Source organism: Moschus berezovskii, chromosome 4, assembly GCF_049115385.1.
Source record: "Moschus berezovskii isolate FMDL1 chromosome 4, NW_MosBer_1.0, whole genome shotgun sequence".
In the NCBI taxonomy this organism is placed as follows: domain Eukaryota; kingdom Metazoa; phylum Chordata; class Mammalia; order Artiodactyla; family Moschidae; genus Moschus; species Moschus berezovskii.
Genome location: NC_142463.1, coordinates 39,465,681 through 40,469,294, shown reverse-complemented (window position 1 = coordinate 40,469,294; position 1,003,614 = coordinate 39,465,681). Strand labels below are relative to the sequence as shown.

Genomic DNA, 1,003,614 nt, shown 5'->3' with positions numbered 1-1,003,614 from the left:
TAGAGTCTCAGTTCCCAGGAAGGGCCATGTGACTTTTCCTGTGTCACCAGCAAGTAAACATCTCAGAAAAATAATCATTTGCCCAACTAATGTGTGCAAACCTGGACCTTCAATGGCAGGCTCTGGTGTTAGGGAGCCTAGTATTAGGGAGAATGTTTACACACATATATCCTGGTATATGATGGGCCAATTAAAGCTTGTTGTCTGATGATAGACTATTGAGTTTCCCCCAAAGTTTGAATTTTTCATAAGATGGTATGGGAAAATCTGAACGAACTTTTTGGACAACTCAATCCTAATCGTTAATGCCTCCACTGCATTAAAGTATAATTGCTCTACCATCAGGGCTTCCCAGGTGGCTCAGGGGTAAAGAATCTGCCTGTGACACAGGACACACAGGTTCAACCCCTGAGGAAGGCATGGCAACCCACTCCAGTACTCTTGCCTGGGAAATCCCATGGACAGAGGAGCCTGGCAGGCTATGTCCATGGGATTGCAGAGTGGGACATGACTAAAGTGACTGAGCATACTCTCATGCCCTACCATCAACTCCTTTCAGCACCAGCTGACTTTTCCAGGGAGTTGGGGTAGGGGACAGCTGATTAGAATTGTGTGGGTTTATAACATTAAGTAGCCAATCTGTAGACCCAAGGCATGGCAAAAAGATGGACTAAGTCAAGCAAATTTTCATTCTCAAAAAGTTTAGGGAAAATAAGAGGAAAAAGCAGTTAGAAGTTGTAGTTGAAATTAAAGATGTGCGAAGTCAAAGGGGACATTAACCCCATAAGACACATTACAGGAAGTCTATCACTATAAATACATATATATATATATAATCATACATAAACATTTTTACACATACATACAAAATTTACATATAGCCATATATGTGTATGTGTGCATGCATGCATATATGGCCATATAGCATGATAGCTAAAAGCATGGAGTTTAGAATAAGAAAACCTGGGTTCAGATCCCAAGGACAGTAATTATTAGCTGTGTCATCTCTTAACTCCTCTTAAGTTTCTTCATCTATACTTTGTAAACAGTAATAACCAAAGATTTTGAGAAAAGTCACGTAAAGCACCTGCTATGTAGAAGCACTCAATAAAAATGGGGGATGTCTGCAAGCTGAAGCTTTGAGGGCACAAACGTTATGAAGGAGCTAAGAAAGCTGAGCAGAGAAAAAAGAGTGGAGAACACAGAACATGTGGCCTGAGAGAGACCATCCCCAAGACTCAGAACCAACTTAGTTTCAGACCTTTCCCATTGCAGTTCAAATCTACATATTCTATTAATAAGACTCTTTCCCCCCTCCTTTGTCTTGATGTAATCCTAAGGATCAAGTTCAACCATCCATTCTTACAGAAAAGACACTATTGATCGTAGGGCTATTTGAACTACAAAACAAGAAAAAAACTGATAAGTGGGCCACAACTGTCCAGAAGACCAGAGACCACCATGAAAGCTCTCTGATAGTTTAAGCTTCTCCCCACATTGCCCTGTACTCCTTGCTTATGACCTGACTGGATGCCTGTTCATTATTTGTTTCCTCTTCATAAGCTCTTGAATGTGCAGGCTTGTCATTTTCCATTTATAGGCCTGTTTTCTCCATCTTCATGTTTCTCAAAGTGCGGCCTATAGGCTTCTCCAGCAGAATCATCCATCAGGGACTGTGACTGCCTTATTCATTGCCACACTGTCAAGCACAACTCTAACTCTGGACCCAGAGTAGAAACCCAAGAAATGCTGTACCAAAGAATCTTAAAAATTTAGGAAAATCCATGAATCATTAACTCTGTGCAAAGAGTAGCACTACAATATTATTCCTTGACTGCTAAAGAAGAATGGACTGCGATTCCTCATCAAATTGACTGCTTGTCCCTATTGTGGAAGGTACAAAGCCACTTCAGTGAGAGACCACCTCTTGGTACTCATGAGCCAAGCTTCTCACCACAGAAAACCTCCAGGTCAAACGGTTTTGAGGAATTCTTGGTCGGATTTCCAAAAAATGTGGTATGGAGATTCCAAGCCACCACAATTCCCCTTTGCATGCTCTGAGGTGGAAATGAGGCCAAGTTAACAACAAATCCTCAGCCTAATGCTGCTGGCAGGCTTCCCATTCAAAATAATAACTGGCTGCAAAATATATGGAATCTGTGAACTTAGGGAGCCCATGAGGATAGAATCAGTAACTTCAAGGGCAGAAATTAGCACTCACTCATTAACTTCTATAAGAATTCAGAGCATGGATCCTGGGACACAGAGCTTCCCTGGTTTCCATACTCCTCTTGTTGATTTTAAAAGTCATCAGATTTCCCATTCCCCTTCAAACTGGGAGCTAGCCATGAAAGAATAACAGTAATAGATATAAGTAACCGAGACCCTCCCAAAGGTAGGCTACCATCTATGGCATACAACATAACATTTCTTGAACTCTTAGTGTGTTTCCTATGATCAATCATTTAATCTTCAAAACAGAGAAGGTGAGTATGATTTCATACACAGGAAAACTGAGGCTTGAAAGTGAAACAATTGGCCCAGGGTTATAGGCCAGTAAGCAGTAAAGCTGGGCTGGAAATCCAGGTTTGTATGATTCCAAACTCTTTTGCTGCTCTGTTGTATGCCTCTCTGAATGAAAAAAAGAAAGGAAATAATAATAATTGAAATCCATAGATTTCAGCCTAAGAAACATCCTTATTTCTAAAGCAACAATTTTTTTCCTAATAATTTCAGCTAGTATCTACTGAGCATTTGCTAGGCACCAGTGATGTTACTGGGTGCTGGGCTACAGATGAATAAGATTGGTTGTCCTTAAGAACTTTATCATTATTGGGAAAGTTGGAGAATTTAAGAGGTAATACTACACACAGCAAGTGCCTCAGGGCCTTTGCACTTGTTTGCCCCTGTGTCTTGAATGCTCTTCTTCCAGATATCTGCATTTCACTGTCAAGAACTATGAAGTGTGAGACTTTCCACTACTTGCAAGCCAACAAATCAGCCTACCATAGCCTCACCTCAGCTGGCAGAAGACACATTCCTCTGGGGTTAGAGAAAAAGGACTTTATTACTCTGTTACTCACAGCAATAGCAGTAGCCTGAGTGCCTGCATTTGTGCTAGTTCTCCAACCCCTAATTCTCTCTGGCAACATGAAGAGGGCTTGTAACACCTGCATAGATCAAATACCATGAAGAAGAGGAACCCCAAGCCTTATAACTTAAATCTTATTATAATAAAATGCAAATAAAACTGCCCTTTGTCCCAAAGGAAGATATCTTTAATATACTTGACAGAAAGCAACTTTTCCCTAGGCTCTGAAGAAAAGACACTATCTCTACCTATCAAGGTTGTTCACTAAACATCCTTGAAATTTTTGTGTAGCAAAACAGGACAGATAGTACCTTGCCCACAGGCAGGCAAAAGTACAGGAACTCCACAGAGAGTTATCTCCCACATTACTTTTTCTCTAGTATGGACTCGAATATGAGGTGGAAGGGGCCTTCTCTCACCATTTCATTTAAGATTATAACCTCTATAAACCCCTCTCTGGAAATTCCCTATAACCTATATCTCTATATTGTACTTATACGATTTAGCATCATCTATATTTACTGTGGTGTTGGAGAAGACTTGAGAGTCCCTTGTACCGCAAGGAGATCCAACCAGTCCATTCTGGGGGAGATCGATCCTGGGTGTTCATTGGAAGGACTGATGCTAAAGCTGAAACTGCAATACTTTGGCCACCTCATGCGACGAGTTGACTCACTGGAAAAGACTCTGATGCTGGGGGCGGGAGGAGAAGGGGACGACAGAGAATGAGATGGCTGGATGGCATCACTGACTCTGTGGACATGAGTTTGAGTGAACTCCGGGAGTTGGTGATGGACAGGGAGGCCTGGCGTGCTGTGATTCATGGGGTCACGGAGAGTCAGACACGACTGAGCGACTGAACTGAACTGATATTTACTTATTTTGTTTTTTGGAAACTTCAATGAGGCAATGATTTTTATGTGTTTTGTCAATATATTCTCAGTGTCTAAAATAGTACCTGACACAGAATCAGTGTTTGAGAAATTGTTGAATGAATGGATATAATATGGAATGATCTAAAGAAGGAGGTTTTGCATCAAGTACAATGGGAGGGACAGTTAATCTAAGCTAGGAGGGAGGTCAGAGAAATTTTCTAGAGGAGAAGACATCTGACAAGTGTCACCAAGGAGAAAAGGGGTCACTCAGGCATTAAAAAAGTATCCCTGGTAAAGAAAACATTACAAATGTAGAAAGACCAAAACAATGTGAAGACAGGATCTGTACATTTCAGATTTCTACGGCATTAAGTGGGAAAGGATCTGTACGTTTCAGATTTTTACGGCATTAAATGGGAAAGAGCAGTGGCCAAGGTCATTGGTGAGGACACAGAACTTAGTCCTTAGCCAAGAGACTTGGAGTATCTTCCATGAGGGATGGGGAGTCACAGAGGATTTTAAGTGGAGGAATGACATTTTAGAAAGATCACACTATACACAGTTCTTGAGATTCCCAGGTGGTGCTAGTGGTAAAGAACCCACCTGCCAATGCAGGAGACTTAGGAGACATGGATTAGATCCATGGGTCAGAACAATACCCTGGAGGAGAGAGTGGCAACCCACTCCAGTATTCTTGCCTGGAGAATCCCGTAGACAGTGGAGCCTCTTGAGCTACAGTCCATGGGGTAACAAAGAGTCAGACATGACTAAAGTGACTTAGCACACAGGTATAATTCTTTGGGGGATTGATTTAAGGCAAGGACTCTTGACTCAGACATGTTGACTGAACTAAATTTGTTGTTGTTCAGTCACTCATGCTACATGCTAAGTCACTTCAGACGTGTCTGACTCTGTGCGACCCCATAGGCGGCAGCCCACCAAGCTCCGCCATCCCTGGGATTCTCCAGGCAAGAACACTAGAGTGGGTTGCCATTTCCTTCTCCAATGCATGAAAGTGAAAAGTGAAAGTGAAGTCGCTCAGTCGTGTCTGACTCTTCGCGACCCCATGGACTGCAGCCTACCAGGCTCCTCCGTCCATGGGACTTTCCAGGCAAGAGTACTGGAGTGGGTTGCCATTGCCTTCTCCACTCAGTTCAGTCACTCAGTCATGTGCAACTCTTTGCGACCCCATGGACTGCAGCACGCCAGGCTTCCCTGTCCTTCACCATCTCCCAGAGCTTGCTCAAACTCATGTCCATTGAGTAAGTGATGCCATCTCATCCTCTTTTGTCCCCTTCTCCTCCTGCCTTCAATCTTTCCCAGCATCAGAGTCTTTTCTAAAGAGTCAGCTCTTCATATCAGGTGGCCAAAATATTAGAGCTTCAGCTTCAACATCAGTCCTTCCAATGAATATTCAGGACTGATTTCCTTTCAAATGAACTGGTTGGATCTCCTTGCAGTCCAAGAGTCAAGAGTCTTCTCCAACACCACAGTTCAAAAGCATCAATTCTTAGGTGCTCAGAGTTCTTTACTGTCCAACTCTCACATCCACACGTGACTACTGGAAAAACCATAGCTCTGACTAGACAGACCTTTGTTGGCAAAGTAATATCTCTGCTTTTTAATATGCTGTCTAGGTTGGTCATAGCTTTTCTTTCAAGGAGCAAGCATCTTTTAATTTCAGGGCTGCAGTCACCATCTGCAGTGATTTTGAACCCCCCAAAAATAGTCTGTCACTATTTCCACTGTTTCCCCATCTGTTTGCCATGAAGTGATGGGACCAGATGCCATGATCTTAGCTTTTTAAATGTTGAATTTTAAGCCAGCTTTTTTACTCTTCTCTTTCATCTCATCAAGAGTCTCTTTAGTTCCTCTTCGCTTTCTGCCATAAGGGTGGTATCATCTGCATATCTGAGGTTATTGGCTAAATAAGCAACTAAATAACTGAACTAAATAGTTGAACTAAATAGTAACTCAAAATATCTAAATATTTCTAATTAGGATGTTGAAATTTCTAAGGGAAAGTATTGCGTAGGATTTCAGTTAAAAAAAAAAAGACAAAATATAAAATGGAACTTTAGCAAGATCCTTCACGATTTTTTAATAAACATAATAGTAATAAATTAGGCATAATTTCGGGAGTCTTAGAAAACAAAGAGCCAGAATTGACTCTCAGCTTGTTGTTCAGTCGATAAGTCTTGTCCGACTCTTTGTGACCCCATGGACTATACAGTCTGCCAGGCGTCCCTGTCCTCTATCTCCCAGAATTTGCTCAAATTCATGTCTATTGAGTCAGTGATGTTATCTAACCATCTCAGCCTCTCAGCCAGTTATTCTGAAATCAGATGACACTTCCTCTCCGTGGGTTTGGTGATCCCTTGATTGGACATAGTAAGTGGTACAGTTCTTTTCATCTTACCGTCATTTCAGTTCAGTTCATTTCAGTCGCTCAGTCTCTCTTTGCGACCCCATGAATCACAGCACGCCAGGCCTCCCTGTCCATCACCAACTCCCGGAGTTCACTCAAACTCTTGTCAATCGAGTCAGTGATGCCATCCAGCCATCTCATTCTCTGTCGTCCCCGTCTCCTCCCACCCCCAATCCCTCCCAGCATCAGACTCTTTTCCAGTGAGTCAACTTGTCGCATGAGGTGGCCAAAGTATTGGAGTTTCAGCTTCAGCATCAGTCCTTCTAATGAACACCCAGGACTGGTCTCCTTTAGAATGGACTGGTTGGGTCTCCTTGCAGTCCAAGGGACTCTCAAGAGTCTTCTCCATCACCACAGTTCAAAAGCATCAATTCTTCTGTGCTCAGCTTTCTTCACAGTCCAACTCTCACATCCATACATGACCACTGGAAAAACCATAGCCTTGACTAGACAGACCTTTTTTGGCAAAGTAATGTCTCTGCTTTTTAATATACTATCTAGGTTGGTCATAACTTTCCTTCCAAGGAGTAAGCGTCTTTTAATTTCACGGCTGCAATCAGCATCCACAGTGATTTTGGAGCCCAAAAAAATAAAGTCTGACACGGTTTCCACTGTTTCCCCATCTATTTCCCATGAAGTGATGGGACCAGATGCCATGATCTTTGTTTTCTGAATGTTGAGCTTCAAGCCAACCTTTTCACTTTCCTCTTTCACTTTCATCAAGAGGCTTTTTAGTTCTTCTTCACTTTCTGCCATAAGGGTGGTGTCATCTGCGTATCGGAGGTCATTGATATTTCTCCCGGCAATCTTGATTCCAGCTGTGCTTCTTCTAGCCCAGCGTTCCTCATGATGTACTCTGCATAGAAGTTAAATAAGCAGGGTGACAAGATACAACCTTGACGTACTCCTTTTCCTATTTGGAACCAGTCTGTTGTTCCATGTCCAGTTCTAACTGTTGCTTCCTGACCTGCATACAGGTTTCTCAAGAGGCAGGTCAGGTAGTCTGGTATTCCCATCTCTTTCAGAATTTTCCACAGTTTATTGTGATCCACACAGTCAAAGGCTTTGGCATAGTCAATGAAGCAGAAATAGATGTTTTACTGGAACTCTTGCTTTTTCCATAATCCAGCAGATGTTGGCAATTTGATCTCTGGTGCCTCTGCCTTTTCTAAAACCAGCTTGAACATCTGGAATTTCACAGTTCATGTATTGCTGAAGCCTGGCTTGGAGAATTTTGAGCATGACTTTACTAGCATTTAAGATGAGTGCAACTGTGTGGTAGTTTGAGCATTCTTTGGCATTGCCTTTCTTTGGGATTGGGATGAAAACTGACCTTTTCCAGTCCTGTGGCCACTGCTGAGTTTTCCAAATTTGCTGGCATATTGAGTGCAGCACTTTCACAGCATCATCTTTCAGGATTTGAAATAGCTCCACTGGAATTCCATCACCTCCACTAGCTTTGTTCGTAGTGATGCTTTCTAAGGCCCACTTGACTTCACATTCCAAGATGTCTGGCTCTAGGTGAGTGATAACACCATCGTGACTATCTTGGTCGTGAAGATCTTTTTTGTACAGTTCCTCTGTGTATTCTTGCCACCTCTTCTTAATATCTTCTGCTTCTGTTAGGTCCACAACATTTCTGTCCTTTATCATGCCCGTCTTTGCATGAAATGTTCCCTTGGTATCTCTAATTTTCTTAAAAAGATCTCTTGTCTTTCCTATTCTGTTGTTTTCCTCTATTTCTTTGCATTGATCGCTGAGGAAGGCTTTCTTATCTCTCCTTGCTATTCTTTGGAACTCTGTATTCAAATGAGTATAGCTTTCCTTTTCTCCTTTGCTTTTCGCTTCTTTTCTTTTCACAGCTATTTGTAAGGCCTCCTCAGACAGCCATTTTGCTTTTTTGCATTTCTTTTCCATGGGAATGGTCTTGGTCCCTGTCTCCTGTACAATGTCACAAACCTCCATTCAGAGTTCATCAGGCACTCTCTCTATCAGATCTAGTCCCTTAAATCTATTTCTCACCGAAAAGCTATTTAAGAGTAATAGAATTATCAATAAACTAAAATAACTACAGGGTGAGCATCTACTATGTGCAGGAAATTATACTGCTTGTTCTGAGTTTTTACTCCGGCTAGGGAGGCAAGACTAGAAGTATACAAAGTAAAATAGCAATGAGAGATTTAACCACAGATCAAGGCTGCGATAGGAGAGGGAACAAAGTAAGTGAATTACACAAACATTGGTTTGCATAGAGAAAAGTTGACTATATATGGAAATAATATGGATAGCCAACACTCTCTGAATGATTACTTGGTTCTAGGAATGATGCTATGTGTTTTATATGGAATTATCTCCTTTAATCCCTAAAATTCTATGAGTCACAATCATAATAGCTAGCATTTATTTGCGTCTCACTAGGTTCCAGACAGCATGCTAAGTGTTTTAAATGGATTACAGATTACTTTATTTTATCCTTGTAAAGACCCTTTTTAGTAGGTACAGTCATCTCCTTGTACAGAATAGGAAACTGAGGCTTAGTAAGACTGAGCTCTTTGCCCAAGTTTTCACAAGTAACATGTGATGGTGTCATTATTTAAATCCACTCTTAATTACAGTGCTCTCTTGCTCTATAACAACAAGCAGGTATTATTATAAAATCTACTTTCCAATGGAGAAAACTAATGCTCAGAAAACTGGGGTCATGAACACATGTCTGTATGAAAGCCAAAACATAGGATCCTAACCACAAAACATCCCAAACATCAGAAATATAAGTGGCATATATTTTATATTTTATCAATGTCATCCAGCTGACTTGAACTGAGTTCAAGTTGAGTATTAGTGGTTAATGGGGCAAACAAGATTCAGATTTTTAAAATCTTTATCATTTACTTACACAAGGGACTTAGCCATATGCTAGGGAACAACGTTGTGGCAGGCAGACTGCATACACTCGGGAGCAAGGACAGATCCTAATCTAGTAACTGCGAAAACAAGTAACTGGAAGTGAGGAATTTTACAAAAGATGGACACATTCAATCAGTGCTGTTCTTTTGTTCTGATGATTCCATGATGCTAGAGAATTTTGGAATTCCTACTGCAGCGGCCATGTTTCCTTAGCATTATAATCTCACCCTGCGGCTCCAGGGGTCAAGAAAAGGAAAAAGAAAAGAATATGCTTCTTTGTATTTTCTATTTTTATCCCCACCCCCACCCCACCCACCAACTAAAATGCCCAAGCAAACCTTGCTAGTGTTATACTAAATACCTGCCAGAAAGCCTCTGCTGCTGCTGCTGCGTTGCTTCAGTCGTGTACGACTCTGTGCGACCCCATAGACGGCAGCCCACCAGGCTCCCCCGTCCCTGGGATTCTCCTGGCAAGAACACTGGAGTGGGTTGCCATTTCCTTCTCCAGTGCATGAAAGTGAAAAGTGAAAGTGAAGTCACTAAGTTGTGTCCGACTCTTAGCGACCCCATGGACTGCAGCCCACCAGGCTTCTCCAACCATGGGATTTTCCAGGCAAGAGTACTGGAGTGGGGTGCCATTGCTTTCTCTGAGAAAGCCTCTAAAACAAGGCTTATCTCACATCACATTTCTGTGCCATTCATCACTCTAGATTTCCCTGGCCCAATAAGTTCACTTTTTGTTTAAAATTTTTGGCTGCCTTTGTTCTTTGTAGAAGTGCACAGGCTTTTCCAGTTGTGCTGCGCCGGCTCAGCAGTTGAAGCGCACAGGTTTAGTTGCCCTGCAGGACACAGGATCTTAGTTCCCTGACCAGTGATCGAACCCGTGTCCCCTACATTGGAAGGAAGATTCTTAACCACTAGATCACCAGGGAGGTTCACTCTTAAACCCAGATTTTCACCTTTAGCACCCCTGAGTTTGACGAGCCACACTGGACCCATTTGGGTTACTCACTCTCTGGCACTAGGCATCTTAATGTTGGGTGTTCTTCCCTCAACTCACAGCACAGACTGGACACACTTGCTTCCTGCCTAACCTCAGGGAAGAGCATCACACAAGTGCAACCTGAAGGCATCAGGATTGAAATGAAAGAGTTGTCCTTAAAGTCCCATTTAAAAAAAAAATCTGGCTAAATCATTCTCCCACATTTATTTATCAAGGATCCCACATAAGCTTCAAAATGAAATGGAAATTCTTAGGACACAAGGACCTGCAGACTGTGGACCTAAATACATCTCTGCTCCCCCCACCCCCCTCCTCCTGGCACACATCTACATCACCTGCCAACCAGCCACTTGTTAAGAATCTGCCTGCCAAGCAGGGGATGTGGGTTCGATCCCACATGCCGAGGAGCAGCTAAGCCCATGCACCACACCCACTGAGCCTGCACCCTAGAGCCTGTGCGTTAGAGCCTGTGCTCTGCAACAAGAGAAGCTACTGCAATGGAAGCCCGTCCACTGCAGAGTAGCTCTTGCTTGCTGCAACTAGAGAAAGACCACACATGGCAACAAAGACCCACCACAGCCTAAATAAAAAACTTAAAAAGAAAAAGAAAACGTTTAAAAGTACCCCAAACAAGCCACCTGAATCTGTGACTACATTTCCTCATGCTCTGTCTCATTCCTTCCCTGTCATTGCTCTTTTGATTTCATCTGCGTGGAAAATCTTGACTCACCTTTCCACCTGGCTAACGCATTCTTATTTTTGGAGATTCATGTAGAATCACCTCCTTCTAGGAAAATCTTTCCTGAACACTGCCCCCCCATGGAGAGGTGGTGCCTCTTCTCCATGCTCCCTCAGCCTGTTCCAGGCATCACCTTATTCACTCTGCATTGCAACTGTTACCTCTTGTTTTTCTCAGAGAACAGTCACTTCCTTTAGGAGAAAACCAATTTAACACCTTACTTCTCAGTAGCAAATGACAAACAGTCAGTTCAGTTCAGTTCAGTCACTCTGTAGTGTCCGACTCTTTGTGACCCGATGGACTGCAGCACACCAGGCCACCCTGTCCATCACCAACTCCCAGAGTTTACTCAGACTCATGTGCATTGAGTTGGTGATGTCATCCAACCATCTCATCCTCTGTTGATCCCTTCTCCTCCTGCCCTCAAACTTTCCCAGCATCAGGGTCTTTTCAAATGAGTCACCTCTTTGCATCAGGTGGCCAAAGTATTGGCCAATGAATATTTAGGACTGATTTCCTTTAGGATGGACTGGTTGGATCTCTTTGCAGTCCAAGGGACTCTCAAGAGTCTTCTCCAACACCACAATACAAAAGCATCAATTCTTCAGCTCTCAGCTTTCTTCATAGTCCAATTCTCACATTCATACATGACCACTGGAGAAACCATAGCCTTGACTATATGGACCTTTGTTGGCAAAGTAATATCTCTGGTTTTTAATATGCAGTCTAGGTTGGTCATAACTTTCCTTCCAAGGAGTTAGCGTCTTTTAATTTCATGGCTGCAGTCACCATCTGCAGTGATTTTGGAGCCCCCCGCAAATAAAGTCTATCACTGTTTCTATTGTTTCCCCATCTATTTGCCATGAAGTGATGGGAGCAGATACCATGATCTTAGTTTACTGAATATTGAGCTTTAAGCCAACTTTTTCACTCTCCTCTTTCACTTTCATCAAGAGGCTCTTTAGTTCTTCTTCACTTTCTGCCATAAGGGTGGTGTCATCTGCATATCTGAGGTTATTGATATTTCTCCCGGCAATCTTGATTTCAATTTGTGCTTCATCCAGCCCAGGGTTTCTCATGATGTATTCTGCGTATAAGTTAAATAAGCAGGGTGCCTTGACATACTCCTTTCGCTATTTGGAACAAGTCTGTTGTTCCGTGTCCAGTTCTAACTGTTTCTTCTTGACCTGCATACAGATTTCTCAAGAGGCAGGTCAGGTGGTCTGGTATTCCCATCTCTTTCAGAATTCTCCACAGTTTATTGTGATCCACACAGTCAAAGGCTTTGGCATAGTCGATAAAGCAGAGATTCATGTTTTTTCTGAAACTCTCTTGCTTTTTTGATAATCCAATGTATATTAGCAATTTGATCTCTGGTTCCTCTGCCTTTTCTAAATCCAGCTTGAACATCTGGAAGTTCACGTACTGTTGAAGCCTGGCTTGGAGAATTTTGAGCATTCCTTTACTAGTGTGTGAGATGAGTGCAACTGTGTGGTAGTTTGAACGTTCTTTGACACTGCTTTTCTTAGGGATTGAAATGAAAACTGACCTTTTCCAGTCTTGTGGCCACTGCTGAGTTTTCCAAATTTGCTGACATGTTGAGTGCAGCACTTTCACAGCATCATCTTTCAGGATTTGAAATAGCTCAACTGGAATTCTGTCATCTCCACTAGCTTTGTTCATAGTGATGCTTCCTAAGGCCCACTTGACTTTGCATTCCAGGATGTCTGACTCTAGGTGAGTGATCATACCATTGTGATTATCTGGGTCATGAAGATCTTTTTTGTATAGTTCTTCTGTGTATTCCTACCACCTCTTCTTAATATCTTCTGCTTCTGTTAGGTTCATCCCATTTCTGTCCTTTATTGAGCCCATCTTTGCATGAAATGTTCCCTTGGTATCTCTAATTTTCTTGAAGAGATCTCTAGTCTTTCCCATTCTATTGTTTTCCTCTATTTCTTTGCACTGATCACTGAGGAAGTCTTTCTTATCTCTCCTTGCTGTTCTTTGGAATTCTTCATTCACATGGGTATATCTTTCCTTTTCTTCTTTGCTTTTCACTTCTCTTTTCACAGCTATTTGTAAGGCCTCCTCAGACAGCCATTTTGCTTTTTTGCATTTCTTTTTCTTGGGGATGGTCTTGATCTCTGTATCCTGTATAATGTCATGTACCTCTCTCCATAGTTCATCAGGCACTCTATCAGATCTAGTCCCTTAAATCCATTTCTCACTTCCACTGTATAATCATAAGGGATTTGATTTAAGTCATACCTGAATGGCCTAGTGGTTTTCCCTACTTTCTTCAATTTAAGTCTGAACTTTGCAATAAGAAGTTCATGATCTGAGCCACAGTCAGCTCCCAGTTTGCTTTTGCTGACTGTATAGAGCTTCTCCACCTTTGGTTGCAAAGAATATAATCAATCTGATTTCAGTGTTGACCATCTGGTGATGTCTGTGCGTAGAGTCTTCTCTTGTGTTATTGGAAGAGGGTATTTGCTATGACCAATGCATTCTCTTGGCAAAACGCTATTAGCCTTTGCCCTGCTTCATTCTGTATGCCAAGGCCAAATTTGCCTGTTACTCCAGGTGTTTCTTGACTTCCTACTTTTGCATTCCAGTCCCCTGTAATGAAAAGGACATCTTTTTTGGGTGTTAGTTCTAGAAGGTCTTGCAGGTCTTCATAGAACCGTTCAACTTCAGCTTCTTCAGGATTACTGGTTGGGGCATTCAGTTAATGAACCCTTGAATGTACCACTTCCTATTTAGCTTTCTTACTGTGGGAGACTATTTGGTATTTGTAGAAGTAACACATTCAGATGGTTACAAGGACCAGGCAGTAATGTAAAGGCATTAGCTGGCCAGGTGGGACATTATTCAGGGTTTGGGCATGTGATATTCTTCAGAGCTGAAGTAGGAACCTGGGAAAATCGTCTACTTTCTCCTTCTGTCAATAGATGAAGATTTATCTTTCCCCCACAACAGGTAAAGAGGTTTCCAACATTCTCTGAAAGTTCAGTTCAGTTCAGTTCAGTTCAGTCGCTCAGTCGTGTCCGACTCTCCGCGACCCCATGAATCACAGCACGCCAGGCCTCCCTGTCCATCACCAACTCCCGGAGTACACTCAAACTCATGTCCACAGAGTCGGTGATGCCATCCAGCCATCTCATTCTCCGTCGTCCCCTTCTCCTCCCGCCCCCAACCTTTCCCAGCATCAGAGTCTTTTCCAGTGAGTCAACTCGTCTCATGAGGTGGCCAAAGTATTGGAGTTTCAGCTTTAGCATCAGTCCCTCCAATGAACATCCAGGATTGATCTCCTTTAGAATGGACTGGTTGGATCTCCTTGCAGTATAAGGGACTCTCAAGAGTCTTCTCCAACACCACAGTTCAAAAGCATCGATTCTTCGGCGATCAGCTTTCTTCACAGTCCAACTCTCACATCCATACATGACCACGGGAAAAACCATTGCCTTGACTAGACAGACCTTGGTCGGCAAAGTAATGTCTCTGCTTTTTAATATACTATCAAGGTTGGTCATAACTTTCCTTCCAAGGAGCAAGCGTCTTTTAATTTCATGGCTGCAATCAGCATCTGCAGTGATTTTGGAGCCCAAAAAAACAAAGTCTGACACTGTTTCCACTGTTTTTCCATCTATTTCCCATGAAGTGATGGGACCAGATGCCATGATCTTTGTTTTCTGAATGTTGAGCTTCAAGCCAACCTTTTCACTCTCCTCTTTCACTTTCATCAAGAGGCTTTTGAGTTCCTCTTCACTTTCTGCCATAAGGGTAGTGTCATCTGCATATCTGAGGTTATTGATATTTCTCCCAGCAATCTTGATTCCAGCTTGTGCTTCTTCCAGCCCAGCGTTCCTCATGATGTACTCTGCATATAAGTTAAATAAGCAAGGTGACAATATACAACCTTGACGCACTCCTTTTCCTATTTGGAACCAGTCTGTTGTTCCATGACCGGTTCTAACTGTTGCTTCCTGACCTGCATACAGGTTTCTCAAGAGGCAGGTCAGGTGGTCTGGGATTCCCATCTCTTTCAGAATGTTCCACAGTTTATTGTGATCCACACAGTCAAAGGCTTTGGCATAGTCAATGAAGCAGAAATAGATGTTTTTCTGAAACTCTCTTGCTTTCTCCATGATCCAGCGGATGTTGGCAATTTGATCTCTGGTGCCTCTGCCTTTTCTAAAACCTGCTTGAACATCTGGGAGTTCAAGGTTTACATACTGCTGAAGCCTGGCTTGGAGAATTTTGAGCATGACTTTACTAGCGTGTGAGATGAGTGCAATTGTGCGGTAGTTTGAGCATTCTTTGGCATTGCCTTTCTTTGGGATTGGAATGAAGACTGACCTCTTCCAGTCCTGTGGCCACTGCTGAGTTTTCCAAATCTGCTGGCATATTGAGTGTAGCACTTTCACAGCATCATCTTTCAAGACTTGAAATAGCTCAACTGGAATTCCATCACCACCACTAGCTTTGTTCGTAGTGATGCTTTCTAAGGCCCACTTGACTTCACATTCCAAGATGTCTGGCTCTAGGTCAGTGATCACATTATCGTGACTATCTTGGTCGTGAAGATCTTTTTTGTACAGTTCTTCTGTGTATTCCTGCCACCTCTTCTTAATATCTTCTGCTTCTGTTAGGTCCATACCATTTCTGTCCTTTATCGAGCCCATCTTTGCGTGAAAAGTTCCCTTGGAATCTCTAATTTTCTTGAAGAGGTCTCTTGTTTTTCCTATTCTGTTGTTTTCCTCTATTTCTTTGCATTGATCACTGAGGAAGGCTTTCTTATCTCTCCTTGCTATTCTTTGGAACTCTGCATTCAGATGCTTATATCTTTCCTTTTCTCCTTTGCTTTTCGCCTCTCTTCTTTTTACAGCTATTTGTAAGGCCTCCTCTATGCCAATAAGCTTAATATTAAACATCAAATTCCCCTTCATCCTTTCCACTGAGTTTTCTGCCAAGTTTCTCTGCCTGTCACCATGAGCGCAGGAACACTATTGCTCACATGTTCTGTTTACCACTTAGCACATGGTGGGTGTTTAATTAGTGTTAAAAGAGTAACCATAATATGTGGAAAGTGAAAGAAAATGTTAGGTATTTTTAATAAGAGTATGACAATTATTTTGCTTCTGAAAATGCATTCAACCTAGATGTCATTTCTTGTTTATATGACCTTGTCTTTTCCATGCTACATCAACAACAGGAGAAAAAAAAATGAAGTTTATGTCATAGTCAACAAGCTGGTTAGCTCACGTCTTGTCTATTTTGGTCATTCACTCATTCATTCATCCAATAAATAATCTAGGCCTACTAGGTGCCAGGCACTGGGGTTATTACTCCAATTCTACTTAAACCCTGGGAGCTTTTTATTGTTCACCCCTCAGTTTTCTTCTGAGACAACCCGATGATAGCTATCTGCCAGAATGTGGCTTGGGATAAGGAGGACAAAGGTGGATAGCTGCAGAAAAACAAGATCTTGATGAAGGGCTTCCCTAACCAGGTCTTGAAGCCCTTCCTGGAAGATTCCACGTACCAAAACTGGAGTCCCTTTTTACAGGTAACAATCTGCTGCTGGTCAGTGAAGAGTCCAAGGTCAAGTCTCAAGATAGTGCCATATAGTTCTGATGTTCTCCAGTGTAGCTCACTGCTGGTTGATACCCCATTCCTGGCCCAAATTAATCTGTTGCTATGAATCGAAGGTCATTGCCCATGAATTTAGCAAATGCTTCAGCTTCAGAATGGACAATGGGTGGGTTCCATCACACAGGTGCCTGGCCACATACTCTGCCTCTGGGCTTCAGTCATGATGTTCACACCCAATATCCCTAAGCTCTTTGAAGGTACTGTGTGCTCTGCTAAACAATGGGCTCTCATCCTCATTCAATCCTTCCAAAAACTTGACGAGAGAGACACTACTGTTTTTCTCATTTTATAGATGAAGAAATTCAATGAGAAAGGAAGATTCACACCCAGACTGTGTGGATTCTGGCACCAACCTTGTCATTGCTGTTAGACTACCAAGAATCACCCTCTGAATGAGATGTCTTTTTCAGTCAAAGATAACATTTCAGTGGTAAAAAATAATAACCACGATTCTGTATATAGTAGGGACTCTTGTTGCCCTCGTTCCTCCCTTTATTTTATAATAAAATTCCTAGTTTAGCCAGACAAATGGCTGCCTATAAAAATGAGTACATTTTCCAGCTCTTCTTAAAGTTCTCTGTAACCAGGTGAAGATGTCATTCTGGCCAATTGGATGACATAGAGGTGGAGCATGTCCAGGAACTTCCTTTATAACAATTGCTTTGAACTTTTGGGAAGCATCTTACATAAGAAATGCATTTTATATTATGTCATGTATATTACAGTCACATATATATTTCAAAAACAGAAGTTTTATATAGAAATACTCACCTTTACTGTGTGGTAAACACTTAGATTTTATCTATTCAATTCTATTTCATTTTTAAAAGCTATCCATTATATTGATTTTATGACACAGTAGTGGGTCATCAGTTCAGTTCAGTTCAGTTCAGTCGCTCAGTCGTGTCCGACTCTCCGCGACCCCATGAATCACAGCACGCCAGCCCTCCCTGTCCATCACCAACTCCCGGAGTACACTCAAACTCATGTCCACAGAGTCGGTGATGCCATCCAGCCATCTCATTCTCCGTCGTCCCCTTCTCCTCCCTCCCCCAACCTTTCCCAGCATCAGAGTCTTTTCCAGTGAGTCAACCCGTCGCATGAGGTGGCCAAAGTATTGGAGTTTCAGCCTCAGCATCAGTCCCTCCAATGAACATCCAGGATTGATCTCCTTTAGAATGGACTGGTTGGATCTCCTTGCAGTATAAGGGACTCTCAAGAGTCTTCTCCAACACCACAGTTCAAAAGCATCGATTCTTCGGCGATCAACCTTCTTCACAGTCCAACTCTCACATCCATACATGGGCTGAGCCTTGTATTCGGTCAGTGGGGAGGGCTGGTGCAAGATAGGAGGACAGAAGAAAAGAAGGCCAAGATATTCCTCTTCAGCTCTCTGCTTTAGTGGCAACTTCATCAACAGCAGCTATGTCTCCTCCACAGCTCCAGTCCCCAGTGGACGTGGCTTCATCTTCTGTTGGGCGATTTTAGCTCTTGGTCTCATTACATTCGCCTCTCCCTTGATCTCTGCTGCATAGGGGTGCTCGTAGCTTCCTGCGGTGGCTGACCTCTGGGTCTCCTCATCTTCCCTTTCTGGTTCTCAGTTCTTTGATTCTCCATTTAATTAAGTCCCCACATTAAATTTCCTCCATGCTAAATACTTAAAATAGTCGATCTGCTTCCCTAGTGTTCCAGTGGTTAAGAATCTGCCCTGCAATACAGGAAATGCTGGTTCAATCCCTGGTCCAGGAAGACCCCAATGACCAACTAACCCTGTGTGCCACCACTACTGCGCCTGGGCTCTAGAGCCCATGAACCACAACTACTGGGCCCACATGCCTCAACTACTGAGGCCACGTGCCTAGAGCCAGTGCTCTGTGATAGGAGAAGCCAGTAAGAAACCTGCACACCCCAACTAGAGAAAGCCTGTACACAACAACCAAGACCCAGCACAGCCAAAAATAAAAATAAATCAATCTTTTAAAAGGAAAAGAGCCCCTGACTCATACTAAAATACCATAGGAAGCGCTTTATGTAAAATTTCTCCTTTCCTCCTCATCCTGTATGACAGGCACTATTCTCTGCTGGCCTCCCTTCCAACTGATGAAACTGAGTCCCGGAAACATTATATGACCTGCCCTGGTCACATGGTGAGTGGAGGGGTATCCACCTCCAAAGCAACTACCAACAGCCTAACTTTCAGAGAGCATGACCTTATTTTTTAGGATTTTTTTTTTCAAAAAGTAATTTTTTTTTTTTAAATTGTATTACTGTGCAAAGGTCTAGACACAAAAGCTATTGGTATGACATGGCTCCATGTAACCCAAGTAGGTGGTCTCCATTCTCCAAGTACCTCCCAAAAGCAGGCTAATGTCCTTTAACTTCTGCCTTTAAACAAGTTTCCAGTCCCTTCCCACCCTGGGTGAGGGGGGTGTTTTCTGTCTCTTTACATCAAAGTCTTAATTATTCTTCCAGGGCTGCATTCGCTCATTCATAAAATGTTTATTGAGTGCTTAGTATGTGCCCAAGGGCTCGGGTCTGGGGCTGAGCGAACATGAATGTGACTCAGCTCCTGCACTAAAAGAGCTCCTTGTCCAGGAGGAGAGACTGGTATATAAAATAATGAAAGCACACAGAGAAGACATTCTTTGGTGAAATCCTGCACAATTGCATCACAGTGGAGGTGTGGATCTTGAACTGGTTCTTGAAGAATAGGTAGGAGCTTGGGATGTGAAGGGAATTGGAGGAAACAAATGGAAGGAACCAACATATGCAAAGAATCAAAAACAAACCATTTCATTTGCATCAAATATGGGCACGGAGCTTACACACCAAAATGAACCTCAGTACATTTATATTTACCCAAGACTATGTAGATATGCATGTATGTATATGTGTATTTCCAGTGGCTCAACCATAGAGAATCCACGTGTGATGGAGACACAGGTTTGATCCCTGGGTCAGGAAGATCTCTGGGGAGGGCATGGCAACCCACTCCAGTATTCTTGTCTGGAGAATCCCATGGACAGAGGAGCCTGGAGGACAATAGTCCTTGGGGTTCAAACACTCAGATATAACTGAAGCGACTTAGCACACATGCATACATAATATATACATATATATTTATTGTTACATGTACTTTACACGTACATGGGCTTCCCTGGTGGCTCAGATGGTAAAGAATCTACCTGCAATGTGGAAGACCTGGGTTCAATCCCCGGGTTGGGAAGATTCCCTGGAGAAGGGCACAGCAACCCACTTCAGTATTTCTTGCCTTAAGTATCCCCATGGACAGAGGAACCTGGTGGGCTACAGTCCATAGGGTTGCAAAAAGTTGGACGCAACTGAGCGACTAAGCACAGCACAACACAGCACACATATACATACAGACAACTTTAACTACATACCTACATTTTATATAGACATTATATATACTATGCGTTTGTATATAAATGTTCATTGGAAGGACTGATGCTAAAGCTGAAACTCCAATACTTTGACCACCTCATGCAAAGAGTTGACTCACTGGAAAAGGGTCTGATGCTGGGAGGGATTGGGGGTGGGAGGAGACTGGGACGACAGGGAATGAGATGGCTGGATGGCATCACCGACTCGATGGACATGAGTTTGAGTGAACTCCGGGAGTTGGTGATGGACAGGGAGGCCTGGTGTGCTGTGATTCATGGGGGGTGATTCATGGGGGGTGATTCATGGGGTCGCGGAGAGTCGGACACGACTGAGTGACTGAACTGAACTGAACTGATACACAAATATGGGCTTCCCTGTGGTTCAGTTGTAAAAAAATATCTGCCTGCCAATGCAGGAGGCATGTGTTTGATCCCAGGATTGGAAAGATCCCCTGGCGAAGGAAATGGCAACCCATTCCAGTATTCTTGCCTAAGAAATACCATGGACAGAGGAGTCTGGCAGGCTGTACAGTCCATGGGGGTCACAAAAGAGTTGGACACAACTTAGCAATCGAACAACAAATACACAAATATGTATGCTGCTGCTGCATCCCTTCAGTCGTGTCCGACTCTGTGTGACCGCATAGAGTGCAGCCCACCAGGCTCCTCCTTCCCTGGGATTCTCCAGGCAAGACCACTGGAGTGGGTTGCCATTTCCTTCTCCACAGATATGTATGCTGCAGCTAAGTCACTTCAGTCGTGTCCGACTCTGTGTGACCCCACTGACGGCAGCCCACCAGGCTCCCCCGTCCCTGGGATTCTCCAGGCAAGACCACTGGAGTGGGTTGCCATTTCCTTCTCCACAGATATGTAAACATATACATAAATATTAATATATGTATATTATATATAATGTTATATGTATATGATAAATATATATATATCTTCTTTAGTATTTTATTTTCCTTTTTGACATTATATTGATATAACTTACTGAACAAAAGAATAAAATGTACAGAAGAATTAATGTGTTATTAAAGTAAAAAAATCTAAATGCCAGGAGTGTATCTGTGACTGTATTCACCACACTAACAAATGTCCAGGGAAAAATAATTGAAACATAATCCATAGACACATGGCTTTATACAAGGACATTCCCTCATAGGGGAAAGCCTAAAAGGATCTTGCAGGCTCAAGTTCCTTTCTGGAAAACTATTAAAGAATGTGCCCTGCTTTGCTATGTTTCAGCTGAAAGTAAGATGTGAATAATAAAGGATATTTTCCACTAGGCTGGAATTAGTTCACATTTATCAGTTTGCAAAATGGCAATCTGTCCAAAATTCCTCTTGCTCAGGGCAGTATGACTCTGGGAGAAAAAAGGAATTAATAATTGCTGTGCCAAAGTCTCTAAGAACCTCTGCTAACCTACTAAATCCCCACCCAAAGTTCTCCAGGTCATCCAGTATATCAGTATTTGGGGAGGAGGGTTTCCTAAGTTGCCTTCCACCTCAGCTCTACCAGGTGAACCCAATTCTGGATGGATTATAACATTGGCAGAAAGGGGTAGCTTTTGTATTGCTTCATGTTTTACATATTGCCTTACCTCTCCAATTAGCATGTAGAGTCCCTAAGGACAAGTAATCTTTCATATGCTAGGTTCTTTGGAACAACTATACTCTTTTCTAAAAAAGTATCTCCCAATGGGTTTCCTTACTTCGTTTTCCAGTTTTCTTTGGCCATTCTGGCCTCAGAAAAGGGAACATATTAATCACCTTGGGGAGGAGGAGAAAATGATGTAAAGGAAATCTTAAAAAAAATTTTTTTTATTGAAGGATAATTGCTTTACAGAATTTTGTTGTTTTCTGTCAAACCTCAACATAAATCAGTCATAGGTATACATATATTCCCTCCCTTTTGAGCCTCCTTCCCCCCCTCCTTCCCCAACCCACCCTTCTGGGTTGATATAGAGCCCCTGTTTGAGTTTCCTGAGCCATATAGCAAATTTCTGTTGGCTATCTGTTTTACATATGGTAATGTAAGTCTCCATGTTACTCTTTCCATACATCTCACCCTTTCATCCCATCTCCCTATGTCCATAAGTCTATTCTCCATGTCTGTTTCTCCATTCTTTTTGACACCAAGAAGTAGGGCCTCAGAGGAAAGGAGGGAAGACTAAGGCAGGGAGGGAAGACATGTGCCAGCCTGTCTTCTCCGGCCTGAAGCGCCAGTGGGTGATGGTGGAGGAGAAACTTGAAAACAAGCAGGTATGTTTGATCCAGGTAGCCACACAGTAATCACAGAGCCACTACACTTGATTCAGAGATGGCAGAGAGGCATAGCACAGTAGAAGACAGATCTCCCCTTGTTTCTCAAGGAGCTCAGGTTGGCAAGAAGAGGATTCCTAGGCTTGCTGTCTACCTAGAGAAGGCTGTGGAAGACAGTAGGAGCATGAACCAGGCCCATCAGTTCCCTGTTGGTTATGGTACGAACCTGCCAGTAGGAATCAGAGGGCCCAAGTTTTTACTTGCATAAAATTCCTAATGCCTGCAAGTTGGGGAGGAAGTCCAAAGAGGGCACTGAAAATGGGCCACCCGATAGGGTTGGCAGCAAGATACCACCAGGGGACTTCCCCAACAGTCCATTGATTTAGAATCCATGCTTCCACTGCAGGGGGGTGCAGGTGTGATTCCCTGCTCAGGAAACTAGGATCCCACATGCCAGTTTATGTGGCCAAAAAAGAAGCCACCAGTACCAGAGAGACATGAACATATGAGGATACCAGTAGTAAAGTCATCACTAAATAGACCATAGATTTCTCTGGCTGAAAAGTATAGCAGTGGGTGCTAGCCAGATGCTAGGAATGAGAGCAGAGCAGCTGCACTGCATCAGAGGTTGACAAGGACCCAGAAGACAGGATGGGTCCAAGGGCCCTTTTATCACCAGGAGAACAGGCAAGTAATCCTCTAACTAAGACTAACTGTTACCAATCCAAGCCTACTATGCTTGCCCCATGACAAGTCAATGAATTGGAGATGAGATGTTGAGGCAGGAAATACAACTTTATTCAGAAAACCAACATATGGAGAAGATGGCAGACTAACGTCACAATATAGTCATCTTATCGGGGTCTGGATGCTAGGTTCTTTTATAGAACGCAGAAGGTGGGGGGTAAGGAAATAAAAAGGCCATTAATCTTACAAATGTCTCCTGAAATGGCTAGCCCTGGGGAAGGGATGTATTAATTTCTTCCTGTCTATAGCTATCCACAGGTGGACAGGGGCTTGAACAAAGGCACTTTGGTCTAATATTCAGGCAGAGGGGCAGGGTTCCTAGAGGCAGGCCATTATGTATAAACAGTATGCTTTTAGTGAAAAAAAAAGCAATGGGACGCAAAGGTTAAAGTAAAACAAACATATCCAACATGGAGTCAGTTCTTCCCTGTAACATAACCTTGAGAGAAAGGGAAAAGAAGGGAGTCATTACCCTAAAGAGAGCAAGTTTAAATTAAAGAAACTGAACTAAAAAAGATATTATTGATGGATGCCCTTAAGCATATTTTTCCTTTTACCCAATGGACTGGAGCCTATTTCAGTTTAGTTCAGTTCAGTCGCTCAGTCGTGTCCGACTCTCTGCGACCCCATGAATCACAGCACGCCAGGCCTCCCTGTCCATCACCAACTACCGGAGTACACTCAAACTCATGTCCACAGAGTCGGTGATGCCATCCAGCCATCTCATTCTCAGCCGTCCCCTTCTCCTCCCGCCCCCAACCTTTCCCAGCATCAGAGTCTTTTCCAGTGAGTCAACTCGTCGCATGAGGTGGCCAAAGTATTGCAGTTTCAGCTTTAGCATCAGTCCTTCTAATGAACACCCAGGATTGATCTCCTTTAGAATGGACTGGTTGGATCTCCTTGCAGTATAAGGGACTCTCAAGAGTCTTCTCCAACACCACAGTTCAAAAGCATCGATTCTTCGGCGATCAGCTTTCTTCACAGTCCAACTCTCACATCCATACATGACCATGGGAAAAACCATAGCCTTGACTAGACGGACCTTGGTTGGCAAAGTAATGTCTCTGCTTTTTAATATACTATCAAGGTTGGTCATAACTTTCCTTCCAAGGAGCAAGCGTCTTTTAATTTCGTGGCTGCAATCAGCATCTGCAGTGATTTTGGAGCCCAAAAAAATAAAGTCTGACACTGTTTCCACTGTTTTTCCATCTATTTCCCATGAAGTGATGGGACCAGATGCCATGATCTTTGTTTTCTGAATGTTGAGCTTCAAGCCAACCTTTTCACCCTCCTCTTTCACTTTCATCAAGAGGCTTTGAGTTCCTCTTCACTTTCTGCCATAAGGGTAGTGTCATCTGCATATCTGAGGTTATTGATATTTCTCCCGGCAATCTTGATTCCAGCTTGTGCTTCTTCCAGCCCAGCGTTCCTCATGATGTACTCTGCATATAAGTTAAATAAGCAAGGTGACAATATACAACCTTGACGTACACCTTTTCCTATTTGGAACCTATTTAGGAACTTTAAATTCATTGGAAAAAATAAAGTTACAAGTTTCTCGTGTGTTCTGAATTTTATACTGTGATATATTTGACTGGTCTATATTTACTAATAGCAATTGGCTCAGAGGAAACAATATTTTTAGTAATAGTAGTAGTAGACCTGAAACAATATTTTAGTACATAATTTGAATGATTAAGTAGGAATCTGTTATTCAATTTGCCCAAGTAATTGCTACGTGGATTATCAAATTGACTATCCACAACTGATGGAAGATTCCATGGCTTTCTAATTAACCAAAATTAAATGTCAGAAGATAGTGATTATTGCTTAAGTTTATACTTTAACTTACAAGTGTAAAAATTCTGCATTTACTGATGCTTCAATTCCATTCCAAAGATCTGCCTTACTTGTGTTTACTGCACTTCTCAACCACTCTCAGCTACTTCCTAATAAGGCACAGAGACTTGGACCAGAGGGAGAAAAACAAATTGTTTATGCAGCCTATGGCACCCCACTCCAGTACTCTTGCCTGGAAAATCCCGTGGACAGAGGAGACTGGTAGGCTGCAGTCCATGGGGTCGCTAAGGGTCGGACCCGACTGAGCGATTTCACTTTTACTTTTCACTTTCATGCACTGGATAAGGAAATGGCAACCCACTCCAGTGTTCTTGCCTGGAGAATCCCAGGGACGGGGGAGCCTGGTGGACTGCCGTCTGTGGGGTCGCACAGAGTCGGACACGACTGAAGCAACTTAGCAGCAACAGCAGCAGAAGCAGTGTGTTCTTCAGAATTGCCTCTATCTGCCTGTCATCACCTGTCTATCTACCACCCATTCACTTACCTATACCAGCAAGACTTAAAAATTAAGTTTAAGTATGTTTTACCACAGTGGTTAATTGTAACAAAATTCTTGTATGTATGCCACTTTATAGTTCATAGAACTCTTCTAACATTTCATCTTTTCTAATTTTAACAAACTCTGAATCTCTCTATAACCCATTCTAGTCAAGCCTTTGTAGTTACTACTCCACTGATAATGGCTCTTGTCAAGGTTGTCAGTGACCTTCATCTTGCAAAATCCAGTGGTGAACACTGAGTCCTTATCTTTCCGACCTCTCAACACCACTCAAAATGGTTTCTGAAAGCACTTTCTTCACTTTGTTTTGTGTCATCTGCTGTTTACATTTGTAAAATTTAGAGGCTTATTCTCTTCCTATGAAAAGAAATGTTGAAGGGCCCCACATTTCAGTCCTTGGCTTCTCCTTGTATTTACATTCTATGGGATCTTAGCTCTATGCCTTTTGATACTGTGCTGAGTCCTAAATTCATTTCTTCAGCTCTGTTTAGTCTTGAATATCCAAGTCTACTTGGCATTTCTGCTTATGTGTTCAAGAGGCATCACCAACTTAAAATGTCCACCTTAGCCAGCCCTCCCAAATGCATGTTTTTCTGGTCCCCACCTGTCAATGACTACCTAAGTCTACTTCTTTTATATGCCCTCATTGTAGCTTAACTACAAGTTTGACTCTAACCTTAAATTGACCTCCACTTGCAGGCTTGTCTTCACATCAGCCTGCTCTAGACCTGTAGTCTTGTTTTGTCCGTTGACTTTCAGGTTCTATTCCTACTTGCTCCTTTTTCACGGTAAGTAGCTCCAGGTTTCCTCAACAACAGCATCTCTGTCTTATATCCAAGACTCTAGTTGCCCATGATTCTGGTGTCACTATCTACCTGACAGCTTACTTTTAATGAAAATCTAGTGCTTTTTAGCAACCAGTAAATCCTGTTTCCTTGACTTTCTTATTTAACAAAGGCTGTATAGAGTACACACGTGGCCTATAGAGTATAAATCATAAGAGCATCAGACAAGATTTATTAAACATTCAATTGCACACTGCCTTGTTCTGGCTTTTAGGTGATTATCATCAAAATTGACTAAGAGGTTCATCTCCATTACCAATCCCAGTTGATTGGTATTAGCTGCCTGGAGTGCTTTTGGGAAGAATTTTGAAAAAATGCTATGATCTAATGATAATGCTGACCATCTACACTGCACAGGGAAACTGATTCTATGCACTTGCCACCCATGTATATAATCTAAGACATTATTCTTTCTCAAATTCTTTTACTGTCATAACCCAAAAGAAAAACTCATTAATATAATTAATACTTCATTAATAATTATAACAAAACACATTTAATAATAGTTCATTAATAATTGATTAATATAGTAGAAGCAATAGCCTGCCAATAATAGATGTCATTTTAGTACTTCATTTTGCCCAATAAGATATTATACAAAGATTGTATAAATAATACAAATAATAAAAAAATTTTCTCAACTAAGTCATTTGATTCTTACAATTACCTTGTGAGCATTACTATGTTCTCTTCTCACACATAAAGAAACCAAGACTTAGAGATATAAAACAATGGCTACAAGTTCTCTTCACTAGTAAGTGGTAGAATTATTCGAACCAAAATTTATCTGGCTCCAAAGTCATGCTGTTAAAGACATCGCTATACTGTCAATCAGACATTTGTTTAAAAAAGTTTTAAGAATTTGATGAGTAGCATACATAAAGTAGAAGAAATTAAGAAGAGGTCGTAAGAATACACAGAACTATAGGAAAAAGTTCTAAAGACTCAGATAATCACTAGGGTATGGTCACTCACCTAGAGCCAGACATCCCAGAGGGTGAAGTCAAATGGGCCTTAGGAAGCATTACTGCAAACAAAGCTAGTGGAGGTGATGGAATCCCAGTTGAGCTATTTCACATCCTAAAAGATTTTAAGTTAAATTGCTGTTAAAGTGCGGCATTCAATATGCCAGCAAGTTTGGAAAAGGTCAGTGTTCATTCCAATCCCAAACAAGAGCAATGCCAAAGATTGTTCAAACTACTATACATGTGTGCTTAGTTGCTTCAGTCATGTCTAACTCTGCGACCCTATAGACCCTCTGTCCATGGGATTCTCCAGGCAAGAATACTGGAGTGGGTTGCCATGCCCTTCTTCAGCGGATTCCCCTGACCTAGGGTCTGAACCTGTGTCTTTTATGTCTCCTGCATTGGCAGTTGGGTTTTTTACCACTAGTGCCACCTGGGAAGTCCTAAACTACCTTACAATTGGGCTCATTTCACATGCTTATAAGGTTATGCTCAAAATCCTCCAAGCTAGGCTTTAGTAGTATATGAATTGAGAACTTCCAGATGTACAAGCTGGATTTAGAAAAGTCAGAGGAACAAGAGATTAAATTGCCAACATTCATTGGATCATAGAGAAATCAAGGGAATTCCAGACAAACATCTACTTTTGTTTCATTGACTACGCTAAAGCCTTTGACTGTGTGAATTACAAGAAACTGTGGAAAATTCTTAAAGAGATGGGAATATCAGACCACCTTACCTGTCTCCTGAGAAACCTATATGTGTGTCAAGGAGCAACAGTTAGAATGAGATGTGGAACAACTGACTGGTTCAAAATTCGGAAAGGAGTATGTCAAGGTTGTATATTGTCTTCCTGTTTATTTAACTTCTACGCAGAGTACGTCATGTGAAATGCCTGACTGAATGAATCACAAGCTAGAATCAAGATTGCCGGGATAAATATCAACAGTCTCAGATATGCAATTGACACCAGTCTAATGGCAGGTAATGAAGATGAATGAAAGAGCCTCTTGATAAGGGTAAAAAAGGAGAGTGAAAAAGCTGGCTTAAAACTCAACATTCAAAAAGCTAAGATCATGGCATCCAGTCCATGATGGCAAATATAAGGGGAAAAGTAGAAGCCATGACAGATTTTATTTCTTAGGTTCCAAAATCACTGCAAATGGCGATTGCAGTCATGAAATTAAAAGATGCTTGCTCCTTGGAAAGAAACCTATGACAAACCTGGACAGCATATTAAATATCAGAGATGTCACTTGCCAATAAAGGTCTGCATAATCAAAGCCATGTTTTTTCCAGTAGTTATGTACAGATGTGAGAGATGGACTATAAAGAAGGCGGAATGCCAAAGAATTGATGCTTTCAAATTATGGTGCTGGAGAAAACTCTTGAAAGTTCCTTGGGCAGCAAGGAGATCAACCAGTCAATCCTAAAGGAAATAAACCTTGAATATTCATTGAAAGTACTGACACTGAAGTTGAAACTCTAATACTTTGGCCACCTGATGTGAAGAGCTGACTCATTGGAAAAGATCCTGATGCTGGAAAAGATTGAAGGGAAAGAGAGAAGGGGGTGATGGGGGATGAGATGTTTAGATAATATCACCAACTCAATAGACACGAATTTGAGTGAATTCCGGGAGATAGTAGAGGACATAGGAACCTAGTGTTCTTCAGCCCATGGGGCCACAAAGAGTTAGACACAACTTCATGACTGAGCAATAGCAATGTATCCATATTGCCCTAATCCCCCCCACACCTTGTTTTATTGAGATATAATTGCCATACATCACTATGTAGATTTAAGACATACAGTTTAATGATTTCACCTTACATGTATTGTGAAATGATTACACATTAGTTAACATTCATCATCCATCAGCTCGTTTGGATACTAAAGAAAGAGAAAAAATATTTTTTCCTTGAGATTAGAACCCTTAGGATTTACTCTCCAAATAAATTTCATATAAATCATACAGCAGCATTAGCTTTAATTATCATGTTGAACACTACATCCCTTGTCCTTACTTATTTTATAACTGGGAGTTTGTACCTTTTGACCACCTTCATTCACTTTCCTTCTGATAAATGTAAATGTGACCTCTTTTTCTGTGTGGTTCTGTTTTGTTTGGTTGTAGATTCCACATATAAGTGAGATTATACAGTATTTATCTTTCTCTGTCTGATTTATTTTACTTAGCATAATGCCCTCAAGTGCCACCCATGTTGTCACAAATGGTAGATTTCTTCCTTTATTATGGCTGAATAATATTCCACTGCGTACACATACCACAACTGTATCTATTCATCTGTCATTGAACACTCAGGTTGTTTCCATGTCTTGGCAACTATAAATAATGCCATTTAAAACATGAGGGTACAGATGTCTCTTTGACATGATCTTTTTAGTTTCCTTTGGATACATTTCCAGAAGTGGAATTGCTGGATCATACGGTAGTTCTATTTTTTAATTTTTTGAGGAACCTTCATACAAAGTGTGAAAATCTTAAATGTATGTGAAAATCAAAATGTGAAAATCTCAATGAATTTTTACAGATACTAACACTCAGGCAGCCACCATTCAATTCAATGTCTAAACATTCCCAATGCCCTTGTGTTCTTTCCCAGTTTCTATTCCTTCCCAGTAGTAGCAATTCTGACTTCTATCACATAACTTAGTTTTGCCTGCTTTTGAACTTCACATAAAGGGAATCATACCGTCTGTAGTCTCTGCGGCTGTATTTGATTGCTAATCATTATGTCTGTGAGCATCATCTATGGTGACCAGACCATAAGGTGACTCCCAGTGATTTCTATCTGCATCCTATGCTAAAGGGATTTCTAACCAGCAGAGATCACTCTGGCTGGCACAGTCAGAGAAGTGACACTAAAGTTCAGTCTTGAATACCAAGGAAGTTTTGGCAGGGGTGATCGGAGCAGGACAACTGATTTGGGCAAGCCAGCTGGCCAAGGCACTAAACAACCACAGTTCTGGCTGAGGTGCAGAAAGCAGCAGACAAATCTGGAGATGCATTCCCCCGGCCCTAGAAATGTGGCTAATGATGTACTGTGGGAGGCAGGACTACTTAGTATTCTGCAAAGAGCCTCTTCTCCTCCAACTACTTCAGTGTCTGGTTTTCAGAATCCAGCCTTATTTCTTTTTTCCACTAATTTTTATTTATGAGATTTTAGGGTGTTTTTAGTGAATGTTTTAGCTGTATTTATTTTCTCCTTGTCCTTATACCCCAGAACACAATGTTTTCTAATAAACTGTCATTATTCTAGTGTCCACTAAAGAAATATTCTGGTCACATCCAGCCAAGAAGGAAGCAAATGTTCTCATAAGCATAATCTCTGCCTGTATTGTTTCCCTGTGCTCTTAGCCTCCTGCCTTCACAAGTTCCTCCTGGATTCATTTATTTCTGATGGATACGCACAGTTGTCAACAAATGTGGTATTAAAAATAGATTTCTGTATTTCCTAGGAGTGCCTTGGGACTAGAGAGACAGCATCAAAGGAGTGTTTTCTGCACAGTCTGCTACTGAGAGAGCTGTGGCGCACACCAAGCTTTTCAGAAATCTGAAAAAAAAAAAAAGTGTTTTCAATGGCAAAACCGACTTATGACAAGAGAAATAATATAAAATTCTCTGAGTAATAGTTTTGCATTCACCAACAGTTCAACCAATTGATTGAATCAGTTCAACCTGCTGATTTACCCTAGCTCTAAGGTTATCAGAATGCTCAAATCAGGTCAAATGGAGAACTTGATGGAGGTAGCAAATTCTAATTTTCGGAAGAAAGAAAATGTTAGCAAAAATAGCAAATAGATCTAAATTTTCTGTCCTGGATCTGACGTAGCAGCAGACCCTGTTCTCAACATTTTTGCACATGGTTTAGGGCCTGGCCTTTCTTTGAGTTGTAGATATCTGCTACCTTGCTTGTGTACATGTACCTGCAGTCATATACACCAGCAACTGGTACACATTTAGGCTTCTCCAGGCTCATCACTCTTTCTTGTTCTCCTGTCTTCACTCCCTTCAGCTGCTCCTCTACCCCTGACAGTATGATCCTGGACTTAATTGTTTTCCTCCTTCCACCTGCCTCACACAGATTTTGTTCTCTAATCCCTCCTCCTTTCCCAGCTTCTTTCCTGGTTTCACTTACCCTAAACCAGGCTCCTTGAAGAAATTTACATATCTATTGGCTTCAATGGGCATTACTTATCCTTACTTCAGGCCAGGACTGACCCAGTGAGGTATGAGTTTAACTTGAATAGGGGTACCTACTTTTCCTCTAGAAATGTGAAGAGGCTGACTTAGAGACCCACTTCCATCAGATGTGTTTGATTTTCAGTTTGAGAAAGTTAAAAAGAAAAATAATTAGGAAGAAAATAAACCTTGAAAGATAGCAGTAGCAGGTGGATGGCATTCACCTATTTGAACTGTTAACAATCCACTGCCTTTAGGTCTCCTCATCCCAACTTCTCAGTCATCCTAGGATTGCTGTAGAGAAGAACCAGTTCTGACTCCATGTTGAAACTGTTTCTTTGACTTACTTTGTGTTGCTGTTATTATAGTCATACATAATGGCCTGCCTCAAAGGACCTTGCCCTTCTGCCTGACTGTTAGGTTAAAGTGCCTTTGTTCAGTTTAACTGAACTGGACTGTTCAGCTCATAGAGAGATAATCTGACCCTGCCCTCTTGTGAATGGCTGCACAAAAAGAAGAGATTAACACATCCCTTCCAAAGGTTGGCCCTTCCCAGAGATGTTTTGCAAGACTGAAGACTCTTTATTTTACTTCCTCACTGCCTCTCCCTCTCTATTCTGTCTTTTGACGTTAACTCCTCATTGCTTCTCTCTCTGATTCTAGGGCTTCCCTGGTGGCTCAGATGGTAAAAAAAAAAAAAATCTGTCTGCAATGCAGGAGACCCCGGTTCAATCCGTGGGTCAGGAAGACACCTTGGAGAAGGAAATGGCAACCCACTCCAGTATTCTTGCCTGGAAAATCCCATGGACAGAGGAGCCTGGAGGGCTACTGGGATCTCAAAGAGTTGGACACAACTGAGCAACAAACATTTTCTGGATCTATAAAAGAACCTGGCGTCCAGACCCTGGGGCTTCCCTGGTAGCTCAGCTGGTAAAGAATCTGCCTGCAATGCAGGAGAACCCTGGTTTGATTCCTGGGTTGGGAAGATCCCTCGGAGAAGGGATAGGCTACCCACTCCAGTATTCTTGCCTGGAGAATCCCCATGGACAGAGGAGCCTGGCAGGCTACATTCCTGGGGTCTCAAAGAGTCAGACACGACTGACTGACTAAGCACAACATCCAGACCCTGATAAGATGATTTTTCTTATTGGTCAGCCAGCTTTCCAAATAAAGCCTTATTCCTTGCCTCAGCACCTCTTCTCTCCGATTCATTCACCTGTCGTGTGGCGAGCAGAGCTAGTGAGCTTGGACTCAGTAACAGGATCAATAGCCCATGGGTAGACTCTTGAGTTCTTTACTTCAGTTTTTATAATGGAATGAAAAATATTTCTATCTTGCTATCAGTCCTCTGCTGCAGCCACTGTCTCCTGAATAGTCAGGCATGTTCTGACTGTATGTTTTCACTCACGGCTTCCTGGAATTCCCTTTCGCATCTCTCTAAATGCTTTATGTTTTAAAAAACTTATTTGAATTTAAGTCCTCTATAAATTCAACCCTGACCACCCAGGGAAAATGAGCTCTTCCTCCACTCACATTTTTTGTACAATTTGGCAATTACAAATTTTCATTGCAATAAATATTTATTGAGTGTTTACCATGTGCAAATTACCATCTAAGGTACTCCAAGATAAATAAAATACTTTTAACCTAAGTAGAGTGTAAAATAAGTACTCAAAATTATAACCAAATGCAGAAACTGCTATGCACTAGGAGGCATGGTAGACAGAGCTGTAGGGGTTTGGAGAAGGAAGGGGAGAAAGGAGCTAACATTTATGGGATGGACATTACAGGTTAGACTGAAAATGCTGAACGTTTTATATCATCATTTAACCCTTACAACAACTCTTTTTATAAGGGTGGAAGATAGGTTTCAAAAAAGTTTTAAAAAAAGTAATCAAGATCACATCCCAGATTAAGTAGTAGTGTAGAATTTAAATCTAGGTCTGTTTGGCTTCAAAGTCCCATTCTTTCTACTTCTCTTATCTAGTTACAAGTTAAAGAAAGTATTCATGAAGAAGGAGGCATTTGAGATGAGGCCTGAATCATGATCAGAATGAAATACATTAGAGAGAGAGAATACAGGCATGTTTCACTTTATTGCACTCTGCAGATAAATGTGTTCTTTGAAAATTTAAGATTTGTGGCAACTCTGAGTTCGACAAGTTTATTGGCACCATTCTTTCCAACAGCATTTGTTCAGTTCATATCTCTGTGTCACATTTTGGTAATTCTTATAATATTTTTAAAATTAATTTTTCAGTTCAGTTCAGTTGCTCAGTCATGTCCAACTCTTTGTGACCCCATGGACTGCAGCACGCCAGGCTTCCTTGTTCATCACCAACTCCCAGAGCCTACTCAAACTCATGTGCATTGAGTCTGTGATGCCATCCAACCCTCTCATCCTCTGTTGTCCCCTTCTCCTCCCGCCTTCACTCTTCCCCAGCATCAGGGTCTTTTCAAATGAGTCAGTTTTTCACATCAGCTGGCCAAAGTACTGGAGTTTCAGCTTCAGCATCAGTCCTTCCAATGAATATTCAGGACTGATTTCCTTTAGGATGGACTGATTGGATCTCCTTGCAGTCCAAGGGACTCTCAAGAGTCTTCTCCAACACCACAGTTCAAAAGTATCAATTCGTTGGTGCTTATTACAGTATAATTGCTTACAATGTTGTGTCTGGCAATATTTTTTTTTAACTTTTTCATTATTATCATCATTATGGTGATGTCAATACTATGACTTGCTGAAGGCTCAAATGATGGTTAGAATTTTTTAGGAATAAGGTATTTTAATTTTTTTAATTGAGTTTTAATTGAATGAGCAATTCTTTAAATTCTAGAGTGCTTTAACATTTTGTAAAGTTTCACACACATGATTTCATATAATCTCATAATAACCCTTTTTTCCCCCCTAACTTTCCCCTTCCCTCTGCCTACTGGTAATCACTAGTTTGTTCTGTGTATCTGTTAGTCTGCTTCTTTTTAATTTTAGCAATAAACTATTTTAAAATTTAGTTATGTATATTACTTTTTTAAGACATAAATATGTTGCACACCTAAGAGACTACAGTATAGTGAAACCATAATTTTTTATATGCTCTGGGAAACCAAAAAACTCCTGTGACTCACTTGATTGTGATATTTGCTGTGTTGGGGTGATCTAGAGCCAAATCCACAGTGTCTGTGAAGTATGCCTGTACATTCCACCACACTTAAAATTCATAAGCAAAGTACAGAGACAAGAAATAGGATGAGTTTGCTGCTGCTGCTGCTAAGTCACTTCAGTCGTGTCCGACTCTGTGCGACCCCATAGATGGCAGCCCATCAGGCTGTGCTGTCCCTGGGATTCTCCAGGCAAGAACACTGGAGTGGGTTGCCATTTCCTTCTCCAATGTGTGAAAGTGAAAAGTGAAAGTAAAGTCGCTCAGTCGTGTCCGACCCTTAGCAACCCCATGGACTGCAGCCTACCAGGTTCCTCCATCCATGGGATTTTCTAGGCAAGAGTACTGGAGTGGCTTGCCATTGCCTTCTCCGAGTTTAGGTAACAATAAGTGGTCAAGTCAGACTGGCTCATGGATTATGTGGAATGGGCTAATAATACAGTAATAATTGTCTTTTATTATGTGAGACAACATTTCATGTGAAGAGTCTCATTCAATAGTCCTAGCAACCCTATGAAATATCAGTTAATTTTTCTGTTTAACACACCACCCCAAAACACAGTGTCTTCAATTAGCTCCCAGTTCTGTAGGTTGGCATTTTGGACTGGTTTCAACTTGGTGGGACGGGTGAGGGGGTGTTCTTTGGCTAGTCTTGCCTGGGCTCACTCATGTAACTTATAGCCAGCTGGTGGATGAGCCGAAGCTTGATGGTCCATAATGGCATCAATTACATGTCTAGTCAGTTTTGGATAAGCTGGGAATTATGGTTCTCTTCCAAATGGCCACTCCAGAAGGTTAGCTTGAGTTTCTTCTCAGGAGAACCTTTGGTTTTCAAGCACAAAGAATGGAGTACTCAAGGCCTCTTGAGGCTAAAGCTCATAAATAGCACAAAGTGTCTTCCACATATTTATTTAAGAAATGTCAAAGCCAGAATAGGGTGTAGAGCCCAAGCTGAAAAGGTATGTAGTAGCTATATAACACAGTCTAATGTGACGGACAAAGTGATGAGTGTTTGTGTAATTTAGAAAGGTAATAAACTGCCATTGACAGGTTTTTAGTAGGAAAATGAAAAAAACAGTTATGCTTTAGGAGGTACAAAGGGATAGACTGGTGAGGGAAAGGCTAGATGGGGGTGGTGCCTGCACAGAAACTCACATAATGGTCAAAGTGAGACAAAAATGTGTGTCAGAACTAGAGTGTCTGCTATTCAAATGGTAAAGATGAGAATAAATGTGTCTTCTCTTGGAAATGAGGGAACAATTTCAAGAGAGAGTGTGGAATTAGAATTTATAGAATTTGGTGATTGACTGATATAATGGAGGAATAAGAGTGAAGACAAAAAGGTGCCTCTAAAGTTGTAATCCTAAGTGTCAGAGGGAAAAGTGATGCTGTTAATAGAGTCAAGGAAGACGGAAGAAAGAACTGGGTTGTGGATTATTGAAGAGTCTGGTCTGGGACTTGTTCAGGTAAAGTGTCAGCAGAAAAGTCACATGAAAGGATTTAACAGGCAACTGTTAGAGAGGATTAGAGCTGGAAGAGAGACTATTTCTGCGGGGCAGGTTCAGAAGTAATCTTCAAAAAGGTGAGATTAGGAGCTGTAAAAGCAGATGAACTTGCTAAAGGGAGAGAGGGTCAGGGAAAAAAGTAGTTGGAATAAAAAGATTTTAATGTTAGTCGCTTTCAGAGGCTATCTGGAGAAAACAAGACCGGATACAGAGACAGAAGGATAGTCCAAAAAAAAGTAAATGGAGGATGAAAGTAAAGGAAAAAGAGTTTCAAGATATCAGGGAAAGACAGAATGGCAAATGGAAGGGAATATCAGCCTACAGTTCATTTCAGTCGCTCAGTCATGTCTGACTCTTTATGAAATGTCAAATTGGCCTACGGATGCTACCAAAAAATCTGATTTGATTTCATTTCTGGGATAAATAGCTCGTATTGTGAAGTTCAGAGTTGGGGGAGTGGTGGATTAGAGAAGTGATGAGTTGTTGAACCTAAGGCAGAAATTCTTAATATTTTTTGGATGGAGATACCTTTAAGAATCTGTCTGAAGCTATGAATCCTTCTCCCAAGGAAATATATTTCCAGAAAATACTGCACGTACAATTTTAGGAGGTTTAAAAATTCACACAACATTTCAGGCAGCTTATAAAGTCAATGGGCTACAATGATCAAGAAATGATTTCAGATTTTGAACACCTGTTGTAAGGGTAAACAAAGTTAAATCAGAGGGAACAGAATACTGATTGGTTGTTTTGAAGCAATACTAGAGATATCTTCTCCATGCATACACATTCCCAAGCTTAGAAAGGGCTCAAGTGATGGGGGATTAATTATGGTCAAGTTAAGAGTAATGATTATAACTATAATTTATTAAGGTCCTTTATACCAGGTGGCACTAGTGATAAGGAACCCGCCTGCAAATGCAGGAGACATAAGAGATGCGGGTTTGGTCCCTGGGTCAGGAAGATCCTCTGGAGAAGGAAATGGCAACCCACTCCAGTATTCTTGTCTGGAGAATTCCATGGACAGAGAAGCTTGGTGGGCTACCATCCATAGGGTTGCAAAGAGCTGGACACGGCTGAAGAAACTTAGCACACACGCATATCAGGTATTATACATATAACATTTTGTTTAAAACTTACAAAAAACTTACAGGGTAGGCATTATTATCCAGATGAACAGACTGAAATTTAAATCAGGTAAATGGCACCAAGAAAAGGAAATTGATTTAGAAAGTCTATGCCATTGAGTTTCTTATTATATTTAATAAGACATATGATATAAAAATACTCAAAACATAGATGCTTACATGATAGATATATATTTAAAACTGAGGTCAGCATTTATAGTGAATGGAGACCCGACAGAGTTATTTCCTCTGGAATGGTTATAAGAACAAATTGTATTCTTATTCCCCATCAACCTACTATGAGATACTGATAATAACTATTTAAGAAGCAAAAGAAAACACAGAAACATCTACATCCATGGATGACATATTTTAAAAGTCCTTGGATATCAAACAAAATTATGGTACATTAGAAATAATTCACAAATTACCTCATCATAATTTAGAGTATAAGCTACACATCTGTGTCAGATCAAATCTTGTGCACCTCTTCAGAATCCCTGAATGGCTTTCCAGACTGTGCCACCTTTACTGAACTCCCTAAGCTTACCAGAATCAAGCTGTAGTGCTGGCTTACCTGCGCTTACATCCATACAATGTGTTACTGCCTCTACTCACCACTTCCAGACTCCAGAAGTAATGCTCTGTAATGTGCATTTTAACTTCCTGGGCTCCTATCACAGGGCTGGATGATACAACTCAGAAGTGCAAGAGGGGGACTTCCCTAGTGGTCCAGTGGCTAAGAGACCGCACTCCCAATGCAGGAAGTTTGATCCCTGGTCAGGGAACTAGATCTTACATGTTACAACTAAGAGATCACATGCTGCAACAGAAGATCCTGCATGCCACAACTTAGACCTGGCACACTCAAATAAATAGGTAAATATTTTTTAAAAAAGAAGAAGTGCAAGAGAACTATTTTCCTGTGGAGTAATTCTTGACCAATAGGGAAAGGGAGACTGAAGAGATCTGTGCAAGTAACTTTCTCTCTTTATCCCCTTGGGGACCATCCAGAGGTATGATTTCTCCTTGCTTTTCTTGAAAGAATCACCCACAGTAGCCAATTGTGAAGTGGGGCTCATTGCATTGCATTATCTCTTTCCTTGCTTCATTTACCCTTTCCTTTTTCAATTTCTGTTCTTATGCCTCCCCACATTTAAGCATTTTATTTTTATCTAAAGCTCTGCTTCCTGGAGGACCCTGTCAAAGTTTATGTTTGCTCACAAATAAATTACATTACTACATGCTAGCAACCTGACTCAAAAAGAGAATGAAAAATAAGTTTCTTTCAAAATAATAACAAATATTATTTTGTCTAAGGTAAATTAATCTAAATGAAATGAAGAAAACATCCTGGGAGAAATAAATGAAGAAATAATAGATATATAAGCTATTTGGTCTTATAAGGTCTTATTTGGGACCTTGGGAAAATGCAATATTTTTAAGATTTCTTTCTATGGTAATATATATTTAATGGAATACCACTTCACAGCTTCCCATGAGGTACTTTATTTTGCCAGATTAACTGAGTGTGAAAATTCCATTGGAAAATGAAAAGTCAGCAATATATATTAGTATTTATATAAATGGTGGTAAAATCAATTAAATTAAAACTCACATATCAGTATAATGATAAAATAATTTTTGTTGTTTTAGAGCTTGTAATGTATTTTCACACACATTTCTCATTTATTCATCACAATATCACTGTTAGATTGATTAGAGATGAACTAGCGTTATATATACTTTAAAGACTATTTACTGTTTGGATTTAGTTATATATGGGCTCCTTCCAAAACAGGCTTGAGGTGATGCATCTCACAGTTGAGAAGTCTAAAGGTTGGAGAGCTCCCAGTTAAAGGGCTAGTAAAGGGATATTGGGGCTTGCATCCTGGCATTTTGCCTCCAGAACCTGTTTTTCTCACTAAACTTCACTGCCTTCTGTTATGGAATGACAATGAATCAGTGAATTTAATTTAAAGGCAGAAAAATTTTAATGGAATGGAATAGATTCTAGAAACAAATTAAACTATTATAAGAATGTGGCACAGTCCTGTGTGTCTTATGAAATTACTTCAAATTATTTTGAGAAGTGGGAAGAATGTAAGGGAGGAATCGTAAAAATGAATGAAGTAAAAGAATTAATACATTCCAAATTTTTTAAAGTGTAATAATTAGGGGATAATAATTAGATATATTTTGTTGGGATATTCAGTAATAATACAGTATTGAAAATTAACTCATTCATCCATATTTCACACTCAATATCACAAAAAATTTCCAGGAAAACTAAAGAAGTAGGTTGGTTCATAGTAGGTGCTCAATAAATATTTATTAGTTGAATGACATCTAAAAAATAATTTAGAGGCCCAAATGGGTTCACAGGTGAATTCTATCAAAATTTTTACAGAAGAAATTAAACCAATTCTATAAAACCTTTTTCAGAAGATAAAAGCAGAGGAAATACTTACTAATTCCTTCTGTGAGGCCAGCATTACCATAGTATTAAAATCAGACAAAGACATTACAAGAAAACTATAAACAAACATCCATCATGAATTTGAAAGTGAAAGTGTTAGTTACTCAGTCCTGCCGGACTCTTTGTGAGCCCATGGACTGCAGCCCATCAGGCTCCTCTGTCCATAGGATTTTCCAGGCAAGGACACTGGAATAGTTTGCCATTTCCTTCTCCAGGGAATCTTCCCAGCCCAGGGATCAAACCTGGGTCTCCTGCACTGCAGGCAGATTCTTTACCAACTGAGCAACCAGGGGAAGATATCCTGAGCTATGGACTTCCCTCATAGTTCATTTGGTAAAGAATCTGCCTGCTATGCAGGAGACCCCAGTTTGATTCCTGTGTTGGGAAGATCCCCTGGAGAAGGGGAAAGCTACCCACTCCAGTATTCCGGCCTGGAGAATTCCATGGACTGTATAGTTCGTGGGGTCGCACAGAGTCGGACATGACTGAGTGACTTTCACTTTCCATCATGAATATAGATGCAGAAATTCTCACCAAAATATTATCAAATCAAATCCAACAATATATAATAAGAATTATATACCATGACCAAGTGAAGGTTATGCCGGGTATACAGAGCTGATTTAACATTCAACCAAATAAAGTCATCCATCACACTAACAGACTAAAGAAAAAGAACCACAGGATCATATCAGTTGTGCTTGTGCTCAGTCATGTCTGACTCTTTGTGACCCCATGGGCTGCAGCCCACCAGGCGTCTCTGTCCGCGGAATTTTCCAGGCACGAATACTGAAGTAGGTTACCATTTCTTACTCCAGGGGATCTTCCCGATGCTGGGTTCAAATGCAGGGGTCAAACCCATGTCTCTTGCATCTCCTGTGTTGCCAGGCACATTCTTTACTACTGGACCACTTGGGAAGTCTGATCATATCAATAGATACAGAAAAAGTTTTTGAAAAAATTTAACATCATTCATGATAAAAACTCTCAGTAAACTAGGAATAGAGAATAATTTCGTCAACTTGATAAACAATAGCTACAAAAACCTAGTTAGCATCATACTTATTGGTGAGAAACTTAAAGCTTTCCCACTAAGATCAGAAACAAGAAAATGATGTTCCTTCTCACCACTACTTTTCAGAATTACACCGGAAATCCTGGCTAGTGCCACAAGACAAGAAAAGAAGAGACATGCTGGCTGCAAAGGAAGAAATAGAACTGATTTTTTCTGCAAAAAATAGGATCATCTAAGTAGAAAATCCAAAAGAATTGATCAAAAAAACTTCTGGAACTAATAAGCAATTAAAACAAAGTTATAGGACATAATGCTATTATATAAAAAACAAACAATTACTTTCCTGTATATCAGCAATGAACAAGTGGAATTTGAAATTAAAAACACAATAGCATTTACGTTAGGAAAAATGAAATAGGTAAAAAATTAACAAAATATGTATAAGACAAAATGTGAGGAAAACTACAAAACTCTGATGAAAGATACCAAGAAAGAACTAAGTAAATGTAGAGAAAGCCTCTGTTTATGGATAGGAAGAGGATTTTTTAGGGCAGTGAAACTAAAATTTTATAATGATGGGTACATGTCATTGTAAATTCGTCCAAACTCAGAGAACATGCAATATCAAGAGTGAATCCTAACATAAACTATAGATTTTGCCTGATAATGGTGAGTTGAGGTAGGTTCATTAACTATAACAAATGTGCCACTCTTGTAGGGGACACTGATTAAGAGGAAGTTGTGCGTGTGGAGGTGGGGGGATATGGGAAAGCTATGCACCTTCTGCTAAATGTTTCTGTGAACCTAAAAGTGCTCTAAAATGTTGAAATTTAAATTTTAAAAGTAATAATTGTTTAAAAATTACTAGAAGAAAAGGAAGCTATACATTAATCCCAAATGTGGAAGAGAGATTGATGCATGTGATCAGAGAAAAGACGGATTTGAATGTACGTGTATTTTAAACATTTGTGCAAAAAAAAAAAAAAAAATGTCTTCAGCCTTTATCCACCCACCTACAAAATCCTCTCCAATGGTGGAAGAGTTGCTACTCCGGTTAGATTTTGGACAGGCACTGAGCCATGTTAATCATTCGATGAGGTTACTGTGTATACCTGCAGTCATATTAATACTTCCAGCACTTGTTTCTAGTCCCATTTTATTTTATATGTCATATATGTATGTGTATATATATATATATATATAAATGTCTTCCCAGGTTGCCCTAGTGGTAAAGAACTCCTCTGCCAATGCAGGAGAGGTAAGAGATGCGGGTTTGATCTCTGGGTCAGGAAGATCTCCTGGAGAAGAGCATGGCAAGCCAACCCAGAATTCATGCCTGGAGAATCCCAAGGACAGAGGAGCCTGGTGGGCTGTGGTCCATAGGGTCGTAAAGAGTCAGGCATGACTGAGCAACTAAGCACAGCACAGCATAAATATGTTATATGTCATTTATGTTAGAGGAGGGCCTATCTTTGCTGTACATACCATGTATTTCTCCTTCAGCTTGCTCTATCTATATGCTAAGCTTTTGCTCTCATACTGTTTCTGGCACATTGTGGCAGAACCTGGTCCTTAGTGGCAAGTCTAGCCATTTCCCTCCCTTTCTTCCTGCTTCCAAGATTCTATGAGATATATGAACTTTTTTTCCTTTTACTTAGGAACTATGGCTACATATAAGGACAGGGAAACCTGGCGTGCTGCAGTCCATGGGGTCATAAAGAGTGGAACATGACTGAGCAACTGAACAGCAACAAATAGCTACATCTCTTCTGCTCTTTCTTCTCCCAACTGGAAGCTAAGGCTCTTCCCTGATCATTAGGCAGCTGTGCAGACACTTACAAATGGGTGAAGGAAGACAGGCTCTCTGTGTCCAGACTGCCTCAGCAGTCACAAGTGTTCTACCGGGGCATTCTGGCAACAGACCTTCTCCCTGGTCAATGGGGTGGGCACACAACACATGCTTGGACACTGGGCACTGTCCTAGGTGCTTTACACAAATTAACTCATTTAATCTTCACAATAACCCTAGGAGATAGCTACTCTTCTGAAGATAAATGTACTCTGGTATAGAGAGATTAAGTGTCTTCCCCCAACATGTCACAATTGGTAACTGAATGGTTGTTTAGGGTCCAAAACCAGGCAGCTTGGTTCTCAATTCCTCTTGGCCTCAGTGTTTCAAGCTGAAACATTCAGAGCCCTTTCCTAGGACTTTTTCCAAATTGTGATGAGGAAGGTAATACCTACATCCCCAGGATGTTCAGAAGTGAATCTAGAGGCATTGGCAACCATGAGTGAGGCGTGTTCCTCACCATGAGTCTGCCATGGGAGAGAATGAATGGAACAGTTGGAGACAAGCAGAGTTGCTTGACTGGTTCATAGAAACATTAAGACACAACTTCTAGTTGCTTTCAGCCTTTCTTAGTTTCTTGAGAACATGAAGTACATCAGTACACTTTTTTGCTGATGCTTTTTCAAACTTTGTGTCAGTATGTTGCAACTAAAAGAATTTCTGACTATGAGAGAAAACAGAGCCCAGATTACCCAAGCTCATATGGCAAAGGAAACATGGTCATTAAAACGGAGTGACGTGGGCTCAGTAGTCCCTTTTAGAGAAACTGTTAAAGGAATAGCTCAGATAAGGTTAATTAATCATTGCTGTTGTTCAGTCACCCAGTCATGTCCAAGGAACTCTCAGGAGTTTTCTCCAACACCACAGTTCAAAGGCATCAGTTGTTCGGCACTCTTCCTTCTTTACAGTCCATCTCTCACAACCATATGTGACCACTGGGAAGACCATAGCCTTGACTATATGGACTTTTGTCGGCAGTAATGTCTCTGCTTTTCAACACACTATCCAAGTTTGTCATAGCTTTCCTGCCAAGAAGCAAACGTCTTCTGATTTCATGGCTGCAGTCACCATCTGCAGTCATTTTAGAACCCAAGAAGAGGAAATTTGTCACTACTTCCACCTTTTCCCCCTCTATTTGCCATGAAGTGATGAGCCAGATGCCATGATCTTAGTGTTTTTAATATTTAGTTTTAAGCCGGCTCTTTCACTCTCCTCCTTCACCCTCATCAAGAAGCTCTTTAATTAATCATAGCTTCACAGAAACAATTTTACCAGGTGATACACCAAAGTCTTGATTTGTATAACCCAAAATATAATAGATCTGGTAAACAGAGGCTTTATATGAGCCATTGTGCTATAGGGTCATATCCTCTTATCCATTTACACCTGAGTGATCTTTGAGACCTAGAACCCTTGAACAAAGAGAATCAGAATAAAGTAAGAAGGGATAGGTAAGGATCCTACTATAACATATCATGTGCCTACTGTGCATCTCTTTCCCCCAAAAGGACTTGCAGTCTATGTGACTATTAACTCAGGAAAGAAATATCCAAATTGAGTATCTTGGATGGTAGGATGGAGCACTATCAGATTTGGGCTTCAAACCCACTCTGTTCATGACTGCCTACAAATCATACCACTGTGGGTTTTATGGGAACAGATGGTCTGAAACTGAATTCCAATCTGAATTCACCTCATAGAAGGTCCAATGGAACCTGAATTCATTTCTATGGCCATTTCCTTTGTATTGTTGTTGTTCAGTTGCCAAGTTCTGTCTGACTCTTTGTGACCCCGTGGACTGCAGCATGCCAGGCCTCCCTGTCCCTGTCTCCCAGAATTTGCCCAAGTTCATGTCCACTGAATCAATGATGCCATCTAACCATCTCATCCTCTCTTACCCTCTTCTTCTGCCTTCAGTTTTTCCTAGCATCAAGGTCTTTTCCAATGAGTCAGCTCTTTGCATCAGGTGCAAAGTATTGGAGCTTCAGCTTCAACATTAGTCCTTCCAATGAATATTCAGGGTTGATTTCCTTTAGGATAGACTGATTTGACCTCTTTGCTGTCCAAGGGACTCTCAAGAGTCTTCTCCAACACCACTATATGAAAGTATCAATTCTTTGGCGCTCTGCTTTCTTTATAGTCCAACTCTCACATCCATACATGACTACTGGAAAAACCATAGCTTTGACTACATGAACCTTTGTTGGCAAAATGATATCTTTGCTTTTTAATATGCTGACTAGGTTTGTCATAGCTTTCCTTCCAAGGAGTACTGTGTTCTAATTTCATCTGCAGCGATTTTAGAGCTCAAGAAGAGGAAATCTGTCACTGCTTCTACCTTTTCCCCTTCTACTTGCCATGAAGTGATGGGACCAGATGCCATGATCTTAGTTTTTTTTAAATACTGAGTTTTAAGTCAGCTTTTTCACTCTTCTCTTTCACCCTCAACAAGAGGCTCTTTAGTTCCACTTTACTTTCTGCCATTAGAGTGATATCATCTGCATATCTGGTGTTGCTTATATGTCTCCTGGCAGTCTTAATTCCAGCTTGTAACTTTGTCCTTAGTCTCTAATGAATATCTCTGGCATTTCACCCCTACATTGGATCCCTGTCCTGTGAGATGATAGCAATTATGGGATGAAGAAGCAAGTGGAAGATATCGGAGGTCCTACTCTGTATCAGAGAGGTAAACCAAAGCAATGTGCTTCCCCTGGGAAGTTGCAAAGGATAGTGCCATGTTAAAAGAAAAAGTTAGCCCTTTGTCACTGGGCTAAAATTTGATTACATGTTTCAGTTTCTCTGCAATCTTTCACTTACTTTCTTACTTAGGTCCTGGGTTTTGAAACCACACTAATTTCACTTGTTTTTTATGTTATTTTAGTGTGTTACTTATGTCTGGTATTTGTTTATGAGTTAATGGCTTTAAGATTTATTCCTCTTTTAAACTATATTTAAAAGGCTGAATGCTCATGACAAAATCTTCTTACTCCAACATATAAACATAAGCTGGCCAAAGAGAAAACCTTATCCTCTCTGACTAAGGGAAAAATGATTGCATTTAATGTTTACTAACAAAAGTCTGTAGAGATAGTGAGAATTGGCTCATGGGACTGAAGCAGCACAGATTTCCTGTTTCCTTAGTTATACGACAGTGAACTCTGCCTGCCAGTCATGTCCATTTTGGAGACTGTTTGCAAATGAAGTTTAGAAATAAGTGCTTAATAGAGAATTTGAAGAGGGAGAAAATGTCATAGCAAATGTTTCAGATTTCGGAAAATCTTACTCATTTACTTAGTTTTCTCTGCTTGATAGATAAACAAAGCATTTCAGCAATTTTTTTTTAACCAAATGAACTTGTGGATTTTATAAAATTTTAACAAAAACTGCACTTTTAAAGAACTTATCCAAATAATTCTAGAAAAGTTCTGGAAAAGAGAAGTGACAAGAATAACTAAGCAGTTGTTGAAAAAGAAAGCTATTGGTGAAAACTGCTCACTAACAATTAAGGTGAAATAAGTAAAAGCAGTAGAGTACTGATTAAAAACAGATATAAAATCAATTGAATAGATTTAAAGCCCAGAAGCCAACATAGGTATATACAAAAACTTAATATATAAAGAAACTCAGGTCTCCTGCATTGCAGGTGGATTCTTTACCAACTGAACCACGAGGGAAGCCCAAAAGGAAGCTGAGGGTGTTATAGGAATTGAATACTCTGAAAAAAACCCAATTGATATTCCTACTATATGCTATGCATTAAAATAAATTAAACTGAAACTAAGTTTGATTTTTTAAAAACCACTGAGATAGAGAGAGTATAAGATGGTGGAATAGGAAATGCAATTTTCCCTCCTCCCACAGATGCAATAAATCTATAGCTACTTATGGAATAATTCCCTCAAATGGATGAACAGAGTCTCCACAGCAAAGGGTAGAAGGACAGCATCCAGACAGACAGAGAGGGAGCTACAACCTTCCAAGGGAAAAGGCACATTCCTGCCATAGAGATCCACATATAGGAGGATCACAAAGATACAGATCTTTTCCCTAATGAGTGACAGATTTGAGCTCCACATCAGGCATCTCAAGCCCTAGATCCTGTACAGAAAAGATGAATCCCAAAACACTTGACTTTGAAAACCAATGGGGAATACATCCAGTAAAGCCATAGAACTGCAGGAAATGAAAAACCGCTTCTTAAAGGTCTTGTGCAGATTCATTTGACCTGAAACCAGTGTAAAAACACCACATTAAAAGATGCATGAAACCTAGGTGAAGGGGACCCACTTACTAATCTTGAATCATCTGCCAGAGAGGCAGAAACCAAGTGGGATACCCTCTGGTGACTGATACAATATTAGTGCCTGTAGTCCTGCCCTACAGAGAGCCCTACCCATTCCTGATCCTTGACCAAGCGTCAGAGCCTGGAGCAATAGGGCAGCCACCAGTGCACCTCAGTAGTCACTGAGGTCAGTTTTCATTCCAATCCCCAAGAAAGGCAATGCCAAAGAATACTCAAACTACTGCACAGTTGTACTCATCTCAGACGCTAGCAAAGTAATGCTCAAAATTCTCCAAGCCAGGCTTCAACAGTACATGAACCGTGAACTTCCAGATGTTCAAGCTGGATTTAGAAAAGGCAAAGGAACCAGAGATCAAATTACCAACATCTGTTGGATCACCAAAAAAGCAAGAGAGTTCCAGAAAAACATCTACTTCTGCTTTATTGACTATGTCAAAGCCTTTGTTTGTGTGAATCACAACAAACTGTGGAAAATTCTGAAAGAGATGGGACTACCAGACCACCCGACCTGCCTCCTGAGAAATCTGTATACAGATCAAGCAGCAACAGTTAGAACTGGACATGAAACAATAGACTAGTTCCAAATTGGGAAAGAAGTACATCAAGGTTGTATATTGTCACCATGCTTATTTAACTTCTATGCAGAGTACATCATGAGGAACCCTGGGCTGGATGAAGCACAAGCTGGAGTCAAGATTGCAGGGAGAAATATCAATAACCTCAGATATGCAGATGACACCCTTATGGCAGAAAGTGAAGAACTAAAGAGCCTCATGATGAAAGTGAAAGAGGAGAGTGAAAAAGTTGGCTTAAAGCTCAACATTCAGAAAACTAAGATCATGGCATCTGGTCCCATGACTTCATGGGAAATAGATGGGGAAACAATGGAAACAGTGACAGACTTTATTTTGGGGGCTCCAAAATCACTGCAGATGGTGACTGCAGCCATAAAATTAAAAGACTCTTGCTCCTCGGAAGAAAAACTATGACCAACCTAGACAGCATATTAAAAAGCAGAGACATTACTTTGCCAACAAAGGTCTATCTAGTCAAAGCAATGGTTTTTCCAGTAATCATGTATGAATGTGAGAGCTGGACTATAAAGAAAGCTGAGTGCTGAAGAGCTGATGCTTTTGAACTGTGCTGTTGGAGAAGACTCTTGAGAATCTGTTGGACAGCAAGGGGATCCAACTAGTCTATCCTAAAGGAAATTAGTCCTGAATATTCATTGGAAGGACTGATGCTGAAGCTGAAACTCTGATACTTTGGCCACCTGATGTGAAGAACTGACTCACTAGAAAAGACCCTGATGCTAGGAAAGATTGAAGGCAGTAGGAGAAGGGGATGACAGAGGATGAGATGGTTGGATGTCATTACCGACTCAATGGACATGAGTTTGAGTAAACTCTGGGAGTTTGTGATGGACAGGGAGGCCTGGCATGCTGCAGTCCATGGGTCACAAAGAATCAGACAGAACTGAGACTGAACTGAACTGAACTGACAGGCCTTGAAGCTAGGCTTGAAATCAATACCACTCACCAGCACTACACAGCAGCCACATCCAGGACCTTCAGCTGGTTCACAGAATAGCCCCACCCAATGCTGCACAACAGCTGCTGTGACTAGGTCCCACAGTCAGTCCAGGGGCCAGCCCTGTCTGCCAGTGTACTGCAGTATCAGCTGTGGTCAGCAGAAATGAAGGGTGAATCCAGCCTAAGTAAGGGACATCTCAAGAGCCTGGGTCTAATGGCCAGACACAATTGCACTTTTGAACCTGACAGAACATTTCCTAAATAAGGTCACTCCTTTAAGACTAGAAGAGATTGTGATTTACTCAGTACATAGAAATAAACACAGAAGTTTAGGTAAAATGAGGACACAGAGAATACATTCCAATCAAAGGAACAAGACAATACCTCAGAAAAAGAACTAATAAAGTGGAGGTAAAAATCAACTTAATAAAGAGTTTAAAGCAATTGTCATATGAATTGAGAAATTGGGTTTAACATTCACACACTATTTATATTATGCATAAAATAGATAACTAATAAGAACCTACCGTATAGCACAGGGAACTCCACTCAGTGCTCTGTGGTGACCCAAATGGGAAGGAAATCCAAAAAAGAGGAAATAAATATATATGTATGCATAGCTGATTCACTTGGCTGTATAGTAGAAACTAACACAACATTGTAAAGCAACTATACTCCAATAAAAATTTTTTAAAAAGTAATTGTCATAAATATGTTCACAGAACTCAAGAGAAAAATGGATGAATATAGTGAGAACTTCAACAAAGAGAAAATACCAAACGGAAATTATAACTCAACTGAAAAATACGCTAGAGGAATTCAGCAACAGACTGGATGAGGTAGAAGAATGGGTCACTGAGCTGAAAGATGAAATAATGAAACCCCCCTATAACTGCATCAAAAAGAATATAGTGTCTAGGCATAAATTTGACCAAGGAATTTAAAGACCTGTACACTGAAGAAATTATGATGGATATTAAAGAAGACACTAATAAATGTTCGTGCTTTAGAAGAATTAATCTTGCTAAAATATCTTTACTATCCAAAGCTATTAATGGATTTAATGCAACCTCTATTTCTTAGAAATGAAAGAAATAATTCTAAAATTTTATATGGGACTACAAAAGATCCTGAATAATCAAAACAACCCTGAGGAAAAAGAACAAACCAGAAAGACCACACGTCCTAGTTTCAAACTATACTACAAAGCAATAGTAAGCAGGCACAAAACAGGCACATAGATTAAAGAAACAGAATTAGGAGCACAGAAATATTCCCATAGATATATGAATAATTAATTTACAACAAATGAGTAAAGAACTCACAATGGAGAAAGGACACTTTTCTCAATAAATGTTGAGAAACTAGATATCCATGTGAAAAAAATGGAGCTGTATCATCATTTTGTATCATGCACAAAAGTTAATTCAAAATGGATCAAAGACTTGAATGTAGGACTTGAAGTCATAAAATTCCTAGAAGAAAATATCAGTGATAACTTTACTGAATTTGGTCTTGGTGGTATTTTTATGGATCTAAATCCATAGTGAAGGGAAACAAAAACAAAATTAAACCAATGAGACTATATCAAACTGAAAAGTCTCTGCATAGCAGAGGAAATCACCAACAAAATTAAAAGACCAACTTCTGAATAAGAGACTACATTTGCAAATCATATTTCCAATAAAGGGTTAATATCCCAAATATCGGAGAAGGCAATGGCAAGCCACTCCAGTACTCTTGCCTAGAAAATCCCATGGACGGAAGATCCTGGTAGGCTGCAGTCCATGGGATCGCTACGAGTCAGACATGACTGAGCGACTTCACTTTCACTTTTCACTTTCACACATTGGAGAAGGAAATGGCAACCCACTCCAATGTTCTTGCCTGGAGAATCCCAGGGACGGGGGAGCCTGGTGGGCTGCCGTCTATGGGGTCACACAGAGTCGGACACGACTGAAGTGACTTAGCAGCAGCAGCAGCATCCCAAATATATAAAGAACTCATGCAAATCAATAGCAGAAAAAAACAACTTGATTAAAAAATAAACAGAGGTTCGAAATAGACATTTTTTTTAAAGAAAGCATATTGTTGGTCAAAAAGTACATGAAAAGATGTTCAACATCATTAATTATTAGGTAAATGCAAATTGAAACCACAATGAGATATCACCTCACAACTCTTAGAATGGCTATTGTTGAAAAGAAAAAATAATAAATGTTGGAGAGGATATGGAGAAAAAGAACACTTGTACACAATTGGTGGGACTATAAACTGGTGCAGTCACTATGAAAAATACTATGAATTGGTCCTCAAAATATTAAGAATAGAACTACCATATGATCCAGGTATTCCACTTCTGAGAATTTATCTAAAGAACACAAAACCATTCATTCAAAAGTTATATGCACACCTGTGTTCATTGCAGTGTTATTTACAATAGCCAAGATATGGAAGCAACCTAAGTGTCCACTGACAGATGAATGAATAAAAAAGATGCAATATATTCACAGTGGAATATTACTCAGACATTAAAGGGGACAAAATCCTGTCATCACGACATGATGTATTTTGAAGAAATAAGTCAGATGGAGAAAGATAAATGTAGTATGATTTCACTCACATGCAGGATCTTTTAAAAAACAAGTTAGAAAAGGAAAAAATAAACAAACTCATAGTTAGAGAGATCAGACAAGTGTTTACCTGAGGGGAAGGGAGTTGGGAGGTGAAATGGGTGAAGGGTCAACTGCATAGTGTTGGATAAGTAGGTGTATGGTGGTCACTGTTTACAGATGTCAAATTATAATGCTGTACACCAGGAACTTTTAAAAACCCATAAATAAAAATCTGTAGGAACATTTTAATGTATAGCTTTTTGATCTCTGAGGAAAAAATAGAACACTCTCAACTTAAAAACAAGGAATAATAAAAATTGCAAATTGAAAGATTTGACACGATATTTATATTATAAACCAAAAGCAATTATAATTATATTTGATCATAAATATATAAATATAATTAAGAAACTAATAACAAGCTTGGGGACAAATTTTCAAAAACATGACAGGGAAGAATAAATGTACATTGATATAGATAGCTTACAGATGCTGATGAGAAAATGCATGAGCTCCCAATCGAAAGATTGGCCAAGAATATCTACAGTAAGTTCACATCCCTATAAACACACAGGAAAGGAAAAAAGATAAGACAATGCTTTGCTGCTGCTGCTGCTAAGTCACTTCAGTCGTGTCTGACTCTGTGTGATCCCATAGACGGAAGCCCACCAGGCTCCCTCATCCCTGGGATTCTCCAGGCAAGAACACTGGAGTGGGTTGCCATTTCCTTCTCCAATGTGTGAAAGTGAAAAGTGAAAGTGAAGTTGCTCAGTCATGTCCGACCCTTAGCAACCCCATGGACTGCAGCCTACCAGGTTCCTCCATCCATGGGATTTTCTAGGCAAGAGTACTGGAGTGGCTTGCCATTGCCTTCTCCGAAGACAATGCTTTACAATATTAAAATATTTAATGTTATGAATTATGGCATAGATGGCCAACAAACTTCCAGAATTTATGGTATTTCTTTATAGCATCTTTTTAGTTAAAAACTGCCTTTCTCAGCCACTCTTTTCTATAGGTGATCCATATGACTGGCCTCTGTCAATGGAATGTGAATGAAGTGATGTATGTTTCTCTTAGAGCAGGGCTTCTTTAAGAATTGGGTTGTGCCTTTTTACATTCTTTATTCTTCCACCTCTGGATGCAATGAACTACAATGTTCTAGCAAACATTTATGACTTTACTGCAATTATCTGGCATTTTCAGCTCTTATAAAATGAAGTGAATGAAGTGGTCTTTTTTGTCCTATCAAGATTCATGAAGTAGGAAATTCTCTAAACATAGAAATGTTTAGAAAGCAGCTATGAAATAATCAATGCTACAAGATATTGTAGAACTACACTCAGAAAAGCAAGTAAGAAGAAGACACGGGATATTGGAAACTGTGAATCCATATCAAATAGAATTAGGTTTGATGCATGTAACAGACAAAAAATAAAGAGTAATTTAAACAGGATAGACATGTATTACTTTCTCTTATAAGACAGGCCCTGTAGAATTGATGTGATATCTACATATTATCATTTTGGACCTATGGATTTATCTTTCTGTTCCACTGCCTAAGCATTCTGCTCCCACATTTCAAGGTCATATAATGATGCAAGACAGATAGCGGAATGCCAGATGTCATAGTTAAAGGCTTGTGCAAGGAGAAAATGCAGAAGGCAAAAAGTCTGCAGAATCAGTTTCCTTGAAAAGTGTTGTGAGGAGTCCTACACTATACTTCTGGTTCCATCTCATTGGCCAGAACTGCCATACAGTCAAACCAAACTGAAGAATCCCAGGAAATGTGTTTTATATCAGGTAGCAATATGCCCATTTAAAACTTGGGGTTTTCTTCCGAAAGGAATTGATGAAGGTGATAGGCAACTGAACCATTGGATCTCTTCTACATAGTGGTAAAGAGAAGTTCTAGGATGGGCAATGCCAGCAGATGTAGAAAAAGTCAGGGCACACTAGAGGAGGAAGGAGGTCTTTGGAAGAAAGTTCTTTGGAGGAAAAATTGAGACTCGATGCTTTAGATGATATGATTGAGAGGGCAAGACAACTTGAGAATCTGGTAAGGAATTTTTTTTAATGAAAGAGAAAACAATAGTAGTTAAAATTCCAGGAAGAACAAAAGATGTATAACAAAATTGTGTTTAAAAAATATATAGCAAAATAATATAATAGTACAAGAAAACAGAGTTTATCAAATATTTTCAATAAGTATATTCACTTTTAAGTGGCCAAGAGATCACACAGTGACCATGTAAACAAAGATTTAATTCTAGCACACATCTTGAACCAATGGAAAAATATTTACATAGGTATAAATATGAAAAGAGTATGTATCAGTTTTTAATTTCATGGCTGCAATCAGCATCCTCAGTGATTTTGGAGCCCCAAAAAATAAAGTCTGACACTGTTTTCACTGTTTCCCCATGAAGTGATGGGACCAGATGCCATGATCTTTGTTTTCTGAATGTTGAGCTTCAAGCCAACCTTTTCACCCTCCTCTTTCACTTTCATCAAGAGGCTTTTCAGTTCCACTTCACTTTCTGCCATAAGGGTGGTGTCATCTGTGTATCTGAGGTTATTGCTATTTCTCCCGGCAATCTTGAGTCCAGCTTGTGCTTCTTCCAGCCCAGCGTTCCTCATGATGTACTCTGCATAGAAGTTAAATAAGCAGGGTGACAATATACAACCTTGACGTACTCCTTTTCCTATTTGGAACCAGTCTGTTGTTCCATGTCCAGTTCTAACTGTTGCTTCCTGACCTGCATACAGGTTTCTCAGGAGGCAGGTCAGGTGGTCTGGTTTGGAGTCAGCCTTCGGACAAGAAATGAACTTGTTGCTAAAAATCAACTAATGTGAAAGTGTAATTGACAGAAGATAAAGAGTGGGAGAGAGGGGAGGAACTTAAAGAAAAGGGTAGAACTCATTTCTCATAGAGTTGAGTCAGGATACTGACTAATATGGATAGAAAGAGAATTTTAAATATTATTTAAATTTATAAAAATTATCAATAAAAGAAGTAAAAATAATATACTGGAGGTTTGGCCAAAATGCTGTAATAGGAAGACCCTGAAAATGTTATAATAGGAAGAGCCTGAGCTCACCTCCTCTCTTGGGCATACCAAAATTATGATTATTTACAGAGCAATTACTGATGAGAAAGTTTGGGATCTACCAGAATAGATGATCTACAACAGAAGATATAAAGAAGAAACAAGACAGGAAGGCAGAATTGGGTGGACAGGTAGGGAAGAACTGCAATATAGTCAAAACTCATACCCCAGGTGGGTAACCTATAATCAGGAGAATAATTACAACTCCAGAGACTCTCCTCCAAGGCATGAGCGCTTTAACCTTCACATTGGGTTCCCTAGCATAGTGGTCCTGCACCAGGAAGACAAACCTCGAGAATATTTAGCTTTGAATTCCAGCAGGGCTTACTTTTGGGAGGTTCAGAGGCTTGTGGGAAATAGAGACTCCATTCTTAGAGAGTACACATAAAATCTCACATGCTCTAGAATTCAGGGCAGAAGGAATAATTGGAAAGGACTTGCGTCAGACTCACCTGCTGATCTTGGAGAGTTTCCCAGAGGGGCAGGAGGCAACTGGAGTTCATCACAGGGACACAGACACTGACAGCAGCCATCATGGAGCACTCAGTCTACCACGTGGACACTGGTGCTGGAAAGCGCCATTGTGGAATCCTTCCTCTAGCTCACTAGCTTTGAGGAAACAGTCTGACCCCTGCCCAACAGCCTATAAGCTCCAGGACTGGAATGCTTCTCCTCGAACGACTAGCTGGGAAGGGACACAGCCCTACCCACCATAGGCAGGCTGCCTTAAAACCCCATTTACCTAAAGCAGTTCCTGTACATGGCCTTGTCCACCAGAGGGCTCAAAGCATGGCCCCTACAACCATGTATAGGCTCTAGAACTGCAGTCCTCCAGGGCCCAAAGCCAGAGACCGTGGGATCCAGCTCCACTCCCAGTGGGCACGCAGCAGCACCAGAACCACCTGGGCTTCAGCCCCACATACCAGCAGGTAGCTATCAGCCCTAGGACAACTGCCACCCCTCAGCCAGCTGTAGGACACAGCCCAGTCCCCAGTAGACCGGTACCATCCCGGGGACATAATGGGCCTCAGCCCTGCCCACTAGCAGACCAACATCAGCTCTGAGAAACCTCGGGTCTCTCCAGCCACCACAGGGTCAGGCCCTACTCACCAGGAAGACAACACAAGCTTCTTGACACCCTGGACCCCACAGCCAGTTGTACCAGGTATTGGCCTCACACACAAGTGGTCTGATAACAGCTCTGAGACCCAAGGACCCTGCAGCTAGAGACCTCAGGACTGAGTTCTGCCTGCCAGTGGGCTGGCACTAATCACAGGATATGCTTACAACTAGAAACATAAAAATTATGAAAGAAAAACACATTGATAAAGGCAAAAATACAGTCAAGGTATATCATCTATATCAATCAAAAACAGTTAAGGGACGGGCTTCCCTGGTGCCTCAGACAGTAAAGAATCTGTCTGCAATGCGGTGGACCTGGGTTTGATCCCTGGGTTGGGGAAGATCCCTTGGAGGAGGGCATGGCAGCCCTCTCCAGTACTCTTGCCTGGAGAATTCATGGACAGAGAGCCTGGTGGGCTACACAGTTAAGGGATACACAAGAAAATTACATGTAAAATATGATGTCAAATCAGTAATTGTGAGGGAAGGAGAGTAAAAATACAATGCTGTTAAAATTCATTTGAAATTAAGAAATCAGCAACTTAAAATTTAAATATATATATATATATATATGTATATATGGCTGTGTGTAAACATCACGGCAACCACAAATCAAAAATCTATAATAGATATACACCCAAAACTCAGACAGGAATCCAAATGTACCACTGACAATCATCAAATCACAAGAGAACAAATGACAAAGAAAGGAACAAAAAAGAACTACAAAAACAACCCAAAATAATGAATAAAGTGGAGGTAAGTTCATTCCCATCAATAATTACTTTATATATAAATGGTCTAAATGCTCCAATCAAAAGAAAAAGAATGTCTAAATGGATACTAAAACAAGACCCACACATAAGCTACCTATGAGAGACTCACTTGAGATCTAAAAACACACACAAACCCAAAGTAAGGGAATGAAAAACTTTCCATGCAAATGGGAATCAAAAGGAAGCCAGGTAACACTACTTATATCAGACAAAATAGACTTTTAAAATACTAGGTTGGTAGAAAAGTAATTGTGATTTCAGACCGTGAATTCTAAATCATTATAACTAGGCTTAAACAATTTTTTATTAGTCAAAACAGGAGCCATTACAATCAACACAGAGAGAAATAAGTTTTTGCCAGGGAGAAATAAGTTTATTCCTGTAGTGTAAAATCCATGCTTCAGGATTTGACGAACACTTGGAAAGCATTTTCTGCCTCCTGCTGGTTATGGAAGAGTTTTCCCTGCAAAAGTTTTTGAGATGCTTGAAGAAGTAGTAGTCGGTTGCTGAGAGGTCAGGTGAATATGGCACATGAGGCAAAACTTCATAGCCCAATTTGTTCAACTTTTGCAGTATTGGTTGTACAACGTCATCAGAAGAACTGGGCTCATTCTGTTGATCAATACTGGCTGTAGGTATCGCAGTTTTCAGTGCACCTCATCTATTTGCTGAGCAAACTTCTCAGACGTAACATTTTCACTGGGGTTCAGAAAGCTGTAGTGGACTGGCAGCAGACCACCAAAAAGTAAAGATGACCTTTTCTTGGTGCAACTTTGGCTTTGGGAAGTGCTTTGGAGCTTCTTCTCGGCCCAACCACTGAGCTGGTCATCGCCAGTTATTGTATAAAAAACCACTTTGTCACTCATCACAATCTGCACAAGAAATTGTTCACTGTTTTTATGTAGAATAAGAGAGAGCAACACTTAAAAATGATGTTTTTTTTGATTTTTGATCAGCTCATGAGGCACCCACTTAATATAGATTTTTTTACCTTTCCAATTTGCTTCAAATGCCAAATAACTGTAGAATGGTCATTCATTCTACGACCCCTTGTTCATTATTTATGGGAATGTAAATTATTGCAGTCACTATGGAAAACAGTATGAAGGTTCCTCAAAAAACTAAAAACAGAACTATCTGCAATTCTATTCTTAGATATGTATTTTAAGAGACTGAACATATTAATCCAAAATAATGAACATGTATCCCAATATTTATAGTATTATTTACAACAGCCAAGCTATGGAAGCTAAGTGTCCATCAAAAGATGAATGGTTAAAGAAAAAGTGGCATATATATACAATGGAATACTACTCAGCCATAAAAAAGAATGAAATTTTACTATTTGTAGCCACATGGATGCACCTGGAGGGGATTATGCTGAGTAAAATAAATAAGACAGAGAAAGACAAATATTGTATGTTATCACTTATTTGTGAAATCTGAAAAATGAAACAAACTGAATATAACAAAACAGAAGCAGGTTCACGGATATAGAGAACAATCAGTGGGGAGAAGGTGGGGGTGGTGGGGACAAGATCGAGGTATGCAGTTAAGAGTACCACGCATAAAACACATAAGCTACAAGGATATATTGCATAGGAGAAGAAACATAGCCAACATTTTATGATAACTTTAAATGGAGTATAATCTATAAAATTGTAAATAACTTTGTTGTATACCTGAAATTAATATAATATTGTAAATCAATTACACTTCAATAAACATAATATATTGGCAGGTGGATACAAAAGTATCACATGTTATTAGAAATTATGTCTTTTAAGGTAATGGTTATAGTGAAATTTACATTTTTCCATAAGAATAATGTTTTAATTGGGAATTAAGTTTCAGATAAATCCATGAACAATATGTCAGGGAAGCAAAGAAAGAACTTGATAAGTCTAAATAGATTAAAAAGTGCTTATTTGTATTAAAAATGGATACATTTCCATTGATGGTATTTATTTTTCAATGGTTCTAATGTAGCAAACATTATTATTAGTTAAAAGTTGAACCTATATGTTTTTTAAAAGAAACATGAATTGGACATTTTTAGCTGTTAGTTTGCTTGAAGTCTCTGAATTTTGAGGATATTTTAGTAGCTTTGGAAAGTTCACTTATTCAGAGGCTATTTCCTGAAAGATTAAGACAATGATTTCTTTTTATATGAATTTCTCTATATGAACTTGCCGATAGCAAGAGAGGATTTCAAAATAATTTTGCCAACGCAATGTCAACTTTCAATTCGAGATGATTGTTTATATTAAGAGGCTTTTCAATCTCTAAATATTTGAGAACTCCACTGTGGATTTTGTGGGATCCTAGTGCTTACAATTGCCCTCAGGCAGGCTCTATCGTTTTCGTTTCCATTTGTTTTTCCTCCTAGGCCCACCAATGAATATAAAAGGCAAACATGAAGAAAAAAATAAGGTATTAAAAGATAAGGTTAGGAGCTGATGGAAGAGGTAAAGCATTGACTTGCATGGACAGAATTCTGTCCTTTTTGGGTTACAGATGAGTGGTATGTGGGAGAGTCTGAGTTTCCCTCCAGCTGTTGATAAGACTCTGGATATTTTACACGTTCTCCCCTAAGAGAAATTCTGTACTTTTCTGAACCAGTGCTCAGGGCTCTACTCAGAGCTCTTAAAAAGTAGAGAATAGTACAGAGACTAATGAAATAAATACATGATTTTCCTGTATTCCAAATTTTGCTTCTTTAGAAGCTATATATCCAAGTGTTATTGGTTTCTAGGTAATATGATATACAGTGACTTTATTTTCTTTTCGCTGATTTACATTTTCTAGTTTTTCTATAATAAATATTTAAGACATTTATGGAAGTAAAAAATGGGGAGAAGACTGCTGAATATAAAAAATGAAAATCATTTGCATGTTTTCCCCTCTTTTCTTGATCTTATTTTCTTAACCTTGTTTTCATCTTTTTTATATCCTTGCCACCAGACAATCTATAAACCAACTAAGGATTCCAGGCTTTGTACTAATACTTGCTTGGCTATTTACAGCTCTGAAATGAATGTAAGACGTTCAGGTCATTTTTCTTCACCATAGCATTAGCTGTTCAGTCATGTCTGACTCTCCAACCTCATGGACTATAGCCCGCCAGGCTCCTATGTCCATGAAATTCTTCAGGCAAGAACACGGGAGTGGGTTGCCATTTCCTTCTCCAGGGGATCTTCCCTACCCAGTGATCAAATCCCGGTCTCCTGCATTGCAGGCGGATGTTTTACCAACTGAGCTACTATGGAAGCCATGTTCTTTCTCATATTGAAAAATACTAACCAGCTTAAATGGTTATCATTATTACTCCTCCTCGTTCAAACTGGAGTTTGTAAATAAGCTATTCCACTGATGGTGTCAGTAAAAGCTGTTATATGAAGATTCTGATGAAGATTCTCTTATCAGGGAAAATGTTTAAGGTATCCATGTTAGATTTTTAAAAGCAGTATACAAATTACATGGGCAATATATTTACATTTAAAAGAAAAGCCACTAGAAAGAAATATACAAATGCATAAATAATTTTTATTTTTATGATACTGCATGTGAAAGCACTACAGAAAGGCAAATTAGTAGGGGGTCAACCAATGTTAGTTAAATCTCAATTTGGAATTTTACTTTTAAGGACTCTCTCATACAGAGATAATCCAAAGTAGGGGAGAGGCAATTTATATGAAATGTATTCAGCAGACTCCTAAATAAATAAGAAATTGGAAATGAGCTAAATATTGAAAACCAGGTATGTGGTAAATAAAACAAATTTGATTACAAATATGAAACAATCTCTGTGATTTCAGATTAAGGCTAATGATTATTTACAAGAGATGAAAATAAGATTTTAGGTGGATTCTCTATGCCCCTTGCAATCTGTGAAAGCATCTACATGTATACTAACAATTTTAAAGAGTATCATTGAAGGAACATTTGTTGAAGCCGTTCTAATTAAAGTGTACCGAAAGATGAGTCTGTCTTGCCTGTTGAGCAGTTTGTAACTATTAGGCAAATAAGGATAGTTATTAAGAAATTAAGTTTGTTTTTACTCTTTAGTCTTGGTGAGATTTTCAGAGTTCTCAGAATTTCTTTGATCTTCACAAAATTCTAGAATAACCACTAAAACATTTTTTACTAGGCTTTAGTATCTTTAAAAAAATTCCATTATAAAGGGTTTAATTATGAGATTTGGTACCATAGTGTTTGTTATTGGTTCTGGATGCAGTGGCATGTGGCAAAGACTTAGGTAATATTTTTCCTTAAATGCATCATACTTTAAATATGTTTATCCTTTAAATTTATAAAATAAGTTGTGTATGGTCATTTCCATTAGAAAAAAATGGACATTTCCTTAAGAACAAAATTGACTTAACATTTTTTATTATGAGCCAAAGAAAAGTTATAAATTTTTGTAACTGATTTAAATATTATATCAAATTGGAAATATTTTCCCACATTTATATATATATAACTTGTCAGCATAAAACATGCCATAATTTTTTTAAAAACCCAAACTTTACCATCTCTATTTTTTTCTGATCCTCATGTAATCAGTGAATGCATTTGATTTGTGTTGTTTCATCTATTTACTCTTATTTCAAAACATATTACCAAATGTGAATATTTCTCGTATTTTAAAAAAGCAACATTTTTAGCCATCTAAAGTATTAATTCTTCCTGAGGACTAAATGAATTATACATTTAATTGAAAACTCACCTCTTACATCTCAAAAAATGCAGCGAGAAGGCATTTATTTCTATTGATGAGAAATATTTTTATAGAAAAATCTACATAATCAGGAACATGTTCTATCCCCAAGCAATCTCCTACTAATCTTGCTGCTTCAACTGTAAGTTCAGTAGAAATTTTCACTAATCTTTTTCTGCAGCTCTGATCTCTTTTTAGAATTCTAATCATGGATTCCAAGCTGCCTTCTAGACTTGTCCACTGAGATGTCATGATACAAATTTATTTTCTTGATTAATAAATAGATTCTGTTAACAAACAAACACCTTTTTGCTCTTCAACACCTGTATTTTATATGTAACAGAAAGGGATTCTTTATTATCTTCATAGCAATACACTTTCATCCCTAGAGGGGAGAAAAGAAGTCTTTTGAAGAGAGACTCTTAGCAAAATGTGCCTGAAAGTAACAAGTGGAGAGGCAGTAGGATTATCAAGAGGGGTTTGTTGCCTTGTGGGTCCTCCCACTGAAGAATGTCAAGATCAACATCTTTCAGTTCAGGGTTAAGAATATGGTTCTTGAGGTGGTGATAGAAAGTGGCAGAAAATACAGCTTGAACTTGGAATTTGTAGGGAGAATAGAAGGATAGAATGCTGGAGTTGCAGCTCCAACACTTTGGCCACCTGATGCAAACAGCTGACTCATTGGAAAAGACCCTGATGCTGGGAAAGATTAAGGGCAGGAGGAGAAGAGGGTGAGAGAGGATGAGAAGATTAGATGACATCACTGATTCTATGGACATGAACTTGGGCACACTTTAGGAGGTGGTGAGGGACAGGGAGCCCCGACATGCTGCAGTTCATGGGGCTGCGGAGAGTTAGACATGATTTGGCAACTGAACGACACCACCAACAGGACAGAAAAGTAAGAATGAGGAAAAGGATTTCCAGATTTTCCCTTTTTCTTACCAAATGTGATTAATTTCTTGACATGGCACAAAAGATCTACGTTTCCAGTCTTCTAGGATAAACTGAGGACACAGAAATAATGTAACATGTGCACTTAGGTCACATAAACCCAGGTTTGAAACCTACCAACGACACTTGCCAGCCGTGTGGTCATGGGCAAATCGCTGTTGCTCCCTGAGCTTGTTTCTTCCTCTGTAAAAGCAGGATCAAATGAAATAATTCTCTGAGGCACAAACCTCAGGGCCTGACATACATCAGATTTCCAATAAATAAAGAACTCTTCTCTATTGTCTTCCTCTAGAAAACTAAGCAACTCCAGAGGAAAATTCCTATTGATATTGACAGTTGGCAGCAAAATTCTCAAATGAAGTACTAGGACAATAATGAGAGAGCAGCTGGTCTAAGTAACTGCAGGAGAACAGAATACATGAAGGATGTCCCACTGTGACAAACATGCCCTGAGAGATTACCTGTCATGTTTGACAATATGGAGAGAAGAAGACTTAGTTCTGTCAGAGAATTTAGAGATAATTAAGAGAATTATCGGAGAAGTTTCGGAGAAGGCAATGGCAAGCCACTCCAGTACTCTTGCCTAGAAAATCCCATGGACGGAGGAGCCTGGTAGGCTGCAGTCCATGGGGTCGCTACAAGTCAGACATGACTGAGCGACTTCACTTTCACACATTGGAGAAGGAAATGGCAACCCACTCCAGTATTCTTGCCTGGAGAATCCCAGGGACGGGGGAGCCTGGTGGGCTTCCGTCTATGGGGTCGCACAGAGTCGGACACGACTGAAGTGACTTAGCAGCAGCAGCAAGAGAAATTTGGGTGCTATTATTAAGAGACTCTTTATGGTCTAAGCAGTCTGAATAACGAAAACATTGAGTCATCATTTAACCACAAACAGTGATATAACTATTTTAAAAGATGAAAGAAAAGGAAATGTGTCTTCTGTGGGGGTGAGGGATTTGAGGGTCTTCCATAGTAGGAAGTTGGTAGGTAATATTTAAAATGAAAAAAGGTTTAAGAAATAGGACTTAGCATGTAATCAAGAAATATGGAGGCAAATACTGAAAGAAATGGCTAAAATAGTTAGAAATGGTTGCTTCTGGGGAGGGGAAATTAGAGATGAAGTGGCAGGACAGATAAGGCTTAATAAATGTAACGTCACTTGACTCGTTAAGCTATGTATTTGAATTACTTTAATTACAAAAGAAAGAAAGAAAAAGAGAGAGAAAGAGAGAAATGTGTGTGCCTGCACTCTCTTCCCTCATGGATGATACGGTGTATATATATATATTTTTTATATATATGCAATATTTTATATACTATATATATATATGCGTGCGTGTGTGCTGTTGCTTCAGTCGTGTCCGACTCTTTGCGACCCCATGGACTGTAGCCTGCCACACTCCTCTGTTTATGGGATTCTCCAGGCAAGAATACTGGAGTGGGTTTCCATGCGCTCCTCCAAGGTATCTTCCCAACTCAGGTACTGAATCCAAGTTCCCTGTGTTTCTGCATCGCAGGGGGATTCTTTACTGCTGAACCACCAGCCCATATATATGTGCTTCCTTGGTTGCTCTGATGGTAAAGAATCTGCCTGCAATGCAGGAGACCCAGGTTCAACCCCCTGGGTCAGGCAAGATCCCTGGAAAAGGGAATAGCTACCCACTCTAGTATTCTTACCTGTAGAGTTCCATGGACAGAGGAACCTTGAGGGCTACAGTCCACGGGGTAGCAAAGAGATGCACATGACTGAGCAGCTAACACTCATTCAGTGCTTACATATAGTATATAGTATGTATATACTTTTTAAAATCCTTCATGGCCTCACCATGAGGGACAAAGTTACAAGTTCTTAAAAAAATGGAAGTTCAGAAAGAAAGGGAGTAAGTTGTAGGAAGAATTTAAAAGAGTTACCAGAAACTAGATTGAAAGTTTTAGTTTGCTTTGATTACTAGAAGTCCAATCTGAGTTGGAGGATGTTGTTTAGTTCTCACTCGTGGTACAATTTTAAAGTGAACCCAGAAGAGTTATGAAAGGAAATTGGTTTAGAATGCTGGAGCTGCAGCTAGTAAGTCAGTTTTCACTGGGATCACCTCTCTTTCTTTTAAATGTACTTCCTATGGTGTTTGAGGAGTTTCCAGCTTTTCCTTCTAATGTACCAATTCCTTTGAACTCAGGTACTAGGATTTCCAAATATACATATTGCACTCAAAACCTGATACAGTATTTGACACATGGATTGTAGTAAGAGAACATTCAGAAAAAGTAGTAGTACACTGCTTCCTTAAAAAATTTTCCAAAATCTATTTATAAATTCTTTGTAAAATATATTTTTAATCTCATAATAGCAATTTCATATTACTTATGTTATTTCATCTTTTTTTCTCAAGTCTCTCTTTTCACATGTTGAGGTTTGCATTTGTTCCTTACATATTATTTGCTATGTCAGATAATTATTTGTAACACTTTTATGTAATCTCTTTAAAAATTATTCTTTCGCTTTTTCCACAAATACTGGTTGACAATCTATGTTGTGCCTGGTCCTATACCAGAGCCTGGTAACAGTGAAAAAAATATAAGATATTCTCCAGCCATTTAAGAAAAGAGAGACTATTTTTTAAAAAGTCATACAAATAATGTACAATTATGACTTGTGCTTATAGAGTTTTAAGTGAGAATTGAAGGGAGTTCCTCTTGTATGTCCCAGGTTTGGAATTCTAGATTTAATATTTCTAGCTTATAAAATTAAATTTTCAAAAAGTGTGTACACAGACTGGCTTTTAAAAAGAAAAGCATAACAGTGTTCTAGGAGGTCACAGATACTCATATCCACATAGTTTTAAAAAATCTTTTCTATATTCTTCTATTTATAGCCACTCAATATGTAAAATGCAGCTGCCTGTGTATTCCTCCTAGTTGTAAATGACACAACAAAGTCTTAGCTTAATTAGCAGACTATAAAGAGAGGGAAAATCCCAGCTCTTTTCCCTTTTCTTCTGCTATCAATAGGATTAGGATATTTCTCCATCCAACTTTGCCTTCAGATGCCTATCACAGGCATTCTCAGAACCACCAGTTAATGAGAGGTATTATTACCAAGTCAGGGGGAGGGAGAAAAAGGCTTATTTTCCAATTATGAATGTACTGATTCATTAACACTGACTTGAGCATTCATTTTAGATTGAGGTTGTCATGGACTTGCATTTTAACAATAGTGGTATGTGGATCTCTGCCATCTTTCATCAATCTTACATGAGATGCCATTTAAGAAGCAGAGTAAAGGGAGTTGAAAAGGAGTAAAATGTTCCTTGCCAAAGTCAAAATTACATAAACTTGCTGAAGAACCCTAAGTTGTTTTACTCATCTTTGGCAAATCTCAAAATGCATTACAATAATGGATTATTATACTTAAACTGCTGCTGCTGCTGCTAAGTCACTTCAGTCGTGTCCGACTCTGTGTGACCCCATAGACGGAAGCCCACCAGGCTCCCCCGTCCCTGGGATTCTCCAGGCAAGAACACTGGAGTAGGTTGCCATTTCCTTCTCCAATGTGTGAAAGTGAAAAGTGAAAGTGAAGTCATTCAGTCGTGTCTGACCCTTAGCGACCCCACCAACTGCAGCCTACCAGGCTCCTCCATCCATGGGATTTTCTAGGCAATAGTACTGGAGTGGCTTGCCATTGCCTTCTCCAAGACTTGAAACTAGACACTAAAAAATCAAAAATAGAGACATCATTACTCATCCAAAACCTACTTAAAGTCCATGGAAAAGTTAATGGTAATGTTAGTAAAAACATTAAGTACAAGAGGTTAAATATTTATTTTTCAATATTTATGAATGTACCAATATTTCTATAAAATACACCTCCTTAGAGATGCAGCACCAACCAAAAGTATAATCAATTTTAATAGAAAGCATCATATTACTTTAACCAATAGTATTGTTCAAGTAACCATCTCAAATTACTTTTCTTAACCTAAATGAGCTGTGGTCTTAGGAGAATATTTTATACCTTTATTTGTCACATGAGCTGGAATTAAGAACTCTGGGAGAAATACCAACAACCTCAGATATCCAGATGATGCCACTGGCAGAAAGAGAAGATGATTTAAAGAACCTCTTGATAAAAGTGAAAGAGGAGACTGAAAAAGCTAGCTTAAAACTCAACATTCAAAAAAATAAAGATCATGGCATCTAGTCCTGATGGGGAAAATGTAGAAACAGTGTCAGATTTCATTTTCTTAGGCTCCAAAATCACTTTGGACAGTGACTGCAGCCACAAAATTAAAAGACTCTTGCTCCTTGGAAGAATAGCTATGACAAACCTAGACAGTGTATTAAAAAGTAGAGACATCATTTTGCCAACAAAGGTCCATCTAGTCAAAGCTATGGTTTTTTCAGTGGGTCATGTATGGATATGAGAATTGGGCTATAAAGAAAACTGAGCTCCAAAGAATTGATGCTTTTGAACTGTAGTGTTGGAGAAGACTCTTGGACTACTAGGAGATCAAACCAGTCATTCCTAAAGAAAATAAACCCTGAATATTCATTGGAAGGACCGGAGCTGAAACTGAACTTCCAATACTTTGACCACCTGATGCGAAGAGCTGACTTATTGGAAAAGACCCTAATGCTGGGAAAGATTGAAGGCAAGAGGAGAATGGGGTGACAGAAGACGAGATGGTTGGATGGCATCACTGATTCAATGGACATGAGTTTGAGCTAACTCTGGGATATGGTGATGGACAAGGAAGCCTGGCATGCTGTAGTTCATGGGGTCACAAAGAGTTGAACATGATGTAGTGACTGAACAACAAAATTTGTCACACATTAGTGGCTTAGATAACACTTTCAAAATTTTGGTCCATATCCAGGCAACAATTTCACTTTCTTTTCTTCATATTTTTGTTTATTTTTTTAAATTTTTATTTAATAAATGGTACAAAGCACAATCCCAAAAACATTAACAGTTAAAATTTCACCAAATGAAGAAATACTATAAAATACACAGTTGTAAAAAGCTACATTAAGTTATTTTACGACTGCCTCAGGCTGCAAAAAGAAAAAAATCCAATGCCATACCTAAGTTATCCCTCTCTCAAAATAATGCCATTTATGTTATAAACCATGAGCACCCCATCAAAAGACGGGAACTGCTTTTGTTAATTCATATATATATATGACTGTATCATTTTGCTACACACCTGAAACAAACACACCACTGTAAATGAAATATAGTACAATATAAAATAAAAATAAGTAACAGACCTTTGGGGTTTTACACAGAGTTAGAGTTCCTATCAGAGGGATAACAGCACTACCGCCATACTGAATCCTCGTGAAGGAGGCACACGAATGACTGAATTACAAGAGTTACAGGAATGAAAGCTGCTCACTTCCCAGAAACTACAGCTCACAGAAAGCCAACAAAGGCACGAGATACAGACCATTCACTTATGAATGTGTAAAACTCAAGAAAGTCCACATTATTCCTACAACATGTTGAAAGTGCTTCAGAATTCACACAGTACTAATTTTCTTTTGGTTCTGGTTAAATTATATATACCAGTTTATCACAAATGGTAAAATCTCTAACTCTGTTCAACTGTGCAACTGATAAAGGATTAATCTCAAAAATATACAAGCAACTCCTGCAGCTCAATTCCAGAAAAATAAATGACCCAATCAAAAAATGGGCCAAAGAACTAAACAGACATTTCTCCAAAGAAGACATAAAGATGGCTAATACACACATGAAAAGATGCTCAGCATCACTCATAATCAGAGAAATGCAAATCAAAACCACAATGAGGTACCATTTCACGCCAGTCAGAATGGCTGCTATCCAAATGTCTACAAGCAATAAATGCTGGAGAGGGTGTGGAGAAAAGGGAATCCTCTTACACTGTTGGTGGGAATGCAAACTAGTACAACCACTATGGAGAACAGTGTGGAGATTCCTTAAAAAACTGGAAATAGAACTGCCATACGACCCAGTAATCGCACTCCTGGGCATACACACTGAGGAAACCAGAATTGAAAGAGACACATGTACTCCAATGTTCACTGCAGCACTGTTTATAATAGCCAGGACATGGAAGCAACCTAGATGTCCATCTGCAGACGAATGGATAGGAAAGCTGTGGTACATTTACACAATGGAGTACTACTCAGCAATTAAAAAGAATACATTTGAATTAGTTCTAATGAGGTGGATGAAACTGGAGCCTATTATACAGAATGAAGTAAGCCAGAAAGAAAAACACCAATACAGTATATTAACACATATATATGGAATATAGCAAGAGGATAACGATAACCCTGTATATGAGACAACAGCAGAGACTCGGATGTGTGGAGCAGTCTTTGGGATTCTGTGGGAGAGGGCGAGGGTGGGATAATTTGGGAGAATGCCATTGAAACATGTATATTATCAGATGTGAAATGAATCTGACGTGGTTGGGGGCTCCCCACCTCAACACTCTGTGGATTCAAGAGGCTGTTCCTTCTGGAAGTGTATAAATTAGCCTGGGATAGAACCTGCATGCTGAATTTACTAATTAAGAAATGAGAAACCAGAACTATAAAGGTGGCATAGAAATACAAGAAACCATTCTTAAGTAATCTTTGAAAACTTTGAACAGAGTTACATATTTTTGTTTAAATTGATGAATTTTAACTTAGCCTATCCTGAGTGATGAAGTACATAATTTCATATTAGTAATTGTGTACACCCCTCAAATTTTGCATTCAAATTTCCTAAAATCCTTTAGTGATTGCAAAAGTACAAATACACAAAGTGAGAACCCCAAAAAAAGTGGCTAGGAGGAAGAGATTTTAGTAGCTGCATGGAGCTGGGGAGAAAGAGTTTAAAGTTCAAATTCTGCCAAGTTAGAAAGGTTTATTAAACATCTTAGACTTTTCACGAAAACCTCAAAAAAGCCATGTCTTATAAGGACTCAACCTAGAACTGAATGCAAAGTGAAAATAAATCCACTATAACAGAACTTGAAACAGGTTTTCACTTATGATTAATACGATTCATATGCGTGCTTACCAGAGGCAGAGTGGAGGGAGGAGGTATTGGAGCAAGGTGGTCAAAAGGTACAAATTTCTGGTAATAAGATGGATAAGTACAAGAGGTGCAATGTAGAACAGGATGATTGTATTTAATTCTGCTTATGATATACAGGAAAGTTGTTAAGAGAGTAAATCCTAAGAGTTCTCTTTCAAGGATAATTTTCCCCCTTTATATTATATCTATATGAGATGATGTTAACCTATTATATTAATCATTTCACAATACATGTAAAGCAAACTATCATGACGTATGCCTTAAACTTATCCAGTGATGTATGCCAATTTTTTCTCAATAAAACTGAAAAGAAAGGTTAATGTGATGTACCAATAACTTAACTGTTCTATTAAGTTCAGTTCAGTTCAGTCGCTCAGTCGTGTCCGACTCTCCGCGACCCCATGAATCACAGCACGCCAGGCCTCCCTGTCCATCACCAACTCCCGGAGTTCACTCAAACTCATGTCCACAGAGTCGGTGATGCCATCCAGCCGTCTCATTCTCGCCCCTTCTCCTCCCGCCCCCAACCTTTCCTAGTATCAGAGTCTTTTCCAGTGAGTCAACTCGTCCCATGAGGTGGCCAAAGTATTGCAGTTTCAAATTCCGCTTTCTTTCAAAAATACAGTATCTCTGTAATGTATCACCCACACTGTCCAGGATAAAATAAATTATTAGACACTTGAAGAAACAGGAACATATAAACAATCAATCAAAGAGAAAATGTACTCAAGACTTTTACCTTAGGATTGAGACTGGGATTTTAAAACAACTTTTATCAATATATTAATGGATAAAAAAGAAAAGATGAGCAAAATTGGTGAACAGACAGGGAATCCCCAAAAAAGAAATGGAAACTATAAAATGACAAACTTGAAATTCTACAGCTGAAAATACAATATCGAGAAGAAAAAATTACTGGATAGAATTTAAAAGCTTAGATAATGCAGAAGAAGAACAAGCCAATTTAAAGACAAGCGAACAGGAATTTTCAAACTGAAAAAGAGAGGAAAAAAACAATTGAAAAAATTAGCCAAACTGCAGTGACTTGTGGGACAACAAGCTGACTGACTGGATAATTGGAGTATCAGCAAAAAGGAGACAGTGTAAGTTAAGTTTTTTTTCCTTATGCAGTAAGTTAAACATTTCCTTAACTTAGTGGAAATATTTCAATACACAAATCCAAGTAGCTCAGATAACTCTTAAAAGGAAAAATATGAAGAACACCACATCTATGCAAATGATAGTCCAATTGCCAAGACCAAAAGATAAAAAGAAAAATTTTTAAACAGAGAAAATATATATTATAAGAGTGATATCTTATTTTTATCAGAAAATAATGGAACTAAAATAAAACAGGATAACATCATTAAAGTGTTGAAATGAAAACCTATCAACTTAGCATTCTATATCCAGTAAAAAACATCCTTCAACAATGAAGAATAATAGAGATTTTTCAGATAAAAGAATGATGAAAGGATTTATTTTCTGCAGAAATTTTTGAAAAGACATATTAACAGAAATTCTTGAGTCTGAAAGGAAATGGTGCCAGCTGGAAATATGAATCTATAGGAAGGACTTTGGAATAAATGGTAAATATGTAGATACATATAGTTTACTGTTTTTTCTTCTCTTAGTTTCTCTAAGGATGATTAAACTTTTAAAGCAAATATAATAATGGTGTATTATGAAAGTTTATAATATATAAAAGCAAAGTATATAACAATAAGTACACAAGTAATAATTGCACAGGAGGGGAAGTGAATGAGTTCATATTGTTGTAAGGTATATTATACAGGAAAAAAATTTAGATGAAGAGTTATAGTTAAAAAACTAATAAAGTAAAACAAAGATATTCAACCCAAAAAAAAGATGGAAAGGAGGAGTAATTGAAACAGAGAGAACAAATAAAAAACAAATAGCAAGACAGAAGTCCAACAATATCATTAATTTTATTAAATGCAAACAGATTAACATTTGAGTTACAGAGATTGTCAGTTCAGATAAAAACACAAAATTGCTTATAAGAGATGAAGTTTAAATATAAAGACATGGATAATCTGAAAGTAAAATGATGAAAAAAGATACATCATGAAAAGGCTAAGCCCAAGAAAGCTAGTGTGGCTATGTTAATAAATGAAAAAGCAGACTTCTAACTAAAAACTACTAGCTGAGATAAATAGAAATATTTTGTAATAAGATAAAGGTCAATTCAGTTCTAAATATGTATATACTTTGTAATGGAGACTGAAGCTATACAAAGCAAAATATGTCAGAATATAAGGAAAATAGATAAAAAGTCGTAATCATAGCTGAAGCTGTTAATAGCCTCACCCCTCTCAGTAACTGATAAAACAGATAGTAGGAAAAAAACCAATAAGGCTATGGTTAGACAACTAACATGACTTAACTGACTACTGTAAATAACATCTGCATTGTGTACATTTTTTTCAAGTACGCATGAAACATTTACCAAGACAGACCATATTTTCACCTATTTTTAAAAACTCAATAGATTTCAAGAATTAGATATCCTACAGAGGCAAGCAGATCCAACCAGTCCATTCCGAAGGAGATCGATCCTGAGTGTTCATTGGAAGGACTGATGCTAAAGCTGAAACTCCAATACTTTGGCCACCTCATGTGAAGAGTTGACTCACTGGAAAAGACTCTGATGCTGGGAAGGATTGGGGGCAGGAGGAGACGGGGACGACAGAGAATGAGATGGCTGGATGGCATCACTGACTCGATGGACATGAGTTTGAGTGAACTCTGGGAGTTGGTGATGGACAGGGAGGCCTGGTGTGCTGTGATTCGTGGGGTCGCAAAGAGTCGGTCACGACTGGGCAACTGAACTGAACTGAACAGAGTATATTGTTTAACCACAATAGAATTAAATTAGAAATTAATAATGAAAAATATTTAGAACATTCTATATATTTAGAAATTGTGTAAAACATTTCTAAATAAATCATGGATCAAGAAAAAGTCACAGGAAAACAAAACCTTTGTAACTAAATGATAATCAAAACACAAGTTAAAAATTTTGTGGGATATAGCTAAAGATGTGATTAGAGGAAATTTTGTAGCTCTACATGAATATCTTGAAAAAGAAGACAGATTTAAAAGCAATCATTTAAGATTTTCACATAAATATTAGAAAATGTCCAGCAGAATAAACACAAAGTACATAAAAGAAGGAAATAGAAATGAGTAGAAATAAATAAGAGAGACAAGCAATAAAAAAAGTAAAAAAATCAATAGAGTCAATAGTTGATATTTTGAAGGATTAACAAAATGAATAAATCCTACTACCAACACTGGTGTATTAATATCTAGAGTGAAAAAGGAATTATAGCTTTAAAAATGAGGTGTCAGGTCCAAGGTGATGATAACAGGAAGACTGGAGTAGAAAGGTTGTCCCCTTCCAACTGCACAGTGACATGTCTGAAGGTCAGTGGCAGTGGGTGACAGTTTTGTCCTGGTTCATATAGTTCTCCACTACCCCTTGCAATCCTGCTTGACCCACACCTGCAATGGCAGTTGCCACGTTGAGGAACCAGCTCAGAACATCTGCTGCCCTTCTTGTCCTCCACAAAGAAATTTTGCATCAGCCCATGACCAACTGCTGTAACAGAGTATGCCTCATACTGAAACGGAGCAGGACCCTAAGGTCCTAGGTCCTTGCCTCCACCTCCACCCTCCATACCCTCAGTCTGCCTTCTGTCTGTGGAAAAAATTTAGCCCAAGAGTAAGTTTAACCAGAGAAGTCAGAAAATGCAGAAACAAAGGAAAATAGTCAAAGGGGACCACATAATAATAATGTACTCATGATGCATAGTTAAGGACCTTTAGTTCCCTCTCACAGGCTATAGATAATATCCTGAGCTATATCTTGTAATATATCTCATAGATACTGAAACCCCTACCAGGAGGAAGAATTTAAGTACATGATGACCAGATGGCCCATGATGACTGTCCCCATGATATAAGCTGCTACAATTCCAAGAACTGGCTTCAAAGAAATGGAAACAAATGGACTCTGGAAATAAAGATTAACTGTACCTAAAACAACCAAGATGATACTGGGCAGATCGCTGATGACGGATTTGAAGATGACTATCAGAGTTGACTATGCCGTTTCTGTACGTAACCCTCTCCTTCTGTCTATAGAGGTTCTTACCGATTGTCAGTGAGGAGGCAGGAAGTCAGCCTCTGGACAAACATTGACCTTTTCCTGCCCCTGCCGCCCCATCCGTTGTTGGCATCTGAAATAATGCAAACTTTCCTTTCTACCAAAAAAAAAAGAATGAAAAAGAAGGAATAATTTCAGATCTTAAAAACATTAAAAAGAAATAATAAAAGAATATGCAGCCATGAAATTAAAAGATGCCTGCTCCTTGGAAGAAAAGCTATGACAAACCTAGACAGTGAATTAAAAAGCAGAGACATTGCTTTGCCAACTAAGGTCTATACAGTCAAATCTATGATTTTTCCAGTAGTCATGTGAGAGTTGGAATAAAGGAAGCTGAGCACCAAAGAATTGATGCTTTCAAATTGAGCTGGAGAAGACTCTTGACAGTGCCTTGGACAGAAAGACTATCAAACCAGTCAATCCTAAAGGAAATCAACTCTGAATATTCACTTGAAGGACTGCTGCTTAAGTTGAAACTCCAATACTATGGCCACCTGATGCAAATAACTAACTCACTGGAAAAAAAACCCTGATGCTGGGAAAACTTGAGGGCGGGAGGAGACAGGGGCACTAGAAGGTGAGATGGTGGGAAGGCATCACCAACTCAATGGACATGAGTTTGAGCAGGCTCTGGGATATGGTGGTGGACAGGAAGGCCTGGTGTGCTGCAGTCCATGGGGTCACAAAGAGTTGGACAGGACTGAGCGACTGAACAACAACATAGTAAATAGTTAAAGCAATATAGATATATTGCTTTATCTATTGCAATATCCTAGATATTGCAATATCTATCTATGCAATGATAGATAGCTGGTGAATAGAACAGAACAGAGTCCATCAGTAGAGCCACAATATGTGGTTTCTACTTTATGTAACAAATGAAATGCTACATTGGAAAGGTATTTTTCTGCATAAACCAGCATTGAGTGAACTGGAGATGTATATGAAAAAATTTTTACCTGGAAATGTGCCCAACACTACATTGGGCTATGTTAAAATTAATAGCATCTGTTCACCAAAATATCTTGAGTAAAAATGCAACCCAGATTAAGAGCAGAGATTCGCAATACATGTATTTGATAAAGGACTCCTATCAAACCTATATAATAAACTCCTACAAAGTAATAAAGAGAAATAATTCATTTAGAAAAAAAAAAAGGCAAAAACTTGAACAGTCACCTTATAAAGGAATGTAGAAAACTGGTCAATAAACATGAAAAAGTTCTCAACTTCATTAGTCTTTCAGTTTAGTTCAGTTCAGTCGCTCAGTCGTGTCCGACTCTCCGTGACCCCATGAATCACAGCATGCCAGGCCTCCCTGTCCATCACCAACTCACGGAGTTCACTCAAACTCATGTCCACAGAGTCAGTGATGCCATCCAGCCATCTCATTCTCTGTCGTCCCCTTCTCCTCCCGCCCCCAATCCTTCCCAGCATCAGAGTCTTTTCCAGTGAGTCAACTCTTCGCATGAGGTGGCCAAAGTATTGGAGTCCTTCCAATGAACACCCAGGATTGATCTCCTCTAGAATGGACTGGTTGGATCTCCTTGCAGTCCAAGGGACTCTCAAGAGTCTTCTCCAACACCACAGTTCAAAAGCATCAATTCTTCGGCGATCAGCCTTCTTCACAGTCCAACTCTCACATCCATACATGACCACTGGAAAAACCATAGCCTTGACTTTAGATAAAAGCAAATTAAAACCACTGTGAGATACCACTGCTCCCATCTGAATGGCTAAAATTAAAAGGTTAGGAGAATTCCAAGTGTTGATGTGATTGTGGAGTAACAGAACTCATATACAACTGTTTTTGCAATATCTCACCAAGCTGAATGCATGTATAGTCTACGGACCGGCAATTCTACTTCTGGCTACGTAACCAAAAATAAAGACATACTAGAACATATATAACATGTGTGCTTAGTCATGTCCTACTCTTTGTGACCCCATGGACTGTAGCCCACCAAGCTCTTCTGTTCATGGAACTTTCGAGGTAAGAACATTGGAGGGAATTGCCATTTTCTACTCTAGGGGCTCTTCCTGACCCAGGGAATGTACCTGCGTCTCTTCCATCTCCTGCATTTGCACTGAATTCTTTACTGCTGTGCTACCTGGGAAGCCAAGAACATTTATAACAACACTGTTTAAATGCCTATCTACAGAAGTATGGATAAATAAAGTGTGGTATAGTCACACAAAAGGATGCCACACATAGCAAAGAGAATAAAAACTCTGTGACAGAACAGTATGGAGGAATCCCACAAACAGAATGTTGACCAAAAGAAGTCACAAAAGGGCACACATTGTCTTTACAGTGCTTGATTTTATTTATCTGAAGTACAAAAAAGCCAAAACTCATCCAGGCTGTTAGAAATCAGGACAGTGGTTACCCTGGTGGAGGAGTAGTGATTGAAAGGAAGCCCAAAGGGGTTTTCTGGCATGTTAGAGATTGATGTGTCCTGGGTACATGAATATGCTCAACTTGTGAAGATGTATCAAGCTACACACTTATCAGAGATACACTTTCTGTAAGTATATTATATTTTAATAACAAGTTTAAAAATAATCTTTTTCTTCTCTTATGTCCTCAGTTGGAAGAACTATAAATGCTTTTATTGAATGAACTGTCACCAGATAGATGCAAACAGACAGCAGCATTTTTCTCTCTCTCCTGTTGCTTGGTTTACACCCTCCCTGAATGACATAAATATTGGGCAGTTCCCATGGCTTTTCCAGTCACGCTTAGATAATGAATAAATAGTCCCTTTGTTTTGGCATTAAAAAAGTCCACTCTTGCCTCATAATCCCATAAAACTTCAGCCTGGTCCAGGGTAACCATCGAAACTTCAAACTTTTATCCAATATTAAGTTTCTCCCTTCCTGCAGCAGAGTCCTGACCGGGGCCTGAAAGCCCACAGAGGAGGCAGAACATTCCTGTTTGGCTTCTTCATGGGTTCCCAGCCCCTCCTTCAGCTCACTCACTGCCGGCTTGCCTAAACCCTTAGAGTTGGGCCAAGGCAGAGGGGATTAGGGGAAATGGCACTGGTTCGTGGGGCCAGAGCAGCTGTGGTGACCTTTCAGATCCCCCTGGATCTGAACTACTGGCTCTCATGAACTACTTTTGTGGGTCCTCATGCCCCAGTGAGACCTCAGATGGCAGTCTCCCCAGCGTACACAATGCTTGTGCTCTGGAAGCTGCTGATGAGCTGATTCCTGTGATCAGCCCTGTGATTTCAAACACCCTACACAGACCCTCTCTGTTGGGACGCTTTCCCCAACTGGGGAATCTTCTTGAGTATGCTCTGTTTTCAGAAGACTCCATATCAGTTCCTTCATATGGAACCTACATCTTTCCTTCCAGGAAAACACGAACCTCTGTCCTGCTGTTTGTGGAACTGCAGCTCGCTCCCAACACATTCTCCTCTCTTCTGTCTGCTGAAGGTAGCTGTTCACCATTAAATGACCAGATTAGGTTAAGGCACAAGTCCTCACATTCCCCAAACTTCTTATTTATTTTTCGGTTGAAATGGGTCTTCATTCCAGTGTGTGGGCTTTCTGTAGTTGCAGCCAGAGGGGCTACTCTCTAGTTGCGGTGTGTAGGCTTCTTATTGTGATGGCTTCTCTTGTGGAACTCGGGCTCTAGGGTGCAGGCTTCAGTAGTTGTGGAGCACAGGCTTAGCTGCTCCTCAGCTTGTGGAATCCTCCTGGACCAGGGATTGAACTCATGTTCCTTGCAGTGGCAGGCAGATTCCTAGCCACTGGATCACCAGGCAAAGCCCCTCCACACACTTCTGATATGCTGTTAGAACCCCTCCACTTGGCTTGAGGTGAAGGACAGCAACTCCTTTGTTCCCCAACACCTTTTTTTCTACCTGGAGGACCAGTGAGAGGGTAATACATAGGACACTGATCATTCTTTCCAAAGAAATACCCCAATCTGCCCCTAGGCACATCATCCCTTCTATACCCTGAGATGGGTCTCCCAGCATGCCCTGTGTTAGTGGTCCTGCATCTTGCTCTAGGGCAATGGAGTCACAGTGAAGTATCTGGCACCTACTGAGCTCTCAAAGTGAGACAGCAAAGTCTCATGTAACATCATCTTACATAATTAATCTCCTTCCTCTTCTCATCTATCACAGTTCTTCCTCTGCTGGCTTTTGTCACTTTCAACCTTGTATTCCAGTTATTGATGTGCATATCAAATTCCCCCTTCCTGACTATAGGTTTTTGGAGACTAGGGGTCAAGTCTGACTTAACTTTGTATCTCCCACAAAACCTTGTGGAGTGTTGGTACACAGCTGGGGCTTAATACAAATCCAGGGAATGAATGGTAAATAATTAGAGCTGCCCTCTGCAGGACTGATCACTCAGGGCAAGAATCAACCTGACCTTTTGTTAAATATCCTGGTATTTCCTGATTCTGTGCTGTGTGTTCAGTTGTGTTTGACTCTTTGTTACCCCATGGACCATAGCCCACCAGGCTCCTCTGTCTATGGAGTTCTCTAGGCAAGAATACTGCAGTGGGTTGCCATTTCCTTCTCCTGATTCTGTAGCTGATGTTTAAAACTCAATCATTTGCTATTTACACAAAAAATATTTTTTGAGAATTCATTATATGCCAGACACTGGGTAAATGATTAGAAAGAAAACAGACATAGCCTCTACCCTTTTGGAGTTTACAATTGAACTGATATGAGTTTGACATTGAGAGATGAGTAATCTTTGGCTAAGTGGATAGGAAGAAGAAGAGCCAATCCCTACAGGAAAATGACTGCCAAGTACTCTTGACTCAGAAGTGAGAATGTGTGGATGTTTCCAGAGAGGGGGGGTAGATGTGCCAAGTTGTAACAGAGCAGCCTGGAGCAAGCACATGGTCCAGGCTTAAAGATCAGTGTTCGTGTGAAGGCTAAAGTGATTCTGAGGAACAGACAGGCTCAAGTGGACAAGAACACGTGTCCTTGAGGGTGTCTCTGGAATCTGGTTTACTTTGGAAGTCATATTCTTTAAAAATATGATTTACAACCTCCCGTAAATCTTTTGTAAACATACTCATCCCATTGAGTATGAAAATGCAAATAAGCACCGTGGTATCTTTCTGAAGTTTGTGATGGTACCTGTCTCTCAATTGATAAAGAGCCTTGCCAATTTTCTAAAATATTTAAATGTTTTGCCTCATGATGTCACTGAAAGAGGGACTTGTAATCTCCTCTCAACTCCCATCCCTCTCCACTCATGTTCATGCTCATATGTACTTCCTCCAAGAAATTGACACTATTTGGCTACTCTGAAGTCAGGTGCTTATTTACCTTTCATTAAACTGATTGACAAGGAATTTGAAAAGTGACCTTGGGGAAAGAATATGGGCTGTCCCAACTGAACCTTCAGCAAAACCATGCCAAGTTTGCCTGAGGAAACAAAAGAGTTCTGCAAAACAAGCTGAGCTGGGCACATTTTCTCACCATGAGAATATCATGCACAGTCATCTCAGCAGCAAAACTCAAAGCCACATGAACCAAGTGTGTGGTCTGGAATATTAACAATGCATTTTAATTTGACGGCACTTCTGCCTGTAGGATTTTGGGCACTTAAACAGAAAAAATAACTAAAAACAAAAGAAAATCAAGTAAAATGACAGGGCGATCATAATCTCTGGTCTATAAGCAGAGAACTGCCATGACTCCTAATAACATGTGAATTAGCAAGGTTTATGGAGTGTAACAGATAAAAGATACTAAGAATATAGAAGGAAAAAGTATGTATAATGCCATTGTTTATTGGTATAAAATGACTCTAAGATACCCATGGACTGAACTTGTATAACTTACAAACCACAGGGAACTCAAAAATGCCCAAACACTAACACTGAATCTTAGCTCTCAAGGTGTATTCCATCTGTGGCTTGATTGATCTTTTATGTGGCAAGAGAAACCCTTCCAATATTTTATGATCCTGGCAAGCATCAGTAGTCAGTATTATTATAGCTGAGGGTCAAGGACAGGGCTAGAATAAACTTCTACAGGGAAGCTGGAAAGGATGTATAGGGAAACAGAAGCAAGAGGCCACTAGTAGCTGAGTGTAAGTGGCTAGGAATGGGGGCATATTATTAGGACAAGAAGTGGAGTTCTCCCAAAATACAGTGCAGGATCTAAGTCTAACAGCCAGAAAGAGAATGGATTTTTGGAATTAACAGCAATCACCAGAGGCCAAGGCACAGGGTCCAGTGGAGATATCAAGTCATAAAGGTTGAAAGCCAAAGGAGGCAAGTGGCCCCGTGAGGGGTTGAGGCCAGGAACAAGGTTGGGTTGCAGTTGTCTTGGGAGACCAAGTAGGGAAGAAAGGAGGGAGGTCTGGGATTGCTCAGAATGGTCAGATAAAAAACTCTGTGGCAAGGAACATCTCTTTCAGAGGACTGTGACAGAGCTATTCCAGCTGACTGATGAAAAATCAACACCAGATGGCTCAAAAAGAGATGCTTCTCTTGGATTTGCTGTTTTTTCTACCTTAGGAGGAAGAAAGTTGAGCGATAAAGCAATGTTTCCTCTTTAACAAGGTTTCCAGTCTATTTCATGGAACACATCTGGTAAGATGCTCAGCAACAAAGTACTCCGTGGTCAAATACATTTGGAAAAATGCCAGATATTATCTTCTTTATGATTTACAATGTACATTAATATACTAAAAGTTCTGAAAAGTCCTGTAGTAAAGAGGTTTGTTTAACTTTGTTATCCTTGTTTAATGCAGTATTTCTTAAAACTGCTTGATTATAGAACCCTTTTCTTACATAATACATCTTAATTTTCCAAGATACAGTTATTATGAATAGTGTGCTTTGAGAAATGCTTTTCTAGAACTTTTGTTACATTTGTCCTGTGGACTCAATTATAATGACAAAATCCACCTTGATTCAATGCCAAGGAGATCATAGAAAACACTTGCCTTCGTAGTACAAATGAATTAACGCCAGGTGTAGACACAATGCTTTCCAGAGAAGGTATTTTTATTTATTTATCTTAAGTATCTATTTCCAAAAAGGACTTGAAATGGTGTGTGTGTTATGTATTGTCCTCTGAGCCTGGAGAGAGAAGGCCAGGATAATTATTCAGTCACACTGACTTCTGTTTCTGAAGTGTGAATGACATGAACAGTCATGATAAACCAGGCAACAGGTACGAAGCACTTTAAAGGTAACTATGTTATTCTTCAAGTCTGGCCATTAGAGGTAGGATAATGAGGCAACATAATGGTGGCTCATATAAAAGTTGATAGAATTTCTACTGGCAAATCCATCAAACTCAGCATCTGAGAAAAGCATATTTGTGGTGTTGTTGAAAACAACGGGTGAAGAGCTTGATTGTTGTGACAGGGGCTAGCTATGAAACAGTCCTTAAAGCCTTTTGCAGATGGAACCGACCTCAACACACAATGTTTAAGTCAATCAAAGTAGTCAGTATGGGATCTTGGCTAGGCTTTGGGTAGGTTGGCATGTATTACATTCTTCTATAACTTTTCAATAATAGCATTTTCTGCTCAAAGCAGATAACTTAGACTGGTACAGAGGGCCACAGGCCCCTTCCTTCTCCTGCTTCTGCAGAGAGAAGATCTATTTGGTGAGCAAAGACCAGGAACAATATGATATTTTTCCTGACCTACCTCTTCCTCAAGATCAAGGTCATAGCCTTAGTGTGGATGCTGTCTCTTCAGTCATGTCTGACTCTTTGTGACCCCATGGACCGTAGCCTGCCAGGCTTCTCTGTCCATGAGATTTCCCAGGCAAGAATACTGGAGTGGGCTGCCATTTCCTCCTCCAGCGGATCTTTCCAACCCAGGGATGGAGCCCGCATCTCTCATGTCTCTTGCACTGGCAGGCGGGTTCTTTAGCACTAGCACCACCTGGGAAGCCCAACCTTAGTGTAAGTGTGCCTTTTCCAGCAAGGTACCAGGGTGGCCTGGCCCTGAGAGCAAGATAGCTAATGACCTTGCTCAAGTCTGACTGAAGATTGAGCTTCTGCACTGTGATAGAGCAAGATTTGGTTACTTCCAACTCCCTTTCTGGAGCTTTATAATTCAAGTTATATTTAACTAGAAGTGGATTTTTTTGTCATGCTATTGCAGGTTGTAAAGGATTTACTCTTTAGTATAGAAATAAGGGTAGAAAGGGATTAAGAGACATGGAGGAGAGAGAAGTTCTAACTTCTCTAACATAGAGGAGTTCACTAATTGGAGTTTCAGGAGGATAGAAAAAAAAGAATATGGAAGAAGCAATCATTTAGGAGATAATGGTCAAAAGTTTCCAGAACTTAAAATTTAAAAAAACGACAAATGGTTTTCAGATTTGGAAATCCAAAAAGATCCTAGGCAAAAATAAAAAGAAATTCTCTTATAGATGTAAATTTTAGTGAAACTCCAAAGCATCAAAGGCAAGGGAAAGGCTTGCAAAACAAGTAGAGAGTCAAGACTTTCTATAAGACATCGCAAATAACCTAATGGAGTAATTTTTGTACAATAATGAAAACTAGAAGACAATGAACGGTATCTTTAAAGTGCTGAGTGAAAATAATTGTCAACCAACAATGAAATACGTGGTGAAATGATCTTTCAAGGGAAGAGGGAAAGAATAACAAATGCATGCTACAAAAAAATAAGATAACAATTTACCACCAACAGATTCAGGTAAAAGTAATGCCAAGTGGAAAGTCTCACATGCAGAAAGGAATTACCCACAAAAATGTAGGTAAATCTAAACAAATATTGACTATATAAAACAATAGCATTTATTTTGTCAAATTAAAAAATAAAACCAAATACTGGACAACAATAACATATAATTCGAGCAGTTTTATTAGGTCTGAAGCACTAGAGTCTTTGTTTTGGAGACCAAATAGAAAGATACTGATCAACATTTAATTTTTTAAAGCATGCATGTTAAAATACCTGGGGTAACTATTAAAAAAATGGATATGGAAAATATAACTTTATAACTCATAGAAGACAAAAGAAAAAAGATAAAATGGTGGTGGGGATAAGCTGGCTAGAGGTTAATCACAGTATAAGAGGCATTTACATTTTTTAAAAAAGATATTTCAAATAAAACCCAGATCATTATGAGGAATTCTCTGCTGTCATTTCTTCCAGATTTCCTCTGGTTCCTACTTTCATCTTCCTGCATTCATCAGCAGCATCTCAAAGAGAAGATGACTCAGAGGCAGGACACTGGAGGAGGCAGGATTCTCCTCCTAGAAAGGGAAAGGGGCAGGCATTAAAAGGACCAAGGAACTAAGGAAGGTCTAAGGATGGGAGGTTGAGGGAAGGGATGCAGGGAGAAAGTCTATTCTGACTGAAGAAGGGTTGGTCACATGCTATGACCGAAGAAAACATTGGTGTAATCACAGCTTCAAAGACATGGGACAAAGAGATTTCCTAAGACTGAAATGGCCTGAGAAAGTGTTTCAATGAAACTGGGATCTGTAGTGGTGAAAAAAATCAAGTTAATGCTGAAAACAGCTACCTGACCCATTGAACAAAATAAACCCTAGCACTGCAGGGAAGTGGCATGGATTAAGCAGATTTCCCCTTTATGTTTCCATTTAACTTTTTTTCTTTTTTCCAAGAAAGCCTATTCTATGTATAAAACCTCACTAGGCACAACATTCCCATGATCATTTGACATAGCCTCTGCTCTCTTGAGGTGAGAAGATTCACATACATAAAAGAAGATAAGAGAGTGAAGGAAAGGCTATTAATAGAAAAGAAACGAGGTAGTTGGGATGGGCACAAATATTGAATACGAGTCACAGGTGGAGCTGATCAGCTGCAAGTGTGCAAAGCTGACCACTGATGTTGAGATTTTTAAAAATTGTTGTCTAGCAAGTTTAGAGTCAAAGATTGTAAAGATGCATCAATTACACATACCCACACATACATTACAGAGATCTCTGTAGGGTAATAGAACTTCCAGCTTCTGTGATAACCATGCAGTGGACATTTGTCATTCTATTTGGCCTCCTATTGTCTGAACCTCCTTCCTATGTTTGTGAATTTCTCACACCTTATAGCATAGCCCATATGCTGCAAATCACTCTTTGAACCTGTGATTACACCAGTGTTTTCTTAGATCATAGCATGTGACCAACCCTTCAGTCAGAATAGACTTTCTCCCTGCATCCCTTCCCTCAGCCTCCCTCCCTTGAACCTTCCATAGTTCCTTGGTCATTTTAATGCCTGCTCCTTTACACCAGAATCCTGCCTCCTCTGGTGTCCTGCTTCTGAGTCATCTTCTCTTTGGGATACTGCTGATGAATACAGGAAGATGAAACCCCATATGCGATACACATTAGGATCGCAAATATTTTTCCCCAGCCTCCATTGTAGTTACAGCCTTGGTCACTAACTGGGCTCTGCCAAACAGATTATTGAATTGAAGGCTGGCGATGTGAAGATGTGGTGTCTGTCCAGAATCCATTCAGACAGCAGCAGTGGCCACGGTGCAGTGGGCGTGGCCGAGGCAGTGAGAATAGGGTCCCAGGTCATACGTGACTAAGCAGTGGAGGCTCTGCAGGGAGCAGTGATGACCTGGCAGAAGCTGTCAGGCAGTAGGTGCAGCTTTCCAGAGGCAGTGGGAGCAGTGGTTCTAGGGGTCCTAGTGCTTGCTGTCTCGTGATGCTGGCAGTGCCAGCTGTGGGATTGAGTGCCCAGGGGTAGCAGCAGTTTTGCATTGTGATTTGGGCATTATAACCCCCAAACTGGGTTCTCTAACTTTCTGGAAGACACTGCAAGCTATTCAATATCCTTTTCTGCTTAAATTAGCTAAGTTTCTGTTATTTAATGATCTTGCCTGATACATAGAGCAAGGTCCGTGTCTTTAAAAGAAAGGTGAGTATAATTCCACAAGATACCACTCCTGAACACCAAGCCAATAACACCTCGAAGTTAATTCTTCACTCATTCAGTGAATATTAATTGGTCTCTACTTTGTGCCAGACATTGTGGTAGACACTGGATACAGCAGTGACCAACACAGATACTGTCCTTGTCACTGTGGAATTTAAAACAGCTTAGCATAAAATACAGATATCACATAAATGATGAAACAGGTAGCGACAGAGTTCTATAAAATTGTAACTCACAGTTATGTGCTATGGGAAGCCTGACAGATTGGGAAGCTTAACCTAGTTTCAGGCCCCAGAAAGAGCAGACAGTGAGACCAGAATGACTCGTGGGAATTATCAAGGTAAAGGAAAGTAGAATGAGAGAAGGCATTTCAGATCTGGGAACAACGTGTTTCAAGACCCAGAGGTGAGGGACGCAGTGGGGAGTTTGAGAATCCAAAAGAACTCTTATATAACTAGAGGAGTGAAAGTGAAATAGGAGGAAAACTGAAAGACGATGTCGAAGAAATTAGTGAAAGTTTATGAAGGGCTTTGTAAACCATGAGAATTAGATTTCTGAGACCCTCCATTCACCGCATAACTGCCATAATTTGTATTCATTTGCCCCAGAGAAAAGAGGACATAAAGGAGTCCAAAGAAAATTTAGAAGACAACTAATTTTCTAAATATGGGCTCCCCAGGTGGCTCAGTGGTAAAGAATCCTCCTGATAATGCAAGAAACCAAGAGATGTGGGTTTGATCCCTGGGTTGAAAGATCTCCTGGAGAAAGAAATGGCAATCTACTCCAGTATTCTTGCCGGGGAAATCCCATGGACAGAAGAGACTGGTGGGCTGCAGTCCATGGGGTCCCAAAGAGTCAGACACAACTGAACACACACACACATTTCTAAATAGATTATTTTGTTTTGTGGGTTGAACTGTGTTCCCCTTCTGCACCATCCTCCCCAACACCTGCCAGATTCATATATTAACATCCTAACCTCCAATACATCAGAATGTGACTGTATTTGGAGACAGCACCTTTAAAAAGAATTAGGGTAAAATGAGGTCGTTTGGGCAAGCCCTAATCCAATATGACTGGAATATTTATGAGGAGAGGGAATTGAGACACAGATAACACACAGACAAGAGAATACCATGTGAGGACACAGCAAGAGGGTGGCTGTCTGCCAACAAAGGAGAGAGGCCTCAGTAGAAACCAACCCTGATGACACCTTGATCTTGGACTTCTAGCATCTAGAACTGTCAGAAAATAAATTTTTGTTGGCTAGTTCACCCAGTCGGTGCTATTTTCTTAGGGCAGTCCTAACTAAAATTAACACATTTTGCAACCCTAACGGTACTGGTTTTGAAAATCAGAGCTTTTGAACTGTAAGATCTGGGATTTTTGAAAGAGAAAAGATTTCCACATGCTCTGAGCCCGTTTTTGGAAATTCAGAGAAAAATTGTATGAGAGAACGTAAATTTAATACCATAAAGAAAGACAATGGATTTTTAAAGATAATAACTATATCCCTGAGACAAAAAAAAAAAAAAAAAAAAAATGTGTAGGAGGCAGCATTACAAGCCAGAATCAAGATTACCTGGAGAAAAACAACAAACTCAGATATGCAGATGATGATATTCTAATGGCAGAAAGCAAAGAGGAACTAAAGAACCTCTCGATGAAGGTGAAAGAGGAGAGTGAAAAAGCTGGCCTAACATGTAGAACTCAACATTCAAAAAACTAAGATCATGACATCTGGCCCTGTTACTTCATAGCAAATTGAAGGGGGAATGGTGGAAGCAGTAACCGATTTTCTCTTTTGGGGCTCCAAAATCACTGCGGATGGTAACTGCTGCTGCTGCTGCTAAGTCACTTCAGTCATGTCAGACTCTGTGACCCCATAGACGGAAGCCCACCAGGCTCCCCCGTCCCTGGGATTCTCCAGGCAAGAACACTGGAGTGGGTTGCCATTTCCTTCTCCAATGTGTGAAAGTGAAAAGTGAAAGTGAAGTTGCTCAGTCGTGTCTGACTCTTAGCGACCCCACAGACTGCAGCCTACCAGGCTCCTCCATCCATGGGATTTTCTAGGCAAGAGTACTGGAGTGGCTTGCCATTGGTGACTACTTCCATGAAATTAGAAATGCTTGCTTCTTGGAAGGAAAGTTATGACAAGCCCAGACAGCAAATGAAAAAGCAAAGACAACTTTGCCAACAAAGTCTGCATAGTCAAAGCTATATTTTTTTCCAGTAGTCATATATGGATGTGAAAGTTGGACCATAAAGAAGGTTGAACACTGAAGAACTGATGCTTTTGAATTGTGGTGCTGGAGAAGACTCTTGAGAGTCCTTTGGATAGCAAGGTGATCAAATCAGTCAATCCTAAGGGAAACCAACCTGAATACACATTGGAAGGACTGCTGCTGAAGTTGAAGCTTCAATACTTTGGCCTCCTGATGCAAAGAACTGACTCATTGGAAAAGACATTGATGCTGGGAAAGATTGAAGACAAAAGGAAAAGAAGGTGGCAGAGGATGAGATGGTTGGACGGCATCACCAATTCAATGGACATGAACTTGGGAGAACTCTGGGAGATGGTAAGGGACAGGGAGGCTGGTGTGCTGCAGTCCTTGGGGCTGCAAAGAGTCAGACATGACTTGGCAACTGAACAACATTGACAACAACAGGGGATTAACAGCAGTATAGATTAAACAGGAGACAGATGTCACAAATTGTCTCAGAGAACAGTTCTTGTGCTCCTATTCTGCTCTGGGCCACTGGAAACCCCAGGGACATTTGAGAGTAGTTTAATAAACAGGGAAACTAATCTTCACCTCCTAGCATGTTGGTTGAAAGAGGCAGCTAAGCCCTAGAGCAGCAGGGGCTGAGTGAAGCAGCTCTGCAGATGGGTCTAAGGGCAGTTTCATAAGCACACAAAGTGAAATGTGGATCAGCTCTGTGCTGATGAGAGGGGTGTGGATCTTTCTAAAAGGGGCCAATAGACTCAAAGGACCCTTGAGAGTGTGATGAAGAGTAAAGGACCTGTCAGTTGGAGGCCATGGTAACACAAAGATAATCTTATCAGAAGCAGGTGGAAATAAGGACCAAAAAATTCCAGGGAAGAGATGCACCTTACCAGATACCAGCAGAAAACAAAGGATGCCTATAGACTAGCTACCTCCCCATATTAGAGCAACCAGACAAATGTAAGGCCTTACAAACAGGCAGAAAAAAAACAGGATAAAACAGAAAAGCAACACTGAATTTGAAGAAATAGTTTGATTCAAAGTCAGAATTACACATTGAAATATATAAAATAAATATTTGCACAGATTTCAGAAGATTACAATCACTTATTTTAAGGATGTGACTTAATGGGAATGACTTCAACCCCATTTAGTTCTTTCACAGAGCCAATTAAATGATCAGCAATAACTCTTTTCCATGCAGGAAGAACATGATATATATTGAGTAGCCATAGAAAGTTTTGAGAAACTGATTTGGTTGGATTAAACTATTACATGTTACAAATATCTTGTATTTAGAAGGACAAATCCCAGGGACGGGGGAGCCTGGTGGGCTGCTGTCTATGGGATTGCACAGAGTCGGACACGACTGAAGCGACTTAGCAGCAGCAGCAGCAGAAGAAGAACAAATATAAAAAATATTGATGCAATAGCCTTGAAAGTTCTCAGTAGCACTGAATTTACATTTCAAGTTTTTTCAACATGGATGTCTTTTTAAAAAGTATGATTTCTGCTCATCTTTTAAAATATATAGTAAAGTAATGCTTAAAATTCTCCAAGCCAGGCTTCAGCAATACGTAAACCGTGAACTTCCAGATGTTCAAGCTGGTTTTAGAAAAGGCAGATGAACCAGAGATCAAATTGCCAACATCCAATGGATCACTGAAAAAGCAAGAGAGTTCCAGAAAAGCATCTATTTCTGCTTCATTGAATATGCCAAAGCCTTTGACTGTGTGGATCACAATAAACTGTGGAACATTCTGAAAGAGATGGGAATACCAGACCACCTGACCTGCCTCTTGAGAAACATGTATGCAGGTCAGAAAGCAACAGTTAGAACTTGACATGGAACAACAGACTGGTTCCAAATAGAAAAAGGAGTATGTCAAGGCTGTATATTGTCTCCCTGCTTATTTAACTTCTGTGCAGAGTACATCATGAGAAACGCTGGGCTGGATGAAGCACAAACTGGAATCAAGATTGCCGAGAGAAATATCAATAACCTCAGATATGCAGATGACACCACCCTTATGGCAGAAAGTGAAGAAGAACTAAAGAGTCCCTTGATGAAAGTGAAAGAGGAGAGTGAAAAAGTTGGCTTAAAGCTCAACATTCAGAAAACTAGGATCATGGCATCTGGTCTCATCACTTCATGGAAAATAGATGGGGAAACAGTGGAAACAGTGGCTGACTTTATTTTGGGGGGCTCCAAAATCACTGCGGATGGTGATTGCAGCAATGATATTAAAAGACGCTTATTCCTTGGAAGGAAAGTTATGACCAATCTAGACAGCATATTAAAAAGCAGAGACATTACTTTGCCAACAAAGGTCCGTCTAGTCAAGGCTATGGTTTTTCCAGTGGTCATGTATGGATGTTAGAGTTGGACTATAAAGAAAGCTGATTGCCGAAGAATTGATACTTTTGAACTGTGGTGCTGGAGAAGACTCTTGAGAGTTCCTTGGACTGCAAGGAGATCCAACCAGTCCATCCTAAAGGAGATCAGTCCTGGGTGTTCATTGGAAGGACTGATGTTGAGGCTGAAACTCCAATATTTTGGCCACCTGATGCAAAGAGCTGACTCATTTGAAAAGACCCTGATGCTGGGAAAGATTGAGGGCAGGAGGAGAAGGGGACGACAGAGAATGAGATGGCTGGATGGCATCATCGACTGGATGGACTTAGGTTTGGGTGGACTCCAGGAGTTGGTGATGGACAGGGAGGCCTGGTGTGCTGCGGTTCATGGGGTCGCAAAGAGTCAGACATGACTGAGCGACTGAACTGAACTGATACATATATATATATACACATATTTATTTATTTATGATTGTGCTGGGTCTTCATTGTTGTATGTGTGCTTTCTCTAGGTGTGGAGAGTGGGGGCTACTTTCTAGTTTCAGTGCATGGGCATCTCATGGTGGCTTCTCTTGTTGTGGAGCACAGGTTCTAGGGTGCATGGGCTTCAGTAGTTTCTCAGGAGTTGCTGCTGACTGGCTCCAGAGCACAGGCTCAGTGGTTGTGGTGCATGGGCCTAGTTGCCCTGTCACGTGTGGGATCTTCCCAGACCAAGGATTGAACCAGAGTCCCTTGCATCTCAAGGTGAATTCTTAACCACTAGAATACCAGGGAAGTCCAGACATGGATATATGACTGCAAAACAATGTAGGACGTTCTTCTGTGAGTTTATCTATTATTGATTCCTAGAACACAATATCCTTGAAACATAGAACTACAGTGGGGAGTCTGGAAACAAAAATCTTCTCAATGCATTGTAAAAGTCCAGTGTGATACCAGCTAAGAACTAAAAGGCAAAGAAGTTGGAACTCCCTTGGCATTTCAGTGGTTAAGACTTTACTACCAGAGGCATGAGTTCCATGCCTGGCCGGGCAACTGATACGCTGCATGCTGCACTACGTGGCCAAAAAGTAGGAAAATAAAAAAGAGGCTGGGTAGTAATTTAGACATTGTGATGAGTTGGTAAGTTTGGAATTGGTCAAATTTTACAAAGCAATTTCAGTTAAGTTGCTGACTTGTAGCAAATACTGGAAGTAAATTTCTTATTAATAGTCTTCAGTGATTGCTCAAAAGTCTCTTCACATTTCAGGATTACAGATTTGGCATGATTTTGTTTAAAATATTATGAACACTTGGGCTCTCCTTCTGTTGTTTTCTTTAGCCACAAAAGTACATCTCAGTCTTTTAAGTATATTTGTGTCCAGAAAAAGACACTTGTTTCTTGGGAGAGACACAGACCACTATTAGGGTTCTGGGCTCAGATCTCTTTACTGGGTTTACTGGTATAGTCAACACCCTGTACAACTTTCCATGGTGACTGTTTTGGGGGAATTTTGTTGATACTTTTAGTGATTTGGCAAACTAATAAGACGAAGCCCTCACAGATTCCTAATAGTGTGGGTCACTTTCATCCTAGAGGCTTGTGATGGACAGTCCCCAGTGATCCCCAATTCTTGATATTCATAAATTTATGTAGGCCCTCCTTGCACTGAATAGGGCTGACTTTGTAACTAAGAAACTATTACAGCAATAACAGACTTCTAAGCCTAGGCCATAAAAGACATTGTAACTTCTTTCTTGCTGTCCTGGACCACAGCTCATACTGAGGGAAGTAACTTGTCATGTCTTGGGGCCTCTTATAAAGCTCTGAAAAGGACTCCTACCAACAGTTGTGTGAGTGAGTCATCTGACAGCAGAACTTTTAGCCCCAGTCAAGCCTTCAGATGATTTCAGCTGTGACCTACATTTTGATTCACCCTCAGGAGATTTCTGAAGCCAGAACTACCCAGTTAAGCCACTTACCAAAGGCCTGACCCACAGAAGCTATATAACTGATATATGCTTATTGTAAGCTGCTGAGTTTTAGAGTTCATTGGAAGGACTGATGCTAAAGCTGAAACTGCAATACTTTGGCCACCTCATGCGACGAGTTGACTCACTGGAAAAGACTCTGATGCTAGGAAAGGTTGGGGGCGGGAGGAGAAGGGGATGACAGAGAATGAGATGGCTGGATGGCATCACCGAATCTGTGGACATGAGTTTGAGTGAACTCTGGGAGTTGGTGATGGACAGGGAGGCCTGGCGTGCTGTAATTCATGGGGTCGCAAAGAGTCGGACACGACTGAGCGACTGAACTGAACTGAACTGAAGTTTTAGAGTATTGCACGGTAATAGATAATTTAAACAGTGCTTTTAGTATCTCATCTTTTACCTTTAGTAAAAGTCTGAGACCTACACGAGCTTTGTGTTTGTGGTACTTTGGGGCAACTGAGGAATTCCAATCATTTACAGTGCGGGTTGAAGTGGGCTTGTGAGAAATGACAAAAGCAGTAATGGAGAATATAAGAAGTAGTCAATAGTGGAAATAGGGCTGTAGAACATATTGGCAGGGAAACATGAACACCTTGGAAAAATTCAGGTTAAGGAGAACTTCCCCTATTATATAGAATGGAGACTTTCACATCTTATTTGGATTTTTAAGAGTACTGAAATTATTCTTTTTGTAAAAGAGAGCAGTTATCTTTGGTATGTAACAATTAACTCCAAAACTTAGTAGCTTAAAGAAAAAACAATTTAATGCGTCTCATAAGTCAGTGATTGACTAGGATCTTCTACTGTTTTTGCCTGGGCTCACTCATGCAACTGCAGTCATCTAACAGTTCAGCTGGGGTGAATTGGTCTAACATGGCCTCATGCACATGCCTAGGGCCTCATCTAGGATGGTTGGAATAACTAGGATTTTTGGGACTGTATCTTCATATGTTCTTACATCTTGGGTTTCTTTTTTTTTTTAATTAATTTATTTTTAATCGAAGGATAATTGCTTTACAATCTTATGTTGGCTTCTGCCATACATCAACATGACTCAGCCATAGAAACCTTCCTCCCACCCCGCATCACAGCATGCTTCTCTCAGGGTTCCAAGAGAATAAGCATGGAAATCTCAGTATATGGCTTCTGTTGAGTCCTGTTGCTCAATGCCAGCCATAAGTCAGGCTCAGATAGCAAGGATGGGAGATAGACTCCATTTCCTGATGAGATGATTGGCAAAGAATTTGTGGTCAATTTAAACCCACTCCAGTGATGATGATCACTTCTTAAAAATTCAAGCACAACAGAGGAGTAAAAGAAAGCCTGAAAAATTTCCCCATCCATAGATAAATAATGTTAACATTTGATGAACACCATTAGGAGTATGTCTATATGTAAAATAATGAGCAGATGGAATGATGTACGGATAAACAGTGGGTAGCCAGAAAGTAATAACCCCTAAGAGGTGAGAATCACTTATTTTTATACCTACACATTACTTTGGCCAACTGGTGTGAAGAGCTGACTCATTGGAAAAGACCACATTAACTTTAAACAAGATAGATTCACTACTTGTTAAGAAAGATGAGGAAATCAGCTTTCTTATAATTCTTCCCATCTCTCTTTCTTTGCTTATAGAATTATTCTGATTTGGTCAGTGTTTATTTATTTATTTTGTAGTAGTCATCCTTTTGGTTGTTTAAATGTAGTTCTACATTTAAATGGATGCAGTGATCACAGGTGCTCCTTTTCCTGCGGCTCCTTCATTTTGGCAGGTTGTTGAGTAGCCTGAGATCTTCCCTGAGGACTTTCATGTTTTGGAATGTCTGTCACTTGCCTTTATCTTTGAATCACCATTTGAATAGATGTAACATTTCTTCTCGGAGAAGACAATGGCAAGCCACTCCAGTACTCTTGCCTAGAAAATCCCATGGACAGAGAAGCCTGGTGGGCTACAGTCCATGGGGTTTCTACTAGTCGGACAAGACTGAGTGACTTCACTTTCACTTTTCAATTTCACACATTGGAGAAGGAAATGGCAACCCACTCCAGTGTTCTTGCCTGGAGAATCCCAGGGATGGCGGAGCCTGGTGGGCTGCCGTCTATGGGGTCGCACAGAGTCGGACACGACTGAAGCGACTTAGCAGCAGCAGCAGCAGCAGCAACATTTCTTCTTTCTCTCAGAACATTATAGACATTGTTCTGTTGTCTTCTGGCATTCAGCATTTTTAACAATGAGTGAAGATGATAATAGCCTGATTTTTTTTTCTTACTTTTTTTTTTTTTTGTCTAGAATCTCAGGGAATTCTAGAATTTTAATGATTTCACCAGAAAATGTTTTTGATATAACTTGATTATATCAGTTTTTTGGAATTCAATCTGTAAACTTAGTTATTCCTATAGTTTAAGAAACATTTGTTGCATTATATCCCTGCATATTTTAATGCTTTATTTGATTGGTTCTATCATTGTGATCCCACTTATTCTTATGCTGGACCTTCTTTATCCTTCACATCTATCATCGTGTTACCTTAATCTCTTTGCCTTTTTCTTTTGCATTCATGTTGATTAACTGAAGCTTTTTACTATTACATTGATTTTCTTTTTACTGTTTCTATTTCGAGTCTGAAATGGTTACTTCGGTTTCCTAATCTTGTTTATGTAGTTTTGCATTCTCATTTATTTTTTCTTATTATGCCAATGAGCTCTTCCTTTATTGAACTGAGAACTTATTTAATACTTTTCTGGCATAAAGCACTCATAAGACATAAACTTACGTTGTTTTTCTTTTTCTTGATATATCTTTTTCTTCTTAATCTTTTTTTTTTTTGGTAACGTTACATGTTTGCATATTTACCATGCCCTTTCTTTCCATTTGTTCTGTGTCACCTTTTCCATCTGCTCTGATGTCAGTTTGCTTTCATTTCTCTGAGCCATAGTTTGAGGACTAGGTGTTGCTCTCTATCCTCTTTGCTAGGGCCAAAGGACTGCGGAGAATAGGAGTACTAGATTTTAGTGAAGACTAAAGCCTTGCTGTAGTGTCTAAGCATTCCTTTTCTTCAGGAATTCCATTAATTATCCTGTAGTAGGGCTCCTCTTTTCTCTGCCAGAGATGTATCTATTTTCGGTGCCCTTTGGCTCAATTCCTCAAAGTTAGCATAGTCTCTGAAAGATAAAATCCTGATGGACTTGCCCAACCTATTAAGGACCCAATGTAATATTAAGATAGTGAAAGTAGAATAATATAAACCTCTATTTTGGAAGGAAAATATGAAATCAAAAATAAAATGTCACTCTTCAAGAATAAAATCAGCCTTAATTAAAGGAAAGCTCTGTAGCAAATCACATGAAAAATATTTGTAAAGGCACTATAATAAAATATCTTTGCTTCACTGATAAGAAAGCTCAAGAATATAGACTATTCAATATCCAAGTTGCTAAACAGCTCAAATGCTGACTAGTCAGATCAAGGTAAAGCTCTAAAGTAAGATTAAAATTGACTGTGCTTTTACTTTCATCACAAGTAAAACAGACTCTCCACTGATTTTCTTGATATTCAATATAAAGTGATAAGGGTTTTGTTGACAAGTTATTCTTCCATTGATCTTCTCATTACTCATATGACATGTAATCCTTTAGTCTCAATGTTTGAGTAGACTTCAATATTTTGAAATGTTTTAATAATTGCATGAAATCATAAAATAGGCTGGTGAAAGGTAATGATGGCTCACAATATATATATATAATAACTTGTAATGAATTCACCTACTTTGCTCTGCTTACTCTTTTTTCTGTAGCTCTCTGAGTCTTTGTTTTTCAAACTCTAATAATCATAGGGTATCTCCTTGTGTCATAATTCTCACCTCAGCTGATTTTCTTGGACAGTGGTTTATAACAAGTTTGTTAAAAGTGTTTCTGACAATTTCTTAACCTAACCCCAAAGTTAAGCCTAGATGCATCAAAACAGATGTAATGTTTGAAGAGAGAGAGAGAATGTCACATAAGAGATAACTTTGATTCTTCTACAATTAAATGGTGCTATGTGTTGTGTTAAACACACACTATCCTACCACAGGTTAAACTCTAGGCTGAAACTAAACTGATCTCTTGTGCTGCAAAATCAGTCAGAATATATTATTTGAGAAAAAAGAAATACATAACTGATACCAGTCAAGGAATAATTTTGTGTCAACAAATAAACCCACCTGTGCGTGAGATAATTGAGTAATGTGAAATTTGTTCTCTCATAAAATATATGACTATTCTCATAGAAATGGATTTTTAAACAAATTAAATTGTGCCTGAATAAGTCCAGTCAGTGTGTGAATTACCCACCCTTATCCTTTTTCTGTGAAGTGAAGACAGTGAAGATTTGGTGTCAGTTACCCGGGGTTTGTGTTCCTGCTAGGCAGTTATGAGTAGTATTATATCTTGGACAACTAACCTCTTTTGAGTGTTGGTGTTTTCTATTTTAAGACGGGATGTAGTGTGAAATAAAAAGGGAATATATATAATTAAAATGCCTGAAACAATTTGTAATAGTGATCACTAATACACTAAGTGTTTTTAATTTCTAACATATTTTGAAGATTTAGGTAATGATTAGAATTTGACTAGATTCAGAGGGCTTCCCTGGGGGTTCAGTTAGTAAAGAATCTGCCTGCAATGCAGGAAACCCAGGTTTGATCCCTAGGTCAGAAAGATCTCCTGGAGGAGGAAATGGCAACCCACTCCAATATTCTTGCCTGGAGAACTCCATGGATAGAGGAGCCTGGGGGCTGCAGTACATTGGATCACAAAAACTCAGACACGACTAACACTTTCACTTTCATCCTATTGGATGTGGGGTGATATCTCTAGCTCATTATAGGCTCCACATATTAATATATATATAAATATATACACGTATAAATAGTCTACACATTTAAATAAGTCACGGACACTGCCTCAGTGAATGTACTGTCTGAGAGGTAAGGAAAGGAATCCCCTAGAGGTCCAGTGGTTAGGACTCTACACTTCTATTGCAGGTGATCAGATTTGATCCCTGGTTGGGGAACTAAGATCTTGCAAGGCACATAGTGCAGCCAAAACAAAACAAAAAAGCCAAAAAAAAAAAAAAAAAAGCAAGGGAACAGCGATGGCTAAGGCAAGAGAGCATGTGACTCTTAATTAAAAATATATCAAACTTGTCTACCTGAATCAATGACCTCTACCTTTGACTAAAAATTCTGCCTCAAGTAATAAGGATTCTCTTTTCTATGAATGATTCACATAATGACAAAAGATTGCTAGAGATGACAGAATAGTAGAGGAAGGTGAACACAAAGAACAAATATGGATGGCCTTGTGTGTGGTAGAAAATGCCTAATTTTTGACATCAACTGAATGAATCTCGACTTCACTCCTTGCAGAATAAATTTGTGAGACTCTGGGCAAATGGAATTCTCTTAGAATGCAGCTTTCTAAAATAAAAACCACTCAAGTTTTATTAATGCTTATTATGTGCCAAGAACAGTGATGAGAATTTTCCATACATTAAAAAAAAAAAAGGAACAGCTGCTCTATTTGGAAAGTACTATGATTTTCTTTGTAACTGAGAAAACTGAGGTTCAGGAAGGTTAAGTAACTTGCCTAAGATCACACAGCCAGTAAATACCTTCACTGTTATTTTCATAGAAACAGCATGACTCTGGAATCTGTGCTCCTAATCCAAATAATAAAAACTTAAACATTTCTTTCCCTCTAAATTTCTTTTTTCTGAATAAAGTTAAAATGCAATTGACTCACGGATTTTAATAGCAAAACTATTTGGAGAATTTTATTGACTAAGTTTGGGTCAACAACCATTCGGTCTAAACAGTGGAATATTCAAACAGAGCTCCTTCTCTTTTTTTTTTTGTCCTCTTTAAACTTGAAACCACATTGTCAGGTTGGGATCTCAGCATTGGGAACTTTGCCCTCAGGTACTTTAAACAATGATATGTTGTAGTTATGCTCATCTGTATTCTCCTAGGCACTAAATTAGTCCCATAGGAAAAACTTACTTTCCTTTTAAGGTTATTGAATTACTCACTAGCTCCTTGGCACAAAAAAGGACTGATACCCAGGTGACTTTCCAGTCATTTATTATTATTTTGCTCACCATTAATAAAATGTTTCCTCATAGACAGTATTTCAATAATCTTTAGAAAAATCTCATTGAAAAAAAAAAAGAAAAATCTCATTGACGTAATGTTAATGTTATCCTTATTTTCAAATGAGGAAACTGAGGACCGTGGGGGGTATGTTGCAGAGATGACTAGAAACAGTCCCTCCCCAAGGAAATTTACATTTCATGAAAATATCTGTGTTGTCACTAGACTTTCAGTCAAGCTATCTGCTTCATCTTGCTCCTGCCATGGCCCCCCACCACTGATGGTCGTATTCAGTGATAATGGAAGTATAGTTACATCTGTGACACCTTATTTGATAGCTTTTCCTTAAATGGGAAGGGAGTGTGTGCTGGTGCTATTTAGTCACTAAGTCATGTGTGACTCTTTGTGACCCCATGGACTGTGTACCCTGCCAGGCTCCTCTCTCTGTCCATGGGATTTTCCAGGCAAAAATACTGGGGTGGGTTGCCGTATCCTTCTCCAGGGGATCATCCTGACCTAGGTATTGAATCTGAAGGGAATGGGTTAAGTGATGCAAACTCCCACATGTGTCTACAACCAAAACAACAACAAAAAGGGCATTTAGATGAGAAAGTAGGGAAAGTGAGTGAAGAAATTAATGAGGAAAAATAATTCAAACTATTCAACTCCCTGTAGGCCAAGTAGAAAAGGCAATGGGTCAAACTATTTTCATCTTCAATTGGTTGTTCAGGACTTTTTATAGACAGCTAAAGTCTCATGAAAACATAAAATGAGTTTATTACACTTTTTTTCAGTCTATCAGTCTTCCTTCAGGCCCTAGGCACATGCTAATGATTGGGATAAAACCAAGTTTGAATGGAGTTCCTGCTAAACAAATGAATGGTGGAGACTGGAAAGTTACATGAAAGGCAGCCAACTCTTCTGCAAAACCACACCACAATACACAAAGCCACAATGGTAAAAATTGCATGCATCTGGGAAGAAGGTATAAACTAGCATGTTATGGGGAAATCAAGGGGGCTAGAGAAAGGGAGGAGGGTCATAGATGAAAAGAACTCGAAGGATGGAAGCAGAACCCTAAAAGAAAGCAAAGAAAAAATAAAAGCAAATTCTAAACAGCTCCCCTTACAAATGACTTTCACATGCATGGTAAGACGTGAACTGAAAGAAAACAAATACCAAGAGATATAATAGACACATTATGTAACAAGGATTACTAAGGAGAGGCTAAAACCAGAAACAGATTTGGAATAATTTGGAGATGGAAAGTTTATATAAGAGATAGACACAACAGGCTAGGGGGAATTATGCCAACATGGGTCAAGGAGGATATTGTGTCTGAAGGGAGAAAGAATGTCACATAATAAATAAGTTGGCGGTGGGACAAAATATATTTGGATGGAAATAAAAGATAAAAGGAATATAGAACTAATCATAGGAAATTACGATAGACCATCTGGGTCAGATAAAAAAGGCAGCTCAGAATGTTTATGCAGATAAGGATGCCCAAGAAAAACAGGGTATGGTCTGGGATGGCTGATCTAGGATTTTAATACGACAGAGCGATGTGCTGGTTACATTACTGGAGAAGACCATGGATTCAATTAGAGCCCAGTTTTTGCATATGATTTGGAAGCCAAAAACTCATTAAAACAGTGAATAGACATAGATCCGGAATGATTTGGGACAGCCTATCACTCAACAGTTATCTATCCCTTCATTTGTAATGTTTTGTAATGTCCGTGAAGACTTGATGACCTTACCTTTCCTGTCACCCCACCACTCTGGAGATCTGCTATAGTTTGACACTGTCTTTATGAACACCCTGCCCAGATCAGTCTCCTCACAACCTTCCTGCTGTGGCTACACTTGTCCCAAGCTATTCAGGTCCAGCCTTTAAATTCATGCAGCTGAGTACCCTCATAAAATCGTAACTAGCCTATCCAAGTAGACTCTGACCATTTGTTCGGTCAGAGGACTTTGGCCTGGGCATTGTAACCAGGCATCCCTGGAGAATTGAAACACAAAAAAGAGCCAACAGCTGGAATTCCAGCCCACTCACCCTCGAACCCTCTAACTGAAGTAACAACAGTATCCAGGAAATTGCGTTGCTTTGTGTGCAGTGATGACTTCCTGATGATATGGCCAAAATTTTAAGGACTTTAACAGCAAGGCTGAGAGATCTTTCACTTCATTCTGGGCTCCAAAGCCTCTTCCCTGACAGCACATATTATAGGTGAATATGGCTGCTTCCCACAACGTACTTGAAATTCCTGAAGTCAGAGACTGAACCTCTCATGTCCCACTTGCAGAGATTAGCATTCTGTCTAGTAATTCTGAGTGCTCACTTATCATGTAAATGAATGGAATGATGATTCAAAGGAATTAATCTGTAAGTAAAAGATTTTAGGCAGTTGTATTGGCCATAAGGAGGTAATTTGCCAAAGGACTGGTTGGGTAGATAAGGATAAGAAGGGATGGTACCTATCTGGTCTTTAAGTTTGTTACTCAATCTGGAATTCTCTCCTCTGCTCACATGAAGACCAGCCTTGGACATCCCTTTCTGATCTAAGAATTAAAAGTTCAGTTTATAAAGACTGGAAAGCTCAGTGATCCCAACATAGATGCTTCTTATGTATTTTTCTCATCACTTACACAGAAATGTCAACTTACTTATGAATCGACTCCTTTGGGTCCCTAGCAACACCCAATCATCTTGCCCAGAATTCTGTAGAAAATTTACATCTTGTAGAAAATTAGTGTATATTTACAATACCTCAGCTTTGTTACGGAGAAGGCAATGGCAAGCCACTCCAGTACTCTTGCCTAGAAAATCCCATGGATGGAGGAGCCTGGTGGGCTACAGTCCATGGGGTCGCTACTAGTCGGACAAGACTGAGCAACTTCACTTTCACTTTTCACTTTCACACATTGGAGAAGGAAATGGCAACCCACTCCAGTGTTCTTGCCTAGAGAATCCCAGGGATGGCAGAACCTGGTGGGTTGCCGTCCATGGGGTCTCACAGAGTCAGACACGACTGAAGTGACTTAGCAGCAGCAGCAGCAGCAGCAGCTTTGTTAACAATGTGTTGTAGCCTAGTAGCTCCCGAAAGTTGCATCAGGAGCACCAGACGAATGTGAAAAAATAGAAAAGGGATTTCCCTGATGGTCCAGTGGCTAAGACTCCCCTCTCCCACCACAGGGGGTCTGGGTTTGATCCCTGGTCATGGAACTAGAAACCACATGCTGCCAACCTTAGAGTCTATATGCTGTAACTAATACCTGGCACAGTCAAATCAATCAATATTTTTTTAAAAAAGGAAAAAAAACAAAAACAAAACCCCCCCAGATTCCTGGTTCCAGACCTGGCTTAATAGAGTCAAACTCCCTGTATGAGGTTATAAAAGAATCTGCATTTTCAATCCCCAAATGTTTACAAAACATAACCTGATTTGGGAATTATATCTTCAACCAAATGCATTTATTAAACAAATAAAAAGCCAATTTGTTGGTTTAAAAATATCTCTGGTTATTAATAACTTCTATACCATTTTTAGAGACACCAAAAAAATCACTGATGATAGGTAGAGTTAGTTTTAGTTTAGAGCAAGATATAATAACCTCTGTTCACTGAAACCTTCACCCTTGAAGGAGTAGTGAGACTAATTAGTAGCTACAGTTCTTTTAAATGATAATTTTGTCTCTTATGTGGGCAATTACCAAATGAAATTCATTAATATTTAGCTGTATCTTCATTCATCCTGTATAATGATAATGACCTATTAGTTCATTTTTCAGCAGTGCCTATGGGTAGGGAGGATGTGCTTAGGACAGTACACAGAACAAATTACACTCAATAGTTTTAGGAGACAGAGGCACTGCATCAAGTTTCAGGGATGTTCAGAAAGGAGAAGATTATGGCCAGCTTTGGAGTAGTTCTGACTGAGACCAATTGCCTGCCACTGAGAGACCTTCACTGTATTTCATGAGTAAATAGGTGTGATACAGAAAGGGAGGGGCATTAAAAAAAAGATTTAAAAATCTACAACTTTAAGGAGCTTTCTATTTCTTCAGAAGGATAGTTACTAGCCATAATTCAAGGTAAAATACAGTTGCTATAGTAGAGGTTGGGATTGACATAGACACACTTGATACTATGTATAAAAAGATAACTAATGAGAACTTACTGTATAGTACAGGGAACTCCACTGCGGTGGAGTGGTGAGCTAAGTGAGAAGGAAATACAAAATAAGAGGGGATATATGTATACACATAGCTGATGAACTTGTTGTACAGCAGAGACTAACACAACATTTTAAAGTAACAGTAACCATACTTCAATAAAATTTAAAAAACCCACCCACCCACCCAACCAACCAAAAAAAGACAAAACAGCAGCAACAACAAAAAGCAAAAGTATCCCAAAAAGATGGAATTAGCTTAAAACCATACAAAAAAAATAATAATGACATAGATTTGATCCAGCAGATATTAAAACATATTATGAAATTATAGCAATTCAGTATGTGTGATACAGGTGCAAAAGTTAGAACAGAAAGAGAAAGCCCAGAAAAAGACTCTATCTGATATAATCATTTAACAATGAAGGAGAGAAAGTAAATCAGTGGTGAAGAGAAAGTGTACTCAACAAATAGTTCATAAAACATTGCAAAGAAAATTTGGATCAAAAGAAATTAGATACTTCTCTCATATCACCACTAAGATCAAGTTATTAAAATGCTATCAAGACTATGGTGAGATGGATACGGTTTTATACAGCTATTAGGGCAACAAACTAGATCAACCTTTTTGGAAAGCATTTTGTAAAATGAATTAAAGTTATTAAAATGTTCATAACATTCTGAATTAGTAATTTCACTTCTAAAAGTGTAAGTGAAAGTGTTAGTCACTCAGATCGTGTTCAACTCTTTGTGACCCCATGGACTGTAGCCTGCTGGGTTCCTCTGTCCATGGGATTCTCCAGGCAAGAATACTGGAGTGGGTTGCCATTTTCTCTCAAAGGGATCTTCCAAACTGATGGATTGAACCTAAGTCTCCTGCATTGCAGGCAGATTCTTTACTATTTGAGCTACAAGGGATAGTGACACATTTACTTTTAGATAAACATAGACACATACACATAGATAGATAGATAGATATACACATATGTTTTTTCTCTACACACTCATGTTTAAGAATACAATTTTTTGTAAAATGTTTATTACAATGTTATTTTTTAAAATAATGGAACTGGAAAAATGATGGTTAATTGGAAGATTATTAAGTAAATTATATCACAAATTATGTTACTTTTTTTTAACTTGACCTAATCAACATTTTTTGATAGAGCACTTTACCAAAGAACAACAGAGTAAACATTTTCAAACATGCCACATCCATCAATATAAATCATACACTGAGCTGTAAAATGAGTCAATAAATTTAAAAGATTCAAATATGTAGTATATTGTCTGACAACAGTAGAACTAACATAGAAATTAACAAGAGAGAGCTATCTGGAAAATCCCCAAATATTTGCACATTAAACAATGCACTTCTACTAAATAAGTATGTTGAAGAACGAATCACCAAAGAACTTGAACTGAATAAAAATGAGACCATCAAAACATCAAGATTTGTAAGATTCAGCCCAACCTGAACTTAGATAACAGATTATGTTACTTTAATGTAATGGAATAGAATGCATTTGTTAAAACATATTTGTTGGAAGCTTTTATTTCGATTTTTTGGTAGTTTCTTTATTTTTCATATGTTAGAGAAAAAAGTAGGGAGCTATTCATTTCAATTATATTAATACACAGAAAAAGGATTGGAAATATAATTCCAAAATGTTACTTTAGTTATTTTAGGATAATAATACTATGAATAGATTCTTCCCTTTTAGTGTATTTCCTTTCCAAGTTTTCTACAATTGGTGCATTTTAGAGTAGATTCTTGACATGCACAGGGGATGTATCCTAAAACAACAGCTAATCTTTAAGATGCAAAGAACTTCTCTTTCTTAGACTTCTTTAGTTTCTCTTTATTGCTATCATTAGCACCATCAGTTAGCTTTCTTCTCTCAAAGAATGTTTCTGTTGTGTCCCCAGAGTTACTATATACTTGATAACAGAAGAGAACACAAAAGCTACATTGAGCTCTGGATTCTGGGTGGTCTGCTAGCAGTAATAGCAGTAAGAAGTAAACCCTCCTCTATGTTTTCTAAAAATTCCATTCTAAGACACTCAATCAATAAAAGTAATAAAAATAATAATGTTCTTTGATACGGACAACTGACGTTCTCTGATTCTCATAAAAAAAAGTGAATAAATTCATCTTTAGAAAGTGTTGCTATTTTTCTTGATCAAAGTTAAGGTCACGTTGGCCAAGCAAGGTCTCCAAATAAATTGTAGACCCTAAGCACCTCTGAGAGTAAAATTTGGGATTTTGCTAGGCTTACTCACTAAGCCATTTTGGTCTCATACCATCTCCGAATCACTCGTGATTAAAATTCACATCAGAGCAAAATGACCAACTACCAGGTCACAGAACCTGGGTATTTTTCTTAAGTGAATAAACCCAGGAAGAATGAAGTATCAAATGCCAAGACTATGTTAAAAATGAATAGTAAGGGCAAGCTGTAGAAACAAAGAAAGAGATTAATTTGATGTGGAATGGAGGAAGTATGATTTTCATTAAGTATTCACAGGTGCCAAAGGCCATTGTCTTTATTTCTCTATGAAAGTAACTATATCCTCAGTCCCTTCCCTCACCTTGTGCCCTACAAATTCCTTCATCTGATGATAAAACTTTCAATATTATCAGCTCAAAGTGTATATTTTCTATTGTTATGTAAAAAATCACCATGAATTTAGCAGCTTAAATCACCACACCTTTATTATCTCACAGTCTATGTGGGTCAGAAGTCTGGACATGGCTTAGCTGAGGCCTTAGCAGATTATAGTCCAGGTTAGCCACAGCTTGGATCTCATCTGGAGACTCAATTGGTGATGCATCTACTCAGGTTGGTGGCAGAATTAATTTTCTTGGAGTTGTAAGGCTAAGAATTTAAGTTGTAAACCATGATTTTAACTCTTTGCTCTTATTCAGACAATGCTTTTTCGATGATCCAGCGGCTGTTGGCAGTTTGATGTCTGGTTCCTCTGCCTTTTCTAAAACCAGTTTGAACACCTGGAAGTTCACAGTTCACATATTGCTGAAGCCTGGCTTGGAGAATTTTGAGCATGACTTTACTAGAGTGTGAGATGAGTGCATTGTGTGGTAGTTTGCACATTCTTTGGCACTGCCTTTCTTTGGGATTGGAATGAAAACACCTTTTCCAGTCCTGTGACCACTGCTGAGTTTTCCAAAATTGTTGGCATATTGAGTGCAGCACTTTCACAGCATCATCTTTCAGGATTTGAAATAGCTCAACTGGAATTCCATCACCTCCACTAGCTTTGTTCGTAGTGATGCTTTCTAAGCCCCACTTGACTTCACATTCCAGGATTTCTGGCTTTAGGTGAGTGATCACACCATCATGGTTATCTGGGTCATGAAGATCTTTTTTGTACAGTTCTGTGTGTTCTTGCCACCTCTTAATATCTTCTGCTTCTGTCAGGTCCATACCATTTCTGTCCTTTATTGAGCCCATCTTTGCATGAAATGTTCCTTTGGTATCTCTGATTTTCTTAAAGAGATCTTGTCTTTCCCATACTATTGTTATCCTCTATTTCTTTGCATTGATTGCTGAGGAAGACTTTCTTACCTCTCCCTGATACACATGTATACTCTAGTCGTTAGGGCCAAGCACTAACTGTAGCAATTGAATGAGTTCATAGGCTACAGAATTGACATTACGTGGGATGGTAATGTAAGCCAGTGCCCTCAGAATAGCAAGTCACTAGCATGTTTTGGCGGAGAAGGCAATGGCAAGCCACTCCAGTACTCTTGCCTGGAAAATCCCATGGATGGAGGAGCCTGGTGGGCTGCAGTCCATCGGGTCGCTAGGGGTCGGACACGACTGAGCGACTTCACTTTCACTTTTCACTTTCACACATTGGAGAAGGAAATGGCAACCCACTCCGGTGTTCTTGCCTGGAGAATCCCAGGGACGCGGGAGCCTGGTGGGCCTCCGTCTATGGGGTCACACAGAGTCGGACACGACTGAAGTGACTTAGCAGCAGCAGCAGCAGAGCTTTAATAATGGAAGTTCTGGAGGATAAAGAATTACCAAGAGGACAAAAACATGAGTTAATATATAAACACATCATCTCAATTTATAGCGGTTGACAATGACTTACTGAAGAGCTACTAATTCTATAGGTGTTAAAGAGATGGGTATGATTTTAGTACATTATTTGAAACCCATCACAGTCACATTTCTCTGCTTACTTTAACTTATTTTTCTTCATAGGACTTATTACTACTTGATAAACTTGTATTACTTTATTGTTTCTCTCTCCGAGTCATGTGTAATGTATTATAGGCTCCATCCTCCAGTGTCTATAATAATGCCTGCTGTATAAGTTCTCAATAAATGGATATTTAATAAATGAATAGATGTGCAATGAAAGATAAAATATATTCAAAGGGCAAGAAATATTATAAATAAAGACAGATAAAACCACAGGAAGACTGGTTTACTAAGAACTGAAATCAATGCAATTTCTCTCTGTGTTAAACAAAATATGAACCATGTATACTTCCTAGCTCCTATGTTAGACAATACTAGGATCAAGAAAATAACTTGGCTACCTGTTCTGGAAAGTACTTGCTTCTGCAATATAAAACTGTGAACTAACTAACGTAGTCACTTTAAGGCCCTCCTCTCACTGTGGATTGGAATTTAAAGCTTTTATATTAAAAAGTCTGCCCAATCCCAACCAGCTCCCTATCTTAAAAGACTTTTTAAAATCACCTCGTCCAGCTCTGGAAGCTTATAATGCTCTTCTATAACTTCCCCTCTGACATGTTACCAGGACTCTAGCAAATGTTCATTCTTTGCATAGCAAGTCTAATAAACTTAGTTTTGCTTCATCAAAATTGTCCACTGACGGTCATTTTCAAGAGGTAGCATGCGACTCTTGAACTAGTAACTTTCAAGAGGTAGCAAGTGAGGAGGAAGCAGAACGTAACTGGAGCACCCCTCAGGGTGGGAGGTAGTATCTGATTCTAGTGGTAAGAAGCAGATAACCAGAAAAAATGTGTTGGGGGTCTGTATTAATAAAAGTCAAGAAAACAGAAACCTCTGTAGCTATTTCAAATAGAAGAAATTTAACACGGGAAATTGGTTACATGGGTAATGGAACGTTAGAGGAAGACACACAGAGAGAGAATGCAAAGGGAATGGCTAGTAAACTACAGTTTAAGTAAATACTATGAAGCAACTATGATCACTATGGCTGGTGGCAAAAAGATGAAGATGATGTTACCAGAACCCAGATGTGTAGAGAAGAAGGGCTCTGTGGCTATAGTGGAACCACAGAGAAGACGCTTCCTGGCCGATGCTGCTACTATGGAGAATGGAGGGATTGCTGAGGGATTCAGACACTTCCAAAGAAGGTTCTAGAAGCAGAGGAGGAGGGAAAATAACTTTTCCATTTTCTGGCTTTCTATGTCCGGTCAGTGACGCCTACTAGAAGAAAAATAACAGGAAGCCAGATGTCAAAGAATCCTGGGAAAAGTAGTATGCAGACCCTCAGGTCCAGAATTATAGAGCTGAATAGAGAAAAACAGATGTGGGCTGAAAGATGACAGGTGAACTAGGCACAGGGCCACACAGAAATGTAGATAAGGAATGTAGATTTTTAGAGAGGTTATAAGGATCTATAATAAGTGTAATTATATGAACAAAGTATTGGGAAATAGTAGGCTAGCTCTTTTAGTTCTACATGGAACTACTCCACCCCATTCCACCCATCCCACCAAGCTGTGAGCTTTCCTCTTTCTCTACACACCTGTAGTGGAGAGAAGGTAGCTTTCTCCTACCTACCCCTATAACTCTCTCTGTGGTTAGAGGAGAAACCACAGGACTAGGAATAAGAACACACCACTATTCATTGTCAGTGAATGTTAGAGAGATTTGTTAGAAAGATTTGTAACGGAATTTAGGACAGGGGTGGGGGTGGGGGGAAATACATCATTTTTAGCATACTAATGGCCAGAATTATTCTTTCACAAGATATAAGATCAGTTATAAGATATAATATTGGGATGCATCTCTTAATTCTGCCCTGAGTTTTATTACCAAAATTCTGGGACTAAGTGACTCTCTTTCCCTTTGTTCCTGGAAGGGCAGGAAGTTATTATAATGAATCACCTTGCTGACCTTTCTGGTCTCCACCTGTGGGGTTTTTTTTTTTCCCCATATAAATTATTTACTGTTTTTAAAAATATGTATATACATTCCAGGGGTACAACATTATAACTTGGCATCTATATACACTATACAGTATTCATTACCACTAGTCTTGTATCTTTCATCCATTTTGCCCACCTTTTGTTAGATATATGATTTAAAAATACCTTCTCCTACTCAGTAGGCTGCCTTTTGTTCTGATAATGGTTTCCTCCGCTGTGAAAAGACATTTTGGTTTGATGTTGTTCCATTTATTTTTGCTTTTGTTTTCATGTGTTTTGATTCAAATTCAAAATATATTACTAAGACTGATGCAAATGAGGATACTGCCTAAGTTTTCTTTTAGGAATTCAATGGTTTCGGGTCTTACATTCAACTCTAATCCATTTGGAGTTAATTTTTTGTATGGTATAAGATAGTCATCTAGTTTCATTCTTTTGTATGAGGCTGTCCAGTTTTCCCAACACTGTCTATTGAAGACACTATCCTTTCTCATAAACAAGATTGACAAACCTCTGGCCAGGCTCACCAAAAAGAAAAGAGAAAACTCAAATAAATAAGAAATGAAAGTGGAAACCTACCAACTGATACTGCAAAAATACAAAAAAGCATAAAGAATACTATGATCCATTATATGCCAGCAAATTCAGCAACCTAGAAGAAATGGACAAGTTTCTAGAAACATACAGCTCACTAAAATTGAATCAAGAAGAAATAGATAATTTGAATAGATCAATTACTAGAAGTGAAATAGAATGTATAATTTAGAAATTCTCTATAAACAAAAGTTCAGGACCAGATGGCTTCAAAGGTGAAGTCTCCCAAACATACAAAGAACTTCTACCAATTCTCCTCAAACTCTTCCAAAAATTTGAAGAAGAGGGAATACTCCCCAAAACAATCTATGAAGCCACCACTACCCTAATACAAAACCAGACAAAGAGGCCACCCAAAAAACATTATAGGCCAATGTCATTGATGAATATAGACGTAAAAATTCTCAACAAAATATTAGCAAGCTGAATCCAACAACATATAATAAAGATCATACACCATGACTAAGTGGGATTCATCCCAAGTTCACAGGGATAGTGGAATCTAAATATGAACCTATCTATGAAACAGAATTAGAGCAGACTGGTGGTTGCCAAGGGGGAAGGCCTTAGGGGAGGGATGTAGTGGGAAGTTAGGTTTAGCAGATGTTAGCTTTCATATATAGAATGAATAAACAATAAAGTCTTCCTGTGTAACACAGAGAACTATATTCCATAACCTATGATAAACAATAATGGAAAAGAACGTATTAAAAAAGAATGTACATATATACAGTCTTAACCATTCAGCTGAGTTCAGTTCGGTTGCTACTCAGTTTGGTATCGATTCTGAACCTTCTTGGTGCTCTTAAATTCCCCAATACACTGATGAAACTAGTCTCAGAATGAAAACAACTAGAATGTGGGTAAAATGTGACTCATCTTCTGTTTGGGCTCACTGAACATTGTTGTTGCTGTTGTTTAGGCGGCTCAGTCGTGTCTGACACTTTATGACCCCAGGGACTGTATAGCCCACCAGCCTCCTCTGTCCATGGGATTTCCCAGGCAAGAATCCTGGAGTAGGTTATAATTTTCCTCTCCAGCAGGTCTTCCAGGCCAAGATCAAACCTGCATCTCCTCCATCAGCAGGCAGATTCTTTACCAATGAGCCACCTGGGAAGCCCTCATTGAATATTAAGGTAGAGTGACAGAGCCAACCGTTGAGACAAAACACAATATGTGGCAGCATTGTGGGTGGAAGCCCAGCTCTGCACTCACTGGGTGTGTGTTCTCAGGCAAGTCAGGATCAATTCCCTCCTCTGCAAAACAGACGTAATAATATTTGTCTCCTGAGCTCATTTTGAGGAATAAATGAGTGAACATGGGCAATGGACAGTCCAGAAACACTAACCCCTTGCATTGTCCTGACCTATTGAATATTGTAATTTTGTTACTAAAAAATGTATTTGGTGGTTTATGTGTGTTTTTCTCTTGGACAAAGTGCCTGATGGGTTCCGAAAGCAGTTGTCATCAAGTCTCAACCTGTTTGACATGAATGTTTAAGGATGCCTTATTTGGCTCCTGCTAACCTCCTCCAGTACATTTCCAGTGGGTGGCAAAGATGGCAAATAATACACTTTAATCCCTCTTATTTGAGGGGCAACGCCTTGTTATGGCACATTGGACTTGACATGTGGGTACACGGAAGGAGATTAGAGTGACTTGAACTCTCTCTAAAGCTGTAACATCACTTAACTCTCTAAGGAATAGAATCTTGTTTGAATGGGGTTGAATTCTGTTTTGTTCACCTGCATTGGGCGAACAGAATGATACGCATTCCTCAGTGTTCTCAGACTCAGGCTGCCTAAAGATTAAACATGGGACTTTTCTCAATGATATCTACTTGCCAGCAATTAAAAAAAAAAAAACTTTTCTGCAGGCCCAGATCTGCAATTTCTTACTTTTTTCCCCCCTCTCACAAGCAATGATCAAGCTTAAAATGAACAGTAACCGAATTGTTCATTTGTCCTAAATCTACCTTCCTCTGATAGTCTCATTGAATTGTAATTTTAGACTCAGAAAGGACTCAGCCTGAGAGCCAGAGGTTAACTGCTTTTGCCTCTTATCTTTCCACTACCCTGGTCTCCCCACTTCTGTCTAGCACTCTTTGCACTTCACACACTACAAACAGAAAGCATTTATAGAGGAAGCTCTACTGATGAGGAAACTGATGCACCAGAGTTCAGCTTCTGAAAATCAAAGAGGTGACTTCTCATTACCACCATTAGCAACCACACCACCCTCAACCCCATCATTTCTCTTTTTTTAAAATAGAAAGTTTTAAAAAATTTTCTTTTCGACTGTGCCATGTGGCATGTGACCACAGCCATTAAATGAAAAGATGCTTGCTCCTTGGAAGGGAAGCTATGACAAACCTAGACAGCGTATTAAAAAGCAGAGACTCCACTTTTCTGACCAAGGTCCGTATAGTCAAAGCTATGCTTTTTCTAGTATGGATGTGAAAACTGGACCATAAAGAATGCTGAACACCAAAGAATTGATGCTTTCAAATTTTCATACAGAAGTCAGAGGGACATTAAAATGTCAGTTAAACGATGGCACTGCTGAGTTTAAAACCCTGTAATGACTCTCCAACCAGTCCATTCTAAAGGAGATCAATCCTGGGTGTTCATTGGAAGGACTGATGCTAAAGCTGAAACTCCAATACTTTGGCCACCTCATGCGAAGAGTTGACTCACTGGAAAAGACTCTGATGCTAGGAAAGGTTGAGGGCGGGAGGAGAAGGGGACGACCGAGAATGAGATGGCTGGATGGCATCACCGACTCTGTGGACATGAGTTTGAGTGAACTCCGGGAGTTGGTGATGGACAGGGAGGCCTGGCGTGCTGTGATTCATGGGGTCGCGGAGAGTCGGACACGACTGAGCGACTGAACTGAACTGAACTGAACTGAATGACTCTCTATTTCATTCAGAGTAAAAGCCCAAATTTCTGCAGTGACTGATGGACCCTACATGTTCTCCTCGCCTTCCTTCACATACATTTTGTTCCAGATTTGATGGTGTCTTTGCTGTTCCTTGAACAGGATGCTCCCAGTGAGCTGAAACTTTTTCCTGTATTTGTTGGTTCACTCCTGTCTCTCCTATAAGCTTTACACATCTATTACCTCCCTGGGACCTGCACTGACCACCAATTTAAAAAGTTGCAAACCTATCCCCAGCACTGTCCCACTTTCTTTCTCTCCATGGCATCTGTCACCACTGTTTCTGTTTCTGTTCCTAGATGTAGATAGCTGCCTCTCCCTCTGTCCTCCCATGGTCTTTCCTGGGAGTTTGTACATGGCGTGGGTGGGAGGACAGAGCATGTAAGATGACTAATCCTATTGGATCAGGTCCTACCCTTTTAACCTTTTTACTTCTTAGAGGTCCCATCTCCAAATTCAGCCACAGGGGTAGTTGGGGCTTCAATATATGAATTTGGAGGGTGGGGGCCAGTACACCAGAATCAGGGCATGAATTTTTGTCTGTTCTGTTCACTGTCTACAAAAGTTCTTGGCATATAGTAGGTACTCAAAAATAATTGTTCAATGAAGGAATGAAATACTTAGCCCATAAGTGGTAGACAACCTCTAAAATGGTTCCTGGTATCCACACCCTGGTGTAATCCCCTCCCTTTGGGTTATACCTAGCAACTCCCTTTTAGTGCATAACAATAGTGTAGAAAAAGTTACAAAATGTCACTTCCTAGATTATGAAAGGACTCTGGCTTCTTTCTCTCTTATTTGCTGATTCTGATAGAAACTACTTGCCATGTGTGTGCCATGGAGAGGCCCACGTGTCAAGGAACTGAGGGAAGCCTGCAAAAAACTTAATCTTGCTGACAACCACAAAATTGGAAGAGCATGGAAGAAGATCTTCCCTCAGTCAAATTGATTCTAACCCATAGAAACTATGAAATAATGTTTGCTATTTTAAGCTGCAAGTTATGGGGTAATTTTTTTATGCAGCAAAGCATAATCTATATACCTAATAATACAGGAATGATGACCATGTCTGAAGAAACCTGAACACTTTATCTGGGAATGATCATTTGAAAGTGGGGCTGTCCTTCTAGTTTGGTACCATTCAATTGCTACAGGCCTATTGTTTTTCAGTTGCCAAGTCGCATTTGACTCTTTATGACCCCTTGGACTGCAGCACACCAGGCTTCCCTGTCCCTCACCATCTCCCAGAGTTTGCCCAAATTCATGTCCATTGAATCATTGATGCCATCCAACCATCTCATCCTCTGCCACCCTCTTCTCCTCCTGCCCTCAATCTTTCACAGCATCAGGGTCTTTGCTAATGAGTTGGCTGTTTGCATCAATGCAAACATTTCATCAGGTGGCCAAATAATTGGAGCTTCAACTTCAGCATCAGTCCTTCTAATGAGTATTCAGGGCTGATTTCCTTTAAGATTGACTAGTTTGATGCCCTTGCTGTTCAAGGGACTCTTAAGAATCTTCTCTAAGCACCACAATTCGAAAGCATCAATTCTTTGGCACTCTGCTTTCTTTATTGTCCAGCTCTCACATCCATATATGACTTATGGAAAGACCATAGCCTTAACTATATGAACTTTGTTAGCAAAGTGATATCTTTGCTTTTTAATGCTCTGTCTAGGTTTGTCATAGTTTTCCTGCTGAGAAGCAATTGTCTTCCCATTTCATGGCTGCAGTCACTATCCGCAGTGATTTTAGAGCCCAAGAAGAGTAAATCTGTCACTGGTTATACCTTTCCCCCTTCTATTTGTCATGAAGTGATGGGACTGAATGCCATGATCTTAGTTTTCTTTAATATTGAATTTTAAGCTGGCTTTTTCACTCTCCTCCTTCACCCTCATCAAGAGGCTCTTTAGTTTCTCTTTGCTTTCTGCTGTTAGGGTGGTATCATCCCCATATCTGAGGTTGTTCATATTTCTCCCATCTATCTTGATTCCAGCTTATAACTCATCCAGCCAGGTACTTTTCATGACATGCTCTGTATTTAAGTTAAATAAACAGAGTGACAATAAACAGCCTTGTCATACTCCTTTCTTAACCCTGAACCAGTCTGTTGTTCCATACAAGGGTATAGCTGTCGCTTCTTAACACATATACAGATTTCTCAGGAGACAGGTAAGATGGTCTGCTATTCCCATCTCTTTAAGTGTTTTCCACAGTTTGTTATGGTCCGCACAGTCAAAGGCTTTAGCGTAGTCAATGAAACAGAGGGAGATGTTGTTCTGGAATCACCTTGCTTTCTCTATGGTCTAGCGAATGTTGGCAATTTGGTCTCTGCCTTTTCTGAACCCAACTCGAACATTTGGAAATTCTTGGTTCATGTATTACTGAAGTTTGGTTTGGAAGATTTTGAGCATAACCTTATTAACATGATAGATGAATGCAATTGTCCAGTAGTTTGAAAATTCCTAAGAACTGCTCTTCTTCAGAATTAGGATGAAGATTGACCTTTTCCAGTCTTGTGACCACTGCTGAGGTTTTCCAAATTTGTTGGCATATTGAGTGCAGCACATAAATAGCATCATCTTTTAGGATTTTGAATAGCTCTGGCAATACAGGTGCTTTTTTCTTCCTATATCACCCAGCTTGTAGGATCTTGGGTCCCCCACCAGGGACTGAATCTGGGACTCTGCAGTGAAAACACTGAGTCCTAACCACTGGACCACTGGGGAATTCTCTTCAGGAACTTCCTGTCTATATTCAAGGCTCTAAAGTAGGAGTTAGCAAACTGTGACCCACAGGCCAGCTGTCTGCTTTTGTAAATAAAATTTTATGGACCAAAGACATACTCATCTACTTGATAGATTGTCTATTCTTATATTTGCAGAATTGAGTAGTGGCGATAGGGATCACCTGGCCAGCAAGCCTCAAATTTTTACTATCGAGCCCTTTAAGAAAAAGTTTTTGTACTCAGAGACAAAGACTAATAAAGAGTTCTTGAGTTCTTGATATCTCTGTCTTTAATGCTTTCTAAGAAGTATACCCTTTGCTATCTTCCCCAGTCTTTAAAAGCCCAGTAAGAGGGTCAAATACCTCACACCTACACATAGAGGCAAGACTACTGAGTGGTTTAGAGCAGTAATCTTTACATTTTTTGGTGATAATCCACAGTAAGAAGTGAATTTTATATCACTACTAAGGATTCTAGGTACATATACATGTGTGTATATATATACACACACAAACATATACATAAAATTTTTAAAATGTATCATAAAGCAATACTTATCCTTTATATAAGATATCTTCTGTTATTTTCTGTTTTATTTCATGTTCCTGCAAAGTGCTGGATTCTCCCACTAAATTGATCTTCCTAATGGGACTGCTGAATGGATGTGACTTCCTGGATGACCATCCTTGGTCAGGGTTTGGTGTGATGTCAGGACAACCTGCCTTCTAATCTCAGCTCTGACTCTCACCAGCTGTGGAATCTTGGGGTCAGGGGCCCTGATGCTCTGAGCCTCGCTCTTCTCACTGGCAAATGGGAGAGTTACCTATCTTGGGGATCGCTGTGACAGTGAGCATGAGAAAGTCCATGTAAAGCGCTATGCCCTTGGCACATGGTAATGCTTTCATAAAAATAACAACAAATCAACAAATGCCCTTGTCCCAGGTGCATATTACATTACTTTAGTGTCCTTCCAGCTTTGTTGAGCAATAGAGAAAACCTCCAAAGGGACTCCTAACAGAGGACTGACAAAGTCTATGGGATCATTTTTCTATGGGATCCTTTTCTGAGACTCAGAAATGAGTTATGTTGGCAAACCAAAACACTCTGTATCAACTGGCATGAAATGCCTGCAGCCCTATAAACAGTGATCCTTTGCCAACTGGATTTAAGGAAACTCCCTTTTATTCAATCCCACAGCCATTATATTTGCTAAGCATTGAATTCCACAGTAAGGTAAGTGTACAACTCAAAAAGCAAACTGCATGCAGATTATCCTAGGTAGAAAAGAAACAGTATTTCTCCTTACCCATCCTCTTTTAGGAAGGAAGATCTGGTCTTACTGTTCAAAGTCTTTCACATCTTTCTCCCAAGTTGCTTCTTATTCTCTATGTGCCTCAAACTGCTGCTTTGTTTACATCTTAAAGGCTACTTCTCTCAAGAGAAGATTATAGGCACATTTTAGGAAGCAGGTAAGCCTGAATAAGGGCTTCCCTGCTGGATAAGTGGTAAAGAACCTGCCTGCCAATTCAGGAGAATGAGTTTGATTCCCAGGTCAGGAAGATTCCCTAGAGAAGGAAATGGCAACCAACTCCAGTATCCTTGTCTGGGAAATCCCATGGACAGAGGAGCCTAGCAGGCTACAGTCCATGGGGTCACAAAAGAGTCTGGTATGACTAAACAACAGCAACAAGCCTGAATAAAACAGAATTACGTTCAGAGTCTACTTTTGCCCTGTTGTTTTCTCTCCCCCCATGACCTTCAACCCCCGTCCTTTAAATGAAGCTATGGCCTTGGTTTCAAATACCCAAGGGTACCCTGAGAAGGCCTTATTAGGTTAAGGTTAAGCCTAACCTTAATTGTTGCACTAATTTTCATTCCGAATTACAGGGACCATAAACCCCAAACAGAGTTCAAAGGGAAAGACTGGAGAAACTCAATCAGCTATAGCTCATTTGCTGCCCAAACTGACTACACTCTCACTTCACCATCAGTCCTCCCACTTTAGACTCTCTGGAGCTGGTGCAACAACAGCCTGGTACCTCTGCTTTCTCAGGAGCAACCTCACAGCCAACCAGACCCCTCTCCTTGGTGACATCTTATCCAATTCCCTGAGTCGATCCAAGTCCCATCCCAACAAATCATTTCATTACCACACCCTCTAGCCTAGAGAGAGAGGTTTTTAAGAAAGTGAATTGCTTCTGAAGAACTTCTGATTCCTAGCTGTGGGAACTAGAATGTGTAGGGAGGGAGATGTCTAGGGACTGCTGCTCTTATTGTGAAACCTTTGTTCTTTCCTCACTACCTAGTGGGACAGTTTCAAGAATCCCACAGTTTGAAGGCTTGTGGAAGGATCTCAGTTTTCCTCTTCTTTATCCCCTGCCTTCTCCCTGGAATAGGAGGAGGAACAGTAATATTCTGTGGTCTGTACCTAGCTGTTCCCTCGTGACTCTCTTTTCCCAGGCAGAACTGATCCACTCTATAGATTCTTCTGTGTCCTCGCTGGGTTCTAGGCCATTGTTAAATTCATGCAAAGCTTAAATGATACAGAAGAAGTCTTATCTGTCAGCCACTGAGTGACCTTGGGCTGGTCACCTTACCTTCATGGGCCTCATAATGTAAGATGACAGATTAATTAGCTTAGGTAGGGACTCACTTGCAACTCCAGTTAGTTGGTAGTGGCTGCTGGGAGACTTGTGTAGAAAACATCTGTGGGGCCACATTTAGGCTCGATAATTGATTAGTGATGCCTGCCACAGATGGGAGGTGAGGGGGAGTTGCCTCTCCAATCACAGATGCCATCTTTAAGCTAAATGCTCTACTAATTATTCCTAATTTTTGATTCTTTTGATTCTAGATTCTGTTATTGAGATCTATCTCAGTTTAAGCTACATGTTTTAAGTGTTTGCCTCTGTGCTAATGGAAATGAGGAGAAGGTACAGAAAAAATTTATCCTCTTGCCCTTTAAGTAATGAAGACCCAGAAATCTGATCTGCTTCTCTTTGAACCAAAACAATTTAATTAGCTGCAGAAACTGGAGAAGATGGATTCTTTTGTTAGACACAGCCATTGTTTTCCTTGTCCTAAAATGGAGACAATAACACTTAGATCCTTTTCATGCACCAGGCCATTATGGACAAAATTCTGACTTAATGAGTGAACTTCGAATATTAATTTAGCAAGAATGAAATTAGAGAACAATTTAAAGATTCTCATTTTGAACTGAGTACAAAGGAAAAATTAAAATTAAAGCAAGTAATATATTTCTGTACCTTTTTGAAACCATGAAAAATAATATCATACCATGAAAACTTTTCAGCTTCAGTGACATGTGTGCCTGAGGAGAGTGGTTGAGAGGGCTGAACACCTAAATAGAAATAAAATAAACACCATCTACAAAAAGCAGTAGAAAAAAGGGTTAACATCTGTTTGATAGTTAACATACATGTTATTCATGAATGACTAATGTTAAAAAATGTGGAATATGAGAGCATAATTGCCATAAAACTATTCAGAACAAGAGTTAATCTTGAGTTAATTTTGGTTTGGTGGTTTGAAGACACTCCAAAATTTTACAGTGCTGTGGGTCCATCAAGTCAAACACTAATGATCCCTACCCTGTAACAGAAGGTGTTGGTGTTTGCCTTGAATCTTCCCTGACTTCATATCTTAATGTACTTTGGAGAAATAAGGGGCATTTTGCTTGTAATTTTTCAAAAAAGTATCATGCAGAAAGAGGAAAAATTGTTACTGATTTGAAGTTATGTAGAAATGAACTGTGGAAAATTCTTAAAGAGATGGGAATACCAGACCACCTGACCTGCCTCCTTAGAAATCTGTATGCAGGTCGAGAAGCAACAGTTAGAACTGGACATGGAACAACAGACTGGTTCCAAATCAGGAAGGTTGTATATTGTCACCCTGCTTATTCAACTTATATGCAGAGTACATCATGAGAAATGCTGGACTGCATGAAGCACAAGCTGGAATTAAGATTTCTGGGAGAAATATCAATAACCTCAGATATGCAGATGACACCACACTTATGGCAGAAAGCAAAGAACTAAAGAGCCTCTTGATGAAAGTGAAAGAGAAGAGTGAAAAAGTTGGTTTAAAACTTAACATTTAGAAAATTAAGGTAATGGCATCTCCCATCACTTCATGGCAATCAAATGGGGAAACAATGGAAACAGTGAGATACTTTATTTTTTTGGACTCCAAAATCACTGGAGATGGTGACTGCAGCCAAGAAATTAAAAGATGCTTGCTCCTTTGAAGAAAAGTTATGACCGACCTAGACAGCATATTAAAAAGGAGAGACATTACTTTGCCAACAAAGGTCCATCTAGTCAAAGCTATGGCTTTTCCAGTAGTCATGTATGGATGTGAGAGTTGGACTGTAAAGAAAGCTGAGTGCCGAAGAATTGATGCTTTTGAACTGTGGTGTTGGAGAAGACTCTGAGAGTCCCTTGGATAGCAAGGAGAGACAACCAGTCCATCCTAAAGAAAACCAGTCCTGAATATTCATTGGAACGACTAATGCTGAAGCTGAAACTCCAATACTTTGGCCACCTGATGTGAAGAACTGACTCATTGGAAAAGATCCTGATGCTGGGAAAGATTGAAGGTGGGAGGAGAAGGGGACGACAGAGGATGAGATGGTTGGATGGCATCATTGACCCAATGGACATGAGTTTGAGTAAGCTCCCGTAGTTGGTGATGGACATGGAAGCCTGGTGTGCTGCAGTCCATGGGGTCGCAGAGAGTCGGACACAATTGAGCAACTGAACTGTACTGAGATTCCTTATAACAGGTTTACTGTAACTTTTATTAATAGAATACCCACATTTTCGATTCAATTTTTTCAGGCAGTGTCCTTTATAAAAATCTCCTATCATTGTGGTGTAGAGGTACATCACATCCAAACAATGAATACATATCACATTGCCATGATGTGAACGAGATGTTTGCCCCATATCCCCTCAGTAAAAAATGACCCACAAAGGCATGAGTGTTCTCTAGGTGTGTACTGTAGGTTCAGAGAATGGAGCAGAATTAGCTTTACAGGGCCTGGAAGATGGGATCTTTCCCTGATGGGCTCTTTGTCATGTAATTCATGGTCTACTTGCATTGACATCTTTAGCCTGAATAATTCTCTGAGTTCTAGAACTTCTTATCTACTCCATGATGATTTAACATAATTTTATATTATTGGTATTGTTTGGGCCAGAAACTTTGTTTGGGTTTTTCCATAAGCTGTTATAGAAAAACCAAACTTTCTGGCCAACCCAATATTTTGGAGCCTAGCACATGTCAAGAATTAGGGGTGCCAAAATAAATAAGATAATGGATGAGATGGACATATAATTAGACAAGTAAACAAGTTAGTAGGAGGGAGGTAAACACACAGTGTGGTAGGCAGCACAGAGGAGGGTGTGGCCAGTCTGTGTAGACTCCGAGGACTGTAACTATGACTCAACTTGAACTCAGTAATTCTGTCCCTAGCCAGTCATACTTTAAGAAACCAAAAGCCATTGACATGCAAACTATGGGGACCTGACAAGATCTGTGAGAACCCAAGTTCCTTCAAAGCCACCCATTATTATAAAGTCCCTGCAGGTCCCTCAGAAGGCCAGCTGAAGAGGGAAAACTATGGAGTAAGTTCAGAAAAACTGTAATTTTAGTTCTGACTCTGCCTCTAATCGTATAACCGGATGGCTGGATGGCATCACCGACTCGATGGGCATGAGTTTGAGTGAACTCCGGGAGTTGGTGATGGACAGGGAAGCCTGGCGTGCTGTGATTCATGGGGTCGCAGAGAGTTGGACACGACTGAGTGATTGAACTGAACTGAACTGAACTGAAGGCAAGTTACTGCACCTGTTTTTCTGTAAAATGACAACTTGGAAGGGAAAAAACGGGGCTTGGTCACCTAGGAAATAAAAGTATCTGAGGCAGACATTGGCAGTACTCAGCCACTGTTTAGAGAGAGGACCTTCACCAAAGGGCATCTGGGAGATAGTCTAGACTTGTGATACATCAGCTTCTACTACCTCGGTGTTCCATAGCCTCGGTTGTACTTTCAAATCACCCGGGCAGTTTTTGAAGTTATAACCTATGTTCAGGGTAAGACCAGAACAGTTAAACTCTCCAGGGCTTACAGCAGTGAGCACTGAATACCTGACTTGTGACTTAATGATCACCAAGCAATCTTTTCTGATTAATATTTGGCTACCTACAAATATTTAACAGGGAGGAAAATGTGCTGGTCAAAATGGCTTTGGATATTTTTGGTCATGCGGCATTTCACTGTGAATTCATGAACTGCCCGTTTTTTTGTTTTTTATTCCCTCTGTATCATCCTGTGAATGGAGTTAATGTCAACTCCTGAGAACTGGCCTGCTATCATTGTGGGAACACTTCACATGTCTAAGCTGGCAAGTCTGTGGCCAGAGGCTGGCTCTTCCTGGAGATCACAGGAAGCTGATGAATGCCAAACAGGCCCCTCGGGAGGTGGGGGCTGCTACCTGTTCCCACGAGAAAAGTGTGTGTGTCCATGAATTGCTTCATGTGTGGGCAAAGCTAGTGAATGTGTGCTGCCCTTCCCATACCTTCAGGCATAATTTCTCTTTTTATTCTTCTTTCTTATATAAATAACTAATCTTTTCTTTTAAAAAGAGAAGACTTGGACTATTTAATCTATAAGATTGCCCTCCAGCAATCATCATCTGGGATTGCTTTTAGTATTTCTAAAGAGTATTCTCAACCACTCCTCTAAAGAATCTGATTTTCTGCAGAAGTTCCCAGTCATTTTATGATCCTCTTTGGTAATCACTATGTTTTTAAAAAAGGGCTTTCCTGGTAGCTCAGCTGGTAAAGCATCTGCCTGCAACACAGGAGACCCTGCTTTGATTCCTGGGTTGGGAAGATCTGCTGGAGAAGGGATGGGCTACCCAGTCCTGTTTTCTTGGTCTTCCCTGGTGGCTCGGCTGGTAAAGAATCCGCCTGCAATGCAGGAGACCTGAGTTTGATCCCTGGGTTGGGAAGATCCCTTGGAGAAGGGAAAGGTTACCCACTCCAGTATTCTTACCTGGAGAATTCCATGGACTGTATAGTCCATGGCTTTACAAAGAGTCGAACATAACTGAGTGACTTTCACTTTGCATCTTTTTAAAAAGGAATACACTACCTTGTTCTCGACCTGGGCACTCACTATCCTACCTTCACAATAGAAGTCATTAAATACAGTTAAATTAATTTTGCAAAGGCATAATTCACATAATTGCCAAGGATAGATATATATGTGGAAATTGTTTCCCAAGATAAAATTCAAACATCTCACTATTATCAGAATTTGTCCTTGTCACAGAGTGATGATAGCCTGAGCAGGTTTTCCCTTCTAGATGATAAAGTTATCTTTTTAGAAAAAACTATGGTAAAACAGACATGCCACGCCTTTTAAGTCATTTTCAAGGATTCTGTTCAATGGCATTAAACACATTCACACTGTTGTGCAGTCATCACCACCAAACCTCTTCACATGTTTCACCTTCCTGAATGGAAACTTTATACCCAATAACTTCCCTTTCCCGTGTTTCCACAGCCCCTGGCAACTGTCATTCTATTTTCTGTCTTTATGAATTTTACTAATTTAGGTACCTCATATAAGAGGAATCATACACTATTTGCCCTTTTGTGCCTGGCTTATTTCACTTCACATAATGCCCTTAAGTTTCATCCATGTTGCAGCATTTGTCAGAATTTCCTTCCTTTTTAGAGTCAAGTAATGGAAGTCTGGCGTGCTGTGATTCATGGGGTCACAGAGAGTCGGACACGACTGAGCAACTGAACTGAACTGAACTGAACTGAATAGATATTCTTGTATGTGTGAGTGTACATACCACACACTGTTTATTCATTCACCCATCAAAGGACATTTCAGTTGTTTCTACCCAATTTGGTTACTGTGAATAATGCTATATGAACATGGGTGTAAAAATGTTTTTTTTTAGTTCTTGCCTTCATTCCTTTTGGATGCATACTCAGAAGTAGAATTGTTGATCATATGGTAATTATATATTTAATTTTTTCAGAAACGACTGTATGGTTTTCCACAGTGGCTGCATCATTTTACATCCCCATCAGCAAAGCACAGGGTTCCAATCTCTTTACCTGCTTGCCAACAATTGTTATTTCCTGTTTTCTGGTCATAGCCATTTAAATAGGTGTGAAGAATTATCTTCTATTGGTTTGATTTGTGTTTTCCCTCCTGGTTAATGATGTAGAGCATCTTTTCATAGGCTTGTTGGCCATCTGGATATCTTCTTTGGAGAAAAGTCTTTTCAAGTCCTTTGCCCATTTTTAAATCAAGCTATTTGGTTTTTTGTTGTTAAGTTGTAGAAGTTATTTGTATAGTGTGGATATCAATCCCTTATCAGACATATGATTTGTAAATGTGTTTTCCCATTCCTGTGTTCTTTGATGCACAGTTTTTAATTTTGATGAAATACAATTTATCTATTTTTTTTTCGTTACCTGTGCTCGGTGTCATATTTAAGAAATCATTGCCAAATCCAATATTATGAAGATTTTTCCTTACATTTTCTTCTTAGAAGATAGATAATTGATCTTGGCCAGGTTTCTAGGCAGTTCTTCAAGTGCAAGCTTTTATTTGATATTCATAACAATTGGTATCCATGACTGTTAGATGGGGCTCATCCTGGACTCCAGACTTTACTCCTACCAGATACAAGATTACACAAGTTTTTCATGTCTGGAGACCTTAGTGGTCCTGGTTCTTAGATTTGGATGTTTTTGCTGTTAAGATGGCAAGCCTTTCAAAGATCCCTGATTAGTTTTGCAGAGGGAAGTATCCACTATTACTACCTTTTCATGTCCTGTATTTCACATATTCCCTTTAGCACAAGCTTGCCTGCCACATGTCACAGAACATAATGTGAGTTACGAGTTCCCAGCTGAAAACTGGAGTGTGCAACTGCATCACGGTCCATTTCCAACCTGCACATCCAACCTCCAAAGAGACAACTGAAAAATGTCCCTATGGATTTCAATATAATATAGTGTTGATACGTTTTCCTCTTAGAGCTTACAGCAACTAAAGATTACATTGAAGCTTTAAAGGAAGAGAGCAGTAAGAAATGGGCAGACAGTTCCCTAGCAGGTTTCTGACAGGACTTGGACTTATTTATCCCACAGTGATGGTAATGTAACGGGAGGAGGGGAGAGGGCAATCATTAAGTACAGATTCAAAGAACCTTGGGAATGATACTACATGTAGGTGGTTTTTAAAACTGACTTATGCCTATCACTCCGTCCCTTGGCAACATTGTTACCTAGATTATAAATAATACCAATGAAATGTTAATAAATACTGGAGTGCCAAATTATCTGGCAAAAAGGTGTCAGTTTAGTTTGGGCTTATCTGCATAACAAAAACTGCAAAATGATTAACTTATATGACATCTTTTCTGTTCCTGCTGATTAAAAAAATGGTTTTATTACAGCACTAACTATATTTTAAGGAGCAAAAAATGATGGTTGGACTGATTAATTTTGAATACTGAATCTGTGACATAGCATATAGTGTTACAAGATGACAGCTATTTGTGTATGTATATGTGTGAGTTTCTTGAGTTTTGAACCCTTTTTTCATTCATCTTTATATGGCAGGACCTGGCATATAGTAAACACAAAATCAACTTATTTATTCAACAGGCTTTTTTTTTTTTTTTTTTGAGGCTCACTATATACCAGATGCTAATACGGAGATATTTATCCTGGAGAAGCTATGGTTAGTAGGAGTGACAAGCATCTATTATAAATCAACAATAAAAATACAGTTTCAGTCATAAATGTTAAAATAATGAGCTGGTGTTGATGAATATAAACATTAGAATGTGCAGTGGCTAGTGCAGATTAGTTTACAATTCTTTGTGTTTGGAGATGTGAGTGCCGGGTAGATGTCAGATCTGTGTCTTCCCACTGGCAAACCAAGTTAGAAAGCTCACCGCGTTCTCACTCTCCCTGAAAGAATTCCAGGAGGAAAGGCCCATGGAACAGTTAGGCTTTGCAGTTTATGTGAAAGCTTTGCAGGCTGTGGGAAATGCTCAGGGAAGTCTCATCCTGACCTCTCAGATTTCCCCACGGTGGCTGAGCGACTGTGATGAGGTCCCCAGCTCCAGGAGCTTGCTTTGAAAAGTTTTGCTCTCAGCTCTCCTGCCAGATTGCAAGCTGGAGATGTCTCCTGCTGAAAATAGAAGCAGGAGAAAGAGGTGGGAAAGCAGAAGGCAGAAACGGGCTGAAGGGGTGTTACTCCTAAAGGAGCCAAGATAGAAAGAGAGGGAGGAATTGAGAGAGGGAAGGAGGCACTCCCTTTGGTTGCGGTGTCCTTTCTCTGCTAGGAATTCCCATGCGCTGCTATTGATTAATATTAATCATCTCCACGACATTGTGAAGGTATCCACTATTATTTCCAATTGCACATAGACAATCATTCATTCAATAAATATTCATCCTCCTCTCTGTGAGATAGTGAAGGACAGGAGAGCCTAGTCTGCTGCAGTCCATGGAGTTGCAAACGACTCAGTAACAGAGCAACAACAATTTCTCTGTGAGGCCCTGTGCGCAGGGAGGCCAGGAGACACTGTGGAGGTTCTGATAGGGGAGACCGAGGCCCAGGGAGGCAGGTATGGTGCTCAGGGCTGCTGCTTCTTAGTGGGTTTTTCACATCCAGCCAGGTTGGCACTGGAGTAGCCAATACCACTGGTCCACTGGTGTGACTGGACAGCCTCCTCAACCGGTTCAGGCTAGGGGTCACTAGGATGGCAGAAGTGGCAGTGTACTGACTTCACTCGCGTCTCCCTGGCAGGGCTGCTGGCTAGGGGCAGGCCCAGGCGCCCTGCAGGGAAGAATTTCTCTCTGACTTGTGAAATTGCTGTGATTGAAGCCAGGGAGATTTACAACCTACTGAGGTCTGGAGCTTGAATATCCATGGAGGGGCATATGAAAAAGAACGGAAGTCCAACAGATTCCGTGAAATTTTATGATTTCATTTTCATTTCAAAGCTTTGAGAAGGGTTGGGTGGGGGAGAGGGCAGCAGTCCTCAGGAAAGCCCCTCCCCCGCTATCCAGCAACAGGAAGTGAGCCCCAGGGGCGGGGGCTGGACCCAGAGAGAAGGGTGGGGGAGGTGTGACCCCCGGGTTTTCTTTTGAAAACTGAATTGAAAAGACAAAACAAAATTGAATCCAGCAGTTCTCCTCACTGTTGTTCCTAGATTATTTGGCCATTGCTCTCCAGTTGGGATCAAAACACTGTACTTTTGAGTATTATACATTTAATGCATTTTTTTTTAAATAGTCGCTAAGTCCTGTCTGACTCTTTGCAACGCGGTGAACTGCAGCACGCCAGGCTTCCCTGTCCTTCACTATCCTGGAGTTTGTTCAAACTTCTGTCCATTGAGTCAGTGATGCCATTCAACCATCGCATCCTCTGCCGTCCCTTGCTCCTCTTGCCCACAATCTTTCCCAGCATCAGCGTCTTTACAGTGAGTTGGCACTGTACTGGTATTAAAAATGAGTAGGTATAGGCACAGGTAGAGAGGGTGGTAAAAAGGAATTAATAAAGAGCTGTCGGTGAATATGATAGGGGTTGAGTTTGGACTCAAAGATGAGATAGATCTGGCTCTGAGATCCAATTCTGATACTTCTAGAAAAGTTAGAACCTGTCTCCCATCGTAATGGGAATAATAATTCCCACCACAGAGGGTGTTTCGTATATTTAAATGTCTCTCTTTTGCTTGCCATTCTCTAAAACAAATTAGACCATGCCACTCATGCTTAAAGCTCTCAAACATTATATTTGGGATTAAAGAAAAATGCTAAAAAGCTTAACAAGTCCTGACCCTTCCAGCACCAATACAAATCACATGGATTCTCAGTAGTCTACCCACCACATGCTGCTTTTCTTTTCATAAAATTATCATTACTTGAGATTTTACAGGTGTTCTCTTATTGTTTGCCTCTCCTATGGAAGTACAGTCTCTCGGAGAGCAGGGATTGCTGCTAATTTTGTTCTTTAATCCATCGTATAATCACATGATACCTGGAACTGAAGATCAGGAAATATGTTTTGAACAACTTAATGAATGGATGAATGAAACGTGTCTGGTACACAGTAAGCTGTCAATAAATGGCAGCATTTTCTATTCCAATTGTTAGTGGTAATGAGAAGTGGGGAAGGTGGACCTCATATGCATGAAACAGTTCAGTTCAGTTCAGTCGCTCAGTAGTGACCAACTCTTTGCGACCCCAGGAATCACAGCATGCCAGGCCTCCCGGTCCATCACCAACTCCTGGAGTTCACTCAAACTCATGTCCATCGAGTCGGTGATGCCATTCAGCCATCTCATTGTCTATCGTCCCCTTCTCCTCCTGCCCCCAATCCCTCCCAGCATCAGAGTCTTTTCCAGTGAGTCAACTCTTCGCATGAGGTGGCCAAAGTATTGGAGTTTCAGCTTTAGCATCAGTCCTTCCAATGAACACCCAGGATTGATCTCCTCTAGAATGGACTGGTTGGATCTCCTTGCAGTACAAGGGACTCTCAAGAGTCTTCTCCAACAACACAGTTCAAAAGCATCGATTCTTTGGTGATCAGCTTTCTTCACAGTCCAACTCTCACATCCATACATGACCACGGGAAAAACCATAGCCTTGACTAGACGGACCTTGGTTGGCAAAGTAATGTCTCTGCTTTTTAATATGCTATTTAGGTTGGTCATAACTTTTCTTCCAAGGAGTAAGCGTCTTTTAATTTCATGGCTGCAATCAGCATCTGCAGTGATTTTGGAGCCCAAATAAACAAAGTCTGACACTGTTTCCACTGTTTCCCCCTCTATTTCCCATGAAGTGATGGGACCAGATGCCGTGATCTTTGTTTTCTGAATGTTGAGCTTCAAGCCAAACTTTTCACTCTCCTCTTTCACTTTCATCAAGAGGCTTTTGAGTTCCTCTTCACTTTCTGCCATAAGGGTGGTTTCATCTGCATATCTGAGGCTGTTGATATTTCTTCCAGCAATCTTGATTCCAGCTTGTGCTTCTTCCAGCCCAGCATTCCTCATGATGTACTCTGCATAGAAGTTAAATAAGCAGGGTGACAATATACAACCTTGACGTACTCCTTTTCCTATTTGGAACCAGTCTGTTGCTGCATGAAACAGCTGGAGTGTTAAGCAGCTTTACTGTTCAAAAGTGCTTTTGCGAGCAGTGTCTCATTGTCATCCTCACACCAATCTTAAGAGGGAGGCCGGTCAGGTGTCCTAATCCACATTTTACCAACAAGGAAACTGAACTAGAGAAAAAAATGTTCAGCTTCCAAGTCCCACAGCCAGCTAAGCAAGATCAAAGGGCAAATGCTCGAATGTTCCTGTTTATGTGGCCAGAAGGAACCCCAGGGCCACCTTCAGCACAGTGCCAGGCAGAACAATCGCCCATCTCTGGGCCTTTCTTCTGATCTGGGGAGAAAAGAGGTGTGCCCTTCAAGGTGACAGAGGATATTTAAGACTTAAGGAACTATCTTTCTAGCCACCTTCTCTGTAAAAATGTTAAAAACAACAAAAAAAATTTCAAACACACTAAAGCAGGAATGCCAATGCGACCTGACAATGTTCAAACTCCAGAGCCTCTGTCTAGAGACAGCTCAGAAGGACGCACAGTCACTTACGTTGTCAACAGAGGCAGCAGATGAGCAGAGGTGGATGAAGACTTCTTGAAGTGGGATTGGAGTTGTGAAGCCAAGCCCTCTGTCCTGAGCCCCCAGATCCCCCCGGTCCATCGTCTGGGACCCTTTACAGCCCCCTCCTCTTGAAAGCACCATCATTCGGTGGTTGCGTTACTGTTCTATGTCTGCTACAACAAGTCACCACAAACCTGGAGACCTAAAATAACACATTTGCTCCTGCTCAGTTCTGGAGGGAAGACGTCCATAATCAGTTGAGGTCAAAGTGTTGGCAGGGCTGTGCTTCCTCTTGGAGGCTCTAAGAGAAAAATCTCTTCCTTGCCTCTTCTGGGTTCTGGTAGCTACATTTCTTGGGCTGTAGCCACATCACCCCAATTTCTGCCTCTGTGATCACAGTAACTTCTTTTCTGCAGTCAAATCTCCCTCTGACACTCTTATAAGGACATTTGACTCTGTTTAGAAGTCAAGATAATCCAGTGTAATCTTCTCCTCTCAAGATCCTTAACTTAATCACAGCTACAAAGTTCCTTTTTCCATATAAGGTCATATTTACAGATTCTAAGAGTTGGAATTTTTTGATCTTTGGGGAGAATTTTAGGTTAAAACAATACATTGGGAATCACTTTCTTAGCTAGGTTCCTCATTTGACAGGTGAAAAAATTGATGCCCAGAGAGGAGAAAGTCCAAAGTCATAGGACAGGTGCAGAAAATGCTGTATTTAAGAAGCTGGGCCTTGGTATCTACCTATCTCATGGAATATTACTCAGCCATGAAAAGAATAAAATATTGCCATTTGCAGCAACACGGATGGAACTAGGTAAGATCCTATTAAATGAAGTAAGTCAGACAGAGAAAGACAAATTTTCTATGATATCACTTATATGTGAAATCTAAAAAAGCAAATACAATGAATCTCTGTACAAAACAAACTCACAGACATAGAAAGCAAACTTATGGTTACCAAAGGGGAAAGAGGGTGGGGGAGGGCTGAATTAGAAGTATGGGATTAGCAGATTCAAACTACTGTACATAAAATAAATAAGCAATAAGGATTTTCTGTATAACACAGAAAACAACATTCAATATTTTATAAAAACATAATGGAAAATATTAGAAAATAATATATATATACACACACACATAACTGAATCATTTTGCTGTATACCTGAAACTAAGACAGTATTATAAATCAGCTATACTTAAATTTTTTAATTAAATAAAAAGAAGGTGGGCTTTTCTCTATATCATACAATTGTGATTCTAGAAAAGCCATTTTAAAAGGAGGATTGGGAAGAGCCTGATATATATACCATATTACCCATTCATTTTGAAATTCTGCTTTATTTTTAAAGAGAGGTTGGACATTCCACTGCTTACCCAGAATGCTCTCTGAAAATTTCCAAAGACAGGAAGGTGTGTTAACCTATTTTTTCCCTGTGGTGGGTAATTAATCTGGGCTCTTGAAATCCTATACAATGGCCTACTTTGGAGAAGCAGCTAAAAGCAGTTCTACCTTAAACCTATTCCCTGATTTTCACAGTGTGAGTACATGTGTGCAGGCACTCACGCAAATATGTGTGTGTGCGTGCGCATACACACACACACATACACACACACGCCAGCGTGGCCAGGGGCCTGTCCTATGTTCCCTACGGTTTCCATTCCTGTAAGCAGGAAGATGAAGGCCTCAAACCCATTGGTCTGGAGGCTGTTGCAGAGCAGAGAGGAGGCCTGGTTGTGGACTATTTCAGTTCTGTTCTCTCAGGACCCAAAATGCTTTGGTTTAGAGCCAGGGACAGAAGCCTTCCCATGTCATATTTCTCTCACTGTCATTGTGACCTCACGTCTCCCCCTCTCCCTTTTTATTTATGGAAGTTTTTTCTAACAAGTAGATGGAGCACCATTCTCTTCAAAGTCCCTATCAATCTTCAGGGTTTCATTTTCTCACTTCTGGAGGAAATGATGAGTCACATAGAAAGTCACTGCTATGTGTGCAGACAGAGCCCACCAGATGGGAGGCAGCCAAGACAGAGGGAAAGCAGAACACCTGCACACGCACCCCCTCCCAATAAGATCACAGCTACATATATATGCACAGCTCACAAACCATACCAGAAACCCACTCCCTACACGCAGGCTTGGTGGGAATTCCCAGTTCTGTGGAAGAAAAGGCACTGAAATGTCTGTCCTGTCTCTATCATTGTCCATGTCACCACAGCCCTCCCTGTCCTAGGTCTCACCCTCAGCTGCACCCTCCCCATAAGAGCTGTAAAACCAACCAGACAGGAAGCCCTGCCTCTCCTCTCTCCTCAGGCATTTTGCCCAAGACCTCCTCCTCATCTTTTATTTACCAGCCTGTCATCCTCATTTTTCTTGATTTTATATACAGCCTCTTGATACCTGATTTTGGTCCTTTCTTGGCTTATGTCTTCAATTCAGTTCAGTTCAGTTGCTCAGTCGTGTCCAACACTTTGCGACCCCATGAATCACAGCACGCCAGGCCTCCCTGTCCATCACCAACTACCGGAATTCACTCAAACTCATGTCCATCGAGTCGGTGATGCCATCCAGACATCTCATTCTCTGTCGTCCCTGTCTCCTCCCGCCCCCAATCCCTCCCAGCATCAGAGTCTTTTCCAGTGAGTCAACTCGTCGCATGAGGTGGCCAAAGTATTGGAGTTTCAGCTTTAGCATCAGTCCTTCCAATGAACACCCAGGATTGATCTCCTTTAGAATGGACTGGCTGGATCTCCTTGCAGTCCAAGGAACTCTCAAGAGTCTTCTCCAACAACACAGTCCAAAAGCATCAATTCTTCTGCGATCAGCTTTCTTCACAGTCCAACTCTCACATCCATACATGACCACGGTAAAAGCCATAGCCTTGATTAGACAGACCTTTGTTGGCAAAATAATGTCTCAGCTTTTTAATATACTATCTAGGTTGGTCAAAACTTTCCTTCCAAGGAGTAAGTGTCTTTTAATTTCATGGCTGCCATCAGCATCCGCAGTGATTTTGGAGCCCCCCAAAATAAAGTCTGACACTGTTTCCACTGTTTCCCCATCTATTTCCCATGAAGTGATGGGACCAGATGCCATGATCTTAGTTTTCTGAATGTTGAGCTTCAAGCCAACCTTTTCACTCTCCTCTTTCACTTTCATCAAGAAGCTTTTTAGTTCCTCTTCACTTTCTGCCATAAGGGTGGTGTCATTTGCATATCTGAGGTTATTGGCTTATGTCTTAGTTTGAGTTTTTCCAGAAGGAGAGTTAAGCCTGTAGTTTAGGTGAGAGATGCAGGTGTCCTTGGTAGGAAGGGAAGACAGACAGCAAAGTGTGCCTGATGAAGTTACCTAATAAGGTAACTGGATCATTGTCCTGCAGGGTTGCTCTGGGAAACAGTGCAAACCACACACCTCCCCAAGGAGCGAGGGAGCTGCAGTATTTATACACCAGTTCCAGATAGTCTTTGGTGAGGGCTATTTCTGGAGGCTGAGAATTCCCCAGAGCTCCTGTCTGCCTTTCACAGGCACAGAGCAGCTTTACTTGGTACTGGGAAATGAAGCCCTCAGGCACAGGGATGCAGATGCTGGCAGTTGGAAGGTGCAGGGTTTGGGAAATCTGGATGGGCACTGATAGTGTCTGCCACAGGTTGCCAGGTTTGGCTCCTTCCTCAGCTTTCTATTTCTGACTCAAGACAGTCCCATCACACAGCTTCTTTGATATTTTAGACCTTGGAAATGAAGAGGCAGAGCTTTAGTTCTCTGCTTCTGAGGAGTACTATCTCCCACTGCTTGGATAAACCCAGGCTGCTATGGGAAAAAGGGGGCCAGGACGCTAAGAGATATAAACCCGAGTGGAGGAGAGCCTTCTGTTGGGTTCTAACCCACGATTCCAGTTGCCTTGAGATACAGCTAAATTCCCCTCTCTGAGCCTTTCAGGAACTCGCCTCTTCTGCTTAAGCTATTAGAGTTGGGTTTTTTCAAACTCAGATGAATTCTGACTAATGTACTCCTGAACAGTTTTGAATTGCTCTCCCCTGCCACTATCCACAAATTATAATAAAGATGGTGATAATAATAAATATTGCACTGCTGCTATGTATCAGATATTTTCTAGACACTTGGATGTAAAGGGGGAAGTAATTATTTTTTTCTTATGAACAGAATTTGCCTGCCCATGATCCTAGATATTCTTTCTTGGTGTTCGTTATCTTCTCTAATAGCCCTTCTTTGAGCACTCATACTCCCTGGACTAAGTGTTTCATATGCCCAGTTCCTGCCCAGCCCTTGAGTCTTGCTTAATGCTCTCTCTTTAAGATATATTTCTTCTCTTGGACAGTATGAAATAACTGGTGCCCTCCCACTACATATCTCTATTAAAAAAATAATTTCCATAGAACTCCTGAAATTTAATTTTTTTGGCAAAGAGAATAGACATCCATTTTTTTAAAAAGTTGAAAAAATTTCATGTATGGTAGTCAGGAACCTTTCAGTTTCAAAAGGAAGATTTATTAACTCCTATAGGGAAAATTTTAAGAGTAGTCAGCTTCAGGTATAGCTAGATCTAGGATTTCAAGCAATGCCATTATTACTTAGTGCTGGCATGTCTTTCTGTTTTCCCTGGTGCTAGCCTCATTCTTCAAGTGAGCATTAGCCATAGGGTAACCTCTTTCTTCATGCCCAGCAGTTTTAGGATGGCATCCTATAAGCAAAATCCTAATGCTAATGTTTATTAGCTTTCATTGGCCAGGTCTTATACCAGCTCCTTGACTTATCACTGTGGCCAAAAGCATGTGGTACTCTTATTGGTCATGCCTGGGTAATGTGACCATATTTGCATTCACAGGGAAGAGTCAGGTTTCCCTGACCCACGTAGCCTGGCTTTGAGGAGAAGCCAGTCTCTAGTGGAAAACAGGAAAACTCTTTCCAGAGAAGTGGAATGGATGCAGGGCCCACAGAAATATTATACTGTGCAAATACCTGGCTGAGAGAACACTTTCATACGTGTTGACTCTCAGGCACATTTTCTGCCAGTCAGTAATGAACTGTAACGTTAACCACAAATCCATAAGTTCTTCTCTTTTTTTCTGGAGAAAGGATGAAGAGAGCAAAAAGATAGAAGGACCTGAAGTGTGGTGAGAGTTTCCTGGTGTCAAGGAGGGTGGCAAAAGATGCTCAGATGTGCTTCAAAGACAGAAGGATTCTGTCTAAGCTGGTTCTATTTTCCTTCAACTTGGTGGGTGATATGAGTGGTACTCAAAATATCTTTCATGTGTATGTATATCTGCTGACTTTATATAAAGGAGCTTTTCCTCTTGGGCCTTTTAATTGGAAGACTGCTCTCAAACACATTTGGCAAGATTCCATGGCATGAACAAGTAAGGGAGAGAGGGGGAACCTGGAAAGGCACTCTGCTCTTACCATCAGGAGACTTGAGTAGCATTGGATAGCCATTATCATTCTGCATTTTCCAGAGTTCGAAATTTTCATTATAGATTCTTGTTACTTGCCCAGAAGCACTGATACTATTGTATTAACTTTCTGTTTAATAATTCAGTTTGATCAAAGTATGGATTGTTTGTGGGAGGGAGACTAGCTGAGACTTCAAGAAACTCAAGATCCATTAAATCCTGGAGCAGGTCACTATGCAGATGTCAGGAGAAATTGTCTGCCTGAGACCAGAAGACTTACTGTCCACAAAATAATGGCTAGCATTTACTGAGGCCTTACTGAGAGCTTACTAAATGAATATTAACTCATGCAATCCTCATGACAATTCTGCATGCTGGGTTCTATTAGCACTACTATTTTACAAATAACAAAACTAAGAATCCACAAATAAACAACTTTCCTAGGCTTGCGGAATGAGTAATGTGGCAGAGTTGGGATTAGAACTCAACCTGTCTGCTTCCAAAGTCCACGTTCTAATTGTTAATCTGTCCTCCAGAATCAGCCTTGGCAGACTTTACCTTTGGAAGGCATATGAAGCATATCGCATTCTACCTCTCATGAGCACAGGTACTTCTGATGGAGAAACTGCCATCCAACCTTACTAGTTGAATCCCTCCAGTGATGGGGTGCTCATTACTTGTCAAGGGGGCCATTTAGATTGTTGGTTAGCTATAATGATTTTTTAAAATATATTTAATTGAAGGATAATTTACAATATTGTGTTGGCTTCTGCCATACATCAACACTAATCAGCCTTAGAGAGGCATATGTCCCCACCCTCTTGAACCTCCTTCCCACCTCCCACCCCATCCCACCCCTCTAGGTTGTCACAGAGCACTGAGCTTGGGTTCTCCACGTCATACAGCAAATTCCCACTGGCTATCTATTTTACAGATGGTAATGTGAAGAAAGCTGATCGCCGAAGAATTGATGCTTTTGAACTGTGGTGTTGGAGAAGACTCTTGAGAGTCCCTTGTACCGCAAGGAGATCCAATCAGTCCATTCTAAGGGAGATCAATCCTGGGTGTTCATTGGAAGGACTGATGCTAAAGCTGAAGCTGCAATACTTTGGCCACCTCATGCGACGAGTTGACTCACTGGAAAAGACTCTGATGCTGGGAAAGGTTGGGGGCGGGAGGAGAAGGGGATGACCGAGAGTGAGATGGCTGGATGGCATCACCGACTCTGTGGACATGAGTTTGAGTGAACTCCGGGAGTTGGTGATGGACAGGGAGGCCTGGCGTGCTGTGATTCATCGGGTCGCGGAGAGTCGGACACGACTGAGCGACTGAACTGAACTGAACTGAACTGAATCTATATATTTCAATGCTGCTCTCTCAATTCTTCCCACCATCTCCTTTCTCTGCTTTGTCCACAAGTCTGTTCTGTCTGTGTTTCCTATGCTGTGCTATAATGATTAAGTGGCTTTTTCTTTCCCCTAAACTAAACTCCAGCTACCCTCATGGTAGCACTCATTCTTGATATGAGTGATGATGGCCCTGTACCAAACAAGTATTATGTGCCTGACTCTGAGCTAAACATTCTCTTATTACCTTCATTTTCAAACTCTCAACTACAAGTACAGGAGAAGAGACTCAGAGAAATTGGGTAATTTGCCAGCATCACACAGATTAGAATCCTAGTCTGACTCCAAAATTATCCCCAAGGAAACAAATGTCTCCCAGGAGCAGAATCTTTGCCTTTGAAGTATTTCATTTGGTTACCATTCAGCTTTACTTACTGAGCCGTATTCTTGGCTTGGGGGGTTGGGGTGGGGGATACCAGGCTTTGAGGACTCATGCACAGCTGTATGTGAGACAGAATGAGTACTTCCCAGGAATACCCCATCTAAAAACTCACATAAATGAATATGTCTGTGGTCCAATCCCAGCTAGGATCTAACTTCACAGAGAGGATGCCTTCAGCTGGGGTCAGATGGAGCAGCTGAGAGAACCCTGTCTACTGACCATCTCCTCTATGGGTATATCATGGGATGACCACAGTTCAGTTCAGTTCAGTTCAGTTGCTCAGTCGTGTCCGACTCTTTGCGATCCTGTGAATCACAGCACGCCAGGCCTCCCTGTCCATCACCAACTCCCGGAGTTCACTCAAACTCATGTCCATCGGGCTGGTGATGCCATCCAGCCATCTCATTCTCTGTTGTCCCCATCTCCTCCCGCCCCCAATCCCTCCCAGCATCAGAGTCTTTTCCAGTGTAAACTCGTCTCATGAGGTGGCCAAAGTATTGGAGTTTCTGTTTTAGCATCAGTCCTTCCAATGAACACCCAGGATTGATCTTCAGAATGGACTGGTTGGATCTCCTTGCAGTCCAAGGGATTCTCAAGAGTCTTCTCCAGCATCACAGTTCAAAAGCATCAATTCTTCGGCGATCAACTTTCTTCACAGTCCAACACTCACATCCATACATGACCACTGGAAAAACCATAGTCTTGACTAGACGGACCTTGGTTGGCAAAGTAATGTCTCTGCTTTTTAATATGCTATTGTAGAACCTAATATAGAACTTAATGCTCCTGCAATGCATTTTTGCTTCTGTACTTTGCTTGCCGCTTGCTGCTTGTAGAACCAAAGTTAAGGTTGTTTTAAGTAAAGATCCCTAGAATTGTTTGCTGAGTAAGGATGAGAGAGGATTCCTAGGAAGACAGCAACCTAAAGAACAAGTGAATCTTAAACACCAGAATGTGGGCAGTTGTGACACAGAGATCAGGCAGATAGGTCAAAGGGCCAGGGTGGGCTTATCTCGTTAAACCACCAGGAGGTGAGATATACAGCTGTGTGTAGAGTGTGGAAAATTACTGTGTGTAAAAAGATTACTATGTGTGGATGTTTTAAAACTAATATGGTTTGAAAATGCTATATAAACCCTTGGCTTAGAGTGCTCGGGGTCCTTGTTGAAACCCGCTGTGTCGGGCAGACACTTGGACCCCAGCTAGCTGGAAATAAACCTCGCTGTGTGTCTTGCATTATCGTGAGTGTCCTCTGTTCCTTTGAGGGAAGGGCAACTCCAGACCCTAACATTTGGGGGCTCGTCCGGGATCTCAGGACCCCTCCTCAAAGAGACAGACAACCTCTGATACCGAGGTTTACACAAAAGCCGCGGCAGGAGGTTTGGCCACCTCCTAGAGGGGAGGACTGAAACAGGTCTCTGCCCGCTCCCAAATTCTCGCGAGAAGGAAGGAGCGGGTTACGACCCTGGAGGCTCCATTACTGGAAGTCGTGGGAGACGTCCCCAACGAAGGGGTTCCTGAACGACGTCCACAGTAGATGCCGTTTGGAACCCTAGGTAAGGGTCCTGAGTGTTGTGTGAATGAGACGGCGCCTGTGAATGTGGTGTGGCAGACCGGCCGGTGGGTGTTGAAAAGCTCGGTTCAAATTTGTGTGTTCGCTGGCATTGTATCCCTTGTCTTTTTCTGGCTTCTTTTTGTAACAATAATGGGACAGGCTCAGGTAACACCTAAGACCCTGCTCCTGAACCATTTCCCTGAAATCCGCGCCATGGCTCGCAATTATGGCGGCGTGGAAGTAAAAAAAAAGTAAGTTTGGTACCCTCTGCTCGGCAGAATGGCCTACTTTTAACGTGGGCTAGCCACCCCAGGGGGCCTTTTTCCTGGATATTATTAAAAAGATCCAAGACATAATCAACCGGACTGGATTACAGGGCCACCCGGACCAATATCCCTATATTTTGATATGGCAGACTTTGGCAGAAAATCCTCCCTCCTGGCTGAAACACTGGCAAAATTGGCAATAGAGACTGGTGGGGACTGGGTGACTCTCCTTCCTTATGCCCTTTTATTGTTTATGGGGCCCCTCCGCCAACCCCCTATAGAATAGGTCCAACTGTTTTTATAAACTAGTAAATTTTATATTGTAATATCTAATTCATGACTAAAGACTCGCACTGTGTCTGTCTAAATATGTCTTGGTATATCTTTGTCTCTGAGTAATATTTTTGAAGTTAATTTGTAAATGAGCTCTATTTAATTGGCTTAAAAAAGGTAAGCGCTTACAAATCAAATAATTCTAAATTAAATAATAAATTCCAGGTTCATGTAAACTGGAAAATATTCAGTATTAAATACCTGATATTAATGTTTGTTGATCTATCTAATATAGACATGTCTAAGAGTCATCAACATTAAGCATATTCTCATTGTACCTAGGTTTAAGTTAAATGTTGTTATATTGTTATATCTGTCACAAGTTTGAGTGAAAAAAAAAAACTTCTAAAAAATGTAAATGAGACATGACCTTTTAGATAAACTCTATTAAAAATAATTATTCTTTAGGAATATCTGTCTAAAATAGTCTCTCCAGATTGGCATAACTTGAATTTCTAAGGGTTGTGCTAAGTGTTGGAAGTCTACTAAATAATTAGGTAATTTCCAAATAAAACAAGATTTTGAAACATTCACTACTGAATACTAACTTACAGAAAAACTAAAGATTTTAGACTACTAATAAATAATGTTTAATGCCATCCTGAGATGTTCGCCAAAATTTTTAAGTTATCACTGGTATTTATGTTCACCAATCTATAGAATGCTAATAATAGGTCAATTCTTGGTTGCTTAAATAAAAGTAAGATGTGTGTGTTCAGTAAAAAGGTATGAAAAATGAAGTTACAGAGAAAAAAGGTAGTAGGTCTAACTTACAGTTGGCTGTTCCAGGATGGGAGAACAAATGGGTACAAAAAGTGATAAAAGGGTTTTGTGAAAAGTGGACCCCAAGGAAAGAGTTTTGTGTATAAACAAATGTTTTCTTGAGGTGTTAAACTGCATTTGACAATAGATTTAAGTTTATTTGCCTCTTAAATGATCTGTTCTATATTTGCCTCTGAAATCCTATATTGTTACTATGGCTGAGTAAATAGCTATTGTTTCACAGTGACCTATAATCCCATCTAACTGAGTGCTCTAAACCTTTCTGATATTTGTTGACAAAACTTCCTAAATCATTCTGATGAAGCACTTTTGTCTTCTAGCTGACTTTGGGATGCTTCAGAGGGCCCCTGAAACATCCCAAAGGGAGATATTACACTAATTGGGTTCAACTTCCATGTTAAATTACATGGGAAGTATTGTCAAGTGAATAATAAGTCTCGGGTATATTGTATGGTAAAAGTTACTAATACAGATATCCTAAAAACAATTCTAGGGATCTTTACTTAAAACAACCTTAACTTTGGTTCTACAAGCAGCAAGCGGCAAGCAAAGTACAGAAGCAAAAATGCATTGCAGGAGCATTAAGTTCTATATTAGGTTCTACACTATCTAGGTTGGTCATAACTTTCCTTCCAAGGAGTAAGCGTCTTTTAATTTCATGGCTGCAATCAGCATCTGCAGTGATTTTGGAGCCCCCAAAAATAAAGTTTGACACTGTTTCCACTGTTTCCCCATCTATTTCCCATGAAGTGATGGGACCAGATGCCATGATCTTTGTTTTCTGAATGTTGAGCTCCAAGCCAAACTTTTCACTCTCCTCTTTCACCTTCATCAAGAGGTTCTTTAGTTCCTCTTCACTTTCTGCCATAAGGGTGGTGTCATCTGCATATCTGAGGTTATTGATATTTCTCCCAGCAATCTGACCACAGATATCTCCAAAGTGTTTTCTTCTGTTTCCTCCAAAGCCTTTTTTATCGGATTGCTTGCACTCTGGGAGGAGGAGCTCTCCTTGAAGACCTGCTTCTGGCCTCAGTGCTGAAGGGTGGGAAAAAGACCTGAAAGCACAAGCTGAAGCAAGCACTGGGAGGGGCCAGTGCTAACTGCCTGGGGCACTGCGGAAAGCTGCCAGGAGCTAACATTTGAAGATTGTTATCACTACTTTTCTATAATCCAATACTGTGTTCTCCAAACCGAAAGCCAGGGCCAGCTTCCCTGATGCCCTTAAGCGGGGTTAGTCACTTAGCATTCTGTACACACCCTGCTCTCTGGCTCACTTTAGCACATTGTATTCTAATTGTGCTTACATTCCGTTCTCCTTCACTAGAATGCCAGCTCCCAGGACTAGTCCTACCTTACAAATCTCTGCCCCATTTTGGAACATCACCTGGAAAGTGCTTTGCCAGGTATTTATCACACCACACAGTTCACTTATTTTTTTCTCCATTGTCTTTCTCTCCTCCAACTGAAATACAAGATCTTTGAGTACAGGCACTTTATCTGTTTCACAAGAAATGTGTCCTCAGCACCTAGGACAGTACCCAGTAATGTGTGGGTTCTTGGTATTTCATAGGTGAATGACCTTCCCTGACTGAGAGTGGATGGGAACAGGGTGGGGGTGGGGGCAAGAATCAGAAAAGGGTTTGGTTCACCCAGGTACCAGATGCTGGTTAGGTTCTAGTATCCTTTATTACTGCTGCTGCTGCTGCTAAGTCACTTCAGTCGTGTCCGACTCTGTGTGACCCCAAACACGGAAGCCCACCAGGCTCCCCCGTCCCTGGGATTCTCCAGGCAAGAACACTGGAGTGGGTTGCCATTTCCTTCTCCAATGTGTGAAAGTGAAAAGTGAAAGTGAAGTCGCTCAGTTGTGTCCCGACCCTTAGCGACCCCACCGACTGCAGCCTACCAGGCTCCTCCATCCATGGGATTTTCTAGGCAAGAGTACTGGAGTGGCTTGCCATTGCCTTCTCCTATTCTTTATTACTAGTAACTTTTATTGGGTTAGAATGTGAGTCATCTTCCTTCTTATTGCCATTTTAAAGCTATCTGTTTAACAGTGTTTGAAACAATAACCTACTATTTTGATGAAGTACTGAATTAGAAAATAGACCATAAGTACAATGCTGAAAAATTTTAAATACTGCCTATTAAGAAAACCCACATCACTGTATATGTTAACAGGACGTTAAATGAGACTGCTTCTGTTTTCTTGAGAGTCGGAAAACCAGAAGGCGAAGAACACCTATACATTCTAAAGAAGTGCTGGAAACTTGTGCCTGATGCTTTTGAACTGTGGTGTTGGAGAAGACTCTTGAGTGTCCCTTGGACTGCAAGGAGATCTGACCAGTCCATCCTAAAGCAGATCAGTCCTGGATGTTCATTGGAAGGACTGATGTTGAGGCTGAAACTCCAATATTTTGGCCACCTGATGCAAACAGCTGACTCATTTGAAAAGACCCTGATGCTGGGAAAGATTGAGGGCAGTAGGAGAAGGGGACGACAGAGGATGAGATGGTTGGATGGCATCATCAACTCTATAGACATGGGTTTGGGTGGACTCCGGGAGTTGGTGATGGACAGGGAGGCCTGGCATGCTGTGGTTCGTTGGGTCGCAAAGAGTCGGACACTACTGAGCAATTGAATTGAACTGAACTTTGCTTTGAGCCATGTGAAGAGAGGTTTGTGAGAATCATTCAGACAGATTGACATGTGTTCCCTGGAATTTTGAGGACCCAGTGACTCTCAAGGGAGAAATCTAAAGGATACTGCATGTGATCGAGCAAAATTCAGAAAGGGCTGCCCTGACTGCCTATGGCCAGTCAAGTGGACCAGATAAAGGCCTCATGGAAGGCCATCTTGGGATCATCTTAAATTGGATCTTTCCCAAGAAAACTGCCTGAAGTGATGACGTGACTGGAGAGGGAGGTGGGCTACCCTACGACCAGCTGGAAGAGGCGATGCCTGTCCCAGGAGAACTTTAGAATGGAGATCTACTTGCAATCCCACTCCTGGGCATACATCTGGAGAAAAATATGATCTAAAAGGATCCATGCACCCCACTGTTCATTGACCACTGTTTACAACAGCCAAGACAAGAGGCTAAATGTCCATCGACAGAGGAATGGATAAAGAAGATGTGGTGCATATATACAGTGGAATATCATTCAGCCATTAAAAAGAATGAAATAACGACATTTGCAGCAACATGGATGGACCTAGAGAGTGTCACAATGAGTGAAATAAGTCAGAGAAGGGGAAATATTGTATGGCATCCCTTATATGTGGAATCTAAAAAGAAATGATATAAATGAACTTACTTGCAAAACAGAATAGACTTACAGTCTTAGAAAATGAATTTGTGGTTGCTGGAGGGAGGCATAGTTAGGAACTTAGGGAAGGTCATGTACTACTGCTATATGTAAAATGGATAACCAACAAGGGCATACTGTATGACACATGGAACTCTGTTCAATGTTATGTGCCAGCCAGGATGAGAGAAGGGTTTGGGGGAGAATTGGATACATGTATATGTATGGCTGATTCCCTTTACTCTTTACCCGAAACTACCACAACATCGCTAACTGGTTATATCCCAAGACAAAATAAAAAGTTTAAAGTTTGAAATTAAAAAGAAAGAAAAGGAGGTTTAGCAAAGAATCTCCAAGGGACCCAGTAAAGTGACCACAGGAGAAGAAGCCAGCAGTTGTGCCTCTGGTGGATAAAGAGAGTCCAAAGCCAGGGGACAACTGTATTAGTAAAGTAAGACTCTTCTTATCCTTAACTTCTTTTTTCCTTCTTTCTGAGCCTTGAAGCCCAAAGCAGCCACCAACTGGAGGGGGAGGAAGTAGAGTGACGGGAGAAGGAAGCAGCAGCCTTGCCCCCATCTCCTGAGCCAATACTTTAAAGTTCTGTGCCAATTATTCTGCTGTGACTTTCCTTAGTGGCCAGAATCAGAGCTGGAAGGGGCCTTCTACCTATGTGAATGCTTGCTAAGCACTACTCAACCTAGGAGGTCTTCAGTTGCAAGCCAGATGAAATCTAACTCAAGCCAATTTAACATTACATGTTATTTACAGGCCCACACAATTGAAAAACTTGTATGGAGGACCACCCAGCTGGCACTAGTGGTAAAAAACCCACCTGCCAATGTAGGAGACATAAGAACCATGGGTTCCATCCCTGGGTCAGGAAGATTCCCTGGAGAAGGAAATGGCAACCCACTCCAGTATTCTTGCCTGGGGAAGCCCCATGGACAGAGGAACCTAGAGGGCTACAGTCTATAGGGTCGCAAAGAGTAGGACATGACTGAAGTGACTTAGCACATGAAGGATATTAGGTATGGTTTGTTCAGAGATTTGGTTTCATTTCACTGTATCTTCCTCAACTCTGGACTGGTCTTCATCCTCAGTCTTCCCTCATGGTATGAAGATGGCTGCAGGCATCTCCTGGGAGCAACGTGTCTCCTTATCCACAGCCTGGGGAGAGCTATACTTTTACAAATAATCAAAGAAAAACCCAAGCTTCTTTCTGTTTGGAACAAGTGAGGCCCTATGTCTACTCCTGAACAAGAGTAGCTCTAAGGACCATGAGATGGCTCTGGTGGCTTGGACCACTGGAGCTGGATGGGGTTAAGTCCTTCCAAATAGCATGGCTGCAACACCTTGGGGGTATGTGTGGAATGGATGCTGTGGAGGCAAACACCTGTTCAGTATAGTAGGGAATTGAACCCAATCCTTCCCAGTGGCAGGTCCCTTCTGACCTAGCAGTATCAAGGGAAAATCCCCAGGGTCAAGTTGTGAAATCCCTTGTCAAGCTGCAGGTACCTTTTGAGAAAGACCAAGTGTACTTCCCAATGGTTTGCTCTTAAGAACATTCGAACCTCATGGATTCATAAGAAAAGACTACCTCCTCCCAGACCACGCAAGGAGTCAGGCAGTTTTTCCCCTAAAGCTTGCAGGGTTACAAAAGAAGAGCCTCACTGAAGCCTAAAGGGTCTCACACAGTTACCACATCATCTAAAAGGTTTCTTATGGCTAACGCTAACCTGAACTGCTGACCACAGGGCATGTGTCCTTGGGTCCTGGGTCTCGGTCACTCCAATGCTGAGGTGGCAGCAGGGAAAATTCCAGCTTGAACTCATTTCCTGAAATTTCCTTTGGCATATAATAAAAAGAGAGTCATCTTTTCAACTTGGGGCAATAATCCATCTCATATAATTACATTAAGATGGCTCCTCAAATGCTCTGTTCCCACCATCTCTTTGAAATGCATTACAGATATGAGACTAGAAGAAAGCTGAGTGCTGTCTGCAAAGAGCTTGTAAAAAGTTTCCGTTGTTATAAATGCAGAAAGGAAATATGCTAGACATTAGCTTTATGTCACAGTCCGGCCCTTCTAAGAATGGTCTCCTTATAAAGAACTCTCACTCATCATGGACCACACTTTTATACTCTTTCATTCTCTGAGAAATTGTTGCTGAAGTCAATAATTGTATTTTAGGTTGATAACTTTCCCTGGAAAACTTCCCTGTTCAGGATTCATTCTTGATGTTACTAAAGTGGCCATGCATATAAGTTTCTCTAGGACAGGTTATCCATATTCTAGTTTAGCATTTATCTCAGACAAAAACATCCTGATTTTGACAACAAATTTTGTGGTCATCCTAGTGATTATCCATTTGGTTTATGCTGCAAAGCATACTGGGAGATGGAGAAAAAGATGGAAACAGATGGGGCCAACCATAATATATCACTGCAATTTCTAGTATTTACTATGTGTCAGGTCCTGTATTAAGTGCTTCATGAGTTATATCCCATTTAATCCTCATAACGATCCTTCAAAGGCAGCGGTACTACTATGCTTATATGAAAAAAACAGAAGTAAAATTAAACAAATGGCTCAAGCAACTTGGCCTGGTTATTCAATGGAAGAGATGGAATTCAAACTCAGACTCCAGAACTAGAGATTTTAATTACTATATAATATTGGTGCTGAGGTTAACAACCAGAAAGCATAGCAGTCCTTCTGCTAGACACGGTCTAGGGTCCAAATGAAGAAGCACACCAAAGCTGGGCTCAGTTATCTGTATCACTGAAGATGCTTTTATCTTTGGGCAGCAGAAAAATCCAACTCAAAATGGTTTAAGCCATATTAGCTCACAAAGGAGGAGCCCTGAGCCAGGGAGGCTTCAAGTTGGGTGGGCAAGAGTTTCAGTGGCCTTGGTGAGGACCCAGTGTATGCTCTGATGTCCACAGTGTTTGGCTTCACCACAGGCTGCGGTCCCTTTTCCTTGTATGGTTGTTGCACCAGCAATCAAGGGTACATGTTCCCTTGTTTTCACCCAGTAGGAAAGAGAGGGTGGCTTCCTGTGATTTTTAAGACTGAAAAAATATTTTCCCCCAAACCCCCAGTTGATATCTCATTGCTCAAAATGGCTTAGATCTGCACCTCCTTAGACCAGTCACTGGCAAGGAGGTTACTCTTTCACACTTAGAATAGAGTGGAATGGCCTTAGGGGCCTCAAGTGCAGTGTCTACTCACACAACCAAGGCAGAACTGGGAACCCAGTGGCAGGAAATTCTGGGAAGTATTAACCTCTGGAGTCCTGGTTCTGGAGTTAGTGATATGGGTTTAACACCCCATTTTTTTACTTTCCAGCAAAGACTTGGGCAATTTTCTTCACCTATCTAAACTTTGATTTACTCCACTGTAAAGAGGATTAATAATAGTATCTGCTACATTGGATTGCTCTGAGGGTTACTTTAAACTATTTAAAATAGGTAAGAGCAGGTAGCTAAATGCTTGATCCATAGTAGGCTCTAATGAAACATAAATTCCATCCCCCATTATGACAGACTAGTATAAAAGACCATCTCAACCCCCTACCACACCCCAGACTCTATAGGGTATATGTATATAGTACAACTTTTGTATAACACTAGTATTTCTGCCTTTTATTTAAATTTGGTTTTTCTGTTGAGGACCTTGGTAACACCACTCCCTGTGGATATATGAGGAGACATATTCTATATTAGTCTTAAGAGCTAGCTTAAGACTAAATATTAAAAACATGAAGATCATGGCATCCAGCCCCATTACTGCACAGCAAATAGAAGGGGAAAGATGGAAGTAGTGACAGATTTCCTCTTCTTGGGCTCCAAAATCACTGAAGACAGTGACTGCAGTCATGAAATCAGATGATTGCTTCTTGGCAAGAAAATGATGACAAACTAGTCAGGGTGTTGAAAAGCAGAGACATTATTCTGCCGACAAAGATCCATATATTCAAGCCTATGGTCTTCCCAGTAGTCACGTATGGTTGTAAGAGCTGAACCATAAAGAAAACAGAATGTCAAAGAATTGATGCCTTTGAACTATGGTTCTGGAGAAGACTCCTGAAAGTCCCTTCGACAGCAAGGAGATCAAGCCAGTCAATCTTAAAGGAGATCAACCCTGAATATTCACTGGAAGAACTGATGCTGAAGCTGAAGCTCCAGTAATTTGGTCATCTGATGTGAACAGATGACTCATTGGAAAAGTCCCTGATACTCGGAAAGATTGAGGGCAGAAAGAGAAGAGGGTGTTGGAGGATGAGCTGGCTGGATGGCATCACTGATGCAATGAGCATGAACCTGGGCAAACTCCGGGAGATGGTGAGGGACAGGGAGGCCTGATATGCTGCAGTCCATGGGGTCACAAAGAGTTGGACACAACTGAGTGATTGAACAACAATATCATCAATATCCTATATAATCTTAGGGTAGAGACAGAGTGTGTCCAACTCTTTGCAACCCAATGGACTGTAGCCTGCTAGGCTTCTCTGTCCATGGAATTTTCCAGGCAAGAATCCTGCAGTGAGGATCCAGGATCCTCCAGGGGATCTTCTGCATCCAGGGCTCAAACTTGCATTTCCTGCATTGGCAGGCAGATTCTTTACCACTAGCGCCACCTGGAAAGCCCCAAGAGACAAAACATGGCACAAGAAATCAGAACAAAGAAAGCAGGGCTTTAAGCAATTAGGAAGATAAAAAATGAGAGTAGTTGATTCTCTTTGGTTCTTATTCTCCAGGATCTGGATGTCAAAGAGTTTAGAAGTGGTGAGGGAGACAGGTGGTTTCTGCTCCAAGGAGTATTCTGAGAGCCGGGCAGTGGTGTGTTGTAGGGGACCTTAAGTGTGATGAATGGACCATGTGTTTTAAGCCAGGCTATAAGGCTATATGCCAGTCTCTGTTTTGATTTCTTTTTAATTCTTACCAATCACAAGGAAAAGTGGGCTTGGATGTGCCAGTCTTTGCTAGTGAGACTTATGGGACAACTCCTACCTGGGCCCACATTTGAGCTGTTGTAGTAGGAAGGAGAAGGCAATGGCACCCCACTCCAGTACTCTTGCCTGGAAACCCCCATGGGCGGAGGAACCTGGTAGGCTGCAGTCCATGGGGTCGCTAAGAGTCGGGCACGACTCAGCGACTTCATTTTCACTTTCATGCATTGGAGAAGGAAATGGCAACCCACTCCAGTGTTCTTGCCTGGAGAATCCCAGGGACGGGGGAGCCTGGTGGGCTGCCGTCTATGGGGTCGCACAGAGTCAGACACGACTGAAGCGATTTAGCAGCAGCAGCAGTATCAAAGGAGCAACAGTACCCAATGTAGTCAATGTGGTGATAGCAGTGGTATTTAATAGAAAAATCTCAGAAGGAAAGATTTTCCAACAGTGGTTAGTCTCCTCTACCTTTATGGAGAATCTTCTTACATCACCAGTTTTGGAGACACCAAAATATTATTAAGGAATCAGAAGTGAAGTGAAAGTCACTCAGTTGTGTCTGACTCCTTGCGACCACATGGACTATACAGTCCATGGAATTCTCTAGGCCAGAATACTGGAGTGGGTATTTTTCCCTTCTCCAGGGGATCTTCCCAACCCAGGGATCGAACACCCAGGTCTTCCACATTGCAGGCAGATTCTTTACCAGCTGAGCCACAAGGGAAGCCCAAGAATACTGGAGTGGTTTGCCTAATCCCTTCTCCAGCGGATCTTCCAGACCCAGGGATCAAATTGGAGTCTCCTGCACTGTAGGCGGATTGTTTACCAACTGAGCTATCAGAGAAGCCCAGTGAAAGTCGCTCAATCGTTTCTGACTCTTTGTGACCCCATGGACTGTATAGTCCATGGAATTCTCCAGGCCAGAATACTGGAGTGAGTAGCCTTTCCCTTCTCCAGGGGATCTTCCCCACCCAGGGATCGAACCCAGGTCTCCCACATTGCAGGCAGATTCTTTACCCGCTGAGCCACAAGGGAAGCCTTTAGGAATCAGAGGGGTCTCTTATTTGTGATTAACAGTCTCTTTGTTAGAGCAGGCCCATGGCTGGAGAGTTCAGTATCCAGCAGGACATGAGCCAGAGAGCAGAGCTTGAGCAAATGGGCTAACGGTCAGTTTAGGACTCTAGTTCTAGCAGGCAGATGGTACACAAGCCACAAACCAGAGGGGAGAGGCACAGATCATTGGAAGTGGCAGATAGGATGGGTGGAAGGTTTCAATGCAACAGCTTCATTCAGAACATTCTAGAAAACCATTTGCCAATTCCAGACTTTACCTTCTAGTGAGAACAGGCTGACAGCTCCCCTCCACAGTCAGTGGAAGCTGCATGAGTTTCCTCCCTTCAACTCCTCCTTCTTAGTGTACTGAGAAGCTATATTTCAAAGGTGGTATGGGGCAGTAGTTTTCTGAGACATGGAGCCTCTGAGAGCTATGAAGATATCTATGGGATTGAGAATAGCTGGGGTTGAAGTTGGGAAGACAAACAAATAGGCAGATTTCAAGGATTCATCACCTTGACCCCAGGAAATTCCACTTTCCTCTGTTTTGATCAGTGCCTTGAAGAGATTCTGGCACAAAATAGGTACTCAGTAAATCAATGAATTCATGTTTCGGATACTGCTCTCTGTAGATTTTCATTTGATGAAAGGATTCCACCAATGAAACTGTAAGCATGAAAGTTAATGCTTTAGATTATTTTTAGAAGATGCCTGTCCCATATAAGAAGGGATAAAGTTAATACTTGTTTTCAGGGATGGCTCTCCACTTAGGCTCAAAAGCCAACTTGGTTTTAAGTTTTAAAAGAAGTCATCAGATATACAGATGGTCAATAGGCACATGAAAAGATGCCCAACATCACTAATTATTGAGAAATGTAAATCAGAGGTACACACCTCACATCAGTCAGATGGCTATCATCTACAAATAACAAATGTTTGAGAGAGTGTGGAGAAAGGGAACCTTCCTATACTGTTGGTGGGAATGTAAATTGATGCAATCACTATGGAAAACAGTATGGAGTCTCCACAAGAAACTGAAAATAGAGTTGCCATATGATCCAGCAATCCTACTCCTGGACATATTTACAGAGAAATCTCTAATACGAAAATATACATGCATCCCAATATTCATAGCCTTACTAGTTACAAGAGCCAAGACATGGAAGCAACCTAAATGTCCATCAACAGATGAATGGATGAAGAAGATGTGGTATATATACAAGGAAAAACTACTGAACCACACAAAAGAACAAAATAATGCCATTTGCAACAATATGGATGGATATAAAGACACTAAGTGAAGTAAGTTAGAAAGAGAAAGACAAATACTATTAAAAGGAAAAAAATAAAAAAGTGAAAGTGTTAGTCGCTCAGTCGTATCCAACTCTTTGCAACCCCATGGACTGTAGTCTGCCAGGCTCCTCTGTCCATGGAATTCTCCAGGCAAGAATACTAGCATGGGAAGCCATTCCCTTCTCCAGGGGATCTTCCTGACCCAGGTCTCCTGCATTACAGGCAGACTCTTTACTATCTGAGTCACCAGGGAAGCCCTACTATTAATTTATGATATCACATATGTGGAGTCTAAAATATGACACAGATGAACTTATCTATGAAACAGAGACAGATGCACAGACCCAGAAAACACACGTGTGCTTGCCAAAGGGGAAGTAGGGTGGAGGAGGGATAGATTGAGTATTTGGGATTAGCAGATGCAAGCTATTATATATAGAATGGAAAAACAACAAGGTCCTACTGTATAGCACAGGGAATTATATTTGATATCCTATAATAATCCATAATGGAAAAGTATATATATATATATATATATATATATATTAATTGAATCACTTTGCTATATACCAGAAACTAAAAAAAAAAAAAAAGCATTGTGAATCAACCATATTAAAAAAAATTTTTTTTTAAGTCATCAGAGTAGGCTACATCTTTTAACTGTCCTCTGTTGCCCTCTGTAGACTGTGATGATAGCTGGATAACAGTATGTTATCAGAGGGAGTGATTGGCATTCTTGATGTATTTTTTTATTTTTTGGAGAAACACAAGCTGTCTGATTCTTCCATAATAGTGTTCATTATTTCCACAAAGGACAAGAATAAAAATACATTTGAAGTGGCTACTGTGAGCAAGGTACCTTTACATCTTATGCCATGTGATCACACTAGAACCTTCAGAGGTGGCTATTATTATTCTCCTCATTTTTAAAATGAGGCACAGGAAGATAAAGTCCCTTACCAGAGATCACACAAGGAGGCAAACAGAGGACTGCACTCACATTTGCCTGACTCTAGTAGGCATACTCTTTTATATTGGTTTTCATGGTAGAAAGAGTGATTTTCAATATCTATGAGAGTAAAATCATTTTTGAAGGGCTGCCGAGAACTGAGACCCATTAATAAAGCAGGTTACATAGTCCTCTCCTCTAATAATATTTCATTAAATAAACTGGATACTTCACCGCTTATAGTGCTTAAAGGTGAAGCAGGCTGGAGGTACAAGTGGAAATCGCTCATCTTTCGCCCCACTTATTCATGGGTAACTTTGTGGCAATGCACCTGGGCCCACACCCACGAGAAAATGTCAGGGGTGGGGAGACAGGCCATATTCCAGTGGCATTTTTGAAGAAGTAAAAAAACACTTCTAAAATTTATATGGAACCATGAATGACCCTGAATAGATGAAGAAATCCTGAGAAAGGGGAACAAGGCAGGAGGCATCACACTTTCTAATTTCAAGCTATACTATAAAGCTGTAGCCATCAACACAGTATGGTACTGATATAAAAGCAAATAGACCAGTGGAACAGAATCAAGAGCCCAGAAATAAATTCAAGCACAGACAGTCAATCAATATTTGATAGAGGAGCCAAGAATACTCACTGAAGAAATACCAATCTCTTCAATAAATTGTGCTGGGATGATTGGGGATATGCATTTTAGAGAACGAAATTAAACTTCTATCTTATACACTCACAAAAATCAAGTTGAAATTGATGAAAATTTAAAGGTAAGATCTAAAACCATGTAACTCTTAGAAAATAGCATAGGAATAAAGCTATTTGATGTGGGTCTTTGCAGTGAAGTTTTTGAAAATCACACCTAAAGCTCAAGCAACAAAAAATAAACATGTGGAACATCAAACTTAACAACTTTTGTACAGCAAAAGAAACCATTAACAAAGTGAAGATATTTACAAGCCATATAACTGATACATAAGTAAGTATTTGTTGCTCAGTTGTGTCTGACTCTTTGTGACCCCCCATGGATTATAACCCACCAGGCTCCTTTGTCCGTGGGATTTTCCAGGCAAGAATACTGGAGTGGGTTGTCATTTCCTTTTCCAGGGGATCTTCCCAACCCAGGGATCAAACCTGGGTCTCCCAAATTGCAGGCAGATTCTTAACTGTCTGAGCCACCAGGGAAGCCCTAGCTCTTTGATAAAGAGTTAATAACCAAAATGTATAAAGAACTCATACAACTCAGTAGCAAAAAGCCAAATGGCCCAATTAAAAATGGCATGGAACAGAACGTTTTTCCAAAAAAGATATTCAAAAGGTTAACAGGTATATGAAAAGATTCTCAACAACACTAATCATTAGGAAAACACAGATTAAATCCACAATAAGATACCATTTCATGTCTATCAGAACGGCCATCATCAAAAAGACAAGAGATAACAAATGCTAGCCTAGATGTAGAGAAAAAGGAACCTTGTGCACTGTTGGTAAGATTGTAAGTTGGTAACCGTTCCGTTCCATTCTGTCGCTCAGTCGTGTCCGACTCTTTGCGACCCCGTGGACTGTAGCCTACCAGGCTTCTCCGTCCATGGGATTCTCCAGGCAGGAATACTGGAGTGGGTTACCGTTTCCTTCTCCAGGGGATCTTCCTGACCCAGGGATTGAACCCGGGTCTCCCGCATTGGAGGCAGACGCTTTAACCTCTGAGCCACCAGGGAAGTATAGCCACTATGAAAAACAGTACAGAGATTTCTCAGAAAATCTAAAAAGAACTATCATATGATCCAGTATATGAAGGAAATGAAAACACTGTGTTGAAATGATAGTGAACCCTCATGTTCATAGCAGCATTATTTACAATAGCCAACACATGGAACCAACTTAAGTGTCCATCAATGGAAGAATGGATAAATACTATATAATACAGACACACACACATACTACACACACACTGGAATATTATTCAGCCCTAAAAAGGTGAGGAAATCCTACCATTTTTACCAACATGGCTACACCTTGAAGACATTATGCTAAGTAAAATAAATTAGACAAAGACAAATATTGTATTGTATGAGCTCACTGATATGTACAAACTGAAAAATAAAAACAAACCCAAACTCATAAAGAGATCAGATACGTGGTTATCAGAGGTGGAGGGCAGGGGAGAAGTAATTGGAGAAAGCTGGTCAAAAGGTACACATTTCTGGTTATAAGATAAATAAGTACTAGGAATGTAATGTACACTGTGATGACTATAGTAACACTGCTATATGGTGTAGTATATGGTGTAGGAAAGTTAAGAGAGTAAATTCTAAGAGTTCTCATCACAAGGAATTTTTCTTTTTATTATATCTACATAAGATGATGGATGTTAGCTGAACCTATCTTGATAATCATTTCACAATATATGTAAATCAAACCACTATGCTGTATACCTTTAACTTATACAGTAATGTATGCCAACTATTTCTCAATAAAACTGCAATAAAAAACTACCCAGTTAGAGGAAACAGGATATTCTTGGATACTCTGTTAAAAAAAGTTTTCAATGAGAATTCCAAAGCAGCCATAATGTTAAACAGATGTATAATTGTCCAGACTTAATGTAAGAACGAACAGTCATTGTACATAATACAGAATACTTTGTCTTTATATTATTTTCCCCAGCAACATGGATGAGCCTAGAGATTGTCATACTGAGTAAGGTCAATCAGTCAGAGAAAGACAAATGTCATACAATATCACTTACGTGTGAAATCTAAAAAGAACACTACAAATGAACTTATACACAAAACAGCAATAGAATCACAGATGTATAAAACAAATTAACTGTTACTAGAGAGAAGGAGGAGAGAGATAAATTGGGGCTGAGACTGACATATATACACTGCTGCTGCTGCTAAGTCGCATCAGTCGCACCCAACTCTGTGCGACCCCATAGATGGCAGCCAAGCAGGCTCCCCTGTGCCTGGGATTCTCCAGGCAAGAACACTGGAGTGGGTTGCCATTTCCTTCTCCAATGCATGAAAGTGAAAAGTGAAAGTGAAGTTGCTCAGTCGTGTCCGACTCTTCGAGACCCCATGGACCGCAGCCCACCAGGCTCCTCTGCCCATGGGATTCTCCAGGTAAGAGTACTGGAGTGGGGTGCCATTGCCTTCTCCGGACATATACACACTACTATATATAAAATAGATAACTAATAAAAATCTATTGTATAGTACAAGGAAATCTATCCAATACTCTGTAATGACCTATCTGGGAAAAGGATCTAAAAAAGAATAAATATATGTATGTGTATATCTGATTCACTTTGCTACACACCTGAAACTAACACAACATTGTAAATCAAAGATACTCCAATAAAAATCTTAATAAAAGAATGCATCACAAAATATTTGCTCATTCTCTTTTAGTAATTGACATTTGCTTAGTTCAAGTGTGGGGTATTCTGAACAAAAGCTTTTGAATATTTAAAAATATTGCTTTCCCAATAAAAATATAGTATTTTTTAAAAAGAGTAGGGAGATGGGGAAACACTTGGAACAGAAGAGCAGAAGCCAAGAGAATGGGCCACTGCCTCTGTTCCTTTGTCAGACAGGAATGGCTGGCTAGGGAAATGCTGGATTTGAGGGCAGAGAGAGGGTCTGCCTTCAGAGACTCTTGGTTTCCCACTGTTGAGTCAAATCCAGAGTGGATAGAGGAGATGACAGAGTTGAAATCCTAGCTCCTAAGGATGTCCTTAAGCAAATTACTTAATTTGTCCAAACATCAGTTTTATCTTCTATAAAATAGGAATGATTCCTCTTACAGTTATTATTATATTATAGTTATTATGATGATTGTGAAGCTTACAGAATAGAATAAATTAACATATATGGCATAAAATAGGTTTTCTGCGAGTAGTTTTCTCTTTCCTTCCTTACTTTGTCCCTCTGAGTACCCCTTTCTACCACAATGCCCACTTGAAATACTGATTATAAGGCTGCATCTAGCTCTATAATTTCAAGGTTTTAATTTCTAGAAAGCTGTCTGCAAGGGACCTTTCTGCTTGCCCTCAGGAATGTTCAACTCTACACACAAGAAGCAGTGATCAAAATTTGAGTCAGCGCAAACCCAGGAAAAGTGGCAGAGAATCAAACTTAGAACTCCTTTAGATCAAAAAAAGGAATTGTGAAAGGAGTGGCCCCGGGGGAGGGCTATCATAAATGACTGGTGGAAGAACTGATCAAATGACAATAAGAACAGAGATTTATCTGGATCTCAGTCAAAAGCTGTCAGGACTCTTGCCTTCCATATTTCATTTCTGTTTTTTGGAATACTGAATTGCCTTCCCCTACACATGGGTTTCCTTTGCTTAGTGGAAATCCTGGCTATAGTTTCCGAATTTCACAGCTTGTGGCTTCTTTTTACCATGTGGGAAAGACTGGTTCACTCTCTGTCTTTCATGTCAACAATAAAAATAGGGACTTCCTTGGTGGTCCAGTGGCTAAGACTCTACGCCCCCAGTGCAGGCAGGGGGCCTGAGTTCAATTCCTGGTCAGGGAACTAGATCCCACCTGCCACAACTAATAATTTGCGTCCTACAACTAACCCCACATTCCAGCAACTAAAACTCAGCACAGCCAAACAAACAAATAAATAAATATTAAAAAAACATGGGGCTTAGCATGAATGATTTGCTTACCCTTGGTCTATTCAATCGTGACTTGAAATGGCATTTCCAAGAATGTGGTGACACCACTCAAGATAAACGGATGGAATTCAGGTAAGAGGATTTCCCGGAAAAAAAGGGAATTTTGTTTCTAGAATAAAACAGAAGGGTGTCAGATAGGTAAACAATAGATGTCTTCTATAGGAAGTATAAATTCCACCAACAGTGTGCTTGACTGATTACAGTCAAGCTGCTGCTGCTGCTGCTGCTGCTAAGTCACTTCAGTCGTGTCCGACTCTGTGTGACCCCATAGACGGAAGCCCACCAGGCTCCCCCTCCCTGGGATTCTCCAGGCAAGAACACTGGAGTGGGTTGCCATTTCCTTCTCCAACAGTCAAGCTAGAATATCTCAAATCAGGAAATGACTACACTCTACAGGTTAGATGTCCTACCATAATATTCCTGGACTATCCCATGTGCATGCATGATAAGTCACTTCAGTTATGTCTGACTCTTTGTGACCCCCATTGACTGTACCACGCCAGGCTCCTCTGTGCACGGGATTCTTTCGACTAGAAAAGAATACTGGAGTGGGTTGCCGTACCCTCTTCCAGGGGATCTTCCTGACCCAAAGATCAAACTTGTGTCTCCTGTGGCTCCTGCATTGTCAGGTGGATTCTTTACCACTAGCACCACCTTGGGCTATCCTAAATCTAAATTCCTGGGGTACAATGTTCTAAGAATGTGTGTTATTTCCACGGAAAGTGTTAGTCTAATTGAAGTGATGACTAAACTAGGCATAACTGAGATGCCTACCCTGTGAAACATATGGTTTTCCCTCACCGAAGTTGAACGGACCAAGGATGGTGAGCTGACCTGAAGCAGGGCAACCTGTTATCTCATCAGGGGTCTGTGAATTCATTCATTCATCTATCCATCAGTTCAGCTCCCAGGAGACCCACTGGATGTCCACCAGAATCAGCACTGGCTGGCACTGGCTCATGAGAGCTCCCAGGTGCACCTCTTCCCAACTCCACGTTCAGGGACATGACACTGTAGCTTGGAATTTGCCACAGTGGGAGTGTTGACAACATGGAAATTGGCATACGTTACACAAGTTACCTTCATTGCTGCACTCCCATTACCCAGCACAGAGTCTGGCACACAACAGCCTTGGCAAGTATTTGTACTCAGAATGTTTATATTTAATTACTGAATGATTTAATTGTTATCTGTAGATTACTCAAAGCTAACACAACAGGCTGTATGCTCATGTGCCAGGTATTGTGTGAGGCACAACAGATACTCATCTTCTCATTTAATTCTCTAACAACCCTGAGGTATAACTACTATTCTCATTATACAGATAAGGATGCAGAGGCATAGAGGGGGCAAAGAAGATTTTGAAGGCCATGAGCTAGTCAGTGGCAAGACAGGGATGTATGAGTACAGTGAACTGTACCTTGCAGGCAATCAACAACCCAGACCAATGGTGAATGATGAAGAAGGGGGTCACAGGACAGTGTGTGGCTCTGGTTCTGTGTGTATGTGATTCTAGCTGGATCTGAGATTTTCTAAATTGACAGCTCCAGGTAAGCCTGTCTGCCGGCACCTTGGGCAGGACCTTGGGCTGCCAGTTTTCTGAAGGGTCCGGATCCTCCCACCCCTGGGGCTCTGTTACCTTAGGAGCTGCTCATCAAAGAGTTGTTTTATTTTGGATGAAGCTGCAAAGGCATTTGCCAGGGCTGGCCTGAGGCCTGGCAAGGGTTTGTATGTGGCCAGACTTGAAAGCTGAACAAACCTCAAAAACCCAGTGGTTGGTAACCTCCTGAAACTGGCAGCTGCCAAGGAATTGGCAGCCAGGAAACCATCAGGTTGGGTCTGGTGTGGGGCTCTAGCCCAGCAGAAGTCAGGAAAGGAGGCTTTCACCTCCATTACACAATGAATTCTCTCCCAGCAACCTGAAGTGCTACGGTCCTGACAATGCCCACACCCCTGCCTTGTTTTCCTAGCTCAGCAAAAAGGCAGCTGAGCCTGACAAGATGGGCAGTGTCCTCACGGGTCCAGACTGCTATGTGTAGACCCAGATCACACAGGGCAATATGGGGGTGGGGTGCAGACAGGATGGCATTGCTCTGAGCCAGGGCAAGGGCAATGGCATAGGTCAGTGTGCTGTGCTGTGCTTAGTTGCTCAGTTGTGTCTGGCTCTTTGCGATCCCATGGACTGTAGCCTGCCAGGCTCCTCTGTCCATGGGGATTCTCCAAGCAAGAATACTGAAGTGGGTTGCCATGCCCTCTTCCAGGGCATCTTTCCAACCCAGGTATCAAACCCAGGTCTCATGCACTGCAGGTGGATTCTTTACCATCTGAGCCACCAGGGAAGCCCAAGAATACTGGAGTGGGTAACCTATCCTTTCTGCAGGGGATCTTCCCAACCCAGGGATTGAACCTGGGTCTCCCGCATTGCAGGCAAATTCTTTACCAGCTGAATTAACAGGGAAGCCCAGCATAGGTCAAGCCTGAGTACAGATCTTACTGGCTGTGGGGTGACAGGCCCAGAACATAAGTCTCTAAGTCTCAGTTCCCCTTCCCTATCCCCCCACAAAGTGAGGAGATTCACCCTTATCTCCCAGTGTGACTGTGAAGGTACATGAGATAATACATCAGAATCACACAAGCTTTATTATCGAAAGAGATCAGTTTCGATCACAGATTAAGGTGCGGACTCTAATTTAGGAGGTCACAGACTCCTAGAGAGTAAGCATATGGTGGCATCTTGACAGTGATTCAGTCCAGCTTTCACATCTTACAGGAAAGGAAACTGAGGCCCAGAAATGTTACACAACTTGTTGGTCAGCGCTGCAGCTGAAATCTGGCAACCTGGGTTTTCTCACTGATCCAGGCATCATTCTCAATTGATGATAAGGCCTTAGCCGGGTCTGGCCATTTGTAGGCTGTGTAGAGGGTGATGGTTTTGTGTTGGGGTGGTGTTGGGGTGGGGTAGGGAGTCTAACGACCATCACCAAAGATGAAGCTCCCCACCCGTCCACATTCCTGGTGACAGAAGGGGCTCAGTATACAGTATATTGGTTTAATTGAATCAATAACTGTACATGCCCCTTGGAGGATGCACAGACTTCAGCACTAAACACAGCAGTGCTTCCAACCCAAAGTTCCTACTTTCTTTTTCTTGGGCATGCCCCACAACTGAAGAAGGCAGCATGGAGAAATAGAAATGACACTAAACTGGGCCCAGATGATCCAGGTTCAAACAGTGGCTCTGTTACTGTCTAGCTGGTTGAAATTAAGTAAGTCATTGACTTCCTCTGATCATCAATCTGCAAAGTGAACAATAATCCCTGCTTTGCCTACTCTATAGGGAAGATTCCATGAGATTCCCTTCTTCATAACCAGCATGATTAGTTTGTAGTGGGGACAAGCCTGTACTAGGGCCAGACTCCCTGGGTTCAAATCTAGTCAAATGCTTACCAACTAGCTGTGAGATCTTGGGCATTACTTGGTCTCTCTTGCCTCATTTTCTTCATCTGTAAAATGGGAATATTATTACCCCATAAGATGATGACTGAAGACTACAAGAATTCATGTGATATGTTTAGAAAAGTACTCAAGAGTAAGTTTTCCATCAAATGCCAGCATCTTATGATTAGCTTAGAGGGTTAGTTTTTTCCAAACTAAATTCTCATGTGCCCTTATTTGCAGGATTCTGTTGTTTCCCTCATGGGTCCTTCCTAACTTATGCTCTCCCACCTGATTCTCAGTCCATTGCCCAGTGAGTTCAGAACGTCCCCAGACCAACTGCTTCCAAATGTCCAGCAGAGACAAGAAACAAGAGAATCCCGTCAGGCCTCCGCTGCTCATACTTCTCACCCTCGCCTTGCTGCCTGGTATTGCATTATCACTCAGATGCTCGCCCGCCCTGGTGACATCTTTGCCACTGGGACCCTAGTCAATACACCAGCAGCATCCCTTCTTTTGGCTCTCTGTATACGTTCTTTTATCACACTTGCAACACTTCTCAAATCAGGACCTCCAGCTGGGAGGCTGGGTCCAAAGTCCTTCAGCCTCAAGTCCACCTGGTGCCAGCTTGAGCTTTCCTGGTGAGAACACTCACTGCACCCTCCTACTGTGCTAACCTCCATCAGGCTCTTACTTCCATCCTCCACACTCTGTGTGATACTCAGGGATATAGTTTTGGGTTCATAGCAGCTTCCTTCCCCTCAACCCAGAAGCCAAAATCAGGCAAGGAGGGCCTTGCTGTGCACTTCCCCATGGTAAGAAGTGTCTGCTCCCCTTACTTCTGCTAGGCGAAGAAGCCCCAGTGGCTCCTGTCAGAGCAAAGGTGACCTGCTCTGAGGTCATGCCTGGCGTGGTGGGTGAAATGGTAACCCATCCAACAAATATGCCCACCCAACATATATGTCTACCTGGGACCTGTGAATACATCCTTATTTGGAAAGGGATCTTTATAACCATAATTGAGACTTATTTTGAAAAAACATCAGCCTGGATTTCCCAAGTGGACTCTAAATCCAATGACAAGTGTTTTATGGGAGACAGACCAGAGGAATATGCAGACACTTGGAGGTGGTGGTCACGTGAAGATGGAGGCAGAGACTGGAGCATTGCTGTTGTAAGCCGAGAAACACCTGGAACCCCCAGAGGTGGAAGAGGTGAGGATGATTCTCCCCTAGAGCCTCTGGAGAAATGGTGGCCATGTGGACACCTTGATTTCAGACTGCTGGGCTCCAGAACTGTGAGAGAATAATTTCTGTTGCTTTAAACCACCTGCTGCTGTTGCTGCTAAGTCACTTCAGTCGTGTCCGACTCTGTGTGACCCCATAGACGGAAGCCCACCAGGCTCCCCCGTCCCTGGGATTCTCCAGGCAAGAACACTGGAGTGGGTTGCCATTTCCTTCTCCAATGTGTGAAAGTGGAAAGTGAAAAGTGATTGCAATAATTTATTGCAATCACCCTAGGACACTAATACCTGGGGTCCAGTCTTGCTGAGAAAAGGCCACAGCTTCCTACATCCTGTTGTGAGGACATTTATTAAAAGTCTGCTCCTCGTGTGCTGGGGCTGGGCTGGGGACACTGGGAAAGGACAAAGCATGCCTTGTGAAACACAGGGTGCCCTACACACAAATGTATAGCGTTAGCTGCTCTGATGATTGATTTTATCAGATCTGACTCTTAAAGTTGGGTTGGGATTTTAAAAGTTGTCAGAGCTTAACCTTGAACCTCCCAAGTTCAGACAGTGATAATACCTAGCTTTAAATTAAGCCTTTTGTGCCAGACACTGGTCTCTTTGGTTTACATGTGTTATTTCATGTAACTCTCATAACAATCAGAGGTGCCTACCACTAAGATCCCTGTGTAGAGATGAGAAATTCAAGTCTGGGAAATCAGATATCTTGATGCAGATTCCACAGTAAGTAAGTGCAGGAACCAGGCATCAAAGCTGGGGCCCCTTGCCTAACCTTTGACCCTCTGATCTTGATGCCTCACCAGTCACGTAGCAAGAGCTTAGATACCAATACAAGAGCTAGGTGCTGGGGCCACAAAGATTGAGTATAATACATAGAATATAGCAGGAGAGATAAAAATGTTAACAAAGTATAGGAATAGGATTGTCCAAGTTCTGCATGGAATAAAGTTAAGAGATGAGCCTAGAAATTGGGAGAGACTGATGTGGGCAAGCATTAAGGAGTTTATTCTGTATGCAGGGCTGGGCTACAGAAGGCTTTAGGCAGGGCTCTATAGGGTGCCTGGGGAAGGGGCCTTCAAGGAGAGGTGGGAGGAGAAAGTGCAGAGAGAGTCTTTTTTGACTTCACCTGATTTGGTTCATCAGTATGCTAAGTCACTTCAGTCGTGTCCGACTCTGTGCGACCCCATAGACGGAAGCCCACCAGGCTCCCCCGTCCCTGGGATTCTCCAGGCAAGAACACTGGAGTGGGTTGCCATTTCCTTCTCCAATGTGTGAAAGTGGAAAGTGAAAAGTGAAAGTGAAGTCGTTCAGTCGTGTCCGACCCTTAGCGACCCCACGGACTGCAGCCTACCAGGCTCCTCCATCCATGGGATTTTCTAGGCAATAGTACTGGAGTGGCTTGCCATTGCCTTCTCTGGGTTCATCAGTATGGTCAGGGCTTAATAGCTCTTCTCTTCCTCCCTGACCTGGCTGCTCATACTCCTTCACTCTGAGCCTACAGAACACATTGGACTTTCTAGGGTCCTTCTGGTCTCCTAGCAAGTCTGTAACTGACCAGCTTTACTTTGAGCCAGCTCCTGAATTCGAGTCTTTTCTAGCTGACCTAGTCTCTCAAATAGCATTCTCTTTTATGACTCCCTTTACAATTTCTTCAACCTGGACCAAATTAGCATTCTTTCCAGTCTCCCATTTCCTATTCTCTTCTAATTCCTTGTCACCGATTCTCAGCTGCTCTGCAGCTGCACATAAGAAGTCATGAAATAGTTCATTGATTTTTATTGCCCACTGTTGATGTGCAGGGCTCTGAGCCACACACCAGAGGATAAACAGATGTGGCTGTCTCCTCCACCTGACTAGGACCTTATCTTCTTCTTGTGTTAGCGCAGCACCTGATTTTTGGAAGATGCTCCATATTTGTCAAATGAATGAAGAAATAGTTTCTGCCTTTAACGAGCCTGTAGTCTAGCCGGGCAGAGAGGTATAGCGATATCTTTCTCAGCTGACATCACTGGGGAATGAAAAACTCAAGATAAATGAATTTTCCAGGCAAATGAAGCATATTCCTTTGAATACCAAATTGTATTTATCTTAAACATTTTAGATGAGAAAATTTAACTTCCTTTCTTTTCTTCTTGTAGCATGTAGGATTCTTTACGTTGCCAGGATTATAATTAAAATTGGCTTCAACAACAAAGAAAGTATTTTCTTATTTGAAAACCAGGGGTTACACTTTTAGGTGTGGCTTGATTCAGGATGCAGACAATGTGATCAGTGTGTAGTTTTGTTTTTGTTTTTTCCCCTCTCTCCATTTCTGGCCTCTGTCTCCTAAATGTTTGTTTCACTCTCAGATAGATTTTCTCTTTGAAGTACATGAGGGTGCCAGCAGCTCCCAGGGCTACACACTTCTTATTCATTCATTCCTTATTCTTTATTCATATCAATCAGGAAGAGAAAAGTACCTCTTATAGAAGGAAGTTCATCTCTCTCTAAAGACTCAGAAAATGTCTGTGACTCAGTTATATACTCATCTCTGAACCCATCTGTCGCCAGGAAATTGGAATATTGTGATTTCTTTGGGTCAATCAGGCCTTCTCTTTGGGGTGGAGTCAATCACATGCTGACACTGGGTTTGAGCAAGGGGAAGGAAATTCCCTCAAAGGACATCAGAGAAGTGGGAAAAGGATGCTCAGAAGCAACCAGTCAATGTCTGCTATCTCCTACCCTTCTTTTCCTTTTCTTTCTTTCTCACCTTCTTTCCTTCTCTCTCCTACAGCAAATTTTGTGCCAAAGGCTACAAACATGAGAACATATTCCCTGTCCTTGAGGCCCTGCAGGGCAGGGAATGACAAATGAGATCAATAATTATAGCAACAGATAAATGTTAATAAGAGAGAGATGGGCACAGAGAGGAAGAAAATGGGAAGTGTGGTTGGCCTGGGAAGGACACAGAAGGGTCTCCAGACCAGTTGCAATTTGAGCTGATTTCATAGACGTCACCAAAGAGTCAAGAAGAGACAGGGCATTCCTATCAGAGGAAACAGAAAATGCTAATGCAAATAGATGAAGGACTGAGGTGAACACAAAGTGGATCTGTGTGGCTTGAAGAGAAAAGAGGGAACTAAGATAGACTAGGTGGTCTTTTGTCATTGTCATCACTGAACTGGGCTTTATTTGTTGGGGCTCCAAAATCACTGCAGAAGGTGACTGCAGCCATGAAATTAAAAGACTCTAACTCCTTGGAAGGAAAGTTATGACCAACCTAGATAGCATATTAAAAAGCAGAGACACTACTTTGCCAATAAGGTCCATCTAGTCAAGGCTATGGTTTTTCCAGTGGTCATGAATGGATGTGAGAGTTGGACTGTGAAGAAGGCTGATCACTGAAAAATTGATGCTTTTGAACTGTGGTGTTGGAGAAGACTCTTCAGAGTCCCTTGGACTGCAAGGAGATCCAACCAGTCCATCCTAAAGGAGATCAGTCCTGGGTGTTCATTGGAAGGACTGATGCTAAAGCTGAAACTCCAATATTTTGGCCACCTCATGCGAAGAGCTGACTCATTTGAAAAGACCCTGATGCTGGGAGGGATTGGAGGCAGGAGGAGAAGGGGACGACAGAGGATGAGATGGTTGGATGGCTTCATCAACTCAATGGACATGGGTTTGGGTAGACTCCCGGAGTTGGTGATGGACAGGGAGGCCTGACATGCTGCGGTTCATGGGGTCGCAAAGAGTAAAACACAACTGAGTGACTGAACTGAACTGAACTGGCCCGTGTCACATGTCACCTTATTTAATTCATAGCCCAATGCATTATGTGATGGGATAAACTTATTGACAGTCGTCCCTTCTCTTTTGCTGCTCAGCATCCTTTTCCATTCCCTCTTCTCTTCATCTCAGGATAGAAACGATAAACATGGCAGAGACAGATTTTTTTTAGGAGAAAAGCAATGAGAATAGGAGGAAGATTACTCCTGAGTTACTGTTCTCTGAGGGAGACAGGACAAGTCAGGACCATGTTATATGGCGGTGGCTGTAATGAGGAGAAATGGGATGTAGGCATAACTTGATTGAACAGAGAAAGACAGTGAGAAGTTTCTGTTAAAGTAAAGGGTAAGAGAACCCCAGGAGTCTGGACTGCTAGAGGAAAGGAGAAGGCAAGGGGTTTAACGCATTTTGTGGGTGAATTTTTGGGTCCTGTATTAGTTATTGACTACTGTGTACCTTAACAAATAACCTCAAAACTTAGTGCTTAGGGACTTCCCTGGTGGCCCAGTGGTTAAAAATCCACCTTCCAATGCAGGCGACACGAGTTCAATCCCTGGCTGGGGAACTAAGATCATACATGCTATGTGGCAACTAAGACCACACTCTGCAACTACTGAGCCTGCATGCTCTAGGGCCTTGAACACCGCAGCTAGAGAGAAGCCCCTGCTTGGCAATGAAAAGATCGCATGAGTTACAACTGAGTCCTGATGCAGCAAATAAATATTTAAAACAAAGAATATCCTTTTTATATGCTGAAGCTGAAACTCCAATACTTTGGCCACCTGATGTGAAGAACTGACTCATTTGAAAAGACCCTGATGTTGGGAAAGATTGAAGGCAGGAGGAGAAAGGGATGACAGAGGATGAGATGGTCATCGACTCAATGGACATGCACGTGAGTAGACTTTGGGAGTTGGAGATGGACAGGGAGCCCTGGTGTGCTGCAGTCCATGGGGTTGTAAAGAGTCAGACAAGACTGAGTGACTAAACTGAACTGATTGATGAACTTTTAGGTTGCTTTTAGGTTGCCTTGGCTATTGTAAACAGCACTACAATGAACATTGGGATTCCTATGTCCCTTTGAACCGTATTTTCTCCAAATATATGCCCAGGAGTAAGACTGCATGATTATATGGTAGCTCTATTTTTAGTTTTTTTAAGGAAACTCCATCCTATTCTCCCCTAGTGGCTGCACCAATTTATGTTCCCACCAATAGTTTAAGAGAGTTCCCAAGAACAACCAATTCTTGATGACTGTTGAACTAGGGTAATATTTTCCATTGGAAGGACTGATGCTCAGACTGAAACTCCAATACTTTGGTCACCTGATACAAACAGCTGACTCATTGGAAACGACCCTGATGCTGGGAAAAACTGAAGGCAGAAGGAGAAGAGGGCAACAGAGGATGAGATGCTTAGATGGCATCATCGATTCAATGGACATGAACTTGGGCAAACTTCAGGAGAGAGTGAGGGTCAGGGAAGCCTGGAGTGCTGCAGTCTGTGGGGTTGTGAAGAGTCAGACATGACTGGGTGAGTGAGCAACAACAAAACAGAAACAGACTCACAAACTTAAGAGAATGAACTTTCAGTTACCAGAGGAAAGAGTGGGCAGGAAGGGATAGATTTGGAATTTGGGATTGACATGTACACACTGCTATATTTAAAATAGATAACCAATAAAGGCTTACTGTATAGTACAGGGAACACAGCTCAATGTTCTATAATAACCTAAGTGGGAAAATGATTTGAAAAAAATAGATACATTCATAAGTAATACTGAATCACTTTGCTGTATGCTGAAACTAACAACATTGTTAATCAACTATACTTCAATAAAAAATGAAAATTATTTAAATTAAAAAAAAAAGGGTTGGCTGCTCTATTCAAATCCCAAACCCATATTGTTTCTATGGGGTGAAACTAAAATGAGGAAAATGTCCTAAGAGGCTCTGCACTGACAGTTAACAGTTAAATAGTAAGTGGACTGCAGAACCTAAGTGTACCTTAGCCTCTAGTTCAAACCCATTCTAGTCTATCTAGTCTGTTGTTTGTGTTTATCTTTCTTATTGTTTGTATTCATTTATTCAATGAATATTTGCAAATATAAGAGCATAAATTCTTCAGGGGAAGTAACTATTTCTTACTAATGCTGTCCCAACATCAAAAAACAATGATGAACATAGTAGGTAATCAATATGTATTTATCATTGCTTTATTAGTAACATTTCATTACCTATTAATGATTATGAACAGGTAGGTAATGGTTGGTGGGAAGTATATTTTCAGGGTCTGTCAGGTAAACAGAAACTACTCTAGGTATTTCAGGTTGGAAAAGAATTTAATCTAGGGAGATAGAGGCCTACACAGCTATTGGAAGGAGTGGGGGAAGGATAGGGAAGGCTGGTGCTTATTGTCAAGGAATCTGTAAGTGTAGGAATTTGTACTTTCATGATCATGGCTGATCTTCAGGGGAACTTGCATTTGCTTACTATCATGCAATATTCTTTGAAGGGCTAACAACTCAAGGGATAAGATAGCTAAAGTTTGAAAAAGAATTACTAGTCTTACCTTCAATAACATTAACTGTTAACAGTCATTGTTATCCATAATGACATTAATGGCAGAGTCATGCTGATTATAGGTTTCAGAATCCTAAAAACCTAGGTGTGACTATCTGGTCTGTGACCTTGAGGAAGCTATTTAACTTTTCCACTTCTTAATTTCTCATCTGTAGGATGGGAATCATAGATTCTCCCTCATAGGCTGCTTGTGAAGATTAAATGAAGTTAAACATATAAAATACTCAGCACAAGGCTGGAAACACTTAAGAAGTGTAAACTATTTGTATTCAATACTGTGTGTGTGTGTGAAGTTATATATTTATCACCTGGGAAATTTTAAATTGCCATTTCCCTAACTACCCCTACTGTTTATTTCAGAGTGACATAAAAACTGGTGACAGGCCTAAACTGTATTACCTCTTAACTGCCACATTATAGACCACAGTTGCCAAATAGAAAACACCAAATCATCTGTTGAGGAAAACGGAGGTCACCCGATTTAAAGCCTTTTGGATCACTTCTTCACCATGTAGTTGGTTCATTGCTGTCATCATGGCAGGGGAGCCATACAGAAGGCGCTTAAGTCATCCCATTTTAGACTCTCTTGTCAGGAAAGCTCTCAGTCAGTACAGTCTGCATTTTGATTGGCACTTCTTAAAGGTCCTCATGCCATTACCTGTTGTCAGACACTTTGAATATCAACCTCTAATTTATACAAGCCCTGGCAGCACCAACCCAGTGCTCATAACAATACAGTCCCCTCTGGTTATGGTTCATGCTATCAGTTCTTTAAAAATTGCCCTTCTAGAGATAGTTGCCTTCAACAATGGGGTTCCCAAATGGACAGCACTTTTGCACGGCAAGGCTGTAATCAATGTCCTTCCCATCCTTATAGATGATGGCCAACTATCCTCAACCAGCCTCACTCACCCCAGGAATTCCAGACAGTCCAGTTCTCAATCTCATTGCTGAACCCCACCCAGCCATGGAAATAATGTGGTTTACGTAGGCCTTGTCATAATAATGCCATTTACCGAACAACTCAGCACACTGACTTCACAGGACACACCTGGTTACAAAAGGACATGGGATAAAGAAGAGAAGAGAGAAGAGTGGGAGATGTGAGTTCAGGATAGGGTCCAGAAGGCAATAGGGGTGCCGCAGAGGCAGGAACTAGAACCAAGACCAGAGCAGGAGGGCATTGGTTGGCTGGCTCCAGGGGGAACACCCGACTGCAGCTGGCACACCCACCATCTTGTCAACAGTCACCCTTCGGTGGTGGTTTAAACCAGAGGACAGAAAATATAAGCAAGCAAGCACTAAGCATCTATAAAGGCTCTGAATGCTGACATCTGAATGACAACTATGGACTTAAATACTTTTTTGTGCCAAATATTAAAAGAGAAAATGTAAACAGTAAAGCTTTTCTTCTGCCCCAGCTCCAGCCGCAGAGGGTTCTATGGCTCCACTTATAACTAATAGATAAAAAGCAGAGGCTGCAGGCTTTTCTGGGCCCTTTAAGTTACTCTACTTATTTGGGGAATTTTTAAAAACATTCTCAGCTATTAATCACAGATTAACTATTTCAACTGATTTTATGATGTTTCCCTTTGCTTATTCCACAGGAAACAGGCTTAGCCATTCGCTGTTCCTGCCTTTTCCTTTCGAGAAAGCCGCTGTATCAGCCACTTGTCAGGTGGGCTTGGAACATTATGCTGCCCCAAGGAGAGCAGGGCTTCCCAGGTGGCGCTAGTGGTGAAGAATCTGCCTGCCAGTGTAAGAGACATGAGAGATGCAAGTTCAATCTCTGGGTCGGGAAGATCCCCTGGAGGAGGGCATGGCAACCAACTCCAGTATTCTTGCCTGGGGAATCCCATGGACAGAGGAACCTGGCAGGCTACAGACCACGGAGTCACTAAGAGTTGGACACAACTAAAGTGACAGGACACACTCAAGGAGAGCAAGGATTCATGGCCACGCTTCTGAAAGGACTGTATCTGTGTCATCAGCACCCCAAAGCCACCACTTTGTGTGTCTTTAGCTTTTGATATGGGCATTTTATCTGTTCTCAATCTTCTATAAAAACGACTCAGCATTTGTAGATTTTCTTTTTCCCATTTCTATTAATAGGTAAAACATCTATTTTAAAGTAATGTGTTTGGTATGTAAACTTCCATTTAAATCAAGTTCACAAGCTCTCTTTCATAGTCAGGCTACAACCCCTGACCCGAAATAAAAGTTGCAGAGCTTGGTGCTGTTAATCACAGCTCTGCCTCTTGTTAACTGTGTACTTCGGTACTCTTGATTACTTCTGTCAAGCTCAGTTTCTTCTTCTGTCAGCATAGAATGTGCTGTGATATGCCATGCTTAGTTGCTCAGTCATGTCCAACTCTTTGCAACCCCATGAGCTGTAGCCTGCCAGGCTCCTTTGTCCAGGGGGATTCTCCAGGCAAGAATACTGGAGTGGGCTGCCTTGCCTTCCTCCAGGGGATCTTCCCAACCCACGGATCAAACCCAGGTCTTCCGCATTTCAGGTGGATTCTTCACTGACTGAGCCACCAGAGAAGCACAAGAATATTGGAGTGGGTAGCCTATCCCTTCTCCAGAGTATGTTCCTGACCCAGGAATTGAACAAGGGTCTCCCGCATTGCAGGTGGATTCCTTACAAGCATAGAATAACCACCTTTATTTCCTGGAGTTACTGTGAATATTAAATAGATCACATATAATGCATACAACATGGTGTTGGGTACATTGTGAATGCTCAGTAAATAATTTTCGTTATCATTAACAAGTATCAGTCCCAAGGTCATATAGTCAGTGAAAGGCAGAGTCAAGATTTGACCCGGAATAAGGTTAAAAAGTCCTCTGCCCTTTCCACTCTAGAACTCTGCCTCTCAGCAGAATAAGAGTCAAGACGTGGTTATTCCCTGACAGGACAAATGCTGCTGCTGCTGCTAAGTCACTTCAGTTGTGTCCGACTCTGTGTGACCCCATAGACAGAAGCCCACCAGGCTCCCCCTTCCCTGGGATTCTCCAGGCAAGAACACTGGAGTGGGTTGCCATTGCCTTCTCCAATGTGTGAAAGTGAAAAGTGAAAGTAAAGTCGCTCAGTCGTGTCTGACCCTTAGCGACCCCACGGACTGCAGCCTACCAGGCTCCTCCATCCATGGGATTTTCTAGGCAAGAGTACTGGAGTGGCTTGCCATTGCCTTCTCCAGACAGGACAAATAGGGAGATAGATAAACCATCAAAGAGCAAGGAGAAAAAAGTACATGCTAAGTGGCCAAATAAGAGCAGAAGAAAGACTTCCCAGGTGGTCCAGTGGCTAAGACTCCATGTTTCCAATGAAGAGGGCCCAGGTTTGATCCCTAGTTGGGGAGCTAGATCCCAGATGCTGCAACCCTGAGTTCTCATGCTGCAACAAAAAGATCCCACGTACTGCAACAAAGATTGAAGATCCTGCATGCCACAACTAAGACCCAGAACAGCCAAATAAAATATTTTAAAAAAAAGAAAGAAAGAGTAGAAGAAAGGAAGTACTAGAGGTGCAGAGATGAGGGAAGGCATCAGCTGAGTTTATGAGATTTGACAAGCAGAGGAAGGAGAAGGGACTCTTGTTTGCATTTATTTTCTTGGTTGAATAACAGCCTGGAGTCAGATCTTCCTCTCAAATGATAAATTCAGATTAATTTGAAATCCTGGCTTTACACCCATCAGCTTTGTGAACTTGGGGACATCACCATGATCGTGGTCTAGGTCTCCCATTGTGTGAATTAAAGGCCTTAGACTGTAAAACTCCTCTCAATACCACCCAGTCCTGGGAGAATGCTCTGTTCTCAGGTGCCCAGGGCATTATGCGTAGTGATCTTGTTTTATTTGGGCTTGTTGATTTTAAGTAAGAGAAACTCATTCAAAATCAATTTAGAGGGAGGATGGGAAGGTGATGGGGGGTATAACACAAGAACACTGTATTTTGCCCAAGAGGACTTCACTTTTACCCAAGAGGAGGAATGCACTCAGGCTTCATATCTGGAGATATGAAGGAATAATACCCAGAAGAAATGATCTCAGTCTCTCTCTCTCTTTCACCTTCTCTTTTTCTCGAGACACATCTGCTCTCATCTCTTACTTCTCTTTGCAAACAAATTCTCTGCTTGCTCTTCAGTATATAAAGCCCCCCAATATGTAGCCCCCACCAAAATGCCAACCTTGGCTCTCCAGTTTAGAGATTTCATAGGTGCAGCTCCTACAGCCCAGTAACTCAGTTTGTGCCCAATTCTAAAATCTTGGGGCAGAAATCTGATTGGCTCAGCTATGGTCACATGTCCTCTTTGGTCTTACCTGATGTAAGTAATGATCCTACAATGAAGGCCAGTCCCTTTCCTAGGCAGGGGCATGATAAGGGCAGTATGGGAAAGCCACTCTGGTACACATCCTTTCTCATTTTGTCAGCTTAGTTACATGTCTTCCATACCAGACTGAGAGTTCCTTGTCCGTCTAGGTGTCTCCTGTGCTGAGCAAGGGTCTTAAGGAGTCATAATATTTGTGGAAGTGAGATGATACACAATAAACACAACATCTAATATCCATCTAGATCTTTACAGTTTACATTGTAGTTTTCCCCACATGTGATCTCATTCAACCCTCTGGACAACTGTGAGCAATAAGTATTACTGTTACACCCATTTTATGGTTGAGAAAAATGAGGCTAACCCGAGGTCACATTGCTACTACGTGGTGAAATCAGGGTTCAGATTTAAATAATCTGGCTTGAAATTTCAGCTCCAGCTAAAGATTGCCAAGGATCCTTCTGGTCCTAATATTAAGCAGTCCAAAGAGATTAATATATCTATGTTTTCAAACACTCTGATTGTTGGTAATTATTTCCATCTCCTTAGTTTTTGCTTTGTATCATGATATGGCAAATAAGATGCTGCACTTTCAAAAACCCACAACACATAAGGTCTCATTCTATTCAGGGAAAAATATATTTCATGTGAAAGCAGGAAAAGCAGAGAGAAACTGGGAATTTCACAATAAAAAGGGGAAAGCTATAAAATGCTGTCTGGCTGTGTTTTTAATGAGAAGCACTGGACCTTACTTACTCTTTAGGCCATTTGAGAATCTAGCTGAGGTTTCCAGCATAATTTTAGTCACAGGCTGCCGCAGGCACCTGCATGAGTGGTCCTCTGTTGTTGAAATGTCAGGAATGCCTTTTATTTCTTTTACTGGCATAGGACAAGCTTTTGGTGGACTTGCAAGTATTTGTGTACATCCTGACCTAAGCATTTAGCTTTAATCCCTGTGGAGCCATACCCTAGGGAACTGACATCTTTCAAGAGGCCTTCTTGGTAGAACAGTAATAAACATACTATCGCTTATTGATTACCATACAGTGCAATAGGCAGATAGTAAACAATTTACATAATAAGATCCATTTAATTCTCCCAGACATTGTATTAAATAGGTAATATGATCTTCATTTTATAGAGAGGGCCACTGAGGTTCAGAAAAATAAAGCAAGATCCCACAGCAGAACTGGCAATGACCCCAGAGCTGGGGGGCTGCAAAGTGCCTGCTCTTAAACATTGGATTCAGGGTCTCCTAAGCCTGGGTTGGATGTTGAATGGCAGATGCTGAATGGCAGATGCTCTATATGAATCCAATTTTGCCTTATTTCAAAGCCTGTGCTTCAAAGAGAATGCTCTGCTTCTACATATTTCTAAATAATACATTATTATTTTAATCTCCAATACCAAAAATATAATTATAATCATGATAACTCTGATATTCACTTCCATTGTGATTGTGTGTGTGTGTGTGTGTGTGTGTGTGTGTGCGTCACTCAGTCATGTCTGACTCTTTGTGATCCCATGGACTGTAGCTCACCAGGCTCCCCTGTCCATGGGATTCTCCAAGCAATAATACTGGAGTGGGTTGCCATTCCCTTTTCTAGACGATCTTGCCAACCCAGGGATCAAACCCAGGTCTCCTGCATTGCAGGCAGATTCTTTACCCTTTGAGCTGCCAGGGAAGCCCTCTGCTGTTCAAAACCTCCTTCAATTGCCTCTCAGCCCCACACCCACCATTTCCCTGCCTCCTGGGCATCCTATGCAATATTGCTCTTTACAGCATTGGACCTTGCTTCTGTCACCAGTCACATCCACAACTGGGTATTGGTTTTGCTTTGGCTCCATCCCTTCATTCCTTCTAGAGTTTTTTCTCCACTGAGCTCCAGTAGCATACTGGGCACCTACCAACCTGGGGAATTCCTCATTCAGTATCCTATCATTTTGCCCTTTGATACTGTTCATGGGGTTCTCAAGGCAAGTATACTGAAATGGTTTGCCATTCCCTTCTCCAGTGGACCACATTCGGCTGTGGTCCATGTGATCAGATCAACTAGTTTTCTGTGATTATGATTTCAGTGTGTCTGCCCTCTGATGCCTCCTCGCAATACCTACCATCTTATTTGGGTTTCTCTTACCTTGGTCGTGGGATATCTCTTCACAGCTGCTCCAGCAAAGCGCAGCCACTGTACCTTACCTTGGACGAGGGGTATCTCCTCAAGGCCGCCCCTCCTGACCTTGAACGAGGAGTAGCTCCTCTCGGCCCTCCCGCGCCCGCGCAGCCACCGCCTGTTGGACGTTGGGTAGCACCTCTCAGCCACCGGCCCTGGCCTCGGGCGTGGGGCAGCTCCTCTAAAGGAGATCAATCCTGGGTGTTCATTGGAAGGACTGATGCTGAAGCTGAAACTCCAATACTTTGGCCACCTCATGCGAAGAGTTGACTCACTAGAAAAGACTCTGATACTGGGAGGGATTGGGGGCAGGAGGAGAAGGGGACGACAGAGAATGAGATGGCTGGATGGCATCACCGACTCGATGGACATGAGTTTGAGTGAACTCCGGGAGTTGGTGATGGACAGGGAGGCCTGGCATGCTGTGATTCATGGGGTCGCGGAGAGTTGGACATGACTGAGCGACTGAGCTGAACTGAACTGGGCATCCAGGTAATCCATCTTCCCATACCATTTTTGTGTGGCCACACCACTAAATTCTGGCCAGCATACATATTTTCTATTATTTCACACTTAAGACTCACCTTAAGTCAAGTGTTTTGGAAGTCTTAACAAAGAATCTTACAGCCATATTCTCAATTTGTTCTTTGCTTTGAGCCATTTCTTACTTTGAAACTCTTTGGCCCTCTAGAGAGACTAAAAATGTGAAACTTTTATTTTCTCATCCAGCAAGTCCTGGTTTCTCTAAATTTCTTTCAAATTCTTTCTTGGAGAATTCCATGGACAGAAGAGCCTGGTGGGCTACAGTCCGTGGGGTCACAAAGAGTTGGACACAACTAGTGACTAATACTTGTTGTAGCTGAAAGCACCCAACTTACAGTTTCAATATCTATTTGGAGATCTCTTTATTCAGATTTACTGATTAGTAATTTTCTATCTTTCAGGCAACTATAGGCAACACTCTGTCAATGGTTTTGCTATGATGTAACGTGGGTTCATCCCTTTTCCAGCCTGCTATGCTGGTTTTTTCAACAGTTTTTCAGTCTTCACTAATGATGGGCTCATCATTTCCCCAGGTTTTGCTAACAACTTCCTCCCCACATTTCCAGCTTCTCACTAGCCAGTTCCACTACCTATGCCTGACCTTGTTTCAGGTTTTTGTTATAGCTACATCCCACCTCCAGTACCTGTTAGGCATCAGTTATCTATTATGGTGTAACAAACCCAGAAAACCTACTGTCTTTTAAAAAATAATGCTTTAAAAAAGTTCTTAAGATTCTGTTGCTGGGCAGAGTGATTTTTCTGACCTGGACTGAAACTGGACTGGGGCTGGGGAATCAGATGCTCAATCACAAATTTGATGATGAGCTGGAACAACAGGGCATCAGCATCATCCAGCATGCTAGCCCAGGCTTCTCCACATGGAGGCTGGGTTCCAAAAGCAGCAACATCATCACTAATTATCAGAGAAATGCAAATCAAGCTACAATAAGGTATCACCTCACATCAGTCAGATGGTGATCATCAAAGAGTCTATAAACAATAAATGCTAGAGAGGATGTAGAAAAAAGGGAACCCTCCTACACTGTTGGTGGGAATGTAAACTGGTACAACCACTGTGGAGAACAGTATAAAGGTTCCTTAAAAAACTAAAAATAGAACTACCATATGATCTAGCAATCCCACTCCTAGGCATATATACAGAGAAAACCATAATTAGAAAACATACATGCACCCCAGTGTTATTGCAGCACTATTTACAATAGCCAAGACAGAAGCAACCTTAATGTCCATCGACAGAGAAATGGATAAAAAAGATACGATATATATACATATATAGACTGGAATATTACTCAGTCATAAAAAGAACAAAACAGTGCAATTTGCAGCGACATGGATGGACCTGGAGATTATCGTACTAAGTGAAGTAAGACAGAGAAAGACAAATTTCATATGCTATCACTCATATGTGGAATCAAATTTTACAAAGTGATACAAATGAACTTATTTACAAAATTGAAACAGACTTACAGATATTGAAAACATCTGTAACATGGTTACCAAAGAGGAAATGTGGTGGGGAGGAATAAATCAAGATTTGGGGATTAGCATACATACAGAGGACTATCTATAAGATAAATAACCAACAAGGACCTACTTATGGCACAGGGAACAATAGTCAATATTCTGTGATCACCTTTATGAGAAAAGAATTGAGAAAAGAATCTGAAAAAGAATAAATATGTGTATGTGTATAACTGAATCACTTTCCTGTATGCCTGAAACTAACACAATGTTGTAAATCAACTACACTCAAACAAATAAAAACAAGAAAAGAGCAGCAGAGGACAGACAAGCACTTGCCATTATCTGCAGTCCGTTTGTTAATTCCCAAATGGCCAAAACAAGTCATATAGCCAAACCCAGATTCAAGCAGTTGATAAATGAAATTGATGGTAAGGTCTGCAAAATATGTGGCCATTCTTGATATAAGCATTGTTTTGTGGAACTTTTATTTCTTCCATGTTTGAGGGGATGCTGGTTGGCTGCTATGACAGATAATTTTATGTGTCAGCTTTACTGGGCCACAGAGTGGCCAGATATTTCTTTGACCATTATTCTGGGTATGTCTGTGAGGTTGTGTCTGGATGAGATTAACATTTGAATGGTAAACTGAGTAAAGCAGATTGTCTTTCCCATTGTAAGTGGGTCTCATCCAATCAGTTGAAGATCTGAATAGAAAAAAAGGTTAAAAGACCATCTGCCCGATTGCCCTTATTATGGAACTTACATCATTGACTCTCCTGGGTCTCAGGCCTTCATATTCAGACAGGAACTGCACTACCAGCTCTCAAGTACAGTCTCTGCAGATTTCCCCAAATCAGCCTTCATGATTGCATGAACCGATTTTTTATAATTAATAAATATCCTTATAAATACAAATGTATTCCATTGGTTCTATTTCTCTGGAGCTCATAGACTAATGCACCTAGTATTCCTGGAGTAGTGGCCTGGGTATAGGGAATCATTGCAATACCGATCAAGTGATTGTTATACCCCAGGCACTATTCTAAGTGCTTAACTAATTTAATTATCAACCCTATAAAGTAGGCATTTTAAATTCATCCATTTATTTAAAAAATGAACTGGAGATACAGAGAAGGTAAGTAATTTACCCAAGGACACACAGCCACCAGCAACAGGACTGGATTTGCACCCAGGGAATCTGACTATAGCTCTTGTGATCTAATGACTACACTTTACTGACTTTCTAAGAAGAAAAGAAAGTGGAGGAAGAAGCAAGAGACAGAGAAGTGGCAAGAAAGGCGTTAAGAGGTGACGTGAGAAAGGTCTGCGAGACCCAGGTCACAATGAATCTTGCGCTGAAGTGGGCACTTTGGGGGATGTCGGCATAGGTCACATAATCTCTTTAAGTGTTTTCTCCAACCAGATACTCTCAGGAGCTGTGTATACACACTCTACCCCTTTTCCTGATCCCCTTCGTTGAAATGGGTCCAATCTGGATGACTCTTATTCTTTCAGGAGTTTGGAATTTAAACCAAGAGATTCCAGATTGGTCTGGACTGGAAGAAGTAAACTCAGGAGCTCTGAGGGTCCAAGTCCTGCCCACCATGTGGCCTGGAGAGACTGAGAAAAAAGAAACATAGATGCAAAGGAGAGCAGAGACGGATGGATGGCGGATCTCTGAGATACCCTCTGTTCTCAATCCCAGCAGTTCTCAGATTCTGATCTTTGGGTTTGTGACATTTCCTTGTGTCTGCCATTTCCTGCTTATGTTAAAGCCCATTAAACTGTGGTTCAAAGTCTGAGGACTTTTGTACACCCAGAAAAACGTTTAAACTTTATTGGAAAGTGACAGAAGCCCTCAGAACAAAGGAAAAACAAGGAAGGTAGGGGTGGTGGGGGAAGGGTGGTTTAAATTGTTTGTCTGAACCAAAGTGTGGAGGTTAGAGGGAGGCAATTTGAGCTTAGAAAAATGAAGAACTTGCTAACTTGCACCCCTGGCATACGGGTGACACAAGCCCAGAATAATCAACCACACAACAGAGGGAACTCAGACTTCTAGAGGTGAAGGAGTTGGATAAGGCAGTGATTTCTGGGGATGCTTCCACTGTGCAGTTGTATGATTCAGGATCCTGCTTTGGGACTCTGGACATTTTTTGGGCAGGACTTTGTTTCTGGAGAGGAAGGAAAGCACAGTTGTGCCATCTGCCTAAGGGAACATTTGGGCATATTTGGGCACTCTGCACTATTGACATATGGACTTGAGAAATGGAATATTTCCTGCCATATCAATAAATAAGGATGTCACAGTGATCAGCGACTCCAGCCCTCCAGGTCAACCAGGAAGGAGGACAATACTGGGATCTGGCAGCTGATAGGTTGCAGCCACTTCCTACCAGGAGCACTGAGGAAAAACTCAGGATACTGGTCCCAGACCACTGGGATCCATATGAAAGGAATGATCTCAGTGAGCCCAGACTCTTGCAACTTCCCATATATAGAAAAGTGCTAAATTCCTTAACTTGATATATCTGGTTTTCTTTAATTCACAAAAATACTTTTGATGTTCAGACTACCTGCCCTTTGCAGAAAACATCTATATAACCTGACTCCCTGCTGCCTCCTCAGAACAGCTCTCAGGATCACTTGAGATGCTTTCTCCTGGGCTCAAAGTCCTAAAAATTCCCATGGAATAAAACGTATCTCTCAACTTTTAGGTTGTGACTATTTTTAAGTCAACCAACTGGATAATGCTTTGTCGTGAGGGGCAGTTATGTGCATGTTAGGACACTTAGAAGCATTTGTGTTTACCTACTAGATGCTGGTAGCATCCCCCTCAGTTGTGACAACCAAAAACTTTTCCAGATTTTACCAGATGCTTTTGGAGGCAAAATTGTCCCAAACTGAGAACCAGCAGTGCAGAGGTTAAAAGGGTGAACATTGCAGCCTGACCAACCTGGATTCAAGTACTGACGTTGACCCTCACTTAATTAGGTTGCCACATGACAGTTGTTTTTAACATATTTGGTGCTCAGTTTTCTCGTTTTTAGAATGCAGGAGCCTCTAATATCCTTTTAGTGGGACAGCGTCTGTAAGGAGACAGCTGGCTTCCCAGACTGAGGCAGGAGCCAGGCCTTTCTTGTCTCAATAAACAACATTTCTTCCCCCTACCCCTGAGTGGCCGGCCAGTTCCTTAAGTATGTTAGTGAGCATGTTCTCAGGCATGACCTCTCAAAGGCAACTAAGACTGAAAATTTGATGACTGGCTTTTGCTGCTCCACATACCTTTGTTTGCATCTTCTTCCTCTCCCTGCTCCCCCTCCAGGAACTGGTGTTTCAGGTTCTGAAAATAGTAATTACTTATTAGTAAAACACCCTCTTCCAACAACACAAGAGAAGACTCTACACATGGACATCACCAGATGGTCGACACTGAAATCAGATTGACTATGTTCTTTGCAGCCAAAGATGGAGAAGCTCTATACAGTCAGTAAAAACAAGACCAGGAGCTGACTGTGGCTCAGATCACAAACTCCTTCCTGTCAAATTCAGACTTAAATTGAAGAAAGTAGGAAAAACCACTAGACCATTCAGGCATGACCTAGATCAAATCCCTTATGATTATACAGTGGAAGTAAGAAATAGATTTAAGGGACTAGATCTGATAGATAGAGTGCCTGATGAACTCTGGACGGAGGTTCGTAACATTGTACAGGAGACAGGGACCAAGACCATCCCCATGGAAAAGAAATGCAAAAAAGCAAAATGGCTGTCTGAGGAGGCCTTACAAATAGCTGTGAAAAGAAGAGAAGCGAAAAGCAAAGGAGAAAAGGAAAGATATAAGCATCTGAATGCAGAGTTCCAAAGAATAGCAAGGAGAGATAAGAAAGCCTTCCTCAGTGATCAATGCAAAGAAATAGAGGAAAACAACAGAATAGGAAAAACAAGAGATCTCAAAAAAAATTAGAGTATCAAGGGAACATTTCATGCAAAGATGGGCTTGATAAAGGACAGAAATGGTATGGACCTAACAGAAGCAGAAGATATTAAGAAGAGGTGGCAAGAATACACAGAAGAATTGTACAAAAAAGATCTTCACGACCAAGATAGTCACGATGGCGTGATCACTAACCTGGAGCCAGACATCTTGGAATGTGAAGTCAAGTGGGCCTTCGAGAGCATCACTACGAACAAAGCTACTGGAGGTGATGGAATTCCAATTGAGCTATTTCAAATCCTGAAAGATGATGCTGTGAAAGTGCTGCACTCAATATGCCAGCAAATTTGGAAAACTCAGCAGTGGCCACAGGACTGGAAAAGGTCAGTCTTCATTCCAATCCCAAAGAAAGGCAAGCCAAAGAACGCTCAAACTACCGCACAATTGCATTCATCTCACACGCTAGTAAAGTCAAGCTCAAAATTCTCCAAGCCAGGCTTCAGCAATATGTGAACCGTGAACTTCCAGATGTTCAAGCAGGTTTTAGAAAAGGCAGAGGCACCAGAGATCAAATTGCCAACATCCGCTGGATCATGGAGATAGCAAGAGAGTTCCAGAAAAACATTTATTTCTGCTTCATTGAGTATGCCAAAGCCTTTGTGTGGATCACAATAAACTGTGGAACATTCTGAAAGAGATGGGAATCCCAGACCACCTGACCTGCCTCTTGAGAAACCTGTATGCAGGTCAGGAAGCAACAGTTAGAACTGGACATGGGACAACAGACTGGTTCCAAATAGGAAAAGTTGTACGTCAAGGTTGTATATTGTCACCCTGCTTATTTAACTTCTATGCAGAGTACATCATGAGGAACGCTGGGCTGGAAGAAGCACAAGCTGGAATCAAGATTGCTGGGAGAAATATCAATAACCTCAGATATGCAGATGACACCACCCTTATGGCAGAAAGTGAAGAGGAACTCAAAAGCCTCTTGATGAAAGTGAAAGAGGAGAGTTAAAAGTTTGGCTTGAAGCTCAACATCCAGAAAACGAAGATCATGGCATCTGGTCCCATCACTTCATGGGAAATAGATGGGGAAACAGTGTCAGACTTTATTTTTTTGGGCTCCAAAATCACTGCAGATGCTGATTGCAGCCATGAAATTAAAAGACGCTTACTCCTTGGAAGGAAAGTTATGACCAACCTAGATAGCGTATTAAAAAGCAGAGACATTACTTTGCCAACAAAGGTCCGTCTAGTCACTGCTATGGTTTTTCCCGTGGTCATGTATGGATGTGAGAGTTGGACTGTGAAGAAAGCTGATCGCCGAAGAATTGATGCTTTTGAACTGTGGTGCTGGAGAAGACTCTTGAGAGTCCCTTGTACTGCAAGGAGATCCAACCAGTCCATTCTAAAGGAGATCAATCCTGGGTGTTCATTGGAAGGACTGATCCTAAGTTGAAACTGTAATACTTTGGCCACCTCATGAGAAGAGTTGACTCACTGGAAAAGACTCTGATGCTGGGAGGGATTGGGGGCGGGAGGAGAAGGGGACGACAGAGAATGAGATGGCTGGATGGCATCACTGACTCGAAGGACATGAATTTGAGTGAACTCCGGGAGTTGGTGATGGACAGGGAGCCCTGGCGTGCTGTGATTCATGGGTTCGCAAAGAGTCGGACATGACTGAGCGACTGAACTGAACAGAAAGAAATCCAGGAAGCCTAAAGAACATAGAAATTCTTCACACTCCTAACAGTCAGAAATAACCCCCACTCACTTTTTGGGTTAAAGTCCCTGAAATCTCTTTCTCTCTTTCACACACACATGTTATAATTTAATGATCTCACCCTTGGAGCTGTTCTGTAAGCTGCTTTTTCATTTAATCACCTCTCCTGGGCATGTTTTAATGTTGATCAACATGGACAGACCTGACTATGCCCTCCCTCTTCTCCCTTCCTGATGGTTTTCCTGCTTTACCTGGATCATGTCTGCCGTCCTAGCCCAGTCAGCCCACGAGCTTCCTTCCCAAGACGTTAATAATTGAACAAAAGCCTCTGCAGAGTTGCGGGTGGGTACCATGGTGGCTGCCCATGGCCCAGAGCCTCTCTGCCCTCCTCAGCCACAGTCTTCCTGCTGAGGCTTTGGAAGGAGCAGCTGCTGGAGAAACCACACTGAAGGAAAAGTGACAACAAATTTCTTTTGGTTCCTTGGCTGGATTGACTGTCTCTTTCCTTCTTTACAGAGTTCTTGGTTTGTCTCTAATGATCTAGCAGCTAGAGCTTCAGAGCAAGGCTGCAGCTGAGAGGAAGCCAAGCTTCCCACAATTTGTCAAGGGAGTTTAGGATCTTTGGCACCAAGACACTATACAAAAAGGAATGAATTCAGCTTTGAACACATAGACTTTTGCAAAATGAGAGTTATGGCTTCTCAGGCGACAGGAATAGTGCCTATAGGTGGGCCTGCCATCAGCATGCCCACTGGCGTGTTTGTCCTGATGCAGCCCTGACCCCCTCCTCAGTGACAGTGAGTCACTCAGTCGAGTCTCTTTGTGAACCCATGGACTATACAGTCCATGGAATTCTTCAGGCCAGAATACTGAAGTGGGTAGACTTTCCTTTCTCCAGGAAATCTTCCCAACCCAGGAATCGAACCCATGTCTCCCACATTGCATGAGGATTCTTTACCAGCTGAGCCACAGGGAAGCCCAAGAATACTGGAGTGGATAGCCTCTCCCTTTTCCTGACCCAGGAATCAAACTGGGGTCTCCTGCATTACAGGCAGATTCTTTACCAAGTGATCTATTAGGGAAAAAACAACAATCAAACCTTCATTTGGTCATTGAACCATTTGCTTCAATTGGTCAGTAGTGTGTATGCTTAGTTGTGTTTGACTCTTTGTGACCACATGGACTGTAACTCATCAGACCTCTCTGTCCATGGGATTTGCCAGGCAAGAATACTGGAGTGGGTTTCCATTTCCTATTCCAGGAGATCTTCCCAACCCAGGGGTTGAACGCAGTTCTCTTGCTTCTTCTGCACCGGCAGGCAGATTCTTTACCACTGCGCCACCTGGGAGGCCCGTCTTCTTTCAAGTTGCAGACAATAAATATAAAACATGGTTTCTCAACCTCTGCGCTATAGACATTTGGGCTGGATAATGCTTTGTTATGAGGGACAGTTGCGTGCAGAGTAGGACACTTAAAAGCATCATCCCAGGAGTCTACCCACTAGATACTGGCAGCATCCCCTTCAGTTGTGACAACGAAAAACATTTCCTGATATTACCAGATGTTCCTGGAGGCAAAATTGCCCCAGATTGAGAATCACTGGTGCAGAGGTAAAAAGGTGAGTATTGTAGCCTGGCCAACTTGGCTTCAAATCTTGGCATTGACCCTCTCTTAACTAGATAACCTCATGAAAATTATTTTTAGCATATTTGGTGCTTGTTCTATCCTTAGGATGTGAAAAACAACAGTACCTCCACTAGGAGTTAGTGAGATGATCACATAATATGAAGGAAATATACTGGTTAACAAAGGGCTCAGTGAATTTTTTTTTCACAGTTAATCTTTAAGGTAGTTAATAGCAACAAACCCATTCTTCAGAAAAAAAATTGAGACTAAGAGACATTGGGAAACTTCCTTGATTAATAAGTGTCCTAGGCTGTTAATTCCTAGAGCAAAAGGACATCTCAGGCATGCCTGGAATAGGTTACTGATATGCTGAGATTCCAGTTCCCTTAAATCAGGGGCAGCAAGCAATCTAGGCAGCCCAAACTAGTTGACTTTGTTTATCCCAATGTGCTTCACAGATGCCATCATTTTCTCTGTATGCCAAGTTTTACATGAAAGCACTTTTGTAATTTCAAGCCGTTATACAAATGAAAGCTGTTATTATACAGAATGTATCCCTGTGAGGATATAAATGCCTAAGGGAGAAGGTTATTTACTCTGTAGGAGTTGGACATTATTGACCTTTAAAATGCCTTTCACTGCTAAAGATTTTATGGAGCACATACCTTATGAATGAAGATGCTGAGAACCAGTGTTAATGGTGAGAAAAATAGGAAAGAAAGTCTGAGAGTAGCTAGTGCTGAGGAGCTAGGGAGGGGATAAGACCCCAGGAAAAAAAAAAAAAAGTGAAAGTTTTAGTCACTCAGCCGTGTCCAACTCTTTGGGACCCCGTGGACTGTAGCCTGCCAGGATCCACTGTCCATGGAATTCTCTAGGCAAGAATACTGGAGTGAGTAGCCATTCCCTTCTCCAGGGAATCTTCCTGACCCTGGGATCAAACATGGGTCTCTTGCATTGCAGGCGGATTCTTTACTATCTGAGCCACCAGGGAAGACTCTAGACAAAGGCAGATTGCATTGTATGGTTGAACTAGAAATTGCTTCCTCTCTGAGGGTAGCCTTCTCCTCCGCTCCATCCTGAACTTTCAGAATCAAGACTTAATCATAAGGGAATACAAGGGTGAATGGATAACTGATAAGCAAGTAGAGGGCTTCCCAGGTGGCACTAGTGATAAAGAATCTGCCTGCCAATGCAGGAGACGCAAGAGATGCGGGTTCGATCCCTGGGTTGGGGAGATCCCCTGGAGAAGGGCATGGCAGCCCATTCCAGTATTCTTGCCTGCAGAATTCCACAGACAGAGGAGCCGGGCAGGCCACAGTCCATAGGGTCACAAAGAGTCAGACACAACTGAAACAATTTATTACAGTACAGCACAAACAAGCAGAGCAAAATGTTAATGGTAGAATCTAGGTGGTGGGTGTTTGGGTGTTCATTGTAAAATTATTTCACTTCGCAGCATGTTTCAAGTTTTTCATGCACTTGCTGTGCATATGTGTGTTCAGTCAGTTCGGTTGTGTCTGACTCTTTGCGACTCTATGGACTGTAGCCCACCAGGCCCCTCTGTCCAACGAATTTTCCAGGAAAGAATATTGGAGTGGGTTGCCATACCCTCATCCAAGGGATATTCTTGATTCAGGGATCAAATCTCCGTCTCCTGAGCTGCAGGTGATTCTTTACCACTGCGCCACCTGGAAAGTAGTATTTATTCTCTGAAAGAATAAATGGAGTAAACAAGAGACACATCCTAAGGCCAGAGTTGCTGGCTGCAGATACAGCCAGGTTCAAGGCTTCCTCTTCTCATTCTGACCCACTGGAAGTCTCAGTTAAGAAAATGATATTCGTTGCGGCCACCCCCACTTCAGCACAGTGTCTGCGGTCCCGTGGCTTGGGGATGTCTAGGTAGGGATATGGGAAGGCGTAGACACTGGCAAGACTCTCTGCATCCAGTCCCAAGGCCGCAGTTTGATTTCTGTGTCCCCTCATTTCTTCTTCCGCTTTCTGCCTCATACATGCAGAAGACCCTGGAGGAAGCAGCTGCCCTTGCCCTGGTCCCAGCTCTGGGGATCCTTCTTCACCTTTCTCTGGGCTCTTCTTCACCTCTCACTCTAGCTGTGGGCTCAAGACCCTCAGAGGCCCCACTGTGGCTTCTGACAACAGTTCCTGCTGGGCGTACCTATTACTCACTTCCCAAATATATTTACAGTTTTACCATGAAGCTAGTAGAGCAGACTTCTTTCCTTTGAACTTTAGACATTAAAATATCTTAAAAAGTTTATTACTTAAAAAAAATGTTTTTAAAGCAAAACATTTCCCATAATTCCTTTCTCTGTCCCCGTATTTTCCCATCAGACATGGTTAGGTTGAGATCACAGCCTTAGAATAGGTACAGGATTGGATTCTAGCTCTGCCAGCTACATGACCATGGCCAGTCTCACAGCCTCCATAAGCCTCATCTACCTCGCCTAATAGGTAACAATTCTGCTTAATGTTGTTGTGAAAATGAGAATATGGTATGTGTAAAGGTTTCTTTGTGTGATGCCTGACACAGGGTATGTTCTCAATTAATGGTAGCTATTAATACTCTTGTCATTATTATATTTCCCTGTTATCCTTTAGTTCTTGTTTGCGTGCCAAGTCACTTCAGTTGTGTTTGACTCTTTGAGAATCTACGGACTGTAGCCTGCCAGGCTCCTCTGTCCATGGGATTCTCCAGGCAAGAATACTGGAGTGGGTTGCCATGCCCTCCTCCAGGGAATCTTCCTGACCCAGAGATCAAAACTGTGTCTCCTATGTCTTCTTTATTAGCAGACAGATTCTTTACCACTAGTGCCCCCTGGGAAGCCCTAGCTCTTGTTTAAGTAAGTAAGTGTTTGTTAGTTGCTCAGTCATGCTTGACTCTTTGCAACCTCATGGACTGCAGCCCACCAGGCTCCCGTGTCCATGAGATTTTCCAGGCAAGGATACTGGAGTGGTTGCCATTTCCTTCTCCCGGGGATCTTCCCGACCCAGGGATTGAACCTGGGTCTCCTGCACTGCAGGCAGATTCTTTACTGACTGAGCTACAAGAGAAGCTCATATTTACAGACATCCAAACTTTTATATTGTTGAAAGAATCGTTTACTTACATATAGAATTACTGACTGAATTTTTGACACAAAGAGGCACTGGTTACCTGGCTGCCAAGTACAAGGTTGGCATTATCAGTCTCTCAGGAGCTGATTTATATTAATCAAATTCATAGACAGCTGAAATAATCCAAGTGTCAATGTTTTGATTTATTGAGAGAAATGCAACTGCCTTAATTTTTTTAAAGGAGAACTGTAGAGTCTAAGGTCTTTGCTAATAAATAAATATAAGAGCTTACTTGATTTACAAAGTGATGGGTTAGTTTAGTGGCTTCCTGGGTACCACAGGTGGTAAAGAACCTGCCTGCCAATGCAGTAGGCAAAAGAGATGTGCATTTGATCCCTGGGTCAGGAACATCCCCTGGAGGACGTCATGGCAACCCACTCCAGTATTCTTGCCTGGAGAATCTCATTTTGCCCACAGGGCAGAGGAGCCTGGTAAGCCACAGTTGACGGCAGAGTTGGACACGACTAAAGCGGCTTTGCATGCATGCATACATAGGCTGGTTTAACACAAAGTTGGATGGTAGATTTGCAGTTTAAGAAAACAAATTCTCTTTTCCACAACAAACATCAGTTCAGTTCAGTTCAGTTCAGTCGCTCAGTCGTGTCCGACTCTTTGCGACCCCATGAATCACAGCACGCCAGGCCTCCCTGTCCATCACCAACTCCCGAGTTCACTCAAACTCATGTCCATCGAGTTGGTGATGCCATCCAGCCATCTCATTCTCTGTCATCCCCTTCTTCTCTGCCCCCAATCCCTCCCATCATCAGAGTCTTTTCCAGTGAGTCAACTCGTCGCATGAGGTGGCCAAAGTATTGGAGTTTCAGCTTTAGCATCAGTCCTTCCAGTGAACACCCAGGATTGATCTCCTTTAGAATGGACTGGTTAGATCTCCTTGCAGTCCAAGGGACTCTCAAGAGTCTTCTCCAGCACCACAGTTCAAAAGCATCAATTCTTTGGCGATCAGCTTTCTTCACAGTCCAACTCTCACATCCATACATGACCACGGGAAAAACCATAGCCTTGACTAGATGGACCTTGGTTGGCAAAGTAATGTCTCTGCTTTTTAATATGCTATCTAGGTTGGTCATAACTTTCCTTCCAAGGAGTAAGCGTCTTTTAATTTCATGGCTGCAATCAACATCTGCAGTGATTTTGCAGCCCCAAAAAATAAAGTCTGACACTGTTTCCACTGTTTCCCCATCTATTTCCCATGAAGTGATGGGACCAGATGCCGTGATCTTTGTTTTCTGAATGTTGAGTTTCAAGCCAACCTTTTCACTCTCCTCTTTCACTTTCATCAAGAGGCTTTTGAGTTCCTCTTCACTTTCTGCCATAAGGGTGGTTTCATTTGCATATCTGAGGTTATTGATATTTCTCCCGGCAATCTTGATACCAGCCTGTGCTTCTTCCAGCCCAGTGTTCCTCATGATGTACTCTGCATAGAAGTTAAATAAACAGGGTGACAATATACAACCTTGACATACTCCTTTTCCTATTTGGAACCAGTCTGTTGTTCCATGTCCAGTTCTAACTGTTGCTTCCTGACCTGCATACAGGTTTCTCAAGAGGCAGGTCAGGTGGTCTGGTATTCCCATCTCTTTCAGAATTTTCCACAGTTTATTGTGGTCCACACAGTCAAAGGCTTTGGCATACTCAATGAAGCAGAAATAGCTGTTTTTCTGGAACTCTCTTGCTTTCTCCATGATCCAGCGGATATTGGCAATTTGATCTCTGGTGCCTCTGCCTTTTCTAAAACCTGCTTGAACATCTGGAAGTTCACGGTTCACATATTGCTGAAGCCTGGCTTGGAGAATTTTTTTTTTCCCCCTCTGAGGCATTTTATTTGTATGTATTCAGTTCAATTCAGTTCAGTCCCTCAGTCGTGTCCAGCTCTTTGCGACCCCATGAATCAGCATGCCAGGCCTCCCTGTCCATCACCAAATCCCGGAGTTCACTCAAACTCATGTCCATCAAGTCGGTGATGCCATCCAGCCATCTCATTCTCTGTCGTCCCCTTCTCCTCCCGCCCCCAATCCTTCCCAGCATCAGAGTCTTTTCCAGTGAGTCAGCTCGTCGCATGAGGTGGCCAAAGTATTGGAGTTTCAGCTTTAGCATCAGTCCTTCCAATGAACACCCAGGATTGATCTCCTTTAGAATGGACTGGTTAGATCTCCTTGCAGTCCAAGGGACTCTCAAGAACCTTCTCCAACACCACAGTTCAAAGGCATCAATTCTTCAGCGATCAGCTTTCTTCACAGTCCAACTCTCACATCCATGCATGACCACGGGAAAAACCATAGCCTTGACTAGACGGACCTTGGTTGGCAAAGTAATGTCTCTGCTTTTTAATACTTGGTCATAACTTTCCTTCCAAGGAGTAAGCGTCTTTTCATTTCCTGGCTGCAATCAGCATCCCAGTGATTTTGGAGCCCAAAAAAATAAAGTCTGACACTGTTTCCCCATCTATTTCCCATGAAATGATGGGACCAGATGCCATGATCTTTGTTTTCTGAATGTTGAGTTTCAAGCCAACCTTTTCACTCTCCTCTTTCACTTTCATCAAGAGGCTTTTGAGTTCCTCTTCACTTTCTGCCATAAGGGTAGTGTCATCTGCATATCTGAGGTTATTGATATTTCTCCCTGCAATCTTGATTCCAGCTCGTGCTTCTTCCAGCCCAGCATTCCTCATGATGTACTCTGCATATAAGTTAAATAAGCAGGGTGACAATATACAACCTTGTATGTATTACATCCCTAGAAAAAGAATCCAAGGATTTTCCCTCCTGTGTGTTTTCGTCTTGCTTCTTCATGGTCCATGATGCAGCTGAGATTGTCAGTACAATGAAACCAAACTGATGGGATGGGAGCAGGTTATTCTGCCATTTTTCTAGATCTTTGAGTTGCACATCATATCTGAGGCTGATCACTCCATACTTATTTACCCTGCCTGTGAGGTTCACAACAATTTTCCCAGCCCTGTGATCATCAATGATTTCAAATTCGCCAATGTAACCATGCTTCATCATCACTGTTAGAAACCTGATGATGACTTTGGAGCACGGCCTAATAAGGACCTGGCATTTGACTCTCTTTTCGGCATTGTTGATACTCTTGAGAGCATCAGCCAGGACATTCATGTGCACCATTCTGGCGGCACGGAAAGATGGCAGAAAGAGCTGGCTTGGAGAATTTTGAGCATGACTTTACAATCTTGTGAGATGAGTGCAATTGTGCAGTAGTTTGAGCATTCTTTGGCATTGCCTTTCTTTGGGATTGGAATGAAGACTGACCTTTTCCAGTTCTGTGGCCACTGCTGAGTTTTCCAAATTTGGTGGCATATTGAGTGCAGCACTTTCACAGCATCATCTTTCAGGATTTGAAATAGCTCAATTGGAATTCCATCACCTCCACTAGCTTTGTTGGTAGTGATGCTCTTGAAGGCCCATTTGACTTCACATTCCAAGATGTCTGGCTCCAGGTTAGTGATCATGCCATCGTGATTATCTTGGCCGTGAAGATCTTTTTTGTACAATTCTTCTGTGTATTCTTGCCACCTCTTCTTAATCTCTTCTGCTTCTGTTAGGTCCATACCATTTCTGTCCTTTATCGAGCCCATCTTTGCATGAAATATTCCCTTGATATCTCTAATTTTCTTGAAGAGATCTCTTGTCTTTCCTATTCTGTTGTTTTCCTCTATTTTTTGCACTGATCACTGAGGAAGGCTTTCTTATCTCTCCTTGCTATTCTTTGGTTTTTTTTTTTTTGTAGTTAATTTATTTTTTATTGGAGGCAAATTATTTTACAATATTATATTGGTTGGTTTTGCCATACATTGATATGAATTTGCCCCGGGTTTACATAAGTTCCCCCTCCTGAACCCCCCTCCCACCTCCCTCCTCCCTTTATCCTCCCTCTGGGTCATCCCCGCATGCCAGCCACGAGCATCCTATAACATGCATTGACCCTGAACTAGTGATTCGTTTCACATATGACAACATACGTGTTTCAATGTCATTCTCCCAAATCATCCCACCCTCACCCTCTCCCATAGAAAAATATGGAACGCTTCACGAATTTGCATGTCATCCTTGCGCAGGGGCCATGCTAATCTTCTCTGTATCGTTCCAATTTTAGTATATGTGCTGCCGAAGCGAGCACCTTGCTATTCTTTGGAACTCTGCATTCAGATGCCTTTATCCTTCCTTTTCTCCTTTGCTTTTCGCTTCTCTTCTTTTCACAGCTATTTGTAATGCCTCCTCAGACCGCCATTTTGCTTTTTTGCATTTCTTTTCCATGGAGATGGTCTTGGTCCCTGTCTCCTGTACAATGTCACGAACCTCCGTCCATAGTTCATCGGACACTCTATCAGATCTAGTCCCTTAAATCTATTTCTTACTTCCACTGTATAATCATAAGGGATTTGATTTAGGAAATACCTGAGTGGTCTAGTGGTTTTCCCTACTTTCTTCAATTTAATTCTGAATTTGGCAATAAGGAGTTCATGATCTTAGCCAGTGTCAGCTCCTGGTCTTGTTTTTGCTAACTGTATAGCGCTTCTCCATCTTTGGCTGCAAAGAATATAATCAATCTGATTTCGGTGTTGACCAGCTGGGGGTTAAATGAACAAGATATTTATAAGTTTTTGCGGTCAATCCTTGTTTTACTGTTGGAGGTTACATTTCTGTGAGATTAAAATAGAAACTGAATTGAATAGTCCCAGAAGAATTTCTAAACATCTTAAATATCACAAGAAGCTTCTTGCTACTTCTCAATAACATAATAAGACTTTAAAAAATCTGTATCTTAATGTATTATTTTTCTGTCTCTATTATTATAGAGATAGCAGAGGCATATGATTAAAAACTCAGAAAGCATAAAGGTGTAATAGCGAAGAGCTTCCCCACCCACATCCTGCAATCTCCTACTTCCCCTCCATAGGGAAAAGCACTATTGTTAGTTTCTTATCCTGTTCTTTCAGAGGCATTTTATGCATATGTGAGCAAATAGGATACTTTACAGTTAAATTGCCCTTTTTCCCACCTGTCTAGACTCTTTGGTCCTTGTGCTTCTGAGGGCACGGAGATGTAAATGTTTTCAGCTTCCTTTCCTTATCTCATGAGGAAGGTAATGACTAGCCCAGTGCTTTGAAATGTCAAAGTCCTTATCAACAAGATTATTTCCTCTCAAAGACTTCTGATTAAATACCATTGTGCTTTATGGTTTACATTTTAATTTAATTCTAATGAAGGCCGAAACAAAGATTTTTAAGTTTATAATTTCTGTTTCCATACACTGAACAGTAACAACGAAAGCATAACAGTATTGTGGTAACCATCGGAAATAAAACACTGGAGAGTATGGATCAGAACATCCAATGGGCATGATGAGGCAATTTTTCTCTGTAGATAGACCACTTAGGAACACAGACATATTCTAAAGTTTCTCGGTAAGAAAGCACAAGGAAATAATAAATAACTATGACTAGAGAAAGATAAAAATTTCTCTGTAAAAAACAAAAACACAAAACAAAAAATGAATAAGATCAATAGGGAAAAGACAAGCATAGGAAGGGACTCCTTGGTGGTCCAGTGGCTAAGACTCTGCACTCCCAATGCAAGGGGCTCCAGTTCAAGCACTGGCCAGGGAATTAGGTCCCATATGCCACCACTAAAGAAATCCCACAACTGAAAGATTCTGTGTGCTGCAATGAAGATTGAAGGTCCCACACGCCACAATTAAGATCCAGCACAGCCAAACAAACAAACAAATACATATGTATATATAATTTTAAAGGAAAACACAGGAGAAGTTTTTGAAAAATAAATGGTAGAAAAATGATTAAGATTCTAATGCTACACAATGAATATTTGCATTCACACTCATGGCTGCCCACCATATTATTGTGAATAACTTTTTTACAATTGTGCAATTCCTAAGTTATGAGTCCAGCCTCCCCAGTGTTGAAGTCAAAGCTCACATTCCCAGGTTTCCTTGTAGCTAGATGTCAGATAGAGCAACATGAGACTCTAATCTTGAAGAGAGCAAAAAAAAAAAATCTTTCACAGAGCTTCCATTTTACTGATGCTAGGTCAAATTCCTAATAGAGAAGGAACAGTGAATGAGGATGTGCTGCCCTTAGAATCTAATTCTTAGAGGTTATAATTCTTTTTTAAAAAACAGTATGGCTTAGTTAATTCCAAATACTTCCTATATTATTTATTATTATTAACACACACTATAAATATTTTACTTAAATACAGTTTTAATGATGGAATGTCATAAACTCTGGTGGATTGTTGGGGAAACCATTTGAGACAAGATGGAGGTAGCAGATTTCTGAAGATGGCCATAATCTTGGAAGCATCCTTCATGCTATTGTACAAAGTGACCTTGCCATCGAGAGATAAAGGCTTATTTCTCACTTTGAATCAGAACTGGCTTTGTGAGGTACTGACATAGTTGTGAATGCAGCAGACATAATTCTGTATAATTTCTGAGGCTAAGTCAGAAAACGTTCCACACCTTCTACCTGATTTTCCTAGATCTCTCCTTCAAAGGGAAGCCAGCCACTTTGACAAGAGCCAGACTTCTGTATGGTTTCTGTGCTGGTGAGATAACATGTAAACACTCAATTAATAGACACAGACAAGCCTAGTCCTCCAGCTCTCCCCACTAAGACCCAGACATGTTCATGGAACAGTCTCAGGCTCTCCAGTCTAGCCCATGTGCCAGTTGAGTATCACAGTCAAACAGCAGAAGAGTCACCTGACCAAGTTCAACTGAAATTCTTTGCCCACAGAATCCATATATAATATATGAAATGGTTAGCGTTTTAATCCTCTGAGTTTTGAAGTAACTTATTCCACAGCAATAGTAACTTGGACAAAGAGTTCTGGGGAACATTACAATTTAACAAAATAGTTAACTTGTGTCTTCCATGGGGAGGCACTGTGTAAAGTTCTGGGGATTATAGCAAACAAGATTCCTATTTTCAAGAAGCTTATAAATCACTTAATGGAAGTCAACTTGCAAATTAATATAAACACAATCAAGTGCTTTAGGTGCTATGATAGCACTAGGTGTGGAATAATGTTGGGGCCATAACATAGGAATGGAAAATGGTATGTCACTCATGATTCTAGAGGTGTTGCTATCTGCTCTCTCTTCTGAGCCTTTGCTTTTGACCTGATATTGTTGACTAGAAATAGGAATAGCAGACATCCATGATTCATTCTTAATCTCAGAGTAAAAACCTTAAATATTATAGAGGGTAGTTTTAGCTGTATTTTGCAAATACTATATCGGATTAAGCCTAGACATCACTCTGCTGACAAAGGTTCATATAGTCAAGGCTATGGTCTTCCCAGTGGTCATGCATGGTTGCGAGAGTTGGACTGTAAAGTAGGCGGAGTGCCAAAGAATTGATGCCTTCGAACTGTGGAGCTAGAGAAGACTTGTGAGACTCCCTTGGTCAGCAAGGAGATCAAATCAGTTAATCTTAAAGAAAATCAACCCTGAATACCCATTGGAAGGACTGATACTGAAGCTGAAGCTCCAGTATTTTGGTCACCTGAACTCCGGGAGTTGGTGATAGACAGGGAGGCCTGGCGTGCTGTGATTCATGGGGTCACAAAGAGTTGGACTGAGCGACTGAACTGAACTGAACTAATGCAAACAGTCAATTTATTGAAAAAGTCCCTGATGCTGGGAAAGATTGAGGGCAGAAGGATAAGACGGAGCCAGAGGATGAGATGGCTAGATGGCATCACCAATGCAATGGATATGATTTTGGGCAAACTCTGGCAGACAGTGAGGGGCAGGGAGGCCTGGCATGCTGCAATACATGGGGTCACAAAAAGTCGGACACCACTAGGCAGGTGAACAACAACAACATATCAGACTAAGTCAATTCCCTTCTATTCTCCTATACATATACTTAATCTTTAATAAATATGAAATTTTATCAAGTGCTATTTTTTATTTATGGATACAATATGATTTCTTTCTTTACTCTGTTAATATAGTGAATTACATTGAATGATTTTCCATATTAAGCTACTTTTGCAGTCCTGGAATAAATCCAATTTGGTAATGATATATAAATTTTTAAATATACTGCTAGATTTGATTTGCTAATACTTAAGATTTTTTTTTTTTTTATTTATGTTCATGGGAGAGATTGGCCTGAATTTTCATCATATAGTGTAATGTTCTTGTCAGTCTATCTCAAGGCTATGCTAGCATTAAAGATATCTATCTATCTATCTATGAGAGCTTGTACAAGATTGATCTATTTCTTCTTAAATGATGAGAGAATTTACCAATGAAATCATGTAAGCCTGGAGATTTCCTTGTGGGAAAGTTCCTAATTACAAAGTTAATTTCATTTTAAGGAAAAAGACTATTTGGGTGCTAAGTTGTATGTTCAAACTTTTGTTTACTTTATTTATTTGAAATCTATAGATGGCTTATTTTATTTTGCTTTTTGGCCACACTATGCAGCATGTGGGATCTCAGTTCCCTAACCAGGGATCAAACCCATGCCACCTGCATTGTGAGTGCAGAGTCCCAACCCTTGGTTCACCAGGGAAGTCTCAGGTCACTTTATTTAAAATTTCAAATTTACTGGCATCACATTACTTATGAAATTCTATGAGCTTTTTAAAGTCTGTTCCTCAAGTCCTAGTGTCTAAGTTGGGACTGTCTTTTCTTTTTGGTAAAACTTTTACCATGTGCCATATGTCTTCTAAGATCTTTTATACATTTCCCACATGTTTTGCTGTCTATGCTTCAGTCTGAATATTTTCTGTTGACCCATATTTTCCAAGTCACTTGACTTTCTTTAACTCTGTCTCAACTGCTGTTAAACCCATCCATTCCCAACCCAGGGCTTGAACCCAGGTCTCCTGAATTGTAGGCAGATTCTTTACATCTGAGCCACCAGGGAAGTCCCATTGAGTTTTTTAATTTCACTTAATATATTTACCTGAAGTAGAAAAGCTATTTTATTTTTTAAATGGAACATATTTTGAAAGTGAAATTTTATATCTTGTCATCAATTTCTCAGATCAAAATAATCAGCAATTTCAAAGTTTGTGCCTGTGAAGAAATTATGGCTGAAAACTTCTCAAATGTAAATAAGGAAACAGATATCCAGGGACAGGAAGCATAGAGCGTTCCAAACAAGATGAACCCAAAGAGACCTACACCATGCTATATTTTAATTAAAATGGCAAATTTAAAGATAAAGAGAGGATTCTAATGCAGCAAGAGAAAAACAAAGAGTTAATTGCAAGGGAATCCTCAGAAGGCTAACAGCTGATTTCTCTACAGAACTATTGCAGGCCAAAAGGAAGGACAAGATATATTCGAAGTCCTGAAAGGGAAAAGCCTGCAATCTAGGATACTCTACCCAGCAAGGTCATTATTTAGAAGAGAAGACAAGAAAAAGAATTTCCCAGACAAGGAAAAACTAAAAGAATAAAGCAATACTAAGCATATTCTAAAGGAAATATATGAAAGCTCTTCTCTAAAAGGAGCAAGAATCTATAGGAAAGAGAAAATCACAGTTGGAAAGTAAATCACTTAAATAAATCTCTGCAGATTAAAAAAAATTAAAAAAAAATTTTTTGTGATAGTGATGATAACTACCATGAATAGCAAAAGGATAAACATGAAGCTATAAAAGAAGAAATCAAAATCATAAAATGTTGGGGAGGAGGGTAAGAAAATACAACATTTTTTTCACAATGTGTTTAAGCCTATATGACTACCAGCCTAAAGTAAATAGATATATTAATGGGTTAACATACTTGAAAAACATGGTAACCACAAATAAAAACCATACATTAGATTCACAAAAACCAAAAAGTGTACATAAAGCATAATATGAAAGAAAATCATCAAACCATAAAAGGAAAAACAGAAAGAAATAAAAAAAGAAGAAATACAAAATCAATTGGAAAACAGGTTTAAAATGGCAATAAAAACATATCTGTCAATAATTTTGTTAAATGTCAATAGGCTAAAAGCTCCAATCAAAAGACATAGAGTGGCAGATTGAACAACAACAAAAAGAGCCTACTATATGCTGTTTACAAGAGACTTATTTTAGGGTGAAGGACACTCATAGATTGGAAGTGGAGGATGAAAAAGGGCATTTAATGTAAAAGGAAATGACAAGAAAGTGGGGATTACAATACTTATATCAGACAAAACAGACTTTAAAACAAAGGCCATAAAGAAAGATAAAAAGGGAAAATACATAATGATAAAAAGGAGCAATACAAGAAGAGGATATTATACTCTTTAATATGTATGCACCGAATATCAGTTCAGTTCAGTTCAGTTCAGTTCAGTCGCTCAGTCGTGTCCGACTCTCCGCGACCCCATGAATCAAAGCATGCCAGGCCTCCCTGTCCATCACCAACTCCCGGAGTACACTCAAACTCATGTTCACAGAGTAGTGCCATCTGTATATCTGAGGTTATTGATATTTCTCCCAGCAATCTTGATTCCAGCCTGTGCTTCTTCCAGCCCAGTGTTCTTCATGATGTACTCTGCATAGAAGTTAAATAAGCAGAGTGACAATATACAACCTTGGCGTACTCCTTTTCCTATTTGGAACCAGTCTGTTGTTCCATGTCCAGTTCTGACTGTTGCTTCCTGACCTGCATACAGGTTTCTCAAGAGGCAGGTCAGGTGGTCTGGTATTCCCATCTCTTTCAGAATTTTCCACAATTTATTGTGATCCACACAGTCAAAGACTTTGGCATAGTCAATGAAGCAGAAATAGATGCTTTCCTGGAACTCTCTTGCTTTTTCCATGATCCAACGGATGTTGGCAATTTGATCTCTGGTGCCTCTGCCTTTTCTAAAACCTGTTTGAACATCTGGAAGTTCACGGTTCACATATTGCTGAAGCCTGGCTTGGAGAATTTTGAGTATGACTTTACTAGCCTGTGAGATGAGTGCAATTGTGCGGTAGTTTGAGCATTCTTTGGCATTGCCTTTCTTTGGGATTGGAATGAAGACTGACCTTTTCCAGTCCTGTGGCCACTGCTGAGTTTTCCAAATTTGCTGGCATATTGAGTGCAGCACTTTCACAGCATCATCTTTCAAGACTTGAAATAGCTCAACTGGAATTCCATCACCTCCACTAGCTTTGTTCGTAGTGATGCTTTCTAAGGCCAACTTGACTTCACATTCCAAGATGTCTGGCTCTAGGTCAGTGATCACGTTACTGTGACTATCTTGGTCGTGAAGATCTTTTTTGTACAGTTCTTCTGTGTATTCTTGCCACCTCTTCTTAATATCTTCTGCTTCTGTTAGGTCCATACCATTTCTGTCCTTTATCGAGCCCATCTTTGCATGAAATGTTCCCTTGGAATCTCTAATTTTCTTGAAGAGATCTCTTGTCTTTCCTATTCTGTTGTTTTCCTCTATTTCTTTGCACTGATCGCTGAGGAAGGCTTTCTTATCTCTTCTTGCTATTCTTTGGAACTCTGCATTCAGATGCTTATATCTTTCCTTTTCTCCTTTGCTTTTTGCTTCTCTTCTTTTCACAGCTATTTGTAAGGCTTCCGCAGACAGCCATTTTGCTTTTTTGCATTTCTTTTCCATGGGGATGGTCTTGGTCCCTGTCTCCTGTACAATGTCACGAACGTCCGTTCAGAGTTCATCAGGCACTCTGTCTATCATATGTAGCCCCTTAAATCTATTTCTCACTTCCACTGTATAAGGGATTTGATTTAGGTCATACCTGAATGGTCTATTGTTTTTCCCTACTTTCTTCAATTTAAGTCTGAATTTGGCAATAAGGAGTTCATGATCTGAGACACAGTCAGTTCCTGGTCTTGTTTTTGCTAACTGTATAGAGCTTCTCCATCCTTGGCTGCAAAGAATATAAACTGATTTCTCCATCTTTGGCTGCAAAGAATATAATCTGATTTCAGGGTTGGCCATCTGGTGATGTCCATGTGTAAAGTCTTCTCTTGTGTTGTTGGAAGAGGGTGTTTGCTATGATCAGTATGTTCTCTTGGCAAAACTCTATTAGCCTTTGCCCTGCTTCATTTTATACTCCAAGGTCAAATTTGCCTGTTACTCTCAGTCTTTCTTGACTTCCTATGTTTGCATTCCAGTCCCCTATAATGAAAAGGACATCTTTTTTGGGTGTTAGTTCTAGAAGGTCTTGTAGAACCATTCAATTTCATATAATGGAATACTCCTCTGACATAAGAAATATGAATTAATGTCATTTGCAGCAACTTGAATGGACATAGAGATTATCATACTAAGTGAAGTCAGAAAGAGAAAGACAAATCCTATATGATATCATATATTTGGAATCTAAAGTATGACACAAATGAACTCATTTAGAAATAGTAACATTTCCTCCTTTCTAGTATCTTGATCCCTCACGTTCTAGCTGTCTCTCAATGGCTTCCTGCAGATTTTTTTTTTTTTTTGGCTTATTTTTGTTTTTCTTTTTAATCTAGATTTGTTACTTATCTGGTTGTTCTTTTGCTTTTTAATCTAAATTTTTGTTTATTTGTTTATTCTGGTATTATTTTCTCCATCACAGCCACAGTTAATTTAATTTTAAATGTAGAAAGATCCCAAATATAGGAATCATACATTTTCTCATGAAGTCATGTATTAGTTCTGTTTTATAATAAACCCTCAGTTATACACGTAAAAAGTTGCACATTCTCAGGTTACTATAATAAACTTGGACATAACTACCGAGGCTCAGAAAACTAAGCCCCATAAATGGAAACTAAGATGGGAAGTCTATTGATGCTATAGTTTCAGAAATGACTGTTTTAATACATATCTTTAAAAAATTCACAAGGAGTAAATTTTTGAAAGAAAGTGAAAGTGTTAGTCACCCAGTCATGTCTGCTTCTTTGTGACCCCATGGAACCAGCCAGGCTCCTCTGTCCATGGAATTCGCCAGGCAAAAATACTGGAGTGGGTTGCCATTTCCTTCTCCAGGGGATCTTCTTGACCCAGGGATTGAACTTGCTTCTCCTGCATTGCAGGCAGATTCTTTACCATCTGAGCCACCAGGGAAGCCCTCCTAAATTAAATTTCTCACTTTGCAGAGCAATAAGTGATCGAAAGAAAATTAACTCACTGTCTGACATGTGTGACTAATAATATTTATAAAATAAAGGAAAATGGGTTGAAACTTACAAGGTTGTAATGGGGATTCTGATATTAAAAATATCATGCTTGAGTTCTGCCAAAATAAAAAATAATAATTGATAAAAACTATGAAGATGTGAATTCTTTTGAAGGGAGAAGCTACTTTGATCTTTCATGCAATGAATAATTGTATAGAAAGATGATCATATTACTTTATTTAGGAGGTCATGCAACTGAAACTATTTCTCTCCACATTCATGAGGAAAAAGAAAAATGTCTAGATAACAACCAGATGGTAAGGAAAATAGATTTAACAAGTTTCAGGTTTGCACTTAGAATATAGGTTCAGTTGTTCTGACAGACCTAAAAGAGTATGCTTTCAATTATATAAATCAAGAGTCAGAAAACCATGGCCTTGGGGCCAAATCTGGTCCACTACCTGTCTTTATAAATAAAGTTTTATTAGAACATACCCACACTCATTTACTTATGAATCATCTATGGCTGCTTTTGTACTATGACAGCAGCATTAGCAGTCATGACACCATCATGTGGCTTGCAAAGCCAAAATATTTACTGCACGATCCTTTAAAAAAAGCTTTACCAACACTGGGTATAGTCATTTTTTTGGTGTGTAAACATATAAACAGTTTGTTGGCTCTGCTCTGTGAAGTTTTCTGGGGCTCAGAATCTTTCTATCTTGTCACTTGAGCTTCACTAAGTTGTTGATCCTGCCCAGAACAGTACAAAATGACCGACCATCAGATCTACCTCACAGCCATGGGGAGGCAGTCATGTGAGCTCTAGTCAATCTTTACCTATGCATAGGTGAACTAGTCCTTCATTTATATAATAATCCTTTATTTTTTAAAAAGGTTAATCTCCCTTCAGCATGTCCTGATTTTTTAAGGTAGAAAAGCAATGTATTCTAGAATTATTTCCATTTAACATTTTCTGTGCCTAAAGGGAGAACTTCAGTTATCTTGATACCTCTTTTCCCAAGCATGAGGGATAAATGAGCTATTTCATTGTACAAGTTGTATGCTAAAGTGGATGTTCTTTGAAGTCAGATAGATCAGACAGACTCTGTCCCTAACTAACTGTGAACTAACTGACTGTGAACTCTGTCCCTAAGTTCTCTATCCCTCAGAGTCCCAGTTTCTTCACTGCAAAAATAGTTTGCTGAGCAAGTAGTTGTGAAGAGTAAATAGACATACATACTATGCTGACAACTAGTAGGTGCTCTACAGCTGTTGGCTTCTTCTTCTTTCTGTGGATTTTCCAGCTGTGTCAATAAAAGCTTGATTCTTAGAAGTGTTAAGGAGACTGGAAGCTCTTCGGTTCCCTTCCATAGAAATGTACCAGGCCCTACACACATTATTTATCTCTTATGACAACTTTGTGAAGTTAAGTCCCATTTATGTTGAAATAATTTGCAAAGAGGCTAGTAGGAACCACATATTCTTTCTCCAGATACTGATATTCAAGAGTCCTATGACCATTCTTGGGTAGTGGGGCATTTGAAGAACATCCCTTATATATTCTGCTTCTGAAGACTACAGTTGAAGCCTTAAGCTACAGTTCGTAATTTAGTATGGCAGAATTCTTTTGTGTTAATAAGTTACTCAGTAATTTATTTCCTAGTTTTCTCACTGTTCAGTTCAGTTCAATTCAGTTGCTCAGTCGTGTCCGACTCCTTGCGACACCATGATAAATCATGATAAACTAATGCAGTTTTAATGAGGCTGTGAAATGTTTTTCCAAGAGAATCCTGCAGTGTTTTAACCATGTACCAAGCTTTTAAGGCACCATTGTCTCAAGAGTGAGTGCAGCTCAATAACGAAGAAATACCAGTTTCAAGGTCCAGTGACAGGAAGTTCACCAAAACACTTTTTACACAGTTGCGGTAGAATCTGGAGATTAAATTGATCAACACTTGGAACAAAACAAATCTGAGGTTCTGGCATGAGATGAAATGATAGATTGTTTCCCTTCCCTGAAAACTACTTTCCACTATGGAAAAATTAAACAAAGAAGAAAGAATCACTGATACTTTCAGCACTAATGGTCTTAAATGCAGAAACTAACCCATTCCAGGTGCTTGATAATATTCATCTACTTTTTTAAATTCCTTGTTCATTTTAATGGGATTGGTTTTGTTTTGATGTTCATGGTCCTTTAAAATTTTAATCATGCAAGATGCTTCATACATTTTTAGAAGGAAGGAGAGAATTAATTCTAAACAGAAAGCCAAATAAACAAATGTATAAGACTTAATTTCTCTAGAAACATCTGAGAACTGTTGTATATACTACTTAGACTTACTTTCTGATGCTCTAGGTGTTAAATTATAAAATTTAGCAACAAGGAAGAAAAGTGACCACCAACACTGATTCAATTAAATAATCATTATTTATGCATCTACATAGTCATATAAAACAAGATGCAACACATTATGAGGGCATAAAGATGGATAAATGCTTCTAGGAACTCACAGTAAAGACAAATGTATACACAAATAACATTGATATATAGAATTGCTTGAAAACTGTTATTAGGACTCCGGGAGTTGGTGATGGACAGGGAGGCCTGGCATGCTGCGGTTCATGGGGTCGCAAAGAGTCGGAGAAGACTGAGCGACTGAACTGAACTGAAAATAACTTTAATTTGAATTATAATATTACCTCTTATAAAAGCCTTTATGAACATTATTGTTCATTTGGATCTCACAAAAATTCCATGAACTATATGAAGATTATTATCCCAGTTTTACAGATGAGGAAATTGTGGTTCAGAGTTCTTAACTAGCTCAAGTTCATATGGAAAATTAGAAGAGGAATGAGGCTTCAAGTCCTTCACTTGATTTACAGTATTATTTTGCTTTTCTTATATAATATGAAAGTGCAGAACATCTTTAAATAATGTTAAGTCCAATAATATGTAAATTTGTCCTGTAGGTGAAGGCTGATCTGCCCATATCACAGGTAAATCCTTCACTGGAATCCTAAGCCCTGGATGAAGTCCAAGCTCTTGGATCTAGTATAGGAGGCCTCCATCACTGGTGGTTCTTGCTGGAGTCCTCAGCCCATGGCTTGCCATTTTTGGCCTTGAACTCAGCAACATCATCGCATGTATAATTCTGCATGTACTCTCTGTCGTTTCTTACCTCTACCCAAATTGTCTTTGCCAGCAACGGACTTTCTTCCCTTTTACTCAGACAATCTCCTCTCATCTTTATGACTTGGCTATTTCACTTCCATCGGAAGTGTTCCAAACTCTATCAGAATCAACTAGGTTTTCATTCTCTGTGTTTCTATAATGTTTTAAACTACATTTTCCTCATTTTATTATCATTATGTTTATAAGCTTGTCTCCTTTATTGAACTATGACCCCAGGGAGGAGAGGGAACTAGGTCTTATTTTCCTCTGGTTCCTGACACATCAGAATGTGCTTAATAAAGGAGGGGTGTGTGAAGGTGGATTTATCTAAAATGTAATTGTCCCTGACATAAGGTTCAGGGCAATATATGGCATGACTATAAGCACCTTCTCTTATAGTTTACAGATGAAATTAGTGGATGAGTGGAGAAGCCAATCCCTGGTCAGCATCAGCCTATCCCCTGTGCTTTTCAGCCTAAACTGGAGGCTGTACTAAAAGCAGAGTATAGTAAATTTTTCCTAGTAAAGAGGAGAAAAATAAGTAAAGACAATCCCCAAATAGTAACATTGTAAAAAGTTCAATTCAAAGATGTCTAATTCTCATATACACAATACTATGTATAAAGGAGCTAATTAATGAAAACCCACTGAAGAGCACAGGGAACTCTACTCAATTCTCTGTGGTGTCCGAAACAGGAAGGAAGTCCAAAAATGAGGGGATGCTTGTACATACATAGCTGATTCACTTTGCTGTACAGCAGAAACTAACACAACACTGTAAAGCAATTATACTCCAATAAAAATTAGAAAACAAACAAAAAAGATGTCTTATTCCTAGACGCAGAGGTACATGGAACCCACAAATATCTAGGCCAGTCCTAATGTGTGATGGACATACACACACACGCAGCTGAACTTGGCTACTAAAACAAACAATGCACGTGACCAAGAGAGCATTCCTACTACTGCATTTCTCTTCTCCCGTTGCTCTTCCGCTCTCCCAGATGGCAGCTGTACTGACAGTATCTGGAGCCCGCACTGGGAACCACCCATCCCAACTAGCTCATCACCAGGCAACTTGGAGGGAACCTCTGGGGGTCATCTGGCTGGCCTGCTTGTTAGGCTCTTCACAGACTCACCATGACCAAAACCAAACTCTCAATTTCCCACCAACCCCAAACCTGTTCCTCTGGCAGTTGCCCCTATCTTGGGAAATGGCAGTGATGTTCTGTTGTTCAGCCCCCTAATCCTGGGGGCATTCTTGATATACCTTTTTTTTTTCTCATATCCTTTATTCAAAGCATCAGCAAATCCTGTAAGCTCAACATTCAAAATTATCTGATCGTTCTGTTTGCCTCCCCTGTTATTACCCTGGGCTAAGTCACCACCTCACTTCCCTTAGATTTTTGCACTGTCTCCTCACTCATCTCTCAGCCACTGCCCACCTTCGCCCCTCCTTGCCTGGATGGTCTATTCACCACCCAGGAGCCAGGGCAATCCTTTAATATATGCATTGCTTTGACTTGAAACACTCCAAAGATTTTCATTTGGAGTTAAAACCAAAGGCTTTTACATGACACCTCTCCACCCACTCCTCCACCTGCTCACTTGAGTCCAGCCATAGCTCCTTTTCACTGCTCCCAAAGAGACCAGGTGGGCTCCTGTCCTAGGCCTTTTGGTAGCACTTTCTCTGCTCTGAATCAGGAAGATTCTTCCCTTAGCAAAGGCTTGACTCAGTCCCTTATTTCATTCAGATGTCTGCTCAAGTATCCCTGATGAACAGGGCTTCTCTGTGCACACTGTACTAAATTCTAACCCTCCTTCCCTCACTCCTTATTACCCTTATACAGTTATTTTTCTCCACAACACTTATTGCCACCTGACCCATCATATATCCAATATATATTTGTTATTACATATATTACCGTTTCTATCTCTAAAACAGTTAATCTTTGTATGGACAGAGACTTTGCGTTTTACACTGAAGTATCTGCAGGAACTAAAATTGTTTCTGTCACACAGTAGGCATTTGTGTTGATTGAATGAATGAAGAGTCAGTGAATGAACACCTTGCTTATCACACTAGAAAAATTAAAAAGATTAGTAATACTTAGTGGTGGTGAGATTATGGGGTAATCGCATTGTATTCTGTTGGTGGAATAATAAATTGAGACAAACACTTTAGAGAGCTATTCAGAACTTGGAAATATCCATAAAAATAAAAGACAAATATTCCTTTTGATCCAGCAACTCAATTTCTAGGGATATCCCCCATAATAGTACTAGTTCAAAAAGATACAGGGCCAACAATAAAGAAATATTTTTTTCACAGAATAAAATAAATCACAATGCACAGTACTAACTACAAATCTAAAAAGAAAAGATACAAATGAACTTACTTACAAAACAGAAACAGACTCACAGACATAGCAAACAAACTTGTGATTATTCAAGGGCAGGGGGGATAAATCAGGAGTTTGGATTACTATATACACTACTATTTATAAAATATATAATCAACAAGGATCTACTATATGGCTCAGAGGACTAAATATTTTATAATAACCTATAAGGGAAAAGAATTTTTAAAAGAATACATATCCATGTGTGTTTGCATAAATGAATCTGTGTGCTACACGTGAAACTAATATGATGTTGTAAATCAACTATACTTTAATAAAAAAGAATGAGATAAATCAAAACACTTAAATGCTCATTAATAAGGAATTGGTTAAATATGTTTCTGTGCCTTAGAAAATAAATTTGAAGGTCAGCAGGCTGATCTGTATGTTAAAACTCCCTGTGGGATGCATTGTTTAGGGGACATACAGTAGGTTACAGAAATGTATGAATAGAAGGAGACTTCTTACTTTTTCAAAGAAGACATGATGCAAATTTACATGTGCACATGCTTACCTGCACCAGACAGTGCCTAACAGGATGTTATCAGACTGGAGCAGTGATTATCTCTGAGAGGGAGTCGGGAGGTAACTTTGCTTCCTGATTCAAGCACTTCTGTGCTATTTGAGTGTCTCCATCAATAACTACTTTATTTAAAAATTACTTTCAAATGCCATATTTCCCAGAAAACTTAAAAGGGCAATGAAGATAGATATGAAGACTGGTTTGAATACTGACCCTGCAACTTACTAGCTTTGTGACCTTCAGCCATCAATGTGACCTCTCCAGAAATCAAACCCGTTACTTGACAAGGAAGCAGGGGTTGTATGACTCCGACCTGGCTGTGGGGTGGGGGACCTTCTTGGACACTGAACCACAGTAAGCAGCAGTAGATGACGCAGTAGACGGGAATCGGGGAGAGGGTCAGCATAATGCGCCTCCTGTCATTGAACATGGCATTAATAGGCTCCATGAAGCTCTTCCCCTTTTACCCAGGATGCAAGCCAGAAGTTTGCAGCAGTTAATTTTATCCATCCGGGCTTCCAATCAATGCTTTGACTTGGAAGATATTTATGTTCAGGATGCTGAAAAGCTTCCCTGACCCTCAGTCAGATCCCCAAGGCATTCTAATACCACTTTCTCGAGTTAAGAGCTGAGACCTTGGACCCTTGATGCGAGAAACAATAAATAATAATGACTGTAGCACTTGGCAAATATAAAGCTTTGTGCAAAGTTGTAGAAAGAATGCTCAAGCACTCAGAATAAACACGAGAAACAGAATGTAATGCCCTTAGCTTTTGATCCTAGCAATTAGAAGTGAAAACAGCCACTGTAATTTTTGAATGTTGGACCGTCCCCTTCCAAGCATTTTGTGCATCAACGCTCACTGCTTATTAGGGTGTGCCTCCTTTTCTTTTCAGCCCGTTTCCCTAACCTTCCTTTCCTCACCAAACTCAGTGCTTACGGTTCTGTTTAGTCCCCAAATACTGCAGTTAGCTCTCACTCTCTAGACCCTCAGTGGTGGTCGTTTTCCATCTAATCCAGAATAGTCAATTTTTCACAATAATTTTAACATGTCCATCTTCTGCTTCAATTCTTCCTATTATGGGCATAATTAAGTCTTTCCTTTTTTAAAATTAATTTTTATTGGAGTATAATTGATATATAACGTTGTGTTAGTTTCTGCTATCCAGCGAAGTACATCAGTTATACCCACTCTTTCTTAGATTCTATTTCCATGTAGGCCATTGCACAGTATTGAGCAGTTCCCTGTACTATACAGAAGGTTCTTATTAGCTACCTATTGTACGTATAGTAGTTTGTATGTATCAGTCTCGATCTCCCTGTATATCCCTCCCCTCTGTTCTCCTTTGGCAACGGTAAGTTTGTTTCTGTATTTGTGACTCTATTTCTCTTTTGTAAATGGGTTCATTTGTACCATGTTTTTAGATTCCACATATAAGTGATATCATACAATATTTGTCTTTCTCTGTAAGTCTGACTTTCTTAAATTAGCACTCAAGAAATGCTCTATAATCTGAATACCTCACTTTGGCCTAAGAGAAATAATAGATTATGTGATATTAAGAGACATGGATTCAAGTTAAAGCCAAGTAGCTTGTTTGGATTTCCTGACCTCTTTTAGCTTCAATTTTCTTATTTGTAAAAAGGGATTAATAATAATATCTACCTCTCAAGACTGTTGTGAGGAGCAAATGAATTCGTGCCGGCGAAAGCGCTCTGTAAGCAGTAAACATTGTAAAACATAATAACATTTGTGGAGCACTTGTATGAAATGCTAGGTAGCATGCTGCTGCTGTATGTAGCATGCTGCTCAGTCATGTCTGATCTTTTGTGACCCCCATGGACTGTAGCCCGCCAAGCTCTTCTGTCCTTGAGATTTCTCAGACAAGAATACTGGAGTGGGTTGCCATTTCCTCCTCCAGCGGATCTTCCCGACTCAGGGACTGAACCCGCGTCTCCTCCATTGGCAGGTAGATTCTTTACCACTGAGCTGGTAGGTAGCATACTTGCTCACTAAATCTCACTAATAGGATGCCTATTTCTATTTCCATTTTATAGTAAGATAACTGGGTACATGTGGTGTTACGCCCAAGTCGCGCAATCCCCAATAACCACCGCAGGAGCCAGTTACCGATGCAAATGCACAAGGGTCAGTTTATTCAAGCTCGAGCAGGGACCCCCACCGTCACCACGCAGCGGATCCAGAAAGGAGCCCCCGACTCTCAAACCTACAGAGGATTATATAGTATATTGCGCGCGAAAGTACTGCAAGAGTTAGCGACTATTGCATCAGCCTAGAAGTGACTGGTTGACCTTTGCCTAAAGAGCACTTGGTACTTTCTGACTGGACTCTTTAAATTTGCTCAACCTGGGGCTTTCTTGTTATTCTCTGATTGGCCCTAAGGAGGGAGTTTCCCCCGGTTGCGGTTTTTCCAGGAATCCCTACCCAAGATAGAGTCCACTTCTAAAATGGAGTAATTTTGGTTCTGTGAGCAGCAAGCAGTAAGCAAAGTACAGAAGCGAAAAATGCATTAAAGGAGCATTAAGTTCTACAGTGGGTTCTACCATCTTGGGGACACAGCAGACAGTCCAACACGGGCTCTAATCCTCGAGCCCATACTGTGACCATCCTGCAGTTCTATCAAATATGATGACTGCCCATTCCTCACAAAGAGGCAGCCATGCCAGTGCTCACTTCTCCAAGTTTCAGAACAAGCCACACTCACCCCACCTTTGTCCATCTGACATCTTCCTTCTTTTCTGTAGAACCAAATGCTTCACAGCCCAGTTCAACTTTCACCCGTTTTCAACAAATTTCCTTTGACCACAGCCCGTATTAAAACCTCTGTTCACCCCTCACCCAGTCCTTCATTCCACCTCCCTTAGTATTTGCCTTCTCTGTGGGCTTCTGCAGGCCGGAAGGATAGAATTCTTCTGTTTTCCCAGCATTCGGCACAATAGAAGGTGCTCAATGAGTAGTTCTTGAACAAGTAAGTTTTAGCTAACTTGGTATCCTTCAAATTTACCTGTTTATATAAATTACTTGGAGTAGTTGTTAGAAAAACATATTTCTGTGCCCTGCGCCAGGCCTCCTGAATCAGCAACTCCGGAGGTGGGTGGAACCAGGGAATCTAAACTCAAGAAGCAATTCAGGTGATTCTCATGATCAGGTAAGATTAGAAGTTCAGTTCAGTCACTTAGTCGTGTCCGACTCTTTTCGACCCCATGAACCACAGCACGCCAGGCCTCCCTGACCATCACCAACTCCCGGAGTTCACTCAAACTCATGTCCACAGAGTCGGTGATGCCATCCAGCCATCTCATTCTCTGTCGTCCCCGTCTCCTCCTACCCCCAATCCCTCCCAGCATCAGACTTTTTTCCAGTGAGTCAAGTCGTAGCATGAGGTGGCCAAAGTATTGGAGTTTCAGCTTTAGCATCAGTCCTTCCAATGAACACCCAGGATTGATCTCCTTTAGAATGGACTGGTTAGATCTCCTTGCAGTCCAAGGGACTCTCAAGAGTCTTCTCCAGCACCACAGTTCAAAAGCATCAATTCTTTGGCGATCAGCTTTCTTCACAGTCCAACTCTCACATCCATACATGACCACGGGAAAAACCATAGCCTTGACTAGACGGACCTTGGTTGGCAAAGTAATGTCTCTGCTTTTTAATATGCTATCTAGGCTGGTCATAACTTTCCTTTCAGCGACTCATAACCAGGGTACACACCTGAACGTCCTTGGGAAGCTTTTTCACCCCAGGGAAGCCCATTTTCATCTCAACCCATCTCAGAGATTCTGAGTCATGAAGTCTACAATATGTTTTTTAAAAGTTTCTTAGCTGATTCCTTGTTTTCATTTCCAGTGCCTGCCTCAGTTAACAATCCATTTCTAATTGGGTTATGCACTGTATTGTGCAGCCTTCACCCTCCCACCCCAAAAGAGACTAAAATATTGATGGTAAGTTTCAAGACCTATAATTTTGAATCTAATACAATGCCAAGAACATAATGGTGTTCAATAGGAAATTGGTTAGTAGAATTAAAATTTCTATTCCGTTTCCTTACCCATATTCCACTTCCCACCTAACTAGCTTTTGACCCTACCGTGTATTCAAACCTATTCCTGGTTTAATTTGCTTGTGTTTTTTCACTTGCCTGCCTAGCTATCTCTCGACACTGGAATCCATAATAAGTAAGTGACTTAAAAATCTACCCTCATTAGAATTCTACATCCTTTCAGTTGTACATTCGGATTTTTTCAGACCATTGACATAAACCCTGCATCACATTCAAAGTATGCCCTGGCTGCCAGTAAGCCTCTGCCTTGCCCTTAGTAATGACACATATACAATAAGATCGATTCTACAGTAAATGAATCCTAGGTCTCCCTGTGATAGGCCTGACTGGACACAGCTGAACTGCTCACAGCTAAATTCTCCCCAGCAGAACTGCCTGGGTGCCTAGAATCTCGATAGAACAACTATACATTTTCTTCCCTTCAGAACAATGCAAGCACAACATGGGGCATATTCACATCTACAAACACTCACTAGTTTCTCTGGTTATTTCGGATGCAGGCTTTGAGGACAGAACATAGAGCTAGTGAGCGTGATAAATGGAAGAAGAGGAGGGTTAGTCTGTCTAGCACTTGAGGGCAGGGACTTGAACAGGATGCCCTGAAACGCTTGTCTTCGTGACCACCCATGACAGGTGTGGAAAAGGGTAGAGATATTTGATAAAGCTGGGAAAGGGAGGCAGAAAGCCTAGCTCACAGGTAGCACTTTTTCTGAGAACACAGGAATGAAGTAGGACACGTTCTAACCATTCAGTTCACATAATGTTTAATTTCCTGTTCTCCCTCAACCCAATAATTTTAATGTGCTGACACTTGTTACTCATTTGGGTTTTTCATCCTCTCCTTGGCCCTCTCAGACCCACTCTCATTTCTTTTCCTTGTCTCTGATATCCTTTCAGTTCAGTTCAGTTCAGTCGCTCAGTCTTGTCCGACTCTCTGTGACCCCATGAATCACAGCACGCCAGGCCTCCCTGTACATCACCAACTCCCGGAGTTCACTCAAACTCATGTCCATCGAGTCAGTGATGCCATCCAGCCATCTCATTCTCTGTCGTCCCCGTCTCCTCCCACCCCCAATCCGTCCTAGCAGATAATATCCTTTAAACATGCTATTTTCCCTCGGGATTTATCACTCTTTCAGAAGACTCTTGAGAGTTCCCTGTACAACAAGATCAAACCAGCCAATCCTAAAGGAGATCAACCCTTAATATTCACTGGAAGGACTGGTGCTAAAGCTGAAGCTTCAATACTTTGGTCACTTGAGGCAAAGAGTCATTGGAAAAGACCCTGATACTGGGAAAGATTGAAGTCAAGGGGAAGAGGGGGATGACAAAGGATGAGATGTTTGGATGCCATCACTGACTCAATAGACAAGAGTTTGAACAAACTCCGGGAGATGGGGAAGGACAGGGAAGCCTGACTTCCTGCAGACTGAAGTGCTGCAGTCCATGGGGTCACAAAGAGTCGGACATGAGTTTGTGACAGAACAACAACAGCTCTCCTTGGATGTGAGATGTGTTACAAAGAAGAAGAAAAGGGAAAAGGCATCAACTTAGAATTCATTATTTGTCCCTTTCATAGTTGATACGTGTGTGAGAGAGAGACTAATTGATTCTGTATTTTCCTTAAAGAGAATTGTGACTTCACTGCATTATGTAATTATATATGAGGTTTGGACTTTTTTTTTTCTTTCACTTTCTTCTTTCTTTGCTTTCCTTCCCTCCCTTTGCCTTCAGTTGCTCTGGATCATAATAAAGGCTAAACAATCTGCCATTGTATACAATTTGCACACAAACTGCCAAGCTGACTGCCAGTTTTAAGTCCTGATGTGATCAAGAATGGTTGAGTTAAAAAGGCACTGAAAAACCGGTTTTCTACAGGAAATAGGAATTTATTAAAATCAGGCCTCCTCAAATGCCCTGGCTGTTAGGCTGGCGGCCTTCCAGATCAGCCTAGCTGGGACAGGAGGAGGAGGCTGGTGGATTCAATCCCTCTGCCAGGTTGGGGGCACTGCAGGGGCAGGAGAAGCAGCTGTCATCGTACAGATGAGAGAATCTCCCTGCAGCTTCTCTCAGGACAGCAGAACGATGGTTTCCTATTCTAATTCCCAGGTTTTCTAGGGAGTGTTGTTAGTGGATTCTGGCTATCCGTGGGCTCCCGACCTATATTTTAACTTATCTCTGATCTACCGATAGTTTTTCCCCAATAGATTAAAATGTTACTAAGAAACTCATGAAGTCTTGGGTTCTAATCCCAACAGGGTTCTTTAACTTCAAATACCCTCCCCATGAATTGTGAGCTGAAATGAAATAACACCCAGTAACTGACAAGTGTTGCTGTGTCTATCATTCAAGCAGGGGGCACTCAGGACAACTGTCCTCTCTTATTACCCATTGGTTTGGATACCACTTCTGTTCAGGTGGCTCAGATGATAAAGCGTCTGCCTGCAGTGCAGGAGACCCGGGTTTGATCCATGGGTCAGGAAGATCCCCTGGAGAAGGAAATGGCAACCCACTCCAGTACTCTTGCCTGGAAAATTCCATGGATGGAAGAGCCTGGTGAGCTACAGTCCATGGGGTTGCAAAGAGTTGGACACAACTGAGAGACTTCACTTCATTTTCCGTTCAGGACCTAAGGGCTTGAGAAGGCACCATCCTGGCTCGCTAGTCTTTCTGCTGATGCTGTAATAATGGCTAACATTTTCTAAAGGTGTACTTGGACCAGTAATTGTTCTACCTGTTTTAAAAATATTGACTCATTGAATCCTCACTGACCACCTCTGAAATTGAGGTCACAACAGGATTAAGTCACTTGACGAAAACCAGTGGTCAGATGGGAATCTGGGAGGTTTAGTTTCAGAGCAGGCACCTAAGGGCAATGCCATAGGACCTGCGCTCTTTCTTGTTGAAGGAAGGAAGTTGTTAATATGTATATTTTCAGAATGCAGTGCTAGGAATTTGAGAAACAGATGAAAAGACAAATACTGAGGAACAATTAGGGGCAGAGAGAAGCAGGTTGGAATATGTTTCTGGGGCAGGGAGCAAATGCATCTCTGGTCAGCCTCTCACTGGGAAGAAGTGTCTCAGGAGAGATGGGACAATGGTCTAGGGGCCCTAGTCTACTACATTTCCTCAGACCCTGTGTCTTCCCTTCTTCCCTAAGCTCCTGCCTAGTTTTAACTCCTGAATTTTCTGAACAGCATGTGTGTCTCATGTTCTTCCTTTTTCTTTCCACCACTTTCAACACAGCAATTGTAGTTAGCATTTACTGGATGCAGCACTGTGTGAAGCACTTTATGTATAGTTTAGTATTTGACTCCAGCAGCAACTCTGTGAAATATGAGGGAGACGAGGCTCAAAGAGGTTAACTGATTTTCCCAAGGTCACATCTCATAGCCCGTAGGTGGGGGAGCAGTTTTGAGTCAAGTCTGTCTACCTCCAGAACCCAGATTAATTCATTTGCGATCAGGTTAAAATGGATATTAAGTCTGACACTAAAAAGTGAGACAAACTGGGGACTAGGAGCAACATCCCATCCCAAATTTCTTACCCCTCACCTCAGTAAATGCACCCGTATCCCTCAGGCCACGCAGACCCCCGACCCCTCTCTCCTAAAGTGTAATTCATCATCCACTCGCATCAGTTCAGCCTCCTATGTAACCCTTGAATCCATCCAGTTTTGTCTTCCCTGCTTTTATCTGGTCGCTATCACTTCTCACCTAGCCTGCAATTTGGTGCCTGGTCCGACCCCTGTCTCCTTCTCCTGCCTCACTTTAGTTGCTTCTTGCCCATCTACTCTAAGAAAGTTATAATTAAGTACTTTGAGGTCTTCTCAGGTGTTGTGTCCTGTTACTGTCTCATGCAGGTTACTAGACAAACTGTTCTGTCTGCTCATGCCATTTCCTACAATTCTCCTCATTGCTTGGCTAACTCCACTCATTTTTCAGGGCTCTGCTTAGATGTTACTTCCTCTGAGAAGTTTTAGCTTAGTTCCCCAAGTCTCAGGTAAGGGTCCTTGTAACACCAACCCAGCTTGAACTTCACTCATTACACCATGTCCATTTATTCATTTATACTCTCAATTATAAGCTCAGTGAGGGCAGGGTTCATCACTATCCCCAACACTTAACTCAATATCTATTTGTTGAATGAATGAATATGCACATGAGTTTGAATATTTACATGTATTAGGGTTCTCTAGAGAAATAACCAATAGGATATACATGGAGAGAAATGCATTTATTATGAGCAATTGACTCATGTGATTATGGAAGCTGTCATGTCCCAAGATCTACAGGGTGAGTGAGCAAGCAGAAAACCCATGAGAGCTGATGGTTTTGTTCCAGTTAAAGGTCAACAGGCTCAAGACCCAGGAAGAGCTGATATGTCAATTCAAGTCCATGTGTGTGGGAGTGCTCAGTTGCTTCAGTTGTGTCCAACTCTTTGTGGCCCCATGGACTATAGCTTGCCAGGGCCCTCTGTCCATGGAATTTTCCAGGCAAGATCCCAGGGGATCTTCCCAACCCAGGGATCAAACCTGAGTCTGTTGCATCTCCTGCATTGGCAAGTGGATTCTTTACCATTAGCACCCCCTGGGAAGTCCATAAGAAAGGAATAATCCTCTTACTCATGGGGTGGTCAGCCTTTTTTGACCTATTCAGGTCTTCAACTGATTGGATAAGGCCCATCACACTGGAGCCCAAATGAATAATCAGACAGACCTCCAGCTGGATGCTGTTGCAGGGACACATGATTGAGCCCCAGTGCTACCAGAAGAAATGAAAAGCTAAGTTCCACCCAAACTGCTAAAATAAAGAATTGTGAGCCAAAAAAAAAATGGCTGCTGGTTTGAAACACAGAGTTTTAAGGAAGTTTCTTATATAGTACAAGCTAACTAATACACTATTTGATTCCTTCCTTTTGTGAGCAACAAATCAACTATCACACCCTTGCAGATGTCAGGATAGAAATAACAGGGATACCATCTGTGTGCAAAAGTAGATAACTCTGATCCATAGAAAGATTGTACTGATGATTCGATTTTAGGACAAATGGAATTAATTTTGACAAAATTGTGAGCTGCTGTTTTAAAGGGCAGAAATTCTTATTTTTCTTTAAATTCACTTCTCTCTTTTTAAATTGGAATTGGGAGACAAATTGAATGTGGAAGACTGTATCTATTTTGATCTAAATTTCCTAAGCTTTTTGATGAAATTCAGGCTTTTTTTCCCATTCTCAAATCCTTTATTTTAAAAGTTGTCATGTTTATTTACTTATTTATTTTTGCCAGAGTAGGATATCTTTTAGATGCTCTGATCAAAACAAGACAGTACATCCTTTGAGTTTACTTCTGTGTAAGTAAAAGTTCACGTCCATTTAGCTGTCTTGAGAGTCTGAACATTCTTTAGATTTTCTATGATAAGGTTCTTTTTTAATTTTTGGTCAAATTATATTCAATTCTTAATTAAAGATAAAGAAGAATTCTTGAGCTCTTCTGGTTCTCCCTTGTACAAATCAGATTTTTAAAGCATATAGAACAATGGAACAGGACTTACTTGATCCCTGAAGCTATCAACTGAAGGCCTAAAGGCTGGAGAGGTTGGATACTTAAGTCTCAGAATGCTTTTATTTATAGAATGAAATCAGTTCTGCATGTCAAAGTCTTAAAAGCCGAATCCTACTCTCCCCTACTCCTCCATCAATTCCCCATTTCCAGGACACTGTAGCTTTTACTGTTATTAGACAATTATCTAAGTTTCTCTTGATCACAAAATTGTCCTCCCTGGGTGCATCAGAGTCTCCTCGACTCTAGACTGCCGCTTATACTGGATGCTGACATTAAGCCATCTCTCTCTGGGGCCACCCTGGGTCTGACCATCCCTGACTGCTGCTACGTGTGTGGTAGTGCGCCAAGTTCTAAGCATACCCTAGTTTATGAGACTTTGGTGGACTGTCTACATCACTGAAGCCTACAAATTCTGAAATACAGAATGGGCCTAATCATCCTATGATCCCTTCTTTCCAAGCTATTTTATGACTGAGAAGAAATTACTTCAAGATCTGATATTAGGACTCTTTTCATATCCTTGCTTTTATATGAAATGTTAAAAGTCTTTGTCCCAGGCCACCCGGGATATTTGGTTACCTAACCAAGATAGAAATGCCTAGAATTTCTGCAGTCTCAATTGCCTGTCTCTTATTTGCTTCAAAGGGAGTCAACGTTTTTGTAAGAACAAAAATATAAAAATAAAAAATACAACTTGATATTCAAAACCAACCATTTCCTTCCTTATCAATTCAAGCACTTTAAAATGTGGCAAAGGATATTATAAACTACCTACTGAATCAACCATGAATGAAAAAGTGGAGGTATGGATAAACTGTATTACTAACAGAACTGATGTTAAATTTGCCAGTTTTATTTTCTAGCACTGAAGACACTAAGTCATCTTGAGATAGTCCTTTGCTCTGGAACACAGGTAGCAGCCAGCATCACTCCTCTTTCTTTTCCCCCTCCCTTCTTTCTCTGTTAAAGATAGAGGAGAAGTCTGAGCTGCAGCAGCCATCTTGTAATCATGAAACAGAAAGTATGAAGAAAAATTCCAAAACTGTAAAAATGGCACTGTGGAAACATAGAAAGAGCTTGGTCTTAGATGGCATCACTGCACAACTAGCTGGACCACTGGCTTCAATGTCCCACCTTAGAATTCCTTGTTCTGTGAGAAAAGTGAACTCTATTTCTTTAATCCTGTTAGGTTTTCTGTTATTTGCATCTGAACAAAGGGAAACTTACTTCTGGTGGTAAAACAGTGTGAGAAATATGTTATAATTTGAATATTTTTGGACATTAGAGTGGTACTGTCTTATTAATACCACTCGAGGGGCTTCCCTGGCAACTCAGACAGTAAAGAATCTGCCTGTAATGCAGGAGACTCGGTTTTGATCCCTGGGATCGGAAGATCCCCAGGAGGAGGAAATGGCAACCCACTCGAGTATTCTCGCCTGGAGAATTCCAGGGACAGAGGAGCCTGGCAGGCCACAGTCTATGGGGTCGCAAAAGAGTCAGACATGACTGAGTAACTAACACACACACCCACATCTTATTAATAGCTCTGAATGATGACACAGTCTAAGGTTTTAGACATTAATTATTATACATACACTTAAACAGAACAATACCTTAATTATGCAGTTTGACCTCAACATGTATAACAACTTGTGAACACATTTATTATATATGATTTTCTTCTCTACAGGAAACATTTTTCTCTATCAATAATGCATTGTTACTGAAGTGACTTAGCACGCAGTGCATTGTTAACATGAGCTAGTTGTTGAGACATGCAAGAAAGTCTCAGGGGATCAGATTGGATGTCATTATATTTGCTGAAACAGAATTCAACTCATAAATATAATTATCCTTGGTCATTAGAGCGAACACTTTTCATTTGAATTCTGGTCTGGTCTCTAGAACTTAAGAGGGAAATGGGGGTCTAAGGCAGGATTTGGACATTCAGGTCATGACAAAAAACAAAAGGAGCTGGAGTTGGTTAGTGCAGATAGTAGATGAGTACGGAGTATGGAACACTTAAAATTAACCTTCACATCTATTAAGAGATATTGTTCAGAAAATGAGAGCCAGCTGTTCTCCAATTTTACGATGAAAACCCACCATGGAGTGGGCTTATATTTTTGCATCTGGAATTCAGAGAAGCCAAAAAGAACTCCCTTCTGAAAGGTGAATATTGACTATTCCTCCTGGAACTGAATATTTAGGTAAGATCTAGATTTTATTCTCTGGAGATAGTGGGTTAAATTTAATTGAATCTCAAACAAACAACTAAATGCTGAGTTTCCTTATCCTTTTTGTTAAGAAACAAAAAACAGAGATGCATAAGATAGGGTCTCCCATGACACCTCCACAGGCAAAGCTGCTGAACATTTATTCTTTAGGGACACCCAAGGTCTGTAATAAGAAACAAGGAGAGAGAGGCCATCCAGGTGGAGAGAGGCCCTGAACCCTTGTGGCTCTCTGCCAGCCTTTAGAGAACTCCTTCCCTCAGGTAGGAAGTAAACCAGCTCTCAGTGAATGCACTGGTGTCTGGGAGTCATTACACAAAACCCTGAGCTTTTCTAGTTCTCTTTGTACTCATTCTCATCTGTGTGGCACTGCCTGAAGGCATTGGTCAGAACTGACTGATTTCTCCAGGATGGTTCTATGATTTTATCAGTGTACATGATTTGTAAGCTCTGGATTTCTTTCTTCTTAGTAACCCCTTCCTAGTACTGAGTAAACATCTTTCTAGGGAGGAAAAGCAAAATATTCTCACTCTTAAATTATGTTTGCCTGCTTTGCATACCTTGGTAATGGGAAGAAGATTTTATACCTGGCTTCCAGGAAAAATTTCAGTGCACCTTGACTCCAGTACATAAAATAGCAGCTAACTGGCGCCATCTGGAGGGCAAGAGGAGTCTGAACACTAAAGCAAATCTGAAAAACTTAAAAATATGACATACAGGCATATTTCAGAGATATGGCAGGTTCCAGATCACCGCTATAAAACAAATAATGCAATGCAGTGAGTCATATGAATTTTTTGGCATCTCAGTGCATATAACAGTTATGTTTATACTGTGGTCTCTTAAGTGTGTGATGTTCTAAAACATTATTATGTTTAAAAAATTATACATAAATCATTTAAAAATCTATTATCATTGTGACTAAACTTATGATGATTATTTTGAAATGCATAGAAATACTGGATCACTATATTGGGTACCAGGAACTAATATAGTGGTGTAAGTCAGTTATACTAAACAAACACTCTCAGAAAAGACCAGATTTGTGGCCAGAAGAGAAAGGGTGTGGGGGGAGGAGAAACTGGATGAAGATAGCTGAAAGGTATACATTTCCAGTTATAAGTAAGTACTGAGGCTGGAAAGTACAACATGACAAAGATAACACTATGCTATGTAGGAAAGTTGTTAAGAGAGTAAATCCTAGGAGCTCTCATCACAGCAAAAAGTTTTTACCTATTTCTTTAATTTTGTATCTGTATGATATGATGGATGTTCACTAAACTTATTATGTTAATCATTTCATGACCTATGTAAGTCAAGTCACTATGCTGTACACCTTAAACAGTATGACAATTATAATAAAACTAGAGGAGGAAAAATTTTAATAAAGAAAGAGCACCCAGTGATTTAAAAAGATTGTTACTAAAAAATACTAACCATTGTCTGACAAAGCAGGGTTGACACAAACCTTAAATTTGTTTAAAAAAAATTGCAAAGTGTAATAAAGCAAACACAATAAAATGAGGCATGCTCATGAATCCAAACATTATAGAATTAATAGAATTTCCTGCTCCTTTTCTCCTCCCTTTCCTGAGTGTGCCTGGACCATTCACAAGGGAGGCTGGGGGAATCCGTTCAGTTCAGTTCAGTCGCTCAGTCATGTCCAACTCTTTGCAACCCCATGAACTGCAGCACGCCAGGCCTCCCTGTCCATCACCAACTCCTGGAGTTTACTCAAACTCATGTCCATTGAGTCAGTGATGCCATCTAACCATCTCATCCTCTGTCTTCCCCTTCTCTTCCTGCCTTCAATCTTTCCCAGCATCAGGGTCTTTTCAAATAAATCAGCTCTTCGCATCAGGTGGCCAAAGTATTGGAGTTTCACTTTCAACATCAGTCCTTCCAGTGAACACCCAGGACTGATCTCCTTTAGGATGGACTGGTTGGATTTCCTTGTAGTCCAAGGGACTCTCAAGAGTCTTCTCCAACACCACAGTTCAAAAGCATCAATTCTTCCGTGCTCAGCTTTCTTTATAGTCCAACTCTCACATCCATACATGACCACTGGAAAAACCATAGCCTTGACTAGATGGACTTCTATTGACAAAGTAATGTCTCTGCTTTTTAATATGCTATCTAGGTTGGTCATAACTTTTCTTCCAAGGAGTAAGCGTCTTTTAATTTCATAGCTGCAATCACCATCTACAGTGATTTTGGAGCCTGAAAAATAAAGTCAGCCACTGTTTCCCCATCTTTTTCCCATGAAGTGATGGGACTGGATGCCATGATCTTAGTTTTCTGAATGTAGAGCTTTAAGCCAACTTTTTCACTCTCCTCAAGAGGACACCAGATTTCTCTCTCCAAATCAGGTTCTACACTCAGTCATGGGGCTTTATCACATGCTGTGACACTCCCATTACCAGCTGATACCACTTGTCATGCCCTGTACTCATGTTTGAAATGAATCATGGAATTATATGGTCTCCAAGTGTCATCCCGTGATCACTTCCATCAGAATCACCTGGAGTGTTTAATAAAACTATAGATTTATGGGCTTCGGTTTAGGCTTTCTGGATTTGATGTCTTTCATACTTTATTAGAACAATCAGTGGAAGCAAGTAAAGTTTATGTTTTTTGATTTATATGGTGGTTTAGTCACTAAGTTGTGTTCAACTCTTTGTTACCCCTGTAGCCCACCAGGCTCCTCTGTGGGAGGAGATTTCCCAGGCAAGAATACAGCAGTAGGTTGCCAGAGAACTTATTATAAGTTGGCACTGTTCTGAGCACTTTACAAATATTAATGTATCAATGCATGAGGACTTTTCAACAACCGTAGGAACCTAGATGCCATTACTATCCATCCCTGACTGATGAGTAAACCAAGATACTTGCTCAAGGTCCCATGGCCAGCTAGCACAGGATGATCTACCAGGCATTCTGGTGCCAGAATCTGAGCTCCTAACTACTATCCCATGCTGCACTGCTTAGATTCAGTTCAGTTCAGTTCAGTCGCTCAGTCATGTCCGACTCTCCGCGACCCCATGAATCACAGCATGCCAGCTAAATAATAGGAAATATTCTCCTTCGGATTTTTTTTAAACATTTCTACTTTGGCCTTGATATATTTTTAGTGTATTTTTCTATTTGTATCTAAAAGTAGAAAATATAAATAGAATTGTAGCCAAATAATGAAAACATTCTGGTATGTTAAGGAATGTTCTCATTGCCTTGAATATAGTGATAAGAAAGGTGGGGGTCTGGGGGAGAGTGGGGTTGGGATAATCTGGGCAATTGGGATCGACAAATATACTATAGATACTATGTATAACATAGGTAACTAATGAGAACGTACTGTATAGCACAGGGAACTCTAGTCAATGCTCTGTGGTAAACTAAAGTGAAACTGAAATCGCTCAGTAGTGTCCTCGACTCTTTGAGACCCCATGGACTGTAGCCTACCAGGATTCTCTCTCCGTGGGATTTTCCAGGCAGGAATACTGGAGCAGGGTGCCATTTCCTTAAGGGAAGGAAATTCAATAACGATGGGGCATGTGTAAACATAAAACTGATTCACTTTGCTGAACAGCAGAAACTAACACAACATTGTAGAGAAACTACATTGCAATAAAAATACATTTAAAAAAGAATTACCTTATGATCCAAAAAATTTAGAAAATAGTATGTACCATAATACCCTCTTACTAGAATCGCTGTAAAATAAACATTTATTATTATGGATTATTATGACATAATCCATGTAGCAAACTACTTAGCACAGTTAAAAAAGAGAGAAGATATAAGTCACATAACTACAGAATTTATAGATATTAAAAGGACAATAAGGAAATATTATTAATTACTTCATACTAAAAAATTAGACCCCTTTGATGGAATGGATAAGATACATGCAAGATGCAAACTAACAAAGGTCACTCAAAAAGAAATGGATAATCTAAATAGCCATAAAGCTATTTTTAAAAATTAATTGTAATTAAATGGCATCCCAGAAAGAAAACTCCAAGCCCAAATGGCTACACTGGTGAATTATACCAAACATAAGGAAGAAATAACATGAATTCTGCACAAACTCTTCCAGAAAATTAAAAAGAAGGGAATTCTTCCCAATTCATTCTATGAGACTAGCACTACTCTGATATCAAACCTAGACAAAGACATTTGAAGAAAACTATAGTCGATTTTCTTCATGAACATAGATATAAAAATTCTAAACAATATGACGGCAAATCAAATTAACAACATATAAAAGGATAATATACCATGACCAAGTGCAGTTTACCCTGGGAATGCAAAGTTGGTTTAATATTTTAAACAATAAATCAATGTAATTTACCATGATAATAATCTAAAAAAATCATATTTTTATCTCAGTGCTAATGCTAAGTCACTCTTTACGATGCTATAGATTGTAGCCTGCCACGCTCCTCTGTCCATGGTATTCTCCAGGCTGGAATACTGGAGTGGGTGGCCATGCTCTCCTCCAGGGGATCTTCCCAACCCAGGGATCGAGCCCACATCTCTTGACATCTCCTGCATTGGCAAATGGGTTCTTTACCACTAGTGCCACCTGGGAAGCCCAATAGACATAGGAATATCATCAGACAACATCTAACTTCCATATTCTACACATGGACAACTGAAAATTAGAAAGAATTTTAAGCGATTTTACAGAAGATCCTAATAAAGAGAATTCATGAGTGAGAAGACTCAATATAGTTAATATGTCAATTCTTTCCAAATTGACCCATAGATTCACCGCAATTCCAAAAAAAAAATCTTCACGTGACTTTTCTTGGTAGAAATTGACAGGCTTCTCCTAATACAGAAATTATATCTATATTTCTCATAGACATATAAAGAATCTAGAATAGCCAAAACAATTTTGAAATAAAATAACAAAACTAGAGGGCTAATATTAACTTATTTTAAAATAAGAAATTAAAACAATAGTATAATCAAGACAATATGGTATTGATGTAAAGATATACAGGTCAGTGGATCACAGAGTCTAGAAATAGACCCATACATATATGGATAACTGCTTTCTGACAAAGATCCTAAAATAATTCAGTGTAGAAAGGATAGTGTTTTGAACAAACGGAGAAAGAAAGAAAGGGAGGAATGAAGGAAGGAAGTAAAGGAGGTAGGGAGGGAAAGGAAGGAACACACATAATTTTGATCCATTCCTTGTACCATGTACAACTCAAAATGCATCACAGAACCTAAATGTAAAACGTAAAGATGTAAAATTCCTACAGGAAATAATAAGAGAAAATCTTGTTACCTTGGGTTAGGCAAGAGTTTTTTAGATACAATACACAATTTATAAAAGAAACAAAACATATGTAGGACTGTATCAAAATTAAAAACTTCTGTTCTTTGAAGATTCTGTTAAGATAATGAAAAATCAAGTGGCAGACTAGTTACTTGTTTGTAAATTATAAATCTGTAAGTCATTTATCTGATAAAGGACTTTATCCAGAAAAAATAAAGAACTCTCAAAACTTAATAGCAGGGAAAAAACAATAAAAAATGGATAAAAGATTTGAACAGACACTTCATCAGAGGAGATAAAAGGATGGGAAATAAACACATGATGCTTATCATCACAGTCTTCATGGAAACGTAAATATAAACAACAATGATATACCAATACACACCTTTTGGAGTGACTAACATTTGAAAGACTGAACATACCAAGTGCTGGCCAGGAATTAGAGGAACTAGAACTCTCATGCACTGCTGGTGGGAAAGTGAAATAGCAAAATCCTTTTGAAAAACAGTTGGCCATTTCTTTTTTTTATTTTATTTAGACAGGCTTTTATTTATTTATTTCCTTTTCTTTTTTTTAAATTTATTTAAATTGGAGGCTAATTACTTTACATTCTTGTATTGGTTTTGCCATACATTGACATGAATCTGCCCCGGGTGTATATATGTTCCCCGTCTTGAACCGCCCTCCCACCTCCCTCCCCATTCCATCCCTCTGGTTCATCCCAGTACACCAGCCCCGAGCATCCTGTATCATGCATCGAACCTGGACTGGTGATTCGTTTCACATATGATGATATACATGTTTCAGTGCCATTCTCCCAAATCATCCCACCCTCGCCTGGCCATTTCTTAAAAATGTAAATACCATATGATCCAGCCATTTCAATTCTAGTTATTTACCCAAGAGAAAATAAAGCATGTGTCCATTCAAGATGTTTACATAAGTGTTTCTATCAGCTATATTAATCTTCTATTTTTGCATGACAAATTTCCCCAAATTTTAACAGCTGAAAAAACACATACACTCATTATCTCAAAGTTTCCATGGGTCAGGAGTCCAGTCATGGCTTAGTAGGATGCTTAAGATCTCTTAACTGCATCCAAGGTATTGGCCACGCTGCTCTCCTTTCTGGAATTCAGGCTTTTTCCAACTCACATGGTGACAGATTCAATTCCTTGTGGTTGTAGGGCCAAGATCACTATTTTATTGCTGGATGTCACCCAGGGGCTATTCTTAGCTCCTAGAAGCCATGAGCAGTTCCTGGCCATGTGGGCTTCTTATAACATGATAGCTTACTTCCTGAAAGCCAGCAGGAGAATCTCTCTCCAACCTGATAAGATGGAGTCTTATATAACAAAACATTATTGACAGAGGTGAGTATCCAATCACCTTTGTCATATTCTATTGGCTAGAAAAAGTCACAGGTCCTGTTTACGCTCAAAAAGAAAGGATTCTACAAAAGCATGACTCACTGTGTCATCTTAGGGTGAATCTACCACAGCAACTTTTATATTTGTAACAGTTTCCAGTTTAAAACAACTCAAATACCCATCAACAGATGAATGGATAAACAAGCTGCAGTATCTCTATACAGTGGAATACTACTTAGCACTAAAGATGAATGATATACACAAAACATGAATCAACCTCAAAATAATTGTTCTGAGTCAAAGAAGCTAGACAAAAACAAGTACTTACAGTATGACTCAATTTATATAAAACTGGAAAATTCACATTAATCTATTAGGACAGAAAGCAGATCAGGGATGGTCTGGGAATAAGAGTCAAGGGCAGGAAGTGTTGAGGCAGGAGAGAGGAAAGAAGCAGAAGTAAAGTTTTGGGAGTGACAGATATGTTTACAGTCTTAATGGTAGTGATGATTGCATGGCTGTATCAAACAAAATGTTTCAAGCTGCATACTTTAAACAGTTCAGTTAACTGTATGTCAATCATACCTCACTGAAGCTGTTTTTTTTTTAAACATAACATCTATTTTCAGAATCAACTTTGTTTCAATATTCCTGCTTGTTAATGAAAGCTCCCCTTTCCATCACTTGAGTTTTCCAAATTTACTTTTTAGCAGATTCTAAGACAATGCATTGCAGGTAGATTCTTTACCAACTGAGCTATCAGAGAAGTTCCCAGTGAAAAAGTAGTTTTTTGTTTTTTTTAAAAGCCCCATTTACATATTTAGCTATTTGTTTTATATACACTTTTTAAGATTCTGTTCCAGTATAGGTCATTACAGAATACTGAGTTCCCTGTGCTAAACAGGAGGCCCTTATTAGTTATCTATTTTATATATAGAGATGTGTATATGTCATTCCCAGTCTCCAAAATTATCACTCTCCTCGCTTTCCCGCTTTGGTAACTTTGTTTTCTATGTCTGTGACTCTATTTCTGTTTTGTAAATAGGTTAATTTGTACCTTTTTTTTTTTTTAAGATTTCACCTATAAGCAATATGATATTTGTCTTTCTCTGAAACAGGAGCTTTTGTTTGAGGTGGAAAGCATTGTGGCAGCTGTTGGAATGTGGGTCCTACATGATGAGATCCCCTAAAGTGGATTTCTATCTAGTTAGCTTATACTTTGAAGATTTAGTGGGTCAGATGGGCAAACATACAACAACACAACTGCACACACCTACACACACACACTCTATGGAGAATCTGGGGTGGGTATGTGGTGTGCAGAGATTTTGTGGAGATGGCACCTGAATGAGTTTCAGGGGATGAAGAGGAGTTGATCAAGTGAGGACGGGAAAAGGCATTATGGGAAGAGAAAATAGCATAAGCAGAGGCAGCGAAACAGGAAAGAACATGTTACATGCGGTAAAGCAGAAGGAGTTCAGGCACAAGGTGGGGAGTTGCGGTGGATGAGGATGAAGAGGGTGGGTGAGGGCTGACATGATGCATATGGTGATATGGACCTTATCTTTCAGGCAGAGATTCTCTGAAGAATTTTAGGTAGGTGAATGATGTCATCAAAAAAAGTATAATCTCATCTATGGGTGAAAAGAGCTTCAAAATATACAGTGACGGTGAGGACAGGAATGAGAAGATGGATTTAAGACATTGAATGGACAATATGCTAAGTCTTGGGGATCAACAAGCCTTAAATGAAAGACTGAAGTCTATAGTAATCCCCAAGTTTTTATCTTGTGGTTATTCCTTAACTGAAAAAAGAAGCATAGAGGCAGGAGGTAGTCTGCTGGGGGTGGGATGAAGAGGAGGAAATGAGTTTAAGTTGGGCTTGTTGAGTTTCGTGTACACTGGAAAGTTAAAGCAAAGGTGTTTAAAGGCAGGTAGAAAAAAGTCAGAGAATAAGAATACACATGGGTGGTGCAACCCTCATAGTGGCAAGATGTTCAAGAAAAATGTATATAGGAGAGCACCGGGCTGCAGCCCAAAAGAACCTTCCACCAAGAGCTAGGAGTAGAAGGGAAATGCACATTGAAGACCCAGAATGAATGGTCAGTGAAGGTAACTAAATTAACTCTCCTGTCCTACTATTTATTACAAAAACTTGTTCTCTCCCCACTTGCCCCACCATCCATTTTCACCCCCAGGTCTTCTGGTTGCAGGAAAGGAAAGTAATAAATGCAACTACTTTGCCCTAAAGAAAAGATTAGAAATAGGATAAAATACATTATGAGACAGCTGATATCAAGGAAGTATTTTTGATTGACTGTCCTGTCCAGGACTTCTTGGTGACTGCTGTTTATCTGCTGACAATTCACGTTTGTCCTCCTAGAGAACTACCAGAGAAGAGTCAGAGGCCCAGCCTCTGTTGTTGTGACCATTAGCAAAATGCACCTGTGAACTCCATTCTGTAGTTTCACTGAGGTACATGGTAGGCCATGCACTGTGGCTCTTTTACTGGATGGCAATGGCACCCCACTCCAGTACTCTTGCCTGGAAAATCCCATGGACGGAGGAGCCTGGTAGGCTGCAGTCCATGGGGTCGCGAAGAGTCGGACACGACTGAGCGACTTCACTTTCACTTTTCACTTTCATGCATTGGAGAAGGAAATGGCAGTCCACTCCAGTGTTCTTGCCTGGAGAATCCCAGGGACGGGGGAGCCTGGTGGGCTGCCGTCTATGGGGTCGCACAGAGTCAGACACAACTGAAGCGACTTAGCAGCAGCAGCAGCAGAAAGAACTGTAATTGCTATGGAGCTGGATGGGGGTTGTGAATTTGGCTCTGACTGTACTTTAGCATTGATAAAATGAGAAGAGATCTGAGACGGTTGCTGGAATTGTTTGGTTCTGGTTGGGGAGGTTAAGATCCAGCATTACAACCTGTTGAGAACTTATTTCATGAACTACCACAGGTAGACTTGGAAATATCTACTAGCCAGGGAAGTGACCAGACATCAAAGTGCATAGACAGAGCTTTTGTCTTTTTTCATAGCAACTAAAATCAGTTTCACTAGAAAAAAGGGAGAGACCTATTTAATACCTAGATCCAAGATAGGATAGATGGATGGATGGACAGACAGATAGGTGGGTAGATAGGAAGACACACAATTTGTGGTGTTTGGGGGAGAACTGTGTTGTGTAGGTAGTTAAGCTACAAACTAACTCTCTTTTTTCAGCAAGGCTGAAACAAGTGTTTCACAGGTGGCACTAGTGGTAAAGAACCTGCCTCCTAATGCAGGAGACATAAGAGATGTGGTTTCAGTTCCAGGGTCGGGAAGATCCCCTGGAGGAGGATATGGCAACGCACTCCAATATTCTTGCCTGGAAAATCCCATGGACAGAGGAGCCTGGTGGGCTACAGTCCACAGGGTTGCAAAGAGTTGGTCATGACTAAGGTGACTTAGCACATAAATATTAAAAAACACACAGAGAGAAAAGTGATCAATAATATCCAATATAGCCTAGAGGCCCGGTAAAATAAGACATCTGTTGAATCTGGAAATATGGAAGTTTTTGGTGATCATAGTGAATTTTAACCTAGCATAAGATAGATTTTATTGTGCATTGTGTGCAAACATGAACTAAAGAAATACAGAGAGTCTGTGACAGATTGCTATCAATAAATCTGAGAAAATATGAATGATATAGTATTGAGGGAGGTGAAAATGCAGGGTCAGAGGTGGAGATGCAGTTTAGGAGAGATTTCAGTGTATTTTCAGGTTGGGGTAACAGCAAAAAAAAAAAAAAAAGAAGGGAAAGAATAAAGATATGAGAATATAAGGGATGGGGAGTCAAGGTCAAAGAGAAAATAGAGCATGTCCTCCAGGAGAAAACAGAACAGGAACACTGGTGAACTGGACAGATGACATCCTGTCCCTTGAACATGGAGGAAATAAGATGCTAAACCAGGCAGATGCAGATAAATGTATAGATCTTGTGTGTGTGTGTGTGTGTTAGTCACTCAGTCATGTTAGGCTCCTTGCAACCCCACAGACTCCTCTGTAGCTCACCAGGCTTCTCTGTCCATGGACTTCCCCAGGCAAGAATACTGAAGTGGGTAGCCATTCCCTTCTTTGGGATGAGGATCTTCCCAACCCAGGAACTGGACCTAGGTCTCCTACACTGCAGGCAAATTCTTTACCATTTGAGCCTATGGATCCTCTACTTGGGTTAATGTCCAGCCTCTGAAGCTCCTGAGTGCTCCTCTTCAATACTAGCCTCTTCCTGATCCAACTCCTGCCAGCAAAAATGTGTGTCTGGTAGTCTAAAAACTCTGGATATAATACCACTAATTGGAAAACCATAATGAATACTGCTGCTTGGCTAACTTGGGGTCAAACAATGAAACAGAGCTCAAAAAAATCCAAAGCAACATATTCACTGATTCACACTTATATTTCTAATTTGTTCTTGCAGTGAGAGGATAAGACAAATTTGAAAAAAAAAAAAAAAAGGAAGCCAAGTTGTAAGAGTCTTCCAGTGTTGCTCCATGAAGCTGAGCTGTGGTTAAGGCTGTTCATTTTTTAAATCCTGGAGCTTAATCTTCCAAAGCATCAGTATCAAGGGAGTTGGTCCAGGCAACCAGATCATCTACTTCGTTTTCCCATGACTCATTTGTGATAACTTCAACCGGCTTTCTCTTCCACCACTCCTGTTTTTGGTCCTTCTTTGTGACAGTTTCTGTTTCAGTTTGTGAATCAGGAGACGTTTGAACTATAATGAAAAACACAAATAACAGAAATTTAATAGACATGGTAGGAAAAACAGTAAAAGAAAGTGTCCCTGCATTTGTACCATAATGCCTAAGATCATCTCGGTGAATGCCAGTACACTTTTTAAAGTTTCCAAATTTTACAATTGCAATGAAATTTTCATAAATCATTCTTTTCATTTTGGTCGACCTTCATATGCTCATATATTTACTGAGCCCCTGCTAAGTGCCAGCAGGTGTACAAGGGAAAGGTACCCGGGAGTGCTTCACATAGATGTATGCACAAGGATGGGATCACTGGATCTAAGGGAAAACAGATGTGGGCTTTGAAAGACAAGAAGTTTGCTGAAGAAAGGGGGCAAAGGAGGGAGACGGGACTGCTTTAAATGGAGGGCACAGCACAGACCACAGCACACAGGTATGAGAGAGAGAACTTGACAGGTTTGGAGGTAATCAGAGTTGATGCTTCAGTATTTACGCTCTGCCAGGTGCTATGCTAAGCATGTCCTACCTGCAAAATATAATTTAACTTATACACAATGCTTCGGAGAAGGTGATGGCACCCCACTCCAGTACTCTTGCCTGGAAAATCCCATGGGCGGAGGAGCCTGGTGGGCTGCAGTCCAAGAGGTCGCACAGGATTGGACACAACGGAAGCGACTTAGCAGCAGCAGCATACACAATGCTTATGATGGACAAGTATTATTATCTTTACTTTAAGGATGAGACAATTGAGACTAAGTAGCCTGCAGTAACTTATCCAAGGACATTCAGCTTATAATAGTTAATCGCTGGTCCACTGGATCCCAAATCACAGTGTTACAGTGTGTGGACAGTTGAATGGAGCTGGCTGGTTAGGCTGAGGCCAGGTTAGGAACACCTCATATATCATGCAAAGAAGTCTCATCTTTCTTGTATCGGTCTCATAAACAGGGAAATAAATTGATTACATTTTAAAAGAATATAGATACAGTATATTTCTCAATATTTCTACTCAGTGAGGGGAACTTGCTTTCCAAGTTGGTGCTATTTATGTTCCGCTACCCCTACAATCTGGACAGGGAGGCCTGGCGTGCTGTGATTCATGGGGTCGCGGAGAGTCAGACACAACTGAGCGACTGAACTGAACTGAACTGAACCGAACCCCTACAATCCCACTGTATTCTCCTCTCTTTGTGTGGCTGTTGCCACCTAATTCATTGCCCAGCACATGGTCCAGGACAAATTCTGTCTCATAATAATTCTGTGTTTATTTCCCCAGTAACAAATGGAATGAACCTTGTCATATTCATTGTCTTCTAGTTGTGCTATGGGCAAGGATTGTGAATGAACTGTTCTTTTGATTTCTTTGGTTATCGCAAAGATTTGCAGAGGATTTGAGTTTAGACAGCTGCCATTATTCTATAAGAAGCCTGATGTCACCAATGATTGAGTTTTAATTTTATATTTTAACATTAATATCTAGATTTCATTAATTTAGAACTAAATTCTCTTTTCCTTGAGAAAATCTTCTTTATGAACATATCATTGATGGATTAACTATACTTCTTTCTAGCCATGTTTGAGTTGTTCTGAGTTCATATGCTTTTGGTCACAAGAAATACTGTTCAATAGAGAAGTGTCTCATCTCATAGAAGAGGAAGATCAGAGGAGGGGCAGGACTGAATGATACAGTGACTCAACGATGTCATTTAGAACATTCTTTCCACAGCTTTGCTCTGCCATCTCTGGTGCTGTCTTCATCTTCAGAGTCACAGTGAAGAGAGGTGTGGTCATTCTAATACTCATAACAGACACAGCAATATCCAGAGGAAAAATGGAGTCTTTTCTCCAGGGACTCATTTTTAAAAGTAGGAAAACTACTCCTGCAAGCTCCTAGTATATTTCCTCTCAGGCTGGTTTGTGTCACACCCTGCTCCTAAGCTAGTCACTGGCAAGGAAAATGAGATTACTATGATTGGCCAACAACAGTTGTTAAAGCGGAATGAATATTGGGAGTCAATGACCTTGATTATTTGCCCTCTTAGTTCCTACTCTGTTTTTTTTTTTTTTAAAACCACACTCCCAGGAAGCATAAAAAGAAATTCTGGCTAGATTAGTAGAGCCTAATGCAAAACAAACATAAAAATGTTTCCTCATGACACAGAAAAAGTAAATATTATTTTGAACTTTTTTTCCTCCAGAAAATCTTAAGCATTATAAACCCCTCTGAGAAACCTTGGATTTACTGGTTGGAATGAACCAATAGCTTTGTTACTGCATTAAAATAAGTTACAGAAGCACAAATTCTCATTGCCTTATGGTTTGTAAGCCTTTCTTGGGCTGGATCCTGAAAACTCTGCTTCTTAAAATTTTTTCTAGTCTTAAAATAATTTTGTCAGTGAAGAGACTAACTTTTGTTCTGATTGGTGGGCTCTGGTTTACTGCCTGATGGTTAATTTCCATTCACTTCTGTATCAGCCTCAGTTTAGTTAGAAAAGCAGAGCTCTTATAAGTAATACAAGAATGGAAGGTTTAAGACATGAAACCAGGATTACACATGTATGGACAGACCTGGAACAGTGAAGTCTGGAAGGCCATAGCTGGAGAACTATGGAAGGCCATAGCTGGAAGAACATTACTGCTTTATGTCAGTCTGATGCATGGACATGAGTGGAAACACCAGGAGTGCAAGGGGAGCACAAGATGCTGCACACACCTAACCACTCTACACGGGATAGACATTGTGAGCTCAAGGAGGTTTCTGTGAAGCCCTCACATCTGTAAAGTGAGAGTGTGTGAAGAGTTGCATGAAATTGCTGTGTCTGAGAAAACTACCATGTATGATACACACAGCTCCTCAAGAATTATGGCCTCTGTTTTACTCCCACCTCCAAAATTTGAGACACATTTTTTTCACATTAGCAAATCATGATATGCTAATCCTTCTCTGCAAAAGGGAAGCACAGAGTTCATTTCTTTCCTAGCTGAGTCATATTTCCCTTTGGTATCCTGGATAAGCTCACTCTTGCTACATTATAAACAATCACAAGATCCAGTGGCAGATGACAGCAAGCATTGTTTAGGTTACACATCTACAGGTCAGCTGAGAGTTGGCCTCTCTGGGTTGGGAATGGCTGGGAAGCTTGGTGACCAGAGGGCTAGTCCAGGCATGCTCTTGGGATGATGGCAGAAGTGAAAAAGAGCAAACCAAATTGCACAAACCCTTCCCAAACTCTGAGCACATCACACCCCACTAAAATACCATTGACCAAAGCAAGTAGTAAGGCAAAGCTCAAAGTCAAGGGTCAAGGGAGTATATTTTGCCCGTGGTGGTAGAACGAGATAGGGAGTGAAAATTTCTGAACAATAATCTAATTGGGCACAACCTCTTAGATACAGTATCTTCTCTCAGCAGTAAGATTAGACACAAAGGAGAGTCGACCTCAATGTCAAAGCGGACATGGCTCAGCACTAGAAATTAAATGAGTTTCTGGACATTCTTTAAAACATTCTCTCTCCCAGGTCACATTTCTTACTTTTTGTCATTCACCATGGGTTTATTCCTCCTTTCTCCAAAATCACAGGGCTGCTGAAACCATGACGACCCTACTCCACTCTCATTCATTCACTCATTTGTTTATAAGCACCGAGTGACTACTACGTGCCTGTCACTGTGCAGAGAGGTCAGCAGCCCCTTCCCTCACTTTCTATTGCATGAGACTGGCCGTAAAGAGACCATTATAACATGGCATGTGTGGTGGACAGACTCTAAAATGACTTGCTATGATCTCCACATTCTGGTGTTAACACCTTTGTGTAATTCCCTCCCTTTTGAGTGTGGGTAGGACTTGCTACTCACTTCTAATCAATGAAATATGCCAAAGGTAATGTACTCTCATCTCCATGATAATGTCACATTACGTAAGATTCTACCTTGCTATGGGACTTGTTCTAGAGACTCTCCTTGCTGGGTGGATGAAGCAGAAGGCTGTGTTAGAAAAGCCCACATGGCAATGAGCTGCTGCTGCTGTAAAGTCACTTCAGTTGTGTCCGACTCTGTGCGACCCCATAGATGGCAGCTCACCAGGCTCTCCCGTCCCTGGGGTTCTCACTGCAGGCAGCCTTAAAAACATAGGAAGGCCTCCAGCATACAGCCAGCAAGAAAATCCTCAGTAGTAAAGACAAAAGGGAGTGAATTCTGTCAACAATTCTGTGTATTCACCTCAGTGAGCTTACAAAAGGCAGATTCCCCATTTGACCCTCCAGATGAGAATGCAGCCCAACTGACACCTGGATCACAGTCTAATGAGATCCCAACCAGAGGGCCCTGCTACACTGTGCCTTGTCTCTGAGCACACAGAAATTGAAATAAAAACATGTGCTGTTTTAAGCCATTGTGTGGCAATTTGTTACACAGCAATAGAAAACTAACAGAGCATGATAAGGCATGATAGAAATGCTATGAGAACCCACAGGGAAAGTTTCTTAGAGAAACCTGAGTTGAATCTCAAAGGATTAGGTACTAGAAAGGAAGGAAAAGGAAGCAATGGTCTTCCGGGGGCAGAGGGATGGTATAATTAAACAGCGCACCTCTCAAATTTTTTTGAAATGAAGACAGGAATAAACGACCATGACCTACTAAGTCAGTGTGGTGTTTATGGTATAAGTAAAACTTCAATAAATGATATCTCTGGAAAGTCAGACAGATATTAGAGTAGTAAGGACTTTGCCATATCAAAGGGTAGAAATTTTATCCTGAAGGAAACGATAAACAAGAGGTTTTAGATATGCTAAAAACATAAGCAGATTTGAGCTGTAGAAAGCAGTCTGACAAAGCAGGAACAGAAATTATTGTAATCATCAACTTAACCAGATAGATATGGAACCTGGGAACAGAAAGTTAGAGATAGGGGAGTAGGACCTTGAAGCATCACTGATTGAAGATTACGGCCTGTGCCTGCGAATTAGATGTGGTTGTGTTTCAAGGACAGGCAACAGCAAAAGAAGTAACTAATAGTCTATAAGACTTCCCAGTTCACAAATAATTTTTACCTATGTGGAGCCATTTACTCACAAGAATCCTGTGAGGTAGGGAAGGATTTTGGAAACAAATACATATCGAACATTTTCCAGGTACCCAGCACTAGCTGAGGATGAAGAAACTGAAGTTCAGAGGTTAAAGAGGCTGTCCTAAATTACACAGGCCTGCTGGCTCCACCCAAATTCTCTGACCCCAAACATTTTGCTTTCCCTTCTACAGTAGTTGATCTCCACGATAAATTACCAGCTCTCTCTTCTTGCTTAAATCCTGCCCCCAATCTGCTCCAAATATTTCTTTGAAAAAACATTAATTCTTAAAAAAAATACCCAAAACATATCAACTAACTTATTCCTTTCTTTTAAGCCATATTGCAGTTATCTCTAAATCTAAAATGAGTTCTAGGAGTCAGTTTAGTGTTTTGCTTATTTTTGCTACTTTTATACATTTTGAAAATTAGCCTTAGATTTTCAAACGGTGTATTCACCTATTAAAGGTTATAAAAGCTTGAGAGTAAAACTAATCCATTTTTTTTCAAAGCTCCAATTCTTATGTAAGTAATTTACTGAATTTATTTTGTTAGTCAGAAAGAGTTAATGAAGCAACTTCAAAAGGAGAACAAAAGATTAGACCTCACATATTTCAACTTATTTGAACTAAACAAAAATTTAAATGCATTAATGCGACTAGTATCTTAGTCCTAAAAACAAAGTAAAACAAATAGATTGAACTCAGTTTACTCGGAGGTATGCAGATACAACTTCTTTCACTTTGATAACTGGCTTTCTGAGGCTTTATATTTTCTCTAGCAATCCGAGATATGGCAGCAATATACCTAGAATAACAAAAAGAAGAAGCTGTCACTTATGAATATAAATGGAAAGGCCAAACACAATTTCTAGGAAAATAATATTTAAAAAATCATTGTTAATTTTTGATGTCAATGTGCTGAATAAGTTGGTGAGTTTTTTTTCCCCTCTGTTTTCTGGAAGACTACATATTAGGTTTGAGTGACCTATTCTTGAAATTTAGGTTAAAAAAACCTATTAAAAACATTGTACTTAGTTAAAAGAAGAAGAAATTGTCTAATTTCAATGAATTTTTGGAAGTGTACATTACTTTTGAAAAAAAATAAGGCCAACAAATCCAATGAACCTAAGAAGCAGAGCAATGAGTTTTGACTATGGTGCCATTCTGAGTATTGACTAATGCAATGGTAAACTGAAACACTGTATGTGTTTTCCAGTGGAAGAGTATCTAGAAAAGTAAACAAATATGGTGTTAGAGTAATATTTTAAGAGTAATAAAAACATCATTTGGTATACCAAGGTATGCTAATTTCTTAGCAGCCATAACAAATTACTTACTATAAACATCAAGAAACACCTGGAGTAACAGGCAAATTTGGCCTTGGAGCATGGAATGAAGCAGGGCAAATAGAGTTTTGCCAAGAGAACGCACTGGTCATAGCAAACACCCTCTTCCAACAACACAAGAGAAGACTCTACACATGGACATCACCAGATGGTCAACACCGAAATCAGATTGATTATATTCTTTGCAGCCAAAGATGGAGAAGCTCTATACAGTAAGCAAAAACAAGACCAGGAGCTGACTGTGGCTCAGATCATGAACTCCTTATTGCCAAATTCAGGCTGAAATTGAAGAAAGGAGGGAAAACCACTAGACCATTCAGATATGACCTAAATCAAATCCCTTATGATTATACAGTGGAAGTGAGAAATAGATTTAAGGGACTAGCTCTGATTGATAGAGTGCCTGATGAACTCTGAACGGAGGTTTGTGACATTGTACAGGAGACAGGGACCAAGACCATCCCCATGGAAAAGAAATGCAAAAAAGCAAAATGGCTGTCTGAGGAGGCCTTACAAGTAGCTGTGAAAAGAAGAGAAGCGAAAAGCAAAGGAGAAAAGGAAAGATATAAGCATCTGAATGCAGAGTTCCAAAGAATAGCAAGGAGAGATAAGAAAGCCTTCTTCAGCGATCAAAGCAAAGAAATAGAGGAAAGCAACAGAATAGGAAAGACAAGAGATCTCTTCAAGAAAATTAGAGATACCAAGGGAACATTCCATGCAAAGATGGGCTCGATGAAGGACAGAAATGGTGTGGACCTAACAGAAGCAGAAGATATTAAGAAGAGGTGGCAAGAATACACAGAACAACTGTACAAAAAAGATCTTCATGACCAATGTAATCACGATGGTGTGATCACTCACCTAGAGCCAGACATCCTGGAATGTGAAGTCAAGTGGGCCTTAGGAAGCATCACTATGAACAAAGTTAGTGGAGGTGATAGGATTCCAACTGAGCTATTTCAAATCCTGAAAGATGATGCTGTGAAAGTGCTGCACTCAACTCAGGAAATTTGGAAAACTCAGCAGTGGCCACAGGACTGGAAAAGGTCAGTCTTCATTTCAATCCCAAAGAAAGGCAATGCCAACGAATGCTAAAACTACCGCATAACTGCACTCATCTCACACACTAGTAAAGTCATGCTCAAAATTCTCCAAGCAAGGCTTCAGCAATACATGAACTGTGAACTTCCAATTGTTCAAGCTGGATTTAGAAAAGGCAGAGGAACCAGAGATCAAATTGCCAATATCTGCTGGATCACGGAAAAAGCAAGTGAGTTCCTGAAAAACATCTCTTTCTGCTTTATTGACTATGCCAAAGCCTTTGTGTGGGTCACAATAAACTGTGGAAAATTCTGAAAGAGATGGGAATCCCAGACCACCTGACCTGTCTCTTAAGAAACCTGTATGCAGGTCAGGAAGCAACAGTTAGAACTGGACATGGAACAACAGACTGGTTCCAAATAGGAAAAGGAATGCGTCAAGGTTGCATCTTGTCACCCTGCTTATTTAACTTATATGCAGAGTACATCATGAGGAACGCTGGGCTGGAAGAAGCACAAGCTGGAATCAAGATTGCCGGGAGAAATATCAATAACCTCAGATATGCAGATGACACCACCCTTATGGCAGAAAGTGAAGAGGAACTAAAAAGCCTCTTGATGAAAGTGAAAGAGGAGAGTGAAAAGGTTGGCTTGAAGCTCAACATTCAGAAAACGAAGATCATGGCATCTGGTCCCATCACTTCATGGCAAATAGATGGGGACACAGTGGAAACAGTGTCAGACTTTATTTTTCTGGGATGCAAAATCACTGTGGATGCTGATTGCAGCCATGAAATTAAAAGACGCTTACTCCTTGGAAGGAAAGTTATGACCAACCTACACAGCATATTAAAAAGCAGAGACGTTACTTTGCCAACAAAGGTCTGTGTAGTCAAGGCTATGGTTTTTCCCGTGGTCATGCATGGATGTGAGAGTTGGACTGTGAAGAAAGCTGATCGCCGAAGAATTGATGCTTTTGAACTGTGGTGTTGGAGAAGACTCTTGAGAGTCCCTTGGACTGCAAGGAGATCCAACCAGTCCATTCTAAAGGAGATCAATCCTGGATGTCCACTGGAAGGACTGATGCTAAAGCTGAAACTCCAATACTTTGGCCACCTCATGCAAAGAGTTGACTCACTGGAAAAGATTCTGATGCTGGGAGTGATTGGGGGCAGGAGGAGAAGGGGATGACAGAGGATGAGATGGCTGGATGGCATCACTGACTCGATGGACATGAGTTTGAGTGAACTCCGGGAGTTGGTGATGGACAGGGAGGCCTGGCGCGCTCTGATTCATGGGGTTGCAAAGAGTCGGACACAACTGAGCGACTGAACTGAACTACAAACATGGTGACCTAAGATAACAGACATTTAATTTCTCATGGTTTTGAAGACGAAAAGTCTAGAAACAAGGTGTTGGCAGGACCATGCTTCCCCCAAAGGCTTCAGGGAAGAATCCTTTGCCTCTTCCTATATTCTGCTGGTTCCCAGCAATCCTGAAAGATTTGACTCATTTGAAAAGACCTGATGCTGGGAAAGATTAAGGCAGGAGGAGAAGGAAATGACAGAGGATGAGATGGTTAGATGGCATCACCGACTCAATGGACATGAGTTTGAGTAAACTCTGGGAGCTGGTGATGGACAGGGAGGCCTGGCGTGCTGCAGTCCATGGGGTTGCTAAGAGTCTGACATGACTTGAGCAACTGAACTGAACTGATGAAACTCTAGGTTAACAATTTCTTTTAAACACTTTAAAACTGGCATCCATTATCTTTTGGCTTCCAAGAATTCTAACAAGAAGTTATTGGTTGTTCTTACCTTTGTTCCTCTATATGTAGTGTGTATGTGTGTTTAACCTCCATTGCTTTTAAGATTTTCTCTTATCACTGAATAAAAGCAATCTGATTTTTATGTGTTTTGGAATGGTTTCTTTATACTTCTGCTTCTTGGGATTTGTTGAGCTTCTTGGTCTCTGAGTTTGTATCTTTCATCAAATTTGAAAATTTTTCTGCTGTAATTATTTCTTTGCATATTTTTTCTGTCAGTTTTTTTTTGGGTACCCCAATTAATCTTACACCACTTAATAATATCCCGCAGTGCATTGTGGCTTTCAATCTTTTTTTCTCACTATGCCTACTTTCAAGAGTGTTTATTGCTACATTTTCAAGTTCATCAGTTATTTCTTCTTCAGTATCTAATTTGCTTCTTTCCATATAGTTTGTATTTAAAGTATTTTGTATTTATTTTATCTCTGGATCTTCCATCAGTCTTTTGAATATCTTCCATTACTTTTCATTATATTCATGATTTTCTTCAGATCCTTGAATATATTTTATAGGATGTATAAAAGCTGCATTAAAGTTCACACTAATTCTATTATCTCTATCAGTTATGGATCTATTTATACGGATAGATTTTCTTTTGGCTATGAATTATATTTTCCTGCTTTTTTGTACAACTGATCATTTTTGATGGGATGATGGACAATGTAAATTTTATGTTGCCAGGTGCTGAATTTTGTTATTTTCCTTTATATATAGTTTTCCCTCACTGTGGCATGATGTTTGGTATCTTACAAATCAGTTTAGTACTTCAAGGTTTGTGTTTAGGTTTCCATAGGGGTCCAGAATAGCCTTTACTTAGAGACAAGCTCAGTTGGTAAAGCATCGCCTGCAATGCAGGAGATCTGGGTTCAATTTCTGGATCAGGAAGTTCCCCTGGAGAAGGAAATGGCAACCCACTCCAGTATTCTTGCCTGAAGAATCCCATGGACAGAGGAGCCTGGCAGGCTACAGTTCATGGGACTGCAAGAGTCAGACATGACTTAGCCCTATCTTTTTTATCTTTATAGTCCCATTCCTAATGTATGACCCTTCTGAAGCTTCCATCCAATGTCCTTTGAATTAAGAGTTCTAGCCACCTCAACTAGCAGGAATGCACACCATTTCTAGCTCTGTAAGTCCTGAATGAATTCCAAAACAAACAAAATCATTATAATCTTATTTTCCTCAAGGCAAACATGACTTTAGTTAGAAAACAGTATAACTTGATTTATACCTTTTCTCCCCCACTGGTAGATCTTTGTCCTCAAAAAACTATATACTATTGATATTTCCTCTTTCATTTAAACATTTGCCTTTATCTAACTGAAAACATAAATTATAAAAAAAATCTTGTCACAATTTTAAAATTAAAAATGCAATTAAAATGACTATAAGGGAAGGTGCAATAATTATTACGTTAAAAGTAACAAAACCAAAAACCCTAATGCTTGTTCTTATTAAATTCTTGTATCATTTTGGTGGCTCTGTAAACTGTTACACATTCTTGAGGAGTCGCTCTATGTACATAACAAGTGTCATAAAACTTATTACATCCTTCTATCTAGTAACCTGACTTCCAGTGACAAGCTCTAAGAAACTTCTTGGCCTCCTTTTTATCCTTCCCTTCAGGTAAAATATACACTAATCAGCCTTTAGGGAACCACAGCTGTCTTCAGTCGTACCCTGCTTAGACCAAGGCATAAGCAAATTCATGCAACACATTTCTGTAGCCTTGGGGAGTGGGGTAGGTTGTTGTAGGGGTAGGCAAAGGGGAGAGGAAGAGAGAGAAAAAGAGACCACTGTCTCAGAAGTGTTCTATGAGGGAGCAGAACCAAAGAAATGATTCCCTTTTTGCAGGAGGCGGGGGGGTAGCCTAGTATGTTTTTGAATTGAAACCCCTCTTTCTGAAGAGAGATGGAAGAGGAAGCGCCCTTAAGCCACACTGTCTATAATACAGGAAGATCCATCAGATTCTGTGCTACAGCCAAAGATCCACGGTAAAATCTGGGGGCAACCTTCTGAGAGAAAAATTAATGAATCATATCCATAAGAGAGAAACAATAAAGAGTAAAAATATTCATTAAAAAAATAGCTGAGAGAACTGGGTGTGTTTATTGTGAAAAAGAGAAAACTTAAGAGGAGGAAAGAGAAAAACATTATGATTATTTTCTGAGACTTAAAGGGCAAGTCCACAAAACAGAGGAGCCATACCTGTGTTGCTTCGAAGGACAGTAGCAGTACTTTCTCATCTGCCACAACGTGTGAGCCTGCTAAATCTCTTCAGTCATGTCTGACTCTTTGCGATCCCATGGACTATAGCCTGCCAGGCTCCTCTGTCCATGGGATTCTCCAGGCAAGAATACTGGAGTGGGTTGCCACGCCCTCCTCCAGGGCATGTTTCTGACCCAGGGATCGAACCCACATCTCTTACCTGACAGGCAGGTTCTTTACCATTAGTGCCACCTGGGGAGCCCCTTCTGCCACAGCAGTCTCCCCTGAATCATGCTTTCTACCCACATCCAAAGCCAAGGTGCTTAGTGTCTGAGCTGATGCTCAATCTAATCAAATAAGGTATGCCTTGCAGCATCTGGTAGATAGGCCTGGATTTGAATTTCAGCTCTGTCATTCATTGAGTGTGTAACCTTAGCAAATTCGTTTTTTTTTTTTTCTTTTTTTTTCCTGTTAAAATCTTCTTTGTAAGATGGAGGTAATTTCTCATTTTCTGAATGGCTTTGCAGACATATGTAAAAGTGCATAATAGGTGTTCAAGAAAAGCCTGTTAAATGAATGAAAGAAATCTGGAACAGCTGAATATCACAAGATGTTAGATTTAAGCTTGAAATAAGGAAGATGAGAGCTACTTGAATGTTCCTGAAGTACTGAGCTTCCAGTCTCTAAAAATATCTAAGCAGACACTAAGTAAAATTTATTCTTTAAAAGAATTTTTCTCCTCTAATTTTTTCCATGTCTTTATTTTAAAAGGGACATTTGCAATACTCATTCTAATGCCATTTCTCTCTTTAACCACAAGATGGCACTCAAGGTTTAATCTTTGGGGAATAAAAAAAGTAATTCCTGCTTAAAAATGCATTAAATATATAATTATGTAAACCTACAAAAACAATGTTTAACTTCAATAATCCTGAAAGGATAACACAAGCATACATTAAGTTAACGTACCCAGAATAGATAATTTCTATATAACTGGAGAAACTAGAATCATAGTTATGTTAAAGGATGATCACATATTTTTGAGAGTTAAAACACACAGTCAAAAAATCAGATACTACAGGAACTTAGAAACAATGAATATTAACTCCATTTAAAACACAGTACAACTAAGAGTATATTTTACAAATATAAGAAAGTTTTATATTGGTATTTTGATGACAATCCAGTTAAAAATATGCTTCCTCTTTGGAAGGAAAGCTATGGCAAACCTAGACATATTAAAAACCAGAGACATTATTTTGCCAACATAGGTCCGTATAGTCAAACCTATGGCTTTTCCAGTAGTTGTACATGGATGTGAGAGCTGGACCAGAAAGAAGGCTGAGTGCCAAAGAATTGATGTGTTTGAATTGTGGTGCTGGAGAAAACTCTTGAGTCTCCCGGACTGCAAGGAGATCAAACCAATCAATCCTAAAGGAAATCAACTCTGAATATTCATTGGAAGGACTGATACTGAAGCTGAAACTCCAGTACCTTGGCACCTGATGCAAAAAGCCTACTCATTGGAAAAGACCCTGATGCTGGGAAAGATTGAAGCAGGATGAGAAGGAAGTGACAGAGGATGAGACGGTTGGATGGCATCACTGACAATGGACATGAGTTTGAGCAAACTCCAGGAGACGTGGAACAGCTGGGAAGCCTGGTGTGCTGCAGTCCACCGGGTTGCAAGGAGTTGGACACGATTCAGCAACTGAACAACAGCAACAACAATCCGTTTTTATTAAAGGGCTTCCCTGATGGCTCAGCGGTTAAAGAATCCGCCTGTAGTGCAAGGGATGCAGGTTCGATCCCTAGGTCGGAAAGATCCCTTGGAGTAGGAAATGGCAACCCACTCCAGTATTCTTGCTTGGAAAACTTCATGGATAGAGGAGCCTGGTGGACTACAGTCCAGGGGGTCGCAAAGAGTCGGACATGACTGAGTATGCATGCACAACCCATTTTATACAGAAGAAAAGAGGAACTAACATTGTTTAATAATAGAATTAAAATCGATCCAAAAGCACAAAACTTCTCCACAATAGCAGACTTGACTTGTATTAGTAATTGGGTTCTGTTCTGTTCTGTTCAGTCGTTCAGTCGTGTCCGACTCTTTGCAACCCCGTGGACTGTAGCCTACCAGGCTTCTCCATCCATGGGATTCTCCAGGCAAGAATACTGGGTAGGTAGTATTTTTACATGTACCTGAAAATTTTAAACTTTTAATAAGCACATATTCATAGGAAGACGAGAAAGTTTCAGTTTTCAAAAACAGTATGTGTTTATCAATAACTTTGGGCAAGTTGATTAATCTCTTTGTTCCTCATTTTTTTGCTCATTAGCAAACTGCAATACAGCTACCTCTGCATTTCCTCCACACTCCTGTCCAGAAACCTAGGAGTGACAATCCAGTTGCAAAGGCAAGCTAGGAACCTTGTCATGAGTCTCTGTCTGTATGACAAGGGAAGAGGTCTGACTTGGAGTGTAGGTTGATGTGCTGTGGCTTTGAAGGTGGCTGATGGATATTCTTGTGGGTTACACTTACAGGCATGTGCTTATGCTTGGAGGTGTAACTGTCCACTCCACAGTGTGGCCAGTGTTACATTAGGAAACGAAGAGAGAATGCATGGCATACAGTAGGTGTATCACGTTAGTTCTGGTTTCCTTTGTACTTCAAAGTATGGACAAGGGCAATATTCTCTCCCGAAGTCACACTGAATGTAAAACTTCTCCAGAATTGATAGCTTTTAATTAGATAACTTGCTGGCTGACAAAGCTTAGATGACTGCCATAGTTCTTTCCATGACCAGATAAGCAATCACTAGGTATAGAATATGATGTAAAAGTCATGTTACATGTGCTTAAGTAAGGATAGTCAAAAGAAAAGCTTGTACTGCTTTCCTAATTTGTAGCTTTCATTTTCTCTGGAGAAAATAAATATGAACTACTGATTAGATTCTAGGTTCATATTCTTTCCCATGTCTTGGTAGATATAAAGCCTTTTCATGAATAGCCAAAAGTCCAGCAAGGCAATAGGAAAGAAAAAAGACCTTAGAAATGAACACCAAACCGAATGATTGGTTCATGAATATTTATGAGATGCTTATAATGACAGTGAGTTCCTATTAATACTAACTAAAAACATGTGTAAAACTTGAGAATTTGCATAAAATATTCATGACAGTCATTTATATTTCCAGTTTTCAATCACTGCTTCTGACTATACCCTTAGAATACCCCAAATATAACCATAATCAGTACATTAGAATGGGCCCCAACATTTTACTTCTCCTAAAATTAACTGCCTTCACATTTAATCCTTTTATTAAGTGGGGAAACAGGGTAAGTACGTATCATTCAACTTACACAAATCAAGTGCCTACTAGTTGCCAGGTACCAGGCTAAGTGCAGAGAATACAAAGCTACAAGAACGGTCCTGCCCCGATCATTCTGCATGAACAGACGAGTTTCCCTTCCACAGGTACTAGAAGAGGCAGGAACAGAGTGCTACAGAAGGAAAGGACGTGGGGACACGGGAGCCTGAAGCCGGGACCGCTCCACAAAACACACTTGAGTTGGGTCTTCATGCCATCCCTGTGGAGCACCTTGCCAGGCTGAAGAGATAACAGGACAGAGAAGGGAAAAGAGCCACGGGTAGAGTGGGATTAAAATAAATGTGGCCTTGATAGGTGTTGATCTTTGGTTTCTAGACTAAGAAAATGTCAACAATTTTACATGTTTCTATTTTTATTCTCTAAAAAGTTGGGGAACATGGGCTTTTGTCAGACCCTCTCCTTGGGAACTAATATTTACTGAATGTCCATATGCTATCACTATGTGGTTTTTATATATACGATCTCATTCAAGAGATCACATGCAAAACCACTTTGCAAAGTAGGTAATATCTCATATAACAGATAAGGAGATAAGCTCAAAGAGGGTAAAAATTTGCCCAAGATCTGTCTGACACTACAGCCCACCCCCCCTACCCCATCTGCCCAGAAAGAAAGAGTTTCCATGTGACAATTGAACTAGGGCCACAGTCAGGAAAAGATGAATAATAGTGAACCTCAAGTGGGGCGTACATGTACCAGATACTGTTTGAAGCGTTTTACATGCATGTATCAGTATATTTAATCCTCACAATCTCCTTGGGAGGTGGGTAGAGTTATTACTGCCATTTAATAGATAAGGAAACTGAGGGACAAAGCAGTCAGATAACACGCCCGAGTCACAGAGTTGGTAACTGGCAGAGCCAGGATTCAGATGCAAAGAGTCTGGCTCCCACATCCCTGCATTTAAGTGCCCCATGTCCCACCTTTTAACTCAGACCAAATCCTAACTTGAGGCCCTGCTGGGAAAGATATCCCAGGCAGAAAGCACAGAGTGGTGAAAAGATCTTATGTTCCCAAACAATAGGGAGGGGGAAATAAAAAAATTTAGGGTAGCTTACGAATCAGTCTTGATTGATGAGGGGATGGGAAGACAGTAGGGGGAGGGCCATGAGGCAGAAGGGATAAGTCTTCTTCCTGAACTCTGTAGATGAAAGACTCTCAATTTGCATTTTCTTGGTTTTTTAAAAGGGGAAATTTCCGTGTGAGGAAAGCATTTTCAAATATTAAAAACAGAGAGATGCATAAGGTATTACATTGCATGTACACATAGACCAACTACTCACTTGCATAGATTCCCAAAAATTTTACTTGAATTTCATGAATTGACCACTTTATTATACCCTATGTATTTTGATAAACACAAGATTTTTATTATTTAAAAAAATTGATTCCACCATAATTTACATTTTTGCATGCAATAAAACTATGTATATAAATATATCTTTTAAACACTTTAAATATTGTTTAAATCAATGTTTTGTTATCATCTGATCTAAATATATTCTCATCAACCACCAGATGGCACAAGGTGTGAGAGTTTTATTCTGACAGGGTTACCATGCACATGATAATCTGACCTATAACTTCAAAATAATGTATTTTGGAAAATGTTCTAGCACTCCAACAGCTCACAATTATTTCAGCCATATGGGCGAAGTGGGTGGATAACTTGAAAATGACATGGTCCTACTCTTTCTACATTTTGAGTTCTGTGGGACTGGGCTTACATAATGAATCAATAATTAAACAAATAAAACAAAGTAGTTCTGTCAAAGGAAATCGAAAAGGAAGTCATGTCAAAGCAAAATTAACCTTATATTCTACGTAGGTTTCTTTAAGCAAAACTCGAAACATGCCTTCAGGAAAAAAAACAAAAATCATGCTCATACTTCAACTTCTGCTCCATAAAAACTTTTCTACTGCTTGCAATTTACTCTGAAAAGTATCTATCTAATGCAAAAGCTTTTTTCCATTTTGACTTGAAGGAAGGTTGATGCAGAAATTAACTGAAAAGAAGTCTCCAACCAAAAAATGTGATCTGAATTATGATATTAAAGGACAGGAAAGTCTATTTTAAGAGCCTTGGTTTCTACACAAATTCATAATAAGCACACTATTTTTATTAATCCTGTATTTTCACCTAGTAAAGAGGTCGCAATGCTAACAAGGAGCTAAAAAATGAAATAAATAAAAAAAATAGGAACTGTAATTTCCTTAGCTTTGTGGTAGCATGTTCACTGCATGCTTTGAAATAAACACATTAGAATAAATGACCACTACAACAGAGCCAGTACCACAGAGCGGAGATGGAATCTGTGCTCTAACATGACGAAGCAAAAAACCTGCCTTTAGAAGTCAGAAGACCAAACCTGAGATTAAGGTCCCTTCCTTAATGTGGTCTAAAAGTAATTCCAAAAGATACTGTCATAATTTATCATTGTATTTAATTACATGCTGCTGCTGCTGCTAAGTCGCTCAGTCGTGTGAATAATCCTTCTGTGAAAGAGGAAAAGGTATTTGAAACTATGAGAAAGATGAAATGCTAACTGGTGATCTATACAGATGTGACAGTTGGACCATAAAGAAGGCTGAGCACTAAAGAATTGATGTTTTTAAACTGTGATGCTGGAGAACTCTTCAGAGCCCCTTGGACTGCAAGGAGATCAAACCAATCAATTCTAAAGGAAATCAACACTGAGTATTCATTGGAAGGGCTGATGGTGAAGCTGAAATTTCAATACTTTGGCCACTTGATGAGAAGAACTGACTCATTGGAAAAGATCCTGATGCTGGGAAAGACTGAAGGCAAAAGGAGAAGCGGCTGGCAGCGGATGAGATGGTTGGATGGCATCACTGACTCAATGGACATGAGTTTGTGTAAACTCTGGGAGACAGAGGCGGACAGAGGAGTGTGGTGTGCCGCAGTCCATGGAGTCACAAAGAGTTGGACATGACTTGGTGACTGAACAACAACGAGGATAGAAAATTAATAGGAAAAGTACTGTGAGATCCCTTCACAGTGGCTCAGGTCCCGTCTCCATCTTTGGAAGCCAGTAGATAGCAAAGATATTTCCCACCTGGGTTTATATGAAAGGACAAAATTATACTTAGTTTTGTTCAGGTTTTAAAGAAATTCAATGGGTTTCTTCTAATAGTTCAGTTAGTACAAAGTGAATAATAGGTATTTCAGGTTCATAGGAAAATATTCTAGACACTTAAAATTACTTACCTTAAACTCCATTCTTTAGTATATCTTAGATCATCTTTCTTCCAATTATAATACTGTTTAATGAATTTTGGATCTTTAAGAACTGAAATTAGAACAATTAAAAAAGGAGCTATGCATACATTCTTTAACAACAGTTCAAAGTTTAAAATAATTCATGTCTTAAGTTAGTATGTAGCAATAACACATACTATCATAGTTCAAGTCACATTATAATCCCCAGACACTTTCCAAATTCTTTTTACTTAAATTTTGTGATATTGGGTATTGTTTGAATAATCAGATTGTAACTTTGTAATTTATACAAACTCTTATACAAAGACTGTGTGGATCACAACAAACTGTGGAAAATTCTTAAAGAGATGGGAATACCAGATCACCTTACCTGCCTCCTGCGAAACCTGTATGCAGGATAAGAAGCAACAGTTAGAACTGGACATGGAACAGCAGATTGGTTCCAAATTGGGAAAGGAGAACGTCAAGGCTGTATATTGTCATTCTGCTTATTTAACTTATATGCAGAGTACATCATGAGAAATGCTGGGCTGGATGAAGCACAAGCTGGAGTCAAGATTGCCAGGAGAAATATCAATAACCTCAGATATACAGGTGATACCACCCTCATGGCAGAAAGTGAAGAGGAACTAAAGAGCCTCTCGAAAGTGAAAGAGGAGAGTGAAAACTGAACATTCAAAAACTAAGATCATGGCATCCAGTCCCATCACTTCATGGCAAAAAGATGGGGAAACAATGGAAACAGTGATAGAATTTATTTTCTTGGGCTCCAAAATCACTGGAGATGGTGACTTCAGCCATGAAACTAAAAGACACTTACTCCTTGGAAAGAAAGCTATGACCAACCTAGACAGCATATTAAATAGCACAGACATTACTTTGCCAACAAAGGTCCATCTAGTCAAGGCTATGGTTTTTCCAGTAGTCATGTATGAATGGGAGAGTTGGACCATAAAGAAAGCTGAGCACCAAAGAATTGATGCTTTTGAATTGTGGTGTTGGAGAAGATGCTTGAGAGTCCCTTAGACTACAAGGGACCGGTCAATCCTAAAAGAAATCAGTCCTGAATATTCTTTGGAAGGACTGATGCTGAAGCTGAAGCTCCAATACTTTGGCCACCTGATGCTAAGAACTGACTCATTGGAAAAGACCCTGATGCTGGGAAAGACTGAAGACAGAAGAGGAGGACAGAAGATGAGATGGTTGGATGGCATCACCCACTCGATGGACATGAGTTTGAGCAACCTCCAGGAGCTGGTGATGGACAAGGAAGCCTGGCGTGCTGTAGTCCATGGGGTCACAAAGAATTGGACATGACTGAGCGACTGAACTAAACTGACTGAACTTATCATTATACTGACGATTGTTTATATATCACTTACAGAAATGAAGACAGTGTTAAAATAGCTCATATAGAAACTGACATCATTGTTTAATAAAATTCTAATTCAGCACTTCAAGTGAAAAAAATAAAACCTTGGAGTCCAATGTGACATTACAGATCATGATTTTCCACAAAGCAAGAATCTGCAACAAATGATCATCCAGACTCTAAATAGATCCATTGCCAATGACAGAAAATTCTCCTCTGTATTTTGAGACTGCCCATTCCATTGACAGTTATTTAGGTCACATGGTCCTTCCTTAATCTGAGGGCTTAATCTGAGTTTCCTCTGTTCATCCTTCTGACCCCCTCAGCAATACTGAGTAAATTTATCCCTCCTCCATGGGCAGGATCCCTCTAATATTTGAAGATAGCTCTCAGGGAAATCTCAGTTCCTTCAACTTTTTCTTAGGTCATGATTTTCTAGAGACCTAAGCATTCTCAGCCCGGCAGTGAACTTTGTTGATATTCCTATTAGAAATTTTATCCAGAACTGGCTCAGAATATTGACTTCATACCATAGCAAGATGCAGGTGGGATTGCTGACTCCCTCAAAACAGACAGATCAATTTAGTTCAGATCTGCCTTGGCATTCTGGAAATCACATTACACCACTGGCTCATATGTCTGTGGTTAATTATAAGCCTTATGCCTTCAATCAGTTTCACATACAGTTATTGAAAACCTACTAAGCTTAAGCTCTGGTAGTTTTTACATGAAATACTATTAAGCCAGATCATTGACACACACTCATATATATCCTTCCTTATCTCCCTTGTCCTGCCCCCCAGTTTTCCACCTCTCCTTCCTCTCCTCCCCTTCCCTTCTCCCCTATTCCTCACCTCTTTTTCTCTCTCTTTCTTCTAATTGTCCTGGGTTTACAGCCCTGAACTATTTAACCAACCTGATGCTTCCTACCAGTCTTGTCCTTATCTGGAGCTTCCTTCTTAACAGTGATTAATTAACGCCTTCCAGCTTGATGAAATTTGTCAGTGACACAAAAAACATTTGAACTTAGTCATTCTCCTTTTCTTCTATTAATGTTACATGATTTTCACCAGCTATATTCCTATCTATACTTTAATGTATTTAATTCAAACACACATACACACATATTCTTATAGACTTTATTGATACTCTTTTTATTGTTATTTGGAATATATTCCTTCCTTCCTTCAAGGAAGCAAACCTGCACTCCCCAGAGTCCTTAGCAGGATTCATTATTACTTTTAGATGATTATAATAATTAACATTAATAGAATTCTTACCATGTATGGGGGTACTTGTAGATATGCAGTCTTACCATTAAAATACCCACTTCACAAATAGACACAGAAAAGTTGAGAAATGTCTTCTCAAATGTACTATTCATTACTCATTCATTACTATTTGAATGATGTACTCTGCATATAGGTTAAATAAACAGGGTGACAATATAGAGCTTTGATGTACTCCTTTCCTAATTTGGAACCAGTCTATTGTTCCATGTCTGGTTCTAACTGTTGCTTCTTGACCTGCATACAGGTTTCGCAGGAGGCAGGTGAGGTGACCTGGTATTCCCATCTCTTTAAGAATTTTTCACAGTTTGTTGTGATCCACACAAAGACTTGAAACACAAAAAAAATTTTTTTGCCACACTAGCAGCTTGTGGCATCTCAGTTCCCCGACCAGGGATTGAACCTGGACCTTAGCAGTGAAGCAGTAGATATTAAGAGAACAGAAGCAGAAGATATTAAAAAGAGGTAACAAGAAAAAACAAAAGAACTATACAAAAAAGATCTTAATGATGTGGATAACCATGATGGTGTGATTATTCACCTAGAGCCAGACATCCTGAATTATGAAGTCAATGGGGGTTAAGAGGCATCGCTATGAACAAAGCTAGTAGAGGTGATGGAATTCCAGCTGAGCTAATTCAAATCTTAAACGATGATGCTGTTAAAGTGCTGCATTCATTATGCCAGCATATTTGGAAAACTCAGCAATGGCCACAGGACTGGAAAAGATCAATTTTCATTCCAATCCCAAAGAAAGGCAATGCCAAAGAATGCTCAAACTACCGCACAATTGCACTCATTTCACATGCTAGCAAGGTCATGCTCAAAATCCTCCAAGCTAGGCTTCAATGGTACATGAACCAAGAACTTCCAGATGTACAAGCTGGATTTAGAAAAGGCAGAGGGACCAGAGCTCAAATTGCCAAAATCTACTAGGTTATAGAAAAAGCAAGAGAATTCCAGAAAAAACATTTACTTCTACTTCTACTTCATTGACTACTCCAAAGCCTTTGACTGTGTGGATCACAAAAAAACTGGAAAATTCTGAAAGAGATGGGAATACCAGACCACTTGACCTGCTTACTGTGAAACTGGTATGCAGGTCAAGAAGCAACAGTTAGAACTGGACATGGACCAGCAGACTGATTCCAAATTGGGAAAAGAGTACGTCAAGGCTGTATATTGTCATTCTGCTTATTTAACTTATATGCAGAGTACATCATGAGAAACGCTGGGCTGGATGAAGCACAAGCTGGAATCAAGATCACCGGGGAGATATCAATAACCTCAGATATGCAGATGACACCACCCTTATAGCAGAAAGCGAAGAGGAACTAAAGAGCCTCTTGATGAAAGTGAAAGAGGAGAGTGAAAACACTGGCTTAAAATTCAACATTAAAAAAAATAAGATTATGGCATCTGGTCCCATCACTTCATGGCAAATAAATGGGGAAACAATGGAAACAGTGACAGACTATTTTCTTGGGCTCCAAAATCACTGGAGATGGTGACTGCAGCCATGAAATGCTTACTCCTAGAAGGAAAGCTATGACCGACCTAGACAGCATATTAAAAAGCACAGACATTACTTTGCTGACAAGGGTCTGTCTAGTCAAGTAGTCATGTGTGGATGTGAGAATTGGACTATAAAGAAAGCTAAGTGCCAAAGAACTGATGCTTTTGAACTGTGGTGTTGGAGAAGACGCTTGAGAGTCCCTTGGACTGCAGGAAATCAAACCAGTCAACCCTAAAGGAAATCCGTCCTGAACATTCATTGGAAGAACTGTTGCTAAAGCTGAAGCTCCAATACTTTAGCTACCTGATGTGAAAAGCCGACTCATCAGAAAAGACCCTGATGCTGGGAAAGACTGAAGTCAGGAAGAGAAGGGGGTGACAGAGGATGAGATGGTTGAATGGAATCACCGACTCAATGACATGAATTTGAGCAAACTTCAGGAGATAGTGAAGGACAGGGAAGCCTGGCATGCTTGTAGTCCATGGGGTTGCAAAGAGTCACACATGACTGAGTGACTTAAAAAAATTTTATTCTCATAGTTTTTTCACTCATCTGTCTCCTACCATCCAACGTTAAATGCCGCAAAAAGCTTATCATAATGCTTATCTTTTTGTCTTCAATACAACCTGCTGTCTAGACAGAGAATATGTTCACTGGATGATGTTCAGAGGGGAATAATGAAGAAATGAGAACTGATGAGATTTTGTCAGAAATTCTTCGTTAAAATCTCTCATCGCTACCAGAACTTGACGCTGTGGCAATTTTGTAATCTTTGGTAGAAAAGCATTCTCTACTGCCTCCGTAGTATAGTTCTCCCTGCCTTTACTTCTGAGGATTAGTGGACATCACTTCTACTGTTTTCTTATATGATACACCTATTGTTCAATATCTGTATAAGATGATGTGAAAAAAAATTTTCCACTCTGGGACTGTCATGTCCAAAGAAATATATAAGCACTAACTCACCTTCAGTTCAGGTCAGTCGCTCAGTCGTGTCCGACTCTTTGCGACCCCATGAATCACAGCTCGCCAGGCCTCCCTGTCCATCATCAACTCCCGGAGTTCACTCAAACTCATGTCCATCAAGTTGGTGATGCCATCCAGCCATCTCATTCTCTGTTGTCCCCTTTTCCTCCCGCCCCCAATCCTTCCCAGCATCAGAGTCTTTTCCAGTGAGTCAACTCGTCGCATGAGGTGGCCAAAGTATTGGAGTTTCAGCTTTAGCATCAGTCCTTCCAGTGAACACCCAGGATTGATCTCCTTTAGAATGGACTGGTTGGATCTCCTTGCAGTCCAAGGGATTCTCAAGAGTCTTCTCCAACACCACAGTTCAAAAGCATCAATTCTTTGGCAATCAGCTTTCTTCACAGTCCAACTCTCACATCCATACATGACCACGGGAAAAACCATAGCTTTGACTAGACGGACCTTTGTTGGCAATGTAATGTCTCTGCTTTTTAATATACTATCTAGGTTGGTCATAACTTTCCTTCCAAGGAGTAAGAGTCTTTTAATTTCATGGCTGCAATCAGCATCCGCAGTGATTTTGGAGCCCTAAAAAATAAAGTCTGACACTATTTCCACTGTTTCCCCATCTTAGTAAGTTCTAATTTCACACATACCACCTTATGCTAACCATAGAGGAACAAGTTGACTCACTGGAAAAGACTCTGATGCTGGGAAAGGTTGGGGGTGGGAGGAGAAGGGGACGACGGAGAATGAGATGGCTGGATGGCATCACCGACTCTGTGGACATGAGTTTGAGTGTACTCCGGGAGTTGGTGATGGACAGGGAGGCCTGGCGTGCTGTGATTCATGGGGTCGCAGAGAGTCGGACACGACTGAGCAACTGAAGAGAGAGAGAGAGAGAGAGAGAGAAAGAGAGGAACAACTTAGGACAGAATAATTTTTCGATGAATAGAAATGAAAAATGAGACACAAAAAGTCAAATGACTAACCTAAATTCACTTAACTAGGAGTCTCTAATTTCTGACATCAGGCTTTTCCCACAAGGGCCTTTCCATTGCTTGAATATTGTAACCACCTGGGGAGCTGTAAAAACTACTCTCCCCGGGTCCTGCTCCTGAGACCCTACTATAATTGGTTTGGGGGTGCAGCTTTTACATGAGAATTTTCACAAGTTCCTCTGGGGATTCCAAAGAGTGGTCAAGACTGGGACCACTGCACTGGAATTTGGTGATACTGCTTTCTTGCATCTAAATGCATTTTTGATGATATCTGCCCTCATCGCTAGTTCAAAGGCTCAAGGAATGAAAGTATCCCAAGGTGAAAGCCAGCATTCCCACGATGCTTCAGGCTGTTTGGTCTGTCTTGTTGACAGCAAACAAATGCCAGGAAGCCTCCGCTCACTATCACAGGGTACACTGGTCTGAAGGAATTCTTTTCCTATAACATAAACATTTCCTTATGGGGATCGGATTTTGTCATTAAGGTGCTGTTGCCCACAACCAGATGTATTGGTTTGTTCCCTGCCAAGCTTTTTATTTGCCATTCTATAGTGATGGACAGAGAACAGTGGATCATCAGTACATTTTCCCATGATTGTCTATGATTATGAATAAATAATTGTAATTATTGAAAATGTACCACACATACTTCAGAGTTTGAATTTAAATCTCAAGTTATAGAGAAGGATCAATTTTATATTATGGAGGCAATGTAATATAAAACAAAGAACAATGAATGTGGAATCAGAGGATTTGGTTCAAGTCTTTGGGCCACAGCCTAACTGTACTATGTATAGTAGCCGCACTTACTGAGTACTCACTGTGCACTAGGCACTGTTAGGGAGTCTCAGTATTATGAGGTGTGTTCTGTGATTATTCTCAGTTTACAGATGAGAGAACTGGGACACAAAGAGAAACTTACCCAGGTCACACCACTAGTAAATTGCAGGGTCTTGCCAATATACGTCCAGAATTTACACTGTTACCAATACGTCATATTCCATGTGTGATTTTGGGTAAATTACTTAGCTTCCCTTGGTCTTGGTTTTCTCATGTGTAAAACAGAGTAATAATAACACCCAGCTCATTGGGTTCATATATAACTATGGATGACAGAAATCGTGTGTCAGTAAATACTGGTTGAGATGGGGATGACAGAGAATGAGATGGCTGGATGGCATCACCGACTCGATGGACATGAGTTTGAGTGAACTCCAGGAGTTGGTGATGGACAGGGAGGTCTGGCGTGCTGTGGTTCATGGGGTCGCAAAGAGTCGGACACGACTGAGCAACTGAACTGAACTGAACTGAAAAAAGAACAATAATATTGAAATGATTAAAAAATACAGATTAAGAGGTCAGACAACTAAGCACAAAATAAACAAACTACAAAAATATATTATACAACATAGGGAATTTAGCCAATAATTTATAATAACTATAAATGGAAAATAACTTTTAAAAATTGTGAATCACTATCATTGTATACTTGAAACTTACATAATATTGTGCATCAACTATATCTCAATAAAAAATAAACAAAAAAACCAATAGGGCATATACTTTGAAAACTGTATCATACAGTTATTCTGTATCATACAAGAATAAACTTACTATTTGTGGTACAAAGATATGCAATAGAGTTAAAACTCAAAATCATAATATAGCCACTCATCACTACTCATAAAATAAAAAACTTTTTAAAATATGCACAAGAGTTTAATAATCTTCCCAGCGATAAAAATATAACTGTAGAAATGAAGTTAATAGAAATTTCTCTTTTATTTCTGAGTAGCTGAAGGAGCATTCTATAATCTGAAAGCTTCATCTTTACTATTGCCAGGAAATTAAGCCATTAAAAAGACAGTGTTGGATCTTATCCAGCTGAACTATCCAAAGACAAAATGACCAGCAGAACATTTAAGGTTTACATTTAATTTTTTTTAATTAAGTGCTGGTTATTATTGAAGGAAAGCTTTTGAAACATTCTTATACAAATCTCTGTAGGAAAAAGAGGCAGAGTGATTGTGAAATCTTGCACCAAGGGCTAAAATCAAAGTCTCAGAAATTCTTCTGGGCTAGAGGTAACCATTACCAGCTATTGCCTTCACAAAAAGGAATGAATTACATACTAGCTTAGTGACAGATGTAGAAACAAGAACCAAATTAAATATTTTGGTGTCAAACTCTTTTGAAGAAGAAATTTCAGCCAGTGATACTGCATTATTTCTTCCATTTAAAAATTATTCTTTATTATAAGAAATCATTTTCAATTTTCTTTAATTGGGCATGTGCTTCTATTATTTCCTTGGCAGCTTGGAGTTTTCTAGAGCCTCTATATATTTACACATTATTCCATAAAGCACCATCCTATAACAATCTGTTTGTTTTCTGGTTGAAGGAATTGGACACTGAATTGTTCCCTGAAGCATGGCAACTGCCTCTCAACAAGTCTGTTAAGGGTTATCGCCTCCTGGAACCCATCTGAGCTCCTCAGAGCCTCTTACATAACAAGTACTCAAGATGCATTTGCTGAATTGACTAAGAAGCAGTCGATCAAAATCTTAGAAATGAAGTCAACACTCATGTATTCTGGTACCAAAATCAATAAAACTCTTTTATACTGATAGTGTTGCTAAAGACTATTTCTTAAAGTACCTTAAACAAATTATTTTTCTTAACCACTAATCCATGAATCAGTGAGGAAGATAATGTGTAATTACAAAATAACTAATAACCCAACATCCTGAAAGAGCAAGTAATTTCTTAGAAATTATTTGATCTCACATTTTTATATTTATTACGTTTAGTACTTCTTTTTGCTCTTGTGTGCTAAGTTGCTTCAGTTGTGTCCAACTCTTTGTGACCCCATGGACTGCAGCCTGCCAGGCTCCTCTGTCCATGGGATTCTCCAGGCAAGAATACTGGAGTGGGTTGCCATTTTCTCCTCCAGTGGATTTTCCTAACCCAGGGATCCAACCCACACCTCTTATGTCTCCTGCACTGGCAGGTGGGTTCTTTACCACTAGTGCCACCTGGGAAGTTCTTTTTGCTCTTATTTGTGCCTTAAAACTAGATACAATTTTTGGGGGGTGATATTTTGTTCTCTTAAAACCAGACTATTACAAGGATGAGATGAAACGTGAGATCACAAATTAAGGCAGAGGTCATAGCAATGGCAAGCCACTCCAGTACTCTTGCCTGGAAAATCCCATGGATGGAGGAGCCTGGTGGGCTGCAGTCCATGGGGTTGCTAGGGGTCGGACACGACTGAGCGACTTCACTTTCACACATTGGAGAAGGAAATGGCAACCCACTCCAGTGTTCTTGCCTGGAGAATCCCAGGGACAGGGGAGCCTGATGGGCTTCCATCTATGGGGTCACACAGAGTCGGACACAACTGAAGTGACTTAGAAGCAGCAGCAGCAGAGGGAAAACATTTGTCATGTTGCAGGAGATAAAATCAATAAAGCTTAATGAGGGAGATAAAGAGGACTGGGAAATGTACATGATTCTGGCTCAGCAAGTAAATGCAAGAATAGTGATCTACTACTAATCAAGAGAAATAATAAGGGAGGGAGAAGAGGTTTGGGGGCAACATAATGAGTTCATTTTGGGACATCTTAGATATGAGGTACCTTAGAGTCAGACTTTATTTTTTTGAGCTCCAAAATCACTGCAGATGATGATTACAGTCATGAAATTAAAAGACGCTTACTCCTTGAAAGGCATTATGACCGACCTAGATAGCATATTAAAAAGTACAGATATTACTTTGCCAACAAAGTTGGATTGTGAAGAGAGATGAGCACCAAAGAATTGATGCTTTTGAACTGTGGTGTTGGAGAAGACTCTTGAGAGTCCCTTGGATTTCAAGGAGATCCAACCAGTCCATTCTAAAGGAGATCAGTCCTGGGTGTTCATTAGAAGGACTGATGCTGAAGCTGAAACTCCAATACTTTGGCCACCTCATGTGAAGAGTTGACTCACTGGAAAAGACCCTGATGCTGGGAGGAATTGGGGGCAGGAGGAGAAGGGGATGACAGAGAATGAGATGGCTGGATGGCATCACCAACTCGATGGACATGAGTTTGAGTGAACTCCAGGAGTTGGTGATGGACAGGGAGGCCTGGCGTGCTGTGATTCATGGGGTTGCAAAGAGTTGGACACGGCTGAGTGACTGAACTGAACTGAACCTCATTACACAGCTGGAAATGTGCATTCGGAATTTAGAAGACTGGTTAGAGACGAGGCTTTAGGAATTATTGGCATGTGGGCTAATGAAAACCATAGTAATGGGTGATGTCTCCCAGAGAGAGCTGGGCAGCGAATACTGAATGAAGAAGTTATTGCTAAGGAAAGAGGCACAGGAACACTTGGGAAGGTAAGAGGAAAACCATGGAGTCATAAGGCGCGCACAGCCAATAGGAGTTCAAGTAAGATAAGGACTCAAAAGAGTAATCACTGAATCTGAGAGTTCGGAAGTCATTGATAACTTTAGAACGCACCATTTCAGTTGGATAGCTGGAGCAAAGTCACTTGTGCAGACCAGATAACCTACTTTGATACAAATCAGAAAATAGCACTCTAAAGATTAGATTAAAAGGGACCAGAAAGTTGTCCAGCTCTCCCATTCCGTCTTTTTAGCTCTTACTATATGATGGTAACAGATGATCTTTCACTAGACTGATATAACTGAGCAGCCCCAGGTTTTCTTGCTGTTTCTCTACTTAATAATATCTCTGGCTTTGGGGATAATTGTGTTTAGAATTAAAAAGTTTCCTCCTGCTCTGAAGGCTTCCTTCTGGAGTGAGGGAGCAAAGTAAATCGCAAAGAACTGAGAACTTTATCTTTTATTATTCCAACTGTCTATCTTTCCTTCTGGCTTTTGATCAGACTTTAGTCCAGGATTCTATACAAAAGAGGGACTAAATGAACAGTTATCGAATGATTAGTATATGGAGACAACAAAGAAGCTTATCATCCTCAAATTCCAAATATGTGACAATTAGTCTTTGAAGGCAAGACAAGCTAAGAATGTTCAGAGATTAATATACCACCCCACTCCCCACAAAATAAGACAAGGCTAGATCACCTTACATGGAGTTCTGAAATATTCTGTGGCTTTTGATGTGGCTATTCCAGACCATGTCTTGTAGTAATCACTAAATGAGACTGATTTAATTGATCTGAAAATACAAAATGAAATCAGGCAGTGAGTAGCATGCAAACTTGCTTTTTAAAATTATTTTATCAGAGTGGACTCTTTCAGATATTTTGTTATAAGCCATTAGTGTGTGTGTGCATGTGCTAAGTCACTTCAATTGTGTCTGACTCTTTGCAGCTCTATGGACTGTAACCTGCCAGGCTCCTCTGTCCATGGGATTCTCCAGACAAGAATATTAGAGTGGGCTGTCACATCCTCCTCCATGGAATCTTCCCTACCCAGGAATTGAACCCATGCCTCTTTATGTCTCCTGTACTGGCAGGTGGGTTCTTCACCACTAGTGCCACCTGGGAAGCCCTGACAAACCATTAGGCTGATCTGCAAATTCTAGCATGGTTATTTCTAACAAATGAATCTAACATCATTTTCCACTAATACATGAAAATCACAAAAAAGATCTGCCCAAACCAGTTTTCAGTAATAAGTATAAATGTGCATCCATGTGTACATTATAAAAAGAAAAAAATATAGGTTTAAGATAACTGCCTTTTGTGACTAACAGTAAAAAGAACTTTAAATAAAGCATCACAGCTGTATATTTTCTCTTTCTATAATAAACAACTTTCTTACATTTCTATGCCGAATTTTAGTAAAATCACCTTTATTTCTTTTTTATTACGAGGAGAAAAGAAACACCAGAATTGAGATTAGTTTAATTTTTATACAGAAATCTGATCACTTCCAAAGAGGGAAAATAAACAACGCTTTTCTAATATTACTGCCAGCACATTTCCTTCCTCTGTGTTAATGTTACCAAATCCTAATGGAAGAGCAAAGACAAAGTATTAAACAGGAATTATGAAACAGTCTCTTACTCTTAGATAACTGCCTTTCTGATTTTTTTCCTACAAACATTTTGAATGCAGGGATTCTCAATACTCTATAAACAAAACACTACTTTCAGATAATTTTTAGATGTGTGAAATCAATTAACTGGCTTAAATGGATGCTTAAACATCAAATATAAAAGACCTTATGTCTGTTTTAAATTCCTAGCTCTGGAGGAAGAAGCAAATTTTCAGTTATAATAGGTTATTAACATTAATTTTTATAGGTAAATCATAGGTGCTTAAATATTTGACTCAATTTTGAAAGTAATAGGGCAATACCTGAATGTGTTAATGCATTCATTTATTTAAATAATAATTACGGACATCTAAATTTTAAGGCTAACATTTTTCAAGTGTGCTATTGCATCTGTAATCACACTTAAGCAGAAACCTGAAACTTGGTGAAGATAAATTAATCACTACTATTATTGTTTCCAGAGCTACACTCAGTGCTTTATACTACTAAATGATATACTAAACTAACATTAATTTGCCAACAAAATGTTTCGGCATTTGGCAACGGAGGTAACAAAATGAAAGACTGCATTATATCTCCTGCATGGAAAAGCTTGTGATCAATCTGCTGTCACAGATCATTTAGCAGACAACAATGACCCAAGAGGAAGGAAACTGTCAACATACTGTCTAGTGAAAAAAAATACACCATCTTCAGGCACAATCGTCTCCATTGTTTTTTGTCTGTTTGATGACGACCCATGACCCTCTCCCTTCCCAGTGGTGTCCTGTTCAATTTCAAGCTGTTAGCCTTCAGGGGCTTTTTCTTCTTCCCCTAGAATAATTAAAAATATTACCCTAAAAAGTATAACTTTAGTATAGTGTGAATATACAAAACAGAATGCCTTGAACACTTGGGAATATCTGCACCTTCAACTCTATAAAGGAAATAACCCCTTAAAATAAGAGAACAAGAATTATTTACTATTATTATTCAGATAAACTACTAATGGATAGATACAGCATAAAAATACCTATGTTTATAGTTTCAACCAGTAATAGGAATTTATTGAGTATTATTTTTGGCACTAAGAATATGAAAAAGTAGAAGACATTATTTTAAACTGAACATCAGGGTTTATTATCCTGTTGGGAAAATAAGATATATACCTGAACTATTAAGTAGAATAGCTTTATATATTAACATAATAAATGGTCACATCATTTAACAGACATTTGGAGACTATAGTGAAAAACCTGTCTTTGGCAGTGGCAATAAGGAAGAAAGTTGGAGGAGGGAGCTATAATTTTATTTTGGAGCCACCTGGGAAAGAGTCACTTGGATATAGACCTGGGACAAAGGAAGGAGGCATTTTAGGCCAGGGAAACAGTATTAACATTAGCTTAGATGGCAAGGAGTGTGGTGTGTTCATGCCTACACAGAGAGGATGCCGGGGGAAGAGGTGATGGTAACAAGATAACCGACCAGAGGGAAAAGTTCCAATTTCAAAGGAATTGGCATTTAATTAAAAAATAGGTGAAATGAGGCAATGATAGGTCTTCAAATTTAGGCAGAGAATAGATTAGAGTTGATTCAGTGATCTTGATTTATTAGGTGATAGAGAGTAATGAGAAGTTCTCAAATAAGGCAAGTAAACTAAGAAATCAGTGTTTGAGCAAGAGTTTTCTCTAGCACTAGCATGCAGAGTGGATTATATGAGAGATTAAGTGCAAGGGGACCAGTTAGGAAATAAATTCAGTAACTTAGGCAAGAGATCCTGAGAGCCAATACTAGGGTGGGAGCAAAGATTACGAAGGGCAGATGAATTTACGAGAATGCTAAAGAGCTGACTGAATCAGCTGCCTGATAGAGTGTGAAAAGTAAAGGAATTTGAGGGTCACATATTCTCCTAAAACCCAGAAGGCCAGTTATTTTTGCTATTAATAGAAAGTGTCTCGAGAAACTGAAGTAAAATATGAGTTTAATTTTAAACATGGGTTGTAGGTGATGACCTCTAGGAGTGTGATTGAGAAATTGGGACTGGAAATAAGAGATTTAGATCAAATCAACATAAAAGTTGATAGATGACACTATTAGGGAAAACAAACTCCAAAAGAATAAGTGTTTAGAAAAGAAAGGGCAGAAACCAATTCACGGTTAAGGGCCGGGGGCGGGGAGTGAAGGAAACCAAAAGGATCATTAAAGGACGAGAATCATGGTAGCCCTATTTCAAGCAAGCAACACCCCAGCCATTGCCAAGCCTAATGACTAAATCCTTAAATATCTCTGGATAGGGAATGGAAAATGGTACAGCTTCTTTGTAAGATAGCATGGTGGTTTCTTAAAAAACTAAACATACTCTTACCACACAATGCAGCAATAACACTCCTTGGTATTTACCCAAAGGAGCTGAAAACTTATGTGCACACAGAATCTTATACACAGACGTTTAGAGCAGCTTTATTCACAATTGCCAAAATGTAGAAGCAACCAAGATCCCATCAATAGGTGAATGTATATTCAGACAATGGACTATTATGCAGCACTAAAAAGAAATTAGCTAATAAGCCATGAGGACTCTCTGATGGTTCACTGATAAAGAATCTGCTTGCCAATGTAGAAGATACTGGTTTGATCCCTGGGTCGGAAAGCTCTCCTGGAGAAGGAAGTGGCAATCCACTCCAGTATTCCTGCCTGGGAAATCCCACGGACAGAGGAGCCTGGCAGGCTACAATCCATGGTGTCACAAAGAGTCAGACAGAACCAGCAACTAAAACAACAACAACAAATAAATCATGAAGAGTCATGTAGTATCATGACTAAGAGCCCAGGCTCTGGAATTAGCTGGCTTGGGTTAAAACACGGTGGCACCACTACTGCTTAGCTGTGTGACTCTGAACAAGTTACCTAACCTCTTCACGTTTCAGAGACAGCATTTTCTGCAGTGGTGGTTGTGAGCATTCAGCGAAAGCATGCGTGAAAAGAGCCAAGGGGGGGGAGGTTAGCACCCCTCAGCACTCAGTGTTGACTGGTCTCATTGCCTTGGGTAAGGACCTCACCACTTTTCTCCTGCAAGCTCCAAATAGCTTCCTGATTGTTGTTCTGCCTTGTGCACGCATGCTGAGTCACTTCAGTCATATCTGATTGCTCTACCTTGGTCTCTGCCTATTCCAGGTTATCATGTCCCTGCTTGAAAGTCACAGTAGGTTATCTACTTCTATAGGGTGACATCTAAAAACTTTTATATAGAATTCGAGGCGGTTCATCGTCTGGCCGTTTCCAACCTTTTCTCCCATCATTCATCCTCACATCCAGAGGCTCCATCACATGGAACTGTTTCCTGATGATCCTAAGTGTACCACAATCTTACACACCCATGTCTGTACAAGCAGTTCTATTAGAGACTCTTTTGCCCCCTGTGCCTGTCAAAGTCATACTCATTAAGATTCAGGTCCAATAAAAATAATACATACATGAAGGTTGTCACTGGAGAAGGAAATGGCAACCCACTCCAGTGTTCTTGCCTGGAGAATCCCAGGGACAGGGGAGCCTGGTCGGCTTCCATCTATGGGGTCACACAGAGTCGGACACGACTGAAGTGACTTAGCAGTAGCAGAAGGTTGTCACACTGGATATTGTGGTTGCCTCCCCAATAGCTGTTCCATTCTTCTCCCATTCCATACATGCCCTGTGGTCTGATGTGGGGACTGGATTTTACTCCGGCTCTAAATCAGGACCTCAGTGATAACTGGTATAGGGACAGGAATCTGACCTAAATAGCTCCAATAATAGTACAATTTATTCTAGCTTACTAGTATGCCCTCAATTCTGAGACTGTTGATCCTCCTTGATCTTCAAGATTGCCTTGTTATTTTAAACCCTTTGCATTTCTAGATACATTTTAGACGAACTTATCAAGTGCCAGAAAAAAAATTAAGGCTGCTGAGATTTTGACTGAGAGTGAACTGAATCTATAATTTGGGAAGAATTGATACTATAATAATATTGAGTCTTTCCTAAGTGGTAAACATCGTATATCTCTATTTCTTCAGGTCTTGAAAAAAATCCTCCCATATATATTTTGTGATTTTCAGTATAAATGTCTTACTCATCTTTTGTTAAATTTTGATGCTGTTGTAATGGTATTTTTAAAGTTTCATTTTTATGTTGATTGCTTGTATATAAAAATAGTTAATTTTTGAATATTCATATTCTAGCTAAGATCCTTGCTAGATTTACTAATTTTCAAACTTTCAAGTTTGTATATTCTTTTGAATTTCAATATGTATATAATTGTGTTATCTGTGAATACAAATGGTTTACTGTATTCTTTCCAAATTTTATAACTTTTGTTTTTCTTCCCTCATTGCACTGGCTAGGACTCCAGTACAATGTCAGATAGAAACGGTGATAATGTGGATACCTGCCTTGCTCCTAAACTCAGGAGAAAAGGATTAAACATTTCACATTTAAGTGTGAAGTTAGCTGTTAGATTTCTGTTCAATTCAGTTCAGTCATTCAGTCATGTCTAACACTTTGTGACCCCATGGACTGCAGCACGCCAGGCTTCCCTGTCCATCACCAACTCCTGGAGCTTACTCAAACTCATGTCCATTGAGTTGGTGATGCCATCCATTGACTTCACCCTCTGTCATCCCCTTCTCCTCCTGCCTTCAATCTTCAAAGCATCAGAGTCTTTTCCAACGAGTCAGTTCTTTGCATCAGGTGGCCAAAGTATTGAAGCTTCAGCATCAGTCCTTCCAATGAATATTCAGGACTGATTTCCTTTAGAATGGACTGGTTGGCTCTCCTTGCAGTCCAAGGGACTCTCAAGAGTCTTCTCCAACACCACAGTTCAAAAGCATCAATTCTTCAACGATCAGCTTTCTTCACAGTCCAACTCTCACATCCATACATGACCACTGGAAAAACCATAGCCTTGACTAGACGGACTTTGGTTGGCAAAGTAATGTCTCTGATTTTTAATATACTATCTGGTTGGTCATTATTTTCCTTCCAAGGAGTAAGCGTCTTTTAATTTCATGGCTGCAATCAGCATTCACAGTGATTTTGGAGCCCAAAAAACAAAGACTGACACTGTTTCCACTGTGTCCCCATCTATTTCCCATGAAGTGATGGGACCAGATGCCATGATCTTAGCTTTCTGAATGTTGAACTTCAAGCCAACTTTTTCACTCTCTTCTTTCACTTTCATCAAGAGGCTTTTGAGTTCCTCTTCACTTTCTGCCATAAGGGTGGTGTCATCTGCATACCTGAGGTTATTGATATTTCTCCCAGCAATCTTGATTCCAGCTTGTGCTTCTTCTAGCCCAGCGTTCCTCATGATGTACTCTCCATTTAAGTTAAATAAGCAGGGTGACAATATACAACTTTGACATACTCCTTTTCCTATCTGGAACCAGTCTGTTGTTCCATGTCTAATTCTAACTGTTGCTTCCGGACCTGCATACAGGTTTCTCAAGAGGCAGGTCAGGTGGTCTGGTATTCCCATTTCTTTCAGAATTTTCCACAGTTTATTGTGATCCACACAGTCAAAGGCTTTGGCATAGTCAATAAAGCAGAAATCGATGTTTTTCTGGAACTCTCTTTCTTTTTCCATGATCCAGCGGATGTTGGCAATTGGATCTCTGGTGCCTCTGCCTTTTCTAAAACCAGCCTGAACATCTGGAATTTCATGGTTCACGTATTGCTGAAGCCTGGCTTGAAGAATTTTGAGCATGACTTTACTAGCGTGTGAGATGAGTGCAATTGTGCGGTAGTTTGAGCATTCTTTGGCATTGCCTTTCTTTGGGATTGGAATGAAAACTGACCTTTTCCAGTCCTGTGGCCACTGCTGAACTTTCCAAATTTGCTGGCATATTGAGTGCAGCACTTTCACAGCATCATCTTTCAGGATTTGAAATAGCTCAACTGGAATTCCATCACCTCCACTAGCTTTGTTCGTAGTGATGATTTTTAAGGCCCACTTGACTTCACATTCCAAGATGAAATAGCTCAACTGGAATTCCATCACCTTCACTAGCTTTGTTCATAGTGATGCTTTCTAAGGCCCACTTGACTTCACATTCCAAGATGTCTGGCTCTAGGTCAGTGATTATCTTGGTCGTGAAGATCTTTTTGTATAGTTCTTCTGTGTATTCTTGCAACCTCTTCTTAATATCTTCTGCTTCTGTTAGGTCCATATCATTTCTGTCCTTTATTGAGCCCATCTTTGCATGAAATGTTCCCTTGGTATCTCTAATTTTCTTGAAGAGATCTCTTGTCTTTTTTATTCTGTTGTGTTTTTCTCTATTTCTTTGCATTGATCGCTGAGGAAGGCTTTCTTATCTCTCCTTGCTATTATTTGGAACTCTGCATTCAGATGCCTATATCTTTCCTTTTCTCCTTTGCTTTTCACTTCTCTTCTTTTCACAGCTACTTGTAAGGCCTCCTCAGACAGCCATTTTGCTTTTGGGGATTTCTTTTCCATGGGGATGGTCTTGGTCCCTGTCTCCTGTACAATGTCACGAACCTCTGTCCAGAGTTCATCAGGCAATCTATCTATCAGATCTAGTCACTTAAATCTACTTCTCACATCTACTGTGTAATCATAAGGGATTTGATTTAGGTCATATCTGAATGGTCTAGTGGTTTTCCCTCCTTTCTTCAATTTCAGCCTGAATTTGGCAATAAGGAGTTCATGATCTGAGCCACAGTCAGCTCCAGATTCCCTTTATTGAAATAAGGAAATTCTCTTCTATTCTAAGTTAGGTGAGAATTTTTATCATGAATGAGAATTAATGATTTCTTCTAGATTAACAGATAATTCTATGTTTTTATTTTTCCTTTATTTGGTTAACTGAGTTACATGCATTGATTTTCAAATTTTAAACCAATCTGGCTTTCCTGAAACAAAGTTCACTTAGTCATCATGTTCTATCCCTTCTTTATATATCAGTGGGTTTAATTTGCTAATATTTTGGTTAGGATTTATACATTTCAGGTTTATAAGAATATTGACCTATACTTTTCCTTTCTTGTAATGAATTCTGATTTTAGAATCAGAGTTAGGAAGTTTGGTGACATATTCACTGTCTCCATTTACTGGATGAGTTTGAATGCCTTTTTAAAAAAGATTTTATTTGAAGTAACTCGAGAGACGCCGGCCCCGGCGGCGCAGACGCGACGCGAGAGACGCCGGCCCCGGCGGCGCAGACGCGACGCGAGAGACGCCGGCCCCGGCGGCGCAGACGCGACGCGAGAGACGCCGGCCCCGGCGGCGCAGACGCGACGCGAGAGACGCCGGCCCCGGCGGCGCAGACGCGACGCGAGAGACGCCGGCCCCGGCGGCGCAGACGCGACGCGAGAGACGCCGGCCCCGGCGGCGCAGACGCGACGCGAGAGACGCCGGCCCCGGCGGCGCAGACGCGACGCGAGAGACGCCGGCCCCGGCGGCGCAGACGCGACGCGAGAGACGCCGGCCCCGGCGGCGCAGACGCGACGCGAGAGACGCCGGCCCCGGCGGCGCAGACGCGACGCGAGAGACGCCGGCCCCGGCGGCGCAGACGCGACGCGAGAGACGCCGGCCCGGGCGCAACGAACCACGCAAAGAGGTGCGGCCGTGAGGAGCTACCCCACGCCTGAGGCCAGGGCCGGCGGCCGAGAGGAGCTACCCCACGTCCAACAGGCGGTGGCTGCGCGGGCGCAGGAGGGCCGAGAGGAGCTACTCCGCGTTCAAGGTCAGGAGGGGCGGCCTTGAGGAGATACCCCTCGTCCAAGGTAAGGTACAGCGGCTGCACTTTGCTGGAGCGGCTGTGAAGAGATTTTCCACGACCAAGGTAAGAGAAACCCAAATAAGACGGTAGGTATTGCTAGGGGGCACCAGAGGGCAGACAAACTGAAATCATAATCACAGGAAACTAGCTGATCTAATCACATGGACCACAGCCGAATGTGGTCCCCTGGAGAAGGGAATGGCAAACCACTTCAGTATACTTGCCTTGAGAACCCCATGAACAGTAACAAAGGGCAAAATGATAGGATACTGAATGAGGAATTCCCCAGGTCAGTAGGTGCCCAGTATGCTACTGGAGCTCAGTGGAGAAATAACTATAGAAGGAATAAAGGGATGGAGCAAAAGCAAAACCAATACCCAGTTGTGGATGTGACCAATGATAGAAACAAGGTCCGGTGCTGTAAAGAGCAATATTGCATAGGAACCTGGAATGTTAGGTCCATGAATCAAGGCAAATTGGAAGTGGTCAAACAGGAGATGGCAAGAGTGAACATAGACATTCTAGGAATCAGTGAATTAAAATGGACTGGAATGGGTGAATTTAACTCGGATGACCATTATATCTACTACTGTGGGCAGGAATCCCTTAGAAGAAATGGAGTAGCCATCATGGTCAACAAAAGAGTCCGAAATGCAGTACTTGGATGCAATCTTAAAAATGACAGGATGATTTCTGTTCGTTTCCAAGGCAAACCATTCAATATTACAGTAATCCAGGCCTATGCCCCAACCAGTAATGCTGAAGAAGCCGAAGTTAATCGGTTCTATGAAGACCTACAAGACCTTTTAGAACTAACACCCAAAAAAGATGTCCTTTTCATTCTAGGGGACTGGAATGCAAAAGTAGGAAGTCAAGAAACACCTGGAGTAACTGGCAAATTTGGCCTTGGAGCACGGAATGAAGCAGGGCAAAGGCTAATAGAGTTTTGTCAAGAGAATGCACTGGTCATAGCAAACACCCTCTTCCAACAACACAAGAGAAGACTCTACACATGGACATCACCAGATGGTCAACACCGAAATCAGATTGATTATATTCTTTGCAACCAAAGATGGAGAAGCTGTATACAGTTAGCGAAAACAAGACCAGGAGCTGACTGTGGCTCAGATCATGAACTCCTTATTGCGAAGTTCAGACTTAAATTGAAGAAAGTAGGGAAAACCACTAGACCATTCAGATATGACCTCAATCAAATCCCTTATGATTATGCAGTGGAAGTGAGAAATAGATTTAAGGGACTAGATCTGATTGATAGAGTGCCTGATGAACTCTGGACGGAGGTTCGTGACATTGTACAGGAGACAGGGGCCAAGACCATCCCCATGGAAAAGAAATGCAAAAGAGCGAAATGGCTGTCTGAGGAGGCCTTACAAATAGCTGTAAAAAGAAGAGAGGCGAAAAGCAAAGGAGAAAAGGAAAGATATAAGCATCTGAATGCAGAGTTCCAAAGAATAGCAAGGAGAGATAAGAAAGCCTTCCTCAGTGATCAATGCAAAGAAATAGAGGAAAACAACAGAATAGGAAAAACAAGAGACCTCTTCAAGAAAATTAGAGATTCCAAGGGAACTTTTCATGCAAAGATGGGCTCGATAAAGGACAGAAATGGTATGGACCAAACAGAAGCAGAAGATATTAAAAAGAGGTGGCAGGAATACACAGAAGAACTGTACAAAAAAGATCTTCACGACCAAGATAGTCACGATAATGTGATCACTGACCTAGAGCCAGACATCTTGGAATGTGAAGCCAAGTGGGCCTTAGAAAGCATCACTAGGAACAAAGCTAGTGGAGGTGATGGAATTCCAGTTGAGCTATTTCAAGTATTGAAAGATGATGCTGTGAAAGTGCTGCACTCAATATGCCAGCAGATTTGGAAAACTCAGCAGTGGCCACAGGACTGGAAGAGGTCAGTCTTCATTCCAGTCCCAAAGAAAGGGAATGCCAAAGAATGCTCAAACTACCGCACAATTGCACTCATCTCACACGCTAGTAAAGTCATGCTCAAAATTCTCCAAGCCAGGCTTCAGCAATATGTAAACCGTGAACTCCCAGATGTTCAAGCAGGTTTTAGAAAAGGCAGAGGCACCAGAGATCAAATTGCCAACATCCGCTGGATCATGGAGAAAGCAAGAGAGTTTCAGAAAAACATCTATTTCTGCTTCATTGACTATGCCAAAGCCTTTGACTGTGTGGATCACAATAAACTGTGGAACATTCTGAAAGAGATGGGAATCCCAGACCACCTGACCTGCCTCTTGAGAAACCTGTATGCAGGTCAGGAAGCAACAGTTAGAACCAGTCATGGAACAACAGACTGGTTCCAAATAGGAAAAGGTGTACGTCAAGGCTGTATATTGTCACCTTGCTTATTTAACTTATATGCAGAGTACATCATGAGGAACGCTGGGCTGGAAGAAGCACAAGCTGGAATCAAGATTGCTGGGAGAAATATCAATAACCTCAGATATGCAGATGACACTACCCTTATGGCAGAAAGTGAAGAGGAACTCAAAAGCCTCTTGGTGAAAGTGAAAGAGGAGAGTGAAAAGGTTGGCTTGAAGCTCAACATTCAGAAAACAAAGATCATGGCATCTGGTCCCATCACTTCATGGGAAATAGATGGAAAAACAGTGGAAACAGTGTCAGACTTTGTTTTTTTGGGCTCCAAAATCACTGCAGATGCTGATTGCAGCCATGAAATTAAAAGACGCTTGCTCCTTGGAAGGAAAGTTATGACCAACCTTGATAGTATATTAAAAAGCAGAGACATTACTTTGCCGACCAAGGTCCGTCTAGTCAAGGCAATGGTTTTTCCCGTGGTCATGTATGGATGTGAGAGTTGGACTGTGAAGAAAGCTGATCGCCGAAGAATCGATGCTTTTGAACTGTGGTGTTGGAGAAGACTCTTGAGAGTCCCTTATACTGCAAGGAGATCCAACCAGTCCATTCTAAAGGAGATCAATCCTGGATGTTCATTGGAGGGACTGATGCTAAAGCTGAAACTCCAATACTTTGGCCACCTCATGAGACGAGTTGACTCACTGGAAAAGACTCTGATGCTGGGAAAGGTTGGGGGCGGGAGGAGAAGGGGACGACGGAGAATGAGATGGCTGGATGGCATCACCGATTCTGTGGACATGAGTTTGAGTGAACTCCGGGAGTTGGTGATGGACAGGGAGGCCTGGCGTGCTGTGATTCATGGGGTCGCGGAGAGTCGGACACGACTGAGCGACTGAACTGAACTGAACTGAACTAGATTTAGAAGAGTTGTAAAGTTAGTTGAATACCTTTAAAATGAGCTTTGTTAAAGTATAATTTACATTCAATAAAATGTTAAGTGTGTGAAGAGTACAGATTGATGAGTTTTGATAAAAGCATGCCCCTGCATAACCATAAGCCCAAACAAGTTACAGAATGTTTTCACTAGTCCTGAAAGTTCCCTACTGCCCCTTCCCAGTTAAGCTCCCTTGACTCTTTGGGTTATCACTGATCCAGTCTCTATTACCATAGATGATTTTTGCCTGTCCTAGACTTCATACAAATTGAACTCTACAGCATGTACTCTTTTATTACTCTGAGGTTTTTTTTCCCCTCAACATAATGCCTGGATTACTATTCCATGTTGTTGCATGTATCAACAATTTTATTGCTGAGAGTATTCAGTTTATAAATCCAACACAATTTATTTATATATTCAACTGCTGAATATACAATATTGACTGTTGATGGACATTTTAGTTGTTTTCAGTTTGGGATATTACAAATAATCTGCTGTGAACATTTGTGTACAAGTCTTTTGTGAATATATACTTTTATTTCTTTTAGGTAAATACTTAGGAGTGGGTTAGAGGACAGGTGAACCTTTGACATGACAAGAAACTGATAAACTGTGTTCTGAACTGGCTGTGGGCAGTCAATAGACATAGCAACATAGGAGGGCAACAGTGCAATCATAGCTTCATCAATAACTGGGATTGTTAGTTTAAGCCAGTAGTATGATCTTCCAAACTCCCCCATCTTAGTAAGTCACTATGGTACCCATCCAGTTCGAACCACAATCTATTACTAATCCTTGATTCCACTTTCTCTCTTGCCCCAAATAAGTCAAGCTAAAGCCTTGAATCCAACCATTTCATCCACTTATCTCCCACTCCACATTTATGCCCTTAGACCTAGCCCAAACTATGAGTCTTTCCCCTAGTCTACTAAAGAAACCAAATAATTCTTTTTGTTTCCACCTTAGATCCTTCACAGTTGATCCTCCAGGAGGCAGTTAAAGTGGTCCTTTTAAAATGTAAATCTGATTACATCTTTCTCTTAAAAGCTGTCCAGTTGTGTCCCAATTCCCACTGCAAGATTAATAAAATGCAAATTCCTTACCTAGCTTATAAAGCCCTATCTATATTTCTTACTCCACCCCTACCCATCTCTTCTTCCCTCTTGCTGTGTTCCAGCTGCAGTGGCTTTTTTGCTGATCCTCTAACACATTTGTGTGCAGGCTCAGTCCCGTCCAACTCTTGGTAACCCCATGGACTGTAGCCCGCCAGGCTCCTCTGTCCACAGGATTCTTTAAGCAAGAATACTGGAACAGGTTGCCATTTCCTCCTCAGGGGATCTTCCTGACCCAGAGATCGAACTGGTGTCTCCTGCACCTCCTGCATTGTCAGGCAGATTCTTTACCACTTGAGCCACCTAGGAGGCCCTCCAACACACCTTGCTCACATCCAATACTCAATTAGTCAATAGTCTAGCTATTCCCTCTGCCTAGAATCTCACTGTACCTATAAGATATTATTCTCTCCCAACTTTTCACTTCTTTTTTTCCCTTTCAATGTCATGAATCTTGAATTTCCAAGAAAATACCAACTACAAGTTGATCTCACCATGGTTTTTGAATCATTTCTGAATACAGTTCTAGTGAACTCTTTCTTCCAGGCTCCAGATTTTATAGTCCTGTGATCAGAGCTGGATCCTCATGGTGCTGTCTGGTTACCCTGATGCCTGTCTGATGAGGGACTCAGCGCCCCAAAGAACCAAAGGGCCAAAGTTTCCTCCCTATAACAGGGTCTCCCCTTCTTCCTGATCCTGCCTGAGACAAATGCCACTATTGCTACTGGCTGGGCTTCATCTCAGTGCTGGGGGACAGACAAGGTCAATACTCTTGCTGTCTTGTTCCAATTAACCATTTCATCAGTTGTTCTGGGTCTTCTCGTTCTGAGCTTCTAACACTTGCAGGCACAGAGCCCCTTGGTATAACATTGTCTCACATTCTGGGGGAGAAGGCAATAGCAACCCACTCCAATACTCTTGTCTGGAAAATCCCATGGACAGAGGAGCCTGGTGGGCTTCAATAGATGGGGTCACTATGAGTTGGGCATGACTAAGCAACTTCACTTTCACTTTTCACTTTCCTGCATTGGAAAAGGAAATGGCAACCCACTCCAGTGTTCTTGCCTGGAGAATCCCAGGGACAGGGGAGCCTGGTGGGCTTCCGTCTATGGGGTTGCACAGAGTCGGACATGACTGAAGTGAATTAGCAGCAGCAGCAGCACATTCTGGGACAGAGTCCGTATCTGAGTGTTCCTTTTGATTTCAGTCTTTTGGGAACATTTTACTATTATTAATCCACTAAGAGGATCCTTGTTTTGGAGCTTGTACAGTATAAAACCAAGATAGAATAAGTATTATTTCAGCACTAGTAAGTTGGCTATTTTCTACATCTGATTGACTATTAAAATTAGGCTGATGCAAATGTTAGAGAACCTAAAAGCTGCAGAACCTACACCTGTCCAAGTGTTCAAGGTTACACTGTCAGGTGGTCTCCCAAGTGTACAATGGCTTCAACCCTAACTCTCACCATTTTGCTCCAAGACTTATTCTTTTCCTAAACTTCTTGGATTTTTGTGATCTATCATGGTCAGGCTATAATGTAGACAATGGTCTTCTTTTTTCCTTTTCAGAAATAAAAAATAAAAGACTAGGTAACTAACATAATTACATTCAATTTTAATTAAATAGTCTAGAAAGAACTCAAGATTTTCATATTCTTCCTTAAAAAAGTCATTTTTAAAAGGTATTGGAAGGGAAGATATATTTAAATGAAATAATCTTTCTAAGTCAAAAAATGAAAATACAGTTATGATAGAAGATACAGTTTAAGTCAATAGTTCTTTTAGTATATAAATTGGCATAGATCTGTATAAAGGAAACCTTACCTGTTAAGTTTATCTGGCTCTTTTGGTGACTCAGAACCATCATCTTTTGCTATAAAGAAAAAACATGAAAAGATTCTGGTTTACTTAAGGAAGACTGAATACATGGCCCTATATGCATTCTTTCCAAAGCCCCAATAAGATGATGAGAAAGGAATAAAAATAAGGTGTATGGAGAAGGAAATGGCAACCCACTCCAGTACTCTTGCCTGGAATATACCTATGAACAAAGGAGCCTGGCGGGCTATAGTCCATGGGGTCGGAAAAAAAAAAAAGGTGTAAAACCTCAAGAAGAGCAAAAGAAAGATGGCAAGAAAAATGTTCAAGATAGAAAGCAGATGTCAAGTGGTAACTATCTTAACAGGTCATAGAAAATTGAAACCTAATGACATGATGAGAGAAGGCCAATAAATAGCAAGCAGATTTACACTTCAGAACTTGAGAAACAACTTAGGAATTGGAGGTACCAGATACCCCTGAAAGGTGAAATGGATACCAAAGACAGCCTTCATCCTATGCAACCAGATGACCACCGCTGCCTAGGCAGGAGAGAAGACACCTTATTCTGGAGAGACTGAGCCAGAGAGATTCAGGGGACAGCAGAACAAGAGTATGGTAAGGGACTGATGACAGAGAGTAAATCAAATAAATCATATTGAATAAGCAATATTCCTTACTCTCTCTCCTTGTCCAGCTCCTAGAGTGCAAGTAGTTAACCTTTCTCTCTCCAGGCATATGACTGTAGGATTCATCTCAGAAGAAACAGTTAAACCTAGCTAATGGTAAGGTCAGATCCTCAGTGAATAATCCTATAATGAAACAAAACCGTCAGCAATCTAGTCTGTATCCAAAATTTCCAGTCTTTTCAATGAATGATTGTCATTCATCATTTCATTCATCATTCAATGAATGATTTGCATGCATCATACAGATGCACAGTTAAAGATGGGCAGATAATTGAGTAAAGTCCTTATTATGAATGATAATGAGAACAAATAAATAGGAATAAAATAGAAACAAGAAACATACTTTTCTGGATGTTTTCCAGAATATAGAACAAAAAACAGAGAGAAGGATAATTGGAGAAAATAGATTTTAAGAAAGGGTTGCATTGCAGATCAGTAGATCCGACATCCAAATCTTTGGAGATTTAGAAGAGAGAACAGGGAAACTGGAGGGGAAGGGAATTATAAAAGAAATCAAATGAGAAAAAAGTCCAAAACTAAAGAGTTAGAGTTCGAGATTCAAACAGCCCATGAAATGCCCTACCTGATGAATGAGGAGGAAAAAAAATGAAATTATATTAAGAAATATTATCAAGAAATTTCAGATCACTGGGAATAAAGAGAAGATTTTAAAAGCTTCCACTGAAAATAAATCACATGTGGAGAGGCAGACATCTGAATGAAAGCAGACTTCTTAAGGGTAATACTGAAAACCAGTCTTTACAATTCTGAAAGAAAACTATTTTCAAACTAAAGTTTAACCAAATTATGAACATATGAGAGTGGAGTGAATACATTTTTAGTCATGTGAAGTAATGAAAGATTTAGTGCTTCTGTACCAGGAAGCTCCTGGCAGAAGTGTTTCAACAAAATGGAGGAGCAAACCAACCAGGAGGAAAAGCAGAGATCACGTAAGAGCTCCCATTCAACAGGTGGCAGAAAGGTCTTCCGAGGATTCGTGCGAGAGAACTGCCAGTTCAGAACTGGAAGAGGAAGATGAATGAGCGCCTCAGCAAAGGCGTTTCCCAGGGGAAAAACCAAACTGAATACCAAAACTGTTCTTGGCAGTTATGTCAGAAAGTCTGGGGGAAGAATAAATGGTAGATATTTTTCCAAAACATAAACCAAAATAAATCCAAAAAACAAAACCAAGGGAATAAAAATACAGGCCATTTGTCCAAGAAAAGTCAGTCATGGCTCGTCTGTGAAGAATATTTACTAAGTCATATTAATGTAAATGCATGATACTAGGAGAATGGGGGAGAGAAAACATGAGTGGAAATGGCACCATAAAATTTCAATCTTTATCTTTCAGAAGAAGCCCATGAGTCATATCTAAACTGAAAATCCTAGAATTTTAGTATGGAATACACTTAGAAATGGTATTTCTAAGCGGTAATTCCAAAAGAAACAGCTAAATGTATTGAAAGCTGTTGGTACCTTGTTGGGGGCGTGGGGGCAGCTTTTAGTTATGGATGGTGGGGCTTACAAGTCTGCTGTATTTCCTTAGGAACTGATTTGGATTATTTGTCCTTTAAAGCTATGAACAAATACTTCTTTGATAGAAAATAGATACTTAAGATTTTTAGTAAAACTGCTTTAAAACGTTGCTTAAAAGATATTGGACTATCTGGTGCAATGAAGAACAAACAGGAAAAAAGAGGTCTGGAACCCCAGCAAAAAGATCCACATACACTATCCCTGTTAAAGTCAGATTTTTTACATTGTCTGACATCTGTAGATATCAGCTCTATCTGTGACAATACTGTAATCATCAACAACAAAATTAGATCTGAATGATGGTGCTAAAGCTCATGTTCATTAATTAGTAACTTATACCACTAAATTTCTTCCTCCTGATATTCAGAAAGAACATTTTCCCAGAGGAAATGGAATTCTTACAGGAATACTCAACAACCAACACTCCCTTTGAAGAAAAAAACACCTGAAATTCTGAGACATCATCTGTTTCAGCTGTAGAAACAAGTTTCTTTAAAACTTCTTCTACTGTAATGAGGACTTTAAAAAGAACAGTGAACAAATGGAGAACTTAAACTGAAGAAGAATCAAATGCTGATCACATCTTCCTCACTGCAAGCAGAATGGGATGTATTTGTGCGATCATCATTTTTTTTTAACTACTACACAATGGGAATTAGTAGTATAATCTTCCTAATATTTCTATAATTATTCTCTATTCTTGTATTTTGACTGTCAGTAATTAAATTATAGTTTATTTATTAAGAATCTGAAACTTAGTAGAATGACTCTCCTTTAACAAAAGCTAAAGGAATATGCCTACCTAAGACAAAAATTATTCCTTAGGTTTGGCTACTATTAATTATTTTTATATTCTTATATATTTTGTTTCAACCAAAGATTTTTTTAAATTATATGACTCTATGTTTTGAATAGGGCTTCCCAGGTGGCTCAGTGGTAAAGAATCCACGTGCCAATGCAGGAGACACAGGACATGCCAGTTTGATCCCTGGGTTGGGAAGATCCCCTCCCCTGGAGGAGCAAATGGCTACCTACTTCAGTATTCTTGCCTAGGAAATCCCATGAACAGAGAAGTCTGGTGGGTTATAGTCCACGGGGTTGCAAAGAATCAGACACAGCTGAGTGAGTATGCATGCATGCATGCATGCTTTAAATATAAAAATAAACATGATAAACAAAAAATAATTTGACCATATTACCACACAGAAATAAAAATTCACTGGGACAAACTGAAAAAAAAAAAAGGTAAGAGATATGAGCTTACAGTAGTTCCCCATTATTGGCAGGAGATACCCTCCAAGCCCCCCAGTGGTGCTTAAAAACATGGACAGTATGAAACCCTATATACATTATACTATGCTTTTTTTCCCCTATATACACATACTTATGATGAAGTTTAATTTGTAACTTAAGCACAGTAAGAGGTTAACAAGAATAACTAATAATAAGACAGAACAATTGTTAACAACATACTGCAAGAAAAGTTATGTGAATGTGGTCTTTCTCTCTCAAAATATCTTGGACAAATTTAATGTCTTGTTTCCATCTTAACAAAGCACTTATGCTTTGTGGCCATATCTTTTGCAGTTTGAGATATAACAGCAAAATTAGCATGGATTTCTTTCTCCTTCTTCACAATTTCATGGATAGAAGATTTGTTCTTACTGTAAATCTTAGCAACCTCAGATATGATATTTTTTTCTTACTAAGTCAAGAACTTTCACTTAAAGGAAGCACTTTATGGCTTCTCTTGACATGTGTGAATGGCCAGCAGCACTACTCTTGTGCTTTGGGGTCATGATTAAGTAAGGGTCACTTGATCAGAAGCACTAAGGTACCTCAGACATCGGACAGTTCATTTGATAATACAGATGGCTACTAAGTGACGGGTGAGAGATGCCCAACAAAGAGATGATTCACATGTTGGGCAGGATGAAGCTGGATGGCAAGAGATTTCATCATGCTACTCAGAATGAAGCACAATTGAAAACTCATGAATCATTTATTTCTGGAATTTTCCATTTAATACTTTTAGATCGCAATTGACTACAGAAGGCTAAAAATGGAAAGTGGAAAGGTAGCTAAGGGGGGACCACTATAAATGAAATCCCTTTGGAACAAACTATAAAGTCTCTAATTTACTCAGAATCTAGGAGGCAACACAGTTATTTTACACATTGTCTTCTTCCAGACATCCAAGTTTTCATAAACAAATTGAAATATAACTTGGGAGGCACCTGAAAAATCCCCTTGTCCAACTCCTGACACTGGGTAAAATATTCTTTGACAACATCCCTGAAAATCCAGTCATTAAGCTCTGCCAAGTGAACGAAAGCTATGAAAGCATACCTTTGGTGATAGGGAGATTACCACCTGTCAACACTGTCTTGCCCACTCGTAAGTGACTTGAATGGTTAGAAAATCCTTCCTTGTGTTTGGTCGGCTGGGACCTGCTGGATGGACTTTCCCCTGAGGGGTGCTGCAAATGCAACATCTAGGAAGATCAGCTAACCCAACTGACTGTAACTGATTGCCCAAACTGGATTGAAGGGAGTGAAGAGGGAGTGAAGGGAGAACTCGACATGATCACTCCAGGACTGCTCCAGGCAGTCTGGTATGTGTGAGCACCCAAACTATAATTAAGGGGGTCAGAGTCCAGACCACAAGGAGAAGAGGCTGCCGAGACATGGGGAGGTCATCGGGATCTCCAAAAGCTGGGTTTGAGCTCACAGCTTGTGCATTCTTGTCAGTCCACCAAGGCAAAGACCTAGCTCTTCAGGCACACAGCAGATGGTAGCAAACTTGGGGGAATGAGAGGGACTGGCATGTCTACATACCAAATGGGAGTCTTAGGCTTAGGATAACAAAATTAATTCCAGATCACTGATGACGAGAATTTAAAAAAAGTCCCTGGTGTATTCAAGGTATGTTTTGACACAAAATAGGGCAAAGCCTGTATATCATGGATATCAGTGGCTACAACCTGCCAGTCCTGGGGAAGATATGATTGACTTGTAGCTTCAATTTTAGTCTGATATTAGGATCCTGGAGCAACAGAAAAGAAATTTCCCTTTTCTATAGGAAATCCCTTCAAATATTTGAAAACAGATTTTACAACTGCCTTTTAGCTTTCCTTCCATTAGCTAAATGTACAGTTTCTTCAGCACAGGAAATGTGAGGCTCCAAGTTGAGCATGCTTGGATGAAGGCACAGCAAACCAGTCAGGAAAGCTATCATCTTACACATGCTTGGTAAATTATCATTAATTATTATCCACATTAGGCTTCTGTTCAAAGAGCTTTCTGATAATTTTTCATAGACTAACGTTCTGCTGTGAAGTCAGGTCTCTTCTGTACTTGGAAATATAATTCTTTGATCCCAAATGGATGACTTTATGTTCATTGTATTAAATTGGAGGTTTCATTGCATTACCCCATTGGAGAAGCAATGGGAATATCCAGGTTGGTTCTCTGGCCTTGTAGCTTAGCTCCGTGTGGCTCTGGGCTAATCCTTTCATCATTGATCTTCAGCTTCCTCACTGAGGAAGAGGCTGAGGATCAGGGGGATAAATGCCTGTGAAAGCACTTTGTAAACTATGAAGTAAAATCAGGATCCAAGTTTATGTGTTTTTTATTCATTCAATCTACAAATGTTTATTCAGTACCTATAGCCAGACCTACTACTGGGCATTGACAATGTTATTGTAGCCTAAAATTAATGCCTACAGAGATGATACAGTTAGCTGCCTCTTGAGTTTCTCATGTATGTAATTAATTACCTACTCCAGTTCTGTGTTATCTGAGAATGGTATAATAATTTCTTCTACGTACTTTCTAGACCTCTTTATTAATACATTAAATGAATATGAGATCTGATTCTTGCAGTAATGTAGTAGAGACCTTTTTTTCAAGTCATTAAAGTGAAAGTGGCTCAGTCGTGTCTGAATCTCTGCGACCCCATGGTCTATACTATCCATTGAATTCTCCAGGCCAGAATACTGGAATGGGTAGCTGTTCCCTTCTCCAGGGGATCTTCCCAACCAAGCGATCAAACCCAGGTCTCCTGCACTGCAGGCAGATTCTTTACCAGCTAAGCCACCAGGGAAGTCCAAGAATGCTAGAGTAGGTAGACTATCCCTTCTCCAGTGGATCTTCCTGACTCAGGAATTGAAGTAGGGTCTCCTGCATTGCAGGCAGATTTTTACCAGCTGAGCTACCAGGGAAGCCCAAGTCATTATAGGTAATTAATTCTCACTGGATGTTGTTTTTCACAGAAATCCACATGGCACTATATGACCATCTAATTTAGAGTGAACACGGTTTTTTGCACTTTATTTTCCACCATAGCAGCTGCTTCTGCTTCATTACAGCAATCTTTTCCTATGAAGCTGCAGAAAATCATTTTCTTCCTGGCACTAAAGGTACTACTCCAGTCCTGCTGTGAGGGCAGGCAAGCTGAAAACTATTCACTGTCTTGGATTTCCACATATTTCACCAACACACATAAAACAAACAGTGAAAACCTGCCAAAGCACTATTTGCTTTGTCGCTCATTTGTTCAGTGATTTGGCAACCTGGACAACTTTCCTGTCTGGGTTGGTGGCAAAGCTGGAGGACTGAAAGGAATGAAGCGTGACACTACCCTGAGAGAAAAGAAGAAAAGAAAGGGCCAGCTTGTCTTCCAATTTCATCTCATCCTTCTCTTTCAGGCTAAAACCAAAATCTAATGCACAGAATCATTTTCATGAAAATTCTTTACAACCGGTTCTTAAATTTCCATTCACCAGAATACGAATATAGCTTTGTATAGAATATTCTTGTGCAAGGATGGTACTGTAGGGCTTGATGAAACATTAAGGGATGCGTATCATTCATTTGCTCATTCCCCAAACATTTCCTGAGTGGACAGGATACAGCGAGGGAATGCTACAGATTCTGATTGGTCAGAAATATGATCAGCGTGAAGAAGTACCATTCCTCTGTGGCCACACCAGCCTTAAAATTGTCAAGAGAATTCTGAAGAACTCTTCAATAATCATGACATATTTGAAGATACTGAAAAAGATGCCTAATCAATACTGCATCAGATTCAGATGCTCTGTGGAAAAGTACTTGAATTTCATCACAAATTGTACACATTTAATGGACTGGCAGCTCCCAGAAGGGGAAAGAAGAGACCATGGACATCTAGTGAAGAGAAAAAGCACAAGAGAGATCAGTTTGGAAGAGTGAGCCTGAGCAGCAAGGCCTGCTGATCGGGGAGGTAACAATGCCAGTTACCCTGTGATGCTGTTGGGTACCGCTGAAAGGAAGGGCAGATTGTAAAGGAAAACGCTATGTCACCAGAAGACCCCTCTGGGCAAGAGAAGCCAATAGCTTTGCTCTTCTCATTGTAGAGAAAGCAAAGGAACAATGGAGGTGATGGGGTTAAGAGTTACGAAAGGGTTGTGGGTAAGAAGAGAGTGAAATAACCAAGGGTATCAGAAAAACATTGGTCAACAGAACAGAAAGACTGAAAAGCCCGTCATTTCCACATGGATTCTTTGAAGAAAAACCGAGAAGGGGACCTCTCTAGAAAAAAAAAAAATGCTGACAGTTTTCCTAACCAAGAGGAAAGGAGTCTCAGATTAGTAAGATCTGGTGGTTACTGAGGGTAAAGTCTGAGAAATAGCTACTATAGATCAGAGAGTTAAAATTGATGTCATATCTTTATGACATGGGCACCATTTGTCCATATGACCATGACATTTAAAGATACTAAGCTTACAATTTTTGATAATTAAAAAAAAAGGATCACACTAAACCAAATGGAGAAAGACGAATATGATACTGCTTATATGTGGAATCTAAAAAAATGACAGAAATGAACCTATATATAATATAGAAATAGACCTACAGACATAGAAAACAAACTTGTGATTACTAAAGGGGAAAGCAGGGGTAAATTAGGAGTCTGGGATTAACGTATATACTCTAATATACATAAAATAGATAATCAGGACCTACTGTACAGCGCAGGGAATTAAACCCAATATTTTATAACAACCTATAAGAGAAAAGAATCTGAAAAAACACATATATAAAATAGATAAATATGTATGTATAACTGAATCATTTTGCTGTACACCTGAAACCAACACAACTTTGGTTATGTTGTCAATTATACTTAACGTAAGTCAATTATACGTCAATGAGAAAAAGAAAGGATTACACAGATGGATTTGACACAGGTAAAACAGGAGAGACCTTAGTATGATTTCATTACTGAAAATGGATACAGAAAATACTGTTGTATGCAAGTTACTTGCTAGATCATTTACTTGCTACGAATAATTAATAATTGGCAAATAACAATAAGTAGTCACTTCTTACATGGTAATGGCTGGTGGAAAAGTCGTAGAATTATTAGTCTGTACAGGGTTTCATCTTTCATCAATATATGGGCTGCTTCCAAATTCACTGGATTTTCTAGCACTGGATTAGAAAGCATAACCTATAGGAAAACATACAAAACACAGAACTTTTAAAGCAGCTTTTTTCTAAGGGCAAAAAGACAAACCAGTACATACAACATTCAAGAAGCATTTATAAATGCCTACAATGTGTCCACCTGGAGACAAAGACAAATGAAACATGGTCCTTACTCTCAAGACACTCATGATCTATCTTGGTTTTATACTGTGCATTCATGAGCCAAACATTAGGATCAAAGCAAGTTACAAGTTCCTTCCTGTAAATTATTCCTTCCTATCACATAACTTTAAATTGATTTATGTGTAAAGGGAACTAAACATTAGGAAACACTGAAACATTTCCATTAAAAAATAATTACATTTTAACATGAGATCATATTTAGATCATGAATAAACAAACACATGTATTAAAAGCTTGCATGCAATTCAATATCCCCCCAGATCACTGAGTGCTTAATTTGGTTTCACTAGTAGTTTTCTCTGCTGGGAAAGACTGAAGGGAGAAAGAGAAGAGGGTGACAAAAGATGAGCTGTTTGGATGGCATCACCGACTCAATGGACATGAACTTAGGCAAACTCCAGGAGACAGTGAGAGATAGGGAGGCCTGGCGTGCTGCTGTCCATGGGGCTGGAAAGTGTTGGACATGACTTAGAGGCTGAACAACAAAAACAAGTAGTTTTCTCAACATCCAAAAAATTAAGATCATGGCATGTACAGAGTTTCATCTTTCATCAATATATGGGCTGCTTCCAAATTCACTGGATTTTCTAGCACTGGATTAGAAAGCATAACTATAGGAAAACATATAGAACATAGAATTTTTAAAGTGGCTTTTTTCTTAGGGGAAAAAGACAAAGCAGTACATACAACATTCAAGAAGCATTTATTAAATGCCTACAATGTGTCCACCTGGAGACAAAGACAAATGAAACATGGTCCTTACTCTCAAGACACTCATGGTCCCATCCTTCATGGCAAATAGAAGGGGAAAAAGTAGAAGCAGTAACGGATTTTATTTTCCTGGACTCCAAAATCACTGCAGTGACTGCAGCCATAAAATTAAAAGATGCTTGCTCCTTGGAAGGAAAGCTATGACAAACCTAGGGAGCATATTAAAAAGCGAAGACATCACTTTGCCAACAAAGGTCCATATAGTCAAAGTTATGGTTTTTCCAGTAGTCATGTACAGATATGAGAGTTGGACCATAAAAAAGGCTGGGCACTGAAGAATTGATGTTTTCGAATTGTGGTGCTGGAGAAGACTCTTGAGAGTCCTTTGGGCTGCAAGGAGATCAAACCAGTCAATCCTAAAGGAAATCAACCCTAAATAGTCATTAGAAGGACTGATGCTGAAATTGAAGCTGATACTTTGGTCACCTGATGCGAAGAGCCGACTCACTGGAATAGACCCTGACGATGAGAAAGACGGAAGGCAAAAGAAGAGGGTAGCAGAGGACAAGATAGTTGGATGACATCATTGACTCAACAGACATGAGTTTGAGCCAACTCTTGGAGATAATGAAGGTCACGGAAGTGTGAATGCTGCAGTGACCTGCATGACTTCGCAACTGAACAACTATAGTTTTCTACCACTGCTATAACAAATTACCACAAATTTAGCGTCTAAATCAACACAAATTTATTCTCTCATATTTCTACAGGTAGGAAGCTGGGGTTGGTTGTACTGGCTTCTCTTCTCAAGACTGCACAAGACTGAAATTAATGTATCAGCCAGCTGGGCTCTTATCTGAGGTTCTGGGAAGAATGTGTCTCACAGTTCATTCAGGTTTCTGTTCAGTTATTTCAGTTCAGTCGCTCAGTTGTATCCAACTCTTTGTGACCCCATGGACTGCAGCACACCAAGTTTCCCTGTCCATCACCAACTCCTGGAGCTTGCTCAAACTCATATCCACTGAGTCGGTGATGCCATCCAACCATCTCATCCTCTGTCGTCCCCTTCTTCCCCTGCCTTCAATCTTTCCCAGCATCAGGGTGTTTTCAAAGAAGTCAGTTCTTTGCATCACATGGCCACAGTATTGGAGTTTCAGCTTTAGCATCAGTCTTTCCAATGAATATTCAGGACTGATTTCCTTTAGGATAGATTGGTTAGATCTCCTTGCTGTCCAAGGGACTCTCAAGAGTCTTCTCCAACACCACAGTTCAAAAGCATCAATTCTTCAGCACTCAACTTTCTTTAAAGTCCAACTTTCACATCCATACATGGCTACTGGAAAAACCATAGCTTTGACTAGATGGACCTTTGTTGGCAAAGTAATGTCTCTGCTTTTTAATTTGCTGTCTAGGTTGGTCACAGCTTTTCTTCCAAGGAGCAAGCATCTTTTAATTTCATGGCTGCAGTCACCATCTTCAGTGATTTTGGAGTCCCCAAAAATAAAGTCTGGCACTGTTTCCACTGTTTCCCCATCTATTTGCCATGAAGTGATGGGACCAGATGGCATAATCTTAGTTTTCTGAATGTTGAGCTTTAAGCCAGCTTTTTCATTCTCCTCTTTCACTTTCATCAAGAGGCTCTTCAGTTTCTCTTCGCTTTCTGCCATAAGGGTGGTGTCATCTGTGTGTATGAGCTTATTGATATTTCTCCCTGCAATCGTGATTACAGCTTGTGCTTCATCCTTCCATCCATTCATTCATTTGCTTCATTCATTCATTTGCTTCATTCATTCAGCATTTCACATGATATACTCTATATATTTAAATAAGCAGGGTGACAATAAACAACCTTGTCGTACTCCTTTCCCTATTTGGAACCAGTCTGTTGTTCCATGTCCAGTTCTAACTGTTGCTTCCTGAACTGAATACAGATTTCTCAGGAAGCAGGTAAGGTGATCTGGTATTCCCATCTCTTTAAGAACTTCCACAGTTTGTTGTAATTCACACAATCAAAGGCTTTGGCATAGTCAATAAACTAAAAGTAAAGGTTTTTCTGGAACTCTCTTGCCTTTTTGAATATCCAACAGGTGTTGGCAATTCGATCTCTGGTTCCTCTGCCTTTTCTAATTCCAACTTGAACATCTGATAGTTCTCGGTTCATGTACTGTTGAAGCCTGGCTTGGAGAATTTCGAGCATTACTTTGTTAGCATTTGAGACGAGTGCAATTGTGCGGTGGTTTGGGCATTCTTTGGCATTGCCTTTCTTTGGGATTGGAAGGAAAACTGACCTTTTCCACTCCTATGGTTTTCTGTTAGATGAATTCAGTTGCTGAATTCACTGTAGGACTGTTTCCTGTTTCTTTGCTGATGGTTAACTGGGGGCTTCCCTCAACCCTGAGGCATCTCTTGCTGGTACTTACACTTGGACCTCTATGTCTCAGAGGAAAAAGTGGGAAAAAAACCTTCTTTTGCTTGGACCTCTCCTACCATTTCCTTTCCTCCGTCTTTACTGCATTTTCTGAGAGACTCTTGTCTTCCTCTTCTATTGGTAAGGGCTCATGTGATTATTTTGGTCATCCCCCTGCATAATTCAGGAAACCTTTCTATTTAAAGTGAGCTGATTAGTAATGGTAATTCCTTCTGCAAAATTCCTTCACACCTAGGTCAGAGTTTGAGTGAGTAACCAGACAGTGGGAGTCTTGGGGGACATCTTCAAAATTCTGCCCATAATAGTATCTACACATCTGGATAATATAGGTGTCCAGTAGGAACCAAAACATGGTAGTTCTGTTAGGCTATGATCTTATTTATCTGGAATCTCAAAATTAATATTAACATAAATTTGAAAAATTTACTCAATAATTCAGTATGCTTAATGTTAGATTACAACAAACAAACTAGATAATAAAATATAGCCAAAATAATTATAACCAGAATCTAGATAACAAAATATAGCCAAAATAATTATAGCCAGAATGTCTAAGTGTAGATAAGCTCAGAGTAGATTACTGTGGCTTAAGAGTCATGGAAATGATGGCAATCTTTCACTAATAAAACCAGCAATCTGACAGCTGATATTTCAAAAGCAACAAGAATTTTCTGACTCTTTTTTTTCATATTTGGAAAACACACTGGGCTATTTTTTCAAGAATATTGCAACCGCTTAAACAAGGATTTGATGTGGATTGCACTATATCTTTCAAAGTGGGTGAGAAGCAGATGAAACTTTTCTTCAAGAGGAAGCTTTTGCTCTTTGGTTGGAGAGAGTCTCACTCAGACACATATTTGGTAAAGTTTATTCAATGGTCTTTACATTCACCACTATGCTTAAGAACTTGTATATAATATACACACAAGCTACATTTGATGGTTTTTTATGAACTGGAATGAAAGGAATAATTAACATATACAAATCAGATACCCTGCAGAAATAGTAAAAGTTCAGCTTCTAAAGTAGCCTTGTGATAGCGTGAAATAACATAAAAAGCTACCCAGAGGATAAATAAATTTGAAGCATCAATAAACAACTGTACCAGTTCAGTTCAGTCACTCAGTCATGTCCAAATCAATGCAACCCCATGAACTGCAGCACGCCAGGCCTCCCTGTCCATCACCAACTCCTGGAGTCCACCCAAACCCATGTCCATTGGGTCGGTGATGCCATCCAGCCATCTCATCCTCTGTCATCCCCTTCTCCTCCTGCCTTCAACCTTTCCCAACATCAGGGTCTTTTCAAATGAGTCAGCTCTCCGCATCAAGTGGCCAAAGTATTGGAGTTTCAACTTCAACATCAGTCCCTCCATTGAACACCCAAGACTGATCTCTTTTAGGATGGACTGGATCTCCTTGCAGTCCAAGGGACTTCTCAAGAATCTTTTCCAACACCACAGTTCAAAAGCACCGATTCTTCGCCACTCAGCTTTCTTTATAGTCCAATTCTTACATCCATACATGGCTATTGGAAAAACCATAGAGTTGACTAGACAGAACTTTGTTGGCAAAGTAACGTCTCTGCTTTTTAATATGCTGTCAAATCCCTTATGATTATACAGTGGAAGTGAGAAATAGATTTAAGGGACTAGATCTGATAGAGTGCCTGATGACTCTGGATGGAGGTTCGTGACATTGTACAGGAGACAGGGACCAAGACCATCCCCATGGAAGAGAAATGCAAAAAAGCAAAATGGCTGTCTGAGGAGGCCTTACAAATAGCTGTGAAATGAAGAGAAGCGAAAAGCAAAGGAGAAAAGGAAAGATATAAGCATCTGAATGCAGAGTTCCAAAGAATAGCAAGGAGAGATAAGAAAGCCTTCCTCAGCAATCAATGCAAAGAAATAGAGGAAAACAACAGAATAGGAAAGACAAGAGATCTCTTCAAGAAAATTAGAGATTCCAAGGGAACATTTCATGCAAAGATGGGCTCGATAAAGGACAGAAATGGTATGGACCTAACAGAAGCAGAAGATATGAAGAAGAAGTGGCAAGAATACACAGAAAAACTGCACAAAAAAGATCTTCACGACCAAGATAATCATGATAACGTGATCACTGACCTAGAGCCAGACATCTTGGAATGTGAAGTCAAGTTGGCCTTAGAAAGCATCACTATGAACAAAGCTAGTGGAGGTGATGGAATTCCGGTTGAGCTATTTCAAATCCTGAAAGGTGATGCTGTGCAAGTGCTGCACTCAATATGCCAGCAAATTTGGAAAACTCAGCAGTGGTCACAGGACTGGAAAAGGTCAGTCTTCATTCCAATCCCAAAGAAAGGCAATGCCAAAGAATGCTCAAACTACTGCACAATTGCACTCATCTCACACGCTAGTAAAGTCATGCTCAAAATTCTCCAAGCCAGGCTTCAGCAATATGTGAACCGTGAACTTCCAGATGTTCAAGCAGGTTTTAGAAAAGGCAGAGGCACCAGAGATCAAATTGCCAACAACCGCTGGATCATGGAGAAAGCAAGAGAGTTCCAGAAAAACATCTATTTCTGCTTCATTGACTATGCCAAAGCCTTTGACTGTATGGATCACAAGAAACTGTGGAACATTCTGAAAGAGATGGGAATCCCAGACCACCTGACCTGCCTCTTGAGGAACCTGTATGCAGGTCAGGAAGCAACAGTCAGAACCGTACATGGACAACAACTGGTTCCAAATAGGAAAAGGAGTACGTCAAGATTGTATATTGTCACCCTGCTTATTTAACTTATATGCAGAGTACATCATGAGGAACACTGGGCTGGAAGAAGCACAAGCTGGCATCAAGATTGCCAGGAGAAATATCAACAACCTCAGATATGCAGATGACACCACCCTTATGGCAGAAAGTGAAGAGGAACTCAAAAGCCTCTTGATGAAAGTGAAAGAGGAGAGTGAAAAGGTGGGCTTGAAGCTCAACATAAGAAAACAAAGATCATGGCATCTGGTCCCATTACTTCATGGGAAATAGATGGGGAAACAGTGGAAACAACGTCAGCCTTTATTTTTTTGGGCTCCAAAATCACTGCAGATGCTGATTGCAGCCATGAAATTAAAAGACGCTTACTCCTTGGAAGGAAAGTTATGACCAACCTAGATAGTATATTAAAAAACAGAGACATTTCTTAGGTCCGTCTAGTCAAGGCTATGATTTTTCCCATGGTCACGTATGGATGTGAGAGTTGGACTGTGAAGGAAGCTGAGCGCCACAGAATTGATGCTTTTGAACTGTGGTGCTGGAGAAGACTCTTGAGAGTCCCTTGGACTGCAAGGAGATCCAACCAGTCCATTCTAAAGGAGATCAATCCTGGGTGTTCATTGGAAGAACTGATGATAAAGCTGAAACTCCAATACTTGGCCACCTCATGCGATGATTTGACTCACTGGAAAAGACTCTGATGCTGGGAAGGACTGGGGGCAGGAGGAGAAGGGGACAACAGAGAATGAGATGGCTGGATGGCATCACCGACTCGATGGACATGAGTCTGAGTGAAGTCCGGGAGTTAGTGATGGACATGGAGGCCTGGCGTGCTGTGATTCATGGGGTCGCAAAGAGTTGGACACGACTAAGTGACTGAACCGAACTGAACTGAACTGAGGTTGGTCATAACTTTCCTTCCAAGGAGTGAGCGTCCTATAATTTCATGGTTGCAATCACAATCCACAATGATTTTGGAGCCCAGAAAAATAAAGTCAGCCACTGTTTCCACTGTTTCCCCATCTATTTGCCATGAAATGATGGGACTGGATGCCATGATTTTAGGTTTCTGAATGTTGAGTTTTAAGCCAGTTTTTTCATTCTCCTCTTTCATCAAGAGGCTCTTTAGTTCTTCACTTTCTGACATAAAGGTGGTATCATCTGCATATCTGAGGTTATTGATATTTCTCCCGGCAATCTTGATTCCAGCTTGTGCTTCATCCAGTCCAGCATTTCTCATGATGTACTCTGCATATAAGTTAAATAAGCAGAGTAACAATATACAGCCTTGATGTACTCCTTTTCCTATTTGGAAACAGTCCGTTCGTTGTTCCATGTCCAGTTCTAACTGCTGCTTCCTGACCTGCATACATGTTTCTCAAGAGGCAGGTCAGTTGGTCTGGTATTCCCATCTCTTGAAGAATTTTCCAGTTTATTGTGATCCACACAGTCAAAGGCTTTGGCATAGTCAATAAAGCAGAAATAGATGTTTTTCTGGAACTCTCTTGCTTTTTCGATGATCCAACAGATGTTGGCAATTTGATCTCTGGTTTCACTGTCTTTTCTAAAACCAGCTTGAACATCTGGATGTTCATGGTTCACGTATTGCTGAGGCCTGGCTTGGAGAATTTTGAGCATTACTTTACTGGCGTGTGAGATGAGTGCAATTGTGCAGTAGTTTGAGCATTCTTTGACATAACCTTTCTTTGAGATTGGAATGAAAACTGACCTTTTCCAGTCTTGTGGCCACTGTTGAGTTTTCCAAATTTGCTGGCATTTTAAGTGCAGCACTTTCACAGCATCATCTTTCAGGATTTGAAATAGCTCAACTGGAATCCCATCACCTCCACTAGCTTTGTTCATAGTGATGCTTCCTAAGGCCCACCTGACTTCACATTCCAGGATGACTGGCTCTTGGTGAGTGATCACACCATCGTGGTAATTCGGTTCATGAAGATCTTTTTTGTATTGTTCTTCTGTGTATTCTTGCCACCTCTTCTTAATATCTTCTGTTTCTGTTAGGTCCATACAATTTCTATCCTTTGTCGAGGCCATCTTTGCATGAAATGTTCCCTTGGCATCTCTCATTTTCTTGAAGAGATATATAGTCTTTCCCATTCTGTTGTTTTCCTCTATTTCTTTGCATTGATCACTGAGGAAGGCTTTCTTATCCCTCCTTGCTATTCTTTGGAACTCTGCATTCAAATGGGTATATCTTTCATTTTCTCCTTTGTCTTTCACCTCTCTTCTTTTCACAGCTATTTGTAAGGCCTCCTCAGACAGCCATTTTGCTTTTTTGCATTTCTTTTTTTTGGGGATGGTCTTGATATCTGTCTCCTGTACAATGTCATGAACCACCATCCATAGTTCATCAGGCACTCTAATCAGATCTAGTCCCTTAAATCTATTTCTCACTTCCACTGTATAAGGGATTTGATTTAGGTCATACCTGAATGGTCTAGTGGTTTTCCCTACTTTCTTCAATTTAAGTCTGAATTTGGCAATAAGGAGTTCATGATCTGAGCCACAGTCAGCTCCTGGTCTTGTTTTTGCTGACTGTATAGAGCTTCTCCATCTTTGACTGCAAAGGATATAATCAGTCTGATTTTGGTGGTGACCATCTGGCGATGTCCATGTGTAGAGTCTTCTCTTGTGTTGTTGGAACAGGGTGTTTTCCATGACCAGTGCATTCTCTTGGCAGACCTCTGTTAACCTTTGCCCTGCTTTTTTCTGTACTTCAAGGCCAAATTTGCCTGTTACTCCAGGTGTTTCTGGACTTCCTACATTTGCATTCCAGTCCCCTATAATGAAAAGGACATCTTTTTGGGGTGTTAGTTCTAGAAGGTCTTGTAGGTCTTCATAGAACCATTCAACTTCAGCTTCTTCAGCATTACTGGTCGGGGCATAGGCTTGGATTACTGTAATATTGAATGGTTTGCCTTGGAAACGAACAGAGATAATTTTGTCGTTTTTGAGACTGCATCCAAGTACTGAATTTCGGACTCTTTTGTTGACTATGATGGCTACTCCATTTCTTCTAAGGGAGTCCTGCCCACAGTAGTAGATATAATGGTCATCTGAGTTAAATTCCCATTCCAGTCCATCTTAGTTTGCTGATTCCTAGAATGTCGATGTTCACTCTTGTCATCTCCTGGTGACCACTTCCAATTTGCCTTGATTCATGGACTTAACATTCCTGGTTCCTATGCAATAATGCTCTTTACAGCATCTGACCTTGCTTCTATCACCAGTCCAACACCACAACTGGGTGTTGTTTTGGCTCCATCCCTTCATTCTTTCTGGAGTTATTTCTCCACTGATCTCCAGTAGCATATTGGGCACCTACTGACCTGAGGAGTTCATCTTTCAGTGCCTCTATCTTTTTGCCTTGTCATACTGTTCACTTTACCAGTGAGTATATTTTATACTATCCAATTAGTTAAAGGCCATGAATTTGGAATTCATTCTGTGGATGAGTGTTGATATTTACTTTTGCTTATATATGAAAGGACAAGTTTTCAAAGAAATCAAGATCATAGAAATTTAGGAGCGTATAGTTAGCATATCTAGACTTGAAAATATTTTTAGCACCATTTCAAGTATCAATCCCATGGATTACAAAGTCATAATTATAAATGTGTATCACCTGTTATTCAAAAGGTGGTAATCAGAAAGTAATCTAAATTTAAATTATTAGTACTTAAATAAAATGAAAAACTCAATCCCTCAGTTATAGGAGCCATATTCCAAGTGCTCAGTAGAACTAGAGACTAGGGGTTACTATATTGAACAGTACAGATATTGAAAATTTCCATAAGTGCTTAAAGTTCTATTGGGCAGCACTGAACGCCAAAGAACTATTAAATAAGCCATTAAAATATTAATTGTAGCAGCCTGGAAATTACTTGAGTGAAATGTTACATGATAAAGTAATAAGCTATATAATTTGAACACATATACTATCATTCAGTTCGGTTCAGTTCAGTTCAGTTCAGTCGCTCAGTTGTGACTGACTCTTTGCGACCCCATGAACCACAGCACACCAGGCCTCCCTGTCCATCACCAACTCCCGGATTTCACTCAAACTCATGTCCATCGAGTCGGTGATGCCATCCAGCCATCTCATTCTCTGTCGTCCCCTTCTCCTCCCGCCCCCAATCCCTCCCAGCATCAGAATCTTTTCCAGTGAGTCAACTCTTCGCATGAGGTGGCCAAAGTATTGGAGTTTCAGCTTTAGCATCAGTCCTTCCAATGAACACCCAGGATTGATCTCCTTTAGAATGGACTGGTTGGATCTCCTTGCAGTCCAAGGGACTCTCAAGAGTCTTCTCCAGCACCACAGTTCAAAAGCATCAATTCTTCGGCTACCAGCTTTCTTCACAGTCCAACTCTCACATCCATACATGACCACTGGAAAAACCATAGCCTTGCAACTCTGTAAAAACAGATTTGTTGCTTCAGTCATATTACTTAGTATCTAGCACAAGAATTAGACTTCTTTCCTGACCTTCAGGGGCTTCCAGTCTAATAGGGGAAGGCAGATAAGGAAACAGTATTTGCATTACAGCATTATAGTTCTCTCACACATATTTAGTTAGGGCAACACTTCACTAAGAAAGCGCCCCCCCCCCCCAAATCAAAGCCATCAATTTCACCTAGGAAAAGAAATCAGGAAAGGCATTTCAGAGGAGGCATCTTTTGACCTGACTCTTAAAACATGAGGAGCTGCTTGCCAAAAGGACTAAGAGGGAATACAATGGGATGCTAGTCAGATGCAGAACTGGACTGAGCACTTCTTAAGGTCCAAGATTGACTTGGTTTGTAACTTTAGAGTTTAGAACTCTATAAATGCTTTTTAACCTGAATTGAACCAAGCACTGTGAGTAAAAAATAATAATAATAATAAAGATATAAATAATAGCAGGATGCCATGGTGTGTTTCAGAGGGTTAAGGTCAAGGTGTGAGAAGCAGATCATTTGTCAGGCAACAGAATTTGGCCTTGACCTTGTAGGGAATGTGGAACTGAAGATTTAAAACCAAAACACAAGAGAAAAGATCAGAAGAAAATATTAATAACGACAGGGAAGGAATTTCTTTATGATTACCAGTGATTTTCTTTTCCTTTCTACTATCTTAAAAATGTTTTCTAATGTGGGCATATTTGTTTTATAAAACTATTTGAAAAATAAAAGTAACTGTGTAATCTACGGGCTTTTCATGACATATTTGGGAACACTTTGCTGTCACTTTGTATTACTGGTTAAAATTAAGAACAAGAAAATATTAACCAGATTTAATTGAATTCTTTTTTTATACCACTCATGGTTCTAAGTACTTCACATGTATTTATACATTTAGTCCTCACAAGTTATATGAGTCAGCTACTAACAGTCGCATTTTACTGATGAAGAAATGGAGGGAATGTTCAGTGGAGAAACTTGTTCCAAAAGTGCAAAGGTATTAAGTGGCAGAACCAAGAAGTGAAGCCAAGCAATCTAAACTCACAGTCCCCAATTTACCTTGATTAAATTATTCTGCAATTCAAAATGTTCACCGTTTCATTCTGGTTTGCCCTCACTCATTACATTCTAGGGAACATTCACTTTTACTGTTTTTAAGGCTGTTTCTACTTAGGTGGAAGAGATAGGATGACTCAGTTTGAAAGAATCTGAAAGATCAACCACAAATCTCTGCACATCATGCTCGCTTACTTCCTCAAAGTCTTTGCTCTCTCTTCCAGAGCATGGCCTGGTACCAGTACATATGCTCAACACACAGTTGTAGAATGAATGAATGATTAAATTCAACACTGAATTTTTAAAAATATTAAATTTTACTCAGCATACTAAGATGACGAGATAGAAAGTTAATGATAGTTTTATTTTTGAAAACAAGACATAAAAGAGATGGAATTTTTATTATAATTCTATGTTACTGAGAAAATTCAATTAAGCCAGAATGCTTTATTCTCCAGGTATTTCAGATAATCAAAATATAATATTTTATCTCCAAATATTATTAATGATGAGTAGATATAATTTTATCATGGATAAAACCTGGTGGATAGAATCTCACTGGGCCAGATGTAAGTGGTCAAAGCAAGTGACACTCAAATCATTTAACATCTCAGGATGAGAAAGGAGGCTCTTTGAGGGTCAGGAATAACATAACGCACAAACAACACAGAAGCATGCTTCTAAATACCATAGATTTAGGATGCGAAAGACACATTCTATAAACAGGGTTCTACTGAGCAGAGGAGGAAATTCCTGGTTTAATTGTTCACTGGGTTTGATATGAAAGCTTACCAAAGCAGGTCTCTAGTACTGTCATAAATAAAGGATAAAGCTGACTATTTTATGTTGTAGTCACTTGTTCACCTCTCTGAGGAAGGCAAGGTTCATGAATGAAGAAATATCTAAAAGGCCTGTTCAACATTACAAATTGACGTTAGGAGCCAAAAGCAAGCCTAAGAGTACATTTCCAGAATTGAAACCATCCAAACTGTTCTTTTCTTCTTTTATAAAACACATATTGTTTGGTTGGAAAGGGCCTAAGCTATCAATTTCACTTTAAAAATAACAGTTTTTATAGTTCAAGTTCCATTTTACAGTTGTGATGTAGAAATATTATTGAGTCATATAAGCTTACTCAAATCCTTTAAATATTTCAATATACATTGTATATTTTATTCCTTATACTTTAAATAATTGGGTAATTAAATGTATTAAAGATATCACTGGGCTTCCCTGGTGGCTCAGTGGTAAAGAATCCACCTGCCAATGCAGGAGACACAGGTTTGATCCCTGGGTCGGGAATATCCCTTGGAGAAGGAAATGGCAACACACTCCAGTATTCTTGCCTGGAAGATCCCATGGACAGAGGAGCCTGGCGAGCAACAGTCCATGGGGGCACAAAAGAGTCTGATACAGCTAAGCAACTAAACAACAACAAAGACGGCATTTTATTTTTAATCTGTTCTTACCTGGAGGGTAAGCAAGATGCTGCTCAATGTATAGCTTCTATTCCATTTACGAGGGCTGTCCAAAAAATCTATACAGGGCTTGCCAGAATGTGGGTCTACTGTATTAAAATAACACATTAATATTTATACATAAAATTATCATTTAAAACTTATGAAGATCAACTAAAATCAACTTTCTAGGCTAAGTTAGAAAGCAAGTGACAAACTTTGCAATGAATGGGACAGTCAATATAGACCAGTTGTTAGAGCATGGACTTTGGTGTCAGATACACATAAATTTGACAGTTGACTCCTCCACTTATCAGCAATAGACACTGAGCAATGAACTACCTCTCTAGGTCTCATTTGCCTAGTATGTGAAATGGGGAATATGATTGAAGTACCTACCTTCACAGAAAAGAGTTTAAAAAACAAAGTCCTTAATAGAGTACCTGGCATAAAGTGGATTCTCAAAAAATGATAGTTATCATTATTAAAAATACTTTTATTAATGTATAAACAATTTTTATAAAAAAAAATAAGAAAAATATTTATATCCAATGGAAAGATCTTGCAATCTTTAGGAAAGATCTGGGAAGAAAATGTTGAAAAGGTGAGAGGGGTCTTCGCTTTGGGGCATTGTATTTTAAATCTACAATAATAGTTAACAGTGACACAAGATGTGAGTTAACAATGTGATTTTAAAAAGTATTTAGAAAAAAATTCTAGTTGGTATTAAAACTGTGGTAAGTGAAAACTGAAATTATGACTCAGTGGTAAAAAAGATGATCAAGAAACAATATGAAAAGTTTCAAGAACGCTACTCATGGTCCTCCAGTGTTTGTTCTTCCTTTCCTCCATTTCTTCTCTCTGTAGTAAGAAACATGATGCCTGCCTCCTCCCCATGCCCCTGTGTGGTTTTAGATGAATACGTAGTTGCCCACATTTTCCCAGCCTTTCCTCTAACAAGATGTGGCCATGTGACTAAGTCTTAATCGTGGGACATCAGCAGAAGTAAAGTGTGCACCTTGTGGATCATATTTTCTTAAGGTAGCTGATCTGCTCTCTTCTCTTTTTCTCTCCCCTTCCCACTGGCTGGAAATAGTGACAGAATGAATTTCTTAGGTCCAGAAATGGAACCCACAAGTTGAGGATGGTAAAACCTTCCTGCCAGCTTTGTTCTGTTATATATACATTGAAAAGTCATTTGACAAGGTTAGCCTATGCCCTAATACAGTCAATCAACTAAATTATTAATAGTATTTGGGAAAAAACACACACAAACTTTTGTGTGTGTAGTTATGGTGTTTTTAAAATTAAATTACATTTTATTCTTCAAAGTATTTCTCATTTAATAGTAAATTGTCAACATATTTTTGGACAAGTTTATGCAAAAAATATTTGAACACCAACTCTGTGCCAGGGAGTGAAGACTCTAGGGACATACAGTGACCAAAGAGTAAAGTCTTCATATATCTTTCTTGTTATGTTTAAAAGCAATGTGTATAGCTGTAATACATTTTACTTAAAAATTCCTATTTTATGGACATTATAGCTATTTATGGACATTTCCCTTTTCTGCATATCCAATACTGTTACTGGAAACAAATCTTTATTAATTAAATATGAATAAGAATATTAAACATATTCTTTATATAGAACCCTAAAGTTTCCATCCCAAAGCTAGTAGAATAAATGAATTCAGCAAGGCTGAAGGAAAAAAATTAATATACAAAAATCTATTGTATTTCTATACACTAATGATGAAACAGTCAATCCTAAAAGAAATCAACCTTGAATAGTCAATGGAAGGACTGAAGCTGCAGCTCCAACACTTTGGTAACCTGATGCAAAGAGCCAACTCACTGAAAAAGATCATGATGCTGGGAAAGACTGAGGGCAGGAGAAGTGGGTGGCAGAGTTTGAGATGGTTGGATGGCATCATCAACTCAATGAATATGAGTTTGAGCAAACTCCAGGAGGTAGTGAAAGACAGGGAAGCCTGATGTGCTGAAGTCCAAGGGGTTGCAAAGAGTCAGACACAACTTAGTGATTGAACAACAGTGATGAAATATCATAAAGAGAAAGTTAAAAAAAATTCCCATTTAAAATAGCATAAAAAACCCTAGAAGTAAATTTAGCCGAGGAGGTGAAAGAGCAATGCCCTGAAAACTATAAAACACTGATGAAGGAAACTGAAGATGATTCAAAGAAATGGAACAATATTCCATACTCTTGGATTGGAAGAATTAACATTGTTAAAATGGCCATACCATTCAAAGCAATCAACAGATTTGATGCAATCCCTATCAAAATATCCTGAATATTTCTCACAGAACTAGAACAAATAACCCTAAAATTCATATGGAGCCACAGAGAAATCTTGAGAAAAAAGAATGAAGCTAGAGGTATAACCCTCTGAGAGTTTAGATTATGCTACAGAGCTGCAGTTATCAAAACATGGTATTGATATAAAAACAGATACATAAATCAACATAACAGAACAGAGAGCCCAGAAATAAGTCCATGCGCTTGTGGTCAATTCAACTACAACAAAGGAGGCAAGAATATACAATGGAAAAAAGACAGTTTCTTCAAGTGGTGATGGGAAAACTGGATAGCCATAGCAATGAGCCAAAACAATGAGATTAGAACACTACCTCACACCATATACAAATTAATTTCAAAATGGTTTAGAGATCTAAGTATAAGACCAGAAACCATAAAACTCCTAGAAGAAAACATACATGGAATACTCTTTGACATAAATTATAGCAGTATTTTCTTGGCTCAGTCTCCCAAGGGAAGCAAAAATAAACAAATGGGACCCAATTAAACTTAAAAGCTTTGCATAGCAAAGGAAACCATTGACAAAATGAAAAGACAACCTATAGAACTGGAGAAAATATTTGCAAATGACGTTACCGACAAGGGGTTAATATCTAAAATATACAAACAGTTCATACAATTCAATATTAAAAAAAAACCCAAATCAACCAAAAGCGGGCAGAAGACCTGAAAAGGCATCTTTCCAAAGAAGACATACAAATATCATTCATGTTCAAAATTATATTTTGAAGAATGTTTAATACTGCAGAAATAAATGTATTATGTCATTTTAAATAAAAATATATACATCTTTGTGTAATAACTCAACTATGGAGATAAAATACATCCATGGAAGAAAGGAAATAAAGCTCATTAAATGTCAAGACTAGTATCTCTCTGAGTTAGAATTCAGATGATAATTTTTTCCTGCTTTTTAATATTTTCCCCAATAATTATGCTTACTTTATAATGTTAAAAATAAACATTATTAAACACTAATGAAGAATAACATTAATATGGACAGAATTTCCGATAATAGTTTTATTTGTTCCTTACCATTTGGATGAAAAGGAATTGTTCTGAATTTCACAACTGGAGGGACAAAATTATACTCTGATGTAAAACATATTCTCAGTTGGAAGAATGCTCCTGTGATACAGAAATAAACATTTTTACAAAGTGTCACATTAATGATTAACTGTAAACTAACATTGATGTTTATGCCTACAGTTTATCCTCTCCAATGTACCTAGAGTTTTACTATATTAATAAGTAAATTGAATTAGAGGATGCCCAGACACCTCTAGATGGTATAATAGACTCCTCACAATCTAACCCAGTGTTTTCAGCCACATTCACAGCAGTCCTTTTCATTCACTAAGTCTGTCCCTCTAATACCAGCCTCTTCACTGGGTTTCTCATATTTACTCTCTGCTCCAGAATCCTCTCTCTTCAGCTCTTGCTAGGCTGTTTAGGTTACCTGCACTTCCTCCTGACTCTAAACCTGGTGACTTCTCAGACATTCTTCAGGACCCAACTCAAGTGTCACTTCCTTGGGAAGCTGTTCCTGACTCTCCAAGTCAAAATTAACTAATCACTGCCTTCTCAGTATTCCATTCAAAATTCACGTTATATTTTATTGTAATTATCCACTTATATGTTTTTCTCTACTATCTCACTAAGCAAGTGTATCCTGTTAATCTGCAACTCTAAAAGGGCATGGTCATTGAAGTTTATGGTTCCTTAGTCTTCTTGAGAACTTGACTTTTGGACATCTGTGAGAAAATCATAGAGAAAAAAAAAAAAACGAGACATAATTGTGGGATTTTTCTGTCAGTAGGCATTTTGTTAGTTATTCTCTGAATTCATGGAAGACTATTAGATGATATTCTCAGTTGATATTTTTCCTGTCTGCTTCTTAAAAACATGATAACATTAAGACTGGGCATAAACTAAAATTCAAACCTGAAATTTCCATCCATGTTGACAAATGGCAAAAAATTAAGCCATACAATGAAAAACTTAACATGTGAAAACTTTAGGAATTCTAGAAAATTTATACAGTGCAACCTTAAAGAAATTAGGCTAATAATATAAAGGCTTTTTTAAAAAAAAGTAAATTGGTTTTCAAAGCACAAACCATGCCAAATTGTATTCTGTAGACCTTCAATGTCAACATCCCATTGCATCATGTCTTCACTTATAGGAAAGGCAGAAATACCCTAAACATCAAGAAAAATTAAAGCAGAAAGAAAGATTAAATATTTATTGCAGCTTGGGAAATCAGATATTAGGTTACAATGAATTCTAAAAACTCTAAATTTTCTTTTATTGATAAAAATTTTTGATTTGAGAAGGTGTTATATATTGTATTATTACACAGAAGTTAAGGTAGATTCCAGAAAACACATGCAATAGTAAATTTTAAATAAATCATTAGTATGAAAGTCACAAATGGGACAGGAAGGTCAAGAATGGAATATGTGACTTATGTAATTCTACAGACAGTTTAAGATTCAAATTCAAAAAGAAAGGAATAGTTGGAAAGCATGTATTTCTTCATAGCTTAAAAAAAACCCTACGGATGCTATATTAGGCATGAAGTAAGAAATTTTCATTAAGAAAAATACAACTCTAAAATTATGCTCTATATAAAAATAAAATTTTCCTACACTTGAGGCATTATTCCAATGGTGGGACAAGAATGTATTACTGTGCAAAACAATGAAGAACCAGCACAAACCAAAAATAATAATAAATAAAATTTAAAAAATAAAATTATAAGGGAAAGACCCTTATGTGTTATATGTTACAGCAATTGGCAAAAAGTGCACTTGACAGGAAGAAACAAAACTCAAGGCTTAAGAGCAAGGGATTTTGGAGTCAAAAAACCCTGTGATGGAATCATGAGCCCAAATATTTATTGAAAGCTTTCTGAGGCTTGGGTTTCTGGTAGGTAAAACAAAACACTACCTATTCATTTTACAATATTGTATTGATAATTGAGGGGCTTCCCAGGTGGTACAGAGGTAAAGAATCCACCTGCCAATGCAGGAGACCTTGGGTTTCATCCCTGGGTGGGGAAGACCCCCTGGAGAAGGAAATGGCAACGCACTCCAGTATTCTTGCCTGGAAAAATCTCATGGACAGAGAAGCCTGGTGGGCTGCGGTGCGCCGGGTTGCAAAGAATCGGACACAACTTAGCCACTGAACACGCAGGCACAATTGACAGTGAATGCAACTCTGCACCTACTAGTTATTTACTACCTGACAGACTGTTACATTCAGGGATTAAAGTCCATAAATTACTCAGCACAGTGTGCTCAATACTGTTAACCATTATTATGAAATACTAATAATTATTATGAAAGATTATTATACTGAAAAAGGTTCATTAAACAAGTCTGTAGCGCAAATTAGATTTAACTAAATTATGCCTTGTAGAATAAACACAAATTAAACTGCTTTTAAAAACTCGTACCCCAACGAAACACACCCTCCACGTCTCCAATACTCACCTCATAATTGTTGTTCTTCAACTCTTGGAATTCTCTTTTTAGCAAGATGTAAGCTCTGCTGTACATGATAAGGCAAAAAAGCCTCTGACCCTGTCCCCGCACTACTAGGGTTCGCTCTGAGGCAAGTGTCTGAGGTTATGGGTCACTCTCCTATACCCAGTTAACTGATATAAATACTTGCTTTCTCGAGCTTCAGAATGCTGTATACTCCCAAGAGAGGTGGCCCTATGTTGGGCACGTCGCAGCCACTTTCTTTTCTCCTCTGATTCTTCTAAAGGAGTACTTCAGAAGGAAGACTTGAGCACTTTCTCCACTGCGGTGTGTCCTTGCGGCGCCAGCCCACAGCCCAGCCTGAAGGTAAACGTGGATGAAACCGAGACCACTCGTGCTGCTTGCGCGTGAAGTGGGCGTAAGAGGCGTAAGTGTAGGGCGTTCTTAACCAGTCACCGTCTCCGCTTCAGGTGTAACTAACCGGGTGCCAGTTGGGCAGGAAGATGCAAATCGGTTGCCAAGCAACAAGAATAAACGGCCCTGTAGAGGAGGTGGGCACTTGGCCGCTCCTCATCCAATCAGCGATGTGGGGTGGCCTCTGGAAACCTCCGCAGCCAATCGTCCAAACGGTTCAGTTTGAAAGGCCAATGAGAACCGTTGTTAAGGCCTCCTTGCCCCCCTCTATCCCCGCGCCCTGTGCGACTGCTAGGTCCATCCATTTTGTTGGGGTAGGGGGAAAAGTCAGAGGGTCTAGCCTTTAAGTCTGAGTCAGAGAAGACTTCACTAGAAGTCCTCCGAAATTATCTTTTCTTTTTCTTTGAATATTAGAAACTATCAGGTAATATATGACCGATAGTACTGGTCTGCGCTTGTTTGGCACTTCCCTTGTGGCTCAGCTGGTAAAGAATCCGCCTGCAATTCTGGAGACCTGGGTTCGAGCCCTGGTTTGGGAAGATACCCTGGAGAAGGGAGAGACTACCTTCTCCAGTATTCTGGCCTGGAGAATTCAATGGACTGTATAGTCCATGGGGTCACAAAGAGTTGGATACGACTATGCGACTTTCACTTTCATATGACACTTCAGCGGTCATGCTGTGTGTGCGTACATTATTGTGTCATCGAATCCTTCAGTTACTCTGGAAGAATGCTCTGCAACAGGAACTACTTAAAAATTATCATCTCTTGCTGAGTTTTGACACTTTCTGTTCTTTCTGTCTAGATATTTACCACGTTTATTTCATCCTTCCCCCTCCTCCATTTTTCCTTCACTCATGGTTCAGATTTACTTTTGCCTAACAAAGGTCCGCGGAGAAGGCAATGGCACCCCACTCCAGTACTCTTGCCTGGAAAATCCCATGGACGGAGGAGCCTGGTAGGCTGCAGTCCATGGGGTAGCTAAGAGTCGGACACAACTGAGCGCCTTCACTTTCACTTTTCACTTTCATGAATTGGAGAAGGAAATGGCAACCCACTCCAGTGTTCTTGCCTGGAGAATCCCAGGGACGGGGGAGCCTGGTGGGCTTCCGTCTACGGGGTCACACAGAGTCAAACACGACTGAAGCGACTTAGCAGCAGCAGCAGCAACAAAGGTCCGTCTAGTCAAGGCAGTGGTTTTTCCCGTGGTCATGTATGGATGTGAGAGTTGTGGACTGTGAAGAAAGCTGGTCGCCGAAGAATTGATGCTTTTGAACTGTGGTGTTGGAGAAGACTCTTGAGAGTCCCTTGGACTGCAAGGAGATCCAACCAGTCCATTCTAAAGGAAATCAATCCTGGGTGTTCATTGGAAGGACTGATGCTAAAGCTGAAACTGCAATACTTTGGCCACCTCATGCGATGAGTTGACTCACTGGAAAAGACTGATGCTGGGAAAGGTTGGGGGCGGGAGGAGAAGGGGACAACAGAGAATGAGATGGCTGGATGGCATCACCGACTCTGTGAACATGAGTTTGAGTGAACTCCTGGAGTTGGTGATGGACAGGGAGGCCTGGCGTGCTGTGATTCATGGGGTCCCGGAGAGTCGGACATGACTGAGTGACTGAACTGAACGATTCCTTATGAAATCACCCAAGACAAGATTAGGCTCCTTTCTTGTGATCCTAGAGCACCCTATATTTACCTCTTTGTTAGCGTTTATTGGGCTTCCTCGGTGGCTCAATGGTTTAAAAAAAAAAAAAATCCACTCGCAGTGCAGGGGCCACAGGAGACATGGGTTTGATCGTTGGGTTGGGAAGATCCCCTGGAGGAGGGCACGGAAATCCCCTGGAGTATTCTTGCCTGGAAAATCCCATGGACAAAGGAGCCTGGAGGGCTACAGTCCATAGGGTCACAGAGTCGGACAAGACTGAAGAGACTTGAGCAGGCAGGCATAGCATTTATCAGGCTGTATCACAATTGCCCATTGCTTTCTTCAGCCAACTGTGAGCCTCTTAAAGGTGATAATTTGCCCATGTCAACTACAGAAGCCGGAATGTTTTCTCAAGAGTACTTTTTCTTACTGTTTACTAATTTTGTGGAAAACAGGACATTAGTTTAATTAGTTCATTCATTTCACAGATATTTATTTCGCACTTCTCATGTGCTGTGCAACAATTCAGATGAAGTGACTACCTTTTTGGTGCCAGTATTCAAGAAGTAAATATACAAAACAAAAACAAGTGTACAAAGCAAAAATCATAATTTCAGATCACACATACTATAGACAATAAAATAGTAATGTAATAAAAAGTAGCTACGGGTTAGAAATAGTGGTTAGGGAAGTCCTCGGTCAGGAGTGGGCAGTGAGATGATATGTGATAGGTTGGATGAGAAGGAGCCAGTTATTTGAAATGTTGAGGGCAAAGAGTTCCAGGAAGAGGAAAAGACAATAGTTCTCAGTCAGGAAAAAGCTTGGTTTCAAATGGGAACTGGTAGGGCCTGAGAGAATATGGAGGAGATGTGATTTAAGTTGGAGCTCTACGAGTAGGGAAGTTTGGGTTTTATTTGAATAGCAGTGGGAATCATTGAATGGCTTTAGGGATGAGAGTGTTATTCTCTACATTTACAAAATTATTCCAACTTCTTTGTGGAGAATGGATTGTAGGGAAGACTGAAGAAGGAATTCATAGGGCCTAGACTCCATCTTAGGCCTGTTCATGCTGATTATGCTCAGCCACCCTTCCAATGGACTCTGAACTCTGTGTTTAGTGCCTATGAAAACGACAACAGAAGGATAAGACCCCCTACAGACAGCGGAACCTTGAAGATTATATCTAGGTTCAGTTCAGTTCAGTCGCTCAGTCGTGTCCGACTCTCTGCGACACCATGAATCACAGCACGCCAGGCCTCCCTGTCCATCACCAACTCCTGGAGTTCACTCAAACCCATGTCCACAGAGTTGGTGATGCCATCCAGCCATCTCATTCTCTGTTGTCCCCTTCTCCTCCCGCCCCCAACCTTTCCCAGCATCAGAGTCTTTTCCAGGGAGTCAACTCGTCGCATGAGGTGGCCAAAGTATTGGAGTTTCAGCTTTAGCATCAGTCCTTCCAATGAACACCCGGGATTGATCTCCTTTAGAATATACTGGTTGGATCTCCTTGCAGTCCAAGTGACCCTCAAGAGTCTTCTCCAACACCACAGTTCAAAAGCATCAATTCTTCGGCGATCAGCTTTGCCTAAGAGAAAACATACACTAATCATCCCTTCCTCCAGACAGGCCTTAAGATTTTCTATATCCATCGGAGTGTAACCTCAGGCTTATTGATTATTGGCTGACTGTTTGACTGTTTGAGCACATAGCACGTGAATGATGGGGTTACTGGGTTTGTATTTTCCTTGGTTTATGTAAGTCTCAATGAATTTGGAGTGGTGGGTTCAGACATGTACACACAAATGCTGGTCGGGGTCCTTGTCTAAGAGGAGACTCTGCCTTGGGCCCGCTGGTGTAATAAACTGCACTCCACTATCTACATTGTCCTTCTGAGTGAGTTTGTTTCCTGGAACGCGTGGCTACAACAAGACTACTTAGCAGACTCCCATGGTCAGTTTCATGTCCAGGTAGGGTAGTTGAGAAATTTCCAACAATATCTTCACTTTACTAACATTTGGCACAATAAAATTATTTGATTTTGTTATATAAAACAATATTAAGGAATTTTTCCTATGAAAACATCAACTAGGACCCGAGATTGAATTTTGGTGGGGCTCTCCTTCAGAGCCCGACAGATTTTCCCTTGCATTTATGGAACACTGGTAACAAATGGTAGGAGCGAATAAAGAGCTGCTTCCATAAGAAAGGAGTGGGAACCAATTAGGGAATTTTAACGAGGTTTCTTCAATGATACCATGGTCTTTCATTCTGCTTTAACAGGAGAAATCTGTGATAGTAAATGCAGATTCTTTATGTAAAATTTTGTTCTAGGAGAAATTCAGTTCAGTTCAGTGGCTCAGTCCTGTCTGACTCTTTGCAGCCGCATGGACTGCAGCACGCCAGGCCTCCCTGTTTATTACCAACCCCTAGAGTTTACTCAGACTCATGTCCATCGAGTGAGTGATGCCATCCAACCATCTCATCCTGTATCCTCCCCTTCTCCTCTCACCTTCAATCTTTCCCAGCATCAGGGTCTTTTCAAATAAGTCAGGTCTTCACATCCAGTGGCCAAATATTGGAGTTTCAGCTTCAGCATCAGTCCTTCCAATGAATATTCAGGACTGATTTTCTTTAGGATGGACTGGTTGGATCTCCTTGCTGTCCAAGAGACTCTCAAGAGTCTTCTCCAACACCACAGTTCAAGAACATCAGTTCTTCAGCACTCAGCTTTCTTTACAGTCCAACTCTCACATCCATACATGACCACTGGAAAAACCATAGCTTTGACTGGACAGACCTTTGTTGGCAAAGTACTGTCTCTGCTTTTTAATATGCTGTCTATGTTGGTCATAACTTTTCTTCCAAGGAGCAAGTGTCCTTTAATTTCATGGGTGTAGTCACCATCCACAGTGATTTTGGAGCCCAAAAAAATAAAGTCTGACACTGTTTCCACTGTTTCGCCATCTATTTGCCATGAAGTGATGGGACCAGATGCCATGATCTTAGTTTTCTGAATGTTGAGTTTTAAGCCAACTTTTTCACTCTCCTCTTTCACTTTCATCAAGAGGTTCTTTAGTTCTTCACTTTCTGCCATAAGGGTGGTGTCATCTGCATATCTGAGGTTATTGATATTTCTCCCGGCAATCTTGATTCCAGCTTGTACTTCTTCCAGCCCAGCATTTCTCATGATGTACTCTGCCTATAAGTTAAATAAGCAGGGTGGCAATATACAACCTTGTCGTACTCCTTTCCCTATTTGGAACCAGTCTGTTGTTCCATGTCCCCAGTTCTAACTGCTGCTTCTTGATCTGCATACAGATTTATCAGGAGGCAGGTCAGGTGGTCTGGTATTCTCGTCGCTTGAAGAATTTTCCACAGTTTGTTGTAATCCACCCAGTCAAAGGATTTGGTATAGTCAACAAAGCAGAAATAGATGTTTTTCTGGAACTCTCTTGCTTTTTCAATGATACAATGGATGTTGGCAGTTTGATCTCTGGTTCCTCTGCCTTTTCTAAATCCAGTTTGAACATCTAGATTGAATATCCAGATTCAATCAATGTTCAACATCCAGCTTGAACTTCTGGAAGTTCATGGTTCACGAACTGTTGAAGCCTGGCTTGGAGAATTTTGAGAATTACTTTGCCAGTGTGTGAGATAGGTGCAATTGTGCAGTAGCTTGAGCATTCTTTAGCATTGCCTTTCTTTGGGACTGGAATGAAAACTGACCTTTTCCAGTCCTGTGACCACTGCTGAGTTTTCCAAATTATCTGGCATACTGAGTGCAGCACTTTCACATCATCATCTTTTAGGATTTGAAAAGCTCAACTGGAATTCCATCACCTCCACTAGCTTTGTTCAAAGTGATGCTTCCTAAGACCCACTTCTCATTCCAGGATGTCTGGCTCTAGGTGAGTGATCACACCATCGTGATTATTTGGTTCATGAAGATCCTTTTGTATAGTTCTTCTGTATATTCTTGATACTTCTTCTTAATATCTTCTGCTTCTGTTAGATCCATACCATTTCTGTCCTTTATTGTGCCCATATTTGCATGAAATGTTCCCTTGGTATCTCTAATTTCCTTGAAGAGATTTCTAGTCTTTCCCATTCTATTGTTTTCCTGTATTTCTTTGCACTGATCACCGAGGAAGGCTTTCTCATCTCTCCTTGCTATTCTTTGGAACTCTGCATTCAAATGGGTATATCTTTCCTTTTCTTCTTTGTCTTTCACTTCTTGTCTTTTCATAGCTATTTATATGGCCTCCTCCGTTCCCTTCCGTTCCGTTACTCAGTCGTGTCCGACTCTTTGTGACCCCATGGACTGTAGCTTACCAGGCTTCTCCATCCATGGGATTCTCCAGGCAAGAATACTGGAGTGGGTTACCATTTCCTTCTCCAGGGGATCTTCCCAACCCAGGGATCGAACCTGGGTCTCCTGCACTGGAGGCAGACGCTTTAACCTCTGAGCCACCAGGGAAGTCCAGCCAGCCATTTTTCCTTTTTGCATTTCTTTTTCTTGGGGATGGTCTTGATCCCTTCCTCCTGTACAATGTTATGAACCTTCATCCATAGTTCTTCAGGCACTCTATCATATCTAATCCCTTTAATCTATTTCTCACTTCCACTGTATAATCATAAGGGATTTGATTTAGGTCATACCTGAATGGTCTAGAGGTTTTCCCTACTTTCTTCAATTTAAGTCTGAATTTGGCAATAAGGAGTTCATGATCTGAGCCACAGTCAGCTCCCGGTCTTATTTTTGCTGACTGTATAGAGCTTCTCCATCTTTGGCTGCAAAGAATGTAATCAATCTGATTTCAGTATTGACCATCCAGTGATGTCCATGTGTAGAGTCTTCTCTGGTGTTATTGAAACAGGGTAATTGCTTTGACCAGTGCATTCTCTTGGCAAAATTCTATTAGCCTTTGCCCTGCTTCATTCTGTACTCCAAGGCCAAGTTTGCCTGTTACTCCAGGTGCTTCTTGACTTCCTACTTTTGCATTCCAGTCCCGTCATGAAAAGAGTGTTAGTTCTAGACGGTTTTGTAGGTCTTCATAGAACTGTTGAACTTCAGCTTCTTCAGCATTACTGGTCGGGGCATAGACTTGGATTACTGTGTTATTGAATGGTTTGCCTTGGAAACGAACAGAGATCATTGTCATTTTTGAAATTGCATCCAAGTACTGTGCAGACGCGACGCCGGCCCCGGCGGTGCAGATGCGACGCGAGAGACACCGGCCCCGGCGCAAAGAACCTCGCAAAGAGGTGCGGCCGAGAGGAGCTACCCCACATCCAACAGGCGGTGGCTGCGCGGCCGCAGGAGGGCCGAGAGGAGCTACTCCGCGTACAAGGTCAAGAGGGGCGGCCTTGAGGAGATACCCCTCGTCCAAGGTAAGGTACAGCGGCTGCACTTTGCTGGAGTGGCTGTGAAGAGATTTTCCACGACCAAGGTAAGAGAAACCCAAATAAGACGGTAGGTATTGCGAGGGGGCATCAGAGGGCAGACACACTGAAATCATAATCACAGGAAACTAGCCGATCTGATCACATGGACCACAGGCGAATGTGGTCCACTGGAGAGGGAATGGCAAACCACTTCAGTATACTTGCCTTGAGAACCCCATGAACAGTAACAAAGGGCAAAATGATAGGATACTGAATGAGGAATTCCCCAGGTTGGTAGGTGCCCAGTATGCTACTGGAGCTCAGTGGAGAAATAACTCTAGAAGGAATAAAGGGATGGAGCAAAAGCAAAACCAATATCCAGCTGTGGATGTGACCAGTGATAGAAGCAAGGTCCGGTGCTGTAAAGAGCAATATTGCATAGGAACCTGGAATGTTAGGTCCATGCTGATGCTGGGAAAGCTTGGGGGCGGGAGGAGAAGGGGACAACGGAGAATGAGATGGCTGGATGGCATCACCGACTCTGTGGACATGAGTTTGAGTGTACTCCGGGAGTTGGTGATGGACAGGGAGGCCTGGCGTGCTGTGATTCATGGGGTCGTGGAGAGTCGGACACGACTGAGCGACTGAACTGAACTGAACTGCATTTCAGACTCTTTTGTTGACTGTGATGGCTACTCCATTTCTTCTAAGGGATTCTTGCTCACAGTAGTAGGTATAATGGTCATCTGAGTTAAATTCACCCATTCCAGTCCATTTTAGTTCACTGTCAATGTTCACTCTTACCATCTTCTGTTTGACCACTTCCAATTTGCCTTGATTCATGGACCTAACATTCTAGGTTCCTATGCAATATATCTCTTTACAGCATTGGACTTTAGTTCCATCACCAGTCACATCCACAACTGGGTGTTGTTTTTGCTTTGGGTCTGTCTCTTCTTTCTTTCTGGAATGATTCCTCCACTGATATTCAGTAGAATATTAGGCACCTACTGACCTGGGGAGTTCATCTTTCAGTGTCCTATCTTTTTGCCTTTTCATACTGTTCATGAAAGTTCTCAAGGCAAGAATACTGAAGTGGGTTGCCATTCCCTTCTCCAGTGGACCATTTCTCCACTAGGAGAAATTATAATAAAGTAGAAGATAAAATTAAAGCATTCTCTGTTCTGAATTTTTATAAATTGATATTTATATGGTACTTTAGTCTTGTGAGAATCAAATTTAGTATATTCTCATGTGCTAAGTTGCTTCAGTTGTATCAGAGTCTTTGAGACCCTGTGGATTGTAGCCTGCCAGACTCCTCTGTCCATAAGGATTCTCCAGGCAAGAATACTGGAATGAGTTGTTTGCCCTCCTCCAGGGGATCTTATGACCCAGTGATCAAACCCACGTCTCCTGCATTGCAGAAGGATTCTTTACCATTGAACCTCCGGGAAGCCCCCATATATTCTCATATCTCAAATCTATTGCTAACCTTGCCCTCTCCTTGGGACATCAGACTAGTGTCCCCAGCTGCCTAGTTCTCACCAAGCTGTCCCAAAGACATTTCAAACTCAAAATGTCCAAAAATAAATTCATTACCTTCCATTCTCTCAACCAGCCTTCTGTTCCATTTGTTTTACCCAGTTTCTCAAGCTGGAAACTTGAAGTTTACTCTGACTCCGCTTCCTCTTCATGACTCTAATTCAATCATTTACTAAAACCAGCTACTTTTCTAGCTTCTTCTCAAACATATCACCAGTTCCTGAGCTCACAGCCTTGCCATCTGTTGCCAAAGCACAGAACATCTTTATACTGCATTCTTTGTCTCCAGACCTGCCTTTCATAAAACTTAACAGTAATTTAAGCTAACACGTAACTATATAATTCTCTGCTTAAAATACTTCAAGGAATCCCCTTCATCACTCTAGCTTATTCCGCCTCCATCTACAGAGTTTTTATGTGGATCAACTTCTTGGGGTGTGAGTAGGGTGGTTGAAATTGTGGACAATGTGTCTGTGTATCTATGTGTATAAATCTGTGCATATAGACTTTTGTTAGAACAGGGACCATGGAATTCATTAATTTAATAATAGCCTCCTGTGATGTAAAAAGCATAAGAAACCATACACTATAGTACAAATAATTTAAAAAAGAAATGTTGCACTGCATTTCTTATGGTAGGCAGAATTCTAAGATAACCTCCAGATCTACACCCCCTGCATAATCCTCAGGATTGTGAATATGATGTGTTTTTTTCCTGTGATTAAGTCAACTTTTGTGGCATAGCCGACTTTAAGAAAGGCAGATAATCCTCAGAGAGCCTGACCTAATTTGGTGAGTCCTTAAATGGGACTGGGCTCTTCCCAAAGTTACTGAAAGCATGAGAGGGATTCCATGTGAGAGAGATCCTCAGCTGACCTTTTGAAAATGGAAGGTGCCATGTGGCCAGAAATGTGGGCAGCTTCTAGGACCTGACAGTGGCTGCTGGCTGATAGCTAGTAAGAGAATCAGGGCCTCTGTTCTACAACCATAAGCAACTCAGTTGTGGGAAAAACACACAAGCTTGGAAGAGAACCTGAACGTCAAATCAGAACACAATCAATACTCATTAGACCCTGAGCAGACAATTTAGTCATGCTGTACCCAGATTTGACCGAAAGGGCTATGGGCTAATAAATGAGGATTGTTTTAAGATATTAAGTCTGTGGGCTTCCCAGGAGGCACTAGTGGTAAAGAACTCACCTGCCAGTGCATGAGATGCATAAGACATGGATTCAATCCCTGGGTGAAGATCCCCTGGAATTGGAAAAGGCAACCCACTCAAGCATTCTTGCCTGGAAGAGTCCATGGACAGAGGAGCCTGGCAGGCTACAGTCCACGGGGCTGCAAAGAGTTGGACACAACCGAGCAACTGAACACACATTAAGTCTGTAGTTTTTGTTTTGGAGCAAAAGCTAACTTATACAGCTTATTACCCAAAATGCATCACTGCTGCTGCTAAGTCACTTCAGTCGTGTCCGACTCTGTGCGACCCCATAGACGGAAGCCCACCAGGCTCCGCCGTCCCTGGGATTCTCCAGGCAAGAACACTGGAGTGGGTTGCCATTTCCTTCTCCAATAAAATGCATCACTGTTGACCAAAATGAGTTATATGGGAAAAGATCAGTCACTTATTGAACTAAGTTTATCTGATTTAGTGTGAAAAAAACCCAACTGATAGACATGAACATATGGCTTTAGACAATGTTAGGGGATAACATGGGTATGGCACCCTGAAAAATGAAGTGAACCATGCCTCATGCACAAGTTTTCATAATCCTAGGTGAGCAAGGCAACTGAGAGTCTATTTTATTAAACATTTGCAGAGTTACTGAGGCCATCCCAGCTTTAACAACCAAGAATTCCCCTCCCTCCCTTTTAAAAAACAATTCTTTCCCTAAGGAGTGGAACAGATGTTTTCATTTTACTTAAACTAAAAGACTGTTTTCCTCATCCACCAGGAATATGTACCAGTACAAAGTGTTAACCTCATTTGGATTTGAACCCCCATCCTCAAGAGCAAAAGAAGGTTGAGGATTGCCAAATGTCAGCTCAGCTGTGAGAAGTGTTTTAAATCATATTTTGACGTACGTTACGCTGTTAACTAGAAAATGAAGTGCAGCACACATGCTTCCAGTAACTCTGGTTTCAAATCATATGATCCCTTCTTTGTCTTGAAGACCTTTTGATGTGCGTTCCCAATATTGAGTTTCTCTGCTTTTAATAATCTTATATTCCTTTCTCAATATAAATGTCATGAAAAATACTGAATGCTAATCTTCAAAGATCAAACAGGAAGAAAGAGGTAGGCAGCATAGCTCAGTGACTTGAATTCCTGAAATTTCTCATTTAAACATTTTTATGTTAGCTTATAAAAGCCTAGGCTCAAAGAAATGCTTGGTTTTCCTTTGTAAAGTTAAAGTTGCAGGCACTCCCAAATTTCAGAATCCTGTTAACTGTAAAATAATTAGATCTCTCCTTATCAAGGACCTGAGATGCAGGGATCTATTGATCTCTCTGTCTACCTAACAGAAGGGGACTCAGAATCAATATATGCTGACCCTGATGTCATCTTTGCTTTGGTTAGGGTGACTGAAAGTCCAGCTTTGCCTGGGTCTGGGGGAATTCCTGGGGAAAAGGACTTTCAAAGAGCTAAAACTGTCCTAATCACTGGTAAGCTGGCGTCATTGGTCATCCTAGCTTGGGCATCAAGAACTTTTGCAGGGTGGGAGTTGTATAGACTGTTCTTTTTTGGAGGTTGGTGTTTAAAGGTTGGTGTCAGTTTGTTTTTCATGCAGGCTGGTGTGCAAACTTTGTAAAGTTCTGAAACATTTTAACCGACCAGGACCTTAAAGAGCCTTCCCTGGACAGGCCTCTCTCCATATCCTCTGTTTTGGTGGTGGTTTAGTCACTAAGTCATGTCTGACTCTTTGTGAGCCCATGGACTGTAGCCTGCCAACCTCTTCTGTCCAAGGGATTCTCCAGGCAAGAATACTGGAGTGGGTTGCCATTTCCTTCTCCAATATCCTCTGTTTTAGCTCCTCTCAGAAGTACTTAGATGATAGTATTTGATGCGAATTTCCTGAGTTGTTTTGCAGATGTGAACACCCCACCCCCACCCCAAAGGAGAAACTACTTGATGCCTATAAACTCATAGCCCCAGGCCTTCTGGAGCTTAAGGACTGATAAAGTTAACACCTATGACCCCACCCTGTTGCCTCACCATCAGCCAATCAGAGAATTGTGCACAAACTGATCACTATCCTGCGACCCTCCACCCCCCACCTGCCCTTTAAAAATGCTTTGCTGAAACCCTTTGGATAGCTCAAGGCTTTTCAGGGCTTGAGCCAATTTGTCTCTTTGCATGCCCTTGCAATAAACCTTTCTCTGCTCCAAACACCGATGATTCAGTTTGTTTGGTCTCTTTGTGTGTAGTTCGGTGCAGGAACTTGCATTAACAGCATAATCCCCAGAATCACATCAGGAGAGGATTTTAGGTTTGCCTATGATGGGGCGTCCCTGGTGGTTTACCAGTGAAGAATCTGCCTGCCAGTGCAGGAGACACAGGAGATGCCGGTTTGATCCCTGGGTTCAGAAGATCCTCTGGGGAAGGAAATGGCAACCCATTCCAGTCTTCTTGCCTGGCAAATCCCATGGACAGAGGAGCCTGGTGGGTGCAATTGGGGTTGCAAAAAGTCAGACACAACTTAGCGACTAAACCAACAATGATGATGGGGGAATGCAGAGTCTGCCTGGGTACTTTACTTACACTGAAGTGTTTTAAGAGAATTACGTCTCCTTTGTTTTCAACATGGGAATACTAATCACTGAGAGATAATGCAGTTTATAATATCTAAGTATGACTATGACCATTGTGTGTGTGTGTGTGTAAGGGGAGGGTACTGGTTAAAGGATAGAATTATTCTAGGTTTCTTTCACGTATATATCTACAAACAGGGATGACGCATTTAATATACCTTCACATAGTCTCTCAGTTGCCCCCAGGGAAGTTCCAGAATTTCAGCATGGGAGGACCTTTGAGGTGGCAGTCGGCTTGAAGGGGGTGTAAGGGATGACATCTGGTTTAGGGATGGCTTAGGGATGTGTCCTGAAGCTGTTTTTACTTAGTGTGTGTTTATTAGGGATGATTTGAAGGGAGATGATGAAACTTATTGACAGGTTAAACCTACCCCCACTTCACTGGCACCAGCAGAGAGTGTTCTACATTATGGCATATGCATGAATAATTAAGTAGGATATTTGTGCTCTAAATATTTTGCCACATTAGAAAGTAATGTATTCCTTTATGAAAATTGTTTTTCACACATTGAACAGTGATAGCAACGTTGTCACTTTCTGACACCTCCTATGTGCCAGATACTTCTCATGTATGTGTATATGTTCTCATTAAATGCTTATATCAACTCTGAAAGACAGGTATTAGAGAAAAAATATAAAATTGTATGCTGTGTGTACTTAGCCGCTGTTCAATTGTGTCCAATCCTTTGTGACCCTGTGGACTATAGCCTGCCAGATTCTTCTGTCCATGGGGATTCTCTAGGCAAAAATACTGGATTGGGTTGCCATGCCCACCTCCAGGGGATTTTTCCAAACCAGGGATCAAACCCAGGTCTCCCACAGCTGATTCTTTAACATCAGAGCCACCAGGAAAGCCCAAGAATACTGGAGTGGGTAGCCTGTCCCTTCTCCAGAGGATCTTCCCAACCCAGGAATCAAACCAGGGTCTGCTGCATTGCAGATGGATTCTTTACCATCTGAGCCACCAGAGAAGCCACAGACTATGTTTTTGAGAACTCTTGTGTCAGGCGCTCTTCTCTGCAACTCATGTTCCTCACCTTCAATTCTGTGAAGTGGATACTTTCTCAGATGAAGAAACAGCAGTTCAGTAACTTGTGTAAACTCATATGAGTACCGAAGGGTGAAGGGGAGGTTTAAGCCCAGGCAGTCTGACATCAGAACCTTTAATCTTAACCTCTACGCTACAGTTACACCATTTAGTGGATAAGGAAGCAGAGAGTGCCTTACTTATTCAAGGTCTTTCAGCTCATATGTGGGAGTAGTTGAAATGTACATGTGCCTGCTCCGTTCTCTTCATCCAGGGTCCATGAAGTGGGGGTGGGTGGACATACTGGGTTGGATTCTATGTCTGAGGAATGAATTTATAGATTGTAAGGTCACTTTTATGGCACATTCCGGGGTGGTCTTGAGAATTTAGGATTTTTAGAATCTCCCCAGACAATTGTCATAATGACAGGGTTTGGCAGCTATTACTCTATTGTGGGGCTGGCTAATGTTTCATTCCTGGTGCTACCTTTGGCTGATGAATAGGTTATTTAGGGCAGTATGTCGAATGTATGGCTAAATCTGAGCTCAGCTGGGAAGAGCACCAATTAGTGATTAGTTGCAAATGCAGGAGACTAGCGCCCTGGGTTTGCTACACTGACTCTGTGCCCTCAGGGCTTCCAAAACGGGCTGGGCTGGTGTTGGTGTTTCTAACTAGGATTCTCCCTCTTCCCTGGAAGATTTTCCATCCCTGCCCCTGACTGTGATGATGTGGCTAGCTGTGACTATCAGTAGGTCAGGATTCATCATCCATGTTCTCTGATCAGGTTTGGGCTCAGAGTTGGTGTTGACCAAGAGGATGTGAGATGGGCACATAATATACAGCATGTCTGAGCACAAGTTTTCTGAGTGATTGTGTTTCAGTTCTGCCCCTTGCTCTTTTCCCTGTGCCATGACTATAGCACACAGTACACTGTTCTAATCCTACGTCACAGGACACAGCCTAAATCCACATCATGCATCACAGGATACAACCTTTATGGTACACTGTTCCAAATCTACATCACAGGACCCAGCCTAAATCTACATCTTGCATCACAGGACACAACCATTACAGTACACTGTTCTAAATCTACACCACAGGACACAGCCTAAATCTACATCATGCATCACAGGAAACAACCTTTACAGTACACTGTTCTAATCCTAAATCACAGGACACAGCCTAAATCTTAACCATTTGGCCACCATAGCCAACAATGTGTGCCCTAAGACTGGGAAGCTGCTCTGGTTTGCCATAAATAAGACTGCATTCAACACTGGTGTCAACCAGGGCCATTACGCTGTACATTAGTCAGTGATCAGTGAACTGCAAGTTCTACATGGGACCTCCAGTCTCTGCTTGGGCTCTTTGGGCAGGCACTTTGGCCTAAGCTTTATTCAAAGCTGGAAAAGGGCATCTGAAGGAACATCCGTGGGTGCCATAAAATCTAACTGAACTGCCCATATCTCTTCCTATGGACACTTCTCACACTTGACTAACCACTGCTCCGGTCTCAGTTGCCTCCATAACTCTAGGAGTAGAGCATTGGGCTATTTATCAATTTTATTTCTGGCAATTCCTGCTGCTAGCAAATTGGGCCACATTTGCATTCATGTCATCCGGATGGGGTCTTTCCCAGCTTGGCTTCCCTTCAGGGTCTTCACACTCCTAAAACTTTTGGCCTGCCACCGTCCCTCTATTTCTCCCAAGCTAGCCACCATTGAGGTTATAGATGGGGTGCCCCAATAGGGTGCAAGAGTAGCAGTCAAGGATCCAAAAGTGGTGAATGAGGCATTGTTCAAAATGGCGTCTTGCATGCCACCAGTAAAATGCTTGTCATCTGGATCTCAGATATTTGGCTTAAACATTGACTGTTTCACACCCAGTTCTCTCACAACTTGGGTCAACTCGGCATAGGTATACCATTTACTCACAGTATCTGGGAGCTCTCCCATGTTCACCCACAGGGTGCGGATGGCAGCATTAACCCATTCCATCAAGGTGTGTGTTTGGTTAAGGAGCCCCTGAATGAGGTGCCTAGTGTTCTGCAACCTTTGTCTTAACGAGGGGTGAGGGGTTAAAGATGCCAACCATGCTATATTGTCCCCGAACAAATGATACCTTCCACCCCTGTGTCCCAGATTCTCAAAAGTCATGCTGCCAAGGGTTCCCCTTGCTCTTGTTAAAATTGCTTACCCAACTTGACCAACTCTGCCTGAGTATATGATCAATATGCCATAAACTTAGTCACTTTGGGGGCCCCTTGAGGATGTCCCCTGGGGCCATGGACTGCTCATGTTTCACTTTCTGCTGTACAATGGGCCTTGCTAACAAGCCAGGACCCATGGTCTCATGATGTTCATTGTCACTGACCCTCATTACCTCATAGTTCAAGGCACTGGGTTCCTCAAGGCCAGGCATCTCTTGCTTCAGCATGTGCAGACACTGCTCTAGCTCTTCCTTTGTCTCTGAAACTCGTGCACTTGTGCAGCATGATGGAGGGCACGATCCATATTAGCCTTCAAGGCAATCAAAGAAACCCACCCCACAGTGCTGGCAGCAGTACATGCTGCTTTGTCTGGCCAACGGGAACTCAGCACCTGTAATGCCTCTATTATACTATCCGGTGACCCATCCACTGCCTCCCAGTCTTCCACTGGGACCCATGCTGGGATGACTGTGGCCACTGGCTAACACATGCTGTGTGGGGGCCCACTGGCCTCCTCCTTCCACTGAAGCCTCAGGCTCCCCTACCTGCTGGGTATCCTGCTGACTACACCAATTGTCTCGCTTCTCACGCTGTCTTGCTGAACCTGGGTGGGCAAGGCGTGAGTGGAAAGCTGGGAGAAAACTCCAGAAGCCCTTAGAACTGCAGATATACGTATTCTCTAATGGCGGTGGAGCGGCAAAAGGGGAGTCTCAGGTGGGGCTTATATACAGTTTACAGAACAAAAGAGGCACGTGGCCAAGGGGGTCCATCATGACACACATGCACTGTGCTCTAAGTGATCTCAGCTGTTACATAATGATATATTTGCAAAACGTGGGGCGGGAGAGCCTGACCATCGCCACCTTGGTTAATTTGCTCTTTCCTTACAGGGAGTTTCAGTTTCAGCTCCTTTCAAGTGATTTTAAGGGACAGTGACCCAAAAGAAACCTTTCAGGTAATTGTGTTAGAATGGACCCCAGTGATAACTGTAGTTATCATCCTAATACTCAAGGACTACAATGGCTTAGGAGGACTTGTCATAGAATGGAGCCTGATCTCCACTTATTTCTGATACAAGTTTCATGTGTCTCTAGGGCCAGGGAGAGCTTGAGCATTAATCTATGGCTTTGTGCTGTCAGTTCTGTTGTTTCACGTGTGTATTTGAATTTACATTTAATAACACAGGTCCATGAAGATTGTTTAGAACCACTTTGCTTCAAATTTAATATCTCCTCAATTAACTTTATTTCAGCATGTTGACCTCTTAAAATATCGACCTTCTAAAAACTATAAGTACATAATATGCATTCATGCTAAGTCACTTCAGTCTTGTCCAACTGTTTGTGAGCCTATGAACTGTAGCCTGCCAGGCTCCTCTGTCCATGGGATTCTTCAGGCATGAATACTGGAGTGGGTTGCCATTTTCCTCTCCAGGTGATCTTCCTGAGCCGGGATCAAACCCACATCTCTTATGTCTCCTGCATTGGCAGGTGGATTCTTTACCACTAACGCCACCTGGGAAGCCCTGTAAGTACACAATGCCCTATCCAGTCTTAATGAGGGGCCTTTCTCCTAATTGAATCATTCTTAGACAAGAATAGCAAATAACCTGGTCACTTGGGTAAGGATGAACATGATGTCAGGCTTGGTTAGTGAATGTCATAGTCCTTGTGTGAATAAGCAATTCATGGTGCCTAAGATTCAACTAGTCGTAAATGTGTCAAATGACCTTCTCCTTGTATGTCTCTATGTTTTTAAGCCTCCCCAGTCTAATTTCCCAGAGGATTACACTGACCTTGGGTGCTTTGATGGTTTGTAAGGCTTTTCTTCCTCTGCATTAACAGGATCCTAATACTCTTGACATTTATGGTAACAAATTTTGGGTGCAGTCATCTTTTGACTGCAAAATTGTCCTCTTATCTGTGTGCTCCCTTGCTCCTTCTGCTCCTCTTATATAGGATTTCCTCTTTGGTGTTTGAACTATTGGTTGAAAAAGATGCTGTATAAATTAAGAAGAGTCTGAGAGTCACCTTTTGCACCTCCCTTGGCTCCCCTTTTCAGTGTTGGCCCAGAGTTCTCAGGCTCTAAAGGCAGTGGCACAGAAGAGTCCACAGCCCAGCCAGTGGGGACTGATAGACTGTAGCTGTCTAAGGAACACAGCATAACCAGGCTCAGTTGACTGCATCCAGCCAACTGGGTCAGGATGTCATAGGAAGCTCAGGGGTGGCGGGGAGCCTCTGTAGTTGCTTCTTCTTGATGCTTACTTGGAGCTGGGCCTTCCATCGTTGCAAGAAAGACCAGCCTAACCTTGACCTCAAGTTGCAGAACACAGGACAGTTACTTTAGTTGTGTTAATCATCAGTACAAGGAGCCAAAAAAAGGTACACTAAGAGACCAACTCTTTTGAGCCTGTTCATATGAAAGAAAAAGCTTTCAGTCACCATCCAACATTGTGGGCTTGAGTGAACTAGACAAGGAGTACATTTTTGCAAAAATCTAGGTACTGTTATTCCTCCATTCAAGTGAACAACTACAGAAAAATATAATCAATTGTCACATGCTTAATCCAAACATTTTTAGCTTTGAATTTTATGTTGATGCCTTTTAATTTTATTATTTTTAAAATTAGAGTATAGTTGCTTTACAATGTTGTGTTAGTTTCTGCTGTATATCAAAGTGAATCAGTCACATGTATACATGTATCTGCTCTTTTTGGGATTTCCTTCCCATTTAGGTCAGCACAGAACATTGAGTAGAGTTCCCTGTGCTATACAGTAGGTTCTCATTAGTTATCTATTTTATACATAGTGTATATATATCAATCCCAATCTCTCATTTTTTCCCATCCCTCTTTTCCCCCTTTGCTTTGCAAATAAGTTCATCTATACCATTTTTCTAGATTCCCACATGGAGGCATTAATACAACATTTGGTTTTCTCTTTTGAATTTTTGTTTAAGCGAAACTTGACTACCTTTAAGGGGACGAAAGCATTTGAAATGTTATTAAATGTTTATATGCACATTCCTGAGGATGTAATGAGCATCTTCCCACCTTCCACTCCGAGACTTCTAGGCTAGTTCTGTAATTCTCAATCTTTAGACAATAGAAGGGCTTGTTAAAGCACAAATTGCTGGAGCATGCCCCAGAATTTCTGATTCATTACTTTGAAGTGGGGCCTGTCAATGTGCATTTCTAACAAGTTCCAAATCTGCTGGTCTGAGGACACTTTGAGAACCTCTGTGTTAGGTAACCATCTTTGAAGGTGTGTAGATAACAGAGCTCATCTTTAATTAGTACTGAGAGGTTTGTAGGAGGCATTATCTGAGGTAGTGCTGTGAGCCTGCAGATGTTGATGATTAGGGATTTAAGGGTAAGGCCCCCATCCCAGAGTTGAAGGAATTGGGAATGGTGGGAGGGGAAGAGCCTGGAGACATAAGAAGGAAATGGGAGTGAAGGGCAGACTAAGGAATTCAACTGAGAGAGAAAAATCCAACCTGACACCGATCTCACTGCCATGTGAAGTGATTGCTTTATTGAGTTTGATCGCTGAGGTGGTGACAAGAGCTGTACCTAAAACATATGGATAAGGCCCTGAAGGTTTTATTGTATCCCCTTCTGTATTAAATAGCAGAAATGGACAAGTTCTTTGAACTTTCATAATGATACTCATTTTCTTTGACAGTGTGTATTAATCGCCAGATGGGGAGTTCTTTCTTTTGGGCAAATAAGGTCATAAAGATAAGCTGTGACAATGAAATGGCCACATTTCTTTTATTTTATCAATATGGTTGGGGTCTAAGTTAAACACGATAAGATGTACACAGCTTTTTCAGAGTTCTAAGATGAGTTTTGATGTCTCAGTTCATACAGAAACATCAAGGCAGAAAAAGATTCAACTTTAAAATCCAGTTTTGACAATCCATTTAATTGTCAAGTAATTATATATTATTTTGATTTTAAAAATTTAAATCTTGCCATCTATAGGTGGGTGATATATGGTCATGAAAATCACTGGAATTCTTCCTCCCACTTGTGGTCACTAGCAAAAGAATGTTCAAGTCTATTATAAAAGCTTACTTAAAAAAAAAAAAGCATCTCAATGAAATAGCAGTAAATAGAAATAATGATTCCTCTTTCTATGAATGTCAAACATTAGGCGAAATAATATTAAAATTCCCAAATACCTCCATGATAGCAATATTCAGGAAATGTTTTATGGTAAACATTTTTAATAAACAGCAGCATAAAATAATCAGTGTTTAATATCTCTGGTGTGTGAAATACAAATGCATATATCCTCAATATAAAATAGGCTTCTTGTCATTACAATTTCATGCTTGTCTATTTGAAATGCCCATAATAACAAATCAAACATTAAGTAATACAGTGATTAAATGCATGCAGTGAAAATAAAGAAAGATAGGGCAAGATATCTGAATAGTGCTATTATATATTCGAAAAAAATCTATATCGAGTTAAAAACAAAGGAAACAAGGAAACAGACCAGGTATAAAAATGCAGAGATATATTTCATTTCTGTGATACAAACCATAAACATTGTTTTGTGCAAAAAAGGGAAAAGATCTGAAAATAAAGTCATCTTACAAAATGTTGTCCACAAAGCAAAAGATATTTTTCAGTCTATGAAAAAATACTATTTTAATACAAAAGGGACTGTGTTATGCAGTATCACAGTGCTTTATAAAATACATTATTACAAGTGGTTTTGAAATTTAGTTTGTTCACCTTAATGACTTCAGTAATTATAAAATGTTTAAAATAAATGTTATAGTTCTCTATAAAAAACTAACTTGAATTTATTTTTTACCCATAGTAATGTTTTTCCAGAGTAGGTATTTTACTGGCTCATGGAATGCTAATTTCCCTTTAAGGGACTCCTAGAAAAACTCAGATTCACTGAAATTGTGTTTCCTTAAAATAATAAATATTCTTGGAAAACAATTGATTGTCGTATGATATACAAAATTGTGGTTGAATCTTCATCATTAAACAGTTGCATAGCAACAAAAGGATACAAATATTCGCCTTTACCTAAAGTTAAAAAATGTAACTGCTGAATCAGCTTCTTTATGCCGTAAAATTGTATTAATTTATTTCCAAATAAATCTGAATATAGCCAATTTTTTTACATTCACAGTACCTATAGGTCTGTTTGCTGTCTGAAGATTCATTGTTTGGGAAAATTGCCACACATTTTTGGAAACATATTTCTTTGCTTTCTCATCTTATCTGAATTTGTGTTTTTACAAAATTGAAATGTCAATGTGCTTCTAATTATCTTACATTCTCTTTATCAAATATTATTGCCAGGAATTATTTTATATCCTGTAAGTCTCTTTACAAGTCTCTTCAGCTGTAAAATTAAAAAAAAAATGAGACTTGAGACATCGTTCTTAGAATAAAGGAGGTTTTTTTTTGTTTAACAAGAGAAACATCAATCATAATATTCCTTTTTATATAGAACTTGAAACCCATAAGAACTCTAAGCTTGGCAAAAGATGTCTAGCAGGTAAGGCACGAGATGCACATTTGATACCTTCCTCTAACTAAGGCAAAAATGATCATTTTGCTTCTATTTAACAGCTTAAAAAATTCAGTTCATGGTAAATGTTTGAAGTGAGAACTCAGTACTTGGTTTTCAAAGATATGTAATATTTTGCAAATAGAATTCATAGTCTTTGGATTCCAACTAACTCTATGGATAAATTGTCACATAACTCTTGGTGCTGGAATAAAATCTGTGAACATTTCCAGATAAGAAAATAAAGTGTGAGAAACTTTAAATTAACTAGATATTGATAACAAAGAGCTCCTCCTGCCCCAGAGTCCACTGACGGTGTGCACTCTCATACCTTGGATAACTCATATGCAGGAGGAGGCAAGCACAGATGAGCTGGTCTGTAGCCACACCTCTATTCTTCAACGTTACTGGTCCAGGGACGCTTCTGTGAGGCTGTCCCCATGGGAACCCTGTTCCCTTCCCATGGATGCTGATCTAGGCCAAGAGGCTGCTTTTCTGACTATGCTGCCTTTGGTGCCTCATTTCTAATGCAACACAGAGAACTATCAACCCACAATCAACTTCAGCATCCACATCTAACCTTCTTATGATCTGATGCCCTAGTAATTTCAAGGGCTTGTGTAAACACACTGTGGAAAAGGCCTTCATGATCAACAGAGGAGATTCACAGAGAAGTGTACTCTGCACCTTCTCCAAGAAGCCCCGCTGTATAGAAGGCTTGAGAAACTTACACTTGTTATAGAAACTTACACTTGTCTTATGGCTCGTTTCCACTTGGGATTTTAAATTTGGCCTAAAGTTTCCTCATTGATTGTGAACATCACTTCCATACAAACATGCATAGAATCTAAATTGAATCAACGTAATTCCTGAACATCTGTCCTGAAGAAAAGACAGCAGGTAGACAAATGTTACGGTATATACATTTTGGAGAGAGAACATCATGGTGACCAAAGGTGAGTACATAAAGCACCATTTGACTTTCCTTTTTGGTTTGATACTTAATCATAAGGTCCTTTTCCTCTTCACTGGTTTACAGTGTTCCGTACTTGAAACCAGATGTCCCAATCCCAACGCCAGGGCATACACCCTGATGGAGTGTTGATCCCACATTTCTTTTCTGGCTGGTGTCTGCCCTGGTTGGTAAGACACAGTCAAACTTCACAGAAGATACTTGTTGCAGTGTCTGCTAAATGAGAACCTTACTTTAATAAAAATATTTGAATATAAATCTTTTCTATGACTTTCTAGTTTCTCCTGTATACCACATTTACAAAAGTCGTGCATTTTACAGTTCTGCAGAAATCATAGATTCGGTGTGTCCATGAATGTTGGAATCTCCTAGCAAAGACGGTTGCTTTGAGTCTATTTTGTAGGGTTTTTGAGATTTGTTGCCAAAAACGGTGATACCCATCCCACTGGGATGATTTGGAATCGACATGTGTGGTAGTAAGGGAATATTTGCTTCCTGATTGGATCCTGAAGAAGGCAAGCTGGTCACGTGACCAGTACTAGTTGACCCACTGGCACTGCTGGGGGACCGACTCTTGGGAGGTGGGCAGTGCTGAATCACTCTGGGAGGACCTGTTGGCTGATAGTGGGCAGCTGGAAACGCAGCATATCCAGGAGGTATTGGGTATCCATTGATGGGGATGAATCGCTGGTTCTGAGGTATTGGTGGGCTGATGAAACCAGCAATCTGGCCCTGTGGTGTAATACCCTGGCTCGGGAACATATAATTGGGATATCTGGGATTACTGAGATTACTCACTGGGCTGGCACTAAGGGAGGTTGTCTGAGTGGTGGCATTTCCGCCGGAAGGAGTAGTAGAGCTGGTATGACTTGAGAGTCCCTCCCAGGACCGAAGTCGGACATGAATATCTTTAAATCTTGGTCTCCTGGAAGGAATCTCATTCCAACACTCTGTCATGAGGCTGTACATCCTGGGTGGGCAGTCTTCAGAGCATGGCAACAGCTGTCGTTTTCTCACCATTTCGATCACTTCCTGATTACTAAATCCATAATATGGCTGGAGTCCAAAACTGAAAATCTCCCATAAGACAACTCCAAAAGACCAGATATCTGAATCAGAAGAGAATTTGCCATACATGATGGCTTCAGGGGGCATCCAGCGAATGGGCAGCAAAGACTTACTCTGCACCCTGTAGTAATCAGCAGAATATATTTCTCTGGAAAGCCCAAGGTCTGAAATCTTCACGTGAAGTTGCTCTCCAATTAAAATATTGCGAGCTGCAAGATCCTTATGAACAAAGAAGTGACTGGACAGGTACTCCATGCCAGCTGCAATCTGGATTGCAATGTGCAGAAAGTCTCCGTGATCCAGGCTAGATTTCACAGTCCCATCTTCATCACTGCTGCAGCCAACATCCGAATGTGGGGACCGCATGATGAGGAACTCATGGAGATCTCCCTGATTCATATACTCAAAGAGCATACACACAGGTTGTTCCTGAGTGACAGCCCCTAGAAGGCAGACAATATTGGGGTGGTGTAGTTCAGCCATCAGGGAGGCTTCCTGTTGAAAGTCTGTCCATTGCTGGGGGTTGTTATAGTCTTTCAAGGTCTTTATAGCAACTAACTGAGCATGGTCCATGCCTGGGAGATAGAGATGGCCCTTATAGATCTTTCCAAAGGCACATTCACCCAATTCTTCCATAAAACGTACAGCAGAAAGAGGCAGCTCTTTAGCCTTGCTCTGTATGGAAAAGAAAAGAAAAAAAATGTTGTTTAAAACATTTCCTAAGGCAAGATATCCTGGCATCTGAAAGGAGGGATGGGGTATGTCGAGAAAGGTTCTGTACATCAAATTAAATACAACGTTGTACATCTAGACGTCTTTAAAATTGTTGGCTGCAACTTAGCCATAGGCAAATTTCTGTCCATCACTCACCTATCCCTCCATCCACAACCCCTGCTCCTACAGTGCTTTATTGCTATTGCCTAGAATCTTCCTACTCAAAGTGTGGTCTTGGGAAGAGCAATATCAGCACCACTTGAAGCTCATGATAAATGCAGACTCTTGGGCCCACCTTAGACGTACAGAAACAGGATGTGCATTTAACAAGACCCCAGGTGATTTCGGTGAACACGGGGGTGTGAAAAGCAGTGCTGCAGAGGCTACAACCTTCATTCTTAGCTTGGCACTTAAGAGTATCTGTGATTTGCTCTTACCTTTGCTACCTCTCTACATGATGGCATCATTTAGCTGAATAGGTTTCCTTATCACCCACATGCAAACACCATGCATGTTCTTGCCTTACACCTTTGTTCTTCCAATGCTGTCCTATTTTTAAGGTGTATATTGAGCTAAAAGTCAGAGAAATCAAAATAAAAGACTGTTCTGAGGTGCCCTTAGTGAAGATGGGGAGGTTTGGAAGGGACTCCTTTCTACTTTTCAAATCCTTGCTCTGAAACTCCCCCTGACCACTCTGGTCTTTGCCTCTTCTACAATCCCTCTAGCTTTCAGTCCGAATGTCACTACGTGGAGGACACAGTGAGGTAACTGGTTACTTGCATGACCTCTGCAGACTGACAGTTTAAGTTGAAATTCTGCCCTCTCTACTCACCAGTTGTGTGACCCTGGGTACAATATTGAACCACTCTGTGCCTCAATTCTCTCATCTATAAAATGGGATGATAATCACTGTACTTATCTTGTAGGGTTTTTGTGAATCTGCATGATGTCTGGCACATGGTAAGGGCTATTTAACTTTCAGTAATTATCCTCTTGCTGTTGCTGTTCTTTTTATGAAAGAACAGCAACATTTGTCCATTTACATTTTGTCCTTTCAATCAGATTTCAATTTTTTGAAGGGAGCTATTGCCTTCAAACAAACTGATTATCTCTACAGCTTTGCAAGTGAATTATTTACTGATTGACCTTAAAACAGGAGAAAGCAACTAACACACAATGAAAATAAGTATTAAGTTGTGACATTTGATCTTGACAGTAAATGTCTATTATGTCATGTGTTTTTACTATTTTTCAAACTCACCTCCAATCTATCCTGAAGTTTAACCTAATTTGTTAGGGAAAAAGTCATAAAAGCAATGCATTTGTACATAAAATGGTTTTTTAAAATAATCCCTTTAAATGGACTTTAAATCCTTATTTTTTAGAAAAAGTACTACTGTGAGTATCCCAATTGAAGCTGACAATTTTGCAAATACAAAAAATTCAGAGCTCTGTGCACACAGTTTAACAGTTTGGAAAATTAAGTAAAAAATTTCTCCAATTGAAACTCTGCTAATCTAGAATTCATGATGATTAGCTCTGTTCTAGGCAGATATTTTCCAGGGCAAAATGCCCATTAACCTAATGATAAGTGTAAATAAACTTGCAGCAAGATACCCACTTAAGTGAACAAAACAAAACTGAGGGTTTCCCTCAGAACTTTTCTTAATAATTTAAATGAATCCAATTTATGTGAAAGTCTCTTGAATGGCATGGAAGGTATTACTTTTGATCTAAACAGGGTCCCCATGCTTTTGGTATTAGAGAAAAGTAAGGGGTTGAGTAATAAAGTACTTTTGAGGGAAACTGGGATGAGGAACTAAACCCAAGGAATATAAACTGATTTAAGCTTCCCAGGTGGTGCTAGCAGTAAAAGCCTGCCTTCCAATACAGGAGACATAGATGCAGGTTCGATCCTTGGGTTGGAAGATCCTCTGAAGGAGGGCAGAGCAACCAACTCCAGTATTCTTGACTGGAGAATCCCATGGACAGAGAAGCCTGATAATCACAAAGAGTCAGACATGACTGAAGTGACCTAGCATGCACACACTCAATGAGGATTTAGGACTCCCCCACTGAAGCTAACCCATAGGCAGTGTGGGATAATTCATACCATGTGACCTTTGGACTTACATCAACACAAATCTGAATTTGCACTTTGGACCTGCTGCTTTTCATTAATAATAGTTAATATTTTTTACTATTTAATAATAGTACCAGACACTGTTCTAAGCACTTGACAAATATCCTGGTGGCTCAGATGAAAAAGAATCCACTTGTCATGCAGGAGTTGTGCAGGGTTCCATCCCTGGGTGGGGAAGATCCCCTGGAGAAAGGAATGGCTACCCACTCCAATATTCTTGCCTGGAGAATCCCATGGACAGAGGAGCCTGGTGGTCTACGGTCCATGGGGTCGCAAAGAGTTGGACACGACTGAGTGACTAACACTACAATTACCCTGTGGGATAAGTCCTATGTTATAGGTGATTGAACTTGGGCGATTTCTTAACTTCTCTAAACCTCTACTTCCATATCTACAAGATAATATAATATCTAGCCTCCATACTTACAGTAGGGATTAAATCCAACAATGTATGAAAGTAATTTCCACCTAATAAGTGGTCTTTAAATCAATTTTATTATCCGTATTAGGGAAGTCATCCAAAAAGTTGAGTCAATGCAAATGATTTAGATTCATTTACAGCCTTAAATAGGGCTTCCCTGGTAGTTCAGTTGGTAATGAATCTGCCTGCAATACGGGAGACCCTGGTTCGATTCCTGGGTCAGGAAGATCCCCTGGAGAAGGGATAGGCTATCCACTCTAGTTTTGCTGGGTTTTCCTGGTGGCTCAGATGGTAAAGAGTCCGCCTGCAACATGGGAGACATGGGTTCAGTCCCTGGGTTGGGAAGATCCCCTGGAGGAGGGCATGGCAAACCACTCTAGTATTCTTGCCTGGAGAATCTCCATGGACAGAGGAGCCTGGTGGGCCACAGTCCATGAGGTTGCAAAGAGTTGGACATGACTGAGCGACTACACACAGCACAGCCTAGCCTCAAATAGCTCTAGATAGCTATCTATGTTTAAAAAAAAAAAAAAGAATGTTTAAGTTTCTTGTTAATCTTTCTCTGTTCTCCTGTAGTTTTGGGTTTTTTAAAAAATTATTTAAAAATGACAGAGAGTCTGTCTTGGAACCTGCGGGTGGATAAGAATTTCAGTGTCCTGTGGCTTGTTCCTCTGAGGATTCTGGAAGATGCAGATGGAGGCGGAGGGAGCAAAACAACCCATGGGGAAGAGTAGATGGTGGCAGATGGGAAAGGAAGCAAGCAGGCCAAACTTGTGTGGACGGGAAGAGAAGAGGAGGTGGACAGGACTTTGGCGCTGGCCTGACACACGGCCCCTGGGGCTTCATGGCTAAGGAGGCCGGCTGCATTCCGCTACACTGAGGTAAGCAAATTGGTTCTCTGGTATTCATCTAAGGAAGAAGAACTCTTACTCTTGCCATTTTATGGACAGAGAAAGAGGCTTAGAAAAGTATCCAGAATTTTGAAGAGAGCCAAAACTGCTGTCCTTGCGTGTATAAGGCCTTCTGTTTGAAACCAGAGAAGCCTGCCAGCCAACAATCCCAACAGTTGGACACAGCACGTCTCTGTCAGCTCGGCCTGGGGCCTGACACCTCTCAGGGCTGTGAGGTCAGCTTTCGGTGTGTGGTCACTCTGTGGAATGATAATTGTTCTTCTTTCTCTCTGTTCAGACACATGAAAAAAAGTATGTTTTGATTCCAAGTGTGCCTTGTCATAGCTTACCGATACCCAGTGGGCCAGAAGGCATACAGTCCCAACCCTTTTCCAGCTGATAGAAGGAAGGAATAGTTCACAAGAGATAGTCATAAACAAATTTGGGGATTTGCTTTGGAAGGAAGCATGGAAAGTAACTAAACGACCAATTTCACAAAACCTTTTCTTGGAACACCTGTGCAGCAGCCGGCATAGAAATACCCAGGAAAAAAAAAAAAACACAAAACCAAAAAACTGCTCAGAGCTTGGTTTCAGGGGAACAATTTACACAGTGATTTGCATTTTTTAAATGCTCAAGTTATTTGGTACAAATGAGTTTTAACTATAGACTCATTTTCAAATTTTACATAAATCCTGAACTAGTTAAAAAATCACAAAAATCCTTAAAGAAGCAGTCAGTAGACTATATGGTGACGGCAGGAAATTAGCTGTATTGTTGAGGAACAGATGGTTTACATTATACAAACCCTTTAGGCTAAACTTGTTTAGGTCTGGCATATTGTAAATTATATTTTAGTAATGAAAGTGAAATGACCTCTGCTTGACCTCAAGTGGGGTTTGTCTGTTTGAACCAATGTAGTGGAAAACTATGAAAGAAAATGAAGTCATAAAGTTTTGGCAGTTCAATTTTGGCTCATTTCAAGTTAAAGGGTTATAAATCTGTTTAGTTTTTGTTTGACAAGTATTTGTCATACAGGGATGTACAAAATGTAAAGAAGTGTAAAATACACATGAGGCACGATGCCAAAATAAACCAAGTACAAAGGAAAGCTGGAATGAATAGGGTCCTGGGCTCCTATCTCTTTATCACTCCCTCCATTAGTTGAATGACAAGATGGGCTCCGTTTATTATATGCTGTAAGGCAATTAAGTACCTTAAAACTGAAACAGGCTTTCAGCTTAAATGTTAACATTTTTACTTCTCAAAGTAAACACACATCTGCCTCAGTGTGGTTTAAAAAATTATATAATTTTGGCAGGGGAGAAAAATCAGAGTTGATGTAGAAGTTGATACATTATTCTAAACTCTGATTGTATTTCTTCCCCTTGAAATTTCTGAAGAGCAACTGTATTCGGGCTTCAGTAAGCTCTGACCAGAAAGAAAATGAAGAGAGAACATTTTTAGATGGTGAGCTGTTAGATGTGAGTCCATATGAGTATTGTAGTTCTGTCTAAACAGCTGCTACAGAGGCCAGGCTTCTGTCACCTGAGTGATGAATATTAAGTGAGGACATGTGCCCCTTTTACATCCATTAACTTGAAGTATGAAAGCAATGAACCATGGGTAGAGTTTTTTAAAAAATTGCAATTATGTAGATGGAAGATGGATAAGAGCGACAGACTCAGCAACTTTCTCTCTCTCCACCTTTGGGAAGTTACACCTTAGGTGATAATACACCTCTGGGCGACACAGCTTGCAACTAACCTGCTATTTCCTGCTCACTTTCCCTAAATGATTACCACAGGAAATGAGGTGAGGATTTTGTGATGGCCATCAATGTTGGCATGCAGCATAGATCCCGCTCTGTGACTTTTCACCTCTAACCTGAACGGGGCATGATTGATGGCTTTACTTTGAGTCCGGAGTGACACAGACACACAGATAGAAAGCAGAGCCACAGGAAGGTGGTGTGAACCAGAACCCAGGGTGCTGCTCCGGGACAGAAAGAGGGCTTCAGCAGCAGGTGCCGAGAAAGGACTGACGTTCATGTTCTTGCAATGGACAAACCTCCTCCTATAGTCCCTGAATCCCTTATACTGGTTAATTTCCCATCCCTCATGCCCTACCACTGCTGCCCTTTCACAAATATCTTTCACTATACACACATGCCGCTTCTAGCTGGATGCAAGTATCTGCAGGAGAGGGGTAGGTCCCACAAGCGGCATTTGTCCTCAGCTCTATTAGAGGAAAAATGAAGCAGATTGTGGCCCCATTGAAAGTGCAGGGGGAAAGGGGTGGTATTTGGGATAATAGGAGGATACGACCAGGTTTGCTTCTCTTTGGAGGCATAGTCTTCTCTGAGAATTATATTCCTTGCAGACTTACTCTCTGAATCTCAAGTACTGACCAGTAGAGTCTACACCAGAGCAGGCAATGGAATCTCCAAGAGGTCTTATAACACAGATTGCTAGGCCTCACTCCTAGAGTTTCTAATTCTGTAAGTCAGATTCTGCAGTTCTGACAGGTTCCTGGGTGATGAGGATGCTCTGGGACTGGAATAAATGAGAGAACCATTGGAATAAATGGAATATGGCTTTCAAAAAGAAAGGAAAGAAAAGAATATGCCTTCCTGGATCAGACAGTTAACCAGTGTCTGGTCCCTGCTCCTGGCATGATGAATGACTATAGTCTTTCTGCAGAACCTATTTGAGCAATTCTGACTAATAGAGACAGACACCAACACTCTGCTTTAGGAAGATGCTTTGGAAATGCCAACAGAGAAAAATGTAAGAGCCATCAACTAGTGTTTTACTGAGTTATATTCTGCATGGCTCCTGTCTTAGAGAGATTCAGGTTTTGAAATAGACATCACTTTATAGCTTGGGCCATGTCATCAGTTTATTCTATTTTCATGTTCAACCAATTGTGTAGGATGTATTTTCATAGCTTTACCTCAGTCAGTCAACTGATACTATATATACTATATACCAAAGAGTATACACAGGGAATAGTACATGAGAATCCATTTAAGAATCACGAGGAGAGGGGACACAGCTCCTATTCTAGATGTTTGTAATCTGAGCTACCATGTACTGAATACTTGCCATGTGCCAGATGCTGAGATCATAATAATGGCTGCAAGTTGGGGTGAGGGGTGGAGTGTTTATGTGTCAGGCTATAAGTACTTTATACATATGAATTCCTTTCATATCACAATAACCCTATGAAATTGGTCACTATGATTATTATCCTCGTTTCACAGATGCAGAACCTGAGGAATGGCAGTTAAGTGACCGCACAACTAGTATTCAGGTTGTAAATTCAGACTCCAGGGTCTGACTGCCTCATGACTACACTATACTCCCTCATGGGCTCTCTCATTGTTTAATGCATCAACTCATTTAACCCTCATCACAAACCCATGAGATTCATACTATGATTTCTCCACTTTATGGATCAAGAAATTAAGGCCTTCAAGGTTAGGTAGCTTGCCTGTGGAAGCACAACTGTTAAGTAGTAATGCCAAGATTCAGCTCCACCTACGTTTGGCTTCAAAGATGGAGCACTTTTCTGGGAAGAAGAGGGTAGTTTTCATTTGATCCTCAGAGGGCTCCACAATTTTAGAAGCATGAGTCCCACTGGTGTAAAAATGGAACGTCAAGGTATAATTAATTACTCTCTGGTCTCTGATGACCTAGACTTTACTCTGGCTGATCCTTTGTTGCTCACATTAGTTGATTGGGATAAGTGAATAAAACCATTCAACAGCAGCCTTTACCTGAGCTGGGCATAAGAGCCCTGGATAGCATACAAGATTGAGAGTTTTTAGTATCTGAGAGGCATTCATTTGACTCTAAAGCTGGTTTTCCTTTCCTGTGCATTTTACTGGTTCTTAGGTAAACAGTGGTAGAATTGTGAAACAACTGACTCCGCTCATAAATGGAAATGATTACATTCTAAAGCTTAAAGGCCACAGCCATTTGATTTGGAGAGGTTATGGACATTTTCAAAGACTACTGCCAAACTAAGTGCCTTCTGGCTTAAGCAATCAAATCCTAGAGGGCATTCCAACCAATAGTTGGCCACATTTGCTCAGAGTTCAGCTACGCTTCTCTGGAAGTGATTTAACTTCAGAAACAGTTCTTTTCTCTGTAATGTAACTTTCTGATAGTTTGAATGTTTGGTGGTGACCAGGGTTGATTCTGTGGTGGGGTTACTTTATAGTGTCAGTGGGAGAGGGTCAATTCTGCCTGTAAAGAGGTAGAACAGACGTCAGTAACTTGAATGTCTCCACGAGCCACCATGGGGTTGTAACTTGGGCTTGTGTGTTTCAGCAGTCAGAAAATTAAGGCACATTGGGCTCCAGACCAGCTCATACCTGGGTTCCAGTTTTGGCTCTGCCACTCACCAGCTGAGTGACTCTGGGTAAAATCTTAAATCTCAAGCCTCAGTTTTCTCACCTCCCAAAATCAGGCTCAAAATTAGTACCACCTTCAGAAGATTATTGTAAAGATTATATTGAGATAATGCATGTAAAGTACTTTAGCTTTTTCAAAATATCCACTTATAATAGTCATTCTTCCTAGAAGTAAAGCTTCTTCAGACATAGTTTTAAGCTGAGCTCTGAACTGGATGGCCCCCAGTCCTCACACCACCACAGGGTAGAGACTATCCTGTCCATCCTGAGAGGTTTTATCCAGGGTGTGAACAGGATGTGGGGCAGAGGATTTATGCTCACTGGATGGGCATAGGAATACCAGAGCTATCTAAAGATAATCTTTGCTCTGATCCCCTTGTCCCCACCCCAGTTAATGCTGTGGGCTGCTGAATCCTATATCTTCCTCCCCCACCCACAGAATCCTGGACACAGCATTTGGTAGTTGACCAAAAGGTTTGTGACTGTTCATATTATTGCTGTAGCAAACAATAATAGTAAATTCTAGCTGTTGAGTACCTGTGAGGTGCCAGACACACTATCTTGAAGTGTCAGAAATATCTCTTTTAGAGAAGATTGGTGACTACTAGTGGTGGTGGGGGAGGAGGGGGGCTTTTTGGGTGAGAGGGCCAAAACAGGTAAAGAGAGTCAATCGGTACAAACTTCCAGTTATAAAATGCCACAGGGATGTAGAGCATGGTGAATATACTTCATAATACTGTACTGCACATTTGAAGTTGCTAAGAGAGTAAATTTTAAAAGTTCTCATCACAAGAAAAAAGCTGTTATAACTATGACAGATGTTAGCTAGGCCTGTTGTGGTGATCATTTTGCACTACTTAAAAATATTGAATCATTATGTTATATACCTGAAACTAATATCACGTGTGTCAATTATACCTCAATAAAAATAAATTAAAAAATCTCTTCTAAGTACTATGTGTATCCTTGTTTTATAAATGAGAAAACAATGATCTCATGGCCAGTAAATAATGAAGCCAAGATTTATAATCATATCTCTTTGTCTTTAAATCCTTGATCTTTGAAGTATATCATACTACTTTCCAGAAATAAACCAAGAACAAATGTGGCTGGAAAGGTAAGTTAGGCCCAGAGAGACTCCTGGGTGCTGGAGAAAGAACTTGATAACTTGAGATTAGGTCCTTCCAGATTGCTGAATCATGATGTCAACTGGGAGCTAAAGCAATGCCAGAGGATGAAATTAGCATGAGAGAAAGAAAGAGGAAAGAGAGCTGACAAACATCAGATGAGGCGCTCCTTTAGGGAGTCAAAAGAACTGGTGAAGGAAACAGGAGGAGATAGGAGGAGAGCCAAGAGGAAAAGTATTTCAAGATGGTGCTTAAGAAGACTGCTCCAGAGAAATTAAGGAGGAAGAAGACTTAGGAAAGGTCATTGGATTAAATTACATCACTAGTGATTCCCCAGAGGCCATGTGAACAGCATGATGAGCTCAGAAGCCTTGGAGACAATGGCTTTAAAGAGTGAGTGGAAATGTTATTGAGGATGTTTTAGCAATAAGTGTAGTGACATTGGATAAGGACAGGGTTTTCCAAGGGGTCCCCCAACCACAGTGGGGCTTTTTTAGATGAAAGCCTGTTGCTAGTAAAAGGGACTGGTCCAGGGAATATAATCAAGTGTCAGTACATTCAGCAAAGCCTGAATACTTTGGCTGAAAAAGAAAAGGAGAGAGGAATAGTCTGGAAGTGAAGAAAAAGAAATGAGGGTTAGTTGAGAAATAAAATACATGCACTGCAATGTTCATTGCAGCACTATTTACAATAGCCAAGATACAGAAACAACAGAAATGTCCACTGACAGAGGTATGCATAAAGAGGATGGTGTGTGCGTGTGGGTATACACACACACACACACAATGGAATATTACTCAGCCATTAAAAATAATGAAATAATGCCATTTGCATCAACATGGATGGACCTAGAGATTGTCATACTGAATGAAAAGTCAGATAGAGAAGAAGAAATATTGCATGACATCCCTTCTATGTGGAATCTAAAAAGAAATGATGCAAATGAATTGATAAAACAGAAAGAGATTCACAGACTTAGAGAATAATTTATGGTTGCTAGTATGCAGGTCAGGAAGCAACAGTCAGAACTGTACATGGAACAACAGACTGGTTCCAAATAAGAAAAGGAGTACGTCAAGGTTGTATATTGTCACCTTGCTTATTTAACTTCTATGCAGAGTACATCATGAGGAACGCTGGGCTGGAAGAAGCACAAGCTGGAATCAAGATCGCCGGGAGAAATATCAATAACCTCAGATACGCAGATGACACCACCCTTATGGCAGAAAGTGAAGAGGAACTCAAAAGCCTCTTGATGAAAGTGAAAGAGGAGAGTGAAAAGGTTGGCTTGAAGCTCAACATTCAGAAAACGAAGATCATGGCATCTGTTCCCATCACTTCAGGGGAAACAGATGGAAAAACAGTGGAAACAGTTTCAGACTTTATTTTTTTGGGCTCCAAAATCACCGCAGATGCTGATTGCAGCCATGAAATTAAAAGACGCTTACTCCGTGGAAGGAAAGTTATGACCAACCTTGATAGTATATTAAAAAGCAGAGACATTACTTTGCCAACCAAGTCCGTCTAGTCAAGGCTATGGTTTTTCCCATGGTCATGTATGGATGTGAGAGTTGGACTGTGAAGAAAGCTGATCGCCGAAGAATTGATGCTTTTGAACTGTGGTGTTGGAGAAGACTCTTGAGAGTCCCTTGGACTGCAAGGAGATCCAACCAGTCCATTCTAAAGGAGAACAATCCTGGGTGTTCATTGGAAGGACTGATGCTGAAGCTGAAACTGCAATACTTTGGCCACCTCATGCGACGAGTTGACTCACTGGAAAAGACTCTGATGCTGGGAAAGGTTGGGGGCGGGAGGAGAAGGGGACGACCGAGAATGAGATGGCTGGATGGCATCACCGACTCGATGGACATGAGTTTGGGTGAACTCCGGGAGTTGGTGATGGACGGGGAGGACTGGCGTGCTGTGATTCATGGGGTCGCAGAGAGTTGGATACGACTGAGTGACTGAACTGAACTGAACTGAACTGAGTGGATGGGTGGGGGGAGGGGTAGTTAGGGATGTGTACACTGGTATATTTTAAATGGATAACCAACAAGGACCTACTGCACAGCATAGGGAACTCTGCTCAACGTTATGTGGCAGCACGATGAGAGGGGAGTTTGGGGAGAATGGACACATGTATATGCATGGCTGAGTCCCTTTGCTGTTCACCTGCAACTGTCCCAATATTATTAATTGGCTATATCCCAATACAAAATAAAAGCTTAAAAACTAAATAAAATAAAATACAGCCACCAGTTTTAGAAAGCTATAGGCAAATTTTGCTTTCCCCCAAATCTTCCTTATAATCAGCCAAGAGCTGCAGGAGTTTGACCCTGTAGCCCTCCCCGCAGTCTTCCTGCTCCTCATTTTCAAACTCCTCCACCCCTTAACCTCTCTGTGGATCTAAATCCCATGTAAGTGGGTCACATAGGGAAAGACAGAACTGGGTTAACCCTGAGCTTGAGGGGGAGGCTCTGCCCCTTTTCTAACTCCCCAGGAGGTGAGCTCCACAGCGTTCCTCCCCCAGGAGACTACTCTGTGTTTCAGACAGGACAGTTGGGGCAGGGTGGCAGGAGTTGGGGGGGAGGCAAAGGGAAAGAATCAGAGAGATGGGAAGTTAGGGTTTTCAGAATTCTTGGAGAAGTTTCATTTTCTGTAGCACTTAAAAAAAAAAAATCCTGCTCAGATTGTAAAATGTGTAATGCAAGATAGAATAACCCTACTTAGTTTCTGCAACACCAGGGTACTGTCAGAGGATTTAAGAGATGGAAAAGATAGGACATGAACTGATCCATCAGAATGAATTGAAATCTTTTGCCGAACAAAATAAAAGGAAAATAAACAAACGGTCCTTTGCATGAACACAGTTGACCTCTTTCTCTGAACAGCTGAGAAAATTGAGACACAGAGAGGCAAACTGGCTTCTCAGGGTCATAGGGCAGTTAGTGGTAGGGCTGGGGGAGCATCTCTATTTCCTGAGTGTTCAAGACTCAGAGTTAAGATGCCTCTCTGGTCCACTGGCTTCTTTCCCCACATATCTGAAGGAGACTCATGCCTCATCAGATTTTTAACTTCCAACTTTCCCGTCCACCTCTCTGGGGACTCAAGCCAGGTCCTATCAGCCAGTCTGTCTCGGCTGCCTATTGTCTCCTCTGTGGGTATGGATTTCTAATCTCCCAGAGAAGCCTCTTCTTAATACAAACACTCAGTGTGGGGGAGTGGGGGTAGGGGTGGGTAAAATCAGCTCAGCAAGCGGAGAGAAGGGAAAGAGAGAGTTTAAAAGCTGAAGGGCACATTCATTTGAATAAGTACGTATGAGGCCAGGGCTGACCAGCTTCTAGCCTTCCTTGCTTTCTCATCCCTTTGGATTTTATTCTGGTAGGGTGGCTATTTTCAGGACTCTTTTCCCCACTCTTTCTTTCTTATGTGTGTCCCTTCTTTTTAGATTTTATAGGTACATGTGATATTTATGTGTCGGTGACCTTTCAAACCAGTTTTAGAGATCAACTGTTTACATTTAGGAATTTTCTTTAAGGTCGACAAAGTCCTTTGTGCTTTTTCCAGGAAAGGCACTCAGTAAGAACCAAAACAAACAGCTGAATAAGTCAGATTTGATTGGAGCCAAATCTCTTAGGAGAGAAAGAAAAAAAAAAAACCTTAGCATTTGTTTTTGTTGTTCCCTCTCCCTCCCCAACCCAGTCACATATGCTCGAGCCATTCCTCCTTCCAGTCTGATTCGGAATTGCTGGTGAGCTGTTGAAGGCGAAACTCTAAGCCTTGTTTTGGAAAAATCTTGACACTGGGAGATTTTGCAAGGCATGCTGAGGAAATGGTCCAGAAATGATGAAAACAATGTTTTGCTTTACCAAGTCTTAGGGAAAAATTTATCCCAGTGTGTGTTACATTTGTCTCCATGACCATGGAGGATGGAGGACTGTTATTTCTTTGGCCAGATTTCACATGTCCCTGGCAGGACTGGGGCTGTATAACTCAGGCTTACAACTGTTATCCAGGCCTGCTCAGGAGGTCATTCACAAGCCAGGTGATGCCTGTGGTTAGCGTTCAGCCCAAACTGACAAATGGAGTCATATTTAGCTGTTCGTCTGGCCGCCTACTCCCCCTTCACAGCACGATTTCTTCAGTAAAAAAAGTTATCATGGTGTCAGGCAAGTTCAAGGGCTTTACCTACAGCTGAAAAACCCTCTAGTCACGTTTCATCTCTTCCAGTTACTAGCTCTTTGACCTTCCGTAAGTTACTTAACTGATTTGCAGTCTCGGTTACCCTGGCTGTAGGATAGTGATTATAGTTCTTCCCTTATGTAATGGGTGGAGGAGTAAATGAGACAATGAATGCAAAAGTTCCTCGAATAGTTTCTGAAAATTTGTATCACTGGATATATATTTGCTTTCTCTGTGGCACCACAAGCTCTCTGAGATCTTTATCGGAAACATGGTATAAATCCCAAACATCATGCTCGCTGGACATGCTGTGCTACAAAAGAAACCTCCGATAACAATGGAATTAAGGTGCAGACGGAGGCTGACCTACAAAACTGATGATTTCTCCAAATGGAAATGACTCTTTCTATGACTCCTGCCACAGCAACAAGGAAGCCACCTCCCCAGGACGGTGGTTGCTGCGCAGTGACCACTGGAACCAAACTGACCCGGGCCTCACTTTCACCCAGAGTTCTGGTGTTTGTAAGGACTCTCGGCGTTTCCTAACAGAAACGACAGGGAAGGGTTCTCACAGAACAAAGACTATTGCATTACAAGTTTGAAGTCATGGGGTATGTAAAAGGTTAACTAGGTATGCCTACGTGAATGTGCACTAATATTAACCCTCCTATTTTCTTCTATTAATTGTAAGGATTAAGGGTGCTATGATGTAACACATTATAATATATGTAAATTGTCCAAGAAGCAGCTAGGATATCAAGAGTTAAACCTCCCCCCGCCGACCCATTCCCCAACCCACTGAGTGAACTCTGTGGTCTCCAGGGCCTGTGGGTTTTTTTCTGGTAAAAATTCACACTTCAGAGAACAGTGGTTTTGTTTGGGACAGAATGCTTAATGATGAATTTTTTGGCATTTAAGAAACCCCAGAACCCTACCAACAAGTATGACTCTGCAATAGAAAAATATTTTAAGTCTTTTAAAATGAAAAACAAATATCCAACAGCAAAGTAAAGTAAGATCAAATGAGAGCTATGTGTCAGGCCCAATTATGCTACTTATTGGGTGAAAGGATTGATTTGAGTGTGAAGGCATTTTTTTTCTCTAAAACTGTATTAAAAAATGATGCATCTTCTCTTTATGAGAGTCAAAAGAATAATATGGTCTCTAACCCAGAGAGAAGATAAATATTTGCTGAATGAATGTTCCTATGGAGTGGGTACATGAAGAAAAAGCAGGCTTCTGTGGATGCAAGAATCCTAAATTATTTAAATGAAATCTCTTTCCCAAGAGGCCTGAGATTGAGGTGCTGGTCTTCCAGAGAGAAAGCCTCTGTTGTATTTCAGCCCCAAGATGTGATGTGTGTTCCATTTAAGGGAAGGGCCAGTGACCCTGGTTTCCTTGCCAGGACCTTGAGCAACCCAAATGTTGAAAGATGTGGAGGAAAAACTAAAAGGAAGTGGATTGATTTAGCATGAGAGAGGAGAAAGCTAAAGGCTATCACAAAACAGCATTCAAAGACTGTAGGAAGGATAAAACTTCTCTTAAAATATATTGAAACCAAAGAGAAAGAGATTCAGGTTAGGCACGAAATAGATATTTTAAACTGTGGTAAAAAAAACATAACAAAATTGACCATTTGAGTGTACAGTACAGTAGTGTTAATACATGCACATTGTTGTACAAGTAAAAGGAGTTTTTGACAATAAAGTTAGTAAACAGTGTTTGATTTCTCTCTGTGTCTGTTCAGTTCTTTTCAGTATAATTGGAAGAATATGGGATTTCCTTTTTGAAAATTTAGAAAAATAGCTCACCAGCTCACCAGCCCTCAGGGGCTGGTAGAGATGATCTCATAAGGGTTTCTTCCATTACAAACTCTATGCAAGGCAGTGAGGTGACAATCCAACCCCAAAGTGGCCACACTGATGAAAGTATGCTCAAGCTGCCTGGGACAGTTAGAGATGCATGTTTATGCTGACAATGCACTCTAGTACTAATACAACCTCTGATTCTATATCATTTGATTTCTAATCTTGGGAGGGTTATAAGTTTTGATTTAACTTGAAGTCTAGAGAAAAAGTGCAGCTCACGACTGCTAGTTTTACCTTGGGTTTATATGCGTTCAACATTGACATCTCTACATTTTGACCTCTGACGTGTTTCGGTTGCCTCTGAACAGGTGGTGACGACGACTTCTGGTTATTGCGACAGACACAAATGAAGAAGAAGAGCAAAGCAATGGCCAGGGGGATGGCAACACTAGGCACCAGTATGTACAGGATTTCCATTTTATTCTTCTCCTTGGAATCCTTTGAATCTGGGTGTAGAAATGGAAAAGAGCAAAAGTTACACTAGTTCAAATAACATAGATAATATTACATAGCAGAGCTTTAAAATGATCTCCTATTCTTCAATACACACAAATCTTCTGTGAGAAAAAAGAACCCTTGCTTATTACAATTTGTTTCTATCAAACCTTCAATGTAATTTATTGAAGTTGAAAAGTTTAGAGTTCAAATGTTTAAAAATTGCAGAGGGACATTATGAAGACTTCGCATGTGTGTGGGTCACCTCTGTTTAGAAGCAGACCTGCATTTCTCCAACACCTTAAAAGTTAAACGCCACATGGATGGACTGTATACATCCAGGAGTGTTAATGCGGACCACAGGGGTCTTCTTCCATTGGCTGCTAGCCCATATCAACCACAATGTAGAATTCTAGGAATCGTGCCCTTGTCTTGGCTGCCTTGGACATACAGGGCCAGTCCTGCATCTTCCAGAATCAACATCACCAAAGAATACTGGCCCCAGGGGCCACAAAGCCCCTAACCTGCGAATATGAGGACCAGAAGTCAGGGCTAGCTCCATCTCTGCTGAGCTGTGTGACCCTGAACAAGTCATTCACCTCTCTGGGTCTTGCTTTTTCTCATCCACAGAAGTGAAGTATCTGTCTGTTTTGGATGGTGTCTACAATTCCCTCTTGCATAGCATCACTGTATAACTTGACACTTTTTTGAAACCCAAGAATTCTTCTTTAAGAGTTTCGTATGAACTCAATAATTGTGAGTGGTAACCCTTTGATGCTTTTTGAACTGTGGTGCTGGAGAAGACTCTTGAGAGTCCCTTGGACTGCAAGGAGATCCAACCAGTCCATTCTAAAGGAGATCAATCCTGGGTGTTCATTGGAAGGACTGATGCTAAAGCTGAAACTCCAATACTTTGGCCACCTCATGCGACGAGTTGACTCACTGGAAAAGAGTCTGATGCTAGGAGGGATTGGGGGTGGGAGGAGACGGGGACGACAGAGAATGAGATGGCTGGATGGCATCACCGACTCGATGGACATGAGTTTGAGTGAACTCCGGGAGTTGGTGATGGACAGGGAGGCCTGGCGTGCTGTGATTCATGGGGTCGCAAAGAGTCGGACACGACTGAGCGACTGAACTGAACTGAACCCTTTGAAATATATTTTTGAAATCTGATACATCCATTGTTACCATTGCTTGGAAAATAATATAATATAAAAGAATATATATAAAATAATATGTATAGAAGGACACAAGGACACATATTTTTCTTTTTTTGGTTTGAGTCTGACCGTTAAACTCAATGCCCTGAGTATACACTAAAATTAATGAATGACCTGATTGGTAGGACAAATGCAAGCATTCAGTTCAGTTCAGTTCAGTCGCTCAGTCGTGTCCGACTCTCTGCGACCCCATGAATCACAGCACGCCAGGCCTCCCTGTCCATCACCAACTCCCGGAGTACACTCAAACTCATGTCCATCGAGTCGGTGATGCCATCCAGCCATCTCATTCTCTGTCATCCCCGTCTCCTCCCACCCCCAATCCCTCCTAGCATCAGACTCTTTTCCAGTGAGTCAACTTGTCGCATGAGGTGGCCAAATGGGACAGTAATTAGAGGGGCTGCATAATGATGTGCCCTGATCACCAACAACGTCATCAGCTATCTAGCTTTAAGAAAATCCAAAGTGTGAAAAGTCAGATTGACATAAAATTGAGAGTTGATTATTTACTTAAAAGAATTAACCATGCATCCATTCCCTCATCCTCCCACTTGCTCAGTCAGGCAATAAACAAAAGTTACTACTGGCTAGCACTCCACAAGGTACTGGGAATATAAAATGAAATACATCATGTGCTTTGCTCTTAAGGAGTTCATGATCTGGTAAGGAAAACAGAGACAAGATAATTACAATATGCTATTGGGAATGCTACAAGAGATTACAATGGACAGAGGGGTGGAGAGACCCTAAAAGTCCCTTTAAACAGTAAGCTTCCTCAATACATGAAAGTGAGAATATACTGTACATAGCTTTTACTTGCACACACTTTCTTTGGGAACCTGCTGTTCAGTGAGATATGGCAGTAATTAGTCACACTTTCCATAGAAACAGACTCAAGATGAGAAGTTAGGAAGGGGCACTAAAACGTGTCATCTGTGGGTTAACCCTCAGAGGAGCTGGGGGAAGGGTGAAGTCTGCTTACTGAGTATAATAAAAAGTATAGTTTTAATACTTATTGAGTGTTTTCTATCAGCAGAGAATCATGTTAGCTGTTATTATTAATATGGGCCAAGTATTGTTCCAAGCACTTTTCATAACTCATTCATTTTATCCTCACCACCTGCCCCATGGGATAGGCACCATCCTCATCCTTGAGGAAGCTGAAGGGCAGGGTGGTTAATTTACTTGCCCAAGGACATGCAGCCAGTAATTCAACAGCTCGAATTCCTCTCCAGTTGGTCTTGCTTCACACCTCCTGCTCCAGTACTACAATAGACTGCCAGTCATTTGAGAGTGGCTGTCGTTTTGCACCTACTTTCCTGGGGTAGGTTTTCTCTTGTTTCATGGAAGTAGGAAGGAAGGAGGCCTGAAAGGTGGGGAATAACCCTGAAGCTTTGCCAGGTATGATGTTTTGGAACTTTCCACTTGTACACTGTGGCAGGTGAGCATAAACCCAGGCACCTCTGAAGGTTGTTCTGATCATACTAGTCGTTGGGAACTGGGTTTGGATGTTGTAGTAACACCTATGTCTGCATGTCTGCGGGTGGGTGGACAGACTGAGGGAAAGGGATGGCTATATCTCTTTATCTATCTATCCATCCACTTTACACAACAAAGGAGATTATGTTTTAGAGTGAGAAATCTCTGAAGACAGACTCTTTCATTATCTGTGTAACCTTGAGTAGGCACATGGCTTCTCTGAGCAAACTCATCTGTAAAATTGGTCTATTTCAGAAAACTGTTATAAACCACAAGTGAAGAAGCATGGGAAGTATCTATGCTAGTACCTGTTACAGCTCAATCACACAATGTTTACCCTCCACCTTTAGAGTAGGAAGATTCAGGGAATAAAAGCTTTGGGCTGGAAATTCTAAATAACAGTAAGCCAGAAACCTCTCTCTAACCTCAATTCTTCAAGGGGGATAATAATACCTGCTCTGCCAACCTTGTTTAGTGCATATGAGAGAGGACAGTCAGCAAAGAGTCTGGGAAAACTGAAAACTGCTGAGTAGTTATTCAGTGCTGTTGTTATTATTATTTGGAGAAGGAAACGGCAACCCACTCCAGTATTCTTGCCTGGAAAATCCCATGGACAGAGGAGCCTGGTGAGCTACAGTCCATGGAGTCGCAAAGAGTCAGACGTGACTTGAGCGACTAACACTTTCACTTTTATTATTGTTACTACTAATTTTTTTTGGAGTATAATTTGCTTTACAATTTTTCGTTAATTTCTGCTGTAAAGCAATGGAACAGGACAGAAGGTCCAGAGATAAACCATTGCATCTATGATTATTATTAGCATTATAAAACACTTTCAAGTTTCTCAGGCCCCTAGGGGGGGAAGTGCCTCTTGTTATTCTTGGATTTTCAGTGAAATCATTTTGAGGGTAAGATTACAAGAGGAATGAGGTTAATTTAGCACGAATGTAAAGCTAGTCATTTTTCTGGCCACATTTTTAGCAACAAGAGAAACTAGGGCCCTCACCTGTCTGGCAAACAAAGGAGTCTATTCTGTACTCACTCCGTATCAGATTATTCATGGAACGCCTTTGACTGTAAACGGGAGGTCTGGGACAAATCCCCATGTAGGTCTGCCGGAGAACAAACTTCAAGAAGCTAAATCCTTTAAACATTGTCAAACTTGGCTCCTTCTGATTACACTGAGGATATGCAAACGAGGACAGTGTCTTCTTGCCAAGTGAAATAATCAAGCAGAACACTACGTGGTCATGTTGGAAGTGACAGAAAACAAATTCAGGCCCATTGTAAGTCTTACTGACTACACGCTTCCTTTCCCACACAGCTCTCTGCACTTGGCCAGAAGGGGAGTCACCGTCTGGCTCAAAAAACTTCATATAAAAACATTCCACAGAACAACTAACTTTACTCATGGAAAATTAGAAAACTAACATTTGCCCAATTTCTTTCTAATGTCCTAGCATTTTATTCCTCATTTTAACCCCACACTTTGGATTATCTTGTTTTCTAATTTTTTAAGTCTTTCTTGAACTTGTTACACTATTGCTTCTGTTTAATGTTTTGGCTTCTTGGCAGAGAGGCACGTGGGATCCTAGCTCCCCAACCAGGGGTCGAACCTGAATCCCTCACATTGGAAGGCAAAGTCCTAACCACTAGACCAGCAGGGGAGTCCAGGTTATCTTGATTTCACACACAGGGAAACTGAGGCTGAGAAAGCATAAACTTGCCAAAGCTTGAACTGTGGTGTTGGAGAAGACTCTTGAGAGTCCCTTGGACTGCAAGATCAAACCAGTCCATCCTAAAGGAAATCAACTGTGAATATTCATTGGAAGGACTGCTGCTGTAGTTGAAGCTCCAATACTTTGGCCACCTGATGCAAAGAGTTGACTCATTAGAAAAGACCCTGATACTGGAAAAGATTGAAGGCAGGAGGAGAAGGGGTCGACAGAGGACAAGATGGTTGGATGGCATCACCAACTCAATGGACATGAGTTTGAACAAGCTCTGGGAGATGATGAAGGACAGGGAGGCCTGGCATGCTGCAGTCCATGGGGTTGCAAAGATCTGGACACCACTGAGCAACCGAACAACAACAAAGGAAGTGGTGGAGTCAGGGTTGGAATGTAAGTCTGTCTGTCTTCGGTGCCTCTGTGCTTTTTAAATTATATGACTAATACAAATTAAAATACTATATGGAATTGTTTTTCATCATTCTTGTTAAGATTCCAAGATTCCTTCTAAGTAAGGATTAATATATAGTGGGAGTTATACTATTAAAAAGAATCACATAAGAACAATGGACATTATTCTTACTATTCATTTTAAAGGGTAATAGACACCTCTGAGGCACTGCAAAGAAAATTGGCTGAAAATTAGAATGGGGAAGATTTTTAAAACTTTGGAATAACTGTTTAAAAGTTAAATGCACACATTAGTTACATCAAGCTAAATACTTGGGATTTTTGAAACCAACAATTTAGCCTGGACCACATGATTAATTTTCTTTTAAAAATCAACAATTTGGTATCACAGTTCACATCTGACATTCCTATTTTATTTTTACAATGATATTCAATACTTTGATTAGTAATTAAATATAATGGAGAAAATACTTCTTTTTCCTCTTGGGGCTTACAGCAAGGTAAACACGATTTCTCATTCAAGAGGTACTTTTATGAAGTGAAACATCATCTGGGATATTACTTTGAGTTAAAAAAAGAAAGAACTCAGATCTTAAATCTGGCAAAGGTGGGAAGAAGTCTTACAGAACCTTAGAATTCAAAGGAAATTAAACAAGTTGAATTATGATCTTGTCTGAAAAAATTTAAAAAACCATAGAAAACAAACAGAGGCGCCACCATTTATTATTTGAAAAATACAAAATAAGTGGGCCTGTGGCAGATGGGGGCCTGTGCTGGTGATATTTAAGCATGTACCTGGAAACTGAAGGAGGAAAGTTGGCAAATAGGCCTTCAGTTGGCACACTGGGCCCAGCCACTCGCTCTCTTGACTTAATGACAGAAATACTAAGGAGATGATCTATTGCCTCTTGTATTCTCAAATGAATTCTTTAAAAGACTCTGAATAGCCATATACAGTGATTAACATTTTTCTCCTTGGAAAATGTTTTAACCACATTAAGTTAGGGGCAGTGGCTCATTTGTGAGTACTTGAGAAAAACCTTTGTAACTGGAATCCACACAAGTTCACTAAAAGTTTCTTTAAATCTTGGGGCCTCCATTTTCTACAAAAGGAAAGAGTTGGGCTAATCTTTTAAATTAAAATTTTTTTCTTAAAAATCATGGTAAAGAAAAACATGTAAGAAAATTTACTATCCTAACCATTTGGAAGTGTACATTTCAATAGTGTGAAGTATATTCATACTATTGTACAGATCTCCAGAATTTTTTCATTTTGCAAAACTGAAACTCTGTACTCATTGAACAACAATTCTCCATTTCCCCTTCCCCCCAGACTTTGGCAACCACCATTCTACCTTTTGTTTCTAGGAACTAGACTACTTTAGATATCTCATGTAAGTGGACTCTTGGTATTTGTCTCTCGGTTGGCTTGTTTTACTCAGAATAATGTCTCAAGGTTTATCCATGTTGTTGCATGTGACAAGACTTTCTTCTTTTTCAAGGCTGAACCATGCTCCATTGTATGTAAGTACCACTTTTTTTTTTTTTAACCCACTCATCTACTGGTTGGCATTGACTTGCTTTCTGCTTTTAGGCATTGTGAATAACGCTACGATGAACATGGGTGTGTAAATATCTTTTTGAGATCTTGCTTTCAGTTCTTTTGGATGTATACTCAAAGTGGGATTGCTGGATCATATGGTTATTCTATTTTTAACTTTTTGAGGACTATCCATATGTTTTCTATAGTCGCTATTACAACATTTTGCCTTTCTACATACACTGCAAAATGGTCCTAATTTCTCCACATCTTTGCTAATATTTGCTATATTCTATTTTTTGATAGTGGCCATCTTAAGGGATATGAGGTGAAATATCATTGTAGTTTTGATTTGCATTTCTTTAATTATTTTAATTATTAAGTGATATTGAGCATATTCTTATAATGCTTCTTGTCCATTTGTATATCATCTTTGGAAGAATGTCTAAGTCCTTTGCTAACTTTTTAGTTGAGCTAATCTTTAAGGAGCTATATGCTCTTTGGATCAAAGGGGAAGAAAAACGAATGAAGGATGCAATAAAAGTCTTAAAATTTCAATAAGAGATGACACCAGATGTTAAAAACTAGTTCTGGTGTACACACACTTGTTCCTTACTAGCTTTTTATTTTCCCCCAATTTAAAGTAGTGGCTCACATTTAAGAAAAAAAAGATTAAGAAAAAATGATTTCAAAATCCAATAGGTTCTATAACATTGAATGTCATCTTTGATAGGATTATTTTGGAATGATAGTTACAAACATGTCTAAACTTTAGCAGAACATTTGATCAAGTGATTCATGATATCCTTACGGACAAAAGATGGAGGACTAGACAATAATATCAATAGATGGATTTGTACTCCATCACATGGCTATACTGTAATAGTGTTAATCAGCAAACAACATCAAATTATAGAAGGCTATCCTTGAGAGGGCCTGCCTGTTCAATACTGTCAAGTACTTGATGATGACATGTTTATCAAACTTGAAATGGCCTGAATCTAAGAAAGATAATTAGTTGACTACAGAAATAAAATTTTAGAGGATCATACACAACAGGTTAGAATAATGACTTTCAAACCAACAGTGGAAATTTTATAATATGATAACTTGGGGTTAGGTTAAAGCCCTGCTTAGAGAAGTCCATGATTCAACAGATCTACTAAATAATTTTTGATATAACCCAACTAAAAACAAAGAAACAAAAGAAGACTCATAAGTTTTAGTTTAGACTTGAAGGCTCAGTTGGATCCAGCAATAGCATGATGAAATTTCTGAAAAAAATTTCACAACTGGCACTTATAGCAATGAAACGCCCTTCACTGGCAGTACTGAGTCATGGTCAAGAATCATGGTCCTCTTCTAGTCCATTCTGGTTAACAGACGTCAAAAATTGTTTCAATTCTAAGAGTCATGTTTTTTAAGAAGGATTTTGGAGGAGCAAGAAACACTCAGAGAGGAGGATCGGCAAGGAAAGGTGGGAGCAGCTATATGCTCTTTGGATCAAAGGAGAAAAAAACTGAATGAAGGATGCAATAAAAGTCTCAAAATTTCAATAAGAGATGACACCAGATGTTAAAAACCAGTTCTAGTACACACACTTGTTCCTTACTAGCTTTTTATTTTCCCCCAAATTAAAGTAGTGGCTCACATTTAAGGAAAAAAAAAATCAGGAGATTTCACATACAAGTTTTAACTTCTGGCATACAAAGGCAGATTTGAACAGGGGGAGCCAGCGCATAATAACTTTGGTTAGAGAGATAACCTTGTCTCTGCAGGTCTCTGGCATGTTCAAGCAGAGGTTGTTTGATTTCTAAATTCCTTTAAGATGCTCTGATTTTATAAACGGAGTTGACATACCTTACTTAGACTCCCACTGAACTTTGGACTCTCTTACGAAGCAACTGATTTAAAGCCAGTGATGAACACTTCTCCTAAGTGTCCCCAGCTCACCGGATCTAGTCATTTTCTATCCAGCTCTATGCTGAAGCTGATCTCTATGCACAGGATTAATGAGACTCTGGCTTCCAGTTAGGTCCAGCTCTTGGGAGGCACTGGTATGATAAAAAGAACCCCAGGGCAAGAAGAGAGAGTATGGTTGGTGTGTTTTATTCCTCTGGCTCCCTTCCTGCTGGGTTGCAGAGGCTTGCCTGCCTGCCTCTACCAAAGGCCACAGCACACGCTGGACAGCCCTCTCTTCGGCTGTACTCTATGGGGAGGGGTAATCGACTCTTATTGACTCTCCAGGCCTAGAATGGTATTGCTTCACTCCCGTTATTCCCAGGTCCCACACCTTATTGGTTTACCCTAATTCTGCCAACCCCTTTAAAAACCATATCTTTATAAAATTCTCCTTAGTCTATTTGCTTGTGCTTTTTGTTTCCTGCCAGAATCTTGACTGATGCAAAGCCAGTTACAACAATCACCATGGTGTTACAGCAGAGTTCTGTCACTGAAAGTTCAAGGTGACATGGAGCACTTCCGATCGGCATGGGGGTAGGCCCAAAGAGTTAAGGGCCTCCAAAAGCTTATTGCTAGAGTAGCTGACACACTGAGTAAGTGACTCAATATATACTGGGGACAATAACATTTTAAAAAATCCTTTTAGAGAAAATTATTTTATGTTGAAATATGTTTGTGAAACATGACTCAGTTCTAAGTTTTTGGTAACTATTGTTCTTTACTTTGCTGAAAATATACAAAGACGGGAGACCAAAGGACATCTTGAAAATCTCTGGAGCACAAAAATAACTCTTCCGGAAAACTTCAAACTATACAAAGCAGTGCTCTATTCCTCCTCTGCTCCCCCTCCCCAACATCCAATCCACTGTAATGTTCAATTTTGGTTTGAAGAAATGGCTGAAAGACAAATTGCCTTACAACAGGTCTTCTATGAAATATGGGAGAAGGCTGCTGACAGAGTGAGTTAAAAACTGCAGTGTTCGCAATCTGGAAAACATCTGCCTTGCCCCAAACTGTAAACCACCACGTTGGAGAAAATGGTTTGTGACAAAGCAGAACCCAGGGTGGGTGTTTGTAAGGTTATGGGACAAGTCAGGGCTATTCAGGCACAGAACTGGGCAACGTGCCCTTTGGCAAACCAGTGCAAGCCAAGGACTTAAAAGGAAATACAAAAGCAACAGGCCAGGTATGAAAACTCCATATGGAGCCAAATGGCTCCCTACTTTTCTTATCAATGGGTACTCTTTGGTGAAACCGGTTTAAGAGGAAAAAACAATACCATTGTTTGGAAGCTCTGGTTCTTTGGTGGATGAAGAAACCTTTATTTAACAGTAATTCAAACACACTGGCCTGGCTCGTAGAAGAATCAAGACTCATCTAGGTGGAAATAAAGGGCTAAGGTTTGAATATGAAAACAGGAATGTAATCAGAGTTCTGCCTCCTCACTACAATTCAAAAAAGAAACAAATGGGGATCTTAATTAGTTGGGAAGACAGAAAACATGGACCAAGGGAAATGGCCAGATCAACGCAAAAGGAGCTCCCAGAGAAATAGACATTTTTCACAGTTTCCCTCTCAGAGCTGCGTAAAACAGCAATGATAAGGGCTACAGTGAAACTGTGAGTTGGGAGGTGTGCCTAGGTGCCAGTTGGAAAGAACATAGGCAAATGTTTCTTTTTCGACTTCGTTTCCACCCAGTCCACAGTATTTGGTTTGGAAGGTGGCCACAGGGACTAGAGGTGAAAACGTAGCAAATGAAGGTTTGCAGGCAGGATCTCAGGGAAGATGGCCAACTCTGAGGACTGGGAACCCAGGGCTGCCAGAAAGGGAGGAGACTTAGGACTCAACGGGAAAAGGGCAAACGATGTGAGGCCTGGGTGGAGCTGCCACGGGAACTAGTCCCCATCAGGCTTAGGCTAAGAAGAACACCCTGGGGTCTCAAAGTAGATGTCTTATGGCTGGGGTCTCCATTCCTGCATCTGCGCAGGATGATGTAAGAAAATCAAAGTAAGAAAATCAAAGACGTAGAGAGGGACTTCCCTGGTGACTTGGTGGATAAGAATCCACCTGCCAATGCAGGGAATATGGGTTAGATCTCTAGTCCGGGAAGATTTCACATGTCGCAGAGCAACTAAGTCCATGCGCCACAGCTACTGAAGCCCGTATATTTAGAACCTGTGCTCAGCAACAACAGAAGCCACCGCAATGAGAAGCCCGTGTTCCACGACTAGAGAGTAGCCCCCAGCTCGCTGCAATTAGAGAAAAGCCCACACATTAACAAAGATCCAGCACGGCCAAAAATAAATAAAATAAACAAAAAAATATTAAGAAAAGAGATGACCTAGAGAGCTCATAAGGATCAAAGGGAAAAGGAAAATGATAAAAGAATGTTTATTCTTCTGAATAAGATAGAATTTGTTCTTTAAGTAGCTGTAGCATGATGGACAGAGGCTGGACCTTAATCCTGTGGACCCAATCTTGACTTTAGTAAAATCAACATTGTCTCAGCTTCTCCATCAGTAAAATGGAGGCGATACCTTTAACCTGTGGTTATTATGAGGGTTAACTCGACACATTTTATTGAGCATCAGCTAAGTCATAGGCCAGATGCTATTGTAAAGAACTTCACACAGTGTTCAACCAATAGCAAATATTAGCACACACAGAAAAGCACATTACAGCACACAGGAACACTGGGAACTATAGTGTTTAAAGTCATTTGTATTTTCTCCCTCTGATTCTTCTACTACAGGAAGGCATGGCTTGTTCATAAAATTTAAAGCATAGCAGAAGTTCAATATATACACTGGTTTCAGCAAGTGAATGAATAAATAATAACTGTTCTAATTGCTGGATACCTGGGATAGGAAAGAAAAGACAGGGAAGATGAGAGCTCAAGTCTGGCTCAAACTTCTTTTGTTCTTTCCCCTCTCCAGGCACTGCCTGGGCTCATGCACACAGCCCTAGCTAAGCCAATTCCCAGAATTCACAGCAGACATATTTGGTTGTGTTTAATTTTATGTTCTGTCTTAGAGTAAAAGTTCACAGATAAAACGATCTGGGGCACACTGTTCTCAAATGCCTTTATTCTAGAAACTATAACAAATGCTCACATTCTGCATTTAATTAGGTCTATACTTCTTTCAGCCTTACTTAGTTGAAATGAAAACAAAAGATATCAGTAGGAAAATGAGAAACCCCATGGAGATTTTGAAACCTCTTTAACTTTGACTTAACTAAAGAATGCAGGAACATTCCCATGAGATTCCATCCCCTTGGAGAGGAAGGAGGGAAAGGACTCATTGCAAATATGCCCCACAAGCTTACGTTCAGTTCAGTTCAGTTGCTCAGTCGTGTCCTTATAAGATACAAAGTTATTCTCCATATCTCTGTCACCAATCTATCAATCTATCTATCCATCCAGCTACCCACCTACCTATTTATATACACAAACACACACAGACATAAACCATAGAATTTATAAGCAGGCTATAGCTTTGAATCCTGGGTCCACTTCTTATTAATCGTGTGGCCTTGGACAAGTTATTTAACCTCTCTAAATCTCATTTTTCTCTTCTTGGGTAAAATAAAACCCAACTCATATAGTTATAGAGCTCAGTTCAGTTCAGTTCAGTCGCTCAGTCGTGTCCGACTCTTTGCGACCCCATGAATCACAGAACGCCAGGCCTCCCTGTCCATCACCAACTCCCGGAGTTCACTCAAACTCATGTCCATCGAGTCGGTGATGCCATCCAGCCATCTCATTCTCTGTCGTCCCCTTCTCCTCCCACCCCCAATCCCTCCCAGCATCAGTCTTTTCCAGTGAGTCAACTCGTCGCATGAGGTGGCCAAAGTATTGAAGTTTCAGCTTTAGCGTCAGTCCTTCCAATGAACACCCAGGATTGATCTCCTTTAGAATGGACTGGTTGGATCTCCTTGCAGCTACTGTACATGAAATAATGCATTAAAAAATAAACCCCTCCATATAGTAGCTCTTTGTAAGCAATCAATAAATGGTAACTGCTGTTTAATATTGTTATTCTATAGTTTAAATTATATCATTTATACAGTGACTGAGCAACTGAACTGAACTGAACAGTATATACAATATACTATATTCTATAGTCTAAAGTGTGTAATTCTAATTTAGTCTCAGAGTTTCCCAAACCTGGCACTACTGGCGTTCTGGGCTGGATAATTCTTTGCGTGAGCTGTTCTGTGCATTCTGGGGTGTTCAGCAGAATCCCTGGCCTCTGCACAGTAGAAGCTAGTGGCATTCCCTCGGGCTTCTCTAGTGACTCAATGTCAAAGAATTTGCCTGCAAATGCAGGAGGCACAGGTTCAATCCTTGGGTCAGGAAGATCCCCTGGAGAAGGAAATGGCAACCCACTCCAGGATTCTCTCCTGGGAAATCCCATGGACAGAGGAGCCTGGTGGGCTACATACAGTCCATGGGGTCACAAAGAGTCAGACACAACGTAGTGACTAAATAACAGCAACAAAGCCTTCCCCAACCCCACTCAGCTGTGATGACCAAAATATCTCCAGACATTTTAAATGCTCCCTGGAAGGCAAAACTTCCCCTGTTTGAGAACCACTGGTATAGAACAAAGAGTGAGTGGCCCCAGAGACAGGAGACCTGGTTTCTATTAACTCATTTGTGTTCTTGGGTAAGTCCTACCACTTCCCTAGACCTTGGCTGTCTCATATGTTAAAATAGGGCAGGAAATTCCTACTTTATCTTTCATGATTTTTCTAAGGATGAAATGAGAAAAAAAGCAAATGCTCTAAAGAAATGTTATAAAAGTAGGATTCTGTATGATTACTTTGTTAGAGGTGGGCTACTGAGGGGCAATTACAAGAAGCCTCATCTTGGAATAACAGCTGATGCCGACCTACTCTCTTCTGTAATTCATACCCTAGGGAGCAGCTAGCCTCTCAGCAGCTGTTTATTGATCACATGTCAAGGATTCCCTGTTCCTTTAATGGACGTATTTGTGGCTTGGCCTGAAGAATTCAAAAGGAACTGTTTTCTTTCAAAATGAAATGAAAATGTTCTTTAAAAAAATTATTATTATAAGTGGTGAAAACTGGCTTGTCATCTGTAGATTTACCTTTCATCTAAATTTCTCTCTCACGTGACTAGAATTAACCAGTCCTCAGAATTCTGCAGATTGATATTCAGAAAGAAATATCTTAATGTTTCCAACATCGTTGAACTGATTAATACTATAAAAATATACTGAGAAGCACTGCGATGGACTTCTTCATTAGCAAGGGAACGTATTTTGATGTCATATCGTGTTATGGGAATCAGTGTACTGAAATCCAGAGGTGGAGCCTATTGTCATCCTTTTATTTATTTCTGAAAGATCTTTAAATGGGAAATAGCAGACTGTCTGGGAAAAGAGCACAAACTTTGAGTTTGGTCGGAGCCATATGCAAATAGACGAGGGCTCAAGGTCCAATGCTATGAGTTATCTCATTTAGACATATACCTTGGTAGGATATGTTAACAACATCTGTCCCACAGTGTGGTGATGAATTCTAAATGAAGATGAAGATGGAAAGCACGAAGCACCATGCAGGCACATGTTAGATAATTTAGGTGGTCTTTCCCTCTCTGTCTAAGGTCTGAAAGACTGCTCAAGGGTTTCTTTCATCCCTCAGTGTTTTTGGTCTGATTGCCTAAAGAATGCTGCTGAAATGAAAATCAATACTTTCTAGGTATCAAGTCTTGACTTAAACGAATTGTAATAAAGCTTGAACCCAATGATCAACAAATCTTCCAGTTCATGAGTAAATTATCTCCCTACTTCTTTTTTATTTTTAAAAATTGTATTCCAGAATCGTTGATTTATAGTGTTGTGTTAATTTCTAATGAGAGAAAGGGACTCAGTATTAACTTAATACATGTGCATCTTTTTTTCACTGGATACTGAACATAGTAACTACTCTGTGCTATACAGTAGGACTTTGCTGTTTATCCAGCCAATATATACTAGTTTGCTTTCACTAATCCCAAACTCCCAATCCTTCTCTCCTATCTCCCTCTCCCCTTGGCTACCACAAGTCTGTTCCCTATGTCTTGTATTTCCCTACTTCAGATGAGGATTGCAGTTGGAAATTCTGGGTCAAAAGTCACCCACAGGACAATGGTGTTCACCCGGAGTCAAGTAAACAATGCATTTTTTTCCTTAAAATAATTCATTTGGTTTCCTTAAGGACACAGATCAGTCTCCTAAGACAGCACAATGGAGTAGCAGGAAGATGAGTCAGACAGACTAGTGGGGTAACTCCGTTGTCTGAGCCTCAGTTTCATTATGAGCAGTATGTGCTGTGCTCAGTCACTCAGTCGTGTCTGACTCTTTGCAAACCCATGGACTATAGATCGCCAGGCTCCTCTGTCCATGGGGATTCTCCAGGCAAGAATACTGGAGTGGGTTGCCATGCCCTCCTCCAGGTGATCTTCCCAACCCAGGGATCGAACCCAGGTCTCCCCCATTGCAGGCAGATTCTTTACCATCTCAGCCACCAGGGAAGAGTTAATAATACCTATCTCTGTCTCAGGGAGAGGGTAAGTATCAATAAAGCCTTGGAAACCCCAAGAATGATGCCTGGCACTTGGAACGTGCTCAGTAATTGTTGCTATTACCCCTGGCTCTCTGACAGATATTCACCCTACCTGATTTAGGACAAGGGATGGGGCAATTAAGTAAGTGATTATAACTCTCCTTTTCATGTTGAATATAGCATGTGAGAAAACCATAAATTTTAAATGCTCATCATTTAAAAAATACAGAATAATTTTCTTTGAAGTTTCCAATGGTGGCTCTGGAAGAGTTAATGTCATAATTTGTTCTTTATGCTGCATATGAAGGCATTTTAAAGCCTAGGGACATGAAAAAGGTCTGGTTACCTCTTTTTCAAACTGAGCATGTTGAACCATCCCTAAAACCATTTTGCAGGGGAAGACCATATCGCGTAACAGGTAACATGTAAGAATGAAACTGCAGTATAATAGTTTCCCCAATTTTCATCACTGAGAATTCTTTCAATATTTTTGCTAATTTTCCCTAATGATCTCTGTAGTGTATTTCAGCTTCCTGTTCTTTGTTTCACAGCATTTGTGCTAACTCCTACTGTATCACACACACCGCATTGCGATTGTAATATGAATCACATTTTTTCCTTTATCAATGTCCCTACTCCACAACAGGCTCAAACAATATTTGCTGAGAACAAGCATTTCTCTATATGTGTAGTGAGTATGTATGTGCTGTCTCTTCAGTCATGTCTGACTCTTTGAAACCCCATGGACTACCCCAGGCTACCCTGCCAGGCTCCTCTGACCATGGAATTCTCCAGGCGGGAATACTGAAGTAGGTTGCCATGCCCTCCTCCAGGGGATCTTCCCAACCCAGGGATTGAACCTGTATCCCTTGGGCCTCCTGCATTGGCAAGTGGGTTCTTTACTACTAGAGCCATCTGGGAAGCCTCCTATATGTGTATGCATGTGTGCTCAGTTGCTTCAGTCATGTCTGACTCTTTGTGACCCTATGGACTGTAGCCCACCAGGCTTCTCTGCCCATGGGACTCTCCAGGCAAGCATTCTGGAGTGGGCTGCCATGCCCTCCTTCAGGGGATCTTCTCTATTCAGGGATCAAACCCAGGTCTCATGCATTGCAGCAGATTCATTACCGCTGAGCTACTGGGGAAGCCCTCCATATGTGTATATTACATACTAATTACAATTAATTCCTCTTTATATATATACTGACTACATAAAAATTACACAAGAAAATATTTATTAAACATTTACTATCTTCCAGATATCATAGAGTTGTTCAGTTAACAACTTACTTATTCTCTTGAGAAACCTTGAATGTAAATCATTATTATTTCCATTTTACTGCAGTGGCTTTCCTATGACATCCTGATGCTCCCCCTATGCCTGGGAAACTCAGTGATGTTATTTATGAGAACTATAATCAGGAAGACAAATTATTAAAAAATCATCTGAAACTCCCAGTATCACCAACATTTTCATTCTCTTTCTCTTACCCTCCAAACATTTTCTAGAAAAAGGAACAAACTGATTCAGAAGTTTCATTTTCTTCCCATACTTCTGCAGTATAAAAGGATGAGGCAAAGGACACAGTTTATCCACAGGTTGCCCTGGATCCCTGAGTACTGGCTATAGATTCATTCTCTCTTGTGGGTTTTCTCAAGGACACACAAAAAAACGGTTCTCTTTCTGCTTCCAATACACCTGTGCTAAAAAAAGGTACACTTGGACATGGACCATTGTGGGTAACATCTCACTTCATGAATGATTGTGATAAGCTGCTTCTCCTGTACTTCCAGAGAGATAGTGCCTGGTATACCCACGAACACAATGGCAGCAGGAATAAAAGCAGTTTCCTCCTTGACAGTATGCTTTGGTACCCAAAAAGGTATTTTCTGCTCAGACAGCAAAGTTTATCTATCCTAGAAACAGAGTTAGAGATCAAAGAAACGTTATCAACCTCCTTTGCCCCCTTATATGATTCTCCTAAGGGAAGGGACATAGAGCTGGGATCTTTTAAAGCAGGGGTCTCCAAGCTCTGGGATCTAATGCCTGATGCTCTGAGGAGAAGCTAATGTAATAAGAATAGAAATAAAGTGCACAATAAATGTGATGCCCCTGAATCACCCTGAAACCATCCCCCCATTGCCCGGACTGTGGAAAAAACTGGCTTCCACAAAACTGGTCCCTGGTGCCAAAAATGTTGGGGACCACTGTTTCAAAGTGACTGAAGCCGTGAAAGGCAGTGATAGTATTTACCACATGCTGGGATGTCGCACAGGTCAAACTTATAGTTTTCATCCAAGGTGAAGCACCAGGGCGCTTCCTTCTGATTCCCCGGGTTGCGGCAGTAGGAATGTCCTCCATTCAGTTCCGGGAAGCGGAGGGCGGTGAAGGTGTGCGTGTGGGGATACTGGGAATTCCAGGGCTGGCACTGGCGCCCTGATTTGGTCACACTGACGGTGCCCCGGTAGTCCACGCCCGTGCTGTTATAGCACTTGTGATCTGAAATACATGAAAGAAGAGCCCCAACTGTGAGAAAGAGAGACAATGCTGGAGCTCCTGGCCAGCAGTTTCTGGAGGGAAGACATGAAGTTACCCTCACGGCCGAGGCTTCCCCGCTGGTCGGGGCCACATGGCAGTCTCCCGCATGCTGGGCTGGGACACAGGGCAGACCTTGCCGTGACACTGCTGGGAGGATTAACAGCTTATGCTTGAGGAAGTAAACCAATCTCCACAATTATTTTTGATATGAAACACAGAAAAAAATCAGAACTAGGGCACAGGATCCAGGGGCACAGGAGCAATTGCCTAGTGGATGGTGCAGGGACTGTTCTTTCCAATTCTGCTTGGTGACCTTAGACATGAGATAGATGGATAGGTCATGGGATAAAGAATGTAGTCCTCAGAAGATGTTCCTTAGCAGCAGTGCACTAGGGGTTTCCGACAGGCGTTTGGCCATCGCTGTGCTGATACACTGGACATCTTCAAGAAGCAGGTCTTATTAAATCCTCCTTCCAGGAGCTGATGCTTGAAATCATGGCAAAAATCAATTAAGCTGAAATAAACTGAAATCCGGAGGGGTAATGATAAGATGAGAGTAATAATAGAAATAATGATGGTATTGCTATTACATGTTAAGCATAGTTCTAAGCATTTTAGGTACACTAACTTATTTAACCAATGAGTTAACTACCAAAAGGAAACGAAAACATTACCAGTAAAGTGTAATATAGATGGATGGGAAATGCACAGAAAACAGTCTTTTGTTTGTTGGCAGTGAGAGGATGGAGGTAAACTCCCATATATACAGATAGATAGATAGACAGTGGTATAATACAATATAACGCAATTTACCATTAATATTTAGAACATTCAAAATACTGTGCAACCTTAACTACCATCTCATCCTAGAACACATACATCATCCCCAAAGGAAACCCTGTTCATTAAGCAGTCACTCCACACTCTGCCCTAGTCCCTACACCTGGCAATCTGCTTTCTATCTCCACGGAAGTGTCCACTCTGGATATTGTATATAAATGAACTCATACGATGGTGTCTGACTTCTTTCTATAACAGTCTTTTTAAGGTTCAGCCATATTGTAGCATGTAACAGGATTTTTTTTTTTAATGGATAAACAATATTTCCTTGGGGAAGATCCCTTGGAGGAGGGCATAGAAAACCACTCCAGTATTCTTGCCTGGAGAATCCCACAGACAGAGAAGCCTCGCGGTCTACAGTCCACAGAGTCAGATACGACTGAAGTGACTTAGTATACAGCCTGCAATATTTCGTTACATGGATATGCCACAATGTATTCATCTACTTACCCACTGATGGACTTTCGGGTTGTTTCCACCTTTTAGCTATGGTGAATAGAGCTGTTATGAACCTTTCTGTACAAGTTTTTTTTTGAACACCCGTTTTCAATTATTTTGGGCATATATCCAGCAGAGGCATTACTGGGACATACAGTAATTCTATTTTTAAGTCATTAAGGAACCAGCAGCCACATTTTTAAATTATCATCTTCATGTAACACTTCGAAGAATGGCACTGCATCTTACCCACTGGAAGCTCAGCCCCCACATGGTATCTGGACCACTGGGAAGTAATCTGACCACCAACACAAATAATTACTGAAGATCAAGGTCCAGTTTTCCTGGGCTGCTGGCCCCTGAGGCAGCACAGAAGGTCAAGGGCTACCACCTACTTTTATTGATGGGATCCGCCATGGGAATTCCAATCCGGATACAGTTTGCAGCTTCGGGACTCTCGGGCTGGGGGAGATCTTCACAGTTTGGCAGTTTCAGCCTCATCAGTATCATGGGATTTGATCTCGCAAAAATGTACTCTGTTTGGCACAGGACATTTTCCAGGATTTCACATTCATCGCGACACAAGTCCCGGGGCTTTGGGACGGACGAGGTTTCATCACAGTATGGGAAGGCGTAGTGGCACAGGGAAGGGATGGCGAACTGAGAACACTTATCAGATAAGTGACTGGAGGTGCCGATCATGGTGAAGGCGGCTGGAAAACAGACACAATTATTAACTCCCAGAGGCAGGGTTTATCTCCCCTGGTTATCCAGTCAACAGATATCAGATGTAAACACACACTGGAAGGAATCTGCTGTACTCAAACAGACAAGGCCAAGAGAAGCAGATTCATTTCATGTCTAAGCAGCTTACTTTCACTGGCTTGAGAAAAATAATTGTGACTACAAAGTTTAAAAAAATAGGATTAAGTTACATATGTACCGTTTCCTAATAAAAAGAATTAATTAGGTTAAAGTACAATATATTTTTCATTTTTACTACAAAGCAACAGAACTTTGTGTTTCATCCGGTACTTTTTATTAGTTTTGCGAGGCTTCTAAAACATTTGACAGCTGCAGGGCAGAACTTGCTTTATACAGTGGCTGAGCCCAATCACAGGATTTATTTAGTTCTGTGTCTTGCCTCTCAGTTGTTGGCTGACCTTGGGTAACTGGTTTAATTTCCTTATAATTTGAAGACTTTTGATCCCATCTTCTGAAAATGAGGCAACTCATTTGAAAGTTCTCAAAGAGCACAACTCAGTTGTTCAATGTATATTGTGGAATATTAGTGGTTGTTTTGCCTAATCTCTTATCCCCATACCAGCCTTTGCACACTTCTACTGACAAGGAGCTTATACTCACAAGGCAGCCTGTGAAGTTGTTGGTACGCTGTTTCCCAAAGCATGTTCCTCAGAACATTAATTACGTAGAATGTTAAAAGTGTCTGAGAAACTGGGGTTCCATAGCTAAACAAGTTTGGGAAATGCTGGGTTAATCAAAGTTAAATGGATTTTTTTTTTAAAAAAGAAAAAACTGTAACACTTTCCAGTAAGCTGATGTCCATTGAAAATGTCCGAGAGAGGATTATTATAAATGGGTGACCAAATATTTATATATTTATATCAAAACTTCCATTTATTTTTGTGAATACTTAGTAAAAAGTATGTTCAAGTGATTTTTTTATTAAGTTGAAATGTATCTTTTATAGCTTCTCCCTACTAGTCTTGCTTCTCTGGAATTTCACAGACTTTCCTCTTGAAAGCCTGAGAGATTTAGCAACTGGCAAATACATCTTCCTATAGTTGCTTCTTCAGGTTAAATAATTTCACTGGCCCCTCTTGGTTCCCTCAAATTCCTCTTGGGATATAGTTTCTGGGCTATTCTATGTGTCTTGGGTTTGTTCTTGCCTCTCTTAAATCATAGGGTTGCCAGCTAAATTACAGGGCATCTTAATTTCAGGTCAACACTTGGGACATATACTAAAATATATCAGATGCAATGGGGTGTCTTATATTTTCAGTGCTAACTTTGGAAACCTTATTAGAATTTCAGAAGAGCCACTGTAATGTATTTAATGTCCAGGGCACCGAGGCATAATAACTACACTGATGGGAGAGACACAGGCTGCTGTAACCATCCGAACGATGTGTACAAAACCGTGCACAGTGGCCAACACTACCCACCTCGGAGGTGCTAGGTAGTGCTTCAGTATTAGATTTCCGTTAAAAAGATCCTTTCAATTCAGAAAAGTGAAGGGTAAAGAGAGAAAGCTAGAGCAGGAAGAGACCCACGATCATCTCGCTTCCTCATATCACAGATGAAGAAAGAGATTTCCATGGAGACTAAGATTTTCTCCGAAGTTCCACTAATGGCAAATTGGGATTAGTATCCAGAATTCTAACTCTAAATTCATCCGCTTTCGGTCGACACAATGTTATTTGCAAACAGTAAGCTCTGTGAGGGCAGAGACATACCTGGCTTATTCCCTACACCATCACATCGTCCGTGCCCAACCCAGGTCCTGGTATGCCAAAAGCACTCAATAATATTTATTGAGTGTTTGAATGAAAGTGAGACTTCTCAAAGCCTCCTTTTCGTCTAAGGGCAACCTTTAATAAATTATTCTAATGTAAATTTCAGAGCAGAGATTATCTCTCTGGCTTCTTTACGGCCCCGTTCCTAACCCCTATGCCTTGACTAATCCTTTGTCAAGAGAAGGGCTCAATAAAACTTCTGGGGAGAAAAACTGTTATGCAAAGTATAAATATAATTTCATTGCTACCAACCTGTGATCTGATTTTCTATTTCCCCTTGCATGTGCAAAGACTCCATGTAGACAGTGCGGTTGCCAATAAATCTTGCACAGGCAATCCCTCTGTACGGCTGACAGAATCCATCTTCTTCGTACTCATCTCTGAAAACAGAACATAGACATAAGCTGGAGCAGGACACACACGCAGTTGGCGCTGACTGCGCGATGCCCCAAACGGTCACTAGGGGGCGCAGTCGGGCACAGTATCCTAAAGACTGGGTTAAGGAATCTGGCTTCCTCCTCAGTTCCATTCATCGCTTAAAACATCTGTTGGTCACATTGGTCAAGTTTCCTTCACCTCTAGAAATATCATCCTGAAGCACAAAATCATCCTTAAATGTGGGAGAAAACACTTTTATTTTCGCAGCTGGTGGTGGGCTGGAGGATGATGTAGTTGTAAGAGTAAAAGAGGAAATGAGTTGGAAATCTGGGCACATGTTCTACAGTTTTTTGTTTTTTAAGCACAGATTATTTCTGTTTCATTTGCTACAAAGGGGTTGGCACATTACCCCAAGACCTGCTTGGACTGATATGTCAATTAGGAAGATCCAAGGGGTGAGAAGCTGGGTGCCGCGGGAAGGAAAGCAGAGGGCAGTCCAGTTACATGGCTCCTGCTTGAGACCCATCACCCCCACCCTGCAGAGAGTGTCCATGGCAAACCGTGGACTGGCAATCTTAGATCAGTCACTAAGTCCCAGGAAATCCAGAGAAAATGTCAATGGATACTTGCTTTCATAAGTTGCTAAAATAAAACAAAATCTTAAAAAAATTTTTTTGTTGCCTCAAGTTATAATAATAAAAGGGAGGGCACAGATTTTATTCTGAAGATAAAGAGAAAGTCACTCAGTCGTGTCTGACTATTTTCGACCCCATGGACTTAGTCCATGGAATTCTCCAGGCCAGAATACTGGAGTGGGTAGCCTTTCCCTTCTCCAGGGGATCTTCCCAACCCAGGGATCAAACCCAGGTCTCTTGCATTGCAGGCAGATTCTTTAGTTGAGCCACAAGGGAAGCCTAAGAATACTGGAGTGGGTAGCCTATCCCTTCTCCAGCGGATCTTCCTGACCCAGGAATTGAACCAGGGTCCTGCATCACAGGCAGATTCTTTACCAACTCAGCTATGAGGGAAGCCCCATTCTGAAGAAGGGGATACCAGAAAGTGGTGTGATTAGTGACTGTGGAGCAAATGGCTGGAGATCCAAGGCTGGAGATTAGGACCCAAGATGGCAGGCTCAGCTTGAAAGGACAGAGGCCAAAATCTCCCACTTGGGCCTGTGATAAACATAAGACACCAGAGTACAAGATATCAATATGGTTCTGAAAGGCAAACTACAGCCAAGCAGAAGGCCATCTGCCAGGCTTATGGTCTGACTTCTGCCCTGGATGCTCCTCCTCTGTTAACCTGGCTGGAATCAACTTCTTGCCTGAAAGAAGTATCATTTTTTTTCCCTCTTTGGTTTCTTCTAAGTTAAAATACTTTAGAGCAAAAGTCAGGAGAACAAATTCTCCTGCTGGATTTAACATTTGCTTATCCTTAGGTGTGATTCCCTTGTGGCTATGACAGTAAAGAATCTGCCTGCAGTACAGGAGACCTAGGTTCAATCCCTGAGTTGGGAAGATCCCCTGGAGGAGGAAATGGCAACCCACTTAGTATTCTTGCCTGGGAAATACCATGCACAGAGGAGCCTGGCGAGCTACAGTCTATGGGGTTGCAAAGAGTCGGACATCATTGAGCGACTAACACTTTCACTTTCTTATCCTTAGGCAACCTCTCAAATCCTCTGAGCTATGGTTTTCTTATCTATAAGATGAAGATGATAATTGACCTCCCAACCCTATAGGTCAAAATCATGTTGCTGTTTGTTGTTTAGTCCCTAAGCCATGTTCCTTTGCATCCCCGTAGACAGACTGCCAGATTCCTCTGTGCATGGTATTTCCCAGGCAAGAATACTGGAATGGTTTGCCATTTTCTTCTCCAGGGGATCTTTCTGACCCAGAGATAGAACCTGTGTCTCCTGCATTGGCAGGTGGATTCTTTACTGCTGAACCAAAGTCATGAGGATCCTATCAAACTGTGTAAAAGCTTTTAAAAAGTGCTACACAAAGGTTCCAAATAGGAAAAGGTGTACGTCAAGGTTGTATATTGTCACCCTGCTTATTTAACTTATATGCAGAGTACATCATGAGGAACGCTGGGCTGGAAGAAGCACAAGCTGGAATCAAGATTGCCGGGAGAAATATCAATAACCTTAGATATGCAGATGACACTACCCTTATGGCAGAAAGTGAAGAGGAACTCAAAAGCCTCTTGATGAAAGTGAAAGAGGAGAGTGAAAAGGTTGGCTTGAAGCTCAACATTCAGAAAACAAAGATCATGGCATCTGGTCCCATCACTTCATGGGAAATAGATGGAAAAACAGTGGAAACAGTGTCAGACTTTATTTTGGGGGGCTCCAAAATCACTGCAGATGCTAATTGCAGCCATGAAATTAAAAGACGCTTGCTCCTTGGAAGGAAAGTTATGACCAACCTTGATAGTATTTTAAAAAGCAGAGACATTACTTTGCCAACCAAGTCCGTCTAGTCAAGGCTATGGTTTTTCCCATGGTCATGTATGGATGTGAGAGTTGGACTGTGAAGAAAGCTGATCGCCGAAGAATCGATGCTTTTGAACTGTGGTGTTGGAGAAGACTCTTGAGAGTCCCTTATACTGCAAGGAGATCCAACCAGTCCATTCTAAAGGAGATCAATCCTGGATGTTCATTGGAGGGACTGATGCTAAAGCTGAAACTGCAATACTTTGGCCACCTCATGCGACGAGTTGACTCACTGGAAAAGACTCTGATGCTGGGAAAGGTTGGGGGCGGGAGGAGAAGGGGACGATGGAGAATGAGATGGCTGGATGGCATCACCGACTCTGTGGACATGAGTTTGAGTGTACTCCGGGAGTTGGTGATGGACAGGGAGGCCTGGCGTGCTGTGATTCATGGGGTCGCAGAGAGTCGGACACGACTGAGCGACTGAACTGAACTGAACTGACACAAAGGTAACATATAATTATTATTAAAGCCCTTACAGTTACCGAGAGGGCTTCCCTAGTAACTTAGAATCTGCCTAGAATGCAGGAGACCCAGGTTTGATCCTAGGTTGGGAAGATCCCTTGGAGAAAGGAATGGCTACCCACTCCAGTATTCTTGCCTGGAGAATTCCATGGATAGAGGAGCCTGGCGGGCTCCAGTTGTCCATGGGGTTGCTAAGAGTCAGACATGACTGAATGACTAACACTAGCAGGTATCAAAGAAGATATTTAAAAGATTATTATTTGCTAAGCTTCTGCTTTGTAAAATCAACTGTGTTCATAGCTCTGGCCCTGGACATCCACACCTGAGGGTTCAGGGAGGGAGTCTAGAAGCCCAGTAGAATAGGAAATGATGTGAAAAAAATCTGATAGAGGTGATCCTTAAAAGACACTCATTTTCAGCTGCTTTCTACTCCCTATTCACTAAAACAGTAAAGTTAAAGGTGGAGATGGAAGCAGTATCTCCAGTTCAGTCCCCCAAATAGTTTGCAGTGCAAAGCTCTTAAAAACGTAACCTTTAAGTACACACACAAATGAATATATCATACACCTGACATAAAGACATTGAAATTTTAATGTTGCAAAATCCTGCAAGCACTCCACATGTTTACTTTCATAAATCCTAGAGTAATGTTGAAGCCTTTTTGGCTTAAATTTTACTTGGGTTGTAAAATTAACCCCACTTTTATTGAGTAACTAATACCATAAACCTATGGGGAGAAAGAAGTTTCTTGATGACCCAGCCTTGGATCTTGAAAACTGAAGTCCTGAGGCCAGAAAGTACCCCCACACCATCACCCCCCTGCTATTATAGATGATGCTATTCTATCCCTAGGCATTAGCAGAGTCCTGGATTTTTAAGGTGTCATTATGAGAACACTTCTTCCTCCCCCACATTAAACTCTCAAGGCCTCAATTTATATCTCTTGGGAGGACAAAACCCTGGAATTACCCCCAGATATAAATCCCTGACCTACTGGGAGTTCCCATATTTTATGTGTGAGGCTTAGGCTAAACTTCTTACCACCTTTCCAATTTGAGATTCTGAAAAGACCCTTTGAATACTGTTTTTCAGAATAAAATGGAATGCAGTTCTTTGGCTGCCTATTTCTTATCGAGGGCTTTAGATCTGCAGGTGAATTACATTTTTTATTGTGCCCAGAATTCTTGATACTCTGACCAGTCCAGTCTCTTGGGGACAGATACAAAAAACAAAGCAAACAAACAAAACTAGTATGCAACATCATCTGCAAGGGAGTAGTTATGAGTCCTGGCTGTTTATACCATCTCCTTAAGAAGCTTTCAAAAATTCCAATGTCCAAACCCCACCTTGGACCTATTAAATCATAGTCTCTGGGGATGCAGCTTAGGTATTCATGCGTTTTAAAAAGCTCTCAGGTGATTTGACTGTGGTCAAGAACCACAGCACTAGAAAAACAAACACGTATTAAGTGTCTGCCACTCTCTGTGCTGAGTACTATGATAAGTGCTTTCTTCAGAGTAGCCCCTTGTGGCGTTATTATCCTTATTTATCTGAGTGAGAGACTCAAGTTCAGAGAAGTTAAGTAACTGGCTCAGACTCACAAGGCCAGTAAGTGGAGGAGCTAGGATTTAATTACAAAATTCAAGCTCAAGCTTGACTACCAGGCTATAATAACGCTCTGCTTTTCAATCCTACTTTCAAGTAAATCAGCCTAATAATAAATAAGAGGATTTATAATGAGTCTTTACTCTGTTCCAGGCACTGTTAAATTTCATTTACATATAAAATCAATATTAAATCATTTAATGTTGACAACAGCCTTATACAGAAGGTGAAGATGTAAATGTTCCCATTTTACAGATGAGAAAACTGTAGAGTCAGAAAGAGCAAAAGAACTTGTCCACTGTGACACAGTAAGCAGAACTAGATTTGCCCCCAAACCTGTGCTTGTAACCTTGGTATGCAACTTTCTTCCACATAGTTGCGTATAGGAGTTTTGCCACTGCTTACAGGGGCTCTCTACACCAAGATGTTTTGGTGTCTGCTGGACAGAGGAGCCTGGCGGGCTACAGTCCAAAGGGTCACAAAGAGTCAGACACAACTGAGCGACTGCGCACACACACAGGCACAGGTGGCGAAAAGTTTCTCTTTCAAAAGTCAAGTCACAATCTCCTTTCATCCTTGCCATTTTTCCTGCCAGCCGTGGCTGGAGGGGAACAAACGCTCCTCCAACATTAATCAGCTTTATGCCTTTCTCCAACTCACACTTCTTTCATCGCTGATGCCCTCCATGGTTAGCAAATTAAAAAGACGAAGAAGCAAGGCCGTGAGAGTGCAAGGGTGCTTGCAGTGAGCATGCCCAAGGCTGCATTCTAGGGAGAAGAAACACTAGGAGAGGGCAGATGGACTTCTGGCCATCCATCACAGTACCTGGCATCAACATGCGCCGGCCACCTCGCCGTGATGTCAAGATGCTGGAGTGCTTTGTGATGGGCACTCATGATTCTTCTAAAGGTAATTCAGTTACTGGGTTGCCAGCTTCTACAACCTTCCAAATTCGCTGCTAGGTGATAGGGAAAAGCAAACACAGTTTGCCCCCCACCTCCAGGGTCTCCCCCTTCCCCAGAGCAAGGAGCTGAAGAGGGGTGGTCACACAGGGTTGAGAGTGATGGCAACCAATGTGGCAGCAGTAGGAGTATCCACCCAAGAAGCAGCGCAGACCAAGAATGGGGAACATGCTGCCCATGGGAGTTTGAGAGCGACTGTGGGAGTCAATGGTTACACACTGCTGGGTGAACTTCTTGGGTCTGGAATAAGGCTCTCAAGAGTTCTCCAAAAATGAGAACAGAGCAGTGTATAGTATGGGGCCAGGGAAGCTCAAGATGTAGTTTTTTGAGAATGGGGAGCAGGAAAGGAAAAGAAAGGATGGGTGGGTGGGTGAGGTATGGGGACTGAAAGGATGCCGAATAAATGGAGTTGTGCCAAGTCTTGACCATGAGAGTCCTGCTGTGTGCTTAGTCCCTCAGTTGTGTCTGACTCTTTGCGACCCCATGGACTGCAGCCCAGCAGGCTCCTCTGTCCACTGGGATTCTCCAGGCAAGAATATTGGAATGGGTTGCCATACCCTCCTCCAGGGGAGCTTCACAATTCAGGGATCAAACCCAGGTCTCCCACGTGGCAGGCAGATTCTTTACCCACTAAGCCACCAGACAGGCCAGCTAGTGCTCTCTTTAGTGCTTCTGGCAGGGACGGGGTTTCTGAAGGGTGCCTCAGTTTAAGGGAGAAAAGAGAGCAAATACAACTGTTGTCTTACACACATGATTTCAAAAGAAACCCTTAATATGTATGGAGAAACTGTGGAAATCTGAATGAAGTCGATACATAGTAGTCAGCATGCCTGTACATGCTCAGTCATGTCTGACTCTTTTGAGACCCCTTGTAGCCGGCAAGGCTCCTCTGTCCATAGAATTTCCCAGGCAAGAATGCTGGAGTGAGTTGCCATTTCCTTCTCCAGGGGATCTTCCCAACCCAGGGATCGAGCCTGCAACTTTTACATTTTCTGCATCGGCAGGCGATTCTTTACCACTGTGCCTCCTGGGAAGGTAAGTCGTAGCACACCGATGGAGGTTTCTTACTTCTGATAATAGTACTATGCTGATGCAATACATGAACATCAGAGGATAAGGGAATATAGGCATTCTGCACTACCTTTGCAACTTTTCTTAAACATAAATATTTCAAAATAAAAAGTAAAAGAAAAAAGACAGACTTACAGTTAAACACATATCCCCTTCCTGTTGAGCCTCCCTCCCCGCCGCAGAAGGAGGGGACATAGGTATAATTGTGACCGATTTGAGTTGTTTTACAGTGGGTATCAGCAAAAGTAATTATCTTCTAATTAAAACATTAAAAAAAAAGTCTTACAAGAAGGTGCGGGGATGGGAACCTTATTGTATATAAATGAACAGGAGATGCTATGGTGTGAGGGTATTAGGAAGGCCTTCAGATGACCTCAATTATTCCTTAAAACAACTTTATAAGAAGCCTTCTGGACCTATCCCTGGGTGGCTGAACTCTCATCATGAACAGTTCACTTATTTGTGATTGGCCTACTTCTAAATTCAAGTACTTTCAGGAGAAATGACCTACTTAGGAACGGCTCAGTATTGATTGATTTTTATTAGCTGCTATGAGCACTTTTGTCTCTGTAGAAAGTTGTATACAAGGAGGGCAGGGCAATTGATGAGCGGTCCCTGTGTGAAGAAGAAGGCAATCTTCCTGACCTTGCACTTCAGTCCATGGCTGGCTGAGGGCCGGTGAGATGACAGAGAAGGCAGACCAGGAGGGAGGGGCTGGGAGTCTGGTTCATCAGTTACTAGTTACAAAGGGATCTTTTCAAAACACAGACTTGGAGCAGGTCATTTCCTGCCTAAAATTCATCCTAGTTTCCGACTCACCACAGTTACTGGCTGCAGTACACAAAGCCCTTCCCTGGTTCCTGCCCACTTTTCCAACCTCATTCCCAGCCTGATGAGCCTGTGAACCTGATGATATCAGCCATGCTGCTGTCGACCTTGCTCGTCTCGAAACAGGGAACGCACTTTGCTGCCCCCTGGGTTGGTCTATTCTCCTCCTGAGGCCTGGAGCGCCATCCATCTGCTTCCTCACCTTGGGACTGCCTTTATTATCAGGGGCCCCCAACCCCTCCTTCCCAGCAAAGTTAGTCACTGCCTACCCCATACTCCTGCCCACCCAGCACCTTTACCACACCGCTCCCACAGACTTCTGAATTCATATTATGTTTGTCTGCTAAGTGATCCCCTTAGCACTACTCTAAGGCAGGTTCCATGTCTGGCTTGGCTTCACAACTCCAGGGCCTGGGACAGTGCATAATACCCAACTCAGCCAATAAGTGCTGAATGAGGGTGAGGGTGCTGCTGAGAGCTATCCTCCCTGCTGCTCCACTGGGCACAGACTGACCAGCAGAACTGTAAGGCATGGCAGGCCTTAGTCAGTTGAATAGATTCTTACGGATGAGTGAGGCCCTAAAATGTTCCCCTATGAGGTATTAAGAAGGAAATGGCAACCCACTCCAGTGTTCTTGCCTGGAGAATCCCAGGGACGGGGGAGCCTGGTGGGCTTCCGTCTATGGGGTCACACAGAGTCGGACATGACTGAAGTGACTCAGCAGTAGCAGCAGCAGCATGAGGTATTAAGACCAGTTAAAATGCATGTCTCTCCTTAGGGGGAGAATAGACTTAACGGCACTTTGCTAACTATAAAATCTCACTCAAAAGAATTGCAAACAAATACTTGTACACAAAAGTTCATTGCAGCACTATTCATAATAGCCTCAAAGTAGAAACAACCTCAAATGCTCATCAATAGATGAATGGATGGACAAAAGTGGTAGATACATACGGTGGAAAATTATTCAGCCATGAAAAAGGCATGAAGTACCCAAACATGCTACACTGTGGAAGAATCTTCAAACCATTATGATAAATGAAATTAGCCAGGTGAGAAAGGCCACAGAGTACATGATTCCATTTATATGAAATTTCCAGAATAAGTAAATCCATAAAGATAAAAAGCAGATTGATGGTTATCAGGAACAGGAGGAAGGGAGGAATAGGGAATAACTGGATGTAGAGTTTTACTTTGTTGTGATAAAAATGTTCTGGAATGGGAGATGGTGGTTGCACAGCATTGTATATATATTAGCTGCTGTAGAATTGCTCACTTTTAAATGGTTAATTTTATGTGAATTTTATCTCAATTTTTTAAATGAAAAAATCTCATTTATACCCAAAGGACAAGGTAGAGGGAACAATAGTTGGAATTTTAAGCCTCAGAACTGGGGAGAGATTTTTGGGATTGTTTTTAAGCAAACTCACTGGCCCAAAGTGCTGGCAATTTACACAGTCCCAGCAGGTTTCTTTGTTCTGATTCTCTTGGTTCTTCAACTGGAATGCCAGAGACAGTGCTCTGCAAGCCCACAGCTTGGCAGGCTCAGCAGGGACTGACTGCCTTGAGTGAAATCATCCAATACTTCTGAATTTACCCCACTTGGCACCTCTTATGAGTCCTATTTTGAGCCATGGAGATGAAATCCCATCAAGATGCCTGTCCCCAGAGCCCTGAATCTTGGACTGAAGGAAATCCATCACACAGTTCAAAGAGATGTTCAGTTCAGTTCAGTTCAGTCGCTCAGTTGTGTCCGACTCTTTGTGACCCCATGAATCACAGCACGCCAGGCTTCCCTGTCCATCACCAACTCCAGGAGTTCACTCAAACTCATGTCCATCGAGTCGGTGATGCCATCCAGCCATCTCATTCTCTGTCGTCCCCTTCTCCTCCCGCCCCCAATCCTTCCCAGCATCAGACTCTTTTCCAGTGAGTCAACTCGTCGCATGAGGTGGCCAAAGTATTGGAGTTTCAGCTTCAGCATCAGTCCTTCCAATGAACACCCAGGATTGATCTCCTTTAGAATGGACTGGTTGGATCTCCTTGCAGTCCAAGGGACTCTCAAGAGTCTTCTCCAACACCACAGTTCAAAAGCATCAATTCTCTGGTGATCAGCTTTCTTCACAGTCCAAAGAGATATAGTATTCCTAATTATGTTCCATTTAGCAAAGCGTGGGTTATCTTCTCTCATGTGGCAAGTAATTTCACTTTACCAATGCAAATATAACTGGTAAGCTGTATTTGTTTTCCCAAAGATCATCACACTTCCCTGGTGGCTCAGATGGTAAAGAATCCACCTGAAATGCGGGAGACCTGGGTTTGATTCTGGGGTTGGGAAGATCCCCTGGAGAAGGGAAAGATTACCCACTCCAGTATTCTTGTCTGGACAATTCCATGGACAGAGGAGCCTGGAAGGCTACAGTCCATGGGGCTTCATGGCTCAGATGGTAAAGAATCTGCCTGCACTGTGGAAGATCTGGTTTTGACCCCTGGGTTGGGAAGATCCCCTGGAGGAGGGCATGGCAACCCACTCTGGTATTCTTGTCTGGAGAATACCCATGGGCAGAGGAGCCTGGTGGGGTACAGTCCATAGGGTCGCAAAGTCGGACACAACTGAGTGAATAAGAGTGGCACAGCACAGATCATCACGACCAAAAGTGGACGGGAGGTACCCCTTTTTAAATCTGTAAATCAGGCCACGTCTTAGCTAATGTGGTTAGAGCACAGCCACGGCACATCCACACCCATGCTGCTTCCCAGGAAAGGCACTAGTAAGCTTGGGGCTGAATGCAAAGCTTCCCATTGCAGAGGCTGGGTTCTCTCTAGGGAGGCAAAGTCAGATCTCTTAAAGGGGAAAATCAGGTCTATCTTTTCATTAAAAGAGGGGGATACAAGATAAAATTAAGAATTGTTGTAAGGGATGCAGAATTCTCCAATATGGATAAAAGCTCAAAGACACAGAAACTTGAAGAATAGAATATAATCTGACATGTTCTAAAAAAGTTGCTGCCTCTCCAAAATCACCTCCTTCCTTTTCCTGAGACAACTTTAAACCTTGAGGCATCCTGGGTTAACTGCCAACCAGGAGGAAAGAAAATAATTTAAGTCATATCAGCTTTAACTGCATATACCTTGGAAGAGATGGCCCTTGGAGAAGAGGCATCAGGGTAAATATAAGTGGAGACGTGGAAAACGCTGGCTGGAGTGAACGAGAGAAGGTGGTCTTGGAAGGAGAGCTATCGGGGCCACTGAAAGTATGCTTTGCCTCAGGTTGGCTGTGGTGGAGAGATTAGAGGTTAAATATGGGATCCCAATGTTATCTACCACACTCCGTTTTTAAAGATCCATCTGAAAGTGGGCATCAAAGAGGGTAACGTGTTAACATACTTGACCTTTAAGATCAGCTTTCAAAGTGAGCCAATCAAGGCACGTCAGCCCAGAGGGGTGATGACTCACAGAGAAGACTCCATCCTACAAGGCTGAGAATTCAGCCCACCGTAATAGCCCTTCTCTTACTGGGAATTCCTTTGTGAGCACGAGCAATTCCGAGGTGCCTGTGTCAAGTAACACATGCTATTGCCCACACCTGGACACTGAGCATTGTTAACATTTATTTCCTTAGCAAAAGAGTCCCTTGCTCTTTCTCACACCACTTTTTTGCTTTAAAAAAATTAAATAACAAATTTTAAGTCCCCCCCCTTGGCCATGAACCATTAAAACAAACAGATGAATAATGCTCTGTCATAGTTTCCAGAGCAGCACATAATAGTTACTTGTATCCAACTTAGAAATGGGAAGGTATTGGCTTTGCTTCACAGAAACAGGAGGGTTTCATTTCACTTTGGAGAAGGAGCAGAACTACCCAGGTTTGTATCTCACGAGTGTAATTTAAGGGAAAATTACATGTGTAATAGACTTTATTCCTATTTAGACACACATTTGAAATGATAAGACTATACAGGTACAGTATTTTTAAGAATATGGAGGGTCACTACAAAGAAGAATGAGTGACTTCTGCACCCTCCTGATTACTGAGGTTTTCATGGTGGGGCAGCCTTGCACTTTCTAAGAAGCTCTAGGGTATTGGACTTTTCCTCTGATGTTGGTGTTTAGTCTCTAAGTTGTGTCCGACTCTTTCGTGACTCCATGGACTGTAGCCTGCCAGGCTCCTCTGTGCATGGGAGTTTCCAGGCAAGAATACTGGAGTGGGCTGTCATTTCCTTCTCAAAGGGATCTTCCCCACCCAGGGATCAAACCCACATCTCCTGCATTGGCAGGCAGGTTTCTTACCCCTGAGCCACATACGAAGCCCATGAAAGGCCTACTTAGCCCCTAAGCTTAGGCTGGTGCTGGGAGGGCACAGATGGATCTTGGAGCCCCAAGCTACACTCTACATTTGCCTGTTGAGAATAATGGAAGTTCAGAGTAATATGACATGCACACATAGCAATCTGGTCAGATTTTTTATCACAATGTTCTAAGATTGCTTTGATATTTTTTTCATTTTCCTTTTATGCCTAAGGCCATGGATTGAAAAAAAAAAAAAAGAAGGTTTGTGGAAAGAGTGGTAAAAAGAACTTAGGGACTTCTTAGGAGGGTTTTGATTTCGTCTTACTACTCAGAATTTGGGTGAAACTCAATCCCCCATTCTTGCTTTTGTTTTGTCTCAGCTTTGTTTCCCATTCCTTCTGCTGATGGAAGTTAGGAAAGAACACTAGCCTCCAGAAAAAGCTGCGGTGACTATAATGCCTCCCCTAACACCAAATAATGCAATATAGAGGTGCTCATGGTTAAACATAAAAAAATGTACAGAGGCACAAATTCACATGAACATAAAGCTTGATTTGTGATGCACTAAATGGGAACATGGTAACTGAACAAGTGGTATCTATTGGACAAGGGGTCTCTGGGACAGAGTTGTGAAATCCAGCGGGTTCCCTAAGGAGAAATGAGGAAAGCGGGTGGATTTGTGGCGGTGCTTTAACTAGAACGTGAAAGTGGAGAGCAGAGAGGTCTTATATCCTTGGTGTTGAGATACCAACAATATCCCTGTTCACCAGGACTTTACAGTTTATGGGGGAGAAACATGAGGGTAATAAACATCACCTTCATTCCCCTTTACCTCCTTCTCTCTTTCTCTCTTTTCCACCAAGTTTGTTGAAGCCTTGTGCTGAAAATAAAAGAAAGGGTATCTAATTGAGGCTGGGAAGGCTTCTGGAGGAGGTGATAGCTTCAAAGAGGAATAACTCAACAGATCATGGATTAAATGGTATGCCACCAAGATAAGTGGAGTTGAAATCAGTGAGGCTTCTTGGGACTAATGGTAGGGGCAGGACAGGCCCAAGGGGAGGGTCCTCAGCTGCAGCATCTGGAGCAGTAATGAGGTTCAACATACCATTCGCTACTCTGTGGACTCAATCCTGTCCTCATACTCCTTTAAAGTCCTTTTAACATTACCTTATTTCAGTCTGCTACCTCAAAATTATAAGAATAAGAAAAAATGGGGAGGGGATGAATTTTATAGTGAAGACAGGGGATGTCAGAAAGTAATGTGTTTAGTGACAGGAGAGCAAGTGGTGGAGCTGGAGAGTTAAGGCTGGGGCTCAGGGCCTAAGATGGAAGGTTCAACTTGTTCACAACCTGCCACAAGGGTGATAAACCCAAGACACAGAGTAGAGAATCTCCAGCTGTTTTATGGAGAGAGCTGAAGCTATGTCAGAGTTGGCAAAAAATGGTAAGGGGTCTGCTGGCAGAGCTGGTATGTATAGAAGAGGCCAGTGAACTCGGGGCAGGCATCAAGCCTGTCCCTTGAGCCTGTTGGTTGTCTAGTGGAGTCATTCAGTTGGAACGAGCCCTTTCCAGCTTCTAGTCCAACCCCATCTAAAGCAAAAAGAACCAAGAGCTAATGGCTGTGTGACTTGAAGAAGTTCACCAAGTAGCTGGATGGGCAGAGTGTAGGGTTGGGGTAAGACCTGGACTTTGGAGATCCACAGAACTGGGCGCAGTCCTGACAGCTGCCTTCCAGTTGTGTGTGGCTTTGCCCTAGGTATGTCATCTCCTCATCTATAAAACTAGTATATTAAATAAGATCATGTATACAAACTATTCATTCATGACAGTTGTTTATGAAGTATAAGTTCTCTTTTTGCTTTATTTATTCTAGAAAGAGGCCTACGGATTTACCTACTACTTGCCAGGTACTGTTGTCGGCACTGGAGCGAAGAAAGCAGACAAAAAATAACCACCCAGGTAGTGCCGACATTAGCTTAGATTTCTGGCTGGAAGCTCTTTCTCTCACTCCCTTTTTCATGCACCTTGCAGTTCCTTCTCATCAGACCAAAGATTACTCATATGTAAAATTATGCCTGTGTGAGAACTCTGGACATGGCCAGGGACAGAAGTAGGGTATGGCTTATGAATCAGAAAGGACAAGACAGGGGTTAGCCTTTAAGAAGAGAAGTTTGATTAAACTACCCCTCCTTGGTCTGCTCCATAGACCCTGCCTCCTCTCTCATTGCCGGGAGTGGACCCTCTGTACTCTATTCTAAGGTCCAACAACCATCACCTCAAGCACACGAACCTCGTCCCTCTCACCTATCCATGGGTATTGCTCTGGCAATTGTCTCTTTTCTCAGCTCTATTGCCATTTCCTCCTATCTCTATTGGATTATTCCCATCAATACCCCAAAGTGCTACAATATCTCCCACCTTAAACTCTCTGTGGCTCTGTTCAGCTACCTGCACATTTTCGTGCTCCTTTCTATAGGTTCAGCTACCTGCACATTTTCGTGCTCCTTTCTATAGGACTACTCCTCTCAAGGATGTCTGCACCTGCTTTCCCCGTTCCCATACTGGCACCCCAATCAGGCCTTTGCCTTGACATCCCTCTGAAAGAGCTCTTGTCGAGGTCAGTGGTCTCCATGACTAAATTCAATAGTCAAGGTCTTCAACATTATTGACCTAGCAGCAGCATCTGACACAGCTTATCACTCCTTGAAATACCTTTTTTCGCTCAGCTTCTAGACGTTGTTCTCTCTTGGTTTTCCTTTTCCTTCTCTGGCTGTGCTTTCTTAGTCTCCTTGGCTAGTTCAAGATTTTAGTCACTGAGAGCCCTGGAGTTCAGCACGCATGCCTCTTCCTCATACTCTGTCTCTCTGCCTGCCTGATCTTCCATCACCCAAGCTTGAAATGGTCTTTTCTGAACTGAGGACTGCCACACTCTTAACTCCAGCTGAGATAACTCTCTGAACTTCAGCGTCCCTATCTCCCCTTGAGTATCTAAAAGGAATTCAAACTCAACATGTCTAAAATTGCAACCTTTATTTCCCTCCAATACCATTCTAGAACACTTCCTCCCCCTCAGTTCAGTTCAGTTCAGTTCATCACTGGAAAAGACTCCTCCACCACAGGAAATAACAATTCCTTCCCCCAACTACCCACAGCAAAAATGATGACATTCTCCTTGATTTTACAGTCTCTCACAACCATTTCCAAACCATCAGCCCATGCTTCTACCTCCTTCAAAACCTATCCCAAACCTACCTTTACTGTTACCCTCTGGTTCAGGCGACCATTATCTCTGCATGAATTTTTTTTCCAGTATACTCACGGCTAGTCTTCCTATTCCCACTCTCAGCCACCCTCCCCAATCTGTTCTCAGTCTCCCTCTCAGCAGCTGGAGGAATCCTTGTAGGACCTAAGTCAGTTTACGTCACTCTCCTGCTCAAACTCCTTCAAAGACTTCCCTTTACTTGCTAAGGACACACAGGAGTCTTTACAACATCCTTACATAGTTTTCTGCTGCCCCTACTACTTCTCTGACCTCATGCCCACCACAGTCCTCTCGCCCTCATTTGATTATTACCTATTACATTTAGTATCATCAGACATATTCAGTACTGATACATTTAATTGTTTATATAAACCCTTCCTGGGAACAGCAAGTGTGGTCTGGTCACTTGTATGTCCCCATTGCCTAGAACAGGACTGAGTGTCAAGTTGTTGATAGTGTCAACACAATAGATACAGACAAGCTTAATGAGTGAATCAAATCTCTCCCACTTTTAAAAAATACTTTAACTTCTGTGGTGGCAACAGAGAAGAACCTGAGTTTATCTCACAAATTTACAATTTCTCCACTTTCCCACCCCAGCCACTCAACCTCCCCATGCGCTTAGAAGACACAAAGAATGGAAGGAAGGGAAAATGGGCATCCTTTAAGAGGAGCAACAGTTTAACTGGAAAACTAAATTGGCTTCCAAAGCACTTCTTAAATTTGACCCCTCTCCTCCTTCTAGCGGGTTTCCCTGATAGCTCAGTTGGTAAAGAATCCTCCTGCAATGCAGGGGACCCTGGTTCAATTTCTTGATTGGAAAGATCCTCTGGAGAAGGAAAAGGCTACCCACTCCAGTATTCTTGGGCTTCCCTTGTGGCTCAGCTGGTAGAGAACCCATGTGCAATGCAGGAGACCTGGGTTTGATCCTTCCTCTAGGCTCAGGCACCCACCACCCTTCAGCTGATGACTCCCCTAACTGGAAGACCAGCCTCTAATCTTCTGCTCTTCCCAATCCACCCTCCATGAAGCTGCCAAAGGGCATCTAAAATGGAATCTGTGTCCTCCCTTTGGCTGGGAGTTTTCATCAATCACACTGCCATCTTCAGGTATACAATACTGGCTACTTCAGCATTAATGAGATTCAGTTCAGTTCAGTTCAGTTCAGTCGCTCAGTCGTGTCTGACTCTCCGCGACCCCATGAATCACAGCACGCCAGGCCTCCCTGTCCATCACCAACTTAGACACCCGCAAACTTCTTAGCTAATTTAGTTTTCAAGTTAAAATGGTTCCCTCTTCTCTTTCTCCTTTCTTCCACTTACCTTCCCAAGTTATCAAGATTGTACTTTCTTCAACAATATTCTCATCATTGAAGTGAATTAAAAAAAGAAGCATGACCTTTGACTTAAAGCTATGAGTATCATTTGTAACTATATCTAGGTGTTTATGAAAATAGTATATTGCCCCAAACCAGAAACAGCCAGCAAAAAGGCAGGAAGGCAGGATGGATGCTTTCTGTACAGGAACCATGTGCCAGAAACTCTCAAGTTGGCAGTATTTTCTAGTTGAGGAAACCAAGGTTCAGAGATAAGTAAGTTTCTTGCCCAAAGCCTTAGGCTTCACTCTAAATTTCCTGCTGTTTCCACTATAAGAAATACTACAAAGCTAATACAAATATATGAAAATATGTGGACACATGGTTTAATGAAAAAGAAACACCAAGCAGTATTTGCACAGATACGCTGCTATGTAAGATGGTCGTATGTATACAGATGAGGAAGGAGTTCAGATGGAAACAGTCAATCTTGATTTTATTGAACCATGTGTCCTCCAAATTGTCCCAGTGCTTAGCAATGAGATAGCCATTAGTTGAGAAATGTATTGAGGAAACAAGCTCAGGAAAAGGTGCTCAGCTTTGTGTACACTTCTTGGACTTATTAAAAGGGAGAGAATTTTGTAAACGGCAGTTGGTTTTCTGGAGGAGGAGGAGAAGGTGGCAAAGGTGAGGGAGACATCAGAGAGGAGGAAGATGAACAGCAAAGATCCCTCCCAGACAGTCTGGCTTGACACAGGGTCTCTCTATCCAGCAAGGAGTGGTCTCACTTCCTAGAAATTGACAGGAAAAATGCTGGCCAAGTAAGTTTCAAGTTTCTTTAGGGTATTACCTAACAAGCAGGATGCTGGGACTGATCTTGGCACAGATGAGTGGAAAAGTCACTGGGCTGGAAATCAGAAGACCAGGGTCCTTGGTCCTGATTTGGCTGCCAACAAGCTTTATTTCTATGTAACCTTGGAGAGGTCACTCACCCTCTTTTGTCCTAAGTTATTCTATTTGTATAATATAGAAGTTGAGCCATCTAATATGCTCTTTCCAATTCTAAACTTTTAAGGTTATTCTAGTCTAAGCTCTCATCATGTCCCATCAAGACGATTGCAGTAACCTCCTAATGTGTCTCTTGACCTCCATTCTTGACCCTGTAAATTGATCTTTCACACCTTTGCAGAATGAGCTACCCGACAGATCAGATTATCTCTCTTACAACTACAGTCACTCTCCACTGCATAAAGTTCCCTGGTGACAGTCCATTAATGTGTTAATAGCATATTAATAGAGGTCACAAGACCCCTGAATGTCCAACGCATCCACCTCTCTAGTCCATCTCCTGTCATTGCCCTCCTCACACCCCAGGCCCTAGTAATAAAGAACAGCTTGTAACTTCTGAAGGGGCTTCCCAGATGGCTTAGTGGTAAAGAATCTGCCTGCCAAGGTAGGAGATGCAGGAGACTCGGGTTCAATCCCTGGGTCAGGAAGAGCCCCTGGAGGAGGAAATGGCAACCCACTTTAGTATTCTCGCTTGAAAATCCCATGAACAGAGGAGCCTGGTGGGCTACAGTTTATGGGATCTCAAAGAGTTGGACACAACTTAGTGACTGAGCACAAAACTAGCATACTTCTTGAACATACCACACTATTAGTGACATTCGCACCTTGGCTATTTCCTTCCAAGAAATGCGTGCTTACCTTTCTCCACCTGGCTCACTGTCCTTCATCCTTTCAGTTCTAGTTCAGGCTTAACTCTTTTAAGATGCTTTCCCGAAACCCCTAGATAAGTCCATGAGATGTGCTCTCTCCCACCTCCTGCACTTATCATTAGACTATGATTCTTTGTTTTGAGCTGTGTGTGCCTCTACCAGGCAGAATGTTCTTGAAGTGCAGTGGCTGTTCTTATTTTTCTTTGTGGTCTTTGAGTGAGATCCCCAACTTCACTCCTAGCAGAGCCCAGTCCATTTAACCTGGTTTGCAGAAGGCGCCCAATAAATGTTTATGGAACTGCATGCTATGCTTCCTAGTTGTGGCTGCACAGACTTCCTTCAGCCTGCAACACCAGCAGCCTTCAGCAAGCCCTCCTTGGAATATGAGACCAAAGGTGGACCAAGGCAGGTTTCATCCCTATTTCTTAAGTGCTCTTAGTCAATTCCCCCAGAGTCCCGCCACCCCAGATTTGTGAGCTTCAGAGCTGGCAGGTCAAAGGCAGCCTCAGCACTCCCCACTTCCTCCCACCTTGTTTTCTCTAAGCAGAAGCAAAAAGGCGCCCAAGTGCCAGAGATCCAGGTTGCTGTTCCACAGGACTTGCAGGACAGCATCATATTTGACTCCATGAGGGTATTATTTTAAGCATTACTAAACACCCCTAACCTATCAACTCCTGGCTTTGTAGTCATTTCCAGTTGGAATGTCTTTAGGCTGAAAAAAGACAGGTTTGTGAGAAGACATAAACATCTTTGGTGAGAGGTGACATATGTTTTCTCCTAGTGAAAGCAAGCCACTCCCGTAGACTCTGAAGTTTTTTGGACACTGCATAAAATACATCTCTTAGGCAATTAATTTCCTGGCAGGCTTTGAGTGAAGCAATTACTCCATGTTTTTGTTTGTCATTGTTCGAAAGTTTAATAGTGCATCTATCTCCTTTATTCGTGTCTGGAGGCCAAAGACTACCTTGAAACCTCTGCGGCAAATGTATGTAAAAGCACTTAGTGTTCACACGTTTGATTTAAATATTGACACATTTTTTCATTAGTACATTAAACCCTCAGCTTTATTCATCTTAAATGCTTTCCAGGAGAGTGTCTCCCCCATTAGCATGACTCCCAGTAACTCAATACAAACTTTGTAAGCGGGTGAACCACGGAACCTGGTAGTCTATTGTGCTCCTATTCTGTGGTGAGGCAGCTGTAACTGGTTATGAACCAGTGCTGGAAATAGTGTTTGGAGCTTTCTTGGCAGATTTCTTACATCGTTATTCAATATGAACTGCAAATCATATGCTCGTAGTTATGAAAATGTCAGGAAACTCCTAGTGTTCATGCTTTGTTTGACAAAGCTATTTTCGAGTCGTTTCGGAAGGCAGGGGCATCCAGCACTGGGGATGGAGCCGGAACAAGCGGCCCCACCCCCACCTTCCCAGCAGTATTTGAGAAGTTGGTAATTCAGTGCTGGATGACAAAAGCCCAACTCTGAACTGAGAGACGGCCGTTTCGCACAGTCTCAATTAGTCCAGGATGCTTGTCAGGGCTACTAGAGGTCTGAAAGGAAATGCAAGAAACTTGTTCACTTCTTGCTCCGTTTGGATCAACTGAGGAGCTTCAGATCAGGGTCAGCAAGTGTTTGACTCTTACTCCTAGAGGCAGTGGAGCAATGCCCAGGGGACAGGAAGAGGAAAAAAGGAGAGCCTAGAGAGAAGGGAGAGAGTGAGGGGGAAGGAAAGTCAAGGGTTCAGCAGAGAGAGGGAGGGAGAGAAAAGGGCAGGGGGGAGGACAAAAAGGAAATGTGAAAGAAATGCAAAATAGGAGATTAATATGACATCTCGGGTCAAGGAACTACATTCCTATGACCTTTCAACACAGAGAATAACTTTAGAGTCTTACCACATTCGTGTAAGACATGTAAGGGTAAAGCAAAGTTTGCTGTGGAAATTTTGAAAAATAGAAGCACAAAGAAGAAAATTAAAATCACCAGACATCTAAGACCCACAGAAAATCAGTCTTAACAATATTTTTTATGCATACATATAAACACATAAATGAATTATTTTTAAAATGTGGAATTATATGAGACATAATTTCTTCTTTCAAATGGAATATGTATTTCCCTCATCATTATTCTTCTAAAAGATGGTTCGTAGTGGTTGCAGTGAAACATTTCGGTTGTATCCAACTTTTTGTTAATTACAAAAATGTTGAGGTGAATATCCTTGTGTATGAATCTTTATACACATCGATGATTATTTCCCTAGGCTAAAAACAATGAGTGGAATTATTTTCTAGGTCAAAGGTATGCAGATCTGTTAGCTTTTTTACATATATTTCCAAATAGTCCTCTATCATCTTGAGGTCATTTAATTCCTTATTTTAAAGATGAGGAAAGGGAGGAAGGGATAGTAAATGATGCAGGCAGGCTTGAATTCAGGTATCCTAGTCCCTGATATATGCTCCTAGACTCTATAGGCTCCAAGCTGCACTGTCTCTCAGCTATGATGATGAATAATCAACAGTAGTTCTAGCGATTATTTCTACCATCAGTGTAGGACAGGGTCTATTTCTCTGCACTTGCTGTTAACAAGTACCTGCTAAGGTACCTACTAGGTATTATCACTTTTTAAGATCAAATCTCATTTTTATCCATAGTGAAGTTAAACATCCTTTTCATGTGCTTGCATGTTTGTAAACCATTTGTATTAGTTACGTAAACCATTTGCACATTTTATGCATCTTCTCTGTCTGTTCTACTGTTGGTATCATTATTCTTATTAGATGAGGAGACTGAGGTTTTGAGAGAATGAACTACTTGTTCAAGATCATATAGTTAAGTGCAAATTTGTGTTTTTAAGTCGATTTCATGTCATGCCAGGCACAGTATTCTTTTATAAATTCCAAGGATAATAATGTTCTAAATCCAACAAAGGAAAACCAAATAATCTGAATACCGCAGTAAATAAAATCAAAAAAATCCACAATAGTACATGGAGGTGTAGAGCCCCTCAAGAGAAGTATCGAATGTCTCTCTGGTCTTTAATTATAGCCACTGAATTGTGTGTTTAGAATATCTGCAGAGACATAGCAACAGCCTAAGAACCATGTTTATAATGTATTTTATTTGGGTGAACTCTTCCTTCTAGATTGGCAGGCTTAATAAACCTGGAGGGAGAAATGTGAGGAGAGATGCTGAGGAAGGTGGTGGTGTATTGGTTCATATGATATATGAGGGGATGGTGTATTGGTTGATGGTCTATTTCACTGGTCAGAGAGGGAGGGAAAGTAGCTACCAAAAAAGCGCACTCAGGATTAGGAGTGCGCTCTCTGAAATGAGGGAGGTGCCATCTTGCTTTCTTCTCTACTGCTCTTAGTTCACTTGGAGTTATCAGGCTTTACTCTGAACTCCAGCGTTCAAAAGGACTCTACATCCACCATCATTCATAGGAAGCAATGATAGTCTATTGGTGAACAGAACTAAAATCATGTCATAAGACAGTGGCTGAAGGGGCTAGACAACAGGGGAGCCTGAAGAGGAGAAGACTTGAGAGAATATGACAACATTCTTCAGAGTCATCCAAGACACTCTGCATCCTTTCTGACACGTGTGTTCTTCATCTTCCCTCCTCACTGTCTCATCTCCACTGTCCTAGCACATGGTGCTCAGTTCGAGAACATGTTTATTGACAGCCTCCTGGGCGCCAGGCACCATTCCCACCCCTGAGGGTCCAGCAGTGGGCAGAGCCCAGACCTTAAAGGAGCATATCTCCTCAAGGTATCCAGTACAGCGCTGCTGAGGGTGGGCAGACACATAGATGAGTGAGTCAAAGATTGTACTCATCACAACGGAGAGCAGAGGAAGAATATTTGGACTGAGATGGTAAATGAATGATGATCTCTGAAGTGGCTGAAGATAACCAGGAACTGCCAGTGCCATCAAAACTGAAGTAAGAGGTCTGAGAAGTAAAGGCCAACTAGTTCCCTCTTCTCCCTTCTTCCTCACATCACTAAATCTCATCTCCAATTAAAGATCCACCCAGTTAAACCGTGTTGATGGTCCCCTGCTGCTTTTAGGATAAACTGCAAATTCCTTAACCAGGTGCATAAGTTGTCTCACACATGGGAGCCCGTCTCTCTTTCTAGGCTTATCTTCTGCTTTCATGACAGAAGAGCATCAGATAGAAAAGTCCTGCTGGAGAGCAGCTAAGTGCAGGCTACGGGATGCCCAGGAAAGCAGCCTTCAGTGAACATTATTCATCCAACCAGCATCAGCTGAGCACCTGGCAGGCCAGGGTGTGACAGCAGATGTAGGTTCTAGCGCTCAAGGAGCCCACGGTTTAAAGAGGAGCCAACTGTGGTTGATGTCATACAGACGACTACCTGGCAGGGTGGAAATGGCAGGTGAGTAGGCAGCAGTAGCTCTATTCGTTCACTCCACAGATACCCAGTAACTGCTATGTGCCCACAACTATTCCAGCTATTATCAGGGCTCAGTGGTGAACCAAGCACAGGGCAGGGGAGCAGCCTGCTTGGTGCAGCCAAAACAGGGTTAAGGGTCTGTGGAGAATTTTAAAACAATCATAAAACCAACTCTCAATTTAGTCTGCTGTTATTGCCACACTGTTCCTGTGATTCAAACAATGACATATGAAATATTTCTCTCCACTGGGGAGGTGCTCCCACTGTCCTGCCCTTCGTACACCACCGCTGCAGCTACAACAGTAAACAAAACCTCCCCTACCCCCTGCCCTCAAGGAGCTTGCACTCCACTGGGGGAGAGTGGCGGCCCGTCCCTCCTTTAGCAGTAGAGCTGCCACGCCAGCTGGCCACTGGCTCACCGAGCAGGAGACCTCGGCTAGAGGTGGCGTGAGACTATGCTCTGGCTGAAGGGATGTGAGCAGAGGTGAAGTGTACTAGCTCTGCATCAGGCTCTGAAGAAAGAAAGAAGGGACACAGGGGCAGGGGGTGAGGACAGAAGGGAAGAAGGGAAGGGAGGGAGGGAGAGGGAGGAAGAGAGGGATGAAGAAAGGAGGAAGAGAGGGCTGAGTCTTTACAAAAGGGAAGAAAGAATGTGCTCCTGACTGGCATGCGACTGTGAGATGCTGACGAAGCCATCTAGGACAAGATGGGTGCCACAGCTTGGGGCGGGCAGAGGAGCAATGTAGGGCCTCAGGGTACAGGGCTCCCCTTCCAGCTCTGAGTAGCCCCCTTGGGACTGAGGAGAAATCAATTTCTGTCTTGTCTAAACCACTGTATCTTTATCTACCTTTCTTTCTTCCTTACTTCCTTTGTTTCTTCTCATTTATTACACCAACCTAGACTGTATACTCGGAGAAGGAAATGGCAACCCACTCCAGTGTTCTTGCCTGGAGAATCCCAGGGACGGGGGAGCCTGAGGGCTGCCGTCTATGGGATTGCACAGAGTCAGACACGACTGAAGTGCCTTAGTAGCAGCGGCAGCAGACTGTATACTAATACTGAGAGATACACTATAGACAAAGAAAGGAAATACAGTTTGTCCAGTGATAACTTGTATGCAGAAAAATAAATCAGGGGTGGGAGGAAGTAAGGGCTGGCAGGTGGGAGAGGCTGCAATGTCTGTGTTGGGGTTAGATGCGTCCCGACTCCCATGCTCCAGGACAATCGTCACCAGCCACTGGCACCTGAGTATGGCCAGCTGAGACATGTAAAATAACTCATTAATATTTTCATATTAGTTACATGTTGAATGATAATATTTTAGCTCTACTGTAGCTATTAATAACAGTAATCCTTTTGATAAACCTAACCCAAGGGGTAAAAATTATGTCTCTAATAAAATATGACATAAAATGTTGGATTTAAGGTTTCCAGCCTCTAAAGGTCTTGAAAGTACCTTGAAAAAGTTGCTTCAAGATCTGCAGTAGTATCCATCAGATCTACCTATGTTACTTGAACACTAGCATTCAAGAGAAGATTTTAAAGTTGTCATTGAACCTTATTTTTAAATGACTACTGGCTAATACGGAGAAGGCAATGGCAAGCCACTCCAGTACTGTTGCCTAGAAAATCCCATGGATGGAGGAGCCTGGTGGGCTGCAGTCCGTGGGGTCGCTAGGGGTCGGACACGACTGAGCGACTTCACTTTCACTTTTCTCTTTCATGCATTGGAGAAGGAAATGGCAACCCACTCCAGTGTTCTTGCCTGGAGAATCCCAGGGAAGGGGGAGCCTGGTGGGCTTCCGTCTATGGGGTCACACAGAGTCGGACACGACTGAAGTGACTTAGCAGTAGTAGCAGCAGCAGGGCTAAATAAAACATATTGCTAAAATAATATGTTAAAATGTAAACAGTTAAAATTCACTTCACTGTTCTTACTTTTTAAAATGTGGCTCCAAGAAAATGTAAAATTACACACGTGGTTGGTGTCCGTGGCTCACATGGTACTTCTGCCTAATGGTGCTGCTTTGCTCTCCCACTGGGTACTTCTCATGATCCTCCCACCAGTTCCCCCCTAAGCCTTCTGACTCCACTGTGTCACTGCCTCCCAGCTTTCCAGGGTCCTGGTCGCAGGGGAAAGTCCTGCTCTTTCAGTGTTAGGATTTATCAAAAATTATCATGATTATTCAGTTGACTCTTTTAAGACCCAGGAAAGGAGGCCCCTACATATATGCAGAATATACACCTGCCTCGTTGGAGAGCAGTAGAGAAGGACCAAAGGCTTGTTGCCTCTCAAAAAACATGTGTGTGCACTCTAAGTCACTTCAGTCGTGTCCCACATGTGCGACCCAATGGACTGCAGCCTGCCAGGCTCCTCTGTCCATGGATTCTTCAGGCAAAAATACAGGAGTCGGTTGGCATGTCCTCCTCCAGGGCATCCTCCTGACCCAGGGATCAAACCTGTCTCTATGTCTACCTACATTGGCAGGACTGTTCTTTACCACTAGCGCCACTTGGTTAGTTAGTGTAAGTCACTCAGTCGTGCCCGACTCTTTGCAACCCCATGGACTGCAGCCCACCAGGCTCCTCTGTCCATGAGATTCTCCAGGCAAGGATACTGGAGTGGGTTGCCATTTCCTTCTCCAAGGGATCTTCCCAACCCAGGGATCGAACCCGGGTCTCCCGCACTGCAGGCAGATTCTTTACTGAGTGAGCCCCGCAAAAAACACCCTTTCCCATCTGGACCACCACAATACACAAACTTCCCTCACGGAAGGTTTGCCTTTAATTTCAAAGTGTTTGCTTCTAGAAGCCCCTTGCTAAAGAAAGCTGCATTCAAAAAACTTGAAAGCCATCATATCCAAGGGCAAGGGCTTTGGAGTCAGATGAACCAGGTTCACATCCTAGCTCTTCCCTTTCGCTGCCGAGCTGCCTTTGAATAACTACTGAGCCGTTTCATGCATCCACTTAATCTCTAGAGTCAGGATACCATTCCCCACACCTCACACCATGGTTTCACCTCTAACACACGTGCCGTGGATTTAGGCCAACTCATGGACGATAGACCCCAGGCCCCCAGCCATCCCTTTTAAGAAGCTGTTCAGAATTAGGAAGAAGGATTAAGAAAACCAAAAAGCATGACTACAGGGGTATGAATCACCTTTGCTTCACTGCCTCACGGAAAAGTTCTGCCAACAGGGAAAAGGCTGGGAAAGGCAGTAAAAGGAGAACCACTTTCTCATTGAATGCACACAATAAAAGTCAAAATTCCCTTCATACATATACAGTGTTCTACCTGCAGGCTAAGGGGTCAGGACTATGCACGAAAAAAATTAATTGAAGCAGTTCTTCACGAAGGAAGAAAAACAAGGCATCTTGGTGCATCCTGGGTGAAATGTCCTTTTCACACTGGCCCACGGGTTACCTCAGCCAGAGATGGCCTGTCAAGGTGATGCCGGCTGACGCGCAATGAAGTGTTTCATTAACACTGTCAAGGCATAACAGCATTTACGGGTCCAAATGCTGCACCTTCATGTGTTGCTCACACATAAATCTGACCTTACTTTGCAGAGCTGGGAGCCATTGAAATACCAGCAGCTGTCTGCCCAGAGCCACATAGGGGAGGAAGTGTTTGATGCTCACTCTCCCAGCAAAGTGCTGGGAGCTGGGTATTGTTAGCCCAAATTCTCTGAGGTTCAAAGAGGCTTCTTAATGTTTCTCTGATCCATCAAGCATCAGACGACAGCTAGAATCAGTTTCAACTAATTCTTTTTTAAAATATTTATTTGGCTACTCTGGGTCACAGTTGCAGCAAGTGGTATCTAGTTCCCTGATACCAGGAATTGAACCCGGGCCCCCTGCATAGGGAGCGAGGAGTCTTAGTCACCAGACCACCAGGGAAGTCTCAGCTCCAGCTAATTCTTTACCAGGTTGCCATGTTCTAGCAAAACAGAAAGCACAGGAGCATAATGTTTATTCATTATGCAATATTAAATCGGATGGAATTTTACCCTGAATGTTTTAATCATTTTTATGAAGAAAAATGCTAGGGAACCAATCTCTCTGGCTAGGACACAGACCTAAACATGCTGATGATTAGAAAAGCCTTAGAAAGGATTTGTGCACAGCAGAGCCTAGGTGATATTGTGCAAAGAGGACCGGATGGAGGAAGGCAAACCTTTGAGCCTCCTCTAGTGATGTGGGGGCATTTTGTAAGCCTCTTGGAGTCTTACTTTGTTTATTAATGAAACGGGAAGCCTTACCCAAATCGCCTTCCTCCCCACCACCCATGGTCTGGATCACAGGATTTTTGTATGATGAGGCATGTGAAAATGCTTTTGTGAGCTACAAAACCCTTCGTGAATGTACCAAACTAATCAATGGATGCAGTGGATGACTCGGTGTGAGAAAAGGGCAAAGACTAGGGAGATTTGACTTTTCTCTATTATTTTGGAAAATGTGATTTTTATAATTTCTTCCCTTCCTCATTGGTTTAAGGACAGAAAACTATCCATTTTTAAAATCCAAACCAAATTTTAAATTGAATTTAAATATAACATTGCAAAGTGGATTCTATTTCCAAAGCATTTTCCATACATCCTCTCATTTAATCCTCAAAGTCACTCTATGAGGTGGTTATTTTAAAGATGAGGAATATGAGATTTAAGAGATTGAGTAGCTTCTGTCTGACCCTTGGCTATTAATTGGAAAGATGGGGACTTGATACCAAGTCGGTTGATATCAAATCTAATGTCCTTTCCTCTTCATTCAGTTTCCTCTGAGCCCAAATTCCATTCTACCATCTCCTTCTATTCTCTGCCAAATATGTTTAGCAGAATATAATTTAACATCACTGATGAATCACTCATCTTCTTAGTTAATCAGGTGTCAGGTGAGGAGAATATTTACTTTCCAGCACTGTCCTTTATCTCAGAGAGTTCAAAAGACACGGCCTCTACTCTCAGGGAGCATGTAATCTTTCTAGACAGATAAGATATCAAATGTTGAAACAAATAGAGACAAGTGTGTTAAATCATATAGTACAGAACCTAAGTGTAATAGATTTAGTACAGGAAAATGCCACAGGAGTCTGGGTAGTCAGGGAAGACTTCCTAGAGGAGGTGCAACTTGAGCTTCCTCTAAAAGTCATGGCAGAATAGAGGCCAGAGGCCAGATCCTGAGTCGTGGCCAAGTATTCTTCTTACTATGAAGATTGGCATGAAAAGGAAGAGTAGATCTTACTTCTTCTTTATATCTTACATTTAAAAGATATCTTACATTTAAAGCCAACACACAAATATAAATACACTCATGTGTTACTTGGTTGGGGGACATACACGTGGCGAGCAGATAGTTTATTTGTAAATGTTTGTCATGTAAGAGGTTGATTCATATGTTAGTCAAAATGACCATCACTGTGTCAGTAAAGTCAATTGACGACAGTGCTCAGAATGACATACTGCTTTTGTGAAAGAGCTATACTCTCCGAGGTAATACTCATAAAAGAAAAAAAGGCATTCTTTCATGTGGCTTTCTCAAAAATGCAGCCTGGCAATCTAAAAGCCCACGTAGTAAAGCTGCCCTCTTTGAAACCTCTTTTATATCTATCATGTGCAGATCCACCAGGCATAACATTGAAAAAATTGTGACACAAAACACAAAATGGCTGCACTATCCTTTCAAGTTTGATGCAGCCAGTTAAATATTCAGCATCACTGTCCATAGAAACACTTTTTGATCTGAGGAGATATGAAACCCAGCCATCCCGCAGCTGGAATGTGAAGATTCTGCAGAAGACTGTGGATTAACTTGAAAGTATAGGGCGAATGGGATGGCCTCGTTTCCTTAGTGACCAAGAGTTCACAAGAAACTCCCTATTTGTTTCAACACATTGTAAATCTGTGTCCTCAGTGCCAGACTTTGTGTCTGGCACAGAATAAGTATGTAAGAAATAAATGTTGAATGAATGAAGAGATGCTTTCTTTGATGATTTTGTACTTTATAGCGCCTTGAGAGTCCTTGTTATAAACATCGTAACGTCAGCCACTTACTTGTAGGCACGTGGACGGCTCAGCACTTTAGAAAGATGATCTTATTCTCACCATATAACAATCGCAAGAGGCAGATATTACTACTCTCATTTAATAGACAGGAAACTGAGGCTTAGCAAAATGAAGCAGTTTGGCCAAGCTCACAGCCAGGCCCACATGATACCTAAGTGCATGATGCCAACCTTTGTTTACAAAGCCACTTACCCTTAATGTGTGCATCAGGGTAGAATAGAGAGAGAGCCAAAGCAGAAAACAAAAGCAATATTATTAAAATCAGCCAACATTTATTAATATCAAGTATATATACTTTGTAAGAGATCATGTTCTAGCTCTTCTAATTATCACTACAACCCTAAGAGGTCAGTTCTATTTATCCCTCATATAGATGAGTAATCCCCGGGTTGTGAAGATACCCTGGAAGAGGGCATGGCAACTCACTACAGTATTCTTGCCTGGAGAATCCCATGAACAGAGGAGCCTGGTGGGCTATGGTCCATGGGGTCGCAGAGTCAGATGTGACTGAAGCAACTTAGCTTGCATGCATGCACAGATGAGTAAAACAAGACTATTCACCTAGTAAGTAATGGAGCAAAGTCCCAGATATGAAACCATACATTGCTTAAAATTACTTTTCTTTAAAAAAAAAAATTCCCAGCCATCTTATTTTTTGCCTAATTTACCCCTCAATGAAAGTTGGACTGTAACAAAATAAAGGCAAACAATTCTTTCTAAAATTTCTTTTTGTTTTTTGTTGAAATGTCCTGTGAATGGAGAATTTATCACCTATCCAATGATGTCTTACTCATGAAGAGAGGAGATGGATCAAGATAAAGATGGTTCATGGTCCCTGCCAGGAATTCCCAGGGCTGACACTCTGATCCTCTCATCGTTCACCACTTCTCAGTGGGACTGAAAGGCAGTTGATGCCCATTTGAATCTTGTCAATCAGAAAAGGCAATGTGCCAGTCTTGTTAACGCCACCTTAAACCACTTCTCAGTTGATCTGTCAGCACTGTTGATAGCCCTGGCCCCTGTTGTAGAGCAGAAATGTCTACCTAAGCTTGTCTCTCTCACCTTTTCTTTCAAGGAGCTGCAAGGCCGTGGGGCCAGGCTTTCTTTCAGGACTAACCTTCCAAGGAAGCCAGCTTTGTGTTCACACCTGCCAGGGGCACATTTGCTCTCAATGGCTAGGGCCCTCCCCTCTCCAGTCACCCCTCTGGAAACCACGCTCTCTCCCTTTCCTTCTCAGCATTTCATAGGGAGTATCCAATGGGTGCTCACTGACTAACAAGTGGCCTATTGAGGAACTCTGCTGGTCTGACTCAGCTCTGTGCTAGTCATTTGCAAGTTGAGGATGGCCTCAAGCTGCTAAAACATGGTGACAAAATGAGCAAGAAGCAGCTGACATTTCCCAGCACCATCTTGTGTTTCATTCTGTAGTTTGAGCTTTTCCTCTCTCTCCTTGCAGTAGGTGAGACTCACGTTGGGCCCAAGTTCACGAGTCAGGGTCTAACATGTAGAAAGAATTAAAGGTATGCACGCTCTGTTGCTCAGTCATGTTCAACTCTGCGACCCCATGGACTGTAGCCCGCCAGGTTCCTAAAGGCACAGATATGCAATTTCAGGGGAAGAGGAAGAGGACGGTTTGGGTTCCCCATGCCAAGAGCTATGCCAAGCACCTTGAAATTTCCCCTTTTGAATCTGCACGTGTTCCCATGAGTCAGACTGTTACTATCTTCATTTTATAGATGAATGGAGGAGGGTAAGGATGAGGAGAAATTTGTTAAATGTTCAAGCTGGATCTCCGATCCAGATCTGTCTATCTATCTAATTTCAAAAGAGAAATCCTTGGATAGTTGTAGCTTCATGCTTTTCTTATTAGAGACTAAATCCTGGAACTCCCCAGGATAACTTGTACTTGGGTCTCCTCTGAAGTGTACTCTAAGGAGCTTTATAAATAGGGGTTCTTAAAAGACATATGGAACTGGGATGTGACATCCCAGGTACCAAGCTGGACACATGTGTGATTGTCCCCAGTGCAAGTTTTCCCCTCAAACTTCTCTTTTCTGTTTTCTCTCATTTTCCCTAATGACACGGAAGAGAAAGTCATGATGAGGGGTTGATCTGTCTTCCAATTTAAAATAATAAGACCAGCTTGGAGACTTCCAACATCCTTACCTAGGATCTAGGTAAGATCTTAGAGCAGTAAACAGGCAGGTTCTTTACCACTAGCACCATCTGGGAAGCCCTAGTATTACTACATTGACCTTTAACTTCTTTATCTGTAAAATGGGGCTGGTGACTCAACCACCGACCTTTTTAGCATACTGTGGAATTTCAGAAAGGTATATGTGAAAGCCCTCTGTCAACTGCAAAGTGCTAGATCCACTTTTACTAACAGATTAATTCTTTCAGTAAATATTAAGTGCATCTTCCTGAAAAGCACATTGTCAAGCTATTTGGTGGATACAAATAAATAAAATACATTTTCTGTCCTTAAAGTATGTACATTGTTGAAAAGAAAATATGTTTATGTGAATAATTATAACACAATGTAGTGTAAAAAATATTCACCAGAATAAAGAGAAACATAAGATGCTATAGCAGAGTAAGCAAGGGGGCTTTAGGAAAAGGGAAGAAGCCAGCATACTTAAGAGCAATCTGGGAGATAAAATCTATGAAACTTGACAATTGTCTCATTAAATTATGCATTCTTTCATCCACTAAACGTTTAGCAGAGGCTTATTATGTGATGATCACCATTTAAGTTTTTAATACTAGGCCAGCAAGGGAACATTTCATGCAAAGATGGGCTCGATAAAGGACAGAAATGGTATGGACCTAACAGAAGCAGAAGATATTAAGAAGAGGTGGCAAGAATACACAGAAGAACTGTACAAAAAAGATCTTCATGACCCACATAATCGATGGTGTGATCACTCACCTAGAACCAGACATCCTGGAATGTGAAGTCAAGTGGGCCTTAGAGAGCATCACAACGAACAAAGCTAGTGGAGGTGATGGAATTCCAGTTGAGCTATTTCAAATCCTGAAAGATGATGCTGTGAAAGTGCTGCACTCAATATGCCTGCAAATTTGGAAAACTCAGCAGTGGCCACAGGACTGGAAAAGGTCAGTCTTCATTCCAATCCCAAAGAAAGGCAATGCCAAAGAATGCTCAAACTACCGCATAATTGCACTCATCTCACATGCTAGTAAAGTAATGCTCAAAATTCTCCAAGACAGGATTCAGCAATATGTGAACCATGAACTTCTAGATGTTCAAGTTGGATTTAGAAAAGGCAGAACCAGAAATCAAATTAACAACATCAGCTGGATCATGGAAAAAGCAAGAGAGTTCCAAAAAAAACATCTATTTCTGCTTTATGGACTATGCCAAAGCCTTTGACTGTGTGGATCACAATAAACTGTGGAAAATTCTTCAAGAGATGGGAATACCAGACCACCTGACCTGCCTCTTGAGAAACCTGTATGCAGGTCAGGAAGCAACAGTTAGAACTGGACATGGAACAACAGACTGGTTCCAAATAGGAAAAGGAGTATGTCAAGGAAGTATATTGTCACCCTGCTTATTTAACTTATATGCACAGTACATCATGAGAAATGCTGGACTGGATGAAGCACAAGCTGAAATCAAGATTGCCAGGAGAAAAATCAACAACCTCAGATATGCAGATGACATCACCATTATGGCTGAAAGTGAAGAAGAACTAAAGAGCCTCTTGATGAAAGTGAAAGAAGAGAGTGAAAAAGTTGGCTTAAAGCTCAACATTCAGAAAACGAAGAAGCACAAGTTGGAATCAAGATTGCTGGGAGAAATATCAATAACCTCAGATATGCAGATGACACCACCCTTATGGCAGAAAGTGAAGAGGAACTGAAAAAACTCTTGATGAAAGTGAAAGAGGAGAGTGAAAAGGTTGGCTTGAAGCTCAACATTCAGAAAACGAAGATCATGGCATCTGGTCCCATCACTTCATGGGAAATAGATGGAAAAACAGTGGAAACAGTGTCAGACTTTAGTTTTTTGGGCTCCAAAATCACTGTGGATGCTGATTGCAGCCATGAAATTAAAAGACGCTTACTCCTTGGAAGGAAAGTTATGACCAACCTAGATAGTATATTGAAAAACAGAGACATTACTTTGCCAACCAAGGTCCGTCTAGTCAAGGCTATTGTTTTTCCAGTAGTCATGTATGGATGTGAGAGGTGGACTATAAAGAAAGCTGAGAGCTGAAGAATTGATGCTTTTGAGCTGTGGTGTTGGAGAAAACTCTTGAGAGTCCCTTGGACTGCAAGGAGATCCAACCAGTCCATCCTAAAGGAGATCAGTCCTGGGTGTTCATTGGAAGGACTGATGCTGAAGCTGAAACTGCAATACTTTGGCCACCTGATGCAAAGAGCTGGCTCATTTGAAAAGACCCAGATGCTGGGAAAGATTGAGGGCAGGAGGAGAAGGGGACGACAGAGGATGAGATGGTTGGATGGCATCACCGACTCAATGGACATGGGTTTGAGTAGACTCTAGCAGTTGGTGATGGACAGGGAGGCCTGGCGTGCTGTGGCTCATGGGGTTGCAAAGAATTGGACATGACTGAGTGACTGTACTGAACTGAATCTACCAAGAAAGCCATTTCTCAAAAGTTCATGGCTTTGGAACTTCCCCGGCAGACCAGTAATTAAGACTTGGTGCTTTGATTGCAGGGGGCATGGGTTCAATTCCTGGTCAGAAACTAAGAACCCACATCCCATGAGGTGGGGCCAAAAAGGGGGGAAATAAAAGAAAAGTTACAAAAAATAAAAAAGCTCATGGCCTCTGAATAGAGAAGTCACAGATCAGGCCTCCACCCCACTGCCAAGCCCCTATTCATGTAGGACATCCACTGCTTTGTGATGGGACCCAAGCATCTGGGGTAGAATTCCTGGGAAGGCACATCATGTAAACAGCACCATTTTCTGGGTCTGTTGTTGCCAAGCTGACCAGGGTTTGGAAACATAAGGACTTTCTATGGATGAGTTTTGGGTTCAGTTCAGTTCAGTCGCTCAGTCGTGTCTGACTCTTTGCGATCCCATGAATCACAGCACGTCAGGCCTCCCTGTCCATCACCAACTCCTGGAGTTCACTCAAACTCATGTCCATCGAGTCGGTGATGCCATCCAGCCATCTCATTCTCTGTCATCCCCCTCTCCTCCCACCCTCAATCCGTCCTAGCATTAGACTCTTTTCCAGTGAGTCAACTCGTCGCATGAGGTGGCCAAAGTATTGCAGTTTCAGCTTTAGCATCAGTCCTTCCAATGAATGCCCAGGATTGATCTCCTTTAGAATGGACTGGTTGGATCTCCTTGCAGTCCAAGGGACTCTCAAGAGTCTTCTCCAGCACCACAGTTCAAAAGCATCAATTCTTCGGCGATCAGCTTTCTTCACAGTCCAACTCTCACATCCATACATGACCAGAGGAAAAACCATAGCCTTGACTAGACGGACCTTGGTTGGCAAAGTAATGTCTCTGCTTTTTAATATACTATCAAGGTTGGTCATAACTTTCCTTCCAAGGAGTAAGCGTCTTTTAATTTCATGGCTGCAATCAGCATCCGCAGTGATTTTGGAGCCCCCCAAAATAAAGTCTGACACTGTTTCCACTGTTTTTCCATCTATTTCCCATGAAGTGATGGGACCAGATGCCATGATCTTCGTTTTCTGAATGCTGAGCTTCAAGCCAACGTTTTCACTCTGCTCTTTCACTTTCATCAAGAGGCTTTTGATTCCTCTTCACTTTCTGCCATAAGGGTGGTATCATCTGCATATCTGAGGTTATTGATATTTCTCCCGGCAATCTTGATTCCAGCTTGTTCTTCTTCCAGCCCAGCGTTCCTCATGATGTACTCTGCATATAAGTTAAATAAGCAGGGTGACAATATACAACCTTGACGTATTCCTTTTCCTATTTGGAACCAGTCTGTTGTTCCATGACCAGTTCTAACTGTTGCTTCCTGACCTGCATACAGGTTTCTCAAGAGGCCGGTCAGGTGGTCTGGTATTCCCATCTCTTTCAGAATGTTCCACAGTTTATTGTGATCCACACAGGCAAAGGCTTTGGCATAGTCAATGAAGCAGAAATAGATGTTTTTCTGGAACTCTCTTGCTTTCTCCATGATCCAGCAGATGTTGGCAATTTGATCTGGTGCCTCTGCCTTTTCTAAAACCTGCTTGAACATCTGGAAGTTCACGGTTCACATATTGCTGAATCCTGTCTTGGAGAATTTTGAGCATGACTTTACTAGCGTGTAAGATGAGTGCTATTGTGCGGTAGTTTGAGCATTCTTTGGCATTCCCTTTCTTTGGGATTGGAATGAAAACTGACCTTTTCCAGTCCTGTGACCACTGCTGAGTTTTCCAAATCTGCTGGCATAATGAGTGCAGCACTTTCACAGCATCATCTTTCAGGATTTGAAATAGCTCAACTGGAATTCCATCACCTCCACTAGCTTTGTTTGTAGTGATGCTCTCTAAGACACATTTGACTTCACATTCCAAGATGTCTGGCTCCAGGTGAGTGATCACGCCATCGTGATTATCTTCATCGTGAAGATCTTTTTTATACAGTTCTTCTGTTTATTCTCGCCACCTCTTCTTAATATCTTCTGCTTCTGTTAGGTCCATACCATTTCTGTCCTTTATCGAGCCCATCTTTGCATGAAATGTTCCTTGATATCTTCAATTTTCTTGAAAAGGTCTCCTGTTTTTCCTATTCTGTTGTTTTCCTCTATTTCTTTCCATTGATTGCTGAGGAAGGCTTTCTTATCTCTCCTTGCTATTCTTTGGAACTCTGCATTCAGATGCTTATATCTTTCCTTTTCTCCTTTGTTTTTCGCTTCTCTTCTTTTCACAGCTATTTGTAAGGCCTCTTCAGACAGCCATTTTGCTTTTTTGCATTTCTTTTCCATGGGGGTGGTCTTGGCCCCTGTATCCTTTACAATGCCACGAACCTCTGTCCATAGTTCATCAGGCATTCTATCTATCAGATCTAGTCCTTTAAATCTATTTCTTACTTCCACTGGGTTCAGTTCAGTTCAGTTCAGTCGCTCAGTCGTGTCCGACTCTCCGCGACCCCATGAATCACAGCACACCAGGCCTCCCTGTCCATCACAAACTCCCGGAGTTCACTCAAACTTATGTCCACAGAGTCGGTGATGCCATCCAGCCATCTCATTCTCTGTCATCCCCTTCTCCTCCCGCCCCCAAGGTAAACCACCGTAAAAAAGTCTTAAAAACCATCACATTTGACTGGCCAATTAGTTGTGGAAAAGGAACCCAGATCTAACACATGATAACAAGGAAACAAAAATAACCTAGGAAGATTTTGTTACTTTTAAACATATGTTTTTAGTCCACAGGTTTTCTGTTAGTGGGTTCAAAGAATTTGATCAGCTTTTTTCCCTTCTATGTGGCACCTCATTTGTCACTGATGTTTTATAGATGGAGGCACAGAAATGTAAAATGACGAGCCCAAAGGTATTATCTCTTACCCACTCCCAGGTCTACTCTGCAGTGTATCATTGTAGGGCCATAGACATGTTGCCATGGCATTGAGAGCATCACCAGCTTACAGAACATCTTCCTAAGGCTTTGAAAGAGACCAGGAGACAGTGGCCGGCATGTTGGGAACCCATGTTCCTGCGTGTTCTTGAGACATGTGTGAAGACTACTAAAGCTGCCTTTGCAATCAGTTTAGATTGTGGAAATAGGAATCTGGGGAAGCAAAATTTACTTTCAAGTCAACTGAATTAACAATAAAGTAATTTTCTTCACGTAAACAGAAGTTTAGGGTAATGTATGAACTAAGTTTGGAGCAGGGGGCCAAGACACAGATTTTCTCAGTTGTAGAGATCGTGTAGATCTCAGCAGATAACAAAGCTATTATCCATGCAGAAATGGAAGCATCCTCAAATCCTGTCAGATGGCAGCACTGACAAAAATCACTACCAAATGTATTTTTACACTGATTTGCTTTCTTGAGTCTGGCTCTTAAAAACAAAACATTCTCTTACAGGAATTTAGTAAAAACACAAGAATGCTGCTGTGAAGGAAATCTCTAGGGAATGCCAGGGACTAACAACAGAGGATTTCTGACAGAAGAAAGAGACGAGGATTTGGAACAAGTTTCTGAATGGCATCATTGTCCTTTCTTTTCTTTTTCCCCCTCTGAGTTTCTTAGCACGCATTTTGGAGAAAAGGATTTGGATCAGAAACTCAAAAATTACCTGGACTTAAAAATATGTTGTGAAAGTGTATGTGTGTGTGTGTGTATATATATATATAATGTTTTCAAGTTAAAGGTCTTTATCCCACTTCTGCTAACATATTATTATCTACTCTTGGCCCCCTCCAATGCTTTGTTGTATTCTGTTTCCAAGATATATAAGCCTTCTGAAGAGCTTGTGAGAGTGCTAAATTTATTTGCCTTCATTTGTCATCTGGTAAAATAAGGGAGCTTAACTCTCAAAAGGAGATGAAGGCATATGCAGCCAATGAGTACCATGTGATTTTCCATAAGCTATCCTTGAACTGTTAATATATTGAGTACCAACTTAGAGATCAAATCAGTCAATCCTAAAGGAAAACAATCCTGAATATTCATTGGAGGGACTGATGCTGAGGGTGAAACTCCAATACTTTGGCCACATGATGCAAAGAGTCAACTCATTTGGAAAGACCCTAATGCAAGGAGATCCAACCAGTCCATTCTAAAGGAGATCAGTCCTGGGTGTTCATTGGAAGGACTGATGCTAAAGCTGAAACTGCAATACTTTGGCCACCTCATGCGACAAGTTGACCCCCTGGAAAAGACTCTGATGCTGGGAAAGGTTGGGGGCAGGAGGAGAAGGGGGCGACTGCGAATGAGATGTCTGGATGGCATCACCGACTCTGTGGACATGAGTTTGAGTGAACTCCAGGAGTTGGTGATGGACAGAGAGGCCTGGCACGCTGTGATTCATGGGGTCGCAGAGAGTCGGACACGACTGAGCGACTGAACTGAACTGAATGCTGGGAAAGATTGAGGGCAGGAAGAGAAGGGGATGACAGATGACGAGATGGTTGGATGGCATCACTGACTCAATGGATATGAGTTTGAGCAAGCTCTGGGATATGATCAAGGGCAGGGAAGCCTGGTGTGCTGCAGTCCATGGGGTCTGCAGTCCGACAAAAGTCGGACACAACTGAACGAATGAACAACAATAACCAACTTAGAAATTAAAAACAAAATAACCCTTATTAGCTGTTCTGTTTTTCAGGGAGGAATCATATAGAATAAAGAGAACAGGAATCAGAAGATCTGAGTTCTGATCCCAGCTGTGATACACACTAGCTGATTTGAAGTTAGACAGATTTGGATTAGAATCCCAGCTCTGCACCTGATAGAGTGTGTGACCCGGGGGAGTTACTTGCTGTCTCTGACCTTCACTTTCCTCAGTGTCAAATGGAGGGAGTGGGACTTACTGCTAGTAGTTTCTCTTCCCAGATTACCATGTATGTACGTACACAAAACTCTAGTTAGAGTACACAGAATGTACTGTGGCTGGTTCTTAGAATGGGCACAGGAGGAGAGTGAGCTGCCTTCAGGATTTTGGACATTAGAACGATCGACCCACTGATTCGAGTTCTACTCGCTCAGTCATTCACTCATTCCACAAATACTTAACTGTTTTTGGATGTTGTCCAGATGGAGAATGGACAGACAGTCCCTGGTGGAGGGGACATGGGCTCCAATGGGAGCCTGGGGAGAACCGAGGAGGGCATGTGACCTTGTACTGGGGGCCTCATTGTGGCTTCCCAGAGAAAGTGAGGTCTAAACAGAGCTGAAGGGGGAAAAGCAGGAGTGAGAATATTCCAGGGGTGAAGAACAGAATACACAGACAGCATTGAGTAAGAAAGCACTGAGAGTCTCAGTTCAGAATTAGTGTAGAGAGAGATTGAAAGTGAAAGTGAAGTCACTCAGTCGTGTCCGACTCTTTGCGACCCCATGGACTGTAGCCTACCAGGCTCCTCAGTCCATGGGATTTTTCCAGGCAAGAATATTGGAGTGGGTTGCCATTTCCTTCTCCAGGGGATCTTCCCAACCCAGGGGTCGAACCCAGGTCTCCCACATTGCAGGCGGACGCTTTACCGTCTGAGCTACCAGGGAAGGGAGATTAGGGAGGGGAATTAGGGCTAGAAGAGGCTAGAGTGACAGAGGACACAGCAAATTAGGAATGGTTTTCTAAATCAAGGAAAGGAGTCTGTACTTTATCCTGAGGGCAAAAGAAAAACACAGGAAGACTCTTTTTAAAAAAAAAATTTGGCCAGGCTTCACAGCATGTGGGATCTTAGTTCCTGGACCAGGTATCAAACCTGTGCCCCCTGCAGTGGAATGTGGAGTCTTAACCACTGTACTGCCAGAGCAGTCCCTGCACACACAGGAAGATTTTAAACATGATCATTTTGCAGCTGAGAGTCACTTTAAGCTCTAGAGTTCATGGCAACTGGTTTGATCTCTCTTCTCAACCCAAGGGCAACCTATAGAATGCAGGTCTGTAATGATTATGATCCTGTAACAGGAGGGAACTAGGTGTCTTGGTATAATATGTCTCAAACATACAAGTGATAAATAAGTGCTCATAATAATTACTTTCCATGTTTAAAATTTTACAAAGCCTTCTGAGTCTTTGGCCCTGCGCAGCTCAAAGGCACTAACAATTTGCTCATTGCTGCCCGTATTCTAAATGCCATTCAGAGATATTATTTAGTGGTAGCAGATGGAAACATGTTTCAAGTATGTCCATGTGAGAGATCTGTAGGGTTATCTCTGGTCTGAGTTATATCTGCTTGAAGGCCAGAGTAAGACCTTGGATGTCAAAAGCCCCCAAAGACAACCTATTCTTTGCCCACCCCACTCCATCATACAATGAATGAACGAATGGGAGGGAGAGAGGAAGGAAGAAAGGAAAGAAGGAACGGAGGGAGGGAGTGAGGAAAGAATGCCAGCAAGTTCCACAAAGCTCTATTTTCTCCCATGATGACCACTGGAGTATTTTTAAAATATCACATTCTTTCCCAATGATTCTCTTTAATGTCTTTGTACTGCTAGTTCCCTGAGGAATTACTTTGTCTATTGGTAAATCTGTGACCAGTGGCAGAGATTCTGGGTGGTAAGAAGTCTCCCTCTTTACAAATTACTTTCATTCAACACCACGCATCCCCAAAGCTTAAACAGTCCACTCTCCAGTACAGGGTCAGTCTTAGTGACCATTATACGCCTGGGCTCTACTACAGTGCTTGGTACACAGCAGGTGCTGCAAAATATTGATCGTCACCTGAATGGAATATTCTAGTTTATTATATTTCCTAGCAGGAAGTGAAGGTTTTGTAGAAACCTTTAGGTTGAATTTTTTTTCTAAAACGTTTAAATCTACTTTCTACTTGACTGTCACCTCCTTAAGGACAGGAAATAATGTCTCTTCATCACTGTTGGGGCCTTTCCTGAACCTCTTATTCCTGCTTTAGCACAATGCATGGCATAAAGGGAAGAATGAAATCTGTCACTCTATCAATAATAGACTTTTCTTCCTGCTTTGGTAACCATGTCATTGAATGTAACAAAATCATCTTTTGCTAGCTGTGAATCGTATAGAATCTATGACTGTGTTTCTGCATTGGCAGTAAGAACCAGATGTCATGCCAATACCAAATTTATCAACGGTACAACCATAGAACCCTGAATAAAGAACTTAATCTCTTAGTGACACCACCTTATTATTTTAAGTGGGGATAGTATCTGCTATGCCTGTAAGATATTTTCAATAGCTTGAAGGAAATCCTGTGTGTGAAAATGCAGTATAAGCATTGTGTACAAAGTCATTAAAGTAAGAAATGGAGCTTAGGACATGAGTCAAAAAGATGTGTAGAGTCCAAAGTTGGCCACTGCTTAGAATGTGTGATAACCCTAGATAAGTCAGTTACACTCTCTGAACCTCATTTTCTTCACACATAATTTCAGGTACAGCAGTCTCTTAGGACTTTCAGGACCAAAAGAAATAGAAAGTGTGCAAATACCGTGTAGACTGCAATGTAAGCTGTTTTTGAATCAATATTGTTCCTTGGAGCTGATCTACAAAGAGTAGGAGTTTTGGCTGCCCCTGTTCTGATAAAACTCAGAACAATTCTTGGTGCGGTGTTATTCAAACTGGGTGCCCACAAGATGTATCTAAGAGGGTAAACTAAAGATGCAGACTTCTAAGAACACCCCTAGAGGTCTAATTCAAAAGGGATCCAGAAATGTGCATTCTTAACAAGCTACGTGTGGACTTCCCACCAGACATTGAGAGATATTAGGCTAGGGCTAGAGGAATTCTCCCAAACAGAGTTAAGGAAGAGAGGGACCCTGATGTTCCTCTAAAGCAGGAGTTACTATCAGAATTAACTGTGGAGCTTCATCCACATTCCTGTGTCTTGGCCTCAGACTTGGAGAGTCTGATCAGTAGGTCTGGAGTGGGTCCCAGATACCTGAGGCCCTCTAAAAAAATTAATCTCCCCTAGTTCTTCTAGATTTGGATTAGTAGGACTTCTAAACCTGACTTTTGAGAAATCTGTATGCAGGTCAGGAAGCAAGTTAGAACTGGACATGGAACAACAGACTGGTTCCAAATAGGAAAAGGAGTACGTCAAGGATGTATATTGTCACCCTACTTATTTAACTTATAGGCAGAGTACATCATGATAAATGCTGGGCTGGAGGAAACACAAGATGGAATCAAGATTGCCAGAAGTATCAATAACCTAAGATATGCAGATGACACCACCCTTATGGCAGAAAGTGAAGAAGAACTAAAGAACCTCTTGATGAAAGTGAAAGAGGAGAGTGAAAAAGTTGGCTTAAAGCTCAACATTCAGAAGACTAAGATCATGGCATCTGGTCCTATCACTTCATGGTAAATAGATGGGGGAACAGTGGGAACAGTGGCTGACTTTATTTTTTGGGCTCCAAAATCACTGCAGATGGTGATTGCACCTATGAAATTAAAACACACTTACTCCTTGGAAGGAAAGTTATGACCTAACTAGACAGCATATTAAAAAGCAGAGACATTACTTTGTCAACAAAAGTCCGTTTAGTCAAGGCTTTGGTTTTTCCAGTGGTCACGTATGGATGTGAGAGTTGGACTGTGAAGAAAGCTGACTGCCAAAGAATTGACACTTTTGCACTGTGGTGTTGGAGAAGACTCTTGAGAGTCCCTTGGACTGGAAGGAGATCCAACCAGTCCATCCTAAAGGAGATCAGTCCTGGGTGTTCATTGGAAAGATTGATGTTGAAGCTGAAACTCCAATACTTTGGCCATCTGATGCGAAGAGCTGGCTCATTGGAAAAGACCCTGATGCTGGGAAAGATTGAGGGCAGAAGGAGAAGGGGACGAGAGAGAATGAGATGGTTGGATGGCATCACCGACTCAATGGACATGGGTTTGGGTGGACTCCGGGAGTTGGTGATGGACAGGGAGGCCTGATGTTCATGGGGTTGCAAAGAGTCAGACATGACTGAGCGACTGAATTGAACTGAGACATTATTTTTAACAATTCCAAGGGATGCTCAGGATCCTGTAACAGTGACCCATTTAACAGAAGCTTGTTGACACTAGTTGCCAAACCACTTCCTCCCATCCTTCTCTGTGCATAAACCCTAGGACACAGGACATCTCTTGGGGACTTCTTCTCCCTGATTCTTGGCTTCAGAACTGTCATTAGTGATCAATATCACTAATTTCACTAATATTCACTGTTTTAAAATGTTTGTGTTTGTGCGTGGGGTACAGTGGAGGCTTGTGAAACGTAACTTGTCCAGGGTTCAGGAGCCCCATAGAAATCCCATTGCTGGTTTCTGCCCACATCACTTGTCTCTTCATCTTAGAAGTGGAGAGCTGCAAACAGGGGGCTATTTGAAATTTTGCTAGTCTGTAGTCACCTCATGTTTTGTGATTTAGTACTTACAGCTAAAAAGTGATTGTGTGTGTGTGTGTGTGTGTGTGTGCTCGCTCAGTCGTGTCTGACTCCTTGCAGCCCCATGGACTGCAGCCTGCCAGGCTCCTCTGTCCATGGAATTTTCCAGGCAAGAATACTGGAGAGGGTTGAGAGGGGATTTTCTACACCAGGGTATCTTCCCAACACAGGGATCAAACCTGCGTCTCATGCATCTCCTGCATTGGCAGGTGAATTCTTTTAACACTGTGCCATGCAGGAAGCCCCCCAAAAGTGTTTATAAAAGAAAAACAGATGGCAAAACTGTGACACTCAAGTCAACCCCTCTCCCAATTTATACAACTGTATAATACAATTAAATGTCATTGCCATTAAAATGATTATGATTTAGCACAGGGCCAAATTTTGGCCACCGATATTGAATATTTATGGCTGGCTCCCTCAGGAAATAGAGGGGGCTACAGAAATGTGCTCTTTCTCTACCCTACCTCCACTTGATGAATGATTATTTTACTTGGTAATATAGTGAGACCAAATTTGCAAATACCTCAGAGGTGAGGCTCAGTACAATTAGATTTACAAATAAGGGTTATTGTAATCAGCTCTAAGTGCAGGGCTTAAAATAGAAATCTAAAAAGCAAATTGATGAAAAAAATGGTACAACTCAAGAACAGTACTTAATTTGCTGGCATTTTGAAATGTGTTTTGAAAATTTATTCACAAAGCCAGATTTTTTTTTTTTTTTAAGACCTCTTGTTTCCTTATTTAAAGTTGGGAAAATACAAAAGTGAAATATAATAGGCACCTTACAAAGATCATCTCAGTGATAAAACAGGAAGAGGAATTGGTTATGATGGCTCCATTGAGACCCGCTGGCACACACCATGCCCATAACAATTCTCACATCTGTTTAGCCCTTGACAGAGAGCTTTGTGGTTGAGAGAGCCTAAGCCTCACAGTCAGACATCTCAAGTTCAAACGCTGGCTGCGCTGTTTACTCATGGTAGGTACACAAGTAAACTACACAACCTCTCTGCTTCAACTCAATTTGGAAAGGTTGTTCTAAAAATTAAATGAGGTAATGCACGTAAAGCACTTAATATAATACCTAGTACATAACATGCATGTAATAAAGGACTCTACTGATTATTATTATTATTCTCACACAATCATTTCAACAGCCACATGAGGAAAGTATTATTGTTCCTATTTCAGATGCAAAAACTGAAATTCATTAGATAACGTGATCTGTCAATTGCATGCTCCTTCTCCATGGCAGGAAAGGACTCTGGGAAGATGGACTGATGCAGGGCAAAGCCTTCCAAACTTTTGGTACATGCACAAAAGTGAGAAGCAGAAAAAAATGGCACATCTAGAAAACAAAAGAAGACAAAGTGGAACAAATGACCACAACTCTGCCCCAAGAATAGATTATCTAGGAGGGAATAAGACATATGGAACTATGTTGCCTAGCACAGCACTGGGCACAAAAATCTGTGATTTTCTTTTCTGATATATCAGCATCCTCCTTGCAAAGTCCCACAACACATGGTTTTCAGTAGAAATGATAATCATAATAAATTAAAACCTACCTATAGGAAGGCAGCTGGCTAGAACAGAGATGACTGACCAGAGGAGATGAACCCTGACTCCTGTATTAACTAGTTTTAGGCTCTTGAGCAAGTTACATCATCCCTCTCAGCCTTAGTTTTTTCATCTACAATATGGAGTTAATAACTCAAAGGATGTTGTAAGGAATGTTAGAAGGTTTATATGAGATAACATGGGTAACTAATCCAGGGTTTCTCAACGTTAGTGCTACTGATGCTATGGACTGGATAATTCTCGCGGGGGCTATCCTTTACATTGTAAGGAGTTGGCAGCGTCCCTCGCCTCCACCCTCTAGAGGCCTGCAGCACCCCTCCAGTTGTGATAACCAAAAATGTCTCTGCTGCTGCTGCTGCTGCTAAGTCGCTTTAGTCGTGTCCGATTCTGTGCGATCCCATAGACGGCAGCCCACCAGACTCCCCCGTCCCTGGGATTCCATTGCCTAATGTCCCCTGGAGGGCAAAATCACCCCTGGGTGAGAACCACCAGCCTAGTCCAGCATCTGGTATATAATAGGTGCTCAATAAATGTCAATTTTTCCCTCCTTTTAGATGAAACCTCATATTTTTTGGAATCTGCATTAATTTAAATAATGGAATCTGCGTTAATTTAAATAATGGCAGGACCGAAGTCCATATTTACAGTAACATGAAAAAAAATTAACAGTGTCCATAACAATCCAGAGGACACTGGTTTCACTTGTGAAACCATACTATTTATAAACATTCGTAGGAAAGTCACTTACATTCAATTTCTGTACTAAGTACAAACAATTCTTAAACATTTACCAAAGCTCAAACCCACATTTACTATCAACCATTTTCAAGCAAATTTAAACTGCTAACTCTACTGCAAAGAACTGAAATGGCAATATTTTTAGAAACAACTTATTTTCTGACTGTCCTCTAAGGCAGACTAATCTTCCCTTTTAATAAGCAGGTTAATGAGGTTTTGTTTCACTCACATACCCAAAGTGGAAGATATTTTACAACTATCACACTGAGGTTTTCTAAGTTCTTACTGACTTTGAAAGCAACGAATTCTTTTGCATAGCTAACCTAACATCTTCCTGCTGCCTTTTCAGCCTGTTTTCCATTGTTTAAGCTTCAGTGGAACATGAGACCAGCTGTTTGTGAGAAGAGCTTCATTCTTTTATACCTGGAGATTCTAAGTAATATCGGGCCTGGGCTGGAACTTCCACATCTGTGTCAGAGGTTCTTAACAGGGGCCAAGTTTGCATGGCAGGGGACAGCCGGCGGTGGCTGGAGATATTTTTGAGTCTTATTGCAACTGGGGGCCAAGGGCCTACTGGCATCTAGTGGATAGAGGCCAAAGATACGGCTAAACAACATCTAATGCCCAAGGTAGCACCCCGAAACAAAGAATTCTCCAGCCCCGATGTCAGTAATGTCAAGGTTAAGAAATCCCATTCTTGACCATGTCTCTCAGATGATTTTAGCAGATGAACAATGAATAAACTGTTAGAAACAAAGTCAATCAAATCCTGCTTGTCTGGCTTTGAGATACACGTTGCCCTCTTCTGGAAGCTTTTAGTCTGATATCTGGAAGCCCTTCTCTGGACAACTATGGCCTGTGTAAGTCCCCCATCAGAGCACTTAGCACAATGCAGGCTGATGGTGGACATGTAATAAAAGACAGCTGTGTAAATGCACAGCTATGGGGTCCAACAATGGGTCCTTGAGTTTTTGGGGCTCTCGGAGTTCCCCAGATATCCCCTCTGGCATACCTAATGTAAGCTCTGAGGGTCTCGGGGGCTGCTCTTGGGAACACGAAGCGGGAGAGGGTGTGAAGGAGCTGGGTGTGCACACGCCACTCTTCCTTGTCTACACCAGGAGTTGGAGTTTATTTTCCTTCTCCTCCTCACACTGACAGGAATATAGAGTTGGTTTCATTTAGCATTTCACTTAATCGTCTGAAATGTAAAAACTGAACAAACAGATCTGATTCCACACTTTCCACACTCCTTCTCGCGGTACTGCTAAAGTGGAGCTGTTAAAACAAACAGGAGGAATGTGAGGGTCAGGCTTCTGCTGCTTGAAGCCTAGTAGCCATTTATGCCTCAGCCTCGTATTTTCCCCGACCTCGCCCCAGGCCCACTCTGAGATTCTCAAGGGCAGTGTCTTCTCCTCCTCATTTCCTGGATACTGGAGGTACTGCAGTTATTAATGGGCTCCAGCTCTTCCTGTCTGACGAATAACTATACAGCATACAGAAGTTTCCAACGGGCTGATAAAAAGATGACCGTTGTATTCAATCAACTTCTAAGACTCTTTGCTATGTTTTGATTATGCCAAGCATGCTTCTATCGAGAAGCCTTTACCCTGGGTGTCCGCTTTGTCTGGAATTCTCTTCTTGCAGACAGACTAAGCAGCTCACTCTTTCATTCACACATTTGCCCAAATGTCACCTTATCAGAAAGGCCTTTCCTAGCCAATGTAAGTCAGGTAGCCACTCTCAACCACATCGCTTATTTGCTCTACTTTCTATTTTTTCTTAAACAGCCATCCCTCCCTGGCCTCATCGTCTTCACCCTCAAGAATGTAAGCTCCATCTAACAATCAGTGCAGCATTTTGACACAGAAGGAATCTGTCCAGTGATGGAATGAAAAGATGGATGGATGAATGGACTCTCATTACATAGCATGTTCACTGTTGTACAAATCTAAACATTTTTTAATTCTTAAGAATACTAAATATGATGAAAAAAAAGCACGTAAGCTCCATAAGAGACAGAGCAGAATCTCTGCCTATTTCTTTCACTGTTTTATCCTTAGTTCCTAGAACAGTCACTGGCTCATAGTAGGTGCTCAACAAATATCTGTGGATTATGAAAATCTCAGCCAGTTTTGGTCAGGAACTTGTGCCATGACCCCTTCCGCCTCCTCCTCCCTTGACTCCACCAGCACATGAGGGGTTACTAAGTGCATTAGCTAAACCCTCTCAACCAGTTCCACACATTCCACCTGGTTATTACTTAATGCTGATCAAATCAGCCTAACTGAGAGCTCCTGAAGACTCTTTGGGAAGCAGACAGATTCATGGTGAAGAGACTCCCTCTTCCCTGCACCCACCCCCACCCCCCAGGGCACGGACACACTCTCCAATTCCTCAGACAGAGTCCCTTGAAGTCCTGGTTTTCAGGACTTTGTCATACTCTGGGCATAACTTAGAACTCTTTCCCACTTTTTGTACTCAGAGCAGCTGAACTGTTTTTCTCAGAATCATCATAGAATGTAAAAATAAAGGAGGATTTCTACCCATAAAACTGTAAAACACTCTCATGGTTTCATCTGTGACCCTGAACCTTTCTTTTTTTCCAACCCTCTTTTATTTTTGTAAAAGAATGCACTATGTGCAGGCATCTGGCTTGTAAAAATAAATACAGTGACTGGTTTTCCCAAATAACTTGGCCTAATCACCGAGTGCCCCTGAAAAGACTTGTCTCTTGAGATGTGGCAATCTTATGAAGCCATCTATTTCACGGTCCAGGCGCAGAGAGGGCACCTACCTAGGTTGAATTACAGGCCCCAGGGTGTCTGGATTTTGACTCTGGACTAACTCTGGACTCCATGGAGTTAGACGTTTTCTCTCGGAGGGTGGACCACTAGCTTCATGATACCCTTCCAACAGATTTGTTTTGAATTAGATATGCGTAGTCTTGATCACCCGAGGGCATGAGCCAGCAGGGATTTTGATGAGTCCAGCTTTATTTTACAACTGAACTTAAAAACAGAATGGGTGTTTTTGGAGTATTTATTTATTAAAATTAAGTGAGGCTGATATGAAGTCATTGGTGAGCAACAACCTCTAAACCAATGTATCAGTATTTGGAGACATTATTGATAGACATTTTAAAAAATCACTTTTAATCATTTTCAAAAATCAAAAGATTCAATTGAATTGAATTTAGTTCAAGATACGATTATTAAGTATCTATCATGGTAACATTTAAAAAAGATTTCAGAAATCTTTTTCCAATTTTTAAAATATTCAGTTCACTAAATACCTAATTTATTTGTCACAATAAACCCATAAACTTCTTTTAGCAAAAATAAGCATGTGTTGCTTGAAATTTTTATTATCTTCATTACTTAATTCAGGGGAAATACTTATTAGCCAATGTGTAAACTCTAAAACACTGGGTCAGAAAATTAATTTGTTTTTATCATTATTTCTCAATTTAGATCCACTAGAAAATACAAAGGGTTTCCCCAATGGCTCAGTGCTAAAAGAATCTGCCTGCAATTGAGCAGACACAGGAGACTTGGATTTGATCCCTGGGTTGGGAAGATCCCCTGGAGGAGGAAATGACAACCTATTCCAGTATTCTTGCCTGAAAAATCCCATGGACAGAGGAGTCTGGCAGGCTACAGTCCAAAGAGTTGCACAGAGTCAGACACGACTGAGCGACTGAGCACACACACAGAGAAAATATAAACATTTTATTTCTGCTTTTATAGCTTTCAGTTAGAATGCAAACGCTCTGGAGCAGAATGTATCTTCAGCGGCCTCTTATGAGTTCAGATGCTCAGATGAGTTTCCCCACTCTTCTCATGCTACACTAACAATTATAACTATAATAGCCACAGACATTGACGGAGCACTTAGTAGCCATAAATGTCTACAGCGCTTGGCCCATTGGCTTCCTAAGGGCCAAGCATTATATGTTCCAACAAGCCAATGCACTAGAAGGACCCCTGGGATTTAAGGCAGATCCCAGCACACAAGTGTGTGGGGCTTTGGCAAGACTCATAACCACTCTGAGCTTTAGTTTCTTCATCCTTGGGAAGAGGGCAAAAAACCCTGCCTGCCTTATGGAGTTATCTGCAGTTACATACACTGTGAATGAAACATAGCTTAGGGCTGGAGGTGTGCTCGGATATTCAAGATCACAAGTCCATTCCTCAGCAAACTCACTGCATAATTCCAGAAGTGTATAAACCTCCTGTGAACACAAGCTAGGTCTCACTTCCTGATGTAGCCACAGCACTGGGGCCCCGCCTATAAACATTTCTTGATTAAGTGGATAATATATGTGAAAGTGCTTTAGGAACAGCAAAAAATCCTACAAGATTCCATTATTATTATTTATAACACTAATTCTCTTCCGTAACTTACTTCACTCAGAGCCCTAATGTTTATTTCTCATGGTTCTTGAGGAAATGATTTATTTATGACTAAAAGAAAATTATTCCAGGCTGATGAAGTCCTGAAGTCACACAGGGTCTGCTTTAGCTCTGTAACAACCTTACAAAACTTATGCTGCCCCATGTACAGCTGGGATAAAAGACTCTCTGTGAACAGAGACCCCCTCTGGCTGGACTTGGCAGGATGGGAGCTGAAGAATCACGGAAACTGAGATGACATCCTCATGGACACAGAAGGGTGATCACTGGGAAGAAACCCAGACAAGTCACCCAGAGAGTGATGACAAAGTCAGGCCTGCACTTTGCAAAGAGTTTTCACCTCTGGCTGGGCTGTTTTTGTTTAGCCTGGAGTCCCAGTTTGTGGCACACAGCTCCCACAGAGAATGCTGGCCTCTGGAGAAATGGGAGAAGTAAGACAGCACCATCTCTGTAAGAGAACTTGGGCTGGGAGAAGGGTCAGAAACACGCCTTTTCTGTTTATCCCTGAGAGAGTGAAGACCTTGAGCTGCTTGAACTGCATAAACTGACCCATTCTTACACCATTTCAGAGGGGTTTGTGAGGGTGCCATGACTAAGGGGTGTGAGCTGGCGGGGGGGCTGCCTCTGGACAGAGGTACAGTCCATTTAAAAACCCAAATGCTTGTGCTAATGGTCTTTCTCCCAGACCATGCTGCATGGACTTCACATACACTACGCATACCTCTGGGTCCAGTCAATTGGCAGTTTTCACTTAATTTCAGCACTTCCTTGGGGCCTCCCCAAATTACCTGGAACAAATTTATAAGAGCTGAAGTTCTTCTAGAACCAGAGAAATGTTGCTTTTTTCTTTTTCCCCAAGATTTTTTTTTTGGTGGGGGGAGATATGGAACATTTTTTAAAGTCTTTATTGAATTTGTTACAATATTGCTTCTGTTGTTTATGTTCTGGTTTTTTGGCCATGAGGCATGTGGGATCTTAGCTTCCCAACCCAAGACTGAACCCACACCCGCTTCACTGGAAGGTCCCAACCATTGGACTGCCTGGGAAGTCCTGAGAAACATTGCTTTGTGATAAGCATGTGACTGGGTCTGAGGGTTAAATATAACAGTGAGGCAGAATGCTAAGCCTCGTAGATGAGTAGTAATTGTGTAAAGACTGAATGAGAATGCCAGTTCTTTCTGAAGATTTGTCCATCAATAGCCATTAGTAAGTAGTCTTTACAACTTAAATGCTTCAAACTGTCCACCATGACTTAAGAGGTTTTGGAACTTGAAGGTGCCATGACCTGGCTGTTGACAAGGACCACTTATTACTGAATAAGGACACAGTTTGGAAATCTGGCTGATTCTGGCTTAACCAGATGCAGAAATGTATGTAATTCACTTCACTTCTGTTTTTCTTGATAAAATGAGAATATTCGTACCCAGAGTAGAATAACTTTGTTGTAGGCAAGACATTGTTTTGAGGCTTAAAAAAGAAAAAAAAAAAAAACAGGTATAAAAGTGTTTGGAAAATACACAAATACAATTTTACCTGGACTTCCCTGGTGGCTAGGATGGTAAAGCGTCTACCTACAATGTGGGAGACCCAGGTTCAATCCCTGGGTTGGGAAGATCCTCTGTAGAAGGAAATGGCAACCCACTCCAGGACTCTTGCCTGGAAAATCCCATGAACAGAGGAGCAGGGTAGGCTACAGTCCATGGGGTTACAAAGAGTCGGACATGACTGAGCGACTTCACTTTGTGGTAGACAGAATAACAGCTCCAAAAGATATTCATGTTCTAATCCCCAGGACCTATGAATACATTAGGTTACAGGGCAAGGGGGAACTAAGGTTGCAGATGGAATTAAGATCAGTGCTCAGCTGACCTTAGAAGAAAGAAACTATCCTGGATTATCTGGGTGGGTCCAATGTAATCATCTGTTCTGTTCTGTTCTGTTCCGTCGCTCAGTCGTGTCCGACTCTATGCGACCCCGTGGACTGTAGCCTACCAGGCTTCTCTATCCATGGGATTCTCCAGGCAAGAATACTGGAGTGGGTTACCGTTTCCTTCTCCAGGGGATCTTCCCAACCCAGGGATCGAACCCGGGTCTCCCGCATTGGAGGCAGAAGCTTTAACCTCTGAGCCACCAGGGAAGCCCAATGTAAACATAAGCATCCTTTAAATGTATAAGAAGGAGGCAGAGAAGTCAGTGTTAGGGTAATGCAATGTAAGACTCTACTGCCTATTGCAAGGTTTGGAGACACATGGGACCAGAAGCCAAGGAAGGCAGACAGCCTCTAAAAACTGGAAAAGGCAAAGAAATAGATTCTTCTTTACAGCCTCTAGAAGAAACCTTGATTTTCAGCCCAGTGAGACTTTGGACTTCTGACCTCCAGAACTGCAAGTTTAAGTCATCAATTTTGTGGACATTTGTTGTAGCAACAATTAGGAAAATAAGTGAGCACATTAGGAAATGAACACACCACCCAAGTGTAAGACAATATTCTCGTCATTATTGTTGACATTTTCATCATCTTTGACATCATCATCATCATCAAGACTTTATTTCAAATATGAGCCCGGGGACGAGGTTTCGAGTAAGATGTAATTTTGCCAGAATTCTCAGAAGCTAAACCAGATGGCTACATCATGAGGGAGTTTATCTTTAGGAATGCTATCACATTGTTTCCATGCAAACAATGATAGCATTGTTCACATTATTTACTTATCTTACAAACCCTTTGTTGAGAATACAAAAAGTATACTTCAGAGTGAATTGATATAAGCATATTATTCTTTAAGAGGTTTATTTGGAATATCTTTGCTAACATAGCTAAAGGATGTAAGCCTTAGATTTGGCTCTGCCAATTATAAGCTGTGAAATTTATAGCATATCACTTCGCTTCTTTGGCCCTAGTCCCTCTTTTTGTAAAATATTCATGATTGAACAAAGATACTCTTTCTTAGATCTCTTCCAGGTTTAAGAATGTTGAGTCTAATTTCTATTTCATATAATGTGAGACCAGGACCTAAGAGAAGTAAGTTTTGTGCTTAATTTCCAGTAATTTAGACTTTTGTGGGATAAACATTTAAATCTGAAGTATAATATACATACAGAAAACCTGAACAAATCATAGAGTTTAGTGAATTTTTACAAAGCAAACACACCCACATAATATCTAAATATAGATATAGAACACTGTATGCTTAGTCGCTCAGTGGCACCCAACTCTTTGTGATGCCATGGACTGTATAGCCCACCAGGCTTTTCTGTACATGGGATTTTCCAGGCAAGAATTCTGGAGTGAGTTTCCATTTCTTCCTCCAAGATATAGAACATTACAGAACCCAGAAACTTCCCGTATAGCTTTCTTAGTCATTCCCCACAGAAGTAGCCATTGTTCTGACTTCTATCACCTTATGTTAGTTTTTTATCTTTTTGAACTTCAGAGCAACTTAATTAAATAATTTATATTTCTTTTTACTTGACTTTCTTGAAACATATCTGTGGAAATCACCCGTGTTAATGTACATAGCTATAACTTGTTGCTTTTTGCTGCTATGTAGTATTTTTCTTTTTGTTGCTATCCAATATGCTATGACTATATCATACCATAATTTATTTATTCTAATGTTCATGGAAAGTTGTCATTTGAACACTATAATAACTTAGATTCTGCTTCCCAAATTAATCTGTTTATAAAATAGAAATTTACTTCATTTAATTTAGCTTTGTATTCCTAGCTTAATGATTTTGAACATACATATTTTACAAATTCTGGATAGGAGGGAGACCTCTAATAAAGTCAACAGGACCAGAGCAAGATCAACTTTCTCTGGATATTGTACCTTATCTGTGTGAAAAGGGATTTTGCACACTGACATGTTTCTGTGTAGATCAAGAGGAATGAAATAGCTGACTGCTCAGGCCTCTAATAATGTCAGCACAGGATGGCTTGTATGCACATAAGCATGACTCCAATTGGGAGGCAGTCTGACCCACCTGAAGAATCTTCAGAACCCTGAATTTGATGATACAGGACTGTTCTGTTTTGTGTAATAGAACACAGCTTAAGAAAGAAAAGACAGACTGTATTACATGGTGAAAAGGGTGTCTCACGGAACTGAAGGACAGAAATAAAACCTAGTAGTAGCAAGCCATCACAGGAGGTCTCTCCATGCCTATCTCTGGTTCTCTTTTCAAGGTTCAATATATTTGGTGAGTAAGCCTCTTGATCTTCTGTGCTGACTCTCTCCTGGTTCTCATTCCTAGTTTAGTCCGTTTAAGACCTGACTTGAATCAAACATGAAAACAATGGCTTCTGGAAGTTCCAATTTCTGAATGGTGTGAGGAGGAGGAGTGACAGGCAAAGTTCCTAGAGGAGAGGTATAGTTGGCTAGGGTTTGGGAAAATACTCTCCAAGTGCTTACAACAGATATACAAACTTTGGACAGGGGCAGCCAGACAGTAGTTATTTAAGAAGAGCTACAAAGTATCTCATGAAATTGGAGTCCAGCTTTATTACCTAAAGTTGCCACTTTAAGAAAGGGCTTTATTTCCCGCCAAGCCCTAGTCTGTATTCTTTATCCTGTGGTGTAGGAGAAGAGCAGCTTTTGAAACTGGATGGGACTAGTTTTCCATCCAAGTTCATCACTTCTGGCTGGGTTTCATTGGACAAATCACTTAACCGCTTTTGGTCCATGCCCCATATCTGTAAAATGGGAATAATAATAATGCCCAGCACATAAATTTGCTCCAAGAATTAAAGACAGATGTATAAGTATCAAGCACACTGCCTGGTTCACAACTCTTTTTTCCCTACTTTTTTCCAATGTTAAAAGTGAGGTGGCATATAGTTAAGTTGAGGCAGTGGTAGGAACTGAGGTGGGGAGACTGAACTAGAATCAGAAGCTTTGCAATCTGACCCTGCATCTACAGCTGTGGGGTCTTCGACCAGCCATTAAAACTCACGGTGTCTCATTTTCTTGACAAACAAAAAAGGGGTTTCGGGACAAGACTGTATCAGTGAGGTTATAACTGTTTCTGGAAGTCAAAGGTTTCTCCATAAGTAGGTGTAGCTGAGTGTGGGGGAAGGCAAATAGCAAGGGAAGTGAAGTTTGGTAGAATTCTCCTACTTCCATCCCCTTCTATTATCTGTTTTATAAATTGAAGTTTTGCATCAGCCTTGTTTGGGGGTGGGGAAAGTATGCTGCTTAAAAAATTTAAAAGCATCTTGAAAAACACCAGATGACATGCCCTCTGGAGTCTTTCCTGTTCTAAAACATGAGGCTCTGCTAAATGCCTTCCATTGTTGGAGCCCAGCTACCTCCAGAGCCAGAAACAGCCTGGACATTTTCAGCAACCCATTAAGGTGTCTGTCCCGGGACAGTAGGAAAAACAAACCCTATAAAGGACCATGGCTGAAACAGAGAGAGACTCATCCAACTTGTCCAGAAAACAAACCAAACACACCCTCTCAAAATGCATTATTAATATAGGAGAGGACATGTCAGCAGGACCATAAAGATGTCTCTTTCAAAGTGGATCAGCAACCTGGGCTCTGCTTTGATGGTGGCTTGTGACTTCCTGGTGAACAGAGGACAGCTCAAGAGCACAAAGCTGTCCTACACGGTCATTCTTACCAAAACAGTTGGCCCCGGGTGGCAACTGTGAAAACATACATGTCTTTCATAGCTCCACCACTGACAGATGTGTCTACACAGAAAATATTCACAGGGGATAACGGGTCTGGCTTGTGTATTTTGTGCTGTATTGAGCCAGGTAGAAAGAGGATGAAAAGGAGATTATTTTCGTGATAAGAAATTCATTCTTAGAGCAACAGCCACACAAGGAAAAGAAAGCCTCCATTCTTTCTATGAATGAAGATCACAAGCAGATAATTCATATATTGAAATCAGATATGCCAAAAGCCACTTTAAAGATAATCTACTCCAGTAGTTTTCAAACTCTTTTGGAATAGATTACCAAGCAGAAGCTCAAAAATGTGATAGAGTTTAAAAAATGGTTTAACAAGAACATTTATTCTTTTTGGGGGGCCACATTGAGTGGTATGCAGAACTTCCCCAACCAGGGATTGAACGCCTGTCCCCTGAATTGGCTTGGAGAAGGAAATGGCAACCCGCTCCAGTGTTCTTGCCTGGAGAATCCCAGGGATTGCCTGGAGAATCCCAGGGATGGGGAGCCTGGTGGGCTGCCATCTATGGGGTCGCACAGAGTCGGACACGACTGACGCGACTTAGCAGCAGCAGCAGCAGCAGCCCCTGAATTGGCAGGTGGATTCTTAACCACTGGACCACTAGGGAAGTCCAAGAACATTTATTCTGATTGAAGTAGAGATGGGGGGGGGGTGGATAAGTTAGCCTATTCTTACAACCATTTCCATCTCCCAGCATCCCTCTTGGGGCAGATCCTAAGGCAGCACCATGAACACTTGAGTGCTCCCAGGAACAGACTGAAAATCACTCACTAGTCCCACCTTCCCCATTTACTGATAACAAAACCAGGCACAGAGAGGCCAAGTGACTTGCCCAGAATTCAGGGCATAATGAAAGGGAAGACCAGGGTTAAAGCCAGGCCTCCTGATGTCCAGCCCAGTGTTCTTGCCATCATAAAACATGGAGTCATTCTAACAGTTCATTTCTTAGAAGTCACATGATCAGATACCATTGGTTTATAAAGTCTCAATGAAGTTTTTTTTTTTTTTTCTTTGCTTGTCTAAAGGATATTTGGAAGGAAAGAAGGGAGAGTAGAGGAGGGAGGGAAGGGAGAATTAAATTTCAACATTAAAAGCATGGGCAACTCCCCTACCCTTTCTAGAGTCATACTCAAAACTGTGGATAAGGAATTTGAAAGGGGGGGAAAATATGATATCAAAATGATTATGGGCTTACTAAATTCAATGACTTCAATGAGTCTTGAAGGAACTAAATGATCCAAGGTCCTATTCCTCCATTGATTCATTCATCCAACTCATTAGATTCTTTAAGGAGATATTATTTGCTGCTGAGATATGGGAGTGAATGACCCCAGACCTCAAGAAACTAAGTTTTGAGGAGAAAAGGCATGGCTTGGTGCTACATCTTATGATGGGAATAGGTTAAGCAAAAGAAAGAGATGCAGAGGAAGGGAGAGAAGGACAGGGGACTGGAGAAGAGGAGAGGAGAGAATATTACAGTGGCCAGTGGATGAGATGAGAAAGAAGAACGCCAGGCAGGCATGTGTGGGAGGACAGAACCTTAAAGAGTTTTTCCAGGGCCCCACCAGCCCAGAATGGGACATGTGCCCTGGATGATCAAAGACTGGAGACCAGCAGGCTGAGAGGATGCTCTTTGAGATCCTAGGACACAAAGGGATAAATCTGCGATTTTCTTTTCTTCCCCATCAGCAACCTCATCTACAAAACATGCTTAAAATATGCTGAATATTAATACATTAAAAAGAGTTTACTTATTTTCTCACAATCTATAAGGCTAGTATTTTGGTCTGTGTTCAGCTATCTAGGGGTGCTGATGCAAAGTGTGAAACAGCACGGCTCTAGTTTTGTTTGGTTAGCTGGACCCAATCTGTATTTTATACTTTAGTGAGATCTTTTACAAACTTGTTTAGTGGCTAAGTTGTGTCCGACTCTATAGTGATCCCATGAACTGGAGCCCACCAGGATCCTCTGTCCATGGGATTTCCCAGGTGAGAATACTGGAGTGGGTTGTCATTTCCTTCTCCAAGGGAACCTGGGTCTCGGCAGACAGGTTCTTTACTACTGAGCCACCTCGGAAGCTCCCACAAACTTGTATCACTATGCTAAAGTGCACCTGTCTGGGGTGTGGAGGAAGCACCCACAGTTCAATAAAATTTTTTAAGCATTTTTGGGTCAGAAGTGGCAACACCACATGTTTTGGGAGTAAACTGCATATTGCAATGGGTTTAGTGGTAAGACATGGGCTTCAGTGATCAATGCCCTCAGTGATCAATGCAAAGAAAGAGAGGAAAACAATAGAATGGGAAAGACCAGAGATCTCTTCAAGAAAATTAGAGATACCAAGGGAACATTTCATGCAAAGATGGGCTCAATAAAGGACAGAAATGGTATGGACCTAACAGAAGCAGAAGATATTAAGATGAGCTGGCAAGAATATACAGAAGAACTGTACAAAAAAGATCTGCACGACCCAGATAATCATGATGGTGTGATCACTCACACTCACCTAGAGCCAGACATCTTGGAATGTGAAGTCAAGTGGGCCTTAGGAAGCATCAGTATAAACAAAGCTAGTGGAGGTGATGGAATTCCAATGGAGCTATTTCAAATCCTAAAAGATAATGCTGTGAAAGTGCTTCACTCGATATGTCAACAAATTTGGAAAACTCAGCAGTGGCCACCGGACTGGAAAAGGTCAGTTTTCATTTCAATCCAAAAGAAAGGCAATGCCAAAGAATGCTCAAACTACTGCACAATTGCACTCATCTCACATGCTAGCAAAGTAATGTTCAAAATTCTCCAAGCCAGGCTTTAGCAGTTTGTGAGTCATGAACTTCCAGATGTCCAAGCTGGATTTAGAAAAGGCAGAGAAACTAGAGATCAAATTGCCAACATGCATTGGATCATGGAAAAAGCAAGAGAGTTCCAGAAAAACATCTATTTCTGCTTTGCTGACTATGCCAGAGCCTTTGACTGTGTGGATCACAATAAACTGTGGAACATTCTGAAAGAGATGGGAATACCAGACCACCTGACCTGCCTCTTGAGAAACCTGTGTGCAGATCAAGAAGCAACAGTTAGAACTGGACATGGACAACAGACTGGTTCCAAATAGGGAAAGGAGTACGTCAAGGCTGTATATTGTCACCCTGCTTATTCAACTTATATGCAGAGTACATCATGAGAAAGGCCGGACTGGATGAAGCACAAGCTGGAATCAAGATTGCCAGGAGAAATATTAATAACCTAAGATATGCAGATGACACCACCCTTATGGCAGAAAGTGAAGAAGAACTAAAGAGCCTCTTGATGAAAGTGAAAGAGGAGAGTGAAAAAGTTGGCTTAAAACTCAACATTCAGAAAACTAAAATCATGGCATCCGGGCCCATCACTTCATGGAAAATAGATGGGGAAACAATGGAAACAGTGACTGACTATTTTTTTGAGCTCCAAAATCATTTCAGAAAGGACGCTTGCTCCTTGGAAGAAAAGGTATTACCAACCTAGACAGCATATAAAAAGCAGAGACATTACTTTGCCAACAGAGGTTCATCTAGTTAAAGCTAAGGTTTTTCCAGTAGTCATGTGAGAGTTGGACTGTAAAGAAAGCTGAGTGCTGAAGAATTGATGCTTTTGAACTGTGGTGTTGGAGAAGACTCTTGAGAGTCCCTTGGACTGCAAGGAGATCCAACCAGTCCATCCTAAAGGAAATTAGACCTGAAAATTCATTGGAAGGACTGATGCTGAAGCTGAAACTCCAATACTTTGGCCATCTGATGCGAATAGCTGATTCACTGGAAAAGACCATGATGCTAGGAAAGATTGAAGGTGAGAGGAGACGGGGACGAGAGAGAATGAGATGGTTGGACGGCATCACCAACTCGATGAACATGAGTCTGAGTAAACTCTGGGAGTTGGTGATGGACAGGGAGGCCTGGCATGCTGCATTCCATGGGGTCGCAAAGAGTCGGACATGACTGAGTGACTGAAATGAACTAAACTGATGGGCTTCAGACCCAGACAGATTGGTATTCAAGTCCTAGCTGTCTCTAACCACCTACAGGATCTTTGGACAAGCATTTAACTTTACTGAGTCTCCAATGGGGATGAGAAGAAATGTATAAGACTAACAGGGTTGCTTTGAAGATTGCTTGAATTAATACATAAAATGGCCATTATTATAATAGGCCCATATCAGTGTGAGAAGTTGATATTAGAGTCCATGCATAGAATTAAGCCATGCAATAAGAAAAAAAGGATGCTCACCAGGGGAAATAGGGAAACTTTAATGATATTTGTGAGCTAAAAAGTATCCCTTCTCCCACTCCCTCACCATTTTCTTGGCCTCGGAGTAAAACTTCACATTGATTTTCACTGAGGAAAACCACCTCAGCCATTTGCTTCACACCATAAAAACGATTTTTTTTTTCTTACTCTGTGTAGTCAAGTGCAAACAAAATCCAGATTTTAGTCTATAACAATGGCCATATGGAGGAGGAACTGATTTCCTCTTAGAAAACACTTAATTCTAGAACACCGAGCTCTTGGGTCATTTCCTTGCACTCTGATGACATCATATCCCAACTTGTTTATTTGCTCATCTTTATTTGCTGTTCTTTGTACATTTAACAATTGGAAGTACTTATGTACTGACTAAACAGAGTATCAGAGAGTTTTTCTACTAAGGCAGCTCAGGGTTCATGAGATATTTGATATAATTAACATTTCAATGAATCAGCTAAAGTTCACCCAAATGTGACTCCTGAGATCCTTTGCTCTTTTGAATAGACACTTATGAACATGGTTCTGTTTCTCTCCAAAGGCCTGTCATGTGACCCTCTGGGTATTCTTTGAATGACCCATGAGACATACCTAAATGTGGGATAAATGCAACTGATCTGGACATGGAGAACACAATACACACTTCCTTTCCAATGTGCAAAAAAGTCATTACATTTCCCTTGTTCCACTGTGAATATCAAATATTTTCTTCCCTCCAAAAACTGTAAGTTGTGGCCAGGTTTTCACATATTCTTTTCTCATTTATGAAAAGTCTAGATATAGAGACAGAAATGTACCCTAGTTATTGTTAACATTTTCAAAAAAGAAAAAAAAGTGAGTTTGATGTGTACATTCCAGTCTGTTTATTCTCTGGTTAATATCCCTCAACAGAACCTGTCCGTACTCACACTTTTTAACCAACTGGTTTGATTGTTTAGCTATTATCAAGCCAGCTAAAATGGTAATCACTCACTTGGGAAATAAAACAGTATAACAAAGATGAAATGTATCAGAATTTTCAATATAATAATTTCTTTTCACTTTCAGAGTAATCCTCCTGAAAAACGCCAACAGTTGTATTTAGTCACAATGGAAATATATTTTAAAACATAGTTTAGAAATGTTCTTAAAAACTTGTATCCAGAACAAACTAGATATGTCATTTTTAAGCTCTGCTCTCAGTTGTACAGAAAACATTGTAGAGATTGGTTCTCTGACAAAATTTATATTCTGCAGCCTGTATTTCACCTCAAAGATTTAAAACTAGCCCTTAATGTCCTGAAGTGTACTGTCTTTTGCATTTGCATCCTCCTTATTTCATTTAAAGTAAAGCTTGCCTGAATGCTTTTCCCAACTACCAAGTTATAAGGATCACATTTCTCTGGGGCTGATCTTTCCAATCAGACCTGTATCACTCAGTTCTCTTGGTTGCAAATGACAGAATCATGACTTGAAAAAAAAAAGTAGTTTAAAGTAGGTTAAGCACTAAAAGAATATTTACTGGCTCACTCACCAATGTCTGGGAAAAGTGGAGCGGTTCAGGCAAGACTGGATCCAGGGAATCAGGTACTCCTATCTGTCTCTCAGCTCAGCTTCCTGGTTTTATGGCCACAGCAAATCCCGATTTATACTGCAATAACACATCTAGGCGGAGAAGGCAATGGCAAGCCACTCCAGTACTATTGCCTAGAAAATCCCACGGATGGAGGAGCCTGGTAGGCTGTAGTCCATGGGGTCGCTAAGGGTCGGACACAACTGAGCGACTTCACTTTCACTTTTTACTTTCACACATTGGAGAAGGAAATGGCAACCCACTCTAGTGTTCTTGCCTGGAGAATCCCAGGGACGGGGGAGCCTGGTGGGCTTCCGTCTATGGGGTCACACAGAGTCGGACATGACTGAAGTGACTTAGCAGCAGCAGCAGCAGCAGCAACACATCTAGAAACACAAGAGAGCTTTATTTTCAGTTCCATACTAGAAAAATTTCGTGGAAGGATGAAGATTTGCCTGACTTATATCATCTGCTCATCCTTGGACAAGTCTCTGTGCTCTGAGAGTTTAGCATTCTGGTGGCTATGCCCATAAGACTCATACAGTTGGGTGGAAGGGACCTATCTCCTCCAAAGTTGGAAGAGCTATTCATTTTGGGGACACACAAAATAATACTAGATCATTCCCTTCTGAATCATTCCTTATATTGTCTCACACCCAGTAGTATTGAGAAGCAATAATTACAGTCATGTTCTTTTAAGGAGACTGAATTGAATTGCGTCTATATGAAAAAGACCGCGGGTTTTAAGTTGGGTGCACAAATTTTAAATCGTTATCTTAAAACCACAACTGGCAAAATGCAGCTTGGCAAGGTCTCCCTCTTCCAGCAAGCCCCACTGAAAGCAGTTCAGTTCAGTTCAGTCGCTCAGTCAAGCATTCACAGGAGACCCAGTCTCCTAGTCTGCTGCTCTCTGACCATCCTCACCAATGGAGTCATTACCCACATGCAGGAACCAAACAAAACCCAGTTACACATGTAACTCATTTGTTATCCAAATCTTCACATTAAGAAATTATCAGTTACTTGTTGACAGACTGATTGATAAAAAGTTCCAAAAGGACCAGCATTCTTTTCTTTCAGGTTTTTTTGGTTTTGTTTTTATTTTAATAAATTCTGTCATGCAGCAGGGCTCTCCTCACTATATTTTCGTGCCTTTACGTCCAGACCCTGGTAACTGCAAGCAGTTTCAGGGAGCCCTGCTTTATATCATTACCGCTTATCACGAGACAATAATAAATACATTTCTGTGTAGATCGGAGAATGTAAATGAAGATTAAGCCCACATTACTTAAGGTGGAAACTATGCCATCAAAACTGAAAAGGGTCAGCCTCCACCTCGTGTCCAGGACCCTGATGGCTCCAGCTGGGTTCTGTCTCACAGCGGTTGGCTCATGCTTTGGCTTTGTCTCACCATCTTTTTGCCGAATGGATGCCAACTGCTAATGTACCATGATGGTTCAGACCCCAATCTGTCATGCTAATATTAATCTTTTTATTGAGTCAGTTATCACAAGCAGGTATGAACCTACTATTTCCCTCCTGACTTTGGCCAGTCTCTGATTTGTCACTTCTTTAAGAACACAGAGATTTCTTCATAAATTACTCTATTGAAAAAGGGTGCTGTTATGGGCTGCATATCTGTGTATACCCAAAATTCATATGTTGAAACTCTAACCTCTAGTGGGAGGTGCTGCTTTCGGGAGAGGATTAAAGTTAGATTAGACCATGAAGGTGTGACCCTCAGATGGGATTAGTACCCTCTTTTTATAACCAGAAGAGGAGACTAGGGATATTCCTAGTTATGTGCATGCAATAAAAAGGTCACATAAAGACATAACCCTGGAGGAGGGTGTGGCCACCCACTTCAGTCCATGGAGAATCCCATAGACAGAGGCACCCTGGGGGCTACAGTCCATAGGATCGCAGGGAGTCAGACACCACTGAAGCAACTTAGCACATGGCATAAAGACGTAACCAGGAGGAGAGACCTTACCAAGAACTGGATGGTGCTAGCACCCTGATCTTGGACTTCCAAACTTTACACTGTGAGATATAAGTTTCTGTTGTTTCAGTCACCCACTCCATTGCATTCCATTACAGCACCTGAACTTAGATGACAGTTTAAGAGGATCACAAAATAGAGAGTAGGGAAGGGAGTCAAGATACAAAATGATTTTTGTATCCGGATGAATGAATGCCTGGTAGCCTTAAAGTGACCCAAGTTTTAAATTCACCCTATTTTAAATTCTGCATTTCATACAAAAGCATGTTTAGATGTTTTCTCTGTGTTTCAGGTGGGCAAAGATTCTCTTCTGGCTCAGGCAGGCCCTAGTACATGGTGGAAAGAAATTGGACATTTGAGTCAGACCAATACCAGCATCCCAGCTCTGCTTCTTACTGATAATGAAAACTTGAGAAACTTTCTTAGTCTCCATAAGCCACAATTTCCTCAGTTGAAAATGGTATATATAGCTGTTACAGCATTAATGAGATGGTGTAGGTATGACATTTAGCAAAGTGGGCAATAGTTAAACCCAAAACAAACCCTAAATGATATTAAGATGAGATCAATGAGGCTTTTCTGCAGCAGAGAACCAGCCAGATGCCCTTTATCTAGTGGTTTGTGCAGGATGGAATGTTAAAAAGAGAAGCATTAGATAATAGTGCTGCCCTCAGAGGACTTATTGTCTAGCTGGAGGGAGCCAAAGGGAACACACACACACACGAAATAGCAACAAAACAATACTCAATAGCAAAATAAAATATCAAATTACAGATGATGACTGTGTATGTGAAAGCAGTTTAGAACAGAGGGTGGGTCTTGAAAGCTGGGATAATGGTTTCTAAAATAGAGATCTGCAGTGGCACAGATGCTGTCAGCTTTATCCATTTTTCTATCCACAGCATGTAGACCAGCTCCTGGCTCTCAGCAGGTGATGGATGAATGTCTACTGAGTGAACAGGTCAATGAATCGTTTGCATAATTAGTGGCAAAGCTCTGGATCTGGAATACAAAGACTCGGTTGGGACCTGCTCAAAAACTCTGTACCACTAGAGAAGTTTCTTAGCCTCTCTGAACCTCAGTTGCCTTATCTGTAAAATGGCTATCTAATCCCTGTCCACTGCATGGATTTGTTACACTAATAAATACACATTTTCTGTGAAAGGCACTGATCCACAGCAGGCACTTGAAAATTGGCCATAAAAATGTAATTGTAAAGAGGAATTGGGGAATTTCCTAGGTGTCTCAGTGGTAAAAAATCTGCCTGTCAATACAGGAGATGCAGGTTCTATCCCTGGGTTGGGATGATGCCCTGGAGAAAAAATAGCAATCCACTCCACTATTCTTGTCTGGGAAATCCCATGGACAGAGGAGCCTGGTGGGCGTCCATGGGGTATCAAAGAGTCAGATACGACTTAGCGACTGAGCACACGTGCAAGGAGGAACTGGAACCATAAGGATGGGGCACAAATTCAGGTAAGTGCAAAATAAGCAATTTTAATGCTGCATTTACCATGACGTCCTTTAACTTGGGCTCCAAGATCAGGAAGGGTGTCCATGGAATAACAGGATGGAAGGCTGTTTTTCTTTCCCTCCATGGTAACCAATGGCACATGCTTCGTTGCTGTTAACAAGATCAATAAACTTGCCACATTCAGAAATCGACAATTAACCCCTTTTACAACACTTAAAGTCACAGGCCTCTCTATTTTATATAGCCAAGCAGGCTGCTGAGCACATGGTTTTTATTATTGCCCTCCCCCTCTAAAAAGAGGAAAAAAATCTACTACTAATAATTTAACACCTTATAGAACCTGTCCCTCTCTTAATGATTTTGCAGGGGAGTCTTGCGCATTGTAGCTGTCTTTGCAAGGGCCACCTCCAGGTCCATACTGCTTGGGGGAACTATATTATCTTTGGTCCGGCTTACCTTTCTAAATGTTTTATGGTTTACAGCTGTGGTGAAAAGCATTTTGGGGTCGGCAGAGATTTATTCCCCTTTTTAATGTTTTTACTAGGCTGAATAAACACATTCTCAAGGAATGAAACCTCTGGCCATGTTGGGAATATGGAAACCTGGACTCCACTCCGTAATGGCAGCTCTTTCGTGATGGACGCTTGCTTGTAACAATGGGTGCCATTGTCAGCTTTGAATGGGACCGCAGTCAGGAGCCCTAAGTGGGTTCCAGAGCACCCAGCCCACGAGCTCCCATGTTACAACCCTACCTGAAGTTGCCTTCCTTGCTGCAGCATCCCATTAACACCTGGACGAAAATGCTGTATTTTAAGGGCTCTGGAGGGTCGGGGAAGTCGGGAATGCCTAATCGATACTATTTCTTCGGTGTTTTAACATTCACCATTACTCATTTAAATACTTTTGGCAAAGGAGCCTAGATAAAGCGAGTCTTTTTCCCAGATTCAAACGAACGCTTAATTTTTATGAGGTTTGTAAAACTTCAGCAAAACAATTTCTTTAAAAGGGAAAAGAAAGTATTTCCTTAAGCTTGCTCACTCCGTTGATTTTGGCTGAGACAGCTCACAGAATGACTTGTATGCTATAAGAAATATTATTCATATAGTGATTTGGAGCTGGGTGGAATCAGAAAGTATTATAAATATCTTCATATGACATTCCTGCAAACTCTGCCAGGCTGAGACTGAAATAGGCTTGGAAGCCAAGAGGCAGCACCTGCACAGCCCACTACACGGCAAAAGCTGGCCTATCACTTGACCTTCTCAAGGTGTCTCCAAGCGCGGCTTCAAAGTCAGATGAATAAAGAGCTTTGTCTTGTTGTAGGGCTTTGGGGGGTAATTAGCAAGCATAAATCATCCTTTCAGACACACCAGTTGGCAGCTTTGGAGAAACTGACATGCCTGGCTCATTTCTTCATGTTGCAGTTAGTACTTTTCTCTTCATAAGAACAGTGTAAAGGCTTCTCCATGGACTGGCTCATCATACTAACAAGAGTTGCTGCAGATGCTGATATTCAGATGATTTCAGGCTACTGTTCTGGGCTCTGCTCTAAATGTACGGTCATGTCCTAAGATATCACAAGTCTGCAGATGTTAGATGATTGAAACAATCGTTTCAATAGGAAAATTACTTTCGCGCTTCTCAGGTGGCTCAGCGGTAAAGAATCTGCCTGCCAATGCAGGAGATTCATGTTCTATTCCTGTTCCAGGAAGATCCCCTGGAGAAGGAAATGGCAACCCACTTTAGTATTCTTGCCTGGGAAATCCATGGACAGAGGAGCCTGGTGAGCTACGTACAGTCCATGGGGTCACAGAGTCGGACACAAGTGAGTGACGAGCACACATGCAGGTACTTTCATACTTAATAATAGTGACTTTTTCCCCTGCTTGCTCCTTGGAAGGAAATCTACGACAAACCTCGACAGCATATTAGAAAGCAAAGACATCAGTTTATCAACAAAGGTCAGTAGAGTCAAAGCTATAGTCCAGTAGTCATGTATGGATGTAAGAGTTAGACCATAATGAAGATTGAGTGCTGAAGAATGGATGCTTTCAAACTGTGGTGCTGGAGAAGACTCTTGAGAGTCCCTCGGACTGCAACGAGATCAAACCAGTCAATCCTAAAGGAAATCAACCCTGAATATTCATTGAAAGCACTGATGCAGAAGCTCCAATAGTTTGGCCACCTGATGTGAAGAGAAAAAGACCTTATGGTGGGGAAGATTGAAGGCAACAGAAGAAGAGGGTGGCAGAGGATGAGATGGTTAGATAGCATCATTGACTCAATGGACCTGAATTTGAGCAAACTCCGGGAGATAGTGAAGGACAGGGAAGCCTGGTATGCTGCAGTCCATGGGGTTGCAAGGAGTAGGACACGACTAGGTGACTGGACAACGGCAATAGGAATGTCAATAATAAAGGTTTCCTTTATAGCCAAAGGAGTTCAGGGACCAGGATCAAGCTATAAAGCTTAAATACCATGCATATCCAGACTGATGACAGAGCTTTCACTCAGGAGACCAGCATTTCTTGTTTGATCTTATCAGGCCTCACATAGAACATGGTGATTCTCTGTTATTCTCACCATCTTTATCATCCATTGTAATGAAGAAGAAATACATCCAAACACAGCAAATGTGTACCTACACACTAGCTCCTTTCCTAAGCATGTTGATAATTACAGTAGTAGATCTCACAGTTTAAGATCCTTTCCCTGAACACTCAGGTTACCTCCTAGCTGGGGATACTCAAACTCTAAAAGAAATGTCAGTAAGTCACAGTCCTTTGGTTCAGTATTTTTACAGACACCCAACTTCATGAATTTAAGGCAAGAATTTCCTTTGGGAATTCCCTGGCACTCCAGTGGTTAGGACTCTGTGCTTTCACTGTCGAGAGCCTGGGTTCAACCTCTAGTTGGGGAACTAAGATCCCACAGACAGTGTGGCACAGCCAGAAAGAAAAAAGCAAAACAAAGCAATTTCCTTCACCCTGTCACATTTCTTAAGGGATAAATTATTGAGTTTGTCCATTAGCTATTCCTGACCTTCCCCTCATCATTAAATAGTTTCCCAACCCATCCTCTTAACTTCAAAGGCTTCCCTGGTCATTTTAGTTATTGGAAGGCATGTGTAAGAAGCTCCTCATTGTCACCCATTATTCTCATCCTTCTCTGCGTCATTCCAACCATGTTCTCGTTCTTACCTCCAAGTTCCAGAGAAGAGCTTTCTCTCTCCCTGTTGACATTTAACCCCCTGGCCTGAGTAGTTTTTCTCTTCCCACTACCTCTAGGATTTTAACCCCACAATGGTTGTTTTTTCTCCTTAGCATCTTCAAAGATCTCTTCCAGAAATGGTCATCTTCTCTCTTAGCCTAATTTCTCTCCTTTCAAACATTTTAAATAATTACCTCCAGCACCTTTTCTTTCTTTCTCTTTCTTCCTCCCTTCTTTCCATCTTTCTTTTTTCTTTCCTTCCTTCCTTCTGTCTTTCTTTTTATTTTGACCACACCACAAAGCTTGTGGGATCTCAGTTCCTCCACCAGGGATTGAACCTAGGCCATGGCAGTGAAAGGCTGGAATCCTAACCACTAGACCATCAGGCATTTCCAGTGTTTATTGTTGATTGCAAGATCTTAGACTCCACTCAGATTTTCCTTTGAAAAATTTGATCTGTTTATCACCTACTCGCAAAAAGCTCTCTCTGTCCTCCATGGTTTCTACAATCTTGTGCTTACCTAGTTTCCCTTCTAAATCTCCAATAACTTTCCTCCTCCCATAATGAATTTCCTTTCTCCTATACCCCCTTCCAATGATGAGTGTCACTTAGGGCTCAAACCTTGGTCCTCCACTCCTCCCTCTGAATTGTGATGCTGGGAAGGCCCTTGGAATTCAGTTCTCTCTCAATCCTGGTTGTCTTTAAGACTCATCCTGTTTTCCCTTCAACATATTTGCATTTGGATATACAACCCTACCCGGGTCAGTTCCAGCCTTCAGGAAGCAAATGCAAAGATGGAGTTAAAAGAACAAGAGATTATTAGGGGTGATGTTTCCGGGAGAAATATCAATAACCTCAGATATGCAGATGACACCACCCTTATGGCAGAAAGTGAAGAGGAACTCAAAAGCCTCTTGAAGAAAGTGAAAGAGGAGAGTGAAAAGGTTGGCTTGAAGCTCAACATTCAGACAACAAAGATCATGGCATCTGGTCCCATCACTTCATGGGAGATAGATGGGGAAACAGTGGAAATGGTGTCAGACTTTATTTTTTTGGGCTCCAAAATCACTGATGATGCTGATTGCAGCCAGGAAATTAAAAGACGCTTACTCCTTGGAAGGAAAGTTATGACCAACCTTGATAGCATATTAAAAAGCAGAGACATTACTTTGCCAACAAAGGTCCGTCTAGTCAAGGCTATGATTTTTCCCGTGGTCATGTATGGATGTGAGAGTTGGACTGTGAAGAAAGCTGATTGCCGAAGAATTGATGCTTTTGAACTGTGGTGCTGGAGAAGACTCTTGAGAGTCCCTTGGACTGCAAGGAGATCTAACCAGTCCATTCTAAAGGAGATCAATCCTGGGTGTTCATTGGAAGGACTGATGCTAAAGTTGAAACTCCAATACTTTGGCCACCTCATGCAACGAGTTGACTCACTGGAAAAGACTCTCATGCTGGGAGGGATTGGGGGTGGGAGGAGAAGGGGACGAAAGAGAATGAGATGGCTGGATGGCATCACCGACTCAATGGAGATGAGTTTGAGTGAACTCTGGGAGTTGGTGATGGACAGGGAGGTCTGGTGTGCTGTGATTCATGGGGTCGCGGAGAGTCGGACACGACTGAGCGACTGAACTGAACTGAACTGATGTTTGTGGATGGAAAGTGGAGGAAGAGTAAAACACAGTCCCAGAATCTGAAAAACGAGAAGGGGAAGGAAGGAGGACTGGGAAGGAAGAGAACCAGGTGGAGGTGCAGCTGAGTCTGGGCCAGCCCAGTGGAGCGCCCCAGGGCACTGACTACCTACCCATCAGAGGGGCCAACGTGGGACAGAAAGGCTCAGCTCTTTTATCCCTTTGGAGATTAGTCACTGGTTGATTCTGAGCTGCCTGGGGAGAGTGTGACCTGCTTGACTGCTATGGCTGATCCCCAAGGTGCTGCAGCTGGAGGCTGTCAGCTAAGTGCCTTTCTTATAGCAGGCTGTCTCTCAAAAGGAAATCTCAGACATAAACCATGCAAAACTAAGCTTTTCCTTCCTTCTCTCCCACAATATATGCTTCTGTTTTAAAGGATCCCATCTCTGCTTTGGTATCAGCCTTCTTTCACCTTCCAAACTAGATAACGTCAAGTGATCTTTGGCTTTTCCAATACCCTTATCACCTATATGCAATTTGGAATATACTTCCTTTAAAATACTTCTCAGCTCTGTCATTCCATCTTTCTTTTCAATGCCACTATTTTAATCCATAAAAATTATTATTGTATACTGATTAAAGTTGCTTATTTTTTTCCCTGGCTCATCTTTCTCACTCACTCCCTAAATGTTGTGATTTCCCAGGATTCAGTCTTTAACTTTTGTCTCCTCTCACACAACAGTCTTATCCTAGATGATTTTATCCATGGAGCAATCTCTACTGAAATGCCCGTGACTCCAAAATTTTTATCTCCAGCCCCAGTTTTGTCCAGAACTAAATCAATGTTTCTCAGACTCAAGTGTTATATACTCTGCTTTCAAAAGGAAAGAAAAAAAAATTGCATACCTTAGCATTATTCTATTAAATGTTACATATGTACTAACAAAAAACTAAGCATAAACTTTTGTTAATAGCTTGGTTTCCTTCCAGACTTTTTTCTTTACATATTTTATATAGTTGAGATCTATGTGTGTTTATGTGAATGTTGTATCTTGTTTCTGCTTCTTGACATTAGAGCACAAGCATTTTCTTAGTCAATAAGACTCCTCACACATATTATTTTTTTCATTGGCACGGTTCATTCTGTAGATTTGTTGCAATGAATCTATCATGATGATGTCTAATGTTAAACAATAAAGCAATAAATCACTCTGTATATAAAGTCTCATCCAAATTAAAGCATATTTTCTCAGAATGGACTTCCAGAAATGGGAAGGTAGATATCTTCATTTCAGTGATGAGAAAATGTAGATTCTAGGAATCTGAATGATTTCCCCAAGGCCATCCAGCCTGTAAAAGGTAAGGGGTAAAACCCAAAATATCAGCCCTAATTTATTTCTGTCGGGTTCAGGCTATCCCTGTAGGGTCATGAAAGGATGCTGTCCTAGGATTCTTTAGGGGGTAGAAGGCCTGGAATCTATAAGGGATAGTTCAGTTCAGTTCAGTCGCTCAGTCGTGTCCGACTCTCCGCGACCCCATGAATCACAGCACGCCAGGCCTCCCTGTCCATCACCAACTCCTGGAGTTCACTCAAACTCATGTCCACAGAGTCGGTGATGCCATCCAGCCATCTCATTCTCTGTCGTCCCCTTCTCCTCCCGCCCCCAACCTTTCCCAGCATCAGAGTCTTTTCCAGTGAGTCAACTCGTCGCATGAGATGGCCAAAGTATTGCAGTTTCAGCTTTAGCATCAGTCCTTCCAATGAACACCCAGGATTGATCTTCTTTAGAATGGACTGGTTGGATCTCCTTGCAGTATAAGGGACTCTCAAGAGTCTTCTCCAACACCACAGTTCAAAAGCATCGATTCTTCGGCGATCAGCTTTCTTTACAGTCCAACTCTCACATCCATACATGACCACGGGAAAAACCATTGCCTTGACTAGACGGATAACTTATCATCTAATACCCTGAAAACTGTGGCGTGATTTGAGATTCAGATGTGTAGGTATAGGTAGCATGAGTTGTATCGGGCCTATCTGATAATTAGAAGATTAGGAGTGACCTAGTCAATGGCAAGCCACTCCAGTACTATTGCCTAGAAAATCCCATGGATGGAGGAGCCTGGTAGGCTGTAGTCCGTGGGGTCGCTAAGGGTCGGACACGACTGAGCAACTTCACTTTCACTTTCACACATTGGAGAAGGAAATGGCAACCCACTCCAGTGTTCTTGTCTGGAGAATCCCAGGGACGGGGGAGCCTGGTAGGCTTCCGTCTATGGGGTCACACAGAGTCGGACACGACTGAAGTGACTTAGCAGCAGCAGCAGTCAAGTACTACATTTTTAGTGTGTACTTGCACAAAGTCACATTTGCATCAGTATTACTGTTCTGGTCTGGTCTGGTCTTAGAAAATCGGCAGGGGTCCTTCATGGCTAAGCTCTAATACCCAGTCTTTTAGAAAGGATATGAGCCCTTAGTTAAAGTTAAATGGTGCCATGCAGCTGTATCTGTAGCTTGTCCTCCATCCATACCCTTGGCCCAGAGCTGCTGCGGTAAGGAGATATCCAATTCTGGTACCCTGAAAGTTATGGCATCACTGCCTTTATTCAGGGAGAGATCTGTTTCTTGTTTGGACCCCCACCAAGAAATGACTTTTCCAGCCAAAGAGAGCTAAAAATGTCCCTCTTATGGCTACAACATGAAGAAAGGAATGGGTGGAGTGTGCAGTTCACAGAGACAGAGCATTCAGCCATGCCATAATTCTTATATTAGAAAATAAAAGCAGGCATCTAGGGTTTTTACAGAATGTGATGATAGCAAGTGATTTAGAAGAAAGATTTAAAAATAGACCAGGTTTTCTTAGCCTCAGCACTACTGACATTTTGAGCTGGATAATTCTTTATTGTGGGGGCTGTTCTGTGCATTGTGGTGGTTTAGCAGCATTCCTGCACCCTACCCACCAGATGCCATGGGCACCCCTATCCAGGCATGACAATCAAAGCTACCTCCGGACAATGTCAATGTCTTCTGAAGGTCTAAATCAGTCCTACTAAGAATCACTGAAATAGGCTAATGGTTTCCAAAAAAGAAAGCAGCTGATCCTGATGGGGGTGGGGGGCGGCGGGAGGTGCAAATGAAAAGAAAGTTCTTTGACATGGAACATGTAAAAAGCATCTTTTGAGAACAGGACTTCAAATCAGATAAAAACAGGTACTCCTTTAGTCACCCCAGCTAAGGGTCTTCTCTAGAGCGTGGCTTCTGCTAGTCTTGACAAAAATCCTACCTGAGTTAAAAAATTCCAAGATTGTTTCTCCAAAGACTGAACTCCATAAACCCTATTGAACATCACAATCAAGGTTTTCATGCTCAAAAAGCAGGACAACCTGCAAGAATATTGAAACTGGCTACCCTCTATTTTAATATTTTACTTGTTACAGAACCATAAAATTTTAGTATTGAAAGGATCTAAGAAGCTGTTTAATTAAGCTTACCAAATTTCCTGTATAAGATCCTTGACAGATGATTAGAACCTTTCACGAGGTAGATTATTCCGTCATTGGAGAACACTGCTTACTTATCAGTTTTTATGTTGGAGCTACAATCTGCCTCTGAGTAATGACAATTTCTTGGCATAAATCCACTCCCTCATTTAGATGTCTGAAAGTAGATGCTGAAGTCACCGATCAAGTCTTTTCTACAGCATCTCTTCTCCATTCCAGACAACCATTCCCAATACATTCAACAGTTTTTCACATGCCATCAGCCATCTCCCCGCCAGTCACTCTCTTCTTCCTCCTTTGAACACTGACTTCTTCTTCAAGACCCAGAGGGCTCTCATGCAGTTCAGTTCAGTCGCTCAGTCGTGTCCGACTCTTTGCGACCCCATGAATGACCTAGAGGGTTAGGGCTCTCATTAGCATCTGGTAATTGCACGTAACAATGATGCTGAACCCTCACTCCTGTCATCAAGGCCCTAAAATACTCCTCTACCTCTCATTCCCCTTGGAAGACTTCTCTCTAACCTCACAGACAGAGCAGGCAGCAGACACATACAACTCTCAAGATCATGTCTTTTCCTTCTGCCTCCCCCTATCTGGGTCCTCCCTCCCAGACTTATTCTTAAAAACTTACCTACCTCTTTAGGTCTCTTCTTATCGTTCCTCTAATCTGAGGAGGATGAAGACCTGCCTCCACTCATCATTCTTCCCATTCTGTGTTTTTTAGTTTTCCCCTCCCATTCTCCCCTACTCACAGCCTACCTATAGGAGTAGACTCTCCACCTCAAAACCAACCAACAAAGGCAGCCATGCCTCCCTCTGACTAGAGCACCACAGTACGGAGTCTCCTTCCTCTACATCTTAGTTCTGCTAAGAGCCATCCATATTTGACGCCTTATCTCATTTATTTCTTACTTCACTACAATCAAAATCCTTACATCAGAATACACCCCATATACTCCCTTTGCTCCACACATACCAGGGGATCTGAAGGTCTCAAGACAGACCAATTTGTTTCCTCTGCCTGGAACAATCTCCCCTCCTTGTCCAGTCAGCAATTTTTAAAGACCCTCAGAGGTCATTTCCTTTGCATGACCTTCCCTAAAGAGGTAGAAAGATGATAAGACCATCAGATAATCAGTTTTATAGGTGTGTTTAAAGAATTAAATAAAATAATATATACCAAGTGTTTGGTGCAGTGATGGACACAGGACAAATGCTTGATAAATTGCAGTTATTATTATTCTTAGCCTCTTAAGTGGACTCAATTTCCTTTTCTCCAGGGGTCCCTTACCATCTCTAGAACATTACTTTGTGTTTGTTTAGTTCAGTTCAGTTCAGTTCAGTCGCTTAGTCATGACCGACTCTTTGTGACCCCATGAATCACAGCACACCAGGCCTCATTGTCCATCACCAACTCCAGGAGTTCACTCAAACTCATGTCCATCGAGTCGGTGATGCCATCCAGCCATCTCATTCTCTGTTGTCTACGTCTCCTCCTGCCCCCAATCCCTCCCAGCATCAGAGTCTTTTCCAGTGAGTCAACTCGACGCATGAGGTGGCCAAAGTATTGGAGCTTTAGCATAAGTCCTTCCAATGAACACCCAGGGTTGATCTCAATTAGAATGGACTGGTTAGATCTCCTTGCAGTCCAAAGGACTCTCAAGAGTCTTCTTCAACACCACAGTTCAAAAGCATCAATGCTTCGGCAATCAGCTTTCTTCACAGTCCAACTCTCACATCCATACATGACCACGGGAAAAACCATAGCCTTGACTAGACGGACCTTTGTTGGCAAAGTAATGTCTCTGCTTTTTAATATGCTATCTAGGTTGGTCATAACTTTCCTTCCAAGGAGCAAGCGTCTTTTATGGCTGCAATCAGCATCTGCAGTGATTTTGGAGCCAAAAAAAATAAAGTCTGACACGGTTTCCACTGTTTCCCCATCTATTTCCCATGAAGTGATGGAACCAGATGCCATGATCTTTGTTTTCTGAATGTTGAACTTCAAGCCAACCTTTTCACTCTCCTCTTTCACTTTCATCAAGAGGCTTTTGAGTTCCTCTTCACTTTCTGCCATAAGGGTGGTGTCATCTGCATATCTGAGGTTATTGATATTTCTCCCGGCAATCTTGATTCCAGCTTGTGCTTCTTCCAGCCCAGCGTTCCTCATGATGTACTCTGCATATAAGTTAAATAAGCAGGGTGACAATATACAACCTTGACATACTCCTTTTCCTATTTGGAACCAGTCTGTTGTTCCATGTCCAGTTCTAACTGTTGCTTCCTGACCTGCATACAGGTTTCTCAAGAGGCCGGTCAGGAGGTCTGGTATTCCCATCTCTTTCAGAATTTTCCACAGTTTATTGTGATCCACACAGTCAAAGGCTTTAGCATAGTCAATAAAGCAGAAATAGATGTTTTTCTGGAACTCTCTTGCTTTTTCTATGATCCAGCGGATGTTGGCAATTTGATCTCTGGTCCCTCTGCCTTTTCTAAAACCTGCTTGAACATCTGGAAGTTCACGGTTCACATATTGCTGAAGCCTGGTTTGGAGAATTTTGAGCATGACTTTACTAGTGTGTGAGATGAGTGCAATTGTACGATAGCTTGAGCATTCTTTGGCATTGCCTTTCTTTGGGATTGGAATGAAGACTGACCTTTTCCAGTCCTGTGGCCACTGCTGAGTTTTCCAAATTTGCTGGCATATTGAGTGCAGCACTTTCACAGCATCATCTTTCAAGACTTGAAATAGCTCAACTGGAATTCCATCACCTCCACTGGCTTTGTTCGTAGTGATGCTCTCTAAGGCTCACTTGACTTCACATTCCAAGAGGTCTGGCTCCAGGTGAGTGATCACGCCATCATGATTATCTTGGACATAAAGATCTTTTATGTACAGTTCTTCTGTGTATTCTTGCCACCTCTTCTTAATATCTTCTGCTTCTGTTAGGTCCATACCATTTCTGTCCTTTATTAAGCCCATCTTTGCATGAAATGTTCTCTTGATAGCTCTAATTTTCTTGAAGAGATCTCTTGTTTTTCCTCTTCTGTTGTTTTCCTCTAAGCAGATGACAATTTCTCCACCAGTTCACAAATCTAAGGGCAGGGACACCATTTTTTCACCTCTGTGTCCCAAACACTGAGCATAATGCCTAGTACTTAGTAGGAACTCAATTAATATTTGATGAATGACTGAATGACAATTTACCTGCATGAGTACAAGGAAATTACTATGTTTTACAATTAACAAGGGTATACCAGTTCTGTGCTGATGGTTCTGGCCTTTTCAATGGTGATATTACATTTCAAACCTCCAATTTACATCCACGAAATCTGGAATGGATTTGAATGCCAAAAAGGGAGTCAGCATTCCCTGAGACTGGTTCCTCAGTGGGGAGAACCACCATGCCGGATCCTGGAGGCTGAATGAACTTGTGGTCCTGGCTGGTGCTGTCTGTCCTTGGTGGATCAGGTTAGCCGTAACAGCCAGCCTCTCAAGGTTCAACTGTGGGCCAGCCGCTGAAGGTGGAACAAAAGCAGTATTGATGCCACCTCTCAAAGCAGGCCCTTGGGCAAGGATCAGAGGACTTGCCTGTCAGCTTCTCTCTTCCCAGACACAGCATTCAGCCCCACCTCTGCCTTCAGGAACTGGGGTAGTGTCAGCCACCAACACACAGGGAGGGAGGTATGTTACGCCAGGTGTGAGAGCGTGCAGAGGAACGCTGCCTGGAAGCTACCCAGTGGAGATGAATTTTAGTGGATGTTCCATTCTCATCAAGGTGTTGCTAATTGTTTTATTTAAGGAGCCAACACCAGTCAGAGCGAAAAGGTTGTTTGCTAACTTTTCCACCACTGTAAGAATCCCTAAATTTTACATCCACCTTCCCCCTAAGACCTAAGCTTTAAATATTTTTGTCAAATACACAAATTTACAGTTTTCACAGGGAAAATATTTACATATTGAACCCTTACAGTTTGCCAAGTACTTTGTCGCTGCACTACTCTTTGTGTATTATATTTTATTCCTTATAGCAACCCTATGCCGGAGAAGGCAATGGCAAGCCACTCCAGTACTATTGCCTAGAAAATCCCATGGATGGAGGAGCCTGGTAGGCTGCAGTCCGTGGGGTCGCTAAGGGTCGGACCCGACTGAGCGACTTCACTTTCACTTTTCACTTTCACACATTGGAGAAGGAAATGGCAACCCACTCCAGTGTTCTTGCCTGGAGAATCCCAGAGACGGGGGAGCCTGGTGGGCTTCCGTCTACGGGGTCACACAGAGTCGGACACGACTGAAGTGACTTAGCAGCAGCAGCAGCAGCAACCCTATGGGGAGAATCTATTACTTTTTTTTATAAAGGAGAAAAATGAGGCTCAGGTAGGTTAAGTAGCTTGTTCAGGACCACACACCTTATAAAAGATCTTATTTGTAGTCAATCAGTTTGTCCAAAGTCACACAGCTTTTTAAATAATCTCAATTAACTAACAGCTAATTAGGTAAAAGCTAGGAGCGATTGGGGGTGAGAGGAGACGGGGACGACAGAGAATGAGATGGCTGGATGGCATCACCGACTCGATGGACATGAGTTTGAGTGAACTCCGGGAGTTGGTGATAGACAGGGAGGCCTGGCGTGCTGTGATTCATGGGGTCGCAAAGAGTCGGACACGACTGAGCGACTGAACTGAACTGAATTGTTCCCCTTATTTTTACTAAAATAAGCATCTTTTTAAACTTAAAAAATAATTAACCAAATTTATTAAAATATAACATATAAATACAGTAAATATATTAAAACACCACTGTCAATTAAATCCTCTAATCAGCATAATAAGAATGCAAATATTTTTTCATTCAGTTGATACAATTTGAAACAAACTTCTGGTATTAGTGATCCTGTACTGTTGAAAAAAATAAATAATAATAATAATATGCAGTTATCAATAGGACTTCTGAAATTGCATAAATAGTTCTTAGACTTTTACTATTTTTTCTAAGTGTCTGTGGGGTATGAGACTTCCAAGATGCTGTCACTGCTCTAGAGAATTGTTCTCTGTTGCTTATCCTTTGAAAACTGTTTCTCAATGTACTGCATACATGCTGAATGCCATTTTTCTTCTTGGTGGACTTTTCTAAACTCAGGCAAAATTCTGTCCATTGTGAAGACACGCAAAGGTCTTTCCTTTGACCTAAATGGTTATCTGGAGAAAACACAATTTTAGGATTTCCTCAAGCTATTTGCATGATCCCTGAAGGTACAGATCATAAGGATTTCAAAGGAATTTTAGGACTTGGGGAAGAAATGCAAAGCTCACCTTTGCCCTTAGTTTTGTGTGTCCATCAACCCAGGGATCTGTGGGCAGGGCTTACTGGTGACTCCAGGTGTAAGTAGAAGGGTCTGATTTCAAAGTACTTTAGGAAATTCTTACTGGGACCCAAATAAGGGGTTAAGGCTTTGATTTGCAACAGACAGACAGACTCAAATTGTTCTGCCGCAGAGTCCATCTGCCTCCAAGAAACAAGACTCAGAGAGACCAGGGTAATAACTTCCAGCTAAAAGATGTCACTATTCTTCTTGCTCTGTCAGCAAGAAGGACAGAGAAACTGAGCTGACACTCAGACCCAAAACAAAATCTGCTTAAAGATGAGGCATGGAATATCACACCAGAGGGAATTCAGTGATGGAAAAATAATGACAATCATAGCTTCTGGTGGCAGTCCATCAAGCCAGCATAATCCACAATTTATAAAAGGTCTTTGCTAACTTGGGTGTGACTTACCACTTTCTGAAAAGGTGTAGACAGAATCATAGTCTGAGCTTAAAGAAACAGTGGATCAGTAGATTGAGACCTAAACCTTTACAAAGAGCTACACGTGTTAAGGATGTGAAGTGCAACATTATTTAGAAATGACTGATTTTAGTCAGGAGAACACATATATTAGTGATGAGAGATAGGGAGATCTAGTCACTATTTGGAAAATATTTAAGGTACAATGTAAAGTGGGTAAAAAATGAAAGCAATTGTACATACACGGCTATTGCCATCACATGAGCGATAAATGGGGAAAATGATTCAAAGGTATTGATATCATTTACTGAGTGTGTATTATGTGCCAGGTGTGCAATAAAGCATCAATAATCTCATTTCATCCTTACCAAAAATTTCTATGAGGAAGCTTCTATCAAGATACGTCTTGATAGGACAAGAAAACAGGCTGAGATAAGTTAAAGTAACTTGCCTAAGATTGCACTGTCGGAAGCAGATACACTTAACCTCTATTAGGAAGTTATGACTTTATTGCAGAAATGCATATATTGCTTATATGATACTATATACTTGCCTAAGTGAAAGTGAAGTCGCTCAGTCGTGTCTGACTCTTTGTGACCCCGTAGACTGTAGCCCACCAGGCTCCTCTGTCCATGGGATTTTCCAGGCAGTAGTACTGGAGTGGATTGCCATTGCCTTCTCCAGGGGATCTTCCCAATCCAGGGCTCGAACCCAGGTCTCCCACATTGTAGACTGGAAGCCTAAACAAGTATGGATTTTCCCTACAACAGAACTATCTGGGTAAGTTCTGACTTTCCATCCTGTGATTCCAAGTCCTCTGGTATCTGCCCTGACTACATGTTAGAAGCCACTTTTCTTTTCTTGCCCGCAAAGGATCTTCCTTCTGAGTTCTCCCAGGGCCTCCTGCAGAGCACTGCATTCTCTTGGTCTCACCTAATCCTCTCTATCCATTAGGACCCAGCTCAAGTTCAACCTCTGCCAGGAAGCCCACATACCCACACCAATTTCTGCCTCTCAACTTCCCACAGAACATATTTTCTGTAATTTAATTATGCTCCATAGTGTTCAATCCTTTAGTTGATATACCTAAGACTTGACTCTTTGACATTGGTGGTTCCTAAGAGTAAGATAACTTTATATATGCTTCTATGGTATCCTTTCAGAATGCCTAGTATAGTACAAGTTCCTTTAATATTTGTATTACTCAGAATTCTTAGCTGCAAATAACAGAAAACTCCACCTGGAGAAGCTAAAAGCAAAAAAAAGTTAGGGTAAAGGGAAGAGGTGTTTATGGGCTCATGTAACTGACAAGTCCTGTGGCTTGGTGAATGGTTGAATTCTCCAATACACCAACTTAGCTGGTTTGGGCATGTGGTCATTCCAGCTTGGGAATTGGACCAGCTCCATCCAGACTGAGAGTGGACATTAAACAGTTTTCCCCAAAGGAATAGCAAGCTGCTCTTGTCAGAAAGGATGAATGGATACTGGACAAGCAAGAACAACAAATGTCCCTTACCTTATTGTATCAAATCCCTCAGTCCTTTAATACCAATAATAATAACTGTTCTTCTCTGGTCAGGCACCAGACTGTAACCCCATTAGCAACTGCCAGGCAGCGACAGAGCTCTTATTAACCTGATCTCAACTGAAGTGAGCCAGGCCTAGGGGCAGAGCTACAAAGGAGAGCTTACAAATCTCTGACACAGCATTTTAATACCACAGGGGATTTTTTTCCTTTCCCACAAATTGTGTTAACCCTTCGGGAACAGGGGGGAAACCCCGTGTAGAGCTCATTAGTGGCTTTCCTTTAGAGCTCTTCAAAGAGGCCCTGTCATTTGCCAACGTGATTTTTCTTAATATTGTGCAGACGGCAGGCTAATCCATCTTCAAATGATCTAATTGACTCTAACTTTCTCTTAAGAAAGGCTGTGTGGAGTTGCAAAGTCTTAATTGTGGGGTGTATGCTGAATGTCTCCAAGATTACAGAGCCAAGCGCTCAAACCAAAGCTGGGGAATTTCCAGTGGAAACTTTCAGGGGAAGAAAATGAAAGGTGCAGAGTGGCAAACTGGGGAGCTTCATCACATCCACTTCTGGGGCCTGAGTGTTCTTAAAACTGAAGAGATTCTCAACTTACTGCCTAAGAATTTCCACTCACGGAGGTTCCCCTCGTGACATCAAAGCCTCATGCTTTCATTTATGATGGAGGAAATGGGGACCATAAAGGGGCAGACAGAGCTGGCATATTCCGGTTGGCTACACAAGTATAAGGACCCCAAGTGGTCAATATTTTCTTAGAGGTTGCCCTGGCCTTCCGCTTTCTTAGCCCAGCAACCTTTACACATTTTGCAGTGGGTTTAATGCAATAAAACAGATTTACAGAGAGGAGGTGAGCTAAACAGAGTAGGGGAAGGGAGGGAGGAGGAGGCTGGAGCTGGAGCCAGGAATTGCATGCTTCCTGTGGTGGTGGGAGGTGGACACACAGAGCAGGTGAGTTCAGCGCAGAGGCTCTTTTTAATTGAGCATTCCTTTTAAATTTTGAGGACCTTATTCATCCACAAATGAATAAGAAGTTGTTTATTCATCACAACTACTCTGTGGGGGTTCACTTGTTTTCTGAATTTAATCAGAGAGAACTATGGCTCCCAGTTGAGCTCTTGGCTGCAGCTGGGGCCTGGCAGAGCTGGGACTCAGACTTCTGACTCCAAGGTGGACATCATTTGCTGAGCACCCCCCAACAAACATGCCAGGAGGGTTATTGCAGGGGGACGGATCAGAGTCACATGCAGGTTGCCCCTCCTATCCCTTAAGGTTCCTGGCATGTTTAGGTATAGATATTCTAGCTCTCCCATTCGTTGGCAGGCCTGGGGGAACTATCATTTTTACTAGGATGAAGTAATATATTAACAGTAAAATGGTTTCTGTCAACATCAGGCCCTCAGGCCTTTGTTCTGCCCTCCCCCACAAATTTATTTATATTGGCCCCAGTGTGCAATATCCCACTTTCCATTTGCATTTGCGATCCCCTCTGTCTCATCTGGTAGACAATCTGCAGGAAATCAGGCTGTAAAGGAACTGGCGGTAAACCTAAGGCACTTTATTAATTCCACTTTCATGTCCCCTGGGATGCTGAGAATAGGGGAGCCGTCAGGCTTCTGCACTGAAGCCCCTCTTCCCTAGAGATGTATCCACATTCTCCCACTTAATCCAGGGCCCCAAAAGGAGTCTCCCTGGGCCATCCATCTTTAACAACCCTAAAGAAGAAGCCACAGAAAGCAGACCCCTAATAACTGGAATAATAGCAAACTTCCATTGAGGGCTTGTTACATGCCAGGCGCTGTGCAGAATGAGTCACACACATTATCACACTTAATCCACACAATCCTTTGCGTAGATGCTGTTATGATCGCCATTTTTACAGAAGAGAAAGCCTGCAGCCCAGAAGTTTTCATACTGAGCCAGGCTGCGCTGGAGTGTTCATGACTCATTCATTTAGTGTTCAGAGAGTAATCAAATGCCCTCTCTGTGCCAGGGGTAGAGAGCACAAAGATGACTTTCCCTCTCCCTGTAGGGCCCACTCATCCCTGATGATGGAAAACTCTGGGTGAGGATGAGACCAATAATACGCTTCATCAAAGCCCAAGGTCTATGAGTGCATGCATGGGGGCTGTGAAGGTGGGATGGGAGAGCGGCCATGAGTTAAATACCAGCTCTGACCTTAGGCACTGTTTGGTATTTTGCATCTATTTTCTCATTTGAATTCATATGTTCTGTTTACTTCTATTTATTGAACTTAAGCTATAACACTTGCCTCCTCTCCAGGCCATCTCAGATCTTAATTCTTTGCAACTTACCTATTCCCTTCTTAGACTAAGTCACCAAACCACCTATTTTTTTCCTACTGGGACTAATATAACAGCCTCCTTACTAGCCTTCTGGCTCCTGTTCATGCAGCCTCCACACAGCTGCCAGGGTACTCGCCTGTACGTTAGAAAAGGACATTCCTTCAGCTAAAGCCTCCCACGGCTTCAGTCACTCTTGGCTTTAGATGTCCACATCACACCTGCTTATCTGTCCAACCTCACGCTGCTCCTTCCAACCCTGCTCACCCAATTTCAGCCACCTTGGCCTACTTTCCATTCTGTCATGGTGCCAAACCCTCTCCCACTTCAGGGACTTCACTCTAGTTGTTCTTTTGCTTAGAACAGTTTCTCTTCTCCCAGCTCTTCAAAAGGCTGGCCCGTTTCCTTCTTCACACGTCAGTTCAAATGTCAACTCCTTGGGGGAAAACTTTTGCTCACCAAGCTAAGAAAGCAGCCCCTTTCCTATCCCCACCCCCAAATTACACATTACCTAATATTCTTCCTATTTGTACCTGTATTTGTTGTCTGTGTTTGTTGTTTAGTGTCCTGATTCCCACTAGAATCAAGGTCCATAAGGACAAAGAATTTGCTTGGCACTGTCTGTCAATGCATTCCCAAAGCCTTGGCCTGGCACACAGTGGTTGCCCCATTAATATTTGCTAAATTGGCAATATTAGCAAGGGAACCTTCCCAAAGACTCTGAGGTGGACACCTCCGACATTTTTATTTTGTAGTTTAAGAAACCAGCCTCGGATCCAAACCCAGGTCTGTACAGTTCCTATGCCAGGCCTCTTGTTTTATGCCAGGTATTCTCCTAAGGCCATCAAAATACAAGGAAGATGCAGGCTACGGCATGGAGGAACCTTGAAAACATGCTTCAGTGAAAGAAGCCAGACACAAAAGACTATATCCTGCATGATTCCATTTATATAATATGTCCAGAAGAGGCAAACTCAGGGAGACAGAAAGCAGATTAGTGGTTGTCAGAGGCTGAGGGCGGGGCTAGGGGGATGGGGAGTGACTGATGAATGGGTACAGAGTTTCCCTTTGGAGTGATGAAAATGTTTTGCAATTAGGTAGGAGTGATGATTATACAACAATTGTAGCAGCGACTATACTAAGTTCCACCGAACTGTCCACTTAAAAATAGTTAAAATGGTAAATTTTATGTTACGTATATTTTGCCATCATCATCACTGTCATTGTTGTCATCATCATAAAGGCAAGGAAGATTCCACAGAAGAGTCAGGTACCCACAGCCATTTGGAAGCTGAGCCAGGGACCCACTCACAGCCATGGTCCCCTTGCCCCTTACTGGCTGCAGATGTGGGAGCTGCCTCCTCCCATTGTCCTGACCCTCTGCAGGATCCTCCTGCCAGCCTTGTGGACTGTTTCACAATTAACCCTAATCTAAAAGAATAACATTTTACTTTGCGACTTCACAGTGTTTCTCTTTGTAATTTACCCTCTCTCTTTAATCAGGATGATCACCCAAACAGTCATTTATGTATATAATTTTTTTTTTTAACTCCAGGAGGAAACATAGCCTATTGAATGTGGCTTTGAAATCCTGTCCAACTGCCGCTCCCAGTTTTTTAATTTCTATTTTTAGCCCAACACAGAAAACTGATTCAAACAAATACTATTCTGCAGAAGGGGTGAGTTCTGTAGTATTTTTTACCAAGAAAAGTCTCTCTCAAACAAAATGGAGAGGGGATGTAGTGAGGACTGGGGTGGAACACTGTACTGGAAGATGCCTCATATACCTGCCAAACACCAAAGCTAGAACATCATCCAGTCTCCAAGTTTAACAGAATGTTTCTCATTTTGTCCCCAAGTATCAAATCTCCCTGTGCTCTAATCATTAGAGTGCTTCATCAGGGTTACAAATCTTGACTTAATTTATTTTTCCTGAATTCAATGAAATAGGCTGGACAACACTAGTGAGATGGTGCTTTCAGGACTGTTTGGCATGAGGCCATGATGTGACTGTTCACTGTCCTTCTGGGTCAGAGTGGACTCACTGAGCGGCCGTGGCTGCCTGGGTTTAGGTCACTGGTAAATGAGAGAACAGGTGGCACATCATCCAATTAGCGCTTCAATAAAGGCCTATTAAGTGCCAGACACTGTGCTAAATGCATTATTTCATTTTGATGGAATAATTATTCAGCCCCTGCTGTGCACTGGGAATAAAGAGTGAACAGGTGAGCAAGATTGCTGCCGCCACTGAGTTGACGATCTAATAGATTCTAGAGCTGTGCTGTCGAATATGGTGGCCATAAAACACATATGTCCATTGAACATTTGGTAGCTAATTCATTGAGAAAATGAAATTTTTTTCAATTTTAGTTAAATTAAAAACTGAAGTAGTGTAAAATACTTTTCTGCTAAAAACAACTTTATTGTTCTGGTAGGACTACATTTTAATTGTTGTATCACCTAAGATTTTACTATACTTCACATACCAAGCAAGCACATTGCTTCCAACTTTACATGTTAACACATCACCAATCCATAAGGTATAAATAGACTGATTAATTTCAGTGATTTTTTTTTCCTGTAGACCAGGTAACATTGATTTGTGCTTATTTGAGTATTTTATGCATACAGCATGAATTATGGTGAAACCTATATAAATCATATTTGGTAATTAAATTGAAATACTATCATTTCCATTATTACAGAGTTAGTTAACTTTTTTAGCTAAAAATAACTATGGATGAACTTTGAAATTTAAAATAAAGGCACACTCAGTTCAGTTGCTCAGTCGTGTCTGACTCTGCGATCCTATGGACTGCACCACGCCAGGCCTCCCTGTCCATCACCACATCCCAGAGCTTGCTCAGATTCATATCTATAGACTCTGTGATGCCATCCAACCATCTCATCTTCCGTCATCCCCTTCTCCTCCTGACTTCAATCTTTCCCACTATCAGGGTCTTTTCAGATGAGTCAGTTCTTCGCATCATGTGGCCAAAGTTTTGGAGCTTCAGCTTCAGCATCGGTCCTTCCAATGAATATTCAGGACTGATTTCCTTTAGGATTGACTGATTTGATCTACTCGCAGTCCAAGGAACTCTCAAGAATCTTCTCCAACACCACAGTTTAAAAGCATCAATTCTTCGGTGCTCAGCTTTCTTTATGGTCCAACTCACATCCATACATGACTACTAGAAAAACCATAGCTCTGACTAGATGGCTGCTGCTGCTGCTAAGTTGCTTCACTCATGTTTGACTCTGTGCGACCCCACAGATAGCAGCCCACCAGGCTCCTCTGTCACCGGGATTCACCAGGCAAGAATACTGGAGTGGGTTGCCATTTCCTTCTCCAAAATGGCCTACTAGTGATGGAGAATTTAGAAGCAATTTAGAAAAGAGTACTAAGATCAGAACAGTGATAGGAAAAGGAGACTAGAATAAAGTATGCTGCAAATTTCATGATGAATGTCAATTGGGCAGTTCAGTTCAGTTCAGTCGCTCATTCGTGTCGGACTCTCCGCGACCCCATGAATCACAGCACGCCAGGCCTCGCTGTCCATCACCAACTCCCGGAGTTCACTCAAACTCATGCCCACAGAGTCGGTGATGCCATCCAGCCATCTCATTCTCGGTCGTCCCCTTCTCCTCCCGCCCCCAACCTTTCCCAGCATCAGAGTCTTTTCCAGTGAGTCAACTCGTCGCATGAGGTGGCCAAAGTATTGCAGTTTCAGCTTTAGCATCAGTCCTTCCAATGAACACCCAGGATCGATCTCCCTTAGAATGGACTGGTTGGATCTCCTTGCGGTACAAGGGACTCTCAAGAGTCTTCTCCAACACCACAGTTCAAAAGCATCAATTCTTCAGCAATCAACTTTCCTCACAGTCCAACTCTCACATCCATACATGACCATGGGAAAAACCATAGCCTTGACTAGACGGACCTTTGTTGGCAAAGTAATGTCTCTGCTTTTTAATATACTATCAAGGTTGGTCATAACTTTCCTTCCAAGGAGTAAGCGTCTTTTAATTTCATGGCTGCAATCAGCATCCGCAGTGATTTTGGAGCCCAAAAAACTAAAGTCTGACACTGTTTCCACTGTTTTTCCATCTATTTCCCATGAAGTGATGGGACCAGATGCCATGATCTTCGTTTTCTGAATGTTGAGCTTCAAGCCAACCTTTTCACTCTCCTCTTTCACTTTCATCAAGAGGCTTTTGAGTTCCTCTTCACTTTCTGCCATAAGGGTAGTGTCATCTGCATATCTGAGATGATTGATATTTCTCCCAGCAATCTTGATTCCAGCTTGTGCTTCTTCCAGCCCAGCGTTCCTCATGATATACTCTGCATATAAGTTAAATAAGCAAGGTGACAATATACAGCCTTGACGCACTCCTTTTCCTATTTGGAACCAGTCTATTGTTCCATGTCCAGTTCTGACTGTTGCTTCCTGACCTGCATACAGGTTTCTCAAGAGGCAGGTCAGCTGGTCTGGTATTCCCATCTCTTGAAGAATGTTCCACAGTTTATTGTGATCCACACAGTCAAAGGCTTTAGCATAGTCAATAAAGCAGAAATAGATGTTTTTCTGGAACTCTCTTGCTTTTTCCAATTGAGCTGAAGCCAATTGAGCAGAGTCAAACAAAAAGTTGTTTGTCTATTGTGCTGAGTTAAAGATAATAGACAATATTGATGATGCATTTTCAGCAAATACACAGTGATTTTGATTTAAAAATTGGTTACTGTAAACAGTCAAAAAAGTATCAACGAAGTGGGTCATCTGAAATCAGAGTTAAATGATGTACAAATAAAGGTTTTTTTTTTAACACTTTAACCAAATCTGAGTGTGTTACTTAGACCTAGTGTAAAACCACTATGAGATGGAGAGAGATAGTAATAGAAATTATTGTTTTAGTTATAGATAGACTGTAGAATGTAAAACTTCTTTAACAAAGTCAAAGACCAACTGATTCATAATTTGAAAAATTGTGGGAACTTATCTTTTGTTTTAGATGAGATGAAAGTTACACAAGAAATTGGCCAATTAATACTTTGGGTGCATTTTTCTCTAAATGACTTCCAAATTCACAAAGAAATGTCAATTCGTAGCACATAAAATGAAACTCCTGGAGTAGATTTTAATCTTTTACATTCGTCAAATAATTTCACCTAGGTATGAGAAAATTAGTTTCTATCACAATGAATGGTATTCCAACTGTTAGGTCAAAAATCTAGACAGTGGAATCTTAAAATAAGACTGACAGTTTCCTTATTGTTTAGTTCTATATAATACATATTGAAAATATCTGTGTTCAGTTTTATTAAGCAGACACTATGAAAGCATCATGCATACAGTTATTAAAATTCTTTCATATATATACGCAAATGGAATCATTGCCAGTTTACAGAAATGGTGAAAGAAATCAAAGGCAATCAACGTCATGATCTTGTGTTCATTACCAGTACTTGTTGACAGAATTATAGAAGTCTTACAAAGATATACTTTGCTGTTGACTCCAACTACACACTTTCTTGAAATAGAATGAATGTTTTCCAAATACTCAATAATGAAAAAAAAAGGCAGAATGATTTATATTTTTCACTGATGTCGCAATGGATGTGAACATGTTAAACCTGCAGCTCCAAGGAAAGGAAAAGCTTACCGTAACCTAACTAGTCCAAGAGACGCAGATTCGGTCCCTGATTCGGGAAGATCCCCTGGGGTAGGAAATGGCAACCCACTCCAGTATTCTTGCTTAGAAAATTCCATGGACAGAGAAGCCTGGCAGGCTACAGTCCATGGGGTTGCAAAGAGTTGGACACGACTAAATGACTAGGTACACACGCAACCTAACTAGTCAGGTATGAGAATGTATGTTGTGAATGAGATTTCACAATACAAATCAACAATCATGATTTTTATATATTTAATTATAATTGACAGTTTTATAAATTTACTGTAAAAACTAGAAGATAATTCAAAGAATGCTTTGTTGGTATTTATAAATTTAGTGTTGCATAAATATACCTTTGAATTCAATATTAATGATACCAAGCTGATGTAAGATTTAGTGAATTTACTTAATGTAGATAGACATAGTTTAGAAACAGACATGTTTATGTTTCAAAATCAAATTATTTCTTCTAAAAAATGATTAGCCAGTTTTGTAATATGGATGTAAATATTAAAGCAAAGTGACTTTGGGGGTTATTGAATTCGATTTGGTTATTGGCTATTAAATTTGGTTATTGAAAACTTTGAGAATATTGGGAACAGCTTGGGAATGTGAATCTATGTATTCAATTGTCAATTTTAAAATACAGAATAAGTGTTTCTGATGGAAATTTAGGGTCTAAATTAAGATGTGTTGCAAATATGTTATACATTAGATTTTGAAAATTTTGAAAAGAGAATATAAAATATCTCAATAACTTTTATAATGATTCCATGTTGAAATTTTAAAATTTTATTGTGTTGGACAAATATATATTAAAATTAATTTCACTTATTTCTTCAACTTGTTAAATGTGGGTTCAGTTCAGTCGCTCAGTCGTGTCCAACTCTTTGCGACCCCATGAACTGCAGCATGCCAGGCCTCCCTGTCCATCACCAATTCGTGGAGTCCAAGCAAACCCATGTCCATTGAGTCAGTGATGCCATCCAAACATCTCATCCTCTGTTGTCCCCTTCTCCTCCTGCCCTCCATCTTTCCCACCATCAGGGTTTTTTCAAATGAATTAGCTCTTTGCATCAGGTGGCCAAAGTATTGGAGTTTCAGCTTCAGCATCAGTCCTTTCAATGAACACCCAGGATTGATCTCCTTTAGGATGGACTGGTTGGATCTCCCTGCAGTCCAGGGACTCTCAAGAGTCTTCTCCAACACCACAGTTTAAAAGCATCAGTTCTTCGGAGCTCAGCTTTCTTTATAGTCCAACTCTCACATCCATACATGACCACGGGAAAAACCATAGCTTTGATTAGATGGATCTTTTTGGCAAAATAATGTCTCTGCTTTTTAATATGCTGTCTAGGTTGGTCATAACTTTCCTTCCAAGGAGTAAGCGTCTTTTAATTTCATGTCTGCAATCATCCGCAGTGATTTGGGAGTCCAGAAAAATAAAGTCAGCCACTGTTCCCCCATCTATAAGTGATGGGACCAGATGCCATGATCTTCGTTTTCTGAATGTTGAGCTTCAAGCCAACCTTTTCACTCTCCTCTTTCACTTTCATCAAGAGGCTTTTGAGTTCCTCTTCACTTTCTGCCGTAAGGGTGGTGTCATCTGCATATCTGAGGTTATTAATATTTCTCCCAGCAATCTTGATTCCAGCTTGTGCTTCATCCAGCTTGCATCCAGCATTTCTCATGATGTACTCTGCATATAAGTTAAATAAGCAGGGTGACAATATACAGCCTTGACATACTCCTTTTCCTATTTGGAACCAGTCTGTTGTTCCATGTCCACTTCTAACTGTTGCTTCCTGACATGCATACAGGTTTCTCAAGAGGCAGGTCAGGTGGTCTGGTATTCCCATCTCTTTCAGAATTTCCCACAGTTTATCGTGATCCACACAGTCAAAGGCTTTGGCATAGTCCATAAAGCAGAAATAGATGTTTTTCTGGAACTCTCTTATTTTTTCCATTATCCAAAAGATGTTGGCAATTTGATCTCTGGTTCCTCTGAAACCAGCTTGAACATCTGGAAGTTCACGGTTCACATATTGCTGAAGCCTGGCTTGGAGAATTTTAATCACTTTACTAGCGTGTGAGATGAGTGCAATTGTGTGGTAGTTTGAGCATTCTTTGGCATTGCCTTTCTTTGGGATTGAAATGAAGACTGACCTTTTCCAGTCCTGGGGCCACTGCTGAGTTTTCCAGTTTGCTGGCATATTGAGTGCAGCACTTTCACAGCATCATCTTTCAGGATTTGAAATAGCTCAACTGGAATTCCATCACCCCTACTAGGTTTGTTTGTAGTGAGTGATGCTTCCTAAGGCCCATTTGACTTCACATTCCAGGATGTCTGGCTCTATGTGAGTAGAGTGATCACCCCATCATGATTATCTTGGTCATGAATATCTTTTTTGTACATTTCTTCTGTGTATTTTTGCCACTTCTTCTTAATATCTTCTGCTTCTGTTAGGGTTAGGGTACTATTAAGTTTAAAATTGCATATATAACTTTCATTAAGTTTCTAATGGTCAACATTGTTCCAGAGACACAGGTAAATATCACAGCACTCATCATATTATATTCTAAGGGCCTTGAAAAAAAAAGTGGGTTTTATGTGCATATAGAATGGCTACCCAGTACAATCTTAGAGTCCTAGTAGAGTGTAGGGACATAAGAAGTTGGTGGTGGTTCAGTGGGTAAAGAATCTGCCTGTAATGTAGGAGACACAGGAGAAGCAGGTTCGATCCATGGGTCAGGAAGATCCCCTGGAGGAGGAAATGGCAGTCCACTCTGGTATTCTTGCCTGGGGAATCCCATGGACAGAGAAGCTTTCTGGGTTACAGTCCATGGCGTCGCAAAGAGTCAGACTTGACTGAGGTGACCAAGCATGCATGCATGGGAGGAAATACTAGGCCATCTGTTGAAGTAACATATGTTTGTGACAACTGAAATGATAGTTTTTCCATTCTCTATAGAATATTTCCCATCCCAATGGCAAGCATTTGCATTTAGGTTACTTCACCATTGTCTAAGTTCTAGGAGGAGGTTCCTGACTTACACACTAGGCAAAGTCAAGAGCATGGCCTGAATTGACCCCAGACTAATCTTCTAATGTTACCAATTGCTGGCAGTGACTATGGAATGCATTTACTAAAGATAAATATTTTGTAACCATGAGTTTAACTTAGTTAGGGCAGGATATATTGGCCTGTCAGCATCATTTAGTAGTAATAATTGGATTTATGATTTGCACCTGGTTTCAGTAGAGTCTTGGGGTTTCATCAGTTGAGATGTGTCCTGTGGCTGGAATGTGCCTATGTGATCAGTTCACTAACAAATGACCTCCAAGATGAGCTGACTTTGGACTTCTTGGTACCCAGATGTTTCACATGCAGGCCAGTGGAGGTTTGAGACCTGCTGACAAAGGGTATTCTCTGCAATCAGCTGTAAGACAAAGTTTGCACCTGAGATCTCTGGACCCTTTGCATTGCATAGCCATGTCTTACTGTTGCTGTACTGTATCCCTTGCCTGTAATAAAACTGTTCCATGAGGATAAACTAAGTATTGTGAGTCCCTTCAGCAGTTGAACACATCAGGTAACTAATGTAAGAGTTCAACAATGGATCTTCTCCCCCCAGAGGAGGCAAGTAGCTGACGAGCTAAAGCCTGAGCCCTGGAGTCTATGTGTCTTGGATCAGGTCAAGGTTTCACCCTTTGCTGAGTCTCTCTTTCTCTTTTTAAAAAAATTATTTATTTTAATTGGTGGCTAATTACTTTATAATATTGTGGTGGCTTTTGCATACATTGAAATGAATCAGCCATGGGTATACATGTGTCCCCCCATCCTGAACCCCCTTCCCATCCCTCTGGGTTGTCCCAGTGCACTGGCTTTCACTGCCCTGTTTTATGCATCAAACTTGGATTGGTCATCTATTTCACATATGGTAATATACATGTTTCAATGCTATTCTCTCAAATCATCCCACCCTCGCCTTTTCCCAGAGTCAAAAAGTCGGTTCTTTACATCTGTGTCTCTTTTGCTGTCTCGCATATAGGGTCATTGTTACCATCTTCCTAAATTCCATATATATGTGTTAATATACTGTATTGGTGTTTTTCTTTCTGATTTACTTCACTCTGTATAGTAGACTCCAGTTTCATCCACCTCATTAGAACTGACTCAAATGTGTTCTTTTCTATAGCTGAGTAATATTCCATTGTGTATATTTACCACAGCTTTCTTATCCATTTGTCTGCCAATGGACATCTAGGTTGCTTTCATGTCCTAAGCCTTTGCAAACAGTGCTGCAGTGAACATTGGGGTACATGTGTCTTTTTCAATTCTGCTATTTTTGGTGTGTATGCCCAGCAGTGGGATGGCTGGCTCGTATGGCAATTCTGTTTCCAATTTTTTAAAGAATCTCCACACTGTTCTCCCAAGTGGCTATACTAGTTTGCATTCCCACCAACAGTGTAAGAGGGTTCCCTTTCCTTCACCCCCTTTCCAGCATTTATTGTTTGTAGATTTTTTGATGGCAGCGATTCTGACTGACATGAGATGATACCTCACTGTGGTTTTGATATGCATTTCTCTGATAACGAGTGATGTTGAGAATCTTTTCATATGTTTGTTAGCCATCTATATGTTTTCTTTGGAGAAATGCCTGTTTAGTTATTTTGCCCATTTTTTGATTGGGTTGTTCATTTTTCTGGTATTGAGCTGCATGAGCTGCTTGTATATTTCAGAGATTAATTCTTTTTCGGTTCATGTGTTGAAACCTGGTGTGATGGTATGAGAAGGTGAGGCTCTGGGAGGTAATTAAGTCATAAGGGTGAAGCCCTCATAAATAGGTTTAGTGTCTTTATAAAAGGGCCCCCAGAGAGCTCTCTTTCCCTCTTCCCACCATATGAAGATACAATGAGAAAACAGAAGTCTAAAATCTGGAAGAGAGTTCTTACAGGAACCCAACCATGATCTTGGACTTCCAGCCTCCAGAACTGTAAGAAACCAATTTCTGTTGTTCATAAACTACTCAGTCTATGCTTTTTTGCTATAGCAGCTTGGACTGACTAAGACACTGAGTCACTTAATCTGTGTGAGGAGTTAATGATGCCTACCCTGAAGGATTCGATGAGCCCGTCTGCATCGTGCAAGGTTATAGAAAGATGCCTGGCACAGAAGAGCACTTAGTTCATGTTTACCACAGTTAGCAAATTCTGTCTATAGAATCCCAAGAAGCAAATTTCTAGCAGCTTTCTGTCCTTGTTTTAGCCTCCAAGAGTTAATAAATATTGAGATCTAGACTCTGAGCACCTCTAAGCACTCTCTACACAGTTTGAAAGAACTTATTATGAAGAAAGAGCACAGACATGATCATCAATTTTTCTGTTTTTCTAGTCAAGAAGGTAAAGTGCCAGGCTACGTTGTGAAAGCTACTGGATAGTTGTAAGATCAAAGGCATAAGAAAAATGTTCTGAAGATTACAGTCATACAAATATAAGAGGTCTTCTTATTCTTGTTCCTTTCTACAATCTTTCTGGGGAATTTTACCCCCTGTGAAGCTCTGTACATTGACTTAGGCAAAATGACTATGTGACTACCCCTACAGTCCTGATCTCTGTCTCAGGTCCCAGTTCCACAATCTAAACTGTCCACTGATGGTTTCACCTGAAGACCAGGCAGGAATAGCAACTTTGAATGTGCTTTGACTCATAATTTCCTCCTACCTTGCCTCTACCCCAGCTTTCTAGTGGCATGGAAATCAATCTGGGGTATTTAGGTGCTGTGTGACCTTGGATTCACTCCTCACCCTTCCCCTGCTTAGCTCAGCATCCACAAGGAGGTGACCCCTGCAGGCTGTTAGTCACAGGCTTTCTGTGTCAGCTGACTTCTTATAGAGTTGCCCTGATGGGAGGCATTGGCTGGTGTTTAGAAGTGGGGAGGAGGGGAGAAGCCAAATTGTTTCCCCCTTCTTTCTGCCCTGGGTAATCGATGGGGGCACCTTCTCATGGCCTCGGGGCCCACAGGACAGGCTTGTCACCATCTCAACCTCCACAGATGACTCTACACTTGGGTTCTGGTAAAACCACCTCTTCTTTTTGCCCTGCCAGCCTAGGTATGGCTGTGGCTTCTACATGTTGCTGCCCTTTGAGTAGCATCACGAACATTCTAGCATAGTCAAGATTACTCATAATATTTCATTTTTTGTGTTTGTTGTAAGATTTGGTTGTTTCTCTTGTAAAGCTGTGGGTGGTGGTGGTTTAGTCACTAAGTTGTGTCCAACTCTTGTGACCTCCATGGACTGTAGCCCACCAGACTCTTCCGTCCATGGAATTTCCCAGGCAAGAATACTGAGTGAATTGCCATTTCCTTCTCCTGGGGATCTTACTGACCCAGGGGTTGAACCGGGGTCTCCTGCATCTCCAGGGTTTCTCTTTACCAACTGAGACACCAGGGAAGACTCTTGTAAAACTGTATGAGAGCACAAACCAATAATGAACCTCTATTCACAAGTCACACATGCAAAGTAGTCTCCTTATTTTTCTATAAGCCTTCAGGGCCTGCCAGTCAGACAACAAAAAATTTATTTTTAAATTTTTGTTTTGTTTTGGTCACATGGCCAGATCTTAGTTCTCCAACTAGGAATGGAACCCATGCCCCCTGCAGTGGAATCACAGAGTCCCAACCACTGGACTGCCAGGGAATTACTGATGGTTCTTTAAAAACTGTCTTCAATACCACTTCCTGCTGTGATCCCTTTGCTTGATTTCAAACAGAGGCACTCTATCCTCAACACAGGAGCCTCATGAAGAAATATGGAAGGAAAATGTTGCTCTATTTAACATGAGGTGAGCAGAGCCTGCTACTGACCAGCAGAACAAATGGTTATTTCATCTTCATCCAGAAGGGCACAGAACCACACAGCTGTAGAACCTGGTGGTGGTGATGGGGACGGTTGCTATGTGGAAGTTCTCTGCAAAATCATTCTCACTGATTGATCTAACTACATACCACCATGCTTGGAATGGGCAGGAGGGATGCACAGGACAGATAAAAGAGAACAATGAACACCTCAAAGGAGAGAAAGGGAACCCAAGAGTAAATTACATGAAATTCAGAACTTGAAAAGATCTTACTATAATGAAGGAAATAACAAATTGAGGTGGGCTTCCGTCTATGGGGTCACACAGAGTCGGACACGATTGAAGTGACTTAGCAGGAGCAGCAGCAGCACTAAGTCATAAAAGTATGATTTAGAAGAACTCGTAGATCACACTGAACTCAAGTTCTTCAGTTTGAAAATAAAGAAACTGAGGCCCAAAGAAGGTAAGCATCCTGTGTAGGGTCACTGGCTAGTGAATGACACAGAAACTAGAATCCTGACAAGTGCCTTTTCTCTAGACCCTTGCTTCTCAAAGTATGTGGACGAGCATCACCAGAGCCTGTACCTGCTGGGAGCCTGTTAAAAATGCAGAGCCTCAGGCTCCACCCCAGACCTACACCTTTGAATCTGCATTTTGGCAACACCTCGTCTGACTTCCATGCAATTACAATTGAGAAGCAGTGCTCAAAACCACACTCTGATATCTTTGGGCTTTCTGTTCAATCAAAGCCAGAATTGGAGTAGAAATGTTCTCCATTTCTTGAAAAGTACTTGCTCTGTAACGTACAGTGAAAGCTTATATTAGGGCTCATAAATACAGGAAACAAGTTTGAATGATGTTGAATGGGGGTTTTTGGATTGGCTTTGCTGTCTGGCACTCACTGTATGACTTAAAAACTGCTTCTAAGAAGAGGCCTGGAACACAGAAGAAACTTGATAAAAATGTGTTAAGCAAATAATAAAACTTTGTTATATGTGGAGAAAAGATTTCAGGACAGATGTTCAATTTAACACGCATTCGTTGAGTACCAATTTATGTGCTAGGTGCTGTGTTAGGTGCAGCAATATATTTATGACTAACACATAGACTGAGAACCTCATAGCATAACACATGCTCGTAGAAAACAAGGACTTATCTTCCTTCTTCTCCTTTTAAATGTGCTCTGCACACACGACATACTTTGCCAATATTCACAAATATAGTTCTAATTGGAAGCTTTCCACACCCTATTCATACAGTGGGAATTGTTGAGTGATGGGGGTGGACTGGGATGTAAGAGCTTGGCTTTTCAACCTTCTATACTTTTGGAACCACCCCCCAGTGGAGTTGGTAAATCCTTCTTATCTAAGCTCTCTGCATTCCCTCCCTCTGTCCCTTCTCTGCAGAGAACTGAGACTCAAGGGGTTTGATGAAGACATAGAGGTTAGCTACTTCACTGGAGCTGTGGCCCCCTGTGTTCTGGGCCAGCTGCTGAGTGACTTACCCGTCTCCTCTCTACAGGGCACCTCCACCCCTGAACTGCCTGAGTAGCTGTGTTGAAAGTTATCCTTGAGTTTATCTTGAATTGAAAATTACATTATCACTTCCTGGTCTGGGCTAATGCCCAGCTACACTTCTTCACTGTGGCTGAGACTTGGAAACAGATAAGAAAAGGAAAGAATTCATCAAAGCTGGTCACTTTGTCTTTCTGCAGAAAGGGACTAAAGCCAAAGGCCAATGAAGGGAAAGGAAATAGAGACTTCAAGGTCTCTGGTTGGTGTTCACAGCAAGATATGTTTTCCAGAAGGACTCTAGCTGGAAAAGAAGGCAGTCTTTTTGCTAAAACAGCAATGATGATGATGGTGACATTAGTCAACATTATGAAGCTCCTAATATGCGCCAGGCACAGTGCTACCCACATTACAGGCATCATCTTATATTTTACCTTTACAACAAGCCTATGAGATGCTTCTTCTTAACCATGGTCTTTCTCAGACTGATTCTTCAGTAGACCTCATAAGATGAAAGAAAAGAAATACAACTTAAAATCACTGAACTTTAATTATCTATCAGGCTCCATGCAAGGACTTTTCATGTGTCATAAGACAGTGGAATAGTTCAGTCAGTCAGTCAACAAACACTGTTTCATTCATTGGAGGAATACTTATGAATTCTACGAGATATTAAGTACTCCATATTCATAGTCTCATCACTACTAATGACAATTCTATAGGATAGGTACTATTATCGCCAGCCATCTCAAGTGAAAGTCACTCAGTGGTATCCAAATCTTTGTGACCTCATGGACTATAGTGTCCATGGAATTCTCCAGGCCAGAATACTGGAGTGGGTAGCCGTTCCCTCCTCCAGGGCATCTTCCCAACCCAGGCATCGAACCTAGGTCTCCCACATTGCAGACAGATTCTTTTCCAGCTGAGCCACAAGGGAAGTTAGATGTTGTCTTTCTTCCTCCTTTCCTTCCGTCCCCTCATTCTCCTTTTTCTAAATGAATATTTACCGAGTGTTGGCTATGCTCTAGGACTGAGATAGAACGATATATGAAGCAAATAATGCTCTGACCTCATGAAATGTATTTTGCAGACAAACAAAGGCATAAAAATGAAAATGTTAGGTGGTGACAATACTCTGATATAAATGAAGCATGTTATAGGATAGAAAGTGCCTGGGGCTACTTTAGATTCAGGGATCGTTTCTGAGGAGGTAACATTTTAGGTGGACACTAAATGACAAGAAAAGAGTCACTCATGCTAAGATCTTGGAACAAAGCTTTTCAAGCAGAGACAACAACTAGCTCAGGAATCCCAGGGCCTGCAAAACGAGCCTGGAGATTCCAAGGAACAGAACCTCTGCCAGCGTGGCTGGAGTTGAATGATGGTGGTGGGAGGCCAGAGGGAGGCAGGGAGTCTTACACGTCGGGGCAAGGAGTCGGAAATCTATTCCAAATGGGAAGTCCAGGGGAGTGAGGGGCCTAAGAGGGCAGAAAATGTTTTTAAAAGCTCACTCTGGTTTCCGCAATGAGAAATTGCTTATAGGAGACAAGGGTGGAAGAAGGTAAAGCAGTGCTAAGGTGGTTGCTGCTGCTGCTGCTGAGTCACTTCAGTCATGTCCGATTCTGTGCAACCCCATAGATGGCAGCCCACCAGGCTCCCCCGTCCCTGGGATTCTCCAGGCAAGAACACTGGAGTGGGTTGCCATTTCCTTCTCCATTGCACCAAAGTGAAAAGTGAAAGTAAAGTCGCTCAGTCGTGTCCAACTCTTAGCGACCCCATGGACCAGGCTCCTCCGCCCATGGGATTTCCCAGGCAAGAGTACTGGAGGGGGTTGCCATTGCCTTCTGCGAATACACAAACTAATGAAAACCAAAAGATTTTCTTGGTTTTAATTTGATCTCTACCAACTCATTTTGGTTATACTTTATCTCATGAAGAGCAAAAGCTCTGACTGACAAGTGGTAGAGAAATCACAATTTTAAAAAAGAAAAAGTCACTGTTTTGAAATGTACCTCAAAAAAGTGCTGTACCCTGCATGACTGCATGTGGGGAGAAGATAATAAAAAGGAGAAAAAGTTGAGGAAAACTGAACTAGATACTTAAAAAAAAAATTCTAATTTCATTGATGACGATACTAGCAGTAGCTCACCCTTAGGAATGTTATCACATTTAATTCTGCTAACCACTTTGAGATAAGCTCTATTATAACTACTCTTACAAGGCAAGCTTCAAATGTTCCTATTTGGCTTAAACTGTGGAATTATACTGCCTCTGAATAATAACTACTGTTAACTTAAGAATCAGAATAAGTTCATCTGATATATGAAGGGCCGGTGGGAAATTGGTGGAGAGGAGGGTCACAGGGGAGATGAAGGAGAGCCGGTTGTGGGTCAGAAACACTTGCTGATGAAGTGAAAGGCCTGTTCTTTCAGGCCCCAGCACACTGGGTCAGCAGTTGGAGGGCAAAGATTAGTCTCTGTAGTTTCCACAGAGCTTGGCCAAAACTTGGCATTTTGTACGTGATTGATAAATATTTGTTGGACTGAACTGATGCTTAGTGTTTGCTGTACTGGATCTGTTTGCCTGTTAGAAAGCTCAAGAGATATACCAGGAGACCTAGGCAAACGTGAGTGATGTAATATTGGGACTCCCCAGTTCTCACAGGGTCCAATGCATCAGTTTAATAATCCCCAAAGATTAAAACTGAAGAAGTTGAATATGAACTGGGTCCAGTTAAAGCCATTTAACTTTTGTAAGCCTCTTAACTAATACAGGGATCAAAACATCTTCCCTGGAGAGCTGTTTTGGAGCAGAGAGGTGATATATGTGAAAAGTCCCAACCATTGCCTTATTTGGGGGAAGAAATTCAACAAAGGCAAGCTGTCACCATATGGAACAATACCCAGGGGCCTCAGAGGCCTCCTAAGATAGCACCAAACCTGTAGGGTCTGTAGACATCAACAACATGCCCTGGGGGAGGTGGGGATATGCATAACAGAGGAAGGACCTCTAAAAACCTACACATCCATAAAAGCAGCAATACTGAAACAAACAAACATGAAAATCAACCTTTTCAGAATTCTGGAAATTGGCCAAAGTCTTGCGACACTCTGAGAATTTATTCAAGAAAATATCAAAGTCCTATGGAATTTTAACTTGCCCTGTTCTCATCTGCCCCTCCTGAGTTCTGCAGTAATCTTGAAAACTGGCAGCTAAGAAAGCCAGCAGCAGAGCGCTCACTGGAGGAGGAAAAGGGAGTTGCAGGGCCTCAAAATCCTCTGTCTGCAGAGAACTCGCATGATTTCACTTGTTGAGCAAGACTCTGGAAAAGCCCCATTCATAGGGCTTGATTTTTTTTTTTTTTTAAACTGGACTTGGAGCTTCTGGGTGGGAAAAGCCCTAGCCCCAGGACATTTGTTAAAATAAAAAACAAAACAACCTCATAGTTGCCTGGGCTAACAGTATTAGCTGAGGAAAAATGGAGCCTGGTGAAAAAAAGCTCAAAAGTTCTCAAAGGGAGGATCTAAGGAATGAGACAGTCATAGGGGACTTTGAAAACCTCTGATATACTTCTGGGGACGTGGAAGGATGCACTCATATGAGGTTATGTGAGGGGCTGTGTGCATACGTAGGAAAGATCCAAGAAAGCCTTAATCTCTCACCTCTGGCCAATTTTGAGGCCATGCTCAAGCAGGAAATGAAAGCAAAGATAGAATTATAAACTGGAGTGCTAAAGGGATTCCTCCAAAACACACATGAAACCCTTTAGCAAAGGGTGGGAGACTTATTGGTTTAAAGTAATTTCTGTCCAATTGTTAGCTGATCTCTGAGCTGAGGACAGACTTCAGTAGCATACGTGGTAGGGAATATAGACTATTCAGAATTATTCCAGAAAAGTCACTAAACAAACAGGAACAACAAAACACAGCAAAATCAGAAAGGAAGTGATCTGATTTCTAGAATTACCACAATATATTATTTAAATGCTCAATTTTCAAAGAACGTTAAGTTCTTTGAAAAGACTGACAAAATTGACAAATCTTTTAGTTAGACTAGCTAGTTTTACCAGGAAAAAAAAATACAAGTTACTAAAATCAGATATGAAAGAAGAAACATCACAACTGATATTATAGAAATTTTAAAAATCATAAGGTAAACTCTAGACAACTATATATCAACAACTTAGATAATCTAGACGAAATGGACAAATTCCTAGAAAGACACAAAACTTGACTCATAAAGAAACAGAAAGCCTGAATATATCTATAACAAGTGAAGAAGTTGAATCACTAATTTTGAAACTTCCCACAAAGAACAGTTCAGGCCCAAATAGCTTTACTGGTGAATTTTAGCCAAACATTCAAAGAATTTTCACAAACCCTTCCTCAAAAATAGGAGAGACTACTTCCCAACTCATTCAAAGAGGTCAGTATTATACTGACATCAGAATTAAACAAAGACATCACACAAAAAGAAAACTACAGAGCAATACCTTTTATAAACATAGGTGCAAAACTCCTCAGAAAAAAAAAAAAAAACACACACTAGTGAACTGAATTCAGCAACATATGTAAATCATCTGCCTGCTATGCAGGAGACCCAGGTTCAATTCCTGGGTCAGGAAGATACCCTGGAGAAGGAAATGGCAACCTACTTCAGTATTCTTGCCTGGAGAATACAATGGACAGAGGAGCCTGGTGTGGGCTACAGTCCATGGGGTTGCAAGAGTTGGACACAAATTGGTGACTAAACCACCACCACCAAAAAGGACTTATACATCATGACCAAATGGAAATTATTTCAGGAATATAGTGAAAGTCGCTCAGTCATGTCTGACTCTGCGACCCCATGGACTACACAGTCCATGGAATTCTCCAGGCTAGAATACTGGAGTAGGTAGCCTTTCCCTTCTCCAGGGGCTAGTCCCAACCCAGGGATCCAACCCAGGTCTCCCGCATTGCAGGTGGATTATTTACCAGCTGAGCCACAAGGGAAGCCCAACAATACTGGGGTGGATAGCCTATTGCTTCTCCAGGGGATCTTCCTGACCCAGGAATCGAACCCAGGTCTCCTGCATTGAAGGGAGATTCTTTACCAGCTTAGCTATTGGGTAAGCCCAGGAATTTTAAGCTTGGTTTAATATTAAAAATTAATCAACATAGTATACCACACTAACATATAATAAAGGACCAAAAGTTCATGATCACCTCAATAGACACAGAAAAAAATGTGACAAAATCCAACACTTTTTTACAGTAAAAAATATTCAACAAAGTAGAAAAAGGACAGAACTAAAGGGTTTCTACAAAAAAAACTACTGCTAGCATAAAGTTTTTCCCTTAAGATCAGGGAAAAGACGATGTCTGTTCTCACTACTTCTATTTAACACTATACAGGAGGCTCTAGACTAGAAATAAAAAGCACATATATTGAAAAGAAAGAAGTAAAGCAGTTTCTATTTGTAGATAACATGATCATATGATAGAAAATACTAAGGAATAGGAATGGCAACCCATTCCATTATGCTTGCTTGGGAAATCCCATGGACAGAGAAGCCTGGCAGGCAATAGTCTATGGGGTCACAGGAGTCGAACATGACTTAGCAACTAAACTACCAGCTACACATATACACACACATACATACATATATACATATATTGAGCTTCCCTGGTGGCTCAGATGGTAAAGAATCCACCTGCAATGCGGGAGACCTGGGTTTGATCTCTGGAGAAGGGAACAGCTACCCACTCCAGTATTCTGGCCTGGAGAATTCCATGAACAGAGGAGCCTGGCAGGCTACAGTCCACGGGGTCACAGAGTGGGACGCAACTGAGCGAATTTTACTCACACACATACACGCAGAGCTAACACATGTGTTTAGCAAGGGTATAAAACCAAATTGGAGAAGTCAACAGCAACCTGCTCCAATCTTCTTGCCTGGAAAATCACATGGACCAAGAAGCCTGATAGGCTTCAGTCCTTCGGGTCGCAAAGAGTTGGACATGACTTAGCAAAGACATAAAACTGACATACAAAAATCAGTTGTATCTCTATAGAGTAGCAGTGAATAACCTGAAAATTAAGAAAACAATGCCGTATACAATAGCAAGAAAAATAATAAAATATTTAGGAATAAATTTAACATAAAGGAGCAAAATTATACATTGAAACCTATGAAACATAATTGAAGGAAATTAAATAGAAAGACATCTCATATTCATGCATTGGAAGATTTAATGTTTGGATGGCAACACTCTCCAAGTTCATCAATAGAGCCAATGCCATTCATATAAAAAACGTGGCTGGCCTCTTGGCAGAGATTAACAAGCTGCCCCTAAAATTCATATGGAAATCAAAGGAAACTCAGAATAGGTGAAAAAAATGTCTTTAAAAAGAAGAACAATTTTGGAGGATGGAATGATCAGCTTTATGTATCAACTTGGCAAGGTATAGTTCCCAGTTTTTCAAACACTAGTCCAGTTGCAGCTGTGAAAATACTTTTTACATGTGATTAACATCTGTAGTCAGCTAACTGTAGGAAATCATCCCCAATAAATGAGTGAGTTTGAGTCAATCAGTTGAAAGGATTTAGTGCAGAAGTAAGGTTTTCTTGATGAAGATGAAATTCTACCTGTGGACTGCAGCATGAGTACCTGGTGAGGAGTGTCTAGCCTGCCCCTCCTGACACTATCCTGTGGATTTCAGACTTGGCTAGCTAGCCCATACAATCATATAAGCCAATTCTTTGAAATAAATCTCTTTGCATATACATACGCAAGTCATATATCTGATAAAAGTACAGTATCCAAAATAAGTGAATAACTCTTAAAACTAAAGAATAAGAAGACATACACACACAAAAACAATTTAAAAATAGGCAAAGAACTCAAACAGACATTTCTCCAAAGAATGTACAAGTACCTAATGACCATATGAAAAGATGTTCAAACATCATTAGGCATTAGGAAAATGCAAATCAAAATCACAACAGAAAAAACTCACAACTTCACATCCACTAGGATGGTCATAATAATTGAAAATAAATAAAAGGAAAATAAGAGAAGTTGTAACCCTCATGCATTCCTTGCTGCTAAGTCACTTCAGTCGTGTCCGACTCTGTGTGACCCCATAGATGGAAGCCCACCAGGCTCCCCCTTCCCTGGGATTCTCCAAGCAAGAAGACTGGAGTGGGTTGCCATTTGGAGTATAAAATGGCACAGCCCCTTTGGGAAACAGTTTTGTAGTTCCTCAAAAAGTTAGATACAGAATAACCATATACCCATGGAATTTCATTCCTAGGTAGACATTCAAGAAAACAGAAAACACACACCCCACAAAAATGTGTATGTGAACAGTGCAGCATTATTCAGAACAGGTGAAAGTGGCAGTAATACAAAGGCCACCAATAAACAAATGGATAAAGAAAATGTGGAATACAATGGAATACCATTTTTTGAGAGTCCCTTGTACTGCAAGGAGATCCAACCAGTCCATTCTAGAGGAGATCAATCCTGGGTGTTCATTGGAGGGACTGATGCTAAAGTTGAAACTGCAATACTTTGGCCACCTCATGCGACGAGTTGACTAACTGGAAAAGACTCTGATGCTGGGAAAGGTTGGGGGCGGGAGGAGAAGGGGACGACAGAGAATGAGATGGCTGGATGGCATCACCGACTCTATGGACATGAGTTTGGGTGAACTCTGGGAGTTGGTGATGGACAGGGAGGCCTGGTGTGCTGTGATTCATGGGGTTGCAGAGAGTCGGACACAACTGAGCGACTGAACTGAACTGAACTGACCACATGCTATAATGTGGACAAACCTTGAAACCATTATGCTAAGTGAAAGAAGCCAGACACAAAAGGACAAATACTGTATGATTCTATTTACATGATATACCAAAAACAGGTAAATCCAAAGAGAAAGCAGAGGAGAGGTTATCAGGGTCTGGGAGGAGATTCTTTATGAGGTGATGAAAATGTTTTAAAATAAGGTAATAGTGAAAGTTATACAACTCTGAATATGCTAGAAACACTTTACAAAGGTGAATTTTATGGCATATGAAGTATATCTCAGTAAAATTGTTATTAAAAAAGGTAAAAAAAGATGGCCCCTGTCCTGGGCCCACATACCAAAAATACACAGAAAATAAAGTGAATGAGAGTAAAGAGTACACAGGGGATTCTCTGCTTCCAGGGTTGTGTCACTGAGTGCTGGCTCAGTGACCCAAACCTTAAACATCCATTTCCATGATTTAACACTGCTCTGGTCCCAGGGATCACTTCTCTGCATCTCTCATCCTATGTCCTTGGAACAGAAGACAACTGTGATTCTATCCTGTGAAGGTTTGTGTCATTGCCAGTGGGAGTGATGGACACTGCTTGGAGCATAGGAAAGACTGCAGTGGCAAAAGCACTGCAGTAAGAGACAAATTAATCAACTTGTCAACTTCTCTCCAGTTTGAATGCAATAGACTCATACAATAAACTATCATTCCAAATATAACCAAGCATTCATTTTCATGTATTCCAATCATTGCTTCTGAAAAGTTCTCACAAATAAGGGTTGGTGGGAATGCAAACTAGTACAGACACTATGGAGAACAGTGTGGAGGTTCCTCAAAAAACTGGAAATAGAACTGCCATATGATCCAGCAATCGCACTCCTGGGCATACACACCGAGGAAACCAGAATTGAAAGAGACACATGTACTTCAGTGTTCATTGCAGCACTGTTTATAATAGCGAGGACATGGAAGCAACCTAGATGTCTATCTGCAGACGAATGGATAAGAAAGCTTTGGTACATATATACAATGGAGTATTATTCAGCCATTAAAAAGAATGCATTTGAACCAGTTCTAATGAGGTGGACGAAACTGGAGCCTACTATACAGAGTGAAGTAAGCCAGAAAGAAAAACACCTTAGCATATATATGGAATTTAGAAAGATGCAAATGATAACCCTGTATACAAGACAGCAAAAGAGACACAGATATATAGAACAGTCTTTGGGACTCTGTGGGAGAGCGTGAGGGTGGGATGATTTGGGAGAATGACATTGAAACATGGATGTTGTCATATGTGAAACGAATCACCAGTTCAGGGTCGATGCATGTTACAGGATGCTTGGGGCTGGTGTGCGGGGATGACCCAGAGGGAGGATAAAGGGAGGAGGGAGGTGGGAGGCGGGTTCAGGAAGGGGAACTCATGTACACCCGGGGCGGATTCATGTCAATGTATGGCAAAACCAACCAATACAATATTGTAAAATAATTAGCCTCCAATAAAAAAATTAAAAAAAATTAAAAAAGAAAGAAACAGAAAAAAAAAGGGTAATATTTGCAAGAGTTTCACATGGTTGAGATAATTTTTTTAATATTAAGCATTATAGGTTGAATCGTTTCTTCCCCCACCAAATTAACATGTTGAAGTCCTAATGCCCAGGAGCTCAGAACATGGTCATATTTGGAAACAGGGTAACTTGATTACAGAGGTCAGTTGTTACGCTATACCTGAGTTAAAACAGTGTCACTGGGATGGGCCCAAATACAATATGACTGGTATCTTTCTGAAAGAGGAAATTCAGTGGCACACACAAAGGGAGGATGCTGTGAGAATATCAGAGTGGAAAACGGGGTGATGCATCTAGAAGCCAAGGAATGTCAAAAGAATACGCACTATGTGAAAATCTCATGTAAAACAACATAGGCATTCATTTTGCTGAAATGAAGGCAATAAAAGGAGTTTTAATGGAACTAATATATAACAATCTATGAATTACTTATAATATCTCTGGCTTATGAACAGAACATGTAGACATGAAGAAGAATCATTAAAGTGGTTAGTTTTGACAGTTCCTGGCTTCCAGTCATATACAAATTTTGCATGTATTTTTAAATTTTGTCATTATGAAAGTATATTTGCCAATGTGGGAGGACAGACATATTTCACTGTACAGTTTGCTAGCTTGATTTACAACATTTAAACATGCAGACGTGCGGTATGTGGGCCTTCACTTGTGTTCATGCCCCAGGCTCTGATAATTGTTAGAGGTGGGCCAGGACCCAGCAATGACAGAAGAAAGCTAGCCCGCAGCTATGAACAGAAGCCAAACCAACGTCTCAAACTTGCTCTTACTACAACCTAAAATGCCATCCTGGAAGCTTCGTGTGAAGACCTGATGCAGTCCCTAAAGGGAGTGGCAAGTGCCTCACATGCTTTGTCTTTCAGGGCCATAATCCCAAGGGCCCTACAAACCCGTCCCAGTTTAGGGATGTGCTGTGGCCTCAACTAGTGCCCAGCTCTCACCAGGTTTCATACACCTAATGCATCTCACTGCTCCAAACATCAGGGTGTGTCATGCACGTGCCTTTGATTTCCTTGCAGTAACTCTTATGGTGCCACCTTCAAGAGAAAAGAGCAATCTTATAACTGCACTTCACTCCTATGTGCAGTTTGACAAAAGGCTTTCAGAGCACTCCTCAGTGTGGTGATATCCCCCACGGCGATTATTTTGTTACGTTCTGCCTGTCCCCTTGTGGGGAGGTTTGGCATCTTGTTGAGGATAGTGAAGGGAACTAGCATTTCATTTGGGAGTTAGTCTTATGAAGAAAGGAACTCTTGGAGATAGGGTAAGTGGTGGCAGCTGAGAAAGGAGAAAAAAGCAGGATCTATCACCAGTTTCTAAGGGAATGAAAGAAAAGGGTACCAAAATGCCAACCAGCAATGCCAAAATGGGGATGAAACTTGAGCTGCAGAAGGCCCTGTGGGATTTCCAACTTTGATTGTATTTTATTGCTGCTCCCTTCAAGCAAACATGGCAACTGTACAGTTCATGTTACCGCAGACTAACATGATAGATAAATGAACAGCTCACATAAAACAGAGTGCCTGACATCAAAGGACACTTTGAGCTATCACTGAGAATCTTTAAGGAACTTCAATAACCTTTCCATAGATATCAGCTCACAAAAGTGGTGTACTATCTTTGTAAGAAATTAAAAATCATGAAAAAACAGACTGGGTTCATCAGAAAGGCAGTAACAAAAAAGAATGAAAACTTCAAGAAGCAAAGACATAAAAAGGTTTAAAAATAATTTTGATACTAAAAAAAGGAACTCTGATGCAAATACAACAGGTATAAAATCAACAGCCCAGTGTTTAAGAGCAAAGGCAGATTAGTGAACCACATTAATCAACCTAGGACAGAGATTATCAGCTGCATTTGAAACTCAGATTAACAGGAACAAACAAGGTACCAGAGTGGGAACCATTTTTACAGCCGGTAACAAAAGTTTTCATCTTTGTTTAAATAAGACTTCAAAAGGATTCCATATATCAACAAATAAGTGAGTTCATTTTTAAAAAAAAGATTAACTTCAAGAAATGCAAGGCAGAGTGACCACACTTCTGACCTGCTTTAAGATCAATCAACATTTTCTACCTGGGCATGTAGAATGCAATTAGCACGTGGGTGATTTTAAAGACTCTTCAGCAGTCGCCTTTAACTGGCTGATGAAACAGCAGAACAGTGTGGCTGAAAGCCAATGTTTATTTTTACCCATTACCTGTTTTATTAATGGGATTGTGGGCCACTGGACCTCCAGGCACACACAAATATATTAAAATATCCCACACTGTAATTAAGAGGCACAGAGGGGATTAGAGCAAATTAAGCGGTTGTTGTATTTGCCATTGGTTTAGTCTAGGTCAGGCATTTGGATGCTCTCATGGCAGAGCCCAGTGAGTTTTACTTAAGAAATCCACAGAATATGAAATACATTTTCTTGCAGGCAAGAATTTTAATAAGCAGGTCATCCCCCACCCCTGCCCAAATAAAAATATACATAAAGAAAAATGCCCCAAGTGAATGCTCCTAGAATGAAAGAAGAGATTCCCTCAAACAGAAAAGGAAAAATGCATCAACAATAGGGTCAGTGAAAGAAACTGGATTTTGAGACTCAAAATGAAACAAACGTAACTCTCATCCAGACACAGGGCTTTCTTTTCCTCGCAAGTCAAAACTTCTGTCTCTGAGTTCTTTAAAGGGAATAAGAATAAGGTAATCACCTAGCAGATGACCTGCTCAATAAATAAAGCATCAGGAATATTTGCAGAAATGAAGAACAGAACCTTTGAGGCAAAGGCCACAGTATAGGTTCCTAAGCCAGCACTGTTTCATTTTTTGGTTTGATTTTACCAAATCCATTGTAACTAAATGTTAGTTTAATTTGAAAATAATACATGTAAGTAGATTCTTTGATTGTTCAGAATCAACATTACCACAATTGAGATTACTGCCAGTGCTAGTCTCCTGTGAATCTTCATATCAAAGAAACAGCAAAACGGAATGAGGGCAGGGCAAAATGGAATTAAATCTGGGAACACAGTGTTTTGACCCAAGCAGAGGACAAACGGCCTTTGCCCTAGCAACCTTGGCAGAAACCCTTGAAAATGACACGAAAGAAGATGCAAATACTTACGAAGATCCTGGACTTGCGGTGGGAGGGGGGCCTGAAGGAATGAAAGAAAAACAAAAGAAACAGTCAGCCTGGGTTATTGGAGGGTGAGCTTCAGTACAGTCAAACCATTACAATCTAAAGTTCTCAACCACCCCAAGGTGATATTTATTTTTCTGGAATTTATTGTTTTGCTCCAGCTCCCCCAACCACCTCTAGGAAAAAACATACCAATGAGATTATCCCACGGTTCAGAGCCTGAAAACTGCTAAGACCAGGGTTGAAAAATGAGTCAATAGAGTAGGCATTATCGTGAGATGCAGGAAGTTTCAGTGGGAGGCTGAATGGGCCCAAGGACACTGATGCAACCACAGGCAGGGTTGTGGATGCCAGCTGGACCAAAAAGGGGCACGTGTGCTGGAAATCTTCCCAACTTCTCTGAACAAGGAACATCCTTGCTGAGAAGAATTCACTGGGGCGGTGATTTAGAATTGGAGCTGAGGTTAGACCAATCTGGACCCTGCTCTTGCTCTGCTGTTTACTGGCTGGGTGACCTTGAACATGGTACTTAACTGCTGGTTTATTTATTTCCAAAATGGGTACAAGTGTTCCAGCTTCTGTGTTGCTGGGCACGCCCAGTACACACTCATTTCTCCATCCCTCCCCACCCCCATGGAGGCTGAGAGTCAAAGGTCATCCCCTGTAGGAAGCTGCTTACCGAACTTGACAAACAAGACTCCGGTGGTAGAAACCACCTTCTTGCCATTTGTTGCCACACACTGGAAGTAGCCGGTATCTGTGGTGTCAAGGTTTCTAATCCGCAGTCGAGAGCCATAGTTGGTTGCCCGAAAGGAGATCCTCCGGGGCTCCTGGACCACAGGGGCATCATTTTTGAACCAGCGGATGGTGGGAGGCGGATTCCCCGAGACTTTGCAGTGCAGTTCAGCCGTTTGCCCCAGGGACGTAGTGATGTTATTCATCGGCTCATCGAGCGTCAGGTAAGAATCTGTGCGTACAGGGAAAAGCAAGCAGATTGAGAGGGGCAGACCACCTCCAAGAGACCCAAATTCACTCTGTGTGTCCCAGACCACAGAGTGACTTAACAGGAGCAGCATGGTGGAGAGAGACGAGGCATGAAGTTAGCCCTTTATCAAGAGCCATGACTACTAAACAACCACCCACAGATCCTGCTGCTTGGAAGGAAATATGTTACTAACCGTGGAATAAAACTCGGTTTTCAAATGACTATGCAGTACCAAAGGATAAATGGACTTTCCAGGCCAAGACAAAATGAACTTTTGTGTTTCAGAGTAATAAAAAAAACCTACATGCTCCTTGTTACAAATGCAAATGATACAGTGAAGAAGAAAAAGAAGTAAAATTCACCTCAAATCTCCTCACCCTAAAATAGATCCTTCTTAACATTCTGGCAAAGATCCTACCAGCTTGTCCACTTTTGATAAGAGAGAAAGCATGAAACACTGGAAAAGTAGGAACAATATATTTATGTCTATATGGCCCAAGATCAGGAGCAATATATTTATGTCTACATGGCCCATGCTGAAGATCTTCCTGCCAGGGATGATAAGTGTTATGAAGGCCAGGTTGCTGGCAGACAAAATGATGAGGGAATGAAACTATTTCCATAATGTTACTCAGGTCAACCGCAACACATTATAAAAAATTATTTCATGCACTCAATTTTTAATTGAGATATAATTTACATTCTATGAAATGTATCAGTCTTAACTACACAGCTCTTCTAGTATCAACAAATGCATGTGCCTGTGTAACCAATGTCCCTATCAAGGTATAGAACAATAGAACATTATCAATATCCCAGAAAGTACCCCCAAGATCCTTAATAGTCAATCACTCCTCTTACTCACAACCCCTCCCCCATGCCAGGCTATATATATATATATATATATCTATCTCTGATTTCTACCATCAGAGATTAACTTGCCTGTTCTAGAATTCACATAAATGGAATCATACTGTTTTGCATTTGGCTTGTTCTGAGATTTATAACATTAAACATTTTAATATTGAATAAATTTTAAGCTTATTCTTCAATAATATTTTAAATATTATAGTTATGGAATCCAGTTGCAGAGTAAATAATCAGTTAAATTTTTAAAAACTAAGTACAACAAAGTTTAAAAATTGGTCAATTACTCAATAACATATATGGAGTTTTCTTTGACTTCATTTTTCTTGACCATTCAGCCCTGGGTAGATCCCCCTCCTCAATACCTCCCATTGCCCTCTGTCCTTCCCCCACCAAAACCTGGGATGGCTTGCTCAGCAGCTGTCTTCACTGCTAAGCAGTAAGCCCTTAGGGGCAGGCAGAATGTTTTGGTCATCACTGAATCCTCAGAGTATCCTACCATCTGGCAGCATTATCCAGTAGCACTTTCTGCTATAATGGACAAGTTCTGTAATCTGCATTGTCTAACTGGTAGCTAGTAGTCACAAGTTGACCTATTTAGCAGATGAAATATGACCTATTTAGCAGATGAAATATGACTAAAGAACTGAGGTCTTTTTTTTTAATGTGGACCATTTTTAAAGTCTTCATTGACTTTGTGACAAAATTGTTTCTGCTTTTTGCATTTTGGTTTTTTGACTATGAGGCAGGTGGGATCTTAGCTCCCTGACCAGGGATCGAACCTGAACACCCTGCATGGAAGGCAAAGTTTTAACCACTTGAATGCAACAGAAGTCCCAGGAACTGAATTTTGAAATTTAAGTTAAATAGCCAAAAGTACCTAATTGTATGGCAGCACAGGAAGAGCACAGTAAATTTGTTGAATTTAATAAAATTTTATTGACAACTTGTTTTTGAGATATCTAACTGGCTAATTTACACTAAAGCCTTTGACTGTGTGGATCACAATGAACTGTGGAATATTCTTAATGAGATGGGAATACCAGACCACATTACCTGCCTCCTGAGAGACCTGTATGCAAGACAAGAAGCAATAGTTACAACTCAACATGGAATAATGGACTGGTTCAAAACTGGGAAAGAAGTATGTGAAGGCTGCATATTGTCACCCTGCTTATGTAACATATATATAGAGTACAGCTTACGAAATGCCCAGCTGGATGAAGCACAAGCTGGAATCAAGATTGTCGGTATAAATATCAACAACCTCAAATATGCAGATGATAACACTTCAATGGCAGAAAGTGAAGAGGATCTAAAGAGTCTCTTGATGAAGGTGACAGAGGAGAGTGAAAAAGCTGGCTTAGAACTCAACATTCAAAAACCAAAGATCATGGCCTCTTGTCCTCTCTCTTCATGGCATATAGATGGGGAAAATGTGGAAACAGTGTCAGCTTTCATTTTCCTGGGCTCCAAAATCACTGCAGATGGTGACTGCAATCATGAAATTAAAAAATTATGACAAACCTAGACAGTGTATTCAAAAGCAGAGACATCACTTTGTTGACAAAGGTCCGTATAGTCAAGGCTATTGTTTTTCCAGTAGTCATGTATGGATATGAGAGTTGGACCATAAAGAAGGCTGAGCACTGAAGAATTTAAGCTTTCAAACTGTGGTGCTGGAGAAGACTCTTGAGAGTCCCGTGGACTGCAAAGAGATCAAATCAGCCAATCCTAAAGGAAATCAACCCTGAATATTCATTGGAAGGACTGATGTTAAAGCTGAAGCTCTAACACTTTGGCCACTTGATGTGAAGAGCAGACTCATTAGAAAAGACCCTGATGCTGGGAATGATTGAGGGCAAGAGAAGAAGGCAACAGAGGATGAGATGGTTGGATGGCATCATTGACTCAATGGGCATGACTCTGAGAAGCTCTGGGATATGGTGATGGACAGGGAGGCCTGGCATGCTGCAGTCCATGGTATTTCTAAGAGTTGGACAAGACTTAGAGACTGAACAACAACAACTGGCTAATTTAACCACTCAGATGACTGCAAATGCTTTCATAAAGGCCAACAATAAATCATTCACTATTTGCTTTAATTTTCCACAAAAAATTGGGTAGAGACGTTGTCAAAGTCTGGGCAGCTCCACAGGAATGAGTCATGCACGTGAATGGCATCTGTCATGTGTTCCTAATGTGTGAGCTGTGGTCAGAGAGTAGAAACTAGTTTACAGGTGTTTTTCTGGAGCTATTGGAATGGCTTTGCGGTTCTATTGGGAACCTAAAGAATGGATAACTATGCACTCTCTGTAGAAAAGAAACAGAAAGAGCCGTCACACAACAATGCCAATATAAGCATAGTTATTAATACTTCATTGGGCAGATTCTGGAATTTGATTGTGTTGGAATCCAGTTTCTCTCCCCACTATCCTGGGTGACTTTGGGCAAGTTACTTAACTTTTTCTATACCTCAGTTTAACCAACTAAAAAGCAGAAATAATAAAGACTCTACCTGACAAAACTGTGAGAGGATTAAATTTAAAGCAGGAGAGACCTGGAAGATATTTAAAGTAGCTATGGCAAAGGTGAAAGTGAAAGTGTTAGTCACTCAGTCATGTCCGACTCTCCATGGACTGTAGCCTGCCAGTCTCCTCTGTCCATAGAATTCTCGAGGCAAGAATACTGGAGCAGGTTGCCATTCCCTTCTTCAGGGGATCTTTCTGACCCAGGGACTGAACCCCAGTCTCCCACATTTCAGGCAGATTCTTTACCATCTGAGCCATCAGGGAAGCCCCATGGCAAAAGGTAAGCACTCAAAAATGTTAACCGATGGTCTATTATTTTTATTTTTCTTAAATTTCTTTTAAGATTTTTTTTTAAAATGTGGACCATTTTTTACAGTCTTTATTGAATTTGTTACAGCATTGCTTCTCTTTTGTTTTGTTTTTTTTGGCCACAAGGCATGTGAGATCCCAGCTCCACAACCAGGGATGGAACCTGCACCCCCTGCAGTGGAAGACAAAGATTTAATCACTGGACTGCCAGGGAAGTCCCTCTGTTCTTTTTATAATAACTTCTGTATAACACTTTTACCTTTCACCTGTTAACCTCTAACAATCCTGCAAAGTAGGAAATGCACAGAAATCTCAATGCCTGGCTGCAGATAAGGAGGTGTCTCAGAGATTAGCTGATTGGCCCTGTGGTCACACAGTAAGTCATACATTATACCCGCCAAGCTTCCAACACTAACAGCTTTGGGTCCTCAGGCTCCGCCAAGCAGCTAGTTCTACTGTGCCAGCTGGTTAGTTCAGCGGTAAGAACAAACAGACTAAGTCCTGCCATATGCCAGGGGTTATACCTTAATATTTACCTGCCCAATAACCCCGCAAAGGAGGAACCGTTATAGCCACTCAACAATGAGGAGACATAGGACCAGAGAGGTTAAGTGACTTGTCCAAGGCCACATAGCTGAGCCAAGATCTGGTTCAGCTTTCCCTGGTTCCAAAACCTAGCACTTTCCACTCCATCAGATGGCTTTGGTAGCTTGAGCTCCACTGAGGAGTGGGGATAGAATTCAAATTTCTTCCTTAAAGAAGAGCTGGGGTTTACACATTTACACATAAAGGTAGGGCTGTGATCTTCCCCTACCTCCGGCCAGGATTATCTGGTGAATGGGTCTAACATTTTGCCACGTGTTCTGACTGGTGTTATGGTTTCCCTCCCAAAGCCAAGTACCTCACTTGACCTGATATGCCCCGCAGGCCCTTCTCTTTGAAGCTACATCCTATTTCCTGTCTTTTCAGGAGCACGGGTCCAGCTTTGAGTTGGAGGGGTGTCTTCAGTGGCAAGAGGTGTACCATCTCCCAGGTACTCCCACAGCTAGGCTCTCCCTCCCAGATTTCTACACTTTAACATCAAAGCCAGTCAATATCAACCTCACTCCCCAGAGGCCAGGACAACAGTTTTTGGGTGCTAGGCATCTCTGTGGTTAACATGACTGCTGAGTTTTAGTCAAAATAAAAAAGCCATTTCTACTTTATTTCTTTGTCCCCGCCTCCCCCCTTCCCCCCCACCAGCCCATAGGCAGTTGCTTCTAAAATCCCAGCAAGCTTCTTGGCCTTCATAGCAAAAAATATAAAAGGGTGAACAGGAACTTAACAACTTCTTTTGCTTCCAAAGCCCAGTTACTTCGCATGATACACTCACAGACACACAGTTCTTCAATTTTTTTCTTCTAGGACATAGATCCGGAGAAGGCAATGGCAAGCCACTCCAGTACTCTTGCCTAGAAAATCCCATGGATGGAGGAGCCTGGTTGGCTGCAGTCCATGGGGTCGCTAAGGGTCGGACACGACTGAGCAACTTCACTTTCACTTTTCACTTTCACACATTGGAGAAGGAAGTGGCAACCCACTCCAGTGTTCTTGCCTGGAGAATCCCAGGGAAGGGGGAGCCTGGTGGGCTTCCGTCTATGGGGTCACACAGAGTCGGACACGACTGAAGTGACTTAGCAGCAGCAGCAGCAGGAACATAGATCAGCCCAGAGACAGAGAGGACTGTAGCTGGGTGGAGTATTTCAACCATTCTCTGAAAAGTGAAAGTGTTGGTCATTCAGTTGTGTCCGACTCTTTGTGACCCCATGGACTGTAGCCCATCAAGCTCCTCTGTCCATGGGATTCTCCAAGCAAACCCATCCTGACCCAGGAATCAAACTCAGGTCTCCTGCATTATAATCAGTCTGAGTCATCAGGAAAGCCAGTATTCTCTGAATCTGTACTCAAATTTATTGAAAACAATTTAGTATGGGCTGATGCACCAGATGATATCAACCCTCACAGGCTCTGAAACTGGAATGCCTGAATTTACATCCTGGTTCTGCTGCTTATCAGTTGTGTGACTTTGGGCAAGTTATTTAACCTCTCTGTGCTTCAAGTTTTGTTATCTGTGAAATTAGGACAATAATTTTATCATCCTCATAGGGTTACTGTGAAGATTAAATTAATTACACACAGTGTTTTGAACAGGGTCTGGCACACAGCAAGCAGCATGTGAAAGTTTCTGTTATTGTCAGGTATTTTTTTTCTTTTTCTCACGAATAACTTATACTTAAAAATGGGGGATGATTATCCATCCAACTGATTAGTTTCCTGGCTGAGTTCAGTCCTGAGTTTACAGGAGATCTGAGAGGTGAGGCCACCTGTCTGAAGTCTCACATAACTAGCACATTGCTGGCAAGAGTAGTTAATTTGTCTGTGCAGCTCTAAATCATATTTACCTAAAAACAAAAACAAGGGTTATAAGGCATCTTGAAATCAGTGTAGTAGCTGGTTCAAGCAGCATGTTTCCAGGAAGAACAAAGGAAATGTAAACAAATCTTTGTGTTCACTTAACAAAGGAGCCTTGCCATAAACACAGGGAATTTCGTTTTAACTTTTTACTAATAAAGAATAATGTTCGGTTTATTTGCCATCTGTAGCTGCTCACTTAGTAAGTAAAACAAGCAAATGGTCTGGTCCTCAGTTTGGCAAAGACTGGAAGCATCAGAACAACATTTGGCTGAAACAACACAAAAGCATTTTGTGACCGGAATAAAATAAAATAAAAACGCATGTCTAAATCATTGCTATCACCCATGTTGTTAACAAGCCCTTGGCTGTAATCCATTCTATTCCCAGAACTAGCTGGATCCTCCTGAAGCAAGCTCATGGGCCACACAAAGGGACCCACTCTCTGTTCTACACCCAGCACTGTGGCTACTGCAGGTTTTAGACTAGTCATTTCTTTCAGAGAACACTGGAGCCTCCCAGTGAAAACAGCCCAGGGCAGAGGAGATCTGTAAACTGGACCTGATATTAGTTCTGCTGCTAGCTAGCTGTCAGGCAGTCACTCACCTCCCTGGGCTTTGATGTCACGATCTACCATATGGGCTTGCGAGGTTATGTACCTCCTTGAATAGTGTCTGCTTCCATAAGGGCAGCTACAGAAGCACTGGAGGGCAGTGTGGACTAAGAATGTCACCGGCCATAACTGTAAACAAAAGATGTTGTGGCCATCAAGCCAACAGCCACTGCAGCCACATCCCCGTGCCCTATGCTCACCAACAGCACACTCTTAAGGAGATTCAGGATGGAGATAAAAACAAAATACTGGCCGTAAATAGTTAAGGTGCATACCAAATGAATACCTTCATTAAGACCAGACTCTTGCACCTTCTCATATATAGAAAAGTACTAAATTCATTAACTTGATATATCTAATCTTTCTTTCTTTAGTTAGCAGTAATCTTTTGATGTTCTTACTACCTGGTCTTTTTTGTTCCTTTGGTTTTGGGGGACTTTTTAAAAATAAGTAGTTGGATTTTATTTATTTTTTTGTTGTGCCATGTGGCATGTGGGATCTTAGTTCACCAACAGGGGATTAAACTTGCATCCCCTGTATTGGAAGCACACGGTCGTAACCACTGGACCACCAGGATAGTCCCATGGGCTTTTTTTGGTAAAGCTCGTATATATCCTGGCCCCTCCCATATCTCTTCAGAACTGTCCTCAGAGCTATCTAAGAAGCTGTATCCCAGGCTTAAGTCCTCAGTAAGTCAACCAAATAAAATATAATTCTCAGTTTTTAGGGTGTACATTTTTTTCAGTTGACAGCAGACAGCTGATACTGACTGAATTTGAATGCCAGACAAAGAAATTTGGCTTCTACATTTAAACCTGGCTATTAATACTGTTAAAAAAGAGAAAATAGGTCCAATGTGGAGTCACTTGAAATAAGTCCATGCCACCAAACCAAGACTTAACACCTAACTTAATTACAGTTTTAACCTCTTCCAGGAGTAGACTCTTTTTATTTATTATTTTTAAATTTTTTATTGGAGTATAGTTGATTTAAAATGTGTTAGTTACAGCTGTACAGCAAAGTGAATCAGCACTGCATATACATATATCCACTCTTTTTTAGATTCTTTTCTCATTTAGGCCATTATAGAATATTGAGTAGAGTTCCTGATGCTATACAGTAGATCTTAATTAGTTATCTGTTTTATTTATAGTATGTGTACATGTCAATTCCAATCTCCCAGTTTATCCCTTCCTCCTACTTGCTCTGGTAATCATGTTTGCTTTCTACCTCTGTGACTCTTTCTTTTTTGTATAAGTTCATTTGCACCATTCTTTTTTACATTCCATGTATAAGCAAAATCATATGACATTTATCTTTTTCTGACTTCCTTCAGTCAGTATGACAGTCTCTAGGTCCATCCATGTTGCTGAAAAACTGCATTATTTTGCTCTTTTTATGGCCGAGTAATATTCCATTGTATATATGTACTACAGCTTCTTGGGATCAGAATGACCATCACCAAAAAATCTAGAAACAATAAGTGTTGGAGAGGGTATGGAGAAAAGGGAAGCTCACCGTACACTGTGGGTGGGAATATAAATTGGTATAGCCACTATGGAGAACAATATGGAGATTTCTTTAAAAAACTGAAAATAGAGCTTTTAGGTTGTGCTTTTTTTTTTTTTTTCATTCTTTCACTCTTGGGCATACATCTGAGGAAAACCTTAATGCAAAATGATACATGCACCCCAGTGTCCAATGAAGCACTATTTAAATTGCCAAGACACGGAAGCAATCTAAAGCAACCATCAACAGGAGTGGATTCTTAAACCAGTCAGTTTGGAATTAGCTGGTCAGCACTAGTGAGGTAATCTGTCTGATAGACCTTTGCTGTTCCCTAAAGGAAAGTGACCTTGCCATAAACAATCTACTCTGCTAGGAACAACCCTTTCCTGCCCTTTCTTCCTGTAAAAGTCCTGCATTTTGTATAGTTCTTCGAAACTCCTTTCTATCTGCTAGATGGGATGCTGCCTAATTTATGAATTGTTGAATAAAGCCAATAAGATTTTTAAAATGTGTCCACTTCAATTTTGTTTTCTAACAAATATTTTTTTTAGTGGCTTGATTCAATATCTGTGACAATGTGTGTTTGAACAATGGAAGCTTTCTCATCCTTCTTTCCCTTCTTTTGTAGATGACAAAGGCTGAAATGGCAGAGTGGTGAGTGGGAGATAGGGCATAATCTGGTTTGAGAGAGAAAAAATTCCAATTCTGCTGACTCCACCTCTAGCTCTGTGCCTCTGAATGAATGATGTCTCCCAATGGTGGTACTAGTAATAATGATGGTGACAATGATACAATAATTATGATGATGATAGCTAACATCTAAAGGGTACTGATTAGCATGGCAGGTGTTGCAAATCACTGTTATTGTTCTCATCTTACACATAAGACATCTAAGGCGTGGGGATGGTAAAAAAAAAAAAAAGGCCATCCACAGTGACAAAGCAAGGAGAAGTAAGATTTAAAATAAAAATTGATTCAGTGCAATCCCAACCTAAATCTTGGCAAGTTATTTAGTGGATATTGACATACTGATTCTAAAGTTTATACTAGAAGCAAAAGACCCAGAATAGCCAACATAATACTGAAGGAGAAGAACAAAGTTGGGGGACTGACATTACCCAACTTCAAGACTTGCTGTAAAGCTACAGTAATCAAGTCACTGTGGTTTCAGTGAAAGAATAGACATTATAGACCCACGAAAGAAAATAGAGACCAGAAATAGAGCCCAGTTGACTCCAATGTGTAGTTAACTGATCTTTGACAAAGAAGCAAAGTCACTACAAAGGAGCAAGGATAGTTTTTTCAACAAATAGTGCCGAAACAACTGATCATTCACAAGCAAAAAATGAATCTAGACACAGATCTTACACCACTCACAAAAATTAACTCAAAATGAATCACGGATCCAAACATAAAAAGCAAAATTACAACATTCCTGGAAGATAACATATAAGAAAACCCAGATGATCTGATCTTGAGTATGGAAATGACTTTTTAGATATGACAAAAAAGACATGATCTGAGAAATAAATAATTTATACACTAGACTTTATTAAAATTAAAAATGTTCTGCAAAAGACAATATCAACGGAATGAGAAGACAAGCCACAGACAAAGAAAACATTTGCAAAAGGCACATCTGATAAAATACTATTATCGAAAATATACAAAGAACTCTTAAAACAAGTGGTAAGAAAGCAACCCCAATAAAACATGGACCAAGATTTTTTTTTTTATTGGAGGCTAATTATTTTACAATATTATATTGGTTGGTTTTGCCATACATTGACATGAATCCGCCCCGGGTGTACATGAGTTCCCCTTCCTGAACCACCCTCCCACCTCCCTCTTCCCCTTATCCTCCCTCTGGGTCATCCCCGCACACCAGCCCCGAGCATCCTGTAACATGCATCGACCCTGAACTGGCTATTTGTTTCATATATGATAATATACAAAACATGTACCAAGATTTTTAAGGGGCTTCTCTGGTGGTTCAATTGGTTAAAAAATCCAGCTGCAAAGCATGAGACTTAGGTTCAATCTCTAGATTGGGAAAATATCCTAGAGAAGGAAATGGCAACCCACTCCAGTGTTCTTGCCTGGGAAATCCCATGGACAGAGGACAGAATAGCCTGGAGGGCTATCGTCCATGGGGTTGCAAGAGTTGGACATGACTTAGCAGCTCAACCACAACCACCACCAAGACTTAGACACCTCACCAAAGAAGAAAAGTTGCAAATGAGCATATGAAAAGATGTTCCACATAATATGTCTTCAGGGAAATGCAAATTAAAACAAGAAGATATCACTATACACCCTTTGTATGTGTGTCTGACTCTTTGCAACCCCACCGACAGTAGCCCGCCATGTGACTCCTCTATCCGTGGGATTTTCCCAGCAAGAATACTGGAATGGGTTGCCATTTCTTTCTCCAGGGGATCTTCCCAGCCTAGGGATCAAACTCAAGTTTCTTGCATCTCCTGCATTGGCAGGCAGATTCTTTACCACTGAGCCACCTGAGTTTGTCCCTAATTCTACTGCAGTTCATCTACTGTTTGGATTAGAGGAGACAGCTGGATTCTCCTTTTGCTGAATTCAATCTGTTGTAGCATATTGTTCTGGTTGAAGAAAAAGCTGGCTTCATACAGTCAGAGAAGAGAGGAACTTTTATAGCTTCTCAAATAATTTCAGTTCAGTTCAGTCGCTCAGTCATGTCCAGCTCTTTGCAACCCCATGAACTGCAGCACACCAGGCCTCCCTGTTCATCACCAACACCTGTAGTCCACCCAAACCCATGTCCATTGAGTCAGTGATGCCATCCAACCATCTTATCCTCTGTCATCCCCTTCCCACCTGCCCTCAATCTTTCCCAGCATCAGGGTCTTTTCCAATGAGTCAACTCCCTGCATGAGGTGGCCAAAGTACAGGAATTTCAGCTTCAGCATCAGTCCTTCCAATGAACACCCAGGACTGATCTCCTTTAGAATGGACTGGTTGGATCTTCTTGCAGTCCAAGGGACTCTCAAGGGTCTTCTCCAGTACCACAATTCAAAAGCATCAATTCTTTGGCACTCAGCTTTCTTTATAGTCCAAATCTCACATCCATACATGACCACTGGAAAAACCATAGCGTTGACTAGACGGACCTTTGTTGACAAAGTAATGTCTCTGCTTTTTAATATGCTATCTAGGATGGTCATAACGTTCCTTCCAAGGAGTAAGCGTCTTTTAATTTCATGGCTGCAATCAGCATCTGCAGTGATTTTGGAGCCCAAAAAAATAAAGTCAGCCACTGTTTCCACTGTTTTGCCATCTATTTGCCATGAAGTGATGGGACCAGATGCCATGATCTTAGTTTTCTGAAAATTGAGCTTTAAGCCAACTTTTTCACTCTTCTCAGATTGAACACCTGGAAGTTCACTGTTCACATATTGCTGAAGCCTGGCTTGGGGAATTTTAAGCATGACTTTACTAGCGTGTGAGATGATTGTAACTGTGCGGTAGTTTGAGCATTCTTTGGCATTGCCTTTCTTTGGGATTGGAATGAAAACTGACCTTTTCCAGTCCTATGACCACTGCTGAGTTTTCCAAAGTTGCTGGCATATTAAGTGCAGGACTTTCACAGCATCATCTTTCAGGATTTGAAATAGCTCAACTGGAATTCCATCACCCCCACTAGGTTTGTTCATAGTGACTCTTCCTAAGGCCCACTTGACTTCACATTCCAAGATGTCTGGCTCTAGGTGAGTGATCACACCATCATGATTATCTGGGTCGTGAAGGTCTTTTTTGTACAGTTCTTCTTTGTATTCTTGATACCTCTTCTTAATATCTTCTGCTTCTGTTAGGTCTGTACCATTTCTGTCCTTTAAGCCCATCTTTGCATGGAATGTTCCCTCGGTATCTCTAATTTTCTTGAAGAGATCTCTAGTCTTTCCCATTCTATTGTTTTCCTCTATTTCTTTTCATTGATTGCTGAGGAAGGCTTTCTTATCTCGCCTTGCTATTCTTTGGAACTCTGCATTCAGATGCTTATATCTTTCCTTTTCTCCTTTGCCTTTCACCTCTCTTCTTTTCACAAGTGTTTGTAAGGCCTCCTCAGACAGCCATTTTGCTTTTTTGCATTTTTTTTTATTGGGGATGGTCTTGATCTCTGTCTCCTGTACAATGTCATGAACCTCCGTCCAGAGTTCATCAGGCACTCTGTCTATCAGATCTAGTCCCTTAAATCTATTTCTCACTTCCACTGTATAGTCATAAGGGATTTTATTTATTATTTAGTATTGTACCAAAATTTGACACATGGTAGCTTTTTTTCTTGACATGTTTTTAACTGAAATATAGTTGACTTACAATGGTTCAGGTATATAGCAGAGAGATTCAGTTATATATATTCTTTTTCAGTTTTTTCCATTTAGGTTATTACAAAATATTGAATATAGTGTGTTGTGCTTGTAGTAAGTCTGTGAGGTTTATCTATTTTATGTATAGTAATGGGTATATGTTAATACTAAACTTCTAATTTATCCCTCCTTCTTTTTGGTAACCATTAGTGTACTCTTGCCTAGAAAATCCCATGGATAGAGGAGCCTGGTAGGCTGCAGTCCTTGGGGTCGCTAAGGGTTGGACACGACTGAGCAACTTCACTTTCACTTTTCACTTTCACACATTGGAGAAGGAAATGGCAACCCACTCCAGTGTTCTTGCCTGGAGAATCCCAGGGACGGGGGAGCCTGGTGGGCTTCTGTCTGTGGGGTCACACGGAGTCGGACCACGACTGAAGTGACTTAGCAGCAGCAGCAGCAGCAGTTTGTTTTCTATGTCTATGAGTTTATTTCTGTTTCATAAATAAGTTCTTTTTTTTTTTTTAGGTTCCATATACAAGTGATATATGATATTTTTCTTTCTCTGTTTGGCTTACTTCACTTAGTATGATAATCTTTAGATTCATCCATGTTGCTGCAAATGGCATTCTTTCTTTCCTTTTTACGCCAGCCCGGCGGCGCAGAAGCGAGAGACACCGGCCCCGGCTCGAGGCAACCGACCACACACAGAAGCGTTGCGGAGAGGAGCTACCTACCCCACGTCCAAGGTAAGGTACAGTGGCTGCGCTTTGCTGGAGCGGCTGTGAAGAGATTTTCCAGGACCAAGGTAAGTGAAACCCAAATAAGACGGTAGGTATTGGGAGGGGGCATTAGAGGGCAGACACGCTGAAATCATAATCACAAAAAACTAGTTGATCTGATCATATGGATCACAGCCCTGTCTAACTCAATGAAACTAATCCATGCCGTGTGAGGCCACCCAAGACGGACGGGTCATGGTGGAGAGGTCTGACAGAATGTGGTCCACTGGAGAAGGGAATGGCAAACCACTTCAGTATGCTTGCCTTGAGAACCCCATGAACAGTATCAAAAGGCAAAATGATAGGATACTGAATGAGGAATTCCCCAGGTCAGAAGGTGCCCAGTATGCTACTGGAGCTCAGTGGAGAAATAACTCCAGAAAGAATGAAGGGATGGAGCCAAAGCAAAACAAATACCCAGTTGTGGATGTGACTGGTGATAGAAGCAAGGTCCAATGCTGTAAAGAGCAATATTGCATGGGAACCTGGAATGTTAGGTCCATGAATCAAGGCAAATTGGAAGTGGTCAAACAGGAGATGACAAGAGTGAACATAGACATTCTAGGAATCAGTGAACTAAAATGGACTGGAATGGGTGAATTTAACTCAGATGACCATTATATCTACTACTATGGGCAGGAATCCCTTAGAAGAAATGGAGTAGCCATCACGGTCAACAAAAGAGTCCGAAATGCAGTACTTGGATGCAATCTTAAAAACGACAGAATGATTTCTGTTCATTTCCAAGGCAAACCATTCAATATTTCAGTAATCCAAGTCTATGCCCCAACCAGTAATGCTGAAGAAGCCGAAGTTGAACGGTTCTATGAAGACCTACAAGACCTTTTAGAACTAACACCAAAAAAGATGTCCTTTTCATTATAGGGGACTGGAATGCAAAAGTAGGATGTCAAGAAACACCTGGAGTAACAGGCAAATTTGGCCCCGGAGCACGGAATGAAGCAGGGCAAAGGCTAATAGAGTTTTGCCAAGAGAACACACTGGTCATAGCAAACACCCTCTTCCAACAACACAAGAGAAGACTCTACACATGGACATCACCAGATGGTCAACACCGAAATTAGATTGATTATATTCTTTGCAGCCAAAGATGGAGAAGCTCTATACAGTTAGCAAAAACAAGACCAGGAGCTGACTGTGGCTCAGATCATGAACTCCTTATTGCCAAATTCAGATTGAAATTGAAGAAAGTAGGGCAAACCACTAGACCATTCAGATATGACCTAAATCAAATCCCTTATGATTATACAGTGGAAGTGAGGAATAGATTTAAGGGACTAGATCTGATAGATAGAGTGCCTGATGAACTCTGGACGGAGGTTTGTGACATTGTACAGGAGACAGGGACCAAGACCATCCCCATGGAAAAGAAATGCAAAAAAGCAAAATGGCTGTATGAGGAGGCCTTACAAATAGCTGTGAAAAGAAGAGAAGCAAAAAGCAAAGGAGAAAAGGAAAGATATAAGCATCTGAATGCAGAGTTCCAAAGAATAGCAAGGAGAGATAAGAAAGCCTTCCTCAGCGATCAGTGCAAAGAAATAGAGGAAAACAACAAAATAGGAAAAACAAGAGATCTTTTCAAGAAAATTAGAGATATCAAGAGAACATTACATGCAAAAATGGGCTCGATAAAGGACAGAAAGGGTATGGACCTAACAGAAGCAGAAGATATTAAGAAGAGGTGGCAAGAATACACGGAGGAACTGTACAAAAAAGATCTTCACGACGAAGATAATCACGATGGCGTGATCACTCACCTGGAACCAGACATCTTGGAATGTGAAGTCAAGTGGGCCTTAGAGAGCATCACGATGAACAAAGCTAGTGGAGGTGATGGAATTCCAATTGAGCTATTTCAAATCCTGAAAGATGATGCTGTGAAAGTGCTGCACTCAATATGCCAGCAAATTTGGAAAACTCAGCAGTGGCCACAGGACTGGAAAAGGTCAGTCTTCATTCCAATCCCAAAGAAAGGCAATGCCAAAGAATGCTCAAACTACCACACAATTGCACTTATATCACACGCTAGTAAAGTCATGCTCAAAATTCTCCAAGCCAGGCTTCAGCAATATGTGAACCGTGAACTTCCAGATGTTCAAGCAGGTTTTAGAAAAGGCAGAGGCAACAGAGATCAAATTGCCAACATGCTGGATCATGGAGAAAGCAGGAGAGTTCCAGAAAAACATCTATTTCTGCTTCATTGACTATGCCAAAGCCTTTGACTGCGTGGAACACAATAAACTGTGGAACATTCTGAAAGAGATGGGAATACCAGACCACTTGACCTGCCTCTTGAGAAACCTGTATGCAGGTCAGGAAGGAACAGTTAGAACTGGACATGGAACAACAGACTGGTTCCAAATAGGAAAAGAAGTACGTCAAGGTTGTATATTGTCACCCTGCTTATTTAACTTATATGCAGAGTACATCATGAGGAACGCTGGGGTGGAAGCAGCACAAGCTGGAATCAAGATTGCCAGGAGAAATATCAATAACCTCAGATATGCAGATGACACTACCCCTATGGCAGACAGTGAAGAGGAACTCAAAGGCCTCTTATGAAAGTGAAAGAGGAGAGTGAAAAGGTTGGCTTGAAGCTCAACATTCAGAAAACAAAGATCATGGCATCTGGTCCCATCACTTCATGGGAAATAGATGGGGAAACAGTGGAAACAGTGTCAGACTTTATTTTTTTGGGCTCCAAAATCACTGCAGATGCTGATTGTACCCAGGAAATTAAAAGACGCTTACTCCTTGGAAGGAAAGTTATGAACCTAGATAGCATATTAAAAAGCAGAGACATTACTTTGCCAACAAAGGTTTGTCTAATCAAGGCTATGGTTTTTCTGTGGTCATGTATGGATGTGAGAGTTGGACTGTGAAGAAAGCTGATCGCCGAAGAATTGATGCTTTTGAACTGTGGTGGTGCTGGAGAAGACTCTTGAGAGTCCCTTGGACTGCAAGGCGATCCAACCAGTCCATTCTAAAGGAGATCAATCCTGGGTGTTCACTGGAAGGACTGATGATAAAGCTGAAACTCCAATACTTTGGCCACCTCATGCGATGACTTGACTCACTGGAAAAGAGTCTGATGCTGGAGGGATTGGGGGTGGGAGGAGACGGGGACGACAGAGAATGAGATGGCTGGATGGCATAACCGAGTCGATGGACATGAGTTTGAGTGAACTCCAGGAGTTGGTGATGGACAGGGAGGCCTGGCGTGCTGTGATTCATGGGGTCGCAAAGAGTCAGACACGACTGAGCGACTGAACTGAACTGAACTGAATATTCCATTGTGTATATATAATCTTTATTCACTCACCTGTCAGTGGACATTTAAGTTGTTTCTATGTCTTGGCTACTGTAAATAGCACTGCTATGAATATTGAGGTACATGTGTCTTTCTGAATTAGAGTTTTCATTTTTTTGAATATAGGCCCAGGAGTGGAGCTGCTGGATTATATGGTAACTCTAGTTTTTTAAGGAACCTTCATACTGTTTTCCATATTGGCTGCACTATGGCATACTTTCCCACCAACAGTGTAGAAGGGTTCCCTTTTCTCTACATCCTCCCCAGCAGACAAATGGGAGTTTCTTCAAGATTAGCTGTAATGTGAAATCTAAAACCATACCAATGAACTTTTCATAATCTGTTATAGTAAAGTGGATTGATTTATCTTGCAAATTTAATAGGTATTTTATCCACTTATGATTTTGCAACACCACGCATTGTTCATTTAGAAAACATTGGTTCTCTGAGTTATATAGATCTTCCAGATATGAACACATTTATCAAGTAATATAGAAACATCACATCTATTAATATTACCATCTATCTCATTAGTAAAAACTTCCAAGCTCAATGTAGTGGCTAAAATTTTTCCTAATTTTAAATTTTTGCTGGAAAGCTCAAATCTTATTATTGGCAACTACTGCTATCTTCCAGTAGTCATGTATGGATGTGACAGATGGACCAGAAAGAAAGCTGAGCATAGAAGAATTGATGTTTTTGAACTGTGGTGTTGGAGAAGACTCTTAAGAGTCCCTTGGACTGCAAGGAGATCAAATCAGTCCATCCTAAAGGAAATCAGTCCTGACCATTAATTAGAAGGACTGATGCTGAAGCTGAAGCTCCAGTATTTTGGCCAACTGATGTGAAGAAATGAATCATTAGAAAAGACCCTGATGCTGGGAAAGACTAAAGGCAGGAGGAGAAGGGGATGGCAGAGGATGAAATTGTTGGATGGCATCACCAACTCGATGGACATGAGTTTGAGCAAGCTCTGGGAGTTGATGATGGACAGGGAAGCCTGGCATGCTGCAGTCCATGGGGTCACAAAGAGTCAGACACAGCTGAATGACTGAACTGAACTGAATACTATCTTATGTTTCCTTCAAGTGTCAGACTTGCTTTGCTTATTGTCAAGAATCAGTTCAGTTCAGTTCAGTTCAGTCGCTCAGTCGTGTCCAACTCTCCGTGACCCCATGAATCACAGCACACCAGGCCTCCCTGTCCATCACCAACTCCCAGAGTTCACTCAAACTCATGTCCACAGAGTCGGTGATGCCATCCAGCCATCTCATTCTCCGTCGTCCCCTTCTCCTCCCACCCCCAACCTTTCCCAGCATCAGAGTCTTTTCCAGTGAGTCAACTCATCGCATGAGGTGGCCAAAGTATTGCAGTTTCGGTTTTAGCATCAGTCCCTCCAATGAACACCCAGGATCGATCTCCCTTAGAATGGACTGGTTGGATTTCCTTGCAGTATAAGGGATTCTCAAGAGTCTTCTCCAACACCACAGTTCAAAAGCATCAATTCTTCGGTGATCAGCTTTCTTCACAGTCCAACTCTCACATCCATACATGACCACAGGAAAAACCATTGCCTTGACTAGACAGACCTTGGTTGGCAAAGTAATGTCTCTGCTTTTTAATATACTATCTAGGTTGGTCATAACTTTCCTTCCAAGGAGCAAGCGTCTTTTAATTTCATGGCTGCAATCAGCATCTGCAGTGATTTTGGAGCCCAAAAAAATAAAGTCTGACGCTGTTTCCACTGTTTTTCCATCTATTTCCCATGAAGTGATGGGACCAGATGCCATGATCTTTGTTTTCTGAATGTTGAGCTTTAAGCCAACCTTTTCACTCTCCTCTTTCACTTTCATCAAGAGGCTTTTGAGTTCCTCTTCACTTTCTGCCATAAGGGTAGTGTCATCTGCATATCTGAGATTATTGATATTTCTCCCAGCAATCTTGATTCCAGCTTGTGCTTCTTCCAGCCCAGCGTTCCTCATGATGTACTCTGCATATAAGTTAAATATAGTTTGACTATCAATCATTCTTTCAAGTAATAAAATGCTTTTCTCTGTGACAACCACAGTACTTCACCAGTCAGCATGAGTGCTAATGACTACGTCCCATTTCACCATACAGAATAGTAAAAAACATATATACTTCATGGGTCAAGAATTAATAACTTTTGCTGCTTCATCAAAGATATTCTTAAGTGCTATTGGCTTTCTTTTTTAAATTGAAGTACAGATGATGTACAACATTATGGAAATTACAGGCATACAATACAGTGATTCACAATTTTGGCTTTTTGTGAAAAATAAAAAACAACAAAACCAAACTACACATGTACAGTGGTAGAGAATATAGTAACTTCTAGTACAATTTGGTACAGTGTATTACCACTGTTATGATTCATGCTAAGCCCCCAGAAATTTTACCTACCATGATTTTTACACAATTAGGATGGGTAAGCTGCAGTTCAGTGAACTTAAAGACATATGCTAGACCTATCCCAGGTAGTAAAAGGTAAAGCCAGAGTTTAGATTGGTGTTCTTTCCAGTCCACTTCACAGCTATCCTCTGCTGCTTTTCTGGGTCTTGAACCAGTGTGAGGCTCTCAGAACAAAATGGTTTAGTTTAATCCCCTAATGCTATACATGGTCTGCTTTCTATTTCTGAATAAGCAGCTTGGGATTTGGGGGCTATCCTAAGTGATTTTGCGCTTCCCTTTTGGCTCAGAAGGTAAAGAATCCACCTTCAATGTGGAAGACCTGGGTTCGATCCCTGGGTCGGGAAGATTCCCTGGAGAAGGGAATGACCACCCACTCTAGTATTCTTGCCTGGAGAATTCCATAGACAAAGGAACCTGGAGGGCTGCAGTCCGTAGGGTCGCAAAGAGTTGGACACAACTGATCGACTAACACACAGACACACACACACTAAGTGATTTTGGTAGATCTGGGCAAAAGTTGGGGAATCTGAATTTTAAAAGGATATTTATATTTTTTATAATATAAGGAAAGAAAATGCCAGTATTCTTTCAGTGCCACCATTTCCTCCATTACCCACAGAAGGTGATGATCATAGCTAACATTTTTCTGAGCATTTACAAGGTGCCAGGTATCATTCTCAGCACCTTGTACATATTAACTTACTTAATCTTGAAAACAAAGTAGACCCTATTCTTACCTTTTTTTTTTTTTTCCTTCAGAGATAAGGAAACAAGATACAGAGAGCCTCAGTAATTACCGAGTCTTGCAGCTAGAGAGTGGCAGAGCCAGGACCCAAACCCAGACCTTCGGACACAAGAGACCACACTATTAGCCAATGCACCACTTCCCAATAATGCCAGACTGTAGTCTTTCATTGCCTCGTATCACCCCTGATCAGAACTGTGGAATATTCTTGCCCTTTTTATGAGTCCATCCAGAATGAGAAAATACCCAAGTACTGAGAACAACTAATCACTACTAGTTACTTATGACATAACTAGAAGTTATCATGGAGAAGGAGCTTTTTAAATAATCCACAGGCACCGGTCATCTTGATACTTAATCAACTTAAAAAGTGTACTATGAGAAAAAAGAAGTTAGTTTATGAGCTTTCGGGGAACTGAGACTCTTATTTCCTCCTTTTTGTATTCCCCCCAGCACTCCATGTGTTATACAGTGAACTTCGTAGGCATTTAATAAATGCTGGTTGATTAAGTAAATGGAAGGCTCAAGTGTATTCCGGGCAAATGAGCTTTGGAGACACCCCATTTATTACTTACCCGCTTGACAATACGTCACATCCACAATCCCTCCCAACATTTATTACTTAATTTTCAAAGTGCCCTCCCATTCTCCCTAGGGAGGGAGGCAGGGCCAAGAGTTATATTGCCATTTTGACAGGTGAGAGAAACCCAGATACAGAAAGTTTAACAGCCCTTTGCCATGGCAACCCAGTCAGCCAGCCAGGGAGCCAGTGACAATTAGGCTCAGGGCCTGGGTCTCAGTACCAAAGAGGCACATGCCAAATCCTAGCTCCCTACAGGACCGATCCTTTTCAGAAGAGGAAGGAGGTTCCCAACATGAAATAAAATGCTTAGCTAAACATAAAGGAAGGCTGCCAAACACAGTTAGGTCATCACATACGACTTTGAGAGAACATTCTGTTCATGCTATCAACCTGCACTCACTTTCAGCACACTTCACCATAAATATTTCTGACTCACTATCTCAGGAAATATTTTTTATCTTAATAAACTCAATGCAAAACATAATCTAAATCGGCTTGCACATTCTTGAGTTGGAGCCACAAGCTGCATTTAATAAAAATCAGTGGAAATAGCAAGGGACTTCTGAATAACCGCAGTTCGTTATCTGACGTGGGGCTGCTGGGAAGTTCTCAACACAAGGGAAGCAGGAGGTTGGTAAGTTGAAGGTATGGAGAGGGCCCGAGACCACTGGATGACCCCATTTGCTGGATCTTAGTTTCCACTGAAAAGCCTCCTTGGAGGTGCTATTCGTGATAATGAACTGTGGCATGGTAATAAAGAACATGGCTCTGAAGGTGGACTGCACGTCCCCATGTCTGAGTATTTCCTCTCACCTGCTGTTGTTTAACCTCTCCGAGTCTCAGTTTCCTCAGCTGTAAAATGGGGCTAATAACTTTTGTTACCCTAAAGTGTTGTGGGAATTAAATGAGATCATCCTTCTTTGGAACATGAAAAGCTTTCATTACAGGGAGCTAAAGCCAAAGATGCTCAACCCTCCAAAACATCACTATCGCCAGAGGAATAATAACAAAAGAAATTCCATGGCACCTGGGTCTCAGCCCTAGCAATTCACATTTAGTTGATCCTGGGTGGAGTCCACATAGATGCATTTTTTAGATGCTACTCAAATGATTCTCCTCAGCAGTGAACGTAGTACACTTGGCTAGAGTAGTTACAGCTATTTGACTACTGATCCTTGCTGGGCTTCCTGCTAAGCCCTGTTTTTACGGATCAAAGATCTCCAGAAAGATTCTCTACTATTGATACATCCATCATTTTTCCAAAGAAAGCAGTCCTGAGCCACTAAGCATGCTGCCTAAGGTCACGTTATTGATCAAGAGTGAAACCACAGCTCCAAACAAGACATCTGTCTTGAACTGGCCAGTCTTCAAGCCTGTCTCCAGTCAAGCACAGAAACGACTCAATGAAGATAAACATTTTCTGGCTGAAACAAGCTGCTAAAGACCAGCGGACATGATGGCTAAACAAAAACAAAAAAAGTCCCCACAAACCCAACACTCTGGCCTAACACTCACATTTTCTTAAAAGTTAAAGTACTAATGCTTCAAGCTGAGCTCAGGCTTGTGACCTCTGAGCGGGTTTAAAGAGTGTCTATAGCTACAGTTAACCAGGTACCTTTAAAAAGCAAAAGCAGTAGGTGGGGGCAATTTCTCAGAATAAAAAAGAGGAGTCTAAGTGAAATAAGTTAAACTTAACAATAAACAAAAAGAGTATCCATAGCACCAAAGATAACAAGCAGTCAATGAAGGGTGAGGAAACTCACAGACATCAGAAATGGTTCTGCAAATGTGCATTTACAGCAAACCTCCTATAAATCTGGACTAACGGAAAAGATGCCGTCTTTACAGGTCCTTCCTTAGGAAGCACAGAAAGTGCACCTAGCAATTCAAAAAAGTTTAAAAAAACTTTGCTACTATCAAGAGGTTTGCTTTGAAGAATAGATCTTTTTTTTACAAGTAGGCCAATTGTATGTAAATACACTCTTAAAAGCTCAGGAAAACTACTTTTTCCTCTGAAGTAGTTAAGATCTACAAAGAATAAGTGGCTGGCCTCCAGCCTTGAGATGACTTTGTGTTCCGGCTATAATTAATAAAGGTAGGAGGAGAGGGGAATAAACATATGTTGAACACTGATTCTATCAGGCCTTTACATACATTACTGTATTTTATCCTTTCCAGACCCCTGTCATAGCTACAGGTTTTTCTAGCCTCATCCTAAGGAAGACACCCAAGGCTTACAGAGGTTTTAGCATAACTAGGTCAGGCTGTCTGTGACTGGACTCTTGTATCCTGACTCTTCCTTCTGCCCCTACTCCCAACCTGCCCCATCTCAATTCACTGTTTTATACCCTAGTGTCACTGGGCTTCCCTGGTGGTTAATATGGTAAAGAATCTGCCTGCAATGCAGGAAATCCAGGTTCGATCCCTGGGTAGGGAAGATCCCCTGGAGAAGGAAATGGCTACCTGCTCCAGTACTCTTGCCTGGAGAATTCCATAGACAGAGGAGCTTTGCCGGCTACAGTTCATGGGGTCGCAAAGAGCAACAAACCCACACAGACACCCCAGTGTCACCAAGAACATCTTCCATTAACACCTCACTTGCATCCGTCTGATGGTACCCCTTGTCTGGCAAAGATGCTGTGGTCTTCACCTGCCCTTACTGTTACTCCTGAAGCAGATTATCTGCTGAGATCATTGGCCACTGCTAGCAGGGTTACTCTAGTGACTTTTTTCCTAGTTGTAAACTTCTGTGGATTCCGGTGGTTTATTGGACTACCCATTCTATTTTACCATAATGTCTGCCATTTTATCGTTTGAGGGTATTGTTTCGTTACTTCACATTGATCCTATGTGCATATTTTGTTCACATTTATAAATAATCAGAACACTTTGAAATGATGAACAGAAACACACTTAACCATCAGGACAATGACTTGATTTTGACATGGTCAATCTCTTTGAACTGAAATTCACAAGGACACAAGGTTTCTGGCTTGGGGAATGGTCTCTGCTTCTTAGAGATATATTCCTAATCTTGTTCCTGACTCCCTAGGTCTCTATCCATCCCAACTTTAAATGGTAAAGAAAATTTTAACTACTCTGCTCCCACCCCACCCCCACCCCCATTTTCAGCTGAATGCTAGGATGATAAATAAATTCATGGGCCTAAGAATTCTTCAGGTACAGGGTAGATCTACATTCTAAGACATTACTAGCAGCTTTTCCCCAATCCCACAAAATCAAACCAAGTAACACTAGCAAAACCATGAGCTATACCTTGTTTCATTATAACATTAGAACATTGCTCTTGTTGTTTAGTTGCTCAGTTGTGTCTGACTCTGTGACCCCATGGATGATAGCTTGCCAGGCTCCTCTGTCCAAGGGAATTCCCAGGCAAGAATACTGGAGCGGGTTGCCATTTCCTCCTCCAGGGGATCTTCTCGACCCAGGGATCAAACCAATATCCCTTGCATTGGCAGGCAGATTCTTTACCACTGAGGGAAGCCCAAGGCTCTAACTTAAAAACAACAAAAAGCAAAGCTTTTGACTCTTGGACTCGGGCCCTGCATGCCACACTAAAACTTGAAAACTGCCTTGTCTCCCTTTATGCTTGAACTATGAACCTTTGCAAAATGCTGATGGACCTTTGCTAGAGCAGCACAGGATGAGAGGGTCCACATAATGAACTTTAAAGTGACTGGAGATAGTATCTAGAAGGCCAGGCCTGAGATACGTTTCTGGTTTGGACTGTGGCCAATACAAACAGAACACATCACAAGTCATCTCTGTGATTTCAATACCATGGCTAGGAGATGCCTCAGCATCAGCAGGATGTGTGATGCTTGCTATGGAAGCCTGTAGATGCTTCTGCATCAGGCACAAGCAATGGTTGTGCATTCAGCCCTGCTAGGGAGCTCTGTGTGAGGAAGAACCAAGCCATGTTAAGCACCTACTGAGACCAAGTCCTCGTGTGTGTTCACTGTGCAGGCCTAATTCTGTAACAAGCAGTTTGGCCAGTCAAGAGAAATTCTCAAGCATTCAATGGTTCTAAGTGGAGCCTGAGTGGTTTTCCAAATAAAAGCTTGCCATTCTGGCCAAGGAATTTCTCTTCCTACAGGGACCACACAGCTATACCCTCTCAGTCTCCTAAAGTCACATCTTGACTGAACAGGACTCGAATCCCTTTCTGTGTCAATCCCAGCCTTCTAGCTCCACTCCATGAAGGCCAAAAACCCCATCTCAAGCTATCCCAGAAAATAAACTTCAGGGAACATGAAAGGGCACACAAAATATTCTTCTCTCATCTCCATTCACTGTCTAGGATTTGTATTTCAAATTTTGAAGGCATCTTTTGACCTGAACACATTTCAGGTATTCTGTTAGCAGGGCAATGCATCAAGGAAGTTCTTGTCACCCAAATATTCTCTGTCCTGAATGGGATGGTTTTGCCCTTAAAGTTGGAACCAAATTCATCAACAATTAGAGATTATTGGCTCCACTGCTTTTCCAAGAAACCAGAAAAGTACTAAGCCATCTAGAATGAAAACTGCAGTGGGTAAATATATTCTTAATATTAACTGCAAGCGGCAACAATCAAACACACAAGATTGAACGTTGGGGGTTGAACCAGGCTCTTTTCAGTGTTACAAGCAATTTAAATCTAGCACAGGTTTGCTCTAAATAGATGCAGAAAATGCTTGATGACTAAATGAACCAAGGGACTTAGGTACCTGTGTTCAACGATCTCTCCTTCTGGCTAGAGAATCAAACAGTGAAACAAACAATCGTGATCGAGCGTGATCTGAATATGTTCATGGTGACAGAGGACCCCAGAAGGGGGAAACTTAACCTGCTTTCTGGGCCAGAGGAGTCAGAGAAGGGCTTCTTAAGGAGATGACATGAGCAGCAGGTAAGATTTTTTTAAAAAGGAAGAGATATGGCTTCTGTCCTTCTGGAGCCTCTTAAGATCCCGAAGGAAAGAAAAGGGATCTCACTTGAAAGTACAAATCAGAGTGAGCCTAAAAGTTAAGCATGTGGTCAAGAGAGTGAGTGTTGACGGCATCAGGAGAGAGGGGAGGTGAGATTAATATGGGCTGGCTGGGGGACTGTGTGGCAATGGCAGAGGGGCCCCGCAGTCGCCTTTTGTCAGGCAGAATGTACAAGAGCCAGAGCAGAGTGGATGGGAGAGAAACCCCAGATTTCCTGTCCTCTTGCTGGGAATGTGCAGGCATTTAGGGGAGGGAAAGAGTCCAGCGAAGGAGAAAACAGAAGAAAAATAAGCAAACACTTATTAAACATCTGTGTAGGCACTCGGGTGGTATGTGTCCCATCTTTACTGGACTTCACAGAGTACTGACGGAAAAGAAACTGATAAGAATAATCAGAAGGGGAAAATGCAAGAAAAAAATGTTTCTGCTTTGGAGGGGGTAAGCACATCTAGCTATATAAGTCAGGGAAGGCTTGAGAGAGGAGGAGGTCACGCTCGAGCTAGGCTCTGATGGAGAGCAGAGGCTGGGAGCCAGAGAAAGCAAAGCTGGGAAGAGAGGGAGGGAGCGAGGGCAGTGGGCAAGAGCCATACAGCTGTTGGGGACACGCAAGACACCAGCACTGATGCCCTTCCCAGCATGCCCCGCGTGCATCTGCTGCCACAGTGTAGATCCCTCAGCTTCCTCACTTCCCCATGCTCCTTAGTGGGGTAATCACTGAGGCAAGACAGTTCTTCCTTCTGCAGGATTGCCCTGCACATGACACGTGTTTACCAACATAGGCCCTTGCCCAATAATCATCAGGACAATGAAAAACAGCACCCACATATCTAACCACACTGAGGGTGCGTGAAGCATCTTTCCATCATGGACTTCATAACCATCAGGTTAGCAAATACCTCTCCAAGTCCCTCTCCTCCCCTGATACTCCTACAGCTCAGCTTAAGGGGAAAATCTGTATTCAGAGCTGGGCTTCATGAAGTATGAGCTGACCCAGCAGGGCAGGGAACGTAATCAGTGAGGAGCTGGGATGGGGAGGGTGGTTTCCTGGGGTTCCAATTTTGTATCCCTATTTCTCCCTCCATAAATAGACACCACCTTAGATCTGGAAAAAGCAGACACAAGATGATGTATTTCCATCAGAGATGGATGGGAAGGATGACCCCAATAGCTGAGTATTTAGCTCTGCCTTCTATTTCTTTACTTTTAAAAATAATGTTTCAGTGTACACCTTTATGCTTAAATATTTCCCCCTTTTGTATTATTTCCTTCAGTTACACTTCTAGAAATGACCATTCTAAGTAAGTAAGTAAAGTGGCTCAGTCGTGTCCTACTCTTTGCGACCCCATGGACAGTAGCCTGCACCAGGCTCCTTTGTCCATGGGATTTTCTAGGCAAGAGTACTGGAGTGGGTTGCCATTTCCTTCTCCAGGGAATCTTCCTGACCCAGGGATCGAACCCAGATCCTCCCACGTTGTAGACAGACGCTTTACCATCTGAGCCACCAGGGAAGTCCAATTCTTTCTTGGTAGGGCCCAAATGTGAGTTTTCTGTCTATTCCTCCAGAGTGCCTAACAGGACCCAGCAATAAGAATAGCATGATCAAATGACAGCCTCACCCTGCCGACTTGCTCAGACTAGCTCCTAGGCTACACATTCATAATTCCCAAACACTGCGGTCGACTGTGACTAGGAGTGGCAAAGCAGATGGAAAGGGTGTAACTGTCAGAGGGGCAGAAGCCAGTGGCTGCCAGAAAACCATGGCTCCCAACTCAAACACAAGCTCCTTGAAGCCAGGGATAAGTGACTGATTTCCTTTCACCTCTCCTATATGTGAAGAAGTAGAAGGCAGAGATGCAGAAATGTCTGCAAATCCACTGACACTCCTCTCATTAAAAGGCAGTGTCTGTGTCTCTATTTCTTGTTCCTGGAGGGGCCTCTGTGACTGCTCTGATGAACAGGATGTTGCAGAAGTGCCACATGTGAGCGACTTCTGAGGCTAGATTAGAAAAGGCTACATAGCCTCTGCTCATCTCTCTTGGCACAGTTCCTCTTTGAGCCTTCGAGCACCATGTAAGATGTCCAGTCACTCTGAGGCCATCATGTGGAGAGTCCATGGAAAGAGAGAAAGAGTCACCCTTAGAGCCCCAGCTGTTTCAACCACAAGCTGTCTGAATCCTCTCAGACCAGACACCAGATATGTGAATGACAAAGCCTTCAAGATAACCCCAACCCCAGCTACATCTGACTGCAGCCACATTAGACCCTGAGCAAGAACCAGAGATGGAGCCCAGTCAACTTACAGAATTATTATTACGTGACGATTGTTTGAAGCCATTACGTTTGGATTGGTTTGTTACCCAGCAATAGATAACTGATAAATAGTCCCACTTGAAATTCTAAGGAGTGAAATAAATTCTCCAGAATAGCAGATATTGATGGAAGACATGCCTTGTGACAGAGTCTGGGTTAGGAAGGGCAGGTAATGATTCATCCACAGCTCCTGCTTTCAAGGGGCTTCCAAGGGAGATAGGAGATGGACACAGGCTATTACAGATATTTAAGAAGAGAGCAACAAGAGAGGCACAGAGAACAGCATACTCAGAGAATTCTGGATGAATTTGCTCTGATGGACTAGCAACGGTAGCCAGGTGTCCTTCAGATGGGAAACCCCATGGAATGAAGTGAAAATAAGCATAAGAATTTTAATCCTATCACACAGTTAAGTTATTGAACATAGAAAGCGTGACTCCATGACTTGCCATAGAACAGAAGATTTTGAACTATGTATTTGTTGGCTGGATATATATGGACAGTACTAGGGGGCCAGTTAGAATGGATGGAAGGCATTAGGGAGCCAGCCTAGAAAGAGTACTGGCTGGTTTGAGAACTAGAGGTCTAGGGATCAAGTACTGGTTGTGTGACCTTGGGCAAATCACTTCACATCTGTAGTTTCCAGTTTCCCCATCTGTCTAATGAGAGGATAGGACTAAGAGATCTCTGAGGTTTGTTCCCAATTCAAAGCTTCCAGGGGGCACAAAAGAGGAAGTATGAACATTCACCTATTTGTTCACTAGGTCATCTCTGTAATCAAACAAACACACATGCTTGAGATAGTCAACCTATATCTGTTAAGACTCTGCATGTAGTAGAAGTTCAGTTCAGTTCAGTTCAGTTCAGTCGCTCAGTCATGTCCGACTCTCCGCGACCCCATGAATCACAGCACGCCAGGCCTCCCTATCCATCACCAACTCCCGGAGTTCACTCAAACTCATGTCCACAGAGTCGGTGATGCCATCCAGCCATCTTATTCTCGGTCGTCCCCTTCTCCTCCCGCCCCCAACCTTTCCCAGCATCAGAGTCTTTTCCAGTGAGTCAACTCGTCGCATGAGGTGGCCAAAGTATTGCAGTTTCAGCTTTAGCATCAGTCCTTCCAATGAACACCCAGGATCGATCTCCCTTAGAATGGACTGGTAGAAGTTAGCTCAAGCTAACTTAAGAGAGTGAGGAGGAACTGATGAGGTGGATGGGGAATTTAACATAGGATGCAAGGGTTTTTATGACATTATGGCAAAGAATCCAGAGGAACAGGAACCAGGACTGGAAAGCTGCTGGGAACCAGGTCAAGACTCTCCCTCCCATCCCCAATCTTTGATTTTCCCTATGAGTCTGCTTAAATCTCCTCTCTTTTGCAAACCACCTTTCTTGGCTTTTCGACACACAACACAGATCCATTGCATGGCCCCAACGTTAATCTCAGGGCACTATGAGCAACTCACAAACACTGACTGGTTGTCTCTGAATTCCAATTCCAAATTCTCAGGAAAGAGACTCTGGCTGGCTCAGTGTGGTTAGGGCATCTCCTTCCTAATCCAATCAACTCTCCCCAGAGAGTTAGGGTTATATAACATAAGCATGACTGCTAAAGACCCAGCTCGGTGGGTCCAGGGAGCAGTTAACAGATAATGGGGCAGTCACTGGAAAGTAGGCAGCCTCCTTCAGAGCTGTCTATTACAAAATTCAAGAAAATGAAAGCACTACTGTGTAGATTATCAATAAGGATGAAAATTCTCTAACTTAAGCTCCTTCTTCATGTGCACTGAAATCCTTTCCAAAACCACTTCAGAAACTGACCAATTTCATGGAAAAACAGTTACTTTCCACCCTCACCCAGGCCCTGTATAATTATCATTGTTTTCTAGAACATTTAGGATGAACCCTGTGAACATTAAAGCAATGCCAGCTCACAAGGAGCTCTTCAAACTCGGGGTTGCCAAGGCCTTTCTTGCCACTTGATCAAATGAAGTGACTTGAAAAACAAACAAATGCCTCCTCTGAACTCCGCACCAATTACAACAAGCTATTGCGGGGTTTGGGTATCACTTTAGAAGCCACTCAGTTTGTGGACAGTCCAGCAAGAGAATTAAGTCAAACCATTAGGGAGATTCTACAGAAAGGTAGCTGCCTCAAGATTAATGCTTTTGGAAAAAGGAAAAGCAGTTATTTTTTGACATTTTGACAATCACTTTCAGATCTGGTTCTTATTAGTCCCATTTTTGCCTTTAAAAGGTTTTCCTTTTTTTTTTTTTCTTCCTTATTGAAAATATCAGGAAATTTAGAACAGAAACTTACAATAAAACATGTCCCCTGACCCTCTGATCTATCAATCTTTTATATAAACAAAAATACTTAGAGAAGCCTAGAAGAAGGCATTTCTTGGGAGTTACCTGATGTAAGTTGCTGTATTGATCATTACCTTGCAATTGCTTTGGGGGAAATGTAGAACAGAGAGAACAAGAGAAGGCAGAGAATGAGTGTGCAGAGTGTATGTACGTGTGTACGTGGCTGTGCGCAACAGAGAGGAAAAGAGAACTCGATAACTCACTTTAGCTATAAATGCTTTAAAATCTTACAGATGCCAACAGGACACCCTCTTGTATAGTTTTTCTCCAATCCTTCCATTTTTGTAAGCTATGTTATTCACAAATGAGATATTCAAGAAACACCAGTTCTGAAATAAAAACGTGCATACCACCAGTGGAAAAGCAAACAAAAGCAGCTAATGTACTGTAGCTAAAAAAATTTTCAAACAAAGTGGCAGTAATTTACTGCCCTTGCTCTTAGCTGGACCCCATGAACATAATCAGAACCTCCAGGACTGATGGGAAAGTATGATTTACAGCAAGTCTCAAGATAATAAAAGAAAATGAAAAAGCAAATTGTGCATGAACATGAAAGCTGTATTTCTTCTACTTTCAGCAACTGAATCAGATTTCCAGCCAGAATTTCAGAGTGAAACTTAGAAGTCCCTCAAGAAGCAAACTATGAGCCAAGCAGCATCCACACGCGGACACCGCCCCTGCATGCCTGAATGACCTAATTAATATGTGGAGATGACAGTGATCGGGAAGATACATACCACACCATGGGCCTGAGTAGCTGTACAGAGGTAGGCAGCCCTGGGTTTGAGTTCTGACTGTGTCGCTTGCTGTCAAATGTCCCTGGGCAAATGTACTTCCCAGCTCTATTAATACCTGCTGCCTCAGATTGTTATGTGGATTAAATGATATAAAGTATATAAAGCTCTTGGGAGCATGTTCAGCACATGTTAGTTTCAATAAATTCTGTTATAAATTATAACTACTACCCTTTGTTAAATGAGTTAGTATAGTTAAAGAACTTAGAATAGTACCTGATACATAATAAAGTATTTATATAGGTTAAGTGCCAATATTTATTACTATACAATAAAACCTCAGTGAATCAGCATGTTTAGATAATAGGGTGACAAAGTTAATTTATTTTCATCTTAAAAACCTCCTCCTCTTCAGTGTTCCAAGTTGTTGAAAATCCTTTTGAAATATAGTAGTCTACTTTCCAGGGTTAGTAAATATAATAGGTTAAGTATTCATTTAAAACTTTTTACACTGGATCTTGCATGACTCCAGGAACATACATCAGAAGCTTTGGATTCCAGCACCAACTCTTATGTCTGTCAGCTCTGTAAGTTTAGGCCTCAGTTCATTCATCTGTACGTGAGGATGAGGATATCTGCCATGCTTTCCCCCTGATAGTTTTGATGACTACAAAATTTGTTACTACTGCTCTTTAGGACAGCCTGTTTCTAGGGATGCATACATATAAGGGTATAAAGATTCTAGACTGGACCAAGGATGTTGTTGTTTAATTGTGGTAAAATATATGAAACATAAAATTTACCATTTTAACCGTCTTTAAGTGTACAATCCAGTGGCATAAAGTATATTAATATTAGTGCAACTATCATTACCATCCACCCGAAGACCATTGTTCATATTCCCCAACTAAGACTTAGTTCCCATTAAACAATTCCCCATTCTCCCTTCTTCCCCACCCCTGGAAACCATCATTCTACTTTCTCTATCAATTTGACTACTCTAGGTATCTTGGATGAGGGCTTCCCTGGTAGCTCAGCTGGTAAAGAATCTGCCTGCAATGCAGGTGTCTCATATAAGTGGAAAAATACAAGATATTGTTTTTTCAATAAATCTCTTATTTTCTTACTTTTCCCATCTTTGTCTTTAAAGGTTGAGTGCAGAATACAGTGTCAGTTAATTGCAGATTTCATTTTGTGGGTTCAAATTCTTGAGATTTTCAACCCAACTGTGATTTACGAGTAAAGACACTGCCCTGATAGCATGGTGTGGCCAATGACTCAGTCTGGTCTCAAACATAAGTTTGGAAGACTTCTCAGAGGCTATGCAATGAGGACAAGGGAATGGAATCTGGTCCCACCTCCACCACACGAATACCGTTTGATTAAATCTTTCTCTTCTGTGAGTCATGTCTGTTAAACTTGAGGCTGACTAGGTTAAACGATTCCAAAGTAGTGTCAATTTCATAGTCAAATGTTTTGATGACATTCTTTCCTTCAGTTCAGTTCAGTTGCTCAGTCATGTCTGACTCTTTGCAACCCCATGGACTGCAGCACGCTAGGCTTCTCTGTCCATCACCAAATCCCAAAGCTTGCTCAAACTCATATCCATCGAGTCAGTGATGCCATCCAACCATCGCATCCTCTGTTATCCCCTTCTCTTCCTGCCTTCAATCTTTCTCAGCATCAGGTTTTTTCCAGTGAGTCAGTTCTTCGCATCAGGTGGCCAAAGTGTTGGAGTTTCAGCTTCAGCATCAGTCCTTCCAATGAATATTCAGGACTGATTTCCTTTAGGATTGACTGGTTTGATCTCCTTGCAGTCCTATTGACTGGTGTGATTCTTGCCTTGGAATTTACTAAAAAATATCATTCTCTCTCCATATTTTGTATAAAACAAAGGGAACAAGAGGAGGATTTCTGTGATATTTTTCCTGGGAAAATAAATCAGAGGCTAAGAAAAAAAAACAGCAACAATAAAAACCTGAACTACTTTTAGATGTTCCTGGCACTTCATTCTATGTTGTCATCTCTCCTCTGACCAGGGTGAAGTGGGGGTGTGGTGGGGCAAAAGACAGAATAGAGAGGATTCTTCTATTAATTCTTCTATTCTTCTTTTAACATGCCAAAATGTTAAAAAAAAAAACATGCATATACATACATGTACACCCCCACACAAGTGAAGGCTTTGCTCAAATTCAAGACCATGACTTCATACAGGAAAGAGAACATTGAGTTAAACTATCTGAATTGAAAAGATAGAGATACACAATCATTTAAAAATTTTTTCTAAACTTACACTAACAGGATTCTAAGGTCTAATATTATTGAGTACAGAAAGCAAGGTAGCCAAATATAAGATATCATAGGCCAAAATAGCTACATATTTGGAGTGAACAACTATCCTTATCATTCATAAACTTCCCAACTTGGATGCATTTGTATGAGGAGACATTTCTGGTCTGATAAGAACCTGACTCTAGAAGAAGAACAAGACCCAAATTCTTATGGAGGAGACAAGTTCACACATGAATCACCCTGCAAAATGGCTGCTTTAGAACATTGGCTGTGTGCAGCAGAAGCTGACAGTGAAGGGGCTCAGTGCATGGGTACCCACTTTCAGCATGGAATGTAATCAGGATAGCAAAACTAAGTACCTTATCCATCTGACTTCTTACATATTTTGTCATTTTTTTCCCCAGATGAAATAGCCCTTGTTTGGAAACTGTTGCTGTTATCCAGGCTAGGCTAGAAAACTGTTGCCACTTTCTAGCCTCAGTTCAGTTCAATTGTTCAATCGTGTCCGACTCTTTGTGACCCCATGGAATGCAGCTTCCCTGTCCATCACCAACTCCCCGAGCTTGCTCAAACTCATTGTTTGCAGAACAGCAGGAACTATGGGAGAAAATGAATATGTAATTTTGGCATTCATGTGGTTAAGGAAAGAAATTTGGGGCATTTCAGGATGTGTCCTTGATATGCTTTCTGCTACGCAAACTTCTATACATTCTGTAATACCCAGTTCAAATGCCACCACCTCCATAAAGCCTTATCCACAGCTCACTCATATTTTCTATTTTTATCCTCTCCTTTTAGTCTGTTTCTCCCATGAGACTGTGAGCATCTTGAAGACAGGCACATATTACTTACCACAGTTTCTTGTACATAGTTCAACAAACACTTTTCAAATGGATTAATGGGACAAATAGGAATGCTGAGTTGAAAAAGTTCAGAGAAACAGAAACTCAAAAACACGATCCTCAATTATATACAAGTGTGAGAGAGATAGCTCTCCATACTGGCAACAAGAAAATATATAATCAGGTTATAAAAATTGATTGTATAATTAATTATACAAAGATATAATCTGTCTATATCCTTTCCCAGTCAACAGTCATATCAATGTCTTAGACAAGGACCAAATGAATAAGATACAAAGTTGAAATGTTTTGAGTATGCTAAATGATAACATCAAATAATATGATAAGTATATTGAAATAAAATATGAATACTGGGTACTAGATCCAATAAAAGGAATTGGATACAAAAGGAATACAGTGAGTACTGTGATGTAAAATACTCATCATACAAGTATGAGAAAGGAGAAATGCAAGTAAATGGCAAAAATAATAGAAGTTCACAGGAAGTTTAGCTAACTGCAAATTTTTCAAAAGTTGATAATAAGATGATGCTACCCAAAGGCTTAGAATTTTGGCTGAAAGAATAAAAATGTAAAAGGAGGAGATGGTGCTGCTGCATCTTATGTGGTCCAGGTCTACCAGGAATGCTGTGTGCTCACTCCAGGAGGCTAACTCTTATGGGGGAAGGATCCAGAAAACAAGTTAGGAGGAAAAATAATGAAAAGAACAGTAACTGTTTAGCCTGAAGAGAAGATTCTGTGGGCAATAACATGATAATGATAATACACTACCACAGTCATGTATGTTCTCCCCTGATCCTTAAGATCATCTCAAGAGGTCTAGGTGTCCATATGCCAGATCCTCTACCTAAGAACAGAAAAGACCCCCAGAGACTATCTATCATTTTATTCCAACGTTCAAAGCAATACTGGAAATAATGAAGACATCTATGTAACAATAAGTTTCATAACAGATTACTGAAATTATTATATAATGGCATTGATTTTTACCCTTGCTTCTCTTCACTGTTCAGTTCAGTTCAGTTCAGTTGCTCAGTCATGTCCGACTCTTTGCGACCCCATGAACCACAGCACGCCAGGCCTCCCTGTCCATCACCAACTCCCGGAGTTCACTCAAATTTATGTCCATCGAGTCGGTGATGCCATCCAGCCATCTCATTCTCTGTCGTCCCCTTCTCCTCCTGCACCCAATCCCTCCCAGCATCAGGGTCTTTTCAAATGAGTCAACTCTTCGCATGAAGTGGCCAAAGTATTGGAGTTTCAGCTTTAGCATCAGTCCTTCCAATGAACACCCAGGACTGATCTCCTTTAGGATGGACTGGTTGGACCTCCTTGCAGTCCAAGGGACTCTCAAGAGTCTTCTCCAGCACCACAGTTCAAAAGCATCAATTCTTCAGCGATCAGCTTTCTTCACTGTCCAACTTTCACATCCATACATGACCACGGGAAAAACCATAGCCTTGACTAGACGGACCTTGGTTGGCAAAGTAATGTCTCTGCTTTTTAATATGCTATCCAGGTTGGTCATAACTTTCCTTCCAAGGAGTAAGCGTCTTTTAATTTCATGGCTGCAATCAGCATCTGCAGTGATTTTGGAGCCCCCAAAAATAAAGTCTGACACTTGTTTCCACTGTTTCCCCATCTATTTGCCATCAAGTGATGGGACCAGATGCCATGATCTTAGTTTTCTGAATGTTGAGCTTTAAGCCAACTTTTTCACTCTCCTCTTTCACTTTCATTTGTACTTACAAACTTATCAGAAGATGTACTACGCCTTTCTTTATTAATCATAGATTATAAAACACTGCTTCAAACAGTACACACACATCTTAGAAGCTTAGAACTAAAAGAACTTTTGAGTCATAATTAGGTCATAAATGACAACACACAACTGCTCAGCTTGTTAAGTGCTCACAGTTAGAATGTGAAATAATAAGAATTTTTGAATCTTTGTTTTATAGATGATTAAAAAATTAGGCTCCAAGAGGTTATGTAATTTACTGAAGACTATACAGTTGGTGATGGACAGGGAGGCCTGGCGTGCTGTGATTCATGGGGTCGCGGAGAGTTGGACACGACTGAGCGACTGAACTGAACCGAACTGAACTGATACAGTTACTGAGCACCAGAGTGGAAACAAGGCCAATATGACTATGAAGAGCAGCTTTCATCCAATTTTCTGACAAGGAGTAGACATGGTAGGAAGTATGAAAATGAAGGCCAGTTGGTTCAGCATAAGAAAGACCATCCTAACCTAGGAACTTCTCAAAAGGAAGAGTAGAGTAGGCTTCTATAATGTCACTAAAGAAAGTGTTCATGTAAAAGTTTTCTAATCAAAAAGTGTTCATATAGAAGGTCAGTGTGGAATCATGTATGAGGCTTTTAGAAGAGAGTTAGGGATCAACTAGAAGATTGGATTATATGACATTGTTGTTCAGTTGCTAAGTCCTGTCTGACACTTTGCAACCCCATGGACAGCAGAACACCAGGCTTCTCTGTCCTCCACTGTGTCCTGGAGTTTGCTCAAACTCATGTCCGTTGAGTCGGTGATCCTATCTAACCATCTCATCTTCTGCTGCCCACTTCTCCTTTTGTTTTCAATCCTTCCCAGCATCAGTCTTTTCCAATGAGTCAGTTCTTCGCATCAGGTGGCCAAAGTATTGGAACTTCAGCTTCAGCACCAGTCCTTCCAGTGGCTATTCACAATTGATTTCCTTTAGGAGTGACTGTTTTAATCTCCTTGCTGTCCAAAGGACTCACAGAGTCTTCTCTAGCACAATTCAGTTCAGTTCAGTTCAGTCGCTTAGTCGTGTCCGACTCTTTGTGACCCCATGAATCACAGCACGCCAGGCCTCCCTGTCCATCACCAACTCCCGGAGTTCACTCAAACTCATGTCCATCGAGTCGGTGATGCCATCCAGCCATCTCATTCTCTGCCGTCCCTGTCTCCTCCTACCCCCAATCCCTCCTAGAATCAGATTCTTTTCCAGTGAGTCAACTCGTCGCATGAGGTGGCCAAAGTACCGGAGTTTCAGCTTCAGCATCAGTCCTTCCAATGAACACCCAGGATTGATCTCCTTTAGAATGGACTGGTTGGATTTCCTTGCAGTCCAAGGGACTCTCAAGAGTCTTCTCCAGCACCACAGTTCAAAAGCATCAATTCTTCGGTGCTCAGCTTTCTAGCACAATTAAAAAGCATCAATTCTTTGGTGCTCAGCCTTCTTTAAGGTTCAACTCTCACACCCATACATGACTACTGGAAAAATTATGTAGCTTTGCCTATACGGACCTTGCTCAGCAAAGTGTTGTCTCTGTTTTTTAATGTGCTGTATAGGTTTGTCACAGTTTTCCTTCAAGGAGCAAATGTCTTTTAATTTCATGGTTGCAGTCACTGTCGACAGTGATTTTGGAACTCAAGAAAATAAAAATCTGTCACTGCTTCCACTTTTCCACTTCTATTTGCCATTAAAATTAGAGATATCAAGGGAACATTTCATGCAAAGATGGGCTCGATAAAGGACAGAAATGGTATGGACCTAACAGAAGCAGAAGATATTAAGAAGAGGTGGCAAGAATACACAGAAGAACTGTACAAAAAAGATCTTCACGACCAAGATAATCATGATGGCGTGATCACTCATCTGGAACCAGACATCTTGGAATGTGAAGTCAAGTGGGCCTTAGAGAGCATCACGATGAACAAAGCTAGTGGAGGTGATGGAATTCCAATTGAGCTATTTCAAATCCTGAAAGATGATGCTGTGAAAGTGCTGCACTCAATATGCCAGCAAATTTGGAAAACTCAGCAATGGCCACAGGACTGGAAAAGGTCAGTCTTCATTCCAATCCCAAAGAAAGGCAATGCCAAAGAATGCTCAAACTACCGCACAATTGCACTCATCTCACACGCTAGTAAAGCCATGCTCAAAATTCTCCAAGCTAGGCTTCAGCAATATGTGAATCGTGAACTTCCAGATGTTCAAGCAGGTTTTAGAAAAGGCAGAGGCACCAGAGATCAAATTGCCAACATCCGCTGGATCATGGAGAAAGCAGGAGAGTTCCAGAAAAACATCTATTTCTGCTTCATTGACTATGCCAAAGCCTTTGACTGTGTGGATCACAATAAACTGTGGAACATTCTGAAAGAGATGGGAATACCAGACCACCTGACCTGCCTCTTGAGAAACCTGTATGCAGGTCAGGAGGCAACAGTTAGAACTGGACATGGAACAACAGACTGGTTCCAAATAGGAAAAGGAGTACGTCAAGGTTGTATATTGTCACCCTGCTTATTTAACTTATATGCAGAGTACATCATGAGGAACGCTGGGCTGGAAGAAGCACAAGCTGGAATCAAGATTGCCGGGAGAAATATCAATAACCTCAGATATGCAGATGACACCACCCTTGTGGCAGAAAGTGAAGAGGAACTCAAAGGCCTCTTGATGAAAGTGAAAGAGGAGAGTGAAAAGGTTGGCTTAAAGCTCAACATTCAGAAAACAAAGATCATGGCATCTGGTCCCATCACTTCTTGGGAAATAGATGGGGAAACAGTGGAAACAGTGTCAGACTTTATTTTTTAGGGCTCCAAAATCACTGCGGAGGCTGATTGCAGCCATGAAATTAAAAGACGCTTACTCCTTGGAAGGAAAGTTATGACCAGCCTAGATAGCATATTAAAGAGCAGGGACATTACTTTGCCAACAAAGGTCCATCTAGTCAAGGCTATGGTTTTTCCCGTGGTCATGTATGGATGTGAGAGTTGGACTGTGAAGAAAGCTGATCACCGAAGAATTGATGCTTTTGAACTGTGGTGCTGGAGAAGACTCTTGAGAGTCCCTTGGACTGCAAGGAGATCTAACCAGTCCATTCTAGAGGAGATCAATCCTGAGTGTTCATTGGAAGGACTTATGCTAAAGCTGAAACTCCAATACTGTGGCCACCTCATGCGATGAGTTGACTCACTGGAAAAGACTCTGATGCTGGGAGCAATTGGGGGTAGGAGGAGACGGGGACGACAGAGAATGAGATGGCTGGATGGCATCACCGACTCGACAGACATGAGTTTGAGTGAACTCCGGGAGTTGGTGATGGACAGGGAGGCCTGGCGTGCTGTGGTTCATGGGGTCGCTAAGAGTCGGACATGACTGAGCGACTGAACTGAACTGAACTGAATGGGACCAGATGCAATGATATTAGTTTTTGGAATGCTGAGTTTTAAGCCAGCTTTTTCACTCTCCTTTTTCACCCTCATCAAGAGGTTCTTTAGTACCTGTTTGCTTTTTGCCATTAAAATGGTATCATCTGCATATCTGAGGTTTTTGATATTTCTCTGGCAGTTTTGATTCCAGCCTGTGATTCATCCAGCTCAGTATTTTGCATTATGTACTCTGCATATAAATTAAATAAGCAGGTTAACAGCCTTGACATACTCCTTTCTCAATTTTGAACCAGTCAGTTTTTCCATGTCTGGTTCTAACTGTTGCTTCTTGACCCACATTCAGGTTTCTCAGGAGACAGGTAAGCTGGTCTGATACTCCCATCTTTTTAAGGATTTTCCACAGCTTGTTGGGCATCTAAGGGGCAGTTCATCTGGGAGATACTGTGTGACTAAGCTGTGGAGATACAGTTGACTCTAGCACTAGATTAATTTCTTGCTCTCTCTAGAGCTGGAAATATTATTCAATTTGATCAAGATTTTGAAAAGTAAGTGTTTACTTATAATATCTTCAAGAAAATATAAATCCTTCTATAACCCTGGGGAAGGAAAGGCCTTCCTAACCATGACACCAAAGTAAAAAATCATGAAGGAAAGGATTGCTAGATTTGCTTTTGTAAAGTTAAAAGTTCAGTTCAGTTCAGTTCAGTCGCTCAGTCGTGTCCAACTCTCCGTGACCCCATGAATCACAGCACGCCAGGCCTCCCTGTCCATCACCATATGTATATACACACACCACATCTTTATTCATTCATCTGTGATGGACATTTAGATTGCTTTCATGTCTTGGCTATTGCAAATAGTGTTGCAATGAACATTGGGGTGCATGCATCCCGTTATCTAAACCTTGCCTTCTCCCCATCCCCAGCCCAAACATTTGTATTTACCTGAAGAGACTTTATCACAAAGGCAAGAACAAAACACCCACAAATAAAAAACAACGTCAACAACAAAAAGCATTAGAATCTGCCTGTGATGCAGGAGACCCAGGTTCAGTCCCTGGGTTGGGAAGATCCCCTGGAAAAGGAGATGGAAACCCACTCCAGTATTCTTACCTGGGAAATTCCATGGACAGAGGAGCCTGGTGCACTACAGTCCATGGGGTCAAAAAGAGTTGGATGTAACTGAAGTGACTTAACACACACACTTCAATACACACATTACCAAGATTTCACCACTTACTTTTGTTTTCATGATTCTTTTAACACATGTACTTGATAAGCAGTTGGAGATTATTTCTGATTACTTAGTGGTTCTTTTTTTTTTTTGGCCATACCACATGGCATGTGGGATCTTAATCCCCTAACCAGGGATCGAACCCATGCCCCCTGCAATGAAAATATGGAATCTTAACCACTGGACTGCCAGGGAAGTCCCTACTTAGTGGTTCTTGATGTAAAAACAAAGACTGGGGGAATTAATGTAAGTCACTTTACAGTTTGCAGAGCACAACATTATCTTATTAGGATCTGATAATGATCTCAGTGGACATTATTCTGTGTGACAGCTGAGAGCACTAAAGTTCCAAGAGGTTAAGTGACTGGCCCAAATTACTTTAGTTAGTGGTCAGGCCAGGACTCTTACTTGGATTAGGGACTGCATTACTAAATAAAAACAGCCCTAGCATGGAGATTTCAAATTTATTTTTATAGCCCTCATAGTACCAGCAGTAAAGAATAGTAGGATAAAAGTTTATCAATGTCTCTTTTACTTATTTTGAATTTTCTTATTTTTATTTAGGCAAAATTCAAATAATGTGAAAGGAACCATTTTAAAGTGAATTACAAAATACAGTGTCATTTAGTATATTTGCAATATTTTATACTACCACCACTTCTACCTACTTCCAAAATATGCCCCTCATCTGAAAAAGAAACCCCAGACTTGTTAAACAGTTCTTATTCTCCCTCATCCCAGCCCCTGCCAACAACCTATTCATTTTCAATCTCTAGGCATTGAAGTATTCTGGATTTTATTTTTTTTTAATGAATGGAACATGGCACTTTTCGCATCTGACTTCTCTCACTTAGTGTAACATTTTTAAGATCCATCCACTCTGAACCTGTATCAATATTCCACTCATTTTTACGGCTGAATAATATTCCATTGTGTTGATACCACAATTGTCAGTGTAGTCATCCACTAATGGACGTCTGGACTGTTTTTACCTTCTGGCCATCATTAATAGTGTTACTATGAACATGCAAGTCCATGTATTTGAGTAATTGTTTTTTATTTTCTTATGTATTCTACTTATATTTTATCTGACTACAAGAGTACAGGATACTTATTGAATAAAATGTGGAAATTAAAGGAAAAACACATATTAGAAAAATCACCTAAGGGTAATTAAGAATACCTTCTTCCAGAAAGGATTTTCATAAGCTTATAGTGCCATTTTTTCTTACCTTCCAATAAACACGGATTATTAATTTAGAACTAGGTAGTCATGGAGAGTATGAAATTTAAGGTCAGAAAAATCTGGATTTAACTCTTGGCTCTGCCATTTATGAGCTGAGTCACTCTACCTCTCTGAGTTTATTTTCCTGCTTAGAAAAATGGGCATAATACTACCTACCTCACAGGGTTTTGATGGCACATTAAATGGGATGATATTGTGAGTAAAATGTCTAATACAGTTCTTGGGATAGAGAGGGAATTCAAGAAGGATTAGCTGGAATAGAACTTTCCACACAGGAATTTGCTAATACCACCAGGAAGTGAAGCTCACGAGAGAAATTTTGTGTTTTCACCACTCTGTTTTACTACAAGGCCTGGCACAAAGCACTCTATAAAAACCTGCTGAATGAATAAGTGAATATAAGAGTTGGGGGGAAGGATTGAAATGAGAGACCTGGGAAGGATCTCCAGGAAAACACAGCTTTCTGATTTCAGAGGATAAGTAAAGGCCATGGATACAGAATTCTTGCAAATCAACTGGTATTCTACACAACTGTACTCCAAAGCCTGGAGTGGATCAGGGTTGACATAGGGCCCCCAAAATGAAATCATTTGCAGAAAATGGTCAGAAAATAAGTTAGTCTTAGTTGCAGCAATCAGGGTCAGAGCTAGGAGCCCTCTGAGGCACGCGGTGAGTTGAACTTCCTAAGCTGCTGGGCCAGCTGAGGCTCAGGGCATTTTTTCAAAGCAAATGAAGCATTTGATGGAATAAACCCAAGCAAAGAGATATTAAAGCATGGGGCCTTGACAGGAACTGCCCTGAAGTAATATCACTTGGAACTAAAGAGATGATTAGTGAGCTTCTCAGGGCCCTACAGGAAATCTTGCCTGGCACAGGAATGCAAAAATTTCCAACCTTGTCTAAAAGCAGTTCCCCACACTCCACTGCCTCAGAATGATGTCTGTAATGGGTTGCAGAGCTCACTGCCTGCTGAAGGCCTTACTGCCTTCCTCCTATTGTGTGCCTTATCCAAAGCAAGACTTGCCTTGTATCTGGACTGACTTCACCTGAATTGCAGGAGGACTAAAATGAAGTTGTAGACATGTTACCTCCCAGGAAATAGGCCAGAAAAGCTGCAGAGCTCACCCTGACCTCGGGTGGCTATTAGCTGGGCCTAGCCAAGGAGGATGTGAAAACCCTTTGTTCCAGGGTTACAGTCTGTTTTTATACAACTATGCTTTCATAATTCTCCTTTAAATCATCTATCACTGCTTCAATTAAATTATTTAGTATAGCACACGTGTAAATTAATTGTTAAAATGTCTCTTGAATTTAGAGTGTATGTGTGCTTAGTCCCTCAGTTCTGTCCAACTCTTTGCAACCTCATGGACTGTAGCTCGCCAGGCTCCTCTGTTCATGGAATTCTCTAGGCAAGAATACTGGGGTGGGTTGACATTTCCTTCTCCAGGGGATCCTCCTGACCCAGGGATCAAACCATGTCTCCTGCATCTCCTGCACTGCAGGCAGATTCTTGACCATTGAGCCCCCTGGGAAGCCCTTTAAGAGTTTCTGAAGGCAAGACCATTTCTGTTTTGTTCATTATTGCATCTTAAGACCCTAGAAAAGGCCTTGTCCATGGTAGGCATGCAATATACATTTGTCGAGCAAATGAATCTAAGATATTCTAGTACAAATTCCAATGCAGTTTGGAGGCATTAGACTATATTGGGGTAAGGTCATGGGTTTGAATTCTAGTTTCACAGCTTGTGATATTGGGCAAATTTTTGAAATTTCTTTTATTAGTTTCCTGATTTTGCTGTAACAAACTACTACAAACTTGGTGGGTTAAAACAGCAGAAATTTATTCTGTAACAATTCTGGAGGCTGCAAGTGCAAAATCAGGCAGAACCCTGCTCCCTCTGGGGACCATATTCATTCCTTGCCTCTTTTCATTTTCTGGGGCATTGCCGGGCTGTGGCTCCATCACTCCAATCTCTACAGCCTCCTCTGTGGGTCTCTACGAAATCTCCCTCTGACACTATCTTATATAAGGACATCTGTAGACAGTTAGGGCCCATCTTGACATGCAGGATGATCTCCTCTCAAGGTCCTTTCCTTAATATAATTACATCACCAACAGTTTTTATAAATAATAAAAATTTAATAGGATCTGGGGATTAGGACATGGATATATATTTTTTGGGGGGCACTATTCAGTGAATTACATTTGTCTATGGCTCAGTTTGTTTATCCATAAAATGGACATAGTATCTCTTAGAGTTATCATGAGGATTAGATGCAATAATGCATGTAAATCACTTTATGTGTTTATGGTACATAAAAAACTCTCTGTATATGGCAACTGTGGTGTTACTTTATAAGGCAGGAAAATATTACTCCTTATGGCCACATAAAATAAGTGATGGAGTTATGCCAACTCATTCAGACATCTTCAAAAGTATGTTAAGTCAATATCAGTGTCAATCTAGCTCTATATTTATTTATTAATAGTCAGGTCTGGGACCTAGCTCAGCCCTCTTACCTTTGTCATCACATTTATACTCAAGACAACCCTGGCAGACTGGTGTTCTCTCCCATTTGACAGATAAAAAAAGGCAGGAGAAAAAAAACCCTCAAAGGTAAAGCACAATTTTCAAGAAATTGAGTTAGCCACAGAGCTCAAATACAAACCAAGGACTTCTCACTCCAAGTCCAGTTCTTCTCTGCATTACCTCAGAAAATTAAGGACAGAAATGGAGAAAGTTCAAGCATTTGTACCTGACTAAATCACTTGTTAGAACACTATCGTAAAATCTGTAGGTTAGCCTAGAACTCTATACCAGTGGTTCTCCAGTTTTGCTGCACATTAGAATCACCCAGAGAGCTTTTAAACTCCTCAAATCAGACTGTGTGTGAGAAGAGTTAAATGAGAATGGGGGGTGGGGAACAGACCTAGGCATTAAATGTTAGTTACTCAGTCTTTGAGACCCCATGGACTGTAGCCCACCAGGCTCCTCTATTCATGGAATTCTCCAGACAAGGATACTGGAATGGGTAGCCATTCCCTCTCCAGGAGACCTTCCTGACCCAGGAATCAAACATGGGTCTCCTGCATTACAGGCGGATTCTTTACCATCTAAGCCACCATGGAAGCCCAGACCTAGGTATCAACAACTTTTTAAATCATCCCAATCACAGCAGAGGTTAAGACCTACAACTCTATCAGTCGACCTCAAACTTTGATGAGAATCAGAATCAGCTGGGAAGCTGATTTAACTATAGAGGCTTAGGGTCTAGTCCGCTTCAGTGAGCCTGGGTCTCTCCAGGTGATTCTGAGACTAGCAGTGTTAGAGGTTGTGTTAGCAGTGTTGACTCTAAAGTACCTTTCAATTCTGATGTTCTGATTTTCACCACTCATTTATTTATCTGTTCAAACATCTGTACCAATTCAATGGACATGAGTTTGAGCAAGCTCAGGGAGTTGGTGATGGACAGGGAAGCCTGGTGTGCTGCAGTCCATGGGGTCACAAAGAGTCGGACATGACTGAGTGCCTGAACTGAACTGACTAGAGTTAGGGCTACAGGGACGCAGAAATAACACCCAACTTCTGATGTCAAGAGGTTCACAGCCTGGCAAGCTACTCTTGTGGCTCTGAAAGCACTTTCCACAGTGCCCTTCCTGACCGACCCTCCTACTAGAATGGGTGGGCCATGAGGGCTTTCTTTGACATGAAAAAGATGTTTAATGCATATTCCTTGCATGAAAGAAGAAGGAGGAGAAAGAAAATGAAAATATATACGTGGAATCAGCATTCCCCAGCAACGCAGTGGGGCACGACCACTTCCCCCACAGAGTAAGACGTGATTTTCTGTGGGGGAAGGTGGGGGTCAGGAAAGATTTGATGAATCTGTACAGGATATTTAAGGGTGGCAAATGGGTGGGAGGGTACTTGTATCATAGCGAATAGCAGAGTTTTCACAGTGGCTTGAAATAGGATGGGAAACTATGAGTGACTGGTTCTAGAACACAGCAAGAAAGAGTGGAGGGGGTGAAGTGATGGATGCTGGGGCAGGAGCCTCATGGCACTTTGTAGAGTCTCTTCTTCCTCCCTTGTCAAGCAAGAGGCCTCTGAGTCCAAATGTCCTTTCGAGTCCTCAAACAAAGGTTGACCAGTCCTGTAGGCCCAGGACTACAAAGGCCTCCTATAATCCCTGTGAGTAGGACTCTAGTCTACAAGTTTCTAGAAGCAGCTTGAGGCCAAATTCCAAAGCCATTTCTGAAGTGGGTGCTCAGGAAGGTCTCTAAGTAGGCAGGTTTAAATCCAATCGAAGACACCAGACAAAGACAAAGCTTGCCTGGGAGTATCAAGAAATGTTCTCTCTGCTGCTTCCTGATTATTTATCAATGCAAGATTGTGATTTGTCTTTGTGAGGAATAGACTTCCCAGGTGGCACTAGTGGTAAAGAACCTGCCTGCCAATGCAGGAGATGTAAGAGATACAGGTTCAACCCCTGGGTAGGGAAGATCCCCTGGAGGAGGGCATGGCAACCACTGCAGTATTCTTGCCTGGAGAATCCCACAGACAGAGGAGCCTGGTGGGCTGCAGTCCATAGGGTCACAAAGAGTCGGACATGACTGAAATGACTGAGCACGCACGCACGTACACACTGGAAATAGTACCAAGGGAGTAAGGAATCTGAGACCCATGATAGGAGGTAGATTAGTCTGATTATCCTGATTCTAAATGGTAAGCACAGGAGCATAAACATCTCCAGGCTTGTTCGATTGCTGCTCTGTCTCAACTGGGCTTTAGTTGCTGGGAAGGGGGAGCTCTGTGTCTCTCACACAGCCATGCTGGCCATTTGGAGAACACCCTAGGACCCCAGGCCTCTCAACTGGAAGCCCCACTGACAGCAGCACACCAAGGAAGGGAGAGAAGGCTAATGGAAGGAAGGGAGAGCTGGAGCTAGAGCTGGAATGACGGGCTGGACAGAGTACTGAATGGGGAGGCTGACTCTTTCCACCCCAGAGGTGGTGTCCAATGGCCAACTTCTCCCCTTGGAGCACGCTTTGAAGGATCAAGATTACCCATAAAGGGTCCTTTCCATTCTATTTTATGACAAAATCCCACAGTTCTCATCGTGGAGGTTCCCTTCCCTAAAGTGAAAGGACTTGTCAAGTAAAGAGGATTAACAAGACGCCTGGAGAGAGGAGCTTGGTTGAAGAGGAAATGATTTCCATGTCACATGCTTCCATGCTGGGTTCCAGGCAAAGGGACTGAAAGCTTGTATTGAGTCAGTGAGGCGTAAAACAGTCGCAGTAGAGTTAGCAAGAAGCTCCCCTGCTTCCTTATCAAGAACGGGTTCATCTCACTGCTTCCAAACCTAGACCAGATTTTCCCCTACTTTTTAAAATCATTATAAAGGAAAATATGGATGACCAGGAAAAGCTTATCTGAAGAGATGACAATTAGGTCAAGACACAAAGCAGGGAGAAAGCAAGAGAAAGGGGATTCTGGAGAGTGCCGTTGGTGAGGAAAGCACTTTGTTAGAGGAAACTAAAGGAAGCCAGTGGAGCAGAGACAGCAAGACCGAACAGTGCAAAGTGAAGTCTGAGAGTCAGAGGCAATGCTGGATCATCAGAGTCCTGTTTGAATATACCCAACATCTGCCTAAGCTGGGGTTTCCTCACTTGGGGAAGGAAGCCTGGTGTCCTATTGCTATCCTTCATGTAACCATTACACTTTGGACTTCTAACCTACAAAGTTTTTCTCCACAGGAGGGAGATTATTTAAAATATAGCCTTTCCTTGAGCGTTAATGATCAGACTATAATCAATAATGCTTATCCATTACACATAAAGTACTTGACATATTTTTAAGCATTTAGTCAGTTCAGTTCAGTCACTCAGTCGTGTCCGACTCTTTGTGACCCCATGAATCACAGCACGCCAGGCCTCCCTGTCCATCACCAACTCCCGGAGTTCACTCAGACTCATGTCCATCGAGTCAGTGATGCCATCCAGCCATCTCATTCTCTGTTGTCCCTTCTCCTCCTGCCCCCAATCCCTCCCAGCATCAGAGTCGGGCTTCCCAGGTGGCACTAATGGTAAAGAACACGTCTGCCAAACAGGGGATGTAGGAGACGCAGGTTCAATCCTAGGTCTGGAAGATCCCCTGGAAGAGGAAATGGCAACCCATTACAGTACTCTTGCCTGGAGAATTCCATGGACAGAGGAGCCTGGCAGGCTACCGTCCATGGGGTCGCAAGGAGTCAGACACGACTGAAGCAACTGAAACGCGCGCATACACACATACATACAAACAAAATCAGTTTTCAAAAAATTTCTTTTAATAAAAACCAGTTCCTAGAACATTAAATCTTGCATAGATATAAGAACATCTCCTCATGTGGCAAGAAGAAGACATAGGTTAGGAGATTCATCTGAGGTTCTAGCTGTTGCTTCACTAGAGCAGCAGCTTTGAACAGAATTATAATGCAAGTGACATGTGTAATTTTTAATTGTTTAGTAGCCACATTAAAAAAGATCAGGTGAAATTAATTTTAATAATATATATACATATATATAGTTGCTGCTGCTTCTTTAAATTTATTTTTAATTGGAGAATAATTGCTTTATAATGTTGTGCTGTTTTCTGCCATACAACAATATGAATCAGTCATAAGCATACATATATCCCCTCCCTCTTGAACCTCCCTCCACTCCCCTATCCCATATCGCTAGGTCATCACAGAACATCAGGCTGAATTCCCTGTGTATTTCACTAAGCCTTGAGAACCCCATGAACAGTATCAAAGGGCAAAATGATAGGATACTGAATGAGGAATTCCCCAGGTCGGTAGGTGCCCAGTATGCTACTGGAGATCAGTGGAGAAATAACTCTAGAAGGAATAAAGGGATGGAGCAAAAGCAAAACCAATACCCAGTTGTGGATGTGACTGGTGATAGAAGCAAGGTCCGGTGCTATAAAGAGCAATATTGCATAGGAACCTGGAATGTTAGGTCCATGAATCAAGGCAAATTGGAAGTGGTCAAACAGGAGATGGCAAGAGTGAATGTCAACATTCTAGGAATCAGTGAATTAAAATGGACTGGAATGGGTGAATTTAACTCAGATGACCATTATATCTACTACTGTGGGCAGGAATCCCTTAGAAGAAATGGAGTAGCCATCATGGTCAACAAAAGAGTCTGAAATGCAGTACTTGGATGAAATCTTAAAAACAACAGAATGATTTCTGTTCATTTCCAAAGCAAACCATTCAATATTACAGTAATCCAGGCCTATGCCCCAACCAGTAACGCTGAAGAAGCCGAAGTTGAACGGTTCTATGAAGACCTACAAGACCTTTTAGAACTAACACCCAAAAAAGATGTCCTTTTCATTATAGGGGAATGGAATGCAAAAGTAGGAAGTCAAGAAACACCTGGAGTAACAGGCAAATGTGACCTTGGAGCATGGAATGAAGCAGGGCAAAGGCTAATAGAGTTTTGCTAAGAGAACGCACTGATCATAGCAAACACCCTCTTCCAACAACACAAGAGAAGGCTCTACACATGGACATCACCAGATGGTCAACACTGAAATCAGATTGATTATATTCTTTGCAACCAAAGATGGAGAAGCTGTATACAGTTAGAAAAACAAGACCAGGAGCTGACTGTGGCTCTGATCATGAACTCCTTATTGCCAAATTCAGACTGAAATTGAAGAAAGTAGGGAAAACCACTAGACCATTCAGGTATGACCTAAATCAAATCCCTTATGATTAAACAGTGGAAGTGAAAAATAGATTTAAGGGACTAGATCTGATAGATAGAGTGCCTGATGAACTCTGGACCGAGGTTCATGACATTGTACAGGAGACAGGGACCAAGACCATCCCCACGGAAAAGAAATGCAAGAAAGTAAAATGGTTGTCTGAGGAGGCCTTACAAATAGCTGTGAAAAGAAGAGAAGCGAAAAGCAAAGGAGAAAAGGAAAGATATAAGCATCTGAATGCAGAGTTCCAAAGAATAGCAAGGAGAGATAAGAAAGCCTTCCTCAATGATCAATGCAAAGAAATAGAGGAAAACAACAGAATAGGAAAAACAAGAGACCTCTTCAAGAAAATTAGAGATTCCAAGGGAACATTTCATGCAAAGATAGGCTCGATAAAGGACAGAAATGGTATGGACCTAACAGAAGCAGAAGATATTAAGAAGAGGTGGCAAGAATACACAGAAGAACTGTACAAAAAAGATCTTCATGACCAAGATAGTCACGATAACGTGATCACTGACCTAGAGCCAGACATCTTGGAATGTGAAGTCAAGTGGGCCTTAGAGAGCATCACTATGAACAAAGCTAGTGGAGGTGATGGAATTCCAGTTGAGCTATTTCAAGTCTTGAAAGATGATGCTGTGAAAGTGCTGCACTCAATATGCCAGCAGATTTGGAAAACTCAGCAGTGGCCACAGGACTGGAAGAGGTCAGTCTTCATTCCAATCCCAAAGAAAGGCAATGCCAAAGAATGCTCAAACTACCGCACAATTGCACTCATCTCACACGCTAGAAAAGTCATGCTCAAAATTCTCCAAGCCAGGCTTCAGCAATATGTGAACCGTGAACTCCCAGATGTTCAAGCAGGTTTTAGAAAAGGCAGAGGCACCAGGGATCAAATTGCCAACATCCGCTGGATCATGAAGAAAGCAAGAGAGTTTCAGAAAAACATCTATTTCTGCTTCATTGACTATGCCAAAGCCTTTGACTATGTGGATCACAATAAACTGTGGGAAATTCTGAAAGAGATGGGAATACCAGACAACCTGACCTGCCTCTTGAGAAACCTGTATGCAGGTCAGGAAGCAACAGTCAGAACTGTACGTGGAACAACAGACTTGTTCCCAATAGGAAAAGGAGTACGTCAAGGCTGTATATTGTCACTTTGCTTATTTAACTTATATGCAGAGTACATCATGAGGAATGCTGGGCTGGAAGAAGCACAAGCTGGAATCAAGATTGCTGGGAGAAATATCAATAATCTCAGATATGCAGATGACACTACCCCTATGGCAGAAAGTGAAGAGGAACTCAAAAGCCTCTTGATGAAAGTGAAAGAGGAGAGTGAAAAGGTTGGCTTGAAGCTCAACATTCAGAAAACAAAGATCATGGCATCTGGTCCCATCACTTCATGGGAAATAGATGGAAAACAGTGGAAACAGTGTCAGACTTTATTTTTTTGGGCTCCAAAATCACTGATGATGCTGATTGCAGCCATGAAATTAAAAGACGCTTACTCCTTGGAAGGAAAGTTATGACCAACCTAGATAGCATATTAAAAAGCAGAGACATTACTTTGCTAACAAAGGTCCGTCTAGTCAAGGCTATGGTTTTTCCCGTGGTCATGTATGGATATGAGAGTTGGACTGTGAAGAAAGCTGATCGCCAAAGAACTGATGTTTTTGAACTGTGGTGTTGGAGAAGACTCTTGAGAGTCCCTTGGACTGCAAGGAGATCCAACCAGTCCATTCTAAAGGAGATCAATCCTGGGTGCTCATTGGAAAGACTGATGCTAAAACTGAAACTGCAATACTTTGGCCACCTCATGCGACGAGTTGACTCACTGGAAAAGACTCTGATGCTAGGAAAGGTTGGGGGCGGGAGGAGAAGGGGATGACAGAAAATGAGATGGCTGGATGGCATCACCGACTCTGTGGACATGAGTTTGAGTGAATTCCGAGAGTTGGTGATGGACAGGGAGGCCTGGTGTGCTGTGATTCATGGGGTCGCGGAGAGTCGGACACGACTGAGCGACTGAACTGAACTGGACTGATATATGAGAAATGATCATTTTAATGATTGGATTTCTATAACCATTTAAGTGATTGATTTATATAGTCAATAAAAAAGTTATTAATAAGATATTTTAAGTCTTTTTCCAATGAGATAAGTCAGTGAAATCTGGTTTAGGTTTTATAGTCACACTAATCTCATTCTCAACTGGCCATATTTGAAATACTCAACAGCTACAGGGGGCTGGTGGCTATCATACTGGACCCTGTAGCAATGAAGTCTCTTAGAAGGAGGATTGATAACTCTCTATTTATAGGTGAGACCATTGACTCCCAGAGCTTAATTGACAAGTCACTGAACTGGTTGTGGATTTAAGCTGTGAGTAGATTCTAAGTTTTTTGTCAAGTGATCATTCAATGGATCATACTACCCTCCCCTTGGGAATAAGAAGGGGTGAGGGCAATAGCATTACCTGCAATGAGTAGCTGTTTGTTCTAGAGACTGTGGTGGGACTGTGCGGGTGTGTGTGCTCAGTCACTTCAGTCGTGTCTGACTCTGTGTGACCCATGGACCACAGCCTGCCAGGCTCCCCTGTCCATGGAGTTCTCCAGGCAAGAATACTGGAGTGGGTAGCCATTCCCTTTCCCAGGGATTGAACCTTTGGGTCTCCTGCATTGTAAGCAGATTCTTTACCATTTGAGCCACCTGGGTGGGACTTTAGACTCTATATAACCCTTTGGAGTGATACTACTTCTCCCATTTTCTATATAAGATTACATAGCCTCCAAGGGATTTTGCATTTAACAGTGGCAGGATGATGTCAGTCTTTCAAAGGAAACAGTGCTATCAATATTTAGAAGACAATGCATAAGGTTAAAGCCTGTTGAACCTGGGTGGTTTAGAATACCACATGGATATCCCCAGAAATTCCTTTGACAAGCTACTAGTCCTAGGAGGACTATACTTTAGCTTGCCAAGTACCAAGGCTCCTGATCCAGTTCATTCACCTCTGGCCCCTTCACCAACTGCCCCTGCTCCAGAAACATATAATTAGAAGACAAAGAAAGGACTCAATTGCCCCATGAGGTCTAGCTGTGAACCAAGCTCCAATGTCATTTAAATAGACTCTTTATGTACCAAGGACAAATCTAGTAACAGAGACGGGGGACAAGAGGAAGCAACCACTCCCTGAGTCAAGGCCACAGCCCTTGACAGTGAGCTAAGGGGCTGAGGCCAGCACGTATCTGTTTACCGCAACCATGCAAGCAGGTATCCTAGGGCACAACCCAAGAGTGACCCACAGATGTGTTAGTTGGTCAGGAAAACAATCTCAGCTGATAGAGAAGAAGGCCTCTGCTCCACAGGTGAGCAAAAGGAAGCTCAGAGTCACAGTAACTCGAGTTCATAAGAACCTTGCTGTACGCCTCCCTGCCATGTGTAAAGCTCCGAGCTGGTAGAGAAAGCCAGCTCTTAAAAAAGCAAAGCAGGACAAAATACCCTCAAATCTAGTCTGTCAGCACAGAGAACTATTGGCAGTTGGAATCAGGCCTCAGTATTTTTTTCAAGTTGAGGCTCCCTCCCGTTCTGCTACCTACGGGTGCAATTTCCAGTGCTTTCTCCAAAAGAAACATTTGGCTTTCTATAGAGAACCTCTGAGACCTCATGTGACTGAAAATGGAAGAAGGGGAAAGAGGCCCTCCTCACGCCCCACCCCAAAACCCCCATGGGGAAGCTGAGGTTAGGCCCCTGTAGATCGATTTATTTTAGGAGGCACTTGGTTCTGAAGCATTTGTTTCAGAAATTACCCCTGTGCCCCATCAATAGTAGCTTTCAACTGCTCTTCCCGGGTGGCCTTGTCTCTTTTAAATTTCATTTCCTGTTGGAAAGGATAAACAGGTAACTGTTTAATGCCACTGACTGGACTCATTTAACAGAAAACCAGGATCAGCGTGAAGCTGGGGAACCAGAGTGGGATTGATGGGTGAAACAGAGCTGAGAAGCCAATCTGGGATTACGAGTGGAATAGAGCAGGTCGATGAACAGAAAGGCACTAGAGAATACCAAGTGACAGACTTTTATTTTACTTCTTCTCCATGTAAGGGCAATTGTCCCACTGGAGGAGGGGATATGAATGCAAGGGAGACAGCATAATCAGCTGCCATATTGGGTATGGATCCCTGGACTTGGCCTGGAGGCCTTGGTGGGAATCCTGGCACTACCACTCATCAGCTTTGCCCTTCAGCCAAGTCCTTTAACCCCCTTGAGCCTCAGATGCCTGTCTGTTCTACTGCACAGGATGGTGTGAATTCAAATGATGCCTTCACATGCTTGGCAAGCGCCCCACCCCTAGTAGGAATTCACACATAATAGCTATAAATTGGCACAGATGGTGTTGGAATCCATACAATTTAACACATGTTTTCCACTACACACCAGGCACTGTGTTGGGCAATAAGAGTTGCCAAAGGATAAGAGAGCCCTGACTTTAAATGAGATGGGCACAGAATTGAAGATGTCAATACAGCCTGGTAAGGATTTGCAGCAAAACAGATATGGGGTGATATGGCACCCCCACATTAAATGTTTTGAGGTATTGTTGATAGCATGGTCAATGGGGTCAATGAAAGGACTCATAATTGTCTAGTTCTCCCTCTAGAGGGCAAAGTACACCAAAGCCGGAATGTTGTCTCAGTGTCTGTCTAAGCACTGTGGGGAAAAGCGGGTGAGGGAATGGTTCAGGTGATGCTCTGATCTTTGAACTACCATATTATCTTGAATTTGTCTTCCAGTTCACCATTTCTCTCCACAGCTGAGTGCATCCACTGTTTAACCCATTTGATGAATTTTTAATTTCTATAACTCTTTTTAAATTACAGAATTTCTATTTAGCTCATGTAAAATGTCTGCTTTTTGGTCATCTTATCCTGTACTTGCCCCATGGTTTCTATTTCCTCTTTTACCAGAAAACATGTTAAACATACTTACCCTCTTAAATTGATCTACTGCCTGTAGTTTCTAAGATAGGAACTTCTCCATGTCTTTTGTCTGACTCTCACTAATGGTGGCTTTTCCCCTCTCTTCTATACACTATAATATTTAAAAGTACACTTAACATCAGGAGTTTTGTTGTTTTGTGGTTTTGAGTTTTTAAATTTTGTTTTTTGTGGGAAACCCATGCAACATAAAAATGTTGAGACATTTTTATGACTTGGCTTTAGGCTGCCCCTCTCAGGATCTCATAGTTTAATCAAGTCCAGACCCAGTTTTTACATTATCTTCTTGGTTTGTGGCTTGTGCACTATAAGAGAAGTACCCCAACCCCATACCCATGTAGAGCGTAGGTTGGGGTTTTAATTTTTTTGAGGGTGATCTCAGCGGCCCAGCATAGTTGACAGGCTTCCCCACTCAATCTTCAGCAGAAATTTCCTTATTTCATGCTAAGGCCCTTCATTCTTCATTGACAGCCTTGGTAAGGAGTTTGTTTTCTGTTGCCTCAGCTCTCATCCCCATAGGATTCTGAAACTCCAGCCCCCTAAGAATCATACATATTTCCCATGTTTTCACAGGACCTTTTGTTTCATTCCTTCCCACTGATCACTGCTTGCTCTTCATTTCAGGCACCTGGGGATTTCTCCTTTCTGCACACCAGCCTGGTGATGGATTTTTTACCCCTTGTATATTTACATTAACATCTCTCTGTGATTGGAAGGAATGTCCCTTGACAACTCTGTCCGACTAGAAAGATTTTATTATGCCTTTAGATACTAGTCTTTCTCTCTCAGCTCTGAGTTCATGAAGGACAGAAACCTTGGTCTGATTCATCTTTTGATTCTGATTCTTCAGACTATGCCCAGATCAGAGAAGACAGCAATAAAGATTTCATCATTCAAAGAACAAATGAATCAACCATCTTTCACTTACACTCTCAATGGGAAGTAGAGATAATATACTAAATATCTTCTAGAGAAAGAAGACATCAAGAATCCCAGCTCTCTGGGAGACCATGCTAACCAATCAAAGGAGTTCGGCCACTGCCTTAGTTTCACCCTTTGACCAGTAGGTTCTCTACTCTTGATAGTATTTCTTTGTTGAAGGGCAACAGCTGATAATTATAGTGCTAGTCTGCTAGAAATTCGTAGTCTGGCAGGCTAGGTTCTCACTGGTAGCTTTGTTGCCTTTTTAGCACATACTGATGTTCTTCTGGGGCTTCCCAGGTGGCTCAGTGGTAAAGAATCCACCTGCCAATGCAGAAGATGCAAGAGGCGTAGGTTCGATTCCTGGGTCAGGAAGAGCCTCTGGAGCAGGAAATGGCAACCCACTCCAGTATTCTTGCCTGGAAAATATCATGGACAAGGAGCCTGACAGTCTACAGTCCATGGGGTCGCAAAGAGTTAGACACGACTGAGCACCCACACATTATGTCCTTCTAGAACCTGGAACTTGATAAGCAACATGTAATGTGCAAAGATATACACTCTTTTCTGTTAGTTACATAAAGAGCTTGCCAAGTAAATTCGCATACTTGAAAGCCCCTGGCACAGTGCTTGGCACAGAGTAGGCACATTTAGTGCACTTATTTCTTTTTTCCCATTAAAAATATCCACAGATATTTGTTGAAAATCGATTGCCTCGTAAGCACTGTGCTTGGTGCTGAAGATGGAGAGGCGTAACATATTTTACACCTCTGTTTTAACTCGTACTTAAAGAAAGAATGTCCAGGGACTTCCTTGGTGATCCTATGGTTAAGAATCTGCCTTGCAATGCAGGGGATGTGGGTTTGATCCCTGGTCAGGGAACTAAAATCCCACATGCCATGAAGCAACTAAGCCATTCATCACAACTAAGGAGCCGGCGAGTCATAACTAAGACCTGACACAGCCAAAGAAATAATTTTTTTATAAAAGAAAAATGTCCACATCAAATTTGAAATAAAAGTTACCCTAAATGTCCTCTGATCTAAGGTGAAAAGACATCTCACCTCATCCTGCCACTCTTAAATGCCTAACCAGTATAATCAGCAAACTAAATTTGCATATTATTGTTTTATAAAGTAACAGTCTCTTTCCTTAGGGAGGAAATCCAACTCCCATTGAATACATGAGCAGACAAAGGAGAACCGATCATAAAACGCAATTTTTGACAGTGAATTTTGAGCTCCTTTCATCACGGTAATTCCAGAACCTAGAATCACACCTGAATTAAATTAGAAACTTGATAAGACTGTTGAATGTGAGTATTCTTGCACACATATATGGATATAGCCCATCCATATATATGACTCTAGATACAGTAAGATTCACTCATCATTCCACACATATTTATTAAGAATTTCTTATGAATGAGTGTATATACTAGATTTTTTGACAGAGACAGGAGAAAGAAAAAAAAGAAGAAAATGCATATCCTACCTACAAGGAATTTCCAGGTATAAGAGCAAGATAGACAATTATGTAAATCACCATGGTATAACATAGAAAATGCTAAGAGATGAACGTAAGAAAAGACTATGGGGTTCCAAATAGAGAAAGGCTACTTCCTGCTGAGGGATTAGATAAGACTGTGGCTAATATAGACTGTATGATCAAACTTAAGTAATGTGTTACCTGGTGGCTCAGAAGCTAAAAAATCCGTCTGCAATGTGGGAGACCTGGGTTCGATTCCTGGGTTGGGAAGATCCCTGGAAGAGGTCATGGTGACCCACTCCAGTATTCTTGCCCAGAGAATCCCTAGGGACAGAGAAGTCTGGTGGGCTACAGTCCATGGGATCCAAAGAGTTGGACAAGACTGAGCAACTAAGCCCAGTAGAGGGAGAGAGTGGGGACTGTCAAGGAAGGAGGGCAACTCAGATGGAAAGAACAGCTTAGACAAAAGGCAGAAGCAGAAAAACACAGGCTATAGACAATGAAACAGAAAGTTGGCTGGAGACACATAAAAGAGCAGTCTAAAGAGAAATAAACTGGAAAGGTAGGATGAGCCAATTGCAGGGGGTTTGAACGTGGCCTGATTTATCTTCCAGGACATAGGATCTCTATAGAGTAGCCAGTGCTTAGCATATGGTGGGCTTAATTAATGCTACAACAGCCGCATAGCAGGAGCCTGTTCTCCAGCTGCACACAGGAAGTGGCCATCTGTACACACAGGCAATTACAAACCTTCCAGATACTCTGCCCTGAACCCTGCAAGCACATCAAATACTCACCGTAAAAGGTCACCCAACAAACATCTCTGATCAATCCTGGCTCAGGCAGAATCAAATCCTCTAAATAAGATACACTGGATGCAGTGTCAGGAAGGTCAGAAACTACCCTTTTTCACATCTTGAAGCATTTTTACCATGTGGAACTCTTTAGAAGAAGAAGGGAAAGGAAAGAGAGAGGGAAAAAAAAAAAAACCCTCTCCAGAAATAATAGAATTCCAAGTAATTAAATGTTAACTGATCACAAAGTTAACAGGGGATTTATTTTGGCCCCTGCCTCCTTCTGGTGATCTAAAAAGCAGTTGATTTCAAGGACAGCCAGGCCAGGATTAAACCTGGCGTTTCACGCCTCCCCTCCACTTCCTCCCTGCGTGTCCCCACTGTGTACCTTTGTCGAGCTCACTTGAAATGTTCCATGATGAGGTAGGCACTAACTCAGCAGTGACTGACAACTCTGTTTCTGAAAAGAAAGAGAAGGGAGGGGAGAAAGACAAGGGCAATATTAAACATAGTAACTTATGGGCTGTTAGAAGCATTACAGGAGATTTCCAAAGGCCCTGCCTTCTGAGAGAGACCACGCAGTCCCATAGCTTATTAAACTTAAATGTCTGCTCTGCCTGCCAGGCAGAGGCGCCTGTATTATCGAGGCTATCCAGACAAACATATTGGAGGCCAGATTTGAAGATTTTTTTCCTTTAAAACACAGGCTTGAAAATTAAAGACAAATATTTCATTGACAAAAAAACCAAACCTGCAGAAATGACCAAACATGATCAAATAAAAACTCTTCCTTTTCTTGTTTAAAGACCAGTCTTAGGTTAATAGAGTTAACAGTCTTTCCAGGAAACATGAGATCAACATTGCTCCTGATGCTGGTTTCATTTGTGTTTGTGAATTCATAGCATTTCTCTTAATAGACAAATTGATTTCACTATATTGAAACCTTCAGTCAAGACGAATGGAAGCTAAGTATTTGAATATGGAGAGTAATTTGTGGTAATCAAAATTCAAAGATAACTTTAAAAACCACCATAAATTAAAGCAAATATTCAAATCCAAAATATTAAGGACATGATACACTATGAAAATTTAAAAACTCTCTTTATGATATACTATAATATACAAATAATGCTTTTATTTTTGAATATTTAACCCATGACATATCCTACTAGCATATTTTAATAGGATTGCATTAATCTCCCCTTAGGCCATGTATACACACACACACACACTTCTATTACAGAACTTTTGTGCTAGGTAGGATCTCAGAGAGCCCAGAGACTGGATCATTAGATCTATGGCACCCATGCTATCACATCCCCTTCCTTCAGATATCACTGATAAATTATGGATCCTTTTGCCTATAAACCTGGGATCTGCCTTACAGCCTTTCAACACAGTTTTTTTAGGTAGTCACTGAAAATGGATCTGTGTTAGAATGCAAGGCAGAGGAAGAACTAGTATTTAAACCTAGGTCTGTCTGACTCTACCGCCCACACACCTCCTGGCAGCCCATGCTGCCCAGTTGTCAAGTCTGAAACCTGACTTGTTTTTCACTTTACCTCTCTCTGGCTTTACCTTTTCACCGAGATAAGCACACTCTTCTACATTTCCTTATTTACTGATGGAGGCCGTCTGTCACATGGCCATAGAAGCCGCATGCCGTCATCAGTGAGCTTTGCCAAGGACAGGATGTTTACCCACTGAGACCTTGTAGAGGCCACTTCTAGCTTGTCTACTGAGTCTCTAATCAACCTGCCATGCACAGCAGAGACAAAAGGGTTGTTTGGTTTGTGCAGACCTTCTTGACTTTCTTCTTCCCCTGTCCAGGTGGGAAAGAAGACAGGTGGGAAAGAAAGTAGATAAGCCACACAAAACCTACCCATCCCAAAAGGCCCCAGTCACCTCCCACATCCTGAGCCAACAACAGCATACATTCTTTTCAGGGGAACCGAAGTCAGATGGGCAGTAAGGCTGGGATCTTACAGCAAACAGAATTCTAAAATATGAAGCCAAAAAGGAAAATTTGCCCAAGTAAGAAAACTGCTTAACAGAAAACCACAGGAGAAGGCAGTGCTCCTGTTATCAACCACTTGTCCTAGAAATGGGTGTTTCATGCAGGTGATTTTACCAGGAAGTGCTAATTGTCTACATTCTAGAGCCCTCCACGTGTGACTCCAACCACAACTCCACTCTGAACCCCCTGCTGCTGCCACCCACTTTGGCTGTTTGAATAAAGGCCCCTTGTTTGCAATATTTTGGACTACTGTGGTTCCTCTTATAAAAAGGCTCATCAAGCACTCCAGTACCCAGACTTTGGGGAGCTTGGGAATAGAAGCATGGCAGCCACGGCAGCCACTCAGGCAAGAAGCAAAGGGTGGGGAAGTGGTGGGATTAAGACAGATCTTGACAGCATTTACATTCAATATTTTCATAGCTTCATCTTACTGTTGCTCACAGCTAAATTGCCAGAAACATAGGTTTCATTTTACAGTATTAATTTTATAGAAAGTTAGCTTAGATGTCATTTGGTTTTTCTAGCCTGAATTTGAATTGCTGATTGAATATAATTTGAGACTGATGACAAATGAATAGATTCTTGGCACTGCTAACAGTAAAACTGTTCCCCCTACGTGTCCCTGGACACTAATTACCATTCAGTTCTTGGGCTACAGCAAAGATAATTTCAATTCATAACCTCGTTAATTGATTGTGATGAGTCTGAGGAATTTTGTACTCAGCTTCAAGATCTATTCCCTGAGATAACCACATATTCAGCTCTTCAGATAAAATGATAATAAAAACAGATAAAATAGTTTTAAATATGAATATTCTCCCTGACAAATATTATCTTCTTAGGCCACTTTTTTTTAAGTAAGGCTGGATTATTTAATGTGAAAAGTTTAATGTCAGTAATTGTCCCTCACAAAAATGATGTTTAATAAGCTTCCTCCTCACCTCCTGAAAAGAAGACTGAATCTTAAGTGAGAAAAATTGAATACATCTTGATTTAAGCAGCCTTAATTCCAAGGTCAGCAGCAGCCTAAGAGAGATGTAACCACCAGTCGTGACCCTACGGGACCTCCAGTGATGGATTCAGTTCCTCTCTTACTCTCTTTACTGTGGCAAAAGGAAGAGATATTTAATACCAGACTAGCAGCCTCTCTTTGTGTAACATCATTGTAATAAAAGCAAATTCGTACATGCCAACTAGGAGACAGTTCAGTTCAGTTCAGTTCAGTCGCTCAGTCGTGTCCGACTCTTTGCAACCCCACGAACCACAGCACGCCAGGCCTCCCTGTCCATCACCAACTCCCGGAGTTCACTCAAACTCATGTCCATAGAGTCGGTGATACCATCAAGCCATCGCATTCTCTGCCGTCCCCGTCTCCTCCTACCCCCAATCCCTCCCAGCATCAGACTCTTTTCCAGTGAGTCAACTTGTCGCATGAGGTGGCCAAAGTGGAGTTTCAGCTTTAGCATAAGTCCTTCCAATGAACACCCAGGATTGATCTCTTTTAGAATGGACTGGTAGGATTTCCTTGCAGTCCAAGGGACTCTCAAGAGTCTTCTCCAGCACCACAGTTCAAAAGCATCAATTCTTCGGCGATCAGCTTTCTTCACAGTCCAACTCTCACATCCATACATGAACACGGGAAAAACCGTAGCCTTGACTAGACGGACCTTGGTTGGCTAAGTAATGTCTCTGCTTTTTAATATGTTATCTAGGCTGGTCATAAATCCAAGGAGCAAGCGTCTTTAAATTTCATGGCTGCAATCAGCCTCCGCAGTGATTTTGGAGCCCAAAAAAATAAAGTCTGACACTGTTTCCACTGTTTCCCCGTCTATTTCCCATGAAGTGATGGGACCAGATGCCATGATCTTCGTTTTCTGAATGTTGAGCTTCAAGCCAACCTTTTCACTCTCCTCTTTCACTTTCATCAAGAGGCTTTTGAGTTCCTCTTCACTTTCTGCCATAAGGGTAGTGTCATCTGCATATCTGAGGTTATTGATATTTCTCCTGGCAATCTTGATTCCAGCTTGTGCTTCTTCCAGCCCAGCGTTCCTCATGATGTACTCTGCATAGAAGTTAAATAAGCAGGGTGACAATTTACAGCCTTGACGTACTCCTTTTCCTATTGGGAACCAGTCTGTTGTTCCATGACCAGTTCTAACTATTGCTTCCTGACCTGCATACAGGTTTCTCAAGAGGCAGGTCAGGTGGTCTGGTATTCCCATCTCTTTCAGAATGTTCCACAGTTTATTGTGATCCACACAGTCAAAGGCTTTGGCACAGTCAATGAAGCAGAAATAGATGTTTTTCTGGAACTCTCTTGTTTTCTCCATGATCCAGCGGATGTTGGCAATTTGATCCCTGGTGCCTCTGCCTTTTCTAAAACCTGCTTGAACATCTGGGAGTTCATGGTTCACATATTGCTGAAGCCTAGCTTGGAGAATTTTGAGCATGACTTTACTAGCATGTGAGATGAGGGCAATTGTGCGGTAGTTTGAGCATTCTTTGGCATTGCCTTTCTTTGGGATTGGAATGAAGACTGACCTTTTCCAGTCTGTGGCCACTGCTGAGTTTTCCAAATTTGCTGGCATATTGAGTGCAGCACTTTCACTGCATCATCTTTCAGGATTTGAAATAGCTTAACTGGAATTCCATCACCTCCACTAGCTTTGTTCGTAGTGATGCTCTCTAAGGCCCACTTGACTTCACATTCCAAGATGTCTGGTTCCAGATGAGTGATCACGCCATCGTGATTATCTTCATCATGAAGATCTTTTTTGTACAGTTCTTCTGTGTATTCTTGCCACCTCTTCTTAATATCTTCTGCTTCTGTTAGGTCCATATCATTTCTGTCCTTTATCGAGCCCATCTTTGCATGAAATGTTCCCATGATTTTCTTGAAAAGATCTCTTGTTTTTCCTATTCTGTTGTTTTCCTCTATTTCTTTGAATTGATTGCTGAGGTAGGCTTTCTTATCTCTCCTTGCTATTCTTTGGAACTCTGCATTCAGATGCTTATATCTTTCCTTTCCTCCTTTGATTTTTGCTTCTCTTCTTTTCACAGCTATTTGTAAGGCTTCCTCAGACAGCCATGTTGCTTTTTTGCATTTCTTTTCCATGGGGATGGTCTTGGTCCCTTTCTCCTGTACAATGTCACAAACCTCCATCCAGAGTTCATCAGGCACTCTATCAGATCTAGACCCTTAAATCTATTTCTTACTTCCACTGTATAATCATAGGGGTTTGATTTAGGTCACATCTGAATGGTCTAATGGTTTTCCCTACTTTCTTCAATTTAAGTCTGAATTTGGCAATAAGGAGTTCATGATCTAAGCCACAGTCAGCTCCTGGTCTTGTTTTTGCTATCTGTATAGAGCTTCTCCATCTTTGGCTGCAAAGAATATAATCAATCTGATTTCGGTGTTGACCATCTGGTGATGTCCATGTGTAGAGTCTTCTCTTGTGTTGTTGGAAGAGGGTGTTTGCTATGACCAGTGCGTTCTCTTGGCAAAACTCTATTAGCCTTTGCCCTGCTTCATTCCGTGCTCCAAGGCCAAATTTGCCTGTTACTCCAGGTGTTTTTTGACTTCCTACTTTTGCATTCCAGTCCCCTATGATGAAAGGACATCTTTTTTGGGTGTTAGTTCTAAAAGGTCTTGTAGGTCTTCATAGAACTGTTCAACTTCGGCTTCTTCAGCATTACTGGTTGGGGCATAGACTTGGATTACTGTAATATTGAATGGTTTGCCTTGGAAACGAACAGAAATCATTCTGTCGTTTTTAAGATTGCATCCAAGTACTGCGTTTCGGACTCTTTTGTTGACCATGATGGCTACTCCATTTCTTCTAAGGGATTCCTGCCCACAGTAGTAGATATAATGGTCATCTGAGTTAAATTCACCCATTCCAGTCCATTTTAGTTCACTGATTCCTAGAATGTCGACATTCACTCTTGCCATCTCCTGTTTGACCACTTCCAATTTGCCTTGATTCATGGACCTAACATTCCAGGTTCCTATGCAATATTGCTCTTTACAGCACCAGACCTTGCTTCTATCACCAGTCACATCCACAACTGGGTATTTGTTTCACTTTGGCTCCATCCCTTCATACTGGGCAACTACCGACCTAGGGAATTTCTCATTCAGTATCCTATCATTTTGCCTTTTGATACCGTTCATGGAGTTCTCAAGGCAAGTATACTGAAGTGGTTTGCCATTCCTTTCTCCAGTGGACCACATTCTGTCAGACCTCACAAGAGATATTTAATACCAGACTAGCAGCCTCTCTTTGTGTAACATCATTGCAATAATAGCAAATTCTTACATTCCAACTAGGGGACAGTAGAATTTTTATTTTTATTTTTTTGCTGTGGGTTTGTCATATATAGCTTTTATTATGTTGAGGAATGTTCCTTCTATTTCCACCTTCTGGAGGGTTTTGATCATAAATGGATGTTGAATTTTGTCAAAGACTTTCTCTGCATCTATTGAGATAATCACATGGTTTTTATTTTTCATTTTGTTAATGTGGTGTATTACATTGATTGATTTGTGGATATTGAAGAATCCTTGCATTCCTGGGATAAAGCCCACTTGGTCATGATGTATGATCTTTTTAATGTGTTGTTGGATTCTGATTGCTAGAATTTTGTTAAGGATTTTTGCATCTATGTTCTTCAGTGATATTGGCCTGTAGTTCTCTTTTTTTGTGTGACATCTTTGTCAGGTTTTGGTATTAGGGTGATGGTGGCCTCATAGAATGAGTTTGGAAGTTTCCTTTCCTCTGCAAATTTCTGGAAGAGTTTGAATATGATAGGTGTTAGCCCTTCTCTAAATTTTTGGTAGAATTCAGCTGTGAAGCTGTCTGGACCTGGGCTTTTGTTTGCTGGAAGATTTCTGATTACAGTTTCAATTTCTGTGCTTGTGATGGGTCTGTTAAGATTTTCTATTTCTTCCTGGTTCAGTTTTGGAAAGTTGTATTTTTCTAAGAATTTGTCCATTTCTTCCAAGCTGTCCATTTTATTGGCATATAATTGCTGATAGTACTCTCTTATGATTCTTTGTATTTCTGTGTTGTCTGTGTTATTTTAAATACTAAGAAATGCAGAAAAGTAGATAATATTGTCTTATTCTTGAGTAGCAATCACTTAATGAAAATACACACCTACATTAAAATACTAATTTCTGCCACTTACTAATGTTGTGATCAGAACCAAGATACTTAACATCTTCTGACCACTATTTTCTCATCTGGAAAATGGGGACAATACAAGCCATCTCATAGGAAATGTGGTAAGGACTAGAACAGATTATCAACCAAAACGGTCCTGCACCCAAGAGGATGCCCAGCATAGAGTGGATACTCAAGACCTTTCGTGCCTCTCCCTCTGTCTAGAAAGGCAGATGGACATACTCTGCGTGGATATACTCCAGTTTAGTGGCTGTGTCACTGTCTCAGTTTGAAATAACATATTTGCTGTACTTTAAGAAAGAGTCTATTTTGCATGCCTTACTAATCCAAGATGATCTTTTCATTTTGTGAGGTTTTCCTGAATCAGTCACCAGTTCTTTTAGAACATCAGTGTTTTTATGTGGTTTTATCCAATTTAGGCAAATCCAGCATGTTTGAGAAAACTCCATCCCTTATCTTTCCTGACCTCTGCAGGAGGGCAAGCCATTCTTCTCCAGAGTTGATCAATAGGAGCTATTATCTTTGCAGTTTCACTGATGAGTGACTTTTTGGCACCGATTCTGCAAACCATAAGGTTTTGGTATTTAAGCCTGAACAGTGGGAGTGTTATTTGGAGCAAAGGAAAAAAAATAATAAGCCTTGAATCCTTCTCATTGATAAAAGCCTGTGCTCTCCACAAGGATTACTGGTTCATCTCAGCAGTTGGCAGGGAGCGACCCCATGTTCACAGGATGCACAAGCTCTTCCAAGAAGCCCCCAGCCACGCCACATCCTGTATCCTCATCTAGTGACAAGTTGAGGTTACACAGGCATGAACCAGCATTCTCACGAGACTGGTGGCCAGCCCAGTGGTCACAAAGGCCAAGTGTGAGGGAACAAGTGGCTATCCCAGGGCCTTTTCTAGCCAGTAACACTGAGTTTACAACGTGATAGCTGGGTGGGCCTTAGAGGCCAAAGACTTATTTAGCAAGCTATGTATTCTGTTTTTTGCAGGTTTTTTGCTGCTTGCGTGTCACACTTTAATAACCAACCACTCTGGGGCTTCCCCCTGCCCAGAGTTCACAAATTTATAACTTTTTGAAAGGGGTGTGCATTTTAATGTGACAATCCATATGTGGGTCCTTCTCTCCTTAGACATAAAACTGAAATGTCATGCAGTGTTATTTTCAGTATTCTAATTTCTTACAAGTTCAACTAGGTCATGACTCAAGCCTAAGGATTTCTGGAAGTATCCTTACAGGGAATCTGGGAGGATTTGCAGGTACAGAACACAAAAGACCCAGGCAACAGCTCCTTTTTCAATAGGAACAATTCCACATTTCTCTGCATTAAATATTCAGGTGTATGGAAAAGGCACCCATGCTTTAAACAAAATATATTTTAATCCTCTGATCTGATAGACCTTCCTCATCTGACAGATGAAGCAAAAGGCCCATAGCAGTCTAGAAACTTGGCCAAAATCACAGTTCTAAGATAGATACAAGCCTCAGAAATGGCTTGGGAATAAATGCATGCTTCAATAAAATAAATTTTAAAAACAGAAATAAATGCATACTGCCTTCTCATTGCTCTCCATCTTCCCTTAACTGTGCCTGTAAGAATGATAAGTCTCCTTAGAAACTGAGTTTAGAGAGATGCACAGGGAATTTCCAAACAGCCAGTGTTGGTCACACAAAAGGGGCACACTGTCTTCTGTGGTAAAAGAAGGCTTCTGTTTGTGATCATTTGGGGGAAGAAGGTGGGAAGGAGACGTCAAAATCTCTGGTATGAAGTGTCAGTTTACACACAACATTCTTGGCCTTGATTCCTTCCTCCCACCAGCACCTCAGTGGAGAAGCCCACAGCCAGGTATGTCAGCTTCACCAAAGGTACCTGTTTGGGAAAGTCACAATCTGCTCTCCTTAGAAGGGCAGGCAGGCCACAACCCACAACAGCTCCGAGGGTTAGTCAGCCTGAGCATTACTCCAGCCCTCAGTTCATAATCATCCCACATCTAGGGTCCTGTATGAGGGGCCCCTCCACTCTGGGGACTCAGTGTGTTTACTGAGGAGAGGAAAGTCAGAGTCTCCCTCACCCAGTGTGGGATAAGCAGGGGTGGAGAATTACTATGCTCAGTGTCTACAATGACCTAATCCTCAGTGACCTTAAATTTGGATGTCTAATGCAATCTTCAAAAAAAGTTACCAGCACAGTCACAAAGAAAGAAGGCACAATCCTGCAGCCTTAAACTGTTCTAATACCCAACGACACCACCTACACATTTTTAATAAAATCTATAAAGACCTTGTGAATTGCACAATTATGGTTCATGTGGCAGTCATTAATCTGTTGAAGAGAAATTTAAAATATACCAAATTCTGTAGTATTATTCATATTTTTATACACAGAGAATTGCAAAAACAAAAAAAGCTGTCCAGGACAGCTGTCCACTGTCCTCTCAGTGTCTGAGAAGCTGACACTCAAGAGATATTCTCAACCATTCCAAAAGGTAGGTACCATTATTAACTTCATTCCAAGATTGGAGAGTCTGAGGTAGAGAATCAGGGCACCTGTCTACTCAGGTTGCTGGGGAGGGGTGGGAATTGTGGTCAAACCCAGGCAGTCTGACAGCAGAGCTAGTGTATCCAATTATGCCAAAACAGGGGGCGGGTAATGCCAAAAGACATGACCACTTGCTCTCTAGCTTAAGCCCTCTTCTGCTCCAGAGGACCCCTGTGAACACTAAGTTCAGCAGAACTTAGTTTGACAACCAGTACCAGAGGCCACACTCCTCCCCATCAATGCTTGGCTCCCCAATTCTAAAACCCCCCAAAGAGGGGAGAGACACAGAGGGAAGAGAGGAGATACTTTCTGAATCACACTTAAATGTCTTTTTTCCTTTGGAAATATCATTTCCTTCTTTAAATCTGTTGAATTAATACAATGGATCATACATAGCTCTTGTATTTAAAGGAATTATGTTACACAAAGTACCATAATGACACACATCTTCAAAATGAATACACATATTTTTGAAAGTTACCTTACTGAAAAACTGCCATAGTTGGTGTCTCTTCCATGGAACTCTAGAGATTCACTCACTCATTCATCCATTAATTCAATACAATTAACATTTTCTAGGTATAAGAACGGGATGTAAAAGCTTGACCTGGTCCATAACATTTTTCAAAAACTTACAGTCTATTGGGAGAGGAGTGCTGGGTGCTAAGACATTTCAGTCATGTCCGACTCTTCATGACCACATGGACTGTAGCCCACCAGGCTCCTCTGTCTATAGGATTCTCCAGGCAAGAATACTGGAGTGGGGGTCCATTTCCTTCTCTGGGGATCCTCCCAACCCAGGGATCGAACCTGCACCTCTTACATCTCCTGAACTGGCAGGCATGTTCTTTACCACAGAAATGGACAGATAGGGACTCCTCTTCCCACAAGTCATTACCCACACCCCCACCACGACTAGGCAAAAAACATCAAGAGTACTGAGTAAAATACCACAAGAAAAAATATAATGTATAGCTGATAACTGAAAGGAAAGGACATTCTCGGGTGTCAAGAAAGAAGCAAACAGTTCAGTAGAAGCTGATGGAGAAGATACCTATAAACCCAGGTCCCTCAGGCTAGGGGCTACATTAGTAATATTCATTGGAAAACCAACCTGTGGCCAGAGAAAGATCTGCATTCTTGTCTAAAGCCTTTATGAGAGCCTGGGAAATCATCCCTCTCTGAGAGAGGAGCTTGAAATACTTCCACCAATAGCCAGAGAAGTTGCTAGGGCACTTGAGTCCACCTAGGACTTGGCTAGGATAGGGAAAAATGTCCCCACAAGAAATAAAAAGGGTGTGTAAAGACCAAAGAGGTCACATGTACCTTCCACCCAGCTTCTCTCCGATTAAACTTATGTATTCAGTTCAGTTCAGTTCTGTTCAGTCACTCAGTCATGTCTAATTCTGTGACCCCATGGACTGCAGCATGCCAGGCTTCCCGGTCCATCACAAACTCCTGGAGCTTACTCAAAAACATGTCCATTGAGTCAGTGATACCATCCAATCATCTTATCCTCTGTCGCCCCCTTCTCCTCCTGTCTTCAGTCTTTCCCAGCATCAGGGACTTTTCCAATGAGCCAGTTCTTCACATCAGGTGGCCAAAGGATTGGAGTTTCAGCTTCAGCATCAGTCCTTCCAATGAATATTCAGGACTGATTTCCTTTAGGATGGACTGGTTTGATCTCCTTGCAGTCCAAGGGACTCTCAAGAGTCTTCTCCAACATCACAATTCAAAAGCATCAATTCTTTGGTACTCAGCCTTCTTTATAGTCCAACTCTCACATCCATACATGACTACAGGAAAAACCATAGCTTTGACTAGATGGACCTTTGTTGGCAAAGGAGTATCTCTGCTTTTTAATATGCTGTCTAGGTTGGTCAAAACTTTTCTACCAAGGAGCAAGTGTCTTTTAATTTCATGGCTGCAATCAGCATCTGCAGTGATTTTGGAGCCCCAAAAGATAAAATCTGTCACTGTTTCCATTGTTTCCCCATCCATTTACCATGAAGTGATGGGACTGAAGGCCATGATCTTAGGTTTCTGAATGTTGAGTTTTAAGCAAACTTTTTCACTCTCCCCTTTCAATTTCGTCAAGAGGCTCTTTAGTTCTTCTTTGATTTCTGCCATAAGAGTGGTGTCATCTGCATATCTGAGGTTATTGATATTTCTCCCAGCAATCTTGATTCCAGCTTGGGCTTCATCCAGTCCAGCATTTCTCATGATGTACTCTGCATATAAGTTAAATAAGCAGGGTGACAAGATACAGCCTTGAGGCACTGCTTTCCCTATTTGGAACCAGTCTGTTGCTTCATGTCCAGTTCTAATTGTTGCTTCTTGACCTGCATACAGATTTCTCAGGAGGCAGGTAAGGTGGTCTGGTATTCCCATCTCCTGAAGAGTTTTCCACAGTTTGTTGTGATCCACACAGTCAAAGGCTTTGGCATAGTCAATGAAGCAGAAGTAGATGTTTCTCTGGAACTCTCTTCTTTTTTGATGATTCGATAATGGCAACCCACCAGTGTTCTTGCCTGGAGAATCCCAGGGACGGGGGAGCCTGGTGGGCTTCCGTCTATGGGGTCACACAGAGTCGGACACGACTGAAGTGACTTAGCAGCAGCAGATGGATGTTGATGGGAAATAGATGGGGAAACAGTGGAAGCAGTGTCAGACTTTATTTTTGGGGGCTCCAAAATCACTGCGGATGCTGATTGCAGCCATGACATTAAAAGATGCTTACTCCTGGGAAGGAAAGTTATGACCAACCTAGATAGTATATTAAAAAGCAGAGACATTACTTTGCCAACAAAGGTCCATCTAGTCAAGGCTATGGTTTTTCCAGTGGTCATGTATGGATGTGAGAGTTGGACTGTGAAGAAAGCTGAGCACCTAAGAATTGATGCTTTTGAACTGTGGTACTGAAGAAGACTCTTGAGAGTCCCTTGGACTGCAAGGAAATCCAACCAGTCCATTCTAAAGGAGATCAATCCTGGATGTTCATTGGAAGGACTGATGCTAAAGCTGAAACTCCAATACTTTGGCCACCTCATGCGATGGGTTGACTCACTGGAAAAGACTCTGATGCTGGGAAGGGTTGGGGGCAGTAGGAGAAGGGGACGACAGAGAATGAGATGGCTGGACGGCATCACCGACTCGATGGACATGAATTTGAGTGAACTCCGGGAGTTGGTGATGGACAGGGAGGCCCGGCATGCTGTGATTCATGGGGTCACAAAGAGTCGGACACGACTGAGCAACTGAACTGAAGTGAATGGAATGGATGTTGGCATTTTTTGATCTCTGGTTCCTTTGCCTTTTCTAAATCCAGTTTGAACAACTGAAAGTTCATGGTTCACATATTGTTGAAACCTGGCTTGGAGAATTTTGAGCATTACTTTGCTAGTGTGTGAGATGACTGCAACTCTCTGGTAATTTGAACAGTCTTTGGCATTGTCTTTCTTTGGGATTAGAATGAAAACTGATCTTTTGCAGATTTGTGGCCACTGCTGTTTCCCACATTTGCTGATATATTGAGTGCAGCACTTTCACAGCATCATCTTTCAGGATTTGAAATAGCTCAACTGGAATTCCATCACCTCCACTAGCTTTGACCACAGCAATGCTTCCTAAGGCACACTTGACTTTGCATTCCTGGCTCTCTGGCTCTAGGTGAGTGATCACACCATCGTGGTTGTCTGGGCCATGAAGATCTTTTTTGTATAGTTCTCCTGTGTATTCTTGCCACTCCTCTTAATATCTTCTGCTTCTGATAGGTCTATACCATTTCTGTCCTTTATTGTGCCCATCTTTGCATGAAATAGTCCCTTGATATCTCTAATTTTCTTGAAGAGATCTCTAGTCTTTTCCATTATACTGTTTTCCTCCATTTCTTTGAACTGATCACTGAGGAAAGCTTTCTTATCTCTCCTTGCTATTCTTCGGAACTCTGCATTCAGATGGGTATATCTTTCCTTTTCTCCTTTGCCTTTCACATCTTTCCTTTTCTCAGCTATATGCAAGGTCTCCTCAGACAACCATTTTGTCTCTCTTCATTTCTTTTTCTTGGGGATGGTCTTGATTACTGCCTCCTGTACAATGCCATGAACCTCCGTTCATAGTTCTTCAGGCACTCTATCAGATGTAATCCCTTGAATATATTTGTCATTTCTACTGTATAATCGTAAGGGATTTGATTTAGGTCATACCTGAATGGTATAGTGGTTTTCCCTATTTTCTTCAATTTCAGTCTGAATTTGGCAATAAAGGGTTCATGATCTGAGCCACAGTCGGTTCCCAGTCTTGTTTTTGCTGACTGTATAGAGCTTCTCCACTTGGCTGCAAAGAATATAATCGATCTGATTTCGGTATTGACCATCTGGTGTTGTCCATGTGTAGAGTCTTCTCTTGTGTTTTTGGAAGAGGGTGTTTGTCATGACCAATATGTTCTCTTGGCAAAACTCTGTTAGCCTGTGCCCTTCTTTGTTTTGTACTCCAAGGCCAAATTTGCCTGTTACTCCAGGTATCTCTTGACTTCCTACTTTTGCATTCCAGTCCCCTATAATGAAAAGGACATCTCTTTTGGGTGTTAGGTCTAGAAGGTCCTGTAGGTCTTCTTTGAACCATTCAGCTTCAGCTTCTTCATCATTACTGGGTAGCATTATAGACTTGGATTACTGTGATATGAATGGTTTGCCTTGGAAACCAACAGAGATCATTCTGTCATTTTTGAGATTGCATCCAAGTACTGCATTTCAGACTCTTTTGTTGACTATGATGGCTACTCCATTTCTTCTAAGGGATTCCTGCCCACAGTAGTAGATATAATGGTCATCTGAGTTAAATTCACCCATTCCAGTCCATTTTAGTTCGCTGTCGATGTTCACTCTTACCATCTTCTGTTTACCACTTCCAATTTGCCTTGATTCATGGACCTAACATTCCAGGTTCCTATGTGATATTGCTCTTTACAGCATCGGACTTTACTTCCATCACCAGTTACATCCACAACTGGGTGTTGTTTTTGCTTTGGCTCCTTCCCTTCATTCTTTCTGGAGTTATTTCTTCACTGATCTTCCGTAGCATATTAGGCACCAACCAACCCGGTGAGTTCATCTTTCAGTGTCCTATCTTTTTGCCTTTTCTTGCTGTTCACGGTTCTCAAGGCATGAAGTGGTTTGCCGTTCCCTTCTCCAGTGGACCACTTTTTATATATTCATGCTTTCAAAACTTAGAATTTGGAACTTCCCTGGTGATCCAGTGGTTAAGACTTTTCACAGGGCCTGGGTTCAATCCCTAGTCAGGGAACTAGATCCCAGATGATGCAACTGAAAAACAAAGATTTTGCATGCCAGAACTCAAAAGGTGCAATGAAGATCAAAGATCCTGTGCGACACAACTAAGACCCAGGATGGCCAAATAAGAAAAATAATTAAACATTTAAAAAATAAATTTAAAAAATCTGGAATTTCACATTGTTACAGTATATGTGTACAGTACTCTGTAATTTCATTACAACTATAGACTTGTATAACTATCACTGCATTCAAGATGAAGAGCTATGTCATTACTGCAAAGATCTCCCTCATGCTATCCCTTAAGAGTCACCCCCATCCCTCACTCCTAACTATTTCTAATCCCTGGCAATCACTGATCTAGTCTCCATCTCTATAATTTCTTTGTTTCAAGAATGTGATATAAACAGATTCACAGAAGGCCTTGAGAGCCACCCAATTTCTTGTGTGTATCAATGGATTATTCTTTTTATACTGCTGAGTAGTATTCCACAGCTCGAGTATACTACCACACTGTAACCATTCACCTCGGACATTTGTTTCCATTTTCTTCCTATTAAAAATAAAACTGTTTTAAACACACTTGTGGCCTTTTGTGCTAATCTTTTTGTATTTTAGTAAGAGGGAAATTGGATCTAGAACAAAGGGGTTGCATGCAAGAGGCAATAATAAGCAAACAAGTTAGAAAACAGAAAACAAAGATCATGGCATCTGGTCCCATCACTTCATGGGAAATAGATGGAAAGACAGTGGAAACAGTGTCAGACTCTATTTTTGGGGGGCTCCAAAATCACTGTAGGTGCTGATTGCAGCCATGAAATTAAAAGACGCTTACTCCTTGGAAGGAAAGTTATGACCAGCCTTGATAATATATTAAAAAGCAGAGACATTACTTTGCCAACAAAGGTCCGTCTAGTCAAGGCTATGGTTTTTCCCGTGGTCATGTATGGATGTGAGAGTTGGACTGTGAAGAAAGCTGATCGCCAAAGAATCAATGCTTTTGAACTGTGGTGTTGGAGAAGACTCTTGAGAGTCCCTTGTACCGCAAGGAGATTCAACCAGTCCATTCTAAGGGAGATCGATCCTGGGTGTTCATTGGAAGGAATGATGCTAAAGCTGAAACTGCCATACTTTGGCCACCTCATGTGGCGAGTTGACTCACTGGAAAAGACTCTGATGCTGGGAAAGGTTGGGGGCGGGAGGAGAAGGGGACGACAGAGAATGAGATGGCTGGATGGCATCACCGACTCTGTGGACATGAGTTTGAGTGAACTCTAGGAGTTGGTGATGGACAGGGAGGCCTGGCGTGCTGTGATTCATGGGGTCGCAAAGAGTCGGACACGACTGAGCGACTGAACTGAACTGAACTGACTGAACTCTAAACATAAATCTGTGATGAGGGGTACAAAGAGGTCATCAGAGGGTTCCAAGGCAGCACTGAGGAATAGTACAACCTTCAGTTTGGGGACAGAAACCTGAAAAGGTCAAAATTTGTGAAAGACTGTTCCAGTCTGAGAGAAGGCCTGCGTATTAGAAATATTATGGTACAGGGTCGCACAGAGTCGGACACAACTGAAGTGACTTAGCAGCAGCAGCAGCAGCAAAGGACATGCACATAAATCAACAATGGTCACACTCAGTGGTACAGAAGCAGCTTTCTTCAAGAAGGAAACAAAGAGTAACGTCAAAATCCAGGGGCTTCTAGGTTTGTTTCTTTGTTTTCTGTAAAGATAAAAGGAAACATCTCAACTAATCACTGAGAAGGCAGGTTCTTCCCTGGGCTGCTGCTGCTGCTAAGTCACTTCAGTCGTGTCCGACTTTGTGCGACCCCATAGACGGAAGCCCACCAGGCTCCCCCGTCCCTGGGATTCTCCAGGCAAGAACACTGGAGTGGGTTGCCATTCCCTGGGCTAGTACAAAGTTATAAGAGAAACCCAGGTGGCTCAAACCTTAATCTTCCCCAATGAGGAGTTCAAATGTACATACCCAAAGTTAGCACTCCCTCATCCACCCATCGTGCCACTAGACTTCATGGATGCTTAGTGCAACAAAAGAGCTCCTTTATTTCTGGCTTCAGAACAAGCTGGCAAAGACAGTTAAAAGAAGGAAGCATGTTGAAAAATGTTTAGCTTAGAAATTGGTCTTATCTTCCTAGATAGGTTTTATTTCATTTCCTTTCGGGTGCAGCAAACACCTCAGATTTCTAATGACATCAACAAACTTCACTCTTTTCTTCTTGTTTCTACTTGACTGCTCTTCCTTATACGCTTTTCCCCTCAAAAGCACCTCCTGGCAGTTTTTCCTTCTTATCATCCTGCTGTGTCATCTGTCTTTGTCTTTTGGGGTTTGCCGTTTATTTTCCCCCTTAGTATGGCCCACACACACTTTCATTTCATATTCTATCATCCTTTCTGTAATAGAAGTCTATTACTCTATAATTGTCCCTGGTCAATTCAGTCACCCACATCTCAAAAGAAACAAGAGATCCAAGGAAGATGCTTTCCTAGCTGCAATTCCATGTCAGCCTGAGAGTTTCATATTTTTTGCAAAACAAATGAAGTCTTGGTTAAGTCCTATACGCAATGGGAAGGAAATTAAGTTGCACCAGGTGTTCCCTAAAGCCATAGTGTATTAGCATACAATTTAGAAAACTAGATGGCTGCAAAGGATTTCTTTAAAAACTCCTTACTTTCACCTGAAGTTTAATGTGATCATATTCACTTGCTCATTAATTCATCCAACCATTCATTCACTTGACAAATATTTACAGAGCACCTACTCTGTACCTGACCAGTCAAGTCCTATTTAGGTGCTGGAACATACTAGTGAACAAAATCAAGACTTGTTTTCTTCATGGAAATCACTGTGTGGTAGGGACACAGAGAAGTAAATAATTAAAACACCATATGATAAACACTGTGTATGGGATGGAGATTGGCAGTGGGTAAGGGGGTTAATAAGGGTCGGTGAGGTAAAGGGGCTTAGCACAGTCTCAAAAGATCCTGTCCTGACCAAAGATTTTGGTGATGCAATTTATGGATGTGGTTTATGGAGAGCCAGATGCTTAATGGACACAAGGAGCCTGAATAATCTAATTTCCTCCTTTGAATAGAACAGGATTGACTTCTGCAAAAAAGGAACAAAGATTGAGACCTCTGCAGTAGGTATGTCTTCACTTGCCATAGTCACGTAACTGCCCTTGCCCGCAGAACTTGGCTATTAACATGAGTCTCCTATTAGAAACAGGGAATGTCTATTCCAGCTTTAGTGATTTAGCTCCAGCCCTGTACACTTCCTAAACTGATTTTTCAACTAGGACTGGGTCTTTTGTGTCTTTATCTCCTTAGCAACATAAGTATCTGCTAGTAATGGAGGGCTAGTGTAACCTAAGAGTTTCTAAATTTCTAGTTCCTTTTACCTTTCTGATTTATACTTGGCTCTACAAAGATAGAAAATAATTGTCCATTCAACATAATACTACACACAAGCTAAATAACTTCTGCTCTAGCCAGACCAATAAAAAATGGAATATATAAAACAGAATACTTTATGCACAAATTTCATCTCCTTGAAATAGTGCTGACATCAATAAAATCTTTCTCGTGTTTGAAGTTCAAATAAGATACCTCTGTTTCCTACCTTAAGCTATGTTTAAATCACAGCAAAACAACATGCAGTTTAATAGGGAAATATAATAAATCTGCTAACTCAGTGATATTCAGCTTTCTATTGAAAAGACAAAGACTGCAGTTTTATCCTAATTTTCTACTTTGCAGTTTGCCCTCAATTCTATGATCCATGTGTCCTTCAGTCATCACTAAGTGTTCTTCCTTTCACTCTGATTACCTGGTAAACATCTTGAGGGCAAAGATCATGTCTCATGCTTCCTTTGTGTCCTACTTGGTTCTGACATGATCATGTAACATGCTAGATGAGAAGCACCAAGGCAGAGGAATGAATGAAAGGGTTATATTGACTTCAGAATCAGACATGTTCAAATACTGAGTCTGTCACACACTAACTTACAACCTCAGGCAAATTACTTCATACTTCTAAACCTCAGTCCCTCATACATAAAATAGGCATACTAGTAGTGAGCTTGCAGGACTGTGATGAGGATTAACTAGGAAAATATTCCTCGTTAACTCACTGAAGATGATTTCACTGCCCAGCAAAGTAGCAGCTATCACTGATCGGTAGAGACTACTTTATTTACCACAGATACAACTTGAGGGGTATTTAATGCAATTCCCAAACTCAGCTGGGGAGCATATTAGACAAACACAGATTCTTGGACCTCCTATCCCTAAACTATCAAATCTCCCGAAGTGGGTCTTATATAACGAGTCTAGCACTGGTTCTCTACAGCCCACCAGTGTGGGGAAACTCATATAATGATATGCCTGCCAAAAAATCCAAACAACACAAAAAATTTTAACTGAACTGAGAAGTTTAATGTAATTTAAGAATCTAAGGTAAAGGGAGTTGGCTGATTTAAACTTAATTCTTGTTTTTGTCATAAAATCTCAAAGTAGTCAGAAATCTCATCAATATTGAGAGAGCCTAGTGAATATTAACCAAGAACAAAATTGGTACCACTTGAAAGTCTTTCAAAGCAAAGAATTTATGTTTAACTAGAAGGTCCTCTTAATTGGTTGACCAACAATTTGGCCAATTGGACTCTTGGGAGGAAAATTCTCATCCTGTGAAGACTGGGGCAGTTTTATCTCCACCAGTATCTCCATTACATGGATCTTAATGGCTGGGATTTTTATGTTTGTGAAGCTCTTCACCAAATAGGCAAACTGGACACACTGTAAAAATGAGCAATCCTCCGACTCTAGGCATACAAAGTGGGAGGAACAAAACCCTTTTCAGCTTTGATTTTCATCCACTTAAAGCATTTACAAAGAGAAGGCCACTTTGGACACAGTTGAAAAAGCTATTAAGATTTCAAGCACCTCACAGTAATACAAGTACCTTGTATTTAGGTAGCACTTTTCCTTTCAAGAAAGCCTGTACACAGAACAGACATTAGCTCATGACTCCACATGTGAAGGATCAAGGCCCTAGATAATCATACCCTGGTTAGAGCTGAAGAAACCCAGACTCGGCCAGAGAACTTGCCTAACGTCCCCTGGCGTGTCATCAAGTGCCAGGGGAACATAAGCACCATCTTCCCTCACCCAAACCTGGCTCCACACAAGCTGTTACCCTGCTGGTGAAATCTCACCTCCAGCATTAAGGTTTGGGTTTTCTCTAATCCCCTCTAGCACACTGTTAATTCAGTCATTTCAAAGTTCCAAAGAGTGGGGAGTAAACATTTTTTTAAACTATTTTCAGAAATAAATCTACTGAAAGTATAATTTGTATTTTCTGCCTGTCCCTGGAAACCAACTGTTTAAGTTAATGGGATTGAGGGGCGCCTGGATTAGTGGAAATTATTTTAATCAGAGGTAAATTTAGGAGGATTACTATTATCCTACAAGATAGTAAGATGCTTTTGCTCCAGCCACATTAGCCTGGGCGTGTTGGATCTAAATGGCTGGCAATTTTCAGATACTTAATTTGCCTCAAATTGCTCCAGTTTAAAATGCTTTGCCCGTCTGGACTGGGTTTCCTGTACCATGTCATTATTGATAGCCTGGGGAGATCAATAATTAAAATTAAATAGAGGGAAACATTAAGCAGAGCATAAGTTGGGGCCAGAACCTATTCCCAGAGCCTCTTAATCTCTCCCTCTTCTGAGATCCCATACTGTTTTATCAATTCCCTCTTCAGACACTTTACACTTTGTAAGGTGACCTACAATTGCTTCAGTGTTCTTTACTAAGATTGAAGGCTTATAGAGACTGGAGACGAGGCCTGACTTAACTCTACATTATGCACAGAAGGAGCTGTTGACTTGTACACAATAGCAGGCACTCAACAAATGTCTTCTGAATGTGTAAGTGATATAATAGCTGCACTCCCCATATGTTATTACATTTATATGTATGAAGTAGTGGGGTAGATGGAAATGGCCACAATTCATTCCTCCCTGTATCTGCACCTTTCTGCAGTTTTTCCCATGAAGAGATGCAGCCTACTTCCCCTGCTTGAATCTGAGCTGAACTTTGTGCTTTGCTTTGGCTTACAAGAAGGTGTTGAGACCAGCCTGGCCCAGTTCAGACCAAAGAACCATCCAGCCAACACACTAACTCATGAGATAAATAAATGCTTGTTGCTTCTGGTCACTAAATTGTGGGATGGTTTGTTATGCGCATTATTTGTGGGTTAGAGATACCCATTTACAGATGAGAACACTAAGGTTCAATGAGGTTAAGAACTAGACTAAAGTCATAGAATGAAAAAGTCAGGATTTGAATCCAGTCTTTCTGATTCCAAAGCACACAGTCTTTCCACTAAATAAACTGAATAAATTTGAAATATTCTCGTGCATCAGAAACCAGTTTGAGAAACTAAAGGCAAGAGACAAATGGGGCAGAAGCCTCCTTTCCTTGCTATGAAGCAGGATGGAGCGCCACCCACCAGGGTGAACCTCCTCGTCAGATAGGGTTGCATGTGGACAACTCATTTGATTAGACTGAAGAGATGCAAAAGTACAGGATCCTTTTACACAGTGATCTACAAGGAATGATATTCACCCATTTGTAAACACAAACTCAACTTACAGCAATTGGTATTCAAAGAATACTGACTTGGTCACTTGGTCATTCCCTTGTGCAATATTCTTTTCCTTCATTCTTTTATCAGAAAGAAAAGTAATTTTGCATGTAGTTAATTTTGTGACTCTTCTCTTCCACCATCAATCTGCCATGTCTGTTTTGGTTTTCAAACCTGATGGAAATAGTTGAATTGGTTCCCAGGTGTTGATATCTGTATCTGAAATGTAGTTCTACCTGCAGCCTTTAAGCAGCTGGGTATTTGTGGCTGCAGGCATGGGAACTTTCCACAACAGTGCAAGAGCATGCTTTGGATTTGCCAAAGAGCCCCTCTTATATGAAAAGGGAGGGCTCTTCCTCCTCCCAGAGCTGTCAAACAGCAGCATTTCAGGAGGCCTTCCTAGTCACTGGCAGTGAACAGGAACGACCAGCGCTACTGTGCACATGATGAATGGGGTGGCCTGTTCGCTCATGTGTGTCACCTACCATGATGGGCTACTTGATCTCCTGCTGATAAGAGGATGTTCTTAATAGCTGCTTTGCTCAGAGAAGGTGTATACCTTCCCCATGGAATGGAATGTGGGCATCAATTTTCAGTCAGGGAACTCCAAGGTATTTGGGGGGATCTGTTGCAGCTGGTAGAACTGCATGGGAGAAGGAAGCGAGCTGATGGGTCCTGTTACGCTGCCTCCCCTTGAGGTCACGGTGGAGGTCCCACAGCTGTCATCAGCCCCAGAGTCCTCCCTCTTCTTCAGGCCTCCCCTACAAGCCTTCTCTGCTGCCCTTATTTTCCCTGACCTGCTGCCTCAAGGTCCCCATCAAGCAAGTGTATCCTTAGCACACAGGATTATTTTACTTCACAATCTTGGAGTGAAAAGGGCTTTTCAAAGTTTGACACAAATCTAAAAGCTATAAAAAGAAAGATGATACATTCAGTCAGTTCAGTTCAGTTCAGTCGCTCAGTCGTGTCTGACTCTTTGCGACCCCATGAACCACAGCATGCCAGGCCTTCCTGTCCATCACCAACTCCCGGAGTTCACTCAAACTCATGTCCATTGAGTCGGTGATGCCATCCAGCCATCTCATTCTCTGTCGTCCCCTTCTCCTCCTACCCCCAATCCCTCCTAGCATCAGACTCTTTTCCAGTGAGTCAACTCGTCGCATGAGGTGGCCAAAGTACTGGAGTTTCAGCTTTAGCATAAGTCCTTCCAATGAACACCCAGGATTGATCTCCTTTAGAATGGACTGGTTGGATTTCCTTGCAGTCCAAGGGACTCTCAAGAGTCTTCTCCAGCACCACAGTTCAAAAGATGATACATTAGATTGCATTTAAAATATTCAATAAGGAAACAAGAAGAAACTAGGAAGAAAAAAATATTACAACTCAAAAGGCGAAGGCCAGTGATCATAATAGTAAACAAAACCTCTTACAGATAAGCAAGGGGAAAAAAAACAAGAATGAAATAGGTAAGAGGGCAAATGGAATAAATAGAAAACTTACAAATAAGAAAACATGTGGTTCTCAAACACATGAGACCATACTAAGATCACTGATAATATAAGAAATGTAAATTAAAATGTCAGCGTGATGTGATTTTCCCCCAATCAGATTAGGAATTTAAGAAGAGCTTGATATTTCTCTATACTGGGAGGGATATAAGGAAATAGGGACCCTTATATTGATAGGTAGAGGCATAAATTGGTACGACTTTGCAACATCTATGAAAATTTTAAATGCAAATACCTTGTCAAAATTCTACTTTTAGGAATTAATCTTACAGATGCTCTGAAATATGTATGAAATGATATTTATACAATATTCTCAATATAGTATTGTTTATAACAGAAAAAGATTAGAAACAACCTACTCATCCAGCTACACGGTTACTGGTTAAATAAATTATCAGTTCAGTTCAGTTCAGTCGCTCAGTCGTGTCAGACTCTGTGACCCCATGAATCACAGCACGCCAGGCCTCCCTGTCCATCACCAACTCCCGGAATTCACTCAAGCTCATGTCCATCGAGTCAGTGATGCCATCCAGCCATCTCATTCCCTGTCTTCCCTGTCTCCTCCCACCCCCAATCCCTCCTAGCATCAGAGTCTTTTCCAGTGAGTCAACTCGTCGCATGAGGTGGCCAAAGTATTGGAGTTTCAGCTTTAGCATCAGTCCTGCTAAATAAATTATGGCCTATCCAATATTTGCAGTGGAACACAATCTACCTGTTAAAAAGAATAAAGAAACTCTGTATGTATTCATTAGGAAAACATCACCAAAATATATCCTTAAGTTATATTTTGAATGCAAACTGGTATAGCCACTATGGAGAACAGTGTGGAGATTCCTCAGAAAACTGGAAATAGAACTGCCATATGATCCAGCGATCGCACTCCTGGGCATACATACCGAGGAAACCAGAATTGAAAGAGACACATGTACTCCAATGTTCATTGCAGCACTGTTTATAATAGCCAGGACATGGAAGCAACCTAGATGTCCATCTGCAGATGAATGGATAAGAAAGCTTTGGTACATATACACAATGGAGTATTTCTCAGCCATCAAAAAGAATGCATTCGAATCAGTTTTAATGAGGTGGATGAAATTGGAGCCAATTATACAGAGTGAAGTAAGCCAGAAAGAAGAACATCAATACCGTATATTAACGCATATATATGGAATTTAGAAAAATGGTAACCTAAGCCCTGTATAAGAGACTGCAAAAGAGACATAGGCATTTAGAACAGTCTTTGGGACTCTGTGGGAGAGGGTGAAGGTGGAATGATTGGAGAGAATGGAATTGTAGCATGTATATTATCATAAGTGACCAGTCCAGGTTCGACGCATAAATTTTCCTCTGTTCATTTCTTTGCATTTGTGCTTTTTTAATAAAATTCTTTTTTAGAAATAAAAAAAAAGATAATAATAAATAAAATTTACAAGGGAAAAAAAAATAAATAAAAAGAGCAAAGTACTGATCATGTATACAGAAAAATACCATTTACATAAAAAGGAAAAAAAATGCCTGTACTTTTATATTTGTGGCTGCTGCTGCTGCTGCTAAGTCACTTCAGTCGTGTCCGACTCTGTGTGACCCCATAGACGGAAGCCCACCAGGCTCCCCCATCCCTGGGATTCTCCAGGCAAGAACACTGGAGTGGGTTGCCATTTCCTTCTCCAACGTGTGAAAGTGAAAAGTGAAAGTGAAGTCGCTCAGTCGTGGCGGACCCTTAGCGACCCCACGGACTGCAGCCTACCAGGCTCCTCCATCCATGGGATTTTCTAGGCAATAGTACTGGAGTGGCTTGCCATTGCCTTCTCCGATATTTGTGGCTATATATATATAATTTGGGCAATATATATAATGTTTGTGCATATATATACTGTATATTCTTATATATGTGTATATATAAAGTAGCTATAAAACGGATACACAAAAATTGAGAAATGTCTACATCTGAGAAGGGGACCTGAGGGGCTGCAAGTCAGGGGTAAGAAGAATTCACTCTTACCATATATCCTTTCGTACTGAAAGCTATTTATACCATGTGCAAAATAGGGGAATTTTTTAAAATGCGTACTCAAAATGATTCCTCCTTCACATAAGTGTTTCCCTTGAGGTATGCCAGCATGTTATGGGACCCCAGAGGAGAAGCACCTGATCAGAGCCAGTGGGCAAGGAATAGAAATGATCACCACGGGTAGCCATGGGACATTGATTCTGAAGGTTTCAAGGACACGTAGACATTAGCTGGGCAAACCAAAGGCTCTTCTGTCCCTGGGAGATGAGTAAATTTGGGGAACTACACATAGTTCATTATATATTGCTGCATGTTCTTTTTGTTTTGTTTTTTGAGCACTCACCTTCACATCCTCTGGTGCCAAGCACTTACTAGGGGCCTAATATTTGCTGAATCTCACTGGTAGGTAAAGAGGACACGGGTCAATACAGGCAGGACCTTCCCCAGTGTCTCTCTCACTGCTAAGGGACAGCTGTCACAGCAATGAGCAGGAGAGGAAGAGCGCAGTGGGGAGAGGGCTACAGCGCATACACCACTAACGTGCAGACAACCCGACCAGAACAATCCAAGCACCAATGATAGTGTGAAAAGAACATACATACGTGCTTTCATAAACATTTATTGAAGTGTTACTATCCCACAAAAATCAAGGGTGAGAGAGTGAAGTGCCAAAAGTCACTGCTGAAAAGGGGCCAATTAGGACTTGAACCCTTGGTTCTGTCTCCTACTTTACAGTGGCCTCTGTTTACACCATCACTAATTAATTCTTTTTACTAGAATGTATGAAATAGTCTATCTCTTTAAACACAAATTATCCTGAGCTGAAGTCTATATGACATAATTAACCTATTATATATACTAACCTATTGTCCATTCTCTGGCATTAAATGCACCATCTACTACTTACATTATAAATTCTGTTTGAAATTTACAAGGGTTGTGGGGTTTTTTTTAAGTTCACAAAACAAAACAATATGGCAAAGGAAATTCTCCCCCAAAGTTATAATGTTAAAATACAATGTCAGGGAATTTGGGTCACACTGGGCAGACATCATCTTTTATATTTTCCTCTCCTATTGCCATGTCATGCTCTCCACACTGAAATAGGAACTGTGAGAGGCAGTCAGTCAAGCAAGAAAGGTGATCCAGAGGAGAGAAGGGTCATCACATTTCATGACAACCATGTTGGTGATGGTAGACTGACTTCTCTAATATGCCTAGAGGTTAACAGCTACCAATTGGGTATCCCTTCTTTGCGCAGATATTTCTAAGTCTTCCATTCTTTACCTTCAGTTCAGTTCAGTTCAGTTCAGTCGCTCAGTCATGTCCAACTCTTTGCGTCCCCATGAATCACAGCATGCCAGGCCTCCCTGTCCATCACCAACTCCCGGAGTTCACTCAAACTCATGTCCATCGAGTCGGTGATGCCATCCAGCCATCTCATTCTCTGTCGTCCCCTTCTCCTCCTGCCCCCAATCCTTTCCAGCATCAGAGTCTTTTCCAGTGAGTCAACTCGTCACATGAGGTGGCCAAAGTATTGGAGTTTCAGCTTTAGCATAAACTCAAAAGCACTAACTCCCAATGTCTTCAAACTTCAAGGTAGCAGATCTTCATGGATATAGCAACTAAATCACAAAGTAACCAAAGTGACACTGCGCTGCACTGGATACACCAACTTGACAAGCTCAGTTGTGTCCGACTCTTTGCAACGCCATGGACTATAGCCCGTCAGGCTTCTCTGTCCGTGGGGTTCCCCAGGCAAGGATACTGGAGTGGGTTGCCATCTCCGCCTCCAAGGGATCTTCCCAAACCAGGGATCAAACCCACATCTCTTGTATAGCCTGCATTGGCAGGTGGATTCTTTACCACTGTGCAACCAACACAGCCCAAGTTAGACATGGGGGACAACAATGATCAAAATGGTGAAGAGCTGACGCTCCCTACTCTTCACCGGTGGCTGGCTGGTTTTCTACACTACCAGGTGTGGAATGCCTCTGCTGGGATGCTCATCACCAGGCATGGATGACATCACCCCAAAGGCATATATGGTAAACAGGCTAATTAAGAAGTGACCACATGGATTTGATTTTGCAAAATAAGACCTTATTTAGCTGCATGTCAGCAATCTGGCAGCTGCAAATATTTGAAAAATGGCTACAACTTTGGATATTTTTTTTAATGTTCTGAGTGCCTAAAGAAGTTATAAAACCCATGCTATAAAGTTCATGTACATCAATTGTAAGTGAAACTACTAGTCCTTCCCTAAAGCCAGGGTTTGAGTTTACACATAGTTTTAACATATCTTTCAACTAGAATAGTGCCTTATGTTGGGAGTATTCTGAGTACTCTATTAAAATGCCAAGAAAGTGAGTTGTTATCCCTTCCCCTTCACTACTTTTGTTTTCATAGAAAGGAAAAACTCTGGCTTTTACTTTTTTAAAAATATAAACATATGACATGTGATTTGGAGGATGATATGTGAGGAACTAGGTTTTCAAACAGCTGAGTTGCCAAGAGAGAATACCATTCAATTATTTTATCTTACATAAAAATACAACTTCCCCTCTCTTCAAAAGAGATTTAAGATTTTCGTCCTTAAGAGTAAAAGGTTCATAATAAAACTGAAAAGTCTTCTTGCATGTCAGAGCTTATAATGAAAAAATATTTAGATGAATCAGGCATATAAATCAGAAAAATGCAGGATACATTTGACTACTTGGGAACTTTCAGAAACAGCACTGTTATTTTTCAGAGAAAAAACCAAATGGAGAATATGTGAAATGATGCAAGACTTATCCTAAAATGAATAAAAGCAAGTGCTACAGTCCTGGGGCATTCTGAGCAATGAAAAAGAAATGTTAGAAAGGAATGAGGGGAAGCTTAGTCTATTGAACTGATTCATCAACATCCACAGATTCATTCTTCCTTATGGACATCCCTGTTAGGGAATAAACTCAAAAGAATGTGGCAGGGGGTGAAATTTCCAGCCACTTTATTCCTTTATTCTACCAGACAAACTATGGTACAGAACTGGTTGAGGCACATGATGAGAGATCTAGAAACCACATTACTTAAGAAACAGTAGAAGAAACCCAGGATGCTTGGCCAAAGCAGGAAACTAGTGAATGACTGATGGCTGTTTTCAAATATCAGACAAATGATACACAGAAGGAAGATATGGTTTATTCTGTGAGGCTGTAAAGAGCAGAAACAGGACTGATAGATTGAAGGTAACCATTACACAAGTTACACTAAAGCAGATTTTAATTGAAAATAAAGAAGGTAATTTAATAATAAGATTCCTCCCCACAACCCCGCAAATAGAATGATCTAATCAATTGCCACCAAAAACCCAGAAGCCAATATCCACTGATAGCCTACAATTTTTAGATATCAAAATGTGTTTTAAATGAATTGTCTCATTCCTCCTCATAATTTAATAATATTATTATTATCAACATCCCCTCTACTAATCATATTTTACAAAAAATACAAACTGAATAAAAAAAAATGAGAATGATTAAATAATTTGTCTATACTCGCACAGCAAATATGTGATTGGGCCAAGTTTCAAAGCCAGAGTACAAGCTATTACAATTATATTACATTGTTTTAAAAGGAGTTAAACAACAGAAAATAACAAGTATTTGTGAGAATATAGAGAAATTGGAACTTTTGTGCAGTTAGTGGGAATGTAAAATGGTCCAATTGTTGTGGAAAATGGTGTAGTATTTCCTAAAAAAATTAAACATAGAATCACCATATGATTCAATAATTCTATTTCTGGGTATGTACCCCAAATAACTGAAAACCAGGAACTTAAACATATATTTGTTCACACACGATCAAAGCAGTATTATTCATAATAGTCAAGAGTGGATGCAAGCCAAGTGCCCATGTTCAGATGAATGGATAAATAAAATGTGGTATATATGTACAATGCAAGGAAATTCTGACACATGGCTAAACTCTGAAGACATTATGCTAAGTAAAATGAGCCAGTCATAAAAGGACAAATACTATAGTTCCAATCACGTGAAGTATCTAGAGTCATCAAATTCATGGAGATAGAAAGTAGAATGGTGGTTGCCAGAGGTTGAGGGGGAGGAAGGAATGGAACATTCTCATCTAATGGGTACAGAGTTTCAATTTGGAAAATCAAAGAAGCTCTGAAGATGGAGGGTGATGACAGCCACCAAACAACTGAACTGAATGCCACTGATATGTACACATAAGGATGGTTAAAATGGCTAATTTTATGTTATGTATAACTAAGCACAATATTTTTTAAAAGGAGTGAGATGTACAAGATGTCCATATGTCAGGGATGCTGGGGAAGGGATTATTATTCTAGGAAGGGACTGAGTTAAGTGAACTCTGAGATTCCTTACAACTCTAAAATTCTCTGACAAGATAAGCACTTCATCCATTACAGAAGTAATAAATTGTTTTAGTTTCCCCCCCCCAACCCCAAATACAGACTACCTTTTATCCTGGAACTTCCCAGCCTGAACTCTGGGACAGCTGGGCCCTGGAGTTGATTTACAATGAGATTCTCTCATTTTTGTAAAGCATGTTACCAGCAAACCATTTTCAGCTCCATTTTAATGAGGACCAATTTGTTATTTTTTTGGAAACCCCCGACTTCCATTGTTATAGAAAAGATACAAGAAAAGAAAGCCTAGGTCTTGCAGTTCAAGAATTAATGAAGGCCCTGAAACAATTACTCCTTAAATATACAGAGGTCTCCTTAATGTAAATAGACTGTATTTCACAGCAAATCTTCTTAGAACAAGGGATTCATTTCAGCATGACAGAGTGGGCGATGTATCAGGGCTATAGTCTGTACTCAATTTTCGATTTTACTTCCGTTGATGTTGACTAATGTACAAATAGCCTGGCTTAAAGGATCTGGGAAACACTAGGTCACAGTGTGAAATATATGCTAATATAGCACAATTTATACAAAAATAGAGGAATGTAAATAGCTAACTGAAGCCAGAGGTAGTGGCTCTAGCCAAGTGGAGACTGAGGAACACTGATAATGCAAAGAGAATGTTGTTCTCATTGAAACCTCCAGGAATACGACCTTGAGGTTTTCTTCCAGTTTAAATGCCATGATAACTGAAAACTGAATATCCCCTGCTCTCTGAAAGCAGGCGTGTGTCTCTGCATGACTGAATCAGGGTATGACATGTTAACCTAAACTAAAAGTCAGTATGATACAAAGATTAACACCCTCAGCCCCCATGGCTGAAGAACTGACAGAATAGTGGGGAAAAGCTGAAAGTGTGTAACACTGCCAGACGCATGACAAAGTAGAATAAGCACAGTTGAAAACAACTGTTGTTTATTTAGTGTTTATGGGTCAGGCATGAGAATTTCACACTCATCATCTCATTTAGTCCTCATGATGTAGGTTAAAAACCAGTATAATATTTATTTACATAATACATGTTCCGCTGAAATCGCTCCACAGTTAAAACCAAGGCTGACTCATCTATGAGCCATTCCCAGAATCAGGCAGGCTCTCAGACCTCCCACAGGTTCTGACTGCTTGGGTCCATGCAAAAGCATCAAGGGATAAAGACAGTAAAGCCAGGAACAACAGCAAAGCCATTCATGGATTCTAGGGAACTAAGGAAGAAAACCCAGAATTTACGGCCTAAAGGTGAAGTTCAAAATTATACATGATTTATTAGATGGCATGGGTTTGGTTCTCTTCTGCTACTGTCTGTCTTCCATGCCATAATCCATACACCACCTGGTTACACTTTTCTAAGAACCCTTTGGTTAGAACATTCACTGGGCATCGACTATACATGAGATAAAGTTTAAAACCCTCAGCAGAGCATGCAAAGTCCTCTATAATCCAGTTTCCCATTATTCCAGCTATGTTAAACTACAGCTCACCATTCCAAAGACACTTCACCTTTCATGCCTTAGTTACCTCTGCTGGGATGTCATTTCTATCCCTCTGCCTTCCCCCAATTCTTTCTCCAATATTCATATTAGAACAGGAATCATCATTTACTACTGTAATCTCAGTGCAAGGAATAGAGTTGGTGCTAAGTGAATGTATATTGAATGTAAGAACGAGGGAGTTAAAGAAAGACGTAAATGAAATAAAGGAGGGAGACAGAGAGGAGCAGATTTTCTCTTATCTTTCAGTCTTCCAAGCAGACATCATGCCCTACTCTGAGCTACACAAGAACCTATTCAGACACCCCTTTATACTGTTCTCCAATTTCCTCTATTCTGTGTTTCTTCCCATCTATACTCTCAGCTCTACCATCCTAAAGGCAAGGATTGTGTTTTTCTAGATAGCCAATGCTTAGCTGAGTGCCTGGCAATACACAAGAAATGACCGAATGAATCCTTTTGAAGTTCTTATAAATCCCACTTAAAGGAACTCCTTCAGCTAGTAGTAACTTGGAGGTCTCAGTTAACATTTGGATTGGGTCCTGCGATTCAAGTTGGGCAGATTGGGTAAACAAACATCTGACAAAATATGGTCCAAGTAAGGGCTCTTTCTGTTTTTGTGAGCCAACCTAGATTTAAGCACTGAAGCTCATCCTCCTTAGACAATTCTAAATGTCTTCACTCAGGAGCTGTTTATACACACTTTGCATAAACTTAGTTATCAGATTTCTCAGCCTTGAGTTGACTAGACACAACAAATGGAGAGCAGGAAAGGAGATGGGGGCAGATAAACTAGAAAGTACTCTGAGGAGAAAGAGAGGGGACCCAAGGACTCAAAAAGCCTAACAATTTGGGGCAATAGAGTTCAACAGACAGTATGCTGTATGCTGTGGCAGCACTGTCCAGTAACTCACAATGATGACTCTGCATTACTGTAAAAAGGCAGCCCTCTTTACAATGACAGAGGTGTGTGGGCAATCCCTTAAGGAAGATTTCCACCAAACAGCAAACCATTCGGCATTCAACAGGGAATGCTTCTATTAGTTGGAAAATTCACTTAGGCGGAACAGCTAATGAGCTAACAATGCCAGATATGAAATGTGCTACCATAGAAACCCAAGAGGCTTCACGTTGTGCATCTGTCCATTTCCAGCTACTCAACACACACAAAAAAGGACCAAGAGAAACATCAGCATGAAAATACACATTGAGTCAAGATCCTAAATGCAATTCCAGGAGAGGCTATATTCCCAGTCAATCCCAAACCAACTGCTGCTGCTGCTGCTAAGTCACTTCAGTCGTGTCTGACTCTGTGTGACCCCATAGACGGAAGCCCACCAGGCTCCCCCATCCCCGGGATTCTCCAGGGAAGAACACTGGAGTGGGTTGCCATTTCCTTCTCCAATGTGTGAAAGTGAAAAGTGAAAGTAAAGTCGCTCAGTCGTGTCTGACCCTTAGCGACCCCACGGACTGCAGCCTACCAGGCTCCTCCATCCATGGGATTTTCTAGGCAAGAGTACTGGAGTGGCTTGCCATTGCCACAGCCTTAAATGACCCTCTGCACAGAAACTCTTTCAGGAGCTTATGTTTGATACAAAGAAAGTCAACACGAAGTCAACAGCTAGCTCCAACACACAAATGACATTTACAGGACCAGTATCCAGTGCAGAGTCAGCCAGGGGTAATTCTCTGAGCCACAGAGCAATCACTATGCACTGACTTTAACCCTGTGCCATGAACCACCCTTTCAAGGATGGACAAATAGCAAACTTTAAATGTGACAGGCTGTGGTCTGGCTTCAGGGAGAGAGAGGGAGCAAATACTTTGATGGGTGAGGGAGATGGCAGCAGTATACAGGTTCCATAACTCTGTTCTTTCATTGACCATTCCCCTTCTTTCCATTTCCCTCTCCCCCCAGAAGGTTCCCTGAATTTGAGGTTCAGTCTGGAACCCCTTGAAAGGAAACATTATCAATATCCCTATCTCCTCCTATTCAGCCACCCTCATTCACTCCACGTTATTTAGACCATTCTTGCCCAGGCAATTAAGCAAGGCAATTTCACACAAATGACCTCATTTCTGTAACAAATTTGAAAATGACAGGTTTCAGCTTGGTCTTTAAGAACTATAGGGCACATAGTAAGAGTACATTAATACATAGACTGAGGTCTGCTTAGAAAGGCTTACATGCGCTTTCCTAAAAGAAAGAACAGGAACCACTATTCAGTAATCAACTACTGTGAGCCACATAGAGTGGGGTACTTTGCCTCTCATTGTTTCTTCTTTGATCTTTACAATAACCTGGCAAGGAAGCATTATATAGTAAATGAGGAAACTGGCTCTGAGAAATTATTCTCAGCTCAAAATCCTGCAGCTAGTTGATGATTCTAGCTGGAGCCAGAATTCAGACTTGGGTCTGTTGGATCTTGAATGTGTAACATACTTCACTCTACCATGCTTGTTAAAGAATCAAAACATTTCCCCTTTGGACAGTTCAGTTTCTCAGTCGTGTCCACTCTTTGCGACCCATGTACTGCAGCATGCTAGACTTCCTTGTCCATCACCAACTCCCAGAGCCTGCTCAAACTCATGTCGATGGAGTCGGTGATGCCATCCAACCATCACATCCTCTGTGTCCTCTTCTCCTCCTGCCTTCCATCTTTCCCAGCATCAGGGTCTTTTCCAGTAGGTCAGTTCTTTGCATCAGGTGGCCAAAGTAATGGAGTTTCAGCTTCAGCATCAGTCCTTCCAATGACTATTCAGGACTGATTTCTTTTAGGATGGACTGATTGGATCTCCTTGCAGTCCAAGGGACTCTCAAGAGTCTTCTCCAACACCACAGTTCAAAAGCATCAATTCTTCAGTGCTCAGCTTTCTTTTTAGTCCAATTCTCACATCCATACATGACTACTGAAAAAAGAAAAAAAAAAAGGTCATCTAGTTTTGACTAGACGGACCTTTGTTGGCAAAGTAATGTCTCTGCTTTTTAATATACTGTTAAGGTTTCTCATAGTTCTTCTTCCAAGGAACAAGCGTCTTTTAATTACAGGGCTGCGGTCACCAGCTGCAGTGATTTTTGAGTCCAAGAAAATAAAGTATGTCACTGTTTCCACTGTTTCCCCATCTATTTGCCATGAAGTGATTGGACCAGATGCCATGATCTTTGTTTTCTGAATGTTGAGCTTCAAGCCAACCTTTTCACTCTCCTCTTTCACTTTCATCAAGAGGCTTTTGAGTTCCTCTTCACTTTCTGCCATAAGGGTAGTGTCATCTGCATATCTGAGGTTATTGATATTTCTCATGGCAATCTTGATTCCAGCTTGTGCTTCATCCATTCCAGCGTTTCTCATAATGTAGAGAAGTTTAATAAGCAGGGTGACAATATACAGCCTTGACATACTCCTTCCCCAGATTGGCAAGGTGGTCTGGCATTCCCATCTCTTTAACAGTTTTCTACAGTTTGTTGTGATCCACACAATCAAAGGCTTTGGCATAGTCAATAAAGCAGAAGTAGCTGTATTTCTGGAACTCTCTTGCTTTTTCTATGATCCAATGGATGTTGGCAATTTAATCTCTGGTTCCTCTGCCTTTTCTTAAACCAGCTTGAACATCTGGAAGTTTTTGATTCACGTACTGTTCAAGCCTCACTTGGAGAATTTTGAGCATTACTTTGCTAGCATGTGAGAAGAGTGCAATTATGCAGTAGTTTGAATATTCTTTGACATTCCCTTTCTTTGGGATTGGAATGAAAACTGACCTTTTCCAGTCCTGTGGCCACTGTTGAGTTTTCCAAATTTGTTGGCATATGGATGGCATATTAAATTTGCCCATTGCAGCCCATTTTAGTTCACTGATTCCTAGAATGTCTATGTTCACTCTTGCCATCTCCTGTTTGACCACTTCCAATTTACCTTGATTCATGGACCTAACATATCAGGTTCCTATGCAATATTGTTCCTCACAGCATCGGATTTTACTTCCATCACCAGTCACATCCACAACAGGACGTTGTTTTCACTTTGGCTCCGTCTCTTCATTCTTTCTGGAGTTATTTTTCCACTCTTCTCCAGTAGCATATTGGGCACCACTGACCCGGAGAGTTCATCTTTCAGTGTCATATCTTTGTGCCTTTTCATCCTGTTCATGGTGTTCTCAAGGACTTGTCTAACTCGAAGAAACTATAAGCCATGACATGTAGGGCCATCTAAGATGGATGGGCCAGGGTGGAGAGTTCTGACAAAACATGGTCCACTGGAGAAGGGAATGGCAAACCACTTCAGTATTCTTGCCTTGTGAATCCCTTTGGACAATGGGGAGCTAAAGGAATTTTAACGCTGTGGTCTGGTGTGAAAGGGGCTTCCCGGGTGGCTCGGTGGTAAAGAATCTGCCTGCTAATGCAGGACATGCAGGTTCCCTGGGTTGGGAAGATCCCCTGGAATGGCAACCCATTCCAGTATTCTTGCCTGGGAAACTCCATGGACAGAGGGGCCTGATGGGCTACAGTCCATAGGGTCACAGAAGAGTCAGACATGACATAGCGACTAAGCAACAACAACTGATGTGGTAATACCCTAAATCAACCCAGCTGGAAATCCTGAGGGACTACAAGGTACCAGCCCCACACGGCTGTCATACTGAATATTTCTAAAGCCTTAAAATCAGGTTCAAAGCAGCTTCAAGGATAGTTCTATTTGGGGAATGTAATCAAAACTGCAAAATCCTGAAAAGGTATGGAAAGGCCACTTTAACTTTCTTAGCCATCGCTTCCAGAGGGGTCTTCCTTCTTGTTGCCCATTTCTCAGCAGTGCGAGCAGAGAGGTTAGGACACGGCACAGTCTTTTTATCCAATCTCAGTATCAACCAGTATCATCAATACCAAGCAGAGGACTTGCTACAAGCTATCAGGCTTTGATAGTCTGGGGAAGTGGTAAAGAATAAAGAAATTTTAGAGAGCAATTCAGACTATCACACAGTATTCTCTGGGCCTTAGTTTCCATTTCTGTAAAATGGAAGAAGGTGATAAAATTTCTTTCTGATGTTTTCATAACAATCAAAGAGATGATACATATAAAGTATAGATAGATCATAATATCTGGCACATTGTAAGCTCTTAATCATTACAGCTGAATATATAATAGTGCCTTTAACATTCTCTTCTTGTGTTGTTCATAAATATTTTGTGAGCTTAGTTAAGTCACAATAACAGCACAAGGTAATATTTACTGAGTACTTAGTATGTGCCAGGCACTGTTTCAATTTTTTATTTAATCATTACAATAACATTAAAAGGTAGGCACTACTATTATTCCCATTTTACCAGTAAGAACACCAAGGCACACTTAAAGGATCTGCCTCCAATGCAGGTTCAATCCCTGGGTCAGAAAGATCCCCTGGAGGCAGAAATGGCAACTCACTCCAGTATTTTTGCCAGGGAGATCCCATGGACAGAGGAGCTTGGCAGGCTACAGTCCATGGAGTCACAAAGAGTCAGACACAACTGAGCACACACACATAAACACGTACGTATTATCAAGATAACCAGGGAATCTGACTGGATGTACCACTGCTCCACTTGTTGTAATTACCTTTGCTATTATCTGTATAAGTATCATAGCTCCCATTGGTCCCTAGGGAATTCTCATTTGACTCCTTGAAAGCAGTTCCGGCTGCTGCTGCTGCTAAGTCACTTCAGTTGTGTCCGACTCTATGTGACCCCATAGACAGAAGCCCACCAGGCTGCCCCATCCCTGGGATTCTCCAGGCAAGAACACTGGAGTGGGTTGCCATTTTCTTCTCCAATGTGTGAAAGTGAAAAGTGAAAGTGAAGTCGCTCAGTAGTGTCTGACACTTAGTGACCCCACGGACTGCAGCCTACCAGGCTCCTCCATCCATGGGATTTTCTAGGCAAGAGTACTAGAGTGGCTTGCCATTGCCTTCTCCAGAAAGCAGTTCCTAGCAATACTCTAATTCATCAAAATCATATATTTTAAACTCCCAGAGTCTGAAAGGACATTCAATTCTCTGATACTTAATGCAGTCTCTTCAGTTTAACTTCCTGGCTATTTAAAGATGTCTTGAGCTTGCTCCAAGTTTACTGAGTCTCCCCAGAAAACAAAATCTTCTTAATGGCTTTGGTTTCGTGGACTTCGTAAACATTCTTAGAATGATAAAAGGATCACATGTGGTGTTATCTTATTGAATAATGGTCTGGTGTGTCTTCTCCTAAATGAAATGTTGGAGTAATGTTTTTGTAGACCAGTGATACATTAGAATAATACCATGTATTTATACAGTGCTTTGCAATTTTCAAAGTGCTTTCCCAATTACTGTCTCATTTGATCCTCACCGCAGGCTTGCAAAGCAAGCAGGGCCACTGTTATTACCAGCCCCATTTTATAGGCAGTGTGGTCAAGCACAGAGTATCCCGGGTTTTGAAGGAAAACAGAATAGGGTTCTGTTCCCTGCTCCTCAATATTCTAGCTGTGCGATCTTGAACTAGTTTCCCAAACTCTCCAAGCTTCAGTCTCTTCATCTGCCAATTGGGCAGAATAATTTACAAGGTCATACAGAGGATCAAATGAGGTCATCAATGTAAAGCAATTAGAACAGTTGCCATTCAGTCGCTCAGTTGTGTCTGACTCTTTATGACCCCATGGACTGCAGCACACCAGGCCTCCCTGTCCTTCACCATCTCCCAGGGCTTGCTAAAACTCATGTCCATTAAGTCAGTGACGCCATCCAGTCATCTCATCCTCTGCTGTCCCCTTCTCCTTCTGCCTTCAATCTTTCCTAGCATGAGGGTCTTTTCTAGAACAGTGTCTGTCACTAACTATTTTACCATCATTATTATTAATTATTTTTAGTATTATTTGTTACTGGACAAAGCGTCATTAAAAAGAGAGAACCAAAAAGGTGGCAGTGAGAGCAAAGTCCTAAAAATGAATTGGGCAAAGTGGGCTTTTATACCCTTTCAGGCACTGGTTGCCAAGGAAGGGAGCGTGTGACTCCAGGTGGGTGAGCCATGAAGAGATCCAGAGGAAGGGGAAGGAATGGACTGCCCCCACTTCTATGCAAGGCACCTTTGCTCTCTCAGAGCAAACCTGAAACCCTGGGCCATTCCCACCGGGCCATTCCCACCCTCCCCTGCCTTCCATCCATCTTCCCAGTGGCCAGGACCAGGTGGAGGCTCCCAGCCAGAGAAATCGAGGACCCCAGACTCTCAAGACACCATGAAGGAGTCATGCATCAGCCCAGTCTACATCAGGATCTGTATCCTGATTGAGTCACTGGATGAACTCCCTTCTTATTGGAGTTGTCCTTTCAGAAGATAACAAAGGAACTCTCTCTAGGTGGGGAGAGGAAAGCACAATGTCAACAAGCAAACTCTGCCTTGAAGACAAGCATCAGTCCTAGCTTTCAGGAGGTCTCACTTAGCCCCACCCAGGACGCTTCTAACTTCTCTGGGCTTCCAGCCCCACCCCACCCTATCCTGTCCCAGGACAGACTAGACTCCTAAGGTTGGGGCCAAATATCTATGAGGCAGGAGCAGAGACAGGGGAGCTTATGCGACCTGAATCCCCTTCTGGCTCCATTCTGGGCTCAGTAGGCTGTGTAGTCTGTTGGACCCCAGTGTTTCCGTGAGTTAAAAAAACAAAAACATTATCAAGAGAATGAAATGAGACCATAGATGTCAGCCCTAAGCACCATGCCCCCTATTGTTCAGTAGTTAAGTCATGTCCAACCCTTTGCAAGCCCATGAACTGCAGCACGCCAGGCTTCCTATGCCTCCTATACTGTAGATGAGAAAATAAATGATGGTGGTCGATTTTACATATACTGTCACTGCTATTATTAATTATACCAAACTGATTCAGGTTTCTCTGATCTGACAACATAAGTGATCCAGACAAGTGTGTATTTTTTCTACTAACTCCCAAAATCAAAAGCCTCATCTATCCTCCTTTCACAATCTGCTAATGTGATCACAACAGCTTCCTGGGCCCATTCCTCTAATTGACCTCTCCTGAAAACCCACCCCAGCGAGCTATCCAGTGGAGAGGATTTTGTTTGTGGGCAGACAGCACTCTGGACCCTGAGACAAGCATCCTTTGGAGGGGCAAGTGTTCCTTGGCCCCCTTACACAGAGCCCCAAGTAGCTAAAGCCATCCCCACCTCCCTCCCTCCCAGAGCCAGGCAGCTGAAGCCAACCATGCCTTCCGGCTAAACCCAAACCCCATTTTCTAAGCTTAACATAAACCAAGTGAGACGTCTGTTGACAGATGGTAAAGGGCAAGAGATTGAAAGTGACCTTGTAGATAACAGCTGAGTTCTGTGTCTGCCCAGGCCTAACCTGACAATTACCTTACCCCCAAAATGATACCATTTATAGAAGCTTTGGCTAATCATAGGTGTAAGGCCAATGGTGGTACTTTTCTAAAGTAAATTCTCAAACAAAAGTGGGACCTTAGTATTTGGAGAAATTCCTCACTGGTCAGCAGGGAGGAGCACAAAAAAGGAACAGCAGTGATATGAGTTCACACCGGTGCTGACTCATTGTATTATGTGGATTAACTGTCTCATGGAGGTAGGGCCATGGCAGTGTAACTTAAGAGTCTGCCTCAAGGATTCTCCTGGCCTCTCATTTCTGGGAGGGATCTCCCACCACCTTCACAACCTTGTGTTTTTTCCTTCATATTCCTCAGGTCCTAGCTGCTTCATTCTTATATCAGAGAAATTAATACCAACTCTATTTTTTCTTTCAGTAAAAACATTGGACCCTTGATGCACAGGGCTGAGTTAATCCCTTTCCTTATTCCTTGTTCATTATCAACACTGGTCCAGGAAAAATCCCTCTCTTATTTATTTTTCTGTTGATTCCCTTTAATCCATATTCTTCTCCCCTAGCCCACGCAGCCACCCCAGTGTTTGATGTGTAATCTACCAGTTCCCAAACATTCTTGCAAATGTGTACTGTCATTTTGTGTGTATGTAGTTTTAATTTTTGCACCTGGGATTGAGTTTCAGATCTCTTTCTGTTACTTATCATTTTTACCCAGCATTGTCCTTTCAAATTCATCTAGGTCATTATCAGCATATCAACATCATTACTTCTAACAGCTGCATCCTATCTAAGCTGGTCTTTTGTCCTTGGCGCTTTCTGGGCCATTCGATCATTCTTTCTAGACCCCCGGGGCTGACCTCTTCTACCTTGAACTGCAGTGTCAGTTCTACTAGCCTGCTGGCTCACTCTGCAGACCTGAGATTGCTCAGCTTCCAGGAATCTGTGCGTCAATTTCTTAAAATACAGCTATGATTATATAGTTTATTGGTTCTGCTCCTCTGGAGAACGCTGACTTACAAAGATGTGCACCTAGATTGTCTCCAATTTCCTGCTGCCATTAACAACGCTGTGATGAAGACTCTTTACATGTTCCCTTATAGGAGTGTATGAGGATTTCTTTGGTTTGTATACCCAGAGGTAAAATTTCTGGGTCATGGAATGTATCAACTGTGTAGTGTTATGAAGTATAATACTATAACAAAACTAAAACATTTTACAGTTATTTACAGAGTGTTTACCATGTGCCAGACACTATGTGTGCGAACTAGAGACAGAATAATCTACAAAATAATCCTTATCCATATTGAACTTTCAACAAAAAAGTATATAAGTGATCTGGCACACTGTTTTTGCCTAAGAAATGTGTAATTATCATTGAGACCAAAATTATCTATACTGCACAGTTTATTGTCCACATTAGCATGACTTTACTGTTCCATTAATCTTCATCAGCTTGATTTTACTATTCCAGGAAATTCTTGGCCAGGAAGATAAGGGTTGCAAATAACTTCCTGAAAACTCCATTTAATAAACATCAAACTGATCAACTTTTCCATAGATAGCATGAAATGACTGTTTATCATTCTCACTGAGAGTGGTGTTCACTAATTCTAAACTATTACATCTTGATCCTTACACAACTCAATCAAGTCTCTACATTCAAAGAACTGTCTTAACTCAAATCCCCAAACATCATAAATATCACAGCTTTTCCTTTTCTTCTCTTTCAAGGTAGTGTTCTCCCTTATCACAATAATAAATGCAGCTTTGGCCTTTCAACAGGTCATTAGGGTGGTTCTTTCAGGAAGCCAACATCAACTACCTCTATAAAGCATGTCTTGTACTTCCTCTTTCCCTCCTGGAATGCAAAAATCAAAGAGGTGGTTTGGGATTAAAGTCAAGATTCTCTAATTATAATCTTAGCTGGACTGATCATAACCCCCAGTGTACACCCACCACAGATGGACAAAATAACTTCTGCAACATCAATAAAAAGGAAGGGCAATGGTTGATGATCTCTAAGGCACTCCCAACACAAACTGGTATGAAAATCTACTCAGGGAAATCATTAGCAAGAAAAATGTCCGTTTCTTAGGAGATTGAACTTAAGCACACTTGCTAGGAAATGGCAACCCACTCCAGTATTCTTGCCTGGAAAACCCCATGGACAGAGGAGCCAGGTAGGCTACCAGTCCAAGGGGTCACAAAAAGTCAGGTACAACTGAACGACTGAGCACTCTTGCTAATATCTTAGGGAAGAGAAGATATAGAAAAAAGGGGTGAACATTTTGGTACAGTGGCATACCACAACAGTAAAACTTATGGGGAACATGGGTCAGAGGCAGGAACAAGCAAGGCAGAGTCATACGGTGATAATGGTGGAGATGATGAGGAAGACGGTGGAGAGTTCTCGCCATAGCACCTGCCATGTGCTAGGCACTGCTCTAGGTTGTATGAACTCATTTGATTCATAGAATAATTCTATAAGATCAGTACTGTTACATCTCCTTTACTGATGAGGAAATTCAGTGAAGATGAGCAATTGTCCAGGACTGCAGGGTGACAGCCAACTTACTAGCTTCATTTTCTTATATCCCTTTGAAGGTGCTAATGAATAAAGCCTAATGGCTGTTGAAGAGGAAAAAAGAAGACACTGAGAAGCCAGGGATTTGGATGTTCCTCATGCTGGAACTCTCTCCCACATGGTGAAAAGCCAGCGATGGATTCATAGTACCATGGTTTGCAAATAGTGTGTATCTGGTTAATGGCATGATGTTACCATAGGACTGGGGAGATGTGTGTATCATATTAAGTCAAATTGTAGGTTTCTGTTTCTATGCATTTCCTGAAGTTACACTGAAAGTTTGATTCATAAAGTGGGCCATATCTCCCCCTCTGAGCATTTACAGCTTTCTGAAATCCCTGATTTCATGTTTACACAGTCTTAGAAGACCAGAGTCAAATGGCATCAGAATATCTGCATTTAAGCCCCAAACCAATTCTTTCATGGCTGTTTCCTAAAGGTCATCTCTTCTACTTCTCTGCACTTCAGTTTCCTTACCAGGAACAAAAGACAAAGTCACCCAACCAGCATTCACATTCATGACATTCAGTTCAGTTCAGTTGCTCAGTCGTGTCCGACTCTCCGCGACCCCATGAATCACAGCACGCCAGGCCTCCCTGTCCATCACCAACTCCCGGAGTTCACTCAAACTCATGTCCACAGAGTCGGTGATGCCATCCAGCCATCTCATTCTCTGTCGTCCCCTTCTCCTCCTGCCCCTTTCCCAGCATCAGAGTCTTTTCCAGTGAGTCAACTCATCGCATGAGGTGGCCAAAGTATTGGAGTTTCAGCTTTAGCATCATTACTTTTTGTCAATTCTACCACCAGGCTATTGCAGGAGTATCTAGTTTTCATATGTGTTGCTATTTAACTTATGAATGCATGCCTTGGCTCCCCAAAGGATTGTTAATTCCTTGAGGGCAAAACCTCTACCATATACTTTACTGTTGAAACCATATAAAATACACGTTGTTGTTTTTTTTCAAATTCCACAGCACTATTAGCCCAGTGGATGATCAAAAATAATTTCCAAGTGAACAAATGTCATTTCCAAGTCATGATTTATGTTCAGCCAATTAAATACTATCCAGGTCAGCATAAATTTTGGAAGATGGCAAGACATTGCATGAGGGCTGAAATAATGGTGGCCTCTTCTCTGATTCCATTCACAGGTCCCTAATCCAGATAAGATATTACCACCAAGGAAATGTCTGGTGGAATACTGTCTCAGCAAATTACACAGCATCAACTTTGTGTGATCTCAAAGCCAGAGAGAAATTATATAATGCTCAGAAATGTGCTTTGGCACAGGGTGGGGGCACTGTGGCACCACTTTGTGTGTGTTCAGCAGTTTCAGCATCCCATGATTTTTCTATTTCATACTTCCAGGGACAGAATAGAAAGAATTCTGCATAACTGCTTAACTGGTAGATTTGTTGTTGTTGTTTTAGTAGCTAAGTTGTGTCTGACTCTTTGCAACCCCATGGACTGTAGCCTACCAGTCCCCTCTGTCCATGGGATTTCCTAGGAGACAGCTGAGCCCAAAATAGTTGATTTCAGAGAAATCCCTTGGGCAGTTAATTATGCCATTTTAGTTATTAATTCACTTTTTAAAAAACTGATCTTCCACTTTAAAAATCCAGATTATTGCTATTTCTAAGGCAGGAAGACACAGAGAGGCACAACTGAACGATGGGATACTCTCAAGTCTAATGCTAGCAGGATTCATTGACAAGTTACAGTACTATCAAACTACAGTACTATAAACATATAATCAACTTTTATTCATTTGGGAGATATTTCTAGCTAGTGAGGAATCTAGAGTCTTTGCTCCAGCATCATCTTTTTTCCTCTTCCTTCTGCCAGCCATTTGGTTTTAATGATCACTAGCACCCCCAAAGGAATGTGAAAAAAAAAACAAAAAACTAGGAAATCAGGCTTCTGGAGAGCAGTTTTAGCAAATCACCTTCTGGGCTAAAATGATATTTGATCTGTGCTCTGACTGTTCTTTATTTGTTCCAGATAATAAAGAAGTAGCTCTGATGCAAATAGAATGCCGGAATTGGGAGAAACCTTGGAAGCTATCACAAACCCATTTTGTAGATTATAAGACTGAGGTACAATGGGGCAAAATGCTTTGTTGGCGGTCACGTAAGTTGCCAGAGGCAGGGCTGAAATGAGAACTCAAATCTTAAAACTCAAGTCAGTGCTTTCCCTTTAAATGTTTTAGTAAGTGTGGTAAAGACATAGGCTGGGAAAAAGACACGAAAAAATAAAAGTTTATATATATATAACACATTCTCAGGAAGATTCAAGCAACGTCCACATGGAAGACATATTCAATTAACATTTTACAAAAATTCAAGTAATATTGATGATGTTCGACAATATTTCTTCACCACCTATTATGCACTCTTTTATTTATGTTTTCTCATTTACTCTTCAGCACAGCCTAGTAAAGTTGTTTTCCATTTTGCTGAAAATGAAACTAAGGCTCAGAGAGGCAAAGAGACTTGCTCAAGGGCACACAGCTAGTAAGGATTTAATTCTAGATTTTAAATCCAAGTCCTCTGGCTCAGTACAGACCTTTCTTACACATTTCAGTGCTTCACAAACTTCAAGTTGTAACATTCCACTTCCCCAGTGTTTTGTTACCAGAGCTACTTGTTGCTGTTTAGTTGCGAAGTCATGTTTAACTCTTTAGCAACCCTGTGGACTGTAGCTCACCAGGCTCCTCTGTCCATGCGATTTTCAAGGCAAAATGCTGGAGTGGGTTGTCACTCCCTTCTCCAGGGGATCTTCCTGACCCAGGGATCAAACCTGTGTCTCCTTCACTGAAAGGCAGATTCTTTATCACTGAGCCATCAGGGAAGACCAACCAGAGCTATTACTGACTTACTATTTCCTTAGTTGATACACTGTTTTTACTCAAATAAATTTAGCCTTCATTTAAGATACAATACATATGAAATTATGAGTTTAGTTGGTTAAATACATGAGTTATATAAGTTAAGCATAAAACTTAAATTTTTTTTAAAAGTTTATCTATATGTCATCTGAAATTTCAGCTGCAAACTACTCCACAGTTTGAGAAACAGGTACCTCATAGGCAAGCTGTAAGGAATAAATATACAGCACTGAGAACACTTAGGGCTCTGTGATCATTGTTTCATTTTCACCATTACTCAAAGCTTCCTAATCTTTGCAACCACAAGACCCTCCCGAGATATTTTTTTTTTTAACGCATATTCCCAGACCCTGTTCCTGGATCTGGGATAAAGGCCAGGGACTGACATTTTAAACAAACATCCGGAATGTCTGTTGCTGAAGCTTAAGTCATATGTTGGAAAATCTTGTGCCATGATACTGGAGACTATATGATTTACCAAAACAGGAGTCCCTTAGCATAACTTCCTTCATCAACACTTTAAACAAACACTGATGTTCCTTTGGAGTCATCAGATCAGAAACCTGAAGTATCTCCATAGATCTCTTAATGTAGACCCTATTTCTATAAAGTGCTCCAGCCACAGAAAATCCCCAACAGGTTGTTATCAACTTTGTTTTCAGAGGTCCTCCTTTGGCAGCCCCTGTGCAAATCTTTCTTTTCCCACTGGGACAGAGGAGCGGTATCTAGAGGGTAGAAGTTCACTCTCTGTAGGCCTCGCATTTTCATGGGTGGAACTTCCCAAAGAGCAAAGTCATAAATATGCTCTCAGCAGCCCAGGGGGAGCGTTTGATCTTCTGCCCAGTGATCTCTGCTTGTCATCTGCTCAGCCTCATTCATCACACTAAAGACAAGGAGCTAAATGAGAGCAAGATCCAGTGTCAGGGATCTCCGCAGAGGAGACAGGACTGCCGTCACCCTGCAAGAGGCCAAGGGAGCAGGGGGCACAGAGGTGGAGTGATTGCAGCAAAGCCAGGTGGGCCAGTAGGTGAGTGAGACCAAGAGAAGAAGGACCCAGCTCATCCTCAGCACTGACTCCCTGTCTCTGAATGCTGGCGCTGTGGGCTGCATAGTCAACTCAATACTCTGCATTTTGAGGCAGAAAGTGGTAACCACCAGCCATGTATCGTTTAGATCTTCAGTCTTTGATAAAAAATTAAATTAACTGCCAACACTGAATAAAAAGGAAACTGTACAAGCCTGGATTTCCAGTTTTTCTGAACAAATGGAAAATCTCATAACAGCAGGCCTATAATCTAATGTGTCAACAATTTGATAGAGTTATACAGTGACCATTTCCATGAGATAGAATATTGATATCCAGTTGTGATGTCCACATCACTCTCCAAAAGATTACATCCAGCCTGCTTTACCCAACCACCTACCTGCCCTGTTGGCACTGAAGTTGGTAAATCATATGAAACCCATTTTACTAAGTGAAATACAAATGCTACTATCACATCATCTTCTTTCCTTCCCCAAACCTCTGTATTTATAAAATGCCAGGGCCCAAGGCCTAACTAATACCTCATAGGTTCAGTAAGCATGAGTTGAATGAATAAAGAAATTTATTGAGCCTAAAGCTGTGCTAGGCATCGCAGGGGGTGATATAAAAGTGAGCAAGTCTTGCATAGGACATCAAAGACAGAGTCTGGGGCAGAAAAAAGAGCGTCAGAGTCGGTCTGACTTTGCTTTGTGTCTTTGGGCAAATCACTTAACCTTTCTGAGCTTTGGGTTTCTCATCAAAAAAGTAAACATGATTAGGCCTCACAAGTTTGTTTTAATGGTTAAACAAAAGAATGTATTAATATTTGAGAGCCAGGGCTACAGGGAAATTTCCTATAAGTACACAGAAGTTAGAAATTGAAATATACATCAGAGAAAGCACTGTAGGGCAAAGAAGGAAAAGTATACAGTAGGCTGAGCACCTCAGAAAACGCTCCAAGAAGAAAATGGGTTTTAATCGGGGCCTTAAGACACATACACAGGATCAGGTCTTATTGAGAGATGAGTGAGAAAATTCTAGGCAGGAGAAAGAGTAAGAGTAGAAGGAAATAGAGTAGACGGTAGGTTTGATCAGAACATCAAGGATGCTCCATGAATGCCATGTTAAGCACTATGAACTTGGTATCACACAGTTTGTGTGTGTGCCTGCTCAAGTCACTTCAATCGTGTCCGACTCTTCGCAACCCTATGGACTGTAGCCCTTCTGTCCATGGGATTCTCCAGGCAAGAACACTGGAGTGGGTTGCCATGCCCTCCTCCAGGGAATCTTCCAGACCCAGGGACCAAACTCACATCTCTTAAGTCTCTTGAATTGGCAGCCAGATTCTTTACCACTAGCACCACCTGGGAAGCCCATCACACAGTCTACTACCTACCATTGTGGGCGTGACCATGACTGAAAACCAGGTTTTCTCATCTGCAGGCTCTCCTTGAGCCTGAGCTAACTCTCCTTACTCACACCCACTCACACCAATCAGGTAAATAAAAGGCCACGATTCCAGTGACCACACACACACACACACACATCCCCTGCTAGCCAGACTCACACGCATCAAGTAGATAAAAGGCCATGATTCCAGTGACCACACACACACACACACACACTGCTAGCCAGACTATTCCAGATCCTCCCTTTATAAGCACCGCTATTAGAATGCTCACAATGAAGGGCTTTAAATCAAGCTAAGCAGCGAACTTTAAACTTGGCCCAACTTTTACAAGATTTATGAAAACCTTTCATGTAAGGTTTTGCAGATGATTTATTTTTATCTTCCTGGGTAATATATATTTTTAAAGCCCATAATGAGATGAAAGAAACTGGTAGATTTCTACATCACGAACAGTAGTAGAGCTACCCTGGTATTTAATAATCAAAGCATCCTAATACCAGTTGGAGTAAATATTAATGAGATTATTTAAATTATGAAAGTGCTAATGCAGACTTATTGCTTATTATGTGCCAAGCCCTGTTTTAAGTGCATTACATATATTATCTTCCTTAATCTTCACAACAGTCTATGGGTATACAAGATCAGAATTATCCTCATTTTATAGATGAGAAAAGCAAGGCATAGAAAGGTTAAACAATTTGTCCAAGGTCATATACCTAATAGATGACAGAGCTGTAGTTTGAGCCCAGAGTCCACTCTTGAATCAAAATGCTACTCTGTTTTGGAGAATAAGACCATCTACGCAGGAGGTAAGGAAAGGGTCACAGCGGGCTTTAAGAGAAGGACTGACTCCATCTGGGTTGTTTTGGTTCAAGAGCAACCTTGGATAGTGTTTGAGGAAGAAGACCCTTAACAGAGAATGCCTTATTGCTGACAGACACCAGAGAAACATAGAAAATCAGAGCTAAAGCCCTTTACATCTCAGCTAGGAAAGCGGTAAGTGTAGTGGCTAAGAGTGAGGGCCCTGGAATCAGACAGCCTGAGTTGGTTCCATGCCTCTGCTTTGCGTCCTTAGGCCGGTTACTTAACTTCTCTGGACCTCAATTTTATCATCTGTTCAATGGGAATAATCCTATTTACCTCATGGAATTGTTGAGAAGATCAAAATTATTCATACAAGCAGTTAGAATGATGACTGGCATATGAGAAGCTCTCAATCAATTTTAGCTATTATTCTAATGTTGGCATTCCCCTCTTTCTGATCAGAATCTAACAAAGCAGCTCCATGTATAGTTAGGTTTACTTCATTTTTAAGTGTGCTGATCTTAGGACTTAGTCATATCCATGTAGGGCCTATGAGCTCATGGAGTGGACCATCTAGGGTCAGTTTTCCAGACAGACTGGAGCACCTCCTAATGGAAGAAAGATTTAACAGCCAGGGATTGAGCCAAGGAAGGACCAAGAGAACAAAACAATTGTTCTATTTTATTATTATTATTTTGATCTTCTCTTTATGCCCAGATTAATGTGACCTGAAGAAATAAACATTACTTGTTTTTAATCAATTAAGTATCTACCATTACCTATCATTGCACTAGATTCTAGAAACAGAAAAGGTAATGGCCCCTCCCCTCACACAGCCCATGATCTGGTGAGAGAGGAACCAGGCAATGTCTTAACAGTGATGAAAGAAGGATGGATGGGGTGCTATAGGAACAGGAAGCAGGGGTGTCCAACCTATCCTTAGGAATTTGGGGAAGACTTCCTGAAGGTAGTAACACCTGATTCAAGATCTAAGAAACAAAAAGGAGTGGTCCAGATAAGAGAGGGGAGGGGTAGCTGACGCTTGAAGATTTAAGGAAAAGTGGGACAGGCGATGAGACTGGAGAAGTCAGGATGGCCATAGAAAGCAGACTAGATTCTATTCTTTATTCTAAGGGCAGGGGGAGCCATGGAGATGGTGCTATGAGGAGAAACGATGTAATCAGTCACACTAAGAAAGACTAATTATCTGGAATGTCACATTCCTTAAGGAATGATTGGGAATCCCCTGGCAGTCCAGTGGTTGGGACTCTGCACTTTCACTGCAAAGGGTCCAGGTTTGATCCCTTGTTAGGGAAATAGGATTCCACATGCCACATGATGTGGCCCCCCAAAGAAATGACTGGGGGCTAGAAAACCTGAGGAAAAGAAGCAGGGATTAGAGTAAAGAGGGGACCAAAATGAACAACAGTTCCATAGGAGTGGGAGTCAGCAGAAGTGGATGGGTCATTAGATGCAGACCGGAGAGCAGGACACGAAATGGAAGAGGAGAAATTTCTGGCTTGGGCGTTGGATGCACGGAGGACCCTCCATGGAGAGAGACAAAACACAGGAGAAAAACTGGTTTGGGTGGGGATGGGAGGAGAAGATGACACCAGACTCAGTCTTGGTTAAGCTGAGCTTTAGATGGTTCTTAGACACCCAATTGGCTCTGAGTTTGAGCTCAGAAGAGCAACCCAGAATGGACAAACGGATGGGAAGCCATCACTCTACAGGTATTGTTTGGGATGATGGGAAAGAATGAAACTTTCAAGTGAGACCCTGGAATGTGAGAGAAGTACAAAGGTGGTACCAAACCACAAACAGCAGCAGAACTTACGGGAAAGGTAAAGAAAGCAGGAGTTGCCAAAGAAGTGAAATAGCTTGTCTGTATCCCCCCTCCACCCCTGAGGGCATTAAACTTCATGACGGCAGGTTCTCCATCTTGTTCCATATTTTGTTCCCAGAACCTGGCACAGAGCCTGGCACAAAGCAGCAACTCAGTAAATATTTCTTGAATGAAGTAAACTGTCTAGGTTCACACAACCGGAAAGCGGCACAGCCTCAGTAGTTGGGATGACTCCAAATAGGATTTCACCCTCTGTGGGCTGAAAGAATCCAGGATGAAGTGATAAGGAAGGTTGCCCAATAGCTCTGTAACTCTAGGATTCCAAGGATGGTCTTGCTTAGTACTCGTCACAGAACACTTAATAAAAACTTATTCATTCATTTTGTTATTTCCTGGGTCTACACCACCTTGTGTTAAGTGAACTGCAGACTTGATGGTTGTGCTGTTGTGGTCACTGGCAGAAGGGTTTACACGGGACCTTCTTCTTCTGCCAGTGCAGTGGACACGGATCTCAGCCAGGCAGTTCACTGGATGCCACTCTCAGAACCTTTTAGAGAAGGGCCTGCTGCCAAGCATGAACCTAGTTAGTGTGTACAATCAACTTCAGAGTAGGATAGCTTGATTCATCTCACTTTTTTCTGGCATGGTATTTCCCATGCATCCAAGAAATTGGTACTGATATTCTTAGTGTTCATTAATATCTATATTTTAGGTAAGGTTCTATATTTAGATAAAGCTTATCTCTTTGGCCACCTCATGCAACGAGTTGACTCGCTGGAAAAGACTCTGAAGCTGGGAAGGATTGGGGGCGGGAGGAGAAGGGGACGACAGAGAATGAGATGGCTGGATGGCATCACCGACTCGATGGACATGAGTTTGAGTGAACTCCGGGAGTTGGTGATGGACAGGGAGGCCTGGCGTGCTGTGATTCATGGGGTCGCAAAGAGTCGGACATGACTGAGCGACTGAACTGAACTGAACTGAAATATATAAATAAGATTTATACAAATATTTAAATACCCCAATAAATTCAGATATTTGGATATTTCTATATTTTATATTTCTCTTAAGAAAAATATTAATCATTGCTGTAAAACACAGAGAGAAAAGTCAACAGGAGAATAAAAATATTTCATAATCTTTTTATCTAGAAATAATTGTTATTATCATTGTTATTATCATTGTTATTATCATTTGGGGTTATTTTCACTCCATTTCTACATACTATTTTAAATAGTTGAGATTGAATAAAATATGAGTATATTTTCTTCTTAAAATTATATTCTATGTATATATTAAATTTATAAAATCATTCTCCTCTTGCTGAGCATTTTTCTTCTGTTTTTTCAATACTGAAAAATTGTTCTTAATAACTTTGTCCATAAATTATCTATGTGTGTGTGTTACTTGCTTAGTCGTGTCCAACTCTTTGCAACCCCATGGACTGTAACCTGCCAGGTTCCTCTGTCCATGGAATTCTCAGGCAAGAATACTGGAGTGGGTTGCCATTTCCTTCTCCAAAATTATCTATATTCTATACAATTTCTCTAGAACAGATTCCTAAAAGTGAAGTACTCGGTAATTACTAATGCATTTATTATTTAATTTTCTTGATCTAGCAGAAAAACTTCTTACCATCTACCTGTAAATTATTAAAAGATGCACAAGTATATTATACTTAGAGATACACTCATGCAGGCATACACACATATACTGCTGCTGCTGCTAAGTTGCTTCAGATGTGTCCGACTCTGTGCGACCCCATAAAGCCCACCAGGCTCCGCAGTCCCTGGGACTCTCCAGGCAAGAACAGTAGAGTGGGTTGCCATTTCCTTCTCCACATATACCACTACCAATCTCTAAAGGCCTAAAGAGTACAAAACATCATGAGGAATTAATTATGTATCAGTTGTAAGAGGAGCTTTCTAAACAGATCTTGACCTAATCCATTTTCCACGATTAAAAAAACAAAACAAAACACTTGTGCAAAACGATCTCACCTTCACATGAATAGTCACTCATAACATGTCATAGCACACCACTGGCCACAGGAACCCAAATGCCACAGAGGATCGTGAGGTCTCAGGGCCAGAAGGAACTAAAATATCCTCTAGTCCAGACTCCCTCTTCCACTCTATGAAGAGGAAGCTAAACCCCAGAGAGAAAGGCTGATTTCATCATCCATTTTCACGACAAAGTCACACAAATAAAATAGCAAATGAAAGAATAAGCATGAGAGCAGGTGGCTGTAGGTCACTTCAATGCTGATGAACTTCTTGCACATGCCAGGTACTGAATTAAATATGGAAATACAGAAGTGACGACAGCACAGTTGATGACGGTGGCAGAGGATAGAAAGAGGAGAACAGAAGAAGTTATCAGAGGGAACAGCGTTTATCTTCCCCTGCAGGACAGTATCTTTACTGTTTCACCTTCCATATTATGCAGGAATTGTTTTTCTTCAAGTTACACAATAACCTAATGATGTTATTTCTTAAGAAGAAATGGAAATTTCTTATACTTATTCCAAGAATTGGACACAGGACATAAATAATTATATGCACCGGGGTTTATATAAAATATTAGACTAATAACAATCACCTTTAAAGCTGCTATGATTTATTGAGTAGTTACTATGTGCCAAACACTGTTCTAAGCCCTCCAATTACAATACAGTTGACCCTTGATCTACATGGTGAGTAGGGGCACTGACCTTCCAAGCACTTGAAAATCCATTTATAATTTATAGTCAGCCCTCTATATTCATGGTTCCTCAGTATCTGAGGTTCTGTATCAGATTAAGCAAACATGGATCCTGTAGTTCTGTGGTATTTATTACTGATGAAGATCAACATCAAAGTGGACCTACATGGCTCAAACCTATATTGTTCAAGGGTCAACTGTAATTCATTTAGGCTGAGCCTCTACTAAATCATAGCAAGTCCCCTCAGGAACTCATCTGAGAAAATCCCAAACCTGAAGAGGCCAAATAAATTCCATAGAACTTAGAGATTTCCATCTGATAACACAGCACAGAATCAAAGTGGAATGTAAGTGGGGAAAATACAGGTCACTGAAAAACAGGATGTCATGGCCACGTGAAAAGGTGCTATTGACTAGCCCAGGAATTGATCTGAAGTAAGAATCTTTTAGACCAACCAGTTCAATGTGTGTTCATTCTCCCGTTAAGGAGATTAGCCTCACAATAGATAATGCCAGTTCCCTCAGTCGAAGTGGAAACTAAAATTTGACTAACTTGAAACAATACTATTCTAGTTTTCAATTATATGGAAGTGTTTGCATAGGTGTGTGCTCAGTCCCTCGATTGTGTCTGATTCTTTGTGACTCCATGTACTGCAGCCCACCAGGAATTTTGTCTATGGAATTTTCCAGGAAGAATACTGGAGTGGGTTGCCATTTCCTCTTTCAGGGGATCTTCCCAACCCAGGGATCAAATCTGTATCTTTTGAGTCTGCATCAGCATGCGGATTCTTTACGACTGTGCCAGCTGGGAAGCTGGGAGATTTTAAGAGGCAGTCAAACAATTAGAAAGTGTAACTAATTACAAAAAAGAGAAAAAGAGGCTCTCAATGAGGACTGCTTGGTTGAGATGGGCAGAAAGTGTCATTTAGATGGAGGAGTGTGAGGTATGGGGTTTGGGCAGGACACCCACAGAGACTCATCCAGGCTTTCCTTAGCTTCTTCCCATCAAAAAACTCACCTCAGACTAGGTAAGTTTTTGAAGCCCTCAGACAGATCATACCTACCAGGTTACCTAGCAGGAAATTTTACAGACCTAGGCATCTGTTTGTCCCTGTGCAAATCTCAAAGACTTCAGGCTAGAACAGACTGTTCTCATGAAAAGCCAAGGTAGGGACTCTGTCAACACGCTGAGCTCGGGTGTGTCCCACAGTCCATGGGGAGCTACAGGCATGAGACCTAGGAGGCGTATCTTGACATGCACAGCTGACGTTCAATGAAGGGGATTCCAGCTGTCACTTTGACAGTTCTGGGTAACTGAACCAACAGAGAAGCGACTCCAACGTGCTTTATGACTATCTTCTTGTTTGGCAACGTTCAAAGAAGCTAACTGGTTTATACCACATCTGAGATGTTACATGACAGAGCATGAAGATCAGGACGATTACTGATTGTGGGTGACAGATATTCAGTGTTTGTCCTGTGTCAGGCACTGGACTCACACGCTGCTTCCAACACAGAATTCTGTCAGTAATAGTCCTGTCCCCACTTTAAAGAGGAATAAACTAAGGCTGTGAGGTTTAGTGACTTGCCCAATATCACGGTTCATTTCATTCAGTCATGCCCAACTCTTTGCAATCCCGTGGACTGCAGCATGCCAGGTTTCCTTGTCACAGAGTTGGATAATAATGAAGATGAAATTAGAATCCAGGACTGTCTGTGGTATGCATTTCTCAAATCGCTGCTTCCCATACTTAGTTTAGGAGCACTGGAAGCTTAATTTATTATTTTGGCAACTAATCTGAAACCCAAGTCTCCAAAAAGGAACTATCCTCTTCATATGCAAATGATATAATAAAAACGTAGGGCTTCCCAGGTGGCACAGTGGTAAAGAATCCACCTGCCAATGCAGGAGACTCAAAAGAGGTGGGTTTACTCACTGGGTCAGGAAGATTCCCTGGATGAGGAAATGGCAACCTGATCCAGTATTCTTGCCTGGAAAATTCCATGGACACAGGAGCCTGGTAGGCTACAGTCCATGGGGTTGCAAAGAGTCAGACACGACTGAGCAGGTGCACACACATGCACATAATAAAAACCTAATCCCCAGACATAGGAAGCAGAACTCTACACGCCACACACTGAATATTTGTGTCCTCCTAAAATTCATATATTAAAACCTAATGAGTGATAAGATGGTACTAAGAGGCAGGATCTTTGGAGTGTCATGAAGTCATGACTTTGCAGTCATGAAGGTCTTTATGATTGGAATTAGTGTCCTTAAAAGGGGGACCCCAGAGAGTTAGCTAGCCCCTTTCACAATGGGAAGTTACAGAGAAAAGACAGTCATCTGTGAACCAGGAAGGAAGTCTTCCCCATCCAGCGAAACTGCTAGTGCCTTGACCTTGGACTTTCAGTCTCCAGAACTGTGAGGAATAATATTTGGTTGTTTATAAGCCCTCCAGTTTATGGTATCTTGTTATAGCCACCGAAAAAACTCAGACCTTGGGATTATATTGAATGAGGCAACAACAACACAATAGTACAAAATAATCTCTCCAAGCACCTTCTGACTCTCATTGGCAATGACTTTCAACTGTGCAAGTCCTGGGGAAGGAGTCCTCACATTGCCCTAATGGGCTTTTGGAAACTCAGGGTTCAGTTTTTCTTCTTTTAAAGAAAATATTACAAGTTGTGGTCAGTCTGCTCTGATCCATTTAACAAGCTGGGTGTTAAAAAAATGTAATTCTGGGAAAATGTTAAGTATAGAAACACTGTTATTGGTTGCCAATGACAACACTATTTATGATAATAAGCAGCCAGTAATAGCCACTCTTTCCATAACTGACTGCTGACAAACCAGGTGGTCTAACCTTTCCTGCCCAGCCTCACCAGGAAAACAGTGTAAGTGTAGCATCTAAAGTCCCTGAGGAAGGACGGAGTGTTCACTGGGGAGCTCTGGAATCATATAGACCCGAAATTTCTTTTTTCTAATTGGAATATAGTTGCTTTACAATGCTGTGTTAGTTTCTGCTGTACAGCAAAGTCAATCAGCCACACATACACACGTGTGTGTATGTGTGCTCGGTCACTTCAGTCATGTCTGATTCTTTCCAACCCCATTAACTATAGCCTGCCAGGCTCCTCCGGAGAAGGCACTCCAGTACTGTTGCCTAGAAATCCCATGGATGGAGGAGCCTGGTAGGCTGCAGTCCGTGGGGTCGCTAAGGGTCGGACACGACTGAGCGACTTCACTTTCACTTTTCACTTTCCACTTTCACACATTGGAGAAGGAAATGGCAACCCACTCCAGTGTTCTTGCCTGGAGAATCCCAGGGACGGGGGAGCCTGGTGGGCTTCCGTCTGTGGGGTCACACAGAGTCGGACACGACTGAAGTGACTTAGCAGCAGCAGCAGCAGCAGCCAGGCTCCTCTGTCCATGGGATTTTCCTGGCAAGAATACTGGAGTGGGTTGCCATGCCTTCCTCCAGGGGATCTTCCCATACCAGGGATGAAACCAGGGTCTCTTGCATTGCAGGCAGATTCTTTGCTGCTGAGCCACTGGGGAAGCCCACATATATACATAGGTCCCCTTAGATATGGGCTTTCTTAATGTCTCCAAACCTCAGTTTCTTTATCTGTAAAATATAAATAATGTTTCTTCTTCATGCACTTGTTAGAATGAAATAATTGATGATACCTACAGTGCACGGTATATTAAAAATGTTCAATAACAGTAGCAATTAATCTAGATTATTTTCTATTTCCTGTTATCTGGTAGGACATAAAGACTATGGGGAAATTTAAACACGAAGTTAACACCTAAGGGCACATTTAGTGAACCTGTTCCCTTGGTTTTCAACTGTGAGCCTCTTCATGCCCAGCTAAGACACTCATCCTCAGTTTTATTGTTTTATTAACTTTTTATTATATTTTGTGGTATAACCCACTGACAATGTTGTGATAGTTTCAAGAGAACAGCAAAGGGACTCAGCCATACATATACATGTATCCATTCTCCCCCTCAAATTCCCCTCCCATCCAGGCTGCCACATAACGTTGAGCATAGTTCCATGTGCTACATAGTAGGTCCTTGTTGGTTATGCATTTTAAATATAGCAGTGTATACATGTCCCTCCCAAACTCCCTATAATCCTCAGTTTTAAAAAGAGCTTCAGGTCCTGCCTCTAGCCCACCATCCAGATGCTCAGACGAAGAAGGTTGGAGTGCATGAACACACACTCAGAAATCAGGAGTCACAGCTGATTTCAGACCACCGTGTGCTACTAACACTGCTTGGATGAACAGTCAAAAGCGCCCCACTGCTGAGGCTGTAAGCTTCCTGTGAATTAGCACAACTAATTTCACACACACTGATGAAATCCACAAGTTGGTTTGTATCACCTCAGAAATTAGGAAGGGAACGTTTCCTTCAGAACCTTTGAAGATCAACTGTAAGTCCCTTATGGGACAAGAAATGTGATTTTTTTAAAAAATGTCCCTGTTCCTGGCACAGCACTAGACATCCAATAAGACTCATAAATACTTGATCAAGAATGGGCTCAGTGAAAAATTGAATCAGACTGTAATGTCAGTTTTTATAGAAGGGACCCAGATTCCATCTATCTTACTGCTCTATCGTCCTCAGAAAGATGGAAGCTGGCACTCCAGGCACTGGATCTGCATCCTAGATAACTGAAAGGGAAAAGCAGACAGTAGGGAGGAAGGAGTTAAGGGCGCTTCCTCCTCTTAGAAGTCAGCCTTGAAGTTCCAAGTGGCACTTTTCTTTGGGTCTCATTGGCTAGGAATTAGTCACATGACCACACCTAGCTGTAAAGGTAACTGGGAAATGCAGACTTTTAACTGGGAGGCAATGTATGAAGCCACAAAGCAGAGTTCTTTTCTAAAAGAGAAACAGATACTGGGAGGCATCTAGCACTTTTTGACATATATGGTAGGTTGCTGCTGTTGCTGTTGCTGAGTCGCTTCAGTCGTGTCCGACTCTGTGCGACCCCATAGACGGCAGCCACCAGGCTTCGCCGTCCCTGGGATTCTCCAGGCAAGAACACTGGAGTGGGTTGCCATTTCCTTCTCCATATGGTAGGTAGGTTACTATAATTAGATAATTAATTAAATCATTCATTAAACAAACATTATTGAAATTTAAACTTTCCTAGATATCAGATATTGATCTAGGTTTTAAGTGTATAAAGATAACACATGGCATCTATTATTGAGAAACTCACTGTCTAGTACATAAGGCACTACCATTAAGTTGATTAGGCAGCAAGTTCTAATATTTCTCAAATCCATGCCCTCCCTTCATCCTGTACCATATCCAAGTTTCAGCCTTCGTCTAGTTCTACTGAGCCATCTTATTCTGGTCCAGTAAACAACTTCTGAATTTTCTTTTTCTCCTTAAAGACATCCGTAAAGCTTCCTGCTTTAAATTCATCATGTGCCCATCACACCTAGAAAGAACCTGCATTCTTTCACTTGCCACATATTGTGTAGCTCACTGACCTCTCCACACACCATGACCCACCACCCCTGCCCTGAACTTGCCCACAGATAACACAGAGATAGTTTGGGAGCACAGCCAGTGTCAAGATGCTCTCACCTCCACATCTTTCATCCTTCTTGGTTCCACCTAACACACTCTCTCCGTGCACCTATCAGATTATCACCTGATCATTATCCAAGACACAGCTAAGTGATCATCAACTCTAGGAGGCCGTGCTGCCCCCATCTCCATCCTCCATCCATAGCTAGGCCCTAGCTTTCTGCTTCCTTGGCAGCCCCCGTATATACACCTCCATATGCTTATATCTCCACATTGCACTGATCTGTGTTACTTTTCCATTCTCAGTTCTGTCTTTTTAGTATTCCCAGTGCTTGCACATTTTGGCATCCATTCCTTCCTTCCTTCATTCAAGCAGACCTCTATTAACAAATCAGATCGATCCCCTACTCTCGGCTACTGCAGTTCAGTCACCAAACCATGTGGACTCTTCGCTAGCCCATGGACTGTAGCCCACAGGGTCCCCTGTCCATGAGACTTCCCAGGCAAGAATACCAGAGTAGGTTGCCATTTACTTCACCAGGGGATCTTCCCAACCCAGTGACTGAACCTTCATCTCCTAATGACAGGTGGATTCTTTACCACTGAGCCACCTGGGAAGCCCATTTTAGCATTCATTCCTCCCTTCATTCATTCAAGAGCATCCATTCCTTCCTTCCTTAAGAAGACCTCTATTAACGAGTTAGATCAATCTCCTACTCTCATGGACCTTATAATTTTAAAGGCACTTAATAGGAGTTACAAGAAAAGAAGGAATGAAGAAGAGGGAAGGATTGAGGGAAGAAAGGAGGGAGGGAGGCAGAAAAGAAGAAAGGAAAAGGAGAGAGGAAAAAGACGAAAAGGAAGAAAGAAAAGAGGGAGGTAATTAAATGTTAAAGTCAGCCCTCTAGTACACCAAATTGCTTTGCCTCCAGACAGTGCCTAAAATATCCGAATGCTGTTGTTACATTCACCTTAATTCTTCTCTTTCCCTAAACTTAAAAAAGCACTTTGGGACTTATTCCCCCAACACTTTCTCTAATATCACTTTTACGCTTAGCTCTTCATTTTGAAATTGCCCCACTTTCCAAGCTCGATTCTCCTAATAATAAACATTTCTCCGAGAAGATCTAATCCTTTTTTGCATTTTTTAGAAAAATGAAACTTAAGCATATCGGTAATTGGCAATAAACAGAAAGACTGGAAGTTCAAAGGTTTAAATCAGTCTTTTGAGGGGCTCTCTAACACAAGCCCCTTCTAAGGAACCTAGACAGGAATGTTAATTACTTAAGCAAAGTCATGCATGACACACACTTACACCAAGTGTCTGGTCAAACTTTAACAATAAATGTAACTTGAGGTCTCCGGCTCATCTTTCTGCTAAACGGGGTTCCAGGATTCAAACAGGATTAGTGCCACAGACCTGTTCCTATTCAAAAATAAACCATTATAGAAAGCCCAGCATTTTATTCAAGTGGCCGATGGAGTTTCATGAATCCCTTCAGCTGCACAAACTAAGACCTTCTCCCTTGATGCTCTTGACCACAGGGCCACCACTACGAAGTTTAATAGAGCAGCTATTCCAGGCACACCTTTTGCTTTGATGAAGCAGGAAGATACCTTCATCATGATTTGGCTGTGTGAAGATCTCCCATCAACAAAAGATCTCTCCATGAAGGAAATTCACACTTTCTCTCCAGATCAAAGTACTGAATGTTGTTATTTATTCATTTGACAAATAGCAACAAGGATCCTCCTTGACATAAGACGCAGGTGGTAAAATCCCTGCCCTGCTGTCAAGGAGCTCAGCATCTGGGGGGAGGGGGGGAGGCAGTCGGCATTAACACTGACGACTCAGTCTGATAAACTGACAGCAAGGCACTTGAGGGACTGGGAGCATAGATGGGAGACACTAATGGCAAAGAACTAGAAAAGGCTTCTTGCGGGAGTGATGCCTGAACTGGGTTATTTAAAATGGGCTCTGTATGCTAGAGATGGGGCTAGACAAGACATATGCAGATGGGGAGGACACTTCAGGCACAAGGGGCTGCCCGTGCAAGTGTCTGGACTCATTAAGGGATACAAGGAATCCAAGGAAGGGGACTCAGTGCTGTTGGAAGGTAAGAAGTGGAGAACGTAAGGAAGGCATTGGGAACTGGCACTGGAATGGTAAACTACCGATTCCGAGTTCCTTAGACAATATTGCTTCGTTTAGTAAACCCACTGCCTAATTGTGCCCAGCAAAGAGAAGACACAGAACATGTAAGCTCTGAAGGGGAGTTTGGGGAAAAGAAAGTTTGAACGTGTGATGTGCTTCTACATTATGACCGAGAACTACACCAAGAGTTCTCTGAACATTCAGGAAGGGACAGTTTGTGTTGAGATCCTCAGGAGGAAGGAGGCAGAAACCCAGATGATGGGAGAGAGCAAAGAAATAAATTTAAGCTACTTCACATCTCTCCTCTGAGCAGCAACTACTATTCCATATGTGTCAGCACTTGGTGAAAGGAGAAATCCAAGCCACGGATCAAACCACATGAGACAGAGACAGTGGGCTGCCTATCTGGAATCAGCTCTTTCCTTATTCCTTACTAACAGAATCCAGTGCAGCTAGATAGAGCCATATGACAACTTCCGGCCAATAAGATACAAATACAAGTGTTATATGGGATGTAGTGAAACTCCTATGAAAGAAGACAACTGACATAGGCCTCATTTGTCCTTTACCTTCTACTTTTCCCTGCGTGGAACATGATGTGATAAAGGATACTCAGCAGCCATCTTATGAACCTGAGGATGGAAAACACATACTGTGGATATAGCATATACAGATGGAGCAGAAAGTCCAGATAATGTCATGGAGCCTCCATATGAACCGTGGATCACCACCTACTTTCAGACTTCTCCTAGGTATGAGAATACAACTTCAAATTGTAAAAGCTACTATACTCGGGTTTATCCTAACTGATCAGCTTTGTAATTCTACTCTCTTTTCTTTTCTCTGGGCCAAGAAGAAATGCTGATCCTTTCCGAAAATGTACTTCTCTTACTTGGGACTAAGAATATGTGCTTACTGAAAAAATGTGCACATGGGGATTGGAACACTCATTTGCCATTGCTGCTGCTCCTTCCCCTAAAACCACAGCCACATGCTTCTGTTGTCGAAATTGTCAAGCAAAGGCTAAAAAGTATAAAGGAAGAATGGGCAGGACTTCGCACCTGAGGGCCTCACAAGGAAAGAGAAACTCTTGACGGGTGTACTATTGCTTTTGTACCAGGTGACAAAGGAATTTGCAAAGGAAGGGGAAAAAAAATCAGAGCAGAGAGCATGAAATGTCTTTCAGACGTAGTTGCATAATCATAAACAATTCTATGCCAATCAACAAGAAAAGGAGTAAATAAACCTTGATAGTGCAGTATGACAGAATTCTGAACAGTTGTTAGAGGAATGAGATAGGTACGCTTTTAAGTGCTGCAAGGGAAAGATCATCAAGGGATACTGATCAGTGAAAAGACAAGTTCAAAACAGTCCTAGAGAAAAGTGAAATGAATGAATGAATGGTTAGAATGACTGACAGATAAACTGACTCATGCGGTGGATACAGTGCTTTGAAAATATGCTTTCTGTTTCCTTCTCAGCAGCTGTCTCAGGACTATGACCACAGGAGATGGGGGGAGTAGAGTAGGAAAAGAGGATGTAAGGGGAGCCCCCACCCTGCTGCCTTGGGGAAGTAGGAGGAGAAAGAAGAGGCTGGTTGGCATCATGGACCTTCATCCCCAGCAATGGGCTGGAATTCCACAAAGGTGAAGGAGGACAGAGTTAGGCACTTTAGGGAGAAAGTAAAAGCTACTCACAGAAGGTATTACACTTCTCGCCAGGAACTCGTGGAAGGCAGGGGGACATCCACACCCAGAGGCCCTGTCATGATATGAAATTGCAACAGCACAATAACACTGGCACCTCTGAGCTGCAGGAGAGCATTCCAAGCTGTCAGTGACTCTCAGGAAGATGTTGAAGGAGGCAGCAATAGACAGCAGACAGGTGATAGTATGTGTGTTATGATTTTTAATCTAAGTAACATTTCCACCAAGAGAACCGCTTACAAGTTCACCAATCACAGACTTATTCAATAAACAGCAGCCCATGACTGGACTAGCCAAACCCAAAGCAGAGGACGTGGAGAAGCCAGGGCTTGAATCCAAGTCTATTTCCCCCTCCAGGAAGGAGGCAAGGCTGAGCAAGACAAGCTAATTAATAAAAAAAGAGATTACATTTTCTTAGCACATCAGCGTGTAGTGTTTTCAACTCCATTACACTTGCATATGCATTCTTAAAAGTTCTGGAAGGATAGCCAAGAAAATGGTACCCATTTTGACCTTTAAGAAATGGGACTGGGGAATTAGGGGGAGAGTGGGAGGAGCCTTCTTTCTTAGATTTATACTTTTCAGAGAGATTTGAATTCTTTTACCACTGCCTTCTATTAATTTTTAAATGTTTGAAAATGAGTTTTAAAACTGTATTTCTCTGTGGAGTTGGTTCCACAAGCTTTTTCCACAAAGTACCAACATGATGACAAGCAATGCATAAAGTAAATAGAGGACAGTGATACATGACCCCTCAGATACACTGAATTAGAGGGAGTTAAGAGAAACTCCAGCCCAGCATTCCTCATGATGTACTCTGCATATAAGTTAAATAAGCAGGGTGACAATATACAGCCCTGACGTACTCCTTTTCCTATTTGGAACCAGTCTGTTGTTCCATGTACAGTTCTGACTGTTGCTTCCTGACCTGCATACAGGTTTCTCAAGAGGCAGGTCAGGTGGTCTGGGATTCCCATCTCTTTCAGAATTTTCCACAGTTTATTGTGATCCACAGAGTCAAAGGCTTTGGCATAGTCAATGAAGCAGAAATAGATGGTTTTCTGGAACTCTCTTGCTTTCTCCATGATCCAGCGGATGTTGGCAATTTGACCTCTGGTGCCTCTGCCTTTTCTAAAACCTGCTTGAACATCTGGGAGTTCACGGTTCACATATTGCTGAAGCCTGGCTTGGAGAATTTTGAGCATGACTTTACTAGCATGTGAGATGAGTGCAATTGTGCGGTAGTTTGAGCATTCTTTAGCATTCCCTTTCTTTGGGAATGGAATGAAGACTGATCTTTTCCAGTCCTGTGGCCACTGCTGAGTTTTCCAAATTTGCTGGCATATTGAGTGCAGCACTTTCACAGCATCATCTTTCAAGATTTGAAATAGCTCAACTGGAATTCCATCACCAACACTAGCTTTGTTCGTAGTGATGCTTTCTAAGGCCCACTTGACTTCACATTCCAAGATGTCTGGCTCAAGGTCAGTGATCACGTTATCGTGACTATCTTGGTCATGAAGATCTTTTTTGTACAGTTCTTCTGTGTATTCTTGCCACCTGTTTTTAATCTCTTCTGCTTCTGTTAGGTCCATACCATTTCTGTCCTTTATCGAGCCCATCTTTGCATGACATGTTCCCTTGGAATCTCTAATTTTCTTGAAGAGATCTCTTGTTTTTCCTATTCTGTTGTTTTCCTCTATTTCTTTGCATTGATCACTGAGGAAGGCTTTCTTATCTCTCCTTGTTATTATTGTCACCCTGCTTATTTAACTTATATGCAGAGTACATCATGAGGAACGCTGGGCTGGAAGAAGCACAAGCTGGAATCAAGATTGCCGGGAGAAATATCAATAACCTCAGATATGCAGATGACACCACCCTTATGGCAGAAAGTGAAGAGGAACTCAAAAGCCTCTTGATGAAAGTGAAAGAGGAGAGTGAAAAGGTTGGCTTGAAGCTCAACATTCAGAAAACAAAGATCATGGCATCTGGTCCCACCACTTCATGGGAAATAGAGGGGGACACAGTGGAGACAGTGTCAGACTTTATTTTTGGGGGCTCCAAAATCACTGCAGATGCTGATTGCAGCCATGAAATTAAAAGACGCTTACTCCTTGGAAGGAAAGTTATGACCAACCTTGACAGTATATTAAAAAGCAGAGACATTACTTTGCCAACCAAGGTCCATCTAGTCAAGGCTATGGTTTTTCCCGTGGTCATGTATGGATGTGAGAGTTGGACTGTGAAGAAGGCTGATCGCTGAAGAATTGATGCTTTTGAACTGTGGTGTTGGAGAAGACTCTTGAGAGTCCCTTGGACTGCAAGGAGATCCAACCAGTCCATTCTAGAGGAGATCAATCCTGGGTGTTCATTGGAGGGACTGATGCTAAAGCTGAAACTCCAATACTTTGGCCACCTCATGAGAAGAGTTGACTCACTGGAAAAGACTCTGATGCTGGGAGGGATTGGGGGCAAGAGAAGGGGACGACAGAGAATGAGATGGCTGGATGGCATCACCGACTCAATGGAGATGAGTTTGAGTGAACTCTGGGAGTTGGTGATGGACAGGGAGGTCTGGCGTGCTGTGATTCATGGGGTTGCAAAGAGTCGGACATGAGTGAGTGACTGACCTGAACTGAACTGAAGAGAATAGGGGTGGAATTCGGGCCACTGCCTTGAGCCTGTCTGATAATAAACAACAGCCATTGTTACTGAATCCTTACTAATGTAATCGGTGCCACATTAAACATTTCACCTATATTGTCTACTTTCTCAGCTACCTAATGAATTAGATTCAGGGACTCCGGGTACAGATCTGGGAGTATTTGTTCTTGGGTCCCTTTCAGCGTCCTGAGGGTCATGTTCTGTTGATCAGTGATGCTTTTCCCTCCTTAGGAATAAATTTTGCCTTTCTGATGTTGGCAGTGATCAGGCTGATGAGGACCAGGCATCCCACCAGAATGACGCAGAGAGAACTTATCTAGAGATGAATTCATGCTGGGCCTGGGTGCCCTCTTCATGCCTTCAGAATATCAGTGAGAGTTCCTTTTCCTTCAGTAATCATCTCATCCAAGCTCCAGACTGCACATGCCCTAGGATGGCTGGCATCACCACTACTAAAACCACTGTCAGAAGCCAGGGTGCCCACAGAGTCAGGACAGCAGAGCACGTTACAGGGATGCAAGGACAGCTGGACCTGCCCTTCTGACTTCTCTCACAACACAAGTACTCAATGAGCAAAGTACACCGTCCAAGGACTCAGTTCAGTTCAGTTATTCTATTGTGTCCGACTCTTTGCGACACCATGAACCACAGCACACCAGGCCTCCCTGTCTATCACCAACTCCCAGAGTCTACCCAAACTCATGTCCATTGAGTCGGTGATGCCATCCAACCATCTCATTCTCTGTTGTCCCCTTCTCCTCCTGCCCTCAATCTTTCCCAGCATCAGAGTCTTTTCAAATGAGTCAGCTCTTCGCATCAGGTGACCAAAGTATTGGAGTTTCAGCTTCAGCATCAGTCCTTCCAATGAACACCCAGGACTGATCTCCTTTAGGATGGACTGGTTGGATCTTCTTGCAGTCCAAGGGACTCTCGAGAGTCTTCTCCAACACCACAGTTCAAAAGCATCAATTCTTCGGCGCTCAGTTTTCTTTATGGTCCAACTCTCACATCCATACATGACTACTGATGTCCTTCAAAACCAGGCTTGGCTGCTTTTCTAGCTGAGAGGTCCCTAAATCACAGTTTCTTTATCGCTGAACTTAGAACAACAGCAGGAAGTGAGGCTGTCATGATAAAGTATTGATATGTAAGCCTGTAATGCACAGTGATACACACTGTAATGTACATAGGCAGAAAGAAGTACAATTACTACAGCTATTATAAGTATGCATGACCCGCTTGTCTCAGAGCCTCGAATGCTAAGCTGCTCCTCTAGATCAGACCCAGCAGATTGGAGGGATGTAGAGGGTGGAGGAAGGAGCGTGAGAAGACCACACCATTTCCTACTTTACTCCAGGTCTGTTAAGGATGTAACATGCACGAAGCTTTCTTCTGGTCCTGAGGGAAAAATGGAATTTTGGCATTTTATTTTCCCTCCAAAAAAAGAAACAGAAAAACAGGAAGCCAGCTGAATTAATTCCTCCTCCTTTGATTTACGCCCCCCTTTTAGCTCACAATCATTGTTTTTCAATTAATAATTTAACTGTCTCTCTTGAGAAAAAGGAGGGATAACTTATCTATTTTTAAAAAGAAAATAAGTCCAAAGGGTAAAGAATCTGCCCTCGTTGAAATAATTCTCTTTAGAAAAGCTATAAATAAGATTTCTGATTCAAAATTGAGATAAGATTATCTGAGGGAGATGGGAGGGGGAAAAAAAGCTGCCAAAGAAAAAAATTTATGCCTACATTAGCAAACTCCCTAAAAGGATTAGTTCTTTTCAGTTAAGAGGATTTTTTTTCTTTCTTTAAAAGGCCTCTTCTTAATTTAAAAAAAAAAAAAGGTAAAATTAATATCTGTAAACGCTTTCAGACATGTGAACTTCACTTCACTTAACCTGGCGGCCCCTGGGGTTCCAGTCTCTTCTGAGGCCCTCCTAACTGCCTGCCAAACCTCTCCAGGGTGACCCACAGTCCTTGCCCTCAGCTGTCCCAGCCTCACCCTCTGCAGACCAGCCTCTGCTCACTCCCATCCCTCACCACTGAGAGCCTTCCCCATGACAATGAATCACCAATCCATTCCCCTTGGACCCTCAGGACCTGACACAGCTGTCCACTGTTCCATCCCTCAACCTATATCAGCCCAGTTTGCCTGCTGGTCTGTGTGTGTGTTCAGTTGCTAAGTCATAGCCAACTCTTTTCGGCCCCATGGACTGCAGCATACCAGGCTTTCCTGTCCTTCACCATCCCCCAGAGTTTGCTCAGATTCATGTCCATTGAGGCAGAGATGTTATCTAACCACCTCAGGCTCTGCTGTCCTCTTCTCCTCCTGCCCTCCATCTTTCCCAGCATCAGTCTTTTCCAATGAGTCAGCTCTTGCTATTAAGTGCCTAAAGTATCAGAGCTTCAGCATCAGTCCTTCCAGGGAATATTCAGGGTTGATTTCCTTTAGGGCTGACTGATTATCTTAGACCCGCTGGTCTAACTTCTATGTTTTTTTCTTAACTTCTTAAATGCTCCCATTGCTATAACAGAGAGTCTTACTTAAGTATGAAAGTCCAACTCCTAACTCCCGTCTTAAACTTCTTCTCCATGATCTCACCCATCCTCAGGACTTTATTTAATACTACCTTGGCAGAGACTGATAGATGGCCTGAACACTTCATCCAAAATAATAGAACTGTACCTAGGAATCTGACTTCTCAGAAGAAAGCTACATTTCCCAGTCTCCCTTGTAACTATCTGTGACTCTATGAACAAGTTTGGCCAATGGAATGTAAGAAGTGGGTATGCCCACTTTTATTCCCATCTCCCCTTCCCTCTGAATGGGATGCAAGCATGCAGATAAACCACCTTGGACCACGAGAATGAAGACTACAAATTAGTAAAGGTAGAGAAACAACATGAGAGACTGAAAAGCCCCAAGTGGCTTCTGCTCTGCCTTCTCTTACATAAGCCACTATTACTTGGGGTCTTTGCTATAGCAACCCAATCCTGACCAGCACTCCGTCACAATGATGCTTATACTAAACTCAAGTGTTTAGTTCAGTCTCATTCCTGGGATCCACTGTATCTTCCGCAATTTAGAGACTCTCTCTACTCGGCTACTACCACGGATTCAACGAAGTAACTTTTATCTATGATTTCTTATCCAGTCCACTTTCTTCCCAGTTCTTTTATTGAGGGAGGGAGGGGCAGAATATTTCCCTATTTTCTGTTCTGAAAACCTTCAGGTTATCTTTGAATGCACTCTCTCCCTATTTCTATTTAAGGTGGTCTTCAAAGCCCCTCAGAGCTATCCTCTGCTCTACAAAACCCCACCGTCACCCTAATGAAGGCCCTTGTGGCAAATCTCTGCTGCCACAGTAACCACTCCCTGCCTCTACTGTCCCCCATCTACTGTAACTCAGCACGAGTTACCATTCACTGAGCACCTAATACTAGGTGCCAAGCACTGGGTTGGGCGGTGTGTACCCATTATCTCTGATTACAGCAACTGCTAAGGTACATATGGTTAGTGATATTTTACAGATAAGGAAACCGAGGTTCTAAGACATTAAATAAAACCTGTCCAAGGTCATGCAGCTAGTAAGTGGTACAATAGGATCTGAACTCAGAGATATCCAAGTTTCATTTTGCCCTTGGCACATTGGAGCATTCAAAAAATAATCACTGAATAGATGGACGGATGAATACCTCCTCAGATTCACTCTTGTCAAACTTTCTAAGTCACGGATTTCATCATTTAATTTTCATCCTCTCAATACAGAGCTAAGAATTTGTTGTTTTGTTGTTCAGTTGCCTAGTTGTGTCTGACTCTTTGCTGACCCCATGGACTGCAGCACGCCAGGCCTCCCTGTCCCTCACCATCTCCTGGAGTTTGCCCAAGTTCGTGCCATCCAATCATCTCATCCTCTGATGCCCTCTTCTGCTTCTGACCTCGATCTTTCCTAGCATCAGGGACTTTTTCAATGAGTTTTCTGTGCACACCAGATGACCAAAATACTGGAGCTTCAGCATCAGTCCTTCCAGTGAATATTCAGGGTTGAATACCCATAATTTTCACTGCTCCCACCCCTTAATAACTCTAAATAACTTAATAACTCTAAACGCCATGCAAGAAAGAACAGGGCGGTTGCTATACAATGTAGCTTTAGCACAAGATTTCAAAGCTTGACCACCACCCTCCCCAAAGCCACCCTCAAGTAAATGCACAATCTAAGTACAAACTCTTACTTGCCAGTGCAAGACACATCTTCTGTTCCCTCCATCACTCCTATCTCCAATCAGGGAGCCATCCTCAGAACATTCCTAGACAGGAACTTTGGAGTCATCACTGTTCTATTTGTGGTATCCTGGACTTTATATCAGTTCAGTCAGTTCAGTTAAGTCGCTCAGTCGTGTCCCACTCTTTGCGACCCCATGAATCACAGCACGTCTGGCCTGGTTGCAAGGCTCTCCCATGGTTCAGGCAAATCAGCCCCAGCACTCTCCCAGAGAAGAACTCCGGATCATGTCAGTGCTCACCTGTCACCGGGCCCACAAAAGAGTCTGATTTCAAGCTCCTCGCCTGGGCTTCTGCAGGGGTTCCAGCTAGGTCTTCTCTTAATGCTAAGCTCTGCCTAACCTGCTGGATCCCTACAGATCCAATCTGAAGTCAGTCTGAACCTCTGATACCCAATATTCTCTCCTAAAGACTCCTAAAGCACTGTCCATCCAAAGGCTGCCCACTGCTCTCAGAATGAAACGCAGATTCCTTCCCAAGGGCCTCCGCTACCTTGTCCTGCTCTCTTCCATCTCCAGCACCGCTCTCAGGAAGACCAGGCCTGCTCCTGCTTTGGGGTCTTGGTATTTGCTGTTCCACCACCTGGAATATTCCTCCCCCACATGGCCTACTCTCTTGCCTCCTCTACATGTCAATTCAAATGGAAACTGCGAGAGAGGCCTTCCTTCCTCACCCCTGATAAAACAACAAATGCTCCCACCTCCTCCCACCCCCACTCCCCACGCATACACTGTGTGTCCCCCTTGGCTGACTACTTTTCACCACCTGGCCCATTATATATATATTTCTTCATTTTCTGTTCTTTTCTACTGGAATGGAAGCTCCACTGGGACAGGGACTCAATTTCTTTTTTGGTTGTTAGTGCATGTTACTCAATGAATTAATATTGAATGAACGAATGAATGAATCTAGCCCCACATTCCCGCTTGAGCCTAGCTTTTATGCCAATTTTCATTTTTCCTTTAGATTCTTCTGAGTTTCTCTCTACTATAGCACATTTGTACTCTCTGTTGCCAGGAACAGACCTAGGCTTCGTGGAGCCTGAAGCTTACATAAACAGGGGTGGGTAGGTATGTGGTATGTGTCTTAAAAAAAAAAATAAGCAGAAATATCCTCAAATCTGTGAACTTAGTTAGAGGAGATCACCACTCATCACGGAAAAGGATGATAAAAATATAGTAAAGAACTCTCATCAAACAATGAACATCGCTAAATTTACTGAAAAGTCCTGCATCTCTAAAGATAGTCTGTGGAATAAAGCCCTAGGACAGAGCCAAGAGCATCGCCTGCATCACTTCCACAGAGATCCTTCTCCACGCAGTCCCTTCACCTGCATCACTCTCTCCAATCTTCAGATGGCACTGGCCTGGATACTCTCTTTAGGGAAGTGTTCTCTTCAGTCCCCACCATCACCCTGCTATGTTTTCTTCATGTTCCTTCTCATTCACTGATGTGATCTTTATTTTCACATGATCTTTATTAATATTTCTTCTATTCATTTCTTGCCTTTCTTCCCCACAAGAATGTCAGCACATTAGAGACTCTGTCTAGCTCAACAATGCATGGGTCCTGGAACAAGGTTAGCCACACAGGCATGCTCTGAAAAGATTTTCTGCATAATAAAATGGACCCGACAGCCAACTACATTCTTTAAACACACAAATGATAAATAGGATCAGGGCAAGGAAACCAGATGGTTAACTGTCCTCTTTTCCGTGGCTTCTTGTGACCTCTCAGAAGATGGGTTATGACCATTCTATGGCTAATGACAAAGACAATAAATCACTTAGTGCCTCTCACTGGGTCCCTTCTATTTCTAACCTTAAAAAGTTCAGCAGAATATTCAGAGAGAACTTCTTGCTCAGAAAGGATGCAAAGTTTGGGACTTTATTTCATATACTATCTTTGGAAATGCTAGGATGTTCTAGTAAATTTAATGACATTTATTGTTTGCTTGATGAAGGCTTTTGGCCGAATTTTCATTATCCATGATGAACAGTGATTTCCCCCAACTAAGTTTAAGGGTGGAGTGCAACAAAAGAGAATAGCACAGAAATCAGAATTCCTGCTGTGTTAACGTGGGCAAGCTGTTTCACCATTCCAAGCTTCAATTTTTTTTCCTATATAAAATGGACATAAAACCAGGTTATCTCACAGAAGAAAATAAGTTCAGGTTTGTACACTAGACACTATTAAAAGGTATCTATTTCTTCTCCCCACCAATCCAAAGTCAGGCTCAATTCTTACCTCCTTGCTGGAACCTCCCCCCTTTACCTCACCTCAGACAAAAAACTTCTTTTATCTGTGGGGACATTGTGGGCATAATGAAACTGGTTCCTCAGGGGCAGGTAAAGAGCAATTGCTGATCAATAAAAATCACTGCATGAAACTGAATCTGGATCTGATTTTACTTATTTTGGCTTTCCCTTCTTTCATGCTCTTGACTCATCATAAGCCCTTTCTCTAATATATTCCCCACTCCTGCCTTCGTCATGTGGAAAGATTCATACTTGTGCAAGGGTTAAAGAAATCATATACATTCCCTGCAATTCTGCACCAAACACCGAGTTCTGCATTGTTCAGTTCAGTTCAGTCGCTCAGTCATGTCCGACTCTTTGCAACCCCATGAATCTCAGCATGCCAGGCCTCCCTGATATCTCCAACTCCCAGAGTTTACTCAAACTCATGTCCATCGAGTAGAAGATGCCATCCAGCCATCTCATCCTCCATAGTCCCCTTCTCCTCCTGCCCCCAATCCCTCCCAGCATCCGGGTCTTTTCCAAAGAGTCAACTCTTTGCATTAGGTGGCCAAAGTATTGGAGTTTCAACTTCAGCATCAGTCCTTCCAATGAACACCCAGGATTGATCTCCTTTAGAATGGACTGGTTGGATCTCCTTGCAGTCCAAGGGACTCTCAAGAGTCTTCTCCAACACCATAGTTCAAAAGCATCAATTCTTTGACGCTCAGCTTTCTTCACAGTCCAAATCTCACATCCATACATGGCCACTGGAAAAACCATAGACGGACCTTTGTTGACAAAGTAATGTCTCTGCTTTTTAATATGCTATCTAGGTTGGTCATAACTTTCCATCCAAGGACTAAGCGTCTTTTAATTTCATGGCTGCAATCACCATCTTCAGTGATTTTGAAACCCCCAAAAATAAAGTCTGACACTGTTTCCACTGTTTCCCCATCTATTTCCCATGAAGTGATGGGACCAGATGCCATGATCTAGTTTTCTGAATGTTGAGCTTTAAGCCAAGTTTTTCACTCTCCTCTTTCACTTTCATCAAGAGGCTCTTTAGTTCTTCATCACTTTCTGCCATAAGGGTGGTGTCATTTGCATATCTGAGGTTATTGATATTTCTCCCGGCAATCTTGATTCCAGCTTGTGCTTAATCCAGCCCAGAGTTTCTCATGATGTACTCTGCATATAAGTTAAATAAGCAGGGTGACAATATACAGCCTTGACATACTCCTTTTCCTATTTGGAACCAGTCTGTTGTTCCATGTCCAGTTCCAACTGTTGCTTCCTGACCTGCATACAGGTTTCTCAAGAGGCAGGTCAGGTGGTCTGGGATTCCCATCTCTTTCAGAATTTTCCACAGTTTACTGTGATCCACACAGTCAAAGGCTTTGGCATAGTCAATAAAGCAGAAATAGATGTTTTTCTGGAATGCTCTTGCTTTTTCCATGATCCAGCGGATGTTGGCAATTTGATCTCTTGTTCCTCTGCCTTTTCTAAAACCAGCTTGAACATCTGGAAGTTCACGGTTCACGTATTGCTAAAGCCTGGCTTGGAGAATTTTGAGCATGACTTTACTAGCGTGTGAGATGAATGCAATTGTGCGGTAGTTTGAGCATTTGTTGGCATTGCCTTTCTTTGGGATTGAAATGAAAACTGACCTTTTCCAGTCCTGTGGCCATTACTGAGTTTCCCACATTTGCTGGCATATTGAGTGCAGCACTTTCACAGCATCATCTTTCAGGATTTGAAATAGCTCAACTGGAATTCCATCACCTCCACTAGCTTTGTTCACAGTGATGCTTCCTAAGGCCCGCTTGACTTTGCACTCCAGGATGTCTGGTTCTAGGTGAGTGATCACACCATCGTGATTATCTGGATCGTGAAGATCTTTTTTGCATACTTCTTCTGTGTATTCTTGCCACCTCTTCTTAATATCTTCTGCTTCTGTTAGGTCCATACCATTTCTGTCCTTTATTGAGCCCATCTTTGCATGAAATGTTCCCTTGGTATCTCTAATTTTCTTGAAGAGATCTCTAGTCTTTCCCATTCTGTTTTTTCCCTCTATTTCTTTGCATTGATCACTGAGGAAGGCTTTCTTATCTCTCCTGGCTATTCTTTGGAACTCTGCATTCAGATGCTTATATCTTTCCTTTTCTGCTTTGCTTCTCACTTCTCTTCTTTTCACAGTTATTTGTAAGGTCTCCTCAGACAGCCATTGTTAGTGAAGGATAATTCATTCACATACCATGTGATGTTACAGAACACATCATGTGTTATAGTGCAACAGTAATAATTTCTTCATTGTGTGTGTTCATCCATGTTCCCAGACTTCATGGCCACCTTTTACATTGAATGTCTATCAGGCATTAGGTCTGGTACTGATCGGATGGCAGTGAACAAATCAGACAAAAATGTCTACCTTTCAGTTCAGTTCAGTTCAGTCGCTCAGTCGTGTCCGACTCTCCGCGACCCCATGAATCACAGCACGCCAGGCCTCCCTGTCCATCACCAACTCCCGGAGTTCACTCAAACTCATGTCCATCGAGTCGGTGATGCCATCCAGCCATCTCATTCTCTGTCGTCCCCATCTCCTCCCACCCCCTGAAAGTATCAGTTTTCCCATGATATTATCACTATCAGTTACTTATCAGGAAAATAAATCTTCCTCTCAGCTGGACTCAGAGGTTAAATCTGTTCATGCTCAGTTGCTCAGTCACATCCAGTTCTTTACAACCGCATGGACTATAGCCCACCAGACTTCTCTGTTCATGGGATTTCCCAGGGAAAAATACAGGAGTGGGTTGCCATTTCCTACTCCAGGAAATCTTTCTAACCCAATGCAAAAGGCATGGGTTCAGTCCCTGGGTCAGGAAGATACCCTGGGGAAGAAAATGGCAACCCTCTCCAGTATTCTTGCTTGAGAAATGCCATGGACAGAGGAGCCTGGTGGTTTATTGTTCATTGGGTCGCAAAATAGTCAGACATGACTCAGTGACTAAAACAACAATAACAAATAAAACATATACAAAAAACAGAAGAGTAAAGGATGAGCTGAGCTAAAATGTAAGTATAAATATAAGTTTTAATACTGCCTTTTTTTGGTTTGTTTTTTCCTTTTGTTATCCCAGTCAACCATCTTGCACAAGTCTAGGAAATGATTTTCAAATTCCAGGTCTGTCACTGACTACCTGTGTGAACTTGAACAATTTCTGTGCTTCAGTTTTCCCTGAAAATTGAAAAGTAAAATTTGGAGTGAGTGCAATACCTATCTTGCCATGCTACTGAAAGGGTTAAAATGAGATTATTTAGTTAAGAGACTTATTCCTGGCATATTATAAACATTCATAATAATAGCAAATGTTATCAGTCTATTATTATTATTTCTAAGTGGTCTCTGTCCACAAGCACAATTTTGCAAGACACTGTGTCTCCTAACACAAGACTGTAAAGGGTGGAGGACACCCTTCTCAGCCATTGTATCAGGTGTCAGCAGGGCCAAGGGTTCAAGACCCAACTGGGGATCAGATTCTCCATTGTAACAGATGCGGGGAGATCATTATGGTACACAGTATTTGTTCCCACTGTAAATCTTCTTGGTTTGACCCCCAGGAAGGATTTCTGGCTGATGCCAGTTCACACAGGTCTCAGCTGTCACCTTCAGCCTACTGCCCCATCTCCTCCACAGGCTGCCTTGGTCCATGGGGAGCCTGAACTGGAGCTGGCTGGTACACACATTACAGGTTATTAAAGGACATGGAAAAGTGCTCAGGCCCCACTGCAGATCCAAGAGTCATTTTCAAATATCCCTGTATGGATGGGAATGCTTTAAAACTGAAATATGTTTTCCTTGGCAGAAGTACCCCCCATTAGATGCAATTTCTTCTTGACATTTCACAAATTGTTTTATGTCTGTGTTCTCTATAAGGACTGTCCATGGAAGTCAGAACGGAAATTACATTTCTAAGAATGCTCACATTAGCATACAGGGTAACGTTCAAGGCCCAAGCTAAATATCTCCATCCTGGCCAGCCTGCCAGTGCAATGATTAACAGGTCGGGCTGCCACACAGGGGACTGGACTACGAGTGCTCCCGGGATGGCTGCTCCTCGGGCCAACATGGGCAACGTGTGTTTAGTCTATCAGAGTATTTACTCAGAACGCCTATCACCGTGGAACCGAGACAGCCGTCTGAGAGAGGGCTGCCTGCGTCCCCTGCAGGGCAAGGGTGGGGTGAGATGGATCTATTTTTTCACTAGATTTCATTCCCAGCCTAACTCGGCATCCATTGCCAGGAAAGATTTGGTACACTGGTCAATTGTGGTAGCCAGATGGCAACCCACTCCAGTGTTCTTGCCTGGAGAATCCCAGGGACAGGGGAGCCTGGTGGGCTGCCGTCTATGGGGTCACACAGAGTCGGACATGACTGAAGTGACTTAGCAGCAGCAGCAGGCGAGCCCGATCCCCAAAAGTAAATCTTACTCAGTCATGTCTGACTCTATGTGATCCCATGGATGACAGCCCGCCAGCTCCTCTGTCCATGGAATTCTCCAGGCAAGAATACTGGAGTAGGTTGCCATTCCCTTCTCCAGGGGATCTTTCTGACCCAGAGACTGAACCTGGGTCTCCTGCATTCCAGGCAGATTCTTTACTGTCCGAGCCAACAGGGAAGCTCCAGAAGGATGACAGGTCTGTTGAAGGTCAACTAGAAACTCTGGGAACCAGGCATATAGTGGGACTCACCACCTCAACTCATGCCAAGATCATGCCTGGCATCAGGGCACCCCTTCTACTAGTCTTTCTGTTTTGGGTCACACATGTCTTGAGGGAGCAAGGACTGCCTGTGATAGATACACAGAACCCTGATGTGGAAGACAGGGGTCATGACTTAGGCTCTAGACCTGGGTTCGAATCCCACCTCTGACGCTTAATAGCCATTTAAGTCACCGCAATGCTCTGAGCCTGTTAGCCCCTTGGCATGCTTAGTTGCTCAGTCATGTCTAACTCTTTGTGACACCATGGCTCCTCTGCCCAGGGGATTTCCCAGGGAAGATTACTGGAATGGGCTGCCACTTCCATCTCCAGTTAGCCCCTATACACAGTGGAAACTATAACGTCTTTTGTCAACAACTGCATTAGACATTAAGTGAGAATAACACACGTTAATATGCTCAATTATATGTTGAAAAGTTTGAATGCATTTGATTTTGTGCTGTTGTCAAACAAAGTCTGAGACAATATAACAGAAAGTAAGCAGAGCACCTCCAGTCACTCCCCAAAAAGGTAAACAGACACTGGGAAAAAGAACTGGGAGACAATTTTAGAAATAGTTATACCTGGAAGAGGTCTCTTCCTGCCCAAATCTCCCTTCCAGACCCCATGGTGATAAAGCAGAGAGAAGGAACCAGCAGGCAACTGATTGTTACTGTTGTTTAGTCCCTAAGTCATGTCCAACTCTGAGAGCCCATGGACTGCAGCAGGCCAGGCTTCCCTGTCCTCAACTATCTCCTGGAGTTTGCTCAAATTCATGAGCTAGTATTCTGGGAGAGAACTTGAACTTCAAGTGCCTGCCCACACTGCACACCAGTAGAAATGCCATCAGAAGCCTGAGCTAATGACATGTGATAGAGGCTGACTCTGGACTGTGACAGACAAACTGCTAAAGAGCACAGAGAAATAAGCCGAGAATTTTCTGAAGCTGAAGCAAACCTACTTAGAACAGCAGGATACAGCGAGGAGGAGAAGGAAGCCTGGGGAAAACAGGGTCTGGGCAGAACAAGAGGGAGATAGTTTTGTTCACTCCATGTGACCTAGGGTGCTTCCCAGTTCCCTAGAGAAACTGGAATTATCATCAGCACCACATTATAGCTAGAGCTACCTATTACCTGTAACTTCTTGTATTTATGCTAAGGAAGCTCTTTATCAAACTACCTAAAAAATTCGATTGACAATGTGGGTTGGGTTTGTTTCTCACATTTTAGGTGACATACAAAGTGTAATTTTTAATGAAGAAGGTCTACCATTTCAGGGATTTGAATGTGGAAAGAGAAAGCAAAGCTCCAAGTCACACAATTCAGGGCTAAATATGTTTAGAACCAGGACAGTCCTAGTGGGTATGTTTGAAGTAACAAGGAAAGGTGGAGGTGGGAGGGAGAGTGGGGAAGTGGGTCTGAGCACCAGTGTCAACCTGGAACTAGAGGGACTAAGCATCAAAGAGCAGGTGAACCTGCTTACCAGAAATACTCCCTCTCTTTATCGCTGCTTTTCAAACTGCAAGGCTGCGCTCATTAGCAGATAATTAAATCAATTCTGTGGCTTCCCACCAGCATAAAAAGAAAAAAATAAAACAGTAGTGTACACTGCAATGGAACAGAAAAGAAGAAAAACAAATATTAGATTGAATTACACATAGGAAAGAAAAGCACTGTTCCCTGAAAATTGTGTTTATATGCAACTGAGTATATTTATGTATTAGTTTACTATTTTTATCAGGACATGATTTTTTTAGGGTTATGGTCCAAAAAGTTTGAAATCCATTTATTTACAAGCCCTTAAGTGGTCTCCAGGTAACACCACTTGAACACTGCCACAGTTTAGTCACTCAATTGTGTCCAACTCTTTGCGACCCAATGGACTGCACGACGCCAGGCTTCCCTGTCCATCACCAACTCCTGGAGAATGCTCAAACTCATGTCCATCAAGTCGGTGATGCCATCCAACCATCTCATCCTCTGTTGTTCCCTTCTCCTACTACCTTCAATCTTTCCCAACATCAGGTTCTTTTCCTAGAAGTCAGTTCTTTGCATCAGGTGTTCAAAAGTATTGGAGTTTCCACTTCAGCATCAGTCCTTCCAATGAATATTCAGGATTGATTTCCTTTAGGAGGCACTGGTTGGATCTCCTTGCAGTCCAAGGGACTCTCAAGAGTCTTTTCCAATACCACAGCTCAAAAGCATCAATTCTTCAGCTTTCAGCTTTGTTTATAGTCCAACTCTCACATCCATTCATGACTACTGGAAAAACCATAGCTTTGACTAGACGGACCTTTGTGGGCAAAGTAATGTCTCTGCTTTTTAATACACTGTCTAGGTTTGTCATAGCTTTTCTTTCAAGGAGCAAGTGTCTTTTAATTTCATGGCTGCAGTCACCATCTGCAGTGATTTTGGAGTCCAAAAATAAAGTCTTTCACTGTTTCCATTGTTTCCCCATCAGCTTGCCATGGAGTGATGGGGTGTTCTCAGTGTTGAGTTTTAGGTAAACTTTGTCACGCTTCTCTTTCACTTTCATTAAGAGGTTCTTTAGTTCTTCTTCACTTTCTGCCATAAGGATGGTGTTATCTGCATATCTAAGGTTATTATATTTCTCCTGGCAATCTTGATTCCAGCTTGTGCTTCATCCAGCCCAGCATTTCTCATGATGTACTCTGCATATAAGTTAAATAAGCAGGGTGACAATATACAGCCTTGACGTACTCCTTTCCCAGTTTGGAACCAGTCTGTTTTTCCATGTCTGGTTCTAACTGTTGCTTCTTGACCTGCATACAGGTTTCTCAAGAGGCAGGTCAGGTGGTCTGGTATTCCCATCTCTTTCAGAATTTTTCACAGTTTGTTGTGATCTACACAGTCAAAGGCTTTGGCATAATCCATAAAGCAGAAGTAGATGTTTTAAAATTAGTAGATGAAGTTTAAAAGACGCTTGCTCCTTGGAAGAAAAGCTATGACAAACCTAGACAGCATATTAAAAAGCAGAGACATTACTTTGCCAACAAAGGTCCATCTAATCAAAGCTTTAGTTTTTCCAGTAGTCATGTATGGATATGAGAGTTGGACTATAAAGAAAGCTGAGCACTGAAGAATTGATGCTTTTGAACCGTGGTGTTGGAAAAGACTCTTGAGAGTCCCTTGGACTGCAAGGAGATCAAACCAGTCAATCCTAAAGGAACACTGCCTGCTGCTGCTGCTAAGTCATTTCAGTCGTGTCCGACTCTGTGTGACCCCATAGACGGAAGCCCACCAGGCTCCCCCGTCCCTGTGATTCTCCAGGCAAGAACACTGGAGTGGGCTGCCATTTCCTTCTCCAATGTGTGAAAGTGAAAAGTGAAAGTGAAGTTGCTCACCTAGCACCACATTAAAGTGGATGGTTTTAATATTTTCTTGTGCCTTATATTCTCAGGCCTTCCAATATGTTTTCTCCTTGATTTCAATGGTTTTCAACCCTGATTCCACAGCAGAATCCCTTGAGATATAAAAAATTAACAATGCCGAGGGTGTACACCCAGCATTGTCGGATCTAATCAGTTGGGTGGGACCTAGCAAAGTATATTTCTCACAACCTCCCCAGGTAGTTCTAACATGCAACTGAGGTTGCGAGCCACTGGATTAGGTCATTTCACCCTTACAACATCCCTGAGGAAAAAGCAGAGAAGAGTCGATTATCCCTGTTTGAAGGATGATGAAATTAAGATTCAAGGCCATTAGGAGATTTTAGCCAAGACTGTATACATATGTCAGTGTCAGAGCTGAGAAGCCAAGGCTCCTGAGCAAGGGTCCAGAGTGTCTTCTTCCCTGTGTCCCACACTCACCACTTAACCCAACATCTTCTTAGCCTACCAATGAGAGGAGAAGCAAAAGCAATTCAAATCTCAGAATTTCTTTGCACAATCTTTCTCAGAAATGCATCAACAAATACAAGTCCCTCCTTACTGGAATAACGAAATAGACCACTTAAGTAAATCAAGCCATTTGATAGAGGCAAAGAGAGCTATTGATACTAGTGTGCCTGTCTCCAAGGAACAAAACACTGAAAGGCAAAGGCTTAGAAATGAATGAAAATGTATCCAATGCACAATCAAATGAAAATGTTGTGGGCCCGTGGCCAGGGATTATCTGCCAATTGGATCTCTTTCAGCGCCCTAAATTTAACCAGCTGGGATTTTTTTTTTTTTGCCCTCTTTTTTTGTAAGTATCATCTTTTTCAACCTTCTGAAAGGAAGAGATTTCCTTTTAATGGGAAATCTGTATTTCATCATAAAGATGGAACACAACATGCTTGGTTTAGCCAGTCTCCTGGGAAGTAGGTTCTTTGGTTAGCATACGCTTGGCATAAAAGAAAGACTTACATTCCAGCAAGTTTATTTCAGGCATGATGGACTAGAAACTTATATCTGTGGAACTTAAGATATAATCTCACCTCCATTCCTAACGTATTAATAATACTTTATGTTTGTAGATCACTCGATCACTTTTACAAATCAGTATAATCTCTAAATTTCCAACCTCTTCCAAAACACAATGTAGGTGAGGCTATGGGTGTGTGAGTGTGTGTGTGTGTGTCTGTGTGTGTATACTGCAGGGAAAGAAAAAGAAAGGGGGAAATTGGAAGAGTAAACCTGGGTATTTACAGTGGTTATGGCTGAGTGGGGTTATGAGATTTTTTTTTTGTCTGTATTATCATATGTGTGTTAGTCGCTCAGTTGTGTCTGACTCTTTGTGACCCCATGGACTGCAGCCCACCAGGCTCCACTGTCCATGGAGCTGTTCAGTAATAAAATGCTTTTTTTGTTGTTTAGTCGCTAAGTCACTTCTGATTCTTTTGCAACCCAACGGACTGCAGCCCACCAGGCTCCTCAGTCCATGACATTTCCCAGGCAAGACTACTGGAGTAGATTGCCATTTCCTTCTCCAGGGGATCTTCCTGACCCAGGGATCAATCCACCAGCATTGCCAGGTGGATTCTTTACCACTGAGTTACCAGGAAATCCCACGGACAGAGGAGCCTGGTAGGCTACAGTCCTTGGGGTTGCAAAAGAGTCAGACATGATATAGGGACTAAACAACAACAAATAAATACTTTAGCACTTTGCTATCTTAAAACTATTTTAACTGAGAAAGAATAATCATAAATCACAAGTAAAAAGGAGAAATGACCCTACCTATAATCAAATGACATGGTCAAGGGTCTCGCTGCAAACGTGACCCACCAGCTCAGGTCTATTAACCACAGGGCTCCAGCCTGTTGAGTGGAGCTCTTACGTGGCATCCGCAATGCCAGTGCTTGCAATTAGCCAGATGAAGTTCTTTCCCATCCTGCACTTAGCAACCACACTGGGGAGTGGCAGGGGAAACCTGTTTCTCTGTGCACACGTTAAAGACTGTGAAGGCCAGGGGTCCGGCCCTGAGCTACGTCCATGTGGAGACCAGCTCTTCTGACCTGGGAGGTCAATTTGGGATTGGATAATAGTACATCGATCTTGGTTTGGGCCTCCATTGGGCTGCTTCTGCTCAAAAGCTGTGACAGAGGAGCAACCATCTTCGCAGTTAGACTCCAAAGTATGTAAGGAAGGGCAAAATCCTTTGGCAGCATCATTTCATGGGATAAGTCTAACTAGGAAGATAATGGTTGGGCTCTGGGGTTGGTATAAAGCAGCCATGGAATCACTTCTCTGGTTGAGTCATGGCTGAGAGGGGAAAGGACTCCAGGAGGGGCTGTGTCACCTATTTGCCTATTCATTCACTTATTCATTCAACAAGCCTTTCTCAGTAGCCCTCAGGAATGGCTGTTGCACACAGTCATTACTTTGTGGACCACACAAAGGGCCCAGGAGCAGGAAGAATGGGAAGTGAAATATAGCTCCACTCACCAGGCTGTGCCTCCAGCAGGGGACTGTGGTCTTCCAAGGAAAGGTGGTCTTTTGTTCATATGAAAGCTGCCCAAATCTCATACTTGCAGAGCTGCACCTGGCCAGAGGAAGGGCCTTTTCTAAATTTCACAAACATGTGATAGGAGCTGGCAATGGCTCTGCTCCCATGGCCATACGCGTGGCTGGACAATGATGACACAAAAATGCAAACAGCATGACTGTTTGCCCTTAGAAAATCAATCTAACTGGAGACAGAAAGTGAATAGCACAATGAGGCTCACAATTACTATAAAAATGGTATGCAAAAATCATAATAGAAACGAGAGAAAGAATGCCTATTTAAAAGCAATGTTGATGCTGTTCATAGTGGAAGGTTCAGAAAGAAGGAAGAGAAACAGGGGGAGGAGGAAGGAGAAGGAGGAAAAAGAGAAAAAGAAGAAAGCAAAGGAGAAGGAAGAGGAGAATCGTGACCATTCAGTGCATCATCCCCTATGTGAAGACTGTTCTTACCAAACACGGGACCTGAGGCTCAGAAAAGCTGAGTGTAGCTAGCAAAAGGAGAGTGAAGATTCTAAGATTCAGAGTCAGGTCCTTCCATTTCCAAACCCTTGTACTTTCCAAATCATTTTGCTCCCCACTGTTCATTCCATCGACACGTATGGGTCTGTGCCATGCTGAGTCAGGAAGGATGCTGGGCACAGGAGATACACATTTCAGAAACACTGACTGCAGCCATGAAATTAAAAGACGCTTACTCCTTGGAAGGAAAGTTATGACCAACCTAGATAGCATATTAAAAAGCAGAGACATTACTTTGCCAACCAAGGTCCGTCTAGTCAAGGCTATGGTTTTTCCGTCTAGTCATGTATGGATGTGAGAGTTGGACTGTGAAGAAGGCTGATCACCAAAAAATTGATGCTTTTGAACTGTGGTGCTGGAGAAGACTCTTGAGAGTCCCTTGGACTGCAAGGAGATCCAACCAGTCCATTCTAAAGGAGATCAATCCTGGGTATTCACTGGAAGGACTGATGCTAAAGCTGAAACTCCAATACTTTGGCCACCTCATGCAAAGAGTTGACTCACTGGAAAAGACTCTGATGCTGGGAGGGATTGGGGGCAGGAGGAGAAGGGGACGACAGAGAATGAGATGGCTGGCTGGCATCGCCGACTCGATGGAGGTGGGTTTGAGTGAACTCCAGGAGTTGGTGATGGACAGGGAGGCCTGGCGTGCTGTGATTCATGGGGTCGCAAAGAGTCAGACACAACTGAGCGACTGAACTGAGAACTGAAGAGGGTCCTAGCTGAGAGCAGAAACTGAGGATAGACTGCCTGGGTTGGAATCCCAGGCCACTGCCAGCCCTATCACACTTTCAGGAAATTATAGGAAAAAACACTCTCTTTGGTCAGGTGCAGCTCTGGGTTTGAATCCTAGCTCTGCTCCTCATCTTGCTTCAGTTTCCTCCTCTGTAAAATGGAGATAACATTACCTACCTACTAGGGTATTGGTGAAGATTATATGAGATAATACATGCAAAGTAATTGGAAGAGCAGGTCCGTCTAGTCAAGGCTATGGTTTTTCCCGTGGTCATGTATGGATGTGAGAGTTGGACTGTGAAGAAAGCTGATCGCCAAAGAATTGATGCTTTTGAACTGTGGTGCTGGAGAAGACTCTTGAGAGTCCCTTGGACTGCAAGGAGATCCAACCAGTCCATTCTAAAGGAGATCAATCCTGGGTGTTCATTGGAAGGACTGATGCTAAAGCTGAAAATCCAATACTTTGGCCACCTCATGCGATGAGTTGACTCACTGGAAAAGACTCTGATGCTAGGAAAGGTTGGGGGCGGGAGGAGAAGGGGATGACAGAGAATGAGATGGCTGGATGGCATCACCAACTAGATGGACATGAGTTTGAGTGAACTCCGGGAGTTGGTGATGGACAGGGAGGCCTGGCGTGCTGTGATTCATGGGGTTGCGGAGAGTCGGACACGACTGAGCGACTGAACTGAACTGAATTGGAAGAGTGCCAGGCACACAGAAAGCATCAGACAAGCTGTAGAGAACTGCACAAGCGTTAGATATTAGCAGTATTATTAGTGGTAGCAGTACCATTGTCTCATAGGTTAGGGAGGGAGGGAGTATGTTTTAAACACAAGCAGCTGGTATATGGGGCTTCCCAGCTGGCACCAGTGGTAAAGAATCTGCCTGCCAATGTAGAAGACATAAGAGACTGGGGTTTGATCCCTGGGTCGGGAATATCCCCCCGGGAAGGGGCGGGGCAAGGCAACCCACTGCAGTATTCTTTCCTGGAGAATCCCATGGACAGAGGAGTCTGGTGGGCTATAGTCCATAGAGTCACACAGAGTTGGGCACGACTGAAGCGACTTAGGCATGCATGCAGCTGGTATATAGAGCAGAAGGAACCAAAGACTTGAGATCAATCCAGAGCCCTGGAAGCTAGGAAGTATGTAGATTAAAATATCCCCAAATTTGTCTACAGCTCTTTGTGATTAGAAGGCCTTTCACACACACAACACAGAAAGGACAGTTACTATGTTATCTCCATTTGAAAGGCAAGGAGACTGAGGCTCAGAGATGATCAATGACTTGCCTGGACTAAGACACTTAAGCAGAGGCAGATGGCTGAGCTCTACTTGTTGACTTTACTGCAAATACTTTTCCTAGAGAACTCCCTCATGCCCTTTTTTAACCAAATGGATCAATTTTCAGCATCTCACCATAGCTGCTCTATCGTGTGTGTACTTATTTGTTTTTGAACTAAAGAGTATTTGCATACATCATGCCCGTTCACCCCTTCATACTTGAGGATGTATTTTTTAATAATAAGAATACTCCTGAAATTAAAAGGTGGCTAAGCTCTGAAGCTCTAATGCACAGCATGTGATGACAGTCAACAATACAATATTATATACTTTGAAGGTGCTAAGAGATGAGATTTTAAATGTTCTACCACAAAGAAATAATAATATGTGACACCCATTGATGATTCTTGTGTAAACAATTCTGGGGTTGGAAAACAGTGACTTTTCCAATTCTACTACTTCCCCTACATTTATCAATAGGCATTACACTACAAGGAAGAGCCCTTTCTTTTCCCCCTGATATCTATTTATGTCCCTATCCTCCATCTTCCTATCACAGAACTGACTCATTGATTTTATTCAATGGTTTACAATCTGTTACTGTGAAACTCCAATACTTTGGCCACCTCATGCGACGAGTTGATTCACTGGAAAAGTCTCTGATGCTGGGAAGGGTTGGGGGCAGGAGGAGAAGGGGACGACGGAGAATGAGATGGCTGGATGGCATCACCGACTCTGTGGACATGAGTTTGAGTGAACTCCGGGAGTTGGTGATGGACAGGGAGGCCTGGCGTGCCGTGATTCATGGGGTCGCGGAGAGTCGGACACGACTGAGCGACTGAACTGAACTGAACTGAACTGTCCTCATTTATTTTATCACTCAAATTGTTCCAGATTGGACCAGCTAAATCCCCTTCAAACTGGTTCTTGTATTTTCTTGACATCACCAATTAGTTTGCTTACTTACTGTTACAAAACAGAATGTTCCAGGCATAATGTGCACCTTCCTAGCTCCAGCAAATGGAATCAGCCTTTTTCTTTTTTTTTTTTTCTCAAGAATCCCTGGTTCTTTATGTGGGGGGGAACAGTATAAGCTGCCACTTCTATTTTTACTCTGGTATGTAGTCACTGATTGAATGAATGAAAATCTGCCTTCACTGCAGGACTTATGAATCACTGCAGAGCCAAAAAATCATCATCAGACTCTTCCTGAAAGATGGATCTATCAAAACAGAGCCTCTAATCCACTTCTTTCTGCAGGACACAGTAGTCTAGCTCCTAAGCTCTTCCCTTCTCACTCATGCTTTCACCCTTCACAATAAGATGGGTGTAGAAACCCAGAGAATCATCCTTAGTAATTGAGAAAGCACTTAGATAAGTGAATCTTTCTAAATCTCAGGGATTCTTAGAGATATGTTACAAGTGAAAGGTTTAGGAAAGACAGCTGAGTCCACTGACTCAAAACATTCAGGAAAGGGAATGAGAAATGCAATCAATGTTTGGCACCAGATCCTCTAAGGACACTTAGAGTATTTGTAATTTCTCCCCTATGCTAGGTATTTTCATCTCTGTTTTTGTATATGCAGTTCAGAGCAGTGTAATGTTGACTCTTCGAGATCACAAAGCTGGTGAGTTGTAAAATCATAACTCAAATCCAGGACCACCCCGATGCCAGAGGATATGTTTTAAAATACAACACAAAAGCCCATTTGATAGACTTTCCTTTCATTTGCATCTTCACTTTTAACCTACATTGTTTTATGGGGGGAAATAATAATTTTCTGATTTCTGAATAATAACTTTATATCTGGATGTTTTCTCTCTCATGAAAATAAAATGCAGAATGTATTTCCCCAAATTGTTTATTTGATCTTTGTTCCTCTGGATTTCAGGAAAGAAAAGGAGAGTTTTCCCTCCTTAGACCACCTTTATAAAAATAATAACAAAAAGCCCCTATACACTAGTATAACTAACTCCTAGACACTTTGGGATCTCCTAGGATCTTTAAAAATGTTGACATTCATGTCCCCAGGTGTCTGCTTTAATTGGTCTGAAGCTGAACTGGGTATCAGGAATTTTAAAAGATCCCCAGATGATTCTAATATGCTGCAAAGTTAGCGAACCATTGGCAGACACAAGGAAAATAAAGAAAAGCAATCACTTCTCTAAGGCATTCTGGAAATCAACTCCTTTCCCTTCAGGCTATGATGATCCAAAATATTTTAGGAAATGAAATTAAGGCCAAAATTTATTTCTTCATAAAATTATAAACTTTAAAAATAAAATGAAAATTAACAGTGTACAAAACCTTATAGCCTAGCTTAGTGAAAGAAGTGCTTTAAATTATGGACAAAATTGATTCATGGAGCAACAATTCAATTTTTATGGAGCAGGTCAGAGCAGGGGCACTGGGAATACAGTGGAGAGCAGGTGGACACACTCAGCATAAATGGAGTCTCTGGAGAAAGTCACCAAGGAGTGCTGGGGGGCCCTAGGAGTATGAAGTCAGGTATATACCCCGTGGGATACCATGGAAGGCGTCTTTGAGGAGGTAAAAATCCCAGTTTAGCCTGGGAAGAGAAGGAATTAAGTCTGGGAGGAGAGATGAATAGAAGCTGATGGTAGGATCTGAGCAGAAGAGTGTTGTATGTGCATGTGTGTGCTCAGTCACTTCAGCCATGTCCGACTCTTTGTGACCCCCTGGACTGTAGTCTGCCAGGCTCCTCTATCCATGAATTCTCCAGGCAAGTATACTGGAGTGGGTTGTCATGCCCTCCTCCAGGGGATCTTCCTGGCCCAGGGATCGAACCCACTTCTCCTACATCTTCTGCACTGCAGGCGGATTTTTTTACTGCTGAGCCACTGGGAAGCCCCAGAAGGGCATTGCAGGGAACCAATTATGACCCTTTTGGATGTCTGAGCCACACTCTACCTGTCTAAATGAATCTAAAGTAAGAGAAATGACTTAATCACTGGAAGAAACAACCAGTCAAAATAAACAGCCTAAACAGGTTCTTTTGTAATGTGTCATATGAACATTAAAAACAGGCCAAAAGAATACTAGCTTTCTTTTCTGTCATAGTTCTCTCCTCTAAGATCAGGTATCCTTCATTTTCCAAGGGCACCACAGGACCATGACTTAACAACTGTATTGCCAATGAGGACTCTCCCCTCCCCAGTCAGGAGTAGGATTACTCTCTTCTATCAGTAAGGTGCCTAAGATGTCCATCTGAGGTAGCCTGCGTTAGAGCATGAGAAGTGCATAGGTGGATTTTTTAAAAAAACGTTGATAACATCTGAAGTTAGAAAGTGTCTGGGCTCTTGAATGAGCAATTAGTGATTATGTAACACAAGCATATTAAAAAAGAGAGATATTACTTTGCCAACAAAGGTCCATCTAGTCAAAGCTATGGTTTTTCCAGTAGTCATGTATGGATGTCAGAGTTGGATTATAAAGAAAGCTGAGCGCCGAAGAACTGATGCTTTTGAATTGTGGTGTTGGAGAAGACTCTTGATAGTCCCTTGAACTGCAAGGAGATCCAACCAGTCCATCCTAAAAGAAATCAGTCCTGAATATTCATTGGAAGGATTGATGCTGAAGCTGAAATTCCAACTTTGACCACTTGATGCAAAGAACTGACTCTTTGGAAAAGACCTGATTCTGGGAAAGATTGGAGGCAGGAGGAGAAGGGGATGACAGAGGATGAGATGGCTGGATGGCATCACTGACTCAATGGACATGAGTGCGAGCAGGCTCCGGGAGTTGGTAATGGACAGGGAAGCCTGCCGTGCTGCAGTCCATGGGGTCACAAAGAGTCAGACACGACTGAGCGACTGAACTGAACAACCAGGGTGCAGACGGTGGAAGGTCTACCCAGACCAGTGTTGACACATGATAACGATATTCCTGGAGTGAGAGAAGCCCAAACCCACAAGCCTGCCAAGGTTCTGTACTAGCTTCAAATCTCAATCCAGAGCAGGTAGTGGAAACAAGGCTGAGACGGCAACAACGGATGGCCCAGGGCCAACAGAAATTCCATCCAGTAAACATTTCTTTCTCACTGACAAATGCAAAACGTTGTGTTAAGCCTCGCTGGCTGAGAGCTAGAAAGACAAATGACACCTTTCCCTCACTCTCCAGAAGCCCATAGTCAAGTGAAGGGAGCTAAAAATTAATAACATCCTCACCCATATCCTTGGCCAATTCTGAGGCAACTCCTAATTCAGAGACTACATCCTTTGCTCCTAGCTAAAAGTGTCAACAGAAGGTTCAGACATGAAACATACTAGGCATGTAATAAAAACTGGGCCACTGATGAGACAATCCAGTGACTGATTGCCTCGTTTATTCATCAAAGGGCCCTGCTCTTGGTACAAGGGATATAAAGGGGCCTAATTTAGAAACAATCCCTGCCCTCAGAGAGTTTACTTTCATCAGGTACATCTGCCTGGTACATTACAAGTAGGCAAAGAACACATATAGAGAATTACACTGATCCTGATAAGAACATTAGTGAGGACTTAAAGTAGCTACTTATCAGTCTCTGGGGCTCAGAAGGGCTATAGCACTTTCCCCAGATATCTAGCTGGAAGTGACATTGGCAGGATGTGCAATTCCAAGGCCAGTTCTCAGGTCATTATCTCCCCTTCTGTGTGGCTTGCATGTACACCAGCAGACAAGAAAGGAAAGAAGTTATTTTGTACTGAATAGCGCTAGGTATTTTTTTCTTTGTAATTAATTTCTGTTTTTCCAGCACTCATACATGTGTAGAAAAACAACTCTTGACTTAGTCATGTAACCTCCAAAAAGCTAAAATTGCAGCATCTGAGGTAAGGGTATTTAAAATAGAATCATTATTCCCCCCTAAGCATGTACTCTATTGCTAAATACAACAATGAACACTCTGTAGGGAAAAAAAAAAAAAACGACTTCAGAAAGCAGCTGAATCTGAGGTGTCTACTTTTTTTTTTTACTTTAGAGCACCCTCTTTCTTTTTAGCTTTGATAAGTCAAGGCAGGAACCTAATAGATTATAAATGCTTTGTGATGATGTCTTTGGAACCAATTGATTTTTCTCACTTATTTCTAGACAATACCAGATCAGCTGGAAAACACCAGTAGAGTTTTCCATAGTAACTCATGACACAAAAGACATCCAATCGGAAGGCTCAAGGCATTAATCCTTTCTCCATGATGGTCACTTACATTTCTTTGGACTGTCACTTTCAATCAGCAGGTAATGCCAGTGGAATTCCAGCGAGAACTTAAATGGACTTTCCCATTTTACTCCTGGCTAATCTCCCTTTCACCCTCTCAGAAATGCCAGCGGGATTCAACTGGGGTTTGTTACCAAAGTCTTCATAATTTACAGGACTTTTTTTCTCTCTTACATTTGAAACCTTAGCTACCTCATAAATAATTCCTTTTATCACAAGTGTAGATGTTCCTGTAATGCTCCCTGCAACTTGTCAAATGTTTCAAAAGTTATCTCATGTGCTAGACAGAAACTGCTTCTGACCTCTGGGTTAACCATAGTTAACCAACAAATCTGGCTGCTTTCAAGGCTGCCTCCTGCTCCAGCTGCTGATTCAGGCTATAAATTACTGCCACTCAGGGCAGTGACAAGACAGGGTACCAGGACCTTTACTGACACTGTACAGCTTGTGATTAAATATGGTCTTGTCTTCCTTTCTCAGGAATCAAGTGTGTGGACATTATATAATATATAATCCTGAGAAGAAGCCTTCTCAATAACCAAATCATAGAATGAAAAAAAAAAAAAAAAACCACATGGTAAATGATTAGGTTTTAACCACTTTGGAAGTTTTAGTTAGAGAAACTTAATTTTTCTCTAGTCCAATATACCTAGGCCTGATTGTGCCTTCCTCTACAATAGTGGCTCAGTGGTAAAGAATTTGCTTGCCGATGCAGGAGATGTGGGTTCGATCCATGGGTCAGGAAGATCCCCTAGAGGAGGAAATGGCAACCCACTCTAGTGTTTTTGCCTGGAGAATCTCATGGACAGAGGAGCCTGGCGGACTACAGTCCATGGGGGTCACAAAAGAGTCATGACTTAGTGACTAAACAATAACAACAATGAAGCTGCTTCCCTGTGTCCCCCACCCCACCCTAGTGTGCCACAACTTCCCACTAACTATGACAACTTACCATTAGCTGTGTCTTCTACTGGCAAAGCCTTCACTGCTCTTCCTCAGCAGTGGAAATTTCTATTTACCTTCCCCCAGACTCAGCACCAGCAGAACTTCCTCTAGGAGACCATGCCCAGCATTCCAGGCAAATCAGAGACTCTCTCATCCATGTTCCCAAAACACCTGGAACACTGCTGCTTCAATACACACTACAGCATACTCTAGTGATCTTTGTACACATCTGCTTTAATCCCTGCATAGTGCCATATCCTGGTTTCAAGCATAGTCTTTGAGAAGGCAGATCCAGGGCTGAATGCAAGCTGATCGACTTGTTCTCTTTGGAGACTTGATCAAGTTGCTTAATATCAGGGAACTTTCCTTACTGTATTTGTTAAATGAGGTTAAAAATAGCCTCCTTCATGCAGGCATTTGCTGTTCTGAGATGATTAAATGAGAAAAGATGCAGAAAGTGACTGCCACAGATGTTGTGTGAATGGCAGCTGCTACAACTGCAACTTCTCCTCTTCCTCCATCATCATCATCAATATTATTAAGTTACAAGGCCCCATCAAGAACAATGTCACCTATTCACCATTCTACTTTTATCCCCTAGAACTGTGAGAATATAGGTACTCAACTATCTGTGTTGAGCTTTGAAGACAAAGATCATTTAACCAGTAGACAACACAGCCTGGACTTCAGAAGTTGCAGAATCTTAGCCCACCTGATGCCAGCACATGATCTCCTGGACTGGTAAAGCTAAGTTGTAAACATGAAGCTTCCCTCCATTCTGTTTCCCTAGCCAATGGCTGAAGATTAACTTCTGCTATAAAAAACATGTATGACTGGATTCAGTTGGTCCACTGCTTGAGGTGAATGGCCAATGAACACACCAAAGTTCTTTCAATCAAAGCAGAAGCATTTATCACCTGTGACAAATAAGGAGACAGGGAACATTTATTACTCATGACAAGTAAGGAGACAAAGAGATAGCTCTCCAAGCTGTCTTTTCAAACTGCTGGATCAAGGAATTTCACATCTAGGAGACATGCATATTAATGAAAGGGTAGGCGTGATTATTATAATGAGGTGACATTTACCCTGGGTAGCCAAAAATCTGCAAGCCAGTGGGTACTTGGTTGGTTGTTTGCACTGGAGAAGCTTGTTGATTGGAATGCACTGTAACATTTTCAAAACATCCCACGTTTGGAACTTTCTGCCATTCAATGGTTAGTTTCTTTCAAAGAACACATTGGTATAACCAGATCTCTTCCCTCCTGCAGTCCAGCTAACACATGGACAATAGTTTTCGTAGCGGGAGGGTGCGGGAAGTTGGATGCATTACTGAAATTTTTATTTTACATTTCAGTGAAAAAACAAACAGGTTACTCTTAACCATTTGGTTTACAGAAATTCTCTCCAAATTACACAGAGCTGGAGAAGGATGGCAGATTGCTAAATTCTGACCCAGTTAAAATGTAAAAGGATCATGACAAATTGCTTCTTGGCTCCCTTGTTTTTACTTTGAAAAAATAATTTACAATGTGGGATGGGTTAACTCCCCTTTACATCATCTAAACCCTCAGAAAATCTATGACAGGCTCTGTCTGAAAGGCCAGTTTGACCCCACGGACCTGAGTCTTACTACATTTTCTCAGCCCCAGACATTAGACACAGGCTGTCCATCATTCAAGACCCTGATGTCGCAAAAACAAAAAAAATTTTAAATAAACTTTTTAGAAAAGGAAACCCTGCCAAGGTCGACCCACATGTTTTCTTTCTGTGAAATTTAAATATCTGTTAAATTGGATTCTGCCCAGCAGTTCTGAATTTAGGTCAGAGGCTAAGAATTCAGTAAACAGCTTTATTCTTCAAAATCACCCCACAAGATCCATCCAGGAAATAAGTAAAGTTCAGGGTAGAATGTGGCCTTTCAACAATGATCACACTTAAATTTCTTTATATGCTTACTAGAGCCAGATACTGTGCTGAAAATTGTCACAACTATATGACAAGGCGATGAGGTTGGTATAATCAGCATCATGCTCATTATACAGATGAGCAGACTGGGCCTTGATTAAGGTCACACACTGAGTATTAGGGTTAGATTCAGATCAGAAGGGTGCAGCTCAGAGTTAGGATCTTCAATGCAAAGTCCCAGGGCCCCCTGCTCCATTGGCAGCCACCTAGTCCATATCACTGTAAGTCACCCACAGGCTCTTAAATTTGTCCTTATCATTGAATCCCTTATATTTGCCATCACTGCCTCATTGGCTCTGTGACATTCAGTTCAGTTCAGTCGCTCAGTCGTGTCCAACTCTTTGCAACCCCATGAACCGCAGCACGCCAGGCCTCCCTGTCTATCACCAACTCCTGGAGTTTACCTAAACTCATGTCCATTGAGTCACTGATGCCATCCAGCCATCTCTTCCTCTGTCATCCATTCTCCTCCTGCCCTCAATCTTTCCCAGCATCAGGGTCTTTTCAAATGAGTCAGCTCTTTGCATCAGGTGGGCAAAGTATTGGAGTTTCAGCTTCCGCATCAGTCCTTCCAATGAACACCCAGGACTGATCTCCTTTAGGATGGACTGGTTGGATCTCCTTGCAGTCCAAGGGACTCTCAAGAGTCTTCTCCAGCACCACAGTTCAAAAGCATCAATTCTTCGGTGCTCAGTTTTCTTTATAGTCCAACTCTCACATTCATACATGACTACTGGAAAAACCATAGCCTTGACTAGACGGACCTTTGTTGACAAAGCAACGTCTCTGCTTTTTAATATGCTGTCTAGGTTGGTCATAACTTTCCTTCCAAGCAGTAAGCGTCTTTAATTTTCATGGCTGCAATCACCATCTTCAGTGATTTTGGAGCCCAAAAAATTAAAGTCAGTCACTATTTCCACTGTTTCCCCATCTATTTCCCATGAAGTGATGGGACTGGATGCCATGATCTTAGTTTTCTAAATGTTGAGCTTTAAGCCAACCTTTTCAGTCTCCTCTTTCACTTTCATCAAGAGGCTCTTTAGTTCTTCACTTTCTGCCATAAGGGTGGTGTCATCTGCATATCTGAGGTTATTGATATTTCTCCCTGCAATCTTGATTCCAGCTTGTGCTTCATCCAGCCCAGCGTTTCTCATGATATACTCTGCATATAAATTAAATAAGCAGAATGACAATATACAGCCTTGATGTACTTCTTTTCCTATCTGGAACCAGTCTGTTGTTCCATGTCCAGTTCTAACTGTTGCTTCCTGACCTGCATACAGGTTTCTCAAGAGGCAGGTCAGGTGGTCTGGTATTCCCATCTCTTTCAGAATTTTCCACAGTTCATTGTGATCCACACAGTCAAATCTTTGGCTTAGTCCATAAAGCAGAAATATGGAACTCTCTTGCTTTTTCAATAATCCAGCAGATGTTGGTAATTTGATCTCTGGTTTCTATGCCTTTTCTAAAACATAGGAACTATAGATCAAATTGCCAACATATTACTCCTCACTAACAGCTTGAGCCCATACTGAATCCTGTGTTTCCTAAGCCAGAGACAGAACAGAGGATGGAGCTGAGGTAAGGCCCGGCTCCCAAGCACTTTGGGCACCAATCAGTCCTCATCCTGCTTCTCTCTACTTCTTCATTCACAGCAGCTCGTTGTTCAGAAGCCATAACTATCCCATGCCCAGATGTCAAGATGTGGAACTTGTTCTGCATCTTGTATGTTCAGTTCAAGCAGATGGCATGTCTCATATGAGATGTGTAGGCTCAACATGCTCATGAGCTTGGCGGGTGGGTGATCTGTGGCCAGCTATGGATATGGTTCCAGCCCCACCATGGAGGTCCGTGACTTTGACTTTCTCACTGAACTTCTCAGAGTCCTAATTTCTTCACATAAAAATATGCATAATAAAGCTTTTCAAGACTGCTGTAATTAAATAACATGGAAAGCATTTGGTCATAGCTGGTGTCCAACAAATGTTACTATTTTTGCCCCTTAAAAGGTAACATCTTTTAATGACTTCCTAACCCTTCTGTGACCACGGGAAAAACCATAGCCTTGACTAGACGGACCTTTGTTGGCAAAGTAATGTCTCTGCTTTTTAATATACTATCAAGGTTGGTCATAACTTTCCTTCCAAGGAGTAAGCGTCTTTTAATTTCATGGCTACAATCAGCATCTGCAGTGATTTTGGAGCCCAAAAAAATAAAGTCTGACGAATTGATGCTTTTGATCTGTGGTGTTGGAGAAGACTCTTGAGAGTCCCTTGTACTGCAAGGAGATCCAACCAGTCCATTCTAAAGGAGATCAATCCTGGGTGTTCATTGGAAGGACTGATGCTAAATCTTAAACTCCAATACTTTGGCCACCTCATGCGACGAGCTGACTCACTGGAAAAGACTCTGATGCTGGGAGGGATTGGGGGTGGGAGGAGATGGGGATGACAGAGAATGAGATGGCGGGATGGCATCACCGACTCTGTGGACATGGGTTTGAGTGAACTCTGGGAGTTGGTGATGGACAGGGAGGCCTGGTGTGCTGTGATTCATGGGGTCCTGGAGAGTCGGACACAACTGAGTGACTGAACTGAACTCTTCTGTGATCTAGTTAAAAGCCTGGAAAGAGAGCAAAGCAACCATATTCGTCATTCAACCAATATTTACTGAGCATCTATGACGTGCCAGATATGTGAATGAGGATTTAAAACCACACTAGGCTATCAAGGCTCATTTCTGGGCATGTTAAGGAATATTGATTAAGTTCCTGCCTAGAAGTAGGCACTTAAATGGAGAATTTCACTGACCCTCACAACCATTTGAGTTCAATGCTAACAACTCTGTTTTACACATTAAAAAAATGAGATTCACTCTGAAAGGCCTAGAAACTTGACCAAGGTCCCACAGCTATAAGAGGTAGCACAAGTCACCACTACAATGAACCCTTTCTCAGGTCTGTTGGTTGGTTCCTGTCATCTCATCCTTCCACAGTGCTTAATTTAGAGAAAATGAAAGGGAAGAGAAGTTCTTGTAACTTTCAACACAGAATCAATTAAGTCTGGCATGATTCCTGGTCTTGCTACTAGGCAGGGAAAGGGCATCTTTGGGGACTCCTGGTGATGACTGTAGAGCTGCAGAGATAAAGGGTTTCAGGACAGGTGGGCTCAGAAGGCTCAGAACTGCCTTGCCCACTCCACCAGTTCTTTCTGGTCCCACAACCTATTCCTCCAACCCTCAGGTCCAGTCTTCAAGTTTCAGGAAAAAGTTGGTGGAATAAATACCCAGCAGATGACCAGATTTCCCTGAGGCAGCTGGGAAACACCCATGTACAGCAGCCCTTCCACATCAAGAGCCACAGAGTCAGCTGGACACAGGTTCAAATCCTGTCTGACCTCTAAGCACACCTCTTCCCACTATTCTAAACAACTTCTGTGCGAGGCTGTCACCTTGTCAGTGACTTACTTGAAAGCCCTGCAATACTGATGATGAGATGGACATATGTGCTTCTAAGTTAATTTTTGTCTTCTTCTGCGGGATGAAGGGTTAACATGTATATCACTTAAACAAAGGTCTTTATTCTAGGGGGATCTGTTATTAACATTTCAAGTGCCCTAACTAGGAATTCACACTGAGATGTAATTAGTTAGAATGTAAAGGATGCAACTGTAATCACTTCAAATATTGTCTAAGTCTGCTTAGTGTTATAGGTTAATCAGGGCTTCCCTGATGGCTCAGTGGGTAAAGAATCCGCCTGCAATGCATGAGACACAGGAGATGCAGATTTGATCCCTGGATTGGGAAGATCTGGAGAAGGAAATGGTAACCCACTCCAGTATTCCTGCCTCAAAAATCCCACAGACAGAGGAGCCTGGCTGGGTACAGTCCAAAGGGTCACAAAGAGTCAGACACAACTAAGTGTGCAGGTACAGCATAGTATTAATCACTTAGTTGTGTCTGACTCTTTGCAGCACCATGGACTAGTCGTAGCCCACCAGACTCCTCTGTCCATAGAATTCTCCAGGCAAAAATACTAGAGTGCATAGCCCTTCCTTTCTCCAGGGGATCTTCCCGACCCAGGGATTGAACCTGGGTCTTCTGCACTGCAGGCAGATTCTTTACCATCTGAGCCACCAGTCATCGATGAACATTAATTACTAAGGGGTACTAGAAAAAATTTACATTGGTAAAATGAGCAACACTCAAGAAATGTGATTGGCTTACAGCGTAGTAAGGGCATCTCTATTCCAGCAAAAAGACTTAGGAGTAACACATGGATCAAGAGTTCTATAAGCTCTGTGTGCTCAACACAGGGAGTCTATCTCCCGACACGGCTAGAAGACTAGCCAACTCTGACATTAGAATATTATAGCTCTGGTCTCAGCCTGAACTTTTTATGCAAGAATGGTTGGTGGACCTCCAGAGCAGAGAGAAGGGACTTCACGGAGCCTTAAAGGAAAGAGATTTATGAGGATTTTTATGCTGACTGGCTAAAAAATGCTAATACTTGTGGAAGATTTAGTCTATGACTTGCTTTCATTGTAGCATAGGTTTCACGGGAGGAGATACAGTTCCCAAACTAACCAAAAAGAACCTGACCTCTCTTGAATGGATAAGTTGAACTGGCTCAGCTGGCAACAGAATCCAATAAGCCAGAATCCCTGCCTTCAGAGTGAGAGGGAGGAAGACCCATAAAAAATTCTAAAACTCTCTCTGAAGTCTTTGAAGGCAATCTAGTATAGCTGTTAAGAGGCCAGGTTCTGGGTCAGATTGTTGGGTATGAATTCCAGCATGAGTTCCCAAACAGCTATGTGCCTTTGTCTCTTCACCTATAAAATGGCAATGCTAATTATACTTCCTCTTAAGGCAGGCAGGATGATCAAATAACCTTCTGTAGGAAAAGTACAAAAAACTAAATGAAGTCCTCAGTAAATGTAAGCTATCATTACAGTGGAGGGGAACTAAGAATTGCTTTTCAAAACACATGCAGTAAGTGTTAGCTTTTATTTTCTTATTTACCATTTACATTTGTTTACCATCTCATTCAACAAACATATACTGCATGCTTCTCTGATGGCTCAGGTGGTAAAGAATCTGCCTGCGCTATGGTAGACCTGGGTTCAATTCCTGAGTTAGGAAGATCCTCTGGAGAAGGAACTGGCAACCCACTCCAGGATTCTTGCCTGGAGAATTCCATGGACAGAGCAGCCTGGCAGACCATGCGATCACAAAGAGTTTGACATGACTGAATGAAAAGATGACCATCTCATTAAGCAAATATATACTGCATGCCTAAGTACTGGAGGCTACAGAGATAGATAAGAATTTCACAACATCCCTCTGGATGGCTTCCAGTCTAATTCGCAAGTCAAACAAGCACACACAATCTTAAAAGATTAAAGTCAAAGTTTTATGGAGGCCACCACAAAAGAGAAGAAGAAAGAAAATAGCTAACAGTACAATGAGAATTCTCAGAAGGCTTCCTAGTGGAAGTGATATTTAAGACGGGCTTTAAGGAACGAACACAATCTGGTCAGGGTGAATGTGTTCACACGTAAAACCATACATTTTGACATTTCAAAACTTCCCCAGGTTAGGAACCGTGACTTTCTTATCACAGCAATTCACATGATCAGTTCAGTTCAGTCGCTCAGTCATGTCCGACTCTCCACGACCCCATGAATCACAGCATGCCAGGCCTCCCTGTCCATCACCAAATCCCGGAGTTCACTCAAACTCATGTCCATCGAGTTGGTGATGCTATCCAGCCATCTCATTCTCTGTCATCCCCATCTCCTCCCGCCTCCAATCCCTCCCAGCATCAGAGTCTTTTCCAGTTAATCAACTCGTCGCATGAGGTGGCCAAAGTATTGCAGTTTCAGCTTTAGCATCATTCCTTCCAATGAACACTGAGGACTGATCTCCTCTAGAATGGACTGGTTGGATCTCCTTGCAGTCCAAGGGACTCTCAAGAGTCTTCTCTAACACCACAGTTCAAAAGCATCCATTCTTCGGCGATCAGCTTTCTTCACAGTCCAACTCTCACATCCATACATGACCACGGGAAAAACCATAGCCTTGACTAGACGGACCTCTGTTGACAAAGTAATGTCTCTGCTTTTTAATATGCTATCTAGGTTGGTCATAACTTTCCTTCCAAGGAGTAAGCGTCTTTTAATTTCATGGCTGCAATCAGCATCTGCAGTGATTTTAGAGCCCCAAAAAATAAAGTCTGACACTGTTTCCACTGTTTCCCCATCTATTTCCCATGAAGTGATGGGACCAGATGCCATGTTCTTTGTTTTCTGAATGTTGAGCTTCAAGCCAACCTTTTCACTCTCCTCTTTCACTTTCATCAAGAGGCTTTTTAGTTCCTCTTCACTTTCTGCCATAAGGATGGTGTCATCTGCATATCTGAGGTTAGTGATATTTCTCCTGGCATATTCAGTGCTTACTGACAGATGTAGGAAGTAAAAATTATATTAAATAAGAAAAAGGAAGAAAGAAAAAACATAGGAGGGGTTAGAAGACTGGAAAGGGTCAGGTCACAACCCTGCATCCCTGAGGCAGGAAGTGTCAATTGGCCTATTTGTGTGTTTGCCTGTATAAATTGTAACGGGTCTTTAAAAACGTATCCTTTTCATCTGGGACACAGAGCTGTGTTAAATTTCCAAACCCTTCCCTCTGGTTTTTATGAGCTTTGGTCTTTCACCAGGACTGATCTGAGGGTACACTGTGTCCTTTCATTGTTAGAGAGCGGTAAAGAGTAGAGGGCCACACAGCTCAGATTCCCAAGGAGTCCCAAGGAATCTATCTCGTAAAGCCCTCTGAGAAGCGGAGAGGTGCAATACTTCAGCTTAGTAACAATGAGAGCCAATCACCACTGAGCACTCACCAAGTGCCAGATACTCTTCAAAGTGCTTTACCTGTATTAACCTGCTTATTCCATAGAACAGCTAGATAGATGTCATTAGCATCCCAATTTTACAGATAAGAACAGAGAGGTTAGTCTTGTAATCACAAAGTCACAGAGTTATTAATAGTGAAAGGCAGAAATGGGATACAAATACCGCACCATGTGACCTAGAAGAGACTGACAGCAAGTATTTCTAGAAGCAAGCCTCTAAAATATTCCCAACGTTTTTGGCACCAGGGACCGGTTTCATGGAAGACAATTTTTCCACGGATCAGAGTCGGGGGGGATGGTTTCAGGATGATTCAAGCACATTAACTGTGTACTTTATTTCTATTATTATTACATCAGGTCATCAGGCGTTATATTCCAGAGGTTGGGGACCCCTGCTCTACACCAAGTCTTTCCACCACAAGAGTGAAAGGCATACTCTGTCCATACTTTGGGACTTCTGTGGGATGCCAGCCATATCTGTTCCTCTTACCCGCAGAGCCACATTCGCATCTTGAGTCTGCATATGAGGCACTTCTGCCTCGCCTGCTATAAAATGACTAAGTTGCTAATAAAAGCAATGCTCTCACTGTGACTGGTGCCAACCCCAGTCTCTAAGTGCCAATGGCCTGTTGGCTTTTCCCACCAACTTTTCTGGATGTCTCTATGCAGACAAACCACCCAGACTGCAGCAAATGTTACTTGGAGAAGAGCATGTGCCAGGAGCAACAGGAAAGAGGGGCCCACCCTCATTGCAGATGGAGCTTTCCTAAGTAAATTCATCCTCCAAAATAAGTTAATTATTATTACCAAGAATTCTTATGAAGCTCGCAATTGCCAAGTACTTCAAGATCAATTTCATGAGCATTTCCCTGACCAGCTCTATAAGATTGTATTGGCCACTTTACAGAAAGTATCGGTGACTTGCATGAGGGTGGGGATGCAGGTACTCAGAGGCAGCCTGAAGGTTCAAAATCACTCTCAGTGTGCCAAATTATTAGGCTGGCTGGCAAAAAAAAAAAAAAAAGGGTGGGGGGAGGGAACCTACTTGCATTTTGGCATCTCACTTGCCAAGATATCTCAAAGGGCTGTGAATATTGAGACATTTTGTTAGTACTGAAACAGACATCAGCCAATTTTTTAACTCTTAAAAATCCAGAATAGGCCAAGTGGTTGAGGCAACAAAACCAATATGATCTTAAACTGCTCATGATCACAAAGTGGCAGATAAACCTAAAGTTGTCTAAAGGAGTGTAGGGCTTGGAAAACATGAAACTGTGTGCTTAATCCACTATTTACAAGGGACATGGACTGGAAAAATTCCCCTACTCCACTGAGATTCAGCTTCCTCATCAATAATGAAGATATCAACATCCCTACAAGGCTGCTGCTAATATTTACACACAGGTTAATTTATAAAGAGATAAAGAGGTGTCCTTTATCTCTTTGGGATAAAAGGATTCCAAAAGAAGCATCCCCTTTGCTGGCCTGACCTACACAACTGGGTGCCTTCCTCAAGGGCTAATGATAAGAAGTTCAAGAGAAAACGTGGACAAAGTGAAGCATCCTTCCTATTTGGTTTAAACATCACTCCTTTAAGGAGGCCTTCCTAGTTCTCCAGGAAAGGCTCTCCTACAAAATGCTCCCAGGCTCCCTGCTCTCTTCTCCTTGTTAAATTTTTGTTTCATCTGAAAATGCCTGTGCTCAATGCCAGTCTCCTCTGCAAACTCTAATGTCAGTGAAGGTGGAGACTAGGTTTCTCATGGTTAGTTGCTTGAAGCCCAGAGTTCAGCACAGAGTCCAGCAGGTTCTTGCTAAATAACTGAATATACAAACAAAAGTGTTTGGAAGCAATGGGCTGAGGGCGGTGGCCTCTTATCAAGCAATGCTTTGAGGATGCTGATCTGTCTACTCACTGCTATTTCACATTAGGTCTATCCATGATCACTGGATCCCAAGCTTCAGGTTGAAGACGAATATTGAACGCCTTCCTCTTATTTTTAACTTGCTTGTATTTATTTGTAATTTATAGTAAAGATCACATTTATTCATTCAACCAATAAATATTTGCTGAGTGCCTCACATATGCCAGCCCTTTCTAGGAATTAGACACGTGATCATGACTAGAGTCAGGGAACTGACTTTCCAGTGAAAGGACATAAACTGCAAATTATTAAACAAATGAGCAAGAAATTTTCAGGCTATGATGAGTACATAAAGAAAACTAAAACAGAGTAACATGTTAGAAAGTAATCGGAGGAGTGGACCTAGTGATTTTCTACTGAGAAATTGGGAGATGTCTCTAAATGACATTTCCAGCCATGCAAAGAAACAAAGCCATGCAGAGAAACAAAGAGCAAGTCCAAAGGTCCACAGGTCACCGGGCTTGGCACATCCATGGAATAGAAAGAAGGTCACCATGACTGAAGCACACAGTAAGCCTGGGGATGAGGGCCACGAGGTGAAGGTGAGGCAGTGGGCAGAGACCAGATCAGGTAACAACTTGTAGGCCAAAGGGTATAGATTGTTCCAGCATGCAATGGGAAACGACCAGAGGGCTTTAAAGAAAGGAATGAATGATCCTATTTATACTTTAATAAAATCACTCTGGATGCTCTGTACAGTAGGAGTATAAGCAGGGGACCAGGTAGGTGGTAGGTGGCTATTATAGTACTATATTATAGTATGAATAGTATAGTATTATAGTAATCTACACCAGAGCTGAGGCTAGTCTGGACTAAGGTGGTAGCTAGGCACAAAAAACATTCAAGACAGTGTGCTGATGGACTATAGATGAGATGACAGGGAAAGAGAAACATCAAAGATGATGTGATCCAGAAGTCAAGCTACAGTGATCCTCTTTGACTGTGTACCTAGCAACAATCTGGCAACACTGGCTCAATCAGCTCTCATACCTTTGAGGGAGTGCAATCATTATTCCCATTTGGGCTTTGCAGAGATTAAGTAACTACTTCAAACTAACAGGACTTTGTGCCTCCAATGATTTGTGCCTTTCAAAATTCCTCAGTATCTAGCATCCTGTCCCAGTGGAAGATACACCATCTGTAGGAAGCCCTTTCAGGGATCCAAGCACTCCACTGGTATGCTAAGTACTCTGAGAGCACTAAGCAGGGCTGAAGCGCCATGCCAGGAAACCCAAGGGCAGGTGTCACATGCCATCTGCTGTACATCAGTCATTCGGGGTTATTTCAGCTCTGTGATCACATATGCCCTGTGACGTGATGAGATGTATCATGGCCATCAGAGGATACCCCATCAGAAGCGTAGCAAGCTGGCAGTTGGTATTATTATTGGCATTATTATTAGTTTCAAGAAGCTTTTTTCCACTGAAAGCCACTCCCCATTTCTGAACCTGGATGGTCAACAACAGTAGTTAATCCATTCAATAAGGCATTATGAGCGTTAGAGACCAAAAAACCAGGACTAAAGTCCAGGCTGGTCTGCCTTGAGAGGCACGAGGCCTTGCAAAAGTTTCTTAATTCTCTAAGTCTCCAGTTTCTTCTTCTCTAAAACCTGGATAACAAAACAGCCAGCTTCATAGGGCTGCTGGGTGTTTAACACAAAATTCTTGGCTTCACCCTAAACTCATGATATCGACCCTTGGAATAACATGCCCAAGGTGAACTGTTAACCAGATCCCAGAGCTTGAGAACTTTTATAGTCTTGCAAAAGTGATGTAATCACATCTTGAGGGCTACAAAGTTGAAAAGGCTTCCCTTTTAATATGAAGAACAAAATGAAACCCCAGGCAAATGAGCCCTCCTGAGCTTTAGGTGTCTCATCTGTGAATCTGCAATAAGACCCTCCTCTGAGAAGCATTGTGAGGATTAAATAAAATAATTCGTATGAATTGCTCAACAAATATTACCTTCCATCCACTGCTCAGGGTAGGAAAGGACAAGTAGTGATAGTCTGGAGGTTTCTATCGGTCAAGCAGAGGCTGAGATGCCTGCTCTCAAACCAAAGGTAGCCTCTCAGAAGGCCTACATGTCTAGTGACTAAGAATAATCTGAGAGTCATTTTAAAAAACCAACCAACAAAAATAAAAACCAGAGAGATATAAACCAGAGTAGGAACCCATGATACAGTCCCTCCTTCCCACCTACTACTGAGGACTCTGTCATTTTAATTGTGAAAATGCATACTTGGAGTACTCCTTTGGTTTTTCCACAAGCTTTTGCATATCCTACATCATCTACTAACGTCCACCCTGGGGTTCAAGTCCACCCTGGGATTCACAGGGCAGATGCCATTAGTCTGTTTTCCAGATGAGGAAACCAAGTCACAGAAAGGCCCGGTAACTCAATTAGAGTCATACTGCAAGTCTGTAAATGAGCTGTTTCCTGGCTTCCAGTCCACCACATTCTCTACCACAACTTCCAAATTGTGTCCCTAAGAAGAAGAGCTCACATTGCTCCTTTAACTTTAAAGTGAGTTAGGAGTTATAAACCGAGATATTGGGCCTTGAGGGTCCAATCTCTTAGATTCCTGCAGTTGCACAAGAATCCAATGATAACGACAATGACAATGACAATCAAGGTAAGTCCTCTGCTAGGACATGTGGGCCGAACCCAGACTTGCTGCCCCTTCTGGTGTGAAAGTGACATGTTCCTGCCTTTACTTTTCTTGTGTTCCCTCTTTCATTTACTCGGGTCTCAAAAATCTTGCTACTTAAAGAGCAAGCAAGAGAGGCAGCATTACTATCTCCCAGGAACTTGTGGGAAATGCAGACTCTCAGGTTCCATCACAAAGTTAAAATGCAAATCAGAATCTGCATTTTAACAGGACTCCCAGGTGATTCGTATGCACATTAAGGCATAAATAAGTACTGCTCTCAAAAACTCAAAATACATTCAATAGTCAATGCAGAACGTGGGTTGCTAATAAAATACCCACACTAGCAGTTAGGATGCAATTACTAACTTACTTCAACATTAAACTGTTTATTCATTCATTTCCCCAGCACTGAATCACAGTGCCTGGCACATAACAGACACTATATTAATATCTATAGAACTAACTGAAGATTATTTAATCAGTCCATGTACAACATCTGCCCATCTTCCTTTCCTCCTACTGCTCTCCATCTAGAGAATTAAATGAATGAGTACATGTGAAGGACTTAGAACAGTGCTTGGCACAAAGGAAATGCTCAACAAGTATCAGACATTATTATTAACAGGACTTGGAGGTCACTGCTTTCATAACTCATCCACTGGGGCTTTGAGAAGAAATGCATGATACGGGCCGCCTCAGAATATTAGGGGAATATCACTTGAAGGAATACAAATTTATCTTAAGAAGCAGACACTCAGAAACATGTGTGGTAATGCATAGAATTATTCCAGTAGACTACAGGGAAATGATTAAGTGTCCAGGAGAGGTGGGCTGACGGATTATCAGTGTTGGTATGTAAACTACGTTGGCACAGGAGTGAGAGGCAAAGTACTTCCTCGTGTCTGCATCTGCCTTCTGCCGTACTTCTGATATGAAAATAAGATACCCTGAGGTAGTGGTGGAGAATGGCTGGATGGACAGGTCTACTCAATACAGTCAGTCAGACAGACACTTCAGGTTCAAAGGTAGCCTTAAATGTTAATGAGTTTTCACTTTTTAACCACATCCCATCCCTCATGCCCTGCTCTTTCCCACTTTACTGACTTTTCTCTTGCCATGATCTCATAATGAACCCATACCTCTCAGAGGCCTTCCCTCTTCTCTCTATGTTCCATCCTGTAAAAATCAGCTGAAATCCATTCCTCACTCCATTACCAATGCTTCAGTCTGCTGGGGAGGGCTCTTTCCTTCCTCACTTACTTAGGAGTTGCTGCTGCTGCTGCTAAGTCACTCCAGTCACGTCTGACTCTGTGTGACGCCATAGATGGAAGCCCACCAGGCTCCCCCGTCCCTGGGATTCTCCAGGCAAGAACACTGGAGTGGGTTGCCATTTCCTTCTCCAATGTGTGAAAGTGAAAAGTGAAAGTGAAGTCGCTCAGTCGTGTCCGACCCTTAGCGACCCCACGGACTGCAGCCTACCAGGCTCCTCCATCCGTGGGATTTTCTAGGCAAGAGTACTGGAGTGGCTTGCCATTGCCTTCTCCTACTTAGGTGATTTTTTATTTATTTTTTAACTTCCTGAGTTACACTAAATATTCCACCAAGGCAGGAAAGGCACCTTACATTTCTCTGCACTATCTTATATGCCTAACACTGTCCCTTGCACTGAACAGGTACCCTGTTTCTGGATCACGCCAGCTGTTTTTACAGATACAAGAAGGACAGGAGAGTTTGGATGGATTTCCTATCACTTTTAAGAAGGTAACTGCAATTCTATAACATTCAAGAAACAAAATCAGCTTTCAGTATTTTAAGCTACATGAATTTTGCCTGTGCTAAATTTACACTCAGTAGTTTTTCTATATAGTCAAAACATCATATTTTCTGCTCGATCCTACTGTTGTCAAATCATAAGAAGGCCCTCTCTGAGGCAATGTTTTAAGTTATATATAGCTGTGAATCACTAATATTTTGTGATTATCACTAAGTGTCAAGGCTATGCTAAATGCTTTAGGTGCATTAATCATCACAACGATGTTTTGATGTTGGCACTGTTATGATCCCCAAATGAAAGTAGAAACAGGCTCTAGGAGGGTAGTTCACTCAAGGTCACAGAATTAGGAACTTATGAGGTCAGTGGAACCTGTATTTTGTCTCCCATAGGAACCCATAATGGTTACCCATAATGCTCTGCTATCTCTGCTTAAGTTTCCTTTTATCTTCAGAAACACTGAAAGGGTTATCTAATAAGTTGATAATGCAAACTTGCTTGTTATCTAATGCAAAAAAAAGTCATTTAAGTGAAGGCTGCTCACAGGAAAACTCTACCTGTAGGGCAATTCAGCTCAGGCTATAAAACATACTTTCTGGGCTGATTTTTGGCATAAAATGTCAAGGACAAAATAAATTTTTTGCTGATTAAAAGAAAAAACTCTCTGTGGCAGCTATTAAATTTTGTAGCTAAAGAAAGGGGGCATTCATCAGAGTTGGCTCTTTTTTGGTCTTTAATCATAATGCCTAGGCTCTTATTAGTTTTAGAAAAACAAAAAGTAACTTTTTTTCTCAATGTGTCAATAGAATGTAGTCCTTCCCCAAAACAATGTTAAATAAAAATGCAGCATTTTAAAAAATGCTTGATGAGAACCAGTTCTATCTTTTGACCCTGTGCATTGAACCATCATTTCAAAGATATTTCAAAGCATTTTTGTACAGTTATTTACTCTCTAGCTATTCTGTCTTTTGTAGGAAGTGTCAGGTTGTTGTTTTTTTTTAATCAACATATGCACTGGCATTAGTTAATATTGATCTTTTGAGACTAACTGGTTTTATTTCCTTGGTGGCTTTATCTGGTTTAACATCAATGGTGAAAGATATTTCCTCACACTGGTCTTGGTATCCTGGCTGGCTGGAGTTGAGGCACCCATAGAACAATGCCTACAAGGCTCCTGATGACACTGTGTGTCCACAGATCTGCAGACCAGGATGAAGCCTCGGCTACTCCACGGAGTCCCGGGCTAACTGTGAAACTGTTCTGCACATGCAGCCTCGAGCCTCACTACTTGTGTGGGCAGCATTTGGCCCGCTCTCTATTTACACAAACTCCCTAACGGTCTCTGGCACCACTGACGCCTCAGAGGGAGGCACAGAACACAGAGTGTTTCACATGAAAATCTTTAAACAAAAGGAATTAAAGAAAATCCCTGTTTAATAGTAAGTTTTTACCAAGCTCCTAAATTCTCGAGAGCATGTGAAATATTAACTTTCCCCAAATGGGAGCACAGAGCTTGCCTTGTTTCAATTCATACGGTTGAGTCACAAATGCTCTAGAGAGTAATAGGCCTCATGCTTAAGAACCTACTGAGATTCTTCAAAAATAGGGGTTGGAAACGCACAGGGTCTGGAGTCAAACACACCTATGTTCAATTTCTGGTTCTGACACTCTCCAAGTCTCAGGTACTTAGTCTACAAACAGGGGGTAACAGTGGCAACTACCTCATGAGATTGTGGTGAGATTTATGTAGTACAATATGTCTACTCATGATAAGCATTCAAAGGGTGGTGGTTGAAATATAATCAGTTTTCTACTCTCCTGATTCTCAGAGGGACTCTTCCACAGAAAGTTCAAAATTGTGCATCTTGAATACAAATTCCTGAAACCTCTTCCTGCTTGGCTTATCACAGGCACCAAGGCACCTGAGTCAGGGTTAACAACAAGGGCAGCCACTAGGGGCGCTAGACAAGAGTCAGAGAGATGAATGGTGGTGCTGATTCCCAGCTTTGAAACAACAGCCCCCTCCCCAGGACCAGGTATCTCATCCTTTTCTTCCCCAGCATTGGGTTAGGAAAGCAGCACTAAGGGATTCTCTCCTCACCCTCAGTCACCAACCCATCAGCCCTAGAAGCTCCCAGATAACCTCAAAGCATCCATTTTGCTTGCCCACATCACTAAGCCAGCAAAGATCCTGCCATAACACAGGATCTTTCCCACAACAATGTGTCTTCCACCAGAAGCAGGTGGTTATTCCTAACAGCCCCACCACTTTCCTCTCCACCAACCAGTCATTTCCTGTGGCCAGGGCTCTCCCCATGCGTCTAGAGTTCCATCTGCCTCATGTCTCCATCTTCCCAGACAGTCAGTCCTAATTTCATATTATATACTCCTTTTGGATAAAGTAAAATGTTGATTAGATGAGTAAACATGATACAATTTTTAAATTATTTTTGATCAGTTTCCAAGAAGCACAGATCATACCATCAATTTGGGTCTAACAATAAGAGATTAATTAAATAACATGATGGCAAACTAATTTCACGGACATTTCATCCTGCTTACAATATTATTAAGTGAGAACTCAATATATTATTTTACAAATGAGAAATCAGAAAAGGTGTATGACCAAAAATTGAAAGCGCTTTTTCTTTGATTATAGGAGTGCCACTGCTTTTTATATTCTTTCTTCCATTCTGCATTTTTGCATTTCCCAATTTATTTGTAACACTGTCAAAGATTCCTTCATTAAACAAATACTGATTGAGTACCTTCCACATGTTTGGTGCTGGGTGCCAGAATGATTATGGAGAACAAAACAGATTTACCTTCATGGAACCCACAGTGCAAGAGGGCAATATTAATCAAGTAATCATACAAACATATAATTATAAATTGGTACAAGAGTCATTAAGGTAAAGTATAGGGTACTATGACCAAATGTTAAGAGGGGATCCAATCTCTTCTGGTGTGTATGCGTTTGGGGCGGGGAGGTGGGCTCAGGGAAAGCAGCCCTAAAGAAGAGCTATCTCATGCTGACTTGTGAAAACAAGACTTAAACAGGAAAAAGAGGAGAAGGGAGAGCACTGCAGAGGGAGAGCCAGCAAAGGCCCTGAGGCTGGATGCTGCACATAGAACAGTTCAAGAACTAAAAGCAGTTCTGATCACTGGAGTCAAAAGACTGAGGAGAATATGGTAAGACTGGAGGCAAGAAGCAGGCAGGGTCTTTGTAGGAGAGATTGACAATTTTAGTCTTTATCCTTAACACAGTGGGAGACTTTGGAGGGTAAAATGATCTGCTCTGGCACTAAGCACAGATGACTCCTGGCCGCCTGTCTCCTTTTCTCTCTGCCCTATCAGCAGCGCAGTAGTCTAAGACGAAGGCCAGGCAGAAGCAGAGGTGACTGAGGGAAACAGCGGGAGGTGAGACCTTCGAGCTGGCCAGAGCAATATTTTGTCTCTAGAGACTGTTTGAGAACAAAGTGTACAGCCAGTGCAGGGGCAAAAATCAAATTACACTGGCACAGTGTTCAAAACTCTATTTTATCTTAAAACCTGTAACCAGCGCTTCAGAGACCAAATGGCAGGTGTATTTACATTAAACATGAAACTCATTCAATCCTGTGTTTGTGAGGCACTGGGCTCCTTTATTCCTGGCTTCACTGGGGTTTTGTAGTCTGTTATCTCTTATTACCATGTTATTAGGGTTTTCCTCAATCCCTACCACTCCCCCAGCCCTACTCCTTTCATACTTTCTCCACAAGTATGTGCCACTTGGTTTTCTACTTTGATGAGCCCTTGTTGAGAAGTGCCTGGCCCAATGAATGCTCTTTTCATCCTCTTCCCCGCCACAATGGTAGCCAGATCAGATGGATCATTTTGCAGTTATTGTTCATGCTAAGAGGAAGGCTATGAAAACCTACCAAGGCAGCCTTTTCCTTAGTCTCAGCTGCAAGAGGATATGGCAGGAGGAGAAAAACAGGGCAAGAAACTTTATTTTCAGTTATAAGCTGTGGAAGCAGCATAAATAGCAGGTCCTGGAGGTTAGGTATGGAATGGGGATAAAACCAGAGCATGCTAGTGTATGTGAAAGGGGAGGGATGCCAGGAACAGAATCAGGCTTCCCAAAGGGACACTGCAGTGGCCGGGGCAGGGTGGGGGGCAGTCTACACATGTATACTTTGAGAGAGATCCCCTCGTTCTGTGGGAGATACTGGTGGTCTTAGGGGTGGGAGAACTCTTCCTTGGGCAGGACTGATCCATTCGTTGCAAGATATTTAGCATATGTGGTTCAGGGGGCACCAAGTGCCAATAGAAGCACATTGCTTCACATGCAACCAACAAACCCCAAACCCTGCCAATCATTGTGACAGTCAAAATTGTTTCCAAGCCCAGGGCAGCAGTACCACCTCACAAGAGAACTACTGGAAGAGCAGCTATTCCTACATACTGGGTACCAACCATCTTCTATCTTGACAAAGGGAGCTGAGGAGGGATGGAAATGTTATGAGCCCGAAGTCCTCAACAAGTGATAAAGAAAGCCTCATTCTTAGGCTCCCCATCACACACACACACACACACACACACACACACACTCCTCCCAAGCCTTTATTCATGCAATTTCTTCCATTCTCTATTCTCGAACTCTGCTGTATAGTAAAACCCTACCCATCGGTCAAGGTGCAGGGCAAATGAGCAATCTCCACAAAGCCTCTTTTTTTCCCCCTGAAGACCAACTCAAATCTCCAAACACTTTTCACATTCACCTTCTTAGAACTCTTATCCCATCCCACACTGTCCCCCAGCTGGCAGAGACTGGCTTACTTCTCCACCTGGACTTGGAAGCTTTGACAGCAAACACATGTCTCCCTCCCATCTGAGTTCCCCACAGGCCCAGCACACAGTGTCGTGGGTCAAGACTAAGGAGTTAGAACTGGATTTAAATTCCAACTTAGATGCTTTCATGTACGGGGCCTCAGGCAGGACACTTCACCTCTCTGAGACTCAGTTTCTTCAGCTCCAAAAGGAAGGTGATGCTAATACCTACTCTCCAGTAATTATTGTGAGGATTTAATGAGAAAACACCAAGCACAATCTACTCATTAAAGGGCAGTGATGACCACCCTGGCACATTAGTGCTTTACAGCTAACAAATAATGTGTGCACAAATCATCTCACGAGAGCCTGTTCCTGGAGAAGCTCTCCAGACCCCATCTGCTCCCCCATGCTGTGACTGTCAGTTCTCACAGTGTTCATGAGCCAGGCCACATGGAAGCAACACAGAAGAGCAATTGATTCTGCCCTGAAGAAGGATGGAGCAGTGATGAAGAGAAATAAGGGAGCAGATGTAAACCAAATTTTAAAAATGGCTCAGTGATCACTCGAACTCATCCTTGAAGGAGGATGTGGAGTTTGCCAGGCAGACAAGAGGAGTCTGAGGGTCAAGTTATACACAAAACAATTGCTACTAGGACAGGTTAATAGAACAATCTGGGAAGGATCAGACTATTTAAAAGCTTTGTGCGTGCTCAGTCATGTCCGACTCTTTTGCAAACCCCATGGACTAGCCCGCCAGGCTCCTCTGTCTGTGTTATTTGCTAGGCAAGAATACTGGAATGGGTTGCCATTTCTGTCTTTAGGGGATCTTCCCAACCCAGGGATCGAACCTGTATCTCCTGAATTGCAGGCGAATATTTTACTACTAAGCCACCTGGGAAGCCCATTAAAAGTCCCTTTAGAGTCATCAAAGGGATCTGGACTGTCTTCTACCTCAACTAAAAGATTCTTGGCTTTGCCTAACAGACCTCTCTTTCAATCTCTCTCGTTCTCCCTTCTCCTGAAAAGTCTTCTGACCTTGGCAGGAACTGGGACACCAGGGATGGTCACAGCCTGAATGCTGTATGCCCCTTTCTCTCACCTCCTGCCTACCTCTCCCGCAGGAAGCAAAACCACGCAACAGACCAAGCAGGGCAGGTTTCCCCTTCTGACCACACTTGAACATGCTTGAAACCATCACAGCCTTGCGGGTCTCTACCTGAAATTTCACATACAATTTGTCCCAACCAAAAAGCCTGTTTCTAATAAAACATTTCCCTCTGTGCTTGACCTTCCTGAATACTCTGGTTCATTTCAGGGTTCTGGTTATTCAGCTGGTGCTGGAAAAGAAAAAGTGGGAACTAGCAATGTGTACTCATTTTTTTTTTATCTTAAAGCTTTGTTTCAATATACAATTTTAGAAACACCCAGCACAACTTCTAAAACTTAGTCATCGCTTCTGCACACCGAACCTACAGTTCCAGACACAGGCAAGGAGACCCCTGATATTGATGCTTGCTCTCAGAAGAAAGAACTAGACCTGCCTTGAACTTGAGGCTGCTGGGTTCCAGAAGGTTCCCCAGGGGAAGCTGGCATTTACAAGGGGGTGGTCGTTTGACAACAGTGTTGTGAAGTGCAGACAAGAAAGTGCTCAGGACTTCCCTGGTGGTTCAGTGGTTGAGGATCCACCTGCCAATGCAGAGGACACAGGTTCGATCCCTAGTCAGGGAACTAAGATCCCACATACCCTAGAGCAACTAAGTCCAGTCACGGCAACTACTGAACTGGCACTCATTACCGTGTGCCACAACAAAAGATTACACCTGACACAACAAAGATCCTGCATGCCACAACTAAGACCTGATGCAGCCAAATAAATAAAAATAAATTTTTTAAAATGCCAGGTTCTTGTTATGTTTGGCAGAAACCAACACAATACTGTAAAGCAATTATCCTTCAATTAAAAATAGTTCAGTTCAGTTAAATAGTTAAATAAATTTATATTTCTTTATGTATTTAATATATATATAACAGTTCAGTTAAATAGTTAAAAATTTTAATTTTTAAGAAATACCAACACAATACTGTAAAGCAATTATCCTTCAATTAAAAATAGTTCAGCTCAGTTAAATAGTTGAACAGTTCAGTTAAATAGTTAAATTTTTAAATTAAAAAAAAAAATGCCAGGTTCTTATACTGGTTGTCTAATCACTAATAATAATAATAAGCATAAAGAAAAAGAAAGAAACTGCTCACTGTATGTGAAAAAGCATTAAAATCTGTCAGTATGAACCACCTTGGCCGTGCCATCCTCCTGACTTTATTATTGTTTTTGCTCTTCGCAAAACAAGCTGGACAATTTGTTCATGAAGGGCTCTGGAGCAGCCCCTCACAGCATGAGAAGACAACAGAATCACAGGGCACTGTGGCCACCTGGAGCCCAGCTAAGAAACTCTCAAGGAAAGGCAGGGAGATAGGCCAGGGACTGGCCTTTGGTCTAAAATAAGTCTGCCCAGTAAGGTGAGTTGGTGGCTGAGTGGCTGTTAAACACACATTGACTGAATAATGAAAGAACCTTCGAAATCTTCACCAACAGCCCAGTAAAAGGTATCAACAGGACAGAAGCCAAACTCTGTCCAAAACACACAGCCTCCCCCTAATTCTATCCTTCCTCCTCCCAAGAAATTTGTTTTTGTTTCTGAGGCTGAGTACAGGGATTACACTGAGAACTTTTGTTAAAAATATTTAAGATTTATTTGCTCTCAAAAAAAAATGTGGAAAATATAGAAGAAAATTCTGTAACCCAAAGGGCAATTTATATTATATATGCATATATAGTTTCCTTTATAAATCTGAGATCAAGTTGGAGATAGAGTCTTATAACCTACATTTACACACTATGCCCTTTATCAAGCATAGAAAAATCCAGAAGCTAAATTTCCCTCACTTCTTACCAGAAGTAAAACCACACTGCATTCCTAAAGATGGAGCTTTTTTTTTTTTTTTTAACTAGAAATACAACAGTTTTTAAAGAGAGGGAGAAAAAGAAAAGTACATAGCCCAGCCAAGTGAAAATAAGGAAGATTTGGAGTCACTAACAGCGTCGCCAGCAGAGTTTGTCCATTTTGTATTTGAAGGGCTTCTCCTCACACCAAGGTTAATTCGTTTTGTGAATATCAACCAAGATAGAGAATATCTGTGTCTTCACAGGACTGCCAGAAGATTCCTCCTCCTCTGCCCTTAGTGGCAGCATTCCAACTCAGAAGATAGGGAGAAGAGAAGTACAAGCATCAGATGAGAAATGCCCACATCATTTCCTTCCTTAAAAAGGTCCCTGGCCTCCCCCGAACTAAAAAGAGAAGCAATTCATCTCCTTAGACAGCAATGTCAAGGATATATCTTCAGCCTCACAACCCGCTAAACCCTCTCTCCCATCTCTAACATGGGATAAACCAGCACAACTCCTCTGCCTTTGTACATGTGACCTATCCTATCCTTTCTAGAATGTTCTCCTCTTCTGGTAAACTCTTATTCATCTTTCAAGACCCAACCTAAATGGGAAGAGGTCTGGCTTTCTCCAGATCCCTCAGACAGACCCCTGTGCTCCTTCAGCACTTTGTGAATACTGTATTTAAACAGTCTTCTCCTTGCATTATAAAAATCTTTATCTTTCCCACTAGATGAGATCAAGATCATGTCTTGATTTACCTCTGAATACCCCCATGACGATGGTAAGTTGCTTCAGTCGTGTCTGACTCTTTGTGACCCCATGGACTGTAGCCTACCAGGTTCCTTAGCTCATGAAATTTTCCAGGCAAAAACAGTGGAGTGGGTTGTCATTTCCTTCTCCAGGGAAATCCTTCCAACCCAGGGATTGAACCCACATCTCTTATGTCTTCTGCATTGCCAGGTAGATTCTTTACCACCTGGGAAGTCCACCCAAATAACCCCATGAAACCCCCACATACATAGTATATGGTAGGAGTTCAAGAAATGTTGGCTGAATGAATTTAAAAATCCAATCTCATCTCCATGGCCAATACCTGGCATTGACAGCTTGAGCTGGAATTCCTTACCCAGTTTCCTCAGCGTCTCTCTTGTATGGGTCAAAATGTTACTTTTACTATGTTGAGGTACCTTCCCTCTATACCCAGTTTGTTGAGAGATTTTCTCTTACATGGATGTTAGATCTTGTTAAGTGCTTTATCAGCATCTACTGAGATGATTATGAATTTTGTTAATATGATGTGTCATGTTGATTCAGTGGCAGATGTCAAACCATCTCTGCATCCCTAGAATAAATTCCACTTGATCAAGGTGTATGACCCTGTTAATGTATTGTTGAATTCAGTTTGCTTATGTTTTGTTGAAGATTTTTGCATCTGAGTTCATCAGGGATATTGGAATTTTCTTTTCTTGCAGTATCTTTGCCTGATTTTGGTATCAGGATAACGCTGGTAACTCAGTTGAATTTAGAAGTGTTTCCTCCTTTTCTGTTTTTGGAAGAGTTTGAGAAGGATCGGTATTGATTCCTCTTTGAATGTTTGGTAGAATTCAGCAGTGCAGCCAGCTGGTCCAAAACTGTGGTTGGGAGGTTTTGGATTACTGATTCAGTGTTCTTATTAGTAGTCAATCTGTTCAGATTTTCTGTTTCTTCACAATTCCATCTTCACAGGTTGTATATTTCCAGGAACGGTCCATTTCTTCTAGGCTGTCAGGCTTGTTGGCATATAATTATGCACAATACTCTCCCGTGAGCCTTTGTACTTCTGTGGTCAGTTATAATGTCTCCTCTATGATTACTGATTTTATTTGCGCTCTCTTTTTTTTCCCCTTAGTGAGTCCAGCTAACGGTTTGTCAATTCTGTTTATCATTTCAAAGAGCCAGCTTTTAGTTTCATTGATCTTTTTTATTGTCTTGTTCATCTCTATTTCATTCATTTCCACTCCATTCTTTATTTCCTTCCTTCTACTAACTTTGGGCTTCATTTGTTCTTTTTCTAGTCCCTTGATGTGAAATGTTAGGTTGTCTGTTTGAAATTTTCCTGTTTCAAAGTGTTCCTTTCAATGCTTTATGGCTTCAACTTCTACTCATGCAGTTTGTTTCCTCCTTTCCCTAGAACATCAACCTTAATGATTTCACTAGTTAAAACAAGATAGAGATACAACACTACAACTAACAGAATCTACTAATAGACACGATGTCATTCTAATAAATAGAACAATGACTCTAAGAGGTCATTGTTCTCCATTGTACAGATGAGAAAACTGAGGTTAGATCATTCCACAGGAATGTGCAACCAAGTCAAGGTTTAAACCCAAGTCTGTTTAGCTCTAGAAGCTAGACCATGGGCTTCCTCAGTTAAAAAAAATTGAGGCTACAGGTTTTTGAAACATCACAGTGAGGAAGGGGCATGAAGAATCTATCGCTTGTTTGATTTCTTTCCCCTCAGATGTCTGAAGGTAATAATCCATGTAATGAGTAAATAATCCCCTTGGAGTCCCAAGTTGAAGGTGCTGACAAATTTCACACACACGCACGCATGCACGCACACGCATGCACACACACACATACACACAAAATAACAATGGTTTACACAAGAGCTTTATTTCCCTCTGACGCAAAAATCCAGAAGCTTGCAGCCCAGGGCTGGTATACCAGCTCTGCTCCACACAGGGATGTTGGCCCTGTTAACTCACTACTCTCCATCCTTAGGTAGGACTCCTGCTTTCATGGTCCAAAATGGTAGCACCTCATTCCAGGCAGACAGAGGAAGAAAAATGAAGAAGAAGGGGCAAAGGGCACCTACCAGCTGTCTTATTAGGAAAGTTCCCAGAAGCTACTTCATAACATTTCCACTTACAGCTTGCCAGAACATGAATGCACAGTCATATCCAGCTGCAAAGGAAGGCCAGCCAAAGAAAAGGAGAACAAATGTTGGGAAATAACTGACAACCTCTGTCACAAATAGGATGGTGAGGAAGATTGGAAGTATGTTCTAGAACTACTTCTGCTCTTACCAGCAGCGGTAACTTTGGACAACAGGGGAGGAAGGAAGGAAAAGAGAATCAACATTGAATTGAAAGACTACAATGTATCGGTTGTGCTACTGGGCACCAGGGGTCTCACCAGGAACAAGACAGATGTAGTCTCTACCCTTTGAACTGAACTGAGGCGTAGAATTGAAATTCCAGGCTAATCCAATAGAGGAGACCTGGGTTCAATTCCTGGGTCGGGAAGATCCCCTAGAGAATTGAAAGGCTACCCACTCCAGTACTCTTGCCTGGAGAATCCCATGGACAGAGCAGCCTGGAGGTCTACAGTCCACAGGGTCTCAAAGAGTTGGACATGACTGAGCAACTAATACTTTCAGGAATAGAATCAAAATTCCAGGCCAGTCCACGTAATATTAATTTCCTAGGGCTTCCATAACAAATAATCATAAACTTAGTGGCTTAAAACAAAAAAAGTTTGTTCTGTCTCACTTCTTGATGCCAGAAGTCTGAAAGCAAGGTGTCACCTGGGTCACATTTCCTCCCAAGTTTCCAGAGGAGACTCTTTACCTGCCTCTCCCAGCACTGGGTAGCTCCAGTCACTCCGCAACCCATGGCTGAAACAGTCCAATCTCTGTCTGTCTTTCCATGGCCTTCTCTTCTGTCGTCTCCTTTTCTGTCTCTTGTAAAGACACAGCATTGGTTTTATGGCTATTCAGGTAATTCAGGATAATTTATCTTGTCTTGAGATCCTTAATTATACCTGCAAAGGCTCTTTTTCTAAATGAGATCATAATCATTTAGAAAATGATTGTGAAAATGATTGTCCTAACCCCTGAAATTAGGGGTTAGGACATGGGAGCCACCGTTTAACTCACTCTAACTAGTAAACTAATAGACAAAAGTCACCATCCATTGTGGTATCAAGGTATCACTCAGGATCGTCACTCATCAGCTCCACTGATACTAAGCGCAATTAATTATTTCATTGGAAACCATTCAAAACAAGCATCACTAAGGTTAACTGCCATAGAGAAAAGGTCCAGACGCACACTCTCAACTCATGTTTGTAAGATCCTTTTTCTAAATAAAGTCATATTCACAGATTCCAGGATGTGGACACATCTCTTTATGGTCCATTATTCAACTCACTACACAACTAAAAGCCTGCATGGGATTCATATCCTTAGCATTCTGAAACTTGGGATTGGTAAGTCTGCTTTATACAAGCATTCATGCAGTGGCCTGAGTGGCAAGCACTATGCTAGACACTCTGAGGGTCAAATGGATGAGTCAGAAAGAATCCAAACCTTCTTTAACAATCTAGTGGACGGTACCACACAAGACCACAAATGGCCATCCAGAAGCAGACCTAAGAGAAAGGTGGTCCCAACATGGCACTCTGAGGTCACAGGAGGTTAGGTATCTGATTCAAGGATCAGGAAAAGCTTCATGGAGGAAGATTCAGATTTGAAGAGGCAAGACTGGATCTCAGAATTCTGAGTCCGTACGTCCACTGCTTCACCCCTGATGCCCTAGAGACCTTGGCACACAAACCTCGCCATTCTTGACTTCACATACCTCTCTCTACATTTCTGCCTGAACCAGACAAATGAGCCTTTCTGTGAATACAGCCAACGAGCTGTCTGAAAACAGTACATTGTCCAAACAAATACACTGTCTTGTTCACTAATCTTTCACAATAAATTATGTTTCTAACATTTGCTCTTTGAAACATGGGCATATTGTGCAAATCACCATTATTTACTCATCCGATGGGAAAATTCACTGTCCGTCTTATGATTCAAGGAGTTTAAGCAGTGCCTGTTAGGTGTCAGCATTGTGGAGACACATGAAAACATGTAAGACAGAATCCCAGCCTTCGAGAAACAAAGGGGAGCCCAGTGAAGACTGCTTAACAGATTAAACACACTGAATCAGGTAACAGAGTAAAGAAGTATCTTATTAAGAGAGCTTGAATCAGCACACGAGAGGCTCTTTCCCTGGAGGCTAGTTCCCCCTTACTTGTCAGCACACTTCCAAACCAGGAAGCACAGTACAAAAGTTCTTTCCTATTAGAGAACAGACTATATATATATATTACAGCATGCCAAACACTCTTCAGGATTGCTGAAACTCTTTGAATATGCTTAAAAATAAGCCCAGGAAGTAAAACTGAGGCGAATAAACAACTACAGATCACTTTCTAGCGTTTCCAACATATTTATTCCATTTTCTTCATGGTTTCATGTAGCAGTTACTCACACTGATTGACTTTTAAAAAAAGAGAGGAAAGAAAACTGGAATAAAGTCGACCCAGATGTGTAGAGCGCCTCGCTCTGGGAAAACGCATGCAGGCCGAGAGACTTCACACACTTGAAAGGCAGCTGCGGTGGAGGCTGCATGGGCTGAGGTTTATGGCTCAGAGTCTTCCACTGCAGCAAGAAGGTCAAGTGAAGGGTAAAATGGCTGTGGTGACCTAAGTCTCACTTAAAAATCCCTCCATGGTTTTCAGACCTTCTTGGGAACAATGGGGTTGGGAGAGGCATGGAGAAGTCCTTTAATCCACCTATCACCTACCTGAAGACAATTTCACCATACTACTTTTCTTCAAATGCATACAGATTCTGTTGTCATTAATAAAAATGGTATCTACTAAAAGTGCCTGAATTGGGGTTATTTTTTTCATATGCACTTACTGAACAGAGAGATACTATAAATGTAATGACCATCAACTCAGTTCAGTGTTCCAGGTAAAAGAAAAAAAAAAAGGACCTGGATGTCCCTAGTGGTCCAGTGGCTGAGACTTTGCACTCCCAATGCAGCAGGCCCAGGTTTGATCCCTGATCAGGGAACTAGATCATGCTGCAACTAAGAGTTTGCATACCACAACTAAAAGATCCCACATGCTGCAACTAAGACCTGGGGCAGCCAAAGAAATTAATCAATAAATCAAAAAAATTTTTAAAGGAACCAGAGGAAAAGTATCCACACTAAAGCTTTACGGAGGGAGGACAGTGTAATCCTGGGGTGGAAGGCAAGAGGGAATAAAAGAAGTTAGGTACAAAAGGAGATAAAGCAGATACAAAGTGACATGTTCACTAGCTACCAAGGAGTCACAAACACGGGAATCCCAGGTGGCTCAGTGGTAAAGAATTCGTCTGCCAAGGTAGGAGATGCGGGTTTGATCCCTGGGTTGGGAAGGTCCCCTGGAGGAGGAAATGGCAACCCACTTCAGTATTCTTGCCTGGGAAATCCCATGGACAGAGGAGCATGGTGGGCTAGAGTCCATGGGGTCACAGAACCAGAGGTGACTAAGCACGCGTGCACTCAAGCATTACTGGAGTATGAATGATTTTTATTATCCTTTCATTCATTTGTATTTTACTTATATAATTAAATAATAAACTTCCTTTCACAAAAGGAAAATGGGTCCTCCTGTAAAAAGATGCTGGGAGCCAAAGGCCTAAACTTGTAAATCATGAAGGAATCAGCATTTCTGTGTAGGATTTCCAGTTGTGACCGCATTCTTTTCTTTGCCTCTCTCCTTCATGTCAACAAAAGGCTTCAGCACCTTATAAGGGAGCCCAATTGAGTGGCAGAAACATGCTTCTGCAGTAAAAAGACTGGAGTAAGTACTGCATATCTGCTAATTATTGGCTATGTGATCTCGACAAGTACAGACCTCAGTTTCCTTACCTATAAATTGGAGGTAACAATAAATCTGTCCCATGGAATTGTTCTGAGGAGCCACTGTCATAACATAAATCAAAATAGTGTAGAAGAAGCAATGTACTACTTGTGCATTAGATATTATCTTAAAGTACCAAGGAAGATCAGGAGAGGCTGAGATGCAAGAGTACGTAGATTTTGAATATGGGAGGATTTTTAAATTCATAGTAAGATTAAGGAGCACTAAGAATATATTTCTTTCTCTTGCCTTGCTACCAGGATAAAGAGAACTGCCTGACACTTAAGTTCTAGTTACCGGCAAGAACATAACCTGAACTTTGGCAACTCTGCCTACAGCTAAACACAGAAAATACTGTTAGAATTTACCAAGGTTCAAGAGGGAATTCAAAGATTCACAAAATTTTAGAAAGAGAGGCATTATAGCTTAAAATTTCACATTTTATAGATTTATAGATTGTCCAGGCATCTACACAGCAACTTACCCAGGGTCACATATCTGTGGCAGAACTGTCTTTTGTAATCATAAAACAATGGCAATCACAAGTGTTTGTAACACTGGCTGTGAGGATCCTAGCTTGTTCCTAAGGGCGACTTAGACTGCTGTTTGCTCATAAATACCTGCCTTTATATACTTAGAATATAGGCACTAAATACTTGACATACTTGGTTTCATCTCATTATTAAAACAAGTCTATGAGGGAAGCCGGAGAAGGCAATGGCAAGCCACTCCAGTACTCTTGCCTAGAAAATCCCTTGGATGGAGGAGCCTGGTAGGCTGCAGTCCGTGGGGTCGCTAAGGGTCGGACACAACTGAGTGACTTCACTTTCACTTTTCACTTTCACACATTGGAGAAGGAAATGGCAACTCACTCCAGTGTTCTTGCCTGGAGAATCCCAGGGATGGGGGAGCCTTGTGGGCTGCCATCTATGGGGTCACACAGAGTCGGACACGACTGAAGTGACTTAGCAGCAGCAGCAGCAGCATGAGGGAAGCATCAATGGCCCCTTTTCAGAGAGAGAAACTGAGATTCAAAAAGCTTAAGCAACTTGACTGAGGTTGTACAACAGACCCAACAGTAGGCCACCAAAATCTAAGTTCTTCACCCGTGAGACTCCACATCCAGGGGTCTCCTTAAGTCCCTGTACAATGTGCTTCTACTGTGTCACAGTCCTAGGTGAGGCCATAGCCACCCTCTACCTAGAACATCCCACACCTGACACATGACCTTGTTTCCAGCATAAATGAGACCCAAGGCATCTGGAGAGAACTGTTCATAATCTGATCAATTTAACATTTTTTTTAATAACTCTTATTTTCTCTTTTCCCAAAATCCAGGCAAGGAAAAGCAGCTATATAATCATTTCTGGGAAGTCATTTTGGTTTCCTCTTGGCTCCCCCAAATTCAATTTTCACACCTTTTCTCTACTGCTTTTGGCTCTGAATAAAGTAATATTACAGTATTCACTTTAGTTTTAATTTGGGAAAATATATGGCTTTTCTTCTGACAAAACAATTTTAAAAATAAAATTTCATATGTAACCAAAAGAGGATTTTCTTTTCTGTGTATATGCCTCAGTGGTGAGCAAAATGGAGAATGTTATTTCAGAACCTTAAAGTCAAACTAAAGCACATATGTTCTATAAAAAAGCACTGCTTGACAAGATCAAGTTACCTCAAGAGAGGGAAGCGATTTCACTAATCACGCATCTCCTGAACATCTGAATCTCCCCTGTGACTCTGGCAGAAGGGTGGGGGTACAAGGGGTTAAACCCCACCCAGGTGTATCTGGGTAATTATGCTCCAGACACTCACTAAAGAGCTGCCTGCAATGCTTAACCTTGAGCACGTACAGGACAGGTTAAGGGAACTGACACAGCTGGATTTGCATTTAAGAGAAATCCGTGGAACAGCCCTGAATATCCACAATCTGTGTGCAATTCTTGGAAAGGTCACTCAAAGCATACATAAAATGTCTTTTACCAACACACACACACAGATCTTGATAGCACATGTGCTCCTGAGGGGAAACCATATGCTTCCAAAATGATCCTGGCTTTCTACAAAAGAAGACACCGAAAGAGTGGTCGTTCCTGTAATCAGTGTCAAAGAGGAGGTCTCAGGATGTCGGAATCTGTATCTATGAGGACAGGTGCATGCTCCAACTGAAATGTGCACAGAGGTGGATGAATCTCCATTACCATTTTGTATTGCTTAGGGACTTAGGAAAAGGCCTCAAAGCAAAACCATTTGCTGAGATCTGTTCTTCCCCATACTGTAAGGGCGTTATATTTTACCCAAGTTTGGCAAAGGTATAGGAAATGACAAGAATCTAGATTATCAAAGGGCATTTTAAATGGAGGGTCACAAAGAGTCAAACACTACTTGGCGACTAGACTAGTCTAAGTGAAAGTCGCTCAGTTGTGTTCAGCTCTTAGCGACCCCATTAACTATACAACCATGGAATTCTCCAGGCCAGAATACTGCAGTGGGTAGCCTTTCCCTTCTCCAGGGGATCTTCCCAACCCAGGGATCAAGCCAGGTCTCCCACATTCCAGGTGGTTTCTTCAGCTGAGCCACCAGGGAAGCCCAACAGTACTGGAGTAGGTAGCCTATAACTTCTCCAGGGGATCTTCCCAATCCAGGAATTGATCCAGGGTCTCCTGCACTGTAGACAGATCCTTTACCAGCTGAGCTTCCAGGGAAACCCGAGTCAGTAATTGTTATAATACTCTCTTATCTGCATAGACCCAGTATTTCAAGTGAATTATTTCATTTTGATCATTAGTAACTTAAATAACAGTGGCTTAATTACTTGGGGGATTAGGCTATAAATTACAGTGAAATTTTCTCATTTTTCTTATGAGACTAGTTGGCTATGTCTATATTAATAGTTTCTGAATCTAGTTCCATTTTCTAATTTTAAATTACACTCTCGTCTTCACCTTATTCTCCCCAAGTACAACTGAGGCCAAGGCAGAATGTCAACAGAATGAATTTTTCCATGATGGTGGGAGTCCATTATCACATATGCTTTGCTGTGCTGTGCCGTGCCAAGCCAAGTCACTTCAGTCATGTCTGACTCTTTGTGACCCTATGGACTGTAGCCCACCAGGTTCCTCTGTCCATGATCTAATTACCAAATCATGAATAGACATCTCGTGACAGCAGAGACATTACTTTGCCAACAAAGGTCCGTCTAGTCAAGGCTATGGTTTTTCCCGTGGTCATGTATGGATGTGAGAGTTGGACTGTGAAGAAGGCTGATCACCGAAGAATCAATGCTTTTGAACTGTGGTGTTGGAGAAGACTCTTGAGAGTCCCTTGGACTGCAAGGAGATCCAACCAGTCCATCCTAAAGGAGATCAGTCCTGGGTGTTCATTGGAAGGACTGATGCTAAAGCTGAAACTGCAATACTTTGGCCACCTCATGCGATGAGTTGACTCACTGGAAAAGACTCTGATGCTGGGAGGGATTGGGAGTGGGAGAAGGGGACAAGAGAGAATGAGATGGCTGGATGGCATCACCGACTTGATGGACATGAGTCTGAGTGAACTCCGGGAGTTGGTGATGGACAGGGAGGCCTGGCATGCTGTGATTCATGGGGTCGCAAAGAGTTGGACACAACTGAGCGACTGAACTGAACTGAACTGATCGCCTTCTATACTCTAGATGTCAATAAATGTAAGACTGTATTGGACTGCAAGGAGATCCAACCAGTCCATTCTAAAGGAGATTAATCCTGGGTGTTCATTGGAAGGACTGATGCTGAAGCTGAAACTCCAATACTTTGGCCACCTCATGCGACGAGTTGACTCACTGGAAAAGACTCTGATGCTAGGAGGGATTGGGGGTAGGAGGAGACGGGGACGACAGAGAATGAGATGGCTGGATGGCATCACCGACTCGATGGACATGAGTTTGAGTGAACTCCGGGAGTTGGTGATGGACAGGGAGGCCTGGTGTGCTGTGGTTCATGGGGTCGCAAAGAGTCGGACACAACTAAGCAACTGAACTGAACTGAACTGTTACACTTTTTTGCTTTACCATTTGTGTTAGAAAGAGTAATTTATAAAATATGAAACATTAATGTCATCAAGAGCTTTATACTTCCTAACCCTACTACTATTCTCATTACCCATTCATTTAGAAATATGCTGTCTTCTTTTGGAACTCCTTGAAATCAAGAAATATATTTTAATTCACCTATCATTTACTGTTGTTTGGCTCTAACACAGTATTAGAATTTTTTCACCTTTATGATCCATACTTCCCCATAAAGTCACATACATCTATTAAGAAAACTGAAAATATAGAAAGGCCTGAAGAAGAATATTAAAATAACACGTAATTCTACCATCTCATTTTAAAATCTTAGTATTCTTGTGCATTAAAGTCTGTAGTGAGGCGGGGCATTTGGGGGTTAAAAGGTTTTTAATGAAAAACATATAATTTAGAAAATACCTTTAAAGCCCTAAGTATGCATTTAAAACCAACAAATAGTTTCTTTCCACATTACTTAGAGGATCTAACAGCTAGAAATGGCCAGACTGCCACATCCTTGGAGCCCAGAAGGTTAAGGCTTTGCTGGCCATGAATAGCTCTGGGAGGCTCCTGACCTGCGCTCTGCCCTTCTCTGTACTACAGTGAACTCCCCTCCATTATCCCCTTGCCTTTGAAGAAGGTGACAGAGTGGTGATGTAAGATAGAGCCCAGTGAGCACTCTCAGCAATAGGAAAGCTAAGGAGCTACAACCACCAGGAGCTAAGACACCACAGACTAGCATGAGACCCCACCGGCTGCCCCAAAGAGTAGGTTAAGGCTGTATCTTAGTTTACTCAGACTGCCCAAGCAAAGTACCTTAGACTGGGGAGCATCAAAACAACAAAATCATATTTTCTCACACTGCTGGAAGCTTAAAAGGCCCAGATCAGGGTGTCATTCGGGTTGCTTTCTTCGAGGTCTCTCTCCTTAGCTGGCAGACAGCCATCATTTCCCCGTATCTTCACTTGGTCCTTTCTCTGTGCAGAGCTGTGTCTCAGTCTCCTCTTCTTACAAGGATGCCAGTCATACTGGAATGGGACTCTCTCAAGCGACCTCGTTTTAATTTCTTCTTTAAAAGCCCTATTCCCAAATACAGCCATATTCTGAGGCAAAGGGGGTTAGGACTTCAACATATGAATTTTGAAAGGGGACACAATTCAGCCCATAACAGGTTGGTTTAAGTTTGCTATTATTCTGGTTGAATTTTGAGATTTGGGATCAAATGAACTGAAAGGTCCAAACCAAGCTGGCAAAGGAAAAATTAACCAGCTCCGAGAGGAACAGGGCTGCCTTGTGTTCATTGTGAAATCTTAGATACTGAGGAAGAGATTATGGGACTGAGAGTCAAGATTATGGCTATTTCCAATACTGCCACTGTCTGGCTGTGACACTAGGTTAAGTCCCCTTATTTCTTAAGGCCTCAGTTTCCTCCTCTGCAACAGGTGGCCACAGTGTCAGTTTAAAATAAATTGACAGATGATCTCTAAATTCTCTGTGAAGCTCATAAATCAAGAAAAACACATAGCACTCTTCCTGGCTACATCAACCATTCTTAAGACCCTGCTTGAATGCAGCTTCCTTCATAAAACCTTTCCTAAGAAGATTAGATCTGTCTGAACATTAGATCTTACTGAACATTTGTCATTCTCCCTGGCCTCGCTAGTATTTCATTTCTTACAACTATCTATACAGACTCTCAAGTGCAAAAGACAACTACAGTATCTTGCTTCTCATAATACAGAAAATGGGAAAACACACATGTGCCTGCACACTGGTGCAAAAATTCAGGGAGGTTAAACCAGAAACTATTGAGATTGATTGCCTAGGGGAGGTGGTGAGTAGATATGAAGTGGACATGATGGGAAGGTGGGAGTGGAGGATAATCAGGGTTAGGAGGGACTTGTTTTGAATTTTCCTGTATAATTCTGACTCTTAAAACCATATTCATGGTTCATATATAAACAAACACAACTAAGTAAACAAAATCAATAAGGATGGATAAATATAAACCTGAAGCAGAATGCAAACTAACAAATGAAACTACTTCAAATTCAAATAAATGACTTCACCAAGAGGAAGATAAGAAAGTTGGCATCCCAACTCCAATTTCAAGCAAAGAAAACACACTTTCACCTGGATCTGAACTGGACCTATGAAGATTTAATATTGAAAAGGGGAGGACAGTGCATTAAAAAAAAAAAAAGTTAGCTAACCACTGATTGAGTTCATTTCCTTCAGAGTTGATATGACAGAAATTTTTAGATTTCTACTCACTATCCAGTTACCCTTTTCCCCTTTTATAACAGAACCTTGATTTCATTGGAAGCGGCATTGGGATCATCTGAGGAAGTCTTGCTAGCCTCCCTTGCAGCTAGCTGGGGGCAGTCACATGACACTGATTTGGCCAGTGAGGTGAACTTGGACATAACTGGGGTGGGGGCAGCAGAGTTTCTGAGCAAGTTTCAAAGGAGGCTGCCTCAGCTGGTGTCTGTCCCCTTCTTGCCATCAAGAACATGAACATGAGGCAGAGGGTAGATCAGCTATCATATGACCACAAAATGATGAGCAGATGCTAAGGATAACCAAGGGAAAGAGAAAATGTGTCTGGGCCCCAGAAGACACTGTGGGATGGAAATGTCAGTTCTCTACTGCCCAGCTCACCTTTTCATTACATGAGAAAATTAAACAAGGTATTTCTCCATAACATTTTAAGCCAGTATTTTTCAGGTCTCTGTCACAGAGCTGAATGAAGACTCTGACCTGGCTGACACTAGTAACAGAGCCAGATTGAGACTCCACACCTCTTAACTCCCAGCTCAGGGTATTTTCAACCACATGTGCCACTTACAAGTAATCCCTAAGCTCTTGTTACATCTCCAGCACTGCACAGATTCAGCCCTTCTATTTATCCAAAAAACAAAAGTCTCTATTATTGCATGCTCAAGTCCGATTAAGCTGGGGTTGGAAAGTTTCCCTGGTTGCTATTGATTCCATTAATTCATATGAAACTCTCTGATTTACTTTTAAAACTGTGCATATAACAACTCTTCTTTCTTTTCCTTTTAACTAGGTAATAGACAAAGGATTTTTTTAAGCTAAGGATAAGCTCTTTTCTTATACTTAACTTATAGACTCAGACTGACTAAATTTAGGGAACTTTTAAAATCTAAACCTTGAAAGTATCACTTGACCATATCATGGTTTGGATGTTTTGGTAGTATCACACTATAAAAAAGTCTTTTCTTTTCCCAATTTCACACTCACCTTGCCCCTCTGTACTTTACCTCAGTGTTTAGAATACCACGTTGCTATTCTTCATTATGTATCTGCCTTCCTCACTAGATTGTTAGCTTTTTCCACTCTCCAGCACGACCTCCACCTCATGAGAGCTGCTTTCACTAATAAATGGATGGAAAGAAGAAGGAATTATTCTGGACCTCAGAGAAGCAAAATACTAATTTTATTGCGTTTTGCTTTACTGCACTTTATAGATGTTGCATTTTTTTCACATTGAATGGTCTTCAACAACCCAGTGTCAATCAAGTCTATTGTAATCATTTTTCCAATAACGTCTTATTACTTCATGTCTCTGTGTGACATTTTGGTAATTCTAAGCATATTTCAAATTTTTCATTATTATTATATTCATTATGGTGATCTGTGATCAGTGACTACTACAACTCACTGAAACTCAGAGGATAGCATTTTTTAGAAATAAAATATTTAATTAGGTATATAATAGTAAGTGCATAATTAATTAAGTGTATAATTAGTATATACACTTTTTTGATAATAATGCTATTGCACACTAGACTACAGTATAATGTAAACATAACTTTCATATGCACTGGGAAACCAAAAAAATTCACTCGACTCATTTAATTGCAATATTTGCTTTATTGTGGTGGTCTGAAACCAAACCAACAATATCTTCAAGGTTATGCTTGTAACTAGTAAGCTTAATTGTGTGCCTTTCAGAAAAAAAAATTGATAACTTTTATTCAAAAATCAAGAGAGTGTATTTGGAAGCTTTTTTGGAATTAGGAAATTCATTTGGAATCAGATTCTGTTTACTACTTAAGATAAAATTTTCTCACTGAAATATTAAGAGAGAGTATTTTAGAATCTGTAAAGTGGGATTCATTTTTGCTGAGTCCATTTGCCTAGCTAGAAACCCCCAAATACATCAAGGAGTGCCACAGGCCCTTAAGCATACAGGTATTATATTCCTTTATCACAGCTACTGACTTAGTCAAGAAATAAACTAGGAATCAAGAAGAGCCAGCCAACAACACCCAAGGTCAAAGGTAGAGATGCAGTATCACAGTTCTGTAAACCTGTAGGTGATTAGCTGTTGGTTCAAAATCCTTGTTGACTGTCATAGGACCATGGGTAAGTAATTCACACATCAGCTATGAATCAGGACCACTACCCAAATTCTCATTCACCAAATCAGTATCCTAATCACCGACACTCATTCAACACTCAAGGTTACTAGCTTACTGCAGGCCAAGAGCTGTGCTGGGTCCCAGGAGACAGAGAAGTCATAATCCATGGGGTGCCTGTTCTGGCTCTGTCCCTTCCTATCTGTATGATCCTGCATGTTGTGTAACCCACTGTACCTCTGCATTCTCATCTGTAAAATGGGGGTAATAATACTATCTCATAGAGTTGCCGTAAGGATGAAATGAGTTCCTGTTTGGAATGTGTATTGGCACACAGAGAGACAGGTTGAAGTGTTAGTTATTATCAATAGTGAATAAATGAAGAGATGATAACATGAGTAAATATTCATAATATATTTAAATTTTAAAATGACATTTCAAAACAGATATATATAGTAAGATGTCAAATTAATATATAATGTGTATGAAGATAAAACACTCTGCTGGAAGATAAAAATATTAATAGTGGTGTCCTCTTACGTGTGGAATTACTGGTTGCTTTATTGTATCATTTTTCTCTATAGTTTTCTATATAACTTTTACCATAAGAGAAGCAATGGTTTCATTCATTTTATTATTTTTTAATATAAAACAATGCTTCTTCAAAAAAATTTTTGGCCACACCCTACATCATGTGGGACCTTAGTTCCCGGATCAGGGATTGAACCCATGTCCCCTGCACTGGAAGCGGGGGAGGGGGGAGGGTCTTAACCGTTAGATCGCTGGGGAAGTCCATTCCATTCATTTTAATAACACAGGCCTCAGTTTCCTGATCCCTGGGATGGAGGCAACTCAGCTCTCACCATCCACTGCTTCACACTCTGATTCATGGTTATCAGATGCTCAGCCAAAGAAAATGATGTCACTCGCAGTTACTTTTCCTTTCCATAATGGTAAGAATGGCCTCCTGGAATATCTCTCTTCAAACCAAATCAGAGTCAGCGGTAAGCATGGAAATTAGTATAAAGAGTAAACAACCTTGCCTTACAAAGTTAATTTCAGCAACACCAGTCTCATTAAATCCTAAATCCCTCAATACTTCTCCTAGCCCTGGAATATGTGGTGACAGACGGACACTTTCTTTAAAGAAAAAAAGAGAAAACTACCATATGTTGTCCACTTTGCTATTTAAATAATTTTCTCTTCTCTAACATTGAGAAGTTTTTCCATCCCTTCACCTGGTTTGATATTTAAAACCAAGAGTAACCATTTACGGTTTTAGCAATTTTACACAGTGCCAAATATTCTGTAAAGTCATACATGGAGGAAATTAGAAGAATTTTCTAAAACCCAAGTCAGCAGAAGATATCTATTCAGAGAACAAAGAGCATTGCTTTTCCAACTCTCAAAGTTAAATTCACTCCTAGACTCCGGTCATCCAAACACATTTCCACGAATGCCCTTCAGAGCTGAGGATTACATCTGTGACAGCAAGACCATGCATCATTCATTGTTGCCAAGAGGCTTGGGTGAAGGCTCTGAACAAGGCAGAGTGATGTCAGGCACCATGGATAAGATGTTCAACCCTTCTGGGTCTCAGTTCCCTCATCTATAGACAAGTATATGAACATCACCTTGGAAGAACACTGCAAAAGCGCGTGTGATAGCTAACCTTGTAAAATGTATCATACTCCATGAATGTGCAAATTCAGGAGGCAAAAAGAGGCAAAAATGTTAAAGGCACAAAAGGAAACAAAAGGCAAACACTTCTAGTGCATTCATGTACCCGGTAAGGCTGCAGTAACAGCCCTGGGTTTGTGGTCCAGGACTCTCTGCTAAGCATCTGAGCACCATACACCCGCGCCTGTGTGTGCAGCTGCCATCAATCACATCCCAAAAAACTTCTCAATGTGGATCTTGTGGGGAAACCCAATGAGCCAGAAGCAAGAGAGACTGATTAGAGAGGCAAAATAAACACAGTATTCTCGGGCCCTTGGAGGCCAGTGGCTCCACGCCCCAGATCTGTACCCTCCAACCTGCAGGCGGGAAGTATGCTGGGGCGGGGGAGCTGGTCGCCTGTGACTGAGTGCTCTGCCTCTCCTGGTGCTTCTCCGTGGGTGGCAGGGGTACTTTATGTACCGTCTCCATAGAGAAGCACAAACTTGCCGGGAGATTTATGAACTTCATTTTCCCATCACAGGACAGGAAGATATTTCTGTCCTGTGTTAGGGTGGGCAGATCATAAAGTCACAGAAGTTAAGCAGGGAGACAAGGATGGGCTGAAGCCAAGGAGCAAGACTGCTCTGGGAAGCCTTCCTTGACCTCCCAGCTGGGGAAATCCTTCTCTTTATTGAGGATCAGGCCTCAGAGCTCACCTCTCAGGAACCTGTTGTGTTCTCTTTCTCTCCTCTATCCTCCTCATTCTCCCACCTTCCCCTCCGTCTCTTTTTCCCTTCTTGCACTTTTTCTCTCTCTCTCCTTCTCCCATTCATACCAGGCCCCTTCTTCTCTCCTTCCCTCCTCTCTCACCCCTCCTGTGTTATCTCTCCTTCCTCCTCTCTCCTTCCTTCTCCTTTTTCTCTATTCCCCTCCTTTTTCTAATAATTCTTTATTAAATACTTACCATATTAGCACCAGGTAACAGACTTGGCACACTTTTATTGTAGCAAATGGCTTCTTATTCCTTTATTCTTTCCTTTTTAAAATTCTTTCAACAAAAATTGACTGCAGATGGTGACTGCAGCCATGCAATCAAAAGATGCTTGCTCCCTGAAAGAAAAGTTATGACCAACCTAGAGAGCGTACTAAAAAGCAGAGACATTACTTTGCCAACAAAGGTCCGTCTAGTCAAAGCTATGGTTTTTCCAGTAGTCCTGTATGGATGTGAGAGTTGGATTATAAAGAAAGCTAAGCGCCGAAGAATTGATGCCTTTGAACCACAGTGTTGGAGAAGGCTCTTGAGAGTCCCTTGGACTGCAAGGAGATCCAATCAGTCCATCCTAAAGGAAATCAGTCCTGAGTATTCATTGGAAGGACTAATGCTGAAGCTGAAACTGCGATCCTTTGGCCACCTGATGCAAAGAACTGACTCATTTGAAAAGATCCTGATGCTGGGAAAGATTGAAGGCAGGAGAAGAAGGGGACGAAGGGGATAAGATGGTTGGATGGCATCACAGACTCAATGGACATGAGTGTGAGTAAACTCTGAGAGTCAGTGACACACTCCAGGGAGGCCTGGCATGCTGCAGTCTGTAGGGTTGCAAAGGGTTGGACATGACTGAGCAACTGAACTGAACTGAACTGATTATGGTGCCAGGTATCCAACAGAAAAATCACTGATTTCAATTCAAAATATTTTGAACTATCACCGTATGCTGAGAACTAGGGATAGAGTGGATAAGATGGAGCCTTTGCCCCTAAGGAGCTCCCAGGTTATGGGAGACCTACATGTCAACAGGAGACAAATCGTGTCTTATCTATAAGGCAGAGATGGCCAGGTGTCCAAGAATTGTGAGTCCCTTTTACGATGCAGAGTTATTGACAGGAAGTGGTCAAGAAAGATCTACACAAGAATTGCGAGTTCCTTTCACGATGCAGAGATATTGACAGGAAGCGGCCAAGAAAGATCTACACATTCTGTCCCCCAGTCCCACACCAGTCATCTATATGTGTTAAGGTAAGGAAGTGAGTCCTGGCCCAAAACACCCTCCTTATAACCCTTCACATTCTCCCTCTCCTGTCTGTTGGCTGGAGATTGATGATGTGTTAATATAATTGCAGAAGCCACAAGTTGAGGATGGCAGAACCTCCATCAACCTAGGTCCTTGAATGACTGTGTGGAGAAGTCTCCCAATCCACTAGAAATAGTCATAATTTGGTTATATGAAGCCATTGAATTTTTTTTTTTTTGCCATTAAATTTTTAAGGATTCAGTTAGGACAGCTAATACTAGTTGAACTAATGTAATGTGACAGTCTATTTAACAAATATTTATTAATGTTACATTAACATATTAATATATATATCATCATATATTACATTCACGAGATTATTCTAGGGATATATCAGTGAACAAGAGAAATAAGACCTATGCCCTCCTGGACTTGACATTCTATTGGGTACTGAGTGTAATGGTAAGTGCTCAAAAAAACGTTGATCTGATCACATAGACCACAGCCGAATGTGGTCCACTGAAGAAGGGAATGGCAAACCACTTCAGGATACTTGCCTTGAAACCCCATGAACAGTATCAAAGGGCAAAATGATAGGATACTGAATGAGGAATTCCCCAGGCCGGTAGGTGCCCAGTATGCTACTGGAGATCAGTGGAGAAGTAACTCTAGAAGGAATAAAGGGACCGAGCAAAAGCAAAACCAATACCCAGTTGTGGATGTGACCAGTGATAGAAGCAAGATCCGGTGCTGTAAAGAGCAATATTGCATAGGAACCTGGAATGTTAGGTCCATGAATCAAGGCAAATTGGAAGTGGTCAAACAGGAGATGGCAAGAGTGAACATAGACATTCTAGGAATCAGTGAACTAAAATGGACTGAAATGGGTGAATTTAACTCAGATGACCATTATATCTACTACTGTGGGCAGGAATCCCTTAGGAGAAATGGGGTAGCCATCATGGTCAACAAAAGAGTCCGAAATGCAGTACTTGGATGCAATCTTAAAAACGACAGAATGATTTCTGTTCGTTTCCAAGGCAAACCATTCAATATTACAGTAATCCAGGCCTATGCCCCAACCAGTAACGCTGAAGAAGCCGAAGTTGAACAGTTCTATGAAGACCTACAAGACCTTTTAGAACTAACACCCAAAAAAGATGTCCTTTTCATTATAGGGGACTGGAATGCAAAAGTAGGAAGTCAAGAAACACCTGGAGTAACAGGCAAATTTGGCCTTGGAGCACGGAATGAAGCAGGACAAAGGCTAATAGAGTTTTGTTAAGAGAACGCACTGGTCATAGCAAACACCCCCTTCCAACAACACAAGAGAAGACTCTACACATGGACATCACCAGATGGTCAACACCGAAATCAGATTGATTATATTCTTTGCAGCCAAAGATGGAGAAGCTCTATACAGTTAGCAAAAACAAGACCAGGAGCTGACTGTGGCTCATATCATGAACTCCTTATTGCGAAATTCAGACTGAAATTGAAGAAAGTAGGGAAAACCACTAGACCATTCAGATATGACCTAAATCAAATCCCTTATGATTATACAGTGGAAGTGAGGAATAGATTTAAGGGACTAGATCTGATAGATAGAGTGCCTGATGAACTCTGGATGGAGGTTCGTGACATTGTACAGAAGACAGGGACCAAGACCATCCCCATGGAAAAGAAATGCAAAAAGCAAAATGGCTGTCTGAGGAGGCCTTACAAATAGCTGTGAAAAGAAGAGAAGTGAAAAGCAAAGGAGAAAAGGAAAGATATAAGCATCTGAATGCAGAGTTCCAAAGAATAGCAAGGAGAGATAAGAAAGCCTTCCTCAGTGATCAATGCAAAGAAATAGAGGAAAACAACAGAATAGGAAAGACAAGAGATCTCTTCAAGAAAATTAGAGATATCAAGGGAACATTTCATGCAAAGATGGGCTCGATAAAGGACAGAAATGGTATGGACCTAACAGAAGCAGAAGATGTTAAGAAGAGGTGGCAAGAATACACAGAAGAACTGTACAAAAAAGATCTTCACGACCAAGATAGTCACGATAACGTGATCACTGACCTTGAGCCAGACATCTTGGAATGTGAAGTCAAGTGGGCCTTAGAAAGCATCACTACGAACAAAGCTAGTGGAGGTGATGGAATTCCAGTTGAGCTATTTCAAGTCTTGAAAGATGATGCTGTGAAAGTGCTGCACTCAATATGCCAACAATTTTGGAAAACTCAGCAGTGGCCACAGGACTGGAAAAGGTCAGTCTTCATTCCAATCCCAAAGAAAGGGAATGCCAAGGAATGCTCAAACTACTGCACAATTGCACTCATCTCACACGCTAGTAAAGTCATGCTCAAAATTCTCCAAGCCAGGCTTCAGCAATATGTGAACCGTGAACTCCCAGATGTTCAAGCAGGTTTTAGAAAAGGCAGAGGAACCAGAGATCAAATTGCCAACATCCGCTGGATCATGGAGAAAGCAAGAGAGTTCCAGAAGAGCATCTATTTCTGCTTCATTGACTATGCCAAAGCTTTTGACTATGTGGATCACAATAAACTGTGGAAAATTCTGAAAGAGATGGGAATCCCAGACCACCTGACCTGCCTCTTGAGAAACCTGTATGCAGGTCAGGAAGCAACAGTCAGAACTGTACATGGAAAAACAGACTGGTTCCAAATAGGAAAAGGAGTGCATCAAGGCTGTATATTGTCACCCTGCTTATTTAACTTATATGCAGAGTACATCATGAGGAACACTGGGCTGGAAGAAGCACAAACTGGAATCAAGATTGCCGGGAGAAATATCAATAATCTCAGATATGCTGATGACACTACCCTTATGTCAGAAAGTGAAGAGAAACTCAAAAGCCTCTTGATGAAAGTGAAAGAGGAGAGTGAAAAGGTTGGCTTGAAGCTCAACATTCAGAAAACAAAGATCATGGCATCTGGTCCCATCACTTCATGGGAAATAGATGGAAAAACAGTGGAAACAGTGTCAGACTTTATTTTTGGGGGCTCCAAAATCACTGCCGATGCTGATTGCAGCCATGAAATTAAAAGACGCTTACTCCTTGGAAGGAAAGTTATGACCAACCTTGATAATATATTAAAAAGCAGAGACATTACTTTGCCATCAAAGGTCCGTCTATTCAAGGCTATGGTTTTTCCAGTGGTCATGTATGGATGTGAGAGTTGGACTGTTAAGAAAGCTGATCACTGAAGAATTGATGCTTTTGAACTGTGGTGCCGGAGAAGACTCTTGTGAGTTCCTTGTACTGCAAGGAGGTCCAACCAGTCCATTCTAAGGGAGATCGATCCTGGGTGTTCATTGGAAGGACTGATGCTAAAGCTGAAACTGCAATACTTTGGCCACCTCATGCTACGAGTTGACTCACTGGAAAAGACTCTGATGCTGGGAAAGGTTGGGGGCGGGAGGAGACGGGGACGACCGAGAATGAGATGGCTGGATGGCATCACTGACTCTGTGGACATGAGTTTGAGTGAACTCCGGGAGTTGGTGATGGACAGGGATGCCTGGCGTGCTGTGATTCATGGGGTCGCGGAGAGTCGGACACGACTGAGTGACTGAACTGAACTGAACTGAACTGAAGGTACAGCTCCGAGACTCACTGAGTTCATCTATTAGAAAAGAGTGGGAGAACTGAGAAACAAGTAAACAAACCTCCAAAATGATTTAAAATAGCAAATGACTTAACCTACGGGGCTTCCCAGCTGGCGCCAGAAGTAGAGAATCCGCCTCCCAATTCAGGAAATGTAAGAGACATGGGTTTGATCCCTAGTCAGGGAATATCCCCTATAGGAGGGCATGGCAACCCATTCCAGTGTTCTTGCCTGGAGAATCCCTGGATATAGAAGCCTGGTGCGCTACAGTCCGTAGGGTGGCAAACAGTTAGACACCACTGAAACAACTCAGCACTAACAATCTAGAATAAGAACACTTTCAGAATGTAGCTGAATTTCACCAAGTAGAAAAGCTTCTCTCCCTCTTTGTCTGTGCATTCAATACAAACCCTGCCCTCTGCCCCCCAACCCCAGGTAGGGAGCTATTTTCTGTCAGGGACTGGTTCATTTGTCTGAATATTCCCAAGACCAGGCACAATGTCAAGCATTTCATAAGCAGTCAATAAATGTTGGCTAATACATGATTTTTTGAGTTTAGTTGGGAACTCAGCTAAACAATCCATCTGCCAATGCAGGAGATGCAGGTTAGATCCCTGGGTTGGGAAGATCCCCTGGAAAAGGAAATGGCAACCCACTCCACTCTTCTTGCCTGGAAAATTCCATGGACAGAGGAGCTTGGCGAGCTGCAGTTCATGGGGTCGCAAAGAGTCAGACAGGACTTAGCAACTAAACAACAAAACATGGTTTTATTCTTTAAAATGTATATATGCTAGGCATATGGTTTGTTCTTTTATTTTATCAAAGGATATTTTATATTCTAAAAATAGCACAAAATTAACTTTAAAATATTAGAGCTACAGACTTGCCAGAGAGACTAGTTCTACCCTGGGGATGGGTTAACTAGCATCATAGATGGATAGATAAAAGAGTCAAAGGGCAGTAGCAACAGAGAGCGCAGACAAAGGCAGAAGCGTGAGAACTGAAGTAGTCAGGAAAATTTAACCAAAAATACCGTTAATAATAACAGCATGCTTTTTCTTATGACCTTGTAGAACTTACAAAGCATCTCCACACCTATTACTTCATTTGACACACATAACAGCTCTCTAAGGTAGCTATTATTAACCTAGAAGATTAAGGAATTTACCCAAGCTCAACGGCTAGTAATTAATAGAAAGTCAGAATTCGAACTCCGGTCCTTTTATTTGGCATCTTGGAATAAGGCTCCAAGGTGAAGTGGGAATGTGCAAGGCATATTTAAGAGGCTTTACAGACAGCAGCTTCCATGGAGCAGAGGGTTAAATGTGGTCACATACCACTCAACATTTCCTCTGACTGGCTTACCCCTGCTTATAAGAAATTTCAAGCTGTCTCATAAAGAATCAGGGACTAGTCGGTTTCCCCCCAGCATTCTGCCAGTGAGTTCCAGTGCTTTGCTAACATCACCATCTTACCCTGATTTCATTACTATGACACAGAAACCAATTCCTTGATTGGATGAGGAAGGATCACGCCAGAGATTTGTTCAGTTCAGTTCAGTTCAGTCGCTCAGTCGTGTCCGACTCTCCGCGACCCCATGAATCACAGCATGCCAGGCCTCCCTGTCCATCACCAACTCCCGGAGTTCAGTCAAACTCATGTCAACAGAGTCGGTGATGCCATCCAGCCATCTCATTCTCTGTTGTCCCCTTCTCCTCCTACCCCCAACCTTTCCTAGCATCAGACTCTTTTCCAGTGAGTCAACTCGTCGCTTGAGGTGGCCAAAGTATTGCAGTTTCAGCTTTAGCATCAGTCCTTCCAATGAACACCCAGGATCGATCTCCTTTAGAATGGACTGGTTGGATCTCCTTGCAGTCCAAGGGACTCTCAAGAGTCTTCTCCAACACCACAGTTCAAAAGCATCAATTCTTCGGCAATCAGCTTTCTTCACAGTCCAACTCTCACATCCATACATGACCACGGGAAAAACCATTGCCTTGACTAGACGGACCTTTGTTGGCAAAGTGGTGTCTCTGCTTTTTAACATACTATCAAGGTTGGTCATAAAGTCAACTTAAAATGAAGAGGAAGAAGGAAGAAGCATTCTTAAGTGCTGAGGAAGTCATTCAGAGTAAAAGAGGAACCAGTATATATTGGAGCAGGTTTCAGATAGCATAGCGTTGAAGTTATTGAACATAAACCAACATTGGAGGGCTCCTGCTCACATTCCCAGAAATGCCACCACAGTTCAATCAAAGCTCAGGTGATTCAGGTGCTAAAGAAGTCGTTTTAAAACTCTACCTGCCATCAAAACAACTTTAGAAAGTGCACGTGTTATTTACCTGTATGTTTCTTTGATAATATGGTAGAATTATTGAATGAAAAGGACATAATATGGAACCTGTTTAATAATGGGATTGGCTGCTTTGGTTAAAGAGGAAGCATACTGTGACTGAAGGATCAAGGATTTAACCAATCTAGAATACTGTGGACGGAAGCATGCATCATGCATGAGGTTGGATGTCATGACCCCTAAGTCCCTCTAGAGACCCTGTGATCACCTGTGCTGAACGGAGGCCATCTTGGACCCAGTCATAGCTCTAATTTCACAGAGGCCATCTCCATGACATCCCTGGGTGTCATTTTCTGAGCAGAAACCACACCCAGTCTCAAAGAAAATAAGAGAAGATAAAATAGAAGGAAAATCATAGTGAATCTAGACTCACGATGAAAAGAAAAAAATTCTAAAAATTCCCAACTATGTTTGGAAAAAAAAAAGTCGATTTAATAGCTAATTGTTCAGGGCCAATGACTCCTTCTTTCTGAGCCTTGATCCCTTATGGTAAAATGAGAGGGGGAAGAGACTGACAGAATACCTCACAATTTTCTATCAGCTAAGTCTATGATTCAGTGACTTCAGAAAGAAACTAATAGTACATTGAGATGAGCGGTTATCAATTCTTGGTTGTTACATTTTCTATAGGGGAACCACAGAATCTTAGTCTGACTCCATCTGTCTCAACTCTGAACTCCAACTTGGTAAATATGGATGGTCCTTTTTTTAAGGTCTATTCATCTTTTTAATGAGACCAAGATACAGGGCTTATTTGTGTGTGGTGGATGTTAGCCTTTACTCACAGTGTCCAGTCCAAAAATGTAGCCAACTTAAAGACAAAATTATACCCACTACCTAACCAGAGACAATGAAGAAGAATGTGGAGAACTATTATGTACATTTCTAAATCTAAGCAATAAGACCTATGTTCAAAGAACACGAACCTATGACAAGAATGCAACACTCTGCTCATTCTGTCCAAGGATCTCCATCAGCCATCTACCACGCTATTGGTTGGTTGCCATCTCTACCTTGAGGGATTATAAGATTTTTTTCTAAAATGTGCTATAATTTTTTCCCAAACTCTCATCAAATCACATGCTTATATAAAAAATACAATCATGCTGTAAGAGTTTATTAATGTTACATGTCCTTCAAATACTTTTTTTCTTAAAGGTAGTCAAAAATAACATGACCTAAAAATCTCATATAATTCATGTCCAAGAGTCTTCTGGACCAAGAAAATACAAGTACTGTAGGATTTCCCACACTCCCGTCAAGGATTTGAAGGACCTTAGTCTATTTGACAAATTAAAGAAAATATGTTTAAGATGTAATACGCTTGCCAGAGAAAGGGTTTTGACCTTCTGGCCAAACAGATTCCCACCTAATGGCCAACTCAAATGAAAACCAGCTTTTATTCTACAATTTGCACAATATTTGTAACTACCATTTCCGTCTTCCCCACTTTGCCAACTCACTAATCCGTTGCCCTGAAGGAGGGATTATGCATAGGGCAGTGGCAGTGGTTTCTGTGTGTAAACAATGAAGAATCAGATCCTCTTTGCTCCTCCTGCCTTTTTTTTTTTTAAATCCAGCTAGCCCAGAAATCTCCCCGGTGCTAAAGAAGCCCAAGAATAAGCACAATAGGAATAAACAACACACATTTAATTGTACAAATGTAAGATGTGTGTGATGTGTGCAGGGGGTGAGAGGTTATATGTTAACGAATGAATGAGAATGGTTACTGCAGAAAGCAACGCACGGGCCGTTTACCAATACCATCAAAGCGTTTTCTCTTACAAACTTTCAGAACACGAATGTCGACCCACTTGGGTAGCACTACCAGAGATTGCTAATACTTTGGATTTTACTAATTGAAAGAAAAGATTGCTATTTCTCTTATTTCCTAGAAGCACTCAAGCCTATAAATCTAAAGAAGAAGGGGAGTCCCTACCTAGTCAGTAAACAAAGCAAAGACACATACACGCAAAACCTAAAACTCTTTTATGTAGACGCCATATATTTGAAATTAAAAAAGTCAAAAATCAGCTTCCTTTCACCTGACATATAAGCTATCAGAAACAAGTGAATAATTATCTTCAAGGCCACATTTAATGCATCCTTTTTCCCTCGCTTCCCCACCTTTATGTGTACCCTCCTAGAAATTAGATTTTTCTGTGCCACCTCCTCCTCTCACCACACCGTGGAAGCAGCACTTGAGAAATCGGGACCAGATCTGGGAACAGCATGCGTCTGACATCACTTTGGTAGCAGGAAGTACCGCAGAAGTCTGAGGTTTCACGCCTCGCTGCCCTCTCAATACAAAATCCTCCCAGCGACACTGTGCCCAGAAGATGTTTACTGCCTTTAACACACAGTCAACCGCCCCTTAAAGAAACGCCCCTCCCACTGTACACCGTGTCCACCACTGTTAAGCCAGGGAAACCGTACCCTCTGTGGCTGATGCCATTAAAATGAATCCATTTTGAAATATGCCATCCTGCTGTTTGCTTTCTTCTGCCATTTGGTCCTTGGCAAAGGCAAGTGATGAACCCAAACACAGTGGTTTCATAGCACCTGGGCAGGAGGGAGGGCCTGTGCCTTTGGGCAACCAAGCTAGCCACAAAGCTAGTCTTTGTGACAGCAGCTGATAGTCTCTCCTGTTACCCCCTACCCTCACCCCCCAGCTCTCTTCCTGGTTCTGTTTCTAGGAATCTCAGCTGGGGGTGGGGGGGTTCCCAAATCCTACTCTCTCCATCCTACAGATGAGAAACCAAAAGTTTAGAGAACTCTGGCAACTTTTCCAAGTTCATGGGGCTCATTAGTGGTGGCAGAGCTGGGCCAAATCCAGGACTGCTGGTTCGAGTCCAATACAGACTTGCACAAGCATGGGTTTTACAATAAGAAAAAGAATGCAGGGTTTCAGGCTTAGAGTCGCTGCTTGGTGACCTTGGGGAAATAACATAACCTCAACCATGCCTTCTCAGGTGTTCTCATCTGTGAAATAGACAATAAATATAGCTATAGCTCACAAGGCACATGTTCATCTCTGATATTATACTTAAAGGTGCTTATAGGAATATAAACTGTTAGGGTTCTTGACAAACCATTCTTCATAAACCACAGCAGGTTTATTTCTTGTGTTTAAAGATGCTTTAGGACTCTGGGTCAGATGGATTTTTCCTCATCTTTTCAGACTCAACTTGCTGTCGTCTTCTCCAGAGCCCTCTCTGTCCTCCCAGATATAGTGAGGGATGAAGCTCTCCCCTGCACACATTCATCTTTGCCCTGAATCCTCATGACACTTTGTACTTCTTCACCCAATAGGCTCTGAGAGTCTCAAGAAAATGGACCATGTCTTAATCATCTTTGCATCTTTAGCACCCCGCATAATTCTCGGCCCATAAAAAGTAAAATCATTTATTACTTTTAAAATAATAAAAAGAAAAAAATCACTAATGGGCAAAGTGACTTAAACAAACTAAAGGTGACTGTATCTTTTATCTTTGACTTGCAAATTCTGAAATGAAAGTCCTAGGCAACCTGCAAGTCTTCCTATGAGGTGTTTTTCAGGTAAGCCACATCCATGAGCTCAGTGCCACCACCACCCTCCACTCACTTCATTTGTAATAAATTTTCCAAAGTATCTTTATATGTATCACTCTTTGACAGTCTCTGAGGTATTTCTAACTCACCACACACAAAAAAGCTTTTTATGTTGCTATTTTTAACAGGGCCCTCATGATGCAGAGATGGAAATGTTTATGTTATAAATCAAACACAGAACTTTTTCCCAAACTGGACCCTGTGACTGCTGCAAATCTGCAGAACATTGAGAGAAGGAGCATTTGGTGGGGTTGATTAACAGGAAGCAGAGGGCTACAAGATACTCATGGTGAACCCATAATGTGTCCTAGATGTCTGTTCCCAAGGGCCATGATGAATACCAAGCAGAAAATGCAGTTTTAAAATATTATCAGTCATGGTGTTAAAAATAATAATAAGCTATCATCATTTCTGAGCTCTTTACTATATACTGTATCTCTTCGGGTAAATGCATGTTTGTATTTGGAACAGTTCTAGAGAAATATAATATTCTGCTAACTCTATGGAAGATAGAGTCATCGGCTAAGGTCCAGACAACTTGTTATTCTCAATTAGGCCATTCTGCCTCTCACTTTTGTGTCTTTATGAATGATTCCCTCTGCCTGGAATTCCTCCATCACTATCCTCATCTTCCATTTTCTTGCCATTGCTTCTTCTTTTAGCTAACTCTTCCTCATTACCTCTGGGAAATCTTCCAGCATCTCCTATCCAGAATAAAGTACTTTACCCCTGTGATTTATAATAAATGAAAAATCACCTTGGGTTGATTTCCTCTTCATGAGAATCTCCCTTTGGACTGTGAGCACCCTGAGGGCGGGAAATTTACCTTTTTCAACTAAATTCCCATCTATTATGGAATTTTATACCTGTTACTTCTAGCACAGAGTAAGTATAAAATAAATGTTAAATGAATGAGTAGAATGAATAAAGAGTTCCCTTGAAGTAGTAGGACAATTTGGCAAATAAATAATAAGATGAAGGAACTAGTGAACAAGACAAGACAGGTGACATCTTCCTATTTCTGTAGGATACTCTGAGCTCTCCAAAGCAAAGGTGCTTGAGAAGTATGCATAACTTTTATTATTTGCTTGGTACGTACATTAAATAGTGCCTAAATATTTACAGTTTAATGGGCCAGCTAGAGACCATATAATCTCCCTGAATTCTTTCCCTAAAATGAAATTTCCTTAAGTAGGTCATGACAGGGAGATTTATCCCAGTGGTCAGGTCCTGTTGCAGAGGAGGCAACTATAAAAATGTCCTTTTCTGGATGTGGTAAGCCAGGGTGGCTTGGGATGGTCTGGAAAAACATCATCTACACACCAATCCTCTAGAATCTCAAACATGACTAGACTTTCACATGGTTTATTAAGTATCCTCCACAGATCTCAAAATATTTTAAAATGGTACCACACTTATGCTAGAAGAGGAAAGCAAAATCTTCCCTTGCTGGTAGCTTCATTCATACGCAAGCAGAACACTACTGGTGTACTCCTATATCAGAACATTTACTTAAAAACCAAAACAGATTAAAGACTTAAACATGACTTGAAATCACAAAACTTCTAGAAGAAAACATAGATAGTATGTTCTTTAACATCAGTCTTAGCAATATTTTTTTGGATATGTGTTTGCAGGCAAGGAAAACAAAAATAAGCAGATGGAACTATATCAAACAACAAAATTCTTGCCCAGAAAAGGAAATTATAAACAAAATGAAAACGTCATCTACTGAATGGGAGAAGATTTGCAAATGGTATATCGAACAAGAGGTTAATATCCAAAATAAACAAAGAACTTATAACAACTCAACATCCAAAACAGAAAACCTAATTGAAAAATAGGCAGAGGACCTAAAGAGACATTTTTCCAAAAATACACACAGACAGCCCATAGGCACATGAAAGATGTTTGACGTCACTAGCCATCAGGGAAATGCAAACCAAAACCACAATGGGATATCACCTCAAACTTGTCAGAATGGCTGTTATCAAAAAGACAACAAATAATAAGCGTTGGCAAGGATGTGGGGAAGAGGTACCCTCATGCACTGTTGATGGGAATGTAAACTGGTGTAGTCACTATGGAAAACAGTACAAAGATTCCTCAAAAAATTAAAAATAGAACTACCATACAATCCAGCAATTCCATTCCTGGGTATTTATTCAAAAATAATAAAAACACTATTTTGAAAAGATATAGGCATCCCTATATTCACTGCAATATTATTTTCAATAGCTAAGATATGGAAGCAAAGTGCCTAAGTGTGTGTGTGTGTGTGTGTGTGTGCATGCGTGCATACAGTGGAATATTACTTAGCCATAAAAAGAATGAAATTTTGGCATTTGTAATAACATGGATGAACCTAGAGGGCATTATGCTAAATGAAATAAATCAGACAGAGAAAGACAAATACCATATGATTTCACTTGTATGTGAACTCTCAAAAGCAAAACAAATGAAGAAACATAACTAAACAGAAACAGAGTCTAGATACACAGAACAGGCGGTTGCCAGATGGGAGGTGGGTGAGGGAAGGAGAGAAATAGGTGAGGGAGATGAAGAGGTATAAACCTCCAGTTATAAAATAAATGAGTCATGGGTATGAAATGTACTATGAGGAAGATAGTCAATAATTATGCAATATTTCATATCATGACATGACAACTATGCTTATCATGGTGATCATTTCAAAATGTATAGAAATATAGAATCACTATGTTGTGTACAAGGTACTAACATAGCTTGTAGGTCAATTATACTTCAAAAACAAGCTCATAGAAAAAGAGATCAAATTTGTTCTACCAGAGGCAGGGGATGAAGGGATGGGGGATTAGATAAAGGAGGTCAAAATGTCCAAAGTCTAGTTTGAAGATAAATAAGTTCTAGGGAGATAATGCACAGCCTAAGTACAATGAACACTACTGTATGTTATATAGGAAAGCTATGAGAAGAGTAATTCCTAAGAGTTTAAATCATAACAAAAAAATTTTTCCTATTTGTTTAATACTGCATTTATATGAAATGACGAATGTTCTTTAAACTTATGTTGGTCATCATTACATGATGTATATAAGTCAAACCATTATGATGTACACCTTAAATTTATACACTGCTACTGAAACTGCAATACTTTGGCCACCTCATGCGACGAGTTGACTCACTGGAAAAGACTCTGATGCTCGGAAAGGTTGGGGGCGGGAGAAGAAGTGGACGACAGAGAATGAGATGGCTGGATGGCATCACCGACTCTGTGGACATGGGTTTGAGTGAACTCCGGGAGTTGGTGATGGACAGGGAGGCCTGGCGTGCTGTGATTCATGGGGTCGCGGAGAATCGGACACGACTGAGCGACTGAACTGAACTGAACTGCTGCTGCTGCTAAGTCGCTTCAGTCGTGTCCGACTCTGTGTGACCCCATAGACGGCAGCCTACCAGGCTCCCCTGTCCCTGGGATTCTCCAGGCAAGAACACTGGAGTGGGTTGCCATTTCTTTCTCTGATACATGAAAGTGAAACATGAAAGTGAAGTCGCTCAGTCGTGTCTGACTCTTCATGACGCCATGAACTGCAGCCTACCAGGCTCCTCTGCCCATGGGATTTCCCAGGCAAGAGTACTGGAGTGGGTCGCCAGTGCCTTCTCCCAAATTTATACACTGCTGCTGCTGAGTCACTTCAGTCGTGTCCGACTCTGTGCGACCCCATAGACGGAAGCCCACCAGGCTCCCCCGTCCCTGGGATTCTCCAGGCAAGAACACTGGAGTGGGTTGCCATTTCCTTCTCCAAATTTATACACTACTGTATGTTAATCATATCTCAATAAACTGGAAGAAAAAACTAAAGAAATGAAAAAAACTAGAAACAAGGAAAAATTAAGAAAAGAAAAAAAATACTATTACAAATTATCAACAGAGTGATACAGAAGATATAAGTAAATGTCTTTTAAATATTAAACTCACATAATACATTTTAAATAAAATTGAATTTGACAATCTTTGGTTTGTGTCCAGCTCTTCAGGACATACTAAGTCTCTAAAGGTAAACCTCTATGAGCAAAGAGCAACTGAGGCACCCTCAGGAATGAGCTAGGATACTCACAGCCAAGACTGCATGTGCTGTGTTTTATTTTTTCCCCCACAATTCCTTGCATTGGGCATTATGGAAATCATACAGACAATTCAGTTCGGCTTACTCATTTCCTAGATACATAACTTGGGAGTTTATTGAACCTCTGTGAACATCCATTTCTCATCAGTAAAACAGGGTTAATGATGCCTATGGCAGCCAGACTCCAAGATGGCCCCAAAGATTTCCACCTCCTGGTTTTCACACTCTGCGTAGTTTTCCCCTTCCATGTTTTACCATTTAACCAGATTGGACTTCTATGACCAACAGCATACAGCAGAAGTAATGTTATGTCACTTCTAAGCTTAGGTTATACAAGATCGTGGCTTCCATCTTGGGCATTCTTTCTCACTCACTGTAGGGGAAACCATGTTGTGAGCAGCCCTGTACAGATGACCACATGTCACTGAGCAAGCCCAGAAGCAGAACTCCCAGCCCCAGTCAAGCCTTCAGGGACTGCAGACCCAGCCAACAGCTTGACAGCAATCTTATGGACCACTAAGCTAAGTCTCACACAGATTCCTGATTTCAGAAACTACGTGAGATAACAAACATTTACTGTTTTAAACTGCTTAACTTGAGGGTTGTTTGTTACGCAGCAACATATAACTAATACAATGCCTGTTGTGCAAAGTTATAGTGAGAAGGATCAGAAACAAAATATATTAAGGCTGAGCATTTACTTGTCACATGTTATGGACTCGAATGGCAGTTATAAAATTTTAAATTACATTAATAATAACTATTATCAATCATATCAATCATAAATATAATTATAAAACACATTTCATGAAAAGATGGGCTCAATAAAGGAAAGAAGTGGTATGGGCCTAACAGAAGCAGAAGATATTAAGAAGAGTTAGCAAGAATACACAGAAGAACTGTACAAAAAAGATCTTCATGACCCAGATAATCACAAAGGTGTGATCACTCACAGTCACCTAGAGCCAGACATCCTGGAATGTGAAGTCAAATAGGCCTTAAGAAGCGTCACTACAAATAGCTAGTGGAGGTGATGGAATTCCAGTTGAGCTATTTCAAATCCTAAAAGATGATGCTGTGACAGTGTTACACTCAATATGCCAGCAAATTTGGAAAACTCAGCAGTGGCCACAGGACTGGAAAAGGTCAGTTTTCATTCCAATCCCAAAGAAAGGGAATGCCAAAGAATGCTCAAGGTCCGCACAATTGCATTCATCTCACACGCTAGCAAAGTAATACTCAAAATTCTCCAAGCCAGGCTTCAGCAATACGTGAACCGTGAACTTCCAGATGTTCAAGCTGGTTTTAGAAAAGGCAGAGGAACCAGAGATCAAATAGTCAACATCCACTGGATCATCAAAAAAGCAAGAGAGTACCAAAAAAACATCTATTTCTGCTTTATGGACTATGCCAAAGCCTTTGACTGTGTGGATCACAACAAACTGTGGAAAATTCTGAAAGAGATGGGAATACCAGACCACCTGACCTGCCTCTTGAGAAACCTGCATGCAGCTCAGGAAGCAACAGTTAGAACTGGACATGGAACAACAGACTGGTTCCAAACAGGAAAAGGAGTATATTAAGGCTGTATATTGTCACCCTGCTTATTTAACTTATATGCAGAGTACATCATGAGAAACGCTGGGCTGGATGAAAGACAAGCTGGAATCAAGATTGCCGGGAGAAATATCAATAACCTCAGATATACAGATGACACCACCCTTATGGCAGAAAGTGAAGAACTAAAGAGCCTGTTGATGGAAGTCAAAGAGGAGAGTGAAAAAGCTGACTTAAAGCTCAACATTCAGAAAACTAAGATCATGGCATCCAGTCTCATCACTTCATGGCAAATAGATGGGGAAACAGTGGAAACAGTGTCAGACTTTATTTTTCGGGCTCCAAAATCACTGCAGATGCTGACTGCAGCCATGAAATTAAAAGACGCTTACTCCTTGGAAGGAAAGTTATGACCAACCTAGACAGCATATTAAAAAGCAGACTTTGCCAACAAAGGTCCATCTAGTCAAGGCTATGGTTTTTCCAGTAGTCATGTATGGATGTGAGAGTTGGACTATAAAGAAAGCTGAGCACAGAAGAATTGATGCTTTTGAACTGTGGTGTTGGAGAAGACCCTTGAGAGTCCCTTGGACTGCAAGGAGATCCAACCAATCCATCCTAAAAGAGATCAGTCCTGGGTGTTCATTGGAAGGACTGATGTTGACGCTGAAACTCCAATACTTTGGCCACCTGATGCGAAGAGCTGACTACTTTGAAAAGACCCTGATGCTGGGAAAGATTAAGAGCAGGAGAAGAAGGGGACAACAGAGGATGAGATGGTTGGATGGCATCACCGACTCAATGGACATGGGTTTGGGTGGACTCCGGGAGTTAGTGATGGACAGGGAGGCCTGGTGTGCTATGGTTCATGGAGTCGCAAAGAGTCGGACACGACTGAGTGACTGAACTGAACTGAAAATAATAAATATAGATTTATCACACTGTTTTTCCATGGGAAAGAAACTAGTCAAAGGGTTCATCAATCCTAATGTTATTTTTTCATATTTTCTGCTATTAACACAAGGTTTAATTTAGCAGCTACAGTTCTAAATTACAAATAACCACTGTTGTAGCTTGAAGAGCTACAGAATTTTTTAATGCAAATATTTAAATGAAAAAGAAAATAGGAAGACTGTACTATCTGACCAATAGATACTTCCTTTAAACTAATAGTATCTTCTGCTTGGCTGTTACATTAGTTAAGAAGAGTCCTTTATTCATAGATCTGCTGTGGGTTAAAGCCCTGGACACACAGGCTTCTGACTTCGAACCATCACTAAGGAAGTTACTCCACCTCTTTGAGCTTCAGTTTTGTCATGTGTAAAATAGGGAAATTAGTACTTATCTCAGGGTGTTGCTGTGATGATTAAATAAGATAATGAATTGAAGTGTTTAGAAGAGTACCTGGCACCTAGTCAGTGGTTGATAAACGTGTGCTAATACTCTCTCCACTTTCTGCTGTACGGCAGGAATTATTATGATCATATTCATTTTAGAGATGAGGTCATCAAGGCCCAGCATGTCAAAGGATTTGCACACAGGAAGAGGAAAGCTGCTCCCAACTCCACCTTCTGATTTTTGAAGGCGAAGTGTTAAACAAAATGTAACCTTTCCTGGATTTATACAGGTTGCAGCGAGTACATGTTTCTTAAAAATGGCTCTCTCTCAGTGGTGACCTAAATGGGAAGGAAATCCAAAAAAAGAGGGGTTAACGTGTATACATATAAATGAGTCATTTTTCTGCGCAGCAGAAACTGACACAGTAGTGTAAAGCAACTATATTCCAACTAAAAGAAAAATGGTCCTGAGAGTAATCTTTGATGGCAGAAGTCAGAAAGTGATTGCCTCTAGGTGGGAGGATGGGAATAGAGACAGGGGACGGGACTGATTAGAAAGGGATCCAGGGAACTTTCTGGAATGATGAAATGTTCTATCACTTTGTTAAAACAAACGGAACTGAACACATGAAATTCATCTATGTTAATTATACTTCAATAAGAATGATAAAAGTAAACAATAAAAACTCTATCTTATGTATACAAAGCTTTGGTCCCCTGTCATGGCCTCAAGCCCATTCTCCTCATCCTCCTTTTGTGTATTAGTTACAGAAGAAAGGAAAGCACCTCAGAGCGGACAGGTATAGCCTGCCACACTCTCCACTCTCACACCACTGAGGGTCCTCAGACAACCCCCTCTCAGAGACTTGCCCCGAGCCACCCACCTGGGCCACCGCTCGACCTGCCCAGGTGGACACAGAAGCCCTCAGTTTCCCTGGCTGTCAGTCTAGCCCCTCGAGTAAACAAGAAATTCATTCGGGAGAAGAAAGGAGTATAGAAGGTCAGGATCCTTCCATCCTTCTTTATACAGCGTAGAAAAACATCATATATCAAGGTAGCTACAATAATTCAAAGTTGCCCAAACTTCAACTCTGGCTCCATCCCACCTGCCTGGTGGTGATATAGCAGGGCTTGGGTAGTCCAGTGTTCCACATTTCAGCAGGATCTGTGCTAGGGTGGAGGTAAGTGGTTGAGTATGTGGGCCTTTTCTCTAAGATTTAAAACAAAAGTCTCTCTTGAAGAAGAAAGAAACATAAGCCCTAAGAGGAAACATTTTCCTTCTCTAAATCCAAGGAGAAATGGTGGGGCAGCTGGACTTCAACACTGTGCAGGAGAAGACCAGAGCCCTCTTCACCCCCCAGTTTAGGAATGCCAGGAACGGACAGCGGAGACTGGGTGGTCAGCAACATTTACTCGCCAGCCATGTGACCCATTCGCATCACACCCTGGCCCCAGCAAATTGCAATGACCACGTGTCATAGACCTTCCCAGATTCCTGGCAAGTTGTAAAAACAATGTGGGTAAAATTAATAATGCCCAAGGATGAGACTGTTAGAGCCAGAAGGAACTTTAGAAACTGTCTATCCTGACAACCTTGTTTTCCAAAAGAGAAAGTAGCCCATAAAGAGACATTCTTTCTAACACACAGGAGGATTCATATCCAGAAGAATCAAGTCTGCTCTGCTGCACTGAATCTGTATCCATGAGCATCTCTGTGTAGCTGTCTTTGGGAGGGAAATGCTTTAAGGCAACAAACAAATAGTTTAGGCAAGGACTAGGAACTGGAGCCAGATGACAACATTCTAAGCTTCTGCTCTCTTCCTTCCTTCCCCCATTGCCCTATGCAGTGTCACTCCAGGGCACAGAATCTATGAGCACATTCGTTTCCACCTCTGGAAGGAAGCTCTTCCAAATCAAGGGCCATGCCCAGAATTATTTCTGGCCCCCTAAAGCCTCAGACACTGCCAATAGCCCTGCTTGTTCAACTGAATGATGCTCACCCCTCTGTGGCCTCAACGTCAACAAAACCATAGAGATGGGGAATTACAGCCTTCAGAATCCCTTGTTCCCCAAATCTCTTTTTGTTTATTTCCTCCACGTGGCACCTAGTACTTCCGACCCACAAGCCTGGTTCCCCTCTGAACAGCCCCAGTGGACCACCAGTTCTCTGCAGAACTTACATTAACATTTCTGGGTCTTTGGTCACCAATGCAATGCACGGTCTGTCCCATTTCTCAGCACACTACCACTTGAATGTAGCTTTTGTCAACAATAATAGCTAACATATGGGATTTACTCTAGTCTAATAAGCTTTTAAAGTGCTTTGTACGTATTAATGCAGTGATAATCCTGCAATAACCCTAGGAGATAAGTACTCTTAGTTTTCCCATTTTCCAGAGTGGAAAACTGAGGCATACAGAAACGAGGCAACTTAGCCAAGGTTACTCAGTGAGTAAGTGGCAGTCTGGATTCCAGTGCAGATAGTCTGGCTCTAGAGCCAGCCTCTTAGTCACTACTGTACTATATTATCTCTCTAGATTATCTTGGTGCTTTTTCCTTCCCTCCCCACCCCCAGATTCAGTGAGGCATTTCCCCCTCTATGCTCTTATAGCATTTTGCCAGCACTTTCCACACTGAATCAAAACTGTCTGTGTTTAAGTGCTTGTCTTCTCCCCTACACTACAAGTAGCTTGTGGAGACAGGCTTTATTCATCTCTGTCACACTTCAATAAATATTTGCTGAATCTCTGAATAAATAAATGAATGAATATGTCCATTTCAAAAGAGGCAATGCTTTATTCTGAGAGAGGATAAACATCTCTGGATCTGAAATAAACCCAGGCATTTATGGTCAACTAATATTTGACAGAGGAGCCAAGAATATTCAAAGGAGAATAGACAGTCTCTTTAAAAAGTTGTGCTGGGAAAACTGGATATTAACACATAAAAGGAAAAAGCAAGATCCCTATCTTATATCACTTACAGAAATTAACTGGAAACCATGACACCCTCAGAAGAAAACATGGAGGAAAAGCTCCTTGACATGGCACTTGGCAATGATGTTTTGAATTAAACACCTAAAGCGCAAGCAACAAAATGAAAAACAAACAAGTAGGACTCCCTCAAACACAAAAGAAACCACAATAAAGTGAAAAGACAACCTATGGAATTAGGAAAAATATTTGCAAACCATATATCTGCTAAGAGGTTAATATCAAAAAACTAACAAGAACTCATACAACTCTATAGTAAAAAAAAAAAAAAAATCCAAATAATCTAATTTTAAAATGAGCAAAAGCCCTGAATAGACATTTTTCCAAAGAAATTATACAATTGGTCACATGGAAAAAACTGCTCAACATCACTAGTTATTAGGGAAAAGTGAATTAAAACCACAATTAGATATTGCCCCATGCCTCTTAGAATGGTTATTATCAAAAGGAAAAAAGATGCCAATGTTGGCATGGAGAAAAGGGAACACTTGTGTGCTACTGATGAGATTGTAAACTGGTGCAACCAGTATGGAAAACAGGAGGGAGGATCCTCAAAACATTAAAAATAGAAATAACATGTGATCCAGAAATTCCACTTTGGGGAGTACACCCAAAGGTAACAAAAGCACTAATTCAAAAACATAATCTGTACTCCCATGTTCGTAGCCGTATTACTTAAATAGCCAAGACATGGAAACAGTCTAAGTGTCCATTGATGGATGAATGGATAAAGAAAATGTGATTACATCTATGTCTGAATATTATTTTAAAAAGAAGGAAATCTTGTCATTTGTGATAACATGGATGAACTTCTGTGAGGGCTTTGGTGGTTTGGTGGTTTAGTTGCTCAGTTCTGTCTGACTCTTTGCAGCCCCATGAACTGTAGCCCACCAGGCTCCTATGTCCATGGGATTTCCTAGGCAGGGATACTGGAGAAGTTTGCCATTTCCTTCTCCAGGGGATCTTCCTGATCCAGGGATGAAACCCAGGTCTCCTGCATTGCAGGCAGATTCTTTACCAACTGAGACACAGGGAAGCCCCGTGAGAGCATTATGCTCAAACTCAGTGAAATAAGTCAAACAGAGAGAGACAAATACTGTATGGTCTCACTTATACATGGACTCTAAAAACAAACCAAATTCACAGAAAAAGAGATCAGACATGTGATTGCTAGAAGAGGAGGTTAGGGGAGAGGGGAATCAGAGGAAGGTACATACTTCCAATTACAAGATAAATAAGTACTAGGTGTTAAAGAGTCAGCCTGCAAATGCAGGAGATTCAGGTGATGTGGGTTCAGTCTCTGAGTCAGGAAGATCCCTGGAGAAGGAAACGGCAACCTACCCCAGTATACTTGCCTGGGATATACCATGGACAGAAAATTCTGGTGGGCTACAGTCGATGGGGTCGCAAAAAAGTTGGACACAACTCAGCAACTAAACAACAACAAAGTACTAGAATGTAATGTACAACATGACAACTATAGTTAACCTTGCTGTATGGTATACAGGAAAATTGTTGGGAAATTAAAAACCTAAGAGTTCTTATCACAAGGAGAAATTTTTTTTCCTGTATTATTGCTTTTTTATTGCATCAATATGAGATATTGGGTGTCTAAACTTATTGTGGTTATTATTTCACAGTTTATATAAAGCGAACCATTATGTTGTAACACCTTAAACTTATCTACTTGCTTTTGCTGTGTTGTTCAGTTGCTAAGTCATGTCTGACTCTTTGTAACTTCATAGACTGCAGCACTGTCCATGTCCTTCCTTCTATGTCTATGTCCCTGTCCATCACTATCTCCCAGAGTTTGCTCAAATCATGTTCATTGAGTCAGCAATGCTGTCTAACCATCTCATCCTCTGCCACCCTCTTCTTTTGCCTTCAATCTTTCCCAGCATCATGGTCTTTTCCAGTGGGTTGGCTCTCCATATCAGGTGACCCAAGTATTGGAGCTTCAGCATCAATCCTTCCAAGGAATATTCAGGGTTGATTTCCTTTATCATTGACTGGTTTGATCTGCTTGCTGTCCAAGGGACTCTCAAGAGTCTTCTCTAGCACCACAATTCGAAAGCAATTCTTTGGAGCTCAACCTTCTTTATTGTCCAACTCTCACATCTGTACGTGACTACTGGAAAAACCATAGCTTTAACTATAAGGACATTTGTTGGTAAAGTGATGTCTCTGCTTTTTAATACGCTATCTAGGTTTGTCATAACTTTCCTTACAAGGAGCAAGTGTCTTTTAAATTCAAGGCTGCAGTCACCGTCCACAGTGATATTGGAGCCCAAGAAAATAAAATCTGTCACTGTTTCCACTTTTTCCCCTTCTATTTACCATGAAGTGATGGGACCAGATGCCATGATCTTAGTTTTTTGAAAGTTGAGTTTTAAACCAGGTTTTTCACTCTCCTCGTTCACCCTCATCAAGAGACAGTTCAGTTTCTCTTCACTTTCTGCCATTAGAGTGGTATCATCTGCATATCTGAGGTTATTGATATTTCTCCCAGCAATCTTGATTCCAGCTTGTGCTTCATCCAGCCTGGCATTTTGCATGATGTACTCTGCATAAAAGTTAATAAGCAGGGGGACAATATACAGCCTTGTTGTTCTCCTTTCCCAATTTTGAACCAGTCAGTTGTTCCGTGTCTGGTTCTAACTATTGCTACTTGACCTGCATACAGATTTCTTAGGAGTCAGGTAAGGTGGTCTGGTATTCCCATCTCTTTAAGAATTTTCTACAGTTTGTTGTGATCCACACAGTCAAAGGCTTTAGTGTGGTCAATAAAGCAGAAGTAGATGTTTTCCTGGAATTTCCTTGTTTTCTCTATGATTCAACAAATGTTGACAATGTGATCTCTGGTTCCTCCGCCACATCTAGAAGTTCTCCCTTCACATACTCTTGAAGTCTAGCTTGATGTATGTCAATTATAACTTAATAAAACTGGAAAAAATATATATATTATTTTACTATTTCAATTCATATATACACATAGTATATATAATATATATAACACAATTATATATATATGCATAAAATGGAAACTTCTTAAAGTTAAAAAAAAAAATCCCTGGATTGTGAGTCAAGAGAGCAAAGTTTCAGGTCCATTACCAACTAGCTGTGTGACCTTGAGCAACTTCCTTTACCTCTCTGGTTCTCAGTTTCCTCATTGCCAAAAATGAATGGGTTAGGCTTGCTGCTGCTGCTGCTAAGTCACTTCAGTCGTGTCCGACTCTGTGTGACCCCATAGACGGAAGCCCACCAGGCTCCCCCGTCCCTCGGATTCTCCAGGCAAGAACACTGGAGTGGGTTGCCATTTCCTTCTCCAATGTGTGAAAGTGAAAAGTGAAAGTGAAGTCGCTCAGTTGTGTCCGACCCATAGCGACCCCACGGACTGCAGCCTACCAGGCTCCTCCATCCATGGGATTTTCTAGGCAAGAGTACTGGAGTGGCTTGCCATTGCCTTAGGGACCTCTGAAGTCCCTTTCAGCTGAAACATCCTAGGACTGTGGCATCCGGGCAGGCCATGGAGAGAAGAGACTAGAGATAAGTTAGTCATCATGACTCCCTCATGTTATACACAGAAATGCACAGAGAGAAGAGACTAGAGACAAGTTAATCTTTGTGAGTCCCTCACATTATCCACAGAAGTACAACTCCACCAGTCTGTCTTTACAGACAGTCACCAGGACAGCAGGCAGGAAAGCTAATGGAGAAGGGATGAGGCAAAAGGCGGCACCATGCCCAGTGGCAGCGCTCCCCATGTGGGAACCACTACACAGGGACAGTCAAGGGGTCAAAGAGTCCTGCTGCCTTCTGGGAGCCATTAGTGCAGAAACAATGAGAGAAGCCACTCAGTCTGCATTAAAGTCACCAAAATGCCTGGAACTCAGGAAGGGATTACTCCACTTGAGCACAACTTGTGATGTTCCTTTCACTGCTTTTCCCCCAGTTATCATTACCTAGTCAAGCATTCTTGGCAGTGTAAACAGGTGATTAACTGGCAGAGTTTGGAAGCAACTGGGAGCAGGAACTGGATGGGTGTACAGCATATATATTCTTTGCTTTCCCCCACCTCACCCGCACTTCCCCTCATCCATAATGGCTACAAATCCCATGGATGAAGATTTCTCCTAGAGGAGGGGGGAAAAAGTATCTTGATGGTGGGAACCTCATTTATTCAGCAGCAAGATGAACCTGGCATGAGAAATCAGACTCAGAAATGAAGCTGGCAAAACATCTGACAGGGTGTTGGCCAGCAGAGACAACATGAGTTTTGTAGAGCTGCAAACAGCAGGAATGCCTGCCAGTCATCAAAAGGACTCCCCCGTGTTGTCTGGCCTTCTCTCTGGGGCCAGCTCATTTCACCCCGTCATAACACTGGTTTCAACAAAAGCTCAGAGCTAGTTAATGGAGAATTTTGTGTTTTGTCCTCCAAGTTATAGGTATGTATTTTTATAGAATGGTGCCTATTTTTTCTGGGGATATATTTTATGGAGTGTCATGAGTGACATGAGTGTCCCCAAAAGCAAGAAAAAGAGAAGCTTTTTTTTAAAAAAAAAAAAAAAAAGGTTGGAGAATTTAACACTGGAACACGGAAGGACTGGAATCGGAACAGAAAAGCTTTGCTGTGTTCACAGCTGATCAAGAAACCTTCCCCAACAAGAAGTCAATTCCACAAAGAGAGTCCACTCAAAGGTTGGACTCAGATTTATAGATGTTCATTTTCTGGCTTCAGTAAAGACAGTACCATGTTGGGATCTTTTTTCCCTCTAGAATAAAAAAATCTCAGAGTTGAAAGAGTCTACAGGTCCAGACCCCTCCCTAACACAGAAATCGCTTTGATAGTATCTCCAGCAAGTGCTAATACATACTCTGAATCATCACTTCTGGGAGAGGAAACTATTTGTCCTTCCTACATTGGAGATCTTTTCATTGGACGCTTCATCCAGAAACTTCACTGAAATTTGCCTTTCATTAATGCCTACCCCTTTTTGTAATCATTCCACATAACATAAACCCAATTCTTATGCCTTTAATAAATTCAAAAAATTTGAGGACAGTTCTTGTGCTTTCTCTTTCCAGGTTTAGCGACCTCTAAATCATCAGCCAAAATACCTGTCTCCAGCCTGGTTGCTTTCCTCTGAACATGAGCCAGCTGACTTTTATCTTTATATTCTTTACAAAAATGAACATTCCTTCTATGGTCTGAACATTATAGAAGAGGACAAGGCTGTTATTCCTCTTTGAACACTCCTTGCCCATGTGTGGCCATATCACACTGTGGACTAGTAATGTTTGCAACCCGAATTTGACCCTTTTCCCATATTATCTCCAGGTCAAGCATTCCTCCATCCTGTTTCTGTACAATTGGTTGTTTGAACCAAAGTACAGATTTTTTTTTTTCCCTATTAAGTATTCTCTGGTTAGAGTCATTCAAGCTGTTTGAGACATATAGCATCACATTAAGTCATACAGATTCACAGACCTTCCAAATCTTCGGTTTTCTACTAATATGATCAGCGTGTATGTCATCTTTGTCTAATCAACTCACTGATATAAAAGTTGAACAGAAAAGGACAGAGGCCAGAGCTCGAACAGATGCCACTAGAGCCTTCATTCCAGATTAATATTTATCAAGGGATCAGCATTCCTTGGTGCTATCTCACTGTTCTCCTGGCCTGGAACATCTAAACTACTCCGTGTGACCTGCCCTTTGCAAAGCTCTTCATTCTCCCTGTTGCACAGAATAATTTGCCTTTCCCCAAACACATCTACTATCCCTTTACCTCCTTTGCTTAGGGTACCTATTCCCTGCTTGTTCACCTGGTAAACTATTAATTTTTCAAGTCTCAGCTCCAAGTGTCACCCACCTACGAAGTCATTCTTTGCTTCACAGGCAGAGTTAGGTGTTCCCAGAGCATCCCATACAGTCCTCAACTAAAATATCCAATATACCAACTTACATTTGCCTGTGTCTCCCAGAAGACCAGGGATAGCAAATGGGTGGTACATGAGCCATGGTCCCTCTCCTACCCTCATGGAAGATGGTGTTAATTAACCACTGAGTCCAGAGGAAGCCTCAGAATTCTTTCCAACACAACCCTCCAGGCTGTCATTACTAATTGATTGGATCTGAAACTCAAGTTGAAACCCTATGCTATTTTCTAATTTCCTTGAGGGCAGAAATCTTGCTTCATTCACCTCTGTATTGCTAGACCTAGGGCAAAGTAATTGGCTTAAATTAACTCAGTAAATGCCTGCTGCATAATGACTTTGTTTACCAGTGACTTAGCACTTAAAAAATAATTTTCTTATGTTCATATAAGAGCCTTATAAACAATATAAGTCTGGTAGTAGCAAGAGCTGATCATGTGCATCAACCGCAATTAACATTACAGAATAATCATTGGTCACTACATAAGAACTTTTTCCACCTGATTCTGCACAGAGCTCCCTGAGAAGGCAGACCTAATTGGTCTTGGTATTCACAGACCCCATCTGATATACATACATGTATGGCCTCTGAGGCCTGGAACCAATTTGACTGCCTTCCCAGCTTTCTATCTTCTAAATACCCATGAGCTGATAGTAATTTTAGGAGGTCTAAATGCCAGGGTTGAAAACAGGTCTGCCAAAGTTTTATCTACAAGAAATCTGTATTATGAAGATTGCTTCCCCATGGAACACTCTTCAGAGACAGCCACTCGAACCAAAAAGAAAAAATTCCTAAAGAGACTAATTTATTATCACACCAGGTTTGTTAAAGATAGTCCCTGGGACAAGTCCAGGAGGAGCTGCACTTATGTAAACGTCAAATTAGGGCCAGCATCGTCACTTAATTATTTATTAATTAGCCTTTCTTTGTGTATCTCTATCAAATGGATATTTCAGATCTTAAACTTCATTTAATATTACTCTTGCCCAGTCATAATATGCACAGAACAGAATCTGTAGAAGGTAAGAAAGTTAAGATAGACCAATGTCTCCTTTGTTTCCATAGGTAATGTTCAGTGACCTTTTTAGAATTCTTAGCATTAAATTAGAACCACATTCTGGGGCTTTGTGAAGGTGCTTTGAAATGGAAGTGGCTAGTAGTACTTGGCTGGTGGTAGGTGATCAATAAAATGTTTACTAGATAGATGGATGTTCTGATGGTTGAATAGTTGGATGGATGAATGGTTGGACAGTTGGACAGATGGATGGATGGCATTCAGTTTTATCTATCGAGTAGCTAGAAAATAAGACATCCTATCTCTTGATTCAATTTCCTAGAAACCAGAAAGAATCTGGCATAATCAACAAGAGAGCCAACATGTCAAAGAAAGCTCCAGTTATATAATAAGTAAACTTAATAGGCTCAAATTCTTTTCCAGGATGGGGAGGGAGGTAGGAGGGGGGTTCAAGATGGGGAACACATGTACACCCGGGGCAGATTCATGTCAATGTATGGCAAAACCAATACAATAATGTAAAGTAATTAGCCTCCTATTAAAATAAATAAATAAAAAATAAAGACACAATTCAAAAGACTATCGAAGAAGACTTAGATTCAGTCACCAGGGCTAATTATGATTACTGATTTGGATGAACTTGCAGACAGCATGACTTCCACAGCAGTACTGTAGGACCAAATAGCACAGTCCTCTCTGCTTATCAAGGAACCCAGGGTTTTCCCAGCTCTGAAGCCAGTACCCCCATCAGCTTCTAAAAATACTGTCACCCAGTCAAGCTAGAAAAGGCCCAATGAGAAGAATAATTTGGCTATTAGAAGTTTCTAGATTTCATACCAAGTAAAGGGCTTGCTAATTCTTTGGCATCATTTAACCAACAAGACTCATAACAATGGCTGATATTTATGAAGTTATCACTTTGAGCCAGGTTCTGCTCTCAGTGTTACACAAGCTTCATTACTTTTAACTCATGGAAGAACAGATGAGAAGTAGGGATCCAGATGTTAGGTAACTTCCTGTATTACCCACCTGAGATGTGGTAGAGTCTGAATTCACACCAGCAACCTGTCTAGAACCCTCTGTGAAATAAGTGTGCTCCTCATCACCTTCATAAAGGGAAGACCGTCAATCCCTAGTCCTTATGAGCTAGGCATTCCCACCACACCCACCACTGCAAATTTTTTAAATCTTTTTCAACTTCCTTTTCAACAAAGTAGAAAATTTACCTCATCTCACATGCTGGTTCTTCTTTCTCCCCTCAATTCCTAAACTAACGTTTCCCCAGGTCTAGTGAAGTGAAGTCACTCAGTCGTGTCCGACTCTTTGTGACCCCGTGGATTGTGGCCCAACAGGCTCCTCCATCCATGTGATTCTCCAGGCAAGAATACTGGAGTGGGTTGCCATTTCCTTCTCCAGGGGATCTTCCCAACCCAGGGATCGAACCTAGGTCTCCCGCATTTCAGGCAGACGTTTTAACCTCTGAGCCACCAGGGAAGACCAGATCTACTCTGAGGTAATTTCCATACTAATGTTTTCTGTGGTCAAGTAAGTTTGAAAATGCTGGATTAAGCAGATAAACAAAACTTCCCTGCTATAAGATGTCGCAAGGTCTTTATTTGTTGAAAGTTACAATGAAAGTCACTCAGTCGTGTCCGACTCTTTGCAACCTCCTGGACTATATAGTCCATGGGATTCTGCAGGAATACTGGAGTGGGTAGCCTTTCCCTTCTCCAGGGGATCTTCTCAACCCAGGGATCGAACCCAGGTCTCCCGCATTACAAGTGGATTCTTCACCAGCTGAGCCACAAGGGAAGCCCAAGAATACTGGAACGGTTAGCCTTTTCCTTCTCCAGCTGCTCTTCCTGACCCAGAAATCGAACCAGGATCTCCTGCACTGCAGGCGGACTCTTTACCAACTTTATTTGCTGGTGTGCAGCAAACAGCTTCAAAAGAAGGCCAGGATATCATGTGTAGCATTTTGTAAATGTACCTGACTAAACGACACTGTTTTTCCCCACAGAACCCCTTAAGGTCCCACAGAATACACACAAGAAATGGTACAAAAAAGCGTGATGCGTCCCCCCATCTCACCACAGATTGTCTCTCTAGCAGTATAAAGTTCTCTCTGAATTATACACAGGCTTAAATTTTTACCTCATCTTGCCTCACTCCCTCTCACAAAACCTGTCCCTTAGGCAAAACCACAAGAGAAGACATCATCCATGATAGGAACAATAGTGGGTTTTTTCTTTTTTCTCCTTTAGAGATTCAGACTCATCTTATAGTTTGCAGGTCAAATTTAATGCCAGGAAACCATTATCACCAGATAAGCCTCTTTTCACCAGATAATAAGAAGGAAGTAATCTGTTTGGGTTTCCTTTTTTGCCTTCCTTCTTAACGAAAGATAATTAACTACTTAACTAAGAAAATAAAAGATAAATAAATAACGTTCTGCTCAAAGCTATGTTCCTGCTCAACTGTAAGCCCTGACTTACCTCAAATTCCTATGGCTTCTATTTCTCCCTCATCTGATGGTTTATTTCCTTCTAAATTATATTATCCTTTCAGTATAAGTTTTAATATTTTAGGTTATCAGCCTCTTTAGAGAAGGAAGGAGGGATGGAAGGAAAGAATTTATTCAACAAATGAATGCTGAGGCCCTGAGATGTGCCAGGTTTCCTATACAATGGGAACTAAACACACTATGTTCTCCTCCCTCATTGAGTTTACAGCCTTTTTTTATTGTCCTATGTTTTAATAGAAATATAGTTGATGTACAATATTATGACAGTTTCAAGTGTGCTACATAGTGATTTGACACTTGCATACATTATGAAATGATCACAATAAGTCTAGCAACCATCTGTCTCCAAACAAAGTTATTAAAATATTATTGACAATGTTCCTTATGCTGTAGGTTACACCCCTGTGGCTTATTTATTGATCTTTTCTAACTGGAGGCTTTTATCTCTTAATCCCCTTCACCTATTTTGCTTTCACATTACCCTCCCCCCGGCAACCACCCATTTGTTCTCTGTATCTACGAGTCTGTTTTCATTTTGGTTTGTTTATTTACTTGTTTTGTTTTCTAGATTCCACATGTAAGTGAGATCATATGGTATTGGCCTTTCTCTGTCTGACTTATTTCACTAAGCATAATACTCTCTAGAACCATTCATATTGTCACCAAGTCAAGATTTCAATTTTTAATGACGAGTAATATTCCATTCAATCTACGGTTGATACACACACACACACACACACACACACACACACACATACATAAGACATATACACACCTCTTCTTTACCCATTCATCTATCAATGGACACTTGGATTGCTTCCATATCTTGTCTATTGTGAAATAGCTGCAATAACTTTGGGGTACATATATATTTTTGAATTAGTGTTCTTGTTTTCTTCAGGTAAATACCCAAAAGTGAAATTGCTGGATCATATGGCAGTTCTATATCTAAGTTTTTCAGGAACCTCCATACTCTTCTATTGTAGCTGCATCAGTTTACAACCCCACCAACAGTACACAAGCTTTGTCTTTTCTTCACGTCCTCATCAACTCCTGCTGTGTGCTTTCTTCTTTAGTTTATAGTCTTATAGGATACAGTAATAAGAAATAAAGACACAATTGCACAATGATAACAAATGGTGACAAATGCTTAATAGTGCTTATAAAAAGAGAGAATGCTAGGAGCAAGAAGAACCAGGGTGAGGACTGGGGGAGGTGCTCCACCTTTAGATGAGATGTTCTGGAAGAAGAAAGAATGAAGGATGAAAAAAGGCTGATGCTAACAAGCAACGTAGACAGAGGCCAGACCCACAGTACCGTAAGCCAAGCCACAGTAAGGATTTCAGCCCTTAGCCAATAAAGAAATGGCAGCCATTAAAGAGTTTTAAACAAGGGAGGCTCGTGATCAGATTTCTGTTTGGGGGAAAAAAAATCATTCCAGCTACCATGTGGAGAATAGATTAGAAGCGCACAGAGAAATGTACAGAGACAGCCAGGAGGTTGCTACAAGCTGCATTGCTTGAAACTGTTAAGTAAATAACAATTAGGTTTATTTCCAATCGTACCTCATTGCCAAGGAATGGACATGGTGTTGTGAAAGCAAAAGGGAAATGCAAGAACCTAATGCTTGAGAATGCTAAGGTGTGTTTGGAAATCAAGCCTTTGCAAGCATTCCACACTGAGTCCTATAAAAGTCCTATAAAGAGCACCCCTTCCTCTCCCTGGTTCCCCCCAGGTGAACCCTCCTTGTTGGCAGAGAAAGGTAGTGAGCGTGTTCTGGTGTCCCAGAGGCCACACCATCTGCCCACCCTCTGGCTGTGTGCCAAAGCGAAGCAAGGAGGCAGATGCAAAGGGAAAAAGGATGGCATGAAACTCAGAGAGATACTGAAGAGTCCTTGGAGGCAAGCACTCGGAAAGCATTCTGCTTTCCATCTTGGGAGGGGAGTTTCCAAGGTGAAAATCCAGGCTCCAGGGTGAAAAAGGCTTTCCACTCACCCCAAAGCAGGCTGCAGAGCCGGACCTGCACACAGCCTCCAACAAGGAGCCTGTTTTAAGTGACATGTTCATACCAAATTCACCAGACAGTTTATCAACTTTGACAGCACATATCAAAGGACCCCCATCTCATTCGTTTAATGCTTCCCTGCTGAGGCCACACAAAAATTAGAACAAATTGTTTCTTTAAGAGATAATTTTCCTCTTTAAATTGGAAGTATAAATCTTCCCTAAAAATCAATATCCCCTAAATATTCTCGAGAAATTGCAGAGAAAAATACTTAAGTCTCCCCTGGCCTGCAGTAAGAGGAAAGGCTACGTATGGAGGCTCTAGCCAAGGAATACTAGGAATTCTCCTCTCTTCCTCACATTCCCACTCCATGTTTCCAAAAACATGTTTCCTTACCCTCAGTTCAGTTCAGTTCATTCGCTCAGTCGTGTCCGACTCTTTGGGACCCCATGAATCACAGCATGCCAGGCCTCCCTGTTCATCACCAACTCCCGGAGTTCACTCAAACTCATGTCCATCGAGTCGGTGATGCCATCCAGCCATCTCATTCTCTGTCGTCCCCATCTCCTCCCACTCCCAATCCTTCCCAGCATCAGAGTCTTTTCCAGTGAGTCAACTCGTCACATGAGGTGGCCAAAGTATTGGAGTTTCAGCTTTAGCATCAGTCCTTCCAATGAACACCCAGGACTGATCTCCTTTAGAATCCTACTCACTCCAAAACCAGTCTTCTCAGTATAACTTCACAAATGAAGGAAGAATAAAAAATCACATGTCATAATGTCCTTTCCTCTTTCCATGTGCCATATTCTATACTCCTGACTCACATATTGGTACACTGTCACTAAATTTTCTTACAAATAGCTGAGTAAAGAAGAGAAGTGAAAGGCAAAGGAGAAAAGGAAAGCTATACCCATCTGAATGCAGAGTTCCAAAGAATAGCAAGGATAGATAAGAAAGCCTTCCTCAGTGAACAGAGCAAAGAAAAAGAGGAAAACAACAGAATGGGTAAGAACAGAGATCTCTTCAAGAAAATTAGAGATACCAAGGGAACATTTCTTGCAAAGATGGGCTCAATAAAGGACAGAAACAGTATGGACCTAACAGAAGCAGAAGATATTAAGAAGAGGTGGCAAGAAAACATGGAAGAACTATACAGAAAAGATCTTAATGACCCAAATAACCACAATAGTGTGATCATTCACCTAGAGCCAGACATCCTGGAATACAAAGTCAAGTGGGCCTTAGGAAGCATCACTACAAACAAAGCTAGTGGAGGTGATGGATTTCCAGCTGAGCTATTTCAAATCCTAAAAGATGATGTTGTTAAAATGCTGTACTAGAGATGCCAGCAAATTTGGAAAACTCAGCAGTGGCCACAGGACTGGAAAAAGTGAGTTTTCACGCCAATCCCAAAGAAAGGCAATGCCAAAGAATGCTCAAACTAGCACACAATTACACTTATTTCACATGCTAACAAAGTAGTGCTCAAAATTCTCCAACCTAGGCTTCAACAGTATGTAAACCAAGAATTTCCAGATTTTCAAGCTGGATTTAGAAAAGGAAGAGGAACCAGAGATCAAATTGCCAACATCTGTTGGCTCATAGAAAAAGCAAGTGAATTCCAGAGATACATCACTTCTGCTTTATTGACTACACCAAAGACCTTGACTGTGTGGATCACAACAAACTATGGAAAACTCTTAAAGAGATGGGAATATCAGACCACCTGACCTGACTCCTGAGAAATCTGTATTCAGGTCAAGAAGCATCAGTTAGAACCAGACATGGAACAACAGACTGGTTCCAAATTGGGAAAGGAGTACGTTAGGGCTGTATATTGTTACCCTGCTTATTTAACTTATATGCAGAGTACAACATGCAAAATGCTGGGCTGGATGAAGCACAAGCTGGAATCGTGATTGCTGGGAGAAACATCAATAACCTCAGATATGCAGATGACACCACCCTTAGGGCAGAAAGTGAAGAAGAACTAAAGAGCCTCTTGATGAAAGTGAAAGAGGAGACTGAAAAAGGGGGCTTAAAACAACATTCAGAAAACTAAAATCATGGCATCTGGTCCCATTACTTCATGGCAAATAGATGGGGAAACAACGGAAACAGTGACAGACTTTATTTTCTTGGGTTCCAAAATCACTGCAGATGGTGACTACAGCCACGAAATTAAAAGACACTTGGTCCTTGGAAGAAAAGTTTGACAAATATAGACAGCATATTAAAAAGCAGAAATATTACTTTGCCAGCAAAGGTTCATCTAGTCAAAGCTATGGTTTTTCCAGAAGTCATGCATGGATGTGAGAGTTGGAGCATAAAGAAAGCTGAGTGCCGAAGAATTGATGCTTTTGAACTGTGGTACTGGAGAAGACTCTTGAGAGTCTCTTAGACTGCAAGGAGATCCAATCAGTCTATCCTAATGGAAACCAGTCCTGAATATTCATTGGAAGGACTGGTGTTGAAGCTGAAGCTCCAATACTTTGGCCACCTGATGAGAAGAACCAACTCTTTGGAAAAGACCCTCATGCAGGGAAAGATTGGAGGCAGGAGGAGAAGGGGACGACAGAGGATGAGATGGTTGGGTGGCATCTCTGACTCAATGGACATAAGTTTGAGCAAACTCTGGGAGTTGGTGATGGACAGGGAAGCATGGCGTACTGCAGTCCATGGGGTCACAAAGAGTCTGTCATGACTGAGCAACTGAACTGTCACTAAATTAAGGGATATACCATCAGGCGGTGTGCACAATTATACCCATCCTACAGATGAGAAAATTGAGACTTAGGTTAAGCAATGTGCCCTACTTGCACACTGAGTGGCAGAGCAGGAATCAAAATCCATGTCACTCTAGCTCCAAAGGTCAGAAATCCATTCTGGATTTCCAGCCAGAAGAATTTAACTCCCCTCCCAGAGGAATTTTCCTTTCAACTTTGGGCAGACCTATTAGCTCTTTAGATCTTCATGGCTGAATAGGAACAGAACTGGACACCACTGCTCTTTCCACTACATCAAGCATCCAAAGGGAAATGACCCAGCTTCACCAGAAAATCAAAAAGGTGGACATCCAAATGAGACCAGTCAGCACTAATCCTTGCGTACTCTCATTTTCTAAGAAAACTTCAGAAGGAAAAAAAAGTGCTATTTTCATTGCAGGAAAAAAGCCGTTGCTTTCTTAGCTAAAGCTAGCTATTTTCTTTTTTCTGGGAATCTCATGGACAAGTAAGAGGGAAATACATGAGATTCTCACTGGTTGAGCTATGCAGAGTCTTCCATTGGTGTATTTTGGTTTAGAGGATGAGTCGGCACAGTACAACCTCATTTCTGTACAGCCAACCTAAAATATAGCCCTGAGACTGCAGAAAAGAGGACGAGAGAGAGAAAAAAAATCAGCAGTTTCTTTCATTCTCTCTCATTTTCTCTTTCATGGAAACTGCTGCATAATTGCATTGAGTCATCTAGGCTAACAATCAGACCATTTCTCAAATCCACCTTACATACAGAATGATGAGGCATTTAAAGAAATGTTCCTCCTCCCCATATAATCTATTTCTCTTTGGGTTAGTTGGATGGAGGTGGCTTGAGAGAGGTGGAGGCAGAAATTTGGGAAACCATAGCTGATGAATTGCAAACATGTACAAGTGATGCACAGGGTGGGAAGAAGTGAAAAGTGAAATTCCTGTGAAAATAATGCACATGTCCCAGGGATATGAGCCACACATTTTTTATGAATCAAGAGACCAGAGCTTTCTTTATATGTGCGCCAAGCAGCATTCCTGGGTAACGGTTCCATATCTCACGAGGTGTAAGCCACTTCACTCCATCTTATTAGAAACATTCAAAACAAGGCAAGTATTTTGAGACCCATAAAATTTATGGAATTCTAAGCACACCAAAGACAGAATGGCCGAGGGACTCCTCTGTTTAACTGGTTTTAATTTATATTCACTTTAGTAGTTTAACCCACCTTTAAAATCCAACCAAGATTTGAAAAAATTAATAACTGTAAACCATTTTTTCTAAAACTGTCTCCCACTTTCTCAGCAACCATAGCAGTCACTTGCTTAAAGCTTCAAAGACTCAAGAAAAATGGATCCCAGAGTCCCTAGAAAATTGGTTATAACCTTTGTCACTCACCTGATTACTTACCCGCCTCACAGGCCATTTGAAAAGCAAAAAAGGCCACCAGCTGGTGAGCCTAAATATTCCCTAGAAATTCTAGACGACAATTAAAGAGGAGAGAAGTGATCAAGCAAGTCTATTTATACTGAAGTCCAAGTAAATGAGACAGTGCAAGGCAGCAAAGAGAATACATTCTTCAGAACAACCAGACAAACAGCACCATAAACTGAGTGTACAGTTTTAAGTAGCTTAGAAGAATTTCATTGCTTCCACTTATGCAAGGTAAGACCTAAAGGGAACATTCAATTTAAATATTTATTCTTTTAATTCGGTGGTGCTTATATACATGGTATATCAGGTAGAGTTACAAAAAAAAAAAAAGCAAAGTGTCAACCAGGCCCACTGTGCTCAATAACCTTAATTAAGGCTTAAAAGTTCAAATGACAATATTAGCAAATCTTTCCAGGGCACTTACAATGTGTCAAGCACTATGTGTTCTATTTCATTTAATCTTCCTAGTGATCTTATGTGGAAGATACTATTTTAATCTTTGTATACTCAGTTTGCAGATGAGGAAACAGAAGGTTAGAAAGTGAAGTAACTTACCCAAGGACACAGAGTAACAGAGCTAGGAATTAAACAAAGCCTGTCTAATTCTAAAGCCTCACTGAGGAAAGTTAATTGGACTTCAGCTAGTAAGACCTGGAGGCTCTCCATTGTTCAATAGAAACCAAATAGCTTATCTTGTTCCAGGAATTACTGTCAGCACTTGGCATAAATTAATTCATCTGCAGTTTATAATAACCCTATGAAGTAAGTACTAAGATTATCCCCAATTTTACAGATGAGGAAACTGAGGCACAGAGAGGCTGAGCAATTTGTCCAGGGTCACACCCTTCATAAGCAGTAAAGTCTGAATTCAAACCCGGCTGCTGGCTCCAGGCTGTTCCCTTTGACACTCTACTATCCAGCTGTCTAAGCATGGTGACCCCAAGAAGTTCAAGAGATTCTGGCTCCTTTAATAACAGAGTCCAGAACCAAAAGAGAAATGTTTCATTATTCCCTATGTTCATCTGACTTTATGTGGGGTATTTCATTCACGTGTTTTCACAACACTTTAAGAAACACATTGACAGATTGGAATTGTCCAGTAGAGAGCAAGAAGGGAAGAATACAGTATAAAATGTAGTCTTAAAACTATGGAGTAATTGGGGCTGTTTGGCCTAGAAAGGAAATTCCAAAAGTACCCACATGTACCATTTTCCCAAAATGTCAAGAGGGCCCTATCTACCCTAAGAAGATGTGGGAAGCAGCTCTAGGACATAACTGATTCATCATTCATTTGCTTACCAATTTTTACTGAGTAGCCAACGGGTATCAAATAGAGGAAATGCTCCCTGGCTTAATATATTACTCTTGCATTTCAGAAGTGGAAGGTCTGTTCACTCATTAGTGAAAGTCACCAGAGGTGACCCAGAGAGCAGAGATGGTCCCTGTACCACATGGAACACTGGACATGTGACCTCCAATCTGTTTATCCTGCCTTCACTACCACTATCAAAAACTGCCATAAAAGTCCTTGCAAATGACAACCTTTAATCATCTTTAAGAGGCCCAAAGAAGCACTCCCCCGCCCCTGAAAAAAGGAAGAAAAAATGTTTCCTGTGGGCTTTACATTGAGAATCTGACAAGTTTGAACAAAGGTAAAACATACTACTCTTAGAAAATAAGCCAAAAACACTACTGCATTCTAAAGCAAGAGAGTAATTTTTTTTTTAATCTACTTCCTTCTTCCCAAATTCCTCTTTGGTTAATGAGTTTATTAGCATATCTCATTAATAGTTATCTTTTCCTAGGGTGTGTCTGGTCTGTTTTTCATGTTTCTACACTGAGTAAGAAACCATGGCATCAGCCTTCTGGGTCTCCCTGGACCACAGAACCATCTCCTAAGACATCAGCCCTAGACCTAGTTATAGCAGCAGTGGGCACTTGTTGGTCCCTCCAGCAAAATGTCTTCCAGTTTCTGACTCAGGAGAAGCATCTGACGTCAAGATCTATAAACACACTCCAGAATATGAGCACTTCCCAGGAAAAAAGCCAATCAGAACCATGGCGATGGTTTTAAATATAAGTCAGACGATAGTTTCCATGAATGACTGCATTCTTTGTTAAAATGAATATGTGTACGTATTTTCACTACTACTATTAGTATGATTTTTGAAAGCTCTTTTTTTCTACTGAACAATGTATTATTTGATAAAAGACATAAAAGGCCTAAAAATCTTATGTTATTTCAAGAGAAGATGGCGAACTTTCCGTAGATATAGAATACTTTTTCCAAACCAATTCTGAGAGTTTTTAATGATATTAAATACTTTTTTCTTTTTCGTCTCCATCAGTGTGAGTCTAAACTGTTTTCAGTCTAACACATTGAAATAAGCCAATCAAAAGATGGGCAACAGAATTCTACCACTTATCAGGAAAAGGTTTTGACCTAGGCTGCTCACTCCTCCAGGATGTTTTCTCAATATAGGGTTTTGTTTGCTTTGTTTTGCTTTTTAAAGAATGGTTTGGAGGGGTGAAAGCGGAGAATAGACTAAGAAGAGAAATAAGATCTCCCAACAAAAAAATATCTTACTCTATATTTTGCGATACAATTTGAAACACAAACACCATTCAGCAGGAGCTGCAATCACTCAAACAAGCATCCAAACTCCACCTTCAAAGTAGAGGCAAACATATCAGTGGAGGGCAAGTCTCCAAAGAGCACCAATGACCTCAGAGCTAAGTGCAAAGAGAAACCGTAGCAGGATTTGATGAAAGCAGTTCAGAGTGCATATCTCCCATCACTTACCATCTTCTCTGATTCCAACTGAAAGAGAGTCAGAGAGAAAAGTTCTCTATAGGAACAATGTCTCCATAAAATACAAAAATCATAAATATACAGCCATGAAATTAAAAGACGCTTGCTCCTTGGAAGGAAAGTTATGACCAACCTTGATAGTATATTAAAAAGCAGAGACATTACTTTGCCAACCAAGGTCCGTCTAGTCAAGGCAATGGTTTTTCCCGTGGTCATGTATGGATGTGAGAGTTGGACTGTGAAGAAGGCTGATCGCCGAAGAATCGATGCTTTTGAACTGTGGTGTTGGAGAAGACTCTTGAGAGTCCCTTATACTGCAAGGAGATCCAACCAGTCCATTCTAAAGGAGATCAATCCTGGATGTTCATTGGAGGGACTGATGCTAAAGCTGAAACTCCAGTACTTTGGCCAGCTCATGCGACGAGTTGACTCACTGGAAAAGACTCTGATGCTGGGAAAGGTTGGGGGCGAGAGGAGAAGGGGACGACGGAGAATGAGATGGCTGGATGGCATCACCGACTCTGTGGACATGAGTTTGAGTGTACTCCGGGAGTTGGTGATGGACAGGGAGGCCTGGCGTGCTGTGATTCATGGGGTCGCGGAGAGTGGGACACGACTGAGCGACTGAACTGAACTGAACTGAACTGAACCCTTGGGAATGGAAACTTCTCAGGTCATCTTCTACCCTCTCATTGGCTTTCTCTGGATTTGGGAAGCCAAAAGAGATCATAAAAACACAACATATTTTCAATATTTTGGATCTGAAGAGGCCAAGAGATTATGACTAACAAAGTAAAAAGGTAATTATGTTTCCATTGGCACCAATAATGAAGAGAAGAAGTGAAAGAAATAAGGGGCAGTCTAAAAACCATTTACATTTGACCCTGCAGAAGGTAGGTGGATTCTCTTGCAATCGACTTGCCTTCTTAATTATTTTCCTCCCTCCAAACCAATGATGTCATCACTTTGCCTTCAAGAACATACACTAACTGATAATGGGAGAGAAGGCCAAGAAAGTCTGGGTGGCCTTGGACAAACCTGGGAAGAACTCAATAGGGTAAAGCATGTGTGTTTCTATCTACCCTTAAGTGAGCACAAGCTGTTTGTGAGGCGCTGCGTTGTCTACCCGAATCACCTTTACTAAACCTTTCAATATAAATATCACCACCCCATGCTGCATGTGAAAAATCAAGACAAAAGGAGGTTAAGACATTCACGTAGCCACACAACTGGAGAAAAAAGGGACATGGGCCTATGTGTATTTGAGTCTAACACCTATGTTCATTCTGTTCTGCCTTGCTGCTTCCCTTTTTTAAGAGACACTTCTCATAGTGGATGATCCACAGACAAGATCCTCAAAAGCTGAAGGGAACATTTCACACCAGATGCGTCAGTATGCAAATTGAGGGAAGAGTGATATTTAGCTGTTTACTGATTGGACCTACTGTAGACCACCCTGTTATAATATAAAACATATTTACCATGAGTTTCTTCCCAGATGTGTATGTTGACAGTTTCTGTTGAAACCAGGCAGTTTGTTTGTTTCTATTTCTCCACAAGTTTAATATAGAGGATTTTGCTAAGCCACATCTCAGGTTTAGATCTTACACTTTGGCAAACACAGTATAAGACTGGTGTTTAATCTTGACAGCATCTCATTAGTGTAAATTAGTGACTCAGTATTAAAACTAGAAAACAAGTGGTTAAGAGACCCCAGCTAAGACAAGTTTCATTAAAACAATAATGACTTAATGCACACTGTGCCCAGTTTCAAAAAGCTTCAAGCTCCCTAATCATTTTCTGGATGGTTTCCATTCCAGCCAGTTTCCATGTTGGTGTAAATCCATCAGTCTCCAGTAAGGATGTGCATGGGAAAATGAACATAATGTTAAGTCTACAGAGACCTTATTGCAATGTCAAAATCAAGTGATGTCAGTTTAAATTACAGCTTTTAAAAAAAGGTACTGCAAAGACAACTGTCTCCTGGAGCCTGTCTGGTTGCCTAGAGCAAATGCTCTACCCAGTTGGGTAGAGAAACCGGTTTCCATTTGCCTACCAGTTTTCTCAGTGCTTATAGTTTCCAAGAAGACATTTGGCAGAGAGAGCATGTTCAACAAGCCAGTTAACACGACTGAGCAACGGGGTCTCCAGAGACTTCTGATGCTCCACAGAAATGATCCTTTGTACCAATCAATCAAGGCCTTGGGCATATTTTCCCCTATTTACTCCCAGCAGTGCTGGAAAACCACAAGCTTTCATTAAAGAACTTGCTAACTTCCTGAGTCAGAAGCCCCAGCTTTTTCAACACCACAGATCTCTTTGGTATTCTTCCCCCAAGGGTGCCATGTTTCAAAAAACTCTCCTGTGTCCTTTTTACAATGAGCAAAACTGTCTACTTCTCTCAAACTTTGAAATACCAAAAACGACTCCAGTTCAGTTCAGTCACTCAGTCGTGTCCGACTCTTTGTGACCCCATGAATCACAGCACGCCAGGCCTCCCTGTCCATCACCAACTCCCGGAGTTCACTCAAACTCATGTCCATCGAGTCGGTGATGCCATCCAGCCATCTCATTCTCTGTCGTCCCCTTCTCCTCCTACCCCCAATCCCTCCTAGCATCAGACTCTTTTCCAGTGAGTCAACTCGTCACATGAGGTGGCCAAAGTATTGGAGTTTCAGCTTTAGCAGCAGTCCTTCCAGTGAACACCCAGGATTGATCTCCTTTAGAATGGACTGGTTGGATCTCCTTGCAGTCCAAGGGACTCTCAAGAGTCTTCTCCAGCACCACAGTTCAAAAGCATCAATTCTTCGGCGATCAGCTTTCTTCACAGTCCAACTCTCACATCCATACATGACCACAGGAAAAACAACTTACAAACCCCATTACTACCTTAGTCAAGAGACACCAGTTTGGAAAGCAATAAGATGAAACAGGAAATAACAATAGTAATAATGCTTTCCATTCACTGATTGCTTACTATTTATACCAGGCATTGCACATTATTTACATTATCCAATTTAATCTCCATCACAACTTTGTGAGATGGGCTCAGTAATTATCTTCTTCATAGAAGGATTTAGAAACATTAAGAAATTTGTCCAAGCCACCAAACCAGCGCCAGAGCAAAGATCTGAGCCCCTGCTGTCTGACTTCAAAGCCACTGCTTTTCTCTGCTCCACTGGTTCCACTCTCTCTCACCCTCAACTTCATCTCTAACCCCTATCACTCCCTTTGGAAAACATCATATGCACTGTGCCCACTTTTGGAACTTTGGGAAAGTTTCAAGTTATCTTACTCCCCCGAAATCCCTACCATCTGTCTCCAAAATGATGCTGCATATTCTTAGAGGATAGAGAGAAAGAGAGACAAAGAGAGACAGAACTCCTACAACATCATAGGGATTGAAACACAAGTGCAAAACCGCTTCCAAGTAAGCCAAGGTACTGGTTCTTTTAGTCACCATTTACCTGCACCTGCTTCATGGGGTCGCGGAGAGTCAGACACGACTGAGCGACTGAACTGAACTGAACTGAATTTCTCCACTCAAAGTGATAATGTAGGAACCTGTCCCCAGAATGTCCCAGAGTCCCTCAAATATTCCCTTCTAAAGTCTCCTCTTTGCTTTTTTAAATTTTTTATTTTGTACTGGGGTATAGTAGATCAACAATGTTGTGATAGTTTCAGGTGAACCCTGAAGGAACTCAGTCATAAAAATACATGTATCCATTCTCCCCCAAACTCCTCTCCCACCCAAGCTGCCATATAACATTGAGCAGAGTTCTCTGTGCTATACAGTAGGTCCTGGTTGGTTATCCATTTTACATACAGCAGTGTGTACACATCCCAAACTCCCTAACTATCCCTTCACCTTCCCCTTTCTCCCTGGCAACCATAAGCTCATTCTCTAAGTCCTTGAGTCTTTCTGTTTTATAAGTAAGTACATTTGTATCTTTCTCTTTAGATTCCATAAGGGATGCCATACAATATTTTTCCTTCTCTGTCTGTAAAGTCTATTCTTTACAGGTTTCACTCTGACAGATGATGCCTCAGGTTTCTGATGAAAGCACCAAAGACAGCCTTGTACAATGAACTCTGGGCAGTACCCTCCTGCCACCACACCTAACTCTCCCTCTCACTGCAAAGAGAAAACAAAGTACCTGGGTGAGGTGGGAGTGGGAGCTTCCTTTAGATGCCCAGAGCTTAAACCACAGGTTCTATAAGAAGAGCTAAATGTCTACACGGAGATATATTGATTTTTGAAAGCATATGTGAATAACATAATGATGTGTGTGGAGGGGGGAGCTGGAAACAGCAGAACACCACAGGATAGGATATCTACCGTGTGGTTCCAATTGTACTGTTAATGGATACATGGACAGGGACCAGTAAGGAACCCAAAAATACATTAAAAGTTTGATTTCTACAAGTGATACAATCACACACACTTCCTGTGTTTGGAGTTCAGTTTCTAATACTTATGTGCAATAAATAATCATTCAATTCATTCAATTGCATATTATATACAGAGTATATAATTATGTGATACATGAATAAACAAATTCGCTTTATAACATATTAGCCAAGCATCAACCATTTAGAAAATTCTGAGTTAGGAGGCCTATCTGGGGTTACTCACTTACCTCTCTCACCTCACAGGGAACTATGTCCAGTTGCAAGGTTCCTTTTGATCATACCCTATATCTCTAGGCCCAAATCTTATGGACAGTATACTACCTCTTTGGGGAGTCTAACAAGCCTTCTAGAAAAATAGAATGAGGTATTCCACGAGTACCACTTTCCTACTCTGAGACGAAAAACAGAAAAATTACAACTACAATGAACAGACACTGGATTCCTAACAACCCAACACCACAGAGCTAAGCTGTGTACCAGAATAATAATAACAGTCATTAATACTATTATTTTTAAAAATATGTGGGGAAGAGCAAGATGAAGCTCAGGAGCACTGTGAATCAGATACTTTTCCTGAAGGACACAAGCCCTTTTCTCAGCAGGCCTAACAAGAGATAGTACAGCATACTTTATCTCAAGGACGCGGCAGGCTGGCACAGAGGCCAAGAACACAGACACACAGCCTGGGCAGAAAGGCCAAAGCTGGCCCAGCCAAAGTGAGCTGCGGACCAGCATGGAAGAACACTGGGCTAAGGGCAGCATATTCAGATTCACCAAGGAGTAACATGTCCTTCACAAATTAAAATTCTGGATTGTTAGAAAGTGAAATGAAGTCGCTCAGTCATGCCTGACTCTTTGCGACCCCGTGGACCAGCATGGAAGAACACTGGACTAAGGGCAGCGTATTCAGATTCACCAAGGAGTAACGTGTCCTTCACAAATTAAAATTCTGGATTGTTAGAAAGTGAAATGAAGTCGCTCAGTCATGTCTGACTCTTTGTGACCCCGTGGACTGTAGCCCACCAGGCTCCTCTGTCTATGGGATTCTCCAGGCAAGAATACTGGAGTGGGTTGCCATTCCCTTCTCCAGGGGATCTTCCCAACCCAGGGATCGAACACAGGTCTCCTGCATTGCAGGCAGACGCTTTATGCTCTGAGCCACAGAAGTTCCAAATAATTAATAATAATCACAATCATCAGTATCATAGTCAAGGTTTCGCCAGGCATGAGCCCACAGGTTATGATCCTGTTCTAATATCTCGAGGTTTACACTGTTCTAAGAAACAACTGGAACTTAGGAGCTGAGCATCTTTTCTAAAACACCTGTGATGGTACAATGGCTTCAGAGGGACATTCCCACTAATGCAGACATTTCAACACAGCCAGGACATGAGCCTCTGCAATCATTCAATAGATACTGTTTATAGAGGGTGCTGGGGGACAACAAAAGAAAACAGAAGAAACACATGATTCTTGGCACTGGGATTCATGCTAAGGTTTCAGTAACATGATGATTTGATTCACATACTGCAAATAAAAATGATGGAAAGTGAGTGCTTATTTGCTGAAAACAAACAAAAATGTGCAAAAATACATAACAAGTCTTGAACACTGTTTCTTCTCTGCTCCTCTCACCACATATCCAAATCCTACTCATCTTCCCAAGCTCAGCTCAGATGTCTGTCCCCCATGAAACTCCAGGTCCCTTCTCTGACACTCTCACTCCTCTCCCCACCATCCAATGTGTGATGATCACCTCCTCCAAGCTCACATATCTGTACCTGGTCTATTATAATTAGGTAATAAGAGCTGCCATTCATTGTGTCTAATTTGCACCAAGCCCCCTTTGTAGCTTTTATTTTTTCCTTCAAGTCCTAAAGCAATCCTTCCAGGAATGGAATGTATCATTCACAATTTAAAGACTGAGAAACCAAACTTGAACCAGACTGAGTAACTTTGCCTTAAGTGTCAAAAGAGCTAAACAGTGGTAGATCTTGAACCTGAAATCAAGACTATCGGACTCCAAAGCCTGTTGTTCTGCATCTTGCCGTATCTTATGATCTGATTACTCTCTGTCTCATATTTATCTCCCTTCCTAGGTGACAAGAATCTTGAGGAACAGACCCATGTTTGAGTCATCACACACTCATTCATGAGCCATTTAAGTAATCCCTGAAATAGCAAACAGAATAAAGAGTAGATATCCAACAAATACTTGTTAAATGAATGATAAAAAGACAAAAATCCCATGGGAATAGGTAGAAAGGGCAATTGTCATAATGTTGGCAACAAAATGAAAGTGATCGTCACTCAGTCATGTCCGATAATTTGCAATCCCATGGACTATACAGTCCATGGAATTCTCCAGGTCAGAATACTGGAGTGGGTAGCTTTTCCCTTCTCCAGGGGATCTCCCAAACCCAGGGACTGAACCCAGGTCTCTCACATAGCAGGCAGATTCTTTACAAACTGAGCCACAAGGGAAGCCAAAAAAAACAAAAAATGAAAGTGATGGTCCCTCAGTCGAAAAAGTTGACTTAAAACTCAACATTTAGAAAACTAAGATCATGGCATCCAGTCCCATCACTTCATGGGAAATAGATGGGGAAACAATGGAAACAGTGACAGACTATTTTGGGGGGCTCCAAAATTACAGCAGATGGTGACTGCAGCCATGAAATTAAAAGATGCTTGCTCCTTGGAAGAAAAGCTATGACCAACCTAGGCAGCATATTACAAAGCAGAGACATTACATTGCCAACAAAGGTCCGTCTAGTTAAAGCTATGGCTTTTCCAGTCGTCATGCATGGATGTGAGAGTTGGACTCTAAAGAAAGCTGAGCACCAAAGAACTGATGCTTTTAAACTGTGGTGTTAGAGAAGACTCTTGAGAGTCTCCTGGACTGCAAGAAGATCCAACCAGTCTATCCTAAAGGAAATCAGTTCTGAATATTCACTGGAAAGACTGATTCTAACGCTCAAGCTCCAATACTTTGGCCACCTGATGCGAAGAACTGACTTACTGGAAAAGACCCTATTGCTGGGAAAGATTGAAGGTGGGAGGAGAAGGGGAAGACAGAGGATGAGATGGTTGGACGGCATCACCAACTCGATGGACATGGGTTTAAGTAAGCTCCAGGAGCTGGTGATGGACAGGGAAGCCTGGGTTGCTACAGTCCATGGGGTCGCAAAGAGTCATACACGACTGAACGACTGAACTGAACTGAGAGACTGAACTGAACTGAACTGGCAACAAAAGATACAACCAACAGTTTTCTGGACTGTTAGTTACAGAATGTCTTCCTTCTCATTTGTCCTGACAGGCCTCAGTTACTCTTCCATCAGCCTCAACTCAGACCGACCTGTGTGGTGCCGGAGAATGAGCACAGCAGCTAATGTTTGTACAGAGAACTAATTACATTACCATTCTCTGCAGCAGCCTTCACCTCACAAGCTTCGATATCCCCCCAACAGCCATAATCAGGAAAATATGGGAAAACCAAGAAAACTAGACTATTTGGCCCCTGACCACCATTTACACGGTCCGACAGTAACCTATGAATCTTAATCTAGATTTATTTTTTTCTTTGAAAGCATAAAGGACAAGTGGTCAAGAGCTGGTCCATAAATTTGCTCTGACTTTTATTAGATGGGGAATATTTTCATCTGAGAGGTCAGCATAACTTGGAGGAAAAGACAAAAAGCTCTCTGAAAGTGAATCACCATGTTACCCCTGACATAACACAGGACCACTGTCTACCAACAAGGGAGCTGCTTGCTAGTTAGAGCTCCTTAAAAGTCATCAGAATAGGTTAATCTTTCCCATTTGACGTTATCATTTCATGTATTTCACATCTCACTCAGATTCTTTGGGGAAAGGAACACGACTGGGACTATAAGTAATGTAGCTGAAGTCCTTAATGAGGAAAGAAAACCAGATTCACTACGTAAACCATCCCTAGAAGGAATCAAAGCATAGACAGAAGGTGAAAATGAGGTTGAATATATAAGCGGAAGTCTCATAAGCTCACTCTACTGCTTTATTTTGTCCAACCACCTGGTCTAACATTCAAGTTTTGTAAAAATATCTTACTCATTCATTCATTGTTAAAAAGCATTAATTATGTGTCTAATGAGATGCAGGGAACTAGGAATACAATGATGAATAAGGCTTTGTCCACTTTCTCCAGAAGTTTCCAGTCTAGCAGGCGTAAGAGTATCTAAGAAAATAGTTCCCATCAGTCTGATAAGTGCAGGAATAGAACAGTTGACCAACTTTATTGTCACACTATTCAAAACCAGCTGTCCCACAAAATTCATTAAACTAATGGCTTTCTCTACGCATATCCGGTGATTTCACCTATGTTATCTGATTTCATCCTCAATTAATCCATCACAAGAAAATATTCTTCTTAGGGAAAAACCCTGAACTGACTAACAACTCTTTTCCTTTCAAGTCTATGCAAAAGAACACCTGGAATTTCACAGAAAATAAATTTTGGTACAGAAAGGAAACAGCTTATGACAGATTCAGATATTGCATGAGATAAACCATAACTTCCCTATAAAGGCTTCTTAATAAAATAGTTTCCAGCCACTGAACAGGCCAAGTCTAAAAGAGCAGACTCTGTGGCTAATGATATTCTCTGATTTTGGAAGGAAACTTGAAAGGAAAGAATTAGAAAACAAAACACTAAACTGAAATAAAAAATGAAGGCCTCTAGAACTCCAGGGAAGGAGAAAGTTCCCCTGTCTGAAATTTGACTGACAAGAGGAAATACAACCAGTTCTCATCCATACTTGATGTAGGAAACATGGCACTCTGATTTTCAAAAGAAACCACTGATTCGAGATGATCAAGTGGAAGTAACGTTCTCAGTCACTGGGGGAGCTGTCTCAGACACCTCGGTGGATTCTGCACAGAGCTGCCACGTTCTCCGTGCCCAGATTTGTTCATGTTTGATACTTGGATTACCCCAGCAGGAAACGAGCAGTCTTTGAATGGAGGGTTTTGTTCAGGATTCTAATAGCTTCCAGCATTTGCCCCAGACCACAAGGAATACACCAAATTCACTTAGACATTCAGGCCAGAGTGAAGCATTTCTCTGTCAGATCTAGTCAGCTCCACCAATTTAACATTTTGGCTTCTCGTGGGCAAAGAGAATTCTGCCAAACAGCATTGGTGGCTGGGGGCAATCTGGTGACACGTGGCAGTTCTGGAAAGAAAATTAAAGAACACAACCAGCAACCTTTCTGCCCCACTCCACTCTCCTCGTTCAAGGGAGAGAAGCGAAGTGACAGCCTCCAGGGTGATAAACAACTGCTGCTTCTAGAAACAGCCTCGAAGGTGGTTGTATCTTTTCCCCACCCAATTTGCCACATTTCATTGTTTGCTTTCAAGATCACCTCACTATGAAGTTTGTGGATGTTAAAGGTAGAGACATGATTTGTTTCCTTCAACAATTTCATCCTAGCTAATCTAGAAAATAAAGTGGGACACTAGCCACATCTGATTCAGTCACCAAAGCTGACTAGGTCCAATCAAAGTCAATAAAATATTTGTCTGGTGCCTACTATGTGCCAGGCAATATGCAAGGCATATATATATAATTATATATATATAATGATAACAATGAATAATGATAATATATTACAATATAATATAATGACAACACCACCACCAACAATAACAACAATCAACCAATCAACAACAGTCATCTAGCAGGTGCTTACTGTGTGAAAAGTTATGATAAATGTATAGGGTTATATCACTCCTCACAAACCTTTGAGCAACATATAATTATCACTTTCCCCTTTTACAGGTGCAGAAAAGAGGGTTCCAAGAGATAAAATAAGCTTGTTCAAAGTAGCACAGCTTGTAAATGACAGAGCTGGGAACTGAATGCAAAGCCTGTCTGTAAAGGCAATGCCTTTAACGTCATTAAAGGAAGTTACACTGAAACAACATTAAAACTTTGTTGTAATGCAAAAGAATGAGATAGATGGTAAAGTTTTCCAGATTACACAAAAATAGACTAATTATATTACTCATCTGAACCAAAACAAAACTACTTTGTAGTAAAATGTTGTCAGCTGTCTAATATCTAGACCAGCATAATATGTGTGACCCATTTTCACCCCAAAAAAGAACTACGTAATCAGCCATAATCAGAGATTAGGACAGAATAAGGACTACAAAATAACACAACAATAAAATGATAACATTTTTCCATAAGAGATACACTCAATTTCTGTAAACTGAAGCTAAATTGCCCATGGGAATGCATGTGTGTGTTTCCTGTCAGATTTTCCAGTTTTACCACTCCATTCTTGTTAGTATATGGTAAAACATTCTTTACAAGGTTTTGAAAGGACTCATCTTAACAAAGAAAACATTCATAAAAGTTAAACGGGAAACTGAACTCATGGATTGGATAAATAATAAAAAGCTTATAAACATCTGATTTCTGCACAAAGCCAGTAAGGAAGAAATAAAATAAAATTTAAAAAATCTCAAAACCTTCTAAGAAGGTTCCACACTTCTGAGAAGAAAGAAAAATAAAAATGAAAATTTTGGAGGACTTGAAGAACAGAAAAGGGCACTGTCCGATTGCATCTTGGCAACACAGCTCTGAAGGACAGAGGGGATTTTGGCAAGTCTTGTTCTCCTAGTCACAGTCACTAAAAATGTTCAGTGGGTAGTTATGCCCAAATTTTTATCCCTAGAATATTCATTCAGATTTAGGGCTGCCGAGGACCTGCACAGCTAGAATTCTGCCAGTGACAGAGCAGGAGTAATGGGCAGGAAATCATCAAGCAGTCTACCCCAACTAACACCAAAACAACACACGTGCACTCATAAATACAATCTGTACATAATTCCCAAAGGTTCATGAGTCACGTGAGACATAGAATCCAGACTGAGAACCGTGGAACAAAGTAAAAGCCCTTACCCTTGAGGATCTGGCCAAGTTTAGAGCCACAGAGAAGATGATTCAAGTGCTTTCTTATTTTGTGGCTTCGTAACAGATGAATTTCTCCAGTTTCTCTGACATGAGTTGAGGGCAAGCGGCTTTCATCAGACAATGGTCCAGTCATGAAAACAGCGACGGCTAGAGACCAATTGCTCAAGTTTCAATCCTGCCTCTGTCTCTTCACAGCAGTGTAATCTTGAACAGGTTTTACTTATTCCTTTGTACCTCTGTTCCCTTATCTCTAAGACAGGGATTGATAATAACACCAGCTTCAAAATGTGGTAAAGATTAAATGAGTCTTCATAAAGAAAGCACTTAGGACATCTACCTAGCACATAGGCAAATACAAAATAAATGTTAGCTATTATTATTCTGTGGTCTTTCTAGGAAAAAAAGGGAGATGACCTAATATAACAAAGGTTCCTATCAGAAAAACACTAGAGGACTGAAGAGAATAGTAGAAAATGCATTAATTAACTCATGAATGTCCTTTATTAAATCATCATTGGATGTTCATGTCTGCTATCTTAGCAAAGTTGACATCTGGTTAACCAAACAAGTATCACCATCTATGTCTCAATACAAAGGCAGTGTTAGGTGTAGAAAATGTTGATAGCCTTTGAACTCTATCATAAATAATGATTTTAAAAATATGCCATCAGATTAATAGCTTTCCTTTATTTCAGTTTGTGAAGATTCAGCCAGAGTATAGTTATGCAGTCCCAGAGACACATAGTTGGTGAAAATTAGAAGAGACCTCAATGAGCGTGACAATCTTGTACATATAGTCCAGTACTCTCACTGGGCAGGTGGAAGACCTGAACCCAGAGACCTTCATGACTTGCCCAAATAGACCTTGCAAGTAAGTAGCAGAGACAAGAACTAAGATTATTGGATGTTTATTTGTTGACTTGCCTCCTTCCACTAGACTGTCAACCCCTGGAGGCCAGAGCCTAGTCAGACATGTCTTCCTAAATTCATGACAGCCCAGGACATGTAGACAAAGAAGGCAACAATAAATAAGGGTTAATGACACTACCCTTATGGCAGAAGGTGAAGAGGAACTCAAAACCCTCTTGATGAAAGTGAAAGAGGAGAGTGAAAAGGTTGGCTTGAAGCTCAACATTCAGAAAACAAAGATCATGGCATCTGGTCCCTTCATGGGAAATAGATGGAAAAACAGTGGAAACAGTGTCAGACTTTATTTTTTGGGGCTCCAAAATCACTGCAGATGCTGATTGCAGCCAGGAAATTAAAAGACGCTTACTCCTTGGAAGGAAAGTTATGACCAACCTAGATAGTATATTGAAAAGCAGAGACATTACTTTGCCAACCAAGGTCCGTCTAGTCAAGGCTATGGTTTTTCCCGTGGTCATGTATGGATGTGAGAGTTGGACTGTGAAGAAAGCTGATCGCCGAAGAATCGATGCTTTTGAACTGTGGTGTTGGAGAAGACTCTTGAGAGTCCCTTGGACTGCAAGGAGATCCAACCAGTCCATTCTAAAGGAGATCAATCCTGGGTGTTCATTGGAAGGACTGATGCTAAAGCTGAAACTCCAATACTTTGGCCACCTCATGCGACGAGTTGACTCACTGGAAAAGACTCTGATGCTGGGAAAGGTTGGGGGCGGGAGGAGAAGGGGACGACGGAGAATGAGATGGCTGGATGGCATCACCAACTCTGTGGACATGAGTTTGAGTGAACTCCGGGAGTTGGTGATGGACAGGGAGGCCTGGCGTGCTGTGATTCATTGGGTCGCGGATAGTCGGACACGACTGAGCGACTGAACTGAACTGAACTGAAAAAGGACCACCGTGATGCTGTTTCTAAGGTACTATTTTAACCCTGAAAAAGAGATAGTTATCTCATTCACTGAAAAGATGACACAGATGATAAGGCAAAGCAGAAACTAAATCTAAGCATTCTGCTGGTCTGTGAGTCAGGAGACCTGAGCTTTTGTCTTATTCTACCATAACTTGCTTTGAGACATTCAATGAACATGTAACTTTTCTGAAAAGAAAACAACAATACAGCCTTGATAGAGTTGAAGGGAATCCAACTCTATGAGATCACAAAATAGAATGAAATAATAAAGGCCATAATTAATTGTATGTCATAAAGGCTATAATTAATCACATATCACTTTCCCTGGTGGCTGAGATGATAAAGAATCTGCCTGCAATGCAGGAGATCCAGGTTTGATCTCTTGGTCAGAAAGATCCCTTGAAGAAGGAAATGGCAACCCACTGTGGTATTCCTGCCTAGAGAATTCCATGAACAGAGGACCCTAGTGGGTTACAGTCCATGGGGTTGCAAAGAGTCAGACATGACAGAGCGATTAACACTTTATGTTTATATTACACTTAATAATTCTCAAAAGGCTTCCCTGTATATTACCACTTAAGGTTCATGATAACCATGGAGAAGGTCAAGAAATATGTTGAAGTCCCATTTTACAGTTAATGACAATAAGGTACGGAGGGACCACATGTTTATATCAGGAAGGATGACATGATTATATTAGATTAAATGAGAAATATCATCTCTGCCAAAGGACAGAATCCACAGTAAGAAAGAAAAATATACACTCAGATCAAGGACCCAAAAAGAGATAGCACATAGCTTCCAGCTGGAATTAACAATAAGCCAAAGAGCCTTGTCATCAACCCCTAACTGCTAGCTTTCTTCACTCAAAATTCTACTTTCAAAGATATGTCTCTCCTGCAGTCACAGAAAGATCACATGGGTTATGGGAGATATAAAGTCAAGACATTTGGCATATGGATCAGACACAGAGCAGAAGAAAGCTTCTTAAAATATATCATGTCTACTATAAAGCAAAATATATTTCTAAGCATTTTATTGAAACTTCACAGGAAGAAAGACCCTAAAATGTGAAAAATGATAGCAAATAGAAATTATATGATACTCTATGTTTTACTTCATCTGAAATAAAAGGTCATTAACATTCACTTTTCTTTACCGGATATGTCATTTTTATTTTAACAAACTTTAGCAAATACAAGAAATCAGTCCTACACTTGTCAGAAAGGGCCGCTCCACCCCTAAGCCCCATGTTATCACTGAAAGCCCAGGACTGACTTTCTGACCGAGGAGTGGACATCAGTCTTTTGAAATTGCCTCAAGTCACTTGAACACTTTCTCAGCATTCTGATAGTTTCCCACTTTATTGATGAAGGCCACTATTTCAATGCAGAATCCAAAAAAATTGTATTTCCAGGTGTCATAGAGCAAAGCAATCATAAGTCCTTCTGCAAAACACGAATGCTGAAAAAGAAGTCAAGGGAAGCAGAAACTACTTCCTGGGAAATAATCTTCTAGCAAGCCTGTTGGTGTAGTGGGGGTTGTGGTGGAGCTTCTGGTATCTTCCTGAGCACTGTCAGCCCAAGGTGCTGGCCAGCGGGCAGACATATTTTCTCTAGAGCTATGCATGTGTGCGAAGTCGCTTCAGTCACGTCTGACTCTCTGCAACCCTACAGACTGTAGCCCGTGGATGAGCTCCTCCGCCCATGGGATTCTCCAAGCAAGAATACTTGAGTGGATTGCCATACCCTTTTCCAGGGGTTCTTCCCAACCCAGGGGTGAAACCCGTGTCTCATGTCTCCAGCATCAGGAGGTGGGTTCTTTACCACTAGTGCCAACTGGGAAGCCCCATTTAGAGCTGTCTTGGAGTGTAAATGGACATCACTGCAGTTGGCCTATCTGGCCCTGAAGATTCAATACTCATGCAGGCTGCAACAGAGCAATACCCAACAGGAGAGAGAAAGGGCTGAAATCCAAAAGAAAACCAAACGACAGATTATTACCAAAGTGGGAAATGTTGCTCTCAATTTGCATACATAGCAGCACTCACTTCTCTCTAACACAAGAGGACCATAAAAAACATTCTGGCAGCCATGTCTCAGTTTGCAGCTTCGTCTCCTCACAAAGCTTTAAAAATGTCCTCATTCTGCCTGTGAAGCATTGGGAGGGGGTATGGGAAAAAAGGAGTTCCTGGTCTCTACCAGATTCCTCCTGGATAGCTGTGCTTGTCCCTGGAATAAAGCTTCCCTCCAAAGAGAGAAAATCTTTCATTTTCTGGCCCAGTCATCTTTAAGAAAATCTAACCTAAGCCCCTCATCAGACAAACGTCATCAGACAAAATAGAATCTTTCGGTCATGACAAGCTTTGTGTCAAGGTAAAGGAAGAGACTGAAGGATAAATTCTCTTTTAAACCTTAAAGACTGTGCCCCACCACCTCTCTGTCATTATTGTAAGAAACAACCATGTAACTGACTCATCTCTATTTCTTTTGCTCAGAACACTATCTGCTGGCCAGAATATTTTCAAATGTTGTCAACCACCAGATTGTACCCTTCAATTCTTTTTAGCTTCTTTCCAACTTTCCAATACAGAATCTCATTAACTGGTTTGCCTTTCTGGCTGCTGTACTTCGCTGTTAACTTTCCCCATTTTAAGATATTTTCCTATGAAGATTTCTCTTTAGAGATGGCAGTTATCCACCTCCCCACACACAAATGCAGAACCAAATAAACTCAATAAAGTTTTATTGAATAGCTATGATGTATACTACTTGGTGCTAGGCAGTGTGGGAAAGAAAGGCTGAAATTTATGAACAATAAAGTTTCCACTGGTCATGTATGGATGTGAGAGTTGGACTGTGAAGAAAGCTGATCGCCGAAGAATTGATGCTTTTGAACTGTGGTGTTGGAGAAGACTCTTGAGAGTCCCTTGGACTGCAAGGAGATCCAACCAGTCCATTCTAAAGGAGATCAGTCCTGGGTGTTCATTGGAAGGACTGATGCTAAAGCTGAAGCTCCAATACTTTGGCCACCTCATGCAAAGAGTTGACTCACTGGAAAAGACTCTGATGCTGGGAGGGATTGGGGGCAGGAAGAGAAGGGGACGACAGAGGATGAGATGGCTGGATAGCATCACTGACTCGATGGACATGAGTATGAGTGAACCCCAGGAGTTGGTGATGGACAGGGAGGCCTGGCATGCTGTGATTCATGGGGTCGCAAAGAGTCGGACACGACTGAGCGACTGAACTGAACTGAATAGTAACAATAATAATAGCTATTTACTCTGACCTTGTGTACAGGGGATCTTAACACATGACACAGTAGGATGCTACATGATGATGAGAATGTGGCTTCTGCTCTCTGACAGACCTGGGTTCAACTCATAGCTCCTCCATGCATGCCATTTTCTTAACCCTTATGTGTCCCAGTTTCCTCATCTGTAAAATAGAGTTATTAACAAGATATATCTCATAGGGATATTTTGAAGATCTCATTCAATGTCAAGTGTAAAACACTTAGCCCAGAGTCTAGCTCATAATGACATTTAGCGTGTATCCTGTTGTCCCCATTTTAAGAGGTAGAAACAATGTCAGAACTAGTGTATCCACCCAGTGCAAAGGCTTTATTTCTACTGCCTTGTGTGACCAGAACATTGGAGGAAATCATGTTAGAAGCCTCGAATACGGTGATTGGGAGAGACTCGAAGAGACCATCCCAGCTCCTAGGATGGCGTCTCTCTCCAAAAACTGCAGGCCATCACTCCTGCTTTAGCACACAAATCTATAAATCTCACCCATTTCTGAATCCTGAGACCTGGAGAAGCACCTGCAGAGGGGACATCTGCTTTTTGAATGAATGAATGGCTAAAGTGATTCAAATAGAGTAAAAACCATAGTGACATGTTGAGCATAAACTATGTGTAAGGTCTCGATCTAAGGAGTTAATTTGAACTAATATCGAGTATATATTTACCATTTAATATTTAATTTAAACAATCAAATAGGTTTTGAAAAATGATCCACGGGGTCAAGAAGAGGGAATGATATATCCTCATGGAAGAACAGCTACCCAAAGTGTGCTTTTTATTGTTGTTGTTCGTGGCTAAGTTGTGTCCAACTCTTTGGGACACCATGGGATGCAGCACACCAGGCTTCCCTGTCCTTCATCATCTCCTGGAGTTTGCTCAAACTCATGTCCATTGAGCTGGTGATGCTAAAAAGAACAAAAAAGGTTTCTACAGAATGTGTAGGGACAGTGGAGGGCATCCAGGCAAAAGGAGCCACATGGGCTATGATCACGAGGTGTGAGCCTGTTGGCATCAATGGCCTGAGAAGAAGTGTTTATAGAGGAACAGGAAGAAAAAGCAGTTCAATGGCTAGAGTAAGCCCACTATAGCAGCAACTAACACAATACTGTAAATCAATTATATTTTACAAGACCAGTGCTCTAACCCCTGAGCTATGGAGCCAAAGCGCAATCAATTATATTTTAATAAAAAATAAAAATAAAATAGAGTAAGACCAGGACAAGCGGGACCTCAAACACTAGCATGCGTGTTTGGCCTTGATTCCACCAAAATGGGAGAAAATAATGAAGCTGCTGGTGGTAATAAGTCACATTGACAACAGCATTCAGTACCAAGCCTTCAATAGAACAAAAGCTGTAGAGAAATAGATTTTAAAGTTGGAGAGGCAGAGAAGCAGCACAAAGAGTCCCAAAGACAGAACAGAGTCGGGTGGGGGAATCTTCATCTTCCTGGAGCCTGCTCTTCAAGGGAACATCGACTAGGATAACAGTAACTGCCCTCATGAAGACCACTCAACACCAACACTCCCTAGCCAAACAAAACAGAAGGTCCTCATACAGCAGTGCAGATGGCCACCCAACCCAGGGAGCAGGTGAGGACAGAAGTCCATCCAGGACTCCTCCAGCCACCCTGAACATCATGATATGGGACGACAGACAAACACTGAAATGGGCATATTTTCTAATCTGTACATAGGCACTCAAAGGCCCATGGCCAACCTAACACAGTCTAATTTCTTATTCAATCCTCCCACATCCCATCTAAGACTGTATATATTTAAACCAGTAAGCCAGGAGCTTTTAAACCAATAACAATATAAGCATATATATTTATTCACTCACACACCCACATTCAAACTTCCCTTTGTGTACAGAGGACCACGCTTATTGTAGTGAGAGACAACACAGTTTACCATCTAACCGACCTAATTACAAGTATCATAAACAGTAGGGCAAAAGAAAATAAGTATCTTAATTAGCATTCTTGACAGCATCAAGAAACATGCCTAGGTCACCGTCAGGGCAGATGTACCAGCCCAGCAAAGAAAAGAATCCAAAGCCCTCATCTAAACAAGACAAAAGGAAAAACAAGTCTATCATCAGGTTTAAATACAAAGTACACTTGAAAGTTAAACTCAACTCATAGTTTTGGAGGCAACACAGTTTACCCGTTAAAGCAAAAAGTCAGATTTTTAGAACTAGCAAGGTCTAATCTTGGTTTAGCCGCAGAATCACTATGCCATTCTAGGAAAATATGCAAAATACACCCAGTCTTTATTTGTGCATCACGGAGAGAGTTAATCAATAACTGAGAGGTAGAATGAGAAATTGCTTAGCTAATGCAGAATGTTCCTTGTAATTAAAGCCACCCCCTGCCTTGGCCATGGATTAGAAGGACAAAGATGGCTTTAAACAATTCGATCACCAGCAAGAGCAGTGAAAAAAAGAAAAGCAGACGACTGTTTTAAGTCAAGAAAACACCATTTTAGGAAAATAAGTATTTGGCCTAAAAGCAAAGGAACACACATAAAACCTTAAAGGAAAAGCTGGTAAGTGAGAGATACAGACAGAATAACTTCATGTGTCTGTATGTTGGCAACCAGTCAGTATAGTTCAATTTCAGGGGCAGGTAGCTACCTTTTAAATTAGGTTGGTGGGAGTGGGAGGGGGTTCCTTTGTGCCTGGAACTATGATAGACAACTAGGATTTATTACTTCATTTAGTCCTCACTGCAATCTGCCAAATTAGATCTCACCATCTCTAATGCACAGAACAAAAACGAAAAACACTAAGTCTAGAAACACAAGCCTGAAGCCACTTCCATCATGTCAACTGTGGAATGGGGATAAAAGAATAGGAAGACTCCAAAGGCACCTTTGGTAAGCAAGAGGTGCCGAGGAAACAGAGCAAGATAGTCTTAAGAGGTTTACCAAATATAGTTCACTCTAGGGACTCTAAAAGACCCAAATATAGTATGGACTTGCACTTGACCATGGCCCCAGTGGCACATATCCACTGTCAATTGTCTCCAGTTGATAAGAAACACACAGACTCACAGCTATTTGCAGACCAGCTGCACTCTACTTAGATAATAGATATCCAAGTACATTGGACATGGAAAAGCCACTTGAGATAACACCACCACCCCAGTAAATAAATCTCAGACTTGGGATGCACCACAACCATAAAGTGGGTTACTGAAAAGTTAATATTCATTGTGTTTGTCTATAAAATATAGTTAATCTATTCTTAGGTCCTTTACTTTCATATTTTACTTCAAGCATTAATTAGGTGGCTTTTATTAACCACCTCTTAATGAGAGGCAACAGAAAATAAACAGACTAAAAGCCAGGGCTAAGCCATCATAAACAACTGATTATCTGGAAATTTTAAAGTGTTAAACTACATATATAAAACACAGTTAATCTCATTCCTATTATATTTTAACTTTAAACTTTTTATTTTGTATTGGGGTATAGCTGATAGTTTCAGGTGAACTGTGAAGAGACTCAGCCATACATTACATGTATCCATTCCCATTTTGTTTTGTTTTTTAAAAAAAAGCTCCTGAAAGTTATTCAGAAACTGATATTTTGTAAACTGAATCTTATTTGTTCATTTATTCATTCCACAAATGCTTATGAGTAACTGTTAAATGCCTGGGACTACATTAAGTGTTGAAAATCCAGATGTAAAAGATATTTCCTGCTTTAAGAAAAGAAGATCTAATAAAGAGCAAGCAAAAACTGCAATAACAATGCAGGGAGATGAGTGTTTGCTAAGCTACTATAAGCACAGGTATAATGGGAACACAGTGGGAAGGCTCCTTACCCAGTCTCATGAGGTCAGGGATGGCGCACTTTGGAAGTTGGCAATGAAAGATCATTCTAGACAGAAAGAATAAAAGGATCACTTCCACTCCCTGCCCAGATGGAGAAAGAGGGACAGTCCTCAAGACCTGGATACCAGTCCACCAAGGGCAATGATCTCTGAGAGAAGGGAAACAAAATAAGTGAGCCCTGCAGATCTCCCAGTTTACTACCTGAGAGAGTCTCCAGACCAAGGTGTGTGGGAGCAGGGGAGACTCAAGTGGACTTCCTAAGGTGAGTAAATGGAGTTAACAGTCCAGGGAGCCCAAGGCAACTAGAATCAGTAAGAAAAAGTACCTGAGCCAAATATTTGAAGAGACTGCATTGATTTAAGAGACTTGGATTTTTATATCTTACCAAAAAATAAAAGTGTTAATTGTTCAAAAAAAAAAAAAAAACAGAGAGAGACAGAATGCCAGAGAGAGGAGACAGCTTCCCAGAGAGTGAATTTCGAGAAGAATATTGATCAGTGCATGTGTGTGAGGCAATTACCCAAGGAATTGGGGGTGGGGAGGATTCCAAAAGGATGTTTCCAATTGGAACCATGAAAAAACTTCATGATTCCTAGGCATTGGGAAAGCACATAGAAAGGGTCTCGCCTCTGTCTTGGGGAATAATTGGCCCTAGATCAAGTACTATCCCAGTTCTGCCTAAAAATCTTAGTAGTAAGACTCAAAAGAATCAATCTACTTCTAAACAACTTAACTACATTCCAAAGCAAAGAATATTTTTAGGAATACAAAGACATTCAGCATTCAATAAGGTAAAATTCACAATGTCTGGCATGCAATAAAAATTTACCCAGCATGCAAAAATCAGGAAAATATGACCTCTGATGAGGAGAAAACTCAATCAAAGATAACCCAGAACTGATACAGGAAGTTAGAATTAGCAGACAAGAACACTAAAACTATTTTTATAACTATAATCCATATGTTCAAAAAATTAAGTGGAGACATTGAAGACATTAAAAAAAGACCCAAATCAAACTTCCAGAGTTGAAATCTACAATGTATGAAATGAAAACTATACTGGATCAGATTAACATCAGATTAGATATAACATTAGATTAGATATTACAGAAGATATAGATCAGTGAACTTGAAAACACAAATATCAGGACTATTCAAATGAAACACAGAAAAAACAATTTTTTAAATTAACAGATAAACATTATACTTAATTGTATTATTAAATATAACTATTTTATTATATTGTTAATACCTTGTTATAAATATTATTTGATATTTATCCCTACCTTCAAATAACTTATAACCTTTATGTAGAAACAGATTGTGATTGAAAAAAGAAAATATGATCATAAAATATTTGAAAACAACAAAATATTATGAGAACAGAAAAAATGTCCTGAGACACTACACAGTTACTTACCAAACAAATGGCACACAAAACTGTTTTGAGGAGAGAAGCAAATTATTTCATGCTCAGGAGATTAGGTTAAGAATGGTCAAAGAGGAAACATTCAAATTGTCTGTTTCATAAATGGATATTTTCATGTAACTTAAAGCATTGCTCATTAGTATATATTTAGAAATGCAACTCTTCTACCTTATTCACTCATTCACCTTTTACTGAGCAGCATCTTTGTGTCAGATACCATCTATGCACAGACATGTTCTGTCTCTATTTCTGATGGGTTTATAATGCAGAGCAGGCAAAAAAAAGAGAAAAAGACTACTGACCATCCTGCAAGATATGCTCTATAAAAAGTGTGTTCAAGTGTTTTGAGAAGGAGGAAGTTAACTTAGCAAGGGGAAAAGAAACAAGCAGAGAAGAAATTCATGAGGCAGACAACTGTCACCTACGGCTAATATCTCCATTCCATCCTGCTTTCAGATCTGGCTTCCAAAAACTGCTGCTGGAAAATAAGTGGCAAAGTCCTCAAAGGAAAGGAGAAGGAAGCCAAACAGATTTTCACTGTGCTAATCCATGTGAGAAAGAAGTCAGGAAACTTCTCCTTCCAGGCAATCAACCACACCCAAATGGTGCTAAGATTTAGATAAGCCCTGACAAGTTAGTTGGAGAATGACTTAAATAGATGGGCAGCAGAATAGTAATATGTCATATATTTTCAGAATAAAGCCTCAGTGAGTAAAAAATTCAAAGCAAGAGTTTGGTTTGAGGTTGGTTATTTTCATTGAAGAACAAAGGCATTTTATTTTTTCTGAAATTAGCAGGCATTTCACACTAGGCATGGCAGTTTGGCTGTTGTTTAGTTGCCAAGGCATGTCCAACTCTTTTGTGACCCCATGGGCTGTTGCCCACCTGTCTCCTCTGCCCATGTGATTGTCCAGATAGGAATAGTGGAGTAAGTCGCCATTTCCTTCTCTAGGGGATCTTCCCAACACAGGGATCAAACCCGTGTCTCCTGCATTGCGTTCGATTCTTTGCTGCTGAGCCACCAGAGAAGCACACACTATGCATGGTCGCTGTTGTTCAGTCACTAAGTCGTGTGCACTCCTTTGCGACCCCATGGACTACAGCATGCCAGGCTCCCTGTCCTTCATCATCTCCTGGAGTTTGCTCAAACTCATTCCCATTGTGCCAACGATGCCATCCAACCATCTCATCCTCTTGTCACCCCCTTCTCCTTCTGCCCTCAATCCTTGCCAGCAACAGGGTCTTTTCCAATGAGTCAGTTCTTCACATCAGGTGGCCAAAGTATTAGAGCTTCAGCATCAGCCCTTCCAATGAATATTTATAGTTGATTTCCTTTAGGATTGACTGGTTTGATCTCCTTGCTGTCCAAGGGACTCTCAAGAATCCTCCAGCACCACAATTTGACAGCATCAATTCTTCAGTGCTCAGCCTTCTTTGTAGTCCAACTCTCACATCCACACATGACTACTGGAAAAAACCATAGCTTTGACTACATGAATCTTTGCTGGCAAAGTGATATCTCTGCTTTTTAATACACTAAGTCTGTCATAGCTTTCCTTCCAAGGAGCAGTGTTAGTCACCCAGTTGTTTCCAACTCTTTGTGAGTCCATGGACTGCAGCCTGCCAGGCTCCTCAGTTCCTGGAATTCTCCAGGCAAGAATACTGGAATGAGTTGCCATTTCCTTCTCCAGGGCATCTTCCCTATCCAGGAATCGAGCTTGGGTCTCCTGCATTGTAGGCAGAGTCTACTGTCTAAGTGACCAGGGAGCGAGCATCTTTTAATTTTATGACTGCAGTCACCATCTGCAGTGATTCCGGATCCCAAGAAAATAAAGTCAGTCACTGTTTCTATTGTTTCCCATCTATTTGCCATGAAGTGATGAGACAGGACGCCATGATGTGAGTTTTTTGAATGCTGAGTTTTAAGCCATCTTTTTCACTTTCCTCTTTCACCCTCATCAATAGGCTTTTTAGTTCCTCTTTGCTTTCTGCCATTAGAGTGGTATCATCTGCATACCTGAGGTTGTTGATATTTTCCCCGGCAGTCTTGATTCCAGCTTGTGATTCATCCAGCCTGGCATTTTGCATGATGTGCTCTGCATATAAGTTAAATAAGCAGGGTGACAATACACAGCCTTGACAAACTCCTTTCTCAATTCTGAGCCAGTCCATTGTTCTATTTTGGGTTCTCAATGTTGCTTCCTGACCTGCGTATAGTTTTCTCAGGAGACAGGTAAGGTATTCCCATCTCTTTAAGAATTTTCCACATTATGCACCATGTGAAGCTAAAAGGAAGTTTCACAATCAGAATGCAACACTCCCATTTTGCAGATGGGAACACTGAAAACTCAAGACTGAATATGAGACTGGACCAAGGCCTCAGCGACGGTTACTGGCTGCTCTAGTTAAAATTCAAGTCATTTCACCTCTCTGAGAAGTTGGCGATCTTTACATCAAATCATGTTGCCTTTATGCATCATTTTGAGTGATCTAATCTGTGTTGTAGTCTTAATAGAGGATTACACTAATATACGAAAGGTATATTTGGATGTGGAATTGGAAGGTTTATAATGTCGTGGTTTAATTTTAGTTTTACCAAGAATGAGTGTGTCACTATGAAAACCTCATACTGTGAAAATCCCCAGTGTATTGTTTAATGTTCAACTTATAGTCTATTTTGCTAAGAAAAGAAACAAGGTATAGGAGTAAAGTATCAGCTAGGACTCTCAATCTGCTCCACATAAGATATGTGAACTTGGGCAAGATACTTAACCTCTCTGTTTTCTCATCTGTAAAATGAAAGTAACAATAGTATTGACCTCCAAGTTTTGAGAATTCAGTCAGACATCTAATACAAAGCACACTGCCAGGCACATCATTACAAGCAGCTGTTGCTGTAGATGGTGACAGTGAGGGTGGGGGTAAAGGGTTCATGACTATTATTTAGATCTCAAGGCTCATCCATTCTAGACACCTTTTTTCATTCTGGCACAGGAAGAGAGCTCAGTTGTATATATAACAATGTTACAACATTCTCTCCTTAAAAGTTTGTGCTTTTCATTTAAACTTTACTCAATATTATTACAATTATCTTATAATAATATTAATAGTAGTTACTCTGCTAAATCTGAGAGGCACTAGTTTCTTTGCCACCAGGCTATAAACACTGGGCTACGGAGCTTGATAATAAAATATGAGAATATCACACATTCTCCATCTCTGCAATGTCTTCACATAAAAGCTGAGCTCTATTACAAGTGTCAGCCTGAGTTTCCCATGGTTAAACTATGTGGTAATACTGAACCGTCACACTGTAGATTTGTCCTAAAAGTAGGATGCAAATTCAACAACACTCTCGCAGTGAAAACGATCTGGTTCATTTTTTACAATTTTTTCCTTTCTATCTACACCCAAAGGCACTGGTTTGCATTAGTGAGTAAGTTCCTACAAAGGTTTCTTCCTCTTCTGGACAATTAATTTATATAGTATAAGACAAATATTGGCACATCTGGACAAACTCAGCATGAGTCTAAAAACCATGAAATTTCCGAAGGCATCTGTGAATAAAAACACCTCTCCAAGCTTCTCAGAAATGACAGACTGATGTAGGGGGTGGGGGTACAGCAGGGGTGATAGCAAAATGGACATGATAACCCTTGTCAATGATCTAAAGGGCTGTCATGTGAAAGAGGGAGCAGATTTTTGAGGCTGAGAGCTCGGGAAGACAGAATGAGAAGCAACGTGTGGAAAAGCTGCAGGGGGCAGCTTTCAGCTCTAAACAAGGAGAAGCTCCCAGGGCAAGAATGTATGCATACATGCATGCCTCCGCAGGGTGAAACACTGGGGCAAATCCTGGTTGAACCACTAATTAGCTCCTCACCTGGGGCAGGTTTCTTAAGCTATCTGAACCCTCAACTATCAATCAGAACAGCTATTCCTACATTCCAGGGTCTTCCCAGAATTGAAACATCACATACATATTTGACACTCCATATGTAGTTGGCATTATGATTATTTTCACTCTGATGTTTACCTCTGATGGACAGTGTGGATTTGCCATACATCTTTGGAACAGGATAATCTACATGACCTAATGGTTAAAATCTCTCTAGTTCAGCTTTTCACTTTCTTTTTTGATCTTAACCTATTCAGGGAAGCTCATATGGTTCTGCGCTCAGTTTTGCCATGGCTTTTATGTTTAGACACCAATCTAGTGGCCTTCTATCTTCGCTGGATCCTTCCAGCAGCAGTACATAAAGAAAGACACTTATCATCCACCAACTTTAACCCAGGAAAGGATTACAGGAATTACCTAAGAAATTATTACAAATCATTTTTCATATACAGGTGTTCCCCCCTTTGCCCAACACATGTTTTGTGTAAATCACATTCTTTTTTCCTACCAAATGAGCTTATAATTGTTTGCATATGTTTATTATTTTATTCCAAGAATATTACACTATGACGATTAAAGAAAATCTGGAAAACAGGAAAATGGGGCAGTGAGGGGAATAATCACTCACAGTCTATACATTATTATTTCTTCTCTATCGCCTCTTGCACAGCTATTTTTCTACACAATTTTAATTTAGGTTGCAATTTCAAAGGGGACTTTTTTAGCAATTTTAACTGCTCTTCCCCGAGTCATGGCTCCTGCATTAAGTTCCTCTCATCTCAAGAAAAATTTTGATTCAATAGCAATGATTCAAAATCATCTTAAAGTACCAAGGGACATTTATATTGAGAAATATGGAATTCTGGAACCAAAAAGAATCATCACTTGAAGAAAGAAGGAGTAATCCAACTCCTTGTTTTATGGATGAGGACACATAAGCCAGAGACAATCTGGAAGCAGCCTCTGCTAGAGCATGGACTAGGGTGCTTTACCTCAAACCCATTGTAAATCAGGCCATAGTGACCACTGCTTCCCACCCAAACACAACTTCTATCACTTTGGATTGTAGATCTTTCACTTTCCTTAGAAAGATCCATAAGAATATGTTCTGTGTATAATGTACATGTGCTCAGTGGTGTCCAACCCTTTGTGACCCTATGGGCTGAATCTCATCATGTTCCTCTGCCCTTGGGATTTCCCAGCCAAGGATACTGGAGTGGGTTGCCATTTCCTCCTCCAGGGGATCTTCCCAACCCAGGGATCATACCTGCATCTCCTCACATTGGCAGGCAAGTTCTTTAACCACTGACCCACCTAGGACAACCGGATAGCAACATGTAAAAGAAAAGTCGGGGACTTGCCAATGTCCAGTGGTTAAAACTCTGTGCTTCCTTCCACTGCAGCACAGCACCCCAATTAAGGGCCACACAGGCTTTCATGAGGATGCCCCTCCCCAGCCAGAAACTCAAATCTGCCCTACAATCGAATTCAAACAGGAAGGAAGGGAAAGCCTCCAGTCTTTGCTTGATGTATTTATTCAACTTTTGACGTATCTTTATACATCCAAATTGTGACAGTTTATTTCATACCCATCAAATAAGAGACAACTAAAAATACTTCCAATGCCACGAGTTGGAAAAAGTGAGAAGTAATAAGAACTCGTATGCTGTAGGTGAGAATTCACACTGGCACAAAGCACTTGGGGTGGAATTCAGCAACTAGGTATGCTGAAGACATGTATACTCTTACCGTGTTCCGAGGCACAGAGCCTAAAGAAATTTTCTCACATATTCACAGAAAGAATGGTCCAAGTTTTTCACAGCAGTATTGCTTATAATACAGAAAAAAAGGAGAACAGAAGAATGAGCACTTGATAATTGTGAAAAGGTCAGAGAATAGTTACTGCACAGCACCTAAAATAACTTCCTAGATTAATATGCCTTCCTAAATTAACAAGATTAAATTTTTAAAAAGTATAATATTGAATAAAAAGAGGCAGCTATGGAAAGTCAGGTACAGTAAGTTACTATTTATATAAGGTTTAAAACTGGGCGAAGCAATACTATGCATTATTACTGGATTTATACAGCCATAACAAAGCATAGAAACATGCATGAAAATTAAAAAAAAAACACATTATATTTAGTTGAGAGATTATCTCTGAAAAATAAAAGAAAGAGGATTTAGGAAAGAGTATTCTGCTATTTTATTTCTTTAAAAAATCTGAAGGAAGTATGGTAAAGTGAAAAGGAATTTGTCTTTTTTTTATGTATACTTAAAATATTTCAAAATTTAAAAAAGAAGACAAAGCATGATGGATTGGCCATGTAGTGATATCTGTGTATCTGGAGTCCAAAGGTAGAAAAAACAATGGTCCAGCCATGATTTGGGCATTTTAACAAGTCTAATGGCCATCACAAACTCCTTTGTTTCCCCTTGCCCAAACACAGTGCTTAGTCAAAAATAAATGTAGATAAAAGGTTAATGAATGAATAAGCCAACAGACTGACAAATAAATGACCAAATGAACTAAGTGGGTTCCTATACATGCCTTTAAAATCCCATGGATGGAGGAGCCTGGTGAGCTGCAGTCCATGGGGTCGCTAAGGGTCGGACACGACTGAACGACTTCACTTTCACACATTGGAGAAGGAAATGGCAACCCACTCCAGTGTTCTTGCCTGGAGAATCCCAGGGACGGGGGAGCCTGGTGGGCTTCCGTCTATGGGGTCACACAGAGTCGGACACGACTGAAGTGACTTAGCAGCAGCAGCAGCATACATGCCTTTGATTAATAAAAATTGGAAAATATTATTGTTAATAATTTTAAATTCAAACTATTTCTACATACGGGTCCATGGTAAATTCTTAAAGGTATCATTAGTGGGAAAAAAAATAAAAACCAGTGGACAAAGTAACCTTTGACGATTTTTCTATCCCTAGAATTCAGTACTTTTCTGTATCTCAGAGTCAACCACTGCATACTCATCACATTCTATTCATTAAACAGAGCAGAAATTCATTGTCAAAACAGATCCCAGGATATGACCAACAGCCTGAAAGATACATAAGTCATAGGGTAAATAAATTGATTAAAGCACTCTTGGGAGCTTTATGAAAGAATTCCCTGATTTCTTGGCCCTATTACGCAGGTGCATTACGACTCTAAATCATGTTGTCTTCATGATTGGAAGTAGTTCCCAAACTGTCCTCATAATGCTAGAATGTAACAAAAAAATTGCCAGTATAATCACGGTGATTTCAAATTCCTGACCATTAAAGGGAAATATAATGGTCAGGAATTTGAAATCATGGGCTTCCCTGGTGGTTCAGATGGTAAAGAATCCACCTGCAATGCGGAAGACCTAGGTTCAATCCCTGGGTTGGGAAGATCCCCTGGAGGATGGCATGGCAGCCCACTCCAGTATTCTTGCCTGGAGAATCCCCATGGACAGAGGAGACTGGCGGGCTACAGTCCATGGGGTCGCAAAGAGTCAGACACTACTGAGTGACTAAGTACAGTCCATAAGGAAATATACAGATTCAGTGATACCAAACAGAAATTTGCTACCATAAATTTTCAGCATTATTTTCATAAAAAATCAGTTGGCTTTAAAAAAGCCAAAATAAGATACATGAAATATTCACCCAAATCTAGTAATTAGATCCAAAAAAGCAGTTTAAAATAATGTAAGCAACAAGAATAATTTTAGAAAATACCACAGACTTCCAGTCTCTGAAATGAGATGGATGTTTTCTACTTTCTTCTTTATGTTATTAAAACATTAATTTACTTTTAAATATAATCCTGAAGCTTCCTTCAAAATACCTTTTCCATGAAGCAGGGGCATGTATTTATAGTGTCCCTTTAAAGTTTAACAAAGGAAGGATTCAAATGGAGTTACCTCCACTCTGCAAACGTCTTTTTTCAAATGTGTAACAGGATCTTACTGCAGTCTCTAGGTCTGCTCTCCACACAAAGAAAGGCTGGAAAACATTTGTGCTATGCTTATGCAGTTAAAAATGAAGAAGCCTTTTCCTTTCCATCAGTTCTTTTTTTATTAATAAGGTGGTCACACTAAGCCAGAAATTATAACCATCTGCTTTAGCCATTAAATGCAGATTCAAAGACCTAATGATAAAGTGACCTCTTTATTAATAGCAGAAAGCGACAACTGGCCATTTTCTCAGAGTATGCAAGGAAAGAAATCAATCCACCTCAGGTTGATGTCCACCTCAGCAGTATTGCCTCTTATTCTTATTTCTCTTCTCTGTGGCCTTCATATTTGTAATTGTCAGGAAAACAAAATGGGAGCTGCAAAAGTACCTTGTCTGTGAGTTTTGTTTACCTCTGTTCTTGATGAGATACCACCTCACCTAATTTGAAGACTATCTTTTATTTCTTCCCATCACAAACGCATCATCGCACTTATGGCCGAACCAATGAACAGACACATGGGACTTATTTCCTGTGGTGATTAAGCCTAAATCAAGGCCTGAAACAAAGAAGGTGTGTGAGAAAGCCACAGATTTTCGTGAGGAACAATAGCAGAGTCACTGCAGCTGGATTTCAGTGATTCAGTAACGGAGCCTCATGTTTTCTTTCATTCTTATACTAGAATTTTAATTATCAAGTTGCAAAATGATGGTGGCTTTCCACTGAAGTGGCGTTTACAGACCTAACCTTGCAGGGCAGACAGAAGTTCTTTGTTGCATTGCCAGAGGTGAGGAGACACTGGCATGGCAGCCTCCGCACCCTCTGCCTCAGATCCTTCTGGCAGGAATCCTCCACCACCACCGAGACGCTGGGGCTTGAATCTCCCTGGCTCTTATCCATGGGGCTTTAGTACTGGAAGGACCAGAAAGACCTCTTTACAACCCTCCTCTTTCTCCTAACTCAAGCCATAGGCTTGAACCCTAAAAAACAGCTAGAGAACAAACCAGTATAACTAAGCTAGGTCTTGAAGGAAGAGTAGGAGGTCTTGGGTCTGGACGCTTTGGACATGACGTGGAAGTACTCCTCACTCACTATGGAGGGGATTCTGCAGTACTATCTTCACTGCAAAGCTGGAATTCTCTAAAAACCCATAACCCCACTGCAAGCAGCCAGCACCTCTGAGCTGCCAGCAACCCCTGCCCCACTCCCTGGCTTCTTCTCTCCTGGGTTTCCCCCTCACTGGTTCCCTTGCTCCTGACACACTGGAGAAGGCAGTCTCAACTGTGTAGGTAGAAAAAGACCTCCATGGGACAGAGGAACCGAGGCAAGAACACAGGACTGAGAGTTCAGCCAGACAACCTTGGGAGTCAACTGGAAGGGGACGTCCTGTTTATGTGCATTCATACTAAGTTGCTTCAGTGTTGTCCGACTCTTTGTGACCCTTTGAACTATAGCCCACCAGGCTCCTCGGTCCATGGGATTCTCGAGTGGGTTTCCATGCCCTCTTCCAGGGGATCTTCCTGACCCAGGGATAGAACCTGCATCTCTCACATCTCCTGCATCAGCAGGTGGGTTCTCCACCACTAGTGCCACCTGGGAAGCCCCCACCTGTCTATACCCTCACTGCAAAAGGAACCCCTGTCTCTCCAACCAGAACTCAACATCACAAGAAACACGAGAGAGGGAGCACTCCTGCACCAGCCAAATGCCACAGATCCACCCAGGTAAATGATGGACACAGGTTTGGCTCCAGGTCACCCCTCCTGGGCCTGAAGTCAGGAACGCAGGAGATCCTTGTGCTATTGAAACAACTTGTGTGACCTGAGGAGTGTGACTACATTTCTCACTGCTGCTGCTAAGTCACTTCAGTCGTGTCCGACTCTGTGCAATCCCATAGACGGCAGCCCACCAGGATCCCCCGTCCCTGGGATTCTCCAGGCAAGAACACTGGAGTGGGTTGCCATTTCCTTCTCCAATGCATGAAAGTGAAAAGTGAAAGTGATGTCACTCAGTCGTGTCCGACTCTTAGCGACCCCGTGGATTGTAGCCTACCAGGCTCCTCCATCCATGGGATTTCCCAGGCAAGAGTGCCATTGCCTTCACTAGCCTTCCCCAAAGAAAAAGAGAGCAAGGCTCAGTCGTGTCATAAGTCCCTGGCAGCGTGAGCCATTCATAATCTTCAATCACTTCCTTTATCTGTTGCCTCAGTTTCTTCAAGTATAAAATCACACCATTGGAGTAGACGGTTTCAAGGTCCTCTCCAATACTGAGGCTCTATGATTCAGCTGATGAATCTGGATCACAAGCAAGGAATACTCTATTAATCTCAATGGCCCTTCTTCTGCCAAATAACGACAGGAATGTGCTTCAGCTCAAAGCCCCCACCCCAGCTACCAGTCCATCTGGTTGGGAAACATACAGCTACTTCTATCTGCCTGCTTGCCAACACAGAAATCTTCAAACAGAGAAGGGATGATTAATAGCATCTTTAATAGGGACCCCACCTTGACATTAAATCTCGAGCTGAGGTTATCAAAAACAGCAAACAGACAAAGAACTCACTCATAGCCTGGAGAACAAGGCAGAGAGAAAGCCAGAGACTGTGCAGGTGGCTGGGAGGAAAACTGACATGAATTACAAAGAAAAGGTGCCTTGAGTTAATAGAATATAACTCTGGTACTGGGACTAGGGGTTGAAAACAGATGTGGGGGCAGTCCATCTCAGGACTATGAGGAATAAAAGCAAGAACCACATTTCTCAAACACACACACATTCTTTCCAGTAAAGCTTATGACATCCACTGTGGGTTGTAGTACCTTTGGAGGGAAATTTAAAGCCAAAAGCTGATTGGACACAGCTCCTAAAATCCAGTTTTCCAACTAAGGAAAGTTCAAGTTTAAAGCTAAGTAAGTAGCGTGAAAGAGGGTGGCAATTAGATTAAGTTGTACCTTCAGTTCAGTTCAGTCGCTCAGTCGTGTCTGACTCTTTGCGACCCCATGAATCACAGCATGCCAGGCCTCCCTGTCCATCACCAATAGTTACTAAATCCCTAAACCAAATGCCTCATCTATAAAATGAACATTACTAATATTCAGTCTATCAGAAAACAGATTTTTTTAAGTGTGTACAACACATGTAGTATTTGGGACACAGCAGAGACTTCAAAAAATGGGAACCTATCACCAAGACGCATGCAGGTATCAAACAGCAGAACACAACAGCTTGTCAATCCAGACAGACAAAAAGAAGTCAAAGACAGACAAACAAGGCAACATGGTGGGCCAAGGGCTGAAACAGCAGTTACAAGAAAGTCTTCAGCACCATCACTTCTAATAAATATCTACTGAAGTTAGGAGGAAGTAAGCATACTGCCCAATGAGTGGTAAAATAAGACCCCTTGTATGCTGAGAGAGAAAGAAATAATAATGTAAAACAAAGGAAGATAGACATAACATAAACACTAAAAGTCGTTATCAGGAGGTTTGAGTATTGGGCTGTTTCGGGGGGGTTGCTTGTTTATCACTATTTTCCAAATAATTTTCTGTAAACATCAGTTTTCCTTATTTCAAAATTAATAAAAATTATAAATTAGACATTTATAACATTCATTGAGAAGCTGCTATCATGGGGAACTGGAGGCTCTAGAGGAGACAGTTGACATTCTGAGATTAGGGCTAGTCTAACTATTCTAATAGTGTTCTAGCTATTCAAGAGTGGTTATCATATATATGGAGAATCCCAGCTCAATAAATGTAAGTGGAGTGTCTTCTCAATTCAAAGGCATGCCATTAACTATTTCAGGGGAAATTAATAAATTCCCAGTCTCACTAGCGAATTGGACATGCCCACATAAAATGATAACTCAAAGTGCAGAGTGCAGCAGCAGGACAGCAAATTCAAGCAGGGTGATTGGAGCCAGGCCTTGAAGACCTGGGGGACTTCGGAAGGAGGGATAAGGTCACACACTTTCTGTGGCAGAGACAATTTAATTAAAAAGAAGCTCCATTCTACCCGCTCCGCCAGGTAACAGAGAATTCATTGTATTCTGAGGAACTGAAAATCTTACGAGAAGGCAGATTGCATGACCTTCCATTTGCAATAGCTTCTTTCAGGAAAGGGAATAATTAGAATCACTTAGAAGGGGCCGCTTTCATTCAATAGATAACTTTAAACAGGCTTCCAAACCCCATGAACAAGCAAACTTCCTGCACTAGACTCCTACAGGGCTTAATTTTCACCTCAGCCCAACACTTCCTCAGATCCCCTTCACTGTTATCAGGCTGCTTAACTGCCTTCCAGCCCTCATCCCCAGGCTCCAATCAACCCAGTAGAACGTGAATTGCTTTTATTCCTTCATTTATCCATTCAACAATTTTCCAACACATGCTGTACGCCAGCAAGGCAAAGATAAATAAGACAGCCCCACCCTCTCCAAGTCCATGTCCAGTGGCAATGACTGACTCATTAAAGGATACCTCCAGCTCAACAACTGAGACTTGCACAGTCCAAGAGGAAGGAGAAAGGATGTGTCTCACCAGCCTGAACCCAGGGCAGCAAAGGCCCTCCCTGTGGTGAAAAGCAACACAAACAGAAAAGCATGTGATCAGATCTTATAACATGAGGCAGAGTGGAAAACCCAATCAAGAGGCAACATGGATGGAGGGCTTGGTGCGTGTGAGGCTGACATAACCCTCACAATACCCCATAAGGGAGGTCGCATCACCCTAATGTTACAGACGAAGAAACTGAGGCCACATAGGTAAAGTAACTTGAGCAGAAAAGGCGGTAACCCCTCTGATATGCTGCCCTTCCCTGAGGCTGCAAGGATCAGCAGGGGCTGCTTGGAGAACTCCATAGTGTCACATTAAGGAGCTTGGGTTTTCACCACAGACAGTGAGCAGGCAGTGAATAGGTTTAAGCAGGGGGTGACCCAGTCAGATTTGGTGCACGGGGCTAGGGGTGGAGAAGGCAGCAAGGGGTGGGAGACTGACTTGAAGGACTGGGGAGATCAGATAAGAAGCTGTTGCAATATAGCCTGTGAGCGATGGGGTGGCCTGATCTAACGGTGTAAGGAAAGAGAAGAGGGAACAGATGCGAAACACACTTGTAGGGAGACAATTCTCTGTGGGTCTCTTGAATTTCTATACAAATCATGAACAAAGCACTGGCTGCCTTTGGCCCCAGATTACTCTTTCAAAGATGTTTATATGGACAATAGCCTTGGAAGACATCGTCTTCCTCTGGAGCAAAAGAAAAACATGTCTACTATCCAATATAAAAGGTTTCAGTTCAGTTCAGTTCAGTAGCTCAGTTGTGTCCGACTCTTTGCGACCCCATGAATCACAGCGCGCCAGGCCTCCCTGTCCATCACCAACTCCCGGGGTTCACTCAAACTCATGTCCATCGAGTCGGTGATGCCATCCAGCCATCTCATTCTCTGTCATCCCCATCTCCTCCCACCCCCAATCCCTCCCAGCATCAGAGTCTTTTCCAGTGAGTTAACTCATCGCATGAGGTGGCCAAAGTATTGGAGTTTCAGCTTTAGCATCAGTTCTTCCAATGAACACCCACGGTTGATCTCCTTTAGAATGGACTGGTTGGATCTCCTTGCAGTATAAGGGACTCTCAAGAGTCTTCTCCAGCACCACAGTTCAAAAGCATCAATTCTTCAGCGATCAGCTTTCTTCACAGTCCAACTCTCACATCCATACATGACCACGGGAAAAACCATCGCCTTGACTAGACGGACCTCTGTTGACAAAGTAATGTCTCTGCTTTTTAATATGCTATCTAGGTTGGTCATAACTTTCCTTCCAAGGAGTAAGCGTCTTTTAATTTCCTGGCTGCAGTCTGCATCTGAAGTGATTTTGGAGCCCAAAAAAATAAAGTCAGACACTGTTTCCCCATCTATTTCCCATGAAGTGATGGGACCAGATGCCATGATCTTCTTTTTCTGAATGTTGAGCTTCAAGCCAACCTTTTCACTCTCCTCTTTCACTTTCATCAAGAGGCCTTTGAGTTCCTCTTCACTTTCTGCCATAAAGGTGGTGTCATCTGCATATCTGAGGTTATTGATATTTCTCCCGGCGATCTTGATTCCGGCTTGAGCTTCTTCCAGCCCAGCGTTCCTCATGATGTACTCTGCATATAAGTTAAATAAGCAGGGTGACAATTTACAGCCTTGACGTACACCTTTTCCTATTTGGAACCAGTCTGTTGTTCCATGTCCAGTTCTAACTGTTGCTTCCTGACCTGCATACAGGTTTCTCAAGAGGCAGGTCAGGTGGTCTGGTATTCCCATCTCTTTCAGAATTTTCCACGTTTATTGTGATCCACACAGTCAAAGGCTTTGGCATAGTCAATGAAACAGAAACAGATGTTTTTCTGGAACTCTCTTACTTTTTCCATGATCCAGCGGATGTTGGCAATTTGATCTCTGGTGCCTCTGCCTTTTCTAAAACCTGCTTGAACATCTGGAAGTTCACAGCTTTAGGCTTCCTAAATGAAGGGTTCCTGCACATATAGGTGTCATCTGGCCCTCTTGATGACACCCCATGGAAATTGTTGCCCCAAAATGCTGACAGTCTGGCTACCACTATAGTTAAAGACAATAAATTCCTTTGTCTCTAACCCAGAAGTCTCCTGTCTTTTGCCAGTATCCAAGAAACCGGCTAACTTATTCATTTGCAAATAGGGTAAAATCTCAAATCCCTCACAGCTGAGGATTTATTTTGGCGGGAAAATCAGGAAAATTGGTAACTAGCTAAATGCAAAAGGTGAGGGAGAAAAAGGAATCAAAGATTACTTTGAGTGTTTTAGTTTGGATGAAGGGGAGGACAGTGGTACCACCAATTAAGATAAAATATATAACAAGTACAAGGTTGGGGCACAGAAGGCCTAGAGATTCAAGGATAAATTCAGTTTGGAGGCCTCTGAGACCTCTTTGTGGACATAGCAAGCAAACAGCTGATAGAGTCAAAGGGGAGGGGCTCTGTTAAAGATAAAGGTATAGAGGCCATTCGCTAAAACCATGGGAGTGCATAATGTCCTCTATCCAACATATAAAAAGATGGCTGGATTCTCCAGGAGCCTAGGCAGAGCATTCAAAGGAACCATCATATTCATCCTTAAACTCCTAGTGACCATCAGAGGGCTTGACATAGTGTATATGCTAAATAAACATCTGCTAACCAAATGGCCAAACTAGACCTAGAATTCAGAGAAGGCAATGGCACCCCACTCCAGTACTGTTGCCTGGAAAATCCCATGGACAGAGGAGCCTGGTGGGCTGCCATCTATGGGATCGCACAGAGTCGGACATGACTGAAGCGACTTAGCAGCATCAGCAGAAGCAGACCCAGAATTAGCTACAGACTTTGTTTAAATTGGGTTTCCCTTGTGACTCAGCTGCTAAAGAATTCACCTGCAATGTGGGAGACCTGGGTTCGATCCCTGGGTTGGGAAGATCCCCTGGAGACTAGCCACTCCAGTATTATGGCCTGGAGAATTCCCTGGACTGTATAGTCCACGGGATCGCAAAGAGAAATTTTCACTTCACTTTATTTAAATTCAAGTTGCTGCAACAATTATCTATGTAACACTAATCTAGATTTTCTCAAATCAGGATCTCACATACAGACTGTCTAAATTTGTTTCACGTGAAATACAACCAGTGTCATATGCAAATAATTACAAATCTATCATTCTCTCATGGGCAATGTTCTGTTCATAAGCAGAACATAATTCTAAGACTAATAATTTCATGGCTGTTAAAAAGCAGTACCATTGGTTTTCTTACTAGATAACAGTTCCAAGTTCTCTTATCTACGATTTCACTTTTTCATTCATTCATTTTAAAAAAATACTGACTGAGGACCTACCATGTTTGTTCAAAGAACTGCACTGAAAACTGTGAGCAGGGACTTCCCTGGTGGTCCAGTGGTTAAGACGTCACACTACAATGCAGTGGGTACAGGTTCAATCCTTGGTCAGGGAATTAAGATCTCACAAGCCTCACAGCCAAAAAATTAAAAAAAAAAAACAGAAGCAATATTGTAACAATTCAATAAAGACCTTAAATGGTCCATATAAAAAAATCTTTAAAAAAAATAAAAGCAGTAACAGATTTTAAAAGTTCCCTCCTTAGAGGAATTTACAAAAGCCTTGTGGTAGCAAATAAGCCAGACCAGAATTTAGTTTCAAGACCTACATTTAGCAATTTTATTACCTTGAGCAAGTTACTTACCCTTTACAACCCTTTGTTTCCTCACCTGTGAAAAGGGAATAATACACTCCATAATACATATAATACAGAGCACCTGGCACGTAGTACTCCCTCTAAGTGGGAGCTGAAATTATTACGATTATCATAAGCCAGTTGGGGAAGAAGTACTCAGAGAAAAGCCACTCACTGAGGGATGCTGATGAACATTACACATGCACAGAAGTGATCTGAAGCACTAGAAACACACAACTTTAGGAGCCCGGGGAAAACAACAATAGTTAACACGGTTGAGTGCCTGTGTGTTTAACTTGTTTAAACCATTCCAACACACCTATGAATGAGTAGTAGTATCCCCATTTTCCAGATGAGAAAACTGGAAACTTGTTCACCTACACAAGTTCAGATAACTTGCCTAAGGTCACCCAGCAGACAGTGGTGGAACAGGAAGTCAGTCCAGGCTGTCTGGCTCCAGGGTCCAAGGCCAAATTGCCTCCTCAGGGAAAAAAGGAATGCACCTTTTACAACTTATATTTTTAAAGAAAAGCACAGGGATCTTTGGAAGCATTTACCTTCAATCTACAACTACAAATAGTCTTCTACCCAGTATTGAAAGATCATTCATAAATATCTAAACAGACAAGTAGACTTTTCCAGGCTGGCTGGAGTCCTATTTCACAGATTCTGAAAATTCAGTAAGGAAAATTTGATGTCTCACACTGAACTCCACGTAAGGCAAGATCACGGTGCATCATGTACTGACCCATGAAATCTAAACTGACTGAAAATCAAGGGGAGTAGGGCTTAAAGCTCTGAGGTACCTTTATGAAATAAAATGACTCCATTTACCAACCCTCATTTCTTACTGATTTGTTGGCTGTTCATAAACACTTCTTGGTTAGTTTCATGTACACGTCTCACAGATGAAGAGGGTTTTCCCCTCACTTCCATGTGAATAACACAGCAGGCAGATAAGATGGACAGCCACGGTGTTGGACCATCATGGAATTCAACCAAGTTTGATGTTGTTTTGTTGTTACTGGTGTTTCACTTTCACAGACAGTGGAGGTGAGAGACATTCTTGGCAGTCAGTGGTTAAAACTCCATGTTTCTACTTCAGGGGGCATGGGTTTGATCCCTGGTCGGGGAACTAAGATCCCACATGCCATGCAGCATGGCCAAAAAAAGATAGTGTAGGTGAAATACCCAATATCCAACCATCAAGTGACGGCTCAATAAACTATATAGACTGTACCCACTGTCGGTAACAGACATGAAAGAACATTTATAAAGATTTGGAAAAATTAAGTGAAAAAAGCTTTATACAGAATAGTGTATGACCACAAGAGGATCACACTTACGGAACTTTTAAATATGGATGCATAGGGCAAAAGAGGCTGGAAGGAAATATACCAAAATGTTGAAAGTGATTATGTTTGAGCCTAAGGGAGACTGAACAGTTTTCCACTTTCTCAATAGTCTATTTTTTTAATGGACATAAGTTATTTGTAAAATTTTAATTGCAGTAAATCAAATTGAAGGAGGAGGAGGAGAATGGAGAGATGGAAAAGACCAGACAGTTAGTACTCTGTCATTGCTTGATCTCTTTGCTGAAAGTATTAATCTCTTTCAAGATTTATACTACTCCTTATATTTCTTAAATGAGTGGGATGTTTGCTTTATAGAGAGATTAATGGATAGATAGATATATAGGTAAATAGAGAAATGATATAGAGACAGACATTAATTTACCAAAATCATTCCAGAATGGCTCCTCTTAGAAAGACAAAACCTGAATTTCCTGTCCACCTAGACTCTCTCTTCTCTATAAACTAATCAACTGACTTTTTAAGGCCAGGGAAACTTACAAACATCCTAGATGTATAGATTCAATCTTTGAAATTCTGAATAGATGGTATAGGTAACCAATTAATGTATGAACTAGTCATCATACAAACACGACAAAAAGAGTAACTTGGTCCACGCACAGTTAGATACACCCTTTCTTTTGGCAGTCACAAACAATTAATTATAAACATAAATATGAATATGACAAAACTAATGCTTTTCAGAAAAGCTTATGCAAACAACTTTTTTGAAGGAAAAAACCTACTCTGCTGGCCGGAAATGACTAAATTGAGCCTGGTGAAATGAGTAGAACAGTTATACAAACTAGATAATGAATTTAGCGGCTGTTTACATCTGGGAATGTGTATCACATACACACTACCCAATATGCAACCGGTGATCCTCTAACCACTTTCCAAACACCAGTCATAACACAACCCAAAAAAGAATAATAGAATGTACGTTTTTAAAAGAATACAATTATTGAAAGAGCTTTGGGAAATTAACATAGCCCTACTTTGGAGGTGAAATTCACATGTAGTTTAAAAGGAAAACAAATCTGACATACTGAACATTTGTCATATGGCTCTCACTGACAGAGCAAGCAGAATTTCAAAGCAGAATGGAAATTGGAGTTCAGTGGGGAGTACAGATGCTTGACTACCTTTTTTAAGGGGAGCAGAAACATTCCATTAGAACCCCGCTGCTTTGGCCAAGTGAAGCCTGGTCTCCCCTGCCACTCACCCAGGACAGAGCCCCAGTGTCTTTGATGCTGGTTAACAGAAAATTCAAACATGCTCACACACTTCATCACTGTAAGATGTACCTCGATGTGGTTGTCAGCCTTTAGCATTATCAACTCAACAGGCCCATGAGCTTTATATAAAATAAACGTGAGTTACTTGGAAGACAAGGAGGAGGGGGTGGGGACATTCTTAAAAGATGGAAAGTCAATTGCATTAGTGGTCACAAAGGAGCCAGGGGGTGTTTTTGTTTGGCTGTGGAACAGTCACCTTCAGAATTTTAAGCTCTTTTAATAAGGCATCAGTGATTTTAAGAAATTAGAAATTCAGAAGAGGTCTTTTTATACTCATTTGCTCAGAATTACCCCTCTGATTATGAAATCTTAAGAAAATGGATGTAAGAGAACTTTCTTTTTTAAGTGTTTATTTTTGGCTGCATCAGGATCTTCCTTGTGATGCACGGGCTTCTCTCTACTTGTGGCACACAGGCTCCAGAGCTCATAAGCTCTGTCGCTGTGGCGTGTGGGCTTAGTTACCCCCATAGAATGTGGAATTTTAGTTCCCCCATCAGGGTGTCAAACCAGTGTCCCGTGCATTCGAAGGCAGATTTTTAACCACTGGACCACTACGGAAGTCCCAGGGGAACTTTTTTGATGAAAACTTTTTTCCTGTTTATATCTGGCCACACTTAGCATACAGACACCTATAGACTCTTTTTATCGTTCATAAATTTAGCTTTCTCAGTGGCTCAAATAAGCAAGTCCTAAAAAACAATTCATGGTGTTGTCTTTTTTTTTCACACATAGTCCGCAAAGCTTACAATAGCCTTCAGATACTTCAATGAGGATGAATCATAGATAGTTATGGGATAGAGGCTAAGGGCTGGGACCCTGGAATCAGATAGACCTAAGTTCAAATCTCGACTTTGTCAAGTTGTGCAAACTTGAGCAAGTTCCCTAAGTTCATAATGGTCCTGATCCCAGTAGAGCTGTTGGGAAATTGGAACAGGATAGTTTATAAAAGGTGAAGAGCACATCTGCTATTGATAACAATAGGATCAAAAAAAGGAGTGGGTTCAACCACAGATAAAAGTTGCTGGAGGCTGGTCTCAGCTTAACTTTTACTTGAAATGTGTGATATATGAACCACTCCTGGGCTGTTTCATCAGCTGTAAAATGAGAACATACTACCTCAGTGAAGCCTTATTTGGGAAAATGCAACTTATTTTGCTCTGTGCAGTCAGTATTATTCAGCAAAGCAAGTGCCTTTTATCAACTAGATCACATTAATTTTCATCTACTTTTCTCACCATTAGGTGTTTTTTACTAGATTGTGAACTTCTCCAAGGAAGGAGGTAACTCACATGCTTTTTCTACCCCGAGTGTTTGTAACACTATCTGGCACACAACAGACAACCTATAAACGTGGACTAAATTAGTAATTGAGTCATCTTAGTATCTTCCCTAAGGGTATAGGGTTTTGCACACAGTAGGTATCAAAATACATTTGTTGAATGAATGGATCTGAGTAAAGCTGGGAGTGCCTTCCTAGACACTCTCCTTTCTTACTCCTCTCGGAAGACTCTGGCCCTAGGACGGAGCCTTGCACAAACAAGAAAGTAGGATCAACTAATCCTTTTGCTCTGAAGGCATGTCAACTGGGATTAAACCAACTGGCCTACTCATAAAAAAGTAAGTAGTAAAGTTTGAGTGGATTCCAGTTCCGGAAGGCCTTCTGTGTGCCTGGCACTGTGTTGGACACTGTGCATATTATCTCAATAGCTCTGCTAGGGAGAGATGATTGATACTATTCTTTAAATGAGTAAGCAAAGGCTTAGAAGAGATTAAGTCACTTGCCTAAAATTGCAAAGTCAAAAAATAACACAGCTTGGATTTAAACCCAAGCCTCTGGAGCCCAAGCTCTTTCTATTATGCAAGACTAAGGAAGGCAGAAATCCACCAAAATAGACAGGACCAACGTATTTGAAGTTGTATGGCTTTATGGAAGGAAGGAGGTGAAAACAACTGGCAAATCAGGCTTCAGGAAGGAGGTTGACCAGATGGGGCCACCTGCCCCAGCCAGTGATTGACCTATGTGCTTGCCACTGCATCCATGTTCAGCAGAGCTAGAAATGTTGATTAGAGTCATTTGCCAAGCAGGATCATTTATCTAAGCTTGTGGCTGGGGAAAATAGCAGTGCTAGCCAACTCCTCCTGGTCATTATCTACAAGTCCAGACCAGCCCATCAGATTGCCTCACACAGATTGATCTCGACACAGCAGTCCATTTCCTGTGTTCTTACAGCCAATACACAGAGCTCAGAAACTCCCATGTGGAAAGACCATCCACATTTTCAGAGAGCTAGAAAAGGAGGAGTACAGATCTCAGAGGAAGAAATGTAATAATCTTTGATTTTAGGAAAATCAACTTAACAACAAGCCTAAACCCCACGTACTCTTCATAAAAACAAACTAAAAAAGATATCATTTTCAAAGCACTGGAGTAAGAGCATTGCCATAAAAAAATACGGCATTTTAAGTTTCTTTATAGTTTTGTTAAAATTGGCATGTGAATAGTGGTACCCCTTCCACAATTAGAGGGAAAACTAATTTAACAAAATCGAATATATTTGAAACACCTTCTACCTAGAATCTTATATATAAGTATATAGACAGACTGCTCAAAATAATTAATTTTTAATTTATCTGGAGGTCCCAAAATAATTCTCCTAGTGATATTATACTAAGGCCTGTGGTTTGCAGGCTCCAAGTACCCCATTTTAAATACCTGATGCAGACTCTGCCAATTCAACTCAAATGCCTTGACACTTCTCCCCCTTTGCTTGACTCAGAACATCCAGGATGAAGAAGGTGACATCGTACTATTCCAAGAGTCTTACTATTCCAAGAGTTTAACAGCCTGGACAGAGTGGAAAGAACAAAACTAAACAGAACGTTAGAGAGAAATTAAATCCAGATCAGCAATGAGTTGCACTTTCTCCTTAAGTTGAAAAAAAAAAAAAACAACAACAAAAACAAACAAACAAAATCCCCAAAATAAAAAAAGAAGAGGGAAAAAAGAGCTCTGGATGAAAAAGGTACCAATGTGATGTCACTATTCCAAAGCATGCCAGGAGCCATAAATAAAGCAGGCCTTTATATTTCCAATTCAAGGGAATGACTAAAGAAATCACGTGTAAATATGTCCATGTGTGAGCTATTCTTTTAGACCACTGAAAAAAGGCAAGCAGAAGCCCAAGTTTTTGCTGGAAAACTCTGGCTTGTTTTTGTGTAAAATTGACCCTGCTATGCCTTGCAGTTATCTGTTTTTACACATTATTATTAATATTTTAAAAAGGAACTTCAAAGGTAGACCCTCCAAGCCCACGCCTCACTTCTCTTGACTCCTCAGCTGTCCCATAGCAGCCACTGCCCCCTGTACAGAGCAGAGCCCTGAGCTTTATAAGTGACAAGCTGCTCACAAGCCCTGGAATCTGAACAATACAAAGCAACCCTTCTTCCCCAGAGCAGTGCTCTACATTGTTTAATGAACATTTTTTTAATGACCATGTCTTCACTCTTCCCAGCTTGCTCTATTCTTGACATATTTGGTTTGTCACCAACAACACCCCAAGAGTGGTCTGTCTACCACTACACACTTGGAAAAAACAAAGGCAACAAAACCCTTCCATCCCAGCTGTTCCACTTCACTCACAATCAAGCAATTAAATAATCCAACTATTAATACTTATCCTTGCCCCAATCCAACAGCATATTTAAGGAGATCAATATTGATAGTAGTAAAAGTGCTATATTTTCCTAAGTGTCCATAGTCTGCCAGGAGTTGCATTAGATGATTTAGATAGAGACAGGTCTGCTATAACAGCAAATACAAATTCAAAAAAATCACTACACTGTAATAAAAACCACACAGCTTATGAGAAAATAGGATTGGGGCACACCATCCAAAAACTTTATTAGTGACACAGAATAAAAGATAGGGATCCAATAAACACAGTACCATAGTATTACATGTCAAATGGTTCAGATGTACATTAATAACGAACATTACAGTTTATCTTGGAAAAGACCTGAAGTTTGCTTATAGAAGTGGGTGCTGGAAGGGTTGTAGCTTGTGGATTATTGAGAAGTGGTAGGCAGAGGGTTACCGGAAATCAGAAATTTGTAACACGAGGTGTGGATGGGTGTGGCTCATAACACACTTGAACTGCAGGAGCCCACAGATGTCTGAGATGCATATTCTGCAGCTCACTTCTGCTGGGCACAGTTTTCTGAGTTCACCTAGCATTTCTCACAGATAAAGTCCATCATAAACAAACATGAACTTTGTATTACCCTCAAATTGTTCTCTATTATATCAGTCAGATTGGACAAATTTGTGTTTTTAAAATAAATGCTATAGCAGAGCTGACTGTACTTTATCTTACTGAATGCTAACAAATTTGAAAGACAGATAGCCTTAACTCTATTTTCAGGAAAAAGAAACTGAGGCTCAAAGAGGTTATGTGGTTCCCAAAGTCACATCACTCATGATAGACAAGTTGCAAGGACAGGACCAAAATCTGCCTCTACCACGTTATGCCCTGAGGGTGCAACCTTATTTTTTTCATTTGGCAATTAGTGCTGGAATGAGTGAGGAAGAACCCTCACTCATAGGTCTAAATGCTAGGATTAGAACCTTCTCTGTTTCCTCACTCTTGCTATATTTGTCTGCCCCACTGTGATGTGAAGTTCAATGGGAATGTCTATGTCTGTAGCAATACCATGTCCCCTAACTTAAGCTGCGAGCTAGACACCCAAAGATGATTAAGTTTCTTAAGCATTTGTATGTCTGTTTGGGAGGGGTAGGCGGAATCCTTAAATTTATTGCTATGAAACTCACCAGTCAGATTCAATAGAATTTCAGCAGATTTCACGGAGTCTAAAGATTCACTTTCTGGCTTTTTTGTTTTCAAAATCTTCCTTTAAGTTCAGTTCAGTCTCTCAGTCGTGTCCGACTCTTTGTGACCCCATGAATCACAGCACGCCAGGCCTCCCTGTCCATCACCAACACCCAGAGTTCACTCAAACTCATGTCCATCGAATTGGTGATGCCATCCAGCCATCTCATTCTCTGTCATCCCCATCTCCTCCCACCCCCAATCCCTCCTACCATCAGACCCTTTTCCAGTGAGTCAACTTGACACATGATGTGGCCAAAGTATTGGAGTTTCATCTTTAGCATCAGTCCTTCCAATGAACACCCAGGATTGATCTTCTTTAGAATGGACTGGTTGGATCTCCTTGCAGTCCAAGGGACTCTCAAGAGTCTTCTCCAGCACCACAGTTCAAAAGCATCAATTCTTCGGTGATCAAATTTCTTCACAGTCGAACTCTCACATCCATACATGACCACGGGAAAAACCATAGCCTTGACTAGACAGACCTTTGTTGGCAAAGTAATGTCTCTGCTTTTTAATATGCTATCTAGGTTGGTCATAACTTTCCTTCCAAGGAGTAAACATCTTTTAATTTCCTGGCTGCAATCAGCATCTGCAGTGATTTTGGAGCCCAAAAAAATAAAGTCGGACACTGTTTCCACTGTTTCCCCATCTATTTCCCATGAAGTGATGGGACCAGATGCCATGATCTTCGTTTTCTGAATGTTGAGCTTCTTTCCTCTTTCACTTTCATCAAGAGGCTTTTGAGTTCCTCTTGACTTTCTGCCATAAGGGTGGTGTCATCTGCATATCTGAGGTTATTGATATTTCTCCCGGCAATCTTGATTCCAGCTTGTGCTTCTTCCAGCCCAGCGTTTCTCATGATGTACTCTGCATATAAGTTAAATAAGCAGGGTGACAATATACAACCTTGACGTACTCCTTTTCCTATTTGGAACCAGTCTGTTGTTCCATGTCCAGTTCTAACTGTTGCTTCCTGACCTGCATACAGGTTTCTCAAGAGGCAGGTCAGGTGGTCTGGTATTCCCATCTCTTTCAGAATTTTCCACAGTTTATTTTGATCCACACAGTCAAAGGCTTTGGCATAGTCAATGAAGCAGAAATAGATGTTTTTCTGGAACTCTCTTGCTTTCTCCACGATCCAGTGGATGTTGGCAATTTGATCTCTGGTTCCTCTGCCTTTTCTAAAACCTGCTTGAACATCTGGAAGTTCATGGTTCACATATTGCTGAAGCCTGGCTTGGAGAGTTTTGAGCATGAATTTACTAGCATGTGAGATGAGTGCAATTGTGCAGTAGTTTGAGCATTCTTTGGCATTCTCTTTCTTTGGGATTGGAATGAAGCTGACCTTTTCCAGTCCTGTGGCCACTGCTGAGTTTTCCAAATTTGCTGGCATATTGAGTGCAGCACTTTCACAGCATCATCTTTCAGGATTTGAAATAGCTCAATTGGAATTCCATCACCTCCACTAGCTTTGTTCATAGTGATGCTCTCTAAGGCCCACTTGACTTCACATTCCAAGATGTCTGGCTCCAGGTGAGTGATCACGCCATCGTGATTATCTTCGTCGTGAAGATCTTTTTTTGTACAGTTCTTCTGTGTATTCTTGCCACCTCTTCTTAATATCTTCTGCTTCTCTTAGGTCCATACCATTTCTGTCCTTTATCGAGCCAATCTTTGCATGAAAAGTTCCCTTGATATCTCTAATTTTCTTGAAAAGATCTCTTGTTTTTCCTATTCTGTTGTTTTCCTCTATTTCTTTGCATTGATTGCTGAGGAAGGCTTTCTTATCTCTCCTTGCTATTCTTTGGAACTCTGCATTCAGATGCTTATATCTTTCCTTTTCTCCTTTGCTTTTTGCTTCTCTTCTTTTCACAGCTATTTGTAAGGCCTCCTCAGACAGCCATTTTGCTTTTTTGCATTTCTTTTTCATATGGTCTTGGTCCCTGTCTCCTGTACAATGTCACGAACCTCCGTGCAGAGTCCATCAGGCACTCTATCTAAGCAGATCTAGACCCTTAAATCTATTTCTTACTTCCACTGTTTAGGAGAAGGAAATGGCAACCCACTCCAGTATTCTTACCTGGAAAACCCCATGGATGAAGAAGCCTGGTGGGCTACAGTCCATGGAGTTTCAAAGAGTCGGACACGACTGAATGACTTCACTTTCAGTCTTCCTTTTAGAGAACTTATATTCAAGTTTCTCATCAAGGGAGAAAAAACTTACTCCATAAAATGACTGTTGTGTCTGACAAGACAGTCCTGTTCTTGAAACCATTCCATGGATCCACAATACCCTTAGGATAAAACCCAAGCTCCATGGCATGGCCTGCCAGGCTCTCCCTAATCTGTCCCCAGAATACATCTCAAGATGTCTACTTGCCACCTTTACATGTGTGCTCCAGATAGACAGGATGACTTTCAGTCCACCCCATACTTTGTGGCCCTTCACTTCAAGACTCTACACATTATCCTTCCTGCCTGGAATACTTTTACCACCACCGATAACATGACCCCAACTCTGCCTGCTCAACGCCAATTCCATCTCTAGATCTCAGCTTCAATGTCCCTTCCTCGTGGAAGACTTCCCTGGTCTTATCTGGGTTAAAAGTCCCTCAGAGGTGCTCCCACAGCTCATCACACCTTCGCTATCAGGGCTGCTAGCCCAGTTTACTAGGATCATTCATGCATTTGTCCAATTCCCCCATAAGACTAAGCTCTGTGAAGGCGGGATTGAGGTCTGGCTTGTTAAAGGAAAGACACAAATGAAGGTATTTGCATGACATAGCATGAATGAGCTTTTATATGACCTATACATGCCATTTTATGGAACAATGGAGAATCAAACAGAGGATCCAAGAGAACAAACAAATCCATCACTGCCACATAACTAGCAAGTAGTGGAACATTCATTCGTTCAAGTTGTAGCAACTCTTATGTTTCAGGCACTGGGTCCACAGCAATGACCAAATCAGACAGAAACCCTTGCCCAGGAGCTCACATTCTAGTGGTGGCAGGACAAACAATAAACCAAATAAATAAACAGGATATACAGTCTATCAGCAAATCAGTTTATTAGATGGTGGTGATATCAAAATCACTGCAGAGAGTGATTGCAGCTATGAAATTAAAAGATGCTTGCTCCTTAGAAGAAAAGCTATGACCAACCTAGACAGCATATTAAAAAGCAGAGACACTACTTTATCAACAAAGGTCCATATAGTCAAAACTATGGTTTATCCAGTAGTCATGTATGGATGTGAGAGTTGGACCATAAAGAAAGCTGAGCACTGAAGAACTGATTTTGAACTGTGGTGTTGGAGAAGACTCTTGAGAGTCCCTTGGACTGCAAGGAAATCAAACAAGTCAATCCTAAAGGACATCAGTCCTGAATATTCACTGGAAGGACTAATGCTAAAGCTGAAGCTCCAACACTTTGGCCACCTGATGCAAAGAACTAATTCATTGGAAAAGACCCTGATGCTGGGAAAGATTGAAGGTAGGAGGAGAAGGGGACAAAAGAGGATGAGATGGTTGGATGGCATCACCAACTCAATGGACATGAGTTTGAACAAGCTCCGGGAGTTGGTGATGGACAGAGAAGCCTAGCGTGCTGCAGTTATTGGGGTTGCAAACAGTTGGACACGACTGAGTGACTGAACTGAACTGGTGATACTAGGAAAAAAAAAAAAAAAAAGAAAATAGGTAGGGCGTCCCCGAGATGGTGTCTTTTGAACAAAGGCCTGGAAAAGGTGAGGGAGTAATTCAGGCTGGTATCTGGCCTCCAGGCACAGGGAACTGAAAATGGCAAGATACTAAAGCAGGAGTTTTGCTGACGAGTTCAAGGAGAAGCATGAGGACAATGGTGCAGCTGGGAGGAGTAAAATTGCATCTTGAATCTGGAGGGTAAGACTACAAAGAGAGATTATTTCCTGAGCACCACCAGGATAACATAACCCCTGTCCTTGAAGAATTTACAGTCTGATCACATAGGTTTAAATACGTTAGAATCAAATCACATCCTCTGAAATAGGGCAACACCAATACACATGCTGGCAAGGTAATGCTCAAAATCCTTCAAGGGAGGATTCAACAGCGCGTGAACCAAGAAATTCCACATGTACAAGCTGGATTTAAAAAAGGCAGAGGAACCAGAGATCAAATTGCCAACATCAGATGGATCACAGAAACAGCAAGGCACTTCCAGAAAAACATCTACTTCTGCTTCATTGACTATGCTAAAGCCTTTGACTGTGTGGATCACAAAAAATTGTGGGAAATTCTTAAAGAGATGGGAATATCAGAACTCCTTACCTGCCTCTTGAGAAACCTGTATGCAGATCAAGAAGCAATAGGTTAGAACCAGACAAGAACATTGAACTGGTCCAAAATTGAAAAAGGAGTATGTCAAGGCTGTATATTGTCACCCTGCTTATTTATCTTATGTGCAGAGTTCAGTTCAGTTCAGTCACTCAGTTGTGTCCAAATCTTTGCTATCCCATGGACTGCAGCACACTAGGCCTCCCTGTCCATCACCAACTCCCGGAGCTTGCTCAAACTCATGTCCATCAAGTAGGTGATGCCATCCAACCACCTCATCCTCTGTCGTCCCCTTCTCCTCCTACCTTCAATCTTTCCCAGCATCAGGGTCTTTTCCAATGAGTCAGTTCTTCGCATCAGGTGGCCAAAGTATTGGAGCTTCAGCTTCAGCATCAGTCCTTCCAATGAATATTCAGGACTGATTTTCTGGTTTGATCTCCTTGCAGTCCGTGGGACTCTCAGGAGTCTTCTCCAACACCACTTGATGTATATGCAGAGTACATCATGTAAAATGTCAGGTTTGATGAATCACAAGCTGGGATCAAGATTGCCAGAAAAAATATCAATAACCTCAGGTATGCAGATGATACCACTAATGACAGAAAGCAAAGAGGAAACTGAAGAGCCTCTTGATGAAGGTGAAAGAGGAGAGTGAAAAGGCTGGCTTAAAAATCAGCTTCATAAAACTAAGATCATGGCATCCAGTCCTACCACTTCATGGTAGGTAGATGGGGAAAAAGCGGAAACAACGGAAGATTTTATTTTATTGGGCTCCAAAATCACTGCAGACAGTAACTGAAGCCATGAAATTAAAAGACACTTGCTCCTTGGGAGAAAAACTATGACAAATGTAGACAGCATTTTAAAAAGCAGAGACATCACTTTGCTGACAAAGATGCATATAGTCCAAGTCATGGTTTTTCCAGTAGTCATATACAGATGTGAGAGTTGGAACATAAAGGAGACTGAGCACAGAAGAACTGATGCTTTCAAACTGTGGTGCTGGAGAAGTCTCTTGAGAGTCCCTTGGATAGAAAGGAGATCAAACCAGTCAATCCTAAAGGAAATCAATCCTGAATATTCATTGGAAGGCCAGATGCTGAAGCTGAAGCACCAGTACTTTGGTCACCTGATGTGAAGAGCCAACTTATTGGAAAAGACCCAGATGCTTGGCAAGATTGAAGGCAGAAGAAAATACTGAAGGGAGGAGGAGAAGAGGGCCACAAAGGATGAGATAGTTGGATAGCATCACTGATTCAATGGACATGAGTTTGAGCAAACTCCAGGAGATGGTGAAGGACAGGGAAGCCTGGCGTGCTGCAGTCCATGGGGTCACAAAGAGACGGACATAACTTGGTAACTGAACAATGCACAGGTTAGTTTACTCCCTTGCCTAGCAGAAGGCTGTGGATCCTTTGAAAACTGCTTTGTCAGACCTTCTACTGAAAGAAGAAACAGGTGATGAATGTTGCCCCCGTCTGTGATTTTAGTGTTGGCTGCCTAGGGATGAACAAGAAATCTTCTGTACATAAACAGTGCCAGAAGCCACATCCCAGGGTTATGAACTGTGGCTTTCTGATCAAACATATGAAATTAACTCAAAAAATGTTTTAAAATGTATTATTGCTAAGGAAATTATGTAATAAAGACAAAATCTTCCCTATTACTTAAAGTAATGAAAACAAAAATAAGGATTTATAAGCTTCCCAGCTCTGAACTAAATTTGCTGTGCATTATTTTTCTACATATCTTTCTACTTCAGAAAAACCACTACTAATTGCATTCACATTACACAGTATCAACCAAACCTGGATTTGGGTTTCTTCCAAGACCACCAACAGGCTCAAGTTACAGCAAGTTTATTAAATGTTGTTTTTTTTTTTCCCTCCTCTCTTTTTTAAGCAAAAACTTAGAATGCTGTGACCTTTTGGAAGGACTAAATAGATAAACGCTTGATAACATTTTAAGAAGATCCCAAGTACATGAATAAAGTGAAAAAAGCTTTTTAAAAAAATTCACAAAATAATAAAGGATTTTTAAAAGCAGAAAGTTTATTGGTGGCTGGGAGCCTGGAGCTAATGAAAAAAACATTCACAAGTTAGGTTTCCACCGCTTTTCCTTTGTGTTCTCTGGTTCAGATGCTGCTTGCTGTGCTCTAGGAAAACCTGGAATTCGGCTAGAGATGAGAAACACAAGGAATCAGTGACCAGGTCAATCTCAACCAGTTTCGGCTCTCCTTTGGAAAGCAAACGTGGTAAGCTATTATTTCACAGCTAAGTTTCTAAACTCTTGACTGTAGAAGTATTTCTAACCTCAGTATTCCTATGATGAGCTCTATGGTTCCATTTGGGAACACAAAACCTAGGTATTAACAGTTACCAGTGACCGAATCGCTCCAACGGTGCCCAACCCCGTGGCAGAGGCTGAGGCCAAGTAGAGCCCTCCAGTTTCTACAGCAGATGCTACCCCAATTCCTGGTCCAATTCCTTATTCTCCTCAGTAGAGATCACCTGCCTCAGGACCCTGTGGTTCCCAATGAACTTCTCCCAGCACCAGAAAGCAGGAGAAGAGCAAATGTGGAGACAGAGGGTCAGTAATCAGTTTCTGGCCTCAGACTTCTCAGGAAATCAGTCTTGTATATTACCATCACTACTATGTTTTCTGTTTCCTTCCTCCACCCTCTTCGGCCCAGTTATTTCCTGATGCCCACTTCTCATCGATTTTACAGACAAGAGGACTCAGGTCCACTCTGTTGGAGGCAGAATTGAGACCATACTAGGTTCCTTGCCCACTGAATTAGGAGTCATTCCACTAAATCAGTCTTGTTTACGTTCAGTGGCTCCAATCTAACCTACTGATTACAGATTTTAGCTAAAGAGAGAATAAACTCTGAACATTTCTTAGCAGTTACACAGAATAAAGAAACTGAACACTCACACAATGGAATATGATGCCATTAAAAATGGAGTTTTCAAGACTTTTCTGACAGTCCAGTGGTTAAGACTCTGTGCTCCCAATGCAGCGGGTGCTAGTGTGTTCCCTGGCAGGGGAGCTAAGAACCCACATGCTGTATAGTGTGGCCAAAAAATAAATAAATAAAATTTTAATTAAAAACTTTTTTTTTCAATTGCTTTCAAAGACTATTTTTAACAGTTTTATTGAGATATAATTTATATGCCACACAGTCCACCCACTGAAAGTGTGTCGTCCAATGGTTTTTAGTAAATGCTCCTAGCTGAGGAATCCTCAACACATTCAACTTTTAGAACATATGTATCACCCCAAGAGTTTTGCTGTTTCTGGGAGTTTCCACTCCAACTCCAGCCTCAGGCAAAAATTACCCTGCTTTCTGTCTAGATTTTTGCCTTTTTTGGAAATATCATATAAATATAATCATATAATAAAAGTTCTTTTGTGTCTGGCTTCTTTCACTTAGCATAATGTGTCTGAAGTTGATCCGTGCTGTAATCTGTATCACTATTTTGCTCTTTTTTACTGTTAGACAGTATTCTATTATATGGACATACCTGATTTTGTTTATCCATTCAACAGTTGATGAACATTTGGGTTGTTTTCACTTTTTGGCCATTATAAATAATGCTTCATTGAGCATCTGCATACATGTTTTCCTATAGATACATGGCTTCGTTTCTCTTGGATAAGTTACTTTGGGTGGTTTTCAGTTTTTTTTAACTATTATTATAGCCATTCTGTGTGTAGTGGTATCTTACTGTGGATTTAGTTTACACTAAAATATTTAACAGCACTGAAAAATATTCCCATATAATATGATTAGAAACAAAGCAGCATATAAGTGTTTATATAGAATGATATCACACATATGTGAGTATATACATTTATGAAGACTAAAAAGAAATAATACCAAAATATGTCTTCTAGCCTTGAAAAAGGATATGGGAGACTTCTATTCTATTAACTGTGGACTTTTTGTATAGTAAATATGTAATTAAAATACATTTTAAAAATTTAAATATTGCTAAAACACTAAAAGCTACACAATGCTCATCACTAAGAGTCAAGATATTCCCCAGCCCCAGCTAAACTCAACTTTATTATCCTTCATGAATTGTGGGAGTTGTTCATAGCAAATTTGCAAAACCAGAATGGCTCCTCTCTGCCTTATAGCATGCTACTCCAGGGGTTAGGAAACTATAAACCCAGGCCAAATCCAGCTCACTTCCTGTTTTCATAGGATCTATAGGCTAAGAAAAGTTTTTATATTCTTACCTAATTGAAAAAAAATTAAAGAAAAAGAATATTTTGTGACATGTGAAAGCTATATGAAATTTAAATTTCAGTGGCTATAAATAAACTTTTATTGCAACATAGCCAGGTTCATTTGTCTATGGTTCCCTTTTTTTTTTTTTTACTCTCAGAGCAGAGCTGAGTAGTTTTCAAAGAGACTACATGACCAAAAATATTTACTATCTGGCCCTTTACAGAAAAAGTTTCTTGGTCTCTGTCTACCTACCCTTGATGGGTGCTTAGAAAAAACACCCTGGCTCAGTTTTATTATCTTAAAGAAAATTCATGAAGGAAAAAACTTTTCGAGTAGCCACTCATTGTGTCAATTCATATTAAGGTCTTTCCTAAAAATATAAGCTTTGTTTCTGAGAGCAACAATATCAGAAACGTTCAAAGCACTGTTTTAAATTATAACCCTCTATTTCTCTGCCTGGTACTCAGCAGGTCTTCAGTACTTGTTGAATAAATCAACAAGTAAAGAGATGGATAGGTGAATGATGGATGGGTGGATGGGTAGATGGGTGGGTGAAATCAATGGCTCTTGAGGTGTAATCGTGAGATAAATGCCACAGCGAGTCCCATTGTGGGTCGTGAGGATCCAGGAAGATTTATCCTCATGAATCTGAGTAAGATGATGGTAACTCACAAAAGAATAAACACAAATGACCAAAAACATATGAGGAAGATTTTTAACATCATTAGCAAATCAAAAGTATGTGAACATCAACGACAATTTTCACTTTTTTAACCTAGGAGACAGTCAAGAATTTTAACATGACAATACACTTTTTTTCAATAGAGAGGGTTATGCATTTTCCCAATCTTCATGGTGAGCAACATGATTATATTCAATACGTATCAAAAGCCTCTGACCTTTGATCCAGTAATTCCACTTCTAAGAATTATTGCCAAGAAAATAATCATGGATATGTGGAAAAGTTGACAGACAAGCAGAGCATTGTTCAAACTAGAAAGAGAGAAGAGAGAGAAAGGGGAGTGGAAAACCTACTGTCCAACAACAGGACTTAAGAAAATTGTGATATAATCACATATATACTAAATTTTGCAATGATTAAATGTTGATTATTTGAGAGTTATATGTTTTGATATAGAAAGTTGCTCACAGTAACACTGATAAGTAGGGGGAAAAGCAAGTCATAAAATCAACTTGCAAGGGGATGAGCCCATTAAAAAAAAAAAATGTTTACATAGAAAAAGCTTTCAAGGATATAAGCTTAAATGAAAATAATTATTATCTCATTATTTTTCTTTTTACTTATCTGCTCTTTTCTCATTTTCTATAATAAACACATCACTGTTATGAGGCAAACAAACTAGGGTGTAAGCTCTTACAGGCAAAGACCTATACTCACTCATTCAACAAATGTCATATTAGCATCCACTATGTGCCAGACACTTCCACATATTAAGACTTCATGAATAAACAAAATAGATCCCTGCTTTCATGGGGCTTCCATTCTAGTGCTTTACATGTCTCATCTCTGTATTTATCACATCAGCAAGCACAGTTCTAGACATATGCAAAAGTCCTCATTCAGAAATCAATGTTGGTTAATTCCTTTTCTTTTTTTTTTAGTATAAACATTCAAGTTACTGCTAAAAAGTTGTATAGAATATTTTTCATGTTTAAAAATAACCTTTTCTGTTTCTATAGTTATATTATCTCTTGAATTCCTAACATTATTTTTGTCTCCTGTTTTTTCTTTTTTTTAAATTTAAATTTATTTATTTTTAATTGGAGGATAATTGCTTTACAATATTGTATTGGTTTCTGTCATAAAATCAACACGAATCAGCCATCAGTATTTGTATGCCCTTGCTCATGAACTTCCCTCCCACCTCCCACCCCATCTCACCCCTCTAGGTTGTCACAGAGCACAGCATTTGAGCTCCCTGCACCATACTGCAACTTTCCACTGGCTATCTAATTTTACATATGGTAATTTGTATGTTCCAATGCTACTCTCTCAATTCGCCCCACCCTCTCCTTCCTGCCCTGTGTCCACAAGTCTGTTTGCTATATCTGAGTCTCCGTTGCTGCCCTGCAGATAGTTCATCAGTACCATCTTTCTAGATTCCATACATGTGTTAATATATGATATTTCTGCCTCTTTCTGACTTACTTCACTCTGTATAATAGGCTCGAGGTTCACCACAGAAAGCCTGCCAGTACATTTATTAAATGCTTTTATGTTCACACACACACACACACACAAAGGTTTGATCTAAATACTACAGCTTTTCTTGAAACTGCCTAGCCTATAATGCCAAAATGAGAACACAGGTTCCTGGAGCAATTCTGCTTCAGTCCCCAGCCACTTGGGGAGGCGGAGGCTGTCAGATAATATTTCATGAATAGCTGGGCTTAAGTTACTTGGACCAGCTGGGGCTTTTCTTAAGCTACATTTTCCTCTGGCCAGAATATTCTCATGGCTGAAGCAGCCTGTTCAGTATCACTCCACAGAGAAATGGGTCTTTCTGTTTTCCTCATAACTGCAGACGCTGCTTCTTTTTCAGGCTAGGGAAACCCATGGACCTGGTATTCAGCTTATGTAATAACTGGCTCCCTGCTGGGGTAAGCCACTAAGAGACCTGCACTCAATTTCAGAAGACAGATATTTCTCCTTTTGGGCCAGAGCCGTTAGTAACATATTGACTCAAAATAAGTACACACGGGTGTTTTCAGTTTCCCAGAAGTCTTGAATCACGAACACGTCAACTCACTGTTATTTTCTTCCAAATCTAGCAGTGAAAAGTTTCGGCAGTTTCCAATGGTTACCAAATATATCAACCATGCAACAATTTAAAAGGTCTTCAAAATTAAAGCCACAAGCACCATCATGTGATTGTCAGGCAAAAGTCATTAAAAACTGCATAGGGAGGCAAGATGGTGTTCTCAACACCTGTGTTCAAATTTTAACACCAGCACGTTCTCCTGGGTGAATCTGGGGACAAGGTACTTGTTTTTTTGAAGCTCATCAATACAATAAGGATAATGATAACCTGGTTCAAAGTGAGAATTATGCAAAGCACCTTGCTTAGTGCTTTGATTCAGGCACAAAAAGAATATTTAACACATGGTAGCTCTGGTGCTTCTTTTCTCATTATAACCTTGAGCATAAAAAGGCTTAGTTGCAATGAACACACTGTAAAGCAATTTTCCTCCATGTATCAACCTAGAGGGGTTGGGTGGGGAGGGAGATGGGAGGGAGTTCCAAAAGGGAGGGGATATATGTATACCTTTGGCTGGTTCATGTTGAGGTTTGACAGAAAACAGCAAAATTCTGTAAAGCAAGTATCCTTCAACAAAAAATAAATAAATATTTAAAAATACTGAAAAATAAAAAACAAACGGGCTTAGTTGGATGAAAAGTGAATACAAAGAATTCCTCTTTCCCCTTGCTCTGCTCCCAGGGGTTCCTCACAAGGCAGAAACAAGCATTACTTGCTATAGCAGAGAAGCCTGTAACGGAGTGTATTCCACCTAGACTCAAAGGAAGGGCTTGGAGTCAGAGAACTAGGTTCAAATCCCAGGTAATTCCTAGCTGCATCACCTCACACAAGTTATTCTCTCATCTGTGTCTCCATCTGTACAACAGCAATAAAAACAATACTTGTCGAGAAATTAACAAATGACTTAATAACACTGAAAAATAATACCTATCTTATAACAAAGGGTTGTTAGAAAGATTATATGAGAAAATATTTATAAAGTCCTAATACTACCACTACAGAACCACTCTAAGAAAGTGACACATTTAGAACTTTCATTTGACTTTTGAACTTTACTGTCAACTCCTGATATGTTTTAAGTTCTTTATCCACACATTCCTCAAGACCATAAAAGAACTAATCTCAGAGAAACTCAAAATTCACATCAAACCTTAATCTACACACAGAGAAAATGACCGCAAGGTAGGATAGAAGAAAGGGAAGAAAAAATTCACTCAGAGTGCTAGACCAGGATTTCAGTTCTTCTGCGGCAATTTTCCCTCCACCTGACCTCCTAACTGAAAACAAAACACCAAAAAGAAAATAAAAGCAATAGTGCAATTTTAGCCTCAATTTCCAATGTGATTCTTACTGAACTCTGGTTCTTTGTGCCTTTTGCAGTATGAAGAGATAGATTTCATTAAATAATCAAACAGGTGTGTAGAAAATTACAATAGATTTCAGGGGCTGTGATGAAGGTGGGAGAGGAAGAACCCCCAATTCCCTGACATGTTGACATCTTACCAATGACATTTTACCGAACAAGCAAACAAATTTAAATAAAACAAACATGCCTTATTAAGAGAAGGAAGAGTTTGGGATTTCAAATATGCTTCTTGATGATATGGTGATTTCTAAAATACTTTCAGGACTGGGTCATTTCATACACCCAAATCCTGTTCCGGTATCAAGACCTGCCTCAGTTCCCCCATTTCCTACTCATAAGAGATCTTTTAATTACCAACTACTATAAGATGGTTGGCTTTCCTAGTGGCTCAGTGCTAAATGAATCCACCTGCAATGCAGGAGACACGGGTTCAATCCCTGGGTTGGGAAGACCCTCTGGAGAAGGAAATGGCAACCCACTTTAGTATTCTTGCCTGGGAAATCCCATGGACACAGGAGCCTGGCAGGGTACAGTTCATGGGGCTGCAAAAGAGTTGGACACGACGTTGTGGCTGAACAACAAAAGCAACAAGAACTGCTATGTTAGGAGCTCCACACATTACGTAAGCTTGATCCTAGCAATGATACTATGATACAGGTGTTATTAACGGCATTTTATGATGAAAACTTGAAGACCAATGAGTCTAAAATTACACACCTATTGAGTGACAGCACTGAGATTTGAACCCAAGTTTAAGCCCCGGGTACTTTCTCTTCCTCCCCTCAACTATGCCAACCAAATTACTTCTCTCTTCGCTGCCTTTCTAGAGCAATTCCTGTCTGCTGCTATGCCCTCCCTCTTCAGCGATAACTTTTTCATGAATATATGCCTTGCCTCCTTAAGAAGATTAAATTTCCTGATGGAAGGAACTCTACCCGTACCTTTTCTCTATCCTCCTGACAATGATTACTGTTGCAGGGAGGCCCAGAGTTTAAGAAGGTATGTGACTTGCTACAGCCCCATGGACTGTAGTCTGCCAGCCTGCTCTGTCCATGGAATTCTCCAGGCAAGAATACTAGAGGGGGTAGCCATTCCCTTCTCCAGGGAATCTTCCCAACCCAGGGATTGAACCTGGGTCTCCTGCATTGCAGGCAAATTCTTTACAGTGTGGACCACCACGGAAGTCCTGACTTGCTCAAGGTAACATCCAATCAGTAATGAAGCAGGCTCAAACATGCAGATGCTGAAAAGCACCAATTATCATTCATGCTTGGTCCCCGACAAAAATCACATACACTCTGATACCTGCTCCCACGAATCAGTGCCTACAAATACCACCTTCTTTCCCAGGAAAGGAAGATGTCCTATCTATATGTCCAAGGAAGCCACAGATGATCCCACTATCAAAAAAAAAAAAAAAAAAATTAACACTCTGATGACCCAAGGTAAAGTTTGGATTTTTTTAACATGTGAAAGGAAGATGTGAGTCAATCATTAAAAAAAAAAAAAAAAACACACCTCTAAAGGCTACTCTGGGGAGAGAAGAACTACTGCCCCTTCCCTGGAGAAAGTCTGACAAAGGTGCTCAAGGAAACTACATCTTGCTCCAGAGATTCTTTGGAAGCTTCTGGGAGCCTTCAATTTCTGGGGCTTTAGCAATTTTGCCTTATTAGTAACCTTCAAAGACCTGCCATCTAGACCCTGCTTTTCTAAATAATATGATATTGAAAAAGAACAGAAACACAGAGAAGAATTAATTGAAATGCAGAGAAATACCACAGCACAGTCTCCAAGCACCAGGTTCAAATCCCAGCCATGCTGCAATTTACTAATCAGGGAAACAAGAAGTTCACCTCTCTGTGGAAGAGTCTGCTCATCTATAAATTGGGAATGCTGAAAGAATAAACGAGATAAGGTGAATAAAGCAGTTAGCATGGTATCTGGTACAGAGAAGAGAGGAAGAATTGGCAGAACTTAAGAATTTACCATCATCAACTTTTCCATGTTTGACATTTTTCATGATACAGCGTTTGGAGGGGGGAAAATACATCTCTGTGCTGATTCTACTAAGGAGCCAACACTGAAGGATCCTTGCCAACTAAAGACAAGGCTAACATGGTAAAAAGCATCTAGAAATAATCCTCCAAGCTCCAAATTTTCAAGCTTCTCACCCTTCCCTCCAAAATCTCAAGCCCTTTCTTTCTTCAGAACCCTGCCAGGGTCCAGACACAGCACATGGAAAGAGGAAGAACCTTTCAGAGAGATCACATTGGGTTCAAACCCCAGCTCAGATACTCACTGGCTGCAGATGACTTAATCTCGTTGCACCTCAACAGTCTCATCCTCAATACAGCAATAATAATTCATATCTCACAAGGTTATTGTGAAGATTGGGAAGGACATCTGTAAAGTGCCTCACCCATTTCAGAGCCTCAGTAAGTAAATACCGGTTCTACTGAATGGCAGTTATTACAGTGGGTTCCGTGGAGACCCTCTATGTTTCTCCCCCAGGGCACTCTGGAGATGGGTGGCTCCTGGGAGCAATACATACAGAGAAGAGGAGGGAGTCGGGAAGCCTTAACGAGGGTATGGCACAGACCTGGCCAGTCTCAGCCTCCCAAACTCTCCCAGGGTCTAGAGAAAAATAACCCAAACAAATGAAATCAAGACAAGGAAACAGAGCTCTGCCCTCCTCCTAACCCTTTTCATGAGTGAATCCCAGTCCCTGCACTTTGGTTTTGTTAGAAAGCTTGGTTATGCTTCCCCATGCCCTTGCAGGCCCCCAAGCCCCATCCTAAACAGGGATGGCCTCTTATTAAAGACAATCATGCTTTAATCTATATACCAGAGCAGACTAATGATACTGTACTGGCTTTTGGTCCTTTGCCAAAGAGTGAACAGTGCCAACATTTGTAGACTTCCAACAGGAAATTAAATAACTGCCCTGCTGGAAATATGAACCAATTTACAGTGGTCAAACCTGAATCTTCCAAGACATGGGCATAGTTTATGCGTATCAAGCACCAGGAATGTTTGAGGAAGGAGATGGGGAGAAATTCAAGATAAAACTCAACAAAGTTCTTCAAGGGGGACTTTGAAAATGGTCCTTTCCCCCAACTCTGCCCTGGGTATATCCTTCTAGTAAGTACAGACCACGGGGCATTTACATCATGCTGCCCTAGGAAATATTAACTGCCGGAACCTCAGGCAGGGCAGTCTTATAGCCACAAACTGAAAAGCACAAGCAAGCAGGAAATGCAAAATTCCAGTTTCCTCCCAGTAGACACGTTCCACACTCTACCCTCTATGTTATGAAATACACATTTAGAAGCCATCCTACTACATTAAAGCTTTCCTCTTATACACACAGAGAAGAGTAATGCTTTGAAAACTTTCTCTTTAGAGTCTTCTCATTGTTACACTCAATGAGGTCAGGAACCATATCCATCTTTTTCTCCCTACGTATGCCCAATGCCTAGTACAATGGCTGGAACTCAATAAAATCACTCAATAAAAGGGAACTCTTTCTACTATTAGTATAATTATCATTACAGGAATGCAGGACATTAGGTAGACCTTCTCAGGATGATAGCTGTCCAAAACAGATCCCTGCCATTCTCAGAGTCCTGTAATACAAAGCAGCAAGGAAGATACCTACCATGGATTAAATATCTGCCATGTACCAAGGAGAAAGCAAGGTGTTTTTCTTACTGTACTGCATGTAGTCCTCATAACATGCCCAGGAGGTGCACATTCTTATCCTCATCTTGAAAATGAAGACAAGGCTACTCAGGGAAGCTAAGGAAGGTTTCATGAAACAGAGGCAGCACCTGAGCCCATATCACTCTTATTTCTTCCCCAGTCCATAGCATTATGGACTCTCTACTTCTTTCCCAGTCCGGTAAGGTGCACAGCATTAGCTCCATACTATGGACAAAGAAACTGAGGTTCAAGAAACCCTTACTGGTGAAAATCCATTAAGGCACTCTCCTCAGATCCTATCTCCTGAATCCAGCTGAAGGCTCAGTTTCTTTCAAGGGGCTGCTAACACATTTCTCTGGTGATAGAACTAGTCGAAATGGTTACATGAGGTAGTATATGCAAGGACCCTCTATGAACAGTCATTGGGCACATTGCAAATATTCAATGCTTAAAAGAGTTAGTAGAGTTCTGCCTGTGACCAGGTTCCCAGAGTGATTGCTGTTGTGGGTTCTACATAATCCCCAGATGAGTAACCGCTCTCCTTGGCTTCCAGTCACAGATGGCATGGTGTCCCCACTCTCCCCACACCATGACAGATGACCACAATCCCTGGAGGGGTCCAGGAGAGGAAGTGGGCTGATGGGCTGATGCAGTGCCTCATAATCACCCAGGAAGCTTTTTCCAAATAAGCAGGTCTCCACTTCCTCTGTACTCCCCATGTCTGTAGGTCCTGGGCAGGAGCTATGCATGGATGATGTATAGCAGGCCCCCAGGTGATTCTGTACTTTCCCCCAATGAAGAACCTCTGGGATGGAATCTCTCAAACTCACCTGAACAGTCAGATAAGCTCTCACAGACCCAGCATCACTATAGAGAAAGTAGCTGAAATCACTGTTTTGACTGAGAAAAATAAGTTTATAAATGGAATTACGCTTTGAAAGTTAAAAGTCTCTCACCCTTGATGATGCTATCATTATTATTATTATTGTTATTAGTTTCATCTTCATACACAAAGTAGTATATTATTAGAGCCACACATCCTCCTAGCTTCCTTTCATGAACACTCCAAAAAAATCATACACACATATACACAAAAGAAAACAAGAAATAAGTCAGTTCTATTTCCACAGCAAGTCAACAGAGAAGGATTAGGTATTTTTCCTTTAATACAAAATTACAGGCCACCACCCAAGAAACAAAAAGACAACCACACTTCAAAAACAACAGAACTGCTTATCCAAAAATGCATAATATTTGAAGATTTAATGCTCTCAGATTAGCATAATTACTGGTATTCCCTTGGCTCTGCTTTTTTCCACATCCAAAAAGTCATCATCACTTCGAGACTCTCACCAACATCAATGAAAACAAAAATGGGTAAAGCTAATTTTTCTCCCGTAGAGTAACCTGGAGGAATGAGGGCTGCTGAGGGTCAGCTGATATCAGGCTGGCCAAAAGACCAACCACCAATTATACTTTATTTGCAAAAATAAACAAACAGAGGCCAGTAATAATACTCCAGTGCTCTGGTGCTTTTTCTCCAAAGAGATAAAAGCCGTAGACAGAAACAAATTAAGTGAGAGGGAAAAGGCTGGTGGAGAGGGGAACAGGGCAAAGTAGATCCAAACTCCTAGCTGAGGGAAATAGAGACATTTCAATAAAATACAGAAGTAGTAAGAGGCTGCAAAAAGTCACTGCCCTGATCCTTTAAGCAACCTGAAGAGCTGCATTTGTCTTTTAAAGGAGTTGTCTAAAATCATAGGCAACTACAAGCAAGAAAACAAGTATGTGAGAAAGCTGGGGAACCTGTTTCTAAGGGTTCATACCAGGCTAAGGTTGTGATGCATGATTTTACCTGCTTGTTGAAGGGCACAAAAGATACCTGTGTCTGCCCAGAGCTCCAGGACAGCTACTTCCATGGAAGCAAAAGCAGATGAGCATTTCTGATCCCGACCTGACTGAAACAGGTCTCAGGGCACCTGCCTGACCCCCAAAGCTAAAATGGTCATGGAAACTGTTCCAGGTGTTGCCAGTTCAGCAATCCAAAACAGTATGCAAAATAACTGGTTGTATGTAGAGCACAAAAGAGATAAACTATTCAGCAACAGGAGGGACGGATGGGGAAAAAAATCCTGATTAAGGGTCACATATATTATAAAAGCTTTATTTAAAAGTTAAATATAGGATTTTCCTTGGTGGCTCAGTAATAAAGAATCTGCCTGCCAATGCAGAAGACACGGGTTCAATCCTTAGTCCGGGAAAATCCCACATGCCTCAAGGCAATTAAGCCCATGCACCATAGCTCCTGAGCCTGTGTGTCACACCTACTGAAGCTCAAAAGCTTTAGAGTCTGGGCTCTTCAACAAGAGAAGCCGCTATAATGAGAAGCCTGTGCATCGCAATTAGAGAGTAGCTCCTGCTCCCTGCAACTAGACAAAAGCTCACGCAGCAATGAAAACCAAGCGTAGCCAAATAAATAAATAAAATTATAAAAATAAAATAAATAAAAGTCAAGTATCTGTGTTAAACAAGCCCACAAACTGGCAACTAAGTAAGGGGGGGAGCGGAAATAGCAAGCTCAATGACCTCTCATGAATATATTTTCCAGAATAAAAGAAACAAATATGCTTTCTATCTAAAGCAACAAAAACTCTTCTGTCTTTGTTTACTGGACTTCTCACCCTCAGTGTAATTGTGGGTTTAAATCATTCCTCTGCTACAGAGAGAAATCTCATCTTCACTTTCTGACATGTCATTCCCTCAGTCCACAAAGCTTTGGGGCATAGACTGCCCACCAATTTAATGCCAGAAATGTTTATTAAGCATCTATTTAGTGTCAGGCCCTATGGTAGGTAGGTTCTGCAGTGGTAAAAGGATGTGGCAAGGGCACTGGTACTTACTCTGTAATAAGTAAGGACATACTCACACACGCATTCAATTTTACTGGAAGGCGGTATGTATGAAGTGCTGGAAGGCATTCATTCAGTCAGTCAGTGTTTATTGATTGTCTGCACTATGCTGGGCACATAGTTCTGAGAGGGGCCCTTTCAAATGGGGCAAAAGGTTTCGAGAACAAGGCAGCATTTAAACGCATCTTACTGCGTTTACAACATTGCTAAACAAATGAAAAGTTTCCAAATCCCTAAAACTTAACCAAGATTCATCTTTCCAAGGGAAAAACAAGATTTTTACTTAGCTTTCTCTATATAACATAACTGAGCTGAATTTTTAGGAGTGTTTTCGAGAGTGTACTTTTAATGATGAGTAACCTCATTGTTGTCTAAATTATTTAAAAGGTTAAAATTTTTAAATCCGATTTTTGAGAAGCCACCATACTGTTTTCCACAGCGACTGCATCAATTTACATACCACCAACAGTGTACAAGGGTTCCCTTTACTCCACACCTTCACCAACGTTCATTATATGTGCTCTTTTTAATGACAGCCATTCTGATAGGTGTGAGGTAATAGCTGACTGTGGTTTTGATTTGCATTTTCCTGATGACTAATGGTGTTGAGCATCTTTTCATGTGCCTTTTGGCCATCAGCATGTCCTCTTTGGAAAAATATCTATTTAGGTCTTCTATGCATTTTTAAATCAGGCTGTTTTGTTTTGTTTTTGACGTTGAATTGCATGAGCTATTTATATATGTTGAATATTAACCCCTTATTGGTCACATCATTTGCAAATATTTTCTTCCATTCAGTAGGTTGTCTTCTCATTCTGCCAATGGTTTCCTTTGCTGTGCAAAAGCTTTTTTGTTTAATTAGGTCTCATTTGTTTATTTTTATTTTCTCTGTGCTAGGAGACAGATCCAAAAAAATATTGCTATGATTTATGTAAAAGAGTGTTTTTACATTTAGGTCTCTAATCCATTTTGAGTTTATTTTTGTATATGGTATTAGAGAATGTTCTAATTTCATTTTTTCCAGCACCTCTTACTGAACAGACTTTTTTTTCCCATTGTATATTCTTGCCTACCTTGTCATAGATTGACCATGGGTGTGTGGGTTTATGTCTGGGCTCTATTCTGTCCCATTGATCTATGTGTCTGGGTTTGTGCCAGTACCATACTGCTTTGATGACTGTAGCTTTGTAGTATAATCTGAAGTCAGGTAGCCTGTGGTATACATAAACACACACACACACACACACACACACAATGAAATACTACTCACCCATACAAAAGAATGAAACACGGAACATTGCCACTTGTAACCCTGTGACAACATGGATGGACTTTGAGGGTATTATGCTAAGTGAAATAAGTCAGACAGAGACGAACAAATAGCATATGATATCACTTATATATGGAATCTAAAAATTACAACAAACTAGAGAATATAATAAAAAAGAAACAGACTTGCACATATGTAGAACAAACTAATGGTCATCAGTGAGGAGAGGGAAGGAGGAAGGGGCAATACAAGGGAAAGGAATTACGCAATACAAACTATTATGTAGAAAATAAGCCACAAGGACATATTGTACAACACAAGGAATATAACCAAGATTTTATAATAACTATAAATGAAGCATAACCTCTAAAATTTGTGAATCACTATATGGTTCACCTATAACATACACAATAAATTGTACATTAACTAAACTGCAATTTAAAAAAATGGAAAAAATAAAAAACCAATCTTTTTCTTTTTCATTTTACTATTCCATGTCTTGAGACCCCCAAGACCAATATCTGCTTCTCTTATTTCAAAAAGGAGCACTTAACAACATTCAGAGGCAGTGGGACTTGGTGGCAAGGTTTCAGAACAAGTCACGCTGGAGTTAGACACAGCTCAATCCCTTCCCAGCTGTGTGACCTTGGCAGATGACTTTGCCTCTCTGGGCTGAATTCCTCCATTTATAAATTGGGGTCAATAATTCCTCCCTCATAGTAAGTGGTATGAGAATTAAATGAGGCAATAAAAATAAAGCCCTTAATAGAGCGCTCAACACATATAAAGCTTAATAGATGGTAGTTATATTTTTAATGGCATTTAAACACTCAAAGTTATATTACAGGAAATAATCCTCCTAAGTTCTGCCTATTTCATAAGTATTCCTGTTCTTATTTTATTTAAAGGGAAACTGGGACCTGAAGTGTCACAAAAAGTTCATTGTCAAGTTACGTACTTAATAAATTCAGAATTTCTCTCCATTTATCCATTCATTTATTCACTCAACCAAAATACAGTGAGTCTGTGCTATGTTTCCAGTCCTCCTGGACCTTATAATCTAAAATGGGAATTAGCAAAATGTTTCTATAAAGAGCCACATAGTAAGTATTTGAGCCACTGTAGACCATACAGGACTGATGCTGAAGCTGAAACTCCAATACTTCGGCCACCTGATATGAAGAACTGATTCATTTGAAAAGGCACCCTGATGCTGAGAAAGATTGAAGGTGGGAGGAGAAAGGGACGACAGAGGATGAGATGGTTCGATGGCATCACCAACTCGATGGACATGAGTTTGAGTAAGCTCCAGGAGTTGGTGACGGACAGGGAAGCCTGGTGTGTTGCAGTCCATGGGGTCTCAAAGAGTTGGACACTACTGAGTGACTGAACTGAATTGACTGAGGCCATACAGTCCCTGTTACAACTACTCAACTCCAGCATTGTTACACAGAAACCTCCATAGACAATGTATAAATGAATGTGTGTGGGTATGTTCCAATAAAACTTTATTTACAAAAACAAGCCACAGGCCACATTTGATCTGGAGGCTTTAGGTTGCCAACTCTAACCTAAAAGAGGGCTTCCCAGGTGGCTCAGTGATAAAGAAACCATCTGCCAATGCAGGAGATGCAAGAGACATGAATTTCATCCCTGGGTTGGGAAATTTCATCCCCTGGAGCAGGAAATAGCAATCTGCTCCAGTATTCTTGCCTGGAAAATTCCATGGACAGAGGAGCCTTGCAGGCTAGAGTCCATGGGGTCACAAACAGTCAGGCATGACTGAGCATACACACAATCTGAAAGAGTCTTGTTTTACTTCCTGAAAGCTTTTACCTATTGGAATTGATTCCAACTTGGGCCTGAGGCTCCCTGGTGGCCTAGTGGCTAGGATTCGGTGCTTTCACCACCGTGGCCCAGGTTTGATTCCTGGTCAGGGAAAACTTTCTTTCTTCCAGTGTCTGCACTCACAGGTGTCTCCCTCTTCCGGCTCAGATCAGACTTGTATTGGGCTTCCCTGGTCGCTCAAATGGTAAAGAATCTGCCTACGTGGCAGGAGATCTGGGTTCTATCCCTGAGTCAGGAAGATCCCCTGGAGAAGGAGGGAATGGCAACCCACTCCAGTATTCTTGCCTACAGAATTCCATGGACAGAGGAGTCTGGCAGGCTATAGTCCATGGGGTCACAAAGAGTCGGACACGACTGAGCGACTAACATTACCACTCTGGACCTGAGGAGGCAGGGCCAATGGTAAGGCAATTCTTCTTCCCAGGCCAACTACCTGAGCCATCCAGACTTCTGGATGACTTTGCCCCTCAATAAGTACAGAGAACTCATTTAGTTTAAATTTAAACTCAAGTTTAGGTTTCCCAGGCTAGGATACTGTGAGTGCTAAGTTGCTTCAGTCATGTCCGACTCTGTGATCCTATGAACGGGAGTCCACCAGGCTCCTCTGTCCATGGAATTCTCCAGGCATGAATACTGGAGTGGGTTGCCATGCCCCCTTCCAAGGGATCTTCCCAATCTAGGTATTGAACCCATATCTCTTCCATCTCCTACGTTGACAGGCAGGTTCTTTACCACTGGACCACCTGGGTAGCCGTGTAGTCCGGTATCACCTCCCAAAACACCCTCCACAGGCATCCCCAAACCCTTCCTCCAGCTAAATGAACCACCAGCTATTCCCCCAAGGGTGCCATCTATTTTACACCTCTATGCCTTTGCAGAGGCTGATTCCTCCACCCAGTTGTCCTCTCCTATCTCTCTTTCCTGGAAATCACCTTCAAGACCCTTTAACATCCAGCTTAAATTCAATCTTCTCTATGACATCCTCAAGACAACTAGTCCTCCAAAATCACAACACTGATACCATCTATTGCTATATTACATTATTTACACTATATGTGTGTGTGCCCACCCCACTTTAAAGACTGGAACTGTGCCTTTTCATCTCCAGAACTCAGCACTGGTTCTGGACATGGTTAAATAAAGAAATGAAGCATACCTTCTATTTCTATGTGATTTCCTAATACACAGGAGAGGTTCAGGACTAGACTAATAGGACGTGCTCAGCTGCTCAATCATGTCCAACTCTTTGCAACCCCATGGACTATATCCCACCAGGATCCTCTGTCCATGGGGTTTCCCAGGCAAGAATACTGGAGTGGGTTGCCATTTCCCACTCCAAGACAACTAGGAAGCCATCAACAAAAAGGAGAATAGAAAATGTTCCCCAAACATCTCTCGACTCCTCTGGCCACTTCCCAAGAAGCAACATTTGTCCTCCAAATCAACGCAAAGGCTTTGTGAACAAATCCATTCACCTGCTAATAATTTCCTAGCACACCTATAAAATGAACATATGTACTAAATTCTCAAAATGGGCTTCTCTTGTCTTAATTGAATACATTTTTCCTGAATAAATTTTGAATGTTTTTCCTCCCCCTACACAAACACCTGGCTTTAAGCTCCATGGAACCTGGGCAAGTTGCCTGCATCCAGCCTGTTTGCAGCATCGGAATCCAAGAGTTGGTGAATTAAACTGCTGATGAGTTTTCTTCGTTTTCTGAAATTGCCCCTGCTAAGACGAGTTAACCAGCACTGAGCTCTCTATACCTTCTTTGTCAGCATATCAGAGGACCTTCTTTGATCTTCTTGTGTGCCTTGCTTTAAGAAAGTCTTTTACGTGTAAAACGCTAAATGTCTATGTATTCTTGCCTATGGAAAGGTATAAGGAGACAGTTTTAGTTTATCAAGATTTTCTTACACAGATACTTTCCGGATTCCATACCCACCACCTAAAGTGAAGGATACTCAGGAGCAACTTTCTCTCTTTAGTTAAAAGAAAAACTCATTTGATGAAACTTGGCCTTCCAGGATCCCACTGCCTAAGAGTCAGACTGGAAGTGGTCTCAGGTTTTCTGAAGTGCCTAATCTAGCCACAAAGAGGGACAGTGCCTCAATTCAAGACTTCTTTGAAACATTCCCCACAGAGTAACAAGTACAATGCATATGTGACACACAAGATGCTAATTCAAACACAATTTGGAAGCAGACCAGGCATCTGAGACCACTGTTTTTGAGCCTCTTTTGCACTGAAATAGAGATATTTCCGCTCCAGGTACCTCTTGCTGCTCTTTCTGGAAGACTTTCTGTCTTCCTTTGCTCCCAATATGCATAGCCATTCCATACACAGCCTTCATTACACTGTGGTCATCAGTTTGTCTTTCCATCTGCCTCTTGATGATAGAGAGCATGTTTCTGGGTCCCCATAGCCCAGTTAGGCTGGTAAATGGAAGTGCTTAGTAAGTATCTGCTGAATAATTTTGATGGCCCTGACACTACCTTTTCCAGCTCACCTGCAGACTCTGCAATGTCAGATCCAGGACTGGCTATGACTCCAAAGAAAGCATTTAAGACACTGAATACAGCAGGTGGCCTTGGCATCAATATCCCTTTGTAGTCAGTTCCAGGTGGCCATGGATCAAGTCGTATGACAGAATGACCACATCTAGCCCCAGGGTCCCTACTGATAATTATCTGTGTTCTTTTGAAGACATCTTATCTTCCTAGAATCTGGTTCATCTGGGATAAGAACTATATCTCTTCCTGGCAATACTCAAATTATGTGGCTTATAACTTTTAAATAAAAAAAAAAAATTTAAGTCCTGTACTTCTAAACAATATAAGTCAAAGCCATGTGACTGAGAGGCACTATAGATTGGTTTACTGATTCCTCCCCTCTTACACACTTTTTAGCCTCTTTATCTATAGAGACTAGAAAATGAAACTCATATTTACAGCCTCCTCTGCATCTGACACAGTTCTGGCCAGTGAAATGTAGGTGAAGGTCACATGAGAGACTTTCTTTCCCAACATAAATGTGCGCACTGGACTGCTAGTAAAACTATATGGTGATAAAGTAAGGCAAGTATTCATTCACTCATTCATTGATGAAACAGCCATTTACTAAACACCAAATTACCGAATTAATTAGAATACAATTACTTATTACTGAATTAATTAGAATACAACTATTAATTACTGAATTAACTAGAATACAAAATAGACTGCTGTACCAAAAAACCCAAAATTACAAAAACTTAAACAAGGTAGAAGTTTCTTTCTCATATACACATTCTTTTTGAAATAAAAAGTCCAGTTATTCAGTCCAGGGAGCTTCTTAGGTAGTTCAGTGGTAAAGAATCCACTTTCAACACAGGAGAAGCGGGTTCAACCTCTGAGCTGGGAAGATTCCCTGGAACAGGAATCTGCAACTCACTCCAGTATTCTTGACTGGGAAATGTCATGGACAGAGGAGCCTGGAGGGCTACAGTCCATGAGGTCACAAAGAGTTGGACACAACTGAGCGACTAAACAACAATATTCAGTCCTGGATGGTTAAACTTTCACCTCCCTCAGGGTTATTTCCTAAGGTTGGATGCTCTCAAAAGTCCCTCCTAACTTTAAGATTCTGAGAATCTAAATTGGACTCCTCAGATCTGAAACTTCTTAGGATAAAACTAAGGAACACCTCAATCAAATAAAGAAGTTGTTTATGCAAAGGTCCCAGTACAGTGTCTGACAAATAACTGTTTATTTTTAACAGTTTTTTTTCAAACAGTGTTTACTCTTCAGACAACTCAGGGGTGATGAGGACCCAGGATCCTTCCATCTCATTGCTCTGCCATTCTGAAAGTGTCACCTTTGCTCATACAATTGAAGATTGCCCACACGCATTCCAGCCCAAGAAGAAAAAACAGTAAGAGATGGCTCACTTGTCTGCTTCTAAGAGCACAAGTCAGAAGTTAAAATATACTACCTCTGTTCACATTCCTTTGGCCAAAAACGTGGTCACAGGACCATTTTCAGCTGCAAGGAGAGCTGGGAAATGTGTCCAGAGAAAGCTCCTATTACTATAGATGGAGGAGGAGAAGAAAGAGAAGGGCGGGAGGAGGAAAAAGAGAACAGCAACCACAGCAACAGCCACAAACACTGGGAGGAACAAGCAGCAGCCTCTGCTCACGTCTGCACACCAGGCACTGTGCTGGGTACTGGAGGCAGAGAGGAATAAATCCTAGTCCTTCCCCTCAAAGAGCTCAGAGTTATTACCATAGCCTGAGAAGTGCCCCTGCACCTTTGTATTACTAGAGACCAGCAAAGAGCTCTGCATTCTGCTCATGTTTAGAAACTATGGACTGACCTCAATCAGTAGGAGCAGCAAATACCCCCACCCAGGATCAATATGTACTGGACTTAAGAAACAACTGTGTTTATGGCATCATCCCTGCCCTCAGGAGGGTCCAGGCTAGTCAAGGAGACAAGAGGACACAGATGCATGAAAGGGTGATGCAGTAAGGAATTGCAAAGCCCAGTGCCAAATGGGGAAAAGTTCTCTGAAGCCTAAGACAGCCAGAAATGGCTCTGGAGGAGGAAGAATAACATCAGTTGCCTCCTGCCCACAGGACAGATCTTGAATGAGATGTTGGGCTGTGAAAGTAGGAGAACTAAAAGATGTTGGCACCAGCTTAGTATATGAGAGAGCCTTGCAGAACCCAGCTGGGTGGAGGAAGACCCTACCCTCTTCTTTCATCAAGCAGAAATCGTCCTAGATAATCCAAGCATGCAGCAGCAGCTCCCCCAGAAAGACAGCCACTGAATCTCCATATTCCAAATACAAGCCACCAAACCACACCTTTCCTATCATTAATGATTTCATGGTCCCAGTTAAAACTGCATTTCCCTAAAGTAATTTTCCCAGAAGTGGCAGAAGGGCAGAGATTAGCTGCAGGTTGCCATGGAGAGCCTCAGAAGACCATCTGCCCTGGACGGTTAGACTTTCACCTCCCTCAGGGTTATTTCTTAAGGTTGGATGCTCTCAAAAGTCCCTCCTAATTGTAAGATTCTGAGAATCTAAATTGGACTCCTGAGATCTGAAACTTCCTAGGATAAAAGTAAGGAACACCTCAATCAAATGAAGTTGTTTATGCAAAGGACCCAGTACAGTGCCTTACAAATAACTGTATTTTTAACACTTTTTTTTTAAGTGTTTACTATTCAGTAAAGACTAGTTAGTGTTATTTTTAGATTATTTATATTATTAGTAGTAGTTTGTTGTTTCTTTATATTCATAGACCATCTCACCCAGAAAAAATTTAAAGTTGCTTACAATATAACAAATATAACCAGCATTCTAAGTCAGAGCCCGTAAATATATCAATAAGACAAGGAAATATGGCATTGAAACACGTATGTTGGCATTGAAACACGTATGTTGTCATATGTGAAATGAATCACTAGTTCAGGGTCGATGCATGTTATAGGATGCTCGGGGCTGGCATGCGGGGATGACCCAGAGGGAGGATAAAGGGAGGAGGGAGGTGGGAGGGGGGTTCAGGAGGGGGAACTTATGTAAACCTGGGGCGAATTCATGTCAATGTATGGCAAAACCAACTAATATAATATTGTAAAATAATTTGCCTCCAATAAAAAATAAATTAATTACCAAAAAAAAAAAAGAAATACAAAAAAAAAACCAGGAAAATATAGTACAAAAATAAGAAGGTCACAATATTCTAAAATGGAAGTTATGAATTTTCTCTGAGTTTCCTTGAAGCCAAAGTAGAGAAAGAAAAACTAAATTATTTACAAAATGTATAACATATGAAAGGCACAAACAACTAACCCCCCAAGAAGTCATTTTAAAGTATTGCTGAGCTGAATGCTAGTCCAGGGTACTTAATCCAGGTATATAAAATCTTAAGAGAAAGTCAGGAGGCAGGAAGGGGATCCACTGGTAATACACTAAGGAATTACTGAACTAAACAAAGTCAGACAGATTTTTCTGTTGCAGGGCCTTAGAACCTTTACTATGTTCTAAGTCTCCAAAGAGCAGCACGGTGTGCCTTACTTATAAACCAAGGACACAAGCATTTTATATGAGGAAAAATGCCCCTATAGATGGATGGACAACCACTACTATAATTTTATTATGATCATTATAAGACAAGACAGATTACTAATCTTTACCAAGAAATCATCTTTTTTGCTTTGTTTTTTTCAAAGAAACAAGAACAAGTATTCACTCATCTTTCCTCTCTTAAACTGTCCTGGCAGTTTCATTCTAGGTAGTGCATTATCTGCATAAAAGATTACATTGTAGGGCATTTTCACCTTGGCAGTGGGCTTCCCCTTTCCTCTTTCTGTTATCTACACATTTCTGGAGGTTTTGCTATTGTTCAGTCCCTAAATCCTGTCCAGTTCTTTGCGATCCCATGGACTGCAGCATCCCAGGCTTCCCTTCCTTCACTATTTCCCAGAGTTCACTCAAATTCATGTTCATTGAACTGGTGATGCTATCTAACCCCTTCTCCATGCTCTGCAGCCCCTTCTCCTTTTGCCTTCAATCCTTCCCAGCATCAGGGTCTGGAGGTAGAAAGGATCTATATTCTCATCCCCATTTTAAAAGGAAGAAAAAAAGAATCCCACAGAAACTGAGCTTCAAGGTCACACGTAGTCAATGACCAGAGCTGGTCCTAGAGCACCGGCCTCCCAACTCTGTGCTGCAATCCTCTCCCTCTGGGGGTCCTTCCCCTCCCTGATCAGGTGCTCTTTTATCTTATTGTGTGTCTGCAGGTGGGTGGCAATGCTGCTGACTTCTTTCTGGCTCCATTTGGGCCCTTTTCTTTCATCCATTAATTAAATGATGCACTTTCCTTATGAGGGAACAGAATCTTCAAAAGAAGAACAAGAACCCTCCCTTTTGGAGCATTCAGGGATTAAAGTTCATCTGGCTATGGAATGTTCCCCAGGGACTAACGGCATTACTGAGAGGAAACTGCTGAAAGCCGGTGACACATTAAAGACACATTAATATGAAAACGTGAAGAGCGAGCCGAGCCACAAGGACAAGGTCTCAGGCTGCCCAGACTGTGTCTCCAGCATTCCCAAGGTGGGGCCACCTCAGGGGACATTCAGGTCCAGGGGACTACTTAGGATGTCTTCAGGTGAGCACTCAATTGTTGCACTGTCCACTGTAGTGACCTCAAGAGATAGCCTTGGGGAGTGATAGATATAGTGGCACCTCCTTAAAAGAGGAGAGTGTGTGCCTGGGCCATGACCACTCCCCGCTCAGAGGAGAGTCCTGCCCCAGAGGCATGGAAAAGGCAGTCCTGAACAAAGGTCTGTGAACTTCATTTACTCAGCTTCACCAGGCTTCTTCACTAGTCCTGGGCAGGATGCTTTCCAAACACAGGCATACCTTGGGAAACAGCAGGTTGGGTCCAGATTCCACAATAAAGGGAATATCGCAATAAAGTGAGTCACATTGATTTTTCAGTTTCCCAATGTCTACTGTACCTAAAAAACCAATGTGCATACTCTAATTGAAAAATACTTTATGGCTAAAAAACTGCTTATCATCATCTAAGCCTTCAGTGAGTTGTAGTTTCTGCAACAGTAACATCAAATATCCCTGATCACGGATCACCATAACAAATAATAAAGAAAAGGTCTGAAATATTTCAAGAATTACCAAAAATGAGACACAGATAGGAAGTAAACACATGCTGTTGGAAAGCTGACATTGATAGACTTGCTCAGCACAGGGTTGTCACAAACCTTCAATTTGTTTTAAAAAAAAAAAAAAAACCCTATCTGCAAAATATAATAGAGCACAATATGCCTGTAAACATCCATTCAAGCACCATACTTTTTTATTTAAAATAATCATAGATTTAGAGGAAGCTGCAAAAACAGAACAGAGAAACAGAACTCATGTTCTCCACCCCACTCCCAGCATCAGAGTCTTTTCCAGTGAGTCAACTCGTCGCATGAGGTAGCCAAAGTATTGCAGTTTCAGCTTTAGCATCAGTCCCTCCAATGAACACCCAGGATCGATCTCCCTTAGAATGGACTGGTTGGATCTCCTTGCAGCACAAGGGACTCTCAAGAGTCTTCTCCAGCACCACAGTTCAAAAGCATCAATTCTTCAGCGATCAGCTTTCTTCTCAGTCCAACTCTCACATCTATACATGACCACGGGAAAAACCATAGCCTTGACTAGACGGACCTTTGTTGGCAAAGTAATGTCTCTGCTTTTTAATATATTATCAAGGTTGGTCATAACTTTCCTTCCAAGGAGCAAGCATCTTTTAATTTCATGGCTGCAATCAGCATCCGCAGTGATTTTGGAGCCCAAAAAATAAAATCTGACACTGTTTCCACTGTTTTTCCATCTATTTCCCATGAAGTGATGGGACCAGATGCCATGATCTTTGTTTTCTGAATGTTGAGCTTCAAGCCAACCTTTTCACTCTCCTCTTTCACTTTCATCAAGAGGCTTTTGAGTTCCTCTTCACTTTCTGCCATAAGGGTAGTGTCATCTGCATATCTGAGATTATTGATATTTCTCCCAGCAATCTTGATTCCAGCTTGTGCTTCTTCCAGCCCATATTTATTAAGATCCTGCTATAAGCTAAGAGCATTACATTATTTCACTTAACTTACACAAAAGGGGCTTCCCTGGTGGTCTAGTGATCTGAAAGGTCCGTCTAGTCAAGGCTATGGTTTTTCCCATGGTCACGTATGGATGTGAGAGTTGGACTGTGGTGCTGGAGAAGACTCTTGAGAGTCCCTTGTGCTGCAAGGAGATCCAACCAGTCCATTCTAAAGGAGATCAATCCTGGGTGTTCATTGGAAGGACTAAAGCTAAAGCTGAAACTCCAATACTTTGGCCACCTCATGCGACGAGTTGACTCATTGGAAAAGACTCTGATGCTGGGAAAGGTTGGGGGCGGGAGGAGAAGGGGACGACAGAGAATGAGATGGCTGGATGGCATCACCGACTCGATGGGCATGAGTTTGAGTGAACTCCGGGAGTTGGTGATGGACAGGGAGACCTGGCGTGCTGTGATTCATGAGATCACAGAGAGTTGGACACGACTGAGCGACTGAACTGAACTGACTGAACCAATGCAGGGGATACAGGTTTGATCCCTGGTCTGGGAAGATCCCAAATGCCGCAGCACAGCTAAGGCCCTGCATCACAGTTACTGAGCCTGTACACCGCAACTACTGAAGCCCACGTTCCTAGAGCCCATGCTCTGCAGCAACAGAAGTGACCACAATGAGAAGCCTGCGCTCTGCAACAAGAGTAGCCCCCACTCGACACAACTAGAGAAAGCCTGTGCGCAGCAACGAAGACCCAGTGCAGCCAGAAATAAATCAATCTTTTTCAAAAATGCATGAAAAATTAACAAAACATATCATTGATGAAAAAATCTAAGATTAAAAAGGGTCACGTAATACCTTCATGGTGGCAGTTCTGGTATTTAAGACAGTTCTGGGATCAGGGATTACGCTACCTTCTAGAATTCCCAAAAGCCAATCAAACTTCAAGGACGAGAAAGACTTTCTCAGCAGAGCAGTGCTTCTAAAATGTTAATGTGCATCCGGATCATCTGGGAATCTTGGTAAAATGCAGAGTCTGATTAATAAGAGAAGGCGGGGGCAAGTGGGGGAGGGGCGGTGGGAGGGGTAACATTTGAGACTGCCTTTCTAACAAGCAATGCTGATGTTGCTGGTCCTCAGACCACACTGAGCAGCAGTGTCCTGTCTTCGAGCACACCCACTCACTCACTGTCCTCCTTAGAGGGCCCGAATTTCTCCAGGTGGCAGAGATCATTTAGAACATCATTGTCCCCCTTGCCTCCCTAAATCCAGGTCCTCATCAGCTTTTTACACCCAGGTCAGGACCCACCCTGCAGATGGTATGTGGGAAAGAGCTCCAGGCATCCCATTTATTAAGGGTCCAACCCAGGAGCACCAAGAAGAACAAGAAAAAAGACCCACACCTCTTGGGATTTTGAACATCAAATTCAGAACATACTCCTGCAAAACCTGCCATTTTAAGTTCACAAACAAATGGTAATCTTATAGGCAACAGAGCAAAACATCTTAAGCAGTTGGCAATGTCTTTGGAGTAACTTAAAGAAAGTAATGCCTCTCAAACTTTCAACCTCCCTGAGGAGAAACACAAGCAAAGATGGACCCAGGGTAACCCCAGGACCCAGTCCTCCTAATGTCAAACTTTCTTATCTGTCTGCATAGAATCCCTGTCTCTGGGCCTGGCTGCCTGCCCATCTGGGCCAAAGAAAGGAAAATACTCACGATCCTGCCTTCATTATGAGGGGAAATGTTAGCCTCTGCTTTTAATTAAGCATTTTATACTGATTTTCTTCTTTGACCAAAAAAGATAGCCAACTGCATATTTTCTAAATGATCCATTCAGATCTAATAAACAATGTTTTTCTAGTAAAAAAGAAGGCTCCCACTATCTCCCTTGTCTGCCATAAAAATCTTAGCTTTCCAATATTCATTGATCTGACAAATATTTAATGAATGTCTCTTTCATTTGTGCCAGACCCCACATGCTGGGCATTGAGGATATAAAAGTGAATTAAACACCATTTCCCCCTACTCAGAGTTCACAGTTCAGAAGGGGAGTCAAACATGTAAACAAACAATCCCAGTAGAGATTGACGGTGGCTGTTTAAAAAAAAAACAAAAACAGGAGATGAAGGATGGATGTTTTTTCCTGCTCCTGATTCAAATGCAAAATCATAATCCATTTCCAATTTGAAGGAGCTAAGAGGTATAAACAGATGGAAAACAAGCAGCGTCACAGTACATTCCTGAAATACATCGCGGTCAGCAGTCAACAACCACACAGACACTATATGACCAGCACTCTCCTGGGTACTGGACACAGAATTCCAGAGCAAGGAGTTCTCATATTCTAGAAGGTCTTCAAATACTAATGGGGAAAGTTAGGCAATGCATACTTCAGCTAAATTATGAAGTGCCTTGCACCTCCATGGCCATGGAAATAGGGAGCCACTGAAGATTTTTTTGAGGAGGGCAAGTACATGATGAAAACTGTTTGTATATCATTTATACATTATATATAAATAAATGTAATCTTTTAAGAAGAAAAACTACTCTTAATTGACCACATATTATGTGCCAGTCACTATCATTTCTAGGGCTTTACACTGTACTATCTCCAGACTTCCTAAAAGCCTTAACGGCAGACATGATCATCTTTTTTTTATAAAGATGAGGGGATTGAGACTTAAAAACCTTTAGTAAATGTGTCTAAAGTCATGTGTCTACTGGTGATGGATCTGGGAAATGTCATCTAGCTAGCTGGATTAATATAAGGAACAGATCACCGGCAGGGAAATTAATGTAAGGCCCCTGGATCATCCAAACATGAGGTATGGTGATAACACTGAAAATAGAAAAGCTTATAATGCAATTCACACAAAGAGCTTCAATCTACTTTTTCAAAGTTTATCTACCAATGGTGCACTACAGGGCAGCAGTAACCAGCCACAAAGTATTAGTACCTACTATGGGGCATCACCGACTCTATGGACATGAGTTTGAGTGAACTCCAGGAGTTGGTGATGGACAGGGAGGCCTGGCGTGCTGTGATTCATGGGGTCGCAGAGAGTCGGACACGACTGAGCGACTGAACTGAACTGAACTGATGGGCTAAGTACTACGTGTGATTGGGGCTGGGGACACAAAGGAGACTTGTAGAGAGGCTAGTGACTTATCTATCATCACAAGGCAAAGTGATGGGACAGTGAGAGATCCACCTTGCCCTCCTTCCTGACCGCAGGCTATCAGGCACACAAACCTGTATACCACCATAAGAGATTAGGCCTCCTCCTCACCCTCCAGCTCTTTCCAAAAGGTTGCAGTCCCAACTGACTTGTTCCTCAGGAGCTCTTGGTCCTGATTCTGAATTATTCTAACCAAGGCCAGTTACATAATTTGCAAGGCTCAGAACAAAATGAAAAAGGCAAGTTCCCCTGTTCAAAATAATATTAAGAATTTCAGGACTGCAACAGCAGAGCATTAAACCCACTGTGGAGGCAGAGGGCAGGGGCCCGATTCAGGTGTACAGGTTGCATGCCCACAAAGCTGATCCTGATTCTAAGCTAGTTTCCACTTTTCTAGATCAGTAAAAATTGTACCGCTTGACACCGTCCTGGACAATGATTCTTCTATTCTTATTTTCTGAGGATCAGGAGACCAACTGCTTAGCAGACAGCTTCTCTGTTCAATGAGAGTCTTAGTTGTGGGTATAAGATGGATGAAGTTGCCCCAATGGCCAGCACTGACTTTGTCCCTTTATGCTATATGCTTTCCAATGATCACGTGATACTATTTTCAGTGAATAAGAATTTGGTAGTCTGCCCTCCCAAAGGTCATCGTTTAGAATGAGAACATGGTGGGAAAACTCAAGGCTGTAATTAGTTCCAATTTAAAAAAAAAAACAAAACTGCTACTAAATTTCACACATAGGGCTTGATTAAAAAATAATAATAAACTAAAAAGTATTGTTATTACAATAATTTGAGTGCTTATAATTACCAGTGACTACTTTAAATTCCTTTAAAAGATACATAAATCTTCACAAAAATCTGAGATACAATATTAGAGAACACATTCACTTGGTTTCACTTACCCAATGCTCTTGTGAAAAAGTTTTATCTGTAAAGAGCTAACTTGCAGACAGAGGGAGAACTAAACAACCCAACTACTTTGTGACCTTGGACAAGTACCTTTCCCTCGCTGGACCAGGTGAGCTCACCTGTAAATACAGTGAGGAGCCCAGATGCCATGAGGCCCGCCAGACCCTGCCAGTCTATGACTCCCACAGCAGGAACACAGGAAAGTTTCCAGCTCTCTACTCAACATTCCTGCACATTCCACCACTAGACTGACAAGCCACAAAGTCTAGCACAGCAGATATAAACCCGGCCAAGAGCCAGGACACCTGAATTCTAGTCCTATATCTAATTCATCACTACCGCAAGGTAGGACTTGAATCAAGTCACCACACCACTCTGAGCCTCGGTTTCCTTATCCATAAGTTTATCAGCAGATACCTAAGCTCCTTTCTTATGTAAGGCACAATGCCTGGTATCGAGAAAGTTCTCAGTGTTAGTTATTTTCATCATCTTGTTATCAACTATTATTCCCTATTCCAGTAGTTCCTACTGGTTTCAAGTGAGAAGACTCCTTTTAATGCAAAACGTCATGGAGACTCCCTCTCCCATCTAGTAGATTTAACATTTAGTATCAATTAATTGGGCTTCCCTGGTGGCTCAGACAGTAAAGAATCTGCCTGCAATGCGGGAGACCCAGGTTCGATCCCTGGGTCAGGAAGATTCCTTGGAGAAGGGAATGGCTACCCACTCCAGCATTCTTGCTTGGAGAATTCCACAGACAGAGGAGCCTAGTTGGCTACAGTCCATGGGGTCGCAAGAGTTGGACATGACCGAGCGGACATGACTGAGTGACTGACTGATAAATTAATTAGGAAAACATAGAATATCAGAAAGGCACTATGAATTTATTTTCAGTTCATCAAAGCAACATACATATATATTTGAAAATATGAAATATTATTTTGCAATCATTGATGGTGCCTGATCCTCAGAACCTTCTGATGATTTTGAGGACCTGAGCTGAGTACTATGCCACCTGCCAGCTCAGAAGGCCCAGTCCATTGCTAACCCCACTTTCAATCACCCTGACTTCCCAGCTCCTCCTCCCCTCTCTCACTGCTCTTACCATACTGCCAACATCTAAAACACAAGGCAAAAGAGAAACATGTATATATAGCTTTGGGAGCTGAACATATAGATATTTGCCCATGTTTCTGCCTTTAAATCTTTTTAATAGAGTACACTTTTGCAGGGCAAGAATGCCTGGCTCAGTCCTGAATAAATTCTTCATAAGTGGGTTTTACTACATATTAGGAAAAAACACAAAATACTAGACTATTAGAGTAGGGATCATTCTTTAAAGCAATGCTTTATACTTTAATTTTCATATAGATCACCTGAAGGTCTTGTTAGAATGCAGATTCTGATCAAACAGATTTGGAGAGGAGCCTTAGGCTCTCCATTCCTACCGAACCAGCTCCCAGGTGATGGAGATGCTGCAGGTCTCCAGTCCCACTGGTCTGCAGAAAAGAACTTGAGAATCAGAAAAGGCAAAGGTCTTATCTGCTGTCACACAGCTTGTTAAAGGCAGGGTTAGGAGATGAGTGCAAAGTTGTTGACTTTTAGGCCAGAGCTCTTCAGCTATGCCCTAATATCATCCTTTCTCTCTCCTCAAAGCAAAGTTTCTGAAAAAAAAAAAACACACTCATCTTCTTTTCCCATGAAACACAACACACACACATATATAAATAAATACACACACACACACATACCCTAGAGGACAGACGCTAAATTGTAGTCTCTCCCTCAGTTTCTAGCACAGGGTCTTACAAACAAAGATACTCAAAATCATGTGTCAGTGGATTAATCTCACGGGAGGTGTGGGTGGAGGGAATATTCTAATTAGAGTAATGTCTTTACTTTTTTTCACCCTTTTTGATTTCTATAAGGAGACACATCTCCAAAATTGTCTGTACCTATATGCTAAGTTTTCCCTAGAGGTACTTTTCTAAATTAAAAATTAATTTCCTGGGAGAAACTTCAAAACAAGCTATTATTCTAAATCAATATTTAGGGAGGAAATAAGGGGTTTTATCCCATTACCAGCAGGGATTTATGTTCCTGAATATCCTTTACACTGGACCATTGAAGAAACGTGAAGTGTTTGAAGAGTTGCACTTAGCCGCCTAAGTGTTCAAATAGGATGGCTTCAAAGCCTCCCTCGCCCTCCCACCATTCAGAAATCACTCCCAAGTCTTCTGGGGTTCTCAAGAGCTCAAGGAAGCTTGCTCCATGAAATTAGTTAGCAGAGGCCCAAGTACATAGTAGGTCCACGAAAGTGTCATGACCCCCACCTGGAGTCACACGTTTGCCAGCTTTTCAACAGAACTTTGTCTAAAAGGACAGAAAACAACCTCAAAGGGAAGAAAAATTGGCAGCGTTTCAGCTGTCTCACTTTTTTATTATATTCTACCACTTGGTTAAAATTAACAACTTTAGTGCAAATACTTTGGGTTTGGGTCTTGGGTCTTGCCACACTTCAGAAACCAAGAGGACAGAAAGGTAACATTGAAAGGTATAACTCATGTTTCGCTTTGCAAGGAGACACCAGCAAGTTCTAGAACTGAGAGAGCCCCTCTCAGTGGAGTTTCTGATGGTTTCTAAGTAGAGGAATGTAATCCATCAGCCCCCTGGAGCTCTGGCCTGGCTGCCGCCCCTCCCACTCAACCTTCCTGAACCGGCCCTTTCAACCAAAAGCTCCCCTTCCCCACATACAGGCTCTGGCTCCCCTTCACTGTACCATATCCAGTCATTCCCTCTATGCTGATGGTTCTGCACGCGAACAGGCAGCCACATGACAGCAAATGACAGCCTCGTCTGCAGCCCACCACTCAACGTTCATACTTCTCTTAAGGCACAGATCAACACAGATTCTCATTTATTTACATGTCTTTCTGCATCTCTGCTGCCCCTAGTAAACAGATCATGTTTTGGTTCTATGTATCCCTGGTGGCCAGCACAATCCCTGATATGTGGTGAGTTCAGTTCAGTCGATCAGTCATATCCAACTCTTTGCCACCCCATGGAATGCAGCACACCAGGCCTCCCATCTGACTCCAACTCCCAGAGTTGACACAAACTCAAGTCCATTGAGTCGGTGATACCATCCAACTACCTCATGCTCTGTTGTCCCCTTCTCCTCCTGCCTTCAACCTTTCCCAGCATCAGGGTCTTTTCAAATGAGTCAGCTCTTTGCATCAGGTGGCCAAAGTATTGCAGTTTCAGCTTCAGCATCACTCCTTCCAATGAATATTCAGGGCTGATTTCCTTTAGGATTGACTGGTTTGATCTCCTTGCAGTCCAAGGGACTCTCAAGAGTCTTCTCAAACACCACATTTCAAAAGCATCAATTCTTTGGCACTCAACTTTCTTTAGAGTCCAACTCTCACATCCATACATAACTACTGGAAAAACCATAGCTTTGGCTGATGAACCTTTTCAGCAAAGTAATGTCTCTGCTTTTTAATATGCTGTGTAGGTTGGTCATAGCTTTTCTTCCAAGGAGTAAGCGTCTTTTAATTTCATGGCTGCAGTCACTACCTGCAGTGATTTGGAGCTAAAGAAAATATAGTCTGCCACTGTTTACATTATTAACCCATCTATATGCCATGAAGTAACGGGACCAGATGCCATGATCTTTGTTTCCTGAATGTTGAGTTTTAAGCCAGCTTTTTCACTCTCCTCTTTCACTTTCATCAAGAGGCTCTTTAGTTCTTCTTTGCTTTCTGCCATAAGGGTGGTATCATCTGCATATCTGAGGTTATTGCTATTTCACCGGGCAATCTTGATTCCAGCTTGTGCTTATCCAAGGTGGCATTTCACATGATGTACTCTGCATCTAAGTTAAATAAGCAGGGTGATCATATACAGCCTTGACATACTCCTTTCCCGATTTGGAACCAGTCTGTTGTTCCATGTCCAGTTCTAACTGTTGCTTCTTGACTTGCATACAGATTTCTCAAGAGTCAGGTCAGGTGGTCTGGTATTCCCATCTCTTGAAGAATCTTCCACAGTTTATTGTGATCCACACAGTCAAAGGCTTTGGCATAGTCAATGAAGCAGAAGTAGATGTTCTTCTGGAACTCTCTTGCTTTTTCGAAGTTCCAACAGATGTTGGCAATTTGATCTCTGGTTCTTCTGCCTTTTCTAAATCCAGCTTGAACATCTGGAAGTTCACAGTTCATGTACTGTTGAAGCCAAGCTTGGAGAATTTTGAGCACTACTTTGCTAATGTGTACAATCAGTGCAATTGTGTGGTAGTTTGAACATTCGTTGGCATTGCCTTTCTGTGAGACTGGAATGAAAACTGACCTTTTCCAGTCCTGTGGCCACTGCTGAGTTTCCCACATTTGCTGGCATATTGAGTGCAGCACTTTCACAGCATCATCTCTTAGGATATGAAATAGTTCAACTGGAATTCTATCACCTCGACTAGCTTTGTTCACAGTGATGCTTCCTGAAGCCCACTTGACTTCACATTCCAGGATGTCTGGCTCTAGGTGAGTGTTCACACCATCGTGGTTATCTGGGTCGTGAAGATCTTTTTTGAATAGTTCTTCCGTGTTTTCTTGCCACCTCTGCTTAATATCTTCTGCTTCTGTTAGGGTAATACCATTTCTGTCCTTTATTGTGCCCATCTTTGCATGGAATGTTCCCCTGGTATCTCTAACTTTCTTGAAGAGATCTCTAGTCTTTCCCATTTTATTTTTTTCATCTATTTCCTAGCACTGATCACTGAGGAAGGCTTTCTTATCTCTCCTTGCTGTTCTTTGGAACTCTGAATTCAGATGGGTATAGCTTTCCTTTTCTCCTTTGCCTTTCACTTCTCTTCTTTTCTCAGCTATTTGTAAAGCCTCCTCAGACAACCATTTTGCCTTTTTGCACTTCTTTTTCTTGGGGATGGTCTTGATCACTGCCTCCTGTACAATGTCATGAACCTCCGTCCATAGTTCTTCAGGCACTCTATCAGATTTAATCCCTTTAATCTATTTGTCATTTTCACTTTTACATCATACCTGAATGGTCTCGTGGTTTTCCCTACTTTCTTCCATTTCAGTCTGAATTTAGCAATAAGGAGCTCATGATCTGAGTCACAGTCAGCTCCCAGTCTTGTTTTTTGCTGACTGTATAGAGCTTCTCCATCTTTGGCTACAAAGAATATAATCGATCTGATTTCAGTATTAACCATCTGGTGATGTCCATGTGTAGAGTCTTCTCTTGTATTGTTGGAAGCGGGTGTTTGCTATGACCAGTGAATTCTCTTGGAAAAACTCTGTTAGCCTTTGCTCTGCTTTGTTTTGTACTCCAAGGCCAAATTTGCCTGTTACTCCAGGTATCTCTTGACTTCCTACTTTTGCATTCCAGTCCCCTATAATGAAAAGGACATCTTTTGTTAGTTCTAGAACTAGTCTAGTTCTAGACTGTAGGTCTTCATAGAACCATTCAACTTCAGCTTCTTCAGCATTACTGGTTGGGGTATAGACTTGAATTACCGTGATACTGAATGGTTTGCCTTGGAAACAAACAGAGATCATTCTGTCGTTTTTGAGACTGCATCCAAGTACTGCATTTCAGACTCTTTTGTTGACCATGATGGCTACTCCATTTCTTCTAGGGATGCTTGCCCATAGTAGTGGATATAATGGTCATCTGAGTTAAATTCACCCATTCCAGTCCATTTTAGTTTGCTGATTCCTAAAATGTCGATGTTCACTCTTGCCATCTCCTGTTTGACTACTTCTAATTCACCTTGAATCATGGACCTAACATTCCAGGTTCCTATGCAATATTGCTCTTTACAGCATCAGACTTTGCTTCCATCACCAGTCACATCCGTAACTGGTATATAGTCAGGATTTAGAAAATGTTAGTCTTTTATCAGATAATATTGGTATGTTTCCTCCACTTCTTCCTTCTGGTTCTCTGTTTCCTCCACCAGGCTTCTTAAAAATATTTTAGAGCTGGAAGGGCCAGTCAAATGTTAGTCACTCAGTTGTGGCCAACTCTGAGACCACATGGACTATGGCCTGCCAGGCTCCTCTGTCCATGGAATTCTCCAGGCAAGAACACTGGAGTGGGTGGCCATTCCCCTCTCCAGGGGATCTTCCCAACCCAGGGGTCAAACCCCCAGCTCCCCCATTGCAGGCAGATTCTTTACTGTCTGAGCCACCAGGGAAGCCCAGCCACCTTATTTTATAGATAAGGAAATTCAGTTTGACCTTCAAGTGATGTGGTGCCCAGTTAGTGGTCCAGATGGACAGAGCACCTCTAGACTCTGACATCTGTTGCAGACCTACCCCAGTCCCTCCTCATCCTCTGCCTCCATTCCAGGCAACAGGACTCGCAGGCCACCACCCCGTCCGGCAGAGAAGGAGACTGATTCATTCGTGGCCCAGTGCTGGAGGCAGGGAAAGCCAAGTTCCACTCCAGTCCCCTGCACTGAGGAATTCTAGGGAGTTCATTCTGACCAATGTCAGGGTCCTCACCTGTAACATGGCAACCTGACCTCAGAGTTACTGTGTGTTCAGTACCTGCCAGGGGTCTGGGAGCTTTATCCTAGTTCATCCTCACCAAAGGTAATGAGGTAGATATCATTAGCACCCCAAGTTTACAGATGGGGAAACTGGGGCTTTGAGGTTTGCCCAAAGTCAGTCAGCTAAACTGGTTTACCTGACTCCTAGGTCAGTATTTTGACTCTCTCTCATTTCACTTTCTCAAGGGCCCCTTCAACTGTAAGAAGCTGTGACAGGGAGCAAGGCCTTCTTGGGGGCACACAGGAAACTCACCCCCATGAATCCTGTCCCAGCGATCAGCCTTCGCCCTCACCTAATTGTGTTAGCAGCAGGCAGCTCTGCCTAATCCTAGATGCACACAGTGAGAGACAGCATTCTTTCCCTGGGGGCTCCGCCTCTGCTAAGATTAAACACCATCCCCAGGAGGCTGTTATCCCAACCGCAGGGAAGGACACATCCCAGCCAAGATGGAGCTTATCGCAGGAAGCCACCGCCACGCTGGGGGAAACAAAACGCAGACCCAATGGCTCGGGTCTGATCACAGGCACTGGGTGTTGTGCCAGATAGATGGGCACATGCCTGCCAGTTGTCAGCAGGTGACGATGAAGCAGCCACCACCTCTGCATTTTCTGGAGGTGCCAGGTGGTGCAGCAGCCAGCACTCAGATTAGAGATCATGTCCTGAGCATGTTCTAAGAGCATTCCCGAGAAGAAACACTACTGTTTCCCCAGAAACCTGCACTGTGCCTGAAGCAGCATAGGTATTCCATCGGTTGACAGGCAAATGAACTTACTGTTCCACCACCACCAGAGTGGAAGAAAAGCAATCTTCCTCAGAAATAAAAGTGAGCTCGTGGGCAATTATTCGATGAGTCCCTTTATCTCAGTTATCCGTTTTACTGTTATTGTTTAGACACTCAGTCATGTCTGCGATGCCATGGACCTGAGGCCACCAGGTTCCTCTGTCCATGGGATTTCCCAGGCAAAAATACCAGAGTGGGTTGCCATTTCCTTCTCCAGGGGTCTTCCAAACGCAGGTATCACACCCTAGTGTGATAGAGTGTGTCTATCCTGCATCTCCTAAATTAGAGGCAGATTCTTTACCGCTGAGCCACTGGGGAAGCCTTGTTCTATAGCCCCAAATAATAATACTCATTTCTCCAAATCCACAGGGACTTACTCATTCATCCCACAGGACTCTCTAACAAAGGCACAGAGTAATTTTTAAAGGTACAGTTATTTCAGCTAAGTTGCGTCCAACTCTTTGTGACCCCATGGACTGCAGCACACCAGACCTCTCTGTCCATCACCAACTCCCAGAGTTGACACAAACCCATGTCCATTGAGTCGGTGATGCCATCCAACCACCTCATCCTCTGTCATCCCCTTCTCCTCCTTCCTTCAATCTTTCCCAGGATCAGGGTCTTTTCCAATGAGTCAGCTCTTCCATCAGGTGGCCACAGAGTATTGGAGTTTCAGCCTAAGCATCAGTACTTCCAATGAATATTCAGGACTGATTTCCCTTAGGATGGACTGGTTTGATCTCCTTGCAGTCCAAGGGACTCTCCAGAGTCTTCTCCAATAACACAGTTCAAAAGCATCAATTCTTCGGTGCTCAGCTTTCTTTATAGTCCAACTCTCACATCCATAGATGATTACGGAAAATCCATAGCTTTGACTAGATGGACCTTAGTCAGCAAAGTAATTTCTCTGCTTTTTAATATGCTATCTAGGTTGGTCATAGTTTTTCTTCCAAGGAGCAAATGCCTTTTAATTTCATGGCTGCAGTCATCATCTGCAGTGATTTTGGAGCCCAAGAAAATAAAGTCTGTCACTGTTTCCATTGTTTCACTATCTATTTGCCATGAAGTGATGGGACAAGATGCCATGATCTTCATTTTCTGAATGTTGAGTTTTAAGCCAGCTTTTCACTCTCCCCTTTCACTTTCATCAAGAGGCTCTTTAGTTCCTCTTCACTTTCTGCCATAAGGGTGGTATCATCTGCATACCTGAGTTTATTGCTATTTCTCCCAGCAATCTTGATTCCAGCTTATGCTTCATCCAGCATGGAATTTCACATGATGTACTCTACATAGAAGTTATATAAGCAGGGTGACAACATACAGTCTTGACGGACTCCTTTCCCTCTTTGGAACCAGTCTTTTGTTTCATGTCCAGTTCTAACTGTTGCTTCTTGATCTGAATACAGATTTCTCAGGAATCAGGTTAGGTGATCTGGTATTCCCATCCCCTTAAGAATTTTCCACAGTTTCTTGGGATCTACACAGTCAAAGGCTTTGGCATAATCAATAAAGCAGAAGTAGATGTTTTCCTGGAGCTCTCTTGCTTTTTCTATGATCCAACAGATACTGGCAATTTGATCTCTGGTTCCTCTGCCTTTTCTAAAACCAGCTTGGATATCTGGAAGTTCTTGGTTCACATACTGTTGAAGCCAGGCTTGGAGAATTTTGAGCATTACTTTGCTAATGTGTAAAATGAGTGCAATCGTGCGATAGTTTGAACATTTTTTGGCATTGCCTTTCTTTGGGATTGGAATGAAAACTGACCTTCTCCAATCCTATGGCCACGTCTGAGTTTTCCAAATTTGCTGGCATATGGAGTGCAGCACTTTAACAGCATCATCTTCAGGATTTGAAATAGCTCAACTGGAATTTCATTATTTCCACTAGCTTTGTTCATAGTGATCCTTCCTAAGGCCCATGTAGTGATTCTTCCTAAGGCCCACAGTTATTTAAGGTCACTTATTTAAAACTTATTGTGCACCTACTATCTACACAATACAAAATCAGAGAAAACTTCCAGAAAACTCTAGGTTTGGGGATGACAGGGAGCCTAGTATTATGGAAGAGAGTGGATCGGGAGTTCTAAGACCTCAAATGATTTCTTTAGAACAAAGGTGAGAAGCCTCAACACCAATTTCACTACATACTTCCTTAATCTTTCAGAAAAAAGTGAAAGTCACTCAGTCCTGTCCAACTCTTTGCAACCCTGTGTACTATACATTTCATGGAATTCTCCAGGCCAGAATACTGAAGTAGGTAGCTGTTCCCTTCTCCAGGGGATGTTCCCAACCCAGGGATTGAACTCAGGTCTCCCTCATTGCAGGCGGATTCCTTACCAGCTGAGCTACCAGGGTGTTCACTGGAAGGACTGATGTTGAAGCTGAAACTCCAATACTTTGGCCACCTCATGCGATGAGTTGACTCACTGGAAAAGACTCTGATGCTGGGAAAGGTTGGGGGTGGGAGGAGAAGGGGATGACAGAGGATGAGATGTTTGGGTGGCATCACCAACTCAATGGATATGGGTTTGGGTGAACTCCGGGAGTTGGTGATGGACAGGGAGGCCTGATGTGCTGCGATTCATGGGGTCGCAAAGAGTCAAACGTGACTGAGCAACTGAACTGAACTGAACCGGGGAATCGCTAATCTTTCCGAAAAATGCCTGTGAATTTTACTGGGTACTGTAATTGATTCACCATCAAAGACATCAGCAGAAAATATTTCAGGAAAAGAACAGGGAAAATTATGTAAGTTGCAAACTTCCATTTCCCTCTCATTCACTCTGTTTTCAAGAGGCAAGGAAGGAGAATTGGTGTTCTAATAATAATAATAAAGGAACATTTTCATGGTGCTTTGCAATTCACAACATCCTTTCACCTGGATTTCTCAATATATATATAACAATCCTCTGAGATTTAATCAGCCCATCATACAGATTAGGAAATTGAGGCCCATAGAGGTTAAGAAATTTGCCCAAGATTGCACAGCAGATGAGTAGCAGGCAGGCTCAAATCCAGACTTTTTCTCTCCAAACCATACAGTCTTCCCTCTGTGCAGGGCTGCTTCATACACTCTCATATAAAAGAGAGCTATTTCTTCTCTCCAAGTTATCTGAATGCTTGACTTATAAATGATGCTTTAGTTTTCTCATCTATGTAATGGGTATAAAAATAGGGCACTCCTAATGCAGTCCTTGTGAGGATTAAGTGATACCTGACTATTGCCTGGCACACAAATGTTACTAGTAGTAATAAATGCAGTTGCTGTTAGATTGTAAATTGAAAGCATACTTCCATTTCAAGGCTTTTATACTCTCCCTTATACTTGGTCCCCTCCTGGAGGACATCCCCTCCCCCACAGTGCTCAGTCCTTCACCTCCTGCAGGACTCTGCTCAAGAGACACTTTATCACAGAGCCCTCCGTACCACCCTGTACAACAGAGCCCACTCCACCCCATCACTCTCCACATCACAAGTTCTTTCACTGTTTCCTTTTTCTGAGCACTTACTCTCATTCATTTCTTTATTTTCAGAACTCCTCCCTGAGTAAAGTCTTAGTTTTACTCTCTCCTTCACCTCTGGCATCTAAAACAATGTGACTCACATAAATATTTGTTGAGTGAATAAAGGAAGCCTCCTGGATCCATTGCCAAGAAACAGAGATCAACTTTCGCTTGCTATCTGACTCTTCAATCTCAGATAAGACTGTAAAGTTTACAAAATATTTTTACATCCTTCATCTCCTTTAATCTTCCATAATCTTCAGGGAAGGAGTTTTAATCCCCACTGCAGAGATGAAGAAACTGAGACCCCAGATCTCAGAGCAGAGCAACCCCCTGGAGAGGCAGAGTCCTGAGCTGGCTCCGGAACCCTATCGCCATTAGGCACACAGATTCCGCGGTCACAGCCTCCCTCTGAGTTGTTTTGGCCCTGATAGAGCGGCTGAGGTTCCTAGGGAAGCGCTGGCTTAGAGAGAGGTGGAGAGGCCTCGGAAATGGTCTTCATCCCTTAGTCAAGCACCAGATATCACGGAAGGTAGATTTTTGTGAACAAGTTTGTCTAAATAAACCCACCCGTTATTATCAATAGTATAAAAAATGTCTTATGGGTTATTGTTTTAAGGCCTCCCAGGCACACGTTTTCCAGGGGAGTACCCCCCACCGAGACACCTTTCCTGATTCTCTAACAATCCCAGTGCTTTGCTGCACTGCTCTGTCCGCCACACTTGCAGGACTCGTGCCTGTACCTCACTGAATAGCATCACCTTTCTCGTGCTCCCACGAGGTCAGCTCCCAGCAGAAGTGTCTTCAAGTGCCTGTGGACCACCTACCCCCCAGAGTGCCACCAACAGAGCAAGACAAAAAACAGCCCCAGCCTTTCTTCTTCACCACTGCCTCAAGCCCTAAGAACTCAACTAAATTTGTTAAGCTCTCTTTTCTCTCTCCTGCTCCTAGCCTGAACCAGATGGTCGTAGGGACATTTTAAAAAGGTGCTGTGGGAAAATGCAAAGACACACGGGCCTTTCTGGCCATATTTGCATACAAATTGCTTCTGAGTTCAAAATTCAAAGAATTTTTTCTCCCTCTGCTTACTAAGAGAGAGCAAGAGCTCCCTGGAGATACTTCCCTAGGAATGAGAACTTCCAAGTTTCCTGAAGAAAGTAGAGGGGAGAGCAGAAGGACAAGAAAAGGGACCGTGGAGGGAGAAGGATGCTCAGAATCACTGGTGGGCCTCACGGCCCTGACCTGCCTGGGGCCTCAGGCATGATGCCCTCTCCCCTGTGGCAGGGTACCAGTATTTTCCACATCTTCTCTCAAACAGAATAGACATGAAAGAAGAGAAAGAGGAGGACCTTACGGGAGAATTTTAATTTGCTGCCAATTAAGGGCAGAGTGACCCTAATTTATAGCAGCAGAACTCAGAGTTATCACAGATTTTCCATCTTGGGAAAACAGCTTTGCTCTCAGCTGCTCACTGCTCCCCTGCAAATAAAGCCCACAGCACATTTAATTGAGTCCAGACTGGCTTTTTACGGGAATGAGATTCCTCATCTTTTGGAAAAGATAGCCTTGAGATTTTCAGTTGTTCAAAGATGCGTTTTCAAATTGCCAGACAGTAACAGCAAAGCCAAGTGGAACGATCCCAGTCTCTAGGAAGGAAGGACAAAGCCTAGTAAAAGTAAGGAGAGTCGTTCAGTTGGCCACCAGGCATTGTGCTGCCTGTGATCCAGACTCAAGCCTTATTCTAAGGTGCATCCAACCCAGTGAAATAGGAAATGCCACAAAATAAAAATTGCACAAATATATGTGTGTGCATGCTAAGTTGCTTCAGTCGTGTCCAACTTTGTGCAAACCTATGGACTGCAACCTGCCAGGCTCCTTTGTCCATGGGATTCTCCAGGCCAGAATACTAGAGTGGGTTGCCATGCCCTCCTCCAGGGGATCTTCCCCACCCAGGGATCAAACCAGTGTCTCTTACATCTAACCTGTACTGGCAGGTGAGTTCTTTACTGCTAGCACCACCTGGGAAGTCTGCACAAATAAACATTTAATTACAAATCATAATCGTGAGTATTTTTAAATACAGGGTGCTATGAAAGCCAGTAGGTGGGAACCCAACTTAGTCTGGCCAGTCAGGGAAGTGACATTTAAGTCAAACCAAAGGACTGGGAGCCAATAGGCTGGGGAAGGATGTCCCCATGGGAGGGACCAGCCATGGAAAAGTCACTGTGGACAAAGGTGAGACCTGAGATGGGCAGCACCCAGACCAGAAAGGCCTGCCTGCAAGTCCCACCAGAGCCTCCCTGATCAGAGTTTTGGTGATGCCGCCACTCTTCCCCTCCCCGACTTCATCGCTTTAGGTCAGCCTTTAGGTCTTACTTTCCTATTGCCCCAAGAGCTCTGAAGTTTCTTCTGAATACCGTATATCTCCTCCTCTGGCCCCCTTTGCCATGGGCACACTTTCACTTTGAACTTGTGCATTTTCAGAAATGCTCAGAGGTTATCCGTATGCCTTGGGCGGTGCCCAACCCCAGCAGAGGAAAGTGTGTGGGCATCCCCGCTGGTTTGGACCCCTCAAGACACAGCGTACTGGAGAAAAACAAATTCATATCGGCTCTCCATCTCAGATGGCACCTCCTTTAGAAGCCCCTGCCAGTAATTCCAAACAATTCATACCGCTCTTCTCCTTGATCTACAAAGCTTACATGTGGACGTTCCTCGGGCACTTAATTACACTGAATTTTGCATTCGCTCAACACATATTTGGTGATTTTCTGTCAAAGAAAATATGCTCAACTACATGGTTGTTAACTAACAAACACTGACTCCCTGTTCATAGAGAAGTAGGTCGAATGGAAAGTGGCTCATTACATGACAATGGGGAAGTTATTTAACATCTCTGAGACTCAGTGTTCTCTTGGGAATAAAAAGACTGACCTCCTTTTATGAATATACATCTACGGAAAACACTATCAGAAGCTATCTCTGAGGGATAGGAGTATGGGGAATTTTGCCTTCACATTGCATTTCTGATTTTGTTTTTAGTGGACATAATTTCTCATGAGGAAAAAAGCATTCAAACCACTTTTCTTTAAGGTTAAGAAAACAATACCACTTCATTTTGTTGTGAGAATTAGTGAGGTATGATATGTGCATGGTCAGGACACAATAACCTCCCCCAGAGCAGAGTCTATGGGCTCCGAACAGAAATTAGGGAGAGATGGAGGAGAAACTGGATCCTTGCCACACCTCTCAGCAGTACCTACTCCAGAGATCAAAGTCATTCTCTCCTACACACCAGCTTCTTTCTGGAGCAGAGACATGGCCAAGGGCATCTCTCAGCTTCCCTACCCTAAAGTGGCTGCCCCTATATCCCGGAATGGCCTATAATTAGCCCATCATAGTGAGACTGGGGGCAGGGTTATGACTGGCAGTCTCCCCATAACAAGGCTGGAGAGTGGACAAAAGCAGTTTCTTTTCCCAGTAGATAAAGGGGGCAGAAGGAGGAAGTTTAATTCAGGGCAACACTTTTGTAAAGACAAAACAATAGGATTCCACTAAGGTTGGCTTGAAGCTCAACATTCAGAAAACAAAGATCATGGCATCTGGTCCCATCACTTCATGGGAAATAGATGGAAAAACAGTGGAAACAGTGTCAGATTTTATTTTTGGGGGCTCCAAAATCACTGCAGATGCTGATTGCAGCCATGAAATTAAAAGACGCTTGCTCCTTGGAAGGAAAGTTATGACCAACCTTGATAGTATATTAAAAAGCAGAGACATTACTTTGCCAACCAAGGTCCGTCTAGTCAAGGCAATGGTTTTTCCCGTGGTCATGTATGGATGTGAGAGTTGGACTGTGAAGAAAGCTGATCGCCGAAGAATCGATGCTTTTGAACTGTGGTGTTGGAGAAGACTCTTGAGAGTCCCTTATACTGCAAGGAGATCCAACCAGTCCATTCTAAAGGAGATCAATCCTGGATGTTCATTGGAGGGACTGATGCTAAAGCTGAAACTGCAATACTTTGGCCACCTCATGCAACGAGTTGACTCACTGGAAAAGACTCTGATGCTGGGAAAGGTTGGGGGCGGGAGAAGGGGACGACGGAGAATGAGATGGCTGGATGGCATCACCGACTCTGTGGACATGAGTTTGAGTGTACTCCGGGAGTTGGTGATGGACAGGGAGGCATGGCGTGCTGTGATTCATGGGGTCGCGGAGAGTCGGACACGACTGAGCGACTGAACTGAACTGAACAAAATACAAAATGCCTTGCCAGCTGTGTCACCCCATAGTAGATGCTCAATAAATGGTGGTGACTATTATTACACCATTAACATGAAGGTTTGGGCTAAATCGGAATAAATGAGTATGACTTAGGAGAGCTGTGTGTGTGGGAACGCTGTCTGAATGTGAGAGCACCCAGGAAAGAAAGGCAGAAGAGTGAATTCCTGAATGTGGGAGCCCATAGACTCTGCTCTGGGGGAGGTTATTGTGTCATGACCATGGACATATCATACCTCACAGAAGAACAAGATTTCCGGGAAGAGAGATGGAGAAACGGAAGAACTTGAGCCGGATGTGGGGAGGGGTGGTGTTAACTACACAGATTCTAGAGGCTGCATGACAGAGAAACCCGTCTACACAAAGATCAGGACAGTGAGGTTTGATTCAATGAGTTAGTCTCAAACCATGTGGGGATATCAATCTTGCCCAACAAAAACAGTAAACTTCCTACTGAAGAGGATCCCGTCATATATTTCTCCTGTATCCGCTTTAGTTGCTAAACAAATATTTATCCAAATGGAATCGCCTGTGACTTCCTGGGAGTTTACACAGGACGTGTCACTTGGCGGGTAAGGAGCTGTGGCTCCCAGGTCCCTTCTGTCCTTCTCTCCTCTACATCAACACTTAGCAGACAGACCATTGGCCTGTTGATTTGATTCTGTGAGTCTGGGAGAATCTACTTTCACTAACATCCCAGACTGGTTAAGAAACTTTCTAAACTTGAGTCCTGGGGCTGAGAGCTGGAAGGGTTATTGATAAAACATTTTGACCATCTCATCCCTATATGTATATATGTGTGTGTACACACACACACACACACACACATAGTTTTAATCCCAACACAAAGATGAAATCTGACAAGTACTCCTTAAAGAAAAAATCAAGTTGCAGCCAGTGTAAGGGAGCAATGCCTCACTTTCATCTTGGGACGAGAAACCAAGCAGTGTTGGAAGTGCTGGACTTTCTCCGCCCCTTGACTGCCTACTTGCAGGGCACAGTTCTGTATGGTGCCTTGCTGACAGCTGGGGAGAACAAACTGGGCACACTCAGCTCAGCTCCTCCCTTGCTCAGTAGTGGTGAGAGATGCCCTTTATCAGTGGCCCTTGGGAAGCCCCCACTGCAGGTTCTGACACTCTGAAGACTATCTGGCCACAGACAAAGCACTCCATTCCTTGGCTCAGGGACACCAGATGTGAGTGGGCAGAGCATGCTATGAGCAGCATAGAGAAAGAGAGGGTAACTCACCAGTAGATTAAGAACATCATCAAAAATTGTTGCTGCTTATTGGCAGTCAACCAATCTCAAACAGACAATACTGCTAATCTCAAACAGGCAATATTTTGCGACTAAAAGTTTCTATATAACACCCAGCAATTCTCTGAAGGGAGGCGGTAAAGAGCCACCATGGAACTAAGCACTACTTTCTTAAGCCACGGGTCTCAGAGGAGTCCGTATGAGAAGAGCTAACTTCCATCACACTGAACATTCAGGTGGGAAAAGAAAAACAACCGATCCTCTGCAGGGAGTATGAAAGTTCTGTACAAACTATGACCACACTGGTGTGAAATTCAAGACGTGAGGATATAATAATCTCTCTTGTGGAGAAAAAGTAAAATAGTTGTCTTGATGGATGCCTAATCCCATCAGGAAACGATGTCACTTTCCCTGGAAGAACAGATAGGAGCCTTTCCAGGAACTTTAGGATTTCAGGCAACAGGATGTTCTTACCTTAGGATGTCCTTGAGTAATATTAACATAGCTATAACCTAAAAGTTCTAGGTGCTAGGAAGGTCTGCCCCAGAGATGGTTATATTATAAAGGAAAGGTTCTGAGGTTTAGAAGTTTTGCTCTGTCACATCCTGGGGAAGCTCAGAGGCAGTGCACTCATTCTCTCCATTTAATTCACGGGCGTAGCTCACACATACTAAAACCACCCAGGCCCTGGATGTGCGCTTCCGGTGGTCCTCCCCACCCTGTGCAGGTGGGCACCCTCATGCTTCCCATATTACAGGTGAGGAAGTTGAGTCTCGGGGAGGTCAAGTCATTTGCTGACCTGGCAGAAAAGTGTTGAGCCTAGTTTCACAACAAGACCTTTTGATGCCAAATCCCTTCTGTTTCTGGCCACTGCACGCTGTAATCACCAACCACTTAGGAAACTCCTTCTTTTTAAGTAACTTCTCTCAGTCTATTTGCAAGTGAACTTTCTTAAATTACGGGGATCTTAGCTCAAGGCTCCACCTACAAATGACTCACAATTGTTTCCAAAATGAATAGCTGATTTGCGGAGAATCAGGCAAATTCATTTACTGATGAAACTGCAGTGACAATAGGCCAACATTAGTCTCATAGGGTCACAAATTCCAGTCTCTTAATTTTTGGTCACACCATGTGGCTCTCTAGTTCCCCGACCAGGGATCAAACTCAAGCCCTTGGCAGTAAAAGCTCAGAATCCTAACCACTAGGACTGCCAAGAAATTCCCCCAGTTACTTAGGGCATAAACCACTAAAAGCCCAAAGTTAAAGAGGCTGGGTTTCAGACAGGCTCCACCAGCTGTAGTGACCTTAGGTGAGTTACCAACCTCATAGACACAATTTTAAAAGGGAGAGAGAAAGATAGAAAGCTAAAAAAAGAAATCTTGTTTTATTAGATTATTTGAAAAATTAATGGTAATATATAGGAAATAGTTTTGTAAGCTGCAAAGCCCTATACACATGAAAGATTCAAAGATGATTATTTTGACTCAGCTATTTGGCTGGATCTTACACAGAACCTGAATCATCAGAGTTTTTTTTTTTTTAATGAGGTGCAAAATGGCATAATGATCAAGGATCAAGCCCCAGACTCAAGATAACTATTATCAAATCCTGGCTCTCCCACTTAACTTGCTGTTTGATCTTGATCAAATTACTTACCTTCTCTGTACCTCAGTTTTCTCATCTGGAAAATGGAGCTAATAATTACTGCCTATCTCATAGAGTTGCCCTGAAGACAATACAAGTTAAAATACTTAAGAACTTAAAATAGCTCTTGGTACACAGGATGTTTAATGTGTATTACTCTACTAGTATGATGTTTATCACACAGACAAGAGGTAGACTAGGGTTTAAAAGCCTTCATTACAAAACAAAACTGCAGCAGAAGCAATAAGATACAGGATACTTTTGATCAGCAACCCAGCAATGTACTGGATTTTTAACTCTCTGGGACGCCCTTTTATAGAGAAAAATAAGTCATCAGGCTCCCAGTAAAACCCTGCTTCTTCCTCCCTTCCTCTGCTGGCTTCCTACACAAACAAACATAAAGGCACCACTCAAAGCCCTCTTTCCTCTTCCTTACTCTCCTATCCCTGAAGATCAGCTTCATCCCGGGGTGAAGGCCCAGTTGAAGAAGCTGGGACAGCCTGGGCAAGTCCCTGGAGACCAGGGCAGTGGCAGAATGTCCAGCTTTTCTCCTCCACTCTCCATCTCAACCCTTCCATTCTTCCTGGCTCATATCACACCCCATTTCCTCCCAAAAGACTTTTCGGCACTCTGCATCTGTAATTGCCAACTCTGTATTTGCTGGCTGCATAATTATTACACAAGTGCCTATTTTATTGCTCCTAAAAGGTAACCTCCCCAAGGGCTAGTCATTGTTCTTCTAGAATCCCCAAAGTGCTGAGTATGGTGCTCCAGACAGACATCGTATGTAGGCCATAAATAACTGGGGAAGGGGTTGAATTCACTGGAAGGAGCCCAGACTCCCTGCTAAGGAGTCAGATGCAAACCAGGTCTGAGCCTTCACTCCTCTTCCCAAGCTCATGGCAGACGCTGCCATCAGATCACAGCATTCCCTCCCAGAGACCCTGCAAGAAACCTCAGCATCCTTTTCAACACTGCACCACAGGCTGCCAATACAAATTGACTGGAAAGATTAACCTGTTTGCCTTTTCTGCTTCCTAGGCATTTCCTTAACTGAGACTCTATAGCACTGGGACTTCACCACTATTACCATAACCACCATACTCTAACGTACAGAGCTGTTGACCTGTCTGCCTCTGGTAGACCAGGGTTTCAAACTTTTAATCATGACAGCTCAGTAATAACCCAAATTAGCATGTACCAAACTGAAGTTTCCCCAAACAATATTCATCTGATTAATGTAATGCACTCGGATATATCCCTACTATATTCTATCTAAAATACTAATTCAGACTCACAAAATTCATCTCACGGTGCACGATGGTTTACAACTATATTCATATGATAGATACACTGTGCTTAGCCACTCAGTCGTATCTGACTCTTTGAGAGCCTGTGGACTGTAGCCTGCCAGGATCCTCTGTCCATGGGGATTCTCCAGGCAAAAATATAGCAGTGAGCAGTCCTTTCTTCCTCTAGGGGATCTTCTCAACCCAGGGATCGAACCCTGGTCTCCCACACTGCAAGCAGATTCTTTACCATTTGAGCCACCAGGGAAGCCCGATATGATAGATGTAAAATATTAGTTCTATAAATAATGTTCCTTAAGATAACATTGTGCTGTGCTTAGTTGCTCAGTTGTGTCTGACTCTCTGTGACGCTATGGACTATAGCCCGCCAGGTACTTCTGTCCATGGGGATTTCCCAGGCAAGAATTCTAGAGTGGGTTGCCATGCCCTCCTCCAGGGGATCTTCCCAGCTCAGGTATTGAACCCAGGTCTCCTGCACTGCCAGTGGATTCATTACCAGTTGAGCTACCAGGGAAGCACAACTGTAACTCATAATCCCTAACATCTTAGCCTTCATGCAACAGAAGTTCATTTCTTGCTCATCTAAACAGGTGTGGACTGGTGGGTAGCTTGCACTGGGCAGTCGTTAAGGGTGGATTCCAAGCCATTTGCATCTTGTGGTATCTTCAACACATGACTTCTGGAGTTCCCACGTTCAAGATCATAGCAATCCTGCCTGGGAAGCTTTTTATGTGTCAGGTGTACAAGTGACACCCATTGCCTTCAATCTCTTTCCATTGGCTAATATTTAGTCACATGGCCTTACAATTGCAAGGGACCTGAGAAATGTAGTCTAGCCACGTGCCCAGGAAGAGATGAAACAAACCTGATGACTAGCCAGAAATCTCTGCCAAAGACCTGCCGTCTGAAAAATTCTCCAAGGGAAGGACCTAGCCCTACTCCCATTTATATCTCTAGTGACTAGCAAAATATTTGGCTCAAAGTAAGTGCATGGAAAATGTATGATCAGAGGATGAATGGAGAACATGGTAGGTCCTGGCCAGAGCTCCAGAAGTGTTATGGTTTATGATTAGGCTTCACGATTCTTTCCAAACTTACACCTGTGCAAATCCCCTCCCCTGCCCAAAGCAGACCTGAGTCTGAAAATCTGGATTAAGGCAGGTGGGGAAGATACGAGAGAAACTGTCTTGGTGTTTTCCCATCTATTTGGGGGCTATACAGCCACTTACTCTTCCTACAACCACATGCCTGCTGAAAAGAAGCACAGCAGAACAACTATGAGCACACAGGCTTCTGAGGCAGATAAATCCTGACCAGGCCTGTCTCTGGTTACACAACTACAGCTGGGCGTTCAGGATGCTGAGCATCCTCAACACGTTATCTCATTGCATCCTCACAATAAGCCCCTGAAGGACATGGATTTCTCCTCTGACCCTCCAGTTCCCTGAGTGAGAATTAGCCAACCAGTCCATTCTAAAGGAGATCAATCCTGGGTGATCATTGGAAGGACTGATGCTAAAGCTGAAACTCCAATACTTTGGCCACCTCACGCGACGAGTTGACTCACTGGAAAAGACTCTGATGCTGGGAAGGATTGGGGGCAGGAGGAGAAGGGGACAACAGAGAATGAGATGACTGGATGGCATCACCAACTCGATGGACATGAGTTTGCATGAACTCCAGGAGTTGGTGATGGACAGGGAGGCCTGGCATGCTGTGATTCATGGGGTTGCAAAGAGTCGGACACGACTGAGCAACTGAACTGAACTGAAACCCTAGGTTCCCAGAGCACTTTTTCCACAGTTCTTTCCTATAGTAAGTCCCTCACAACAAATGAGTTTCATTCTGAGAGCACATTCATAAGTCCAATCTGTTTCTAAGTCCAATAAAGCTAGCCCAGGTACCCAACTAACACAATCGGCTATAGAGTACTGTACTGTAACTGTCTTATAGTACTTTTCACACAAATAGCACATAAAAAACAAACACAAAAAATAAAATATTTATAATCTTTCAGTACAGTACCTTGAAAAAAACAGTAGTATAGTACAACAGCTGGCATATAGGGGCACATTCTTTGACAGTTTGCAACTTGACGGTTCATATGTAGGGGAGTTACTATAATTCATGTATGGGGGAGCTAGTTGACATGCGGAAGTACATAACTATTCACCCTGCCTCTCCAATTACACTTCAAGGATAATGGAAACAGCAGACACTTCAGGGTCAAAATACCTAGGATCAAATGCCAAACCCAACTTAAGAGTTGTGTGAGGCTAGCAATATTTGAGCCTTGACTTCCTTATCTGAGAAATGGGGTCAGAAGTCCAGCCTCAAAAGGAAGCTGGAACATATAAACCCAATACCAATAAAGAACTATGCCTAGCACATAGTTCTTTAAAAAGTAAGAATGTCCCTCCTCCTTCTCTCCTTGAGAGCAGGGATAAATTCCTGAGCACAGAGAATGAGATGGCTGGATGGCATCACCAACTCGATGGACATGAGTTTGAGTGAACTCCGGGAGTTGGTGATGGACAGGGAGGCCTGGCGTGCTGTGATTCATGGGGTCGCAGAGAGTTGGACACAACTGAGCGACTGAACTGAACACTGTATCTTGCACATAATACATATATAACAAATGTTAGTTGAAATACATTGAATGACCAGCCCTTTACTGTTGAAAAAGACAAATAAAATACACAAACCCGATGTGAATCTTTAGAAATCCTTTTACCTCCTCTCCCCCTTCCCACACATTTCATTACTCTTTTCTCTTTGGGAAACATGAACTTCTTTTTCTCATACTCAGAAACTTTAAATGGCTAACAGAGCACCTCAAGATTCTTTCCTCTGGCCATTATCCTTCTCTTTCAAGTTGTGCTCAGCAAGATTATTTGGATATTGGAGCTAAAAACGGTCAGATTACAAGCAGAGGGCCCTGAAATGTAACATTCCCCATTGCAGTATTCTGGAATTACACCAAGCACCAGGGAGGGCTTGCTCTTCCCCAAAGAGCTCACTGTTTTGAAAAAAAGTCTTTGTTTTAAGGCTTTGCGAAGCTGCCCTGCGGCATCTCCTCCGGGGTCCCCAGCACTAGTGTGGGACTGCTCACATCTAGAATATCTCCATGCTCCCTGTAAAACAGAACATTCAAGAGTTCTACCATCTTGTAAAAACTGCTGCTGAGTCTTGGTTTATCTCACAGCATGATGATCATTGTTTTGGAACCACTTGTTCTGATTTCTCCAGCAAGCCCCTGCTAACGATAGCAGCTAACACAGGTTTACCAGGCTTTGTATCAATTATCTCCTCTAATGCTCACAAAAACCCTACGAGGTGGATATTACTGTTATCCCCATTTTGCAGAGAAAGAAACAGAAGGTCAAAGAACTTTGCCCAAGGTCACAGAGCCAGCAAGCAGCAAAGCCCCGATGCAAACCCTACTCTCTCAGGTTCCAACCCCATTCCGTTTCTGTTACTCCACACCACCTCTTTAAATGGCTATAAAAGAAGGTCCTTTCTGTATAGAAATACTTGAAAAAATAAACAGTTTGGACTGGTTGATCTTTAGATCCCTTCCCCCTCTTAAAAGAGAAATCTATAGTTCTGTGGAGAGAGGGAAAAAAAAAAAAAGTAAATGTAAGGAGGCCAAACATTATGAGGCTTGGCTTATCAGTATTTAATAACAGCTTTTGGATCAAAACTCTACAGAACCTTATTTATGGTCAGACAGTTACTGTTAAGCAGAACCTTTTTATACAACCTTTTCATCTGAGGATATTGTAGCCTTCTACTGCCTTTCTATTAGTGAGAGATGGGGTGTGAAATTTGCTGGCCCTGCCAACATTATCCCATTAAATTATCTGCCCTCTTTCAGTGTAATTCACTCAGGGGCACCAGTTTGAGCCTCAGGCCCTGTGGCTGTCCGTGCCTGGGCGTTCTGAGGGGGAGGTGTGAAGGAAAAAGTTCAGGTGGTAGTAGCACCCCATGACATAGCATCAATCCACGTTTCACTGCTTTACCAAAATAAAGTGGATGCCACAATTATACCATTTCTAAACAAACTGAAAACCCCAACCAAGCTTACTGCAACAAAGAGAGAGCCTTTTTACTGCTGTTTATTTTTATTTTGTATTCGTTAGCTTTTTAGATATTCCTGGCATGCAAGTCAGGCTCCGTGTAACAAGCAGCTGCATTTAGTTAAGGATTTCGAAGAGTTCCCCCCCACCCCATTATCCCCCCACCGCCCACTTAAACTCCAGAGAAATTTCTCAGACTCAAAAAAGGCTATTCCTTTCTTTTCGTCTGTCTACAGAACAGTCTCTCCCGACACACCTCGGGGATTAGGTAAGGCCAGGCTGAGGCTCTTGTGTCAAGAAAGAGACCTCGGAGACTTGAGTGTTTCCCAGCTGGGGCTGGATTTGCAAGGGTCTGATTCACATCGGGGAACTTGGAGCAGGCAAGCCAGCTCTCCCACCAGAGAACATTCTAATAAATCACCCCTGTTCAGCCTACACCCCAAGTTGTACACCACGATGCAAATACAGAGGCACTTCATCAAAATACATCTCATCGCTGGTTGGAAGGAACTGCCAGACACACTCCTCAAACCGCATCCAAGTTGCAGTTCATTACAACGATCTAATTCCTCTTGATCAGAGGTGCAGACCATCCGAGGCCCTTCCGGTCTATCTCTGAATTACAGCAGGTCTGGCTTGGGGAACTCCAGCACAGGAAGGAAAACTGAAATTGGCTGTCTCCAATCATTTCTTATGGGCTTCTCTGATGGCTCAGTGGGTAAAGAATCTGCCTGCAATGCAGGAGACACAGGAGACATGGGTTTGCTCCCTGGCTCAGGAAGATCTCCTAGAGGAACAAATGTCAACTCCCTCCAGTATTCTTGCCTGGAAAATACCATGGGCAGAGGAGCCTGGCGGGCTATAGCACATGGGGTTGTAAAGAGTCGGACACAACTGAGCACAAGCACAATCATTTCTTATAACGCCTAGATATGGCTAAAAAAAATGTTCCTTTGCTACTCTCAGAATACCTAGGGGAATGGCCCCTTTGGCAATGACATAACATAAAAGGAGTGTAAATTTTAAGACTTAAAGCAGGAAAGACTGTCCAGGGCAGCAGTTAGATAAGAGCATGAACTCTTAGGGTCTGTAAGGCCAGCAAGGCCATTTCCTAGCCATGTGACCTTAACAAAGCAATTTAACCTCTCTATGCCTAAATCAAAATGAGCTGATTACATCACCTTCCTCATGGGGCTGTTGTGAGGATTCAGTGAGTTAATACTTGCAAAATGCTTAGAATGGTGACTGGCCTATTGTAAGGATTATGCAAGTGTTTGTTAAATAAATTGTATAAACAGAGGCATCTCGGAATTTCAGGGAAATACATTCCTAGTTGAGGTCAAAGGATTTGGCACCATTCATCAGCTTCTCTCAGGCCCAATAACAGCAGGCCTGGTGGGAGAGAAAGCGGAAAGTGAGACAAGATAGAGGCCCCATGGATTGTGCAGATGTGAGCTAAGGCCCAGGAGCGCCCATCAGCCTGCAATCCCTTGCATCCTACCCAGGAAGGCAACTCATTGACCCAGGCATCAAACACTCCAAATCAATGGCTCCGATCTTTGGGGGATTATAGTTTTCTTTAAAAGTCAGATCACAGCTAGAATCATACAACCATAAAAATTCACATTAAATTTTGTATACTATTTCTGGGGGTTTGCATAGTCTTAATTTCAGGTACCCCAATTTAAGACCCTCTAGTCTGGGTGCTCTTCTCCAGTACTTGCCATACATGGTTTCACTTAGATCTCATACACTCAGGTAGGGCTCAGAAAAATCACCATACCCAGTAAATATAAAAGATTCAAACCCATTCTGGTTCTGTTAACTCCAACACCTGTGCTCATAACTATTAAGCTCCACTGTTAAGTTCTACCACACTCTCTTCATACTAGAAGACGAGAAAAGAAAAGGAAAAATCCTTGAAAATATGCCATGTTGCGTTTTTACTAGGAAAAGTAAATTATACCACTTTAAAATTATACAACTTTACATATGCCCAAGGAGATTATTCTCCATTCATTCAACAAAAATCTATGGCCCACCCTTACTATATCTGTATATATGTCATTTATATAGATATACATATATGTATTTATGTATGCTGATTGCAGCCATGAAATTAAAAGACGCTTACTCCTTGGAAGGAAAGTTATGACCAACCTAGATAGCATATTAAAAAGCAGAGACATTACTTTGCCAACCAAGGTCCATCTAGTCAAGGCTATGGTTTTTCCAGTGGTCATGTATGGATGTGAGAGTTGGACTGTGAAGAAAGCTGATCGCCAAAGAATTGATGCTTTTGAACTGTGGTGCTGGAGAAGACTCTTGAGAGTCCCTTGGACTGCAAGGAGATCTAACCAGTCCATTCTAAAGGAGATCAATCCTGGGTGTTCGTTGGAAGGACTGATGCTAAAGCTGAAACTCCAATACTTTGGCCACCTCATGCGACAAGTTGACTCACTGGAAAAGAGTCTGATGCTGGGAAGGATTGGGGGCGGGAGGAGACGAGTATGACAGAGAATGAGATGGCTGGATGGCATCACCGACTCGATGGACATAAGTTTGAGTGAACTCTGGGAGTTGGTGATGGACAGGGAGGCCTGGCGTGCTGTGATTCATGGGGTCGCAAAGAGTCGGACACGACTGAGCGACTGAACTGAACTGATGTATGTGTATATATATACACCGGTGGCTATTCCAGGTGGCTCAGTGGTAAAGAATCCACCTGCCAATGCAGGAGACGCAGGAGACATGGGTTCAATCCCTGGGTCAGAAAGATGCCATAGAGAAGGAAATGGCTACCCACTGTAGTATTCATGCCTAGAAAAATCCCTGGACAGCAGAGCCTGGCAGGCTACAGTCCATGGGGTTGCAATGAGTTGGACACAACTGAGTGACTGAGCACACATATATATATACAAATAGTCTACAAAGCCCTCCATTCTCCATGGGATGCTGGGTAAAATTTTCAGAAATATTTTAAATAGGGTATGTGGTCACCACCAAACCACAGCTAATTTGGACACTAATGGATGCAAGTGACACACCATTTAGAAACTTTCAAGTCTAATTTGAGGCCTATACTCACCATGTAGGAGACAGAGAGGAAAATACAGACCAAAGTTTAGTCTGTAAAAGGACTCCTAACCAAATATCAGGAAGATAACCCTAGGTATCAGAATAGCAATACAGTCATAAGGAAACTGAATCGATATTAGAAATTAAATATTCCCAACCGTTTGTCAACTGGGCCTCAACATGGCTCCCCCAGCGAGATCTTCAGGTGTCTCCAATAATGATGGGGCTGAATAGCTTGGTCCCCGGTGTTTCCACTAGCAAGCTAACAGTCTTATTGCCCTCAAGAGACTCTGATTCTAGAAGCAGACAGAACAGGCACCTATTAAAACAGCTTCGGAAAAGTTTACAGAATGACAGCTAACAGTAGCAGGCCACCACCATCTGACTCCAAGCAGCCAAACCACAGAATCCATAAGACTGAGAGGCCAGAGTGGGTTCTAAATGCCCTGAACTCTGGGTACAATTATCAAGGCTTCAGTTTCTTAGAGAGTTTCAGCTCTAGATTGGTAAGAGGTCGATGGGGAGAAAACAATGAACAGAACAGAAAAAAATAAATGTAAAGGTTTGCTACTTCTGGCTAACAACAACAACAAAAAAAAGTGATGGGAGAAATGCTGAGCATTTTTTAAAATAAATAAATGAAACATATCTCCCTTTAGGCTGATTTCCTGAGCCTCTGGCTGAGTTACCTTGAGAATCTTGGATCAGACAAGAATAAATCTGAGTTCCACTAGAAGATTTGTCCCCCGAGAAAAGATCAAGCATTCACAGAAATGGAAAGGGATTTATTAGACAATAAATAAAACAGTAATGATGGATTTTAGCTCATTATTGAAGAGTTCAGGATAAGCAATACTCTTTCAAAAAAAAGATAAATTTTAATGGGAGAAAAAGAAACAATTTTAATTCATACGCATGAAGGTTCCACAGAAATGGGACCTAAGAAGTGGCCAAAGAAGTGTCAACTTTCATACTTTTTAGACAAACAATAAATTTGTGAGAAATTTTAAGTTTTTTAAGCTTGTAGACAGTTAAACAAGATACAATTTGGGTGACTGCTTACAAAATTTTGTTATAGTGATTACAATGTCTACACTACAATTGTCTACAATGATTACAAAATTGTCTGGGTGTTTATTTAAAGGCAGATTAAGAAGGAAAGGTACACTGGACCCCCATGTCCTCTCCTTGGCTCTTCCCCTTCCCGGTGATTAGAAGCATCAATTGCTGAAAGGTTATATAGAAGGAAAGGAGTAGACAGAGGATATAACTGAAATAATCAAGGCCCCAAGCTAGAAGCCTTGCCTTCGCTAGAATCACCCTGGTGATCTCCACCTCACTTCACCCTGCAACCTGACATCACGACTGTTTACAGTGTTGCAGGCAGTATGGCCCATTTTTTACTTTTCACCCAGGTGTGTGGCATGGAACCAGATGTTTGGCATCAAGGAAGCAAATATCCATGTGACCAAGCTGTTTACATTTCATTAGGATTTTTCATCAGGAAGGTGCACTCCCTGCTGATGTACATCTTAATTACAATTAGGAGCTGTATTTACCCCGAGGAGTCTCCAGATTAGCACAACCACACTATAGGATCAGTTTCAGAATCATCCTCGGAAAATGTGGTTCCCACTTCCCCAAAGTCATCTCTAAGAAATCAAAATTCACACAAAACTTCCTTCTAGAGTGTGTTTTTCTACTACGAAAAAATATTAGCTAGATTTTAGTCCAAACTAATTCTGTAGTCACAGTCCATGTAGGGAACAGATCTCTTCCCCTCAACTGCTCAATAGCCCAGAGCCTTTTTACTCCCTAAAAGCACAGCGTTAACTTAAAAATGAAAGATGCATGATAAAAGAGCATAGGTTGGGGCTAGGAGGGAGGGAGGGAAGAATTCAGGGGCTCCAGTACTCCCTCAAGGGATGCATGTTAAAAGTGAGGCCCAAGACCCTGGAGACTTTAATCAACTTTCCCCCTCCAACCTCCAAAGAATGAATCGGTTGTCTCCACAGGCGCAGCCCGGCTCTTCCCTCTCATTGTGTACCGGCTCAGACTCAGCAAGGATCCCAGCTTCCCGCAGCGAACTAAGACGCCGGAGCTTTTGGTGAAGTCTTTCTCTAACTGTTGCGATTGTCTTTGGAGATTACCAAAATCAAGTATGCATTAGCTGGCTTTTCCCCTCTTGTTCGTAACACACACACACACACACACGTGCACTTAGGAGTGGCAGGCCGCCTCTGACAGCACATTTTGCACAAAGTGGCGACTCCGGCAGCGCACACGTTGTGGCCTCCATCGTGACCCTCCAGAAGCCCGGCAAGTCGGGCACCGTGGAGATGCGAGGCCGCCCGAGCCCCAGGAGGACACAGCTTTTGTTTGGATCGGTCTGCGGACGACACAGACTCTCGCAGGCACCCCTGAAAATGCAAACTCCCTTCTGGACCACGCTCTCCAGGACCGCTGCGATTTGGGAGCAGGATGGACTCGAACACAAGTTGAAGCGTATTTAGGGGTCCGACGAGAGATGGGGAGACGAAAAGCATCCCATCGCCCCACGAACCCCAGCCCCTCCACGCTTCCTATCAGCGCTGACAACCGAGGCTGGGCGCCGGGAGAAAAGTCCCGGGCGCACCTCCGGCCCGCATCGAGGTTCGCGGGTGAGTCCTCGCCTTTCTCCCCGGCGCCTGAGGTCGCGCTGGAGAGTCACCCGACGGGACACCGGCCGCCCCCCGAGGCGCGCGCGGAGCTTCCCGTCTACCCAGTGCCGGACGAACCGGCTGGAGGTTGGCCGGGGCCGGACGGGCCCGCAAACTGGCCGATGCGCCTCTTACCTTGGGCAGTGGCCCCGCGCGCCGCCAGCAGCAGCGCGGCCAACAGCGCCAGGAGCGGCGGGCGCGCCCCGCGGCGGCGCGGCCGGTGCATTCCTCCTCTCGCGGCGGCGGCGGCGGCGGCTCCCAGGCCGCGCGCAGAACATCCACGGGTTCTGCCCGGGGTCCCAGCCACCTCGTCCCGGTCGCTCTCCCCGCAGGATGCCAGGGGCGTCTGCGAAGTTCTTTGTCCGTCTAACCTGCTCCTTCGCCTTCGCCCGGCCGCCCAGGACCCCGTAAGCGCGGTCCCTCCCCAGCCCTCTGGCTGCAGCCTCGCCGCGGCCGGACAGTCAGTTCAGTCGCGGGTTGTCGGGGTCGCGCTCGCGGAGGGCGAGTCTCGCCCGCGCGGACTCTGAGAACAGCGCGCCCTGCGCCCGGGGGCTGCCGTCCCGGGGCTCCCTCCGTGGCGGCCGCGGCGGCTCCTCCCGCTCTGCGCTCTGGCTCTCTTGCACTCAGCCTCCCTCAACTTGTCACTTTCCACCAACTCTCCAGCCCAGCGCCTGGGCCCCGACCAATGGCAGAGGCGGACCCCGGCCGGCGACTCAGCGCCCTCTGCTGCCGCCTTTCAACACCCGCACCCTCCGGACGTCCAGAGAGTTGTTCCCGCGCCTCCAGCAAGCCCACCTCCCCTCCCCCACGACGCCTCAAACCTGCAGCCGGAATTGAGCAGCGCGGGGGGGACCTCGGGGCCACTTGACAGAAAGGGAAACCGAGGCTCAGGGAGGTTTATCTGGCTCGCAAACCTGTAGCTGAATGACTTAGTTAGGAGTCCCGGATAGTAGCGATCTCAGCTTTTCCTCTGTTAGCTGTGCAACCCTGGATAATAGAACGTTTAGTGATACCATGCAATTTCCCTTTTGAGTTTCTCTTTGACCCATAAAGTGATTTATGGTTTCTCATTTTTGTCTTAAATTTCTAGTTTCACTGCATTGAAATCAAAGTCATCAGTACCGTTTCCTTTTGGAGACTTACTGAAGATTTCTCTGTAGTCAGTTTCTATCAGTGTCCCCTTCATCTCTTCAAAGAAGGTGTTTTTCTGTCTTCAGAATTGGAGATAGGTGATGATCTCAGTTTGATCTGGTGTTTATTATGTTACTTAGGCTTTCTGTGCCTTTGCTTTTTTTTTTTTTTTTTTTCAGCTTCTTGGCCAAAGGGATCATTAAAGTCTCCTACTAACAGTATGTTTTTGTCCATTTCTCCTAGTTAAGCACTATTAATTTTGTGATGCATAATTGCTCATGACCTTGTGGAGAGGGCCTTTGATCATTTAGAGTGTTGAGCACTTGCTGTGTTCCAGGCCCTGCTTTAGGCTATGAGTATGCAAGAGTAAAAAAGGGACACCCGCCAGTGTTGGCCTAGAGGAACACGGAGAGACCCACAGTATAAATAATCATGTACTGAATACATCTTTGCCTAGTGCTTGTGTGCATTTGTTTCTGCATCTCCCATTGGCACTTAACAGTTATCACAAATTTTTATATCTCTTTGCACTCTTACATAGGTTATCATCATAATACAGTTTTAGAGATTGAAATGCAAAAAAAAAAGAGTAAGTGACTTCCCCAGAGTCACACAGATAATGGATGGCCAAGCCAAGGCTTAGTCTCTTGGGACTTCCCTGGTGGTCCAGAGGCTAAGATCCCGCATTCCCAGTGCAGGGAACCTGGGTTTGATCCCTGGGCAGAGAATTATTAATAGATCCCACAATCAACAATGAAGATTCTGCATGCCATAAGGAACATCGAAGATCCCATGTTACAGCTAAGACTAGGTACAGCCAAATAAATAAAAGAGTACTGAAAAAAACAAAAAAAGACTCAGTCTTTTTACCATGATGGGCCTAAAAGGTCTTGGCCAGAGCCTGGCATATAATAAGCACTTGATGATGGTCAGTAATCATAATTGTTTACTTAGAGGCATTAGCCTCTAAGAACCTAGTTTTAGGCTTTTATAATGAGCAGTCACCTCATTGAAGGCAAGAACTTTGTAGCCCAAATCCCAGCAGATCCTAGACTGTCGGCTCGAGGCCCTCTGCCTTCAGGCAGGTGAATGACTAACCCACGTGGGACAAACAGTCACTTATTCTTCTCAGGACTTCAGAGCAAGAGTGTCTGCAGCTGCCCTGGTAGCCTTCCCCCTTCTGTCACTCTGACCTGAGGTCAAGGAATGATGGACAGAGAGGTCTCTTGGGTCAACCAGTTTATCACCCAGATAGGTCTGTCCCTAAGTTTCTTTGCCTGAGACCCATTCAACCCTATCTCAATTATCTCCTGTCACTTGCCTGAGGAACTTACTGCACAAGGTTCTCTTGTTAGAAAACTGTCTTTGATGGTCGGCCTCAATACACCATGGCCCAGAAATCAGAGGAATCTCAGCACACTGAGAATCCTGGCTTGCTGCTTCCATCATCTACAGAGCACACTCAGTTGTCCACACACCCTGCCCCCAAACCGCACTCCATAACAGCTCGGCCCAAGTATCTCAGGTAACAGACGGCTGCCAGAGCTGAGTATACGGAACTTAATGGCACTTTTATCAGTACTTAAGCTTTCCAGGAACTTAATCACAGAATCATAGATGTGAGGAATGTGACAGCTGGAAAGGGCCCTGGAAATTACCTGCCTTAACATTTTATATAGGAGAAACCTGGGAGTCGGGAAGGTGAAACTCCCTTGCCCAAAGTCCCACAGCTGGCCACAGCCAAAACTGGAACCTGCATCAACCAGTCCATACCTGGGTAAGCACTCCCTCAGTCATCCCAGATCCCTGGAAATTTAGCTATAATATTTTGTTGTTGTTGTTTAGTTGCTAAATTGTGTCTGGCTCTTTTATGATCCCATGGACTGTAGCCCACCAGGTGCCTCTCTCCATGGAATTTTCCAGGCAAGAATACTAGAGTAAGTTGCCATTTCCTACTTCAGGGGATCTTCCCAACCCAGGGACTGAATCCGTGTCTCCTGAATCTCCTGCATGTTTAGGCAGACTGTGACCACTGCACCACCTGGGAAACCCCTGAGCTTACTCAGACCATCAGAATTCCTATGAGGTCAGTGTTATCTTTATTTTCCACAAAAAAACTAAAGTAAAACAAGGTGAAGAGATTTGCCCTAAAGTTGCTTAATTTCTTTCATTAGTTAAAAGAAAATACAAATATGTACTTCACAGAATGGGAAATTTCAGTTAAATAAAAGATATGAAGTGTGTAGCACAGGGCCTGATACTGAGCATTTGCTTAACAAATGTTTTTTATCACTCAAAAAAAAAAAAAAAGAAAGTTGCCCCAAAATCACAAAATTAAGGCAAAAAGGTAGAACTCAAGCCTAAGTCAAATCTCTGTCTACATTATACCCCAGTAGTGGGATGTGTTAAAAAAAAAAAAAAAAAAGATACAAGCAATAGAAATGCTCACCTTACAGACCTCCTATGGCCCTGCCCTCTCCCTTAACCACTCCAGTCATTGATGCAAATGGATCAGATAATCCAGGAGGAGCCACTGTCTTCAGAGTCCTGGCTGCAGCTATGAGGTAACTGCTGAGGTTCTGCTGCTGAGGGAGACCACTATCCATCATTACCTCTCCCAGGAGCACACACTCATGGCTCTGTGTATTATTTTACTGTGGACACTTGGAAGGCACAACTGTGGCAAGTCACAGTGGAAAGGTGGAAAAGGTGCAGGATAGTGACAAATCAATGGGGTCAAGTGCAAAGGAGAACACAGAAGAAACTACCTTATATTTTGGAAAGTTATTGCAGAGAGAGATTCATATGGGGCATTTGCTTGAATACCAACAAATACAGCCATTAATTTTTCATCTTGGAGAAACCAAGTAGAATGATGGTTACATGTGAGGACTCAGGAGCCAGATAACATGGATTCAAATCATAGGTTTGTACCTAATAGCTGCAAGAGCTTGAATCTCTGCAATATTCACCATCTAACTTTGTTCTAAAGATTAAATTAGTTAACATTTGTAAAGGGTTTAGCCCAGTGCTTATCACACAGTAAGCAACCAATATTTATGAGATATTATAATTAGTGATTAAGAACAGAGGCCCTCAGTTCAGTCGCTCAGTCATGTCCGACTCTTTGCGACCCCATGAATCACAGCACGCCAGGCCTCCCTGTCCATCACCAACTCCCAGAGTTCACTCAAACTCATGTCCATCGAGTCGGTGATGCCATCCAGCCACCTCATTCTCTGTCGTCCCCTTCTCCTCCTGCCCCCAACCTTTCCCAGCATCAGAGTCTTTTCCAGTGAGTCAACTCGTCGCATGAGGTGGCCAAAGTATTGGAGCTTCAGCTTTAGCATCAGTCCTTCCAATGAACACCCACGGTTGATCTCCTTTAGAATGGACTGGTTGGATCTCCTTGCAGTCCAAGGGACTCTCAAAAGTCTTCTCCAGCACCACAGTTCAAAAGCATCAATTCTTCGGCGATCAGCTTTCTTCACAGTCGAACTCTCACATCCATACATGACCACGGGAAAAACCATAGCCTTGACTAGACGGACCTTGGTTGGCAAAGTAATGTCTCTGCTTTTTAATATACTATCTAGGTTGGTCATAACTTTCCTTCTAAGGAGTAAGTGTCTTTTAATTTCATGGCTGCAGTCAGCATCCACAGTGATTTTGGAGCCCAAAAAATAAAGTCTGACACTGTTTCCACTGTTTCCCCATCTATTTCCCATGAAGTGATGGGACCAGATGCCATGATCTTAGTTTTCTGAATGTTGAGCTTCAAGCCAACCTCTTCACTCTCCTCTTTCACTTTCATCAAGAGGCTTTTGAGTTCCTCTTCACTTTCTGCCATAAGGGTGGTGTCATCTGCATATCTGAGGTTATTGATATTTCTCCCGGCAATCTTGATTCCAGCTTGTGCTTCATCCAGTCCAGCATTTCTCATGATGTACTCTGCATATAATTTAAATAAGCAGGGTGACAATATACAACCTTGACGTACTCCTTTTCCTATTTGGAACCAGTCTGTTGTTCCATGTCCAGTTCTAACTGTTGTTTCCTGACCTGCACACAGGTTTCTCAAGAGGCAGGTCAGGTGGTCTGGTATTCCCATCTCTTTCAGAATTTTCCACAGTTTATTGTGATCCACACAGTCAAAGGCTTTGGCATAGTCAATGAAGCAGAAACAGATGTTTTTCTGGAACTCTCTTGCTTTCTCCATGATCCAGTGGATGTTGGCAATTTGATCTCTGGTGCCTCTGCCTATTCTAAAACCAGCTTGAACATCTGGAAGTTCACAGTTCCTATTCAATAAATTGCTTATTATTTTTTTTCTCCAAACTTCTATGTTATGTGGTGAGTGAAGGGCATAAATATGGTGATCACACAGGTTGGATTTCTAGCATAATCTTGATTTCATATATTTTGTTCCAGCAGCTTCACAGGTCCATTTGTACCGGGGTAAAAACTGATAAAAAGACACATGTGCTCCTTGTTGCACGCCAATGTTATGCTCTTCTTGTCCATGCTATACCTCTGAGATAATGTGTGTTTAACATCTCCTAATTTTAGTATCTCCATCCATTCATTAACAAGAAATTTAAGAACAGTAAGGGATTGTAACTAGTACCAAGTTGTTATACCCTATAAAAATTCTGAAAGAAAATACAGGAGAAAATCTTAGCAGTCTTGGGTTTGGTGAAGATTTATTAAAGAAGACACAAAAGCCATGAACTGTAAAAGAAAATAATGATAAGTTATATTTCTTCAAAATTAAAAGCTATTGCTTTCTGAAAGACATTGCTGTGAAAATAAAAAGGTAAATCACCGTCTAGAATGAAATATTAGCAAAGCATATATCTGACTAGGGACTTGCATATAGACTATACAAAGCACTCTAACAACTCAGTAAATCTTTGATCCAATTTTCTGTTGATGGGTGGAGCTGGGTTCCCTCCCTGCTGTTTACCTGGGGCCAAACTATGGTGGAGGTAACGAAGCTAATGGCGACCTCCTTCAAAAGGTCCCATGCATGCACTGCCACTGTCAGCGCCCCCAACCCTCCAGCAGGCCATCACTGACCCACGCCTCTGCTGGAGACTCCTGGACACTCACAAACAAGTCTGGGTCAGTCTCTGGTGGGGTCACTGTTCCTTTCTCCTGGGTCCTGATGCACAAGGTTCTGTTGTGCCCTCCAAGAGTCTATTTCCCAGTTCTATGTAACTTCTGGCATCTGTGGTGTGGTTAATGGCAACTTCCTCCAAGAGGGCTTATACCATACCCAAGTCGGCTGCACCCACAGCCCCTGTCCCTGTGGCAGTCCACTGCTGACCCATGCCTCCACAGGAGATGCTCAAACACAGTTCTGTCTCAGTCTCTGTGGGGTCCCTATGTCCTGGTGTGCACAAGGTCTGTTTGAGCCCTCTGAGCGTCTCTGGCAGTATGGGGTTTGACTCTAAACTTGAAATTCGTCCTGCCTACCATCTTACTGGGGTTTCTCCTTTGCCCTTGGACATGGGGTATCTCCTCATAGCCGGTCCAGTGCTGCGCAGCCGCCTTGCGCCACTGTGCCAACATTATCTTCCCAACCCAGATAATCACGATGGTGTGATCACTCACCTAGAACCAGACATCCTGAAATGCGAAGTCAAGGGGGCCTTAGGAAGCATCACTATGAACAAAACTAGTGGAGGTGTTGGAATTCCAGTTGAGCTATTTCAAATCCTGAAAGATGATGCTGTGAAAGTGCTGCACTCAATATGCCAGCAAATGTGGAAAACTCATCAGTGGCCACAGGACTGGAAAAGGTCAGTTTTCATTCCAGTCCCAAAGAAAGGCAATGCCAAAGAATGCTCAAACTACCGCACAATTGCATTCATCTCACACGCTAGTAAAGTCGTGCTCAAAATTCTCCAAGTCAGGCTTCAACAATATGGGAACTGTGAACTTCCAGATGTTCAAGCTAGATTTAAAAAAGGCAGAGGAACCAGAGATCTAATTGTCAACATCTGCTGGATCACTGAAAAAGCAAGAGAGTTCCAAGAAAACATCTATTTCTGCTTTATTGACTATGCCAATGCCTTTGACTGTGTGGATCACAATAAACTGGAAAATTCTAAAAGAAGTGGGAATACCAGACCACCTGACCTGCCTCTTGATAAATCTGTATGCAGGTCAGGAAGCAACAGTTAGAATTGGACATGGAACAAGAGACTGGTTCCAAATAGGAAAAGGAGTACATCAAGGCTGCATACTGTTACCCTACTTATTTAACTTATAATGCAAAGTACATCATGAGAAATGCTGGGCTGAATTAAGTACAAGCTTGAATCAAGATTGCAAGGAGAAACATCAATAACCTCCGATATGCAGATGACACCACCCTTATAGCAGAAAGTGAAGAAGAACTAAAGAGCCTGTTGATGAAAGTGAAAGAGGAGAGTGAAAAAGTTGGCTTAAAGCTCTACATTCAGAAAACTAAGATCATGGCATCTGGTTCTATCACTTCATGGGAAATAGATGGGGAAACAGAGGAAACAGTGTCAGACTTTATTTTTTTGGGCTCCAAAATCACTGCGGATGCTGATTGCAACCATGAAATTAAAAGACGCTTCCTCCTGGTTTTTCCCGTGGTCATGTATGGATGTGAGAGTTGGACTGTGAAGAAAGCTGATCGCTGAAGAATTGATGCTTTTGAACTGTGGTGTTGAAGAAGACTCTTGAGAGTCCCTTGGACTGCAAGGAGATCCAACCAGTCCATTCTAAAGGAGATCAATCTTGGGTGTTCATTGGAAGGACTGATGCTAAAGCTGAAACTGCAATACTTTGGCCACCTCATGCGATGAGGTGACTCACTGGAAAAGACTCTGATGCTAGGAAAGGTTGGGGGCAGGAGGAGAAGGGGACGACAGAGAATGAGATGGCTGGACGGCATCACCGACTCTGTGGACATGAATTTGAGTGAACGCCAGGAGTTGGTGATGGACAGGGAGGCCTGGCATGCTGTGAGTCATGGGGTCGCGGAGAGTCAGACACGACTGAGCGACTGAACTGTGAACTGAACTCCTTGGAAGGAAATTTATGACCAACCTAGATAGTATATTAAAAAACAGAGACATTATTTTGCCAACCAAGGTCTGTCTAGTCAAGGCTATGGTTTTTCCAGTGGTCATGTATGGATGTGAGAGTTGGTCTGTGAAAAAAGCTGATCGCGGAAGAATTGATGCTTTTGAACTGTGGTGCTGGAGAAGACTCTTGAGAATCCCTTGGACTGCAAGGAGATCCAACCAGTCCATTCTAAAGGAGATCAGTCCTGGGTGTTCATTGGAAGGACTGATGCTAAAGCTGAAACTCCAATACTTTGGCCACCTGATGCGAAGAGCTGACTCCTTTGAAAAGACCCTGATGCTGGGAAAGATTGAAGGAGAGAGGAGAAGGGGAAGACAGAGGACGATATGGTTGGATGGCATCACCTACTCGATGGACATGAATTTGGGTAAACTCCAGGAGTTGGTGATGGACAGGGAGGCCTGGTGTGCTGCAGTTCATGGGGTGGCAAAGAGTCGGACATGACTGAGAGACTGAACTGAACTGAACTTACAACTCAGTGATGAGAAGAAAAACAACCTAATTCTAAAAATGGGCAAAATATATGAACAAAAACCACCAAAGAAGATATATAGATGACAAAGAAACATATGAAAAGATGTTCAGCATCATTACTAATCAAGGAAATTCAAAGCAAAACCATGTTGAAATACTACTACCTACCCGCTAGAGTGGCTAAAGGTAAAAAGATGAACCACATTATCAAGTGCTGGCAAGGATGAGGAGCAATTAAAGCTTTTATATGTTGTTGATGGGAATGTAAAGTGGTACCATCGCTTTGGAAAACAGTTTTCCAGTTAAGAGCTAATTTTAATCTACCACTTGATCCCACCATTCCACTTCTAGGTATTTTTCCAAGACAAATCAAAGCATATGCCCAAAGACTTTCACACAAAACTTCGGAGCAACTTTATTTTTTCATTGCCAATAATTGGAAACAATACAAATGTCCATCAACAGTTGAAAGGATAGACTAGCTCTGGTGTCTGAACAATGATATATTAATACCATTCATCAGCAAAAAGCAATAAATTCTTAATACATATAATAACATGGATGAATATAAAAATAATTATGCTGAGTGAAAGAAGCTAGATTTTTTAAAATTAATATATACAACATGATTCAATTTATATAAAACTCTAGAAAATGCAAACTAATCTGTGATGACAAAAAACAAATCATTGTTTTCCTGGGGACAGAGAAATGGAAGGATGGATGACAAACAGGCATAAGGACACTTTGGGGGGTGATTGATATGTTTACTACCTTGATTGTGGTTATGGTTTTACAGTATATTCGCATGTCAAAACTCACTGCAGCAGTCTGGATCCAATCAGGTAATAGAAACCACACCATAGACTAAGCAGAGGAAGTTTCATTCTAATTCTAAGATTTATTAATTATTAACTATGATAAAAGAGTAACCATAAGACTTAAGGAAACTATATACGTTATCCTGCTGCTGCTGCTGCTAAGTCACTAGGGCTGCTGAAACTCCAGTACTTTGGCCACCTGATGTGAAGAGCTGATTCATTTGAAAAGACCCTGATGTAGGGAAAGATTGACGGCAGGAGGAGAAGGGGACGACAGAGGATGAGATGGTTAGATGACATCACCGACTCAATGGACACAGGTTTGGGTGGACTCTGGGAGTTGGTGATGGACAGGGAGTTCTGGCGTACTGCGGTTCATGGGGTCGCAAGAGCTTCAGACCTCACTGAAAAAGGTATGGTTCAGCCCACCAGGCAGCAGCAAAGGTTATTGTATTGGCCAGACTAAAGCAAGCAATAGGGCCCCTCTTAAAAGCAACTAATGACATAAGCATGCAGTGGGAGTCTGGGTACAGGTGTGGACAAGAGGCTTTCAGAACATGTGGGCAGTGTGGGGTTTGCAGAGGGAGCCGCAGTGCTGTGTGTAGCCCTTTACACCTTGGAGCCACAGGTGGGATGTGGGACTTACAGTAGGAACATCTTTTCGGTGTGTGAGCACAGGTAACTGCATGCAAGCCCCACTCTAGCTTTGGTTTCTATGTTGAGAAGGCTGCGAAAAAGATTATCACCAGGCCAAGGCTAGAGGTAGATTCTTGGCACCTCCACCTGTGTTGTCACACCCACCCCACCTGGCCCATGCTGGAAACTGCAAGAAGCCTCTTCCTCACTGTACATAAAATAGATAAACAACAAGGATTTACTGTACAGCACATGAAACCATATTCAATATCTTGTAATAACTTGATATTGGAAATGGAAAAATTGATGATATTGATAATGGAAAAGAATCTGATGGAGTACACCTGAAGCTAACACAACATGGTAAATCAACTACAGTTTAATAAACTAAAATGTTTTAAATTGTATACTTTAAATATATTCAGTTTAAAGTACATACGTCAATGATGCCTCTATAAACTTTCAAAGTAATATATGCTGACAGTGCCATTTAGAGAAAGGTTTTAAACATAAGAGATAAAAAGAAATAAGCAAAAAGTAACTTGGAAGAAATGGCATAAGAAGAAGAAAATTCACATACACATCCTGTTGTTCACACATTCAGGGAGATAAGTGAAGAAGCTGCTTTTGTGGAGTAAGAACAGGATGCAGGAGATGATGAGAGGGAGGAAGATGTGAGAACAGCAATAGTGCTGGAAATTAAAAATAATTATTATGTCTGAAACAAAAATAAAAGGCTTGTATAAATGCTTTCAAAATTCTGAAGGTAAATTATTTTATACTTAGAATTCTACACTCAACTAAACTATCATTTGGAGTGAGAGAAGAACATCTGCTGACATGCAGATCCTCAAAAGCATTTTCCATATATATACACTGTGTTAGTTTCCTATGGGCTTAGTAACAAATTACCACAAACTTGGTGGTTTAAAACAATACCAATTTATTATCTTAGTTTGGTAGACCAGAAGTGCAAAGTCAGTTTTATGAGGCTAAAACCAAGGTGTCAACTGGACTGGCTCATTCTGGAGGCTCTAGGAGAGAATATGGTTATCCCAGCTTTGAGAGCTGCACTCCTTGGGTCATGACCACCTTCTAAGCCAGCAGTGTAGCATCTTCAAATCACTCTCCACTTCATCTTTACATCTTCAGTCTTATAAAGATCTTTGTGATTACATAGGACCCACTTGGATAATCCAGGATAATCTCCTCATCACAAAATCCTTAGTCACATCTGCAAAGTCTCTTTTGCTATGTAAAGAAGTGAATTTGCTTGGAGTAAAAGAGATGACTGGCACAGTGCTGCATGGGAAAGTGCCTCTGGCTACAATTGATGGATTAAATTCAAATGAGGTAATTGTCGCTCATTTTGTTAGGGCAGAATGTGGAGAGTAAAGTGAGATTTGCAAGTTCAAAAAAAAAAAAAGAAGTGAATTTGCTATGTAAAGAACAGGTTCTGGAGATTAGGACACGGGGATCTTTAGAAATCTTTAGTCTATCATATAAGGCAATGGCAATCCACTCCAGTACCCTTGCCTGGAAAATCCCAGGGACGGGGGAGCCTGGTGGGCTTCCGTCTATGGGGTCACACAGAGTCGGACACGACTGAAGTGATTTAGCAGCAGCAGCAGCAGTCTATCATATACCCTCTCCAAGGATACTATCAGAGGATATATGGCAACTATTCAGAAAGTAAGCAAACAAACAAACAAAAGTGGATACTTAGAGTCTAGGTAAAAGAGGAGAGGAATTTCAAGGATGATAAAGAATGTGTATTGCAGGAAGGAAACTGAATAATTGATCAGGGAGAATTATCCAAGATGGAACAGGTCTGAAGACTTTAGGAGAAAAATTACCATCTGATAGCTTCTTAGAGAATTTAGGCCTAAGAGAAACTTTTGCTTTTTAGGAAAAGTTTTGGGAGAAACTGGTGATAAGCATGTAGAAAACTAAACAAATATAAACAATGATTAACTCCGTGGAGTACAAAGAACTGGTTGTACATGCTGCTGCTGCTACTAAATCACTTCAGTCGTGTCCAACTCTGTGCGACCCTGTAGACAGAAGCCCACCAGGCTCCCCCGTCCCTGGGATTCTCCAGGCAAGAACACTGGAGTGGGTTGCCATTTCCTTCTCCAATGCAGGAAAGTGAAAAGTGAAAGTGAAGTCGCTCAGTCGTGTCTGACTCTTAGTGACCCCATGGACTGCAGCCCACCAGGCTCCTCTGTCCATGGGATTTTCCAGGCAAGAGTACTGGAGTGGAGTGCCATTGCCTTCTCCGATGGTTGTACATAAAAGGAAAAATAAACATAGTATGTTACATGGTTTAGCTGTAGCTAGAAATTACATAGAAACATCATACTGCAAACACTGAATCCAACCAAAATTACAATCAATATTAGCGAGTAGGAGAATGGGAAGTATACAGTGTTGTGTGTGGGGGTTATTGTGAAAAGAGAGGTCATAATTCATAGTGGAAAGTTGAATAGATAATGACTAAAAACAAGGTCCTATTGTATAGCACAGAGTTCTATATTCAATATCCTATGATAAATCATAATAGAAAAGAATATTTTTAAAAAGAATGTATATATATGTATAACTTAATCACTTTGTTGTACAGCAGAAATTAACATTTGTAAATTAACTACACTTCAATTAAATAGAAAATAAATAGATCATGACTAAAACTGATCAGGATGTGGCTGAATGTTATTTATTTGAGATCATGAAGAGAAATACTGAAAGAAAGGATTAAAATATTTCTAAATCAAGGAGTAGGTGTGGGAAAGAGGGGCAGATGACAGCAGGACACCAGAATCACTGAGCTGCTCAGTAGTGACCCTCCTCTGTAAGGCCAGAACAGATGTTAAGAGATGCTGTTAGAATATGGATTGTTGATAGTAATAGGGATGATAATATCCCAAAATAAAGGCCAGGTGGAAATGCTTAACCAAAGACACAACATGGACACAATTATTGTGATGAGTAGTGAGGTTGGAGGGGCAGTCAGGGAAGCCTGGCTCACAGAGTTATGGAGATGTTTAATAGAATACAGCATCCCAAGGAGGAAAATACGTGGGCAGGCAACAAGGGCATTGTTCAAGCCATTCAGTCAAAATTAATCAAGGATGAATGATCAGTAGGTGGAAAGCAGTTTCTCCAGTTAAAAAAAAAAAAAAAAAAACATGATACTTTATCAGGTTTCAGGCCAGGACCAGTTTCTTGACCAGAACTCAACTGGCTGAAGGAGAGGCATATCCTTAAGAAGAAAGTCCCTATCACAAATAGATAAAAGAAAAAGCTCTTCCTCAAGTGGAGTGCAAGTGGTCCTGCTGCTTGGACCCATATGACCAGTGTTGTGCTTAGTCACTCAGTCATGTCCAACTTTTTGGGATTCCATGGGTTGCAGCCCACCAGGCTCCTTTGTCCTTGGGGATTTTCCAGGCAAGAATACTAGAGTGGGTTGCCATGCCATTCTCCAGGGGATCTTCCCAACCCAGGGATCAAATCCAGATTTCCCACATTGCATGCGGATTCTTTACCATCTGATCTATCAGAGAAGCCCAAGAATACTGGAGGGGGTAGCCTATCCCTTCTCCAGGGGAACTTCCTGACCCAGGGATCGAACCAGGGTCTCCTGTATTGGATTCTTTGAGCTACCAGGGAAGCCAATCCTATACTATTGGAGGGTGTCTGTAGTGAGGAAAATCATATGGAATTAACTGCAACCTTCAGTAGAAGAATCACAGGATAGACCTCAGGGTCTTGTGTGGCCATGCCATGTGTAATAAATTGTGACACATTATTCAAAATACAGCATCCTATGGAGAAAAGACAGTCTCTTTAACAAGTGGTGCTGGGAAAACTGGTCAGCCACTTGTAAAAGAATGAAAATAGAACACTTCCTAACACCATACACCAAAATAAACTCAAAATGGATTAGAGAGCTAAATGTAAGACCAGAAAGTATAAAACTCCTAGAGGAGAACGTAGGCAAAACACTCTCCGACATAAATCACAGCAGGATCCTCCATGACCCACCTCCCAGAATATTGGAAATAAAAGCAAAAATAAACAAATGGGACCTAATTAAAATCAAAAGCTTCTGCACAGCAAAGGAAACTATAAGTAAGGTGAAAAGACAGCCTTCAGAATGGGAGAAAATAATAGCAAATGAAGCAACTGATAAAGGATTAATCTCCAAATTATACAAGCAGCTCCTGCAGCTCAATTCCAGAAAAATAAATGACCCAATCAAAAAATGGGCCAAAGAACTAAACAGACATTTCTCCAAAGAATACATAAAGATGGCTAACAAACACATGAAAAAATGCTCAACATCCCTCATAATCAGAGAGATGCAAATCAAAACCACAATGAGATACCATTTCACACCAGTCAGAATGGCTGCTATCCAAAAGTCTACATGCAATAAATGCTGGAGAGGATGTGGAGAGAAAGGAACCCTCTTACACTGTTGGTGGGAATGCAAACTAGTACAGCCACTATGGAGAACAGTGTGGAGATTCCTCAAAAAATTGGAAATAGAACTGCCATATGATCCAGCAATCGCACTCCTGGGCATACACACCGAGGAAACCAGAATTGAAAGAGACACGTGTACTCCAATGTTCATTGCAGCACTGTTTATAATAGCCAGGACATGGAAGCAACCTAGATGTCCATCTGCAGACGAATGGATAAGAAAGCTTTGGTACATATACACAATGGAGTATTATTCAGCCATTAAAAAGAATACATTTGAATCAGTTCTAATGAGGTGGATGAAACTGGAGCCTATTATACAGAGTGAAGTAAGCCAGAAAGAAAAACACCAATACAGTATACTAACACATATATATGGAATTTAGAAAGATGCAAATGATAACCCTGTATACGAGACAGCAAAAGAGACACAGATGTATAGAACAGTCTTTGGGACTCTATGGGAGAGGGTGAGGGTGGGATGATTTGGGAGAATGGCATTGAAACACGTATGTTGTCATATGTGAAACGAATCACTAGTTCAGGGTCAATGCATGTTATAGGATGCTCGGGGCTGGCATGCGGGGATGACCCAGAGGGAGGATAAAGGGAGGAGGGAGGTGGGAGGAGGGTTCAGGAGGGGGAACTTATGTAAACCCGGGGCAAATTCATATCAATGTATGACAAAACCAACCAATATAATATTGTAAAATAATTTGCCTCCAATAAAAAATAAATTAATTACCTAAAAAAAAAAAATAAAAAAAAATTAAAAAAAAATACTTATTAAACAAACAAAAAAAAAATACAGCATCCTTATGATAATCTCTAAGTCCATTCATGTTGCTGCAAATGACATTATTTCATTCTTTTATATGTCCAAATAATATTCCATTGTATATATGTACCACATCGTCTTTAACCAACCCTCTGTTGATGGACATTTAGGTTGCCTCCATGTTTTTACTATTAGACTATCATATCATATGACATTTGTCTCTGTCTATTTTACTAATAGACAGAGACAAATGTCATATGATATCACTTATATGTGAAATGCTTAAAAATGATACAAATGAACTACTTACAGAGCAGAAAGAGACTCACAGATTTCAAAAACAAATCTATGGTTACCAAAGGAGAAAAGTGGGATGGAGGGATAAATTAGGAGCTTGAAATTAACATATGCCTACTACTACCATGTTTAAAATTGATAATCAACAAGGACTTACTGTATAGTACAAGGAACTGTACTCCATATTCTGTAATAACTTATATATGAAAAGAATCTGAAAAAAAATATATGTATGTATAACTGAATCACTTTTCTGTATACCTGAAACTAATATAATATTATAAATCAAATATACTTCAATATAAAATAAAAATTAAATTTAAAAAATAGCATTCTTTTCCTGATAATCAGGGCCAGTTACTCCCACCAGGATAACTCCTTTACTGATATACTGGCCCTTTGGCATGAGGAATCCAAAGTAACCAGACAGTAGCTTAAAATTTAATGGAACTCTTATTGTACGTTTAGTGGAAGAGTTCCTTCTATGGAGACAAACTCCAAGGTTATGAGGAAGAGAAATGCAAATTTCATATTTGCTGTATTCAAGAGATACGCACAGTTGACATATAAAAATACAGGCTGAAAGCAAAAACAAAAAAAGTACACCACACCAATAAGAAAATTAGGGTGGCTTTACTGTTGTTTGACAAACCAGTCCACAAAACAGAGTATTGTTAGAAACAAACAGGGATTTCAAATGCTAAGGATCAATAATACATAAAAATTCTAAATTTTATGTTTATGTATATATATCTCTAAATGTGTATGTTCCTATTAATGGAGCTTAAAAGTATATGTATGGGAAGCAAAAATTGATAAAACCAAATACATAACAGAAAATGAACAATCATAATTGGAGACTTGAATACTTCTTAGTAATTACTAGAAAAAGAATAAAATCAGTAAGGATATAAAAAACTTGAACACTATTAATCAACTTGATTTAGTAGATGTTTATGGAACGCTATATCCAAAAACTAATGCATGCATATTTTTTTCAAGCATTTACAAAACATTCATCAAGAAGGACTATATGTTAAGCTATATTGATCACTAAAAATAAGTAAAATTGATCAATAAAAATAAGAGGAAAGACCCCACAAATTACCAACATCAAGAATGAAAGAGGGAATTCCCTGCCTGTCCAGCAGTTAGGACTCAGTACTCTAATTGCCAGGAACCTGGGTTTGATGCATTCCATCCACAGTCGGGGAACTAAGATCCTACAAGCTGCGGCATGGCCAAAAAAAATAAAAAAAGAAAACAAGATAGACGGTAAAGCACTATTATGAACAACTTCATCAACATATTAAACAATGTAGATGAAATAGACAAATTCATTGAAAAACACACCTTACAACTGATAAAAGACTTAAGTAGCTGTGTAACTATGAAACAGAAATGAATTCTTAATTTAAAACCTCTCCAAAAAGAAACCCCCTAGTCTAGATGAATTTATAAGTGAATTCTATTAAACGCTTAAGGAAGAAATAACACCAATATTACACAAACTTTTTAAAAATAGAGGAGAAGAAAATACTTCCTAAATCATTTTATAAGCTACCATGATCCTAACACCAAAACCTGATAAAGGATAGTTCAAGAAAAGAAATATTCAAAGCAATATCTCTCATGAACTATATATAAAACTTTTTAACAAAATATTGGCAAAATAATATAAAAAGGATAATATATTGTGACCAAGATGTGTATATCCCAGTAATACAAGGTTGTTTTGACATTCTAAAACAATGTAATTCACAAATCTAATCAATACAATCAACAGGTTTGATGATAAAATCATCTAAATAGTTCAATAGTTTTTTAAAAAAGCCCTTGACCTTACATTTAGATCTTTAATCCATTTTGAGTTAATTTTTGTGTATGGTGTTAGGGAGTGTTCTAGTTTCATTCTTTTACAAGTGGTTGACCAGTTTTCCCAGCACCACTTGCTAAAGAGATTGTCTTTTCTCCATTGAATATTCTTGCCTCCCTTGTGAAAGATAAGGTGTCCATAGGTGCATGGATTTATCTCTGGGCTTTCTATTTTGTTCCATTGATCTATATTTCTGTCTTTATGCCAGTACCATACTGTCTTGATGACTGTGACTTTGTAGCAGAGCCTGAAGTCTGGCAGGTTAATTCCCCCAGTTCCATTCTTCTTTCTCAATATTGCTTTGGCTATGCCAGGTTTTTTGTATTTCCATACAAATTGTGAAATTATTTGTTCTAGCTCTGTGAAAAACACCATTGGTAGCTTGATAGGGATTGCATTGAACTTATAAATTACTTTGGGTAATATATTCATTTTCACAATATTTATTCTTCCAATCCATGAACATGGTATGTTTCTCCATCTATTAGTGTCCTCTCTGATTTCTTTCACCAATGTTTTATAGTTTTCTATATATAGGTCTTTTGTTTCTTTAGGTAGATATATTCCTAAGTATTTTATTCTTTTCATTGCAAAAGATTTCGTTGCACAGCAGATTCCTCCATGTCCCACCTCCCAGAATATTGGAAATAAAAGCAAAAATAAACAAATGGGACCTAATGAAAATTAAAAGCTTCTGCACAGCAAAGGAAACTATAAGCAAGGTGAAAAGACAGCCTTCAGAATGGGAGAAAATAATAGCAAATGAAGCAACTGATAAAGGATTAATCTCAAAAATATACAAGCAACTCCTGCAGCTCAATTCCAGAAAAAAAAGACCCAATCAAAAATTGGGCCAAAGAACTAAACAGACATTTCTCCAAAGAAGACATACAGATGGCTAACAAACACAAGAAAAGATGCTCAACATCACTCATAATGAGAGAAATGCGAATCAAAACCACAATGAGGTACCATTTCACACCAGTCAGAATGGCTGCTATCCAAAAGTCTACAAGCAATAAATGCTGGAGAGGGTGTGGAGAAAAGGGAACCCTCTTACACTGTTGGTGGGAATGCAAACTAGTACAACCACTATGGAGAACAGTGAGGAGATTCCTTAAAAAACTGGAAATAGAACTGCCATACGACTCAGCAATCGCACTCCTGGGCATACACACCGAGGAAACCAGAATTGAAAGAGACACATGTACTCCAATGTTCATTGCAGCACTGTTTATTATAGCCAGGACATGGAAGCAACCTAGATGTCCATCTGCAGACGAATGGATAAGAAAGCTGTGGTACATTTACACAATGGAGTACTACTCAGCAATTAAAAAGAATACATTTGAATTAGTTCTAATGAGGTGGATGAAACTTGGAACCTATTATACAGAGGGAAGTAAGCCAGAAAGAAAAACACCAATACAGTATATTAACACATATATATGGAATATAGCAAGAGGATAACGATAACCCTGTATACGAGACAGCAGGAGAGACACGGATGTGTGGAGCAGTCTTTCAGACTCTGTGGGAGAGGGCGAGGGTGGGATAATTTGGAAGAATGGATTGAAACATGTATATTATCAGATGTGAAACGAATCTGACGTGGTTGGGGGCTCCCCACCTCAACACTCTGTGGATTTAGAGGCCGTTCCTTCCGGAAGTGTATAAATTAGCCTGGGATAGAAACTGCACGCTGAATGTACTAATTAAGAAATGAGAAACCAGAACTATAAAGGTGGCATAGAAATACAAGAAACTATTCTTAAGTGATCTTTTAAAACTTTGAACAGAGTTACAGATTTTACCATTTGTTATAAACTGGTATATATAATTTACCCAGAACCAAAAGAAGATTAGTACTGTGTGAATTCTGAAGCACTTTCAACAAGTTGTAGGAGTGATGTGGACTGTCTTGAGTTTCACACACTCATAAGTGAATGGTCTGTGTCTCGTGCCTTTGTTGGTTTTCTGTGAGCTGTAGTTTCTGGGAAGTGAGCAGCGCTCATTCCTGTAACTCTTGTAACCCAGTCATTCGTGCGCCTCCTTCCTGAGGATTCAGTGCGGCTGTTACCCCTCTGATAGGAACTCTAACTCGGTGTGAAGCCCCAAAGGTCTGTTACTTATTTTTATTTTATATTGTACTATATTTTATTTACAGTGTTGCGTTTGTTTCAGGTGTATAGCAAAGTGATACAGTCATATATATATATGAATTAACAAAAGCAGTTCCCGTCTTTTGATGGGGTGCTCATGGTTTATAACATAAATGGCATTATTTTGAGAGAGGGAGAACTTAGGTATGGCATTGGGTTTTTTTTCTTTTTGCAGCCTGAGGCAGTTGTAAAACAACTTAATGTAGCTTTTTACAACTGTGTATTCTATAGTATTTTTTCATTTGGTGAAATTTTAACTGTTAATGTTTCTGGCATTGTGCTTTGTACCATTTATTAAATAAAAATTTTTTAAAAAGCCCTTGAAAAAAATCTGTCACCCATTTGTTACTTAAAAAAAAATCTCGTAAAACTAGATATAAAAGAGAACCTCCTCAATCTGATGAAATGAAGTGAAGTGAAAGTCACTCAGTCATGTCCAGCTCTTTATGAACCCCATGGACTGTAGCCTGCCAGGCTCCTCTGTCTGTGGAATTTTCCAGGCCAGAATACTGGAGTGGGTTGCCCTTGTCTTCTCCAGGAGATCTTCCCAACCCAGGGATCAAACCCGGTCTCCCGCATTGCAGGCAGATTCTTTACTGTCTGAGCCACCAGGGATGTCCCCTCAATCTGATAAGAGGTATCTAAGGAAAACATCATGGCTAATGAAGAAATATTGAACATGTTCCTGTTAATGTGAGGGACAAGGCAAGGATGTGCACTCTCACCATTTCTATTTAATATCACATTGAAGTACTTGCCAATGACAAGACAAGAAAGGGAATAAAAGGTATTAATATTGGGGAAAAAGAAAATAAAAATTGTCTTTATTTGGAGGTAATGTGATTTTGGACATAGAAACATAAAAGCAACTACAGTTTAAAAATCCTACTAATAAATGTGATGTTAATTTAGCAAAGTATACATGATCATATAAAAAATCCACTGAATATCTATTATATTAGTAAGAAACAACTGGAAGTAAAATTTTAAGATGAATTCCATTGGTAAGAGCACCAAAATACATACCTATGAATAAATTTCATGAAGGAAATAAAGAGACTTCTATATTAAAAAACTGGCTTCCCAAGTGATTCATTGGTAAAGAATCACTGCCAGGCAGGAGATGCAGGTTTGATCCCTGGGTTGGGAAGATCTCCTGGAGAAGGAAATGGCAACCCCATTCCAGTATTCTTGCCTGGGAAATCTCATGGACAGAGGAACCTGGTGGGCTATAGTCCATGGGGTTGCAAAGACTCGGACACAACTTAGCAACCAAACAGCAACTGCAACACTAAAAAAGTACAAAATATTATAGAGAGAAAATACAGAAAACCTAAATAGAGGGAGAGCTATATCATGCTCATGAACTGAAAAACTCAATAATGTAAATATGTCATAAAGGCAGAAAAATATAACAATGAAACAGAACAGAGAATCCAGTAATAGGCTCTCACAAATATTTAATAACAATTGATTTTTTTCTTTTTACAAAGGCATCAACATAATTCAATTGAAAAACGGAGTCTAAAACATGTGCTATACCAACTGGAGAAAAGTGAACCTTGATCTGCACTTTACACCATAAAGAAAAAATAATTTGAATTGAATCAAGGCTTTCATGTAAATTAAAACTGTAAATCTCCTAGAATAAAATATACATGAGTATCTTTGTAAAAATAGGCTAGGCAGAGATTTCTTAGGACATAGAGAGCAGTAATTGTGAAAGAAAAACTGTTAAGTTAGAATTTAGCTAAATTAAAAGCATCTGCTCATGAAAAAAAACACCTTTTAACTAAATGGTCAATAAACTGATAAAAAAAGTGATCAACATCATATTTAACAGGGAAATTCAAATTAAAATCACAATGAGCTACAATTTCACATTCATGAGAATGGCAAAAATTAAAGAGACGAAAACACCAAATTTTGAGAGAATGGAGAGCCACTGAGTTTCTCATCAATTGCTGGTGAGAGTGAAAATGTTATAAGCACTGTAGCAAACTTTTTAAAAGTATCTTGTAAAGATAAAAATACCCCTACCTAATGATCCAACAATTTCACTCTGAGATATTTACCCAAAAGGAAATAAAAATCTATGTACACAATTTGTACAGCAATGTTCATTGCAGCTTTATTCATAAAAGCAAGACACTGGAACCAATCAAATGTCCACCAACATAAAAATGAATAAATAAAAAATGAGGCATATTTGTTCTATGGAATACGATCACTAATTCAAAGGAACAAACTTCTGGTGGATATAATGACATGGACGGATCTCAAAAAATACTATGTTCAGAGAAAGAAGACAGACACAAAAGAGTACTTACTATATGGTTCAATTTTTATGAATTTCAAGAACAGAGATGATTCAGCCATAGTAGATATTATATTAGTGGCTGACTCTAGAGGGGGAACTTGCATTCCTCTCTTTCTCCCACAGATAGACTGGAGAGGGACAGAAGGGAAATTCTCAGAGATGAGAATGCTGTATGTCATAATTGGAGTGGTAGTTATGGTACTGAAAATTCATCAAACTGCACATATTAAGATATATGCACTTTATGGAATATGTTTACCATATATAAACTATTTTAATATACAGTAGAAAGCAAATGAGAAAGTCAGATGTAGGCATAGGCAAATGTCCAAAAGCTGAGTCCAGTTACAGCTTTCAGACTTAACCTATGTTTAAAATTTCCCCCGATTGTCAAAGATAGTACAGTGATACTTCCAGAATCTCCAAGTTGATTCCAGATCCATTGCAGAGTAATTTACTCTCTTAACCTCTAGAAGCAGGCTCATATGCAATAATAAAAGGAAGATTTACAGAAATCTTCAAAGTTTAAAACTGCAAATAGTGGTAGAGGGCACCTAGCCATGGGTGGTACTTCTGTGCACTCACAGCAGCAAGGTTGGGAATGCAAAGGTGTGAAGCCAGTGCAGTGGGACCTCGGTAGACTGGATCATTTCAATCCAGTGGAGCACCATCCTTGGGAATGCAGGCCAGTATACCCAACTCTTCCCTTCTAAAAGAAACTGGAAATTCAAGTATCTTAAATAAAATCTTCCAACTTTGAAATGTTGGCAAATAATTTTCAAATTATACAAAGTTAAGTAAGTAGAGAAATCATGTAGAAGATATAGGAGAAAATCTTTGTGATCTTGGTGTAGGCAAGTATTTTTAAATTAATGACCAAAAGTACAATCCATAAACATTACTGATCAACTAAGCATGCAAGCACGCATATACATATTAAAATAAAAACTTGAAAGACTGCTCATCTAAGTGTTGACAAGGATGAGGAGAAACTGGGACTCTCATACACTGCTGGTGGGTGTGTCAAATGATACAACTTTACAAAGCAATTTGGAAATTTCTTAAAAGTTTAACATATACTACATAGGACCTGCCATACAACTCCTTGGCTTTTAACCCAGAAAAATGAAAGCATATGTTCATACAAATTATACATGGCTGGACAGGGCAGGTATATTTGTAGTAGCCCCAATTTGGAACAGCCCAAATATCTATCAACAGCTGAATAATAAAACAAACCATGGTATTCCCATACAAAGGAAGGAAACAAAGACCCAAATGAGTGAAAGAAGACCGACCCCCAAAACAGTATATTCATTTAATTCTTTTTATATAAAATTCTAGGAAATACAAACAAATGTGAAAGGGAGCAGGTCGTTGTTTCGGAACAGGGAGTGGATAGATTAAACAAGGGAAATGAGGAAAGTTTTGGGGTGATGCATATGCTCAGTATCTTGATTTTGTGACAATTTTCATGGCTGTGTTCATATGTCAAAATTTATCAAATCATACACTTTACATGTGCTCTTTATTATTTGTCATTTGTATTACCTCAATAACTAGGTTTTTAAAAAAACATAAGTTATTTAGGCTCACCTGAAGATATCTCTCGGAGAAGACAATGGCAAGCCACTCCAGTACTCCTGCCTAGAAAATCCCATGGACTGAGGAGCCTGGTAGGCTGCAGTCCATGGGGTCGCTACAAGTCAGACATGACTGAGCGACTTCACTTTCAATTTTCACTTTCACACATTGGAGAAGGAAATGGCAACCCACTCCAGTGTTCTTGTCTGGAGGATCCCAGGGATGGGGGAGCCTGGTGGGTTGCCATCTATGGGGTCGCACAGAGCTGGACACGACTGAAGTGACTTAGCAGCAGCAGCAGAAGATATCTCTGGGCTAAATGTAGCCCTTGAAATACACCTTCTAAGTGAATTTGCACCTCCTGAGTCTTACTTCCCCCACTTAAGAGTTAAGAAAATTGAGACCAAGAGATGCAATAACTTGCCCAGATAAGATTCTACTTGTAAACTCCGTGTCTAGGGGGTAGATAAGAAAACATCATAATAATGTTGTCAATTAAGATAATGATTTATATGGATTATGGTTACTTATTTGTTTTAAGAATTGCTCTCCTCGTGGAAAGTAGAGTTTAATATGAGATTTGGTCTGAATCTCCACTCCATCACTAATTAGCTTCATGACCTAGAGCAGTTTCCTTAAAATTTGCAGAATCTCAGTTTCCTTACCTCTGCATTCATATTAAGTATATCTACCTCATAAGGCCTTCTTGAGAAATAAATAAAATAGGATATGCTCAAGTAAATTTTCAATAAATATTAGTTGGGTGAATTTAACCTGTGAGTCACATAAGTGTATGTAACACAAATTGATACATTATAAAGCTGAAGATGAGGAAAGCTAAGTGTTTGCCCTTGATCTTGCAGTTGGGAAGAACAGAGTTAGCTTACCCAGTCTCCCAATTCACAGTCCAGTGTTCTTTTGTAAAAAGGGACACCTCTGAGGTTACTGGAAAAACAGTTTCTAGATAGAGAGCAGAGAAGTTCTGCTCAAAGAGTCACTTAATTCAGAGATCTCAAAATGGTAGCCTGGTGGCCATATTTGGTCTTCTGAAATGTTTAGAGTCTAAATGTATAGTGTTTTAAGAAACTTAAGTTAGCATTTAGGTTTGAGAGATTTTTACCTAAAAAAATCTGAATTTACTGCTTGGCTTGGAAAATGTTAGCAGATATGGCAACACTGAGCGTTCATTGAGGGAGGGCAGTGGGGAGCCTTCAGGTCTTCACAGTCTCCACCATCTCTTGGACCCTGACACCAGGCCTGCCTTATTTATTATAATGTAAAGCTGGACCCATACATGTTTGCCAATTCAACCCATTTTCCACTATTCCACCTCAGACAGTTAACTGCCATGTCCAGAGGGTCAACCATGTTTATGATTTGTCATCTAGGAATGATAATGAGCTGTGTTGACATTCAGACAGTCATTCAACAGAACTGATTCCCTGGAGGCTGCATGTGTAAGCAGTTTTCACACACACACACACACACACACCAATTGAAGCAGAGAACTGGTAATCCTCCAGCATATTTGAGCAATGTAGGTTTTCAGTCTGGACTTTTTTTGGACACCAATGTGGATCGACTTTAAAGGTTCTGAATCTCAAATGATCCAAGTTGATATCCTACCTTTCTCAAATGTGCCTGAAAATGCCCTGTGTTCATAGACCTGGGCTCCAGAGCCACAACTTTAAGCGATTTTCTGGCCACATTAAGTTTCCCTAGGAAACGGATGGGTGTAAAAGCCAGTGCTGCCCGGGATACAGAGACAGTTCCACATTAAACCTGAAATGAGCGCATGAAGTAAACACACAAAATATATTCAGAATAAAAAAGGTGAAAACCAACAGATAACACACAAAACATGTTATTTTTCTATGTAAAAACTCCAAAACTGCCTACAGTTGGTGAATACAAATCACTTCTTGGCTCTGAGATGGTTCTTCACGGCACACAAATGTAAGTTAAAACGTATGCTTGAGACCTTGATGTACATCTGCTCTTGATCTTCTATCAATACAAAATATTTTTCCTCTTTCAACCTAAACACCGAATCAGGAAGCCTGTAATGAACTAAATAATACTAGTCCATCTAAAAATATTTTTGAAAACCAAAGTCTAGAAATAGATACATCTTCTCATTTGTCTTTCCTAATTACAAAATATCGACACAGAGAATACCTTGAAGTTTTCGGTATTCTGATTACAGTGCATGTCTCCACTATGAAACACAGGTCACCATGAGGATAATTGCCTTAGACAGTTAGACAGAGCTCTGGAAGAGCCACCCATGGGAGGAGAATCCACTGACCCTCTGTGTGTCTATGGTTTGTTTTGTTTCGCTTTTTCAAACAGTGGAAATGTCGCTGGTCAATACTTCTGTGGTTTCATTCCCTAGAGAAAATACATGACACACAACCCATTTTCTGTGACTGTTTTTCAATAATAGAAGTAAAGATCTACTTCCCGGTGTGATTTGTAAACAACATCAACCAATAGAAGAGCACTCCAAAAACTAACAATCATTGTAAGACAATATGTTAAATATTCTGAGTAATAAACCGGGTGCCACCAGACCCAAGAGAGAAGTTGGTATCGCAGTACAGAAACGTTTCTGTTTTCTTGTCTTACTCAGAGAATACCCTTTCCTCCAGACTTCCTTATCTCTCTAATAAATGCCAGATTTTATTGACACATTTCATCTGCTTCTTGCCATAGACACCAAGAGCTCTGGAATGTGCCGTCTCTTTTTGGGCCCCATTATCTCCACACATTTGCAGAGACAGCACCATTTTAATTCTCCCAGGCTCTTGACTTTGTTTTTAAACACAGTCCCATCACACACACGGGGCATCTGCTTTGCTCTCAGAAGAGAAGCATGCCTGATTACTTGCCTTTTCCCCTCAGAGAAATGTACTACACACAAATCTTTTGATCAGCAAGTTTCCAAAGAGATACAGATTTGTTCTTCACAATCAGCAAAGAAGCTGCACTCAATTTTTTTCCTTCACTGTAGTTAAAAGAGAAATAAAGGGTGGGGGGATGTGACAGCCTATAAAACTATGACAGACAGGGCTATCTTTAGGGAAAAGAGTAGAAAAACATTTGCAAGGTCACCCCCGGAAGTTGCACAGAAATTGATCCCTAAAAGTTATGCACAAAATACCTCCATTTGAGCAGAGAGCACTTTGGGGTTTTCCTCTTAGATGCTGGGTCTTTTTTTTTTTTTTAATCTCACTGAACTCTGAGCTCTAGACTCATAACAATGTTAGGTGAGTATTGTCACTACGGGGTTTTTCATCTCTGTGTAATTTTACAGACTAGCTCAGAGAATCCCTGGGCTAGAGGGAATAATTTGGATTCCTGTTTTACAGCTGAAGAAACTGAAGAAGAGAAGCAAAGAGTTTCCCACTGAGACACAGAAAGAGCCTGTTTGAGGGGCTCAGTCTTCAAGGTTTCAGAGTTCAAACGCCTACTCAGAACACTACAACAGGGAAACAAGACAGCCTTCCAAATCTAGCATGAAATGCTGGGTTTTGTTATTCTCTCTGTATAGTGCACTAGAGAGTGGGGATGGCAGCAACAGAAAAAATGGGATCAAATGGCAGCTATATCCAATATAGTCTTATTCCACAAAATTGGATATGACTTAAGAGATACAGTCATTCTTTCCTGCCACAAACATCAGTTAAGCCCTTGATGCCAGATACATCTAGATCCTTCCATTTTATTGTGTGTTTGATAATAACTTATCCTCACAATTTTAAAAAGAAATCATTTGGGTATAGTTGAACTACATACCAAAATTCCTCTTAGAAGATGTAACTTTTGGTATAGAAAGCAAAAGCATTTGGTTCACTAAAAAGAACAATGCCTCCTATGTAAGTAAGTTTATAAAAATTTCCAGGTATATATGGAGACTTTATTTCATGTGCAGAAAAGTCCCCTCATGGTGATTCACAAAGCCTGCTGGAGGCAGTAAGAGGTGGGTAAAAAGCCAGGATAACCCGTTTCTAGTCTTGGTGAATAGTAAAAAATGCGTGCGTGCTAAATCATTTCCATTGTGTTCGACTCCTTGCGACCCTATGGACTGCAGCCCACCAGGTTCCTCTGTCCATGGGATTCTCCAGGCAAGAATATTGGAGTGGGTTGCCATTTCCTCCTCCAGGGGATATTCCTGACCCAGGGATCAAACCCACATCTCCTGCATTGGCAGACGAGTTCTTTACCACTAGTGCCACCAGGGAAACCCTAAGTCGTCTGTACCCAAAGTTCATTATTAAATCATACAGGTATTTTAAGAATCAAATGAGATGTGGGGGACTTCCCTGGTGGTCCAGTGGCTAAGACCCCATGACCCTAATGCAGGGGACTCAGGTTCAATACCTGGTCAGGGAACTAGATCCCTCATGTCACAACTAAGAGTTCACATGCCACAACTAAAGATCTTGCATGCCGCAACTAAGACCTGGTTCAGTGAAATAAACAGAATGAGCTGTGAATGGTCTTTCAGAAGCAGGTAAAGGAGTCTGCACATTTAAGTGCTAGGTATGCTTATGGATATGAATATCAGTTCAGTTCAGTTCAGTTGCTCAGTCGTGTCCGACTCTCCGCGACCCCATGAATATAGATGGCACAAATATATTTCATCTAATCCAACACTCTTATTTTGCAACTGAGAATATGAGGAGTTAGAGAGGGTTAATGACTTGTCCAAGAGCGCAGAGCCAAGAGTCAAGATGAAAACTCAAGCCCTTGACACTTAGCCAAACGGAAGGTCTTACTTTAGGATCCCTGAGAAGCAGGCTCTGGGACAAGGATTCTAGTGCAAGTGGTTTACTTGGGAAGTCATTCCAGGGACCACTGGCTGGGCAATGGGAAATGAGATAGGGACAGAAAGGAACCAGTCAAGCAGGTTTCCTTCACAGACAACTGGAGTGTCATCCTCCTGGGGGAATTCAGGGAATCAGCATAGATCTTGCAGCTATCTGAGAGATAAGAGGACTGGGGTTGTAGCCCATCAATCACTGGGTGACAGCTGCAGGGGAGAGTGTCAGTTCCCCCCTCATTCCCAGTATGCATCTATGACTGGCATCTTGGCAGCCCCCTAGTCTGATGTACCAGAGATTGGTACAATTCCCCCTACCACTATATTCCATTGCAATGTAAATCCACGAGGACAAGTTCTCTGTTGGTCTGTTTTGTTCATTGTTGAACCCCCAGTCTTAAATCAGTGATGACACACTATGGCTATTCATTAAACATTGAATGAATGAAAAACATCCCTGACCATTGGCCCATCTGCTGCTCCTTAAATGCTCCTCTGGGGATAAATCTAATTCCCTGTTCCACTCAAAAGTCCTCTAAATATTTTGGATAGTTGTGTCTGCTAGATTCTACAGCTGTCTCTTATGACAACGTCTTTAAAACTTTCTTACAGTGAGAATGACATGGGTTAGAAGAAACCTCTGCCACTTTCAAGAGGAGTGAGCATGGGCAACATTCTTCTTCCAAGAAATAGGACATTAATAAATCTACATTTCAAGGATGTTGTGAAGTTTAACTGAAACCATGTAGGTAAAGCCCTAGTGTCTTATTCCCTCTTCCCACAGCTCCACACCTGCGTTTGCAGCAGATAAGACTACCCTAAAGAAATCTCCCATGCCTTCCAATCATCATTAGATGGCACATTCTCCAAAGAGGAACAGAAGGCAGGAAAGATGGAAACTCCTCTACCAGTTTTACTACTTTTCAGCTACTATTTTAAAACAATCCAGCAATCGCACTCCTGGGCAAACACACCGAGGAAACCAGAATTGAAAGAGACACGTGTACTCCAATGTTCATTGCAGCATTGTTTATAATAGCCAGGACATGAAAGCAACCTAGATGTCCATCTGCAGACGAATGGATAAGAAAGCTTTGGTACATATACACAAAGGAGTATTACTCAGCCATTAAAAAGAATGCATTTGAACCAGTTCTAATGAGGTGGATGAAACTAGAGCCTATTATATAGTGTGAAGTAAGCCAGAAAGAAAAACACCAATACAATATACTAACACATATACATGGAATTTAGAAAGATGCAAGTGATAACCCTGTATATGAGACAGCAAAAGAGACACAGATGTATAAAACAGTCTTTGGGACTCTGTGGGAGAGGGTGAGGGTGGGATGGTTTGGGAGAATGGCATTGAAACTTGTATATTATCATATGTGAAACAAATTGCCAGTTCAGGGTCGATGCATGTTACAGGATGCTCGGCGCTGGTATGCGGGGATGACCCAGAGGGAGCATAAGGGGAGGAGGGAAGTGGGAGGGGGGCTCGGTGGGGGGGAACTCATGTACACTCGGGGTGGATTCATGTCAATGTATGGCAAAACCAACCAATATAATATTGTAAAATAATTAGCCTCCAATAAAAATTAAAAAAAAAAAAGAAAACTAAAAAAAAAATAAAAAATAAAACTCCTGCATGAGGAAGGAAACAGAATATTAACCAACAAGATGGTTGAGGAGAATGTGTATTTGCCTTGTTCAAACTCTCTTCAATCTTTAAATCCACAAATACAGAAGTGGTAGTTTAGTGAATGGATGAAATTAGAGGAGAATGCTAAAATTCAAGCTTGAGGAAATGTCAGAAAATCAGCCTGTGAAAGTAGCAAAAGTGCTGGACTGGAGGTTGAAGAGTTGCTTTCAACTCCTGACTCTGCCACAAACCAGCGGAAGGATCTGAGCCCTTTTTTAACCTCTCTTGGATTCAGTTTTCTCATCTAATTTGGGCTAAAACATAACCCCTTAATAAATAAACTGTGGCAATCCAGACAATGGAATATTATTCAGCACTGAAAAAGAGCTATCAAGCCATGAATAAAACATGCTGCTGCTGCTTCTCCACTCCAGTGTTCTTGCCTGGAGAATCCCAGGGACAGGGAAGCCTGGTGGGCTTCCGTCTGTGGGGTTGCACAGAGTCGGACACGACTGAAGTGACTTAGCAGCAGCAGCAGCTGCTGCTGCTAAGTCACTTCAGTCGTGTCCGACTCTGTGTGACCCTATAGACAGCAGCCCACCAGGCTCCCGTCCCTGGGATTCTCCTGGTAAGAATACTGGAGTGGGTTGCCATTTCCTTCTCCAGTGCATGAAAGTGAAAAGTGAAAGTGAAGTAGCTCAGTCGTGTCCGACTCTTTGGGACCCCATGGACTGCAGCCTATCAGGTTCCTCCGTCCATGGGATTTCCCAGGCAGGAGTACTGGAGTGAGTTGCCATTGTCTTCTCCAGAATAAAACATGGAGGGAACTTAAATGCATAACTTAAGGGAAAGAAGCCAACCTGAAAAGGCTACATACTGTATTATCCCAACTATAGGATATTCTGGAAAAGGTGAAACTATGCAGAGAGTAAAAAGATCAGTAGCTGCAGGGTTGGGTGAGGGAGGGATAAATAGGCAGAACACAGAGGGGTTTTAGGGAAACGATTATTTATGATGCTATAATGGTAGATATGGGTCATTATATACTTGTCAAAATCCTTAGAATATATAACACCAAGAGTGAACTCTAATGTGAAAACAAAAACAAGACTACTTTCTCTGTGTTAAATAACAGTACCTCGTGTCTTATCACTCAAGGTCCACGTGCAGGCTCTGCCATTACCTCCATTTTGCAAACGAGGGAACTGAGCAGCACTGTGACGTGGTCACCAAAGGTGGGATTTGAACCTGGATCTGCTGACCACCAGCTTGGGCTTCTTTGCTTTTCACCATATTGCCTAACTCTCAGATCCCAAATCCTCTAAAAATTTCTTGGAAGTGCACGTGTACCTATCTAGAGTCCAGAATACAGAGGAGCTTCTCGGCAAAATCCTTGCCTTTGTTTTGTGCTGTCTACAGTTTACGCAGTTTACAGGAAGGCAGCAAAATAGAATGGGCTTTCAAGTCATTTATTAGCTGCATAACCTCAAGCAAGTTCACTTCTCTAAGTCTCAGATTCCTCATTTAGAAAATGGAAGTGATAACAGCATTTTCTCTCCAGGAAAGTTGTAAGGACTGCAGAGGACAGTGCAAGTCATGCATTCAGCAATTGCTTGCCATCAAGAAGACTAAGGAAGGTTCTGTTACTCTTACACTGGGTATGTAGTGCCGGCAGTGAGAGGTTCCGCCACACGGTGGTTAAAAGCGTGGCTTCAAACCCCAGCTCTGCCATAGACTATCTGCTTATCCTGGGCAAGCTGCTTACCCTCTCTGTGTTCAGTATCTATCTTTGAAAGTGGGTGAGTGCAATAGTACCTCCCTTGAATGACTTGTTGAGAAGACACTGAGCTAATGTACTGACGATACTTGGATCCGCATGTAGCACATAGGAAGCCCTGGGCCATGCTAACTATTGAGATCACATTCTGTCTCTTTCCTTCAATAAATCTCAACTCCATGGTTGTAACTAATTACAAGAGCACTTTGAAGTATATTCCTCTTTGTTTCAAACACACACCAAAGGAACCAGCTCTCAGGATGGTCCCCCCCCCATTTCTGACTTGGGGTTGCATTTCCATCTGCCCTGATGAGAGTACTGAAATTCCCTTCCCCATCTGTATGAACTGCCAGCCCCTGGAGGCCTCTTTGGAGAAAACTGTCCACTAGCAAGGGCTCTGGAACAGGCAGCACAGGTTGGCAAAGCTAGCTGGAGCTGCCGATTCCCTTAGAGTTGGAGGTACGGTTTAGGGACCCCTGACCTCCCGCATGGGAGTGGAGGAGGGTACTCCCGGCTGACAGTAGAACCCTCTTCAAGGCTCCGTCGAGAGAGCTGCTAGAACAGGCTGTAAGGTGCTGCAGAGAGGGACAACAATTCTGAGGCCCTGAATCTTGGGTTTATATTCTTCAGCTGAGCCCCCACAGCTGGTCCCTTGGCTCCGTGTGCTCCCTGCTCTGAGTTCCCGCCTAGGGCGCGTGTTTCTGCTCTGAACATGCACTCAGAGCATCTGAAAATGCCGGAAACGTCACTCCTTCAGCCGTTCAGACGCTGAACATACCTTACAAACATGTGTCTTTTCACTGTCAAAGAATGCAGGGTGGAATGTTTTGGCCAGATGCTTGAAAGGAAGCCCCAGACAACAATGCCAATTTAAAAAAAAGAAACATTCTTACTGAGATGGGGCTAAAATGAAGCATTCCTTCAGGTGGCCGCTGTGGTTATCGGCACGTGTGTTACATACTCACCGGGCACTCTGGTTGGCAGCATCTAGAACTGGTACCACAAATCCCTAAAGTTACCAGGTGTGATGGAGAAGGAAATGGGAACCCACTCCAGTATTCTTGCCTGGGAAATCCCATGAATAGAGGAGCCTACAATCCATGGGGTCGCAAGAGTCAGACACAACTTAGCGACTAAACCACCGCTACCAGCAGGGGTTAAGCAAAGCCATCTTCCTGAGACATCTATTTGATCTGATGAAAGCTAAAATTAAAACCTTACTTTTATATTAAGAATATAAGATCTGTTTAATATAAACAACATAATTAATCAGAATTCATAAGTTTGAGAGAGTTTTTTGGACCAAAAAACAGGACCTGGTAGTAATTTTGTTCATTCCCCTCTGCCGTAAAGGATGTTTCTCTGGGAAAGTTTTACCCGTGTCGGGCCTCAGCCGTGGTGTGAAATGGAAGAGAGAAGACAGCCTCAGACACAGAGGATGGAGCACTGGGTGTGCAGTCCTGAGACCAGTGTGCAGGCCAAGACTCTGTCACCTCCTCACTGGGCGACCTCATGGTCAGACAGGGATGTGAAACCTTGTCCCGTCTGCCTCCCAGGGCTGCTATGGCAATCCAATGAGACAATGCGTGTGAAAGAGCTTTGGAAGCTTAGTGTCCCACAAATGTAAGTTATTATGATTCAGCCTTGTTGTTTTTGGAAAGCTTATTTCATTTTATATATCACATGTATCCTCCACCACACCCCCTTCCCCCACAGGCAGATCGAAAAACAGGAATCTCTGAGCTGACAGAAAGAAAGTCACCAGGCTTGCTCCTCTCGCCCAGTTTTGCGTCGAGGCCATGGGAGAAGCATGCTCCCATGCAAGGCTGGCAGCCTCGGGCTCGTCCCCCCGTTTGAGGGCCAGGCAGACAGAGCGTGGCATTCACCACTGTCTGAATTTCATTATGCAGGTCTCCAGACAAGCAGAGGGGAAAAGTGCAGAGGAGCGGGTCAGCATCTGAAATGTGAGAGGGGCAGCAGTCTCTGAAGTGTATGGGAATGGGAGGAAACCTAATACTGCTTCCGTGGGGAGAAGGAGCATCGCCTCATGTGAAAATCATTGAAAGCGGTCAACAGAGCTCGGGGGCAGGGCGGGACTTGCCCACTGACCCACTTGCAGAAGGGCCCGGACTCTGTTCTTTCCCACTTCAGAGTGAAGGTGCAGTGGTCACACTAGGCCATCTGTCTGGGTGTTCACAGCAACTAGAGACTGAACTCGGGTCCCAGGGAGTCCACGGAAGTACTGGTTCCTTGGGAGAATTGTTGGGGGTGGAGCAGGCAGTATGAACCCAAACTAGAGTTAGGAATTGGAGAGAATGGGGTTGGAATATCAACCAAAGAGCCAAAACTCCTGTTTACTGAGCATTTATACGTCCCTAATATGCCACTTGCTGTTGTCGTCGTTCAGTTGCTCAGTCATGTTCGACTCTTTGTGACCCCATGGACTGCAGCACCCCAGGCTTCCCTGTCCTTCACTGTCTCCCAGAGTTTGCTCAAACTCATGTTACTCAATACTCACAATAACTCCATAGGTACATTTATTGTTCCCGTTTTTATGCACAAAGAAACTGAGGTTCAATGAGTTAAGGGACTTTGCCAAGGGTACACAGTCAGTACCTAAGCCAGAGTTTGAATCCAGATTTGTGCAACTCCACGTTTCTTGATTCTGAGCTCTGTTATACTTTTCTCTAAATGGGAAGTGGAGCCATGGCTGGAAATTAAATGGAGATGGATTAAAGTACAAGCTTGATGGAAACAAGGGAGCAAGGTCTAGATGTTTTATACGTTGGTGACTTGGTTTTCTAAGCTGGCAGAGCATGAATAAATATATTTGTAATCTAAGAGTTGGCCCTTTCCCAAGCAGGTAATTCATGACCTGCCTTCTTATTTTCTATGGGCCTGGGTGAGGATGGGACTATAACCACTATTGGAAGCAAATGCCAAACAAGCCAGCAGGGACATAGGGAAGAGGGCATGATGAAGGGGAACAGATGTCCTGTCACTGATGAGATTTGCCCTTGGTGCTTTTATTAATTTATCTGTTGCCTTAATAATGCTGCATAACAAACAAGCCCAACATTAAGTGACTTAAAACCACAACTGGACTTCCCTGGTAGTCCAGTGGTTAACACTCTGCACTTCCACTGCAGGGAGCATGGGTCCGATCCTTGGTCAGAGAAACTAAGATCCCACCTGCCCATGAGGCATGGCCAACAAAAAAAAAACCCAACAGCAAAAAAAAAAAAAACAACCCATAACCATTTATTATTTCTCATGCATTTAGGGACTGGCAAAGTAACTCTGCTTATATGGGAATGGGCTCAGATGATGTCAGCTGGGCTTGCTCAAGTGTCTTCCACAGGGTGGAAGGTCTTCTGGGGATGGCTGATCTAGGATGAGTTGGCTCTACCCCATGCAGGATCTCGTCACCCAGCAGGCTAGTTCACTTTCATTCTTGTGGTGAACAAGAGGAACAAGAGAGAGTAGACATGTGCAAGACCTCAGACATGCCGTCTTTTCTGCCACATCCTACTGGCAAGACAGTCAAAAGGCAACCCCGGATTCAAGGGCTGGGAAAACAGATTCCATCTCCTGGTGGCTGACAGAGCCACACTGCAAAGTGTTTAGAGAAACTGCAGACATTTTTTGCAGTCAGTCTCCCACAGGATTCATCCCCACTCCCGAAAGCAGATGAAAGGCAGTAACATTTTCTAATATCTTGAATCATGTCCACTTTCTTGCCATTTCTCCACTAAATGCCATTTCTGTGCCCAAGCCTTCTGTGTCTTATTGCCTGGGAAGATACAATGGCTCTAGAATTGAGCAGATAAAAGAATGCCCTCTTTGGGGGTGGGGGGATACTAAAATTAAGACTGCTTGTCCACTGACTTCATATCTATAGCTTTTATAACTAAGAAGGCTGCATTAGAAAATAAACTCTCTCAGTGAACCATCCCAACCTAGCCATACATGTGGGGGAATGCCGTCAAATTCCAGGAAACAGATGTTCATTTAATAAGATGAATTTTTACTAGTACTTCTACCACACTGCTAATCATGTTTGTGATCTGAATTTAAGACAATAAACTCCAGCAACTTATTTCCTACAATGTGGCTGAGATCATAGGTTCCCCAGAGGTACACGTTTGAAATCTTTACATATGAAAAAATTGGCCTGAGAGTTGACATTTATATGCCAAGAACTGGCTGTTACAGTGTATTGAAAAGAGCAATGGGCTTGGAATCAGAAGACTTGGCTGGTAATGAACTCAAAGGTGCATCGTTCTTAGGCACCTGCTCTGATGTGAGACTCCTGGAACTGAATTCCAGCACCATCATGTATGGGGCTTCCCTGGGGGCATATATACTTTTTAACCTTAAACATATCACTTAAACTCTCAATATCTCCATTTCCCTATCTATAGAATGGAGATAATACAAGTGCCAACATCACAAGGATCAAATAAGACGTTGAGAACAAGGAAACAAATCACTATCTCAAAAAGCTATCCATACCCCCACTTTTAAGCAGCACTATTTACAACAGCCATGACACGGAGGCAACTTAAGGGTTCATCAACAAATGAATGGATAAAGAAGTTGTGGTATTTGTATACAGTGGAATATTAGTCAGCCATAAAAAGGAGGAAATCCTGCCATTTGTGACAATATAGACCTTCAGATTGTCATGCTACATGAAATAAGCCACAGAATGACAAATACTGCATGATCTCACTTATATACGGAACCTAAAAAAAACAGCAACAACAACTCATAGACACAGAGAACAGACTGTTGGCTGCCAGAGGCAGGGGTCTGGGGGAGGGGAAATGAGTGAAGGTGGTCAAAAGGTATAAACTTCTAGTTCAGTTCAGTTCAGTCGCTCAGTCGTGTCCAACTCCTTGCAACCCCATGAACTGCAGCACACCAGCACTCCATCACCAACTCCTGGAGTTTACCCAAACTCATGTCCATCGAGTTGGTGATGCCATCCAACAATATCGTCCTCTGTCGTCCCCTTCTCCTCCTGTCCTCAATCTTTCCCAGCATCAGGGTCTTTTCAAATGAGTCAGCTCTTCGCATCAGGTGGCAAAAGTATTGGAGTTTCAGCTTTAGCATCAGTCCTTCCAATGAACACCCAGGATTGATCTCCTTTAGGATGGACTGGTTGGACTCCCTTGCAGTCCAAGGGACTCTCAAGAGTCTTCTCCAACACCACAGCTCAAAAGCATCAATTCTTCAACGATCAGCTTTCTTCATAGTCCAACTCTCACATCCATACATGACCACTGGAAAAACCATAGCCTTGACTAGATGGACCTTTGTTGGCAAAGTAATGTCTCTGCTTTTTAATATGCTATCTAGGTTGGTCATAACTTTCCTTCCAAGGAGTAAGCGTCTTTTCATTTCATGGCTGCAATCACCACATGCAGTGACTTTGGAACCCAAAAAAATAAAGTCTGACACTGTCTCTACTGTTTCCCCATCTATTTCCCATGAGGTGATGGGACCAGATGCCATGATCTTAGTTTTCTGAATGTTGAGCTTTAAGTCAACTTTTTCACTCTCCTCTTTCACTCTCATCAAGAGGCTTTTTAGTTCCTCTTCACTTTCTGCCATAAGGGTGGTGTCATCTGCATATCTGAGGTTATTGATATTTCTCCCAGCAATCTTGATTCCAGCTTGTACTTCCTCCAGCCCAGCATTTCTCATGATGTTCTCTGCATATAAGTTAAATAAACAAGGTGACAATATACAGTCTTGACATACTGCTTTTCCTATTTGGAACCAGTCTCTTGTTCCATGTCCAGTTCTAACTGTTGCTTCCTAACCTGCATTCAGGTTTCTCAAGAGGCAGGTCAGGTGGCCTGGTATTCCCATCTCTTTCAGAATGTTCCACAGTTTATTTTGATCCACACAGTCAAAGGCTTTGGCATAGTCAATAAAGCAGAAATAGATGTTTTTCTGAAACTCTCTTGCTTTTTCGATGATCCAGCAGATGTTGGCAATTTGATCTGTGGTCCACTGGAGAAGGGAATGGCAAAAAACCTCAGTAGTCTTGCCTTGAGAACCCCATGAACAATATGAAAAGGCAAAATGATAGGGTACTGAAAGAGGAACTCCCTAGGTCAGTAGGTGCCCAACATGCTACTGGAGATCAGTGGAGAAATAACTCCAGAAAGAATGAAGGGATGCCAAAGCAAAAACAATACCCAGTTGTGGATGTGACTGGTGATAGAAGCAAGGTCCGATGCTGTAAAGAGCAATATTGCATAGGAACCTGGAATGTTAGGTCCATGAATCAAGGCAAATTGGAGTGGTCAAACAGGAGTGACAAGAGTTAACGTAGACATTCTGGGAATCAGCGAACTAAAATGGACTGGAATGGAATTTAACTCTGATGACCATTATATCTACTACTGTGGGCAGGAATCCCTTAGAAGAAATGGAGTAGCCATCATGGTCTACAGAAGAGTCTGAAATGCAGTAACACTATGGTCAGTTCAGTTCAGTTCAGTCGCTCAGTCGTGTCCGACTCTTTGCGACCCCGTGAATCACAGCACGCCAGGCCTCCCTGTCCATCACCAACTGCCTATGTTAGCTATCATTATTGACTCTGACCCTTGCTGCCTGAAGAACCATAACCTCTCTGGCCTGAATATCATCATCTATAAAATGGGAGCAATATTTCCTGTCAAACCTACAGGACTTACCTTATTGGATCTTTCAACTTCAGACTTCAGATGGGCTTTCCTGAGAGCCCCTGGGAACCACGGCTTGTCTCAGGCTGACCCACAAAAACAGGGCACCTGTAAGAGTGAGCGAGGAATTTAGTCATTCTTCTACCAGTTTTATTTCCTCACCCATCTCACTAATTCAGTGTCAGCAGTACCCTTCCATGTTCATGCTAGGTGCTAACGCAGCTCATTTGCTTTGCTCCAGGGAAGCTGGAAGTACATGGAGCGACCACTTTCTGCTCTATGAGGCAGCATTTGAAAAGACAGAACATTTGCCCCAGTTGACCTGTGGCCACTCTGCTCCTGAGCATGTAAGAAAAAGCCAAGTTGCACACAGCTGCTCTGCCCTCATTTCTTTGAACCTGGGCCTGGGGAGACTAAGAAACAACTTCTTCTCTTGTCCTCAGGACAAGCCATGGGGGTGAGGCCCTCAAAATACAGCAATACACATTCTGGTTTGAGGACTGGTTTGAAGCAATAATGAGCCTAACTGCCCAAACTAGAAATTTTGATTGAACTGTGACTCATCCCTTATAAGCCCCCTACCAAGCCCTGGCAACCCTAATTAATGGACATTACTCATAGCAACACAGTCTCCCCCACTGCCACTGCTCTTTGCTTAGTTCTGGTCTCATCATGAGTCACTTGGAATATGGCAAATGTTCCCTCTCTCCTCCATCCTCTTCCTCAATGCCAGAGAAAGCTTTCTAATGACTTAACTATTTTTCAGGGGTTCCCTGGCCCCTACAGGATAATCAAAACCTTGCGCTTAAGACCCTTAAGACTTCAGCTATGGCTTTCTTCCAATCCCTGTGCCATGTCACTTTCCCACACACAAGACTTGCAGCAACCAAACTGAACCCCTCCCCATGCTGCTAATACACCACACCCTCTTCTGTGAAATGTCTCTTCCTCCTCTCTTCTAACCAAGCTCAACTTTTGAATAGCATCTTAAATGTCACCTTCTCCAGGAAGCTTCCCCAGCTCTCCCAAGGAGATTAGTTGTTGAACTCCACAGCAATTTGCACCTACTTCCAGCAGCATACTCACTACATCACAGGGTAGTTGTGTGTCTATATAGGTGATCCAGATCTTAATCCCCTAGAGTTGGAAAAGTTTCATTAAATTCCAACAATTCTATGACCTGTGGAAGTCCAAAGCCTTTCATATGGCCTTTGTAATTCCCAGGAGGTCTATATTTCCTTATCCCCTTTCTGTAGCTCCTGCTGCCTCTAGTCAGCGTAATATTGACCCAGGCCTGACCAAGCTCATCATATAGGCCTATACAGATCGTGCTCTGCTCAAGGTCATCAAACTAAGGGGACAGGGAGATCTGGAAACCCCGCCTGTCCTGAAGGTGAGCCTGCTTACTTCAGCATCCACCTAGAAGAGGTTTGGTTTACTAATTTGTGAAAATGTACAGCATGGAATATTGGTGGTCCTGGGCTTTTCCTAAATTTCCAAATCCCTCCTTTTAACAAGGGTTTGTGATTCAGATGAGCACTTGAATCTGGGGTGGGGGTGGATAGAGGAGTTGGAGGTCATGGCATTTCTATTCTTTTTTAAAAATGAATTTACTTAGTTTAATTGGAGGTTAATTACTTTACAATATTGTGGGTTTTGCCATATATTGACATGAATCAACCACAGGTATACATGTGTCCCCCCATCCTGAACTCCTCTCCCACCTCCCTCCCTGCCCCATCTCTCTAGGTTGTCCCAGAGCACCGGCTTTGAGTATCCTGCTTCATGCATCAAACTTGCACTGGTCATCTATTTCACATATGGTAATATACATGTTTCAATGCTATTCTCGCAAATCATCCCACCCTTGCCTTCTCCCACAAAGTCCAAAAGCCTGTTCTTTATATCTGTATCTCTATTGCTGTTTTGCATATGGGGTTGTTGTTACCGTCTTTCTAAATTCCTTATATATGTGTTAATATACTGTATTGATGTTTTTCTTTCTGACTTCACTCTGTATAATAGGCTCCAGTTTCATCCATATCATTAGAACTGACTCAAGGCATTTCTATTCTTGAACTGTGGTTTAGTATCCTCTTTAGGAAATAGATGGAAAAACAGTGGAAACAGTGTCAGACTTTATATTTTTGGGCTCCAAAATCACTGCGGATGCTGATTGCAGCCATGAAATTAAAAGACGCTTACTCCTTGGAAGGAAAGTTATGACCAACCTTGATACTATATTAAAAAGCAGAGACATTACTTTGCCAACAAAGGTCTGTCTAGTCAAGGCTATGGTTTTTCCCGTGGTCATGTATGGATGTGAGAGTTGGACTGTGAAGAAAGCTGATCGCTGAAGAATTGATGCTTTTGAATTGTGGTGCTGGAGAAGACTCTTGAGAGTCCCTTGGACTGCAAGGAGATCCAACCAGTCCATTCTAAAGGAGGTCAATCCTGGGTGTTCATTGGAAGGACTGATGCTAAAGCTGAAACTGCAATACTTTGGCCACTTCATGCGATGAGTTGACTCACTGGAAAAGACTCTGATACTGGGAAAGGGTGGGGGCGGGAGGAGAAGGGGATGACAGAGAATGAGATGGCTGGATGGCATCACCGACTCGATGGACATGAGTTTGAGTGAACTCCGGGAGTTGGTGATGGACAGGGAGGCCTGGCGTGCTGTGATTCATGGGGTCGCAGAGAGTCGGACACACTGAGCGACTGAACTGAACTGAACTGAACTTACCAGGGAAATTTTAGTGCCATTTCTTCTTACATAGACCCCAACCTCACATCAGCTCACAGAATTCTTTCATCCCTCCGTCTCCCTTCTCCTCCTATTTCCTTTCTTCTTCCTTCTCCAACTTCTTCTTCTCCCTCTCTTTCCCTCCCCCTCCCTCCCTTCTCTCACTTTTCCATGAACAGCATGACCATTTTATTTGTTATTTTTCTGCCAACACACAAAGTTTCATCAATAATTTATAAGACATTTTTGTAAACAAAGAATGTTCATTCCCTAAAAGAATGTCAACTGAGATCTACTGTTAAGATAATATACGTGTCATCTTATTACACATACATATGTTTCCCTCCCCCCACTTGCCTATCGTTTCTTTAAGAATTGAGGTTGTAGTTCCAAGATGCCCATTATAGGAGCTATCCAGTCACTATTCAATAAAGGAAGAACTGAAATCACCTGGGACTGATCAAGACTAGGCTCAAGTTCTCACTCTGCCACTTACTAGCTGAGGACTTTAGACTAATTAACCTCTTAGAGCCTCAGCTCCTTCATCTATAAAAAAGCATCAGGATTAGGGTGAGGTAAGTGAGGAATGTTTGCATGGCAAAGTTTGTATTCATGGAAAAGTTTAAGGATCCTGAGAGTGCCTCCGCCTCACCCTAGTCCTGACCCAGATCTAGAAAATAGGGATCAAAATGGTATCTATCACATGATAATAAAGATTGCAGTAGAGAGTATTTGAAATGAAGTGTGCAATACTAAGTACGTCATCTAGAATATTTCTTAGTATTAGGTTGGCCGAAAAGTTTGTTGGAGTTTTTCCCATAACATTGTATGGAAAAATCTGAACAAACTTTTTTGCCAGCCCAATATTAGAAGGGGTTTTACCTTAACAAGTGTAGTCCTTATTATCATTTCAAGCTGTATTATATGAAATTGCCCAGGAGCATCATTGTTTAATAGAAGTTATTCAAAAATTAATGTGTAGAGTCATAATAATTGGAAAAGATCTTTAATAATTTTCCACTTTGTAAAAAACATGTTTTCATGCATTTTCCTATGGATTGGAGTGTACAGAAACACATCTTCATGTCTCACCCCAAATCATCCTTAATGTAGAGTTGTCATGGGAGAGGCAGCTTCATTGTTTTATCTTGGAGTATCTGCCCAGAGGAATTTAGCTTCATATTTGAAACCACTGTGGATTTATATTCTTAACAGCTTAACCCAGTGGCCTGTCTTTCCCAATTGGCATCAAAGATGATTCTCTTTATACCTCAGTTTCACTGCTCTGAAGGATGAGCACCTATCAACATGCGTATTTCAACATTCCCAGGTTGGATGTCTGCTCCAGGTGCCCTTGGACCACTGCCATGCAACTTCTCATTGCATGTCTCTGCTGGATTTCAAACATCTATCCCATTCGACTGACATATTAGGTTCTTTTAAAGTTCTCTTTTAAAAAAAGTCTTCTGGACATTGAATTAATATTGACTTCGGAGAGCATTAGGTCAGGTATAAATTGTTACATACACTCACTGGGAAAAATATTGTTTTGAAATATATTGAACACACCCATAAAATTATGACAAATTTTTGAAAATATAAATGTCTGAACTGAACTCAGTGAAGTCTTCAGAATGAAGTGACCCAGTACTCCCTCTGGGAAGAAACCAAAAGGCTGAGGCACCCCCTCCACTCAAGGCTTCCTGCAGTGAAAGTTTTATGTTATGCAGCTCATATTTGAAGTAAGACCATCCTCAAATACCCTTCAAACTGGGTGAAACTCCATCCAGCTATTTTAACACAATGTGATGCCAAAGAAACAGACAGGAACTTAACCACATTTATGGAGCTGATGGTGATGATGGACATGTGAGAATGTCAGACTGACTTAGAGATACTGAGTAGCAGCAGACAGTACCTGGCACAGAGCAAGGCTTCCATAAATGCTATTATCTGTTAAGTGAAAGATGGAGAACAAAAACGTACACACCCCATCATTATATCTATGAAAAACAAAAGAAGAAACATATGCTAGAAAGGACATGAAAGTGTCAATAATAGCTGTGTTTGGACACCCAGGAATTCTTACCCTTTCTTCTTTTCAGTATTTTCTTATTTTTCTTTAATGAACGTGTATTGTTTATCAAGGAAATAACATAGAGTGTCATTAAGTTTTGAAAAGTATTTTTGGGAAGCTCTATTTTGTCTCCTCTCAGTCTTGACAAATCAAATACTTTCCAGACCTCTGAAATGTTCTGAAAGGACATGAGAAAGACTTTATGGGAACTGACAGGGAGTTCGTCCTCTGGCAAGAAGGCTAATCGTTTTCTTTTTTCTCTTTCTCTTTCCTTTTTCCTTCTCTCTCTCTCTAAGTAGAGCTGATCAGTGATTTGCAGCTGTAAGAGCTGCCACATTTGTTTCTTTAATGATTTTTTTCTGCAAATCTCCTCATTGCCAACGCTGCCTGTGCAAATTAAAAATATACAAACATTTAGAAGTCTGTTGTAATTTTTTAAGCAAAACAATGAATTTTTCCCAAAAGCAACTAGACTGAGTACTTCAACTTTTCTTTTTAGTTCCTTTTTTGATACCAGTAGATTTAGTAGCCAGAAAACCGCTGTAGTCTCTTCGCAGAATCCAAGCAACATAAAGGCATTGACCTCAGTTAAACTCCTGACCAGCCCAGCTAGTGAATAAAGTAAACAAAAATCCCACAACTAAAGCCTGATTTTATGCTCCAGCTGTGGGACAGGATGTGGATATTTTAAAACAAATAAACCAACAACAAAATGCAACCACGGTCACTAACTCCCAAGCATCATCAGGGTGTGGCCCCCATCACCCAAAGCAGCACAAGTCCTTCCCAAAGAGCTCCTGCAATAAATCTTTGATGAAGCATGACTCAGAGCTCCTGGACTGTTAGAGCCGAACCCGAGTTCACCTAACATTAAAGTTCTGATTCAGGTGTTCTATGTGGATGGACTCAGCATAGGTTGCTGCAGCAGCTGATAGTGCTAAGTGCATCAGGTGCTGTCCTAATTCTTTGCAGAGAAAGAAAACAGGAAGAGAGTTAAAATAATTGAGCACTCCCCACTGGTCAGGCCCTCTAACCTACTTTATTTCATGTCATCTGCATAACAAAGCTATGAGATGAAGATTATTATACCCATTTTACAGATGGGAAAACTGAGGCCCAAAGTAGCAAAGTGACTTGAGAAGTATCATCCAGTAAGATAAGGGCAGAGCCAGGAATAAAACACAGATCCCTGTGGCAATTGCCCAATAAGGATGGAATGGGAATTCCCTGATGCAGAGAATGCATTCTAGGAATCTCCCTAGATGAGGAATTCTCAGACCTATTCCTTAGTCAAAAGTTCAAGTACTTCAACCTGGCCCTATGACTAAGACGGTTTCTGAGTAGTTTAAGGAAAAGTGATAGAGTTCTTTTTTAAATGCCACTTTGCTCATGCTGTGCCTATGTCAGCCAGAGTGATCGTATCTCCTTGGTGACCAGGTCTTAGGAAAGGGAGAGGACATTCCCATCTGGTCTCTGAATCTTGTCACCTGATAGCACAGGAACCAGGCTCTTCTGGTCTAATCCTAAACAGCCACAGCTCCCTTGGCAGGCTTTATTTTAGCCCACAGGGCTATGGGTTAGAAGATAATGAGTAAATATTTCAGAACCAGCTCCTCATAAAAGAACAGGGAGAGGCCTAGGAGAGGATTTCCCCAAATCTAGCCTGTCCCTAGTTGGACATTAGTCAATCTATGTCCTGTGGACTGTGCCAGTTCACAGTAAAAGGACAGTTTAATGAAAATTTTACCTAGTTCTAACCCCATGCTAAAATCAGGAGAAAATGCTTTTTGAAAAAATATATACCTTGAGTTGTGGTTTTGTTTTTTTCACAGTAGTAGTTTGCTTTTTAACAGTAGAATTTAAGGTATGCAATTCATTTGTCTACTCTAAAGCATTACGTTTTATTTTTTTTTAGCTGCACTACGTCTTCATTGTTTCCCTAGGACTTTCTCTAGTTGCGGTGTGTGGGCTTCTCATTGTGATGGCTTTTCTTATTATGGAGCACAGGCTCTAGGGCACTTGGGCTTCAGTAGTTGTGGCACATGGGCTGAGCTGCCCTGTGGCATGTGGGAGTTTAGTTCCACCAGGGATCGAACCCATGTCCCCTGCATCGCAAGGCAGATTCTTAACCACTGGGTCACCAGGGAAGTCCCAATTCTCATGTCTTAATCAACAACTATAAAAGCTTGCCTCTGCAACATTGGCAGGATTTTAGACTGGGCAATAATTAACTGGGGGAGAAGGGGATTGGTTTGCATTCCTCTGCAGTAAGGAGAGATTTAGTACTTCAGGAGGAGAAAGCACTGAGGTGAAATTGGTGTAGAAATGCATCTCTCCTCAGCAGGCCTTGGTTCCCGCAGTTGATCATCTACAGAAGGCTTCTGCTTCATATGAAAATGACTCCCTCAGTTTTGCTCTGATTTCTTCTTGGTCATAATTATCTGCTATTATAATATTCTCATTACCATAACACAAAACTCTTGTGGACACAGTAAATATAAAAATCACCACTAATCCTATCACCAACCAGTAACAGTTTCAAGGATTCTTTTCCTCTGGCAAGTCTTTTTCTCTCTGTATGAGTCTATTCGGCCATCAACAAATATTTATTGAGCAACTACTTCTAGGTGTCCATTATTTTCCATTGCTGTTGTCGTCCAGGTAAACACAATCTTTTGCCTTGTTTCCATTAACCAGCAGCTTGTATGTCTAGAATCAGAAAAGAAAAATGCAACAAAAACCCCTCAAAGTTAAGCTTCCTCTTTGAAGCCTGAGGCGATGTCCTGGGAGGGTCTTGGGATAGCCTCAGTGTGGGAAACAACTCGGGGTCCAAAGTCTGCTCGTTTCTCATTCATTTGTGCCCAGGGGAAGGGGCTGCCTTAGCTGCTCTGAGAGCACTGGTGGTCACTTATCTCCAGGCAGGCCCATCAGGCCCCATCAAACATGGGCCCTTGACAGGAAGGTCCTCCCTGAGAGGAGGAGACCTTCCACTCCACACCTCCTGCACCTTCTCACCTCTGCTGACCAGAGGCTTGGGTGACCTGAAGGCCTTGGATGCTTTGTCCCCAGGAAAGAGCACAAAACCGCTAGACAGTCTGCTCTGCCCCTCAGCCCCCCAGAGGAACAAAGATGGCAGCCCCCAGCTGATCACTCTTGCCCACTGTGATGGTCAGCCTGGAACTTCACTCCCTCCAAGCCCCCTGTGCCTCCCACACTAGAATGTAAGTACTGCGCAGGCGCCGGCAGTAGCGGCGTCAGGCTGGGCTCAACCGACCAGGCGTAGAAGCCTGGCTGAGAGGAGCTACCCCACGTCCAAGGTAAGGTACAGCGGCTGCGCTTTGCTGGAGCAACTGTGGAGAGATATCCCACGACCAAGGTAAGAGAAACCCAAATAAGACGGTAGGTATTGCGAGGGGGCATCAGAGGGCAGACACACTGAAATCATAATGTAAGTACAGAAGCCACCAAACTTCTTGGGATCCAATGAGCTGTGTGTCTCCTCCACCTGCCCAGCACTCTCCTGCCCCTCCCTTCCCTTCTCCTCCCCTTCCCGTCCCTTCCCCCACTTCAGGGCCCTGAGCTGCTCTCCTCACTATTCATCAGTTCTTTACCCAAACCACACAAGGGAACTTGAGCCGATAGAAAATGAGGTGACATTGGGTCCAGCTGACTTCTGAGAGGCCTCCTCATTATACAGATGGGCTTACTGAATATGAAAGTCCCTACAGCTTTTGAACTGTGGTGCTGGAGAAGACTCTTGAGAGTCCCTTGGACTGCAAGGAGATCCAACCAGTCCATCCTAAAGGAGACCAGTCCTGGGTGTTCACTGGAAGGACTAATGCTGAGGCTGAAACTCCAATACTTTGGCCACCTCATGTGAAGAGTTGACTCACTGGAAAAGACCTTGATGCCGGGAGGGATTGAGGGCAGGAGGAGAAGGGGACGACAGAGAATGAGATGGCTGGATGGCATCACCGACTCGATGGAGGTGGGTTTGAGTGAACTCCGGGAGTTGGTGATGGACAGGGAGGCCTGGCGTGCTGTGGTTATGGGGTCGCAAAGAGTCGGACACGACTGAGTGACTGAACTGAACTGAAGGAAACGGAGTGTCCACCTCCTTCCCATTTGTTACTCACATAGCTCCCATCATCGTCCTTGTTCTCGGAGCGAAAGCAGCATACATGCAGACTAAAAAGCAAAACAGTAACAATAACAGCAGGCAAAATTGCTTGATGACAATGAGCCAAATCCTTTATGCTGTGCTGGGTCCTTTATGAGGATCATCTCATTTAATCCTTGGAACAAGTTAGTTATTATCCCCATTTTATATATGAGAAAAGGTAGGCTCAGAGAGGTTATGTGACTTACCTAAGGTCATACAGCTATTAAGTGGCAGAGGGAGGATTTAGACCAAAGCAGCGTTCCTAATCAGTCATCCCCGGTGACTCAGCAATGCAGGAGCCACAGGAGACACGAGTTCAATACCTGGGTCAGGAACAACCCCTGGAGGAGGGCATGGCAACCCACTCCAGTATTCTTGCCTGGAGAATCCCCGTGGACAGAGGAGCCTTGAGGGCTACAATCCATAGGGTCGCAAAAAGTTGGACGTGACTGAAGCAACTTGGCATGCACACATCCCATATTACCTCCCATGCCATTTATTCATACCTACTATGTGCCAGGGGCTTCCCAGGTGGCTCAGTGGTAAAAAATCTGCCTGCCAATGCCGGAGACACAGGTTCGACCCCTGGGTTGGGAAGATCCCCTGGAGGAGGAAATGGCAACCCATTCCAGTATTCTTGCCTGGAGAATCCCACTGACAGAGGAGCCTGGTGGGCTACAGTCCATTGGATTGCAGACGCGGACACGACTGAGCACACATCACACATCACAACTTCACTGTAAAGGTTTAGCAAGTTGGAGACACGGTGTGTTAGAAGAAAATTTAGCAATATTTCATCCAGTGCCCCTCATTTACAAGGCAGACATGATATGATGTCTTTCTGGCTGCCCACTTGCTACTTAAAGTACTTTGAGTTATCTTGACCATTCATAAAATGAGGATAATAATATATGTGTTCAATTACCTGAACAATATGCTTCCCAATACCCCTCCCTTCTTTCCCTTCCTAATTCCCACAGAACTGCAACAACAAAAAAAGCCATTTTCTCTGCAGAGGTACTCTTTATGCAAATCTCAGGGATATTTGCATTAAAAGTAAGTATAAAATTTTGCAAATTTGGACATAGTGGGAACATTTTGAACTGTGGGTGGTAGCAATGGAAAAATGTTTTTTCACTCACATCTGACCCTACATATAAATCAGTTGGCCCGAGAAATAGCTCTAAATATAGCACAAAGAAGAGGATATCAAGCCTGGCATCAGCAAACCTGCCTTTGAGATTGAGCTTTGTCAACTCCTGGCTCTTTGATGCTGGGCAATTCTGTGCCTCAGTTTTCCTATCTGTAAAAAGGGGAGAAGTAATACCAAACTTCTAGAGCTGTTGGGAGGATAAATAAAATAAAGGACAGGAAAGCACTTTGAAATCCCTGGATATCCACAGAGACATGAGATGTTATTGTGGATTGTAATAATTAAAATTGGAATTGTTGCTATTAACAGAAAGATTAACAGTGCCCTCAATTTGTGTTTATTTTCTGGTGAAAAGCACTTCCTAGAATGACATCCAGCTTTGGTCTGTGGTCATAGAGTTTACTAGTAAATATTTGTGCACGGGTGGCAAGTGACGTCCCCAGATGTGTCTAAGCCAATAGTAATGCCACACAACCATCATTCCAGACTTATCCCTTCTCTCTGAAATACTTTGCCCTGTTTGCAGAACAGGCCCGCACTCAGCACATTTGAAGAATGGCGAGGAAGGCAGTGGCTAGAGCAGAGCGTGTCGGGGCAAAGGTGGTGAGCAGCGGGCTCAGAGAAGCAGTGAGAGCCAGGACCTCGGAGGCCATTCAGAGGGGGAACCTCTGGAAAGCTGTGAGCGGAGAAGGGTGTGGCCTAACTCAGGTTCTAACTGGATCATTTGGGGGCCAGAGTAGAAGCAGGGAGGCCCTTAAGGAGACTTTAACTCTGATGAGGAGCCTGGTGGCTTGGACCAGGGAGTTAGTGGTAGATCTGCTGAGTGTTGACTGGCTGCTGGACATGAGAAAGGACATGTAGGAGAGTGTGATGTCCAGGAGGATCCGAGATTTGGGCTTGAGCACCTCGAAAGAAGATAGTGCCGCAGGTATTAGGGAGACCATGAGTTCTGCTTTAAGAAATACTATTTGTTTAGTTATTGGCTGCTCTGGGTCTTCACTGCTACACACAGACTTTCTCTAGTTGCAGTGAGCCAGGGCTCTCTCTAGTTGCAGGGCAGAGGCTTCTCATTGCGGTGGCTTCTGTTGCAGCGCACAGGGTCTAGGGCATGCAGGCTTCAGTAATTGTGGCACATGGGCTTAGTTTCCCTGAAGCATTTGGAATCTTCCCAGACCAGGAATCGAACCCATATCCCCTGCATTGGCATGTGGATTCTTAATCACTGGGCCACCAAGGAACTCCAAGAAATATTTTAATCAATTACAAATGGGAATTTTATTAAGTCGTTTGTCTATATGTGAGCTTTTGAAAAGGCATACATATCCATAACACATAGTGTACTTTTCAAAGCAATTTCTTGTCCCTCATCTCATTTGATCCCTAAAGTAGTCTTGTGAGGTTACTGCTACTTTCCCCATTGTGTCAGTTAGGATTTGAGCAGAGACGTGAAATCACTCTGGTTTGTTATAGAATAAGGGGTTTATCATAGAAATTAGACCTTCTACAATGGGTAAGTTTCTGGAGAAAAGTCTGTGTCAAGTGTTGTGCCTATAGCTGATACCAGAAGTCAGGAAGGAAAGCTGAACAGGAAGCCATGGAAAGTAAGGACACACTGGACTCTGAATGGAAAACAGGGACTCTTGAACATGAACCAGAGCCTGTGTCCGTCTCCTACCACCTTCAACCTTAATGACACTTCACCACAATGAAGGAGAACCTGTGCCCTTCATGTACAACTGCACACACTCTGGCCCAAGATTTGAAAAGGCTGCAGGACGATGTAATAGGAGCTGAAGGAGCTGTGGGTCCAGGTGCAGTGCCACACAAATGAGCTGAGCTGACAGATCTGCAACAATGCGTGCGTGTGTGCATGTGTGCGCACACGCTGTCACAGTGCCTGCTACACTAAAAATGGTTCCCACTTCACTGCCACCTTCCAAAATAGCACAGATTTCTCTTGTAGCCAATTTGAAATGGGATCCATACAGGGAAGGAAATTCTGGGGAAAATGATTTCAACTTAGTTGACATGGTATAAAGCCACCACACCCACTTTACAGATGAAGAAAATTAAGACCCAGAGAAATGAACTGACTTGCCCAAAGCCTTGCAGAACTTTTGTAGCAGAGCTTTTATCTGAAGCCAGCTTTGCTGACCCTCAGCCCCTGGGCTTTAGTTCACATTTTGGAACTTGCTGCATGCTAGACACTGAACCACGGCACCCAGTGCTCACCCCAACTCTAAAGAGGAGGCATTATTATCCCCAGTTCCTAGATGAAAGCACCAGGGCTCAAGTTGGTGAAGTCAATGACCCAGCATAACATAACCCTGGAAAGGGAAAGCTGAGATTCAAACGCAAGTTAGTCAGACCTTAAGCTCCACGTTCTCAGCCTCCTAGTGTGTGGTCTTTCTTCCACTAGCCCCATGTCCCACCCTGGGAAACAGGGTGAAGTATCAGAAGATGTCTCACACTAAGAGAGGTCCTGGCACCCTGCTTTCTCCTCTGTGGTGCTGTCCTGAGGCCAGTTCCCTACCACCCCAGGGACAGTATAAACACATGGTGGGAAATGCCTTGGTTAGTACAGTTAGGAGTTGCACTGAAGGAAACACATATTCCAAGCCCAACGGGACAAAAGCACCAGAGTGCAGGCTTGGATGGGGAGGAAGTCCACCATCCCTCAGCCACAGGAACCAGAAGCATAAAATTCCAGCAAGTGCCTCTTGGATGCTGAGAAATTTCCTATGATTTCAAAGAGGCCAGAAAATAGATCTGGGTGAAGACAGGGGAAGGTCTATTGCTTTAGAAATGAAACCTAAGATTTATGGCCTTAAAATTATCAAAGAACTCGACATTCATTTACTTCTCTTGATAATAGAAATAATAATGGTAATATAAAAGCTATTATTATGTATTACAGTTAACTGCTTATTTTTGTGCCAGGCACTCTTCTGAGCATTTTACATTAATTAACCCAGTTCAGTTCAGTTCAGTTCAGTCGCTCAGTCGTGTCCGACTCTCCGCGACCCCATGAATCACAGCACGCCAGGCCTCCCTGTCCATCACCAACTCCCGGAGTTCACTCAAACTCATGTCCACAGAGTCGGTGATGCCATCCAGCCATCTCATTCTCCGTCATCCCCTTCTCCTCCCACCCCCAACCTTTCCCAGCATCAGAGTCTTTTCCAGTGAGTCAACTCATCGCATGAGGTGGCCAAAGTATTGCAGTTTCAACTTTAGCATCAGTCCTTCCAATGAACACCCAGGATTGATCTCCTTTAGAATGGACTGGTTGGATCTCCTTGCAGTATAAGGGACTCTCAAGAGTCTTCTCCAACTTAATCCTCACAATTGTATATAGGGTAGGAAGTAGTATTGTCCCCATTGTATAGATTGGGAAACTGAGGCTTGGAAAAGTTATAACTTGTCAGGGAGCCAGGATGTCTGCCACCAGAGCCTAATGATTCAACATTTATACTATACTAAATTGCCTCTCAACAAACCTGTGAGTGACTGAAACAAGAAAGGAAGGTGGCAGGATTATAGTTTCATTTTGCACATGAGGAAACCGAGGCTTGGAGGGTTGAATGAGGTGCCTAAAATCTCCCTGACAAACCCAAATTTGAAGCCAGAGCTGTTGAGCTGCAAAGTTCACGCTCTTTCCACTCTGACACTCAGTCCTATTCAGTTAGTGGCACATTCAGGATTTGAAACCAAGTCTTTCAATGTCTAACTCAAACCCAGCACCAGTTGCTTACAATATGCTAGAAAGACTTACTGCTTTGAATACTCAAGTGCGCAATTTGGCTTTCAAAATCAGTCTGGAGGCCAAAAGCCATCTACTTGGTGAACAGAAGCGTCCTCTCACATTTTCAGTCAGGAAAGGGCCAATATTGACTTTCCCACCTTGGAAATGTTGCCTCGCACCTTGGAAACAGAACAAAATTAATCTGAGTTTTAGGGGTTTGGAGACCCCGGCCCGAGCCTATGGCCATAACTGTGATGTATGAAGTTATGATCATAACTTCAATGTTCAGTCCCTTGGAGGCATAATAACATAATCATTCCCCATAATTCAACAAAATTCAGTTACCCAGCACGGAGTTACTAGGCATCCCCTTCATATACACACGAAGGAGTGGGATGTACATAAGGGAGTTCACACATAGTCCCTGCCTTCAGTGACTTTATTGAGTCACTGGGCAAACGCCAATTCCCTTCCCATCTCCCCCCCCACCACTAAATAACATCAAGAAACATGACCACAGGAACCAATGGAAGCTAGTAGAAAAATGGATGATAAAAAATTCTTTCACCATTCACTCAATTAATAAGTAAATATGCGTTGAGTTTCCTCCTATTTGTCAGGTCCTATGCGAGGCATTTTGAATGTGAATGGTAGGTACTAGTATCTTTATTTTACAGATAAAGGGAAACACATGGAAGAAAGATGATTTGCTCAAGATCAGCCTGTGAGATAGTGTTCATAATTCTAGAACCCAGATCATCTGAATCCGGTTCACAGTTCTTTTAATCCCATCACACTAGAAAGGGAGTTATACAATCCTGGAGTAAAACACAGGAGCAAAGTAAGCCAAGAAACAGGAGTGAGATGGGCAAATCAGTGGGAAGGTCATTACAGATTTTTTTACCTATTCATGGAAAGCAGAAATGGCTAAGGCAGCTAGTTGTCCAGAAAGCATGGTGTATGCACTCCACCGTGGAGCCATACTGCTGGAAGTGACTGCCAAGCCAAGCCTCCCTTCACCCTTGTATCTCGACATGACTGTGAGACTTGTTCTCACTGATGGGATGAGAACAGAAGTCCTCTATGTCCCCTTGGGTCAGTGTGTCTAAGAAGTGGTTGTTTCTTCTCTATTCCCACTCCTCCCATCCACTGGTAGAAAGCAGAGGGTCCCATCACAGGCCCTCCCAGACCTCCCTACTGGGAGAAGAGCAGCTTGATAAAAAGAAGCTCACATTTGGGCTGAAAGTGAGCAAGAAATGATTTTCTGTTCTACTGGTCCAGCATACTTGGGGTTTTACTTGTTACAACATCTAGCATTACCCTAACTAAATATGGCAGCTGAGTGCTAGGGTTTGAGCTGTTGTAGAACATAATTTACTCTACCTCTCATGCAGGCAATAAATCAGTAAGGTATATATAGTTTAGCCAGCCTTTGGCAAGAATGTCCTTTGGCCGGAGGTGCAACCCTCATTGGACTGAGGCCCGTCTCACTGCTCTCTGCTTCCCGAGTCTAGCACAGCTCCTGGCTCACAGGAAAAATTCAGTGTTCGCTCTATGAAAAGATCACCACTCAGGTCCTCATGATCAGAATAGAGTGAGCAGTCACGAAACTGAAACTTGAAGGCAACTATCTTGAAACCCTAAGAAAAAGAGCATTTCTAAAATGTCTAGAAAATATATCTGATTGAAGCTTTGAGCCTCTCTCAGCCAGACACAACTGACAAACACCACAGCAGAAAAGGAAATATTTTGGACTTGAACAACGTTACACCTATACCAACACTAAAGAAGAAATCTCTCAATAAAAAACCCTTGTGAAGAAGCTTGTCCCACCCCCCAACCTCGGTTACCCTAGGGAAGGTTTCTTAAGTCATAAACTGGAATGTTCCAATCCTTCTCCTAATGCATACCCATCTTTATATTCCCAGAGGATTTTCCTGCTTAGGAAGTTTTATGGGGAGAGCTTTGAAATACCCTAGGGGAGAGTTTATGGTAAATGTTTTAACAGGCTACAGTAGCCATAATATGATAGCTGATGTAGAAGGAAACCCAGATAGTAGCTGTGATGTCAGGAAATGCAATTTTCTATTTTATCTGGGGACAAGGTTTTCCCCGAATTCCAGAACCTATAGTAATCTGGCCTTGTAAATGGTTGATTTGAAACCTCAACACAAAAGGATCTTTTCCTATTCATTAGGGAGGGAATAGGCAACTACTACATCTGGGACCACTCAGCAACTGGACTAGCTCCCTTTAACTAAGTTGCAGCAGAATTCACATTCGTTGGCTAAGAAAAAAATGTATTTATTTGAAGGTCCACAGGCTGATGAACACTAAGGATAAAAGCCTGTATTAGATGACAAGTGCTCTGCAGCTATTACTACTTTACCACAGCTTCATGACAACTTCAAAAAGCAGGCATCATTACTACCACCTTACAAACTTACTGACGAGGCATGCCAGCAAGCCAGGAAATGGCAAGGTCTGGCTGCAAGTCCAAGTCTTGATGATACCAAAACCCACTGTATGCTACAGATGCCCCTTGAGTTAGACCCCCCCTGACTCCAGATCCATTGTGCTTCCCAACACATCACTGCTGTCTAGAGGAAACGGAGAAAGATCCTTGCCTAAATTCCTCACAGTGCCTCTACGTTGAGATTTTGCTTTGCTGAAGAGAAAAGGCCAGAATACCTAAAACTTAAATGGGCAGGAGACACCACAAGTTCAAGGTCTCTTAGGAAGCCCCTGGCCCCTCGCTTTGGTGCCTAATTAATTCAGCTGCCAACACCACCGAAGGCAATAGCGTAGATTTCTCCTCTCTTGCCTCAGTCCTTATGAGCTCAGTCCTAACTGTTGTTCTGTAACTTCCTTTTATGATGAGGTGTCTGAAACAGAACACGCTCAGCAGTTTAGAGCCCAAAACTGATTTTAACACAGTATGGTACACCTGGGGGTTGAAACCCCATGGCAGCAGGTCAAATACAGGTACTGAGCTTTGCTGTAGAATTCAGCTAGCTGAACTGGACACATAAAGCTGTCTCTGCATTCCAACCTGTTGTACCTCTAAGCCCAGCTAGTCGATTTCCCCAAGCCCCAGGGCTGGGGAGTATCAAGCCCATTCTGGCCAGAAACCAAGAACAGTCTCTCGAGTTCAGCCAAATTGTTCTCTCCAGAACCCCATGACATGCCTGTCAACTGCCTCCTTTCCTACGCTTTCTCTGAATTCCCTTCTCTCCAGGCCAGACGTGCTTGCTCTTCACCCAAACCCTCCTCAAGAGGTTTTTCTTCTTTCTCCATCTTTGTTCTGTTGTATAATTCTTTTTAAAGTTTTCACATCCCTTGGGCATTTAAAACTGCCTATTCATCACAAGACTTCCCTGATGGCTCAGTGGTAAAGAATCCGCCTGCAGTACAAGATTCAGACCATGGGTTGGGAAGATCCCCTGGAGGAGGAAATGGCAACCGACTCCAGTATTCTTGCCTGGAGAATCCTATGGACAGAGAAGCCTGATGGGCCACAGTCCATGGCATCACAAGAGTTGGACATGCCTGAGAGAATGAGCAGGCATGCACGCATTCATCACAAAAGTATGATGAGATGCATCATCCAGAATCCTACTGCTTTTTCCCATCCCTAGTTTATCTTCAGACACAATAGCTAAAGAGTCTATATAATCATATCACAGATGCATTTTTGGCAGTTATTATATTCCTGTATGTCTGGGGATGACAGATGGGTCTCCTTTCTTGCCCTGAATCTGGTCAATCTGCCCGGAGTACAAGCCTGAGAAGCTCCTAAGCTCAGCAGGTAAGTGTGCTGGGAGCAATTAGTGATTTTGGCTCAAGCTGGGAGGACAGCATGGGAACACATAGACATGTCTGCTTTTCTGTATTGTTTGCGCTTGTGGTAGACTGTCTGAAAATATGGCCTCCACCAATTCCTTCCAGCCCTGCACAGGCAGTAGGTCACGTTTGTTTCCCCTCCTCTTGAATCTGGGCTGGCTTTTTGATCAATTATGATTAACAGAATGCAGTGGGAAAGACACTGTGACTTTCAGCCCCCAAGAGGCCTTGCAGCCTCTGTTCACCCTCTGGGATCCAGCCACCATGTAAAGAAGTTCAGATGAAAGATCCCACAGAGAGAAAGAGGAAGGGAGGCCCAGTCAGCCACAGATGTTCCAGTCCCTCAGTAAGGCACCAGGCATGAAAATGAAGCCACCCTGGACATCAACCCATGCCAAGGCTCCCAGCTGAATGCATCCACATGAGTGACCTGGTCAGGACCACATGTGCCAGAAAAACTGTCCTGTAGAGTCCTGCCAATGCACAGAATCATGAGAAAGAATGAAATATTGCAGTTTAAGCCACAATTTGGGGGCATTTTGTTACACAGCAGTAGATAATGCATACAACGCTTTCATCTTAATAGCTGATTTTCCTAATTCCCACTTTAGACCATCAAGTCCCCTCTCGCATAACATTTTCCTTGACCTTTGTCTATGCAAATGGAAACTGCAGTTCTTGATTTTGTGTCTCCTCTGACCCCCTGCTTCTTTTTAAATTATTTATGTATTTTATTTTTGGCTACACTAGGTCGTCTTTGCTATGTGTAGGCTTTCTCTAGTTGCAGTGAGTTGGAGCTATGCTCTAGAAGTGGTGCACAGGCTTCTCATTGTGGTAGCTTCTCTTTTTGTGGATCAGGGGCTCTAGAAATGAGGGTTCAGTATTAGCAGCACTGAGGGTTAGCTGCCCTGTGGAATGAGGAATCTTCCTGGACCAGGGATCGAACCTGTGTCCCTGAGTTGGCAGGCAGATTTTTAACCACTGGGCCATCAGGGAAGCCCCCACCTTACTTCTCATTGTACTTGTTTGCAAATCCATCTGTTGTACTGGACTGGACTGCTGGAGGCCACTGTCTGGGTTTCATTCATATTTAAATCACCGGCTCTCTAAGAAAGGGCCTGGCATCGTGAGGAGAGCTCAATAAATGTTTGCTAAATGAATTAACTAAATGAAGGAACTGACCATGGCACTGAATCTTACTTCTGCCCATAATACTGCCTCCCCTCCCTCCCTGCACTGGTTTGTCCCCCTCACTTCCCCAAATCTCATATCAACAAAGACTTCCTCTAACACTGCATCCCAAACAGCAACTTCCCCCATCTCTCTGTAGCCTTTTATTCTTTTTTATTTTCTTTTACAGCACATATAACCCTCTGAGAGTTTATATGCCTATTTGTATGTCTCTCTCTATTAGAATGTAAGCTCGTAATGTCGGAGACTGTCTTACTCACCGCTATGCTCCAGTTCATAGAATAATGCTTAACATCTAGGAGGTGCTCAATTAGTAATTGTTGAATGAATAAATAAATGAATGTATGAACCAAAACAAGAACAATACATTTTGGTAGTTTTCTCACTTTTAATTCAGGCTGCCCTACATTTTAGCTTGGTGGGTATGATTAGTGGGCTTTCCTGGTGGCTCAGTGGTAAAGAATCCTCCTGCCAGTTCAGGAGATGCAGGAGACACAGGTTCGATCCCTGGGTCAGAAAGATCCCCTGGGGGAAGAAACAGCAATCTACTCCAGTATTCTTGCCTGGAAAATCCCATGGACAGAGGAGCCTGGCTATAGTCCAAAGGATCGCAAAGAGTCAGACATGACTTAGCCAAAACAACAACAAATCAAGGTACGATTAGTACACACCAGTATCCAGGTCTCCCCCTTCCTGGGCACACAGAAAACCACTCATCCCAACAAGTGTGTGGTTTGGTGTGGCTGCAGGAGTAGATCTGGCCCCTTGGCTCTGAGGGGATGTAACACTTGCAATAACTGGCCTGAGACACAGCCGAGAAAGTGTGTGCTGTTCATGAGTGCCTGCCCTTCCCCGGCTGAGATGATGGAGACTCCAAGTCACAGGAGTCTGGGCTTGCTGAGCTGCTGTATGCAGAGCAGCTGTTCTGGAGAGCTGCCCAGAACCACAGGGAACTTTGCATGAGTCAGAAATTAACTTATTTAAGTTACTGAGATTTTAAAGTGGGCTGTTACAGCAACACAGGCTAGCCCATCCTGGTCCCCCCAAAGACTACTTGGTTCAAAATCCTTTACATCTGAGAAATAGATGAGACAAATGTATGGGAAAGAAGAAAAGAATGAAGTGTTTCCATCACCCAAATGCTTATCTACAATAAGAGTTACAAAAGTGTCCACCATGAGCCAAGTGTGGTGCCAGGTCCTAAGCTGGGCCGTGACGGAACTGGGATGAATCTGAATCAATCCCTCTCCACACAGAGCTCACAGACCAATGAGAGAGACAGGTATGTTATTAAAATATAATGGGATGCTGCATGATTATAGTTCTATTATGTACAAGGTGTTCAGAGCACACACAGAGTGGTATGCTTCATCTTGCCAGCTCCTATGTTAAGGTGCCTCCTGGCTCAGCCAAACAGGGGCCACTTCTAGAACACACACAGGAGCCAGACCAGCTCAGACTGTCTCTGGCAGTTGAAGAGGGCAAACAAGGCAAGGGGCAAAGTTCTCCTTTCTTCCTGTGGTGCCTGCTCTTGGCTTCTGTAGGTGGGCTCCTCCTTCCTGGTGTGGAAGGCCTCCCCTGGCTCTGCAAGTCTTCCTCTGGGCCTGTCCTCTAAAATCTGAGCCCTAAGTATTGTACTAGACAGGATTCTTCAGTGAAAGAGAACTAGATATGTTTTATTTATTAATTATAAGAGCTTGGCTCACACGGTGATGTTGGCTGAGAAGTTCCAAGATTGTTAAGCAAGAGGTTGGAGATGCAGAATTGCCCATGATGTGGTCCAAGTCCAAAGGCCTGAGAATCAGGAGAGACAATGGAGCAAATTCCAGTCAGAAAGCCTGCAAACTGGAGAGCCAAGAATAGAAATGTTCCAGTTTGAGTCTAAAGAAAGGAAAAGACTGATGTCCCAGTTCAAGCCAATAAAACAACAGTGGTCCCCTCTTACTCAGCCTTTCTGTTCTATATAGATTTTTATTTGATTGGATGAGGCCACCCACATCAGGGAAGGCATCTGCTTTGCACGGTTTACTGGTTCAAATGTTAATCCTCATCCAGAAACAGCCTCAGAGATACATCTAGAACAACATACGACCAAATGTCTGGGCACCCTGTGGCCCAGTTAACTTGACACATGACATGAATCATCACACATGGTAACACTTGTCCTGCCTGATTTCCTATTGATTCATAGCCAGTTCAGCTTTGGAAGCTAGAAGGGCAGGAAGGGAATCCAACAGACCAAAGCATATTGATAATGGACATATTTCTCATTCATTAAATGGCTACTGCTAGTCAGACAGTCTCTCGAGAGCCAGAACTCTGCAACATGGGAGAATCAGCCTCATCTATAGATAAGGAATATCAAGATGAGACAGATGAAATTTCCTGAGAGGAAGTCATTGTATCTGCTGGTGGCTCTCAGAGGTGTCTGTACAGCACAGCCTCCCCTTCTGACTCCTGCCCTGTAACCCAAGCTCCTGACTTTTGTACCTGAGCTATTCTGCCTGCTCCTGGGTCTTCCCGTGATTGTTTCTTTCCTATGTTTTTGTCATGGCCAAGAAAAAAAAAGTCCCAACTGCCTGTCACTTAATAAAAATATTAATTTTTAAAACTATTTATTTTTGGGTGCCCTGGGTCTCTGTTGCTGCTGGCAGGCTTTCTCCAGTTGCAGTGAGCAGGGGCTCCTCTTCATTACTGTGGGCAGGCTTCTCATTGTAGTGGCTTCCCTTTTTGTGGAGCACAGACTTCAGGCGCGTGGGTTTTAGTAGTTGCGGCGCACAGGCTCAGTTGCTCCTTGGCAAGTGGGATATTCCTGGGCCAGGGAATCGAATCCATGTCTCCCACATTGGCAGGTGGATTCTTAACCACTGGACCACCAGGAAAGTCCTCAAAATATTACTTTTAACTCAAAGGATATGGTCAAGACAGCAGGAAACAAGCAGGGCAGGAAATCAGTTCATTGTAAGGCTCTTACAATCCCATGTCCCTTATCTTTTCCTACCACCTCATCTTGCTACAAATGGCAACCCAGTCCAGTATTCTTGCCTGGGAAATCCCATGGAGAGAGGAGCCTGGGGCTACAGTCCACAGGGTCACAAAGAGTCAGACATGACTTCACGACAGCAACAATATCTTGCTACTTCTGCAAAGTCATTAAAGAAATTGCCTGTGGCTCTGAGGAGTACCAAAGAAAGACAATTCAGAAGCTGGTGCTCTGATGGCAAGGTGCCCTGTGGGTCTACTGCCCTCGAACTTGGAGACATCTACCATTTCTCTGCCTGGGTTGGCTTCATGGTTTCTTTAGGTCAAGAAGGCTGTAACTTCAAAACGGCCCCTTGCCCTCTATTCATTGGTCAGCTCATGCATGTAATCCAACTGCTTCTCCAATCAGGAGCATTTAAGCAGGAGGTGGTGAAGTCAGTCAGCTGGACTGTAGGTGCCGGTCTCAGGAAGAGTCCAAAGGACTGCTGTTGTTGCAGCTCTTCCTGACAGGTACCCTAGGGGAGAATAAGGAGTAAACCCAAAAACATCAGCCAATGTCTTAGCTTGTTCGGGTGACTGCAGTAAGCACCATAGAGTGGGTGGCTTATCATCATCATGCATCACGCGCTCAGTCATGTCCAATTCTCTGTGACGCCATGGACTGTAGCCCACCAGGTTCCTCTGTCCATGGTATTTTCTAGGCAAGAATACCAGGAGTGACTTGCCATTTCCTCCTCCAGATCTTCCCGACCAAGGGATTGAACCTTATAGAAACAGAATTTTGTTTCTCAAAATTCTAGGGGATGGAATGTCCAAGATCATGGTGCTGGCATATTCGGTGTCTGGTAAGAGCCAATTTCTTGGTTCCTAGATGGCCATCTTCTCACTAAGTCCTCATATGGCTGAAGGAAAGGAGAGAGCTCTGTGAAGTCTCTTTATTAAGGGCACTAATCCCATTCAGGAGAGCTCTGCCCTCATGACCTAACTACTTCCCAAGGGCCCCACCTCCAAATACTGTCACATTGGGGATTAGGTTTCAACACATGAATTTGGAGGGGACAGAAATACTCAATCTATAGCTACCAAGAAACAGAAAACCTTTAAGAAACAAAGTATCTCTAATCCTTATCTTTTGCTGAGACATCTTTAGGCCCAAGATAGTATATTTCCTTGGTTACAAAATTCAGCTTTATTAAAGAGCAAGGTAAACAAGCAGATCTAAGAATTTCTAAGGACAAGCAAAAGCGGTGTGTGCAAGTGTTTACATGTGTGTAAAATAGATCTTACAATTATAGCTGGGTCAAGACTTGAACCAAAATTATCCTTACTCCAAAATCCACACAAATACCAAGGTATGCTTTATTTTATACAATATCACCTGCACATGTTTAAAATAAGAGGATGCTTATTCCTTCCATATGAGATACAAGCTCCTGGGGTTTCACAGGAACCTTTTGAAGACAATGCTTTCACCAGTGATTTTTACTTGTCTTTTTTGGCTCCAGACAAACTGAAAATAAATATTCATGCTTCCACCGGGAGCAGTAGCTCACTATGGTATACGGTTTCAATGCAGGGTCAGAGGCAGAGACAAGAGAGCATGTGTGGGCTGGACAAGCCCTTAGATGATATGGATACTTCATGGCGAGATAAACAGTGTGGGCTTCTACACTACAGGGATCCTAATAGGGGGTGCCTGGTCAAGCTATGTTCAGGCTAGTCTTCATGGGACAGATCTCATTTTAGTACTTTGTTTATTTCTAACTTAAATTTAAACAATTTTTCATTAATAGGACAATTAAAAATAAACTCCAATCTCCTTGGATCACTCTATGTTTCCTTTACATAGTTGCCAGAAAATTAGACACAGCTGGGAGCTGCCTTTTCAGGAGGATATGGACTTGAATCAGAGTGACCCAGTCTCCAATACTAGTTCTTCTCCAGGAAGGGCACTAAACCCTTGACTCGGTTTCACCCACCCCTTGAGCCTCAGTTTCCTTGTCCTCAGAACCAAATGATCCTATCTCACTTCAGGATTTGGAAGGTCTTGCATGCAACAGATAATATTTTCTAGTCTGCTGCCTCTCACTGAATGTTAAGTTTACAAGTTCATTTCTAAGAATTGGCCTAGTGTGTATATTTGTCGTTGAAACAGCTATAGAGTATCTATTGTGATAATGTGTTACAACTTGCTCTGCCATTTCCCCAGTGGTGGTCATGTGAATTGTCTCCAGTCTTCTTATCTTACAGGCTTCCCTGGTGGCTCAGATGGTAAAGAATCTGCCTGCAATACAGGAGACCTGGCTTCAATTCCTGGGCAGAGAAGATTCCCTGGAGAAGGAATTAGCAACCCACTCCAGTATTCTTGCCTGGAGAATCCCCATGGATAGAGGATCCTGGCAGGTTACAATCCGTGGGGTCACAAAGAGTTGGACACGACTGAGCAGTTTATGAACTGGACTGCTTTTCTTATGAATTGGACTCCTATGAACATCTTTACACAGATGACTTTTTCCTCTGCTTAAGTTATTTCCTTGGAGTAAATTCCCAGAGGTAGAATTACTGGATTGAAAAATAGAATCTGCTTTGTAGCCCTTGGTATTTATTGCCAGATGGATTCTCATTGTCTAAGAAAGCTTTCAGCTGGGAGACCCAGCATGTGCGGAAGATGTTATGGGTGGTTTCTGTCTGCCTCTGCTGCTCCTGTCAAAAGCCCTGCTTGAAGAAGCCATTCTCAGACTCTCATCCTGCAACTGGTACAAACTGGTAGAAAACAAGGACTAAACTGATAAGACCTGAAATGTGTGGGAAACTGAAGGATGATAAAGCTCTTTGCATTTAAGAGTTAGGATCTGACTTGGCTAAGCACTGTAGTCTAGAGAGAAAGGATGCTGGAAGAAAACTCTTGAAGTAAGTTAATATTTGTTGTACATTTATGAGCCCTTCCCCAACATGTGCCAACACTTATGTGGTATCTGAATCTCCCCACCTATTCACTTTGTAATGTAAGAAAGGCAAGGGGGTCAAAGTCTGGTCCTGCCCATCAGGGACTTCTCCCAGCTAAGACACTAGAAGAAAGAACCTGCTAAAGAATCTGGGAAAGCCAAATGAGGGTATGATCAGAGCCTCAAACCAGAGGCAAACAACATACTGAGGCACAAACAAGGAATCGAGAACTTCCCTGAGATAAGCAAACGAAACAGTCCAGAGCAAGAGTAATGGGAGTCCACGTGGAGTGAAGGAGAACTCTGTGCAGGAAGGGAGGGTGATATGAACCAGGACAATTTCCTGAAAGTTTTTTTAACTGTCTGTTCAAATCTTAAATATCTTTGCCAATGTTGTTTTCTGCTTCATCTATCAATAACCAAGAACATGGTATTAAAATAGTGAAAAATTTGTGAATAACTCTTTATAGATCAAAATATGTATATGTATATAATGTACAGTTTTGAAGCTAGGCTATTGTATGCATCCATGCTCAGTTCCTGCCTGGAGAATCCCAGGGACGGGGGAGCCTGGTGGGCTGCCGTCTATGGGGTCGCACAGAGTCGGACACGACCGAAGCGACTTAGCAGCAGCAGCAGCAGCAACATGCTCAGTTACTCAGCCATGTCTGACTCTTTCTACCCCTCCAGGCTCCTCCTCTGTCCAAGGAATTTTCCAAGCAAGAATACTGAAGTAGGTTGCTTTTTCCTTCTCCAGGGGATCTTCCCAACCTAGTGAATATGTTTTCTATGGTGACCTTCCTGATAAGCTGAACCTCTCAGCATTGGGCTGTGATTCTTCTTATTTTTCTTAAAGCTTTTTCCCTCAAAGTCAATGTTCTTTTGCATTGATTTGATTATAGCTGCTTTATTTGGTTAACATTTTCCTCTCTATTTTTTCTAGCCTTTAACTTAAAATTTTTCTGTATTCATATATTATATTTGAAATTATGTAAGTTCCTTTTTATATTGGCTGAGTCTTTTGTGTTTTAACAGGGGAGTTTAATCCACTTACATATATTGTGATCACTGATTGATTTGAATTATTTCCACCCTCTTGTTTTTGTCTTTTCTATTCTTACTGTCTTTACTGTTTTATGCCCACTCATTATATTCTTTGGACTGACTGCATTCTTCCTCTTCTTCATCCTACTTTTCCCTGTATTTGTTTGGAAATTAAATGCTCCAAGTCTATTCTTTTCAACAAAGTACAAACAGTATCTTTATTTTTTCTCAGAAAATACCACGACCTTCAGTTCAGTTCAGTTCAGTTCAGTCGCTCAGTCGTGTCCGACTCTCCGCGATCCCATGAATCACAGCACGCCAGGCCTCCCTGTCCATCACCAACTCCCGGAGTTCACTCAACTTAGAATGCCTTAAATCTGATGACCCCTCCTTAGAATGCCTTAAATCTGATCATTTACAACACACTATTTTTGTCCATGTTTAAGTTCTTGGCTTTTTGCCCCAGAGACTAGATATTATCATTATTTCAGTTTTCTTAGTTTTATCTACAAATTTATTATAATCTCCACTGATCATATATCCTTGCACATTACAGCCATTTTCTCAATAAGTAACTGCTGTTAGTAAACTTTCTCAGTTTTAGTTTTTCTGAAAATTTCTGTAATTTACTCTGTTCTCAATTGACAATTTTCCTGAGTATGGAATTATGGGTCATTTTATTTTAGCACATTGAAGATATCAATTCACCATTTCTGGCTTCCATATTTTCTCTAGAGAAATACAAATCAGAACTACACTGAGGTACTCTCTCAGTCAGAATGGTCATCATTTAAAAGTCTACAAATGACAAATGCTGGAGAGGGGATAGAGAAAAGAGAGCCCTCCTACACCACTGGTGAGAATGTAAATTGGTGCAGCCACTGTGGAGAACAGTATGGAGGTTCCTCAAGAAATTGAAAATAGAGTTGCCATGCTACTGCTGCTGCTAAGTCACTTCAGTTGTGTCTGACTCTGTGCGACCCCACAGATGGCAGCCCACCAGGCTCCGCCATCCCTGGGATTCTCCAGGCAAGAACACTGGAGCAGGTTGCCATTTCCTTCTCCAATGCGTGAAAGTGAAAAGTGATATGACCCTGCAATCCCACTCCTGGGTATATATCCAGAGAGAACTATAATTTGAAAAGATACAAGCACCCCTGTGTTCACTGCAACACTATTTACAATAACCAAGATACCAAAGCAACCTAAATGTCCATTGACAGATGAATGGATAAAAAAGGTATAGTACATATATACAATGGAATAATTCTCAGTCATAAAAAAAAAATGAAATACTGCCATTTTTAGCAACATGGAGGGACCTAGTGATGATTATACTAAGTGAAGTAAGTCAGAAAGATAAATATCGTATGATATAACTCATATGTGGAATCTAAAAAATGACACAAATGAGCCTATCTACAAAACAGAAACAAGCTCACAGACATAGAGAATAGACTTGTGGTTGTCAAGGGGGAAGGGGTTGGGAAGTGATGGACTGGGAGTTTGGGATTAGCAGATGCAAACTACTATACGTAGAATGAATAAACAACAAAGTCCTACTGTATAGCACAGTTTTATCCTGTGATAAACCATAATGGAAAAGAATGTAAAAAAGAATGTGTACTTAATACTCTGCAAAGGCAAATATCAGAAAAGAATCTTTAAAAGTTTTGGTATATATATATATAATTGATTCACTTTGCTGTACACCTGAAACTAGCATACCATTGTAAATCAAATATACTTCAACAAATTAAAATGAAAAGAAAGAAAAGTAATTTACATGTACGAAAAGCTGAATCACTTCGCTGTACAGCAGAAATTAAACAGCACTGCAAATCAACTATGCTGTCACTGCTGTTTAGTCACCATGTCATGTCTGACTCTGAGACCCAATGGATTGTAGCCCTCGGGGCTCCTCTGTCCATGGGATTTCAAAGGCAAGAATACTCGTGTGGGTTGCCATTTCCTTCTCCAAGGGATCTTCCTGACTTGGGGATTGAACCCATGTCTCCTGCTTGGCAGGCAGATTCTTCACAACTGAGCCACCTGGGAAGCCCCGCAAATCAAACCTACTTCAATGCAAAAAAACAGAAGAGACACCAGAGTGCTTGTCCTTTGTGTCGTGGGAAGACATAGTCAGAAAGTGGCTGTCCACAAGCCATGGAGGGAGCTCTCACCAGAACTCAACCATGTTGGCACCCTGAGCTTAGACTTCCCAACTCCAGAACCAAGGAAAAATGTTTCGCTGTTTAAGTCACCCAGTCTGCGTTATTCTGTTATGGTAGCCTGAGGAGGTGCCACATAAAAAATGAGATAATACAGTAAAATGTATGTACTTTTTTCTCTAGAGAAGCCAGTCATCAAACACATTGCTGACCTTTTGAGAGAAGTCTTATCTTTCTTTCTGATTTTTCTTCTCTTTCTTCCCACCTCCAAATATCTTTTTTTTAATTTTCTGGGGTTTACTGTTATGTGTGTGTGTGTGTGTGTGTGTTTAATCTGTTGTTCTTTTGGGTCAGAGAAATGGTTTCTGTTATCTGCCTTATTCTTTGGAAAACAGACTCAGAGTAAAAAGTTAGCGTTCAGAAAGCATTTTGGAGATGGCTCCCAGGATCAAGGTCTGTGAAATAAAGGAGTAGGATTAGAACAGGATGAAGTTGGGTTGTCATGCAGTCACTAAAATAGCATCGTCAACCCATCCTTTGGGGAAATCCGGCACTTGGATGGTCCCAAATTGGGGCAATGTGGCTGAGCCTTTATAATTCATAGCAATGACTTATTGGACTGATGCCACCCTCAAGACAGGTGTGTGACACTGGGCAAGGTGACTCTCTTCATCTGTACCCCCATCCATTGCCCCTAGTAGAACCATCCCTAGTAGCTTGTCCTGATGGAGGTAGGGAACAGAATTGGGCAGGTATACCAGAGCATTCACTACAGTCCATCCCTCATGATATTCAGATCTGTTTGTTGGTATATGTCCTAGAAGGATATCTTTCAGGACTCCAGTAGACTCTTAAAATTAAGGTTAATAGTATGAACTACTGCACTGCCTGCCACAGGACACAATAGGTACTCATCATCTTTTTCCTCTACTATCCTGACCCCTCATCCTCAACGAGTGCCTCTGAAGGTTTAGATAACTTACCTGGAGGGGTGAGCCGGGCTCTCATTTCTGAAGTCACCCTGGCCTTCTCAGGCAATAACTATTGCACTTATCTATTTACCATCAAAATTAGGTGAAGAAGTATCAGGAAACACTGAAATGAATCTCTTGGGTGCCAAACAGAGTCTTCCTTGCCCCCACCATGTAACAGCAGTTCTACCTCTTCCTGAATGTTGTGTTGTTCAGTTGCTTAGTCACGTCCAATTCTTTGTGACCCCACAGACTGCAGCACACCAGGTTTCCCTGTCCTTCACTGTCTCCCAGGGTTCACTCAAATTCATGTCCATTGAGTCAGTGATGCCATCCAACCATCTCATCCGCTGTTACCCTCTTCTCCTTCTGCCCTCAAACTTTCCCAGCACCAGGGTCTTTTCCAGTGAGTTGGCTCTTATCAGGTGGCCAAAGTACTGGAGCTTCAGTTTTAGCATCAGTCCTTCCAATGAAAATTCAGGGTTGATTTCCTTTAGGATTGACTGGTTTGATCTCCTTGCAATCCAAGGAACCCTCAAGAGTCTTCTCCAGTACCACAATTTGAAAGCATCAATTCTTCTGGACTCAACTTTTTTTTATGGTCCGTCCTCTTGCTGATAATCAGTATCAATTTCCCCCTTCCAGGAGCCTGAAGGGATGAGAGAGCAAGAGGTAGCTGAAAAGTTAATGGAATTCTTTCTGGAAGCATTTCCTTTTCTGTAAGTAAACTTATGGAGAGCCCAGAGTCATGAGGATGAAGCATAAATTCCCCAAGTGGGTAACTAGGAATTATAGCAAGGAGGCTACTCCTATAGAAACCCTGTGGTTTCCAGATCCATGTATTCAACCTACTAGGAACACCACATCACCTCCATAACTTTCTACAGATCAGGATCGCTCTTCTGTCTTGATGATCATTATGACAGTGGCAACTACCTTGATTCTGACAGTCAATGCTGAAATCTCACCTCTATTTGGGGGATCACGTCATCTCTATTGTTATCAGGAGCCCAATTCTCCTGCCTTGAGCTCTGGTCTACAGGGAACAGCCATCACCGAGCTTTGGGGTGATGCTGGTCTTCCTCTAGTCAGTGTTCCTTATTGCTTCGGCAAGTGAGGTGTCTTCTGGGCCCACCTGTGCAATAGATTCTTTTGGTAGATTCCCAGCCTTATATCGGAGAAGGCAATGGCAAACCACTCCAGTACTCTTGCCTAGAAAATCCCATGGATGGAGGAGCCTGGTAGGCTGCAGTCTGTGGGGTCACTAAGGGTCGGACACGACTGAGCGACTTCACTTTCACTTTTCACTTTCACACAGTGGAGAAGGAAATGGCAACCCACTCCAGTGTTCTTGCCTGGAGAATCCCAGGGAAGGGGGAGCCTGGTGGGCTTCCATCTATGGGGTCACACAGAGTCGGACACGACTTAAGTGACTTAGCAGCAGCAGCAGCAGCCTTATATAGTTAATCCATTCTAATCTGAACACCTCTCTGAGCCATTTTATCTCTGCTTCCAACATCTTCCACAGCAACTATGGTATTTCAGCTTCATTAACTGTGGGTTATAAGCATCTCCAAACATTTAAGAGTCATCCTGAAGATGTGTTCAGCACTGTCTCCCAGGATGCTAATCAGGGAGAGAACTGCCACGTGTTTAAACTTTTCCTTATCCAGTTTTATGGCCTTGGTACATGTTGGTTCTGTCCTGCAGCTCCTCTGGGTTACAGTCCTTTCTTCCTTTACCAGGCCTAGCACTTCCCTAGCTGGAATATGTTATCATGAATCCTATTTTTTTCTAGTGACCAAAGGGAGGCAAATAGGTGTGTTCTGTGTTAACTTGTGAGGCAAAGGCCTCTGCATTATCTTCAAGAGAAGGGGAGGAACTAGCCTTTAGAGGGAAGTGGTAGGCTATTGTCGGAGACTCAGAAGATTCTGAGCAATCTAGAGACATAAGATATTCAAATTACATAAAGCCATACATCCTCCTGCCACATCTCAGGGTCCTATTCCTTTTCAATTAGGGCTCCTCATTGGTGGAGTAACCCTGCCTGAGTTTAGAACCCTACTCTTATGATTAAATCCTGGGTCAGCTCAGATCTCTCTGTTCCAGACTCCAGGAGATGGGGGTCTCCACATATGCTGCTGAATATTTACCCTATCTCATTATCTGTCTCCAAAATATCAATTGCTGTCTGCCACACTCATCCAATTCCATTCTCCTTGTAGCATATTACCTCTGTTTTACCCAAACACCTAACCCACCGCTGTTTGGAAATACACTTGCATATCTTCCCAGTTCACCACAGGGAAAATTTTAGCCATTTCACTGCTACCTTGTGCCTGGAATCATCTTCCATCACCAGTGATAACATTCTCACTGCCAGAAACCAGCACAAAAGTTTTATATTAACATCTACATCCTTAGACACTTCAGGAACCAACTACTGCAGGTCAGATTTCCTGGGATGGACATTTACATAAGGGAAACTTTGGGGAGAATATTCTGAGAATAAACACCTTGAAGGACATGAAGGGACAGTCTGAACAAAAGGAGAAGGTAGGGTATTGAAGCCCTCACAGCAGTTCTCAGCTAATCCAAGGTGGACCACTGCAACTTGGACAGCGTTGAAGAATAATCCTGAATCTAAGTGAGGAGGCTGACTTGATTCCTATGCATTCACCCCTCACTGGAGGCTGACTCCCCTCAGGAAGGTGGGTGGGGGTGACCTTGGATGACAGCAATTGTTCACAAAAGTTTCAAGTCAAGGAGAAGGACAGAAATGAAGCCACTGCTTGAGGAAGTGGTATGGTCAAGGAAAGAGTTCCTTAAGTGAAAAAAAGATGTTAGCACTTTTAGGCTAAAAGAAAGGAACCACAGATAAGGGCACTTTTCTGCCATCGGGGGGAGGTCTGTGACCTGGAGGTGGGTGGGATGCAGGGAAGATTATTAAGGAGAGGAGAAGGAAGTCTCCTCCCTTTGCTGAGAACTGATGACACTGTGAGAGAAGCCGCCCTGAAAGCTATGGACCATTTGGGAAAATAGTTCCACGTACGAGGGCAGATGTGTGTGTTTAAAAGCTACTCATTAAACAATCGTGAGAATGGAGAGGTATGCCTGAAACTCACACAGATGGGGAGAGCTTGAAGGGAACCAGACCTGGAAGAGAATCTGGGCTTGGAGAAAAATTTCAATTAAAAAAATCTGTTGACCTTATTGAATCAGCATTTCCCAAATTTATATGACCGTGGAAGTTTCTGATGTGTCTCAGAACACTCCTTAAAACACAGCTAGGAAATGCTGAACCAAGTAACAACTTGAAGATTTTAATCAGTCTTCTAATGGCCGATTCATCATCAGGGAATGAATGAGAGAAATTTCATTCCAAGAGAGATGGAATCAACATGAAGAATGGTTGAACTTTCTTATTCAATAATATTTCCATTTACAGAGCATCTACTGTTCAGTGGGCTTCCCTGGTAGCTCAGAAGGTAAAGAATCTGCCTGCAATGCAGGAGACCCAGAATTGATCCCTGAGTCTGGAAGATCCCCTGGGAATGGCTACCCACTCCAGTTTTCTTGCCTGGAGAATCTCAAGGACAGGGGAGCCTGGCGGGTTACAGTCCATGGGCTCGCAAAGAGCTGGACACAACCGAGTGACTAAGTGCACACACCACACATACACTGTCCACTAGATGCAGTTCTGGGCCCTAAGGACGCAGAGATGACCAAGGTAAAGCCCCAGCTCTCAAGGAGCTGGAAGCCTGTGAGGGGACTTGGGTCTTAAGTAGATGTTATACTGAGTACATGTCCCTTGTCGGAGGAGACCCTTGGTGATCAGCCAGGAGCCTGTGCTTGTCCAGCCAGGGCCTGGACACCTTTTCTTCGTAAGAATGGCCATGAAGAAGGAGGAAGACAGGAGCTGGGCCTGGGTGAGGAGATCTGAGGAAGGAACAAGGAGGGCAAGGGGAGGCCAGGATCTGGGGTAAGGACCCCCCAGGTCTGCCTCTGCCATTATCTGGTCATGTAATCTTGGGCCAGCCCCATCTTTTACTATTCCGGAGCTTCTGTCTCATTTGCAAAGTAGGGATTGTAATAACCCACCTCTCACCGGGTCTCCGCAACGATCAAATAGGGAAAAAGGGATGTGAAAAAATTACGTAAACTGTAAGGCACTCCACAAAGAGGGATCTTATGACTTACTTATTCCTTCACAAAGTGCATTTCAAAGAAAGCTAAACAAACTCCCCCAAACTTTCCACTCTCAGGGCTATTTTTATTTTGTGCTTTTCCAAGCCTCAAAATGAAATTGAAAAAAAAAAAACCTTCAGCGGCTGCTTTTTATATGGTAGTTTATAAGAGTCAGGATGAAATAGAAATCATGATAGCACAAGGCCCCAAGTTTACATTCTCAGAGGGAGGCCATGGGCTGGGAGCGCCGAGGACTTTCAGGAGGGCAGCTGAAATCACCAATGCCAGCCTGGCTCTAACTAGCCTGTGTAGTTTTAAGTGGTCTAATCAGCCTGCTTTTCACAAACACAAATAAATAAAAATTGACATTACATCGGGCAGCAATATGGCATGCCCTGTGCAATGAGAACCAGCTGAGTTTATGCGCCCCACGGTTTACGGAGAAGGCGGCCGTGCACCATGTTCTGGGGACAGATGGCTATGTGGCTTCTTAACACATATGTTCCAGGACAGCAGTTCCCAACCCCTTGCGGGGACACAGACTTCTTTCAGATGGTTCTAGAGATTCATGTTACAGCAGCCATGTCAGTAGACTGGTGAAACACTGGCTCCCACATATACGTAGGCAGAATTTTCAAGTGTGCCTGCGTTTACAGAGGCTTTGTTCTTCAGGTATTTTCTCAATTAACAGATACTAAAAGCATAACGACTGTGCCTTGAGGGTGAAGCCTTTCAAGTTAACGAAGGGTCCTCTCTCTCAAAAGGGTTGGATCCCATTGTTCGAATGTGACAGAAGCCCCACAATTCATTAAAATCCAATTGCAGAATGCTATGGAGCCTGGAGAAAAGGAACCACAGAGGTCTGAGAAAAGACAGGAGCCAACGCCCCTTCTAGGAACTCCAAAGCGTGGACCTGCTCTTGGAGGCAACAGATTCTTACACGCTGTGATTCCTCTTACCCAGTGTCTGGTCTCCAGCCTCGCCTGCCTCTGGAGGGGGCTCCTCACTGCAGTGGAAGTGAGCTGTCCAAAATGGAAATCTCAGCTTGATGCTCCCCAGCTCTAGGAGTCTGCCACTGCCCTGGGCAGAAAATCCAAACTCTTTCCGGAGGCGAGTGAAACTTGAGGCCAGATCCACCCCCTTTCCTCTCAGACCTCATCTCCTGCCCTCCCCCTCACTCAGCATTCCAGCCCCTGGGCTTCCCGCCTTATTTACAAAACAACCCCACAGGGCCACCCCTGGTAGTCTGGTGGTTAAGATTCTCCTCTTCTACCGCAGGGAGCGTGGGTTCAATCCCTGGTCCAGGAACCAAGATCCTGCATGCCATATAGTGTGGCCAAAAAATAAAAAAAACAACCCCACCATCGCAGCCACACACACACACTCCACTCCCACCCTTGCCTCTGCATTTACATACATTTACACCCTCAGACACTTTCTCCCTCCTGATCTCTGCCTGAATAACTTCTTAGGCATCATTTACTTTGGGAAGGTTTGCTAGAATCTTCCCTCTAGAGACAGGTCTGAGTTAGTTAGCCCTACTATGGATACAGCTTCTGTAGTGTGTCCTGGGAATATGGAATGTGCCTGGTTTGTTAGTCATCAGTCCATCACCAGACCTGAAGCTTCATGAGCTTTGTGCCCTAGCATGTCCTGGTGGTAGAAGGTCACTAAATAGGCTCTGAATGAATGTGTGCAGATGTGCAATAAACGTCTTTTCCCTTGTGGGAATGGAGAGTAATGTTTCTGACAGAGGACCCATGCCTCCCCAGCCCCATCACCATGCACAGTCAACTACTAATTCCCCAAGTCAGATGGGCCTGGGCACAGGTACTAGCTCTCATTCAAGAGCAAAGCAAAATCCCACAGAAGGTTCTGGTGTTGGTTACAAACTGTTGGGAGGACAGATGCTTGTATCGGGGAAAAAATGAAGAAAAAAATTGACTCAATGGAAAAAACAGAAGACAGAGACAGCTAAAGTACACAGAACCCTCTCTCTCTTTCACTCCCACCTTCCCTCCCTCTCTGTCATCCCAGTATTTTGCTGATCGGAAAACTATTGGTATTTTCTCTTGAAGTTATAAGATTCTGCAAAGGGCAAAGGGTCCAGGGAAGGTAATATATGGCCTAGATTCACCAACCAAGAGAGGGGCAGAGCTCAAAGGAGAATCCAGGTCTCTCAATGCCAAGTTGCCTCCCCTTTTCAGAACACCGTGGTGCTTAGGCCTGTGTGCACACTTCTCGGGAGAAATTGTGCCAAATCCCAGAAGCAGCTAGCGTATGTGCCCTTCGGCCAGAGACTGCCTCAGTAAATACATATTGCTTCTTGGCTTGCAAAGCAAATATTTACTCAAAACCCACATAGCATGGCACATAAATTCCTGACAGCCCTGGGCAGTTTCTATCTCACTTATCATTTATTTTTAATTTGTTTTTTAGTGCATATATTTTCTGCATTAGACCTGGAATAAACAGAGTTCAGAGTAGAGGACTGGTGAACTAAAAACTGATTTTATTAAAAAACCCTAGTCACTGCCTGTCACCTCTAGATTCCAATTTCTGACAAGTCCATGAGAGCAAAAATCAGTCAAGCTGAAATGGAGTCACTGCTCCATTCAAGGGTAGTCTTTAAGACAAGGCATAATGTCCTCCTTTAGAAAATGGGCTGAAGAGTTAAGGAGACATATGTGGTTCTCAGCCAGTGCCTCAGATCACACCTTGGAATACCTGGATTCTGGTCTTGACCTTGCCTCCAACTAGCAGGTGACCTTAAGCAAGTCACTTAACCTCTCTGAACTTCAGTCTCCTCTTCTGCATAATGTGACTAATGATATCGTTCTACCTAATTCACTGTATTGACAACAGATCAACTGAAGATCAAGTCCAATATCTCTTCACCAAGTAAAGACCTACTAGGAGCCTGGCTGTCCCAGGAATTGAGAAGGCAGCAGTAAACAACGTGAAAACCTGTCTTTGTGGAGCTTACATTTCAGTGGGGAGCAGACAGATGATAAATAAAGCCTAACAGGTCTGACACTAAGTTCTAAGGGGAAAAAAGTTGTCATGATAGGGAAATAAGAGGACGACAGAGGTTCATTTCAGTTCAGTCACTCAGTCGTGTCCAACTCTCTGCGACCCCATGGACTGCAGCATGCCAGGCTTCCCTGTCCTTCACCATCACCCGGATCTTGCTCAAACTCATGTCCTAGAGTCAGTGGTGCCATCCAACCGTCTCATCCTCTGTTGACGACAGAGGTGGGTCGCCTTTTTCTAAAGAGTCGTCATTAAGAGGCTCTCTGATAATATGAGTCCTGGAGGAGGTGAAGAAGGGTTGCAGACAGGAAGAAGAGTGGGAACAAGGCTCCGGGTGGTAAAGCTTGGAGTAGGAGTTCAAATAGGACGAGCAGGGTGGCTGAAGCAGAGAGAGAGAGACAGGAGACGAGATCAAGAAGGAAGGATAGGGTTCCCCAAAGTTAGTGTGTGTAAGCATTCCCAGAGGTGCCAGGAAAGGTGATCCAGGGATGTTCCTGTGTAATAAACACTGGCTTAGAGTCATGCATGTGTGAAGGGTTCTCTAGACCATAATAAACACCACTGCAACTTCACTCAAGAACACAGAATACCCCCTGGTTGCCCATGAACAAGTTCCCCTTTATACCAGCTCAACTTATGCAAATTACATGGTATAAATGTGCCCGACTTTCAACCCTCCTTGAGGTCTAGCCACTGTGTTTTAGAAGATTTCACTGCAGGACTGGACATTGGTGTGGACATTGTTAGATGCAGACATGAGGGCCTGGGCAGCCCAACCCCTGCTGCCTGTATCCATGCGGCTGACTGGGCAGCCCAACCCCTGATGCCAGTATCCATGAGGCTGACTGGTTTGTTATGTGAAACCTGGAAGAGGTTCTCAGCCTTGAGCCCTTGCCTGCTAGACTCTTGCCTTCTATTTTCCAAGAATCAGAGAAATATAAGTGTGTTGGGTCTGGATCTTGATTGCAGCCTGGGAACAGCTGGAACCACCAGGCTGGAGGTCGGCTGGAGCCATCCGCAGGCCCACGTGGGCCAGGGGCAGGTTGGGCACTGCAGGAAGGGTGCAGTGAGTTGGCCCAGGGCTGCACTGTGACTTAAGCCTAGCCCAGAGAGCACTGAGTAAGGCTTGAAGAGAAGGAAGGGGACATTATTAAGCACCTTGTGTTTTCTAGGCAGGGGGTTCGGCTCTTTTCATGCACAATATCACGAAATCCTTGCTAACCTGCAGAATAAAATTACTTTCTATAGAAGAGGAAACTGGGGTCCAGAGAAGCTGAATAAACTGCCCAAGGCCACACAGCTACTAAGAGGTAATCGGGAGCATTAGAATTCAGTGATCCAAAGACTGGCCTCTTTCCATGACACCAAGCAACAGTTGTTTTGCAATGAGTTACATTATTATGAGCAGCTCAATACAGTCCTGTTGAGGTGGGTGGTTGAGATAAGTCACCCTCTCTGTCATCTCAGGAGTCTGAAGAGATGGCCAGATTTTCTAGACACTGCGGTTCCAGTGGAAGGGAAGAGTCCACGTTCCCTAAGGGCTCCACTGATGTGATGCCCATCTCCTTGTCATCAGGGCCCTCATGCTTGTGGTCCCCTCAGCCTAGGCAGGGCCTCTGACACTGGGTACCTTATCCCCTTTTGCACGACCTGGCACTCAGCTACACAGACCCACCTTGGTGGCCCTGGGCCAGGCTGCCTAAGTCAGAGATGTCAGCACTGATCTATGTGTATCCCCAAGTCTGAAACACTGACTTGTTTTATAACTGTCTGCCTCTGCTTCCTTCTTCCTTCTTGGGCTTGTCGGCACTCCCTCTCATTCGCGGGCACCCTTGTTCATGAAATGTCATCTGCAAATATGGGAATCTCTGCACCAGGCCCACACTGTTGATATCTCTGGAGTTGTTTATAAAAATATCCCTGGCATTCCCTACTCGACGCGGTTCCACGTCATGCTCCACTTGCAGGCAAGCTTTACCAGCCCGATAAGGAGTACTTCATCTGTCCTTTAGGGAAGCTATGACTCACATCGCTGACTTTCCTTCTCTTTCTAAAGCTTGTGCTATCCATAAAAAGGGCCATTATAAAGGTCATGGGGAAGACTAATTCCAGTCCTGGCTTTTAAACATTTCGTCTAGGATGCAGTTGAATCAGTGATAACTTGTGACCAATAAGTTTGAAAAGGAACTAGTTAGCATAATCAGAGGATGGTTATCTCAACAGTTTGTCTATTCATCTTGGGACTGGTTCAGGATCTGGCTAGAAATATCACGGGCTGGGTTGGAAATTGTAGCTCAGGGGTTATTTAATAGATTTTTCTGACTGATTAGCTCAAATTGTTACAGCACTAGGCTTTAGAAGAAAGACCTTGATCTTTATCTCCCTGAAAACAAGTCAGCGTCACTCTGCCAGGTTCACCTAATGTCAAGTAGCTGACGTACAGGTACAGAAAGTATGATGGCTCCCTGAAACATAGCAGCATCACAGGACCAAGCCCAACCTTTCGCTCAAATCTAGGACACTAGGTCTCTGCCCATATAGAAAAGTCATGAGGAGAAAATGAGGTAATGTTCATCTATACATGTATTCAACAATGCTCACTGAGCACCCACTCTAGTCTGGCACTGCCAGGCACTGGGCATGCAGGCAGGACAGGATGGTACACATGCTTTGATGATATTTCCCAGCCTCCCTTGCAGTTAGGAGTAGGTCGGCCAGTGGAACACAGGCAAAAGTGATGAACAACACTTCCAGGAGTGGCCTCTCAAGTCTCCTGCACAAACCTCCACAATCTTTCTCTTTTCCTGTGTTTGCCAGCTGAGCAGAAGTTCCAGAAAAAGACTCTGAGATTCTAGAGGAGCCATAAAATGTACAGAGCCCGAGTCCCTGATCACTGCACACAACAGAGGGCTCTCTGAACCCCATGCTCACTGGACTTGATGGGAAGAGAAATACACTTTCGTTGTGTGAAGTCACTACAACTCAGGGCTCGTTTGTCATAGCATGTAACCTATCCTGACTACTGCACAGCCCTTCACCTTTCACTCATTGTGCTTTTGGCAGGCCTTGCCTCTTTCTGTTCCAAGGAAGACAAACCATCCAGAGAGTCCTCCGACTTCCTTCTGCTACACCCCTCAATTGTCGATGTGTCTTCACCCTTTCTTTTTCCACCCCACCACCCCCCACAGCAAATCCCTCCACTAGGGTGCTTTATCCTGTCCCCCTATCTGTTTTATACCTGTGCTCTGTTGACTGTCCTCTGCCTAAAAAAATACATTCAACTCTCCTCTTTCCTTAAATGAAAAAAATCCCATCTAGAAGTTGGGTATTTAAAGCAAGTCCTCCTCCTGGTCATCCTAGGCATCTGGAGAGACTGACAGATTTTCCAAACAGATTTAGGGTGCAGGTGTGGCAGAGGGTCCATACACATTCCCTGAGAGCTCCAGTGATCTGGCCCTTTGAAGAGGATGCCTATCTCCTGAAATAAAGTCTGAGAAAGAGAGCTGTTTATCCATTCTGCATCCCCCTAGATCAACCAACATATTTGTCTCTGACCCTTCACCACTTAATTCCTGATGAATAAGCCAGAGTTGCTATTTCTACTTATCACTCATTGATTCCTTAACCCACAGAAACCTAGTTTTCTCTCCCACTGCTAGTCTGATACCCTTCAGTCAAAGACCAGGGACGACCTCTAACTGTCAAATCCAGGGGATTTTTCTCAGCCTCTTCCAGCTTAGTTTCTCAGAAGCGTTTGACATTCATCCAGTATCCCCTCTAACTCACTCTGTTAATGTTTGCAGCCTTCCACTCTCCTGGTTCCTTCTAAATGGAGGAAGGCCCCCATGTTCTGCTCTTTGCCAACTCTTTTTTCTCAAAATTCTCTTTTATTTGGCAAATAAAGCTACTACCATTTAATAATAACAATAATATGTACCGAATACAAGTGTGAGACAAATGCCAAGCACATCACATGTGTTACCCACCTCACCCAAACAAAAGCCCTCTAAGGTTGGCAGTGTTATAGCCCCATTCTACAGATGAGAAAGTCAAGGCAAAAAGCAGAGGTAAGGAACTTGTGCCAGGCCACAGCAGGGAAGGGGTAGAGCCAGACAAGGCCAGTGCTTGCCTGAAGGATGTCTTTTGTTTACATTTGGAAAAGTCAGACACATGACCATTCCAGAGTGCTTGGCCTGGCAAGTGGAGGTTGCAGCTGGCCCCTCTTGTCCCCAAGGGAGGCTCCTCATGTGGAACATAGAGTGCAGGAGTTTGCAGGCACTCAGGGAGCCAGAATTCAAACCCTGGCCTCTCTGACTCCAGAGTCGTTGTGCCCCTCACCTCACAGGGCAGTGTGAGGATTAAAACTAAACAGACCACACATTGGATATAAAGCGTTTGGCTCAGCGTTCAGCATGTAAGAAATATACAATATAGTTCCTATTATTGTCTTTACTACTCATATCACCATTCTCATCCACTTTCAACGTTTCAACAAGTGAATCCATCAAACATTTAATCACCTCTCATGTGCCAAGCGGTAGGTTAGACATTGAGGTTATAGAGATGAAGAAAACACTGTTACTGAAGTTAAATGTCTGCCTGGAGAGAAAGCTACAAAAACAAGGAACTAACTTAAAAGGTGACAAGCTCAGTAACAGGGCTGGTGTAAAGCACTGTGTGAGCACTGAGGGAAGAGCAATATGCCAGCACAGGGCGGGGCTGGGAACCAAGCAAAATCTGGGGGCAGCTTCGGAGAGGAAGGGGCATTTCAGAGCATCTGGACCATGAGGACGGATAACCCAGACAGAGAAACTGGGTGAACAGAAACATGCAGGTGGGCAAGAACATGGTGTGTGTGGCCTGCAGTTTGCAGCTGGCAGTGGGAAGTCATTGAAAGCAGAAGGGCTGTGTCTGGTCAGATCTTGGTTTTAGAAAGAAAGCCCTGACATCGTAAAGTGTTTTGCACGTAGTAGGGGCTCAGCAAACATCTGATGGACAAATAGTTGAATGGAGGAATGGAAGAATGAACGAAGAACTTGAAACATTTTTCCTGGCTCAGCACTGAGACATCACAAGCGAATGTCAAGGTCCTCCGGGGCTGTGTAAACACGTATGTTTATGTATCTATTAGAATCCACTGTGGGACAAACTTTGACTTAAAGAATGTTAGCACTGGAAGAATCCGTGATGAGGAATCATTCCTGTTCAATCAACCAGCCCAAAAGCGGAGGCCTTGAGAGGGAAGTTGCTTGTGGAAGGGCTTGTGGAAGGGCCTAGCCAGTTTTGGCTACTGCAGTGTGGCTCTCCTGGAGTCCAGCAGCCTAAGTTTCTGATTTGATCAGGTGCTCTATTCAGGAAGTCTACCTTCTACTGAGCACATCCTTCACATTCCCACCTCCATGCTTTGCTTGTGTGTCAGTACCCCTGCCTGAACGTCCCATCCTGTATTCTTTCTGAAGAGCATCCATCCTTTAAGGCTCTTTTCCTCCAGGAAGCCCCCCCGACTATCCTGGCATGAAGTGATCTTTCCTAACACCTATAGTAGTTATTGTATACTTCTCTGTGCTGAGAATTGTGCTGGGCAATTTATATCCTTTGTTACACTTAATGCTTACAACAACCCTATGAAATTATGGGTCATTGTTATCACCCATTTTCAGAAAAGGAAGCTGTAAAGTGAGTGAAGTCTCTCAGTCGTGTCTGACTCTCTGTGACCCCATGGACTGTAACCTGCCAGGCTCCTCAATCCATGGGATTTTCCAGGCAAGAGTACTGGAGTGGGTTGCTATTTCCTTCTCCAGGGGATCTTCCCGACCCAGGGATTGAACCTGGGTCTCTCACACTGCAGGCAGACTCTTTACAGTCTGAGCCACCAGGGAAGTCAAAGGAAGCCGACGTACTATCAATATACTAAAAGCCAACAATATACCAGATAGTCAACTAAATACTTTTCATGGATTACCTAGATTATTGACAAACAACTCCATAAGTGGCACTGTTACTCTAATCTCCACTTGACCAATGAGAAAACAGGCTCAGAGAGCTGAACTTGTCCAAGTTCCCAAAGAGATGAGGGGCTGGTTCTAGAATCAAACCCAGCATTCTGTCCCTGGAGCCCCACTGGTTTCCCAGTGAGGTGAGGACTTGCCCAGGGTCATCCCAGCACAGGAAGAGCCAGGTGCCAGCTGACAGGAAGCCCACACTCCATCCCCTGTGCTGGACAGTCCTCTGTCACTCCAATTGTCCAATCAAATCACCCATTTGGCTCTTTCCATTGTAATTAAATGGCACATTTGTTCCCATATTTTACTTATCTAACTGGATTACAAGTGCCCTCTGCACAGAGAATATGTGTTTGTGACCTCCATATCCCTCAGGACCCCAACAAAGTGCCATCAGCTCATGTGTGTTTATGATCAATTAGTAAAACAACTCAATGATGAAAGTCATTGATGGATGGAAGTCACCTTGAATTTTCTCAAAGACAGAGAGGTTTGTGGAAACCAGTAGCCCAAATTTATTACAGAAGTAGCAACTGCAGATTCCATTTACCTTCCAAACCTTATAAAGTAGATCTCAGAAAAAAATGTTAATCTCATTGTCATGTGCTCAATTAAAAAGGTATTGAAATTTATTTTTCTCTTGAAGGTGTGTGACCTTCTTTGAATGCCATTCTTCTAGGGAGAACCACCAAGCAACTGCCCTGTATATACTTCTGATCAGCTGGGCCATAAGGACACACTATATCTTAACACTGAGGAATATTCCTGTTAGGTTTTTTGGTCCCCTAGACTCTTGCAATTATAACTTAAATAACTAAATCCCATTGATTTTATACTGGACCTGATTTCTTTATGTGAATTTCCTCCCTTGCTAACCTAAGGACCTACTCCCTGAGAATAGACTGCAAAGTTTTGAAACAGCTTTCTACACACACACACACACACACACACAGACACTTGCTGTACTGTGCTCAGTCGCTCAGTCATGTCCGACTCTGTGCGACCCCATGGACTGCAGCCCTCCAGGCTCCTCTGTCCATGGGGATTTTCCAGGCAAGACTACCGGAGTGGGTTGTCATGCCCTCCTCCAGGGGTTCTTCCCAACCAAGGGATCAAACCAAGGTATCCCCCATTGCAGGCCTACTCTTTACCAGTTGAGTTACCAGGGAATATATATATATATATACAGTGGATTAAAGTTGGACCTTGGGGGAGGAAATCTACAGAATACATATAACCTCCTTACACAGAATGTGGGTATATATATATATATATATATTTTTTTTTTAACTCCCACACTTTATATATATATATACCCACATTCTGTGTAAGGAGGTTATATGTATTCTGTAGATTTCCTCCCCCAAGGTCCAACTTTAATCCACTGTGTTGTCGCCCCCTACTGGTAACAAATAGAGGGTGACTTACTCTGTTCAATTATAATCACAGAAAACTAGTCGATCTGATCACATGGACCAAAGTTCAGTTCAGTTCAGTCGCTCAGTCGTGTCCGACTCTCCGCGACCCCATGAATCACAGCACGCCAGGCCTCCCTGTCCATCACCAACTCCCGGAGTTCACTCAAACTCATGTCCACAGAGTCGGTGATGCCATCCAGCCATCTCATTCTCTGTCGTCCCCTTCTCCTCCCGCCTCCAACCTTTCCTAGCATCAGTCTTTTCCAGTGAGTCAACTCGTCGCATGAGGTGGCCAAAGTATTGGAGTTTCAGCTTTAGCATCAGTCCTTCCAATGAACACCCAGGACTGATCTCCTTCAGAATGGACTGGTTGGATCTCCTTGCAGTCCAAGAGTCTTCTCCAGCACCACAGTTCAAAACATCAATTCTTTGGCACTCAGTCCAACTCTCACATCCATACATGACCACGGGAAAAACCATAGCCTTGACTAGACGGACCTTGGTTGGCAAAGTAATGTCTCTGCTTTTTAATATACTATCAAGGTTGGTCATAACTTTCCTTCCAAGGAGTAAGCGTCTTTTAATTTCCTGGCTGCAATCAGCATCTGCAGTGATTTTGGAGCCCAAAAATATAAAGTCTGACACTGTTTCCACTGTTTTTCCATCTATTTCCCATGAAGTGATGGGACCAGATGCCATGATCTTTGTTTTCTGAATGTTGAGCTTCAAGCCAACCTTTTCACTCTCCTCTTTCACTTTCATCAAGAGGCTTTTGAGTTCCTCTTCACTTTCTGCCATAAGGGTAGTGTCATCAGCATATCTGAGGTTATTGATATTTCTCCCAGCAATCTTGATTCCAGCTTGTGCTTCTTCCAGCCCAGCGTTCCTCATGATGTACTCTGCATATAAGTTAAATAAGCAAGGTGACAATATACAGCCTTGACGTACTCCTTTTCCTATTTGGAACCAGTCTGTTGTTCCATGTACAGTTCTGACTGTTGCTTCCTGACCTGCATACATGTTTCTCAAGAGGCAGGTCAGGTGGTCTGGTATTCCCATCTCTTTCAGAATTTTGCACAGTTTATTGTGATCCACACAGTCAAAGGCTTTGCCATAGTCCATAAAGCAGAAATAGATGTTTTTCTGGAACTCTCTTGCTTTCTCCATGATCCAGCGGATGTTGGCAATTTGATCTCTGGTGTCTCTGCCTTCTAAAACCAGCTTGAACATCTGGAAGTTCATGGTTCACATATTGCTGAAGCCTGGCTTGGAGAATTTTGAGCATGACTTTACTAGCGTGTGAGATGAGTGCAATTGTGTGGTAGTTTGAGCATTCTTTGGCATTCCCTTTCTTTGGGATTGGAATGAAGACTGACCTTTTCCAGTCCTGTGGCCACTGCTGAGTTTTCCAAATCTGCTGGCATATTGAGTGCAGCACTTTCACAGCATCATCTTTCAAGATTTGAAATAGCTCAGCTGGAATTCCATCACCTCCACTAGCTTTCTTCGTAGTGATGCATTCTAAGGCCCACTTGACTTCACATTCCAAGATGTCTGGCTCTAGGTCAGTGATCACGTTATCATGACTATCTTGGTCGTAAAGATGGACCACAGCCCTGTCTAACTCAATGAAACTAAGCCATGCCATGTGGGGCCACCCAAGATGGGTGGGTCATGGTGGAGAGGTCTGACAGAATGTGGTCCACTGGAGAAGGGAATGGCAAACCATTTCAGTATACTTGCCTTGAGAACCCCATGCTGGAAAAGACTCTGACGTGGGAGGGATTGGGGGCGGGAGGAGAAGGGGACAACAGAGAATGAGATGGTTGGATGGCATCACCGACTCGATGGACATGAGTTTGAGTGAACTCCGGGAGTTGGTGATGAACAGGGAGGCCTGGCGTGCTGTGATTCATGGGGTTGCAAGGAGTCGGACACGACTGAGCGACTGAACTAACTAACTACTCTGTTCAATTAAGGCTGAAAGCTTCCTGCCTTGAGAACAGCCACAGGCCTTTGCAGCTAAGAATGTTTTGTTTTCAATAATAAATCTGCCAGCCAGAGGTAGACATGTTACACTCATCTAAATAAAAAGCTTTCCCCAATTCTCATAATCCTCCAGGACTGATTGTACAATTAACAATGACTTTCATTTTTTTCAAACACAGATCTACAAACTCATTCTCTCAGGGCTATTCCTGAGAATTCTGTTTTGTGCATCTTTTTCCCTCTACACCTAGCACAGGTCTTGAAACATAGTAAGTGCTCAATAAAAGTTCCTTAAAAAACATGTATGGGGGTTTCCCTGATGCTCCAGTGGTTAGGAATCTGCCTGCCAATGCAGGGGACACGTGTTCGATCCCTGGTCCGGGAAGATCCCACATGCCAGGTAGCAACTAAGCCTGCAAGCAGCAGCTACTGAAGCTTGTGCACCCAGAGTCCATGCTCCCCAACAAGAAAAGCCACCGCAATGAGAAGCCTGCGCATCACAACTACAGAGCAGTCCCTGCTCTCCCTACTACAGGAAGTCCAAGCGCAGCAATGAAGACTCAGTGCAGCCATAAATAAAATAAATAACTCTAAAAAAAATATGTACGCACCATATTGGAAGCCTGCGAGGATGGGAGAAGGGAAGAGGGGAGGAAGAAGGAAAGACATTTTCTACAAGCCCCTTAGCTCATGGCAAACTGCAGAGAGCCACTCTGGGTTCACAGAATCATTTAGTTAACAAGGACTTCAGAACTCTCACCAGCAGATTCTAAAATCAGGATGAAAACTTATTCCTTTCTCCCTTTCTCCTGTAGCTGAGCAGACAAAAGCCTGGTGTTGTTTAAACTGTGGTCATTAGACTCTCAGGCTCACAGGCTGTACTTTTCACTTTTTTCCTTGAGGTTCCCAGTAATTACAGGGCAGCTGAGGTATTTTCCCTTTTCTGGACAGGAGGCTAAAGAGACTAGTCCTGCACAGCTGTGGTGAACATCTGCAGGTTGGGCCATCTAGTATCAATCCCACTTTTTATTAGGAAATGCCTCCAGGGGCAGCCTGGGAGGGGCAGGGCCTTGCCTCCTCCTGATCTCCTGGCAGCTATGGTCATGGCATGGAAGCCCAGATCAGACAGTTGAACACCCTTGTCCTGGGCTTGGACTCCTGAAGCGATGGTGGAAAACGGAAGGTCATTAAAATTTGTTTATCATAGTAGTTACGGTGGTGGGCAGAAGGGCATTTATGCCTGGGGTAGCCGTGTCTGCCCCAGGAAGCCTTGTCTCCGCCACAGTTCTCTCGAGGAAATAGGCTGACTTCCTGGCCCTCTGGAGCTGTCCCTGTTCTAGACTGTTCAAAGTATGGTCCTCCAGACTTTCTGGAGCTCCTATGAACCCACACAGTCTTCCAATCAACTCTGTTTTGACTCAATGAAACCAGAGACAGTTTCTATTATTTGCATCTGAAAAAAATTCAACTAGTTCAATAGGCATCAAAGTTAAAAGAGAGACGCAGAAACTGAAAGAGAAAAAGGAAGGAAGGAAAGAAAAGAGAAAGGAGGGAGAGAAGGAAGGAAGAGAGTCCTCTGCTGCTTGGCAAATGGGTGTCTAGCGCCTAATGCATAATAGGCACTCAGTGAACATTCAAAGAAAGTCCATTTATAAACATCAACACAGTTTAAGATGTTTGTTAGGTAGTCTCCTTACCTGATCCTCATCTCAGCTCTAGGGGTCCTCTAGGGATCAGGCAAGTCTGATTTTTCATCTGTGTTGAAAATCAGAGACATTTCTCTGCCAACAAAGGTCCAAGTCAAGGCTCTGGTCTTCCCAGTGGTCACGTACAGTTGTGAGAGCTGGACCATAAAGAAGGCAGAACACCAAAGAATTGAGGCCTTCGAACTATGGTGCTGGAAACAACTCCTGAGAGTCCCTTGGACAGCAAGGAAATCAAACCCGTCAATTTTAAGGGAAATCAACCCTGAATACTGGTTGGAAGGACAGATTCTGAAGTTGAAACTCCAGTATTCTGATCATCTGATGCGAACAGCTGACTCATTGAAAAAGTCCCTGATGCTGGGAAAGATTGAGGGCAAAAGGAGAAGAGGGCATCAGATGGCTGGATGGCACCACCAATAGCAGGAATTTGGGCAAACTTAGGGAGATGGTGAGGGACAGAGAGGCCTGGCGTGCTGCAATCCATGGAGTCCCAAGAGTCCGACACGAATGGGCAACTGAACAACAAGAATAACAATACCCATATATAGAAGCATATGAAATTGTCAATATTTAACCACTTTGACCTACAGAAATGATCATTCCAAAGGGTTCAATGGAATACTTAGGATTAAATAAAGTTATTCACAGAAAGTGCTTTCCACAATGCCTTGCACAGGGTAAGATCAGTAAATCTGTCCCCAACTTAAGTTCTAACAGCAGAATTTTTTCAAATTTCACACACTCAGGACATTGGAAGTAAACTTCAACAATTCTTGGAAAGAAAGGAGAAAGGTAATGAATTAACAGACATAGGAAGAATGCAAGTGATTATTTAAATTAGTATTATTTCTCAAGCAACTGCTCTGAGCCAGTCACTCTGCGAGTTACTGGGGATCCAGAGGAGAGCTGGACTGAAGGGGAGAGAAACATCAACCATATATTCAGCACAGTTTCCTGCAAACATGGCAAAAAGTCATTTACTTGTGTTCTCTCACTTTATTCTCACAGAACCACAAGGTGGGGATTAGCTCTGTATGTAAATGAATGAACTAGGCTGAGAGTCTAGCAAATGTCCAAAACCAACAGCTAACAGGTGATAAAACTAGATTTAGAATCCAGATAGCTAACCAGCATGCTCAATGGTCACAATACGTCAGTGTGGTGGACTAAACCCTTTCCCCAGGGCCACCCAAGCTTTGAGGCTTCCATCCCAACCCCCTTGCTTCTTCTGGCCCCACCACCACCGCATCTCTTTCATCATCCAACTCTGATTTGATAAAACATTGCCTCCCACATCAAGCAGTTTGGTTCCTAAATCAGAGACTGCTTCTAGTGTTGGGTCTAGGATTCAACACGGCATCGGTCTGGCAGCATTTCCTGGAGACCTGTGGGAAGCACTGTGGCCCTAGGTATCCTTCTGCCTCTCCCGCTTGAGCTGTTTTAGAATTTTCAAGTCCTCTCTTCATCTTCACCACAGTGGAGGACCAAGTCTTCCAATCAAAGTTTTCTTGTAGTTGTACCAAATGCCTGAGGTGTGGAGAAGTTACAGCATCTGGGTGTCCCGCCAGTCCCTGCTACACCTGCGGGTGACCTCTTCAGCCTTTGCTGTGGCCTTTCTCAAATGGGTGCAGCTGTGGATTCATTAACTTAGTGGGAAAATACTGAGTGTCAGCTACAGCCAGGCACCGCCTGAGATCTGGCAACACCTCAGGGCAGTGGCCCCCAACCTTTGTGGCACCAAGGACCAGTCTTGTGGAAGGCAATTTTTCCATGGACTGGGGGTGGAGGGTTGGTTTCAGGGTGATTCAAGCATATTACTCTTACTGTGCGCTTTATTTCTAAACTAACGCCAGCACTAATCTGATAGGAGGTACCAATCCACAGCCCAGAGGTTGGGAACCCCTGCCTTAGGGTGACAGATACTGCCGTTGCCCACCTATATCCCCTCAGGCCTTCCCATCTCAGAGTGAGCAGCCCCATAGACACTCAACATTTGCATCTTTTTGCCTTAGGGTTTTTTCTTTGTTCGTTTGCTTTTTAAGGGAGGAAAACTGCTCTGCATGTTACAAGGCAGGATAGACAAGTCCTAGAATCTACCCTTCAATAGTCCAGCACTCTACCAGTGAATTGTGACAGTTGGTGTATAAATACTCCAGTTCCCCGGGCCGCTGGGACAGGAACCCTAACACAGGTATTCTACATTGACTCCCAGAGTCCCCAGTCAGGTCAGGCTTCAGTTTTCTACAATGGTAAGGTGATTGAAAACACATTCCTCTGTCATTTTCTTTCCTTCCCTATCTCACCCCCTCCAACTACACCCCACCCACCCCTAAATAAACTGTCTACACTTTCCTGGTCTTGGAGTTGGCCTCTGAGGAGACCCCAGTCAGGGCCAGGTGTACACAAGGCTCACATCCGGCCCTCAGGGACACATTCAGGCAGCAGTCACTCGCTGCGCCTTCAAATCTCTCTTCTCTGATTATTTATTCAACAGTTATTAAGTGAAGCTTGCGACTTCCTATGGATACATGTTATGAATAAATACTAATTTCCTATGAAAAAATACTATTTACAGGTACAACTTAATTGCTAGTTCTTGTCGACTGGCTGAAGCAGAATTAACCTGGAGGAAAACTTGGACAAAAATTCCTACCTTTCAGAATCCTGGTTCTGTCTCCAGTTTTCTTTGCTGACTTCCTGAAGTGGACTTCTTAAGGAGCCACTTTAGAGGATTTTTAAATTTAGATGATAGAATGAGTCATACATTCCCAGTAAAGAGCACGAATCATGCATTCATTCTATGGTTTTTAGAACTTCATCAGAGTGTGACCAACTGTGAGTTTCACAAAAATTCCAGAGATTGGCTGGGGCTACTGATGCTAAAGCTGAAACTCCAATACTTTGGCCACCTCATGTGACAAGTTGACTCACTGGAAAAGACTCTGATGCTGGGAAGGATTGGGGGCGGGAGGAGAAGGGGACAACAGAGAATGAGATGGCTGGATGGCATCACTGACTCGATGGACATGAGTTTGAGTGAACTCCGGGAGTTGGTGATGGACAGGGAGGCCTGGCGTGGTGTGATTCATGGGGTCGCAAAGAGTCGGACACGACTGAGCGACTGAACTGAACTGAACAAAGAGTACTTTTCATTCCCAGTGATAGAAGCTATCTCCTTCAGGGAGAGCAGGGGCTTCCCTGGTGGCTCAGACAGTAAAAAATATGCCTGCAATGCAAGAGACCCAGGTTTGATCCCTGGGTCAGGAAGATCCCCTAGAAAAGGAATCCCATGGACAGAGGAGCCTGGTGGGCTACAGTCCAAAAGAGCTGGACACGACTGAGTGACTAACACTTTTGCTTTTCACTTTCAGGGTTAGCAGGACCAATTTATTTATTTAAAATTAATTGTTATTGGAGTATAGTTGCTTTACAATGTTATGTTAATTTCTACTGTACAGCAAAATGAATCAGCCACACATATGCATATATACCCTCCCTTTTGGACTTCCTTCCCATTCAGGTCACCGTAGTGCATTAAGTAGAATTCCCTGTGCCATACAGTTTGTACTTATGATCTATTTTATATTATCAATAGTGTATATGTGTCAGGACCAGTTTATATTTTGCCAAATTAGTCCAGTCACATCTTAGAACTCCGTATAGATAAGCATCCTGGCTGGGCACTGTCTGGCCTGCCCTTTCATTTACCTCCATCCACCCTAACTGTCTGCACTGTCTTCCCTTTGGCACCCTTGTGCTGTGCTGTGCTTAGTTGCTCAGTCGTGTCCGACTCTTTGAGACCCCGTTGGTGCCCTTACCTCTCAGCATTAAGAGCCCATTTGGCAAAAGTTTGGTGGCTCCAGGGCCAGAAGCTAAGGTGAGCCCTACTTCATGTCACCGAGACAGGACACAGCTTCGGCAGCTGCCTTCCTCTCCACCCTGTCCATACTCCTTTCACACCTTGGCTGGGAGCTGTCCTCCTGCGAGAGCAGCCTGGAAGTCACATTAAGGGAGAGAACCCCAGGATGTGAACAGTCCTGCTGGGGCTACAGTGCAAGTAGGCTCATGGGAGCCCTGGCCTACAGCAGGCTCTTGAGGACTTCCTGAGTGTTCCTGATTGACAGCTGAGAGAAGCGGGTGAAACATTAACTCAGTTTGACCTGACAATTTTTTATGGAGCATCTACTATACCCCTAGCACCACATGAAACCACATGCAGGGGAAGGATGCCGAGGATGTCCAAGGTGTGGTCTAAGTGCTAGAGGAAATTTATAGGTGTCTTACCAAGGAAATGATTAAAATGCATTAAACAACTAATCTTAAACTAATTAAATTAATTATAATTTAATTAAATTAATTATAATTTAATTAAATTAATTATACTCAATGATGGCCTGAATCTGAAGGCTATAGTACAATCCATTGGTCCAATTTTTGGAGCGGGAGGAGCAAGGTGCTACAAGAAGATAAAACATATTAGGCACCTACTATGTACTATATAATTTACATTCAGTTTCTCAGTTAATCATCTGACCAGCTTATGAGATAGATATTATCATTATTACTATTCTTATTATCATTATTTCCATTTCACAAATGAGGAAGCCAGAGGCTCAAAAAGAACAATTTGGTTCCATAGTTATGGAGAGGGCAGAGCTGGGATTTCGGTCCACGTCTGTCCAATTCTAGATCTTGTGTTCTTCAATATTAGATGCAATTGAAAGTTAGACTGAGTTCATGTGGATGAGTGTAGTGAGTGCAGCCTTTAAGGGAGATGAAGGATTTGAATTGGATATGAGAGCTGGGATGCATTTTTATGGGCTGAGAGGAAGAGGGAAGTCACTCTGAGCATGGGAAACAACGTAGAGTGATGTGTCATGGGGTGTTCAGCATCTAGAATAGAGTCTGCTTTGTGGAAAGCTGTAGGATGGATGGATGGATGGATGGATGGATGGATAGATGGGTAGATGGATGGATGGATAGATGGAGGGGTAAGTAGATGAGTGAGTGGGTAGGTGGATGCGTGGGTGAACAGGTGGGTCAGAAAGTGGGTGGTAAAAGGAAGGGAAGGATGGAAAGGTAAGTGAATGGGCAGGTGAAGGAATGGATGGATGGATGACATTACATATAAGACATGATCAGTTCAGTTCAGTTCAGTTGCTCAGTCGTGTCCGACTCTTTGCGACCCCATGAATCACAGCACACCAGGCTTCCCTGTCCATCACCAACTCCCAGAGTTCACTCATGTCCACCGAGTCAGTGATGCCGTCCAGCCATCTCATTCACTGTCGTCCTCTTCTCCTCCTGCCCCCAATCCCTCCCAGCATCAGAGTCTTTTCCAGTGAGTCAACTCTTCTCATGAGGTGGCCAAAGTATTGGAGATTCAGCTTTAGCATCAGTCCTTCCAATGAACACCCAGGATTGATCTCCTTTAGAATGGACTGGTTGGATCTCCTTGCAGTCCAAGGGACTCTCAAGAGTCTTCTCCAACACCACAGTTCAAAAGCATCAATTCTTCAGCGATCAGCTTTCTTCTCAGTCCAACTCTCACATCCATACATGACCACGGGAAAAACCATAGCCTTGACTAGACGGACCTTGGTTGGCAAAGTAATGTCTCTGCTTTTTAATATGCTATCTAGGTTGGTCATAACGTTCCTTTCAAGGAGTAAGCGTCTTTGAATTTCATGGCTGCAATCAGCATCGGCAGTGACTTTGGAGCCCAAAAGATAAAGTCTGACACTGTTTCCACTGTTTTTCCATCTATTTCCCATGAAGTGATGAGACCAGATGTCATGATCTTAGTTTTCTGAATGTTGAGCTTTAAGCCAACTTTCTCACTCTCCTCTTTCACTTTCATCAAGGGGCTTTTGAGTTCCTCTTCACTTTCTGCCATAAGGTTGGTGTCATCTGCATATCTGAGGTTATTGACATTTCTCCCAGCAATCTTGATTCCAGCTTGTACTTCCTCCAGCCCAGCATTTCTCATGATGTACTCTGCATATAAGTTAAATAAGCAGGGTGACAATATACAGTCTTGACATACTCCTTTTCCTATTTGGAACCAGTCTGTTGTTCCATGTCCAGTCATAACTGTTGCTTCCTGACCTGCATACAGGTTTCTCAAGAGGCAGGTCAGGTGGTCTGGTATTCCCATCTCTTTCAGAATTTTGCACAGTTTATTGTGATCCACACAGTCAAAGGCTTTGCCATAGTCCATAAAGCAGAAATAGATGTTTTTCTGAAACTCACTTGCTTTTTCCATGATCCAGCAGATGTTGGCAATTTGATCTCTGGTTCCTCTGCCTTTTCTAAAACCAGTTTGAACATCTGGAAGTTCATGGTTCACGTATTGCTGAAGCCTGGCTTGCAGAATTTTGAGCATGACTTTCCTAGCGTGTGAGATGAGTGCAATTGTGCGGTAGTTTGAGCATTCTTTGGCATTGCCTTCCTTTGGGATTGTAATGAAAACTGACCTTTTCCAGTCCTGTGGCCACTGCTGAGTCTTCCACATTTGCTGGTATATTGAGTGCAGCACTTTCACAGCATCATCTTTCAGCATTTGAAATATCTCAACTGGAATTCCATCACCTCTACTAGCTTTGTTCATAGTGATGCTTTCTAAGGCCCACTTGACTTCACATTCCAAGATGTCTGGCTCTAGGGGAGTGATCACACCATCATTGTTATCTTGGTCATGAAGATCCTTTTTGTACAGTTCTTCTGTGTATTCTTGCCACCTCTTCTTAATATCTTCTGCTTCTGTTAGGTCCATACCATTTCTGTCCTTTATTGTGCCTATCTTTGTATGAAATGTTCCCTTGGTATCTCTAATTTTCTTGAAGAGATCTCTTGTCTTTCTTATTCTGTTGTTTTCCTCTATTTCTTTGCATTGATTGCTGAGGAAGGCTTTCTAATCTCTCCTTGCTATTCTTTGGAACTCGAATTCAGATGCTTATATCTTTCCTTTTCTCCTTTGCTTTTCGCTTCTCTTCTTTTCACAGCTATTTGTAAGGCCTCCTCAGACAGCCATTTTGCTTTTTTGCATTTCTTTTTTGCAGCGGCTGTGCTTTGCCGGAGCAGCCATGAAGAGATACCCCATGACCAAGGTAAGAGAAACCCAAATAAGATGGTAGGTATTGCGAGAGGGCATCAGAGAGCACACACACTGAAATCATAATCACAGAAAACTAGTCAATCTGATCACACGGACCACAGCCTTGTCTAACTCAGTGAAACTAAGCCATGCCGTGTGGGGCCACCCAAGACGGGTGGGTCATGGTGGATAGGTCTGACAGAATATGGTCCAATGGAGAAGGGAATGGCAAACCACTTCAGTATACTTGCCTTGAGAACCCCATGAACAATATCAAAAGGCAAAATGATAGGATACTGAATGAGGAACTCCCCAGGTCTGTAGGTGCCCAGTATACTACTGGAGATAAGTGGAGAAATAACTCCAGAAAGAATGAAGGGATGGAGCCAAAGCGAAAACAATACCCAGTTGTGGATGTTATTGGTGATAGAAGCAAGGTCCAATGCTGTGAAGAGCAATATTGCATAGGAACCTGGAATGTTAGGTCCATGAATCAAGGCAAATTGGAAGTGGTCAAACAGGAGATGGCAAGAGTGAACGTAGACATTCTAGGAATCAGTGAACTAAAATGGACTGGAATTGGGTGAATTTAACTCAGGTGACCATTATATCTACTACTGTGGGCAGGAATCCCTTAGAAGAAATGGAGTGGCCATCATGGTCAACAAAAGAGTCTGAAATGCAGTACTTGGATGCAATCTTAAAAACGACAGAATGATTTCTGTTCATTTCCAAGGCAAACCATTCAATATTACAGGAATCCAAGCCTATGCCCCAACCAGTAAAGCTGAAGAAGCCGAAGTTGAACGGTTCTATGAAGACCTACAAGACCTTTTAGAACTAACACCCCAAAAAGATGTCCTTTTCATTATAGAGGACTGGAATGCAAAAGTAGGATGTCAAGAAACACCTGGAGTAACAGGCAAATTTGGCCTTGGAGCACGGAATGAAGCAGGGCAAAGGCTAATAGAGTTTTGGCAAGAGAATGCACTGGTCATAGCAAACACCCTCTTCCAACAACACAAGAGAAGACTCTACACATGGACATCATCAGAGGGTCAACACCAAAACCAGAGTGATTATATTCTTTGCAGCCAAAGATGGAGAAGCTCTATACAGTCAGCAAAAACAAGACTAGGAGCTGACTGTGGCTCAGATCATGAACTCCTTATTGCCAAATTCAGACTTAAATGAAGAAAGCAGGGAAAACCACTAGACCATTCAGATATGATCTAAATCAAATCCCTTATGATTATACAGTGGAAGTGAGAAATGGATTTAAGGGACTAGATCTGATAGATAGAGTGCCTGATGAACTATGGACGGAGGTTCGTGACATTATACAGGAGAAAGGGACCAAGACCATCCCCATGGAAAAGAAATAAGACATGATCGTCCCTTATAAAACATGAATACAGAGATAGGAATGATTTTTAATATGCATATGAAGATTTCAATTTGAAAACCAATGTTGTCTCTCAAATGGGTCAGCTCAGAGAGTCTGTAAACATATTACCAGGAGGGTTTCATGTGTCTTAAGGATTAAGAGTTGAGATCAAAGGTAGTTAAGGTAGATAAGATCAAAGACCTTAATTTCAATTTGTATTTCACTATTTCCTAGTTGTGTGACTTTGGTAAAGTTTCTTAACTTCTCTGGGCCTTGGTTTCTTCATCTATATAATAAGAATGAATACCTTTTGGCATTCTTCAAAAGGATAAATGAACCAGGCCATGTAAAGCTCTTAACATAGTGCCTGGCATTCAATAAAAGGTAAGGAAATTTTCAAAATAAGTAAATACAATGGGGCTGATTAACCTGGGGCTTTTTGGTGTGGCCAGGAGCCTACCTAACAAGCAAGACCTATTATTTATCAAAATCATTTTCAGGGAGACTGAAGTAGTCTAAACTGAAGCATGCTAATTAAAACTTCTAAACAAACATATGAGAGTCCAGAGACCAGAATTTGGAACCACCAAGCTTCTCAAATTTGAAAGACAGTTTAACAGCACAGGGACTTCAAACCCAGAGACTTCAGAGATAGAGTCATTTTGAAATCTGAACACAGCTGTTGTTTACTTAATGAAAAATCAGAGGATTAGGAATGGGAAAGAATTGCATCTATCCACTAGGTCCCCGTAGGCTGCGGTCGTTGCAACCTGAGTTGACCGCAGTGCGGGGGCACAAGTGGATTTACTCAGAGCACGGGATGTGGACAGTGGCTGAGCCCCGCAGACGCCCCTGCAGTCTCCATTGGTATGAGATCAGAACAGGCGTTTCCACAATGTCAAATGACCTACAGTCCTGGGAGGGCTGCTGCCCTGGTTTCCCATTTCCCACTGGAGGACCGGAGTCTCAGGAGAGAGCAATCCATGCGCTGGGGGAGGTACCATGCGGCCAACGTGTACTCGTTTCTCTTACCTTCTCATGCCCTCTGTCTTGGTCTCTGAGGCACAGGTGGGTGCTTAAACCTCACCCTCGTGTTCTAGGATGTCCTGCTCTCAGCAGCAGCTCTTGAATAGATGTAACTTATTCCTGAGGGGTGGGGAGCTAGGTCAGGATCAACCTGTGTCTGCGTCCTGGTGATGTCACCCCTCCCTCCATGCCTTTCTTCTCTCCTAGCCCCAGGCCTCCTTCACTGAACTATATAATTGTCCTTCTTTCTCCCTCCCCAAACTGAGCTTCCTCAAAGATGGAGACCACGTCCTTCCTTGCTCACCACTACATCCTCAGTTGGCGCGTACATATTTGATGACATAAGAGGAAGGAAAGGAGGAAAGAAGGTGGGGGAAAAGTCAGTTGATTTCTCGGTGATCTTTAAGAAAGGATTATCGAGAAAAACAGGGATCAGCTGGTGTTCAGCGGCCTGAGTGCATTCCACATATCCCAAATAAAGCAAGGAGCACACGGCAGCCACTCAATAATTGCTAATAATAATAATTATAATATAATAAAATAATAATAATTGTAATAATAATAATTACCTCACCCTGCCAGTTAAGATCATTAGCGTGCCTAGGTCTCCATGTAAGACCAAGACTTGAGATTTCCCAAAAAAGATGATTTGGAATCAGCCATTGTGATCCTCCTTTCGGAAGCACCTCTGCATCAGCCTGTGGGCAGACAAGTAATGGAAGATGTTGCAGCGGGGCCCCATGGAGAGTCTAGAGTCAAACCCACAGACATGTATCCTCAAGCTCCCTAACAAGAGTGGCCTGAACTCGGTGTCAGGAGCTGGGGTCTCTGGAACCATGGGGGTCAGAAAGACAGGAAGAAGAACAAGTGAGGGGTGGGTCTCTATGAGGCAGCAGAGGAAGCCTGAATGGACTTCCCCCCGCAGGGTCTATAAGAGCTTCTGACAGTACCACAGCTGGCTGTGCCCAAAGCCTGTAAAGTCAGAGTGAAAGTCAGGCAATGCTGGGGTGATGATGACCACTCTGACTGGTGTGAGGTGATAGCTCAGTGTAGTTTTGATTTGCATTGCTCTAAGAATTAGTGATGTTGAGCGTCTTTTCATGTGTTTTTTGGCCATCGTATGTCTTCTTTCTAGGTATGCCTCGAGAAACTAACTGGGCCAAATAATTTGGGGCAACAAGTGAGCAAACCAAAGTTCTTCAAGTTTTCTTACTTTCAGGACTTCTTGCCTTCTCACATGCCTTGTGACTCTAGGAGAGACTGATATAAGCAGTGGTTCCCAAATTTATTTATTCACAGGATCTGTGTTCCATATACGTCAAAGACTAGGATTCTATAATGTATACCTCAGGAAATGCTTCTTTGGGAAACCAGTTGTCATACCTTGCTTTCAGCCCAAGACTCCAGGAAGAGTTTTTTTAATTTGTTTTTAATTGGAGGGTAATCGCTTTACAATGTTGTGTTGGTTTCTGCCATACAGCAACGTGAATCAGCCATAAGTATACATATACCCCCTCCCTCTTGAAACTTCCTCCCACCTATTCCCCATTCCACCCCTCTAGTATGGTTTTTCCCGTGGTCATGTATGGATGTGAGAGTTGGACTGTGAAGAAAGCTGATTGCTGAAGAATTGATGCTTTTGAACTGGAGAAGACTCTTGAGAGTCCCTTGGACTGCAAGGAGATCCAACCAGTCCATTCTAAAGGAGATCAATCCTGGGTGTTCATTGGAAGGACTGATGCTAAAGCTGAAACTCCAATACTTTGGCCACCTCGTGCATCGAGTTGACTCACTGGAAAAGAGTCTGATGCTGGGAGGGATTGGGGGTGGGAGGAGACGGGGACGACAGAGAATGAGATGGCTGGATGGCATCACTGACTCAATGGACATGAGTTTGACTGAACTCCGGGAGTTGGTGATGGACAGGGAGGCCTGGCGTGCTGTGATTCATGGGGTCACAAAGAGTCGGACACGACTGAGCGACTGAACTGAACTGAACTGAGGTCATCATAGATGGTGGGCTGAGCTTCCTGTGCTATACAGCAACTTCTCACTAGCTACCTATTTTACATATGGTAATGTATATTCCAATGCTACTCTCTCAACTCGTCCAACCCACTCTTTCCCCACTGTGTCCACAAGTCCATTCTCTATGTCTTCATCTCAGGCATGTCCTGCAAATAGGTTCATCAGTACCATTTTTTAAAGAGTTTTTAACAATGGAAATGGGCATGAAACTATGTTCTTGGCTTCAGAGCTAGGCTCTCCCTTCAGACAAAGACTTACACAAGAGAGATTAGCAGCTCTTAAGACTGAAGCGTGTGTAAAGTACAGTGGTTGGAATAACACAACCCTACGTTTGAGTCCTTGCTCCGCAGTTCCCTAACTAAGACTTCAAGTCAGTCAACTGCTCTGAACCTTGGTTTCCTAATCTGTAAAATGGGGATATTAATCTATTCCTATTTTATAGGGTTATGGTGAGAAATAAATGAGTGGAATGCATGTAGAGGATGCGGTATGTTGCCTACTACGTAGTGAAATGCTCAATAGATGCTTTTATTATTACAACGATACAAAAATGTCACAGTATTTCAAATGCACCCCATTTTTCACTCCAGTTTTTTTATTTTAAGAGAGAGGAAGCGGAGACAGGGAGAGAGGGGGGGAAAGTGCAAACATTCTGACTTGGAAGGGAACTCACGCTTTGAAGCTGACAAGTATAATTTGTCTTGAGACTGCCAAGCTCTTGGGTTGAGCCTTCATATTAGAAAAAAGAAAAAAGAGACAAGTGAGATTAATCTGGGGCCTTCATTACTTACTCCATCTGGCCTGGTTTGGCACAGCCCCTTCCCTCTACAAACCGATTACTCCTTCAAAAGCCTCAGCAAAGTGGCCTCTAATGGGTTCTGACATGGCAGGAATGGCGCTCACACAGCATGGAGATAAGGGCCCCAGCATCAGGGCCAAAACACTTCCAGCACTATGGCCCAGATGCTCCACCACAGAAGAAAGAAATGAGCTGAAAGGGAGCCAAGGCCTCTGGGCCTGGGTGGATCTCAGGATTCCCAGGAGCACCTGGTTCCCTACGGCAGCGAGCAGCAGAAGCAAGGCTCTCCTGGATAGGACCAGTGATATGGATTATCTGACTGGGGCATGTTCCAGTGTCCAGGGGTACTTATTAATCTGACTTCACTGTCACACTGGGGAGAGGTAGGTGCTTGGGGATAAGTAAAGAACCTTGGTGTTTTCAGATATTTTCCAGTAAAAAGCTGCTGAGGAGGCCTTCTCACCTTTTCTTCCGGTGCACATGGCCACCCCCTGGTGATGCGGCTGGGAGGCAGAGGAGGAGAGAGAAGAGGAACTGATGTTCACTGACCACTGACTATGCTCCAGGCAGTCCCCACACTGCTGGCTCCATCACCCGCACAAGCAAGAAGCAGATATTACCACTGTCTCCTTGAGAGAAGGTGATGTATGTGTCCTGTGTCACCCAATAAGTGAACAGAGAACTGTCCACCTGTGGGTCCATGTTGGTAGCTGGGCTGTTTCGCTCCTACAGTAGCAGTCTCTGGAATTGAGAGAAATTAGGAGAAGGGAGAATCTTCCACAGCCTCAAAAGGTACCGACTTTGTGACCTGAGATTGTGGAACATAAAGGCAGCCTTTGAGCCACTCTGAGAAAGATGGGTTCTTGAACAGAGGAACCAAACCAGATCAGTGGATCCATCAGGGATTGTTTATTGAATCGGGAGACTGACAATTACTGAAATAAAGGCTCTGCTTCTGAGCTGCTTTCAAAGGCTCAGGAATTTTGGCTTCCAGGGCACAAGGTGTCAAGGCCAAGCTTGGTGGCTCCCAGGGCCTCAGAGAAGTGTTTGGGAGGCTTGGTGTGTCAGAGACTGTACAATACTGCCACCTCCTGGGAGCAAGGTCCATCTGGTCTGGCCAGGCAGAAATCCAGCTCAGAATACCTGACTAAATTATATGTTAGTTTCTCTGCTTCCCCAGGGAGACTTCTGTGGTCACATTACAAATCTGGACTGCCAATGTTTATTTATTAGTTCATAAAGCCCACGGAGATGGAAAGTATGGGCTTCCAAGTCAAATGCTGGCCCATTTGTTTCATTTTCTCTTAATTCAACAAATCTTTGAGTGAGTGAAAGTTGCTCAGTCTTGTCTGACTCTTTGTGACCCCATGGACTATACAGTCCATGGAATTCTCCAGGCCAGAATACTGGAGTTGGTAGCTGTTCCCTTCTCCAGGGGATCTTCCCAACCCAGGAATCGAACCCAGGTCTCCCATATTGCAGGTGGATTCTTTACCAGCTAAGCCACCAGGGAAGCCAAACAAATATTTAGAGGCCCTGGTTCCAAATAGGAAAAGGTGTACGTCAAGGTTGTATATTGTCACCTTGCTTATTTAACTTATATGCAGAGTACATCATGAGGAACGCTGGGCTGGAAGAAGCACAAGCTGGAATCAAGATTGCCGGGAGAAATATCAATAACCTCAGATATGCAGATGACACTACCCTTATGGCAGAAAGTGAAGAGGAACTCAAAAGCCTCTTGATGAAAGTGAAAGAGGAGAGTGAAAAGGTTGGCTTGAAGCTCAACATTCAGAAAACAAAGATCATGGCATCTGGTCCCATCACTTCATGGGAAATAGATGGAAAAACAGTGGAAACAGTGTCAGACTTCGTTTTTTTGGGCTCCAAAATCACTGCAGATGCTGATTGCAGCCATGAAATTAAAAGACGCTTGCTCCTTGGAAGGAAAGTTATGACCAACCTTGATAATATATTAAAAAGCAGAGACATTACTTTGCCAACCAAGGTCCGTCTAGTCAAGGCAATGGTTTTTCCCGTGGTCATGTATGGATGTGAGAGTTGGACTGTGAAGAAGGCTGATCGCTGAAGAATCGATGCTTTTGAACTGTGGTGTTGGAGAAGACTCTTGAGAGTCCCTTATACTGCAAGGAGATCCAACCAGTCCATTCTAGAGGAGATCAATCCTGGATGTTCATTGGAGGGACTGATGCTAAAGCTGAAACTGCAATACTTTGGCCACCTCATGCGACGAGTTGACTCACTGGAAAAGACTCTGATGCTGGGAAAGGTTGGGGGCGGGAGGAGAAGGGGACGACGGAGAATGAGATGGCTGGATGGCATCACCGACTCGATGGACATGAGTTTGAGTGAACTCCGGGAGTTGGTGATGGACAGGGAGGCCTGGCGTGCTGTGATTCATGGGGTCGCGGAGAGTCGGACACGACTGAGCGACTGAACTGAACTGAACTGAACTGAATTTGTGCCAAGCATTGTGGTCAGCCCTGAATACATAATCAGTGTATCAAGGCAAATGGTCCCTAACTTCATGAATTTTATAGTTTAGTGGAGAGGTTGAGCTATAAACAAGGAACTGTCCTATTGTAAGTGAGGAATTTATGCATTATTACTGTGATGAGTGTTTAGAAGGAAAAGCACAGGATGCTGCAGGAGTACACAGTGTGGAAGGGGAGAGGAGGACTCTGGCCTGGTCAGTCAGGAAAGCCTTGCCTGAGGACATGATCTATATGCAGACACCTGAAGGATCTGTAGGAATTAGCCAGCAAAGTGATTTGGGAAATGTGTGAAGGCCCTGACACAGGAAGAAGCCTGGTGCATTTGAAGAACTAGAAGCTCTGTACTGATGGAGAGAAAGAGAAAGTGGTGTGAAGTGAGATTGCAGAAATAGGCAGCAACCAAATCACACAGGGCCTCAGAATGTCTTTTTGTTACATATGACAAAGACTTAATGCAAATTAGTTTAAGCTGAAAAGGCAACTTTTTGGTTCGTGTATTTGGGAACCATAACGCTTCAGGTATGGCTGGATCCAGGAATTCAAATAGTATTATCAAGACTTTCTTTTCAAAGAGTTAATTGTCTTTGCTGTTTCTGCGTTTCTTGCTAGTTGGCCTAATTTTCTCCTGCAGTGACATATTCTGTCAATCTGGTAGGAAAATAGTAACTGATATTCACCACACCTACCACCATTGTAAGTTGTATCTTTATAACTTACAATCCAAAAGGAAGTGAAAGTTATCCCTCCATCTCCATTTTGAAAAGAAAAATCAGGGAAAGACAGTTGGCTCAGCTTTGGTCACACGCCAGAACGACTGGATTCATTAGACCTGGCACTATGTCCACTGGGAGGCAGTACGATGATTAGCCTACCCTGGGTCATATTTCTACCACTGTAGCTAGAATGAGGGTGGAGGGTGACGAAAGGAGAAAGGGAGGCATCATGACTGATAGCCTTGGGGCTCTATGGAATATGGGAGGAGACTCCCCCAGAAAAGTGGTACTGCTTATAGAAGAAAAATGGGGGTAAGTGTTGGATACATAAAAACATTGACAAAATACCATCATAATTAACAAAAAGCTGTAAGAAACCACTGATAGGCTGTATGCAAGTGAAAAACAAGATCAGATTTATTTCTTAAAAGACCACACTGGCTATTGTAAGACTGAAATGTAAATAAAGGGGTAGAAGCAGAAAGGACTTCAGATTCTAGGCAAACTAAAACATCTCCCTACAATGTAGACATTATCTAGAAATGCTCAATAAACTATAGCAGAGATCCTTTTAAATGCAGAGTAGACCTTGTGAGAAAGTATGAGAAAATCTTTAGGTGGCAAAGAAAAGGAGGAAATTGAAGAATGGAGCATTGAGTAGCTGAAGCTACTTTCCCTTGGAAGTACTTCCAGTCTTAGGTAACCAAGAAACTTACATGTTAACAGCCCTAAAAGGAGAGAGAGTCTTAGGTCTAAATGAGATGGGCATTAGATCTGAGAACCTTCCTAACCCTGCCCACACCCCACGTAAAGTTGGGAATTTCAGTAAATCATGAAATAATGGACCAGAAAAAAAATGTACCCATCATCAAGGAGAGATAATAAGAAAGCATTTGTGTCTTGACCTGGCCTCTAGGTAGAAAAAAAGCCGTCACCTTCAAGAGTATATAGATAGGCGTCTTCTCATGGGTTTGGGGTTGAAATTCATTCTGTGTGCATGGTCCTGAAATCTTCAACTTTAAAGCAATTCCAAACAACTCAAACCCTGGGGATTACCTGAAAAAAACAAACACACACTTTTCCAGAGATCCTTAATCTAGGATGCACTCAGAGAAAACTTCTGCTGAGTATGTGTTCACAGTCCTATGCTGAGGTTTTCAGCCATCTTTTTCCCTCTGTGATGACCACATGGACCTTTAGCTGACCAGTGGCCACCAGGGCATTTCTGACCCCTTCCTGACCGCTTCCCCATCTGCCTCTGGCCTTCCTTACTTCTGTCCTCATGATTCCTTTCCCTACCTATGACTGAACTGAGCCCACCATAGCCTTGATATTTGCATCATTTCTCAGACTTGGAACTCCAGTCTCCATCTCGACCTAGCTTGGGGTTTCCTGTAGTTATGCTGCCCCCCAGAGACAATTTTTCTCCATCTTTTAGGCCTAGCCTGGCTTTGAGAGCCTATGTTCTGGCATGACCCCACATCCACTATGCCCTTCTCAGTTTGCCCTGACGCTGCATTCCTGGACCAGGACAGAGGGAACAGGAGAAAAGGAGACGAGAACCAGGGCAGGCTCTGGGGCGGTCTTCATCCCAGTCTGTGACATTTTGTGGGGAGGCGATGTGGCCTGTGGAGGCTGGGTGCCTCCTAACACAGAGCCCCTGTGCCCTCTTGCTGACCAGGCCCGCATCAGACAATAGGTGTGGAAGGCTCTCCTGACTCCATCCCAAATTGAGAAGTGCACGAGGGGGCTCCAGAAACCCGAATTCCTTCCCACACCATGGCCCGGGGCAATGAGGCTGGCAACGCAGAACGATAGCACTGAGTTCTGAAAGTGTTTGTTAATCGGTCATGTCGACTCTTTGCGACCCCGTGGACTGTAGCCCACCAAGCTCCTCTGTCCATGGACTTCTCCAGGCAAGAATACTGGAGTGGGTAGCCGCCATTCCCTTCACCAGGGGATTTTCCTGACCAGGGTTCGAATCTGGGTCTCCTGCATCACAGGCAGATTCTTTACTGCCTGAGCCAGCAGGAAGTCCTTCAAATAATTATCTAACTTAGAGAAACAGGCCCAACACAGCATCTTTGTGAAGGAAAAAAAACCACCAGCAGTCCAGAAACACTAAGGGCTTGAGCTGGCAGATTCGCCCCGTGCTACATACCCATCCGCTGTCCTGAGAGACAAAGGCAGGACCTTGACAGCCCTGACAGGCCAGGAGAGTAACCACCGCCATGGCACCCTTCTGAGCCAGACACTCAGGGAGTCACGGAGGGAGACAGTGGGCCCCATGAGCTCACATACAGAGATGTGTTTTGCTAACAGCTCTGGGTGGAAGCTGACTCTGGCCCTAGGCTGTGTGCCCTGTGCAGGCACCCTGGACCCACCATTCCCACAGCTCTCCATGCATATATATCTTCCCCTAGTGCCCGTCACGGGGAATTGTCATTGTTGGTTTAATGACTTTGTTCTTGACTAGCATGTGATCTCCAGTATAGTGTGGTGGCTGGCACATAGCATGGGCTCAATATAGCTATTAAATGCATTACATCTGTGTATGCCAAGTCGCTTCAGTTGTGTCTGACTCTTTGCAATCCCATGGACTGTAGCCCGCCAGGCTCTTCTGTCCATGGAATTCTCCAGGCAAGAATACTGGAGTGGGTAGCCATTCCCTTCTCCAGGGGATCTTCCCAATCCAGGGATCAAACCCAGATCTCCTGTATTATAGGCAGATTCTTTACTGTCTGACCCACCAGGGAAGCCCTATAAAAGCTAGAGCCAATAATAAATGCTCACCTTTAGGATTCTGATAAGGATTCAATGACATGGCATATATAAAGTGATAAAATGGTATCTGGTACTGAAAAGGTGATCAAAATATATGAGTAGTAGTGACTTACACAATTTGGGGAAATAATCTGATTGCTATATGTCATGTTTACTGCAAATCTACCTATTTGACAATACTGTTTTGGAGTCAGATTCAGAGGACTCCTACAGGTGAGGCCACAAGTAGCAGATGGAAAAAAAAGTGGCAGATGGAAAAAGCCAAAGTGTAGAAAAAAGCTGGGACCATGACCTTAAATTAGTGAAATCAAACTTTAATTCACTACTGAGTTTAAAAAACATCAGCATAATTATTTTACTAATATGTTTTGTACTATTTCCAAAATCAGTCATGATTTATCTCATTCAGCAGTAACTACTAATCTTCTCCATATTGGGCATCAATTGACAGATTGACTTTTCTATGTTCAAATAGGCTTTCATACCCACAAACGTTAAACATTTGTATATTCCTCAGAAGTAGCGAATAAGTTTTCATTGACATTCCCACTACCACTGATAAATATTTCTTGTCCAGTGCACTGTATTGAGGTGTCTGGGGCCCTATCTGGACTTGGTAGAAATAGTGCTGCAGTTGATTAGATGTACAATGTGTCTGTCATGGGCCTGGGAACATGAAACAACAGCACATGTCTATACTTGGAAAATTGACAAACGGGTGCGCTCAGCAAAAATAATTTCAAGATTAAATTCATTCTCCTGCCCATCTGACTCAGAATGGTATTTTTAGTGGGGGAAAATACTAATCTGAGCATTGTGACAGACTGTGTTTTCCAGAAGATGGCTACAGAGCTTCCAGCCACGTGCAATGTGACCTTGCCACTCCTCCAAGAAGAGGTAGGTGTGATGCCCCATCCCTGGAATCTGGGCTGGCCTGAGTGAGTGGGTCATCACCAATTGGATGTAGCAGAAGTGATGCTGCCTGACTGCTGAAGCTGGGTAGGAAAGGAGACCCAGCTTCTGCCTGGCTCTCGTGACACATTTACTTTGCTTCCTCTGGAAGCCTGCACCAGATTGTGAGGAAAGCAAGCTATACAGAGAGATGGTGTGTAGGCCAAGCTGCTGACATTCCCAGCTGAACCCAGCCTTCAAGTCTGAGAGGCTCTGGATGATTCCTGCCCCTAGCCCATGAGCCATTCCTAGCTGTTCCAGCCTTCCCAGATGAGGGTCAGACTTGGTGGAGCAGAGATAAACTATCTCCTCTGTACCCTGTCTGCTTTCCTGACCCCCAGAATCTGTGAGCCTTTGTTGTTCCATCACTAAGTCATGTGCAACTCTTTGCGACGCTATGAACTATAGTACACCAGGCTTCCCTGTTCTTCACTATCTCCCAGTGTTTGCCCAAATTCATGTCCATTGAGTCAGTGATGCTATCTGATCATCTCATCCTCTGTGGCCCCCTTCTCCTTTTGCCTTCAATCTTTCCCAGCGTTGGTATCTTTTCCAATGAGTCGGCTGTTTGTATCAGGTGGCCAAAGTATTGCAGCTTCAGCTTCAGCAACAGTTCTTTCAATGAATATTCAGGGTCGATTTCCTTTCAGATTGACTGGTTTGATCTCCTTGCTGTCATGCAAGTTTAACACCATTAGCTTTGGGGTGCTTTGTTACACAGCAATGGTAAACCAAAGAAAGCACCCCAAACACCAAGGGTGGGTAGAGATGGTAGACCAGCTTTCTCCTTCATTGTGATTGTGAGACTGCACAGGACAGGAGAACTCTCAAAGTTTCCATTTCTTTATCTGGAATAATAATAGCTCTCTATTAAAGTACAGAAATGAAGTCAGAAACCAATGGAGACTGAGCTTTTATAAGACAGAGTGTTTATGAAACAATGCTGTCATGAAAAGCAAATGATTGGTACTCTTGATTGGCCTTTCTGTCAACTGGAGAGTAGCACTCTGAATCACAAAAGACATGCTTTGGGGAAAATAGTTATTACCCTTCACCCACAAATCCAACTTAATGTATCTAGGTACAGTTTTCACATTTGGTAAAAACAGAGCCAAAGCCCTCAAAACTTCCCACAGGACCAACAGACAGACATGACATACTCTTGCTGGCACTAACCTCCCTTCTTTTGGATTATGACACGCCAAGTTTGTGGGACTGCTTCTTGCGTCTCATAATAGAAATGGAGGAGAGCCACTCAGTCTCCCAGAAGTACACGCTGTGTGCCCTCCAGTGTGAGGCCCAGGGCCAGCTGCCTGCCTGTTCCCACCATGGTTTCCCTTCCAGGAACTTGCTGGAAGGGTTGGCGGAGTTAGGTCTTGCACCTGCCTTTGTTGAGTCTACTCCTTGAAGACAAATAACTCCTTTCTATTTTCAGGCTAAATTGGTATTAATAGAACCCTCCTTCAGTTACACCTGCAATTAACTTTTTTAAAAAAATTTATTTATTTGGCTATGCCAGGTCTTCGTTGCTGTAGGTAGAATCTATCTCCCTGATCAGGGACTGAATCCAGGTCCCTGCATTGGGAACACGGTGTCTTATAAGTCCCCACAACTAACTTTTGTAGCAATGGAGGTAAAATACTTTTAACATGTAAATCTGTGTGTATGATGTCACTTCGGTCATGTCTGACTCTTTGTGAACCCATGACTGTAGCCTGCCAGGCTCCTCTGTCCTTTGGATTTTCCAGGCAGGAATACTGGAGTGAGTTGCTATCTCCTCCTTCAAAACATGTAGATCTAGTTTTATTCAAAGTGACCATGATATATTTCCCACCCCCTACCAGGGTCCACACTGACCCTCTGTCCTGGGTACTTCTCATCTGCAGCCTCTAAAGCTTTATGAGTTCTTGGTGAGCCAGTCACTAACTGTCAAAGTTGGTCAACTCACCAACTCTGTAGCCTGCCAGGCTCCTCTGTCCATGGGATCCTCCAGACAAGAATACTGTTGTGGGTAGCCATTCCCATCTCCAAGGGATCTTCCCAACCCAGGGATCGAACCTGGGTCTCCCGCATTGCAGGCAGAGTCTCTGTCATTTGGGCCAAACACTGGTGAAAACAGGCAGTCCCTGCCTTCCGGGGTTTCCAGGGCAGTAGGAGAAATGGAAGATATACAGGCTATTAGCATAGAGTGTAATAAGTGCCATGAAGAGGGTGCTGCTGCGGGAACACTAGAAATACCTCCAAGCCGGGAAAAACTTCTTGAAGAAGATGATATTTAAATTGAGGCCTGAGGAAGGAGTAGGAGGTGGGGAATATGGCAGAGGGGAGGGTGGTGGAGGAAGATGATGCGGGCAGAAAAGAGCAGGTCTGAAGGCCTGGAGGCAAGATAGCACAGCATTTCCAGAGAACAGCAGGTGATTTCATTCCTGAAGCATCCAACATAAGAAAGAAGTCAAAAGAAGGGTGGGGGTACATGGCAGGCAGGTTTGCATGGTCTTGTAGGCCACTCAGAGGCACTGGGACTTCCGCATTTGAAAAACACTTAATGGTGAGGAAAGACTGGATGAGAAGGGACAAGATGAAGGCAAGAGGCCATGAGGGGTCCTCTGTTGTAACCCAGGTAGGATACAATGGCTCTGTGCGTGATAGCTGCTGTCTCTCATACCCATCTCCTCTTGCTGCGGGTTCAGAACATAAAAACATGGGGGGGGGTGTCTCTCATACATTATGTTTTCTGGAAGATTCTTATACAGTAGGCCCATTTCTGTCTGATAAGTCAACAGGAAATGCAGCAGAAGCAGCGTGGATGAACTCTGGGGCCGAGGAGGCAGAGGGACCCAGGTGCCAGAGCTGACCTCGCCGGCATTGCCGTGAACTCCGTCTTTGCTGTCATTCTCTAGGAGGCAGGCCCCACCCGCTGAAAGCCTGGCCATTTCCTGGGCCTGAGGAACATCTCTGAACAGGAATCTACTCTTCTGAGATGAAAGCTAAATGTCAAGAGGGAGGGGGAAAGTGAAATTTCAGAGTTGGGCCCCAGACAGTTCAAAGCCAGTTTTCTCACTGCAATCCTCACCACGCCCCAAAGAAAACAGGGCTGACTCACAGACCACATCGGTCCGGGGGGCAGGGAAGCTTGGCTGTGCGCTGCTGGCCAGTCTCTCGGGCTCCGTCTCTTGGCACTCCTGGGGGCGCTTGCATTGGGGGTGTCTCTTTGGAAGCCACAGAGGGAGAAAGGGCAGCCCGTATCCCTGCCCACCCCCACTGCCTCGTGGCCCTGGCCACCTCTCTCTTTCCCCCTTGAGCCATCAGCTCCCAAAGCTGCAGCCAAGTGGATTAGGGAAAGCAGCTAAATTATGATCAAGGATGAGGAGGAAATTCTTGAAACTGTTCCAGGGGCCACAGGCCTGGAACTGTCTGCAGCTGATTCAACAGATGGGGAGGCAAAAAAGGCTCATGGAAAGCGAGCAAGACTCGGAGTCAATATTCCACTTCTGCCACATGGTATCTGAAAACCTGGGGCAGATTACTTAAGCTTCTGTTGAGCTACAGTTGCCTCGGCTCTAAAGGGGGCACAAGCATGTCTCACTTGGAGGGTTACTAGAAAGCATCTAGCCCAGTGTCTAGGCACTTGGAAACTTTGGATCTAACATCTTGTGTTGCCTACACAATCCCTAAGGCACTTATCCTACACAGCCTTCTCTCTGTGTGGGACCGCATTCCTCCAGTCTGTCTCCAAGGCAGCTGGAGGGCAGTAACTATGTGTCATACATCCTTTCCTTCCCAAGGCATCTCACACTCAATGGGGCAGTGTGTGTTTCCTGGCTGACTGATACACCCACCTATCAAGATCCTGTGGGGACAGGGGTGCTAGGCATCAACGCCAAAACTAACAGAGTCTCTGGCACCCAAGGCATACAGTGAAACCTTTTAATAAGTAAAATATGGGGGCATTTGCATGCCTTTCTTCCACCTGTTAGAAGTCGTTCCAAACTAGCCAGTCAGTACCAGAGGCTGCCCTGCCTGGGAACATGCCATGCTTCTCCAGTGGTGTGAGCTGGGACAACAGCTGAACCTCATCTGTAAAGTGGGAAAATTCAAAGTGCTTACATCGTAGAGTTATTGGCAGCACTTAGAGAATATATGGAAACCACCAAGCACAGTGCCTGAAGTAGGATTAATTAATGTTCAATAAGTACTCATCTCCGACTCATCATTATCAAAGCTCAGTTCTGTTTGCTGGGCTGGACACCCTTGTTAAATGGTAACACTGGAAATCTCACCCCAGGTAAAGGCCCTGCCGCCTGGGATGGGGATTCCACCCTGGGTGGGGGAGCGGTGCAGAGCTGGGCTGCCTCTCTGGATCAGTCCATACAGCAAGGTGACTGTGAGAAGTGCCTTCCAAACCACAAAATGCATTTCAAATATTTCGGTTACAGTGTATGTTTTTCCTATACTTTAAAGTCTAGAAAGAATATTGTAGGCACAATCCTAGTTCCCACTTGTTGGCCAACCTACTGTGAATGAGACACCCTGCCCCAGCTTTTCACAGATCCACTCGTGATGAATAAAATGCCAGTGAGCTCAAGATTTCCAGCCACATGCTGGTAATGCCTGTCCCCTCAACAGGGAGCGTGGCATCTAGGCACCCAGGGCACAAGGCAATCTTTGCTATTTAAGATCTCCTGAAGACTCTCTTCCTTCCCCTTGTTCCAAGTTAACCATGTCGAGCTTAATTTATCCACCGCGGAAGGATTCAGGGTTTGGTTGACCCTGCTAAGATTTGAAATTATAGTTCTTGAGTCTAATTTTAAACCTAGTGCAGAGAACATTTTTTTTCCTAGCTAGGACATCCAAACAAAATACAATACCACCCTCCCCCTCTTAAAAAAAAAAATCTGGTTTCTTTCTGAAATCAAAGAAGCATTTTGTAAGAAAAAAAGACACCAAGACACAGTACCTTATTTTGCTTTAATATCCCAAAATACTTGTGTGAATGGGACTATGCGGCAAAATGAGAGAAATCTGTAGACAAGTACGTCTCACTCTGAAGGAAGAACTGATTGGAGAGAAGGCACCAGAAACTGCGTTTTGCTCAATGACATGTAAACATTAAATGAGGGAAAGGCTCACCAAGGAGAAAGGAATTCCCACTGTCATATCATGGGGCAGATCCCAGGGATGGACATTGGCCTCAGGAACTGATGCTCAACCTCCACCTTCCAGCGTAGTGTAAACAGGACCTGGTGCTAAGGAGACAAACACCCACGCAGCAGCAGCGCACAAGGACACGAAAAGGAACTGGCAGTGGCACAAGCCCCTGGGTTCTCTCTTTTCTCTTTCCCACACGGCTCCTGCAGGCATGTCAACAGGCAGAGCCTTGGAATAGTACCATTTGTCAACAACTGGTTAGTGGAGAAACCAAATCCTAAAAAGCCGGGGTGAATACATTTTGTTTCTGTCTGTGCTCTTCAATCAGATGACTCGGAGGGCCTGGGGTGGAGGGACGTACCACATCTGGCCTGTCTTCTTAGGTGATAACAGTGGGTGCAGTGCGTCCCGTCTTTTCCTGGAGCTGGGACACCTTCAGGGCAATGGAAATAAGGGGGGCCAACATGACCTGAGGGCGACACAAAGAGAACAGTCTTTGCCACCACTTTCTCTAGAGACAGATCCAGAGCTCCAGCCCTGACTTGACCTCTAAGCTCCAAACACTCATCTGCGTACTCTGCTATCCCCAAGGCTCCTCAAACTCTCTTAAGTCTAAAAGCAAAGACATGGTTCTTTCCCCACAAAAGAAACCTAGTTCCAGCATTCCCTATTTCAACAATGTGACACCACAGTCTATCATATATAGTGAATAAACAATTAAGAGTTGTTCTTGATACCTCCTTCTCTCATATTCCTATTGTTGAACTCCCAGCATCCTAAATGACTAACCTTCTATATCACCCAGTTCTCCCAATCCCAGGGCCACAGCTCTCGCTAAACCAAGTCCTCCCTCTTACCTGGAACAACAGTGCTTCCACATCAGCTTCTGCATCCTCCAATTTGTTTCCCACACTCTACCCAAAAATATCGTTTCAAAACACAACATCACCACCCCCACCTCTTCTCACTTGAAAAAAAAAGTGAAAGTTAGTCGCTCGGTCGTGTCTGACTTTGCGACCCTGAGGACTGCAGCCCGCCAGGCATCTCTGTCCATGGAACTGTCCAGGCAAGAGTACTGGAGTGGGTTGCCATTTCCTTCTCCAACTTCTCACTTAAAGAAAAAAAATGAATTCTGCTGTTGCTCAGATAAGTAAATATTTTTAATATGAAAAAAAGAAAACTATGTATCTAGTTGAACTGCCCATTTTATAGATGAGGAAACTGATACCCAAAGAAGTGAAGTGAGTTGACCTGGTGATTCAAGGGCAAAGCCAAGAGTAGTTCATGTTCTACTGCCTGCCCACTGTTGTTTTCCCTCACCTAAATCTCCACCAACTCATTATACCTAGAAGAAAGCTAGAGAACCACTGCACAGGCTCACATACCACTTGCCACTTCCCTGGGGGCTCCAACAGCCCCAGTGAAGTGCTGAGGCTGAGTACCAGCAGCTCCAGAGTAGGGGAAGGCAAGTCCCCACCTGGAAAGAAGGTACCCCTGGGTATGTGGGCACCCTATATCCTTCAGTGCCCTCCCATCTCCTAAGGACTACAGTTTAGATGAAACATCTTTCATCCATTCTTTGTATCTACCATGTGTTGGGGTTAAGACAGAGAAGCACAACTTCCTTTCTTGCTCTTGCTCTGTTATTCTGTGGGTCTACAAGGTAGATACCGTTGTCTTTAATTTTAGTTTTAGGGATGTCTCAATACCACAGGGATGTGGCAATAACTGAAACTGGTGCCTGGCCACTGGAAAATCTGAGAAAGTGAAGTATCCTTGCGTTTCTCTCTTTTTGTAGTAAAAACAACAGTAAGAGCCACTTTTTCTCAAAAGATAACCCCATATGTTAGCCACAATATTAATATTCTGAACTTTGCATTCATTGTCGCCTTGAATTCCTATAACATTGAGGTAAGTAGCATTCTGCCATTTTACAGACAAAGAAACCAAAGCTCAGAACATTAAAAAGACTTACCCAAGGACACACAGGTATTAAGTGGCAGGAACTGAATTTAAAACCAGATCTCTCTAATTCCAAAATGGATGCTCAAAAGCACTATGCCAGGGGTTTTCAAATGAGTTTCACAGGATTCTAATTAGGTGTTAGAAGGAAAAACCTTTGTGGGAAAACAGGCGTGGCGAACACTATTTAAACGGGCATCTGTACTGCAAGTCCACTTAGAGCTTTAAGGCACGGTGTGTGTTGTGAGCTGCCAAGAAGGGGCTAACCCACCTCCACACTTCCTAAACTGGTTTTGGCTCTGGAACTCTGGTTGGGTTCCTAAGAACTCTGGTTGGGTTCCTAAGAACTGTTGGAACTCTGGCTGGGTTCCTAAGAACTCTGGTTGGGCTCCTAAGACAAGGAACAAGGATGATGACTGTCCTCCAAGTCATCAACCCTGGCTCCCAGGGTCCGTCCTCACTCTGACATACTCCTGGAGACACTCTGGGTGGGGCTGGGAACCCAAAACACAAGTTGCAAATCCAAACACTCTCCCATAAAGACCTTTCTTTCTGGGTCGTGAAGCAGTCTCTCCCTCCCTAATCCCTACTCCAGCCTTCCCTACCCCGTACCCCAGCCCTCCCTATCCTGTACCCTGAACCAAATCTGGAATCAATGTGTGTTCTTCCAGGCAAGGTGATGAGACCTAGCAAAGTGGCAAATAATCACCGACAGACCAGAGCACCAGACTGGGGCTGACTGAAAGATTAGTTCACTTGAATCTGCCACTTTCCAGGCGTGTGAACCTATTAACTATTGCTTAACCTTTCTGAGCCTCTGTTGCCTTATCTGTAGTAGGGGTATTAATAGATAAGAATAAGAGATTTGAGAATGAAATGAGTATACCAATTTGGATAATGGCTTTAGAACAGAGCTTGACAAATATAAAATGCTCAGATAATTGTTAGCTATTTTTGTTTTCTGATGTACTGAAGGAGACATGAAGGAAAGAGAGCCCACCTGTTGGATCATTTGAGAGATGAGCTGTGACGATGCAGATGAAATGGAACCACTATCCCTCCCTCCAACAGAAAGAACCAGCCAGGGCTCAGGGCTCAGGCATTACCTGGGGGTCCTGGTAGATCTTGGCGAGATCCTTCTCATAGCTGTCGATGTACAGTCGGATGGTGGCACCCGCACTCCCAGTGCCGCTCAGTCGAAAGATGATGCGCGAACCGTCTGCAAAAATGAGCCGCAAGCCCTGGGAAAGATAACAGCGTTTGTTTGTTTTTTTCTCACCCCTAGAAGGGAGAGTGAAGGCTGGAAAATTTTGAGGGGTCCATTTGGAGATCTAACTTCATCCATACTTGATCAATCGTAGGATCCTGAGAAACAGCCTCAGTTGAGCCCCATGAGCCTGCCCTTGGTCAGCCTGTCACTTCATCCAGCCAATGGGCGCTGGCTTATGGAGGAGAAGCATCTCCAGGGTCAGGCAGGAGACCCAGGCTGACACAACACTGGCCTTCTCATCCCACTTCCCTGTGATTTATGGGATAACCATTCCAGTTTGAAGATTAATAAATAAGTAAATAAGCAGTGGTAGACGGAGAGGGTGGGATGAATGGAAAGAGTAGCATGGAAACATATACATTACCATAAGTAAAATTAGATAGCCAGTGGGAATTTGCTGTGTGATGCAGGGAGCTCAAACCTGGTGCTCTGTGACAAACTAAAGCAGGGGATGGAGTGGGAGCTGAGAGGGAGGTTTAAGAGGGAGTGGACATGTGTATACCTATGGCTGATTCATATTAATATATGGCAGAAGCCAACACAACATTGTAAAGCAATTATCCTCCAACTAAAAAATAAATAAATTTATAAAAAGAAAAACAAAAACAAGCTGCTAGATACAGAAAGTCAATGTCCAAATCAGGAGAAAAACATGATCAGAATGGGCTGAAATCAGAGCAGACGAAGTTTGAAGTGGACCAGAGGATGAGCTCTTTGCAGAATCCTGATAGAGAGCCTCAAAAAGAGGTCAGGGGGCCAGGTGCCCCAAATAGTAGACGCCAGCTACTCCAACCTATTGAGCAGGATCCAGTGGTCAGTCTCCACCAACACCTGGTGATTCAAAGCAGGGTCCACGTGGGTGCGATGCCAAGCCCACTCTCTCTCTTCCCTCTCTGGCCACATCTCTCGTCCTCAATAATCTTGATTCAGGGGAAAAAGGATGGGGACTCTTGAGGCAAGAAGGCTGGGTGAGACAGTTACTTGAAGACCCTTCAGTCTCGCTAAGTATGTCAGTTCGTCCACAGAAAGAAGTTTGTATGAAGCTGATGATCAAAAAGGAAAGATACTACCTCTCATCTACTATTTGTCACCCAATCCCATCCAGTGTTTCAGCATGCCACTCAGCAGTGAAGGCGGCAGGTGAAAACCCCAGAGGACCTTCCCGGTTAGTCAATGTGCAGAGGACACAGTTAATATCTATTTACCATTTCTTGCTTTCTAGGCATATACCAGAGTTGGTCTCCTACCCCACAGCCTCAACCTGAAGCTTCTACGTTCTTTCCACTTGATTGAAGATGCTGTATCTACTTCAGAAGATATTCCCTCCTCCCTGGTTTTTCTGCTTATAGATCGTGGAGCTGCTGACTTCCTTAGAGCGCAGAGAGCAGGGACTGTGCCCATGCCGATGGCCTTCCCACACACACCTCACTCCTGGTAGACGTGGGATGCAGTGCAGAGTTGGAGGTTACTTCTACAGGTCTGTTCTCTCTTTGAAGGCTTCACCACAAAATTTTCTGCTCTGCTCTGCCGTGCCCTGGGCTCCACCCTCCCCTTTCCTACACCCTCACCCCGGGCCTCTCTTTTTCTAATTAGTTCAGACATCATTTACAATCATCCAGACTGGCCCCAAAGTTCTCCCAGATGGTAAAAAGGCATAAGGAAAAAAAGCCACGGGGCCAACATTCTGAGAAAGGGATACTCCAGGCACCGAGGGTCACTGTGGCCAGGCTCCATCCACCCATCCACTACCTGCTCTCCAAAGAGAGACTTCAAATAAATCCTGCAGCTCAACTCCTTCAAAGCGCGCTGGATGCCTTGAGAAGGACCAGGCCAAAAATCTGGATCAGAAAAAAAAAGCTAATTGGGAAGCTATAGCAGAGTCTTATCTCCCTGTTAATCATCGGTTTCTTTTTTTAAAATATATTTTTTAATGTGGACCATTTTTAAAGTCTTTATTGAATTTGTTACAATATTGTTCCTGTTTTATGTATTTTGGCCACGAGGCATGTGGGATCTTAGCTCCCCAACCAGGGATTGAATCTGCATCCCTTGCATTGGAAGGTGAGGTCTTAACCACTGGCCCACCAGGGAAATCCCTCAGTTTCTAAATTCTGAGTCCATTCTGTGACAATAGCAGCAGAACCAGAGGAGAGAGGAGCCTGGGCTTGGGTGTTCGTGAGAAGCCCAGAGAAGGGCTGACAAGCCCGCACCCTGGGTGCCCAGCACCCAGCGAGGGAAGCCCTAACAACTCTGTCTCCATCCAGATATTTTCCGGGGTCTCCACTGCGATGCACACTGCTATGTGAGGGTCAGTTTCGAGCCATGTGCTACAGGTGATAACAGTGAATGTTTCTAAGTCCACAAATGGATTGTCTGGGTTTTTTCTTCTTTTTTAGAAATTAGAATAGATCACAGAAACATATAGGGAGATCACTCTCATGCCATGCTGGCACTCTGCTGCAGTCTCCTGAGAGAGAGGGAGGAGGTTGAGATCGAAGGCAGCAGCTCTCCATTTTTTTTAAGATTCTAGGGCTCTTTTCTGTGCACACATCCAATGTGACCTCTTACATAGAATTCTGGAGAATGTAAAAGTCCTTCTGGAGTCTAGACTAAGCATCCCAGAATGAGGGCATAAGGGTGAACGTAGAACCAGGGCAAAAACCATTTTACCTACAAGTACCTGTGCAAATCATATGGGACTCGGCAGAAAGTCACTTGAGAAAACAGGGCAGCAAAAGACAAATGACCAAGAAAACTTTTTCTTTTTTCTCTTGAGATTTCAGAGACCAAGCTCCAAGAACTCTCTCCCATGTATACAAACATCTGTTCCTACCTGATTTCTTGAAATGCTTCCATCCACCGGATCACTGTACTCAAAATTATCAATTTTCTCCACGGTGTAAACTTTGTCACCCACTGGAAACTGTTTCCCCACGAAGGAGCGATCAGAAATCAGGGCCTCCAACTCCTTCATCATTTTGTTTGCACCCTCGGCTTCTACCTCCTCATAATCATACCTGGGAGAAATCACAAAGTTGAGGCTGACTTCAAATCACACCAACGGATATCAGCACTTTTTGCATCATTTGTTTGGCCCTCCCCCCAAACATCTAACTTCAGAAGAAGCTGGCAAAAATATAAGCATGTCATTCTCTGGGGATGGAGCAGGCCAGGGATGAAAGGAAGCATTTGGAGGGTTTCAGGAAAGGGTTAGGGGCTTCTCAATGAGCAGAAAACTCCCATTTAGGCTTTTCTACAGAATAAAGCTCTTAGCAGCTTCAAAGGCTTTTGAGAGAAGCAATCTAACATTTAATCACCACCTCTGGAGAAACAAAAGCAGTGTTATCTCTAAAGAAGGCTGCATGAAGGCACACATGACTCAGGCACTGCTCTTCCAAACAGCTGGAGCTTCTTTGGGATCCATGCTGGAAGGCTCCCAGTCTGGGGCCTGTCTAAGCTGCTGAGATGTTGGCTAAGGAGAGTTCCAGTCTCCACAGGAGCTTCCACGAGTAAGGCCAAGTTTTCACTGACCAAATGAAGGAGCCAAGCCCTAACTCATTCTTTTTCTAAGCCCTAACTCTTTACACCTGGAACGCCTCCCTCCTATCAGTGAGAGTGGATTCTGATCCACAGTGTTCACCCTGACAGAGCAGCCTGGTGCAATGCAATGGGCCAAGAGAAAAATAAAAGCATATCACAAATGAAATGCTATGACTGTTATTCTTCCTCCAAGAATTGTTCTTGACTTCTTTCTTGTGAGGTTAAAGACTCTTACAGGTGGCCTTCCTTGTCCTGGTGGCACACACCCTCTTGTGAGAGTTATTTTTTAGAGGCTCAAGATAGCAGAGTCTATATTTATTTGCAATAGTGAAACAAATATATATGTGCAAGATGACACCTCTGAGACATGAGAAATACCAGGGAATTAAGGCCAACTATTCTGGCTCCAGGATTCTATGAATCAAGGACAGCAGTCCCCTTAATCCTGAAGTCAGCTCTTTCCCCCAGTTAAAATGATAAACAGCACGAAATTACAACCAGGTGTTTGTGCTTTACTTCTGTGACCTTTGGGTGTTTGAGGGAAATGTTCTATAAATCCTAGGCACAGAGGGGCATAATGGAAAGAATCTGAGCTCTGGAATCAGACAGAAGGAGCTATGAATTTAGCCTTTATTGGTTACTAACTGTGTGACTATGGGCAAGTTGCCTTATTTCTCAGAATCTCAGTTGCCTGATCAATAACTGTTTTGCGGCTGATGTGAAACAAGGCATGCAAAGAGCACTTTGTTAAATGAATGGAGGGTAGAATGGAGTCTTAACTAACCATAGATTCAGGTTCTAAGGACTTCATTTGTAATACTTGGTTAGCAATTATTTAAGATTAATAAAAATATGTTGATAGCTTTTAGATGGAGGCTTCTAACTGATTCAAGAGTAACCCTCTCTTTGAACAAACTGTTCTAATCTTAGTCCATTCTGTCTACTGTTAACTTGTTAACTCATTTATCTACTGAAAGCATATTTATACAATGTCACTATGAATTAGGTGTTTGGTGATACCATCAAGCACCAAAACAGACATGATCCTGCCTTTGTGATCATCTGGGCTCTAGAGAGTTCATGACTGCTGTTCTGAATTACCAGGTTTTTCTGGTTCTTAGAAGGTAGAGATGCTTGCTGTATTTGCAGGGCTACTGTGTGGCAGATATTACTTACACCTTCCACCAAAGAATAACTTGAGGGAGGAAGATAGCAATGAACTTGTCCAAAGTTGAAAAAAGTTTTCTGATTAAGGAGACCAAGTTGCTTAAGGGTGAATTCTTTCTCGACTATCCAAAGATCATGGACCATTGAATCTGTGATATAGTTTTTAAATTCTCTAGTCTCAACTCACCTATTTTTATAGAGACGGCAACTGAAGTTCAGAGAAATTATATCTTTACATTTCTTACAGATAAGTAATTTATCTAATATCCTTGCTTTCATATTTCTTTTCCATAATTAGAATAGTGAGATCCAGGGGGCAAAATCTGTTATTTTTACACTTACTAGGGGAAAGGCAAATTGAAATTAGAGAAAAGCACACTGGAAAAAATGTTAATGCATCTTAAAAATAGAAATATGTATGGTAAAGAAGACTTACTAACTATTCTAAGTATTTTGTCCATTGAGAAGCCCCAGTGCCTGGCAGAAAGTAGGTACACAGTCAGTATTTATTGAATCAATGAATGAAGCATTGATAACTTCACAGCCTTTGGGGACCTATTTTAATGAGTCAGAAAAGTTGATTTAGACTAAGCATAATTGTTTCCATAATTTCAGAAAAAGTTTCCATATTTTCAGTGTCTCAAAGTTTATAAAACACTTTCAGACTCATATTTCATTTAATCCATTCAATAGCTAGACTTCCATTTCCATTTCTACAAATGAGAAAACTGAGTACAGAAAGAGGTTAAATGACTTCCCAATCTACTAGGGGGCAGAAATAAAATTCTAATCCACTTTTCTGAATCCAAATCCAATGCTATTATCGTGCCCATCTGATAGGTACATTTAAAAGGCTGACAAAACATTCATTCTTTTGAATAAGTTAACTAAAAATTTTAAGCCTCGTTCTTTACAGCTAACATAAAAGTTGACTTCATCTCAACCCCAACTGAATTGTTTTAAAAATCCCCAATAGATTTAAAGATCCCCAATAGATAGAAGTGAATGAACTGAGATTTTATTAACAGTTAGGAAAGAATTTGAATGCATGAGATTTCTCTCTGCCCACTTCCCCGCACTACCTCTGTTCCTGGCCAGGCTGAGGCTTACCTGGTAAAGAAATTCCGCCCATACTTTTGCCAGTGATCTTTAAGAATGTCCTCTACACTCTGTTTGCGGGTGGCTAGGATGGAGAGCCAAGCAAGGACAGCCCAGAGACCGTCTTTCTCACGGATGTGGTCAGAACCTGGTGGGGGACAGCAAGCAGCTGTGAGAAGTGTGATTTCTCTAAAATACTTGAGAATAAACTCAGTGGTAAACATGATCCAACCAAAAGTCATAAAATTTTACTGAGAAACCTGAATACATGGAAGGAACCACTTATTGAATAAAGCCACATACTACTGAAAAAAGTTGAAGCTTTCCTAAGTAATTTAGAAGTTTAAGCAAATGCCAATAAAAATGTCAGTGGAATAACTTGGCAGAATGTGATATATCAATTATGAAGTATGAATTTGAGGGGGAAAAAACAAAAGAACATGACCATTGTGAATTTTTAATAATTAAAATAATTAATTATTATTCATGCAACAAAAGAGAGCACCTGGAAAGAGACCCAAACACATATGAGACCTGAATAAATGATAAAGGTGTCACTTCAATGCTGTAAGAAAGAATGGATTACTTTTTAAGTAGTATTTGTATAACTAGTTAAACAGTTAGGAAAAAATCAGTTTTTTCCCTATAAAATACCATGCCAAAAAGAATTCCAGATGAATTATACATTAAACACCATGCCAAAAAGAATTCCAGATGAATTATACATTCAAATATAAAAACTGAAAACCTTTAAATACTAGGAGATATATATATCCTATACACACACACACACACACATACACACACATACAACTGTTTTTAATCTTAGAGATGGCAAACACATATAAATTCAAAATTCATAAAGGAAAAAGTCTCTCTAGTTGTCTACTTAAAAATTAGCATTTCTATCAGCAAAACTATTATGGATAAAATTAAAAGACCATTGACAAACTAAAAAAAAAATTTAAAACATTTGCAAATAAAGTAGATGTTTAAAACAATATAGAAAAAGCTCTTATATATTAACAAGGAAAAAGCAAAGCCTCAACAGAAATATAGGCCACAAGAATATAAATAGGCAATTAATCAAAAAAATGAATACAGGTACCTGATTAATATAATATTTATGTATACATATATAATATTATTTTTAAGAAGACAAATTTAAGTTAAAGCCATAATAAGAAACTGCTACTTGTTTGACAAATGGCCACAGATTTAAAAATGAGAACACCTAATATTCAGTTCAGTTCAGTTCAGTTCAGTTGCTCAGTTGTGTCTGACTCTTTGCGACCCCATGAATCATGGGATTCCAACATGCTGTTTCTGGGAGGGTTACAGTCCTTCTAGAGGGCAACTTGGCAAAAAATATGAAAGCCTTAAAAATGGACCTGCTTGTGGATCCAGGAACTCCAGTTCTAGGACATCTTTCTTTAACCACAAAGGATTGAGTTAAACAAACCATGGCACATCTGTCTCTTGCTGAGGTCCTTGCTAAAATCTTGACTGAAAATAACAAAGTAGCACATTTGGATGTACTTATATGCATGGAGGGGTCTTGCCAGGTGGCACAGTGGTAAAGAATTCACCTGCCAATGCAGGAAACACAAGAGATGTGGGTTCAATTCCTGGGTCAAGAAGATCCCCTGGAGGAGGAAATGGCAACCTGCGCCAGTATTCTTGCCTGGAGAATCCTATGGACAAAGGAGCCTGGTGGGCCACAGCCATGGGGTTGTAAGAGTCTGACATGACTGAGCAACTGAGCACATACACACACACACTTATGCATGGAGCCCCTTTTCCAAGAGCCTGATCTGGAACAGAACTCTCATTTGTTGCCTTTAACATCCTTATTCTTAAAAAAAAAAAAAACAAATGATATTGAGCTCCACTTTCTGATTTCTGAATAGGATTCAATACAATCCCTCTAATAATGTTTTGCATATGATCATGCCTTGAATTCTTCATGTGCCTCTCTGTCCTTCTTGACTTCTCACTGGGTCTTATTCTCCTTAGAATTGTGAGAGTAGCACAATGCTGGCAATAAGGCATGAGGTAAGTTTGTTTCCTTCCTCTCTTCATCCTTTTAGACCCAGCTCAAATATCTGCTCCAATCTAGCTCCCAGCTTCCCTAGGCAGTTATGAGCTACTTGCTCTTCTTGTATAGTGATTGCTTAAACATACAGTGCAGCACCATGCTTCCTGCTCAAGCCTCAGTAATTCATTTATGAGCATTTCACACCTCAACCATGTATTTCTTGGAGGCATCTTTTATGTACCCTTACATGGAATATATTAAATAACAGATTGTGAAGGAGCACATGAAGAATTAATCAATTAATTAATCTACTGCAACATCTTCTCTTTCTCTTTTTTGGTTCATAAAAATACACAATTCCCCCCGCCCCCCCAAAAGGGTCTTTCTAAGATACCACTTTTAGAGACAGCAGTTCTCAAAACCTGTATGCTGGCAAAACTAGAGATATTAAGTAATTCTTTTAGCACATTATACAAGAAAGTTACAAATGTTTACCTAATTTTATTAGCTATGGACTTTTATTTGCCTTTACTGCTCTTTCAAGCAACAGAAAGTTAGCTCTCTGGCTTCTACAGCTTTTGCAGATGATGATATGCTTTGGCAACAGTTTACCCTCAGCGGTAAGATACTGGCAGCTACCTCTGTATATGAGAATTCATGACAGAAGTGTATAGCTTGGAATTATTTGTCTGTGAGCCCCTAAGTTCATTTTTCTTTATTCTGTCCTTCCTTCCTTTTAGTTTTCTTTTTTCTATTTTTGGGGGAGGGGGAGACTAAGCTGAAAGCATAGTGGGCAGTATTCCTTTGTGCTTTTCCTGTTCTAAGAATTAGCTTTTTCCTTTATGTAGACATGAAAATAAAATCTAAAAATCTTACCTTGTATAACATAAATAAATATTATCTTCCATTTACACAATCTCCAGTGTCTTTTGAAAATTCTCATTAATCTCACTAATCACCTTGGATATATCAAAATGCTGGGTAACTCTAATACTTAGGTCTGGGTAAATGTCATTTTCTTTAGAGTTCTAATGAATGATGACAAGTTACTAGTGAAAAAAAGGCAATGGTGTGTAGATGTGTTTCTCAAGCTACTGCTGTTTTTGCAGGTGTGGCAGTTTTGGGTCAGTGAAAAATGCTTTATATTTAAGAATCAGAAAACCTGAATCTAAAACTTACTTATAAGCTGCTTGAATTTGGACAAATCAACTTTTCTGAGCCTCATTGCTGAACCTCATACAGTTTCTTCAACTGTAAAATGGAGGGAATGCCACCTTTCTCACACAATTTTAAGACTCTTCTGTGAGAAAGGATGAAAATATTTTATAAACTGTTAAGTACCATTCAAAGCAGGCAAATTCTTTACTGTCTGTGCCACCAGGGAAGCCCGAGTACCATATAACAGTTGAAACCAATATAAGATACCACTATGAGTAAGGGAAAAATAAACATTTAGGGAAAATTAATACTCTCCACTATCTCATTAAGCTTTCAAAAACAATGTCCCTTAACTATACATACTGGGGAAGAAAATAGAATATAACCTAATATGCTCTTTTTTTCTGTGCAATGGGATTACAGTGTTTTTCTCTTCTTCCCCTATTTTCCTATTATGAATATGAATTACTGGTATCATTTTTTAATTAAAAAAAAAAAAAAAGAAGCCAAGCCCACTAAGTATAAGGAAGGGGAAACACTATCAGCAAGCACCACTAGTTCTTGCTGCAAGCTTTGCTTCAGGTCTCTTCAAACTTGGTCCAGTTCAGGGACCAGCTAAGCCCATGGGGATTCTGCCCTTTCAGCATCTTCAAACACCTGTCACTTGACTTTGGCCTAATCAGCACCTTGTGATATGTATAAACTCTGCTCAGTCAGAGCACACGCTGGGTCCTAGCCAAGAAAAATGTCAACCTTTGCTGAGGGAGCCAAGCACCAACAGTTTAGGGATTAGGTTTCATTTACCAGTATGAACACCTCAGGAGTGCCCAGGCTCCTGCTGTTGCCAGGCCACGGTCTGTGGATGGACCATGACAGCTGAAAAAGAGTTCCACAAAGTTCTCTGGAAACCTGAGCATCTGCCTGTCTCTTTCTCTGACCATCTCTATTTTTCCTTCCATCTCCTAAACATGCTGTTTTCTCTGCCTGTAAATTTCTACCCTACATATAACTGCTAGCCTGGCTAATATCTGTAACTACTTTCAACTTCCTTCTTATCCAGGATGCCTTCCCTGTTATCCTCTGTGTTTGCCTCTACTCTGTCACACCCTGTCTGTTCTTACCCCACCCTACACTATGAGTTATACCTGGTTCACGCCTGGTGTGCAGTCAGCTCTCAGGAAGGGTTTGTCCAAAGGACAACCAGACCCCAGCTGACTGACTGGTGATCCAGCAGACCTGCTCTGTCCACAGTGCTGTCCTCTTTGGCTTCTACTGCACAGATGACTTCCCTCTGAAAGGGCAGGAAAGCTCCTCAGGAAGCCTTTTCCACACCACTCCAGGCTTCGAGGGGAAGCTCCCCCTCGGCAGCCCTCAGACTTTCCATTTAGCTATTTATCCTGCACTGCCTCATAACTGCCCCTAGAATTTCTGTTTCCTTTGGAGGAAGTTGGTAAGCACTTGACAGGCAGAAAATGTGTCTTAACCCAAACTCCATTTTATACTCAACAAGTATGAGGCAGTGTCTACCATATTCTAAGGATACGAGAAAACACTAAGATGAGTGAGACGCGTCCCCTGCCCTCACAGATGAGCAAGATGGAGAGCTAGGCATGCAGGTGACAGATTAACTGAGTCAGTTACAATTAGGGTATCAGACCAGTGCTGTTGGGATATTCTGTCCGGGAAATTTCCCAGAGACAGGACGTTCTAACCTTCCTGTGGGGAGATTTACCTACAGGAAAATGTACTCGAAGGTATGCAAATTAGAACAGGCAGAGAACTAGATAGAAAAACCTAATCCCCTCACCACAAAACCAGGTTAGGTGCCCTGGGTATACAGTCCCTGGCACATCTTGTACTTCAGATTCTATTGCTTTGCACACTTGAGATAACCTGCCCAAGGTCTGATTTCCTTCCTCAAATGTGGCCCCCATGGAGCCCACAGGGAGGCTGTGCTTACCACTGTGTTCCCAGAACCTAATTCAGTATCTGGAACAGAGCCAAAGCTCAATAAACATTTGCGGAATGAGCTGATGAAGTATAAATATGAAGGGTTTTTCATAAGAAATTAAAATTAAAGGAAATTTGCAAAGCATGAATGCTGTACTTCTTCAAGAGACCACTCCCATATAATATATATCACCTCTAGAACCTTTTCAGGATGGGACGGGAGAAAACTATTGCTAACCTCTAGACTGGGCCAGATCAGAATTTACTGGCCTATTCGCATATGATACCAAGTTAGTCCTCAACCTGGTTTCCTATCCCTCTATTCCAAGCCCCTCCCTCCTTTTCCCAAGGAAGAATTTCAAAAGCAGTGACATTCTAGTTTATTCAGTGACTTCACGTTTCTTCCCGTTTTCCCAAGAATTCAAGATTTCCCTCTACCATTGTGTATAAACACATGCATCATCACCCACAATTCAGGAGGAAAGTAACTGTACCATGAGGTCAACCAAAAATAGGAAGTTCACCCTGTCCCGTTCTGGCTCCATAACAAAAACACCTCCATCCCTGGCATTTGTGACACTGATGTCTGAGGAGTGTCACAGCCTTGGTGGCCACAATGATCATGTGAGACAGTCACTGTTTCTCCACCATGAACAGACTAACGTGTACTTGATAAGAGTAATCTTACAGCTTGTGCATTTAAATGCTAGTGATTTGTTTTATTTGGTGAGCCAGTTCTTGTGAAGTCTGACTCTTTTGCACCTATTTGCAAGTAAATTTCTCCTTTTCTTTTATAAAAGGTCATCTTGTCTCACAAAGACCGTGGGTCCTCAGCTCTGCACTATAGAGTAGGGTGGTGCTGAGTCCCAGCAAGAGTCCCAGATTCTGCCAGAGGTGAGTGTTTAAGCAGAAGAGCACTGACTAGACTCTCATGATTCCATCAAAACACAGGAAACTACATCGGATAATGTTTAAAGTCCTTTCCTTTCCAACACCAGGACTCTGGTTTGTCTAAATGGTGGGTGCCAAGTGAATAGTGTGTTCTCTCATTCATTCAACAAGTGTTTGCTGAACACCTATTATATTCTGGGATTTATACCAGGCTCTGAGGATATGATGGAGAACAAGACAAATATGACTCCTGTCCTCATGGAGCTTACAGTATAGTGGAAGCAACAGACATTAATCAAGTAATTATAAATACTTGTAAAATTACAGCTGTACTATGTTCAAGGAAGGAGAGGGGTATAGTGCTGTGAGATCCAATAATAAGGGGATCTGACCCACTCTGGAAAGTTAGGGAGGCTTTCCTGAGAAATTGCCTCTACTCTAACTTAGAAAAACACATAAATAAATGACCTGGCACTCAATTAAGCTATAGAATTCAAATATTTCAAAGCTTGTAGGATCACTAATGTCCATCCTGAGAAGCTCTATAAAGGAACTGTTGGAAACATTTGCCAACAAGGGACATAGCAGGTGGAACCTAACTCCTCTCTAAACAAGTAGATCAGAAGTTCAGCTAAGTAAGTTCAGCTGTGCTCACTCAGCAGTGGCAATCCATGGCTATGAGTCTGGCTTTGTAAATGTTTTTCTCATAAATATTATGGAACAACTGTCTTTTTTTTCAAAGAGAGAGAGAACAAGTTTGTGGATTTTTCTCAGGATGAATCCTTTCTTTTGATATAAAAGATATCAAAGGGAAGATAAAACCATGGTTGGCACTTAGTATTTGATGATGGGTTAATAAATAAATAAACAAGAACAAGCCTCAACAAGGAATAATTTAAAGTCTAATGCCTGGGTTCAAAGAAATCAGTTCCACAAATGTAATCTGGGGACTTTTCTTGGCAAATGCTACTGAGTAAAATCTTAAAGGGGTATAATTATCTACAACATTAAATGAGCTAAACAGTATTATGAAATGTCCAAAAAGCTAACCTAAATGAAAGTCATATCAAGAAATGTACGGGGTCCAATTCTCTAGAAATAGTCATCCATCTACTCTCTACTTGTCAAGTCAACCCTGGAGGATTTGGGCTCAGTTCTAGACATGATCTTCTATGAGGGGCACTGGTGAACGGGGAAACATTTAGAAATCAGTGCTAGGTACATAAACAATATGAAGTGGGGGATGACTGGAGGACTAGGCATAGGTGGTCAGGAGAAAAGCGGACCTGAGAACTGCCCTCTGGTATCTGAAGGCCTGTCATGCGAGGCAGGAGCAGCTTGTGCATCCTGTCTGCAATCTTGTTCCCAGTCAGTCAACACGTAGATGGTTACTTGGCCCTAGGACTCTGATTCGCCTTGCCCAATGCTATCCACATGGGTCTGAGGGGCAATGTATTACTAAATATACCACAAAAATGAGATATTGCAGTTAACAATGTTTACATAAAACTGCGCAAACTGGATTCCTTATGGCAGAATGCTTTGGAATCTTCAAACAATAATATCATCATGAATGTCCAAGACAGAGAGGTGTATTCCAAGTTTTCTGATCTTCATGGAATTCAAATTCATAGAACCAGTATCTTCCACATATCCAAACACCCAGGAAGACCTTGTTCTAGACTTTTCTCTTTTCATTAGGCTCAGCACTGAAATAGGTACACGGAGTCAGGAAACCAAAGGTTTAGACACGGTACCTGCCTTCAATGACAGCTTCACCCATAGATAGGGAAGAATGACTGATACCAAGCCTGCACTGGATAACACTGGGGGGATTTCATGGGCAAAGATCACCTCACAGGTCCAATGGGTAGTCATCTAGCATCCCGTGGAGTAATATGGCACCATTCATATTTTATGAGGTAGGAAAGAACTAAGCAGTAGCCTTGATATCTCAGACCAAAGATCTAGACCTTGGGAAATCATGTAGCCTTTTTTGTAGACATTGTTCAACCTCCAAACTCATTCTTAATACCCTCCAATTCCATAAGCCAATTCAATACCAAGAAGTAATGTGACTTCCTCAATGGTATTAAATTGCTTAGAATTTTGTCACTGGGCATCTCAAATTTATTAGCTCATTCTGCTGCTGCTACTGCTGCTGCTGCTGCTAAGTCACTTCAGTCGTGTCCGACTCTGTGTGACCCCATAGACGGAAGCCCACCAGGCTCCCCCGTCCCTGGGATTCTCCAGGCAAGAACACTGGAGTGGGTTGCCATTTCCTTCTCCAATGTGTGAAAGTGGAAAGTGAAAAGTGAAAGTGAAGTCGCTCAGTCGTGTCCGACCCTTAGCGACCCCACGGACTGCAGCCTACCAGGCTCCTCCATCCATGGGATTTTCTAGGCAAGAGTACTGGAGTGGCTTGCCATTGCCTTCTCCGTAGCTCATTCTACCCACCCCTTTTATACAGTTCATGAGATTCTCATGGCAAGTATACTGGGGTGGTTTGCCATTTCCTCCTCCAGCAGATGCTGAAGAGGTTGAGAAGAGATAGAAAGAATACATGGAAGAACTATATTAAAAAGATCTTAATGAACCAGATTACTACGATGGTGTGGTTAGTCACCCAGAGCCAGACATTCTGAAGTGTGACGTCAAGTGGGCCTTAAGAAGCACTGCAGTTAATAAAGCTAGTGGATGTGATGAAATTCCAACGCAACTATTCAAATCCCTAAAAGAGGATGCCATCAAGGTTTTGCATTCATTATGTCAGCAAATCAGGAAGATCCAGCAGAGGCCACAGGACTGAAAAAGGTCAATTCTCATCCCAGTTTCCAAGAAAGGTAGTACCAAAGAGTGTGCTAACCATTGGACAGTTGCACTCATCTCCCATGCTAGTAAGGTCACGCTTAAAATCTTCAGCATTATGTGACCCAAGAACTTCCAGATGTCCAAGCTGGGTTTAGAAAAGAAAGAGGAACTAGAAATCAAATTGCTAACATTTGAGGGATTATATAGAAAAAGCAAGGGAACTTCAGAAAAACATCTATCTCTTTCATTGACTACGCTAAAGCTTTCTGTCTGTGTAGATCATGACAGACTGTGGAAAGCTCTTTTAGAGATGGTAGTATCAGACCATCTTACCTGTCTCCTGAGAGACCTGTATGCAGGTCAAGAATCAATAGTTAGAACACTATATGGAACAACTGATTGGTTCAAGATCGAGAAAGGAGTACGACAGGGCTGTCTGCTGTCACCCTGTTTGTTTAACCTATACACTGAGCACATCATAAGAAATGTTGGGCTGGATGAGTTACAAGCTGGAATCAAGATAGGTGGGAGAAACATCAACAAACTCAGATATGCGGATGATACCACTCTAAAGGCAGAAAGCAGAGAGGAAACTAAAAAGCCTCTTGATGAGGGTGAAGGAGAAGAGTCAAAGAGCCAGCTTAAGACTAAATATTAAAAAATCTAAAACCATGGCATCCAGGCCCATTACTGCATGGCAAACAGAAGGGGCAAAGGTGGAAGTAGTGACAGATTTCCTCTTCTTGGGCTCCACAATCACTGCTGACAGTGACTGCTGCCATGAAATCAGAGCTGTTTGCTTCTTGGCAGGAAAGCGATGACAAACCTAGACAGTGTGTCAAAAAGCAGAGACATTACTCTGCCAACAAAGGTCTGTATAGTCAAGGCTATGGTCTTCCCAGTAGTCACGTATGGTTGTGAGAGCTGAATAAGGCAGAATGCCAAAGAATTGATGCTTTCGAACTGTGGTGCTGGAGAAGACTCCTGAAAGTCCCTTGGACAGCAAGGAGATCAAACCAGTCAATCTTAAGGGAGATCAACCCTGAATATTCACTGGAAGGACTGATGCTGAAGCTGAAGCTCTAGTATTTTGGCCATCAGATGCAAATAGACGACTCACTGGAAAAGTCCCTGATGTTGGGAAAGATCAAGGGTAGAAGGAGAAAAGGGTGTCAGAGAATGAGATGGCTGGATGGTATCACCTCTGCACTGAACATGAACTTGGGCAAACTCTGGGAGATGGTGAGGGACAGGGAAGCCTGGCATCCTGCAGCCCATGGGGTCACAAAGAGTCGGACACAACTGGGCAACTGAACAACAACAACATCCACCTCACCCTAGGATTTATAGGAAAAGAAATCAGCCTTTTATTCTGTTTAACCAGCATGAATTGCAATTCAATGGCAAGGCTGAGAGATTTTGAGTTTTCCTTTGACAAAGGATGGAAGAATAGTACTGAGGATCAAGAAGATTGGTTCTTTTACTTCAAAATATTGGGTAGAGGCAATAGGAGGAGAGGAAATATGGCCACTGAATTATGCACAGTACTTTGCAACCTGGCTGCTGGAGACAACCCTGGGGAAAGGGCCACAAGCCTGAATGAATGTTTAGAGAAGAGAGACTGATGTAGGATGGGGTCACTGGGAAGGTCATGGAAGTGGGACTTCAAGTCAGTACTGGAAAGGCATAGAAAAGGAGGGAAAGCATGTGTTGTAGGGCAGAAACCAATACAACATATTAAAAGCAATTACCCTCTAATTAAAAATAAATTAAACTTTTAACAACTTACAAAAAGGAAGCGAGAACATGGAAAGTGGGTCTAAGGATTGTGGGACATCCCCTAAGCATACCATGTTCTACTCTTTCATTGCACCACAATTTACATTTAGATCTTCATGGTCAATTTCTTGATTACCTAGCAACTCAGTTCCACCCTAATGGTCTCCCTCCACATAACCTTAATAAATTATAACCTGTTGCTACAGAAAACATATGCCTATTAAAGAAGAAGATTTAACACCGTGGTGAAAACGTCTCTTAAATAAAAACGAAAAACTGACTCACTCCACCATATTTCTTCCTAGAAATAAAAACATTTATAAAGGTTTCCTTGAACACTGAGGGGAGAAAAATGTGTTTATCATTCTGTTTAATCCCCACAGACTCAATGGCCACGCTGCCCAAACTTCCTGCCTTGGTAGATGTGATCCTCTGAAAGTAAAATTAACCCTCCCCGGTGGAACGTGCTCGCTGCTTTTCAAATGTGTACACTCCATCAGGGTTGTTATAAATAAGCTGTATCTTGATTTAGGACATATCAGCTACTGTTACTATTTCAGCGCTGCTTTAGCAGTCTAAGCTTTCACTGCAAGTAGCATTTACAGGGAGAAAAACAGCTCAGGGCTGCATACTTACCAGTCCCGAAGCTCTCCTCCCCACAAAGGGACAGTTTGCTTGCATCCATCAGATTCCCAAAAAACTTCCAGCCAGTTGGGGTCTCATACAAAGCGATCTTTGTAGCATTAGCCACCCTTCAAAGGCATGAAATCAAAGTTACATCACAGCAGGACTGCTAGTGTAGCCATGTGAGGGATGGAAAATAGCAACCGTTACTGTAATCAAGGGTTCCACTTAGCATTGCTCAGAGGGACATATAATTCTAAGATTGGTGGAAAATTGTATGAGAAAACTTGTGCACAATGGGCTATTATATGTGGAGTCAGAGGAGGGGGAGAAGAGTATGAAGAAAGAATTAATTCAGGTCACTGAATTTAATATTTTAGAAGAAATAACAGTGGCAAAATGGACAAAACTCTTTGGGGGGCTATTTAAACCCATGTGTTTTGGATACAGACAGCATTTATAACCATTCTATAATTAACAAAAGAATGATGTTTCGATGCACCTATAATTATAGAGCCAGAAGATACTGGGTCTCGGAGGTCAGTATTTCACAGAGAGAGAAACAGGACCCAGAATGTTATGTGACTCAGTCCAAGGTCACACAGCCAGGATGACCACTGCCTGCGATCCAGTCAGTGCTCCTTTCATTCCCTGGAAGGCCCCGCAAGGACAGGGCCCAGGGGGGCTCCCGTCAGCACTAGCTGCATCCACACCAATCCATGGTCCCCTGTCCCCCGCAATACATCTTTTAGTTCTCCCTATATTATCCTTAGTCTATTTGAAACTTTTGAGTGACTCTTTTTTTAGATTCCTTTCCCTTTGAACAGGGAAAGTTACCTACATTTCATTCACCCTTTTAGTGAGATTTGCTTCCCAAAATGCTTATCACTAGCAAAACAATATCATATTTCAATTCTAATATTTGAGGAAAATTAAATCATGATTTTTAAAACTGTGAAAATAAAATAAAGTTTCTTTCTGGGTAATGAAGTATTTTCCATTGTGATTCTATATATGGATTATCACACATAATCCACATAAATTGGAATAGACTGTTTTTGGATTACACAGAGCTATTTCAGGACCTGATCAGTGTAATGGACAATAGTGTGGCCACAAAGCAGCTCACAGCGTTGGAGGGAGGATGTGGAGGCAGAAGGAACAGGGTCTAATTCTAGCTCTGATGTAGCTGTGGAGTCCTGGGAAAGACTACTAACTACTCTTCTGGCTGACAGATGAATGGATAAAGAAGATGTGGTACAAATAACATATAAATGGAATATTACTCAGCCATAAAAAGAACAACGCCATTTGCAGTAATATGGATGGACCTAGAGATAGTCATACTGAGTGAAGTAAGTCAGACAGAGAAATACAAGTATCATATGATATCATTTACATGTGGAATCTTAAAAAACATGGTATGAATGAACTTATTTACAAAAGAGAAATAGAGTCACAGATGGGAAAACAAGGGGGAAAAGAGTTGGGGAGGGATAAATTGGGAGATTGGAACTGACATATACACACTACTATATATAAAATAGATAACTCATAAGGACTTACTCTATAGAACAGAGAATTCTCCTCAATACTCTGTGATGACCTTTATGGGAAAAGAATCTAAAAAAAGACTGGCTATATCTAATTATAGAGGATTTACTTTGCTGTAAAGCAGAAACTAACACAACACTGTAAATCAACTATACTCCAAAACAAGTACAAAAATAAAATAAGGACTGCTATGAGGATCAATTGAGACAGTGAATGTAAAAGAAAACAGTGTCAACTACAAATTACTTTATTAGTCATTACTTTGTTAGCTGAAGTGAAGTCAGCACTAGTTCTATAACACACACACACACACACACACACACACACCAGAAAACTACTGCACTGCACATCCCAGTGCTTGGGAGCAAAGGTTCTAGGTTCAAATCCTGCTCCATCATTTACTAGCTGGGTGACCTTGGGCAAATTAGTTAATTTCTTTTTCCTTTTGTTTTCCCATCTGTAAAGAGGAGTTAAATACAGCATTTACTTCACGGGGCCAGTCTGAGAATTAAATGACTTAAAATATATGCTCAGTGTCTAGCATACAGTAATGTTTAATGAGCAACAGTTATAAGAACCAGGTATACACATTCTTCTTCCTCCCTAGCCTCAGCCTTTCATTCTTTCACTTGTTCTTTACCCATTCACGCAGGAACTATTTACTGGACACCTAACATGATGTAGTCAATATCTCTGGTTTGTGCTCATTTATGACTTCCATTTTTCAGATGGTTTAAATGTGATCTCATAAGCTAACCTAAAGCCTTTTCAAATGAGATGATATACAATAAATAAGCTAGCAAGTCAAGATACCAACTGTTTACTGTCTCTGGGTGCCTTGTTTCTCCAAAACTGAATGTATTTTTTAAACTATTTTAGCTTTGTTTATTCAGATTTTGAATAAGTGAACATTTCCTATGCTTGTGTGTATGGGCATCTGGTGGGGGCTGGATGGGGACGTTTTTTGACAGTTCTGTGGAAGCACCGATCTTACATCAGTCTTTCAGCCCCACTCTATGCTCACTGCCCAGAGAAAGTGAGTCTCCAGAATGATGTCTCGACTACAGCAGAAGTGCCATCCATTCATTTATTCATTAACATTCAATCATTCATTTTTTAAAATGAGTCATGTGTGTGTGTATGTGTGTGTGTGTGTATCAGGCACGCCATGACCAGTCAGAGTTTAGCACAGTGACAGACATTCTTTTCTCTGTATTAGTTTCAAGTTCAACAGGGCAGATAGTCAAGTAAACAGCCTATCAGCACACAGTGTGAGAAGAGCCAGGATGGGAGAAACGCAGAGTGCTAAAGCAGCACAGTGGGGCACATCCAATCCAGAAAAAATGACACCATTCCTTCATAAAGAAAACACTTAGATAACACACTATGTATGCATCAGATATCTGAGCTGAAAGCAGGAAGGGCACTCCTGGCGCTATGAGGGCCTGCTTGGGAATGAAGGGAGTAGAGAGACCTACCGGTCCAGGGCACCACTGGTGGGCATGCTGCGTGCGAAGCCACGGACCCCAGTTTGCTGGAAGTATGGAATGCTGAAGATGTTGGCAGCAATGACAGCCACAGAGTCTGAAGGGTTCACGAAGAACCCGTGCTTGCCCAGAATCATGTTCCGATCCTTTGGGAGAAGGGGGATTCAAAGGGAGATCTTTTAATCAAAGTGCTGAAGAAACCAAACTATCTTACATGGAGGTTTTGTAAAATTTAAAGCTGATACATTTATTCATACTGGGTTCTAGACACTGGACTTTATTCTTAATTGTACAGTACCACTGGGCCAATGGCACCTCAGTGCCAAAGAGCTAAAACTTTTGAGTTAAAGTGCAAACTCCTTCTGGGCTGAATTCTCAGTTCTTCCTCCAGAGACAGCTGAATGTAACCTCCCTGACCTTCTCCAAACCCTGGAACCAATCACCTCTCTTCTCTCCCAGAGAAGAGATCTCTCACAGTGAGAGGAAATGGGGGCTGTTTAAAGCTTGCTAGGTCTACCAGGCATTCTCCAAGCAACAAAACAGATTTCCTCAAGGAAAGGCTCCTAAATCTTGGCACCTCCATTTGGGGCAGGACCCAACAAAATATGCTGTCACTCACTGTTCTCCTGGCGCCTGATATACAGCAAGTACTCAAGTAGCTGAGAGTAAAGAGGAAGCCCAGGATGCGCTGCAGCAGAAAGATGCAGTGAAAATAACGTCTGCTTGTTCGCTTGTTCCGTGTCCAACTCTTAGCGACCCCGTGGACTGTGGCCCACCAGCCTCCTCTGTCCATGGGATTTTCCAGGCAAGAGTACTGGAGTGGGTGGCCATTCCCTTCTCCAGGGGATCTTCCCTACTCAGGGATCGAACCTGCATCTCCTATACTGGCAGGTGGATTCTTTACCAACTGAGCTACCAGGGAATGTCCCAATCTCTGCTATCTCCCAAATATTAATATTCCCCAAATATTAACATTGGAAAACCTATTCTATAGGAAACAATGAATTCCAGCTGATGTTAAAGAACAATAGCAACCACCGAAATAAATTTTTAACCAAGTAAATATGTGTAGTGTTTGCTATCTCTAAGACACTGTCCCTCCTTGTCTGTTACATATTCACCAATGCAAATAAAAGGGCATGTTTATTTCAAATATTAACTGTAGCTAAAGAATGAACTGTTAATTATCTCATTATAGTTTCATCTTTCAGCTAATGTGAATGAACAGATGGGTATATCACAAGGTCAAAACCCTTTCCAGAGATTGAACAAGGATCCAGCTGCTGGCTAAGAGCAAAAATCCACCTAAGGATGGAGATCGAGAACCCAGTCAGCTCATGGAGCACCAGTCATGACATGATAACCAGGCCCCAATCACCCTGCCTTTCTCAGCAAACACTAGACACATGGTTCCACTTCAAGTTATTCTGTCAAGAGGGTCTTCTAATAATTGAGCCCTGACTCCAGGTACAGTGAGGGAACTTGACTGCACTCCAGGCTGCAGGGCCTGCTTTCCCCCAATTTAGCACATTAGGCCTGGCCTGCATCAGAGTTCACTCAAATGCACTTTACCCACCCCATCTCCATCAAAGGCAGCCCCAAAATCATGCTCTCCTGTCTTCATAGTCTCCACCAGGTCAGCTGCGTAGGTAAGGTTGGGGTCAGGGTGGTGGCCTCCAAAGTCCTCCAGGGGTACGCAGTTCACTGCCGAGTTTGCAGGGGCGCCGAGTTCTTCACAGAGGATTTTTTTCACATATGGTCCCACAACTATGCAGAGCATGAAATGAAGAACCAGAAATGAAACTGATTACAGAAGGTGAGGACTGGGGACTAGGTAGAAGCAATCTAGGGAGAATGGCACAAATGGCAAAGAGAGTGTGCAAACTGTACTGAAGGGCTTGTGGGCAGATGAGCCTGGAGTAGAAAGTTCTACAAGGAGGAATAATGAGAGATTAGGAAAGCGTGGGGGAAGGGAAGGGAGCGAACCTTTATGAGGATCCTGCTACACAGGTGCTTCTTAAACATTGTCTCAGTCCTTCAAAATGGCCCATGAGGTGGTACAACTTAGCGCTATAAGAACCTGGACTCTGGAATCAGAGTGTCTGGGTTCAGATCCCAGCTGTCAATTATTGGCTGTACCATTTTGGGGAAAGTTATTTAAGCTATTTAATCTCTCTGCTGTGCTTCCATCTATGCCAACTGCAAAATGAGGATAATAATAGTAGCTACCTTTACAGGGTAGCTGTGAGAATTAAATTAGTTAATAGATAGGAGGCACCGAGAACAAGCAACAGCCCATATTTTATAAAGGCTTGTGTATTATGATCACCACCTCCAATTTATGATAAGAAAACTGAGGTTCTGAGAGGAAGCTGTTTGCCCAAACTTACACAGACAGTAGGACTGAGAGCTAGGATTCAGAGTCCTAATCTTTCCTCTATCAAGCTGTCCGACAAACTGATAAAAGAATGCAGACAAACAAAACACAGTAACAATACACAACAGGGCATACGTTACAGTGACACTTAGTGTTACGATCAAGAACGTTCATCTCTAAATGCTTTCAACCAAGGAAGGTTCCAACGCCTATATATGCGACAGAGGTCAGGACGGTACAGAATACGTGTCTCCCATTGGGCATGCTAAGGAGGCTACTGACACATCTCAGAATGGGGACAAGGCAGCCGGAGTTGTGAGGGGTACAGAAACTAAGGCTCCTGAGGAACAATTGAAAGGCTTGGAGAAAGAAGTCAGCTTGGTGACCAGTTTCTCCTCGTAAACACACCATCACAAGCCCCACACTCGAGCCAGCCAAAGCTTCTGCTCATTCCCCTAATGTGACATCTCCTTTTCATCCTTTGTGCATTGGCTGCAGCCACTGCCTCAACTGGGTATAACCACACTGGACTTTCCACCACCTTACGTCTTTCTTTCATAAAAGCTTGAGTTGGTTGCCCCTTCTTCCAGAAAACCTCTCAATACCTTCAGTCAAACTGTGCCTTCCTCCACACCCCAAGGAGAATACTTGAAATTTTATCTAACCTTCATTTTGTTGGCCTGACAGTGGTTGGTTTCTTACCCACTTCATCTCCCTTAGCGTCACGAGCTCTTTGAAGGAAGTGTCTACAGAATCCCTGACTACACCCACACCCCCAGGCATACACGTAGTAGCTACTCAACACATGGCAGCTGAATGTTTTGAAAAGTCAGAATGGCCTTTGTCTGAATAAAGGAGGCCCACTCTGTGAGATTCCAGAGGCAAGTTAGGACCCAAGGGAAGAAGTTCCAGAGACAGACCATTTCAGGCCACCAGGAGAAGTTTTCTAACTGAGATTTTGCAGTGTAACAGAAGGACCTGGACAGGATCATAAGAAGGGTTCAAGCACAGGCAGAAAGTCTTCCCCACCTAGGCAGGCAGATGGATTACAGCACCAGGGAAAATCGTTGCCACTCAAAGATTTTAAAATTCTAGGGACATCGCTGGTGGTCCAGTGGTTAAGAATTCACCTTCCAATGCAGGGGACGTGGGTTTGATCCCTGGTCGAGGAACCAGGATCCTGTGGTGGGGCAACTAAGCCCACATGCCATAACTATTGAGCCCACACAGCTCAACTAGACAGCCTCCCACCATGACTAGAGAGAAACCTGGATGCCACTAGGAAAGATCTGACGTGCTGCCAGTAAGAGCTGATGCAGCCAAAAGTAAGAAATAAATAAATATATTCTTAAGAAAAAGATCCTAAACTTCCAGATTATTACAAAACAAACAGACAAGCCAAGGGCTCAGGAATTCCCATATTCCTACATCAAGAGACCCTCACGGCTCTGATTCGGTGATGGCTGCCACCTCTACTGAGCTGGCCACAAAACCCACAGAGGAAGAAGAGGGAGAGACATACATCCTGTTGCTCCTGAATTGAACCCTCAGCTTGCTCTGGTCAGCTTCTAAGAAAAGGCGCATGTGGGAACAGGAAACTGGGGTGTGGGGCTCAGGAGCACATTTATCAGATCTAGCAAACCATGGCTCCCCTTGGGAATAGATGGGGGCGTTTAGGAAGAATCTACGGCATCTTCTGAGGGGGAGGGAGAGTCCACAAAAATAGCTGCATGTTACTCAAAACCTGATGCTTAATGTGGAAACACTGGCCGTCACACTGCCTTACCATGAGGAATTTTTGCTGCATACAGTTAGATTTTATCTGTGTGAACATTACTCTGAAATGATTACAAAGTGATGGTGTAAACACTGCCAGAGACAGCCTTAAGAAAAGGCTTGTTAAGGCATCATGATACACAAACTCGAGAGCTGCTTCATAGCTTTGAGAGAAGAGAAGGGAAGAGAAAGGGCCCCATACCTCCATGCATGGCGTCTATACGGATCTTCAGTCGGTTTGGACCAGAAAGCAGTTCTTTCAGTGCGTTGAAATCAAAGATGTTTCTCAGCATCGTAGCATAAGCTTCCACTGAATCCACAATTTCCACTGTGAGAACAAGCAACATTAAAAGATGGAGGAACTAAACACTTTTAGAAATATCATCCTCTGAAATGATTATATGGCTGTAAACATGCAATTGCTACTTTAAAAGGACATTTATGGAGCAGCTCCAATGTGCCAGGGCTGTTACATGATCTCTTATTCAAAACTAACACAAATTTCCTGAGAGGTAAATGCTATCAGTTCTATTTTATAGACGAGCAAGTTCAAGTTCTGAGAGATTAAGTAACTTGCCCACACAGCTGGGATGTGGCACACTGAGAAAGTTTGACAGAGGTTTGCCTGATGGTAAACTGCTATACTGCCATGTTGATTCATCTCCAGGAAGTGTATTTTAGCGTCAAAAAAATAACAGAAAAGGTAACACCTACTTTACTTTTTCCAGGCCCATTGCCATTAAGACTTAATGGTAAAAAGCAGAGAAAAATTTTTTTAATGAATCACTTTTCACATTCACTGCTAAAGGAATAAAACAAACATAAGAACTAAGCCTTGTTGAATTTTCAGGGGTCTGAACATTTTCAAAACATGAAATGTTTAAGAAATTCTCTACTGGTATTTTCTAAACCCTAAGAATGTCTTCAAGATATACCAAAGCACCCCCTCCTCTTCCCTGGGATGCAATTGTCAGTCCTTCTGGGTAGGTTCAAACACAAAATGCATCCCACAAACTTGTAGTCCAGATGATAGAATACATGTAAGAGCAAAGTCGAAATACAAGTCACACTGCTAACCATCTCATCCTTGTTGTATTAATATGAATAATTTTATAAACATTTATTTCATCAATTATTATCATACATTAGCATTCAACAATAAAATGTTTACCACAGCTACTACACAGGGAGTTTAAATTTAGCCCCCAAAAGGGTCTAAGTTGATTTTACTGAACATGAAATCAAGGCCCAGGCTTTGGAATCATCCACACCTGCATTTGAATCCTGGTTTACCACTCACTGACTATGTGACCCTGAGCCTGTTACTAAAGTTCTCTCTGCCTTTGTTTCCAATTCTGGAAAAAGTAAATAGCAATAGTGCTGCCCTCACAGGGCTAATGTAAGAATCAAATGACAGAATACATCTGAAGAGCCTGGCACATAATAAAAGCTCGATAAAAGACAGCTATGAACATGATGTCACAGGTCTTCTTGTCAAGGCTCTACATTTCATAGGTATGAAAACTGAAGCTGAGAGATTTAGAATTGACTCACCCAAGGTCCCTCAGCTGATCCCCAGCAGAGCCCAGACAGCCCAGGTCTCTAGACTCCCAGACCCAGTTCCAGACCTGCTAATTTATGCATGCAAAGCTTGGTGACCACAATCTTTCCAGAGATAAAGACCCACTTTATTAAAACCTCGAAAGGCAAATCCTTCAAGCTGGAACTAGAAGTAGGCAAGAGAGGAGAGCAGACATGCCTGTGAAGGGTTTGAACTTGTTTTCCAGGTCGAACTGCTGCTTTCCCAGAACCCCAAGGTCTACGTGCAGGTCAGGGCAAATTGCATATTCTTCGATTGTCTTGCTGATTTGGAAAATTTTATCAGTTATTGCTTCCGGGGCAGGACCTGGAAATCGAACAGCAAACAGTAGATCATTTTGTATAGCTGACGTGGAAATACAAAGAACACAAAGCTCATCAACTAATTCCTCTTCACTAGTGCATCTGCCATGCCATCATTCAGGCAGCAAAGTATCAGAATTTTCTAAAAGAAAATACGTTAACCATCATTCATGCAGAGCACCTCATATTCAGGTATGGCAAAATGAGAAGCATGTCATTTTCACCAAAAGGAAACAAAAAGCTCTCTTGCTAAGTAAGGATGAGAACCAGAATCCTGACCTTCCAAGGCCTAGGTTATCGGTTTGTCCTAAAGAACATAACATTGGCTGTACTCAAAATGACAGCAAACTCACCTCCATTGGAAATATTGAACTTGATTCCAAAATCTCCACTGGGTCCTCCTGGGTTGTGGCTGGCTGTCAGAATGATCCCACCGATGGCTTTGATCTTTCTAATGATGCATGATACAGCAGGCGTGGAGAGGATTCCATTCTGTCCAATAACCAAGCGACCAATCTAGGAGAAGAAATACAGAATACACACTTTAACATCAATAAATCCAGAGCCACCACACAGTGACGCCAGAACAGCTAGATGGACAAAGAAATATTCTACTGGACCAAAAATGATGCCCTTTAATGAATGTCTAACAGCTTGGGTTATTAATATTATTATATTGAAGTATTTTATAGTTGCTGTTGAGTAATATTATTATTGAAATAGAATCAGCATTGCTGAACAAAGCCATTTCTTCAGATAGTTTTGGGGGACTTTATAGTGTATGATCTGGGAGTGCTATAAGGTTCTGGCAAGAAAAGAAAACAGGGCCTTTCCAGATTAGGTTCATAGTTTGGATACATTATAAATCTGTGGGAAAACCCACATTTTTATCCACTTCAATCATACTTTCAATCCAAATTGGAAGAGAGACTATAAATTTAACTAGTTAAAGGAATTCTAACTCAAAGAGAAGGCTTTGGTAAACTAAAATATCTAAAAAAGTAAAAGGGGCAAACTTTGTATGAAGAAATGTTATAAAATGTATCTCACAAATTTGTTGCCAATCAAGCTTGGATTTTTCTCTAATTGGAGTACAATTGCTTCACAGTGCTGTGTTAGTTTCTGCTGTACAATGAAGTGAATCAGCTATATGTATACACATACACCCTCTCTCTTGGAGCTCCCCCCACCATCCCACCCCTCTAGGTCATCACAGAGCACTGAGCTGAGCTCCCTGAGCAGCTTCCCACCAGCTATTTCACACTCCAGTACTCTTGCCTAGAAAATCCCATGGATGGAGGAGCCTGGTAGGCTGCAGTCCGTGGGGTCGCTAAAGGTCGGACACGACTGAGCGACTTCACTTGCACTTTTCACTTTCCACTTTCACACATTGGAGAAGGAAATGGCAACCCACTCCAGTGTTCTTGCCTGGAGAATCCCAGGGACAGGGGAGCCTGGTGGGCTTCCGTCTATGGGGTCACACAGAGTCGGACACGACTGAAGTGACTAGCAGCAGCAGCAGCAGTGTATATATGTCAAACCTAATACAATGGGTTCCTCAAAGCAGAACACACAAATCCACACCAGGGTGAACCTGGGCTTCCTCCTGGGCCTCAGGCAGGGAATGCTGGGAGTGTTACTGGGTAGACCAGCCAGGACCACCTACATGAAGGAGCTACAGGTTGCGTTCTTAACTCACCTGCCCGTATCTTTCACAGATGGTATCTATAAGCACAGCTCCTTACTAAAACGATTGTAATTTATATGTGTTTCAACATGATGCAAGTCGGAAAAGAAGGGAATGCCGTCAGTTCCTCTGACTCGAGATGTGATTGCTTCATGAAAAGATTTTTAAAAGGAGGAGTTTGTGCCCTTCTTCCACCCTCCCCTCTGAAGACACAGGGACGTATTTAAGTTTTCCAGTTGCTATTTCTTCTTGCCCCACCCAAGATAAATGCAGTTGAAGAAATTACTTGATGGTGGAAGATGCGTTTCTATACTGAAAATGCCAATAAGATACCTGGATTCCCTGGGGAGGTTTTTCTGGGATTGTTGGCTTTGCCACCTTCCTGTAGGTCACTAACAGATTTACTGGCTTATAATTAAACCTCTCCCTTATCAACCACCTCACAGGAAGCAGCCGCTTCATTCCAGGCCCCTTTTGGCTCTTGTATGTCTATCCCTGAACAATTTCTGTTATTCTAATATATTTCTTATGTCCTGCCTCCCTCAGAAAGTGGTAACTCCCTGACTCAATACAGTGGAAATGGTAACATCTCACGCTTCTGGCAGTTTCTGGGTGCCATTCTGATGAAACTGCTCTGTGGTTGAACGGTTCCATAATTTTGATGAGAGGAGCTTAGAGACGGCAATTTAATCAGCCACAATTATGAAAACTGTGTTTTTGCATCAAGCACACTGACTTCTACTTTGATCCCATATGTGCTTAACATAGAAGAGAAGCTGATAAATGAATATTAAGCCATGCCACACAGGTCACCCCATAATTCTACCATTCCTTATGGTGAAATCTGCAGTTAGTAATGGTCCAAGACTGAGAGGATTATACCAGGAAAAGTAAGAAAACCAGGAGAAGCAAGGGAAGCCCATGGCAGGTTCTTTCTCTTGAGCTCACGAATAGGTATAGCTGACTTTCCAGAGCAGACTCTTTCCCTGAATTCTGCTCAAGAATGTTCATCTCCAACTTGATATTTGGGAGATATTACTCTATTCTCCTCCTCCCCTTAAGGATGTCTGGAGTGTTGTAATAGCTCCTGACCCAATCTCCCCTGCCTCTCTCCCACCTGCACCTCCCTTGCTCTGCCCTCACTGAATCTATCTGACCTACCGGTCCCACCGAGTTCAGCTTTCTAGACCACAGTTCTAACTGTGTTCCTCCCCTGTTCAAAAACCTTCCCTAGACCATATGATCCAGAAGGTCCACTTCTAGGTATAGACACAAAAAGAAAGCAATGACTCCAACAGGTATTTGCACACCCATGTTCACAGCAGCATTACTCACAATAACCAAAAGAGGAAACAACCAAATGTCCATTAAAAGATGAATGGATGAACAAAATGTGATATCCATACAATGGAGTATTACTTGGCCTTTAAAAGGAAGGAAATTCTGATACATGCTACAACATGGCGAACCTCAAGAACATTACACTAAGTAAAATAAGCCAGACAGAAAACCACAAGCATTGGATGGTTCCATTTATATAAAGGACACAGAACAGGCAAATCCATAGAAAGTAGAACCAAAGTTGCCAAGGGATGGGGGGAAGAAGAGAATGGGGACTAACTGTTTAGTGGGTACAGAGTTTTAGATGAGATGATGAAAAGGTTCTGTAAACAGTGGTGATGGTTGCAGAACATTATGAATATAATGAATATCACTGAATTGCATACTTAAAAATGGTTAAAACAGCAAATTTTTTGTTAGATATATTTTACAACGAGTTTCCCAGGTGACTCAGTGGTAAAGAATCTGCTTGCAATGCAAGAGACCCGGGTTCAACCCCTGGGTAGGGAAGATCCCCTGGAGGAGGAAATGGCAACCTACTCCAGTATTCTTGCCTGGGAAATCCCATGGCCAGAGGAGCCAGGCAGGCTACAGTCTATGGAGTCACAGAGAGATGGACACGACTGAGTGACTAACACGCGAATGCACTTTAACACAAAAAAGGGAAAAAAAAAAATAACCCTTCCCTGAGTCCCAAATGTCTACCAACTTAGAAACACTCCCTCAGTGTTTCTGCACTGAGAATCCTTCACCAAACACCCCGCACTGAGAGTCCTTCACCAGAAAGCATTTCCTGCCCTTACTCTTGCCCACCGCTCCCTTCTGTGTAACTCAAACTCTGCTGCTAAACTGGATACCTCACTCTCCCCCAACATTTTATAGTTAACAATGACAGGGAGCAAACATTAAAATATTCCTTTCAGTTGAAAATAGGGCTTGGTGTTTGCTTATGTTTCCCCAAAACACAAAACAAACAAACAAAAGGTTCCATTTTCTTTGCTCTGCCAGTCATACGTACAGGTTCTATTCTCATTTCTAAAATTATCTCAAGGATAAACCTCTGGGGACTGAAAGAGACACCAGTACCATAAATGAGACCCTACCAATGTTTTATTTTGTACATTAAATTGCCTGTAACTGCAGACAGCTCTGTGCAAATAAAAGCAAAGGCAAAGTGTATTCTACGATCCATAAATGTACCAGATAAAAGCACACTAAAGGGAAGAAATGAAATTATTTCCATGTAGCTCGCCAGGCTGAATAGCTCTCTTAGAATCGGCTCATGGGTACAGTGGGTACTGACAAAACTGAGGAAGGAACCCTGACTTCTATTAATACTAAAATCTGTGGCAATAAATTATCTTTCCTTTAGATTGCCTCCCTAAATTCTGCCCACAATCAAAGGGATGTTAGAATAGAATTTAGGATATGTTAGAAAAAGAAATCAAGCTAAATAGGATTTGATAGGTGAAAGTGCTTTATCGGTCCACTAAACGCTTTACGTAATTCAGCTGGGTAGCACAAGTGCTTCAAATGCAACACCATTTTTAATAAGGAATGTCCTTGAAAAGACTTGAAAATATTGCTTGGGCTGCCACAGCTCTAACAAATAGGCAGTTACTATATTTAGTCAATTATTAGCACTTAAATGCATTATTTAGCAAACCTTCAGATCGTAAATCTGAGAAAGTCTGTAGGGTCTGCCTGAATTACACATTCCTACCACCCCTTCCACATCCTTCTGCTTTGCACAAAAATGAAATGAAGCCAAATACATCATAGCAAAGGGGACAGTGTACCAGATCCACTCAACAGTCTAGATATATGCAGAGAAATAATGTTTCATTCATTCTCTCCCAAAAGATTAAAAGCATCTTAATACCATTGCCTTTGCAGCTCTCCTCAAAGATAAAATTTACAGCATGTCACACTTTATCTTAAAAACGTGTATGCATCATAATTTCATTTTTGAGTGCTTTATCAGCAAATTTTACAGGAGAAGCATTCAGATTCTGAAACTGGGTAAAGGGAATCTCACATTAACAACAATAGGATGGACAAACTTTTCTAAATAGAATTTGGTAACTAACATATGCTTTTTTTTTAATTTGATTTTTGCAAGCACACCTGCTTAGTGTATTGTTAAAATACACCAAAAATAAATGCTTAATGCACTTGGTCATAATGCTAAATTTTATGTTCTCAGAATCACTTCCAGAAAGGAAATAAAACAAATTTTTTAAATTTATAAGTACTGAAGGACTATGTGCTCCAAATTATTGCTAAGTGTAATCTAAAACACAAAAAATGTATTTTTGGTCTCACGGAGGAATTTGCAGAGCAAAAACAGCAATGTTCTGATGCCTGCCTTCCTGTAAATCAGTGAGACTGTGCAAATTGTTAGATTATCATGATCAGTGCTTCCTAGTGCAAGACTCCTTCCGATTTGGTTAATTCAGCCAACACAGTTTTTCACAATGCAGAGCTTTAGCAGAGCCTCCTTATATTATAGGCTCACAGAAGTTATTATCTCTACCCTGCTGCACAAATTCACCATACACAGGACTTCTTTGTATCCAAGGTCATTATAAGTGGGTCCCCCTCTAACAGGTCCTCTTGGAAGGCTCACACCTAACATTTTCCAGTTCTCTCCCAGCATTTCTGCATGACTACCAGGATCCACAAATAACAGCGTGCCCTGGCTTTTGTTTTCCTGTTTGACAAGTGACTGAACTTCAACAAGGAAGCCATTGAAAGAAAACAAAATCTTCCTCTCTCCGTGGCTCCTAAGAGCCTCCTACGCAGGACAGAGTGCCCCTCAAAACTAGTTAGAATGTAGACAAGATGGCTTAAGGCTGGGGTGAGCTTTAAATGTCTGAAAGCAACAGGTACATTTTCAAGCAACAGGCACAGAGCACAACATAAGAAACTGAGTTTGCATCCCCAAATCCCAATGTGACAAATGTAATTTCAGGGGCAATATCACAATATACAATCTCTGAAGTCACAGTCAAACCCAATTGGATGTTAGTAACATTGAGGTGTATACAGCATACAAATCTTTGTACTTGGGTATATTTTTGCAGAATTAAGAGGTTATACAGAGAGCCAGAAACATAGCAATACTTATCGTATACCAACCCCATTGGCAGCTGCCATCTGCACTATTGTCTCTATTGACGATTTATTAAAATACCGCCCATCTCCACCAACCACCAGTGAGGCTCCCTGGCGATCTTTTAGGTCTATGGAAAAGAATATACTCTGGATGAAATTCTCCAGATAGCATGGTTTTTCCTCGAAATAGTAGGTTTTCTTCCGCAATCCACTAGTTCCTGGTTTCTGGTCATAGTAGGGAGCCGTAGTAAAAGTCAACAGAGGGAGAGGACCTTCTTCCATTTTTCTGTATTGCCCAGAAATCCACTCATCAAAATCACTCATCTTTCGTTTCCACCACTTGGCTCAGCGAGGGTGTCCAGAAAGCAATCAAGGGTCCCCAAAATAGTCTGTCCAACCTGAAGCTGCTACAGTGTCACCCGAGTAACTAAAATAGAGATCTTGCCTGCTGATCCCTCTCAACGAGGAAGCTGGGTTAATTCCTGTTGTCGTCACCCCATGTGAAAAAGTGAAGGACCAAACACCCACCCACACCCACACTCAAAGCAGATCTTCAGTGTTGTTTTGATGAGGACATTCTGCCCACAACCACGCCAAATACCCTTCAATTATTTTTGCCTCATTCCCCTGTTAGGGTGGAGAAAGGTCCAGAGGGTGCTGCGTGCAGCAGACTTCAGTTACAAACACCAGGTGGCTTCCAGACTCCTCTCCCAGAGCCAGACAAAGACGGAGCAAGTGCAGTCCTAAGGAGCAGGTTCGTGAACAAGACACCCTGGTGTGGCTCCCGCTGCTACTGACACCCTTAAATCAGAGCCTCTCTGGCAGGCATCTCTGATAAGGCCATCTGCAGCTAAAGTTGTTTCATGCCATCTTACAAATTAAAGGTCAGTCTTAAAATGGAAATGACGGATCTCAGTTACCTCTGGTTTCCTTTCATCACCGTCATTTTGATACTCAAATATCTGATACTCAAGTGATTTTCTTTTTTTTTTTTTTTTACTTCCCACATGCAATCCCAGTTAGAAGGGAGAAAAGGCATCAAACAGAACAGATTTATTCATCGGCCACCAAAGATTTAACTAAATAGTATTCAATTCTAGAAGAATAGAGACTCACAGACATGCCCTGAATGATCAACAACTGGTCATTCCCTTGAATTTATAGAAAAGTAGGGAGGAACAGGGCTTCCCTACTGGCTCAGATGGTAAAGAATCCACCTGCAATGCGGGAGACCTGGATTCGATCCCTGGGTTGCGGAGATCCCCTGGAGGAGGGCATGGCAACCCACTCCAGTATTCTTGCCTGGCCAACCCAATGGGCAGAGGAGCCTAGCAGTCCATGGGGTCGCAAAGAGTTGGACATGACTGAGCAACTGAACAACAACATTGTCAAGGTTTTGACGAACCTGTTAAGGAGACCTGGAAGTTGAGACTAGTTATGCTACATGTCTGGGGAGTTTGATGTGCACATAAAAGCCAGGTTTTCAAGGGAAAAGTAGTAAACCCCTGAAAAACAAAAATATGGGTATTTGCCTATTTAACTTGTCCAGCCAGGTCCAAAAGCAGACAGGCCCTGGGAGCAGCAGACAGCCTTCTGTGAGGCAAGAATGTTCCAGGCGCTGCTCACACAGGACCGAGAACTAACAGGCCATGAGCAGAAAGCAGGCCACTACCAAGGGAGTCTGGTCTCCTTCATATGGCAAATGGGGTTGGCCCATCTGCAAGCGGGACCTCAAGACATAACATTAACACAATTCCCAAGACACATCTATTAAGCTGCAAACCAGTCAGTCAAAAGATAATTATATTTTATAGCTGATTTTTGCCCCTTATTGCATTTTTAAAGCTAAAACTCTTGTGAAGTAAGCTTGCCTTAGTAGTCTACACACCCAGTGTTTTTCAACTTACTACAAATGCACTTTTTAAATTCATATTTTTTCAGTTTGGTGGCCAGTTTTCTCTGGTTTTTGATAGGTTCACAAATTACACCAGTATATATGTCTTGACATATTTAATAATAGAGCCATATTTCTGAAATATCAACTCAACATTTTTTTCATTGGGAATAACAGAGCAACCAACCAAGTAACTGGTAGTTTCCTTAATGAGGTCTTAAAACCCCAGCGAAGATTCAGGAACGCTTGGTTGCCAGGGGCTCCAACATCCCCACTAAAGCTTCTCTGCTCACACATTGCAGCATGTTCTCTGCTGCTGCTTGACCACTCTGTCTCGAAGCTATTTCTGAATCCAGAGCTAAGGAGAGTAATGTTCTCTTAGGGGCTTTTCCCATACATTTACTTATTTTATTCACAGTTTATGGTCAGTGCAAATAAATTCCATAAAACAAGAAATCATAAAGACTCAAGGCACAATGATGAAAATTCAAAATAGATGTTCAACACACACACACACACACACCAAAAAACCCCCACAAGCATCTAAGTGAGTTTATTTGTAGCATAACATCTGACAGGTGTTATTTCAAAGCATGGCAAATGTTTGTTTCAGTTTTTCTCTTTTTTTTTTTTTTGAAGACAGTGGCCATGTCAGATACTAGAACACCTCAGCTTATTGGTATGTTTTTGTATGAACCTAAATTTGCTTCTAAAAATATTGCTTCACATAGAAACTGTTGTAAACACTGTCCTTCTCCAGAATTAAGCCCATCCTTAGGCCTTGCACAGATTTCTCACCACCTAAAAACTGACTGACACAGAAAGTATTCCACATGTAACTGCTCTGATTCTAGTTTAAAAGAATCATTGCAAGCTTCATAATGCTGGTGCTCTTCCAGCCCTCTCTCTCCAAACAGCTGATACGCCACTTCAGGTTTCATTATTTGATGGTCTCTCACTTTGAAGCCTTTTAAATATTCCTCTCCGGTAAAGCATCTTCATATTTAAAACATTATTTAACACCAATGGAAATAGACAGTAGCGTTTGAGCATTGAGAAGTCCTATGTATGAAACCTGGGGAATCAGAACCCCTCTAGGATGGAATGCCCTTATGGACACTTACACTTTTTTTTACTTTACTGCATGTGAGCCAGCTTCACAATGAGGAAAGACTCTCATCTCTCATGGCTCCTGCATGTGCCAATGAATACCCAGCAATTCAAGTGCACATCAAGCCTAAGGCTCCAAAGGAGAGTTTGGTACCTCAAAGCAAAGAGCAGTGTTTTTACCAACCACATGTGTTGGCATGGTGTTTGTCAGCATGCAAAACTAAACCAAAAAGATATAATACTTGCCCTAAAAAAGCTTCTATTCTAAAAATGGGCCTGAGTCATAATTTTATGGACACTATAGAACTCAACCCCATATAAAAATATTACCAGAAGCAGCAATGTTAGATGGACTGTGAAGTGTGGTAAAAAAGGAGAAGCATTAAAAACATTAAGCTTCCGAAGACGCTCAGACTAAGTGGGACAGCTATTAAGAAACTCATTTGTTTGAGCTCTCCAGCAAAGGTTGAACTTCATCTTCAGAAACGTTACTGTCGAGCATAGCGAACCCAATTTGGCCTAATGAATTTCCCTGCCTCGCCAGTACTTCTTCACAATGACACAAATTGCATTTAAACCATATGGGGGATTTAAGGATTATTCCCTTCAGACAAGAAACTTTCATATTGGTCTTGGGTCCAATCAATTTCACAATGGCAGAGTTATGAACCCCTTTGCTCCCAGCCTCGCAAAGACTCCAGTTTCCACTCTGATCAGCAGCGATGCCTTCCTAGTAGAAGACAGCAGAAACAGAAGACTTGCCAATACTTTATTCATTCTATCTATCTTTCTTTTTTTCCATTGACAAACGTTTACTGGATCACTAACTGCCAGGTCCCAGGGCTCACGGGAGAGTGGGACCCAAGGCCTGAAAAGATTCACTTCTTCACATCAAGAATTATTCTTTAGAAAATGCCACAGGAATGGGTACATTATGGGAACTGGTAACCCTGTCTTTCAGCACAAGCGCTAGAAAGTAAGCTACTAACTGGGCTGAAGGCAGCAGGGATCAGCAGACAACTCAGGTCAAAACTCTATGCTTGTGATGCTGCAGGCGCCTGTCCAAGTGTTGGGGTCAATTATCCTCCAATTAAAAAAATATATATTGGTTTCTAAAATGTATGAGAGGTACAATTTTGAGCAATTCACTTAACTGACCCAAGTCTGTAAGCTAGGGATCACAATGAAGTTTGTTCTGAGCACTGAATTGGGCAACATGTACCAAAAAAACACTTATGACCTGTGATTCCAGTGACAGGAATCACAAGCTGGGAAAAGTCATTCATTTCTCCAACCAACAGTAAGTAAGCTTGCAATGAATGCCTGCCACAGAGGAGACACTGCAGGATAATGCAAAGACCACAGGTTCAGGAGCCAGACACAACCAGGGCTCAAATCTTGGACTCTAAACGGACTCCTGGACACAGTAGGGGAAGGAGAGGGCAGCACTGAAACATATACATTACCATATGTAAAACAGCCAGCCAGTGGGAATTTGCTGTGTGACACAAGGAGCTCAAACCCAGTGTTCTGTGACAACCTAGAGGGGTGGGATGGAGTGGGAGGTTGGAGGGAAGTTCAAGAGGGAGGGGACATATGTATACCTATGGCTGATTCATGTTGATGTGGAGCAGAAATCAACACAACGTTGTAAAGCAATTATCCTCCAATTTAAAAAAATATATTGGTTTCTAAAATACATGAGATGTATAATCTTTTTTTTGTTTGTTTGTTTGTTTTTTGAGATGTATAATCTTGAACAATTCACTTAATTGACCTGAGTTGATAAGCTAGGGATCACAATGAAGGTTGTTATGAGTACTGAATCAGGCAACATGTATGGAAACACTTATGACCTGTGTCTGGTATCCAGCAGATTATCAGTAAATGTTAGCCCCTCACCCTTCCATCCTCAATGCCCTGAGGATGAAAATAGGATGATGATACCTGCCTCACAATGAAAGTCTATGAAAACCCTTGTGAACCAGAAAATGATATAAAGATATGAATTTTTATTCACATTCTGAGGAGTGGTAAGGAGAGAAAAAAACGTGAATGGACCTTTATTCTTAAGAAGTTCATGTTAGAGGAGCCGTCACAACCTGGTGGCCTCAGTGCTGTCCCAGCGGTGCCTGGACAGGACTGTGGCTCTGAAGAGGCTGCAGTGATGGGGTGAGGCTGGAGAAGCAGCTGGGACAAGGTTGCATAGTCTCATGGACCACAGTAAGGTTTATTTTGTAGGCACCAGAAGCTAGATATTTTTAAGCAAAAGGAATACAAACTGCTTTTTTTTTTTAAAGTTGACTGGCTGCCAGTAGTGTATCAAATAGCTTGGAGAAGGAAAGACTGGAAAAAGATTAACCAAGGCTTGCAAAAAGGATTCCCTCTGCAGCTGAAGTGGATCTGAAGATCCTGATCTCTGTGACCCTGTCCAGAGATGCTCCTCTTACATAAGACTTCTTCAACTCTGAGTCCTTGGCCAGTTTGGGCTCTGTAGTTTACTCTCTTCCAACATGAAGACACTACCCAAACAACCTCTTTTTCCTCTGACCCCTTCTGCTCACTCTTTTCTCTAAGAACTGTTCCTGACCCCACCCTACAAAAGTGGACTTCTAGGGCCATGTTTCTACTTTGGGACTCAGGCCATGATCATCAAGGGCAGACAAATGACCAAAGCTGGATCACTCATATTTTCTCTTCTAGGAATCTAGAATTAGGACTCAAAAGCGTACCAGTCAGATTTAGTTAGTCTTTGAACTGGGAAGACAGGTAAACTTGGAAGCTGTGGGGCAGGGAGGGGCCGCATGTCTTGAGATTATCTATAGAACTGTAACTGGCAGACATGAGAACACATGAGAACATGAGACAGCTACTATGCAGATCCATCTCTGGATCACTCAGGCACATCTAAGAGCTGGGGACCTGATACACAGAATTGGAAAAGAATTCAGAGTAGTTTCAGGTAGAATATCAGTTAGATGGATCTTCTCAAGAGAGTAAGGACTGCAGACTTATGAGACATGAGAACTGGGGAAAGTGGTCTGTGAACACAAGCCACTTGAGACCCCCCTGTTGGCATGAGTTCTGGACTGGGGCAGTTCCACTGTTAGATTTCCAGCCAATGTCACCCCCAATTCCAGTGGAAGTGTGTGCTAGTCAATTGGTCATGTCTGACTCTTTGCAACCCCATGGACTGTATCCCACCAGACTCCTCTGTCCTTCAGGCAAGATTACTAGAGTGAGTAGCCATTTCCTTCTCCAAGGGATCTTCCTGACCCAGGGATCGAACCCGGGTCTTTTGCAGGGCAGGCAGATTCTTTACCATCTGAGCCAACAGGGAAGGCCAATTGCTTGGAATAAGAGAATGATTTTTGAATTGGGCACTTTTTAACTAAAAAGATTTAGAATTAAGTATTGACGTGAAGCAAACTCATAGTAGAAAGATAATAAAATAAACCAAACATAGTATTACTGTTTTGTAATAAGTCTGGGAGAAAATCTATATTTTAAGTACATTAAGAGAATTTGGGATATTAGTTTACCTAACAGGTCAGCCCTGTGATACCAATTTACAATGTATAGTTGAGTAATTTATTTTGGCTTATGATTTTAAGAGAATTTTATAAAAGTTATAAACATTACTGGAAAAGTCAAGAAAACTTTGAATGTACCATATTTTTATATTTAAATCATCAGATGCAGACAGCTAACTGCAGTGTTTCAAGGAATGGACTTTAGGGCTAGACTGATGGAGTTGGAACCGAGTTCTGCCCGTCACTGGCTGTGTGACCTCAGACAAGTTACTTAACCTCTTTGGGCTTCCACTGCCCCCATCTGAAAAACTGAGAACAACAGCCCCGCATCCCCCGTGTTGTCACAGTCACCATTGAATGAAGTAATATACAGAAAAGTCTAAAACCAGTGCTGGTGTAGGGAACCCTGCACAAGTATCTGCTATTATCATTATTAGATTACATGAGAACAATGGGAATATTTTCACACTTTTGCTTGTTAGACAAAGGCTTCAAAAAGTAAACAAACATATTTGATTTCTAAACTTGTAATATTCATAGGAGTTTGAGTAAATGAATTTATAACAAAGATCTCATCCACACCCATACAGACACACACATAAACACACACATACTCACAAACCCCACCAACTTACATTGACAATTGAGTCAGCAGAGAGAGAGGAAAATGAAGCAAACATGCAAAGACAAACAGAGGAGAGTCCGAGGCTAACTGCCCGGGCTACTCCTGCTTCAGATCCTTGTAAGGCGCATGTGCCCACCCTGCCCCTGGCTTTCAGGAGACCCTCTGGCCTTACGGTACAGTCCTGTTGCAGGCTCCCTCTAGCAGACTGGGTTTCTATTACTTGCCACACCTACAGCTCCTCACTGTGTTGAATGGGGCTCTGCAATGCATGGCTCCACTCACCAGGTATGAGGCAGGCTCCACCTGCTGTCCCATCCTGGCAAGAAGGGGAAAAAAAGAAACCCCCTGACTTCACAGTCTGAGATCCTCAGCCAACCACAAGGAGCTCTTAAACAAAGTACTTAACCTCTCAGTGCCCACATTTTCTCATCTTTGAAGTGGGAATTGAAAATCGCACCTCCTTAGACTTAACTGTGGTGATCATTTGATAACACTGCAATATCGAATCATTAGATTGTACACCTGAAACTAATACAATGTTATATGTCACTTACTCCTCAATTATTCTTTAAAAATGCATCTTTTAAAGAGAGTTTTTAAAAAAAGCAAAGAAACAAGTACACAGGTGTGTTGTATAAAGATACGATGAGTTAACAAATGAAAAAAACTTTGCACTGGCTGGTTCCAGTGCCCTGTGAGCCCTGCATTAGAGTTAGCTTTTATGACTGCCCTCAATCAATTTGCAAATATACAGCTGCTTTTAATACCTATCCATAAGTATATCTGTTTTAATAGAGTTAGGAAATGTCTTTTAAAGAAAAGGAGAAACTACATTAAGCTCTAAAGGTACAATGCCAGAAGAATTATGAGGACCAGATGGTTTGCTTAGAGCTGTGCAGAATCTCAGGTTCAAAAAATACTCCTGGGCTTCCTTGGTGGCTCAGTGGTAAAGAATCTGCCTGCCAAAGTGGGAGATGTGAGTTTGATCCCTGATCCGGGAAGATCCCACACGCCTGGGAACAACTAAGCCCAGCACCACCACTACTGAGGCTGTGCTCGAGAGTCTGAGAGCCCCAGCTACTGACACCCGAGTGCACTAAAGCCCGTGCTCCAGACAAGAGAAGCCCCCACAATGAGAAGCCCGCACTGCGGCTAGAGGGCAGCCCCCTCCTTGCTGTAACTAGAGAAAAGCCCATGTGCCCTAACAAGATCTAATGCAGCCAAACATAAACAAAATCATTGTTTTAAAACCACACTCCTGAAGCGTATTTTGATGTTAAAAACAAACAGAACTTCTGCCTGGAAGCGTGTACATCCTTTAGCATCCGTCAGTCTGCTGTCCCTCTGCTGACCCACCCCTGTGTCCAATAGTTACTATGTAAACTGACTTTCTCCATCAGGCACCGTGGACCACCAGCAGATGACAGATTCAAGTCGTTGAACTTCGGGTCTAAACGGAGAGATAAATAGGTCAACAAGTCATTTCAAAAAGAAAAAAAATATGAGAGCTTGTAAGTGTGCTGAGTGCTCAGAGGAAAGAGAAAATTTTTAGAAAGTGTTTTCACTCCACAAGTGCCATTCTTAATTTGCGTGGTTAAATCTAAAAACAATCTCCCCACTGTGAAGATGCTCAAGGTTTAGGAATTAACTTTCATACAAAAAGTACATGTCAAGAGGACTCCTGTCTAATAAGAAATTATAAATATTTAATCATTCTGACCCAAAAAATCAATGTATATAGTTCATATAAAATTTTTATATGTATTTTTACCTTATTTCCTTTTGGAGCATCCTCAAAATTTTTTTTCATTTAAATTCCTGAAGAATATTCATTTGGAGCTAATAGAATATTTTCCCATATTCTGTCTAATTACTAGGAATTATGTATCAAAATCCTTTGGTAAAAAGTATGTGTTAGTTGCTTAGTCGTGTCCAACTCTTTGTGACCCCATGGACTGTAGCCCACCAGGCTTCTCTGTCCATGGAATTCTCCAGGCAAGAATACTGGAGTGGATTGCCATTCCCTTCTCTAGAGGAACTTCCCAACCCAGGGATCGTACTCTGCTCTCCTACATCGCAGGCAGATTCTTTACCATTTGAGCTAATGTCACCTTGTCTAGGTGACCACAGTATGGCACCCAGAACTCTCAGACACACTCCCGCAGCCTGCTTCCTCATGGGCAGTCCTGGTATGACCTAGGAATGTGTTTACAAGGCTCAGAAAGTGCAGGGAGATACAGTGCCCTCAGTCTGGAAGTTAGGTCATCTGGGCAAACCTGGAGGTCTCACGTCTTAGAAGCTATACAGTTCCTGACAGATAGAGGCCTGAAAACACACTCTGTTGATGCCTATGCTTCCTTGAAGGAACATAGCTTTCCCAGCATTCTGTGTGCTAAGAGTCACACACTGCTTGAAAACACTCGCTTGGAAGTCATTTTTCAGTAGCAATTTCATCTGACGGTGTGACCGGAGGGAAGGCCCCCAATCTCACAGAGAAAGGCAAACCAACATCCAAACGTCTCTTACATCACATTTTCTCTGTAGCGGAGATCCAGAGAGCCTAGGTCTGTCTGGAAAATTCTTGGATACTGCGGGGACACACCCTGAGTGTGAACCTGGATACCAGACCTTGGTGGCAAAATTCGCATTTTACTCTCGGTTGGCCCTACAACAGTGCAGCCTAACAACTGCTTGAAAATCCAGCCAATTGCTGTTTTCTTACTGTGACAGCAATAGCTTTGGTCCACCCGTTGGGATTTCTGAACCAAGCGGGCGGCTCGCAACTCCTAGCCACAGGACCATTTCCAGTGGAATGTCACCTCACCTAGGTAACCACAGTATGGCACTCACCACTCTTAGTAAAAAGAAGGCTATGTCAAGAATGGCTTTATTTTCAAATCATTTATGGTTGTATGTTTCCCTCTTGTGGTAGAAAATGGAAACACAAGGAAGATTTCCTGTGTCCCTGGGAGTTTCGTGGTAGTCAGTGATTGACCCTCTATCAAACAGTAAAAATGTGGTGGATTTATTGACTTCTAAGAGGAACAGAGGAACAGTGATGTTATGTTTTCTATCTCATTACTAAGGATGTTTCCAATTACATGGCTTAGCCAAACTGGATGTGCAGCCGTAAAGAAACTGAAAGGAAGGACATCTTTTTCTATGGGATCTTTTTGAGCTGGACTGTCTGTAAAATGGGGATAGAAAAATTTCCTTTAAAGGTTCTGACATCAGTGAAGAAAGGCATGCAAAGTTCTTATCACCATGCCTGGCTATAGACTAGCCACTCAGTAAATGTTACATAAACAACCAAAACAGAGATATTGGCAAAGACTTATTCCATCTTTCTAACACATGCCTTGATCTCTAGAGCAGAAGGCCCAGGCAGGAGTGGATGGATCAATGCTATGGGTCAGTCAGAGCAGACACCTACAACAGGGAAGGGAAAAGGTAAAGGAAGAGGTCAGACAGTCTTGGGTCTAAATCCTGCCTTTGCCAGCTTCTGGCTGTGTATGGTCTTTCTGGTTTCAGTTTTCTTATTTGTAAAACAGGGACAATGACACTGCTTTAAAGGCTGTGTACAGTAGGAGACCATTGCAATAGGTCTCAATATGCTGGGCAGTATCCCAAGAGCTTTACAAGCATTAACTCAATCTTCACAACAACCCTACAAGATCAATACCATTATTCTCAGCCCCTACCTCAGGACACAGAGGTTACATCATCCACCCAAGGTCAAGTAGCTGGAAAAGTGTGGAGACAGGTTTTGAACACAGGCAATCTGGCCCCGAGCCTACCCTCCTATTATAACAGGTGGCCATGTGAATGGCAAGTACTCAACAAGAAACAGCTTTTAAAACAGCGATCTAAAGAAATGTGATCATTTTTTCTACTCTACATCATTTATGGGAACTCCTGGGATGAACAGCAGCTCAAGTGGGCAGAGGTAGGACTCTCACTGGGCCTTAAGATTTAAGTGAGAACAAGGCTTCAGGAAAATCAAATGTTATACCACAACACAAAAGATTTGGGAACAGTGTTCCAGATAACTCTATTAAAATTAATTTCCTTGAAGAATTCAGCACAGTGGAAATCTGGGTTTGAATCCCTACTCCTGATAATTTGTAGTATCTTGAAGATCTTGAACAAATCAGTGATCCTCTATTTCCTCATCTGTGAAACAGAGATCTAAATACCAACTTGTTAAGAGTTGTTGATAAGATTAAAGGAGATCACATAAAGGGCTTATCATAGGACTACATGCAGGTTCTCATGCAAGTAACATGCAAATAACAACCCTGTGATACAGATATCTTCATCATCCCCATTTTACAGATGAGGAAACAGGCTTAGAGAATAAATGATGTGCTCAGAGTCTTACAACTAATATATTGGAAGGCAGGCTTTCGTGCCAGTTTTAATGCCAAAGCTCATGAATAAGCTGTATGGCGCCTTTGGATAATCAAATGCATTTTAACTTGGAGAAAATTAAGAGGAAATAGATTCCAGGTAACTCTCAAATCGATATTGTCCAAGTGGAAAATATGAGTTTTGGTGCCTGTACAACCCACTGCACTTAAGACTTGTCAGCCTCCAGAACTGTGAGAGAGTAAGTTTCTGTTGTTCTAAGCCACTCACTTTATGGTACTGTGTGTTACAGCAGCCCCAGGAAACTAATACAATAAATGGTTAAAAAAAGAGAGAGAGAAAAAGCCCAGCTCCAGTGACAGCTGATTCCTTTGCAGCTGGGTGGCTGGTGTGAGAGACCCTTGGGCGGACTCCCCCCGCAATATACCTCTTTCCTTTGCCCCAGAGTATTGGTTCTTATCACTAAATAACACGGTGCATATACAAGCAAGCATCCTTCCTTGCTCAGTGACAAGGAGAAAGACAGAACTTGTTCCTCTGTAACCTCAGTGCCTGGAATGAAGTACGGTGGATAGTTAACAAAAGTCTGAGTGGCTAAGTTGTCAGTAGTGAGAGTTACAGGACATCGGTGAATAGGGTCCCTGATGAACAGAGGTGAGTTTTTCCAGGCAGTAGTCAAGTAAGCAGTCCTCATGCTGAGACCCACTTCAACTATAAAATTCCTCCCACCATCACAGAGGACTTTCCAAAGCACAACAGAGAACCTCTGCCTGAGACCTGACATTTCAGGTAGTTTCTATAGGACACAGACTTGTGCAGTAACAAAAAGGAACAGAATTAGAAGGAGCAATAGTGAAGGAGGTAGAGCTGGTTAGTCTGTGTGGCTGAGGCCAAAGGCTTGTGCTGCTTTCCTGGAGAAGCACTGGGTAACTGCCGGGAGAGACAGAGAGGTTTTCAAGGTGCTCATTCCAGAAGGTGAACTTCAGTGTGGGGTAGAAAAGTGATGAGGTAAAAGTCAGAGTGACAGACACTCTTGTTACTTTAGTAACAAGAGAAAAAAGGTCATGGACGACCCCAGCCCCTCCGCTGAGACCTAGGGGAAACAGCACAGCTGCACTGAACCTCCCTCCCATCATGGTCAACACAAGAGTTCAACATGCAGTACTTGGATGCAGTCTCAAAAACGACAGAATGATCTCTGTTCATTTCCGAGGCAAACCATTCAATATCACAGTAATCCAAGTCCATGCCCTGACCAGTAATGCTGAAGAAAGTGAAGTCGAATGGTTCTATTAAGACATACAAGACCTTCTAGAACTAACAAACAAAAAAGAAGTCCTCTTCATTATGGAGGACTGAAATGCAAAAGTAGGAAGTCAAGAGCTACCTGGAGTAACAGGCAAACTTGACCTTGGAGTATAAAACGAAGCAGGTCAAAGGCTAACAGACTTCTGCCAAAAGAATGCACTGGTCATAGCAAACATCCTCTTCCAACAACATAAGAGAAGACTCTACACATGGACATCACCACATGGTCAATACCAAAATCAGACTGATTATACTCTTTGCAGCCAAAGAGGGAGAAGCTCTACATAGTCAGAAAAAACAAGACTGGGAGCTGACTGTGGCTCAGATCATGAACTCATTACTGCCAAATTCAGACTTAAATTGAAGAAAGTAGGGAAAACCACTGGACCATTCAGGTACGACATAAATCTAATCCCTTACAATTATACAGTGGAAGTGACAATTAGATTCAAGGGATTAGATCTGATAGGGTGCCTGAAGAACTATGGACAGAGGTTCATGACATTGTACAGGAGGCAGTGATCAAGATCATCCCCAAGAAAAAGAAATGCAAAAAGGCAAAATGATTGTCTAATGAGGCCTGACAAATAGTTGAGAAAAGAAGAGACGCTAAAGGCAAAGGAGAAAAGGAAAGATATACCCATTTGAATGCAGAGTTTCAAAGAATAGCAAGGAGAGATAAGTGATCCTCAGTGATCAGTGCAAAGAAATAGAGGAAAACAATAGAATGGGAAAGACCAGAGAACTCTTCCAGAAAATCAGAGATACCAAAGGAACACTTCATGCAAAGATGGGCTCGATAAAGGACAGAAATGGTATGGACCTAACAGAAGCAGAAGATATTAAGAACAGGTGGCAAGAATACAGAGAACTATACAAAAGGATCTTCGTGATCCAGATAACCACGATGGTGTGCTCACTCACCTAGACCCAGACATCCTGGAATGCGAAGTCAAGTGAGCCTTAGGAAGCATCACTACGAACAAAGCTAGTCGAGGTGATGGAATTCCAGCTATTTTAAATCCTAAAAGATGATGTTGTGAAATTGCTACACGCAATATGCCAGCAAATGTGGAAAACTCAGCAGTGGCCACAGGGCTGGAAAAGGTCAGTTTTCATTCCAATCCCAAAGAAAGGCAATGCCAAAGAATGCTCAAACTACCGCACAATTGCACTCATCTCACATGCTAGCAAAGTAATGCTCAAAATTTTCCAAGCCAGGCTTCAAGAGTATGTGAACCGTGAACTTACAGATGTTCAAGCTAGATTTAGAAAAGGCAGAGGAACCAGAGATCAAATTGTCAACATCTGCTGGATCATGGAGAAAGCAAGAGAGTTCCAGAAGAGTATCTTTATGGCAGAAAGTGAAGAAGAACTAAAGAGCTTCTTGATGAAAGTGAAAGAGGAGAGTGAAAAAGTTAGCTTAAAACTGAACATTCAGAAAACAAAGATCATGGCATCCGGTCCCATCACTTCATGGCAAATGGATGGGGAAACAATGAAAACAGTGAGAGACTTTTATTTTGGGGGGCTCCCAAATCACTGAAGATGGTGACTGCAGCCATGAAATGAAAAGACACTTGCTCCTTGGAAGAAAAGCTATGACTAACCTAGACAACATATTAAAAAACAGAGACATTACTTTGCCAACAAAGGTCCATCTAGTCAAAGCTATGGTTTTTCAAGTAGTCATGTATGGATGTGAGAGTTGGACTATAAAGAAAGCTGAGTGCAGAGGAATTGATGCTTTTGATCTGTGGTTTTGGAGAAGACTCTTGAGAGTCCCTTGGACTGCAAGGAGATCCAACCAGTCCATCCTAAAGGAAATCAGTTCTGAATATTCTTTGGAAAGACTGATGCTGAAGCTGAAACTCCAAAACTTTGGCCATCTGATGCAAAGAACCAACTCATTTGAAAAGACCCTGATGCTGGGAAAGACTGAAGGTGGGAGGAGAAGGGGACGACAGAGGATGAGATGGTTAGATGGCATCACTGATGCGATGGACGTGCGTTTGAGTAGGTTCTGGGAGTTTGTGATGGACAGGGAAGCCTGGCGTGCTGCAGTCCATGGGGTCGCAAAGAGTCAGATACGACTTAGTGACTAAACTGAGGGGAAACAGTACAGCTGCAGTGTACATCTCTCTTTTTGTTGTTAAATGAACGTGAAATCTAGCTTAGTGAGCTGTGCATCATTCATTCTACAATATGGATTCAGACCAACCAACCCAAGTTTTAAAACTCACCCTGATGAAAACATCAGGTCATATACAGATGGTTACATGCCATATAATCTGCTGGTTAAAGCCAGATAGGCTTAGCAAACTGATACAGCCTTCATATGTTACTGGACAAATACTCTAGCCCCCTTATAAATAGCTTTCTACATTTGTTAACTTAATGTCTCTAAGATTCCTGATTCCCACTGGGATCATAAGATAATTCTCAGACTGGGTCTCAGGCTGGCCTGTGTATAACAGAAAGCCTTGATGTTAAGGACCTGCGTGGTGATAACTCATCTCAGGCTGCCCTGCCATTCTCCTCCCTCTCTGCTATGGAGTTCTATTTAAAGTTGAAGCCTGTGGGCTTGCTTTCCACAATGGCCTCCTTGTTTTGCCACTGCCTCTACGTGGAATGTCTCCACATTTTCCCAGGCTTCCTTTTCATCATCTTTCAGGACTTGGCTCAAACACATCTCCCCTGGAAGCTTCTAACTGCCTCTCCAATGCTCCTCTCCCTGGACTCCCAATGACAATTACAGAGGCACCGCCACACTGTCTTGCAGTGCCCACTGTATGACAAGCTCCACAGGGAGCTGGAGACCACTTACACATTTGTGTGTACCCCAAATGCACAGTCCAATACTGAGCAACGAGAAAATGCTCTGCACATATTGGCGGGTAAAATCACCCCTCAAATGTTGTTCAGGAGAAGTTGCTGGAGCAAGCAGACCCAACCAACTTGTACTAGAACCACTGCCCTAAAACCCTAATGAGTAGACCTGGTGTGCAAATACCAAACACCGTGATTAGTACTGAGCCATTTAGGGACAACTTTGCTGATTTGGGGGCTTGGTGCTGTATTCTTTTGAGATAACTGAGTATCAGGCTGATGATATATTTCAGAAACCTAAAATTATGTAGAGCAGGTCCCCCACCCTACCCCAGGACCTGTGCATGAAACACTCTCTGTAAGAAAGACATTTCTTTTCTGAAATTTATAGGCTAATAGGTGTGGAGCATCTGGATAGGTTACTGGCCAACTGGAAGAAAAGAAGTGAAACTGAGAAGGTGGGAGCTGCCTGGGGGACTCTAAGCAAAGTAAAGGTGAAAGTGTCTGTATTCCTCATCAAAATCCCTACTACCCAGTGTAGCAACCTGCTCATGATGACTATGTGTGAGGAGCTGTGCAACGTAACTTCCTACACATTATCTTCTTATTTTCTAAAGACACATTATTTTAATTTTACAAATGAGTAAAGAAAACAAAAGAATTCAGACAGTTTGCTCAAGATTAAACAGCTAATAAACAGCATATCTAGGAATCAAACTCATGTCTGTCTGACATCAAAAGTTACACTGAAAAAAAAAAGTTATACTGAAACAAAATTCTAATGTAAAAGGGGTAATATGGATATACCAGTAAGATCCTCAAAATGGCATGATATATTTACTTTCTGGTTATTCTTTAGCACATCTGAGTTTTGGACTTTGAAAGATGATAGATAAAATTGGATGTTGAGATTTGTTTTGGCAGGAAGCTTAAGTCAAAAGTCACCATGATTGAGCTCCCTGAGTCAGAAGGGCTGAAGGGTGGGATAGGGAGGAAGATGGGAGGAAGGTTTGGGAGGGAGGGGACATGGGTGTACCTATGGTTGATCCCTGTTGATGTATGACAGAAAACCATAAAATTCTGTAAAGCAATTATCTTTCAATTAAAAAATTAAGAAAAAAAGGATTTAAAAAAAAAGTCACCATGGTGTGACTCTCCTAAAGCAACAGTGAAACTCTCATTTGAGTTGCACTTTACAGTTCCCCAAAATTTTGTATGCTCATTATTTAAACCAGTTATCATAAAACTCCCCAATAGAGCAGATGCTAGAATTGATTCCATTTTACAAGCGCAAAAACTGAGTTTTCATTAAGTGGAATACATGATGAAAAATATGAAAGTGTTAATCGTTCGCTCAGTCGTGTCCAACTCTTCACAATCCCATGGACTGCTAGGCTCCTCTGCCCATGGAATTATCCAGGCAGGAATACTGGAGTGAATAGCTATTCCCTTCTCCAGGGGATCTTCCGACCCAGGGATCGAAACCCTGTCTCCTGCACTGCAGGCAGATTCTTTACCATCTGAGCCACCAGGGAAGCCAGAATACATGATATTGTACAATAAATTGTACAACTGAGATGTGAATCAAAATCTTCCATTCCAACCCATCACTATGAACTAAAGTTATTTGGTAAGGAGCCACCAAATGGCCTGTCTTTCATTTGACATTATGTCAGGAGACTACAGAAGCACTGTGAATAATAATGGAGCTCTGGAATCTTCTTGGTCATTACTATTAGCATACTTTAAATAGGACAGCATTGGTATTAGGTATCAGGTATATGCATTTTATAAAAGTGATTGTACCCTGCCTCCACCGTCACTTCACTTTCAGCTAAGTTCTCCCTGATTCCTCTTTATCATCTGTACTTGCTCAGAAATTACCTTGCCTGGGAAGAGAAGACATCCTTGGTCTTCCCTTCCCCTTCAAGGTGGGGTTGAGTGGCTCTGTGTTCCTTTGATTCCCTGAACTTCTCCCTGGGGAGATTCAGTGAGAGTATAACCCTGCCAACACCTTGATTTCAGACTTCTGGTCTCCAGAATGGTGAGAAAATACATTTCTGTAGTTTTAAACCACCCAGTTTGGAGTCATTTGTCATAACAGCAACAGGAAGCTAATACACTAGTATTCGAATCATATTTTTATAACTGCTTATAAATTCTCCTCTATTGGCATGAATCCTGAGAACAAAGGCTTTATCTTATTCATTTTTGTACCTACAACCATCTCACACTGCCTGGCACATAAAGAGTGCTCTGCAATGCTTACTGAATGAGAAAATCCATGTAGTCCAGGAGGTTCACAGCAATGCCAGCATACATCTCTTGAAGCTTCTAGTCTACCATTGACATTGGCATGGGTCAGCTAACCATCCCTCAGATCCATCCTAAAATACCCATCTTCAACTACCCACTGCTAGCTCACGGCTCCAATGAGGTGAAGGCCTCAGATCAATGGGCTCGTGACTGACACAGCAACTGTGAACCTCTGCCTCACAGATCAAATTCAAGGGATAATGTATGGACAGAGATGGAATGGGAGGTGCTGGCAGGCACAGAAGACCATCCCCTCTGCCCTCCCCTGGCTTCACAGTTTGGAGAAACCATAAACATTATTAGAATCATCAGAATCTTTTGTTTACTAAACACTTATATCAGGCATTATGATAAATACTTCCCAAGTTTTACTTCATCTCCTCATATGAATCTTTAAGGCAGGTATTATTTACTCTCTTCATTACTTACAGGGCAACTGGCTATGCTGAACTGTGTGATGAGAGTATTTCTCATGGATTTGACCTCAGAGGGCTTGGCATCAACTGCATGGCCCAACACAGAGAGGCAGTTGGCTTCTGTGACAGAAGCCATCCTTATTCCTGATTCCCTCTGAGCTTTCTACATTTATTTCCCTTTTGCTTCATTTTTAAGTGGATTTCATTTTGCTCCACAAAATGTATTTTCCAAAGTCCTCATGGGAGCAGTGTAACATAATAGTTTTATTACTAAAGCAAAAGGTCCTTCCCCATCCCCACCCATTTATGGCATCCCAGCTCCATTTTCTGGCCTCCTTGCAATCCTGGGATGATCTCTCAGAGCTGAAGTGGCTACAGGCTAAACATCTAGGTTTTTGTTTCTTGTGGCTTGGAGCTGATAGGATTCCTTTCCAGGCTCAGGGTCATTTTGTCCACTTGGGTTTTCACAAACCTTCCTACTGTGGACAATTTCTAAATGCACTGAAACATGTTGAGATGTTTATCGGGATAGAAGAGAACTGAATTCCCAGGACTCTGCGGTAAACTGTAGAAGGTAAGCAGCATGCCAGAATCTCCCTCATCATGACCTGTCTTCTAAATTCTTCTTTTCAAGGCAGTGTGCTTGAACAGTACAGAATGTAACTCATTTTCAACAGTTACACGAGAGTAGAGTATTTTCATCTAAATTAATATTTCTCCTTCAAGACAAGCACCCTGGGAAGCAGCGCATGCATTCAAACAATGTTGACGCTGCACTAACATTTCTGGAACTCCTTTTCAGCAACTGTCTTTACAGTCTGTGGCACTTTTCTTTGAAAGTCTTCAGTCATGACAAATTTCATCCTTTGAGAATAGATGTGAACTTTGGAAAGAGATGAAAATTGGTTGGAGCCACGTCTAATGAATAAAGTGGGTGATCAAATCTTGTTATATCGTTTTAGGTGAAAAATGAGGCATGACTCTAAAATAATGTGACTGGTTTCCCTAGGTGACCCATAAACCGACTGACTGAAAAATAACTCCCATAGAGGAGTTTCAAAATGCTTTCAGCACTAGACGCATCACTGGAATAAGTGTACGGTTCCCAGAGTGGTGATTTGGCAGGGAACAATACTAATTTAGATATATAAGTTCAAATACATTTGTAAAAAAGAAAAAGAAAGAAATCTGACTGCTTACACTCGAAAATGAAGAAGCTGTTCTCCTGGAGAAACTTCTCCTCCTTTTTTTGACAGCCTGGTTGGCTTTGGACAAGGAGTCTGCTGTGAAAAGTAGGCTCATCTCCTGCAGAAAGCCTTCACTTAACACACTATCCCCTCCCAACTCACTCCCACCCCAGGCTGTGGCAGGCGTCCCTGCCTGGAGTCAACAGCGATCTCTTTTTCTTTAAGTATTAGCTCTTATAAAATTTAATGGTGATTGTCTGTTTTTGTGTCAGTCTTCTTCCTGCAATTGGAGGCTCCCTGAGAATGAGGACCTTTGTGTATCAGTAACGCTCAGACAGTGTGCACAGAAGCACAGGACACTAACTCCTATTCTTGATGTGGACCCTTTGCTTTGTTTCTCGCATTTCCAGGGCTTTACCTGACAAATATAACTTCTGTGTGGCAACCAAAACTGAATATTCAGTCTGTGTAAAATCTACCTATACAAATTCATAGAGGCCTCAGGTACAGTACAGACTTCCCTGGTAGCACAGTAGTAAAGAATCCACCTCCCAATGCAGTAGACGGAAGAGATGCAGGTTCAATCCCTGGGTTGGGAAGACCCCTTGGAGTAGGAAATGACAACCTATTCCAATATTCTTGCCTGGGAAACCCCAGGGACAGAGAAGCCTGGTGGGCTACGGTCCACAGGACTGCAAAGAGTCCAACATGACTGAGTGACCGAGCACACATCCAGAACAAGGTATAGTAGTGGTTGCTTACGATGAAGGGGTAGGGGAGCAAGAGGGATTGACTGCTAATGCACAAGGCTTCTATTAAGGTGACGGAAATATTTTAAAATTAGATTGTGGTGATGGTGGCATAATGCTATAAATATACTAAAAACAAAATAGAGTCATATACTTTAAATGGATAAATTGTGTGGTGTGTGAATTATATCTCAATAAAGTTGCTTTATTTAAAAAGTCCTCCATAACGGGAATGATTGTGCCTAGGTTCCTTTCTAGGCCTGTAGTTGAAATAAATGATAGTCAAGGTCTTTTCAAAAAATCTAGTTACCAATATAAAATTAAGTTTCTGTGTTCTCTCTGTAACTCTATCACTTGAAAACAACTGAGTGGTTTTCACTAAATTTGGAAAGCATGTTTAGGATAATGAGGACTGTGGGGTGTTCCCTAATATCAATTCTCCCTTAGACTGACACCCCCAATATTTAGCCTAATACATAGCACTCAGCATAACGTTGATATAGGCATACGTCAGAGATAGTGCAGGTTCAGTTCCAAACCACTGCAATAAAGTGAATACTGCAGTAAAGCAAGTCACATAAATTTTTTGGTTTCTCAGTGTATAAAAGTGATGTTTACATTATTCTGTGGTTTATTCAGTGTTCATTAGCATTATGTCTAAAAAAAATGTATACACTTTAATTTCAAAGTACTTTACTGCTTAAAAAAATGCTAATCATCATCTGAGCCTTTAGCAAGTTATCATTTTTTTGCAATAATAACTTCAAAAATCATTGCTCACGTAACAAATACAATAATGATAAAAAATCCTGAAATATTGCAAGAAATACAAAAATTTGACACAGAGACATGAAATGAGCAAATGTTATAGGAAAAAAACTCATCACAGGATAGCCACAATCTTCAATTTGCAAAATATTTAGCATCTGAGAAGCATAATAAGGCAAAGTGCAACAGAATGAGGTATGCCTGTATTTCCCAGCATCCCTTGCAGCAAGAGGAGGCCTTAGCCTAAGTTTCAGCCAATGGGACAAGAATGAAATTGATTACATGCAGTCTCTGAGAAAGGTGTGCCTTCCTTCCCTTTTCTCCCCTTCCTGTTAGTTAAAATGACCATAGGGTGGTGGGCAGCCATGTTGGACTATGCAGATAAGGGCAACTCACTAGGGAAGGCTGATCAACAAGAGAGAAGAAACATGCACCTTCTGACACAATGGGGCCACCACACCAGCCCTGGACTCCCCACACCCAGTATGTTACAAAGGGTTCTATTACTAGGAACTTTTATTTTATTTAAGTAACTTATTTTAGAACTCTGCTATAGCAGCCAAAACCTACATTTTAACTAATGTAAAATTTGGTGTTCTGTACCAAAACAGAATCTAAATATGCAGCATTAGCATAATTTGTATGGCCATGGCAAAAGTTTTACCACTGCTATCTTGGAAGACAGACCATGGGCCAACCAAAGGTGTAGCTCTAGGCAGATGGTTAGGAGAATTCAGAAGAGGAATGTTTGTTGGCTGCTTCTTGCCACAATACAGAGAGAAGCTCAGACAGAGACCAGCCAGTCTGCAAGCAGAAATGGAGATTATGATTCTGCCAAGGGAAGTTTTCTTTGGCTGTGGCTTGTACACCATGTTGCCCAAGCCTAGTAATTTGTGCACTGCAGAGCTGAGATGAAGACCACTTGTGCACCCAAGCTAATACAGCTATCCATGAAGCAGCAGATGAAGCAGAAAAGGCTGTGGCCTCAAATCTTTCCTGGGACTCTCTGCCAGATGGTGGGAGCTAGCCTACCAGCAGATAACCCATTAAGGACATTGATTTCTTATCCAACCTAGCTTTTCCTGTCTTAAAGTGACCATCAGTGATGGAGAAATCAGGGGAGGGACAAAGCATAGAGGCCAAAAGAGAAAAGCTAACATTTTCAGGCTTCAAAATTCTATCTAGATGAGCACTTTCACTGTGGTTATCAGTGTTGGGAAAACAAATGACTTTTCAAAAAGATAACTGAGGCTTTAAAACAATGGGGAAGCAATATTATAATTTTGTGATAACGTCTGTTTAGGTGTGGTGCTGAGTCAATTTTCCCTGGTTTCCAGAAACCTTCTCCCAGGGAGGGGATTTATGACAGTTGAGAAGACTCTGCTTTTATGCAGACAAAGGAGTTCAGAAAAATGCCTATTTGCAAATGCCTTCAGTTAAAAATAGCTTTTATGCCACGGTGACATATTTTGAACCCCTTCAGACTTTAGAAGAGCTTTCAGAAGAATGATCTGAGTGGGCTATACCTCTAAGAAAGTTAAGCAGGTAAGTTTCAATGGTCTATTCATTCTCCCTTAAATTTCCCTGAACTTGATGCAGACATACCTAGTCATTCTGTGGCCCCTAGAGCTGTGCTCAAAGTTGGAAGTCACCTTTTAAAAATGGCTACTGAGTGTGCCAAGTAATTGAGGGCTTATTTTCATTTTCAGTTGGGAGAATTTTGAGAAGACTTTTCTTACCTGGTGTCCTCAAAGGGACCACAGAGGGCTAAGTCTAAAGGCTTGCTTGGAAAGGGTGAAAAGGGGGTGCCTCTGCCTTGGCGCTTTGTTGTTTTTTATAACTTCAGCTGTTGGAAATCCCCTTTCCCAATGCTTCTCCCAATCACCACTCACATGAATCCCTAAGACACAAGATAGAAAAGGTGGAAGAAGCCCTGAGTAAACACAGTGAAGACTGCCAATCAAATCAGGCCAGTGAAGATTTAGTCATGAGTCTGAAATACTTTGAACATTATGTTTTCATATTGGGAACAATTTCCTTCCTCTTTATGACTGACCCAAAGTGTTTCTGAAAAGAAGAAATGCAATAGGTAGGTGGTGGTACAGAAAGATTTGGGTGACTTGCCCAACCTGCTAGAAATGGTAGAGTTGGAACCTGGTCTCTGGTCTTCTGATATTTCATCCAGTTGATCTTTTCCATAAATAAATATATCCCAAAGCAAGTAGTTTCAGGGATGGTTATAATACCTGGTTAAAAGTTTGGGAAAACTGGATTGGGCAATATAAAGTAGGACTTTCAGAGCTTTCAAAACACAAATGAGTCATGTGAGTTTGCAAGAAGACCTGAGAAGAATTTTGGGAAATACCAATTTCTACTACCCCAGGGCTGATAGACTTATCCATATGTTATAAGAATTTTCCCAGAATTAAATTTGGCTTTTTCCAAACTTAAATCTGAGAAAATGGCATGCAGGGAAGGTGAGATCCATTTTTCCTATAGATTCTACTACACGCCTTATTTTGGTAACTGATACATGAATTTGTTTTTGCCTGATGTTGAGTGTGATTGATTCCACCCATGAAGTACTTTCCTCCCAGGTATGATTTGCAGGTAAGGATTTTAATTCTGAATAAATATTAGTTTCTTATTCTGAACTCTAACATGCCTACAAACATCTGTGTTGCTAAAAAGTAAGTTGAAATGGTCACTACATTTTGTGAGTCCAGTGGGCTTAATCAACATGGTATGGAGACATTTGGGGGTCAAACCAACCAGTGTGAGGATCACAAACACTGGTGAGGAGCTCAAGAGGAACTTGTGGTTAATCTGAAGGGTCTCCCGGGATAAAGCAGAAAATAAGACAAGCCCCGTCTTCATCACTTGGGGCTTACAGTCAAAAAGGTTTGTATTGGAGGCCAGATGGGTTACGGACGAGCGAATTAACAACTGCTATAAGATGCAGTCAGTGTTATTATGGGAGTGAGCAAAACAGGCTATGAAAGCAGGAAAGAGACGCACGTGATTCAGGGATTAGGAGCAGGGAAGCGTCAGCTAAACCCAGATCTAAGGCTGAAGAGGAGAGAAGAATTTCCAGGTGGAACCAGATGTGAGAGAGTCAAGTGTGTTGAGGACGTAGGTTGGAGACAAGCCCACCCTCCAACTCTGTTGTTTCACACTCTTTAGGAAACATACTAAAACACACGTCATGTTTTATATTTTACAAGATACTTCTGCATGTATCGCTTTATTTTCTCACTGCAGCAAACTTTTCAGATGTCCCTGGCCCATGCCATATAGTCAGGAAAAGAGACAAGGAATTGTCCCCTCTGTTCCTGGGATGCAAGAGATGTTACAGTAGGAAACATGGATACTCCAGAACTGTCTTCCAAATGCTAAATTCCCACTGGGAATGGTTGAGGACATTGTCTGTCGGGCTAAAGCTTTAAGCAGTAAATGAGCATTTGGAAGGCACCCCAAATTCCCTCTTTTCTCGCCTGGGCTAAACTGTTGTCACTTGTACTCTATTGGGATCTAAGAAGGCATCCCTCTAGCTTGGTTGGGGTCATTAAGTGTAGAGGAAGGTAGGAGACAAAACTGAGATCTATGGCCCGGGCGGGGTGGGTGGGTGGAGGTTAATATCTGCATCAGGTTGGGTATGATTAACTCAGTGTCCCCATACTAGCAGAACATTCACCACAGGAAGTCCTGCCCTCAAGCTCATCTTGAGCTTTCCCTACAGGTGTCATTCAGTTTCCAGGTGAGAGAAGGCTACCAGGTACTTTTAAATATGTTGCTTCATTTAATCTTCACAAGAGTCTCTCTGGATATGTATTGTCATTTCCAGTTTTCACAAACAAGGGGGGCAAAGGATCAGAAATTGAATAATTTGCCCAAGGGAACTGTCCCCAACTCCTTTATTTATTCTGCCTAGAATTGCTCCCCTGACAAATGCACCTTAGAAACTTCAACTCATCCTTTAAGCCTCAAATCCACTACCACGCCTCTGTGAAGACTTTCTCATGGTACCTTCCACTCTCAAGTACGGCCTGCCATGCTCTTGCCCTGTCAGTACCTGGCACATAACTCCTTCACAACACCGAACACACTGCAGTGGTGGTTCAGTCTCTCAGTCATGTCTGATTCCTGTGACCCCGTGGACTGCAGCCACCAGGCTGCTCTGTCCATGGGATTTCCCAGGCAAGAATACTGGAGTGGGGTTCCCATGTCTTTCTCCAGGGGATCTTCCCGACTCAGGGATCAAGCCTGCATTGCAAGTGGATTCTTTACCTCTGAGCCACCAGGGAAGCCTAGTTTATCTGCTTATTCCTGTCCACTTCCACTTCTAGACTATTTCCTGAGGTCAGGAATATATTATATCCCAAGTACTTATAGCACAAGGGCTGATAAGAGAAGTAAGCACATAATAGATGTTTAATGATAATAAATGTATTGGCAATAAACTATGGCTTTAAGTTAAATGCTGGAATATACTTGATTTTCCATACACTTCACAATTCATAATTTCAGGCACTAGAACAAAGACTCATTGGAAGCTGCATTGTCCTAGTTACAAGGGAGTGTCACATGTAAACAGATAATTTCATCTATTCTAGAAGTATCTATGGAGAAAGATCACTTAAGCGGGGAGAGTGGCAGAGAGAGGCTGCTGGGGAAAGCTTTCTGAAGACGCTATCTGAATTGCACCAGAGGAGAAACAGTAACATATTTAAATCCCTGGTGAGGAAAGATAGGAAGAAAAAAATCAGAGGGCAGTGAGTTGAGACCAGAAACCCAGAGAATAGGATAGGATAGAGGTAGGGTAAGCAGTCAATGTAGGAACTCTCAAAAAGCGTGAGTAGAATCAGGAGAGAGTGATCAAGACAAGGGAGTAAGAACTTTAACAGATTATGAAGTCAGCAATGCGAGATTAAACAGGAAGGTCACATAAGATAAGGCCTAAACAGCATTGAAGGAGAAGGAAATGGCAACCCACTCCAGTGTTCTTGCCTGGAGAATCCCAGGGACGGGGGAGCCTGGTGGGCTTCCATCTATGGGGTCACACAGAGTCGGACACGACTGAAGTGACTTAGCAGCAGCAGCAGCAGCAAACAGCACTGAATGGATTTAGTAACCAGAAAGTCTTCAGGAGGCTTGGCAAGAGCAATGTCAGTGAATTGGTGAAAGAAACAGAAGCCATACTGCATGAGATGGTGAGTGAACGGGAGGAGTCTTGATGGTGAATGTAGACAACTTTTACAAAGATTGACTAAAAGGGGTGGGGGGAGCAATAGGGCAGTAGCAAAAGGGTGATGAGGTTTTTTATACATACTAAAATAAAAAACTTAACTTTTTAGTCTTAACTAATTCTTTTCCTTCCATCCCACACTACTCTCAAATGGACAGTGTTCGAATTGGACCCGTTAAATTCCCACTATGTTGTAAGTTTCTTAAGAAAAAGTCTTGTTGCTGAATCATCTTTTTATTCCACACATTTCTCTGTATATAATATAGATTCAGTATATTTCCTGAAGAAATGAATGAAATGCAAGTTCAACACAAGTGATGACAGGGAAATGAATACGAGCTGCACTAGGATAAAGCTTTTGTTCATTCTTCGTCCTTCTTTCAAGGGAATTTGAGGTTGCCTGAAAACTCAGGACCACAAAGAAAACAGATCCAGACAATCATATCTCTCTGATGCTTATAAATTATTTGACCCAGAGAGGCAAATGTACATTGCTCCCAGGTCAGATCTGAGAGACTACTGAAAAATAGATCCTCAGACTCCAGGGTCTCTTCATGCCCAGAAACTGTTCAGGTTCTTGGAATCAGCAGGTCTGTACTAGATTCTAAGTGCTGCCATTAGCTGCTAAACCTGCCTAAGCTTCAGTTTTCTCATTGGCATCTTCAAGATGCCCATAATAGCATCTACCTCACCGGGCTCTGTGTGTGTGTGTGTGTGTGTGTTAGTCGCTCAGTCCTGTCCAACTCTTTGTGACTTCCAGGCTCCTCTGTCCATGGAATTCTCCAAGCAAGAATACTGGGCAGCCATTCCTTTTTTCAGGGCATCTTCCCCACCCAGGGATGGAACCCTCTTCTCCTGCACTGGCAGGCAGATTCTTTTGGAGCCTCCAAGGAAGCCCATCTCCTAGGGCTAGAGGAGGATGGATGAGATACCGCAAGTGAAATGCTTTCCACAGGGCCTGGCAAAATGGCCCTCAATATATTAATAAGAGGAAAAAAAGTACTGCTAAAATGAATCAAAACATTACTGAAGGGAATGAGTTCCAGAAGAGGGGCATATAGCCAAATCTTATGTTAATTATAGAAAGAAAATTTAAAAAAAAAATCCGTTAGAAAACTTTTTTATAAGAGTGAGGAAACAATCAGCCTCAATTGTGGTCTATAAACCCACATTTTCGCAGAAGTACCCGGTTTACTGAAGAATCTAGTTCAAAATCTCACGTTAGTGGAACTGCCCATTCTTGGTTAACGTTCCTTGACTTGGAGGCGGAACCAAGGTGTTGCGTTAACTTCCTGGCCTGCCACGACTGCTTACATATGAGCGAGCTTGAGTAGGTAGGTTCTGTTCTCATGAAAATTCAACTCCAGCAACCTCGGTGGAACAGATCCAGAAGCACCACCGGGCAAAGACTAGCCTTTTCAAAAGCCTGAGCCCCAGCAACCAGGCGGCGCCAGGGCAGAGGGCAGAAGCTCTGTCCCAGCAAACTAGGGGTTGGGGAACGGGCCCTGGCACGCCGCACCACCAGAGGGGAGGGTGCCCAAAGGCTGGGGCTCGCAGCCAGCGGGCAGCGCCGGTCCCAGCGGGAACAGCAGGCAACCCAGCGGCATGCAAGGAGGGTTCTGAGCAAGGCGGCGGTCTCTAACCTTTCAGGGTTAAGGTGACCGCGCTCGGCTAGGTAACTGTATCTTCACCGGCAAAGAAGGTTAATGTAAATGTCAGAGGCCCGGACGACGGCGCGGGTAGGGGAAGAGCGGCGAGGAGGAGAGAGAAAGGTGGGGCAGGAGGCAGAGGGCCGGGCCTCCCAAGGTCAAGCCCTGCTCCCCGCCTCGCGCGTCCCCGCCCAGCCAGGGCAGGGCCGGGGTGCGCGAGCGGTGGGAGGCGCGGTCCGCAGAGCAGTTCTGGGCTCCCCCGGCCACTCTCCCGCCCGGGGCGACCCGCGCCCGGCCGCCGGCGGGGGAAAGAGCGCCGAGGAGCTGGGGGCGGAGACTCGGCGGCCGCGCGCGCGGCAGTGGCCCCGCGAGAGCGCGCGCGGCGGGCGGCGGACGCGCGGCCGGGGCGACCGAGGAGCGGGCGCGTCCCTTACCCCGTTGGCGGCGGCGATGCGGACGATGAGCTGGACGGCCTCCTTCATGTAGAACCTGCCGTCCCCGCCCACCACCAGGGTGGCCTCCTGCCGCTGCGCCGGCTCCACGGTGGAGATGATACTCTGGATGAAATTCTCGGCATAGTTGGCGCTGCTCTGAAACACCTTCACCCGCTTCCGCAGCCCGCTCGTGCCCGGCTTCTGGTCTTGGTACGCCTTGGTCTTAACGGTCACTATCTTCACCATGGTGGCGACTTGCTTCCTGGGGCCCAGCGGACTCTGCCAAGCGAGGGGCGGCCGGAGCGGTGGCTGCAGCTGCTCTGGGATGAGGCCGCGGACGGGGTCGGGGCCACGCCGGGTGTGCTCGTCCCTCCTCCTTAAAGGGACAGGGGACGGGCCCTCCGCGGCCAGCCCACCTCCTTGCAGGTCCTAGAGGGAGGGAAATGGGGAGCGCCCACCCCCAGCCTCTTGTGAGATGGGTGGAGCCTCCCTGATTTACCCTCTCTTGTCGACCAATCCACAGTAAGATGAAATCCACAACTCCTCCCCTAAGTGGAAGGGCAGAGGTGGGGTAGGGACTGGGTCACAGGGCAAGGACTTAAGGCAGAGTGGGAAAAGTACAGAGCAGGGACAGGCGGACTTTGAAGACTTGGGAAGGTTCCACTTAGGATTTTTCCACTTTTTGATGGTGTGAAAGCAATAAGTAGAATACTTATTGCTTCTAATAACGTACCTCTAATTTTGATCTTTTACCGGGTCAGCAATATGCAGTAGGTACTCTCTGTACTCTGGTGATGTTGAGCTGAGCGAACCCAGCTCCAGCTCCCAGTCAGCCACCTGATCAGGAGGGTGAACAGGCAATACACATAGAACCCTTCTGTACCCATACAACCATTCTGTTTTTCACTTTCAGTACAGTATGAAATAACATGAGACATTCATGTAATGGACAGGCTTTCTGTTAGACGAATTTGTCCACCTTCAGGCTAAAGTAAGTATTTTGAGCACGTTTAGGGTAAGCTAGGCTAAGCTACAGTGTTTGATGGATTAGGTGTACTAAATGCTTTTTCCCCTCATGATCATATTTTTCAACTTCCAGTGGGTTTATCAGGAGGTAACCCCATTGTGAGTGGAGGAAGATCTCTACAACATTTCCTGTGGTTAAGCTGGAGTTTCATGCATAAATAACTTTCTGGAAGCACGTTCTGAGCAAGGGAAATGTCAGCCTTAACTAGATTTTGACTTCTTAATCTTTCTATTCTCTCTCTAAACATTAGGGTATTTGTGATATCCCCCTGCCAATTCCAGAGATACAGGAGAGGAGGGTTTGATCCCTAGGTGGGGAAGATTCTCTGGAGGAGAAAATTGCAACCCGCTCCAGTATTCTTGCCTGGAGAATCCCATGGACAGAGGAGCCTGGCAGGCTACAGTCCATGAGGTCACAAAGAGTCGGGCATGACTGAGTGACTGAACACCCCCATATGTTAGAAAAAGGAGTCAACTCCAAAGGTCTAATTCCACCTACTGCTTTCCACCTGTTTACTGGTGGGCCACACACTACTTCCACTGGTTAGGGTGGCTACAATGATAGGTAATATTTATTGAATATAATGTTTCTAAAGTATAGGTTTTATTATTTTCACAATTTTATACTCACAAAGCTGAGATTCAAAAAGTAAAATGACTAGTCAAGACCACAGAGATAAGTACATGGAGGAGGCCAACACAGGTGGGTGTGGCTCCCAAACCAGAGCTCTTACAGTGATTTGCCTGCATGTCACCAGGGAGAACTAGGAAATGTACAAGAAAGCTTAAGAAATGTATGTACAAACACAAAGTGATGTTGAGTATTATTACCACCAAAATACATCAGTTATTCACATAGTAGAAAACTGGTGAAGAGATCAAGAACTGAGGTGGCCATAAAGGGTTGGAGGATAGAGTCAGTGAAAGTCTCGATTGTTAAGTAGGAATTATCAGTCTTTCTTTTAGGCTCAGCATCTCCCTTGATTTAGTGAGAGTGACTGTCTCCTCTGCTTGAGAAATGTGTCATTTACAAGATGTGTTAACTGGGGAAAGCTCATTAATATCTGTGGACATCCGCTTTTTTACTGTAAAATAGAGACAAACCCTATCTTAGAATTTCTGCAAGAATTAATGGGGTTTTTGTATGTCAGTAGTTCTCAATCATGGATACACAGTAGACTCACCTGAGACACTTTCAAAAGTAGCCATGTTCTGGTCCAAATCATAATTGGACCAGATTCAGTCATAATCAACTGGTGTAAGTAAATCAAGTGGCACGGTACCTGAAACACAGAGGCCCAAACATAGAGGTCAACAAATATTAACTTCCTTTCCACAATTCCAAAACCAAAGCTTATTGTTAACCTGTGAAATTGATTATACTCATAGCCATTTAATGGGTAATTGGTATAGCTTGATCCAGGAGGGAGGCTGAATGATGCAAATAGTTGCTGACTCTCAGCAATCAAGTGTTCATATAAAGGTTGATATAGGTGTCATGTGGATATAGATATGAGTTTTAATGCAATCACTACAGATAAATTTCAGGGGTAAATAACATGTGAAAACTAAATTCCAGACAGCTGATATTGATTGCTAACATTTACACAGAAGTTCACAAAGCTTACAGAGTTGTTGTTCAGTAGCTAAATCACGTCTGACTCTTTGCAACCCCATAACTGCAGCACATCAGGCTTCCCTGCCCTTCACTGTCTCCTGGAGTTTGCTCACACTCATGTCCATTGAGTTGGTGATATCATCCAACCATCTCATCCTCCGTCTCCCCTTTATCCTCTCCCTCAACCTTTTCTAGCATTAGGATGTTTTCCAATGAGTTGGCTTTTCGCATCAGGTGGCCAGAATATTGGAGCTTCAACTTCAGCATCAGTACATCATTCAGTGTAGTATCATCTTGTGAATTAAGTAGTATAATCAACCCCATTTTATAGGCTAGTGCTTTGAGAATAGAATGGTTGGCTGTAGTCAGGTTTACTTGCTTCCACAAAATGAAAATATAACATAGAATCACTGAGTCTTAGAAATACCTACCTCTCAGACTTGTATGGATTAACTGACCTACTGAATATAGAGCTGTTTGCACAGTACTAATACCTGCTCAATAAGTGGTCACTCATTATTATAAAACAGTGAACTCAACTTCACATCACATGCTCTTTCTCTATTCTTCCCTATCTTTGGAACTAGGATGGGGATTTTCATTTACAAGGAATTGTCCCATACTTCTCTCACCTCACAAGATGTAGTAATTTAATAATTGGCTTTAGCTACATAACAAATCACTCTTTAGTGTAGATGGTCACCATTTATTATTATTATTATTGCCTGTGATTTTATGAGTTAACTGACTGGTTCTGCTGACCTGGGCAAGACTCTGCTGTCCTTGACTGTGCTCCTGTGGCACAGTCTCCAATCTCTGTGCCTCCTGGTAATCTCACCTTGATGTAATCCCCTTACGTTACTTTTCTTACTGTGTAACACATAACCACAGAGGCAGTGACTTAAAACAATGCCCACTTATTATCACAGTTCTATAGGTCAGATGTCTGGGTGGGTTTTGCTGAACTGAATGTTCACAGGCTGTATAAAACAAGGCTGAAATCAGGATATTGGCGAGGCTGGGCTCTTATCTGGAGGTTCTGGGAAGAATCTGCTTCCAATTCAGAGGTCCTTGTTTCTTTGCTGGCTGTGAGCCAGGCTCCTCTCTCTCTTCCTGGAGGCTGCCTACAGTGAGTGAGTCCTTCTCATGGCTGCATTCTCTGCCTCCCTCCTCCACCAAAAGCCAGAGAAAATGCCTGCTTTGTAAAGGGCTTGTATAATTAGATCAGATATACGTGGATGATCTCCCTTTTGCCATGTAACAACAATCGTGGAAGTTATATCCCGTCATATTCACATGTTCTGCACTCAGAAATTGACCTACAGAGATTTCCAAGTTGTAGTATTGACAAAAGCAGCGGAATGATTCTTATTCCCTCCTGGGTGACAACTGAAGAAGGAAAGGAAGCCATTGGACCTGAACTGCCCATACAAACAGAAATGAAAATTCTCAGCAGTGTGGATCACAGGCCAAGAGTTAGGATGATCATGTGCCTCCAGAGACATTGGGTATCAGATGCCAGGTATTCTTCTTCCCCTATGTTTGGCACTATATAAGCTAACTCTACCTAGTGACAGTCCCAGATGGATTATCTCAGGCAAATGAAATAGAAATCAAGATGAATTCTAGAAAAAGAAATATCATTTCCTGAACACCTAACTTTGGACTGAAATTTGTGTCTGTTCAAAGAAATCTGATACGTATACACAATGGAATATCATTCAGCCAGTAAAAGGAATGAAATAGTGTCATTTGCAGAGATCAGATATGGATGGGCCTAGAGATTGTCATACAGAGTGAAGTAAGAGAAAAGCAAATATCACATAATATTGCTTATGTGTGGAATCTAGAAAAATGATACAGATGAACTTATTTGCTTGCAAATCAGAAATAGAGTCACAGATATACAGAACAAACATAATTACCAAGTGGGAGAGGTGGGGTGAGATGAGTTGAGAGATTGAGATTGACACATATGCACTATTATGTGTGAAATAGATAGCTAATGAGAACCTACTATATGGCACAGGGAACTCTACTCAATGTTCTATGGTTACCTAAATGGGAAGGAAATCTAAAAAAGAGTGGATATATGTTCCCTCATAGCTCAATTAGTAAAGAATCTGCCTGCAATGCAGGAGAGCCGGTTCAATTCCTGGGTTGGGAAGATCCCCTGGAGAAGGAAATGACAACCCACTCCAGTATTCTTGCCTGGAGAATCCCATGGACAGAGGAACCTGGCAGGCTACAGTCCATGGGGTCGCAAGAGTCAGACAGGACTGAGTGACTAAAGAGATACAGATAATTGATTTATTCTGCTGTACAGCAGAAACTGACACAACATTGTAAAGCAACTATACTCCAATAAAAATTAATTAGAAAATAAACTGATTAAATAAACTACAATTTATCCATTAAAAATTGTATAATATTATCCTACTTGAGTGATTTAATTTCTTTCTTTTAGAAACACATGCAAAGGACTAGAAGAAAATAGATCAACATATATAACAATAATTACTTCTGAGTTGTGGGATAGAATAATTCTTATATTTTTCTCTGTGCTTTATCTGGATCTTCCATTCTTTGTATATAGAATTTATGTTGTTTCTATAGTAATAAAAATACCTCTTTTAAGTGGTGATTCTCATGTTATTTCATTAATGAGTTATCCCTTAGATGGCATCCATTCATTCACTCCACAGATGTATTTTGAACTGGTAATAAGCACCAGCTCTCTAAAAGGTGTTAAGCATTGCAGTTACTGAAACCTGTGCACCCTAGAGCCCATGCTTTGCAACGAGAAGCCATCACAATGAGAAGCTTGCACAAGTAGCCCCTGCTCATCACAGCTAGAGAAAGCCCACACACAGCACAAAAGACCCAGTGCAACCAAAAATAAATAAATCTTGAAAAAAAGAAAAAAGGTGAACAAGTCAGAATAGTCCCTGGTCCCACAGAGTTTGCAATATGTTAAAGGAGACAAATACTAAATAAAAAATCAGAATTAGGATAAATGCCACAAATACGTAGAGGTGATTTAAAATGTAAACAGCAGGATCGATCATTGGAGGGAGTCAGGGAAAAGTATCCTGGAAGAGGTCATGTATAAGCTGAGGACTAGAAGGATGAGCAGTCAGGTGAAAAAGGAGGAACGAACATTTCATTCCACGAGAGGGAATGTTAAGGGGACAGGTTTGAAGTAAGGAAATTCTGTGTCATCAGAGATTTAAACTGCAATCAGTGTAACTGTTTACACAGTAAGTGTATAAAGTGCAATCAGTGCAACTGTTTACACACTAAGTGTGTAAAGTGCAACCAGTGTAACTGTAACATACAAACAGGGATAGAGGGCCTGATCATGTCTGGTCTCCTCAGTTCAGTTCAGTTCAGTTCAGTTCAGTCGCTCAGTCGTGTCCGACTCTCCGCGACCCCATGAATCACAGCACGCCAGGCCTCCCTGTCCATCACCAACTCCCGGAGTACACTCAAACTCATGTCCACAGAGTCGGTGATGCCATCCAGCCATCTCATTCTCCGTCGTCCCCTTCTCCTCCCGCCCCCAACCTTTCCCAGCATCAGAGTCTTTTCCAGTGAGTCAACTCGTCGCATGAGGTGGCCAAAGTATTGGAGTTTCAGCTTTAGCATCAGTCCCTCCAATGAACATCCAGGATTGATCTCCTTTAGAATGGACTGGTTGGATCTCCTTGCAGTATAAGGGACTCTCAAGAGTCTTCTCCAACACCACAGTTCAAAAGCATCGATTCTTCGGCGATCAGCTTTCTTCACAGTCCAACTCTCACATCCATACATGACCACGGGAAAAACCATTGCCTTGACTAGACGGACCTTGGTCGGCAAAGTAATGTCTCTGCTTTTTAATATACTATCTGGTCTCCTAGATGGTGTCAAACATTGGAATCTTTATCATAATAGCAACAAGCAACCAAAAGGGTTTTCTTTTTAATTGGAGGGTAATTGGTTTACAATGTTATGTTGACTTCTGCCATATAACAATGTGAATCAGTCACAAGTATACAGATATCCCCTCCCTTAACATACATAATGTAAAAATCACCACTTTAACCATTTTTAAGCACATTCACGGGCACTGAGTACTTTAATTGCACAACCGTTACCATTATCTCCAGAACCTTTTCATCATCCCAAACTGAAACATTGTACCCATTAAATAATAATATCTCATTCCTCCCTCTCAACCCTTGGGAACCATCATTCTAATTTGTCTCTATGAATTTGGTTATTCCATTCTCATATAAGGGGAATCATACCATACTTCTTTTGTGTCTGGCTTATTTAACATAGCAAAATGCCTTCAAGTCTCACCCCTGTTGCAGCATGCCAAAAGTGTTTTAGGCAGAGAAATACTATGATCATAATAGCATTTTTAAGAGATCCCTCTGTCTGCTGTGTGGATGAATAAAAGCAAGTGGATGAAGTGAAACCAGATTGGTAAGTTGAAAACCGTAGTGGGTGGATTGTACTAGATGGAGGTCAATGGAGATGTATAGCAGTGAATAGACTCAAGAGATTTTCAGAAAGTAGAGTCAACAGAACTTACTAATGAACTATATGAATAGGGTATACACCTAGTGAAAAGGAGTAGTGTCTCCTGGCAATCTGGGACTGGAACCACTATTAAAAATGTGGGGTTAGAGGGTAGTATGGCATAGTCATGAATTCTGTTTTAGATATGCAGGGTCTGAGGTGCCTGTCATGCCTCCAAGAGGAGTAATAGAGCAAGGTTTTGGACACAGAGGTCTAGAGCTTAGAAATGAGACCTGGTCAAGGGATATGAATTTATATCCCATTAGCATATAGATAGCATTTGAAAACATGAGAATGAATGAGGTCACCTAGGGAGAGAATATAGGAAAAAAAAAGAGTCCAACACCAAGCTCTGAGATACTCCCAACATTAAATGCTGCAGTGTGAAAAAGTCTTTTCTTAACTTTGAAAGAGAATTTCTTTAGGAACATCAATCCAGCAGTGTTCATTAAAGTACCTTTACCTTCGCCTTTCACAAATCATCATTTGCACTCCAACTATAATAATTTAAAGAAATATGTTTACTAGAGGATAGCAATCTTTGATGACTTCAACAAATTGCAAATAGTATGCATATGGAACTTATAATGAAAAAGACATGTATAGAATTTACAGTGGAAACACTGGATAGTGAAGTGGATGATTAGTGGCACTAGCCATTTAACACATTATATGATTTATACATAAACTGATTATCAAAATAAATACTGAAAAGTAATCCATTTACAACACATAGATAAGGCCTTAGAAACTAGCACCTATATGGCATACAATAAAAATATGTATCATACTGTTTTTTAAAAACAAAATACAACTCTTTGTGTACACTCATCTTCCTATCTGGTGGTGTCAAGTAATGGTGTAACACTATGTATTGAGGAATATTGGGATGGTCTCCAGTTTAGGCCTAGAATGGTGACACAAATCTCTCTCCTACCTAAGAGTTCTTCCTGGCCTGTAAGGCAGTCCCTCAACGATGAGAAATCTGATGAAACAGGTACGTTGTAGAAAATCTTCTACAAGAATTTTCAATTATTTGTAGCTGTCAGGTAACTATTAACAACTGATGATTCCACATCCCCATACAAATTAATACTGAACAACACAGCAAATATCATGTTTGTTCTTTTGTTAAACCTAAATCATAGGTCCTTTATGGCCATAGAATTAGTTCATCATGTTAAATTTTGATCTATTTATAATTTGCTAAAATGACTTGTTCCTACATGTGTCAATAATGGAAAACCATTTAAAATTTACTCTATTTACACCTGTAAATTATTCAAGTGCTTAAAATTTATTTGAATAAAAGTTAAAGTCATCTGTAGTCAATGATTCTGAAATTGTTTTTGTTGTTGGTGTTTAGTAACTGTATCATGTTTGACTCCCTTGCGACCCATGGACTATAGCCCGCCAGGCTCCTCTGTCGCTGGGATTTCCCAGGCAAGAACACTAGATCGGGTTGCTGTTTCCAGGGCATCTTCCCAACCTAGGGATCAAACCTGCATCTCCTGCATTTCAGGTGGATCCTTTACCTCTGAGCCACTAGAAAAGCCTAGGCAACAGCTTAGTCTTGACACCAAACACATGATCCATTAAAGGAAAAATGGATTAATTGAACTTCATCAAACAATTGCTCTCCATAAGACACAATTTGAATGAAAAGGCAAACTATAGACCAGGAGAAAATATTTGCAAATCACATATCCAACAAAAAGAGTAACCAGAATTTATAAAGTATCCCCAAAACTCAATGGTAAGAAAACAACTCAATTAAGGGAGATGGCAAGAGTGAATGCAGACATTCTAGGAATCAGTGAACTAAAATGGACTGGAATGGGTGAATTTAACTCAGATGACCATTATATCTACTACTGTGGGCAGGAATCCCTTAGAAGAAATGGAGTAGCCATCATGGTCAAAAAAAAGTTTGAAATGCAGTACTTGGATGCAATCTCAAAAAGGACAGAATGATCTCTGTTCGTTTCCAAGGCAAACCATTCAAGATTACAGGAATCCAAGCCTATGCCCCAACCAGTAACGCTGAAGAAGCTGAAGTTGAACAGATCTATGAAGACCTACAAGACCTTTTAGAACTAACACCCAATAAAGATGTCCTTTTCATTATAGGGGACTGGAATGCAAAAGTAGGAAGTCAAGAAACACCTGGAGTAACAGGCAAATTTGGCCTTGGAGCACGGAATGAAGCAGGGCAAAGGCTAATAGAGTTTTGCCAAGAGAATGCACTGGTCATAGCAATCACTCTCTTCCAACAACACAAGAGAAGACTCTACACATCACCAGATGGTCAACACCAAAATCATATTGACTATATTCTTTGCAGCCAAAGGTGGAGAAGCTCTATACAGTCAGCAAAAACAAGACTAGGAGCTGACTGTGGCTCACATCATGAACTCCTTATTGCCAAATTCAGACTTACATTGAAGAAAGTAGGGAAAACCACTAGACCATTCAGATATGACCTAAATCAAATCCCTTATGATTATACAGTGGAAGTGAGAAATAGATTTAAGGGACTAGATCTGATTGATAGAGTGCCTGATGAACTATGGACGGAGGTTCATGACATTGTACAGGAGACAGGGATCAAGACCATCCCCATGGGAAAGAAATGCAAAAAAGCAAAATGGCTGTCTGAGGAGGCCTTACAAATAGCTGTGAAAAGAAGAGAAGCGAAAAGCAAAGGAGGAAAGGAAAGATATAAGCATCTGAATGCAGAGTTCCAAAGAAGAGCAAGGAGAGATAAGAAAGCCTTCCTCAGCGATCAATGCAAAGAAATAGAGGAAAACAACAGAATAAGAAAGACAAAAGATCTCTCCAAGAAAATTAGAGATACCAAGGGAAAATTTCATGCAAAGATGGGCTCGATAAAGGACAGAAATGGTATGGACCTAACAGAAGCAGAGATATTGAGAAGAGTTGGCAAGAATACACAGAAGAACGGTATAAAAAATATCTTCACGACCAAGAAAATCATGATGGTGTGATCACTCACCTAGAGCCAGACATCTTGGAATGTGAAGTCAAGTGGGCCATAGAAAGTATCACTACGAACAAAGCTATTGGAGGTGATGGAATTCCAGTTGAGCTATTTTAAATCCTGAAAGATGATGTTGTGAAAGTGCTGCATTCAATATGCCAGCAAATGTGGAAAACTCAGGAATGGCCACAGGACTGGAAAAGGTCAGTTTTCATTCCAATCCCAAAGAAAGGCAATGCCAACGAATGCTCAAACTACTGCACAGTTGCACTCATCTCACATGCTAGTAAAGTCATGCTCAAAATTCTCCAAGCCAGGCTTCAGCAATACGTGAACTGTGAACTTCCAGATGTTTGAGCTGGTTTTAGAAAAGGCAGAGGAACCAGAGATCAAATTGCCAACATCCATTGGATCATCAAAAAAGCAAGAGAGTTCCAGAAAAACATCTATTTCTGCTTTATTGACTATGCCAAAGCCTTTGCCTGTGTGGATCACAATGAACTGTGGAACATTCTGAAAGAGATGGGAATCCCAGACCACCTGACCTGCCTCTTGAGAAACCTGTATGCAGGTCAGGAAGCAACAGTTAGAACTGGACATGGAACTGGTTCCAAATAAGAAAAGGAGTACGTCAAGGCTGTATCTTGTCACCCTGTTTATTTAACTTATATGCAGAGTACATAATGAGGAACGCTGGGCTGGAAGAAGCACAAACTGGAATCAAGATTCCTGGGAGAAATATCAATAACTTCAGATATGCAAATGACACCACCCTTATGGCAGAAAGTGAAGAGGACCTAAAAAACCTCTTGATGAAAGTGAAAGAGGAGAGTGAAAAAGTTGGCTTGAAGCTCAACATTCAGAAAACTAGGATCATGGCATCTTGTCCCATCGCTTCATGGGAAATAGATGGGGAAACAGTGGAAACAGTGTCAGACTTTATTTTTTGGGGTTCCATAATCACTGCGGATGCTGAGTGCAGCCAGGAAATTAAAAGATGCTTACTCCTTGGAAGGAAATTTATGACCAACCTAGATAGCATATTAAAAAACAGAGACATTACTTTGTCAACAAGGTCCATCTAATCAAGGCTATGGTTTTTCCAGTGGTCATGTATGGATGTGAGAGTTGGACTGCGAAGAAAGCTGAGCGCCGAAGAATTGATGCTTTTGAACTGTGGTGTTGGAGAAGTCTCTTGAGAGTCCCTTGGACTGCAAGGAGATCCAGCCAGTCCATTCTAAAGGAGATCAATCCTGGGTGTTCATTGGAAGGACTGATGCTAAAGCTGAAATTCCAATACTTTGGCCACCTCATGCGAAGAGTTGACTCACTGGAAAAGTCTCTGATGCTGGGAGGGATTGGGGGCAGGAGGAGAAGGGGACGACAGGGAATGAGTTGGCTGGATGGCATCACCGACTCTATGGACATGAGTTTGAGTGAACTCTGGGAGTTGGTGATGAACAGGGAGGCCTGGCGTGCTGTGATTTATGGGGTCACAAAGAGTCAGACGTGACTGAGCGACTGAACTGAAATGAAAGACTTAGGAGATACTTCATTAAAGAGGATTTACACAGATAGTAAAGAAGCATATGAAAAGATGTTCAATATCATTGGCCATTCAGTTCAGTTCAGTCGCTCAGTCGTGTCCGACTCTTTGCGACCCCATGAATCACAGCACGCTAGGCCTCCCTGTCCATCACCAGCTCCCGGAGTTCACTCAAACTCATGTCCATCGAGTCGCTGATGCCATCCAGCCATCTCATTCTCTGTCATCCACATCTCCTCCTACCCCCAATCCCTCCCAGCATCAGACTCTTTTCCAGTGAGTCAACTCATCGCATGAAGTGGCCCAAGTATTGGAGTTTCAGCTTTAGCATCAGTCCTTCCAATGAACTTGCAGGATTGATCTCCTTTAGAATGGACTGGTTGGATCTCCTTGCAGTCATTACAGAAATGCAAATTTAAACTACTGTGAAATAACACTGCACATCTATTAGAATGACTGAAATAAAAAATACTGACAAACTAAGTGGTAATGAGGTTGCAGAACAACTGGAACTCTCATAAAGACCTGGTAGAAATGCAAACTAGTAGAGCCAATCTGGAAAACACTTTGCCAGTTTCTTAAAAAAGTCAAACATACACTTAAACATATGATACAGTAGTCTAACCTCCATGTATTTACCCTAGAGAAATGAAAACTTAATTCACAGAAGAACCTATACCTGAATGTTTACAGCAGCCCTGTTAATATTGCCGAAAACTGGAAATAACGTAGCAGATGAGTGAGGAAACTATGGGATGCCTTTATGATGAAAAAGCACTCACCAATAAAAGGAACAAACTATTGATACACCAACTTGGATAATTCTCAAAAGCATTATGCTGAATGAAAAAATTCAGTCTCAGAAGGTTATCTAATACATGATCCATACATGACCACGGGAAAAACCATAGCCTTGACGAGACGGATCTTGGTTGGCAAAGTAATGTCTCTGCTTTTTAATATGCTATCTAGGTTGGTCATAACTTTCCTTCCAAAGATTAAGCGTCTTTTAATTTCCTGGCTGCAATCAGCATCTGCAGTGATTTTGGAGCCCAAAAAAATAAAGTCTGACACTGTTTCCTCAAGAAAGCTGATCGCCGAAGAATTGATGCTTTTGAACTGTGGTGCTGGAGAAGACTCTTGAGAGTCCCTTGGACAGCAAGGAAATCCAACCAGTCCATTCTAAAGGAGATCAATCCTGGCTGTTCATTGGAAGGACTGATGCTAAAGCTGAAACTCCAATACTTTGGCCACCTCATGCGAAGAGTTGACTCACTGGAAAAGACTGATGCTGGGAAGGATTGGGGGTGGGAGGAGACGGGGACGACAGGGAATGAAATGGCTGGATGGCATCACCGACTCGATGGACATGAGTTTGAGTGAACTCCGGGAGTTGGTGATGGACAGGGAGGCCTGGCGTGCTGTGATTCATGGGGTCGCAAAGAGTCGGACATGACTGAGAGACTGAACTGAACTGAACTGAATACATGATCCCATATGACAGTCTCAAAAAGAGAAAACCATAGTGATGGAAAACAATCTGTGATTGCCAGGAACTGGGAGAATAGAGCTGGGAGGAGAGGAGGATATGACGATAAAGGATAGTACAAGAGAGTTTTTGGTGCTGAAACTACCCTGTATCCTGACTGTGGTGGTGGTTAAATGAAGCTATTCATGTGCTAAATTAATAGACATGTATAACCTCACTCTTCCCCCCAGAAAAGGTCAAATTTATTGTACAATGATTATTTTAATACAGAATTAAAACTTTATAGGAAAAAAGTATTAGTTTTAAAATAGAAGTGCAAGCAAGTATAATAACTTCTTCTTGATTGAGGAAGGATTTAAGGGCTTCATGAAGAATGAAACATTTAAAACAATGTATGTTAAAGGCCCAGTGTGCAATACTTGTTCACAGTCTGTCTTCTCTGATACACTATCTATGAGAGCAGGAACAAAGTCTAGCTTGTTCACCTCTGTATATGTAGTAAATAAAGCAATGCTCTATACATATTAGGCAATCAATAAGTATATGACTATGGACTTATTGCCTGTGATATTACTAGGCAGAGATACAATACAGAAAATTCTAGGAAAAGTGAAAACCATGAGAAAATGCCTGAAATTTCCTTCACCCCCCCACCCCCTCACCCACAACTTCTGAATCCCTTTTATTCTTTCAAGATCGAAGTTCTAGCTTATTTCCCTGAATCTTCCAGCCACACTAATCTTTCCAACTTGTCCAAACTGGTTCTACCAAACATAATCTCATTTTAGTAGAGCACTTCACAGTATTTTAAAGTCTATGACTCATTTCTTTTAATCGTTATTAAAAGGTGCCTTATCCCATTATTTAATTTTAAAAATATAGTATTGCATGACTGAAAACAAATCAAAGCACTACTTGGCTTCAAACCACATTTCTTTCATCCCTTCAAGCCTCCAAAAGAATCTTATTGCCCTTCTCCCCTCAGATTGGGCATGTCTTCCCTCCTCTTTAGTTCCCATACACTACCTCATTGCTAGTTTATGCTTAATGATCAGTGTATACTAATTTAAAATTTAGTATTACTCTTAATAAGATAACATGTAATTCATTTCCTCAGCTCTTCTCCTGAAGACAGAGATCATTGCTGCTGCTGCTGCTGCTGCTGCTAAGTCACTTCAGTCGTGTCCGACTCTGTGTGACCCCATAGACGGAAGCCCACCAGGCTCCTCCATCCCTGGGATTCTCCAGGCAAGAACACTGGAGTGGGTTGCCATTTCCTTCTCCAATGTGTGAAAGTGAAAAGTGAAAGTGAAGTCACTCAGTTGTGTCCGACCCTTAGCGACCCCACAGACTGCAGCCCACCAGGCTCCTCCATCCATGGGATTTTCTAGGCAAGAGTACTGGTTCTGTATTGTAAGTAATACATGTGCTAGATACTTGCTAATTGTATTAATAAGTCCGGTCACCAGTCTACTTGACTTCCAAAATTGTTACTGGTTTGCTAGGAAGAGAACAATACTTTTTAAGAAGCTAAATCCAAACAATTTTTGCAACAGATGTTTATAAAAGACACAGAGATATTTAATTTTTAGTAATGCTGCATATTTATATCTGTAATTACCAACAAGGTTACAATGCTGGTATTCTGTAACTGGCACTATTGTATTTATATTATATGCTGACATTAACCTCATACAGATGATTGAACTTAAGCTGGCCTTGAATTTAAGTTAAATTGTAAAATAAAGAATAAAGTTAAGAATCAGTTCAGTTCAGTCACTCAGTCATGTCTGACTCTTTGCGACCCCATGAATCACAGCATGCCAGGCCTCCCTGTCCATTACCAGCTCCCAGAGTTCACTCAAACTCATGTCCATCGAGTCGGTGATGCCATCCAGCCATCTCATTCTCTGTCATCCCCTTCTCCTCCCGCCCCCAATCCCTCCCAGCATCAGAATCTTTTCCAATGAGTCAACTCATCGCATGAGGTGGCCAAAGTATTGGAGTTTCAGCTTCAGCATCAGTCCTTCCAATGAACACCCAGGACTGATCTCCCTTAGAATGGACTGGTTGGATCTCCTTGCAGTCCAAGGGACTCTCAAGAGTCTTCTCCAACACCACAGTTCAAAAGCATCAATTCTTCGGCGATCAGCTTTCTTCACAGTCCAACTCTCACATCCATACATGACCACGGGAAAAACCATAGCCTTGACTAGACAGACCTTGGTTGGCAAAGTACTGTCTCTGCTTTTTAATATGCTATCTAGGTTGGTCTAACTTTCCTTCCAAGGAGTAAGCATCTTTTAATTTCATGCCTGCAATCAGCATCTGCAGTGATTTTGGAGCCCAAAAAAATAAAGTCTGACACGGTTTCCACTGTTTCTCCATCTATTTCCCATGAAGTGATGGGACCGGATGACATGACCTTTTTTTCTGAATGTTGAGCTTCAAGCCAACTTTTTCACTCTCCTCTTTCACTTTCATCAAGAGGCTTTTTAGGTCCTCTTCACTTTCTGCCATAAGGGTGGTGTCATCTGCATATCTGAGGTTACTGATATTTCTCTCAGCAATCTTGATTCCAGCTTGTGCTTCTTCCAGCCCAGCATTCCTCATGATGTACTCTGCATATAAGTTAAATAAGCAGGATGACAATATACAGCCTTGACGTTCTCCTTTTCCTATTTGGAACCACTGTTGTTCCATGTCCAGTTCTAACTGTTGCTTCTTGACCTGCATACAGGTTTCTCAAGAGGCAGGTCAAGTGGTCTGGTATTCCCATCTCTTTCAGAATTTTCCACAGTTTATTGTCATCCACACTGTTAAAGGCTTTGGCATAGTCAATAAAGCAGAAATAGATGTTTTTATTGAACTCTCTTGCTTTTTCCATGATAAAATATTGAATGTGTACCAATTGTTTCTAAAAGAAATTTTAAAATACTATTTTTAAATTTTAGGGAATGTAACCATACACCACCTGACCTGCCTCTTGAGAAACGTGTATGCAGGTCAGGAAGCAACTGTTAGAACTGGACATGGAACAACAGACTGGTTCCAAATAGGAAAAGGAGTACGTCAAGGTTGTATATTGTCACCTTGCTTATTTAACTTATATGCAGAGTACATCATGAGGAACGCTGGGCTGGAAGAAGCACAAGCTGGAATCAAGATTGCCGGGAGAAATATCAATAACCTCAGATATGCAGATGACACTACCCTTATGGCAGAAAGTGAAGAGGAACTCAAAAGCCTCTTGATGAAAGTGAAAGAGGAGAGTGAAAAGGTTGGCTTGAAGCTCAACATTCAGAAAACAAAGATCATGGCATCTGGTCCCATCACTTCATGGGAAATAGATGGAAAAACAGTGGAAACAGTGTCAGACTTTGTTTTTTTGGGCTCCAAAATCACTGCAGATGCTGATTGCAGCCATGAAATTAAAAGATGCTTGCTCCTTGGCAGGAAAGTTATGACCAACCTTGATAGTATATTAAAAAGCAGAGACATTACTTTGCCAACCAAGGTTCGTCTAGTCAAGGCTATGGTTTTTCCCGTGGTCATGTATGGATGTGAGAGTTGGACTGTGAAGAAAGCTGATCACCGAAGAATTGATACTTTTGAACTGTGGTGTTGGAGAAGACTCTTGAGAGTCCCTTATACTGCAAGGAGATCCAACCAGTCCATTCTAGAGGAGATCAATCCTGGATGTTCATTGGAGGGACTGATGCTAAAGCTGAAACTGGAATACTTTGGCCACCTCATGCGACGAGTTGACTCACTGGAAAAGACTCTGATGCTGGGAAAGGTTGGGGGCAGGAGGAGAAGGGGACGACGGAGAATGAGATGGCTGGATGACATCACCGACTCGATGGACATAAATTTGGGTGAATTCCGGGAGTTGGTGATGGACAGGGAGGCCTGGCGTGCTGCAATTCATGGGGTCACAAAGAGTCGGACATGACTCAGCGACTGAACTAAACTGAACTGATATCTTTAGAAATTTATTATGTATTTTTTTTCTCTCCATTTGTGAATCACACATCTTGGGACCACATGCTGCATATCAGTATTCTAATCCATTTGAGTGAAATACTAATTTCATTATGTCTGTGGTGACTGTATAATTTATCGTTCAAACTGGATAACTTTGAATGATTAAAAGGATATTAATAATTATTATAATTATTCCTCCTCAGTGATATAAACTAGAACTGTGGTAGGCACAGTGGGAAGTAGGATCATCCTAGTCATTTCACTCCCATCTATAACCTCAGTGCCTCCCATCACGAATGAATAGAACTAATTTTTTTAACTTGCCATCCAGGAACTTCATATTAACCCTTTGTGTTTTTCTGATGGGTGTACTCACTGATCTCCTCACATCCTTTACTTAAACTTTTCTACCCTTGCACCTTTGCTTACATTATTCCCTCTCCTTAAATGTTATCCCCTTACCATTTCACCAATCTAGTCCCTGTACCAATTTTAAGGTAGAGTTTATCTCTCCTATTTCCTGTCAAACTCCCCTGATTACTTTCTCTTCTCTCTGAACTCGTAAGCACAGATTGATCACTTGACTTACACTTGTAAGCGTGCGTTGATAACATTTTAGGTTTAATTATCTGGTAACCCTCAGATGGATTTCAGATTCCCCAAAGACACTTTTCCTATCTTAAACTTCCGTTTGGTACTTCATTCTTTCTCTCACTCCTATTATCTAGATAAGAAACTCTGGAGGTGATGTCAAAATGAAGAAAAGGATTCTAGAGGCCAAAGATTACCAGAAGTAATCTCCACTGAGGTGGGTCCTGGTGCAGGGGTGGATCTGAGGTGACTGGAGAGATAGACAACGTGGCAAACTGCATGGCTGCACCAATAGTTATTAAAAGGGGAGTTTGGGTGAAGTGTCATATGAAAGTGAGTCATGGAGAAGAGAATAAGTAGGCTGGGAACAAATAATGGGAATATTTGGGAGGAAGGCAGCTGTAGAATTCTGAATATTGTCCAGCCCTGGATATTTGCTATTTAAAATGTTCCACAGTCCAGAAGTACTTGTATCACCTGAAAGCTTATTAGAAACACATATTCACAGGCTTTGTTCCACATCCGAGTCAGAATCTTTGTATTAATGAGATCACTACACAATTCCTTTGGGACACGCTGGCTTAGGATATCTGTTTGTCTTTGACGTAGATTTTATGGTTAAGTTGGGTCCTGGCACAGGGGTGGATCTCCCTGAGTTGACTGTTCAAGGATGACCCTCCAGATATCCAGTAATAAAGGTGGGTTGATTAAATGCTGAAATCATTTTAATTCCCCATTGGTTCCTGAGTACTTCAAATGATGGTGTAGGTCTTGTACAGGCTTTCACAAAGGTGGGGAGGGAGGAGATTTGAGCTCTATGTGTGTTAGAATGATATTTTTCAGAAAATAAACTGTGACTTAATAAGAGTTGGGTGGAGAAAAACTGAAATAACCTAATTATGGATGAACCAGAGTTCACAAGTGTGTTCATGTCATTAGGATCTGTAAGATTTTGACCTCAAGTATATTCTTGCCAGTTTTAAGTGCTTCAGTAAAGGAAAACAGTTGGCCATCGAGTTTTACTAAACACTTCCTTATGTACAAATAAAAGATGTACTACTTGAAGAAGCTAGAATTGCACTGTGGGAAGAATTTAGGATACTTCTCTATACAAACTATCTCTCAAAGATGAAAAGCTTGGCCTGTATCAAAATTTAAATAAATTTTTGTTGAGAGTACTTTTGATTCTTTGTAAGCTTCAGTTTTCCATAGTTGTGTATAAATAGAGAATGTATTTCATCAGAGTTGGAGCTACATATAGCCACTTACCCACCTTTTCCCTTTGTAGAATAGAAAACTTCTCTATACAAATCTTTAAGTAAATTTGGTTATGTTTTCCTTGTTGCTTTCATTATTAAATTAGAAATGATGCTTAACTAGTTAAAACTTAATTATTTAACAAGAAAAAAAATGAAGCCACAGGTTGAAAAAGACTAATGATAAATTTTTGATAAAACATTAGTTGTCTTGAACTATAGGAAAAAAGCAACATAATAGAACATAACAAAATTCAGTGTATGGTGTTAAACACACTGTTTTCACTACAGATATAACAAACTCAGAAACGTGGAAACTTTTAAAATTATTAATTTTACTCTTAAATAAATCTTTTCCCTTCCATGAGTTGATCTAACTAATTTTCAGCAGACTTTCTTTTTTCCAGTAATCCCTATACAATTTGTCGTAAGATTTTTTTAATGAAAAAAAAAAAGAGTAACTTTTTTTAAAGTACAAATATCACAGGGTCAAATATCACAAATATATGCAGCTTGTGAATTATTCATAAGGATTGAGAATGTCTATTCTTCTTCCTTAGATAACAATTAGCCATAGTTAATATGTATACACCTCAATCAAAACCCTTTGCCCTTTAGATTTTCAGCAACCATTCCTAGTTCCTGGCCCCTAAATTGTGTCTCTGCATGAATCTCATCTATCTTCCCTAAATCAATTCCGTTATTTGCCTCTTTTTTACTCAAATCCTTATTTAGTTCTTATTTTTTCCAGAAAGTAAACTAGCCTGAGTAGCAAAGATGTTTTATAATCCCATGTAAAGCTATCAGGGCTATCTCTTTATGTCCTTATACTGTAACTTCATGGAAGAAGTGAAAGAGCTGAAGATTTAGAATCCAGTTTACAAACCAGAAATAATTTTTTATCCGTTCTCTAAAAAGAAAGGTGTATATGTATATGATACAATTGATTTCCCCAAAGCAACCTTAGAAATCATAAAAGATTTAACCCATTGCTGAGAAATATTATCAGTCAGCTTCCGTCTCTGTATCTCTCCCTCTCTCTGGCATATGTGTATACTAATAAATAAGGAAATAATATGCTCACCCTCTGGTGGTCAAAACCAGAAATACATTTCCACTTTCCTGGATTATATCCAAAATATGATCAGTGTGGTGTATTAAGTTTCTGCTTCATATTTAACCTACACCAAAAATAGTTCTTAAAAAAGGTCACTGGCTTAAAAAAATAGGTCACTACAAATGTAGTGGAAAATCAATAAATTATTAAATATAGTGATTTAAGAATTACTTATGGCAGCATTTGATATTTAACACTAATTTGGTTTTAAAATATTGGAACTGTAGAATTTTGGAGTAGGAAGGAATTACAATGAGTGTTGCTAAGAGTCGGACACGACTGAGCGACTGAACTGAACTGAACTGAAGAGAGGATGTGGAATTTGGGAGAAGGTACATAAGTATGGTTGGAAAGAAGCTTGAAAAGGAATGGTTAGAGGTTGGAATAAAATCTGGAGAGCATGGTGTCAGAGAGATCAACAATTTCTTAACACTGGAAAGAAGACTTAAAAAATATCCACTGGATTTAATAAGGAAGTTACTGATGTCCTTGGTGGAACAATCACTAGCAGAATTAACTGGAAAGAATGAATGGGAGTCAAGAAAGTGAATATAGACAATTCTTTCAAGTCATTTCCGTGTGAAGGGGATGACAGAATAATGATAGAGATAGATGGGGAATGAGAGCTTTCTTAAAGATGAAAAGTCGAGAACATGTATCAATAATAATGGGAAAGAAAGCCAATTTTGAGGGAGTGTTTGTAGATAAAATTCATCATGGAGAGCTTTAATGTAGATACTATGGAGATAGCCAGGGACGGGACTGAGAGCAAAGGAGAGGCTTGGGGAACGTAGACGGTCTTTTTCGTAAGTTGAATCCTTGTGCTTTTAAAATTAAACCTCTAAAAATAATAGTCAATCTGTATAAAACTACCCTCAAAAGAGATAGCACCTTTGAAGAAAACATTCTTACATGTTAATCAACAATATTTTGGTTGAATAAAGAATCACTATCAACCTGTGAGTCTGGTATTTCAGGACTTGAATTAAACTTTTTTGGATATTCTAGTACCACAGTACTGAAGTAATCCTTTAAAAAAATCATTTACTTCCAAAAATGCAATAGTTACATTCATTAACCAGCTGATATCCTTGGATTTTCATTCACTTGGAAGAAAGATTAACTTGAAACAAAATACCTTTCAACTGAGGGATTTTCCCCCCCTCTAATAAGTGAAAGGCTTGGTATGTCTAAATGGTAACAGTGGTGGAAGATAATGTTTAAGTGCTTACTATTCTATCCTGGGCCTCCATCTTCCTATAGGATACCTATCGTCCTGTTATAAAAAGTCTTTTTAAAACTGGGAGCAAAGATAGCAACTTTATTACATGCTTTTAGTAGCACAGCCAGATAATTTATTTCCTGCAACTCAATACTTTGTGAAAAAGAATATCAGTTCAGTTCAGTTCAGTTGCTCAGTCGTGTCCGACTCTCCGCGACCCCATGAATCACAGCACGCCAGGCCTCCCTGTCCATCACCAACTCCCGGAGTACACTCAAACTCATGTCCACAGAGTCAGTGATGCCATCCAGCCATCTCATTCTCCGTCGTCCCCTTCTCCTCCCGCCCCCAACCTTTCCCAGCATCAGAGTCTTTTCCAGTGAGTCAACTCGTCGCATGAGGTGGCCAAAGTATTGCAGTTTCAGCTTTAGCATCAGTCCCTCCAACATTTTTTGACTTATAAGGCATTTGGCAATTAATAAAATATTTTTTTGAATTGTACCTCTCATTTTTTTGGTCATGCCCTGCAGCATGCAGGATCTTAGTTCCTCCAACCAGGGATTGAACCCATGCTCGTTGCAGTGGAAGTACGGAGTCTTAAACCCTAGCCTGCCAGGGAAGTCCTCCATTACTTTTTAAGATATCACTCGAAGAACTCAAACTGCTAGATAATGACAACCCATTTTATAGACATCCAATGAAGGGCCAAAAATCCAAGTGACATTTAAACTATGTGCTAGCATGTGCTGGGTAAAAATAATACACTGGTATTCATATTTCAAAAGTTGACATTTACTA

The 1,003,614-nt window shown here is 41.7% G+C and overlaps 3 protein-coding genes, 2 non-coding genes and 1 pseudogene across 6 annotated transcripts; all 6 read right to left on the bottom strand.

The window, feature by feature from the left end:
- Nucleotides 1–186,092: 186,092 nt before the first annotated feature.
- On the bottom strand, nt 186,093–186,538 carry LOC129541265 (small ribosomal subunit protein uS8 pseudogene; annotated as a pseudogene).
- Nucleotides 186,539–187,399: 861 nt separating this feature from the next.
- LOC148778039 (U6 spliceosomal RNA) lies at nt 187,400–187,506 on the bottom strand. Its single transcript, XR_016037360.1, has one exon. It is a non-coding gene; the product is annotated as a U6 spliceosomal RNA (small nuclear RNA).
- Nucleotides 187,507–225,594: 38,088 nt separating this feature from the next.
- On the bottom strand, nt 225,595–298,203 carry UBE2U (ubiquitin conjugating enzyme E2 U). The gene is made up of 10 exons (XM_055403560.2): nt 297,728–298,203; nt 296,350–296,431; nt 295,266–295,358; nt 291,903–292,000; nt 278,746–278,866; nt 270,153–270,201; nt 255,229–255,317; nt 243,973–244,054; nt 231,643–231,737; nt 225,595–225,884 (listed from the first exon to the last, which is right to left on the bottom strand). The coding sequence occupies exons 1-10, from the start codon at nt 297,791–297,793 to the stop codon at nt 225,709–225,711; spliced, it is 951 nt and encodes a 316-aa protein (XP_055259535.2). The 5' UTR covers nt 297,794–298,203; the 3' UTR covers nt 225,595–225,708.
- Nucleotides 298,204–304,188: 5,985 nt separating this feature from the next.
- Nucleotides 304,189–304,260, bottom strand: TRNAW-CCA (transfer RNA tryptophan (anticodon CCA)). Its single transcript has one exon. It is a non-coding gene; the product is annotated as a tRNA-Trp (tRNA).
- A 12,695-nt stretch (nt 304,261–316,955) lies between these two features.
- ROR1 (ROR family WNT receptor 1) lies at nt 316,956–807,443 on the bottom strand. Its single transcript, XM_055402835.2, has 9 exons — nt 807,116–807,443; nt 527,023–527,094; nt 468,665–468,952; nt 467,971–468,001; nt 359,071–359,198; nt 356,677–356,994; nt 354,719–354,964; nt 337,346–337,557; nt 316,956–322,021 (listed from the first exon to the last, which is right to left on the bottom strand). The coding sequence occupies exons 1-9, from the start codon at nt 807,204–807,206 to the stop codon at nt 320,594–320,596; spliced, it is 2,814 nt and encodes a 937-aa protein (XP_055258810.2). The 5' UTR covers nt 807,207–807,443; the 3' UTR covers nt 316,956–320,593.
- Nucleotides 807,444–917,235: 109,792 nt separating this feature from the next.
- On the bottom strand, nt 917,236–981,839 carry PGM1 (phosphoglucomutase 1). 2 transcript variants are annotated; one of them, XM_055401935.2, is made up of 11 exons: nt 981,395–981,839; nt 947,172–947,334; nt 946,676–946,822; nt 945,119–945,244; nt 942,340–942,530; nt 940,755–940,909; nt 937,735–937,850; nt 926,484–926,619; nt 923,500–923,683; nt 920,503–920,637; nt 917,236–917,903 (listed from the first exon to the last, which is right to left on the bottom strand). In XM_055401935.2, exons 1-11 carry the CDS (start codon nt 981,638–981,640, stop codon nt 917,814–917,816), a joined length of 1,689 nt encoding a protein of 562 aa, XP_055257910.2. In that variant the 5' UTR covers nt 981,641–981,839; the 3' UTR covers nt 917,236–917,813. The 2 variants fall into 2 exon arrangements, with proteins under 2 accessions (XP_055257910.2, XP_055257909.2); XM_055401934.2 differs by lacking the exon at nt 981,395–981,839 and adding an exon at nt 952,988–953,721.
- Nucleotides 981,840–1,003,614: the final 21,775 nt, after the last annotated feature.

Bases quoted from the DNA above. Each gene is read 5' to 3' on its own strand.
- UBE2U (XM_055403560.2), bottom strand. From the start codon at position 297,793: ATGTACAGCAGAGCTTACATCTTGCTAAAAAGAGAATTCCAAGAGTTG. The intron at 278,867-291,902 runs GTAAGAACAGAT...GTTTTCCTATAG, and splicing joins GCATCTTGCTTACCCTCCAG to GTTATGCTTTCTAATCCAGT. The intron at 244,055-255,228 runs GTAAGGTGATCT...TTCTAATTTCAG, and splicing joins AGAATATTTCAGAACTCCAT to TTCTTAAAGATCCAAAATTC.
- ROR1 (XM_055402835.2), bottom strand. From the start codon at position 807,206: ATGCACCGGCCGCGCCGCCGCGGGGCGCGCCCGCCGCTCCTGGCGCTG. The intron at 356,995-359,070 runs GTTGGTAGCAAT...TCTGTTTTCCAG, and splicing joins AATAGAAAATCAGATCACAG to CCGCCTTCACCATGATCGGC. The intron at 354,965-356,676 runs GTAGGTGGTAGC...CATGTATTTCAG, and splicing joins GGCGGATCCCATCAATAAAA to ATCACAAGTGCTATAACAGC.
- PGM1 (XM_055401934.2), bottom strand. From the start codon at position 953,287: ATGAGTGATTTTGATGAGTGGATTTCTGGGCAATACAGAAAAATGGAA. The intron at 926,620-937,734 runs GTAAGTATGCAG...GTCCCCCACCAG, and splicing joins GGAGGAGAGCTTCGGGACTG to GTTCTGACCACATCCGTGAG. The intron at 923,684-926,483 runs GTAAGCCTCAGC...GATTTCTCCCAG, and splicing joins GGGCGGAATTTCTTTACCAG to GTATGATTATGAGGAGGTAG.